This window comes from Peromyscus californicus, unplaced genomic scaffold (genome assembly GCF_007827085.1).
Source record: "Peromyscus californicus insignis strain IS unplaced genomic scaffold, ASM782708v3 Scaffold_7__1_contigs__length_154581171, whole genome shotgun sequence".
NCBI lineage: Eukaryota > Metazoa > Chordata > Mammalia > Rodentia > Cricetidae > Peromyscus > Peromyscus californicus.
In genome coordinates this window covers 39,722,746-40,876,178 of record NW_026294595.1, presented here as the reverse complement: position 1 = coordinate 40,876,178, position 1,153,433 = coordinate 39,722,746, and the positions used below count along the sequence as shown (strand labels likewise).

Sequence of the window (1,153,433 nt, the reverse complement as noted above, 5' to 3'; positions counted from 1 at the left end):
CACCCTTATAGATTCCAGGAAGTTTCCACGATGCCTTTGGTCATGACAAGTCAGCAGGGGACAAAAACATTGAGGCACCTTTCTTAGTGGCTCTATTATGCTTCCTTGCATCTAAACAAAGATCTTATCTTCCCAGTTTTTGAATATTGTTTATTCACACAACATATTTTCTTCTTATGTGGCCTCTATTAGGAAAGCTTCCCTGGCTCATTTTGACCTCAATGTTGTATGATATTAAAAATGTACTTTTTGTCCACATAATTTAGGTCATTTGTCTACATAGAAATTTATACTTCTAATTATAAGCATAAAAGCATGGCTCTCTTATCATGTATTTTGGCTCAAAGTCATGTAGGTGAAATTGGGATAGCTCCTTAACAAGGGAAGTGTGCCTCACTTCCCTTCTGGAGTTAATAATTATACCTGTGTTAATAGAAAAAAAAACAGAGAATGCTAATTTAAAAACAGGATAGTCTCAAGAAATTCTAATGGAGTTATTGTTCTTTATCACAAATGGGCAAGAAGCTGAATGTTGTTTTCATCATTGGTTAGCTTAAATAAGCCAGATTCATTAAACTAAGAAAAGCAAAATTTGAAATGTTTGGCCTCATAGCTTGAATTAAAGATGAAAGTATATTATTAGTTAAAGAAATTATACCTTTTTTTGTTCAAGTTGGAAATTGTACACTTTGCATCTTGATTTAATTCCCATAAGTGTCACATATATTTTCTGCAGTTAGCTCAAGATGTAACAAGTCCCAATCTCTTAATAAGGACCTCCTGGATCTTTGTCTAAAACACTTCTCAGATTCGCCCCCAGGAGAGTTTGGTTCAATAGGCCTGTGTTGGGTTTGCAGACTTATTTGCATAAGTGGTCCATGGGAATCTGGAGAGTAAGCTCTATAATGTCAAGTAAACCAAAGGTATATAATGGATCCTACTTCTTTGTTCCTCTGAAACAGAAAGTGTTCAAAAGAAGTCATTTCTACTTCACTGTCTTTCATCTTCAATTAAATGAGATAATCACAATTGCAGACATCATCAGCCTGCTGTGAGAAGAAGGTGCAAAATGCCTCCATACATTTTGGAAAAGTTAAAGCAGTTTCAGCTGCTGTCAAGATATCACCCAAACCATAGGTATGACTCTTCTTGTTTTTACCTTAATTTTATCCCACAAATCATTCCCACCTGACCCATATCATTTTCTTGAAGCCTTTTATGAAACAGCTTAATTACCTTCTCTATGTTACTCTTCATGTTGCCCCAAATTTTCTTCTTTTGCTCCAGAAATACTTTCTAAATAAATATTGTTAGTAACTTGAGATGTATGTGCTATTAATAAAAAGAAGGCAAACAGCTCAGCACTTATCTCCGTGTTGTAGGTGGATGACCCAATATGAGTAACAAGGCTTACCATATTTTACATTGTGAAGATGGTTTTGTAAAGAGGTGGGTTGACTGCGTTACATTTCAGCAACTCACAAATCAGAAATATATCATGTATGAGAATGCTTTAGCAACTAACATAAGCATTCAGTGTTCTGAATCTGCTTATCATATAGTCCTGATTGTACTTCCCCATGATTTTACGCATTTAGATTTTCACTATGATTTTCTCACTTTAAAAATTTATGACTCTGTGCCACCAGATACAGACATTTTAAAATATTCATTCAAAAGCATGGCCTTAAACCAATATGAAAAGTTGAATTTAGATACTTTCAGCCCGTTTACTGAATGTTACGGATGTTTAATTGGAAAATGGTTAAGAGCATGTCAAGCGTGCCTTCTTACTAATGCAATGCTGCCCACTCGTTCCTCCTCCCCTACACCCACCTCACAGAGAGAGAAAAAGTAGAAATGACTTTTAATAAAAAGTTCCTCTTGTCTCCATATTTTGCATTAATTCTTATTAGTGAATACAGACTTATAGTTCATTTGTATCCAGCACTGTGTTCTGAGGAAGGAGCAATTAGATTCTAACAATGGGATTCCGGTACATAATGGACACTATGCCAGGTATTTAGTTTCAGTATCTTCATTTCTATTCACATCTCTACGCACTGTGTGATTTTTTTCCCTTAATTTAATTTTAGTACCATTATTGTATCTTCTGTTTAATTTTTTATAGCTAGCTATAATTAAGCTTTTATTTGGAAGTCATTTTAAACCCACTGCATGGTTGTCATGAAATTGTTGGTAATATGTGATTACATTATGCTGTCTTTTGCCAGGACATTCTTGTAAATGAAGCATTATCCTCAGAGATTTTCTTGGCTGAAAATGTAAGTAATTAAAAATGTAAACAAATATTATCTGTTACATATGTTGCAATAATAAATACTTCAGTATAATACAAGTTAATGTCTCCTTGGGGATACAGTTTAATCCTGCTACCACATGTTTTATAAATGGTCAGATAAATGAGTAAACACTTAATATGTTACCCACTGTGGCAGGTGGATGCCCAGGGCTTTGATACATTCTCTCATTTGGTATTTACACACTTCTTAACCAGCATTATCAATAATCCTTTAGCATTATTTGGTGTTTTGTAACAATTCCAGCTATGGAGAAATAAAAATAGAATCACTCATTACAAATTCCCCAATGATATCCAATGTAACTTAGTGTACATGAGCACAAGAAAAGACTATTCTTTGCTCATAGCTGTAAGGATCAAAGTTAATATACCCTATTGGGTAGACTATTTGACAATATGTAACCAAACCTTAAAATGAGTATAGTCTTTTACCCATTAATTTGTTTATTGGAATTATCCTAAGAATCATTGAGGTGTACTTAACAAAATGAGAATATGATCCTCTAACATTTCAAATATCAAAAACATTCTAAAGAATTAGTCTGCTTAATGTGTAAGATACCTAACACAGAATTTTAAACAGTCTTTAGAGAGAAAGCTATAGAGGAAGAACTGGTGACATACTGTAACACATCCACATGTTATAGACAGGCCATAGCAGAGTCATTGTAAAACAAGGACAATTTTCCAGTAATGACTTAGTTTTTTTTTTTAAGAATTTATGGTGCTCATATCAAAAACATAGCAGAGTAGGTGATGAGAGCAACTTTCATTCCAACGCCACAATAAAACTGCAATTATCAGATAGCTAATTGTGAATAAAGACAGTTACAAGAGAGCTCAAGGATATAATTAAAATCTCCCAGAAAAAAAAAAGTGGAGCCAAACATATGGAAGAGTCATGCAGACATATTCACTATTCACAGAAGGATTGCTATGGCTGGTTTGCAGAGAATGCTTGATGAAAGTGTGGGAGAGACTGCTAGTTTTTTTTTTACCCTTAATGAATGCAAACACCCTAACCTAACCCTTTGCAGGTCCCATCCCAAGGTGCTGTGACTATTTCACACATACACACACACACACACACACACACACACACACACACACACACACACACTCCAGACCTTAATTCTATCATCATTCTGTCTGTCTCTGTGCTTGCTAACATCAGAGCCACAACTTCTTTGGGTTAACTTATGTCTCAGGCCCCAGAAATGTGCTCACTGTTCATACTCACCCTCCAAAACAGGCCTTAAAGCTGCTTTGCAGAGCCTGCATGACAGACAGCTGAACCACTGTGTTATTGATCATGTCTAGATTAGGACTGTGATTGACTACACATATGCATTCTCTGGACCTCAGCTCTCTGCATAGTCCATGAGAGAACATGCCTAGGTCACCACTAAAGTGAAAGCTCCCATACTCTGGATTCTAGATGTATTGCAGCCCCCCATATTTGTTTCTTTAACTTTCAAGATTAAATGAAATTGCATAATTTCTCCATTCTTTTCCCTCCCTTAAAAACCTTAAACGCCTCTCCTTATTCTCTTTTAAATTTACTTAGTCTGCATAATGTTCCTTATATGGTATGTTTTCAGAGCTGATTATTTGGTATTGAATAACTAATTGGTGAACTCTTGCTAGAGAAGATTATTTCTCACAATTTCAGAATTTCTTAGTTGCCTGTAGCTCTTTGTATAAGCCTTGTGAGACATTCTGGCCTTTTATTTGTCCTAATTCTTACTGTCAAACATATGGTACCATATAAGTTTCTATGTTTTATATTCAGTACTGACATTACAGAGGGAATGTTATCATTATAGACATTACTAATACTCCTGACTTTGAGAAGAACCTGTGCTCCAATCCCTGAGGACCAGCTCTCAGCTTCAGGAAGTGCCATACAAGCTGCCAAGGGAGAGAAGCAATCACTAGACTTAACTATCTGTAAAGCCTATGGACCAGAACAATTACCAGCATAGAAAGATATCCCATTAACGTGAGCTGGAGATGTACCACTAGAAGATAGATATTCCTAAAATATAAGGAGTTCCACCAAAAACTTAAAAGATTCAGGGGGAAAAAATCAGACACTAACAGGAAACCCAAACAGAAATTTAAGAGTATGATACCAGAAAAAAAAATAACTCAATAGATAAGCTAACAGAAACAGTGAACAAACAAAAATGGCCATTTGTGTGTGTTGTGGGATGGTCTGTATGTCAAATGTGTTGCTGATTGGTCAATAAATAAATCACTGATTGGTCAGTGGCCAGGCAGGAAGTATAGGCGGGACAAGGAGGAGAAAAAACTGGGAAGTGGAAGGCTGACAGAGAGAGACACTGCCAGCCGCTATGATGACAAACAGCAGATGAAGATGCCGGTAATCCACGAGCCATGTGGCAAGGTATAGATTAATAGAAATGGATTAATTTAAGCTATAAGAACAGTTAGCAAGAAGCCTGCCACGGCCATACAGTTTGTAACCAATATAAGTCTCTGTGTTTACTTGGTTGGGTCTGAGTGGCTGTGGGACTGGCGGGTGAGAGAGATTTGTCCTGACTGTGGGCCAGGCAGGAAAACTCTAGCAACAAATGGCGCCCAACGTGGGGCAAGAGTTTCCACCTAAAAACTGAAAAAAAAGATTCTAAAACGGAGCTAAAAACAGTTCCTAATTGTCTCTCTCAAATGAGCGGCAGCTGCTGGTTTGAGCTGCCGGTTTGAGCTACTTGTGGGTTTCTGGTGTGCGCGCCTGAGCACTCAACCTGCAGTTTGGCGGGAATGAGGCCTCTACAAGTGGTACATTAAGCTGCATGATGGATTTAGCCTTTGCTAGTACAAAACAAAAAAAAAAAGTTTCTGGACTAAACGCTGCTTGGATAAAAGCATAGACCCATGATAGCTCCCAGAGCTGGTGGTAAACTACCACCGCCATGTTGGAAAGCTGAGGTGGGTGGAGCCAGCAGTCACAGCTGCTACAGTTTAAAGCAATAGATTTCACAATAAGACAGATTCAGATGTAATAGTTTACAATGTGTGTAAAAGATATGTAGACTTAAAAGAGACAAAAAAGATGATATATAGAGTTATAGAAACAAATACATAGTTTTAAAAAATAAAGTCTTTAAAGAATCAGTAAAGGTAGTATAAAAAATAAGCCATGTAAAAATAAATATTACACAGAAAATCTAGATTGTGTTGTCTTTGGGATTTTTAACTACAGAAAAACATTTGATTGTAAAAGCTGTTGAGTTATGCCAAAATGTATATTTTAAAGGTACCTTGACTTCAAAATTTGGATATAAGGATATGTTGCTTTGGAAAGGAGATTCTACTTTTGTTTCCACAGAAAGCCAGAGGCTATGGATTTGTTCCAGATTAAGACACATCAGGTTTGACCTGCCAAGACCACCAGGAAGGAAAACTCTAGCAACAGGTGTGCAATATTAACAGCTCAACACAAGTCAAGGAGGGAGAAATTTAATCAGGGAAACAAAAAGAATGAAACATTATGACAAGTTTGGACAATCATTAAAGACCTAACTCTTTCCTTACTATGTGGGCAAAGAGGGGTGACAATGAATCCAAAAGTGCTCCAAGAAGTAAGAGGGAAAAAGGATCACATTTTCTCTAACAATCAAGAAAATGATAACTGAATGAACCTTGGAAGTAAAGAAGCAAAAACAGCACCCCTAAATGCTTAAATTCCATAGACTTTCCCACTCCTTGACATTTCCATAATTTTTAGATTATTTATGTCAGCTATTAATTTCTTCATGTATAAATGGTTAAAATATACTACTTAAACCATAGAGGTTGGTAAAATAGATATAAGAACTAGTAAAACTACACCCGATTCAAAATTAGCCATTTTTAATTATGGTGATGTACTTAGGTTAAAAGTAAAAGAAAGACACACCACATGAATAACTGGAACAGAAATAGTTCTATTACTATCAGATTTTTAGTTTTAGTTTTAGTTTTTGTTTTCCGAGACAGAGTTTCTCTTTGTAGTTTTGGTGCCTGTCCTTGGTCTCACTCTGTAGACCAGGCTGGCCTCGAACTCACAGAGATCTGCCTGGCTCTGCCTCCCAAGTACTGGGATTAAAGGCGTGTGCCACCACCGCCCAGCCAGGTTTTTATTTTTAAAGATGTATTTTTGCCTATAAGTATGTGTGCTTACAATGTGATTGCAGGTACCAGAGGGGCCAGGAGATGATGTATTGAGTCCCCTCGGACTGGAGTCTCACATGTGGAGCCTCTGTGTGGATTTTGGGAACTGAACCCAGATTGTAAGAGCAGTAAGTGCCCTGGACCAATGAGACGTCTTTCCTGTCTTGGGACTGACCTTTAATTGGAACAAAAGATTCAATCCTTCAATGAAACAGGATTCCTAAATGTGGACATGTGAACAACACAGCTACAGAACATGTGCAGCAAACAGTGATACCGTTAAAAGGAGGATTAATAAAAGGCACAATGACTTGAAACTGAGCTCAGTGTAAATAAGATCACAGCATTCCTTACAGAACAAATAATAGAAAAATGAAAACTAAAATTTAGAAAATACAAAGATATCAATAAAAATATAAACCAATAGCTCAAATTTTTCCATGATAACAACAAAATGTCTCCTTTAAATCACTCAGAAAATACACACTAGATGTAGACATAAACAATTGAAACTTATCATCTTTGACCACAAGTCTGTTAGGAGCCCCAGGGTGAGAGAAAAGTTCCTAGCACTTGGAAAAGGCACCACACCATTCTAAGTTCTCCACATACCAAAGGAGAATGCTCAAGGAAAATCAAATAGAGTGCTGAATTTAGTGAAAAGGAAACACAATATTTCAATATTAATTGAATTAAGCAGTGTGGAGATAAAAATTCATATAGCCTGTTGTAGAGAAGGAACACTCTTTATCTACTTTATCCTCTCACATTAGGAAATAAGAAGAGGGTTGTGGAAATGGTCCAGTAAGAGCACTTGCCATAAACACAAGAGGACCTGAGTTGAAATCCTCACATAAAAGATAGACATGATCACATGTACTTGGTTCCTGAAACTCCAGCATTGCAAAGTAGAGATAGGGGAATCCTGATTGCTTACTGTCCAGCCAGCCTGGGAGAAATGGCAAGTTCTGGTTTAGAAAGAGATCTTGTCTCAAAAAAATAAGGTACATTGGTTGAGGATGATACCTGAAGTCCTCCTCTAGCATAAACATGCCTATAAATGCACACCTGCACACGTACCACACATGTATACACCATATATCCACACATATAGACATATCCCTTCCCCAGCTGCAACACTTGGGAGAACAGGCCCTGCACCTCACCTGGGTGGTGCAAGAGAGCCAACCCTGTTGGTAGAGGTATGGGTGAGCCAGTCCCAAAGTTGTGAAAATAGGAGAGCTGTCCCCACTATTCAGCTGTCATGTGGTGGTGTGGGTGAGGAGAGATGCCCCCCTTACCCCTTGCCGCTCATAGCATGTGACAACTGTTGGAGTTGACCCTCCCCCTTACCATCTGCAGCACTCAAGACATCAGGCCTTTTTCCTCACCTGAGCAGCACATTAGTGATGACCCTGTTGGCAGAGGCACCAATAAGATACCCCTGAGTTTATGAGAGTGGGATAGCTAGCCACACCCCCTTGTCTGCCATGTGGTTGTGAGGGCAAAGGAAAGATGTCTTCCCCCCACCATTGCCCCTGCCACCTGTGGTGGACAAGGAAATTGACTCCCACCCCATACTAGCTACAGCACTCAGGAAAATGGACCCTGCTCCTTGCCTGGGCAGCACAGTAGAGCCAACCCTGATGGCAGAGGTGTGGGTGAGCCAGCCCCGAAGTTATGAGCATGGGAAAGCTGTTCCCATTGCTCATTTGTCTTGTGGAGGCCTGGGTGGGGGAGAGATGTTCCCCCTCTTGTGTAGTGGGTAGCCATTCCAGCTTTGATCTGGAAGTTCCAACCCCCATTGAGACTTCGGCAACTGTCACGCCTACAAGGCGGGGCCAAGGGAGGCACTGGGGGACCCGAGATCTGGATCGGCGGGCTCGCTCTCTGTTGCGGGACCCTGGACTGGAGAGGTGGACCGAGCAGAGCTCCAGAGAACACCGCTGGACTGTGATACACCTTCCCCAGACTCCGCGACCTACCTATTCCTTAATTTGTAAGTTACGCCATTAAATAAATCTCCTTTTAACTACGTGGAGTGGCCTTAATAATTTCACCAATACTCTTGCCCACCAATATCTGAGGCAGGTGGGAATACTGACCCTGAGGTCATAAGAGCTAGAGAGCTGTCCCTGTCCCCCACCAGCTGCAACCTTTGGGAGAGAAGGCCCTGCACCTCATCTGGGCAGCACAGTAGAGCTGGCCCTGAAGCTGTAGGTGTGGGAGAACTGCCCCTGAGGATGTGAAAGCGACAGAACTGACCTCACCCCTTGATCATTGCTACAAGGGGTGAACTAGGCAGAAAAATGTTGGAGAGCTCACCCTGTTGGTGAAGACAGGGGAAAGCTGGTGAGCCAATCAACCCTGAAAATACCCAGGACCAGAACCAGGGTTATATGTTGGCCCACTCCAACATCCACACCATCTTAGTTATGCTGGAGCATAGAGGTGGGGGGTTGTGGGGGGTTAGATCCAGTGGACCCAGGGCTGCAGGATCTTTACAACACAGAGCAGCAACAGGATGACCAGGAAGAGTCCCAGTGAGGGCCCAGTGTAGCAGAAACCAGAAGACCAGGGGCCTGAACAAGTCCGATGATTCATTGTGATGAACACCTGCAGGTAAAAGTGTATGGATAAAGGGGTTTACTGCATAATTAACTGTGTCACACTGCAGCTTCCATGATAAGATTTTCCCTTTCTCCTTGCCCCTCTTTTTTTCTCTTAATTTCTTTTTGTTTTATCCTTAGGGGGATGGGTGGGATCAGGAGGCATGATGTGAAAAACACAAAAAATAAATAAAAAGAAAGTTTTAAAAATGACTCTTTTGGAGAAATTCTGAGGAGTGGGATAGCCAGGGCATATGATAGATGTATTTTACATTGCACTGATTGGCATTTGTCTAGAATAGCTTATATCCCCACAAGAAGTGTCCCAGGGACCCTTTTCCTATCCTTGTTGTGTTTGTTCTCTTGATGGTTGGGGTAAGACAAAATCTTGATTTCTCTGATGGCTAATAGTTTGCCAAGCACCCTCCCCCCAAAAAAAATGTTCCTGGATTTTTATTGCGATTTCATTGAATCTGGAAATTGCTTTAGATAGGACAGAGTTTTTTTGAATTTTGTCATTTTTTTATTCTTATGATACACGAACATGGGAGATTTCCCCACCTTCTAATGTCTTCCTTTATGTCTTCACTATTTTAATGTCTTCATCATAGAAGTCTTTCACATCCTTGATTAACTTTATCACAAGACTTTTTTTTAAGTAATTATGAATGGAATTGTTTCCTTGGTTTCTTTCTCACTTATGTTTGACATTGGTATTTAGGAAAGTTAGTGATTTTTGTATGTTGATTTTGTATCCTGTCACTTCACTAAAACTTTTTATTAACTATAGAGATTTTCTGGTGGACTTTTGTATGAAAATAATATCGTATCATGTTCTTTTCCTATTGTATTACTTCTCTTGTCTTATTGCTGTAGCTAAGAATCCCAATACTATATTGAATAAAAATGGAGAAAGTTAAAAAACATTGAGTGGATCAGTTACATGTAGAGTGAAATAGTTATACCATGCCACAAAGCACAAATTAATTTCATAGCAGAATTTCAAGGTTTGTTCAAACAGTCAATAATCAACCAGTGTAATCCCCATATCAACAAGCTACAGAGGAAAAGAATTGGATAGCTTCTATCAGCTAGTTTTAAAAAAAGATTCTCAGTACAATAGAAACAGAGGGGTTTTTCGAAACATAGAATATTTACAAAGTAGTGCAACTCACAAGCTAATTACCAGTGAAAGACTGAATATTTATAATATGAAAAACAGAGCAAGAATGTCTACTCTCACTTTTACTAATTCATAAAGTTCTAGACATTCTGGCCACTAAAGAAAGCAATGTGAGCCGGGCAGTGGTGGCGCACGCCTCTAATCCCAGCACTCAGGAGGCAGAGCCAGGTGGATCTCTGTGAGTTCGAGGCCAGCCTGGGCTACCAAGTGAGTTCCAGGACAGGCGCAAAGCTACACAGAGAAACCCTGTCTCGAAAAACCAAAAAAAAAAAAAAAAGGAAAAAGAAAAAAAAAGAAAGCAATGTGATAAAATGAAAGGCACACTTACTGCAAAATAAGAATTTTTTTTAAATAAATGACGAGATAGTTACATGAAAAAAAAATCCTAAGGAATCTACAAAATCCAAGAAAGGTCAGTGTCTAAGTTTGGTCAATAAGATTTGCAGGTTATGATACCAGTACTCAAAAATAGAAAATATTGTATGTGTTATTCCCAATGATCATGAGGAAACTATGTAATTCACAGCTACCACATGTATGTGATTTGCATGTTGACTAACTATTCCAGACAAAAGAAATCACAGAAAATCTGAGTGAGTAGAGACATATGTTCATGGACCAGATGAATCAATATGGCTAAGAGATCTATATTCCTCCAATCACTTCATGTGTTCAGTGTAATTTCATGTAGTATTCTTAGACACTAACACAGAAAAACAGAAAAACTTATATGTAATAAAGTTAACTTGGGATGGTATTGCTTATGTGGCATGTAAGGACCAGCACATGAATTTCATAGCAGTTTTATGCATGTAAGTCCCAAACTATAAACAAGCTGAGAAACACCATGGAATACTGCACAGGAACAGAAAAAAATGAATGTATGAATCTCTGGGACAGTGTCCTAAGTAAGAAGGCCACTTCATAGGCTCACACAATCAGCTAACCTGGTCTCATAGGGCCTCACAGAGAATGAACTGACAACCAGGGAGCCTGCATGAGACTGGCCTAAGCACTATACATATACGTTAGAGTTGTGTAATTTGGTCCTCCTATGGGACTCCTAACAGTGGAAGCAGGTTGTCTCCAGCTTTTTTACTGGCTTTTGGGACCCTACTTCTCATACGGTGTCATGTTGCCCAGCCTTACCACTTGGGGAGATGCTTAGTCTTACTGCAACTTGATACTCCATGTGCCAGTGGCCATTTCAGAAGAGCAGCAGGTGGCAATTGAAGTTCAAGGTGTCAGTCTACCAGGAGGAAACTCTCTGATGGGTCAATCTCAGTTAGGCAAGGCCCTGAGACCCCAGACCCCAGAATGTCTTTTCTTTCTGCTGTGCCTTCACATGTTTACTGCTGCTATCTTTCTCTGGTATCTGGCATGGTGTGAATGGGTGTGGGGAGACGCCCACTGCCTGTAATGTAGTGTGTTTATCTCATGGAGATATCCTGCTGTACTGGGCAGTTTTGCCTGTGGATTATTATGAAAATGATTTCTTCCTAAGCTGTACTGTCTAATTGATAATAATGATGTTAGTTTATACAGAGTTTTGATGAACAAAAATAAATACAAGGAAGTGTCAACCAGCTAGAACATGAGTTTCTATTGATGAGCCATATAGACTATGGCTTAGGTTAATGATAAAGAAAAACTGAGTCCTAGTAGCCCAACTGGCTTAAATTCTTTTAACCTTAATGTTGGGAGATGTGTACACAGGTTTCAGAGTGTATTATAGCTGAAACAAAGCTTTGAAAAAACTTAAAGTTAGACTAAGATATTTTCATCAAATAGCTTTGAGGTGAAAAATCCAAGAAGATAATCTAAAGTTTTTAAAAGGCACATAGTTGAATGTGGACCTCTTTAAGATTAGGGAACAAGAACAAAGCAGTCCAATTATTACTAACTGATGCACTTTTCTTACTAGGATTGGTTGATGACCAAAGGTGATGGTAAATTCCTTATACCCATTTCTGCTCTCTCTCTCTCTCTCTCTCTCTCTCTCTCTCTCTCTCTCTCTCTCTCTCTCTCTCTCTGTCTGTCTCTCTCTGTTTCTCTCTCTCTCTCTCTCTCTCTCTCTCTCTCTCTCTCTATATATATATATATATATATATATATATATATATATATTTGAAGTAGAGCTGCCTGATTCTTTTTTTTCCCCTTTTCTATTTTAATAAAAAGAAAAAAAAGAAAAAGGTTATAACTAACAAAAGAAAAACTATATACAAAAGTACAATGACTATATACAATATATACAAGTAATAAATGTCTAAACAATGTCTAGTCCATTTGTATTTGACAAATTCAGAGAAAATAATTTCATTATCTATCCTATTTTGTTAAGTCCAAAATGTATCTAATTCACTTTCTATCCTAATTAATCTTCAACTATAACTAACTAACCTTCAACTATAACTAACTAATCTTCAACTCCCTCAGAGACCCAAGAAGGAAATAATATTAGCTAACAAAAATAAAAACAGAAAGTGCATGCAAGCAACTTCCAAAAAATTTGTGAGTTGACAGAAACAGCCAGCTGCCTGGACAGTCACCTGAGGTTTCTCCACAGTGTTGGGGCATCATCTTCAGCCTATAGGCTTAGCATATCTGACAGACTCATTTGTGAAGTAGGATGTACACAAGGTCGACAGTTCAACCTCACATTGGGTGAGAGCAGTCCATGTACCAGAAACACCTGAATTCCACTAGTGTCATGTCATGATTCAGGATTTTAAATTCTGGAAATTGTTGTTGATTTTTTAATTCAGCTGTCCATTCTTGGCTGTGTACATATGGCTTCATCTTAGCATCCCGTTCTTCTCCACATCCCTCTGTCAAATGCCAGTTTACTATTGCGAGGCGTGAGCTTAGTTACTCTTCAAGAATAACTGTTTCAGCTGCTGTTCCATTGCACATCAGAAGCCATCGGCCCACTGCCTATTCAGCTGCCTTCGAAGAAAAGGGCACTGTACCTTTTCCAAATTGCGAAGGCCACTTCAGGGATGGTGCCATATTGTCCTGGCCTCAGAAGATGCCTTTTGATAAAGCCATAACCACACTCGTTTTGGCAAGAATCAGTAGTCCTTTGTTTCATGTCCTGTTTGTCCATTTTGTCAGCAGTTGATTCAAGGATACTTTGTTGTCCAGTGGCTAACTTTTGCCACAATGAAAGTTAACTCCATATGCAGTTTCTTCAATGCCCATATTTTCTCTGAAGTAGATTGGTACTGCCAGGAGCCGACATGTCTCATAATCATAACAAAAAAGAAAAATTTTCTAAGTTATTAAAACATTTTAAATGCCATATTATGTAGATCTCCGAAGGGTTTGAAGATGACCTATCTAAAATATATCTGCTCAATTTTTAAAACATATCTAATATGACTACAACTTCTATTGTAATGTCTAACTACTAACTTTCATTTCTTTATATCCTAATAGTTGGTAATAATAACATTCAAGGATCAGAAAATTGCATTGTTAAATGAACGGTATAAGTACAATTAGAAATATACATATAGCATTTTCTAACAATATCAATTTCAATATATATAATTTGTATACAATATAAAACAATCCAATCCAATGTAAAGTATTTAAAACTAGTAATTGTCTTTTCTTCTTTCTTTCTATTTTTTTTTTTTTTAATTTATTTTGCAATACAATTCAGTTCTACATATCGGTCACGGATTCCCTTGTTCTCCCCCCTCCCGTCCCCCTCACCTTCCCCCCAACGCCCCCCCCCCATTCCCATCTCCTCCAGGGCAAAGCCTTCCCCACAGACTGAGGTCAACCTGGTAGACTCAGTCCAGGTAGGTCTAGTCCCCTCCTCCCAGGCCGAGCCAAACAATCCTGCATAGGCCCCAGGTTTCAAACAGCCAACTCATGCAATGAGCACAAGATCTGGTCCCACTGCCTGGATGCCTCCCAAACAGATCAAGCCAATCAACTGTCTCACCCATTCGGGGGGCCTGATCCAGTGTGGACCCCTCAGCCATTGGTTCATAGTTCATGTGTTTCCATTCATTTGGCTATTTGTCCCTGTGCTTTATCCAACCTTGGTCTCAACAATTCTCGGTCATATAAACCCTCCTCATTCTCGTTAATTGGACTCCCAGAGATCCACCCAGGGCCTAGTCATGGATCTCTGCATCCAGATCCCTCAGTAGTTGGATGAGGTTTCTAGCACAACAATTAGGGTGTTTGGCCATCCCATCACCAGAGTAGGTCAGTTCGGGCTGTCTCTCGACCATTGCCGGCAGTCTGTTGTGTGGGTATCTTTGTGGATTTCTGTGGGCCTCTCTAGCACTTTGCTTCTTCCTGTTCTCATGTGGTCTTTATTTACCATGGTCTCCTATTCCTTGTTCTCCCTCTCTGTTGTTGATCCAGCTGGGATCTCCCGCTCCCCCAAGCTCTCTTTCCCTCGACCCTCGCCTTTCATTACCCCCACTCATGTCCAGGCTGTTCATGTAGATCTCATTCCATTTCTCTGTCATTGGGCGATCCCTGTGTCTTTCTTGGGGTCCTGTTTTCCGGGTAGCCTCCCTGGTGATGTGAGTAGCAGACAATTCATCCTTGTTTCATGTCTAGTATCCTGCTATGAGTGAGTACATACCATGTTTGTCTTTCTGAGTCTGGGTTACCTCGCTCAGGATGATTTTTTCTAGATCCATCCATTTGTCTGCAAACCTCATGATGCCATTGTTTTTTTCTGCTGAGTAGTATTCCATTGTGTATATGTACCACATTTTGTTTATCCATTCTTCAGTTGAAGGGCATCTGGGTTGTTTCCATGTTCTGGCTATTACAAACAATGCTGATATGAACATAGCTGAACAAGTGCTCTTATGGTGTGGTTGAGCATTTCTTGGGTATATGCCTAAGAGTGGTATAGCTGGATCTTGGGGGAGATTGATTCCCAATTTTCTAAGAAAGCGCCATATTGATTTCCAAAGTGGTTGTACAAGCTTGCATTCCCACCAGCAGTGGAGGAGAGTTCCCCTAGCTCCACATCCTCTCCAGCATAAGGTGTCTTCAGTGTTTTTGATCTTAGCCATTCTGACAGGCGTAAGGTGGTATCTCAGAGTTGTTTTGATTTGCATTTCCCTGATGATTAGGGATGATGAGCAATTCCTTAAATGTCTTTCGGCCATTTGAGTTTCCTCTGTTGAGAATTCTCTGTTTAGTTCTATAGCCCATTTCTTAATTGGACTGTTGGGCATTTTGATGTCTAATTTCTTGAGTTCCTTATATATTCTGGATATCAGTCCTCTGTCAGTTGTGGGGTTGGTGAAGATCTTTTCCCATTCTGTAGGCTGTCGCTTTGCCTTGTTGACCGTATCCTTTGCTCTACAAAAGCTTCTCAGTTTCAAAAGGTCCCATTGATTGATTGTTTCTCTCAGAGTCTGTGCTACTGGTGTTCTATTTAGGAAGTAGTCTCCAATGCCAATGCGTTCAAGACTACTTCCTACTTTCTCTTCTAGCAGGTTCAGAGTAGCTGGATTTATGTTGAGGTCCTTGATCCACTTGGACTTAAGTTTTGTGCACGGTGATAGATATGGATCTATTTGCAGCCTTCTACATGTTGATATCCAGTTTTGCCAGCACCATTTGTTGAAGATGCTTTCTTTTTTCCATTGTGCACTTTTGGCTTCTTTGTCAAAAATTATATGTTCATAGGTGTGCGGATTAATGTCAGGGTCTTCAATTCGATTCCATTGGTCCACATGTCGGTTTCTATGCCAGTACCAAGCTGTTTTTATTACTGTAGCTCTATAGTAGAGCTTGAAGTCAGGGATCGTGATGCCTCCAGAAGTTGTGTTATTGTACAGGATTCCTTTGGCTATCCTGGGTTTTTTGTTTTTCCATATGAATTTGAGTATTATTCTTTCCAGGTCTGTGAAGAATTGTGTTGGTATTTTGATGGGGATTGCATTGAATCTGTAGATTGCTTTTGGTAAGATTGCCATTTTTACTATGTTAGTCCTGCCTATCCATGAGCATGGGAGATCTTTCCATTTTCTGACATCTTCTTCAATTTCTTTTTTCAGGGACTTAAAGTTCTTGTCATATAGGTCCTTCACTTGCTTGGTTAGTGTTACCCCAAGGTATTTTATGTCATTTATGGCTAGAGTAAAGGGTGATGTATCTCTGATTTCCTTCTCCACTTCTTTGTCCATTGTATATAGGAGGGCTACTGATTTTTTTGAGTTGATCTTGTATCCTGCTATGTTGCTGAAGGTGTTTATAAGCTGTATCAGTTCCTTGGTGGAATCTTTGGGGTCGCTCAAGTATACTATCATGTCATCTGCAAATAGGGAAAGCTTGACTTCTTCCTTTCCAATTTGTATCCCCTTAATCTCCTTATGTTGTCTTATTGCTCTGGCTAGAACTTCAAGTACTATATTGAATAAGTATGGGGAGAGTGGACAGCCTTGCCTCGTTCCTGATTTTAGTGGAATTGCTTTGAGTTTCTCTCCATTTAATTTGATGTTGGCTGTTGGCTTGCTGTAAATTGCCTTTATTATGTTTAGGTATGTTCCCTGTATTCCTGATCGCTCCAATACCTTTATCATGAAGGGGTGTTGGATTTTGTCAAATGCCTTTTCTGCATCCAGTGAGATGATCATATGGTTTTTTTCTTTGAGTTTGTTTATATGGTGTATTATATTGACGGACTTTCGTATGTTGAACCACCCTTGCATCCCTGGAATGAATCCTACTTGATCATGGTGGATAATTGTTTTGATGTGTTCTTGGAGTCTGTTTGCCAGTATTTTATTGAGTATTTTTGCATCAATGTTCATGAGGGAGATCGGTCTGTAGTTCTCTTTCTTTGTTGTATCCTTGTTTGGTTTAGGAATTAGGGTAATTGTAGCCTCGTAGAAGGAGTTTGGTAATGTTCCTTCTGTTTCTATTGTGTGGAACAATTTAGAGAGTATTGGTATTAACTCTTCTTTGAAGATCTGGTAGAATTCTGCGCTGAAACCATCTGGTCCTGGGCTTTTTTTGGTTGGGAGACTTTTAATGACTGTTTCTATTTCGTTAGGGGTTATTGGACTATTTAAATAGTTTATCTGGTCTTGATTTAACTTAGGTATGTGGTACCTATCCAGAAAGTTATCCATTTCTTTTAGGTTTTCCAGTTTTGTCGAATAGAGGTTTTTGAAGTATGACCTGATGATTCTCTGGATTTCCTCAATGTCTGTTGTTATGTCCCCCTTTTCATTTCTGATTTTGTTGATTTGGATGCTCTCTCTCTGTCTTTTGGTTAGTTTGGATAAGGGCTTGTCTATCTTGTTGATTTTCTCAAAGAACCAACTCTTTGTTTCATTAATTTTTTGTATTGTTCTCTTTGTTTCTATTTTATTGATTTCAGCTCTCACTTTGATAATTTCCTGGCGTCTATTTTTCCTGGGAGACTGTACTTCTTCTTGTTCTAGAGCTTTCAGGTATGCTGTTAAGTCTCTAGTGTGAGATTTCTCCAACTTATTTATGTGGGCATTTAGTGCTATGAATTTCCCTCTTAGTACTGCTTTCATAGTGTCCCATAAATTTGGATATGTGGTGTCTTCATTTTCATTGATCTCTAGGAAGTCTTTAATTTCTTTCTTTATTTCTTCCTTAACCCATTGGTGATTCAGTTGGGTATTATTCAGTTTCCATGAGATTGCAGGTTTTCTGTAGTTTTTGTTGTTGTTGAAATCCAATTTTAGACCATGGTGGTCTGATAGAACACAGGAGGTTATTCCAATTCTTTTGTATCTGTTTAGATTTGTTTTGTGGCCAAGTATGTGGTCAATTTTAGAGAAGGTTCCATGGGGTGCTGAGAAGAAGGTATATTCTTTTTTGTTAGGATGGAATGTTCTGTAGATATCGATTAAGTCCATTTGAGTCATGACATCAGTTAAGTCCTTTATTTCTCTGTTAAGTTTCAATTTGGGAGATCTGTCCAGTGGTGAAAGTGGGGTGTTGAGGTCTCCCACTATTAATGTGTGGGGTTTTATATGTGATTTAAGCTTTAGTAATGTTTCTTTTACATATGTGGGTGCCCTTGTGTTTGGGGCATAAATATTCAGAATTGAGACTTCATCTTGGTGGATCTTTCCTGTGATGAGTATGTAATGCCCTTCTTGATCTCTTTTGATTGATTTTAGTTTGAAGTCTATTTTGCTGGATATCAGGATGGCTACACCCGCTTGTTTCTTAAGACCGTTTGATTGGAAAGTCTTTTCCCAGCCTTTTATTTTTAGGTAGTGTCTATCTTCGAATTTGAGATGTGTTTCTTGTATGCAGCAGAAAGATGGGTCCTGCTTTCGTATCCATTCTGTAAGCCTATGTCTTTTTATAGGTGAATTAAGTCCATTGATATTGAGGGAAATTAATGACCAGTGATTGTTCATTCCTGTTATTTTTTGGTGGTGATGTGTGGGTACTTCTATACGTTGGGGTTTACTGCTGTGGCTTTATCTGTTGCCTGTGTTTTCGAGGGTGTATCTGACTTCCTTAGGTTGGAATTTTCCTTCTAGTGCTTTCTGTAGGGCTGGGTTTGTGGATAAGTATTGTTTAAATCTGGCTTTGTCATGGAATGTCTTGTTCACTCCATCTATGGTGATTGAAAGTTTTGCTGGGTATATTAGTCTAGGCTGACATCCATGGTCTCTTAGTGTCTGCATTACATCTGTCCAGGTTCTTCTGGCTTTCAAAGTCTCCATTGAGAAATCGGGTGTTATTCTGATGGGTTTGCCTTTATATGTCACTTGGCCTTTTTCCTTTGCTGCTCTTAATATTCTTTCTTTATTCTGTACGTTTAGTTGTTTAACTATTATGTGGCGAGGGGACTTTTTTGGGGGGTCTAGTCTGTTTGGTGTTCTATAAGCTTCTTGTATCTTCATAGGCATTTCCTTCTTTAAGTTGGGAAAGTTTTCTTCTATGATCTTGTTGAATATATTTTCTGTGCCCTTGAGTTGGTATTCTTCTCCTTCTTCGACCCCTATTATTCTTAGGTTTGGTCTTTTCATGGTGTCCCAAATTTCTTGGACATTTTGGTTCATGACTTTGTTGGCTTTAGTGTTTTCTTTGACTGATGAATGTATTTCTTCTACTGTATCTTCAACGCTAGAGATCCTCTCTTCCATCTCTTGCATTCTGTTGATTATACTTGCATCTGAAGTTCCCAATCGTTTTCTCAGATTTTCTATTTCCAGCATTCCCTCTGTTTGTGTCTTCTTCATTTTTTCTATTTCCCTTTTCAGGTCTTGGACTGTTTCCTTCATTTGTTTCATTGATTTTTCTTGATTTTCTCTCAGTATTTTATTGTTTTCTTCCAGGACTTTATTGATTTCTTCTAATTTGTTTGCCCTTTCCTCTAGTTGTTTACAGCGTTCTTCACATTTTTTTGTCTTTTCCTCTACACAAGCCTCTAGCTTCTTCATGATGTCATTCATAAGGCTGTTTTCTTCTGCTTCTTCCAATTTCTGATGTTCAGGTCTAGGTGTTGGAGGAGGGCTAGGGCCTGGTGATGCTGTATTGCTATTCATTTTGTTGTATATGTTTCTGCCTTGACGTCTGCCCATCTCCTTGTGCTTCTCTACTGGCCTTATCCGCACACTCGGTTCAGCCAGACCAGTGTTCCAAAAGGGAAATCCGGAGCAAGATGGGAGCTGGGGGCCGGCCTCTAAGTCTCAGGAAGAGGCTTGGGGCTCAGGCGGATGGGCGTGGGGGCAGGGCGTGGAGACTGCAGGGCCTGCCAGGGGTCTTGGAGAAGGGGATCCTTCCCGGTGGGGCTAGCAGGGAACCTGCCGGGTGGCCAGAACCTGGGGCCAAGTTGGGCAGGTCTTCCCTGGAGTGGCTGGTGCCCAGGGATGGGGTCTGGGGCAAGGAAGGGTACTCACCAGTTTTCCAAAAGGGAAGTCCGGAGCAAGATGGGAGCTGGGGGCCGGCCCCTAAGTCTCAGGAAGAGGCTTGGGGCTCAGGCGGATGGGCGTGGGGGCAGGGCGTGGAGACTGCAGGGCCTGCCAGGGGTCTTGGAGAAGGGGATCCTTCCCGGTGGGGCTAGCAGGGAACCTGCCCGGTGGCCAGAACCTGGGGCCGAGTTGGGCAGGTCTTCCCTGGAGTGGCTGGTGCCCAGGGATGGGGTCTGGGGCAAGGAAGGGTACTCACCAGTTTTCCAAAAGGGAAGTCCGGAGCAAGATGGGAGCTGGGGGCCGGCCCCTAAGTCTCAGGAAGAGGCTTGGGGCTCAGGCGGATGGGCGTGGGGGCAGGGTGTGGAGACTGCAGGGTCTGCCAGGGGTCTTGGAGAAGGGGATCCTTCCCGGTGGGGCTAGCAGGGAACCTGCCCGGTGGCCAGAACCTGGGGCCAAGTTGGGCAGGTCTTCCCTGGAGTGGCTGGTGCCCAGGGATGGGTTCCGGGGCAAGGAAGGGCACTCACCAGTTTTCCAAAAGGGAAGTCCAGAGCAAGATGGGAGCTGGGGGCCGGCCTCTAAGTCTCAGGAAGAGACTTGGGGCTCAGGCGGATGGGCGTGGGGGCAGGGCGTGGAGACTGCAGGGTCTGCCAGGGGTCTTGGAGAAGGGGATCCTTCCCGGTGGGGCTAGCAGGGAACCTGCCCGGTGGCCAGAACCTGGGGCCAAGTTGGGCAGGTCTTCCCTGGAATGGCTGGTGCCCAGGGATGGGGTCTGGGGCAAGGAAGGGTAGTCAGGAGTGTTCCAAAAGGGAAGTCCGGAGCAAGATGGGAGCTGGGGGCCGGCCTCTCTGATTCTTTTTTATATATAAAGCTTTAGGTTTGTGACCCTTTTAAGATTCCTTATAAGATTACCTTTCAAGATAAGTAATAAAGTAATTGGCCTTTTCTTTGTAACTGTAAAATGCATCCTGCAAGTATAAGACCTGACTGAGAAGAACACCTTGCTTGCCCACACAATTAATCTATAATAATTTGCTTGAGTATGAATGTATGTGGGTTCTTGGGATAATCTGTTTTTCACTTATAATTGTAAAACATTTAATCATGTAAGGGATATGGAAAACATAATTTTTTTGTTGTTTGTTTGGTATTCATTATAATCCTTCACTTGAAAAACAGAATGTAACCACATTGTAATTCATATATCGCCTAAAAGATTTTCCTTGGGTATAAGTTGTAATAAAAAGAATAAAGATAGATTAAAAAAGACTAGAAGGAAAACATCAAGAATTAGAGAGTTAAAATGGGTTAGAAGGAAAAATCCCGGAAATGAGAGAGTTAGAAGGAAAACATCAAGAATGGGAGAAGGAAATCACCAGGAAAGTAAAGAACAGAGAAAGCAAAAGAAGAATAAAGAAAAGATCTGAAGGAAATTATCAAAAGAATGTGTGAGTGTCCTTCTCCCTGATCCCCTCAGATAGAAAAGTCTTAGTACATGCCGACACTGTGGATTCCTTTCAAGCTCTGGACTGTCTGGAAGCTAGTCCCAGATGTAGCAATAGCCATTTTTTATTGATACTCATAGGACACATGCCCTTTCTTGGATGGAGATGGAAGATGAGGGGATTGGGGGAATATGAAGGGAGGAATGGGGTACAGGGACTGGGAGGAGAGGATGGATGAGGCTGAGGCTAGAATATAAAATTAATAATAATAATAATAATAATAATAATAATAATAAATTAAGTATACTCAGTGTAAACTTCTATTTACCTAATATTTTGAAAGCATAAGACTAAAGAAATGGACAAAAATTTCTAACAATCACATATTAGGGTCTTATGGAAAGAAGGAAGGAATTATATGTAGTTACAAAACTGGGTGAGATGAAACTAACCTTTGTTGACTGCAGTGTTTGGCATAAGTCTACACATGTAATGAAATCTTATGGAACTAAATACATGCACATACAAACATTTTATGAGTATATTGTGATGACTCTTCACAGGGTATAGCTATAGGGATCTTTTCTTCATTAAATTATTAGAAGTGGGAAGACTCATTTTCAATCCGGATCTTTTGAGCTTGAAAGATACACCTTTAATCCACATCTTTTGTGGTAGGAAAATCCATCTTTAATCTGTGCCACGCCTTCTTCTGGCAGTCTATAGAAAGGACATGGAAAAAGGGGCTTACTCTCTTTTCCTGCTTTTCTTTTGTTATTGCTGGCAAGTCTTTTATTCTCTAGCATTGGAGCCTACCTCTTCTGGATTCCAGTGTATACTGAAGACCCTGAAGACCAGCTAAAGTATCAAGTCTCGTGGATTGAAGAACTACTGGATTCTTGGAACTTCTGTTGGTAGACGGCCACTGTTAGGTTAGCTGGGCCATAATATATGTAAGCCATTCTAATAAATTCCATATAGGGTGGCGGTGGCACATGCCTTTAATCCCAGCACTTGGGAGGCAGAGGCAGGCAGATTTCTGTGAGTTAAAGGCCAGCCTGGGCTACAAAGAGAGTTCCAGGACAGGTTCCAAAGCTACACAGAGAAACCCTGTCTTGAGAAACCAAAATAAATAAATAAATAAATAAATTCCATATAGTATATGCACATATGTATATGTTTATATGCATATGTATATATACATTTTTTTCATTATATCATAAATCCTGTTCCTCTAGAGAATTCCAAATACAGATTTGGTATCAAAAGTGAGTCTAGAGCAACAGAAATATAAGGATGAATGTTTTATGTATTTGAAATAAGCTTTCTAATTTGCCAAACCTACAGTTACTGAAGTCTTTCTAGCTACCAAAACTTCTAGATGCTCAGAGAATACTGAAATCACACTATGTGAACTATTTTAAAAACTTAAGGACACAAATGCATTGGATTATCCTGATTCATTAATCAGAAGAGGCAACAGATTAGGTGACTCCTTATATAAAACTTTTGACAATTTGTGAAAAAATAAGGGAAATGATGATGTTGTTTGGTTGCTCCTATCATCTCTGGACAAAATGATGAGTGACAAGAATGTTCTCAGTGACAAAACTGACCAGGTTTAGATGCACATGAACAATCGACAGGTTTCTAAGGGTGTGGTAGAAGAGAATCTTCTCTCCAGTAGCCACAGAGCTCAAGTTGCAGGAAATCAAACCAAAGCCCTCATTATAAGTTTGACCAAATGACAGCAAACATTCAAGTGTCATCCTCAGAAGGTGTATCAGTTAGAGTCAGAGCATAATTGGTAAAGAACGAGGTACTGTAACTTGAGATGGGAATGTGTGGTAGGACCCTATTGAAGCTATGAATTTGAGCCAGTACACAACTCAATCCTTTTAAAGACAAAAATGCGCCGGGCAGTGGTGGCGCACACCTTTAATCCCAGCACTCGGGAGGCAGAGCCAGGCAGACCTCTGTGAGTTTGAAAGCTACACAGAGAAACCCTGTCTTGAAAAAAAAACAAAAAACAAAAAACAAAAATGCAATTTGTGGCTGTGAAAGGTTTTTTTTTAAACTGCACAGTGTTTTTTTGTTTGTTTGTTTGTTTGTTTTTTTTGTATAGTTAACATACTGCTGGATGTGTTTTTAGATAGCCTTGTCCTGGTGGTATTTTCTGTAGCCACTAACCTTGCCTGGTACAGGGGTTGTAAGTTTGCATGGAAATTTGAAGCAGGTTCTTGGTGCACAGCACAAATTAGTTATATATGGGATTGGTAGTGTTTTGTTTCAGCTTCAGTTGTCTCTGATGCAGCTTATATGAAGATAATTACTATTCTGTTGACTGAATACCACTCTGTAATTGCAGGGGGAAAATGCAGCTGTTTTGTTAACATTCTAAATCATTCTAAGTTAAAAAAAATTGTTAGAAAAAGAATTTGACCCCTCAGATTCTCAAGGGTTTACCTCACCTGGGAAAGTAGTTGCTCCACCCTCATCAGAAGATGTAGTCAGGCCCTCAACCCCTGAAATATTGCCTTTTCACCTTTGACTGAGGACATTAATCTTTCCTTGTCTACTAAACCAGCAGTGTCTTTCCTGAAGATGCCAAGCATGACAATACTGATGCCCATCAGAACTTACCAATGGTTGCCTCTAGACCTATAGCCAGACTTAAGTCTACTGTGGAATAATGCTGTACACTGTGAAAATGTGTTGCTCTCATTGTAAATAAAAAGCTACCTGTCTCAGCCAGTAGCCAGACAGAAAGTATGGACTGGACAACCAAACTAAAGACTGGGAATAAGGAGGGTGGGGTCAGGGAGTTGCAAGGAGATACAGAGAGAAGCAAGATGGGCATGTCATACTGAGAAAGGTACCAAGCCCTGTGGCAAAGCACAGATAAGAAATTTGGGCTAATTTAAGTATCAGAGTTAGCTAGTAACAAGCTGGAGCTATCAGCTGAGCATTTATAATAGGACTCTCTTGTGGCTATTTGGAAAATGGCTGACAGGAAGGGAAAACTCCAAATACATAAGTCTAAGCAGGCTTCTAGAGGGGAGATAGAAATTATAGCCCATGAGAAGGTATGCTACATTACTGAAGAGTTTAATGCATTTTCTAATTAATTCAAGCAGAAGTCTGGGGAATAAGTTTGAAAATGGATTTTTAAGGGTTTTAGATAATGGTGGGAAGAACATGAAACTTTTCAGTTTGAGCTTATTGATATGGGCTTGCGGTGGAGATTCTAGATTTCATATGGATGATTTCAGAGTTAAAAAGAGTGTCAAAAATTTATTTGAAGCAGAGCAGTGATAGTACATATCTTTAATCCCAGCACTCAGGAGGCAAAGGCAGGCAGATCTCTATGAGTTCAAGGCCAATTTATTCTATAGAGCTAGTTCCAGGACAGGCAGGACTACACAAAGAAACCCTGTCTCAAAAATCAAAACAAAGGAAAACAAAATGATTAAAAAAAATTTTGGATTGAACAGTTGGCTGAAGAGTTTGTCAGATGTTGGCCTACTGAAAAGGAGTTGGAGATGCCTGGTATCCCTTGGCTTAGTTTTGATGAGGAAACTTTAAGGCTCAGGGAAATCACAATGCTAGATTACATTGGGGAAAACCTAATTCTTCACATTGCAAAGGTCATGATATCATGCCCTTCACTAATCTTATAAGACACAAAATGGAGAGAGGGGCACCAGCACTTTTGAAGAGCTTTGTTATCGGATTTTTCCTTTTGCCAGACCTTAGGGTTGGAGATGCTGCTGTTCAGTTGGATGAATTAAATGCACTGGGTTTAATTGGGCCCTGAAATAACAGGGCCAGGTTACAGCACTAGATCACTAACAGCAAGGTGATAATAGTTATCATAATGGACAGAACAGACAAAGCAATGTTCATAATGTGCTAACCTGTAATGGGCTCCACACGGAAAGTGACTTTATGATGGCATGACTCATAGAGACCTTTGGCAGTGGCTAAGCAACAATGGTGTTTCCATTCATGCAATAGGTAAGAAGTCTAGTGTACTTTTGTTTGATCTGTACAAGCAGAAATAGTCTCTAACAAATGAAAAAAAAAAAGGCTACATTGGATTGTGGCAAAGGGAATCTCAGCTTGTAAACTAATTTCTAGATTTTAGCCACTTTGAAGACACAGAATCCTCTGAATAAAGGGATTGACAGGTTCCCCTGAGGAAAGATCTTGGTAAAGTACTTAAGAATTTTGCTGTTAGCCTTTCTTTAGTCCTTCCCTCAGAGAAACCTACAGCCTATTATAAGGGTACCTGTATACTGAGGGAAAGGAAACTGACTTTCCAGGGTATATTGGATACTGGTTCTGAATTGACACTGATTCCAGGAGACCCCAAGAAAGAGTATGGCCCTCCAGTGAAAGTTGGGGCTTATGGAAATCAGGCGAAAATGGAGTTGGGGCTGAAGTCCAACTCACAGTAGACCCAGTATGTCCCAAAACTCATCCTGTGGTTGTTTTCCCCATTCTAGAACATATTATTAGAATAGATACAATTGGCATAATTCTCACACTGGTTCCTTAACCTGTGGAGTGAGGTCTGTTATGATGGAAAAGGTTAAATGGAAGCCTTTAGAGTTGCCTCTGCAAGGGAAAATAGAGAATCAAAAATATCCCATCCATGATGGAATTGCAGTAATTAGTGCCTCCCTCAAGGACTTGAAAGATTCAGGCAGGGGTGGTGGTTTCCACCACATCATCCTTTAACCCTACGATCTGGCCACTCCAAAACACAGGTGAATTGTGAAGAATGAGCATTGACTATCAAAAACTCAATGAAGTGGTGACTCCATTTGTAGCTGCTGTACCAGATGTGGTATCCTTGTAGATTAATACATCTCTTGGAATGTGGTATGCAGCTATTGACCTAGCAATGCCCTTTTCTCAGTAAGGTAAAGGACCACTAGAAGAAACTTGCTTTCAGGTGACAGAGCTAGCAGGATACCGTTACAGTATTACCTCAAACATATATTAACTCTGTATCCCTGTGTTATAACCTAGTTCAAAGGGATCTTAGTCATCCATGTCTTTCACAAAATATCACAATTTTTTTCATTATATTGGTGAAATTATGCTAACTGGGTCAAGTGAGCAGGAGGTAGCAAATGCTTTGGACCTGTTGGTAACACATATGCACATCAGAGGATGGGAAATAAATCCAACCAAAATTCAGGGGTGCTGTGGATGATTAATTGATACACAAAACACTGATTGGCCAGTAGCCAGGCAGGAAGTATAGGCAGGACTAAAACAGAGGAGAATTGAGAAAACAGGACGGCAGGGGGTGGGGGTGGGGTGGGGGGAGGGACTGCAAGTTGCTGCCAGGACAAGGAAGATGTAAGGTACTGGTAAGCCACGAGCCACGTGGCAAAGTATAGATTAATAGAAATGGGCTGAGTAAAAGAATAAGAGCTAGACAATGGTAGGCCTAAGCTAATGGCCAAGCAGTTTAAATAATATAAGCGTCTGTATGTTTATTTTATAAGTGGGCTACTGGACTGCCAGGACTTGGCAGGACCCGGAGAGAAAAACTCTAGCTACACAAGGGCCTTCTACTTCAGTGAAATTCTTAAGAGTCCAGTGATATGGGACATGCAGAGATATTCCTTCTAAGGTGAAGTATAAGTTATTGCACCTGAACTCTCCCACAATCAAGAAAGAAGAAAAATATTCAGTGGACCTATTTGAATTGTGGAGACAACAAATTCTTGGGGTGTTATTCTGTTTCATATACCAGTGATGGGAAAGCTGCTATCTTGGAGTGCTATCTGCAAAGGTCGAAGACTCTTCAATAGGCCCAGGCTGCTGTGTAGGCTTCTGTACTATATGGATATATACTATGTACTGGACTGGACCATATGATCCAGCAGACTTGATGGTACTTGAGGTGTCAATGGCAGATAGGGATTTCCTTTAGAACCTTTGACAGGCCCCTATATGTAAATCACAGAACAGATGTTTGAGAATTTTGAGCAAGTGTCTACTGTCATTTACAGACCAGTCTGCTTTTGAGAGACAGCTCTTGATCTGCTATTGGGCCTTAGTGGAAACTGAACATTTGACAATGGATCACCAAGTTACCACACAACCTGAGCTGCTCCTCATGAACTAGGAGTTAGCTGACCCACCAAGTTATAAAGTAGGATGTGCACAGCAGCAATCCATTACCAAATGGAAATGGTTTATATGTGATCAGTCCCAAGCAGGTCCTGAAGGCACAAGAAAGTCACATGAAGAAGTTGCCCAAATGCCTGTGATTTCTACTCCCATTACAATGCCATCTATTTCCAATCATGTACCTGGAGTCTCATGGGGCATGCCCTATGATCAATTGACTAAGGAAGATAAGGCTAGGTGATTCTGTACATATGCAGGTACAACCTAGAAGTGGACATCTGCAGCATTAAAGCCTCTTTCTGGGCCAACCCTGAAAGGCATGGACAAAGGAAAATCTTGACAATGGGCAGAACTTTAGACAGGACACATGGTCATACATTTTAATTAGAAGTGAAAGTAGTCAAATGTGATATTTCTCACAGATTCATGGGCTGTAGCCAATGGACTGGCTAGATGAGCAGGGGCTTTGAAAGGGCATTATTGGAAAATTGGTGAGGAAGACATCTGGGAAAGAAGTATCTGGGTAGATCTATCCAAATGGGAGAAGGATGTGAAAACATTTGTGTCCCAGGTAAATGTTCATCAAAGGGTAACTTCAGAGAAGAGTTCAGTAATCCAGTAGATATGATAGCACATTCTGTGGATAGTTAGCCTCTTTCCCCAGGCCATCCCTGTCACTGACCAACGGGTCCATGAACAAAGTGGCCATGGGGATAGTGATGGAGCTCATGCATGATTTCAACGACATGTACTTCTGCTCACCAAGGTTGACCTGCCTACAGATGTTTCTGGGTACCATACTTGCCAATAGCAGAGATCATCATTGAGCACCTGATGTGGCACCATTCTTCAGAGTGACCAGCTGCTGTTGGCAGATTGACTACATTGGACCACTTCCTCTGTGGAAAGTACAATACTTTGACCTGACTAGAGTAGATACTTTTTCTGGCTATGTATTTTTCTTTCCTACATGTAATGCTTCTGCCATAAACCATTCTTGGATTTACAGAATGTCTTATCAATAGTGATGGTATCCCACACAATATTGCTTCTGACCACTGTACTCTTTAGATACAGGAAAGTGTGACAGTAAGCCATCATGAAATCCAGTGTTCTTAGTATGTCCCCCAACATCCTGAAGCAGCTGGTTTGACAGAAAGATGTAATGGCCATTTGAAGACACAGATATATAGTACCAATTAGGTAACAGAAGCCTGAAGGGCTGGGGTAGGGTTCTCCAAAAAATGGTATATGCTTTGAATCATCATCTTATATGGTATGGTTTCTCTCACAGCTGGGACATGGGTCTGGTAATCAAGAGATGGAAAAGGAAATGGTTCTACTCACTATTACCCCTAGTGACTTACTAGGAAAGTGTTTGTTTACTGTTCCTGAAACCTTTAGTTTTTTGGCCTACTAGTTCTGATTCTGGGGAGGGGAGATACTTCTGTCAGGAGCCACAACACATTTCATGAACCGGAAGTGCAGAGATGTTCCTGGCCACATTGGGTCTCTGATGCCCTTAAACCAACAGGCTAAGAAAGGAATAACAGTGTTAGGACTGGGGATTGTTCTAGATTACCAAGATGAAATTGGATTGCTTTTTCACAATGAGGGTAAGAGAGATTATGTCTGCAGTGCAGGAGATTGTATAAGGTGTCTCTTGGTGCTACCATGTCCTACGAATAAAATCAATGGGAACTACAGCAACATAATCCAGACAGGATGACAAAAGGCACAGACCCTTCAGGGATGAAGTATTTGTCACTCCTCTAGGAAAAAATATCAAGACCTGTGGAGGTACTTGCTGAGGGTGAAAGAAACACAGAATGGGTAGTAGAGGAAGGTAGTTATAATACCAGGTAGGCTGAGTGACCAGTTGAAGAAATAGGGACTATAATCGACAAGAAAGTTTCTGTTATACTTTGCTAAAAATGTGTATGTATAAATATTAGTATTTTCTTTCCTCAATTTCTTTATCATCTAATGTAACATCAATTAAGGTAATAGCAGTGGTCATCTATTTAAGTTTGAGATACTAAAATAATATCCCTCAGGGGAAATTGCCACCTATTCTAAAATCTATAAGTGTTTTTGTTTGTATGAGTGATAGTTTTTTTTTTATAGTAGATGTAATTATGCCTTGGTTACGATTTTCTTTGAAAATTAAGCATGTCATAAGGAGATATGAATGTGTGCCATGTTGACAAGGGATGGACTTGGAATGGTTATTTTTGGTTGTCAACTTGACTACATCTGGAATTAATAATTCCCAAGTGACTGAGTATACTTGTGAGGCACTTTTTTCTTTCAATTATCTGAAGTGGGGAGACCCACTTTTAAAGGAACTCTTGGAATTTTTGAGTTGGGAAGATGTACCTTTAGTCCAAGTTTTAAAGTGGGAAGACCCACCTTTTATCTGGCCACCCCTTCTATACAAAGGGCATGTCTATTCTATTGTTTACAACTCTGAGTGAATATATTATTATTTCAAAATAAAAGCTAACTGTAATAATTGCATAATTTTATAAGAATAATAGGATTAGGGTTAAGGTTGGGTTTCATGATGTAAAATACATTTTAAGATTTAAAATTTATTCTATATAATTCCTTTATATTAACAGGTTAGAGAAATACAATCACATAATCACAAGCAATGAAGGAAGAATGCCACACATGAAATCTATTCCTTTTCCTGAAAATAAAAGTTCTCAAAAAACTCTTATTTTATGACAATTTCAGTTAATTAATATGGAGCATCTAATAACACCTATAGCCAACACAATACTGGCTAAACATAAAATACTCTGCCTATGACTGTAAGGAATCCAAGAATGATAACATTTTCTACAGTATCTATTCAATCTCCAATAGATTTCCATTCAATGGTGGTTTAAAAGGTACAATAAGACAAGAAAAAGATGAAAGAAATTAAAAGTCTCTAAAGATTAGAGGAAACAGAAAAGCTATATTTATGGGTGAGGTTGCCTGCTATGTAGAGATTTCTAAAACTCACAAATCTACATATATATGCTACGAAAATAAAGGGAAATATTTCTGTTTATGGTAACTCCCTAGGTACAAACTATTTAGTAATATATTAAATAAAATGATCCTAACACTTAGATAATTATATGTATTTTAATGTGTATATTAATTTCTTAATATTCTGAGAGAAACTAGGGAAAACAAGTCTAAATGAAAGTCTAGTCTATATGATTGGATATTCTATTTTTATTGACCTCTGAACTCATTGCAGCTCCTGATAAACAGCCATGAAGTCTTTTCGTGGAAACACTCAAGCCATTTCTAAAATCTTTACTTTAAATGATATTACCCAGAATAGTCAAAACAAATCTTTAAAAGAACAAAGCTAAAAGATATGAATTGTAAGGTTTCAAATATTATTGTCACAATAATCAATACCATGTTTTACTTCTACAATAAGAGAAAAACAGACAATGGAGCAGAGTCAGAAGATCAATTCAAGTGGCAAGTTCAGTGAAGGCACAAAAAGCTATCATTGAAGAATGATGCTGGACAACCGGGTATCTAAGGACATCTAATTAAATGACTTTTATACGTTTAACTTACATCATTTAGAAAAATAACTGAAATGGATCTTATAACTAAATACAAGGGCTAAAAGTCTGTCAAATTTGGAATGGAAAACATGGAAACAATATTTTTATAATCTTGAGATTGTCAGAGTTCCTAAATAACAATGCAAAAACAGAATGATCAACATGATTGTTAATTTAATTGACAACTTAACATACCCTCTAATCACCAAAAAGAGGGTTTCAGTGAAGGATTGTCTACATTGAGATGGTCTATGGGCATGCCTATGGGAATTCTCTTAATTGCATTAATTAATGTGGAGAAGACTCAACCCACTGTGGGTAGTACCATTCCCTAGGGAAAAGGTGCTGAATTGTTTAAGAGTGGAGAAATAGAGCTGACCTGAGCACAAAAAGCAAATAAGTGAGTGGACTTGTGTACACTGGTTTCTTTCTGCTTTTGATAACGGATGAGGTCTGACTAGCTGTGACTGGACTTCCCCAGAGTGGTGAACTGTAACCTACAATTTTAGGCTAAAGTAAACTCTTTCTGCCATTTCTTTTTGTTATAATATTGTATCGTTGCAATAAAAACAGGACAACCCATAAAGGAAAACCAAAAAGCAAATATTCATCACTGACAAAAACTATACTTCAAAAATATGATTTTAAACATGAAAACACAAACTAGAGTCAATGAGAAAATTTATCAAGACATATATCTGAGTAGGTAAAAATTTTTACAGTTTGGAATGAACACTTGAAAGTAAAGATATCTGGACAAAAAGGTTTACTGCGTGACTCACTATGTCACTCTACAACTTCCATGATGAGATTTTTTTCTCTTTTGTCTTTTCTTTATTCTTTTTTTTCTCTTAAATTTTACTTGGGGTGAGGGTAAGCTGCAAGGGTGGAGGGTGGGTATGCAGGGATGGGAAATGAATGGGATTGAGATGCATGATGTGAAAGACATAAAGAATAAAAAAACACAATTAAATTAAAAGAAGGTATATAACCTAATTTTGAACAAGGGAAAAGTACAACAAAGAAAACTAATTAATGGCATCAGCTTTATCAAAAGATGCTCAATTAATTAGTCATTAAGTAAGCACAAAGTAAAGCTACAAGGATAGAATACTACACACCAGCTGTGTGGCTGTAGTCAATGACACACAAAATAAAGAGGTGGCAAAGACATGCAGAAATAAATCTTTAGTCATTGCTGTTGTGAGTGTAAAATGTTCCAGGTCCTTTAGAGAAAACTTCAGCAGTCATTAAGAAAGTTAATCATAAACACAGCATATCAACCAGAAATTCCTTTCCTGGGAGTCTATGCAAGAGAATACATTAGAATGCTTTCCTAAACAAAGATATGTATACAGTTCTTCATGACAACGTTGTTTAGAATGACCAAAGTAAAGTAGCAATCCAAAGGTTATTGACTGGTACAGGGGTAAACACGATGTGATAATATGACACCATGCTGTATTTTTTAGCAATTAAAGTGGATGAGCTATTGATACAAGAAAGTCAAAACTGTTAATTATGCTCCATAAAAGCAGAAAGATGCAAATTATAACACAGTAATAGGGACACAAGTCATATTACTGATTGTCGAGAGCATGGACATTAGTACAGGGGGTCACAGGAACAAGGCACAATTTTGGATTATCAGCAGCGCTCTAAGACTGGATTGTGATTATGTTTGTATACATTTATAAAAATGTATAAACAGCAATTAATAGCACATTTATCATGGGTGATTGCTATGATATATAAACCAGTCAGTAAAACTGTTACAAGTAAACACTTATATTATCACCCAAAACATTTAAACAAAGGAAAAACACACCAAGAGAAAAGTCCTGAGCCTTTCATTTTCCTCTCTATGATCCATATTTGGACAATCACTCATTCATTTTTACAGGCAAGTGTATAATATGCACAGAAATACTTTATTATTTTAAAGAAATTTCAGGTTCTTTTCTCCAAGACATTTTGGCACATAGTTTTGAATATATCAGTTTTAGAAACTCAGTTCAGGGTAGTTCTTCCTGCAGCTCCATAGTTCCCCAAGCAGGTGAACACACAGATGCAAAGCTATCTTTATCGGCAAGCATTTGTTTAGTGCCCACCTGTGCACATGTAGATGAAATAGTCAATTTATTCACTTTGCATTTTACATTTACGCAGGGTAAAAATTCGACAATAGAACTTCCTCTCACACGGTATTCTTAAATTAGAAGTAAATTAGAAGAGGTCTCAACAGAACTGTGGTCCTGGCAGATGAATAGAGAGGGAAGCAGAATAAAGAAGAGGAAGTCTCAAGTAAAACATTCTTGCCTGTTTTGTATGTTACTGGAATCAAATCTTGAGTTTTTGTCTTTAGCATCTTGTTATTTTTTATTCCCTTTCTCTTGGTTAATGAAAACTACTTTAATTTAAATGTTAGAGCATCACATACCCCTCCTCATTAAAGGCCTAACATGAGTCTAGTGGCATGTAGAACTAGATAAGCATGAATCACCTCTGACTTCTACACACCTACAGTCTAACAGCAATTCAACAGATATGAGAGACGTTTGTAACAAATAAATGCACTTGATTGGAATACTCTATTTAGTCCTTAAACAACAATTTTTAACTTTTCATTAACATTTATGACAGTAGAATAGACATACACACAAACACTGAGTCATTTAAGTTTAACAACTCTTTGTAAGAATTTCCCATGGAAATACAAAGAAAATCAGGGCATATCACAAAGGTTTTCTGCAGCTAGGTTAAAATTAGCTTCCTTTGTTCTTTCAAGTTCACTTAATTTTTTTTCTTTCATTTTAAAGGAGGGCAATCAGATTTAAGGGCATTACCAAACCCCTGCATGTTCCAAGTAGTGTGGGAAGACTCTTACTTCGCTCAGTGCCCAGAAGTTCACTAACTAAGCAATGAGTCACATAAAGGAAGAGAACGAAAAGAAAGCCTAAAGAACCTGAGGAGTAAGTGTTCTCTCTGTGATCTTCCTTTCCAATTCAGATGAAAATGGCAAGTGCTGATGTGAACTAAATTCCAATGTGATGGGGACAAAGTTCCTTTAAATAGTGTCCAACAGAAGAATTGTCATAAAAGAAACTTATGTGAAGCATCATTAAACATACATTGTTCTGTTTCTGGTTTTAAATAGTGAAGTCGATTTATTTAAAGGAGTTATAGCTATCTCAGGCAGTATCTAGCTTGCTGCTCTCATCCAGGATGGAAAGCAAGGCTAGCGCTATTAGCTAGAAAAGCAGAATCATTTTTTAGTCTTAAACAAAGGGCTATGGAGAAATACACCAAAATAGAATGCAATGTGGTACCTATATCACATTTCTTAAGTACGACAAATTTTTTAAACTTAAGAAGGAGACCAAAGCATACTAACAAAAAATGACTTGTTTTTCTACACCGCATCTTGAGGCAGACTGGAAGTGTTCTACAAAACAGCGACTTATTTCCTCAGTCAACAGGAAGGTTTTCTGAAGGAGGAAACCTTCTGTCCTTATTAATTCATAATTGCTATGTTTCTTTCAGACTCAGACCACATATCAGACAGTGGCCTTTCTATATTCTATTTCCTTTTGTCTCTTTCTTTTTGTTGTGTGGATGATAAGGGATACCAAATCAATAGCCGTGTAGAAGCAGCAGATATAACATTCCCAGAGACACTGGAGACAGGGAATAGAAGCAACAATTCATTTTTCTGTCTCAGTTTAAATTGTATTTATACCACCTGCTATGCCTGTGGGAATGGAATCTCTGGGAGAGTCTTTAGACACAAAGTTTCTCTTCGTGACTTTCCTTTTTCTATTCAGTGTGATAGGATTTTTTTTTTTCCTTAGAGTAGTAGCCGATGGCACTTGGCTGAGGAGATGAGGCTTCAATGAGATATAGGAGACAAAGAGTGACAAATTAAAATGACAAGGCTGTCTTATAAGATTGTGATCTAGTGAAATGAAGTATTTCTGGCCCAGTCAATGTAGAGAGCATTATGCTATGTGGTAATAGATTGCAAGACCTGGGCAGCCTGTATATGTCTTGGAGATAACTGAATTTGTCACTATCAACACTCCTCCAAATTGTATCTTTTCCTAGCTGCTCAAGAATATGGGTGTGGGCAAGATGTTTTCATATAAGTCAAGTATTTTCAGAGAGTAAGTCTTTCCTAAAAACATCTATCTTTCAAATTAATATTTTGATATTTTAATCACTGCTATGAAATTAATCTAGAAGATCCCTTAAAACAGAACCAAAGAGCAAGAAGATTGATGGTGGACTTTGTCCCTGTGTCTTATTGAATGTCTTTCTGCATCTATCTCCTTGTAGCCCAGGTGCAGGTTGACCACACCCTTGAATTCCAGTTCTGCCTAATGGACATCTCTAACTGGGGTTAATCATATGAGCCTGAATTCAATCAACACTAAGTAAAAATGATTTACTTTCTTTTTAAAAATACGAACTGTGTTCATACCTATTATGTCAAAGCTTAATTTGCTTAATCCATGCTTAGGTTATTATGGTTAAGAGTTGAAAAAAGCAAAGAGAACTTTAAATATACAAATGCAATTTAGTAGTTTCTAGTATTTTCTTTATTTTCTCTCCCTTGGTACATCACCATGTTCCATAGCTGTTTACATTGTAATACTTTTTCTCTGATAATTGATAGATTTCTAATTGCCTTTGCCAAGAGAATGTATACAGAGTGTGTTAATTTGGAAAGTTGGCCTAGTGTTACAAGTATTACTAAGTAAATAAGGAGTTCCTGTTTGTGGGTTTTGAGTCTCATTATTAAAAAAATAAATAAAAATGGACTATGAATGAAGCTTGAGGGCAATTTTATTAGAACTCAGAAAAACTAAGCAAAACAGAACAAGAACTGTAAACAACAACAAAAAAGGGGCAGAGCAGGCAACTAAATCTCATCAGCAGCCAAGAGGAAAGTGAAAAGAGAGAAGACCACGCCTGCTGGAGTAACAGTCACGAAAGCCAGCAAGTTCATTACTGGAGCTCCGTAAGCAGGTGTAAGGCTCTAGAGGCTGGTGGTCTTCAGAGAAATACTGTAAGAGTCCAGATTTCCAGGGAAAACTGTCTTATGATTTGACCAGTATCCAAAGCTCAGCTAGAAAGGGAGGAAAGGAAAAGCACAGCTTTTGAGTTAGATCTCATAAAAAGTGGACAGGCTTAGCAGTGAGTGCTGCATGGTGGGAGTTCTGTGAGCGGATGTCTGCAATTCTTTTAGTTTTCACTGAGCTCTACAAACATTTTGCCCTGTTCTACTGCCTCCTGCCTTAACTCACACTCTCATTTCCTTCTAAAGTAATCCTGGTATTCTAATATTATTTTCTTTTAGAATACTGAGGAGATATAAAAGTAATTCTTATCCTATCAAATTCCATACTGATAACTGTGGCCAGTCATAATAATATGCTGGTGTATTGGACTCAACTACAGTATATTTATTTTGCATCTTGGTAATATTATGATATTCTAGAGGATTAAAGACAAAGCAAAGGACAACTCTCTCAAGAAGTCAAAGATGTGCCCTGCTGTGGATGACAATGTTTATTTCTTCTTTCAGGATTAGACATGCATCTTTGACTGGTTATAGCATTTACATTATTTCTCTGGTGTTGACTAATACAGTAGAGACTGAAGTGCCACATTCAGAACTCACAATTATAGTGCCAGCATTATTATATTTGTTTATCTCACTAGTTAGACTGTACTATGATATATCTTATGAACATTTCAGACAATTTCCATTTTTATGAAACCAAATGTTAATGTTTAGATAACTTGTTCAAACTTTTCATACAGGAATAGCAGGAAGCCTGCATGTTGGGGACATCTGTAGTTCCCCAACGTTTTTTAATATGTTTCATACTCACCCATCAAAGTGTGCCTATACATCCCTTTGGATGTAAACAGTTTGATAGGTCACTATTTTGATAGGTCACTATTTAGTAATTCAAAAACACAAACAACAAGGCAGTGTACACTTTCCCCTAGGAACCAAGGAGTTCCTTATGATGAATCAATGTGGCTTTTGTTTATAGTTTCATAATATGAGGGAATAGAAATTATCTCTGGAAACCCTCATTCTAACTCCATTAAAAATTTAAAATATGTCACTCCATTTCTTATTTAGATTCCTCTGATGTGTTAAGTACAAGAAAATTATAAATCATAAATATTAGAAAGAAAACTTAAACTCATATAGAGTTTCTATATGTGCAGATAAATATCAATTAAACACATCTGTCTTTGGTGAATTTACTATTTTTAAATTGCATAATGTTCAACAGATAATTTCTCTTCTCTAACCAATGGAAAGAAAGATGAATTACCTCAACAACAAAGACAATGCTGAATGAATGAGCTCGATGGTGGTGGTCACGGTAGGCTCAATTGAATTTGAGATGAATAAACAATTTCAATAAATTGAATTAATTAGATTGGGCTTAAGTGTGCAAGCATTTCATTTTCAGAAATTGCACACAATAACTTGCCCAAGAAGTGCTGGTGTATAATTGCCTAAAGCCAGAGAATAAAGAAGAGGAAAAGCTGAGAACCCATTATGTTCCTGTTAACAGTCTAACTAAACTAATTAACTGCTATTTGAATTTTCACACCTCAATTTCATGATCTTTCTTGCCGAAAACTTCTGAGCCTTAAAAGCCACAAACAAACAAGAAAAAGTATTTGGGAAAAAAAAAAAAAGTTCTAAAAAAAAAAACCTGCAGAATTCTCTACTTTTGTCTGCTCTTATTTTCTCAACTTTAATGTGTTTACCCTGATTGACAACATTTCATGCCTACACTGTACACAAACTCATCAGCTGATCAGTTTTGTGAACACAAATAAGATAATGAAACTTCTTCGCTACAGCTATGAGTTTAGCCTAGTTGTGATAGTCTTATGAACATCTTTACTTTGCTAATGGATCTCACAATGCTCAGATATTGGAGAGAAGCTCATTGAGAAGTTTTCTTTAGTTTTCATCTGTATTTGAAGACATGAAGCTGTTGTAATTAGTATCCATATCTGGACACACTTTTTATATGAAATGGTATTTACTCGATTATGCTTGATTTTAAAGAGAAAACATACATGAGCAGAAACATTTTAAGTAGTGTTTCTATAAACAAGAAGATGACTGAAAGACAACAAAAAGCAAAACCAAAGTGGTTTCACAAATTATGTGAACTCTGTAATAGTTGCCTATTTTTACTACAAAAATTGCTATTGAATATGGTTTGAACAGATTTTTTTCTGGAATGATCAAAGTATTCCATTTCTTACATATTTCAGTTAGTTATAATATTATATAATAATATAATAAGTATTATAATATTTTGGATAAACTTCCAAATCTCACAGGTTTGTTATGATAGTAATCCAGATGTCTACTGTAACTTTGGAAATTTACAAATGTTTCCAATATCTTTAGCATTAACTAACAGTGTCTTTAAGTTACTATAATGAAATAGGTTGTATTGAAGGCATAATTATTCTCAGGTCTTATTGCATCATTATCTAGCATATTCTGATATTGTTCAACACTAGTTTTAGAAAGATGAGCTTCTATTGTGATTTGTATAATGTGATTTGGATCAATTTCATTTATAAAAAGAAAATATTATTAGCAGTAATATTTTAACAAATATATTTAAATTATTTTGTATTATATTTCTATCATGTGAAAATATAATTAAAATGTTCTAATAGTTAGCCATTGCTTCTTCATAGTTTTTGAAGTAGTTTATAGCATTACAAATGAAAGAAGTCCCTGAATCTGTTGGAAAACTTCCTTCTTGATGCGTTTTTATCTGCCCTCCACATATAAAATTAAATCTGGAATTATCCATCAAAAGCACAAATCATATTATAAACTCAGATGGAAGAGTTGCTAGTTAGTGTCAAATCCATAGACTGAAGTCTTTGAGAACGATCAGACTCCAAACTCTTGCATCGGTCTCCTTGGTGTGCTCTCTGGAGAGACTGTCAGGACTGTCTGGCTAGTTTCTGCAGTTGAGTTCTGACCGAGACATGGCATTGAAGTTCAGCAGGAAACATTTCCTTGCCCATCTATAACTGGTGGTAACACTGGTGAGAACACATAGCTAATGAACTCAAGACAACAAGCTCACGAGTGTGTGCACCTAGTCTCTTTGTTGTATTCCAGGGTAAAGGAACAAACTCCACATCACAAGTACCTTTCTAGTTCACATATGTTGTTGCTCAGGAGAGGTCTGCTTGATGGTGTTTGTGAGGATCAAAGCAAATCCAAATGTTCCCAGACTTGCTCCAGCTTCCTCCATCGTTCCCTCTTCAGCCTAGAGAGAGAATCACTTGTCACATTCTGCTTCCCAGTTACTCTTGTGCAAGTGAAAGAGGAATCTGACATGCAGACTCATTGTACAAACTCTGCTCTCCTCATCCTTATGAATAGATTTTTGAGATTTTTTAATATCTTAAAGACTACAGGATTTCTCAAGAGTTATGATTTGATAAACTCAGAAAATTCTCATATGTTTAGAAGATGTTATAAGGGTTCATTTCATGTATTCAGTCTCTCTTCATCATTTTATGAAACTATGCTTGTTTACAGCATCTAATTTCTTCTCGTGTACAAGACATAACATAAAGTCCAGTATTTTTATTTATATTTATTTTACGTTTATATGTATGATTGTTTTGTCTGCATGTGTGTATGTTTACCACATGCATACCTAGTGTCTGAGTAAGTCAGAGAAGTGGTTGGATCCCATGGAACTGGTGATACAGATGCTGTGAAGCACCATGTGAGTTCTGGGGAAAAAAACAGAGGTCTACTGCAAGAACAAATGGTCCTAAATGCTGAGCCATCTCTCCAGCAGGAAAATTATATTTTTTAGAACCTAGTTTAATTTACCTTTAAAAATGTAACAGAAATACAACCAACAACATTGTGGAACACATTTTATATAATTGTATAGATACCCTACCAAGATTTTAGTTGCTAAAAATTAATTACCCATACCTACTAGTATTTGTTATTCCTTGTTAATAGTCACTGGTTAGTGTTAGAATAAAAACCTCCATATGAAGAGCAGGAATAACAGAAGAAGATTTAACAATAGTGTTTGTATAAGACAAAACAAAACTTGAAAATTACATTTCAAATGTCTAAGACTACTCAAGCAAGGTTAATCAGACACATTATTCTGGAAACTTCTACATATATGTTAAAAATAATATTATACCTAGGCATGGTAGTATATGCCTTTAATCCCAGCAGTGAGATCTCTGTGACTTGCAGTCAGAGCAACACAAAGAGACCTTGCCTCAAACAAATAAATACAAAAACAACACACAAAAAGAGTCCTATTATGACCCGAAAAGACATGGAGAAGAATTTTTCACATATTCCTTCAAAAACACAAAATAGTCCTGTATTTTACATGAAATAAAAATTTCAACATATTAGAAATAAACTCTAGAAAGTGAACTCAAAACTTAACATTTGGGTATTGGTATGAGTAAAAAGAAAAAAATAAATTAACATAATAGTATTCCAAGTGATATCACTCAATACTAGTTTTTATAAAGATGTATTTTTATTACAATTTATTTTATATAATGTGATCTGATTCAATTTCATTTTAATGAAGAAAAGATACTAATAATAACTTTTTAAAATATTTTGTATGAAATGTGTGGTGTAAATGCCTTTAACCTTGAGTGTACAATTCTACTCCTGTACCCCTATTCCAAACAAACTCTTAGTTAAGATCATAAGAAAATATGGACAATGATACTTATGTCAGAAATGGAGGTAGGTAGTTAGATGGATGATCATTCTGAACCAGTAAAAAGGAATAGACGCCGGGCGGTGGTGACGCACGCCTTTAATCCCAGCACTCGGGAGGCAGAGCCAGGCGGATCTCTGTGAGTTCGAGGCCAGTCTGGGCTACCAAGTGAGTTCCAGGAAAGGCGCAAAGCTACACAGAGAAACCCTGTCTCGAAAAACCAAAAAAAAAAAAAAAAAAAAAAAAAGGAATAGACTAGTAGTCCACAGAGAAAGAACAAACCACTAACTTTAGATTAAGGCAAACTCAACACACACACACACACACACACACACACACACACACACACACACACACACACTCACACACACACACCAGCAAAGCTAGCATCTATGACTATCTCGTAATGGATTCTACCTAATGAAAAAAAAATCATGATATACCTTAGACAATCTATCAAAGAATCTTTCCAGATACTCCAATTTTACTTTAATCTTCATCTTCAGACATACCATGTAGGAAAAAAGATGAGAAAACAATAATAATAAACAAGATGGAGAAATAAACAAAAAAAGACAGAGTCAGCCTTGCAGGGATGGAAGATGATGATGTATCATGACCTGAGGAATTTAACTCACTCCTTTTATTTAACTCATTCCTTTTCACCTGAGGTTATAAAAGAAAGCAAGCCAAGCTAGAGGAAAGAAAAGGCAAAGGAAAGAAGAGGGGAAAAATGCAAGCCAAGTGTGGAACTGATTCTGTGAAAACAATTAGGAAATACCATTTCAGGTTGAGTTTAATACAAAAAATGAAGGGAGTTTGCTTAGCATACCTGCCAGTATCTTTGGGTTCAGATGGAAAATATGGTACAGAATGGGTTCGGTGCTTTGAGCACAGACACTGCAGGTTCTCAGTCCTCACAAGTTTCTTACATGAATTCTGGGGACAGGAAACTCAGATTATTTTAATTTAGAAACTTTTTCTGATAAAGCTATTTGTATGATGACATGCCCACATGACTTCGAATACATTCAGTGAACTATTAGAATCTTAAAAGGGTACTTTGCGTATATTGAGCTTGATTAGAAAAAGTACAGCTGATTGCCCTACAGCTAAACTCTTTATTAATCTGTACCAGGCAATTTCTAGTTTTAAATTCATAGGCATTTAGAAAATTAATCCTTCACAGAGAGAGGATAATTCAGGTGGTGAACTTAGTAGACGGAAGGCCTTCTGGGTATTTACTTTGGACACATTATCCCCAGCAGACCTGAATGAAGAGCACTCTGATCCATTCGCTGCAAAATCCTTTCAGCAAGTCAAGTTCAGATGTTGGCCTTCCTAGACATATGGTAAATGAATAAGTCTTACATTTACACAGTTCTTTGCATTTCAAAATCCTGAAGTGTTTTACACTGTACATCCATTTTACATGGGCAAAAATATAAAATCAGAGACTGTAGGTACAAAACAACCTTGATGCTACTACCATACCACCAAATACACTCATTCTTCCACAATTGTAAGAAACCCTTGTTGACAGGATAATCTTTCACAGAGAAGCCAACAAGCATAAGATTATAGGGAAATCTTCTGTTAGCCAGTGATACAGAAACTTCAGATGACGAGCTCAGTTTAATTGTCAAGAGAGTTTCATTGTATATATGTCAGAGTTCAGAACTGACATTGGAGCATAAGTATGTGAATGAAAACATTGTTTCTACAGGAAAGACAATGGAATGATTAAACTTCTATAAAGCAACACTACTTAATATTCCTGTGTTTACATTGCTTTCGTTTGGTAGGGATGGGGTGTCTAGGTAGTCTCCAAAAGTGACCTCAAATTCTATACACAACCAAGGGTAATTTGAACTCCTGATCTTCCCCCATCTACCTTCCAGGTGATTGGAATGCTTGTAATCACCTCCATGATCTCCTTGGGTATATCTTTCCCTGTAAGTAACAAAAATCAATTAGAATGCATTACAATATCTGTGTGTATCCATAAGCATTCATCAGAGGTGCTACCACCACTTAATTTTTCTTTTAAGTGGGTAGTAAAAGATCTACTTGGTAAACCATGGCTAAGCAAAAAACTCCAATTATATACTCCATGTGTTTATTTATAATCTACATACTTAAACTCTCAGAATACACTGCAGTAACACAATTGCATACAAAGCCATAAATAAATGTATATATATATAGCCATATATAGAGAGAGATTTATATATATATATGTAATATATATATATATATATAGAGAGAGAGAGAGAGACAGAGACAGAGACAGAGAGAGCATATAAATATAAATGTAAGGAAACTTGAATTTAATAAATTCACATCACATGCAACTTTTTTTGCAGCTTATCTTTATTTGTCTAAAGAAAAGAAAAACTTATGTTAGACAATTTGTTTAAAAGTGAAGTTTTGCTTATTATATATCATTTGTCTGTAGTTGGAGTTTTCCTGTGTCCACCCGGCTCCTGCAACTGCTCAGACCCAAGTAATCACACAGAGACTTATATTACTTATAAACTGTATGGCCATAGCAGGCTTCTTGCTATCTAGTTCTTATATCTTAAATTAACTCATTTCTATAAATCTATACCTTGCCACGTGGCTTGTGGCTTACCTGTACTTTACATCTTACTTCTCATGGCAGGGGCAGCTGGCAGTGTCTCCTGACTCAGACTTCCACTTCCCAGAATTCTCGTCTCTGCTTATCCCACCTATACTATACTTCCTCTCTGGCTACTCGCCAATCAGCATTTTATTTATCAATCAATCAGAGCAACACACTCACAGCATACATAAAGTCATCCCCAGCATTTGTCCATGCTGAGAAAACATTATCAGAAAAGCTATTTTTAATACAGGGGCTAATGTGAATCATGAAGGCACTGATTTTGGGGGCAGATGATTACATTGCTCAGTAGTCTGCTGGCAAATTAAAACCATCACCTGAACTAGGGAGAGTGTCAAAGTCCATCTGTACTTTCTTTCTATTGTAATTTATGAAAAATCTTTGAAGCTAATAAAGATTTCCAATATAAGCCTATATTGATGTATCTCAGAGAAGATATCAACTAGTATTTTGGTACATTTATGTGGTTAATTGACATTAGCTGAATATATGTATCAAGATGTAGATGCGCCGGGCGGTGGTGGCGCACGCCTTTAATCCCAGCACTCGGGAGGCAGAGCCAGGCGGATCTCTGTGAGTTCGAGGCCAGCCTGGGCTACCAAGTGAGTCCCAGGAAAGGCGCAAAGCTACACAGAGAAACCCTGTCTCGAAAAACCAAAAAAAAAAAAAAAAAAAAAAGATGTAGATGCATATTTGTTTATTAATGGTTTACTGATTCAGGAAAATCTCTAACTTGAGGTAAGTTTACCATAGTATGTATTTGTTGCATATCTGCTAATCAAGTATAACTAGCTTAACTCTTCATCAGTCTTTATTCCTGGTGTGTGCATGACTTGATGATATCTTAGTCTTCATATTTTCTCTTGTAAGAATCCTAGAGGAAGGTCAGTTTTAGAAATAGGTAGCTTCCAAGGCTGTTCCCCATCGAAAGCCAGTTCTGACCTGCCTGTGACACCCTTTCAGCCATAGATACTTCCCTGTGCTTTCATGTTTGTAAACATTTTCAGATAACAAAGTAGATGAGAGAGATGGAGATACTGTGATGTTCAAATTGAGAAGTGTTATGAGTGCAGCATTATTATCTTTTGCTCCTTTTTTAAATGCACAAATTACTAATTTCCTTAGCACATATAGATGAGCAAAATGGATGATTTAAATGTCAGTTTCCACCTATTATCTGTGACTGCACAAGAAAGGCACTGGTCAGCTTGGCTTCATTTGTCCTCCAGACACTGCTGAGATGTGAGGCCAGGCCAATTGGGGTTAAAGCAGGCGGGGAACCAATACAGCTGGGGATCGTTAAGAGTGATCAAGGGCCAGCCAGGAGAAAACGTCAGCTGAAAACAAGGCAGAGCTCTATTCCAGGAGAGCAGCCGAGCAATGTGTGTTGAGGGACCAGCCTAACCTCATCCAACGAACTTGGTTGATTTAATTAGATTTTTGTTTAAAATTCCAGAGTAGGAGCAGCCTGGTCAGCTTTGATGCAAAAATTGGCAGACAAAAAGCATTGTTAATTTTCAAAAGGAATATTATTGGAGTGGTTAAGATATGTTAAAAATCTGTCATGGTTAAAAAATTGGTATTCTTATGATACAACATACAATGTTTTTCTTACTGATAAAAAATACATACACAATGCCTCCTTGAAGAATTAATGCATAGATTGTGGACTGCAGCATCAGACCCTGCTCATTTATGCACTTTTAAAATTTATTGGCTTCCCTCCAGTCTCTCTATCTTACATTTTGATACCTCACAGTGCTTCCTTGTTGAGTTTCCAAATAAATTATTTGCATTCAAATACTTGTCACTGAGTCTATTTGGTGGCCTAAATCAAGTCATACAAATACTTAGTAATTATTTAAAACAGCCCTTACCTCCCAGGAATGTTTTGATTACACACACACACACACACACACACACACACACATACAAACACACACTATGATTCAATAGTAGAGTGACAATGTGAAATTTATTTGATTTTCTCCAGTAAAGATGCATTAATGACTAAAAAGTCAAATTTTCACCAATTTTACATATCTAAATACGCAAAAATGCTTAGTAAAAATCTGTGGAAATTTAGATAATAATCTCCAGCCCTGGCAATCACTTGGCCAATGCAGTATTTTGAGAACCAAGAGAGTCTGAGTTTTCTTTGGGTGTACCAATGTGGAAGATGCTGCTTCATAGTTGGACCTTATGGCACAGCTTCCCAAAGAACAACACATGACTGAAGTGGGGTAAAGGGGGGAAGTCAAAACCACATTTTCATTACCTTGCTCTTGCCTCCAAACGTGTATTTCCAAAGAAGAAAAAGAAACAAACCTGTCTTCCTAGAGATCAAGTTACTTTCACAGGGTGTCATGAGAATGCCATGTCAGAAATACAGATGTTTCTATGTCTTTCCACAATGGCAGAATTTAGTGAATAGCAATAAAGTCACAAGGTGTAATAGTTTCATTAGAATTAATTTTCTGGACAGTCCAGACTTCCTAGATAGGCTCAGTACAGGCACGCATAGGTCCTCTGCCTTTGAAGGTTAAGAAATTATCATACTCACTTGTAATTCTTCTCAGAATGATTTTTTTAATCATTTGAGAATTTCATACATGAATACTGTGTTTACACCATTTTTCCCTCAGTCCCCACTTACTCTTTCCATGTCCCTCTCATTCCCTTTCATATCATTGTCTCTTCTGTAATTATTATTGTAACATACACACAGCTTACTGAGCTCATTAGTATTGCTTTTATGAACAAGGATTTAGGGATGACCACTTTGGATTGGATAACCTATCAGGGACCAAGTGCACAGAGAAGTGTGAACCTCTCTCTCTCAGCATCAATTGAATCCCCGAGTTTCTTCGTCTAGGGATGGGTCTGTGTGAAAATTTCCCTCTCTAAATTGGCCTGTTGATTGGTGTGTTCATTATGCAGGTTTTGTTTAGGTCACCATATTGTTAAAATTTCATGGGTGTAGTGTCCTTATCACATTTAGATGATACTCTCTGGAAACAGGTCCTGATCTTCTGGGTCTGACAATCTTTCTAGCTCCCCTTCTCACTGTTACCTGAGCCTTAGTTGTAGATTACTGTGGCAGGGCAACCACACAATTTGTTATTCTATGAAATTTGACTAGTTGAAGATTTCTGTAGTAGCTGCTGGCTACTCAAAGAGAAATGTCTTGGATGAAAGGATAACTACATTTTTTTAATTAGACTAAGTCCTCTTATATATACATGGGTGTAGGGTCCTCTACTGGATCATGGGTAGCCTTTCAGATGGCACATATTTCAAGAAAACCTGATGTCTCTCACACAACCACCATTAGTAGCTTGAAAGACCAAGATGGATCCCAAATAACATGGGTGCAAGATGGATGAACACTGCTTCTAGATTGGTGAATAACACATCAGCATAAGGCAATTTGGGTATGCATATCTACCAGCAGAAGCCCAGCTGGGCTTCAGGGCTACATTCTCTTTGATAGTCATGAGATCTCTGAAGAACTCAGCCCTCTCGCTGTCTTCCTCCTGCACATACACACTGGATAGTTAAATGGTAGGTAGGTAGGGCCATCAACATGACACTGTTACATGTCTTCCTCTTTATGTGATTCAGGTGAAAGAGTTACACACTTTACTCAGTGTGGTCTATAGAGTAAGTCCTATTTTTCCTGATAATATTTTAATATGTCCATATGTTTCTATAGTCAAATTCACCCCCAATAAATGTATAGGATTACAACCTTTCTACTCCCAGGAATGTTCTTTATCAGACTTCATCCCATTGGTGGTATTGAACAGGTGCTGGTACTCATGGTATTCAATCAGGCATGTAGTCATCCTCTAGCTTAGAGATGAAGTGAAATGCTACCTGGAACAGAGACTCTCAAGGCAAAGCACACTCAGATAAAAAAACTGTTTTGCACAACGTGAAGCATCTTAGGGCAGGGCTTGGGGTGGATCTCAGCACACAATGGTAAATTAAGACAAAACAATTTAATGAAGATAGCTTTCATGGAGCCCTGACAGTTTTACCTACTCTTGAATTTGACTGCTGAGCCATAGCATAAACTAGTGCTTCTTTAAGATTCTCATCTGACTGCCAGGATCAGCATCACTTAAGAATTTCATATAGTGTCTTTGGTCCCACCCTAGGACTGGTGTATACAGAATCCTGGACTTAAGGGCTCAAAAGTATGTTTTGAAAGTTCCATATGTGATTTTGACTTACATTAAAGTTTTAGAAATACTTCTGTCTCTGAGGGAATTGAGGATGCTCCAGTTTAATGAAAGAATTTTAAAATCTATGCAGCATCTACTAGACCAGTGCTTTCATCTCTGTGTTCTCAAGGTGTCTGAGTCACATCATTCAAACTTTAGGCATCAGATCACCTGGAAGAAATGGTGAGGATTTCTCCAAACAGGATGTTGGGAAACTAGGCCATGTTTAACTTCCTGAAAGTAAGAGCAAGCACAGGGATAAGCATTCCTCCAAAAAAAGAGTTCTGCATGCAGTGGGGAAGGACCTTGACATGTTTGCCAAAAGACCTTGACACAGTATTGAGAAAACTGCTGAAATGATATCTTCCTAAGAAGTCTCAACAAGAAGAGCGACACCTTCTGGTTTTCACGTGTATACCCTTCCCTCATCACATTTCAGTGACAGCCAATGCTAAGAGTCCTGGGGGTGAATCACATTTTCATTATTCTTTGTCTTGCTTACTTTGTTTGAGAGGGAAAGAATAAGAAGCTGCGTAAGACTTTCTATAAACTTTGTGACACTAGTATGTCATCCTGTTTAAGGACAAGGAAGTGAAAAATGAGATTGAACTGAAATAAGTAAGCTACAGATTAACTATGTTGACCTTAGAGTTAAGTTAACATAGGTGTAGTTAGGCATCTGTGCATCTATATCCATAGTTTAAATTTCTAAATAATTCCTGACAATGATATCCTTCCAGAAGAGAAATTCCAATGCATGATTGAAAAAGATGATTTTTTAGAGCTGATAAATGGTGAAAAAAACTGGAGGATTCCTGGTATGAGATTATTTTATTAAATCCTTGAATTTTTTAAGAGTAGAACATGCAATCAATCAGATAAATATAGAACCTAAAACTCTAGTTCTTCATCTTTAAAATAAAATAGGATTTCAAATGGTTATATTTATGAACTTACCTTCTTTTTTATAAGCGTTAAGATGACGGAAGACTACATGTCAGTTCAGAAAGGGATTTCCCTGTGTTCACAATTATCATCACATTGTTTTATTAATACTTGCACATCTGTTAAATAACGTTTACAACACAACTTTATAAATCCATTACATAGATAAATGTTTTGATTATCTTTTATTGTTTATTTTTCTTCTTTGGGGATTCATTACATTGAATATACCTTTCAAGCCATAATCTACAGCTTAATTAAGCCTTGCAGTTATAAATTTTGAGGCAACATATTAAGAGAGAAGTTATTGCTTTTTGGGGTACAATATTACTAATGAATGCTTTGCTCTCCAGCATCTCCGCTGGTATAAAATTCTAAATCTAGCCAAAGGAAGCTGTCTTTGATTTCACTATTCAGAGATCATAAGTCAACTTTTTATGTACTACAAGCTTCTTAGGAATAAAATCCAAACCCATTGATGGCTGAGTAAATTTCACAGCTTGTAGAAAAGACACATATCATTGTAATGTGTGAAATTTTAATCAAAAAAATGTTATGAAGGAGGAAGGTAAACTGACTGCTATAATTAATGTGTTCTGACACAGGGATTTAGCCAGTGCATTTAGAGACTGTGCTGATCTCTGTTAACTGTTCCGTTGCTTAAGGTCTGTCAGTGCTGGAGGAGCTAGTGGAGTAGGTTTTCAACACAAGACACGTTTTCCTGAAGACTCAGTTTTGTCATAGTTTGAAATGTACAGTCATCTCTTCCTTGGCTTTCCCATTAACATTTAATTAGGTTCCATGGGTGTTTGATGATAGGGCATACATCGTCCTTTTATAAAGAAATGTCATATAAAATTAAATTGTATATACAGTGTATTAAAATGATCCAACTTAAATTCTATTTCTCTGCTACATAACTACTATCTTATGTGTTAAAATTCAGTATGACTTTATTGAGAGAATGAAGAAATTAGAAACTTTCTTCTGGCAGCACATGATAACAAAATATTCTCACATGATGACACAGATATTTTAGAATGTACTGCTCCATTTAGAGAACACACTCCAGTTTGTCCCAGGGCATTTTCAATATATTCATAATTGGGGAGTAACATCTAATTCATGGACAAACTTTAAAACGCTGCTGAATGTTTCCTAAAAGCACTCCCATACCAGACACCAGTTTTGATAGTGTCTGTATATTTCAAAGACACTCTTCTGGAAATTATAGCAGATTTGGTTCCTGCCTCTGCTGTGTCAATCTCCTGCTGAGATCTACTGCAGAGTCTCTCAGAGCACTGCCAGTGTGGTTGTGCAGTAGACAAAAGACATACCTGAAAGGGGAAGACAGATATGCCACTTAAATTAAATAGGAAATGAATTGGCCGGCAAGTTGGCATGTCTGCTGAGACAAATCATGGACAACATGTCTCTCAACAACAAAACTTATTTGTTTTCTCTTGCCAACAGATTCATCACTGCCCAGGCAAAACAGGCAAAATACATTAGTGTCATGGTAAACTGATAAAGAGAAGTGCCTCAATCTAGCATCCTCAATGGCGAAAGTCTTAGGGCAGTATTGATCTGTGTTATATAAATCTTGTTTTCTGTCTGCAGAAGTGAATCAGGAATGACCTGTAAGGTTAACAAACATTGTAATGTCTTTCAGCTGGGGCAGATGCCTGTGAGCTCTACACATTGTATTTGGTCAAGTTCCATCTCATCATTTTACCGCCAAGAAGCTTAACTAATTGCTGGCAATCATAAGAGTGTTTGACGAAGGAGATAATTCCTACAGGTTTTGCCCCCTCTTTCCATCCCTTCTTTCTTTCTATTCCCCCTCCCTTAGGTCTTAACAAGCAAGCACTCAAAACCAAGTGGTGGAAAACAATCAACACTGAATTAGTCAGCAGGAGTCTTCACTTCCTTGAAAGTTTGTGTAATTGGCATGCCATGCTCCTGCACTGCCCAGAACAGGCCTGATTAAGCTGATGCACTTTGTTTCAGTAAGTTTGACAAAGACGTCTTTCCATCCTTTTGAGCTACTTGTCAGCATATGGACATAGCATGGTTTTCTTGTTTCCATGAGGAGCCAGGGCTAAATATGTGCATCCAGTGGGCTGATGAAATAACAATCCTCATTAAACTAAGGCTAGACAAGGCCAACATTTGGGGGGAAGGGGAAGGAAGAATGCTAGCCATCAAAAATAATAAATATTAATAGTTCATGTGGAAAAAAAAACACTTATCAGGGTAAGTACAATTAATTATAAAAACCATCTTTAGTTTCAAGCACAGCATGTAAGGTTGAGTTCAGTCTTATCTCATTATGGGTATTTCTTTTGGCCAGTATGTTTTTGGCAGGTGCAATGTCTTATGTCATATATATATATATATATATATATATACATATACATATATACACATATACATATATATATATGACACAATATCTCCAATATTTCTGCAGTCTTAAACAATTTTTATCATTAAAACTGCTTTTGATATTTTTCAGCTTTCAAATTTGGTCAGCTAATTCTTTAAGAACCCTTATATGGCTTTGGAGAATGAGTCTTTTCCTTATTTGGAAAATCTGCCATTATGGAGAAAAATAAAGGCCCAGCACTAAAGAGCATGAAGCTTTGGCATTTTATTTACATTTGTTCTCACTAGTGTCCCCTTGTCATAACCCTAGATCAAATTATAGGTTTGAACTTGACTTAGATTATTAAAGCTAAAAGAGAACAGTTGCGAGGGCTTAGTCCACACATCTATTACGTCATAATTGATAATATAAAGGCAAGATTCAGGGAACTGATGGTGTTTCTCTTTCTTCTCCCCTTTTGTCATAGAAAGGTCAAGCTCGTTTTCGACATTTTTATGTATGTCATTCTCAATATAGCAACAGAATCTCTTATGGAAAACAATGTAAGTAAATGTCTTCACGATGCTCCTAGTCACCTGATCAAAAGCCAATGTTGAAAAACACTTCTAATGACTGTCTCTTATGCATCAGTGCACCTACTAATGAGCTGCCAGAAAAGGCTTTGTAAAGCTTTGCTAAGATAGAGCAGGAATGTGAGAATCAGGAAAGAACTTCCCTGCTGTGATCCCTGCCTTTCTAACAGGGAGCCTGGACTTGGAGCAGCTAATGAGCATGCTGGAGAGAGTGCCCAAGCCAATGCAGGCTGGAGACAATTCACCAGTCTGCTTTCAGATCCAGGGTATGATGTATGACAGAAAGACACTCAACAGTAGCTTTTCTTTAAATAATTTAGGTATTTATTGATTTCCCCTCTCTATCCCCGTATTCTTCCATAGCCCCTGCATTTTATTTTCTTTGGTGATTTCTCGCACCATCGGGGAATAGAAAGGGATAAAAATTATTCTATCATCCGATTCTGCACCCATATAAGCAAGATTAATGCCATTATGACATATCATAGCAATATGCAATACCTAATTAATTTTCATGTTGGTAAGGGAAATATGTGACTTTTGGAGGGGATATTTACAAAATGAGACTGTTGAACTGAACAGCTTTGCAAAATCCAACATGTGGCTTTTTTAAATTAAATAAATTCAATATGTGGCATGCATCCTGTTATTTAAAACAATGTAACTGGCATAAGTTAAAGACCTTCACCCCCTAGCAATGCCTTGTTCAACATCTTTACCGATAGGCAAAACCCAGCAGGATCTCTGTAGAGAACGCTTACTTAACTTGGTCTGTAGAAATTCCTTGCCTATGAATGAAATAGTTAACTGCAGGATACCTTTCAAGTTCAATGCTAAGCTGTTCACATTACACATTTTGATGTTATGCTTCTTTTGAGTTTTCCTAGAGGCAATTTTACTAGTTAATGTTTTTTAGTCAAACAAAATTACAGAATACAAACTGTGTAATTTTACCAATTTGCAATGCCACAGTCATCCTGGAAAGAGAATCAACATCTCCATCCATTAATTACAATCCTCACTATCTGCTGGCCTCCCAGGAGGCAGCCAGTGTGGTTCACGTGGGCTATTGCTATCTGCTACTTCCAGTTGCCAGTGTTCCTATTTTCCACAGCTCACCCTTGCTTTTTCTCCGGTTGATACAGCATACCATGGGAAATCGCTGCCTCCGTGGCAACTGGGGAGATAAGAATGCTGTGGGCCTCGGCAGCCCCTTTTATCCAAGGATCTCCAAAGAGCTTTATAAAAATCTAGTTTTTAATCCTCTGGATACCCCTGTGAGACAGGTATTAGCCTGACTTCACTGACAAAGCTAAAAAAATAAAAAATAAAGGGAGCATCTACTTGCTTCTCAGTCCCAGGACCCATCTTGGGTTGAATGTGGTACCAGAAGAGCTTGAATTCTGAATCTAATTCTGATCCTTTGGATAGAGGGTTGGAAATAGTGTTTCCTGGCTGAAAAATCAAAGGGGCACAAAAAAGAGATGCATAGAAATGTGTGGTTTTGTTTGTTTTTTGGATTTGATTTTCTTGTTTGTTTTGCTCAAGGAATGATTAGACATAAGTAATACAATCTCTCATTCCAAGTGGCAAATATTTTATAGTGATCTGGATGGGAGATCTTTGTCTCCAAGGTAACTTTACATTCTTAAAGTTGTATTATGCATTTCCATGTTTTAATTTTGTTTGGTAAACCATTTGATAAAAATCAGTGGGAAATGGTGATTAATCAGTGAGCCTTTCAAAACAACTTCATCTCTATTGAGAGCCAATAAAGACCTGACATGTTTCTGCTTTCCAGAAACCAATGTTCTGATAAGCAGAAAGAAAAATCAACTATCACAATGAACAAATCAACAAATCATTTGCATAGCATGCATATAGCCTGCTGTCAAAAGTTCTGAACCCAACTATCAATCGGGATAATTCTTGCTTGAACTTTTCTAGAAAAAATGCCAATAAACACCAGGCAGTGTTGCAGGAGTCCAGTCAAAGAGAAGAAGAAGGATTCTATGACCTAGGGGCATCAAGATCATGATAGGGAAACCTGCAGAAAAGGCCAAACCAAACTACTGGGAGCTCATGAAAGTTGGACCAATGACTGTGGAGCCTGCATGGGACTGGACTAGGCCCTGTGCATGGCAAGACAGTTTTGTGGCTTGATCTGCTTGGGGAGCCCCCTGGGGGTAGGATCAGAATCCATCCCTGGTGTATGAACAGACTTTTGGGAGTTCACTTCCTGTGATGGGATACCTCATGCAGCCATGAGGCAGGAGGAAGGGCTTAGACTTGCCTCTACTGGATGTGCCTCCCCGCCTTGCCTTATGTAGGGGGGAGTGGGGGGTGGGTTAGAAGGGGAAGGCTGGGGGAGGCAGGAGGAGGGAAGAGGGGGATCTTGGATTGGTATGTAAAATGAATGAAAAAATTTTCTTAATAATAAAAAAGAAAAAAATGCCAGTAAATAGGTATTCAACATAGATATGGTACCAATGACTGACTAAAGGGATGAGTTCACACAAGTCCACCTTGGTGAGCCAATGAGTTCCTTAGTATTACCTGTAGGAACATGGGTAAGGGATTAATTACAGAAATGTGGCATGCTACATAACCAAAGAGTCTCACAAAAATCTCTGGAAGGCCACATAGAGGACTATTCCTTTCTTTGGTTAACCTTCCTCTGTAGAGTATAGCACCATTTGTAGGTGGGACACCATTACATGCAGCTAGTATAGGCGAGTGAGAATGAGTGTAATCTCAAGAGTCTCATGATCTTTCCCATCATTTGTTTCTATGAGGAAATGCCAAAAGACCCAGCCTTTTGGAGTCCCCCATGGGGAATCACAGCTGCTCTGCTAAAAATGGTAAAGACTGTGTAAGGCTGAGGGCATTATTCAAAAAGAACAAAACACTGAAGAAAAAATCTCTTTGTTTATTTCTATCCAACAGCAAATTAAGTCTTCAATTTAAGAGTGCTTCCTTAGGCTGGAGAGATAGCTTAGGAGCCCTACTGGTTTTCAAAGAACCCAAGTTCAGTTCCCAACACCACTGTCTGTAGCTAACAATTGCCTGTAACACTAGCTCCAGGGGACCTAATGCTCCCTTCTGGACTCCATGGGTAACCGCACATACATGGCATACATATGTAGATAACAGACATACAAACATTTAAAAAGTATTTTTAGGAAACGGTGCATTTACACCAAAAAATAATCTGGAAACCCCATGTACCTCTCCTTTTATTTGTTGTCTGGAGTTCAGGCTTAAACCCACTGTAGGGGAGTCAAATACTTCCCACTGAGCTATAGTCCCAGCACTAATATTTTATCACTTAAACTTAGCTTCTTAGCCAAGTGCATACATAGAATGAATATTCTGTTTAATTTTTTCCTCTTTTTAGATCAGTGCTGTTCCTTAACACCCTGTGGCTAAATATCTCAAAACATAAACAATCACCTACTAAATAAATTAGGAAGTCTGTAAGAAAACCTGTCTTTCTTTTCTTTGTTTTCCTTGGTCTCTGGACTTGTAGCATCTAAGTGTAGCAAGTGTTCCTGGGACCTCAGTGAGATAAGAAGCATTGTTTAAGCAAAGAAACTTTCTGACAGAAAAGTCTGCTGTTGGAAAGAGATGATCACTCTAGGCAGCTAAGATCCCATTACCTAAGTGTTCTATTGACTAGCTCCTCACTTTCCATCTAGATGTTTAGATTTCTTACTCATGTCAGTAAAATATTTAAGCATATATATTCAAAATATTTGCATTTACATATGAATTTTGTATAAGGTATGTGATTTCATTAATATTTATTTGAAAATGCACAAACATAATATTGAGACTATTACAGGAATTATATTAATATTTTCTTTACTTTTAGGGAGGCAGATATGTTGTAATTGTTAGTGATGGCTACTGTAATATTTAAAAGTTTTATTCAAGTGGGTGTAATACCTTGTTTTTTACTAATCTTGATTAAGATGGGGCATGGTAGCATACATCTGTAATCCCCAAATTCAGGAAGAGAAGACAGCAAGATCAGAAATTCCAGGTCATCCTTGACTATTTAGTAAATTCTAAGCTAGCCTGAATCACATGTCACTCTTTCTCAATTAACAAAAAAAAATGATAATAATAGCAAAAACAAATCAAACTAGCAAATAAAAGGCTGGGCAAAAGTCTTAGACAATAATTCCCAGAGCTGATTCTAGAATCTGACTGTTTCCGTGCTTGGTATTAATTGCTATCACTGTTAGATTCACATAATACCTCACAATTTTTTTCTGAAAGAAATGCATGCATCAAATATTCATACTTTTATAATTCCAAAAATGTGCAAATAATTTTATGTGAATATTGGTAGTTTCTTTCTTTTTGATAATGGCTTTGTATTTAGTGCCCTAAGAAGCATTTTCATGTTTTTTTTTAATTTATTTCTATTACATTTAGTTTATTGTTTGGGAATTTTATACATGACTATAATGTGGTTATAAATATCTTCAACATTAATTAATTTAGTAAATTTTCATTTTCTTAAAATAGACAAAGATGAATCTTTATGGGAGATCCCTTTGAACACAGAAACTAAGAATGATAGAGTTGCATGGCTAGGAAGATGGGAGAGGATCTGGGAGGAGTTGGGGGAGTGGAATGAATACCGACAAAATATGTTGAGTACAATCTCAACAAACAAAACATTATTAAAAACAAGTTCATTAGTATTGCCTATCTTTGTATGAAACAAAAATATATTTTTCCTAAGTATTTTTGTTTGTAAAACGGGATTTTATTAGTCTTTTTCCTCCGAATCACTAGAAAGATTCTATTTTCTAAGCATGTTAGTTTTATAAAAGCTATCCCTCTGGTTTAAATCTTACAGTCAGAGCACTGACTGGTTGGTTGCATATGTTAAAGACAAACAACTGTGCTAAGCCATTTCTGTCAACAGCATTGTCACACACAATTCTTCTCTGAGGATAGCTCTCCTGGGATCCATAGGTAGCTATGACAGCATCTCCCATGAATCTTCCTAAAGCATAATTTCTTTCTGGTTAGTACATTAAAATGAATGCCACTACAAGCTCTGATATTTTTCTATATCTTAGTATGAAAGTTTGTCCATTTTAGAGACAATTATCTAGCCACCAATAAGATGGTGTGACAAATAGTTGGGAAACACTTAAAATGTTCAACATCCTTAACCGTCAGGGAAATGCAAATTAAAAACTACTTTGCAATTTCATCTTATTCCAGTCAGAATGGCCAAGATTAATAAAACATGATGGAAGATGATGGTAAGGATACTGGGAAAGAGAAACTCTTATTCATTGCTGCTGGGAGTGTAAACTGGTAAAGCCACTGTGGAAATCAGTGTGGAGATTCCACAAAAAAAGCTTAAAATATGTCTACCACAAGACTCTTCTATGCCACTCTTGAGTATATACCCTAAGGACTATGCATCTTATCACAGAGACACTTGCCGATTCATGTTCACTGCTGCTCTATTCATAATAGCCAGAAACTGGAAACAGCCGAGATGTCTATCAACTCATGAATGGATAAAAAAATACAGTACATTTATATGATAGAGCATCATTCAGCTGTTAAAAGAAATGAAATTTGCAGGTAAATGGATGGAGCCACTCTGGGATAATTCCCCAGAGTGAGGTAGCCCAGAATCAGAAGAGTAAACATTGCATGACTTCCTTATATACGGATGTTAGCTTTTAAGCTTTTGATATGTGTGTTTCATTTACAATATCCACAGAAATTAAGTAACTTATAAAAGAATTGAGAGAAGAAAGGAATCTTCCAAGGAATGGGAAATAGAATTCAGTGATGTGAAGGGGTAAAGATGAACTCAGAAGAGGAATTAAAGGAGGTTGGGGCTAGGTGGTCAGGGTAAAGGAAGGATATGGGAAGGGACAACTAATATGTAGGTCTTTGAAAATCCAAATGGAAATTTACTTTTGTAGATGTTACTATATATATATATATATATATATGTATAATACATAATACCATATATATAATTTAAATGAGGTTACTATAAAAATGGGAGAGACAAGCCGGGCGGCGGTGGCGCCCGCCTTTAGTCCCAGCACTCGGGAGGCAGAGCCAGGTGGATCTCTGCGAGTTCGAGGCCAGCCTGGTCTACAGAGTGAGTTCCAGGAAAGGCGCAAAGCTACACAGAGAAACCCTGTCTCGAAAAACCAAAAAAAAAAAAAATGGGAGAGACAATAACCCATTTAGATATCTTCTCTTCCCAAATTAACCCACCAATACCAGGAATGGGTTGCATTGTTTTGAGACATTGTTTAAAGACTTCCAATAGACCCACACACATTACAGTAAGTTCCACTGACTACCCTCTACAACTTGACAGTAGGGCACTTATTCCTGAATACACTAAATATTTATGACATAGAATATGGAAATACCTAGCTGGTACACACCTGGAGCTTTACAACTACTGGCTAACATTCATAGTGTTAGAAGATTATATATACATTGACAGCAGAGAGAAAAAGTAATCTCACCAAGCCATGAACTCCACAAACTACAATAGAGACCCGACTGCGAGGATATGCTCATTGTTGCAATAGTGGCCCAAATGTTATGGGAGTAACCAACTATATTATGTTTTTAATGTATTTAATGTTCACTCTGTGAGACAGATCCTATAACTATTATGAGGCCATGAACCTGAGGCTAGATAGGTTATGGGCCCTAAGGGAAAACCTACTACAATGTTTCTGTTAAGTGATCATAGCACTAAAATGATTCTGAGTGACATATTGTTATACCTCCAAATTAGTGCATCCCTCAACTCTTATTAAAACACCCTTTTCTTTCAGTAGATGGTAATTAACACACAGACCCACAACTGAACAGTATTAAGAAAGTGCTCAGCACTAAATAAGATATCTTTATTATATCCTTCCACTCAAAGCTTAGTGATTTATGCAGAAGAAGTGACAGTTAGATTTTAAAAGCCAGATGTGGTGGATGACTTCAAGGAAGCAACATCGTATAGACACAAAAGGGGAGATACACATATAAACTCAAAGAGGTTGTGAGAGCATGCAAAACATCAGCACAATTCAAACCAGAAAAAATCCCAGCAGAGTGGAGGAGAACTGGCCACAAAGTCCTACTCTCAACCAAGAAGCTATCTGTAATTGATAGGTGCTCTGAGAGGAAAAACATCGGTTTTTTTCAATAGAATGCCATTGGATATATAAACTGTATTTGAGGCTCAGAAGTAGTTGTCCAACACAAATAGTACTCCATGATTTTTGTTTTGTTTTGTTTTCTAGTTTTTTTGTTTTGGTTTGGTTTTGTGTATGTATATTTAATTGTTTGTTATTATTGTTTTGTTTTTAATAGAGAGAAAGGATGTGAAGTTGGGTGGGAGGAACTGGGAGAAGTTAGGGGAGGAGAAAGAATGTGATCTAACATTCTGGATGAAATTCTCAAAGAATACATACAATCATTAAAAGAATAAGATGATAGGATATATCACTTAGTTCTCTGTTGCTGTGATGAAATAGCATGATCAGAAACAACTTGAAGAGACTTCATTTTGGCTTATGGTTCCACAGGCTGGAATCCATAATGGAAGGGACACCAAAGCAAGAGACTCAGGATGATGGTTGATTAAATTTCTACACCCACAGCAAACAGAGAGAGAACAGGAAATGGGGTAGAACTACAAACCTTAAAGCTGACACCTGGTGACACACTTATTTCTGTAAGGCTACACCTCTTAAAGGTTCTATAATTTTCCCCAAACCAAACCATTAACTGGGAACCATATAGCCAAATACATGAAACTTTTAGGGATTTTTTTCATTCAAACCACACAGAAGATAAGTAGATATTGAGGTTAAGAGAAGGGAAGTGTGGGAGCAGGAATAAATAAGAAAAAGAATGTATAAAAATAGTCATAATGAAACATCATTTTGTATTTATCTAAATGTACATATATAATATATATACTAGTTTTATGTATAAATACAGACTATATTGTATCTATTTATCTATATTCATATCTACTTATCTATATCTGTATCTATATTTTTTAAATGAAGTTTGCCTCTTATGTTAATAATACTTCTCTACAGTGCCATACACCATCTACTAAAACTCCAGTGCCAAACATAGAAAACCTTTCAGCAAATTGTTGGTCAGGAGTGTCCAAGAGACTCATAAAAGAATATAGGCTATTTTTATTGTTCTTAACTCCAAGAACTTGAAGGTAAGACCATATTCACTCAAACACCACATATTTCAGCACAGGACTTGGAGAAATATAGCTGCAATTGACCCAGAAACCCCATCTCTAAGGAATAGCTCCCATAATATTTGAAGGTTTTTGCAATTTACTAAGTCCTATTTAACTTTAAAGCCTAAAGCAAAAATGGGAAGTTGTCCAAAGTGTGCAATAGTGGTATTTAGACTTTGGGGTAACCAACAGCTCTCTAATTGTACATGAGATCTGTTCAAAACGATAGAATTCATGTCTGAAAATATACAGCTAACCAATTTCCTGTGGCTGATGAGGTCATGGATCTTATAGTAGAACCTATTATAGCCATTTTCATAAATCTGTATAATTTCTAACTTTATTCTAATTGATGTTTCTACTCACAGTAAGTGTAGTTCTTACCAGTCCTAGTTACCTTCTGTTGCCATAACAATGACAAACAAACCAACTCAGGAAGAAAGAGTATTTCACTTACAGGTGCTGATTACATTTCATCACTGAGGGGAGCCAAGGCAGGAACTCAAGCAAGTAAGGAACTTTAGAGGCAGGGTTTGAAGCAAAGACCATGGAGAAATTCATCTTACTAGCTGGCTCTACCTGGCTTGTTCAGCTTGCTCTGTTATGCAGCTCAAACTACCTCGCTGGGTGGCACCATCCCCTGTGAGATGGGTCCTTCCATATCAATCATTAATGAAGAAAATAAGCAACAAAACTGACTACAGGTATATCTGATGGAGGCATTTTCTCAATTGACATTCTCTTTTTCCAGATATCTCTAGCCTGTGTCCATTTGACAAAACTAACCAGCACATCAATCCTCGTCAAAGAAGCTTCATTCTGAAGTAGAGAGAGAGTATCTCAAGAATCAGTCCACAACTGTTAAAAATACAGAGAACAGCCACGTGGTGGTGTTACATGCCTTTAATCCCATCATTCAGGAGGCAGAGCCAGGCCAATCTCTGTGAGTTCGAGGCCAGTTGTTCTACAGATCGAGATCCAGGACAGGCAACAAAACTACACACAGAAACCATGTCTTGAAACACACACACACACACACACACACACACACACACACACACACACACACGCAAAAAAAATACAGAGAAAAATCTACCATCCCCAACTGATGCATCTTCAACAAAACTCTACATTTGAGCCTCAGGGAATATTGTGGAAAAGGGGATAGAAAAATTAGAGGAGGTACACCCATGAAATTTCAACAATATGGTCACCTAAATAAGACCATCACAATGACAACAGGTGACATGCTACCATGTATTCAGGAAATCTCACAAGATCCTATCCCTAGATGAAGGGAAATTCATAGCGGCTGAGAGAGGGAGAATCAGTCATCTCAAGGGAAGAGCTCCCAAACAGATTATCTGGTCCCAATTGGCCCACTTTAAATACATAATCATAAAAACAATACTAAATAGACTCTATAACTTGTATTTAAGTACACATATTTACACACATATGCATGTAACTAATAATTAAAGCAGAAAAGAAGAACTCAGGAATATTAGAGGGAATGAGAGCAACAGAGGAATTGACAGGGGCATAGGGAGAGGTGAGAATGATGTTAATACAGTACTTATGTATGAAAATATCAATAAATTTTTTTTCCAATTCCATCCTTAATAAAAGAAAACAAAGAAAATGAATAGGACACTTTTTGTTACTATCTGAAAATATTTAATGGACTTAGCTGTAGTATAAAATTAATATTACAGTAAACTATTATTGAGTTACTAAGCATCTTGTATAGCCAGGACACAGCCATTTTCTTGATATTAAGAAAAAAAAAACTTCTTGATATTAGCAGTTGTGTGCATCTAGCTAATACCTTATAAGCACATTCACCCAAAACAACAGGCCAAAAATACATGAATCTTTCCACATATGTTTGGTTTTAACCATTTGTGAGATTAAATATTCAAAGTGCATTTTCTGACATTTTTCCTTTTCTATTATAGTAAAGTCTTGTGTTCCTTACTGTCTTAGTTATTCATGCTGCTATACAAATATAAACAGGAATCTTGGGAAGGGGCAGTCACATAGTTCATCAAGTTCTAGCCATTTTCCTTGGGGCAAGCAGTATAAATTCTCAGTGTTTAAGTAACCGAGATCTATAATGAAAGGTAGCACAGTTACCTTACAAACTTCCTTGTCTTCTGGGTTACAGGTTCAAGGTTCCAGTTGTGGATAGAGATAATTTTTAAGAGAACTTTGTATGTGTGTGTGTGTGTGTGTGTGTGTGTGTGTGTGTGTGTGTACTTGCATGTGCATGCTTGCAAATTTGTGTATGCATCACTAAATAGGAAGTATATATTTTAAAAATAATCCATATAGAAACAACAGTAATATCATGTTTTTGATTCTTGAATACCTGAAAATACTGGACTCTATTATACCACGTGTATACAGTCTTCTATACATCCCATGTATGCTGTACATGTCTACAGGCTGTCTCTAAGCATGTGCATACTTTATGAGGCTTCACAATTCTATGATATATATATATATATATATATATATATATATATATATATATATATATAAAAAAGAAACTTTATATGCTGAAGTTGAACCTGAAAGTTACCAATTATTTGTAACAGGCTTTTTCTTTTGAGCCACCAACCAGCTCCAAATCATGACACGAAGACGTCTTATTAGTGCTTATGAATGCTCAGCCTTAGCTTAGCTCTTTTCTTGCTAGCTCTTACAACTTAACCAGTTTCTCTTCATCTACATTTTCCCTCAGGGCTTTTAACCTTTTTTTTTTTTTTTTCTCTCTGTCTTACTTTCACTGCTTCTCCTGTCTGGCAGCGGCTGCCAGGCTTCAGGCCCTGGACTTCTCCCTCCCTTTCTCGCTTGTTCTCTCCTCTAGTTCCTCTCTCTCTCCAGAGTCTAGATTTCTCCTCTTCATTCTCTCTGCCTGCCAGCCCTGCCTATCCCTCTCCTGCCTAGCTGTTGGCCATTCAGCTCTTTATTAGACCAATCAGGTGCCTTAGGCAGGCAAGGTGAACAAATGCAACATATCTTTATGTAACTAAAAAAACACAGCGTAAACAAATGGAACACATTTTTTACACAGTTGTAGTAATATTACATAGCATAAACAAATGTAACATATCTTTGAGTAGTTAAATATTCCACAATTATTAGTATCATGTGGCAGGGTTGTTGCAGACACTGGAATATCTTGAAAGTAGCCACTGTGTCCTTGCAGCTCTCCTTGGCTTGTCTCTGTGCACATGCTGCATTTGTATACTTCATTTTACAAATTTTATTTTAAAATGTAAAATGTCACTAGCTTGTCACTTCTAAACTCGTTAGATACTGTTCACTTACTATCCTGATGTGTTCCTCCCCAACACCAAATAACAGGCTTCACATTCTATTTCTAAATATGAGTAGCCATAAAACTCTTCCTTTGGCTTTCTAGTAAAGAAAATAAAAAGGTTACACCCATTTATGTGTTGTTTATCAATTCCTCCAATGTTTATGAATTACATTTTTTTTGTTTTTTTTTTTTTGGTTTTTTTCGAGACAGGGTTTCTCTGTGTAGCTTTGCGCCTTTCCTGGAACTCACTTGGTAGCCCAGGCTGACCTCGAACTCACAGAGATCCGCCTGGCTCTGCCTCCCGAGTGCTGGGATTAAAGGCGTGCACCACCACCGCCCGGCTATGAATTACATTTTTACCTTTAGTCTTGTTAAACATCACCCTTAATTTGTCGATTAATGTTTTGATATTATATCTAACTCTATGCATAAGAGAATGTAAATTTTATTTCTTTTTCTGTCAATTCTATTATTATTTATTTATATAGTAATATTCATACTGTATTGTATATTATGTAACATAAACAATACATTAACAAGTTACTTTTGTTCAAATTGTATATAATTATATATAGTTTATTATATATTACATATTGTATATCTATCATATGTTTTGTAACATAGAAATACTTTGTATGTAGATTAACTCTGAAAATTGTTAGAAAACAATACTTGAAATATTAATTTGAGAACTTTCTGAACACAGAGAAAGCCTGTGGCAATGGATTCTCTAAAACAGTCAGTGCATATTTTTAACCAATTGTACTTTCCTAATAACCAAAGTTGAGTACTTGTCTTACACTCAGTAATCCCCCATGCTTCAAGGCTATGACCCTCTTGGGCAGCTAGAGTTTGTAATTGAAATGAAAACAGGGGTGTATGTGCTAGATTCCACAGAATATGTGGTGGAATTTGATCTCACTCATTCCTAAGAGAGAAAGTATTTCTGAAGAAGATGAACTCTACATTGCATCTTTTTTTTATTTTTCCATAAGAGAAATATTTTCTTTTTTAAGAAAAACTTTATTAACTGTTTTAAAAAAAATACTGATATGTTTAAAAGAAAGAATCGATGTGGTTTACATTTCTGGGCCTTTATATTAGTAGAAAGAAATGTTCTTCATTTCACTCCTTCCATCCTTAACCACTGCATTTAATCTGACTCATACCAGCTCACAGTGCTTAGTCTTCGGCATTTCTTTCTCTCAACTCTGGTGCCTTAAAATTTCCCCTGGGACAAGAACCACTCTAAGGAAATCAATACTACAACATAGTCAGCACTTTTGCTTTTGTGTTCTTCAAGGAAATACTTTTGTCAGCATGCCATGTGTCTCTGTCTTCAGAAGCATTTTAGCCTATTATAAATGTTGACATAGCCATCACCAGTTCTTAGTAAGTTATAACGAAATCTCAATTAAAACATCTGGACCATCCATTGAAATTAGACAGAAGAAGCTCTGGGTGCTCTTACTTTCACAGTCCTTGCTTTTAGAGTTCCTGGAACTTTTAATCTATTAACAAATATACTTACCTTGAATGCAACTTGGACAAATCATCATTGGCATATCTGTCGATTTCCAGTAATAGAACAGACAGTCTATATTTCCACAAACTCTAGATTTGTTGTGCTATAGTAGTCTAATTGTATTAATGCTGTTCATTTATATTGTCATCTTCTTGTTGTGATATCTTTTTGGCGTCTTGGAAAAATGTGAGTCAATTATTTAATTCATGAAGTCTATACTCGTGAATGGCTGCTTCATTGAACACATTCATAAAGTAAATGATTTTAAAGCTCTAAAAGATATAGATCTGTGAAATTTTGATCCAAACACAGTAGATATATGGATAATACAACTTAGTCAACATAGGCAGCTACCACTTCATAACATCATTTTATAATCAATAAAGTGAGGAATTCATCTTAAATACTACTTTGTATGAATTATAGCTTAAAATTTTCTTGCTTTGGATTCAAATATAGTAACAATTATAATAAAAATATATGTATTAAAGTAATATGAAGCATTAGTATATAAAATTTTAATATATTTCTCTATGACTTAAAATTATGAGAAAATTATTGGGTTTATGGTAAAATTTACATTTGTAAAAGCTTGAACTGGTATATATTTGAAATTCTTCTGAAATCATTCTTTAATTTTTAGCAAATTTTTAATAATTTTAAATAATTTACCATCTAACAGATGCCAAAATGATTAATAAAAGTTGAAATAAGCTAGTAATTTCATTAAGTTAAGTGAAATGGGAAGTAGGTGGCACAAAAGGTGAAATGTGAAAGCCTCTTTCATGTTCTCATTTAACTCATAAATAATGCAATTAGAGCTTTGTCCTCAGTGTTTATTGAGACCATGCTCTCTCGTTGAGAACTTCCCGACTCTGCTCTCCCCTTGCTCAAATGTTCAATTTCACTAATACCACTTTGGCATGAGCAATAAAATACAATATTTTAGAGAATCTGAGCTCTAAGGAGGGACTGTGAAACAGTTGGTGTGTTTCTTAAAGTAGTTCCCTCCAAATTAATTTAAATTGGCTCTGGAATGAGCCCTGAAAATTTGCTTAAGGACCATAAGAGAAAGGTAATTATAAACAGCAGAGCAGCCGACTTCGGGGAGCTGTCTGGTGGGGTGCTTGGTGTGCATCCAAGTTTTCTCTAACAACTTTATTAATTATCTGGAAGAAAAAATAAACAGCATGTTAATTAAATTTGAGGCTGATAATAATTGGGACATGTTGCCAACTTTAATGCAAAACTAAAATCTGAAAGGATATAAAAAAGAGAAAACGATAACAAAAAGGAGAAAGGTGTTATATGCAGACAGAAACACACACACACACACACACACAAAAATATGAATGAAACAAGTGAGACGGGGGAAAGAGAAGTATGACACCAAACAATAAATCAAGGAAAAGAAGACGTTGAAAACAGGGTGTAAAGATTTACAAGGTAGTTAGTATTTTAACAAATAAATAATGTAACCCTGAACATGACAGCAAATGCACCCAGCCATCTGGAATGATTTCACATCTTAAATATATGCATCATCGATAAATTTTATATCTGAAACAAGCCTAGCACAAAAGACATGGTCTTTGTTGGTTGAGATTTGAATTCAATGTAGCAAGAGGAGTAATGGTGTTCTCTATGGGACTGAATCCTGGTTATGCTTCCATTGCTTGGGTTCCAATTCTACAGATATTATATGTGCCCACTGACTATGTTTTAAGGTAAAATAAAGTTAGAAATTTTTAAGATTGAAAGTTATTTTCTTTTTAAAATTTGTTTTTATCCTTTGGTAATTTGATACGTTTTTACAATGTATTTAAATCATATCCACCACACACATCCCACTTCAAGTCCTCAAACATTTCCCCCAACATCCTCCTCCCAACTACATCATGACGCCACCTCTCTCCTGCCTCCAGTGTCACAATATGATAATATCCTTAAGACTAAAGATAGTATCTTAAGCATCTTTGTAATCCCCTGTATCTAGAGTCATGGCTAATGTCTAGTAAATGTTCATGCAAAGTTAGTTGTTTGAGGATATGCTACATGGTGATGCAGAAACATGTAGTTGAAGTTTTTCTGTGTCTCACCTGGCCCATGGTCGGGACAAATCTTTCCCACTCACATTTCCCAAGTAAACACACAAGTTATATTAATTAAAACTGCTTGGCCATTAGCTCAGGCCTACCACTAACTAGCTGTTACATTTAAACTAACTCATAATTCTTATTTATGTTTTGCCATGTGGCTTCGTACCTTTACTCAGTTCTACCTTCACATCTTGCTTCCTCTGTGTCTAGCTGGCTACTGCTGAATCAGCCTTCCTCTTCCCAGAATTTGCCTCTCTGCTTATCCCGCCTACACTATATTTCCTGCCTGGCTACTGGCCAATCAGTGTTTTATTTATTAACCAAATCAGAGCAACACACATTCACAGCATACAGAACGATATCCACAGCAGAAACATGCCTTATTACATAGTAGTTCTGATATTAAGCAGAACGACACCTCTCTGAGCCTTAGTGTGTTCATTCCTAAACAGAAAGAAGACAGTACTGCTTTCTCTATAGATTTGGATGGCTTGTTTATAAAACTAGGGTCATGTACAAAAATACCTAGCTCCTTCCCTTCTTTTTGCCATTTACTGTTAAGGGAATCTCAATAAAAAGAACCTAATAGGTCCAGGCAGTGGTGGTACGTACCTTTAATCTCTGCACTCCTGAGGCAGAGGCAGGTGGATCTCTGAGCTCTCATGTACAGATCAAGTTCCAGAAAAGCAATCAAGGGCATCTCAGAGAAACCTTGTCCAAAAAAGCCAACACACACACACACACACACACACACACACACACACACACATATGTGTGTGTGTGTGCATGAACTCACTAATTAAAATAAATAAAAGAAGCTATGTAGATTTTTCCTCTATTAAATAAATTCACTCAATAAAGTGATTTAAAGTATATATGAACATAAATACTTAAAGAATAGATGGCTCTAAGAAAAATAGATTTAATTATATTAGATGACTAAAGTGAATATTTGGGAATTTTATGTATACATACATACATACATACACACACACACACACACACACACACATATATATATATATATATATATGTATATGTAGATGTAATTCTAAACAGTCTCATTAAATAAGAAACACAAAGCCAAATGCAGAGTTGAAAGCCCAAGAGGTCAGAGCACTAGCAAAGCCTTTAGTTTACCAGTAGCTGCTGTCCTTCCCCTGAGAAAGAGACCTTCTCCTGTGTGACCCATCATTTTATTGCCTTTCTGTTCCACCCTCTCATTGGTTCTAAACCCAACCCAACCACATGATTTCCTCATCACTGCCTGTCTATACAGACATCCAGGTCTCTATGGTTCGTACTGAGATTAAAGGTTCGGGTTACTGCTTGGCTGTGTCCTTGAACACACAGAGACTCTGCGTGCCCTGTGATCAGATTAAGGGTGTGGGCCATCACTGCCGGATTTCTGCTAAATGGCTTGCTTTTAGCTCTGATCCCCAGGCAACTTTATTTATTAACATACAAATAAAAATCACATTTCAGCACAAATAAAATATCACTATATATATTATACATATATAATTGCTCAGCTTTCTTCTCAAACTTTATACAAATACTATTTTTCACATGCATCATAAGTGCATGATAAATGACTTATCTTGACTTCTCATAGTGATGATACATGAAAAGATCTTGTGATTTATGTGTTTGGGAATTTTAAGACAATTATTACTTAGAACACTCTCTGACCACTCCATAAAAATACACAGTGCCATAAAATAGCTGCCTACAAAGGATGTGATCCTGAACTTCTCAAGATGAAAAGTGAAAGTAGTTACAATAATCATAATTTTCAATTTTATGTAGTTAAGTGGTTTTACACAAAAAAATTAGCCTTCCAAATGACATAGCTATAATGTGTTAATGGTAGCATAACGTGTTATTACATTATGCAACATAATTTCATGGATATTATATATGGCGTTTTAGAAACTCATGTACTTACAGTTATTAGAAGATACTCATTTTTTTTTAAACCTTTATTCTTCTTAACCCTATTACTTAATGTAATCCTAGAGGAGCTACTCTACCTTTGATAAAAGGACTGTGTATGGATTATATAACGTATTTTTTTGACAATTTAACTTACTGCTTCCCAATTTCTTCGTTATCATGTTTTTAACTGTTTTTCCTGAATATTTAGATTATTATCTTAAAGGGATGCAAAAGTCAAAAAGTAATTATCATCTCTAAAACCTAGTTTATAATGAAAAGAATTTGCTCTTAATGTTGGTTATCCATTCAATAAATGTTAATAAATATGGATACATTTGGATATTTCTTTAATCCTCCATAGCTTGAAATATATAAAATGCTTTCCCCATTTGTTGAAATCTTATTGTTTCTCAAATATTTAATGTATGAAAGTTGCACTTGCCAAGTACATGGGTTTTGAGTAACTGCTCACACAATGTTTAGGAGTATAGACATTAGCTTAAAGCGGACATGCATTCAAGTTACAAAATTCAAATTTCTGTAAAGGAAAAAACATTTGTCTTTATAAATTAAGTATTGCAAGTATTTTATTACAGAAATGTGAAATGAAGACATATATAACAATGACCTGAATCCAAGTCAATGCACAAATTACTGCAAATAATAGAGAAGCAAATTGAACACATTGAAATGGGGACATAAATGAATTGTTGAAGAGAATGGAGAAATACTTTAAGGTCTGAATTTAGACTAGTAAAGACTGAATAACTAGGCATTGTTAGGAAAGATTTCAAAGCTAGAGGAAACAATGGTCAAGTTCCTCAAAAGCCCTAAAGTTATCAAATGTTTCAAAGTCAAAATTTCTGTTACTCTGCAACTGAGAGATGCCAGATTCAGGCAACAGTGAAAACGGTGAAACATGGGGACAATCTGATGTTTGGCACCTTGTGTGCACAGTTGTTTTCCAGAAAATTAGGGAATGGCCAATGATCTTCTATATGGCACAAACCATTCCAAAAATATGTTGTTGCCTTTTTATGTATGCTGAAAATGTGTTTGTGAAATGGTGGTAGAATTTCAGGTTCTATTTTTAGGCCCCAGATCCTACACTCTAGAATTTACTGTTAATTTGGATATTAATTGAGCCAGATGAAGGAAAAGCACAGAAAAGTTAAAGGACACATAGAAAGAAGACTGACGGGGACCAGAATGTTTGGCCCGGTAAATTAGAGGAACAAGGCAAAGACTTGACATGCACTCAGTTACTTGAAGAATGCCAAAGATTATTTCCATCTGAACAGTTTTGTAAATGCCCCACACACAGAGGTGTGGAGAGGTGGCATTAGTAGAGTTAGTAGAAAATAACATTTTTTATTAAGTCAACCAACTGGTATTGTAGGCTCAATTGCTTTCACATTATAAACTAGATGGCCCTGTCATATATTCTAATTCTAGAATACAGTGGTAAGTAAAATGGATCGTTACCATGGGTTTTGTGGTGTTTGCACAAGGAAACACCATAGAAGGTGTACAGGGAAGTTCACCTACTTCCTTATTCATTGAAAGATTTTCTGTTAAAAGATAGAATTAAGAACAAATAACTTAGCTCAGTGAGTGAAGACATTTGATGCCACGCCTAGGGATCTAAATTTGATCCCTGGGACCCATATGGTGGAAGGAGAGAAACAGATCCCAAAAGCTATTTTCTTACCACCTCACGTGAACCCCCCCCACACACACACACTCCTCATACAAACTAAATAAAAATAATAACAATTTTTAAAGAGCTAGTAACTTACTTGTCTCATCCATATGAGTCTAAATTTTTTGTAAACCAAATAACTTTTAAAATTTTATTTTATTCATCCTTGAAAGCAAGCATTTATTACAGTAATGATCTTTTTAATGATTGGAAAGTTAAAAGTACCAACATTTTATATACGTGTGTGTGCGTGTGTGTGTGTGTGTGTAGTCCCTATTTTATGTCAGTTTTATATGTCAATCCCTCAGGATGTTGTCACTTAGAAACAGAAGATTCATTAATGTGAAAGTCTGAAAAAATATCCGAATACATCTATGTTGCTTCTATTTCTTGGAGTGCACCTGCTTCCTCTGACCCCTCCTATTCACATATCTTCTTAGCTGCTAAAAAGTTTTTACATTCTTTCAAAGAAAATTAGTCCAATGAAAAATGTTAAAGGAACTGTTTATGGAAAAGTGTTACTTTACTATTTTATTTTTTATGATTTTATCCATTTTTTTGACCATTTTCTCTTTGTATTCTTCCTGGAAGATGTTGACCATGTATATAATAAATTTTCTTAAAGTTTATTCTTTCTGATAAAAGTTTACCAAATATAACATTAAGTAGAATATTTAAAACATGTAAGTCACTACACATTTTTCTTCAAAAATACCTTAAGATGCCAGATCACCTGAGTAGCAATTAATTTGTTCTCACCATCTGTCCTATTCTTTCAACAAATGTGCATCTTAGATTTCAAGTTTTATGACATGTTTGGTGAACAAAGATACTACTATGTAGCTTCTACTTGTAATAGAGGCCTGAATCAGATGGGTGAAATAACAAAACACATAGACTAAGAGAATAAGATTACCTCAAGTCCAAGAAAATTCAATTTGTTTTGACTAGACCTCCTTTCAATCTATTAAACTTGGAAATTGAGATAGGTGATGCTCAGTCAACCATCGACCTAATTTTAGATATGAGGATAGGTTATTTTTTCACATATGAAGAACAGACTAGTAAATCTAATTTTGAATAAGTGTCTTGTTACATATGCTTGCTAGTTGGTCTTAAGCACATGGATTCTATTGCTCCTAATGCTTCAGCCCCCAGGTAGCTGGGGCTATGCCAGTGCACCCAACAAAACTTTAACAGAATCTGCTAGATTATGCTTCCTTCTACATTTCTTTTCTTTTTTCTACTTGTAGGATTAGATCCTCTACTCCATCCAGGTACAAGCATATCAAAAATTCAAAAGTAGATGATTTGTTTACCAGCTATCTTTGGGTTACTCCTAGCCTCCTTCTCTGTGTTGTTCACTGCTGATTGCATGATAGAAAGGTTCAGCCACTTTGCTTTCTATATCTTCTGTGTCAAGAATATGTCTATATGGCTCAATCTGACCAGTTAAAAAAATCTGGCTTAAGGAATATCTGTCAGGAGCCTTGTGAAATAATGTGTGCTTCTGTTAAAGGAATGGACATTATTTCAACTGTTTCACACATGGCATTCTCTTCCCACCTTTGGGTGGAACTGCATGTGGACTGCAGTTGTATAAATCATGGTAAAATATTAAAGCAAAAATATTCATGATTCTGGGTTCCTGTTAATGCCATTTACCTTATGAATACAGGTTGGAAAAGCCTAACTATGGACCTGTTGCTCAACTAGTAACAAATGCTAAGGACTAGTTAAGAAAAGTAGTGTCTATCAAAAGCCTTGCAATTCAAAGTATGGTCAAGCTTAGCATCATGTAGAGTTCTATGAAGATGACATCCCATGACCCAGACTAGCACGACCCCAGAAAACTATTTAAGAGATTTATATCCTGTCAATATTTAAAACCCCTAAGTTAAGTTCTTGGGTGTTGAGCATGCTATTGCTTGCAATAGACAGGTATCATAACTCAGAGTACTGCAAGACTGCTCAAGTTCTTTGACAATGTTTAATGTGTGGTACCCTGGCTCAAGCATAACTCCCAAACCTCTCCTTCTTTCCTGCTTCACAGTATTTCATAGTGGAAAACTTATTATTTATTTATCATTATTTATTTATTTTTATTACTTCTCATTCATGCTCCTTACCAGAGGGAAAACTTGGCCTTTTAGATTTTTATTACTTATTTATTTAAATAAAAAATTTTGAGACAGGGTTTCTGTGTGTAGCCCTGGTTTCCTGGAATTCGTTCTGTAGACCAGGCTGGCCTCAAGCCTGCAGAGACCCCCTGCTTCTATCTCCCAAGTGCTGGGATTAAAGGCCCACACTGTCACTGCCTGGCTACTTATTTATTTTTCATTCACTCAGTTACCTTCTCTTTTCTACCTCCCACTCTGGCTAAGCCCTTCCTCTGTCTCACTGTCTTCTGTTTTCATGTCACTTTGTGTCTGTCCCAATGTCACTCTATTCCTTTTGAGCCTCATTCTCCAATCTGGTCCAATTCATAAGGGTTTTATTTATTTTATAATGGACTGCAAATCATTTGACAAAGGAAGCTTATGGAAAGAAGAGTTTATTTAGCCCTTGGTGGCACTGTCTATTGTGGTGGAGAGTTATGTTGGCAATAGTTATGTTGACTGCTCGCATTGTTTCTGATGTCAGGAAGCAAAGAGATAAACACTTGTGCTCAGTAGAGCTTGTGGCTTTCTATACCAAAAAGATCACACTATTTTAAGCTATTAAAAGGTAAGAGCATGTGTTATACTAGATATTTTATAACATTTTGTGACATTTACTCTAGCCAACTCATAAGCAAATTTTGAATGTTTATCCCGTAGTTATTTTTTTGTTTTAATTTTATTGTTGTGTGTGCATGGGTGTTTTGGCTACATGTACAAGTGTATATCACAGGCTTTTAGTGCCCCTGGAGGTCAAAAGAAGGGATTGGATTCCCTAGAGCTGGAGTTACAGGTGGTTATGTGCTATCCTATGGGTGCTGGAATCGAACCAAGGCTCTCTAGAAGAACAGCCAGTTCTTTTAACTACTGAACCATTTTGACTAGTTCAGTCCTACAGTTTTTAATTATATAAATATAAATATATATTATATTATATATTTAATAATGCCATTATTAAAGTTAAGAATGATTTATTCCTTGTCCTTCAGAATAATAAGGTTTTTGCTAATCAAAAGGATATTTTATTCCAGATCCAATTCAGTCTACATATTTCTTCACTAGTTTAGCCCTCACTATGTACCTATGTTAGAAACTAGTGTGGGGGGATGAAGATATGACATGGTGAGAGAAGACAAAAATTAGTAAATGGATATATGTTAGAAGATTTTTGTTGGCTTGTTTGTTTTTCACCTTTACTGTGAATATATATATATATGCTTTTCAAGTAAATATTTTCATAAGTAAAAACATTTTTTTCTTCAAGTTTATGCTGTGGAATGTCGTTCTGCATGCTGTGAATATGTGTTACTCTGATTGGATGATAAATAAAATGCTGATTGGCCAGTAGCCAGGCAGGAAGTATAGGTGGGGTAAGCAGACAAGGAGAACTCTGGGAAGAGGAAGGCTGAGTCAGGAGACTCTAGCCAGATACAGAGGAAGCAAGATGACAAGGCAGAACTGAGAAAAGGTACCAAGCCACATGGCTAAACATAAATAAGGATTATGGGTTAATTTAAGTGTAAGAGCTAGTCAGTAATAAGCATGCACTAATGGCCAACCAGTTATAAATAATACTAAGCCTCTGAATGATTATTTTATAAGTGGCTGCAGGACCACAGGTGAGAGAGATTTTTTTTAACCTCTGGCCAGCCAGGACACAGGGAAAACTTCCAGCTACAAGTTTACACTTACATATTTTCTTTCTTACTTTTCTATTGCTGTGAAGAATGGCCAAAGAAACATAAAATAAGGCATTTTATATGGAACTCATGGTTTCAGAGAGTATTAGAATCTATGACCATCATGTGGAAGAGCATGGCAGCAGGCAGGCAGACAGGCATGATGCCAGAGTAGTAGCTGAGAGCTTACATCTGATCAACAGCATGAAAGAAAGAGGGAGTTGGAGAAGGCTGACCCAGGCTTTTGAAACCCCAAAGTCCATCCCCAGTGACACACCTCCTCCAATAAAGCCACACCTCCTAAGGACTAAGCATTAAAACATTTGAGTCTATGGAGCCATTCTCATTCATATCACCACACATATCTATAATTTTTCCCAACTTTTAGGGAACTAATTCTGATATTATGACTTGGGATTTCTCAGAGATACTTCTACCAAATCAACTTCCTCATTTTCCACCTCTGAAGTCCTATTGGCTTATATTAGCACTGGAGTGTGAAGGCAACTATTCCAATGCATGTACAGGTTCACATTGCTGGTGTCCCTTCTGCTGCCTGTCTTGAAAGCCAGATGCTTCTTCCCATTGTGACATTTGGGTAGGTAGTGTGTCTTGTTTCTTTTCATCACCAATTATCCTGAACTTTGGACAGTACCTGTTACATCTCAACAGTAATGCTGGTGTTGGAGTAGCTATTCCGTGAACATTCTATAAGTCTAAGATTAAGCCTTGTGGTTTAAAGAAAGTGGATGCAGAAGAAAAGTTGGCCCAATATTTAATACAAAGACACTTGGAAGGGCTGCAAACACAGCTGAGTATAAACAAGTTCCTCAGAATCTAAAGAGTCCCTTCTTAAAACCTGGGTGAGTCAGTTCCAGTATTCAAACACAGCAGTATGTTCGTTTTCTACTAGATCTTAGAAGTTATTTTTGTAGTGTGCTTTCTCCTATGGATGCTAGTAACCTACCTCTCTGCATGCCTCAGCACTTTAGGATCTGTGTAGGGCAAAGCAAAGCCTGTCTTCTATTCTGTAAAAGTTAGTCATTAAAAAGGCTTTAACTTTTCCATTTTTAAAAGATTTAAAAAGGCCATCAAAAGAGTTGCATGAATATGGAAAAATTAAAGATAAGAGAAATGACCATTTATTTTTTAAGCTACAAAACCAATTATAGAATTTGTTCACTGAAGAGGCTTTGATGGACCTTGTCTTTTTGTCCTTTTTTTCCCCCATTTTTTTTCAATCTTACTTTTTCTTTAATCTGACTTGGACTTTTGAGACAGATACCTTTAAAATAAATGGAAGTAAATTCTGACTTTTAAAATGAAACTGGTGTCCAACTAAGCCTCTGTGGGTTAGGCTCCTAATTACTCAACACCTTGAAGGTCCAATAAATAGTGGATAGGGACAATAGTCAGAAACGCACACCTCCGTGTCTAGCAGACCATAAGCCAACTTCTTAAGGTATTAGACAAGGACTGTTTTAGTCAATGGTAATTTTCTGGAAAAAGAGAGTAAATTACCTTTAAAGAGTTATTTATATCTGCAAATTATTTTTGTTTTATGTTGTTTGCATACAGGAGTGTCCAAACCATGTCAAAGAGAATAAGTCAAAGGGATAGGGAGTAAGTGAGATGAGAAAAAAAAAAAAAACTCCTAACCTTATTCCACAGCCATTTGCTGGACAAGCAAGACCATTCCCATGAAATTCAAATTAGAGTTTAAGTTTGCCCATTGTATAAATTACTCTCCATGCATACTCTCTAATTTAACATCGATGCTGATTTTAGATCAGTCTAGCTGTGACATGGAGGATAGATTATGCAAAATCAGTAAAGATTGAGGAAAAAGAACATTAGAGTGGCCCCATGGGCAAGTTCAACTTATTCTCTTCTCCCAGAACCTACATTATTTATAAAACCAGATGACAAAAAAAAACCTTTAAATTAATGAAAAATTAAGTTTGAAGTCTTCATTATAAAGATGTAACACAGTTATAATTTGAAGTGGAATGATTAATAGGAATGATTCTGCATTCCAGGAGCTCACACTTGCTTCACTTGAAAAGAAAGGGAATACCTGTCCCCATCCAAGGTCAGAGCCAGGCCCAAGACATAGATTATTCTCTGTGTTGCTGCCAGTTATGCTCTTATAATAGTCTCTATCTCTTATGATAGAAACTTCTTTGATGAGGAATGAGAGCCACACTTATCTGTGGCTACAAGCATAAGAATTTATAATAGAGTTATAAATTTCATTGGTTTAGGAAAAATGACAATAGGAAGTTCTCCTCCACGCTCCGTAACTTGTACTGCCACAGGCAGCTGGCCCACTTTACAGTACCAGTCTGAATTCCCTCCAATTGAGTCGACCTTATGTCCAGTTGGTGACCCACAAAACAAACTTTGGGGATATTTATTGACTGGTAGCAGGGGTTCACAATTGGATAGGAATATCGACTGCTTTACTCTCTGGTCAGCTTTCATAGAACTTTCGGATAATATGAGACCTGGTCCAAAGGGAGGGTGTTTCCAGGTCACTTACAGCTTGAGTCTTCCAAGTTCTGTGTCTAAAATATGTGGGGTATTTAGCAATAGGATCTTATCTTCAAGTTCTGGGAGTCAACCAAGGACAATGGCAATAGCTATATTATCTTGGGAGTTTCTTGAACTTTCATGACCAACATTAAAGGAGATTTCCCATGCCTGGCATTGTGATTTTGGTTTAGTATGTGTCTCTTTGGTTCACTATCATGCTGTGGGTTATAACTCTGTTTAAAATATAATATAAATTATATTCATTATGTACTTTAAATAAGCTTATAAAATGAGTTTTCCATGTATCCTTTTCAGTCATCTTTAGTGTTATTTTTCCTTTCTTCTTTTACTTCTGTTTTTCTCTCTGTCCCCTCTCCCCAGTAGAAGAAGTCTCTGTCTCCTTCCCCCACTTCCCCTTTCATAGAATCCATGTTCTGACATCTCTCTCTGTCTCTCAATATTCCCTGCTCCCCCATTTGTCCCTTGATACTTTCTTGGATTCTATGGTTACTTTGGGTCATACATGCAAATCAAATGCAACTGTACTCAGATTCACAAATAAAGGAGAATATGTCTTGTTTTTCATTTTGTTTTGTTTGTTGTTGTCTGTTTTTGGCTTTAATTTTTTGTTTTTGTTTTTGTTTTGTCTTTCTGGATCTGTGTTACCTTACACATAATATATCATGAGTACATTTTCAGGTTTGATCCCATTTACCTTCAAATTTCATATGTTTTGTTGTTGCTGTTGATTTTTAAAGCTGAGCAAGAAGTATCCCTTTGTGTATATGCAGCACATTTTTGTATTCCATTAATTGTTTAAAGAACATTTAGGTTGTTTCCACTTTCTATCTGATAGTGGGTGCCTAATTAGTACACCTACAGTGTAAGATCTACACCTGAACCTCAGGCAACCTTGAAGAAGAGGATGCAAAAACAGTGTAAATTCCTGAAGACTAGGAAACCTCCTGCTAGATAGGGTTTTTTATACATTACAAGGAGGATACACGCATAAATCTCAACAATGTGGCTGCCTAAGTAAGAACAGTAAAGGCAGCATCAGTATACATGCTGATACGGGTGGTTAAATTTGATATATCCTACCCATAGATGAAGAGCTAGGAGCAACCAGTGGCTGCTGAGAGAAGGAGAATCCGTCTTCTCCTGAGACAGACACGATGACAGATTATCCACTCCAAGGGTGACATTAAGTGGATTCAGTTGGTAATTCTTTGTTGTTTTGCTGTTGTTGTTGTTGGTGGTGGTGTTGGTGGTGGTGATAGTGGTGTTGTGTGTGCGTGTGTGTGTGTGTGTGTGTGTGTGTGTGTGTGTTGTGTGCAAAACAAAAATAATTAAAGAAGAAGAGATTGTGAATTTGAAATGTAGTAGAAGAGAATACAAGGAAATGGATGGGATAAGGGATGGGTGGAAATAATCTAAATATAGTATTCATATAAAATTCTCAACAGTTTTATATTAAGAGAAAATAAATTATAGGTTGTACTTAATTTTTTTTTTTTTTTTACCTTCTTGAGCCTCATAAGTTGCTAAGGGTACTATTGCCCATGGCACAATGTGCGACAAATTTAATACTAAGGAGGTTTAAGTGTTAAGTGGGTGAAAAGGTATCACATCCCCAGATGCCTGGAGGCTGAATTATTTGTTCTTGACCTAACTTTATGCTAACATCAATATTAACACCTCTACATCTAAAACTTCAAATTACCTAGAAGCATTTGCCCTGGAGTAAAGTTTAAGACAAGTACATGAAATTTTAATAAAAAATTAATTCATTTGTCACATTTTTCATTTACATGAGAATATTGGTTAAAGATTCAATCACTGTGTTTATCATTTAAAAAATATATTATTTCTAACACACCACAATGAACCACTCCTCTTAGCCAAATCATGCTTAACCTTCTCCAGAGTTTCGTTGCGTGAGTCTTCCTGATCCTCCTCCCCTTCATACACCTTTCCCAACACCCCATATCCAGCCTATTCTCAAATCCAGAGCCCTACCCTAGACTGCCCATATTTGCCTGTGTCATAATCAACCTCTAGGCATCATCCATGCTTGTGACCCATAGAAGCCTTAATTAAAAGTCTACCAAAAGAAGGTCAGGGCCAGATGGTTTTAGTAAACAGTTCTACCAGACTTTCAAAGAAGAGTTAGTACCAATACTCCAAAAACTATTCCACAAAACAGAAATAGAAGGGATGTTGCCAATTCATTTTATAAGGCCACAGTTGTCCTGATACCCAAACCACATAAAGACTCAACAAAGAAAGAACATATATCCAAATATTTTCAATAAAATGCTTGCAAACAGAATCTAAGAAAACATCCAAAAGGTCATCTACCATGATCAAGTAGGCTTCATCCCCGATATGTTGGAATGGTTCAATTTACAAAAATCAGTCAATATAATCTGCCATATAAACAAACTGAAAGACAAAATCCATACAATCATCTCAACAGATGCAGAAAAGGTCTTTTACAAAACCCAACACCCCTTCAAGATAAAATAATAGAGGGATTTGGGATATAAGGGACATACCCCAACATAATAAAGACAGTATACAGCAAGCCCATAGCCAACATCAACTTAAATGCAAAGAATCTCAAAACAATTCCACTAAACAAGATAAGGTTGTCCATTCTCTCCATATCTATTCAATATAGTACTTGGAGTCTTAACTGGAGCAATAAGACGACTGATGGAGATCAAGGGGATACAAATAGGGAAGAAAGAAGTGGAAATATTTGTTTACAGATGACATAATAGTAAACATAAGTGACCCAAAAATTCCACTGGGAAACTCTGACAGCTGATTAACAATTTTATCAAAGTAGCTGAATACAAAATTAACTTAGAGAAATCAGTAGCCTTCCTACATACAAATGAAAAATGAGCTGAGAAAGAAATAAGGGAAACCACACCTTTCATAACAGCCTCAAATAACATAATGTATTTTGGAGTAATTCTAAACAAGCAAGTGAAAGACTTCAAGTCTTGAAAGAAAGAATTCAAAGATGATATTAGAAGATGGAAAGATCTTCCATGCTCATAGGTTAGGAGGATTACCATAGAAAAAAATGGCCATCCTACCAAAAGCAATCTAGGGTTCAATGAATTCAACAATTCAATCAAAATTCCAAGACAATTCTTCACAGACCTTGAAGAACAATTCTCAACTTTATATGGAAAACCAAAAAATCCCAGGATAGCTAAAATAATGCTGAACAATAAAAGAACTGCTGCAGTTCTTATGATTTCTAATTTCAAATTGTACTATAGGGCTATAGTAATAAAAAATCTATATGGTATTAGCTTAAAAACAGATACATTGATCAACTGACCCATTGACAACTAAGGCATAAACTCACACACATATGGATACCTGATTTTTTTATGAAGAAGCCAGAAATACACACAGGAAAAAAAGACAACATCTTCAACAAGTAGTGCTTTGTCAAACTAGATATCTGCATGTAGAGTAATGAAAATATATCCATATCTATCAGCCTACACAAAATTCTAGTCCAAGTAAATCAAAGACCTCAACATAAAACCAGATACACTGAACCTAATAGAAGAGAAAGTAGGGAATAGCCTTGAAAGCATTGGTACTGAAGATGACTTCCTGAACAGAATAGGCACTAAGATTAACAGTTAAGAAATGAGAGCTCATGAAACTGAAAATCTTCTGTTAGTCAAAGGACACCATCAATTAGACAAAGTGGCTGCCTACTGAAGGGGAAAAGATTTTTACCAACTACACATACAATAGAGGGTTAACATCCAAACTATTTACAGAACTCAAAACATGAGATACCAAGAAAACAAAATAATCCACTTAAAAATGGGGTACATATTTTTTCTTTTTTTTCTTTTATAATTTGATTTAATTTTACTTATCAGCCACGGATTCCCCTGTCCTCCCTCCTCCCGCACCCCCCCCCCCCGCCCTCCTCCCAGCCCACCCCCCATTCCCATCTCCTCCAGGGCAAGGACTCCCCAGGGGATTCAGCTCAACCTGGTAGATTCAGTTCAGGAGTACATATTTAAACTGAGAATTCTCAAAGGAGAAAACTCAAATGACGGAGAAACATGTAAAGAATTTTTCAACATCCTTAGCCATCAGGGAAATGCAAATCAAAACTACTTTGAGATTTCATCTTACACAAAATCAGAATGGCAAAGATGAATAAAACAAGTGACAGCTCATGCTAGAGAAGATATGGAGTAAGGTGGGAATGCAACCTTGAACAGGTGCTATGGATATCAGTGTGGTGGTTCCTCAGGAAGATGAGAATTGATCTACCTCAATATCCAGCTCTACCACTCTTGGGAATATAAACAAAGGATGTTTCATCCTACCACAAAGATACTTGCTCAAGGATCCTCATTATTGCTCTATTCATAATAACCAGAATTGAAAATAATCTAAGTGTCCCTCAAAAGGTGAATGAATAGAGAAATATGGTACATTTACACAATGGAATATTTCCCAACTATTAAGCAAATGAAATCATAAAGTCCCCAAGTAAATGGATAAAACTTGAAAAAAAAAAGTCCTGAGTGAGGTAACTCAGACCCAGAAAGACAAATATGGCATGTAGTAGCTTATATGTGGATATTAGCTGTTACATCATTGATAACCAACATTGTTCTACAATCCATAGAATCACAAAGGGCTGATATAGTGTTAGAGAGTTGAGAGTGGAGTCAAACCGATCTCTCTAGGAGAGGGAAATAAAATAGATAGTTATGCATGGATGAGAGGGGTACTGAAATGGGAGGATCAAGTAGGAATATGGAGGGAAGAGGGGAAAAGGGGAGAGAGAACAAGTAGAGACAGCTAAATTTAAGAGGCATTTGAGAGGTAGAATGAAACAATAGAGTAGAAGCTTTATTAAATATATATATAAAGGAAATCAAAACAAAATTACCATATAATGGGAGAGACAAAGCCCAAACTGGCCATCTCTTGTCACCAAACAAAGCTTCCAGTGCTAGGCTTGGGTTACACACAGTTGATATTTTGGCCAAGGGAGTCCCATGGGAATCACCAATGAACACAGGCTGTGGCCAAGACTGTAGTTTGCTCTCCACACATTTCTAGCAAGGCCCAATTGCTAAAGACAACACCCAAACAACTCACTGAATATGCAGAAGTTTAGCTGGTGCATACCTAGAGTCTTCACCCCTACATGCTAGCATCTTTGGTGCAGGAAGGTACTCTGAATACTACAGAAGGAGAAACATAAGCACTGACCCAGCCACAAACCTGCAGATTTCAGTAGTGCAATGGTGGCACTAAGCTTGTGGGATTAACCACCCAATATCTGATTTGACTTATGGTCCACTTCACAAGATAAAATCCATACTTGACCCAGCTTAGGTGACTAAGAATCTAGGATTAGATAGCCCAGGGACTTAGGGCAAAACCAAACAATACTGTTCTTAAAAACAAAACAAAACAAAAACAACAAGAAAACCTAGCAATATAATGAGTCGTAATGACATCCTGCTTCACTCATAGATCAGTGCCTTGCTCAGCCATCATTGGAAAAGATCCCTCCTGCAGCAGATGAAAACATATCCAAAGACATACATCCAAAGATTATACAGAGTGTGAGAAACTTTGGAACACTCAGCCCTAAAAGGAATGTTTCCATTAAGTCCTTCCCATCATGGCTCAAGGAACCCCATGGAAGAGGAGGCAGACAGAGTGTAAGAGCCAGAGGGCATGGAGGTCACCAAGAAACCAAGGCCCTCTAATCCAATAGGATTGATGCACATATGAACTCATACAGAATGAGGTAGCATAAACAGGGCCTACAAAGGTCTGCACTAGACCTGAAAGGAGAAATGGACACACTCCCCATCCATAACTCAGATGCTATCTCCAATTGATGATTACTTGCAAATGAAAATTTAGTTTTCTATAAGCAAGTCTCACTGGGAAAACAAACTACTCTTAACTGTAGACTACATGCCCAGCAGTAGATGACCAGCAGAAAGAAAACTCAGTGGCATCTTAGGAGGTTCCTTGCCCCATAATGTCATGTCAGGGCTTTTCATCTGTGTGTGTGTGTGTGTGTGTGTGTGTGTGTGTGTGTGTGTGTGTGTGTGTGTGGGTGCTCTCATTTTAATTGAAAGATCTTTTCCAATGTATTGTGGCTTCCAGTTTAGTGTTTCCTGAATATGTAATGGAGTGGCTCTCTATGTTTATATCTGTTTCTTTTGCCTTTTCTTGGGCTCTTTTCCTTCTGCTTATTTGTTTTGTCCTATTCTGATGTGTTAGGTTTTATTTTATTTTATTTTTTATCCCTTAGAAGCCTGTTTGTATAGTAATGAGAGACAGAAAAGGGATGGATCCAGATAGGAGAGGAAATGCAAGTAATTGGCAGGAGTAGAGGGAGGGGAAACCATAATCAGGACATATTATCTGAAGAAAAATCTATTTTCAATAAAAGGAAAACAAAAACAAAATATAAGGAATCATGGAATCTAAGAGCTGCTGGTTCTTTGACAAAATAAACACAATTGAAAAATGGGCTCAACTGACCAAAAGAAAGAAATAAAGAGAGAGAGGACCCAAATCAATGGAATCAGGAATTAACAGGAAAATATTACATCAAACACCAAATAAATTCAGAATATTTTAAGGAAAAACTTTAAAAACATATACTATTTATTTGGGAACTAAACTACCCTATTCATTTGTGAAACCTAGCAGAAATGGGTTGAATTTATATAGTAGGTGAAACCACCAAAATTAACCAAAAAGAAGTCAACAACATAAACAGACCCATTCTAAATGAGGAGATTAAAATTAATAAAAACCTTTCAACTAAAAACATTGTTGATGACCAGAAGGATTCACAACAGAATTCTATCAGACTTTCACAGAAGATATCTAGCCAATTCTTCATAAGCTATTTGAAAACAATCAAAAATAGGAGAAATCACAAACTATATGAACCCAGCATCACTCTAATACCCAAACCAGGTAAAGTTACAACAGAAAAGAAAGATATAGACCAATATTACTGATGAAAAAGATTTTAAAATGCTAAATAAAATAGATGGAAATAGTATAGACAAACATCAAAATTATTATTGTTCAAGGCCAACTTGGCCTTTATCTCTGAAATGCAGGAATGGTTCAATATATATACAAGTTAACAAATGACATAAACTACATGAATGGTACTAGATGGAGCAATAAGACAAATGGAACCTAAAGGGACATGAATAGAAAAAAGAAGTCAAACTATCCATACTTGCAGATGACAGGAGAATATACATCAGAGATTCCATAATTTCAACCTGAAAATTTCTGGAAGTGATGAACAAATTTAGCAATATGGTGGGATACAAAATCAACTTGTATAAATCAACATTATTTCTGTATACTAGCAATAAACAAAACCAGAAAGAGATTGTGGACACTCTCCAATTCATAATAACCACAAAGAAAACAAAATTTCTAGAAATAAATCTAATCAAGAAAGTGAAAAACCTTTATAATAAACATTTCAAACCTTTGAAGAAAGACATAGAAAGTGGAAATGTATCCTATGCTCATGAATTAGAGATAATACTGTGAAAATGACTGTTTTACCAAAAGCTGCTTACAGATTCAATGCAATCACAATCAACTCCCATCTCATTCTTCACAGATATAGAAAAATAAAACTATCCTAAAATTCATGTGTACCTATTATTTGTCACTCACTCACCATCTGTTCATACTCCCATAGACTTCATCTCAACTCTAGAAAATAATGAAATACCACAGCCTTGCAAGCAATCATTGTCTTTCCTAAATTATATATGTTTCACCTACATAATAAATTCTAAAACAACATGAATCAATTCCTTGTCTTATTCACATGTTTATCCAGTATGTAAAAACTATTTCAATTGTATTTTTTCTATTTACTAGTGAATTTATAGATTGAGAAACTACAAAAAGTACTTAAAGAAATTCATTGTAGTGTGTGAGAGAGAAGTGCAAAAACAATTTCGGTTATTGTAAGAGAGGTAATGATTTATCCAGTCAGTCATTTTTTTTCACATCTTATGCTAAGTGTTTCTTTGTGCCTCCACCACACTAGAGGAACAATGAATTCTTATAATGAGTAATTCAATGAAACACTACCTGATACTGTATTTTTTCTCACATGCAATAGAAAGTAGAAGTAGAAAGACTTATCTTTTCTATCATCAAGTCTTGGATACTCCTCAAAGATCTCTAAACATTCAAACTCTCTTGAAACCTTGTTTTTGGTGTAGGCTTTCAATATCTATTGCTCATATTAATAAAGCAAGATTACTGTTATCACTAATATAAGTTACAAGTATAGTCTAATTTTATTATTACCTATAGTAGGTAATTTTTACCTCCTGTATTCTTTAGAGTCACATTTATAAAAAGATATTTAGGTGTGTAATTCTCTCACAATAATATTCTATTACTCTTAAAATGATGCACCTTGGGACTGGAGAGATGGCTCAGCGGTTAAGAGCACTGGCTACTCTCCTAGAGGATCCAGGTTCAATTCCCAGCACCGTCATAGTAGCTCACAACTGTCTGTAACTACATTTCCAGGAGACCCAACACCTTTCCACAGGCAAAACAAAACACCAATGCACATTAAAAATGAGTAAATAATTTTTTAAAAATGATGCACCCTAAACTTCCATTACTCAGGATACCCATTCTATTTCTTTAACTACACTTCCCATTTATACCTCAGAAGAAATTTCATGATCTTGTCAAAAGAAAATTAATATTTTGAAATTTAAATATGCAATATGCATCTTGAGCAAATATAAAAATGTAAAAAGAATTCCTCAGCCTATTGTCAAACTAGGCAGAGTGACCATTCCATATGTTATATTTGTATAACCTTTCAATATTTATGATTTAATATTTACCAAGAAAATATACTTATGTAGATCTTAAATTATTATTATTGTCCTCATTTCCCTGACAATCTGCATATAAATCCTTACTGCATACATTCAGGGGGACTACAACATTGAAAGAAAAATGAATGATTATGAGTAACTGAAGTGAGAAATTGTCTTTATCTTCTTATGATATAAATCAGAAAACAAAGAAAGAATGCAAACAGATAGCAGAGTAAATCTCTCCTTCCAATTGATATCCTTGGAGAAACTTGACTGTAGAGTTATGTAATGGACTCATTTAAGAAAGTTTCATGAAATAACAAATATCTATGTGTTTTCTGGTAAGGGAAAATAGTTATTGGTAAAGAATACTTTAAAAGAAAATTCAATAAAAAAAATCAATAAACAAATACAATGCACTGTTTTCTCTTAGTATGTGAATATTATATTATTATATGACTTCTACATTTTACATGCTATATGTGGCCTGGCCTGAGAACTAGAAAAGTAGTTCTTTCAATATTGTGATAATTTAGTTTTTGTTGCATTAATAATTTGCAAAAATACTATTTTGTGAACAATTTCTTCAAAATCATAAATATTATGAAAAATACCAACATTAAAAAAAAATCACTCAAAGAAGAAATTTCAGTTATTGGATAATAAACGGATGAATATCTCAGTCATAGAACACTTTCCCAGTACATGTGAAGTCTTTTGCTTGAACTATAAACAAAACAAGACAACAAGAACTATCCCCAAAACAAAATAAAAACAAAGCAACAATCTGAGAATCTCCAAATATTATATTCCTGCTTTGTTTCAAATAAATATATATTGAAAGGTGATATGTACACCATTCACTTTGTCATATATCATGTTGTCAAGAAAATCAGTAAGTGTTAAGAAATTCTTTGTATGAGGTTGTCCATTTCAGTATATTAGAAAACGAAAATGGCTTCTGGAGTATTCCATTGGATTCACAAAAGTCCTGGTAAAGAAAAACACAGCGGCTTCAAGAGTATCCAGGTTCAAGGCCCTGACCCTACCCTAAGAGTCTCTGATCACAGAGGAAGAGAACTCAGCTGGACTTCAGTGGGAATTTTTTTTTAAGTGCAAGAGAAACAAGGATTGTGGGAAGGCCCCGAGGCTGGAAAAGCAGAGTGAAAAAGGAAGAGCTGTACAGTCCACACAGGAAATGAACAGGAGCCAGGCAATACTTAGATGCTCCATTGAATAAGGAAATAGGAGCTCCTTACTGGGGAGGCAAGCTTCTTTTTGAATATCTCCCAATCACAGACTGAATTGGATTTGCCAAACCCTCCTGACTCGATCATCAGAGATTGATGACTACTATCTTTTCATTATCCCCTCCAATACTTCTAAAGAAAGCTTTCTTGTTCTATGGGCTTTATGGATAAAGGGAAGTTTTCAGCCTCCAGGGCTGTTAATTTACCAGCTTCCATGAGTATTAGAGTTCAAGGGAAGTAATCCTTTCAAAAAGTGTACATTAAGTTATTTCTAACTAAATCATGAGAAAGAGCTTTCTTTTTTAAACCAATTACTAAGCATTAAAAGTTACCAATTATGAGGGGCTTTACTGACAAGGTCATTTATAAAAGAATCATTCAGTCTAGCTAGAGAAAACCACTACTGAGCACACAGCTAAAAACAATTCTTCAGCTGAATTCTCAGGAAATTAATGTTTCTGTTATCTATGTTTGTGTTGCAGGAAGAAGTGGTGAGAATGTTGTATCCTTGAACTGAGAAGCTGCCTCTCTGCTCTTTGGAGAGAAGCAGAAAGTTTGATCACAGTGGCAGACCTGAGCAATTTGGATGCACCGAGTATTGATTTCTCTCCTGTATTTATTCTATTTTTGTGTTAGAAAACGTTAAGTATCTGGAGAGCGATGGCAAAGTGGGCATTTTAAAAACAGTTTGACATGATGGAAAGCCTTCATATTTGTCAAGGTGTTTCCCTGCTATACGGAATTGTTTTCTTTTCACATTTTTTGTTCTCAACGGATGTCATATCCTTGAAATGTGGCAGATTCATCTCTCTGAAGTAGCAGTTTTTCAGCTCAACAGCAGAGAAGGGTCAGTTGCGGATTGGAGAGCCATGGTAGGCTGGCTGACATAGCCGTATAAATCTGCTCCACATTTTACTAATCTAGCAGTTGGTGGGTGAAAGAAATTGTCTGCATTCACTATGTGGCACACAGATCAAACATTGTTTAGCATCATATGCTAACCAGGAACAGAAACTCTTGTTGTGTCTCAAAAGGTACCAGAGCTCCAAAGATGGTTTCTCTGGCAACTGTAGAGTCAGCTGAATTACAATTCATAATTGACCAGACGCTGGGGCCCAGGATTTTCTATACTCTACCAAGCTTCGATGGGGCATGTGGAGTGTGCAAAGTGGTTACCCCTCCCAGCTTCCTGGGTTCTTTGAGACAGAACCAGTGAAGCACAACTCTGTTCAGCTCACTGGAAAGATTTTTTCTCCTTCTTTACAATTCATTCAGAACTGCTTTGAATTTCTTAATAGATCGTTGTCCTGGGCAACAATACTGCTTACTTTGGACTGTTTTGTGTTCTTCATACATGTTGAGCTCCAATTGTTCTAAAGCTTTAGACTCACTTTATAAACTGTCATCTGGAAAGCATTGGAAAATGTTGCCTTTTGCATCTTTTACTAATATCATTTTTCTCTAACACAACCAAATATAATAAGAATAATAAATGGTCAGGATGCTAAAAAATAAAGTCTCTTTACTCTTTTCACAGAGGATGTTTCCAATTGGTTGTTTTGAGCCAACCATAATTATCAAAGTCTCTGAATATCTTAAATAAGTTTGGGGAACACTTGCCAGCTCTTGTTGGCAATAATTTACATTTGTACTTATGTGCAAATAGTCTTGAAATCTAGAAAAGCACTAGCTAATTGAAACATTAACATTACTGAAATCAGTCACAAATGTAGAATAATTCTAAATGAACCTAATAAAAAGGAGCTTTGCATATCCTGCGAAGTATCCAAGCACATTCTTCCACTGGTTAATGAAGAAACAGGCTGGCTCATTTGTGATTGAACTTGGAATGCATCATCATTGCGTTCACAGTTGTTTTATATTGCCCCTGGAGGCTGATTTAATCTGTTCTGGTGAAGAGGGTGGGCTGTGAGGAATATCTACTTTTCAAGTTGTCAGGCCCCATAATAATGCACAGTCTTTGAAGGCAAAGATTGTGTAATTGCTGCTCTTAAATGAAGCTGGTCCAGAAAGCGCCATCTTCATAGAGACATCTCACTAGCCACAGGAAAAGACACTTTTCATCTGCTTACTATTGTCAATCTCATGATTGGTCTCCACCATCTTCAGTGGAAATGCCACCACCAACAAATTGAAAAGTAATTCAATTAATGCTATTCTTATGCCAGGACTACTTTTTTCAAGTCTCCTTGCTCACTCAATGACTTTCCTGTTTCATTGATTCTAGGTACTTGAGTTCCCTGTGAATATATGTGACCAAGGGTTCTTTCTTTTGCTTTTATGGCTTACTATAGCATAAGTTGCTGCAGATGTGAATGTTCTTATTGGCATACATGGAAGAATGACCTTATTTTATAGTGCTATTATAAAAGCATGGTTTAAACTAGCCTTTCAATTTTTGTGTGACAGAAGAAGGGGCTAATCTTACAGGTCTTGACCTCTCTCAAGCATTCAAACTATTGATGACAGAACACATGGCTCTTTACATTCCCTGCTTGTCATTTTCTTGGCCTTAGATGGTTCCCAACCCATTTCAGTGTGTATGCCTTATTGACGTCCTGCATTGGAGGCTAATGCATCTTCTCAGGCTCAGTGTCTCTGGCCTATACTTCTGTACAGATTAAGAGGAAAAAAAGAGCTTTCCAAATAAATCCTATGTCCGGTTTTCTGCATTTCCAACCCATGGCAACAGAAGTACACCTGGAGGCCTGGACTCTCCACCTTATTAATAAGAATACCTAATCAATGCATTATTTCAAGAAATTGGTTGATCATCCAATTTCAAGGCTCAGATTTGATCACTAAACTAGATCTTTATTAGAGACATCTGGGGTTTTTATTACAGAAGCAGATGTCTCAAATAACTCTAATTCTACATTCAACACAAGTTTTAAAGAGGATCCTATTTAGTGTAGTTATTCTTCCTTTAATGGTTTATCAAAAGGCAGCCCAAATTTAGAGGATCAATTTTTTTTCACAAGAATATATAAATGTGCATTTTAAAATCATGGACGATGTGCTAATGCAGTAAAGAGGAAGAAGCAGACAAAACTTAAAGAAGCTGTCCTCTGCTATATGAATGCTTAAGGTTTTCCTTGAGGATACCCGGGCCCAAGGTACCTGTCACTCCTCCATTCCCTCTCATAGTTTCCCTATACAGTTACTGCTACTACCCTTATCACATTTACTTGATATATCAGGGTATTCTGGAGCCTGACCAAAAAAAAAAAAAAAACATGTGCATTGTCCTAGTGAGAACATTTTTCTACCCACTGTGCTGCAGAAAAATGGATGAGACTTGCAGACCCAATCAGATTTTCATCTCCTTTGTGAGGTTTGAATGGGACGTTCAAAGAAAGACTAAGATAATAGGATGTGTTCAAGTTGCTCAGAGATACACAGAAAGGAAGCAGCAAGCAGAAGCTATTGGGTTACAGAATTCAGGGTTAAGAAAATGACTGAATAGAGAGGAGAATGATGAGGGTCAGTTTTTAAGTAACAACAGATGCTATGGACACAGAGAGTGACACTCTGAGTTGGCATCAGGTACAACACAAAAGCAGAAAGGAAAAATGGGATGCTTGCTGAGGGCAGAGCTTGTTTCCCAGAAAGTAGTTTCATATTAAGTGCTCATCAACAATATAGCATAGCATTGTTGTTCTGAGTGAATGATGAAGTTTAATGTCCATTTATCCTTCCTGATTTATCCTTTCAAGAGAGCACAACTGTAGTGGACAGCTGATCATAGGAGACAGAAATTGGTGGAGTACTGATAATCATTTTATGGGGGGAGAATGACTACACTTGCTTGCTTATGTCACTTGCATGGTAGAGAAAAAAATTAGAAACTTATCCAAAGAAGTTCTTAATTCACTATCAGGATAGCATTATAGTATTTTAATGGGAGATAGTATGCTCAGACAATTTATAAACATGGGAGTTTAGGATGGAGATCAGACGTTAAGTTTAAGTAAGATTTATAATTAACATTAGTTTATTAAACCTCTATGAAATATTTTGAAATTGAGACTAAATATTTCAGTTTTTCCAGGATGAGAAATATGTTTTTTCATTTCATCAGAATATATCATCTCACCAAGTGTCTTTTCATGATAGATAGTTTTACACTGCCATTTGTCATTAAGGGGCATTTGAGGGGTAGTATAGAAACAAAATACAGAAGAAACTTCCTAAAAATATATACATACATGAGGGCAATCTAAATTAAACTGCCAACTAATGGAAGAGACAGAGTCCCTACTAGCTAGCTCTTGTCACCAAATGAAGCTTCCAATACCAGGATTAGGTTACATCTAATTGAGTTGTTGACTAAAGGGGCCTCAAGGGAATTCACAAATAACACATGCTCTTGCCAAATCTATATGTTGCTCTCCACAAATTGACATCAAAGTCCCATTGCTGAAGACACCACCTATATAACTCATTGAACGTGGAAATGCTGAGCTGATGCCTATGTGGGGTCTCCATGCCCGTGTTCTATCTTTTTTGCTAGTCTTTGTTAAAGGAAGGTACTCTGAATGCTACCAAAGGAGAATGTAAACACCAACCCAGCCACTAATCCTTTGATCTACAATAGTGTAATGCCTGCAAGATAAGGCAATGGTGGCACAAAGCTTTTGAGAGTAATTAACCAATAACTGATTTAACTTAAGGCCCAGTCCACAAAATGCATACTGCTTGGGTGACCAAGAACTTGATACTAAACATCCCAGGATTATAGGGCAAAACCAAATAATTCTGGCCTAAGGAAAAAAGAAAGAAAGAAAAGGAAAAAGAAAAGCAACAACAACAAAAATCTATAGTAATAAAATGCCTTGCAATGACATTCTCTTATACGTTAGTGCTTTGTTCAGCCATCATCAGAGAAGCTTCCTCCTGCAGCAGATTGGAATGAATTTAGAGATTCACAGCCAAATATTATGCAGGGAGTGGGAAACTTTGGAACACGCAACCCTAAATGTGATGTCTCAATCAAATCCACCTCTTTAGAACTTGGGAAACCTTGGAAAAGAGAAGGCAGAAAGAGTGTGAGTCATAGGGAATGGGGGAACACCCCCCCAAAAAAACAAGACCCTCTAAATCAACATGTGCAAAGCTTATAAGAATTCACAGAGGATGAAAGAGCATGCACAGGGCTTGCACACATCTGCACCAGGTGATCAGCATATATTATGGATTCCAGTTTAATCATTTTATGTGATGTCTGAGTGTGTGAACAAGTGAGTCTCTGATTCTTGTGTCTTCTCTTTGCCTTTTTTCCTTCTGTTGGTTTGTCCTGTCCAACTTGGATGTGCTAGTTTTTGTTTTCTCTTATTATATTTTATTTTGTTATATTTAAAGAATAGAATGAATGAATGAATGAATGAATGAATGAATGTGTGAATGAAATGAATGAAAACCTAGTTCTCAGGATAAAGATTAACATCTGAACAGTCTTTCATATCCACTGGGATAAGCAAATTACTTTTCTTCAATGAACACTGGGTATATCAACCACTCCAGGTCAGCCTTCATGCTCAGGAGTAGTTGACCTACATATAATAGACTCCACAGTTTTTCTGTTTGTTTGTGGTTTTCTGTTTTATTTTGTTATTTTTTGTGTGTGTGTGTCTGCGAGCATGCTCGTGTATCTGTGTGCATGTGTGTGCAAGTGTATGCACACATGATTTTATATGGTTGTTAGAGTTTGGTGGGTTTTTTTTTTCCTGTTTTGGTGTTGCTTCATTGTTTTGGGGAGCATTGTATTGGACTTTTGTTTATTCTTTTGAGAAAGAACTCAAAGTTGGATGGGTAGGGAGGGGAAGAGGATCTGGAAGGATTTGGGAGAGGGGAAGAATATGATCAAAATATGCTTAAATACAAAAAAAACTGTTTTTAAATAATAAAAAGAAAAATCTCACAGTGTATATTTAAAATGTTACTTAAAAATCTTCTGCAATGTAACAATATCTGATTACTGAGATTTAGTCTCAGATTATTTTTCCTTGGTAAACATTTAGAGGTTTGGGAGATGTTCTGACACTCTGATATAAACTCTTAGTGCAGTAGAAATGATGGGACTGTGAAGAATGCTTAGCAAAATATTCACCCTTTCAGCACATTGCTTCTCTAACACCAACCGAATTAAAGGACATAATTCGCAGTAATTCTAACATAATCGCAGTAAGTTCAGCAGATGAGATTAGGTCAAGGTTTCTTGCTTCCTCTTCAATGCAACCCCAGAAATGGGTTACCTAAACTTTTAACTGACATGCTCTTGGAACATCGATGATCCCCAATTCTGGTGATACAGAATTGTAAGCCAACCAGAGAGCTGAGAAACATTTCAGGAAGACTGCAAGTTCAAAGCCCCTCTAGTCTACAGAATGAGTTCCTTGATTCCCTGGAGAGTTCAGGAAACCTTGTCTCAAAAGCAGTAACAAGGACATGGGTATGGTTGTAGAGTGCCTGCCTAGCAAGTACATGTCTTCAAGTCCAATACCTACTACAGAAGTAATCAATCTTTAAAAAGGAGGAATCCGGATGATGGTCACAGGCTGGTTCCCTTCATATGGCTTGCATTGTCACCCCTTGCTATCTGTAAACTGTCTTTGTGTCTCTGTGTTTCATTCTCTCAGTGGCTTGATGTTTGTTCCAATAGTGTCATACTCCTTTAACTGAGTAATGTTATATTAAGATCTAAACCTTTATTGCAAATATACTTTCATAAGTGTCCTTTTGCCCAGTTTCTCAACTAATAATGTCTAGTTAAATTTTCTAATACGATTTTTCAGATTCTAAAATAATATCTCTGGAAATGTTATGGAATTGTCCTTAAATAAAATGTCTAAGAAGAAAATCACAGTTTCATCTTTTAGGAAACACCATGATTCACAAAACCTAAAATTTCTGGTTTTTGAAATACAGTTCCATTTAGTTCATTGAAATTTATGGTAGTAGAAAAGCAGTGTATTATGGGAGATGTGACTGGTAGGATTGGCTTTCAATTTCCTACTTTCATACAGTTGGGGAAATTAATTCACTGCTCTAAGGCTCAGTTTCCTTATTTGAATAATGAAGAGGATGTAGTAGATAAGGCGTTAGAATGGTTACCAAGTTCCATTCCAAATTGTGAATTCAATGAACATCTGTTATTAAAAATAATTTTTCTATGCCCACAGGCTAGTTGGCAATAACATCTTAGTTTAACAACGACTCTACCTCCCATTTTAGCTTCCCCTTTATAGGTGAAGATATATCCCATAGACATGAATGGAAATTATTATGAATTTAAATATACGATGCCACCTAAATAGATTATCTAATTACCAGGGGAATCTTATGGTGCACTACACATCTAAAAATAGAGTCCCAGATTCAATTAATTAAGAGTTTCAAAATATGCCGGGCGGTGGTGGCGCACGCCTTTAATCCCAGCACTCGGGAGGCAGAGCCAGGCGGATCTCTGTGAGTTCGAGGCCAGCCTGGACTACCAAGTGAGTTCCAGGAAAGGCGCAAAGCTACACAGAGAGACCCTGTCTCGAAAAACCAAAAAAAAAAAAAAAAAAAGAGTTTCAAAATATAACTCCAGTGTTCCTATGATATCTTATATGTATTGTAACTCCAATGCATAGAAACTACCCTGATATGAAGAAGTCAGGAAGAACCAAATATGGAAAACAAGTCATAAAAATATGTAAGTAGTAATATGATACAAAAATGACTTCTGAAAAATGAATTTAATATAAACCATTGGTTAGAATTAGTCTCAACACTTGGCGTATAATTTTATAAAGATTAGCTTAAATATAAAAAGTAATTAAAAATACTTGTTCTAAAACACTGATCATCACGTGGGCAATATGTACAGTGTACTATAACAGTTCCCACCACTGTTTCTTACATTGTAAAATAAAATCAGGTTCTTCCTCCATGTGGACACTTGAGGTGGAGTGGCAAGGAGCGAAGTTTGAGAGGATCTCCTTTGTTCTGCTGCTGACAGACTCAGAGTCCAAGTCCCGGGTGCATGTAATGTCTCACCTCACTTTTCAGTAATGGTTTGGATGAGAAACTAAATAAGGAAGAAGGCACAAAGCCTCTGCTGACACATGACTTTTTACCTTCCTCTCACCTAGCTTGTGGTACTTATTAATAATGGAGGAGGAATCTGGAAAAGAGTGTTTAGTGACATGCCTAGATGGAAGAGGCTCCCAAGCTTTCCAGCCTCCATCATGCATTGGTACTTCATTAAACATGTCTGCTCATTAAACCTATTTATAAACATTTCAAATAGTTTACATTAGCATATATGCTTGATTTCACTCTTAGTAACTATGCTGAAAATGTGATAAAATTAAAAATTATTAATATTCTAGGCTGAAGAATTTTTTTTTCAAAGATCCAAATGTGATATGGCTGTCAGTAGAGAAGTACAGAAGTACTCACTTTCCTTCTTATGATTCAAGAAACTCATAAGGCTTAGTTCTTTTCTGCATTGAGTTGCTGGTTGTTAAAGGAGCGATTATTGTAGGCAAATTTTATTTTATGGGTTATGGGTATGGGTATTTTGTCTGCAGATATGTCTCTGCACCACTTATATGCCTAGTACCCATTGAAGCCAGAAGAGGACATCAGATCCCCTGAAACTGTAGTTACAAATGGTGAGGCACTGCATGGGTGCTGGGAATTAAATAGGGTCCTCTGGGAGATCAGGACTTGTTCTTAACCACTGAGCCATGCATCTAGCACCAAGCACATCCCTTTTAATAGTTTTGATGTGAAAAGAATACTTATCAGCTCTATTCACAACTGTCCAGAAATTTATCTTACTGGTGCTACAATGGCAAGAGAGGCCATGGAGCTTTTATGAGGATTCTCCTAGGAAGCAGACGAACCTCAAATTCTGTGGCAAGCATTGACTTTGATGAAGAAGGATTTATAAAAATGGTGTTTGCTGATAATATTACTGTGAGATTTTTCATAACAATTCATTTCCACTACAATATTTGATCTGAAAGGAGTATGACAATAACAATACAGCCCCCAACTTTCCTGCAGTTTTTGCTATAATCTAATTCTTCAAGTACCATGGTCTGGGATCTGGGGATACTTGGTTCTATGACTTCCTTTTTATTCTCATATTGAGCTGTTGGCAGAGAGGTGACACTGTTCCTGGGATCCTCAGTTATATCAGTTTATGGAGAAAGGTGGCTATACATGGCCATGGATGCTACCGGGACAGTATTGGTTGTTCTACAGTTTCAAACAATGCATAAGTACTTACATATAAAAGCTGAGTCATGAAAATTAATATTTAAAATGCCTTTAAGATGAGTGTTATGGGACAGGTATTTGAAATGTTAAATAATACATATTATTCTTACCAAAATGAGGCACATAAACAGGCAAAGAAAATTTAAGAATCAAATATAAAGAAAATAAATACATAAATTCTCTGGCTTGTCCTTGGATAGGAAGCTAGCTTATTTAAAATATGCACAGCCACATGGATATCATAAAAAACAAACAATGACAACAAAAAACAAACAACAAAACTACGCCTCATTCTAGCCTTGTGTTGTATGTCTAGACATTTATTCCCATTCCTGAACCTCAAATCCACACGATTCCATCTGACTTTGCAATTCTAACTAGACACAATGCATATATTTCTTCCCCTTGCCTTTACCTCAGCCATTTGACTTAGTGTGCCCCAAGACTATTAGTGGATGAGGTATCTTAAGCATGCTTCTATGGTGTTCTTTTCCTTGAATTTCTGCCTTCTGCATAAGTAGAGTTCACCTCCAGTAACACATTCCTTCAAACAGAATGGAAATTGAGGCAGACTCTGACTTATATTTTGGATCTAAACATAATTAGGCCTCATTGATTGGATGATCTATGGACAAGATTAAATGATTATTTAAGGGTACTCAATTCTATGATGTCCTAAGGAAGGATAGTGGATGAAACATCTGCTAACAAGATAAAAATTCAACCACAAAGAAAGTCAGTTCCCAAAGTCAAGATCAAGGAAATCTAGCCAGATGCCTTTATTCCCCAAAGATTGAATCTTATAATATTATGTTCTGTTCAAACTTAGTTTATGTAGGAAACTACTTTATGCCACAGCTTAAGTTTATATTACCAAAGCTTATATATCTTCTATGTAAGTATAATTAAGATACTATTTAAAAATTAAGCTTTGTTTATGTGTTTGCTTATAGTTTTCTAGAGTATGCTTTAAGCATTGGCCACAAGCCACATTGGGACATTAAGTAATCACAATGCTAGCACATTTCAGTATTCAGCTGGCAACAAGGCCTACAATTATAGTTAAGCTTTCATTCTCTGTGTCTGCAATTACCTAACCAGTGATAAGGAGATTTTCATGATTGCCATTAAGGGTTTAATTATGACTGAGTTAGATATAAGAACAGCTGTTAGCAAATATCTACCCATTCCTAAGGGTAAATTGGTCCATCATAGGAGAGGGCCTAGGAAGGTAGACCAAAAATACAACAGCCAGTGATTTTTATTACAGAGCATCCAGGACATAGTTTTACCACTCTTTTCTAGAAGCTTCATCAATGTGTGAGCCTTGAATCCCTCAGTACATCGGAAGAGTCTATGGACGCAAGGTGAAGATCAGTCTTTTGTCCCAGAGCACTTCTCTTGTTTTTAAATATCTCTCTACCTACCCTGTAACAAAGAGAATAAAGCCATTGACTCCTAAGAACTGACAGACCAAATAAACACTTTAAAATCCTTGAAAAATGAAATGCAAGATGGACTGATGTCAGTAATATATGGGTTTTACTTATTAAGTATTCTTGTCATTTTCGTAACTCGTTTTCAAATGAAACCCATCAACTGAGTGTTTAATGACTATATATAAGTCATATCAAATACAACTTGAATCGCAGTACAGTCAAGAGGAGAATGTCACAGGTTTACTTAGTTGCTTGACTGTCATGTTTGTTGAAAGATAATAAACTGAAAGTGCCATTGTTTCCATCTTTTTTTAAATATGCAGAATCCAGACTATTCTATGAACAAAGGATCAATTAGGAAATAGCAAAGAGAGGACTTCATTGTGAAGTGCTTTGGAGGAGCTGGCTATGGAAGATGACAGCCCAAAATGCAAACAAGCAAAGGTAAGCCTATTTATCTGAGACACTGAAGTACATATTATCCTGACTAGCTATGTGTTCAAACAGGACATCCATGATCATAGTACAGACAATAAACATGGTTCATTGTTTTAGGAAAAGAAACAATATTCGGTATCTATGTGTTAACAATCACTGAAAATAATCCACTGGACAATTTTTATATAATAGCTCCAATTATTTTTGTGTATCTAATGCATATTGATAATTTTAAATGTCTCAAAAATATTAAGTTGAGGATATTTTACAGCATCCAAAATTCCTGCATAGAATTTCATGATGTAGTGAATTTTATTTTTAGAAAATGTTGAAAATGTGTATTTAAGAGGAACATGAAATTGATATTTTTTTAATTTCAATGGCCCTAAGATAAATTTAATTTCAAGCCAATTTAAAAATATTTCATAGAATGTTAATTGAACAGCATCAGAATCATGCTTTAGCTTAATTTTAAAACATTAAAATGAACACTTGCTGTGTTTAACAATAATAGATAACATTTTATATAATTTGCTCTCACAATAAAATTGTCATTTAAAATAATGTGTAATAGGGAAAAGACAAACATCTCAAACAGCAAATTCTGATGAGCATAAAAGTATGCTAGAAAAATATGATCATGTGCTTAAGCAAGATAAAAGTTCTTGAAAACTTAAATTTTCAAAGAGCAACATTTAAAACATACACAGTGATTAAAATCAGTGTGCATGGGAGTAAATAGGTAGGTCCTGTCTCCAAGCCTCTTCAGTCTTAGATGTCTTTCCTGCTAGAAGTGAAAAATAGGCAAAACAAATTTTAAAACAGAAGCAATGACTACATTACTGATTATCATGGTGCTTGTTTATTTTAAAGTGTATTTTGGCAGCATTCCCTGTGCACCAGACATTAGCCATTAGCTAGTATGCTACAAAATTAACTTATGAGACATCAGTGTAAGTCATTAGGTAGACATGATGTCTCTAGTACAAAACAGAGCACAATACCATAATAACAGAGCACAATAATATAGCAGAAGATGAGGTAGGGCTTGGGTATGGGGTTCAAACACAGGGAGGCAAGGTCTAGAGCACGTGCACTGAGCCTCCATTCTATTGCCTTGTGAGGAGTGTAAGCAGCAACTGTTTTTCCTGCATTCACTGTCCTATTTTGGTATTTTTTTTTAAGTTTGTTGAAAGTGAATTGACTACTTATTATAATAAACTAAACTCCAACTTCAGACAACATAGATTATGTTCTTTCATGATAGGATACATTCTATCCAATGATCTGATATCCTATTTGTCCAAACATATAATTGGAATTCTGCCCAAATATTCTGCAGAGAAATATACTGTGTAAGTAAACTATCCTATAGTTTATTTAGAGAAAGGCAATGATATAGAGATCATCACCATCAATATTTGCTTTGTATAAACACAGAGGTTACCTGTGATTTCTGCAATTGGTTCTGCCTTGTTTCATAGGGCTCAGAAAGAGATATAATCTCTCATCTCTAGATGAAGCCTTATTCTTGTTGTGGACAGCACTGTACACAATTGTATCACAGATCAGTTTAAAAGGCAAGTGCTGATTAAATTGTATATAATGCATATTATAATATTTCTTCACTAATAAGCAGAACAGCAAAGCAACAAAAAAATCAGAAATCTTCTTAATATGATGCAAACAGTTACTATCCCTAGATATAACATGTCCAATGGCAGGATCACAGATTGTTTCTCTTAATTTTAAGTATAAATGAAACTATCTGAGCATGAAGGGGAAGTGTAGCTGATGTTTTCAGCTACAGTGAAGTTGCCTGGAAGTTTGGTTTAGATGATAAAGATGATTCAGGCTAACAATGAAGAAACTGGTGATGTAAATGCATCAAAACATTTTAATAAAATTGTTTCATAGTATGTGAGCATAGAAAATGCTCGAAACTTAAACCACCGTTTCCTGAAATAAGTACTATTAATTTGTATTTGTAATTAAATATTTTCAAGAAGTACTATACATCTGACATTTTCATTAAAAGTACATATCTCATGTATTTTGTGAGCTATATACTGGCAATACAGCTTATTATTGTTGGGTAGAAATTTCCTTTGAAATAAACCCTTCCACTACGGAGGAAGCTTGTTAGATTCATGATGTCCTAAAGGAAGGCAAAACATTCCATCCTTCAGGGAAACTCATTAGCCTCAGGAAGTAACCAACACAAAAGCTTCAGGAAGACCCCAACACTGAGTACACTTGATTCCTGTAAGAGACACCTCACCTGTCCTGTAAGCAATCCCAGGCAAATTCATTGGTTTACCAAGTGGGACTTGGGTGGTATCCTTAATTTGGGCTGTCCAAGTTCCCTATCTGGGATGAGTAGATTAGATGTTTGACCAAGTCTTCTTGGAAACAATATCCCACAACAATTATGTGTAAAATTTGAGCGTGTATTTTCTTAAATATTTCATATTTGGTTCAGCTATTATCTTAGCTACTGCTCTGTTTGAAGAGCAGAAATGAACTGTAAGCTCAACCCTGTCGGTTTTGATGGACTTCTGTATTCTTTTGAATATTCTTGATGTTTAAACAACTCAGTAAAGTTTGAACTGCAATACTGACACTTACACTTCACTTTTTAAACATGTTTAACTTTAAAATTCACATAAAGTACATGTCCTTTTATTTGTGTCACTATATAAGTATAACACAACTTTTAAAATATAATGTGTGCATTCATTGCTATTAGTATTTTTAAGCTACTAGACCATTTGGGCTAATATATCCAGCTTCTGAATTTGTGTCAGGAAATAAGTGTATTTGTCATAGCATGTATTTGAAGTGATGGAGAACAAAACACTATGGTACAGTAAAGATAAGAAAAAAAACAAGCCTATCTACTATAGATACCTTATAAACAGTAGTCCATCATTAAATATTTTGAGTATTTTACATACATATAGAATTTATAAATGTGACACAAAGTTTAGACTATAAGTGTGTGTTTTCATGTGTGTGTGTGTGTGTGTGTGTGTGTGTGTGTGTGTGTGTGTGCGCGTTATGGTATATGTGCAACATTGTCTGGAAGTCATTTACATACAATTAGATTACAGAACTAAACTAGTGAAATTAGATGTCTACCAAAGATGTTATGTTGAATGAAAATAACTTGTTGAGTAGATATTTGATTTCCAACTCTAAGACCATAGAATTGCTTATGTTTTTAAGTATTAATTTCTGTTTTGCATGGTATTCACCTGACCGTCAGAGGACAACTTTTAAGGGTCAGGTTCTCTCCTTGTATCTTATGAGTTCCTGGTATTGAACGCAGTCAGTTTTGATAGAAGTGCCTTTATAAGCTGAGCTATCTCGCTCACCAGAAAATGATCTCATATTAAAATGGTATATATAATTATGTGTTTGATGAGCTTAATGAGCAAGAATTGAATTCTATGCAAATAAGAATAGGGAGAACACTCATGAGATGATGATAAGAAAGGACACTGTATATGGGGCCCTCTTGGAGAAGGGTAGGGTAACATATGTATACAATGTCAGTATAGAATAGGTATGCAGAGATTTAACTTTTGATCACTAATTACACAAAAAGTCCATTTCGAGCTCCAAATTTGCATTTTCTTCTTAATTAAAAATTCCATTTCCCTATTCATTACCATATTTGCAGTGAAAAATCAGATATAAAATTAAGAGGGCTGAATTAAAAATTAGTCTCTGAGAACTCAAATAGAAAATGCTTCAACCCAAGTTCTATTCCTAAGAGATTAGTCAATAGTGCCACCTTGTGTTGACGATCTGGTTTTGTGGTTTGTTGTCAATTATTGTTATTTTTTGTTTTTGTTTTTGTGATGCCAAACTGCCTAAGATGTACATATAGACCATTTTAACCTAATTTTGAAAAATAAACTGAAACACTGAGAAAAGAACCAAATCAATATTTTAAAATGGTCCTCCACTAGTCAATTTTTCTTCTCACTCTGTTGGACTGTAATATATTTTGCCCCCTACTAGCCTGTGTTTTACCCAGTTGCCATGGAGAGAGGTAACAGGAAGACATGGAAGTGATGCTCTTGTTTCAGTCTCTCAGGTAGCTGAGGCTACAGGAGTACATTGCCATGCTTGGAAGGTATAACTGTTTAATTCAAAACTCAGACATACCAAGATGCCTCTACAGTCTTTAATGCAAATTTCAAAAGGCTTATTTTGTTTTGTGTTACATATCCACATATAATTAATATATACATGATTGTATATAATCTTTATGGTTATATGTAAGCTTTAACATAAGTTTTGAATATTTACATATAACGTACATTTATAATTTTATTGAAAATTGTATTTTATATATTTACAAGATGTGCTGATGTTGTTATGAATCCTGTATTCTCAGCATTATGGCTAATGAGGCTCAAATGGTCCATAGTAATTGTATGTGCAGAAATTATATACCAAATAAAGGCAATTTTAGTTTTGAAATGTTATAAGAAGCCTTCTTACCTTCTAACTCTCAAGGAAAGTAATTTTCAATTCCTGAGGTTTTAGGATATTAATTAAAAATTCATACTTCTATGCCCAAATCAGCAATATTCTTAGCTATATCAAAGAATATTAGCTTCTCACAAAAATAATTTTATTAAATTAGAAACCAGGAATGTGTCAGTAACAATTACTTAGAATGCCATGCCTTACTCTTCCTTCATAAACATTCTGCCAGTGTTTTGCAGAAGGCATATTTTTGTCGATTTGAAGTGCATTAGTTTTAGAGGGGAGCTGCTTGATATATTACAGTGCTGGAGCTGGTCAGTAGACCATCTAACTACATAAGCCCACTATGCGTAATTATAAAAGATGAAGGTTTTGAAATTTGCATAATTGCAACTATTGGTAGGGGTCGGTAACATATTTGCATTATCTACTTATGTTCCACACCAACTCTTTTAAGCACCACTTTATAAAAAGTCTGCTAAGTCAGATGTTTGTAGGTGTCAAAACATTGTAACCTGTGATGCTGGTGATGCCTTTTTCTGCCCACGTCTCAGTGATCTGATGGCTTTCTAAAATCAATTTCTAGGTTTGGGTACTATTCTACATTCCAAGCTTTTGAAAATAAACAGCTTTCCTATCTGCAACTCCGTGTAAAAATAGAAATGACTAGTACTTCTAAATCAAGTTCCACACACTCATTTATGTCTTTTATAAATAATTATTTCATTTTCTATAATTAAGTGTAATTTATATGCACAATGATGGCATTCACACAATGAAAGTACAGAGAGATGGTCAAGAACAGCAGTTGGTATTTACTTTGAAAGCTAACAGAATTCCTATATCTTAGAGAAATGAACCACTTTTGTAACTCTTACAATTTTAATGTCAAAATAGCATGTGAAATAATTAAATTAGTAAATGAAAAGGCAGGTAAATTAATCAGTGTTGAGCGTTTGCTAATAAAAATAATGGTGTTAATAGTTCCCATTAATTTGGTAGCTTCCATGTTCAAGGTCCAAGCACTTTACATATATTACTGGTAATTCTCATTAAAACATGGTAAGTTGGGTAATTTACCATTATTTCATTAAAAGAACCTGGAGCCCAGAGAAATTTGATCAGTTGCCCAAGAGTTTATAGAAATTAAACCTGGAGTTAAACCTACTTTTTTATGATTATAGTCTGAGGTTTTCTTATACTTACCTCTACCCCCAAAATTACAACTATATTTTAAGAAAAACGCCTTCCTGGCAGAACCTTAAAAATCTAGTTAATATGATAGATCATTGCTTCAGCATTTCTTTACTTGAAGAGATTAGTTGTCCTCAAAATAGTACCAAGTGCATTTCATTTATTTCCTCACTCAACTAATACTGCCTCTCTGCTCTGTGCAATATGCTGTTATAGCCATAGTGGGGATATCAATTAGGGAGTGAGCAGAATCCAGGAGTCTAATAATAAAACATTAAACATTATTACACTAGTTGTAGAGAACATCATAAAAATGAGTAAACAAAGCAAAGTCAAATGGGAATTTAAGGTGAGAGGCTGGAGTACAGATGGCTGAATGCAGCATTCTGAAGACGAGTAAATCACGACAATGTATTTACTATAATAAACCAAACTTTCCTTACCTTCTGCATTCCTGGCCTAGTGCTTTCCGACTTCTCTAGTCCATGCTGCATTAGCACTGTAACACCCAGGAACATTCTGAGTGTACTTCTTTTATGTTAGGAGGTCCAAAAGAGAGAACTTCTCTCCTGCAGTTTTTACAAAAATATGTGCCATTCCTAGACTGCCTCATGTTTGGTAGGTAAAATATTTAGACAATTAATTTGCAAAAGAGAGATGGAGGAGAATTATAAGAGACAAGAATGAAAGGGGAATTCTATTCTTACGATGACCCACACTTTGTAAGAGAATTCTGGGAAGTCAAATGGTCCATTTTGGTTTTCTATACACAAGTAACTGAAAAATAATTTATTGAACCAGAGTACCATACTCAGAAAGAAAAGCGGTAGCATTTTTCTCAAATTAAACAAGATAAGAAGATATATTTCTTGTAATTAATATCACTAGAGATTTGTTGGTCAGCCTCTATAGCCAAAGTTGTCACAGGAAGTCAGGTTGCCTTGGCTGGCTTCTGGGAAGCTAAGCCAGTCATGGACTTTATATTCACAGGAAACTGCAGGCTTTCTGCTTGCTTTTCCTTGGTTCCTTTCCATTTCTGTTCTCCAGAGAAAACATCCAAGCTGTGTTTCTGCAACTTGGTTTCTCATCATTTTCCAGGAAACTAGGGTTCCAGTGAACCTCTGGTTAATTATGAACAACTTTTTTTTTGTTTGTTTGTTTGTTTTTTTTTTGGTTTTTCGAGACAGGGTTTCTCTGTGTAGCTTTGCGCCTTTCCTGGAACTCACTTGGTAGCCCAGGCTGGCCTCGAACTCACAGAGATCCGCCGGCCTCTGCCTCCCGAGTGCTGGGATTAAAGGCGTGCGCCACCACCGCCCGGCGTTGATTATGAACAACTTTTAATTGTATAAAACATTTCAGCCTTGTCAGTAACTGAAGAGGAAACATGCAAGGTCTCCTTTACATACAGATAGCCTGTATCATGAAGATTAATTGAACTCTAGGTTTTGATTTCTCAGAGTGGGCCTGAAAACAAACAACAATGAAATACACGTGTGCGTGAATGCATAGGTGTGGGTGCCTCTATGCCGTGCTACCTGTCATATTCTCAACTTGAGGGCAATGATAGTGTGCGGCCCAAATGAGCGATCCTTTCTCACTGCAAATTTGCTGATGTTTGTCTCGATTTTCATGACATTGTGACTGAACTACTTTATCTTGGCTTTGTTTGGGAATGGTCTTAGTCTCTAAGGCATCAAGCCCCAATGCCATTGGTTTCAGAAAAAAAGTCCATTTAGCCTGATATCTGTCAATCTCCTTTCTTCTTGCCTTTCTTTTCTCTTCTGCATATTGGTCTCTGTGTCTTTTTATTCCTCGGGTCTCATGTAGGTTAAACCTAAGCACTTATGCTCCCCTGTCCTTAACTCAGCCAGCATTGGCATCTGTATTCCACCACACTCTTTACGAAAAAATAAATGCAGGAGCCAGCCTTCCAAATATCAGGTCTGACTGGACAAACAGCTTGAGATGCAGATCCTGTCACAGTTTCCATTCACCTTGGTACAAAAACAAATGCCGGGCGGTGGTGGCGCACGCCTTTAATCCCAGCACTCGGGAGGCAGAGCCAGGCGGATCTCTGTGAGTTCGAGGCCAGCCTGGGCTACCAAGTGAGTTCCAGGAGAGGCGCAAAGCTACACAGAGAAACCCTGTCTCGAAAAATCAAAAAAAAAAAAAAAAACAACCCAATGGTACCAAGATGCACTGGACTGTATCTTTAGTTCCCCAGTGTGTAAGTTTGCCTGAGTCCTTGAGGTCCACCATGTAACCTACAAATAATTAACATCCAATGAAAGGCAAGTTATGCATCCAAAGGACAAATCAAGGCAGAAAGGATGCATAGGGTAGTTAAGGGCTTCAGAAGAGGTGTCTATGCCTTTTAGAGGGCTTGATCTATCCAGAGAATGTGGTAATATTTTGTTTGTGATAAAATGTGATATTTTATTTGTATATTAATAAATAAAGGTCAAATAGGCATCAAGCAGAAGTCTGACGGTGGTAGCACACACCCTTAATCTGATCACATGGCAAGCAGAGTCTCTGTGTGGTCAAGGACACAGCCAAGCGTGGTGACACGAGCCTTTAATCCCAGTACCAACCATAGAGACCTGGAGGTCTGTATAGACAGGCAGTGATGAGAAATCATGTGGCTGAGCTTAGAGCCAATGAGAAAGCAGAACAGAAAGGCAATAAAAACACAAGTAAGACAGGAAGTAGCTCTCTCTGGGGAAGCAATGGTGGTGAGGTGGTAAGATAAGGTAGTCGTGGCTCTCTGATCTCTTTGGCTATTACCTCTGTATTTGGCTCTGTGTTTCTTATTTACTAAAACTGTTTAGAATTTCGTCTACAGGAGATAGCTACAGTCTAGCTAGTTTGAGCTTTCAGCTAAGCAATTTTCATTGCTAAGATCTTTCAGGGCTTCGTCTAAATATCCATGCTTCTAACTTCAAATAAAACATTTTCATTTTGCACATAATAGGCTCCTTTGAAATTCTTCCAACATCAGTATACTATGAAAGCAACAGAAAGCTGAGGTTTTGGGCACATTTCCTTTCATTTTCCTACAGGAGGTTTAAACAGAGTTAAACTGTTCATAGACTAAGTTCATGGAGCATGACCACTCCTGGAAATGTAAGTCATCTCCATGGGTAAGGTGCTTAGATTTGCACTCATTTATATGTTTTTAAGTATAATATTTTATTAACTCTTAGAGAATACCATACAATGTATTTTTATTGTATTCACCCACCAATTCCTCTTCCCATCTTCTCCCAGATCTACCGTTTATATCTGTACCTCCTAACAACTTCACATCCTCTTGGCTTTATATATTCTAATTAAATTTTATCAATGAGTGTTATGCATAAAGGTGTTTTGCCTACATGTGTATCTGTGTACTTCATGCATATAGAGATCCCAGAGGCCAGAAGAGGTCATCAGATCCTATGGAACTGGACTTACAGACAGTTCTGAGCTGCCATGTGGGTTCTGGAATTGAACACTGGGTCCTCTGGAAAAAGAGCCAGTATTGTTAACCACTGAGACATCTTTCCAGCCCCTTCATGCTTTTATTTTTAATAACCATCCCAATCCAACTTGTATTGCCCATACAATCATGGCTGTGGGGCCATCCACCAACACTTGGTTGACTTAACAGACACCACACCATCAAAGAGTAATGTATCTCCCTCATCCAGAACACATGCACTGTCAAACTTCTACTTGTGGTGGAGACTCATAAACCTCTATCTGTCCATGTTAGAACATTGACTGGCTTGATATTATGAAGATCTTGTGTAGACAACAACAGCTGCTCTGAATTCATGAGTGCATTGGTCCTAAATATCCATAAGATATCATTTCAGTATTGTCTTCATTGATTCCTGGCTATTATAGTCATTCTGTCCTTATTCCGTGATGGTCCCCAAGCCTTGAGGGCAAGATTGGAGGTGATACAGGTGTTCCAGTTCTGTTGAGCAGGCCACTGACACTTAATCTCTCATTTTGACCAATTGTGAATTTCTAGGTTTAGCATCAATGATGCTAAGAAAACTTCTTTCCTGAGGTCTGATAGCTACATTTGTCTACCAGTATAGGGATGAAAATTTATATGGCAGTTTGATACTGTGTCTATTTTACCAAGTAACAATAGTAGGTTCATCCCTGGAGGCTGTGAGCTCCCGAACCTGGGTTCTTGGCCAGATTTACCATACCAGACATATGTTTCTCCTATGGATTGATTATACCTTATATCCAATTAAAAAGTAGTTGATTTTTCCCATCACATTATTGCATCCATACACACATCTTGCACTCTTGATATTATTGTAGCTCACAGGGCTCATAGCTGAGTAAGACTCTTGATACTCCCCTCCATGGAGACTACATAGCACTTTCCTATAATGTGAAATCTAGCCACCATGGAGGAAGCTTCCTTGTCAGTACCAATGAGATTCCTCCATGACCTGTGACTAAAATGTGTAGTGTCTTCAGCAATAGTGTCTTAGCATCAAATTCTAGTGGGCAACTAAGAGCAGTAGAAATAGCTTGGAATTGTGTGTGGGAGTGGTGTGGAGCATGGCTCTGGGACAACCTGACGAAAACTTGAAGGGAAATATTCTGCATTTTGTATTGGGTTTTCTATTTGTCGACCTATGGATTCTGGGGCGAGAATTATTCACTGTGGGAGTTGCAAAACGAATTGCTAAATCATCTTATTAATAAAAAAAAGCCAGATACTGGGGTGAAAGCTGAAAAATCAGAGAAACAGAACAAGCCAGTCATGTTCTCACCTCTATGAAATCCTCAGCCTCAAGAACATGAGCTCCTGTTTCCTCACACCTTACAAACCTTTCTGTGTCCTGCCATATTACTTCCTGGGATTAAAGGCGTGTGTCCTTCCCAAGCAAAGACATGAGTTCTCAAGTGCTGGGATTAAAGGCATGTGCCCCCACACCTGGCTCTGTTCCTAGTGTGGACTTGAACTCACATAGATCCAGGTGGATCTCTGCCACCCAAGTGAGGATTAAGGGTGTGTGCCACCACTGCCTGACCTCTATGTCTAATTTGGTAGCTGCCTCTGTCCTCTGGTCCCCAGATAAGTTTATTAGGGTACTCAAAATATCACCACAGAGAGTAACTCTAATTTAGCTCTTTTAGATGATATACCAATGCATGTACACACAGATGTGTGTGTGTGTGTGTGTGTGTGTGTGTTAATCGTATGTTATTAGGCTCCATGTGGCTTCAAGCATCTCTGTTAGTTATACCACCCCTTCCCCTACTCTTTCTCTACCCTACACTCCCATTCCTCTCCCCTAAACCTCTCTCCCCATTATTTTCCTTTTCACATCCTTATCACTTGTACTCTACTATCAAATCTTCCTAAATACCTTGTTTATTTAAACAATTCACTTTATCCTTGTATTCTTCTCTACTTACCACTTTTTAAATAGACCACCACTTGAATGGCTAAATTTTTATAATAGTGTGTCTTTTTAAAATAAATAATATTATGTATGTATATATTTAAGCATAAATGGTATTTTCTGGTGTCTTTCCCATCTTTGACTACTCTAATGTTTATATCATAGAAATTGCTTTTGTGTATACCACTAGTTCCTTGTTTTGAATTGCTGCAAAGTGTTTGTAAGGATAAACCACCTCAATTTCTCTAGTCATTAGAGGTCTTCATTTCATCATTTAATTAAGAAGAATAGATAAAATTTGCTTTTGGATTTGTGGGGAGTGTGGGGTAGGTTGAGGTGATATAATGACCTTGTCTAAGGTTGAAACCAACATAGACTTTTAAATATACAAGATTATGGCACAGGTATTTTGATTCACAACATTCAATACTGTCCACTGTGAGGGTGCTAACCTTGACATATCTATTTACTAACTCATGCTTTAAGTAAAGTAACTGCAGCTAAGTTACTTAATTTGAGTGCCTTTTGCCTTATCTTCAACATGGATGTTAAGCTTATGTCTCATGCTGATCCATTCTAGATTATGGTAGTTTCAGGTCCTCTTTCTTCCTAATATTGAGGATTTTGTACTTCAGATATGTCTGTGACTTGTGCTCCATCAAGAGCTCGTTATGATTCTGACTCATGCTGCTTTCATCCTCATTACAGAATCTACAATTATGACCACCCTGTAGAAGACTTCCGGCACTGAGGCAGAAGACAAAGGATTTCTGGTGTGTCACAGCAAAGCACAAATTACCAACCCATTAGTAAAAACTGTATTTCTCACAAGTTCTGAGTCATAATTATTCAAATGCCTCAACACTTGGAAGCCAAAGGGGAAATAATCTCATTCAGTGCTCAGTATTGCAAAAAATTCAATAGTCAGTGAATACTCCCAATGACAACCATATGATTTCCAAAGATTAAAGGGCTCATTTCTTCTTACCTGGTTAGTAAAGTTCCAAAAACATTGTAAATACTGAATAAATATTATCCATTATTTTCTCAGCCTTAGAAAGACTTAGAGCCTTTTGTATGTCCTCAATACTTTTGAAACTTACGTTGTATTACTTCCAAATCTCAATTTTCCTCCATATGGCACATGACAATCACGTAAGTGTTTCTTGGTAAGCAAAGCCCCACAATGCTTTACTCATCACACGCTCTTGATTTCCCTCACACTGAAGAAAAGCTATATCAACCGTTTCCTTGCCTATGCCTCCATTGTAACTGCACCTTATGTTGGCTATTGTGTGCTTTCCTGGTACCAGTAATGGGTGGTTTTCAGATACAGAAAGTATCTTTACTGTATTCATTGATAGGGTTTACTGTATAAATAAAGTAAATACCCAAACCAGCACACATTTTTTAATAATGAAATAATGAATTTAATGAAAATGGGATTGTTGTAGAGAAACTGAGATAGCCATATGTTTATTCCTCCATACAGTATTTATTAGGAACTACTTTAATAGTTTGCCATGGCTCTCTCATTTCACAGAGGGCCGGCCCAGCCCTAACCTTGAATGGTCTCTCTCTCTCTCTCTCTCTCTCTCTCTCCCTCTGATATCTTTCAGGCATCATTTTTCCTGTGCTCCCTTACTGAACTTCCCCCAGACTACCTTAGTAAAAATGTCCTTTCTGTTCTCAAAGCATTACAAATGTCCAGTTGTATCTAAATTATTGATTTATTGATTTGTATTTCTATCTGCATTGCCAACTCTGAGGTCCTTGAACAGACAGATCTCATTTCATTCATCTTTTTATCTCCAAGAACCTCTAAGATCCTGACACTTGATAACCAGTCAACATTGTTGCATGGAAGAATGTCATTTCAGAAATGTAATACCTTGCCGGGCTGAGGTGGTGCACACCTCTGATCCCAGCACTCAGGAGGCAGAGCCAGGCAGATCCCAATGAATTTGAGGCCAGCCTGGTCTACAGAGCAAGATCCAGGACAGGCACCAAAACTACACAGAGAAACCCTGTCTCAAAAAACAAAAAATAAAAAGAAAGAAAGAAAGAAGTGTAATACCTTAATTATGGGTTCCCAATCTTCAGGGAGCTTGGAAGTGGATGTTTCAAGCACTATAACTGAACATCAGCTATAGACAGATTTTTAGAAAGAAAATATTTCAGTAGTATCTTATGATTTTATGTCAGTCAACATTCTAGATTACATTTAAGTCCTAATTCTAACTGATGTATATCACATGGATTCATTAATTTTAAGAATTTTTATGCTCTCAAGATATTTAAAGGAGAAATTAGGAAAATATAAAACTAGATATTTTAATAAGATTATTAATCATATACACATGTATAGGTCTCAAGACATGACCTTTTAAATAACTTTTTTTTAACTCAAACTTTTCCATGCTGGCCATGATTTCATGATTCTTCTGCTTCATCCTCCAGTGTGCTGAGGTTACAGATAAGTACAACTGCAATTATATCCGGGATAGTTTTTTAAATAAAATGGTGACCTCAGTTTCATCAACAGAATTAAATGGCCTTCCAGAAAGATCATTCACATCCTGCATATCATGCGACCCTTGTTTCCCCCACACTCCAAGTTCCTCATTACTGTGTTAACCTCCCAAATGATGCCGATTGATTTAGTATCTGGTGCCTCTAGCTCATGCATCTACAGTCATGCGGGCAGTGACTGAGCATAGTAATTAGGCCACACATGCCTCTTACTCAAAATTTTGAAATCCTTATTATAATTTAAAAATAAAAGGACTGTTAGTCCATTCATGACTTCCTTCACTCCTCACTAACTTCCCTGCTGGGGCCAAGCCTTACTGGCATTCCTGTCATCCATGCTCTCTGGTTACCTGAGGGCATGAATGCACTGTGAGTTGGCATAGATGGTCTAGTTCTTTCTCTGTCTAAAAAATATAACCCCACATTGTAAAATATCTGTTGGAGCCCACAACGGTTTTCTAGTGAGATCTGAGCTTGCTTTACACAGCAGGGGTGTGTTAGGGGATGGCTTGACCACGTGCATGGTCATCAGATGTTTGGGGTGGTCTACACTTGACTGTGCTGCGGGAAGGTCTTTTGCCTCACCTCTTGGCATTCCTTTCAAAAGTCCTTTAGTAGAGACAGAAGGGGCTGGTGGGTTTTGACCCAGGCCTTCCCAAGCTATTCTGTGTTTCTATCTCTCTCCTTTATACTTCTATCTACATATTTCTCACTTCTCCTTCCTCAAGAGTACCGTGGGGGAAAAAGGGAGCTGGTCTCCCTCAAATATCCAACTTGAGTGCAATAGTTTTCTTTCATATTCATCTTATTTTGATAGTGTTTCAATTTTACCTTAAAATATGCATAGAATTTTAACTTTCTAAACAAGAACTTTCATGGATGGTTGATCTGTTTTCCTCCAGTTTCCATTTAAATAACTGAAAATCACAGTTACTGATTTCAAATTTTAATTGAATTATATGTAACTAGGTTATTAGGTGCTTCAAGCATAGTCACAGGTTCTAGTATTTATGATGTCGGGGTGGCTTGGAACTTCTCAAGTCATCTCTAACAAGTGATTTCACCCAGCTCATTACAGTCCATAAGGAAGTTCACATTTTTTCATTTTTCTTCACTTTATTGTCTTCTATATCTCAACAATAATGGAAAACAATAAGAGAATATTCTTTCTATAAATATCTAATAATTTGGAAAATGTTCAGAATCGTCATGAACATAAAACTCTTAATATTGGTTGAAACTTAAGTCTCCAGTCATCCTAGTTATGTAAGGTATGGAATAGTGGCATCTGGTGGCTGGCAGGGACTAGTGCAACGTTGGCTTATGCTTCAACCTAGAAATGTGTTTCTACCTTAGTAGAGAGGTTGCGTTTGTAAATTCATCATTCTGTTTTTATCATATTTGCTTTATCTCTTGCTATGAAAATTAGCATATTATAGTAGTATAAATTTGCTTCTCTCACATTTACAGTCTTAAATCCAGGCTTTTCTCTTTGTAAAAACTGAAAAACTGTACATATAAATTGTTCTTAGGCCTAAAAGAAATAGGAAGTGAGCAAAATGTATGTTTTTGATGTGCAATCTATATTACTTTAACCCCAAATTCAATCTATCCCAGATGTCTCTGTGAATATATATGCCCTAATCTACTCTTTGTCCTCTGTGTGTTATTAAGGTAAGAGAAAAGAAAAGTCCTGAAAATTAGAGATCCAGACCATACCTACCAGGACTAAATTGTGTGACCCTAATCAGGACATTTAATTCCCTCGACCTCAGTTTCCTCATATTATAAATTTAAGCTAGATAGACACGTGTTTAAAATTTTAACGACAGAAACTTTGTAGATGGCGATGATTAATTACAATGATACAGCTCTCCTCTGATATTTGGCATTTGATACATAGAAGATTGATATTTTAAAAGATGATAATAAGACTTCTCTAAATTCATATTCAATACTCATATAATATCCATTGCTAGAGCACCCAATGGGATACTGATGTTCTCCAGGCCCACTGGCAAAGAGCCAAAGCTATTACAGACACAAGTTTGAATAAATTAGTGACAGTTTAGGCACAGTTTCTCACACTCAAGAATCCATTAAATATCTGCTGTTCTGCACATATTCAGTTTTTCCACAACCTGTTAAGGACCAGCTTCATTAAAATCCTCTGGACATTTGTAACATATCTATCTCTGATGCTCTTCCCCAAACCTATTGAAGGGAGATAACAGGAACCCACACTTTTAACAAAGTTTCACGCTGCTAATGTTGACTTTTCTGACTTGAGAACTACTCACTGTCCCACCCCAGAAATCATGCAAACTCAGACGGAAAGAGGTACCCATACCTTCGAGTTAATGAAAAAGAAAGTCATTTAAACCAGGACTTGAAAACTCAACTGTCAACAAGACCCACAAAAGTAAGTTAAATAAAAAGAAATATTGGCCAACTAGGATTTCAGGGGAACTGTAGTGAGCATCCCTCACCTAAGGGTGGCTGCTTTAATTAGCTCTAGTGGTTGTTGTCTGGAGGGAGAAACTTCCCAGGGTCTTACCATCTTTTCAAAAAGGAGAGAGGGATGAAAATAGGATTCTTCCATGAAATCTTCAGTCTGCAGGAGTAGGAGCTAATTCAGTGCAAACTAAATAAAGCACACGTGAAGGCTTCAAATCCCTGCTTTTCACGCTAGATCTTTTTCTCATCTGTGCCCTTTAACTCACACTTTTCACTGCCTCAGCCGCTCCGCAGTTTCAGTCTGATGCTATGTTAGTTACTTTTCTTATTACAGCAACTATCTGATATGGACAACATAAAAGAAGAAAGATTTCGGCTCACTCAAAGGTCTCAGTCCATCCCAACAGGGAGGATGTTGCAAAGCAGTGCAGCTCAACCCATGGTGTTCAAGAAACTGAGAGAATCCATGTGTGCATAACTTTCCCCTTAATCATTTTTTTCCCCAAATGGTTTGATGCGTGCTTGAAGGTGAGTCTTCCTCCTTAGAGGATTTTCTCCTGAAATGCCCTCAACCAGAGATGTGTTTCACTACTCTCAAACGGGCTTCTCCATCCAAGCAAGCTTATAGTCAAGATAAACCATCATAAATGAATCTACCAAGGTGTCTCAATCTGCAGACAAATCCACACAGACCTATATTCCCACCCTTTATACCATCACATTCTTTGAAATTATTCTTTTGTTCGTTTGTTTGTTTATTGAAGGATGCTCTTGAACTCACTTCTTTGTGGCTTGGAACTTATCATGACTCCAGCTTACCATGTCAGCCTGGTTGTCCTTGAACTTGTCATCCTCCTGCTTAAGCCTCCAAATGCTAGTACTACAGACATGCACCATTGCACTTGTCTCTTTCGAATCATTTTAAAAATGTGTAGAAACTTTGTTTTGGTTTAAAGCTGTGTCCTTCAGCTATATGCAGCATTTGCAAGCATACCCTTTCTAAGTAAAATCTCAAATATGTTTTGTATTCATTGGCAATAAGTAAAGGTGTTTAAAGTGTCATCTTTTACAATATCAAATTGAAAAGGACTCCATTAGAAAGTAGAAATAGACATCACCATGAGGCATTCTTCAGCACTGAAGGCAGCATGACCAACAGCTACAAAATAAGCAGAAATCTAGATTAAAAACTGAGTAAGTTTCATAAGAAAAACACTCTACCTTATGCTGCAGGGAGTATTGATAACAAAGATAGGAAGTCAGATAATTAGGTACTTGTTTTTAAATATTTTGCTAGTTATTGTTGGTGATAGTGATTGGTAAAGAAATATTTCCAGGTAACATGAAACTGTATCAAGGTACCATTGAGAAAATAAAATAATAAAAATATACCACAGCGACAGAGATGGTAAAATAGCAGCAAGAAGTGTCAGACACATCCATGTGCTGTTAATTATGTCTATATATTTGAATTGGTCATTCAAAGGAATTTTGAGATTTATCACAACCTGGAGCACATCCAAAAGCCACTAAATTTCTGGATAGATGACACATCACCAGGAGTCATATCATTGTAAAATGATATGACTCGATTAATTTGAATGAAGATAAAAGACGCCTAAATTTTATGTCCTATAATAGGCTTCACTTATGTGACACATTAGTACAATTTATTAAGGTTGATGATTTGTTGAACATTAGCTGTGATCATGGCCTTGTATGAGATATTGGAGAAAGAGTAAAAATAAACATGAGATTAACCCCATTCTAGGGTAGCTTGTGTTCAATTAAAGGAATACAAATTTAAAAAATTAAAACATAGAATGATTTTAAACAAATTCATTCTTTAATAAGAACTTGGCTCATTGAGTTTCAATAAAGTAAAATATAAGAGTTCAGCTGCAATAGCTGTAGAAACTGAACATGCTGTCTTTGTAGGTCAGCAGTACTGACTAGGCTTGAGTCTTCTGACTCAGGCAAGCATTTACTTTTTCCAACCAACAGTCATTGGTTGAAAGTTTTCTGCATTTTTATTAAGTGTTTGTTAACATTGTTCAAAGTAAAATATATAACATATTACATATATGTATTATATTATATTGTATGCATATCTACAAAAATTTCACTACTGTCACATCCCTATTGAACTCATAGCATTCATAACTCTACTACACAAAATGCAGAATATTGTACATGCTGGTTTTCATCTTTATGCATGAAAGCGCTCTTTATGAAATGAAATATTATTGTGCCATGTAGCTTTATGATTATTTCACTCACCACAAAGAACAATTTCATGCCAATGTCAGCAGCAGCAACCTTACAACAACAACCTTACAGGCAATGACTCATATTACCTAACATTTCTAACCAAATTGCTACATATTATGGTAATTTTACATAAATTCTTATTAGCTCAAGGGCAAAGAGGATGGGGAATGGGATTATAAAATACAAAGCCAGAGAGATCAGACAGATTTTAGGAAAAAAGTTTTCAAGCACTGGTAGGCCTGCTTGGAATGCTGCCTAACACACAGAACAAATGTTATTCTCCTTCCCACAAGAGCTCTGGACTTGAAAGTAAAATAGTTAATTATAATTAATACATGTAACACAAATTTCTAAACAGTCTTATTAATAAAAAAAAAAAAACACCTGGAGCTAGATATTGGGGGTGAAACCTGAAAGATCAAACTAGCCACGTTCTTACTACTGTGAAATCCTTGGCCTCAAGAAGTTCCTGTTTCCTCATGCCTTATACACCTTTCTGTGTCTTGCCATATTACTTCCTGGAATTAAAAGCATGTGTGCTTCCCAGTACTGGGATTAAAGGTGTGTGTCACCATTACCTGGCTGTTTCTACTGTAGCCTTGAACTCACAGAGATCCAGATGGATCTCTACCTCCTGAGTGATACGATTAAAGGTGTGTGCCACCACTGTCTGGCCTCTATGTCTAATTTAGTGTCTGGCTCTGTCCTCTGATACCCAAGCCAATTTATTAGTGTACAAAATATATCACCGCATTTCTCCTTTTTGTCTAAAATAATAAAAGAAGGTTATAACTAATATAAGAAAAACTATATACAATAAGTATATATAATATATATAGTCAAGAATTACATTAATAATCTCCAGTCCATCAACATTTGACAGATTCTGAGAAAATACTCCATTATTTATTCTATTTTGGTGAGTCCAAAATTTTGTTCCTAATTCACTTTTTATCCTAACTTACATTATCAACTGAAAATTGTCTTTTAATATCTTTCAAACTTAGACACTTTCCACCTCTGTAGTGAATTTCTTTTCTGAATTTTTTAACAAGGAAAACTATAACCATCTAGTCTTCAACTCCCTCAGAGACCTGAGTAGAAAATAATGTTACCTAAGTAAACTGGAAGTACAAACAAGTGACTTCCAAAACAATGTGAGAAATGACAAAAACAAAAACAAAAAAACAAAAAACCAACCAGCTGGCTGCCTGTGTGGTATTGTATTCCCCCAAATACTGTGCATGTTAATAAACTTATCTGGGGGTCAGAGACAGAACAGCCACAATATTAAACATAAAGGATAGGTAGTGGTAGCACACGCCTTTAATCCTAGCATTCCAGAGGCAGAAATCCATGTGTTCAAGGATACAGACAGGCATGGTGACTCATCCCGCCTTTAATCCCAGAAAGCAAGCCTTTAATCCCAGGGAGTGGTGGTAGAAAGCAGAAAGGTATATAAGGCATGAGGACCAGAAACTAGAAGCATTTGGCTGGTTAAGCATTTGGCTGGTTAAGCATTCAGGCTTTTGAGCAGCAATTCAGCTGAGACCCATTCTGGATGAGGACTCAGAGGCCTCCAGTCTGAGGAGACAAGACCAGCTGAGGATCTGGTGAGGTGAGGTAGCTGTGGCTTGTTCTGTCACTCTGATCTTCCAGTGTTCACCCCAATAACTGGCCTCAGGTTTGATTTTATTAATAAGAACTTTTAAGATTCATGCTATATGCCTGGACAATCACCCAAGATTTCTCTGCAACATTGGGGCATCTATCTTCAGCCTACAGGTCTAGCATATCTGACAGACTCATCTGTGAACCAGGATTTTCTAAAAGACCTTCCTACCTTGTCTTGGCAAGGTTTATCAGTCCTTTCTTTTGTGTCCTGCTTGTTCATTTTGGACAGTACACTGTCAGCAGTCAAGGCAAGGACATTTTCTTGCTCAGTGACTAACTTTTGCCACAAAGAAAGTAAACTCCATATGTAGTTTCTTCAATGCCCATCATCTTCTCTGAAGTAGCTATGTGCTGCCAGGAGCAGATATGACTCATAATCATAAAAAAGAATAAAAGTTCTGTGTTATTAAACATCTTAAATGCCATGTTCTGTAGATCTCTGAAGTGTTGGAAGATGACCTGTCTATCTAAAATATATTTCTGTTTGACCTTGAAAACATACCTAATATGACTACAAATTTGATTGTAATGACTATTAACTTGCATTGCTTATATCCTAATTAGTTGGTAATAACTTTCAAGGACTAGCAATTTGCGTTACATTGTTAAATGAATGAGGTAGGTACAATACCTTGAACAAGATTAGAAATACATGTACAGTATTTTCTAACAAAATCAATCTCAAATTTGTATCAATATACATAATTTGTATACAATATACAAAAATCCAATCCAATATAAAATATTTAAACTAGTAATTGCTTTTTAAAAGTAGATTCAGTAATCTACATTTTTATCTTATATCTATATCTTCCCCTGATTGTAACACCAATCTTAAAAAGGTCTTATTAATTAAAAAAAAAAAACCCAGAGTCAGATATTGGCATGAAAGCCGAAAGATCAGAGAAAGAGAACAAGCCAGCCACATTCTTACCTCCATTAAATCCTCAGCCTCCAGAGAGGAAGTTTCTGTTTCCTCACACCTTATACACTTTGCTGTGCCCTGCCATATTACTTCCTGAGATTAAAAATGTGCGTGCTTCTCAGTACTGGGATTAAAGGTGTGTGCCACTGCTGCTTGGCTTCTATGTCTAATCTAGTGGCTGGCTCTGTTCTCTGATCCACAAGCAAGTTTCTTAGGGTACACAATATATCACCACAAATACACAAATTTAAATTCTTAATTTAGTTGTTCATAATATATAAGTAGAATAATGAAGCTGGTCATGGGGATGCATGCACTTGAGTGGGCAGAGGTAAAGCATCTCTGTGAGTTTGAAGCTAGCATGGTTTATATAGTTCCAGGACAGCCAGAGCTATATAACAGGAAGATCCTGTCTCAAAAAAAGAAACAAAGGAAAGAAAGAAGTATGATGAAAATGAATGAACAATATAAAACTCATCAGAGATAATAATTGCTATACATTCTTAAACAAGCATATGTATATTGATATATCTTTCACATATAAATAAAATATTATACCATGTATAATTATATGTGTATACATGTATAGACACAACTCTAACATTTTGGTTTGTATTATTTATCTTAGTAATCCCCTCAAAAATAAACCATAGCATGAATTATCCTCCATTTTTGGAAATAATTTTTAAAGAAACATAATGGAATTAATCTTTAAGAGATGGCTCCTTTGACTGTCCATTGATTCACAGAGTATTTTTTCTAATAACAACCATATTTTCTGTCTTAATATCATGTTTGTATTAAGTTATGGATCATTGCACAATCAAATCGTTAACTGAATCATGTCATGTCCCATGGAGGTTTAACATGTTTAAATTTTCAAAACTTGGCTTCATGTAGGAAACTGAAATGTATTTAAAAAAAAAAAGAACACCAAAAGCCCCAGTTCTTCCCAACCTCTGACAACTTGAAAGGAACTCCAACAGAGAATCAGAAGTAAAATGAAAACTCCCAGAGCCTCAGCCCGCCCATGCAAGTCTCTAATTGGCAAACTTCATAGGAGATTTGTCTCTATTCAAGTACTATATACTCTTATTTCCTTGGCAACTTGAAAATATAGACATTGATACTTTATTTTTCACCAAAATTAAGACACTATTAGATCGATATTTACCAAAGTTTGAATGTAATATATGTTAACTTAAAACATACTTGCTATGTAATTTTTATAAATCTTCATGAATATGGTTGTTATCTACTTTAAATGCTGATACTTTTGCAAATGAGATCGTGTTCTCAGATTTTAATCCACGACTCATGTCTTAGTTAGGGTTTCTATTGCTGTGATAAAACATCATAACCAGGAACTTAGGAGGGAAAGGGTTTACTTCATCTAACGTTTACATGTAACAGGCCATCACAAAGAGAAATCAGGGCAGGAACTTGAGTCAGGAACCTCTATGCAAGAACTGAATCAGAGGCAATGGAGGGGCATTGCTAACTGGCTTTTTTCTCATGGCGTGTTCATTCACTCTCTTATCAGCCCAGGACCTCTTGCCAGGGGTAGCACCACAGTGAGCTGGGTCCTCCAATTAAGAAAATGCCTGTCTGGCATTTCTGTTAGCAATATGATGGAGTCATTTCCTCAACTGAGGTTCCTTTGTCAGATAATTCTACCTTGTATCAAATTGATTTTAAAAAGCTAGAAAAAAACTCACTTAGTCAATTTATTTTTAAAAATTCTTCCATCTACATGTCAAATATTTCAAAACCTTCCTTTGAAATTTGGGAATATAACTGATCAGGCCTGACATCTACTTTTGAAAATCCATACGATTTTTTTGTTGTTGTTATTGGAAAGAAATTATTACAGCTTCTTTCAAATATATCAAACAAATGTCAAATTATCTAGTTTTTAAAATCCTATATTCCTGGTAGAGACAGATATTATTTTGAAGAATATGTGCTTTCTAAAAGCTCAGTGCCACTGACAGAGCTCAAAATAGAAAGGATGGATCTTTCCTGTCACTTTGCTCATCTAGCTCGCCATATTAATAGGACAACTCCTCTCCTCCATATATTAATAATCACATAATCCCTTGTGATGCAACAGGCTAGTCACCTCTTTGGAGAACTGTCTTAGAGCTCCATGGTGCTTGCTTTAAAAGAATACGCTATGTGCTGACATAATATATAACTTACAGAATGTCCTGTAGTGGAACAGTGACTGGCTGTTTGGATGTGGGCTTTCACTTCTAGTGGTTTTCATTTTATAAATAGATACAGGACACTTAGAACAATGATAAATCTCAAATTCACAAAGTGGCTGCTTTGCAGAGAATTCGGTTATCTCATGCACAGATCATGAAAGAGGAGATTCACATCCCATCTTGATTTTAGATTTACATTAACTCGGGTACTGAATAGGACCACTCAAGATACAAAGGAAATTGGTTTTAAATAGGACTGTGAATGCAGGCTACTTAAATTCCAATAAAGAGCAATGGATATGTCAGTTAATTTGACATTTGAGAAATAGTCTTACTGCTAAATATTCTAGTACCATGGTATTTCACTACACTGTAAGTCTTCCCTACCTCATTTTGTGTTGTTATGGTTCTTGTCTTACTTAACTACTTTTAACTTCTCTTATATCTTAAATGAAGGCTTCCCTTAATGATCTCTTTCTTTCTTTCTCTCACAGATTTGTTCAGCTTCAGTTATTTGTAAAGTCCCTTCTAACATTAAGTAGGTCTACCCCTTGGCTTGCAGCCATTTTCTCCTGAGCTTTCATTATCAGCCTGATTTCAACATGTCCTGCGTTCCCCTTAGTTGTTCACTCCTGAGAGAAGTAGCATATTCATCTCCAGTACCCACTAGACATATATGGAAATGACCTTTACCACATTCTTTTATACTTGTATTTTATGTGTACTTTACCCCATCCTAACTATAAGCTCACTGTGATGTGTGGCAGGACCACAAAGGTGAATAAGACAACTTCACAGTAATTTTTTGGTGGATGAATAAGTGAGTGAGTGATTGTTGACTAAGGGACCTTCTTACTTTTCAGAACACAGGAGATGAAAGATCTACTCTTTACCAGAATAATCAGTCTTGCCTCTTAAGATATTGCCTGGGGATAAAATGTTAAAGACCACTTCATTAAAATATGAAAGCAACATCATCCTATGTATCTTTAGCATATGATTCTGGGATAATCATTTTAGTAAGACCATATTCTCTTAATCATTCACCTTCTCCAATAGGTGTTTGTTTCCTGAAGTCATTCTAAAGGGGTACCATTTGGTTTATGTTACTAATGCATCAGGCATTTAGAATTATAAAGGAAATATAATTGAGACAAAAGCATTTCTAATCCAATAGGATTTGATTAACCATTAATGCTAAATGGAAAGTTCATGACCTGAGCCTAATGGGCCCTTTACAAGTTGTAGTGGACAATTAGGCAGCTCAGCAGTGAAACTGACTTCAAGGAGCAGATTTTGCCTGCCAGCCGTTCTCAGGTTTGGATTTCACTGGATTGAGTTCTGAAAGGTCAGCACTGGCCGGATGAGCAGTCCAGAACTGCAGATGGCAATGTAGTCACCTGACAACGCAGGGGCTCCCCAACCTGCTGCACTGGCTCAAGTTCACTGAGAGGTCACAGCAGGCCCTGGATGATGACTCTCCAACACACAATTCCCAGGGACTCTCTTTTCTACACTGTGCAGAGTTAAATATATGCTTTGTCTCCCAGTCTGGAGAAAGGGGCATGCCAATATTAGCACAGTGGAGAGACTGGAGCTCAGCTGCGAAGAGCAGCCCAACGTGGGATCTCCTTCTTCAGACAGCTATTCTTACCACAATCAAACAATGCCAGAAGCTCCAGCCATGTACTTTATTTGAGTCCAAAATTCCCAGTTACAGGCTGTATATTCTTGGGCAGCTCCTGTCGTAGCCTTAAACTTCAGTTTTATTTCCAGCTATAAAGTGTTTAAAATAGTATTATTCATCTCTTGTCTTGGTGTATTTGGGAAGTTGAGAAGCATATCATGTACATCACTGGCAAAACTAGTCATATATAAATACACTGTCCATTCATTTCTGATTGATAAGTTTTATGAGAACATTTAGAAAAATTAGTCAATATAGTATCTGTGAGTGAAGATTAGTAAGTTGAATGGCTTTTACTTGTCACTCCTCAAACCTTAAAAACATTCTCAAAAGAAAACAAGATGACCTTAAAGGATTTCTGATCAATGATTCTCTAGCAAGAATCTTTTGTATATATCATACAAATAAATATATATGATATATACAATATAAACATAAATTTATATGATATTTATAAATAGATTTATAAATTTATAAATATATATTTATTATTTTAATGATATCACACTGTTTTTAATTGGCTTAAAACTATTATATTCTTTATACTTCATTACACTTTTAAAAGTATCACAGTTGCATAATTTGAGAACATTCAAAACTGAACTAGAAACAGAATTAGAAAGATTGGGTATATTATTAGAACATCGTTTTACCCAGAATAAAATCAAATAAAGTCTTTTCACTTTTGTTATTTTTACCAAAGTCAACTTTCAGTTTAATACCAACTTTAGTAGAGTGTTACATTTGGCCATGGACCTGAAATCCTGAGTATTTGTCATTCAAAGCTTGTAGAGAAAGATTATACCCATATATGTCCATCTACACAAAAGGAGAAGAAAGTTCTAGAGTCTTAAACAAGGAGGTCATTTTCCTCCCAGGAAGCCTAAGTACAATTGAAAATAGATTACAGATCTGGAAATAGCTCCCCACACCCCTCTTATATAAACCTTGGGCAAGGACTCCACAGATTTTGTGCCTGAAAGTTTTTGGAAAAGAAATAGTTACTCTTGGAGATCATATTATAAATATTTAAGTGGGAACAAGTGGAAAAAATAATTCAAAATACACAATTTTGAGACACTTTTCATAGAACAGAAATCAAAGATGGATTGGTATTCTCAATGTGTCCAGTTGTGTGCCCCAATGAAATTAGAAAACACACAGCTGTCTACAGCTCATGTAGTCCCAGAAAGTCCCCAGGAAAACCAGCCAAGAACATAGTGGAGAAGGGGCCAGATATATAGTCTGTCAAATCTCAAGTTGGCTCATTGTAGCTTCACGTGCTAGGAAATTGAGAAGGGCTTATTTGTGTGGTTGGTGCAGACCAAAGGAGAAGACCCACTGTCCTGTAGCTTGTGCCTGAGTCAACACTGCTGCCTTGTTGGAACAGGAAGGAAAAAGCAGTAAATAGACCAGTTTCCTCCTAGAAACCGTTGAGTTATAATTGTTACCTTGTTGTTTTAGAAGAGGGCATGTTTGTACGCATACAGGGAAAGAATAATGTCTTAGCATGGAAACAGGCATTTGCCATTTATTTAAAGGGTCCATCCAGTATGTGGGCAGTCAATATGCTGAACAGTTTTGTTTTTGAGTAGCAATTGAGCTGAAGAAATTTTCTAAAGTGAATGTCTATATGTGTGGCCAAGATTTACTATTGTGGTTGTCCTCCATGTTTTCTTTTGTAAGTGAGGTTCCAGGACTCTTCTTTGCTGCCAGGGTCAATAATCAATACAGTCTCCAGTACCTTAATCTGCTACACAATTTATTTCCCTTGAGGCAGTCGTTGGGGGCACTTGGAACATTCCAGCCCTCCCCTCTTCCTTTGCCATCCTCGCACAGATCAGAGGTCCTTCAACTATCCAAGGTACCATAAGTGCATCACCTTAAATGGTTCCTATGGAGGCCACTCCAGAAACATCACCCCACTCCATCTTTGAAGCCATCCTCATTTGTTTTTCCAGCCCAGGGTTCTTCACAGCCCCAACACAAGCCTAGTCTGCCTTGTAGGTCAAGCTGTCCTTTCATAGTGGGGGAAAAAACTGATGAAAATCTTTCACACTGAAGTTTCAAGAACTTAATAATGAACACTCCCAGGAGTATCTTTATTGTGAAAGAGATTGCCTGGTGGGGTTATTGATATACACTGAGAAATGGATTTCTAATCCTGGAATTTCATTCAATGAAGGGAAGGACGTTTATATGGTGGGGAAATTCTGTCACACTTCTCTCTGTGCAGACACTAGACAGAAGCAGCCACTGCCTACGTCCTCTATAAAAATGTCCTCTGGTTGAAGGCAGAGCCTTTGACTAGAAGGTCATGGTAACTCTGATGGAGAATATGCAGAGAAGAGAAGGAAACCCAAGGTTGCACCATCATGCTGCAGCAGCTTGAAGGGGAGATAGCACTCCAGAAGGCCTACACCTGTAAGAAAATGCTCCTAAAGACTATATTCAGATTAATTTGGGTATTTTTTTTATAATAGTGGAGATTCACACTTGAATGAGAGAAAAATAAATACGTATTAGCAATAAATACAGTAAGATCATGCCAAATGACAGTCTATTTAATCCATGAAATCTTCCCTTTTTGAATATACTTCATGGGTTCTAAGACCTAAAAGGTTCATCCACCAGAGGTCAAGAATAAAACAAAACAAAAAACAAAGCCAGGACAGATTAGAACAAAATGTGAGTGTGATAACTGAACATCCAAGATGACTTTAAAGACAATGATGTCTTAAGAAGCCCAACAATTTAAAAATTAATAAAATTACCAATAGGATTGGTTATTTTTATTTAAAACAATGATAAATGCAATTCCACACAACAATTCTAAATCCATCCTTAACTAGATCAGAAAAAAATGAGAAATTAACTCTACCAGTATAGAGAAAAGCACAAAGAGTAGATAGACTGACCCAGGAACAATTGGCAAAGCCAGACACAAGCTGTTTTCTTTAGTGCACTCTGAGGTCACACATTTGTATTGCAATGAACTGGTCCTACACAACGGCTATGGTTCTGAATCGTTGGCCTCTCTCTCTGTTACAGTGCAATGGTGTTTCCTGATATACTACAATGACTGACTTCCTAACACTCCAAATGTTACTTCAGAAAGAACAGAAACTAGTGACTTGAGAGATTTTAACGAACCAAAGGTGATTGCTTAAACAAATTAATACATAACAAATAACCGGGTGAACAACGTTATTTTCTTAGTTTAAACAATGATAATAAGGGCTTGGAAACTGTTGTTTAACACTAGGAAGAAACAACAGAGAGCTATCTTGTCATATGTAATCACTACGCACATGAGCAAACTCAAAGCCCAAAGTCATTTTTGACTAGTTTGCTCAAAGTAAAACATAGTGATATGAAAACAGAAACATTTCTAAGAAGTGGTTAAACATGGCATTAATTATTATCTTGTTGATGATTATTGGTGTAGTTCACTTAATCTAGGTTACTATAGGTAGCAGGATCAAGATAGGCATGGTGCCACACTTTGATAAATTTTTATTCTTTAGATCTACTCTGGTTTTAAACCCAGGCCCCAGATTCACCACTTTCCCCATATGAGACTAAACATTGGCCTCTTAGGTAGCCCATCCTCCTTTACTTTACACCTCCTAGCTTTACAGTTACTACTACATCACCTCAGCCCTAAGGCACTCTTTGATTTGCTTCATTTGTAAGAGAACATCTTTTATAGGCCCAACAAAGAAGTTCTGAGTTAAAATATTTGGCTATGTTCAAGTTGTTGTTGGGTTAGTCCAAGTGACCCCCCAAACAATAGGCCATGAGGTGCCCTTCGTTGCCTCTCAGAGGTTGAAAGTAAAATCTCTATCACTAAAGATAATGTTCACTTAGGTCAAAGGACTTGGTATTGGAAGATTAGACCTAGATTTAACCTAAAGCATCTTTCTTGCAGTGTGGCTTTCACAGTACCCGTCCATAAGCCAATGGACACATTCAGGTAATAGTCTTGCCCAGTTCTTATCACTATGAATGACAACAATGGCCAGGCTGGCAAGATAACCCTAAATGTGTAATGATGGGACTTATACCTTGGCAGTAACCAACAGATATCTAATTGGACTTTAGGCCTTCTCAGCAGGAGGGCAAAGCAGACCTACTGAGGTCATCGATATATGAAGAGAATCTACCAGCATTTTCCTAGACCAGTATAATTTCTAGCTGCATTCTAAAACTTATCCATGTACACACAGGTTAGTGTTATGTCACTCTCACTCCTTATCAAAGAAGCTTGCCCTTACAGCAAATGGATACCATTACAGAAAACCACAAGTGGTTATAATGAAGAGACAATATAACTTGTGTGTGTCAGACTCATAGCACATTGTGGAAGAAAGATTGTAAGGGGTAGAGGAGCAGGAAGTCTCTAGGGATATTGTGTCTATTAGAAATGACAGTGAAGGAGCATCCATGATCCCTTAACAATCTGGCTGTTTAAACAAGACCTAACAATGATAATACCAGAAGATATACTAACATGGAAAGTAGAAATCTCAGCCCTACCCCTTGACACAAAACCATGGGCAACTAATGACCGCTGAGAGAAGAATTATTCTCTTCTAGGAATGAAACTATCCAATTGGTGATACAATAAAAAGTGGTCAGTTCTGAAATAGTAAGCATAGAGGCAAGACAAAATGTATTCAACAGGTTGTAGTTATGTGTTTATGCATATATATGTACATGTAACAATAGAAAAGAAAAAGAGACCATCAAATCGAAAGGGGTGAGAGAGTACATGGAAGGGATTTCAGAGAAGAAAGGGAATGGGGAAGTGATGTAATTACATTTTAATTGAAATAAAGTTTCAAATTAAAAATATTACTTCTCTGATAATTAGCACTACTTCTGGAATTACTTAAGAAGTATGTAATTCTGTCTTGTATATTTTGTATGCTATATGTGCATATACAGTTTTGTAAAGCACAGACTTCTGCTGATATAGTTGTTGCATGCATATGTGCATTATGTATACCTGCCCCTGCTTCCTGGCATTTTTTACACCACTGAGTGCTCTCTATGAGTCACTGAAATGCCTGGAGTTTTAAGTCAAGTGTAGTTCTAACTCTTAGTTGGTAGGTGACCACCTACCTTTTCCTACTCTTATCCTCTTTACTTTATTGCTGATTCTTAGATAAATTACCAACACGGTACCTATTTGCTGAGTTGTTTCAAGACTAACAGATCTATGGAGTTATGTAGTCTAGCACAATGCTTGGCATGCCGTAAGTGATTAAAAAGGACTACTGTTTTTCCTAATTACATTAAGTATTAAATAATATTATTATTAATAGCAATATATTATTGCCCATATTCCTAAAGCCTTCATTTATTTTCACTACCATGCCAAATATAGAGTTTAATTTTCTTTAATATAAAATACATAATTGTATTTTAATGTAGAAAACTAGACACATTCTACTTGTGAAAATGGACCATACACAATTCATGCATAAGATGTTCAGTAAATTTCCCATCGTCTGGTTTTGTTTGTCTGCATAATTGTGCAGGACTTGTTTTGACAACTTACCCCAGCTGCTCTAGTTTTTAATTAGGTTAATCAGCTTTTTATTATATTTTTGAGAGAAATAAAAAAACATTAATGGCCTCTGCTATGGAAACCTTAGATTTTCCTGTAATGTCCTTCGTGGCTTTCAATAGGTCATTTATTGAACATAAGACTCAGTTTCTCAGTCCTAAAATAAAGCACCTAAATGAGATCTTGAATGCACCTTTCATCACTTGCATATAGAAGTCATTTTCTTGAAGCCATTATGTGAGTGAAAGCCAGAGGGCAATCACCATTTGCCACAAAACTGTGTGACCACTACTTTAATTTCAGAGTCTAATGTGAAATAATCCAATCAGGTTTCCTGTAAAAGAAGTGCATGCCACTTGGAAGTCAAATACTGAACAACTCTAATTTAAAGACAGTTTTTAATTTATTGCATCCTTCTCCCTCCTTTCTAATTTAGTCTTCTGGTACAATGTCCAGATAAAAGGACCTGCATACATTACTTAGGCACTGAGGCTCTCAATGTAAGTTATTTCATTTTTTTCTTTTTAATGTCATTACAAATTTTCTACAGTGTCAGCCAAGACCTTATTGTATGTGGAACCATAGCGTGGAGAATCATAATCTGATGAGTCTTAATGTAATATATTAATAGTTTTGCCAAAAGAAAGCCATGCATTAAGACATTTACAATTGTAAAATGTGTGGAGTACAGTGACATCTAGAGGTTATTATGAGCAATATAACAAATGATATTTGGCCCAATCCATAGTTCTATGGGTGTGGTAAGATTTCAGTGTCTGGAAAACTGCATCAAACCAAAACAGAAAGATATATATCAACATTAACACTTAACTGGTGTGGTCTCCTTGAAGAAATAAGGATGCCAGAATATATTTCAAAACATAAATAGCTTCCAATGACTGAAGAAATTGGTAGGGAAGAGAGTAATTTCCATGGTAACAGTGTAATGGGGCAAAAAGAAGAGTAAGATCAAATGAAGAAATTAAAGGGGTCTGACCAAAACCGAGAATGTACTTGGCAATCAAATAAAAGTGAAGAAATATTAGTTAAAATATATCTATGTAAAATGCTCTTTAATCTTCTGCATTAATAGTTATTAAAATTAGGATTTTATGTATTTATGCCTTGTGCTATGACATTGACATTACATCTACTAACACATTTTCATTTTTGCAGCGTACCTCCTAGTGGCCATCCCAAATGGAGAGAACTTTAGACTGCGTGCCAGATGTGTGATTCCATTCTTCAAGTCATACAACCTTCTGGACCTTAGTTATCTTATCCATCCAGTGAGGAGGGATGACAAGGCAATTTCAAAAACCAAAAAGAGCTCTCAATTTTTCCATCCATACCTTTAAAGCAGTGGTGACCATAATGCTCTAATGATTCTGGGATTCATGGTTAACATGATGTGCAGCCTTGCACAGAGCACTAACCTCTATGTGTCATGATCTCTTCCTTTGTAACTGCAAGTGTGTGCCCTGGGTAACCTCGAAATTGCTATCCCATGATATGGTTAGTCTTAAGCACTGTACTAGATTCACAAGTTAGATCTCTAAGTAAAATAAATACAGATCTACCTTTGGGAAAAATTGAGAAAACTGAGTGAAATCTCAAGTCAACTAAAAAAACAAAAACAAAAACAAAAACAGGTATTTTAATGATGAGTCACAATATCCAAATTCATTTACACGAATTTCAAATGGACAGTGGGTGCTTTTAGATGCTAAGCAATAGCCCCCAGGGCTATTGTTTAGTTGTTAATTGAGGATTTGATGGCCTAGTTGTTTTTGGTCATTGTGTTTATCACAGCAACAAAGAAGTCAAACTATAACAGAAGTTAATACCAGTAACAAAGGATATTTCTGTGACAGACCTGACCATATGACTTTGTATGCCTTGTATTATTTTGTTTGAGGAAGATGGAGGATTTTGGAGCTTCAGTCTAGAAAGGCCATGGAGTGCTCAGAGCTCTCCATGAGCAATTGTGGTTGGAAGATAATGCTGGGAGAAATGCTGACAGCAGAGCCTGGCCTGTGATGTTTCAGAGGGGAACAAAGATGGCATCATTGATGTTTGGGGGATATATTTGAATTAAGAATCTGTGAAAATGGAGCTGATGATGGCTCCGTGGTTAAGGGCTCTGTCTCCACTTCCAGAGGACCCAGGTTTAATTTCCAACACCCACATAGACAGCTCACAACCATCTTTAAATCCAGTCAAAGGGGAGCTGATGCCTTCTTCTGACTTCGTCTGGTTTTACACACACATGATACATAGATGCAGGCAAAACCTCCACACACAAAATAATGTGGAAAAAAATTAAAAATAAAGAATTCATAGGTGTGAAACCTTTTCTTTATTGAGATAATGCATTCTGGACAGCTTGTGATGAAAACAAAACTGTGGTTAATAAGAGGCTAGCATTATTGAGGCAAAATATTCTGAAAAGCATCTCTCAGGTTCAGCACAGAGTCTCTAGTGCAGGGGAGGCTATGTTTTCATGTCAACCAGGCAACTGACTCTGGTAGTGTTTAAGAATCTCCAACATAGTACTGACTTTGAAGGCATGAAGGTATCATATAGATCAGTGAGGCCTGGCACTGTGAGAAGGCCATCGGTGAAGGGGCTGCCATGGGTGCTGTGGAGACCCCAGGATGCTGGAGATGCTAGGACTGTAAGATGACCACTGGGGACAGTAGCAGGTTTCAAGTGGAGATGCTCTGAGTGTGTTCCAAGTGGCAGAGGCAGAAAAGTGGGACTGCTTAAGCCCTTTGGATCTTAGAAGGTGATGAGGGAATATCAGAATTTGGACATTGAGCTTTTTACATTTAGGCTTTTATTTTTATTTGATCTGACTTTTAACAGTGTCCTGGTTCTTCTCATTTGCAATAAGAAGTATTTAACTTGTTTTTTAGTTTACAGAAATTCATAGTCAGCAGACTTTTGCAATTTTAAAGATACCTTAGACATTTAAAGTGTTGACAAATTTAAGGACACTGGGTCTTTTAAAAGTTGAACTGTGTTTTAAAATGCCATATTAATATTAGCAGGAGACTGGGGAGACAAAGAAAGAAAGGCTATGATTTAACATTGGTGCATTTTGTGTTGTAAATGGGCAAGGTACAAACGTGATGTATAACCTTGCTTGTTCACTTAATATCCCTGGGAAAGACAGAACCTCAACGGAGGAATCTTTCCCATGGGATTGGACTGAGAACACATCTGTTGCATATTTTCTCAATTGCTAATTAATGTAGGAAGGCTCAACCTACTGTGAGCAGTGCCCGCCCTAGGCTGGTGAACCTGAGATGTAAACAGAGAGTTGGCTGAGTACCCAAGGGGAACAAGCAGTTCTGATCTCTGTTTTCCACCTCCAGCTCTGTCCTTGAGCTTTGGTGTCCCTCAACAATGAGGCAAAACTTGGAAGATAAGATAAACCCTTCCCTCCTCTCAGGTGGTTTTGGTTGTGGCAGTTCCCACAGCAACAGAGAAATCCAACTAAGACGGGAGACAACAGAACAGTTATTGTACCTCGGATTGTTTCCCCAGCCTGACTCCCGGTTAAGTTGTGTTTAGAACAACAACAAGCAGAAAGAGCAGGCTAAACATTTTCCTTTACTCTGCTTCTCTAAAATGTTTATATTTAGGCTGGATCTCACTAAACAGTTTGCCCTACGATTATAAATGCCATGTGATCTGACAAGAGGCTCTTTAGGAAAATCTACATTATTTGTATTTCAAATCTAGGACATCTATTCTAGATAAAGCTATACTTCCTCTGCTTCCTCCTCTTCTTATTCTTGTTTGGGATTTTTCTTTATAATATAATGGGTATATGTGCAAGCTGGGTATATATATGTGTGCAGTGTACATATTTGAATAACCCATGTGTGCAGAGGCCTGAAGAGGACAATGGACCCCATGGAACCAGACTTGCAAGCAGTTATGAGCAGTTCCATGTGGGTGCTTGCTGGGAACCCAAGCTGGACCCTCTGCAGCAGCAAAGCTCTAGTCATCTCTCCAGTTCCCAAAGAGAACTTCTTAATATTGACCAAAGATACACACACACACACACACACACACACACACACACACGTTTTGAAATGAGGCCAAGCCTAAAAGTCTTTCAGTAAAGAACAATTTTATTGAGTGCATAGTAGATGCCAAAATGAGGGGAAATTTTATACCCAGTGTCTTGCTTAAACTTTTAAATTAAATGAAGGCTTCACAACCCTTTTACAGATGACAAATATAAAGTCATAAAATTTTAAATTATTAAGTGTTAAGTTGAATTAAGATGTCATGAACCCATGCTTATTGATTCGCCTATTTTCTAGTTTTTTTGTATATGTCCATATATTGTGCATTAATATGCATACTGAGCAGTCCACTTAAATTGAGTCTTACTGTCGTTAAAACTTCATTCAATTTTAGATTACTTGCATTATGGTCTAATAGTAAATAGCATGTTTTGAACTTCTATATAAGAACTTCCTTAGGTTTTGGGTAACAGTTTTCTTCTTATGTGGTATTATTGTTTACCTCAGTTGGATGATGTTTTCACAACTTATCTCTTGATATGTGTCTTAATAACCTTATTGAACCATAAACAGTGAGAAATCTGGTTTACCCATTCACTACTCTTTCATTTAGTGGTTCAATTATATTGTCTATGTATAGTAGGATCAGAATTATGAACTTGTGTCCCTATTGGAAACAATATTATCAGAATGCAGTAGTGACACATAATTTCTTTTGTGTTTTGTCCTATAGATTCCACTCATATATTCGTAAATTTTTATAATTAAAGCTATGTTTATGTACAAGTTAGCATATGAATACAAACACTTTGCTCCATCAACTCAGAAGACCTAAATTATGATATTCCCTTAACAAGTATACTGAGATCCTTACTTTCTAAAACCAAACTATAATGAAAGGAACCCGTGTCTCTTGGGAAAATGGGTTCAATAAATAAACCAACATTGCATTTGGGTTAGACCCAACAGAAAAATAGAAGAGGAAATTAAATCATGTGTAGACTCAGATAAACAGTGAAAACTGACATATAAGATGCAAACTGAAGACTACATTTTATTGTAGCCATTGTTAGAAATTTCGCTTAGTAAAGAGAAACTTAATTTAGATGTGCAATTTACATAATTAAAGTCACATGTGAACTGAAGATTTACATTTGAAAGGTTGACCATGAATCTATTAAAACTGTATTTGTAATAATCTTCTAATGCTTTGGTATATTAAGAACAGTCCAAACAATATGGAAACAGAAAAATATAATGGAAAAAATGTACAGATTTTAATTACATTTAAAATGACCCTGTACAAAAATGTAAATATGGGGAAATATGGAGAGCAAGTTCTCAATTCCAAAAGCAACAGGTTATTAATACTTAATACATTCAAGTTCTTAAGGCAACTGGAACATACAGGAAACTCCATAGAAAATACAAGTGAGAGTTTGAATACTATGCCGAAGAGGAGTAAGAAGTGTCTGAAGAGGTTTTCAGGTTCAATAGTAATCAGAAAACAAGAACACTATTTCCATGTGGACAAGACCCTAGAATTAGTTTTTTGAAACAAGATTGGTAATTAGAACTAGACACTTTGCTGTCAACCTGATATGGACATTCACATGTCTGCTGACTTCCTCACAAACTAATCAGGCCCTGGTAAAGACTGTGTAGTAGTAGTTAAGTGCTGCTCTAGCGGGGCTTATACTATTAGCAAGAACATGAACGTCTCTGAGAACACATAAGCATTGCATTTCGGACTTGGCTTTCAATAAAAGCAAAAGTGAACTGAGGAGAGCTCTAGGATAAAACACTTTTATAAGCCCAAATGACACTATACCGTAAACTACCTCTAACAACCATGACACATCTCTAATGTTTTAGTTTCAAATTTACAACATAATATGTAACCTAAGCAAGGCTCAAAGATGATAGGGGACTAAGGGTAGAAACATACTTTCTAGTTTGTATACTCATAAAAGAGACCCAATAAATGCAGAAAAAAAAAAATAAAACCCAGTCTGCTTGCTGTTAAGCAACAAGAATTGAGAAGATGACTGGCAGGCCTAACTGTCCTGAGTGATAGAGCAATTCCAGGAGACGATGCCCAGGAAAATATCTCTGATACTGGCAGAGTCAAGTGCTTCTAATATTTAGACAGAAAAATTCCAATTTTCAACATCACATATCAAAATTTCCTGAATTCAGGAATCACCTTTGCTTTGTTGTACAGGGAATATTTAAAAAAAAATGCCTACATCTTGTGTCCTAATTTTTACAGTACGCAAATTATTCTGGAGATAGCATAACTCCCACAGGGTGGAAGGTGGACCAGACAGGACGAAAAACTGCTAGTGCAAAAATCTGGGGTTCCTAGCTTATACCTTTCTTTTCGACTGAAGTATCTCCCCTGTAACACCACTCATGCAGAGTTATTTTTTTCTTATTGGTCCTATTTTTGATACCATTAATAAACACTTTTATTACAACTCTCCCTTATGAATAGGCACATATTTAAATGAGGAATTAGACAGTAGGGCATTTTAGTACAGGCCATCAAGGAAACAAAACAAGTGAGGAATGGTTGGAACTTGAAGTTAAGGACTGTGAAAATTGTCACCTCCTCATGCTTCAAACCATTCCTTTGATACTCAAAATGACACCACTGCTCTTTGCCCAATTGGAGCTGTACTGTAGTGTTGGTAGACATGGACTCCAAGTCATACAGATGTGTGCATGTGAGCCAGACAAAGACAGATGAAGAAATGAAAGGGTAAAATACCCAGAATCACAAACATACCCTTCACCAAACTCTTATGATATGAGACGTAGTTGCTGGCACTTGAGAAAACCTCTTCTTAACAGAAGGTAAAGAATGGTCTGTGTGAAGATGATATGTCGTCAGGAGAAATGTGATTGGCAGGTAACTTGATTGGCCTAGATTAGCTCCAATGCCAAATTCAAGCCAATAAACTGGATATATAATCTTCCCTTTTGTAACAAGTGCAGCATCCAATTTAATCAGTTAACTAACTGTAAAGCCTGAACTGCTCACTTCCTGAACTCATTACTTTGACTGACTTCATCGGCTTTTATTTATTGTAAATGAATAAATAGTAGCTTCACAAAAATAGGACTGGAGAGTTCATCTTGAAGTACAATTGTGAGAACCACCTTGCTTGCTGCCTGAGAAGTTTAAGGTGCTCTGAAGGACATTTGTTGCTCTTGCTCAAATTAACTAGTCCTTTACTTCTGTTTGAAATCAGTGCTACTGTGTTCTATGCTATTTTTACTTATTTACAAACACAGAAATCAAAATCACAATGACCGCACTCTCTGTCAAATTAAAGTGAGAAGTTCAAGGCAAGTCATTTTATTATTGTAAAAAAGACAGTTATGGAAATGAATAATCAGCAGCCAACTGGCATTTAAAATAGTCCCTTGAGAAAATGTTCACACACATTAACTGACACATTATTAAGGTCCTTCACATAAATCAAACCATATGAGCTATTTTTGAATAAAGAGAATGTGATGACAACTCTATCTTTGAGACATTTTAGTAAAATCTTTGTAAATATTTACAAAATTTTATCAGATAAAAATATTATACATTATAACAATACAAAGTTTAAATTTTGAGTTCATGAGTAAGGAATGAGAGAACTGTTTCTTTCAAGATTTTTCTGCCTTGCTTTCTCCTTGATTCTGGTATTCATCCTTAGAACGCATTCAATATTTCCTTAGTATTCTATTTTGCTGTTTTACCTTTTATTTTTAGGTTTGGAAGTTTCTGTTGGCATACCCCAAGTCTAGAGATTTTGGTGTGTCGTGTTTAGTCTCCTAAAGAGCCCTTCTAAGAAAATCTTTATTCCTGTTGCACTGATTTACATCGGGCATTGCTTTCAGGTGCTTTCTTATAGTTGCTATGTCTCTCCTCCAATTCCTCATCCATTCTTATATGCTGTTATGGGACTTCCCTGGGGAAACATGAGCAGATAGCTGTTGTCCCCCAACCCCTGCCATAGGGCAGTAATGATAGACCAGAGAGATAACATCACTCAAGTCCAGCTTAGTGAGCCAGTGAGTTTGTAAGGGTTCATTTCTGGAGCATGGAGGCCTCTAAGGCACCAGAAGCTACCCTAGTGAGTAACAACTTACAAAGGCTGCATCCCTGGGCAAGTCCTATGACTTTGGGGCAATTCTTCCGGTCATAGTCTTCTCAAGTCAGCATTATTAGCAGGTTAATTACTTGGGGAGAGACCTTATGATTCTTGTAAGTTTCAGAATGCTCCTGAGACTTTTGACTTTTGTTCACTTCTTGAGTCATCAAAGTCTCACATCCTTCCTGAATCTTGATGAGCTTCTCTCCATTACAAAGCTTTCAATCCAGAGGACACAGCTACACCACACCACACACACTGCCCATTTATCCTATTAGATCCTTGGCATATTAGTCATAATTCACTGTCTGGTAATGCCAACAAGCCTCTCGTATTTGGATCTAATGATTAATCCCCCTCCTCAGAGTGTGTTTTGGTTTTCAGTGCACTAATAAGACTTCAGTAAAAGGGAGATATGGTGTACCAGGTAAAATGCAATGTACTAAGGAGTCCTTCAGGGATAGAGTGGTAAAGTAATAAAGGAGGGGAATGTTCTGGAGTCCTATGACTAGGATGCCTCCTTTCACTGAGCATGTGTTGAACAGCTCTGAACTTCACACATACTCTATGAAGTACAGGGTAACTACAGGAAGTGAGTGGTAATTTCCCTTGTCTTGATTTTGCCAGACTTTCATAAAACTTCAGTCATTTCTGTTCTGGTAAAATCAGTGCCACAAAACAATATTTCAGTGACAGACTGAACATATGGTCATGGTTTGATGATGAATTTCATTTTTCAGCTCCTCATCTAGAGATATCACAAACATCATGAACCGGCACTAGAATACCAGAAGTTGCATTCTATCCCAGAACTGAGAAGTTGCGTTCTATCCCAGAACTGAGAAGTTCTAAACGTAAGAATTCTTGCTGTTTTGTTGTATGCAACTAGTTTTTTTTTTTATTAGAAAGTTTCCTAAAATTAGTTGAGTAGCTCTGCATCTTTTGTTTACTCATCTGTTAAGCATTGTTAAAGGCCAGCTGCAAAACTGTCTGGGTCTGAGCAAGTGTGGTGCTTAAGACGCTTCTAAACAGTCCTCTGATTCCATTTGATTATCATACAACTAAATTACTTCAGTGTTTTATTTCTCTGTATTATTCTATCCTAAGCCCTTTCCTGTGCCCAATACACACAAAATCAGACACAACTAAAATAACTGTGACTTCACAGTCCATGTTTCACTTTTTAAAGTGTTCTTTCCAATTACGTGGTTGATATATTAATTGGCAAGCGATAGCTCTGCCCCATTGGGGTGGTTGTAAAGAACCGAGGCTTTCAGGAAGCCTTCTGGGCCAAAGATCTGATTTGTGCGGTCCGCGAGAACTTAGAATCCTCTGTATTTGTTCTACTAATTCTCTAGTTCTTATCATTCAGTGTTATCATTCATAGGACACTCAACAATATGTTCCACTAATCCACAATAAATTTAAAGATAAGCATTTCATTTCTTGATTCCTCGTGGATTAAAGCATTAAAAACATTTCTTTAAAACAATATATTAATAATTGAGAAGTGTTCGACTGCTAGTGTTTGGCTTTTTTCCCCCCAAGTCTTTCCTTGATACTGACATTTGTGGAATTGGTCAGTGTGCACTTTACTATGGCGAGTTACTGCCATCTGGTGGTCTTCATATGATTTGCAGCCACTAGCCCAAGAACGTAAGTGAAAGTTAAGTCAGTAGTTCTACTTCAAGGAGTGAAGTGACATACTGCATGGAAATTAAGCAGCAACTCCCCAATCGCATATTTTACTTGCAATCTCATGATTCAGAATTTTGAAGATAACTTCCTACGTGAGCAGATATTTATTATTGCTACATTTTCATCAGAGGACTTTTTATTATCATTATGAAATGTGCTTTATCCTAATTCTTGAGTTCTATGTTTTACTTTGGATTATTTATATTGTGTATCTTTTTCTAGCACTGCACTTTCAGGCAAGCTACATTATAGTGTTGAAGGTGTGCTGCTGTCAGTATCTCTGGACCAATGGCTCCACATTATGTTCCATACATGCCTCTAAAGCTGCTCACATAGCTTATCTTCAAACGAATATCCTGGAAGGCTGGTTGGCATCTAAAAGGCATGACTGTCAAGGATGACTGCTCCTAGTACAGTGCTCTGTTCTGCAACAGCTCCCACTTAGCATCTCTGCTTATGACCTAGCAGGGGAAGGTTTCTATCATGGGGAACATTGATAGAAACTACGAATGTAATACTAGAAAAAAAATAGCTACAGAGGTACCTGAAGAGTAGAGAATTCATGCCAAGTTCTCTACTGAAAGATTCTAGTCAAATACATCTACAGATTTCATGTAAAACTAACAAAGTCCCCATACTTCTTGCCCCCTCCCATCTTCATATTTGTGAATAGAACAGCTTATCGTGAAAAAGAAAGGTAGAAGAGCAAATCAAATTTGAAAGTATGAGAATGCCACGGGGGCAAACTTCTGGAGAGACTGTGCAAAGGTAAGGAGCTCAGGAACGAGACCCGCACCTGGATGGAGACATGACTTACAGCAAATACGGCAACACATGTGAGTGACAACACATCAATTATTCAGAATATAATGTGTCCTATAAAATAAACATAGCAAAAGGGGATTGATTTTTGGCATATCTCTTATGATACTCAAAATTTAGGGGTCTATCTCAACCCAAAATTTAGAATACTATACAATGCCAAAATCCTTTTCAGTATTACATGGAAGCATCTAAACTAAGCAAACTAGAAATAAAATACAATAACTAAAACTTTTAAATATGTAAATCATATATAATAAATACTAATAGTAAGCTAAATTTTGCGACTAACTAAAAATATTAAGAAGAAAAATAAAGATCTTCGTATATTTCTTATTACAATTTTAATAATAAAGTATCTATAAACTATAGTGATGGTTAAAAGATACAATTGCCTAAGTTTACAGTAATATATACATGGCACCTACAAGCAATGTTATTAGACAAAGCTGCTTGACAGTGACAAGAAGAACACAATCTCAGAATAAAGCGAAGATAAACAGAAACACAATAAAAAGCAGAGATGTTAAACCAAAATTAGCTAAATTAGAAGGAAAATGTGTATTTGGCACTGTTTGTGGTCAACATATGAATATCAGACCAGAAGAAGACAGAGTTAGAACATAAATCTCCTACAGTACAGGAACACTGATATCTGTTGTTTCCTTCAGGATAGGTACCCATAGGGCTGGTTTCAAGGAAGATGGCAATGTAGAACAGTTAAAGATTGGTGGAAAGAAGGTCGATACACTGTTCTGTGAACATGAATGTACACGATTGTCACACTTTTCACTTTTGAGTTCCCTAGGCAAGTCTCTGAAAAACTGAAAGTGAAAGTATAGTTATGTCACATATTATCTGTAGAATAATTCATCTGCTGGTGCATAATTTTATGTTTCACATTTAAAATCATATATACACAGGCTGTCAGCTTGTTGATTCCTACTTGACTACTCTAATTATAAGGCTTTTATTCAAAAACTACAATGCAACACAAACTGTCACTATAGAAATGTTAAGATAAAAGGTAGATTTTTGAATCTACTCAGAAAAGAAAAAGAAGAAAATATGGATATGATTAAAAAGGTAGATTATTGAATCTACTTTTAAAAAGGAACTACTTGTTTTAAATATTTTACATTGGATTGGATTTTTGTATATTGCATACAATTTTGGAATGAACTCACCAAAATATGATAAATAATGGAGTTTTTTTTGTCTGAATCTGTCAAATGTTAATGGACTAGACGTTGTTAATAAATTCTAGACTGTATATATTGTGTGTATTTATTGGATATAGTTATAAGCTTCTTTTATTATCTTAGACAAAAAGGGGAAATGTGATGATATTGCATCCCCCAATAATATATTGTGTACCCTAATAAACTTATCTGGGAGTCAGAGAACAGAACAGTACTATATTAAACATAGGTTTAGGCAGTGGTCACACATGCCTTTAATTCTAGCATTCAGGGGGCAGAGATCCTTCTGGAGTTCTCTGAGTTCAAAGTCACACTGGAAACAGCCAGGCATGGTGACACATGCCTTTAATCCCAGGAAGTGATGGCAGGAAGCAGAAAGATATATAAGGTGTGAGAAGCAGAAAAAAAGCCTTTTTAAGCTTTTAGCTTTTAGCAGCAGTTCAGCTAAGATCCAATCAGATGAGAATTCAGAGGCTTTCAGTCTGAGAAAACAGGGTGTGGATTGTTTTGTCTCGCTGATCTTTCAGAATTTACCCCAATACCTGGCTCCCGGGTTTGTTTTTTATTAATAAGATCATTTAAGATTCGTGCTTCAGTCTCTTTGGAAAATAGGTCTGAATAAAATACAAATATATGATTCTGAAGTGCTGGAATCTTCCATGATGAGTCAGCATGGAGAAATGACCTCAGTGTTATCAAGTGTGATGGTTTTGCCAGTCTGGTCACTTTGGCCAGCTTTAAGGGTTAACAAGGCACAGCCTATGGCACAGAGGAAATTTTTGTGAACTAATATTTAACAAGATGTAAATATTCTAGATATATAAAGAGATTGAAGCCCTTGACACCAAAGAGCAAATAATCTAATCAATTGATGGACAAGTGAACTGAACAGACTTCAAATTAAGAAGCATAAATAGTCATGAAGTAAAAGAAAAAGATGTTCAACATCTTTAGCCATCAAGAAAATTGAAATAAAAACTACACCAAGGTTCAACATTAGTCCTATCAAAATGACAATCATAAAAAAAAAAAACAGAAAAATATATTGGCTGATCAGCAACAGGAACCATCATTCACTGCTAGTAGAAATGAAAATTATTCCAACCACTGTGGAAATTAGTATGTAAGTCATTCAAATATTTCAACACTAGTGTAGCATGAGAAAACAACATACCAACCATTCTATAATGTAATCTCTCTTAAATGCTGCAAACACTTTTACTAAGAGAGTAAGGGTGATTCAAAAAATAAAGTTTAACACATAAGTACATATCCCAACATAAAAACCCAATATATATGAAAAACAAGAGTGTAATTTCCCAAAATCATTAATTCCATGGTAATGGTTTCCAATGAGCCTGAATTAGACAGAAACCCAGACAAAGAATTCAAAATAATGATCATAATTATTTTCAAAGAAATTAAAGACAAAAATAAACTGCCAAATGAATTCCCAAAGAAATAAATGAACATCTGAATTAATAAAGAGATGAAAATCAAATTCAATAAGCTTAGAATTATTGAAGGAAAATCAAATTAAAATACTAGAACTAAATTCTCAACAAGTCATACAAAAAACTCCTTAGAAATCTTAACCAATAGAATGGAATATGAGAACAGAATAGAATAATAAGGAATTTTAAAAAGGTAGAATTTTAAGATTTAGAGATTGACAATGATAAACATTGTAATTAGACACATGCAGACTATTGGACACTATGAAAATTCAAATAATATGCATAAAAGGATAATTTTATTCCAAAGTTATAGAAAAAGTTCAGTAAACCACAACAAAAAATTCTGAAATATAGAGATAAAAAGTTCATCTAGGTTCAAGAAGTATTTAGAATATCCAAAAGACATGGGCAGAAAAGAACTCCATAGGGCCATAATATAGTTAAAACACTAAGTATACAAAACAGTAAAAGTATATTGAAGTAGAGAGAAATTCCAAGTTATATAATAAAGGCAGGTCCATAGGAATAAAATTTAAAATACAGGGAAGGCCTGAAATACTTCAAAAATATTTGGAATAATTCACGAAAAAAGATAACTTCATTCCTGACTATTATATCCTTCAAGATTATCTGTCATAATTGGAGGATAAATAAAAATGTTCCATGATGAAATAAAAGGATAATGGAATTCATGAACACTGAGCCAGCTCTGGAGAAGAGACGTGAAGAAATCTTTCAGAATAAAGGGAGCAATTAACAGATCATTAAGGTACAGGAAAGAATGAACTACACTAGAATGTAATGTTAAGTAAATAAAGAGTATGGAGACAACAAAAACTACAAAACAGCAAAATTACAATTAAAACACATTTCTATAATTCTGAACACTGATGACTTCAATTGCTTAATAAAGACAGCTGACAGTGCTTTGGATTTAAAAGTAGCAACAACACAGCCAAACATGTACACAAAACAAATAATCTAGCGGCTGCTATCTCACATCAAAAGACGTGGTATCTTATGCTGATGGATAAGAGGATTCTAAACAAATGTAGCCCCATATTTAATACAACCCATATACCTAAAGTTCAGGAAGATGGAACGAGGGGAGTGGGGAATTAGAGGGTTAAGAAGAAGGGGTATAAATTATACAAATAGAGTGAACTCATATATGAAATTATCAAAGCATTTCAAATATTCACACAGAGCAGATGCAGGAATTTTTATAAACAAACACTACCTGATGTAGTAACAGAATAACTCAGTTAAAATGACAGTGGAAGACTTCAATATCTCACTCTCTCTAAAACGCAAGCCACCAAGTTTACAAAAACATAGAAATACCCAAGTTAAACAGTATCAAAAACCAACTGAACCTGACAAGCAGAACTTCACATTCAAACATTGGAAAATAATGCTTCTTCTTTGAAGTCTGTAGAAATTTCTCTACATCATGTAATTGGATACAACTCATATTTATTAAATATAAGATAATTGAAAAAATAACTTCTTCTATTCTACCTGACTGTAATGGAGTAAAATAAGAATTTAAGAGCAAGAGGAACCATAGAGCATACATAAATTCACACCTATTAGAAGTGTTCTATAAAATGATGAATTAGTTATCAAAAAGAGGCCAAAAGCAAGTAAAAATATTCCCAGAAAAAAAAATGAAATGAATAGAAAGCATAGCAAGCCTGTGTCATATAATGAAAGCAGTCCTAAAAAAGAATATGACAGCTACAAGTGGTAACTTGAAATTTTCAAATAGAAAACTTGGTGCTGAACCCGAGAAAAATGAGAAACAACCAAACACCAAAGCATTACATGAACTAAGAACAGGGCAGAAATTAGTGAAATGGAATTTTTAAATAAAGAAAAAAGCATTCCTCAAAAAGATAAACAAGATAGACAAACTGACAAACTAATCAACTGAATAAAAATTATCTAATTAATCTAGTTAATTAAAACAGGGAAGAAAAGAGGGTCATCACAACAGATACCAAGGAAATTCAGAAAATTATTTTGAGCATTGAAACTTACATTTCAGAAAGTTAGAAAAGTGTGAAATTAAGTTTTCGATGAATATGACCTACAAAATTAATCCACAATGATATAAATAATTTGAAAAATTCTCTGATAAGCCATAAAATTGAAGCAATAATAGAAAAACCACACAAATAAAAAAAGTCATTCCCAAGTAGATTCACTGCTGAATTCTATCAATCTTTAAGAAATAACACCATTGTCTCTCAGAATATCCTATACATTGGCAAACATAGGAATTATACCAAAGTCTTTTTCTGAAACTGGTTTTACCATAACACCCAATCAAGAAAAAGGCTTACGACCTAAAGAAAATTATACACCAATTTCCTTGACAAATCCAGAGGCAAAAAATTCTCTATAAAATACACACACACACAAAATTCATGAATACAACATAAAGATAATTCACCTAATTAAGTTGGTTTCAATCCAGATATTCAGGGCTGGTTCAACCTACAAAAAAACCCGATAAATTTAATATATAATTTATATGACTTAAAGACATGTAGCAACGCCCACATTACCACCTGTTCACCAAGTCTGAGCGAGGGGCTGAAGATTAAAAAGAGAGACAAGACAGTGGGTCATTTATCTCAGTAGAATGCCGTTTATTGAAGGAGGGAGGAGGCCTTAAATACAGATTTACAGCACAGTGGAAGAACCTGGGAGGGCAGAAGTTCGCTACAGATGTTTTACATTCTAGCATTACACCAATATGCAGGATACGCAAACAAGGAAGCTTCGGTAAGCTGTTTAGGAGGAATGGAACTGGCAGGGAGTTAGCATAGGGAGGACATCTGATCAAGGTCAGCAAGCAAGGCAACAGCTCCCCAAGAATGGGGCCAGGGTCCCACAAAGACAGAAATCAGGATATCATTTCATTAGATTTGAAAAAGGGTTTGACAAAATCAAATATCCTTTCAAGCTAAAATCCTTGAAGAGACTAGAGTAGAAGAAACATATCTCAGCACAATAAAGGATACATAAGACACTCATAGCCAGCATTATACTAAATAGTAACAAACTCAAAGAATTTCTGCTAAATTAGGAACAAAACAGGAGTGCTCATTTTCAATATAATACTTGAAATTTTTGTTAGAAAAAGACTAAAGAAGTATGGTAGTTTGAATGTAATACTCCCATAAGCTCATAGGGAGTGGCACTATTGGCTTTGTTGACATAGGTGTGGCTTGTTGGAGGAATTTTATCACTGTGGGGGTGGGGTTTAAGGTCTCCTATGATCTCCTATGATCAAGCTACACCCAGTGAGACAGACCACTTCCTGTTGCCTGTGGGTCAAGATATGGGACTCTCAGTTCATTCTCCACCACCATGTCTGCCTGCAAGTTACTATGTCACACCATGATGATAATGGACTAAACCTCTGAAAATGGAAGTCACCCCTGTTAAAAGTTTTTCCTTTATAAGAGTTGCCATGTTTATGGTGTCTCTTCACAGCAATAGAAACCCTGAAACAAGTAAAGAGATTAAAGCAGGAAAAATAAAAGATTCAAAGTATCCCTATTTGTATATTAAATGATTGTATACATGAAAGCACCTAAATACTCCACCATAAAGTTCCTAGAGCTTACACAAAGTTTCAGAAAATTTGCAAATAGCATTAGCATACTCAAATCATTACATTCATGTACACCAGTAACAAACAGGCTGAGATAGAAATAAGGGAAATAATTCAATTCATAATTATCTCAAAAATACATTTGAATAAACCTAACCAAGGATTTGACAATATCTATACAGTGAAAACTCTAACACAATTAAGAAAAAAAAAATGAAGACTTTAAAGACATTACATTTAAAAACAATGTAATTGTTTTGAAACAGCTGAGTATAAATGTACCACATTTTTTTTTATCTATTCTTTTGTTGAGGGACATCTATGTTGTTTCTAGTTTCTGGCTATTACAAATAAAACTGCTATGAACATTGTTGGGTAAGTGTCCTTGTGGTATGGTGGAGCTTCCTTTGGGTATATGCCCAAGAGTGGTATAGCCAGGTCCTGAGGTAGATCGATTCCAAATTTTCTGAGGAGATGCCATATTGATTTCCAAAGTGACTATACAAGTTTGCACTCCCACCAGCAGTGGAGGAGTGTTCCCCTTGCTATGTATCCTCTCCAGCATGAGCTGTCACTTGTGTTTTTTAATCTTAGCCATTCTGAAAGGTAGTAATATAGAGTCTCAGTGTCTTTTTGATTTGCATTTCCCTGATGGCTAAAGATGTTGAATATTTCTTCAAGTGATTCTCAGTCATTTGAGATTACTCTAATGAGAATTTTTTGTTTAGATATGTACCTCATTTTTAATTTTATTATTTGTATTTTTGATGGCTAATTTCTTGATATATTTTGGATATTAGCCCTCCTGTATACAAGATGTGCAGGGGTAAAAATGGCACAGAAATGATATAAGCCAGAGTCAGAAAGAGAGATAATACATGTTTTTTCTTTTATATGGAATTTAGAGACTATAAAAGAGAAATTATTAGTGATATCCCAGACAGATGTGAGATAAGACAGACTGTGGTGATGTATTATGTCCTCCAATATACTATGTCCCCCAATAAAATTTATCTGAGGACTAGAGGAAAATGCTAGCCACTATAAGTAAACATAGAAGTCAGGAAATGGTAGCACATGCCTTTAATCCTATAACTTGGGAGGCAGGGATCTGTCTGGATCTCTGTGAGTTCAAGGCCACACTGGGGAACACAGCCAAGTGTGCTGACACGTGCCTTTAATCCCAGCACTAACCATAAAGGTTTGGAGGTCTGTACAGACAGATCGGAAGTGACAGAGCTGGACAGGAAGAGGAGATAGTGTAGCTGAGCTGAGAGAGCCAATGAGAGAACAGAACAGAAAGACATATAGGCATGATTATACAGGAAGTAGGTCTCTTTGGAGACTGAGGTGTCATTGAGGTGAGGTTAACTTGTGTCTTTTCCTCTTCTACTGATCTCTCAGGTTTCATCCCTGATATTTGGCTCCGTGTTTTTTTTAATTTTTTTTTTTTTATTTTATAAGACTTTGGCAATTCATTTACAACAGACTGATTGAAGGGATGGTTATAATCTAAGTACATTAAACATGTACATATATACAAAAATTCCATGATGAATCACATCACTTTGTACAAGCAGTATACAGTAATACAGTAATGGAATCTGAAATTGCCCACAATCCTACCAAAAATAAAAAAAAGTAAGTATGTTTGTGAAATACATATGACTACTAGTGTAAAGGGCACAAGTGAGATGACTGCACAAGACTTTATTAAATAGGAAAGTTGAAGAAGACCTATTATGATATTTTCAGCTAATAAGTGGAACAATTATGGGTTAAAAACTCTACTAGGAAAGCAGTATTCTGGAAAACTGTCAAACTTAAATCATGTAGTTATTGAGAATGTCCTGTTTCCAGCCATCTTAGAGCCCCTTTCACAGTCTTCTACATTTCTAAACATGGGAAAATTGATACAATTATAAATTGCTTGTTTTACTTCGGAAATGAAGACTAAGGTGAATCGAGGGAGGGAGGAAGGGAGAAATAGGGATAAGAACACGTACAGAGAGGAAGTGGGAGGAGAGATTCATTGGGGAATATGGAGAATCCACATCTTAGGACACAGTGATATTGACGAAAGGAATAGTGTTGTGCTTTAGACAAAACATTGCTTAAATCATGTAATATTTAAACAACTTATTCTGATTTCTCAGTCTATAGGGTGACAACAGTGTAGCTGAGAATTAAAGACAGACATGTTCCTAGAGGCAGTCTGAGTAAAACAATAAAAATAAAGAAAAGGATAACTATAGAAAACTAAATCAATACTTTAAAACAAAAGCAAAGCTATGGTTTTAGAGGTAGAGATAAAATAATCCATTCCAATTGCTAAACTAATATCTACAAAAGGGAGGCATAGGTACTGACAGAGAGCGTGTGGCTGAAAGCATTCCATGGTGACCATTAAGAAATTAGCAATAATTATTCTAGAGGAAGACTCAATTTTCATAAAAGTGTCAGAGGCACCAGAAGAAATGGAGGATAAGAGATGGGTGGGTATAATGAAAATATACAATACTCATATATGAAATTCTCAACCAATAAAATAAATCAACACAACTCAAGATTTTTTTCCCTGTGTTTTAGTGAATCAACCCCTAAAGAGAATATGGTCCCTTCTTCACCAAAAGACTTTCCAATATTTATTTAGAATGGAGTGGAAGTATAGAAGGACATGGATTACAAAGGCACAGAGTATACAATAATTGGATATAATGTCTTGTTTAATCAAAGCTTTCACACATTCTTTCAAAGAGAAAAGGATCAACTGACTAGCAGCCAAGACTGGACCTTGGGGGATATGTTTCCTTTCTGATTCTATTTTTGTATGATCTCAATATCTCAGCAGGGGTAGCACCAAAGCATTTTGACCAAAGTAAGAATATGGTAGGGCACTGGCATTATGTGCATTAGACACAGACATTCATGGCTGTGATCACTATCATATATATTGTGATTCATAATTGTTCAGACTTTAACTGCGATAGTTACTTGTTGAAAACACTGCATTTCTCAGCGATAGTGTTTATATAACATCTCAGAATTTCAAATAACATAGCTGTTGAAATATGACCCTCTTCTTTGTATTTTAAAATGGTGTCATCTTTTTATATATGCCCAAACTGAACTATTAAGCATAGTTTCTCTGCCTACAGCACTATGATAGGTTATGTTGTATGCTATGGATCATATATATATATATATATATATATATATATATATATGTATATATAAATACATACACAGAGTGGTATGTTATCATAAAGTGTGACATATTTTCCACTTTATTTATGACTTTGAACCCTTCTTCTTTACTCTTTTTTAAAAAGCTCACATGATTCATAAACATGTATCTTACTCATCATTTCAGAAATTGATCATTAATTTATTTAACATTTACCCAAACTACATTTTTTATCTTGTGTGTCATTCCATCTGCTTCCTGTATCACATCTCCTTCATTAAAAATGAAGATTTGGAATCAATGTATGCAAAATGAATCATGATTATGGAAAGATTGTGAAGTCATAAATGGATTCTCTAAGAAATACATGTATGACCTAGATTGAAAGTTCTCCATATTAAAAAAAAAGTTTGTTGTCACATTCCTTGCTCTGTTAACATCCGTTGCTATAAAAAGTCAGACTATCAAAACCGCAAATGAATATGTACATTGCAGCAGTTGCTAAGGTAACCTCTTTAAATTTCTCTAAATAGAAAAGAAATTAAATTCATTATTTGAGGGCACATTGGCTAAGAATGTCCTGAAGCTTTCAAAATGTATTTTTGTAACAGTAACCAATGCCTGTAAGTAAAATACTTTGCATTGGAATTGAGATTTAGTCACTGGTAAATTGTTAACTGAGCAGGGAAAAAAATGAAATGAAAGTGGAAGATAACACCCGTCTGAAGTCCCCTTTGGGAGTCCTCAAGTAAGAGTAGCCTGAAGGAGAACTAAAAATGAGGAAATTAAACCACATTGTCATATCCATCCCTTAGGGTGAGTTCACTACCGAGACAGAAAAAAACAGGGATAATTTTCTCACTTCATATCTCCTTTTACTCAAACACTATCTCTCCTCTGGGGTGACCTTTGAAACTGTAGATTCGTTACATAAGATCCTGGAAATGCATGGAGAACAAAATTTAGATTATTAATTTACACACTATTTAAGAAGTAAAAGTACCTAAATACATACTATTTAATGCAGTGACCACTGGATGTCATTGTAATGCTACTCAAGGTAAAGTTTCTGAAATGAAAACCTTCATTGTATACATTCCAGTGCATTATTCATAGTTCAGCATAGGTTATCTATGCATTCTCAAAGCTATTCTTACAAAGTTTGTTTCATTCAGTGGTGACAGAGACAGGATTTAGTTTTAGATAACTGATACAGTTTTCACCTTTTCCGATTTATTAGTCAGAAGATAAATGCCCTAAAAAGTTTTGGTTACAGTTCTACTTGAACACATCAGTTATTTCAGAAAAGCTTTTTTTTTTTTTTTTTTTTTTTTTTTTTTTTATGAAAGAACATGGTTTAATAAAACCCGATAGGCTTTAGTGTCCAGCCTGTGGGATATGTTAGCTTTTCTGTGACTACTAGAAATAGGCAATGTGAAAGGTTTGTAGGCTCCCTGCATCTCAACAAGATCTTGGGCACTCTATCTGCCTATGAAATTGGTGTCCTGTATCACTTGGATACTTCTTTCGCAGTATGGGAGGTCTTGATTGGCTTCCTCAGTTAACAAGATACAAGCCAAAGGAACCAATTTCTTTCTATTCAATTTGGAATTCTGTTTGTCACTATCACCAGTAAAAGATAGGGATGGCTGGATTATTTGTGTTTCAGTTAAGCTAAGACAGATATGTAGTTATTTAGGAAGGAGCTTAATCTGCTTTTTTTAAACTGCATTAACTCTCCTTTTAAATTCATAATGAATATTCTAGTGTATTCATATAAAGCTCCAAAAACAAATAAAATAAAACTCTATAATGCATTTGAAACCATACAATAAGCTTTACAACCTGAAAGTCTACTAAAAAATTTCTGTAGTACTATAGTACCACAATACTTCATTTGCATATGCTTAATATAAACTTATTGCATTTTAATTGCCATCTTAATTCATCAGTTTTTAACCTCTTACATACTACAACATACTTTTAATTGGTTTACAAATGTTCGTGTAAAAGACACAATGTCAAATGTAAATGCACAATTATCTACCCAAATAATAGATTATTTCTAGATTTAAACCCAATTTTATTCTTTCTTAGAAATGTGTACATTGTAATTGAGGTTTTGTAAAGACTCTGAAATAAAATTCCATTGAGTTTCTTTGGGATGGGAGTTGTAAGTTATTACCCCTATAATGTTATGTCCTTTAATCAGGTTCTTTTCTATTGCGGCTTTTCAAAGAATGCTTTTGAAGGCTACTATTTATTTTTCCTAAGGTCTTATACTTAGAGCTTCAGTGGACACTTGTCCTTTTAACCTTACCACAAAATTTGAACATTGCAAAATTTTCATCTGTTTATTTAGATTGCTGCCTCAAAATTCAGCACGCATCAGTCACACCTTAAGGGCACATTACCCAATTTCAGAGATACAGATTCTAAAGGTAGGACCACAAGACTGTTTGCATTAAGCACACAGGTGAGGCTAATGTTGTGATATTGTGACCACATTTTTGAGAACCTTGGCTGTAGGCTATCTATTAATGAAGACAACTAGTGCTACTGTAACTATGGTTCTAACTATGGCTAATAACCAGGGTTATAACTATGGTTAATAACCATACCAGAGTACTTTACGCTAATCCTCTTCTCAAATAACCACAAAGTAGGTGCCCATAGACTCAGCTAAGTTTATCAAATAGCAATGCTAATAGAGATATACAAATACAGAGATTTTAAGAATAATAAAAGTTTTATCAGTCCTTTTTTGCTTCTGTGTATATATTGTATGCATGTGTGTGTGCATATTGAGTGTGGGTGCACTGGTGTGTGGAGACCAGAGGTCAACCTCATGTATCTTCCTCACTAGTTTTTTATCTTGTTTTGTTTGTTTGTTTTTGAGACAGGATCTCTCAACTGAACCCAATACTCATTGAATTGGCACGGTTGGCTAGTCAGTGAGTTTCAGGCATCTGCCTCTCTGTGGACCCCCAGTGCTGAGATAACCGATGTGCCCTTCCTCTGTGACCAGTTTGTTGAACTGGGTGCTTGGGATTAGAACTGAGGTCCTCAGGCCTGCACCAAACTCTTTACCAACTGAATCACTTCTCTACATCTTGATCAGTCATTTTTTTTTTCGTGGTGATAAAGCCTTAAATCCACTTTTTATCACAGTATAATTCTACTTTTAAAGAGAAATTGGATTCTCATGTCTATTGTTTAAAAATAATACAAGTTAAGCCGGGCGGTGGTGGCGCACGCCTTTAATCCCAGCACTCGGGAGGCAGAGGCAGGCGGATCTCTGTGAGTTCGAGGCCAGCCTGGTCTACAGCGCGAGATCCAGGAAAGGCGCAAAGCTACACAGAGAAACCCTGTCTCGAAAAACCAAAAAAAAAAAAAAAAATAATACAAGTTATCAAGGACATTATTAATTGATGTCAAAGTGAAACACTTCATTGCAAGCTGGTGTTTTGATACTATCTCTAGTAGCATTTCAGTGAGAAGTGCCATTTGTGGCTATATTTGAGGCAATATTCTGTGCTCTTCTTATGTTATTGAAGTTGAAGTACAGTTTTTTTTTCATCCAGTGACATCAGTTACTACAGTCACACAGCATCTCCCTCATCATACAAAGAATGGACCATATATCCTTTCATTTTTGAGGACTCTATAAGTTCGTAGCAGAGTTTGGGCACTGCCTGTTGTCTTTCATCACATGTCCTAATAACTACGTGTCAGGATTTTATCTTGAACAGGCCCCAATAGAAATAAACTGATTCGTGAATTTTTTGCTTCTTTCAATTCTAAAAATCTTTTGGTTGTTTCCTCATAAGAAAACCAAAATATGTTATTTTTTTTCTCCAGCTAGGAGTGTTTAAATGTTTCATAACTTACAAATAGTGAATAATTTAAAGGCCAGTTTTAGTGACTTTTGAGTGCATAAATATAAACATAAACTGTATGTGAGTTCATCAAAGAACAGAACTGAACTGACGGAGCCATCTGTCTAGCTCTTTCTGGACACATCTGAGAAAATGAGAGTATAAGTAAAGCCAACAGAAGCCTTTTCTCTTCTGCTAGGAGGCTTGTGGCAAAAGATGTGAAAATAAGTATTACACAGAAGTGTCAAATCACAAAAGTAAAATATTTAAAATCCAGAGACATTGTGAGGCAGTTGACATAAATCACTCATAAAATTTCAGGGACTGTTTTCTATGCTGCTGTGCATCCAATTGCTTAGCTGTATTTACAGAAAGGAGCAAGACTGTTTACCAGAGACTTTCCCCATGACTATAAGCAACCTTCATCTCCATTAAAACAGAGTTTGTAATATTTAAAAAGTTTGTCTTAGACAATTTAAATGCTAACAAAATAATTCAGCACCAAAACAACTTATACTTAGCACCATGTAATGCATAGCGCTTTACTCATTTAACTCTACAATGTAAAGTTAAACCTACAATAACAGGCCAAGAAAATACTGAAAGAAAACAAAAGTGATATAAGAGCTAGAATCTCAGTAGTAGCAGAATGAACTATGGAAGGTAAACCTGAATTTTATGTGAGAATGGATTCAGAAAATGTCAGTTATTTTTTCAAATAGAAGATTTACAATTAGTCATCATACAGATTATAATGTGTCAAAAGAGACCAGGATGAAAGAAGCTTCAACTAAATATTCTAAAGGAATATTTACTTATGATACTATAATAGTTATGGGGAGGTAGCCCAGAAGATAATTGTGCAAACATGAGAACCAGAGTTTAACTCCCCAGAACCCTAGAGGATATGTGTGTCATGAATCCTTGCAAACCTATGGCAAAGTAAGAGGAACATATAGGATAATCTCTGGAAGTGGTAGGCCAGCTGGCCTGGTGGACACAATGTGCAAACATCACAGCTGTCCTTTCCTTCTGTTTCCACATGTATGCCATTGACACACACACACACACACACACACACACACACACACACACACACACTAAAAATGAATTCTTCTTTCAGGCTTTTTCTCAATAGTCTCTGTTCATTCCACTCATTTCTATGTAATACTTACTCTACAAGCTATTTCCATTATTATTTTATCATTTTCATTCCTCATGTAAGAAGACGGGGGGCGGGGGGCAGGCGGTGATGGTGCATGCCTTTAATCCCAACACTTGGGAGGCAGAGCCAGGTGGATCTCTGTGAGTTGGAGGCCAGCCTGTCTACAGAGCGAGATCCAGGACAAGCACCAAAACTACACAGAGAAACTTTGACTTGAAAAAAACAAAAAACAAAACAAAAAAAGGAGGAGGAGGAGGAGGAGGAGGAGTAGGAGGAGGAGGAGGAGGAGGAGAAGGGATAAAAGAGTAACAGCATGACATGAGTGGGGAAGCTGAGTGGTTTTTGGAATTTTCTAAGGGCAAACAGTGAATTCTCTTTTTCTTTTATTTGACAACTGTTATACATCTGTTATGCACCAGGCAAAGACTGATTAGATGCTAAATGTAAATATTTTACTGCTTCTAATATCCTACATACTATCACTACAATACACTTATAGTGGCTGCTATCATTTGCTGAGTACCTCCCTTCTCCCAGGCATTATTCTATCTGTTAAACTCACATATGCCCTAAGACTCATGAAGTAGAGACTCTGATTATTTGTATTTTCTGTGGAGAAAACTGGAGCCTTTCACATAATACCATATTGCTAAGAACTAATACATCTAAGGCTAAATGACTATCTGGGGCTGTGTGAATTATTTGAACTCTTAGCCCCAAACAGTGAAGCAACAGAACCATTTTGGGTAAAACCATATTCTACAGGGAATATCTCTGCTCTCCATTTCATAGTCTGTAAGAGGACCAGAATACATGACTAGACATGCTGAAGCACCACTTTTATTTGGTAAATTAGAACACAGATACTGTCTCGAAAAACAAAACAAAACAAACAAACAAACAAAAGAATCCAAACATTTTTTTTTAGCTATCCATGAATACTTTAAACTGTAATGAAAATGCCTGTTCTGTTGCTGACAAAAGTTGACAATATGGGGATTCTCAGTACACAATGAATATTGAAAGATGAGATAAATTTCAGTTAGGAAGTAGCAGAAGTAAGAATGAAAATTTTCCCATTAGAATGCACAAATTCATGGAACTCCATACATGGACTCTTTCGGATTATGAGATGCCGAGTTCAGAACATTTGGAAGAGTGGAGAGGAATTTCTGACTTGGGCAATCATAATTTATGCTATGCTCTGAGTTAGAAGATGCCACATAAACATTCAGCTTGAACTTTATCACACTAGATCATGGTCCCCAAACACAAGCAACAGATTATTATCTTCACACCATAACCTGTAAGAATAATTCACTAATTAACACCATTAATTAAGGCAAAACAGTATCAAGTTATTCTCTACAAACTTTGGACTTTCTCATTAGAGCCAACTTAGAATTTACATGCTCTTGCAGCACTCTTGTAAATTTTAATATTTTAGTAATTTTATTTCTAGGTAAAAACTTTATTCCAATTAAAATGGAGTTTCTCCTGAATTGATATGCTCAGTAAATGAATACAAAAATTCTCAACATATGAAAAAATGTAGTGTGCACTCACACCAGGACCAGCACTTGGTAAACAAATAAGAAGGATTTAGAGACTTGAAACCAAACAGACCATTTGGAAAGGTTGATAGAAATAAGAAAGATGGGAATGGTCACTCTGAGGGCCTTGATTAAACTAAATGAATAACACAACAAAATCAAAGGTCATAAATCTGGGTAAAAAAACAAGTAGGGAGACAGAAAAGTTGATAAGGTGTTGAGGGGAGATAAGGGATGGGGGATAGTAGCCAGAATGTATTTTATATGTGTATGAACATTTCAATAAACTCATTTAATTAAAAAAGACGGAGGAATGTATTTTTGTCACTATTTGAAGGCAAGTTATCCTATGGACATCACTGAAATTGAAGGTCCACATCTTTGTTTGCCACCCAGCCAGCCCCCTGCTGCCAGGTCTTGGTCTGTGCTGTGAAGTTTCCCCAGAGCATGTAAGGGTTCCAAGCAGTTCATTAAAGCTTCTCACCTCTTCCCTGCTCAGCCTTATCTCTGGAGGTGTAAATTAGAGAGGCAGATGCACAATCTGGGATGGTTTCCAGCTACATTTTTAGAATGTGGAATGATCAGCACCGTAGGCGTTGAACAGAATTTTTCAGTCTGTCACATGTCCAGATTCAGTGCCAAGGAAACCCCCTAAATGGCCCCCGAACACTTACTTCTGGAACAGAGTAAACCTCCACTAGGACATGCCACGGTCTGTTTATTGATCTTTGATGTTTCATGGGTGACTAAACCAGAGTGAGAGAAAGGAATGTTTCTTACATTGTGGACTAAATACCTTGAGTTCTGTGGTTAAAGGAGTTCTATGAGGAGAAAGATTGGAAGGATTTCCCCCAATGAATGTGTAGAAAAGTCTTATGTACCAAGAAGAGAGATAGCAGAAGGCTGAAATGGCATATGAGGATAGTTACTCATATTGGAAAAAAGCCTTTGAATTTGAAAAATGCTATCATACATTTTATCTCTTATTATTCTTATAAAATATCAAATCTATGAAGTAAAATTTATTTTTCCAAATTTTGATAGGAAATTTTGCTCTGGTTAGGTTTGCAAAGCCAATTTCATGGAGCTAGATTTTAGGGTGATTAAGTCTCAATTACTGAAACCAATTACTAACTATCATTGGTTAAAACACACAGGAAAATAAAATAATGAGGAACTCTAACCTCACTTCATTTCTTGCACTATTTCCAAAATACCTAATATGAAGGGAAGTTATCTCAGAAGTGGAAATATCACTTGTGGATGGAGATTATATGAAGCCTCTTTGTGAACTTGGAGGGTTGAAAAGATTGCATCTTTGGATGCTTTAGCCAATGGAGATTCACCCATCTTATACCCTTTAAAGGCATAAAGGAAGCTCAAATCTTCTTTATTTTAGTTATTTCTTTGATCTTCCATTCCTCTAGATTATCTAGAGTAAGACTCCATTGCTAGGGGAAAGGCTTCCTTCTCTTCCTCTCTCCTCTCCATCCTTCCCTCCCCCGTCTTTGTCAGGAACAATTTAGGGGTAGATTCATTCTGCATTATTTTTTGTGGGTTACCAACATGACTCAGAGCCAGTTGTTCACCTTATGATTATCTCAAGAATGTATCTTATAAAAAAATTTGCTGCCTTGCATTTTTATTTCTTTTTGTCTCTCACTTCTTTTCTCTGAGGTTATTTTAAAAAGCCCAGGCTTTGGTTTCTTGATTCTGGAAGATGTTCACTATAAAATATAGCAAACTATAGGTCTTTGGTTATATGTTACCCAATTTTCCTGGCACACTCTGTATGAAAATAGAAAAGAATTCCATTACTACATACTAGAAATTCTACACATGAATGGGACTTGCATCAAAATCCCTAACAAAGGATATTGATGCCACAAGTTTCTTCCTTTGAAGGAAGCTATAGTTAATGAAATCTAGATTTCAATTGCCCACAATTCACACCACAGAACTTCAGGGCCATAGTATTGCATTATTTCCTTTTCTACCATATAAAGAGATCTGAGTGGGGAAAAAATATAAAACCACCTTCTGCTCTGCAAGCTTTACCTTGCCAATTCAGCCTTACCATGGATTCTCTTTCAATTATGGAGGCCCCCAACTGAGGGCTCCACTAATGTACGCCATTCTATTTTTGTCCCAAAATTCAGCTTGCTTTTCATAGCTTTACACATTCCAAGTGGATATGCTAGGAATTCCCCCATCTCCTCTGAGTGTTCTCTGGCAGCAGAGGACAGATAGCATTGTTCCTGCCAACTGCAGTGCCACAGATGCCTCCCTCTTGCCACACTCTGTGTTTATCAGGAAGTTGTGCCTTCTGGGGACTTTGTGGTACCTTCTGTGCTGGCTTTGGGAATGATGGCTGTAATGCTCTCAAAGAACAGAGCCCTTCTGACCCCAATCCATCTAAGAAAACATAAATTCCTAAGATCCCTTCACTTAAATATTAACGGTTAATTTAATAAACCACACAATTAACCTAAAAATTAACCTAATATTACTTACGAAAATCAGTGGGCATAGTCACTTAGCTGTTAGCTTCATTTATTTGTGCTAGAACGGGTTGTGGCAAACTGAGAATCCTGTTCTATTCTGTTGTCTACTGCTAGGATATTTAGAAGCTCCATTTCAAATTAAAAATAATTAAGTAAAGGGACATTCAATCTTAATACTATGTTCAAGTCAGGAATAAATGCAAGTAATTGATAAAGATTGTGAGCATCTCTAAAGTCATAATGGTTTTGCCTCTGATTAAGTCAAAGAGTGAAAAAGTGTTTACAGGTTATGATGGTGTGTGCATATCAAAAGCGAATGCTATTGCTTCTTGCCTTTTCTTCTTCCATATGTGAAATGACAAGATTGTTAATACACTAGATTCTCATAAGCAAATTCATTTGAACACTTTGCCGTTTTTGAAAGCTACCACTAGATGGTATGCAAATCCTCCTTCTTCAATTCCTGTTCTATCCTCTCTGATTTTTAGTCTATAGGGATATATGGTATGTGATGTTCGGATTTGTCTTGTCTTTGTTTGGGGGAACATGGAACGATGTTGCTTGGATTAGTTATTTTTAATTAATTGTAATTAATTCCATAGAGTCAATCCTGTATTTTTACATCTTGAAGGTGATAGCTTCACTTTTTAAACTGGTATATTTTTTTCTTTACCATTTTCCCACTAACTAATAAGTCAGTCATTAATAATATTTTGAATTTCTGCAATTAGCAAATATACTGAATATCTTGAAGTTCTTTGGATGTGAATAATTAATAGCATTTTACATTAACAATTTAAACTTACACATGGCAATTACAAGCTACATAATTACCAGTTATAAACAATAACTCATCATCTTCACAAAGAAAAATAATTATCTTTCATATAAGCTAACTATGCATTTTGAGATGATAATTGAACCAAGAACAACATGCATTCTAGATGAGCATACCATAACACTGCATCCCTTCCTTCACAGTGCTTAATATCTAAAATCATTTATAATTGCACTAAAAGGTTTTTCAATATATGTGAAAATGTGTAATACCTATTTGATATTCTCATTGTATTTCAACAATCCATAAATTATATTAACAATCTGCTATTTCAAATACAACATCATCCATCATTTATATGAGAAAGCTACACAGACCCTGTCTTTCTAAATTCAATTACTATAAAACAAAAAAATCATCTTTGGCTGACTTGTGTAGAATGTACATTCTATACTTGAATTAATGCAGATATGTATGTTACCTTTAAAAGTGTATGTATTTTCAGAGCAAGGGGACCAGACACACACACACACACACACAAACAGATGGCCCAGGTGATTCAGCATCAACAACAGTGTGTTCAAGGCTGTTGGCTGAGGTGATCCAGCCTCACAGAATACTCCATCCAAGAATTAACAATTATCCTGATTTTCTCAAGGTTCCACCAAAGATGCCAGTGCTCCTAAACAACAGGAAGTAGTCTAGAAAAAAACAACACCCATATTCCCAAAAAATGTGTTATGGAAGTTTGTTACTATTTAAGGGGGGTTATTTACAATTTTCTATTGGTCATAGTCAGGAAAAAAAGCTAAACAAAAGAGTTAAATTCAAAGCTCTTCTTCTAAAGGAAAAAAGGAGGATATGATACAGAAATAATGAGATAAAAGGGTAGATTATTGAATCTACTTTAATCCAAAAATAAACTATTAATCTCAAAATATTTTACATTAGTATGGATTTTGGTTTATTGATACAAATTTAAAGTTAATTTTGTTTTACTGTATGTGTTTTTCCATTCTTTTGGGGGGTATTATGCTTATGCAGCTCATTTAAAAATGTAATGTATTATTAAAAATACAGGTTAGTAGTCATCTATAATAATCAAACTTGTTGTCATAGTAGGTATGTTTTCAAGGTTAAACAGACATATTTAGATAGATAGATGGTCTACAAACACTTCAAAGACCTACAGAATATGACATTTAAAATGTTTTAATAATATAAGACTTTTCTTGACAGTGAGACCTATCTGCTCCTGGTAGCATCAATTTACTTCAGAGAAGATGATGGCCATCAAAGAAGGTCCATGTGAAGTTTGCCTTCCTTATGGCAGAACCTAGCCATTTGGGCAGAGAAACTGCCCTCACCTGTATTGCTGACAGTATATTGTTCAAACTGGACCAGCAGGATGCAAAAAAAAGGCAATTTCTAAACTTTGCCAAGACAAGGCAGTACAGTCCTTCAAAATTACCTGCTTCTAAGAAATATCTGCTAGATGTACCAGGCCTATAGGCCAAAGTTGGATATCCCAATGTCTAGGCAGATAGATAGATATCCCTGTCATTAGGTAACATTTCATCCTTCTGGGGTCTTTCATGGAGTTGAAGACTAGATGGTTATAGTTAAAGTTTTCCTTAGTTAATATAAAAGGTCAATTAGGTATAAAACTTTATACTTACAAAGATTAGATAAATAATAGAGTATTTTCTCTAAATTTGCCATATAAAAATGGACCAGATAATGTAACTGTAATTCCTACTTAATAACAGTTTTTGTTATATACACTTTTACTTTGTTAAAGTTAAAACCTTCCTTTTTAATTAGACAAAAAGGGAAATGTACACTGTAAGAATATATGTCACTGTGACTATGTTAATAAAGAATCTATCTGGCCATTAGCTGGACAGGATAAGATCAGGTGGGAGAATCAGACTAAGGACACTGGAAAGAAGAAGGGCAGAGTCAGAGGAGTTATCAGCCAGATGGAAAGGAAGCAGGACATGCAGGAGATGTAACAGCCACAAGCTGCAGTGCAGCACATAAATTGATAGAAATGGATTAATTTAACTTGTAAGAACTAGTTAGTAATAAGCCTGAGCTGTTGGCTGAGCATTTATAATTCATATTAAGTCTGTGCTGGTTATTTGGGTACTGGTGGGTGGCAATGAAAAGTCTGCTTACAAGAAAGCAGCCAGATTCTTTGTCAAATATCTCAAGAATGGTCTCAAGCACAATTTCCCCTCTGAAACCTCCTGAGCTGTGCCTCCATAGCCCACCTAACTCTCAGGACTACTGTATCCTAGGATGGCCCAGGAATTGCTATTTATCACTTACAACCACTTTCTAGTTCAATGACCAAAAGTCATCTTTTGTTCAAAACAATATATGGTCAGGTCTGTCACAGCAACAGCTAGCTCCTTTTCCAAATTCTGAAAGCTGTTTTTCTATTTCTGTGATAAAATACCATGATCAAAGCAACTTCTAAAAGAAAGTTTTTAATAGGGCTTAAAATTTCAGAGTATTTTGATCAATGATGGTGTAGAGTAGGCATGGTAGCAGCATCAGCTGAGATCTCACATCTCAAGCCAAAAGAAGGAAGCATGGAGCACACCAGAAATGGCAGGTGTCTTTTGAAATCCCCAGCCTGCCCCTAGTGACCAACCTCCTCCAACAGTACCACAAATCCTAGTCCTTCCCAAACAGTTCTACCAACTGGGAACCAAGTATTGAATCAATGGTGCCTGTGGGTGGAGGCATTCTCATTCAAACCACTGGAGTAACAAAACTGTCATAACCTCTGGGATATAAGGAAGGGCATCTTGAGAGGAAATTTCATAGCTATAAAACTTCACAGAAATCAGAGTGATTTCAAATATGTCATCTAGTGATGTACATCAAGATCTAGAAAAACAAGGAGCCAAGTCCCAAACACATAGATTGGAAATTTATGATTTGGAGAGTAATTATAAAATATTAACTAAAAGAAATATGCCTAGAACTAGTTAAGCTGTGAGTTGGTTCTTTGAAAAGGCTAATAAGACCAACAAACTCTTAGCCAAACTAGTAAAGACAACGAGAAGACACAAATTATTAAAATGAGAAATTAAAAGATTTGATTGAGCAAAAATGAAATTATCCAATAAAATCTAAAATATTTTATCGGATGCCTTTGATAATTTATGCTACATATGCCTGGAAAAGATAGAAAACATGGATCAATTTACAAACTCATATGACCTAACAGTATTAAATATGAAAAATATAAGCATCTGAAAGGGGCCCATAGCAAGCAGAAAAGACTGAAACCAACTTCCTTGAAAAAATCATAGAGAAGGACAAATTCACTGCTGAATCCCTACCAAACTTTAAAGAAAATTTTAATATTATTACTTTTCAAACTTTTAAACAAAATAGAAATGGGAAACACGCTGCCACACACATTCCACAAAGTCAAAATTATCTTCATAGCAAACATGATGAAGTCATAGCAAGAAATGAATAGCGTAAATCCACTTCTCTGCTGAACACAAATACAAAAATTCTAAACAAAGTACTCACAAATTGAATTCAAGAAGACTATACATAAGCTGGGCAATGGTGGCACACGCCTTTAATCCCAGCACTTGGGAGGCAGAGGCAGGTGGATCTCTGTGAGTTCAAGGCCAGCCTGGACTACAGAGTGAGTTCCAGGAAAGGCGCAAAGCTCCACAGAGAAACCCTGTCTCAGAAAACAAACAAACAAACAACAACAAAAAAAACAAACAAAAAAAGAAGACCATACATGACAATAATGCTGGTTTATCCCAGCAATATGGGTTGCTGATGCAAATCCCTAAACAAGACTGTGTAGATTCAAATTCAGAAAGCACATGAGCATCCTACAGCTGCAAAAAAAGGGAATTTTACAAAATCCAAAACACCATAATAATGAAAGCCCTAGCAGCATTTGGTATAGATGGAAAATGTATCAATATAATAAATCTATATATGGCAAATATATAGCCAACATTATACTAAACTGAAATATTGACAGCATTTTCCCTAAACCTTGAAAAAGGAAAAGGGTACCTAGTCATTCCATCCTAATTCAGTATAGTATATAAAGTCTTAGACAAATCATTAAGACAAGGAGACTATATAAAAGAGTGGTAAACAGTAAAGGAAGAAGTCAAATCACCCCTGTTTCTAGACATCATGATTTTATACATGATACATAAACGTCATCATAAAGCTTACAAATTTGATGATTTCAGTAAAGATGCAGTATACAAAATTAACATACAAAAATAGTAACTTTCATGTGTACCAATAATATCCTTGCTATGAAAGAAATTTGGAGAAATTTCTATTAACAATTACTTCAAAATAATAAGTATATAGGAAATTACCCAAGTATTGAAAGATACCAACAGTGAAAACTTTAAAGATGACATACAGAAAACAAAGACAATAGACAACAGGAAGTCCTAACATGCTCATGAATTGGCAGAATTAAATTTGTGAACATGACTGTAATATAAAAAGTAATCTGTAGATTCAATAAAATCTCCAATACAATTCCAATGACATTCTTCATGTAGACAGCAACAATCCTGAAAACGAAAACAAATCAGCTGTTACTATAGTTAGTATACTCCTGGGCATATACTCAGAATACTCTATATTCTACCACAGAGACCTTTGCATGCCTGTGTCATTGCTTCCCTATTCACAATAACAAGGTAATGAAGACTGTTTACTGTTTATTAACAGATTAACAGATAAGGAAAACAATATCCACACATACAATTCCATGCAGTAATAAAGAAATCTAGGAAATTCGCTTTAAATGGATGGATTTGCAAATTACTACTGAGATACCTGACCGAGACAAATACTGAATGTTCTCTCTCATATCAGGGCAAATACATTTAATTTGGGGGGTTTTATATAAAACATATGTATATAGGTGTGAGTATGTGTGTGGGTATAGGTCATAAAAAATAGAAAGGTGACCATGAGAAGGAAAATGTGATGCTGAGGAAGAGGAAAGATAAGAGACACCCATGTCATGTAAGTGGGATAAGGACTACAGGGAGTCAGAGGGGTGCAGAAGGGATCCTGTCATAATGAAACAAGTTTTGTGTGGAAGATCAATTAAGCAATTTGTGCATGGAAATACTATAATGAAAACAATCCCTTTATGCTAATTAAAATCTAAAATAACTCATACATGGACATAAAAGTAAACTTTGGTGAGGTATAAAACATAGGTTCTGTCTTACAATTCTTCCTTATTCTTTATTCTCAATGTTGTTCACATCATCTCCTGCAATGGTCTCCTTTTACTTTCCTGGTTTTTGCAGTTACTGCAGATATCTTAAAATTAGTGTGTGTGTGTGTGTGTGTGTGTGTGTGTGTGTGTGTGTGTGTAGCTTCAAATTTGCCAAAACAGACATGTAAAAGTCAAATGCCAGCTCCCTAGGGTTGGTTCTTTCCTGTCACCTGTAGTATCAGGGGCTTCTCCTTAGTCATCTCTCAGGCCTATTAGTATTATCTTAAAGTTTCTGTCACATAAGGTTTAATAGTTACAAGAATGATAGGACCCATGCAGTGGAGAAGTCAGCATCACATTGGACAATAAAGATTATATTACTATGTGAGTAAACGACTGGCATTGTTTGCTACTAGATCTGTACAGGAACAATGTCAGTGAAGATGTTTGGACCACAGTCTTCCTATCAGTGAGCTCAAGTTGAGTCTCCTAAATTCATGGGCTCGTCACTGTGCCAAAATTATAATAAAAATCTAATAAATGTCCCCTTTAAAACCTTCTACAATGTTTTGTAATTAATTTCCTCACTTTTATTCCATTGCTTTTCAGTTTTCTTTCTTCATTCAGACCACACAGTTGTTTTTTTCTAACTAGCTTCACACTCCGATTTACTATTGCGTTTTCCACAGAGCAGATGTGGGTACATACGTGATTTCTCCACTGTTGTTTAATTAGTACATATGTTACATTTTTTTTTCTGGTCAATTATAGTAGAAAAGCTTCTAGTTTATATATTCTGTTGCTATAGACACCACGTTTCCCTCTGTGTTTTCATGTTTATATATCCCTCAGCAATCCTTGAAAAAATTTGATCACGTCTCTCTTTTAACTTGATTTAGTCAAGTACAAAAATAGCCAGCAAGAGATATGATAATTTAATTTAAAAGCAATCTAAAATTATCCCTCTTGTAATAAAGTTTATTTTCCAAAACTAATATTAAAAATCATACTAATAAATTATACTATACAGTGCAAGAAAACAATAATTTTTAAAGTACAGTTCTTATCTAATTATGAGTAAAAGAATAAGTTAAAAATGAGTATTTGATGCAATTTAATTAAATAGATTAAAATCCCACCTGTAACATCAAAATTATGTTGGAGTTATAGATTTATTGATTATATTAAAAATAAAAGTTAAATATTATTTTTAAGCTAAATTTATTTTCCAGTTGAGAGTGAAAAATAATTGAACTACTAAGGTTGAATGCACAATTCATTTAAAGTTTACCTCTTTAGTACTTTATTACAAGGAAATTTTTTGTATAAAGTAGATTTTTGAGTCAGACATCAATAAGAAATATGGTATTTATTCTAAAAATTATTTTATTTAACAATGAATTAGTGAAACTGTAATTTGTCTAAATCACATCAGAACATGAAGAAAATTAATATCTATTAAATATAAACTAAAAAAGAGTCAGGATTTTTAGTAATTTCTTTATTTTTCACAATGTTTTTCTAATGTCTTAATTTTATAGTTCTTATTAAATAATTTTAAATGTCCTTATTTTACAATATTAGTGAATGTAATTAGGTAAATAAATATTTCAGTTTTTAACTGTGTTGTTTGATTTTATGTCAACTTAACACAAGCTAGAGTCATTTGAGAAGAGGGAATCTCAACTGAGCAAGTGCCTCCATAAGACTGGCAAGCTTGTAGAGCATTTTCTAGATTAAAGATTACTTTGGGGAGGACAACATCACTGTGAAAGGTGTCATTCCTGAGCAGGTGGTCCTAGATGATATAGGAAAACAGGCAGAGCAAACCATGGGGAGCAAGCCAGTAAGTAGCATTCCCTAAATGGCTTCTGCTGCAGTTCCTGCCTCCAGGTTCAATCATGCCTTGAGTTCTTGCCATGAACTTCCTCAGTTATAGAGTGTGAACTGAGAGTTTTGAGCTAAAATAAATCTTTTTTTTTTGCAATTTGCTTTTTCTTGTGCTGTTTTATCATAGCAACAGAAACTCTAGGACAGAAACTGGTACCAGGTTCATGGAATACTGTGTTGTGATAGCAACGACCTTCTGTTTTAGAGAGAATTGTTCTGGCATCTGAACTATGGGATTTTGGAAAATAATAATGCCGAGAGCAATGTGGATTATGGAGGAGGCCTGGATTTTTTGTTTGCTTGTTTGTTTGTTTGGTTGGTTAGTTGGTTGGGTTTTTGTTGTTGTTGTTGTTGTTTGATTTTTAAGTTCCAGAGACTCTATTGTGACCATGGTTAATATTTTGAAATAAGAATCTGTGGTGTTGATTAGCTCAGTCTGAAAACACAGCTGTTACTAACAGACTAGCACCACTGAAATTAAACCTTTGCTTTATTGGAACAACTGATACTAGCTAGCTGGCATATGAAAATTATTGGTGATTAAGAAGAGACCAGCATCATTGAGATGAAACTTTCTGGGAGTATTCCTTAGCGTAGTACATGGAGCTCTGGTTCAAGGGCATAAAAATCTAAATCTCATGCTGGCAGCTAAACTTTGTAATGTGTAAGAGTTTCAAGGTGGTGCTGGTGTTGGAGGCATGAAGGGGTCTTAGGGAATAGCAGCTGAAGCTTGGAACTGTGAGAAGCCATGATAGGCCATTAGTGAAGGTGTTGCCTCAGGTGAATCACAAGCTACAGGACTGAAAGGGACATGGAGAAAAACTGAAACTTGGCACCTTGTGGCAGAGACTCTAAAGAGAGCCCAGGAAAGGCTACAGGTGAGGGTGCAGCCCAGTTATCATGGAGACCTTAATGCTATCAGGTAACAATCCAAGACAGCAATAGCTATGGAGTGAACCCGAAATGAGATGCTTTTGCTGTGGATGGCAGAGCTGGAGAGGGGGGCTCTCTAGGTCTTATGGAGCCCAGAAGTTTATGAGTCCAAGACATCTGACACCGAACAATACTGGATTGCTTCCCCCCCCCCCCCCAGAGGTCGCCAACTGGATTTAATGAACAATTTTGGCAAGGGGGTCTTTTTTAGATATTTAGTTTGACTTGATCATAACTGTACCCTGACTCTTCCCTTTGGGAGTAAGAAAGTCTTTGGTTTTTTTTTTTTTTCTTTTTTTTCCCCCTAAGCCCACAATGAAGAGACTTTGGAGTGTCAAAGACACTCAAAGATAATAGAGTATTAGAGAGACTTCAAACTTTTAAAGAGATTTCTGATAATTTAAAGGGACTGAAATTTTCAAGTGATTTTTTTTTAAAGACTGGAATTTGCAAGAGTTGGAATGATTTATATTGTGATAGTGATATTAAAATGAGATCATGGACATAAGAAAGGAAACTTTATGGTTTAATAGTGATGCTTATGTGTAAAGCTGACAAGGGGTCAAATGTATTGGTTAGTTTTGTCTCAGCCTGACACAAGCAAGTTGCTTTTTCTTGAGTCATTTGGAAAGAAGGACATTGCATTGGGAAATTTCCCTCGTAAGCTTGGTGCACAGACAAATCTGTAGAGCATTTTCTTCTTCCCTGCTATGGGAGGACCCAACTCAGTGTGGGTGGTACCACCCCTTAGCACGCAGTACTGAGTGGTATAAGAAAGCCGGTGGTGGCTCACGCCTTTAATCCCAGCACTCAGGAGGCAGAGCCAGGCGGATCTCTGTGAGTTCAAGGCCAGCCTGGGCTACCAAGTGAGTTCCAGGAGAGGCGCAAAGCTACACAGAGAAACCTTGTCTCGAAAAACCAAAAAAAAAAAAAAAAAAAAAAAAAAAAAAAAAAAAAAAAAAAAGAAAAGAAAGCAAAATGAGCAAGTCATGGGGAACAAGTTAATAAGCCACGTTCATCGGTAGCCTCTGCTTTATTTCCTGCCTCTGGGTTTCTGCTTTGCTTTTCTGCCATGAATTCCCTCAGAGAATTGTAGGAACTGTGAGTTGAAACCTAAAATAAGCCCTATGAGCTCCAACCTGCTTTTGGTCCTGCTGTCTTATTATAGCAATAGAAAGTCTAAGATATTAACTATATGTTCTTCTATTTTAAAACTATTGGCTTGCTGATTAAATTTACATTTTGGATTTATAGTATCAAAACAAGAATCTCATTCCTTTAAAAACATCATAAAAACAATAAGGTTTTAAGAACCTTTGTATCTGTGTCTTAAATATAGGTAATGTGGAATTCTTGACAACCAAAGGTCAAATACAACATTAAATGTCAATGAGTAAATCTTACATTTTTTTGGTTTTTTTTTCATTGAAATTAAAAGTACATGTTGTAAAACAACTCTTAGCAAAATACATCACTGTTTATGTGTTGAATTTCAATAGCTTTCAAATAAGGAAAGAGGAAGTGAAATGTATATATTTGTGTGCATATGTCTGTGTCTGTGTTTGTGTAATATTATATTCACATACTAACATGGAAAATGAAAGAATATTCTTTACAAACTTTGTATATTCATATTACTAGTAACAATATTTAATTATTTAAATATATGAGTAGGACTTTAAATATATTTCAATCTAGCTTTTTTCAATCATACTTGACAAGAAAAATATATTAGTAGTACTTTATTAAAATTGCAACTGCTTACAGATTAAATTCTGCCTAATGTATTTGAACCAAACATAATCAGAGTCCTGTCATTATCCAGAACCAGAAGAGTCTGAATGCTGCTCTGTCTGGATGCTAACCTAGGTTCCAGGTCCCTGTGGAAGAATCCAGAGGACACAGACAGCTCTAGCTCAGGCTTAATTTAAATTATAATCTGTAGCTGATTAATAAAGAATAAAGATATTCAGAGATTAATTAATGGTCACAACGAGGAGAAAAATACAGACAGAATTAGACTTCAAAACTAGGCCGATATAGCTTTACAATGTCTGCTTTTAGACATTAAGTATACTGTCTTTGTGAGCATGCTTACATTTCAAGTGTGATAATCTAGAAATTATTAATTTCTACTGGGCTCTTATGGTTGTAGAGGTATTTTATTTCATCTCAGCAGATAATTCCTGTAGCAAACTACTCAGCCATTTATTTTATGTGGCATCTTTCGATTGTCTGCTACAGTTCTTAACCTTACTAATGATAAAACCCTTAAATACAGTTCCTCATATTGTGGTGACCCCAACCATAAAATTATTTTCACTGCTACTTCATTACCACTAATTTTACTACTGGTATGAATCATAATGTGCATATCTGATATGAAGGATGTCTGATGTGTGACCCCTATGAAAGGACTCACAGATTGAGAACTGCTGGTCTACTACATGGAAACTGTATAAAGGCTACCTCTAATATCAGTCTTTTCTTTTTTGAGAGATCAATTGCAAACTTTAATGATTTCCAAAAATTACTGGGAGATATTAACTGGCTAAGGCCCACAATTGGATTAACAACATAAGAATTAAGTAACTTATTTCAATCCTTACAAGGTTTGAAATTATTAAAAGGTTATAAGGACTTAAATAGTCCAAAAAATTATCAGGTGAGGCTGAGAGAGAAATGGCTTTGGTAGGAAAGAAATCACCCGATGCTCATGTGGATCATTTGGATCCAAAACTTGATTGTATTCTCATTATTTTACCTTCTATGCATTCTAACACAGAAATCCTTATGCAGAGAGAAGGTAATACTTTTAGAATGGATATTTTGGCCACACAGAGTAAAAAAATTAAAGACCTATGTAGAAAAGTTTTCTGAATTGATTCTGAAAGGAAAATTGAGACTTCATCAATTAACAGTAATAGAACCGGCAGAAATTGTGGTACCTTTTACTAATACTGAAATTTCCCCAATATGGGCAAAAAAAAAGAACATTGGCAAAAAAATGAACATTGCATTAATTTTTTCGGGAGATACTATGCAAAAAAAAAAAAAACAAAAACAAAACCAAAAACAAAAACAAAAAAACCCGTTTCATTTTACTAGATACATGTGGTGGAGCATCGCCAATCTTAATTTGTACAGGTATCCCCAGGATGGCCATAACTTCTACTACGTGTGCAATTACAGAGTCAGCCTTTTCAGAACTTAAAGCAGTTACTCATTGAAATCCTGGAAATCCTGAATAGGTAGTTATCTATGATGTGGTGTACATATTTTAATTTTCCAAACTCTGCCAAAACACATCCATTTGTCAAATTTTATTTCCTTGAGTGCCCTTTGGGTTACTTCCTGCAGGTAGTAGAATTTGGTTATACAAAGAACAAGTAGGACATTTCCTTATAATTTCCATGGTTTATTGCCAAGTGATAAAAAAAACTTCCTTCAAACTTTTGTTATTAACATAGTATTTCTTGTAAAATTCTAAGATTTCTAGCACAATTTCTATCAATAGCTGATCATTTTTATCATTACTTTATGGTAGAGGGCCTGATAGGCTTATATGGGATCTGACATGTGTTATATATAATGGATGATTTCTACTTCTGATTATTTCTTGTAATTGAATAAATAGCAAAGTTAATTCTGAATCATCTAGAATAAATTCAGAGGTTTCAATATGTAAAACCACTCTTTTTGCATATTTAGAGTAAGTAACTACAGTGAGAGCTTCTGGAAAATCTAATAGTACCATGAGAATAACATATAATTCTGACTTTTGAAGGGAATCATACGGACTTTGAGTCACTTTACTTACTTTCCCTGATTTATAACCTGCCTTTCCTGATTTGTTTGCATCAGTACAGAATGTAGGGGCTCCAAATTTGCTGTTCCTCATACAATGTGAGGAAGAATCCAATTAGTTCCTTTTATAAACTGAAGTCTCTTATTTTGGGGATATTTGTTGCTAGTATACCAGTCTTTTGAAACTGGTCCTGATTCTACAGTTTTAAACTTGAGACAAAAGTGTAGTTGGAGTTATTTCCAGTCCCACTGGGGCCTGAACACTCAGACCCAAGTAAATACACAGAGACTTATATTACTTATAAACTGTATGGCTGTGGCAGGCTTCTTGCTATCTAGTTCTTACATCTTAAATTAACCATTTTTATTAATCTATAAGTTGCCACATGGCTTGTGGCTCACCTGTACTTCACATTTTACTTCTCATGGTGGTGGTGGCTGGCAGCTTCTCCTGACTCAGCCTTCCACTTTCTAGAGAATTCTCTTCTCTGTTTATCCCACCTATACTATGCTTCCTGCCTGGGTACTGGCCAATCGGCATTTTATTTATTAATCAATAAGAGCAACACATTCACAGCATATAGAAAGACATTCCCAGCACAAAAGTTTGTATCATCAAAGCTGACTGTAAAATTAATGGATATAAAAATTCAGAAAAGCCAGGTGGTGATGGTGCATGCCTTTAATCCCAGCACATGGAGGCAGAGTCAGGCAGATCTCTGTGAGGTTGAGGCCAACCTGGGCTACAGAGTGAGTTCCAGGACAGGCACCAAAACTACACAGAGAAACCCTGTCTCAAAAAACAAGCAAATAAACAAACAAAAACAAAAAAATAAGAATTCAGAAAAGTATTGTGGAAGAAATTACAAAATAAGTTATCCAATTATGAAATCATTTCTCTTCTTTCACTATATGTATATTCAATTAATGACACAGAAACAATTTGAAAATCTTTAGCTAAGAAGTGCATCAGATAAATACATTAGTTTAATACACTGAAATACTCTGTTTTAAGCCTAGAGTATGGAACAGACATATACTTTAAGGAGTTCACACTGGTATTCATACATTAACTGGTTGAACACCTTGGGAAACACTATTTTACAATGTATTTTAATAGCGTTCCAATTTGTATATGTGTACCTGGCCCTTCTTTTACAATATAGAAATGTGCATATAAGACATATTTACATGTGAATATATAAGTTAAATGAATTAGCTATACACCACCTGCCATAATAAATAAGGACTTGAAAGATAACTTGATCATACACAAATTATTTTGCAACTTTCTCCACAAAGAATCCAACTTCTCTTTGAAAACAGAAGACCCTCTAACCATTTCTAAGCAGAGTATAAATCATGCCATGTGTGGCTCTGATTGATAGAGCATATTTAGCTATCATAATTGAATGAAATATTGACAATTCAGACATGACAAGAGAATTAAATAATGAGCTCTGATTTAATACATGCTAATTGTTCACTTTATACAACCAATGTTTAAACAGTGGTCTAGAAATTCATTAAGTACACATTCTTCTGCACTCTCTGCCTTCCTTAGTTCTGTATCCAGAGTGAGTCCATCATGAAGTAATATTGGGTAATGAAATAGCTAATCTTGTTTGACAACTTGGTTGGGTTCTCTAAGACAGAAGTGAAGTACACTTCTGGGTGTATTTTTAAAATCATATGATAGTGAGACAGTAACTTAAGGAGAATAGTCTACCTGAATGTGGGGTAAAGGATAAAAATGGAAGAGGCCATGCAGTGTGCAGGTGTCTCATTTCTCCTGAGCAAGTATGTTCATTGCTGATGCTACAACCTATAGACATCAAATTTGTCTGTCTTCAGACTTTCAGCACAGAGTTCCATGAGTGAGTCTTCTAGCTCTTCTTCCTTGGATTAGGTGTATGTCGTTGGTTCCCCTTTATTCTGAGTGTTCAGCTACTTAGAATAAGCTACTGGATTCTCTGACAGTCCAGAATTCAAATGACCATTTCTGGTGCACATAAATTAATATTTTATTATTATGCATCTATATGTATTTTATAAACAAATATTTCTATATTTTGCTTCATTTTTAGAACACCTACCTAATACAAATTAGCTTGTTATAAAAGACTTTCTAAACCAGGAAATATGGCTATAGTATTTAGATAGTCACTTAAGGAATGTAGGTGAAGTTTTCCTGTCCTGGGAGACACTTCCAAATTACTGCACAGAAACTTAGGTTAATTGTAAATGGTCGGCCAATAGCTCAGGCTTATTACTAGCTAGTTCTCACATTTAAAGCTAACCCATATTCCTTATTTACATTCTGTCACGTGGCAGTACCTTTATTAGCATGGCATGTTCATCTCTTGCCCCTTCTGCATCTGGCTGATGACCCTTGACACAGCCCTTCCTCATTCCATCATTCTCAGTTTAGCTTCCCCACCTAAATTTATCCTGTTCAACTACTGGCCAGTCAGCTTGTATATTAAACCATCCATAGCAGCATATATTCACATAGTGTAAAGGAATATTCCACAGCATAGGATAGTCAATTTTTCTTCATTAAAAACAAATTCCCATGCAGACAGAATTTGACAGTCAAAAAAGAGCCAACCCACAATTCATGTTCACTTTTCAAATGTTCAATAATTGAAAATGGATAATTCTTGAATACTCCAGAGAACTGAAGTCACCAGACAAGTCATACCTCTGAAACCAGAGAGACAATGTACAACAAGAGTAACAGGAAATCAAGGAGAAATTGCTGGAGTCTGTGACTGGTAGGGATGCAAATGTACTAATTGGCAAAATGTTTGGTTGTAAGCTAGCTTCAAGACTAACATTCTTGATATCTCCATTGTAAGTGTCCTTTACTCTTTCAATATTCTTATCTCAAGGACTTCAACCAGTCTCAGGATGAACCCTAATGTAAAATCCCCTGTGCTTCAGACACAAAGGAAGGTAGTCAATTCCAAGAACATCTTCTTACCAAGTTTTGCCATCCTAGGAATTTATTTTAGTAAAGCCTCATCTGATTTGGGAAAAGAGCAGGACCACTGACCTAATTTCACATAAATGGAGAAACAAGGAAGATATGAGATTCTTCTGAACCCCCCAATGCCCTGAAACTGAAGATTCCTTGTACAGTAATAATGCATCCCTTCCCAACAGCTCAAACCACATCAGCAACTTTTAGTACACACACACACACACACACACACACACACACACACACACACACACACATATATATACATATACATATACATATACATATACATATATATATATATATATATATATATATATATACACATATATATATCTCCAATACCAAAGTAACTTAGTGGTACACTAGGCAAGGAAAAACAGAATCTGAATGAACAAAACTAAGACATGGCATTGATTTTCATTAGGAGAATATGAAGTAGTGACTAAAGCTGTAGACTAAGAGCTTTGATGAAGAACCTGGATGGAATGGAAGGACACATGATTAATGGGAGAAGAGAGGTGGATATACAAAAATGAATCTTAAAAAAATTTATACATAAATAAAAACAGAAATGAGGACCACCTTTCATGGTCTTATCAATATTCTGTTCATAGACAAGGAATAATCAGTATTGTTCAGGATATGTCACTGAAACTACTAAAAATGCAAACAAATAAAAATAGAATTCAAATGAAAAGAACAAAATGTTCAAAGAAACCATTGCAGTTACAAAAGGCTTCCAGTGGTGAGGCTGGGACCCCAACCCAGCCACAAAACCTTTGGCCTATAATTTGTTCTGTCTGTATGATGTGCTGGGGTAAAGATGGCACAGAATTTGTGAGATTGGCCAACCAATGACTGGTCTAACTTAAGGTCCATGGGAGCCCAGACTGGACTCTCTCCTGGATTTTCCTCCTACTGGGTTGCCTCTTCCCAGCCTTGATATGAGGGTTTATGCCTAGTCTTACTGTAACTTGTTATGCCATTTTGGGTTTATATCCATTGGGGGCCAGCTGTTTTCTGAAGGAAAAGGAACAATGGATTTGAAGGAGAGGAGAAGTTGGTGGGTGTGCCAGGAAGAGTGGAGAGAAGGGAAAATGAGAGAAGAATAAATAAATTTTAAAAAGCACAATGAGACTGAGAAGGTCAAAGATGAAAGGAGCAGAAGAAACATTTGAATCAAAAGAACAGAATTCCCCACACTTCAGGACAGACACTGAACCAAGGATCCAGTGAATTCAGAGAATCCTGATGAGGGATTTAAAAACAGCACACGTAGATATTCAAATATGAAAAATCAAATGCAAAGAGAAAAAAATCAGAGAAGAAAAACAATACAAAGAATTACACTCTGCTCATCTTCTTAAGTCAAATAAGAAAGAAGAAAATTTACTAAAATATTCAAGTTTTTGGTAGAAAAAAAATCAACTTTTGAATTCTGAATGCCCTAAGCTATCATTCAGAAGTATGGGAGAAATGACAATTTTTCTGAGAGAATTTACCAGAATTATTTTTTCAGAATTGTTCTTTAAAGAGAAAAGTGAACAATATAGCTCACAGACTAGGATTTATACAAACAAGTTTATAAGTGTTGATGGCTGGACATAGGATTCCACAGTTAAGTGTGCGTACTACTCTTGTAGATTATGCAGATTAGTTTCTAACATCCAAGTTAAGTGGCTTACAATGTAACCTTGATCCAATGCAAGGTCAAACATCATCTGCTGACCTTCACTCATGGCCACACACACACACACACACACACACACACACACATACACACACAAATAAAACACATACACTCATACACATATACAAATAATTAAAAATAATGTACTTTAAAAGAAATATTAGAAAAGCATTTAATGGAGATAGAGTGAAGTATTTTTAAATACTTACTTTAATGAAAATTGCTCATATCCACAGAAGTAGCATAATCAGTGATCTTCTCATACAAACACCCCCGAATGAATGACAACAATCTTATGAGGGAAGAGTTTGGGGTAGGGAAGAGACTACGGAGGGATCTATTCTCCTCAGTACTATTTTTAGAAAGTGGCAGAGTAGTCGTACTGCAAACTCTGGGACAGTTCCCAGAACACTCAAGGTGATCATCAAGTTAAACAACAAAGATTGCTTCACATAGCAAAAGTTATGCCTAGAAAGAAATTTCTATGATTAAACGGTTGTATTATAAAGAACATTGGCTCTAAACCAATAATCTAAACAATTGCTTCTAGAAGCCAAATAGGAAAAGGAAAGAATGATGAGTCTAAAAAATCAGGAGACATTTCCTTAGGGCACAAACGAAACAATGAAGGAAGGAATATAATGGATAAAAATGAATAAAATGAAATGTTTATTTTTCAATCTAAATAATAAAACCAACAACTCTACTCATTTTGTCCTCAAAAAATAAATATAGGTGATATAGACTGTTAATATCAAAAATGATAAGGAATCATTGTAATGATTCCATGGGCATGGAAATAAAAACAATGCTGGGAGGTCTCTGATTTGCTAGCCCACTTGATAAAAATGCTAAAAAATAAAATATTTATTTTTGTTCACTGGTGGGGATTAAATTAAATCATTTTTATGTTCTCAGAAGACTGTCAGTTTCATAATATGTGGTTATTAAGTCACACACGTTAAAGTTATTATTATTATTGTTACTGTTTCTGAATCATATCTTTACAAATGTACCTTCCTATTTTATTATGTTTTCCTCCTGTTACCAACTAGAAAACATGTTTATCCCCCTCTTTTCTTTATGCTAGCTGTGGTGATATTTTTTTCTGTGTACCCCAAAAAAGCTTATCTGAGGATCAGAGGAAAAAGCCAGCCACTATATTAAGCACAGAAGTCAGGCAATGGTAGCATATACCTTTAATCCTAGCATTTGAGAGGCAGAGATCCATCTGGACTCCATGAGTTCAAAGTCACACTGCGAACAGAGGCAGGCATGGTGACACACGTCTTTAATCCCTGCACTAACTATAGAGGTCTGGAGGTCTGTACAGACAGACAGGAAGTGATGTAGCTGGGCAGTGAGATGGCAGAACAGAAAGGCATATAGGTGTGGGTATACAGGAAGTAGGTCTCTTTGGAGACTGAGGGCTGACAAGGTGAGGTTGGTGTGGCTTTTCCTATTCCTCTGATCTCTCAGGTTTTAACCCCAATATCTGGCTCCAGGCTTTTATTAATAAGACTGTTTAGCAATTCATCTTACAGCTAGGCTCATCTTTTTCTTTTTTTCTTTTTTGGTTTTTTCGAGACAGGGTTTCTCTGTGTAGCTTTGCGCCTTTCCTGGAACTCACTTGGTAGCCCAGGCTGGCCTCGAACTCACAGAGATCCGCCTGGCTCTGCCTCCCGAGTGCTGGGATTAAAGGCGTGCGCCACCACCGCCCAGCTCTGAAGCTTAGGCTCATCTTTTAACAAGACACTGGACTCTACCTACTCTTGCATTTTCAGTTCGCTTTTTTCATTCTCAGTGGTTATCCCATATGCATCTTGATAATTTTTAATAAAAACTGGCAAATAAAAATATCACACACTAAAATTACCAAGACCCAAAGCCTTTGCATTTTAATCAACATCTACACAGTTAGAAGAGCCAGGTAACATCTCTATTGGTAATATATTTCTTTCTCATCAGTTTTTAATCATGATTAATTTTTAGAGCATATAAATAACATGTAACTTTTCATCTATGTTAATATCCATGTAATTTTCCTCAAACTAAGGCCCCTACAGACAGCAGTTATACACTGTAGGGACATGAAACATAACCATGTGGCATCCAGAGGAGTGACAACAACTGCAGACAGACAGGATTCAAGTCTTGAAAGAACCGAAACATAAATAGAAACACCAGTCTTCCCTGGCTTTCCCAGTGAAAGCATTTGAAAGTCTGTGGTATACAACGATAACAGCCCAAGCAAATGGTCAATGTCAGGATGCTGTGAGTGGAAACATTCAGAAGGAAGGAGGCAGAAAATGGAAACACCCTGAAATACAGGGAACTCTACAAATATGAAAAAATCATGATTAAACTACAATAACCCGAGAAAGCTAAAAATGCCAGAGACTGCCCAAATCAAAGTATAAGGAATAGTGTCTGATGTATAGTGATAATTAAATAAGGGTAGGTAGGTAAGAGAATGTAGTCTTTATTAGATAAAGATGTTTGGTAGCTTAGCATGAGCTACCTGTTGGAGTAAGGACTATAATTCTGAGGAAGGCATTGTTTCCCAGACAGAAGACAAAAATTGAAACATTCCTGATTCTGAAAAGCTGAAGATGAGCTATTATGTACTGATCAGAGTACATTATGACTTAAAATTTGCCTGTGATTCTAAAATTAACAAGAAGATAAATTCAAGTCCATTTCTGGGTTTTACACGGATCCTTTGTAGCCTGGACCCTGTGACACTTCTTTCTTTGCACGTATTACTTGTTAGAATATTTGGTTGTAGACATTAGAAATGCTTTCAATTTCGTTCCATTCCTCTCTCTGTTTTTAGCTATCCCTACATACTTATTCTTTGACCTGAAGCAATTCTACTTTTCTGTAGCTTGACTAATTTATACTCAATCATCTAGCTTCAACTTAATTAACCTTTTGTTCTAGGAAGCTCTTCCTTGTTACATATTATGTTAAGGGCATAACTGTTCCCATAATACCCACTCTCCTCCCACTATATCTAATTATTTGTTTATTCATCCATATTTCTTATTTGCCACTAAACCGGCGATTTGGAGGGTCATTGAATACAGTTGCCTTCACAGTATCCATATTCCTGATCCACAGTACAACTTCAATCAATGCGTAATTATTAATGGGTGACTTAGTCATCATATAAGCATCTGAGATAAGAAACAATGGTATTATCTCTGTTTTATAAAAAAGGAAACATCAAACAACCATTTAGGGAATAGTTGAATGTTTATTACAAAGCTATAGAAAAACTGTCATCTACAAGAGCCTCACTGCTGCCTGAGTTTGCCACCATTCATGTCAGATGTGATTTTTATTTTGTGTTGACTATAGTGCTGAAGATGAAACCTTGGGACTTGTCTACATTAGGCAAGAACTCAAGTCAAGAATTGTGTTCCTAGCTGTGTAGTGGTTGTTTTGAGTAGCCTTCATTAATACAAGGACAAATAATCATTTCTCTCAATAACTTCTGACAAGTGGAAGAAATAAGACTCTGAGAAGGTTAAGTCTCTTTTTTAAATATATTGCTGATTTCAGGTTCCTGTGACAATACTGCCAGGGAGTTAAAAGTAAGTTTACAAGTCAGCTTCCCAATGGAAACTGAGAGAAAGCAACATAGTTAATGTCTTTTCATAAACTATAAAAATTTCTAAGCAGAACAAAGTCCCAGTAGGAAATTGTAGATTTAATTTATGGTGTGCCTCAGACAACACAAACAAGCGAATTGTCTAATGATGACCGAGTAAATTACTTCTCCTGACTGCATCGCCCTGCCAGGCCCTTTCTTAAGTTAAATTCTAAATCTTTCTTTAGATGGTGCTTAGTAAACTCATCAGATATAACACATGACTATAATTTTTAAATAATAACATTATGATTTGTTTTGCAAATAGAGTGTTTTAATTTATGACCTTTAGTAATTGATGAAATGGTATTAACCAGTTTTTACTCTGCACTTTTACCAGAAACTGTTCACTTATATATCCCACAAGAGTCTAATTACAACTCATTGTAATATCAGTTGTAAAATGTTTATAGCATGGGATTGAGAAATGTAGTATTAAAATATTTCTGATTATTTAAAATTATAGATGTATTATCGATGTGTAAAAAGGTTAGATGAACCTGCATGTGAAATGTTGACAAAGAGGATGTCAACACAGCAGGATTTGTATTGATTCCTATGTGTGTTGCTGATGCTTTGAGAAAGTAGCTCACTATATAGGCTAGACTGGCTTACACTTTGGATAATCTAGCTTTTAAAAACATATGTTAACCATGAACCCTTGATGATGTGCATAAACTATCTAAATTATCCATAACCATTTTTCCTCTTTATATACACAGCTTGATATTTAAGAAATTAATAGAAGTGTAGTAGATCATTGTCACATTAGGTAATATCTGATTTTCATCTTCATAAACAAATGTCTTATTGATCCAGGGATTGTCTTCATCTGAATATCTTATGTCTGAACCATAATACTGTGTCTGAATCAGAGTGCATGGTAGTGGCTCACTGAAACATAAATGACTGTTTAAAGTTTAAAGGGGAATCCACTATAAACAACTAAGTTTCAGAGCCCATGCATTCTTCTCCGTATACAGCTAGACATGACTTACTTTTCAGATATATTAATAATATAAATTCCAAATGTATTTATTTACTCTAAACGTTCAAATGTACATAAACTCTTAAGAAAATAACTTCATACCAACCATACTGATAACACAGTATTTTAGGGATTAAAACTGGCCTACTATTTAAACAGACTGCCTGAAAATTCTCCCATCCAAAGTCCACTTAGTAATTTATAAGACTCCAAGTAGAGAATATGATGTGAAGCTGACTTTCGTAGTCTCAGCAAAATCTGTGAAGTTTAATACCAGTCTATTAGAGCACTCTAGTGATTTTCTTGTTATTAATACATACGTGCAGTTAAAATTTATGCTCCAAGTTCCTACTTCTTCAGGATTTGGCTCACCTTTACAGATAATTTTTGGACAACATTTGGAACACATTCCTATTGTCCATCTTCTCATAGAAGTCCATTAGCACTATGTAACTAATATCATACAGGGCGCACACCTGCTTATTAACATATTATCTCAGGCAAGGCAGTTTCTAATTAACCATACTTTTAGTTTATACCTCAACCACAGACCTTTATTCTACATTGCCTCTTCCTTTTTGAATCAAACAAATGCTGTGGGATATAGTTCTGTATGCTATGAATATGTGTTGCTCTGATTGGTTGATAAATAAAACACTGATTGGCCAGTAGCCAGCCAGGAAATATGGACAGGGCAAGCAGATGAGGGGAATTCTGGGAAGAGGAACAGTTGAATCAGGAGTCACCAGCCAGACACAGAGGAAGCAAGATGTCAAGGCAGTACTGAGAAAAGGTACCAAGTTGGCAAAACATAGATAAGAATTATGGGTTAATTTAAGTGTAAGAGCTAGTTAGTAATAAGTCTGAGCTAATGGCCAAGCAGTTATAATTAATATAAGCTTCTGAGTGATTAGTTTATAAGCAGGCCACAGGACTGTGGGGGGCAAGTGGGACCAGAGAAACCTTCTGAATACAAAGAGACACATGAAACATTAGTTCTTTTAAGAAAGAACATCTCGAAACATTATGTCTGCTCTTAGTAAATAATAGGACTCAGTTTTTATTAAAAATATTATTTATTAATATGTTACTTAGAAATATGTCTTTACATTGTTTTCTTTTTATTTAAGGACAGCGTTTCATTATGTAGGGCTGACCTCAAACTTGACTATCTTCCCTTAGCTTTCTAAGTATAGGGACTACAGGTGTGTGCCACCAAGCGTAGTTGTTAGTTTTCTGAAAGAACTGGGGAACCTTAATAGCTACTGGGTAGTGAAGAACATGTCCCAACTTCTGATGCAAGCAAAACTCTGAAATCTACCATGGTTATTTCCTGATGGTTTTTAGAGACATCTGACACAAAATAACATCTAGAATATACAAATAACTCAAAAAATTAAGCATCAAGGAAAGAAACAACCAAGTATAAAGATAGGGTATGGATCTAAACAGGAAATTTTCAAAATATTAAACACAAATGGCCAAGAAACATTTTTAAAATGTTCAGCATCTTTAACCATCAGGGAAATGCAAATTAATATTATTTTACTCTTTTGTCTTATCCCAGTCAGAATGGCCAAAATTAAAGAAAAAAGACAACAGATACTGACTTGGATATGGGGAAGGGGACACTTTTTTCAGTGCCAGTAGGAGTACAAACACTATGAAGGGTCCTTAAAAAAAAACCCTAAAAATAGATTTACTATATGATGCAGCTGTGCCATTCTTAGGTAGACATAGAAACAAATCTTATTACTGAGATGATACTTGCTTACTTGTATTTACTGGTGTTTCATTGACTATAGTCAGGAAGTTGATATACTTTAGTTTCTGTCCACGAATGGATAGAGATATTGTTCTTTCCTTAATCACTGAGTTTTGAATCAACAACTGGTGCTGAGGACTTAACAGTTGTCTCACTACCTTCTGAGGGTTTGATGTTTTGCACAAGCATGTGGCTAAATTATGGGCAGTTTACTTGGCCTTAGGCATTCTTTTTTTTTTTTTTTTTTTTTTTAAGTGGCACATGCCTTTAATTGTATGCCATCGCTGCCCAGAAGGATTGCATTTTTTTAAAATTTATTTTGCAATATAATTCAGTTCTATATATCAGTCACGGATTCCCTTGTTTTCCCCCCTCCCGTCCCCCTCACCTTCCCCCCAAACCCCCCCCATTCCCATTTCCTCCAGGGCAAAGCCTTCCCCACAGACTGAGGTCAACCTGGTAGACTCAGTCCAGGTAGGTCTAGTCCCCTCCTCCCAGGCCGAGCCAAACAATCCTGCATAGGCCCCAGGTTTCAAACAGCCAACTCATGCAATGAGCACAGGACCCGGTCCCACTGCCTGGATGCCTCCCAAACAGATCAAGCCAATCAACTGTCTCACCCATTCGGAGGGTCTGATCCAGTAGGGAACCCTCAGCCATTGGTTCATAGTTCATGTGTTTCCATTCATTTGGCTATTTGTCCCTGTGCTTTATCCAACCTTGGTCTCAACAATTCTCGCTCATATAAACCCTCCTCATTCTCGCTAATTGGACTCCCAGAGATCCACCCGGGGCCTAGTCATGGATCTCTGCATCCAGATCCCTCAGTAGTTGGATGAGGTTTCTAGCACAACAATTAGGGTGTTTGGCCATCCCATCACCAGAGTAGGTCAGTTCGGGCTGTCTCTCGACCATTGCCAGCAGTCTGTTGTGTGGGTATCTTTGTGGATTTCTGTGGGCCTCTCTAGCACTTTGCTTCTTCCTATTCTCATGTGGTCTTCATTTACCATGGTCTCCTATTCCTTGTTCTCCCTCTCTGTTGTTGATCCAGCTGGGATCTCCCGCTCCCCCAAGCTCTCTTTCCCTCGACCCTCGCCTTTCATTACCCCCACTCATGTCCAGGCTGTTCATGTAGATCTCATTCCATTTCTCTGTCATTGGGCGATCCCTGTGTCTTTCTTGGGGTCCTGTTTTCCAGGTAGCCTCCCTGGTGATGTGAGTAGCAGACAAGTCATCCTTGTTTCATGTCTAGTATCCTGCTATGAGTGAGTACATACCATGTTTGTCTTTCTGAGTCTGGGTTACCTCACTCAGGATGATTTTTTCTAGATCCATCCATTTCATCAGGGAAATGCAAATCAAAACAACTCTGAGATACCACCTTACGCCTGTCAGAATGGCTAAGATCAAAAACACTGAAGACACCTTATGATGGAGAGGATGTGGAGCTAGGGGAACTCTCCTCCACTGCTGGTGGGAATGCAAGCTTGTACAACCACTTTGGAAATCAATATGGCGCTTTCTTAGAAAATTGGGAATCCATCTCCCCCAAGATCCAGCTATACCACTCTTGGGCATATACCTAAGGAATGCTCAACCACACCATAAGAGCACTTGTTCAGCTATGTTCATATCAGCATTGTTTGTAATAGCCAGAACATGGAAACAACCTAGATGTCCTTCAACTGAAGAATGGATAAACAAAATGTGGTACATATACACAATGGAATACTACTCAGCAGAGAAAAACAATGACATCATGAGGTTTGCAGGCCTTAGGCATTCTTAATCTAAACCCCTTGTTTGTGGGGATTTCATGTGTATTATAATCAATCCACTTGAGTCTATTTAATGGGTAATAAGGATTTATAAATATATAAATTGAGGAAATACACTCATGAATACAGAATGGAATAGACAGTTGAAGTCATTCTTTGATCTGACCCAGAGCAAATCAACCTCACTGGGAGGAACAAAGAGAAGGGACATGTTACCCTCTCCCTTTCCTTTTAAGAGGTTACGTACTAAGACAGGAAGCACTACCTCCTTCCAGCCCTATAGCCCAAGGTCATGGGCAGAGCAAATACCACCACATGCATGTTTGTTTTACTGAGAAATATATAAAACTTCTTATCCTTTATATGTAGTCTTCACTTGTAAATTGCAATTCATCTGATTTAAATGGAGACCAGGAGATCTTTATTATTTTCTTCAAATTTATGAGACTCACACCCTAATATTGTCTCCCAGAAATGAGCATCTGGTAATTATCCTGATACAACTCTTTCTACCTTCTCAGTATTCTTTTCCCCAACATGAGTTCATTGATGTTTTCTTCTGCACTTTTACTGTTTAGGGCTCAGCTAATGATTTGAGAGGAATCTATATAACTCCATCCATTATAGGATTATACCCTCAAACTCTACCCACTTTCTATTTCCATGACTTCAAAGGGTACATGACTCACAATAACACATAAAATAATGGGCATATTCTTGAGCCATACCCAGAAACACTGTGTGAACTTGAGTTTAAACTTTAGGGAAACCCATATAAACAAACCTCTGAAAATTGTCTTTGTTCTTTCATGTTTAAACTTCTATGGTTTATGTGTACCCTGTTCAACTTCAGCCTCTTTCAATATCCTATCTTCAATTGATCAACAGTTGTTAACAAGTATGTATTTCTTCACAATTTTCTTCTTCAATTAAGTGATATAAAAAGTCACATCAATTTTATTATCTTAAATTATAAATAATTAGTGAACCAGGAGTCATTAGAATATTTGATTAAAATTAAATTTATTTAAATACAGAGTGTTTCTTAATTATGTGAATGTTGAGACAACAAATGAATAAGAGGCACAGAAATTAGATGTGATTATATCAAAGCCCATCAGTCACTCTGCAATGAGCATGCAAAGCTTCACATGAGCAGAAATGAGGATGGCAATCAGGAATATCAGTCATCTTTGTATCATGTACTTCCAAGCATATGCTTTAATGTTTATTAATTTCATTTTTGCATGAGAGTTCAAGAATTTAAATTGTTTGGCTGAGGCAACACTAACTGTATTGGGAAAGGATCTATATTTTGTTCAGAATAAATCATCATCAAGTGCTAAGTACCCCTCACATTCACAAAACACTTGATATGTACAAACAAGATTTAAACTCTTGCATGAGTAAATCACACTAATTGTCCTCTGAGATGACATCTTGTGATCTCCTATTTTACAGATTACAAATTAGACTTTTGAAGTAGCTATAGTGGCTGTCCAAATAAACACAGAGTATTGGGAATGATGCTTGGTTCTAGACTTGGGATATTACATGTCTTGATAATACTTCAGTTTTATTAATTCATGGTAGTTTCTCTGGTTGGATCCTATCTCATTAGGTTTTGATTTTGATAATGTTCCTAATAAGATTGCATCATCCTGTGTTCTTGATAAAGCACAAGCAGTATGGGATAGTCTTAGCTTATAGTTTGAGTTTGATTCCACTTAAAGTGATACATGGGGAAAAAAAGCCCAGAATTGATTTATAAGCACATAAAAGTCACATAAACTGGCACATGTTAAACTGGAGTCTAAGCATCCTAAATCAACAGTTATATCCTGTTACATCTGAGAGAGAGAGAGAGAGTTTTCTATGTTCTCCCTATACAAAGATTAATAAAAACCTATTCATTTCTATGTGGATAGGGTAAATTTTGCAAGGGAAAATCAAATCAGTTTATTTTGTAAAATAAATGCATTTTAGAGTATAAAACAGATTCAAATACATTTCATCATGCCTACAGTGGTTCATATAAAATGTGAGAATAAGTGAGTGAACTCCACATTCCTGTAGCTTTTGTTCTCCATGGCTTAGAAGTGAACTGCTGTTTATCTTCTGGGAAATAGGATACATGAAATACCATTCAGTCTTTTATCTACCAGTCCAGGCTATTGGCATCACTTTAACATTAACCTATACTTTAAGAATACCTAGTTCTACAAATAAGATAGCAAAACTGTGAGGAAGGTCAGTAGATTTAGGAATGGTTGAGAACAAAACACAGCAACATAGATGTATCAAGATAGCGTGGTGATCTTCTATGCTAATATACACAAGTAATTTAAAAACAAAAGTAGAAGGCTAGAAAATTTATACAGTAGGCATAATTTTAATGGCTATTTGGATAAAAAGTATTAGTCTTGACTATCACAGAATTTATCTTTTGTGTCTAGTTTGAGTTGAATCAGACCTGGAGAAATCTGCTCTTGTGTGTCTATTTGGCTTCTATCTCTTTGATAGCAAAATTACACCATTACTTTGATTATTAGGTGTTCTGTATAGAACTTGATTGCACTTCTAAAAATCCTTGGCATTGCTGAGAGATGAAGGCAACTGATTGTAAAAAAGCATCCTGAGTAATTTATACGAGATTATTAATGGGAAACTGTATTCTAAATTCACAATCTATTCTGTACAGCCCAAACTTAATATGGCACATATATGTATATGAATATCCAAATCTCTACATACACATAAAACTATGTTAAAATAAGATATAACTTCACTTTAATTTGTTTTCTACAAATATAGTTTTACTGAAAATCAGGTCATTTTTTACAAGTCAGACACGTATAGTATTCATTGTAGAGATTTTATTTTTGAACTAGACACAATCAACACTTAAAATGTAAAACAAGCTAAAATTGAAATCTTCATAGTCCTGGGATCTTCTGTATTGAGAATGGGTGTACGGTAGTAAAGGGAGACATTTAGTTAAAGAGAACTAAATGTAGATATAGTATAGGGTTATTTATAAGTTTCCTTTCTTTTACCAGTAAAAAACACATGCATATCAGGCTGGTCAGTTTCCATAGATACAAAAGTGTTAGAGCACAGTTAAATCGTCTAGTAATCTGTCAATATTATGAAAGCTGTTTTTCACAAATCAGTGTATTTGCATACTGTGGAGAGATCATTACTTTTGTATATCCTTTTATTTAAATTTAAATTAAGTACATTAAGTGTGGGTAGACTGTGGTGGGAAACAGCCAACTGCCCACCTCTAAATTCATGCAGTCAAGAACCTCTGTGATCTTTCAGAAGCAAGCGTGACCTTACTTGACACAAGAGAGCACATACAAGTAAGAACCCTGACATACGTAGTTTGTGCAAGAAAGAATTCCATGGGAAGTCATACTTAACACTACACCCAAGAACTTACTCAACAGAGAAGCTGTATGCAATAATACACATGAAAATGTGTATCCCAAAAAGTTATCCTTTCAGATGTAACAAAAAAATGCCCAGAAAAGAAATGCTTAGGTATGGTAAATGTTGAAAGCCTTCATTTAGAAACCCTCAGTAAATATCAGAGAATTCATATCAGAGAGAACCAATATGGAAATCATGAAACATGGGAACTCCTTCTGGTGTAGTTCAAGACATTGTATACATCAGAGAAGGTGGAATGAGAAAATCAAAGAAATGAAGCAAATGCTAGACTCTCTCCCAAGAGCTTCTTTTGAAGACTTTTGGGAATATGTAAGTAGAAATCTAAGAAGCAGGTCTTAAAACCACACTCATGACAAGTATGTCCTTTGGGGGAGATTAGAAAGACTTGAAATGAGTATGTCAAATTTCCATAAATAAGTCAAACATAACTTTATGGAAAATTGACAAATAGAAGGAAAGAAGAGTAGTGAACTGATAGATTTGCTGTGTCCCAAGACGATTTGAAGCATTCCCAATGAGATCAACCCGCAAGTTTAATAAATTTTAAAATCATATAAATATATCAAAACACAAAAATCTAGCAATATAATATAATCACAGAGCAGGACTGATGTAATTATTTAGTAGGCTTTGATAGACTATGCTAGATGATGACACTGTGCAGAATAACATAAAATAATGCAGATAAATTTGAACATTGTATATTGAACTTAGTAGCAATAGGATATGTGGCAGTTTCAAATTTTTCTGCATATTACAGAACTGAGCAAGAATCAGCATTAAAAAAACAAATGAAGAAAAACAATGATGTTTACTTCACTTGTAAAGTGAAGTCAAATTTAAGCATAAAATTTACTTTCATTTTTAAGGATAAAATAATTCATGCATTTTTACATATAGTTACTGACAAAATACAGAATTTGATGCCAGAGAGCATGAATACATCATTTTTGTATAATAATTTCTTTACTAGAAATAGGTAGTTTTTCTTAAAAAAAAAACCAAGTATAGTATAGAGAAAATATTATATGCGAACATACAAGGGGACAGGTAAAAATAAATTTAATGCAAATGGATGTAGGGAAAGGACTCACTAGCCAAGTTAAAAGGGTACTGGAGAAAAATTGGTTTGTTTTTTTCCATCAAAATTAATAAAAACAAAAGTGATTTTACAATACAATTTAAAAATGTATCTAAGAGTTTATTTAGATGCATCATAAAATGTACAGATATACAATAATTGATGTTTTACCATTATATTAATTCTATGTTATGTTATTTGACAAAATAGTTACCATTTTACTCAGGAAGTATGATTTGTAACAATAAAAATTTACTAATAGTAAAAAGAGTGGTTATGATGATAGAAGAGCAGTTTTTCATTACATAATGCCAATCCATAAATACAGGGTTAATAGAATTACGTCATCATAATAGTGATGATTGATTCAGGCAAGAACAATCAAATGAATGGCAAAAAAATTACATCACATCTTAATATGAAAAGTAATTTTCAACATCTCAAAGCATTGCTCCACATGGGTGTTACTGAATTTCAAAGACGAAAGCATTTCCTCAGGAAAAAAACACTGGGGTAGCTGACATCCTGACTGGGGAATATATCAGCCTTACAGAAATAGTCACTCTGATCAATCACTTTCCCAAGGTGATGTATCAAAAGGGGCCAGTATCAGCTTTACAACATCCCTGCCAAGAATTCCAGCCTGAAATTAACCATAAGTAAATGATCAGATGGCCTAAATTATTTGACATTAAAAATAAAAGTCACAGGATATTAAAAATTAGTGATTAATAAACTATTGATAAACAGTCTAGGTACAAAATTATAGAGCCATAACAAGTACAAAACCTTGTTCATGGCAATGTCAAAATTGTAAGAGAAAAGTCAAAAAAACATTGTGAAATTTAGATATTGATGTCAACTTCAGCCCTATTAATTTCTCTTAATTAAAATTAATTTAATTGGACTATACAACTTTAAGGGAAGGTCATTTGTCAAGATGTTATTCACAGTAGAAAGGCTTTCATATGAAATTCATAACAATGCAAGACTTTTGATGAAATAAATATAGATCTTAAACATTGAATATTAGACACTTTTTTTTTGAAGAGTTATAAGGAATTTATTAGGATATAAATCAGAAAAGAAAATTCACTAAACGGAATAGGCGGATCATCGCAGGGTTCCAGAAGGCTGAGGTTCTGTCCCACACTTCTCTTTTTTTTTGGGGGGGGGGGGTGTTTGGCCATCCCATCACCAGAGTAGGTCAGTTCGGGCTGTCTCTCGACCATTGCCAGCAGTCTGTTGTGTGGGTATCTTTGTGGATTTCTGTGGGCCTCTCTAGCACTTTGCTTCTTCCTATTCTCATGTGGTCTTCATTTACCATGGTCTCCTAATCCTTGTTCTCCCTCTCTGTTGTTGATCCAGCTGGGATCTCCCGCTCCCTCAAGCTCTCTTTCCCTTGATCCTCGCCTTACATTACCCCCACTCATGTCCAGGCTGTTCATGTAGATCTCATTCCATTTCTCTGTCATTGGGCAATCCCTGTGTCTTTCTTGGGGTCCTGTTTTCCAGGTAGCCTCCTTGGTGATGTGAGTAGCAGACAAGTCATCCTTGTTTCATGTCTAGTATCCTGCTATGAAAATATTGGACACTTTTAAAAATAATCAAAAGCATTGGAAAATACAAAATAAGTGAATCCAACAAAAATATCTGTCCTATGAAAAATCTTCATATTTCAGTGTGTATTACTCAATATTTTAGCATTTCATTTATTTAGTTTTATTTTTTATAGTCTGAATTTTCCTGTGCATCATTTGTAATTTTGCACAATGTCATTTTCCACTATCCAATATCATATCCTCTTTCTCTAGGTATGGCAATCTTCAACTATGGCTCTAAATTTTTATTGTTTTATTGTCTGGTTAACTTAGAAAGTTTGTTTTAAACTTAGGTTCACCTTTAAGAAGATAGGATTATAGGTTCTGTTTCCTCTGTGTGTGTGTGTCTGTGTGTGTGTGTACATCATATGTGCTTGTGTGTATGTGTTTAAATTAAAGGGAGCTCAAGTTTAACTTATGTTCAGAAAATCTATATGGAGAAAGAATGGTATCTATAACACATTGACATTTTACCTTTGGTTTATTTGCTTTTCTTTGTAAAATACTGAATCTTGTGCTTTTTAGCTAGATGTCAGGTACCATATACAAATGCTGCTCCAAAAATAAGAATGCCATGATGAGTGATGTCACTCTGTATGCTGTGAATATGTGTTGCTTTGATTGGTTGATAAATAAAATGCTAATTGGCCAGTAGCTAGGCAGGAAGTATAGGTGGGATAAGCAAACAAGGAAAATTCTGGGAACAGAAAGGCTGAGTCAGGAGTCACCATCCGGACACAGAGGAAGCAAGATGACAAGGCAGAACTGAGAAAAGGTACTAAGCCACATGGCTAAACATAGATAAGAATTATGGGTTAATTCAGGTGTAAGAGCTAGTCAGTAATAAGCCTGAGCTAATGGCCAAGCAATTTGTAATTAATATAATCCTTTGTGTGTTTACTTGGTGAACACATGTGGGAGAGATTTGTCCCAACTGCCAGCTGGTCAGGACACAGGAAAACTTCCAACTACATTTGTTGCCCCACGTTGTGTGCCAGATATTGGGGGATTTATTAAGGCAACTCCACATAGTTCAAAGAGAGGTTTATTTTGGGGTATCTTACAGCAAGTAAAGAGATTGGTTACAGGATCCAAGAGAGGTGAAGTGCAGTTCAGCGGTGTTCTCTGAAGAATTCTGCTTGGCCTACCATTCAACATCCAGGATCACCAGAAACCGAGACAGCCGGCACATCCAAATCTTGGGTCTTAAGGGCTCCTGGCTCAGCCCTACCTCAGGGGCAGGTCATAGGCAGGGTTGACAGTTACTAGAAGTATTTCCAGGTTAAAGCTGGAACAGCTAGCTATCCACTACAATGTCAATGTTAAGATTTTCCTTGGTACTATCTTTTGTTTAAATATTTATATGAGGACTGAAGAAAAGGCTCAGTGGTTAAAGTGCTTGCTACATACACATTCATGAGGACAGGAGTCCACCTGCCAAACACCAATGTAAAATCAGGAATATTGGCATGTGCCTATAACACCAGTGGTGTGTGGGGGAAGGAGACAAGTGGATTGCAGGAGCTTGCAACCCAGCTAGTCTTGCTGAAACTGAGAGTCTGTCTCAAAAATAAAGGTAGAGAGTGACAGAGCAACCCCTCTCCCCAATACATGAATATAGTCCACACAAGGAAAACATGGAGAAAGTTTTCAACTACATAACTAGAAGCAAGGTCTAAGAAAGCACACTAGCAGAGGCAAACATCTCTTGGATTGGGCTCATGCACATAAGATCCTCCTGCACCAGGTGGTAGCTCGAATAGTTTCCTCTCTTGTACCTGTGATGCCTTTTCATCACAGCTTGCTGTCAAGCTTTGTAAAGGAATGCCATCTCCTCTGCATCATTACTTCAATATCATGTATGCAAGCTTCTAATCAATCCCACTCCAGATTAACAATGTCCAGCAAAAAATACAAAGTTCCCACTTCTTTAGATAGTCAATCAGTATTTTAAAGTGAGGACTCAACTTTACTACATGTTCAGTAAATTTGCTTTGAAACATCTGGGTGTTAAAAGCCATATCCTTCTGTATGTCTGTGACAATACAGAAGTTGGAAAATTATAGCTTTGAAGAGGAAGGCTGTCTTTTTGTGTTAAGGCAGCTAGCAAAACACTTTAATACACAACACACACATACACACACTCATGGAGCATAATGACAAGCAGTTCTGCCTGATAGGCCTGACCTCATTAATTATTACTGCATTACATTTGGCAGCTACAGAGGCTCACTGCAGTGACAGCTGGCTGCTTGCCAAAGAAGTCTTCCCTCTCCTTAGTGGTTCTCATCCTCTCATTAGCTGTATGTGATATTGTCACATATTTCTGAAGAAGTCTTTCTTCATAAAAACCTAATACATTCGACACTCTATCTGTCCTAAATTTTGGGAATCACATGCTTCTAGGTATTTCAAGAAACAGTATTTTTAGCTTGCTTCTTATTGTGCCCAGTCAGCACTCATATTCTTCTCCCTCTGTAGTGAGGTGGTGAGGAACACCTAATGGCTAAAAAGAAATCCATTTAGAAAGAGCCTCATGATTCCTGAATGACTCTTCCTCGTGCTAAGCCAAATATTTATATAATGTCCCATGGAAAGGAATCATTTAGTTGGTGTGGCTTCCATGGCACTAAAGGTCAACTCTTCTTTCAGTAAACTCTATTTATCTATGTCTATAACATCAGTGTCCTGATTTTGATTTCTGTCTGTTTCATTCAGAATGATTAAACAACAATACAGCTTGGGAAATCTTGGCATAGCGCAGTGATACAACTGTTAGGGTGTACTGAGTTGGTGGAAACAATTTGAGAAAATTACCCCAAATCCCCAAAATATGAATTCCTTTAAAGGTTTCTTGGTGTAGAATTACAAAGAGAAGAATTTATCAATGTCAGTAGAAAAAAATTGCTGCAACACCTTTTGAAACTTATTTTTTTGTTTTGAATGTGTTTCCTGAGTGCTAAGAATAAGCCTAGCTCTCATTCTGCACTTTTCCCAAAGTTTGCTTAGTTTGCAGAACAGACCCTGAGGTCAGAGACTTGTAGCTAAGATCAGAACGTTTGAAATAGTCCTGACTGCTGCTTGTTTACAATTATTAAGAAGACATGGAAGGTTATTATCCATGGTTTACAAATCTAGCCTGCCACAAATCCCATGAGAGGATCAAATTAAATCTAAAGATAATTGTTCCCATAAAGAAGCATAACTTAGACAATTCCATTATATTTCTTTGTGTTTTGTGCAATAAAACAGTGTATCTATAAACTATACCCGTTTCCTCTCCTGAGTAGTAAAAACAATTATGCTATGGATTGACCAAGAAAGAATGTACACTAAACCCCAAGCCAAGTACAGCACTGATATTTCTGTGTGGCCTAGAGTTAACTTGGAGGATCCACTCTGGATTTCATATACCCTTGTTTTCTTTATTGGTTGATTGATATGGTATTCTGTCTCTCCCTCCCCCCCTCTTTGTGTGTGTGTGTGTGTGTGTGTGTGTGTGTGTGTGTGTGTGTGTGTGTGTGTGGTTTGTGCATGCATGCATGAGCACACACATGCACACTTTCATGTGTGTATGTGTGGTATACACATGTGAGTGTGTCATTCATGTTTATGACTATGTAGATACATGAGACCCTGTGTATATGAAGAAGCCAAAGCAAGATATCAATTGTCCTTGCTGTCTTTCTCTACATTGTTGTTTTCTGAGGTGGTGACTTTGATACCTTTATACTGCTATAGTGATATGCCATGTCAAAAGCAACTTATAGAAGAAAGGTTTATTGGGGGGATTTCAGTTTCTGAGGGTTAGTCCATAACGATCATGACAGGGAACATGGCAGCAGGCAGGCATGATGCTGAATGTTGGCTGAGAGCTTACATCTCTATCCACACGTAGGAGACAGAAAGAGTAAAAGAGACAGATAGGACCAAAGGAATGCCATGGGATTTTGAGATCTCAAAGCTTGCCCCCAGTGACACATATTCTCCAACAAGTCCACATCTCATAATCCTTCCCACACAGTCCCACCAACTGGGGAATCAGTTATTCAAAAATACAAACATATGAGTGTCATTCTCATCTAAATCATCTAAAATGTGAGCTCAAGCTAACCAGTGAGCCCTGTGGATTCATCTGTCTTTTCCCCACATCACTGAACTTATATGCAGGTGTAAGCACACCTGTCTTTTTGCATGGGTGCTGAGGATTCAATCTCAGGTAGTCATTTTTGCAGAGCAATAGTCTTACCCATTAGCTATCAATCCAGTCCAGCCTTAAGTTTTTATAGTGAGTTAAGATATGATTTAAGTAACTTGGATAATAAAGTGAAAGAAAACATAGGACTTAGAAAAAATGCATATCTAGCTTTCCACATCATCTTCTGAGGATATTTTACTTGATTAAAAATGAGTTTTTAATATAGAGATTTAAAAAAAATAGCACAAATCTATTAATAGCTTATATATCTGACTTTTAAATTTTGCAAGCTGTCTTTAAGGTATGTAATGTCTTTTCCCAAAATGGAATTAAAGCCTGAAAACCATGTATCCTCCATTTAAGCACAGATACACAAAGGTATACACCAAGATTAAGACATGTTTATTGTGTTCCTATGCATATATATTAATGTAAACTAAGTTTTTGATGTTGGTAAGATAAATAGAAAGTCTAAAAATATCATAGCTAAAATATTTTCATGTTACTAAGCTACTGATGTTAATATAATAATTCACTTATAGGCATTCTGTATGAGTGGATATTTGGTTTCCTCATCTTGTAAAGAAAATTAGGATTTCCCAACTAGAGATTCCAGTTGAGTATTTGCTAAGAGGTAAACATATTTTTAAATTAATACTCCACATCAAAATGTGTTACATTTCAATGCATGTTAAGCTTCTCCTTGAAAGTTGGTGCACTCATCACTTTCCATCTGTGGACTGTCAATCATTCTACACTAAAGACGACCCTTGTCAGCCCTTATGAAGGCATCTTGACCTTCCAAAGGAAACAATTAAGCATGGATGATGCTGATATGCCCACCTATTTTGTTTTCAACTTCAATAACAACAGTGACATCTTTATAATTAGTATAGCATCAGGCTTCCATCAACGGGCTCCAATAGAGCATGATGGTCACTTGTATGAAGACCTCCGAAAGCAGAAATTAGAAAATTAATGGAGGTGATCAGAGTTCAAAACTATATTTCTGTTTTCTGTTTTGTACCTTTCTCAGCTCCTACTGGGAAATCCCACACAGAGATGTTAATCAAAATTCTACTAGAACTTGTCTCAATCTCTTCATGACTCATAAGTGAAAGGGAAGCTTGTGGTGTAATTTAGCTTGGAAGCTAAGTAAAACTTAGAGCTTCCTTACAATGTAGCATGTTTCTCTAACATTGATTTAGAATGTTTCTGTAGCATTAATTTTGCATTTGATATTAGCACTTTGAATTTACACCAGATCTGTGTTTGTGGGACAAAGTGTGTTTCAAATGTTTTGGTTTTGAGCCTCCCTTTTCAAAGTTATTTCAATAAAAGCAAACGGAATTAGTTCTTACAGTACAAAGGTCACCTTGCACCCGGGAGTTAGAGGGAAGTTGGTCCTGTGCCATTCCAGATTTAGCAAAAAGATCCCACTGCACACAGATACTTAGTCTCCATAATTGCCAGAGATTTCCTGAGATTTGTTATAGAAGCTTATGAACACAAGGGTCACCCTCCACCCTAGCCATGCCCAATTACACTTGAGCATCATTAGGCCCTGAGCTTAATTGAAGCTCTTCTCAGAAAAGCACCTGATCCTTGACATGTGAAATTCCAGTCATATCCACTCCAGTAATGAGGCTGCAGTAGAGATAGTGTCTCCAAAACAGCTTGGGTTGAGTTCTGGACTTCAAAATTGTAACTTCTACCTGGAATAGAAATACAGGATCTTGTTCGCAACATTACCTGGGAATAATTCACTGACTGTGCTTTCTGGAACATGTGATTCAATTTTGCCTTGAACAGGAAGAAATATATAATGGTTATAAATATTAAATATCATTTGACACTTATGTGACAATGTTTTCTGGAGAAGAATATAAGGACTATACCATGTTGCCTGAACTTGAGATAATAAGTAGGGGATTGCAGAATGAATTCCACACATGAAACTATTTCATTAAGCTGGCATGCTTTGTGTTGAGTTAACATCTAAAATCTGAGATGTTTTCACTCCAAGGTTCAATTTCTGCCATGATAAAAATATCAAAACACCTGTCAATAGCAGGCCTACTCTATAATGTCTAATAGGAGCTTTAAATGATATCACTTTAGATAAAAGCCCCAGCTGCAGGCCAGCAGGCAAGATTCCTGTTGGCATGCCTACCCACCCCCCCATTAGACTCTGTAATCTACAAGTCCCATTCTGTCTCCCAAATCCACCCATCCCCCCAAACCCCAGCAGCTCCCTTAGACACAGATTCTGCCAGCTCCGATTGGACCAGGAGGTGAGTGGGTGTTCTCCCAGCAGCTCACCCCAGTATCTAGGCCCTAGGCCCCAGGGCACAACCTGTCCCCCTCCCACCCTTACCCATTGCAACCCCAGTAGCAGGCCAGCAGGCTTGCCCACCACCACCTGTGGAGACCCACAAAGGTTTCCTAGTGAAATGGGAGCTTGCTTCACTCAGCAGGGCTGCATTAAAGGATTGCTTGACCATTTGGTTACAAGGTGATTGTAAGGGTCTACAATTGGCTGAGCTAGGGGGAGATATTTTGCTCCACCCTTTGGCATTCCTATAAATAGCTCATGAAAAGAGATAAAAGGGGCTGGTGGATAAGGATCCAGGCCCTCCTAAGGATATTTCTGTTTCTTTCTGTTTCTCTCACCTCTATCCTTCTATCTACTATCTCTTTTCCTTCACTCCTCAAAAGTTTCCTATCATAAAATATGGGAGCCTATTGCCCAGCTGGGCTCCCATAACCAACCACATTGAACCCTGTAATCTACAAGCCCCGCTCTGATCCCCAAACCCACCCAAACTCTGAGAGCACAGTGGCGCCCTGTGACACAGACTCTGCCAGCTGTGATTGGACTAAGAGGTTCCCTAGACATAGTCACTCCTTGAACATAGACACAGTTTTCACTGATTGAAGGAAGAGATGGGTAGATGCGAGTGCAAGAATATATTCCACACAATAAAGAGCAATATGGCATCACCAGAACCTAGCAGTTCTACAGCTCCAAGACCTGAACATCCCAATGTAGAAGAAGCAGAACAAAACAACCTTAGAAATAGCTTTATGAAGATGATAGAGGTCTTTAAAGAGGAAATGAAAAGTCCCCTTAAAGAAATCGAGGAAAAGACCAACAAAAAAATGAAAGAAATCAATAAATCCCTTAAAGAAAGCCAAGAAAACCAATAAAAAGCAAATAAACAGGTATAGGAAACAGTTCAAGACTTGAAAATTGAAAGAGAGGCAATAAAGAAGACACAAACCAAGGGAATGCTGGAAATGGAAAATCTGAGTAAACAAACAGGAACTACAGACGCAAGCATAATCAACAGAATGCAACAGATGGAAGAGAGAATCTCTGGCATTGAAGATACGATAGAGGAAATGGATTTGTCAGTCAAAGAAAACAGTAAAACCAACAAAGTCGCCGGGCGGTGGTGGTGCACGCCTTTAATCCCAGCACTCGGGAGGCAGAGCCAGGCGGATCTCTGTGAGTTCGAGGCCAGCCTGGGCTACCAAGTGAGTTTCAGGAAAAGGCGCAAAGCTACACAGAGAAACCCTGTCTCGAAAAACCAAAAAAAAAAAAAAAAAAAAAAAAAAAAAACCAACAAAGTCATTATACAAAACATCCAGGAAATCTGGGACACCATGAAAAGACCAAACCTAAGAATAACAGGGATAGAAGAAGGAGAAGAATACCAGCCCAAAGGCACAGAAAATATATTCAACAAAATCATAGAATAAAACTTTCCCAACCTAAAGAAGGAAATGTTTCTGAAGATACCAGAAGTTTGCAGAACACCAAATAGACTGGACCCCCAAAAAAGTTCCCTTACCACATAATAATCAAACCATTAAACATACAGAACAAAGAAAAAAAATATTAAGAGCTGCAAAAAAAGGTAAAGTAACTTGTAAAGGCAAACCCATCAGAATAACATCCAACTTCTCAATGGAGACTCTGAAAACCAGAAGGTCCTGGACAGACATTCTACAGACACTGAGAGACCACGGATGCCAGCCTAGACTACTATACCCAGCAAAATTTTAAGTTACCATAGACAGAGTAAAAAGATATTCCATGATAAAACCAAATTTAAATAATAACTATCCACAAAATGAGCCCTACAGAAAATACTAAAAGGAAAATTCCAACCTAAGGAAGTTAGATGCACCCACGAAAACGCAGGCAATAGATAATTCCAAACCAGCAAATCCCTGAAGAAGGGAAACACACACACACTACCACCAAAAAATAACAGAAATTAACAATCACTGGTCATTAATATCCCTTAATATCAGCGGGCTCAATTCGCCCATAGAAAGACACAGGCTAAAAAGTGGATACAAAAGCAGGATCCATCCTTCTGCTGCATATAAGAAACACACCTCAACTTTAAAGACAGACATAGCCTCAGAGTAAAGCATTGGGGAAAAAAAAAACTTTCCAATCAAATGGACTTAAGAAGCAAACTGGTGTAGCTATCCTAATATCTAACAAAAAATATTTCAAACTAAAATCAATCAAAAGAGATTGGCAAAGACATTACATATTCATCACAGGAAAAATCCACCAAGGTCAACTCTCTATTCTGAACATTTATGCCCCAAATACAAGGGCACCAACGTATGGAAAAAGAACATTACTAAAGCTTAAACTATACATCAAATCCCACACACTAATAGTAGGAGACTTCACCACCCCACTCCCACCAATGGACAGGTCTGCCAGACAGAAGCTTAACAGACAAATAAGGGAAATAACAGATGTTATGACTCAAATATACTTAATAGACATCTACAGAACATTCCACTCAAACACAAAAGAATATATCTTCTTCTCAACACCGCATAGAAACTTCTCTATAATCAATCACATACTCAGTCACAAAGCAAATCTCAACAGATACAAAAAAAAATGGAATAACCTCCTCTGTTTTATCGGATCACCATGGCTTAAAGTTAGAATTCAAAAATAACACAAATTGCAGAAAGCCTACAAACTTATAGAAACTTAATAATGCTCAACTGAATCACCACTGGGTTGAGCAAGAAATAAAGAAAGAAATTAAAGACTCCCTAGAATTCAATGGAAAGTAATGTACAACATACCCAAACTTATAGGACACTATAAAAGCAGCGCTAAGAGGAAAATTCATAGCACTAAATGCACACATAAAGAAGTTAGAGAAATCTCACACTAGCCACTAGTGACTTAACAGCACACCTGAAAGCTCTAGAACAAGAAGCAGCAAACTCACCCAGGAGGGATAGACGCCAGGAAATAATCAAATTGAGAGCTGAAATCAATAAAATAGCAACCAAGAGAACAATACAAAGAATCAATGAAACAAAGAGTTGGTTCTTTGAGAAAATCAATGAGATAGACAAGCCCTTATCCAAACTAACCAAAAGGCAGAGTGAGAGAACATTCGAACTAACAAAATCAGAAATGAAAAGGGAGACATAACAACAGACAATGAGGAAGTCCAGAGAATCATCAGGTCATACTTCAAATACCTGTACTCCACAAAACTGGAAAATCTAAAAGAAATGGACAATTTTCTGGATAAGTACCACAAACCAAAATTAAATCAAGATCAGATAAACAATTTAAATAGGCTAAAACCACTAAGGAAATAGAAACAGTCATTAAGTCTCCCAACCAAAAAAAAAAAAGGCCAGGACCAGATGGTTTCAGTGAGAATTCTAGCAGAATTTCTAAGAAGAGCTAATACCAATACTCTTCAAATTGTTCCACACAACAGAAACAGAAGGAACATTGCCAAACTCTTTTATGAGGCAACAGCAACCCTGATACACAAACCATACAAAGATGCAACAAAGAAAGAAAATGACAGACCAATCTCCCTCATAACATTGATGCAAAAATACTCAATAAAATACTGGCAAACAAAATCTATGAACATATAAAAAAATCGTCCACCATCATCAAGTAGGTTTCATCCCAGAGATGTATGGATGGCTCAACATATGAAAATCTGTCAATGTTATACACCATATAAATATACTGAAAGAAAAAAAAAACATGATCTTCTCATTAGATGCTGAAAAAGCCTGTGACAAAATGCAATACTCCTTCATGATAAAGGGCTTGGAGAGAATAGAAATACAAGGAACATACCTAAACATAATAAAGGCAATTTACAGCAAACTGACAGCCAGCATCAAATTAAATGGAGAGAAACTCAAAATGATTCCACTAAAATCAGCAACAAGACAAGACTGTCCACTCTCCCCTTATCTATTCAATATAGTACTCAAATGCTAGCTAAAGCAATAAAAAAAGATCAAAGGGATAGACATTTGGAAGGAAGAAATCAAACCCTCACTATTTGCAGATAATATGATAGTATAAATAAGTGACTCCAAAAATTCTACCAGTAATCTGCTACATCTGATAAACACCTCCAATAATGTGGTGGGATACAAGATTAACTCAAAAAAATCAGTAGCTCTCCTATATACAAATGATAAATGGACCTAGAAAGAAATTAGAGAAACATAACCCTTTACAATAGTCACAAATAATATAAAATACCTTGGGATAACTCTAAGCAAGTGAAAGAACTGTATGACAAGAAGTTTAAGTCTGTGAAGAAAGAAATTGAGGATGACATCAGAAAATGGAAAGATCTCTCCCATGCTCATGGATAGGTAGGATTAACATAGGAAAAATGACAATATTACCAAAAGCAACCTACAGTTTCAATGAAGTTCCCATTATGGCATAAGGAGAAACATGGTGCTAGGGAAATTCCCAGGAATCTACAAGGATGACCCTAGCTTATACTACTAGTATTAGTGGAGATGGTGCCTGCACCGGCCTACTTCAGTAATCAGATTATGTGCCTTAACTGTCATCATAGAGCCTTCATCCAGTAACTGATAGAAACAGATGCAGAGTTCCACAGCCAAGCGCCAGTCTGAGCTCTGGGAGTCCAGTCGAAGAGAGGGAAGGCGGGCAAGATCATGATGGGGAAATCTACAGAGATAACTGAACCAAGCTCATAGGAACTCACGAGCTTTAGACCAACAGCTGCGGACCCTGCTTGGGACCAAACTGCATATGGGAGACAGTTGTGTAGCTTGGTCTGGTATTGGAATCAGGACCTATCTGTGGCGCTTGAGCTGGTTTTTTGGAGCCTATTCCCTGTGATGGGATGCCTTGCTCAGCCTTGATGCAGTGAGGAGGGGCTTGGCCGTTCCTCAACTGAATGTACCAGGCTTTGCTGAGTCCCCATGGGAGGCCTTACCTTTTTGGGGGAGAGGATGGGGTGTGGTTCAGAGGAAAGTCTGGAGGGAGGAGGATCAGAAGGACAGATGAGAGGGGGATCTGTGGTTAGTATGTAAAATGAATAAAAAAAAGTTTCTTCAAAAAGTATCACTTTAATCTCTGTATCTATTTTGCACAGCACTTGGGCATTTGAGTGTGCAAATGCTACTTTAAGGGATGCTTAACATATGAAAACTCCCCTGGTTGTTAACGGAAAGTGCCAAAACAAGTACCATAATTTCTATGAGATGTTATCTAACAAAGGTAAACTTTTAGGTCAATATACTTTATTTGACATCTGTATATAATGATCCCCGGAATGAGTGCCATAAGAAAACTGATCTGAGATCAGTATATCAGGCTTTTTCTCCCACATTCAGGAAGACCTCATGCTTTTGGGAACCTGCACCCCTTTTCATGTACACTGAAAGTTTCCAAACACATTTATATGGTCTGGTTTTCTTATAACCATATGGTTTTCAAGGAAGTCTTCTGCATTTAGGACACACTATGACCACTCTGTTATTGGTCTATCTTCTCAAACAGCTGGGGAATTTTGTTTGCAAGAATCTACATCACAAAGAATTTAAACAGTAGTGATTAATGTGTAGAAACCATATATAATATACTTTCCTAATACTTTACAGCATTCAATATGGTGTTAGAAGCAATAACACTATCCAATCTTGTAATGCTTCAAATAGTAAGGAAGACAGATGTGTTTTCCTTTTTAAAATCATTTAAAGTAAAGATTATTTTTCTTTAAAATAATTTTTAAAAAGTCATCAGAAAAACTATGGTATATTTTCCACAAAAGTACAATTTGGTAGTGTGCTCTTCAAATATCTAAATAAATATTACATAGAGAGATGGCTGTTAAGAGTGTAATTTCTGTACTCCCCATTTCGTCTTGCCTGATAGTTCTGAGGCCTGAGTGAATTTTATATTTTTTCTTTAGTTTCCTTAATTATGAAATGTAAGAAAAATAAACAAACAAAAACAAAGCTACAACAACTTTGTAACAGTACAGTGAAAATAAATTAGCTAACACTGGTTAAGCATTTGCAAGAATGACTGTTGTAAGGTAGGAATTAAATAAATAAGACCTAATAGAATTCTGGCTCAGGGTTCTTTGAGCACTGTTTGAGGTACTAGCTTCCATGGCAAACATCCCAAAGAGGTAGGTAACCAAAGCCCCACCCAGTTACGGTGCCTACGAACCACAGTAATGACCAACTGTGCAAAATAACCCAACATGTGCATTGGTAGTAACCTACAACTCTCTAAGTGTTCTTAAGATATGCTCTACAAGAAGGAGGCCATTCCTGGTACTGGAAACTCAGTGCTAGTGAAGTTATAGCTGGAAGAGAATCTACAACCACTAATTCACTAAAACAGCAGAATTCCTAAAAGTAACCTGTAAACATTTGCCCTTATACACACAGATAAGTGTGCTCCTCACCTCTCATCATGGGAATTCTTCTTTGCAACAGATGGAGATCACTACAGAAAGCCACAACTAATAAAACTGCAGAGCTGTGAAGCCCAGTGCCAATGGATGTATCTACAAAACAATCCCACAGGTAAGACTCACAGAACAGTGCATAAGAGGGGAAGAAAAGTTATAAGAGCCAGAGGATCAGAGGGTTCCCTAGTAAAATCAGAAAGTACATGCATTAAATTTCCCATTTAACCGCCTAAATGTGAGCGGAACAAAGATGGCACCAATGAATACAGCAAACTGGACAAAGAAAAACCCCTGGAGTCTCAATGCTACACAAAGAGCTACAGGCCACTGAGGAAAGCTAGGAGAAGTGATTCTCCCCAGGAAAGAACACACTAGTTGGTTTTCCAGTGCCAAACAATCAGCCTTTAAAAGATACATACAAGCAACACTAGATGGACTCAACAGGTTATATTGAATGTATGCATATATCCAAATACATGTATGTGCACAAAACAACCAATGAAAAAAAAGCCTGTGAATTTGAAGATTCATGGGGAGGGGCTTATGGGAAAGTTTGGAGGGAGGAAAATGAAGAGAGAACCTTTGTGATTTAATTATAATCTCAAAAATAAAACCGAAAAACTTAGTAGAATTACATTAAGTTTGATAGGGAAAGAGACTGCTTGAATGTACTAACACATTTAAAGAATTACTCAAGAAGGTTGGAGAGATGGCTCTGGAGTTACGTTCTCACAGCTGTCTGTAACTCCAGTTGTAGGGTATCATACACCCTCTTCTGGCTTCCACAGCAACCAGGTACAAACAAGGTACAATACACGGAGACAGGCAAAACACTTATACACATAAAATAAAAGTAGTTTTAAGATAGCCTTATTTGCTCTACTCTATTTTAATGCATTTTTATTTTTGTCATCAACTTACTACTAAGGAAAAAAAGTGACTAGTGTGTATCTTACAGTACTGACTAACATAACTAAACACAATCATTCAAAGCATTTTAAAATACCATAAAATTAGTACTTGAATTATATTTTCATAATCCTTTGAGTTTTTCTTCCTTAATTTTCTTAAAATTTCTTTTTCTTCCTTAATTCTTTCTTAATTGCTAAGAACTAAAAAGAAATTGTTCATATTTATTTTTTGACAAACTGTTTTTAGTTCTTGAACTACTCTCTAAAACATAGATTTTAACAATTCATGCCACATTTATATTGATGATTAGAACCGTCCCTGACTTATGTGTTATATTCCCTTAGGCTCAAGAGGTACTCTAAAGTGTCTGGGCAGCTGCAAGCTTCCCTGTGGTTTGTGGAAAAGCTGGCTCTCCTCCCTCTCCCTGTCTTTGACAATGCTAGACTTCTCCTGCTAGATAATAAGAAGCAGGTGCACAGGAGGCAAAACTAATTAAGATGGAAATCAGTGGAGGCTAGTATTTCCTCTCTGTGTACCATGTAAGAGATACAGCACTCTTACATTCAAGGAAGTTTCCATGCCCAACCTGTTGCTCAGACACTGCTAATGAGAAATGCATGGTACTGAGAATTAAATCACAATGGCATTGCTTCTAATGCATAGACTTTCAAAAGCATAACTAAATTGCAAATTCTTCATAGCCAATCACTCATGCATTTCATTTGTTTTATGTAACTCTTTTAGAAAGTGAAAAAATATGATACACAAAAAATCCTCTAACCTATGAACAATTTGATACAATTGGTGACAAAGATTAATCAATTTAAGAGTTTAAGGTATATAATGGAAAATATATCCACAAAGAACTTAATTTGGTATAAAGTGCACAGTGTTAAAACAGATTCATTTATAGCAAATCTCAGCATGGACTAATAATCTTGTTACTTCCTTTCGCAGTGAATTATATACACTATAGGAAACTATACATAGATATCTTGCTTTAGTTCCATAATTATGTTTCTTGATTTAATTATGGGGTAAGTTAGAATCTCAATTTCAAACGAGTTGCATATTGCAGTTTACATACGTAAATTCACTTATACCCTTTAGTATGTGGACCCATTTATGTTTCCATAGGAGCAATTTATCAAGTTAAGAAAGTACCTTCCTATTTCTATTTCTATTCATGTTCTAAGTAATATTGGTCTAGCCTTTTCTCTTATTGTTTTAGTACTATTTTAGTTCTGTGCTATTACCAATATCCTCCACATTCAAAAAAAATTAAAAAGAACATGTCACTACAGAAGAATTAACAAAAAATCTCCTTGTTTGCCATCTTGTAAAAATAAATTAATATTGGCTGGACACAGAGCTCAGGTGTTTTTGATCCTACAGAACTTTTTTCAGAATTGATGGATTTTATCAACCTTGAGAAAAGATGGCTGTGATAACACACATATAGATATGCAATATATAGCTGTATAAATCAATAAATATATAAATTTATGTAAATATGCGTATAAATAACATGAAAATATGTGTATCAATGAAGGTCAAAGAACTTACCATGCTCATACAAGCAGGCCACTCCCATTTCCAAATACATATTAGACAATGTATTCTGAAGTATGAAACAACAGTTATTTCTTGCATCAGAGAAATGTATACAAACTTCCTTGGTTGATTGATCTATTTTGGTTTGTAAGTTTCACTTTTATTACTCAAAAATAGCTAAGCTTAGTAATTCACACCTTCCTATTACAAGCTGTAAGCTAACAGTCTTGGAATAAAAACAAGCCTTTCTTTATAAGCTGTTTAATATTCATTTCAAACTTAGTTTTATCATATTATTCAGAAGTTAATTGGTTTATGATTACAAGCAATTCAATGTTTAATCACACTTCTCCTTTGTGATGTTTTATAAGATTTACAAAGTGGATAGTTTATCTAAATGTAAAAGTGCAAAATAAAATTCAAAGAAAACAATATAGGAGGAATTCCTAATGTTGGGACACAAAAGCATGATGCATGAAGTAAGAATTTGTAAAGTGTAGCATGAATCTTAAAGAGTCTTATTAATAAAATCAAGCCTGAGGCCAGTTATTGGGGTGAATACTGGAAGATCAGAGAGACAGAACAGGCCACAGCTACCTCACCTTGCCAGTTCCTCAGCTGATCCTATTTCCTCAGACTGGAAACCTCTGTGTCCTCATCCAGAATGAATCTCAGCTGAATTGCTGCTCGAAAGCCTGAAAGCTTAACCAGCCAAATGCTTCTAGTTCCTGGTCTTCACGCCTTATATACCTTTCTGCTATCTGTCATCACTCCCTGGGATTAAAGGCTCACTTCTTGGGAATAAAGGTGAGATTCACCATGCCAGGCTGTTTCCAATGTGGCCTTGAACTTACAGAGATCCATGCCTCCAGAAGGCTAGGATTAAAGGTGTGAGTGCCACCATTTTCTAGCCTCTGTATCTAGTGACTGTTCCATTCTTTGAACCCAGATAAGTTTATTAGGTTGCACAATATTTTGGGGAACACAATACCACCACAGTAAAGTGAACTACATTTAAAAGTTTTAACATCTCTTTTATGAAGACATTGTGAAGAAATGAAGTACAGTCTACAAATTGAAAAAACACAAAAACATATTTGAGAGACAATTGGCATCTAAAATATAGCAAGTTTTTTCTAAAAATTCAATTATAGAAGGACAAATAGCCTAATTTATAATGGACCAAAGAAAAATCTCTGCAGGAAGCTCAACAAAGAAGACATAAAGAACAAAATATTGCCTATAAAAAGTTGTTATAAAGTATATTATCAGGGAAGTACAAAATAAACTATAATGAGGTAAAACTATATACAGTTAGAATGGCAAAAAAGATAACCGACTAACTATACCAAGGCAGCAGGGTTAGCAAGAACTATCATTTATTGATGGTGTGAGTGCAGAATCCTAATGCCATTTTGGAGAGCAATTGGGTAGTTCAAGCAAAGCTAACACACTATTGCCATACATTTTTCCATTCATACTCTTTAGTGTGTGTAAAGGAACTAAAACTATGTCTTGCCCTAAAACTGCATGTGAATATTTATAGCAATTTTAGATTGGAAGTAGTAGGATGTCTTTTTTTTTTTTTTTTTTTTTGGTTTTTCAAGACAGGGTTTCTCTGTGTAGTTTTGTGCCTTTCCTGGAACTCACTTGGTAGTCCAGGCTGGCCTCAAACTCACAGAGATCCGACTGGCTCTGCCTCCCAAGTGCTGGGATTAAAGGCATGCGCCAAGGATGTCTTTTATTGGGGCAAAACACTGCAGAGCATCTGAAAAATAAGAATGGTGAGACAGAAATGGGTTCTCTATTCAAGAGGATGTGAAGAAACCTCATGTACACAAAACTAGGTGAAAGAAATCTAGGCTTCAAACCCTTATGTTTTCACACGTGTGACATTCTGGAAAGCACCAATGTAGAAAGACAGATGAAAGGTTGGTGTTTGTAAGAGCACAAATTAAGCATAAAGCTTGGTAGCATAGGGAACCTGTCCTGAGAAATGCCATCAGGGTGGAGGATAGAACATGATAAATGTGTCAGAACCTACAAATGTTAGAGGGGAACTCTCATATGAACTGTGGACTCTGGCTGATAAATGTTTTGATCTAAATTCATAAATCTAATCTAGTTTCCTGTGAACACTTTCTAAATATTTAACACTACAGAACATACTCTTTGCATTCTAAAATGTATGTCAGGATCTCTTCTTGTATATTTGAGCTTCACTGAAACTTGATTATTACCATGACCTAAAATTAAACCTAATATAAGCAAATGTCCTTAGTTAAGTCACTGTGCAACCTAATCTGTCAGCTTATTGATTTTTTTATAGGACTCAACTTTTGATTCTTTCATTTCACATTCTATAGCTATATTTTAATAATGTTTTAATTAAGGCTCAAATAGTAGACACATGTTTAGTTTTTAACTACAATATGTATGTAAATACAACAGAAACCACCTTCATCTTAAGTAAAGGAAATAGAAGCTTATCAAAAATAGGCAATTTAACAATGTTATCTTCAATAATAATTATAATAACAACAACAATAATAATAATAATGTGGTTTACTATCAATGTTTGTTGGTGAATATTCTGTTTATCAACCATAATACACCATATGAGTAGGAAATTAATCATAAATTCAGATTGTAGAGGATTTAAATCTTTAAATAACCGAAGTGGAATTCTACTTAAGCAGCATCTGTTCCCACCCACCACCTCCGTTCTGTTTTTTTTTTTTTCCTCTCATCATGTAAAGAAGTGGTGATGGAGGACAGTTGACAGTGTTCTTATATGCTCTATCTTTAATTTGAGAATTAAACTGATGTGTGCTACATTGTCTATAAAGGACTGACTGCATATTCTAAGTCAAACTGTTCATTAGTAAAAACAGAGCTCATGCTGTGTCTTAAAATAGAATGTGAAATGTAGTTAACAATTTCTCATAACAACCCTTATAAGAAGGTTTTGTTGACAATACCTTGGTATGTATGTTTCAATCTTAATCACAAATATGGTGTGTTTGCAAAATACATGGTCTGCTTGTAGCTAGAGTTTTCCTGGTCCTGCCTGTCCTCCCACAGTCAGGACAAATCTCTCTCACCTGCCAGTCCCGCAGCTGCTCAGACCCAACCAAGTAAACACACAAAGACTTATATTACTTAAACTGTTTGGCCTAATGGCTCAGGCTTCTTGCTAGCTGTTCTTATATCTTAAATTAACTCATTTCTATTAATCTATAAGTTGCCACGTGGCTCGTGGCTTACCAGTATCTTAACACCTTCTCATGGTGGCGGCTGGCATTATCTCTGTGACTCAGCCTTCCACTTCCCATTATTCTCCTCTCTCCTTGTCCTGCCTATACTTCCTGCCTGGCAACTGGCCAATTAGTTTTTTATTTATTAACCAATCAGAGCAACACATTTAACATACAGAACATCCCAGAGCATCTGCTCATTTTTATTTCCTACCGTAATTCATTGGTGTTTCTCATAGCACAATATGAATTCATCCATATTTAGCTCCATCACATACTATACAATGAATGACAAATAAACACTTCAGATAAGACTTCAGCTGCCATGCATGATCTCAATTTTCAGTGTCTTTTCTAAAAGAATATATTTAATTTATGTTATGTGTATGAGTGTTTGCTTACATATATGTATGCACACTCTATGTGTGCCTGGGGTGTGCAGATCTCTGGGACTTAGATCTCCTGGAATTCGTTATGAGTGAATGTGAGTTGTCATTTGGGAGCTAGGAACTGAACCAAGGTTCTATGAAAGAGCAGTAAGCTGTCTGAATACCTGAGCCATCTCTCCAGCCACCAATATTTTAAAGATGTTATTGAAATTTCACCAACCATTAAGTTCTTTCCCACTTTCTTTAACATCAGAATGGAGCGATCAAAAAGTGAACAATTGCTGATGCCAATCTTACAGAAGCTACTCTTAAAATATTGGCCAGTGGATTTAACTCTTCCACAAGACCCTCACTTTTCACAAGATAGAAGGGAAGCTGCTTGTGTGGGTAAAATCGTTGGGAGCCACGAGAGTCAGTAATAGAAGATAATAATTTACTTTTTCATTGTGAGCACAGTTTATTCAATGCTATCAGCTCCGTGTTTTAGATTCTTTAGAACCAATCACAGCATTACTAGATCTTGGGCTTCCTTCAGAGTTTGCAAATCTACTCCTCTAAGTTACTGGGGCCTACCAATGGCAGCATCCTGCTTTACACAGAGTGTAGATGGGAGTTCTACAGACTCTGTCCTGTAGAATCATTGTCCTTACTCATCTTTCACCTATCTGTTCCTTGTTTCTAAGTAGGATAAGATGTATTTATTATAGCTTTTTTTTTCATTTCATCATTGCTTTTTAAAATTACTTTTTTTAAAAATTTTTAGGTTATAATTACATAATTACATAACTATCCCATTCCCTTTTTTCCTCCAAGCACTCTCATTAACCTCTCATTCTATCTTTCAAATTCATGCCCTCTTTTCCATTAATTGTTGTTACCTGCACACACACACACACACACACACACACACACACACACACACACACATATATATATACACATTTTGAAATATGACCTTTAGTCTATAGAATGTTACTTGTATCTTTTCATTATTTTCTCAAAAGACTACTCAGAGCTTACCAAGTATGAGATAATGTCATGAGTGTTTCTGTTTTGGGAAATTAAACTTGGAATTTCATCTTAAACAGTTTCTGGGATATTTTTAAGATGAAATTACCAGTTGTGTCCATTTGGCATCTCTCTTAATTACATCAATTTCTACTACATTTACTACCTTAACAAACATTTAAAATCACTTATTCTTTTTGCATTCCTGAACCAGAAAGTAGGATTGAGAATGAAGGGAAACTAAGGTATCACCTAGATCACTCTACTTTAATAATTCATCAGGGTTTTCTTTCTTTCTTTGTTTTTTTTTATTACATATATATTAATCTCAAATTTTCCCATACAATACATTTTATTATTTTCTTTCTATCTTTCCACAAGTCCTCCCAGATTACCTCCACCTGTCTACCTTCCTACCCAACTAACATCATGTTTTTTCTCTCTCAAAACAAAACAAAACATAAAAGATAAAAACATCAAGCCATAGCCAAGAAAAGAACACTAAAATGCTTGTAGTCAGTTTTGCTTTGGCTAACTACTCATGATCATTAGGCCTTGATAGACCCATTGTCACTCCCTTGGAGAAAACGGACTTTTTCCTCTCACTGCAGGCATCAATTGCAAATAGCCTCTTTTTTATTAGAGAGGCTCAGTGCCTATTTTTCCTTCTCCATCCTCAGAGTTTGTTTGCCTTGAGTTTATGCAGGGCTTGTGTATGCTGTCACAGAATTCATATGTACATTAGCCTTGTTGTACCCAGAAGATACTGTTTCTTTGTAGTAATCCACCACCTCTGTTTCTTACAATCTTTTTCACCTTCTCAATACATCTATCCATAAACAACCTAAGGAGTGGGGTTTGATATAGACCTCCAATTAGGGCTGAGAACTTTTTGTTTGTTTGTTTGTTTGTTTTTTTGTTGTTGTTTTTTCGAGACAGGGTTTCTCTGTGTAGCTTTGTGCCTTTCCTGGAACTCACTTGGTAGCCCAGGCTGGCCTCGAACTCACAGAGATCTGCCTGGCTCTGCCTCCCAAGTGCTGGGATTAAAGGCGTGTGTCACCACCGCCCGGCAGGGCTGAGAACTTTTAAGGTCTTTTGCTGTTTTACTTTTGCACAATATCTGGTTGTGGGTCTCTGTGCTAATTACCACTAACTGAAAGACGCTTCTCTGATGAAGGTTGAGTGCCGCACAGATCTATGCATGCAGCAGTATATCATTAGGAGTCATTTGCTGCTTGTTCATTAAGCAGAATAATAGTAGTAGATTTCTCCTCTGTGACCCATGACCTCACTAGTTTCAGGTTCTTGACCACATTTAAATTGTCAGGTATGGGTTCTATCTCACAGAATGGGCCTTAAAATCAATCAAAATGTGGTTTGCTTTCCCTCTAACGTTTGTGCCATGCTTCACTAGCATGTCTTGCAGGTAGATTACTGTTGTAGGTTGCTTGGTTGATAGCTTGGTGACACTGATGATCCTTTTCTCTGATAGTATGTATAGCAAGCCCCTTCCAGCACTATGAATGCTAGTCAACTGGGCAAAACTTCTAGTTTATTTCTCCATGTTTGATGACATAAGTAAGTGGTGTCTTCAGGGATAGGACCTTACTTTATGCAATGGAGAGTAACCAATAGCATTTGCAATGGCTGATAATGTTTGTGAAGGATCTCTGGACTCCCTTTCTCCAATGACTCAACAATATATAATATATTCCTGATATTTTTCAGTGGAGCCTCTGAAACTAGAAGGTCCTGAATGAATATTCTCTAAGCTCTGAGAGACCACAGATGACAGTTCAAATTATGGTGCTCAGAGAAACTATCATACCAAGACAGAAAGAGGACAATATATGATAAAAATAAATTCAAGCAATTTGCATCCACCAATCCAGCTCTACAGAAATCATTAAAGGGAAAACTTCAGTCTTAAGAGTTTAAGTATACTTATGAAGACACAAGAATTAATATTCTCACAACAGTTACTATAAATAGGAGTAAAATACCACCACACCAAAATAACTGGAATTAATAAACATGATTTAATAGTAAACCTCATATTAATGGTCGGAATTCCTCAACCAAAAGATAAAGACTAATAGATTGGATTAGAAAATGTAATTCATCTTTCTGCTGCATCCAAGAAACAGAGCTCGGTATCAAGGACAAATATCATCTTAGGGCAAAAATATGGAGAAACATAGTCTAAGTAAATGGAACAAAGAAACAGGCTGTCACAGCTATTGTAATAGCCCACAAAGTAAATACCAAGCTTTCAGAAGAGATACTCATTAAACAAAACATTCCTAAGAGGATAGTACAATTCTAAACATATATGCACTGAACACAAGGACACAAAACTTCATAGAACACTACTACATCTAAAAGCACATACTGATCCTCACACAGTGATAGTAGATGACTTCAATACCCCACTCTCATCAACAGAGAGGACATCTAGACAAAAAATTAAAGGTTGAAACTCTGGAGTTAAATAACCTCACAAATGTACTGGATATAACAGACAACATATTCCTCTGAAGATATTTTCAGCATCTGTTATCAATCCCAACAAACACCTCATTGCCCAATATTAAGATTTTTTATATTTATGATAGTCAAAGTGTTTTAGGGGATGTGCTCCCCACAGAGAATTTTAACAAAGGACCAAATCCTACAGTTGTAGTAACAAGGATCCAGGTTGTAAACACTTAGCTTAGTCTTAAGATTGTAGCTATTGAACTTAGTGTCCACTTGAGAAAACTACTTTTGTCTTCATGATTATGTTACAATAGCAGAAAAATATTAATTATTAATTAGCTGAAATAAGAAACAAACCATCAGAAAATTGGAGTAAAGAACGAAATATATGCCTGTTCTTATTTCAAACAATATATATTTCTTTAGCTATAGTTCATGCTTATAACAATAGTCTTTGGCTTAAAAAAATATGAGTATTCCAGGAAACTTCTCTAAGGTTATCACTTTATACTCTATGCCTGGCCTCAGCAGCTTTCCTTAGTTATGGAAGGAGATTCCATAACCCCTTTCTTGTATCCTTGACTCTAAAGTCAATACCACATGGCTAAAGCTGCCAAGTTCTGCTGTTGGCTAGGGCTGGAACATGGCTTGCTTGTTCAATTACATCTTTACAAAAATTCTGGTTTTGGTGCATTTCTTCACTGCCTATGCTTGGCTATCCTGGAATTTGCTCTATAGATCAGGCTGGCCTTGAACTCAGAGATACTCCTGCCGCTGCCTCTAGAGTACTGGGATTGAAGGTGTATACTACCACACCATCTCTGAGCTTTTCTTTAATCCCTTTTCACAAGCTGGAAGCTTAGCTGGGTAGACTCTTGCCCTGAGATCACCATTCCCTTTATTCTACTTAACATCAGGCATTTCTTTAATCTGTTTATTTCCATGAACATAGGATTTAGTTCCATTCTACTTCCTGGTACCCCTTTTCTCCTCAAATTGTACATTTTGTATTTTTCCTTTCTCAGGTTGGTCCTTTTCATTATAGATGTTCATAAGAATCACCACTAACAAACACACAACAGAGTTAATACTAGGCAGTCATGAAATTTCTTCTGGCCACAGAATTAATCCAAAACTTTTCAGTTTAGCCTTAGGTAAGCTTTTTGGACAAGGACAAGAGGCAGCCACATTCTTTACCACACTATCACAAGACTGGTTTCTAGGCCACATACTAATATTCTTCTCCTCTGAAACCTTGAGCCAGGACCCCACAGTTCAAATCACCCTTAGCACCACTGTCTTCCAAGTTTCTACTATTATGCACCACTAAGCCCTACTTAAAACATTCACCTACTTTTCTAATCCAAAGTCCCAATACCCACATACCTCCAAATAAAACCATGGTCAGGCCTATTAGAGATATACCCTACTTCCAGTACCAACATCTGTCTTAGATAGGGTTTCTATTGCTGTAAAGAGGTGCTATGCCCATGGCAACTTTTATAAAGGAAAACATTAGTGGAGGCTAGCTTATACTTTCAGAAGTTTAGTCCATTAATGTGGTTGATATTTTGTGCACCATAATAAACTTATCTGGGAGTCAGAGAACAGAAAAGCCACTATATTAAACATAGGTTTAGGCAGTGGTAGCACATGCCTTTAATCCTAGCATTCCAGAGGCAGAGATCCACCTGGATCTCTGTGAGTTCAAAGCCACAGAAAGATATATAAGGCGTGAGGACCAGGAACTAGAACCTTTTGAAGCTTTTAGCTTTTAGCAGCACTTCAGCTGAGATCCATTCAAATGAGGATTCAGAGGCTTTCAGCCTGAGGAAACAAGATCAGCTGAGGAATTGGCAAGGTGAGGTTGGATGTGGCTTGTTCTGCTTCTCTGATCTTTCAGAATTTACACCAATAGCTGGCATTGAGGTTTTATTAATAAGACCTTTTAAGATTCATGCTACACATTAATATCATGGCAAGAAGCATGGTGGTGTGCAGGCACACAGAGTACTGGAGAGGTAACTGAGAGTTCTGTGTCTTAATTTGAATGCATCAGAAGAGACTTTGTGCCACAATGGGTATATCTTGAGCCTGTGAGACCCCAAAGCCCACCACCACAGTGAAACACTTAGTCCAACAAGGTCATACCCACTCCAACAAGGCCATACTTCCTAGTAGCACCACTACCTATGGAAACCATTTTTATTCAAACCACCACAAACAGACACTTATAACTCTTTACTGCACACTAGTAAGAGGCTGCTTCAGTACATTAACTAATAGAAAATTTAGTCTATAATGCATGTTTCTTTGAAATAGAGTTTCAGTGTGAGAAATTGAAATTAGTTCTTATATAGAGAAATATGGTGTGAATCTATCTTCAACTTTAGTCTTATAAACACTGTAATATGTAGCTAGAGTTTTTTTGCCTGGCCCACAGTCAGGACAAATCTCTGACACCCGCAAGTCCCACAGCCATTCAGACCCGACCAAGTAAACACAGAGACTTATATGGGTTACAAACTGTATGGCCGTGGCAGGCTTTTTGTTAACTGTTTTTACAGCTTAAATTAATCCATTTTTATTAATCTATACCTTGCCATGTGGCTTGTGGCTTACTGATACTTTACATCTTCCTTGTCCTGATGGCGGCTGGCAGTGTCTCCCACACCCAGCTTCCTGTTCTCTCAATTCTCCTCTCTGTTAGTCCCGCCTATACTTCCTGCCTGGCCATTGACCAATCAGTGATTTATTCATTGACCAATCAGCAACACATTTGACATACAGACCATCCCACAGCGGTAATAGAAGATATGAACCTTTATAAAATGTGAGTACAATTGGTGACAGATCAGGGAATGCTGGTCAATAAGCAATACCATAGGCTTTCAATACTTGTAATCAGAAGAATACAACCATATTCCCAAGAAACTCTTACAGTTGGGAACAATCCATTACTCGGGAGAGTAAGGGAGAGAGTGCAGAATTTAGAGTTTATGTGAGAAAAAGACTGGGAAAAGAGATAGAATGGAAAGACACATGTGTTGGTTAATAATGTCAACTTGACAAGATCTGAAATTCTAATAGGCAAACCTTTGTGCCTTTCTGAGCTAAAGTTCCTAGGTTGAGTCAGTTGAAAGTAGGAAGACTCCCTCAGGTGCAGGAGGTATCATCCCATTGTTGCAATCCCAGAATGAATAAAAAGGAGAAAGTGGGCTGGCCATCAGCATTAATCATTTTCTGCTTCTCAACTGCAAGTGTTATGTGACCAGTTACATTTTTCTCCTTCTTCATCTCTTTCCCTGCCATAATGGACTATATTCTTAAACTGAATCAAAATAAACTCTTCTTTCCATAAAGTGATTTTTGACAGAGCAACAAGAATGTAACTAAGACAACATTCACAATCAGAAAGACAAGTAATGAATTTAAGCAACAAAACACCAAATTCAGGTAGTTCCAAGCACTGTCTGGTAGCCGGGGTATTGTAGAATATTTTTTCAAGATGTGTTACATTTCTTTATGCTATGGAACATTTGTTTTAATGATGCAAAGATGTGTTTCATTCTTTTATATTGCATTTTTTAAAACTCTGTGAAGCCGTGTTACTTTGACTGTCTAAAACACTTTATTGATCTAATAAAGAGCTGAACAGCTGGTAGCTAGGCAGAAGAGGGATAGGTAGGCCTGGCAGGTAGAGAGAATAAATTGGAGGATGTTAGAAAATGCTATACATATAAAAAAATCTGGGAGAAGGATCTAGGAGCAAGAGAAGGAGGAGAAGAGGCTCCAAGAGCTAGCCACCCAGCCACAGAGACAAACACAGAATAAGAAGAAAAGAAAGATAGACAGAAATAAAGAAAGGTAAAAACCCAGAGGCAAGATGTAGATGGGATACTTTAAGTTAAGAAAAGCTGGCAAGAAACAAGCCAAGCTAAGGCTGGGCATTCATAAGCAGGAATAAGACTCTGTCTATGATTTATTTGGGAGCTGGGTGGCATGCTCCCAAAGAACAAATAATAAAAGAGTCAAAAGAAAGCCACAGTGGAGTTTCAAAAAAGATGCTAGCTGTGACAGGCACATTCCTTCCCAAGGGAAACTGAAAAAGGCAAGCAGTGGCAGGGAAAGATAACGTAAAAATAAAAACTAAAACTTAATGATCAGGGGCAGAGGTGAAACTCAATGCAATTGTAGTGCAGGTAGTTAGTATATGAAAAGCCCTAACTAACATCCTAGACTGAAGAAAGTTAAGCATCCCACACAAACCAAAATCAAACATGTTAGACCATTAGACCATCTTCTTAAGGACATATGTACATTAATTATGTAAGTATAAGTATATATGTATGTGTGTATATGTATATGTGTATATGCTGATATGTGTCCGTAAATCAATCAGACAGTGGTAAATGGAGCTCATATTCCCAAGGAGATTAGTTGGTTTTGATTTTATAATGCATTGAATAAAAAAATATATAAATATCTAAAAAGAATGCTGCAGAAAAATAAATGTAATAAAAGTTGAGGGAGGCAAGTGAATAGAAGTGCAAAATCAAGCAAGAAAAGAAAAATAAGTAATAAAATGTGCATGGAAATATAGATTAGGAAAAAATACTAACAGAAGCCACTTCTAAAGGGAAGGGGGAAAGCTGAAAGATTAAATTGAGATTTTTTCTTTTTTTAAAGTTACTTGTTTAGAAAGTTTATGAAATGGAACTTAGGCGAGAAAAATAATACCCTTTGAATAATTAGAGATCATAAAGCAGAATAAAAGTAGTATTTAAAATGGTAAGCTGAGAAAATAATAAAACATTCTCAGAAGGCCTAAATTGTACATGTGAAAATGACCCAAAATGCATGGCTGAGAAATATTCTAATAAAACTTTTGTCCCTTAAGGGGAAAAAAAGTATCAGTATCTGTAAACACATTAATAAATTTATGTTTAGTGGGAAGAATATTAGTTTTACAGGACGTTCCTCAAGAATATTGTAAAAAGCAGACAAACAGGATCAGTGTTTCCAAAAGATTTAACAGTGCAAACATTAATCAAGGTTTTTATAGTCACAGAAGTGTCTTTAAAGCATGCACACTACAGTAAAATTATTTCATTTTTGCCAAGCTTGAACCATATTGAGTAATTCAATGAATCCAGTCGGATGAGTGGAAGCAGCAAAGACATGCCTCAGGAGTCTTGGTAACTGGGTAGCTAGTCTTTACCCAATATATGAAATATTAGTAAGGACTAAAATATGTGTAAGGGAAGGAAGTGAGAGAATACTACATAAACATTGTGTGTCTTGCTATTGTGTCAAGAATTGAATTATAAATGAAGAGTATATGAAAGCCTGATTGGTTCATACTTAGGTTTCAATGTATTATACCTTTTATAGTTTAATACTTTGAGAATTTCATACATGTATATTTTTCTTACATCATGTCCATCCCTCCCTAAACCCACACCAAGTCCTCCCATGTCCCTCATTCCCTCTCAAATTAAAAAAAATTCTTCTTCAATTGTTATTATGGCAGGTATACATATATGTATAAATGTACCTATAAATGTATATGTGTATACACAGATACATGAGCGTGTGTGTGTGTGTGTGTGTGTGTGTGTGTGTGTGTGTGTGTGTATGACCTTGTGAGATTTTCCCCATCTACTTGGGCATGAGACCTGGTGTTGTCACTGGTGAAATTTCATAGCTACAGCTTCTCTCTCATATACAGAAGACACTACTTTGCAGCAGATGTCCTGGTCCTCTGGCTCTTATAATCTTTCCATTCCTCTTCCAAGATGTTCCCTGAGGCTTAGGTGTAGAGATTCTATTGTAGAGGTGTCAATGGGTGTTCAGTCAGTTGTTCGCTCTGTTTTGATCCCAGTTGTAGATTTATGTAATAGTTTCCATCTGTTGAAAATTTCAAAAATCATCTTAGAGGAAGGGTGAGCTACACTTTTTTTATTATGAGTTTAAGAATAAGTATTTAGAATGCAGTTAGAAATAATACTGATTTAGGAAAGTGGCAGTAGTAGGTTCTCTGCTAAAATCTATGACCTCCCTAATCTTATGCAATTGGCTAGACTTATAGTTTTGTGCATTAATTCCCTCCTGTTATTTAGGCCTCAAGCCCGGTTAGACAGCTATTAGTTATCCACAATGCGTAAGTGCTAGTATTTTATCCTTTGGGATATCTTGCCCTGCTGGTCATTGTTGTGATTCATAGGCTTTACATTTACATAGGACTGTTTGCTGAAGGCCTTGATTTAGATGGGTTCATTGACCTAGGATGGATATGAAGAGTAGGTGCCAGGAAGGGGTCGTGATCACCTGTTGTTCAAACACATGGCTCTGGATAGCTTGAGCCTTCTTTATTTATACTGTTTCAATGGTTTTGCATGAACAGTTTTATAACCAGTCTTTACTTAAGTTTCTAAAAATGGTTATAATAATTACCGGTTTGTTGCTCTTCAGTATCCCAACTCGCCCATAGGTAGCCATCTCTATTATCAAAGCATAAGTGGTTTTTCAAGTTACAAAGGAACTTTTATAACTAGGCACACCCACAAGCTGAGCAATGTACCCAGTTGGCAGAACATGTGGTTATAGCATCATGCAGGATGAGAGACATTTTTGTCTCTTGTGGTTAATATTTACATCTGGTAGAGTCTGAGTTCTCACAATCAACTCACCAGCCAGAGCTGGATCAATCCATTCTACATTTTGTACTGCTCTATCCCCTCTGGGGGCATGCCTGTTTTTTTTGTTTGTTTGTTTTGTTTGTTTGTTTGTTTTTCATTTATCCTATAGGCAACATAACTTGGAAACTTACTCTTATGGTTGGCATTGTTCATCCCCTGTCCTTTTGTATATCTCCCTTAACTTCTTGGGGGTTTGGCATGGCTATTAAGTTAGGGGAACAGTGAGTTTCTATGATTCTGCTTCATTCCCTGTTCTTTGAATGTTCCCAATAAATCCTGATATCATCTATTTAATAGCATTCATTTAAAACTCTTACAGTTAAAATAATTCATTCCAGAACAGTTATGCAAATATGTATCATGAAACTTTATGATACTGTGAGTCATTCAGACCAGCAGCATGGTTGACATAGTGAAAGCAAGGAAAGCATGTGTAATCAGAGGCTTTTTTGTCCTGCCTGGTCCTGCAGCTACTTTTAAAATAACCACTCAGAGACTTAATATTGACTACAAACCATTTGGCCTATTGTTCAAGCTTTTTATTCGCTGAAGAAGTCACATGGCTCCTGCCAAGTGTTGATTGATATTTCTCTCTTAGCAGCTTTAATAGAAACTGTGGATACTATAATAGCTGGCCTTTCAGCAGAAGCCCTTCTGGCCAGTTCCAATTTCATTCCTTCAAATCTGTTGCTGAATTGTGTGGTGTCTTTAGCAATAGCTTTTTACCTTCTTGTTCTAGTAGTCAAGCAAGAGCAATGGCAATAGACTATATTGCTTGGGGAGTCTCTTCAATTCCCCTGACCAACAACATGAAGGGAAGTTTTCCCAAGTTTAGCACTGGAGTTTTGCTAGATGGCCTGGCACTAATCCTTTATGCATACCATCATTCCTTTCTCCTGGATGACTATGTGTAGACCAATGCGATTAGCACCATATCTATCATATGATACAAACATCAACTCTGAGTTGACCAGGGAACTAAGTGCAAAACTCGAAACTATGCATACCTGAACAAAATATAAATAGTACTATAGGAGATACAGGTGCAGAAGAGGATGACTCCAATCTCTCAGTAACTAAGGTTGACTAATGGGACCTAATGAAACCAAATAGCAAATAGTAGCTTCTATGTAGTAATGGAAACTACTTATCATGGAAAACTTACTCAAAAAGAGGAAGACAACAGAGTGGGAGAAAATCTTTGCCAACTATACATCTGATAGAAGAATAATATTCCCAGTATGCAAAGAACTCAAGAAGAAATTGAGAAACCAAATGACACGATTAAAAATCGACAGCTGATTAGAACAGAGAGTTCTAAAAAAGAGAAACAAAAATGTTTGAGAAATAAATTTATGTGTTCAAGACCCTTAGCAATTAGGGAAATGAAAACTAAAATGCTTTGATATATTATCTACCTCAATCACCATGATCCAAACAAAGAAAACAATTCACAACAAATCTTGGATAGGATGTGTGGCAAGGAGAACCCTTACTCACACACTTGATGTGATTGCAAACTAGTGTGGCTGCTATAGAAATCAGTGTGCAGAATTCTCAAAAACTAAAAGTAGATCTACCATATAACCCAGTTATTCCATTCCTTGGCATATGTGCAAAGCACTTGATATCCTATTCACAGATCCTTAGTCAATTATATCCATTGACTATTCATAATACCTAGAAAACAAAAATAGCCTATATGTTCTTTAACTGATGAATGGATAATAAAAATGTGGTACATAGAAATTATTGAATTTTATTCAGTTGTAAAGAAAACAGAAATTTTCAGGTAAATGTTTAGAACTTGAACATGCCAACTGGGATAACCCAAACACAGACGTATGAATGCTGACTGTTCTCTTACTCATGTACCTCACCTCCAAGTCTTTATATATAAGTATAAAACCTGGATAATTACAACCTTTACAATTAGGAGTATATGTTTAAAGGTTATTGAAGAAAAAAACAAAATTAAAAGTGCTGGGACAGGTGTAAATATGAACTCAATTATTAGGACAAAGTAGAACAATTCCTAAAGTCTTCATGAAACAATCATGATTGTGTGATGTTCCTTATAAATACATAATATAGCGTATTGATATGTGACACATTGACTCATTTTAGCATAAAATTTGTTGGACTTGAAACTAAGTGTCAAAAATAATAATAAAGGTAAAGAAATAAAATATCTCCTTTTATTACTACTATTCCACGTTATTTTAAAAGTTCTAGCAAGAGAAAAAAACAAGAAAAAGAAAAACTGGATTGCTGCTGGACAGATTTAAAGAAGTAAAATTTCTTTAATTTGTAGGTATGATGATTATGTACAAAATACTATAGAGTATTTTTCAATTTTTATTAATTTAATTTTACATTATATTATAATTATTTCATTTCCCCTTCCCCTTTGCTCTTTCTAACCTCTCCCATGTATCTTAACCCCTTATTCTCTCTTCAAACCATGACTTCTTTTTCTTCTTGTTATATATTGTGAAAGAGGGAGTGGAGTGATTTTAAGCGCCACAGGCAAAAGAACCTTGCTATGAGATTCATTTTCTAGGAATCTTTAAAAATCGCAGTGGAGCTTGTGAGTACACCAAGGACCAGGTTTCAAAACTACACATAAAAGTCAATTGTTTTTCTATGAACCATTAAAAATAAATACAATTTAAAATGCCACTTAATGATTTTTTTAAACATCAACATAAATCTATCAAAAAGCATATTGCATATGCATGACAAATATGTAAAATATTGCTGAATTAACCAGAAAGTGGCATAAGTGACTAGAGTGACGGTATTTATTACTGAATGGAAAACCTAAAATCTTAAAGGTATCAGTTCTTTCCCACTTATAGACTCAGTGAAATTCAGATAGGAATTCCAGCACACTATTAATATATTTATTTGGTATTTTATGTGAAAAGGTAATATTAGTCAATAGAATTTTGTCTTTCCCAGCTGGGGATCTAGCCTAAGGAACTGTACATGTCAGGCCCAATATTCTGTTTATCATCTTTTATAACTCCATATAAAGAAAGATTATTTTGATCCATAATTCCAGATGTTCATATTGTTAAAAACATGTCAATAATATCTCTGAAAAAACCTATCCAGCTTTGAAAATTACCTTGGAAACAGCTAAAATCCCTCACCAGGGGATGCATGCTTTACACCCTTAAGAAGACTGGCATTTGTCTGTTTTGGAAGTTTGCTCTAGGATTCCATCTTTAGCTTTTTAATCATAGAGGGTTTCTCAGTGCCTGGTGACAAGCCAGCTGAGTGTGCAGGACTCGATTCACCTCATTGCTCTAATAGTCTGTACATATCAAGGTGATGTGCAATTGGAAAATCACTGTCCCCTTCCTGCTGACTATAAGGAACTAGGTGGTGCTGCTGGCTCCCTTCATTCAGGATGCTGTCACTGCTGAAATCTTTGAGACAGCTGTTCCATGGCTGAGTGTTGTTAGATAGCTCAATGGGATCACCAAGGAATAAATGACACCATGTTTTCTTAAAGCTCAGAAACTATATGAAAATTCAGAGAATGATCTCTTAGAATTTCATGAAGGACAGAAGGCCTATTTAGGATAAATGGATGATAAACATAGAAAGAGGGGAAAATATCTTCCTATCATAAAAAAAATTGTAAGCCATAATCACTAAAGAAAAAAGTTATAAAGTTAAAAATTATGACAAACAAAACAAAAATCCATTAATTTAGTCTGCCAGTAGTCAGAAAATTCCAAGGAATGAAGTCATCTTGTTTAATCCTACACATGAGTTCCTTAGCCAAAAATGTGTAGACACTCAACACTCTGCTATTCATCACACTTAACATAGTAGTTTTTATACATATGTTTACACTGTATTATATATAATCAGTATGTGGTAACTGTATGAAATAATGAACTTCATTATGACATTTCCATTGTTCATAAGCTTTGTTTAGACTTACATTATAATCATTAGCAGAAGCTGTTTAAGTCGATCAAAGATTTGCAGCCACAAATGCTATACAGAAACGCCTATTTTCATTTGTGCTTTTGGCTAGCACCCCAGGTTGTATTAAGCATTCCAATATCAGGAACCAGCATTTTAGCATACAGCAGAGTCCCCAAAGAGTAGTGAAGAAGAGATTTACTGTTCACTGTTCAGTGTCCAATATGAAGAATGCCTATTTGCTTTGCTCCTACTACATGACTCTACTGTCATTTTCTTGATTTTTTCACTTGATATTAATATATTTATCCTGTAGTAATAACTGAAAAAATAAAGATTAAATAAAATTTGTCAATTTTATTAACTGTGGTTTCAGTAAAGATTAAATGAACTTCTTAAAAACTCATATAATACATCCTAACTCATCCGTTTGTGGCAGGTATAGTCAGATTACAGAGCGTTTCTAATAAGCAAATAGAATCCCTGCACTCCTGACCATTTAACAGATACATTTTGTCTTGTGTTCACAGTTACAAGAGCTATAAATGTGACACCACTAGAGTCACATAAAATCAGTGTGTGTGTGTGTGTGTATCAGTATATATATATATATATATATATATATATGCATACATATCAACATATTTAATATATAATTGCATATTTAAACAAGCTTATATGAAGAACTTGTTACATACTTACCTTGTTTACCATGACCACAGATTAATAGTTGATTTTATTTTCTTTGTTCCTATACAGATTATAACATAGATTTAAGAAATCTAAAACTGGAGCACATTTCACTTCATCAATTACCTCAAACATCTCAATTTATTTGTTGAGTTCATGAATGTTTTTATGTTTTTCACTTTGAAAACGACTTTCATATGCCTGCATATGTTTCAAATAAATGTAAGTCAGTAGTGTAATGCAACATTGAATATTGATTTAACACAAATATGTAAAACATAACCATAAAGTCTTCAATACATTCTGTCAACTTTATAAAACTAGTGGCAAATGAACCATATCTTAAGCCAATCCACTTAGAAGAAAGAAAATTCTGAAAATTAATTTGTAAAAAGGGGGGAGAAGAGGAATTAAAACGACATTTTAAAACTACTATTCTATTAATACTTTGAGGATTTCATAAAATGTATTTTGACAATATTCACCCCAACTCCTCTCAGATTCAGCCCCAACTCACAATCCACCCATCTTTGTATTATTCTTTCTAAAATATCCATTGAGTCCAATTTGTGCTACCTATTTTGCAGTCAACGTACGCCTGATAGCACCCTTAAAGAAAATTGACTTTTCTTGGCTCAAGACATATCAAGTTCCTCAGCTAGGGGTTGGAATTTGTCCCATCTATCACGCTTCATTCTAGGATTTTGTCTAGCTTGAGGTTTCACAGATCTTGTGCATGCTATTACTGCCACTGTGGATTCATAGGTGCATTTGCTGAATTGTGCACAGGAAACACGGTTTCCTTAAAGTCATCCACCACCCATGCCTATTAAAATATTTTTGCTTTCTCTCCAGAAATGACACAAGTCTTGTGGTAAAGGATATAATATAGAAATTCCATTATGGCTGAACACTATGGAGTTTCATCCTATATACTTTGACTAATTCTAGGTCTCTGTGTTAGCTGACATCTACTGCATTACAAAGCTTCTTTGATGAGGGCTGAGAGATGCTCTATTCTGTGGATACTATGGATAATAAGTATTTAAGAGTAATTTTAATACTGTGTCCATTTACCGGAATGATTATATTGGGTTCTCCCTTAAACCCCATGACATATCTATTCATAGGTTCTTGGTGCCAATAATGATGTAAAATGTTGGTTCCATCTTGTGGAGTAGGTAATTATTCTTGTATCATTACTGCCAACTATAACATCAGTGGGTACATCCCCACAGCATGGTTAGTGTAGTTCACAGGGTCCATAGATCAGTGAGATTGATCACTACTTGTACCCTTTGGAATCATGTAATTTGTATTTTCCTGATTGATAAGCATATTGCACATTTAAGAAACATTTTCAGCCATTTATATTTTATTTTTTGAGATATGATGCATTCCATATCTTCTGTTGTAGCAATAGTTTCAGAAATCTTCAGCTGGGCCAACTTCACTGGGGACTGTAAAATGACATTCTTATAGGAACTGATTCTAGAGGTGTAGGGCAAAGAACAGAGTCATTGACACTTTGATGAGTGTCCTCTTAGTTTACCATGCCTGGCCCTTAGAAATCACTAACCCATCCTAGCAACAAGGACATTTTCTGTTAAAATATTAAAATACTCAAATATAGTAAAATGATTCAAAATGTTTAACTTCGGTAGCAATTCACTAAATAACATAATGAGATAATGTACATTTTGCCAACCCCAGGTAAAGCTAACTAAAATTTAATAGTTGTAAAAGTGATGTACCACATGAAGGAGAAGAATATATAATATATAGGAAAATTAAAGTATACTGAATAGAGGTAGAAAAAGAAAAACACTGAGGCATTTATATTATTATAAGAGCAAGGGTTTAGTAAAGTGTCAAACCTAAATTTCCCAATACAAGTAGAAGCTATGTCCTTCAGTATGTTAGAAATAGAAACAGTGTATACTGCTGTAGAAGGGAGCTCTCAGGAATGGCAGCATGGGTAGAGTGAAATTTCCTTTAGAATTTGAAGCATCAGTAATCCATAAACACATGGATACTCTGTATGGAGGAGATCTTCAGAAAGGGTGCAGAAGCATTGAAGCACACAGTGTGTATGGTTGAGAGGGTTTTTCTATTTTGCTTTATCAGGGAAGTAGTAAGAAATGGAATTGAAATGTTACATGAGTCTGAAAAACTAGCAAGTGAAGCCTTTGCTTGTTTTGATGACTTTTTCCACACAGGTGCATCTAACAGAAAGAGAGTAGAAGACTTTTATTTCCAGTTTGAGAAGCAGTCCCAGGGGTGGTAATGGGGATGTCAATACTGTGCCATTTCAAAATGAAATGAGTCAATTGGAGTCTAGAAAAGAGGTCTCTATTAGACACAGATAAATATCCAAAGTACCCTTTCACAGGAACCTAACATGAAGTGGGTGCTGGCAGTATTGAACAGATGTAGTCTTTTCCCCACCTTTTTTTCTAAAGGGAATATTAAGAAAACGACAGCATTCATAACTGCAGAGGAAAAACACACAGCCTTTGGTTATCAAACTCACAACTCGAGTAAATGAGGCACAGGAGTCCTGCCTTCACTCTGGCAAAGTTACTCTCTTTTCCAAGGGCTGAGACACCTAAGAGTTATACTGATTGGAAAAGAAATATTCAATTAATACTGTTTTTATACTTTAAGTAAAAAATGCTGCAGTTCCCCTTATATACAGGAGTATTTCTCAAAGTCTTCAGTGAATGTTCAGAATATAAGATATCATTGGATCCTATATATGTTTTTCTGATACATAAATACATGTTGTGAAATTTATGTATAAATTAGGCACTGTGGAGATTAATAATAAGAATTCCTGGCTCTTAGCAATCATTGAAAAGTATGTTTACTTTTTCCTTTATCAAATCAAGAACTTTCATACTTTACTTAAAACAAGCACTTTGCAGATGTTATGCGGCAAATTGAAACTTGTCATCAATAGTCTTATAATTATGGACCTCATTAAGTGAATTAGATGATACTAGTATGTAAGCATTGTAACAGCACAATCTAATAATTATGGTGGCCATGCAGTGGCTAATATGCAAATATTTAGCATCTATATTGTGGATACCTGTGCCAGGGAGAACAAAGTGGGACTCATCCTACTATTTAGAAGTGGACACACTTTAAAACCTACATAGAATTTATTCCTGGAATGTCCCATTTAATACTTTTAGAACACAGTTGCGTGCATGTATAACCTAAACTGTGGAATGTAAAATATCCACCAAGGGAAATTCCAGCTTGTATCATACTTCAGATCAACAAGTGCTGAAGAGCTTAAGTTTTATAACTTTGCAGAAAACTAAAGCCATTTAATAGCCTTTTGAGTATCAAGTTACTAAGTACTTTAAAAACACATTTTTAAGCTATGTATTCTGCTTGTTATTTTCTCTCAGAAAATTGTATATTGAAAATAATTCTGAAAAAAAAACATAGATGCTCTAAATTATTCCAGGAACTTTTGACTATATTTTCACACTTTAAAACTTATGTACTTAAAATACGTAGATAACAACACATATTACTAACTATATCTCTATGCACAGGTGTTTGAAATATACACATATATTTCAGATGTAGCACAAATCATATATAAATGTGCATTTATATAAATAACAATTCACAAATTTCTCCTGAAAAGATTTTCCTTAATGTTTTGATATATGAGAGAAAGATCTGACCTTATTAAGATTTGAGAACTTTGTATCCTACACATATTCCTATACAAGTTTATGCAAGATTGCATGAATTTTGCAATTCTAGATAATCTCTAAGCTCTGGTAAGAATAGGCTGGCTCATGGAAAGAACAGGCTCCTTTACTACTTCTGAAGACAATAACATGCTGAATTTAAAGTGGGTGGTTTATTGAATGACCTCTAGAATTCAATAAGGCAGTGCCAAGTACCAACAAATTTGCTGAATAATGTCATGCATAGCATTATTGACTTTACTAATGACACATTGTTTGTACTTTCAAAATGTGTACATCAATTATTGACAGAATTATTAGAATGACAAAAATGTCAATACAATTTCATTACAGAAGTGCCACATAAAAAGATGTACAACCTGTTTATCAAAAAATTACTGCAAGGTGAAACAGGAATTACTTTGACTCTGACAAAAAACAATAACACGAAACAAGGGACAAATGAAGGGTATGTCTGTAAATATTTAATTCATTTTAATGTAAAATAGTTGAGGGAAAGCTTAGAAACCTTTAAAAAGAGCAGCCTCAAATGATCTCATATGTCATGATATGTGTGCTATATGTGTTTATGTTGTTGTTATTGCTAATATTTATTGAGAGAACAGGTTTTGATATTAACTAGCTTGTCAGCCTCAATATAATTTAAAATCACCATTTATATACTAGGATATTGAGTGCTTTCCATTTCAGAACATTTCATGCATAGAAGACATTCAAAACTTTATTATTCAATTATTAACATTGTGGAAATATGTGCCTTTATAACATAATTTCAAAGAATGTCACCTGCTTCTTTTTTTTCTTTATTTAGAATTTTTTTATTCATTTTACATACCAACCACAGATCCGCCTCTCATCCCTTCTCCAGGTCCCTCCAGCTTTCCCCTCCAAACTACCCCTAATCCCCTCCTAAAAGGTAAGGTCTCCCATTAAGAGTCAGCAAAGCCTTGTACCTTCAGTTGAGGCAGGTCCAAGCCCCTTCCTCTGCATCTTTTTGTAAAGCAATGCCTGCTGCTGAACTGATTGTACAATACCATTAATTGAGATTTACTGAATGAAAATATTAGTTCTTGAGGCATAACTGCAAAGTTTTTGATGTTGTGCAAAGTGATATCATAGTTTATTTTTATTGTTCCCAGAAAGTCACCTTCAGCTTTTGTTGGTAGAAGTTGTAGACATTTAATCTCATACACCACTTTAGAGTCTATTACTGCTTACTTCTATAATTGCCCATGAAGTGTTAAAACAATCAGATTACAGAAGCAAATAATCTATCATCACATAGAACAGTTAAACACAATGGAGACTTTCCATATATTTACTGCATGGAAGAAGTGTGTACTTAGATTTTTGCAGTTAAATGATACTCGAGGGTGTTAAGCAGAAGCTTACAGAGAGAGCTACACAGGGGCTGAATATGCACTGATACCATTTTTAGAGAAGTGATTCTATAGTCAAGGATCAGAATGTCCAGTGTTTGATTAGGCTATGAAATAATTGATGAAGGGGAGAATCAAAAATACGTTAAAGTTATAAATTTGTTATTTTTATTTTACTTGCCTCATGAGGATGGGAGAAGGAAGAAAAAAGTTAAGGGTGATATCAAAATTTTATTTGTTTACTTTTATTCATCATACCTTGGAATGACAAATGGCAGATACAATATAAAAGATACAAAAGGATATTGGTTGGAGAAATGCGAGTTAGGGCTGGCTGTATGAGTTTGGCAATTCATCAAGAAATAGTCAGAGTTAGCTAATTGACCAAAGATATAAATATCTGAAGCTCAAGTAGCCATAAAATCTTAGTTGAAATATGTACATAGTAGTAGAGTTGGGGTAATATCAAGAGTGAATGAAGAAATAAGAACAGTATGAGGACATATCCTTTAAAAAAATTGTATATGGGTAGAGCAAACCAATGCTAATAAGAAAACTAATTCACAAAGCCAAGGAGGTAGACAATCAACAACAGGGTCTCACTGAAGCTGTGCTTGTGAATAACATATCAACCTTCCTGATATGTTATGTTCACCTTTGTCCCTAGCACCAATTCTCAACCGTATGACTTACCACTGAGTCTGAATGAAATACACACACACACACACACACACACACACACACACACACACACACACACTCATTAAACAAATGCATACACAACAAACGTAATTCATTGAAATGGAAAAACCAGATGATATACTATCAGTAAAGCACAAGCACTGCAAAAGAGAACAAAGTCTTTCCTTAAAGTAGTATTTGCAGCACGCCTTTAATCTCAGCACTCGGGAGGCAGAGGCAGGCGGATCTCTGTGAGTTCAAGGCCAGTCTGGGCTACAGAGTGAGTTCCAGGAAAGGCATAAAGCTACACAGAATTCCTGTCTTGAAAAACTATATATTTGTAAAGGAGCCAGAGAGACAGCTCCACAGTTAAGAAAATGCAATGCTCTTCTACAGAATGTAAATTTGGTTCCCAACACTCACATTCAAAGCTCCAACTGCCTCTTTCTACAGCTTCAAGATATCCAATATCATCTTGCTCTCTTCTGACTTCCACAGGCACCTGTGCTCCTTTGAAGATGCCCATATCCTCATACCACGTAGACATAATTATATTATTTTTTAAATAGTGAACAAAAATGGTAGAGAAAGTTCTTAAGTTGAGAAAAACAAGATAACACAGTTTTGGACAATAGAAAGTAAAAAGGAAAGGTCTATAAATCTCAATGTAGGAGAATTGGGATCAATTCGTGCAGAGTATAGCAGAGCAGGAATTTCCTCACTAGTGGTCTCTCCATGCAGAGTGTCTCACTCTGCCCTTCTTACTATGTGTTCTGACATGAAGAGTTTATGCCTGTAGAATTGAAAACACTCTGTAGGTAAATTGACTTTCATCCCAAGGCCACCATGCTTGGCCACACCAGGAAGAGAAATGATTGGAAGCTGTCAGAAAATTTGTTAATATGGTCTGTATATGGAAGATTAATTATTCCATAGTCCTGAGAGCTCTGAGGACATAGTGTGAAATTATTACTCTTTTTGATGAGATTAATTCTCACCTAGAGATCACATTTATTTTATAACCCTTGAAATTTTTATGAGACTGGAAGTTTTTGAATCAGATACTAACACTTTTTGATCTTGGCATAATCAAATTCCGAAAATATAAATTTTCTAAAATTCAACTCTATTTTATAACTGTTTGCAACCCCAAATGCAAAATTATTGAATGTTTTTATATGCTTTCCGAGATACTGGAGAAATGCATATTCTTCAGCTATTTATGTATTTTTTACAGAGGTGGATCCAGGAATCTGTACTGGTTAAATGAGCCCACCACCATGGAGCTATGCCAAAGTAAAAAAATATTATTATAAGCCTGATTTTTGTTGTTTTATTTCCCCATTTCTCCCCCACCCTCCACATCTTCTATCTTTTTCTGGCCATATAAGTATATGGAAAAATGATTTTTTTTAAAATATAGTAGGTGATCCTATTGAAGTTGCCCTTTTCTCTCATATATTTTCTCTTACCTCTGTGAAGCTAGTTTACAGTGTTTGGATACATTCTCAGATGTTTCCAATGCTTTGGCAGAAACCTAACTGTAGGTAGACTGTTACATAAGCTCTGCTGCTGCACAGACTGAACATTTGGAGTGCCGTCATTGACAGTTGCAGATACCAGGAGCTGTTTTATCTAGACTTACAGGATGTCTCAGTGGATCTTTAATCTGATATAATTGTGCCAAAATAACCTGGTGCCATGAATGCACAATATGCTGGTGTTAAAAATTCTCTCTCTCACACACACACAAGAAAAAAACCTGGAGTGAGTAACCTCCCAGGCAAAGCAACTGTGTTCTGTTATTTTCAAAACTAGTGTGATTGTGTTCATTGTTTTCAAAGAGCAAAGGGCATATTATCATTGAATATGTTCAGCTGTTCAGCATCCTGTGTATGTGATGTGCTATATGCTTGGGCCCCTCTACAAAATGTCAGTTTATTGCACAGCTTTGAATGCTTGTTTCTATTCATTAGCATGACTGTGGAGTCCCCACTGGGACTTGGAAAGTTTATTCTGAATGAGAAACTACCCTTAAGACAATTTTTGACAGGAGGAAAAAATTCTTCACCATATAATCAGCTTTAAAATCATCTATAGAGAACAAACAATTATTTAGAAAAGGGTGGGAAAGCACAAGAACTGATTGGGTCATGGGTTCTGAAACTTTATGGGCCTACAAATCACATAAAATGATAATAAAATTGCAGTTTCATGGTCCGATCTCAGACAGTCTGGAATGGAATCTGGGGGTGAGAATTAACCAGGAAATTAGAAAAATCTCTTTTGATGCTTGTTATGCCAGCACTCCTAGGCCACATCTATATTTATTTTGCGTCCAAGACAAACTTTAGAACTCCTAAATATTTTAGCTGAGTTCTCCCCTGTTGCAGTTGGTTTTCATGCTTTCTTTCACCTTATATTCACATAAGAATGTGACATGAGGTTATAAATAGTCCATCATGAGTGGAAATTTAGAAAAGAGAGAGGGATATGTTAGACATAGTTATATACATGATTCCTACTCACAAAGCAGAGTCCCAGTGATTGTGACTGACCAGGGAATTGGGAGGAAGTAGGTCATTCTCTGAGCAGGTACATTTGCTGTCTTTATTACCTGGGGATCTGCCCTAATTTTCTTGCCTTGGTGATAGAGTCTTGTCCTAAATTAATCATCATTGCATCCAAACCCACTATGCTAGTGGTCAGACAAATTGCAGTGGTCAAGGGTGCTCCTCAAACCCTCTCATTATTCTTTCACTAACTTTAATACCATATTAAATTGAATTATGATAATCCTTTAGAAACATATCTAGACTTTTTAATAGAGATCATTTCATTTAAGTCGCCAAAGAAAGTACAAGATGGTATGTCATGCCTTAAAAGATTTAAAGTCCAGAAATGACTAATTTTATGTGTAAGGACAGCCCAGGTTCCATAATTTATTGCTGCTTTTTTAAACCCCTGGATATGCTTGGATTACTATTTGTTTAAGATTAATTTAAAATGAAAGCTTTATAACCCCAAATCTATTGAAATATTTTACTTGCAACTTGCAAAAAATATTCATACCGACAATTTTGACTCCTATAACTAGTATGCTTATTAAGCTAGTATTATTAGCAAATGCACTTATAACCAGCATTGATTCAAATGAGGACTAATTTTGGTCCTTAAATGAGGACCGGATATTTTCCTCTATATTTATGTTCTCATCTGATAACTATTGCTCATTCCTCTATTTTCTTCTTTACCAACCAAGACAAATAAATCTTTGATATTTTTATGGCAAGATGAGTTCAGTCTCAAGAATCCACATAGAGATAGGAGGAGAGAACTGATTCCATAAACTGTCCTCTGACTTCCACGTGTATACCAGGGAATGCACACACGGACACACACACACACACAACACACACACACATACACAATCTTAAATTCTTTTTTAACATACTGGCTTGATTTAGGTCATGGGACAGAGTACAAGGCATTACAATTGCTTTAAGTCTATCACTTACAGTTGAAAGTGGGGTATTCAAAATCCAGCGTTGAAGAAACAGCAGCTTCATATGGAGGCTGGATTATTGCATATCAGATTCTTCTCTGTCCTCACTGAATTAAGAAATACTTATTTAGTCTGCTGGATCTTTGCAATAAAGAACCTAAATAACTGAGTGTCTAAGTAGTTAGACTTCTCTCATAGAGGAGTCGTCTGGGTGCCATGGAACTCCTAATTCTGGCCATCACTCTGGCTCAGCATTACTTATAATAATGAAAGGAATCATGGAAGATTGTGTGTGCCTCCATATAATCTAGTTTTCACTTACTGTAAATATAACCTAGAGAACATCCTCTCCCTGTAACTACTCAGCCACTCCTAATTTGAATCCACAGGTCCAGTTATGTGCTTCCATTCCAGTTCTGCTCTCAAATCTCTGCTGAGATGAAGAAAGTTAAACCTCTTAGCTGAAGCATTGGTACTAATTACTAGACACAAAACAAAAATGTATGAGCAGAAGAAATACGTGGAAGCAGAAGATAATAAAGTAGGGAAGTAATTTTTACACTTCTCACTTAGACAGGTTTATACATAAACTTAAAGAACTCATTTGGGAAGGTTATACAGTTTGACAGAAAGACATTCCAGTTCATTGAACAGCATACTTTCAGACAAAAGTAAGCATTAAAATGGTACTGTTCATCAATGAACAAATGGTTTCTAAACAATCTTGGGCAATGTATTTTTTGTTTGTTAGTTTTCAAGAATCCTGTTCAATTTTGAGAGATGCTAGATCTCTTTTGGCAGTTTTCCATTTAAAAAGTATTTCTAGATACACTAGCATCTCATTCCAAATTTCCTATAGTTATACTGATTTACCTTTGAAAAGTCATCACGCTTACACATGCTCTCCATCCTGTTGATGTACCTTTCCACCATTTTGGGAATAGATGTATGTCTGTCTTCTTAGATGGTATCTTAGTCACTTTCTATTCCTGTGATAATGTGTAATAACCATGACCAAGGGTCCCATTTGTCAACTGTTGACTTTAATTCCTCAGACAATGGATCCTGATTTAAGAAGTCCTTTCCTGCATCTGTGTCTCATTAGGCATTCCTTATGTTTTCTTCTGGTAGTTTCACTCTTTCAGGTTCAACATTGAGTTCTTTGATATGTTTGGAGTTTTTTTTTTTTTTTGAGAGGATTACAGATATTTGTCTAATTTAATTTGTCTACATGTAGGCTCACATTTCTCCACCTTTATTTATTGAAAATGCCTTTACATAAAATGACTTAATTACTTGTGCTTAAGTTGGATCTTCTATTATGCTCCATTAATTGGCACATATGATTTTGTGCCAGTACAATGATCTCATTACTATACTCTGGGATGCAACCTGAAGTCTCCTTGCTAATCCTTTCAGCATCAGTCACTTTGCTTAGGATTGCTTTAGCATCTCGGGTCTTTTGTGCTTCCATATGAATCTTAGAAGAGCTTTTCTGTTTTTCTGTTCGGTTATGAATGTCATGGAATTTTGATTGGGATAGCATTGAAGCTTCAAATTGTTTTTGGTGGGATGACAATTTTCACATTGTAAATTCTATCAATACATGAGCATAAAGGGCTATTTCCATCTTCTAGTGTCTTCTTCATTTTCTTTCTTCAGAGGTGTAAGTTTTCATTGTTGAAGTCATTCACCTTGATTGTATTTATGTGCTGTGGATATTGCTCTGTGTGCTGTGAATGTGTTGCTCTGACTGATTGATAAATGAAATGCTGATTGCCCAGTAGCCAGGCAGGAAGTATAGGTGGGACAAGCAGAGATGAGAATTCTGGGAACAGGAAAGCTGAGTCAGGAGATGCTGCCAGCCGCTGCTGCCATGAGAAGCAAGATGTAAAAATACTGATAAGCCACAAGCCACGTGGCAAGGTATAGATTTATAGAAATGGGTTAATTTTAGATGTAAGATCTAGATAGCAAGAAGCCTGAGCCATTTGGCCATACAGTTTTAATTAATCTAAGCCTCTGTTTGTTTACTAGGGTCCAAGTGGCTACAAAACTGGCAGGTGAGAGAGATTTGTCCTGACCATGGACCAAGTGGGACACAGGAAAACTTCAGCTATATTTTTTTTTATTTCAATATTTTTATTTAATTTTTTTTATTTTGCAATACAATTCAGTTCTACATATCAGCCACGGATTCCCTTGTTCTCCCCCTCCCACCCCCATCACCTTCCCCCCAGCCCACCCCCCATTCCCACCTCCTCCAGGGCAAAGCCTCCCCCGAGGACTGAGATCAACCTGGTAGACTCAGTCCAGGCAGGTCCAGTCCCCTCCTCCCAGGCCGAGTTAAGCGACCCTGCATAGGCCCCAGGTTTCAAACAGCCAACTCATGCAATGAGCACAGGACCGGGTCCCACTGCCTGGATGCCTCCCAAACAGATCAAGCCAATCAACTGTCTCACCCATTCAGAGGGCCTGATCCATTTGGGGATCCCTCAGCCATTGGTTCCATTCGTTTGGCTATGTGTCCCTGTGCTTTATCCAACCTTGGTCTCAACAATTCTCGCTCATATAAACCCTCCTCTTTCTTGCTAATTGGACTCCCAGAGTTCCACCCGGGGCCTAGCCATGGATCTCTGCATCCAGATCCCTCAGTCATTGGATGGGGTTTCTAGCACGACAATTAGGGTATTTGTCCATGCCATCACCAGAGTAGGTCAGTTCAGGCTGTCTCTTGACCATTGCCAGAAGTCTGTTGTGTGGGTATCTTTGTGGATTTCTGTGGGCCTCTCTAGCACTTTGCTTCTTCCTATTCTCATGTGGTCTTCATTTGCCATGGACTCCTATTCCTTGTTCTCCCTCTCTGTTGTTGATCCAGCTGGCATCTCCCGCTTCCCCAAGTTCTCTTTCCCTCGACCCTCGCCCTTCATTACCCCCACTCATGTCCAGGCTGTTCATGTAGATCTCTTCCATTTCTCCGTCATTGGGCGATCCTCGTGTCTTTCTTGGGGTCCTGTTTTCCAGGTAGCCTCCCTGGTGATATGAGTAGCAGTCCAGTCATCCTTGTTCCACATCTAGTATCCTCCTATGAGTGAGTACATAGAAGCCAAAAGTGCACAATGGAAAAAAGAAAGCATCTTCAACAAATGGTGCTGGCATAACTGGATGTCAACATGTAGAAGGCTGCAAAGAGATCCATATCTATCACCGTGCACAAAACTTAAGTCCAAGTGGATCAAGGACCTCAACAAAAATCTAGCTACTCTGAACCTGCTAGAAGAGAAAGTAGGAAGTAGTCTTGAACGCATTGGCATAGGAGATCACTTCCTAAATATAACACCAGTAGCACAGACACTGAGAGAAACAATCAATCAATGGGACCTCTTGAAACTGAGAAGCTTTTGTAGAGCAAAGGATACGGTCAACAAGGCAAAGCGACAGCCTACAGAATGGGAAAAGGTCTTCACCAACCCCACATCTGACAGAGGACTGATATCCAGCATATATAAGGAACTCAAGAAATTAGACATCAAAATGCCCAACAGTCCAATTAAGAAATGGGCTATAGAACTAAACAGAGAATTCTCAACAGAAGAAACTCAAATGGCTGAAAGACATTTAAGGAATTGCTCAACATCCCTAATCATCAGGGAAATGCAAATCAAAACAACTCTGAGATACCACCTTACGCCTGTCAGAATGGCTAAGATCAAAAACACTGAAGACACCTTATGATGGAGAGGATGTGGAGCTAGGGGAACTCTCCTCCACTGCTGGTGGGAATGCAAGCTTGTACAACCACTTTGGAAATCAATATGGTGCTTTCTTAGAAAATTGGGAATCAATTTTCCCCAAGATCCATCTATACCACTCTTGGGCATATACCCAAGGAATGCTCAATCACACCATAAGAGCACTTGTTCAGCTATGTTCATATCAGCATTGTTTGTAATAGCCAGAACATGGAAACAACCTAGATGCCCTTCAACTGAAGAATGGATAAACAAAATGTGGTACATATACACAATGGAATACTACTCAGCAGAGAAAAACAATGACATCATGAGGTTTGTAGGCAAATAGATGGATCTAGAAAAAATCATCCTGAGTGAGGTAACCCAGACTCAGAAAGACAAACATGGTATGCACTCACTCATAGGAGGATACTAGATGTGGAACAAGGATGACTGGACTGCTACTAACTTCAGCTACATTTATGCCTAGGTATTTTTAGGCTATTGCAAGCAGCAATATTTCTATGATTTTCACAGCATTTTCTGTTATTGGTCTAAAAATGTTATCAATTTTTATAAGTTGCTTTTATACTTTGGCACTTTGCTGAAAGATTTCATGATTTCAACGTTTCTGGTGGAATTTTTGAGTTCACTTATATAAAATCATATTTTCAGCTGTGATCCTGGCTCAATGGTAGAGGAGTTGCCTAGCAAGTACAAGGTACTGGGTTCCATCCTCAGTGCCTCTAACAACAACAAACTTCCTGTGAACAACAACAACAAAAAGATCATATTTTCTGAAAACAAGGATAATATCTTCTTTACCTATCTATTTCTTTATCTACAAATAGGTAGGTAAAGAAGTCATAATACCCTTCTCTTGTCTTATTGGACTAGTTAGGGATTCAAACACTATATTAAAGCAGAACTGGGAAAGTAAAAAGCCAAGTCTCACTAAAATTAAATGAAGAAGAGATAAAATAACTTAAATGGTCCTACAATGATATTGAAATAACAACAAAAACAGCCTAATAACTGAGAACTGCCCGTGTCCTAATTGATTCACTACAGAATGCTTTTGGTCTTTCAAATAACTATTAATTAATGCTTCTCAGATTATTCCATAAAGTCGAAACAGAAGGAAAACTTCCAAATTCCTTCTACAAAATGTTACCTTAATATTAAGTCCAGGTAAAGGCAAAACCAAAAAGAACTAAGGCCACAAAGAACTAAAGGCTAACATCCCTAATGAATATATATGGGACAATTCTCAGGAAAATACTTGCAGACTGCATACAGGCATATAACAAAGAGATTATTCATGGTAGTCAGGTTAGATTGATCCTAAAGATGCAGGAGGGTTCAACAAATATCAGCAAATAAATGTCAGAAATCATATTAATAGTAAATTAAAGAGAATTAAAGTCCTAAATGGTTGAGATAGAGAGATGGTTTAATGGGTAAAAGTGTCAAGGGTATATACTGACTGCTCTTGAGGTAAACCCAAGTGTGGTACAATCTCCATATCTAGTGATTCACTACCATCTATACCTTCAGTTCTTCTTCACTAAGTGGGTACCTATATTCATGTGCATAGATACAAACACACAGAGACATGTATAGACACTCACAGAGAGACAGATAGTCAGACACACACTCACACAGTTTGTAAACTTATTATAAAAGTCATAAATTATTATGTATTATTTATCCATCTTCAAAATATATATGAAGCCAAGTGGTATCAACAGTTCCAAACATCTTATTACTGAGTGAATACTCCAATAAACATGTATATTTCTTTGTTTTTCTTTTTCTTTTTTTTTTTTTTTTGGTTTTTCGAGACAGGGTTTCTCTGTGTAGCTTTGTGCCTTTCCTGGAACTCACTTGGTAGCCCAGGCTGGCCTCGAACTCACCGAGATCCGCCTGGCTCTGCCTCCCGAGTGCTGGGATTAAAAGCGTGCGCCACCACCGCCCGGCTAAACATGTATATTTCTAATCTTAAATTAGATGTGAGGGTGAGTGCAGCAAAATAATTCATTCAAAGAGCTGCAGTTTCCTATAGGAAGAATCAACATATCTAGTGTACCTGAGGCACATATGGGACAGGGAAAGCTTGGGTCAAAATAAATATAAATAATATGAAATAATGGCCTAGGGTAAAGAAGTTAGCAAAGGAATTATTCATAAGGAAAAACAGCCCAAAGCAATTTTCTTTTTTAGATTTCACTCAGACTTCTAGAAGTATTTTACACTTTATTAGCTAATGCCTCATCTTTACTAGAATAAAATGCCATGGTCTGGGAGGTGTTATTAATCAAAATCAATATTGGAATAGATTACACATTATTCAATGATGAAATGGCAGGAATCCATGTGCTATCAAACTGCAACAACAGTAATATAATGTGGCATTTTTTGGCTCTCCTTGTATAGGCTAAATTACTATTAGGAACCCAGATAACACTGCAAGTGTGGTTAATTCTCTTTCCTGTCCTACCTCATTCAATATGTGCTATATTATAACTGGATATAATTGTGTCACTATAAATCTTGATAAATTGTTAAGACATGGTTATAATAACAAGATATCTTCTTCATGTCTAATGATTTATAACAGATCACAATTATTTTAAAGAAAAACTGGAAGATGTTTAAAATTGTTATAAAGTTTATGAGGGTTTGAGTTTGAGAACTTGATGAATAATATGACGGGATCATACAAAAGTATAAAATACTTGGGATATGAAGAAGTTGTCTGTGGAAAATCCTCCAGTACCTACAATGACATGTTTATAAGCCCTTATTTTCTACATAACTTCATCTTAGAGAATAAGTTACTCTTGGTACAAGGAACATTTCCCAATTATACATGGATAATCTGCACAATGGCAACAGTATATGTGATGGCTAAAATATTTACTAATAGATCAAAGAGAATTTTAAAGCAACTAGAAATAGGATTGTGAATAGTTAGATTAATGGAATCTACTTAAAATATGAAAGTTCTAAAAATTATGTGTCTTCCAAGAAAAGGAACTTGGTTAAGTATTTATTATAATTGATAATAGATTCTTCTCTCATACATTACACCCAACCACAGTTTCCCCCGTTTCCCTCCTCCCAGGTTCCCATATCTCACCTCTCTCCCAGATCCACTCCCCCTCTGTTTCCCTTTTGAAAGAAGCAGGCATCCAGCAAACAACAACCAAATACAACAAATCAAGGTACAACTAGACAAGGCAAAAGCCTCCACATAAAGGCTAGGTAAGGCAACCCAACAGGATAAAAGGAGTCACAAGAGCAGGCAAAAAGATTCTAATCCAGGAAAAGGGAAAAATCTCACAAATTGTTGAGTTTGATAATGCAAATTTTAAGATGCAGTAAATTTAAGACAATGTATGGCAAGCTTAACAGTGGGAAAAGCTTTGTGATGTGGCATAAACAGAAACTTTATCCAGTTCACCTCACATGTAAGGGAAGAATGTCTCTTGGGTCAGGCACACTACATAGACACAAGTAGTTACAAGTAGTTACTTAACAAGAAAGATCTAGATCACATTAATGCAAGTTTTCAAATGAGAAGGATAATTTACATAAGTTCTTAATAACTTAATAATTATTGAAAAAAACCAATGGTCAAGGATAAGATGGACATATTACATAACTTGTGAATAAATGCAAATACTAAATTTTGTGTGACATTCCCAAGAGAGAGCAAATGGTCCTTCTCAAAAGACTCTGATTTGAAGCCCATTTTAATTTGAGCTACGCCGTAAATGCAGACATCTACTTGAATATTTACAACTCCACATTTCATCCCATTTCCCATGTTTTATAAACTTTGGTTAATAATATTGTGCTTAATAATATTTGGTACGTAAAATTGTTACTTCTGTACTAAGTAACATCAAATAATGCCCTCAAGATATTCAATATATCTTGTATTGTAAAAACCTATATTCTAAGTATAGTTTTAATAGTCATAATAATTATTAAATTTTATTTAATACTGACATTACTTGCAAAGTCATTAGATAGATGACAGTAAGACTCATACCATTGCAGACAGATGTCTTCAGATGTACTGAGAAACTGACTTAAAATTTTCTTAGGAAGTAATTTCAATAGAAGATTGTGAACCTTAAGGGGAAATAGATTTGATTAATAATGTATTAATTATTTGTAAACTTTTAGCTCATGACACATTTCAAATGACAGTTTGCTAACATAAGAGAATTATTAAGTCAGTGGACAATTCTAAAAAAAAATTAAAATCCACAAGAAGTATGTGCCAGTTTGACTCTATCTTTAAATCAGTGCCTAGATGTTACCAGACATGTTTTTTAAAATTTGTAGTGGTTAATATTTATTGTCAGCCTAATGAGATCTAAGATCACCTAGGAAACAGTTCACATATCTACAGTACAGCAAGATCAACAGCTGCCTCCCTCACCAAAAAAAGTTCCTTCTCTGTGAATAAATGTTGGACTTTCAGTCCTGAAATGGTTTGCCTGTGAACATTCTATTGATTGTTTAAGGTCACGGACCTCAGAAGAGAATCTACTGCTACCACTTTACCAAACCAGCATAGTTCCAAACTACATTCTAAATCTTATCCTTACGGCAATAGTTAAGTATAGCTCTCACTCATTTTCAAAGAAGTTTCTCTTTAGGGCAAATGGAGACCACATCAGAAAACCACAACTGTATACAATTTCAATGGATCGTGGAGATCCCAGCCCTAACAAATGCATCTGCACAACTCCTGCAGCTATGGCTCAGGGAACATGGTGATAAGTGACAGAGAAAAATGTAAATGCCAGAATATCAGGAAGCCTGCTGAAACTCTCTCCTAAAAATGGGTACATACAAGACATGAACAAAGATGCTATCAATAAGCATGATAGCTCATAAGTACAAACACATCACTATATTGCCTGCTGGGAGAGAGGTAATTAGCATCTTCCATGAATAAGTCAACTAATTGGTTATCCAATACAAAGTGTTCATTCCTGAAACTATACATACAAACAACAGAAGTGGACTAAGTAGGTTCTATTTATTTATTTGTTCATATATTTATGGGTGTGTGTGTGTTATTGATACATATATATGTATATATAACAACAATAGACTAAGAATTGGTGAGTAGAGGGGACATGGGAGAGACTTAGTAAGGAAAGAAAAAAGAGAAAATAATCTATATTTTAATTGAACAAGTATTAAAATAATGAATTTTAGAAAAAATGAGATAACAGCTACATGAATACCTCACAAGACCACAAGAAGTGTTTTAAAAATAATCTGAAATCTAGGAAATGAGTTTAAAATGTAAGTATTGTTATAATTGTTGTTTATTTATTTGGACATAAATACTAAAATTATTTTAAGTAATTGTGATTGATCAATAGAAATACCTTCATCTGGGGAAATGGTAGAGGGCTTTATTTGGAGAAAGAAGTAAATACAAGAAGGAGAGGGAGGGAGGAGGGAAAAAACACTAAGGCTTTTTGTAAAGGCCACAGGAAGTCATACTTTTTATTTACCTCAAATTACATACAATGTTTATGTGTATACATATATATGTGAACATATTAGTCTAAAAACAGTTAAGCCAGTCATGTGTACAATGCTCTTCTGAAAAGCTATAAAGACCTCTCCCCACCTCTCACTGTTTGCCCTTTTCTCATAAACATATTCAAGTTTCTTCTTTCAGGTCATATACACATACACTTAGGTATCTGTAGCAGAAATGTGACATTTGTCATTGTGAGTCTGGCATAGTGATTATGCTTAATGTTATGATCTCCAGTTTTATCTATTTTTTTCTTGTGACATAAGTTTGTTCTTGGTAACAGAATAAATCTTCATCATGTGTATGTGTCACCTTTTTTAAATTCAATTATTAGTTGATGGGACCCTGGGTAGTGTCCATAATACAGCTATCGTGAAAAATAACAATTCTCATGATATGTATGCAAGTGTAACTATGATATGCTGCTTTAAGATTCTTGCAGTTAGTATAAAGCATGTCTATCTGGATGATATGTTAGTTCTTGTTCCACTTGTCTGAGTTATGTCAGTACTGGTCTCCAGTGTCTGCATCAGTTCACACTTCTTTCAGCAGAGTATGATTCCTCTTCCCCACATTGCAATCCAAATATTGACTATTGTTTCAAATATTTTCTGGCCATTTGTATTTCTTTTGTGAGTCATCTGTTTAACTTAGGTGCTCATATTTGATCGGTTTGGATTATTAGGATGGTTAAATCTTCGAGTTCTTTATACATACTAAATATCAGCTTCCTGTTAGCTGCACAGCTGTTAAAGCTTTTCTTCCATTGATAGACTGTCTCTACTCTGTTTATTCTTTCACTTGCATTGCAAATGTTTTAAACATCATGGAATCCTACTTTAAGTTATTGGAATTTACTCGGAGTTATTGAAATCTTGTTCAAAATGACTTTGATTATCATCATATATTAAAGGATCTTCCCCTTGTGTTCTTCTGGCAGTTTAGAAGTTTCAGTGTCACAGGACAGATAGCTGGCATGTGACCTACCACTGACATCAGAAAGCATGAAGCTTGTCCATCTCCAATGTCATTCTTAGGGGATAAATGTACAATCGTCCTCAGGGGTCTGGCTGTCTCTCACTATACTTATTACTGCTTGAGCTGAGTCTCCTGCCACTCTACTTTTGCCTTGCCATTCTACAATCCTCTTCCTCTCTGGAACTCCTTCTTTCACTGTTCATCACCCTATGGCTATGGCAGGTTGAATTCAGACCCTTGACTTGTAACAGTCAAATTACCAGAATGGTTTAGTTTTAAATAATGGTTTTTCAGATGGCACCAACCACAATTTTCCAAGTCATGGGAAAAGACGAAACAGAACTCCTCAGCACTTCTGCCTCCCAACACCAGAGATTTCACCTGTTGATCAAGTCACTGTCTCTCTAACCTACAACAAGATTTGAGACAAGAGAATAGTTGACTCGTTTTGTGAGTAGAACTGTCAGTCTCCTTTCACTAGGGCCCCCTGGCTCATCATGTAGATGTGGCTTTTGCTTTCTCTGCAGTGGCTGCAGCTGTGGGTGACTTCTTTTTACCATCTGTTCTATTTCTTTGCACTGTCCAGTATCGTATCAATCACTTTATGAGTTCTAATGTTCATCCTCCCTTTATCTCATTGAAGAGATTAGATTTTTTGTTATCTTGACTCTATTTCTTTACCAGGTCATAGGTAGGCATCTCAAATCTGCCATCTTTCATTTTTCATGTTTTGATGGCTAAGAAACACAATAATTGTGTCATGTCATCTTTACACTTCATAATTTTCATTTTTCTGAATTTTGGTTTATGTCTCATAAAGACAGTGACTACATTTCTCCATTATACTTGTTTGCACAATGTAACTTTGTCCACCTTTATTCTTAAACTGTACATATCACTCTATATATTTTTTCCAGATGGCATTTCCTTCCTTTTTTTCTTCCTGAAAACCTCTCCCTTATAGTTTATGGATTTTGTTTTTCTGCTTATATTAATGGTAGTTATGTGGTGGAAATTAGGCAAGTCATTTTCTTACCCATTTCTGAAACAGTAGGATTTGATTAAGGGCCTCCATAACGTGTTTATTTTAAATCAGTCATCTATTCAAATTCTATACTGTAGTGGGAATTCTGTGCTCACTTAGGTGGTAAAGACCGGGTCAGGTGGCATGAATCAGCATGTGATCGGTTCCCAGATTTCCAAGGACTCTGCAACTGGATTTAGTTTATCCTGTATCAGTGAGTATGTTTTTCCTCATAGAACCCCTTAATTGATATTTATAGACCATTGAAGCTCTTATTAAAAATGGTGCCCAATGTGGGGTATTGATTCGCATAGACCTGATAAAGCTTTAAAAAGATTTTTAACACACAGAAACTAAGCTGCACTGGGATTCCTGCTCTTGCAGTCTCATGCCAGCAACAGTGCAGAGATGTGTCTCCCTATAGCTGCCTGCGAGATGGAGCTGGCTGCCAGATGCCATGAGCCAAGCAGCATGATGAGCTCCTGCAGTCTCTCCCATAGGTAGCAGTACAGAGAGGCTTTTCCTAGCCCCTGCTGCTCCTGCTGCCTGTGGGCTTGACAGCACAGCTTCACACTACTTAATACTGCTTCCTAGAATTAGGGAGGTAAGCATGATTCATTAGTACCTGTGCCATGTTGGAAAGTTAAGCTGGGCAGAGCCAGCAGCCAGGGCTGCCGCTTCAGTCATAGTCATTCAGTTTATCAATTTAAAACTCTCTTAGTCAGAAAAGGATAAAAAAATACACAATAAAACAGATTCAGATGGAAGAAATAAACCTCTAAACAGTTATAATATGTTTAAAAATATATGTAGGCTTGGGAGAGAAAAGAAAAAGGATAGAGAAAGTCCTTAAAAAGGAAATAGAGTTTAAAAATGTCACATAAAGATGGAAAATATACAGAGTCTGGATATTGTATATTATTGTGTTGTCTATGGGATTTTTAACTGCAGAGAGACATTTGATTGTAGAGGCTGCTAAGTTGAACCAACATTATATATACATACATATATATATTTGTATATATATGTATATATATTTGTGTATATATATATATTTGTATATGTATGTATGTGTGTGTGTGTGTGTGTGTGTGTGTGTGTGTGTATTGTATCTTGACTTCAAAATTTGGGTCTAAGTATATGTTTCTTTGGAAAAGAAGTTCTGCTTTTGTTTCCACAGTAAGCAAGAGGCTGTGGGTGTGTTCCAGGTTAAAATGGATCAGATTTGATCAAGCAAGACCTCTTAAATCTTGACAGATGGTATCTATCAACAACTGTTATAGTTAGCTGGTCTTCCCAGGACTTAACTATTATCTCAAATTTTCTCAGCATCCCCATAAGATTACCAGTGCCCCTAATCAGCAGGAAGTAGTATAGAAAGCTACACACAAATTCCCAAATATTGTTTATGAATATTTGCTTTTATTTAAAGGAAGTTGATTATAAATGTAATCTCTTTCTAAAGACAAAAGGGGTATGATATAGAAATGATGAAAAAAAAGGTAGATTATTGAATCTACATTGATCCCAAAAACGACTGAATTTCAAAATACTTCACAGTGATATGGATTTGGTTTATTTATACAAATTTAAGGTCAATTTTGTTGGTGTATATGTTTATTTCTACTCTTGTTTAAAGTATTGTTTATGCAACTCATTTAAAATTTTAATGTATAATTAAGAAATACAAATTAATAGTCATCTATGATAATCAAACTTATAGTCATGCTAGTTAAGTTTTCTAGGTATACAAATATTTATTTTAATTAAGTAGGCAATCTTCACACACTTCAAAGACCTACAGAATATGGCATTTAAAATGTTTTAAAAACTTAGACTTTTCTGAACAGTGGGACACATCTGCTCCTGGCAGCACCAATTACTTTAAAGAAGATGATAGCCATTGAGGAAACTCTTTTTTTTTTTTTTTTTGTTTTGTTTTTTTTTTTGTTTTTTTTTTTTATTATAATAAGCAATTGAAATTTTATTTATAAATGTTAAACATTCCTCTTCAACTTTTCATATATATGTTTTTAGGTAGGGTCTCATACAGCCTAGGTTGTCTGCTACAAATCTTTGTAGCTGAGGGTGCCTTTGAACATCTGATTCCCCTACCTCCAATACCCAAGAGCTGGGATTATCATCAGGACTCCCACCCCAGGCTTCATGTTGTGCTGGACTGAAATACAGGGCTTCATTCATGCTAGGCTTTACATTTTAATTCTAAGTCTGAAATATGTCAAACAAGTAACTAAGGTGGAAGTGACCTAGCAGATATTATATACCTTTTGCAAAAATTTCACAGTAATATTTCCACATTTTCTTGGCATTATTTTTTAAAGGAAGAAAATATTACACTTACACACAAATTTCTCATTTCATTCTTTTTTCTCAGTGCAATGATGTTGACTCATCATTTGCGGGGAGTATCTCCTCCCCACGATTTTCTTTTTTTTTTTTTTTTCTTTTTTTTTCTTTTTTTATTAATTTATTTTGCAATACAATTCAGTTCTACATATCAGCCACGGATTCCCTTGTTCTCCCCCCTCCCGTCCCCCTCACCTTCCCCCCAACCCCCCCCCATTCCCATCTCCTCCAGGGCAAAGCCTTCCCCACAGACTGAGGTCAACCTGGTAGACTCAGTCCAGGTAGGTCTAGCCCCCTCCTCCCAGGCCGAGCCAAACAATCCTGCATAGGCCCCAGGTTTCAAACAGCCAACTCATGCAATGAGCACAAGATCTGGTCCCACTGCCTGGGTGCCTCCCAAACAGATCAAGTCAATCAACTGTCTCATCCATTCAGAGGGCCTGATCCAGTGGGGACCCCTCAGCCATTGGTTCATAGTTCATGTGTTTCCATTCATTTGGCTATTTGTCCCTGTGCTTTATCCAACCTTGGTCTCAACAATTCTCGCTCATATAAACCCTCCTCATTCTCGCTAATTGGACTCCCAGAGATCCACCCGGGGCCTAGTCATGGATTTCTGCATCCAGCTCCCTCAGTAGTTGGATGAGGTTTCTAGCACAACAATTAGGGTGTTTGGCCATCCCATCACCAGAGTAGGACAGTTCGGGCTGTCTCTCGACCACTGCCAGCAGTCTGTTGTGTGGGTATCTTTGTGGATTTCTGTGGGCCTCTCTAGCACTTTGCTTCTTCCTATTCTCATGTGGTCTCTGAAGAATGGATAAACAAAATGTGGTACATACACAATGGAATACTACTCAGCAGAGAAAAACAATGGCATCATGAGGTTTGCAGACAAATGGATGGATCTAGAAAAAATCATCCTGAGTGAGGTAACCCAGACTCAGAAAGACAAACATGGTATGTACTCACTCATAGCAGGATACTAGACATGAAACAAGGATGACTTGTCTGCTACTCACATCACCAGGGAGGCTACCTGGAAAACAGGACCCCAAGAAAGACACAGGGATCACCCAATGACAGAGAAATGGAATGAGATCTACATGAACAGCCTGGACATGAGTGGGGGTAATGAAAGGCGAGGGTTGAGGGAAAGAGAGCTTGGGGGAGCGGGAGATCCCAGCTGGGTCAACAACAGAGAGGGAGAACAAGGAATAGGAGACCATGGTAAATAAAGACCACATGAGGAAACTCTTTATGGAGTTTGCTTACAATATACAAAAGGCTAGCCCTAACCATTTGCGTAAGAAACTGCTCTTGCTGGACTGCTTGACAATATGATGTATAAACTGGATGTGCAGGACCCATAAGACCACTGAACTTTGCCTGAACAAGGTGGGATGGTCCTTCAGGTTCCTGCTTTGCAGAAGAAGCTGATAGACATTCTGCAGGACACAGAGGTATACGACTGATGAACTTTTCCATTACACAGAACAGTCCTTCAAATTTCCTGCTTAATTGAAATGTATGCCACAGTCTTTAGGCCTGTAGGCTGAAGGTAGATGCTCCAACATTACAGAGAAACTTTGGGTGAATGCCCAGGCAACCAGATGTCTCTGTCATTTCTATAATTTTGGAAGTTGCTTGCAATGAACTTCCTGTTTACTTAGATAATATTATATCCTTCTGGTGTTTTTGATGGAATTGACTAGTTATAATTATAGTTTTCCTTGGTTATGATAAAGGGTAAATTAGATGTAAAACTATAGACTCACAAAGATAGGATAAATGATGGGATATTTTCTTTAATTTTGCCAAATACAAACAGACTAGATATTGAAACTGTAATACTTGCTTGATAACTGTTACATGTAGTTTTACTATGTTGAAATGTAAACCTTCTTATTTGATTAGACAGAAGAGGGGAATTGTTGTGGGATGGCCTTTCTGTACACTATGAATATGTGTTGCTACCATTGGTTAATAAAGAAACTACTCTGGCCTATGGCACAACAGTTTATGGCCAGGCCAGAAACCCAAGAGAGATAGAGGGAGAAGAAAGGCAAAGCAAGGCAGAAGCCAGCCTGCCACCCAAGGAGCAACATGCCAGTAGACCTGTAACCCCATGGCCATGTGGCAATACATAGATTAATATAAATGGGTTAATTTAAGATGAAAGTGTTAGCTAGCAAGAATCCTGAGCTATAGACCAAATAGTTTGTAATTAATATTAAGCCTCTGAGTGATTTTATAAAAATGGCTACGGCCCAGGTGGGACTAGGAGGGACTGAGAAAAATGTTCCTCTATATTAAACCTCCAAATACTGTCACATTTTGAGATACTATGGATTGGAACTTTCACATATGAATTTTAGAAAAATAGAAATTCTCTAATGACTCCATTTCTTGCCAGATGCATAGCTAGCTATATAGGCCTCTAAGTACAGGTATAAAATTTTCTGATGCTTAGTTGTGTATTGAGAATGTAAAATAGATAAAAAGTGCACATTATCTTCTCAGAAGCAGAAAACTGGTTATTATTACTTAACATCATGATTTGAAAGTTTTCTTTGCATTTTGACCTATACTGTAGATGTAGAAATGTCAGTGATCTTTGTAAAGTTGTATCTCTGTTTCTAATACATATTTGTTTAGACCAAATTTTTTTAATTATTTTTAATTCCTCGTGTAGGGACTTTATATGTCTTGTCTTTAGTTTTATTTTCTAATATATTTAATAGTGTTATTTAAATATGGTTTGATTTCTACATCCACCTTCTTTGCAAAATCTTACACATTTAAGCCCTTATGTCATCAAGCATTTTCTGTCAATACTTTATCTCCGTTATTCTTGTAGAATTCAGATCAAACAGGAGAGGACAGGACACTTGATTTTCTTGTTCTTCAACACTGTTCACTTTTGTTTTCTTGTTTTAAAACTGTTTCTCATACAAATAATTTCTGTGGAAAATTCTCCATACATTATGTGTTTAGTTATTACTTACTTACAAATGCCTATTGACTGATTTCAGTGATTTTGCTCTGAAACAGCATGCACAATCTCAAATTTCCATTTAGTTCATATTCTCATTTCGGTTTTAAAACTGTCCCTACATACATTCATTTCACTATATTCTTTTTGACTTTTGAATATCTTTTAAATAGTTACTCTGAAATTGTTTTCCTAGAAATTTTATCATTTGGTTAGTTTAAATCCTGAATTTTATTGATTAATTTTTTGCTTCTTATAATTTTTATTGTATGCTATACAAAGATAATAATTTGCAGGCATTCTGGTTTCTATTAACTTCCTCAGATGAGTGTTGTGTTTTGTTTTTCAGTAGTGAAAATTGTAGTTGTTACTTTTGAATCATGGGAACTTCGTGTTATGTTTTATTGGGAGTGCACTATTGGGATTTGCTCTTTGAGGGAAGGCCTACGTCTTGACCCTTAAATTGTCACCTGTCTTCTTGTGACTCACTGAGAAGAACCCACTATCAAAAATTCTGTTTGATTTTCTGTGGCTAAACTGAGATATACACCTGGGGAAGTTGGTCTCTTATTTGGTATTTTCTGCTATTGCTATTACAGTCTATTGCTGGCACAGTAAAAGAATCAGCCAAGAAAATGTGGATAAGTGCACACCTTTGTGTCCTTCTACTTTCCAGAATTTGAATTTGTAAGTTCCAGACACTCAGAGTTCTACATTTCGCCCTTGGTGATCCCCAGGTAGGGAAGCAGCACAGTTGTGCTTGAATGCATCACTACTGCCTGGGAAAGCATTAAATAGCAATGTGTGTTAGGACAGGCTGATAAACGTTACTCTGACATATGCAGACCAAACCCCTCTCGATTTATATTTGTAAGCAAGAGTCAATTATCCTGCAAAGAATGATAGCATGACAGGAGACAACTCCTTGTGACCTGCATATTCTTCAGTGATGTATATGGAGTGTGGCTGAGGACGTTTTGAATGATAGTAAACAGCTTTTGTTTCATTTGATTAAATGTTTAAGATAAAATAAGTGAATAGATGTGTTTAAAGCTGCAAATAAATATATAATATTTCTCTAGAACACCATGCTAAAAACGTAATTTAAAACTAAATTTGAATTCAACATGTGTCACTTTAGTTACTGGGTCTAAGACTTGTAACGAAGAATAAATAATAAAGCTTTTAAATGCTTTATCAGATTCAGTGGGGGAAAGGGTGTTTTCCTTACAGCTGATAAAACTAATACATCCACAATAAAATGTCAGTGAGCAATCACTCTCTGCATGCACACTTCCAAAGTATGTTTGGCATGTTCATGAGGAAAGACTGATGCCCGCAGATGTCATTTTTTTCTCCTTCAAAATATTTTATAACCCCTTCAAAATCTTTCTGACAGCTTTTACTGACACAGAGGAATCAGTCAGTTCAGTTTGATTGAAGAACTTTGATTTTTTGAAGTGGAAGGTCTGCTCTTAGAATTTTAGAACATTTTTCTTTCATTTTCTCTCTTACATAATTTCAGAAATTGTCCACAAATCATTCTTACAGATATGCTTGTGAAACTGAATTTAACAAAGCGAGTTAATTAAAAATACAACTATGTTCAAAGAATGAAATTGGAGCTTCTTAGCCTAAGCATTCAGCTATTCCCACACTGTCTTTTTACTTCTCTAACTGAAATGCTTTGTTCATAATCTTGCCTTTCCTTGTGCTTGTAAATGGATGGAAAGCCTAACTCTGGAAGGATTAAAATGTAATATTCTGGATAAATAATTTTACATAAGTAAACACTTGCTTCTAAGATAAACATTAAATACTATAACACAGAATGCTTTTAAGATATTATACCCTATTGGATAAATCTGTATTCCTCTTCCATTTTTTAAACAAAATTTTGTTTACTAAATTATAAGAAATGATGCAATTAATGTTTGAAATAAAATGAACAAAATTATTATTTGAAGCACCAGTCACTAGATAACATGAGTTTTTTTTTTAACTTTTCCTTTTACGTATAATTTTATTTCTGATAATTTCAATGTCTTGGATTTCTATCTAAAAAATTTAGACACTGTTTAAAGGTCAACCTTGAAGATGCCAGTCACTGGAATCACTGTAGTGGGGGAGATAGTCACAGTGTTTCCTGTGGGTATCAGCTTGTCAGGTGTGAGTGATTGGCATCACCATATTACATAGCTGCATTCTGGCTTTTGTCCCTACAAAAAGGGATAGTGATTAATATTTACTTTACTGACAATACAGAGACATACATATTTCTCTTTCTCAACTCAATCTCTTTGCCAATTATTTTTAATAAGAAACATTTACTTTGCTGGGGCCTTCTTTCTATTGAGCCATACTCCATAAAAAGAGCATATACCTTCGCTTTCTGTGGCAAGGTACATGTCATATTTTCAATTCCTCTTTGCTGTCAAATATTTGTCCCCTGATTGCCAATCAGATAGTAAGTATTGGCCTTTTACATATTCTCTTGTACAACTACTATTAATATTAGAAACTAAAAGAGAAGGCATGCATTGGGTGAAGAAAATTATAAAGAATCTGATGATGGGTTCTCTGGGAGAGTAACTAAATAAATTTTTTACTTTCTTAATATTTACTTCATTTATTGTTGCTGCTAGTGAAATACATTTATAATTGCCACTGAGTTATATTTCACTGGATTCTTACTTTGTTACATGTAACATTGACGTTATATTTGGACTATTTGTGTAATTTTGCAAACTAATTATATAACTGTATTTTCATTTCTGAACCATATTTCATGCAAAAACCTAAAGCATATTATGGTGTTTCAACAACTGCAATAACATTAGTAAAATTAAACAATGACAAAGTTTTATCAAATGTCTAATTTTTTATTACTACCGAAGTAGTCACAAATGAATATTTCTTATAACATGAAGTCTTAATCTGTTGCTTCCATGGAATGAAAGAGATAAATTATAGTTCATTAAATTCATATTTGTTGAGCACAAAAAGGTGTGTGAAATATGTAGTGGCTAAAGCATTGGATGTAAGAGGTTGAGACACATCCATTATCTTAGTCAAATTCTCTAAATTCTTCCAACATTCAAAAGGCTATATGTTAGAGAGAATGTCAATAATGATCCAATTAAAAGAATTATACTACTAGATGTTTGGCATGATGAAGCATACTCTAGATTGTAATTGAGTTTCAGAGTCTCTTGGTGACTGGCCAAGTCCAGTCTGCTGGCATTTCTTCCTGATTCTGCTATGCTGAGTAGAATGTCAAGGGCCTGCTCCGTTTCAAGACGAAAGTGTAATGAGCTGGCGTTGAAGAAACTAGAATTGGCAGCATTTTGCTGGACATTTTCCGATGCTGATGTAGTTCTACTTATTCAAGAATTTTGTTCAGTTTTTTTACAGTATGAGACTATGAGCCCATGCCTGACCTATAATACTCTAACATAAATATTCCTAATGGCAGAACCATTTTATAAAGGTGAGAATGGCAACCAGGTAAATACATCACGGTCTTAAGCAAGTTACCAAGGAGAAAGAGGATTCATTTGCTTGACAGAAAAATGAGGAAATGATGCTCCTATGGGTCACCTTAGCAACTGATTAGGTGTTGATTAAGGAAGAAATGATAAAATCTTTAAGAATTCAAAGTTTAAAAATAGGAACAGTAAATAGAACTCGAGGTGTCTGTTGAACATTGGCTTGCAAATGTTGGGAGCTGTCTTCCCTCTGGACCAACCCGTCATTCAGCTTCCAGAGATCCTGCAATGAGGAGAAATTCATCCTCCTGCAATCAGTCCTAAACCCTTGTTAAATACTGCCAAATGCCATTTAAAAATATTTAAATAATATTGCTTTCTAAAACATCCACCCCGCCCCCCCACACACACACAAATGTAGGTTCATGGGGAATAAAAGCAAAGGACAGGTTAAAAATTTGGCTTTTTAATAGATATTTTCTTAACTATTTTTGCTGGAAGCTAAAAGTCTCTTCTACAATCAGCACTATGATGACACGGATATGAAGCTCAATGAGAAAATAAATGGGTTATTAACATCTATGACTTCTGTTTTGTTCAGATGGGGCTTAGTTTAAATTCCAGGTGAAGAAACTCATTCTTCTTTTAACTGGACATTATGGGGCCCCACATGCTTGCAAGCACTATACTACCAAGATTCATGCCCAGGTGACATTGCTTATTGATGAAATCTTCATGATTTCTATTCCTTAACTAAGTGAGAATTCTTAATGCTAGTATTCTTATTAACTGTATTTGAAGATATAGTTCTTAAATGTATTAGCATTCTCAGAGTAGATAAAACTTCATTTGTGAGGATGTTTGTAAAGCCGATTTAATTTAGCTTAGTTATTTGATTTTTTTTTGCTCTTTTAAATCTCTCTCTGTCTGTCTGTCTCTCTGTCTCTCTCTCATGTGTGCATGTGTGTGTTCATGTGGGTGCATGTGGATGGGTGAATGTTCATGTACCCACCAGAGATCAATTTTTGGGCATCTTTTTCTATTGCTTTCCAACTTGGTTTTCGAGACAGGGTTTCTTACTTAGCCTGGAGCCGATTATTATCTAGCTCTGGCCAATGAGCTCTAGGAGTCATCATGTCTCTCCTGCCCCATCCCAGAAATAGGTTGTAATCCGTTGACAAGTCAGGCTTTTATGTGGACCTGAACTTAAGCTCTCATGGTAGCACACTTTGCCAACTTAGGCATCTCCCCTGCCTCAGCTTTTTAAACCTTCCTTACTAACATTGTGGTGACGCTTATTGGTGGGTACAGATATAGCACAGACATGAATTTTGTTTCATAAAGACACCTTCATTTCCTATGCAGTAAGCAATCTGCAAAACAAAACCAGAGAACGGCAGTGTGAGTCATTAGCCACTTTTTTCATCTCTGCAACAAAATACCTGAAAGCAAAGCAATTTAAGGAAATATGGGTTTTCTTTAGCTTTCATTTTTGGGATACAGTCCATCACGACTGGGAAGGCTTGGGGACAGGAGAATAAAGGAGCTGGTCTTGGCGCTTACCATTATGAAGCAGAGAAAGAGTAAGGGTGCTCAACTCACTTTCTTCTGTTCAGCCGAAGACCCCAGCCCATGGAATGGTACAGCCCACCTTTAGAGTGGGTTATCCACAACTCATTTCATTCAACCTAGAAAATTCTTTAGGGGCAAGTGAAAATGTATGTCCTGGGTGATTCTAGATCCTGTCAAATTAACAGTATTAACATTCACAGTGGGGATACAGTCAGTCCTATTTTCTCTGTAGTGAACACATTATAGCATGTTGACAGGTTCGCTCATTGGACATATTTATGGGTCCACCTCATCTGTCCAGAAGGTTGGTTCATAGCTCCACAATAGAGTCAGCACACCTGGTGAAATAAAGGAATGCGTAGCTCTAGAGCAGAATGCTTGCTTCTCAGAGACAAGGGGAGAGAGGTGAATTAAGCATGGTCAGTTAACTTTCTCTCATTTGCCCATGAGACCAATCCTCTCAACATTCCATGACAGAACGCTGAGCAGAGTAACGGAAACAAAATCCTTCCTTATGGAATGTAATAGTAGAAAAATGAAATTAACTTCAGTCATGTGGTGAATGGTAAGATATACTGAGCAGTGTCAATACTCTTTTGCTCTTTAAGCTTCAGAGCGTCACAAATCCCCCAAAGGTTTCTCTCCCAAAGGAGCAACAGAGAAGCTGAATGCAGGTTATTTTGATAGGTGATGTCTTTCTGTATGCTGTGAATATGTGTTGCCTTCATTGGTTGATAAATAAAGCCATTTGGCCTATGGCAAGGCAGCTTAGAGTCAGGTGGGAAATCCAAACAGAGAGACAGAAAGAAGGAAGGGAGAGACACCAGCCACCACGAAGGAGAAGCAACATGCCAACAGACTTGTAAATTCACGGAACATGTGGCAAAACATAGATTAATAGAAATGGGTTAATTTAGGATATAAGAGCTAGCTAGTAATAAGCCTGACTAATGACCAAGCAGTTTTAATTAATATAAACTTCTGAGCGATTATTTTATAAGTGGCCGCAGGACTATAGGGCTTGATGGGACCCAGAGAAAACTTCCAACTACATTATTTGATGCCATTGCTGCCCTGGTTTAGCTATTTTTATCTCCAGTTTGTTAAATTCTTGCAGGAGCAGACTCAAACATTCAAGACGCTTCATCATGAGCCTGGCATTGCCATTGTGGTCCTGTGCCCCTGCAATCATTCATCGCTGGTTAACTAATCTTTTACCGCAGAAAATATTGAGCTATTTATGATGCAATATAAAGTTCTAGAACAGAAGATGCTGTTAATAGACACATATTGCTAATTTAATAAACATGAAATGCTAAGTTAATACATATGTGGTGCTGTTAATAAATGTGATATTGGGTTAATAAACACGTGATACTAAGTTCATGTTTTTACCACAAAGAAACTAAAACTGAGGGACACAGATTGAAGTGAAACCTCCAAACTAAGGTACCAACCACTTGCTGACCTCCAAAGCTCTCATTAGAGTGACTGTATTTCACATGTATAGATCTCTGTACACACACACACACACACACACACACACACACACACACACACACATACACACACTTCAATTGGCGTTTTACTTAGAGTTTATAATTCTACAAAGCATAAAGAACTATTGTCCTAATTTTATTTAAAAAAGAGCTGAATTAAAATTAACCTGTTTTGTTTTCATTGTATATATTTAAAGTATGCAGCATATTAGTATGGTATATGATTGAGAGTATAGTGAAGTAAATTTATGTGATCATTATTTCAAATAATTACCCATTATTCTATTTTCAAACCAAGAGATGTTAAGCCCTATTCATTTGTCATGAATCCCATAGTGACATAATTTCATTACTGAATTCTTCATAATCATTCTATACATCTGGACCCATGGACCTTCTGTCAGGTGCCTTCCCAACTCCCTTTCAACTCAATCATTCTTAGTAACTCCATTTTAACCATATGTCACTGTGCATTTTTATTTTTAAAGGTTTCATAAGATCCTTCTATATCTTTTTGTTTTAAAGTTTTTTAATTAAAATATAATTACCTTTCCCCTTTTCTTTTTCTCCCTCCAACCACTCCTGTGTACCTACTTTCTCTCTCTGTCTCTCAAACTCATGTTTTCTTCTTTCATTCTTATAAACACACATATGCACATGTAGGTAGTAGGTAGATAGATAGATAGATAGATAGATAGATAGATAGATAGACCTTCCACTGTCAGTGTGTTTTCTTTTTCTACATTTTTAGCATTTATGTAGTGTTGTGGCCCTGTGAGAGTCCCTCTTCCTTGGTATCATGTATTTTGGTTTTATGCTTGTTTAGGGAATATCACATTAGAGGGGACATAAAGATTATGAGAGCCTGAATAGAATCTCCTGTGAGATTGTTCTCATAGAAATGTCAGGGAAGATACACCCAGGAAATCTAAACAACATGGCTGCCTAAAGAAGACCAAAATATTGGCAGACACATAGATTATGTTCATACCTTAGCTACAATAAATGGTATTGTAATACTGGTGTGAAGAAATCTTTGTGAAGTTCCTTGGGGCACATGCTTAAATGAAGGATTCTTGGATCATGTGGTAGTTGAGTTTTTTAGTTTTTAAGAAATCTCCATACTGTTTTCCATAATGGTTTTATCAACTTCTAACATTATACATTTCTAGCAATAATATACTGGGGATATTTAGAACTGAATTTATCTCTCAGATTCCAGTGACATATAATATTTATAGAAAATATTGGTAAATAATAAACTGTATTTAAAAGTAACCATGAAATAACACAAATGAAATAACACAAATGCCAGCACCCAAAATATATACCACGAGGTGGTAGAGAGATGGCTCAGCAGTTTAGAGCACTTGATTCTCTTCTAGAAAACCTGAGTTTGGTTTCTGTCATCCATGGTGGGTACCTCATAACTGCCTGTCACTCCAACTCCATTGGATCTATCACTGGCTCCTGGCTTCCAGAGGCATCAGCAAAAACATATACATACACACCCACATCCATATATATATATATATATATATATATATATATATATATATATATATATATATATATATATATATATATATAAAATAAACCTGTCATTAATACATGAACATGTTGCTATAATGAAGTGTCAGTGTAGGAGTGTTGATCCAAGGGTTCAGGCCACACAAGTTGGAGGAGCAGGTAAGTGTCCCACCTGGACTGCCCCATTCCCTGGATTCTGTCCCCCAAGACTCATTCTGCCACCCAAGCCCTCCTACCTCATCATTCTCCCAGCAACCAACACTTCCTCTCAACCCCTTTAGATGTCATCAGCTCAATACAGTCCATACTAGTCAGAATGGCACCACTGCTTGGCCCTGCACCCAACTCTGGCAGAATTCCACTGCTAAGTGCAGAACACAACAGTCTGAGAAACAGAGACTGTCCCACTGTTGCACCAAAGGGCAAGTTAATCACCAGAAGGTCAACTCCCAACTTGGACAGAGACTCACTACTAGATCAGAGGTCACACTCACCACTAGAAATCCAGGTCACAAAAACTAGAAAATCAAAAAGGAAACAGAAATCAAGAAACAAAACACATGCCCACCAAAGACAAACTCAGAAATCAGGACCTACACGTATAATCATGTCAAAACAAGATGTCTAAATGTCAGTGTAAGCACAATCAACAACAACAAGGGCAATATGGCTTCACCAGACCCCAGATATCCTAAAACAGAAAGACCTAAGTATTTCAACACAGCTGAAGTGCAAGAAAATGACCTTAAACACAACTTAATGAAGATGATTGAGGTCCTTAAAGAGGAAATGAGCAATTCCCTTAAAGAAATTGAGGAAAAGACAACCAAAAAAGGGGGATCAATAAATCAATTAAAGAATGCCAAGAAAAAACAAACAGGTGAAGGAAACTATTCAAGAACTGAAAGTTGAAATAGAAACATTAAGAAAACACAAACTGAGGGAATTCTGGAAATGGAAAATCTGTGTAAGTGAAGAGTAACTACAGACACAAGTATTACTGTAGCTGAAAGTTTTCCTGTGTCCCACCCAGTCCTCAGCAGCTCAGACCCAAGTAAACACACAGAGGTTTATATTAATTAAAACTGCTCAGTCATTAGCTTAGTCTTATGACTGACTAGCTCTTATACTTAAACTCAGACCATTCCTGTTAATCTATCTGTTGACACGCATTCTGTGGCTTTACCTGTGTGCCATTACATGCTGCTCCCTGGATGGCAGGCTGGTGTCTCCTGTCTCAGCCTTCCTCCTCCCCAAATTCTCCTTGTATGCTTATCACACCAATACTTCCTGCCTGGCTCCTGGACAATCAGCGTTTTATTTATCAACCAATCAGAGCAACACATTCACAGCATACCAAGTGATATCCATAGCACACTGACAACAAGAAAAAAAAGTGATTGAAGAGAGAACCTCAGGCTTTGAAGATATCACAGAATAAATAGATTCATTAGTCAAAGAAAATGTTAAATCTCCAAAAGTCATAACAAAAACATCCGGAAAATCTGGAACACTGTGAAAAGTTCAAACATAAGAATAATAGGAACAGATAAAGGAGAATTGTAGCTCAAAAGCCCAGAGAATATATTTAACAAAATCATAGAAGAAAATTTTCCTAATGTAAAGAGGGACATGCCTATGAAGGTACATGAAGCTTACAGAACACCAAATAGATTGGATCAGAAAAGGAAATCCCCTTGCCAAATAATAAAACACTAAACATACAGAAGTATTAAAAGCTGAAAGTGGAAGAGGCCAAGTAACATATAGGGACTGACCTATTAGAATTATACCAAATTCTTCAACAGAGACTCTAAAAGCAAGAGGAGCCTCAATGGACATCATGCACACTCTAAGAGACCATGAGCAGACTACTATACCCAGCAAAAATTTCAATCACTGTAGATGGAGAAAACAAGATCGTTTATAACAAAGATGAATTTAATCATTATCTATCCATAAATCCAGACCTACAGAAGGTAGTAGAGGAAAACCCCAACCCAAGGAAGTTAACTAAATCCATAAAAATACTGTCAATAGATAATCTCACACCAACAAAACCCAAAGAAGGAAAACACATGAACATATACACAAGCGCACACACACACATACACACACACACACACCAACAACAGCAACAAAAACATAACAGGAATTAGCAGTCACAGGACACTAATATTCCTCAATATCAGTGGACTCAATTTGCCAATAAATAGACATGGGCTAAGAGAATGGATACACAAATAGAAGCCATCTTTCTGCTGCATAAAAGAAACACACCTCAACATCAAACATTACCTCAGAGTAAAGGGTTGGAAAGATTTTCCAATCAAACGGACCTAAGAAGCAACCTGGTGTATCTATCCTAATATTTAACAGATGAATCAATGGAATCAAATTGACAACCCAAACATAAATCTACACACCTATGGACATCTAATTTTTGACAAAGAAGCCGAAATTAAACAATGAAAAAAGAAACCATATTAAACAAATGGTGCTGGTCTAACTGAATGTCGGCATATAGAAGAATGCAAATAAATCCATATCTATCACCCTGCACAAAACTCAAGTCTAAGCAAATCAAAAATCCTCAACATAAATCCAGATACAATGAATCTGATGAAGGAGAATGTGGGAAATAGTCTTGAAGCACTGGCACAGGAGACCACTTCCTAAATATAACAATGATGCTAATTATAATTTATTTAGTCCTCAACATTAGTTTATTGTAAAGCTAATAATGTTCCAATAATTTTGTATTGGTTAATAAATTCTGATTCTACCTTTTTTTTTTCAGCTTTCACAATTTTACTGAATTTGCAATTTTAGCCTTAAGGGGAAATTAGCCTTAGAAAAACATCTATGATAAGGAATCAGAATTATATATCCATAGGGACAGAAAGGAGATTAGTGGATCACAAGAGATGAAGGAGGGGGTGAGGCAGTGTTCGCATTAATTTGAGGTAATGAAAAATATTTGGAATTAAATTGTAGAGATTATTACACAGCACCGTGAATATAATAATTGTCATAGGGTAGCAAATTTAAATGTTATTATTAATCCAAAGGGAGGTGCTCAGACCTGCCTCAACTTGATGTGTCATGCTTTCTTCAAGCTCATGGAAAGTCTGCCACTTTCTGAATGGAAATGGAGGAGGAGCTGGGGGAGGGGGGCAGGAAGAGAGGAGGGAGTGGAAACTGATCCGTATGTAAAATAAATGAAAAAATTTATCTAAATAAAGTAAAATAATTGTTAGTTTTTTTTTTTCATTTGGCACATTTTACCACAATAAAAAGTAAACTGCCTGAATATACACATGGTAATTACTTACATCTCAATACTAGCTTGATGATAAACAAACAAAAAAGAAAAGGAAGAATTCAAATTGTTGGCCCCAGGTTATGCCTACTGTATGCTGTGGGCTGAGCTTGTTTGTGGTGGGGAGTTAATACCTTCAACATACATGGTCCCAAGTCAAGTCTCTCTTAGAAAGATGTCTGTTAGATATTGTGTAGACTGGGAAACTCAGTGAGCTCCAGCTTATCATAGGTATCTTCTGGGTATCTGAGTCATTGTCTCTTGGTGATATAGGCCTCAATGACCAGTCTACAAGACAATGGCTCTGCTCTACACAGAACCAGTTTGTTTCTCCACTGAAAAACATGGCTACGGCACAGATGGACTTTTGTGTGCTGTCTCAATGCTAGGCAGCTAAGGCAGTTCACTTCATGGTGGTGCCCAATCAGCTTCAAGGTTGAAGACAACGGACACTTCTCAGATCATTAAGCTTTTGACACTAAGAAAGATCTATTTAAAAACAAAAACAAAAGCAAAAAAAAAAAAAGAAAGAAAACTTGGATGTCTTCTATAATGTTTCCTTGTTGGATAAGTACAAAGAGGATCTTGATCCACCTTGGATCTGACACACTTCCTACACCTAGCAGTGTGGTCTATTTAATGGATTCTCTTTAGAGTCTGGCAACCAACAGGCTTTAAGCAGATCTTTTTTTCTTAATCACATTAGATAATTATGTTCAGTGGAGAATGCCTAATGAGAGAACTCAATAATGGCCTAGGTCTCACTCTCAATGATTATATTTTCTACAAAATAATTTATTTTCTAATTCTCTGGTGGCATTAGGTAAAGCTGGAAGGATTGGAAATAATTGCTTTACCCAGAAAAGTGCCATATGAAGGGGCTATGCCACATAGCAGGCCTGTTCCAAATAGAAATTAGTCTTCTCAAGTCTTCATTTTCTTCTGTCTCCTTGTAAGTGAACCATCTCCAGGCTAAGCCTCTTTTTGTTGTACAGTCCTTTCAAAGAGCTACAATGAGGAAATCAAAACACAAATATTTTCAACTTTTCAATTCTGTCTTACTTCAATATGAGTCAGGCAGAAGGTCTCCTATCCTAGGAATAAAGCAGAAGTGGAAGAGGATGAGAGAAGACAGCTATTTAAACATTTAAAAATTCTGCTAGATTCCAGTTAGTAATTGTTTCATGAACTATTTTGCTTATGGTCATGGTTGCTTCTAACATTTCATTTTGCAAAATGATACTTTAGTTTAGAAAACTTCTGTTACCTGTGTTTAGTTTTCTGCTTGCTAATAAATACCCTTTCTATCAGTTGGCATTCGTTCTGTATGGTTTAAACGAACACATTTTCAGTGCTACTAAAGCTAGAGTCCAAAATCAAAATGCAAGTATAATTGGTAAAACAAACTTTCTACATTCTGACTTCTGAAACCATCCTTGTGGCCCCGCCCCCTGTGTGTGTGTGTGTGTGTGTGTGTGTGTGTGTGTGTGTGTGTGTGTGATATGTGTGCACATGTGTTTGGTGTGCCATATGCTGTGGGATGTCCTGTATGCTGTGAATATATGTTGCTATGATTGATTGATAAATAAACTGCTGATTGGCCAGTAGCCAGGCAGGAAGGATAGTGTAGGTGGGACAAGGAGAGAAGGGAATGCTGAGTGGAAGAAGGGTGAGTGAGGAGACACCAGCCTGCCATCCAGGGAGCAGCATGTAAAGGCAACAGGTAAAGCCACGGAACACGTGGTGACATAGATTAACAGAAATGGGCTGAGTTTAAGTATAAGAGCTAGTCAGTGGTAGGCCTGAGATAAGGGCTGAGCAGTTTAATTAATATAAGCTTCTGGGTGATTATTTTATAAGCAGTTGCAGGGTCTGTGGGGCTGGGCAGGACTAGAGAAAACTCCAACTACAGCCATGTGTGTCTGGAGGAGGGGAGAACTTATATCTTTTTTTTGTTTGTTTGTTTTTCAAGACAGGGTTTCTCTGTGTAGCTTTGCGCCTTATCTGGAACTCATTTGGTAGCCCAGGCTGGCCTCAAACTCACAGAGATCCGCCTGCCTCTGCCTCCCGAGTGCTGGGATTAAAGGCGTGTGCCACCACCGCCTGGCAAGAACTTATATCTTTAATTTAGCTTCCTCTTATGATAAAGATTCCATTCATATTTGATTAAGGCCCTGATTTCATTATATTATTTACCCTTATCCACATATTAAAGGTTCAAAAATACTCACACTGGGAGATTACGAGTTCAATATGTAAAATTTATAGAAACACAAAAATCAAAAACGGATGATGAGAAATTACCTTTGCTCTTGAGGCTAGAGCACAAACCTCTGTGCTTTGGTGTTCTGTCCTTATCAACTGTGCAAGCAGCATCTCCTCATGGCCCTCAGAATGTGCTCTGCCTCCTTGTACCTACATACTTATCTACTCTTCAGATCACTGAGTTGCTTTTACTTCTAGCTTATTAAAACATGAAAAAGCCTCATTCCATGCCTCTGTGAAGGGAAGAGCAGGTCCAAGGATTTGTCTATCACTTTTAGGGTCATTGTACCATTTTCGTAAAAGACAGTACTGGCCATTTCTATTGTACTGTCTGCCCTAGTCCCAGGAGTTCATCAGCTCTCTTCATCATGTCCCATGTCCCATTCTGTTTGTCCCTCTTGCCCAGCATCGACTTCTTATATAATTCCATCACTATTTCTACCTTAAGTTGGGATGACTAATTAAAACCTAAAAAAATCTGTTCATGGAGTGATTGTTCATATACACCTTTTATCTTCTTTTTAGAACACGTTGCCTCATTTTGTATAGTATAGATGGTCTGAGTACATTCCAACTTTTCATGTATTGGTGATTATTTTACATAACAACACCTTCAGGTTTTTTCTGTTTTCCTTTTCTTTAGTTTAAATGATTAGGAAATGAGGCCATTACATTATTTCATGTATAAATTTCTAATAATTATCCATGATCATCACTTATAATCTCTACTTTCCACAAAACACTAGGATACTATTTAGCCAAGATGTTTTAGAGATTATAGGAATGATAATCTCTCCTCTGTGATGTTCTTTATTTTCATCTAGGGCCTCACCACAAGCACCTAAATGCATCAGAAAAAAAAGAAATACAACTGAACCTCCTATTTTGGATTGTCTCACCAGTGGAACACAGGACACTTCTAGGAAGAGTGATGGTTTTCACTCAAGAACTTCTATTGTTGAACTTTGACCTTTATCAAAGATTCTGAAAATTGTACATTTCCCAAAATGAGCAACTCAGGGGAGTTGGGAATTCATCATTATCATGATAACTTACCTGAATGGGAAAGGTTTGATATATAGTCAGCTCTCCTAGCATGTTTATTTTGAAATGTGAATTAGTTACCACATAGTAGATATATAAAGGAAATAAGTGAGCATAAATCAAATTCTGAGTCTCATTATTATTATTTATTCTATAAGAAATCCTAACTTACCAGTTCGAAAACTCTCTCACTGCTTTGTAAACATGGATTGTTTGAGCATATACGTATCTATATTTATATTAATTTAGGGTGATTTCAAGTATGAATGCTGCATTTTATTAAACTACTCTCTGCTGTGGGATGGTCTGTATGTCAAATGTGTTGCTGATTGGTCAATAAATAAATCACTGATTGGCCAGTGGCTAGGCAGGAAGTGTAGGCAGGACAAGGAGGAGAAAAAACTGGGAAGTGGAAGGCTGAGTCAGAGAGACACTGCCAGCCGCCATGATGAGAAACAGCATATGAAGATGCTGGTAAGCCACAAGCCACGTGGCAAGGTATAGATTAATAGAAATGGATTAATTTAAGCTGTAAGAACAGTTAGCAAGAAGCCTGTCACGGCCATACAGTTTGTAACCAATATAAGTCTCTGTGTTTACTTGGTCGGGTCTGAGTGACTGTGGGACTGGCGGGTGAGAGAGTTTGTCCTGACTGTGGGCCAGGCAGTAAAACTCAAGCTACAACTCTCCCTCTAACTCTTCCTATTCCCCCTTCTCTCTCAAATTCATGACCTCTTCTCCTTTAATTATATATACATATAATTATCTATGTATATATACAACCTGTATATAAATATAATTTTCTGAGCCCATTTGCTGTTGTTCATACGTTTGCTTAGGGCTGAACACTTGAGATTGAATGACTATCAAAGGCCCCTGAAGAAGACTGGTTTTTCCCTCTCTCAGCAGCCATTAGCACCTGTAGCTCTTCATCTAGGGGTAGAGCCCTGTGAGACTTACTCTAGTCCACATTGGTATGTCAACTGTTTTTGTCAGTGTGCTGGTTGTTTTAAGGCCACAGTAGTGTTGAGATTTCATGGGTACAGCTTCCTTGTCATGTATATAAGGCACTATCTTAGAGCAAATGTCATGGTCTTCAGGATCTTACAATTTTCCTGCCCACTCTTCCATGGTGTTTCCTTTGTCATAGATGTAGGAATTGTTTTGTAGATGTGTCAGTTGGGAAGGGAACCATACAGTCAGTCATTCTCTTCACTTTTAACTTCTTTTCTAGTACTGTCACATAATCATATGTACCATAGTGATGAATATACTTACTATCTGACTCTCAAAACAGTGTGTGATAAAATCTCTGATGTGTAAATCAGCAATTAAAATCACATAGTATATGAAAATAGTACATTTGCTCATACCTTAAACTTCTCCTAGTGACTTCAGGGCACTGTGATCATTATGAGCCACAGAGAAGGAGTGTCACCATTGCCTACTGGCTTTCACCTAACTCTTCCACTGAATTCCAATCAGCCCCATACTAAAATGCTTCCAGTATTGTTACCACAAACAAGCCCTTTCTCAGAGCAAAGGATCATCATTGGAGATGTTGCGGGTTTTAAATGATTATCATAAGTGAATCTGTGCTACCATTTGTAAAGATTAAATCATTTTTATGTGTGAATAATATAAGAGCACTGTGGACTTGGTGCTTTTTTTTGTAAGAAGCCTCATGATTTTTCTTGTATGATTTTATAGAATGTTCTTGCCCTGTCATAGCAGAACAAAGTGTACTTTCTCCATTGTTTGTCAGAAGCATCTCAGAGGAGCTGAGCCTCAGTAGATCAATTGGCACCATATCAATTAGAAGAATTAACATCATTAACAGGAACATAAATTGGCTTTTCTTTCTTTCTTGGGTCCCTGATTGAACTTTCTTAAATATTCTTCTGGGAATCATCTCTCACAAAACCACACATTTCTGAGTTTTTGTTTCAGGCTGTAACTTCAAGCAGAAATCTGTATAAATTCTTCCTGTCCTCATGAAGCACTGGTCCTAATCTAGGACAAAATCATAATTGATTAAATAAATACACAAATAATCAACAAGCAAGCAAACTCAATACTGATCATGATAACTTTCATGTAGGAAACAACCAGAAAGAGGAAAGAAGAGAAAAGTACCGAACGAAGCAACTTTAGAAGTTTTAAAGACAGACACGGAAATGATGACAATTTAATAAATACAGAAAGAATGTAGATGTGCTAACTATTGGCAAATACTAATGGTAATACAAGAGAAATCCAGAGGAAAATCACTGGATGGGAAAGGAACCAATGGTAAATAATGATATAATGTCAGTACTTGAAGATGTGTACTGCAAGGATTGTGATTTCTTCCACTGGTAACACAAGATGATAATCAATCTTCATAAAGCCATGATACTGTCAAATATAAGAGGAAAAGAAATACCTGCTTGATTTATGAAAGAAAGCTGTCACACATTACCAAACAGCAATTTTGTTTGGAAAAGGTGCTTAGAAGCCATGTACAGTGTTAAAATACAAGGCGGAGGGGGGCTTAGACAAAAAATGGTACCCATATGGGAGAGCTAAACACAATAGGGGACTCAAATGCTAGGACCTTAAATGGAAAGGAACTTCATTAAGAGTGAGAATAAGCTCTTTTATTGTGTGCTATTTTCTATGCCCTTGGCTGTGTCAGGATGAAGGTGATTATCTCCTACCCAGCCACCAGTTGTCAGAAACTCATTAAAGCAGATGATGAATGTAAACTTCAAAATTTCTTTCTATGAGAAGCTCACAGCCCGCAGGAGTAGCTGCTAACTCTCTGGGTGAAGAATGGGAGGGGGCATATGGTCCAAATAGTGGTGCAAATGACAAACAAGAAGCAAGGCTCCTTGACCTACAGAAGAGTGTATCTGCTGAGTAAGGGGTATTCTTGTTAGAGACCAAGGAGAAGTGGAAAGATGACATGCAAGTGTGTTTGGGGAGCATTGTGGATGCCAAGCTGAGTCATTTTCAACTTGGTTGTCATAAAAAAATAATTATTATAATAAAAAGTACAAAAGGAGAGAAGGATATTCCTGGACTGACAGATACTATGTCTTTGTTGTTGGGGCCCAAAGGAGTTAGCAGAATCTGAAAACATTTCATCTCATTAAAGAAGGCAATACCTGCCAATGTGTTGTCAGAAATACCTTCAACAAAGTTTCTAAGGAGCCCAGGACCAAAGCACCCAAGATTTAGCATCCTGTTGCCCAATGTGTCCTGCAGCACCAATGCCAACATATTTCTCAGAACAAACAACACACTGAGAAAAATGAGGAGGTGGTTGCAGAATATGCAAAATTTTTGACCAAAAGAATGAATGAGGACAAAGAAATGACAGGCATAGAATGCCAAGAGACATAGGAAGTCCTTGATGAGGACTTATATTTCTAAGACTGAGACCAGTCAAAATTAATCTTTTTTATGTTTGGGGATTTTGGAGGTTTTTGGGGGGTGGTTGTTTTTGAGAAAGAACTCAAGTGGGGTATATAGGGAGGAGAGGATTGGAAGGACTTGGGGAAGATAAGAAGATGATCAAATATATTGAAATTTAAACATTATCTTAAATAATAAAAATATAATAGTAAAAAGGAGTCATAAAGAAATGGTCAGACCTTTACAAACAAGAGTTGGAATAACAGAGAATGGAAATAGAAGCACAGCTACCATGAGAGAGATGATGGGTCAGAAAAGTACATTAATAGAGAATCCCCAGAACAATGGATATGTAAGATATTTATAAGCTTTTACAGAATGATGGAAAATTTTATACAAACTGATTTAGTTAACATAGAATACATGAAAAAGATTCTGGAGGTTCAGTTATCACAAATTTAGAGCTCAAAGCACACAGGACAGATTGTTTCTTAACTATCTTTCCCAGAAAGAGCTACAGGTAGATGTGGGGTCTGATCCCTTCAGGCTGTGAGACACGGCTCCCTAGAGTGGTTGGCTGATGTGTGTGTAAGTTAAGGTAGTGGTCACAATTTACCACTGCAGTTGTTTTTCCAGCATCATTTCCAGTGATGAAACTGGAGTGTTTAGCAAAAGAAAGAGAGAACATGCAGTTTGAGATGAGCAAAAATATCAAAATACAATATATATAATTCATAGGGTACCTGGGATGATTATTTGATCTTTATGGCTTCCAGTCTCAACTAATAGTGGTAATGATGACTTTGACATTGACATTGACAATGGCAGGGGGTAGCAATCATGGCAGTAATTATCATTTTTAGTGCAAAGGCAGTTAAATACAATCTAAATCATTAGAATTATTGTGAATGTAAAAAGGGTCACACAATTTGAATTTTCTTTATAGAACTCTCCAAACCTAACATACCTTTTCAAATAAACAGAAGAATTATAAGAAAAGTCATGTCAAGAGAAATGACATCACTGAGGGTCTGCACACCATCCCTCTCAAGTATACTTTATGTGTTCTCACGGTGGCCTAATGCAATATGTACTGTTTCCCTAACTCCTAAAGCCAGGAAACTGAATTTTGAAAAGGCTCTCTAGCTTAACAAAGTTTGCTCAGCTTATTCAGAAACATTGTATCCTTTTCCATAGAATACAATAAGAACAATAAGCTATTTATATGCAGAAGAGATATGGTCAATTTCAAAGAGAAGGGAGAAAGTGGCTTAAAAATGTCAGTATTTGACTTTGGAGAGTTCTGAAAAGGAGAGAAGACAAAAAAAGGCAGTGATGGGACTCACAGTCTCCTTCCTCATACTGTTCTATTCTCTTCAGCAGCAGATCCTTTCTCATGAATCATCACCTTTGCTAGCATGCCTAGCACTAGGCTTACTGACAGCGAATTAATGCTGACTTAGAAAAATTTCTAAAAATGGTTGGGAGGCCAAATTAATTTAACTCTTTTGCTAATTTACCTAATTAGCCTCAATGTAATGGCAGGTGTTGGTACAATTAGGAAGAGAGCCAGAATGTCTTTTGTAAGAAATTGTGGACTTAGGCTTGAAAGGTGGTTACTATTATGTCAGCTAACATAGTCATCTTACCCCTCCTTATAAGCATTCCAGGGTTCCAGCCATTCTAAGATGAAAAAAGATAAAAGTATTTCAATGAGTTAAAAATCAATCTAAAATATTTTAACATATGTCTCAAAAACAAATATTAAAGATAACACCCATTCATCCTCTTCCTTATAATGTTCCTATATAGTTTAAATGAAAATCAAGGATTCTAAGACATTCAAAGAAGGTGGGGATCAAAGACTTTGGTTGTTCTCAGGAAAATACTACACTGTAGTGAGTCTGGGATGCCCTCTATACTTGTAATTATTGAGGCAGGATGATCCCTTACCTCCATTAAAAACTCATAGGTGTATTTGTCCTTGATCACTGCACCTCACACTAGACTGCTGCCATGTCCGGATCTACACCTCTGTAGCTGCCTTCTCAGTTTCTCTGTGGTTTTTTTCAGCTAAGATACCCAGGAGAACTTGGATCCTTCATGTTCCATAGGAGGCTTGGGAACCCGACACATTTGAAAAGACTTTTCTATTTCCTTCTGCTATTGATATGCAAAAATATCTAATAGCAGACATAGTGCTTTTGGCCACACTCATTTAAGACAAATTCCTATCCTGTTTTTCACATCTTCTTTTTCCCACTTAGGCAAGTTTCTGTCAGATGAATGCCTCATCTTGTTACCATATCCATGTGTCTGTCTAGTTTTGCTACCATGTTCTGGGATATGGCATTTTTTACTACTTACCTTCCCATTGAAAGCGAAGACCAACTAACATTTACCTTCATGTTCCATTTTATATACAGATAATAAATCCTGAAAACTTCAAGAAATTTTGTTCCTTAGAACAAATGGCCATTCAGTGGTAACCAGCATTCTCAGACTTCTTCCAAAATGTACTGTATGAAACTGTAGTCTTTTAAATGACGCTGAATGACAACACATCACAAATAATAATGATATTGGTGCTATGTTGGTGAGCACCATCGCTTTTCAAACAGGACAACTAAATGAGCCTTATACTTTTAATAACATGGAGTTTAATATGATTACATGAACATTAAAGACTACGTATCTCTTGAAAACTTGGTTTATAGACAATCCAGCCTCCTGCTATCTAACATTGCTTTTCTCTATCAGATCCAAATAAGCACTTATTTGCTTAGCATTGACATGGGCTAATGACAGAAACGTAGGAATTAATGGTTTCCACCTAAAATTGATCGGTTTCTTCTTAAAATACACTTTCAACAGCTCTAAAGCTTGAATAATTTACTTAGACTGCAACAACTATTTCTATGAAGGAAACTGAACTTTCACTATTTATTACACTCAAAATATCCTTGAGTTTCTCTATCACCCTCTCGTAAGCTAGTATTTTTTTTGCAGGATTTATATTTTTAACTATTGTGGCTTTTAAGAATGTGAGTATTTTAGAGTGAAGACATACTCAATCACACATTAGTGCTTTATGTTGTGCAAAATATCTAAATCAATAAACATTTTGGAAAGGAAAAAAATCAATACTGTTCAAATTCCAGAGAAACGAAAGTGTCCTTGTGCTTCAAGCAAATGCTGAAGATCAGAGAGGAGACCATAATTGCACTACCTTTGTTTTTGGCTTTGAGATATGGTTGGGTTGACCATGATATATGCTAGACTCACCCTTTGTCATTTCCTATACATTCTGGACTACAGCTCGTTTTCAAGCTGTCTAATACATTACAAGTGATATATGTATGGAATCATACATTTAAAGCCACAATGAAATGACTATAAAAACACAAATTAAGGGTGATTTGTAGTGTCGTGATACTTTCTAAATCAATAGGGCAATTTTCAATAGAGAACTGACATTAGAAGGGGGCCCCTATAGGCTCCATGACATACCTAGCCTTGCAATTTTGACCAGATTTCCTGTGCCAATCATGAATTGCTTTCTGTGGTATAAGCTTCATATTAAAAAAAAATAGCTCATTACCCCCACGATAGTCATATTACTACTACATTAATAGATATATCCATGATAGAGAGATCAGTATTATAGCTTGCAAGGTCCACAGCTAGGTAAAACCATTGGTAAGTTTTTCCCCCAAACAGCTGACTTAGTACCTTTTTGCACTATGCAAGCCAGCAGTGAGTAAGCTTCCAACTCAATCCCACCTTAATTCTTCTATGTACCATAAACAAAGAGTGTGATGTCTTTAGCAACAACCTAAATGACCAGAAAGTAATAGGCATGTTCATTTAATAACATACAGCTTCTGGGAGCAATTTTCTTGAAGGAAGCTCCACACAGAATAAATAAACAAGCAAGCACATTTAGCAAAACGTAGTGTCTTCTGTTTCTAGTTGGCCTATGAAGATTGATAAGTTTAAGTTGGTTTCACTGTCACTCTATTCAATAATTTCCACAAGTAGAAAGGAAACATACAAACCAGCAAACCATTCTCCCAGATGTTCATTCCAAATTCTGATCTTGTTCTTTTAAGGAATATAAAGTCAGTATTCTATGCAGGGTATTTACAATCTAACCCTAATATATTTTCATCTCCTTTCATCCCCTTCCGAGTAGTCTCTGCTATTTCTTTCCTGTTTTTGTTTTCATGAACTCTGGATGTTGAATAGGTTATATTTTAGGTAAACATTCAAATTTATCATTTTACAGGTTTATGTCTGATTTTCAATCTTTTTTTAATCAACCTTTTTAAGATGCATGCTAGCTAACTGAAGATGTGCCATTCTAAACAGATTTGTTGCTTGGCAGAGAGATAAAATTGTTATGCTTCAAATTAAAAAAAAAAGATATCACCAACGCCCTGAATGTTCTTCCACACCTTAATTCATACATTTTTACAATCAAATGTATATGTAAAGAATATTCAAACTTATTCTTGGACTATTGTGAGTAAATACTATTCAGTAAAAACAGAGCATATTTTGTTATTATTTTGCAAGTTAAATTCATGAAATACTAATGACCATTTAGGTACAGATTGAAAATTATTCTCATAGTTGCTGTCATTCAGTTCTATGGGATAGATTCTATAATACTGTTACTGTTTTAATTAAGCATTCATTATCATTGTATGTTTAAATGACTTCTCATATCTCAGGGCCCTAACCCAAGTTCAAAATCTTTCTACAAAATGCTTCATTATTCATTCTTTCTCCCATATATTATGTCATTCCTTGTGAAAACTGTAGTTTTTCTGTGTTGTTTTTGTATTAGAAATTTTTTTAAATTTTAAAGTGATTGAAGTAGACACTTCATCTATGATATAGAGGTAGTGAGATATATATATATATATATATATATCAATCTTTCATTGTTATACATAATTTAATTACAAACACACTAATGTATACACATTGTAAGATTTGTATAAAATATTTTATATATAGTATAGCATATAAAATAACATTCTCTGAATATGTATTCAATAACTTGAACTATTTGTTCAGCATTTAGAGGCTGTTTTTACTTTGCCCTTTGTGGGTGTGGAATATTTTATTATGTTTCTACTCAGGTTGACCTCAAACTTCTAGGCTCAAGAACCTCAGGTTGCTATTGGCCCTGAATTGCTGGGACTATGTCACCTATTCACCTGGCTGAAGGATAATCTCTTAAGAAAACACCCATGCCCTTAATAAATACATAAGTACTACTGAATTTCAATTCAAGTAATTTGGCTAGAAGATTAATTCTGTATTATGTGCTAGAAGGAAAAAGTTAATCTTACCTAGCACTGAAGAAGAGTTGTCTATTGATAAACTCGCTATTGGGTCATCTCTTATTTATTACTTATTCCAACACTCCACCAGCTCTTCCTAGGTTTCTGCTACTGTTCAGTAATGCTGTTGTCATGGCCACAGATATTTTCACATCTAATAGACATTTATTGCTAGACTTAGGTTGCCATGACTTAATTGAACATTCCTCTTTTACCAATCTATTTTCTATCCTGTTTTCCATGATGCCACAGGCAACTATTTCTTTTTTTTTTTTTTTTTTTTTTTTTTTTTTTTTTTTTTTTTTTTTTTTTTTTTTGGTGTCCCTAGATACTATAAGTTGATTTCTATTTCTGGTTCATCAAAACATACTGCAGGGTTTGTTTGTTTTTAATGAAACTTAACCTGGTTTTGTCTACACTGTCAACTATATTGTGAGCTATTGCTTGCCCAAAAAAAAGCTATAAAACCTTAGAGAAATACTATAATCAGTTCCTTGCATGTTTGTGAGTTGAAAGAAGTGGTTCATTGACCAATCTTCAAACATCCACACAATGGGTGTTGGTTGGACCAGGTAGACTCATTTGGGCAGCTTAGCTCTGTTTAATGTATCACACATTCATTTTAGACTATTGGGCTAAGCACAATACGCCATTCTCATGGAGATGAGAGATGACAAAGGGAACAAGCCAAGCAATAAAATATTTGTAGAGTATATCTAGAGTTGTATCCTGTTGTTTCTTTACATATTGCATTGGCCAAGGAAAGCTACATACTTGAACCAGAATTTAAAATGTATAGAACTGTACACTGCCTTTGTAGCAAACAAATGTATTATGATATAGTAAATGATAGAATGCAAGGATTCAGAATTCCTATCAACTCAGTCTTTCACACTGATCTTACCAACTCACCTGAACTTTGTTAGTTCTACAAACATATTTATGCCATACTAAGATCTTCATTATACTTTTCCTGTATTGTGGGTTAATCTTTAATCTCATGCATGCTGTTTACAGAACAGCCATATCCTTGGAAGCATATAGTATATTGTTATCATTCTAAAATAATTGAAAATCTTCTATCACTGCACACATCACAGAACCTTATTGTTTTCTTACCAAAATCTGCAGTTTTGAATATTTTATTTTACTTGTGTTTTGGGTGTTTCCCTCTTTAGGGTTCAACCTCCACAAATGCAGTGTCAAGGCTTGCCATATTGTTATATAACCTCAGCAGGACACAAGGTTAAACACATGACATTAAATCATCATTTTGTTACTATTTTTTAAATGTGATTGGAATTTTTTATTTAAAATTGTAGCAAATGTATAGCATTTGAAGTTTTCTCTCTATGGCTGAGATTTTTATTTGCTGTGATTTAAAGAGAAAGGTGAAGTAAATAATTTTGAATAATTAAATTACTGTTCTGTTATTTTGTATAATTTTGTGTTATTTTAATACAAGGACGCAGCTATTCTTAGTTTTTTTTTTTTCTTATTTTCAATGATATAGGATCAAAACAGAAAACAGACCAGATAGTATATCACCACAATGGTGAAAGTAAGATGGTTGTTTGGAGAGCCCAAGAGAACAGACACCAGCCAAGCTTCTCTTAGCATGATTATATAGAGCATGTACTCTGTTTTGCATATGTACTCTGCTTAACTACTTTCAAACATGACACCATTCTTCCTCATAATATTCTCATGAAAAATGTATGAGTGTATATTCTAATATGAATAGGTATACAAAATTAGAGAAATTGAAACTTGCCAAAAATACTAGGTAATAATCTGTATGTGGTAGACTTATAATTTTAAAACACAAAGAGTCTGGAACTTAAATGTTTTAATCCATTTACTGACAAAAACAAATAAAGGAACTCAACCTTCATTATTTTTAGCCCAGGAACCCAACGTGCTAAAAGTTCTAAAGTAAAATTTCTGCATAGATAGAGCATTCTAAACACATTTGCTGGCAGTATGAAATATTATCTAAATAAGAAGAAAAATATATTATTTGAACACACATGTGTATCCATGCACACATTCCCTTGACTTCATTCCAGGTTCAGTTTATTGGAACAAATTCAGCATGCGGAATGATGTCAAGCCTCATGCAGCCTCTCTACTGGGCAGGGAGGACCCTAACAGAGGAGGCAGGAGAATATGAAAGGATCTAAAGCCATGCCTTGTAAAACAGAAAGCATGAATATGAGTATGCTCCTTTTGGAATATCCTAGGCTTGCTGATGTTGGAGGATCACAGATAGAGAAGATACACAAAAGTTGCAGCATCATTAATGAAGAAAACCCAGTACTATACTATACTGATGTATAGAGAAAGTAGGGTATGCGAAAGACTTTGCATACCTTTATTCCAGAGTAGTAGGAAAATCACCAGTCAAGTATATGCCACATGCTTTGAACCTTCTGCAGTTGTGGCTCATACTACGTCCTGATTTAAAGTTCACTCTGGGCATTATCACTTAAACACATGAAGTATCTCTTCATTTTGGAGTTTTTTCATTCTCTCATACTTTTTTCCCTCTTGTAAATACAGTAAGGTCCCCCTTCTTGAAATCCAGCTTGAGTCAATTAAATGTTTTATGCAAGGCCATTTTCTGGGATTCCAGTGGCAGCCTGTGTTAGAATAAACACTCTATACTCTTTAAGAACATTGGCTGTGATGCAAGATGCTTGGGTTTATAACAAACATAGAGCATAATGTGTAAATTTATATGTAAAAGTTAAGCTTTTAAACTTAAAAGTTTCCATTGTAAGTTAGAAATGATCAAAGTGTCTATCTTGTCATTACTTGGAGAACATTGTTAGCATGCATTATTTATTACATACTCCTTACTTGTACTCAGCAATGCTACTTCTCCAGTTATGTTTTATCAATCTATATCAATCTGTCTGTACACATGTATACATACTACTATGTACACATACATTCTCTCTTAAGTAAAAAAACAAAGACTGAATTTTATTTCAGATCATTTATCCCCACACTACTAAGCAGAAATGTATAATTTTCCATATTTATACTTTCTGGTGTGGATCACTGTGGTTGGTATATTGTACACCCCAATAAACTTATCTGAGGGTCAGAGAACAGAACAGCCACTAGATTAGACATAGAGGCCAGAGAGTGGCAGGACACATGCCTTTAATCCTATCACTCAGGAGGCAGAGATCCATCCAGATCTCTGTGAATTCAAGGCCACACTGGAAACAGAACCAGGCAGTGTGTCACCCACCTTTAATGTTTGATTTTATTAATAAGACCTTTTAAGATTCTTGCTACACTTTAATCCCATGACTTGAGATCTCATGCCTTTGCTTGGGAAAGACACACACCTTTAATCCCAGGAAGTAATATGGCAGGACATAGAAAGGTATATAAGGCGTGAGGAAACAGGAACTTGCTATGTTGAGGCTGAGGACCAGGAACTAGAAGCCCTGAGTGGCAGTTCAAATGAGACCCTCAGGGGTGAGGACTCAGAAGCTTTCAGTCAGTGGAAACAGGAACGAACATTTGCTCTCTTAAAAGAGAGGCTTTCACTCTGAGGATTCATGGAAACAGGATCAGCTGAGGAATTGTCAAGGTGAGGTTGGCTGTGGCTTGTTCTGCTTCTCTGATCTTTCAGCTTTCACCCCAATATCTGGCTCCTGTTTTTGTTTTTAATAATTAGACCATTTAGCAATTCATGTTACAAATCATGGAGTCAATACCTTCCCCTTAATATACCCTACAGAGTATGTCTCAAAGTATGTCATGCTATTACTTTAAAAGGCTTTCCTCCATCTTGGCTGGTGACCTCATGGGCAGCCACATGGCTGGCAGCCATCTTTTCCTAAGGTTATAAAGATCTATTCAGGTTAACAAAAGCTAACTTAGAAATTTAACACCTAAGTACTTGTGTCTTTACCAAATTTTCAACAGCAAACTTCTAGAGAATTTAAATAGATGGCTATATATGTTTAATAAATAAGATATTTGATTTTAAAAAGTTCATTATTAGCCCCAGAGGGAAAAACAGTGGAATAATAGAGAAATCTGAGCCTAGAGTTCAGCTATGTTAACTTCTTGGTTTGGAACATTCATACTAGAAAATTATTAGAAGACTGTCAGTGTGTCCTAGGAATTTAGTAAAATAACTATCTCTATGTAACAGATATCAGTAATATCCAGTTCCTATTAGAGAAAACCCACTATGTTCCCTTCAGATATTGTTAAATATCTCCCAAAGAGTGTAGGTGTCCCCAGGTAAGGCCCACTGATCTTAATAGTCCACTGACATTTGAGCTGTGTGATTGTTTTTATCAGCATATGACCTCAGGCAAGTCACCTCAATACTCTAAAGCCTCAAATGCCTCATTTGTGAACTATGCATAATCCTAGCCACCACATATAAATCCTGTAGGAACTAAATTAGATATTGTTTTATGGTGTCTAGCATGGAGTATAGCAATCATACAACTTACTGATTCAAGTTCAGTATTTTTCTATTGCTTATAGTCAGAACTACAGAAGAGGGTGTTAAAATACATCCAAAAGATGGAGAAAGATCTTGCCAATTTCAGACTTTCTGACTTTTCTCCAACCCTGGCATTCACTTCCACTTGATTTGACCCATGTTTGCTACAGTGCTAAAACTGGCAGTGTTTTAAGTAACCTTCACGCACCACCTGTCTCTCCTGGCAACCACAACTTAAAAGGAGAAGTTAGTCGTGGGAGGGAAAAACAAAACACAAGTGGAACATACTGGCAACCTGGGTAAGGGTAGAGTTTGTAGCTAAAAAGAAGTGAATCCTTTGTTTCTACATAGCACAGTGCATTTCCCAGATGTCTTCATAGAAGTAAATGTTAAGGGAGATGTTATACTTGATACTTGAGAAATGTTCCTTAATGTGGTAAAAGAATTATTATTATATGAAAAGTCCATTAAACCATCATATTACATCTCAGTAGACTAATAAAACAGCTACCTATGTAGAATCACACTAACCTTGAAATTTACTAAATATGTCACTGAAACTATGAATAAAATATTGTGATGTTGGAATAACACTGGATGTTTTAGAATATGTAAATAACATTTCATATAGTGAATGGTGTGGGGGAACCTTCCCGATACTATGATGTGACTCTTAAAAGAAAGTCCAAAATGGACTAACCTGCAGGCTTCAGAACTGGAAAATACTGCTCAACTTGCTTTGTTTAGAATATAGCTCGAAAATTAAAAAACAAAACAAAACAGAAAACTTGATGTAAATATATATTTGTTTTTTTTTTTCTTTCTTAAGCAAAACATCTGGAATATTTCTTCCCAATGGAGGATCCTGAAAGATTTGTAGAGTCATTTTCTCATGAATTTTCTTCTTTCTTTCTATCTTCCTGCACTCCTTTCTTCCACACAACCTGCCTGATGGCCTTTTCCTCTTTTCACCTACCTTCCATCCTTTCCAGGTCCAACAAATATGTATTGAGTATGGGAAGCTCTTGCCAATGGTACATTTTGTAACCATCAATAAGCAGTGGGATTCGTCTAACTACTTCAATGAAACAATTTACTTCATTGGTAACATTATTGATTTTGACATCATTAGCAAAAAAATAAAACATGTATCTTAAAGTTAGGCTAAGATATCTGAATATCCAGCCATTATTATCATTCAAAGTAACACAAATGATTTGAATCCAACTTACTTTGCTTTGCTCTCACCACAGTTATGATTCTTTCTTTCAAAAGTACACAGCAGGCAGACAGGCACATCCCCCAGCTCCTGATACATCCTTGCATATATAAACATATATGCACAAGCTTACAAATAAGTACACATAAGCCATATACCTCATCCAGTCTCTTGTTTTTATATAGACTGATTAAAATATATTTTAACTTTTTACTATTTATTAAAAACTGGTTTTAATTGCTTTAATAGAGAATGTGAAAGCAAGCACAAGATTTTAGTGTGTGAATCAAAGTAAGCTTGTATCCTAAATGATTTGAAGACCATGTTCTCTCTATCTTTTACCAAGTCAATATTTTCAGTTAACAGTAACTTATATTCACTTCCTTGACTCTGTTATGGTACTTTAAATTCTTTGACTATATATGAAAAATTAAAGATAATTATTTTGCCTCATTTTCCTATATGTTAATCATATCTTCCTCTATGGCCCTGGCTGATATAATTTACTATATAGTCCAGGTTGGATTTGAGCTCATGTGAATTTTCTATTCTGATCTTCCTAAATTCTGCTTGTACAAGTAGTTGCTACTAGGCCATGATTCATATTCTCATTTTATAATTTAAGCAAAATTTGCCAGAATATTTATCATAAATTTAATAATAATATGGATGGGTATAGTCTTGGATTTTTCTATGAGTGTTCAACCAAGAGAATATATTCAATGTAAACTCTCATTTAACTATTAATGCTGCAATATTTTAATACTTAACTTAAATGCATTTCACTTTACATGCACTTCAATATATGCGTACCACAAAAATACATCTAAAAATGAGGAAAATTCTAACTTCAGGGTATATGCCTTTTACCCATCAATCTATGCATATCTGAAAGTGTAATTTTTATTTTTAAGGTATTTCACATATTATCATCTTAATTACTTTTCAATTGCTATGAAGAGATATCATGGTCAAAGCAATTTACAGAAGAAAGGTTTATTGAGGCTTATAGTTCCAGAGGGTCTGAGTCCAGGATCATCACAACTGGAGCATACATCAGGCAGACAGGCCTGGCAACTAGAGTAGTAGCTGAGAGCTTACAGTTTGAGGTACACTTAGCAGGCAAAAACAGCTAACTGGGAAATAGCTTGGGATTTTGAAATCTCAAAGCCCACCCCCAGAGACACATGTCCTCCAACAAAACCACACCTGCTAATCCTTCACAGTTCTACCAACTGGGTCCAGCATGTAAATAAATAAGCCTATTGCTCCCATTTCCTTTCTCTAGAATCATAAAGAACTTTTTACATGAGTCTCATAGCATTTTCCTTGTGTAATGACAAAGACAGTTAAGCTGGGTTTAGTTGTGCATACCTTTCATTCCAGCACTCAGGAGGCTGAGGCCAACCTGGTCTACATAGCAAGTCCAGGAAGTGAAAGCAATGTAGAAAGACCCTGTTTCAAAAACAAAGAAGATAACTAACCACATTTTGATGAAGTACCTTATATAAGGTCACATATTTAGGTTTAAGATGGCCCAACCTAAAACTGGAAACTGAGGCTTCTGATTCTCTGTCTAGCAGCCTATTCACTTCATGCACTTCTGTGTGGTGGATTTGAACCCTTCTGAGGAAAAGATTTGTGTTTTCAACCCCAGAGGTTCAGTACACAATAGTGTAATTTCATGCAACACAGAGAACTAGTAACTTGAATTGTTTTTCTCTGCCTAAGTTTTCAAGAAACACAAGTAAATATTTTTAGCTTTTATTATCACAACAAAATATTATGGAGGGTTTTAAGGCACTCTGCCTCCTTTCTTGACTTGCCATTCCACTTTCTAGACTCACATATTCTTCCCTCAATCAATACTTGATACTAGGTTTCTCAGTGTAGGATGTGTGTGTGTGTGTGTGTGTGTGTGTGTGTGTGTGTGTGTGTGTGTTTGTACACTCATGGCTCTGTTTATACACATCTTCTCTTTTGTTTATTATTATGTACTCTGTCCCAGATTCTGTATTTGAGTGGAGTACTTCAAAAATTGTTGTTGCTAATGTTCCCACTAAAGCTCTTTACAAACAGAAAAGTGATTCAAGAATGACTGTGACAAAGCAGGTAGACAGGAGAGCTAATTATTCATCCTTGCATTTCTAATCTTCCTCAAGGAAAATAAAAATAAAAGACGTGTGAGTTTAGAAAACACAGACAAGGTGAATACAGATGCTTGCTATTCTGGGACAGATGTCAGAGACTTGTCTCAACTCGGGAATAACTATGTAATATTCAAAAAGCATTGTGCGAGGAAAGTAGTCACAAGCACATGCATAACAAAATGCAAAATGGCACTTTCTATACAAATTGGTAAATGTTGCATTATACTAGGACCAAAAATGGTGCAATTTGAAATGTGAATCTCAGTTCAGATTTGATCTTGTCAAATAAAAAGGTAAAAACTTCTGTTAAAAATGAAGATTCAAATATAGATTTTTAGTTGCACCAGATGAGAGCAAATATATTGTTTTCATTATTTATTGAACATATTTGAAACTCAATTAAAAATATCTCTTATCCTCTTACACTCATTGCATAACATGCAAAAAGAAAGCTGTGGCTAGATACAAAGGAATCTATCTGTAATTCCATACTGGCAGGCTCAGGCAAAAGGATCATGAGTTTGAGGGAATTATGGGCTACATGGTAAGGCTCCATCACAAACAAAGGGAGAAGGAGTGAAATCCTGTAGATAATGAAGCTGCACTCATGTGTTCTCCAACTGCTTTCTAGTGAGACATTGTTAATACAGACCAAGAACAGAGGTTCTTATAAGTCCTGCTGCTATCAAAGTTTCCTTGAGTCTCACATTGTATCAGAGAAGTATGTGATAACAATCTGATTAATATACCAGAGACTGTTGTTTAAACAACTCATTATGGGTTTGAAAACCCAAGCATCTGTGTTCAACCTCCAGAACTCACATAGAAGAGCCTTATGTGATCGCATGCATTTGTAATCCAAGCCCTGGAGATACAGAAATGGGAAGACCCCTGGGACCTGGGGATCCCTGGACAGCCTAATCATCCTGACCTACTGGGCAATTTCCAATCTAGGTAAGACATTCTGTCTCAAAGCAATAAAAGGTAAATGGTGCCTGAGGGATGACACTTGAGGTTGTTCTCTGGCCTCCATGTGTGATTGCACACACATACACAGAATAGAATCAACTAAATACAAATTAGGATTAGTTTTAGTCCTGTGGATAATACTTTAATAAAAACAATAACTTCCCAGGGGATGGAGAGATGTCTCAGTCACTGAGAGTACTTGCTACTTTTGCAGAGAATCTGAGTTCTGTTTTCAGTACCCATATCAAGTGGCTCACACCTGCTTATGCCTCCAGAAAATCCGGTGCCCTCGTATGGCCTCTATAGGCACTAGCAATTATCATCCTGGTATCTATACACACACTGGGGCAAATATACACACATGAAATTCTAAATGTAAAAATAAATATTAAAAATCATATTTGACAAAGTTTCTAGATTATTTTGTCTGTATAAAAGTATAATAGTCTTTCCTTGATTCTTTATGTGGTCACAATGATGGATTAGTACTCATGATCTGCAAACTCTTGCTTATTCTTTTCTTAAAACATAAACATTTACTCTATAAGTAATTATACTCAATACTCCAACCTGGAATATCTAATGTTCACAAAAGTATTTTAAAGACAGTGTTTCCATGATTTTTTTGCTCTTATCTGATTTACTTTATAATGATTTTAAATTTACTTAGGATAATAAAAATCTGGCCACTAGGGTGTAACAACTTCCTTTCTGGAAATAAACTATATGCCATCCAATTTCAAGGCATATTAAGTATTACATCCTTCTAAAGGTTGGTAAATATGAACAAAGTAATGTACTTTAGCAGCAGCTTTACAATGAAATGTGTGAAGCAAAAGAAGAAGAAGAAGAAGAAGAAGAAGAAGAAGAAGAAGAAGAAGAAGAAGAAGAAGAGCATGTGTTGCAATAGTAGCTCATTCAGTATTTTAAAATTAGTTTCCAATGTGAGAAAGTATGTCTGGGTCCATGGTTCTGCTGTAGCTGGGGTCTATGTTGATGTCCATAGCCTGTGTTATCACAGGGATCCATAGAAACAATGTGTATTATGGCCCTGGGATAGCTGGCCTTGCTCATTGATGGACACTGCAAGAGAAGACTTGGTCCTGCCCCTCATGGGAGAGCTCCCCTTCAACACCTTCACCCCTGTACTTGAGTGAGATGGCTCACCAGTAGCCTGGGAGAGCTAGTCCCAATGGAATGGGTATAGGAGAGCTGGCTTCGCCTCTCCTGATGGGGGTGAGTCCCAGTGTCTTGGACGGACCAGCTCAGTTACCACCCAGGCACACATCCAGGGCTTTGAGTTTGTCCATCCTAACATCTACCCCATCTATGATCTGCTGGAGTGCATGAAGGGACTGGGCCTGCAGAATGATAGCCACAGGATCTCCATGACTCCAGGCAACTGCAGGATGTTGGAGAGGAGTTTTGATGAGGGTTCAGGGATGATGGTGTGCCAGAGGTCAGAGGCCTTGAACTAGACCAATGATTCATTGCAATGAACATTTATTTGCAGGCGGGGATGATTGGACAAAAACATATACTGCATGACACACCAAAGCTCCAAATGCCACTAGGATTAACGAAGAGGTGGTAGAGATGTGGGAAAGATGGAGGAACAAGATGTTTTTTTGTTTGTTTTGTTTTTAATTAATTTGAGGGAGATTTCTTTTGGGGGACACTGCAAGGCTTCAGGGGTGAGAGGCAGATATAGAGGAACTGGGAAGTGAGTGGAATTGGGATTCATGATGTGAATTTCCCAAAGAATCAATAAAGAATTATGTTATATATAATATGTTATATATATATGTGTGTGTGTATATACATATATACACACATATATATATATGTATGTATGTATATATATATAGTGTGTGTGTATAGTATAGCCAGTTATTTATCCTGGCACATGCCTTTAATCTGACTTAAAAGCCAGCCTGGTCTACATAGTTAGTTCCAAGAAGGCCAGGGCTACAAAGAAGACTTTGTTTGAAAACAAAATTGCTCCAGTTCTGGGAACCTGGGAGTCTGAAATGTTCTTTGTGAACAGCCTAATTTCTGAAAGCCCTAGTCAATGAAAGTTTTATATACACTATTTTATGTCAAGCTCTCGGTATTATTAGCACAATGTCTCTTTACTTAGTGGAATCATGAAAAACAAAACACAAAGGGAAAAGTATCCATCACACACTAGTTAGAATTTGAGAATTGTTACAACTTATCCAACCCAAATTGAGGAAGGTAGAAAGGTGTGCATTCTGATCTTCCAGGATAGTTTTTCTGTACAATATACTGACTACCAACCTGGGAGGCAGCCTGTAAAGAATAGATAGAATAAATAGATAGAATAGATAGAATTCCTGGTTCTCACTGGGGAGCTACATCTGCTTTGTTATTTGATCTTTGGCTCATATATCACATATACAATTTGTTTGTATTCTGGCAGAAAACTAAAGTGGAATCCATTTATACTAGGGGTGATTCTTCATTTTAACAGGCATTATGAATGAAAGAGAACTTTGTGGCTCAATTTGGATTTTATACACAAGGAATGTTAAAAAAAAATGAAGAATGTAAATTTTAGGACCCAGGATGTAGCTCAGGTAGAGTGTGTGATACTCTAGCTTCCGTATCCAGAACTGTGGGGTAAAAGCCTGTGATTCCAGCTTATTTTTTAGGAGTCTGAGGCAAGAGAGTTTTCATAATGTAGAGACCATCTAAGCCAGCTTGGGCTACAGAATAAGACGCTGACTCTACAATTATTAATAATGACTTAACATTTAAAGACTGTCTGTAAGTTCAGTTCCAGGGAGATCTATTGCTTCTTGCCTTCATGGATACTCACATACATTCACACACCCTAATACACACACACACACACACACACACACACACACACACACACACACACACACGCATACACACATGCACACACACACATAAGCACCTGTACAACATATATGAGAACATTTATACATATATGCAAATATGTCAAACATACAAAAATAAAAAGGAAGGAAAGAAAAATTGTGAGCTGAAATAAACCCTTCTTTCCATAAGCTGTTTATGTCAGGTGTTTTGTTGAAGCAATGAGAAAATAATTAATACAGAAAGCTGGTAGTCAAGAGTGGGGCCACTGCTGTGACAGACTGGATCATGCATGGTTCTGGAGCCATTAGAAATGGCTCACAAGAGGAATGTGGAAAGTTTGCAGTTGTGGGTTAGGGAAACCTCGAATAGTGAAAGTAGAATTAACCAGACCACTCTAGTGGAGTCTAGAAGATCAGAATGCCAAGAGAAATGTGGAGGAGAGGCCCAGCTCAGGAGATTTCAAAGAGGAACAATATTTTTGTTGATAATTGGGATACAGGTTTCAGGTTAGTCTGGCAAACAATCACACTGCATTCTGCCCAGGTGCAGATGACTTAATGGAGGCTGATTAGAAATGAATGGACTGATTAGTTTGGTGGAAGAACTTTAGGGATAGTTGAGCATTCAGATTGGTGCTGCTCACTCTTCCTACTTGGGTCTGCAGTGAGAGAGAGGAGATGTGACAAAAGGGAAGTGTGGAAAGGGAGGGGGCAAGAACGAGTTCACAGCTGCCAGACAAGGAGGGGGCAGAGAAAGCAGCTGTAACTGTGAAAGAGATTAGAACTATCAACGAGATGCCTTGAACTCTTCACTGGGACTATAGGAAAGACACCCTGAGGGCTAAACCTCAAATATTTATGCCTCCATCTGGTGAACATGCAAATCCGTTTGAGAGAAGAGTGACTAAAATGAGAATGGTATTCCTGAGGAACATTTTCCTAGGTCAGCATTCATAAGCTGATACAACTATGTCCCAGTGTGTTCAGACCTGACAGAAACATCTGGTTTGACAGCAGAACTTGACAGTACCATTCACATGCTACTGGCTTTCCAGGCATGATAGATGTATGGGTAAAAGAGTCATGGATGCTTGCACCTGGTTCCTGACTAATGCCAGTCAATATGTGGCACTGTGTAACTCCTTACAGGGATTGGAGAGGCTATTGAATAAAACTTTAAATGTAAAACCTAAGTTGAAAAACAGACACACACACACACACACACACACACACACACACACACACACACACCCCACTACCTGCATGCCCATCTCCCCTCCCTGCTGTATGTTGGAAATGCCAAGATCATAGAACATTGTTGAAGAAAGCTACAGACATAAAATGGAACTAGCCCAAAAGAGTAACTATGTGTGCTGCAGGTGGATAAACTGGAGGACTGCTACCCAAGCTCATTGGGTCCCAGATGATTCTATCATGAGCTGAAAATGCTGGACACGGATCTGTAGGAGTTGAAATCCTATGGGGGTTCAGTCTTGTTTTGCTAAGATCATTATTTTCTATTCTCTCATTCTTCCCTTTGGGGATAGGCATGTTTACTCTGTGCCATTTCATGTTGCAAGTATGTAATTTGTGTGATGTTACACAGTTTCAGTTCACAAGTTCCCCAAGTCACCTGAAGATTCAGCACTTAAACCTCTGAAAGGGTTGAAACTGTTGAAGACTTGAGGGACTTTGGCACTCAGACTGAACTCATTTTACATTATGAGATGGCTATGAGACTATGCTCACAAAAGATTGCCTTCAAATTGATGTTTCAGTGCTAAGTTGGCAACAGTAGGATTCTGATGATTAATATTGATCGTCTACTTGGTAAGACCTCAAATTTTCTAAGAGAGAATCTATGGACATGTCAGTGAGAATCTTTCTGGATCAGATTAATCTAGGTGTGATGACCCTTACTAAATGTGGATAGCATCATTTTATAGGTTATTTTTCCAGACTGCATAAATAAGAAAAAGTGAGCTACCCACCAGTATGTGTTTCTCACATCTCCTTGATAATGGGTGCAATGTAAGCAGCCACCCTAATCACCAATAGGCATGACTTTTCTGCTTTAATTAACTGAACCCTGTAACTGTGAGACAAAATAAACCCTTTCCTCTTTAATTTTAATTCCTCTGGATTCTGTCTGGTGTTCTGTCACAGCAATGACAAAACTAATACAAGCCCTGTCAGTAATAATACCTCTTGGAGAAAGACAAATTATTAAAACATAGAAGAGTTTTTTATTTGTTTCTCTTTCTCTTCAGTAATTGGGAAGTGCAGTCATGATGAGAGAGCAGGGATGGTCCCGCTCTGTCCTGCAAACCATTCGTTCGGTTTTTGTTGTTGTTGGGGGCAGGCAGGGTCTCGCTGTGTAGCTCTGGTTATCTTGGCACTCATTACACTGGCTTTGAACTCATAGAGATCCGCCTGCCTCTGCCTCCCAAGTGCTGGGATTAAAGGTGTGCGCCACCATGCCCTGTGCATACTTGTCATAGTGGTGCATATGTTAGTTTTCAGTTAAAAGAAATACAGAAATTTAGAATTTTCACATATTTTCCAATGCTGACATAGTGCTTAAAGTTGGCATTCTGGCAAATTTGGAAAGCTCCCCTATTCAAAGATACCTGGGCTAACTCTTTCATTCAAATTGGTATTTCATGTGCTAAACATCTGCCTTTGACTCACTTGTTGCCATATCTGTCTCATATCTATGTTTAGTTATCTAAACCAAGTGATTAAGAACATGCTAACTCTTTTGCACATTATACTCCCAGAATGTACTGCTAAGTTAGCAGAGCCCTGGTCAAACCTGAGTCCTCATTCAGAACCCAGCTGTGCTCAACATGTACATTCTCAATTAGATAAACAAAACAAACAAAACAAAATGTACTTCTTAATTTTAGGAATCTGTTCTTTCATAAGAGACACTTGATTGTCAAAGGCCTCCTTTACTTTTAGATTTAAAACTTTATGGCTAACTTTTCAATTCTTTAATCATTGTAGGCTATATGAAGAAAATAGGAACATGCAAAAGAAAACTAAGATTTGTAAAAGATGACTATGCAAAATTTAGAATTGAAAGAGAACAAAAAGGGAGAAATCACCAGAGAATACAAACTACTAAGTCTTTGAAATGCTGTAGTTTAAATTCAATCTCACAAGGGGACCCATGAAATATTTATACTTTAATGTCTCCAAAGTAGTTTAATGTGATCTGCCAAGTCACAGTTGAAGCTGAATACCCTGTCCAGGGTCAGGCAATATGCTGTACTCAGCAGGTCAGGTCCAGTTTCCACAGCCAATATGTGTCCTATCAACCATGGGAGAAAACAAGTAATTTTAGGGACTCCATGAACTCATAGCCAGAGAACTCCCTTAGAAATACTGAAGAATGTTCTATTCAGAGCTCTGTATACATCATTAATTTATCCCAGAGTGGAGGAGACCATATTTGCATATGCTGCATACGCACGTAAAGCTAAGGTATTCATCAACAGTCTCCAAGGAACCTTTTTAATTGAAGCTACAAAGCAGTTTCAGAAGATTGCATGTCATTAATATATAGAGATGAGAAAAGTTTGTTAAAATGGGGGCATGATGGATCTAATGAATCTTAATTGATTTATCTGTATTTCAGAATAACATCATGATAATTTTCACATGAGCACAAACAGTTGTAGCATTTCCTTTCAAGTGATATTGTAACAATGTATTATCAGCATACACAACTTAAGCGCTTGCGTAAGTTTTTCTCCTCCACTTAATATAATCAAAGGAACAAATCCTGAACCTGTTCCAGAGCCAACTTCCTAGTTTGAAAGTCATAGCATGTGCTGTGGAGCTGTTGGTCTGCTTGATGTCATATGACAGATAGTCCTGGAACAGAGATGAAAGGATGTTCAGGCCACGAGTCTAGAGAATGACAGTTTTCTTTGTGATGAACCCCAGAATCACATCTTGTTAAATAAGCCTGTGACAATGATAAAAGACAAAGCCATCAGTCTGCTGCAGAATATGGCCTATCTGCCTGCAACAAACCAAGCTATCTCTTCTCACACATGCTGACATCTCATAAAGCATTCCCACAAGTAGTAGCCGGAAATAGTCTCTGAAGACAGCTCTACAAGAGTGTAATAGCTTGCTGCTTATCTTTGAGCAAATGAATGGAATGAAACCTGGAGTGCACAATATAGTACTCTTAACCTCATAGATAAAAGTTACCTTTTCTCTTAGGACATTTTGTACAATGGACTATTTCACATAACATTAAAATCCAAGTAGTAGCATGAAAATGGCCACCAAGGTCCCTATTTTCAAAAGCTGTTGATTTTTAAACTGCCCTCCTATTTTTTCATTAATCAATAGATTTACTTTCCAGGGCCACTTATGTTTATTTGGAGACACTATAAGCCAAATAATTATCAAACAATTCTAACAGCTATTTCTTGGTCAGTGTCTACAATGTACTGAGATATGAATATTCATGGAATATATGTTATCTCAGCTAATGCTCTTAACACATATATTACCTTACCATAACTAGATATACTATCTCACTACTGCAGGTCCATTATTATACATTTTAAAGATCCCCAGAAATACTTTCCTCAGGTGACTCAATGGATACATTAAGTTTGGGGTCTGAGAATGCTGATTTATCAGTGTTACACTGTCAGGATAGTAACAAATACCGTGGGAAACCTAACAAAATGGAGAGTATTATCTTGAGAGGTCTAGAGCTTTTGGAAAACCCATTTTGAGGCCACACCTGCTTTGAATTCATTGGTGATTTAAGCCTGAGGTTGAAATTGTTATTTCTATTTATCTTCATGTTAGAATCTAACACTCTTTCAGGTGTTCACCTTCTTGTGGTTGTTCTCCTGGAGAAGCAGATGGTTTTCCACCACCTGGGGCGCCTCTTTCCTTAGGGTACAATTCTTTTTCTTACTTTATTTTACTATTGTTTGTTTTCAAGACAAAGTCACCTTAGGCTCAAACCCAGGGCAGTCATTGTGCTTCAGGCCTGATTCCTTTTTTATGTCTCCCATTCCCCTGTTTTCTCTCTAACACTCTTACTTTTAAAAATACCTTTTCTCTGCCTCAGACTCTTACATCTCTGACTGTGTTTCAGCTTTGCTCTCTCCCCATGAATGATTTTATATACACCATGCCAATTCTGAGCCGAGGGTCCATTTAACTTTATATTCTGTTCACACAGTTTCATAACTGTTTTTGCAGCTAGATGCCTTGGCTCCCCTACCTTCACCTCAAATTCCTTAAAGATGTAAATCGGTTACTGTTTCTCCCAAGCGATGGACAACTGGCAAGAGCTCAGTGAAGGTTCAGGCAATTGCAGTGCTTTTCTCTGTGAATGCTTTCTGAATGCAAAGACGAGATGGTTGATACATAGACATTACAGCTGGATAGAACTATTTGCTGCTTCCCTCCCTTGGAGACTTGCATAGCACCTCCTGATGCTATTAAAGCTGGTCCTTAGGGGACAGGCCATAAGGCCAGATCTAGTTCAGATTTTCTCAGTCTTGTGTCAGAATGGCACTTTGACTTCAGCAACAGGGGCTTTACCTTCAGCATCTGGGAGCCAACTGAGGGCAACAACAATAGCCTACATTGTTTGGGGGAGTTTCTTGGATTCCCCCACCAAAAACTTGAAAATGCATTTGCCTATAACCAGCATGGCTTGGTGTAGAATATTATTTTAAGATGTGTTACATTTGTTTATGCTGTGGAACATTTGTTTAATGATGCAAAGATGTGTTGCATTCTTTTATGTTGCATTTCTTTTAACTCTGTGAAGTTGTGTTACTTTGCCTGTCTAAAACATCTGATGGTCTAATAAAGAACTGGGTGGCCAATAACGAGACAGGATAAAGGACAGGCAGGGCTGGCAGGCAGAGAGAATATATACAAGGATAAATCTGAGAGGAAAAGAAGAAGAAAGAGCAAGAAAACAAGGAGAGGAGTATGTTAGGAACTAGCCATCCAGGCACACAGCCAGCCACAAAGTAAGAGTGAAAGTAAGATACACAGCAATAAGAAAAGGAAAAAAAAAACCCAGAGACAAAAGGTACATGAGATATTTAAAGTTAGGAAAAGCTGACAAGAAACAATCCAAGGTAAGGCTGGGCATTTATAAGTAAGAATAGGCCTCCATGTCATGGTTTTGGCAGCTGGGTGATTTGTAGAATGAATCTTAAAAGGTCTTATTAATAAAAAACTAAGGGAGCCAGATATTGGGGTGGACGCTGAAAGATCAGAGAGACAGTACATGCCACAGCTAACCTCACCTAGCCAACTTCTCAGCCTATCTGTTTCCTCAGATTGAAAGCCTCTGAGTCCTCATCAAATTGATCTCAGCTGAACTGCTGCTGAAAGCCTCAGAGCTGGTGAGGTGAGGTCGGTTGGTGGCTCTCAATATTTCCCTGATCTCTAAGGCTTTCACCCCTATATTTGGCTCCATGTTTTTTATTTAATAAGACTGCTTAGAAATTTGTCTACACCGCCAGCACCTAACTGGACTAAGAGCTGAAGCAAGAATATGCATGGCCTGCAACATGTTTATGAATGGCAGATGTGTAGAAGGTGAGGGTGAACGTACCATGGAGGAAGGCGGCGCATGCACAACCAGGGATATCTATCTTTCCAATGTCAGAGGTGGGTTTCTCTACAACCACAGTGTCCTGGAGTGCTCTAAACCTTAAAAGCCTTCAATGGAGAGTTATTTTCATCTGAAAATTTCAAGCTTTTGTTGCCAAAGTCAAGATTTCTGTAATAGATATAAAGGAAATCTAGTGAACAAGTATTCTAACTGATGGCCAGTGCTTTCCCTGCTTCAATTTCCCTTGTTCACCTGCTGGATCCCTGCACGTGCTCTGCTGAGGATAGAGCCACTCCTGGAACTCCTGAGCATCCTTCTTTCACTCTGTCCCAGATACTGACTCCTTCTCCCGTACATCAGACACCAAACATTCTCCATTCACCCTTGTTTCCTCTATCTTCTTCATTCCCATGTGAAAATCACCACCAGTCCTGTGAGTCTTGCCTTTATCTGTCACTGAGTTAGTCTGACTCTCAAGCTGCCTGGCTTCTAGTCCCACTAACTTAGAAATGATTGTTGAGAGAGTCTGCCCATGTGGTGGACTCCCTTTTACTCTAAGAGTTCCAGGCTCTATAGATAAACTTAGAGAAAATGCCCAATGGATAAAGTGGTCCTAAAGTTCAGAAAGAAAGGAAGGCCTGAGTCAGCAAGCTGAGATAAACAGCTTTGTAAACATAGCCAGGACCTCCTGACAGCTAAGTTATGAGATCTAGGATTGTCAATGAGTAGAGTAAGGACAGGGATGCTTTGGTCACAGCAGACAAGGACAGACACACAACAGAGTGGGTGTAGGTCCTACCAAAGAATGATAGGTAATAGTTGGAGAGATTGGAGGAGGACCAGTAGACAGCTGCTTCTGTGTTTTCTGGAACATCTTGGGGGTTATTAACAGAGCAGGTTCAGTGCAGAATTGGGATGAAACTATAGTACTGAGGAATGAGAGTTCTGTGGCCAGGAAGATAATAACGTATTCAAGTCTGAAAAAAGTAGAGAGAATTTAGAAAACGTCTGTCTGACTCTCTCTCTCTCTCTCTCTCTCTCTCTCTCTCTCTCTCTCTCTCTCTCTCTCTCTCTCTCTCTCTCGCTCTCTCCCTCTCGCTCTCTCTCCTTAAAGAAGACTGAGATTAATGCTTTCAAGTCCAAAGCATCTTCAGTTCTCATGTAAGTAATTCTCTCAAGCTCCCTCTAGAGTCCCCTACCACCATCTTCCTGCTCTTTAAATGTGCATTTTAAACATTTTAGAAAGCTCTTGTATTCCTAATACCTGGTGTCCCCTGCTTTTTTGTCTCTTTTCTTTGTGTTAAATTCTCATTGTTCTGGATCATTTCTTCATTCTCCTTTCTTCCCAAGTGGCAGCTCAAATGTGAAGAACACTGTTAGTATTACAGCATTCAACTATGTATTTCTCATGAATAATTTTAAAAGAAAGGAGTATTTTGTGTTTCTATAAAGAATGCTAGAAATAACTTCATTTTTGCTTGACTTCTCTTGAGTGAATTTCTTGTTGAATAAATCAGAAAATCTATTAAAAAAAAAGAAAGAAATTCATTTACAATGATGGCCCCCAAAGAGCAAAAGAGAAAAACAACCAACAACAGCTTGGTCCTAAAAACTGGACTAGGGAGGCATGGGAATGGAGAAACAACAAACACCCACGAAGTGACAGAGACACATACAGAAAAGCTGGGATGTGCTTACTCTGATGGGGAGCACTAGATACCCAGATACTCAGCAAGTTTATTATGTGTAACACAAGAAAGAGGAGTTAGTCAGTGTTGGCGGGACGTCTCTGTTGGGTAGCAGCGTTAGGCTATAAACATCTAGGCAGAAGAAGCTGTGATAGATGTTTTCTGCACACATTGTCAACATTTATACGCAGACTAGGAGGAAGGATTTGATATTTCCCTGTGCCTGACACATGGAAGGCTTCACCAGTCCCATGAGTCTGCCCATGTCATACAACACACCTCCATTCAGGACTTCATCTGTTCTCCACAGGATTCTCATACCTGAAAGTGGGATAATTTCATTTGAACTATATTGATGTATGCATATTAAGAACCTATATTAAAGTTCCCAATGTAATTATATTTAAAATTTTAAAACATTAGAAAAAAAGCATAGAAATATAGATGAGCATGAGCATGAAGAAGTAAGGCAGTAAGCAGCATCTCCCCATGGTCTCTGATGTGGTTCTTCCTTCCAAGTTCCTTCCTTAACTTCCCTCTATGATGGACTATAATCTGTAAATTGAGATGTACCTATTACTCACTAATTTTTTTCAATCATTGTTGTTAATAATAATGCTCATTTCAGAGTCTCAAGGATGCATAGTAACCTCAGTTTAAAGGGAAACCTGTAACCAGATATATGAACTTGATAATATGACAGAGGAGAAGCATTCTATAACACTAGAGGCAGAGTCTTGGGGCATTTTCAAGTGTGTATACATATATATATATGCATATGTATTTGTGGATATATGTATATAGAAAATTAGATATAGACATAGTTACAGACATAGATCGATGATATAGATATAGAAGATAGGTATAGAAAGATTTGTGTGCATACACACACACACACACACACACACACACACACACACACACATATATATATATATATATATATATATATATATATATATATATAAAACTGCTGTATACTAGCTCCACAAATTATTGCTTTTAAAGATTGTAGTTATTTTATTTTATGTGTAAGATTTTTGATTGCATGTATGTAAGTGCCCCATGTACATACAGTGTCCATGGATGACAGCATAGAGTGCTGGATTTCCTCCTAGAATTGCAGTTACAAATAAGCCATCATTTGGGGCTGGAAACTTAATCCAGGTCCTCTGCAAGAGCAGGAAGCACTTTTTACTACTGAGCTGTTTCTCTAGTCCCAGAATTTCTTATTTAAACTAGAACAGGTGATTTTAAAAATATCTCCAGGTGATTGTGTTACACATCAACAGGACAAGCCATTGGTTTAGTCTCTGATTAGCCCTACAATCACTTCTATACTATTCCTTGCCAGAGTCATTTGGTCTACTCATTTTTAATGCTTTCAGCAACTAAACAATGTCAGAGTTCCAGTGACTTTCGAGACAGAAAGACATGAGGTCACTTACGAAATTCATTGTTTGCAGTCAGAAGAGCCCGGTTTACTCCTGATTATAATACACAATGCTAGTAGATTTTTTTTTAAAAAAAACAATCTTTTTAAGGTGTTTTGTTAGGTTGGCTGGTTGTTTAAGTTGATTGTTGCTTTTTTGTTGGGGTACATAGTTACAACAACAGAAAATCTTGACTAGTACAGAATTTTATTTCAAATTATGAAAAGCAAGAAAAGATTTTCATAAATGGAAGTTGTTTGTGTTCAAAAACATTTGAGAAAATTTCCCATATAGTTCACAGTGAATGGATTGCAAAGAAGAGGCATGGAGGATGGTGAAGACCTGAAATGAAATCATCAGGAAGAGCATTCATAAAAGAAAAAGGCTGGATGTAGGTCACAGCCACAGAAACAGAAAGGAAAGGTCAGCGAGCCTTCCTAAAGCAAGAACACAGGACAAGTGACAATTGCTTCTTGTTTACTTTAGTATTTTGATCATTCAACTCTGATCAGAGTCAGGAGTGAGTTGATTTGTGAAACATTAGCTCAGTAGAATGGTGACAATTTACTACTTAAAAGGTCACAGATGGCAAACTTGAAAGCTTCTTATTTGGATAAAATTACCCAAGCTGTGTTTGAAACAGCATTTCACTCAAACACTGGCTTCCAAAATCTAGCCAGTCCCCTCAATTAGGCCTTTTCTTCTGTGGAACTTATCCAATCTAGCAATGTTCCATGGCCTCGGATGTCCTTTCCTATCATATTTGACACAGAGAGAACCCTTCGTCTGTGCTGCAGACAGAAAACAACATTAAACTCTACAGCAATGCAGGTTCATTACCATTTAAAAGGATTTTGAAAACACAGAGGTTATGAATTTGACCACATAAAAGCTCTTCTTTGCTTGCTGGCACTTAAGGTGATGGCACACAGACAAATCAGTTTTGAGGTGACACAAACAATCACAACAGCAACAACAAAAGAATCCAGAAGTTCTGAAATCTGATAAAAATCGAAAAGGAAAGCAATCACGTTTCAGATCTTGACTTTTCATACAGTTAGATAGATGACAGTTGAATGATCAAACAATTGTGACTTAAAGTGTGTCAAGTTTGAATAAAGCAGTTACAAGCATTTCTTGAGGATCTAGTGTCACATGAGATAACCAGGCGTTTTATCTTTGTCCTTTCCATTTTTCCTACATTGAGAAACCTTGGCAGGTACACAAGTTGATGCAAATAACTTGCTTGTACTTTATGATATACTCTATAATTTGCTCAAAGTAGAGCATTCTCGGATTATACAGAAACCTCTAGCATGTCGTGAGATGATAATGCTTCACAGAAGATAACACTTTAAATTTGGAAAAGACTTTGGAAATTACATAGCCAACCTCCTACTTAGCATAGAAATACCTTCTTGACAAGGATATCCCTGACAGAAATTATCACCCAGACTGTCTAAATGTTCTGCAAGTATTTCATTTTATAACTCTACTATAATTTTTGTCTTCTATATCCTTATCAAAGGCGTTTTTTTTAAAAAAATAAAACCTTGAATGAAGCTAAACCAAATGTTCAGTAGCACCAGAACCAATCAAAAATATTTCTATTTCTTGTTTTAATATTTGACCTCACCTTACCATCTTGTTCATAATAATATAAGACCTCAACTATTAGATCTTCTGAAGCAAAACTTTCTAAATAGAAAAGTCCAGGCACTCCATGAAAGGCATTCATATCTACCAGGGGAAATCCTATTAACAGGGGCATGACTTGTTCTCTATGACTCCATAATAGATTCTAGTCATTGCCACTTTATTTCCAAAGTGCTTACAAATGATCTGCTCAATAATTTATTCTGAAGGAGTTCCATGGCTCACTGTTAAATTCTCCATAATGTACATTCAGCATATAATTTATTGATTCATTCAGTTTGAAAAATACTAATGAAGTCCTTTTGGTGTACTATGCATTGCTCTTTGTTTTTGAGTTCAATTGGTATATATATTCCCTACCTTCCAGGAGAAAATAGAAAATAGAAAGGAAAATAGAGAAAGAATACACCACACTGTTCTAACAACAGGGAATGGGAAATAGAGGGACTATGGAAGCATACTTGGCCTAGTTAGGCCTTCTATTGTTGTACTAAAACACCATGACCAAAAGCAACTTGGGAAAGAAAGTGTTTCTTTCCTCTTAGAACACTTAGGTCACACTCAATCACTGAGAAAGTCAAGGCAAGAATTCAAAGTAGGAACTGATGCAAAGGCCATTGAAGAATGCTTCTACCAGCTTGCTACCTATGGCTTGCTCAACATGCTTTCCAATGGCACCGAGGAACACCTACCCAGAGACAATACCTGCCACAGTGGGTGGGGATCTTCTACATCAATCAGTAATCAAGAAAATGCCCTATAAACTTGTCTACAGGCTGATCTCATGGAAACATTTTCTCAATTAAGATTCCCTCACCTATATCTAGGTTTATGTCAAGTTGACAAAAATCAACCAGCACAACGCTCTAAGAACATTAACTGAAATTATGTTTTCCAGGAAATTTCAGATCTCTGTTGTGATATGACCCATAAATAGATGTTAGATTAAAAAAAAGCATGAATTATCACTGTGATGTAGACACCTTGCTTTGGAATTCTAGAGATACACTTTCAGTCCCATAAATAAAATCAAATTAGAGGAGAACATTAGACTAACATCAGGAGATGTTTAAGGAGGCTGTGATGATTTAAATAAGAATTCTCCCATAGGATCCTATGTTTGAATGCTTGGTCCACAGTTAATGGAACTGTTTGGGAAGGATTAGGATGTATGACTTATTGGAATATGTATGGCCTTTCTGGAGGAGATATGTCACATCAGGGTGTGAACTAAAGATTCAAAAGTCAACATTAGGCCAAGTGTCTCTCCCTCTCTGCCTGCTGCCTGCAGATCAGGAAGTAAAGTTCTCTGTTTTGCTTCAACACCATGCCTGTCTGCTTTCTACCATGATGATCATGGTCCAACCCTAAAACTGTAAGCAATTTTCCAGACAAATAATGCTTTAAGAGTTACCTTGACCATAGTATTTCATCACAGAAAAAGAATAATAACTAAAATGCAGGCTATTGCAAGAAATGAGACAAAAGAAAACAGTGTTCACTGGCATTCTATCAACCAAGTAATATGAAGTGTGTGTATAAAATGTGTGTATTTTTCTGGTCTGTATCTCTGTTTTTCACTTACTACAAGTAGGTGTGAGAGGTGGTTATATGTATCCATAGGAAAATCAGAACAAATGTTAGAAAAGTGTACCAGTATGATTGTGAAAGAAAATTCATTTTCTGAGCACAGGAAAGTGTTTTGTGCCATATGTCTTTATGAACTCAAACAAGTGATACTGTGAAGCCTTTACTTATGGAGCTAAAATAGGTTTTTGCATATCTTGATAGGAAAAAATATCAATGGATCGATAATAAAGCTAACATGTTCTACATGGATGAGTGTGCACATTGATGGAAAGCCAAGGACTAGCCACAAATAAACCATGGATTACTGTACTGTGAAGAGGTTGAAAGAGGATGGCCTTGTAGATGGGGTAAATCTCAAAGGTAAACATTTCAGATAGGATAGAAAATAGGAAAAAAATTATGACTGAATATTAAGAAAGAAGAAAATGAATCAAATGCAAGAATTTGTCATATATTCAATAAAAGGTACACATTCATTTTATTTATTTTGATTTTTTATTATTTTGTATGTGTATAAGTATTTTGTATGAATACATGTTTGTGCACCACTTGTGGATCTAGTTCCTAGAGCGGCCAAATGATGAAATCAATTCCCTTGGAACTGGAATTACTGATGGTTGTGAGTCAATATGTGGGTGCTAGGAATGGAACCTAAGTTGGAAGAGAAGTCAGTGCTCTTAACTGCTAAACCATCTGTCCGGTCCCTACATTCATTTTAAGTGAAACAAAAGAGGAAAAGCCATACATTTCGCTACCAGAAACCCATCTCTTCTACTCCTGTTAGATCAATGTACCTTAAATATTTAAAAGGTTGAAGTTCTTGCAGTAAGGAAGTCTGGAGGTTTGAACATGACTTTCCAAATTGTTGGAAATATTAAGACCAAATTTTAAGATTTTGTAAAAATTAACTAGTTACACTGACAACTCATTTACAGGTGATAATGATGAATTTATAATTTGTAAAATTTGTTCAGTTCACCATTAGGTTGTTGATACAAGAAAAGAGGAAAAGCACCAGAAAATGGGTGAAGCAATGTGAATATGAGAGTTATTGCAATTAAAATGAAAATATTGAGAGGCTGGACTTAAAAAGTTACCTTTGTAGAGGTAAATATCTCCAAGGAAGAAAATAAATACACAGAGAGTGAAAATGGAAAAGATAGAGAGGTATGAATACCTCCAGTGAGAAAGGAATGCATACAAAATAGGGTTATGTGAGACAGTCATAAGAAGGGCCTGGAGCTGGAATAGCCTGATTATTTGCCCTCCAAAGCTAAGCTGTTATTACATAGAAAGAGAGATGCATATTTCCTCATCATAACTTCAGATCCTACCAAAGAAAGACCTTGGGGTATGCAAATGCAGGAAAAGGTAGCATCACCCAGAGGGGCTTACAGAAGGGTAGAGGTGGATGAATTACATTTTCCTATATTTTATAAACTAGAATATTTATGGCTTTAAACTCCTTTTTGACTGAAAAAGACACATAATATGAAATGTGGGTGAAGTATATATATTACATATAATTATAATGCATAAGAAACTATGAATGCTTAGATGTCCTAGGAACCCCTGAACCATTACAGAGTAAGGAATATTCATGTTTGCAAGAAATGAAAGTCAGACTAGAATGGTGTGTCCTGTGAAATTATGTTTTAATTACCATCAGCTCTAACAGAACAGCAGGCTCCCTAAGCAGTTCTGAACCTATGCCATGTGTCTTCAAGCTTCTTAAAACTTCTTTCTTCATGTTTTTTATGTGTTTCCACTTGGTAGACTACATTCATATTGAGAGATAAGACCCACTTTAATCAACATTTTACAATGAATGCAAAACATAGGGGAAGAAGGCAAATGGTTAGGTCCACAAACTAGCATGCATTAAAGCTCTCTCGTATCTTTGGCCATGAACCAATCTGTGTGTGATTTCTCCTTTGTATTACCTACCCAGTAACCCTGTCTTAATAAGCCCTTTTAACTAAATACTTTACATGGTCATCACTTCTTTTTTCTTAAGAAGATTGTTTTTCAAATAATTTCCAATCAACCTGTGACATAAATATCTACTGACAATATGACTCCTTTATGTCTCTACATATAGGTTATAGCATTCCTGTTTTCCTACATGGCCATAATTGTAAGATCTTTATATTCCCATAGTAAGTTACTAATCATTATAGTAACACCAAGTGCTGGAAATAGGTAACTTCATCGCTATGCAAAGAAACTAGAAGCCTAGCAGAATAGCAAACAGATACTCTCAAAAGATCTATGCTTTGAGATCCTACTGTAACAAAGCCAGACTTTTTGTGAAACAGATAGAATGAGAAAATGAGTCAAAGGTGAAAGCAATGTCATTAAACCTCACCCATGATCCTTTAAACATAGGACAGCACATCTTGTTCTTCAAGTTTCTCTAAAGTATTGGACTTCTTGAGCTGCAATCACTGTCCCACAATGGAAATTCAATCATCATAGGTCCTAATCACTTGAGCTAACATCATTTTACAGGCCTCTGTTGCTCCAAAAGCAAGTCCTTGAATATGTAGGAGAAATGAAAATGTTCTTTGAATAAAAACAAAAACATTTGTAACTCACAGGAAAAAAAATTATAACCCAAGTTGGCAATCCATTCAAATATAACCAAATTTTTATTCTTTCAATTTATAACTTACATTTTTAAACTTAACTCTGTTGACAAAAAAATGTTGGGAAAGTCCAAAAAGGAATTACACAAGGTGAAATTGTAAAGATCTGTCTCCCATAGGAAAGGATGGATATAAAAATAGATAATTATGGGGTTGTAAAATATATTATGAAAGCATCAACAATTTCAGCATAAATTTAAATTCAGTATTTGAAGATGACTATGGGGATATAATTCTCAAGTCATTAGAAGATGACTATGGGAATAAGATTCTCAAGTCTTCATATGTAAACAAAACACTGCAATTCTCCTGTGATTAGAGGCTGATTGTCAGAGCTTGAAGGAAATCAGAAGGCATACTAGACTCCCAGGGATTGCAAGGAGTGAACAAGTTTGAAACCCTCAAGAGTCTAGGATGCATTGCTCTCTAGTGAGGCACTCCTGGACATCTTTTGATAAATTGTCAGCTAAACAAAAGATATGCAGAGACACTGCATTTTTTATGGCTTAGAAAGAGTATCTTATGACTGAAGGAAAATTGCCAGATTTAGTGGTCTAGTATGATTTAGTTTATTGGTATTTATTTCTTTAATCAGTTTCCTGATCAGAAGACATTCTAAATTAAAATCAATTAAATTATTATTTTATCATGAACTAATAAATCTAATTTGTAATTGTTGGGAATATTTCCAAAATACAGATTAGATACTAGAAAGACAGCAAAATTATTTTAACTCTACATTAAAAAATTTCAGTGAGCTTCTATAAACAGCTTTTACAGATTAAATAAAAACAGAAAATCACTAAGCTGACTGGGATAACTATTTTGAATTTTATATATAATGAACAAAAACTTTTAGTCTGGGGTAGTTTGTGTCATGGATTTAATGAGCAGAACCAGAACTCTACCACATACAGGGCCATGTAGATATGAACACCCTTCATCCAAAGTGAAGAATAAATGCTTCAGAAATGCTTGGCAAGGATCAGGGCAGAGCTATGAAATACAGACCTGTGGTAGCAGAAGTTAGAAGGAAGTGGAGTATGAGGGCTTTAGCTTGAAGTTTTACCTAGGACACTTTTGTTCTAGAAAGGCTTCATGTCACAAATGCAAGCATGGAGGATTAAATCATTAAACACTGCTAAGATTACTGTGGTTATATGTAAAGACAATCTCTTGGTGTCTATGCAATTCAAGGTGAAGGGACAATTCTGCAGTATCCAATTCAGCTACTACGAAGCAGTAAAGACCTGACCCCCCACATCTTCATTGTCCCATGCCATTTCCCTTTGTTTTCTATCATCCCTTTCTTAAACATATGATGACAGAAGCATTAATATCATATTTGTAATGTCTACTCATTTTTTCACATGTAGTTTAAGGCAAAAGAAAGAGAAAAAGAAAATTTAGGATGATTAAAATATATGCATGCATACATATTTTGAAAACAAATTGTATAACAGAAATAATGTTCAGATAATGAATTTTAAACTTAAAAATAAAAGGATTTGGAAATTTTAATGAAACGCATTTAGAAAACCAAGAAAATAGAACTTATATTGGAATAAATAAGAATTGCTATTAAATTATAAAAAGATTAAACAAAAGAAGTTAAAATAAAAACTTTACTTGGGAACATAAAATATGAATTTATCAAAATTGATTAATAATTATTGGATAAATGTTACTGAATGGTAAGTCTCATTATTCTAATGGTAATAGTTCATAAATTCATTTCAATTGAAATAGTATTCCTGATACTTTCAATATATACAATAACAAATTTGAAGAACTATGATAGTATTGTAGCATGCTCCCTTAATCCCAGGACTTGTGTTCTGAGACAATAGAGTCTCAAGCTTGAATCCAGAGAACCATACAACCAATTAAACAACAGCAAAAGATTTTGGATATTTTTGTTTGAATATATTAAAGGATTCTTAGAATGACTTCATCAAACCACTAAGCAAATGATCAAATCATTTGGTGGACATTATCCAAAGGCACAAATGTAAAGTTTACAGAAAATAGCTATGGAATTCGTTATGAAAATATGTATCTTCAACAAAGAACAGTATGAGCATTTTCCTTTTATGTTAGTATGTGCAGAGTTTGAATACTGTCTCTTCCTGAGATTATTCGGTGACTGACGTTTTGCTTTTTACCACCAGGACTTACATCTTCAATGTTTAGAGACTTCTAGCCTCACTTTTTGCTCCAGCAGTTCTATTTTTAGGAATATGTTTGCAATAAAACACTGAATTAAGCCAAGCAGTAGTGGCACAAGCCTTTAATCTCAGCACTTGGGAAGCAGAGGCAGGGAGATCTCTTTGAGTTCAAGGCCAGCATAGTCTACAGAGCAAGTTCCAGGATGGCCAAGGCTACACAGAGAAACCCTCTCTTAAAAATACAAACAAATAAAAAATACCCATTTATAAATACATTCCTTGGAGTACTTATTTATATAGAGCATATCATCAACTAACATCTTAATTGAATAAGAGGGTAATTTTAAATAGTTATGACATACCTTTAAAGTGGATTATATTATGACTTCATCCACAGACATAGAGAATGTCCTATAATATGTAGATAAATTCAGTAAGAGAGAGGCAAGAGCAAGCAGATATTTGATATTTATTGTTTATGACTAGAATGATGGAGAGAACCCTGGTGAGGCAATATATCATAGTGGAGTCACAGGCCCCTGGGTCCAATGCTGTTTCTGCCACTGACAGACATTGTGATCTAGGACAAATTACTTAACTTCCTATTTCCTCACTCTGGAAAAAAACAGGTGTATTGTTGGCTCTTCTGTTCTATTTCTTTGTGTTCTTGGCAGAGTTGCTTGCCTAATATAGCATCCTGGGACTATCTGGTTGTTTAGAGACAAACCTCGTTTTAGTGTCTTATTAACTACACTGATACTAAAGTCACACAAAGCAGAGACACAAGCTAGTTATACTGTCTCAAGAGCTGCAGTGTACTGTGGGAGGAAGACTACTTAAATAAGAACCCTATTTAAACTCTTAAAGTTAGCCCAAAGTAGTTTGAATACTCCTGAGAGCATTGCCAAAAGCAGGTAGGAGCATCCCTGCAAACTCGGGAATTTGACGTCTAGAAGTGAAGGAATGCCAAGGTAAGCAATACATCTCCTTTACATTTGCTTCAAATAAAGAATCCATGTACTAAAATCTCTTCAGATTAAAAAAAAAATCAGATGTGATCTGAAATGGTTTAAAAAAAATGTTCCCAAGTTTATTAAACATCTGATCTGTTTCTCAGGGGGGCGGGGAAGTCGTAGATTTAAAAATTCCTAACAGGGCACCCTCAAAATACATTGTCCAATATATATAAATCCTTTCTGATTACTCAAATCATCTTCAGACTGGAATGTAAGTGACATGTTGCAGTGTATTCACTGTTCAAGGGGAATGAGTGTAGGCCAGGGGATCATGCTCTGGATTTTCAGTTGCCTCTTCTAACTGAAAACTCTAGAATGTAAGATTAATGAATTGAGGAAGTAGAGTTCATGATAACAATCACAAGTGGACCTGCCACAATGTGTATTACATTTTTTAACCCTTGAGTCATGTGGACCAGTAAGAAATTTAAAAAAATGCATTTTAATGGAACTATTATTTGAAGGCAGTATGTGCTATCCTCACTTTAAAAGCACAAACCTTGAGTGATCCCTAGGAGATCAGATTTCCCACTTAGAGAGATAAAATAGAACACTGGGAAAACATTATGCTAGCATTTTAAATTTGGAAAATGATCTGCCATGCTCTCTCTATAGGAGAAACTCCTTACTGTGATATGGGGTTGACTCATTCACTACAGTTTGGGGAGAAATCTTAAGCTGCACAAAAATCTATATAACAAGGCTAAGATCTCCTACATTCTACAGAAATCATGCAATAGTATTTAATAGTAGTGAGTTATTTGTATATTGTGCAAACAACGTTCACTTTTAAAAATGAAGATAGTCCATCCCTGAATTGCAGTATACATTTATACATTTCTTACACTCAAAATAGAGAAAATGCTACAAATATCTCAAATATATATTTATATTTATGTATGCAGATTATAAGCCTACTGATCAATAAATCTCAAATGGAGCACATATGTATAAGAAACAACTTTATCTAGCTCACAGGGTGGCAACCAACCTGGCTACCTGCGGGGAGGCTACCCACCACCCCCACAATTCCCCAGAGTTTTCATGAGTAAGAGCAGCAGGAAATATTAGACAGAAGGATTTAGAGTGTGGAGATAAACAGACAGAAAATACAGGATAGCTTCAAGATGGCCTGGAACCTATTCCAGCGGGCCCTGACTGTCTCTGCCCTAGGGTATTTATAGAAACGCCTAGGAATGGAGCAAAAGACCTCCCCGCAGCACAGCCAAGTGCAGACCATCTCAGACACCTGCACTCAGGCCCATGGTCCAATCATCCTCTATGCAGACCTGCTGGGTAAAGCCATGAGGAACCGGAAAATGGACTCCCACAGCCACCACCTTCATTCTCCATGTCTCTGTTCTCCAAGTTCAGCAGCACTCCAACTTCTGACTTAACATTTTTGTTGATTTAATTTAAACTTGAAATTTGCTGAATTGTGTGGCATGTGCTCATTTTTATCTATCATCTTTTAATCACCATTAGGTTTCCTAGATGGTATGCATTGTGTTTGTCAAGGTGGTCTGATCATTCTCATTCTTCATGTAATTCCTTCATGAATACACTATAATGTATGCATTTCTTTAATATTTAGGCATTTCAGTGATTCCCAGTAGGGCTAGCAAACATAGTGCTATTTTAATTTGTCAGGCATATTTGCATCAAATACATACCTATGTTTCAGCCCTTTCCAAACATAGAAATGGAGCAGCTGAGTCATAGGTTATGTGTGTGTTCAAAGTTAGGATATAATGTCAGTTTCTCAAAGTGGAGTTTCCTAGTTTTTATTCAACATTTATAAGGCAGAGAAAGGTAGACAGTATGAGTTTGAGGACAGCTAAAACTGTATAGCAAATGAGTTCCTGAGAAATAGGAGTTACCTAGGAAAACTGTGCCTATTGTAACATTTCACTTTCACCAACAATGTAGAGAATTCTCTATGCAGTACATCCTCTCAACACATTTCTTTAATTTTAAGTCTTCTTAGGTTTAATTATTCTCATTGATTGTGGTATTGCAATGTTATTTTTAATTTAAAATTTTAAATAAAATCGATGATATTTAAGATGAATCTTTATTAATTTCACCAAACTCCTTTTCTGTGTCTCATGAGACAGAACATACAATTTTTCTGTCTCATTCAAATTATCGCCTTTGAATTCCCATTGTTCTGTGAAGTACTCAAATTGGTCAACTTATAAAGAGAAAGATCATGCAGAGAGAGAGCTGGTATCATGGAACATATAAGCCGGCAGAGCTCTACGGAGTCACCCAGGGCTGCAAACTTAAATTATTTCAAACCCACTAACACCCTTTATTTATTTTCATAATTTTTTTTTACACTTAAGTGTATGTGTATAACCCAGAGGATCACTTATGGGATTTGTTCTCTCTTTCCATCATGGAGGTTCTAGGGATCAAATTCAGGTCATCAGTCTTGGCTGCAAGCATCTTTACTCAAGGAGCCACCCCACCAATCCAGCTATCATGTTTCACAGAGAAAAAAATCAGTGAGCTTGAAGCTTCTACTTTTACACCGGCTTATGCTACTTTAGTCTAAGTTGGACAAAGTACACTGCAGACGGATGATGGGAAGCAACAACACAGCACCTTTATTTTGCCATGTTGCCGACCCCCCACCGCTGCTCTATGCTCCAACATCTTGTCATTTTCAACATTTCGGTATGTTCAAAGCATGTTTTAGAGAGTAAAGTTATCATTTTATTTCACTATACCAAATGTACTAATTTAATTACAGTATCTAATCCATTTACTCTTAATATAATTGCTTATACAGTTTAAACTAAGCCATATCACTTCCTTTTGTCTTTTTCAGGGTCTTATATTTCTTAGTCTTTCCTTTCTATCATCTTAGCTGCTACTCCTTCATTTTCTTTCCATATTACCTTTTAAATTATACATTCTTTTATTACTCTTTTAGTGCTTACTGTTTAAAAATGCATTTGTGATGTATTACCATGTATGTTATTAATAATTTCACTTCCTCTAGCATAGTCATCTCAGAATACTTTCAAGAACCCCTCTCACATTTTCACTATCATCTTAAGGAATCATGAGTCTATTTTACATTGTAAGTTTCCACAATCAAAATAATATTTTGAATAAAATTTTACACAAATATTTACCAAATACAATGTTCTTTATTATAGTATGCATCACATGTATTTGTCTAAAGTAACTTTCTTTTCTTTTTGTTATTGTCAAGACAGCGTTTCTCTGTGTAACATTCATAGCTGTCCTGGATCTTGCTCTGCTGTGGGATGTTCTGTTTGGCAAATGTGTTGCTCTGATTGGTCAATAAATAAAACACTGATTGGCCATTGGCTAGGCAGGAAGTATAGGCGGGACTAACAGAGAGGAGAAAAGAAAGAACAGGAAGGCAGAAAGAGACACTGCCAGCCGCCACGATGACAAAGAGCATGTGAAGATGCCGGTAAGCCACGAGCCATCTGGCAAGGTATAGATTTATAGAAATGGATTAATTTAAGCTGTAAGAACAGTTAGCAAGAAGCCTGCCACGGCCATAAAGTTTGTAACCAATATAAGTCTCTGTGTTTACTTGGTCGGGTCTGAGTGGCTGTGGGACTGGCAGGTGAGAGAGATTTGTCCTGACTGTGGGCCAGGCAGGAAAACTCTAGCTACATTGCTTTGTAGACCAGGCTGGCCTCAGACTCACAGAGATCCATCTGCCTCTGCCTCCTGGCTAAAGTAACTTTTTTTTTAACCTCAGAAGTCTCTTGTATGTATTTGCAAATACCAATGGATGATGGTCCCATAGTTTTATTTGCTAGAAACATATTCAATTTATATTTTCTTTTGAAAAATATTTTCGTAAGCATAGAGTTGTAGATTAACAATTATTTAAACTTTTTTTTTCTGGAGCTGAGGACCGAATCCAGGGCCTTGCGCTTGCTAGGCAAGCACTCTACCACTGAGCTAAATCCCCAACCCCTATTTAAACATTTTAAAGGTATGAAGTCAATGGCTCCCCACTTTCTTAGTTTCTGGTATATCATTTATTATTATTATTGCTATTATTATTGTTGTTCTTCCAAAAATTGTGTCTTTTTTATTATTTATCTACTTATAAATTGCATAAATAGATTCATTTACTTCATCATTCAGGAATTTAACTGAAGACTCCAGAATTATATTTTAAATTGTTTTGTTTTCTTCCTGCCTTATTTTACCTTTTGTTGGAGGCACACAGACTTCATGGCAGATTCATATCTATTTTGTTCTTTTTCACTATAATAATATTATTTATTATTAATGACATATTTTGGATATTTTTAGTGACCTGTGAAAACTATCCATAGATTTCTTAATTGCAGTTATTATAGTTTTGATTCTATCATATTTACTTAATTCTTGTTGTATAGTGAATACCTCCACCTACCTTTCCACTGTTGTTGTAATTTTTAAATCTTAGAGCACTGAACAGAGTCTCTTTGTGATTATTGATTCTGATCCCAACATCAGGTCATCCAAAACTCTGACCGTGTGTTCTGTGTCACCTCCTAGTCCATGATCATAGAGTTCTATGCCAACTCATGCCCCCTGGTTTGCATGATAATAAACATTACAAATAAAGGCTATAAAGTCTGCAGCTGGAAAGAAGTTAAGGGTAGGCAGCACCAAGACTGACAACTCGAGGTTGATTCCAAGAACCCACAAGGTGGAGAGAGAATCAACTTCCAAATTGTCCTCTGAATTCCCATAAGTGTATTGTAATGTCTACCCACCCTCCCCACATAAACAAATCAAAGTAAAAAATAATATTGTAAATGGTTAGATTTTGGAGCCTGTTTTATACCATAGAGTTTCCAGACAAATAAGGAGTACCCATTTACTTTAATCCAAGCTGAAAGGGGGCCAATTCAAAAGTGCACTGGATTTGGTGAGATGCTTTCCTCTACTGGTAAATGTACCATAGCAAAGTCTTTTCATTAAAGGATTGGAAAACGTTTCCTTCTCCTACAGGGAGATGGCAGGTGGTAGAATTGTCTTGTGTGCCTTCTGCAGATTTTCAGCTTAATCTTGTCCTCTGCAGTGCATGTTTTGCAAATACCTCAAGAGGGAGGCTATTTGTGTGCCTGTGGTATCTCTGTTGTTTCTTGGTTTCCTTAAACTCTCTACCAAGTGCCAAGTCTAGATTTTGACTTTTGTCATAGCTTGAATTGGTAAATATTTCCAGAAAGATCGGATCTTGCTGAACGGATATGATCAAATTAATGCTCTCTTCAGATACATCAGAGATTAAGTGTCCTTAGGGCCCTTTGTTCTAACATCAGTATTTCTGCTCTGATTTTCCCATATTTGCCTCTTGAGTCTTTGTGGGGAGTAGATGAAGTCCTGAGTGAATCTGTATTATTGACATGAGTACAGCCATTTCAAGGACCCCAATGCTTTAGACACACAGAAAGGGCAAGGTCTTCTCTGTATGGAGCCTAGAAGAATGGCAAAGCTGTCCCCCTAGTCCAAGTAGAAATGATGATGAGTGGCTGACCTTTACCTAAAGCCTTCGAAGATATGTTTTTACCCCTATCTGTACCATTTAGCAGTGTGAATCTACTATGGGTTCCTTATTCATCTGAGAAGTAGCAATGTCTAAACACAGATCGACATGTTGATTCTGAAGGTCATTATGATGGCAATTACTGTTTGGATATCCACAGATTTCATGGATCCCTACTGTATAAAATATACATTCTGATATGTTATGGAAGACTGTTTGTGAACACTATGCCAAAGGAAATGGTAACTTTTCATCTCTTATGCCTACACATGCTTCATCTGAACTTTAAACTTCAGTTTGAGAATGGCTCCTCTAAACCATACCTGACTTGAAAGATATGCCTACTTTCAATAAATATCTTGGTATGTCCTTCTATGTCACCTTCATCAACAACAAGGAGCACATAGATTTTGAAATAAAACTCTTCTATTATCTGTGGTAGCTTATATATAGGGGTCCAAAAAAGGAATCGATTTTTATTCTTGCTACTTTTATCTACCATTTATAATTGAAAGCTGATGTTAAAAGGCCTTGATAGCTATGTAATACACACCACACACACACACACACACACACACACACACACACACACACACACACACAAGCTAATGATGTTGAAGAATAAAGCTCTCTGACAATTTTGGAATATGTATTTTCATGTTTCCCCAGTTGTTTCCTACATTTATTTTGAGGATGATACTATGAAAATGGGGGGAAAAGATAGTGTACTCTGGAGTTTGTTGTCCCAGATAGCAACAGCAAATTTATCTCACTGACTTTAACTTAAGAGACTGCTTCCCTCAAGCTACAGGGTTGCATGACAAATTCGACTAGTCTACTAATCAATTTCATCTTCCTAATGTTGGTAACAATACCTCTCTGAGCCCCAAAGGTGTACAAATAGTCACTAGAGATACAACTTAATTATAAATCACTTAATAAAATGATAGCTCTCCTTTTATAAAATAACATATACCAGTATTGATGACAGTCCAGCAGTAGTATTTGAAAATTTAGACACAATACCTTGATATTAAATTCTTATATTCTGTAGCTTGAAGATTATCAATAACACCACATGATTTATTCATACCACTCGCTCAGTGCCCCCCGACATTGATCTCAAGGCTGATCGTGAACTGTGCAATGAAACTGCAGAGCTTAAAATCCTCATCAAATGTCATTGCTCCAACACATTTGATGTACAGCTCATGAAGATTAAGGTAAGAGAAACTTGTGCAGCTTGAATTATAGAAACTCACCAAAAAATATTAGCATGGGTGAAACAATTCAGAAGTCAGGAGTCTCGTATTATTCCCTCTGTCATCAGCACAATTTGGAATTATCCTTCTGAGGCACATGCTCCCGATATGAAGAGAAATAAAACAACCTTTATCTAACAAATAGGATGATTTTCAACATAATATAACTTTTGAAGGTGTACTTAGGGTTTAAAGCATAAAAAAACTTATTTAAAAAGAGGTTAATTTAACGTACTAGCAGTGAGAAATTTAAGAGAATGTTCTATTGTCCATTTTTAAGTTCTTAGGAGTTAAGAATGGATAAAATGAATTTGCATTGTTACTTCTGACACCACGGGAGACACTGAGGCACCAATGTCATGTTTACATATGTAAAATGAAAGCAAAATTCTCCCAATAAACTCCTGAAATAGTTCTGGTTAAAATGTTAGCCAAATTGATAAACGGTCTTATTAATTAAAAAAAAACAGAGCCAGTTATTCATAAAAAAAGCAAGGGTAAATTCTGAAAGATCAAGAGACAGAACAAGCCATATACAACCTCACCTTGCCAATCCTCAGCTGATCTTGTTTCCTGAGACTGAAAGCCTCTGAGTCCTCACCTGAATGGATCTCAGATGAACTGCTGCTAAAAAGGCTAAAAGCTTAAAAGCCTCTAGTTCCTGGTCCTCACATCTTATATACCTTTCTGCTTCCTGCCATCACTTCCTGGGATTAAAGGCATGTGTCTTTCTCAAGCAAAGACATGATATCTCAAGGGCTGGGATTAAAGGTGTGTGCTACCAAGCCTGGCTCTATTTCCAGTGTGCCCTTGAACTCACAGAGATATGGATGGATCTCTGGAATGATAGGATTAAATGTGTGTACCAGTACTGTCTGGCCCCTATGTCTAATCTAGTGGCTGTTCTGTTCTTGGAACCCAGATAAGTTTTATTAGGGTACACAATATATTGGGGGACACAATATATCATCACAGTTAAAACCCTGGAGTACATTTCATGAACATTGCTTAGTATATTCTCTACTTTTTTTTGGTTATATGATCAGTTGACAGAGAAATTTAAGTATTAGTTGATTTCCCTTCATTCCAAACAGTACTAGCAATTATGCGGCTGAAATTAAAACACTGCTTTTCTGAAGAAACAAAGTATTAAACTAAGAGAGTAAGAGAAATTTTAGAGCTTTCTTGGGACAATTTTTATCACAATTTTTGGAAATTCTTATAATGATGAAAATAGTATATGTTTATACAAAAGTATCCTTCAGTGCAACTTTTGAACATCCCTTTCACTGTACTTACTCTGAAAAAAGTATTAAAATTAGAACATATAATTTTATAGAAAGAAGTTTACCAGTCACTGACTGATAGCATTAATATGAATACAATGACACACTGATAGAGAATTAGAAAATCTTATTATATATGCTTTGATTAATATTTTAGAAATCCTGAACTATATACAGACAATATTCCAGTCATAATAGATATAGCATGGAATATCTGCAACATTTAAGAATGAAAGACACGCCGGGCGGTGGTGGCGCACGCCTTTAATCCCAGCACTCGGGAGGCAGAGCCAGGCGGATCTCTGTGAGTTCGAGGCCAGCCTGGGCTACAGAGCGAGATCCAGGAAAGGCGCAAAGCTACACAGAGAAACCCTGTCTCGAAAAACCAAAAAAAAAAAAAAGAATGAAAGGCATAAATCTAGTGATAACTTTCCCCTTGAATTAACAGCCATTAAAAATATGTCTTTTATTCTAGTTGTCAGTATAAAATAAAAGTAAATGTTATTACAAAAAAATTTATAAACCATAAATTTGTGTAGATAAAACTTCTTTGCACTTTTTAAATATTTTCTGGGATTTAAAATTGTGTATGCATTCATGAAATCACTGCTATACTAAATATATAAATAGATGTTGCCCAAAAATACTGTTTGGGGCATCAATTTATAATCAAACTATTTCTATACATGAATTATAGGCACCTGAGACTTGACTGCACACAAGGAAAAAAAATGCATTTTCAACAAATGGTACTAAGGAAACTAGTTTGTCCGAATGTAGATGAATGAAATTAGACTTAGCATTCCCCATATTCAAAAACACCAATTCAAAATGAATCAAAGATTTCAACGTGAAAATTGAAATCTTGAAGCTGCTAGAAACAAACATAGTCAGTTCCCTACTACTCTATAGGAAAGCTGTACAAAATGTATTGGGTAGCCGTTCCAGCTTTGACCTGGAAGTACCACCCCCATTGAGGCTTCGGGTAACTGTCACGCCTACAAGGCGGAGTCGAGAGAGGACCCCTGAAGACCTGAGATCTGGATGGGGCGGCTCTCTTGGTTCCTGGATCCTGGACGCTGGAGGTAGAGCAAGCAGAGTTCTCCAGAGAACATTGCTGGACTATGCTTCACCATTCCGAGACCCTGTAACCTATCCCTTCACTTGTAAGTTACACCACAAAATAAACCTCCCTTTTAACTTGTGGAGTTGCCTTAATATTTTAACCAATAAGGAAAGGACTTTCTGAGTAAGATTCAATTTGCTAAGGAATTAGGGCCACAAATTGACAAATGGGAACTCATAAAACTAAAGAGCTTCTGTACAGAAAATGAAACAAGCAATTCAGTAAAAAGGAAGCCCACAGACTAAAAGCAAAACTTTATCAGCTGTGCATCCAATAGAGGGATAATATTTAGAACATATGAACAAAAACCAGGGTCAAGAAATTCAGCTACCCAATTAAGAAATTGGCTTTGGATCTGAACAGAGAGTTCTAAAAGGAGGAAACAAAAATGGCTATGACTAAGAAATATTTTTAAAACTGTTCAATTATATTCATAACAATTATGGAAATGCAAAGTAAAATTACTTTGAGATTTCATCTTAACTGCAGTCAGAATGGCTAAAAACAAGAAAGCAACTAAAACAAACGTTAATGATAAGGTGGGGGGAGGGGACCCCCCTTTACTGTTGCTTGGGTTACATCCTGGTGCAGCCACTCTGTAAATCAGGGGTGGAAAAATCTCAAAAAAGATTCAAAGCTAGAAGTCATCCTTGGCATATGCCCAAAGGACTCAACACCCTACTCTGCAAACTCTTGCTCAGCTAGGTTCATTGTCATTCTCTTCACAATAGTTAAGAGATTGATACAGCCTTGATGTAGTTAGTTAAACTGATGAATGAATAATGAAAATATGGAACATACATGAAAATATGGAACATTCAGCTCCAAAGAAAAAAAAGGAAATCATGAATTTTGCAGGAAAATGAAAAGAACTCAAAAATATTACACTGCATAAAGTAACCCAGACTCTGAAAGGCAATGCTGCTGATTCTCTCTCCTCTGGAGTTCTTAATCCAAATCTTCAGATGTAAGTATATAACCTGGTGTAACCACAGAAACCAGGAAATGAAAACAGGACCATTTAGGGGAGAAGTAGCTCTAGAAAGTAAGATAGTAGAATACAGGTGGTATGAGGGTTATTGGGAAGGATGAGAGAAACACATTACCTGGGTAGTTTGGGAGAGAGTAGTAGTATAAAGTCTAAGTTATGCCAATTGGGGTGATAATGCTTCCCCCAAGAGCCATAGATTGTATCAAAAATGTCAGTGCCAGGTATGAAAAAACCTCCCTTCTAATTTTTGGTCAGGCTAGTTCAAGAGGTTGCTAATACAATAAGTCTACACTATGGTGATATTTTATTTGTATTAAAATGTTATTTGTATGTTAATAAATAAAGTTGCCCGGGGGTCAGAGCTATTAGCAAGCCATAGGAAAGCAGGGCAGTGGTAGCGTACGCTTGTAATTCCAGCACTTGGTAGGCAGAGCTGGGTAAGTCTCTGTGTGTTCAGGGATACAGCCATTATTGGATACACATGCCTTTAATCTTAATACCAATCATGGAAAACCTGGAGGCCTATACAGACAGGCTGTGAGGAGGCGGTCATGTGGTTGGGTTTACAACCAATGAGAAGGCAGGACAGGAACTCTATATAAAGACTTTAACACAGGGGTAGCTCTGGTTCGGAGAGGTAGGACCACCGCAGGAGGAAGGGTAAGGTTTTAGCTCTTAGCTCTGACCTCTTGGCTTTCTTCTTTGCATTGGTTCTGTGTTTATTATTTAATAAGAAGGTTGGATACATCTACACTACACCATCGCAATTGGTGGCCTTTCAGAACTTGAAGGTAAGAACTCATTGCTGAGTACACCATGCCCTTGAAACACAGGATTTGTAAGAATGGCACTGGCATTGACCTGCCAGCCCCCTTCATGAGAACCAACTCTCATAATACCAGAAAGTACTATGAGGTCAGTCAAGAGAGAAAAGCAATCAATAATCTCACATAGCTGAGTGCCTGCAAACCCCAAGGACCATCATGGCAGAAAATGTCTAAGAATGCCATAGTGTCTGTTAATATCTTAGGAATAACAAACAGCCAACAGCCACCTGGGTTTAAGTTTTATTCAATAGGAGATAATTCATATCTGATATGGTAAACCTAGCTAACTATCCCTGGCTAATGAAATCATGGACACTAGAAGAGAACATACTATTTTCACTTTTCTAAACTGATGTACTAACTTTTTTAAATAAATATTTTATTTTATAATTAATTTAATTTTACATATCAGCCAGGGATTCCCCCTGTCCTCCCTCCTCCCACCCCCCAGCCTTCCCCCCAAGTCCACCCTCCATTCCCGCCTCCTCCAAGGCAAGGTCTCCCCTGGGGACTCTCAGCCTTGTAGATTCAGTTGAGGCAGATCCAGTCCCCTCCTCCCTGCACCAAGGCTGAGCAAAGTGTCTCAGCATAGGCCCTAGGTTCCAGAAAGCCAGCTCATGCACCAAGGACAGGTCCCAGTCCCACTGCCTGGGGGTCTCCTAAACAGTTCAAGCTCATCAACTGTCTCACGTACCCAGAGGGCCTGGTTCAGTTCTATGGAGGCTCCTCAGCTATTGGTTCACAGTTCATGTGTTTCTGCTAGTTTGGCTATTTGTCCCTGTGCTTTTTCTAATCATGGTCTTGATATCTCTTGCTTATATAATCCCTCCTCTCTCTCGCTGGTTGGACTCCTGGAGCTCCACCTGGGGTTTGGCCATGGATCTCTGCATCTGCTTCCACCAGTCACTGGATGAGAGTTCAATCATGACAGTTAGGGTGTTCAGCCATAAAACTGATGTACTTTCTAACTTCACTCTAAATACTCCTCTTTATACCCATAGGTAATTGTAGCTCTCCTTCCTCATCAAAGAAACTTCCTTTTCCAGCAGATAGAATCCACTACAGTTATACCTGATAAAAATGCAGAACACGCCGGGCGGTAGTGGCGCACGCCTTTAATCCCAGCACTCGGGAGGCAGAGCCAGGCGGATCTCTGTGAGTTCGAGGCCAGCCTGGTCTCCATAAGCGAGTTCCAGGAAAGGCGCAAAGCTACACAGAGAAACCCTGTCTTGAAAAACCAAAAAAAAAAAAAAAGAAAAGAAAAAAAAATGCAGAACACACTGACCATGTGCTGCCAAACTCTATATATCTATAACTCAACACCTACATCTAAGACTCAGAAAACATCACTGAAGAGGGAGCATAAAGATCATAAGAGCCAGAAGACCAGGAATATCTGGTCTGCTACAAGATAATATCTTCTGTACATGGCAGAAAAACTACACAGATGAAATCTAGATTGCCTAAATAATATCTCTGTAATGGCGGTATCAGTTATGACTTCAGCATGGATGAGAGAAGCCGCATAAGGACATAGATAAAGAACTACAGTCAATTTAATGACGGTAGAGCCAGGGAGAACAAGTCTTCTCCAGAGATGACTAAATACATATAGGAGCAACAGTGAATTCACACACACACACACACACACACACACACACACACACACACACACACCACCACCACCACCACCAACAACAACAACAACAACAGCAGCAGCAGCAGCAATAGATATGCTAATGCAAAAGGGATAAATCTTACAGGGTCCCACTCCTAGGCAGAGATTTACAAGTAGCTAATAACTGATGAAAAGGGGAGAATTTGTCTGTTCCGGGATGAGCCCGCAATTGGTTATCCAAAACAAAGTGATTAGCCATAAAATCATATCCACACAAGCCAAGACACACTGAAAAGACCCAGTAGGTTGAATTTATGTTTATGTACTACGTGTGTGTGTGTGTGTGTGTGTGTGTGTGTGTGTGTGTGTGTGTGTGTAAAATAATTTTAAATAGAGGATGTCAGATTCAGAGAGAAATGGTGAGCATTAGCAGGATTAGAGGGAGGGGACATGGGAAGTGCTGAAGAAAGGAAATTATATAATTATATTTTAAAAGTTAAATTTCAATTTTAAAAAACAGGTGATTCTAAATTACCCACCACCACCTTCCCAAACAGCTCACACAATAAATGATTGTTTTGGGGAGAAAATAAGAGAGGATGGAGAAGTATTTTGCTCTTTCAACTTCCTCTGGACAAAGGAAAAGCTTGTCTTCTTTGAGGTTTGTGTTCCTTTCAGACACCTAGCTTGGCTCCTGCTATGCTGACTTGATAATGCAGCAGGAAAGGAAAAATATGAAAACAAAATGTGGTGAGAGATAGTTGTACATAGGTATGATCATACATCATATGTAGTGGGTAGCCATTCTAGCTTTGATCTGGAAGTTCCAAACCCCACTGAGGCTTCAGTAACTGTCATGCCTACAAGGCAGGGCCAAGAGAGGGCTCTGAAGACCCAAGATCCGGATGCAGGGGCTCTCTTGGTTCCTGGACCCTGGATGCTGGAGGTAGACCGAGCAGAGTTCTCCAGAGAACACTGCCGGACTGCGCCACGCCTTTCCCAGACTCTGTAAACTATCCATTTACTTGTAAGTTACCTCACATAATAAACCTCCCTTTTAACTACGTGGAGTGGCCTTAATAATTTCACCGATAATCATATATGTATGAAACTTCAAGGAATAAGAAAATATGTTAAAAGCCATAAGATATTATCTTAGGGCTCATTGACCTTCCTAGGATTCCTGTTGTAGGCTTCTGATGAGAATCAAGGAGCTTTAGTTAGTCCTCTTTCTTATGCACTCAGTGAGCAGTTATGAATCCCAAGATTCATTTGACTCTTTTCTGTGACCTAGCAGAACAATGAGGTGAGAAACTTGTTCCAATTGAATGTTCCCTCAAGTGTATGCTTTCTTCTGTAATCGACCTGTCTCCGCTTACTTTTCATGGTCCTCAGAAATATTACTGTGCATTCTACTCAAAGACTTTTAGACATATTCCATAGGGATGCACTTAGCCTATCTTAGTTATAAATAGACTAATACGGATTTGAGTTTAGTATGGTGCAATATGAAAAATTCTTCATGCTCTATAGAGCATATACTTATCGTTATTGTTTCACTTTAAAATTTATTTTTATCTTCCACTGATGAGTATTTCTTTGCATATTTGAGCTATATTGATTTTTTAGTTTGTTTTAAAATTTAAAATTGATATTAGTGCACACATGTTACCTTTCTTGTTGCTTTGAAATACTTGGCAAGAATCAACTCTCTCTCTCTCTAATCTATGTGTCTGTCTATCTATCTATCTATCTATCTGTCTGTCTGTCTGTCTGTCTGTCTGTCTGTCTGTCTATCTATCTATCTATCTATCTATCTATCTGTCTGTCTGTCTGTCTATCTGTCTGTCTATCTATCTATCTATCTATCTATCTATCTATCTATCTATCTATCTATCTATCCTCTCACACATTACATCCCAACCACAGTTTTCCCTCCCTCCGTCCCTCCCTGTTTTGCCCCCTCACCCTCTTACCTCCTCCTCTCTCCCAGATCCACTCCTCCTCTGTTTCCCTTCAGAGAAGAGCAGGCTTCCCGGGAATATCAACTGAACATGGCATAACAAGAATCAACTCAGGAGGAGAAAGAAGAAGCATTGAATTTCCTCATCTTTGAGAGGACAATCATGACATGCCAGTCAGGATAGCAAGCCAGGAGGAGGAAGGTCACATAGCATCCACAGTCAGTGGAAAAAGAAGAAGAATGCTCATACTCAGCTGTTTTCCCAATTTCCCCCATTCTTGTGCAGGCCTGGGCCTCAGTCTATGGAATATTCCTATCACATCAAGGTATCTCTGCCCTTCTCGGTTCAACATTTCTAGAAATTGCCTCCAAGAAATACTCAGAAATGTGTCTTCTAGGTGATTCTAAATTCCATTAAATGGACAAAGAAGATTAACAATCACAAAATGAGAGAACTGTCTTAGTTTACCATCCTGCCTCCACCTCCCAAATTGCCATAACATACTTTTTTAACAAATAAAAAAAGAAGATATAGACATGTACTAGACTACATGTATAATAAAAAGCTGACTGCTTCATATTTTATGCTTGTACATAATAGGAATTTCCTGAAGCACTGGTAATATGATTCTTTTGGCCTCGGGAAGTGCTTTGGGGGCTGCTCATCAGATGCTGCCCCTGTTGTGGCCCCAATACTGCTACTTGCTTAGCACAACTTATTCTTAGCAGAATTGGAGCTCCGGTGCTGTCGTCATCAAGAACTTCATGTAGTGAGGCAGAGTGATGTGTTTGGTGTGTGAGTAAACACACCGACTTGAGTTTTCCCCTTTGGAAGGAGCTAGGTGTCATCTGGCATCATCAAGCTAAAAATATTAGAGGATTGTTTTGACTATTACCTCTGCTGTTGAACCCTGTGTACCGAAAAAGAATTCTAGGGTTGTGGAAATTAGAGACTTCCTTCAGCACTTATTTGCCATGCTTTGTCCTTAGTTGTCCATATTGTACAAAATACCTCTCTGTGAGATTTCTTGGTGACTATACAGCACCGACACAGACAAGTCAAAGCTCCTAGTTTCTAGACCTAGTTTTTACCTAATTTTCCAGCACTGTCGAATACACTGATGATTGGAGTTTTCTAACACTAAAAGCCCTAATGGCTTAATTTGATTTCCACATTTTAAAAATTAGGAAAAAAAGGACAAAAAACCCCACTAAGATCTCATTTTATCAGTCTCCAAATCTTCCTATATGAATGTTGTTAGGATGGTGTGTTATATTGAGACTCAATTTTGATTTCTAAAATTAAAGATTTTTATTTAAATTCCAGTTTTTTATCAAGTCACATCAATATATTTTTTACACCTATCAGCTGCAGTCAGTTACTTTTTGACTCCTTAAAAGAGTATATCATTTTTTCACAGTTCCTTAATTCATTAATGTCTTTGATCTCTCACAGAAATCTATGTTTTTTTTTTTTTTGTACAGTCACACTCCAGTGTAGAAGTAAAGGCTGTGGGAAGCATCAACATATGTCTTAGCATAGTTGAATAAGCATACAATTTGACATTGTGTGCAAAATTATTTAATTTGGAAATTGTGATATGTTTTAAAGCCTATTAAGTTTTGTGGATTCCAACCACTCACCCAAATCCTCCCAATCTAATTTGTCTAATTAACAGAAACACCCACTAAAGAATATGAACAGACAGTTCACTGAATTGGAAACATAATCAGGCAAAGTACATGATAGACGGATATATTCAGCCCTGCTAATAGATGAGAAGGAAATGCAAATTAAATGGCCAGAAATCATTTTGGCATGCTCTATGGAGAAATTATAAAAGATTGATAGCATATAATAATGCTTAAGAGTGTACAGAGATAAGAAACCTCGTCTACAGCATTATATAAAATAGTATTTGCTGTGTCCTTATAGAACATCTGACATATAGTAAACTTTAAAATTGAATAAAAGAAATTCAATTTAAAAATTAAGTATATAATTAAATAGCTATTGCAAGTGTGAATTACTTTAAACCTTTTAGAGAGCTACACAGAAAAATCATAAATATTAAAAACACATTTAAATTTGAATGAGCATTGATACTTTAGGCTAACACCACGCATAAACAAAAGCACCACTATTTAAGAATAGATGCAGAATCATGTTTCTTTCATCAAAAACTAAAAACTTAAAAGTGAACTAAATATGTGTATCATCAGGGGAACATAGGATAATTTTATCAGTCAAAGTCCCAAAGAAAGAGAATCCATGACAATTTGGAGAGGGTTTATAAACTAAGGGAGCATTTTAAAAAGAATAATCAGCATGTTGGGGAAACAGAAGAGCCATTTGAACAATTAAATTGTAGTAGCAGTGAAGTTTCTATTCTTGCAAACAGACTCCTCAGGGACCAGAGCTCTCCAGGAGAAAGTGGAGTAGAGGGGCTTCCTTTGAAAGGAGTGCCTGTGAGTTGAAGGCAAAGGTAAAGTGAGGTGAATACATGTAAAGGGAACCAGTAGCCAGGATCAATTCCTCCGACCCCTGTAGTGCCATATATATATACACACACACATACATACTTATTTGTGTGTAAGTGCAAAAATGTATTTCATATTCTTTCATAAGATATGCTTCCAATTATGCCACAAAAGGAGACAGAGGAGAGAATCACGAAGAAAAGCAATCTAACTTATTAAGTATCCATTTATTCACATGCAGTGCTGGGATCAGGCATATATTTTCATGCATGGTAGGAAAATACAGCTGCTACATTTGTAAAAGACATTTAAAAATACTTTCGTGTGTGTGTGTGTGTGTGTGTGTGTGTGTGTGTGTGTGTGTGTGTGCAATGCAAAAGTAAGGACATCAGATCCCCTGAAGCTGGAACTTCAGGTAGCTGTGAGTGGCCTTATGTGGGTGCTAATAAATAGACTCAGTTCCTCTGCAAGAGCAGCAAGCAATGTTAATCACTGAGCCATCTCTCCAGCCCTTGCCTACTTCATTTTTAAAACACATTTAAATGAATATAACAGTGGAGAGGACGTCTGATGTATTTGTAAATAAAAAGCAGCAAAGCATTTAGTTAGCTAGATCAACTAATATCAACAGACACATGTCTGTGTTAGATAAATCCAGATTTATCCTCAATATGTTAACAGTTGGACTATTTCAATACTCAATAAAGATCACGTGTTAAGATATACATGCTTATATAGGTATGCATGCATGTACACACACACATATAAGAGAGAATGTTTTGATAATTGAAGACTAGGGTCTACATTTTACAAGTGACCCCCAAAAACATAAAACTGAAAACAAACTATTACATGCTCCTACTTCATGGTAATTGAAACGATCAGTATGATTTCTTTTTCACAACCACTGGTTTTATGCAATGAACCTTTCAGGGGAAGTTCATTTCTTAGAAAATATCCCAGAAAAGGGAGTCTATCCTACCCATCTTCTAAATGTAAGAAGCATGGGGCTCTGGGACTCATGGTGCCATGTGGTAGTACAGGTTCATGAAAAGACAGAGTGACAGGAAGCCTCAGATGACTTCCTTTTTCTTCCATTCCCCTTAGAAGGAGAAGAAGGGGTGAGCAGCTTCAGAGGGCTAGATTGAATAAATGGCCTGGGTTTTGTTCTATAGGGCAGTCTCTAGTTGCCCAGTGCTTGGCCCTGAGAAAATTAACAGAGAAGAATATTGTATAGTGACACGTACGAATAAGAAGGAGAAATGTCCTGGATTGGTTGGTGTGCATATTAAAAATAGGTTCCTGGCCGGGCGGTGGTGGTGCACGCCTTTAGCACTCGGGAGGCAGAGGCAGCCGGATCTCTGTGAGTTCGAGGCCAGCCTGGGCTACCAAGTGAGTCCCAGGAAAGGCGCAAAGCTACACAGAAAAACCAAAAAAAAAAAAATAAATAAATAAAATAAAAATAGGTTTCTGATTGGGCCCTTGTATTCATGTGTATACAGTGCTAGTGTTGAAAACATTATCAAAAAGAATATTCTTCTACTAACCTGAAGACATTGTAGATTACTGCTAGATATGGAGATTGGGGGCAGGGCTCAGGTGGAGTAGAGCAGATGGCTACATTCCTTCTTATATAAGTACATGATTAGAGTTCACACAGAGCATTCATTTAGTGCTATGCAGGAATCCCATAAAGTTTAGAAGTCATAAGTAAAACAGAAAAAAAAGTAGAAATTTAAGATGTTGATTAAATTCTTATGATAAAATACAATAAAAACATAATTCAGATTTCCCTAGCATCTGCATAAAAGTACTAAAATAAAAAAAAATCCTAATGACTTCATGAAAATTAGAAATGTTTTGGTGAAAATAAAGTCACTTTCTGGAAGTTTTTTATTTGTTTACTTATTTATTTATTTTATGTTCCCCACATACTTTTTTACGTTCATAAAAAGAGGAAACCCATATCTTCTCAATGCTTCACAAAATACATCTGACAATGTACATCAACATGATCTAAGAAAAATACAGGCATTCCAAATCAAAGGGAATGTGTGTACCAGGGATAGTGCTGTGATTTGAATATCGGGCAGACTTCTACTGCTCAAATGCAGGCCACACCAGTCAGAAAAACAGGTGAGTGACCCACCTGCCAGCTCAACTGCCCCAATCCCTAGATTTGGTTCCCAAAGACACATTCAGCTGCCACCTCCAGTCCTGCCACATTGCGGTCCACTCCCCTTGCTGTGCCCCTGGCTCCGACTGTGGATGACATCTGTTGCCCAGTCGCAGGTCACATCAGTCAGAAGAACAGGTGCCCAGGAACAGGCCACACCAGTCAGAACAGGTACAGGCCAGGACAGTTTGAAGAACAGGTGAAGGCCAAATGAGCCAGAAAAACAGGTAGGTAAACTGAGGCAGAGACTCCCTGCTGTGTCAGAGACCACACCTGACACCAGAACCACAGAAAGGAAGCCCACCAACAGACCTTCTCCACTCGCTCAGTTTCCTCAATCCCCACTTTGGTGATAGTGTGTTCCCTAATATATTGTGCACCTTAATAAACTTATCTGGGGTCAGAGAACAGAACAGCCGCTAGATAGACATAGAAGCCAGAAAATGGAGGCACATACACACCTTTAATCCTAGCATTCTGGAGACAGAGATCCATCTGTATCTCTGAGTTCAAAACCAAAATGGAAACTGCCAGGCATGGTGACACATGCCTTTAATCCCAGGAAGTGATGGCAGGAAGCAGAAAGGTATATAAGGCATGAGGAACAGGAACTAGAGCCTGGTTAAGCTTTTAGTCTTTTGAGCAGCTGTTCAGCTGAGAACCATTCGGATGAGGACACAAAGGCTTCCAGTTTGAGGAAACGAAATCAGCTGAGTAATTGGTGAGGTGAGGTTAGCTGTGGCTGGTTCTGTTTCTCTGATTTTTCAGCGTTCACCCCAATACCTGTTTCAGGATTTGTTTTTATTGATAAGATCTTTTAAGATTCGTGCTACACCCCACTCTCCTCCTCATCACCATATCTCAGCCCACAGCTAGGGCAAGCAACCCTTGTGTACTAAAGGCCAAGCTAGCTGTTTGAAGTCCAAGCCACAACTTAGCAACTCCCAACTGGATCAGTGGTCATGTCAGCTGCCATAAATCCAGGCCACAAGGACCAGAAGACCCAAGAGGAAACAGAAAACAAGGAACAAAACACTCATCTAACAAAGACAAAATCAGAAATCACCACCCAGACCTGTAATCATCCCCAAACTAGATGCCTAAAGACTGTAAAAACACAATCAACAACAGCCAGGGTAATATGGCACCACCAGAGCCCTGCTATCCTCTGACAGCAAGACCTGAATATTCCAATGCAGCGGAAGCACAAGATAATGACCTTAAAACCAACCTTATGGTGATAATAGAGGTCTTCAAAGGATATGAAAAAAAAATCCCTTAAAGAAATCAAGGATAAGACAAACAAAAAAATGGAGGAAATTAATAAATCCCTTAAAGAATGCCCAGAAAGCCAAGAAAAAAAAAAAAAACAGGTGAAGGCCTGAAAATGGAAATAGAAGCAATAAAGAAAACACAAACTGAGGGAATTCTGGAAATAAAATTTGAATATCAAGTAGAAGCCATTTTATTTTCAGTAGAATTCACATCTACCAAATGCCTGCAAATACATTAGGCTTCTCTATTAGTATTTCAACATAGTCATTTGCACATATTTTGATGTGATAATGCTTTCAAAGATTGGAGTGCTAAGTGTAGGCAATATGCGATATCATGAAATCATTGACTGAGATGCCTAGAATGAAGAAACAATTTATTTATGATTTATATAAACTATATTTTTGTTTGTAATATAGATGGAAAAATAGAATGTGCAGGTGAATAATCCATCAAGAAAAGAACATACCAATTCTGTTTTTCTCATATCACCCGCAGGACTGGAATTTTAATGGATCAAGGGATGCTGGGAGCTGATCTACTTTTGATATGGGAAACCTAAAATCATTTGTAGGCAACTTTCCCGATGTGGGGAAGTTCAATGAGTCCCTTGGTTCAGCCACAACTTATCTCAAAGTCAAACTTGATAGAATTAATCTGATATAAATTCTTATTTCTTCTTTTCTATTAGAAGTCTCTAATTCATGTTTTATATTATTTAGTGAACAACTGCATGCAGTCCCTTACCACATCTTTAATAAATGTCTGTTTATACCATGTTTCCCCTTTTTCAAATGTCATTGACTTTCAAACATTAGCTTTCACAAATTAATTTGCAGACATTGTTGTTGTAAAAACACATGCTAGACTTGGAATCGCTACAGATAACACTCTGTGCTCACGCAGCTGTTTCATCAGCCTTACCTGGGATCATCTTCAACACTTCAGGGCAAGACAGGAGTCCCACAACCAAGGGCCTGGAACTCAGCCAGTCTCACAGCAGTGAGTCAATCTGACACCAACAGGGAGTCAAAGTTTCATTTGGTTCCTTAGACTTTAAGACATCAAACAACTAGAATTCAGTCTGTTCTGTCCTATTTGTGTTTATTTCCATGTCTCTACGTCTTTCTTTCAATAGAACACAATTGTTATATGGACAGGGATTCGATTGGGAAGAATACAGGTATACCTAGAGTTCATGTGCCAGCTGTGTGGGTAAAAAAAGAAATGCATTGTACTGGGTGCATTTTAGCCATGGCTGTAGATGTGGAGAGCATAACCTGCCATTAGTGTCACCTTTGGTAACAATTTCAAAGCCATATTTTAAGGTATAACTCATCATGACAAAGAATTCACTAAAGATATTAAAATACAACTCCTGTTTTTAATGTCAAGAACCAAGTCTTGTCTTCAAGATGTTTTGTTAGTTCTTAAACAGTGGACTTGTATATGTTGCCCCAAGGAGCAATTTCTGTAGGTTTAAATTATGATAATTTAAAATAAATGTTCTACAAAATGGAAACTATCCCCATGAAATTGCAGAATTAAAATTTGAATTACTGCTCATTAAATGTATCCAGCTAGATATGAATGATACTAAAATTGCTAATGAAATAATGGCTTTGTCCATATTAGGTATCCATTCATCTTTGTAATGCTGTGTACCTGGATGAGATTGTTTAGAAGATTCTAAAGGTATATGAAAGGCTTCAGAACAACAAAAGAGTGCACAATTTTTACTGGAAATGTCTATAAATTTTGAGCATCTAAGTACCTTCTCAGACTTAAGAGCACATAAGATGTATCTATTTTGCTTGAATATAGAGCAGAAAAGAAAGAACAAAAAAATATAAACACCTACTACATCGAAATAAACAAAGACTTAGTGATGCCTATTGGTGCTGGGAACACAGAACAAATTATTACCAGTTATTAGCATGAATATGTAAGGTGTAAAAATTCATGCATGTTGACATCATTGATAGGATGCCTACAGTTGGGTTGTTACCCGATGTGGTGGTTTGAATAAGAATGCCCCCCATAGGACCATATATTTGAATACTTAGTTATCAGCGACTGGAACTATTTGAAAATGATTAGAGATATGTCCCTGTTGAAGGAGGTGTTTCACTGGGGGTAGACTTTGAGGTTTCAAAAGGTCATGCAGGGCCCGGAATCTGGCTCTTCCTGCTTCCAGTGGATCCTGATGTAGAACTTTCAGCTGATTCTCCAACATCATGTCTGACTGCATGCTGCAATGCTCCCCACCATGATCCATAGTGGACTAAAGAGATAATAGAATAAAACTCTGAAACCACAAGCGAGCCCCAAATAAAGGCTTTCTTTTACAAGAGTTGCCATGGTCATGATGTCTCTTCACAGCAACAGAACACTGACTGAAACACCTGCATAAGAATTCTCCAGCTGGTTTCTTGGCTTCTTGTTGTTCTCACTCTATTGTCTCCTTTTTTGGTGTGTGCTATTTTTGTAGTAGAAACTGCACCAGGCTACACTTTTAACAGTGACAGATTATAGTGCCCTTTAGATTGGAGACTCCTGATAATAAGAATTAAATAACACTAAACTTTTACTGGAAGTCCATAATTTAATAATGACTTGTATGTCCCCCCCGCCAAAAAAAACAAAAACAAAAACAAAGAACACCTTTTATTTCCTTACTAACTCTCTATAAGCAATTTTTTCCCCCTTTACCTGAATGCTGAGATTTCTTCCATGCTGTGGTAGCATTTGAGGAGAAAATGCTGAAGGGTGATTCTTGCTGCAAAAAGCAAAGGAGTGTACAGAAACTTAAAAGAGGAAAGTCTCTGTGCATGGACATTTTCTGCGGCAGGGGGTGGAGTGGGCGCATGTCTTCAACACCTTCTTGAGCTTCATGAGCCAGCCGAATGAGTTTTTCACTTAGCCTCCATATAAGAAAGCATGTTTGAAGGTCCATTGTTGGATTTTGAGAAGTGAGGTGTCCACTAAAAGTTAAATTATTGCTAAGCAATAAACACACAGACGGACATTTATTTATTCCCTCAAACACAACACATGCTGTGATATCACTGATAAAATTTAGGGCACATAAGAGCAAATGCTCAGAAAAATGCTTAAGTATTCTAACAAGACCAAGGTAATGGAGCCAAAATTTACAGACAGGGGTGGATTGCAGTCGACAGCCATGCCACTGTTCCACCACTCACACCAGAATGTCACAGTTTAGTGTGGCTTATCTCAACTTAGCCATTTAGCCATTCAGGACTCAGGAGTACTGTGCTCACAACCACTGCTTTTCTTAGAATTAACAGTGCATGGCAGTTAAGTCTGATATTGGGGAGCATCAAGTGGAACTAGATTTAAAAATTTTTGAGCAAATGTACAGATGTAAAAAGTAGCATTGGAGATTTCATGGGCTAAACCACGAAGGGCAACAAGACATTAACTGCTTTTACATTTGCTAGAAGATATGAGTTGATTTGGTAACACTTAAAAATAGAGATCTGGGCTGGAGAGACGGTTCAGTAGATGGAGTCAAGTACTGCAGAATCTGATGACCTAAGTTCAATCCTCAGGATCTATGTTGGGGGAGGAGATTGACCATCAATTGCCACCCCCATACACACACAAGCATGCATAGATATTCACAAACACACATGCACATATCACAGTTTAAAATATATTTAAAACACCAGTCTGGCTAAATGGAGTGAGAATTTTGCAAAATTCTATGCATATCATTGGAGAAGTAGGTCACAAGAAATATTACAAGATGTTGAAGGGCCTGAAAGAAACAGCAACTTTTTGTTTTTGTTTTTGTTTTTCTACGAATGGTCAGACATGTTTGCAGCTAAAGCTCGTGTCTCATCTGCAGTTCACACTATTAAGATTCTGGTAGTGAGCAGCCCTGAGATCTCTGCTTGTTTCCTGATTACCTTCTCTGACTCAGAGGCAAGGATGCTTTTACCTTGGTGACAAGGGGCACCAGCTGCCCCTAAAATGCAACCGTGCCATGCGCCTGCAAAGCAGCTCTGCTCTGCACTCGCAATTAAAACCCATGCCTACTTCTAGGTTCCAGTTGGTCCTGTGATTACCCAGGAACTCTACCTCTCCCCACCCTCTGCCCTGTGTATTTCAAGTTTCAAGATGAGACATCAAAGAAATAGTATTTCAGATTCTATTTGACCAACTTTGGCCATGGTATTAAAGCAAACTTTTGTAATTAACCCCGCATCTCTGAACCTAAGTGACAACGGAAATACAGAAGTCTCAATGCTTTCCCTTCTGATGTCTACATCACACAGCCTTTTTGTTACCTCATGACTTTGTTCGTCAAGTATTTCAGTGCCCCAGAGATGGCGTGAGTCTTTCCTTTTAGAATCCCTTGAGGTTGAGCAATCTATTCTCCATGTTGTAACTACCCATTGAAACCACCAGAAGGTAAACCCCCATCCTTTTAATATCAGTGAACTGAATTTCACGTAAAGCTTGAATACTGTGTACCCAGCTATATGCAGTAAATACAATTGAAATTTTTTACCTTTTAAGTATTTTGTTGTTTGAGAGCTTTTTATACATTTGTGTAATGTATGTAATGAATTTGAGTCCTTTTCACACTTATTCTCCTTGCTCATCCCCTTCTGTCATTCTGATATCATGAGACAAAAGTCCTACTTTCAAGTCTTTATTGTGTGTTGGCCATTGAGTTTGTTATTTACTCAAGGATGGGTGAGAGGTGACTCATTGGAACAACTCATCTGTGGCTACACCTCTGAAGAAGATGTCATCAATCCTCCAAGGAGCAAGATGCCTTCTGGACATGTCATAGCTGTTACACATGTGAAACTGTTGCAGTTGTGATTAACTGAATAAGATCTACATAAGCTTAAGCCTGTCAGACTGGTATTTAATTTGTTCAGAGCTAAACAGTATTGTCAAATCCACTTTCTTGAAAAAAAAGTCAATAGAACCAACAGGCAAGCAAATGATCCCCCCTGCTCTCCCAGTGTTTTTCCTTCTCCTGTAGAGCTACTATCCCATGCTCAAGCAAGAAAGCTGGTTTTCTAACGTACCTTCCCATTCTGTCATTCTCCACACACAACACTCAGCTAAAAAAAATTTCTAAAATGTTATCAAGTACATTTATTTTCCTTCCTATCCACAACCATCGTACTAACCCAACTTCTGTCACTTATATCTTGCTTTTTGTAGTATTAATATTAATATATAATAATATTTGCATTTAAATTACTAAAGTCTACTATTTTCCCTTTATTTCTAAATTTCCTCTTAAGGCTTCAAACACAAAACAAAATTTGCTATGTGTACATTTGCTTGGGGCTTTCTTGTTTCTTTATTTATTGATATTTATTATGTATGAATACAAAGCACTTTCATCATATCCATATCTCCCTTCCCTTCTCCAATGACTCCCATATTCTCTCCCACATCCCCTTCTCACTGTTATGAAACATTGTACATTTCGAGAGGAGACTTTGGAATTTTTAAGACTGTGGGACTTTTAAAAGTTGGAGTGATTTCTATGTTAGACTGACATCAATATGAGATACTTGGAACGAACAAGAGAGAAAAGGTTGTGGCTTAATAAGTGATATGTTTGTCAAACTGAAAATATATCAGTTGTACTGGTTAGATATTTGTCAATTAGACACAAGCTAGAGTTATCTGTGAAGAGAAATCTCAAATGAAGGCAAGCTTACAAAATCTGCTTGTCATGCTCTTGGTGATGGATTGACTTCTAAGGGCTCAGCCCACCATGGATGGTGACACTCTGAGTGGTATAAGAAAGCAGGCTGCAAAAACAATTAATCAAAACTTCTCTATGGCTTCTGCTTCAGTTTCTGCCTTGACTTCTTGCCCTGACTTTCCTTAATGATAGAGGTGCAAGTTCCTTTTTGTCATAGTATTTTAATCACAGCAATAGGAACTCTGAGAAAATGTCCCAGGCCTACCAGCCATTGCATCTCACTACCCATGGTAGGAAACACAAGAGACTTCATCCTTTACTGTGGAAAGAATGATCCAACATGATGGATCTGTAAAGTATGTTACCATGTTGAGCTCACAGTGGCTCACAGAATCTATTTCCCATACTCCAGAATATGTGTGGCTTTACATCATTTCAGCCACTCCTTACTCATTTTAGTCTAATTAGAATAATGCCATTTGTATAATAGTGGTGCATATTGATGTTCTGCATGATGTCCAGATGGCCTGGATTTCTTCAAACTATTATATGAAAAAGGACAGAACACTATCATAGCCCATGAGTAAGACTATAAATACATTCTGTTGTCTGTTCCTTTTGTTCTAATAAAGATACCAAAGAAAACATCTACCAAATCAAATGAATGGCCACTTACTAAGCTCATGAGGTCAGCAAATACACCACATCCAGTTATAAAGAAATAATGAGGACTACTCTTATCTTGAGTTTACAGTAATTCATATTATAGTCCATTTTTTGTCTATTCTGTTTACTGTGTTTTGCAGGGAAAAGTTTTATTCATTTAGTGGAAACATAATTATAACTGCCACCACTGCATCTTTTAGGTAATTTCTGGTGAGAGTAAATATACACTCCCATTCAATGATATATTTACTATATTTACAAAGATATATGGAGATAGTTTCCAAGATTCCAGAGATTTGCAGTTGGTTTCTCTGGCTCCTATACCAAGAGCACAATGTTTGTGATGAGGCCAATTATAAGATATAAACATTACCTATTTGGGTACATTCTTTTATGGTTTCTATGTTCTACTATCTCTTTTGATTACATATGATCATAATTTAAAGATTATTTTTGACCTTTATTTTTTATTATGTGAATGTGCATGTGTTGTTGGATATTTGATCATACTGTGAAGCCCTGAGACTATGTTAATAAAGTCAACCTTGGATCAGGGGGCAGAGCCAGTGACTAGTTGACAAGAATTAGCCATAGAAAGTATGGAGGACCCAGGAAGACAGAGAGATGCACACAAAGGAGTAGGGAGTGCCTTAGAGATTTGTAGTCTGGAGCAACAGAGCCAATGCTGGCAGGACCAGAAATCCTGCCAGACCATAAGATCTGAGCAACTGAACACTGAATGTGGGGGCCATGCACTGTAGTTAAAATATCAGTTGATTCGAGGATAGCTGCTAAGCCAATGGAAAAACATTATGTCTGTATACATGAGTGCAAGTCCCTGCAGGCACAAGAAGAGAGCATCAGATTCCAACAGTGAGAGTTAAGGTGTTTGTGAGCTGCTTGCTGTGGATAGTGGCTACTGAAATTGTGTCCCCAGACTCTGAAAAACTACCAGACAAACATGCTTTCTTAACCACTGAGCCATCTCTTAAGCCCTTGGTTATATTTTTTACTTGGGTTCCTTAGCATAACTAAGACACTTCTTGGATAGACTGGAGGTTTTTCTATGGTTTGCCATTGTCTTATTGTTATGCCAGTCTATTCTACAACCTCCTGATTACTCAGTATTGTTTTTGTAGGTAATCATACTTTAGGTTATTCATTTACTATCCTCCCTAGGGGGGAAATGTGTTCTGTTTGTCATCTCTGTAATTCAATTTATGGAACTTTTTGGCCCTAGACTTGATTCCTGTTTTAATTCACACTGTGGCAAGTTACAACTATTTTAATCATATTTTCTGGAGAAATTGCCAATTACTATAATTATATGTGCATATAAATATATATATACATACATATATATAATGTTTTTGTGTTTAAATATATATTTGATCAAATTTATCATACAATTCATTAATAAAATGACAAATGTTAAAAATTCTTACCACAGGGTGCCTATAAGTTTTGAAAACCCATGAAGCCTGTAGAACAGGAATTTTTTTTTGTAGAATAACTCAGTTCAAGAATCAAGAAGGCCAACAATGAAATCTTCATTCCAAGCCCTGTTGTTAGAGAGCCTCTATCTACCTATAGTGTATACCATAGAGTTAAAAACTGAAGAACTTAAGAGTTATATATCTAAGCATGAAAATTATACCTTGCTCTGGAATAAAGAAACAACTAGCTGGTTTCTACTTTTGTTTGCCTTTTATTTACAACCAGACCCAGGACCAATTGGCTGGCCACTCACTTTCCTGACATGTCTGAAACACTAAGTCCACTGAACAACCTTCTTTGGAAATGTCCTTCACAAGCACACTTAGAAATACACTTCACCAGAACCGGAATTCCAGACTATTGGAAGCTGCCGGTGGGAGCTAGAAGTTGAACCCAATCCTTTGGAAAAGCAGCCAGTGCCCTTCACCACTGACCCATCTCTTTAGCTCCTCGAGAGTATAATTTTTAATATACAAATAGACATGATCTCAGCACAACTGTGTACATTAATATGCTTTCTCTCCAGTGTAGATGTAACCAACGGTCTTATTAAATAAGAAACACAGAGCCGATTCAGAGAAGAAAGCCAAGAGGTCAGAGCTAAGAGCCTTATCCTTCCTGCTTCAGCTATCCTCTTCAGCCAAGAGAGCTCTCCGAAAAGGACCTACTTCCTGTGTGTTTGTCTTTATATAGTCTTTCTGTTCTGCCTTCTCATTGGTTGTAAACCCAAACACATGACTGCCTCGTCACTGCCTGTTTGTAGAGACTTCCAGGTCTTCTATGGTTGGTATTGAGATTAAAGGCGTGTGTCTCCAGTGCTGGCTATATCCTTGAACACACAGAGATCTACCTAGCTCTGTCTACCAAGTGCTGGGATTAAAGGCGTGCACCACCACCACCACCACCACCACCACCACCACCACGCTCTTGCTATGGCTCTAATATCTCTGACCCTCGGGCAACTTTATTTACTAACATACAATTAAAATCACATTTCAGTACAAATAAAATACCACCATACTCCAGTATGAATATTCTGAAATTAAACAAGACTGGATTGGATTAACAACTTCAAGACTTAGTCACGTTCTTCAGGTTTCTCCCATTTTGTCTTCATAAGTTTTATTTTTGCCTTTTTTTCTTTTAACTTTTATTGATTCTTTGTAGATTTCACCATGTATCCTGATCTCACTTATGTTCCCATCCCCTCACATGCCCCCTCTGCCCTTGCAACCTCCCTCCAAAACAAAATGAAACTTAAAAGAAAAAACAAAAGCCATACAAAGCAACACAATCCACTACCTTTTCTGGCCACCAAGTGTGTATACTGCATGTATGTGTTACAAAGACATACACGGAGACAAAACATCCATAAAAATAATACAATTAATAAAACTTTAAAAATGAAAAATAAAAAGTAATGTCCACTTTATAGAAAAACAGAGAAATGTACTTTACTAATTTTCTAGGCATTCATCAGTCCAGTCAATCAGGAACCATGAACTGGTCATTGCAGTTATTATCTGCCCTCTGATATTTGAATGCTATAAGATAACCTCTATTTGGGAAGGGGTCCCGAATACTTATGATTTTGTTATTGATCTCAGTTTAATATTAATTTTTCTCACTCATTTGTTTTGAGAGAGTTCAATAAGATAACTTCTTTTTGATGTGGGACCAGTATTAGCACCATATTCATTATACTTTTGATAATCATGCATCCTCTTGCCCTCACCCCACAAACCAGAAAAGTATAATTAATGGCTTTGTGACCATATATAGTATACACCATATAACAGTCTTATTGTTGACATCCGTACTTTCATGGTATCTTTAATGTTTATCCATATCTTTAATGTATACCATACCAATTTCAACACTGACATTCACTTAAATTTGGCATCTAAGCAAGAAATGTGGCATTAAAGGTCATCCTAACTCTGCACCCAAGTCATTTCCCAGAGTTTTTAGCAGAATGATCAATAATATTCTGGAAAACACCAACAAAATATATTTACTACCCTCTCCCATAGAGTGTATGTTCAAAATCCATTCTAGGAATACACTGTCCATTCTGGCTCATGCATGTTATAATGGTACTCATGTTCATAAAAGGGAGTTGATAAATCTTAAACAAATTAGGCAACTCCTGCAAGCTGACAGAGTTTGGGGGCATTTAGAGATTCAAGATTTTTAGATGTGTTAGTCACCCATTCTTTAGAAAGATTTATTTATTTGTTTATTTATTTATTTATTTATTTATTTATTTATTTATTTATTTATGCACAATGCATGCTTTTGCTAGGAATTTAAGCTTGCCTGAAGTTTAGCTATCCTTGTGGTTCAGCTCTAGGCCTTCAGCTTTTTCTGTGTTCTTTCTGAACAAGGTGAGAGCCTCTAATATATTACCAAGGATGGTCTCTGCCCTTCATACTTAACTTTTATGACTGATGTGTAACTCTCAGCTTGCTACCTTTATTCACAATGATTGATCCAATTGAACAAAAGCATCCATGTTCTAATGCCCTTAGAGTCACTATTTACTCTATGTCTCTCAGATACCTAATGCATTGTACTACCTAATATAATCAGTTCACAGCATACAATCTAGTTGGCCACTGATAAATATTTTAAACAATGGGTTACTACTTTATGCTCAAGGGTTATCTGTGCTCGTCTACTACCAATTATGAGAACTTCAATTGCAATACTAGTCAAGGGCAATGAGATCCAGATTAGAAAGTCCATTTAATGCCTAGTTTCTCCATCTTTGCTAAAATAGCATGTAATTTTGCCTCGGAAGCATATTGATTAGAATGCAAGAAGAGATTTGTAAAGAAAATGTTGTCAGTAGAAGAAATGGCAGAAAAGAAAATGTGAATATGTAGTGGGCAAAAAAATGACTAGGGATGAAGTCCTATCAAATGCCTAAATTGAATTCACATGCACTTCTGAGAAAGCAATCTGTATATGAGTTGTATAAATGCAGGAAAGAGTCATTTCTCCATGGTATTAGCTACTTTTCTCATCATTGTGAGGACATACTAACAAAAACAGCATAAGAAAGAATGGGTTTATTTTTGCTTATGGCTTTAGTGTACAAACCATTTGTTATGGAAGGCATGGCATCAACTTGTTATGTTATATTTGTAGTTAGGAAGCAAAGATAAAAGTTGTTGCTCAGCTTCCTTTCTCTTTTTCACTCAGTCTGAGACCTTAAACTGTTTAATACCAACCACATTTATGGTGAGTTTTCTCACTCCAATTAAATAAATCTAGAAGCTTTCTCATAGACATGCCCAGAGACACTTCTCTGCAAGGTAATTCTAAACTACATCAAGTTGAGAAGATTGACTATAGCAGTTTCGCTCCTTTTCATCTTGACATTCAAACATATCACTTTTATGTCAGAACCTACTACCCCAGAGCCCTACAGATTTATAACCATTTCTTAATGCAAAAATGCATCCAGTCCAACTACAAAAGTCCCCATAGTCTTTGCCAGTTTCAATACTGTTTAAAGGTACAGTTTCAGAGTTTCTTCTGAGACTCAAATGATCAATTAACTGCAAGATACTGTACAATAAAAAGATAAGTTGCATATTTACAATATACAATGGTAGAGAATAAATACTCACTCTTCAAAATGGAGGAATTCAGAGAGTAGGGCATAGCAACAAAAGTTTGCATGAAAGTAAAAATAAATTCCAGCAGGGGAAAAAAGACTGCAGCTCCATTCTGGGCATTGGGGACCATGATGGACTGCCTCAAAGGACTTGAGTAGTCCCATTCCTCATCTTTGTTGCCTATAGTAAACATAACTCATAGACTAGGTCTAGTTCATGCCACTTTCTTGTTCTGTGAGTATTCCATGGTTATGACAGCCATGACATCCTGGAGATTCCATCGCAGTTTTAGGCTTCACCTTCATAGCTCCACTCAGTGTCTTTCAAGAAACTTCTTGGAAAGATATCAACCCTACCACACATGGACTGACCTCAGCACCTCCAAAAACTGTAGTATAATATGCCATAAACCCTCGGTATTATTTATTCCTGAAAAACAGATGAGAGAATGTATGACCATCAGCACAAGCAATAGTGCAGCATGCTTTTTCATACCGCCAGCCCCCAAATCACAACATGCAGATTTATCAGTTATGAATGCTTGGCCTTAGCTTATGCTTGTCCCACTAGTTCATATAACTTCAATTAACCATTTATCTTCATCTGTCTTTCACTTTAGGGATTTTTATCTTTCTTTCATTCTGTATCTCCTATTCTGTGTCTGACTGGTTGGTGGCTGCTTGGTTGTCTGGTCCTGGGCGTATCTCTCTCTTTCTTCCTCATTCTCCTCTTCACTCTTCTAGCCTGTATTCCTCCTACTACTTATTCTTTCTGTCTGCTAGCCCCACATATCCCTCTACTGCCTAGCTATTGGCTATTGAGCTCTTTATTAGAGCAATCAGGTGCTTTAGGTAGGCAAGGTGAAACAGCAACACATCTTTACATTGTTAAACAAATGCAATATAAACAAATGTAACACATCTTTACATCATTAAACAAATACACCATAAACAAATGCAGCATATCTTTACACAGTTAAAGTAACATTCCACAACATTTCCCCTTTTTGTCTAAATATAAAGAAAGGTTTTAACTTTAAGATAGTAAGACTATGTACAATAAGAACAATTATCAAGTAAGAATTGCATTTGCAATATCCAGTCCATTTGTACTTTGCAAGTTCAGAGAAAATACTCTATTATACTATCCTGCTGAGTCAAAAGTTATATTCCTAATTTGCCTTCTATCATAAATAAGGAAAACTGTAACTATAACTATCTAGTCTTCAATTCCATCAAAGGCCCTAGAAGAATATATTACTTGAGTAAACAGTGGTGCAGTGGAAGCCACTTCCAATAGTGTAGAAATGAGAGAGCTATCTAGCTGCCTGGACAATCACCCAAGTTTCCTCTGCAACATTGGGGCATCCATCTTATGCCTACAGGCCTAGAATATCTGGAAGACTTTTCTATGAAGCAGAATTTTGAAGGACTGTCCCAACTTGTTTTGGCAAAGTTCAGCAGTCACTTTGCTTTGTGTTCTCAATGTCCAGTTTGTACAGCAGTCAAGGCAAGGGCAGTTTCTTAAATGGCAAGCTTTCCCCACAATGAAAGCAAAGTTCATATGGTGGTTCTTCAATGACCATCACCCTTTTCTGAAGCAGATTGGTACTGCCAGGAGCAAATGTGTCTCACTGTCATGCAAAGCCCTATATTAACAAAACATTTTAAATGTCATATTATGTAGATCTTTGAAATGTTTGAAGATCATCTATCTATATATGTTTGTATGATCTTGAAAACATACCTAACACAACTACAAATTTGATTGCTATAGAATACTAACTACTAAACTGCATTTCCTAATTGTTAAGTATATTTTTAAATGAGCTGCATAAGCACAATACCCCAAACAAGAGTAGAAACACACATACAGTATGACAAAAATAACTTTAAATTTATATCAATATACCAAGATCCATACCAATGTAAAACATTTCAGGTTAATAGTTGTCTTTTTATACTATATTCCTGTACCCCCACTAAATGATGACAAACATCCATAACCCACCAAATGACCAAAACCATCTACCTCACCTCTTGGGAATGTGGGCATTGAGTTATTCTAGACTGCTTCCCATTACCTGGGGGCAACAGCATCTTCAGGGCATCCTGAGAAAATTGAGACAATGGTCTAGTCCTAGAAAAACTAGCTGTAACATTTGTTGCTAAGTTTCAGAACTGTGCCCATGCAGAGGGATCAGTATATATGTCACTTGTCTTGTAGTTTTTCTCAGTTTATTTCTTTGTGTCTATAGCTGAGCTTTTCAGGAGGTCTCCCCCAATCAAACTAGATCCCTATTAACCTTGAAAGAATCCACAGCCTTTCATTTCTACAAGCATAAACTCTCTTTTAATGCATTACATTTTCTGAATTCCATTTTAAAGTTAAGACATCCCTAAAGTATCTAGGATGGTTTAATTCAGCAGTTCCTTTTACAATCCAGTGTCTCTCAACAGCTATCATTACCTCATCAGCATTTAAAAAATAAAAAAACAAAGTCAACACAACACCATACAGGATGCAGACTCCCTGTGTATTTCCCATCTTTATGTGATTTTTTTCCTTTTCTACTACTTTACTGTATTTTTAAAGATCTTGTTTATTATTTTTAAACTGTTTATTTTTTCCTATGACTGTCTATATCCATTTTCTTTTCCCTCCTAAGCCTACACACATTTTAAATACACTGTATAACCTGCTTAAAGGCTTTTTTTTTCCACCTGGATCTGTCTTTACTATGTGTCTCTAACCTCTTCTGGTCAAGTGGCCTTGTGATAGCAGCTGGCTCAACCCACCTGAGTCCATCAGAGCCAAGCTTTATACCCCATGAGCCAGTTTGAAAACTGATTTCAACTGGGAGCTGCATCTTAATGAGAGCTACATGCAGTCAAGCTGCACTTGATAGCCCCAGCTCTAGGAAGTTGGTGCCCACACTATGGCAGGCATTTTTACCTAACTTGCTGTTTCTACTTAATGTATCAGCTGCTCAGGTGCTCATTATATTGCAAAGCCTCTTAAAGGAGCCATATCCATTTTTTCTTTCTCTTTTCTTTCTTTCTTTCTTTCTTTCTTTCTTTCTTTCTTTCTTTCTTTCTTTCTTTCTTTCTTTCTTAGCTTTCTTGGGCCCTATGTAAAAATTCAGGTCCCGAATTTGATTGCCAAATGTAGCAGGCTTTCTATTGGGCCATTGACCAGCTCTGAAATCACAGGATTTTCTGGTCAATCACAGTTTCTTTAACAATATTTTTAGACAAAATATACTGGAGGCAAAACTATACTGGAGAAAACGAAGACTGAAACCCAGTAGACTAGCACAGAATCCAGAAGATGCTGGGCATCTGAGGCTTGTGATAGACTAATTTGAGATTCAAAGTGCTTGGGTAGCCATGAGTTCCCATCTCTGCTGCATAAAGGGAGCACACCTGTTCATTAGGCTGGCTCTACTACTTGCTTTTATTAGCAGCTGTTCTTAGTTAGGTTCTGGCAATTCTGAGATTCTGGAGTCTCCACTGCAACCTTTGTGTGATGGCTTCTCTGACCCCCTTGCAGGGAATCTGACCTCTCCACACAATTCTGTATTTTAGAAGCTCTCTGAAAACAAGGTGTGAGACTACCTGATCCCGAAAATCTTGTATTTTTCATGACTGCAAAACAATCACAACCTGGATGACAGAACCAAGTTCTACTTGGTTTAGAAGGATTCCAGGCCACCTGGGGCCATAGTCCCACTCTCCTTTCTTTGGTGACCCCACAGAACCATGTTCACAGGTGACTGATTTTCAGCAGAGAACCCCTCAGTTTGGGCTTTCTTCTTTCAAGTGAACTTACGTTTTCACAAATTGAGCCTTTGATGGTACATGTGGAGTCTTTCCTGATGAACCAATGCATTAATCTATTTAACAAATTTGCCTTCTTTTAAACTGAAATTCGAAACTTTTCTGCAGCTCTAAACTTGTGCACACTTTTTTCCTTGCCAAATTTCACCTATTCCAATATTGTTCTGTGTGTTTTTCTCACTGTAGACTTGGATGACATCAATGTGCATTAATCATGATATAGTCTAAATGGTACCTTATTTATAAATTTCCTCGGCTAAATAAATTCATTAATTACTTTTTAACTCTGTTCTCAGGATATGGGCATGATGCAATTCAGCCATATTCCCATGAAATAATAATGATTCTGTCTTGTTTCCTGATGGGTGCCCTGTTCCTCTCTGAAATATTGTGAACTGGGCCTGTATTGTTAAAATTCACAGCATTCTGTCCTTCCTCTCTTCCACCAGACTGTCATATTAAACTCCACTTAAGATCTTTAAGGCATTTCCAGCCTGAAGATTTAAATCTTTTCCACATTATGCCCACAAAATAGTTCCAAATGTTTAGAATCACATAATCACATAATCAGGTTTATTCCGGCAATAGATCAACTTCTGGGTACTAATCTTTTGTATTGTGTTTCTCATTGCTGTGATGAAAATACCCTACAGATGCATCCAAAGGAAGGAAAGGTTCATTTTGTCTTATAGTTTGAGGGTTCACAGTCCATCATGGGAGGGGAGGGAGAAATGGCAGCAGGAATATAAGGTGGCTGCCTCACTAAATACATAATCATGATGTGGTGCTGAAATTGAAGAATGCTGGTGTCCAGTTCATTTTCTCTTTCTTACCTAATGTACTTACCCAACCCCACATAATGCCATATTTATGATGTGGTTTTCTACCTCAATTTACCCAGTATAAGCTCACCTCCAAGAAGTGTGCCTAGGTATTTCTGTACAGAGTATTCTGTATTTTGTTATGTTGACAATTGATATAAAGCATCACCCTGTAGCATTTGGATATTTCACAGCTTTTGATTTACTAGTTTCCCATTTTTTGCATCTCTTAATGTAAGATAACTGAGTTCCTTTACACATATATTCTTTTGGAATGAAAAGGGGGGAATAGTTTGTCTCATAGTCACTTCAACTGGTCAAGTAGGCTTTTGGATATTGAAGGCAGGTGCTAGAACTAAACATTATGGCTGGCTAGGTATCCATTAAAAGCAATTCCCGAGAGAATGGTGCAAGATATAAGAGGTCTTGGGGGGTGACTTCAGATTTCAGATTATGCTTGCTTCCTTTCCTTATAATATTCATTTCCAGATGAATATTTCTAAGGACTGGGGAAAGCAGGCAGAGAATTGTCTTCAACCTGTATTTATCCTTATCAGTTAAAGCTCTAGAACTATGAAGAAGTAACCAAAAATAGTACTTAAGCTGGGTCAGACAGAAGTACAAGGTGATAAGTACCTGAACATGTTTGAATTGCAGGCATCTGAAAAGGTATGAAGGAAATCTGACATATTTTCTACATGCTTTGCAGAAGTTTCCATTAGTCTTAATTTGGAAGAATTATTTTATAAGTATTGTGGTGCAAACAGAAATTGTTAATTACTGCATTGAACTAATTTTTAAAAAGATACTAAACCCATGATAGGCAGGACAAACATTGACAGAAATCTATCCATGGGCACTCATTAACAATATTGTGGTTATTTGTATTGGCTGCTTTTAGTTTCCAGGTCAGCATTGTTCACTGGAAACTGAATGGCACATTTGTTATCTTAATTTTGTTGAATTTTTTTTCTATGTTTAATTCAAAAGTCCTTCCCTCTTAGTGAACAAGCATTCTGTAAGTATGCACATCCTCTACTTAACATAAACCTCTGAAGCATGACCTAAAGATTACTTCAACCCCATGAAGCAGAACTGGATCGTGGGTTCTAATTGCTCAGGCAGGTAGAACTAAGTGTGTAGTGTCTGTAGAATATATATTTGAAACGAAAATAAATTTGTTTCAACCCCTTGTTTCTGATTAAAGCAGATTTCCCTGCATGTAAGATTCACCATCAACAAATTACCTCTGTTCAACTAGGTTGAGAGTTAACTCAGATGACTGTTCCCCTTTAGACCCTGACTCTTCTTCTAACCTTAATCTACCTCCAGATATCTGAAATATTGGGAAGGAGGAAAACATGCAAAGCATCACCACCAGGCGGGTATAACAAGTGTGATAGAGAAACAGATACTACATAACTTGCCTAGGCAATGCCACATATTCAGCTATTACTTTTCTCACTTCTGTGACTTTTGCTGCCTGCATTTGGATATTCAACTGAATCTGAGCACATAAGAAGAAAAAAAGCTATAGGGCTAGTTTATCACTTTTAACTCTTCAAACCACACGTTAAGGTTTTAAAAAGTCTTTACCAGATATCAGTTGTATGTGTTACTTCTTATTTTTATTTTTAAATAAAAATCTGTATAGGAACCATATCTTCCATCCAACACACATTTACATTTGTTTTGCAATAACCCGTACATAAGAGTAAATGTCTAAATCTGACCCCATTTTAACTTTTAAAGAGAGAGTCACCTCTCCAGGACATGTCTTCCTTATGCCAACCCTTCTGGATCATCTATAAGACTCTCTGGGTTCTGGCTGCTGAGTCCATAAAGATTCACTTGAGCCATCCAACACACACTTCTCTCCATTGCTTTGGAACAGCACACCTCTTTTTGAGAAGGATTCTACTGGATTCCCATCATCATGTCGTTTCTAGGAGAGCTGGAACATTATTTTGACTAATTGACAATTTTATTTTATATCTAGCAACATACGTTTATTTTGGAATAAATAAATGACCTGTTGACTGCAACTGGTTTGAATTAGTCATTAGAATAAGCATCCCTGATTTAGATCGTATTCAACAACGTCTAAAGTTGGATTATGAAAACAATTGCAGTCTCTCTGGGGTAGGTATAAGTTTAGGCACTACCTGAAATCTCCATGTTTATTTTCAGGTTCTCTTGAGATTTGTCAAAACTTTTTATGTTTTGATAGCTTTTATCACCAGGAGACTGGAACTGGGTTTCTGTTTTCCTGACTCTCTATACACATTTTAATGTTAAAGATGTTATGTTTATATCAAGAAGCCTGTCATTTGGGACTTGAAAGTACTTTCAGGAATTTGGCAATTGCTGTCTACTCCATGTGAACAATTAAACAACTGCTCTATCCAGTATGGATGATCTGAAGTGTGATTTCAAAATATTACCATGATGCAATTGCTCCACTGCCTGTAATTGAACACTGGTAAATACAAGATAAAAATGTTTATAAACAATACAGAACTTCACTATTGTGAAACCTCTACAATTTCTTCCCTTCCCATTTAATTATAAAGCACTTAAATTTATTAATGAACAGAAAATAGCTAATTAAATCCCAGAAAACTTAATTTAGAATGGGAACTGGAGACAACTTTTTCTGATGGTTTTGCCATCAGAAAAAAAAAAAAAATGCATGTTTTATGAGCTTTGGTGAGAGACTTGAATGTAGGAGGGAGAAGATTATGTAAAGGAGACTTTATTAGTGTCCTTAACTGCTGAACCAAAGGATCATAAGCTGGGTGGCTTGGAAATAATGAAAATTTCTTCTCTTTCAGTTCCAGATTCTTTAAATCTAAAACGAAGGCATCAAAAGGAATATGATCCCTTAGAAATCCAGAATACTTTTATTTTTTCCTATGCTTTCTTTTTACATTATCTATTCATGTATTTAGTGGTGTGTGTGTGTGTGTGTGTGTGTGTGTGTGTGTGTGTGTGTGTGTGTGTGTGTTGGGTAGATGCATGCTGTGGTGGACATGTGGCATGGTGTGGTGGACATGTGCGATTCAGAGGATACCTTGTGGGAGTCATTTCTGTCCCTCTGCCATGTGGGTTCTGGAGATCAAAGGCCACCAGCTGGACAGAAAGTGACTTTGGATGCTAAGCCATCTCAAAAGACTTCAGAATTATTCCCGAATCTCCCTTGCTTCTGTTTGCTGGCCATCACTCTTTATCAGTTCTCCTGGAAGCTGCATCACTCAATGACTGCATCTGTGATTGGATGGCATTATCCTAGATACCTTCATCTACATTTCTTTCTTCCTACTTGTAAATACCCTATATCCAGTAAAGTAAAATTCTGAGGTACAAAGAGAAGTAAGGAAGTCAATTTATCCCTATGTGAAAAAGATATGGCATTATCCAAAGAGAAATAAGAAATTTAACATTTATTTTTTGAAATTTGCGATATAGTTTACTCTACAATAAATGTGTATGGATAGTTTAAAGATAAACATCTTGTATACATGCCTGATACCTAGGTTTTAAAATCTATAAGCAGAGAGTAGGTATAAGATGAAAGAATTAGTGATAGACAGTGTATGGGTGTAAATCACAGCTATATGAATTCTATTTGACCAAGGAAATTTTCCAGAACAGGATGTTGTCAATACGTTGCGCAGCAACAATGTTGAAATTAGCAAGGAGTTGCAAAGGAAATCAAACACTAGCAGGGGTACATCAAAGGAGAAAATAATTTTAAAAAGAACAACGGTTAATATTTTTAATTTTTTATATGAAGGGAAATCTCCAAACTGTGAACAGTTTTTTCTCCTTGTACACAGTGAGTTTTGTTATGATACACATTTCAATTAAAAGAAAAATAACAACAAAGAGAAACTCTGTATTAGGCAAAACTGTAGATATCATTTCAACTTTGAAATAATTCCCAGTTTTGCCACCCCCTGCTTGAATGTTCAATGTAAGGTAGTCAAATGGACTGAACCAGACAAGCTGTATTTGTATGCTTGTGAATGTATTGGCTGTTATAGCAGAATTTAAAAACAACATGGCCAAACCTGGACACAGATAAACTGGCTTCCTGCCTCAGCCACTCTGTGACACTCACCTGCTGTGAAGGATTCTTGTTCATCAGATCAGAACATCAAAGATCAGATAATTACATTCATGAGAGAGCTGCTCATGTAATTACTGCTGAAGATGCTAACAAGTCCTGAGATTGTAATTACAACTTAAATAAAAACTTGTGGGCTTTGATCCTTTAACAGGTCACGTTTAAAAGGCCAAAGTCATCGTATGACAAGCAACATGGCCATTCAGTAAACCTCCCCTACCTGTGTCTCCTTACAGATCAAGTATGGGCATTTTCTTTTCATTTTTAATTATTAATAATCAAGGTTTTGTAGCTCAGCATGCAGCTTCAAATTTGCTTTGAGTCCATGCAAAATTAACAGAGGAATGTTTGTTGGCTCTCCTGCTTTTAGTTCAGACTCTTCTACTAACTCCTTACAACAACAACAAAAAAATCAGACCCTGACATTTGGAAGTCCTGGTTCTCCTCATTTGCAAAAAGAGGAACATGGATGCTCCTTTCCAATAACATTTCAAGGTTTGTGCTGTTCAATGCAAACTGTCATAACAAATATCATATAGTGGTATTAAATGAAAGACATTTAGTTTCATACTTTTCTTGAAGATGAAGGTGGATCAGGCTGCCAACAACACCACTGTTTCCTGAAGGGCTCTCTCAGATTTGAGGATGGCCACCTTCCCTGTGTCTCTACCTGCCAGAGAAGGTGTGAACAGGTCCTGTAAAAATCAGGAGATGCTCAACGACCTTCTGACCTCATGTGAACCCAATTACCTCCCAAAGACCTTATTATCAAATGTATTCCCACTAAGAGTTAGAACTTCAAATGTGAATTGGGGGACACAGTTTATGAAGCAGCAATGACACAAACTTGTAAAGAGCAGAATTATTCTTATGCAAAGACAGAATATATTTTCAAGTTATTAAGGGAAATGATGTCAAGCTTTATGCCTAACAGGTACTGATTATTCCCACAGGGATTTGATCTACTTTTTCGTTCCCATGAACTGTGAGAACAATTTTGAGGCTACTTCTAGGCAGGGGTGAAAGATAACATTGTGCATTGACTTACTGATGTTTAAACCTAAGAACCCAAAATCATTTTAAAACTCAATGGAAAGTTATGACCAGAGGAGCAGGTGTCAAGTGGTCTGCTGAGGGAGATATTATGCCTCACTGACACAGAAAGCAGAGCCCAAATCCTCCAGTTCTGTCTTGATAACAGGAGCAAAAAATACACAGGAATGCAAAATCTCTTGTAAATGAATACAAAGGCAAAATTGGACCAGCTAGAAGGAACAAATGTTTACGCTTAGAAGGGAAATGAGGTAGGAAGTACATTTGATACTCATTGAAGTCTCATCATGATATCAAGAGGTTGTTTCCATCAAAGCAGTCTTGGAGTCTGAAAAAAATAAGTAAGCAGAATGATTCTTTCACTCATGTATTCTATTAGGATGGCTTACTGATCTGTTATCTATACCAGGTACTGTTTCGGGTAATAGATATAAGAATGGGAGTAGGTAAAAATGAAAAAAAAAAAACTTTGCTGTCTTCTTGAAGGTCATATTGTAATGGAATAAGAGAATAATAGTAAGGGGTCAAATTACACATACGTTTCAGGCAGTAGGAAACCCTTTGAAAGAAATACAATGTGGCAATGTAATGAAGGATTGTTGACATGAGTAAGGCAGTTTTGTTACGGACATAGTATCCTCTGCTAGTATTCAGGTAGTAAGCTTCAGATAATGAGCTTTATGACTTTTGCTGTTGCTGTTCTTTCATTTTGTCTTGTTGTGTTGTGAGCCTTTTGTTTTGGCATTTTAGACTTATTTGTCTGTTGTTTGCTTGTTTTGATTTTTATTTCGGGGGTGTGTTTGTTTTTGGAGAGAGAACAAGTAGTAGGTTAGATTGGGCAAGATCTAGGAGGAGGTGAAGGAAGGGAGCTACATGATCAAAATATATCGAATAAAAATATTTAAGATGATGAACAAACAAATGAAATAAGTGGATGAGTCAATGTGATAGTTAGTGTAAGGTTCCCCAGGCCTGATCTTGGATGTTATGGAATAAATTACAAGCTATAAGAAAAGGAACATGGGCCGGGCGGTGGTGGCGCACGCCTTTAAACCCAGCACTTGGGAGGCAGAGGCAGGCGGATCTTTGTGAGTTCGAAGCCAGCCTGGTCTACAGAGTGAGATCCAGGAAAGGCGCAAAGCTACACAGAGAAACCCTGTCTCGGAAAAAAAAAGAAAGAAAAAGAAAAGGAACATGGAAGTTGTCATTAATTCTGAAATGTCTTACATCAATTATTTACTTGGTTTTTATTTCATCATTTCAATGGGGTGCAATCTTTATGCAAACAGATTAACCTGAATTTACATGGGACCCAGTCTCCTAGGAGAAATCCTTAAACATGGAAGAGGGGACAATAATAGGCCATAAATATGATACATGGCATCAACAGCAATTTCCTGCCATTTCTGATGATGATGATGAAGGAAGAGAGCCATTGCCTAAGTTAGAGTGACACTTAGAAGCTGAGACTATCACCCTTTACATGGCTAGCAGGAATATGGATTCTTCAATTCAATATCTAAAGTTGTCCAATACCTCAAAGAACCAGAAAACTGACCTACCCTTAGTACTTCATAAAGGAAAACAGCCTGCCTGCAGATACTTTGATTTCCCTCATGACAAGCCTATGGTGTGGTAAACATCTAACCCATGGATCTTTAAGATAATGCAATTGAATTTGTTTTAAGCCCCCAAGTCATGGCAGGAAGAGAAAAATCAATTCAACCAGCTTAGTAAAAATAAAGTTAATTTCTAGGAAAGAGTATTCCAGATAGAAGAAACAGCAATAGAGAGGTCCCAGAATAGCAAGAGATTTACTGTATTTGATAAGCAAATAAACAGGAAAATGAATACTCAGTAGAACTGAAGCCTGATGGGAAAGGGGAGAGTGAAGTGAAGTAGGATGAAGGAAAAAGTTTGGTGGGATTTAGAATTTTACTGGCTCAGGGGTGGGCTCTGGATTTATTCTTAATGTAATTCAAAGGTAGCCTGCCTCTATCTTAGGCTTGAAAGTCATCTTATAGTAGAGACAAACTAGGTTCATTCATATTTTTTATTTAATCTCTGTTTCTCAAGGATTAGGTTATGTCCCACCTATAACCTTAGCTACAAATGGTTCTATAATGCCTGTTCCAGGGAATGGTAACCATGCCTTTGTTTCAAAAAGTTATTATGACCACCTTACAGCTACATCTTTGTTTCAGGAGGTTATTATGCCCAACTTGTTCTTATATGTTCTGCTTCTGTAACCATGCCTACTTGCTTGCCAAATCCCCATTTTGAAATCCTCTACTCCTGAATTATAAAAACCCTTATTTCCCCCATGTTCAGTGATGATCTCTTAATCAACCTTCCTTTAAGGAGAAACAGTCCATGGACATGAATTAAAACGCTTGCTTTAATTAATTTGTCCATGATGACTTGGCTCACTGGTCTTTCTCCTCTCATCTGTGGGATTAATAATATTGAAAAGGTTTAAGATATGACATCATTTAAACATTATTCTGGCTGTTCTACGATAAATGTCAAAATAAAAAGTGACGAGAATGACTGGGAAGTAACGTACTGATCCATGTAAGAAATGGCAGTGCATAGGATGGTGGCAACGTGCATGGAGAACAAAGGTGAAATTAGGATGAACCTGGATGGATTTGGAAAGTAGAAGTTCATGAAAGAGTCTCAAGTGACTCAGCATTTTGCTGTAGGGAATTGGCTGTCTGTTAAAGCTGTTTCTTTATGTGGAAGAAATTGGAGAGGAAAACCTAATCCCTATTGATTACAGATGATAATCAGTCAGGAAGCCGAATCTCAAAATATACACTTACAAAGTGCTACGTGGGTTTCTTGTTTGTAGGAGACTTATCGTTTTCTCTAATGCGTATTTAGGGCATGTATTCAAGGATGAACTCCGTGTAACTGAATATAATTCCTTTGGCATCTCCAAAGATGTGACTCCTGTGCTGTGAATGCTCTATTCCCAGGAATTATAGAATTTTAACCCACACAGGCATGTGGTATATTAGTCAGGTCTCTTTTTATACATTTTACTTTAGACATCCTGAAAAAAAAAAAAAACAGGATTGGAAAGAAATACACATAAAGCAATGTCACTGTACTATTCACAGTGAAGAATACATAATCTACAACCTCCAGCATTAAAGTAACAGATTTCATCATATAAAAAAGAAGAAAAAATTAAGAAATAATCAAATAAAAATGATCAATAAAAATGGAGATTAACTATCTGCGTTAGCATTTGAACAGAACCTTTGTAACAACCACAGTAAATATGTTCAAGATAAAGCTAGATCAAGTCAAACTGTACACTGCACTTTGCAGAGAAGTAAAAATTATGGAGACAATAAGGAAATTCCAGAAATGAAAACTTTAATATTGAAAATGAAAATGCCAATGGATAGATTAACAAGTAGGTACTATTATGAAAATGGAACTGATGAATTTAAAAGAAAGCAGTAAAAATTATTAAAGTGAAGACTTCATGGAATTCAACTCCTCCTTTAAAATGTCATCAGTGACATAGACTCACTCCCTCACAACAATACACAAAGGCAAATTATTTAAAACAAAATCAACTATTCTTAATCTCTAAAATTCTCCTTTCCTAGTCTTGCCTCAATGTGACAAATGGTCCATGTATAACTGTGGCCAAGAGGATGGTGATGTTCTTTCTCCAGCCAGCCTCCACTTACAGGGTGTTGAGGCACTCTGAGAATACTGGTTTCTTAGTGACTCCTACCACAACTTTTTCACTGAGTAGAAGTTTCATGGTGAGAGATGCATGCCAATAAATCCAGATGTTCTCACTAGAGCTTCTCACTCATGATCTCAAGGTATCATTCTTCCAAAAACAGACCACAATCTGCACGCTTACAGATTTTGTCACTGGGTAAATCCAGTCTAGCTCCATAATCTCTTCCCCAAAACTTAATTATTTGAAATAGTTGTAGGAAAGGTCAATCACCAGGTCACTCTTAAAAACAACAGAGATTTTGAGAGTACGCACTTTCAAAAAATGAGGCTACTAACTCATTAATTACGAACTATAGGATGTCTTCCAACAGACAGTCAAGGAAAAGGAAGAGCTAAAAGTCCTTTTAGGTTAAATGTCAATACCTGGCCTCAAAACTTCCCCTCCAGAGTGGTCTAGATTTAATTGAATCTGACTAAAAAGTAGTTGATATGTAAGGGCATTGTTGAAAACTGTGTAACAATCACCTGGCAATTAGTGTAGCCACACACTTGGCATATTGCCAATAGAATCCAGCAGTTTAATAGAAAAGGAATCCAGAAAAGAGATAGTGCAAGAGGCTTCTACATCATGTCATCCCAGATGACTACAAAGTAAAACCCTGGACGGTGCCTCCTCCAATCTCTTTACTGATATCAAAAACAAGTACATGGAATAATGTTTATGTAATTAAATTTGGATCTATACAATTTGACATGTGCTACATTCACAATTAATGCAAAGAGGGGAAGATTTACAGTGCAAAAAGAAGTGACAACAAATGAGGACATGGATCTACTGTAACAAATGACCAGAGTCAGAAATGTCAAATGTGCATAAAGTGTGAACTGGATAGCCTTTTCTTTCTAATGGTTTTATGAAGATACAAACTTATAGCAGCTCATTACCACAACCATAGCACATGCCATTGTAATATGTATAACAACATGACAAAGATGAAATCGAGCACCCAGGAATGGTGTTTCTGTACCATACCTCATACTTTTCTTTACTAAAGAATGGAACGGTGCTGTTATGAGTTAAATGACTATAAGCAAAAAGAAAATAGTGTTGGAAATACAGCGAAAGTATAACACAGTGAATTAAGATGTCATATAAGAAAATATTAATGTAAACAAGAATTGCCAAGGAAGAAGAGAAGAACAAACGAACAAATGGTCCTAAACTGAGAAGACAGAAGTGATGTGGCAGGTGTAAATCCAAATATCTAGGCAGTCATTTAGATATAAAAAATAAGCTATATAATATTAATGAGATGATTGAATGATTGAGAGACTATATGGAAAAATTCCCTAAAATAGAATGCAGACAAGAAACACAATTTAGCTTCAGAGTGAGTCACAATGTATGGAGATTGGGAGGACAGATGAAGCTATATCATGTAGACAGCAACCATGAAACAGCCAGAATGATTACACTAAAATCAGAGATACCAACTTTAAAACAGAGAATATTAGTAAAAACGATGAAGATGAAAGAATCCACTAGGAACACATAGCAATTATAAACATTTATTCAAATATGCACATCACAATTGAGCCCCCAAATACATAAAAGTTGGTAATTTGATAGTAGTACTTGGATGTGTAATTATTAAAGTTTCAAAGACAGTACAATTAAGCACAGGTAAATAAGAAATAAGAATCTGTTACTAAAAGCTAGGCTTATTTACACACATAAACACAGTATATTCACATAACTTCAGTGTGAGATGGAAAACAAAGATGTCCAGCCTTCTACTCCAGGTTAAAAAGATCTAAAAGTTAAAATTATGTGGAAATAAGACAGCAAGTGCTCATACCATAAGTTCCTGTACATACAAAGTCAGCTTCAGGGTCTGGGGCTACAGTTCAATTGGTAGAGTGTCTGCATAGACCATGAGTTCTATTATGCAGAGATTACTTTTTCTTTCCAAATGATATTTAATTGTTCAAAGTTTGGTTAACTGGATATGGAGGGAATACTGCAGATTTCATCTTGATCTATTAATGTTATATAAACTACATATGTTTGTTCCCCCCAAAAGTATGTTACAATTTGTACTTTGTATCGTGACTAAACATTTATTCAGTGTGTGTGTGTGTGTGTGTGTGTGTGTGTGTGTGTGTGTAAAACATCTTGGCTGATACAATTCTCTAGGGTGTGAATGTCAACCAAAACAAGAAATACTTTCTATCATATTGAGTTTAAGGTATAGTGACAGAAACAAGTAACTAACGAAGAGCTTATTCAGATAATAATTGGATTGATTAAGCATGACAGCATTAGAAGAGCCTATAACTTAGTGATTTAACTTAATCGGAGAAGAAAGGCAAATGTTTGAAAACAGAAGTATTGATTGAGCTGAGATGTGATGAAAAGGAATTTGGGTGAATGATGAGGAAGTATAATCTCTAAGAAGTGGATTCTTACATGAATGTCAGATGGCTGGAAGATTAGAGAGCTGGGAACTTTTCTATAGTATGCTTATTCCTTTTTCTCTCAGTATATTTATACACTTTGCTAATCATTTAATACATTGCTTTAGCATGGCCTCTGGGCTTCCAACTCTTTCCATTTGCTTTGGTATTCTTTGTAAGATTATTGATTAGCATGTCCACAATTCTCAAATGTTTAGGCTGAATTACTACCTTGAAATACTTTAAGCAGTTTTTAGAGCTCAAGAACAAATTTTGGTAAAATATTTAATTTTATGTGGCTCACTCTTATTAATGGAAATAAATTAGGCTGTAGGCATGAGCCATACCATGTTCCTTCTGAGGATCTGTGCATTGACACATATTTGAATCTTTGATATTCAATATTCTCAGGTGTAAGTACTTTTGCAGTAGTTTTTATGGTCACAAATCTCTGGCTACCTTAATTCCCTTTCACTTTCCAATTTGCTTATTCTTTTAAGCACTGTACATGTGATGATTACTAAATTCTCAATGAGTCTTGGTGTGGTGGTGTGTACAAGCCCCAACACAAGGGAAGCAGAGGCAGGCAGACCTCTGTGAGTTTGAGTCAACCTGGTCAATGCGGGTCATCCAGAAATATGTAATGACAGCCTGTCTTAAAACACAAGCAAATAAAAAGTTTAATGACAGTATTACTAGACTATTCTAAGTTTATATTAGCCTTCAATGCTTCTTTGTATGTTCATGTCACACATACATGTTGTGTTGTGCAGAGCGCCTATTCATTGACATTTTCTACATGAGCATCCTCATATTAACAATCTGGCCTGTGATGATTAACTAAGTGGTATTTTCACCTCTCCCACCTCCCCATGTCATACTAGAATGTGAGACATTACCTGGTGACCTTATGTGTTGCCCCACTGCCACCTGGTGGTTCATGTACACAAAAGGCAGCAAAGCAAGGAATAAGTTCCATCTACACAAAACTTACATGTTCTGAGTTTTTCACAGAGGCACAGCTTAAACATTTTTTATTTCTAAGTCTTGACTCTTTCAATGAAGTATATACAAATTCCTAAAAATCATTCATGATAAAATGGTTAATGGTAGAGCAAAATGTCCTTAATGAAGAAAATGTGAATGGAACAAAAGATCAACTTTTAAGTTTTGAAATACCACCTTGAATACTCGAAGTACTTTTTAAGGATAAGAATAGATTTTGCTAAAAGACTTAACTTAGTATCAATTTAACATTTTTTAAGGAAAGAACATCAAATAGACCAACACAAATATATATTATGATAAATTATTTGAATTGTGTAGCTCTCGCTCATGCCCTTGGTTGAATTCCAATCATTTCCAAGCTAAGACTTCCAAAACTAAAGTTTTTATTATTTTTTTAAATTTCTTGCCTTTATGTTTAGTTCCTCTGTCTGTATTATAATGTAGATTACAATGAAGTCATGTGTTAACTGGTATATTTTTCAAAGTCTGGTAATTCCATTATATTACCTGAAATATCATTTTTAAGGAAATAATATTGTAAAATATCATTTGGTCTCTCCCTGTTCAAATGTGTCCAATTCATTATGCTTTGGTGAATGAATTGTGAAAGTCTAGTGTTGACTTCTGTTATCCACTATTTCTATTTTCAGAGTTTCTCATTTGAGACTTTCCACATGTCACAGTTGTGTGTATGTGTCAATATAATATGGATATCTCATTTGAGTTATTCTTATATACTGTGGTGTATTTTTGTATTAGAGCTAACTGAGTCAGTGTGTGTACATAGTCTGTATAAATCAGTGCTTTGCATTTTTAGCAAGCTTTTCCACATAGTGCATCTGGCTCTCAGAAATTCTCTTACTGTAGAAAGGGGGAAGAAAATAGACTAATTATCTTTATTTTGTGAGCCAAAATATAGAAATCTAAACTGACAGAAGAGAAAAAAATTTAATGTAGTTCTAACACCAAAGGTTTTTGTCTTTGTTTTTTTCCCTATGTCACAATGAACATTGGACAAGATTTTATTGCTTTTTGAATGCTCCCTAAAACCTAACACCCTTAAGAGGATTCAGCATACTTCTCAGGAAAGGATTTCAGGACAATGTGGAATAGTAAAGGGCATGATCTTTGGTTTTACCAGGACTATGACATAGCATAGCTAAAACAACAATACTATATAACACATCCCTTTCCTCTCTGTTTAATAAGAGGATTAGAGTTATTTTATGCAAAACTCTTAGCATGGTGCCTGGTTTATAGTAAGCATTAAAATGGCCATTATAATTAAGAAGAAAACACAAAGCAACAACATTCACGTGGATCAGACTGGTACTATAAATCGGTCCTCCTTGATGACTGAACTGACAATATATTACCTGAAACACGCTACTAGATATTACTCCAGAATTTGAGAGCTACTCCATGGACCCATGTAGTGCCCAGTGTCGCATTTTTACTGAAGGGAGGAAATGTATGAATGTCATTAATTTTGATATTCAGCTTACAAATCTGCAGTTAGTTAGTCCCAGTCCGCTGGTCCATAAGGATCCATTTTATTCCTTAAGCATTTTACAAGCTATATGTAATGAAATGAATAAAAAAGAAAGAGAGAGAGAGAGAAGAAGGAAGGAAAGAAGGAAGAAAGGGAAAGAGAGAGAGAGAGAAGAAGGAAGGAAAGAAGGAAGAAAGGGAAAGAAAGAGAGAGAGAAAGAGAGAAAGAAAGAAAGAAAGAAAGAAAGAAAGAAAGAAAGAAAGAAAGATAATTAGATCTATCACCAACAGAGGAGAGAATTTTCACAAGACCACAAAGTAACAGCTCAAATGAATGCCATCATTTCTGTCTGTAGGTTGTGCCTATGTAGTCAAACATCTGTATGCGTGTTTCCCTGACACAAAGCATACATTCCCTGACAAGAAGGAAAAGCAACCAGTGTAACGTTTCTCTATGGATGGGTAAGTAAAATGAGGGAATGTACCAAGGATTATGTAATAGAGGATGTGGATGCATGTGTCCAGAGTCTACCCAGTTTGGCCTCTAACTAAAGAATTAAGAGAGCACAGCAGGTGGCCTGGAGACAAAACCAGAGACTGTAGCATAGAGATCATGTTACAGTAGGATGAAGAGACCAAAATGTCCTCAACATAGCAAGTCCTGCTTCAAAAATATGGGAAAGAGACCTGTGATAGAGAAGACAACTCCACTGTTTGCTCATGTTTTAGAAGAGAGGTTTCAGAGTAAAACAGTCAAGTATAAAACATAAGGGGTAAAGGAATTTGGTAGAATAAAAATGATCTTCAGGAGAAAATAAATGCCTAGAAGATTAACTAGCAGTTTCTTTAGCCTAGATATAGTGAATGACACACAGGAAGAAAGGAAACAATCCAGCAACAGAAAGGTAGTTCTAAGACTGGTTGTCAATGTGTTTATGAAAGTTCATATTTCCATTCAAATACTAAAATGTTGCACATTTGATTTAGCATATTTGTAACTCTCGCAAAAGTATGCTTCTACTTCTAAGCAAGTATGTGACAGAGTGTACAAAATAAATTATTTTCTTCATACAAATAATCACCTGAATATCCTTCAGAAAGTGAATTCCACTAATGTGTTTAATTTGCATGCTAATTTTGACAAGATGATTATTAACAACTGAATTCATGGCACACAGCAAACATTCTACCATAGAGTCTCAGATACAAGCAGCAAAATAAAACACAGCAGCTCAGTCAGAATGAAATCTTAGGAAGCATATAGAAATCCAAGCCCCATAATGTATGGTCTGCAAGTCAGACAAGGAAATTCTTACTAAAAGACTATAGCAGCACATCTCCAGGCTGAAAGAAGAAATGGGAAATGTGAGAAGTCCCAGTCTTTAGGTACCTGAGTCATCAAACGGGAATTGTTAGATTCTGGTACCATAATAAAGACACAGGAATACTCAGCTCTTGCTCAGAATTAGCCTTCAGGGGAAAATAAACAATGAGATGATTAATAACTGTCTCTATGGTTCAGTTATAATGAACAAAGCACAAGGAAGGAAGGGAAGGAACCTGCAACAAGAAAGGGCATGAAACTGAAACACCCCAACATACTCAGAGGAAGATGCATGTGCAGCCAAAACCTAGCTTATGAAAGTCTTGTCTGGCTTTAATGAAGAGGTGACACTTTTAAGGAAGACCTGTTTTGAGTGTGTAAACATCTTCCCCTGGTTTCCCATTCTGGCTACATGATAAAAGTCTTGGATCACCTGACCACTTCCTTAAGCTAGAACTATTTCTACTTTACTTTAAAAGAAGTAATTTGGAGTTTTGGAGGTGGTGTCTGTTGTTTAAAAAAAAAATCAAAGAAAGAAAAACAAACCACCAAAACCCCTGCATTATTCATTCATAATCAACTACCAACAAGGTCCACAGAAAGTAATTTCAGTTGGCTTCCTTGCCAGGTATGTTTATAGGATTTAAACACACTCTCTCCTTTGCTACAGTTTATTTCCATATACAATTGAGCAAACTGATGCTTTAGAGAGATTAAGAAATTTGCTAAATTTATGGTAATGGAAACAGGGGTATGGTCTGATTTAGGAACTTAATACTCTGTCTCTACAACCACATCTAAAACTTTATTCAGCTTTCTCTCAATCACTGGCCCATTCAACAATCATTAATTATCTATTACATACTAGAATTTAGAAACAGGAAAAGGGACATGATCCATGTCCTCTTTGGTGTCTTTCCCATTATATCCCAGAATCTTATGGCTAGACTGTAACTGACTAGCAATGCCCCATGCTCCTCATGTGTATTTTCTGAAGAGCTATTTCTAGCAGCTCTTGAGCTAAAAAACAATGTATTAGCCGTAGTACAAAAGATTTTTAAGCTGCTATACATGTCATTATGTATGTGGATCTTTAGATTCCAAGACTCTGGTAGCTTATTTGGCTATCTAATAATGCCAAGTCAGGTTTTAGTAATCGAAGTGGTGTTTCCTAAGAAGTGTATTTGACATGTTTCTTAATATTTCCTTCCATAACACATAGCTGTCTGTGTATAGCAGAAAATAATGGCTAACTTTATTTAATTGAAGTAAACCAAACTGAACAGGTATTACATCACAAGAAGCAAATCCAAATTAATAACAGATTAAAGTTTTAGATTTATTTTCGTTTCGCAGTCATCAATAATGTCTTGTCAGACTTCTGCTAATGGTGTTGGACTCCTAACAGAGAACGTTCTAATGGGAGAAGGCTGTATTTAGAAAAATGGTGTATTTCTTTTGTCTTTTCTGTTGGGATCCATTTATTCTCCTGATTTGATCCAAATTTGTATATCCAGTGGGATAGAGGATGATGAATGGCATGTACCCTATTGAGTCCCTCATTAAATATTAAACAGATATTAATGGAATTAAACATCAAATGGACTCCAGAAAATTACAGTAAGCAGAGTCATCCTTCGGTGGTCGAGAGTTTTGTACTTCCAACTTTATATATAAAATTACAGGAAAGCTGTTAGGCAAAGAAAGCTTTTAACATTGGGAGGCAAAAAGTTGGAGTCTCTGATGTAAGAATACAAACATTTTCCCCACAGAAATCTACACTAACTCTTGGGATTCAAATGTCATGTGCTAAGTTCTGTCAAAACATGTTAGCAAGGCCTTCTTTCCCACCAGACACCTCCAAAAAATCTCCAGTTTCATAAAGCTGCGCTTTCCTCATCCCCATCTTTAGAATCCAGGTGGGAAGGAAGCCTAAAATCTAACGTAGCTTTTTATATCTGCAATTTAAAAAAAAATGACTGTTTGGGCTTTTACATAGCCAGGTATGAGTGAAGGGTAAAGAATTAATCTAATCCATTCCTATTTGTTCAGACCTTGTGAGAGGAGCCAGCATCATCGGTGAAAAGCTGTCACAACTCTGAGATCTGATAGCAAGGGCTGGCCACAAGCCTTAACAGGCAATGAACCGGCCAGCATATTCAATTTTAATTAAATCCCCATGCCAGGAATGAAAGCTTTGGAGGAAAGCAGGCTTTAGACATGCCATGTGTTCATGTAGTTGCTCTATATTCACGGACCCATCTGAAAAAATTGCAGGAGTGTAGACATTTAATTGACCAATTAACAGAATTTTAGCATTTGACTCTTGTCAAACACTTGACATAACTACAAAATGGTCTTGGAATTATGCACACCTCCATGGCTGCTTGTTCTCCTGGGATGCTAGACCTTCTTTCAGAACTGCTGTCTCCCACGAATTTAAGTCGGTTCTTCCTCCTTCAGTTCCCTGTCACAAGTAATAAATGAAAAGCAAACCATTCCATTTGTCTTGCAACAACACTAAGGACTCGTACAGTTTTTACTCCAGCTCCAAAGAGGCTGGAAGAAGCCAATTACAGCTGTCCCAGGCAAGCTGGACTCTGTTGCTGCAGGTAATATGGTCTGCTGAAACTCACCATCTGCACCTCCTAGCATAGCTGTTATCAAATTGCATTTCTCATAAAGACATTAAAGAAAAATTAAATCACGCACTGTGTGTAAATCTGTCTTCCTTGGTGCTAGTTATATTTGCCTTTGCTACTGTGACCCTAAGGACATAGGATGCCAGTGACCTGCTTTTCTCTTTCCTGACCAGATGAGGAACCGTATGGCAATAATGCCATTGCACACAGTGTGAGCAAAGTCTTGTCAGTTACTGCAGTAATGCCATATCTTAGATTCATGGAGCTGTTTCTCCTCGTTCTGAACTGAAGAAGATTGCTTTAGTCAAGGAATACAAAGGCAGGAAGGAGGGTGGGAAGAAGAAAGAGAGCAAACAGAGATTTGCAAAGAGAGTGGGAAGAGACAGGAAAATAGAGGGACAAGGGGAGAGGCAAATTTGGAGTCTTTTCACAAATATTTCCTTTTCTTATATAATTTAATGGTATGGGTAGAAGATAGGACTAAGAATTCATAATTTTGATTAATATCATATACCTAAAAGAATTCAGAAAATGTCTTTCCTAACTGTAAAGCTGTGATTTACACTAGAATAAGGAAAGACAGGACAGAAATAGAGTTGTGAGGGGTGTGTGTGTGTGTGTGTGTGTGTGTGTGTGTGTGTGTGTATGTGTGTGTACTGAAAGAGTGCCTGAGCTCAAGGCAAATCTCTACATACAGTGGGCCTTCATATCTGTCTCACTGATCTTCAGCTGTCTTAATACTTTGGCTCTTTTCCGGGCCAACCCAAGTCACTGCTTAGCTACTGGACTGTATGTGTTCTCACAATCCAGGACCATCAGTTTTCAATGCCCAGCTATCAGGTCCTTGGCCCACTATAGAAATCCTTTTCTGTACTCTGAGCCTTAGGAACTGAAGTCCTGGCTCAATGGTGCACATGTGCAGTCATCATGCTTAAAGCCTCTGCTCCCTCTAACTGTTCAAATCCTTTCTCATCTCAGGAGCTTCACGCTCAGGCTCTTAAGTCTCTCCCCTGGCTTTCCTTCAACTTTTATGTATTTCTTTTCTCCTCTCCACTGTTCTGACGTTGATGAAGTACCTTATCGGGTTACTTCATGAATCCCCTGAATAAGGTCTTTTGACTGTTTTTGCTAAAGTAGTGTTTTCAGTGATGAATATGGAGCATAGGACCTCAGGCACACTAAGCAAATGCTTTACCACTGAGAAGCCCCAAAACATGGTTTGCTAAACATTCAGTGCTTGCTCCTTGTTTCTGCTCCTGTAGTTTTATAGCAAGACCCATTTATTTTTTCTTGCTTATAGATTACAATTGTCATTAATACTAAATCTAAACTCATCAGAGGTGCTGTTTAAGTCCCAAAATCAAGTTCCTAGTTTGCCTTAGCAGTAACTCACAAGTGAGAAGCCATAGCAAATCATTTACTTCTTCCTGGACTATCTCAGTCTCCTAATGATTCCTGAACATTTTAGTCTGCCTTTTTATTAAGCCCTTCATACATATTTTATCTGGCTATTTCCTATGCATCTTTCATGATACATTTAATATCCTTTTCTGGAAAGCCACCCAGGTACCATATGTACAGAGTTTCACCTTGCTCTTCATTGCTGTCCTTATAGACTGTATATGCTTTTATATTCTCTTAAACCAGTTTGCTTTGGACTGTATCTTACACTAGACATACCCCTTTAAGAAATGGGCTGATTTTGTTCATTTGATTTTAATTGAGCCATTCTCCAGTTTTTAGAACAGGGCCGGTTACTAGTAACAATATGAATAGATAAATGCAGGAAAGAATTGAAGGAAAGGCAGCGAGGGAAGGAGGAAAAGGAGAGGATGAGGGGAGGGAGATATAGAGGGACAAGGGGAGGGAGGCATAAAAAAGAAAGAAGGGATGGAGGGATGAAGAGAGTGATGGGAGGAAAGCATACACGGTGTTGAGCCATTCAAGCATGTATCGGTCCTCTGGTAGTGTATTCTTAGGAATCACCTCACCTACTCAATCCATTTGACAGAAGTGGAGTTAGCTGTGCACTTGGCTTCAATAGGGCACGTGGATTTTGAAAATGTAATTATTAACATTGCCTGCCAAATCTGAATGCAGAAGCTTGGAAAGCTTAAGATCTTCAGAGATAGAAAATATTTTGTATTCATTTTCCAAAAATATGTCAGAATAGATGTTAAGTACACCTTTGGCATACATAGCAACAATGTTAAAATGTCTACTAAATATCCAGCAGGTGTTATACCCCAGAAGTCTAATCTATGAAGGAGTACATTAATTTCAGTGATGCATAAACTCATTTACCCATACAAATGAGTCCTTGGATGCAAGTTTACATACTGCTTGTGAAAACTGACTTGAACTTTTGCCTAGAACATCATTATGCACATCCTGTATGCTGATAATCTTCTGTTGCTTGTAGCACAACAACCACTTTTAACTCATCACTTTTTCTTTCAAATAATTATAATCTCATGCTCCTCATCTGTCCCATTTTTCCATTCTCCTTTCTACCACTTCAGTCCCTATTATATAACCAACCACATTTCCTTCTGATCCATGATGTTACCTGGTACTTAGTGTTAGGGCACACCCTACTTTACATTCTTTTGTTGGTATATGTGTGGAGTGCTTGGAATTGAACCTTTTTCCTTGTGTGTGGTAGCTAGGCACTCAACCATGGAGCGATAATGCCAGTCCCTCTTTGCCTATGAAAAGAAAAATATTAAACATGCAGAATTATGATATATATTCATCTTACAGATTTTGGTATTTAACCTAAAATATGGATAGGCACATAGCTCTGCATTAGAGTATTTGCTTAGCATATATAAGATCCTATGTTTGATCCCATTGGATAAATAGAAGCTGAATTTCTACTTCCCTTGAAAAATAGTTTCAAAAACCCATAGAGACTAAGCTCTTGCATGGTAATTGCTGGGAGGTGGATTGTCTTTCCCTCAATGCTACACTGGAGGCTCAACATTTAATTCTTATGAATGTGACTACATTTGGAAACGATAACTTTAAAAACTTAATCAAACTAACACACGATTATCTTGGATCAGGGTGGACCTTAGTCCAATGGTCCAATGACTGAAATTATTGCAAAAGGAGGGAAGCATATCATATATATATATATATATATATATATATATATATATATATATATATATATATATATATATATATTTCAGAATTGCATATTCTTTGTTTAAAAAAAACTGAATAATTGCTTCATATTTTGTTTCTGCCACTATTTCCCTGATGCAGTTTTGACATTTTGTTCTTTGGCTCTATCTTATTAAAAAATGAAGGCTATATATACCATTTGATATTGTGTGCTGTATAATTATTTATCCTGAGAATCGTTCTATGTATTAGATTATATATGTCAATATCTTAAGACTCATCTCATGAGCTATCAGAAGATCCTTCAGAGTTTGAACACTAAGAATGATGATGTCAAATATTCCCGCAGGGGAGAATGGGAACAACAAAAGCTCTTCCAGTGTTCCAGGGTATTGTTTCTAACCAGACTCATTAAAGCAAATAAATACAGCAGTGTTATATACAAATGGCTTGTAATTTCAAGAAGTAAATAAAAATTTTCATTGTGCTAACACATTTTCATCTCTTAATTGATGACAGAGAGTGTGAAGGGTATCTCACTGTCACTATTGCCTTTAATAAGAACAACACAGATATCAATTTGGGCACATTGCCATACAAATAAATAGTTTAATTTTCTCCTTGCTACAACAAGAACCTGACTACAGCTTAAGGGAGGAAGAATTTACATGTGGCTCAGAATTTGAGAATATAGTCCATCAATGCAGGAAAGTCTGGATAGCCAAAGCCTGAGGAGACTGGTCACATTCATCCTCAGTAAGGAAACACAGTCAAATGAGTACTGATGCTCATCTCCCTTCCTCTATTTCATTCAACCCAGGACCCTAGGCTATAGAATGCTATTACCCACATATCAGGTGGGTCCTTCCACCTCTGTCAATCCAATCCAGTAACTCTCTAACAAGGATGCTCAGACATTTGTCAACAAGGTGATTCTAGATCCTACCAAGTAAACAATCAATATTGACCATCCGTTCAAGCTTAGTATGGTTAATAAAAATACCTGCATACTGTTGGCCGCTGAATAAGAAATGTTGTGTTAAGATTTTATAAAGCTCCATAAACAAAGGTCTCAAGTCTTAACCAGCTTTGTTTAATGTTTCATTTTTTCCCTACTGCCTAGAGTTTAAAGGCAATAGCTAAAATTCTAAAAGCCATCCTGAAACAACTTATTAATAATAGAGGATAAACACACTGGAAGTTGGGATCCTTAGGGGGAAAAAGAGCTGACATATAATTTCAAAATTGCTTCCCTTGGGACATTAATACATGAGAAAAAAAGTAAATTTTCATCCAGTTAATACTACTCTTATTTTAGTTCTCCTAACACATGAAGTATAGTCTACTTCTAGTTTATTTACAGCTAATTTTAGTTCTATAAAGCTTTTCATAGTTTGCTTAATGATAATTTGGTCTGCTTAAATATTTCCCTACTCATGGTTTTTTTTGAAGTTCAAAAACTGTCAAATGTACATTGTGAGAGCATGGTTGGATCTGGATAATTATATAAGAAGCTTAACCTTCTTTCTATAATGTTCAGAGCCAGAATCACAAGGGTAATTATAATAATTATATAAATAAAGATATACGATGTCTTCATTTAGCATTATTTTCATCCAAGAAAATTATCCACAAGGCTTTAAGCAGTCCTTTGGGGAAGGTGGGACACTTGTCTGAGTGAAACAAGCATTTGATCTCTTTTATTTTTTGTTATATGATATTAATTACAAAATTAACATGTAAAAAGTATCCCCTCTTATACTAAAATATAATGTTCTTTGGCCTTCAAGTGTGAGTTGTTCAGTTAAACTACTCATTATGATTTATTGCTCTTGATATATTATATGATTTTTGAAAGCCTGTGGTACCCCAATACCATTCCTAGAAGCTGCAATGCTATTGGGATGACATATAGACCAACATCGACAACTATTTGTTGAGCTCCACAGTTGATTGAAATCCACAATAAAGTTGGAAGTCACTGCTTTAAACTATAATGAAGATATGCACGTTCTCTACTGGGGATGAGCAAATAGCAACTGCTAAGCTGCCTGATGCTGACAAGGCAATCAGGAAAACCCTTGGTTTTGTCACCACACATTTCTCTTCTGATAGTCTTGTCTCCCAGTCACTCATTAGCCATGCTAAAATAGGAGTGAAATTTTCTGCTCAATTGAGCAAAACTACATGTGAACTCCAAGCTCAAAACTGAGAAGTGCCTATATACAACTATTGTGCCATGCGTAGTTTCTTTGCTAGAGTAGATTGACAAAGTTTAGGTTGTTTGCACAGCCAATGATTCTCTATCTCCGTACAGAATGAAAGTTATAAATAGTTTCTAGTCACATGTGATGGTTAAAGTTTAAATTGATTACCTTGCACAAGGATTAGATTGATTCCCTTAATCTCTTTCATATAGGAGTGCACTGGGACCTGAAGCACTTGAACATTTCACATGACATTTGTTACACCATATTAATGATATCAATTAATCAGAGCAAATGAATAAGACATGAAATGTGTACTAGAGGCAGAGATATAGCAATTAGGCCTCTACAATGCTGTCAAGATGCCATGAAATGTATAGTAATATTTGGCATATTTCTAGGAAGAAATATAATAAGTAGGGTTTAAGACAAGCTCCAGAAGGAAAATTACAACAGAAGTCTCTTAAGGTTATGTAGAAAAAGTCATGGCATTTGTTGAAAAAAAAGTATAAATTTTTTAAAGGAAATAAAAAAATGTACTGTATGTGATATCAGATTTTCATTGGGTTTGACTGTCTGACTAGGGAGCCAACTAGAAACTAATTCTGGGCAGAGTTCACAGTCTGTCAGATGAACACAGTAGCAACTCATCACAGGCATAATATGTCAGCCACCCAAGAATGTTCATATCCCAATCCTCAGAAAATGTGAATGTGTTAAGTTTTATGGTATACACTGTTGCCACATACAAACTCAATGAGTTAACAGCAAAGTAAATAATAAACAGAAGGTTGAGACAAATTATTGAATAGGAGAGAATGTTTATAAGTCATTCATTCCCACCAAAGGAGTAATATTCACAATATATAACTAAAAATGCTCAAGAGCAATAAAAATTAATAATCCAGTTAATAAATGGAAAATTATCTGAAAAGACATTTCTCAAAAGAGGAAGCACATATAGCAAATCATAGGAAAAAAGTGTATATCTAATCAGGAGGGAAATGAAAGTTGAGACCACATTTGACCCAATCTCAAACCAATTAGACTACATATAACAAAAACATTGACAATTGCTAGAGAGGGCTAGAGACCAGGCATCTGATACACAGGTTAAGTTAACATTCAACTGTGGAAAGCAATATGGAAGTTTCTCAAAAAATGAAACTATTATATGACTCAAAAAGTCCCACCAGTGTATCAGTGTATATATACATATACATATATCCTCAATGGAAGGACACAGGGGAGGCTGCAGCTGGGATGTAAAATAGATGAATAAAACAAAATAGAAAGAAAGACATTATTTGAAACAGTTAAAGAGATCCCAGAACCCTTATGTTTATTGCATCTTATTTACCAATGTACAGTAATAAGCAAAATATCAATCAGTAAATCAGCAGATAAAGAAAGTGCAGCACTTATACCAAATGAAGTAAGTACTACTCAGCTAGAAAAAGATGAAATTATGTCACTTTGCATCAATATGGATGAATGTGGGTATCATAGCAAATGAAATGAAGTCAAACATTCAAAGAGAAGTTCTGAAATATGATGTCATGCATGTATTGCCTATAAAAAGACTGCTTATAGAGTTAGTAGAATGGCCATTAGTAGAGGCTGGGAAGGTGGGTGAGAGGAAGTGTTCATATATTTGTTAATGGGGACAAATTAAGTATTCTGATTTAAAAACAGCACAGCCAGCACTGTTCTTCCACTAATCAAAATGCTTGGATTTTTTTGATATTTCAATATCAATAAAAGATAAATTATTGGGGTGATAAATAATTTAAGTGTATTTATTTAGTTGGACCCCATTGGATAAGTATAACTAACATCACACCATGAAGATAGACAATTATTGTCTGTAAAAAAAAAGTACTTTACAACATGACACATGTCATTCACTCAATATGTAGTTCAGGTCAATAAAATACTTAACAAAACTTTGAAATATTATTACCGAGTTTTTCATAACTCTCTGTTGTCATAACTCAACACTGGTTGGCATGTAACAGTTTCCTATGAGAATGAAACATTCCATCCTGCAAGGAAACTCTATAAGCAGTGAGATAAATAACTCAAAATAGCTTCAGGGAGACTCTGAAACTGACCCAACTCACTGGGCTTCTCCCTGCCCAAATAAACAATAAAAGCTAAGATTGTCGTTCAGAGAAGCTGAGCTGCAAAGAAAACTCTTCCTCCAACAAGACAAGATGCAAAGAAGATTCTGAGACCAGACCAACAGCTGCCTGGAAGAAGCAGAAAGCAGCAGATCTACCTGGAAGAGGGTGGGTTAAACCAACTGAGCCTCTGGGAAGGGTGACTGTCCATCCTGTTGAGCTGCCTGCTTGCTGTGAGGAGTACTTGTGGTTTCCAGCTTTTAGCTCCTGCATGTTGGAGAGAGCACTGTTGATACATCTATCTCTGAGTTGTTTCTGTTCTTGTAAGTCACTCCACATCCATACTCCTTTAAATTACCCCAATAAACCCATGGTTCACCAAGTTGGACTTCAGTGGTATCCATACTTTGGTCTATCCTCGGTTCCCTATCTGGGGTGAGGAGATGTGTGTGTTGTATCTCCCCAGGAAAAGTTTTGTCACACAATACTTGGTAAACAAGTACAGACTGGGTGAATTTGAATTTACTTGTGTTAAGACTGAATGCTGAATATGTGGAATATTGCCACTATCTTGGATTATCACCATACCTTGGTTCTTTGAGGAAGATCTTTGATCTGAAAAATTATTTATTACATTGCTCAGTTTCAAGGCTCAGAATAGTTAAGTTAGTTCTTTCCATGAAATATCAAGGGCTTAACCACGGGAGTAGTTTTTCAAATGTGAACTTGAAGAAGTGCATTAATATAGTTCCCATTCCAAATCACTTACTTTTAGTACTCATTAAGGTATCTCTTAGCTCCATTATCAAGGCTGATCAACTTCTTTACTGGACATTTCCCCAAAACCTCGTGATCAAGAGAGTCAAAGTCTATCAATTATTATTATTCAAAATGCCCAATATTTAGAAGGAGTAGGCGCTTGAAGATGTGGAATGACTCTTAATAGACAGTATCTTGGAAACGGACACTCACTGTCAATTACCTGCAGACAGGCAACCTAGCTCTTCTTATTGTACATTATGTACAAATTGGTATGTTTGCTACTCTAATGGTGGAAATCATATAAAATGTCCTATAAAAGTTTCTAATCTGATTGTGGATCAGTGGGGGGGTAGGGTGGTGAGTGCTGTAATTCAAAGAAAAAATACTTTCTGAGGTACCTGGACAAGAAGACACCAACTGTCCCTAAAGAAGAAATGATCCCACTGAAAACCACTGTGCTATGAGGATTTGCTTATTTTGTTTTTGTTTCTATGGCTAAGAAGAGAGACAGCACCAGAAGAAGAGGGAAAAAAGAAAGATGAAGGCCTTCTGCCAGCCAGTGCTTTGTGTGGGCAAATAAATGTTGAATTCAATTAATTCCTGAGGGACTTCGAGGAAATTTTCCCAGGTTACTTTTCCTATTGCATGACAATATTTATATCATTTGCAGCCACAATAATGAAATTTTATTGTTTCTTTCTAAAAGCAAACCATAAGTTACCATTTTAATGATTATAAACAACTGAAGGATTTGATGAAATGTGAAAAAAGTATGTCTGACCAGTTATAAAAACTTTGCTCCATTTGAATGAAAAAAAAAAACTATATAAATCTTTCATGGACTTTCTTTTCTGTATCAGACCAGTATTTTCTGCTTTGGATTTTATATATTCAAAGTGTCTGTATGTGTTCCTGAGACAAATAAATATGTCATATATTAATTGTAGAATTTAGTATCTGATTAATATTGATTTCAGTTGAATTATTAAATTAGGCACAATAAAATGTATATAATGTATATCTTAATTACTTGTCTTGATGCTGTAATTAAAAAAACTGTAATAAAAAAACTTAAAGACATGTTTATTTTGGTTCACAGTTGAGGGTACAGTTTAGCATAGCGTAGACAGTACCGTGACAGAAACAGAAAATGGCAGGTCAAATTGTGTACCTAGAGAGGAAGGAAAAGCTGATGAACGCTTGTGCCCATCTCACTTTTCCTTTATGTACAACCAAGGATTGCTCTAGTTTCTTTTCCTGTTTCTGCAATAAAATACTCCGAAAAGGCAACAGAAAGGAAAAAAATGGTTATTCTCTCTCACCACCTGAAGGCTTTGTCCACCATCATAGAGCACACAAGGTTGCAGAAGCTGGAAACCGCCGACATCTCTGTATCCACAACCAGGGAGCAGAGAAAGATGAAGTCACGCTGCGGCTCAGTTCCTTTCACCATTTCTACTGTCTGCAATCCAGTTGCATAGATATTCACACTTAATTAATGTAACCGAAACAATTCCCCAAGGGAAGCCCAGAGGTCCACCTCCTGGGTGATTCTGGAATTTGTCAGTTAACAATCAACACTAATCATCACACATGGAAATGGTGCTGCCCATATTTAGGGTGGGTCTTCACATTTCAGGTAATCCACAGACTTGCCCAGAGGCTTGTCTCCTCAATGAGTCTGGATCCTGTCAAGCTGACATCCTTAACCATCAAAACATGCCACATTCATCTTTTCCCTTTGGACACCCAGAAGTGCAGAGGGAATTTTAATGATCAGTCTTGGTAACTGCAGTAACTCTGTTTGTCTTTTCACTTAGATGTGTGTTCATAAACTATAAAGATTTAAGACATTAGCTGACACATAGCATGTATTTCAATTATTGTTCAATTTTAATGGATGCTTTCTTCAAACACTTGAGAAAATATAATGAATCAGTGACTTAGACATTTCCTCATATTTTGAAAAGAAATGACTGCTGAATGTCTTAATGCAGAAATGTTACCCTTGAATAATTTCTGCACATTTATGAATGGTTCTCTCTCAGGTACTGTAGTTAAGAGGCATGATCCCTTTAAACAAATTGGAAAAGCAAAGATATAAAAGGAAGAAGTCTATTTGTTAAAATAATGTAGGCTTGTAAAATTTCTAACTTGAATGAACTAAAGATACAGTGATATATCACTATTTGTACACTTCTGAAGATCTGCTGTAGGAAGAGGCCAATGTCTTATAGTTTAAGTGTATCCGTATTCACTGCAAGCATCATTGCTCAAAGCCACATAGTTTAACAATGAAAGTATATGCACACTTCTGAATGGTTGAAAAATTTAAACTGGTAGATGTGCTGCATATGTATTATCATTACGTTTCTGATTAGACAATCATAGAAGATGCACATTCATATTCAGGCCATGGAATGGTTCAGAGAGCAGTAAAGCTATCAGTCATTTCAACTGGGCAGCTTTATGCCAAATCACCAGACACCAATGTTTACAATGAGTTTTGTAGGGATCATTATAACTTCCTGGTATATGTAGAAAGAATGAAACGGAAAATCCTGTCGGTGCACAGCAGAGGGAGATTAGCGTGTAACATGATTTGAAGGAGATCAGGAAAATGAAATGTCCTCCAAGAAATGGCTCACTGTGTCTCACATTTTGCTGCTTGCTCGTATTAGCGAGTCCCTGAGAACTGTATACAAATGTTTCTGTCAGGAAATTTTCTTTTGGGAATTACTTGAGAAAGTGTAGAAAATGAAGATGCATCATAAGTTATGCATGCAAATATGTTCTTGAAACCTTTGACAGAGAATAAGAAAACTCTGGCATTGAATTTCCAGTATGAAATAGAATGTGCAAAAATACTCCTGGAGTCACTTCAGAGTAGAGGTTGACTACAATGCAGAGTTCCGATCTAACATCAAGAGGGAATGTTGTTGGGTGGTTTTATAAAAAAAAATGAAGACAGATTCAACAAGTATATCATATTTCTTTTTATTTATTTTTGGATGGGTTGTATTTTCTTTTTGTTGTAATTCACTTTCCCAGACATACTATTAGTAGCCTGCATAGACTAGAGCAATTTTGTCTCCAGGAAGAAACAAGCATGAGGAAAGTGTAAAGCTGGAGATAGAACAACTCTGCATCTCACAATGGCAAAGCCATGATTTGAGTTACGATTGCTGATAGAGACTTTTATAGCAGAAAACTAGCAGGTTTCTGAGTCAGGACTGATAGGTTCTGAGTCAAGAACAGTAATGTGGAGGTCTCTGTTGTACACTTACCATCACACACAGGAAAAGAACTTTCTCTCTCCACTCTTTGCTAATTTTTCAGTGCTATAGCCAATGAGATAACTTGAGTTTTCAAGAGAAAGCCAATGTTGCATTGCTTAATTCTGATATCAGTGTACGTCTGCAAAAAAAAAATATTACTAACTTCTAGAACTATTTTGAATGATTATTATCAAACCTAACTACAGAAAATGCCACACGAATAGCATAACGCCCAAAGTCTTATTTTTTAAATATTATTTTTGGTATCTATTCTTCCTTTTTAAAAAAAAAATTCACTTATTTACTGTGGGCTAGGGTGAGGAGTGCCTGAATGTCACAGTGTGCATGTGGAACTCAGAATATGGCTTGCTGGAAATGATTCTTTCCTTCCACTATGTGTATCTTCTGAATTGAATTGAATTTCTCCGTCTTGGAGGTAAGTGCCTTTACCTTCTGAGCAATCCCATGGGCCCTTAAAAGAATTCTTTCATGAATGACTTAAACAGTATCTTAAAGCAAAAACTTGTATCTGTGAGAATGCAGATACTTAAAATACCATAAAACAAAAGTGAAAAGATTTGGAATAAGAGTTTCTGACTTGAATTCATTCTTTAGATTATAGCTGATAAAATGAGAAATGATAGTGAGAAACCAATGGCCAGAGAAAATGACACCATGCTATTTGCTGCTGTGTGACATAAAGCTGTGAAATAACAATATAAATTAAAGATGATAAAAATTCAATCTTCTATAATATGAAGAATGTATGTATGAAATGAGATTAAATTTCCAGTGCCGGTCTATCCCAGGCTAACAATGTTAATGACTAATTCAATAGAAGGCAGTCATCAACTGTTTTGTTACTTCATTTAACTCCTTGTATAAAATATATTAATAGCATTGAACAAAATAATTTACCACAGAACGCTGGAAAGGAAATATTAGTCTGATACAGTTGCATAATTACATTTTGTTCAAGATGATGTAGAATATTTAGGTAGGACAAATCAGAGACAGAAAAATGGGAATTTATCTCAGAAAAGATTAAGTAGCCACACTGGGTTAAAGTATCGGAAAGCCTTTCAAGATCCAAAGTGCTGCAAAGCTTTGCAGCAATGTGCCTAGATATGAAGTATGGCTGAGATATGCAGTGTTTGTTAAAAAGAAACATTCAAATTAGTTATCAAATTTAGAAATTTAACAGATTTTGGAGAAGGAGTATGTTTTAGTAGTCAGAAGAGAATGGGATTCACATACTAGTTACAAGGCTGCAAAGCAAACTGAACTGAACTGAACAGATTTTATGACCTAAAGCAAATCTCTCCATCTCAATTTTCTTAGCTGTAAAACTGAGCCCAGATGAAAGACAGTTCTCATGCACTCACCTGTCTCTCTCTGTGAACAGGAAGCTCCCTTCGAAGTCAGCATAGAAAACTGTGAGGAGGAAATGGCAATGAGAACAAACATTAACTCATACACAGTACATACATATATGAACCCTGACTTTTAATGGTACCATCCATATGACCACTTGAAGCATGATCATCATTGATTGATAGTCAAGGGAAGCTATTTAATTGCAAATATATAGTCCTATTTAACAATTTCAATATAGAATTGATTTTGCATTGCCAATGAGCATGCTACTCTGCACACATGTTTTTACTTCTTTATGATGTCATTAAAATGGATGCTATTTGTAGTAAATCATTTATAAACACTGTTAGAATATAAAGCGCATATCAATTTTGTATAACAATCTGAATAGGAAAATGGTCAGTGTTTACTTTGAGATTCTTATTGGCAACTGGAAAATCTGTTTTCTTTCCACCATTCCTTCCAGTTTTTTTTATTCTCCCCATCCCTGTTCCCTTTTGTTCTTTTCGTTGCCCCTTCCTCTCTTGCTACTCACTTTTCTTGCTCTCCTCTTACAGTCTTCTCTTTTTACCACTATTTCCTCCTATATTTTCTTCCTCTGCCTCACCTGTTGCAATTGCATTTCTCCCATTGACCCTTCCCTTCTCTTTTCTCTCTGTCCATTCATATGTTCATCCTGTGTGTTTTCTCTTCTTCTTTCTCATAACAACACTTATTGGCCACCACTATATGACAGATGGCATGCACAATATTAGGAATCCTGAAATAAATAACACATGGTCGCCAAGATACTGAACGTGTGTCTAAAAGGAGAAAAGAATAATTTGAAACTTGTTAGTAAAATCATACAGAGGGCAATAGAGAATGAGGTTCAGGCTGAAAGAATATTTCTTATTCACAGTCTTTCATTTGTAGCCTCTATCAACACTTTCAAAGACCACTTAAAAGTGTAGAGTGCAGACAATAAGCCCCTACCCAACTGTGCCACGCTAGACTAGATGATATCACAAGGATTCAAAATTGCTCTCCCTGAAGATCTCAAGTCTTTTAATAATAGCTTGTCTTGTTATTTTAAAAATTATTCTTGGTTTGGGGTAAAATCTCAGTGAGTAAGACTACTTGAAATGAACGCAAGGGGACCCAGGTCCAAACAGTACACATCTACATAAAAGCAAAGCCTGGACATATGTGCCTAAAATCCCAGGATGGCATTGGCAGAACAAACTAGTCAAAACAGTGGTATTTGGGTTTGGTGAGAGACCCTGAACTAAAAAAGTTAGTTGCAGAGTCATAATGGCACCCTGTGTACTTTTCTGGCCTTAATATGTCTAGGTATCTTAAAGACAACTATCTCTAGCAATAAAACCACTTCATATTTTTTTACAATCCATTATACACACACACACACACACACACACACACACACACACACACACACACACACTAAATTTACTCTGAATAGACTTAGGAATAGTGAAACAATTGACCACATGCCTGATTTTCTCAAATCCTAAACTTTCCTCAATAGTCTTTTTCTTAATTTGTGGATTATCCTGTAGATGTAACCAACCGTCTTATTAAATAAGAAATACAGAGCCGATTCAGAGAAGAAAGCCAAGAGGTCAGAACTAAGAGCCTTACCCTTTTTGTTTTAGCCAAGAGAGCTCTCCGAAAGGGGCCTACTTCCTGTCTGTTCCTCTTTATATAGGCTGTCTGTTTTGCCTTCTTATTGGTTGTAAACCCAAACACATGATTGTTTTGTCACTGTCTGTATGTACAGCCCTCCAGGTCCTCTATGGTATTGAAATTAAAGGCGTGTGTCTCTAATTCAATCTTCCAAAGGTGCAGATCTTGCCTTTAACGGCCTGATTATTCTTTTGCATGCTGCATTCGCATTCTCAAAGGCCAAAGATTCAATTATTATCTTACTAGCTTCTGAATCTGGGACCATTCTCTTTACTGCTGAAGCCAGTCTTTGTAAAAAATCTGTGAAAGATTCTTTTGGGCCTTGTATAACCTTTGTAAACGACTCAGTTTTTTTTTCCTGGTTCCTCAACTCTGTCCCATGCATTCAAGGCTGCCGTTCGACATAAAATTAGGGTTTGGACATCATATAAACATTGTGTTTGTGCTGAAGCATATTGACCTTCTCCAATAAGCTGATCCTGGCAGACTTGCATTCCTTTATTATCCTGCCTGATAACAGTGTTTATATATGCCTAAGGCCTGGCCCCATTCTTTGTCAGTTTAACACCAAAACAGAGGAGTCTCAGTAGCTAAAATCAGTTTCACAGGTACTATATACCTATATCACTGATCTCTAAAGCCTTGAACATCAAATCTCAGGTAAGTGGCCTGTTTTACAGGTCTTCATCTTGTTTGGTAAGATAATTTTTAAGAAAATTAAGTGTTGTAGAATATTATTTTAAGATGTGTTACATTTGTGTACTCTGTGTAATGTGTGTTTAATGATGCAGAGATGTGTTGCATTTGTTTAACTCTGTGAAGCTGTGTTACTTTGCCTGTCTAAAACACCTGATTGTCTAATAAAGAGCTGAACAGCCAATAATGAGGCAGGAGAAAGGATAGGAGGGAGTGGTAGGCAGAGAGAATAAAAAGGAGAAATATGGAAAGAAAAGAAGAAAAGCAAGAGAGATCAAGGCAGAGGACATCAGGGGCCAGCCACCCAGCTGACACAGGTTAAGAGTGAAAGTAAGATATACAGAAGTGTGAAAAGGAAAAAAAAAACCCAGTGGCAAAAGGTAGATGGGATGATTTAAAATTAGGAAAAGCTGGCAAGAAACAAGGTGAGTTAAGGCTGGACATTTATAATTGAGAATAAGCCTCCCTGTGATTTATTTGGCAGCTGGGTGGTGGGACACCCAAAAGAGTAAAGAGCAAAAACAAACAACAACTAAGCCAATTTTTGAGTGAACTATTTGAGTAGACATATCTGGAAGCCTATCTATGTTGTTTATAAAACTCATCCACACCTTTTCCCTTTAGATATTTTAATCTGAATTCTTTCATTATAATATTATAAAACTATAGTGGTAAATATGACACATCTATGGTTCCTAAGAGTCCTTAAAGTGATCCATAAAGCTGAGCATTCTGGAGACCAACAACACACTCAACAGATTCCTGATCCCTGTATTTCACACTCTGCAAACCACACATACTCCCATAGTTACACAAGATGATAAAGTTACCCAAGAAAACGTTGGTAAATGTAAATTAGACCCCTTTGTATTGTTTCTTACTATAACATGCAAACCTATCATGTTTTCAGATAGACATTTGTAATTCAATTTTTTAGTTTATTGAAAATAGATTTTTTCATATAATATATTCTGATTATGGTTTCCCCTCCCCAAACTCCCCACCTTCCATCCCATCCAGATACATACATACCTTCTTTGTATCTCCTTAGAAAACAAAGAAGCATCTAAAGAATAATAATAAAATGATAAGACAAAACAAAAACAAATTGGAATAGGACAAAATAAACAGAAGAAAAAGAGCCAAAGAAAAAGCACAAGAAATACATATGGATGCAGAGATGATCACATACACAGGAATACCTTAAAAACATAAAATGAGAGGCCATAATATATATGCATCAACCTATAAGGTTAAAATAATGCCATGATACAACATTATGAAACAAACAGCCTGCAAAGATACCATTGGGTTTGTTTCATGTTGATTATCTACAGCTGGGGATGGGCCCTATCTTTAAGAATGGTTTGTTTCCGTTTGTTGTTGTTGTTGTTTGTTTGTTTGTTTTTAGAGACAGGGTTTCATTGTGCATCTCTGGCTGTCCTGTAACTCACTCTGTAGACTAGGCTGGCATCGAACTCAGAAATCCACCTGCCTCTGTCTCCCTGAGTGCAGGGATTAAAGGCATGTGCCACCACAGCTGTGGAGCCTTCATGGGACTGGACTAAGACCTCTGCATAGTGAGACAGTTGTGTAGCTTGATCTGCTTTAGGGGGCCCCTGGCAGTAGGATCAGAACCCATCCCTGGTGCATAAGCAGGCTTTTTGGAGTCCACTACCAATGAAGGGACACCTTGCACAGCCTTGAGGCAGGGAAGGGGCTTGGACCTTCCGCTACTAAATGTACCTCCCCAGAAAATAAGGCCTTACCTTCTTGTAGGAGGGAATGGGGGAGGGTTCTAAGGGGGAGACTGAGGGGATGGGAGGAGGGAAGAAGGGTATCTTTGATTATTATGTAAAATAAATAAAATGTTTTTCTTAATTAAAAAATACACCACCACCACCAACAACAACAACAACAAAATGGTTTGTTTCTCCAGTGACACTCCCTTGGAGAAAATTAATTTTTATTTGCAAGCAGTTATCAATCAGAAATAGCTTTCTGAGTTAGGGATGTGGCATGTGTCCACTTTTCCTTTCAGTTCTAAGACCCAATATGGTGCAGATTCATGTAGGGCCTGTGCATGATGCCACAGTCTCTGAGTCTTCATGTACATCAGTCCTATTATGTCTAGAAGGCCTTGTTTTCTTGGTGTCCTCCATCAACTCTGGCTTTTACAATCTTTTCATCTCCTATTCTGCAGAGTTCACTGAACCCTGGGGGTAGGGATTTGATGGAGATACCCCATTTAGGGCTCAGTGTCCCAAGGTCTCTCACTCTCTGCACATTGACTGGCTGTAGGTATCTGTATTTGTTCCCAACTGCTTTGGAGGAAGCTTCTCTGGTGATGGCTGAGGAATGCACTGATCTATGAGTATAGCAGAATGTTCTTGGGAGTCATTTTATTGCTGCTTACTTTAGCAGATCAGTAGTATTTGGTTTTCCCCTAGCCCCATGGTGTATCAAATCTTGGGTTCTTGGCTACCCAAGCAGTGTTGGGTATGGGTTCCATTTCATGAAATAGGCTTTAAATCAAATCAGATCTTTGGTGGTTACTTCCACAGGCTTTGTGCCGTGGTTGCACCAGAATAATCTTCAGGTCGGTCACCACTGTAGATGGAAAAGTTTCTAGCTGGGTTGGTGTTTACCTTTTTCCTATAGTAGTGTGCAAAGTACATACATTCCAATATCATGAAAATTAGTCCATAGGGGTAAAAGCTGTAGATAGGCAACATCTCAACTTTTCCATGTTCAATGGGTTGTGTAGATGTTGTCTTCAGCAGTACAGCTTTACCATTATATTGTGGAGAGTTACCACTGCCTTGAAAATATCCTGGGTTGTTTGGGAATTACCCTGGGACCCCTTTGTCAACAACTCAATTAGATGTAACCCATTCCTGGTACCAGAAACTTCATTTGGTGATTAGAGACATCTATTTGGGGCTCTTATTCTATAGTTATTTTGCAATTTCGACTAGATCCACTTCATATCTCATAGAGGGCTATTATCCAAACTACATAAAGAACTCAAAAAATTGGACATCAAGAAGACAAACAAACCAATTAAAAATGAAGTACTGATCAAATCAAATAGAGAAAAATTAAATGGCTGAGAAACACTTAAAAGAAATGTTCAACATTGTTAATTGTGAGGAAAATGCAAATCAAAACTACTTTGAGATTTTGCCTTACAACTGTCTGAATGCCTAAGATCAATAAATAAAACAAATGGCAGCTCATGCTGGCAAGGATGTTGAGTAAGGGCAACACTTTTCCATTGCTGGTGGCAGTGCAACCTTGTACGGCCACTATAGAAATTAGTGTGGTGGTTCCTCAGGAAGACGGGAATTTGTCTACTTCAATTCCATGTACTAGCTATTCGACTCTTGAGCATATACACAAAGGATGCTTCATCCTGCTACAGTGACATTTTCTCAACCATGTTTATTGCCGCTCCATTGATAATAACCAGAAATGGGAAATAACCTAGATGTCTGTCAACAGATGAATAGATACAGAAGTGTGGTATATTTACATAATGGAATATTTCTCAGCGATTGAAAAAAATGAAATTTGCAAGTAAGTGGATGGAGCTAAAACAAACAAACAAAAACAAACACCCTGAGTGAGGTAATTCAGACCCAGAAAGATAAATATGGTATGTATTCATTTCATGTGGATGTTAGCTGTTAAGTCATTGATAAGCAAGCCACAACCCAGAGAACCACAGAGGTTAGGTATAGAGTAAAGCAATGGGGAGGGGGAAGAATGGATCTACCTAGAAAGAGCAAATGGAATAGACAGTTAAGAATGGACAGGAACTGGACTGGAATATCAAGATCAAATGGGGAAGGGGAAGGATAGTGAGGTAAGGGTAGAATATGGGGAGGGACAGGTAAAACTAAGGGCCATTTGAAGTTTTGTATATAACTCTAGTACAACAGAAACTTCCTAAATTATATGCAAGAAAAATATTCTTAAAAAACATTTATCTGCACCTTTAAAATGTGTTTATCACATTTTATATCAATTATTCTTCAATATTATTTTTAAATGTAAAATTTTTGGATTTTGGTAAAGGTGTTCTAAAACTATGTGGAAAAGATATAATGTCAGTATAAAGATAGGAAAAGTTCTAAATAACTTTACTACTTTATGTACCCTTCATGTAACAGCCAAAAACATTTATGATTGACTTCCCCTGATGATAGAGAAATTCATGGTTAAATCAACTTTTCAAGTTCTTATAGTTTGGTTCAGTGTTTTCCCCAAAGGCTCCTCAATCTCTTCCACAAAGGGAACTTTAAATCACCCCCATCATTTTGCCAGAAGTACTTGAACATGCTATAAAATCGGTTAGACATAATTGGAATTCTTCCTTCAAAATAAAAGGCAAATTTAATAAGTCCTGCTCAACCACCTCAAAATATATTTATAGAAGAGCACTTATTTGTGAATGATAATGTTGCCTAAGGAAACATAGAAAATAGCAAGTTATTGTAAAGCAATATTCATTTCCCAGTTAAATTTTTCAAAATGACTGATGTCAAGTTAAATGTAGGGACTATATCAAACAGTTTAAATAAAGGGAAACATGAATAGGCAAACTAAAACAATTCTAATATCTACAGATACTGTGTGAAGGAGTTCATTTACTCAGACTTCAAGAAAGTGATATGTAAAATGTTTCTCAATTTTAGTCAACTAATGAGTTATTTCTTAAATAAAAAAAATCATATTGTGAACCATATTACTACCGTATGCTGCCAAATATTCAGCTGGAATATTACTATAATATTCTAATTTTATCATATTTGGGGTGATTTCTATAAGTTATAGAGTTCAGTTATGTCTTTTTTTTTTTTTTTTGGTTTTTTCGAGACAGGGTTTCTCTGTGTAGCTTTGCGCCTTTTCCTGGAACTCGCTTTGGAGACCAGGCTGGCCTTGAACTCACAGAGATCCGCCTGCCTCTGCCTCCCGAGTGCTGGGATTAAAGGCGTGCGCCACCACCGCCCGGCCGGTTATTTCTTGTTATCTGTTATTCTTTGTTATCATCACTTCTTGTTTCTGTTATTGATGGATCTTTGACTCTTTTGAACAGGTTATTTTCTGTAATAACTGGTGGTATACTTTAGGAAAGAGCCACCTCAATCTTCACAGAATCAAGTTTATTACTATAATCAGTTTAATATATCAGTAATGAGACAAATCATTTACTATGTACCAGATTTTATGCTAAAAATCTGTATATATCTTTTACTTACTGTTCACACAAACCTGAAAATCAGGAATTTTGCACTGATTTGAGAAATGAAGCCACAAATATATATCTTAAATATTTTTAATATTTTCTGTTATATTTTAATTTTTTGTATATGGGATGTCTATGTATGTGTATGGTGGTGTCAGAGATCAATGTTGGGTGTCTCCCAATATCACTCTCCCCCTTAGATTTTAAAGGCCCAAGATTGTTATTAGGTATCTTCCTTGATTGCTTTCCACCTTATTTTTGGGGACAGGATCTCTCACTGAACCTTGAGCTCAGTTTCATATAGATTGCCTGGCTAAAATATCTGGGATTCACCTGTCCCCATTTGCCAAGCATTGGTGTTACAGAGAAGCCATCATACCTGTTTCTCTGTGGGAGATGGGAATCCCAAGCCTGGTCTTGAGAACTCAGATTGTCATGATGTACAGAAAGCTCTTCAACAGTTGAGCCATCTCCCAGCCCCGAATTCCACTATAATAAAATAGTGTAATGTTAGAACCTAGTCTTTCCTCTACTTCTTTCTGTACGCCAAACTGTACAAACATATTATTGTGTTAATAGATGACTTCAACATTTCCACCTCTTAGGCGATTCCAAGCTATAAAGGATAAGGCAAGACAAAATCTGCCTAACTCATAACTGTAGAGTCGGGTGTTTCTTAAGTTAGGTGTGACCCAGTTAGTAAGAGATGATACAGCATCTCCACAGAAGACCACATTAAGATACCCATTAAAATGATGCACTGTGGTCATCAGATCAATAAAAGAGTTTTGCTAAATTATATAAAAACTTTACATAAATCTCATCAAATTACTTTCTATATCACCTCAAAAACAGTAAAATGCTAAAGTCATACCATTTATTTGCTGATAGAGTTTTTATTTTTCATTTTTAGCATAAAAATAGCACTTAAATGTTCTATGATGATTACTATTCTTTCCATAAAGACTGGAGAAAACATATAAAATGCTTAAAATTTTTCTAATGTAGGATCTTAAGAAAAGTTCCATTTTTTAAAGTGTGCTAGGAATTGAACCCAGATTGCCATACATGATAAGCAAGCATGCTTTATCACTGAGCAGTACACCCAGCACCACACATATGCATAAATGTGTGTGTAAAAAAAAATCACCATTTGTTATGTAGTAGGCATTGTTAAAATATCTACATATTTAAATTCTTAATAGCTTAGATTCAAGGAAATGTGAATAACTAAAAGTTTTAAAAGTTGTATGAATCTATTTTGTATCTTTTCTCATGATTAGGTGACTGAGTGTCAAGCTGCACATTTCTTGGGATTCTGAGAGCTTAGTTTATGCAATTTTTCAGCATTTGGATTCACAACTCCAAAAATTCTTAATGCTTGTTAGAAATAAAACCCATAATGTCTGAAGTCAGGTTTTACAGAAGGTGGGGATGAGAGGAGATAACTTTCCAGCCAGCAAGATGCCCTGGTTGTCACCCTCTGGTTTTATTCTATTATTGGGTGAGTATAGATTAATGTACTTGCCTCCACTGTGACAATATATAATGCATGAACATAATTACTGGGGGTAATTTAGAAACAGAATATATTTAATCTTCTGTTCAAATGAACCAATTATAATACATAGGTTATGGAATGTTCTAGGCTTGTGCATAGACTTGTAAGTACAACTGATGTTGGTTAAATATGACTGGGAAAGTGTAAAACCTATAATCTTACTCATATATTACACAGGCTATGAAAATGTTATCATTCGTTTTATTAGCTAATCCAAACATACCATTTTGAGTGTTGTAGCTAAGGAGAAGATACTCTAGAAATTAGGAATCCATTTTTCCTCTTGAAGAAAGTGGAGTTACAGAGTTTCCAAATGCAATAGCCCATGAAAGTCAATAGCACAGTCCAAAAAGAAACATCGCACAACAAACTCCTGCATGTCAGTTCATCTTTTCCTATAGTAGAGAAACATTTGAGTTTCAAAACATGCTAGGGATAGTTATTACCTTAAAGCGGTATTCATTGACTGAGTTTAAAAGTCATTTAAAATTTATTAGCCAGTCAAGCTGCTTTGTTACAACTTACTGTTGTATTATTGTGTCAGGAAACCTTATAGGCAATGAAATGTTATACGGAAAACTTACAATCCACACAATGTGTAGGTTATTCTTCTTTCCCTGGAGTCCTTGTTTTGGGGAAAAAAATGTGAACTTGAAGTTACCTAAAAAGCTAAGTAAAAAGGGAGGGTGTTTAAGAAATGTGTCAAAAATAGCAACGTGTGTTTTTTCTAGGCATTTGGTGACTAAGATCGGGCTATGTGACTTAACAGCCACTTGACTGAGTTTGAAGGCCCACTGTCATTGGTTAGCTTCCTCAATAACCACTGGCTAACAGCAGTACCCGAGTCAGCACCACGGATAGCTCCCCGCATTTTGCATCTGGAAGAGGAGCTCTTTTTGCAAGCCCAGCTGCAGTTAGGGAACAGAATGAGAGAATAATCTACTTATAAAATAAAAGAAGATAAAATAAACCATGCTTCGGGAAAGTGTGTGTCCTCAATATTACAAGGGACGCAACTGTACAGATTCAGGAAAAATCAAGCTAATTAACTAGAAAATTCAACTTTTCCAGGCACTCACCATTTCACTTCATTGTTTTCAATGCTTTCATGTAAAATAATTAGAATTTCTTGGGTTCTTGTTTTTATTTGGATTTTGGGGGGTGTATGTTTTGTGGAACGTATAAAGTGTTATGTTAGTCTCCTATTTCCTACAAAATTGGTGATTCACCTTCCTAAACTAACCTTGCCTCTTGGCACTTAGTTCCAATCTAACTATTTCACTTCAGATTTGAGCTATAGCTAACAAAACGAGAACCCAACTGACTCAGACAAAGCAGGACAGTGGGCTGCTGCACTCTGACCTATCAGAGACCTTCTAGCATGCAGCTGCACGCCCTCAGGGAAGTCTATGGACCTTTATTGCCAGAGAGAAACAAGAGGTTTGTCCATGCTCTCTTTTGTAGAATGAAATGGTGGCAGATACAGAAAGGAGTGTGGCTAGGCTATTACAGGTGACAGCATCAATGAAGGGAAAGAAGCAAGAGGGGAGAAAAGGAAACCCGGAAAAAAAACAACTTTGAAAAGATGTTTTCCTGGCACAGCTTGCCTTAAGTCTTGGGGAGTATTTGTCCTAAGTATGTGTAAGCCAGGAGGAGATTCCCACATTGGAAGACTCTGAGAAGCACGAACGACGACGAGAGATCTCGATGTTGTCCTTTGAGTCTCTTCCTGTCGTATGCAAGCGCTCCCTTAGAAAAGATGAGAAAGCTGAAAGAATTGGCTAGTGTGTTTAGAAGGTAAGTAGCAAGGGAGGTCACTTCAAGGCTGCGAACTCTTAGCCCCACCCACCTTTTGTTCCTTCTCCCTGGCGCCCAGCCTCACCCGCTCCCAACTCTCTTGCCTTGTTTTGTACCATTTGTTTACACTATCTTTGGCCTTATCATCCTCCTGGCAACCCCTAGCGCCTGGAGACCCAGTCACCCCTCAAACGTTGCAACTCCTCGGGGACTCCCTCGGGGAAACCCGGCATGCTCAGCGGTGCTGACATCCTTCAGTCTTTCAGAGGCTTAGCTCAGCGCTGGATAGACCGGGTTTCATTCAGGGACCACCCCTGGCGTGCTCAGGGGTCCGAGCTGGACCTTGAAATTGCACCTGCACTCTTAGGCGGCGCATCTTAGATCTTCAACATTCTGAGCGCCAGCAGAGCTTTGAAACGCTCATTGAAGGGCTGGCTTCCCACCTGTCTTTTCTTTGCAGCTGAGGGTGTGTTAGCTACCTCGGTGCGAGGCGCTTCAGGATGAAGCCCTGTGGCTAGTGGCGGTGGAGATCACCTTCCCAGAGTAGCTGTTTTATCACTGAGTTTTGGAGATTTCTTGGCTGCCTTCCGCTAAGGCACGCTTGAGTAACCCGAGCTGTGGCGGCGCCCAAGCTCCCAGGATAAAGGCTGTGTGTGTGTGTGTGTGTGTGTGTGTGTGTGTGTGTGTGTGTGTGTGTGTGTAGGGGGAGAGGGCGGGGACAGAAACGTCAACCCCCACCCTGCCTCCTTTTCTTTTTCCCCTTCCTGCAAAAGGCGCACAAGTCTTCCACCCCACCCCACCCCCGCCCACCAGCAATCCTTGGGGCTCTGGGCAACAGCCAGGTTAAGCCCATTTGCACTGGGAAATTGGCGCTGTTTGGGAGAAGAGAAACAGATCGATTGCCCTTGTGACTCCCCGCCCCCCAACCCCGGCCCAGCCCGCCCCCCGCGTTCCTCGGCCCTCCCCCGCCGCCTCCCGCACCCCGCCTCCTCCCCTCCCCGCCCCCAAGCCTCTCACCCGCGGCAGGCCGGTGCGAGGCCCCCTCCGGAAGGTGAGCGGGATGGATTGGATTCCGGCGGGGAACGCGGGTGTCTCGAAGTGGTGCTAATGGGAAGAGATTTCTGCTCTCCAAAGAAGATGCGCTGCCACAAAGAGCGGCTTGCGCGCCGGCCTGGGCTCTAGCCCGGGAGACATCCCGGGAGAACTCCGAGCTCGGAGCGCTCGGCTAAGACCCGGGCAACATGCCTGTTCGCAGGGGGCATGTGGCACCGCAAAACACCTTCCTGGGGACCATCATACGGAAATTTGAAGGACAGAGTAAGTTCGTTTGTTCTCCCCTGTCGCTCGCTTTCAGCTTTGGTAGAGCACTTGGCGTCCGTCGCTTCCAAGCTAGAGAGATGGACAACTCCGGTCTGTCAAGTTAGAGGCTGGGAAAGCCAGCCAGGCAGTTCGGATGGCAGCGGGAGTGTTCTCTCTCACTAATATTAATTTGGATTTACATTTTAGATTGTGGACTCCATTGTACAAGGCAATTTGATCCTCCTCTCCCACTGCTCCATTATCTGCCTTGCTACTTCATGCCCTACTAGTCTACTACCTTAAAGGGAACGTGCTGGTGTAATACGGGCTTGCATTATAAGGCTCCTTTTCTGTGGCAGACTTTTTAAAGTCAGGAGCAGAGCCGACCACAGGCTGGGAACAAGGACATGTAAATGGTAGTAGCGATGTAAATGGCTATGCAAACTGTGTTTTATCTTGGTAAACTGCTGGGCTGTGGAATGTCAAGGATGCTGCTTGATGTTAGTTGGCTCTTAAAACTGAACTTTATAGGGAAGCTGAAAATAGACGTCAAAGAATAATTTGGAGAGCAGTGGTCTGGTTTGGAGTGTAAGAAGCTCACTACTCAAAAAACATATTTGTGTGTCTCTGTTGCTCCCCTAAATATGCCGTCTGAGAATTTAAAAATCATAGTGCAGTCTGTATATCCCACAGAGACTGAATATAGATAAATTTAATGTACTCATGTAAGCAAACCACCAGGAATTAATTATTTTATATAAATCTAGTAGTTGAAAATCTTATAGTTGTCCATTTATATTCTGCACTGAATCTACTTCAGCGTACATTTATGTTGCACACTTTACAAATTTTCCAGTACAGCAATTAACGATGTGCAGATATGGTGCCTGTGTATGACATTAACTTCTCTATCCTGCTTCATATTCTTTGTGGAAATAGCAAATACAGTTTGCTATCACATTTAGAGGAATTTGCATTAAAATATCTACTATTACACAAAAAAATCTACCTTGTTACAAAGAAAAAGTTTCTAAAAATGTGTTATCACCATGCTTAATGCATATGTGTGTATTTTTTTATCTTTTGGGATTGGACATTATGAAAGTGTGAAGCTTTACATTATTTGTTGTTAATAAATGTGAAGTCATTTCATTGCTAAAAATAATTTTCTTAAAAAAACAAGCATGTATAAAAGCTACAAACATATATGCTTTCCTTACAAATATCAAGAAAAAAAAATCCATGAGAAAGTTGCATTCTAAGATCCAGTCAAAGTTGAAGTGAGAAATCTGACAGTTTCAGGATGTTTCAATTTTCTGGCTTGGAAAAATTTTATCATACCACTAAATGGCATTCTGGAATTCTCCACTGGCAAGCTGCTTTCTGGCTGTCACTAGGACCCCTGGGAGTCACAGGGCTTGAGATCTAGACAACTTGAAAACTTCTGATCTTGCAATTGAAAAATAATCTTCTTAATTCATTCTATTAAATTACTTAGTGCCACTGATCTCACATTTAAAGTTTGGAGAGGAGTGTGTGTGTGTGTGTGTGTGTGTGTGTGTGTGTGTGTGTGTGTGTGTGTGTGGTGGTTTTTAATTCTCTGGGAAAGACTTAAGTAATTAGTATCTTGGGAATGCAACTGCATCCCAGACCCTTATTATGCAACAAATTGTTTTAGTGTTTGTGAGAACCTTGTGGAAGATTCTTAAAAGATGCCTTACCCTCTTCTTATCGCAGATAAAAAATTTATCATTGCAAATGCCAGAGTGCAGAACTGTGCCATCATCTACTGCAATGACGGGTTCTGTGAGATGACTGGTTTCTCCAGGCCAGATGTCATGCAGAAGCCGTGCACCTGCGACTTTCTCCACGGGCCTGAGACCAAGAGGCATGATATTGCCCAAATTGCCCAGGCGTTGCTGGGGTCAGAGGAGAGGAAAGTGGAGGTCACCTACTATCATAAAAATGGTAAAGTGGACCTGCTTAAGGTTCCTTGTATTTGATTCCCTTGAAATGAAATTTTGATTGCTCAAAGTTCATATGCAGAGAAACCCCATATAATTAACTGTAGATGAATTTTTAATATAAAGTCTTAGTATCCAAGTAATATGAATGATCTTATTATTGGATCAGTAGGAAAAAATTCTTCTTTGTGTAAAGGTACCTTGTTTGAACTCTGTAGAGGTGCAGTAACTTAATGTCACCAAGGACAAGAATGTCGTAAGTCAGCCCTGACACTTTTTAAAGGAATGATGTGCAGATTAGTAATTTACCATTTTTATCGTTCTATGCATAATGTGAGAGAAACACATTTTATTTGCCTGCATTTGAACGTATTTCACAAGGTCTTCTTGGAAACTGTGTAATCTGAATTGAAGATTGGTACAGTTATGAATGTTTCTTGGCTTTTTAAATGTTGATGGATGGAACTTCTTGTCTCTTTCCTTTGTTTTTAGAGAAGATTAAGCAGAGTTTATCGTAACTTCCACAACTGAGCCACTGAACTTGGGTACATTCATATGTCATAAAATAAGAATTATAGAAGACATTACTTGGGAGAAATACAGAAAAAGATCTGTGAGTGTGCAGGGTTATTAGTATTTACTTGTCTACCATAAACTATCACTTCAAAGTTAAGGCCATCATTTCAACTTTAAGGACACACTACCTTCTTATAGTCTTGCCCTAGGAACAGTGTGCATGCATGTATAATGTAAGACACACACACACACACACACACACACACATGCACACACACACATTCACATGTGTGTTCATTAGATAGATAGATAGATAGATATTCAGATATAGATAACTGAATATAAATAGGTTACTATATATGAATATTCATATAATGCTTTTTAAGGTAAATGTAGATGCATAGGGTGTACACTTAATGGCTTTGGCCAATTTAGTAAAACACTTGTAAAATACATGTACATTGTAGTTTTGCCAATATTGCTTCATCTATTTCTTCCTGTTGTGTGTACAAAAATTGATGAGGCTGAGGAGAATCTGCTCAGATTTTTAGAAAACTCTTAAGTTTGGCAAATGTTTGTCATACTGTAGTCTATACTATATCATGACTCCTTTGAAAACTATAGAGAAAAATAGCAAAAGAAAGGTATAATTCTTTCTCTTATTTTCTTATAATTAAATGTCTCATGATATGAAATGTACAATTCTTAATTACGGGATTTTTCCAGTGTATGAAGTTGAACTTGAGTGGGTATTTGCAATCAAGTATTACTGGAAAAACAGGTTTGTATAACTTTGTATTGCTCTGGAATGAGAGCAATTATATGATTATCAAACAGCACAGAGCTTGTTTCTTAAATTCTTCCCAGTTTACTCTTACTTTTTGATCAGTAGCATTGTGTATTATAAAAATATCCCTAAGGTTCCACTGTCTAGAAATATTTCTGTATTGAGACTGTCACCAAACACTGCAACTTACCTCTTTTGTCTACAAGATGCCAAAAAACTAGACTTTTGAAATTTTAAGTAGTTCAGTGTTGTTTCTTCTCTGACTGTTAAAGGATAAGGTTGATATGGTCTGTGTTGTGACTGTTCAAGGCATGCTGGTCCATCATTGGTTGATATATTTTCAAGGCCATTTCAGAATTTTTTTCAGCTTAAAAAAATTAAAGTACTGCTCTGAGTAAATCAGTTAGGTACTAAGCACCTTTTCCATAATGGTTTTAAATAGGAATTGTATCTATTATGGGGTGACTGAAATGTGGAAGTTTATTTGCTGTAATCACAAAATTAGCTCAGAACAATTTTGAAAAAGAATTTTATATTTAAACACAAACTTGTTGGTTGCAAAGTCTGTAGTAAAGATGTCAGTGTGTTGACCATTGCAAATTGATGCCTGAATGGTTTCCTTAGCTATACGAATTTTTTTAAAGCCACTTTTTTCATACAAGGAGTCTTTGGAAGCCCGGTAAAGTATAGAAATGTCAGTTTTTGGTGAAAACTTTCTCTATTGATGTTTCTTTCAGGTGTGACACACTTTGAAGGAGTAGGGTATCTTAAGTGGTACCAAGAAACTGTCTGTTTAGTTTTAGATGGTAGAGAAAATGAATAGATGAACTCAGTCTTTCTACTTTTCAAGGAAAACATATTAAATTAAATTCCCTTGGTGGCTGTTAAGATATAGATACGTTTACCTACTTGGGATGCAATAAACTAGTGGTTAGCTTTGATGCTAGTTCAGGTACATTGAATAGAATCTTGAGTGTTTACTAATTTATTTACATGACAGCTATAAAATCAGTGAAGGCTTATGACATTCAAATGCTTTGATAGTCTCACCTCTTATTGACCTGCTGCAAGTCACTTTGCATTTATAAAAGCAGACAGACAGAAAAAAAAACATAGAAACATTTTCTTTGGTTTGTTTCTTAAAGTTTCCTTAATTCCTTTAACTGAGGTCATTTACTGTGATGGTTTGGTTCCTTAATTCTTGGTTCTCTCTAGTAACTGCTTTCTTTGCTTATTAATTTAGAAATTCAATGAAATATATGTTATGTAATGAACACAATGAGAAAGTTAGGAACAGTTGTTATATTCCACGTTTACCATTCATGGTGAAGCAGTAAAACTGTTTTGAGGAGTAAAACATTATAGCTGAAAGCTTGTTTTCTGAAGTGGCCCAGTGGTTTCCCAAGCAATGAGAGCCAGAGATGTATGCAGTGAGTCCCAATGGAAGCATCATCAGGTGTGTAGCCCACTGAGAAGCAATACTTCCTACCCTGCTCAGTACTTGACAGTTCTAGGTAGAGTAGAACTTGCTGTTTATCAGAATATCAATTCTTAAAAACCCACTTATCTGAAGTAGAAGCACTTGACAGCCCTTCCTTTGAGAATTCTATTTTACAGTTTAAGTCATTATTGCATAAATCATTTTTGGCAGCTCTGAATGTTGCTTGAGGTGATAAAGCTGTAAATCTTTTGACACGAAACTCTAATTATATAAAACTATAATTACACGGAGATTTATATAAGGGTGGGCATGTATTTTAATACTGTGATGGCTTCATGCTTAAAAATTATACTTTGAGAGGAGTAGTAACTGAAAACTAGAAAACAATGTTCTTATTTGTAGTTTGTAGGTGATGGGAATAAGAAAAAATAAAGGAATAGCTTAATTAGCTCTGCCTTAATTTACTTGTTTACTTGTTTTTTGTTTTTGTTTTTGTTTGGTTTTTTTTTTTTTGGTGTATCACATCATAGAAATAGCCCGTTGAAACCCTAACACCCTTCAGTTACATTAAAGTGTGTAATACAAATCTCCAAGCAACTTCAAAAACCTGAAAAACCAGAGTAAACTCCTGGACAAATAACACCTTTATTCAAAGGGAAAGCAGGTCCTGAAATGTGTGCGAATTAGGAATGAGGCAGCCTCATGATTTTGGCGTTGAGTTTCCAGACACAGTGCAGTTGCAATTTTATTATTCAATCAGTATAGTCTGTAATTGCCTTTCTTGTCTTTGTGCTGCTTCTCAATAGCTCGAGGATGGACAGTGGCTGAGGAGAATCCTCACCTGGTCTGCTCAGTTCCAGAGGCAATGTTTATTTAATTCCTTGGAAGGTGGAAGTGGCTTTGGTTTGTTAACATTGACTCTCTCTTTCCTGAAAACTATGCAGAAAGACCTAAAAGGTGCTGTTCTGTGAATAAGAGGGCAGGTTCACCCTGGGTTTCATCTCTATCTTGGGTGACACGTCAATCAGAGGTACAAAGAGTGCACAAGTGGTCTCTGCTTTGAGGGCATTTGTATGACAGTGTGACTAACGTTCATTTGTAATTGCTAAACCATAGATGTTTCTACAAAGTTGCTTATAAGCAAATAAAAAAATTAAGATCAATTATTACTCTTCCTCTATTCTTCAACTTTAAAATAACTATTAATATATACTTTTTATCATACTTTGTTGCTTGCACACTATAATGACGTCTTAAGGAAGCAACGTAGTTTAGTTAAAATTTTAGTCATATGAAATAACTATTATAATAGCCTTACATAAGCTTTATGCACATAATATATTCAGCTCTCCTAATTCTTGGATTGTGTAGTAGAGCTGCAGATGGTGGTTTTAAATACAGAAATAGAAATATAGTTTGTGTGTATGTAACTCAAGCAACAGGAAAGATTTCCAAGGAGTGTGTTGCCTGGGATTTGTTTCATTGTCACTTTCTTTTTCTTATCCCAACTTCTCCATACTTTATTCAGCAGGATATTATAACATCAGAGTTTCTAAAATTCATTTTCTTTCACAGATCTAACTTTTTGAAAACCTCATGCCTTCTGGAGATTATACTGGATCCATTGTTTCTGTTAGCAAAATAGCCACTCTGAAAAAAAAATTAGTCCTTCCCACAGTCTGAAAACTTCATTTCATTATTTTCTCATATGAAACCAAAATGTCCTGAAGATAAGAGTGGTCTGATGCTATCTTGGTACACAACCCTCCAGCTCTACACCTGTGATCACTGGTGCAAAAAGACTCCGTCTTTACTGGAGGCTTGGGAGAAGACTGTTTGGTTATTTTTATTCTTAAATGGCTTGAGAGCAGGTCAATTTCAAGGTCCAGAGCGGGATAGTCAGAGCAGTTTGCTACTGCTAAATTCTAAGGGGTCTCTTCTGGTTGTTTGTTATAAATAGGCACAGGGTCTGCTACAGCCAGCTGCTGAGAGAATCCTTGGACAGTTGAGCTACGTGGAAGTAGTCGGTATAGTACGGAGCACTGTGACGAACCATCCCTACTGCCATTTGAATCAGAAGCTAGGAAATATCTATAATTTTTTCTCTTCTTCCTAAACTGTTGGTCAACAAACATATTACAATATTACTCCTAACTTTCCATTTGCTGTCAAGTACTCTGATTGAGGTCTGCATGACCCACTTTGGGAAGCATGGAAGTATTGTTTTTCCCACTCTAATTTCTCATATTGTCATCAGAGGACTGCTGCTGAAACATGAATCACGCTGATGATTTGGTGAAGCTAGGGATCACTGCCTGTGAATTTTATGCATTTAATAAAGGATCCAATAATCCCATAAACTACATATTCAACTTTTTAAACTACATAAACTACTATTCACCTTTTACAGAAAGAACACGGAGACCAGAGAAACTGAGTCACTTGTCAGATCACACACAGTTCAAAACTGATGGGTCCTAAGCTCTCTGCAGCTTTTCCTTACTGCTCAGTTGTCTAGTCGAGACACTTGGTAACACACTTAGACTCATTAGAACTCTTGGGATAAAGTTCTAGGCTCTTTTTCAGTGTTCTTGGTGAGTGGTCATCAAGAATAAGATTTACTGGGGTTTTCAAGTGGGGCATATTTAGATAAAACAAGGTAAGTTTTCATCTCTAATACCATGGTTAACTTGACCAAAATTTGCCTTCTTGTCTTAATTTCCTTTTCGCATACGTATTAGAAAATAACATCTCTTTTGTAAAGCTAAGTGTCCTGGCCACTACATTATTTGTGATATATAGTTTCTTGTCTGTAATGAGTTTAGTTACATTAGTTACTCAGTTAGTTGGGTAAATTAGCAAGTCTGTTTCTCCCACAAATGTTAGGTTGCAAACATAATTGATTATTCCAAGGAATGCATACACACACACACACACACACACACACACACACACACACACACACACACACACACACTGCACCTAGGGCTATATGCAGTCCTCAGAACTTTTCCTTTGTCTACAAAAAGTAATAAGTAATTCAAAGTCGCTCTTTGGTCTTGCGCTCCAATTCTTCTTACAGAAACCATCACTGAGTTTCTGAAGACAGTAGGAAAGACATTTTGTGGTGTCATTTCTGATTACCTTCAGAGTCTGCTCCACCGAATCCCTCACCATTTGGTTCTTGATTCCAGTGTAAATTCTAGATGAGGCTGCACCATATCATAAGTTATGATAGCTAAATTTATCTATTTTATTAGCATAGTTATAAAACATTGTCTCATTAACTTATGGATCCAGAAACGTGGACCAATGCTTGCCACAAGTATGCACTTAATAAATGGCCTTGGAAGAATAAATATAGGCTGAAAAATAATACCATAAAGTCATAATAGTAAGATCAGATCTTGGAAAATTGAATGGTAGGCAAAGTATGATATTTTGGTTTATCACATATAAATGCCCTTCAGGTTATTTATTTATGATCATATTCCTTAATTTATTAATGATCATACATCTTTGCTCAGTATTGTAAGGATTAAATCTTCTTTGTAATCTATAACTATATAAATATAAAAATATATAAAGAATAGTAAAGAAAATATTTACCAGAAATTATTCCTGTTTACTGTAGATATCCATCACTTGCCATTTATCAATGGCTCAATACTGTCTCCAGCAATCTCTAATAGCCAAACCCACAGATCTCTTATGTAATTTTCTTACTTGATTTCTTTTTTGGGGGGGCACAGTATCTCTCCTGACTCCTTGTCTTACTCAATATTGACTTTTTATAAGTGGTTTAACATTATTATTCTTCAATATTTTGTTTTTCATTTTCTTTCAAGAGACTGTTTTACTTTGTAGCACAGGCTGCCCTCAAAATTGTAATCCTTCTGCCTCAATTTTATGAATGTTGGGACTCTAGAGGTGCACCATTACACCCAGTTTCACTCAGTGTTTTCTTGAGATTATCTAATCAGAAATTACACTTTGATGCCAAGGTTATGCAATAGTGAAAGGGTAAAGTCCAAAAAAGTTAATTATTAATAATTATAAATGTCATATTAGCGTTTCCTCTTTCTTAACTATGCTGTCTGCATTTAGTAACAATGGTAGGCTGCTAAGAAGCAGTAGTGAGGCATCTGGAAGGTCTTAATCACCATAACATACATTCCACCCTACTACTAAAAATTAAACTGAAGTTTCTACTTGTCCCAACTGAGTTTCAAGAAAACCTAGATTAGATTCCCATTGTCATAACTGAACATTCCATAAAATTTTCTTAATTTTACTTGAGAAAAATGTTGTACCTTTTCTATGACAACTCATGCATTTCTTGGGGAGCCCCCTGTGATCCCTTCCACTGTTGAAATACTTCCGCTTTTGTAAACAAAAGCAAAATCTGCTTTGTCTTGGTAGAACACGTCATACTCCTTTTTCTTTAGAAAGGGATAAAATGAGCAGTGGCAGGTGCTAATGGCCAGAGAATTGTGAGAAGGGTTGAAAAAAAAAAGAGTAGTGGTGGTGGCTTGTGTAATCCTGACTGAAAGATGCTTTCAAACTAGAATGCAGTGGGTATGTCAAGTTCCTCGGAACACAGTGCTATTTTTCGCGTGAGTTTTCTTCAGAAATGATTGAACAGAAGACACTGCTGTAACAGTATATAAATTTAAAGCATATCTATTGTGAAGAGAAATCGATGTTACATTCATACAATACATAGAATGAGTGAATAGTTTTAAACAAGCTTTTACCTTTCTTAGTTACATTAACATTTTTCTTCATCTTTCTCTGAGAAATCTTTATCCCATGTATTTTCAGGGTTGCAGGCTTTATTATTATTCCTGCTTTGTTTTTATCATTCCTTTTTTTCTTCCCTCACAGTCAATAGGAGAATGTTCATGTCCAAGGATTGTTAGTTTTGATTGGATATTAATTCTTAAATATTGTTTAAAATATTGACTTTGAAAAATGTAATAATAACTTGGGTTCTGGAACTTGCAATGTCTGTTTCTTCTCATAGAGATCACATACCTTTGTGTTCAAAGCATTCTTTTACATTCTGTTCAGCCAAGTCTGCATTAATAATGCAAAACGACAGGCATGATGAGAAAAATTAAAGTACAATAGTAGTGTGAGTTTGCAGTAGATTTCTCAAAGAATATCAAGATAAACCAGATATTTGCAAACAAAAGTTTTCTTAGTATTAGAAAAGATTTCATCTTGAAATTGTATCACAGTATAAAAATTTAAATCATATCTATTGAAAAGTCTCAATGTTAAATTTATACAAAGGTTTATAAGGAGTGAATAATTTTTTTTTTTTTTTTTTGGTTTTTCGAGACAGGGTTTCTCTGTGTAGCTTTGCACCTTTCCTGGGACTCACTTGGTAGCCCAGGCTGGCCTCGAACTCACAGAGATCCGCCTGGCTCTGCCTCCCGAGTGCTGGGATTAAAGGCGTGCGCCACCACCGCCCGGCTAGGAGTGAATAATTTTTAAACAAAACATTATCTCTAAGTAATTTCCATTTACCTTACTTAGCTACATTAACATTTCTTCTTTCTCTGAGAAATGTTTATTAACCATATATTTGATTTAACATGCTAAAAGTTGATCTTTAGTGATTTATGTATTCAAATGAATGTATAGTGGATGTGCCTTATAGATGTTAATTCCTGATGCCTATCACATATGGACTGAAGCCTTCTACCCAAATAAGTCTTTGCTCAAACAGCTAATATGCATTGACTTCCAGTTCTGTGTCATATTTGATACAAGTTGCTTTATTGCTTAACTTTGGAAACATTGTGAGTCAACAGAATCTTATTATCCCATTCCTCAAATTAGTTAACTTATGATTGAAAGAATTTAAGAAAACTATTAATAACACAGAGCAAGGGGCAGGAGGTTTTCAGTCTCTGTTTGTCTGAGCTTGTAGACTCTTATACTGCCTCCAAAAAGATGCTTTTATGATGCATTTATTTTAGTTCTTAATTAATATTTTTGATTGATTATGTAAAACATAGATATAATCAATTTAACTCACACCAAAAGGAATGATTTTTCTCTAAGTAATTTGCATTTTAAACTTGACTTACTGAACAAAATTAATGTCTATCTGGTAGTTTTAAATCAGTGGAATGAGGGTAGTTAGTTTAGGACCGTAATCTTTGAATAATTATAGGATATACTCTCTTCTATTCTAAAAATTTTATGAATTGTTGATTAGAATTATATACCAATTTAAACCTTGGTATATCTTTTGTCTGGTCATTACACTACCAAAGAGAAAACCCATACACTAGGATCTTTCTCTTCTCCCTTTCTCATGAAACAAGTCTCGCCCAATCCCCACCAAAAGATAATGCAAATTGCCAAAATCTAACACTGTTATTTAAAGGGAAAAGTTGAGTTTACTAACGTAGACAGTCTCTAGTTTATTTGAAACTCTTCCACTTTTCTCCCTCTTTGGTTATATGTCATACTCACTCACTGTTTGCATCTGAAGTCTTCTCCTCAATGCCCCTCAGCATTTCTCCCCCTGCCCACTGAATTCCTTCGCCATAGGATAACCCACAGCACCTCTTCCTGCACCCTTCAACACTTTTCTGTGTCTAAGAAAACTTCTGTACAGTGTCAATCTCAGCTCATTTTAAAGGTGTTCTCTAAATCCCTCAGGCACCTTTTCCACATTCTCTGACATTCCTTTTCATATCTCTATTAGGATACTTATGAAATGAGGTTTTAGTAATTTGTTTCCAAATTGGCCTTCTCTCCTCAACATTTAACATTTTGAAAGCACTCATTGAGGCACTTATTAAAGACTTTAGGAAATAGCAGGAGAATAGAAAATGGTTTTAAAATAGTCTAGGCACAAACATTTTTGCAGATGAAAATATTTATAATATTTTCAGTGGTAGGATCTTCAAAAGTCTCATTCATTCATTCATTCATTCTGTCTTTCAATACCTTATGCTACTCATTTGGGAAATGTGAAAAGTGTAAAAATCAACAACCTCGATTATTTAATTGCATAAACAATGAATTGCTAATATTTATTTACCCGGAATTCTCCAAAATTACATAACAACTAATTGCCCTTCATAGTGAGCCTGGAAGGAGAAATGAATGGTCAGAGCAATGCAGCTGCATCCCAAACGCCTACATCCTTAGCCAGTTCTGGAGGATGCTTACAGGTAAATGAAAAAGTAGAAATTTGTCCATGTGTTCTTCACATCTCAGCCCCCTGCATCTCCCCAAATCATCACGATAAAATAACTATAAAACCCCCTTGTAATTATTCTGAGCTCTTTTTCTTTTGCCACACCACACACTAGAAATGAACTCACCCTCCTACTAGTCTCTCCAAACATTTAATTCTCCATTTTCTCCTTCTTCCCTTTCTTGTCTTTTTTCTTTATAAGTCTTGACTCATGGAATGAGAATGTAAAATCTGCAGGGTGTCAAAAACACTTCATCAGTCATACCCTGAGACCTGAGGATTTCAACACCTCAGCAAGCAAGGACTTTACATATTCCACTCCTCTCTCTGTACCTCCTTCCCTCTCTCTCTCTCTCTCTGTGATTTTATTGTCCTGGCAAAAATTAGAAAATACAGATGTATGTGCAGATGTGTAGAAAACAGATGTCTAAGCATTCGAACTAAGATACATTCACTGATAAATGATGGCATATATTGCTTATAATTTTCTTTGCAAATATGCTTCTGTGTGTGCATGTATCCATATGGACTCTGTTAAAACATGATGAGGATGGCATTATATTTTGTATACCAATGTATAACCTACTGTAACAATTACATCATTTTTTTCATATGGACAACCCAGAAATTATTGTGATACTCAAAAACTATTGCATTTGATAGGATAGAATATTACCAAAAATACTTAAGAAATATTTTACAATTTCTAATTTTGTACAATTGTAAAGGCATACAAAGAAAATATACATCTTGTTTACCTAGAGTGTTCCTTTGAACACACGTTTCTAGAAGTGTAACTGTTGGATAAACAATATATGTGTCTCAAAATGAGGTATACATACTTGATACTTCTATTATATTGTATACTCCCAAAAGGGAAGGTGTTTTCTTGTTTAATTCTTGTGAATAACAATACTTGGTCTTCATTTTAATTTTTGTTGAACCAGTAAAAATAATCTTATTATCTGATCATTAAGTTTAATCTCGAATGTTTACTGAAAAACATGTATGGAAAATATCTGAAGCAGTCTGTTTTATTATTTACAGAAAACTGGTGCTGGATATTGTTACAATTAGGTAGTAATAAGAACCAACTGAATAGCTAATTGAACTGCCTAGTAAATCCTTTCTCACACCGCGATAATTCTTTCAAAAACATTTACATTTTTTTAGTAATTTACTAACAAATCTTAGATTTAAAAAAACTAGTACCATTTATTACTATTGAAATAATTTATCATTTAGAAGTTAAAGCATTCACTGGCCTTTGTCATTTTTCTGTATGATATGAATTTGATTTTAACTTGCTTTTAGTATTTATTGTGTCCATATAATGTGTGATGAAAATTTTGAGTATTGAAAGGGTTTTTTCATAAAATATAGATTTTTTAAATAAAAATATAGTCTTGTTCAGATAAAAAATAATAACTACATGGTAGTTAACTAACAGGAAATGAATAGAATGTTAGGATACACGACAGAAGGAAATTGTACCATGAGTGATCTGTGATGTCAAATAGTAATGTGTGGGGAAAAACCCAAGCAGTGGAAACAACGGCACGTTACACAAACTACCAGCTTAATCCACACAGTCCTATATAACTCACAGAAAATATAACAGGAAAAGACCCTTGTTTCCTCAGCTCCCTTCCTTAACCAAGACAAACAGAGCTCAGGTAATCAGATCTCTATAGCAGTGACTCAATGCTTAGGTCTTCCCTCCAGGTGTTCTTTATAATGAATGTCACTTATCCCAGGCTCAGTAGGATTTATGGCTTCCCAGATTGCTCTTAGAATTTGCTCCCTGAATGAAGAACTCCACAGAAATGCCACTAATGATGTTCGAATTCAACGATCCTATTTGCCAGTCTCTAGTCAGTTCACAATCTAAAACTGCATTACTCCTTTCTTCACAGTTCATGTTTCTAGAGTGAACAGAAGGTGTCCTACTGAAATTTCATACCTACCAACTCTCATTATTTCAAATGTATTCATTGCAACACATGTATGGTGTGGGTTATACAACATTTTATTTTAATTACTGGCTCATTGAAGATGCCAATAATTTCAATGATGAATTTCCCTTTGGCAAATACTTCATATTAAAGAGTTGTTATTAGTCTTGGCATTTTGAAAATGTGAGCAATGCTGCTTCTGTTTTAAATATCTTTACTGAGGAAGAGTTTTATAATGCCATCTTGATTTTTCTTCTGTGCTAGAAAATAAATTTAAATGTCTGGGGGAGCTTCACCTCTATTACAGAAATGACAACTTCAAGTATAAGATGATAGACAAAGTAGTCATGTAAATACTTATTATGCGAGACTTGAAAATTGCTGATAAAATACAATTTAAATATAAAGAATGAAGGTGAAACCCAATCTTTTAAATGGTGTTAGTTACATCATGGAATACCTGAAAAAGACAACAAAAGGTATTGCATTCTCTTTCCATGTATCCTACATGTGCTCACTTCTACAAAAATCATTGAAGAAACATGATATTTTTCATAGTAATGGCGTGATAATATAACCAAACACGACTTCCTTGACTCTAACTTCATTGTTCCAAAGCTAAAATAATCCCCCCTTATTAACCCTCACTTAAGCCAAACAAAGCAAACAATAAAAACAAAATCCCCCAAAGTTCACAGTTTTGGTTTTTTGGATGAAATTCATTTTTAAATATATTTGTACATAATAGTATCTTATAAAAAGTTTTTAAAAAATGTAGCCTCAATTATTTCTGGTAATTTATATGCAATCTTATAAGTTAGGGTATCTATGTAGAAGAATATGGCTTTAGGATTTTAAACAATATTCATAATAATTTTCATTTATTGAATCCTTAAAATATGCTGTTACTTATACAAGCTGACAACATGACCACTCCATGGTATAGCTACATGGAAGGATTTATTTTAGACATTAGGGAGGGAACAGCCAGAGGCATCGGGAAGAATCCGGAGCAGAGAGAGAAAGAAGCAGACTAAACATGGACAGCAGACTAGGCACAGCCAGAGTTATCTGCAAGAGTGGAGAAAATTGCAGAGGATAGAGAGAACAATAGTGAGAGAAGCAGGAGCAGAGCATGAAGAAAACACAGTGAGAATAGCAGAGTTATAAGGAAAACGAGCAGCTTGCGCGGGGAAGCCCGTGAGCTGGAGGGAGCTTAGGGTAAATGAGGTGGTGAGAAGGGCTAGGATCCTAGCATGGACTTTGAAATATGTAATGGATACTAGGACACTGAGGGGTACTGATGGTCAGCATGAACTTGGATATGACGATAGGTAACACAGGTAGACATACATCTCTTCTTCCAGAGATAAGGAAAATGACTCCCTTTGGCTGACGGGAACCAGTTCACAAGTTCCTGAGAAATGCTGGCTTTTATCTAACTGTCAGAAATCTTCCTAAAGTCCAAACTGAGCTCATTTCTGGATATCTGTACAGCCTATTAGAGTTTTGGGATTGAGGTTTCTTTTGGCCCTAACACTACTGTTCTAAAATCTTCCCTTTAGAATATCCTACCTCACCTTAAGAAAGGCATACTTTATGGCTCCCATTTTCAAGATTGAAATCATGAAGCTCAGTTACTTTCTCAAGGCTACTGAAGTTATCTGGGACAGCTACCATCTGAGTATCCTTTGTCTTATTTTGGAGCCCATTGTTGAAGGTCCCTACTGTTCCTCAGCCCACCCTGACCCCTTTCATGCGGGTTCAGTGACATACAAATTCCATACCTGTAGGGACAAGTCTTGTCTTAATAGAAAAGTGTGAATCGTTTATGGATTTCAGATGGAGAGGGCTATTCGTGGTTATCAACTTGACATCTACTACTATTACTACTACCTTGACTGCCAACTACATCTGGAATTAACTAAATCCCAAACAGATGGTCAAGCCTCTAAGCTACTGTTCTTAACTAAATCATTTAAAGTGAATGGGAAAACTCCATTTTAATACAGATCTTCAAGGTGGGAAGATCCACCTTTTACATGGGCCATACCTTCTGCTGGCAGCCTCTGTAAAGGACATGGAAGAAGGAAGCTTGCTCTCTTTTTGCCTGGCTGCTGTCACTCAGTAGAAAGTCCATTCCTTCATTGGCATTAGAGCCTACTGCTTTGGGATTCTGGTGCATACTGATGCCCAGCTGAAACATCCAACCTCAAAGATTGAACAACTCCTGGATTCTTGGACTTTTTCTTGGATTTTATATATATAATCTATGAGTTATATATAAATATTCCTCTAGGGAACTCAGACTAATATACAGATATTTTTATATTTTAATTTGTAGGCTTCTAATCTTTCCTTCATGTAATTATGTAAACATACACTTCTTGCAATGCAGGTTATAAGGTCCATCTGTGCTTTCCTGGAAATAACAGGAAGAAACCAAGAAGTCCTTTCATTTGTTATGTACAGTAAGATTTAATAACCAGTATAGTATAAAATGACTATCTGACTATCTGAGTATATATATATATATATATATATATCCTCTGTAGGGTCTTGGAAATCACATAAATATATCTTTGTTCCCACACTATCTTACCTAGTGCAGCTACTCAACAAATTCTTTCTTTAAATCACCGACTGAATTAAAATGTACAATAAATTCTCTTAGCCTAACCAGAACGTTGTCCTTTACTTCTCCCACACAGTGGTAGTGTCTTGCCTGTTTGAAAAGGATGATGTAAAGAAAAGGAACCGTGAAAATTAATTGGTGTGTGCTTCCCCCAGGGAAGAAGGGTGAAAGCCTCCTGTTAGCATGTTTACTGTAGTGGTTCTTGTTTAGTTCAAGTTTTGTAAGACTTGGTGGCTGTAACTTCTGACACTTCTATGAGACACAAACAATCTCATAGCAAACTCCTTGATCCTTTGGCTCTTACAATCTCTCTACTATCTCTTCCACAAAGCATATATACAAGTAACATTTTAAAGACTGAATAGGTTGTACTTACGTATTTAGAAACACACACACACACACGTTACAACACTTAATGAAAAAAGAGGCCATCAATTTGAAAGAGCAGCAGAAGTGTTTATGAGAGAGTCTGGACAGAGGAAACAGAAGAGGGGATTATGCAAATGTAGTATAATCTCAGTAAATAAAAAATAAATATAAAGAAAAAAGACAGAACATGAAGCTTCGTTTTGTAGATTGTAGGGTCAGGTGGCCAGCTTATCTCTTGAATATGTATGCCCCAAAGTAACCTTCTGCAACTTATAAGAAGTTGCTTTTCCATAATTCTATCATCAATGAAATGAGAACTATTGTTATAATAGATACTAATGTACCAAAATATTCATGATTGCATTTATAAAGTCCCTTCAACTCTTGGCACCTAGTTAGTACAATGTAAGAGTTAACAAATACAATATGTCAAGGAATTGAGTTAAAAAACACATGTTAAACTGTCAAATTCCAAAGGGAATATGCAATCTCATGTGTGGCTGAATAAAAAACATAAAAGAAATTCTGACTTCAGGAAGTAAAAGTAAAACAATCCTAAATTTTGACAAACTGTCATCCTTGGGACTTCAACCTGGAAATCAAGGCCTTACTCATACTCTGGATAATTTACTTTTAGTTTTCTTTTGAAATTCAGAGACTTATATTGGACATGCTTATCCTGAAAGTATCAGCAGTTCAGGAAACCTGAATTTTTACCATTTATCTGTATACAACCAAACCTGGTAGCTATATGTCAGAAACTGGTGCATTTGGAAGGAAACTTCCTCCTCCACAATGATGTGTTAGCTCAGCTTGCTCCTCTTTAGTCCATGATTCAGTGACAATCAGGATGAATCAATCATATTTACAGCAAAGACGCAGACATAATTGGAATTTATCTGCTTGTAGAAAGTATATATGAGAATGTCCAAATACCATAGCTAATGTGTCCATATAACATAGTTTTTAAATAGGATACTTTTCAAAGTAAAAGAGCACAGTTCTTGATAATTATAACAGGAGACCAAAGAAGCCCAGGATTGATGTATGTATATTGCATGTATACATTCTAAACAAACATATTTCTAGCATCATTTAGCAGATTTTAGAAAAAATTTGTACCATTTTTTAGTTTGTATTTTATGAACATTTTATTTAGGTTTCCCAAGCCTATGGTTGAAAAAATGTAGCCTCTCATTCTTGCAATGCCTAAAATGCTTACTGTGTAGACAAAGACAGTATCTAGCAATCTGGAGAAATGAGTCAGAATTCCTCTAAAGAATGCATTGCACCTGCTGACCTCTTTGAAATAAGACTGCAAATGAATCCTTCTATAAATACCATGTTGATGGTTCTTAGTAAAGGGAATTAACCCTAACCATTTTGTGAACCATTGTGAGTCAGGAGAGCAGCAACAGACTTAAGGTAAAAAGATTGAGTTCATTGTTGAATGCCAACCCTCTGTTAAAGGATATCTTTGATTTTCAACAGGATCTTTATCTCAAACTCCATTGAAGTGTTAGTGTGCATGGAGCATGTGTAGTCTTCTTTTCCTTCGGTTCTTGACCAGGTTCTGACTGTATTCACTATTGATATTTTAACACGGTGAAAACATTGTTCTTGCAATATGAAACTTGTTTATGAAATATGTGTTTTAAGTAGGAGAGGTTTCCTAGGAAAGTCAAGGCTACTGGCATGCAAGAAAAGAATTGCCTGCTTTCTAAGAAAAACAATTAAGCATGAATTAACAAATTAATATTCTGCAAGAGAGAGGGAATTTCCTCATTCTGGTGAGTTCACATAGAAATTAATCTCTACCATATTCAGGAGGAAAGTGGAGACATCGAATGATCCAAATGAGACCAAATGAAATTGTTTTCCAGAGAAATGTTAAGCTAAAGTAGTAGGCTAGCATTATTATGGTTTTTGTGTTTTGGTCATGCCAGGGAATGACAATCAAACAAACAAATAAACAAAAAGAGTGTTGTGACAACTGAGGTTATAGACAAATTCACCTTCTCAGCTACAATCTAAAAAAAGAAAAAAAAAAAAAGAAAAGAAATCCCCATGAATTACAGTAGTTATAAATATTCTCCTTCTCTTCTAGATTCCACTGACTTTTCCTTTTAAATGGGCCTTGGTTGTTGGAGTCATTTTATATACTGGAAATGTTACCTAAAGAATGTGAAGAAAAAAAATGGATGTCTCGAAAGTTGTACCTTCCTCACATCTAATTTCATGTTGATTTATGGTACCCCTTTGACTCAGTATTTGCTAAGTAAAAGTTCATGGAACAAAAAAGCTGACTAATAAATACATTACACTTTTTTCATAATTTGGAACATACATTGTCATTACACTTTTTTTCATAATTTGGAACATACATTATTGTCAGTTGTCAAATTTTTAGCTCAAAACTGTTTATCCTTTTAATTAGCTAGATTGGAGGAGAAAAAAACAATAGCCATGCTTTCAATCAGGATTATTTTTTAATTTTGAATTCTATTTTGAAAATGCACCATAGAAAGAACAGCACATAAAATTCACAGGCTTGGTGTTTCTTCTACATTACATTATCCTTAACCTTTTAGTACAGGGACATTATCCTACCTTTAAGGAAAGAAAAACAAATCCAGATGTTAGAGAAACATTTGGCAATTAAAACGTAACATTAACCACTATTTTCAAATAACAACGAACAGGCCATTGGGCAATTACATGAAAAAATAACCCACATATTTAATTTTGATACCATCAGTTTAATTAGAAGTTCTTAAAACTATGTATACCTGCAAACGAGTTGCCAAAATATGGCAATGATGTGAATGCACATAAGGTCTTCAAGAAATTAAACTAATGTAAAAACTACTGCATGTGTTGTTCTTTTTCCACAGTGGTTGTATATGTGCATAATTTTTTAAATTTATACATTATTTTGATTAACCAATTATATTTACTTGCAGATATGATGATCTCTTATCCTTAAATATTTTAATTTTTTATTTGCTAATATTAATGAAATTAGCACATCTAACTACTTCTCCAAATGAGACATTTGAAAACTGAGGCAATAATACTAGTACCTTTAAATTTTGCAAACCATCCATATAACATCTTTTAAACATTTGATTTTTCATAATGGAGGATTAAATTTTTATCACATTACCATTTATTATAGTGTACTCTTAGTTTCCTTGAACCTCGGATTTTCTTGAATTTCACAACACTAATCTTTGAGGGAATAGGCTCATTGACTTACAGAATGTTCACCATGGATCCATTTAATGAATCTTCATGACTTCCTTCAACCTGTAAAGTTTATACTATCTTTATAAATAATGTTATGCTTTTCACTGAGTATTTCCTGAAACACCTGAAACCAATAATCCCTATTATTGGAAATTTGTATGAGTCATCACTTGTCATGCCATTTTTTAAATATTTTGACCCAAAAAATTTAAAACAAGAAAATTAAAATACCTCCTTAAGTGGCATCAGTAGACTATATTAAACCAAAACATGAATGATTCAAAGAGTAAAATAATCATTAATTAGTTCAGGTTAGTTAATGACAAGACAAATAAAATGGAAGTTGGTCCAAGCTCATAAACAGAAAGTCCCAATATTGTAATGATATCCAGTTTTACAAAATTGATCTCTAAACCTAGTCAAAATGATGGGAGACTCAAATTTCTGTAAACATTAAAAATTGCATGGAAATGCAAACATCTGCAATATCTAATTTAGAATGAGAAAGAAGAGCAAAGTTTGGAGGAATGCTATAGTAAGAATTGACATAATGCTATACAAATTGTGGCAGTGTGGTATCAACAATGATGTGGGTAATCTGATCGATGGACAGATTACCTTAGCAGATCCTCGGGTATACAGTGAATTGATATTTGATAATAGCACCAAATTACTTGAGGAAACACAGGTCTTTCCTACAACAGTTTTTTAGAGAAATGTATGGAAAAATATTAGATCTTGGTGTTGCATTATGCACAACTGATAATTTGAATTAAAATTAGAACTTAAAGCACTAAAATTATCAATTCCTTGGATATGAGTATAAAATATCTTTATACTTTGGAGAAATAATATAATATCACATATTTTATGTCTATAATAAGAAATGATAAACAAAATGATAATAAGAGACTTAGAAGCTTTTTAAGAAAAACAATTTATTTTACAACGAAGCAAAATAAGGGGATGAAGAGGTAGCTCAGCAGTTAAGAGCACTGGTTGCTCTTCCAGGTGACTCAGATTTGAGTTTCAGTACCCACAAGGTGGCTAACAAACATCTACAACTCCACTTCCAGGGGACCCAGTGCCCTTTTCTTTGGCCTCCATAGGCACTAGGCACACAAATGGTACACAGACTCACATGCAGACAAAACCTTAATACACATAAAATAAATAAATATTTTAAAAGGTCAGATATTTAAAATCCAATAGGACAAAGACTGACACTACCAAATATCATCGAGACTCTGTGCTCCCAGTGACACTTCTGTGTTACCAGTGACATTGAAAAATGGGATGATTATTTCAGAAACTTTTAGTGTTTCTGTGAAGTTAAGCATCTTACGATCCTCTTTTAGATCCATCTAAGGAAAGTGAAGATATATAATCTTTATGAGATGTTCATCACAGATTTCCTTATAGCCCAAATATGTAAATGAGCATAAAACTCATTATAGGTAAATACTTTATGATAAAGCTTTATAATAGTACAATGATATTGAACAATAGTAACCTCTTGACATTTAATATGAAATTGTCAAAAATAAATGAATTCATTGCTATTCGGGGGGAAAAAAGCAAAACTGCTGACTCCCTATGGGAGACCTTGCCTTGGAGGAGGTTGGAATGGCGGGTGAGTTGTGGGGGAAGGCTGGGGGGAGGGAGGAGGGAGGACAAAGCAATCAGTGGTTGGTATGTAAAAATGAATCGAAAATTTCTTAATAAATAAAAGAAAAGAAAAACAGAACTGTAATGACAGAAAAAGAAAAGAGTGATTAATATGTATGGTAGACGGTACAAGAGCCATAGAAGGAGTGTCCAGGGATATTAAGGACTGACTGATACAGTCTATCTGACTGGCATGCTGACTTATCTGAACTCACACACACACACACACACACACACACACACACACACACACACACACACGCAAACTCACACACAGAGTCACCAATTTCTTCAGGTTGCATTGTAGAAAAACTCTCCTTCAATTTAATAAAGCCATCATTCATTTTCAGAATCAGGCTATTTTTCTTTAATTATGCAATAATCATGCAAAATCCAGTAAGAAAAATGAATGAATTCTGCACTTTCACTTTCTAGGCCTTCAATTCCATGCCTAAGCAGTTAGCTTTAATTCAATATTCTACTGCTTTGAGTCTTCATGACAGCAACAAAAAAAAAAAAAAAAATCACAGTCTGTGTTTTATTTTCTGCTCTTTCACTTATTTTTACGGTCAAAAGATACTAGAATAACTGCTACACGAACGAGGATGTATTTTCATGGTTTATAAACACAGAACACACATATTAATCAACAAGTTGCTTTGTTTATTGTCTCCAGGCCCAATCTGTGTTTTAGTGAAGGCTCATAGAAGTCATTATCTATTGTGTTTCATACATATAACCTGTTTATTGCCCATCCTTGCCTCTTGCACCTGTGATGACTCATAGTCTAAATCAAATATTCATTCTTATAAAACTATCTAAACCAATTAGATTTAATTATTTTCTGTGTTAGTAAATAGTATGCTTTCCTGGGGGCTTTATTCTTATTCTTAAGGGGCAAATGAGTCGTTAGTAATCCATGAGCCCTTCAGGATAGGGTACTTTCTATTGATTTCTCCTTTTAGTTTTCAAGATTCTATTATGGGAAAGGGCAGAAATGACCAGTTTAATGAAAGTCAATTTTTCTTTGATGTAGATCAAAAGAATTCTACCGAAGCAAAACATAATCAGTGAAGAAAGGAAACTAGACCATTAGAAATGTAGAATCAATTTCTAAGTAAGATTGTTACTTCTGGTGAGTGAGGTGTTGGATACATTTGGCCAGATACTTCAGAAGATACACATGCATTCATTACTCATGTAGTCATTATAATCTTCAAACCCAAAATGTCCTTGGAGAGAGAAAACAAGCATGTACAGTTGAACAGGACATTATCAAAAATGGCATTATCAGAGGGGGAAAATATGCCTTAAAAGAAAAATTTATTAATGGCTATTAGCACAAACTTAGGCATGTGCAACATGCAAAGTTAACACTATTTTTTGGTCTTTTAAGGATGATATAAATGTTAATTTTCTTCTGTGACACCCTGAATACGTTCTTGGTTTTCCATCATTACACACTAATCCAAGTGTTTGTTTCTCAATTTTACTTATTATCAATAACTTCAAGATTAATTACAAACCACTTGTAAAATCAAGTGCACACATAGCTGCATCACCTGCTAAGGCCTTTCTTGGGATGGGATGCTTGCTCACATGTACAGCAGTGAAAGCTTCTGTAACATGCTGACGGTGTTATTGCTATCAACCCCCAGAGCTGAGTGAACACAGAAGTGCACCTTCCTTGCAAGAATCCTTTGTTCAACTTTAAGACATTATCATTCTAATTATATCTACCTGTTTGGATCTTTAAATTTTCACCGGTTTAAACAGTTGAATTTACTGGGAAAATTGTGTTTGTCTAACTATCAACTAAATTGGTATATTCAAAATAAGTTGGAAGGTAAGATATAGTTCCCCCTTTCATTGTAAGCATTTCACCTGAACTTAGTGTCTTGAAATTTAAAGTATTTAGAAAAGTTACGTGACTTTCTAAAAGAAACCCTGACTTTCAAAGTATGAAGATATAGTTAATATCATCTTCTCTGTTATTGGAAAAGTCAAAATAAAAAAAAAAAAGATCTGAAGAATCAAGTGAAGGAACCAAGAGTCAAATGTAGGCAAAGAGAATCCCAATAACTCGAACAAGTCAACAGATAGCCTGCAGAGGAAAGAGAAGGGGGGAAATTTGCTTCAAGGTTATCAAGAACTAAAGGAAGGAGATATAGATAAAAACGAGACTATTGTTTCCTCCATTCCAAAGAAAGCATATCAGGGAAATCTATGTCGCGCATAAGATCAAGAAGGTTATTGAAATTAGACACTATGGTCCCAGAAAGATGAATTGTTTAGAGTGAAAAATATTTATTCCTTAGATGTCTTTACTGTCCCATTTGGATCTGAGAGGAGAGTGATGAACAATAGATAGCAGGACACCCTAATTGTCTCTGGACAATGGCAGGAGCCCTGGAATTCATTACACCTCATTGTGTGAGAGCCCTCTCCTGCCAGCTACACAGATGAAAGTCCTGTCTAGAGATAACAGCTATTTGTTCCAAACAGCAGTTTTACTTTTCCAGGAGGAGAAGCCAATACTCCAGGCCTATTTTTCCTTCCCCACCTTGTCTCATTGGTGAAGTAAGTAGATGAATCCCCCTGGAAAACAAGATAATAGCAATCAATGCATTCCCACCCTTCAGTCAAGCTGAAACCTTACCTAGAAAGGAAATGCTGCAGGTCTGCAGTTGCCTTCATAGACTATCATGCTTATTTTTATAGATGGTATAAAGGAGCTTGAATCGAATGTATGACTGATAGATATTTGACAGATACTTTGGCAGAAGAATCTCTATATTACCATCAGATGTAATTTCAGAGTTTGTTTATCGATCAAGTTGACAAAAAAGGAATCCACTTTCTTTCATCATTATTTTAAGATGCTAAAGTATTGGAGTCGCATGCTCTAACTTCTAGGAAGAGTGCCAGTAGTGTTTGGACCATAAAGGCTGCCCTTACAGGCTACCGAATAGTTAATTTACAGTCTGCCTCCATTCTAACCCTCCCTTCCTCTCACCGTGCCCCCATTCTGCAGTGACCCTTGCTTTACAAAGGTTAAAAAAAAAAAAAAAAAAAAGGTAACCTGGCAAAGGCCACTTGGTCCCTGAACCAGGCTCCGTGTTTTCCATTTTCTAAGGCAGTGCTATCTGTTCATTTAGACACGGAGAGTACTGTCATCTGGCTCATTTTCTCAAACAAGCAATATCCTTACAAGAATCGATAAAGATTTAGTTTCCTCTCTGTAAAGATGAGGACTACCTGGCCTGAATTTCAAATCAGTACTTCTCACTGAGTCTGAGGCAATCATACAGCTTTTGATTTCCTCATTGAACATTTCGTTTGCACCGGTGGGTGCTTGAAAACAACCTTTCTGACACCTTTTTTTTAATCCTAGTATAACACATGAGGCATATGAATCTATAAATTGATTTAAATCTCTTGAGAGGAGCTGGTGCTATTTGTACTGTATATTAAAATAGTAAGGTATCGCTATTCACTGTAATATCCTATTGCAATGCTCTAAGGAAGGTGTATCTAATGTAGCATCTATAGAAGCATCAAGCGTGAATTGGAATACAGATTTGTTTGTTGCATGGACTTGATTTATTGGGCTTTGTGAGCTCGTGCAGGTGGTTTTGGGTAATGAGCTCTTAGTTTTAGGAAGCACTGTGTCTGTGTCCATAAGGGAAGCTAATATTATCAGTAATGATACTGTGAGGACAATTCATGTTCACTGTAGAGGAAAAGCTTAAATGAGGACCATACATTCTCGTTACAGCCACACTTAGATCGTGTGTGTCTGTTTGTGTTTTCCTGGGCACCATTCAGAAACTGACTTGTTAATATACTCCTTGGAGATTACTCCCTACCCCAGGCACCACAGTTCTGCAAAATGTATCATTTGATGCCCTTCCAGTTGTACTTATGAGACAGTCAAAGGAGTGGCAATCACAGTGACCCTGTTAATGGCATTTTGTTTTGCCTTCACTACCCTACTGATTATAATTGTAACTTGCCCAGCTATGGAAAAAAATGAAGCATTCCATTTAAAAGACAAATAAACAAACAACTTCTCTACAGAAGATACCTTTTTGGTTGGAGCTTTGAAAGTGCAGTTCCGCTTACCACCACTTTCACTTGAGAAGTGTCCTTATTTTTTAATTTAAGAAATGTTTTTATTCATTTTACATACCAACCACAGACCCCTCATCCCTCCTCCCGCTCCCCCTCAGCCTTCCACCCTTACCCACTCCTCATCCCCTCCACCAAAAGGACAAGGCCTCCTATGGGGTAGTCAGCAAAGCCTGATACATTCAGTTGAGGCAGAACCAAGCCTGAGGCCTTGATGGAGGGAGGTGTCTTTTTTTTTTTTTTTTGGTTTTTCGAGACAGGGTTTCTCTGTGTAGCTTTGCGCCTTTCCTGGAACTCACCTGGTAGCCCAGGCTGGCCTCGAACTCACAGAGATCCGCCTGGCTCTGCCTCCCGAGTGCTGGGATTAAAGGCGTGCGCCACCACCGCCCGGCTGGGAGGTGTCTTTTTTTAACTTACTTCTTTCACTCTATGTGTGTGCTGTTAGGGCACTTCCGGAGAGAGAATCTCATTTGTATTTTATTAAACGACTTAGGTATTTATGGCTTGCTTTTTCTAACTTTAATACCCAGTTCACTGTGAATCATGAAAGAAAAGGAAATTTCAGATGTTTAAGTATAAAGCATCCTGGTTCTGTGCCTCTGCAATACTGTAGTACAAAATCCTCGAGAAATCTATCCCTGTGAGTAGAATATTACCAAAATTGTTTCCAAGGCAAGTCATGTTATGTTGTCATTAGAAACTATGTAGTGTGCTTTGTAACTTGGCAATGAAAATGCATGTTGTGTATCCAAAAACATAAAGGAGTTTACATTTGGAAATCATTGCAATGATCTGGTTGTCTCTTGATGTACATGAGAGGGGGACTGTAGCCTCCATCAGCATGTGAGGTACGGGCTCACACCAAACTCAAGTAAGAGCAAATTACTATCTGTAGTCTGTGGTGCTAGATGCAATAGATTAATAGAGTTTATTGGCTGTTACTTCTGTGCTTGTGCGCAGAATAATCTGGAAGTAATTGAATTGAGTACTGGTCAGTTGGGTCTGGTGAAAGTAGGTTAGGCTGGACAGCATTTAAAGGTCTCGAATGAATGGTTATGTAGAATATATGCTACCTATTATCAAGAATTGGAATTCTGGGTGTAATTACTATGCTAGTGTTCGTGTGTGTGTGTGTGTGTGTGTGTGTGTGTGTGTGTGTGTGTGGTATGTGTGTGTGTTTCATGTGCAAAAACCACATCATGCCTTATTATGCACTACTTTATGACACAGAGGGAATATTTTGTGACAACAGTATAACTAGGTTGATTACTTTGTATGAAAGGAAATTACATATTAATTAACTAAGCCCAATATTATCTCCCAATTATTAGACACCAGGGTGACATCATGATTTTAGAAATTCCTTGAAATGGGTACTATTAGTGGCTGTAGTGTGAGGTGACTTTTCTGTTCTTGAATATAAACACACCTCTGTTAGCAAAGGTTTGTTAAGTAGCTTATTTATCTACTCTCACAGAAAGTACCTTGCTTATGTGGGCAAAGGAAATTCGTATTGAAGGTAAACACTGAAGAGCATACCACAAACACATGAAATAGTGAGTTTTATATATCAATTTTTGTTGGGCTGATTTACAATATTTTGTTGGTAACATGTTAAAATGTGCTTGTGTTAATCGCAATTATTTTGTAAATCATTTTATCCTGTTTGCTTACACTATTTTTTCTAAATGAGGCTTAGGTGGTTTCAGCAGTCTTGACAGAGAGAGCTATGATACTGCTGATAAAACAATTCATTGACGCTGTGGCCCATTAACTGTCGCTGTCGCAAGTGATGTGCAAACAAAGAGAATACACATGTTAAATTTCTCTTATTATCAGACTGAAAAGAAATACAGATGAGTTATTGCCGCTGTAAGCTGTGCACAGTGGTCAATGGCAGAGAGGAAATAATTAAGTCCCCCAGTGCTTTTTATAGCTTTTCTATCAACAATTGTTAGAGAGTGAATGACGGATACAAAGTACTGACCTGAATGTTTCAGAAGTTTCCCCAAGTTTTAATGAGTCTCACTAATCAGCTCTTTTGTGTGCCTGATACTTAAAGTTCTTCTAACCAAACCTTCCTCCCTAGTGGTCAGGCATGCCACAATAGTATAAACAATAGAGAAATGCGCTTGAGTGATGAAAACTCTTGGAGAAGGACAGAAAACTGTCCTTAATATTTATCCATAATTGATTTCACTTTCTTTTAAATGGGAATTAGCATGTGACAATGATTCCTGAGTGTCCTTGAGTCCTGGACACAAAAGCAATCTAATGCTAACTGTGCACTGCACCAGAATTTATGGCTCATCGTCTAAGTGACCCACAACAGTTTTAGCCTTATAAACCAGGTGCTTTGTCCTCTCTGACCTTCAACACATGAAGGTAGTTTGTAAATCTCAGAAGAGGGGTAGAGGGGAACTCTGTTCTCTTCTCATTGGCAGTTCTCCAATTATATTCTTGTAAACCTTAGGTTTCTTCGTCCTTCCTGCATTTCCTCACCACCCCATCCATTCTGAGGCTGCAGAAACTGTTGATTCTCTTGACGAAACTAAACTCACGACTCTGTTAGGCTGCCCTTATTGCAGGGCATCAGGATCTTCTTCAGGGTATGCTCTCACTAACACCTTTCTTCTTGACTTTCTTAATTCTACAGTGGCCTCTCCCTCTACTTCCTTACTGCGTTCTTGTCTTCCATTGTCAAAAGATCTGGAGTCTACTTGTAATATTACAGTTATTGATTTCTCATCTGCAGTTGAATTTCTTGAGAGGTACCTGGAGAATTCTTTCTTTGTCTATAATCAAGTACTATATTTTAAAATGCCTATTATCTATTGCAATGTGATTGAAATATCAACTAGTTCCAAACCACATTTACCTTTGCAGACTAAAGTGTTCTGAACTTGTCTGAAAAGCACCAATGTTCTTAACATAAAAAAGATCAAAATTTCCACATCCTTTCTGATTTATTCCTTGCCTTCCCTCTCTATTTCAGGAAGGGTTTGTGCTCTAACATGTCAATACATCTATTTTTTTTTCTTTATACACATAGCCAATATTTTGCCTTAGGTCCTGGACTGCTGACTAGGTACCTGTAACAGACTCATCATTGTTCTCACTCACACTTGTCTTTCCCTTTCTTCCAATTAGCTGGCATTTCACTGATAATATGATTTCACTTTGGCCTGGTTTTTGCTGCATTGCATTTGCTCAAAATATTTACAAGCCTCCCATTTTCTCCTGCTTATTTTATGTTCTTTTGTTAACTTTTAGAAGTCGTTTAACTACCTCTTTTCTATTTCCTTTTTTTCCAACTCTTTTAATCATATCCAGAATAGAATTCTATATTACAACTCATCATAGTGTATTTGAATGAACATATTTGGAAGCACACATGTACACACACACACACACACACACACACACACACACACACACACAACACACACATACTGTTCTGTACACACATAATTGAAAAATTGAAACAATGTTTACATTCAGAACTTAGAAATTGTTCTTATGTTTTACACTATTCACACTATGTCCTTTATGATATTATGTCTGTATGACCTAAAATTGTTTGCCTATCATGATCAATGGTTTGAAGCTACCCAACTGCATCCACTCTCTCTTTAACATTATACACTATCATGGCATCATGAGCACAGACATATAGCTTCCAAGTTATAAAAAATATTTTTTTCTTCTATTCCAAGTCACTCACCATTAGGAAGATGTCCTTGTCATCTTTAATCCTTGACATTCTCTGAGGAACATTTCTAAGTTGCCTCCCACAGATGCCCACTACTTTCTGCTGATGAAGTTGTTAAAATAACTACCTTTTCTAAACCCATTAGAACAATATTTCCTTTGTAGCACTTCAAATGGTCAAGGCAAAGGTAGTAAACTCTTGATAATTGTTAGAATAATATTAATGCCAGTTTCCTGGATCTACACGGGAATCTTAGTTCTGCTAATTTCATCATGTATTTTTTTAAAATAATTAACATTTCATATTTAATTGTAAAAGAGAAATATCTGGAAGCAGCATCAGAAGGTCCTGAAAGGTTGAAGTAAAGGCTGTGATTGTTGCTAGTGTGCACTTGGTGCCCACGGCTGCTTAACTGTGTGCCCTAACCATTATCTTGTCAATACTTGCCTTGGTCCTTTTCTATTTATTTGAAACATTAGCAAATACTTTTCTCTAATCTTCCTTATTACAGTTTCTGATTTTTCTACTGATCTGGTAGATGCAATAAAATATACATCTGAGGCAATGTCTAATAAGAATGAATTAGAAAAGTATACACACCCCACCTCCCTACCTCCGTTATAATACTGTTCACACCAATAATGACCTAAAAAGCAAAAGGACATGAAGCCAACAGCCCCATTTTTACTAATTTTGGAGAAGTCAGTCATCATGAGATTTTCTGCCATAAATTCTGAAAGCTCAGTTTACCAAATAAAAATATTTTCAAATGTTTTTGTTTAAAAGTGAAATGCTTCTGAAATAAAAATAGAAATATTTTTAACTAACTTTTCTTTTTTAGGGGTGGGGAGTTGGCCTTTAGCATAAAGTTTGTTGAATAATTAAAATGTGCTATTCTCTTTTTAATTTGTCTAGGGAAGGTTTTGTATTTTAAGATAAACTAGGACACTAAGTTTTAGAGGCACATATTGCATCAGATTTTAGAACTAAATTTAAATTCATTTTCAACATTCTGCACTGTGATATATGCAGATTAAAAGGAAAGTGACACACATAAAATCATATCTGCTAAGCACTTTAAACTTAAAAAAATAGCTTTTCACTCACCAACTCTCCTAAGATGATACTTACTGGCAGAAATTTTCTAGCATTTTTGAGATGGCAGAAAGTTACGGAGACTGATGGCATAGAGAAAGATCATTGATTGGGGTTGACTGTTAACACATCAGTTCTCAGTTAATGCCACTTAACTCCACTCCAACAAATGCATACCAAACCGTTTTCCTGTTTCATTGGATTCTTATTATGTTTTAAGTGCAGATCTTGTGGTATAATTGCAGATTCTAGACTATCTTTTGACCCTGCATGGTGTCCTGGTTGGCTTAATGTTCTCTCCATTTCAGAGGTTCACTTTCTGTATAGCAAACTCAGTTTGCTTGTTAAACATATCACCTCTCTTATAGTGAATTTAGCATTGATATGAACACAATATTATAGATACACTGTCGATGTTGTTAGATTCTAAGTGTACATCCATTATTCACAGATAACTAATATAGATGACATAGAATGCATGTCTATAAGATAATTTTGAAGTATACAATCTTTGTCAATCAAAAATTATAACTTTTTAGAGTATATAAGTGAGTTAATATTATTCCATGTGAGATTGTTTTCTGTTCCAGTGATTAACATGGGCAATCAGACAAGCATTGCTCCATATGCCTTACTTACTACCTTCACAGTGATTGCTAATATTTTTGTGAGATAGAAATGTCAAACCTGTACCATCCTTAATTTTGAGAAGAATATTGTCTTAGAAATAATTTTCACATGATTTGATAATCTTACTATGTTTCTAGAAACAATTATTTCTGATACACAAGTCTGGTATATGGTTTATATAATAAAAAAGAAGTTAGGAAAGTCATTATAGGAGTCTTGAGTGCTAAATAAATGCTAACAGCCAGTGAAGTGAAGCCACATATTAGTAAAGCTTTGACCTTCTTATTCTATGATGACAGGAGGGATATCTAAAATATCATTGCAATAGTTCACAGTATTATAAGTTAAACCAGTAACATCTTCCATGAAAGCTATCTGTATTTTTTAAAATTTATGTGAATGTGTGCATGTGTGCCTGCATGAGTTCATGTGTATCACATATGTTTACAGCATGGAGGACAGAAGAAGGTGTCAGATGCCCTGGAATTAAAGTTACTGGTAGTTGTGAGCCACCGTGGAGGTGCTGGGACCTAAAATTAGGTCCTTTGCAGGAGCAATAAGTACTCTTAACTTCTTTGCTGTTTCTCCATCCCCAACACTGGTTCTTAATACATTCAAAACCAAGATAATATTAAAAACCTGTAAGACAATACCTAATGTTTTTATTCACATTGCTCCAACAAAGATGGAGACAGATACTACATACAGTTTTCAAAACTTCTCTTTTCCTTAATACATGGTTAATTAATATTTAATTCCATGTTACCATACAGGAAATCACAGTTATCATCTTAGGTTAATATGGCTCTCTGTTGATAAGTCTCAGATAGTACTCCATATAAATATTGGCTCAGATTTTACCTGCAAAATTCAGTTGTTAATGGACTAGAAGAAAATCTACCAGGAGATGTTGGATGATTGCTAATGTCTATAAAGCAGGCCTCACCCTTAATGTGCTAAGCCTTGCAGCACAAACACTGCATTATCTATGTCAGCAATACTGAGGGGACTTGTCTAAAGAAAAACTCAAGCACAGGTTTTCCTTCTTTTACAAGTTAAAATAACATGTATTTTCAAATCTCTCTATATAGATAGCTAGATCATAGATAGACAGATATAGATAGATCTATATGTATATAGAGGTATAGGCATATAGATGATAAATGAGAATCTCTAAAGAGATTCAATCTATCATCTATCTCTCTATACAAATGTCTCTCTCTGCATATATATGTGTATGTATTACACACACACACACACACACACACACACACACACACACACACACAGAAAGAGAGAGAGAGAGAATATTTTTCCTAATACATACATATATCGAAAGGAGTGAGTGAGTGGGAAGGGTAGTAAGAGAAGAGAAAAAGAGAGCATGGGGGAGAGGAGACAGAGACTGAGACAGACAGACAGAGATGGAGATGGAGATTCTAGTGTTTGAGATTGAGCCCAGGGCTTCACACACTCCTCCACAGACCTACATGGCCAGCCAAACATTTACTCTATTGCTTTTTTTTAATTGGTTTTTTGAGACAGGGTTTCTCAGTGTAGTTTTGGTGCCTGTCCTGGATCTCGCTCTGTAGACCAGGCTGGCCTCAAACTCACAGAGATCCGCCTGCCTCTGCCTCCCGAGTGCTGGGATTAAAGGCATACACCACCACCGTCTGACTCATTTACTCTATTGTAAAGATAATTTTCCTCACTACTTCAAACTCACTCTAAAATTGTGTCTGAAAATTACAATTAAAATTCTGTTGTTATATGCATATGAGGTGTTTGCATATAAAAGTATACATATACTAAAGTGTGATTTTTCACTCATTTTCTTAAGTGAGAAATCTAGAAAAATGGAGTTTAACTGGTAGGCTGCATTTTCATAATCTATCAGCATTTGTGCTCCACTATAAGGTTTAATTTCTTCACCTGTTATTCTTACATGGATTGTTACTAAATTTAAACCTTTACAAATTATTTAAAAGTTAATTAAAATTTAATAAAACAAATTCCCCGAAGACTGGATAGTATAAAGTAAAAGGATGAGACTTTTTTAAAAATTTCCCTTGGAGACCCAATCTACTCCTCAGAGACTAACATTAAGCCCCTCTTGGTTTTCCATGCTAGAAATCTTGAAGACCTTGCAGGATATTCACAGTGTCTTACATATACTTTGCTGAATGTTCCTTGGAGAAAGCAAAGAACAGAAGGATGAACAATTGAATGTAACATAAGTGGCCTATGATTTCATAACCCATGGTACAAAAACTACTTGAGAAAATATTTCAAAACCAAATCTGTTTTCATTTTAAAAGACACATTAATGTTTTACACATACAAATTAACCTCGTGTTTTCAAAAATAGTATTAATCCCAGAATAGTTTCAAGTTTTGATATAGTTTGGCATTTCTTCTTTATCCTTATTCCTGTGGTGTGTGTGTGTGTGTGTGTGTGTGTGTGTGTGTGTGTGTGTGTGTGTGTACAGACTTTTTGATGTATGTATGAAGGCCAGATATTGACCAAGAATGTCCTTCAGCAATCATTTCTCCATATTGTATTTTGAGGTATGGTCTTTCACCCAACCTGGAGCTCACTGGTTCACTAGACTGGCTGCCCAACACAATGCATAGATCCTCTTGTGTCTGCCTTCCCCGCAATGGAATCTCAGGTGTGTGTCACTGCACCAGTCTTTCTCTGTGGGTGCTGGAGACTGAGCTCAAGTCTTATACTTATATGGTAGTCATTATCCTGACAGACTTAGCTCCTCAGCCCTTTATTTCTCTACTACCCTCTCTTTTTATTCCCACAGGATATCACTTGGTATTCATCCACTGAATAGAGTGATAGATTCTATCACTCTAGTTTTATTTTCCATTTCTGTATCTGCGCTATGGGATTTTTGTTTGTATGCTATTAGCACAGTGTAATGTCTGTGTCTCCTGTTTATAGTTTCTTATTGTTTTTCTTGAACCCTTTTAAACATACAGGTTATACTGTAATTTGTATAGTGGTCAAGAGCTAGTGTATGAGTATTTACTGACTAAAAGTTAATCTAGTTACTAATGAATATTTCAATCTGTTTTGACCTCATTTCCTCCTATTCTCACAACTCTAATTTTATCAAAACTACAAAAAAATGTGTAAAATGCAGCACCGCCAGTGCCATGAATACCTAATAGAACACCATATAGTGACAAGGTCTCTTTATTAGTGCTGCTTCTATTGCTTCTAATATTTTTTCCATTTTTGGGTTTAAGAAGCCACTCTAAAACACGTTGCAAATTATAACATGGAATGGTCAAGTGTCATAGCTTGAAGTCTCCTTTTTTTTTCTTCTTTTGTTAACACTAATGACAGCTGTTGGTAATTGCTTGCTCTCTTCCCACAAAATATCGATATAAGGAAATCTATGGGACTGTGGAAACCACTATGACAGTTACAAATCAGAAATGCTTAATATTTTCTGATACCATAGAATAAAGCACACAGTGAGAACTCAGTGTAGTGGTGAATAGAGCACAAAGTTCCTATTCAGGATGTGGCATTGAGAATTAAATTTTATTCCAAAACTTTTGCCAGATTTCAGAGCAAGTTGAGTATGGTTTCAACCAACCTATATGGTTCTTGGAGGCAGCAATATTCTAAAAAAATATGAGTTTAGGTTCCCTTGACACTTTTGTTAGTCCAATCTACATTTGTACATTCCCAGATAGTAATGTTTTTACTTTTATCATTGATTTACTTTCACTTTTAATTATGTTTCATCACTTTGATTTTAAAATACTTTCCGAGGAAAATTCCTCACTGATGTTTAAGATAATTGGAGCAAAGCCAGGGTAGTCTGCAAGGGCTTACTGAGTGTGTCATTGCCCAGGGGCCCAGGGAGTAGAGAAAGCAAACACAACGAAAGAGATGACCTGTCCTCAGAAGTTCATCTTCCACTGGGCAGCATGCTTCAGTAAATTTCCTCTTCCTTTATGATTGCAAGCAGTGGGCTGTGGATTTTATGAGCAAGTAAAAGGTCTTTCCTTCACATGCTGGGATTCGACAGGTGATTCTCAGGTTAAAGTAAAGTATGTCATTTGTTGTGTTTGTCAGGGGGACAAAACCCAGAGAGATCAGCAAACCAGAAGAGCGTAGACACTGCCTCACTCAAAATGATATCTACAAGGCTTTACAGGATAGAATAACAGCAGGTCAGAAAGAAATCAATAACAAATGAGAAAAAAAATTTAGGAGGAACTAAAATGTGGAACAGATAAGTTAATTTTATTTATAATGTGTTTGTTATGGGGGTGGTGCTCATATCCGTGGTCAGAAGTCAACCTCTAGAGCTGGTTATTCATTTCCACCATATGGATTCAGGGGATTGAACTCTGTGTCAACCTTGGTGGCAAATGCCCTTATCTAACTCTCCACCTCCCTGGCCCAAGTTTTCTCTTCTAATGGAAGTAATTTTGTTTTGCTTTCAACATTTGGACAAATATTGAAGGTACTGGAATCAACATCAGATAATTTAGCTACAAATGCTGATCTTCAGAAAGTAAATTACTATGTGATTTTCCAGAACAAGAGTAACACAGAAGAGAGGTTATTGCCCACTCCACTGGCAAAATTAGAGCATTCATTAGGGAAGCAACCTTGAAAAAAATCATGTGTTCCCACCTTCTCCATCTGGGGATTGAGAATGACAAGCATGTGTGAGTGGAGAGTGAAATTCAATGCTCCAGTCTACTTAACATGCCTCACAGCAGCACATCAATAAAAGAGTCTATAAGGTCTTACGAACTCTATTATTGTATCAGTGGCAGCTACTCCCGAATTCTGTTTACATTTCTACTCTTTCCTTCATATTATAGTTAAGATGTCACTCAGTCCTGAGAACAGAAACTTGCAAGCAACTGAAAAATAATAAGTTGTCTGTTCTCAGCTGGGCTTTGTTACTTGAGCAAAAGTCATTTTGAGTGAAACAGTGTCTATCCTCTTCTGGTTTGCTGATCTCTCTGGGTTTTTCCCCCTTTACACTGCTCAGTTCCTCCCCACTCTGCTTTGTTCAGTGGAATTTCCCCTGAAATAATCACCTGCATTTGGCTTTCCACCTCTCCTGCCTGAGGAAATAGATTCAGTTCTGGTTAAAGACAGAGAAATATATTGCCTCTATGGTAATCACTTACTCATAGGTAACTATATGACACTTGGAATAGATGCCAACCTAGTATTATAAAGAAACTACTTTTTGTAGTTTAAATTAAACTTAGATTAAAACAAAGCAATCTAAGTATGGTCTGTTGAAGACTATGTATTGTTTTCACAGATATTTAAACTACTGAAAATTCTGAATGCAGATAAATGCAGATGATGAACTATGATGCACATTTAAGTATAACATAGATGCTGAATTTCAAAGATTTCTTGAGATTATGCAAAATACTACCTTAGCAATTTTGTTACAGGCTGCAAATAATATTATTTGCGGTATATAGGTTAAATAAGGCTTGTTAAAATTTATTCCATCCTTTCCTTTTACTTTCTTTTTTCATAATAACTACTGAGAAATTAAAATGGTACTGTGGCATAAACTTTGCTTTTTTTTATTGGATAACATTGAATTATAGTGATGGCTAGAGTAAAATTACTCAGCGTTAAGTTAGATATCCCACTGGGGATTGGTTGCAGGACTCCAATAAGTGAAGTGGAGCTTAAAGGAAAGAATAGCTTATAGCAAGTGCTAGTCTTCTGCTCTTGATGATTGTAATAAGGTGTTTGCTGTGGAGTTTAAACTTAGGAGCTAGAATATAGAGTACTGAAGGGCCCTGTCCAATCAGCAACACTGGGATTTCCCACATCTTCGTACACTGAGAAATGTGGATGATGAATTCTCATCATTCTTTGGAAAAGAAAGCAGACATTTGTTAAAGCAAGAAGGTTGTTCTGAGAGTTCTCCATTAAAAGATGGTGTCAACATCACCTGCATACTTCCTATCACTGATGTCCTCCATCCCATTTCAGAATTACAAAAACAGAGATAGTTATTTATCTAGCAACTTGATTAAGCACCCAGCTAATTCTCATGCACACTGAACTTCGCAAACCACTACACTCAAATAGTAAATATTCCTGCTAATGGAAACAGAGTTCCCTCTAATAAATAAGCTGAAACTTCATTAAGCCAAACAGGTATTTAGTGAGTAGCTGAATAATGGGTCATAATGAAGAAGCAAAGCTGAGTGCCTCCTTCCAATGACTTACATTAAGTTGTTAAGTATTCAGGGGAAACTCTTAAGTAGTTTTCTCAGTTTAGAGTCTAATTATTATTAATTGACTTCTTAATGGAGTTTATTGCTTATCATCCTTAAACAACTTCTTGTGATACAAGAATGTCTAATTTGCTTCAGAGCCCTCGGCTTTCATATCGATACAGGATTGCTGAAGGGAATACTGTGTGTGTGTGTGTTAGTTTAAAGGCATTCCTTTAAACATTCTCCATTGGAATGAAAAATGATGGTGGGGCCTTTTAAGAAGGCCAAGATTGTTATGTAAGATTATACAGCACTACATTATTCTAGTTACGTCATTCTTGCCTAAAAAAATTAAAGGAAAAAGAAACCAAAAAAACTGTAGTTCAAGAGATCACCAAGAATCCTACTAATTTTATAGTCCAGATTTTAATTGTATAAAAATACAAAAATGATTGTATGTTCAAAATTGACGTTTCTGGTGTTTCAGTAAAACGAAAGGCAGAAGTTTGCTGTGTTTTACCTGCAACTTTTCTAATAAGCTTGGATGGACTCTTAAAATTCTTAATGTTAAAACATACCAGAAGCAAAGGGATTTGATTATCTATATATTCTTAAATATGATTTCAGATGAATTCTAATTTTATGAATATAAACTTTTGAACAGAACAGTTTGGTACATAGAAAGGAATTTTATTCATGATAATACTCAAAGGTCGTAATAGCATAAGGAAGGACTGATACTTTTTGATAATGCCAATATCATATTTAAATATTCATTAATTATTGTCATGTCTCATGCCATTTCACAAGGTATATTTAGCAAAATTAGAAATTATATGCAATTTGTCATAAATGTATCCCTCAAAACTAAAATAAGGAATAAAATTTAAATAAATGTAAGGTGCAAAGTTTAACACAAACTATAGGACATTCTGACCCCAAATTGCTATATTTGGGCTTTGAATCTAGCATTGACTTTCTTGACAGCAGCAGGAAAATGTAGAATGTACTGGGTTCAAAAAAGGAGAAAATAGCCGGGCGGTGGTGGCGCACGCCTTTAATCCCAGCACTCGGGAGGCAGAGCCAGGCGGATCTCTGTGAGTTCGAGGCCAGCCTGGGCTACCAAGTGAGTCCCAGGAAAGGCGCAAAGCTACACAGAGAAACCCTGTCTCGAAAAAAAAAAAAAAAAAGGAGAAAATATCTGTTTCTCAGGGGAAGTTTCTTTGGTGCTTAAAAATAAAGTTTATTTCTCAAGTAGGGCTTCATACTGAGGTCTTCAGTGAGAGACTCACCCAGGACCACCTGACGGCGGAGCTAAGAATAAGCTGGTTTTCATTATGGGGCCAGTCAATAGAAATAGGCAACACAATGTTTTAAAAATCAATTCATCAAATCACTGTTACATGCCAAGGACAAACTGAGAATTTCTAACCGGAACATCTTTGCAAAAATCTGCTTTTCTCACTTTTTACAGTTGTATTTGCGCTGAATTAGATGCAGCTCAATAGTCTATTTTCCAGCCAAAGGTTGGAAGTAAGGAAATCTTCTGTTGTTAATCCACAGACTGTAGTGAAAACAAACAAATAAAACAAAACAAAACAGAAAACACAGAAATAGACCAAAACCACCTTGGTGATCATCACTACTTAGGGTGCAGGATCTGTCCTGGATCCCAGAGGAGAGTGTGGTAGGTGAAGTCACTGCTTATTATTTTGTTTCTGTCTCCTTTACTGAACTAGGGGCTCCTGGGTAGGGGTCACTTTCACTCATAGTACAGTGCCTACTTCCTTAGATGACCAACTTTCAGACATTATACATCATGTTGTCATTTACAAACATGTTTGGCCTCCTGACCTCAGCTTTGAACACACCACTATGTAATTAGTAAGGGCAAAAGTAGTATAAAAAACAGTATCTGTGACAGCTCTTTCCTCAGCACATCCTATGGACTATTTTTCTATTTCTGAATTTTAGAAATATTTAATTTTTGAGACAATATTTTAGAAAAGATTTGAAAGATGTAGGTTTTGCATATTGCTATTTTGGGAAGAAAGACAAAATATTGACTTGAGAGGTCAATATTTATTACTGACTATTTTGGTTTGAAACACAACTTTGTTCATAATGCATTTTGTGGTGGTTTGAATAACAATGACTCCTATAAGCTTTTATCTTTTAATACTTGATCCTCAGCAGTAAAATTGATAGGGAAGGATTAGGAGGTACGGTATTGATGGAGGTTGTGTGTCATGGGGGTGTGGGTTTTAAGGAATTAAAAGCACCCTGTTTGCCCAGTCCACTTTCTCTGTACTGTATTTGCCACTCAAGATGTGAAATTCCAGCTGTTTCTGCCACCATGCATGGATTCTGAACTTCTGGAATATAAACCCAATCAAGTGTTTTCTTTTCTGAGTTGCCTTGGTGATGGTGCTTTAATCACAATAACAGAAAGAAATTAAGATACATTTGGATAAAGTCTATTACATGTATTACTTTACTAGAAACATGGGAAATGAATCCTTGAAATTAGTTCATGCAAAAATTTTCGGACATAGTATGTACCATGCTCAGTGAGAATTATAAAATATGTGGATGAACTTTTCTAAAAAGCATGTATCTCATTACAAATACTACCATGGTTATATAATTGTAATATAGGATGAGTTTGGTACACACACACAAAAGTTGCTTGTTTGAATTTTTTTCTCAAAAGAGTGAGCTCTACAGTATTTTACTTAGCAAATTGAGACAGCAAATTGTCAAGGAAAAAAATTTAAAATGCCTTAGGATTGATTTACTTTCCTTCTCAAAATCCCTGCTTCTAGAAAGGAGAGTTTTATCGAAGTCTATGAGAATGTGCATTAAGTGCTTCATAAGCATATAGTGACTGTGTGGACCCAGGGATGTGCAGCTTTTTACTTGTCTCTTCAATTACCTCAAGTAGATAAATTTCTCCTTCAAAGAGGACTTCTATTGATATTAAAATACTATTATTCTAGTCACAATCTAGTTTTTGTTGTTTTATTAAATGTGAAGAGATATCAAATAGTTTCTGAACTTTCCTGAACTCTCAGGCATGAGCCTTAGCCTCAGCAATGTCAGGGTTGTCCTGAGTTGATATGGTGATCTTTTCTGATGCCTCTGGCTCTCCAGGAGCATTCAGCAGCACTTCAGCCCACCAGCATGCCACCTGAAAACCTGAGTAGACAACTTCACTCTTTACCCTTCACATCCATGTGACATGTCAGGGTTCCCAAACTAGTCTAAATTCGTTTACAACCATTACATTTTGTTCTTCTTTTCTTTACTTTTGTTTTTGGGGTTGGTTTGTTTGTTTGTTTTTTACAATTGTCTTTCTATTGTAGTCCCAGGCCAATTAATTCCTGCTTTTATAATCAGTCTACTGCGTGAATATAAATTATTTACTTGGCTTCTGAAGACACATGCTTCCATCATCCCTATGACAACTCTTATTTTCTGCTAAGTATCATTAGATTTCTCTGTTCAGTTGGGTAAGAATAATAAGTAGTTGAGTTCTCTTAGTTAACTTTTCTGTTTTTCAGGGTGGAGAATACCTATTACATAATTGTAAGAAAAGAAAGGCATCACTAGCTCTAATGATACATCGCTAACTTGCCTAAGCAGCTGAGTTTAATCCCAGATTCATAGAAGAAGGCTGAAGCTACTGACAGTGACCTGTATTGAGAGAATTAGTTTGCTTAAATTGCTATAACCTGAATAGATGAATAACTCACCCCTTACACCTATAACAGAGAGAGTTGTGTTCTTGTTACTTTGTCCCACCATTCTTTTAGTATTGCAGTTCCTATACATTGATGTTGTGGTATTTCACTTAGACCTTTACACATAGAAGACTCTCTATATTATTGTAATGAAGGTAAATTAGACCATGGCAGAGTGTACAGGGAAGAGGTAGGGTGGGGCCCTGTGCCCTTCTACTACTATTCACACAACACATTGAAGTGGTGTGCTGGTTGTTTGGGGTCAACTTGACACCAACATCGACATATCTGGTAAGAGAGTCATAATTGAGAAAAATAATGCATAAGACTAGCCTCCAGACATGTAAGGTATTTTATTCATGAATGATTGATATGGGACGGCCCACCTGAGCTTGTGGTTCTGGATAGTATATGAAAGCAAGCACAGAAAGCAACGTAGAACATTCTAGTAAGTAACATTCCTCCATGGCTTCTGCTTTATTTCCTACCTCCAGATTCCTACCCTGAGTTCCTACCCTGAGTTCCCTTAGTAATGGAGTATTATTGGAACCTATTAGCTCATATAATCCCTTTCCTCCTCAACCTGATTTTAGTCATGGTGTTCTATCACAGCAATAGAATCCCTATTTAGGACAGAAGTTGTTACCAGAAGTGGGATGTTGAGGTGACACACCTGACCATGTATTATAGGAAGGATAGTGTAGGTTGCAAAATCCACTCAATGCTCAGAGCTCAGGTCTGTTCTGGGGGAGTGTAGAAAGTAAAAATGTTAAGATCAGTGTGTGTGACTGAGACTTGACTTGTGCATTTTCACAGGGAAGTCTTGGAATCCTTTAAGGACTCGATCAGGGCCACTGGTATTTTGAATTATCAACCTGTGTTTCTAGCCAATTGGGGCTGAAGAATTGGCTGCAATTAAGAAGAGACCAATATCATTGAGAAAAATCTTCTGGGAAGTGTTTTCCCAGGGTCAGAGCACAGAAACTGTGGTTCAGAAGGAGCCAAGCTTGTGACATATGCTGGTATGCATATTTGCTCATTTGTAAGAGTTCCCCAAGTAGTACTGGTTTTGAAGACGTGGCATGGTCAGAGAGAGCAGATGAGACGTTTCACTGTGAGATGTCAGAAAAGGTCACCAGTGAAAGTGCAGCCTCAGATGCAGTAGAAGCCCCAACATTGAAGAAAAAGAAGAATGGAGAGAAGTTGAAGATTGGTACCATGTGTCAGGGTTGGGGTCTCTGAAGAGAGCCCAGGAGAAAGTATTGGTCAAAGTACAACCCAATTACAATGAAGACACCAGAATTTGGAGACACCAATACCATGGGATAGCTACCACAGACATCGTGAGGTGTGGAGTCGAGCCAGATTGAGCTCATAAAAACATTATGTGAGTTGTGGCAAGGCCTTTGGAGCCCAGAAGACCATGAGTCCTGGCAGTCTGCCACTGAACTCTCCACTGTAGGCTTTGGTTATGCTTTGATTTGACTGTGATGGTGCCCTAGTTCTTCCCTTTTGGAATAAGAAATGATGTAACTTCTTTCTAGTCTTATAGGAGCCCACAGTTGAGAGATTCAGACTTTGAAAGAGACTTTAGAGTTTTACAGAGACTTTGGAATTTCAGAGAATTTGGAAATTTAACAAAACTTTTGGATGTTTTAAAGAGACTGGACTTTTGAATTGGATTTTTAAAGACCATGAGGCTTTTAAAAGTTGAAGTGTTTTATATTTTCACATTAGTATTAATACAAGATTTCAGTAGTACACAAGAAACAGGATTATACAATTTAATGCTGATGTGTTTGTATGTCAGGTTGACAAAGGGGTAGGTTGTCCTAGCTGTCATTTGTCAATTTGCTGCAAACCTAGACATACTAGAAAGAAGAAATCTTAAGTGAGAAAATGTCTCCATCAGACTGACCTGTAGGCAAGTCTGTGGAGTATTGTCTTATAATGGTGTGGGAAGGCCTAGCTCACTGTGAGCAGTGCTCTGTCTTGGGCCCATGGTCCTGGACTGTAGATGAAAACTGCCTGAGAAAGCTAAGGAGAGTAACCCTGTAAGCAGCACCCACCATGGCTTCCGTTTCCGTTTTTGCCTCCAGGTTCCTGCCTTGAGTCCCTACATTGACTTTTCTTCATGATACACTGTGATTGGGACATGTAAGTTTCAATAAACCTTGTGCTTCCTAAGTTCCCTTTGTTCATAAAAATAAAAAAGATCATACAACCCCTAAGACAAGTATATTCAAATTTTTAAAGATTAGCCAGTATTAAACAAACTAAGGCCCTTTTGTAAAGGTGCTTGGTTGCAGCTTTCAATCAATCATGAGCAGAGCTTATTTTGTTGAATCTACAGCTCTCCTACAGATTCCCCACAGTTGCTAGTACATGGAAATGTGATTTATTAACTGTTCACATATGGACCATGCTAAACATAACACGGAAGATGCTCTACACAGATGCTGCTGCTAAGGAAACACAGATAGCAGCTGCTTCTCAAACAATTCCTGATGAAGGATGGATCATGAATTCATGCATTTTTGCATTAGTCTACAACAGTCTGACTAGTGCAAGGGCACCAAACTGTTAGATCATGTGGGTTACAGGAAGTAGCGGAGCCTAATAAGCTGCCCTTAGGCAGTTCACCATTTCTCCAGATATACTCTGTAGTCTCACAATCTTTTAGTGTTCTCTACCAGTTTACTTGAGATATCTGGCAAATAATGCTGGCTGTCAGTTGTTTTTATATGATAGGTATTATCCTGGTCTCAACATACATAATCTAGAAATGTTTGAAGTAGTTGTCATGACTATGGCACAGATAAAATGAGGCTTAGAAAAACTCAGTAACTTCTCTAATCTTATCTTAGTTACTTTTCAAAGCACCATGGTCGATGGGAACTTGTAAAAGAAAGCATTTAATTTGAGGCTTATGGTTCTAGAGAGTTAGAGACCATTACTATTGTGACTGCAGGTAAGCAAGCACAACACAGGAGTAGTAGTTGAGAACTTATATCTGGTACACAAGTGTATGTGTGTGTGTGTGTGTGTGTGTGTGTGTGTGTGAGAGAGAGAGAAAGAGAGAGAGAGAGAGAGGGAACTAGGAATGAGGTGGGCTTTTGAAACACCAATGCTCACTCAATCAACATATCTCCCTCAACAAGGCCATACCTCCTAATCCTTCCCAAACAGTGCCAACAACTGGGAACCAAGCATTTAACTATATGACCCAATGGGGACCATTCTCCTGTTTTGGCATCTTTGGCACCCCAGGATAAATTGGACTTGCAGTTTAGGAGGTAGACACAATATCATCTGCAGCAATCCTCCTACTTATGAAGAAGACCAGAAAGTGGTTTCTCATGCTTGGAAATCAAGTATACAATTGATTTAGTTGATTGCACATAAGTGTTATAAATTATATACTTTTATCACCTCACCATCTTTCAACCAGATGGCACTGTATTTGAAATATCTATGTATCTTTATTGCAGTTTCAAGCTTTAGACAGGGAAGGCTATTTGAATCACTGGAATTAAGTCACATCAAGTCATAGGCATTTCTTGATTATGTTTCACACAAAGGAATTTGCCATTTTAACATGGAGACTGGGTTAGGCTGGGTATGAGTCCAGTGCAATGCATCCACATTGACTATGTCTCGGTGATCTCTTCACACCTGGAACACTGAAGTTCCCCTTCTGTTATTTATTGCTACTTTTCTTTAGATTAGCTAATTATGCTTTACTTACTTAGGTACTCCAATGTTGGCTTCATAGACATAATTATTATAATCTTTTGATAATTGACCTTTATAATTACATAATAACATTCATTTTCTCTCATAACAATGTTAGACTTGGGTCAATTTTATTCAAGTTTAATCATATGTTCTCTTCTGGTTGGCAATGACACAGTATCTTTTGTTTTCCTTCCACTTTCAATGTGTGTCTTTAAAGATGAATTATCTTTGGAGAGCACCTATTTGCACAATTTTTTTTAGTGTTGCCTTGGTTTGTTTTAAATGTCTTTTTAATGTAATTATTTTATTTTGGGGTGCTAGAGATGGAGCACTAGGGTCACTAATGCTAAGCAAATAATCTACAATAAATACACTGGTGTTTGTTTTTAAATCCATGAAGACTGCTATTGTCTTTTGATTGGGAAACTTAATCCATTTACATTTACAGGAATTATTGATAGGTAAGGATTTCACTGTCATCATTTCACTAATTGCCTTTTGACTGTTTTGTGTTTTCTTTGTTCATATCTTTTAGTTGACTATCTTCTTTTGTGATCTGCTTTTTGTTTGCTTGTTTTGTTTGTAATAGCATGCTTCGTTTTATCTTATCTTTTGTGAATCTGCTCTAAGTAATTCTTTTTCCATGGTTGTCATAAAGCTTACATAAAGCCTTTTGTAACAGTCAGCAATGGGCTCCCAATGGGATTTGAACTACGTATGCAAATTCTATATTCCTATCTCCCCAGGAAACATTTTGTTATTTGTGTTAGTCCCGTTTTAACCACTGTGAAAATATATCTTCGAGAATCAGCTAAGGAGGAGGACATCTCCTAGGCTCTTCCTCTCTTTCTTCCTTTCCCTCTTGCTCCTCTAGGTCAATTGTAATGGCCATCATTTGAAACTGCTATTCTGACTTCCACTGCATTGAGGCTCATGTTGAAGACCTCCATGGAATTTTCAGCTCAGTTATTGCGCTTTCAAGAGCCAGAATTTATTTGGTTCTTTTCTACAGTGGATGATTTTTGGTGTTGCATGGCCCATTTTGTTCCTGTCTCAGATTCCCATCTTGCTCAGTTGTGAATGTTCTCTTTCAGGTTTATGAGTTTCTTTACGATGGTTATTTTTTGTTGCTTGTCACACAGTTCACACAACTTGTTGATCTTTATTTCTACAACTGATAATTGCTGCTTTATTTTTCTCCCTTTTGGTGATGTTGCTGATTGTCCATGATCTTTGTATCTTTCAAGCTGTCTTCAAGCAGTGAAAGCTCCTCATCAACCAACCCTTCTAGAAATTCTGCACAGTTTAGTATCCTAATTATACTTCTGCTACTGTGATAAAACATCATAACAAAGTAACTCATGGGAGAAAGGATTTATTTTATCTCACAATAATAGGTTAAAGGCTACCATAACAGGGAAGTCAAGCTGGAACATAAAATAGCTGGTCACGTGATATCTATTGTCATATGAAGAAAAATAGAAACATATGCATGTTTACTTCTTCACTTGCTTGGGGTCACCTGGATTTCCCCACTCAAACATATCCAGCACCCCTAGGGAACAGTGCCACCCGCAATGATCTGTGTCTTTCTGCACCTGTTTATTATCTGTAAAATCATGCACTGAAGACCATTCCTCATTGAGACTCTCCCAGGTGGTTCTAGGTTATGTCAAGTTGATATGTTAATCATCACAGGAGGCTGCATGATCTAAAGGTGAGTCTCCTGATAGACTCTTCAAATGAGCGGACCTGATACCTGGGGTTCCAAGGAAAGAACACTAGAACAGGCCTTTGCTCCTTGAGAGTGGGCTTGGTGCTAACTTTTCTGGATGTTTAGGTTTCCTTGTAGCAAGGTCCACTGAGGCATGATAATTGTGTTCACGTCACTTGATATGGCATTGGCTGTGCATTGAATCTGAATTTTGAGAAACTAAGATGGTTTTGAGGTTAATATGATATGCGGATTCAAGGATTGGGTTTAGTTTCAGTCTGTAGGTTCTAAGCCAGTAATATGACTTACTGAATATCTTAGCCATTGAACTTACAGGCATGAACTTAGAGTCTAGCATCATGGGAAAAATATGGGCCCAAGGTCCAGAGATATCAGCTCAGAGTCTGCTTTCATGGCTGTTGTTATAGTTCCCTGTAACATGGTTATCAGCCTGGCTCTAGGGTTCAATAGGACAGACTGATACTGGTGTCCATGAAATTGATTGTCACTGTTACTCACCTTTCTGTCACAGTTACCGCTTTTCATCCTATGCTGCATGAGATGGGTTGATGTAGATAACAAAAAGTAGTCCTTTCTATCTCCCTTATTGTTTTTCTTCACTTGTGTTCCACTCAATTACAACAAAATCTTACTTGGGTATCCTCACTCTTTGGAAGATGTGTTTATGGGTGTAAAGGGGTGTTCTGTAAACCTCTAGCATCTTACTAGCAGTAGTTCCTTTTTTGTTCATTTGTTTTTAAACAATACAGCTCAAAAACTTAAACATCTAAGTAAATCTCCAAATTAACAGAGGTCCTATTTTATCAATTCAAATGCAATCACTTTGGACAGTACCTTATATTTAGAGTACTTAATTAGACTGGAAATGAAATTCAAAGGTGCTTTATTTTAAAAGCTCTCAAATATTTCAAAAAAATTCAAACATTTAAACTAGTATTTACTCAAACATATATAATTGTTTTGATTTTATTAGAATCACAAGTTCTAAAAGGCACAGTTTTAGGGTTAAATTTCTGGCTTGGTGACTTCATCATTGTGCCTTTGGAAAGGTAAGTTATTTCTGTGATTGTATCCTTGTCTATAGAATGGGAGCAACCCTACATCTATAAAGGGGTAATGCAGAGAAAAAGTTCATGTAAGCCAGGATTACACAAGAAAGGACCTGGAATTTAATGTATAATCCATGGATGCTGGCTTATGTTATTAGCTTTAACAGAGGCTTGCTGAACCATTAAAGGGACCAATCACTACATAACTGGAAAAATGAGTAATCAAATAAGGAGGTGCTGTCAGAACTCTGTCCATTCGCAAGGGGTGCTAAACAACAATGTGTATATCTGGTCTCAAGCTCTTTCCAAGGACATTGTCCCCACAAAACAAACACCTTAAATTATAGTGAGGGAAAAAAAAACTAACCTTTCTAAATCTATTCCATCCACTATGAAGAATCCTATATGTTCTCTGAATGGTGAGGTGTAATGGAAGCCAGAGGAAAATAAAATGTAAAATACAGAAAGCTGGTTTTTAATCAATTCATATATTTAAAACAGGAGCTGGAGAGATGGTCCATCGGTAAGAATGCTCAATGTGTAAGCACAGGATCTGAGTTAAAGTGTCCAATCACCACATAAAAATTTGAGTGTGGCCATGTACCCCTTAACCACATTGCTGTTATGGAGGGACAGAGACTGGAGCGCCACTTCAGATAGCTGTATGCTAGCCTAGCTCCAGGTTCAGGCAGAGACCCTCTCTCAAGGGAGTAAGATAATGACAGAACAGGACACCTGACATACTCCTCTGGCCTCTATGTGCACTAGTGCACAAGTGGTGCACCCCCACACATGTGCAAACACACATACACACACACACACACACACACACACACACTTAAAGGAAAGAAAAGTAGGTTGAGTAACTGCAGAAAAACCCAATGTGGCAAGTCCAAAAATCCAAATAATTTTAAGCTGAAATCATAGGTCAGCAATGTCAGTAAACTGTTGAAAGCATTGATGTAAATGTAATAGAGTTGTTCTATACAAATCCATCACATAATAAAAGAGCTATATTAATAAAATATAAAGACATAAGTAGAAACTAAGTGCTTCACTACACCACCATGCTTAAGTCTACCCTAGTTAACAAACACTGCTTAGCTGGTGTCCTTATACCTCTCAAAACAGGATTCATGACAATAGATGAATGAATATAGTTTTGTTTATTGTTTCACAAGATGCTAGGACTTTCAAATAAAATATATGTTCAGATTAAGACATTTTAGATGGATTTTAAAACTAAACGTAGGCCCTAGTACAGACTTGTCTTTGGATAATAGGGTCACTCCTTGGAGCTCAGACCAGCTGTTTCTGGCAACAACATAGCTTTGGTTACAAGAGAAACAGGAGACTATGGTGCTCTCCAAAACTACTTTATCAGGTCTCCTCTACCTCATCTCCTTTCCATCCCAATTGACAGGTCAGCAATGCTGCAGAAATTTCAGCACTAAGAACTTCCACTGGCCCAGATTTAACTGTATCCCAAATTTAAAGATTCTGAAATACATCCTTGGGTAACCAATGCCTTTTCAAGTGTCCCAGCCACCCTTCAGCTCTCGCCAAAATTACCCAGAATAGTAGCATTGCCTTGAGATACTGTGGTAGCATTACCTGAAATACTGTCGGGGGAGATATTTAATACCTTGTTGTGGTTGACTTTCATAAAATTCCTATGTGTAAATCAGATCTTTAACTTCCTGGACAATGGCAGTGAAATTCAGAGTCATCTGTCCAATACTGCCACATTTGTAGGAGGTTAAATCAGTCATTGACTTAAGCTTTTTCTATCAGTTGTTGGAATTAAGATAAAGATTTAAATAAAATCCAAAGTCATAATAATCTAGCAAGAAGTTAATTCTGCAAACTCATGTCACTGATTATATAATTTGTGAAGGAAGAATCGACACATGTCTAATATGATTTAAATGAGAGTAAAACATTGGGCTTAATGTCATTGCTTCCTTTATCTAACAATGTGGAATTTGAAGAAATCTGGTGTACATCACCCTACAATGTTTCTCCACTTACTGGCTCTGGAATAATGGGAAAGCCGCTTAATTACTTGGAGCCTCCATTTTCTCTAATAGTAACTCATGTGTTAATTGAAAGGATTAAAGGAAGGTGACAGAGAACCATAAACATAGGTGAGCTGTGTCAGCCACTGCTGACTTCAGGGACAGTGGGGTCAGCTCTGTCTTCTTTACTTTGCTTGAAATCTCACACTGCTCTTCTACAATCCAAATACCATCTTATAGACAATCATGTACAATGAGATCAAATAGGAGTTGTTTAAATAGAAAACAAGAGAATTCCTCACACTTTATTCCTTTCAAAGGGTCTAATGTTTGATTCAGATGTACCCATTATGAGATTTTTGACAACTAAAATGCAATGGATAGATTTAGAAAGGAAAAAAAAAATGAAGTCAGGATCTCCATGAACAAAGTGGTAGACTTATTTACATTTCAAACTGAAACATGCTGTAATATTCCCTTTAATGTGGATGTGTTATGTTCAAAGCTGAGCTATTAAAGTACGGGGACTTTGCTGAGTTTAATGACAAAATCACTTTGTATTCTCAATCATACATATGTCATCTTTAGGGGATACAGCTAAAAGGATTGAAAACATAAATTTAAAGTGGAGTATTTATTCAGTCTAGACTCGTGTTGTCTTTCCTTCAGAGTGTTTGCTGAGGAATCAGACTGGCAAATATAGCTCTGTCAACATCTGCTCTCTATTTCCAAATTGACAGTATTCACAAGCAGAAGTTGGGATTACCTGTTATTCTTAAACCTTGGATCAAGCTATAAATCCACATTCCATCACTACAAAAAAGGTCCCATTTGAAAATATATCCAACATATCCATTAAGGTACATAAGAGGTTGTTTGTTTAAGTTTTACATGATTATCAATATTTTTCATTTTATCAAGTGGGAAACAGTTGGGTATTTTCCTGAAACCATTTTAAGCAGATTGAGGCAGGGAGTGTCGCTGATAAGTGTAAGGGATAAGAAACATGCTATAGAAATCAGATCAAAGGCACTGTGGATGCAACAGTAGAACTGAAGAGCAGCTGGGATAGTGGGATCTTCAGAGAATGGATCTCAGAAGACAAGCACTCCCTATCAGATGCAACTGCCAGGGAACTGCTTGTGTGGTTTGCAAAGGAAGCTGCTGCTTTTACACAATGTGAAGTGCTCAGTAGGGGTCCTGGCCATTCATGGACAAAGGCATCTGTAGACAGATGTGTCATGAAGACATTAGGCTCAGTTACAGCCTGCTGGAAACCTCTGTACCTGTCCACTACAGAATCTAACCTTGGTGTCTCTCTGTGGACTTAGCCCCTTAGTGAATATATGACTGCTGCACTTGACCTCTGAAACCTCACACAGGTTCCTCTCTTTTTGAAATCTGAAGGTGTAGCTGTGCAGTGCAAGCCACTGTGTGGTTGTTGATGCATACTGCTGATGCCCATCCCAGTTTTCCAGTCTCAACTGGAAGCTATTTAATCTTGTTCTGTCCTCATGATAATGCTATTCAGAACATCTGTTTTTCTTTTCCTTTACTCCTATATTCCCTTTTATTCAATTTCTTTCATGGCTTTCTAGGATTTCCTCATCATTAATACCAAAATCCCTGCAGTGACCTAAAACATTTAGTCTGGTTTCCTACTTTACCGTTAATCTTCCCTCCCAGTCTTCTCCACTCTCTTCCCCCTTTAGTTCTCACTGTCAAACACACACACACACACACACACACACACACACACACACACACACACACATGCACACGCACACACGCACACACATACACATACACACAGATACACACACATACACACAGAGACACATACATACACACATACACACACACACACACACACGCACACACATACACATACACACAGATACACACACACATACACACAGAGACACATACATACACACATACACACACACACACACACACACACACACACACACACACACACAAACACACACACACACACAGTCTTTCCTTGAATATGCTAACATACCTGTCTGGTGCCTGAGACCGATGCACTGTGATTACAAAGTGGTTTTCTGCAGATGGTAACATGCCTCAATCCATTACCTCCTTCTGTTTTTTTCCTTCACATCAACTTCTCGGAAAAGCCTCCCATGATTACTTTGTTAGAGTTTTTCATCTTGCTGGTGATGAGACCTGAAATGTGATGCAGTCTTTAATGAATTTACACAGTTATGTAATTTCTACCTTCACAAATGGAGATATAGTCATATAGAGAGAGACCTCTTCTTCAGGGCTTTAGTGATTTTGTTCATCTCTCAATCCCATTAGCCAGATTTCTATGTGATCTTCCCTTGGAATCTTAAAAGACTGAGCCTAGAGATTTAATGAAAGGAAGTCCTAAATTGAAAGTCTACATTTTCTTTTCCTCACTTTTCTCCTAATGGGCACTGATCTTCAAGTCTCCTGCTCAGAATCGTCCAGAGTACTGGTTCTTCCCCATTACAGAATCGTCCAGAGCACTGGTTCTTCCTCCCTCATCACACCACTGTTCTCTTTCTTTCTACTATTATTTTCATTTTCCCACTGTCAGCCTGATTTTAAGAATCCATTTGTGCCTAACATGATTATGTACATGTACACAATTAATACTGACCATTCTCATCCTCCACCCTCTCTAATCCCCCTACCTATTCTGTCCACCATATCTCATTCACAGAAATCTCTCTCACACTCATGTCTATTTGTTTTGTTTTGTGACCAACTGAGATGAACCAGGGCTGCCTGTGTGGCCATGGGTTTGAAGCCTGGTGTATATAACAATCAATACACAGCTGGAATCAACAGTTGTCCCTTTCCCAGAATCTATCAACAGCCAATAGTTCAGCATGAAAAGTTGCACACAAAGTATTGAGACCTGCTAAATGAAATGATGTACCTTCCAAGCACTAGAAACTACAGATAAAATCACCAGAATCTAGTCCTGGGCTTATCACTTAATGAAAACTGGTACTGTGAATGATGTTTTATACTTCTTAGTATCATCTGTTAAACTAAATACTAGTAATAATCTCAGGTACTAGTAATAGATACTATCAGTTAAGGCTTTTATTAGAAATTTTTGAAGCATTTAGACCAATGTGGGATATATAGTACAGGTAATTCATGTTACTGTAATTTTCATCCTTACAATTTTTTTTTTTTTTTTTTTCATTATTATTTATTTTTTTATTTTTTTATTAATCTATTTTGCAATACAATTCAGTTCTACATATCAGCCACGGATTCCCTTGTTCTCCCCCCCTCCCGTCCCCCTCACCTTCCCCCCAACCCCCCCCCCCCATTCCCATCTCCTCCAGGGCAAAGCCTTCCCCACAGACTGAGGTCAACCTGGTAGACTCAGTCCAGGTAGGTCTAGTCCCCTCCTCCCAGGCCGAGCCAAACAATCCTGCATAGGCCCCAGGTTTCAAACAGCCAACTCATGCAATGAGCACAAGATATGGTCCCACTGCCTGGGTGCCTCCCAAACAGATCAAGCCAATCAACTGTCTCATCCATTCAGAGGGCCTGATCCAGTGGGGACCCCTCAGCCATTGGTTCATAGTTCATGTGTTTCCATTCATTTGGCTATTTGTCCCTGTGCTTTATCCAACCTTGGTCTCAACAATTCTCGCTCATATAAACCCTCCTCATTCTCGCTAATTGGACTCCCAGAGATCCACCCGGGGCCTAGTCATGGATCTCTGCATCCAGATCCCTCAGTAGTTGGATGAGGTTTCTAGCACAACAATTAGGGTATTTGGCCATCCCATCACCAGAGTAGGTCAGTTCAGGCTGTCTCTCGACCTCTGCCAGCAGTCTGTTGTGGGGGTATCTTTGTGGATTTCTGTGGGCCTCTCTAGCACTTTGCTTCTTCCTATTCTCATGTGGTCTTTATTTACCATGGTCTCCTATTCCTTGTTCTCCCTCTCTGTTGTTGATCCAGCTGGGATCTCCCGCTCCCCCAAGCTCTCTTTCCCTCAACCCTCGCCTTTCATTACCCCCACTCATGTCCAGGCTGTTCATGTAGATCTCATTCCATTTCTCTGTCATTGGGTGATCCCTGTGTCTTTCTTGGGGTCCTGTTTTCCAGGTAGCCTCCCTGGTGATGTGAGTAGCAGACAAGTCATCCTTGTTTCATGTCTAGTATCATCCTTACAATTTTAAATACACACTCACTGTATATCACTCATTCTTGGGCTCCTCAGCAATATTATGAAAAATTAAAAACATCTTTAATCTCCAATTAAGTCAAAAAATTAGAGTCTATAAAGTACATAAGAGTACAAATGACCATGATTATATATGAAAGATGATGCTATAACTTCAGGTTTCTCTTAATTAATCAAGATAATAATAGAACACATGACCTCAAGGGATGGGATCTGATGCTGCCACAGTGGGTTTTAATGGTCATTATGCACATCAACAGCTGCTCTGAAGGTAACTCAAATCAAATGCTATTAATATAAGAGGTTACTTTTCAAATCAAGTATTAGATCATTTGTAGTTTAATAAATTAGTTAAAATAAATTGAGGCAGTCCTATATTCCTCACAAGAGAGAGTTGTTTGAAATACCAAAGCCAGTAATATACAAGTGATTTTACATAAAGTTGAAAATGGAGCTGATTTCTACCAGGATCCAGAAAGGTTTTGTTCAACTAGGAAAATGTAAGAGCACGAATTGAAATGCTTTCACATTACTGCAATTCATGAGAGACACTGCCACCAGAGATGGGTCCCTGGCTTAGCACTTTCACCTTAAAAGGACTATATTTTATTCTGAATTACATATTTACAACTTAATGCTTTCACTCATTTCTTGATATTTCTTATACAACTACTCCACTCAACATTTTCATGGTCACACAAAGGACAAAAACTCAAAAGTGCTATAAGAGAAACATTTTTTCCCCCACAAACTCCATCACAGCCACAAAGCCGAATACAATGCAGCTCTTAAAAAAGACACAGCTCTCTAAGATATGCCTGAATGTACGACTAAAATGTATTATCATGGAGATGAAATGTGGAAAGCTTTGAACAAGGAACTCCAATTTTTAAGGATAGTAATACATCCATGTATGTATGCATGTATTATTAGCCATTATTACATGCACATATGTGAGGTACTTTTCTTGGAGCTAGGAGGGGTAAGAGGAGAACTAAGATTTTAGTTTCCTTATCGAAAACTTATGAACTCACAATTGAATTATTCAGCTTCATGTTTTGCAGCTCACATTTGTACCCCTAGAACTCAATATGCAGGTTGATGATGCATTTAGACTTTAGTTTCAAGCTATAGTTGCAGAAGAGTGAAGGAGAAACAGACCAGCCATGACACCGTGAGGAAATGGAGGCAGTTGAAAGGGGAAGAGGATGAGGATTTAAAAATATGTCTGAACATATGTGAAAGAGATTAAAGAAAGGTTAGGTAAGGTGTAAAGAAGTGATGCAGTGTGACGGGGATGGACAAAATTACTCTGAGATAGATGAAATGATGTAGCTTGAGTTTTCCTGCCTGGCCCACAGTCAGGACAAATCTCTGACACCTGCCAGTCCCACAACCGCTCAGACCCGACCAAGTAAACACAGAGACTTATATTGGTTTCAAACTGTATGGCCGTGGCAGGCTTCTTGCTAACTGTTCTTACAGCTTAAATTAATCCATTTCTATTAATCTATACCTTGCCACGTGGCTTGTGACTTACCGGTACTTTACATCTTCCTTGTCCTGATGGCGGCTGGCAGTGTCTCTCACCCAGCTTCCTGTTCTCTCAATTCTTCTCTCTGTTAGTCCCGCCTATACTTCCTGCCTGGCCACTGACCAATCAGTGATTTATTCATTGACCAATCAGCAACACATTTGACATACAGACCATCCCACAGCAGAATGAACTTACAGGAGCGCAGTTGACTCACACAGTTTGTTGCCAGGGAGTGGTAATGTCAACCCAAGACAGTTTGAGCATCACTAAAAGTGGGTTAATAGAGGGGGTGGAGTAAAAATAAGAAGGCGTTTGGATTAAGAAGCAGCCACGTGGGCATCGGAGATGGTTCGATATTAAACGTGCCTGCTATGTAAATGAGAGAACCTCAGTTTGAATTCCCAGAGGTCATGTAAAGCCAGGTTGGGTAGGCCATGTCTATAATTCCAGTGAGCCTATGGGGTGGTAGATGGAAAGCAGACAGGAGAGCCCACTGACGCTTTGGCCCAGCCAGCCTTGTGAAAACTGCACGGGGATAAATGACAAAGAAACTATGCATCCAAAAAGGTGCAAGCTATGGCATTAGCTAACACACACACACACACACACACACACACACACACACACACACACACACACACACAAAACAAACAAACAAACAAACAAACAAACATAATGAAGAAGTGGCAACAAGTGTGTGAGATACACAAAGAAATTTCCATGACGATGAGTACAGAGGTTTGAATGGTAACAACATCTTTAAAAAAAAAGACTTATATAAGTCTCTGTATGTATCTGCAGATCTTAACACCAATTCTTACATTGATAGCATGTCTCAAACACAAAGATAACCAGGTTACTGAGGCTTTCTTGAATGTCATTGGTTTTTATAAGAAATATAAATCTCATCATGGGTTTATTGCTTTTCTCCACAAACGGAAACATAAGCAAAGCAACTCACTACTAAATTGAAGTTGCTGTTAAGTGATTAATGTAACTATGGCAAGGTACTGGAATTCACTTACATTCCAGGGTTGGAATCTGAGCCTGTGGAGCACTGCAGAATTCTCTTCACTAAGATGGAAAGACTCTTGGCCAGACAATAAACATATAGACCTTGTGGATGAATACCTCCATCAGTGGTGTGGCTCAAGCCTCCCTCAAAATGTCCGATAGAATGTAGATAAAAGCAGACCTTAAGTGTCCAAAAAGTATTTCAGCAGTGAGGCAAGAGGGACTCACATCTGCCTACTCCCTATCACCACCTTCGTGCGATGTTATACTACTAAACTACTTCTACTGCATCATAAAATGGATATTTGTAATATACTCTGAGTCATGAAGAACTCCATGATATTATATATTCAAGAATATTTCCTGTTGTCTAGGCTCTTGTGGTCTGTGCACCCAACAATCATAAAACAGTGAAACAGTCACAAAGTCCTAGCCTTCAGTGTGTGGGATGATGAAAGAGGTGAAGGATCTGTCTTTGGGCATGACTGGTGCTACAGAGGCTGTGGCGATTGTGCTGTTCTGTGAGACACCATCCACCTCTCTAACTCTCTGTGTAGAACCACATATGGGGAATTTCACACTGCCTGTTACAAATCATAGTTCTGGACCATGAGTAGTGAACATAGCAGAAATCCTTGCCATGGGAGAATTTGCAAATTAATCTTCTTCAGGTGAATTAATGCAATTGTAAAACCATTATAATAAAATGATAGAGACCCTTGACAGAGCCACTAGGGGAAATATAAGTCCCCTCTAATATGAAATTCCTTTCTGGAATAAATAGCTTTTTAGAATTTTTTTGTTACAAAACCTACTTTGTGAAAGAAAAATATTTTTAAATCCATCTGCATATTTGGAATCCAAACTTAATGGTATTTTTGGAGAATTGTTTTTATCATAATGCTTTGTCTGGACATTATTTTCGTCCTTTCTTTTTACTTTTTTTTTCTTACCATACAGGTCTTTTGCTTATTTGCTATAGTTTCTATTTTTTTTTTTGTTTTTGTGAGGTTTCTGTGTTTGCCGATGTCTCTGTGTCTATGTGTTGTTTGTTTTTTGTGAGTGTGCATTTTCTTTGACTCTTTATTCATTTTGCCCTATTCAGATTTATTCATTTTTCTTTTATCTTATTTTGTTATTACTGTTTTTAGATGCCTCTTTTGTTCTGAGAGAGACCATAAAGGACGCAGATTTGGGTGGGTTGGGAAGTGTTTGAACATTTGTGGAACACATGCTCTGTGCAGGTAACTGCTCCAAGTGCTGTAGAAATAGTAGTGAGGGGAGATAATAAGGACAGCAACAGCAAAGGTCAGATAGTTCTGTGCAGAGTGCTGAAGTGAGTCAACAGAGAAAGAGCAGGTATAGAGCTTGTTAGCTTTGTGATCCTAGAATCCTCTAAGTGAGATGATCACTGAATTGTTATGTGAAGAAAGAGGCAGCTAGAAAAATCAAGAGAAAGTTCACTTGAGGCAGAAGGATCTACAGGAGTAAGCAAAAACAGTGCAGAGGCCTGAGAAGCAATAGATTGAAGGACAGCTGAGGCTGAATGAGAGGAAAGTGTGTACACAGAGTGCTCAGCATCATCAAGCCACAGAAAGGGTTAAAAAAAACTCAGAAGCCTCAAGTGGATTGTAGTTTTTTGGTTTGTATTTGTATGAGAATGTTTTTAGTTTTTAAAATTATAATACAGCATATTTTGAGTATATTCTCTCTTTCCAGATCTTCCCCCACCTCCCTACCAATCAAGCTCCATTCATGTTCTTTCTCTGTCCAAATTAAAAAAAACCACAAACATCAAAACAAACCAACCACACACACACACACACACACACACACACACACACACCACACACACACACATACACACACACAAACACAACACACACACACACACACACACACACACACACGATGTAGTCTGACTTGTGTTGGCCAATCTATTCCTCCAGAACAATGAGACCTGCCCTGGAGTGTAGTTAATACACCATTGTCAGTAAATTGGAGAAAACTGAGTTTTTCCTCTCCCATCTGGCATCATTGCAAATAGATTTAGACCAAGTGTTCCAAGGTATCTCATTCTCGGCACATTTTCTAGTAGTGGGTTACTGTATACTTCAAGAAGAAGCTTTGCTGATGAGTGTTTGTTGCTGTGGGATGGTATGTATGTCAAATCTGTTGCTCTGATTGGTCAATAAATAAAAAAAACACTGTATTGGCCAGTGGCCAGGCAGGAAGTATAGGCGGGACTAACAGAGAGGAGAATTGAGAGAACAGGAAGGCGGAGGGAGACACTGCCAGCTGCCGCCATGACAAGCAACATGTGAAGATGCCAGTAAGCCACGAACCACGTGGCAAGTGGGCTGTCAGACTGCCGGGGCTCTGTGGGACCCTGAGAGAAGCTCTCCAGCTACAGTTTGTAGCTAAAGTTTTCTTGGTTCTGTTCAGCTCCTGCAGCCCTGTGGTCAGCCACTTGGACCCACATAAACACAGAGCAACTTATATTACTTATAAACTGTATGGCCATTGCAGACTTCTTGCTATCTAGTTCTTATATCTTAAATTAACCCATTTCTATTAATCTATAAGTTGCCACATGACTTGTAGCTTACTGGTATCTTACATCTTGCTTCTCATGGTGGCAGCGGCTGGCAGCATCTCCTGATTCAGCTTTCCACCTTCCAGAATTCTCCTCTCTCCTTATCCTGCCTACACTATACTTCCTGCCTGTCTACTAGCCAATCAGCGTTTTATTTATAAATCAATCAGAGCAACACATTCACAGCATCCCCAGCAAGGGTTAAATTAAATATTGATCTGTAAGTATACCAAATTGTCATTAGGAGTAATTTATTCTATGTTTTTATTCTAAAGATGAGATAAATAGTAGTAAGTTTTCACTTAGGCCCGTGACCGATCTAGTCTCAAGTTCTTGGCCACCTTAGCAGTGTCAGGTGTGGATTTCATCTCATGGAGTGGGCCTTAAAATCAATTGTAATGTGGTTGGTTATGCCCACAATAGTTGTGCCACTATTACACAAGTGTATCTTGCAGGCAGGTTGATACTGTTGGTCACGGGTTCATAGCTAGGTGGACACAGATGAACATTTTTCTTCTTTGGTAACATTTATAGTATCCCAGCACTATGATGCCAGTTGGTAGGAATGAATCTTCTAGTTGGGTCCCAGTTCAATTTCTGTGTATTAAATGATTTAGGTAGGTGGTATCTTCAGCAACAGGACCTACTGTCCAATTTTGGAGTGAACCATAGGCCTTGGCAATAAGTAGTATAAAGGAATCGGGGAAGCTAGAATAGATGGACTAAATGAGGAGGGGATGGGAGGGCAGGATAAAGAAGGGGTTACCTGGAGGGACAACTAACACTAAAGATATTTAGAAATGCCATATGGAAACCTAGTACTCTAGAATCTTCCTCAATTATAAACATATATTAAAGAAATCAAAATGAAGTCACCATATAATGAAGGAAGTGATGCCTCAATTAGACATCTTATGCTACTAAATAAAGCCCCCAGTGCCAGGAATGGATCACATCTTGTTGAGTCAATTATGTTTGTTAATTAAATGTTTGAAGGAGATAGCAAGGAAACAAAAGTAACATTGTTACATGTGGTACATTTGTTGCTATGTACTTTCACATTTTATATAATTGTCCATTACAATCTTCACATTGGCAATATTTTTACTATTCTTATTTTAGATAAGAAGAAATGCAGAATCTAAGATGGTCAATATATTGACAAAGGTCAAACATCAAATAAACTGGTATAGATAGGAACTCTGTTCTCTTGAATGGTAAAACTCTCAGTGACTATCATATGAGTGATCAAAAGAGAAGTTGGTTTGAGGAGGGAATGAGAATGGACAGAAAACAATATTTTATGCTCACATTTCTTTTACAAAATTTTACTCTGAAAGAAAAGTTATAAAGTAGAGACAATAAATTATTTACTTCAGAATTTGTTTGGATTGTGCTAACGGGCAGGACACAGTGAATAACACTGAAAAAATTTTTTAGTTGACCATCAGCTTAAGTAGGCAGAATGTAGACTTTGGGAAAAGTCAACTTAGGTCTTTAGTTCTCCTATGTGTTTTATGGGAACATAGTCATGTCCATCCACTAGCCTATCATCAAAGTTGGTTTTATCTGTACTGGGAGTTAAGTAATAACATCAGAAACTGTAGGACTCAGCAAACTCAAAGTATTTCCTATGCAGTTCTTTCCAGGAAAGTTTTCTTACCTTTGTCTGAGAGGAAAAGTAGAGTAGTTGCAACTGTTAGTAAAACTATATTGGATTTTATGAGCCTATTAAATGGTACACGTGTAAACAAGATTGGTATAGTTCAGCAGGAAGGAAGGATTTATGAGAAAACATGCTCCAGTAAACATGCAGTAGATGTTCTGAAAGAGCTGAAAGGACACTGTCTTTTATTACTGGGAATTTATGGACTGTGGTAGCTCTGGGGCAGGTCAGAGGCTGCAGCAGGGAGCCCAACAGCATTAGTATAGAAAGGGAAGGTCAGGATGGAGTGGGTCAAAAGATGGGAATTTCTAGTTTAGAACCATGGTGTGCTTTCAAATGTGGCCCAGTAGAAATAATATAGACTTCAGACCTTAGTGACATGAGTGTGAGTCTCAGTTGGTCCCAGTTGTATACTCATGCCCTGGAAAAATATCAGTTCCCAGTTTAGCTTCTTATATACAGGATGGTAGTGTCTGCCTTTGAATCTTCCCATGGAGTAAAATAAGAAGCCATATACTTAGCAGCATGCTTGGGCCATGTTAAGTGACTCCAGCAACCACACTCTACCTTTTTTTTTTTTTTTTTTTGGCTGTAAAGTTGTTATATTGTAAAATGCTGTGTAACTGAGGCTGCCATTCCTGGTGTTACATAACAAGTATATTTCATTGCCAATGGAGTCTAAAGTGAACCTTTAGCTTGGCTTTGTCCTCTTTTTCACTCAGTCACTTTTTTATGCTTCCTTAATAGACAGCCAATTTATCTTGTTCACGCACAGGTAGGAAACTTTTAGTATAACATCAATTTCCTTGGCAATGAAGAATACATTAAAATGATTGACTAACATTACAAAAATATTTGTTGCAATTGCTATAATTTTAGTAGAATTATATAATACAATCAGGGCATTTTTTGACAAATTTGTGTTTTAATTTTAGTTTTTTTTAATGAATGCTTTATTCATATCATATGTCTTTCTAGAGCTATCAAATGGCACAAATAGACTGACATACATACATCCTTAGTAACTTTCTCCATATAATACTTCCTCTTTGATATTGTAATCCCCATTGATAAGTCTGTATGAAACATTACCCAGACATCAAATATCAAAATAAAATGAAATGAAAACAAGGTATTTTAACATACAACAATGAGGAAATTTTCATACATCACAAATGGTCACAATATTCAGTTTAAACGTTTGTGAGTTTTTTCACATATGCATGAAACGTACACACACTCATATGCATACACACAGATACACAATACACACAAGCAAATGTGCACACACACATGCACACAAAAACACATAGATACACAGCACACACCAACTCGTGTAATAAGTCTTGATTGTTAAACCTTCATTAAGTTAAAAAATGATGTTTTCTTCCTTACTTACCCAGCTTGGCGACCAGTTGAGAATTGGTTACAGTTATAGACACCTCAATTTTGCCACTAGATAAAATCTTGATCAGTTTGGCTATGATGCCAGTAAATGAGCATTATATTATATCTTTTTGAAGCAAACCTCAAGGATTTTACTTTAAAGAGGGTCAAAAATGAAGAGTGTTAGTTTAGCAAAGTCCTTCAGAGGAGTACATTGCAAATACAGAAATTACTCTTAAAATGAAGCGTGTCTAAGTGAAGCAGGCTGAATGCCTCCAGGTTATTCTGAAGCAAATGAGTCAGTGTTTAATCCAGCTTTTCTATTTGCATAGGGTTCCCCTGATGCACTTTCTTTAGCACCTCCTCCTCTACACACATACCCTTATTTTCAGGTACTTCCAATTATCCTCAATTCTGATGTTTGACCATATTGCCAACACAGCTATTTTCTTCACAGCTAATCTTTGCTTGTTCATGCAGTCATAACTCATCTGGAGCATGGCTTTTAGCCACAGATACTCAGGGACATCACTTCACATGCATAATCTCACATGTATATTTCTGTCTTTAGTATATTTTGGGTTTTCATTTCAATCCATTCAAAGTGTGTTTAAGCTTATAGCCAAATTCTTTACAAAATTAAAATGCTTCTCGCTATATATTTATATTTAGTAATTTACTTATCTAACACATCTCAAAATGTACCCTCTTAATAGCCAAAGTTAGTGTTCTAAACATATCATTAACAAGTTTTAGAAATAAGTTAAAATTTGCTTGTATATATCATATTAAATATTGTAGTATAAACATAATTAATCCCAATCTTATTGCTACTCTTTCACACAAAAGAAAAAAAGGAGACTACCCAGTACTCTCTTCCCATTGTGTGCTCTTATGAATTTAATCAGAGTCACAAATTGTAACCCTGGTTAAAATCTCCATCTGATAACGGACCAGAAGATTTTCAGTAAAGTGTTTTACTTTACTTAGTGTGTATTGTCTTTTGGAAAATTAGTATGATCCAAACTTCACAAGGCTGACAGGAGAAGAAGCAATACAATTAATGTGTGGAAGGTACTTAGCATACTGCCTACATACTATCTCCTCAACTTTAATAATTACTCATCACTTGAAGGACACTGGCAGGAAACAGTATACTGGTGGTCTCCTTAGATGGACAATGTAATGGTTTAAGAACCATTTACAGGAGTTTATCTTGTCATTGGCAAGTTGGCATTTGGGATGCTAAAGTTCTACTGTACTATTCTGTCTTTTCAAAGGCTGCACAGTTTCAAAGGCTGTCTTGATGTCCCCTCTTTTCTCTGACACTTAGCACCCTGCCCCTCCTTTTTTTTTACCTTCCTCTTACTTTTCACCTCTCTTCTTTCTTTTTTTTTCTAATTCTCTGCTCTTTCCTCCTTTGTTTTCACCAGCACTTTGTGACTTGGACTTCATCCAAAATGCATTCTTTCAATCAATATACTCTTTTAGCTCAACACTCAAGGATAACTGGCTTGGTCTTGGACTATTTTAATTACACTTCTCAGAGAGAGACTGACTTGGCCTAAATTGCCTGTTTTAGCCAATGGATTGATTCCTAGTGGTGAAAATGAGCACATGGGCTGTGGGCATATGACACTTATTTTAAGCTTTCCCTCCAGAGGTCACAGTATGGCAAGCTCACTGAGAGGAGATGATATACTCCTTATCTCCAGTGTAAATCCTGAATGCAGTGTGTGCCTGTGAAATAGTGGCTAAACAAATAAGAAGACACAGATTCCTGAGCTTATTTTAGTAATTTAAGGCTTATTCACAGCTTTATTAGCTTTGTTAACAACTAATAACTAACATATGTTGAGTATTTATCATGAGTCAAACATCTCCAATGCACCTTCCATGAGCCAAGTGGCATACTGATATGCTTTTACTCTGTCATACACAGTCACCATGCATTATATGGCAGACAAAGGATTGCAAGTATGCACTAACATATTACTACTGATATCTGACACTTTGCCACAATGATAAAAATAAGGGATGGAGATGCATGGCAGCCACTTCAGAGATAATAAGGAGATCAAAGAGTTTCCTGGTACACAGTGCCAATGATGACCTACAGAGTGTACCTCTGTTGTTCCCAACAGTCATATTCTTTCTCACTTTTCCTATTGTCTCTGGTTAAAGATCTCACACTTACTTTGATAACTCATTTGATCCATATCCACTTGATCACTGATTCCCATGGCTAGTGTTATCATATGAAACATTTTTATCCAAATTGTATTACATTATAGAGTCCAAAGCCAGACATTTCCAAAACCGCTTTAAAGGATATGTGAGTAGAAAGAATAGTGGGTAGATAATAAAAGGAAAGTTTTCTGTGCAAGAAAGAATAAAATACACTTTTTTTTCCCATTTACCTACTCATTGAAGAATTCCTGTTGAAGATTGATTTTTGACTCTTTTCCTTTTCCTAATCCTCTCTAATCACTCTACCTGAATTTCCATATTTCCTACAAATCACACATAAAGAAAATCCTTTAAATAAGCATATCACTTTCGTCTGGTAAGTGTAGCTCTCATCACCCATCAAAGAAGCTTCTTTTTATAGCAGACAGAGAGTATTACAGAAAGCAAGAACTGCTCAAAATGCAGAAAACACCTGACCATGCATTGCCCATCTCCAGTTGATATGTCCATGATACAGTCCCTATACCCAAGGCTCAGGGAATATTATGGAAGAGGAGGCAGAAAGCTTATAGCCAGAGGACTAGGATCCTGCTGCTAAATAATGTCTTCCAACATGACTGGAAGGCTGAACCCATGAAATCTCAGCAATATGGGCTGCCTAAACAAGCCCTGGCAAATGACAACAAATGGCAATTTGTATCTAGCAATTTCAAAAGACCCCACCCATCTCTGCAAGGCTGGAGAGAAAGAAAGAGAAAGAGACACACAGAGAGACACAGAGAGAAAGAGAGAAGAGGAGAGGAGAATGAGGGAAGGGGAGGAGAGGGGAGGGGAGGGGAGAGGAGAGGGGAGGGGAGAGGAGAGGAGAGAATATGAGAAGTTAGTCTTCTCCAGGGATGAGTCCCCTGAAAGTTTATTCAATACCAAGTGATCAGTCCTAAACACACATACAGATAAACACTACTAAATGAACTTATCAAGTAGTATAAATAATTATAATATATGGTATATAATAATTAAAAATAAGGGCCATAAATTTGAGGAGTTGTGGGACACATGGGGGGATTTGGAAGGAGGAGAGGGAGAGGGCAAATGATATAAACACATGCAGGCATCAACTCATTTCACGAAGTCCAAAATGTTTTATTCCCTACTTACACAATTTAGCAACTAACTGAGAATAAGATACAGGGATCAGAAAATTCTGTCAATTATAAGATCTGTAAAGGTCAATTAAAACATAACACTTAGTGCCCTGAGCAAGTGCTAGGTCTGCCTCTGTGTGGTCCCCCATGTGTGTGTGGGGGGGTCATTGGTGATGAGGCCATCTCTGTGTGGTCAACTCTATGCTATGGGCCAAATCAGATTTCACCTCCCAGAACATTGCATGGTCATATTCACTTTTTCCGCTCTTTCTATAGGCATTCTGCCTGGCAGCTGTGAAGAGTAGAGTTCTCAGAGTAAGCTGTGTAGGGAATGATGTTTGCCTCTACAATATCCTAGTCTAAGCCAACAAATCAGTAGGGGTCTCTTTATAATGAGTTCTTGCCATTGCTTGTGAGTCATTAGTATTATATTTCATATTGCCTTGGTACAAAATCCTCTGATATCTCCTTAAAGTCATGGTATTTAAAGTTATATTAGATTGTTATTATAATATTCACAGGAGTTTGATGTTAAAACTATATATATATATATATATATATATATATAGTATGCAATCCCTCTTATTAAATATGTGGTACTATAAATGTATAAGAAATAGTACCTAAAGCAGTGGTTCTCAATATTCTCAATGCTGCGACACTTTAATAAAGTTCCTCATGTTGTGGTGACCCCATCCATAAAATTATTGTTGTTGCTACTTCAGAACTGTAATTTTTATACTATTCTGAATTGTAATGTAAATATTTTTGGAGCTGGAGGTTTGCCAAAGTCATCACGACCCACGGCTTGAGAACCACTGACCTAAAGCCTTTGTGAAATGTTTATTTATGACTTTTTTCTTTGTGTATACGGAATTATAAGTCCCTGGAATCTAAAATAGCTTTATAAATTGTGTATTTCAAAGGACTATTAATAACTTTTGACATTACAATTAAATATATGCATGATTTAATTATTTTAATTATGTACGTGCATGTGTCTGTGATGGGGTATGCAAAATTTTCATAATCTCATAAATTCCCAGCATAGGACTTGAGAAGTATTGATTTCGATCCATGTAGCTAGAGTTTTCCTGCCTGGCCCACAGTCAGGACAAATCTCTCTCACCTGCCAGTCCCACAGCCACTCAGACCTGACCAAGTAAACACAGAGACTTATATTGGTTACAAACTGTATGGCCATGGCAGGCTTCTTGCTAACTGTTCTTACAGCTTAAATTAATCCATTTCTATTAATCTATACCTTGCCACGTGGCTTGTGGCTTACCGGTACTTTACATCTTCCTTGTCCTGATGGCGGCTGGCAGTGTCTCTCCCACCCAGCTTCCTGTTCTCTCAATTCTCCTCTCTGTTAGTCCCGCCTATACTTCCTGCCTGGCCACTGCCAATCAGTGATTTATTCATTGACCAATCAGCAGCACATTTGACATACAGACCATCCCACAGCAGATCCATTTTTATTTTTCAATTCCTTTTAGTAAATCTTCTTATGAACTCTCTTTCTTTGACCTTTAAACACAAACTGTACACTTAACTTATAGATAATTGTTAATTAAGGGAAATACAGCCTTAGCTTACTGCAGAATGATTCTGATACAGCATGAATATTTAATTACAAGTATGTATACAATCTACTAAAAGAAATAAAGGAGTTGAACTGAACCAAGTGAGGTAAAACTTCATACCAGCTGGTTACTTGAGAAAATACAGGTGCAAAGCTTCAGGGAGAGGAATTGATCCAACTATAAGCATGCATTGAAGGTTTACTCCTTTTGGAAAAATAACGTTTTTGCATGTCTTCTCTGAGCTCACTGTATTCCTTTTTTCTCTGCATAACACTTTCAAACTGAGACGGTAGCTCACTCGCTTTGGCACCTAAATGAATATTTAATGCAATGAATTCGGTGATATGGGGAGGGGGGAGGGATAATCCAAAAAGCCAGAGATATAAAAATTGAAGTTATATTTAGTTTAATGACTGCCTTAATTGGTCCCAACTATTGATTCTGTGTGATCAAAATGGAGCTTTCAAGGTGTTATGTAAAAATAGATTGATGTTTTCCCACTCGTTCCTGAGCAGCTGTGATGCTCACTTGACTTTACAAATTCTTTCAGTCAAAGGAGAGCATATGGAAGAGGAAAGGAGCTATAATAAATGATCCAAGATGGAGAAATACACGCTGCATGAAGTGGAGAAAGAAGGTTAAAAGTCACGGTATCATTGCATTTTAGGAAGCTAAACAGTGATAGAGTTGATGTTACTAGACAAGTTTAAAATAGAGGATTGTAGTTAGGCAATAAATTATATGCAGTGGAAGGACGAAATGTATCAAAAAGAGAAACCTCTTTTTTTTTTCAAAAATAGAATATGTAGATTCAAGTTCAAAGCTCTGTCTGGCTGTTACATGCCTTTTACAACCTTCAGTTTTTCATACCTACTTCTTCCATTTTAAAAATGAGATAATATTTAACTTAAAGAGCTATTGTCATGGCAATGGATTGTAATATGTTTGGTCTTTTAGAGGATGCTAATTCAATAGTTTGACAGTAACACTATAAACTCCAATCCTTCTTATCAGCACTTCTCTTTCCTTCAAAACAATCTTAACTATTGATTGCCCTTGTGACTCCAATGGATACCAGACAGAGACTTCATTCTCAGCATCAGATACTGTAGTTCAAGTTTTCTCTGGTCTTGACCAGCCCCACAGCCCCCACAGTCGCTTATAAAATAATCACTTAGAAGCGTATATTAATTAAAACTGCTCGGCCATTAGCTCAGACCTACCACTGACTAGCTCATATACTTAAACTCAGCCCATTTCTGTTAATCTACATGTTGCCACATACTCCACGGCTTTACCTGTGTGCCATTACATGCTTCTCCCTGGATGGCAGGCTGGTGTCTCCTGACTCTGCCTTTCTGTTCCCAGAATTCTCCTTGTCTGCTTATCCCGCCTATACTTCCTGCCTGGCTACTGGTCTATCAGCTTTTTATTTATCAGCCAATCAGAGCAACATATTCACATCATACAGAACATCCCACAGCACCTCCCTTTTCTGTCTAATCAAAAAGGAAGGTTTTAACTTTAACATAGTACAATTACATATAACAAAGCAGTTATCAAGCAAGAATTACAGTTATAATATTTAGTCTATTTATATTTGGGAAATTCAAAGAAAATATTCTATTTATCCTATATTTGTGAGTCTAAAGTTTTATATCTAATTTATCTTTTATCATAACCAAGGAAAATTATAACTATCTATTCTTTAACTACATCAAAGACCCCAGAAAAATATAATATTAACCTAAGTAAACAGAAAGAGCATTCTAAGCAACTTCCCAAAATCTAGGACAACGGATAAAGCTGGCTACCTGGATAATTAAACAAAGTTCTTCTGCAACATTGGGGCATCCATTCTTCAGCCTATAGGCCTAGAGTCTCTCAGTTGCTTCTCTCTGTGTCCTGTAGAATGTCTGACAGTTTCTTCTGAGAAGCAGGAACCCGAAGGATCATCTCGCCTTGCAAAGTTCATTGGTCACCTTCCTATGGGTCCTACATGTCCAGTCAATACAACATTTTGTCAAGCAGTCCATAGAAGAACAGTTTCTTGCCCAAATGGCTATTTTTCCCAACAAGAAGATAAACTCCATATGGAGTGTCTTTGATGTCCATCCTCCTCTCTGAAGTAAATCAGTCCTGCCAGGAGAAGATGTGTCTCACTGTACAGAAAGTTTAAGTTTTTAAAACATTTTAAATGCCATATTCTGTAGGTCTTTGAAATATTTGAAGATTACTTACCTAACTGAATTATATCTATGTATACCTAGAAAACTTAACATGACTGTAAGTTTGACTATCATAAAAGACTAATTATTAATCTGTATATCTTAATTATCCATTACAACTTAAATGAGTTACATATTACATAAACACAATACCTTAAACAAAAGAAGCGAATTGAGTAAAACTTCAAGAAAGAAGTGCAATGTGATCTCCTGTAATTGAGACAGTGTAAAGTTATCATGTAGAGTTATCATGATTAGCTTCAGTTGTCAGCTTTGGAAGAGGGAAATTCAGTTGAGGAACTGACTCCAATAGACTGGCCTGTGGGCATATCTGTGATGCATTTTATTGATTGCTAATTGATACAGGAGGGTCTATGCACTGTAGATTGTATCATCCCTAGGAAGGTGGTCCTTGGCGGTATGAGAAAGGAAGCTGAGAAAGAGCCTAGAAGCAAGTCAGTAAGAAGCATTTCTCCAAGGTTTCTGCTTTAAGCCACTGCCTTGGATTCTTTCTATGACGGACTATAACCTGTAAGCTTAAATAAACCCTTGTCTCTTCCAAGTTGTTTTGGTTGGTGTATAACAGAAAAAGAGAAGTAAAGTAGGGCAGAAGTCAAATGGTATGCATAGACTTGTAGAAATCTAAGTCACAAATATAAGGAGAGTGTTTGAAGCCCTACCCCTAGTTGAGAAAGTATTGATAGTTGGTGGTTACTAGGGGAGAAAGAGTCGGGTTTTTTAAGAGGTACATCTCCTGATAGATTTCCAGTACTCTAGTGAATGACCCTACACCCTGCACATATGGGCAACACCAGTTGGGCTCAGTGAGTTATTAAGGAAAATTAAAATAAGGAAATTAATTTAGGAAGTAGCATAGCAGAAGGGGGTTCATGAGGAATTGGAGGGTAAAATAAATGGCAGTTATTTTACCATTATTATCAAAATATACTGTATATTATATGCATAAACTTCAAAGCATATACTATGCATAGATTTAAAAGTAAGGCAAACTTCAATAGCATGTTGGCTGGATTTTGAACATGAAATGCCTTGTGGGTCAGGGGAGAAGCATTGCCAGTACAGTAGGAAGGCAGAAACCATCAGGTATTTAAGGAGAGCTGTATGATGCATTGAGAGAAGAACTGATATCTAGAATGATGGAGAAATAAACCTGGGATTCCTGGGTAGTCTAGAGAGAACTCATGGTAACTTCTGCAAAAACTGAATGTGAATGAGATGAATGAGAATGAAATTTCAAGTGTATGCACAGTTATTAAATTATAAGGGAATGAAAGCAAAGACCCAGATGTCAGGAAAACTTACTGAGGCTGGGAGTTCTAGAACAGAAAGAAATTAATTCTCTTTAGAAGTATAGCAACAAAAAAAAAAAATAGAAGTATAGTAGCAATGAAACCCCTGTTTAAAAGAGGTGTTTTGTTTAGTTTGAATTTAGTATATCTAAATTAACTAATGGGACTTCAGTTATGAGTATTGGGAACATTCAACATCTGATGCTCAGAAAACTGATAATGCTGAAAAAAATGACATTTCAGAATAAAAGAAGTTCATGAAATGAAAAATAAAAACTTTTCTTATTTATTAATATAACAGGATCATGTAAGATTTATAATTTCCATATGCATTTATATATCTTGCCAAAATTTATTTCCCACAGTGTTGGTATAATTGTCTTATCCAAACTGATTTTTAAAGAGGTTAGACATTTGTCCCCAGTCTTGCTGTCAAAAGCTGAAAAAGTGACTACACTTGTTATTGTCTTACTTGTCTTTAGTAATTTATATTTAACTTAAATTGATGTGAAAGTATCTGGTTCTATATATCAGTATTCAAATCAGTCAATATGTATATGCATGACATCCACTATGAATGTTCAGAAATTTTTATTTTTATTTAATAACAAACATTTATGCTGTTACCTAAATTTCTTTATATTCTGAATCAATCATAATTTGTTGACTTGGAATTTATGTGATTAAAAGATATAAAATGAATTGATTGATAGGCGAAGTCTTAGGAAAACATGAAATTAAATTGCCATGCCTGAGTCTTAAGAGGTAGCACATGTGAATATCTGCAGTTACCAAATTAAACGAACCAAATGTTACCTGGATTTTAACTACAAATATGACGCTTAGAAGTCGCCAGTTGGACAAATGATGAATACATTTCCATTTAAAAAGAAAAGCATTACTTTGCTTTCATACTGCACTTTTGTCAAATCCCAGAGGGTCAGAAACCAAATACTACACCTATGTTTAGTATTAATTTGTTTATAAGGACAGCTGTCCCTACCACTGTGCAAATTTGCATTGTAAGTTTGTGTGCTGTGCAACTTGACTCCTCCTGCAGATGCTGATTTTACTGTTTTGCTTCAATTATTTTAACCCCTAGAGTTTCTATTTTATTTCATGTTACTTATGTCTATATGGATTACAGATAAACAAATGGAGATATATATATATGTATATATATATATATAATGTACATATATGTGCCATGTGTGCTTTATATATCTATGCATGCATATACAGAATGCATAAAATAGTAGTTGTTAAAGAGTCTGCCTTGCAAACGGGCTTTTTCTACTTTTTCCTTGGAGATGACCTTCTTCAGTGAGGTCTACTAAAGGCTCTAATAAGCTGATTTCAATACCAGTATGTGGGTAACAGGAATGTTAATTCAATGAAGATTATTAGTTTATGCATATTCATTAAATTTGTTTTTATGCAGCCATTCAACTTAGTAAATGGTTCCAGCCAGAAAGTGCTCTAATTAGAGAAATTAATTAGGGCTTGGAAAGGTATGGAGAGATTTGTGTGCATTTGGAAGGGGTATTTTTCTCCTAGTGAAAAAAAAAAAAGAAAACCACCTGCTGGGGGAGGGCTGGCAAACAAGTTTGCATGTATCTGAGACTGTAATAGCATGGAGTGTTTCAAGCCATACAAGCACAAAGGAGAGGAGGTATATTGTTCAAATTAGCACATCTCTGGCAGATTAAAGCATACCTTGGCCTTTCCTTGTTGGAATTTATCTTTTATAGCTCCTTACCAAGATGCAAAATCCACATTGACCCCACCCACCCTTGAAGCTGCCAGGTGAAATAAAAGTATTCTCACTGTGGAGAGTGTCAGTTTGTGATGTTTCTTTCTCCTCAGTTACCTCCATGGTGTCCCTGCCACCAGAAGCCAAAAAGAAGCAGCTGTTCTGAATATGTACAAACAAAAGAAGCTGTTTCTATAGCAACCATAGAACCCTGTGGAAAATCTCTCTCTCTAACCTTAGCCAATCTCTCCTCTTTAAGCCTCCTTTTCCTTTTGTGAACCAGCAGACTGCCCTTACACAGAAAGGGCACTTGATGATTTCACTGCACATGGGGGTTAGAATGACCACTGCTGTCACACTTTGCAAGAATTGAAAGTCTTGCTCTTGGCCAAAGATTCTGAGAGGACTGTAGAATTGGACATTTGTAGATTGCTGGTTGCTGAGTGCACTAACTTTCCTTTATTCTCCTACTATCCCTGATGAGATAATGATGTCCCTTTCACCTTTTGGAAATCTATCACCTTTGGATTTCCTGTTGGTTTTTCTTCGTAGCCCATAGTAGGCCTACAAGTCAATGTGAGATGGCTCTCAGGGAATTCTGTGAACATTGCTGATTTGTGAGCTGCAGGTTTCAGGTTTCACAAGAAAGATGAGACAGTTTTGATCTCACTGACTGATATATGGTCCTAAAAGTTCTATGGGTTATGGTTGTTGTTGTTGTTGTTGTTGTTGTTGTGTGTGTGTGTGTGTGTGTGTGTGTGTGTGTGTGTGTGTGTACTTCTCTGTAGGATAGAAGAAAAAGTCACTGTTTATCAAATTAAGACCTGGGTCAAAACACTTACCACAATTTTTAAAATTGCAGTCATTTCATTCCTATTTCTTACAAAGTTATGTTAAAAATACTTTTGTCTGTTTCTGTTGATGCATATTGTATGTGTTTGCTTACTTGTGTCCCACAACACACGTGGAGGTCAGAGGAAAATTTAGGGGAGTGGGTACTCTCCTATACTATGTGGGGTTCAAAGGTCAAACTCAGGTTGTGAGGTTGCAAGACTTTGCAGGAAAGATTTTTTTTTTACCTGCTAAGCTATCTTTCCAGCCTTATGTTCCTCCAAAGTTGTGTTTCGATTAATCTAAGTCGTTTTTAAAGTTTTATATGTCTTTTGTGTATTTAGCTTTCAATTTACAAATTATTCCTACTCAAAAAGTTAATCTTTAAATAATCTTTAAATAATTTAGTGAATTAACATTTTAAATCAATAATTTAAAACCTAAAAATATTTTATGTGCATCTTATCCAATATATACCAACAGAAAAAGTGATTAGGCATTCTGCTAAAAAATACATGTATTCCACATGTCATTGAGATTGATTTTTTATATATGGAATGATGCAGGATGGCATTTTATCTTTAGGTTTATAGGTTGGAACTGTATAAATCTTAAGGTTTCTCAATATCTGGAATTAGGCTTTCTAACCCACTGATGAAACTGTATAAAATTTGTCCATGTAAAAATATAATTTTGACTGAAAAAATCAATGCTTAGGGAATGACTTATCAGTTATTAAACATACTTAAAATGTTTCATAAATGATGCTATTTATTAATGAGTAGGTAAGACTATCAATATGATAAGATAAATGCCAGTAAAAGCTCATTTGCTTATGCAGTTTCAATATGTAGTAGATGAAGCTTTTCAAATCTTTTTAATCCCTGGACTTCATGTAAAAAAAAGTCAGGGGTGATGGCACACACTCATAATGTCAGCTCTAGGGAGGCAGAGATGGGAACATTCCTGAATTCACAAGATAATGAATAAGTCATGTCTACTTTGTGAGCTCCAGAACAATGAGAGGTGATATCACTTAAAGAACACATAAGATTGTTTTTTAACCTACACATACAAGTTTGTATGCACCCACCCACACACACACACACACAAACACACATGAATGGTTAATAATTTATAAATGGTATAGGTATCATTTTAGTAGCCATATGTAGCAGAAAATATTTATTTTCCTTGAATTATAATATACTCCAAATGGATAAATTAAATGTAAATTACACAACTAAAACAACCTTAAAACTGTGTAAGAAAAATGTTCAGAACACTGAAAGGTTGAAAATAGTGACATGATTACTAGAGATGCTGATGAGAATGTGAAAGCGACTTATTTATTGTTGATAGAAATATAACTGGCTAAAACGTCTGTGAAGGCCAGTTCAGGTACAGGTTTTGAAACTTCATTTGTACATACCCTTAAAGTGAGCAATTTCACTTCAGAAATTATATTTTCGGGCAAAACTAGACATATTGGGAAATATAAGACTTAAATAGTTGCTCACTGTTAAAAAGAAATGGAATTTATGCCTGTGACTAAAATACAGCTAAAATGCTTTATATCCACATGATGGATTAAGATGCTGTAGTTAATGAGAGGGGCTTCATAAATGTTTATAAACAGGAAACAATCTCAAAGATAAATCATTTTTTTTTAAAAAAAAACTACAGAAATACAAAGTATTGAGTATTCTACTTTTGTTCAGAAATCATGTGTGAGTCTGTGTATTAGAATGTCTGCAAGGACACACACATAAACACACAGAACACACACATACACACAGAAAGAGAGAGTAAAGTATTATAAGTCTCTATAGATAAATTGCTCAATATCTATATCTCTAAATTTTTAGCGAAAGGAAATTTGTTTTATTATTTTAATATCTCTTAAGTTCCCAATATATACCAACAGAAAAAGTGATTAGGCATTCTGCTAACAAATACATGTATTCCACATGTCATTGAAGTTGATTTTTTATATATGGAATGATGCAGGATGGTATATACCACCCATTCAAACATCAAACACATATTAAGCAGTCAAAAAATACAACTTTAAAAAATATTTTATTCAATATTATTGTGTTTGTGTGTGTGTGTGTGTGTGTGTGTGTGTGTGTGTGTTCATGAATGTGTCCAAGCATGTGCACCACAGTGTATACTGTAGAGGTCAGAGGCAAACTTCAGGGAGAGATTCTATCTTCCCTCCTTTACATAGGTTCCAAAGAATGAACTCAGGTCACTGGGCTTGATCAGCAAGTGTCTTTACTCACTGAACCATCTTGCCTGCCCCAGATGACTGATTTCTTAACACTCTTTTTCAGACACTAGGTAGAAATGTAAACTGAGAGTTTGCATAGATGAGAACAGTTCAAGCTACAGTGACTAGGTAGAGATCAGACTTAAAACAGGGCTCCAATGATCCAAATATTTGGGGTCATTATTGGAGAATATATTGACCTCCAGGAAATTCAGGAACTTGGCCTTCTGAGAAGAGAGTGTAATGACAGAGGGATGAGACCAGGACTTGAAGACTAACTAAAAGAATTTCATTTTCACAGATTAAATGAAATTTTACTTAGAATGACTTTCTCACAGCTAGACTTGGTTTTATTTGGCTTTACATAAATTGTCTTCCATGTCAAGATATTACTTGGCTTTGCATTGACGGGACAAAATAGCTTAAATAGTGTTTCTAATCCAGCTATAGTGAGACTGAACATCATATCAAGTAGGTGAATTAGAGGAAGGTTTCTCACCTCACAGCATCCAGGAAGCAGAAAGAGTGATAGAGGCCAGAGATAAGTGCACACACATATACCGTCCAAAAACATGCCACAGTGACCTGTATCCTCCAGCCAGTCACTTCCTCCAGAAGTTTCCAGTACCTACAAATAAAGCCATACGAATGTGAATCCTCCGATGGACCAATCTACCAATTTGGTCAGAAAGGTCACAACCCTTTGAACAGGTACAGGTCCCGTGTGGGAGACAAGCGTTTAATGATTGAGCCTTTGTGAGTGTATTTTGTACCTAAAACTATAACAAAGTGTATGTGCAGCTACAGATGCAGTTCATTGCCTACCATAAGCAGGATCATACATTTGAGTCCCAGCAGTAGGGATGGGGCCAGTACTTGTGCAAAATGTGGATAATAGTTATTGCTGAAAGGATCCTTTCTCTACCAAGAAAGACAGGAAATTTCAACCCTTTTGGCTTACATGTGTTCTCCCCCTCCCCATCATGCCTCTCTATTACAGAACAGAAAACTCATTCTGGTGATCAAATAAAATACTAGTTAATAAAGGAGATGTAAGAAAGAGTATGAAACTGGATACTTGATATAAAAGAAAAATGGAGAATTCCATCAGAAGGATATAGCAAAATCCACTCAATTCTTACATTTTCTGACATGGAATTAGTTTCTGTTAGGTATTTACCCAACTTCATCAAAGAGAGCAACACTTCCCATTGCCTATTTGTTGCCATAACAACATCTTGTTAATAACTTTAGTTATCTTTACAAACACCTGTGGGGGAATTTTCCTGTGTAAAGAATGTAGGCATCTCCAAGCCCTATAAAAAAAATTATTAACCCTGTGATAAAGGAAATTCCATATGTTAGAAACCCTACAATATTTAAGATTTTAGGATTATTTTATTTATTTGTATGAATGTTTTGCCCACATGAATGTGTGTACCACATTCATACAATGCCTGCTGAGGCCCTAAGAGGGTGTTGACTCTCATAAGTCTATGGTTACCGATGATTGTGAGTCACTGCATGGGTGCTGTGGAAAAAAACCCAGTCCTCTGCAAGAGTAAGAAGTGCTCTTAACCTCTAGTAGACCAGACTTCAAACTCACAGAGATCCACCTGCCTCTGCCTCCCAAGTGCTAGGATTCCCATGCCTGGCAAATGGGATTTTAATATTGACAGCAAAAGGTACAGGGTTGTGTTTGGAATTTGATCGCTTAGCCACAGCAGTTCTCAACGTGTTATTCGCAATCCCCACAGGGGTCACCTATCAGATACCGTATGAATCAGATATTTACATTACAGTTCATCACAATAGCAAAATTACAGGTGTGGTGCAACAATGGAAAAATTTTATGGTTGGGAGTCACCACATCCTGAGGAACCGTATTAAAGGGCCTCAGCATTAGGCAGGTTGAGAACCACTGAGGGAACCGAGCAGTCGGCTATTAATGAAGCTTTAGGATTTATCACGGCATCTCCTTGCCTTTCCTGCCCCTGAATTCAGGTATAGCCCAGGTCTCTGTTGTTCTTTTACATTGTGCTCTGAAGAGTAAAATTATCCCTGAATTTTGATATGTCTTTAGGGCCTGCCTGTATTCTTGCCCCTTTCTCTCTCTCTTAGTTACATCAAATAAAATGAAGTCAGCATAAATATTCATGTGAGCACTGTGACATTTTAATACATTTTGGATTTCTTTTTATAGCTCCATTTGGTGTTTATATGGTTATATATGTCAAACAATTTAGAAATACAACAGCTTTAAAAATTATGTTAGCTAACCAAAAATGCTGCCTGAGCTCGCTCCTTATTCAAAGCAAATTTATTCTGTCAGGCATAAACTTAATGCACGGCCCTTCATGACACGCTGAAGCATCATGGCTAAAAGAAACATTTTAAGTTTTTATTGCATCTGTGTTCAGATATTTATGTTTACATTGGGTGCTTTAATAAATGTATACTTTTAAAAATAATTCCTGTATTGATTTTTTTTTGGAATTTATATCTACACCAATGATGTTTTACTTCCTGTCAGTTTTGATCTAGCTGTTTTACTTGAGAGAATCTGTGGAGGGAACATTTGATGCTGCTCATAATTTTACTGGGAAAAGGAAATTTATTCTGACCATTTAAAAAATGTATTCATTGTCTTGTATTTGTGGGCAGATTCTGGTGGCATTGTACTCTGGACAGTGTATACTAGAGTTTACCAGTGTTATCAATATTATAGATGATTGAGGATAAAATGATAAATTATTATATAGGAGGCTGAGTAAAGAAGGAACATTCCCTTGGAAATGCTTTCCTTCTTAAAATTTATATAAAATAGTGCTGCTTTCTGAATATGTATGCTCTCCTAACCATAATATCAAAACATAGCCCGTTCTTGTAGATACTGATATTTTTCCCTTGTAAAATGAGAATTTCAGAGATACCAAGTAGTGTCAAGCTCTCGACTCCTGCCTTGCAGTGCTCTTGTTGAGATTTGCATGGTGCCTTGGGAATCTTCTGTTGTTTGGGAATATTTATCCATCTTCTGTATAGAAAATATTAACAAGAGAAAAAAAAACAAGTATGTGGAAACAAAAAATACTGAAGAAGACTGCAAACAGCATATGAAATCTATGCTTCACTCAAAGGAAAGAGCCCTCACAGACAAGCCTTCCATGACTACGCACAAGCACTACATAAAGCATTTTATTAAATTCTTTTCCATTAATCCATCATGTTACTCGTCACCTGTTTATGTAAAGGCAAAAGGCTAATATTTTTATCCCTAGATACTACTAGGGTAATAGACACAAGCAGACACTGAAGAAATGACTGAGCAGAACAATGAGCTAAAGTCCTGTTAAACTTTCCTATAGCAAATACTTTGTTTCCAGGTTAATTGTGTAACAGGTGTTCCACATAATTTAAGCAGCACTCCCATTGTGCTAAAGCCCCTGGCAGTCGCTCAAGCAGCTTCCTAATACCCTATCCTTCCCTGCGCAGACCAGTGGGATGTGCATCGTCACTGGGAATAACAAGCTCTTGCTACTCTATTTCTACCAGATTTTCAACTTCTCTGTTTATTTTAAGTGTTGTGCAGGGAGGCTCACTGTGTCATGGACAGTCATTTGAAACTTTAGATAATGAAAGTCAGCAGGTACTGGTGGCTGGAAACTAAACAGATCACATCTCCTTGTGATGTGGGGATCATCAAAATGACAAAATGGTTATTGACACGGATTTGAGAAAATACTCATACTAATACTAATTTAAAATACCATTTTAAATATTTAGTGAATAATGATCTTGGCTTGTGGGTTTCCTTTATAAACAATGTACACCAGAACAAAGTAAAATGCAAGAATTAAAAAAAAATGAAACATGGTACAGTACTTCTTAAATGGAAAGAAACATTTGCAGTTCTTGCTTTAGATTCCAAGTGGTTTGTCTTGTTTACAAGTCACAGCATGGGTTGTTGAAGATGAATAAATATCCTGCCCAGCTGTCGTGGGCTATACTTATTTTAGCATTAAGTCATTATCTACTGAATGCTGCACAATTACTCAACATGAAAATAGTCAGGCACTTTTCGCTTAGGGTACTTGGTCATCTCTCCTTTTCAGTAAACACTGTGTGCAGTGTTACCATATATCGATTCCTCGGGACGTTGCCTTCTTGGAATGTTTTAAGAGGCCAGTCTTGGAAAACTAATTTGGAAATATCGATAGCAAAGTTGAGAACAATTAGTGGGGACAAATACTCATTATCATCTAGAGCCCAATTATTGATTCATTTGTAATGGGCTGAAATTGCTTCAAAAATTTCTAGTTTCAAAAAATTCTAAGAACTTGCCTTGCTCTTTTACTTATTTTATGTGTGGTACTGGAGTTTAGTATCTAGGGCCTTGTGCATGTCAGGCATGTATTCTACCATCAGCTGCATCCATGTCCTTCCCCTCCATCTGGTCCTTTCCTGCTTTTTCTTCCTGCCTTGTCTTTTCAACCTAATACTATAAAAATGGACTTGCAATTTCCTACCATACGACATCAATAACAAATCTAAGAGCAGTCATTTTAGTGTGCCCTTACTCTTTGTGTTACAGAGGTCTTAGGACTTCTGTATCTAAAACTGTTGGCTGCATAGACTCCATTGGCTAACTCATTACTGTCACCTACACTGTTTGTTCACTGACTACTGGAAGGCTGCTAGAAGTTGACTTTCCAATTTCACTCTTTTTTTTTCTTTTTTTTAATTTTATTTTATAATTTAATTCTACATATCAGTCAAGGATTCCCTTGTCCTCCACCCTCCACCCCCCTCCCACCCCCCTTCCTGCCTTCCCCTCAGCCCACCCCCCATTCCCATCTCCTCCAGGGCAAAGACTCCCCTGAGGATTGAGTTCAACCTGTTAGATTCAGTCCAGGCAGGTCCAGTTCCCTCCTCCCAGGCTGAGCCAAGTGTCCCTGTATAAGCCCCAGGTTTCAACCAGCCAACTCATGCACTGAGTACAGGACCCGGACCCACTGCCTGAATGCCTCCCAAACAGATCAAGCTAATCAACTGTCTTACTTATCCAGAGGGCCTGATCCAGTTGGGGCTCCTCAGCTATTGGTTCATAGTTCATGTGTTTCCATTCGTTTGGCTCTTTGTCCCTGTGCTTTATCCAACCTTGGTCTCAACAATTCTCACTCATACAAACCCTCTTCTTTCTTGCCAATTAGACTCCTGGAGCTCCACCTGGGGCCTGGCCGTGGATCTCTGCATCCGGTTCCCTCAGTCATTGGATGGGATTTCTATCACGACAATTGGGGTTTTTGGCCATCCTATCACCAGAGTAGGTCAGTTCGGCCTGTCTCTCGACCATTGCCAGTAGTCTATTGTGGGGGTATCTTTGTGAATTTCTGTGGGCCTCTCTAGCACTTTGCTTCTTCCTATTCTCATGTGGTCTATGTACTCACTCATAGGAGGATACTAGATGTAAAACAAAGATGACTAGACTGCTACTCACAACTCCAGGGAGGCTACCTAGAAAACAGGACCCCAAGAAAGACACAGGGATCGCCCAATGACAGAGAAATGGATGAGATCTACATGAACAACATGGACATGATTGGGGGTAATGAAGGGCAAGGTCTGAGGGAAAGAGAGCTTGGGGGAGCAGGAGATCCCAGCTGGATCAAGAACAGAGAGGGAGAACAAGGAATAAAAGACCATGATAAATGAAGACCAATTTCACTCTTTCAGTGCCAGACTGGGCTGGTTTCCTGAGGACAACTGGCACCCATGTAGCTACCCATCCTTTGGGTACATGCCAGTCCTCACTCCTGCATGTGACACAGGTTGGAACTCCCAGTTACTGACAGAAGAGAAAACAGTCAAATTTACTCTGTACCTGGGCCAATTTGCTGTCATCCACAAAACTTAAGGTCTCTTTTCCCCTCCTTATATATGGTCAATGGAATAATCCTATGAGGATTAAAATTACCCAAACCAAGGAGTGGCTCCTATTAAAGGTAAAAGAAACCTAAACAAGATTCTGAACTTCATTAGCAGGTGGTAGAGTATGAATTAATTCTTTCCTGAAGAAACAAAACTTTCTCATTTATTCTTTGGCAATAAACATTATCTTATCAGTCTGTTAAACTGTAATTGAAATAGATTTGCATCATCCCTCATTTTTAAAAATAATTGTCAACCTTCCCTTCCTCTTCCCCTGACCTCAAAATGACTTCCTAATGCCACCCTTAAGCTTTCTTCTGTGCATAGCAAATGATGGGCCATCAGAGCTTAGCTTAAAGACCCCTGAGTTTTTAGTGCTTGCTTGTTTTCAGATTTTAACAAATTTTCTATAAAATCTCTATTGGGGAAACTCACCAACACAAACACAAACACACTATATATACATCATATACAATCTAAGTTATTCACAAAAAATATAAGCATGCATGTGCATATATATGTATGCATATTTAAATCTATTGCTAATTCTCAGTGCTGAAGAAGTTCTTCAATGTCTCTGTCCTATTGCTTTTTATCAGAAACAGTTGTGATTCCATTTGATTAGCAATCTATTCCTCAGTAGTAAAGTAACCTAGCTCTTTACATTGAACCCAGGCCAGCCTTCATGACATTTCCAGGACTTTAGAAAGTTTGCTCCCTCCAATATACTTACTCTGATTGTCTCTTTGCTCAAAGTCAGTGACTCGTGTTTACTTAGAACAAAATTCTTAACTTCCATTGGCTTATTTAGAAAATACATAGTGTCTTAGTTAGGGTTTCTATTGCTGTGAAGAGACACCATGACCATGACAACTTTTATAAAGGAAAGACATTTAATTGGGGTTGCTTACATTTTCAGAGGTTTAGTCCATTATCATCATTGTGGTGGTATTGTGTTCCCCAAAATATTGTGTACCCTAATAAACTAATCCGGGGTCAGAGAACAGAAAAGCCACCAGATGCTTAGGATAGGCAGTGGTAGCACACGCCTTTAATCTTAGCATTCCAGAAGCAGAAATCCATCTGTTCAAGGATACAGCCAAGCGTGGTAACTCACGCCTTTAATCCCAGAAAGTGAGCCTTTAAGCCCAGGGAGTGATGGTAGAAAGTAGAAAGGTATATAAGGCATGAGGACCAGAAACTAGAAGCATTTGACTGGTTAAGCATTTGGCTGGTTAAGCTTTTAGGTTTTGAGCAGCACAGTTCAGCTGAGAGCCATTCGGATATGAGGACACAGAGGCTTCCAGTCTGAGGAAACAAGATCAGCTGAGAAGTTGGCCAGGTGAGGTTAGCTGTGGCTTGTTCTGTCTCTCTGATCTTCCAGTGTTCACCCCAATACCTGGCTCCGGGTTTGTTTTATTAATAAGAACTTTTAGGATTCATGCTACACATCATGGTACAACAGGGTGGCATGCAGACAGACATGGTGCTGGAGAAGTAGCTGAGAGTCCTACATCTTGACTTGCATGCAACAGCAAGTGGTCTGAGACACTGGGTGTGGCTTCAGTACATATGAGACCTCACAACCTGCTTCTACTGTGACACACTTCCTCCAACAAGGCCATACCCCCTAATAGTGCCACTCCTATTTTTTTTCAAATCACCACACCTATCTCTGGTATGTTAAGTACCTATGGAAGAGGTAAAGATAATATATCATCATCATTATCATCATCATCATCACCACTACTTCTAGTGTTTACAGACAGGATATGTGTATAAAACCTTCAGTCCCCATAATTATGCTGGCTATAGCTTTGATTCTGTCCAACTGCCCAAATATACGGAAATTATTGAAATTTAGGACTGTCTTTTAGCATGACATCAGTTTACATGGAATTCATGGTTCATAAAAGCATAGCATTCAAAGGCCATGTGGCTGATAAGTGCTCAGCTATTGGAGAAGTGGTAACCTGTCTATGGGTGCAGCACAGAAGCTTCTTGGTTCCTCTTTGCTGAGATCAAACATGAATGTTCTCATGACTACCTAGTCAGCAAACCTAGGGTCTGATGCCAGATGCCCAAGGACATCAAGGAAAGTACTTTAAAAGCATTCTTTCTAGTGTGTTTGTGAACTCTAGGAAAATAATCATCCTTTTTTATTTTGATAGTATTTATTCTTTTATTTATCCACACCAATATACTGAGGCCTCGCACTGCCTTCCCACAATCTATTTCTAATAGTTCTCTATTCTATTTTCATTTTCTCTTTCTTTATTCATTTTTTTCTCTTCCTTTTTCTCTTCCTTTTCTTTCTTCTCCCTCTCTCTCCCCTCTTTCTTATTGCACATATGAGAGAAACTCAGAATACTCATCTTTCTGAGTCTGGTACACCCATTTTTTTTCTGCACTATTCACAATTATCAGGTCATGGAATCAACTTCCATGCCCATCAACAGATGAATAGATATGTGATGTGTGTGTGTATTATAACATATATAACATATATATATATATATAATATGCATATAATATATATTAGTTCGTTCCATTAGTAGTCTAATTAAGACTAAACTTTTGTAAAGGAAAAATATATTAAATAGAAGAGTTGGGGAACCTGACAGGGTAGTATCTAAAATTGGTTGCCTTCACTGTGTTGAGAGGTTTCTCTGGGAGGCTTTCTTTCAGATACTATTTGAATCATGCCTAACATTTAAATCTCTAAACATTGATATTCCCATTTTAATTTTAGCTAGCACCAGAAGGAAATGGTAAAACAGCAGATGATTACCTCGGTAATTTATTCCACATTTTCTAGCAGCTTTACAGATTCAAATAAAAAAATAATAATCTAAAAATGAAAAATGTACAACTAAAATTAAACATGGAAAAATATTCTTAAACCAAGTGATTTTTTTCTTTGTAAACTCCCTAGTGGTGGAAAGTAAATTTCACAGTGAAATGTAAACAGGACCTAATTTTAACACTGCTTATGTTTTGATGACTAATGGGGTTTTCTTTTTCTTTCTTTTTTTTTTAATTGATTGACTCAAACTGCATTAAGTTTTATGATTATCTGTGTTAAATGATTACCTGATATTTGCTTTTCAATGTACATTTTCTAAGCGCAATCTCCACCTTGGAAACATCCTATGTAAAAGTTAAATTACTCTTTAAACCAAGAACTTTAAATGTTGGAAGTTAGTCTAGGTATCAGTTTTGGCTGAAAGGAACTGAGTTGTACCTTTCCTCAGATATGAGGGGAAGCCAACTGGAGTAGGGAAAGTCCCACAGCAGCAACGGGGCTTCAGTAGAACCTCCTGTAGCCCTGGCTTCACCATAAGGTTCTGGGAAAAGCAGCAAGCTGGCCGTGTGAGTGCACTCATAGCGTTTGTGTTTGCGTCTCTGGCCTACAAGAGAGCTGAACACCTTCCAGGTATTTTTCTGATTAAATCAGCCACCTGCTTAATTCATGATACTAAAATATTGGTTTACTTTGAAAAGAATATGAATAAAATCAGTTTCTGGAAGTTTACTGAATAATAAAACTATTATTATCACTTAGTTTAGTTTATAACTGAGTTTAATGGATGGCTTGTAACTCAGAATTCTTTGCTCTGGCAACAATCATTAGGCCAAATATGAAGCACTGAATTAAGAAGTGTTAACTTGACAAGGTAGCATTAAGATTTCAAGTCAAGGTGGGCATAGTGACGAATGCTCTTAGTCTCAGAGTTTGGGAATTGGCAGCACAGGGATCACAGGCTCAAGGCAATCTTGAACAGCACATAATAATCTTTACATAGTGAATTTGAAGCCAACAAAGCAAATCTAAGCACTCAAACAAAATTACCTGAGAAGATCTGAATTTATCTTATTTAGCAACAAGAAGATAAATGTTAATAAGTATACTGCCCTATCTCTCATACACACCACAGCACATCTAACTGCATTTCAGAGTTTGACAGGTAGTTTTACCAGGTATAAATTTCTGGCTTCATTTTCCAAAATTCAAGCTGACTCTCCGATTAATATCCCATGTCCTAACATACTCACTTTTTGATAGTTCCCTGGACCCTTCAATCTCCTATAAAATCACTTGTTTCATCCATTTATTCGCTTTATGAACTGTCTCGTCCCTTCTCTCATTTTTCTCATTTCTGCTATGTCATATAGCTTAGGATGACCATCTCTTGATCTATTATGACAATATTCTTTCTCCTTTCCCTGTTTTCACTTGTGTTTTTGTCTAATTCATGATTTATTATGAGAATTGACATGTTGTTTTGGCATGAAATGACATTTGAGTGAAGTAATAAATATTGGTGAAGGTACTCATTGTCACTCTTCTGTATCAGAATTGTGCTTTTATATTTTTAAAGTATATTCCCATTCAGCATCCCTATAAAATATACTCAAGATTAAGAATAAATGCCATTAATTTAAGTGATATTGATAATTGAAATTCATATTAAAATATAAATGATCATTTTTACATATGGGGGAGATTTCCACACTTGTGTGTCCTTCACTACTTGGAGGGGCACCCACCACATGATCTTGCTACTTTTTCACAGAGAAAAATAAAGTCAAAAGAGAAACTAAATCAGAAGGAGCAACCATTCCTGAACACCAAGTCATTTATCTAGGGAATATTCTTAGCAAAGCATCAGCAGCTTCTTCAAAGCTAATCTAAAGATTATAAAAATGGAGTAGTCCTGTTAGCAACAGCTCCTGAAAAGATAGCCAGTGGGGATTATATAGAGTCAGAGTTTGGGCTTCAGCGGAAGGCTTGCTGACACACATGAGAAGGAAATTACTTACAGGTTATCAAGCTCACCAGCCTCATCTGTGGCCATATTCACTTCAGCATCCCTTCCAGGTAGAATACAAACTCAGCACTTCCAGACTCTTTGCTCTCTACTGAGATGCTAGCTCATAATTCAGATTCCAGGAAGGAAGCTCCTGAGTGGCCTGACTTCAGCTATAACTCCTAACCTGTGATGGTTTCTGCACAACAAACAAACAAAAGAAAACTCTGCATTTCAAATACAGAGAATGAATGTGACTAAAAACTATATTGAAGGAATTTGAAATTGTGTATGACCACTTTCTATATCAAATCAGACTAAATTAAAGAACAAAAATTTGGTGGACATAGATGCTTCTAGGAAGATGCGGTATTATTAATATTAGATCACATCCCCCAAATGTCGTCCATCATCACAATGAGCAAAGAAGGAAGAGAGTTGGAAAGGTTAGGGCAGAGTATACGCATTTAAAAACTGGAGTTTCCTCTTAGCGGTTAAAAACATTCTTGATGGAGTTCAGTTCTTAGCTTAGAAATAGAACTGGTATTGGCAATTGGGTAACCTTAATCATCTACTATGATATATATTTCTAAAACATTCTGATGAAGGCTTTAAAGCCCATGTTGAAGTAACTTTTCAAGTCCACAAAAATAAGTGTATAAAAACAAATGTTATTGATTTTATTTCATAATATATTTAAGACATATTAATGTCTCTGTTTCCTTCAATAATACTATAACAGGAGACTAGGCATAGTGGTGACATAGGAGTAGCTTGTGGAACTAATGCTTTGGGTCAGCTTTACATATCACACTTGATATGAAACTATATTCTATTGATAATAAAATGTTAGTTTTTTTCTCTTTTGGTTTTTTGTTTGTTTGTTTCAAAGAGAAGTTTAGTATGGACTCACAGGTAAGACAGACACAGAGATAAAAAGAGATAGAGAATGAGACAGACAGACAGGGAGACAGAGACAGAGACTGGGGAAGGAGCTAAGGAGGCAGAAAACCATGGAAGGAGAGAGAGAGAGAGAGAGAGAGAGAGAGAGAGAGAGAGAGAGAGAGAGAGAGAGAGATCATACAATTTGAGTTAGGCATAGAGGTCAGCTACAAGGTGGACAAGGAGCTGCATAGCGTAAAAAGGAGATGGAGCTTCAAAGAAAGATTAAGGAAATTCAGAGTACATTTTAATGCCACTGTGATGGAGCACTTTCTCCTGAAGGGTAATGGACTCCATGAGCCGCAGTTAAAAACCTCTCAAGTAGAATGAGAAACCTGAGACCTTCAGGCATCCAGGGATCCCAAATATGAACCAAAGCACTCCAGTTCTGAGACTACATTGGACTAGGTGGAGAACACTGAGGAAAATTTGCTTGAGAAGTGATCAACTCTTCTTGAAGAGTTGGTATTTTCAAACAACATCTAGAGATTTGAATACAAAGCAACAAAATCTCAGTCAATTCAGAGGGGAAAAAAGAGAAAAGAACACAAGGAAGGAGGAAATTTATTAAAATTTTAAATGAAGAATTGCAATAGGTATTTATGTGTTATAATATGAAAAGACACACAGATTTTCAAAGATTCTTTCACATTTGTGCTCTTTCTATGGAACTATTAGGAATCATAACTTTATTCTCATGTGTGAAAATTGGAACAGAAGTAATTCCAAGGTGACACAGTTTTCCATACATCCAACAAATCTGGATTTAAATTTTAACTGATAAGAAACATTATATAAACCTGTATGTTACAATGACCAGTACATTAACTAATCTACCCATTAACTTTTACAGATAGCTTAATGTGCATCTTTTTCCTTCATCAATTGACACTAGTATATATGTACTGCATTTTTAATTTCATTTGATGTAATCTTAACTAATAAATGTCTTATAAATTTTTAATGTATTTCTCAGATAGTCTGTGGATTATATTAATTCTCTGAAATAAACATTTTACTCATTTTCATATAAAGGTTATCTAGTCCTAGCAGTATGATATTCATTTTTGAACCTACTCACAATGCAAACTTTCTTTTTTTACTACATAAGCTATGCACTATGACTTATACAGACAAATATTATCCACGTTTTGTTCCTTTTCCCCCATTCTATCCAGTTTTCACTTTCTTGGTGATATACAGTCTTGATGTTAATATCCCTGTATACTCCATTATCTCTGAAGCTTTCCAAAGGCAAATTTTCTGTCACTAATAATTTTAAAAGTTTTCATTTTTATGTCCTTGGTGTTAATGAGTTGAATCCAGAATTGCCATGCCTTTTAATTAATCCGATTAACCTTCCTAGGATCACAAATGTCCCCAGTCTGTGTTTCAACAAGCAAAGCTCCGTTTTGAAAGTCTGTCTGGGTCATAGGTAGGATAACATTGTTTACTCACTAAAATGGTCTGCTCACACCCATCCTTGCCATCCTTTCCTTCTTCCTTCACACTATTCTAGGTTCCCAGTAGAGCTGTTCTGGCTTTATTTTGGATTTTGTTTTGTTTGTTTGTTTTTGGAGACAGAGTTTCTCTGTGAAGCTCTGACTGTCCTGAAACCTTTTTTGTAGACCAGGCTGGCCTTGAACTCACAGAGATCTGTTTGCCTCTATCTTCTGACTGCAGGGATTAAAGGTGTGTGCCACCACCACACAGCTTGTTTTTGCCACCCCCCCCACACACAATATTCCTGCCATCATCTTCAGATTCTAATCATCTCTATGCTATTTATTTGTTAGCACCCATGAAGACATATTTTATCCTGTTAACTTATCCTTTGTGATGTTTCTCTTGGTATTTTCTGTCGTATATGCTCTGTCTATCTATGTACTTCATGCCCAAGTATAATTCAAAAGTTCTAGTGGTTGCATAACTTGAGACTCTTTCAAAATTTTGCCCAAATGTCAGCATCATATGAAGGATTATTATTTCCAGTTGTCATTTGTTCCTCCCTCTCCTCATCTTCCATGCCCATCTTTCCAAACAAACAGATTACTTCCAAAACACATGAGATGTATTAATATATTAATTTATGATGTTATTCTTAGTCTGTGTGTCTCTCTACAGTGTGAATTTTGAATGCACACCAATTTTGTTTAGTTCCATCGTGTCTATAAACCTAGAAGAGCACCTTATATGGACTATGTGTTTGAGGAACAGTTATTGGATGGGTGGATATCTGTGTCGGGAGATGCTGTATTTTGGACAAGCATGCTGCAAGCATCTCCTATTGCCCTTCTATCTTCTCTATCTTCACATAGGCATTACATATATAATCTTGCAAATACTCAGGCATTCACCCAGTCTGGAAAGAGTCACAAAATCACAATCCATTTCATCTTAGTGAAAAGATCATTGTCCTATCTGAAGATAGGCAAAACATGAAAAACATCTGTTTACATGACACTGGATTCTCTATGAATTCAAAGACTATGGCAAAAGAGATTAGAGCACATTTTACAGAAGCTATAGTAAGACTGTAAAGGATGTGGAGTCTTTCAACAGGCTACAAGCAGGGCTGTTCTCCCAGATTTCCCTGAGAGCTGTCAAACAATGAGACTGCATGGGTGTTCGCATCGTTTTCTGTTTGTCTAACAGACCATGATTAGTGGCTTTTAAACCTTTTTTGAGTAGCATGATTTTTAAATTGATTTCCAAAGATTGCCATTTCTGGATTCAATATTTACTTCAAGTTTCACGCAGCCACACCAACAATTCCACCTCTCACCTGTGCAACATGCTTTCAATAAAGGTAGGGATAAAAAAGCACAATGAATCACAGTGAGGTTAGACAAAGGGTATAAAATACTACAACTTTTTTTCTCTTCCCTTGTGGAAGTAGTAGGAGTTCTTAAGAATCATCTCAATTATGATATAAGCAATTGATCTTTTTAATGTGAATTATGTGTGAAGATCATATGATAATTGGAAATTGGACAATACAATGGAACACATTAAGCAACTATTTAGTCTGGGTGAATTCCATTATGCATTTCATTTTTTTAAGAAGCCTTTACATGTAGTTTATGTGGTGTAGTGATTTTGGTCAGCAAGATACTGAATGCCCACGAACTGTGGTCTACTAGATGATATATTGAATATATCTGCTACTATAGAATGTACATATTTTGTTACACCAAAGCTTAATGACCTACACCAAACTGTATGCACAGACATCACTTTATACACATCAAGAATTAACAAACTTAATTTGTTTGGACTGGAGATATGGCTCAGCGGTTAAGAGCACTGACTGCTCTTCCAAAGGTCCTGAATTCAATTCCCAGCAACCACATGGTGGCTCACAACCACTCATAATGAGATCTGGCGCCCTCTTCTGTCCTGCAAGGACACATGCAGGCAGAAAAACTATATAGATAATGAATAAATAAATCTTTTTTAAAAAAAGAATTAACAAACATATAACCAATTTGTTTTCAAAATATCAAGTACATCATGAACATTTTTGAAAATTCCTTGGGAAAAATTCCCAGGAACTGAGATATTGGGTTCCAACTCTTTGGCTGCTGGTGGATCAAAATACTCGATTGTCCCCTTTATTATTTTCAATGTACACTATGGTTCTCAATATCTAACCCGCACTAAGACAAAGCTTCTTTTAAAGAGCCATAGTTTTCTTGTGCAGTTTTGTTCACAGCAGAGGGCCTTTGTTGCCGCTGTGTTATTTAAGATGTCTTGTCACATCAACTAGCTCTTCCTTCACTCAATGGCAATCAACTATACTCTGGTATTAAAAGTCATAAACCGCCGGGCGGTGGTGGCGCACGCCTTTAATCCCAGCACTCGGGAGGCAGAGCCAGGCGGATCTCTGTGAGTTCGAGGCCAGCCTGGTCTCCAAAGCGAGTTCCAGGAAAGGCGCAAAGCTACACAGAGAAACCCTGCCTCGAAAAAAAACCAAAAAAAAAAAAAAAAAAAAAGTCATAAACCTCTGAAACAATTCATCTTTTGTGATATTTTAGAGAGAAATTTCATATATTTCTCACAAATAGGGTCTTCTTACTCCTTTTCTCTCTTTCGTCTCTGGGCTGACTATTCTCACTTCCAACAGAGTAAGAAAACCTACATTTTTTTATTATTGGTGACTAAAGACTAGATCTTTTAAGATATCATGGCCAACTAGGAAAGATAAACATGTACACACACACACACACACACACACACACACGTACACACACCCACACACACACACACACACATACACACACACAAACACACCAAAAAAACAAAACAGGATCATTGCTAGACTTGCCACTGTCTCTTCTATCCCATCCTGAGCAACTAACTGGAAAGACTTGATGAACATCTTGCATTGTTGCTGTCTAAAATGTTATTATCAGAATTTCTGATGCTAGTTAGCTTTGCCATTCCTATTATAACTTTTCTTTGTAGAAACCCAGACAAGCCAGGGTGGTTTACCGATATCTTGCTTCGTTGTAACTGTGTGAATGTATTGGTATTTTATCTGGTTTCTGATTTCCATATCTGCTTGACATTTGTCACAAGTCTCATTATAGTTTCAGGACCTTGGTGATTTCATGAAATTAGAGTTTTCAACAAATCTGGGATGAATTTCAAGTTTGATTTATTATTTTAGGCAGAAACCATGTAAAGCTTGGCAATGTAAGATGAGTTTTGAGTTTGTGGTTTTCTGGTTCATTTAAGCCTGGATCTCAAAGAAAACCTCAAGGGAAGAGGACTCAGGAACTAAAGCCGAATTCACTATAAATATTACAGGATAAAAATACATTCTGACCTACTACTCAAATCTTTTTTTTTATATATTAACACTTATAACATTGCTTCCCATACCAATATTTTTTTCAGACTAAGAAGACAAATTAATATTTACAGATTATAAATATTGCCACAGTCTTACAAAGAATGATAATTCTGAAAAGCAAAATCATTGAGCCTGCTGTTATTAAGCTCATTTGCAATCAATGCTACTTTTTTATATTAATTCCATTCTAACTTGAAAATCTGAAAAGGAAAATATTATAAGACAATGGAGCTAAAGGAAAATAATCACCACATGGCTGCCTGTAAAGATATTCTGATGTAAGAACTGTAATAAACTTTTACTTTGGGTTTATAATACAGTAATCTTAGGAAACTAATATTCTGAATTTTTCATTCATAAAAGTAGTAGAGTTGGCATATGCCTTTATTCCCAGCACTCAGGAGGCAGGCAGATCTCTGAGTTCAAGGCCAGCCTGGTATACAGAGTGAGTTCCTGGACGCCCAGGGTGACACAGAGAAACCTTGTCTCAAACAAACAAACAAAAAAAAAACCGAGAGAGAGAGAGAGAGAGAGAGAGAGAGAGAGAGAGAGAGAGAGAGAGAGAGAGAGAGAGAGAGAATAGTGTTTATAAGGACTTATACGAAAAGAAGCAAAACACATCATAAGATGGAAATAGAAAGCTTTCCTTTAAAAGAAAACAATAATTAATAATTAAGCCATTTAGTCTAACACAGGTTTAGAGTTTAAATACATATGACCTTGAAAATTCTGAGTGATTATTAAGTAAAACATCTCAGACATAATAAATTGTGCACTGTCATATATGTTGTGCTGTTATACTCGATTTAGTTTGTTGGAAAACTCATTTGTGGAGAGAGTATTGCTTTCTCAAATAATATCCATTAAGGAAAAGCAGTAGAGGTCACATTACATTTTACATGAAGAAAATTTAGGAGGATTGTTGTGTTCAAACTAAAGGAAAGTGTCTATGCCGCTTCCTACCCATTAATAATATATGGTCATTCTTTACCCTAAACCTTGACCTTTTTAAGTTAGAAAGCTGTTAGAATTGTTTCGTTTGTCAAGCTACATGTCAATCCAATACAGTGGATGAATGGGAGTAACTGGGCCTATGTAAGGTAAGTAACAAAGCAGAATTTCAGCTGAGTTGAAAATGGCTACATTGCTTTATAGTTCATGATTGTTGACAAGTTCCCTGTCTGTTATCTCAGCTTAGAGTGGTCTCGAAATTCCACTGCTCAAGAGCACATTAAGTTATAGAGTTTTGGAAAGATATTCTCAAATTTCAGTGCCCTTACACCTTCCAGGAGCAAAACATCTTTGAGCATTAAGGCTACTTGGAGATTGGGAGACAGGTAAACACTAAGCCAGTGGTCTAATGACTCCTGCAAAATGTTCAGTCCCTTGTGTAGAATGCAGCCAAAGGGTTAAGCAGGGTCTGAATACCACAAGGTCCAGCACATTAGTGTCTAGAATCAGAGGTTAGAGGGGTAATTAAAAGTTTGGTGAATTAGAACAAAACTGTATGTGTAGAACTTAAACTGTCGGTATAGAGCTAGTGAGAATATGATGATTAGAGCTAGGGGGAACTGGGAATACCTGCCTAGTAGGAAAGCTTGTTTGCCTGGGGAGAATTTAATTACAGTGAATAAGAGGGAAAATAAGCTAAGCAGGGGGGAGAAAAGAGCTCTTGTTCAGTCTTAGAAGAGCTTATTGGAAGCAATTCTATATCTTAGGGAAATTCTCAAAACATTTGCTTAATACTCACAATAATAAATTCTATCATGTTTTTTTTCATAGTAATTAGTAAATAGAGACCATTTATGCCATGTTTAGTAAGGTAGAACTTTTTAAACCCTCCTCGGGCAGACCTTCATAAAGCCTCTGTGGTTTGAGACATAAGAATTCAGGCATATGTACCAGGTTTACCCATATTCTAATAAACAAACAGCTGTGTGTGGACGGATCATTCTTCTCCTGATTCTTCACTAATCAATCTATCTCGCTAATGCTTTCTGGGTCACTCAACATTTTTGGAGTTGGTGAACCTATGCATTATGTGGATTTTGAAACAGAAAAGTTTTCCCCCATTACATCTGAAAAATATCTTGAAATAGATATATTTACCAGTATTAAAGTGACTTTAAACATTAATGAATCATTTTGAAAATGAATTTTCTTTTATCCACTAGTGAAGTATGTATAGAAATAATGTCAAAAACATTGATCTTTAAATACATTTATTGATAATGTCTTTTAATTATTATTCTGTGTCTAAGGATTTGACAATGGGTCAGTAATTGACATCCCAGAATGGCATCATTGAAGGTCTGATAACCTTGTCAAAATCTCTCTGATTTTTGTTGTCAATTTGCTGGAATCCCCACAAGCAATGCTCCCACTCATCTTACATACTCTAAATTTTAATATCAGAAATACTCGACACTCACCTGTAGCAAAATTGCGTCCTGATTCCTATTCTTAATTAAGTCATTCCGACATTTATTTTTAACTTTCCTTAACTAACGTCCTGTGTTATCTTATATTTTTCCTTTTGAAAATACACCCTGGTTTGTCTCTTTAGTTGATTGGAAATGCATCCAGGCTGTTTTTCCTCATCCCCCTTTCTTCTCCTTCTCTTTAGTGACGTTTTCATTTAGGAATTGAGTTCTGCTTGAAGTAATAACTTACTGAATTTTAAATAACTGTACAAGGCACAATATTTAAAATACTAAAACTGATATGCAAAGGGGCTTTCCCTCGCAGTTCCTAGCCATATAATTCTATTTGTCCATTAAGAAAGATACACATGGAATAATAACACACAGTAGGGCACTAGGTAAGTTGATGCAAACAATCTATAAAACAGAAAGAAGTCCCAGTCCTTACAGAAAGAAAAGTATCCCAGTACAGTGGGTGTGGCATGACTTGTACCAGTTTGCTGAAAACACTGAGTAGCATCCCAGTTCAACTAATCCCTGAGAATATCACTCTTGAGATATTTTAGCTTCACTTACTTTATCACCTCATACTGTACTTCTTCCACTAGCTGAAGTCACTGGAGCACAGCTCTCAAATAATTTTGCTGTAAGCACCATGAAAAGGAGAAACTAAAGAATCTGTGTCTTTATTCAACTTTGAATGCACCCTCCTTCTTAGGAAGTTCTTTTAACTTCTATGTTCTCGTCCACAGTAGCAAGTTAATCAGGCATGTAGTATGCACACTATATATAATGCTAGCATAACAGTAAGGCATGAAATAAATTAAGTACCCTACTGTATAGTATCAGTTGAATTTCTCAGGAGTCAAGAATAATTAGTCAATATTCATATATTTTTAAAGTCTCTATCCTGTACAGAGTTCGGAATAACAGGTAATAGAGAATTTCCAAGAAATGATAAGAAACGAATCCTTGTCCTAAGGATGATGGCAAAGCTGCCAGTGACAGAAAGTCCACAGATGTGCTTCTGGGGTATTCAAGGACTGACAATCCAAAGCACAGATGACCATATTGCAGGACCTTCAAATGTGTCAGGGGATGGAAAGGAAAGATGGGAGATGGGAGACAAAAGAAAAGTAACTAAGAATGGAAGTCCAGCTAGTTTGAGGGCTTCCTAGATACAATGTCTCCATGTACTGCCTGGCGGCTGTTTAAAAGGTACAGGACCTGAGGAGAGTGGAGCTTGCCTTGTGACAGGCTTGAGATGTGCCACAGAGCTCAATTTCAATTTCAAATCCCCCTGAGTCATCACCAAAGTCCTTGAAAGGACTATTTCTGAAGCCTGAGTCCTTCTGTTTAACTAGTTGTGCTCATGAATTGAAACTGCAAACTCTAAATCACTTCTCTCCAACCCGGGGAACAGATTGGCATCTCCCTCTCTCCAACAGGCATTAGCAAGGGTCCAGGTGTCATGTCTTCTTACCAGTATCTGCTGTTTTGGAGGAGCCATCTGCTCACCATGACATTTTACTTGCAACATGTTTAATTCCTGTGCAATGTCTACACCAACAACTGCTGGGCAATCAACAAACCTCATATAGTGATCTTGTCCCCTTTGATATTTGGGTCTCACTTCCTGTTTACCCTTCCTAACTATTGATACTTGCACACCTACTGACCCACTCTTTGTTGAACTCCTGACACAAGGGAATAGATTTTCCTAAGGAGTGATGACTTACCTCCTTGACTGAGTCATCACTGACCTGGAACAAGCCCAGACACTGACATGCTACAACATGTTTAGCATTCTTTTTATTGTATCCCCTTGGGACAGGGGTCTATAAACTACTTGCTTCCTCTTGTCAGGGTTAATTTCTGCAGTCCACTTAATTTTCTCTGTGTATAACATTTTAATATGTAATCTCCTATCAGAATCAGTAATATCCAGCCCTCCTTACTCATAAACTGTTACTCTAATATCCGAATCCCACAGTTTTATCATTTATAGGAAGTGTACATTTCCATACCATTCAAAATGCCTGTTGACCACCTAATATTTTTAGTAGAAGCAGTAGGAGACATAGCCTGGGGCTTGGGATTCTGATCATTTGTGGAAGCCAGAACAAGTTAGGTGGAAACATATTTGGGAAAGTGCTTTGAATTACCAGGTTCCACACAGGACCATGGCTGTAGCCAGGGCACCACAGTGCTAGTGTCAGTTTCTGAGAAATACTTACAGGTATTGTAGAGAGGAAGCTCATCTGATATGTCAACACCATGTAGGATCTGATACAACATATCTCAACATTTTATGATCCTGTTTCTTATGGAGTCAGTGGGATTTAAACTTACAGGTAAAACAAACAAACCAATAAATATTGTTCCAAAGGGACAAGGGAACACAGAGCCAGGGTGGTTTGGCTGTATGTTTAAATCAATGTCAGGATATGTCAGAAGATGTTAATAATGCATTTATCAATCCATGGTGGAAATACCCAGAAAGGGTACTAGACAGTGCACATTAGGAATAACATCAGTTGAGAGGGGTTTCTTGAACACCCATTTGGGATTTGTAGCATGACTCATAGCCTAAAGAGAGAAACTGGAGTGTTGCTGACCAGAAAGAAATTCTGGGTAAACAGTGGCCAGGGTGAGCATACAAGAGGTTTTGAGGAGAAGATTTGAAAATTCCTGCCCCCAAGATGGTTTTGATGGACAGAGTAAGAGTAGGCATGGGAACTTGGAGGAAGCTGAGCTCCAGGATGAAATATAAATGGGAATCCATACCGAGGAACAATATAGAACTAGTTGTGCTGAAAGAGAAACCTTGTGAGGAAGGCTTCTGGGCTAAGAGTAAGTCTAGGCCAGATTTAAATACTGAAAGGGCTTTAGGTTACTCAAAGGCTTTGTTGCTGTAGTGCTAGGCTAGCATTGGTGTTAAGTGCAGAGTGGAGCACTGTAGGGGTCACAAAGTTAGAAAAGAATGTGTATGAATTGCTGACATATTTATTATTCCTTTTACTTTTCTGTAGGACATGACCAATGACTTGAATGTTAGCCCTTACAGTGACAATTTTTATAGAAATACTCTTTCTTCTGGAACCAAGATTGAATAAGAGCTCCTCTTTTTTGCAATCATTTTCTAATGCTTACTAATGCTACCCCAGTTTTAAACATTAGTCTCAATAAGAATAAGAAATTGACTAACAGTCAGACTGGTATTAGAGACAAAGGACAAAGAGGGGTCTGAATTTTATTTTGAGCATTTGTTCATGTGACCTGCTGGCATCCACTCTGTTCCAGTGTTTCCTTTAGGTCTCTTGTTCCCTTAGAGGAACTAGGTCAGATTAGGCAGCATTCAGCACAAAGCTTCCAGGTCCAGACGCCTCCTGACCAGGGCAGAAAGCCTCTGTCAGCAAGTTCTGGAGAATCCTAAATAAATGGGAACTGCCAAGGAAACTTGTCCTTTGTAAAATGTCAAATTACAGCACTAATCATGTTAATGTTAAAGGCTGTGCTGAAGAGCTTTGACAGACAGGCCTTTTATCAGTCAGTAAGGGAGGATCATTAAGACCTCATTCAGCCTGAGGTTTATATACAGAGGGAGTGGGGACCTTTCTAAGTGAGGGCTGATAGTAACTCTCTATATCTCCCTACCTATTTCTTTCTTTTTCATATTTGTACATATATGTGTACATGAGTCAACATTTTGTATTTGAGCTTTCATTGTCTGCTGGTGAACCCAAACATGGACTGGAACTATTTGAAACAAATTACATCTGTACTAATATGTACAGATGTTTTTATGGTCATCATTCAGTTTATATGTGTGTGTGTGTGTGTGTGTGTGTGTGTGTGTGTGTGTGTGTGTTTATATAACAACTACTTACATAGCATTTGTATTAGGTATAAGTAAAGTGGAAATTACTTAAACTACAGAATATGCAATGGTTGTACATAAACAGTAAGCCATTTTATAGATGGAACTTGACTTATCCACAATTAGTATTACGGAGGATCTTAGAACAAATTCCATGTAGATATCAGGGAATGACACCCTATGAACCTGTATACATTGTCATGGTTGTTGTTACTGTTATCATTGGCATCACAATCATCACCATCCTCATCATCTGACTGTGCTGTAACTCTGAAAGAATTGTTTTTTTTTAAATAATGTCGCCGGTGGTGTTACATCATCATAGCAAGAGTGAAATAAAGGTCATTGTCTTATTTCAACGATTTTCTGAAGTCAAGCCATTGTCACCTTATGCTCATTCCTCCTCACCAGTGGCAAGAGGATTCAGTAAATGGTAAAAGGAACAAAAAGAGTTTACACTTAGCAAGAAAAGTTTCAGAGTGTGTTTAAGCATTATATTTTTGTCTTTGGTGTTAGAGTATTTAATCTGTCAACAATCTTTGTCTTAAATATGATAAAATGATTCTAATAGTCTCATCAAATGCTGCCTTAAGACCTGCATGTTTTCTGCATGAGGGATCCTAATTAATCTGTTTTACTTGTCACATAATGACAGCAGAACCTTGATACCTTCCTTCAATCCTCCTGAGAATACTTGGAATCTTCTGGCTTTCACCGTGCCCTTGCAGCTGAGTTTACCTCCTCCTTCCTGCTCCAGTGATCTCTCTGTACCTTCTGCTAGTCCTAAGGCTGCTCTCTGTGCTCTGATCTGTGAGCCAAATCGGGGGCCTCTCCAAATCCATTAGCACCAAAGTGCCTCTTAAACCTTCTAAGTCTTTACCGCTCTGGGTCCCAATGTCACATTAAGCAGAAAGGTCGGCTTTTGCCGATGAAAAGACAATCTCTGACTACAAGCATATCTGAAACGCACTGTTCCATACTGTATGGCTTGGGTTGGGTTAAAGAAAATATAAGACACTTGTCTTTGGCCTGTTTCACCAAAAATCAGTCACACCCACGTATAATGCTGAGAAGTTATGCTGAGTTGGACATGGTGCATTCCTTTAATCCTAGTGCTTAGGAGGAAGAGGCAGACAGATCTCTGTGAGTTCAAGGCCAGCCTGAAAAATACTTGCTTTTTGTAGCAAGTTCTAAGTTAACCAGGTTTACATATATATTCAGACCTTATCTAAAACAAACAAAAGAAAACCATGGTAGCCTCCAAAAGTTGTATTTTCCAAAAGACTAAAGGCTATTTTACCTAGTAAAAATTGTCTAGACATTTTTATTTGACATGAAATAATTTTTACTAACTATAGTAAATTTTGTAAAACCTTTAGTTAACATATAATTATACAACTTAACCCCTTGCCTTTCCTCCTTCCAACCCCTGCCATGTCACTTCCCTCCAACTCCTGTATTGCATCCCCATTTTCTCCCAAATTGATGGCTTCTTTTTTTTTTTTCTTGTTACAAGCATATCTCCCAGAAGAAGTGGCAGAAATATTTTAAGAGCCAGAAGATCAGGGAGTCTGCTGTGAGATTGTGTTTTCTAGAAATAACAGGGAAGCTACATCCATAATACCTCAATAATATGGGTGGCCTCACAAGACCTGAACAATGATTGTAGCAATGCTGACATGAAAGGAGGAGATCTCATGCATGCCACCCCTAAACAAAGAACTACAGGCAACGAATGACTATTAAGGGAGCCAAAATTAGCCTCTCCCAAAGAAGAGTCCCCTAGTGGGTTGATACAAAGTGGTCATCCCTGAAATCATATATACACAAGCCACACTAAACAGGTCCACAAAATAATTTCAAAGTTCCAGCTCCCTGATCTCTTGATTTCAAGGCATAAATCTTTATGGAGTTAGCTATGGGCTTCCTGTTTTGTTGAGAAGTTACGCATGTTTCCAATACAGTTTAAACTGGTCAAATTCTAGATCTTTTGTAAAACCTCTTTTTCTCACATACTGGGGAATGGGGTGTATTCTTTTATGGATTTATAGCAGTGAAACTAATTTTTTTTGTCCTAGATGTCTAGTTTTAGGAATATAGTCGAGTCATGAAAAAGCTATACTCACGCTACAAGCTTCCCTAGTTGTCAAAAACTCAGAAGAAGAACAAGAATCCATTGGGAAATGTATTAATTGCCATTTTCTGTGAGGACATGCAATGGTGATAATTAAACGTGGTGGGAAGGAGACTTCCTACAGAGTCTCCTGGGCTTGGTCCTTACCTCGTCCTCTTTGCCTTTGGAAAGCTCCCTGCATCCGTACTAACTGTTTACATTCTGAGGGTGCATCTCCACACTCCCTGTCTGTATCTAAGTAACTATGGCTCTCCAACACCCACTTCTCCTTCTGGGACCTCTGTTACCTCAGAAATTACTGTAATTTCTATTGTTGGAAAATATCACTCCACCCATGATGAATGAGCTGTTTAAATGTCCCTTAGCCACAAATGGATCATTTACCTTCTGGGTAACTTCCAAGTGTCCGTCTTCTCAATCCAGGGTATGACTTCTTTGCTGAATAAAGGCAAGTCACCTTGAGCCAATCATTGCAAATGTGCTCTACCTTAAAATTCGGTTTTGTTGCAAATCATCCACTATTGGTACAATAAAGTACCATGAATCAGAATCTATAGGTTACCAAAAGTTTGGAGTTCATGCAATGGATTATGTTAGAAGTAATATTAATTTTTATAAGTGGTTTCTATTTTGTTTATGGATCCATTCACTGCATTCAAGGTTCTCTTGTTCCTATCTGGGTTTTATTCAATAGGAGGTCTCTTCTCAATTGAGCTTTGATAACGGCTCCATAGAAGAAAAGAAGGACCTCACTTTTCACCATTTGTTAGCATCAGCCAACAGAGTTTGCACTCATTTATATTAGTATTATTAATTTTTATTATTATTAACAAATATCAGTTCCAACACCAAAAATATTTCTTCCAGCAGTAAGTCACTGGTCCCCAGACTCACTCAGAATTCCCTGTGTCTTTATCCTGAGACCATTCACCTCGACTGACCTTTTCTTAGCTATTGTAGTGGTCCTCTCAAGAACGATGGGCACACAATAAGTTGTAGGCTCTCTATAAAGCTTTATATGTGCATATATGTCACAGCTATTTCTTTCCATTCCATGCCTTGTTTGTTACAAGGCTTTACCCTCTCTCAGGTGTAAAGACCGAAATTTTTTTTTTCTTTTTTTTTTTTTTTGATTTTTTCGAGGCAGGGTTTCGCTGTGTAGCTTTGCGCCTTTCCTGGAACTCACTTGGTAGTCCAGGCTGGCCTCGAACTCACAGAGATCCGCCTGCCTCTGCCTCCCGAGTGCTGGGATTAAAGGCGTGCGCCACCACCGCCCGGCTAGGACCGAAATTTTTATTGACTTCTGTATCTCCAAATACCAGGCTTAGGAGCAAAGCAGTGTGAAGACCAAAGTTCAAAAGTCTTGTTCAAAAGTCTGTCAACATCTAAATTTACCACTGCTTCACTTAATAATTCCTACACTGCTCCACTCCCCGCTCCCACCACACACATTTATTTGTTGAATTAAAAACTGCTGTTAAGATAAAGTACTGCCCAATCATCATATGTTTTCCTGTGATTCTGTCTTATGCTATGCATTTTGTGTATTGAGTTGCACCTGGCTTTGAATACTTAATAATCATGGTATTATAATAAAAAAACAAACAAATTATGATTCAGTTCTTTATGCTGTGAGTTTGAAAAGTCCAATTTGCAATTGAAAGCACTCAGTTTCTCTCTAAGCAAACTGCGCCTGGGGTAGAGTGCCATATTCCCAGCTTAAACAGGAGGTGGAGCATTTGCCATAAGAGGGATGGCAAGGGAAAGGAATATTTATTTCAGATTGTGTGCTGTGCACCTGAGAGGGAAAACCACAATGACATCAGACACAGGGGCATCATGTCTTAATGTTTCCATATGAAACTCTATCCCTAACCCACATCTGAGATTGCCATATCTCCCAGGAAAACACATTTAATTATCAAACCAAAGAAAGGTCATAATCTAATAATAAAGGATGTCACTTTAATTTTAAAACTTTATTTGGGAATAATAAGAAGCATAATGAAAAAAGATCCATTCTATTTCCTATTCATCACAGTTCTTTATGTCCAGGGAAGAAAAATAAATGAAATTTAATCATGAGATGTCTTAGATCCGACTTAGAAATTCAGTATTATTATATGGAACTTTGAATAAGAATTTCCAGAATCCACATTTCAATAATGCAACTGAGCATAACCAAAAAGAACATCTACTAAAATAAGTGCATATGCATGTATATTTCTATTAACTTTATAAATAAATACGGATTTGAAAAATAATAGATATGCCTGCTTCTTAGGTAAAAGTTTGTGCTGCAGTTTGCTTTTTTGAAAAGAAAAAGCTACAGTAGTGAGAGTACATCTTGATACTATTAGATCTTTTAATAGAGGTAAAGTAAAATGTAATGGTAAGAGTTCGGTTTTCATGATGGTAAAGGAAAGAGGAAACAGTTACAAAAGTCTGGGCAACAAATGGACCCTTGTATCGTGGCACTTCCCTTTCAAACAAGGGAAATACATTTTGGTCAGTGTTTCAAAAGCTGGGTTGTTGTAGAGTGCCAGCAGAACTAAAAGACTGCATGGATCAGGTTACAATGAATTGTTCTGTGACAGAAAATGACACATTGACGACCCCCAGGAGCAACTGCTCAGGCCACACACAAGCCTGTGTCTGTTTCAGCTCTCCTTGTATTGTCTTTGTTCTGGGTATAGTGCAAAGACAAGAGCTCTTGCCTGTAGAAATCCTGATCTATTACTGACTAAGGGACAAACATAAAAGGCAGAGCCAAGTTTTGCTTGGTCATGGTGAGTGTCACAGTCCAGTGGCCAAAGCAAGTTATGGGGTCAAGCCTGATGATAGTGAGCTGGGGCGAAATACGGCCAGAAGGGAGAAGTAATAGGTGTTTTGGACAATGGCATAACCTAGCACCGTGGGGAAGAAAGTACACATTTAAAGGCGAAATGTGGACAAGAGAGAAACCTGGGGAAAGTTGGCTGCCGATTCATCAGAGGGAGTTTATACGCTTCCATGCAGAGTTGGAAATTTACTGGCTAAGTTATTTTTGTCAAAAGAATCTGAGGGCTGGTGTCTACCTTTGTTCAATTCCCTTAGGCAAGCCTGGCTCTTAGTCAGGTCCTCAGCTCTGTAAAGTCATATGTAGTATAATACATCAGGTTTAAAGAAATGAAGTCCATGTCCTTATTTGGCCAAATTTCTCAATGGCAACAAATGATTCATATGTAGAAAACAGTGTGATGCTCTAGTTGGGGCAAAACTGGCTCAATGACCACAAGTTTTGTGAGCAATGTTGGTGGTTTATAGATAGCTCCCTACATTTTGCTGAATTGCCATGACTAATCCCTGTCTATAAAATATCATGATGAAAGTCCAGATGTTTTTGTGTATTTCTTTTATCATCCCAAGTTTTTGAACCATCACCAGAATCCTTTGAGGTAAATGCCAGCAGTTATAATCTTCTAGCTACATTTAAAGATAGCAATGTGCAAGCAAACAGAGACATTTCCATATATACATTTGTGTGTGTGTGTTGCGGGGAGGTTCCTGAAAATTAATGTAGGTTAGAGTCACATTAGCTTCACTTATTCTGTCCACATTGCTTATAATAGGAGTTTTTTTTTTTTCTTTTATGAGGGAGACTTTCCTCATTCTAATAGCCATCAGATTTTTCAAACTGTTTTACTCTGGTATTTTGAATCTTGAGGAATGCGTTTGTGTCAAGAGTGGTAATAAATGCCAATAAGCTTAGTACTCAGGAACTCAGGGGAGGAGGATTACCACATTTACAAAACTAGACAGGTCTACATAGCAAGCTCCAAGCCAGGCTGCACACCATCCATAGCAAGGCATTATTTCAAAAGAAAACACTTTTTCTATGAGGCATTGTTTAGATTTTGTAATAAAATTTCACATCCATCAATAATCTCCTTCAAATTTCCCCTTAATTTTGTGGCAAGTGACAGAGTCAGATGTAGGTAAGTCATCTACATGTTAGATGCTTGTTGGTCTGTACTCGACACTTGTGGTACTTTTTAGAATGTGTGTGGTTGTGCTCACAAATGGCACTGGGGAGTGTTTTTACTATTCCATGTCTTTGTCATGTCAGTGAATTAATGAGATTCTTTCCTTATTCCTAGCTTTAGGGAAGATGGGAGAAAATTGTCAAGAAAACCACCTGGTCATAATTGGCAAATTTGGGGGCACAGGTTACTTGAAGAAAGATAAATATCTTTCACCGTACAAGTTTAGTGTTTCAATTATTAGTTATTTATGTTTTTACTTATTCTTTCATTGAAAAATGCAATTAATGGATTTCACTATGCCCCAATCCAAATGTTTCAAAATATGAGGACATTTACACTTTCATTCAATAGCAATACTAAGAAATATTGCTTACTTTTTTAAAGACAAGAAAATAGAACTGTGGTTATATGTTGGTTTTGAAAAAATACATTATTATAGACATATATGCTGAGATATGCAGATGAAAGATCATATAGAATTTGCTATAAAATACTGTCATGCTTAGAGAATGTGTACAAAAATGTAAATGTAGTATTACTTATGACTCGAAAATCACATGAACTGAAAGCTGGGTACCTGGGTTGGTTGGACTCTGTTTTCTCTGAATGAATATCCTAGATTATTTTCATAATAAACAAATTTCATAGTGAAATAATGTAATTAAACTTTACATAATATAAAATCACTTTAGTAGAAAGGTTACATCAAAATTGTTGGAATGTATTTTTATTTTATTTTCCAGACTATTTGCAGTAACTTTGTGACCAAGTAATTTTCTAGAAACAAATTCTGACCCAAACAATATTAATTGTAAAAGTATAAACAAAGTGGCAATAAATTATTCCTCTCTAAATCTGAAAGCAATTGGAAAAATTTAAGCTCTGAATACCAATATGATTTCTTTTAAACCCCACATCAAATTCTTACAATAAGAAGCATCAGTTAACATAGAGCTAAAGCATAGAAATGGGTATTACCAGCCACGAATTTGGATTTGTGTTAATCAAGTTCAAATTTGTAAGTTAATCTTATTATATTATGAATAATCTTCTAATCTAAATACAATTGAATTGAGAGAGCCATTGTTATGGCTAAAATTGGGCATATGAACTTTCCTTTTCAAATTACAAAAATGATCACCAGCAAACATTTGGCTAATGTGATCTTAGTTTTTCAGAAAATAAAACATGCTTTTAGTGAGTCACGAAATAATAAGTAATCTTCAGAGATTTTTTTTCATGACATTTTCTAAAGTAAACTTTTTCTTTGATAAAGTCCATTCTTACAGTATCTATTTTATATTTGCCTTTATTGCTATATAATATCTGCATAGTAGGTTTAATTATGCTAACAAATCAACCTGATTAATGTTCTCTATGAAAAGATATTAGACAGGCTGAATTTCTCAAGCCCAAACTCTTCTGCAGCTTAATACTTCAACTTTGATAAGTTTATCTGAATTGTTTTCCACGTGCACAACTCAAACTAGGGTTGTTAGAAATTTTTTGTTCTAATTTACCAAATACAAAATCCAGCAGGTACTCAGAATTAAAACTGCATGAGTCGGGCCTTGGTTATGATCACAACAGTCATGGTTTTGGCCTCAGGACTTACCTGTTCTCCTCTTTATCCCTTCACACATGTAGAAAATACATATCAATGGGATTCAGGGTGATAGTTTGTTAAGTATGTGTAGGAGTTGCTGATCATATCTCAAAAATAATCAAGTTTAAATTTGTAAATTAAACTTATCATGATATGAAAAACTTTTGAATAAATCTTCCAATCTAAATACAACTGAATTGAGAGAGCCATTGTTATAGCTAAAGTTGAATACGTGAATTTTCCTTTTCAAATTACGGAAATGTAATTTCCTTTCCTTTTTTATCCTATATTTGTATAGAGCCACAAAGGTCATCTTTTACAGATCTTCTTAAGAATTACTATTTCTGTGAGAAAGACTAATAGAAAAACTATGAAGAACTCAAAACGATAACAAAAATAACAACACAAATCTTAAATTGAAAACTCAGTTGAAAATTGGGCAAATGGTTGATGGTATATAGGGCATATGGAAGTCAGGAAGGCGGCTTGCAACACACGACATTCAGGGGATGCTCATCTTTAAGGCTTAGTTTTCTTCCAAACAGTGTAAAATACCCACAATTCCAAGTATGAAGGGACACAGACAATCTCTTTTGAGAATTCCACAGGACAATACAGGCGCCCCAGCTGTTCTTCATAGAGCGACAGGGCTTCAGTCAAATTGACACAATTCCCCTGTGTGAAGTATTTCCCATCCTGCTTCAGAACTTTCATGGACAGGTCGAGAATCAGTCTGAGAAACTCCCATGTAGAATCTTCTTCTGGAGATGTAGAGATTGGGACTGCTGTCAAATCATTAATCACATAATCAAACTTCCATATGCCCTATATACCATCAACTGAGTCAGGCAACTGGTCACGAATTCCTTCAAGTGTTTTTTTTTTAATTATTTTTAATTTAAAAAAGCCAATGGGAAAATGTATATTTTAATGAGCTAGGGTGTTAATTTTTGAAAGTCAGCTGAAGGACAATTAGACAGCCCAGCAAAGACTGCGGAATGCACTGACCCCCTAAAATGTGATTTTAGTATCTTTTTTTTTCTCTGTGTGGGGTTTGGGTTTTAGTAGATTTTAATTTGGACATGTGGAGGAGTGAACACCATTGTTTTATTCTGGAGAGAAGTTCCTGATAGTGTTTCCCACCTCCTCCCATTCCCAAATTGACTTAGATATTAAAATTTAGTGCTTTAAAAAGACTTAAGTGATTAGCAGTGTTTCAATTAAAATTACAAAAGAGAAAAAAAAATTGGGCAAACGGTCAAAATGGCTGTATTTTTCTTTTTATTGTGCTTCACCATGCTGGATCAAGACATTCTTCAGCATTAATTTAATAACCCTCCCTACCTCCCTTCCTTGCTCCCTCCCTCTCCCTCCATTCCTTCCTTCTAACCTCCCTCCTTACTTTCTGTCTTTAGTTCATTGTTATATTCCTTTCTTTACTTCATGTATCTCCTCATGCAAGGCCTAGGCCTATTCAATAAACTTTTTCAATCATATTTTATAACTTAAATTTAAGCTTTTAGATGTATCGCTAGTCCCCTCCTGCCATTGTAGGGAAATCAATGTATAAACTGACGAAAATTCATACCTGTACATTGTGAGTTTACATATAAACAATACAAGTAATTGCATTTTATAAGATATGGTAGCGATGCTACTAGATTAAAGTTAATATTAACAAAATAATATTATTAGATTGTGGGATTTAAAAAGATGATATGTTATTTAATAATTATTAATAAAGCCTATAACAAGTAAATTACTTTAGCAGAGAATTCTCAAGATATATTTGGAGAAATATTGAAAAATAAACTACAAAGATAGTAAAAATTCTACAAAAATATGGAGGAAGTTTCTATAATTGTGAATAGGGCATTTCTAATAAAAAAATGATATAAACTCTGACCAAATCCATCAATACACAGTGCTATTCTGGGTCCTGAGCTGAAATTCTGTGGGGATTTTTATTTTTTCATGTGATGAACACTTAAAGTTTATAAAGAAGAAGAAAAGTTTGTGCTTTGCTATATTGACTTTGGAAACCAAGAGCAATGAGGAGTAGTTGATTTATTATATTCCCCAAACCACTTCAAAACCACAATAATAAAAATAGTGGCCTAGTGGCACACACGGAGACAGACATACAATGGACAGAACAGGGGACACAGAGATAAACTCAGGTGTAAGCAAGCATTTTACAGGAAACAGTGTCTACATGAGCCAACAGGGAAGATGGATTATTTTGTACACAGACTTACTAAAATCAGTCATTCTACAGAAAAAAAAAACGACAAAATTATGAAAAACAGTTGTATTTACTCCAAGATGCTCATGAGTAAAATACACATTTGGCATAACTAAGTTGTTGTCATTGTTATTTTCATGGTTGTTTTGGTGCTGGAGTCAGATAAAGACTTACCACATTCAATTCCATATTCATCTAGCTGTATGTTGAGATTATAAGGACTTTGCAGAACGGTGACAGCATTTACACTTCAGTTTTAGAATCGGTCAAAATAAGGATTAGCCGTTTTAATATTTTATTAATTCTTGACAATTTTATATAATGTATTATGGTCATATTCTCCCAACTGTTCCCCCTAGGTCCTTGGACATCTCCCTACCTGTGTCCTCATTTCTTTCTTATTTTAGTTAATAACCTATCAAGTCCAATTTGTTCTCCCCATATAATCCTGGAGGTGGGGTGATCTACTGGAGATGGCTGACCTACCAGGAGCCACACTCTAAGAAAATGGATTCACCCTCCCCCAGAGACCATCAACTGTCCAGAGAGCCACTGTCAGGGGTGAATTTTTGAGGTTTTGTCTCTTGAAGAAAAACATAGTGATTGTTTCAGTTTAAAATAATGATTCAATGGTTTTATGCCATATTACTTCATACAGTTTCAACATTTTGAGATAGAGAACTATGCTTTAAAGTTTGCGTCCATATGTTCATTATACTTTTTAAAGTCCTTCGTGAGATTCAGTCCTTGCCTATAGTTTTTATGAATGTAATTTATTTGTAGTCATCTTTTTGTAAATCTATATAAAGAATGATATTTCCACAAACATTAGTTGTGGAAATACAAACCCCTTTGGACCCAGTGTGAGTAGAGAACACATGACTCCTTCCCCAACTTGCTTTGATGAAGGTGATGGCTCTTTGTTTAGGGCCAGTCTCTAGCTGCTTGCAAGACAAGAAAAATCTTCAATTGACAGCATCAAGGACGAAATGATTTCTTTTTCTATTTTCTGTCACGGCTCACATATCATAGTATTATTTAGAATGTAATTGAATATACACAAAAATAAAGGCTATGCTATAGATTGTGCTAAAAATAACAGGCAAAAAGCCATCCAAAGACTGTTAACATATGGAGAGAAGTGTGGCAAATCAGGTTGTTGAATTATAGTGACCTCGTATATCTTGGCATTCTTATTTGTTTGCTTCTTTATTTTATTTTATTTTTTTTTACTGAACTTAAGGGTGTTGATTGAGAATAGAGAGCAATTTGAGATTGTGAGTAGGTTGGAGTCATGTTTTAGTATTTGGTATGTAGCCCACATATTCCTATTTAAAAACAAAGTTGCAGAAATTAGGGGTTTTACTCCATCTGTTTTAAACCGCTATTTGCATAGACAGGGATTTCTTCTATAATATACAAAAAAATGTTTCTTGCTAAAATGTGACAAAGCCTTTATTCCTCTGTAAGAAATTAGAGATGTTCTGTGAATACCTGAAAATAAAGGAACAAAAGTCCATTTTAACACAAGTCTTCTCATAATTCTCTTCCGGTTTTGCACTTAATTATCTGTTTGTTTTCAGCAATTTGACATTGGAACTGTTTTATAATTCAAGTTAGAGCTTATAGAATCTGATTCATTAAGAACAAGCAAAAGTACTCTGCAGCTTCTATAGTGAACATGTAGGCAACTGGAAATAGCCGACATCAGCCTGCCATGAATCTGCGCAGGCTTCCCGTGTTTTCTTGAAAGAGTAACTATAAATATTCACTCTGTAAGACATTTTGTACATCCTGTGAAATACATCGTTTTCACCAATGCCCCGAATAAAAACAGTTAGCACAAAAAAAATATGTTCGAGATCAGTCTTCCATTCATGTTGGCATCAATATAACCTGAGGCATAATGGAGCTAGAGAGATGGTTCGGTGGCTTAGAAAAATCCTCTGTTCCTAACACCATCATCAGGTGACTCAGAACTGCTTATCATTCCGGCTCCTGGGAATCGAACACTCCCGTTAGACCACCATCGACATTCACACACACACAGCATACACCCAGTCAGAGACATCCACACATACACAAATGAAATTAAAATAAATCTTTCAAAATATAAATAACATCTGGTCCTTTGACTGGGATTTTCAGCTGTCACACACCTAACTGAGGAAGGACCTATGTCTCTCCTGTACTCTTCCATAGGGAGGAAAAGATCACTGGATTGGAACACAGCTGGGAGAGCTCGGTTCCAAATTCTTTTCTGATTGTTTTAAAAAGCAACCCAAAGCCGGGCGGTGGTGGCGCACGCCTTTAATCCCAGCACTCGGGAGGCAGAGCCAGGCGGATCTCTGTGAGTTCGAGGCCAGCCTGGTCTACAAAGCGAGTTCCAGGAAAGGCGCAAAGCTACACAGAGAAACCCTGTCTCGAAAAACCAAATAAACAAACAAACAAACAAACAAATAAATAAATAAATAAATAAATAAATAAAAATAAAAAGCAACCCAAGCTGGGCGGTGGTGGCGCACGCCTTTAATCCCAGCACTCGGGAGGCAGAGCCAGGAGGATCTCTGTGAGTTCGAGGCCAGCCTGTGCTACCAAGTGAGTTCCAGGAAAGGCGCAAAGCTACACAGAGAAACCCTGTCTCGAAAAACCAAAAAAAAAAAAAAAAAGCAACCCAATGGCAGGAAGATGCAGAATCAAAAAATACCTGAAATTACAGGATTCAGAGAACCTGGAGGGATAAACACTTCATTTTACATTTTGTCTATATTCCTGTAAAAAAAAATGAACTGATGTATTTTAAACATAAATCAAGTATGTCATAATAGAAAAAAAGTGTGCATTTTTCCATTCAAATCACTTCTCTTTTACTGTCAATCAAAATAAATCTCGTTCTCATTATGAAAGTTATTTCAGAGACACTTGAAAGACAACCTAGGAAAAGGAGAGTTTCATAAGGGTCCACGTGCATCAACTTTTGATCATACATTTATTAGGACTTCTTTGTCTGTGCCCAGTCTCTGAGATTGGCTTTAAATGACTTCCCTCTATCTCCAAATCCAAGTCCTCTCTAAACTGGATACAATGCATCCAATATATAGTATACAACATATCCATTGCAGAATACATTGAAATTAAATTTTCACAAGATTTGAAAAGAAGAGTTTTGAGTTGTTGCTGAAGTCCCCCTTGGGCAATGACATATTTAAAATGAGTGTCTCATTTCCCTATAGGTGGAGTTTGAGTTGGAAACACTACCTGAGAGCTCCAGATTAGGATAATAAAAAGTTGCATTGTTCCTTTATGTACAATAAATCTAGTTAAACAAGGTATACAATTTTAAAATTCAATAATAGTAATGAGAGACACAGCACTGTTTCATTTCTATGATTAGATCCTCTATGTCAAAAAAATAAATAAATAAAATTAAATAATGGTGTTTGGGATTTCTAGAGCTTCAAGCACTCACTAAGGGATTTTATTCCTCAGAGATAATTGCTATAATCTTATCCTTCTCAAGTACTACTGATTTCAGTCCTTATGCACATGACATCCTATTCACCTATTACTTCCAGAATTAAGAATACAATGGGAAACAAGTAAATACTTGGTTTTCAGTGTAGAAAGACACAAAAGAGCTGTGTGAATAATAGAAAGTGACTTGGTTTGAAGAGCTATGGGAAAAGCCAAGCAAAATTACACTGTTAGGACATACCAATGTAACCAGTGCAATCTGAGAAGTCAACCATAATTTTTATATGAATATAATATATATAACCAAATATATTCAATTAAACTGTTTTGATGACTCATTGTTATAATAAATGTTAGGACACTCTTCGTGGCATAATTTTTGCAGTGAGATTTAAGGCACTGAATTTTATTTTGCTTTATAATAAAATGAGAACTTAAGATTTTTCTCTCAAAGGCAAATATTATCTCCCCATGAAATTAAAGAGTAGCCACTGTTAAAAACTAAATCGCAGTGGTGATGCATGCCTTTAATCCCAGTACTTTGGAGGCAGAGACAGGTGGATCTCAGTGTGTTCAAAGCCAGCCTGGTCTGCAAAGTGAGTTCTAAGACAGCCAAGGCTGTTAAACAGAAAAACCCTGTCTTGAAAAAAGAAAAAGAAAAGAAGAGAAAAAGAAAAACTAAATGTGCTTGTGTCTGATTTTAGATTCCTGCATTTTGTAATTTGTTTGTTTTGCTGCTCTCTTTTTTTAATTAAGAAATTTTTTAAATTCATTTTACTTATCAAAGATCCCCCTCTTCCCTCCTCCTGCCCCTCCAGCCTCCTGCTCTCAACCCACCCCCCATTCTCTCCTACAAGAAAGCCTCCAATGGGAGGTAAATTTAGTAGAGGCAGGTCCAAGGCCCTCCCCCTGCCTCAAGGCTGTGTGAGGTGTCCCATCATAGAAGTGGGCTCCAAAAGTCTTTGTCATGCACCAGGGATAGATTCTGATCCTACTGCCGTGGGGCCCCTTAAGCAGACCATGTTACACAACTGTCTCGCTGTACAGAGGGCTGGAGAGATGGCTCAGCCATTAAAGGCTAGGCTCATAACCTAAAACGTAAGATTCCTGTATTTTGAACTGTCCTTTTTAGGCATGATGGTAATATTTCATATTTCAGATTAAATTAAGTATATTGCTTATAAGTATACTAGAGCCATTAACTGCCTTGTAGGAAATCTCTTGTACATTAGTGCTCCTCAACACCACTTTCTTGTCTACTATCAGTCTGTTGACTCTGATATATGTGCAACTCAAAGAAATATTTGCATCATTTTAATAAATAGTATATTAAATTTATACATGAATTAATGGATTCTGGTATATTTAGATTAAAAATCTTCTCATAGGGGATTGACTGTATCAAACCTGTCTCTATGTCTATGTGTCTTTCTGCCCCTATCTCTGTCTCTCTCAGTGTCTGTCTCACTCTGTCTCTCTGATCTCTCTCTGTGTCGTGTGTGTGTGTGTGTGTGTGTGTGTGTGTGTGTGTGTGTGTGTGCATGTGTGTGTGTGTGTTCTGCCTTCTTTTACTAACGCTTGGTCATTCACAAAGCAGTGTCAAAGGATTTCATTGTTCTCATTTTTTCCTCCTTTTCAACATCACCAACCACTAGAGAAACACAAATCAAACCCAGAGCAAGGTGTAACTACACAGAGATCAAAATGACTAAGGAAAAGCAAATGAAAACCAGAAAATATTGAGATGGATGTAGGAAATTTAGATTATTCATATATTGCTGGTATGAAAGAAACATGGTACCACCCATTGAGAAAACAGTTCACAATTTACCTAGCCGTGCAAATACCTTAGGACCCAACAGTTCTACTTAGGCTATTTATCCTAGAGAAGTCAAGAAATTTATGACAGCTTTATCTGTAATAGTCAATGACTGAAAGCATCCTATATGCCCTTCAGTGGATAAGTGGTTAAGCACATTGTGACTACCACTCATCAGTAAGATGAAATGAACCATGAATTTTCAATAAGCTAGATGAAGGTCCAAGGGATCACACTGAGTAAAAGATAATCAATCCCTAAGAGATAATATACCATATAATTTCATTGACACAGCATTTTTGAATGACAAAATGGAGAAATGGAGAACAGATTATTGTTCTCAGGAGATTTAGAAGGATGTGTGAGTAGGATTGAAGGGCTGTCTGTGAAGAACATGAGGAATTCTATAGACATGACAATGTACTGAGTCTGGATTTTATCAATTCAATATACAAATTGTCATATTCTACCATAGATTTTCAAGTTGTCAGTTTTGTAGGGAAATTAGGAAAATGGTAAACAAGATAAAGTTTAATATTTTTATAACTGCATGAAAAACTATCACTTCGTACTAAAATGTTTAATTAAACAGGTCATGATGGCCTTCAAGTTACATCCCCAGCCATTCAAGAGATTAATGGAGGATTTCTTGAGCCCATAAACTTAAGACCACTCTGGGAAGTCTAGCAAGACCTTATATCAACAGCACTGAGAGTTCAAATAAAAAAAATAAAAAACAGAAGTTATATATAGAATTTTATTGAATTAAATTTTACTAAATTCCTTTTTGTAATTAAGAAATTTTTTATTCATTTTACATACCAACCACAAATCCTCCTCTCTTCCCTCCTCCTGCCCCCCAGCCTTCCTTCCCAAGACCACCCCCTCATTTTCTCCTCAGATAAGGTAAGGCCTCCCAAGGGGAGTCAGCAGAGCCTGGCACATACAGTTGAGGATGATCCCAGCAACAGTGGAGCAAGTGTCTGAACTGGCCTACCCCAGTAATCAGATTGGTGACTACCCTAACTGTAATCATAGAGCCTTCATCCAGTAACTGATGGAAGCAGACGCAGAGATCCACAACCAAGTACTAATTTTTTTAAAGATTTGGATCAAGTTTGGAGGCAGGTGTATCCGTGTGTGTGTGTGTGTGTGTGTGTGTGTGTGTGTGTGTGTGTGTGTTGTTGAAAAGAGTTTCTGTAACAAATCATAGTAATTTCTAAAACAAAATTAAGATGGTTTCATTTTTCTTAACCCTTTTGTCCACTTCTCTGTTACTCATTTTAAAAGATTCAAACTAGAGTAACCACCAAGGAAACAGAGTTTCTAAATAACACCTTTCTTCTTTGGTTTTCTTCAGCCTTTTCTGAAAAGATTTCATGTGCTGCAAACTTCTCAAAACTCTAGTTGTTCACATTCTTTACTGGCATAGGATTGCTCTTCACCATGTCCAGTGCAGGAAGGAACTTTCAGCCTAATCTTAGTAGTCTAGACTGTGTAGACAAGGGGTTGTCATTCATTCTTTATGAGAGTGGGTGCAAATTGAGATCATCAAAACATTCATTGTGTAGGCCTGGATTTTCTTTGTTGAAAGATTTTAAAAAATCATTGTTTCAAACTCACTGTCATATATGTTCATTTCTGTGTGTATTCATGTGTGTCTATGTGTGTAGTATGAATGTAAGTATGTATATGTGTGTATGTGTGTGTATGTGTCTTGTATGAGTGTGAGGAGTGTGTGCATGTGGGTATGCATATGGGTATATATGTATGTGTACACATTTTGTTTTACCCTCTTAATTTTATTGTTCACGTATGACTGGCAATTTTTGCATTTCTTCTAGATTTTTCAAGTTTATTTAAATATAATTTACCAAAATATTATATGTAGATTCTCTGTATTTCATCAGTATCTATTGTAATGCTTCAATTGTTTTTTTTTTTTGTAAATCTCTGATTTTGTTAATTTAGTTCTTGTCTCTCAGTTCAAAGCCAATAAAGTCTATCTATGCAGAGGAATGTAATTTCCATCTGTTTCACCTTTGTGGTTCTATGATTCCTGAGTGTTTCGCATGTCTAATGTTTTGTAATAAAACTCTTACCCGTGAATATGCAATTGAAACAGTGTATAAGATAATCAGCAAGAAAAATATTTTACATTTTTAGGGCTTTCTAGTCAGAGGGAATCCTTGGTAGTGGCAGGCACTCTTTAAAAGTTCTTGGATACTCTAATATTCAGTTATTTTGTGAACCTTAGAGTAAAGGGGAATTAAGATTTGCAGCTGATCAATACAGTTTGAAGCCCTCCATTTACTCATAGGCTTCGTACTCTTAAAAGTTGTCTGGCCTTTAAAAGTCTCAATTTCCCAGTTCAATAATTGAATGTTGACTTTTTTCAGACACATCTGTGCATTGATACTTGGTAATTATTATTTACTATTTGATGATGATGATGGTGTTTACTCCTCAGAGTAAAAGAGTTACCATAAAAATGTTTTTCAAATGACTTCACACACATACACTTTTTTTTGTTTTTTCAAGACAGGGTTTCTCTGTGTAGCTTTATGCCTTTTCCTGGAACTCACTCAGTAGCCCAGGCTGGCCTCGAACTCACAGAGATCCACCTGGCTCTGCCTCCCGAGTGCTGGGATTAAAGGCGTGTGCCACCACCACCCGGCCACATACACTCTTGTATCCTTCTAAAGCATCCTTGTGACCTCACATGGATCTATAAAGCTGTTTCTAACTTCACAGCCCACATGAGGCTATATTAACTCATTTTTCCTATATAATTTTTATATAGTGGTTCATCTGGGTTATCTTTTTACACCCTGTAGCTCCACACAGTAAATATAAACCCTTTGTTGTGAGGCAGTTCACATTCTAAAACAGTGTATTATAAACTTCTAAATGCTTTGCCCAATGATATTAAGAGACTGATTCCTTCTACGTGAAATTTTCAAATAAATAAATAAAACATTATTAGCGATAACATTTTCTCATGTTTCATTTTGTGATGTAGAAGATACAACATAATTGATTTTTAAAGTGAAATCTTTCCCCCTCTAATAGAAGCAATCTAGAAGGCCACACAGTTTTTTTTTTTTATAAGATCTGGCTTCACAATATTTATCACTAGGCTTCATTTATGAATCTTCAAAAACATTTCTATTGACTCCTCAGGACAGTAGTTGAAATCATCATAATCCCTTATATAAGATATAATTTGTAGGAGTAGATATAGTCTGCCTTGAATAAAACAAGTATTAATATAAACAGATTTCTATCTCTATAAAGTGAGTAATCTCAAGTCTCCTCCTTCCATGGCATCTTTGTGCATTTTTTTCATAATACTCAGCATGCGTACCTAGTATGTTTTATATTCTGTGTGCCGTTTGCTTTAAATGTTCAATTAAAGACCCTCTTCCTTGATGTTCCTATGATCAGTTGTGCGGATTAGTGCTATCCGCAAATTGAGTTTCAATAGTTTTCTTTTAAGAAATTCTTCTGAATTAAAGAATAGAGATATTTTTCTCCAATTCATTTCAAAAAATGGCTATGTTTATTGCTTTATAAAACGTTGAGAAAAATACCTACCCTAACACATCAGTTGTAGATAGCCATAATAACGCCGTACAATAAGCATATAAAAATTTAACTTTAATGCAATTATAAACATTCATTTAAGTCAAGGAAAGCATGGATCAGCTGAGCTTGGCCAATTTCACTCACATAGCTTACTTTTGGATTGGCAGAGTTGCTCTGCTTGTCTGAACTGAGTTTTTCACATGCATAAGGCTGCTTGGTGGATAAATGATCTATGATGTTCTTTAGAGTCACCCTCCTATCCTTAGCATGATCTCACAGCAATGACAGGATGTAAACACTGAGTAAAAACATTCAAGCATGCTTCAAGTCTCGGCTTCCATGTCAGCTGCCAACATTCCATTAACCGAGTGGAAAAATATAGCCAAATCAGAGTAAGATACCGAGGAACATTGGTTTTCAGCCACTGAGACTTTAATCTTTGCTAATGCAAGTCTACAGAGTTAAGAACTAGGGCCCTCCCATGTAATCTACACCCCAACATGGAATTGTTGTGACTATAAAGAAATATACTTGAAGCCGGGCAGTGGTGGTGCAAGCCTTTAACCCCAGCACTCGGGAGGCAGAGTCAGGCGGATCTTTGTGAGTTCAAGGCCAGCCTGGTCTACTGAGATCCAGAAAAGGCTCAAAGCTACACAGAGAAACCCTGTCTCAAAAAACAAAAAAAAAAAAAAAAAGAAAAAGAAAAAGAAAAGAAATATACTTGAAAGTCCATTCTATATATTACAATGCATTTTACAAATTTGTGATTATGTTCATAATTACCATGACATGTACATCAAATGTATCTTGATTAACTTACAGCTCTAGAGTAAAGGTCAGCAAATTCTCACCCACTGGTCAAATCTCCCTCAGGGCTAGGTGTAAAAATTTTGAAACAATTTTAATCGTGTTTTGCATCATGTAACTATCATGTAGAACTCAGACCGCATATCCATACAAAAACATTATAGGAATATACAATCTTTATTCATTTATGTCTTCTCCACAGTGGCTGGGCATTCTCACAGCGCCAACCGTGGTAGACTGTACAGCCTGAAATACTTGCTACTTGTCCTGTTACAGACAGTGCTTACTAGCTCCTATTTTAAAATCATTACTTTACAGGTTCATTATAGACATTCCTAAAAAGGTCTAGTCTGGTGTTTGAGTCAATGCTCTAAGTCTCTTCAGAAAACCTTCCAGAAGTCAGGAGTAACAATTTGTCAGTTCTGACTGACAGCGTCGCTTTTTTCTCCCTTTCCCCACCGGTCTTTTTGGACTCACACTCCATGGTTATCTCTCTATGCTGTGTTCTTTTCACTGGCTTAGGATACTTTTTAAATATGAGTCTCCGTTTGGTAGAGAAAAAGCCCTCTTCTGGAATGATCTGATTATCTTACCATGCAGCAGAAGGGGCCAGAGCTGTAGCTCCCGAGCCAAAGTGTGCGGGCTCCGACCTGACACCTGAAGTTCAAATAAACTTGGCCCTGCAGCACTGAGTAGAGAGCCGCCAAATGAACTCCTACCCTCTAATTACAAACGGTGTCCATCGCATCCTGCTCTGACGCACTCCTTAGGTGTTCAGCTGGACTTTCCTACTTCTCTGTCATTTGAGAATTTAAATGGGTACTTTTTCATCAAATCACCAAACATGTCAGAATTATCCAGTCACAAAACATGTCAGAATTATCCAATCACCAAACATGTCAGAATTATCCAATCACCAAACATGTCAGAATTAAGCACTGCAGTAAACCAGGTCACGTTTGCAAATACTGTAGCTTTGTCACTTTGATCTGCTTTCAGTAGTCAACATGCTTGACTTGGTCAGTAGTCAGTAAGCCAAGGGAAGTGATTCCCTGCAGCTCTCCAAATATGATTATTAAGTTACTTCTTCACTCACCTTCATTTTCCTTTCCCCCTTGAAATGCTTCTGTGAAGTGTAAGGCATCAGTGACATCGGGGATCAAATGGCCGTGAATTTTGCTCCCAGCTCCCAGCTACATGACATGCCCTCTGCCTGTCACACACTTTCAGGCTCAGAAAGCAATTTTCTTAGCACTTCCTTGTCTCAAAATTCACCTTTTAGTCACTCTCCATCTCAATAGCTAAAGCAAGGAGCTTCCATCCTTTTCCTCTCTCACGGTACATACTTTACCTATGACTTCTGGCTCCACGCAGGAGCCATTGCCATTCCGACATTCTCAAGCAGTTCTTTCAAGTCGGTACACATATCTTGTCTTCTGTATGACCAAAAACGAGAATGGTTATAGCCAGATACCTACATCTTGCACATATGATATTCAGCTGACATTTCTCAATCACATGTGCTTACTGTTCCTCTTTATTTACATCAAGTAAAAATACTTTCCGCCTAGTAAATTCAGTGAGCATCTGTGACAAATGACACTCCCGGTGTTAAAGCTAAACTCAACCTTTGTTCTTTGAAATTGTCCATATAAATTATATGTTTGAAAACCAATAGTAAAAACATTGCCAGCAAGGCAAGATTTGAACATTTGTTTACAAAATACAATATATGTCATCTCTAAAAGGGCTTTTTAAACTTTTAACACTCACTATCTCTTAGACCTAAGAAATATTAGGAGAACCTGGAAATATAGGTGTATAAAAAATAGTGTGAAAATAAAATTATAAATTATAAGTGAATTTATTTTAAAACAATTTTTGGGATGCATGTACTTCTACTATTCATTAAATACTAGTTCAAATATGCATACTAATAAGATGGATGTACTTGTTTGTTTAAATAAAGAATTTAATCAAGTCTGAATAGGTGTATCTCAGGATGTAATGTATAACCAGTTATTTTTTTTTTTTATAATTCATCAGTATTCTGCTTTTATGTGGGGATGCCACAAATGCAGTATAAAATGGCAGCAGTATGTTTACAGTCATTTAGATATTCTTCCCTAGTGCAAAGCTAGAGTTATTTTAATGCTCTTTATTATGAAGCATAAGTCAGCAACACAAAAAGAAAATTTCCAATTAAATATTATAATACAATGCAGTCCAGTTTGATACCTACATGACCTTGGAAAACTATTAAGGATTTGTTTTCCATAATTAAACAATCACCTTTCTATAAAAGCAGAAAATTTTGTATGACCTGTAAAAACTCAGTAATCTATAAATGTAATAGTCTTAAATTGGGTCTGACCTGTTAAGAGCAGCCATCATTGACACTGTATGGTTTGACAGTGTTCTCAGTGTTGAGTGTCTATGTGATGTGTTCAGAACTCAAGCTACATTAAAGTTACAGTGTGTTGCATGAGTAAACACTCATGTTTATTAATGTGTTGACTTCAAATGAAATTTCATCATGGGGATTCAGAAAGTTCTTACTATTGCCAGATCTTTTACATATATTACATTTAGTCATACATCTAGACCCACAGTTGAAAACACTAGACTCAGGGCTGATGAGATGGTTTTCCAATTAAGCACATTTGTTGTTCTTGTAGAAGACCCAGGTTCAGTTCCCAAAGCCCACACGCTGGCTAACAGCCATGTGTAAGTCCAGTTTCAGGGGATCCTATGCTCGCCCCTGGCTTTTGTGAGAATTGCACGCTTGTTAAAGTGATGTATATGCAGTGAACATACCTATCCATATAAAATAAAAATAAATGCATCTTTCAAGATGCTAGGATTGAGGAAATTAACTTACTTAAAGAACATTTTGAAACTAGTTCATTTATCATTTCATCATGTTTTGTTCTAAGAATCACTCTAGGGGATGTTTGTCTTAAATTCCTAAGGTTTTAAACCATTGTCGGTTTAGATTAATAATTTACTTCAATCATTCTTCCCTTGCACAGCAGACAGACAGCTCCTTGTTTATGATAACCTGGAGGAAAGATTAAGTGAAGGGCTTGCAGGGGAGGCTCCAAAAGCCATTGGCAGTGCCAGAGAATGGCTTATTTCCTAGGGGAGACATGGGCTGTGGAGACCGAGGATAAAATAAGCCACGAGTAGTCCTCGCAGAGAATACTAACAGGTGTGCTTAGGTCTTCTGAGGAAACAATGCAGAAGCATGCTTTTTGTTTCTCTGTCTTAAAAATCTGCTTTGGTACAGCTGACATTAAAATTGCTTGATCTGCTTTTTAATTCTAAAGGAGTCACTGAAATTAAATATAAAATATGAAGGGAAGAGCCGTACTCTAGACAAAGCTGAATCCTTTAAACTGTCTTCTGCAGAGTCTTGCACAGCGGAGGCCAGCACACATTGATCCAAGCATGGGGTCCCTGGTGCTGAGACAATGTAACAACATCCTAAAGACACAACAAGGAGAGCAGGCACAAAGGTTGACTGGAAGGGGGACTAGGAAGTCACCCTCCTTTTGCCACCTGGAGCTCTTCACCCTTTCAGAGTCATTCATATTTATTGCGTTTTTACCATTTTTGTTTGTTTTAGTTTCTTCCATCCCCCGGCCCCCTCTTTTTCTTTTGGAGGAAATAGCTATTGTAAACCTGCTTCACTGTGGGAACTGAGGCCTCTGTGGTGTGGTCCTCCTTTGATAGGAATGAGGAAATGTTTACTGTGTGAAGCACTCACAACTTATTCCAGCTGTCTAACTTCTAAGTTGAATATTTCACCCTTTCTCACGTTGGAGCTATGTTAACTGTCAAAAGAGAAACATGGCTTTGGGGCATCAGGAAAAGGTCCTGTGCTATGGCATAGACACAAAATAGCTAAAATTATATTCTTATAGTGAAAAAAATTGTATGAGCTGAGTTCCCTTTGTAAGTACTTAGGGGAAATGCTGGATGTAGGTGGAAGTGGCCCACTATTTTATTGCTTTAGTTTATCAAAACACTGGAAAGTCTTTTAAGCGTATGTTTGATTCCTTTTTATTTTATTTTATTTTGAATTGCTAGGAATCAAACTTAAAAAAAAAAGTGCTGCTAGGCAGATTTTCTATCACTGTGCTGCTCACTGGGTCTCCTGCTCAGCAGTGGAGAACTCACCCATATGTGCAAGTTCCTAGGAGCTCATGGAGTAAGTCATGAAAATAAATAGCATCACCCTTTCTCAAAGGGCCAGGAAGTTCTCCCATTCATTAAGGTGTTACTTCTTAGAATATATTTTCAAGAGCTCTCCTGGAAAAGCTGGAAACTAATAGATTAATTGTGGCAATAGCATTCTCAGTGAACGAGTTCTAAAAATACAGTACCTTTCAAAGTCCCCACTGCCACGAAGGCCCAGCGATGGCATCAGGATTATTGTGCTAGGAATATATTCAACCCAGAGGGCATGCACTAAATATAACAGAGCCAAAAATATCTACATTCTCCTTAGAATATCTGCCCCTTGCCTCATGGTTACCACATATCACCTCAGAAATTCTTTTAAAAAAATTATTTTTTCAGTCATATTTGTCTGTAATGTGAATATAATGGTTATTTTCCACATCTTACAGGTGAATTGATTTAACTTCTGTGGTTACACTGTGTAGTCACACTGAAGAGGGTCATCATGTGAATCCAAAGGTGGTTTTTATGCCATATTAAATGGTTCACTGATATTACATGAATTTTGGTCAAGTTTTAAAATTTATATTTGACATTAAAAAGCCACAATTTGCGGTTCCTCGGAATGTTGGTAAGACCTTGCTGTGCTGTGCCTTTATTTGTGAATGACAAAAAGTCACCCAAAACTCAGTAATAGCCACTCCTCTGGGAAGCTGCCCAAGTGTGCCTGCATCCATGCTGCCTGCCTGCATCACACAGTGTTTGCCTGCACAAGCTTTCCTTTGCTCTACACTTTGATGCTACCTTATTCACAGGCTTTTGAACTTATGATCCGTATTCTAACAGAACATGACAGTAGAGGGGTGTTTGCTGCCAAAAGTTAATGTACAGTAGTGCTAACTCAGTTACACGTCGTGAAACAAGTATGTGTGAGTGTGTGTGTGTGTGTGTGTGTGTGTGTGTGTGTGTGTGTGTGTGTGTGGTGGGGGAATGTTAAGTCTTGGTTTAATGTGACTCATTATACAATGCCACTGCACAGTTAAATGTTATTTATTGGAAAACTTGGTAAAAATGTTAAAACTAAGCCATTCTAATGTTATCATACACTCATGTTTATGTCTCAACTACTATGGCAGTCTCCACACTCACTCATTCTACTTATCTAGGATAGATAAAGGGTTCAAAAGCCTAATTCAGAGTAACTGGCTTTCTAAGGCCTTTGCAATTCTTTGGGAATAATTTTATATCTTATATTTATTTCATAAAACTACAGATCAAGGCTCTTTTAACCTTTGAGCTTTTCTGCTCACATGATTGACAAGTCCTTTGCTCTTACCTTTGGAAGGTAATGTATATATATTTTTTGTTTTTCTTCCTTCTCATTATTATCTTTTTTGTTGATGGGCATGCAGGTGCAGGAGAAAAACTCCTTTCAGTGTCCATTCCTATTAACCCAGCTGTATCCTTTATTACATTAATGCTATGTGTGTTTGGGGATACAATATATATTGAGCACACTGCAAGTTGCAAATTGCTATGGAATATTCCTTTACATTTTGTGAAGATGAGTCACTGTGCTTGGTTTAATAAAGAGCTGAATGGTCAATAGCTATGCAGAAAGAGGTTAGGCGTGACCTCTGGGAACAAAGAGGTCTCAGGGAAGAGGAAAGGCAGGAAACAAGACATGAAGGAGGAAAGGTAAAGGCCATGAGTCACATGGCAGCATGTAGATGCATATAAATGGGTTAGTTTCAGTTATAAGAGCTAGTGGGACAAGGCTAAACTCTAGCCTAGCTTTCATAATAAGTCTCTATGTCATTTTTGTGTGTGTGTGAGCTGGCAGCCCAAAGAAAATGCCTGCTACAAGAAATTTTAATTTCAAGAAACATTCAAAGTGGAAAGATGCTTGTTAGCACTTGGAAGACAGATAAGCACTTAGGAATTGTTTGTGTGGGGTGGTAACAGAAGGGAGAGATGACTAGTAAGATGGGGGAAAGGTATTGTGATACAGACAGCATGTAAAACAAAAGCCTCCTGTTTTCTCGGCTGTTGTAAGAAGTTTGAATAAATCTGGCTGCAGGAGTTTTTTGGAACAAAAATTGAGAACAAAATGTAGCAAAACTTAAATTCTGAGCTTAAGAGTTCAGAAGAGTTCAAAGCTGGTTCTCTGAGAAATAGGTACAGAGCGTCCCGACTCCTACAGGAACAGGGAAGAGCCCCTGCCTTAGTAGACTATTGTTACAGAGGGTTACCTGTATTATTTCTCAGTTCTTGAGTGGGTGAAGAAAATATCACTATCCATTGGATCTAGAGTTTGATGATCAGAGTCTTGCTGAAGCAGACAAGATGAATATATGGGAAAAAAAACCATAGAACTACTAGATATTTATTTGTTCTCTTGTGGTCAAATTCTCAATATCCATATATTCATTTGATCCTCTCCAAGTTTTTGACCCTCTGCTGAGCATCTTCAGTTTTCTGCCCAGATAACTTGGAGATAAGTTTATATAGACAAAATTCTAAACAGTCTTAGTAAATAAGAAACACAGAGCCAAATACAGAGGTAAATAGCCAAAGAGATCAGAGAGTCACGACTACCTTATCTTACCACCTCGCTGCCATTGCTTCCCCAGAGAGAGAGTTTCTTCCTGTCTGACTTGTCTTTTTATTGCTTTTTTGTTCTGCCTTCTCATTGGCTCTAAACGCAACCACATGACTTCCTCGCCACTGCCTGTCTATGCAGACCTCCAGGTCTCTATGGTTGGTACTGGTATTAAAAGTTCGTGTCACCACACTTGGCTGTGTCCTTGACCATGCAGAGACTCTGCTTGCCATGTGATCGGATTAAGGGCATGTGCCACCACTGCCTGACTCTGCTTATGGCTCCCTATGACCTCTGATCTCCAGGCAAACTTTATTTATTAACATACAAATAAAATAACATTTCAGCACAAATAAAATATGACCATAAGTTTACTTGTCTTTGTTCTTTCTACATTTAAGCTTCTGTCTTTCCTTTCGCCTGTCATTTTCCTTCATTTGATTCCATCTTTAAGGAGAGAACAAGGTGTTCTCCTAAAGGAGGAACTAATTACCCTACCTCTGACTCCAGGACTGCATGCTTCAGTTCAGCACATTGGCCTTCAGCATTTTCACGTTCCACAGTCTTCTTTTCTGCTCTCTGGTTTCTTCCTCATATTACTTAGCTGGCAAATCAATCTAACTTCCCTGTTTTGGAATGTCATCTGAATTCTATTGATGTTTTAACTACAGTCTTTATTTTTAAATTCTTTGTCCTAGGGGCCTATACACTATTTTTTAAAAAATGTTTTCCACTCTTTGCTGTAGGATATGCAGAACTAACAGTAAACAGAAACAAAAGCTCTGCCCCTGAGTCTCAAATGGTAGGAAGCAAGTGGCATTGTAGAAAATAAATAAAAATGTACTATAATGTATTTGATATTAATATGAGTTAAGAAAAAAGAGGTAGTAAGGATATAGAGAAGTGGATGGGAAAATTCAGTATTCAATAGAGAATAGGGAGATTCTGCCATTTTCGCGTAAGATTTGCAAAGACTTTTGATGAAGAAAAGAAAAAACAGAGCAAGCCTCGGTCTGCATAAGTACATGGAGAAAACAAGTGGAGAGGCTCTGAACATGAGGAGTATGAATGGGGTTGTTGAAGAACTCTCAACATCAACCTGTCCAGGGCATAATATATGGAGAGCTGTAGTTGACATCAGGTAAACACAGTGATGTCACGTGTCTGCTTCTTCTCTACCCACCTAATTTACCTCCTTTGAGGACTCATCACATAATTATGTCTGAGCTGTTTGTATTTTTAACACACGCACACAGATACACACACACACAGACACACACACACACGTTCCCTGCCTCCTTTATTTGAAAATCATCTTCCTTTCAACAGGAAGTGGTGCTCTCTATTGAACATATTATTTTATTATTATCAGATATGCTTTTGTTCTGTAGGTATTATAGAAGTGTTTGATCAATGTTTATTTAATATAATAAAATAAGTATGTCACTTCAATGGGTGATTTCTTTTAAAACATTTAAAATGTTTCATTTATTTATGTGTTATTAGAAATAAGTGCTATCTACTTAGTATGCAGTAAAAGGTAATTCCCACTTTAAGTAGAGTGATATTTTAACTTAGCCATTGTTTCCTAGAGGTACCAGATTCTTCCTTAAAGTTTATAGATTCCAATTGTCTTTATCTTTTTTAAATGTATGAATTCTGTTCTGATTCTTTCATGTTTAAAAGGAACACCAGCTTCATTCCTGTATAACCTCAAAGTTATAGCCATGGTAAAACAAGCATAACAAAGATAAAATAGGTGTTTCATAGCCACATAGATTTAGATTATCTTCTAGTGAATTCCAAATACAAAGACAATGATTGCTTTATTTGAACGTGAACCTCTTAAGAGAAAATGGCCTGTCAAAAGATATGCTGCTAAGTTCTGTCCTTGGGCTTCTGTGAATGCATATTCTAGTGTGCTGCTAGGGAACACCACGAAACTGGAGACGATCTTGGCTTTCAGAAATAGAAAGTTCCCCACTCCAACTGTGCTCATTAAAGGTCTCAGTAACACACATTGCAAAAAAAATAAAGTGTGGGTTTAAATGGCCAGACAAACCTCTGACTGTGGTTATTGCCTTTTTAAACATAAGAGACAATTAATGTGGACCAGCATTACTCTAATCCTCTTCCCTCCTACAGGCCACTGCAGACGGGTGACATGACTTCCCTGTGAGTAGAGGCAATTCAGGGCAAATTGTGCAGTTGAGGGCAAATAGTGTATCAAGATCTCTGTTCTATTCTAAAATCAAAATATGTTACATAGATGAGAGCTGCTGTAATACATTTCTGGAGGAGTTCAACCACCTTCAATTGTGCCAAGTGGAAAGATGATTGACTGTGAAACATGTTAGTGAGGCATATCTAAGCTCCTAACTGTAATCTCCCTTAGGTTAGATAAGACCTTGGCAGACAATCTAATGCACGGGAACCTTGGTATTTTTATCTGTAAGATAGGAACAATTAGCCGGGCGGTGGTGGCGCACGCCTTTAATCCCAGCACTCGGGAGGCAGAGCCAGGCGGATCTCTGTGAGTTCGAGGCCAGCCTGGACTACCAAGTGAGTTCCAGGAAAGGCGCAAAGCTACACAGAGAAACCCTGTCTCGAAAAACCAAAAAAAAAAAAAAAAAAAAAAAAAAAAAAAAAAAAAAAAAAAAGATAGGAACAATTAGAGTGCCTATAGTAGAGGGTCTGATCCTCCACACAAAGTAAATGCACCCATTGGCTATACACGAATTGCTTTCAACTTCACCAGTTTCTTCTTCTCCTTCTTCTTCCTCTCCTCCGCCTCCTCCTCCTCCTCCTTCTTCTTCTTCTTCTTCATCATCATCAACATTTTATTACCTTGTTATCACCACCATCATCATCATTCCTATGGTCATTACTATCGAAACCATCATCCCTATCTTCATCACTTTTCACAGTTACCAGCATCATCATCCCTATGATCATCACCACAATTATTATTCATCTAATCACTGAGGTCATTTTAAAGAAATTATAGTTTCTTATTTTTATAAAAAAGTCTAGTTTCCTAGGGTTCTCTAGGTTACATGGGGATCTGGAAAGGGTTTCCTGGGTTGGTTGAGTTATCCTAATTGCAGCAGACAGCAGTCTCCAGCAAACCCCCTAGGTTCTCCTGTCTGTAAATGGAGCACAAAGGCTTTTACATTTAGCAGAGCACTCTTCTGTGACTTGAAAGTGTACCTCTGTGGGCATGCACAGCAGAAGCTCATCTGAAATACCAGGAACTTTGAAATGTGAAGTCTGACTTTTAAATCAAGTACATTTCTGTGGAGTGTTTTCTTTCCAACTTTCTAATTTTATGGCATCATGAATGCTCCAGCTGGAAGCACCAGTTAACAGTTGGTTTAAAGTGTTTAAACTTAATTTTTAATGCATTTTAAGAATTTTTTGGTGATCTGGTTCCCAAGATTCACTGATAAGAAAAATGTTGCTAACAACATCACTAATTACCAACTTTTTGCTGAGTCCCCCCCCGCTTCCCAGTGAGCTGTTTGTTGTTCAGAGGCTATTTTAAAATCTGAAACTTCTTTAGTTAGAATTTGCCAGTCATTCATACTATAGAGTAGTCCATTTTTATAGGCCTATGGATAATAATTAGTACCATTAGTTAAACCAATACCTGCAAACCAGTTTATCACATTTTCACAACTTAGAATACAGAAAACACAACATTATAGAACTGCGAGTACCTAATTTCCCTATTGAAGAACGAGACAAATGACTTGAATTCACCTTGCTATCTCAATTCTCTGACCAGGCAAACGTAATGCAATGTTCTAGTCCTTTCATAAGCACACATTCTGTAGTTCGTAAAGCTCTAATGACATAATTGCCATTACACCCTCCACTTTCACAAAGTCGTGCTTTCAAAATGCCTTTGAATACGCTAACCCACACCTACTCTTGCTCAAGTGGATTATCCAGCTTTCTAGAGGAAGACATGTACTTACAGGAATTGTCATTGATGCTGAACAGATGTATGACTTGAACACAATGACATCTGCATATACATATTGCCTAACATACATTTTGTTTTTAGTTATTTGTTATGGATAAGTTTTATGAATGTTATAAAAATATTTTCATCATTTTTTTCTCAAGCCTACTATGATTTAAATATTTGCATGCAGTTGGAATTCATAAATATTACTTAATACCTAATATAACTGAATTTTGGTATAAGGCCTGGGGTCGTAGCTCAGAAGCATAGAGTGTGCTTTCAATGCATTTGACTCTCGTTTCAAATGATTACAAAATAAATGATGACTTAGAAAGCGTATCCTAATTTGTATTTAAAATCCTTTGTAAGTGCTGAATATTAATTCATTCATTTCACATTATCTATCTAAATTCTGTCGCAATAAAAACTGTGTTAAAAATATAAAGCTCCTTATTGAGATTCCATGAGTTTCTACTTGTTTGTTGCCAACTCTATTTTAAAGCAGAATTTGAGTAAAAAACTAGAGAACAATGTATCCCCAAAAGTTTCTCATCTCTTTCCATACTCCATGTGGCCATAAAGCCACGTTGCCTTCAATCACTAGAAAAGCCAAGTGGTGTTGTGGTAGAGACAGTTGGCAAATGCTTGGACTCAAAGCATGGGGGTTCAGGGTGAGAAAAGAAAAAGGAAATGCTCCCCTGATGCCCAGTGAGTTTCTTTCCAGTTTTCTGAATGTGGTGAGAGAAATTCTGACTAGATCGGGCTTTGGACAATTAAATTATATATTTTAAAATAATAATTCTTCAGAAAGACCAGTGCTCTATAAATAGTGACCTTTATTTTCATCTTGAACTAACACAGACAACTTGTAAAATAAAGGCTACATTTTCTATACAACAAAATGTTACATGAGAAATCAGTTTAAACTCATTGAAGAAAAATAGAGCCATCTCTAATATCTTCCTATAAGATTTCAATAATTGGATTTCTTTTCTAATTGACTTTTTTGTTATTGTTATTCTTTATATTAAGGTAAGATTAATGATTTGTCATTATTTTGTCTCTTTTAATTTTCAAATGTATCAACATGTGCCCATTCTAGAAACAGATAGTTCTCTAAGGAAACCAAAATCTAAAAAGTAGCATGTAATTTAGTCAATATCAAACATAATTTCACTGACTGGGGAGACATATTGGTAAAACTGAAATGATATTTGTGCTCTGGGAACATATCACCAGAGTATATAATTATTCTACTTTCATGTATAGTTATTTGCTGACATCATAGGGTTTACTGTAACCCTTTAAAAATTCAAATAACAAAAATCAAAGTTACTTCAAACCAACATTTTTGATACTGTATTTTTTTTGTACATTAATGAGAAGTTTTATTCCTCCTTTCTGTAGCTGGAGTTATCTCCAATCCTGCCTGGGTCCACAGCCACTCAGACTCAAATAAACACACAGAGACTTATATTACTTATAAACTGTATGGCCATGGCAGGTTCCTTGCTATCTAGTTCTTCTATCTTAAATTAACCCATTTCTATTAATCTATACCTTGCCATGTGGCTCGTTACTTACCAGTATCTTTACATATCCTCGCGGCAGCTGGCAGCATCTCTTGACTCAGCCTTCCACTTCCCAAAATTTTCTCTTTGTCCTGCCTGGCTACTGGACAATCATCAATTTATTTATTAACCAATCAGAGCAACACATTCACAGAATACAGAGCAATGGATATCCACAGCACCTTTCTCTGCTCTTCGCTAAGAAACATAGATACAGTGTTTGAATACCTGGTAGGCTGATTGCTTGATTATGCTATGCCTAACATTTTGTTAAGAAAATACCTGGTATCTCAGAGATATTAGAAATTCTAATTGCAGATAATTGAGTCAGTACTCCAACTGGTTTGTTGTTGTTGTTGTTGTTGTTGTAATAATGTGTTGACTATGATGACAGGTAAGGGCTATGTTGAAAAGTCATTTTGTAGGCCAAATTTTGGTCAACTATGTTCATATGTGTGTGAACACAGTTGTAGGCCAAATTTTGGTCTAGTTAAAATGTGAGATTTTAAGTGTTTGATCCATAAATCATGATTGACTGTCCCATAGATATTATGTGTAATGTTTAAAGTTGCCTTTATTAAATATAAATGTGTATTTTGAAATTTCTTTTTTATTGAAATCTAACATTTTGCTATATACTGATAAATATATATGTATGTTCATTTACATATTGCAAATATATTTAAATGTGTATCAAGACATTTCTTTTTCTTACATTTCAAAGTCCTATTCCCCAGCACACATGCTTAAATTCTTAATATCATATGACTCCATCACTTTGGGGAAGTAAAGTGAGAAGACATATCTCAGCCATGGCATTTTGCTGGTTGAACTATAACTTTAGGTCTCATGGTTAGGGTTCATTAAACTCACAATAAGTCAGATGTTTCATACATAACATAGATAGTAATGATTCATTGAGATAATGTGATCAAATAAATGTTGTATAATGAGTGCCTTCTCTACTATTACTATTTTCAATATTTATCTCCAGCTACACTGTATACACAGTCAAATACCAAAATCATTTTAATGTATATAATATTCACTGAAACAGTAATCACTCAACCTCTAATAACTCACTTCCTTATTTGTTTTCTGAGCAGCCTCTACAGGATTGTTTTTTTAAATATATTTTTATTATGAAATTAAAATGTATTTTCTTCCTTCCCTTTCTTCCTTCCAATCCTTACCATGTATCCACCCAGCTTTATTTCTAAATATATAACTACAACCTGCATGGTCCATGCAATGTTACACACACACACACACACATACACAAACACGAGTTTTCAGGGATGCCCACTTAATAGTCATGGATTCCATACTGAAATCCAGAAAAATGAGGGAACCCTGTATATCCAAACACAAACCAACCTTGATCCCGCTTGGAACATAAATTGTCATATACCCAAGAAATGCTCAATCATACCACAAGGGCACTTGCTCAACTATGTTCATATCAGCATTGTTTGTAATAGCCAGAACCTGGAAACAACCTAGATGCCCTTCAGCTGAAGAATGGATAAATAAAATGTGGTACACATACACGATGGACTACTACTCAGAAGAGAAAACCAATGACATCATGAGGTTTGCAGGTGAATGGATGGATCTAGAAAAAAATCATCCTGAGGGAGGTAACCCAGACTCAGAAAGACAAACATGGTATGTACTCACTCATAGGAGGATACTAGATGTAAAACAAAGATGACTAGACTGCTTCTCACAACTCCAGGGAGGCTACCTAGAAAAAAGGACCCTAAGAAAGACACAGGGATTGCCCAATGACTGAGAAATGGATGAGATCTACATGAACAACCTGGACGTGAGTGGGGGTAATGAAGGGCAAGGTTCGAGGGAATGAGAGCTTAGGGGAGTGGGAGATCCCAGCTGGATCAAGAACAGAGAGGGAGAACAAGCAATAAGAGACCATGATAAATGAAGACCACATGAGAATAGGAAGAAGCAAAGTGCTAGAGAGGTCCCCAGAAATCCACAAAGATACCTCCACAATAGACTACTGGCAATGGGTGAGAGAAAGCCCGAACTGACCTACCCTGGTGATAGAATGGCCAAACACTCTAATTGTCGTGCTAGAAATCTCATCCAATGACTGAGGGAACCGGATGCAGAGATCCATGGCCAGGTCCCAGGTGGAGCTTCAGGAGTCCAATTGGCGAGAAGGAGGAGGGTTTGTATGAGCGAGAATTGTTGAGACCAAGATTGGAAAAAGCACAGGAACAAATAGCCAAACGAATGGAAACACATGAACTATGAACCAATAGCTGAGGAGCCCCCAACTGGATCAGGCCCTCTGGATAAGTGAGACAGTTGATTAGCTTGAACTGTTTGGGAGGCATCCAGGCAGTGGGACCAGGACGTGTCCTCAGTGCATGAGCTGGCTGTTTGGAACCTGGGGCTTATACAGAGATACTTGGCTCAGTCTGGGAGGAGGGGACTGGACCTGCCTGGACTGAATCTACCAGGTTGAACTCAATCCCCAGGGGAGTCTTTGCCCTGGAGGAGATGGCGATGGGGGGTGGGCTGGGGGCAAGGTGGGTGGAGCGGGAGGGGGGAAGACAAGGGAATCTGTGGCTGATATGTAAAATTAAATTAAAATATAAAATAATAAAAAAAAAACTGAGACATTTAAATAATCCTTGACTGGCCAAAGAGATGGCTCAGTGAGTAAAGGTGCTTGTTGCTGAGTCTGAAGACCTAAGTTTAATCCTAAGAGCCACTTGTTAGAAGGAGAACACAAAGTCTGCAAGTTATCCTTTGACTTCTATACACACACACACACACACACACACACACACACACACACACACACACACAGGTGCATGCACATTCCTTCATACAAAATAAATAACATGTTTTAAAACTTAAAAAAAAAGAATGTGGAAATGGTTATTATCCTCAGCAGAGGTGATTGAAAAGGGGTCCCTGGAAGAGGAATGCACTAAGAGTTTAGAAGACAAATGAAACTACTCTGAGAGGTTAAAAGGGGCTGTTCCAGGCACAGAGATCAGTGTTTGTGAGAACCAAGTTGTAAGAGAGAGGGGAGAATTACAGGCTATTTGAAAAGCATGAATAATAATGTAGCCGGGAATGTGACTTCTTTTCCTTAAAATATTGGAACACATGTCGAGTTCTTTCTTATCACATCCGCAGAGTACTCTCTGACAGACTATCATTGCATAATTGTTGCAATTATTTTTAGACTATTTTAAGCAATTTAAACAAATGATGAGTAATATCCTTTGAGGTACAACATTTTCATTGATTGCATTTCAGAGATAAAGTATGATATTCAAGGTAGGAACCAGATGTCTCTACTTGATAGTGTGTCATTAATTTGACAGAACTAAATTATATCATACAAATTATTTTAGCACTGTGGCTAATCTATGCATACTATGATTATTAATAATAGTTTGAATTTTTCAGTACTCTGGCACAAAGGAGGGAGAGAGTGAATAGAAATGTGGTTGTATCTGATTTTCAGAGAGGATATTGTACTTTTAACAACCATTAATTACAATGATAATACACCAAATGATGTTTATAATTCATGCTGCTTTATATTTTTCACTGTTCTTTATTTAAAAAAAAAAAAGAACTGATCTTCTGGAAATACTTTTTTCTTTATGCAATGCTGTCCTGGAGATAAAAGTTGGACTGCTTGGGAGATGGCTCAGGAGGCAAAATGCTTGCTAAACAAGCATTAACACTGAGTTGCATCCCAAACACCCAGGTTAAAAATCAAAGCACAGTGGTAAACACTTGTAATCCCAGCACTGAGTAGACAAGCAGGAGAAACCCTTCTGCTTGCTTACCAGCAACCTATGTTAAGGGGCCAGCTCTGGGCCAATAAGAGACATTGTATCAAAATTGAAGAGGTTGATATTACTATGAAATTATTTCTGGGGTTGTCTTCTGGCCTCCACACACATGTGCACACACACACACACACACACACACACACACACACACGCCAATGCATACATGTATATACATGTGCAAAGCAAACGAAGTCCAAACTGATTAAATGATTTAATACTATCAATTATTAATCTTAATTTGATTATACATATCTGTAAAGTTCAGCTCTGACCTCCAAATCTCATTTCAAATTGTTTAGTTTCTGGCTTTTCAAAGTATATTGAGGAACTGTGAGATTAAGATATTTGAAGAAAATGATTTCCCTTCTTTTCAAAATAGCCCCTAGAAACTCTGGTTCCTCCTGTCAGTTTTCTGATTATTTATGATTGAAAATATTAAGCCCAAAATGTTTAATAAATAGGATAAAGAAACATAAATTGATCTATTCCTTTTTAAACTGTTGTTGCTACTCTGTAAGTATTAAAATAATTCTGTAGGCTATAAATAGACAGTTATGGAAATATGCATGTATTTTGAAAGCAGTCTTTAATCATTTAACAAAGTATTTATAAGATATTTGAGATTGTGAATTAGTTTAACTAGCAATAATTCACTAACTGTACTTTAATAATTCTCAGAGGCAAGAAGTCCAACACAGGTTCTTGTAAGCTGAGCATCTAGTTATGTGTAAACTGTAATCCAGTTAACTATGACACAATTAAGTTACACATCGGGCAGACACAGGGATCACAACTTTTTGAAAGCACAACCCAGACCCTTGAAGTGAGCAACCACTATTAGACTATTTTATTAAGCCAGAACTTTGATTCTTAAGACACTAAAACAGATTTGTTGTGTCGTTTTCATCCAGGAAAGAAAGAAAATCTAACTCCAACTGAATGAGCAATGTCTTCCTAATTTGTTAAAAAGCTTTGACAGACTTAAAAAAAGAAAGAAAGAAGCAGATTCTCAAATGTTAGGGGGGAAACTGAGAGCAACAGTTTTTAAACCTCTGGCACAATCACTAGCAAACAGACTCTGTTAGCCTATAAGAAACTGGGAACCATCTTTATTTTCAAATATATTGACAGTCAAAAGGCGATGAATTTTTAAAAGAAGAGAATCCATGCAAGTATTTACATTTTACATGTGGAATTCTGGAGTCACCGTGTGGCAGGGAAGAAATGGAAGTTCCATCATTTTTATTTCAGCCTTTTTCCTTTCCTGGGCCCACACAGAAAGAGGTATTTTAAATCAGGAACTTTACAGAAGAGAAACTCCCCATCTGAAAGGAAAGCAGAGAATAGGGACCAACAGTGACTGCCTCCAGCTGTCAACTCATGAGAACCATCACTTCCTGGAGCTGCTCAACAATAACCTGTTATGTGACTAAAAAGTATCCGTGGGTTCAATCTCCTCCTCCTTCTCTCTTTAAGGCAATGATCACATGACTCGTTCTCTTGCCTGTAGTTTGAGGAGACACTTTCCATAGTATGCCTCTTCCCCTCAAAACTTGCGCTTCCTCCATGATAGATAGCTTTTGTGCACTTGTGAGTCTCAGCTTCCAATACCTGTGTTCTGAATGTATTTGTGTATTAACTGGGAGTACATTGACAAGGAAAAGAATTATGTGATTATTCACTGAGTTTAAGTTTCTTTTCACTGGCCCAAATATTATACTGTAATATTAGAGAGATGGAGGCCAACTTCAAAGGCTGTGTGTAACCACAAATGATCATAATCCTTTTAATGGTCAATATGGTGTCAATATAATATCTATTATCTACTATACTTGCAAGTTGCTAAGAGGTGTTTGTGTTCTCAACAAAAAAGTGATAAGTATACAAGGCATTACATATGTCGATTTCCTTGACTTACCTACTTTTCAGTATGTGTGTGTGTGTGCATTTGTATGTAAAACATGAGTGATAGAATAGTAAAACAAGTTTACCAATTTAAAAATATGCACATATTACTGAGCATTTAAAATATTTGTCTTCATCACCACTATTTCAGCTTTAAGTCTACCTTAGTATAAATAATAAATTTGAGGAAAGTAATGCTTACTATTATGAATGGGACTGGTAATTATGATTGACAGGGCATCCAACATGTAGCAGATATTTTAGGTGCATTTTCTGATTTAACTTTCATGGTAGCCACATGTTGTTTACTATATGGTCTTTGGATTATGAATGAGAAAGTTGGTGCTCAAAGAGATAGAGCAAGTTTCTCAGAATGAATGCAGAAACTAATGCTGAATTATCAGTCTGTTTTATCCAAAGCTAATTAACTTTTTCCTAATAAACAATTTTTGGAGTTTTTCTTCATACTGTTTAATATTGATTATCAACTTTGTTGAAATGTCAAGTATCTGGGAGATGTATAGTATCCATCTGTGTGTGTCATTGAGAGTGCTTCCAGAGAGGATGAACATAGGAGATGTAATCTGTCCTGAATATGAGTAGCACCATTTCCTAGGCTGAGCACCCAAATGGAATGTAAAAGGTAGACCCCCACACCACAGGTGTTCATCTGCAGAATCCTTGGTTGTTCCAACGTATCCTATTCTGCTATGTCAAACCTCCTTTGAATGATGTATGATAACCTCTGGAACTGTGAGTTAAAAATAATTCTTCCCATGACAGTGTTCAGTCAGTCTCTTGTTATAACAAAGAAAAGTCAGCTGACACAGGAATCTAATGGAAGTAAGGTACTTGATAAGGATACTGGAAAACTAAAAGGAACTCCAGAATTGGTTATGAAAGGAATTTCTAAGTTTAGAGAAGCCATCTAAAGAAAACCTAGGAGATTCTAGCTGGAAATCAGAAAATCAGGAATCTTAAAGGAATTCAGATAGGTTTCTTATTCTTCAGAAATTAATGTAAAGTAATATGTTATTATTTTTCTTATAAACCCACAGATAAGACTTAAACAAGAAAGAATTTTGAAACAGCAACTGAAAAACAATTCATATAATATTTAGATCATTTTAATTATAAATATCCAACTAGTTACTACCACTTTTATTTTAACATAAAATAAAGTACATACACAGAAAACCAATGGATAGCACAATGAGGTATTCTAACAAATATTCTTTATTGTGTCAAGGTCTAGAAATATAACTAAATCAAGTACAATAAATACTTCCATATCCTTGACCAGGCTAAAGTCCCTCCCCTCTTGCCCATTAAAATACTGATTCTGGCTTTAATGGTATTAAACTCCTAGAATTTATTTTAGGAGTTTTAAGGGATACAGGACCTTTGTGCACTAAGATGAACCTGGTTAGATATGCTGAACTACTGGTAAATGTGTCTGGTATAGTCACTCCAAACTTCAGCCGTTCTCAAGCTAACTCATGTTTTCTGGATTATTTTGTGATTCTCAGGACCATAAAAAAAAATGTGACTTTCATTTCTTTGTCTCATAAAGGCACTAATTATCCACAAGCCTGCTAGCTGGTGATGGTATGTCCTCAGAGCTTTGTAGTTGGGGGTTCGTGGGATAGCTTGACACCATATTTGCTGTAAGTGTTATTCATAGGTTTCTAGTTTTACCATCTTGTTAATCTGGCCTATTTTTGTGCTGAGACTCAGAGAAGTGTGAGAACTATCCAGCTGCTCTTGCCATTCCCATCCTTTCCAAATCTAGTAGCTGATTATTATTGACTGTAGAGAGAAAAACCTGCATGCACAGCAAAAAAATAAAATTAACAGACATTTATGCTAACACAGCCAATAGTCTCACAGATATCTCAGAGGAAAAAAAAGAAACTTTAGTCCCTCAAGTATCCTCACTGCAACCCAAGGATAGCTATATTTATTGGAAATTTTCTTCAGCAATTGAGAAACTAATTACTTTAACAATTAGATGCTGCTTGCTTAATCTTTCCTTTCTTGGCTAGCTGTGCATTGTCTTCCAAGAAATTTCCTTGCAGTAAGGAATGCATCTCTTTTTCTGTATCCTCTCAGTAAATTTGCCAAAGTCCATTCTGTGTGCCCACAAAGGACATTCCTGGAAAGAGCATGAACCAGGGATACAGTTTCTGATTAGACATGCTTATTCTCAGATAGTATAATTTCAGAATCCCTAGTAAGGGGCTTATAGGATTAGAAGAATGTAGATTCCCCACGGTCAGAACATACATGCACACATACACACAAGAGGTTTCTAGAATAGTTTGATATTCAAAAGACCAGTGAATGTTCACTGCTTCTCTATCAGGGTGTAGAGGCCCTCCTTTAGCCGATCTGTCATGGCGTGGAAGGCAAGCTGAGTGAATGTGGTAATGACCTCTTGTAGGTACTTTCTCAATGACATCATATGCTTTATAAAACCCAAATCGCCAACACAGAAAACTCATTTCCAGATTCTGAAGTTTTGATGAGAGTTCAAAATATAATATTGTATAAAGAACTAAATAATCATAGGTTAAACCTGCAGTGATTATATATAGTTCTTCATGTACAATTTCAAAATGAGAATATATATTGTTAAAATATATACATACTTGATAATAGCCAGAATTTATTCTTGTGTAACACCTTTGTTTAAAAGACTTTTAAGACACCACCAGCTCATTAATCTTCACAGGCTCTTTTTCATTAAATTATAAAGCAACTGTACCACTCAAAATTAACAGCAATGGAATATTGTTCCTGCTATGTATAGTATCTTAATTGACTCTTTATTATCCATAATGTCCTCTGAGATCAGAGGCAGATTTCTTAGTTACTTTATTTGTTCACAGGGGTAACATTAAATATCCGTGCTGAGTTTATATTGCTATACATTTTTCATGGACTTTGAAGTTGTCCTCATTGTATTTAACCATTTAATAAGAAATGCCTTGTTCCTTTAGAGCCATTGTGTCACATTTTCCCACCCATATGGTCAACAGTCCTCTACTCCATTCTTATTTGTACCTACTTGAAAAGTTTAGCACTCTGGTAATTTTCGTGTTTTCTTTGGAACTCAGCACTCTATTATCAGAATGTCTCTTTGTCTTTCACACATTCTCTTGACAGATTACTTGCAGTATGCAGGCTATTTTATGGTGTCTACCTTACTGTATATAAGATCTCTCATATGGTGCCCGAATTAATGAATACCAATTTTTCTTTCTCTGATCAAGAGAAATAAAGCACAAATGACTCTTCTCACTTTTCGCTGGCTCACACAAAGCACTGCTTTCGGCATTTACTGTGTTGAACCTGCATGTACTCAAAAAAGTTGATAGAAAAAGATCATGTTTCCGAGAGGCTTCCCCTTATCTATCGGGTTTGTCAGTGGAAAAATCTCAGCATAAACAACATGATCCTTGTTGACACACAGACTCCTCAAAACTTAGTATATTATTATGCACTAAACTACTAAAATAGTTAGAGTGTCATTTTTAGATGTGGAGGTAGGTGTGAGTGTGCAGGTGTGTATCCTGAGAGACTCTTGTTTATAGAAGCCTGACATGGATTCTAAGATAGATGGGTCATAGTGTAACTACTGCTGCTCACATCAACACAAAATTTCCTTAGACAATGCCAATGTAAATACCTAATGCTAAGTAGATGCAGGTTCTCATATTTGCAATGGATCAGAAACAGAGCACATCATGGGGCCAAGGTAAGGTGTTTGTTTTCTTTCTAATCATATTAGTCATTAGCTAATCACCTATAGGTTGTCAACTTCCTATAATAGATTAGCTGGATGTATGAAAAGTTAGTCACATACAATGACAATTACTTCCCTATTGCTCATCGTTTTGCTTCTAGTTTTTTTTTTTTAATTTAGTTGCCACTTTAAAATTTGTATTGTTGTCTTCATTTGGTGCATGTTTAGTCAGCCATGCTGGTGACACAACCCCACACAAAGAACTATAGACAACTAAGAAATAATCTTCCCCAGGGAAGAGCACAACAACTGGTTATCCAATACCAAATTATCAGACCTGAAAACATGCATAAAGTAACATTCTACAGACTGAGCTGGTTGTAATGTTGTATTTAGGAATATATATGCATATTCATATGCATATATGGCTTTAACAGCAATTTTGATGAAAAGTATACCATGAGTTTGAAGTAGAGGTATTTGGGGTGAGTTGGTGGGAAGAAGGGGAAGGGGGAAATGATGCAATCATAATATCAAAAAAATAAAAGAAATAATTACAAAAGTTTGTCACTATCATCATTATCCTGACAGAACTGCATTTTTGAGAATCACAGTTATGCTGCTTGCCGAGAAATGCCTCTTTTGTGAGCATTCAAGCTGAGTTCATGAGTAAATGTTCACTTTAAGAAAAGTCTCTACAGGTTCAAACTATCCCATGACCATTGGCCTGGTGCAATAACAAACAGTTTCCAAGTCTGAAAATAATACATGGGAATTGATTCTAGGAAGCTTAAATTTACAATGTTCCTTCAAGTATAAAATAGTTAAAAAATATAATAATAATGCAGAAGTCTCCACTCCATCTTGGCTATGAACATAACAAATTGATATGGTTTTTTTTTTGGTAGTTAAGATGCATCTTGATTTAATTTCAAATTTAATATGTACAGATATAACTCTATCTGCTGTTTAATAGCACATCTTGATCATTTATAGTGAATGAACTATGTGCCCAGACAGAGGCAAATCCCTCTGTACCTCTACTAATAAAGGAAGGTTTGAGCCAAGAAAACTAGTTGGCCTGGCAGTTACCTATCAAACATGCAGGCAGGCAACCAAGACTGAAAACAGGGCAGCGCTGGAAATGCTGTAAGGAAACTTCCAGTATATCTGCCTCTCCCAAATAGCAATGTGGCTAATATGCGTGTTATTAGAGAAGATAAAAGGTACTGAATTTCTCCCTGTGAGGGCAGACCTGCCCTCCTTCTTCTTTTGTTGCTCTTTGCATAGTAAATAAAAGTTCTCGGCCACAGGGCACTCATGAACGGCAAAACTCCTTTACAGAGCCGTTGCCCATGAATGGGTAGCAATACTTCTCCTCTGTACATGCCTTACCTTCCAGTCCCCTGCCAGCTATTTGTGTCTGAAGTGAAGTGTTCATCCATTCCCCCAGTAAAATATGAATTCCAGAAACCCATACTTTTTAATTAAACTGTGAATGCTACAATCCTAGGGGAGGAAATGCATGAAGAATGATAAGTGGGATTTTGTTGGCTTTTTTTTTTAAATCAGAAGTCCCTAAAATATATAAATGGCACTTTAATAAAAAATAGCAAGAGCAGATTGTACTGAGTTGTATTCGTTTTTTTTTTTGATGGTTAACATGTTTCTCTGATTCCTGTGTAGAATACAAGTGAAAACCAAATAGTCACAGTGCTCAAATTTAATGTGAAATTATTATCTTTAGCATTTAGGACTATAATGTATTATTTATTAAAAATAAACTATATGCCAGAAACACATTTCAGCAATTGAAGGCTCATTACTGCATTTCTATTGAAATGTATGGCCACAGTAAGACAGGGTGTAATGTGTCCATTTCGTACATAAGAAAACTGAAAATCAAAATTACACATGTAGTACGTAACATAATTGACAAAAATGATTCATTCCACATCATTCTGACTCCATCCCTTGCCTCATTCAGCTAAAGGGGCTTAGAATGTTCTAGAAAATAAGACATATATAAGTCTACTTTTGAATAATAGTAAAATATAATGTTTCATTAAATATCAATGTGGAGAACAGAGCCCAAAAGAACAAAGAGCAGTAAGATGAGAGAAAGATAAATCGGAATTAAAGAGATAAAGCCCTTGAAGCAATGAATTATATAATTTCCATGCCCTAATAATTCTAAGGAGTTTCTTAGTAGTTTGACTCTGCTGGAGTCTGCTCTGGATTCCAGGTGAATTGACTTGTTATATATAATTTGATGTAAAAATCATGATTTCTGATAAACCAAATAGAGGCTTGGTTCTCATGTGTCCTGTGATTATAAATGTTAGTATTACCCAACACAGAGGTTGTGGAGCTTCTTCTACACATATTCCCTGCAAGCCAGTTGAGAGTGACAGAGGGGAGACTATCATCATACAGACACCTTCTAATTACAGAGAGGACCAGTAAACCTTTATTGATGAGAAACTGAAATCCAAGCATCATGATATGGAATTCAAGCTTGATGATTACAACCAAATATACAGTCAAAAATAAATATGGCATAAGTCAATTTGTATCCATAATCAAGATGATTTCATCCATACTTTTAAATTCTTAAGAGCAAAGAAATTGTTTGAACTGTATTGATTCATTAATCAGAAATTCATTGAACAACAGTAAATTAACTTTAGATGAAGTGTCATAAATTCCAGGTAGCCTTATATTCTAACCTAATGTGATAAAAATATCTCAATAGGAACTATAAAACTCTTAATTGTTCAATGAATTTTTATTTTATTCTCAAAACTTTAAGATTAATCCAGAATAATATACACTGTTACTAGTAAATTTTCTTTTTAATTGTTTCTTCATGCAATGAAAAATGCTTCAAATAAAACGAATTGACTAAACACTTGTTAAAAGCAACCTATATCATGCTCACTGTTTTTTGTTTTTTGTGTTTTTTGTTTGTTTGTTTGTTTTTGATTAGTAGAAAGTCTCCTTACTTAGAAGCCCATCTTTCATGTGTACTTGTTAATGAGAGTGAAAAAGCTGTCTGGTAGTGATAACACAAGAAAAGGCTGAAATAGAAATGAACGTATTGTCCACCTTGGTCCATAGCAGTGGACTTTCACTAGTGGGGTCCTTATGCTTAAAGACTATTTTCTAGGGTGCAGTGGGGTAGGGAGTAGCTGTCAGGTTTGCTGTATGTGCCAAATCTTGTGGTGTAAATATTTCTAACATGGACAATGTCAACCAGCCTGTGAGACAATGCTGAGTAAACATGGAGAAGTTTACCTTCATACACTTCAGTTCCCATGAACATTTCTCTATGGAACAAACTCAGCTAGCATAAATAACTTTAAGAGCAAAATTACTAAGGAAATAATTGAAGTTTTCACATATGTGCTGTTTGCTTTTAGTTTAATCTACATACTGAAAATTTGTACAATTTAACTTTTTATAAACATAATTCTTTTTTTTTTTAATTTCTTTTTTTTTTTATTAATTTATTTTGCAATACAATTCAGTTCTACATATCAACCACGGATTCCCTTGTTCTCCCCCCTCCCGTCCCCCTCAACTTCCCCCCAACCCCCCCCCCCCCCATTCCCATCTCCTCCAGGGCAAAGCCTTCCCCACAGACTGAGGTCAACCTGGTAGACTCAGTCCAGGTAGGTCTAGTCCCCTCCTCCCAGGCCGAGCCAAACAATCCTGCATAGGCCCCAGGTTTCAAACAGCCAACTCATGCAATGAGCACAAGATCTGGTCCCACTGCCTGGATGCCTCCCAAACAGATCAAGCCAATCAACTGTCTCATCCATTCAGAGGGCCTGATCCAGTGGGGACCCCTCAGCCATTGGTTCATAGTTCATGTGTTTCCATTCATTTGGCTATTTGTCCCTGTGCTTTATCCAACCTTGGTCTCAACAATTCTCGCTCATATAAACCCTCCTCATTCTCGCTAATTGGACTCCCAGAGATCCACCCGGGGCCTAGTCATGGATCTCTGCATCCAGATCCCTCAGTAGTTGGATGAGGTTTCTAGCACAACAATTAGGGTGTTTGGCCATCCCATCACCAGAGTAGGTCAGTTCGGGCTGTCTCTCGACCACTGCCAGCAGTCTGTTGTGTGGGTATCTTTGTGGATTTCTGTGGGCCTCTCTAGCACTTTGCTTCTTCCTATTCTCATGTGGTCTTTATTTACCATGGTCTCCTATTCCTTGTTCTCCCTCTCTGTTGTTGATCCAGCTGGGATCTCCCGCTCCCCCAAGCTCTCTTTCCCTCAACCCTCGCCTTTCATTACCGCCACTCATGTCCAGGCTGTTCATGTAGATCTCATTCCATTTCTCTGTCATTGGGTGATCCCTGTGTCTTTCTTGGGGTCCTGTTTTCCAGGTAGCCTCCCTGGTGATGTGAGTAGCAGACAAGTCATCCTTGTTTCATGTCTAGTATCTTGCTATGAGTGAGTACATACCATGTTTGTCTTTCTGAGTCTGGGTTACCTCACTCAGGATGATTTTTTCTAGATCCATCCATTTGTCTGTAAACCTCATGATGCCATTGTTTTTCTCTGCTGAGTAGTATTCCATTGTGTATATGTACCACATTTTGTTTATCCATTCTTCAGTTGAAGGGCATCTGGGTTGTTTCCATGTTCTGGCTATTACAAACAATGCTGATATGAACATAACTGAACAAGTGCTCTTATGGTGTGGTTGAGCATTTCTTGGGTATATGCCCAAGAGTGGTATAGCTGGATCTTGGGGGAGATTGATTCCCAATTTTCTAAGAAAGCGCCATATTGATTTCCAAAGTGGTTGTACAAGCTTGCATTCCCACCAGCAGTGGAGGAGAGTTCCCCTAGCTCCACATCCTCTCCAGCATAAGGTGTCTTCAGTGTTTTTGATCTTAGCCATTCTGACAGGCGTAAGGTGGTATCTCAGAGTTGTTTTGATTTGCATTTCCCTGATGATTAGGGATGTTGAGCAGTTCCTTAAATGTCTTTCGGCCATTTGAGTTTCCTCTGTTGAGAATTCTCTGTTTAGCTCTATAGCCCATTTCTTAATTGGACTGTTGGGCATTTTGATGTCTAATTTCTTGAATTCCTTATATATTCTGGATATCAGTCCTCTGTCAGATGTGGGGTTGGTGAAGATCTTTTCCAATTCTGTAGGCTGTCGCTTTGCCTTGTTGACCGTATCCTTTGCTCTACAAAAGCTTCTCAGTTTCAAGAGGTCCCATTGATTGATTGTTTGTCTCAGAGTCTGTGCTACTGGTGTTCTATTTAGGAAGTAGTCTCCTATGCCAATGCATTCAAGACTACTTCCTACTTTCTCTTCTAGCAGGTTCAGAGTAGCTGGATTTATGTTGAGGTCCTTGATCCACTTGGACTTAAGTTTTGTGCACGGTGATAGATATGGATCTATTTGCAGCCTTCTACATGTTGATATCCAGTTTTGCCAGCACCATTTGTTGAAGATGCTTTCTTTTTTCCATTGTGCACTTTTGGCTTCTTTGTCAAAAATTATATGTTCATAGGTGTGTGGATTAATGTCAGGGTCTTCAATTCGATTCCATTGGTCCACATGTCGGTTTTTATGCCAGTACCAAGCTGTTTTTATTACTGTAGCTCTATAGTAGAGCTTGAAGTCAGGGATCGTGATGCCTCCAGAAGTTGTGTTATTGTACAGGATTCCTTTGGCTATCCTGGGTTTTTTGTTTTTCCATATGAAGTTGAGTATTATTTTTTCCAGGTCTGTGAAGAATTGTGTTGGTATTTTGATGGGGATTGCATTGAATCTGTAGATTGCTTTTGGTAGGATTGCCATTTTTACTATGTTAGTCCTGCCTATCCATGAGCATGGGAGATCTTTCCATTTTCTGACATCTTCTTCAATTTCTTTTTTCAGGGACTTAAAGTTCTTGTCATATAGGTCCTTCACTTGCTTGGTTAGTGTTACCCCAAGGTATTTTATGTCATTTGTGGCTATAGTAAAGGGTGATGTATCTCTGATTTCCTTCTCCGCTTCTTTGTCCATTGTATATAGGAGGGCTACTGATTTTTTTGAGTTGATCTTGTATCCTGCTATGTTGCTGAAGGTGTTTATAAGCTGTATCAGTTCCTTGGTGGAATCTTTGGGGTCGCTCAAGTATACTATCATGTCATCTGCAAATAGGGAAAGCTTGACTTCTTCCTTTCCAATTTGTATCCCCTTAATCTCCTTATGTTGTCTTATTGCTCTGGCTAGAACTTCAAGTACTATATTGAATAAGTATGGGGAGAGTGGACAGCCTTGCCTCGTTCCTGATTTTAGTGGAATTGCTTTGAGTTTCTCTCCATTTAATTTGATGTTGGCTGTTGGCTTGCTGTAAATTGCCTTTATTATGTTTAGGTATGTTCCCTGTATTCCTGATCGCTCCAATACCTTTATCATGAAGGGGTGTTGGATTTTGTCAAATGCCTTTTCTGCATCCAGTGAGATGATCATATGGTTTTTTTCTTTGAGTTTGTTTATATGGTGTATTACATTGACGGACTTTCGTATGTTGAACCACCCTTGCATCCCTGGAATGAATCCTACTTGATCATGGTGGATAATTGTTTTGATGTGTTCTTGGAGTCTGTTTGCCAGTATTTTATTGAGTATTTTTGCATCAATGTTCATGAGGGAGATCGGTCTGTAGTTCTCTTTCTTTGTTGTATCCTTGTTTGGTTTAGGAATTAGGGTAATTGTAGCCTCGTAGAAGGAGTTTGGTAATGTTCCTTCTGTTTCTATTGTGTGGAACAATTTAGAGAGTATTGGTATTAACTCTTCTTTGAAGATCTGGTAGAATTCTGCGCTGAAACCATCTGGTCCTGGGCTTTTTTTGGTTGGGAGACTTTTAATGACTGTTTCTATTTCGTTAGGGGTTATTGGACTATTTAAATAGTTTATCTGGTCTTGATTTAACTTAGGTATGTGGTACCTATCCAGAAAGTTATCCATTTCTTTTAGGTTTTCCAGTTTTGTCGAATAGAGGTTTTTGAAGTATGACCTGATAATTCTCTGGATTTCCTCAATGTCTGTTGTTATGTCCCCCTTTTCATTTCTGATTTTGTTGATTTGGATGCTCTCTCTCTGTCTTTTGGTTAGTTTGGATAAGGGCTTGTCTATCTTGTTGATTTTCTCAAAGAACCAACTCTTTGTTTCATTAATTTTTTGTATTGTTCTCTTTGTTTCTATTTTATTGATTTCAGCTCTCACTTTGATAATTTCCTGGCATCTATTTTTCCTGGGAGACTGTGCTTCTTCTTGTTCTAGAGCTTTCAGGTATGCTGTTAAGTCTCTAGTGTGAGATTTCTCCAACTTATTTATGTGGGCATTTAGTGCTATGAATTTCCCTCTTAGTACTGCTTTCATAGTGTCCCATAAATTTGGATATGTGGTGTCTTCATTTTCATTGATCTCTAGGAAGTCTTTAATTTCTTTCTTTATTTCTTCCTTAACCCATTGGTGATTCAGTTGGGTATTATTCAGTTATAAACATAATTCTTAATTGATTCTCTGGGAATTTCACTTCATGCACTCCAATCCTGCTCACCTCCCAATCCCTTCACATCTGCCCCTCTTGCCTGCAGCATGACTCCCCAAAGAACCCCCTAAATCATTAAATTAAAAATAAAACAACAACAACAAAAACCCACCTTGCTCCTCGGTCTTTTCAACAGCTCTTCACTCATCCTAGTGGCATCAGGAGCGCTGTGTGTCACGCAGTACATCTTTTTATCCAAGCAGCCCTACCCACAAAATGTTCATTGAAATGAGTCATTGGTCTGGTTGAAGGCCTCTGGCACGCCATTAACAAAACTCCTCTTGGTACCTGCGGCTATCATTCTGCAGGACCAATCCCTTCACTCACTCCAGCACGTCATAGATGGAGTAGATGTTAGGGTGGGCCAATCCAAGGCCCAGGATGTAGGTCTTGGTGGTGATTGAGCTGGTCATCCAGGCCACTGGGACGCCCACCTCAGGGGAAGGGTGATTTAACTTTTAGAGTAACTTCAATCACTGCCTCTTAAAATTCCACACTAAACTAGAAAAGGCCAGTAGAGGATGACTCTAGGAGATGATTATTACTGCCTATAGCATTATCTCTTAGCATTCTTTTGAATTCAGAACATCAAGGTTTTGAAGGTTTGTCAAGGGGCTCCAGTGCCTCAATTAGTAAGTGCATTGGTACTCATATGAAAAGCTCTGTGAAAAATAAAGTCTAAGGTTGGTTGATCAAAGTCACCTATTATTTCCTATCACTAACTCTTATCTTCCTATTATTTTAACAACTTGCTGAAGAAGAATTCAAACGTATTCTAAGTTGCACTTTTGAAGTTGGAGCTGTGTTATTTGATAATTATGTATGTTATCTGTTAGCTATTAAAAAAGAAGTATATAAAATGAGAGAAAATTCTAAATGTAATTTTTGCATTCATCAAATATTAGACATTGCCTTACTGCACACAAAAACATCATTTCTTGATAGCCCGCTGAATGCATTTCCCTGCTGTATGTCATGGTGTCTTTGGGTAGGCTGACATATTATATCTACCTAAGAATCTAAGTTTGCTGAAGATATTGCTTCAAAAATCTGCCTAATCTCATTTATTGAAAAAGAGAAACAACACTTTTTCTTAGCAACTCCTTATATGTAACGTGTGAAACACCAACATTTTATATATGACTACTGCTAAGATATGTAAGTGTGGCTTTCACACCCACATTCTTGACTAGAATTTCTTTCCCTGAGTGCCTCCTTTTGTATTAACCCAAATACTAAATATATATTAGACTTCTGTCTTAGTAACTCCAACACTGCTTCCCAAGCACCTGACTAATGAATAGCAGGAAGTTTCTTCTTGATACTGGAAAACACAAATATTAATTTGTGAATATACTATTTCAAAATAAAATTAGGCATACCAGAAAAGTCTTTTTAAAGTTTCATTTTTAATTACCAAAAATAATAATGTGTACTTATAGAGCACTATGTGACACTTTGATGGGTATATACATTACGGAATGAAAAAAAATTGAACTATTTAGAATACCCAATTACATCAAATATTCATTATGTATGGAAAAGTTACCCTATTCGACAGATTTCAACAGTCTTCCAAAACGGCCCAATGCCTTTTATAAATATCTTAACTATGCCTTGTGTTTGTGATTTTGAACATCCTGGCATGATTTTCTTAAAAACTTGAATTGTTCTCAGAGGCACTGGGGAATAGATTAGGTATAACTTTATATATGAAACATAAAAAGACAAAACAATGTGAAGAGTAATTTGGTGAATGTTTATTAGAAGAGCTTGGCAAATGGTGAAGAATCATTTGAGACAAGATTAGCTAATTCACAGACTGGAAATGAAGCCAAGAAGGATTCAACAGTGGATTCTGCCATTTTCCATTTAGATGGCTTGGACTAAACCACCAACTGCCCTATTGTAATGCCTGCATCTCAAAAACTAATGAGGAACCTAGAGAATAATTCAATGGCTATTTTTGGCTCTAGACACCATAACTTACAAATGATAGAATAATTAATTTTAGAGCTAAAGATACTAAATTAATTTTTCAAAACATCTGTGCTATCTAAGCAGGATATAACTTGCTTTTTTGATGTCAAGTAATATATTTAGATGAAGATAGATTGAAATTCTAATTTTCTGAAAAGAGAAAATAAATCTAGATACACTGAAGCTTAAATTATGTCTGTACAGATAGATGGATACATCATGATCTGACCACACCTTGCAGTACAAATTCCTGGATCATTTAGCAGAAAAATTAGTTCTTCTTTGGTTACAAATAATGCTAAAAAATTTAACTATGAGCTTTAGTAATACTTATTTGGAACCATTCTCTGTGTCTGCTTGCTTGTTCTTAAGAAGAAGGAATGGGAAAACATTATGCTGTCATATAATTAAGCAAGACATATCAATGCGAAACACTAGGTAAGGAGGTCTTAAACTGTATTTGTTGATAACCCATTTCTTGCCTTACCTTTTAATGATGAATTTAATGAAGAAATGATATTAGCAGAAATGTTTATAAATTTTCAAGATTAATTCATAATCTACTCTTTTTCAAGTTCTATCATGACATTTTACTACTTTGTCTTTAATTACAAAAGCAATCCATGTCTATTTAACATTGTAAATTTTGACAGTCAATGAAAAACATAAAATCATATATAACCACCACTGTACATAACTATGAATGACATTTTGTTGGACATTATTTCAGTGATTTATGTTCTAACATTAACACCTTTTGTATATGCAATAGCAATAGTTATTGATACAAGTCTGAAATAAAGATAGATCAAATAAAACCATGGTGTACTAAATATAAGTTTTGTGTCAAAGTTTCTGGAATTATAGTAACCTTCCTGACTCTCCCCAAAACAATTTTGATTATTAATAAACTATTTCCTACAATTAGCAGAAAGTTTGCAATTGCAACAGCGATGCTTTATGATCCAATTTTTAGTCACAGACTTGCATTGGCAAAAATACTACATATCTTTATTGCTACTTCTGTTTTCCTTGCTTAGAATAGTGCTTAGCAGAGTTGAATACTCTGAAAAATATTTGTCAATAAGAGGATACATATTGAATTAGAAAGAATTGAGGTTTTCCCAGTATATTTGGGTTTTCATAAAATACTTGTACACTGAAGTTCACACTGTATCCTAAATAACTATCATTTAATAGGGCCAATATGGGAATAAATTTATTAGGACTAACTTCTATAAACAGAAATTACTTATTGAAAAAATGCTGAGGAAAAATTATTTTTATTAATACGATAATGTCAAGTAGTGGCAAGTTTCATAAATTTATTTCCTGTATTTTTTGTTTGAATCTACTGTATTCCTAAAACATCAAGGTAATTTTCCTTTTTAATTATAAATTATCTTTATTATTTTATTTATTCTTTGAAGTTTTTGTGTATTCATTTAATTTATATTGAATAAATTTACTGTTCATAAACATTCCACCACTCCCTTCCCTGTTTTTTTCACCTCTATCCTCTCTCAAGTTCATGTGTTCTTTCTTTAAACCCACTACATCCATTCGGTGCTCTCATTAGGGGCATGGGTATAAGAACATCTAATGAAATACGGGTTTCTCAAGGGTCACATTCCTAAAGAAAACCAGCTTTCCTTCCCCTAGATCCATCATGAGCCAGAAGTTCCTCAGCTAGAATGAGATTTCATGCCCACTTATCCCTTTCCATGCCAAGGTTTTATGTGCCTTGGTCTTATGAAGGTCCAGAAAACACTGTTTGCTGCCTCTGGCTCTTGTAATCTTTCTACCTTCTCTTCTGAGATGATCCCTGAGCTTTGGGAGAAGAAATGCGATATTTAAGACTGAGCATTCCATTCTCTTATTCTCTACATGTCAACCAGTTGTGAGTCTCTGTGTTAATTGCAATTTACTGCAAAAAAAGTTTCTTTTGGAGGGAGCTGAGAGATGCACTGATATACTGGTGTGATGAATTCAGAGTCAGTTTAATATTCTATTCATTTAGGGAATAATATTGGTTGGTTCTCCCTGTAGCCTATGACATATAAGAGATTATTTGTTCTGTTGACGGTGCTAGGCATGAATTCCATCTGGTGGAACTGGCCTTAAATCCATTCAGAAAGTTGTTGATTGCTACCATAACATTTGCACCCCTATTGCAGCAGTGGTCATTGTCTTGCCAGTCCATTTGCTTTCCAAGCATGCCAGACTCACAGTTGAATAAGAGCGTGATCATCCCCTCCAGTAGCAAACATAGCTCTTGCCAGAACTATGAAAGCTAACTTGTAGAAGTGGCACTTTCTAGACAGTACCAGTTTGATTTCTCCAAGTTCAGCAATTCAAGTTCTTCATGAAGAACATGGTGTCTTCAGCAAAAGATTCTTACCATCAAGTTCTGGAGGGTAAATACAAATAATGTCAATAGCCTATAATGGTTGTGGGTCTATGAGAATCCACGAATCAACAACTTGAAAAGGGGTTGTCTAAATATGCCCCTGGGCTTTTTATTCAAAGCCTATAGTGCTTGTGAGAAGCATTGATTTCATGCCCGACCCTTTATGAGATCACTCCATTTAAACTCCTTTTATTCATAAGAAGTTTGTATTTATACTTATGTATAAGCATACAAAAGTATGATTACATACAGCTTTTCTTGAGGCCTTTAGTACTGTATATTTTACCCATGTCTAGTCTTCTAACCTACCCTCAAACTTCAACTCACTTAAGTCTTCTTCCTATATTATTTCCCTTTTTCCATTCACACCAACTGGATTCCAAGTCTCTCCCCTTGAGCATAACCCTCTCCATGGCCCTCTGCTAGTCCTGATAGAAAATTGCCTTTTAAAGAAAAACAAAAACAAAATCAAATGATCACAAAGTCTTTTCATGATCTTTGTATGCTCTTAAACCTGGTTGCAAGTTATTATTATGTTTTTAGTCCTTACATAATTATACATCTTGAAATTGAATGGACTTTGAGAAAAAAGCAGAAAGCAAAATTTAAATAATAAACAATACGAATGTGAGGTTTTATTTGTGTTTTACTTTTTCGACAAGGTCTGCTTATGCAGTTTAGACTGGCCTAAGATTTAATACCCTCCTTTTTTGCCTCTCAAATGCTGGGACTCCAGGCATGTATGTCACGCCAGTATTTTTAACATAAGACACAATGCATAGGAAGAGTATAAACATGTAGCTGACTACTAAAGCATAACTTTGGGGTTGGACTGTAGTAAATGTCTGCTCTTTTTACGTTGCTTTTTTTTTTCTTAAATTAACTCTTGTTGAAATATCTATGGAGCAGACTTAACAAAATAATCAAATTGAGAAATAAAATATCAACATAAACCCATACACCTTTTTTTTTTTTCCATTCCAGTTACTATTCCTGGGGTCCTCCCTAAAAAAAAATCAGAGGAATAAGTTTGTGTGGAACATTTATACAATTGTGTTGCTCATGACTTCTCAACTACCACAATTTCCATTTCCATACCTCCTTTTGAGATATCATGAGCACTTCTCTTTAAAGAGTTCTCTGTAATAATGGATTTTTAAATTATTTTTGTAAGTATAAGAATTTTTATTATTTTTTTACATCAAAATATAACTACATTATTTCATCTCTTCCCTTTCATCCTAGTCCAGGTGTTATTTAGGCAGCCCACCTCTGGTTTTTTTCTCAGAAAAATTTAGAAAATTATGAATTTGTATACATTTGTGTAAATCTGAGTTTCTTTTTATCTCCTGATTAATTACTCTAAATTTAGCATTTTGATTCAACAGTCTGTTCTGTATCTTCCTTGTCTGATCTTGACTTTGACAGCAAAGTCCACTCTGTACCTTACAAGAGTGCCTGAGGCTTCAAGTTGCTAGAGTGTCCCTAAACTTCAAGTACACGTTGATCCTTGGTTCCTCCTAGGCGCTGAGCATTCCCTTGCCCTCTGTCCTACCCTGAAAAACTCTGACATTTTACATTTGCTTTCTCTCATTTTTTTAATTGTTTTAAAAAAATAAAACTCTATTATAGGTTCAATTTCAGAAATTGAAACCATTCAAATGTTTATTATCATCATCATAACACATAATCTTACAGGTTATAGAAACCCAATATGTAAATGTTGCTTTATACCATGTTATATCCTTTCTTAAAACTGTTTTTGAAAGGGTTAGTAGGGGCAATTTGAAAAATAAGAAGCATATACGTGATATAAATCAGCATGATAGTCCCTTTACCATAAAATCAGGAAATTATTTTCTGAATAACTGATATTACCAGTTCCAAAGCCTGTGGCCTCTTTATCAACCCAGCTCCCAGTGACAGTCTTCAAAATATTATCACTTTAGGTTTTATAGAATTTATTAAAAAGATACTACTATCCTATTAATTGAATAGTGAGTAAATGAAAGACAATGGAATAGCCAGGAGCCACACTGCGATTAGTGAAGCAAATGCAAGGTTCTTTCAGGAGTTTGGGCTCTTAACCACATGAATACTGCTTTTCCTGGACCACCACATGAGACATGAGAGCCTGATGTATCAGACTTCACCTTTTTGGGAGCGGCATCATTTCATTACATAGTTATATCAATAATAAGTGGTATGCTGAGAGTTTTGCTCTTGGCTGTAACCCTAAAAGACAAGAATACAGACATGTCTTACTCATTATTGTAATCCCCAAGTCCTTGAGTTCAACCTGTATCTAAAGAATGGATGAATGGATGAAGAGGAGCTCATTTTTTATGTGTTTGCTAGTGTACACAAGTCCACTTAGCACTAATGAAAAATTAAAACTTTGCATTCCTTCTGTATTATGCAAACATGCCATGTAAGCCTAACTAATTTCATTTCTCCTCTTTTTACTTACCCATAACTAGCATTGTCTTTGATTCTACCTCTTAAATCCTTTTGTATTGTATGTTAACTCTTCATCTTGCCCTCGTATTTTATTTTCTCACTCAAGTCTTCCAACTTTCCTTTACTTGAATGAAAAGTATTATTAGTGTATGTTTGGGGGGGGTGTTTCTCACCATGAATTAATATGCAGCCTTTCAGTCTTCTCTGGGAATATAATGGTACACATCCAGTGAAATTTGTCTTATTTTCAACATTGATCTTGCAAAGTAAATTAAGGCAAATCCCTTAGACTTACGCTGAATATTTGCAAGGCACTCATAGCATGTCAGTTAGTTATATGTATAGGCTCTTCATCTATAAAGACACTGTATTCCTTGTTTCTGCAGTGGGTTTAAATATGGTACGTTCTCTACTTCTGTAAAATGACTCTTCATGCTCCATATTCTCAACTTATGTAAATTTTAAAGATAGTACAAAGTAATGTTCTCATGTAAGTTTTAAAATGGTTTTCAAAAGCAAATTAAACCCAATTCAGAAGGATATTTCAGAAGGCCAAATGAACTTGAGAAACATGAGGTACAAAAATAAATTAAGCATAATACATTAATTAACACAAAGCTGAACTCTGTCTTGGTTTTCACCCAGAAAGAAAGATAATTAAAAACAACACTATGAAGTATTTTTCATATGACCAGATTACTGAATGGATGGGAAATTAATAATATAAAGGATATTTGAATGTGAGGTTCTTAGGATCAACATAAAAGTAATAAAATGCTTATTTTCATGTTGCTATTCTGTATTTAACTCTCTAAATTGATCTTTTTTCTCAAACAACTGCTCAGAGTGCGTAATTACCACATCAGGGATGCATTAATATATGATGGTCTCAACTCAAGGAGTAGTTTATGCTTTAGTAATCTTGCTTCTCTGAATCATGACTGGCAAATGCTTTAAATTAAAACAATATATCTCTATCCTTTACCGATGCATGATAATATATTTAACATGCACAAGAATTCCACATACGCATGTAAGTCTTAAATAATGCAATATTAATTGTTGAGCATTTCTTCAGGATGGCTAAAGATACAGATACATAATGGTATTTCTTACTACTTTGAAAACACGAGCAATACAGCTATTCTGGAAAATGCCTGTTTGCCAATTCTATCAGATGAATCTCCTCTACTCCCTGTACTATTTTTTTATTCTCTCATACATTATTTCCTGTCCACAGTTTCTCTCCCCCCCCCCTTTCTCCCAGACCCTCCCTCTACTTCCCCTGTGCCCCAAATCCACTCCTCCCTCATTTCCTGCTAATTAAAGAGCAGGTGTCCCAGAGATATCTGTAGTAGGTAGCTGTTCCACCTGTGACCTTGAAGTACCTGCTCCTGGGGCATGGTTGCTAGGGACCCTTAAGATCTGGGATCCTCTCTTTGCCTCCTCATGGAATCAAAAGCTGAGCTCTAGGATGAAGACAGATGCCCCAAAGCTGCAGGGGAATTTTTGGTGACTGTTCAGGCAGCCAGATGTCTCTGTCATTCTAGATTTTTTGGAAGTTGCTTACAATGAACTTCCTGTTTACCTAGGTAATATATCTTTCTAGGGTCTTTGATGGAGTTGAAGACTAGATAGTTATAATTACAGCTTTCCTTAGTCATGATAAAATATAAATTAGATATAAAACTTTAGACTCACAAAACAGGCTATATGGTAGAATATTTTCTAATTTTGCCCAATATAAATAGACTAGATATTATAACTGTAATTCTTGCTTGATAACTGCTTTGTTATATATAATTTTACTATGTTAAAATATTCCTTTTTGATTAGACAGAAAAGGGGAAGTGCTGTGAATATATGTTGTTCTCATTGGTTAGTAAATAAAGCTGTTTTGGCCTATGGCAAGAAAGCTCACGGCCAGGCAGGAAATTTAAGGAGAGATACAGAGAGAAGAAGGGCAGGGTGAGGGAGATGCCAGTGGCCGTCCAAGGAGCAGCAAAATACCAGCAGGCCAGTAATGCCACAGTTACATGGCAACTTATAGATTAATAGAAATGGGTTAAGTTATAAGAGCTAGCTAGCAAGAAGCCTGCCATAGGCTATACAGTTGGTAATCAATATAAGCCTCTGAGTGATTACTTTATAAGTGGCTACGGGCCGGGTGGGACCAAAGAAACTTCTGTTACAGATATCAACCGAACACAGCATAACAAGTTATAATAAGACTAGGCACAAACCCTTATATCAAAGCTGGACAAGGCAACCCAGTAGGAGGAAAATGGTCCCAAGCACAGGCAAAAGAGTCAGACACATCTCCACTCCCACTGTCATGAGTCCCACAAGGACACCAAGCTACACAACTATAATATATGAAGAACACCTAGCTCAGACCCATACAAGATCCATATTTGTCATTTTATTCTCTGTGAGTCCTCTAAGCCCTCCTTTAGTTGATTCTGTGGGACATGTTCTTTTGGTGTCCTTGACCCCTCTGGCTCCTACAATCATTTTTTCCTCTTTTCTTAAGGGTTCCTTCCTCCTTGTTTTGCCTAATATTTGGCTGTGTGTCTCTGCATCTACTCCCTTCAATTGCTATGTGATGCCTCTCTGATGATGATTAGGCTAGTTGCCAATCTATGAGTATATAAGAATAGCAGGTTATCATTTGGATTCCTCTGTTTTCCCCATGTCATGTTTGGTTCTAACCCTAGGTCTCTAGATTGTCCTGCCTCTGATTCCTGCCCATCTAGGCAGTGTCAGGAGTATGTGGGCTCCTTCTCATGGCAGGGGCCTCAAGTTGGAACAAGTATTGGTTTACCACTCCCACCAGTTCTACACCACCATTGTCACAGCACATCTTGCAGACAGGACAGATTGTAGGTTGAAAGTTTGGTGGCTGGGTTGATGTCCCAGTACCACTGCTGGGAGTCTTGTCTGGTTGTAGAAGATGGGCAGTTCAAGCTCTATATACCCCATTACTAGGAAGCTTCACTAGGGTCACTCTCATAGATTCCAGGGAGTTTCCACTGCACCCCTAAATGCCCCCCAATTCCAGTATTAATCCACTTGGCTAAATTAAGATATTCTGCTTCCATCCTGTATTTTAGGATATATGTGCTGAGTTGTTTCGATTTCCACATTTGAAAACCATTATTTCAAATTTTGTCTCAGCATATGTTAACAGTTGTTAAAGTCCATGTTGAAATATAAAACTCCTAGATCAAATATTTTTCCAAAATCCAGACATCCAATTGAAATTTTTACCAATTTCAGTGTTAAAGTATAATCATTGTGTTCCTTCAGTCTCCAGTCTACAGACATTTATCAGTCTATCATTTGGGTAAATGTGTAACATAAAAAAAAATCATCCTAATTTCCAAACCTATATATTATCTACTAGGATAATGTACTCCACACCAAATTATCAGTGTTTTGTCTGGGACCATACAGGAATTAGTTCACTCAACCCAATCATATGTCTGCACAATCTATTGATCACAAGTGGTAAGGAATTTTCTTACTTTTGGTGTCGAAAGCTAAATATATACAAGGTTCCTGTAATAATTTTATATGTTGTATAATATTACCAATGATGCCATAATGCACAGGCTACCTGCCATTCCAGGTCATTCTAAGTTTGAGGATAATCACTATAGATTGTAAAATCTCCCCAACATATGCAAAGATAACATAAGGAAAATGTTATTATATATGGGAGATTGTTTTTGTTGATGAAAATCTTTCACCAATAATCTGTTCTCATGTGTGGTTGTGTTTACAGATCAGGTATTTTGTTACTTAGCAATATCCATAATGGTTCAAACTCAAAATAGCTGAGCATATTATAATGATGTAGCTATTGCTTATCAAGCTTGCCCTACAAGACATAACCTATCCAGGTGAATTTGAACATGTGTTCATTTACTGCCACAAAAGAAGAATTGTAAATAAGATAGAGAAAGAAATTAAATTTCATTTGATTTAGAATACTCTAGTCTAATATTTTAGATACATACACACATATATGTTTGAGTATGCTAACTAGTAACAAATATGTTTCCCCATGTTTTCACCTGTGTATGTACACACATATATGTTGGAGTATACTAACCAGTAACAAACAGGTTTCACCCATGTTCTCACCTGTGTATCAAATTTCCAAAGTCCATCTTTATATATTTTCTTATTTTATGCTTAAGATAACTTAAAAATCTTTGAGAAAAATATGTAGGATAACTTAAATAGACACATCCAAAAGATAATATTCCCCAATTAATAAAAACATAGATAAGTATCAGGACAAATCAAGGTAAAACTATAAAGTAATAATGCTACATGACCTCCAAGGTGGACAAGTACTGACTGTTTCTGAGTATGTGAAACTTTGAAAACTTCCACAAAATACTCTTGCGGGCATGAATTTACAACAAATTGGACCATTGCTAGGGTCCAAACAGTTAAGCACCTATGTGTCTTCTCTTCCAACAAATCATCTGAAATATGTAATATTTTTGCCAAAAAATATTCAAGAACATTCACATGTGGATCATTCATTATGACCCTTGCATGAAGCCACACTTACGCTTGCAACATGGACGTATGATAAAATACTGTAGAACATTGTGCAAGACTATGAATTTGTAAGTTCTAACTGTGCAATAATATGAATTAATCTCACTGATATAAGGAGGAAATAGACACAAAAGAATGCCCAGTGAAAGAGATCTGAAGTAGATTGTGAAAAATGCTTCTACAATTTGCTAACATTCTTTTAAACTGAGGTGCTGGTAAAATGGATAAAACCTCCTGAAAATTCTTTAGTTTATGCAATGGACTATATTGACTCTTCTGTGAGACACATTTCAATATAATTTTAATGTGATGGCATTGTCAAACAATATTAATGATGAAAATTTATAATATTCAACTAAACATGTATTTTAAGATATATTCTTGTACTCCTATAAATTATTCTATATGACTTGTCAAAATCCTTTAGAAATGTGGATTTGTAACTGTTTTAAAAATCTCATTTAAACTTGGAAGACAACATTTTCTTGGAAAATGAAACAAATTGAGGAAATATTGATGTTAATGAGCATGAGACATTCTGATTGGTAAATGCTCTTAACTCTTTACTAATCAGCTGTTTAAATCCTATAAATATTTGTTATGAAATTTATTGTGCTACATGGATTATGGTTGTTTGTGTGTTAGTGTGTGTGTGTGTGTGTGTGTGTGTGTGTGTGTGTGTGTGTGTGTGTGTGTGTTGGTACCTTGGCTGAGGTTTACCTAATAGATTAACTATCGAGATATGTGCTGCTTCCAAGGATAACATTGACTGGAATGGGGGTTGTTTATAGGAAGACATCATCTTAAGACACATGTTATGCTGTTGCTGTTTTAAGCATTACCTGACTATTATATGCATAATAAAATTTATTAAGGAGGTAGATCCACAGGCTGAAAGTGTGGAAAAGGCTGCAATAAAGACAAAATTTGAATCATTTAAGTTTTACGCTGTTTTAAGCTGTTGAGATAGAGAAGACGCTGTCTAAATGAGAAATGCTATAGAAAGGGAAAATAAGAACAAGGAGCAGAAGGGGGTCAGCAATTATTGATATGGCTATGAGGAAAAAATACAACTAAAGGGAATACCTTAAAAGTAAGTTTTTCCTAAAGATGAAACGATCACATGATCATAGTCAGTCCATTTTCTCTGCCACTTTCAGTAACTGTGGTATAACAGAGAATGGGGTGGTAACTGTGCTGATGGCTTCACATTAGCAGAAAAGGAGTAATTAGTTCCAATGTTTGCTCAGGAATTATTATTCTAGTAAATGAAGGAACCGAGGACAGATTAAAAAGATCACTCCCGAAAGCAGGCCTATGGATCGGGAGATTTACTCTGCTCAGAGAATGATCAGACTAGTTGTACCAGAAAATAGTTGCAAGGAGCTCTTTGAGGGTCATCAAAGCTCAAATGTACAGTAAAGGCAGCCCTGGGAGTAATGACAAAATTCAAGGTGTGGTTCTCTCACATGAACGATGTTGTCAAGGTATAATTTCATGGAGTAATTGAGAAACCATAAAATTCAATTAGAAAGTCAAGACGCAAAGCAAGCACCGAGGGACAAGGTGGGTGAAATGATTGATGTTTAAAGAGTAGAACTGAGAGACTGAGATCTGCACCTAAGAGCAAAAAAAAGAGAGAGAGAAAAGAAAAGAAAAGAAAAAACAAAACAAAACTCTCCAAGTTTTGAGAGCAAGTCAGAAGTTACATGTTGATGTCACCAGTGAATCTTTACTTACATCAGTTTACTTTACTTACAATAAAGTAAACAAGTGATCTTGATCTGGAGGTAAGCAGTAGACAGGATGGGGGATAGGTAAAGAATGATAAAATTTGATGATGTGCTGTAACGATATTAAGTGTTTGAAGGAGGAGGGTGGATAGACAAGAAGGAACAGAAGTGACCAAAGAGGACACCTATTGGCACCTCCAAGAGCTGAGTCAAATGCAGTGTTGGGTACAGGGAGAAAAACAATAAGAGGAAGGAGTAGAGGGGGAGAAAGGGTGAGGAGCAGGAGGAAGAACAGTGAGAAGAGCAGGAGGAAGGGAGGTGAAAGAACAGGAGGGAGAAGAAGAACAGAAGGAAGGGGAGGAACAGAAGGAGGGAGAAGATAAAAATGACATGGAGTGATGTAATGTCACAAATGCTCATTACAAGTAAGGGGATAAGAAGACAGAGTGCTTGAGGACATACAGATGTGTCTTTTGAGGCTAATGAGTACTCTCTAAAGTATTGTAGAATGATCTGGAAAGGCAATGAGGGAGTGGTAGGGGACAAAACACTGCATGTTTTATCTTAATTGATTTAAAATAAAGGGAACAGATCAAAGATGAGATCCAAGTATCCAACATGTTACTACTGGTATTCAGTTTGCCTGTAATAAAAATGAGAATATTTTGATCTTCATCTTCAATAAGAATGATGGTAAAGGAATAAAAGAAAATTTAGCAAGATTTATAGGACCTACAATTTATCTCAAGACTATTAAAAATGAATTATGCTCTACCAGAATTTATGATAGTCAATGAGTAATGTAAGATATTGGAACACATATGAAATTGTGCTTCAAACCCAAAGGACTCTTTCAGTGTTTTCATAATTCTTTCTAAGAAATAGATAATATTGAAATATACTTTCAAAGGAAATCATGGGAAATAACATTGTTAGTTGAGTGTGGTTCCAAAAGAAAGTGGGGAAGAGGAGGAGGATTTGGTGGGCAATGTTTTTCTTTTGATTCATAGTGAAATGTTCAAAATATTTAACATATACGTCTGACCTGGCCATAATCTTACAAATAGGTTGGTAAGTCAATAAGTTAGAGGACCATTTAGTGAAATTAAAAATTAAGATTCTGCCTGGGTGGTGGTGGCACACGCCTTTAATCCCAGTTCTCGGGAGGCAGAGGCAGGTGGATCTCTGTGAGTTGGAGGTCAGCCTGGTCTACAAAGCGAGTTCCAGAAAAGGCACAGAGCTGCACAGAGAAACCTTGTCTTGAAAAACAAAGCAAACAAACAAAAAAAAGAATACTCTAATATATATTAGTTTCATTATTTAGCAACTGGTATAAATACTTTACTGTATAGCAGATGAAAATATTGGCCATTATATCTCGCACTTTTACAGCTACAGATGCTATATGCTATATTTTTAACAACTATTAAGGTTTCTTTTGTATGCTTCTTTACCTGAAGGCTGTGCTAGTCAGTTGTTTTCTCTGCTTCTTACTAATGATGAGGCAGTAGAGTGCGATGGGAACAGGCATTACTTTAAATTTAGGTGTGGTTTTCATTGGAATTCCATGGCAAAGACATTGGGTAGCACAGACAAAAGCATTCAACTTTTTGATGATTCAATTTTGTCCACTATGAGTGGGGTTTATGGTCTTATGAAAATGCTATTGAAGGACATCAGCACATCTGGTCCATCACTGTGATCTGATCAGTGATAACTGCTGCTCCCATTTAGAACAGGAAGGCCATTGCTAAAACAATTATCCGTTGCTTAGGTGTAGGAAGCAAGTGAAGTCCTGAGTGAATGTTTGTTGTTGACAAGGGCAAGACTATTTCAAGGACCCAAATGCCTCAGCCTCATGGGAAATGGCAAAGCCTTTCCAGGCTGCAATCAGGGATATGCCAAAGCCTTTCCTCCTGCCCTACATGTAGATGTTGATAGTGTGCACAGAAAATGTCCACCGTAGCTTTCTCTCACCAGATATTTATGGCCTGAAAATTTTCCCTTACTGCTCCTGCCAAAATTAGCTAAACCTTATTCCTTGATTCAGCTGTATATTTTAAACGTTGCCTCTTTGCTCACTTTTATGCAATAACACTGCATTAACTCCCTGTTTAATTGTCTATAATATCATATATAATATATAACATATATACATATATATTACTGCATATAAAGATACTGAGCTTCTGGAGTGATATAGTTTCTCAATCAGAGGTCACAGTCTACCTTACCTAGCTTTTCTGTGCCGGTGTATCTGTCCTTCCTTCATTCCCTCAGGTTCTAAAACCTAAGTCATGCACTGGCAGGGTTAGGTCTCTGATGTACAAATGTTTATAAAAAGTGTAAATGTAATAGCTTATGCACGTGCTTAGGCACTCTTCTTGAAGGAAGGATTTATTAGCTACATGTTGTTTAGACAAAATACCTCACAAAAGCAACTTGAGAGGCCAGATGGTGGTGGTACACGCCTTTAATTCCAGCACTTGGGAGGCAGAGCCAGGCAGATCTCTGAGTTCAAGGCAAGACTAGTATAAAGAGTGAGTTCCAGGACAGTCAAGACTATGTAGAGAAACCCTGTCTCTAAAAAACAAAAACAAAAATTTAATTTGAGGAATGATAGGATTATTTTGACTTACAATTATAAATTGAACAATCAATTATAATCAGGGAGATTGCATTGTAGCAGAAGGCAGATGGTCACTGTATCCAATAGGAAGCAGCAAGCAGTGATTACTTGTATTATGCTTGCTTTTTCCATTTATGCTGTAAGACTTTAGTCCTTGGGATAGTACCATCAACATTTAGAGTGGGTCTTCCAACCTCAATTAAGCCAATATAGAGTTTCTCAGATCTAAGCCCAGAGATTCTCTGCTATGGAAAGTCTAAATATCATCAAGTTGACAATCAGTAGTAATTCTCCCAGGGATCCAAATAATTTCAAATATCCTTAAAGTGTTTTGTCTCTAAAACAGGAAGACAAATTTAATGAAGGAAAGTTCGTAGAAAGAAGATTAATAATGAAAAGGCAAAAGGAACCAACAGTTTGGAGCAAGAAAAGCAACTACAGGATACTTATAACATTAAGCTATTGGTGAAATTATTAAGGCCACTCCATGTAGTTAAAAGGAAGATTTATTTAGTGGGTAACTTACAAATGAAGGGATAGGTAGGTCATGGGCTCTGGGGAAGGTGTATCGCAGTCCAGCAGTGTTCTCTGAAGCTCTGCTAGGTCAACCTCCACTGTCAAGGGTCCAGGAACAGAGAGTGCTTGCCCATCCAGATCTCGGGTCTCCAGGCACCTCCCTTGGCCCCACCTTGTAGGCATGACAGTTGCTGAAGCCTCAATGGGGGTTGGAACTTCCAGATCAAAGCTGGAATGGCTACCCACTACATTAAGCAGGTAAATCAATATGGAGAATTAATGGATAAAGAGTTGTGGCATTGAATTGAATGTGAACATTAGATAATGTTAATGAAAATAAGCAGGTGATTTTAAACAAATTTGCTACTAGGTAAAAGATATTATGAATGTTTGTAAAATTCTAAAATAGGGTAATGATTCCTACTAAGTCCCAGAAAGGCTCATATAATTTGCTTTGGTTTTCTATTTCTTTGATAGTCAAAACCATGTACATACTAAGTTTAGTTTATTGTGTATTTTCTGGCATCTGTATCTTTGTCATGTGTTGAGGTAACTACCATCCCATCATTTTTGCAGCTTCTCACAAACTGATCCTTCTTACTCTCCATAACTCCCAACAGCATCATTGGAGTGCCTTCCTGTAGAGTGCAGATGTTCAGAGATGCATTTTAGTTTCTGTTCCCTCTCATGGATGGTCATTTGATTCTCTTGAGCATTTTTAGAGTGGACAAAGAGTTAATAATAATTCTCAGGAAGATCAAACTAATTAGCTCTCTATTAAAGAAAAATGTAGTGATAATCAAAATTATACATTACCTAGAGTGAAAGTGAATAAAAGACATCCAACTTGAGTATATTAATAGCTAAGAATTCATCAAGACATTTTATTTAAACTTATTGTAGGATAATACTAAATTTGAAAAGAAAAGAAATTGTGATGAAATCATAACCTGGTTATTCTCCGTAGGTTTTTTTTTCTCAAACAGGTAAATGGAATTAGGTTAATCATGAACTAAATATCGGAGGACATGATTTCTGAAAATGCATATTCTACACACATCTGTTGTATCTTTGTTAAGCACAAAGCTTGTAGGACTAATAATTTTCTTTCATAATTATCCATATACTAAATTTGCAGATGTGAAACTGTTAACTCCAGGGCTACAATATAGACAACCACAGGAGCTAACTACCAAGTAGCTGCTTTGTGTGAGCACCATCCATCCACAGTCTTCACTCCCCAGAGACACCGTGCAAGAACGTTGTGTTGTTTTATTCCCACTTACAAATGCAATCATGGCCAAAACAACTCAAAGGCCTTCTCACTAGAAATAGACATCATCAGAGTAAGATGAAGTCATGCTTTTTACTTCAAATTTAGTGTTTTCATACTTTGTCATATATATTAATTTACTAAGTCCCAGGACAAACATTTTTTATCACATGCTGAATATTTATATTACAAAATTTGCATATACAGTCATGGTTGGAAAACAAAAAGCCATCAATCTCATTTCGATGGTTTTAGAGACTCTTAGAAACTAACTCAAGCATGCAGACAAAGCACACAAAACAAAGAGAAGAGATTAGGACTTAATGAGAGAAAAACTAAAGGTGTTCAGAAAATACCTCCGAAGGCAGTAGCTATGCAGGCTGCTGTGGTGATGTCAAAGAGCATCAGGTGAAAGCTCCGAGTGAAGAAGAGATCAGTTGGTTGACTCCAGATGAGTACAATAATCATACTTTCACACAAGATGAAAATGTGCTTTTATTGCTGAGCACTGTGACACATACCTTTAATCTCAACACTTGAAAGGCAGAAGGAGGTAGATTCTTAGGAGATCCAATGCAGTCTGTTCTCCATAGAGAGCAGGCTACCTAGAGAGTCCATGTTAAAAACAACAACAAGAAAATAAGTTTCTCTTCATAGAATGATAATATATTTAACTGACTAGGAGTCTGAGTGTATAATGTCGCCTTTCTTTTCCTGAAAAGAAACTTAATTGAAACTGAAAAAGCAAAAAATACCTGTCATTAATAAAAGTACATAAAGAGGATAAAAGAGATGACATTTAATGATGCAATTTTACTTATTAAATATTTTACATAGAAAATCAAACTTTAGGTAATCTTTTTATTTAAATTATATAAAATAACATACAATAATAGTATGAAAGTTCCTTTCTTCCAGAACCAAAACCACTTAGCCCCAGGACTCATCATAACATCTGCAGACCTTGAAAGAGAGAACACTGTAGCGAGCTGGGAACATCTGTCAGTGTCATTCCGTAGTTCCTGCTTCTCATTTCCTTTCTAAATCTGGAGTATCTCTTCTCAGGCTTACGTGATCTTTATCTCATGAAATTTATGAGATTTTCATTACCGGAAATAACTTTTTACCGAATCTTTTCAGACCTATTATAATTCACAGAAACCTGTGCCTAACACAGAAATTTAACCTTCAAGAAAATAACGATTAGCACTCATAGCTTATCAACAAATTTGTGATTTAGATGAGTGTAGACCTTTTATTATAAACAATGACAATTTGTGATGGTAAATTATATAATACCAGAAAAACACTCCCATTCATATTTATTCCTTTACTGTATGCTGTTGAAGATGTTGTACCCCAATAGCCAGTTCACATTTGTGATGTCTTGTATAAGCTGTGGGCTTGCTATTGTATTCATTTTACACTGACTTTCCCACATTAGCTAGTTCTTGCTTTTAAGAGCAAATATCAACATTTGGTGAATTTTGTAAATATGGAAAATTATGTGTTTTTTTCTTCTTTGTAAATAGGTAAATACATAGACTTTCCATTGATAGAGCACTTGTGTGTTCACTGTTGCAGGCAGGAGACAATGGCTGAACACTAGAGTTCTATATTTCATCTGCTGAGAAAATAGCATTGCCTTATGCAGATTTGCCACAGAAAACAACATTTTCCAAAGCATATTGATAGGTACTTTAGTTTGTGATAGTTTCTTTTCTAACATACTAGTAGATTAATCTTAATAAATCAGCCATTTCCCCAGTACTGGGGATCAAACCCGGGGCCTCTTGCATACCACTCAGTTGTTCTACCTCTGTCCTATATCTTTAGGCATCTTCTATGTTTCAATTTGAGACAGAATTGTATGAAGTTTGCCAGACTTCCACTGATCTCACTCTGTTGCCCAGGTTGGCCTTGACTTGGTAATCATCTTGCCTCTGCTTCCTAAGCAGCCTTATTATACTACTGTACTACCCTGTGCAGAAAAAAATATATATATTACGCAGTTATGATCTGATGAGTTTCTTGTCAGTGTGTTTGATCATTACACAGGACTTTCTGTTGATAGTCATTAGGATGCATGCAGTAATAGGAAGGAGAGTGTGATCTCCTGGTGTTTAATAAAGTCTTTTTGTTAATCTCACCCCAAAATAAACATGTGCATTATGCATTTGCGACCATGCTGTCTGTTCTGCCTTCCTGAAATCCATACTGCAATGTTTCACAGTGTTTGTATTTTCTTTTTTTTGCCAGTTGTAGAAAAAAACTGAAAAAAAAAAGTTGTTCTTTCTTTTCTGGTGGGTAGATTTCTAGTGGGTAGAAAATCAGTTAAAAAGGTTGAAATTACAGGTGATGAGGTAGATCAAATGAAAGTTCATCCAACAGCAGCCAAATAGAACTTTTTCTGAAGTTGATATGGGATATCCCATAAAACAAATGACACCAGAGGCTTCAAAATAAAGCTTAGGAAATTTAAATAATTAGAATTAGACTATTAAGTTATTGTCTAGCAATGGAATTAGTCTATAAAACAGAAAATGAGATAAAAATCCCAAATGTTTGAAATATTCTACAAGAATGAATATTGAGCAATGTGTCTCTAATATGTGCATAAGTTAAACAAAATCGAGAAAAATTAAACAATACTTGAACCTAAATGAAAATAGAGGCAGAGCTTTTCAAAGCTTGTGGAATGCAAATAAAGCAAGCTTAGAAGAGCTGTGCTGCTTGAATCCATATGTTAGAAACAATGCACTATCGGAAGTTAATTACTAGCTAACTTCTAACAAAACTAGAAAGATCATAAGAGAGCCAAATGATCAGTGAACTGAAAGTATAGGAAAGCTGTGGGGAAACCCTATAAAAGTCAAAGCCGATTTTATTAATAGTATGAACGAAATTGATAAGACCCTGGTCAGACAAACTACATGCAAAGGAAAAACACAAATTGTGAGTATCAAAAATGAGAGGAAAGTTATCACTACAGATCCTTGACTCATCAATTAGGAAAATAAAGTTTATTAAGAGTATTTCTACGTCCATGAGTTTGGTAAACTATGAGAAATTTCTTAGTGAATCCAAGGTACAAAATCTCATAGGAACAAGTGAGCAATATCTGTACATTTATATATTTTTAATTAAAAATTATTTTAGAATTATATTTAGTTTTCATGCATGCAAATATCGATGGGTACATGAGTGACACAGCTCACATTCAGAAGTTGATTCCCTCTTACTATAGGTTCTACAAATCAAAACTTGGGTTTTCAGGTTTGTGCAGCAAATGCTACATCCACTGAGATGTATTTCTGGCCAGATACTTATTTTTTAAATAACCAGAAGTTAATGATCTTCCCAATAGAAAAGTACTCAACTGGTTCTATTTAAACTCTAAATAAAGTAAAAGTCCTAAATTCTCTTTTAGAAAACTGAAGCATAAATACTTTTTATTGGATGAAAATAACAGTCCTAAATGCAATCAAAGACAATATATTATGAAAAATTATGAATATGTCTCATAAACATAAATTCAAAATTTCTCCAAAATATTTTAAAACAGAACATATTGGAGGGACTTTGGAAATGGCTTTAGTATGTCAAGTGTTTCTCACGCAAGCATGAGGACCTGAGTTGGGATTCACTGCAACCACATACAGCCACATGTTGTAGGTTAATATCTGTAACCCATGACTGTGGAGACAGACAGGGTGATCCTGTGGCCTTGAGCAATTTAGCTGAACAGCTAGCTATATACAGATTCAGTGAGAGAGCCTGCCTCAAAAAACAATATGAAAAGGAGAGATAATTTTGTGGGCACATCAGTTGACAATATAAGGGCTTGAATTTCAATCCTGAGAACCCATGTAAAGCCAGACACTGCCATGCTCCTGTGATCCCAGGAGGCCTACAGTTAAATGGAAGATCTATTCAGGAGCATCCCAAGAAGCTGGAACCCAGAAAGGTCATCATATGCAACGCCCAAGTACAAAAGACTGTGTCACAAACAGGATGGAAGTTGAAGACCTATACCAGAGGTTGTCCTCTGATCTCCTCATGGATGTGTCTATACTCTCACACATGAATACACAAGTACATACCACATGTGGGGCAATCATATACCACTACCCAGTGAAGCCAATGAGGTCTATTATAAATATGCAAGGCAAGTTTGATGCTTAAAATTCAGTTCATGTAATCAATCACATTTTAGAATAAAGAAAAAGAGTGTTGATAGTTATAAAGACAGCTTTGTAAAAATCTAAATTCATTAAAAATTCTCATCAAAAAGGAATAGAGAATAAGAACTTCAACTGAATAATGATCATCTACAAAACATGTTCAGCTAACATCATCCTTAATTGTGCAGAATTAGTAACTATCCCCTGAGATCAGGATTTCTGTTTTTACCATTTCCTTTCCAAAATTATACTGGAAATCTTCATCAAAAACAAGATAATAAAAGGAAATTAAAGCTACACAAAATAAGAAGGAAGGAATAAAGCTTTTTTTGTTGTAAAATGACATGGCTATATTGAAGATACTAAAGACAAAGAAAAAAATCCAGAAATAAGTGAATGGAGCAAAGTTCCATTTTTAGTGTTTTAAATATAGTTATTAATTATTCATTGTATGTATAAGTGCCTGTGTGTGTTTATATTTACCACATATATACAGATACTCACTGGTGGCAGAAGAGGATGTCAGTTTCTTGGAACTAGAATTACAACCAGTTGTGAGATGCCTGACATTGAGTGCTGATCTCAGGTCCTCTACAAGAGCAACAAGTGCTCTTAAACACTGAACAATCTCTCTAGCCCCATAGCAACGGTTTAAAATACAAGATTACTTTACTTTTCTATAGACCACTGTTGAACAAATATAATTTGAAATTTGAAATAGAATGTTTATTTTCTACATTAACACCACAAAATGACATAATTCAATATGAATCTACCAAAATGTGTAGAAAATATATGTGAAAGAAATCTTCACAACTGATGATAGGAGACAATGAGTTGGAATATAGCTAAGCAGCAGAGTGGTTGCCTTGCATGTGTAAGGATGTATATCCAGTTCTGAGCACTACAAAGCGGAGATGGGAATAAATAAAGAACTAAATAGAGATTGCTACATGATCATAGGTAGGGTTTTTTTTTTTTAACTGGATCTGTGGAAAAATACAATTCCAATCAAAATTCTGTCCAATTAATCTGAAGAGATCAATGAAATGATTTTAAGATTTATTTGGTGGACAAAGGCCAAAGAAGAGCTAGCACAATATTTAAGAAAATTAATATGAAATTTTAGTGACTGAGACAGCATGAACAGTAATGTAATAAATGTGTCAGTGGGACAGAATAGAGCCTGGAACTGAACATACACTAATATTGCCAACTGCTCAGTCATTAGCTCAGGCTTATTACTGACTAGCTCTTACACTTAAATTAACACATAGTTCTTATTTATGTTTAGCCACATGGCTTGGTACCTTTTCTCAGTTCTACCTTGTCATCTTGCTTCCATGTATCTGGCTGGCTCATCCTCAGCCTTCCTCTTCCCAGAATTCTCTTCATCTGCTTGCCCCACCTATACTTCCTGCCTGGCTACTGGCCAATCAGTGTTTTATTAAACCAGTGTACAAAAGCATTGTTCCACAGCATTTCCCCTTTTCTGTCTAATCAAAAAGGAAAGTTTTAACCTGGATGTGGAGGGGGGTAATGAAGGGCAAGGGTCGAGGGAAAGAGAGCTTAGGGGAGTGGGAGATCCCAGCTGGATCAAAAACAGAGAGGGAGAACAAGCAATAAGAGACCATGATAAATGAAGACCACATGAGAATAGGAAGAAGCAAAGTGCTAGAGAGGTCCACAGAAATCCACAAAGATACCTTCACAATAGACTACTGGCAATGGGTGAGAGAAAGCCCAAACTGACCTACTCTGGTGATAGGATGGCCAAACACCCTAATTGTCATGCTAGAAACCTCATCCAATGACTGAGGGAACCAGATGCAGAGATCCACAGCCAGGCCCCAGGTGGACCTCCAGGAGCCCAGTTGGCGAGAAAGAGGAGGGTTTGTATGAGAGAGATTGTTGAGACCAAGACTGGAAAAAGCACAGGGACAAATAGCCAAACTAATGGAAACACATGAACTATGAACCAATAGCTGGGGAGCCCCCAACTGGATCAGGCCCTCTGGATAAGTGAGACAGTTGTTTAGCTTGAACTGTTTGGGAGGCATCCAGGCAGTAGGACCAGGACCTGTCCTCAGTGCATGAGCTGGCTGTTTGGAACCTGGGGCTTATACAGGGACACTTGGCTCAGTCTGGGAGGAGGGGACTGGACCTGCCTGGACTGAATCTACCAGGTTGAATTCAATCCCCAGGGGAGTCTTTGCCCTGGAGGAGATGGGAATGGGGGGTGGGCTGGAGGGGAGGCGGGGGAGGGGGAGAACAAGGGAATCTGTGGCTGATATGTAAAATTAAATTAAATTATAAAATAAAATTAAAAAAAACAAAAAGGAAGGTTTTAACTTTAACATAGTTCTGCCTTGACATCTTGCTTCCCCTGTGTCCGGCTGGTGACTCCTGACTCAGCCCTTCCTCTTCCCAGTATTCTCCTTGTCTGCTTACCCCACCTCTTCTTCCTGCCTGGCTACTGGCCAATCACCATTTTATTAAACCAGTGTAATAAAGCATTATCCCACAGCAAAAGATAGCATATCTAAACCAAGTCTTCTCGGTGATTCAGTAATAATAGATGAAAGCCATTGTTAAAGTCCCTGAATGTAAAACACCAAGATCCAAATCTGATGTAAACCAGGCACTGTGGAGGTCAATGCTATGTTAGTACAGCTTCATTAATTCACTTAGACACAGAATTTTGATGTATATGAGAAAGATTATATGCTGCTTAACTTCTATTTACCTGAAACAACTCCAATTAATAAAACATACTAAAATTGAATTTTGTATAAGGATTCCATGTTCTAGAAACTGTAAGAACTGCATGGAACCTTTGAAAATGCAAGGTTCTCCAAACTGCCATGGACCTCCCACCTCATTCTTCTTCTCTGTTGTCACTTTACACTGTAGCCCTTGAGTTCAATTAGCTGATCCCCAATTTCAGTATTTCCTATTCAATATAGCTAAACAAAACACTGCAGCTTCCTTTGGCTTTCTCTGCCTTTCTGTTGATGCTCCACCATACGCATATCACACCCTTCATTGCTTATGCAAAACAATTGTTTATGAGTTTCCGACCATATCATCAAACAAGCTGTTGAAAATGTTGCATCTGACTAACAGGTTCTGAACCCATCCTTAATAAAATCATAGAGAAAGATGATTTATGACTTTCCTATTTCCTTCAAATAAAGTACAGCAAAGTCATGCCTTTCTTACTTTTAACATATGCCCTCTGCACTTCCTTTGATGCTCTTTATTCTCACAAAAAAAAAAAATAGTAGCCAGGAACACAAGAAGAAATCAAACAGGAAGACTCCTAGAGAATTAAATTCAAGGGACATATCTCTGTAACATCATTCCTCATATATATGACAACTTTATGTTCTGTATAGATTATTTTATTCTTTTTTCTTTTTTAGTTTTTTTAATTAAATTTATTCATTTATTTTATATCCAGACCACACTTTGCCCTTCCTCCACTCCTCCCATTCCCTTCCTCCACCTTCCCTGTGCCCCCACGTGAACCTACGCCTCCTGTTTCTGTTCAGAAAGGGGTAGGCCTCCCATGGGTGTCAACAAAGCATGATATATCAAGCTGAGGTAGGACTAAACTCCTCCCCTTATATTAAGGCTTGATAAGTAAACCTAGTATGAGGAATAGGTTCCCAAAAGCCTGCCAAAGCCTCAGGGACAGGTCCCACTCACACTGCTAGGAGTCCCACAAGAAGACCAAGCTATAAAACTGTCACATATATGTTGAGGGCCTAGGCTGGTCCCATTTGGGCTCCTTAGCTCTCAGTCCCATGTCTGTGAGCTCCTATGGACCCAGATTAGTTGTCTCTGTAGGTTCATTTTTGATGACCGTGATCCCCCTGGCTTGTACAATCCTTCTTCCTTCTCTTCAACAGGATTCCCGGAGCTTGGCTGTGGATATTTGCACCTGTTTACATCAATTATTTGAGGAAGGATCGCTGATGACAATTAGGGTAGTCACCAATCTGATTACTGGAGACGGCCAGTTCAGGCACCCTCTCATTATTGCTAGTAGACTTAGCTGGGGTCATCTTTGTAGATTTCTGGGAGTTTCCATTGTACCTGGTTTCTACTTGACCCCAAATGCACTGCCCCATCAAGACATCTTTTTCATTACTCTTCTCCTCTATCCTGCCATGTTCCCATCCCCACTTACCCCTAGTTTACCCAGGAGATCTCTGCTACTTATTATTCCCAGGGAAATCTATACATTCTTCCCTTGAGCCCTCCTTGTTACCTAGCCTCTTATCTTTTACGTTACAGCTAATATCCTTTTACGAATGAGTACATACCATTTTTGTACTCCTGGTTACCTCACTAAGGATGATTGTTTTTTCTAGTTCCATTCATTTGCCTTCAAATTTCCTGATGTCAATGTTTTTAACAGCTGAGTAATGCTTCATTGTGTAAATGTACCACATTTTCTTTATTCATTCTTTGGTTGAGGGACATCTAGGTTATGTCCAGATTCTGGCTATTACAAATAACACTGCTATGAGCATAGTTGAGCAAGTATCCTTGTGGTATGATTGAGCAGGCTTTGGGTATATGCCCAAGATTGGTATAGCTGGATCTTGAGGTAGAATTGATTCCCAATTTTCTGAGAAACTGCCATATTGATTTCCAAAGTTACTGTACAAATTTACACTCCCTCCAGCAGTGGAGGAGTATTCCCCTTGCTCCACATCCTCTCTACCATAAGTTGTCATTAGATTTTTGATCTTAGCCATTCTGACAGGGGTAAGATGAAATCTCAGAGTCATTTTGATTTGCATTTCCCTGATGGCTAAGGATGTTGAACATGTCTTTAAATGTCTTCTGTCAACTTGAGATTCTTCTGTTGAGAATTATCTATTTAGATCAATATCCCACATTTAATTGGATTATTTGGTTTGTTGATATCTACTTTATTGAGTTCTTTATATATTTTGGAAATCAACCCTCTGTCAGATGTGGAGTTGGTAAAGATATTCTGCCATTCTGTAGGCTGCCAGTTTGTCTTATTGACAGTATCCTTTGCCTCACAGAAGATTTTCAGTTTCATGAGGTCCCATTTATTAATTGTCAATCTCAGAGTCTGTGTTACTGGTGTTCTATTCAGGAAGTTGTCTCCTGTGCCAGTGTGGTCAAAGCTATTTCCCACTTTCTTTTCTATCAAGTTCAGTGTAATTGCATTTATGTTGAGGTCTTTGATCCACTTGGACTTGAGTTTTGTACAGGGCAATAGATAGATTATTTTATAGTATATGCAGTTGTTTTATAGAATATCTTTAAAACTTGACACTGTAATTAGTTAGAAATAAATAAGAATATCTGTTGCTTATACTTTTGGTTTTCTTGAGTAATATTTTAGGAGTCAACTCTTCTTGAGAGGTGAAATATCAAGCTAGACTTCCTATACTGTATTTACAAAGAAATAAGCTGTTCACTATGAAGGACTATGTCAAGCCTACTTGACACTTACACTTTACAAACTCAACATATATCACAGTTGTTTGATCTGTAAATGACTTGCTGTACTTTAGTAAATAGTATTGGGTATGCACAGTTATATCTTTTCTAGGTATATTATTTTTGAGAGATAGTTGAACATGGAGTTGTTACTAAAAGAGAAATGTACTACAGAAGCTACTGTTATTATTGTTATTAGAGACAAATTCTTCTAAAAGATATCTACACATCAGAATCTATGTTAAAGATTTATTTACAATTTACAAAAAATATTTATTAAAGAAATATTTACAAACAATATTTCAATAAGCAATTATACTAAACTATGAAATAATACAGTTGCCCTAATTTTGCATATTAAATTCTAGACTACTCAAGGCTGAAGTCAACATCTTGGTCACATGACTTGAAGACGTCATGTTTTAAAATATCAAAATTTCACTAGTAGTTGATTTTGAAATGTTGATGAATTCCATAAAATAAATAGCAATGAACTTTCAATATTTATTAATTCATTTTAGCTGGCAAATAAAATGTTGATATTTATCATGTAGAATATGATGTCTTGAAATATATGTACAATATATAATGCCTGACATGAATGAATAAGCATTTGTATATACATATATGATTTTACATATCTGCTACCTAATATACTTTTTATGAGAATATATTAAGTCTACATCTTAGCAATTTTCAAGAACACAATATTGTACAATTGACTGTATCCAATTGTTTAACCATTACCATGAACTTTAACCTCTTATCTAAAATTTCTTTTTTTATTGAAAATAGATTCTTTTCTCATACAGTATATCCCTACCCCATTTTTACTTCCTTCCACTCCTCCCATCTTCTAATAAACACCCTCTCAACACCACCCCAGCCTTTGGTGACTACCATTCCACTCTGCACTTTTATGTAATGTTTGACTACTTTATTTTTTTTAAGTTTCTTTTGTTTTGTTTTGTTGTTTTTGTTGTTGTTTTTTTCGAGACAGGGTTTCTCTGTGTAGCTTTGCCCCTTTCCTGGAACTCACTTGGTAGCCCAGGCTGGCCTCGAACTCACAGAGATTCGCCTGACTCTGCCTCCCGAGTGCTGGGATTAAAGGTGTGCGCCACCACCACCCTGACTACTTTAGTTTTTCACATATATTCATGTTGTTTTGTCTTTCTGTATCTTCCTCAAAGCTAATACCTTTGACACAGAGTGCTTCTTTCTTGCTGTATAGGTTGAATAGCAATGCACAATTCTTTTTAATCCATCCATTGATTTCAAATTCTGACTAATATGAATAATGTTGCAGTGATTATGAGTATGTGAATATGTTTTTTCATTGAGTCTTTTCCCTATAGACTCAGTGGTGTGATTAGGGAATTACATGGTAATTTTGAATTTTTTAAAGACTCTCCATACTGCATTCCCTAACTGTATTGACTAACATTTATACCAATAGTATGATAAAGTTCCTCTATCCTCATCATTCCCAACACTTGTTATCTCTCTCTGTTTTACTAATTGACTTCTTATAGCTGTGAGGTTGGTGTTCCTTGTGTCACTCAAGCACACTTTGCTGGTGACTAGGCATATTTTAAATACCTTCTGTACATCTAAGTGTCTTCTTTTGAACAATGTCTATTCATGCCTTCTGTTCAATTTTTATCAGACTATTTGTGCATTTGGTATTGGTTTCAGTTCTCCTGTGTTGTCTTCAGTCTGAAATGTTCAACAGAGGTACATGTGCTAAATGTTTCCTAACTGGTGACACTATTTTTGGAAGGTTGTGAGACTTTTATTTAGTAGCACCTGGCTGATGGCAGCAGGCCACTAGGTGTAGCGCTCTGTGGGTTACAGATGCCCTGATTCTGGCTTTGTTCTCTGCTACCTGGTCTACTAGGATATGATGAGTCTCTGCTCTATGCTCCTAGACTCTTCCCTCCCCACTAGGGTTGACTGAAGTTCTATGACACTGTGAACCACAATAAATATTTGTGACCTTAAACTGCTTCTTCGGGGACTTGAACTTATGGTCACGGCCATATTACCACGATTAATATAAATTCATTATGACTTAGGTACTAATATTATTACATCTTTACATGTCTCTTATTTTTTGCCTCATCTCTTCCTTGTACTGTTTAATTTGCTATGCAGTAGCTTTTTATTCTTACATAATCTGCCTTGTCTGTTTTGCTTCTGTTGTTTTTGGTATCATACAAACAATTACTGTTCAGACTAAAGGCAGGGGACTTTAGTGTAGTATTTTTCTCATACCTGTCCTCCATTTAAGTACTTAATCAGCTTTGTGTTTACTTTATGAATGTTATTGAATGCAGAAATTTATTTATATGTGGACATCCAATTTGCCAACATTGCTTATTGAATAAAGTGCCATTGTATACTGGCATTTTGATTTAAAAGTCATTTACTGTAAAACTGTGAATGGATGTCTGTGTTTCCTCTTACATCCCATTGCTCTCGCTATTCTTAAGCCAGCAGCATTTTTCTTGCACTACAACAGCATTGTAATATACTCTGAAATTATATAGTGAGTTGCCATCTGCTTTATTCTTTTTCAAAGACTGTATCGGCTGTTAAAATTCTTTAGCAGTTTCATCTGCAAAGTTTAAGATTGTTTAATCTCATTTGGATTTTGAAAGGAATTACATTGAATCTCTAGGTTGCCTTGGATAATGTGGACATTTTAACAATCTTAAATTTTTCTATCTGTAAGCCCAGGCATATTTCCGATTATTTATATCTTCTTCTGTATTTTCAAATCAATATTTGTGGTGTCATTTAAAGGTTTTTGTGTCTTTGTTTGATTTTATTCATGAGCATTTTCAATGCTTTGATAAGTTGGATAGTTTTCTTGATTACTTTGGGAGTAATTTATTGTTATAGTATAGAACTAGACAATAAAACTAACTTGGCTGTGATTTGTGTCCTGCAGTTTCACCAAATTCTCTTTTATAGAGGTCATTGTGAGTGTATAGAAATACACTCATTGTTTGAGTTTTAATTTTGTGTCATACAACTTTGCTATTTGTCAATTAGTTCTAAATGGGTAGAATTTTCTTCACATGCTAGTCTTGCTTTCTGTTTGGATGACTTTTATATTTTAACATCGCTTAATTTTTGTGGATAAGATTTTCAGAGTGATGTTGATTAGAAATATCCATCAACACCTTATTAAGTTAACAGATCACTTGTATGAACACGATAAATAGTAGGTCTATATAGTAGGTCTTCAGGTTGCATATTTTTTCTAGATTCCATGTGCTATTCTCTACCAGGTATATATATATATATATATATATATATATATATATATATATATATATATATATATATATATATATATATATAAAATCTGGGTTCCAGGAAGCTAGAAATGCAGCTCAACAAAAAAATAATTGTTAGAAAATAGTTTAAAACATTATGAGGGGTTTTAGTTTTTGTTTGGTTAGTTGGTAGGTTGGTTTGGTTTTTTTCCTAATTTTTATTGCAGTTCATTTGTGTGGTTCTTAGGTATGAATATTACAGGAGATAATGTGACTTCACAAGGTTCAAAGTTGGACACAGCTGTAAAAACTACAACTAAGCAAAGAGCTCTATGAATTTATTTTAACTTAATTGTCCTAAAACAAAGGCCCATGAGAATCAAGTTTGTCTCTTTAGCCTCAGCTTCTGCAAGTGTAATTGAAATGCAACTCTCAGTTCTTGTGAGGATAAAATTAGGAAAAGTAAATCCCTTGTCAGCAGGAAAGTCACTTTCTTCATGGGATGGACAGCTATGTTCATTGAAAAACACAGCTAAGATGCTGCTGGAGGAGCTAGAGAGACAGCTCAGTGGTTAAACATACTCGTTGTTCATGTGAAGTGCTTAGTTACTAAAACTAAATACACAGTGTTTGCCAAATTCCATGGGAGGTCTGTGCTTTCCTCAATAAAAACCGAGGATCCACAAATAGACTGGGGCAGAGGGTTCGTGGGGGGGGGGGGAACTAGGAGGAGAGAAGGGAGGGGCAACTGGGTTCTGGATGTTAGTTAATTAATTAATTAAAATACTTGTTTTTATGGAAGACCTGAGTTCAGTTCTCAGCACCCACATGGCTCCTCAAAACCATATGTAACTCCAGTTCCAGGGAATCCAGGGCCCTCTTCTGAACTCTGCAGGCACCAGGCACACACATGGTGCACGAACTTATGTGGCGGCAAAAGATACCTACACATAAAACTTAAAAAATGAAAATAAGAACAAAAAAGTGATATTAGACTTATATTCCTTAGTATCTGCCCTAATTCAACATATATATCTCAAACTTTGTAAAATCCATGTAGTATATACAGAAAAATACATACTGTTGTTATGAACATATTGACATTGGAACTTATATTTTAAAAAGATACCATACAATGATTTTTTTTCAAATCAAATCTTTTAACCATCATAAAAATTATAAATGTGATTTTCATTTTAAGTAAATAAAACTGAATACTTGAATAGTTCAGATTTTCACAGGAATAACTGGCTAGTAGATGCTTCTGAATCCACATGGATCATAAAGTCTTAACTCTCTCCTTCCCGTTTGAAGATTAAAATTAACTACATTGTCCTCCTGAAAACTAAGGATGACTTGGAAGCTGTTATGAATTAGAAGTAGTTAAAAACCACTCATTCTTTTTATTAATATCATGATGTATGTATGTCTTTTAAATTATCTACTAAGATATGTGCCATATTTATGAATGCTTATGTTTGGGGACTTATTTGAATCATACGGAAGTATGATAATGTTTCATTTTAGTTGTTTGAAATGGTCAATATGCATATAAGTATTTGGGCAATGGGATTCCAGAGATAGAGAGAACATGGAAAACTTACAAGAATGCCCTCAGTTGAATTTGCCTAGAAGCTAATTGATATGGTGTTGATGAGACTTCACAGGATCCTCTAGCAAATTCACTCATTGATTGAACATTGTTGGAACTTTCTCTACATAGTTGGTATTTTGCTTGCATATTGAATACCAAAACTTGTATGGTTCTTGTTCTCAAGGAGCTGAAAGCCTAGTAGAGAGACACACAGATTAATAGTCACATACATAGGATGAAAATTTGCAAAGTTTCTGTATGGGAGAAACCCTGACAGGAGAGTTAAACCTTGCCAAGAAGGTCAAGAATGGCTTTGCTGAAAAGAACACATTGAAGCCTTGGTTCAAGGAATGAAGAGGAAGGAGTTGGTCAAGTGAAGAGGGAAGGAAAGTTCCCCCTATTATAGCAACATACGCTGGTGTTTCTTGGTAGTTGCTTTCATGGTGTATAGATAGCAGTTATTAAAACACAGCCCGTGTAATATTACTGAATTTCTGGGTTCTGAATGGTGGAAAAGAATCACAGTGGGGATGCAGATACATTAAACCCACTTTAAATAGTCTTCTTTATATAGACACTTTTATGCACACAAAAGGATTTTTTTTTTACCATCCTAGCATAGAAACAGTTAAGCATTTCTTTGACCTGCAAGATAACTACCACATGCCTTGTGATTGTGAAGAAATGTGCATAAGCTTTAGCCATATAGAATTCTCTAAATTCCTCTTATGCTACAAGCTTCTGCTAGTACTTTTGGTAGGTTTTCAGAATTCAAGGTAATATAAAATAACTGCCCATTTCTCTGACAGCTTATGATTAAATATAAGACCTATAGCAGCAATGAGATGCATGTCTCTTAATAAGCCAGTCAGTGGTCATTCTTTCTTCATGAGCTCAATAAGACGGTAAAACAGGGAGCAAATCTCTCTACTATTTTATTGCACTGTTGCCTTTTTTCTGAAGTGTAATGTATTAGGAAGATACTATCAGACAAACATACTATAAAAAAAAAACCTGAGGTTTTACACCAAGATATAGTATTAATGTTGTGCACTCATATCTGAATGCACACATGTATGTGTTCTGATACAAAGCACTGGAGAAAGACAGTGGATTTCCTTTTGACTTAGGATTTGTAGTCTCTGCCTATGCTATTGTCTCATTTTGTTCTCATTGAGAACCTTTCAGAAGCAGTGGGAGAACAGTAAAAGGCATGTTGTATTTATGCCCTAGAATGTATCTTTAAGGAAGCCCGTTAATATTTAAATGACTTCAAAGTAATGAGCAAATATAAAACTTCCATGGAATGGAACAAAAAATAGTACTGGGTATTATTAAAAAACTAAAAGTAAAATTCATTTTCAAATTTTGTGGCCTACTTTTATGCTCTGTTTATCATTTATATAGATGGGAAACTTCCTTAAACAAAAAAAGCCTTGTGACAAAATTAGTCCAATAGTCTCTTTAGGAAGTCTTAGAGTACAGAAAGGACTTTGTGACTTTTGTTCCCTAGGCCACTCACACATCAAAGGGCCAGTTCTTCCTTCGAGAAGGTTTTCTATTGAATAGTTTGCGAGAAGAAAATCCTCTGGTGAAATTATTTAATAATTGATAGTGGAAATAGACTCTTAATGAAATTTCCATCTTCCTGAAACATGAACTCTGCATTTATTACTTTTATTATTACCTAACTCTGATATGTAAGGTAATATAACCTTGACATAACCTCACTTTGAAAATTAAAATAAAATACCAAGTGGCAAATTTTGTAAATTACTTAATTATCATGAGAGAACCATGTGTTCTTTTTAATACATTTTAATTGGGTTTAATATTTATTATTCAACTTCTATACAGAGAACTGTTGATACTAGTGATACCTCAATGAAAAGGTATTTGCCCCTATGAGTTTTCTGTAGAGTCATCTTAATTTTGGTTAAATTGAGAAATTTTCTTTTACCCAATAAAATTCCCAAATTATTTGTCATAAAATCATACCCTTCAGAAAAGATCTTCTAACAGTAGAGCAATTCCATTTTGTAAGTCTAGTATTTAACACACCTGAAGAAACTAAAGGTCCAAAGAAAATTAATTTCTGTTGTTTAATATTCTCACACCACAAAATAGAAACTATAAAAATTTATGACTGTGTTTAGCAGGAGCCCATCATCAAAAATCCAGCTTAGCATGACACCCAAGTGAGAATTCTACCATTGACCAGAACACAGCCTACCACAATCTACCAGAGACCAGAATGCTAGCCTATCACAATTTATGAGTGACCAGAACTCTAGCCTACCACAATCTACCAGTGACCAGAATCCAAGACTACCACATTCTACCAGTGACCAGACCCAAGCCTACCACATTCTACTAGTGACCAGACCCTAGCCTACTACAATCTACCAGTGACCAGAACCCTAGCCTATCACTGTAGCTGAAAGTTTTCCTGTGCCCACCTGGCTCCCAGTCAGGACAAACCTCTCTCACTTGCTGGAGCCGCAGCTGCTTGGACCCAAAAAAACACACACAGGTTAATATTAATTAAAACTGCTTGGCCATTAGCTCAGGGTAACTACTGACTAACTCTTACACTTAAATTCAGCCCATTTCTGTTCATCTATATGTTGCCACGTGTTCAATGGCTTTACCTGTGTGCCATTACATGCTGCTCCCTGGACAGCAGGCTGGCATCTCCTCATTCAGCCTTCCTCTTCCCAGAATTCTCCTTGTCTGTTTATCCCACCTATACTTCCTGCCTGGCTACTGGCCAAACGGCATTTTATTAAACCAGTATACAAAAGCATTATCCCACAGCACTATCACAATCTACCAGTGACCAGAACCTAAGCCTACCACAGTCTGCCAATGATCAGAACCTTAGTCTACCACAATCTACCAGTGACGAGAAGCCTAACCTACCACAATCATCCTTTCCACTTGCTGCTGCAATGATTCATAACTGTCATTTATTATCCTCTACTTCTTCCCAGTAGAATTACACAGTTTGGATTTTTTGTTTTATTTTGAGTTTCTTCCTTCCTTTTTTTATTTGTTTCTTTCTTCCACAAACATCTGTCAATTTGATTGAGCTCTCAGAAAATCTTTGAAAGACTTCTCATCTAAATGTTCTTGATTCTTTCACCCCTTTCTCTTGGAAGATTTTTCTTTTTCTTTAACTTTTACTCTTTAGTTGCTGCTCACTTTGGAAATTCTACCACCATAGTTTTCCTGAAAAAATTGTGATACCAAGAATGGAGGACTACAATAATCAGATTATGATATAATTGGAAAACCTGGAACCCAGAGGTGCTATGGCAGCCTACTGTGACCATGGGCATCTTAGAAACACATAATAAAATTGTATTGTTTTATCTTTTAATGTCCCATCAGAAAAAAAAAGCCTTGAGCAGATATTTTAACGTATGAGCATAAATATGAGTTGCACATATTTTGAAAAATTTGCATTATTGTGTGAGTTTCAGACATCGGCAGTGAGCTAGAAAGAAGACATTTAGAAAAAGTAGTCAATTAACAACTTTAAGGATTGTAGTATTTTAATGTAATTGAAAACATTCTAGAGCAATGTCTGAAGTAGCAATTATTCAATTCCATCAGTCCAGAAAAACAGCCTCTGTAAAGGCCAGATTATTGGAGTTCCCTTCCTAATAAGTAGGTCAGACATTAGCTCGAGGCATCTCAGAGCTGCTAAGCATTCATTAACATTGTGTGAAACAGGGTTGCTGTAAGAAAACCATACATTTCTAAAGAAGATGTCAATATATACATTTGCTGCCTCTTTAGAACAACTATCTCCTATCAGAAACAATTTTGTTTAGCATTTACATGTAAAATGATCTGAGGGCTTTCTCCAGACACCATATTGCCCTGTACAAGCATTACCTCTTCAGTGCCTTACAGTATTTTTGGGTATGTACTCTTATTTTACCCATCTTACAGATTAAAGAAAATAAGTACTTGGGAAAAGATCTGTTGGAAGATCACGCTTCTAGTTAGTAACAGAGACTTGAAATTGATGTGCTCCTGCCCAAGTTCTACATTCATCCTTCAATCCATTCTGTGTTCACTTATTTAATTGAAGTTAACTTACCCATAGTGTTCACAAGGAAAAAGATATGCTAATTTAACTTGGAAGTGTTAACATCTTAAATAATACATAAAGACTTTGAACTTCTGTTCTAAGACCTACAGGTCTTTTGACATCACTATGGTAAAATTGAGACCCTGAGCTCTCCGGGTCAAATGACATCATCTTTAGCTTGTGTGTTTTTAGATTTCAAGCAAGAAAAGATATGGTTTGAGTCTGATCTCTTTTCATATCTCTTTCCTCCCTATTATATTGTCTCGAATAGCTCACACTTGACCTTTGACATGTTCCTGATGACAGAGGAGAGGAAAAGTGTATCCCTGTAATATAACCGATTAAAAAGCCCTGGTTCTGGCTACATATTTCTTTCCTTGGAAGTTTTATTTTTCACTTTAACATTAATTAAAAATTTATGCTTTGCTGCATAATATATAACTGTTTTCATTCTGCATGGCTTTATTTCAAATTAATTTTTAAACAAAATCGAAGCTTTGGAAAGGGGCATTAACTCTTTTTGTTTAGTGCTGTGCTTGCCTTCATCTAGCTGTAGGAAATGCATCGTTCACTTTGAGGAGAAGAGTGGTGAATGCTCAACTGAAAATTCATTAATTTGAATTCTATCCATTCATTTTAAATATGCCTAATTTGTTGAAATATGACAAGGCAGGACAGACATAATACATATCTGCATACCTACTGTGAAAACCTCAGAATTACAAGACACTCAATCTGACCAGTAAGAATTTACTGAGCTCCTACCCTACTCACAGCTGAGGAGCTCTTGCTATTTCAAAGCCACTGGGAGAGGATGAGTCAGTTTTCTTTAAAGGTATGACAGATGGAGCTTGGGGAGGGAGTGAATCTGATCAAAATACAGGGTACAAAATTCTCAAAGAATTAATGAAAACATTATTTAAAAATTTAAAAATAAAATAAACACCATGTAGCAAGTTGTAATAGTTCTTAATATAATATCTACACATTCTCTTTAGAAAGCTTTGTATTTGATAACCATATGATCCATCTATAGGCAGTAAATGATATAATTTAAATACCTATTTCTTGATTGTTCTCATGCTTATATTTTCTTCAAAGTTCTTGTTGTGGGCATATATGTTATAAGCAGGGAGAGTAAATATTGCAGGCATCAGGCCACTAAATCTTCTCAGTCATAATCTTACATGCATTTGTATGGTGTATTCAACTTCAGCTGCAACATCTTAGTTTTAACATAGTGGGAGATATTTAACTTTCCATGTTGGTTAAAATGTATTGATTATTGGCATTCAATATTTTCATTTGATATACTTACCATTTCTTCATTCTCATGCACAGAGAGCCCAAAACATTTTTAGTGTTTGCAACTTTCTCATTATGGTCCTAGGATGATAATATCAATGTCTATTTGATTTCTTCATAATATATTATTAGTATTTCTTCTGTAGTTTGGCAGAATTTTTCCCATTGTTCAAGTTTTTATGTATTTATGGTTTTAAATGAATTGTTATGATATTCACGTGGTTCCTGAATATTTAATTATTCATTCTCAAAAATAACATGTGTGATGTCTGAGAATATTATACTAAAATTTACCAGGCAGTGGTAGTGCATGCCTTTAATCTCATAACTCAGGAGACAGATACAGGTGGACCTCTCTGAGTTTGAAGCCAGCCTGGTGTACAGAGTGAGTTTCAGGACAACCAGGGCTGTGCAGAGAAATTCTGTCATGAAAGACAACAACAAAATTAGCTAGACACTGTGAAATGAGTGCTTAGTGAGGTTAAAAGCAATATAATAAATATTTATAAGAAGAATTTCTCCATTTTGGAAGAATTTAATAATTGTAGAGAAGATGGCAACTGAATTACACCTAAGGTAAGAACAAGCATGCTATTCCTGTTAAGCACCAAGTAGTAAATATCTAAGTGTCCCAAACCAAGAGCCCAAACCAAGCATATTATAAAGGCACTGGTATCATGTGACCATTTATACTATATCAATTGAAAATCATTAAGGAAACAACAAAAGCAAGCAGACAAAAAGCAAAGACTGGTCAAGCCAACTTTGAATGTGTCTTAGTGATAGGACAGGTTCACTCCCCATAGAGGTTCAAAATTAAAAAAAAAAAGAAAATTTAAAAAGAATTTTTCTTCAGCATTCAAAGGATCAGAAGCATAGGAGGAAGGTTAGACTGGCTGTGGTATTTGGTTCTTTGACCTCTGTTGTAAAATAAAGGATGAACTGTAGAACAGACCATGGTAGGATTAACCATATGTAGCAAATGTAGTTTCATTACGAATTTCAGGGTTATATACGATCATTAGCTAGAATTTATGACAAACCAATGTTATCTTGCGTGAAATATCACCTTAGGTTCTATATTGTAACCTCTCTGATTTAGTGATACTTACAAATATGCATTCAACAATTGTTTATTTATTACTACAGATTAGTAAGGACCTAGCAGTGTACAGAATGCAGTTCTTATTCTCTGGGCATTAGGGTTCTAATGAACTGTAAACCTCGAAGCAATGTAATTGTAAAGCATTTCAAAATGTAATCACACAGATTCACAAATGACTCCATAATATTTTAAAATGTTCTCAAGAAGACTATAAACGCTTCAAATGTGGTAGAAGATAGCTACATTTTTTTACTGTATGCATAAAGTATGACTACAACCAGCACTATCCAACATTTGAACATTTGCATGTGAACACACACACACACACACACACACACACACACACACACACACACACACGCATGCCAGGAGCTTGCTCAAATAGGCAATTTAGAAAGAAACTGTCACCCTATTGGGAAACCAAATCTGTCCTTAGCTGAAGCCAACAATTGCATCTCAAACACTGTGGCCACATGTGACACCAAGTAGACATGAGCTAAGCTTCCCGTCTTCATTTCCTGGAACAGAAGCTTCTAGACCCTACAAATTAACCATCAGCCTCTTGATGTTTATTGGTTCTGATAACACACTATACAATTCATTAATCTATACACTTTTTTTTTAGTTCTGGGCTACAAACTACTGCAAACTCAGTCAGTTGAACAACTCCTATTCATTACCTTATTCTGCAGCAAAAGTCTGAAAGAACTAACCTTATTTTTCTATTCAGGCTTCATAGGCTGAAATCAAAGTGTTTCTCTCTCTCTCTCTCTCTCTCTCTCTCTCTCTCTCTCTCTCTCTCTCTCAAATACTGATTTATTTTGCTAAAACAAAAGAAAAATGCTTTACTAATTGTAGAAGGCCATAAATTAAATGTGTGATAGCAAAAAAGCAATAATATTTAGAATGAAAAATACACAAATATATGTATATTCATGCATGCTTTATATATTCATACATACAGAGTATTAATTATTGATATTTTAAATTCAAATAGACTTTCCCTGTATTTATCAGCATTTGAGATAAAATGAAGCCCTTTAAGTACAGTTTTCATTCGTTCTATGGATATTTAAAGGGATTTTAGAGAAGTTTAACTCAAATAATTAATGAAGTAATGGGACCTGTGAGGAATACAACTCATACACTTTGGGAAAATAGCACAGAGGCTTTTCTTTCTGTGTATATAGTACATGGGCACATAAAAGAGCTTATTCTTGATTGTGACTTCTTAATTATACTACATAATATTGGACATGAATAGTACCTTTTATGATATAAATGTTAAAGATGAAATCTCATACTGTATTGTGGATAAACATTAATATTAGTAGAGTTTCTAACCACTGATAGTTTTGCTGTTGCTGTTGTTGTTATATACACTAAACAGAGGTTCAACTCATTTTGGTCAGAAATAACTGTATAAACATTAAGATACGTTGTCACATTAAGCTAGATGAATTTTCTAGTGGACAAAAACTCTAATGGGGATGGGTCAGTAGCTGTGTTGGTATTGTGCTCCCAAGCATGACCCAAACCCTAGGCTCAGTCACTGACACAGCATAATCTAGCCATAGTGGGGCATTCCTTAAATCTCAGGACTCAGAAGGCCATCCTTTGCCACATAACTAGTTCAAGACCAGGCTGGAACACAGAAGATGCTGACCTATTTAGTTAGTTAATTATTTACAATTTTTTGGATATTTTCTGGGAATCATTAGACACTGTTAACTATTTTATTATGTGTTCTTTCTTAAAGGCTCTAGTCCATAACAGTGTTCGCCTGTCCCAGTCCAAAGAAAAAACTTCCATATGCTTTTCCTGCTTTAAATTACTCTGTTATTAAGGTGACATAATATATTCTTAAAGCTATTACACAAACAAGTTCCATTGCATTGATCAGTAGAATTAAAAAATATATCAGTAGTGTGAATTATCATCAGATAGAGGTTCTCTGAACCAGCAATGCTGCCTTGATTGATACAGGCTTGAAAAGTGATCTATCTGGGGGTTAGCATTATTTTATAAAAATAACCACAGCAATACTGGGAGGGCAGTCTTTATAGTCATTTAAACATTTCAAAGGAAGAATTTCCATTAAGCCAGGTTTCATTCATAAATAAGTCGAAGAGTAGCTTTTAATTGCATAAATAGAGTAGATTTTATTTGCAAAAATATTTCTATCTCTTCTCCATTGCATTCCAATTCATTGTGTTTTTAACATTCCCAAACCATATGCATTGTTCCCTGTCACATACCCCCAAATGCCTATAATCTGACCAGTATATTTTACCTTGTTCAACTGCTTCAGCATAGCAGTAGACACATATTTGAATCTCTATGATGTTATTTAGAGTTTTGATGGTTACTTGGGGCTACCTTGTGCCTCCCACTTACCTTCTCTCTTTTCTGTATCAATAGCAGGAACACAGCAGCATGCCAATGTGGATTTAAGTTAGCCAAGTATTTCTGCAGCCTTAAAGCACATCTGTGCCTTCCAGCAGATGCACTCTGGTGGTTCTATTGCCAGGTGCAGTAATGTCTCTAGGAGTCACCACAGGGTGGTAAAAAGGAAAGAAGCAGCATGGTAGCAGACTTGACCTTGTTTGGGACATTTAAACAGCAATGACAATTCATCTCTTCAGGAGCCCTCAATGGATGATACTCCTTTTCCAGAGATAGTGCCAGAAATAGCTAAATTGAGATTCTGTTAGTTAATCAAGTTATCAGAAATGTGTATCTGTGCCTATTGCAATAAGATGGCTCAATGTTACTGTGTTGAAAACCCAGACAGGATTTAAAGAAAGCCACCATTCTTAAGGACTACACAAACTACTTGCCAAATATTACAACGTATGTGAAATGAAAATTAAATGCAGAAAAAAAAGGAAAACAGTAATGGAAAGGCTAGTGTGTTCCAGCTCAGTGCCCTTAAAATACAGTCATTACACATTTGTTTTTATGGTTAATATTCTTGCTGAATTGTGCATGCAAATACAACTCTTATGAGTCCAAGGCACTACTGTGAAGGGCTGACAGCACTCACACAGAGTTGCTGCACAGAGGATAAACAAGACTTGAGAGAGTGTATTTTTGTATGCTGAGTTGGTGGTGTGCCTTTGCGGAAAATTATGTGGACAAGTTTGTATGGGTTTGGTGAGGGATTCCTCTCTACTGTTCCATTCAGCTGTGAGTCTTTGCTTTCACTAATAGTAAACAATCTTTATTACTATAGCTAAGAGACATCATGAAATAATTTACACCAAGCCTCTTTAGTCTTCATTTACAATATTGCTTTTATTATTCTACTTCCTTTGCATTTCCAATCTTTTTAGATAATTTTGTCTATATCAACCTAAAATCATCCTGCTGAGATTTTCAAAAGAATTCACTGGAGGTGCAGAGATGTCTCAGTGGTTAACACACTTGCTGCTCTTCCTGAGGACCAGAGTCCCATTTCCAGCAAATATGTTCAACCATGTTGAACAGCTCCCAACTGCCTGTGAGAGGGACACAGCAGGTACAGGGACCTTAAGGACATCATCTGGAGTCTGTGAATACCCACATGCAAATGTACACACACACACACACACACACACACACACACACACACACACACACACACACAAATAATAATAATAATTTTAAAAATAATTATGAATTTGAGAAAAATTGAAATCTGTTTCTTCCTGTGGTAGTTTGAGTGTAATTGGCTCCCATAATCTCTTAGGGAATGATACTATTAGGAGATGTGGCCTTGTTGAAGGAAGTGTGTCACTGTGGGGGCAGGTTTTCTTTTGCTCAAGCTATCCTCAGTGTGAGCCTCAGTCGACTTCCTGTTGCCTGCAGATGTAGTACTCTTGGCTACTTCTACAGCACCAAGTCTACCTACATACCACCAATATATTTATATGTGTGTGTGTGTATGTATGTATTCAGTCAAAGAGCCTTTATTCCTTCTTTTCCAATATGGAGGTTCTTATTTCTTTCTTTTCTTACTACCCTGGCCAGAGTTCTAGAACTATGATGAATGAGAATTGTGAGACTGGACCTTTGCTGTGTACCTCATGTTGGAAGAAAGTGTTCACACCCCCAGACTCTGATGTGAATCATAGCATTATGATTAGCTATTTTGTCCATTTTAGTGCATTTCCCAAGCACAGATGAAATAAAGACTATACCAAAGAACTGATAATATAATGCTTTTATACGTGGATATGAAGTTAATCTGTACTAAATGATTCCTGCCTTATTTTTTCCTAACAGTGTTACATTGAACAAGTATCTTAAACCTCCTAAAGTCTATTTCCTCGGCTGCTAAACAGCACAATACATTCATTCAGGAAATTCACACTAATGTTTCCAAAGACTTAATAATGACAGTGCCTGCATACCTCACAGTACTGTAGCAATTAAAGAAGATGTCTGTCAAAATGTTCACCACATGGTATTAATCTAACTTTAGCTGTGATCACAATTACTACTACACATAATAGTGTCAGATGAGATATTCCTATACACCTGTGCTTAGATAAGTAGTACTTAATGAAGGGAAGGAAAATAATATTGCTCTAATTCTAAGTGGTGTTTTACAGTTTCAAGAGAAAGTTTTAGTTGTCAAAATTGGCAGAGGAGGAGGATGTGGTATTGGTGTCCAATAGAGAGGCCAGGGATACTGCTAAATATTCTACAGTGAACAAGGCCATCACCAACACAAAATGATGATATTGAATAGAGCTCACATGTTAATAGTGCCAATGTTGACCAATCATAACTTAACATAGATAGATTCTATAAATATAGCAAAAGTTGTTTACAGTTTGCTAGTGAATTGTCATTGCCCTTTTACTCTTTGATCTATACTTAATGTCTCTATTGGCCTTATTAAATATAGAATATACCACAATTTAGGACATACCTCAATTTGTCCTCTTTCCAGTAATATATTAATTAATATTACTTAGTCTAAGTTGAGCTACCATCCACAGAGTAAATAGTTTCCCACAGAGATTTTGGGAATGATTAAATTGCTACCATACATCACTAATGGTTGTTGGATATGTTCAGCAACTCTTTGTTTTGCTTTCCATTTTAGGTCCCATGAGCTAGTTTGTTTTGGGTTTTTTCCTGCAAATTCATAATTTCCTTATATCTGTTTCAGCAACCACTCAAGTTGATGATGTACCACTATGTCTATGGATAAGCTTGAGATGAAGGCTAAAAAATTGTTCTGCTTAAAAATGCAGGAGTTCCTTTTATCATCAACTCAAGACACTAAATTTCCATTAGAAGTGTCCTGTACACCAGGCATTTACAGGATGGCCTCATCTTGTAAGATTGATATTTGAAAAGTAGACTCAAAATCAGTGGGGAATTCAATTCTGCTGAAGAGATGATTGAATAGAAATCATGAACTGAATATATAATCTGCATTGTCCCACCACAGTCCATTATAATGTCTTCTGACCTGTGTTACTGACTGTAAACACTTTTCTGTTAAAATCTTCTGGGTTTTTTTAAGGAAAAACATAAAATAAGTGTTCTGATCATAATGCAGCTGCCACCTCCTAATCAGTGGTAGTGTCTAATAGCCTCATAGTCAATGTCCTGCCTGTATCTAGAGTGCTATATTCTCTTTCAGTGATAAAATTTGAAGCAGAAAGGCAAGCATCATGTGTTTTTCCTTGCATATGAAATATAGGAAACTAAAGCTATTGAAGTAGAAGGGGAAGGGACAGCTGGAGCTGTAGAGATGCCTCAACAATTGAGGGCACTGGCTGCTCTTCCAGAAGAACTGAATTTGATTTGTAGCCCTCACATGATAGCTGACAGCCATCTAGTAACTCCAGTCTTAGGGGATCTGTTGCTTTCTTCTGGCCTCTTCAAGCATTGCATGCACTAACGTGCAAGCAAAACACCCATACACATAAAATTTAACAATAAATAAATCTTTTTAAAAATTTAGGGACTCATCCTACCCCTCAAAATGCTCTTTAAAAAAATTGCTACTGAGCCTGAATCCTGTCCATAACTGTAAGTCATATGATTACCCTCATAAGACTATCAAAAGAAAATGAAAATATGAGCACTAGGAGAGGAAATGTACTGGGAGTGTCTCATCAATCCAATATGTAAATATCATATTTATGCTAGGATTTGAAGGGACCAATAAGTTACAACAATCTCATTTCTGGTAAGTCCCCAAGATCTGATGGATATTAGCACATTGGCTTTCTTCTTTGCATATATTTTAATAAGAACTGTTTATACTTTAGTGTACAATAAGAGGTTTTGCTGTTTGAATAATTGTGTATTAGCTAAATCAAACTAATTAACATACATTATTTCAAATACTTAACTTTTTGTGTTGAGAACATTTATGTTCTAGCTGTTAGCATTTTCAAGTCTATAAAATATTTTTATTAGCTGTCATAGCCATGGTGTATAATAGATATGCTGGACTTACTTATGTTTTCTAATTTGAAGAACATACCAGGTAATAGCACATCAACTCTCTAACTATTCAAATGAGTTGAACAATAAGACCTAGATGTTTGTCCAATTAGAACTATGGGGTCTGACTCTTTTACTAGTACAGGATGATCCATGGATGGCCTGCCAAACAGAGACCTCTCTGAAGAAGTATAAGGTGAATCATTGCCTTATTCCACAGCCCCTGTTGGAGGATACAAGCAAATCAGGCCACATAAAGAAGCATTAAGTGATATAGAGTCCTTGAACATGGGAAGTCTCCAAATGAAAACAAAACACCTAATGTGGGAAGTGGTACTATTGACACTCAGATATGAGAACCAGAGGTACAGGAAAGATGCATTTCTATATGGTAAGCAGCATTATGGAGGATGTGAAGAATAGAGAAGAAAGAAAAAACCCACATAAATTTTCCTGGATTGAGTCTCTAATGGATTCTCTATAAAAGAGACCTTCTTGTTCATTTATAAAGGAGGATCATGGGAAAGTGGGCAGACAGGAGGAACCTTAGTAAGACATGTAGAAGAAAGGTAGGGTTGACAGCAAGCTTGAGAAGACAAATACAAGCTCTGCAACTCAGGAGTATGCAGCAGGCTTGCCTTGCACTGTGCAAGAAGTGAACGACTACAGTAAAATAGGAAAATAATATCGCTCTCTTGGTCAAGGAATCGACGGAAAAGCTCAGTGAGCTTGCCTGCTTGTGCCCTTATCAGTGGGCTATACTGGATATATTTGTGTTAAAAAAAGAATCTAAAAAACAATGATGACCAGTTTATTAACAATGGCCTTGTGGCATATAATGTGATGATCATATTATGTCAGAAAACATCCATGTCCAGACATTTTTTCAAGATCACAAATATGGCGGTTTGACTGACAGAAACTCAGAAATAGAATAAAAACTTTATCTAAATGGAGAAGAAAAACTTAGAATTAACCAAGGGCTATTTTGTGCATGGATTAATGAGGGTTCAGTAACTATCAGGAGATCGAGACTGGCTTGCCACTGGCACTCTAAGAGCATCTAAAATGAGCAAAGCTGGCATGAAAGCTGAATAGTTCAGTGAAAAGCCAAGCAAGAGCAACGGATCTTCTCTCCGAAAACAAACATCTCAGAAAGCCTCATGTCTGTTTTGGTCTTTTGCTGAGATACTTATTTCATGGTGCTGCTTTTTTTGGCCATTTTCACAAAATAATGCTACCCTATATGATATTTTTGTTGCCAAAAGGAAATTTTGTAGATCAGTTCTACCAAACATTAATTTGAAAATAGGACATTTTATGTACAGATTCTAACACATGTGAAGCCAAATAGGAAGAAAGGCGATACTGTAAGGAAGTGGGCTTGGCTCTCCAAGGAGCGAGGAAGTGAGTTTTTGATCATAATCTATGAGATTAAAAACAGAATTCTTCTTATTGAATAAAAGTAGAGAGATGACCCCCATTAAGGAAAACATTTGGCAGAATTTTCTGTGGGAGTTATTTTCAGAATCTCCTCTGGTCCATGTTTGAAAACTCAGGAAATGTGACTTTTCCTTGTGTGAAGGAAAAACAGTGTTTTCCAACAGTTTCATGTAAGTGACAAATTTCAAATACATAACAGTGAAAAACTGAATTGTTTTTCTGATGATTTTTTCCATAGTCATTTTTGAAAAATAAATTGGAAGGATTCTAGACCAAGACTTCCTTTTTCTCTAGATAACAAAGAAAAACAAGACATGAATAGATCATCCTGGAAGCATTCATTATCAAAAAAGAATTAACAGAAATTATGATTCAGATATGTGCTATGCAGCTAGCCGTTCAGAGCATATGTGGGTGGGTATAAAAGCAGTACAACCAAAGCGAAAAAAAGAAAAATACTGGAGCAAGCTTGTAGATTCTTTGGTCAACAGCTGCCTCATAGCACCTTAAATAAAGCTAGAATAAGCATCAACCATGTTATCTGAAATAGGCAAAGGTTATAAAGGGAAAATAATATAATAAAGACTTGGGAATTATTATTTATTATTGTTATTATTATTATTCCCAAGAATGTCAATCAAAACAAGTGCATTTGCCTGCCACAAGATTTTGAGAAACTTAATGAAAGAAGCTGTGTCTTAAGTATTTGTATATTTCAAATCCTTGTTCATAGCCTGGCACAATGTTAGAGTACATTACATATTCACCGGGGAAATGAAATTACAGAGCAACTGCAGAATGTGACCTCTGAGTCAGATGTGATAAGTCAGCACCATTCAACGGAAACTTCTGTGATGGTGGACCTGTTCTGTATGATCCAAAGTGTATCGACTAACCACGTGTAGCTTTGAAGCATTTGAAATACAGTTAGTAAAACAGGAACTGCCTTATCAATTTATGTTTATTTAAATGTATAATTAAGCAATCATATAAAATTATGTTCTTTTTTTAAATGACTAAAGGAAATAGAAAGGGCTGGCTTCTCTGGTTGAAAAACAGTCATGAATGAATGCAGAGATGCATGGCTCAAGAAAAGACTGAGAATAAGTGACTTATCCTCAACCCTAACCTTGAGATACATACCACTCCTTCTAACAAACCAGGATAATAATGAAAGAAGGGAAAGAAACAGTGTAAGAACCAGAAGATAAGGAAAGGAGTTGTGACATGCTATCTTCTGGGCATGGCACAGCCAGTGCTATCATGACCTCACAGCTGCTATGACTGCCTACAACAGGCATACACAGGACTGGGCCTATCACCTGATAATCATGACCATGACACTGTGGTATGACTCATGGGGACTTTGTCTTGCTTGCTGAACTATTGGCTTCTAATGGGTTCTAGAGGATAAGCAGCCATTGTCTTTAGTTGTGGACCCACAAAGGCGCCCCCTGGGTTCCAATGGATAGCTCCAAACCCACAGTCACACGGATGATCTTTATAGAAATTTAGTTGATCTCAAAATATAAAAATAAGAAGACAAGAATGTCATAAGGAACTTGTGGGAGAAGTGATGGATTGAGGAGGAGATTACAGAGGGTGGGTCATCACCATAACCAGAATATACTTGACACATATGTGAAATAGTCAAAGAATAAATTCCATAAGTAATATTTTAGTGGTCTAAATGGAATATTTTAATGATGCTTGTCTTGTCTTCTCAGCTCTCCTTCAAACTTATTTTATTGGGTAATAAAACTAAGGAAAAACATGCTGTTACATTTCAGATTAGTAGAAAATGACCAATCTTCCCTTATTGATTTTCATTAAATAAGCACCACTGATCATCTCATAATTATTCCTGTATATCTATACATAGTTCATCATGAAAGTATTAGATACACGGACTTAGACTTCTGCTTTGGCATGCACCAACAGCAAGAGTAGATATGAAGACCCCTGAGCTTCAACTCTTCCTAAGAGAAATAGGATTACAATACATAATCTGTAGGGTGGCTGGATGCTTAATCACATTATTCTTAGTCTTTATTGTACTGCTCATAACTAAAATATAATAAGCAGAAATTATAAAGAATGTAGCTGCTAAGGATCAGATAATGTGTCTGGTGCTATGAAGATACGGAGCCATACAGTAGTACCAATAATAAGAATGTCCTTAGTCAATATATTCCCTGCTTCCAAAGGCAAGATTATGGACACTTTCAATCAGGACAAGCATGTTTGGAGGTTCATATCTAATGTATAAAGAGTGGGATAACCCTGTCTTAACCTTATTTGCTTACTCTTAGCACAGACCTTGGAACTTAATACTTCAAAATGATTATTGAACTTGAATAACAGAAAAATTCAGTCCCCATTGAATAGTTTCCACATAATATCAACATCCAGTCACAACTATAAACAGAAGATATATAGAAAACATAATAAAACAGAAAGTATTCTGTTAACTATATTAGTATTCACAGCCCCACACAACATACCCAGGTAAATATATAACCTAAGAGAATATTTAATTATAATTAGGAAGAATTTGTGCAAAGCAAAGTATCACATTTATATGAATATATGTTATTAAATTGTATGTGAGGAAGTCTGGAACTAATGCAAAGGCATATGTGATTTCTGAATGAAAAGATTAAATGTTGCATGGAAACATAATCCTTTTTCTAAATCCGTGGTCTGTGAATAATTTCTGAGAATTTTTGAACATTTGGAATAATGAGCTTATCCAGTGAAGCAATAAAATAAGTTCTAAAGGCTCATCGAGTAAACCAACACAATGCACAACATAATAGATACATAAGTGGACTAGAGAAGACACATTCAGAGGAGCCCTTGGTGAAAATGAGATAAAATAGGAAAAAGGTAACCTACATAGACAAAAACAGCCAAATCATACAGTATTCCAAAAAATAAATTATAGCTGGGTAAAGAGATTGTATGAAATGACACCAAAAAAGCAAGATTAAAACAGAGTGTTATCTCATACAGAAAAAGCATAAAAAAATCTTATCAGAGGAAAGACACATCAGCTTACATATCTCTACATTTTTTTTTTACTTTTCACCATCATAAACATTTGAACAAAACCAAACTGTAAACAGCAAACTGTAAGGAATTTATAGCACAATCAAAGGGTGTTTCATAGAGGCTGTATAAAAAGGCTGGCTTAGGGCACAAAGAACTGCATAACTTTAAGCTTATTACTTCAGTCAGATATATATATGCTTTATAATAAGTGAAATATGGAAGCTGAGTCTCTAACCAGGCAATGGAATGTTTGTCTAGAGCATCTAAAGCTCTGAGTCTGAACTTCAGCACTTCAAAATGGAAGAAGTAATACACACCAGACAGAGTTAATGTGGCAAATTAAATTAAAGATGAAATCATCATGTGTTTCCTAAAACATAGCAAAGTCCTTAATACATGGCTTGGAACAAAAAGAGGGTGAAATCCATATGAGATCACGTCATAGACAGATCAAAGCAAGTCTTCTGTTTTGAAACTGGAAAAACATTCTTCCCAAATACTTTGTTACCTTGGCTTTTCTGTCTCCTATCAAAAGAAGAGAAATTTCATTTTATTTAACCATTCAACTAAACCTACCAGATTTTCCACCAGATCTTCCGGCTTTGCCATTCTATCAAGAAAGTCTCCTCTTCTTTTCAGTTTCTTTGTGATTATATAGTTTCCTATATCTTTATTTAGTATTTGGATTATTCCTCTACATAGTATTTAGTTATTAACATAGGACTCAATGAATTATCTGAGATTTCATTTCACTGTAAATGCTTGATAGAATATCAGAACATTATTTTGCAAAAGACAGTCTATCTTCCAAAATCTTAAATGACATTTAGTTGAGTTATATAAATATTTATTCATAGGTCGTCTCTAGAATTCATTTTGCCATTGATCTGTGTCTCAGGCTCTCTGTCTGCTTTCCTGTGTTTATTGCTATGGACATATGCTTTGATCTCTTTGGAGAAAGTATATTTTCTTCTATGTCAATTTTAGATTAACATACTATGTTCTGTTAATGTAATGTTGAAAGAATTATAAGATTTTATTTAAACAAATATAGTAATTTAAGAAAAATGTCATTCTAAAAGCTGAGAATGTTAAATATTGTGTTCTGTTCTACTTCTATAATTATCATTTATTAACACAACACATGTAATGCAGTTTTAAATATATATATATTTAAATATATAGAGATGTAATTATTTTCTAAATGCATTCTCAGCATTTTATCTCATGTCCTTATTGTTATTAAAAATAATTAACTATTTCTTTTAAGTTTTCTAACCGGTGATTTGGTGAACCTATCCATTTTTTTAATAATTTTATCATTTTTTATAATTTTTAATTGATACTACAGCCTTCCCTGTTAGGTAATCTCACTTGGTGCTTTTTCTCCAATATTTAAACTTTCATGTACATAGCTTCTTTTTCCCTTCAAACAAGTTTTTTAAAGTCACCGCATAATAAAATCCCTAACCATTAGTAAAGAAATCAATGAGGGGCTATTGTTTCAAAAGAACCTTTGTTAATTAAAAGAAAATGTGGCATACACACACACACACACACACACACACACACACACACACACACACACACACACAAACCATGGAGTGTTACTCAGTCAAAAAATAAGTTGAATCCTGTGATTTGCCAAAAGACAAATGTGGAAAGCATTCTTTCTCCCTAATGCCTCAGCAGCTATCATCTCCTCTCATGTCCAGGTTCCCAGAAAACATTTACCAACTTTATGTATATTTCTATAGAAAAAATTTTAAAGTCTTCCTTCCATATGACTGTGTAAATTATATATCATGTAATCAACATGTCTCCTTCTATCGCTACTACATACTCAGTTCTTTCTACTCTCTACATCTGTGCTGTGGGATCACCTATGTAGATTCCCTAAAAGAGCGACCATGGTGGTTCACTTCTTACAATATTTTCATTATTACATCTCTCTTGTAAAATGACATTTCTATTTTTTAATCAACCTTCAGATTTTTGCTCTCTGTCTACATATTCCTTCACTCAAGAATTACTGATTTTATTCTTCTGGTAATTTAATGTGTTCTAGTGTTTCCTCTAATCTTTCTTTCTTTTCTCTTTGTTGGTGGTTCAGACATTCTGGATCTGTTATAGCTACATGTATTAACTTTCATGAAATAGAAAAAACCCACGTTATTCTATAATTTTACAAAATAAAGCTGTTCTTTTTCTTCCATAGGTATTCTTTGGATAGTAAAATGTTTTAAAGAAAGCCTTGTTTATTAACATTAAAGAACAACATATTGAGAGTTTATTTCAAACTTATTCACTTACAATTGAAATACAGAGTCCCCTGTTGCTTAAAAACACAATTCAAACTTCTCTTTAGCTTTCATGAAAGATTATTTCTTTCTTTCAAGGTTTTAGTATCTGCCTTCTAACATGGGTATACCATGCTATGATGGTTTATCTCAATTGTCAGCTAGATGATTTCTAGCATAAAGTAGGAGACAAAGCTTTGGGCATGCCTGTGAGGGATTATCTACTATAAATTCATTGACATTCAGAAAATCAATCACTTGGTCCATGAGCTGGAGTAATAGAATGAATAAAAAAAAGAGAATAGGTGCTGAATATGAGCATTCATGGGGCTTTGAAACCTTACTGTGGATGCTATGTGATCAGCTGCCTCTTGAACCTGCTCCATAAACTTCTTCCCTGCCATGATGCATTGTATCCTCTGAAACTCTATTCCAAATTAAACGTTTCCTTCCTTAGGTCACCTTTATTAGCATTTTGTCACAGCAACATTAAGGTAATGGAGACACATATATTAATTCCTTCTGACACAATTATAAAGAAATGTGTGTTAACAAAAAAAAGAAGCCAGGCAACATAAAGCAATAATTGCAAATATTCTAAGTATAGAGAAGAAACCATCAACATGTAAACATACAGAGTAAAGACAATAAGGTTTGAGTGAGGTGGGAAGACAGGCTACTCATCCTACAGTTTCCTACAAGGTGACAGTGCAGGAGAACCCTCTCAAAACACTGTGCACTACAACATTCAACCACCAGGAATGTTGTTGGCAGATATGAATGAAATTCTGTGACAAATCTGCTCAGATTTCCAGCTAGCTCCACTAGAAAGCCTCAATCTGTCTAGGTCTAACTGCAGTTCACACTGCTTACTGTTCCATCTGGGCAGTAATTAATGTTAATTAAATTAATGGTATTATTAATCCTGGATAGGGATTAGTGTAGATCCCACTGAAGATACATCTCTGGAGCCACAGCAACCATGCCTGCACTCTCCCAGGTGGCTAGACTGGCAAAAAATAACACTGAGTTGCTTATACGTTCTCAGCCTAACTTGCAACCTCTCTCTTTCAGACAGTTAAAAAACTGAGAAACTCACCTTCTCCTAATAGAAGACCTCCACCTTTAGAGGTCATTTTTTAAAGGTGTTATTTTTCCTGACTGATATTCCTAAAACTACTTAGACACTGTTCCTGTATTAATATTACCAATCCATACTTAATTTCTTTTACTTTGAGATCTATTAACCTTTTAAAGAGATAGTCTATATCAGGTACATTCCTTATCTAATTCTCTTATTTGCTGCATGATTATCTTTGAGAAAACTTCCAAGTTGCAAAGCCAATGTCTTCAACTTGAGCCTTAGTGATGATGTGTTTTTCCATTCTCCTTTATTTTTATTATTTCATGTCTCTATTTACTATTAATTTTTATTTTTCTTTTCCCCATTTCTCAGTTAGTAGATATGCCTGAAAGCAATACGCCCAGCAGGGCTCTTGCTTCTAATTCAGTGTCTTTCCCATGACAATCTCACATAGGGCTGCATCTTTGTTTTGCCATAAAAAAATGCAAGTTCTAGAATTACAATGTAAAATTTTACACTCCCATAAGCAGTAAGCCAATATATCCTATGAAAATAGCTTACCAATTTGCATTTTGATCTCCACTGGGACTTCAAATTCAAATGTCAGTAAAATTTAACCAGGTTTATGAATATCTGAAATATTGTCACCATGCTGAGTTATTTTTGTATCCTCAAGACACTTTTGCTTGGCAAAGTGGACACACCTGTAATCCCAGCACACAGAAGACTAATGCGGGAGTGTTTCTGTGAATCCTGGGCTACCCTGGTCTACAAAGCAAATTCTAAGCCAGGGAGTCTTAAGAAAATAATTAATTTATTGATTGATTAAAAATAAGTAATCACTTTCCCATGCCCTAAATCTTTTAATTTGGGGGCTTCCTTGTTTTGTTTGCCTTAATATCAGCTTGTCTTTTGAGACTTCATTCTATGTCACTATTCATGATTCAACGTCTTATCACTAGAGATTTACTCTAAATGATAATGTCCTGCTAATTTTTGACACAGAAGGTGGAAAAGAAATTTCTGCTTGATTTCTCTGCTGCAAATAACTCTGGTGTGACCAGTTTCAAGTTAGCTACAGACAGCACTGCATTGGTTTAGGGGAAAACTGTGCACCTTCCAATAGGAGAACATGTTTGAACAAGGTGACTCCAGGGAAGTCCTCACTTACTGCTGTGAGATACCCTGAGCTCTTCCTAGCTCAGGATATAGTCTAGCCCTCATCAAGACTTAAAGTTGACACTTGATCTAACATCAAGGGCAGTGAGGTGGAGTGGAGTGATGAATGACAGACCAGAAAACATGAGTTGTTTCCGTCTCTGCTGTGTCCTTACCAAGGGCAGTCTCAGCCAGTGGCCTTTTCCAAGCATTGCCTCTAACAGTGATTCTGAGTGTTCACTTAAATACCTTTATTGTAGTAGCTTCTATCCATGATCCACTGGAAAGCACTCACTAGAGCCGACGTGTAGGATACTTTCCTGTTTAACAGCCCAGTGGAAAAGCTTGTATTTCCACAACATCACCACATTTTTACATAGCTCTTAGCTTTAGCAGAAACCCAAGAGTGAGAGTGTAGTGGTGGCTGTGGGGGATGTTTATTGATTTTTGCCTTTTCCCAGTTTTTCGTGTACATATCTATATTTTAACTTTCTTCCTTCTTTACCCCAAAATGATGATAGATCTATGTGTCCCACCATTTGTAAAACTGACCCCATGTTGGAAAGTCCCTACAGATTGCTCCTGAGAATTTCATAAAAATCTATAATCTTCATATAGATGAATAAACATCCCTCACTCCACAAAGGGGAAGGAGAAGGGAACTGCCTCTTTCTAGTTTTATAGTTTTTAAAAATCTTTAGTTTTTTTCAGTGAAATATATGCCAGCTGAAATAAACAATGTATTTAAAAGCAATACACCCATGAAAAGATTATCCTACCTACCAACCTATCTACCTATATATTTCAATGTGTATATATATATATATATATATATATATATATATATATGAATTCCTTGTTTGATTTTATGACAAATATAATTCATTACTATTTATTTGTAGGCACTTTGATGCATTCAATGGCAACAGTGAAGGCAGTTTATGTATATGAGACTTTCTTAAATTATTTATATATATATGTATATATATATATATACATAGTGTGTGTGTGTGTGTGTGTGTGTGTGTGTGTGTGTGTGTGTGTATACATGGTTTTGCATGTTTGAAGGGTTTGTTTGTTGATACACAATCTTACTGTATGGCCTGTAATGGTATTAAAATTACTAATGTCAACCAGAATGTTCTCTATCTCACAATTCTCCTACCTCAGTCTCTCCCAGCACTGAGATTGTTGGTGTTTGCCACCATGCTTGGCTTTTTGGTCATTCTTTTGGCCAACAAATTTAAGTGTCCATTCAATCGAGACGAAATTCTAAAGATAGAGGGAAAAGGTGATAGTTTCTCCTGTAAAAGAGATCTTATCCACCAGAAAAAATTTACATGTTGTCCATGTCAATCATTAATAATTAGCCAAATTTGTCCTGGCAATGAATACAGTGACAGATGTCAAGGCTAGATTACTCTAGGGTTCAAGCCAAGCACTGAGCCATGACAATTCACTTAGTGATTCCAAATCAAATATATTAAAATGTCATTGCATAAATAATGGGATATGAAAATCATAGTATCCTCTATTTCATAGAAGATATTTAGTTATGAATGTTAAATGATTCCTCTAAACTATGGAGTACGTGTAGTATGTTGGCATTTCTTATTCATGAGCAAATTAAAGTTTTTAGTTATCTGAAATGTGTTGCTTCACATCTTTAAATTTTTCAGTAACTTCAAAATTGTTTCCAAATGCATTTAGGAACATAGCTTGTCAAAGTAAAAACAGATTAATTTAGTTTCACTCTCCATGCAATCATTTTCACATGTCTAGCTACTACACTGATTCTGACCTGGTGAGACATGTTTATTTGATTCTTGGTCTTGCTCTCTTTGTTACACCAACTTCTGTGTACAAAGATGGGGTAATTAGTGATCAAACACAGTCCACTACAATTGCTAAGCTACCTGAACCTGGAAGCCATAAGTAAATCCAGTGTGTGATATCCTTCAATTTTCCTGGGCAAATTAAATCTGTGTAAACATTTTTTGAAAAAAAAAATGTGAGAGGGCTAAACTCATTTTCCCCATGACATAATGCATGTGCTTAATAAAATTTGTCTCAAGAATCACTAATTAACAAATATCTTTATTTGACAGTACCATGCAAACATGCTTTTGATGTTGTCTTATGTAGTAACTAAATTATAATAAGTTTTTACACTCTTCTCTTTAATTAGTAAGCAATGAAGATTAGCCCAAGGTAGCCATAAAAGATCTGTTAGCTTATTATTTTATATCCCATTTTTATCTGCCTTTCAAAATAATCAGCTTTAATATACCCACTTGATGTTTTAATACAGTCTGAGTTAGTCTAATTTTTAAGGATATGCATCAGATAAATTATTAACGTCATTCCAATGATGAATACATTTGATAGGTCTGTGTGGTGACATGTCCTATTTCTAACAATACTCACAATACCCTACAACTCTGATGAATCAACTCAGCTACTGTGACTGAATTTGTTATATCAAATCAGCCACTTTTATCAGGCTTTATTTACATTACCATATATCAGACATGCCTATCATTTACTTTTGTGGCTTAAAAAAAAAACTATTCTCAATCAAATAAAACAGTCTATTCCCTGACAGTTAGAATAATGGTTTTCTGTTTGCATAGTCTTCTTTTCTATAAAATAGACACATCTCCTACTTTTTGAAACTTAGTTTTATAGTGTTACCAGCATTATAATTACTTTATTTGGATACATTTTACAGTGTACTAATTTTATAGTCTACTAATTTGACGCTGCCATCTTCATATTATTCAAATGAAAAATCATTCCATTTTATAAATAATATTTATTAAATATTTGAATATTATAATGACTACAAAGTGTATATAAAGACTATTTAAAGTCTACATGAGGATTATGGAATATATAAATTGTCCAAATATGCCAATGCTTTCTACGGACATCCTGCATTTCTAAGTATGTATTATATTATTTAACAAAAAACATATATTTGTTAACATTTTCACAGAACTGTTTTCTGCAAATACAATTTGGTATTTGATAATGTGGCTGAAACAGTGTATCATAAATTTATTTATTTATTTATTTATTTAAAACTGAGCTAAATCATCATGTATTCATACAAATACAATTTTCCCTTCACAGCAGTCCACAGTTACAGCAGCTACCTCAAAAGTCCAATTGTGACATGATGAGATACCTCCTAAGTCCGACAGCTGTAGCACAATTACACTCCGGTGTGCAGTCCACATGGACATATATCAGGTATCAGAAACAGATCTTAGTAGGTTCTCCCCTAGGTTACCAAAACCTCTCACTTCAAAAGCAAAGTGATGTCTTTTTATTTCAACTCCTCCACCACTTTGCTTACTAAAGATTTCCTTTTGTTACAATTTTTCCTCTCACTAGGATAAATTCTCCAATATAATATTTAAGACTGCTGTTTTGTTCTACCTGCTATTCTAAATGTATAGTAGATTTCTAGAAAATTAGAAAGCAAGGTTCTGTGGGCTGTGGCTGCATTGTGAATATGCTTGCATCAATGTTTTCCTTATTGTTTCCCAATTCTACTTGTTAATGTTGTTAAAAAAAAAAAACTACAAAGTATCTTTGTCTCTAAGAAATGTTACTGGGTACCAATTCTGCCAAAGGCAAAGGAATTACTAAATTCCTGTTATCACCCACCAACGATTTTACTACTAACAGCTCAACTTAGCACATGCCAAGAATGTTCTAGATACTTTAACTGCATTAACTAATTTAAGCTTACAGATTCATAGAGCAAGAATTCTTTCTTTTTAATTTTTAGAAATATTTATTAATTTAGTGTGTGTGTGTGTGTGTGTGTGTGTGTGTGTGTGTGTGTGTGTGTGTGTGTGTTTTAACTGTGTATAGAATGTATATCTGAGAACTTGTGTGTGTGGTCCATATCTCATATGAGGAGGTTAAAGGAGAATTTTTGGAGGAAGTCAATTCTCTGCCCCCGCTGTGGATTTCTGGGATCAAATTCAGGTTGCCAGTTTTGCACAGCTGAGCCATTTCATCAATATTCCACTTTTTTTATATGCAGGACAGTGGAGAATCAAAGGGTTAAATTTCTAGTATATTGCTTGTAAAAGAACCAAGACTGGGACTCAAAGAGTTAAACTAAAATTTAACTACCATGTTACTTGAAGCTTCCTTTGAGAGGATTCAATTAATTATTACACTACTGATTCTAGAATCAGAGAAAATTAGGAGAAATTAATTCAAGCCTGGCACTTACAGCAATATCAAGGACAATCACATAAGGACTTACTACACATGATTATGGTTCTTTTTCTAGGAATATTCTGTGACAGTAGTCCAAGAAAGTAAGTTAGAAAGCCAAATAAAGATGCAATCTAATTATGGAAGGTAGAATTTTATAGAAATTTGTAAACCTTAAACCAGAGTGTATAAATAAAAAGAGGTCATTGGCTAGAGTGAACAGCAGTACTGACTTGATGTTGTGCACTTCCAAGCCTTGTTATTGGCTATTTTTCAAGAAGGAAACAAGATTACATGGACAGAGGACAAAAATCTCAGTTTGTCTGGTCCAATAGCCCTTACTCGTGGTGTGTGTGCTACATTGCCTCTAAAAAATTTCTTAACGTATTGATACTAACTCTGTTGGTATTTATTAGCACTCTGTAAAGTAGTGTTGTCTCTATTTTGAAAGAAACCTGTCTAATAGTTTATCTAACTTGCACACTGTTAGTTACTCTATTCAAAAATAGGGTCTTTAAACCCAAGTACAGGTAACTCTGAAATCTATATTCTTAATCTTTGTGTTAAGCCACAGTAAAGGGAACCTTAAATATGCAAGTATTTTTCAGTGTGTGCTCACAGTACTAACAGTTCACATTCAATAAACAAGTTCTGTAGTCAAAACAGTTTTAGTAAAGAAACATGAAATATAAATCTTATTCATGTGTAAATTCTTATCAGTAGATTAGACCATGTGTAAAGGCAAGCATTCAACCACCTTAGATCTGCAAAACTGACATGTTGGCAGGTTATAATCTGCAATATTTCCAGACAAATAGATAAGCAAATTGCAAGCTGTAAGTAACCATTAGTATGTAAGAAAAACTGAAGATATGAGAAGACATCTTTAAGTTTTGTGGCTATTGTTATGGAAAATGGTCAGACCCTAGTGTAGATCACTGTTTCTTATAAACAATTACAAGTTCATGAGACCACTTTGCACCTTACAGTGTGAACAATGGTTTGAAGCACAAACTCTTGTTTGTTGAGTCAGGATCTTTCTATACATTTCAGGTTGGCCTGGATCTTAGTATGAAAACATTCTGGAATTGAACACACAATTCTCCACTGTATTACACTATGCCTGGAGGATGAGGAATTTTTATAAATATGTAGAATAAGCATGATATTTACCAATCTTTAAGTTTTTAGAATTTTACTATAATTTACGCAAAGTTAGTTGAAATATAATGGAGAATTAAGTTCTAAAGTGTGGGGCCTATGAAGTATCTGATTGCATCTCAGATCTACTGTTCTATAAATCATCTCTCTGTTGATTTCCAGCATTGATTTCTGGAGTTTCTTGCTTATCCATATTTTTATTTATTTATTTATTTATTTATTTATTTTTTTTTTTTGGTTTTTCGAGACAGGGTTTCTCTGTATAGCTTTGCGCCTTTCCTGGAACTCACTTGGTAGCCCAGGCTGGCCTCGAACTCACAGAGATCTGCCTGGCTCTGCCTCCCGAGTGCTGGGATTAAAGGCGTGCGCCACCACAGCCCGGCTGCTTATCCATATTTTTATTGTTGACCATTATATATGCTTGTATACCATATGATAACTTCATTAGCTTGTCTTTGTAGTTTCGATAATGCAACCCTTTCCTTCCCCTTTAAATTCTATTCTTTCCATATTTCACCCTTGCTATTGACACTACTATATCCCAAATTCCCCACATTTACAGCTTATGTCTATCTTTAAGATCTTTTATCTATTCCATTTTATTTTTCAATTATTTTTAAATTGTGCCAGTTATTTCTTTATGAGGTTTCGTGGGCCTCTTTGCGGTTTGTCTTTCAATCACTAACAGACAGAGCAGATGCATACAAAAGACAACAACCCCGTCACATTTTTCTTGCCCCCCTTTTCCCCAAGCTCTAAGAAATTTTAAAATTTTGTTCCTTCCATATACTCCTTTCACCCTACTTTTTGCTTGCAATGGATCAAAATTCCTAGCATAAACCTGTCCAATTAGTTGGTCTAGGATGTGTTTGAGAAATACCATTTTATTATTGCTATTTTTAGACAAAAGACATGCATTGGGATTGCTCTAGCATTTTTTTTCTACAAATCTCTTTCCCCTACTCCAACAAATACACCAAATGTTACTTATTTTCAGTCACACATGCACACTCTTCAGGTCAGCAGTTTTCTTCGTTGTCTCCATAGGACACTGTTCCTTTTGAGATTCATAGTTCCTTTTTTATATTAAGAAATTTTTATTCACTTTACATATCTACCATAGTTTCTATACAGGCACTTCTGTAACTTTACTTTGTGATTTCTTGCTTTTCTACTGCCCCGTATATACTCTGGGTAAATTTATTCTCAAAATTAAAGAATATGCAAGCATGAATCTTGAAGTTAGTTATACCCTGTTGAGCCAGAACACGTTTTTCATATATGATATTTCTTTTTCTCAGCCACAGTCATCCGTGTGAATCTCTTTGTGTTCCAATCTGGGAGAAAGAAAGGGCTGGAAATTTTGCCATATTATGCTATACCTGCTTCTCTGGGGTTCTGAGTATAGTATTTGCTTAAAACTTTTTATGTGAGAGTTCATTATAAAATATTAGTTATAGGACTTGTTAAAAGCACATAAGGTCATTATCTACATATGTATCAATTCATAGATTACAAAAAAATACGTTAGTTATTATTCTGTACTAATGTGCACATATATTGAAAAGATGAAAGGGCTAAGTATTATTATAAAGTCTAATTTTTCCAATAGCTGAAATTTTATGTAAAACTTGTTTATTAGGGGAACCTTACAGTCTAATATACACTATATAGCAAACTTAAATTATATAGTTATATATGTTAAAAATCAGTTTGCTCTCTCCTGTTATCATCATTAATTATACTCACAGTGAAAATATTTCTTTTATGAGAAAATGAACCAAAATATCAAAAGATAAAATAGCTATTAGAGGGCATTTTTCTTTTGCCACTTCTCATGTGTCTTTTTAAAGACTGTTCAGTCTAATTTCTCTCTTGATATATAGTTTGCTATTCTATTTCTGCAAAATGAGAACATTCTGTTCTATTCATTCTCCCACTTACTTTTAGAAACTGCAGAAAGGCTTAAATTAAACTCCTAAAGAATTAACTGCCAGTCTTATGCATAGTTATGAAATATACAACAGTCTTGTGTGAATTGTTCCTAGCGTTGTGCTTCGCTAGTGAGTGATCAGCAATACATTCACATAAAACATCAGTGGAGAGAGAACCAAAATTGGGTCAGGAAAATCCCTCCACAGGAGGCTTGTCGGAGCCAGTGAGGGAAGAGGGAATAGCTACTACCCACCCCGTCATGACGGGAAAAACAAGAGAGAATGGCTTCTCTGTATCTACCACAATGCAACTCTTTTGCTCATTCACTTATCAGAAATCAATATAAAGTATTTACAAATATGTCTTTCAAGGTTGGTGGGTGTCAAAAGAATTCATTTTAACTTATGCTTAACAACGTTTAAACAATCTATGTCAACGTCTTCCTAGGTTTCACTGAGAGCAAGGACTGGATCTCTGAGTTTTCCTCTAGTTTGGAAATAGACTCTCGAGGTTCTGGAATGTAGTGGTAAAACCTATTTATGTATATGTAGGTACTATGAGTACCTCTAACTGTCATAAAATCAGATAGTCAGTCTACTAGAAATAAAAGTATACCAATTCCTGATAGTCAGAGACTCAAAACTCAGAAGGACTGTTCAGGTGGGATCTTCTTTTGGCATCTTAGTGTGGTACATCAGATTTTATTTTACTGATTTTGATAGTTTTCAAATCCAAGGAGGCACTACTAGAGCAGGTTATCCTTGGTCCTGGGGTATATAAGTGTATGTCTGTACCTGAGAGAAATTCCTACATTGTCTTTGGTCAAGATGCTTAGTTGAAGTATTTTCTGTCTTTCATTCTAAATGAATTTCTAGAAGGAGATTAGGGAAACAGAGCTGGATTCAAGAAAATCTTGGTATCCTAACCAAAGAGCTACTTGTGCTTATTATACACTCTGATGTAGGCATGCAGCAGGGTATGTATGTGTTTGCTGCCTGTACAGGAATGTATGGGCTTGTGTATCTACACAGAACAGAGTAAGATGTCAGGTGTTCTTTGCTTTCCACATTATTGCTTTGAGGCAGAATCTCTCAGGGAACCAGAAGGAGGCCATTTGGCTAAGTTCTCTGGTAAGTGAGCTCTTGGGATCCATCTGTCTCTGCCCGCTGGGTGGTGGAGTTACAGTTAAATACAGCCATTGTCCTAGACTGCATCCTCTTGCTATGATAAACATCATGGCCAAAAGCCACTTGGAGAAGAAAGGTTTTGTTTGTCTTAAACATCTCAGGTCACAGTCCATTCCCAAGGGAAGAAAGGGTTGGAAATCAAGGCAGGAACCTGGAGACTGAAACTGAAGCAGAGACTCCAGAGGAGTGCTGCTTCCTGGTTTGCTCCTTGTGGATTCTGACTACCTGCCAACTGGAAGCACTACCTACAATGGGCTGGGCTCTCTCACATCAATCATTATTCAAGACACTGCCCCCAGAGACTTGCGTACAGACCAAACTGACGATGACATAGTCTCAAATAAGGTTCCTTCTTTCTATGTAGCTCTAGCTTGTGTCAAATGTGTGAATGACCGGAAGTCACACTTGAGTTCTCAAGCTTGCAGAACATGCTTATACCACAGAGCCATCTCCTCAACTAGTTGTTCATCCTGAGGAAGAATCGTAAAAGACTTACCTATTTCTCCTCAAAGAAATCTCTGATACTACCTTTGGCCTTTGTCTTGACTCCTGGTAAGCTATAGCTATTGAATGAAATATTTTATATTTTCTGATCATGTGTTCATGATCCTGCAAATATCTATTCAGGCATTTTCATTCATTTGGGACACGTTTGAAAGTGAAGAATAGCATATTCTTAAGGCGAATAATTCTCTTGATTAATAACTTCACACTTTCCATGGCTAGTGTCTGAGCTGAGTACCCCAGTATGGCACCTGTCAATAAATAATTAATACAAGATAATGGAATGGATGAATACATGAATGGCTAGCCAAATGAGTGGAAGAGTCAGCAAGGGCTGCCCAAGATTAAAATACCCATTAAGATATAACTTTCCTCTAAACTTATGTTCAACTAGTTCTATAGGAGTGACTTAGTCTTGCTAGAATTGTGATTAGTATTTGTTGAAAGATTAACTGAATGTATACTAATAATGATGTTAATGAGTCTTTGCAATATTACTTGACCTAAAGACTTCTAATCCAGTTAACCTGCCCATTTGCTGCCCTGTCTCATTAGTCTGTGCCTCAAAAATTGTTGTCAGGTTGGAAAGTTTTTTCACTCTCAGAGATTATGAGATAGAATCAGAGACATTAAGCTAATTCAGTCATGTCGAGGGACTAACTAGAACTGTCAGCCCATTATGGGCAAATTTATACAGACCACAGGGAATGAAAAACATATAAAGATATATAAAGAAATTTTAAATTAAATATGGCAATCTATGAAAAAATGAAGTTTAAATCTTTAGTAAATTTTATGTTTTAGTGGTAAGCTAGGTATTTTATTTGGTCAAATATAAAAGTGGATATAATCTTATTTCCTAAAAAAGTACATAGATTTCTTGCTTTTAGTAAGGATTCCTTTGCATGCACTGAAACTAAAATTTAGAAACCAGTATGCTGTTTTCTGTAATAAACTACTTTAGTAAATTAAGATGTGATATTCACAAAATATTGTTATTTGCTTTTCCACCTCACTGGTATATTTTCAGATATTAACTTTTACTGATTTTTGAGAATTCCATACCTGAGTGTTTCATTTACATCATTTCTACCTCACACTCTCTCCCCTCCTCCCGTATTACCCGTTACTCCCTCTCAACCTTTTTAATTATTCTCTCTCTCTCTCTCTCTCTCTCTCACTCTCTCACACACACACACACACACACACACACACACACACACGCAATCACACACATGTATATATGTACGTATACATAAATGTAATTTGCTGAATCCAGTTACTATTACTCAGAAGGGTATATGTTTAGGAATTAGATAGACAGACCATCAGTGTCTCATCCTCGGAGAAAACCGATTCTCCTTCTCTTATCAGCCATCAAATACATGTAGCTCTTCATCTAGGGGATGGATCTTGTGAGACATTACCCATGCAACTGACAACTGGCATTATTATTAACAAACATATTGTTAAGATTACATGGGTGCAACTCCCTATTGTCTTACCTACGATTTCTGTTGCTGTGATGAAATACCATGACCAAAGCGACTTGGAGAGGAAAGGATTTATTCAGCTTACACTTCCACATCACAATTTGTCATCAAAAGAAGTCAAGACAGGAACTCAAGAAAGGCTGTAACCTGGAGCCAGGAGCTAATGCAGAGGCCATGGAGGAGTGCTGCCTACTCTACTGACTTGCTCCTTATGACTTGCTCAGCCTGCTTTCTTATAGAAACGAGGACCACCAGCCCAAGGATAGCATCACCCATAACAGGCTCCTCCCCCATAAAGCACTAATTAAGAAATGTCCTACAGGAGTGCACACAGATGTGTCTTATGGATACATTCCCTCAGCTGAGGCTCCCTCCTTCCAGATGGCTCTAGCTTGTGTCAAGTTGACACAATGCTTTAGGCATTGGTTTTGTGTTGTGGATGTATCAACTAGGATTGTTCTATTTTGGCCAGCTGTGAATTCCTGTGATGGTCTCTGTATGTTTCAGAAAAAAAAAAGCTGTTTTGATGAGAGGTGAGAATACACTTCTCTGTTGGTGTAAGGATAAGCATTTAGAAAATTTAGAAAGTATGGGGGAATTATATTGGTTTAGAAACATAGCAGTGGTAGGTTCTCTCTAGGGTCTCTGGCCAATCACACATAGTTTGCTGGGTTTATAGTACCCAACATGAAGTCTGTCCTATTGAGTGGACCTTAAGTCTAATTAGGTGACTGTTGGTTATCACTGAGATATAAGTGCCACTATTGCCAGGGTGAGCTTTGTCATGGTTCACAGACTGTTCAGCTTAGTAGGACTTTTTACTACTTTTCTCCCTTGGCATCTTACATAGCACCTTTGGATGCTACAAAAACTAGTTCCAAGTATTCCAAGTCAGTTCTAGATCAATGCCTTCCAGTTCTGAGCTCAAAAGGTATGGCGTCCTTTGCAATAGAGTCAGACCTACAAATTCTTGGAGACAAACAAGGGCAACAGCAATATCCTATATTGTTTTGGGAGTCCCTTGGACTCTGCCAAAAACAGCTCCAAGTGAGAATACCCATGCTTGGCACTAAAATGTTTGTTAGACAGTCTATGGCTCTTAGAAGAGCATTGTCACCCCACATGACACAACTTCATTTAAATTATTTATGTATGTATATGCATACACATATATTATATAAGTAATTTAAGTAAATGTAAAACAATGTGCTTCCATATAGCTTTTCAGTGATCCTTGGAGTTCTTTAGCCTTCAATATTGCCCTTTCTAGCTCTTTTCCAGGCAAAATACTCCTGTCCCGTTTCTCTCATTTCCCCCTTCCCAGCAACTGCCTCCTACTCTACCCATCTCTAGAGATGCTTCTCTCTCCATGGTCCATTTCCATTTTTCTGATTTTTGAAGTTTTTTCTGTGTTATGGACTTATGTTTGATTATATGAAACCAGGATCCACATACAAAAGAGAGCATGCTGGCTGTGTCTTTCTGAGGATGGGTTACCTCACTAAATATAGTATGTTCTAGTTCTATCCATTTGCCTGCAAAGTTCATAATTTCTTATTTCTTTGTAGCTGAATAGAATTCTAGTGTATATAAATATTGCATCTACATTATTCATTCATCAGTTGAAGGACATTTAGATTATTTCCACTTCCTGGAGTAAATAGCTTTTTGAGATCAGGCTGCCTTCAGAAGATTGGGGTAAGAGCAAGAGGCTGGAGGATAAGAGCATACTCATCAGGCTGGGTCAGAGCATCGGTTGGGCTGGCCTGGGTAGACCTGGAGAGTAGATGTAGCATGAGACTTGGTGAAATAAGGTCTGGCAGATAGTGGGGCTAAGAAGGACTTGTGTCCCATGCCAAGTTTGGACGCTAGCAAGATGTGAATAGGATGTTTTAGACTAAGCTGGAGTACTGGACATGAGGTCCTAGGCTCTGGTTGAGGGTTGGATGAGTACAGGAAGCTTAGAGCAGACTCAGCAGACTTGAGACAGCCTAGGGCATGACGGCCTGGTAGGACCTGGAGAGTAGGCATACTGTGGGACTTGATGGGCCCATTTTCTAGATATTGTGAATAGGGTGGCAATAAACATTGCTAGACAAGTATTTGTATAGCAGAATGTTGAATCCTTTGGGCATATATCAAGTGGCATCGCTGGGGTGTGTGTAGATGTTCCTTTAGCTTTTTGAGAATTTCCCATATGGATTTCCAGAATAGATGTATCAGTATGCAACCCTCCCCACAGTGAATGAGGGTTCCTCTTTCACCACATCCCCCTCAGTATTTGTTGCTGATTGTTCTCTTGATCTCAGGCAATCTGACTGGAATAAGATAAAAATCTCAAATTAGTTTTAATTTTATTTCCCTAACTGCTAAGAAGTTGAACATATTTTAATATGTTTATTAGCTACTTTTCCACCTTCATTTGAGAACTCTTCAGATTCATAGCCCATTTTTTTAATTGGGTCATTTGTTTTCTTGACTGGTTTTTTTTTTTTTTTTTAGTTCTCTATATATTCTGGATATTAATACTCTGTCAGGTATACAGCTAGAAAAAAATTCTTTTCTACAGTATGGCCTTCCATTTCACTCAGCTGATTGTTTCCTGCATATGACAGAGTCACAGCCAACATCATCTTAAATGAGAAATACTTGAAGCAATCCCATTCAAATCAGGAGTGAGAACAAGCTGAAAATTATCCCCACTTCTCCTCAATATAATGCTTGAAACACTAATGACCAGACAAGAGAAGGAAATTAAATAAAACAAACAAGAAAATGGAGATGTCACATTATCCTTACATGTAGATAATATGACATTAAGGTCCCAAAATTCCACCAGAAATTTTCAGCGAATAGTCAACAGCTTCAGCAAAATGGCAGGATACAAAATTGCCTTACAAAATCAGCAGATTTTCTATGAATAACAAATACACCAATAACAAAAACACCAAGAAGAGATGATGGACACACTCCCATTTACAATAGTAAATTACAATAGTAACCCAAACCAAGGAGCTGGAAGATCTCTACAATGAAAACTTCAAATTCCTGAATAAAGAAATTGAGTAAGACACTAGAAAATTAAAATACCTACCATATTTATGTGTTGTCAGAATTAATACTGTGAAAATGACCATCCTAACAGATGCAATTTATAAATTCAAAACAATCCCATTCAAAATCTTCATGACATTATTTACAAAATAGATAGGAAAAAAATCCTAAAATTCATCTAGAACTACAAAAGACCTCAGCTAGCCAAAGCAATCCTGAGGAAAAAAAGGAACATTCTGAAGGGATTATCATTAAAGATTTCAAGCTGTATTACAGAGTTAAGTAGAAAAAAAATGGTACAGGTGCGCGCGCGCGCACACACACACACACACACACACAGTGTAAGTCAATGGAAGAAAATTGAAGACCCAAACATGAATACACATGGTTATAGCCATCTTGTATTTGACAGAGATGTCAAACTATACACTGAAGAAAAAGCATCTTTGATAAATGGAGCTAGGAAAGTCAGGTATCCTCAGGTAGAAGAATGAAAGTTAGGTCCATATCTATCACCTTGCACAAAATCATCTCCAAATGGGCCACAGAAATGACTGGAAGAACATATGGGTAGTATCTAACAAAATATAGGTGTGGAAAAGAACTGTCTGAACAGGATTCCATTCACTCACAAATTAATGCCAATGACAAATGACAAATTCACAAATGGAAATTCATAAAACTAAAAGATAAAATTATTTAATGACAATAATATATTTCATGACCTTATAGTTATTTTACCATTATTGTGAAGCATTTACTTAGAAAGTCTAAATAATCTCTGTTCATTCATTTCACTGTTTATAAAGATAAATTCATAATGTATATCTATTTTATAAAGCTTGGATTAGTTTGTATTATTATCATTTTTCTTTTATTTTAATAAACTAAAAAAATAGAGAAAATGGGTTTTAAAAGTACTCTGCATTTTAGACTTATGGTTATGAGAGTAAAATTAAGTTTGAAATCTTAAGTACATATTTACATCATTTATATAAGACCTTCAAAGAAAAAAAAATTAGAAAAAACTTTAAATAACATGACAATTTAATTGGATACAGATAGATTTCATCCCTAATATTTTTGGATTTACTATTTCAGATTTTATTTGGAACTCTTAAATTCACTTCAAATTTTTTTATTTTTTTTATTTTATAATTAATTTAATTTCACATATCAGCCACAGATTCCCCTGTCCTCCCTCCTCCCAACCCCCACCCTTCCCCCACAATCCACCCCCAATTCCCACCTCCTCAAGGCAAGGTCTCCCCTGGGGATTCAGCTTAGCCTGGTAGATTCAGTTGAGGCAGGTCCAGTCTCCTCCTCCCTACACCAAGGCTGAGCAAAATGTCTCAGCATAGACCCTAGGTTCCAAAAAGCCAGCTCATGCACTAGGGTCAGGTTCTGGCCCAATGCCTGGGGGTCTCCTACATAGTTCAAGCTAATCAACGGCCTCACTTATTCAGAGGACCTGATCCAGTTCCATGGGGGCTCCTCAGCTATTGGTTCACAGTTCAAGTGTTTCTACTAGTTTGCTTCTTAAATCCATTGCCGGGTGGCAGTGGTGCATGCCTTTAATCCCAGCACTCGGGAGGCAGAGCCAGGAGAATTTCTGTGAGTTTGAGGTCAGCCTCGTCTACAGCGGGAGATCCAGGACAGGTACCAAAACTACACAGAGAAACCCTGTCTTGAAAAAAAAATTCATTATTAATTTATGTTATTATTGGTTTCCAGCCAACCTCCCCAGTTTCTGTGCATCTCTTTTGAAACTTCTGAGTACTGTCAGCTCATCTTCCTGTGTGGAAGGTGTTTTGTCTTTTTCCTATCTGACATTCTCTCGCTGAAGTCTGACTTTGTCTAGTCTCTAGTCTCTGTTGGCAACTTATTTTGGTCTTCACACTAATTTTATTAATTATTTGTTCATTTATTTATTTTTGAGACAGAATCTCATTGTGTCATTATGTGTATCCTGGAATGCGCTTTGTAGACCAGGCTGGCTTCAACCTTACAGAGATCCACCTGCCGCTGCCGCCCAAGGGCTGGAATTAAAAGCATATGCCACCATGCCCTGTGCTTTTCTCATTTTTTTTTCCGGTAACAATTCACTCCATTCTTTATTCTACTCATGAATACCTTCTTCCCGGAGTAACAATGGCCATATGGGTGGCGCATGGCTCTCCTGCTTTGTCACACGGGTATGATTCTTAGCATTTAAAATTGTAAGACACCATGCCTCTTAAGAGGTTTTCTTCCTTCTCAAAGTCATTACATACTCTGCCCGCGATGCTAGGCCTGGCTGCTCTTCTTGTTCTTGGCTTCTCTACGATCATCTGATTCACTGTTCCCAAATTTGCACCTCTCCTCTTTCCAACCTTAAACTCCTCCATAAGCCCTTAGCATAAAAGTGGCCGTAGACCTCAGCTCAAAAACAACACATTACTGCAGAGGAGGATGCAGAGGAAATACAGAGGGCAGGAAAGAATGAACAGGCAAGTTCCAGACAACCACAGGGTTACTGAAATTCCATTTTTGAGAATTAGTCTTAATAATTTTAAACAGACAAATAATTAATGCTATTTTTAAGATTTTTTGTTTATTTTTGAGATGGCAATTTAATTGCAATTAAATTACACCCATCCCTTTCCTCCTTCCAAATTCTACGTATTCCTCTCTGCTCTCTTCCAAATTCATGGACTCTTTTTTTATTAATTGTTACTGCATGCATATGTATTTGTAGATGAATATATAAGCTGTTGAGTCCATATAATGCTACTTTATGTATGTTTCCAGGGATGACCATTTGGCACTGAACAGCCAATCGGTGTGTTCCCCAGGAGGACCACCTCTCCCTGCTCGCAACTTTGCTCAGTGGCCTGTAGTTCTTTGTGTAGGGCTGAGGCCTGGACTTTTCCCCATCCAGTTTGGCATGGTCAGTTGTGTCTTCCTTATTTAGCTGGTCTAAGTGTAAATGCGCCGCCTCTGTAAAACAGACTGTACTGCACTTCTGACATAATCCATCTCTCTATAGTTAAGAGAGAACCACACAAGGTGACTTGTGATCTCCACAGACTTGACATATCTATGCTCTTTGCCTTTTCAAGCTCACCTCACTCGGGCTTCCATTTGGTATACAGAAAATGCAGAACAAATCAAAACACAAATCCTGCATAAAAACTAAAGACCAGGAATGTTGACATGAGAGAACCGGAGGTGAAGTCAATCATCATATAATCTGGCTGGCTCATTTTAAAGATGAGGAAAGAAAGGTGCATAGAGACTAGTGTGATGTCCTACCAAGCCCACACCAGTTATTGGTGTGCTGGGAAAACAACTCACAATTCCCATGGTCCTAGTTACTTCTCTGCTCCCTCTGCTATGACACATTAATCGTAATTGTTTTTAACATAAAATATGTAATTTTCCCAAGCCTTATCTTCACCACAGCCATGTACACGATGGAGGACTAAAGGCATCCTCTTCAGTTTCCGTACTTCACAGAGGCTATCACATAAGGAATGTAGGGTTCTTAGCATCCATGTGAAGCAGGTGAAACTGAGCTTCAGGTATTCATCCTAGTAGTCATAAAGTAGGCTTGGGAAGCGGAGGTCAGACGATGTGGAAAAGTGAAGACTGTGATCTCACACCTGTTGAAAGCTTTGCACTCTTGGAATCATTGGCATGTGCAGAGATCTGCCTCAGTCCACTACACTTTGGATTTGAAGGCACATTAGAAAAGCGGGGGAGTAGAAACTCATCTCAGCAGTTTTCCTATGTGTAATTTAGTAAATTCTAATTCAAGTATGAAATAGGAAATCATTTTGTTAATTACTTGAAAAGTAACTCATAAGCAATCCTGGGGAAAAGTTGTGCTTTCTTGCTAGTGCATTTAAGTATGGGCCATTTGCACATTTTTGCATGTGCATTCATAATTATAATTATATTCATAAACTATGCCACAGCTAGAACTTTTTGCTGATAAAATATTTTAAAAGAAAACAAAAGCAGTAAAGCAATGGGCAAATTTAATAACCTCATAGTTTTTCTACTTAATTATAAATTACTTGAAGCTAAAACCAAGCTACAGAGCCATAACGTATATGAAGGGGACCTAGCTCAGACTCATACAGGGTCATTGTTGCTTCAGTCTCTGTGAGCATTGCTAGGTTGATTCAGTGGACCATGTTCCCCTCATTTCCTCCATCCTCTCTGAGTCCTACAATCTTTACTCCCCTTCTTCAGCTGTGTTCCCAGAACTCCGAGAGGAGGGACCCAATGGAGACCTCCAATTTAGACTTTCTCTGCATAATGTGAGTCTCTGCACCCACTTCCATCTGCTGCCAGATGAAGCCTGTCCAATGATGACCGGACAAGACACTGATCTAGGAGTATAGCAGAATATCATTAGGAATCATTCCACTGATTTTATTTATTTATTTGTTTGTTTGTTTGTTTATTTTGTTGGCTTGTCTTGTTTGGTTCTACCACAGGTTTCTGGTCTATCTAATCTCTGGTTCTTGGCCATCATGGTAGTTTAGGGTATGGGTTCCCTCTTGGAGAGGGGGCCTCAAGTTAAACCAGACATTGGTTGCCCACTCCCACAAATTCTGTGCCACTATTCCCCCAGTACATCTTGCAGGCATGACAGACTATAGATCGAAGGTTTTGTGGCTGGGCTTATGTCAAGGTTTTAATTTCTGTACCCTGCAGAGTAACTACCCCCACCAAAGGAACTAGAACATAGGGGTGAAGGCTCCGTGAAGGCATCAGCTCTACTAAATATAACATTTTATTATTTTTTTATTAAGGAATTTTTTATTCATTTTACATACCAATCACAGGTCCCCCTCTCTTCCCTCCTCCACCTCTTCCCACCTTTACCCCCAACCCACCCCCATTCCCTCCTCCAAAAAGGCAAGGTCTCCCATGAGGTGTCTGCAGAGCCTGGTACATTCAGTAGAGACAGGCCCAAGACCCTCCCCCTGCATCAAGGCTATGCAAGGTGTCCCACCATAGGTAGTGGGCTCCAAAAAGCCAGCTCATGCACCAGGGATGGATTCTGATCCTACTGCCAGAGGGGACCCCTTAAGCAGATCAAGCTATATAACTCTCTCACTTATGCAGAGGGCCTAGTCCAGTCCCATGGAGACTCCACAACTGTTGGGCTAAAGTTCATGAGTTTGCACTAGTTTGCTTTAGTTGTCTCTGTAGGCTTCCCCATCATGATCTTGACGCCTCTTGATCATAGAATCCCTCTTCTCTCTCTTTGACTGGACTCCTGGATGTTGGCCTGGTGCTTGGCTGTAGATCTCTGCATCTGCTTCCATCAATCACTGGATGAAGGTTCTATGATGACAGGGTACTCACTGATCTGATTACTGGGGTAAGCCAGTTCAGGCACCCTCTCCACTATTGCTAACAGTCTAAGCTGGGGTCATCCGTATGGATTCCTGGGAACCTCCCCAGCACCCAGCCTCTCCCCGTCCCCATGATGGAGAATTGAGGGAGATACCATAGTAATATTTTATTGATTCTGTGAGAATTTCATACAATGTTTTTTGAACACTTTCACCCTTCCTCCACACTTCTCCTCCTAACTCCTCAAAGATCCAACCCTCCCTCCCCAATCACTCACAAGCTTGTGTCCTTTAAAAGCTATAAAATAATCCACTGAGTCCAGTTTGTATTATTCAAATACTCACAGGAGTAAGGCCATCCACCAGGCATAGTCTACCTACTAGTACCCCACACCCTTAAGATCCTTCCCAGAAACCATCAACTGTCCATAGCTCCTTAGCTAGGGTAGGTGTTCATGAGCCCCTACCTACTTCTTGCTGGCTTTCCTGTACAGATTATCACAGCTACTGTGAGTTCATGAGTACAAAGGTCCTTTCATGTCCACAAGACATTGTTCTGCTCTGGCCCTCCCTTTTTCTGGCCTTACAAATCTCTGCTCCCTCATCTTGACGGCTGCTGAGCCTGGGAGTGAGTAACATAGATTCATTTGTAGTTGAACAGTCCACTGACACATTCTCTACTCATTATTCAGTTGTGGGTTTCTAACATTAGCTGCCATCCATAAAGAAACTTCTCTGATGAGTTTTGAGAGCAGAACTAATCTATGGGTATAGAGGTACAAATCTAAAGGGTCGTTTAATTTCAAAGATTTTTCTCCCCGTGGTAGCTCAAGATAATAGTTAAATTTTTTGTTTGTTTATTTTTTGATTTCACCTTTCACCAAGAATCTGTTTTTTTCCTGGATCCTGGCTTTATGTAGTGGTCCTGCTGTAAGCTTGCATAGCCATTAATATTCGGTCCTCTAAGCAAAAACCTGGAAAAAAACTAAAGAAGGAGCATATATATATATATATATATATATATATATATATATATATATATATATGTGTGTGTGTGTGTGTGTGTGTGTGTGTGTGTGTGTGTGTGTGTGTGTGTTGCTACTCGGGTTTTGGGCATGTTTTAAAATTTTGTGTTTCTTTTTTATTTGATACCCTGTCTTGTAAGCTCACGTCTGCTTCTTAAATGAAGGTTTGTTATATTTTAGCCCACATTTCTAAATCTTCTCTACTAATGTTATTTGTTAATCTTCTGATACATCATAATACTAAAAATAGAAGTCAAACATTAATCTTTCTACTCACCATAATCTATAGTTGCCTTACTCCAGAACTCTATCCCAAACACCCTGTGCTTTCAATGGCTTTCCATATTCTTAAGCCCTATCCGTAACAGAAGCCATCACTCAGCTGACACTGCTTTTGTGAAAGATTTCTTGACAACTTCACCCCGAAAAGGAACTGAACATATGGACTTATGTAGTCAGCTAAACATTAATCAGCTGTTAAAGCACTTAGATTTCTCCTGAGCTTCAGATGTCTTAGGGAACAACATGTATATATGAATTACTCTTTGCCTTTCTGTCTCATCTCTCTCTCTCTTTCTCTCTCTCTCTCTCTCTCTCTCTCTCTCTCTCTCTCTCTCTCTCTCTCTCTCTCTCTCACATCTCTGTCTCCTCCTCCTCCTAAATTTATGTGTACGGGTTTTCCCTTGCATGTGTGTCTGTGTATCACATGTGTGCAATGACCACAGAGACCAGAAGACGCATCAGGTCCCCTGTTACTGAAGTTATATAAAGTTATGAGCTACCACTTGGGTGCTGGGAATCCAGCCACGTCCTACAGAATAGCAGCCAGTGCATTAAACCACTGTGCCATCTCCCTAGCCCTGATGCTACCCTTTGTAAATGCATGCTTGGTACTTTGTTGTGAAGTAAAGTTGCAAGTTTAAATCACCAGTATGCTGTGGTGATATTTATTTGTGTTGATATGCTAAAATGCAAAAATTAAAAATAGTTCTGTTTTTCTTCATTACTGATGCTTCATTTTTCCCTTACCTTTGGACTTCTTAGGCTTAGAACATTAACTATTCAGTATTTTATTAATAATCAGTTGGTCTAATTAGTCCTTTAATTAATACTCATACTTTCAAGGAAGAAAGCACCTCCTGACGGTATCTCACATGTTTTAGCTCACAATCCCCTTCCTCAGCTCCTCTGTAGGTTGACATCTGAGTACTGGAGGATACAATGATCAGAATGCATTACTGCACAAACCTGTATCAGAGGAAAAAGCCAAAATCTAGTAGTGTGGTGTGCATGTAACTCCAGATCTTACCACTTTGAATCCCCAGGACATTGTATTGACAGGATCTTCATCTACTTCATTGCCTGCTGTTCAACTCCCAAGGCCTCATGGTCTGCCTTTGATGCTGCTTTTCATTCATATCACATGTAACTGAGATGTCTGGAAGTTTAAGCCTTATGACCTTTCCCTGCCTGATGTTTTTCCGCACAAGTTCACTTTCCTGCACTGAAGCTTTGACTGATGAGTCATTCTGTGGTTTCTCCTTCATGTCTACTGAGAGTAATATCCAGAGTGTTGTTTATCGCATTTTTCTAAAATGGTTTCTAATTTGAATATCATTACCTTTTTAATGACTTTTTCAGCCTTTTGTCTCACAAAATATTCTTCACTGAGTATATCATTCAATATTATCTTAAAAAAATGAGTTCTCAACACAGTCTTCTCTCTACCTTGTGGTAAGTATAAATCCAATACTCATAGAAGTGAAAATACATACCTAATTTTCGAAATAATAACCCAGTCAAAATTGTATTGACTTATCACAAGTAAAATGAATATAAAATAGATAAATCATCAGTTTTATGCCTATTCTTACATTAAGTGGAATGTGAATTCACACATATAATACTGGCAAAAATTGAGGCAAGGAAATAGGAATATTTTTACTTAGCTATAAGTCACAAGTTAGAAAATCTTCATTTCTGGAAATACAAATATCATAGAGAATTCTCTAGCTACTCTTACTTTCTGGATCCATGGCCTAAGAGTTCTGGCAATCAGTGGATCAGAAGAGCCTCCCTGAGTCTAAGGAGTAATGTTTCCTGAAGATGGTACAGGATATAAACTCAATTTTTGCAAGTATTATGTGAGCAAATTGACATCCCACATAATGTAAGAATAGGTATAAAACTGATGATTTATCTATTTTATCTTCATTTTACTTGTGATAAGCTAATACAATTTTGACTGGGTTGCTATCCTGATGGTACAAGATATAAACTGGATGGGTAATGCTCACTATTAAAAGAAAAGAAAGAAAAATGAATCCACCAGAGGATCTCAGCTGCTGGTTGCATGCCTGGGCTCTGTGATTTCAGAGCTTATTGCTGCAATGTACTTTTTAAAACTTGAGGGAAGGCCCCATAATATGACACTGAAATAATATGCCACACTCTCTTGACCTTGTTTTCAGCTTTACCGGTCTCTGTGGTATATGACTGTTCCCTTTCCCGACTCCTTGTGAGTGCCACCCTACCCTACCTGTGCTGCAGAAGAGTGGCAGTGACAGGAAATGGAACCACATGTGTCATCTCCCACACTTCCTGTTCTGAAAATACTTAGAACCTACACCTTCCTAAGAACGGTCCATGCTGCATCTGTGTTATCATGAATGAGATTCACATTGAAACCCACCAAAACTCTAACCCAAAGTGGAACTGCACCAGCTCTAGAGCCTCAGAGCTTTCTGAGATCTCCCCCGGCTCTGTTCTCTCAAATGGATGACTATTCCAGAGACAGTGATCTTATTAGAAAGCCTTTGTTACACTCCCCAGCTCTCCCTCCCTTTATTCCACTTCCTGCCAAATGTCTCTTCAAAACCAAGGGAAAGTTTGCCTTAACTTCATTTATGCACACTTAGCACTTTCTACCTTAACTAACTCTTCTTGCCTCTGGGCCAAAATACCTAAAATATCTTCACAGTGAAACCCAAAAGGAATATCAATGAAAATATTGGACTAAGTGATCTCTAAGTATACTTCCAGAAATGAGTTCTATGGTTTCATACGAGAACAGAAATGCAATATATATGTCAGTCCAAAAAAATAAAAAATAAACAAAAGGAAAAGAAAACCTAAGTATTGAAATTCTATATATTCTAAGATTAAAAATAGTAAAATATGGTTCTTTAGCCACAATAGCACTGTAACCTCATTATTAAGCGTAGAAAACCTAACACTGAAGAAAATTTTACTATGTGTAAGGAGACCATTTATTGATGTATTCATTTATTTACTAGTAATAATCAAGTCCCTAATTTTGTGGCACTCTATGTAGAAATAATGGACTAAGAGATTGCAAGGCTTCAAATGGGGAAAGGTATCCAATACTTGCGGTTTTGTTGGAAAATTATCTTGCAAATCCCTTCCCTATTTTCATAGGCAAAAACCTTTTTTTAAGGCTATTATATTTATACATCTCATTTAAAAAGATTAAGTCAGATTTTAGAAACTAATCAAACATTTAAGGAAGCAGCATTTATGTTTTTTAAAAATTATATTCATATTTCCAAATTACTGAAACTAATAAGATTTGTAGGAACAGTAAGTATTGGCTTTAAAAAAAAATAAAGTATAGCCAAGAGTGGTGGTGCATACTTTTAATTCCAGTACTGGAGAGGCAGAGGCAGGCAGATCTCTTTGAGTTCCAGGCCAGCCTGGTCTACATAGTGAATTATAGGACATCCAAGGCTATGCAAAGAGATGCTGTCTCAAAGAACCAGAAAGAAAGAAAGAAAGAAAGAAAGAAAGAAAGAAAGGAAGGAAGGAAGGAAGGAAGGAAGGAAGGAAGGAAGGAAGGAAGGAAAGAAAGAACTTAAAAGTGTATTTTTAATTCAGAGATATATGAAATACAGTGTTATCCATAATTCAAAATGTAATTTGCCTAAATTATAATGTATTTAGAATTTTTATCCATCTTAAATACATAATTAACAGTTTTGAAACATTAATTGCTAATTAAGAATTATTATTAATATTTTAAAACCCTTTTAATGTAAAAATGAATGTGGTAGTATACTATTGAATGAAGACATAAAGAAAACATAATTTGTAATCTCATAACCAATCAGTAATCAAAATATGCAGTTTGGTGTATTTCATTTCTAAGTTCATTTTAAATCCACTGCTTATTTTGTATACTGGCTTTAACTGTGAGCCTGTAGACCTATGTGCCTACTTAGTAGAAAGTTGAGGCAAGGAGTTCAGTTGAGACTAGCAGTTCAAGACCAGCCTGGCAAACAACTTAGTCTCAAAAGATAGAAAAAAAAGCGAAAAGAAAAGCAACCAATAGCTCCTAAGTTTCACATATATGTGGAATCCCTTTTGTATATCACATTTTCTTCATTCATTATTAAAAGTAAATATGCACTTTTAGGTAATGACAACTTCATTGTATTATAATATTCTAAATTGTGGGTATCATTATTTATTCAGTGACTTATTTTTATAAATGTTAGTACATTCCATTTTAAAATAATCTTTGAAAGCATTTTTTTCAAGTATACTTTGCGACTAATTTTTTAAAAAACAAAGTGAAAGATAATTATTGTATCAAAATGTATGACCTTTGAAATCATCTTGCCATGTTTCTACTCTGTGAAATGTTTTACCTACTTGTCTTTTTTTTTTTTTTTTTTTTTGGTTTTTCGAGACAGGGTTTCTCTGTGTAGCTTTGCGCCTTTCCTGAATCTCGCGCTGTAGACCAGGCTGGCCTCGAACTCACAGAGATCCGCCTGGCTCTGCCTCCCGAGTGCTGGGATTAAAGGCGTGCGCCACCACCGCCCGGCTACCTACTTGTCTTTTATCAAACTGAGTTGTAGATGTATGAGTCTGAAGTCTTCAGCAACACAGTATGCCAGTCTCCCTTGTCAAAGTCATCAGGGATTAGAAACTGGCTGAAATTCTAATTCATATAGTTGACACTGATGTGGGAGTCTTTTCACATTTGTTCATAATTTCCATTGCTTTTATTGATTATTTTCATATTTAGCCTTTTTTACACATAACTGAGTAAAATATAGGATTTCAATAATTAATTGAAAAGGTAATTTGTAAGGTAGCAGCACAAAGCCTGGGAAGATTGTTAGGTTATTAAAGTGTTAAGTAAGTGTTAGGACCTGGGTTCAATGCTCAAAATCCATGAAACAATAACAACAACAAAAATAAAATAAAATAAAAATAAAAAACCACAGTGCCTGGTGATGTACACTTTAAATCCCAGAAGTAAAGATGTGGAAATAGATGGATCTCTGGAATTCACTAGCCAGCCAGCCTAGCCTAATTGACAGGCCAGTAAGAGACTCTGTCTGAAAAAAAAAAATAAGGAAGGAAGGAAGGAAGGAAGAAAGGAAGGAAGGAAGGAAGGAAGGAAGGAAGGAAGGAAGGAAGGAAGGAAAAAAGGCAGACAGGCAGGAAGGACAATGTGTAAGGAATGTTATCTAGCATTGTCTTCTGGCATCCACAAGCACCCACACATACATGAAAACACCTATATATGTATACACTCACATACATACAGATAGCAGTAATTACATTTTTCATTTCCCATGCTATCAGATATGTGGATATATGTGTGTATAGAGAGAGATATTTAAATATATAGGTATGTAGATATATCACCTAGTAGCAGCCCAGAAATTGAAAACACCACAGAAACTAATAAGCCAGGAAACGCATCTTTAAAACCTCTCCTGCGTTATTACATGAAGGGTCGGACACTGTAATAAGGTAGTCTTCCTACCACAGCTAAGGTGAGGGAAAAGACAACATTAAGAAGTAACTAACCCATGCACCAAGGACAGGTCCCAGCTCCAGTGCCTGGGGGCCTCCCAAACAGTTCAAGCTAATCAACTGTCTCACTTATCCAGAGGGCCTGATCCAGTACCATGGGGGCTCCTCAGCCACTGGTTCACAGTTCATGCTTTTCCACTAGTTTGACTATTTGTCCCTGTGCTTTTTCCAATCATAGTCTCAATATCTCTTGTTCATATAATCCCTCCTCTCTCTTGCCAATTGGACTCCCGGAGCTCCATCTGGGGCTTGGCCGTGGATCTCTGATTCCACTTCCATCAGGCACTGAGTGAGATTTCTATCATGACAGGGTGTTCGGCCATGTGATCACCAGAGCAGGTCAGCTCAGGCACTCTCTCTACCACTGCCAGCAGTCTACAGTGGAGGTATCTCTGTGGATTTCTGGGGACCTCTCTAGCACTCTACTTCTTCCTATTCCCCTGGGGTCTTCATTCATCATGGTATCTCCCTCTCCATTCTCCCACTCTGTGCTTTTTGGAGCCTGGGGCCTATGCTGGGACACTTTGCTAAGACTTGGTGTAGAGAGGAGGGGACTGGACCTGCTTCGGCTGAGTCTACCAGGCTGAGCTGACTCCCCAGGGGAAACTTTGCCTTGGAGGAGAGGTGAGAATGGGGGATGGATTGGAGGGGAGAGCTAAGGGGTGGGAGGAGGGAGGACGAGAGAATCCGTTGATGATATGTGAAATTAAGTTAATTAAAAACTACAATTATTTAAAAAAAGAAGTAACTAACAAGACTTAAGCCTGGCCATGGGGGTTGCCCACCTTAAATTCCAGCACTCAGGCGGAGGCAGGTGTATCTCTGTGAGTTTGAGGCCAACCTGGTCTACAGAGCAAGTTCCAGGACAGTCAGGGCTCCAAAGAGAAGCCCTGTATAAAGAAGAAGAAGAAGAAGAAGAAGAAGAAGAAGAAGAAGAAGAAGAAGAAGAAGAAGAAGAAGAAGAAGAAGAAGAAGAAGAAGAAGAAGAAGAAGTAATTAACAAGATGTGTTCTATACTTTCAATTTGATAGATTTGACTAGACTTTTATTATAAAATTAAGTAAACTTTGCTGTAAATCCTAGCTACATGTATGCTGGAAAGGAGACCAGGATTCATGGCCTCATTCTATAGAAATATTCAGGCTGGCTTTTTTAAGAGTTTATTTGCATCTAAGAGAAAAAGGTTTGACAAAAGAGAAAATAGAAGATTTGTACAAGGAAGGAGCCAACACTGAAAAACAAAACCTTAAGCAACAAATCGTGGTCTTGTATTTGAAGTGCCTTCCATCAGAGCAATTTGAGGGAATTCTTATTAAGAAGAATTTCTCTTACAATCCCTCCTTTCCCTCTTCAACTGGAATCCCCGGGGGCGGGGGGGGGGGGGGGAATGGGAAGAGAGAAGGGAGGGGAAACTGTGGTTGGTATGTAAACTAAATGAAAGAATTTAATAAAGAAAAAAATAAGAATTTCTCTATTCATGCCAGAAGTCACAACACAGAAAATCTTTCCAGAGAGTTGATTTGTTTTTTCTGGAAATTTGAAAAATAAAAACACATTTTTCATTCCTTTTCCCAAGATGTCTACTTGTAACTCTGCAGGTATCTGTTTGCTGCTGGCCACTGGGTCATTACCAGTCTGACAGCTGCTAAAACAAAAGCCCTAATCAGGTTTAGCAGATCTTCTCTGAAATGATTTACCTTGTCATAGCTACAGAGCAGGCTAAATTGGAAAGCAAAATTAATCTGCTCCTCTAAAGGTGAACTCTAGCTTACCGTGCAGACTGCGGCAGTAATTCATACAGCATTGGCATCCGTGCTCAGTCCAAGAACCCTAATAGGAATACAGGTGCACGGTGATGCATGTTCAAGTTTATTCTTTACCACATAGGCAAAGAAGATTGCACCTTTCCCTGGTCTTCCCCCATAAAGCTACTGAAAGGCCTGTTTTTGTGATTCCCATTTCACTTTCATGCAAGATTTGTCTCTTTCTATTTCCTGATAGTGTAAAAACAAATTGATCATGAACAGTCTCCACAATGATTCATAAGATTGATAAGTTGATATTTGTGAGTTTATGGAATTATCAATAAGGAGTTAAAGTCTTTCTACTATGTTTTACTATTTTTCAATGAGGATAAGTCCAAGTATATTTTTACCACTTAGCTGTACTTATTTCTGCGTGCTATTCCTGAAACCAGGTTTTCAATATAAAATGTGAGGAGGGTGATTCTGTCTTCCTTTGAGCTTGGGTTCTTGCTTTCTTGGCTTTGCGGGTCTACTTGATTGTTCTTTTCTATTTTCTTGAGATAAGAAAACTTCAGCTAAGATCTTAACATGAAAAAGTGGAGCAGAGACTGGATATGAGGGATTTAAAGAGAGAAAAATCAAAAGGTCAAAAAGATTTGAGGGGAGCAAAAATGAGGAAGAAAGGTGCTTGAAGACCAGGTTTCCTGCTTTTCACTGTTGTCACCGTGTACCTAATTGCTGTGGGATGGTCTGTATGTCAAATGTGTTGCTGATTGGTGAATAAATAAATCACTGATTGGCCCGTGGCCAGGCAGGAAGTATAGGTGGGACAAGGAGGAGAATAGAGCTGGGAAGTGGAAGGCTGAGTGAGAGAGACACTGCCAGCTGCCATGATGAGAAACAGCATGTAAAGATGCCGGTAAGCCATGCGCCATGTGGCAAGGTATAGATTAATGGAAATGGATTAATTTAAGCTGTAAGAACAGTTAGCAAGAAGCCTGCCACGGCCATACAGTTTGTAACCAATATAAGTCTCTGTGTTTACTTGGTCGGGTCTGAATGGCTGTGGGACTGGCGGGTGTCAGAGATTTGTCCTGACTGTGGGCCAGGCAGGAAAACTCTAGCTACACCTAATGGCATTTTATCTTTTCATTTTCTTTGATTGAGACAGGCTGTCTGTGACCCAAACTGCATACACCTCATTGTGCAACCCAGACTGGCCTTGAAATCCTGTGGTCCTGTGATTGCTGCTAAGGGCATCGTCATCAAGGTAGAAAGTGCCTTGGGCTAGAAAGAACCCAGCCCAAGTACTGGTTCTCTTTCAGAGGACAGGAGTTTTGTTCCCACATTGCGCAGCTCAAAACTACCTGTAACTCCTGCTCCAGGGATCCAATGCTTTTTTTTTTCATCCTCTGTGAGCACACACTTGGCATACATTCACACACACATACACACAAACACACACACACACATACACACACACACACATCCATACCCATGCATAGTTGGATATTTCTTTGGGCCACCACTCATAAATAATGACACGGAGACTTCCTATTAATTATGAAAGATAGGTTGATTGCTTAAGCTTGTTTCTAACTTACTCTCCATGTTTGCTGGTGTCTCCTGTGGGCCTCCATTCCTCCTCTTCTTCCTTTCTTTCCTATGAAATCCCACCTATACCTCTTGCCCAGGTATTGTCTGTTCAGCTTTTTACCACACCGATCACAGCAAAAACATCTTCATACAGTGTACAAGTATTCCACAACACACGCAAACACACACACACACACACACACACACACACACTCATAAAAATAAAACATATCTTTAAAAACTAAGTAACATTTGGTGCCTTGCCTGAGGTTTTCAGCTGCCATATACCCAATTGAAGAAGGAGCTATGTCTCCCAATTGCTCTGTCCTGCAGAGAAGCAGGAGCACCGGACTGGAACACAGCTGGGAGAGCTTGTTTCCAAATGATTTTCTGTGTTTAAAACTGAATAACTCACCGGCACTTAAAACTGGGTTGCTACATAGCAACTCAGAATCATATTCACTGGGAAAATTGTTTATACATGTGCCTATTTATACATGTGCCTAGGTATTGCAATTTATTTTTAGAAAGCAGCTAAAAAGGAATTCAGATGACGAATCAAAAAATATGTAAAATTAAAGAATTCCAAGTACTTGAAAAGTACTTCACCTTATGTTTTATGAATATTTACTATAAAAATAGACCAATGGATTTTAAATATAAAGCAAATGACATGTGTCATTGCATAAAAAAGAACAACACGAGTTATTCCATCTGACATCACCTATAATTCATTGATCATTCACTACATGGAAAATTATTAAAATTTTCTAAATTTATAACAACTAAGAATCATTATTGAACTTAAACTTAGTTTTTTAGGTTACACATTCACATGATATAACACAATAATCTATATAATATATTATATATAATATGTAATGGGTAGCTAATGGTGTTTTAGTTTTTAATTTTCTATTATTGGGATTAAGATAAAAGCTGTTAGTATCTTCTTTTATTTAATCACATAAGTAACAGAAACTTGTATAAGTAACATGCTTTCATCCAAACCTTAACTAACTGAACAAAATAACTACAACTGAAGAGTGTGTCTTCTTCCTGAAAGAATTTGATAGATAATCTCTAGTATAAAAGAAAAATTTTGGCACTAACCTTAAAGTATGTTTTCTGTTCTCATGATTTCATGTCAATGAAAGAAGTCATAAATCACCTACCTGGTTTCCTTAATGATCTGAATTATGTAAATTACTTTATGGGTTGAGATTTTATTTCAAGTTGTCTACTAGTTGGTGTTTGATTATCCTTAATGACAAAAAAAACCAGTACTCCAAATATGTATGTGTGAGTGTGTGTGTGTGTGTGTGTGTGTGAGAGAGAGAGAGAGAGAGAGAGAGAGAGTATCTGCGTGTCTGTATTCAAATAGAATACTGGAATAGGTTATTGAGAGATAGTTAACAAGCCTACTGAGTTTGAACTTGATTTTCAGACTGTAGAAAGAAGACAGACCAAGGGCAGGGTTCAATTATATATTACATAGACTGTAGGGAAAAAATGTAATTTGGAGTAGGTAGAACATTTTCTGAAAGCTGATAGTTCAATTGTTTCTTAAGTGGAATATGTGCAAACATGTCTCTCTTTTTGAAAATGTATTTCTGCTTTCTGTATTAAAGACAATGAGAATAACATTTTTACAAACCATTTTTGCAACTTTTATTCTACATTTAAAATATACAATAGGACTAATTTCCATACAGTGAAACTGTAATGTTCATGCAAAAACCAAAACAATCTCCCCAAACTAAAATGAGTCCAAGAACAAACCAAAAGTGTAAAATACTACCCAGGCCCTCACATTTTCTTTGAAGTAAAAATAAACCGATCCGGAGCTATGTTTTTAGATTATAATTTATCTTTTCACAATATATGTGTCTGGAATTATAGTTTAGGATGCATATCATATTAGCAATGCCTTTAGCCCATTTCATTCCGAAACTTTGAGTGTAATGACTGAGCAAAAATAAATATAATAATAATCCAGACTCAAAAAATCACAGGCATGACACTACAAACTTCTGAGCTCTGTCTGTCCAGTTCTCCCAAGTCTCCTGCATGTGATACTCAAACTTCTAGTTCTAGTCCATCTTTGTCTGGAACCTCCTGTGGTATGAATGAAGCCCATGCCATTCTGCAGGTCCATTTCGAAAAGAGACCCCATCCCATACCCCTCCTCAGTTCAGCATCTTCTTCCTAAAGTTGGCTTGACCCCTTCATTGTATGGCATTTCCCTGGGTTTTCTTCTCCCTCATCACTTAGATATTCTTACATTTTTTCCTTCACTGTTGCAAAATTGTTACATCTGGTATCAAATGGTGATGAACAAACAGTTCTAAAGAAAATCGGTTCTGAATAATGGATACGCCATGTAAGAATCATTTGGGGAAAGTGGCCAGGGAAGTACTTTCAGAAAAGTTTGGATGTGGTCAGAACCCTAAATAAAATGCAGGGGTGATTCCAAAGATCCAGAGAGGAAATAGAAACCCTGGATTTAGAAGCTCCATCTGAGCAGAGTGCCAAAATATCTCAGCTGCGAGAGTGTTAGACTGAAGAAGTTCCATCGGTGTGCTTGGCAAGCTTGGGGAGGAAGAGCAAGCTGGTATTCAGTGTGCAGAGAAATACAAAAACAGAAAAAGTAGCCAAAGGCCAGGCGACGGCGTGCTGGGTAGGCTCCGGGAGGTTTGATACTTACCACCCTTTCAGATCTCTAACTCTGGTACAGTTTCAACTACCATTTGGACTTTCTTGCCTACGGCTTCATTGGATAAATAAATCGAACAGCTTTCCCATCAAGCAGTCCCAAAGCTTTATACCACTTGTGATTGCTTCTGTCAGGGTCTGGCTCTCATTCCGGAGACTGCTGGTGCAAATGACTTCTTGAGCCTCCTACGTATTTGGTTGTTATCACAGACCAAACTCACTGGACCTTTCTCTTCATCTGCATGGAGGAAGGTGGTAAAACTAACTGCAAGGCAAACAGAATGAATGCAACGGATGCAAAATAGCATTCATTATATTTTATTAGAGAAGGTTGTCATTTATTTCCCATGAGCCCTGCTCCTTTCTCTGCAATAGTGTTTACAGCCAAAGACTGTTCCATTCCATTTCATTTCCTGGTCAACACCATATATTAATATTTGATGTCTGTTTCATCATGTTTTATAATAAGTATTGGAACTCAAAAATATATTATTCGTACTTCTCTTCTGAAATTTGACTTCAACTTATTTGTCACAGAACATGAATCCAACTTCAGTGAAGACTCTGCATCCCACAAAAATAAGATGAAGTGCAACATGCTTCAGACCTGAAATGAAGCAGCTAGACCCATGAGCACCTAGTATCTGATGCCTCTTCAGGCAGCTCAACATTTCAGAATCCTTAAGTTTAACCAGCTTTGGCTGAGTGCAATATTTAACACAGGGATTAAAAAGTGTCCAATAAAGCAAGTTACACTAAACTTCAATGAGAGTCCAAACTAAATGTTAAAAACTGGTTAAATTGTTCATTAAAGAATGTGACATTTAGGTACAAACTGAATAATGGTCAGATCACTAAAGGTCATTTGTGTCCTGACTTAGAAGATCAATCTGAGTAGACAGCCAAAAGACCTCTGTTGCTAGAGTGTTGAACTAAAGAAGATCATCTGAAAAGTGGGGGCGGGGTGAAAAACACAAAAGTGTGGAAAGAGAGAGAGAGAGAGATTTTTAACTGGGAAGGCAAAGCAGATTCCATTTGTTGAATTAAGTTTTAGAGAAAGGACTCAGAGCTAAGTGTCCAAAACCTCTAATAATGGACATAGGCCTCACCTTCAATGGAGAGATGTTCCAGGCAGCTGACAGCATTAGTTCTGACCAACAGCAGGCCATAGGTGTTTGCTGGCCACAAGTTCTTACCTCTAGCTAGCAGAGTAAAGCTCCATGCATCTTTCTCCAGAGTACTGGGGTGAGCGATATGCATTCTTCATTTTTTTCCCTTTCCTTTTGGCTAAGTCCTTACAAAAATCTTAGAGCACTAGGATACTGAAAATCCTTTGCTCTCTTCCTTCCTCTCCCTGGGAAACACCACTACTATGTATTGGAATGTTCTTTTCCATGAAGCATAGATTCCAATTTTCAAGGACATTTAAGGCACCAATTTCTACTCAATTTGTACTTCAGGTTTAAAAAACAATTGGTTACCAGAGCAGGGAATGTGGTTCAGTCTCCTTTGCCTAACAATGCATGAAAATCCAAATTTAATCCCACCATTATAAAACAAAATCAAAACATCCCTGATGTACCTAATACAATCTGATTTTCCATTTTTCATTTCAGGAAGCATGTGCCCAAGACTGTTTGCCATTGGATTCTAGACTCTTTTGAGTCCTTAAGTGAAATTATCTCCACTGGAAATATTAATACTTATTTGAAGAACTTTTTTATGCTCTTGTTCCATATACCAAGCTCCTGAAGCAGAGCACATAGACAGTGCTCAGTATAGCTCCAACTTTGAAAGGCTTACATATTTACCGTTTCTACCTGTGCAAAATTATTGGGCCATTCATGAGCTTGTCACTGTTGTGAGTTCTTCTCATATGGACAAAATACAATTTTACTGAGTTCTAGGAACTTCACTATTGTCCTGTCAATCACAAGTCCTATTAAAACATGGTACTGCATATTGTTCAATCCCCAAATATGAGGATTGCTCAAAAATCAGATCCTGTAAGTAGAGCCTAAGGGAAATTCTCATGGGAATTGAGAAGACTAGCATGCAGACAGAAATACGAACAGTGAACGTGGGTTTATAACGTCTTAGAGGGGAGTGAAGAGTCCGTGAGTAGCTGGGACAGAGACCATTTGTATTCTATTCTGACAAGGACTCTGGCTGTCTTCTGCTTGTGTTCTGAAAACCTGAGTGGTGCTGACAGACAAACGGACGGCAGGCTTTATGCCACACTTGGTGCAGGACTCTTTAGGGAAACCCCAGAACTAGCTGTGTTCATTCCTCTGTATTTACTTAATTTTCTTTAACTCAGATAGCATCCTATTCATCTTTCTCTAAGGCACAGTGTGAAGAATAAGGTAATCACCAGAATTTAAAAATAACACTATGTAGAACTATTGCCCCTAAGCTCATAGCAGGGGATACTCTGCGGAGATCAGTCCTGGGTGCATTTAACATCTCTGTATGTGATTGATTACAAGCTGGAGAAGGTAGTCATTAAACTTGCCAAGTACATCACATCATCAAGATGGGCGAGCACCTTGGAAGACAGGCTTAGAATTAAAAGTGACCTTGCCAGTTTGAAAAATGATTAAAAGTAAATGAAATCGAGTTCCCTAGAATCAGTTCCACAGCAACACACCGAAGAGACCTCCAACTGTACACATTCAAGTTTGAAATGGTTGAGTGGGTGCAGAGCTGGTTACTGGCTACCTAGAAAGCCCTCAGCTCGACTTTCCTGAACAGTGTTTTGCTAATTAGAAAGCTAGCATAATTCTGTGTTACACAATTAAGCCAAAGAGAGTAATGTATGTTTTATAAAGTATACTTAATATTTTGTTAAATATAATATAAGATTTTGTTACTGTACAAGTGGAAATTTAAATTAACCATTTTAAGTTAATATTTAAGTACACAAATTTAAAAGGCTCACAAGCTTGAGACAGAACTAGAAAATTTGGATGGATAAAACTAATTATGAGGGTAGAATGTAGAAAAAAATCTAAGGAAAGTAAAGTTATTGAAAATGTTAGAGATAAAAAGCTGGTGACTTTCTTAAGGAGAATGAAGATATCATATTTTAAAGGCAAAAATTTTAGTTCCTATACAGAGTTGAAAGTTCCTGAATATCATGAACTGTAATTTAATTATACTCTTTTATACAATAGTGTTCATCTAGATTGTTCACTTATAGCTTTGCCTGGACACAACAGAGAACACTTACAATCCCAGGTTTCAGCAGAGATATAGTATTCCAGAGGGATGTTCCTTTCTCTATGCAAAGATATGCTGAAAATAGTGTAAATTGAATAAGCTTTCAAAATGAGTGATTACATTGATATTGTTTAGCAACTACAAAGCCATAAAATTCTTTCAAGTCTCTTCTAAAACTGTCTTATATAGCTTTGCTATGTTTAATATTTCATTCATATCATAAAGAATTTGTAACATCCTTTTAGTACTGATGATTACCACATAAAGTCTCTTTTGTGTAAAACAAGGATATTCAGTACGGGATCCCTTATGTTATTTGCCTCAATCCCAGCAAAGAGTTTGATGGGCCATGTTCACAGTAAACAGTAGCTTCTACAGGAATTCTGAAGATGGTCCAACAGTGGGCAGAAACTCATTAAAATTGATCTGATCTAATCTTTCAATATCGGAACCATTAAATAAGTTTAAGTGCACCGCAATTACACGTACAAGTGTACCTATTTGGAGGTGTTCCTAGGACATTAACCTGCTGCTTTCCTTCAATCACTAGTGTTGACTATTGTTACATGTAATTCTAAAAGCATTTAATGGCTTGTCCGTGAATGCGAGCACCTAGAGCTGTAGCACATCCTTGCAACTTACGTCTGAGTTTGAATAATTAATGGGATTTTTCTTGCTTGTGCTCTTAGATTGTTTCAAAATGACTCCCCCACAAATTCAATCCTGGAGTGGATTCTGCCTGTTCATATACCTGAGCTGATGAACAAGGGAAGCTACAAAATGACTTCCACAATAACCTTAAGTGTTACAGAGAAAATAATTTTTCTAAAACCTCTTTAGCACTCATTTAGATTCTGAACAGGTCAGCTATGTTCATCACTCGGCTTTTAGCTGTCTCTCTGTGTTACAGGGGATTCTATATCTTTTACTAGTTCACATCTGGGGATTGAGAAAAGAAAGGAAGCCTAGAAGAAAACATATGCGCATACTTGGAATTCCAAACTTAAAGGTAGAAGGTTTCTCCTGGAAATAGTGCAACCACAAAACCCAAACTAAATAATGTTTCCTTGATTTGGTATATAGTTAAAAATACTCCTGTTTCTGAGAGTATACTAGATTTCAATTTTTACAAAACATTTTAAGTCAATAAGTACATTTATTTTCGGGGCAAAATACGATGGTTTAATGCATACACAGATCATGGAATTTCCAAATTTAGCTTCTTTATTTAAAACCTAACATAGCTGTCATTTGCTTTCAATAAGTATCTTTGGAATACATTCTTTTATCAGTTTTGAACCATACAATATATTGCGGTCAACTATACTCACTTTGCAGTTCAGGTTGTTCCCAGAAGTTCTTTCTCTTGCCTTTAACTTTGCAGACTTTAATTGCGCTTCTTTTTTCCCTATCCATCCTTCACATACTACCCACCTTTTGTTAACCTCCATTTCTACTACACATGAGTGATACCATGTAAAATTTGTCTTTTGTGCCTAGTTATTTCGTAATGGGCTCTAAATCTGTAAACACGGTCACCAATGATAAAATCGTGCTTTTATTGTGAGATTTAGTATTTGTGTGTGTGTGTGTGTGTGTGTGTGTGTGTGTGTGTGTGTGTGTGTGTGATAGGTTTTTTTTAATCCATTCATTTACTGATAGATGTTGGGGATGTTGGGGTCCCTCAAGGCATCATGGCCAACAGTGAAACTGTTTGTGAAGAGACAAGAATGAAAACTCCCTTTAACCTGATTTAAATGAGGTAGATCAAACTTTGAGAATCTGATGCCAAATGGTTTATTGCCAGCATATTTAAAGACAGTATAATTTGGGAGATAAAAAGTTTTCTGGTGTAATACAATCCCTGGTAAATACAGAGGTATGATTACATCAAAACTCAACTCAAAGTACCTGTCATTTCTTCCAAGAAGATGAGTTCTAGAGACAGGCTACCTGTACTAGCTGAAGGGCCTAGGGAAGACTATGGTTTGGTTTCAGTTGTACATATAGCACAGGGGTCATTTGGGCTATTAGCAACCACCAGTCCCGGTTGTGGGAACTAGTGGGAGCCCCTATATAAATAATGTAAGAACCATTTGGATTACTAGCCACATCTAGTCCTGATTGTGGGAACTTGATATGGCCTGACCCTACAGATAATGCAGATCAACGGGCTGTTTATCACTTCCAATTCCTGTCTTTTTGGGTGGAAATACAGGTCATGTGTCTTTTCCTACATGCCTAACAATTCCTAGTTTACTTGGTGATCTGTAGGCATAAGGACCTTCATGCTCCCAACAGATGGATGCTTGGATTGCTTCCAAATGTTGGCTTTTGTGAATGATGTACAGTGTCAGTAGAAGTGCAGATATCTCTGCAGCATACTGATTTCACTTACATTGGGTAAACACACGAGAACTTACAAAGAATTAATTGTTTGCTATTTTAAGGACACTCCATTGCCATTGTCCACAATGGCTGCACTAATTTCATTGTGATCAACCTTATAAAAGGGTTCCCTTTTCTTCATATTCTCACCAACTTCTGTCATTTTGATAAGGGCCATTCTCAGTGTGAGGTGGCCTCTCCATGAAGTATTAACTTGTATTTCCCAGTAAGAATTGTTCATGTCGACTGTCATCTATCTGTGTTAGTTGGTGCAATGTGTGGTCATCTCCATCTCTCAATTTGAAATTATGCTGTTTTCTTGTGGTTGAGTTCTTTGTATTCCTTATGTATATTTAGATATTAGCTCATTACATTACATAGTTGGCATATATTTTCTCTCATTACAAAGATGATCTACTCAGTAGTCTACTGACCCTTTCCTCTGTGGAGAAAAAGCACTTGTTTGCTACATTCCTATCTATTTTTGCATTCATTATCTATGTTTTATGGAACATAAGCAAATAAAAGTGTTGCTCAAACAATGTTACATAGCTTTTGCTTTCTTCTGGCTATTTTATAGTCTGTAATTAAATCTGTATCTTTAGAAACTCTTGACTTAGGTATTGAGTTATATATAGGAGACGAGTACAATCTAATTCTTCTACAGTGCATATACAGTGTTCTCAAAACTATTCATGGAAAGAATTGTTTCTCTGTTATGCATTCTTGGCACCTTTGTCAAAGATTAATTGCCTGCAGGTGTGAGGGTGTATTTCTGGGCTTCTCACCTTATATTATTCATCTATGAGCCTTCTTTTATGCCAATATCATGCTGTTTTGATTGCAATAGTTTTGTAATATATTTGGATGCCAGGCAGAATAATGGTGCCATCGATTTTTTTACTCAGAATTTACTCTGGCTGTTTGAAATGTAAAGGTTTTTTCTTTCTATCTTGCTGAAAAAAAATGACACCAAAATTCTAATAGAAAAACCATTAAATTATTACATCACACTGGTGCTGTGGATATGATTATCATATTAATTTTTTTTTACAATTTATCAGCACTGAATATCTTTTTATTTGTTATCTTCAATTCTTAACAATGCTGTAAAGATTTCAGTATGCATATTTTTTTACCACCTTAGTTAAATTTACCCCTCAGTGCTTTGATGCTATTACAAATGATGGCTATTAATATATTTTTCAAATAGAATTTATGTATCAGTTCTAACTTTTTGATGATTAGACTTTTCTATATATAAGTTCAAGTTGTCGACAAATTAAGACAGTTTTGTACCTTTGTTTCCTATTTGGATTCATGTTTTCCTAACTGTGTTGTCCAGGACTTCCAGTGCACATTGTGAAGAGATATGACAGAGGCAGGTAACATCCTTGTGTTCCTAAACATTTTAATATGTTTTTAGATTATAATTTAATTACATTTTCCCCTTCCCTTTGATATATCCAAGCCCTCCCATAAACCTTCTACATCCCTCTCCAAATTCATGACCTCCTATACCTTGTTGGACATCTTTTAGATTTTCACTACTATATATGATTTCACATACTGGAACTTATGGGCTTTAATGTCCTGAAGAAGATTACTTCAGTACTCTTTTTTTCTTAAACATTTTATCATGGATAACATCGGTTTTGAACAACTTTTGTGATGATCTTATGGTTTCTGACCTTCATACTTTGTGACAAATCAGATTTCTTTACTTGCAAATTTTGGACCATCCTTACACCCCTGGAATAATTCCTACTTGGTGATAGTAAAAAAAAAATCCATTTGATGTTCTGTTAAATGGATTTTGATGTCTATATTACATCTTTGTTATGTTGAGAACTGGTATGTCTATAGTCACAGACAGCTTCTCCTGTAGCTTTCTTTTAGGCCCTTGCTGATACTGCAGTCAGGGTTTCCTATGTGTTTGGGGTTTATAAAATCAAATTGGAGATATTTCCTTATCTTGAAATTTCCAAAATATTAATTTGGATTGATTATATTTTCTTGGCTATACAACATTTCAAAGGCCCTCTACTCCATAAAAAAAAAAAAAAATGGTTACATTGTAAAGAGGAAAAATGAGGAAAGACTATGAGAAAGATACAGGGAAGAAAGGAGGGAGAAAGAAAGAAGAAAAAGAAGGAATGAGGAAGGGGAAGAGAGAAGATAGAGATTAAACTCTGGTGAACTAATTACTATGGCCAATGATTGGTAAGAGTGTATCCCTGTTAAATCCTCAAAGCCTTCACCAATTTACAAATTAAATTTAAAATGTCAAACTTGAAACTATTGTTTTTCAGTCAGAGAAAATTGCTACTTGATAAGACAAGACCTAGTGACTTGGTCACAAAGGTGAAGCAAGCCTGGACCCTGCACACAAAGTGAGATTCCCAGTATCATCATGCTCCTGCATCCTTTATAACCACATCTAGACTAGCAGGATAGTACTTAGAGAACGTATGCAATATCTGAATGGAAGTGGGTGACAGCCAGTGCCTTTCTTGAGATCTGTTGAGTCAATGAGCAGATAGTTCCATTTTAAAAATTATTTGATTCAACAATGCCCCTTGTTCATGAAATTGAATCTTTGGCAAGTATTATCAGAAATAATAAAAGGTAAAGGGAGCAATTTTATCTACACTTGTTTGCATGTGTGGGCACATATGCATACACACACACACATATTCACACACACACACACCAATAAATAAATCAAATAACTAAAAATAAAATAAAATGCAAAATGTCAACTAGACACATGAACCTAATATAGCCATTATCAGTTATCCAAACAAAATTTTTTGTCTGAATATTGAGGGGAGGTGGAGATGGGAAAGTTTACTGTCATATATGAAATGCAGTACTTCCTATCTTATCTGGTTTATTCTTTCTTAAATTGCCAAAGATCAATACTGAAGATGCACTTTAATTTTTTTTTTTTAGGATGGGACTGAAGAGATGGCTTAGCAGTTAGGAATACTTGCTGCTCTTGCAGAGGACCCAGACTTAGTTCCTAACACCCACATGGCAACTCACAACCATCTGTAACTACAGTTGCAGGAACCCAACACTCTCTTCTAGCTTTCTTGGATACCAGACACACATATGGTGCACATACATACAAACAAGCCAAACACTCCTATACATAAAATAAAAATAAATAAATCTTTTTTTAAAAAAAAATTAAGCATGTGGGGGCTGGAAAGATGGCTCAGCGGTTAAAAGCACTTGACTACTCTTCCAGAGGTCCTGAGTTCAATTCCCAGCACCCACATGGTGGCTCACAACCATCTGTAATGGAATCAGATTCCTTCTTCTGGTATGCATGACAGAGCACTCATATCCATAAAGTCTATACATAAATAAATAAATATATAAATCTTTTTTTTTAAGTTAAGCATGTGGTGGTGTCCTAGAAAGGTAATTTACGGGGAAAAGATACTTGCTGAACTAATTTGTCAATCTAATTAAATCCCCAGAACCTATAAGAAGGTAGAAAGAAAAACCTAACTCTACAATGTGTGGTGTGGAAAGGAAGGAAAACAATGAAAACAAATTATTACATTATTATCTTTTTAAGATTAAAATCGGAATGGAATAAATTTGGCAATGCTTACTGTGGGCATTTGAAAATGTTTATTTTCTCTACTTTCAAAATGAACCATATCTTTTCCACAATACAAAAACTTCCCAATTTTGTCTGCCAGTATTATTATTTCTTTATGCAGATGAGACAAAAATAACCATTTAATAGAGAAAAATCAAATGAATAACTACAAATATATTTACTCCATCAATCAGAACATTAACATTTATTTGTCATATCTGGTCTGTAAGCCTTTACTGTGTTGGAGTTTTTGTTTTGTTTTATTTTGTTTTGTTTTTGTGACCTTTGGATTAAGAATGTTACTTAAAATTTAAATTTTTTTTGAAAAGTTCTGTAGTCTTGCTGACCCTGTGTGGATCCTAAAATATTTGTCATCAACTCTTTTTCTGTATACTCATGATGTGCTTCCTTTTTTGTATAGCTTGTGTGGCGGAGTAAAAGAAGCGATGTGAATGAAATATAATGCATCCACGTCAACCTGCTAAGATGAAGCAGGAGGCAGACACTCCGATTTCGATCATGAAGTGCTAGAATATGCTTCTGATGTAGAATTAGTTGATGAAGTGTCAAAAATGCATCAATATTTTGATATCAAAGAGAAAGAAGCATTTCTGTTTATAAACTAGGCCAGCTCACCAGAAGCTGAATAAATTGACAAGGCAAAGCCTTGGCAGTTAGTCAGTAAGCAAGAGTAACAAAACAAAAACCATATATTCATTTTAATATCATTACATTAGCACATGTACACAAATAAAGTAGTGTTCTATTTTCCAATGAATAAGCAATGGTTCTGGGGTCGCTACAGGAAGAGACTGGAAGCAGCAGCACTAGCCAGATTTGCAGTGTCATCTGGGTTCTTTGGGCCAGATCACCTAAGTTGTGACGCCTGTTCCAACTGCTAAATATCTAAGCCTGCCCAATGCATGTAGCTGAGAGTCTATATTTCTCAAAGCACTCAAGACTTCGTGGTTCAGAGTCATGTAGAAGCCCTGATTAGACAAATGTGTTCTCTGCTTTCATGTCCTCCCCTAAAGTCCTCTGGGGACTATATTTATTGGGCTGGACCCTGAAGTGTATTCAACTATGTCCTCCCTGCTCTGATGGCTTCCACCCCTTTTCTTGATGATGTACTTACAAATGCATCAGCTCCAGTCCCTGCAGATAACTCTAGAGCTGATTGCAGATTGTGGGTGAAACCTTTGTCTATCAGGAGGCTAGGAATAGATCGGGACACTCAGCACAGCTCTGCATTAAGTAACCTTTCAGCTGTGGGAGACTTGAATCACCCCACCAACCTAGCACACAATTCTAAGCTGTTTCTTTGCCAGTATTTTGTTTAAAAAACAAAACAAAACTGTAAAACCGCATCCCCAACTTTTTCCTCTTGGTGAATCAAGAGAAAAGAAATTTTGAAATGCACACTAGCTCTGTGAGTGCTGCCCAAGACTTTACCATTGCTCTCATATTCATGAGCCAGTCCCTGAACAAGAGTATCGCCAAGTTATTAAGTGTGTGCTTGTAACACTGAAACTAGGAGTGTAGTCTCTGAGAAAGAGAATCGGTTGCAAACAGGAAAAACACATTTGTTGACTTTTAATTTAGTAGAAAAAAAAAAAAAAACCTGTTAGCCATGTGGGCCAAATTTCAAAATTGGAAATTACAAAAAGTCCTCACTACTAAAATATGTAATATGTTAAATGAATCTTTTTTTCTGTGTACATATATGGCCGTGTTTATGTATGTGTGCAGGTGTGTCTGGATGTATGTGTATCATGCTTGTACAAAAGAGAGGTTAATGTTGGATGTCTGTGCACCACTGTGTTCCTGGCTCACTGAAGAAAGAGGATGAAGGCATCATATTACCTACAACTGGAGTTACAGGTGGCTGTGAGCTGTCATGTAAGTGCTAGAGGTAGAACTGGTGTCCTCTGGAAGAGCAGCCAGTGTTCTGTACTGCTGAGCCATCTCTGCAGGCCCTCCATGTTCCATTTTGAAAAGTAGCATTGTTGTCGTTATCGTACGTGTGTGTGTGTGTGTGTGTGTGTGTGTGTGTGTGTGTGTGTGTGTGTGTGTGTGCGTGTGTGTGGCTGTGTATGCACCACAGTGCCTATGTGAAGGTCAGAGAACGACTGTGGAGTAGCTTCTCTTCTTCCATATTTACTTAAGATTCCGGGGATTCAGCTAATATTGGCGGAATTGTAAGACTTTTGTTTGGAGCCATCAAACCCCACCCCTTTTAACTACCGTGGGGGGGGGGGGGGTTTGCTTGTTTTTTATTTTGTTTTTGTTTTTTTGAGACAGAGACTCTCTGAGCCTAGAGCTCACTGATTGTCTATACCTGCTGGTCAATGGACTTCTAGGATCCTCTCCTCCTGTGTCTACCTCTCAGGGCTGGGCGAGTCATAGAACAAAACCTTAAGTTCACCTGATGACTCACTGGAAGCTGTTCGGGACTGGCTAGCTATGTAAGTGCCTTAGTCACACAGCTACAGAGATGATGGCCACTTCCTGTTATTTCTTTCATTGTTTCTAGTTTTTCCTTTTGTGTCTTCCACAGTGTAGGTGAAAGATTCATTAGGAGAAATAAATAATTTTTATAAAAATGTAATTCTGAGGCCTGGGGAGATAACTCAGTGGTTAAAAGCAGGAGCTGTTCTTCCATAAGGCCCTGTTAATTCCTAGTACCCATATGGCACACTCATATGGAGTACTCACAACTGTAACTCCAGTTCCAGGGAGTCTGTCCCTCCCTTCTGGCCACCAGGGGCACAAACACACATGAGGGAAAACACCTATACAAAAATAAATATAAACAAGCAAGTAAACAAATAATAAATCATTCTTTTAAAAAGAGAAACCAAAATAAGTGCAGTTTTCATTATTTTAGAATAGTTAACAAGCTAGCTTGGGGTTTGTAATATGCTTAGCAGAGTTCAGAAGAGACAAATGTAAAGAAAGATCCTTATTCTATTGAATCTACTCATTCTAGTTTGAGTAAATAGAAAAAGAGAGGGAGAGATGGGTGAGAAGTGGGAAGGAAAGAGAGAAAAAGAAGAGAAGGTAAAACTTGGATGATGTGATATAGATATGAAAACCAACTGTGTAAAAATAATGGTGTGTTGAATTAGTTGATCAAGAAAGCTTTCTCTATGAAAATGATACTCTAGGTGCACTGTAAGTGTGGAGAAAGCCAGTCATTGAAAAGCTGAGGAAATAGAGTCAAAGAGAGGGACCAGCAAACACCCTAGGGAACAGGAGAAAGTGGACATATTCTGGGAATGTAAAACTTCTTTCAGCTGAAATCCTGAGAGCTATGAGATGAGGCCAAATGGTATATGTTCTTACAGACAACAGTAATGAGCTTGAACTTCGTGACACTATCAGACAATGAGAGAGGCATTCCTTGCTTTACATGTTGAAAATGCACAGTAGATGTGTGTGGAGGGAAAGACAGAAAATGTAGATGATTACTGTTGACTTGTCCAGGCTCCAGATGGCAGTAGGCCAGTGGAGAATATGTGAAGGATGGGCAGTTTTAATTATTCTTCAGAGCTCCCACTCTGCAGACCTTCGATTGATATATTGGACAGGAGACCTCGTGCTGATAATTTTGGAAAATGATTTAAAAAAATGACTAACGGGTTAGTGCTGAACATTAGAAAGACCACAAAATGTAGCCTTGCACTACCACTCTGGATCTAGGGCCTCAGTGTCATACTCACGGTAGCTTCTAAGTCAAACTAGGCTCCGTCTATCAATGTCCTCACAATGCCAGTCTCCATTGGCTGTTAGAGATGAAACAGCTTTTCCTGTTTTTGTCTCTCATTGCAGTTTTTACAATATTTGCTCTGGCTCCTTCGTGTTTACAGCTATTGCACTTGCCAGAATTTGAGGAGGTGTGACTTCCCTCCCACTCAAATGCACTAGCAGAATTGCCTAGTTCATGATGTCGTCTTCTCCACCATGCTGTGCTGGGGAACTTTCTCAACCTCTTTCATCTATGTGAGACAAAACTATCTTCAAATATATTTCTACATCAAAAAAAGACCTCTGTAAATGCCAAAAGCTTTTCAAGTTACTTCCATGTTCTATAATTTAACATTTCATTTCCCTTCTCTGCTCTTAACTTTCATACAGAGCTAAATCACTGTGCATCTGGGTTTGTTTTTTTTTAATCTGAAGCATTAACTAATGCCTCATGCATAGAATGGACCTAATGTAGAGTTTTTCCTATGCAAAATCTCTATTATATCAGTTCTTATTCTACATATAAATAAATAAATATGAAAACATATTCTTTGTTGAGTGGAGTTGCACACACACACACACACACACACACACACACACACACACACACACACACCACATACCTCTAGATTTTAGGTTCGTGGAAATGAATTTAAACTGCCAGGAAAGATATTTCATCCTTGGCTTCTTATTAAACATTGTAGAGACTAACTTCCTCAGAAATAGAGGGTGTTCTGTTTTCCTTTCTTTTCTCTTTTTTCCCCTTCAATAAATACTAAGACCAGTGTTCCAAACCTTCCTTGACACTGCATCTGCTCCACACTGCTGACAGCCTTCACTAGACAATGTTTGACCAGAAGGAGCCAGGATGCCATTGTCAGCTTTCCATTCTCCCAGAATTCTTGCTCCATGGTTTCTACAGCCACCCGTCAGGAAAGTAGGAATTGAAATCTCCAGTGCGTTTTCAAAAGTGAAAAATTCAGACCATATTTTGGGATCCAAATTAACTACAAAGTGCATCTACTGGTAAAAATATAGTTGAGGTTATGAACGGTGTCAAAAAAAATCACATGGCTTGTTTTATATCTGCTAGTTTGCCAAAATTAACTGGTTGGCTGTGGTTATCTAGGAATGAAGCTGTACCTACTATTAGTCATATGTAGGGGAAGACAGGAGGGTAGGAGTTTAAATGATAATTGGAGCTGTTCTTGAAGAAGAGAAAGTAATGCCTCAAAAGAAGTGGATTAAGACAACAAACATTGGTTTCTACAAACTTCACACACTTTTTATAGATGTCTCACTCTGACAAATTTCCAAACTTTCATTTGGAGGGATTATAGAGAAAATATCATAGTAAATAGAAAAATGCTAATTTTGTAACTAATAGTAAGAGATAAATAAAGACTTGGATCTACTTTATATTCTGAACACAAGGTTGAAAGACAAATGTCAGAGATTACCAATTAAATGAATTCATAAAAATCGATCCTTTTTTCTGAAAAGACCTTCCATTTGGACTCTTTTTTGATCTCCTCTTACTCTTATTTTAAGTAACAAAAAGTGGGTACTACTGAGAGGTGGAAAGATAAATACCTAGCCATAGTGGTTCTTGCTGCTTTGTGTAGGGTGTCATGGAGTACTGTTTTGGTGGTCTCTAGTTCATGGTCTTTTAATGGCCCACTCAGTGCAGAGGCAGTGGAGGAAAAAGACTGAGCAAGTCAGTGTCCAATTGTTTGTACTCAGTAGTGTGACTGACTTCCTTTCTTGGCAACAATTACAAATTGAGACTATTTACAGGGAAATGCTTTTTCAGGTTTATGCAGCAAGAGTTGTATGTATCTCTGCTGCATTAACATATGTGTATGTGCGTGAGTGTGTGCGTGTGTGAGTGCATGTGTGAGTGCGTGTGTGTGTGTGTGTGTGTGTGTGTGTGTGTGTGTGTGTGCTAACACATCATGAGTCCTTTGGATGTAAAAAACAGACTGAGCTAAATGAATTTGGAGTCTTACAAACACAAAGGCAAAAACGTGAAAGATGTTCCCCTGTAAATAGAATCATTCACCACAGTGGAGTTAAAAATGAGGAAACTATGCTGTTTGTCTTGAGAGAAACTGGCAAGGCTGCCATCAAACTAGTGATTTGTCTCGCCTCAGTCTCTCCAGCAGCTAGAATGGCATCCATGCCCCAACATTCCTGTCTTTATTTATTTTTTTTGTATCAATCATCATACATGTGACTATCCTTTTCAAAAAAAATAGGAAATGATATGAACCAAAATAGACTCACAAGAACACATAAGATTTAGATGATAATGCGTATACACATACATGCCTCTGAGTGTGTGTTTGTGTGTATGAGAGAGAGAGAGAGCCCTTGCGTGTGCATGGGTGTTTGTTTTTATAACAAAACATAAATATGTTTTCTGTTGCTTCTTCTGTTTTATTTTTTAATCTAAATGCTATAAGGACAATGTTTTCACAATAAAATGGATATTAAAAACAATCTCAAGAAATATTGGTACACGGCCTTTGTACTAGTTCTTCCACAGTAAACTCATGATAGCCCCAGGATGACTGTGAATGTTTGTCATAGAGAGACTAGAGGAAGGAGGTATGTTTTATAAAGGAAACCTTTTGCATTGTATTCTAAAACCTTCCTTTGAGCCCAACATCCCACTTGCTGTTTCCCATGAAGCGTAATATCAGAGCCTTAAAATACCCACCCCCAAATGGTAGCTAGAGTGTTTGATGAAACTTATTCAAGTTTCCCTAATAGGAATAACAGGTCACTCATAAATATAAAATAAATAGCATAATAGACAAGCAGAAAATTAAATGCATAAATTGCAGAATAAGCTACAGATACACACTGACAGAATCCATGTATATGAATTCATTTAATAGCGACTGAGAGCTTTGCTTACAAGTAAGAGTTAAGCCATAAAATTAGAGATGAAAGAAATCATCCATTCTGAGGAGGAAATATGTATGCAGAGCATGAATTAGAGCCTAGAGTGAGCATGAAGTTTTGACAAATTAGTCATGCTGAGGATGGAAACCTCAGTTATAGTGTAAATAGTGTTATTACATATAAAAATTGATACAAATATGTATGATTTTCATTTAAAATTTTTAATGTTTATGATATGATAAAAATTTTTTGCACTGTGATATCATACATAACAAGCTGTTTTCAATTTTACATTAAATTTACAACTTTTTGTTTTTCATTGATTCCCAAACCCAAGTTTCTATTACTAATAGAAAAATGAAAACAGTAAAAATTAATAATAATTATTATATTACAACTATTTGCTGCGTCATTTAGTTACACATTTCATACTATCTCAAACAATGCCTTCAAACAATAATAAAGCATCACTTGTTCGTTGTTCTTCAGGTTGGGCTAAGATCAGTTAGTCCTGAGAGTTCTCCTGCTTTGGCTGACTCACAGGGAATCATTCACTGTGACTTCCAATCATCAGTAGGTTGATTAAGAATGTTGACTCCTTTAACAGCTGTTAAGGTCTCATCTGGGATGTCTGGAATAGCAGGCATTCTGCATATGGGCCATTTCCTGACCTTCAGAACTCAGTAGTCTCAGAGTTTCAAAAGGACAAAACAGAATCTCTAATGCTTTCTGAAGCCACATCTTGAAAGCATGTTAGTATGCAGCGTATTAGTGACTTCTCCTTATCACTGTGATGAAAAACAAAACAAAACAAACAAAAAAAACCCAACTGGGGATAAGCAACTTAAGCAAAAAAGAACTTACTTTACTTCACAGTTTCAATGGTAGGGAAGGTGTGGCCATGGGACCAGTCCCTGCCTTCGGCATTAGAAGCTTGTATCAAGGCTTGATCACATCTCCAGACCTGGAAGCAAAGACCTCAAACCAACCTGGGGCAGCTGTAACTCTTGAGCCTCCCTCTGTATCTATCAACATGTTGCCAAGACCAAAAATGTTGTGTAACCTCTCAGACTACCATCACCAGTTGAAAACAAGTATTCCAACACAGGAGTCAGTGGGGGACAGTTCGCACTCAAACTCTAGCACAGGGTTGTCACTGGTTCAACATTCTCTAAAGTAAAGTCTGTGCAACTTCTCCATACATTAAAATGGTGGTAGAGTTTGAAAGAGACATTTCCCTTTAAATTTTTATTCTATTTTATTTTATTTATCGTGTGAGTGTGTGTGTGTGTGTGTGTGTGTGTGTGTGTGTGTAGGTCTGAGAACAACATTGTAGAGCTGGTTCTCTCTTTCCACCTGTCTGTGGATTCTGGGAATCAAAATTACGTTATCAAGTTTGCATCACTGGATGCCAGGTGCTGAACTGTTTTTCCAGCTGAACATTTCCCTTTAAAGGGAAAAACACTAATTTCATCATTTAAATGATAATTTACATATCAGCAAGAGACATCTGTTATCATATTTTGTAGTATGTCACAGTCAGCATAATCTTATCATGAATACAAGCAAAGATAATCCTGATTATTTTAAATATTTGGAAAAGTTTTTATCATGTGAAAACACACTGTATGTTTTAATACATTTTTTAAAACATTGTGTGATTTTGGATAAATTGTTTTATAGCTCTTGCAATGACACTTGTACTTTCATATAATACATATGATTTCTTCCATTTAAATAAAAATAGGCAAGACTAAACATGATTAATGCTAAGGCAATTATAACTTGTCTTCATACTAATATAACAGTATTTCTGAAAGTCATGCCTTAAATTTGAGGTAACAAAGTGACACAGAATATTGCATTAATTAATCACCCAAGTTATCCTTATTTAATAATTTATCCAATTGTATTCCCTTATATTAGATAAGAAGTATCATTTGGTTATATAGCAAAGATATGTTACAAATGCTTTAACAGTCATATTAAAAGATCTGTTTCAACTCTATTTCCTTTTTTAAAAATCTGAATTATTAGAATATGTATCTATACATGGTTAGATGTATCCCAGCTTTTAAAATGAGACTTTAGACATACTACAATTTTTAAAGTTGTGAATGTATCATATTATTATATCTTGGTCAATAGAACTATGAATCAACTTTTGTTTTATGAGAGAACAATTGGTAACTCTCTGGTAGAAGCAGAGAGATTGTGAGGATTGTAGAAAACCTTAGCATGGCTATAACTATCAATGGAAAAACATAAGAGACCCCCGATTACAAAACTGTTAAGAAAACAGGAAACAAGAAACATTTGTGCTTTAAAGTAGTCACAGGAGCGGCTCCAATAGGTCACTTTCAAATTTTCTGTTTGAGGGAACCAGATTAGAGGAAGCCACAGAAAAATGCCATACCCAGCAGTTAAATCAACATCATCTGTTAGTCCAGAGCACACAGCATCCCAGGGATGCTTCCCTGCTCTCACTGAGAGAGCTGTGAAAGTTGAAGCATATACCCTCAGCTCCTGACAGCACATATCATTCCACAAAGCACTCATAAACATACATTTGCCATGAGTCCTACAACACTGGGTCACAGAATGAGCTCTTGCTTTGCAAATAAAACAGTTTGGAATAAATATGAGAAGGCGACTTGCACAGACAACTAGACAAAAAGGTTTAAATGAGTCAAAATAAGAGCAAAACAAAGGTGTCATGTCATGCTTATCCTGTAACTTTTTTTCTTTGTGTAGCCAGTAATAGTTTAATGTTGCAGAATAACCTGTTTACAGCATAGCAAAATGCAATACCTCTATACCCTAACACTGTCTGACCTTGAAGTTCTGAGTTTCAGTGAGCTAATTAAGGTACATGAAAATCAAAGGATGAGTTTGATCATGAAATGGTTTTCTACTCTCTCTATCTACCTATTATATCACTAGGACTTAGGTCTTAAGGTGACTGCCCACTTATGCTATGAAATCCTACCCTACTTCATGAGCTAAACCACTGTAAGATACATGTTAGGTCCAAATTCTAGGCTTTCCAACTTATTTGGTGTTGATTTACTTCTCAAACTAGATGGATTCTGAGGCTATCTGAAGTTCAAGTGCCATTTTAGAGACTGCTCTACAAGAATTAACTTAAACTTGTTGAAACAGGTAGAAATGCCATGTATATGGATCCAAGGCTTATACAATTCAAAATGTAACTGATGAGTTCAAAGAGTAATGTAAATGATTCTGACAAGTTTGGTATCAAAACTTGATCTCATGAACATTGGACTATTTATAATCAATATGAATATTTATATATTCATGTATTTTGTTGAAACTTCAATGGTGTATTTGATTATGGGTACTCTCCTTTATAAAGTATTTAGGCTTTGAATTCTTAAGTAGATATTGCCCTAATGGCTTTAAGGCATGCTGTAGATTTATCAAGTGGCTGAAGCAGGAAGTATTGTTTTGTTGTGGGGATTTTTGATGGTTCTATTGAGATATTAGTCATCTACTCTTATCACTGGTGTTCCAACAAGACAACTCCAGCTGTCGTATTAAATTGCTACTACTGATTCCAGTTATGGTGGCTGTTTTTCTGGCATTGAACATACAAGTGTACTTCAATAACAGATATGTTCAGAACTATACACATTGAAATTGGTTCTAGTTCTCCTTGCTTGAGTTGAAATAGATGCATCACTTGCACTTGGGAATATTTGGCATTGTACATGGGAACTAGAATAAGGGAAATAAGGTGACAGGTTGGAAGAACTTCTGATCTTTTCAAATTATGTTGTATTGACCAAAAAAAAAAAACTGGTAAAGGCATAGTTAAAGTTGAAATTATGTCTGCTGTGTATAATGAAAAACAATGTTTTGCTACATCTGAATAATCGTGAAAGTGTGTTTAAAGTTTTCCCTGCAGTAAGAATCCCTTTATTACAACAAATCTGTATCCTTAGCATAATGAATTAATTGTCCACTTTAGCTACTTACAGTGTAGTCACATGCACAAAGCCCCTGAAGCCCCTTAAAGTGAGTTTTCAAAACACATCATAGCCAATTACTAATCAAAAGTATGCTTAAGAATACAACCAAGAAGGACAATCGGAAGAGAGATCTTCAGTTAAGAGCACTCGCTGATCTCACAAAGAACTAGGGTTCGCTTTCTCGTGCCCACATAGCAGCTCAGAGCCCTCTTAACTCTAGTTCCAGGGGATCTAATGTATTTCCTGGTTTCCATGAGCACCATGCATGCACACCACATATATATATATATATATATATATATATATATATATATATATATATATATGTGTGTGTGTGTGTGTGTGTGTGTGTGTGTGTATGAATATATACACGTGTATATATATATAAAACATTCATGTCCGTAAAATAACAATAAATAAATCTCAAAGGAAAAACCAAAAATACTACCAAAAATGCAATTTTGAAGTTTAGCATTTACCACAGAAGTGTCCCCATTGTCTATACTAAAAATAGATTTGAAGTGTCTCTCCCTTATGAAGAAGCTATGCTATAACATTTTAAAATGATACTCTGTGTGGGAAGACCATGAGCTAGCAATTTTACAAAATTTAGGTAGGATTGTTGTTGGATTTACTTCTGAGACACAGGTGATGTATAATAGCCAATCAACAACTATAGAGCAATCAAGATCAATCTCTTTTATTTGAGACAAAATAAGATCCTGAATGCTTCCTATGGTGCAAGGAGTGTCACAATCAGGCCCCTGCCCTTCAGGTCCAAGTATTTAAATTGCTTGATACCACTTAAGAAGCTGTGCTCTATACTTTAGCAGGAAGTGACCTTCTGGAGCCCCAAAGCTAGAGATTCACTTGTCTTCTTCTGCCAAGACACTAAGGCAAGCCTCGGAACAAAGAGCATGACTCAGCCAGGCCCCCTTCTGTAGGGATGGCTTCAAAGCTGAGTCACTGAGCATGAGATTGCAGAGTGAAGCGCTGTGAGCTCCTGACCTATTCCCACAAGGAAAAGGAAGGAGGACAAGCCTCAATCAAACAATGGTATCAGGGGTTTCTGTAAAGGAAAATTGACCTAGTCCTAAAGTAACATCATGTTTTCTCCTTATTATGTCTTACCACCAGAGTGATAAATGTTAATACACCACACCGTACTTGAGAATATAGGGTAATCCCTCCTGCTTTTCTTTATAACCTTATAGAGGACACCAGAAGTCCCTCTTCAGACCTAAGAAAGACTGGCAGCAGATCATAGTTTGCTGTTTGAGAGCAGCAAATCACAGCTTAACAAATACCTTCACCTAACTGTAAGACCAGATAGAGTCATATTCTATCCCAACAAAGATGATCTTGACCTTTACATGTCACCTTTCTCATAAATCTCCGACTGCAAAGGGAAGCATTGTTATACAGCCTTGCGTACCCAGCTATGTCTGTATAACTCTCAGGCCATCCAACTCATGTTGATACGCAAACTGACTTGGACCTAAAGATTTGCTAGTCCTTCCAGGAGACACAAAGCTTATCATTTTGAAATGGGAAGCCTGAGAGGGAATAAGAGATTCACACTCAGCAAATTACTCTTTCAATGTAAGTATCTCCACACTGTTTCACATTTCCCTGGCAAGGTTAAATCCCTTTGTAGTGATAGCATAATAGACATCTCTCGGGGATATTGATTTTCTTAATTGTAAATCAGACCAAGTCTCAATGAATTAATGTTCATGACAATCCATTACCAGGTGCCCACTCCCATTTAATCTTGGAGTGCTCCAATTAAAATAAAATAAATTCAACACAATGTTCAGTCTAGTGATATAACAAGGTAATGTTATGCAAAATAAAACGTGTCATGGAAAAACATCTTGATTTAAATACGTTTTGTAGATATTCAAAAGACTTGGAGAAAAACAATTCCGTGGATGGAAAGGACAAACAAGCAGTATGACCTGTAATGCCTCTCCTCCTAATGAGGTAGATGCTAAGCTCTAGCCTTCAAAGACTATGTCCTAAATCCCTTGGCATCAGCTGTAAGAAAATGATGGTTCTATTTTTACTAAGCTGGTATATTAGTGACCGTTGTATTGTTCTGCTACTCATATATCTCATGAAATTCTGAAAATAGCTATCCATTGTTATTTGATTTATTGAAATTTCTTCCATCATTTATGGCCTTGAAAGTTTAGATATTAGCAAAGTGAGTTGTACAATTTGTCCTACTGGAATTAGAATTCTTTTTAAAACCACAGTTTCAAATTTGGGGCTGATGTATCGATTTGCTTGAATCTGTCAAAAACAATGGCAACCACTAATATTTCAAGTCCAATGGAAATTTTTCTGCTTAGAAAGTGTGACCATATCCGGGGCTTCTTTGAAGCCTGCTACCAAAGCTCATCATAGTCACATCTCATTCTCTGAATGTTGGGGAAATCATGTTGCTATGTTATCCAATCTTCTTGCTATCCTAAAATGATTTCTTAGTAGACATCATGGTGGTTTATATCTCTATCTTCCTTGGTTCACAATGGGAAAGTTCATGTGACATTTCCTTCTGCTTTCTACTTCAACCAAGCACCGTTCTCATCCTGTCCAGCTTTACTCTTAAAAGACATCCTCCTGCAGCATCTCTTCTAGTAGAGTGGTTCAATTTCCTCTACCTACCTTCTTCATCTTAACTAAGTCACTTATTCATTCCAAGGTGCACAGCATTCAAAGATATCTTGTAATTAATAAAAACTAAGTTAAGTTGCAGCAAGTAAAATAAAAGTGAATTAAACTGGTTTGAACTTAATGGAGTTGGCTGCCCCACAATGAAATAAAATGGAATTCAGTGTCTTATCATTGACTCCTCCTTGTTGAAGTCTGCTATACATACTTAGTGTGAGCCCTAAGTTCATTTCCATGCTTTAAATTTTATTAAACTTCCATTTTTTAAAAACCCCTATTACAAAATACATCACTTTGTAGGAATTGAGTAAATTTTTTTCCCAACAACTAGTTTCTCGAAACTCTTCTAAGTGATGGACATGTACTATGAATCATAAATAATATAAACAGGTTGACAGGCCTGGAAAAGAAGACTTCAGTAAGAACAGAAAAACCATATTGACTTTAGCTGTGATGCCTCTAGCATATCGAGGAAAGGTCATAGAGTTTCATTTTCTGGATATTTTCCAGAGAACAGCCTGGAGGATGTGTGACCTGATCTTCCTTGAATGAAGTTAGAGAAGGATGGCATGTAAACCCTGACAATTCTTCGTGAGAATGTTGCTAGCTCTCCTTCAATCCAAAGAAAAGTTCTACTTTTCCCATCAAGGAGGATCATCATAAACCATTATCAGAACATGTCACAAAGGAGAAATCACTGTATCCACTCCATTACTTTTTCTCTCAGTTCCACTTTCTAATCTTCCTGAAAGGAGATTGTTTCCTGTCTGTGATTATTTCACACCCTCTGTGTCTGCCTTGACCCAGGTTCCTCAATAACTCTGTAGTCATTTAAAGACACACAGACCTTCAGGAAGGCCTGAGTCTTTGCCAGATATGCCCATTCTATTAATACATGTGTCTTCTCTCTCTCCTTTCTGCCCTTACTTTCAGGGGTAATCAACTATCACTCTTGAAACTGTACCCCTATTATTTCATTGTTCCAAGAAGTCTTCAGGGTTCTGTGCTGTAAACGATATGTCAGATTCTAGGGAGACTGAAGAGTCTCCAAGCTCCTAGCGGAATCTGAGAAAATAAAACTTTGATATTGACATAGCAGAGGACCAGGAAGGACATTACCTCCTTGGAAATGTGATTGATGTGCTTTTCCCTTGAAGCTACCCTCAGCCAAGAAATACTTCATCTCCTTTTACAGGAACTGGAGGGAGTTAAGTAAATCTGTATTTAGCCTGGTGCTCCCTTTCGATTTCTCAAGAGTGGGTAAAGAAACCTTCTGCCTAAGAGGAAATCAAGGGACCAGTTCAAAGTAATTGTGATTTTTTTCTTTCCTTTTTTTAAAATTAAATTTATTCATTTATTTTACATCCCAACCACAGTTTTCCCTTCCTCCTCTCCTCCCATTCCTTCCCCAACCTTCCCTGTGTGCCCATGCACCACCCCCCCAATCCACTCCTCCTCTGTTTCTGTTCAGAAAAGGACAGGCCTTCCATTGGAATCAACAAAGCATGGCATATCAAGTTGAGGTAGGACTAAGCTCTTCCCTTCATATCAAGGCTAGGCAAGGCAGCCCAGAATGAAGAATAAGTTCCCAAAAGACTGCCAAAGCACCAGGGACAGGCCCCGCTCTCACTGCTAGGAGTTCCACAAGTAGACAAAGTTATACAACTGTCACACACATGTAGAGGGCCTAAGTCGGTCCCATGAAGGCTCCTTATGCTGTTGGTCCAATGTCTGTTGAGTTCCTATGAGCTCAGGTTAGTTGTCTCTGTGGGTTCCCCTGTGAAGACCTTGAATTATGATTCTTACAGAGATAAGCTCGCATTTGGGTGCTGGGAAGTCTCCCTTCCTGCTTCATTCCCTTCTCAGTCAGCACAAATAACATCTGCCTTGTCTTCTTTCTGCTAAGAGGAAGCATGTTATTCTTAAGGATTCTCACAGTCCTAAGCTTCATCTATAAGCCTGGCCAAAAAAAAAAAAAAAAAAAAAGCAAAGGGGAGAAATCAAAGCCTCATATGCTTCTTTTCATGCTAAGCCAGGTTTCCTAATGGATGGAATTATTTAGTTACTGAGTCATTCCAAATATAAAAGCTTCAGCAGACAGAAAGCACAACTTAAATTTTATTATGTTACCATATCAAAGGGTCTTATAAATCTGGATGAAATTTAATTTTTGTCTTTAGCAGAACTGTAAATAGGATAATAATAACAATAATAATTCGGTAATCCTTTTTGCATAAGTGCGTTTGTTTAGCTAATGATAGCAAAAGATGCTTACAAAGAGAGAAAGTCCCATTCCTACAAAGGAATTTTTTTTCTTTTTCATATATATATATATATATATATATATATATATATATATATATATATATATGTATGTATGTATGTATGTATGTATCCCAGCATCCAATCTTTATTCCGTTTGCATATGCATGGTTGGTTCTACCTTCAGTCAAATCTCGGCAAAAATCTACAGGGGGTGACAATCTGTAGTTTCTTCTGTCATTGTCATTTACCTGAGTTCAGTTCTGGATTTCCAAACTCATAGGTGCATTACATTGCCTAATCTGCTCTACCCTATCTAGGCATAGAACTGATCTTGCCTTGCCAGCGGCAATTGTATCCCCATCTAGTTGGTTACATATTACGTGTGTTGTTGACACCTCTCAGACATTTGAAATCTTGAAACACAAAACAAAAACTAATATTTAAGAATATCTTGAAAGAGTTTATACTAAATGTGTGTTATATTAGTCTACTTCTCTAAAGAAATGGAACAGATAGAACAGGTGTTCGTATGAAAATCAGAAGTGCTGCAGTGGTTGCCTCATGCTTGAAAGGCTGCGGATCTGGTGGTTGTTTAGTCCACGAGGCTGGATGTCTCAGCAGCCCTAATCAGAGTCCTAGCGGGTTCCTGAGAGCTGCTGATTAGAAACCCTAACAATCTGGCCCGAATAGTGGCAAAGTAGTGCCTTAACGCTAGGAGAGACAAGCACGCTAGTGGAAGTGAAGGCAAGCCGACAAAACGCCAAGTTTTCTTCACCATTTCCTTTTCTCTGAGTTGCTACCAGAAGGTGCTACCCAAATTTAGAGTGGGTCTTCATACTTCAGATATTCTGATCAAGAAAATTCCTCACGGGGTGCCCAACAGCTTGTGTGGGGTGTTTTGTTTGTTTTGTTTTCCAGAAGCAGTCAAGCTGACAACCAAGATTAGCCATCACATATAACCTATTATATTATAATCTAATAACTTTTTAAAGAAAGAGATAAGTTAATTTGTCCTTCTATAAAATGTTACTTTTATATTTTCCCATGTTCTTAGTGTCCTAACAGAAGTTGAAGAAAACAGTTTTCCAGAAATCACATACATACACACACATACACACACACACACACACACACACACACACACACACACACACACACACACACACAAACACCACATCCCTTCAAAAGCTTCTCTCTCTTCAATTCATGGAAATTTTTCTATGTGGAGACAAATTATTTTACTCCAAGTTGCAAGTAAGGAATATTCCAAATTAATACTGGTTATATTGGAATATTCCCAGTTAATTGGTTAACAACTGAATTAATGATAAGATTTTTAAAAAATCATTAAAAATAGATGTCTCCAGAGGATCATTTCTGACAGGAAAACTTCAGAGTAGGAAGAGCCCTAACATGAGAATAGATACAAATTGAACCCTGGAAGACATCCCAAACCAGGGTACAGTGACAAGTGTCTCAAGTCTAGCCCTATCCTTTGTGAAGTGTCTGCTTTTTATATGTCTTGATTCTGATCTTTTCTGGGAAGGATCAGAGTCAGCACCAGGGACAGCCATGGGAAGGGCTGGAGAAGTGAGTAGCCAGTGGCTATTTGATCTAGGCCAGCTCCAGAGTGACAGTGTGCAAGGAAGCAATCTTTGACACGTCCTCAGCATCCTTTGCATGTGACTCCCCTGCTTTCTTTCTGTGACTAAGTTATTGTTCATTTCTCTCCTGCACTTTTCTTTACAAATCTCTCTTACAATAAACTTTGGGTCACCATCATTGCTCGTTAGCTCAAAATCCTACTTGCTACTTATTTTTTTCATTCTCTCATAAAAAAAAAAACAAACAAAATCGAAAACAGAATCTTAGAACTAGTTTTACAGTCATACAGAATGTTTTAGAAAGGGAAGGGGTATTGATGGGTGAAACAAGAGTGAAGTGAATAAAACATTTAAAGACAAATAAAAGGACACAGTGAGTAACTTCTCTAACTGACCCATGTCCTTTGCCCCTATGCAGAAAGATTTTCATCAAGATTTCATAGTCTATAGATAGTCTTAGGGGAAAAAAATTCAGCCAACTGAATGTTAGTAAAGTTACAAGAAAAACTCTGAGAGGCAACTTAAATTCTTCACATCAGTTTAAAATTGCCAGTTACCTGGGAAACAGCTGTGATCTTGTTGGCAAAGAAGAATGATATACTATTAGAAAAACGCACTTTGGCCAAGCTCAGACCTCTTTCAAAACTGATGGGTTCAATTTTAAATGAAATCCAAATTATGTGGCTATAAAAGGTGTTTCTGCATGGCATAACTCATTCCCCTCCAGTGATTTATCTATCAGAAAGATCATTCATAATTTTGGAAGCACCACAAAAATAATTGTTTGGTTCAAATTGATTTTACAGTTCTTTGGTTGAGAATTCAATTATAAAATGTCTCTGTGGTCTAGCTTTAAAAAATATTTAACTATGATAGTGATTTTGTTTTAAGAGTGGCTTTAATTCATTTCAATGGTATAGTTTTCATGTTCAACTTACAAAAACAAAATTTTCTAATTTCCAAGGTGAAATTAGTTTTTCTAATCAACTAACAAATAAGTGTTGCTGTCTTAAAAATATAAAGAAGGGCAGGAGAGATGGCTCAGCAGTCAGGAGCACATACTGCTCTTCCAGAGAACCCTAGTTCTCTTCCCAACACCCATGTTGGGCTGTTCATAACTCCTGCAACTCCAGCACCAGAGATAAGATCCATTGTCCTCTCCTCTGCAGGCACTCCATTCGTATGTAAATCTCACATAGACATACACTGAACTAAAAAATATAAATTAAACCATCTTTTAAAACAACAAATAATGGCCGGGCGGTGGTGGCGCACGCCTTTAATCCCAGCACTCGGGAGGCAGAGCCAGGCGGATCTCTGTGAGTTCGAGGCCAGCCTGGGCTACCAAGTGAGTTCCAGGAAAGGCGCAAAGCTACACAGAGAAACCCTGTCTCGAAAAACCAAAAAAAAAAAAAAAAAAAAAAAAAAAAAAAAAAAAAAAAAAAAAAACACAAATAATGGTGGTAAGAAAGATTTTGCCAATGCAATCCGGATGCAGTCTGACAGCATAGATCCATGCAGTAGAGTTGGACAGACTGTGGTAGCCAAATATGAAAATTGTGGTTATTCACTAATAAAGAGGCCCAGCTTTCAAATGAACCAGCCTGGCTTAACATAACATAATAGATATAACACGTAAGAAATATGGCCACAGGCAAAAGCTGACTGTCCAGGATAGCATCTGGAACAAGACATCCTACTGAGGTCAACAGGGTGACTCAACAGGTAGATGAGCACTGTTTCAGGAGTTCCAGCAGGCAGCAGATGGGTTGCCTAAGGCAAATCTGTGGACAAGCGGCAGATAGCCTAGACATTAGATGTGTAGATTCATGTCCCCTGTGGGAAACTGACACAGCCAAGCAGAGATGAAAGCAATTTTTTTTTTATTAATTTATTTTGCAATACAATTCAGTTCTACATATCAGCCACGGATTCCCTTGTTCTCCCCCCTCCCGTCCCCCTCACCTTCCCCCCAACCCCCCCCCATTCCCATCTCCTCCAGGGCAAAGCCTTCCCCACAGACTGAGGTCAACCTGGTAGACTCAGTCCAGGTAGGTCTAGTCCCCTCCTCCCAGGCCGAGCCAAACAATCCTGCATAGGCCCCAGGTTTCAGACAGCCAACTCATGCAATGAGCACAAGATCTGGTCCCACTGCCTGGATGCCTCCCAAACAGATCAAGCCAATCAACTGTCTCACCCATTCAGAGGGCCTGATCCAGTGGGGACCCCTCAGCCATTGGTTCATAGTTCATGTGTTTCCATTCATTTGGCTATTTGTCCCTGTGCTTTATCCAACCTTGGTCTCAACAATTCTCACTCATATAAACCCTCCTCATTCTTGCTAATTGGACTCCCAGAGCTCCACCCGGGGCCTAGTCATGGATCTCTGCATCCAGATCCCTCAGTAGTTGGATGAGGTTTCTAGCACAACAATTAGGGTGTTTGGTCATCCCATCACCAGAGTAGGTCAGTTCGGGCTGTCTCTCGACCACTGCCAGCAGTCTGTTGTGTGGGTATCTTTGTGGATTTCTGTGGGCCTCTCTAGCACTTTGCTTCTTCCTATTCTCATGTGGTCTTTATTTACCATGGTCTCCTATTCCTTGAGCGGGAGATCCCAGCTGGAAAGCAATTTTTTAAACACTGGATGTAGGCAAGAAAGCAATCAAATAAACGTGGGAAGAGAACTAGGGCTCAGCAGTAAGACAGGAGCCTGGTTAGAATGCCTGATCTGGAGAACCAGAGCAAACCAGAGCAGATGGGATTTGATTCTTAATTCCTGCGGACTTTACATGGTCTTCCTTCTTCCATGCCGGCTTACATTCCCAGTTCTGATCACCAGTTAAAGTTACCTGCTAAGTGACTTGGTGGCTGCACAGAGGTAATCATGGGTAATAATGCCCCAGTTTTCCTACAATTCTGACAAATCAGTAAAGTAAATGCCTTAATATGAAGCAACAGTTCAACCAGCGATTGATGAAAAATAATCAAAGAAACTGCAATTTTTATTATAGTCTGCCTGAGCATGGTCATTCTATGTGAAATATGCCTGATCATGAGAATAACAACTAATGGAAAACTTTGTAAACCAAGCTTGATGATACTATACACAGTAAAGAACATGGACCTGAATCTACAAAGATAGATTTTTGGTCGTGGATGTTATGATGTGCTGACTGTGAGAGGTCTCAGCCACCGCACAGTGTTGGTCTTATTATGTGCTCACCATTAGAATGAGCTCACACTTTTGTTTCAGTTCTATCCATTCACATTTTCATCCCCAAACTCTGAGAAGAACATTGCTAAAGTGCCCAAAGATTTTTTTTAGATAGCTCAGAAGACATTCATAACATTGAATACTTACCTTTAAAAAACCATAAAGTATTTTGCTCTCAGTCTCTGCAGAAAGTTATTATAACTTATTAAGTAAATAGCTTACATTTCAAATGCATTCATACAATTAAGAGATCATCACAATGGAATAATTACAGTTCTATTGAACCAACTGTCTAATAGTTATATGATGGCGCCTTTGTTCCTTTATTTATTCTACAAAGAAGAAATTAAGGCATCAAAAATTAACTATGACAAAGTTAAAGAGAGAGTATTAAACCCTGAAGTAATGAGTGAAGACAAGCCCTATAAATGTCAGCCTGGCTAATGAAACTTCAAAGTATGCAGCCCAAGCGCTGTCAATCACATTTGCGTTATATTAAACATTCATGCCTGTAAATCTTCCACATACTCTGTAGTGGCCATTGCAAAACATATCCACCCTTCCGAGATCCAAAGTTACACTGATGTGATGCTGTACAGAGTGTTCAGATATCCGGTTAAATGGGTGTTTTAAGATAATTAACACCCATATGTAGCACAAATTTAGAAGTTAATTTTTAGACGTTATCAACTTAGAAATAAGATTTTTGTTCATAATTTGGATGAATAAAACACTACAATAGTCAGCTCCATTATTCTGCTCTTTTTATAACAAACTCATGATTTTTAAATAGTATTCACTATAGAAACATAAAAATATTTTATATTTTATAACAATGTGAAACTTTAATACATCCTAAGCCAATTTAGTTATATAGCTTAATATTTTCTAAAGTGTTTCTATTTAAATCTCCTTTCTGTGCCTGTTTTTACTTACTTTTTTTAATTGTATGTTTTTGTGTGTATGCATGTGTGTGCACATGAGATACAATGTGCATGTGGGAGTCAGAGGACAGCTAATGTGAATCAGGTCTCTCCTTCCACCATGTACTTCTCAGGGATTGAACTCAGGACCTTGGGCTTGGCAGCAGGTGTCCTTTTACCAGGAAGCTTCATCCCTACCAGCTTGTTCCCATAATACTAAAAGGTGCTATGAAGACTTCTGGGATTAGGGGAGAATGTCATCAACATTCTTACAAAGCTGTGAGTCCTATGGACTGCAGTAACAACTGCCCTGGCAGAGTATGCTTTAACACGAATTACTAAGCCGTCTTATTAATAAGAACCTGGAGCCAGATATTGGGGTAAAAACCTGAGAGATCAGAGGAATAGGAAGAGCCACAGACAACCATACCTCACTGACACCTCAGTCTCCAGAGACCTACTTCCTATATACCCACATCTACACACCTTTCTGTTCTGCCATCTCTTTTCCTCTCTCTGCCCAGCGATATCACTTCCTGTCTGTCTGTACAGACCTCCAGACCTCTATGGTTAGTGCTGGGATTAAAGGCACGTGTCACCATTCCTGACTCTGTTCCCCAGTGTGGCCTTGAACTCACAGAGATCCGAATGGATCTCTGCCTCCTAAGTGATAGGATTAAGGGTGTATGCTACCACTATCTGGCCTCTATATCTAATCTAGTGGCTGTTCTGTCCTCTGATCCCAGATAAGTTTTATTAGGGTACACAATATATTGGGGGACACAATATATCACCACAAAATGCCATTGGTAAAATAATGGCACAAATGTTATGGGATAACCAACAGCTTTCTGATTGGATTTAAAGTCCTTCCTACAGAAAGAAATCTGTGCTTTCTGTTATAAATTTGGCCAAGAATTCATTTCTGTGAAACTCAGTTTCCAGGAGTGAACATATCACTATTATTCTGGTGATAGGATCAAACTACCCTTTAAATTTGTATGTCTGTAACTATATATTACTATAGCACTCAGACCAGGACTTATCTGGGTGCATTTTGGAACCCATTCCCTATGGAGGTATACCTTGTGCAACCTTGACGCAGTGGGAAGGGGCTTGGTCCTGCCTCAATTTAGTATGCCAGACTTTGTTGACTCCTCAGGGGAGGCCTTATATTCTCCGAGGAGTGGAAGGGGGATGGGTCTGGGGGAGGTGGGAGGCATGGGAGAAGGGGAGGGAGGGGGAACTGGGATTGGTATGTAAAATTCTAAAAAAAGCTTTTTTTTAAGTAAATACATTTTTAAAAATTTCTTTGTTTAGTGGACTGTTAGTACAGATCCTCATAACTAGTCAAAGTACAGAGGACAAATGTCTGCAGAGTGCTCAACCACAAACTGGATATCAACATAAAACCTCCTGCCTCCAAAGCTCTGGAACCATGGGGAAAGGAGGAAGAAAGAGTATAAGAAGCAGAGTTTGGATGGTGGAGGTGGGACAGGATTGAAGGTGGGGTGCATAGGACAGACCAGGGTGAAACAGTGTCTTCTTTGGTACATGACAGAACCAATGTACTCATGAGTTCACAACAGTTGTGGCAACCCCCACAAGTCCCATACAACTTGATTTCTTCATATCTTATGATCAAAAGTGTGTAGCGTCTTCAGCAATAGGGTGCCACCATCAAGTTTTGGTAGACAAACAAGAGTAATGGCCATAGCCTGTAATGTTTGGTTGACCTCTAAGACATCCCTGACCAACAACTTGAGAGCAAGTATCACACATCTGGCACTGGGCCTTTTATTTGGCAGCCTGTAAGTAAGCTGTTTGTCATATGCTTGGTGGGGAGCATACACATATACAATAGTAATATTGCTTATTCTCACTTACACATCTGCACACATGACTACAACTTGGCTTCTCCTCACCTAGTGGCTTTTCTAAAAGAAAGGCAGGGAAAAAAATAAGCATAAAAACTGTGAAGGAACTATTTCCTTTGTATACAACCTTTTGTAAATTTAATACTTTTCTTAAAAGATCATATTTGATGCATCATAAAGTCTTATTTTTGGATAATCTTTCCTATATCAAGTTATAATGTTATATCCATCTTTTTCTGTCTCCTAAAGAATAGCTATGTGTTTCAACATTGACTTTGCTGGGAACTTGTAACACATTTCATACATCATGAAATTTTCAGTCATTTTGTTTCCTGGTAAGTGTTTAGTTCATGGCATATACAGATACAATAGTCTTACATTTTTTAGTGAAAACAATATACCTTTTGTTATCAACTGAACACTCTGAATTCTCCCGCTGTCAGCCCATGGCTATGACCTGCTCTCTTCACACTAGTCCCTGCCAAGGAGCTAACACTCATCCACATGGGTTTCTGTCCTGCCTTTACTTTAGATTTGTCTGTGTTCCATGTACTTCTGCTGAAACAAAAATGTTAGATTTTAAATGGAAGCCCTTCAATGTAAACTTCTCTTGGTTGTGAAGATTTAAGTAGCACATACCTGATTTTTACCACGTATTTAAAATGTCCCTTGTTAGTAACTTGATTAGTGTATCTTAGTTATATGAAGTTTACCTGAAGTGCCAAGTTGATCATCTCTCATATTTGTCTTTAGTATCCCTAATGATCATATTTTTAAGACAAACTATTCAAACAAATCAGGCCATTTGGACTGTTAGATAAAGCTTCATGGAGCTCAGTCTGTGAGCTGAGTCTTATTTTTACCTTGTTATAAATTAATGAGCCAAAGTTGCTGACAAAACATTTGTGGACATCTGAAAAATCAAAAATTATGTTATCCTATAATAAGATTGAACTGGGAAGAGTGGCATGCTTTATCCCAAAACAGATTTTAGAGGCGTCATTACCCAGTAATTGCTCTGTCTAAAATACCTGCAAAGTCTGTAAAATATGACAGAAATGGAAAGAACAGACCAGCAAATGACAAAAGGCCATAGCATCATAGGCTGATATTTTTTCTGAGGCTTTCAGTCCCCAACAATGAGTATTAATGTGGAAGAGCACAGTTCCCAGACAGATGAAAGTGACTTATAAATATCTTAAATCAATAAATTATAAACCAATGTTTATTAAGTGTATAATATACTGAGCATTTGATGGCCTCTTTTTTGATTTTCACAAAACCATTCTTCCCCCTGTGTTTTATAGATGCAGAACCAGAGGAACAAAAAGACTCAGTAATTTTCCCAAGGTCACACATCTCCAAATAAAGAAACTAATGTCTAATTGCAGTTAGAGTGACACCAAGGTCCTAGTGTATTCTTAGCCACCATACTCCCAAACTTAAATAATTCAGACAACTCTTGAGGTTGACACTCATGAATAGTTTTCCCACCCATTATAATGATCCTATGCATCTAAAAACTGACTCCAGACATGACAATATCCTCATATGTGTGCACAATCATTGTGCCACAAACACTAGTCACTGAGTGATTATTTAATGGGACATTAAATGGTATTTTAGACTTAACAATTTTGCACATCAATATTTTACACAGAAAGAATGCTCTTTCTCACAATTTTATTTTACTATTTAATTAACATTTTAATACTTTAGTGCTTCATACTTTGCATGCTACACTTTCCCCAATACTTTCATGTAAAATACATATTGTATTTGGGCTATATACTTAATATTTCAAATATGTTTTAATACTCTATATTGTCTAACACATATCACATATTTTCTGATTGCTTTTTCAGAAAAACTCACTTATTTTGTACATAGAACATGACAAGAGATGAAGAGGAAAGAAACACATTCTATGTTACTATAATTCTAACATTTGTAGAAAGTGCTAACAGGAGGAAACAGACAGAACAAGGAAGAAAACTGAAATCCTTACTCATCCTAAGGACAAGAGTCACTTATTGGTGACAGTCACTGTGCCAATCCCACAGATGTGCACTTTGAAGGCCATGTTTTTTGGTGTTAGGTATTAATAGTGAAGGCATGGTTCTAATATAAAAACACAAAAACAAAGGACTCGGAGGGACTCCACTAATACTAATTCACCTCTAAGCTGATATAGCCCTCAAAAGTAAAGATGACTCCCAATAGCACCTCTCAACCAGCAGACTACTTTTTTTTAAGCTAAGTAAGAATTTCAAAACTCTGTAGAAAACTATCATGATTTTTCCAACTTCCTGAAATTTGGGATAAGCAATAGATGATGCAGTTGTGAATACAGGTGTACTGACCTGGAGACGCTGAAGGTGAACATGGTATAGAGGAAGCCTTGAATGAACTTCAGAACACAATCATGTAGTAATTTCACAAATACAAAAATATTATGCTGTATTTCCTTAATCCTAAACCAATAATCCTTCTTATCCTTTAAATGCTACAAAGAATTAGCAGTCAAGGTCACACACTGAATATTTCCTGCTGCAAGAAAAAGTACCCTGTATAAATGTCTCTTTAAATTTATCACAAAGGATTTTCTCAGGGTTTTCCAAGAAAGAAAAGCAGAGCAGATTAATTGTATAGGCAATTTTAGGGGTTAGTGACTTTCTTTTTCACCTCTCTGGGCCTCTATTACTTCAGGGATACATGGCTTGTGTCATGTAAGCAGAGCAAAGAAAATTCATTGAGAAGAATTCTGAGAGTGTAGCATTCCTTCTCCAAGACAGAATTAACGTTTTTAACTGGGACTCAGCACTTGCAAAACCTCTGTCTGCCTCCCCAGCCTCGATGAAATCATGTAAGCTCTAGGCCATGTCTGTAAATCAGGCAGAAGAAAAACAAGTCCTAACTCTGCATCCAGGGATTCTAAAAAGAGAGGTTTAAATTAAAAATAATATAGGGATGCAAATGGGAAGGGAAAGACAAAAGCAGAGTAATGCATTCGGTGACTTGAAAATGAATTATTCATGAAAATAATTGTTTTAAATAAGATTGTATGTAGGAAGACACACAGAGAAGAAAAAAAACGTAATTTCAGGTTTTTTATATTTTTTATTTCTTTGAAATTTTATACGTGCATCTGGTGTATTTTGATATGTTAAGCTTTAGAAGAAAGTAATTTTGACTTTCATGTTTGTTGCATTATAGAACAAATGTAAAGCCAAATTTTTATTCTCAATAATGACTTTGAAAAGCTTTGGATAAGAACAGCTGTGAATGTAAATGGGAGAACATATTTCTCAAATAATCCTACAAGAATAATAGATCATTGCTATCCATACTTGTAGAAAAGAATGTTGAGGAAAGTAGCTAGAAATTCATGGTTTATGTAAGTTGATAGATTATTCGATTCAGATACTGTCCATAATCATAGCAACACGCACCATGAAGTCATTTCCTGCTATCTAATGCAGTTTCATTTATAGGACTTCGTAGGCCTCCATCTAACAGCCAACACACTGAAGACATTTTACCTGGCTGGTTGTTTTGCTTTTGTGTATAGTTTGCCTGCTTTGTATCCCTTTTTAACAAGCACAGAAGGTAAGGGCTTCTATCTGATCATTCACGTCACAGCACAAGTAGGTGTTGAGTCTTAGCAGCAGTAGTCTTGATTTGATAGGCTTGCACCATCTCACCCTGTTATCTGGAAGAAGCACTACTGCCCTTACTCTATACCACGTAAATCAAACGGCCACTGAGAAGGTTATGTGTATGTATAACTGTCCATATTGTGTTAACAAATAGAGTAAAAGTTGAAGTGATTAAAATGCAAATGTGCATTTTTCTGAGAACTATTATCAGTTGCCTTTTACATGTCTAGCACTTTCCCGTAAGTCTTCATAAACTCTCAACTGAAAACCAAACTACCTCTAGAGAGTTAGTCTTAACTTGGTGTTCACATAAAGAGAACAGGTGTGTAGTCAGTAAGCCATGCTGTTTGAATCCAAGGTCTCTGTAGGGAGATGCTGATCCTTGCACATTTAAACACGGTGAATAAGCCATCTTTCTTTTGGTGGCAGTCCCTTAAATTGTAAGTGGAAAAAATAGTTACCTTCTGAAAGTGACCTTGTGCTTCTGAAACAGCTCCATGATACCGTGAAGAAAAACAAGAGCCATCCCCTCATCTTTAAACCTTGAAAGAGCTGTTCTACCAGAGCAAGCATTCTTCTGTGCTGCTATAGACACCCTGGACCATGTGGCACAACTGTGGAGACCCAACTCAAAAGATGGACTCTGGGAGAACTGAGTGTTTGCCAAGGCATTAATACCTAAGACTTCAAGGGAACTAGAAGAGCAAGTTAAGCAAGACAAATCTATCAGGAGGGTGCGGGACCACATGCTCCTGGGGACTTCTTACAAGCAACTTCTTTTGAGGAGAGCCTACTTTCTCCTGCCCCCATTAGAATCATGAGCTTCCCCAAAGCTCAGGACAGAAACAGGCAGTTCTACTCCCCAGATGTCATATCTGAGCTAAGGATTAGCAGCATTTCCCTGGGTAACCACACCCAGAACATATAATCCCTCATCTTGGGTCTTTGCTGAAGCAGTTCAAACTCACTCCAAAATCACTGTGGACTGTCCACATACCATGCACTACCCAATTTCCAGTGACATAAATACGTGCCTAAGGAGCTGCCCACCACACTGGCAACCCCACTTCATGCTTAAAAACCCCAGCCAGGTGGCTGTGGCACACGCCTTTAATCCCAGCACTCCGGAGGCAGAGTCATGCAGATCTCTGTGAGTTCGAGGCTAGCCTGGTCTACAGAGCAAGATCCAGGACAGGCACTGAAACTATACATAGAAATCATGTGCTACTGGTAGTATTTTAACAAATGTATGGATATCATGTATCAATTGTATATTCTAATTTAAAAAACCATATCAGGCAAAGTTGTTTTCACACAAAAACCTGAGAAGAAAAATCTGGTTCATAGCAAATGACTAGTTGATTTTCCTTGCCAACTGTAACAGTAAATACCATCACCTTATAGTAAAACCACAGCCCACAGTGAACTAAATGAAGAAATAAAAATGAAGGAAAATATTTACAGGAAAAGAGAAGTGCGCACACTATGCACCATGGATACTCAATATCAGTAAAATGCAAATTGATGGTTCTGTTTATGTATTATAGAACTGAGAGAATTTCTTGTAGCAGGAATCTTAAAAGTTCTTATTAATAAAATCAAACCTGAGGCCAGTTATTGGGGTGAATACTGGAAGATCAGAGAAGCAGAACAAGCCACAGCTAACCTCACCTGGCCAACTTCTCAGTTGGTCTTGTTTCCTCAGACTGGAAGCTTCTGTGTCCTCATCCCAATGGCTCTCAGCTGAACTGCTGCATGAAAGCCTGAAAGCTTAACCAGCCAAATGCTTCTAGTTTCTCGTCCACATGCCTTATTTATCTTTCTGCTTTCTACCATCACTCCCTGGGATTAAAGACTCGCTTTCTGGGATTAAAGGCGTGAGTCACCATGCTTGGCTGTATCCTTGAACAGATGGTTTTTTCCTCTGGAATGCTAGGATTAAAACCATGTGCTACCACTGCCTATCCTCTATGTTTAATATTGTGGTTGTTCTGTCTCTGACCCCAGATAAGTTTATTAGAGTGCACAATATTTTGGGGAACACAATACCACCACAATTTCTTGCTTAAAACGCTGTGGTGTCATGAAATCCAGCAACTAGTGTAAACATTTCAAAATTGCAAAAGAAAAATAATATTAAATTATTCCCTTTTGGTGTCTTTTATCCACATCTGTCTGACCCCTACAGTTCTGGACAGGAATCATCCCATTTTGACATGAGACACGATGTTACAGACACAAACATCCAGGGACAAGGGTACTCATAGTTAGTATTTCGAGAGTGACTGATGGAATAAGGCTCGTCACAGAATGCAGCCCTGGGAAACTTCAAGAACTCGTCAGTATTTTTGAGTCACAAGAACTTGATGGAAATAAACTCCTCCTATTTGGAACATGCAAGTCATAAAATGACATCAGTTTTACCTGATAAAACCATATATATATATATATATATATTTTTTAATCCAACTCTCTGTCATACTTGATTAACTTCACTGGTTTAAAGACACCAACACCTTTGACTTTGAATACTTCAGGCATCATCTTATGTGTGGAAGATTAAAGTCAAGTCCAACATAAGCCACTATTACTCTTCCCTTTTTGAGCTCTGGCTCTTGGTTACTGAACTTGCCCAGCAGCTCCAGCCTAGCGAAGCGAGCTCTTTGCCATCAAATCAGAGCCTGCTTCCCTTTAACTTTCCCTAAGGACAATGCTTTGGCTCCTGTCCATGTTTAGAAATTACCTACTTATGGAAGTAAAGGGTGTTGACCTGCCTAAGACCAAAGCATCACTTCACAAAAAAAAAGGAAACAGCAGAGAAATAATTCAGAAAAATGAACTTCCAAGTATAGAACAAACTTGCTTCCTTGACTCATAAATTTTGTAGCTGTGCACTTTGAGACATACCTTATTGACTTCTGGGGACATGTTGCACTGGCTAGTTGCCATGCAAGAATTATTCTTACAGTTGGCACCTTCCCTGCTTTCTACAGCTTACCCCCAAAGAAAGACAGCTTTATCATAGACAAATGTATTGGTCAAGTCTGTCTGTCAGGAAAGAAATGCTTTAGAAGTTGCTAACTTATGTCCACCCTGGTTGTTACATTCTAACAAAGAAATGAGAAGTTCTAACCTGTTTTGTTAATTAATACCTGTGATACAGCTATACATAGTAAAATGGTCACAGAATTCAGAAGTCCGTATATTAAATGTCATTTCCCACAAACATAATGCAAGATCACCTGCTCACCTGACTACTGAATGTTCACAAACACACACCACAGCTCAGAGCATCGTCTGCACATACACAATTGTGTGGGCAGCCGTCTCTAGTGCCATTTGTCCCATTCTACAGCCATATTGTAGCCTTAATTTTTTTTTTTACATTTTATTTATTTTATGTGCAACTATGTTCATGGGAGAGTTGCATGCCACAACTCATGTACAGAGATCAGGTGACAAATCTGTTATGTTTTGTCTTGACAAAAATCTCTCCTTCCAAATGTGGGTCCTGAGGATCAAACTCCAGTCTATAGGCATGACAGCAAGCACCTTTACCCGGAAGCCATCTTGCCATCCCTGTAGCTTCCATTTTAAGGAGATTAAAAGGAACACTTTCAATGCTAAGGATTCCCAAGAACCAGCTGAGCACCTTTGAGATAGTCCTGTACAACAGTTATACACACCTTGATTTCATAGTTAAAATGAAATAGTTTTGCATGTGATATCACAGATGTCAGGAGTGGGTATCTAAAGCAATTTAAGGGCTTCCTGTCATAGTTTTTATATCTTCATCACTAGTCTGCTGCTGCTGGTCACAGCTAACTCCCACAGTGTTCCTCCATACCATCCTGTGGATACTGTAAGAGCCCTTTGGTCAAGGCCTGGTCACTGAAACTGCCTTTTTAAAAGTTGGTTATTTTTATCTCTGCATTCAGGTTCTGTTAACCAAGAGTTATCAATCATATCAGTTCTAAAATGAACACTAAATCCTTTGATGCCCAAAGATTTTCAGGCTTTTGCTTCCTGTACTGTACCTATTTATTCATTCAGACTTGTGTAACTCTTTCGAGAAAAGGCAATTTTGCATTCCAATTTATGGTCTTCTTCTTGGTTCTCCTGACTCTTCCTGTGGATGAGTCAAAGCAGCAGAGACTCATGAATGTTGGAGAAGGGAAAAGGCCCAGCTCTGCTATGGCACAGAGGCACTTCCCTGGTGCTGTGCACTTCACTCAGAGCAGGTCTCAGTCGCCATGACATGAAGAAGGACACCTTAATTTTCAATTTTCTTTTACTTTTGTTTGAAAAATTGTTCCATTGGAAATGAGGGCAAACATATACTCAAAGTCTGTTTATCAGCTTCCAGAAGTTCTATGTATAGCAATCTGTGTAAAAAATAACCTCATAGGTAATATTTATTAAAAGAGTGGCATTTTTATCACTAAAAATCAAATATCTCATTGATTGTAGAAACTGACTCTGCAATTGAATCAATAAGACAGTTTTAAGAGTGATCATTATAAACTAGAACTAATTAGAGAAGCATTTATCTGTCTTTTGTGATTCTGTTTTTTCTTCTTAAACATATTTTAATTTTTATTATATTTTTATCATTTAAAACAATTTTTTTAATTTAAATATATTTTTACTACATTCTTCCCCTCCCCAAAGTCCTTCCAGATCTTCTCCCCCTCCCCATGCACCCAACTTCAAATTATTTCTCAAAAAACCCCATAAAAAACCAATAAACAACAAAACCAAAAACAAAAAAAATAAATAAAACAACACTCAACCAGAAAATAAAAGAAAACAAACAAACAAAAACCCACCAAACTGTAACCTAATAAAAGCACACACAAAACACTCTGGAGTTGGTCAACCACTCCTGAACATACTTGAGGCCTGTCCTGGAATGGTTGATACACCCAGTGTTACCACATTTGAGAAAACTGATTTCCCCTCTCCTAGCAGCTATGAATGACAGTTCGCTTGTTAACCTTTACCCTAGTAGATAGTTTTTCTTTCATTCACATTCATTCATTTATTCAATCATTCTGTTAAATATAACAAAATAAAATATAATCAGATTTAAAAAAAAACAGAAGTAAAGGAGCACAAGAATCAAAGACCCACTCATTAACGCACTCAGGAATCCCATAAAAACACTAAGTGAGAAGCTGTAATATATACACTAAGGTCCTGGTGCCGACCTATGCAGTCCCTGTGAATGCTGCTCCATTTTTGTGAGTTCATATGTGTGTCACTCATGCTGATATTAAGGGCCTTGTTTTCTTGGTGTCCTCCATACCCTCTGACTCTTACACTCTTTCTACCTCCTCTTCCACAGGGTTCCCTGAGCTCTGAGGAGAAGGATTTGATGGAGAAATCTCATCTAGGGCTGAGTGTTCCAAGATTTCTTATTCTGTGCATAATGTCTAGTTATAGATCTTTATATTTATTCCCATCTGCTGTAGGAGGAAGCTTCTTGGATGATGACTGAGCAAGGCACTGATCTATGAGTATAGCAGAGTATCATTAGGATACTTTATTACTACTTTTTTTTAAAGACCAGTAGTATTTACCCAAGGTCCCTGTGATATCTAGTATCTGGTCTTGGTCACCTAAGCAGTGTTGAGTATGGGTTTCAATTCATGGAGTGGGACTTAAGTCAAACCTAATATTGACTGGTTTGTCTCCAGGCTTTGTTTTATCATTGCCCTAGTATATCTCTCAAATATGACATCACTGTAGATCAAAGGGTCTGTGGCTGGGTTGGTGTTATGTTTCTCTTTTGAAAGTCTGCAGAATATCTTCCCATACCAAAGATGCTTGCACAGAGGGTGGAGGCTCTTAGACACCAGCTCAACCTCTCCATGTTCAATGAGGTGTGCCCTAGGTGTTAGCTTCAGCAATGGAGCCTTGTTGTCAGTTGGTGGAGAGCAACCTATAGTCTTGGCAATGTGCTGGGTTGTTTGGGGATTCACACTGGGCACCATTAGACAAGAACTCAATTAGATGTAACCCAAATTTAGTACTGGAAGCTTTGTTTGACGACAAAAGTTGGCCAGTTGGGACTCTGTCTCTCTCATTATTTGGCAACTACTTTTAAATCACCTTTACAAACACATATATTTTAGGAAACGTCTACTGTATTAGGTTTCCATGCAACCCCTTAAATGTCCCTTCATTTTAACTGTCTTTCCCTGTATTCCCTCCCACAAAGCTCCCCACCACTACTTGATTCTTTCATTCTAGCACCCCCGTCCATCCATGCATAATCATCTACTCTATTTCTTTTTCCTAACTAGATCTGTTCTCTCTAGTCCTTTATGCTATACCTGCCCTCTGTGACTACAGATTGTAGTGTAGTTACCATTGACTTAGTAGTTAATATCCACATATAAGCAAACACATACCATAATTGTCTTTCTGGATCTGGAATATCTCACTTGGGATGATTTTTTTTTCTAGTTCCATCCATTTGACTACAAATGGCATGATATCATTTTGTTAACCACTGAGTAATAGTCCATTTCATAAATATGCCACATCTCCTTTTTCCATTCTTCTGTTGGGGGACATCTGACTTGTTTTACTTTTCTGGCTGCTTCCCTGGCAAGAGTGGCCAGTGTCTTTTGTGATTCTTAATAACTGATTACACAACCTGAATTCCCAACTTTGGATGTCATTAATTGAGAAAAGCTTTTGAAATATTTTATTCAGTGCCATGCTTCATTTTGGGCTCATAGAAAAACCTGAGTTTAGGAATTTTGCTTCTGTCTCCACTAATACCATAGCACCCCTCAGTAGAGTTAGTATACGATTAGGCACAAAGCTTATATTAGGGAAAGGAAATGGAGAGTTCCTGAATGAGCTCCCACTGTAGAGGGAGGGCCAATTAAAGCACTGCATGGTATTCACTTGGACTGAACAAGTGTTGTATCAAAATAATTTAACATTTAAAGTCCTCTGCACAGGACGACATGGTCTGGAGGCTGAATGCTATCTTCTCTGTGTGCATTGAGCACATTTTTAAATAGCTGCTTTCCACAGGATGTAAATATAATTTGGCTCCTGATTTAAGAGATTCTTTTAATAAGTCTGTGTGAGGTGCTACTTCCTGCTTTTAAGGACATTTTGGAAACACTGGCTGTATTCTTTAGATTAAATAGACTTTCAAAGAATGTAGTTTACTGAAATTGCATATGCCTATCTAGACACTGCCCAAACTGCAGTTTAAGATTTTTAAAATAAAAACAACAAAAATTAATTCACTAAACTTTTCATCATGAAATTTATTATTGTTCTGATAGTCGTTGCTACATTTATTTCATTAAAAGCAAGGCCTAAATCTCTGTCTTACTCATTTTCGATATTTTCCTCAGTACCCTGTACATACAAAGCTCTAATAGGACATTCTAATACCTGTTTGTTAAATGAATAACTATTTTAACTTGACCTAATTGCCTGTAACACCTTGCTCTCTGTTATGACTGCAATTCTTTAAAGGGCACTTTATTGATGGTCTGAATATGTTTGAATACATCTCGATTAACAGCAGAAATTTAAATTTTAATCAATGCTGCTTCGATTTGAAGCATGGGGAGATAAAGGTCACAGAACAAGGGTTCACTACATGTTAATCTTTACCTATATAATGAATTGAGCCATTAATATTTAACGAGTGCTTCCTACAGTGCATGAAATATGCACTGAATATAGAAAAATGAATATTTTACAATATTTCAGATAAGATTTTTGCCTCCAGGAAATTTTAGTCTAGTAGCCTTGTGACTCTTACCTAAAATTACTTTACTGTTACTAAGTCTTTAATAATCTTGTAGAAGAGTTACATACTTGACCATGCTCACATTGAGTTTAGTGCACAACATGTCTTGAGCTCAAGAATGGTGAATGTATGTGACATTGTCATATTGCAACAAAAAATTTTCAGAAACCACTATTTGACTTTCATTGTATTTCCCCGCTGCCAGCAGATCAGTGTGTCACAAAGAATGACAACACTCCTATCCTAATCTTAGAAAAAAGAAAATCTGTGATAAGAACTGCAGATAGTCTATTGCTAATAAAAAAAAAAAAGCACAAAGAGAAACAGACGCTTTGGGAATAGAACATAGAGATGGGGATGTTTGTTTTCTCCATGGCATAGCCTGCCAAAAGTAACAGGAATTAAGGCAAACTTCAACAGCAGTTTACCAGGCAATTTTATTGTCTGGAAAATATGAACACCAAGTAATTTTCTGCATTAAGAAATGCAGCCATTGTTATCAGTTACACTGAAAAATATCAACCAGACTATATGATTCCATACTAAGAAAATACGCTAGATTAGAATGAAAATGCCCCCCAGAGGTTCCGGTATTTGAGCACTTGGTCCCCAGTTGGGTAAGCTGTTAAGATGCAATCTTGTTTGAGAAGGTATGCCAGGGGAGGCAGAATTTCCGAGGGTAAAGACTCACCATTTCCACTTCACTTTCTCTGCTTCCTGCTTGTGTTTGAAGATGTGAGCTCTCAGCTTCCAGTTCCTGGAGCCATGTCTGCTGCTTGCTACGATGCCTTTGCCTCTCCGTGATGGATTTTCCCCCTCTGGAACCATAAGCCAAAACAAACTCTCTTCTCTTAGCTGTTTCTGATCATACTATTTTAAAATATCATCAGAAAAGAAACTGATACTAAGGGTTAGTTATAATTTATTGGCAAACTCTCCATGTATTTTCATTGTAAATTTTTCCTTGGTCACTCTTTCTTCTATTCTTTACCCCAGTCTGCACACCTGTACCCCAAGATCACCAACAATTGAAGGAGCTTTGACAGAAACAAAGACTGTCAGAAATAAAGAGTCATATTCTTCATTATGTATAAAAATCAGTATTATGTGAGATTGTCTGAGGTAACCATGCTCACATATCTGTCAATTCCATGGGACTTTTATATAAAATACATATTTGTGTATAGACTTGGTGAAAGTCCCTTTTAACAGACTATAACAAGTTTGCATTTTCCAAAGATAACTTAGTACTCTCTCTTCCCATCTCCCATCTCATGCCACTTATCCATCAAGAGGAGTAGTCTTTTTTTTTTTCACATTCTTCAATATGACAGACCCTCTAGTCCCTTTGATTGGAAAACATATGAGAGAGCAGATGCTGTCCCAAGTATTGCCTTACTAGTTATTTGTCCAGCTGATCCTCCATTCTGGCTCCTGAAGAAGTGTCAATTCAACATTCATTTTTGGATGTCTCTTCTGGATATGTAGGCATCTTTCTCTGAAAATCCCAAATCCTATGAAAGGATACAGAAGCAGTGCAGTGAAGAGCATAAGTTGGATTCCCAACCATCAGCTAGCCCAGTCCTGCCTTCAGATGCTCTCAGCTGCAGGATACAAGCTGGAGCCCACTCATCCCTACTCAGATTTACACAAACATAACTGTAATAATATATTGTTTTGGATCACTAAGTTTTAGAATGGTCTGCTGCCCTGCAGTAGATATTGAGAGTACTATGGAATCTTCAGCCTGGCTTTCCCAAATGTAACTGTCCTGTGTCTTCTCCCTGTGAATGTGAGGACTGTGGCTGAAACCACCTTGACTTTCAAGCAAAATCCTTCTGTGCTTTCATCATATCGATACTGTAATTTTTTTTAAGTTCTATACTGATTTTAAACTTTTTTTCAATATGTTTTACAACTTCAACTGAAAAATAATTTGGGGGAAAGTGTTGACTATACACATAAAGACTAAATTTTTGTTTTATTTAATTATTTGTGTGCAGACTTAAGACCCAATCTTAATTATTTTCAAATGGACTGTTTGGTTTGTTTGTTTGCTTGTTTGTTTGTTTGTTTTTTAGTCAAGGTATCCCTATAAAACCCAGGTTGCTTTCAAACTCAGATGTTCATCCTGAGCCTCCAGAGTGCTGAGATTATAAATATGTGCCACAATTCCTGACTAAAAGTAATGGATTTTTTAACGCTCTGTAAGATGGATTTTCAAACATCAGTTCTCTTACATTTTAAATTATTATCTCCAGTAAATTACAGCCAGGTGTTTGCAATTGATTTTTTTTTTTTGCAGAGATCCATTTTTTTCCTAGATTTTTCTGTAATTATGAAAAAAATACACACAAGCTATTGAGGTTTCTCTATTCCTATAGTTTGTGAACAGAGCAAAGAATCCTCTGAATATTCATTTCCCAAAACAAGTATTGAATAAGTATAATGTCATCTCCCTATGGATTCACCTGTATGATGAAGACAATAAAATACAATCTTGACTGATAATCATATAGAATGATTACTACTAAGCATTTTGAAGAGAGCTTGTGAGCCAACAAATATTTTATAAGTAATAGTTTCAATTGTAATCTGATACCAAGTGTCTATTTTTCAAGATTCTATTCTATATATAAATAATTACATACATCTGTAAATTACACACACACACACACATATATATATATATATATATCTTTAATAAAAATAATTGTAAATGCTTTAGTTTCAAGTCAAGCTTTGAACATTTTGCTATTCCATATGGACATGAGTTATTAAAAAAAATATAGAAATATATCTCATTGGTTTACAATAGTTGCACCACAGTCTAATATGTTATAGTATAATACGTGTGAAAATAAGGTTCTATTTGATATTTTGTGTATGTATGTGAATATGTGTGTGACAGTGGTGGGAGACTGTGAGTGTTTGTATGTTGCTAGAGACACAACCCAAGACATTATTTTTATAAATAGTTTATTTTATTACTATATAAAGATGTAATAATCATCCTTATTTTGAAAATTATGATCAGAATCCCATAGTCAGGGAAAATGACCTGCTTAAAACATGAAGAAAGTTTCACTCAAATATATCAGAATATTTGTATCTATTATCATTTGGCAAATACTCTCTTGACGCTTGATTATTTTTAAAAACATGAAACTGCCAATGAGATTGCTAATCTTCATGCCAGTGTGTAAACACTGATGAAAATAACTTCAGAAAACACAGTGAACTACAAAAAAAATAAAATAAAAAAGTAAAAATTGCATAGTATTATCAGGATCAGGCCTCCTCAATAATGCATTATTTCATGATGTCATACATAGTTTTAATAAAACACCAAGTACTAAAGTCCAAATATTCTTGTTTGTCTATAGACAGATGTTAGATACACCACATTGTATTTGTTACATCACATTTTATTTGTTAAGTAGCTGATTGAAAACTGAGGTGCTATGATACACAAACACTAAGTTATAACTAAGAACCAAGATCTGTAAAAGCTGGAAAGTCATGGAGATGAATTTACCCCTAGAGTCTTCTGTGGGAGTGTAACCTGCAAATTATTTGAGATTTCTGACCCCCAGGACTGCAAGCTAATAAATTTATAGTGCTTGAAAACACTAAATTGCGGTAATTTGTTTCATCAGCAACAGTAAGCATTTTGTCCCCCGTGTGCTGTGCTCTGATCAAGAATTCCATAGCTCACTTCTCTGTGCTAGAGCTTGGTAGAAAATAAAATGATTGTCTGAAAATATTTTCTTGAATCTACTTAATGGTGTAATTATGTTCCATCTCTTTTGTAATCTTCATTTTCCCTCACATCCTACATGATTCCACATCAGCTTTCATTTCAATTGTTCCCTACCAAAATGGCACAAGACTAGCAAAACAACATATACATATTCCTCTGTGTATTAGTTACTTTTCTATTGCTGTGATTCAACACCATGACCAGGACAACTTATAGACAAAAGAGTGCATTTTGGACTTACAAAATTAGGACCCATGATGGCAGGGATAGCAGAGGGCAGACATGATAGCTGGAGCTGGAAACTGACAGTTCACATCTCAAGCCACAGCCAGAACAGAGAGAGAGTTAACTGGGAATGTCATGAGGCTTTTGAAACTTCAAAGTCTCACCTCTGTGACATTCCTCCCACAATGCCACATGTAAGCCTTCTCAAACAGTGCCAACAACTAGGACCAAGAATTCAATGCCTGAGACTTACAGAGGACATCTCATTCAAACTACCACACTTTGGTTATGTTCTGAGGTAATGAATTTTATATACATATATATGTGTAGATAAATCAAATATTAACCAGCTTGTTATTTGAAGCTATGATCCCCAAGGCATGAGTAAACAATATTCCTTAAACACCATAAATACAGCGTAAGTAGGCCAGCAACGTGACTGGGTAAGTAAACGCAATTGCTACCAAGCCTGCTGACCTGAGTTCCAGCTCCCAGCCCCACAGAGTAGAAAGAGAGAATTATAAGTTGTCCTGGGACCTCCACATACATGCCAAGACACACACACACACACACACACACACACACACACACACACACACACACACACAAACATAAATAAATAAATAAATAAATAAATAAATAAATAAATAAATAAATAAATAAATAAAAATGAACTTAAAAGTAAGTCAAAATTGTTGAGTAAATTTTCACCTTTATTACTCAAGAAAAAGAAGGGGCTAGGCCAGAATTTATAGCTCATATTCTTGCAAGGGTTTTGAGGCTTCAAACTGAAACTCAGAAGAAAATCCTAGTTAGAGATGCACATGGAAAAAAGACCAGGCTCTCTGCTTAGTCGAATTCTTCCAAAGTGATAAGGAAAAATAGAGTCAGACACATCCAACACATTGTCCTGGTTTCAGAAAGCAGATAATGCTCACATTCTCCCTGGGGCATAGAGAAGGAAGGGGTGAAGAGAGATCAGAAGTATGGTGACCCTGTTCTAACTTTTAGATGTGTAAAGAGATCCCAGAAAAGGGAAGAGAAAACAACTCTCACTAACAAGATTCTGAAATTGTTGCCAATGTGCCTACTCTGCGGTCATTTCAGTTTTAATTTTTGTACACTCATTATTTAATTTCTCATATGGAGGACAAGTTTGAAAATGCGCTTTTTAAAGTAATGTCCTGCTACTCATGTTAGTTTCTCACTTGGTGACTTTGTCTCTTATTCATGTTTCTTGGTCGTAGTCATCGCTTTTCATGTTATTGGGTGAAATAACTTTTTTCCCCAGGATCTGCTTGTAGTCAATTTCTAACATCCTCCCAGAGGTGCTCTGAATATCTTTTTCCTTTTGGTCTTCTGAACAGTACTATGCTAAGTCAGTGTCTAAAGGGAACAGTGAAAATGTCCCATGTACCTTTTTAATGAATCATAACTGCTGAATAAGTCTCATCCATCATTTTGCAAATGTCATTTGGATTAATGTTTCCTGAAGTGTCTTCTGCCCACACTGAAGCTTCTCCTATCAATCACTGTAACCCAATCTCAATGTAGTGTATTCCCCAAAGATCAAATTTTATGTGCAAGCAAAATGTAATCTTACTTTTCAAGAGTACGAACTTTAAAGCATTTTTTTGTTTTTTTATGTGTATGTATGCATGTTTACATGACTGTGAGTGTGTGTGTGTGTGTGTGTGTGTGTGTGTGTGTGTGTGTGTGTGTGTGTGTATGTGTGTGTGTGTGTAGTTTGTGTGTCTATGACTTACACATGGAGGTCCAAGGTTGATATCAGGAATCTTCCTGGATTGCTCCTCCACCTTATTTAAGTCAAGGTCTCTCAGTCAAAACTAGAGTTGAACAGCATGGCTAGTCTCCCCAGCCAACTTGATCTGGATCTTCCTGTCTTTGTTCAAGGCTGGAACTGAAGGTGGGCAAACACACCCACCTAGCCTTCACATGGATTCTGGGGATATGAACTCTAGTTGTCCTGTTTTCTGGCAAGTGCTTTAGACTCAGAGTCATCTCCCCAGCACCTTCCTTGCACTTTGTAAAAATGTCAGAAAAGATAAATTCCTGGAAGAGTCTTACTAAGTACTAGTTACCTTTGTTAAGTGGTGGCATTTGGTGAAGCAACAGCTTTGAAAATGTCTACTTCCTAGCCCAGAGATTTGGTGGTCTCAAGTTTGGAAATAGTGCTCTAGGTTGCCTGTTTGGGGATCTACAAGGTAAAAACCCACATGTCACTGTAGAGCTGCAGTTCTCATCTGGGCTTGGGTACTCTTCCAAGTATGCTGGTTGACTGCAGTTATCACCTATGGTTGTAGATTGGAGTCTCCACTGTCTCTCCTACTGCTCACAAGTACCAATTCTAGTTTTTGGATCTTCCTTTTCCATTCAGAAGTTCTCACATACATGTCTGATTTCTCCCAGACTAGTAAGCATACGTTTTATTTCTTACCCTGTAACCAGCCATTGAGAAATCTCTGCTTTTAGATTAAATACTTTTAAATAATGTCCCTGTAGTGCTTTTTCATTAGCATTGCTATTGTTTGTTTGCTTATAGCTTGTTTTCAGAAAGGATTACTCTAAATAGCCCACAATAGCCTTGAACCCCTTATCTTTCTCCTCGGCCTCCAAAATACTTAGATTGCAGGTGTGAACCACCACACCCAATTGATAATCTCTTTTGCGAGAAGTTAACTCCACCAGTAACTGGAATAATCACAGAAATCTTAATTCTGTCAGTTTTGACCTTATGCTATGTGTGAATATCAAGAACATAAGATATAAAGGGCACTGTAGAACTCTACCTGGAAAATATTGTGAATTTCTAATGAGAGGAAAACCTGATTATGCCAACTATTTTCCATTATTTTAAGTCAATCCTTTATCTTTCAAAACACTATGTTCTTTGAAATGTGATGGAATTTTTAAAGCCTTCTAAACACCTAAGAAGTATTTGCTAATTTTTTATAAAAATCTAAATAAATTAGGGAAATAATTTGGGTACCAGGCAATGTGGGCAAGTGTCTGGCTTCTATTTCCAAACTGATAGCAGACTCCAGAAGATTGGCAGGGTAGATAGGAAGTCTCTTCAGTTAGCTTCTTCCGTAAAATGGCTGCAGAAATTCCTTCCTTTGGAAGACCAAGAGGCCCAGAGTGGTCTAATAGCAATTACTGTCAAAGTCCCAGGTTCTGGTTTTCTGTTTTGATTCTATCTGGATTTTATTTAAAGTGCAAACACCTCCAGTACACAAAAGAGACCAGATCACATCACCTTTTCACCAACACATTGTCCTCAGCAGTCTTTAGCAGCCTCACAATTTATTTCTGTTGCCAGCCACTTGCTTGGCGAAGAACTGCTGGTCTGAGCTGTTGTTCTCTTAAGGGCTTATTATAGAAATCACATGGCCAGCACATTGATCAGCAGAATAATAAATTACATACTTAGGGCACTAGTACCAAACTTGGTGCACTTTAAAAATTGATTATGGGAAGAGATTTATTTTTACTGTTTTGAGCAAGCAATTAATGTGATCTACTTTCCCGTTTCATGGTTTTAAGACCCTTCCATGTCTAGTACAATGATTTTAGTTGACTTTTTCTTTAATACCGAGTACACTGCTAGTGACCCAAAATTGTTCACTACCTCTGTTTTTTTTTAATGATTCCAAACACTTATCATTTTAATTTATGACTTAGAATCTATTCTAGGTGCTCCTCAAATTATGTTTGGCTTTTTGCTTCACACTGACTTCGTACTCTCACTAGTTTCTTTACTAGAATTTCCTATTTCTTTGTTTTTGGAAACGGTCTCATTTTTGTTGGATTTATTTTGTTGGTTTTTTTTTTTTCATTCACTTATATTATCATCCCCACCCAATCATGCAAGATTTATGGTCGACTTATTTTCTTAGAAATACATTGTGGTGATGATTTTAAAATAGTCAGGCTTCCCCAGCTGGGATGGGGACGGGCAGTTTCTGGATAATTGAAATCATGTCAGTTCTGAAGTTTCCCTCCTTCTGTTTTTGTCACTGAGTGTTCCCATTCTGGTGGAGATCTTCTGAGTGCCCCTCACCTTCGTTAGAATGCTGAATACGGTCCTGGGAAATGGCTGCCCGGTAATCTGCTGTTCAGTCAAAATTTGAATATAAATATGATCAAGTACATTATATGAAATTATAAAAGACTTAATCAAAAAATTACTCAAAAGAATTTCTTGTCAAGCTGGGTATAGTGGCACATGCTTTTAATTCCAGCACTTGGGAGGCAGGAGCAGGTGGATCTCTCTGAGTTCGAAGTCAGCCTGGTCTATAGAGTGAGTTCCAGGGCAGCCAGAGCTATACAGAGAAACCCTATCTTGAAATAAAACAAACAAACAAACAAAAACAAGTTATTGTCATCTGACATTCTGGGACAAGACATTCCCATATCTTTCTAGTGATGTTATTAAATGACCAAATTCTGTCACCTTCCTTGTTTTTATAAGCACTGGTACTATAATATTATATGTGTTCTTTGTTCCTAACTGTTTATGACAGTAAGAGAAAGAAATGTGGGAAATTAATCCCTTTCGTTTTAAACCTTTAATCTCTCTCTTCTCAAACATATTATAGGTCAGCCTTGCTATACTTTCATATATATTACAATCTCACCTGTTCATTCTTATTTTTTTCATTTCTTTATTATTTGAGATGTAATAAAAGCTTACCTAAGTGCCTAAATCTCTACCATTAGAGACTCTTATAGAGTTTTATTTCCAGAAAGTTCTTACTAAATGAATTAGATTATGTTAAGAAAAGCACACACTGACACACTCACTAATCAGTGTTAGAGTATCAGACAAAAGAAGCCATCTATGTCCAGATAAACAGTTTTGTTTAGAATAATCAAAGGCCTGAAGTTTAAATGATGTAGTTCACTCTAAGGCTTATATTCACATATTCCTTGCTATGAGTGAACAGTAGAGAGACACAGTAATTACTTATCAAAGAAAGAAATTAAGGAAGGAAAGAAGTAAGGAGGCAGGCATGGAGGAATGGAGGGAGGAAGAAAGGAAGGAAGGATCTCCCAAGTGCTAAGATGTACTCTTTATCTGAACAAGAGACCTTCTGTTACTTCTGATGTCAGCAAACATTTAAGCAGTCTTCAATGAATACACAGACTGATAAATTGGTAGAGGCAAAGACTGGAGAAGTTGAGAACTCTGGGCAAGGTCTAGAAAGACAACCATGAAGTTATAAGATGGCAGGATAGGAAACACGCAGTATTTTCTCTCATCTCTAATTCAGTCGGTCCTGTCTTTGTTAATGACTTGCTAGCAACAGAACACACATTCTTCTTTGATCTTTCTCCTTTGGTATTAGCATACATTTTCATTGTACAAGGTTTCTACAGATGCTGGATAATTCATTTATCACACTATCACTCCATGATGTCAGTTGTATTACTGTTTCCATTTGTAAATGAGGATAAACTTGTAGAGCACCTAAGTAATTTACCCTAAGACTAAACGCTGATAAGTGACAAACCCAGAACTTAACTCCTGAAGACCTGATACAGAGTCTTTACCTTGTCATCTACAGCACAGCCTCTAGAGATGCAGTGGATACACATTGTCACGCAGAAAAAACATATCACATCATGCTCATCCTTCTCCACAGTCTCGGTGAACAGCTGGACCACAGCAGTCACTTTTCTGTTTGTTTGAAGAGATGGTAGACTACTTAACAAATGCAGAAATAGACTAGACATGAAACAGCACTAAATGTGCTCCTCTTCCTTTGCTGACTTTAGAAAAACACATCGCAGGCAAGAGGAATCATTACGACATCATTCTTGCCATCAGTCATCTGCTGCAGGCACATGGCTTCATACATCCTTAGGGAGCAGAGAACATCTGTAGCAGCCACATGCCCCAAAGCCTGGTGTCAAAGCCGGAGGGGCATGGGGTGCTCCCCAACAAGGTTAGTCATGCAGAACACCCACAATAGGAAAGGACTCTATAACCACAATTTCCTCCAATGTATTTATGTTCCTGCTACTATTCTGTAAAGCCAGTGTGAGCATGATAACGGAAAGCTTAGACTCTAACTTACTGGGCTTAGGCAGGGTAGGATATTTTATTGGTTTATTTGAAAACATGAGAAAGCCAAGGTACAAAATAAAATAATCATTAAAATTTCATTTTATTACATTTGTTCCTAACATACCTAAGGAACTTGATAATCCAAGTATGGTCTTCACCCATTTCTGGGAACACTCAGACGAGGCCTGAGCTTGTCGGTGATGTGTTTGCTATTTGCAAATATGCCCTTTTGCTGGAAGGGTTAAAGAAGAAAATCACAAAGATGTCTGCTGGAACAGAGCTGCAGGGAAATACTGAGTCCTGAGAGACATAGGTAACACCCATCACCGATGAGGAGGTGAAAAGGGAACCCTCTGTGCTGTGAAATACCTCAGTGTGACTCATATCTTCTGATAAAATCTGGACTCTCCCACAGAAGAACTGTGTTTCAGGGAGTTTCTTATTATTCTTGCGTCTGAAGTTCTTTGCAATGATGAGACTTGTTTTATAGAGTTGATTAAGGTTCTTATGAAGATTCCATGTGCTGTGTTTTAAAAAAAAGTTTGTGTAACTAGCAGGGAGCAATTGCTTAACAAAAGTAGCCATCATCAAAATGAGAAATACCTGGCATGGGTTAATTAAATTAGCTTCCTGGAATTGTTGCCACTATAGAACCAAATGGATAAAAATAAAATGGGATACTCTCCAGATAGAAAGTGCCTTTCTCCTCCCAGGTAGCAGGAGAATGGAATTCTGCCTAAGCTGGACCACTACAGAGCTGGGAAAGATAAAGGAGATGAAACAGAAGGATTGTGAAATCTCTAACCTCATGCACACAAACCATGCACCCAGGTCATAGTATTTCTTCATTGCTTATGCTTTTTCCTCAGCCAGAAATACCTCCCCTCCAAATTTCTTCCTATTATCATTACTTAAGATGCAGCCTGAATGATGCTTCCTGTGTGGACCTCCCATATCTCTAAGAAGAATTACATGCCTCTTCTCAGATACTCCTAAGAATAGAGGCCTTTAAGAAAAAGGCACTTCTATGTTTAGGCAAATGCATATCACTAGCCATATCCTCAGTCCTAAACCCATGTTTTTGATCATGTTTGCAGCACTTCCAACTTGTGAAGCAGCACTTAATATACTGTAGGTACCTCGCACATGTGTCCTTGCTAAATTTGGCAACATTAAATGTATATTTACACATTCTAAAGGATATTAATATTATTTTGTTGCTTTGGTCCCTATTCTAATGTTGCAAGCACAAAGGAACAAAATACAAATGCAAAAAAAAATAGCCTTCTAATAATCACAAAGACTCAGAGGACAGAGCTTGCCACATATACAACCATATGTAAGATCAATTGGCAATCATATATACACAGTGGGTGCATGGCCCCTGGATCTTCATTGTGTTCCGACCATATTCTGTGCACATATTGTGATGTGCACATTTGCTTATAGTCTCAGTCAGCTCAGTGTTAATGACTTGATTGAGCAAATGACAGTTTGACAGGATGAGCCTGGTTTAGGTATTTGAGTGATGGCAAGAGGAATGTTCTTTGTAGAAAGCAGTTTTAATTAAATACAGAAATATTTACTTAAGTAGAAAAATAAAAGCATATAATTTTTAAAAATTCATTATAAACATGCCCCAAATTTTCTAGTCATAAATATAGGCTTGGCTTTGCAGAAAAATGAAAATAGCATTGCACATCAGTCCCAGCTTGTTCTCACACTTGTATCCTTTACCATACCATCAATGTATAAAACCTCCAAATAAAATGAAGTAAAAGTAAGTGGCAATATTAATAGCTCATCTTAAAGTATTATCTTAACTATCAATAAGATAAATTGTAAGATTATGATCTTGTAATTTCAATGATCAAGTCACTTATCTGTGACTGATCACTAATAGATATAAACTGAACTTTTTCAATAATCAAATTTGCAAGTTGATTATTAAAGAGAGCCTAACACCTGAACATAAATCTAGGTAGAAAATGTATCAGTGGCTAGGAGAGACATTCAACAAACAATTATAAATTCCCATATACCCAGTTCCAAAAAAAGAGGGAGAAATGATGCCTGATTAAATACAATGAAATATATTTCTTTACATATTTTATGGTTAGCTCATGGAACATTTAATGTATTGGATTCTTGAATTAGTGCTTTTCTGTGATAAAACTTGATCTCTGCAATGAGGTACAAATTGGGTCTAGGAAGTGAAAAACTGTACAATATTGTATTTAGCAATTACCTTTCAACTTAAAACAAGCTTAAGAGAAATTCACTGATGCTATATACATGATCTAATGTGACAATATGGTTTAACTGGATTTCTGAGAGCTTAAACAAGAATCATTACCAAGCAAAATACTTCAAACAGGTGCACAGTATTTGGCATCTCCCACTCTTTCCTGGCCCAGTATTTTGTTCCCTATAGATCGTTCCTCTTCTATAAGCACCTAAGTGACCTATGATATTTACTTCCTTCCCTGCCAAAGGCTGTATGTAAAAAAGAGAGCATGACACAATTTAATGTTTCCAAGGACATTGAGGACAGCTAGATTTTAACTACAAATTTATCTAAAATAGAATTTGAGACCTAAGGATGTAGTTCAAGCATAGAGTCCTGGCCCAGTATTTGTAATGCACAGAAATAAAGCCACAACATTTCACAAAACTGTAGAGAAAAGGAGAGAGAGGGAGAGAGAGAGAGAGAGAGAGAGAGAGAGAGAGAGAGAGAGAGAGAGACAGAGAGACAGAGAGAGGGAGGGAGGGAGAGAGAGTGTATGTTGGGAGATGTTGCATTGTACAAAGAAGGTTTTCTTGCTTAGAATGTATCTAAATCTGTAAACTTCTAAATTTCTAATACTAATAATGAACGTTAAGCATCTACTATAGAAGGATATTTGCTATAGATTTGTTACAGAAATCTCTTCTTAGAATTGTCTCCACCTTTCAATCTTTGGAAGACACAGATGCAGGAAAAAGAATGAACCAATTGATGTCTGACTCTTTCTGAAGAGATGTGAGCAAACATCCATTCACCCCAGACAGGACATGAGTGACAGAACAGAAAGAAGATTCCACGTAGTCTAGCTTAGCGAGCCAGTGAGTTTACTGGGGTTGCATAAAAGTGTAGGAGTGAGGAGTTGCTTAGAAAAATGTGATGACTCAAGCTGCATCACTGAAAATCCCACCAGAGCATGGGTGAAAACTCATGAAATCTGCATCCCTGAAGCTCCCACAGGAGCAGGACTCACAGGCAACCATTCTCCTAGTATTTACAACTAGCATATCCTTGGGGAAGAGGAATCTTGTGAACCTTGTAATTTTTAGGAACTTCCTTAAATTGTGAGTTTTATTTCCTGGGTCTTACAAGCCTTCCTTCTCCTTCCAGGTTTCATAGATTCTATTCCAAAAAAGAATGTTCCAGTTCTAGAGATATCACTACTCAATACCAAGCCATGTCAGAGATCAAACCTTTGATTCTGTTACTTATGTGAAACACTTCTCTGTCAGAAACTTTTTCATGGAAAAAAAAAAGACTGTTACATGGAACACATTCAGAAAACAGCGATCATATTTGTGGTGGTAATATATGGAAGGATACGGTATCAGAGTAGAGCATGTTTATTCCTAAAAGGCCCCAGGGCAGAACCTGTCTTCCAAGTAACAAAGACTGGGAATCTCTCTAAGACAAGGACTGTATAGAAACATTCAAGCCTGAGAAAAGAAGGGTAAGGGTTTAATTTTCAGCAAACTATTATAAAAGATGAAGATCTTTTTGTATACACCTGATTTGAAAACCACAAAATTCAGAGTCTTGCCATCACAAAGAACTCAGAAGAACAGAATTTTGTCCAAATTGTCATAAGGGACAAAGTGTCCCAAGATCACATGAGAAGAAAACTATATGCATAGCTGCCTTCATGTCTGTGGGATGGTGGTAAATGACAGCATTATGTATTATTAAGTTTTCATGCACCTGTAATGATATGAAAGCTTGCAAATCCATCAGTACAGTGTCTGATATGCAATATATATTAGAGGTTAACTTGACCATCCTACCTAAAATGTGCTTTCAAGTGTTAACCAAAGTGTTCCTCAAAATGCAAAATAATTCACACATTGCTATAGCATATCAAAAATTTTAAAGTATATTCTTGTAACCACTGTGTGCATTAGGGGACAGTTTACAAAGGCAGGAAAAATCTAAAGAACTAAACCAGGGTCTCATCTCTACAAAGTGAAAGAGACTTGCCTTGGACATTAGCTGATGGAAAGTCCATCTTCTACGAAGCCATCACCCTCGTTCTAAGAGTTCTCTGATTCACCTCTCAGCCAAAGCTAAGGAGCTGGAATTGATGAGTTTGTATCTGTCTCCAAGGTACCAGCGAACCTTTGGAAGATGCTTATCTACTATTTTCAACTGATAAAATTACTTTTCCATGTCAGTTAATGGACATAGCATTCTTTTATATCTCACTTCTTGTATGCCAACTCCTTGCTAAGTGCTTTGAATGTGTTTTCTCATTTTGTCTTACCAGTAACACTGTGCATAGCCCTCTGATTCTTCCTTTGCTCACTTTACAGATGAGGAATGTAATACTTGCAGACATTTATTAAGAAGCCTATGTAAGATTCCTTGTTAAATGACAAGGGTCAGATAAATGGTAGTTCTATGTGTATGCAGAGCTACAATGTCAAGAATAGTATAACCTTGTCATTTTGAGTATTTAAAATTACTTAAATAAGACATAATTAAACTCAAATTACTTATTTTGATATGTGAGACACTGCTATTATCACATAGCAGAACACGAATGTCATAACCAAGTTTGTATAAAATAGACTAATTTTCCATTTTTAAAACTGGCAGACAATGAATAGGTAATATTTATCTAGTAAAGTCTGAAAGAACAATTGTAGTTCCTTGTTACTCCACTAGGGAAACAGACTATCTAAATTTGTTCATGATTTCAATCATTTAATTATGTTGGGGAATGAATGTATTTATTATATTAAAGATCTTTTTTTTTTTTTTTGGTTTTTCGAGACAGGGTTTCTCTGTGTAGCTTTGCGCCTTTCCTGGAACTCGCTTTGGAAACCAGGCTGGCCTCGAACTCACAGAGATCCACCTGGCTCTGCCTCCTGAGTGCTGGGATTAAAGGCGTGCACCACCTTTTTTTAAAGCTATCACTAGATACACTGACTTCTTGGGTGCATTTTTATTTATAATGCATCTGGATAAAGCATTTTTTATTACTGCATGTGAGTTCCTCCTGTTTGTTTTCAGAATGGTCCTTTATAGTTAGCAAGGTGACTGGGAAAATAAGAAAAATGGCCACCGGTTACTGATAGCTTCATACCTCCCACAGCAGTCAAGTTAGACCCAATCCATCAGACCAAACAGACTGTATGTGCTCACTTGAACTGACTGCTTCATTTATTTTTGCTGATATGATGTTGGGTAAGAGTTATTTAATGGTCTTTCTAAATGTACCTCTGTCTCTTTAATCAAATATATAGCTCCTACATCTTTGAACTTATGTTTTCTCTGTGGCATCACTAATAGCTATAGCAGCCCATGTTTAAGTTCTCTGTACAGTGAAATATTTCTTCATAAGGTACTCCTGTTCTCAGAACAACTTGTTACGTCCTTAACACCAACAGACTAAATTCCCAAAACACCAAGACAGGATCTCCCACGACCCTCATTCATCTTTTCCACATAATAAAAGGTATTCTGACATGCAGCTAGTCCAGTGGTAGGGTTAATAAGCACGATAGCCCTTTATCCCTTCCTGCTTCTGTAAGCAACCTTAGTTATGCTTACAGGGTCACCAGAAGAAAAATATAAAGAAGATGTGAAAATAGAAAGAGGGGGTAACTGTGATTAAAATGCATTATGTACTTATAGTAAAATGTCAAAAAACTTCACACGGCCATGTCTTTGTTGCACTAATATTCCAGAGCCTCTATTTTCCCTCTCAATTCACACAGTGGGTTCACACTATCAGCCCAAGTCATTACAGTGCACCCCAGCTTACTCTGTTTCAGCCCCACTGTCCACCTCCCGGGATTCCCGGGTTGAGGCTCTTCTATAAATGCTGCTGAAACAAAACAGCACAGATCTGTACTTACATAACAGGATCTTCCACCTGACTGTTGGAAAAGCTGGCAGTTCGGGGTTGGAAATGGTTACTCTCCATCATGTACTCTGATAGTTTCCTATGCAAGAGGCACCCCTGGCTCTCCCCATATTTGTAAGGGAGAAGTTCACTGAATTAGAATTCCACTTATAACCTTATTTTACTCCTTGAAAGGACTATCTCCAAATAAGGTCACATGATGTGGATTCTAAAGGGGCACAGTTCAGTCCACAGTAGAGCCTCTATATGTATTGTTGACCTTTCTGTGAGTTTTCTTAAGGCGCTTTGTAGCTCACTTATTTCCTTATTTCTTTACTGAGATGTACTTTCTTCAGTCAGGCCTTTCCCACTGACTAAAAAGCTGCAACTTTCTCCTACCCGTGGTTCCCACACTTCATTTTCTTTGCTTTGATATGGCATGCTTCCAGCTCCACAGAGAAAGAAGCCAGAAAGTAGAGATTCTCAATAATGTAGCAGATTCAGAAACAGATACCTCATATCTCTTGGACCTCTGATCCTAACTTCTTAAAGCTACAGGTTACTGCCCACTCTGGTCACAAACGCTCCTCTGTCCCACTCATGAGTCCTCTCCTGTGGACAGTTTTATGTGGACTATCTCACCATCAGGAAGAACGAAAGGGAGCAAGTATCAACTCTGCAAGTATGTATGGCACTCCCATGACGTGCTGAGGCATGTGGGGTGTCTGGGGGTGTTTACCCTATAAGGCAGGATACTGCACTACTCTATTATTCTTCAGATGTTATGAAATTCTGGAATAGACCATAAATAGGAATGAACAATCTATTGATAAGTACAGGGCCAAATGATGCTACATAAACTCTCCAATCAGTAATTTATTCTAATTCTGTTTCAATACTTCAACACATGACCCTTTCCTTTGGATCTCAACTTGGCCAGTGGTGATGTTGATATGAGGAGAGAGTCCAAAATGGATTTGGAGATGTCTAAAATGTTTTGACTGCAAAACCAAAATATTTCTTCTTATGGAGGCTACATGAGAGCTGTCTATTAGGTTGCTGTCATTATTATCCTTTTTTAAAAATTCCTCTGAAAGTGGTAATCAATTCTGTCATTCTCACTTCAATGAAAAATTAGTGATTTTCACAAGTCTCCTTTTTGATACAGAAAAGCTTATACTCTTTCACCTTTGGGGCTAGGAGAGAGCAGTGAGACACTAAAGAGTTACTGAAAGAAAGAAAGAAAATGACTATTACATACAGAAAGCCAAGTACCAATTTCATTTGTTTTTCACATTTCTTCTGCCTAAATCCCTAAATCTACCATCAGTCATTAGTGACCAGTAACTTTCTTCTTCGATGGTATCAGCATTCCCCTTTGATTTTCTAACATGTCTTTCTATTCAAAATTAACAGCACTGCCTCTTAGATGAAGCTTTTTCCTTCCCTAGAGATTGCTGTGTTTTATTTTTATTCTAGAGCCAGCCTTTAATGACATTTTTTTTTTATCTTCAAAGGCCTTCCAGTCTACTAGAGAAAAAGGAATGAGAGCTCCCAAGTATTTGCTAAATTGATTAGTTCAGAAAAGAATGTTCTCTTTTTGGTGTCTCAAAGATAAACATTGTGGTTCTACCTCTAAGGATGGTGATTAGAGGAAAATGCATACAAAATCTGAGGGGTTACCTTGCTGTATTAGGGTTCTCTAGAGGAGCAAAAAGGTGGTGTGTGTGTGTGTGTGTGTGTGTGTGTGTGTGTGTGTGTGTGTACACATATTATTAAGTATATATTATTAATTAGTTATATAACATAATTAGATATATTAAAGTGGCTAACAGGCTATGGTCCAGATAGTCTACCAATGACTGTCTACCAATTGAAAGTCCAAGAATCTAGTAATCCAGTAGTTGTTCAGTCCTTTCAGACTGGATGTCTCAGCTGGTCTTCAGTACGTGCCAGAATCCCAAAGAAGGGGGCTAGTGAAGGAAGGGTAAGCAGGCAAAGAACACGAGCATCATTCAATGTCCTTTACATCATCTGCCATGAGAAGGGGAGACTTAGGTTAAAGATGAATATTCCCACTTCAAATGACTTAAGAAAATTCCCTCACAGTTGGACCCAGACACTTGGGTTTTAGTTAGTTTTGGATGTAGTCAAGTTGACAACTAAGAATAGCCATCACACTCGCCCTTTGAAGATGCAGCAACAATAGGCAAATAAAATAGCTCACGTTATTGAATTTTGCTTTATGCCAAATATTTCTCTAAGCGTTCTATGTGTGCACAGAAACTATCATATACTGTAAAGCTCGCACTGTGATGAAAATGCTGCTTCTTTTGTTTGTCACCATCCTGTGAACTTTACTCACGGAGGATAAATGACTGCTGTTTGGATGGTGATTTGGCAAGTGCATCCTTTTATGAATCATTCGCAGCCATTGGACTTCTGCCGCTTTTTCTTGTAAAAACAGATCTAAAGCTACAAACTCTGACCTGCATTAAGCAATCAGCATGCCTTGACTATCTACACTTCCCTGGCTCCCAATCAGCTGGTTTCTATTTGCTCCTCTTGGGGTGTAAAGTGAGAGGGAAGAAAGGTTGTGGAGCACAGCAGTCTTCACTTGGCTGGTTTGTTGGCCTTCTGGGGGATTAGCAGATGTTCAGAGTTGACACTGCCTCTCCCGGACAGATGGGTGGGCTCATCAGAGGATATGTTGACTTTACCTCCGTTTAGCTTCCTTTTCCTGCGTGTTTTCTTCACAATTCAGATGGTCCTTATCATCAGGGTATTTCCCTCCTGCCTCTTCCTCTGGAGTCCCCTCATTCCCAGCTCCATGAAGTTCTTAGTCCAATGCATAGGTCCAGGTGAGTGGCTATCACCCAGACCCCTGTCCTGTCCCAGTTACTCAGCCATGGCCTGCTTGGCTCTGTGGAAGAAGAGACTGTAAATCTTTGCCCTCTATAATTGCAGATTTGGGGTCCCATGCCCATAACCTACCTACTGTACATGTCATTACCTTTCAAACACCTGTCCTCTACCTCAATTTTAAAAAGTACATTTCATTAGGGAGTACATTTCAAGGATCTTGGACTCACAAAAGTTTGTTTTATAGAGGACCTTAGATGCAAAGAGTCTGAGATGGGATGAAGGGAAGTTCACAGCCATCTTTCCCCAAAGAAATCTCTTCCTCAATCCTTTTCTATCACTCGCTTCCCCATCTCCAGGTTGCTTTATGTCATGGAATAGCAGTTTGGTTGCTGTGTAAATCTGTGGCATTGGAGATTAGTCTCATCATAACTCTTGAGTACTGGTTAGATTTTTCCAACTTGCTACAAACTAGAGACCCCTAGGAATAAGGAACTCAGTTAAAGAATTGCCTCCTTCACTGTACCCTATGGGTATGACTGTAGGACATTAATCTTGCTGCTAATTAAGGAAGAAGGGCCCAGGCCCCTCTAGGCAGGGTGTGATCACTGGACAGCATGTGCTGTGTTGTGTAAGGAGGTAGTTGAAAATGAGTCTGGAGGCAAGCCAGTAAACAGCATTCCTTCAGGGTCACTGCCTTATTCAGTTCCTGCTCCTTGTTCCTGCTTAAATTATTCCCTGGCTTCCCTCAATGATGGACTGTGACATGCAAGTTTAAGCTAAAATAAAATCTTTCATTCCCAAGTCGTTTTGGGTCCTGCTGTTTACCATAGCAATAGAAATGAAATGAGAATAGACTTAATCTATTATATCATCATATTCACATGGTATAAAGAATTCTACCCTAATACTTTGCTGCATGGGTACTAATTTATTTGATTCCAAGGACAAGTTTACAAAATAAAATTTATTTACAAGATACAGACCGGTGAAGTGTGAGCTGAGGCGAGCCATTTAGCATAGCTAGAGGGTTACTCTGAAAATAAAGAGTGGAAGAGAGACTCGGAGTCAGACATTCCAGATGCAGAGCTAGCACTCTTCAACAATAGGGGCTCTCTTTTGTATGGATGCTGTGTGCAGAGGAAATCAGTAAACTCCGAACAAAGCAAAGCTAAGAAGCATGTCTTGAAATAGAATTGGACCTTTCTTGAGCTCAGGTGATAAAATGACTTAATGCAAACAAAATTGGATAGAGTTATTTGTAAATAGTTCAATGTACCTTGTAGAAGTGTAAAAATACACCACAATGTCTCTAGCAAAAAAAAAAAAATACCTTTAATGTCTTTTCTAGTGACTGAGCTGTGAGAGAACTGTTAGTAGTTCATACATTTAGTAGTACAGTTCGAGAGAATCTTCTATTATCAGGTGTACTTCCTGTACTTCCATTCACTCTTGATGTATCCAAGCAGTTTTATGGCCACAGTCCTATGAAATATTTCTTACAGGGAGGGCTATATGTTTGCTAGGGTCTCATGATGCCTATTAGCAAGAGCTCATAGATCCTTCCTTTGGGAGTCTTTCTGGCTCTGACGCCCTGATGACCCACAATCTTGATTCCCCTCTCATTTCATTGTGTGTCCCTCCATGATCTTTACAAGGTCTTGTTCATCCCCCCTTCGACTCTGAAGCACCTCTGGAATAAGGGTACAAACTTTCTCTATACATAACTACTCCAATTACTTCCAAATTCATAATTTTGTCTTGGACCAATACCTAAACTAAACTTAACTGCAACTCCTTGTGTTTATCTTCTCAACATCTCCACTTAGATATCCAACAATTTCAGAGTTACCATGTTCAAAAACCTATGAATATGCACAATCTTCAAGACCGCTTCCTCCCTTACTCGGTCTCAGTTTAAGAAATAGTACGCTGTGGTGATATATTGTGTCCCCCAATATATTGTGCATCCTAATAAACTTATCTGGGGTTAGAGGACAGAACAGCCACTAGATAGACACAAAGGCCAGAAAATGGTAGCACACACACCTTTAATCCCAGCATCCCTAAGGCAGAGATCCATCCGGATCTCTGTGAGTTCAAAGCCACACTGGAAACAGCCAGGCATGGTGACTCATGCCTTTAATCCCAGGAAGTGATGTCAGAAAGCAAAAAGGTATATAAGGCATGAAAACCAGGAACTAGAGCTGGTTAAGCTTTCAGGCTTTTGAGCAGCAGTTCAGCTGAGATTCATTCTGGATGAGGACTCAGAGGCTTCCAGTCTGAGGAAACAGGATCAGCTGAGAAACTGGCAAGGTGAGGTGGCTGTGGCTTGTTCTGCTTCTCTGATCTTCCAGCATTCACCCCAATACCCAGCTCCAGGTTTGTTTTTAGTAATAAGAATTTTTAAGATTCGTGCTACAGTACACCATTCTTGTTCAATACATTTCATACTCTACCTGAGCATATTCACCCACACCACCCTAGGATAAACTATTAGACTCACTTGCCAGCTTTATTACAGTATTTTCCTAAGTGCCTTCTTTACTTCCATCCTGGCCTTCTCAACAAGCTATTGTTTGCATACACATGAGAGTGATAGTTTTAAATCAAATGACAGAAATCTTTGCACGAAATTGCCCAGCACTTTTCTAGCTAAGAGAGAAGTTCTCAGTCGGTGTGCCATTTTGCATTTCCCCTCCCTACCCTCCACTCTCCACACTCTGTAGCCACCACACTGGTAAGTTACGCTGACTTCCCTGTTGTTCTTGTGTGTACAAGATGCTCTGTGAGCACACACTACAGGCATAAACTACATTCAAAGATGTTCATGCAGAAAAATCATGGCCTTTCACTTCATTTCATTTCACAATACAGCTGACTGTAAGTCACTGATTTATGAATAAAGAGGTAATTGTTATATTATTCAAATTACCATGTTTTTCTTGACTAATAGCAAGAGTTTAAAGTTTTAAACTCTGAAAAATTTATTAAAATGAGTGCTGTTTCTCCTAAATAGCCTTATCCACTTTGGAAAGATTTTCACTCAGGAAACAAAATATGGAAATGAACCCAAGTCTAACTAGTATTAGTGCAGCATAATTGCATGCATAACCATATAAATAAAGGATAATGTTATTGTAAATATTCTGCCTCTTAACAAGCACTATTAATTTCATTTGAATACATGATGCACTTTAACAAGATTTAAATTTTTCTTGATTTAATGCTATTTAAATATCATTGAATAAGTCATTTTTTTCTTCTTTGTTAAAGTAGTGCTTCATGGTTTATGTTCTGTTCCTTTTGCTTCTACCATTTCATTCAGGAAAAAATATTAACAATCACGGAATGATGACTCTGACAGAAATGTTGCTTTACAGAAGCAGTAACTCAACAGTGCATGGAGGTTGTAGAATTATGCAAGCTAAAATGCATTCCATATATGCTCCTCCTCTATAGTCTGTCTCTCCTTTCACTGTGTGCCTTCCAGAGGCTACACAAGATTGATAGATATGTCGAACCCCCAAACCAAAACTGGAAAGCGTGTAAGTGTAAGTCTTCAGTTGACTGTAAAAAAGATATATTACTTAATGGAAGCATGCAGGAAGGGATAGTAGTAAGCAATGAATCTCATATTAATTATACATATGCAATGGGGTGTGGAGCTGATAGACATGCACTGAACTGTTTTCCTGGAGCACAATGATTAGATGCTTTTCAGTACTCAACAGTAAATTTCAAGCAATTGTATGGAAGGGCATGATTTTCCTTTTATTAGCCAATACAAAACAACTCTGTTCTATTGCAAGCCTATTAGATCTTTTATTTATTGATTTCTTGCATCTTTTATTTATTGATTTCTCAAAGATCTATTTTACATTTCTGCTTCACAATCAGTAGTATACCTCAAATGCTGAAAGATTTGAAACTGCTGAATAACAAATCTATGAATTCACAATTATATTCTAGATGATGTAGGAAATGTCATTTTAAGTGGTAAAATCAATTTGTATTTTGATTCATTAGGAAAGTACATAATGGCTATTTCTCACATCTCTTCAGACTCTGTTTAACCAGTGTGCATTGTGATGCCTGGCCCATGACACTTCTATATTTAGTTCTAATGGAACACTCTTAAATTGCTTATTTTGTGTTTACTAAAGTTGGCCTGTTTGTTACCATGGAAACTTCGACAAGTGCTCTAGCTAACTATTTTATTAGATGAATTGAAGATTCAGCTGAAGACTGGAGGTGCAGCAAATCATTTTTAAAGCATACATTTTAGCATCTGTGAAGTGTGGGTTATTATTTTATATATATATATATATATATATATATATATATATATATATATATATATATTTGATATTATGTTAGGATCTATTCCATTTCAAATTTGGAATGCTATCAGTATTTAGAAGTCTAAATTACAACTAATACTTCGGTATCTCTAGGATACAAAGAATATGTGCTCTAAAGGGGTATTTGTAACTCAGTTCTGTAGAAATTAGAAAAATTGGAACAATTTAACATATGGCAAATAGCTGTCCAGTCTTATTCCCCCAAAGCCCTACATCCTCCATCTATAGCAGAAACAGAAGCAACTTCTGTTCTCAGCTCTGGAAGCATGAGCCATGATATAGGACACTGCAGGAAGAAAAGGACTTAATTCACTCCTTGTTTTGCTTGTAATAGAATTAGAAATGCCACTTTGGAATGGCAGCATCCTATGTTCTTGAAGATGCTGGGGCTCTTGGTTCAAACCTTCTGCTATCTGCCCACACATTTGTTCCTCATGTCCAGATGTCCTTCATTTTCTCACAGTTCACCTAAATCTCTTGTCAACCTTACCTTCATACACCCCTTCCTGTTCTGTCACTGAAACATAATTCTCCTCAAGATGATATCAACTAATCTTTAAAAATGAGAATAATCTTAATATACATTATCATCTAAGAGATCAAGATAGCTTTTTGAAGTTTTTGCATTTACAATTGACCGAAACAAACCCATAGCTTATGAGATTACTCTCACTTTGACTGAATAGAACAAATATTCAGAAGATAAGGATGGAATGGAACTGTTTGAGGATTACTAGTTGTCAGCTTCAAGGAATCAGACAGGCAAGTAGTTTAAAGAAATTCAGCTTCTCAACTGTATTTCATAGATCATGAATGGCAAATATTGTGTTTTGGATCAATAGATGTGGATAATGGCAATACAGAAAAAAAATACAATAATATAGATATTTTCCCATTTCCTAACAAATTAAAACAAAATAAAAGCATTGTCATTTGGATGCTGTGTATTTTTCTCATGTATTGCAGCACATGTAAGAAAGGCAGTAATTTACTATGTCCAAGAAATTAAGAAAAAGAATATAACTTTTAATTCCCAGATCATGATGATATAAAATGAATATCTCTTCACTCTTTACAAAAGTATATTTCTCATAGACATAGATTTAATACAAATGTATAGGACATGGATGATAGTGTTTTCTAGAATCTTAAAAATATTTTCCTATACTAACTATTAAAGTTATTGGTAAAAGCTAATAGGATATGATATTGTGTTTTTTCATAATATAGTAACTGAATTACCCCCTAAACTCTTTATGTGTGTATATAAAGTAAATATAAAAGCAATAAATTATGTAAAAATTAAATTATTTTATTGAATGTCAGTGGTCATTTAAGATGAATTTTTATAGGAACATATTTCAATTTTATTATTACTCATAGTTCACATAGAAGGTATATTTTTGATCTAACATTCATTTTTTCCCTCTCCACAGGTTCTACTTTCATTTGTAACACTCACATAATCCCAGTGAAGAACCAAGAGGGCGTGGCTATGATGTTCATCATTAATTTTGAGTATGTGACAGATGAAGACAATGCTGCCTCCCCAGAGAGGGTAAACCCAATATTACCAGTCAAATCTGTAAACCGTAAGTACGAGGCCACATGTCCATTAAGTCCTGATATTCTGCTGCTGCTGCTGCTGCTGCTGTAATCATTTGCATGAGTCAGTTCTCACATAGGAAATATTGCTATTTTGTATCAGATAGCCATATTACAAAGATGTTACCCTTTGACCCTCTACAGAATTTATCATCTACTTTGATGGTCATATGTAGTAGAATATTATTTAAAGGTGTGTTACTTTTGTTTATGTTGCATTTGTTTAACTCTGTGAACCTCTATTACTGTGCCTATCTAAAATACCTGGTGGTCTAATAAAGAATTGGCTGATTGCAAGGCAGAAGAAAGGATAGACGTGGCTGGAAGGCAGAGAGTATAAAGAGAAGGAGAAATTTGGGAAGAGGGATTGGAAATCTAAGATCTAGGAGCCAGAGAAGGAGGTCTTCCAGGGGCTAGTCACCCAGCTACACAGCAAGCTATGAAATAAGAGTAAGATACACAGAAATAAGAGAACAGGGAAAAGCCCAGAGGCAAAAGATAGATGGGATAATTTAAGTTAAGGAGGACTGGCTAGAAACTAAACCAAGCTAAGGCCAGGCATTCATAAGTAATAATAAGCCTCCGTGTGTGATTTATTTGGGAGCTAGATGGCAGCCCCCCCACCCCCCGTGCCAAAAAGAGTTAAAATAACAACAACAGTCATATATCTCAGGTATGCCATGATATATTTCACCAATGCCTTTTTTTGGGGGAAATGGTCATGCTATGTAGCTCTGGATGGCCCCTGAATTCAGTATGTTGTCTAGGATGGCCCCAAACTGACTGCATCTGCTTCCATAGTACTGAGACTAAAGGTGTGCTCCACCTATCAGTTCTTTAAACTGAAAAACACTTAGGTTGTTTTCAAACATTAGGTATTAGAAATAACACTTCATAGAGCTAAACAAAGAATTTGTATTGCTTGATAAACTATTAGCTTATAAATTAAAAAAAAATAGTTTTATCTCAGTTAACTCAAAATAATGAACCAATAAACAGATAAAAGAGGTTTTAAAAAGAACTAATACATCATACAAATATATTGATATTGGTAAAATAAGGTAGTTCACACTGTTAGGGGATATTTTGTTTGCTCCATTTAATGATTTTTCCAACTCAATCTCCTGTACCTTAATTTAGAACACATTAATCTTTTTCTCTTTTGTTGCTGCACTTTAAACTAAATTTTAAGATTTATTTTAGTTGTATTATTCCATCCATTTGGTGCTTGTTTTTTGATACTTATTAAGATGTTATACTTCCCATTTACTTGATTATAGTTTTGTGGGAATGCATGTTTATTGATAAATTGATCGTTTTTCATAGTGATAGCATTCTGTGTTGCTCTATTCCATTTTATCGTGTTAGTGTTTAGTTGTTTCAGTCTACATATATTTCTGTTTATATTTGTTAACATTTTTACTTTTCTAATAGTTGTCTTTATAAAATAGTTTATTAGATGCCATATATCTGCACTTACATAGTTTGCTGAATTTACAGAATTGGTTCTTTCTTCATCCTCATCACACAATGAATTTTGACCCCTTGCTTTAAGCTAGAAGATCGTTTTCTGTCCTTCCCACCATAAACTTCTAGTTAATAATATATTTCTTTGAGTTTGTCATCGTGTTGCTAAACATCTTTAGTAGTCAGCTATTTGACTTACTGGTTTGAATTATATTATTAGACTCCTATACCTTATTGGCTTGGATTATAACATTGGGCTCCTATACCTTATTGGCTTGGATTATAGCATTGGACTCCTATACCTTATTAGTTTGGATTATAGCATTAGACTCCTATATCTTGCCAACAAGTCATTCAAATGTAGTCTGCTTTTTTCTCCCCACCTCTGCCCCTTTTTTGACATTATTTTCTAGTCTGTCAGTTATGGAACATTTTTATGTTTTTCACTTTTGTTTTCGTCTTAAATTCCTAATAAAATATAATCAGTATTCACATGGATCTCCTCAGTTTCCCCAGCATAACTTACTAAATTAAACTTACTCTTGCAAAGTGTTTTCAGAACACTTTCTTATTCCATGCATGTGAATATTTAGTCTCCAGTTGGCGGTACTGTTTAGATAAAATTTAGGGGTATGGACATGCTGGATTAAGTATGTAATTTAAGGGTGAGCTTCGAAAGACTCAGGTCATTTCTATTTCAGTCTCTCTGCTTTGTGCATGTGGGTTTAAGACGAAAGCTTGCCACTCCAGCTGCCTTGTCTGTTTCTTCCCCCACCATGATGAATTCTTATCCCTCTAGAACCATGAGCCTGAATAAACTATCCCTTCTATAAGTTGCCTTGGTCATGGTGTTTTATCATAGCAATAGAGAGGTGACAAGTAAAAAACACCGTTCTTTGATAACCTCAATGCTTGAAGGACAGCATTGGTAGATAATAGCAATTAGGGTGTTAACTTTCATTTGTATTGGCCTGGGACTCCAACAGCTTATTCATTCTTTTCTTCCTTTATGTGTTGCTGACAAGGAGTCTAACGCCAGTCTCCTTAACCATGCTAGCGATTTGGGATCTGGGTCTTATGCAACTAGTAATCTGGCCTTTTTCATCTCACACTTCCTATTTCGTCTCCAGTGTGGACACGCCTCTGCAAGAGGACTCTTCAGAGTGTAGTTCATCTTTCTAATATTTGTGCCTCCACTTTTCTTACATAGGTTCTGTGTGGCTCTGTTCTCTGATTCGTCCTGTGTCCTCCTCAGCAAATTCTGCTGCTCTAGTTTTAGGTGATCATTTCTAGGTGCAGATGAAAACTGATGTTTGAAGATATTCCTGTAACCATGCCATATGCATGCATTACGGGTACTTTGATTTGACCTCTCCCTATTGATTTCTGTGGTTGGAGATGACTCATATGAAAATTGAACTTTATATACCTGGTATTTCTAAGGCAGACTGGAAAACATCGCGAAGTGTTAATGATGGAAATTTTAAAATTCTATGCTTTATCTACATCAAATAACAATGTGCATAAAATAAAATCATGTTTCCAAAAGCTCATGCTGTCCATTGTGTCCAAACTTTGAAATGAGATATATTTATAAGTAGGGGCCAAAGGCTGACATTGGTAACTTTTTCTGTGGCTCTCTACCTTATTTTTGAGATCAGTTCTCCCACTGAACCTTGGCCTTACTGCTTCAGATAGACTGGTGATTCTCCTGTTTGCCTCCATGGTGCTGAGATTCTAGGCCTGTGCTACTGCAGCCAGCTTTGAGTTTATACCTTATCACGCATGTGTGTTTGTTCATATGTGTATGAGTGGATGTGTTTGGGTGCACATGCGTGGCCCTGAAGTTGATATGATGTGTCTTCCCTAAGCACTTTTCTGTTTATTGAATCAGGATCTCTCAATGAACTCAGTTCTGGCTAGAGTAGCTAGCCAGCTTGCCCTAGGTGTCTCCCATCTCTGTCTCTTAAGTGCTGACACTACAGTACCTACCACGCCCACCTGTTTCTCACATGGGTTCTGGGATCAGAATCTGCTCTTCAAGCTTACACATCAAAACCTTTATTCACAAAGCCATATCCCTAGCTGTCACATTTAGCTTTTTCACATGGGTTCTTGGGGTGGAACTCAAGTCAAAACTCATATGTGTGCAGTTTACTGGATGAACTGTCATCCCATGTGCAACTTTTTGGCACTGAAACACAAAACTGTTATCTATAAATTTCAAGCTTAACAGCCATATTGAAATGTTTTGGGTTTTTTCCTTTAGATTACAAACACACACACACACACACACACACACACACACACACACACACACACACACACACCCCAAACACATAAAAACAAAAAACTGGTCATGCTTTATGGCCCGTTATGCTTTTTGGATGGGGTTTTATTATCCTTGGCTCCATGATGTTTATGGTCCATGAGTCACAGGTTCTTCCCTGAAAGTATAAACCTAAGTTTAATACTAAATCAAACAATTAAACATTTTTCATAGTATCAGTTACTTCATTTGCCAAGTCTAAATAGCAGTACAAATTTAATTTTCCTTAAAGCAAAGGTAGAACAAATATATTAATGTAGTATAATGCCAATATCCTGAATTATCACCCTGAAAATTACTACATTTGAGATTTATTGAAAAATCTGTAATTCTTAAATCTTCCAAAAGATGTGTTTTGAAACAAAGTTAAATTACCATTAAAAAATTCTGATCCCAAACATTATGTCTTTAAAGTGATACCCACTTCAATTTTGATATGTTTTCTCCTTATCAAATTCAGTCACTACTGGATGGTGTATGAGAGTGAACTTCACTGGTATCTGTCTCTCTCTGCCATGAATATTTGTAAATATTCATGAATATTTGCCTGTCTACAGAGGGAATGGCTAGTTTACTTTCTTAACCATCTTCTCAAAATGCTTCATTTTACCCATGGAATAGTGTCTGATATGACTCTTCATCTTATGGATATACAAAATCTTATAGAAGTAAATCTTTAAGACATAAGAAATCTTATGGAAGTAAGATATAAACTGCCCACACCATAGCAGAGGATGGAACTTAGAAAAAAAAAAGATAATGTATTCATTTAAAACTGAAATACAAATGTTGAATTGACACCTTGGTTTCCTAAATAGAAAGAAATCTACACACTTGCTTCTGGAATATAGACAGTCTATGGCATTTTATGTTCATTTAGACTGGCATCTCATGGGAAAGTCCTGACAAAGCCAGGAGAGATTCTGCTCCTTATTTTGTGACTATGTGTGGTTCCCCTATGGTGTAGCTGTCACTCACACAGGAAATCACTGGAGAGAATAAAAAAATATGCAGATACAATTGTTTCCATGGCTTTTCAAAGTCTTATTATTTACAGTCAGCTTATTGGTTTTGCACATACCCTACTGTCATTCTGTTCTCTGTTTCCCTTAACTTCGTGTCAGAATTTGAAGAATTGATTGTTAAATCAAGCAGAAAAGTTTAAAAGACCCAAATTTTGCTTGATAACATTTCACATTATATCTCATCTCTGACAAACCATGCTGATTTATTTCTTTGAGAGTAAAATTTTACTGTCAGTACAAAATAATGGCCTTGGCTTTTTTTGACATCGTTTAGAGATAGATAAAGATAGATAGAGAGCCAGAAAAAATAAAACAAAAGAGAGGGGTAAGGAATCCGGGGAAGAAGTGAGGGAGGGCTGAAGGAAAGAAAGAAGGAGGGAGCCAGGAAAGAAGAGAGGGAGGCAGGGAGGAGGGAGGGGGGAGAGAGGGAGGGTAGAAAGGGAAGGAGGGAGGGAGGGAGGAATGGAAGATGAAATTTGAATACATCTCTTTGGAACAACATATATATTGTTAAGGAGAGTCCACCAGAGAGGTCAACTGAAACAGTTTATAGCCAATTGAAAGTCTTTGCTCAGCCTGGGTGAAGGGAGGAGGGGACTGACCCTGCCTCCACTGAATCTACCAGGCTGAGCCAAATCCCCAGGGGAGTCCTTGCCCTGGAGGAGATGGGAATGGGGGGGTGGGTTGGGGGGAGGGTGGGAGGGCAGGAGGAGAGAGGACAGGGGAATTCGTGGCTGATATGTAAAATTAAATTAAATTATAAAATAAAAAAAGAAAAAGACTGCTTAAATGTGAAAAAAAAACAAGTCTTTATTCCAGTCAGCTGGGACTGTACTCAAGTATTCAAGACTTAAGTATAGCCCTGAGCATTTAGAGCAAGGAACTTTTAAAGACAAAAGCTACATCCTGATATCTTGCTCTGCAGCTACAGCTACAGCTACAGGGAGAGGTTTTGCTCAAGCAAGCAGTTTAACAGAAGCTAAGATAAGCAGTTAGCTGGAGGTGGAGGTTTGCACAAGCAGACTGTTTAACAGAAGCCACAGTCAGTTAGACAGTGCATCTCTACCTCAGGTTCCTAGAATAGAGTTGAATAATTTTCCTTGAGATTCTCCATCAAAGAGATCATATTCTAATTAAACCTGAAATGACCTCAGCAAGAATACAAAATGGCAAAACCTCTGCACTGTCTTGTCCTATTACAATGTTAACCCTCAATTAGACCTTAATATAGTGATATTACTCCAAAGCCTACAATCCAATTGCAGGCTTGTGGGTCAATTAAACTGGTCATAAATAAAGTCTGGTTATACTGATATATATGATAAATACTTTAAACTGATGTTTTCCTCTAGTCAATGCTTAATCTCTTATGAAAATATTGTATGTATACTTCTGAAAGAAAGAATTAGAGAAAGAAGTAAAGGGGAAGATTGCCTACTTACTATTTATTAAAGATACATGTTTTTTTTGTAAATTACTTGTCTTCCTAAAATGTCACCAACTTGAGCAAAAAAAAAAATGACATGTGTACATATTTTTAACTATTAAATTGAGACAACTAAGGAAAATAAGCAATGTTAAATTCACATGGAAAATAGAAGTTATAAAAGGGGAGACTTGTGTATTGAATGGTGTAATAAACATTCTCAGTAAAAATACTAGCTTTAGAATATGGAGTCCAACACAAGAAAAGTAAGCACATTCTTCAGAAAAAGTAAATTTTTCACAATATTATCTGTGAGAGTTACAAGACCAGATACAAATAGATGACTTATGTCCCCCTAAATGGAAAATGTTCATAAGAAAGTGATAGTATTAGTGGGTATACCTATCAAATTAATAAATACTGTACAATGGATCCATTTAACTAATCAATGTTAATAAAATAAAAGACTCAATTTTTTTTCTTATTGGTACTTTGTATAAAATATTCTTAAAAATGGAAATGATAGAGTTTGCTAAAACTTTCTTGAGAACATTGGGGAAAACTAATTTGATCAAAATTCTTGATTGGGATAGTTAATCTCAATTGTCAACTTAATAGGAACTAGAATCCTCTAAGAGATAGGTCTTAGGCATATCTGGGACATGCAGTCCCTCTGTTACCTAGATTAGGTTAACTGAGGTGACAGAACCTGCTCACTGTGGGCAGCACCATTACCTGGAATGGGATCTGTACTACCTAAAAGGTGAAAATGAGCTAAGCACATTCACTCAGTGGTGTCTACTCTCTGACTATGGATGATCCATGCAAGACTGTACCCTTGAACAGTGGTCCAGAATAAACCTTTTCATCCTTAACTGACTTTTGTCAGGGCATTTTCTCATAGCAACAGAAAAATAAACTAAGATAATATCCAAACAGAAAATTAATGCATATAATTTTATCTTGTTTGACCTACTATAAAAGTTTCTCTAATGTTTATCTCACCAAACAAATCTCATTAATAACATTTTCACTCCTTAATCAATGTAAAATACTTCTGAGTCTCAATTTAAACCTACATCATTTACTGTCAAAAGTCCATGATATATTGAGTTTGTGCTCTAATTTAGGTATTTTCTAATAAGTGACAAGCTCTAAGTTTTCTTCATTCTTAGAAAATTTATTTCATCAACCTATTAATTGAATATATATAGAGAGACTATATAAAATATACACATATATATATATATATAAACTATATTTCAAATGCTTTTTCCTTTTCATATTTTCTCCCATTTCCTCTAGCAAGTACTTCCAACTTTCTCTAGAGTGCTTGTGACTCTGGCTTCAAGTCCATTCCTGTGTGCTACACCACAGAAAACTTTTCTTCTTGTGCCCACAGCAGGGGTGAAGGAAGTCATTGGGTTGGAAATTCCTCAGCAACTATATGCCACCTTCGGCTGGCAAATCCTAAGTAAAACTTACATGTGCCCTAAGGATCTGGACTACCCTGCTCCTTCAAATCTTCCCCAGTGTCTTCCTCCCATGCCAATGTTTGCTTCTGGCTCCTTCCTCTGTTGCTCATACTCAAGCTGCTGAGAATAAATAGCCTGCATTTCAACAGACACATTTTGTTTGTATCACATCATGTTTTTTTTAAAGTTTTAATTAGTCAGATTTGTTGCCAGCATTTAAAATTTGGATATTGCACATTAAAATTAGGATATCTGGCTCTCTTTCTTTCTCTCTCTTGAGTATCTAGCTACACACCCCAAATGTTCGTTTATAAGTTAGCACAGAATGCTAGCCACCCCTTTTTGACAGGGCCTGTGCTATCCTACTAACTGTATTCAGAACATGTTCCCTTAAGTTGTGTATATACTTGGGTCTCTTAGTTCCTATTATTCGTCTCTGTCTGTAGGCGTTTGAGCCACACAAGTATCCTTGTTTCCACTCTTCCCTTCTTTCCACAGAGCAGCATAGTCGAGCTCTCTGCATTCATTCCCTAGACTGTCCCTTGCATAGGTGAGTAAGATTCACTTCTTGCCTATATTTCTACTTCTAGGCACCTACACTCACTCCATCTTTCAAATGAACAGTTATTTCGGAAGCGTTTGCTCCCTCCCTCCTCTCTTTCCTTTCCCTCCTCCCCAGTTCCTCACTTTCCCGCTCTTACTCTCATTCTCTCTCTGTCTCTCATCAGTGCTAGAGGACCGCCCTGGTGCTAACACCTACTAGACACGCTTCTACCACTGAGCCACACTCCAAAGCCCCTTCTTATTCTACCCTTAAACGCTGTTTATCTTCCAGGAGCTACTTTCAGCATTCCCCCTCTATAGGAATCATCATTGTACATCCTACTTGGCCATTTTCATCTGTTACCTACAGCTTCAGGCCTTTTGAGAAATCAGTATTTCAAATCACAATTTCTTTAGTCTTTTCTCATCACTTAGAGCCTGATATATCCAATAGCCCATTAGGTGTGTTCTTTGGAATATTTTAGTCCTTCTGGAAGGTTTACCCTTTCAAGTTAAGTGTGTCTTAAGATCTCTGGCCTCGCTCACTCAGAATTCTTTGATCATTGTGGATGTTGTCATTAACCAGGTCATCACAGCCAAAATATAGCATCATGCTATGCTTCTACTCCCATTGAATCTTCTCATTTCCCATCAAAAGGGTGGACCCACTACATTCATTACTTCATTCAATAGCTCTCTCTTATATTGCACTACAATTATCCTACTCAGAAGTTCAACACATCTTACTTGAGCTAATACAATAGTCTCATAATTTTAATTCCTTCCTTCAGCTTCTTTTCTCTAATATTACATGAAACATTGCTTGTTTCAGATTACAGTAGTCCATTATTTCTATCCTTTATAATACCTTCTTGTTGCCTAAAACATGAAACTCCAAATTACTGTGTGTATGCAATACAAAGATCTAAATCAGAGTGGCTTCCATCATCCCCTCAGCTTCCTCTTCTATAGCTTCTCATACTTCCCATTACTGAGTCTTTTGTCATGTGTTGTCTGGTAGAATGTCGCCATTTTTGTAGCATATCTATTCCAAAAGACTCTTTCCTGTGGAAATCCCACCTCATCCAAGCAGTTCTATGTGGTCCTGTTCCTGTGGGAACATAACATTTCACACTTTGGCCTACTGTCCCATTGGGAACATCGGTTTGCCCAGTAGACAATAATAAAAATCATATATAATCGTAATTTTTAAATATACATAAAAATGAATTTTAAAAGTCAAGAATAAGAGAGAGGTGAGGACTGTGGGATATTAGAGAATAATAATCTAATTTAATGTGGCCAGGGACCCTTTAGCTCAATTTCAAAGAGGCTACACGTTCTTTCTTGTACCTCTATAAATCCTTCGCAAATAGTAAGTATCCATGTGTGTAACAAAATTAAACACATGCATACATTGTTTCACATGGAATTATTATTGGTTTATTATCTACTGAGTGGGCATCAACTGAATTGCCCAAGTCAGTGACTCTCCACATGGCAAAACTATGGCTATGAACAGGAAACATGCTTGAAATTCAAGGTTTTGGTCTCTGTGTCGAAACTACTGACTCAGAAACACACAAATTCAGTACTCTATGTATATCAAACTTTGCGTCATTCTGGTGCCATGGTCTAAGTTAACTAATATTCAAATAAAATGATTTTTAAGTGAAATCAAGTATAAGTCACATAATAAAACAACCTCAAATCTCTATAGGGGTTTATTCTGACAATAACTTTCAGAAATGAACTTTTAATTTAATCTTGTTTAAAAGATCCCATTATCTTGAAAAAGATTGAAATTATATCTTTGGGGGCATATTTTACTATTATCTTTACTAAAATAAAAGTTTGAATTATCCTAAAAGCCTCAACTGAAACTAAATTTATACATGCAAAATAGCACTTGATAATTCGGGCAATTATCTGTCTAATTTAAGCCACTAAAACCTATTCATAAGTTTTGGACTCACTCAAGATAATTAACACATAAAACGTACATTTGCCTCAACAGCTACATTACTTCCTCAAATTTGTGTCTGTTTTCTGACCCCAAGCAAGGGAGAAACAAAGAAATGTTCCATGTAGTTCATTTGCAGAAGGGCCGTCACCATGCTTTTACTATTCTCCATTGGAGCTGAAAGTCATTCCTTAATTCAAAGATGAAAGGCTGCCGTGGTAATACAGAATTCCCTAATCAGCACACATTACTATAGAAACGGTCTGCTATTCAGCGGAATTTAATTAAAGGTTTCACGATGTAACTAATGTTTACTTTCATCCTTCCTTTGAAAGTCTCTTCTATAAGGATTAAATTTGATGTAGAAAAAGGAACCATGCCATTGTTGCAAAAACAAATAGGGAAAAAGTTCAGTCACATTTATGTCATGGTGTTCCTATTATATGGGCAAAGAGCATATATCTAAGACCAATTGAAGTGCTTGTTATTGGGGAAAAAAATATGTGCTTCGTTAACAATGGACGTTGATCAGCACCCAGGTCAGCCTAAGCATTTCCAAGGCCCCTTGTGAGCATTTTATGGAATATTTTGTTGCCTAGCAACATGAACATCAGGGACACTCTCTAGTTATACAGCATTTGGGAAAGTGGACTACTTCTCATTCATGTTTTGAACATTCTATTTAGAGCTCCCCTCAGCATGATGGCTGCATGATCATCCAGAATCAATACAAGTTAAGATGTTATCACGTCCAGGAGACCTGAATTGATTCTTTAACTTGGCATTTGGAGAGAGAAAAATGTAAATATACCTGAGAGAAACTTAATAACAGTATGGTAGAATCATGCATTTATTAATTTAGTGGTTATTTTATGGAGATCTAGTTAGGCATATGTAATGTTGGTGTGTTGCATTCATTCTCTGTGTCGCCTCACTGAATGATTTTAACCTTGAGTGGTTAATACCTGTCTTCTTGCTTATCTCCCTTGTCCAAATCTCTGTTTGCTGCCTCCTTTGCTGTCCTGATGATGTGGCCAGACTGGAAGCAGGGCTTCTCACACACCAGCAGCAATTTTTAACAAGTTCAGAGGAGTGTGTTGCTGTCTTTGCTGCTGCTACAATTGTCCTCATGTCTCAGTGCAGCCCTAGCTGACCCCTGATCTTCATACAGCATCCTGCGACTCACATCACTTCAAGATCCCAATTGGTCCATTGCTCACTTCCTCCTTCCCTTTGTTTGATCTTGCTTTTTCTCTGGTATCACCTGCTCTTAGGTTGTATCATTGGAGACTTAGTCTTATGTGTTTTTACTAATCACATCTGCTCATTCAAAGAGCCCATATTTAACTTTACTGTCTGCCAGGTGACTCCCAGGAGATATTCTGTTATGTTTTGTTTTGCTTTATTGTTTTGTTCTGTATCTCTAAAACTACACTGGCTACATTGGTCTATTTATCATTCATTACTCAGGATAGCCAACTGATCAGTACTGAGTCCACATTGAATGCTATTTTTTTCCCATCTAGCTGCTAATGGCACCTTCTTAGGCAACATTCTAGGTTAGCTTTGCAGCCGCTCAATATATACCACCTCACTCACTTAGGAGTAGGAAAAACTCACCAGCTTTCAAGGTGTTTCTTTCACACTTCTCTCCTTTAAAAGAAAATGCTGATTGATAGGTCAGTCATTTTCTGTTTCTCCTATCAAATTTGGTCTTTTACCAAATTTGACTGTGGATTAAAGCATGTCTCTCTACATGTCCATGTTTATTGAACTAGAGAACTGTTCACACTGACTTTAAGGCTTTCGATTCAAGTGTCAAGTGTATGACTACCATGAATTTAGAAAATCCCTTTCACTTCTTACTTTCTTGTTTGTTTTTATTGTTGCTTGTTTCTTTTTCTTTTTTTTTTTTTTTTTTTGAGACAGAGTTTCTTTGTGTAGCTGTGACTGTCCTGTTCTGTAGACCAGGCTGACCTTGAACTCACAGAGATCCTCCTGCCTCTGCCTCCTAAGTGCTGGGATTAAAGGTGTGTGCCACCGCCACCTGGCTCAATTCTTACTGTGAATAACTGGCAATAAAATTCACTTATGACGACTTTTTTCAGAACTAAAGGTGGCTCTTTTTCTCCCTCTTTGTACTGGACCCTTTGCTCCTGACTGTGATAGCAAAAATCCTGAACATTTTGATTGTCACACACACCAAACTGCCTCTCAGTGGGTCGGAGGATTGTGCTCATGAGTGGATGTAGGTTTACACAGGGTTATGACCTTTCCCAAGGGCTGCAGCAAGTGACTGGGTGATTCAGAGACACAAGAGGCTTCAAATAAGCAGCAGAGAGTTTAAGATGACATTGGACTCCTGAAGTCTTGAGTCTTAAGGTAGTAGATGGAGGTCAGGGCAGAGTTAGAAATACAGTAAGGCCCGAGAGCAATCCACCAGCAGCTGCCATTCTAAGGTGCACCCCAGCCGCAGTTCCTCCCTGAAGCTTCAGGTGCATTTAGACAAGAGTTGACATTACTCCCTCTTCCCAGTCCGTCCTTACAGTGAATGTGCCTGAATGTAGTCCCATGAAAACATTTACATAGTCTACATAGTCTGTTCTCTCTCTCTCTCTCTCTCTCTCTCTCTCTCTCTCTCTCTCTCTCTCTCTCTCTCTCTCTCTCTTTCAATGGGACAGGGCTTTTCTGTGTGGCCCAGGCTGTCCTGGAACTCCATCTCTAGACCAGGCTGGCCTCAAACTCACAGAGATCTTCTTGCCTCTGGTTTTAAATGTGTGCTCCACCACTACCCAGCAAGTCTGTTTTCAGTGATCCACTCTAACCCACCTCAACCCTTCACTAAGGGAAAAGCTGGCAGCCTTCACTACTTCTCAGCTCACTTCCCTCCACACTCTCCTTGTCCTTACCACACCTCAGGGTAGCTCTATTTGCATAACAATCAACACCTAAGGAGCTCTCCTTTTGGTACAAAACTCAACCAGGAACAACCAACCAGGCAAGGCATAAATGTTTTGAAGTCACATATTGGATTTTAGTAGTAAAATTATTAGATCATCAATGTTACAAAATTTTGTGAAATGATAATAAATGGAATGAAGGAAACAAGAACTTGCAGTTGAAAGAAAAATCATGATTAAAAGCTATGTGGAAATTTTTTATATGAATATTCATTTTTCCCCAAGAAAGACTGTTTCTGATATACATAACTACCAGCACTTGTTATTTAAATTGTGTATTTAAGCGAAATTACATTCATAGAAGTAGTTTATCAGTATTTACTCTTATCTGAGAATGCATAAGAGTTGTGAAAAAATATTGAGTTTTTTCCTATTTCAGGTTTACTATTTTAGTAGACATGACACTAAATAAAATCCAATTATCCAAGTAAGAAAGTAAAGTTAACAAAATCTGAAGACATAGCAAGACATTTTTCAGAGTTAAAAGCCACAACAGTTCCACTTATCTACGTTTTCTATTCCATCCCTTAAGGAAGTACAGCAGTGCACCAGTTTCTCAGTGTGTATTCTTTCCGCGTGAACTACATGGAGACAACTAAATCTGTAATGCAATACAACATGGTCATATTAACCTAGTGGTGTGGAAAAGACCATCTGTACCACCTTGATGTGACTGAACTACAGGAGCAAAATAAATGCCTGTGTGCTCATTAATTTAAGAGAGCTACTGGGTGTTCTTTTGGGGGGGGTGTCACATAACTGATTAAAAATGAGTAAAAGTAGGCATTGACCTTCCATGCATTGTAATAAAACTTGCAAAATTGATTTGTAAACTGTAATTCAATTTCATGTGCATTAAAAACTAATCAAATGACTTTGATGCAGCTCACTGATTTTTAACTTGGCAATTTACTTGAGCATATAAAAATTGTTAGTAGAAATATGTAAAAATGCTTTCAAAACACTTATAGTCTTGCACTGATATCCAATCTTATTTGTGCAGATTGGTTGCTCTCATCTTTGTATATTAATCCACAATATAATGTTTAATATACTTGTATTGTGTCATAGCATTTTACCAGAGAAATAAATCCTATTTCAATTACTTTTAACATTATTAACTACTAGACTACAAGTGAAATCTTGGCATTATAAATTAGCCTGCTTAATTCTAAATTGTTCTCCAACAAGCATTTTATCTCTATTTTCCTAGATGATGAAGGCCTTGAAGACACTTCTGTGTAAACTCAACAATCAGAATGGAAGCAATTGAAGCCCTGTCTCAAAGGGTGAAATTGATAATAGGAGCTGTGTCAATATACAGGGCATGATGTAGAGTCCCCATGATTTGTTTAGTTCTACTCAGTTCTAAAGTACATAGGAGTCAATGCAGTTCCAGGAGGCTAAGATTACAGAAGTATAATGATCAGAGTAATTATATGTTTTAATCTAAACTAAGCACATTATCAACTCAGTTTATTATGTGTTTGTCTAACTCTATGGCCATACTTGGTTATTTTGTGAAAACTGAGGCAAAATAAACAAGGCCTTCCATGCAAGGGTATAGACAGTGTTAACTGGGAAATCACTATGTCTATTATTACCTTATGCAGTGGAAACTGGAGAAATATCAACCTGGTTCAAAGGGAAGGAAAAGCCTCTCTGAGGAAACTCTTCTGGGCTATCACCTGAATGATGAACTAAGTAGACAGAAGGAAAAGATCTAACAGAAGGGAGCCCTGAATCTGAAAGAAGCATGGGCCTCCAGAGGAATAAAGAAGCCATCATGGAGGATTCTAGAGGCCAAAGAGGAGAAGTAAAGATCAGGGTAGAGATTATGTATCTTCATTCTCCAAGAAAGAACTTACAGAGAGAAGTGAGAATAGTCACTTTATCCAATGTGAATGTTTAACAACATAAAGCTCATTGTCTTTGGGAGATGAACAACACTGCTGGGAATATGAAAAAGGACCGACATTCTATGGCAAGGAAATCAGTTCTATCATTAATTAGACAGAAGGGAAACAGTAAGGTGACAAAGGTGTAAACATCAAAAAGATGATGGGACGTTAAATGAATATAATCAAGAGGTTGATATTGAGTTATAGAAGATGCAGGGAGAGAGAATAGTACTGAGGATGACCCTCAAGTCTCAAACTTATGCAGCTAGATGGATTGCAGTGCCATTTGCTCTGAAAAATAGCTGAGTTTGAAGGACTAGATCTAGATAGTGGAATTTGCACTAAATCTAAGATAACTTGCAACTTTCTAAGAGAGAAATGTCGCCAGGTTAAGATATATAGGTTTGGAACTCAGAGTAAAAATCTGGGCTGGAGACATAAATTTACAGTAATTGGGTTAAGAAGAGAATTGAAAATATATGGATAGATAACACCATTCACTAAGTATGTTTTTCAAATGGAGAAAAGATCCTGAGTTTGGAGTGGTGTTCTCTTGTGTTCTAGAACCATCTTCAACGAATTAAGACGCTCATGCATGAAAACCACAATGTCCATGACAATTAGTTTCCATGAGCTTTCAAGAAGAACACAAGGCGGAAAATGTCTTACTCCGCAGACATGAGCTACCTGTCCAAAGTAGCAGTAAACACATCTGCAGACGTGGGAAAACACAGGCCTACACCACTCTGTTAGCATCAGAAATTTCAAATCTGGGGTTTTCTTGGAAACATTAGAGAATCTATAGATAACAAATTATTGTCTGGGTGCTTTCAGCTTTTTATTTCCTTTGAGGATGGAAGTTTACTTGAATTATTACTTTTTAAATTCTATTTTTAAAACGCAAACTCAATAGACAACAGATGTCTATAAAATGATGCAATCAATGCACACTGACTCCAACCCCCCTCACTGAGCAAATCGACTTTACAAATTCAGATTGTGTTTTTCCATATTTTTCCCTGCTGTCCTCCAACTTAAATGCACAAATAAATTATTAGGGTTTTTATTGAAAATAATATTATAAGTATATGAAGTCAGAATGTATATTACTCTTAAGAATACGTTTGAACAACTTTGCCAGGTGGTGGTGGCACATTCCTTTAATCCCAGCACTCAGGAGGCAGAGGCAGGTGGATCTCTGAGTTAGAAACAAGCCTGATCTACAGAGCAAGTCAGGATAGCCAGGTCTACCCTGAGAACCCCTGTCTCATTTAAAAACAAACAAACAAAACATTTTAACAACTTTTAATTAGAGCATGCAAATTTTCTAGTATCTTAAGCCTCCCATAAAACACTATAAAAATGCTTTAATTTTTCAACCAGTGTCCTTTTAATGAAAAGTCAGATGGTTTCTACTTCAGTGTCTTTGAATCTTAAAATGAAATCTTGCTGTGTCAAATTAAATGTGTACTTTCTTTTTTATTTCAGCAGATAGATATAGGCAGATAACCTCCAAAGGGTCTGCAGGAATTTGCAATATCAGCAACAAACCCTCAGGATAGTTGTTATGAATTATTATGTGGCCACACTCCCACCCCCCACCCTCACTACACTTCCCACCCCCTACTCCCCCCTCTCTACCCTCCCTACCCCCCTCCCTCCCTACCCCTCCACCCTCCCTACCCCTCCACCCTCCATAACCCCCCACCCTCCCTATCCTCCTCCCTACCCCCTACCCATTCTACCCCCTACCCCCCCCTCCACCCTCCCTACCCCCCCATCCTGTGCACTCAGAGAACCATCCTGGTATGATGTGGCGGGCTGGGCAGATGCACACCATGCAGCAGAGGCCATTAATTCACAATCCAGATGCTGCATCCATGTGGAGAGTTTATTATAATGGAGAAATGAAGAGAAAGATAGGAAAGAGAGAGACAGAAAGAAAGTGAGAAAAGAAGAAAGAGAGGTCTAGGGTGTGTAGCTCATGGAAGGAAAAGTGGAAGAGAGAGACAGAGGAAGGGGAGGAGTTTTTCCTTAGAATGGGGCTTGTCAGGAAGCAGGTCGGTGCCAAAGGGGTGGGATTTCAAGGAGTAGGTCAGAATATTAACAATAGTCAAGATAAATGTTGAGCTCTTCACCCCTATTTCTTGCTAAATTGAAGGGAGAAAGATAATTTCCTTTTTTTTATTTACAACTCTACTACGAGTGTGTGTGTTTATTTATTTAATATTTTTTATACCATTTTTTTCTTTTATTTATTTAATATTTTAATATTGGATTCTTTAATGTCTGTTTATTCAGCTATTATTTAAAAGCTTAATATTCACTCTTTGATGTTTATATTTAGATGACTTCTCAGTATCCACTCTTACATAAGTGCAGTATCTCACATCACAGTCTTAGATTTTAGAACAACAAATGTGACAAATATAAATAAAAATAAACAAACAAACAAATAAATGCATCTTATCTTTACATCTCTTTTGTCAGTCCATAACTTTTCAAAACTACCAGATGGATTGAGAAGCCTTTGGTATACAGTTGATCTCCTTTTTACCACACAAACTGATCTTACAACACTGTTGAAAACAAAGCTCCAGCATATCAAGCCCATTTCAAGCTCATGTCCTTCTCTACTACTATTAATACCTTTCCTACCACACTCATCCCTGACTCTTTCTTTTCCTATATAAATTTTGGATATTTACTGGAACTAAAGGTTTTTTGTCATGTAAATAAGGTTTTTATTTCATTGAGGTGTTTTGTAATTATCAAAAGCAATACATATATATATATATATATATTTCATACTATCTCATAAAACCTTTTATACTATTTCTCATTAAAGCAGAATAAATTAAATATAGATAGTTATTTGATAGTATTAATAGTATTAAATACAGCAGTTCCTTAATATGGTATTCAAATATGAGTTATGTTTATTTTTTGATTATATATTCATAGAGTGAAAATACTCTTTGCTGTCTTCCTTTGTAGGGAAACTCTTTGGGTTCAAATTTCCTGGTCTAAGAGTTCTAACATACAGAAAGCAGTCATTGCCACAGGAAGACCCAGATGTGGTAGTCATTGATTCATCTAAACACAGCGATGACTCTGTGGCCATGAAACACTTTAAGTCTCCCACGAAAGAAAGTTGCAGTCCCTCTGAAGCAGACGATACAAAAGCCTTGATACAGCCTAGCCAGTGTTCTCCCTTAGTGAACATATCCGGACCTCTGGACCATTCCTCTCCCAAGAGGCAATGGGACCGCCTCTACCCTGACATGCTGCAGTCAAGTTCCCAACTAACACACTCCAGATCACGGGAAAGCCTCTGTAGCATAAGAAGAGCATCTTCAGTTCATGATATAGAAGGCTTCAGTGTCCACCCCAAGAACATATTTAGAGATCGACATGCCAGTGAAGGTATGTTTAATTTTTTTTTTAAAGATGGAAATATTTTTTAATTGGGTAATGAAAGTTTATTTTCACAATGTTTCAAAATTGAACAGTAATCTGCTTCTTCAAAGAATAAATGTGATTAAAAGCTATTAAAAACACGAATTTTGCACTAAGGATCTTTTCTCATTTCCTCTTTGAGCCCCAGTGAGTAATTTGGTTTCTTCTGGCTTCTTTATCAGTGTTTCTGAAATAGTATAACCATTATCAGCCTGCTTCCTGGTGTGTTAATTAATTAATGCTTAATTTAAGATGTGATTAGGTGATGAATTCTGTCATCTTAAGCATAATTAATTTTGTTGGGTTTAGCAGATGATCATACCCTGAAAGAAAGAACAGTGTGCCCTCACAGCACTATGCTATTGACCATCAGTGGTTGGAGACAGGTAGGAAGGAAAGCAGAGGTTAGAGGGGAAACTCACTAGCAACTAGGAAAGCAGAGTCAGAATTTATTTTCTCTCTAGCCTCTTGGCTCACATTCCTAAATTAGCCAGAGTGAAAAGTGTGCTTTGAAAGACAGCACAGAAACAGTCCATCTGTGATAATGATAATAGATATGGATAACATTGTTTAAGTAGTTAGGACGCCTGAGGCAATGTGCTTGACACACATTAAGTCTCATTTAAATCTCCTAGGTTAGGAACCAGTTTTAAGCTCCCTTGATAGGACAGTAAACGACTGCCACAGCGCAAGGTACTACCTCCCTGCCACAACTACCCTCCTTTACTCCTACTCCAGGAGACCTCACTGTACATCCTGTCCAGGGAGTCTGGAAGTCAGAGTAGCGTGCCTGGATACTCAGACACTCTTCTCCAACCCCTTGGAGAATTGGATTATTGAAAGGTCCCTTTCCCAGGTCCTCATTCCTTCAAGTGGCTGTGCCACCTAAGCTGTTGTCAAAAACATGTTTTCAAAAACATGTTCACCCATGAGGTTCCTTACTAAGGCATAACCATTATACCCCATGAGCAAAGTTACTTTTTAATATTCAATTTAGCTCCTTTGGAGATTGCTCACACCAAGACGATTGCTAAGTCACAAAGCTATACCGTACATTTTCCTCCTCAATTACTTTGCTCTGTCTAAAATCCTCTTAGCTGTTTGTTCCCTGTTCATACTATTACTAAAACCCCAAGCACTGGTTTCCCCCTTCCCAAACCAGAGGAATCAAATGATTTCCTGAATGAAACAAAGCCTGAGTTTTCAAAAGTAGTATATATTTTAGCATTTATTACATCCTGTAGTTGCCAACATATGCAAATATAGGCATATATGCATGTATATACATACACACGTAGAGATATGCATTTATAGATCAAGTATAATTGTAAGGGAAAACAATAAGATGTCATGAGCCATCCTTGACTGGCACTTTAGTGTCTGTAGTTCTATAGACTTAGCACCCAGCCCAGTATTCTACTTATGACAGATACTCAATACCATTGCCTTGGTGTTGAGAGGACCATACACATGAATCATTTTCCAATATCATTCTCATGAGGATATAATGAGTTCCTTCCTCCACATATACTGATTTAAACCAAAGCCTTAGTATTGAATCATGTGGGGGATCTTTCTAAAGGGCACAGTGGAAGAGAAAAGACAGGAGAACTGAAAGAAAAGAATTTGGCAGGGGCGCAAGGAAGGAATTCAAAGAGAGATAGAGGCTGGGTGGTGGGAGGAGAGAGGACAGGGGAATCCTTGGTAATATGTAAAATTAAATTAATAATAAAATAAAACTATTTAAAAAATAAAAAAGAGAGATAGAAAACACTGTCTCAGAATAGACAGAATAGTTTGGAATAACACAAATTGGAGAAACTACATTACAAGAGCAATTAGCACATCCACTTTAATCTATGGTCTGAAGAAAGTCCAAAGAAAAATAAAATCAAAGACAGTTCCCAAGCTAGATAATTATGTTCCAGACCACCTAGGAACAATGGGTTAGGTATTTTCTGACTGAATGAACTGTATAACTGGATGTTTGAACAATGAATCCTGTGGATGTATTACAATAAATTCAGTGGTGTTTCAAATAAGCAGCATATGCTTTAGTTTGTCCCTACCAGCTAATATACTCATCTTTAACAAACATACTGAATCGCCAGAGCTTTCTCATAGGAAATTGAGTTTATGATAATAAATTTGAAAATCAAACATCTCAGACTCAACACATCCTACATGCTTCACCCGTGTTTTGATGGAACTTCTCAGTATTGTTTATCAAGTTTTATAATTTGTGTTTGTTATTTTCTGCTCAGGTGACCTCCACACAGTACACAGTTACTAATACAATTATAGGAAAGGGTGACGATATTTTTTTTCGATTTCTCAGTACAGGATCTGTGTATAGATGCTTGGTGATAAGATCATTCTCAGCTTTCCTCCTCTCTTGGGACTAGACACTTCCCAGCAGTTTCATTCTCTTACCAATACCACAGTCACTATGCTGCAAACTGATAATCTCACAGGGCATTCAACCGTGAAATGATCTTACCTAAAAATCACTGATGGGCTTTAAAGGAACTACCATTCCTGGGGCCATATAATTCTATGTATTTGAGAAAGTGAGCATAAATAAAAATAGATGGAAACCCTCACAGTTGATTTTAGTTTTATGAGCCCTTGAAAATGATTAAGATATAAAATCCTAAATCCACCAGAGTTAGAGTTAAGATCTTCTCATTCCAAAACAGTACTGTGCTCTTGAAGTACTCAATCTTTAGAGTACTGTAAATATTTTATAAACATATTACTAGATGATATTTTACATGGTCTTCTCATTTATGTCTATTATTCAGTCGATATGTGACTCCAGACTAATAAATGTGTAGGGTATTTTGTCCTTTAACTTCAGAACAATTTCAGCCAAAAATAAATCAATTAATTAAATAAAACTGCTGATGGGCATAGAAGAAATAACGAAAACCTGTCAGCTCCTTTCCACCTTCCATCTTCTCATTCTTCTTCAGTGTCAAAGCCTCACTAACTCTATGCTTTGTTACCAATTATCTTCATAGGATTTGGGTTTAGTGTGTGTGTGTGTGTGTGTGTGTGTGTGTGTGTGTGTGTGTGTGTGTGTTATAGCGAGCATTATGTTAGTGGTTTTCAGCAGTGTGGAGGATCAAACCCAGGGCCACATAAATACTAATCAAGTGCTCTGCTCCCAAGCTAAGCTCCAGCCCCATTTATAGTTTTTTCTCACTACCTGCAAAGCAGTTACTACTTTGCTAATGACTGTAGACTACTCTGAGGGTGAAATTATTTCTATGTAAACACAAACTTGTCCAGTGGTCCTTTTTAAAAAATGATTTGTTAATAGAGAGGAGAAAGTTGCCACTGCAAGTCACATTTTATGCACATATTGTTGTCCAAAGCAATGTCTCCTCTAACAATTACATAAACCACAGTATCGAAAATTAGCCGGGCGGTGGTGGCGCACGCCTTTAATCCCAGCACTCGGGAGGCAGAGCCAGGCGGATCTCTGTGAGTTCGAGGCCAGCCTGGACTACCAAGTGAGTTCCAGGAAAGGCGCAAAGCTACACAGAGAAACCCTGTCTCAAAAAACAAAAAACAAAAAACAAAAAAAAAAAAAAAGAAAAGAAAATTACTTTCAATATAAGCTTAGAAACAATTATGCTCTATCCCAAGATTTTGAATATGCATAGTGATAACATAGATGGTAACAAATGTATACATTTCTCAAAACTTGCATATATTTGAAGGGTTTGTTATGACTTCATTTATTTTAAGCTTGTGTATTTCAAAGCTGGTAATACATATTAATACATATTTTTAGTACCACATAGGAAACATTTAGATTTCTACTCAAAATAAATTTGGAAGCACTCTATGCCAAGATTTGAAAACAGGCTGCTTTAATACAAACAAATTTATAAATATTCTAGGTTTTATGCTGTATAGCAAAATTGCAAAATCTTTTTATAAAATAAAGTGTTCACTGATATATTGCAATTATTTTTGCCTAAGAATGGCTCATTAAACACTGCTTGGTATTTTTAAGGCAAATGGTAAAGAACAGTTGAGGGTAAAGGGAGAGCTAATGAAGTTCTAAACAATCCAAATGTTTAGTAATCCATTGTCTTACAAACTTTTCACATATTAATATACTAAGGTTTAGGAACATGGAAAAAGTAATTTGACATGCAAAATGTTGTGTGGTTTTCTTTGATTTGTTACAAGCTGCAGTTGAGGAGACATCAAAATTGGCTTTTGACAAGGTTGTAAATTACCACAATTGCCAGCAACCGTGCAGATCTTTCCCCAAAATGCTGTAATTATAAAATCTGTTACTTACAATTTGTTTAAGTTAAGTGATGTGAGTATTTCACTTATTTACATTTATTATGGCTGATACTTCAGTTTGTGCATTTTGCCTTGTTAATGATTTATAATATTAACCGCAATCAAAATTACATTTTCTGTATTTACATCCTGGTTTCTCTGATTACTTCTACTAAGCTAGTTTGGTGTGCTTAACTTAATTTTAGTCTTCTTTTTTTATATTTCTCTCTCTTTTATCCTTATACGCTCAAAACAGACAATGGTCGCAATGTCAAAGGTAAAGTATAAACTCAAATTCGCCATCTGATGCTTAAAGTGCCCTTTACTTGGCATGTTAACTGCCTGCTGTATTGCCCTGTTGATGCCACATCTCCATGCTGCCCTCAGCTAGTCCAGGTGCCTGGTGGAGACATCATGGCTTGGTTTTGCTGGAGACATGATTACTTTGTCTGCTGTGCCATCAAAGCGATGATGAACACCTTTTTATCCTGAACAAAAGGATGTAAGATTGACGGTGAACACCATAAATATCTGGAAAGAAACACGTATCAAGACGAATATAATCCAGTTGTAAAAAGAAGCGCATAAGCTGTTTCAGGGACTTTGTTTTTTTTTCTTGAGTACAAGGTTAAATAAAATGATCAAAGAGCTCTATGACAGCATCACTTCACTTGTTCCTCTTTTGTTTCCTTAAAACTAGTTTCACGTTCCTGGATGGCAGGGGGTATGGTTTTAAGCTTACTGTAGTAGTATATTGTGCTTGCATGAGAGTCATTTTCTATTTTTTCCTCTATTATATTTCAACCATTTTAAATTGCATTCTATATTATTCTAATCACTGGCATGGTTTACAGTTACCACAGGGCACTATTTAACTGGGCGATATTCTGGATAAATTTGGATTTGGCTAAAATTTGAAATCCCATTCTGTTTTGGCTTTCACAGTAGATGCAAAGATCAAACTTTCGGCTGGACCTTTGGCCATGCATGCTGCTGTGGGTGGGTAAATGGTGGCAGTGATCCATTTCGTGCATGTTTGTTGCATGGACATGTCTCCACCAGTAACCATCATGACTCAGAACTTGCTGTCTCGGCCTCTTCTTTATGTCACTGGTACTCTGACCACTGTGCAGTTTTGTGTATTGACTTCTTAATTGCCTCCCTAATTAATTATGAACTGCTGTTGCTGATGAATGAGCAGTGCTAGAGACTGTAGATGTTATGTGATCAGAATCCCAGGACAATGTGGAAATAAACGAGATCATGAAATTTTTCCTTTGCCTTTCCTATCATTTTGTAAGCACTTCAAGAAAGGTCTGTGCAGGAGACCTCCATTACTGGGATGGGGTTTAATCTACATGGTTATTCTGTCCTTGGTCTGTCCATTACGACTTTTAAAAAGGAGCAAACTAATTCTAGTTGTGCGTGGTAGTTTTAGTTGACAATTCAGAAACAATCCTCAAAGGGAACATAAAGATCTGCTGCCTGCTTGGTCCTTGGAAATACTAAAGCTTAAAATGAATACATGAATACACATTTATTTTTCCAGTAATTTTTTTTTGTAAACTAACGTGAGAAATGAATCTAGTTTGTTTGAAGTATGTAGAAATTAGGCCAGTTTGTCTCCTAAACTAGTAGTCTGGTAATGAAGATATAACTCAGGGGTAGACCACTTGTGTGTGTGAACTCTGACCAGATCTCTAGCACCCAAAGAAAGAAAGGGGGAGAGAAAAGAAGAAAGGGAGGGAGGAAGAGAGAAAGAAACCTACCACCAGTTCATCTATTTGTAAAAAACAAAGCCATTTTATTTTAATGTCATTAACTATTCCATTAAGCCAACCTTTATCCTTATTTCCTCTGTTTTATAACAGAAATCCCAATTGCCTGATTGAAGCTTTTGTTTTGCTTCTGTTTTTGTGTGTGTGCATATAGTTCAGATGCACATCACTTTTACACTTGCCATTTTCATAAAACTACAAATAGATACAGGATAATGCGTCATGTCCTTGAAACATAAATAAATACTGACTCTAAGCCATAATAAATAAAATATTAAATAAAAGAAAAATACATTTCTACACTGCTTTGAACACAAAATGTATCGTTACAATTGAGGATCACCCACTTTGACCAAAAATCATATTTTCCTACAAAACAGCATAAATAAACTCATAATGAGACAAAGAATTGCAGGATTGTCTGCGTGATCCCCTTAAAGCTCAGGTGCTGCCCAATTCCTTTGCACAGGGAGTACAGACATCTTTATTTTCAGAAAAGGCCATACGTTACCTATCTTGGGAAGTCTGTTTTAGAACCCCGTTCACAGAGAACCAGCACTAGCTTAAATCCTCCCTCCTCCCATCTGTCCCCAGTGGACAGAGATACATTCTCTGGCTTCAAGAACTCTTAAGCATAAAATCTCACCTCAGAAAACAGCAAACTAGCACTCTGCCTTTTCTTCCAAAATATTTTCCACCCAAGCTTTTTCTTCAGGTCGATTCTGTTTCCCTTCAATAAGTTTCTTTAGCACTCTGACACTTTAAACAACAGCTAAGGGTTATTTTTAGAAACTGTAACCCCCGTCTGAGGAGGAGGAAAGCTACTTCTAACAAATGGCAGAATGGGTGTAGATAATACAATGTGAGGCAATATCTCTAGAGCATGAGGAGGATTTCCAGTGTTACTTTCGTCACGCGTAAACCACCTCACACCTAGGGGTTTGTTCACGTGTTCCGCATTCTAAGAAAAAGATACGACATTTACTCCTCTCATCCTGTTAAATAAGTCCTTGAAAGAAATCGGGCCCCTATATTGTTTCCTAAGACCCCAGATTTCTATTCCATGTTTACCAGTTTCCAACTAGTACATGACATACATGATACTATCCTGAGTCAGAAACTAAAATGCTCTCAAGATTGCTAAGAGCAATCACCTCCACTGTAGCCAGGAAACCTAACAGGTACAGAGAGAGAGAGAGAGAGAGAGAGAGACAGAGAGACAGAGAGACAGAGAGACAGAGACAGAGAGAGACAGAGACAGAGAGAGAGAGATCTGACAGAGCTTCTTTCTCGTAAGTTGTATTGACCTTTTCCCAGATGCCTATGATCTTACAGGATTTGCAGATTGATTCTTAGTGGTGACAATTTGTCTGGCAAACTATATGTCACGCAGTGGAACAGAATTTGTAGATATTGAATCCAAATAACTTGATGAGTGTTTCTTTATGTCTTTTTCTGAGTGCTACACTTTTTGGCTGGTGCTTATTCACAGGGTTCTTTGGCAAAGCTTCATTGCTAATGCTACATTGGCATTTTTACTAATGTTAATATGCATTAGTAATGTGCTTCATTACATTTAACAAAATAAACTCAACGTCCTAAGAAATACTGTACATGTCCAACAAGATAGCAAAGTAAAGGCCCTTGCTGCAAGAAAATGCAAGCCTGACAACCTGAGTTTGATTCCAAAAAAACATGATAAACCACATAAAGAGAGAAACAATTCCATGAAATTGTCCTATGATGTCCATATGCATTTGTGCCCGTATATTCAAACCATATACATGTACACCAACAACAACAACAACAATAATAATCAATAAGCATTTTCTTACTCCTGATAAATTTAAATAGTCTCATCATGTATATTTTAAGTATTTTAAAATCTAAAATTCTTCTTAGTTATTGCTGAATCTCTATGCATCGTTGGAAAAAGTAGCTTATTTTATAATTTCATCCGGCACTAGTATTAAAATTCACCCAACTGTTGCTGTAGTCTACCTGGTCACTCGCTTTCCATTTTCTAATCACACATGCTGGCATATTCACATTGCTATCCCTCTTGCAACTGTCCCTCAGAGAACATCAGTCTCCTGGTACACTTTTGAGTCTCATATTCCCTTCAACTGAATCTATCCTGTCCCTTTATTTCTGCCTGCTCTTTCTCTTTAAATTCATTTACTTTGTTTTTCAGGCTACTCTCCTTTCTTTCATTAGAATCCCCAATCCCATCTGTTCATGATCATTGTCAGGGAGGCTGCCTACCAACTCTAAGTCCTCAGCCAAGGCCTCTCTGAATGTAGACCTAGGAGGTAGGAAACCTTGTACTTTGATTTCTGGTCTTTGACTCATACCTTTTGGGCCTCGTGTTCTGTTGGCTTAGTTTAGAAATGGTGAAAAAGAATATTATTAATCCCTGCCTTAAAGCATTGGGAATTTATTCCATTGGAATTTATATAGACTTCAGAGAAATCTGTGAAAACTATAGTTTGCAGAATCTAAAAGACTTCTGGTGTAAATATTTGATTCAGAGCAAGAGAAAGAAGAATATTGTTCTTTGTTATACGTGAGAAAATAAGCTTGGGATGCCTTATCTGAGTGAGGGTACATAAATCATTTTAAATATACTGTTATGCTGAATTCACTAAATATATTCATTCAAAAGAAAGTTTTCATTAACTCTTTTAGGCTAAAAGTCCAAAACAAATAGAATGAAATGACAATTTTGAAGATGTTTTTCTATATTAAATAAGAGAAGCTAAACTAAGGACTCTAAGGAGTATGTAAATTCAGAGGTGCATCTGAGTAAGATATTTTATCCAAGAGTTTCTCAGCCCTAGCTCTAATAATCCTCTTCTCAGCAAGTGTTTTGTTTTACTCACTTGACTTTCCTAAAATGGAATTCAGAGATAGTTAACCATTTCTAAAATAATAGCATGATTCTCTAACTCTAATATAAAGATTCACAAAGGCAAAGCAGTTTATGATCATATAATATGTATATTACTATGTTAGTGTTTGAATATAAATATACTGAGGACGTAATTCAATAATCATAGTAGGAAAAAGTTGACTTTCAAGAAATTAAGGACATGATTGAACACCCCATATAAAAATAGTAAAATGGGAAAACAGTCATATTCAGTGATTAAAAAAATTGGATTTTAACAAATTTCTAAATGTGTTAAGTACTCAAAATAATAATAAACTAAGAAAACATGAAAGGGAAATTAGGGAGTGTGATATTGTCACAAGTGAGCTGTCCTTCCTTTTAAGCATTTTTTCAAAATATTTCTCTATATGATAAAATGTAATAACAATGACTTATACAGAAGATAGACACATTACTAAATGTTAAGGTGTATTTTCATCTTCATGTTGAAAACTGTCTTACTTTGTTAAGGATGAGTGGTGCTGGCAAAATAAATTCTCAGGTAAAAGCCCTTACTTCTTAAGAGTGCTGATCAGAGTTTGATCCCCTCACATTAAAAGAAGAAAACTAGAAGAAGAAAACTAAAAAGTTGTCCTATGGCCTTTACGTGTGATCCCCAGTAATCATAGCATGCACACACACACACACACACACACACACACACACACACACACACACGAATAATTAAAATTTAAAATAAATAAATAAATAAAATGATGAGTAATAATAGGCAGAAATATCCATGGAAGCACTAAAAAGAAGTTGTGGAAGGTCTCTAGAGTGTTACATACTGACACTGAAAACCACACCAGATGTTTAGCATTTAAAGTGTGGGTTTTCGTTTGTGAGGGCACATGCAATTTGACATTTAGAAAGGGATAATGATGTAAAATATTTTAAAAGGCACTTTGTTCAGAACTTTAGTGTAATTCTGGTAGTTACCAGGAAATTTAATTTTGCTTCTAGTTCTCAAAGAAGACTCAAATCTCTTATTTTATGTATATGCATGTGTCAGGTTTAGAAGCAAACTGTCATCAGAACTCTAAGATTCTGTGTTGACCATGCAAATGCTACAAAGATTGCAATTCTAGATAACATGATTTTGCAAACCAGTGCCATACTTCTAACATAATTATGTGAGGACATTAAAGCAGTGTATGATCTTCCATGTTCATGATAGGTGTAGTTCTAGAAATTTAATATCACTGCAACCCTATGAATTATATTGTGCTGCTTTATTGGGAATACATTAGAGATTCAGACCATTCCAAGCACTGTAACTATGTGAATGTCCCTTGAAACACATGCAACAGGTTGTCAAGGTGGGAATAAGAACTGTGGTACTCAAAGTCCTCTATCATTATGACAATCAAAAGGCACCCTGACAAATGTCCCTTGGGGGCAATATTTCAGGCTCTCCGTCCATAACTATAGCTAATTCTATGGACTGACCAGAAATAGCCACAAGGGCAATAAAACTACACTAACGTATGTTGCCTGCCTATCAACATCCTAGAGTAGCTGTGTAGACAATTTCCTACAAAAATACAACATAAAGAAGGGTGATCTGGACATAAATTCAAAGGGTGGACAAAACGGTTTTGTTACCCTAGGTCTCTTAGTCATATCCGTAGGTGCAGATAAATTATCCAGGGAAAGAAAATACAGCATTTCCGTGAGGAGGACATCAGCAGTGTCTAAGAAGCCCGAAGTCCTAAATGTGCTACAGATTTTAATAAATATACCGAAAATTGAGGCAAAGAATAGACAAAACAGGAAAACACCATCTGAAATATTTTTTTCTTATACTTTTTAAATTTTTTTAAAGCCTTCAGGCACCAGGGCTGGAGCGCTAATGGGAGGCACCAGAGAAGGGTGGTAGTAGAGCAAGTTCGGCTAACAACATGGGAGAAGGACCTGAAAGGCAGTCTTCCCCACCCACCCTCACTCTCTCAGTGAAAGACATACTGAGTAACATTCATGCGCTCGGGAATTTTAAACCGTTCTTCATGATGCTGAGTTTTAAGAGCTACCATGCCACATGGAGTAAGCAATTAATCCAGCACGTAAAAACTCCAGACCATTTCTTGACACCATAAATAGCAGATAATAGATTATCCCTAACGAAGATGGCATTGCTTGGGCTCTTCAACAAGGGAACCAGGGGTGCTTGGCCTCTTCCCAGTTGTGTTTCTAAGAACAGAATGTGGAAGGTGCTTGGGAGCTTCCAACCCAGACATGCTCTGTTTCCTGACTAGGGTTATGTCTACCTTAAGTTGTGTTTTCCATGGCAGCATCCTTGTGTAGTTGCTTACAGGATTTTTCTTTTTTCTTTTTTAATGTAACTGAAAAATAAAATGAAAAGAAATATTTCAAGATCCCAAAAAGAATCCTGAAGATTTCAATAGAGTGAGAAAATATGATATGAGTGTGTATGCACACAAACACACACACACACACACACACACACACACACACACACACACACACACGAGACATTTGGTTGTTTTCGACTTCCTGTAGGCAGGAATCTTGTAGAAACTCCATGGATCATCTAATATAGATGTAGTAGAAATCCTGAAGAAAACAAATGCCTTGTCACTTCTTAGTGACATGTGAAAGATAGTAACTTAAGCCAGGGCTGTGTAAGTGAAACATTCATAAATTTCAAGACCGGTATGATTTTTAACTTGGTCAGGCTTCCTTCTCTATGTCACCCCCAGAATAGGAAACAAAAACGGTAGAATCCAGCCAGGAGCAGAACATGAAAAGTCTTTCGTTTGTTTGTTTTACTTTGCTTCTCTTTTTTTCCAGCCTTTAATAAAAGCAGCCAGTCCACAGCAGCAGCTGACATTTACACTTCTAGTACCACAATTTCCCTTTTGAGTCTCACGTCTCCTTCTTTGTGGAAAAAGGCGTTCACATATAACCTAACTACACTTAGTCATGGGAGTCACACCAGTCATGGATCATTAGCCAGGCATTCTAGACCATCTTTCTTTTAATTTTTTTTTTCTATTTCTTCTGATACTATTCTTACAAATGCTCTCCAATTTTTCTAGGGCCTTTTAATCATATCAAGTCCAGTCTGCTGGGGTCCACATCGGATTCAAACCTCAACAAGTACAGCACCATCAACAAGATTCCTCAGCTCACTCTGAACTTTTCAGATGTCAAAACTGAGAAAAAGAATACATCCCCTCCTTCTTCAGATAAAACTATTATTGCACCCAAGGTCAAAGAACGAACACACAACGTGACGGAGAAAGTGACCCAGGTAGGGCACTACTTTACACTACATTGCAACTGCTATGGGACTATTTGCTGGACCATAACGAATATTTTCTCTCTGATGAATAGTGGGAAGACATTTATCTCAATACGTTGAGATACTTAAAAACTCCTAAGGAAACATTAACAAAGCTGGCTACAGTGATTTTTGTCAGTGACTAGACTGGGCAAAACTGAACTAACTTGATATTGTTTATTGCTCAGAGGTAATTATGCAGCTCTTTGTCACTCTTGGACATTTATTGACGTCCTGCCAACCCTGACATTATAAAGCATTTTTAAAGAAATGGAACGGATGTGTATACTGGAACTTTAGAGGTCTAATTGAGATTTACTCCTAAATGTGACCTCTCCTTTTGCACTTATTCTACTAAATTGAGCCATATGCAAGCTGATAGAAAGGAGAGCTGCTTGAGATGATAAAATATTAGAATGAAACAATGAATCTCACAGTAATAATATTTCATCATTTTTTAAATAAATATTGCAACCTGAATTCCGATAAAGAGGCATTGCCCCAAAGTCTTGCCTCAAAGAATAGATAAAGATGATTTAGCCGGCAGTGGTGGCGCACGCCTTTAATCCCAGCACTCGGGAGGCAGAGCCAGGCGGATCTCTGTGAGTTCGAGGCCAGCCTGGACTACCAAGTGAGTTCCAGGAAAGGCGCAAAGCTACACAGAGAAACCCTGTCTCGAAAAACCAAAAAAAAAAAAAAAAAAAAAAGATGATTTGTATTTATTATGTCAAAATAACCACCTAAGCAGTCCCTAGCTTTTGCTTACAGTGCATTTACTATGCTAGGGATCCATGGCTCTAAAATTTGTCCAGGAAGCAATTCTTCTACAAACAATTTAGCTAGCATATGGACTTTGTAATAACAGCCCACAATAAAAAAGGTAAATTTGACCCCAACCCCTATTCTAAGCACTGGAAAATTTGAATTAACAAAGACTATTTTTCTGAACTGTAATTACCACAGGTAGTGCTGTATTGCTATTTGCACAAAACCCCTCATAAAAGATGAGATGTGTATGACAGCACTAGGCATCTCTTATGGTTAGAAGTGACCAACCTATATTTGTTGGAGTTGATAAAATATGTGTGTCATTTGTGGTAGCATCCCTAGAATGTACTTTCACATTTGCATGGTAATAAGGCACACTACTATTGGTCTTTTCCTCTTCTTAACTAGTATAAGTAAAATCAATATAATAGAGTTAAATAAATATTCTATTATTATTCATATTGTATTGACATCATCTTGGAAGTTTTGAATTTTAATTACAACTTTCTATATCTTAAAAATTTCTTCTTAAGTAGTAACTAACACATAGATATATAGAAAGTAAGGGATTTAGGAGATGGAAGCAACGTTGGCAATATTCAGGGTGTGGCTATGGAAGTGGCATGAGTGAGTGAAGTTTGGAGCATAGCGAGCACGATGAGGACTGGCCAAGAATTGTGGTGTGGGACTTCCCAAACATAGTTCCAGCCAACTGTGGTCAGGCAGGAATGTCTGACCAGGTCTTCTCATTTCAAAAGAAGAATGAAACTTTAGAATTTAAAATATCTTTACTTCTGATAGTTGAAAAATTAATTTGGAGGCCGCCATAGCATTCCTTCTTAGGCAAACAAAACAAAGTAATACCTTGAATATCCAGGGTATCGTGAGTTAGTTCGCCACAAGAACCCTTGTCCTACCACACCTAACCAGTCTACTGTTTCAAGGAAAGAGTGAGACCAGTGTGGCTTAAAGATGGCACCTTCTTTAGGAATTTTTTTCATCCTAGTGTAATGGAGATGTATGCAGATATATGCATAGCATACGGATCTGTTAATAAAATGCCTATTATTAAAGAATCCAGGAACACAGTTTATGGAGGACCTAACTGTGCTTTAAGGCAAGACTGATTAGAGAAGAAGTAACACTCAGACACTGCATCTGGATCTCAGGAGTAACTGATCAAACTAGGCAGTGTGTGATATTTAAAGTCAGGGGTTAGAATCAAACAAGCTTGAGCTTAATGCTTGCCTTTAACTGTATGGCATGGAATTAAGTTTCATTGCTTGTATGAGAATAAGACAAGGTTGAGGGCTGGCAAAACTTCTCAGAGTTGGTCAGGTGAGGTGGTGCAGCAAGAGTAAACAGAGGCAGGTGGATGTCTGTGAGTTCCAGACCAGCCAGGGCAACAAAGTGAGAGCCTGTGTAAAGCAAAGCAAAACAAACAAACAAACAAACAAAACCCTCAGACTTGAGAGAAGACAGTTATATGTGGCAAGTGTTCCTCCTGGTGCTAAGTGCATAACAAGGAATGTGTTCACTCCATGTTTTTATGACTCTCCTCTTTATATGTTAAGGGTCCCTTCAGTCACATCCTCAGAACCTTCTAGAACAGAGGTAGACTGGGCATCAACAAAGGTCTGCTACAGGAAAGAAGGGAAGGCAGGAAGATGAGGGGGAAGAAACAAAGGAAAGCGTTATCAAGGGAAAGGGGGAAATGCCCATATAGGAAGTCAGCGAGGACATAGTTACCAAAGCACAAGAGTCCATTGTGTCTTCTCAGAAACCTGACAAAGACAAGGCTGGGAAATTTCCCTTCTAGATGAGTCTTTGCTAGACTTTTGAATAGGTGAATTGGTAAAGTGCCATCAAAAACAGATTCCATCAAATACTTCACATTATTTTAAGATCTCATGCCTCATCTTTTAAATCCCCGTGGCTCATGTACTTAGTTCCATAATGTTATAATATTGGTTTCAACATTACAGTATCTTTTATACCACTGTGGTCGGGGTTTTGTTTTGAATGTGTGTGGATCTCACATATTTTTTTAATTAAAAAATAATTGTGCCTTGGTTATCTGGTTCATCCTCCCACGCAAGCAAGACAACTCGAATTTGATCTCCAAAAACCACATAAAGTGAAGGAGAGGACAAACTCCATAAAGTTGTCCTCTGAGCTCCATATGTTGCTGTGGCATGTCTGTCTGTCCACCCCATACATATCGTTTACTCACTCAATAATAAATAAGAATATTTTATTTATTTATTAAATTCCATGCATGTATACACCTTGACTATACCCATCACTGCTCCCCCTCTCCAATTCCTCTGGGACCCTCCCTTATAGTAATATAAGAGAGCATGAACCTTATAGTAATATAAGAGGTTCATGTCCTCTTATATTACTATTATTATCATTATTATTTTTATGTAACCCACTGAGTCCATTTAATGCTGCCCACATACTCATGAGTGTAAAGTAACCCACTGGGTCATAGGCAACCTTCCAGTGGCCACATCGACAAAGTGACTCTTCTTCATCCAATGGCTATCAGCTGCCAATAGCTCTTTAGTCCATGCTGATCTTGATCTTGTGCCAGTTACCACAGCATCGGTAAATTCAACTGTGCAAGACCCATATCATATCCACAGGCCATCATTTCACAGCATTCCTCCCCTTCCTCCAGGTCTTTCAACCTTTCTGTCCAATCTTCCACAATGTCTCCTGAACCTTTGGAGTGGGGTTTGATATAGCACTCTCAAATACTTGTTCTTAGCACTTTGAACAAGCATAATCTCTTGATTATCCTCTACCCACTGCAGTTAAGAAGCCTTTCCAGGGCTAGAGAGATGGCTCAACAGTTAAAAGCATGTAGTGCTCTTCCAGAGGACCTAAGTTTGATTCCCAGCACTCTTATCAGGCAACATACAACCATCTGTATCTCCAGTTACAGGGAATTCCAGATTTTCTTCTGGCCTCCATGAACACTGCACTATATGTATGTACCACCTCACTTCTCATACTTATATATGTAATTTAAAATAAAAATAAGGTCCTTTTTTTTAGGAAAGAAAGAGAAAGTTCTCTTACTAAGGTTGAAAGCAGCACAAATATATAAATAAACACACACACACACACAGCTTGTGTCATTAAGAAATGTGACTTTTGAGCATTGATTAGGCCATTATTGTGTAGCCCTCATGAAATATTTTGAAGACTACGAACCAGCTTCTGTGCCCCATTCTGTCAATCATAACACAGAGAAAGGGTTGCTGCCTTCATCAGGCACCAAATCTGCCAGGGATGTGATCTTAGATTTCTCAGCCTTCAGAACGGAAAAATAAAATTTGAATATTTACATTGTTTATATACTATCCAGTTGTCAGTAGTTTATATAATAGCAGTCCAAACAGACCAAATGCTTACTGCTCAATGCATCTGAGGCCCATAAAAGGGCTCATCTTTGCAAAAATTTTGGAGTACTCCTCTCTCACTCTCCAAATTTCCCCAATAAAGAGCAGGTACAGGCTTTTCAAAGGGGTTAAGAGGTTAGAATGGCAACCTGCTTATAAAGGAACATGTTTTGTAATGTTTCAGTGAATGGAAATTCCTCTGGATTGAGGACACAAAGTGTGAATGACCCTGATTGGGAATAGTTCCACACTGGCACTTAGTAACAAATCTTTATTGTCTACATGCCAAAGCAAGCAAGGCAAAGATCAAATACAAAACAAATAATCTGCCAATATAAATTTTAATATTTCATTAAAGTACTCTGAAACTATCCTATGACTCTAAGACTATCCTGGTGTTTGGGAAGTTTCTAACCATAGCTGTCTTTGAAATTTACATATTCATTTGATGCAACTCCTTTGTCCCCCAGTCACTAAAACTAACTTGGTAATGACATAAAACTTTATTTCCTCAGTTAATCTTTGGAGAGTCTGTCTCGGAAGATTATCCATATTATAAATTTTGGATAATCAGCCATATTTTCTTGTCAAATCTTGAGTGCTAATAGATTTGCATAAAGTTCTTTCTTCAGAGAAGCCAAGATTTGTCCACAAATAACTCAACAGTGAATTTAAATATTCTTTAGCATACCAACAATAGAGCAGACATCACCAGAATGAGGCATAACTGAAAAAACCAATAAATGCTCTTATTTTTGTCTCCTAGTCTCTTATACACATTGAATTAGAATTAGTCAAGTAGCTTTTCTCTCTCCAGTTAGATGTGTTTCTTTGCAGCAGAGAGTCTATTGTTAGTCACTCAATTATCCATGCTTTCATGCAGTTGTTTATACATTCAACAAGAACTTACTGAGAGAATACAAATGTAACATCCTGGAAATTTAGATTTAGAGGAAGTATCTTTACCTTGGGGAAATGAAGGAAATAGACAAGCAGATTACACAAGTATTACAAGGCACTTTGAAAAATTATACTGCAGGTGCAGACAAGATACAGGAGGGTTCTAGGAAAGGAAATCTTACCTGTGTTGGGACTGAGGGATGGTAATTAGGTAATAGCCTCTTAGGCTAGTTATGAAGCTTGAGAATTTCCCTGTGTTTTAGAATAAGCATCTGGAATGCGCACCATGTAAGGAGGAAAGCACAGGCTGAAGAGTATTGTGGTATCACCAATGTCTCGCATAATGTGTGACACAGCTGAGAAGGTGAAGAGCAGAATCCACTTACTCTATCCCTTGACCAAGCTTTCTTCTTCTTGACTGTACTCATCGCCTAAGGAAAGCAAGTTCCCCAGAATCCCCTGCTCCTCTAGTGCCCACAGGTAGTGATCGAGTGGTGAACACTTTCTATCTTAGAGCATTCATATGATTCCCAGAGAAAAGGACACTGGTCAGCCCATGTAGGCATTGTGATCATTCTTACAGTAAAAGTGTAGTTTTTTGATGAAAACAACCCAAGAACATGTAGTGTAGTATAAGAAACTCTGCTGAGGAACCAAATAGCAGTGGCTCATTACAAGGATGAAGATAAGCATTCAAATTAACAGCATCACTGATACTGAAGTGGACATAAAATACAAATATGTTAAATGCCTGGTAAATTCTAGAACACAGAAGCATAAAACCCGGAATCAATGGTTTAATACTAAAACATAAAATAGAAATCCATAAGGGACTAATGCCTAGTATGACAACAGAGTGTACTAGGAACTAGATGGAGAAACACTATATAACAGTATAGAATGATAGCATTGACAAGAGCAAATGTGATAAATGCTGTAACATCATTTTTGGGAACTAAAAGGAGTCTCTATTTCCCTTCAACTCAAAATTGATCAGATTATGTTCATTGTTTATGAAGAATTTCTGACAAGTTTAATGGAAATCCACATAGCATTATCAGAGAATAAGATGCAAGATGTTGCCTAAATGAATGAGAGCATGCTCATCTAGAGAACAGGTGAAATTTAACCTTAGTCCGCAAGATTTTTCCTATAGATTTACTGAGGAAAGTCTTCAAGAAATTAGCTTTAACTAATCACAAACTGACTTAGGCCACAATAAAGAAACTCATCAATGTTTAAAAGTCCGTATATTCACCAGGCGCATGCCTTTAATCCCAGCACTGGGGAGGCAGAGGCAGGCAGATCTCTGTGAGTTCCAGGGCAGCCTGGGCTACATAGTAAGTTACAGGATCAGTGGATCTATGTGAATTCATGGCTAGCATGATCTACATAGTGATTCCAGGATAGCCAGGGCTCTGTAAAGAGAAACTGTCTCAAAGCAAAAAACTGAATTCCATATAATATTTAAATCATCTATGTAGATTTTAAGCCAAAGTAGATTTATGATGTTTAAAACCCATTGTAAGTATGTATATTATTGGCATAAAAATGGAAATATGATAAATTTAATAAGAGCTGACAGTGATCAACTGTTTACTGTTTAAGAGATTCTGTGATAAGTTGTTTATGGCTGACCAAGTTTAATCTACATGATAACTACTTGGCAATATTATTATACCCATTCCTTCCCACCCAAAGTCGCCTGACTCTACATGTGAATGCTTTGGTTTCTAAACTACACTCCATGAGTCTACTATTTCCCCATTTGCATGCCGAATCTGCTCAGAAGACATCACAGCAAAAGGCTATGCCTGCAACATGTCTTTATGGTTGAGTGTCAGACTCAGAAAAAACATTAAGTATTCAGAGAAGTGAGGCTACAGAAACAGGAACAGAACAGAGGGTTCTCTTAGTCTTTAACACATCTTGGCAAAGAAGCTTCATTCCCATCATCACTTGTTGAAGTTCATGTCCACTTATTTATGCTAGGTTTATATAAAAACCACAGGATGTAGGTTTTGTTTGTGTGCTATGAGTTACCAAAAAAGTGAAATAACAGTGATATTATTGACATAAATAAGAGCTCAAAGATGATAGCATTTCACTTTTTATTGAAATTTGTACAATGCAGTAATACATAATCTCTTCACTGTCAACCACTAACTTCAAAGCAACTATTTATAACTTAGTATAATTTGTAGTAGAGTAATTTTAATTCAAAAGTAGCATTAATTTTATACTGCTACCCATTATTAAAATTATCATCTTGTGATTAGCCATACAAAATTTCTTAGCATATTTGACATTGTAGCTGGAGTTTTCTCCCCGGGTTTCGCCAAGCCCCGGCAGTTCCTTAGCCCACTTATAAAATAAACATACAGACGCTTATATTATTTAAAATGCTCGGCCATTAGCTCAGGCCTATCATTGTCTAGCTCTTACTCTTATATTTAGCCCATTTTATTAATCTATACTTTGCCATGTGACTCATGGCTTGCTGGTACCTTATATCTCCCTTGTCCTGGCGGCGACTCCAGCAGTCTCCCCCTCTGCCTTCCTGTTCCCTCAATTCTCCTCTCTGTTAGTCCCGCCTATACTTCCTGTCTGGCTACTGGCCAATCAGTGTTTATTTATACAGAGCGATATCCACAGCATGACATATTCCCTCAAATAACATAAATACTAAACTTTCATCAATGAGAGAATTTTTTTTAAATCTTCCATACAAAACTACATATTAAAAGTGACTTCATATAGAGCACTATTTTTCAATAATGCTGTTAAGTTAAAATTGTACTTAATTAGAATTTCTAATTTCCAATACTAGTTTAACAAATGATTCTTCATTTTTGAAGTTACAAAATAAAAGATTCACAATACTTCTGCCACATGATTAATACATTTTTTTTCTAAACTGCATTTTGTATCTAAACTGATTTAAACATCATGCAAGCTTCAATAGAACTGAACAGATCATCTTCAACTGCCAGAAATAGCAATAATCAAAATATTACAAATTAAATTTGAAATGCGACACAGGAGAAAAATTGCTTCCGAATACTACCAATTGATATGACATTTGTTTTGCATCCATAATCTTTCCATTATTTATAGAATATCATCAACTTTGGCTAAGTAAGACAGAAATTCCCATCCAATATTTTCTCCATATCTTGGACAAGGTTTATAAACTACTTGTATAGATGCAAATCGAAATGAAAACAGAATATCTGAACTTTGCAAGAAAGCATAAAGCACACTGAACATAGGTTCAGCACCTGTGAGTACTGAACTCTGAGCCAGTGTTAGGTGCTGTGGCTGCCTCAAAACTATATAAAGCAAAGCTTTGCTTTTGCCTTTGAGTTACTACAAAGCTTTGAGACTGAAGATACTAGATTGTTTTCAAGCTTGTTCTCATATAGTCAATATATTCTACAATATAAATAATGGTAAGAATTAGAAAAAAAGTAAGCACTTTATTAACAATTATCTTCTCTAAGTATGTACTATATTACACATACATTGAGCATATATAAAAAGGTTATTAAAAAAGTATGAAAAAATGTAAAAACAACAAATTAGTCTTGTCTACTTTCACTAAATCATATATATGTATAGATGTATATATACATATATATGCCTAAGTATAGATGAGTGTATATGTACATATATTATATATGAATCATATCACATATAGTCTAACAAAATAGGTTTTGATTCTTGTAAAAGCACCTTATTTATCTCAATAATCATACCTCAGTACCGTTTTGATGAGGGAGAAACCCTGGAAGCCACTGAATGACTGCCACAGCATTTGGTAAAGGATTTGTACATAACTGCTTAAAAGCATCCACCTGTTTGATTTTATATATTCACACATTTAAAAAGGAGAAAAAAATGTCATTTCCTTTAGAAGTTGGGTCAGCCAAAGGAATCTGAAGATATATATATATATATATGAGTGGTCAGGAAAGACAGGTAAAAATAATTTAGCTTAGAGTTCACAGCAATAGCCTGGTTGCCATAGCAACTGAGGCACAGAAGAATGAGGATCTATTGCCAAGATGGTTCAGTTTTTCCATCCCCATCCACCCTCCAGTTAGACTGAGCTTTGAGATAAAAGTCAGGACCTGGAACTAACCGGGAATGCAGAGGTGAAGTTCTTTGCTCATGTACCCTTGTAACCTAGGGGTTATGACCAGCAGAGTTCAAAGGGAATTACCTAATGCCAGCAGGAGAGCAGGCAGAAGCCGTAGGTTTTTCATGTTTCATGGGATGAGAATTAAGCTAAAAATTATTATCAAGTATGAATATCACAGAGCATACATGGCATTTTCATACAAATCATCTAAGGCCTTGAAATGCTGTGGCTATGGACTATTCCTTGAGTTAAGATGTGGAAGTATGTTTTAAAAGAAATCTAAATGAGGAGGATAAAACAAAAAAAGTTGGGAAGCATTATTGGTGATCTTGATATTAATACATTTTCCCCTTGGTCCTGTTTCTCTCTATTGTGAAGACCTTGTTTCCAAGGGAAAGTATGTGGTTAGACCACAGGAACCTCCAACATTTAATTGTTTCTGAAAAGTTCATTAAAAGTTGGGTAATTTAAAGTTCACAGAATTTTTTTTCTTACCCAGAATTCTTGACATTTCTATGTCAATGGAGTCATACAGAATGCCTCTGCCTACCTTCCCCTCTCTCTCTTTTCTCTTCTCTCTCCTCTGTCTCTCTGTCTCTGTCTCTCTCTTCCTCCCTCCCTCCCTCTCCCTCTCTCAATATGAATAGATAGATGATAGATAGATAGATAGATAGATAGATAGATAGATAGACAGACAGATAGATAGAAATATGTATTTCTTCATTACCCCTCTTTCCATTATAGAAATGTAATGGTGATGTAAGCCTAAAGATTCTTAATTCTTTTTTGTTTGTTTGTTTTTGTTTGTTTGTTTGTTTGTTTGTTTTGAGACAGGGTTTCTCTGTATAGTTTTGGTGCCTGTCCTGGATCTCACTCTGTAGACAGGCTGGCCTCGAACTCTACCTGGCTTTGCCTCCAGAGTGCTAGGATTAAAGGCATGTGCCACCGATGCCCAGCAAGATTCTTAATTCTTAACAGTTTTTATCTTCTTTGTAACACCCACTTCCATATCATTGAAATCAGACAGACTTGGGAAACACAGGCACAGGCCAACCTTTCATCCTGCCATTGAAGCTGAAAAGAGAATCTGGCCTAGTCCTGCATTTTGTAAGTCCTCGCTTGTTTGGAGAAGTTGCATCTCTTCATGTGGTTTCTAAGGAAGAGGATGAGCTACACAATCTTGTGAAATTCCTCTTAGAACACCTTTGAATAAAAAGGAAAAGCATGTCCATTCTCATTTCAGTAACCCTGTACTGAGGCTCACTTGATTTCTCCAGGCAGCTTCAGAGGAGCAGGTGCTGGCAGTCCCTCAAAGAAGCAGCTTCCTGCTGGGCAGTGGTAGCACATGCCTTTAATCCCAGTACTCAGGAGGCAGAGGCAGGTGGATCTTTGTGAGTTCGAGGCCAGCCTGGTCTACAGAACGAGATCCACCAAAGGTGCAAAGCTACACAGAGAAACCCTGTCTCAAAAACTAAACTAAAAAAAAAAAAAAGAAGCAGCTTCCTATCAGGATACCATGCCTATGCCTGTACTCTGAAGCGTGTTTTCCAAGATACTAGTATCATGTTCTTTTCATAAACAAAAAAAAAATCCTTTTCTGCCTTAAATATTCCTGTTACAGGTCCATATATGTTTGAGGCCCTATTTCTTTAGAACCTGTTTAGTAGAAAGGGAGAAAGAAATATGTGATACAAGTAATGGATAAAGAAAATAATCTAAACCCCCTTAAGAGCGAGCAGGCCACGGTGAAAGCTGGCCTGCTAATTTCAGAGGCCAGAGAGATGACCCTTTTCTTCTCTACCCACTTCTCTGTTCGGTTGGTCTCACTAAATGGTCCCGGCAGAGGTGAACAGATTGTGATATGAGGTATTTTCTACTCAGCTTATTTCCTCTCCTGTTTTGTTGGTCTTCCATTTGTTTTCTAATGTGGCAAAAAGACAGAAGGCAAAATAGCCGTTAGGCAGGTCTAGTCCTTTGTGCCTGTGGATCTTTGTCACATTTGAAGTGCAGTCCACATGACAAGTCCCCACACCACATCAGAAGCAAGTCCTTAATTTTTAAGACAGAATACTAAAACTGAGTCACATTGAGAGAACAGAATCTGAAAAGGAATAACAATAAATGCATTAAAAACACTAGTGTCCCTTCCTTGACTGCCAGCTGTTACTTCCACTGAAATACATTGTTTTGGAGAGGTAATCTGTTATTTGTACATTATGCCTATACCTATCTCCATTACTCGTGAAATTGAAAAACAGTGGTTTCCAACCCTTAACTCTTCCCGCTTGCAAACACTTAAAGTACTTAAGAATCTATTTTCTTCCCCCTTCCTCATTACCTCTCCCCCTTTCATCAGCTACCACTGACTCACTTTGTCTTTTAAATAAAGACCTCTCTTCACCCTGTTTCTGCCTGTATACTTGAATGGATGCTTCCTGGTGGATACTGTGATGCCTTTAGTTTTAGTAAATGAGTAACATGGACATGAGAATTCAGTACAGTGTTAACTGAAAAGGCATCTTCCAAAGCATGAGTATAATTTCTTCCTGGTCAATACAACCTACTACTTGAAAATGATTGAAAAGTAATGATATTGCTCACTTGTCAATTGCACATTTTTGCTTTATATATGTTCAGTAATGTGAGTTTTTTTAATTATTGGTTTTATTTGTCACATATTCTCATTCTAATCAACAGTTATGAGGTCAGGGGAAGAAAGCTTCAACCAAGTAGTATGAAAAAGAAAAAAAGTCAATATCACATTTTATATTTGGTTATCTAGAACAAATATAAATAGGCTACTGACATTGTTCATAATATTTAGGGTATCTTCTGAACACTGTTCTTCAAAATGAATGTGCATTCGAAACAAAACTACTCCTGAGCATCGCTAGGGAAGAGAGACGGAGAGTCACAGAAGGAGCAGATGCAATCCTCATCAGAGGTCCTTTGGAATCCTCATAGTTTTCTGTTTAAGTTCAGAGAAAGAAACTAGATTCCTCTGTTCCTTTTTCTTTCCCAGCACATCTTATTGCCAAGAAGAGAATCACCCCACATTATATAAATTAGAGTCCTTCTAGCAGTTCCTCGGGCACCTTTACCATGTGATCACTACAGCAATTTTGGAAGAATTCTGTCTCTGTGCCTGTAATCTTAGTTGCCAGCTTGATGGAATTTAGAATCCCCAGGAAAACAATGCTCTGGATATGTCAGTACAGGAGTTTTAGATTAGGGTGATGAAGGTGGGAAGACCCACTCTGAATGTGGCCAGCACCATCAATGGACTGGGGTCTTAGAATGAATGAGAAAAAGAAATCTTGCTGAGTGCCAGCACTCATTTCTCATTGCTTCTTGACTGGGCATGCAACAAGACAAACCACTGGCATTCTATGGCCATGCTTTCCCTGCCGTGAAGGACTGTTTCTTCAAGCTGTGAGCCAAAATAAACCTTCCTTCCTTAAGTTGCTTTTCTCAGATATTTTGTCCCAAGCTTTTACAAAGTTACAAATACATTCTCATTTTAAAAAATGAAACTTTTAATAAAATCATGCAGTCCTCAGTGCCAATGAAGAGCATGGGGTGAAAAGTACACAGAATGAGGACCCCCTGATACAGCTGAATTCTATGTGCTCTACATATCAGTGCGCTCTCTCTCTTTCTCTCTCTCTCATATATGTGCATGCATGCGTGTTTGTTTGTGTGTGTGTGTGTGAGTGTGTGTGTGTGTGTGTGTGTGTGTGTGTGTGTGTGTGTGTGTGTGTGTCTTAAAGGAGCTGATTTATATAGGTTTCTCAGTGAATTTTGTGTATATCTGTAATTTTGTGCTTTCGTGTGTCAAGACATTTTAGACTGTAACTAATTCTGATCAACAAGTATTTATTTTTACAATGAGTTTTGAGTCAAGGAAACACTCGGAATCTCACAAACTATTAATTCCACATCTGAGAATAAAACTACTTCCTGGAAGTCTGGTGCTTACTATATTTGGTATGTCATTCAGTAACAAGGACGTTTTAAGTCCTGTAGTTTTTCGTTTACCTAACCTGGCCATCTCAGGAGTATGCTAGCCTTCTAACCTTATTCTCCTTAGCACCAATCTGCCTCTAGGAGTTATCTTGGCTAGTTACAATGGAGCAGACAAACAGGCATTTTTTTCAATATTCATTTTTACTTTACATTTTACTCTTTGCCTCAAAAATAGGTCAGAAAATTAACTTTATGGGAAAGCGTAGCTATTTTTTTTTAAAAAAAAACACATCCTTAAAAATTAGGTAGTTATTACTTTTTTTCAGAGAAAATTTACAGATAGAAAATCTGATGCCACATTTATGTCAACAGGCTCCACTGTAGGCCTACTATAATTTTCAAAAAGAAATACAACATTCAGATATTGGAAAGGAAACAAGGGAATCATGAATGTGAGTTCATTGAAAGAAATTTTGGTTTAACTTATTTTTATCATAAATACAAGATTCCTAAATGTTGCCAACAACAGTTATGCCATATTACATAGCTCATTTTTTATATTACCTGAAATTAAAATTCACATTTTAAAACTATATGCCAAAACAAAAGTAATTGCACATACTGGAAGAGATAGCCTAAAACTTGATTTAGCTTCTGTATTTGCTTGCCAGCAGCATCTTCAAGAGATCATTTGCAAACTGTTGAAATAATTAATTTGAAGTAAGTTCTTAAAATATTTCAAATTTATTTAATATCACATCTGTTTCCCACCCACTAGAGCTATTAAATTAGCTGATTAAAAGAAATATAAAATTCAAGAATGAAATTTGAGATGACAGATAAGAAATATGCCATTTATTCTATAGCATTATACTTTCATTTCCTTAGTTTATGAAAACTCAGTTCCTTATTAATAATATCCCACCTCTCTCCTCAGCCCCAGAGAATAAATCCAGAACACAATTACTGCTACATAACAGTTCCAGGAATTCTCAGTTACAACAGGTGAAAATTAACTTGTTAATAGCAAGGATATAATTATATTCAGTTGGCACTTAACATTCAGAATGTGGCCCTGAAAACATCAAGCATAGATGTTAAAATGTGTAGTGAAACTGTTTTAGAAATACAGCTATCCAGTATAGGAAGGAAAGGCTGCAAATGAATCTGTAAAGGTTAGGAGAACATACTTCTGAAACGCTTTCAATTTCTCAGGGTTCAGTAGCTGTAGGAAATGGCACACATCGATAATACCCTTCTCTTCTCTTGCACTGGCTTAATGTGTAGCCTGAGTGACCTGATGCACCTTGAATCTGGCTCATCCAGTAAGCTTCATGTGACCGCTTGAAAGTACTAGCATTGTCGAGAGTCCTTATTCCCAACACAATTTTTTTTTAAATTTTATTTTAATAGGCTAACTCCTCTGTTTAACTTCATTTGTTTAACTGTTGCCCACTTGAACCAACCCCCTTTAATATCTCACTTAGAATCAACACCCCCACCTCTTCTTGCTGGAAAACAAACAAACAGACATGTGCTGAAGACGACTTGGAGGTGAGAGAGACCTCAGAGTCCCGCTACATGACCCAGGCTGCCTCTCTTGGCTGTCACTGCTTTCTGGTTCCTCATCAGCAGATATTTGGGGTGGTCCAACAATCTCTCTTGAGTCCCTTTTGTCCTGTGGATGATATGATTATGACCTAGAGTTTTATCTATTCTTAGGTTGACAACAGCAACATCCTCCTTTCTATCAAATCCCTCCTATTCCTGAGGTTTAGATCCAAGTAAATTTGGCAAGCTTCACAGTTTGTACCAAAATCCAATTTCTTAGTTCCAAGGAAAATTTGTTTTTGTGTGACAGGAAAACTTAATCTATCCCTGATATTATAATATATAATTATATATATTATATATATAATATGTGTATATATATATATATATATACATATATATATATATCCCTGTGTCTATTTGTAGATGGCTAGATGATGGTGATGGAAAATGAACAGGTAAATGTACAGATGGATTCATATTAGGCAACTTACCTGTGTTTATATGTATGCTGAGTTATTTTCATTTCTTATCTATATCTTGAGAGACAGGGTTATAATTTGGGTAACTTTACTCATTTGGTGCCATCTTTTGTTTAATTTTTAAATTTTGGGGGATTATAATTTAATTACATTTATCCCTTCCCTTTCCTCCCTCTAACACTAGGGTCATGACCCCTTTTGGGTGGGGGTTGAACGATCCTTTCACAAGAGTCACATATTGGATATCCTGCATATCAGATATTTGTATTATTATTCATAACAGTAGCAAAATTACAGTTATAAAGTAGCAATGAAATAATTTTATGGTTGTAGGTCACCACATGAGGAAATGTATTAAAGGGCTGCAGCATTAGGAAGGTTGAGAACCTCTGACCTAAGACAGTCCATATATTCCTCTACCCTGACTCTCCTTCAAGTTCATGGTCTCTTTTTTCAATAATTGCTATTACATGCATACACACACACACACACACACACACACACACACACACACACACACACACACAAATATGTTCTGAGCTGTAACCTGTTAAGTCTGTATGATGTTACATGTATATGTTTACAGGGCTGACCATTTGACACTGGACAACCAATTGGTATGCTTTTTTTCTGGAGAAGGCCAACTCTCCTGTACCCAGGCTTCCTCAATTGTCTTTGTGTAGGGTTGAGGACTTGTGAAAAACTCTGTTCAGTTTCATATAATAATTTTTTAACATACAGCCCAAACAACTCAACATAGTACTCATTTATCAATAAATAATTAAAGTAACTACAGTGTCATTGTGCGTAGTATATTCTTGGCAATCACAGAAAATACAGAGATGGGGTAACAGGATCACGTTTGCACTCACATAATCTTTACTGAGTTCCTACTAAATTGTAAGTAGATCCAATAAGAGGCATGTTCTACTGATCTAATTATTGATTCTGTCCTTACCTTCTTATTTTTACTGGTGAGAGGTACTACAAAATTAGGGCAGATAATTGTTCTTTATAAGCCTCTGAGATAAATCTATCCTGAGGTGAATAATAGGAAGATAAGTCTCTGGTTCCCTTTGTTTTCAAATGTATGATACAAGATTGACAACATTCTTCATTCATTGTTCATTCTTTCTTTTCTATTCCTAACTTGTAAGCCAAGTATATTGTCTTCCCTGTTATAGATATTCAATAAATCATTAGTTTGAGTTCCTGAGAAAAATGGATTCCAGCTGTCTGTAGCTTGCTTCCTCCCAACAGGGTGTTTCGTTATCAATGCTGGTTACAGTGGTGTGGCAAACCGCTGCCATCTAGTTGACTAGACTGAAATCGAAAGAGTAACAGAACATGTGTCCAAGAAAGGCAAAGGTAATGCTTTGACAGTCAGAGTTGACTCATGACCAGACAGAAAAATTTCATCTAGTCGAGCAATGCCAGAGGAGGTGGTATTCACAGTGAACCATGAAAAGAGAAGGAGAGTGGAAGGTACTAGCACAGGGTAGTCAATTGCAGGGAGAATTCAAAGCAGATGACAGCACAGAGATTTTCAGACTGAGTGGCTCGAGGTAACTGTAGAAAGGGTAGCAGAAGACAAACACTTGTTGAACCAAGTTTCTATTTCTGGCCTCTTGTTTTCTTCTACGGTGCCCTTAGCAACTCCTTGCTCTACAAGACAACACATTCTTCCATGTTGGTTCTTCTCTCAAAAGCATTCCATCTTATGAATGGCCTCTTGAGAGATTATCTAAATGTTTTAAACATAAGAAACTAAGCATACTTTCCTTTTCTCTTTATTTCATTAACTCTTTGAGAATTTTCATACCGTTTGTATCATATTCAGCTTTCAACTCCTCTAAGATTCGTTCCCTATCCACCCAATTTTGTGTGTTTATTTTTGTTTTGCTTTGTGTTGTGTTGTATTTTGTTGTGTTTTAAAACCCATCCAGGTCGGTTTGTTCTTACCCTCCTTTAGCAGCCATCCTTAGCTAGGGATGGGACCTCATACCAACCTTCTCTCTCCATGCTGGGATTTTGTCTAGCTTCCCATTGTAATAAAAATCCACGTTCTACTAAGGCTGCTAATTTGATTGAAGTATTTCATATAAAAACCTGCATGAAAAATAGAACTTAATTCTCGGTGGAATGTATTAACATCAAGAAAGAGAAACTCATTAACTCAAATGAAGATTTTTATTCATGGAACATGTAGAAAGGAGGGGAGCAGATTGCAAGTGAAAGATAAACCTTGGATAAAAGCTTTCTGGTTCTACTGACAGGCTCTCAGGTTCTCTGTCTCTCTGCCTTCTTCAAGTACATTTAATACCACAGACAAATTATCTTGTCTTTACCTTTAGCAGTTAAGGGTTCAGTAAATCAGTCTTCTCTGAAAATGATTATTACACTAAATTCAAAACCCATTTATGAATGTGTTGAGCTTCCTTTGTTTACTAAAAAATGAAACATTTACAATGCATTAATGGTGAAGAAAACAAAGAAAATGCATATATAGCATAGGTATCTATTTAAAATAGTATTTCAATATGCCTTCAGTTTGAAAAGCAGAATTCCTATTTTAAGTAAAGTGAACTCACTTTTTACCACTTAATTTAGTGCCTGCCTTCAACTACAGATTTTTTTCTTTCCTAATGTCTTAAAATAGCTTCATTAAAACCTTGGGAGATGCTGGGATCCATTGCAAGATGATTCTCCACAGAATATCAGCTTACATTTTTTAAACCTTCAAATACAATCCTGGGATGACATTGTCATGAAGTTGAAATTAAACAAAATTCCTATACTTATCTTGAAGATCTGTCTGCACTTAGTTTTGTTCTTTAAAACTCGCCACAAGTAAGAGATGAGTGAAAGAAAAAAAAAAGGCAGGAGGGGAGGTCCCTGATGAGTCCTGACAAGTCTTCATTAAAAGCATACCTGGCTGAACAGAAAAGTCATTTCTTTTTAACTCTTGACATCCAGTCACACTCTCCAGTAATTCAGTCATTGTCACAACGCATACACACACACACACACACACACACACACACACACACACACACACACACACACACACACTAGGTTGGGGGAGACCCCTGCATTACATTGCCAGTATTTTAGGGCAAATAATTTTTTGAGTTTCTTCAAGTGAATTTTCCTTGCATAGTTATCCTATGAATAAACATAAATTTCATTTCTTTGCTTGCTAAAACTTTTGGTTTTTGGTTTTTGACAAATTGACACAAGCTAGGGTCATCTGGAAAGAGAGAACCTCAATTGACAAAATGCCTCCATCAGAATGATCTGTAAGAAAGTCTGTGAGGCATTCTCTTGATTGACAGTGATGTGGGAGGGCCCAGCCTACTGGGGTAGTGCCATCCTTAGTAACTGGTCCTAGGTGACATAAAAATGCAGTATGAACAAGCTGTAGAGGAGCAAGCCAAGAATGAGCAATCCTCCACAGGCTCTGCTCTAGTTCCTGCCTCCAGATTCCTGTCTTGATTTACTGTCCTGATTTCCATCAGCGACAGACTGTAACCAAGGTGAAATAAACCCTTTCCTCCTGAAGTTGCTTTTGGCCATGGTTTTTAATCACAGTAATAAGAGGCAAAATAGGACAACTTCTCATTTATAAAAGTGGAAAAAGGTGAAACACTATTCTGTCATGTTTAAGTTTTGAAAGTTAATTATTCTCCAGCTTAGACTTTCAGTTGTTCTTTATGTACTGATCCATTACTCTCATCAAAAAAATGAAATGCTTACTTGAAACCCAGAAGAATTTATAAAGTTCATAACCCTTCCACCCCAAAAGAAATTCAAACTCTGATATTCAACATGCATGTCTCTATAATGTAAAAGAGGTCTGTCTTGTGGGGCTTCATTCTCCTAATCCCATCAGAAGGGGCTCCGCTCTGTCAGGAAGAGAATTTTCCAATAACGGAGTCATTGGCACATGAGTAAATTTAGAGTGCACTTCTTCTTCCCCTGGCCTCGTGATTTCTGCGACCACGTCTGAAACTTTTAAAAGAAAAGTTCCTCATGGGTTCTGTTTGTATCAGGTTCTGCTTCCATTTCAAAAGCACCAGAAAAACCCTGGGAGCCACAATGATTAACGACCTGTTCTAGGGTTTAAACTGCTTTCTAAATTGTGACACCTTCCAGAGCACAAAGAAACGCTGAAGTAGGTCAGGAGCTTAAACTGCCCAAGGGCCTACCTCATGCCAGTGGCAGGCAGAGGGTCGGAAATTAAATTAGTTCCAGAAACTTCAATGGATTGTGATTCAGTGGCTTAATATCAGATAGGAAGGTTAGAAAATACAGCTGTGGTAAAGTCTTAACACTTCACTCATTCAGACTTTTGTAATGTGGAATTTGTATCAATTCAGGTGGTGACTTGGCCTGAAAACATTCTGCGCATTCTGTGATGTGGTCGATACTGAAATGGGGAGAGAGGTCCTTGAGTACAGTGGAGGCTAGCCTCAGCTAAGCTTTAGCTTGGGAGCTAGGGTGCAGAATAGTTAGTTATTCATGGTCATACAAGACTTACACTGAGTTTGTGGCTCTATGTTCTTGTCTTGTGGTTTGAAAGAATGTAGTTCAAGGGCCACAAAAGAGAGCTGAGAAAGATTTTTTTTTTATAGAGTTATGGCTAGGAGCTTAACATAGAGAGATGGCAGACATCATTTTTCAGAACAGAAGTGAATCCTGGAAAGCAAGTGAGAGCTGAGCTGCTGCAGAGAGATTTTTTCCTAAGACTTAGGCCAGGAATGGGGGGAGGCAGGAGGAACTGAGTTAGTTAGTCAGTCTATTCAGCCATTCATGTGGTGTCCAGGTGCCTCTCGGTTTCTGTCTACACACACACACACACACACACACACACACACACACACACACACACACACACTAGGGCTATTATGTTCCTCTAGGTAGTGTGAAAGGAGAGGAAATATTATATCAAGCCAGAGCAGGAACCAGAGCCCCCTTCTGGCATTCTTGGCCTCTAGTCAGAGCTGAACTAAGGACATTTTTGACAAGAATCAAGGTCCTTGTCCCTAAATGGGATTGACTATTTTCTGTCTCCTATCCTCATCAATGTGTGCTTAAAAAGGGAGAACTTATAAACTACATTAGAGGAAAGCTGATTATGAGACGAGAGACTAACAAGATATCTTGCAGGATTGCTTTACCAGGGTCATAGTGTGCTAATTACAAATTTACATCAAATTACCACATCAGTAGATCGAATCTGAATCTACAAGAAGCTTACCAGTGAGGTAACACATGATCCTCTATGCTCTTCAGCAAGTCATAGCTGCTTGTTGGAAGGTCCATTCCAGATGTCTACATAGTACTGTCAAGAATGGTGAAAAAGAGATCATTTGTACCTGGCAAAAGGAGATGGGCATAGCTTCTTACAGAAACCTAATTTTCTGTGTCAAAGGAATGATTCACAAGTCCCTGCCCAGTGCACACTACCTGTCATCCAGTGTCACATCTATGTACCATCACCATCACCATATCCAGCCTAGTGCGTCTTAAACACTGTTTCCGAAAGAATGTTTCCTTAACCTGAGGTAATGTCACACAGTGGTACTCTGTACACTGTTCTACTGTTCCTTTGACTTCAGTCGTATCAGAACAGTTATGAGGTCTGTGTAGTCAGGCCGTGACAGTCTTCCTCTGCTACCTTTAAAGCGCTGTGAAAAGAGAAATGTTATAAGTTACTTCCTAAATCAATTATGGAGTTTCACTTTCAAAACCAGAATGGTATATTCTTTTCAAACAACAGAGAGAGAGAGAGAGAGAGAGAGAGAGAGAGAGAGAGAGAGAGAGAGAGAGAGAGAGAGAGAGAAAAATAAGAATTAGAAAAAAAAATGTTTTTGCACCATTTACTTTTATTCTTCTTCTGTGTGTTTTTCTCTGCAAAGATGGAAATGACAGAGCTGGTTTTCAGGAGACCATCTGCAGCAAAATAGGAAATAAAAAAGCAAAACACCCTCTCCTTTTTCCATTCTCTCCCTGAAGCCTACTGAACACAAACTCACTCGGTTGACTTTGTTTACTCGACCCCTCCCTGTGGTGGTGTGGTGGGGGAAGGCAGGTGAAAATGAATGGAAGGTGTTGGTAATGCTAACAGCCAATCAGCCTGCACACTAGCAGCTCGGCCTCCCCTGGGGTTTGTCTGTTGTGCTCTCTTTGAAGACACATTGTGCTCTGAGCATTTCTGACATGCAAGGCTTGATATCCTTCAGACTGAGTAAGAGGTAACAAAAACCTGCAGAATATCCAGAATGACCATAGTTTTCAAGTTAACAGTTGTTTGGGGCCAGGTAAGAGTCCCCTACTTCTCTTTTGCTGTTTTGAATACAGTTTTTCTTAAAAATCAGGTACAATGTTACCACTGAGGGACAATGTTTATGTGCTCATTGAAGTTCTAGACATCTTGTTTCCATCTGAGGTATCAAAAACATAAATAAATCTGATGTTCTGCTTCGAACCCACGAGCATTTTTATTGCTATAATAAAGGGATGTTGCAAATGCGATGCTTTTGTGCATAAAACCATTCTCACATCTTAGAAGCTGTATTTCTACCAGAGGTGATAATGGGAACTTACCTTGTGTATCTTTAAACTTGCAACTATTTCCTGGAAAGATACTCTCTTCTCAACTCACAAGGAAATGAAACCTTGTGTTCCACCGTCATTACTTAGTAAAAATTATAATGGGGTTAACAATTGTCTCATCTATTATTTCAAGATTAGCTATGCTTAAAGATTTCTGATAGTGTATTTAATAGAGTGTACTAATGAACCTATCCTATTAACGATAAAGAGCAAGTGATATATTGCTTAGTAAAGTGGGAATAATTTTAAATGAACTAGGAAGAAAAACTTTCATTAGTTTAAGATTTATAACTTTTATTTTAAATATGCATAGCATTAAAAATATAGAATCTGCTTCAAAAATTAACTCATTTTAGCATCTGTATTCATAATAAGGAAAATGATAGTTCTAAGATAATGAAATTTTTTGAATTACTGAATGGATTAAAGTGATCTGAAGGATTATTTGACAGTAATGCCAAGAAAATTTTAATATTTTGATATAGCCTTTGATATAATAAATATGCTTCACAAGATTAATACTGAAAGTCTGTTCTATGTATAGAGTTCCAGTATAATTTGGATCAGAAAGTTTAAGGGTATTATTTCAACAAGTTACATTTGAAAAGACTAAGGACTGATGAATTGAGTTTCATTAACGGACAGCAGGCTCCCTAATGAGAAGCGGTACTCTGAAGGCTTCATCCAGATTTTGGATGTTCAGAACAGGCTTCCAGTCAGCCTCACTGAAGGCAAACTGCTTCCCACAAAAGGGTCTTCTCCAGTTGAAGCTCTTTTGGGTTAACGTATTCTTGGTGGAATTATCTCATCCATTGATTGCTGCCCCGGGAATTTTAGTGTTCCTACAAACCAGCGTCCACCAGACAAGCACCAGCAATGCCCAGCTGGCTCTTTGTCCCCCATGGGAAATTTTCTCAGTTAGAGCCTGATAATTGTTCAGTGCAGCTGCTGCCATTTCAAGGGTGCCAGCTCATCTGAGCCAACTGTATGCACACAACCGTGACTCATGAGGCTGAGAAAGCACACATCAGGGTGGGTGGGGGACTTCAAGGACTCCATTTTTAAAATTGCCTTCTTCTTTGTCTACTATTTGAGAGGAAAAATCACAGTGAAAGGTACTTATTTAAGCAGTATAAATATCCTATATAGTCGTGAATTTCGGCTATAGGAGTGCATTATAATCTCGCTGGTTTTGAAAGCACTCGCTGTATACATCTCAGCAGTTACTTAACTTAGCTCTACTGTATGTGTAACAATAACAACTATATTGTAAGAACTGTAGTTTCTTACACACACACACACACACACACACACACACACACACACACACACACACAGATACAGGGTAAAGAATCAGCCTGATACTCAGATTGAAGAACAATCTGGTAGAAAATGGATATAGAAACCCGAGTAACTGGCTTCATGCCATGATAGCTGGCATGAGGGTTTGCTATGGAGTTTCCAAAAATATTCTAGAAATACCAGAAAGACATTTTTGTCTGGGGGGCTGGGAAAAAAGGATCATTACTCTGAGGCGATTTGAATTCATTAGGGCTTTATTGTCAATTAGAGATAGCAATCTCTTCTGGGATATTACTTGCTTCAGTAGTATGTAAATGGCATAATTATACAGTGTCATCCTACTACACATACACTAAGTTGTCCCCAGGGACCTATAGTATATATGACAGGATGATAGTTTTGACATATCAAGTACCTTTTGTTGAGTAAGAAATCAACCTCAGTCTTAATGTCTGGAACAACAGCATTTGCAACCTCACATCTCTGTGGGTCGTGGACTGAGGACAGACTTCCTTGAGTGACTGTGGCTTACTCTGGGTCTTTTGCAAGGCTGAAAAAGGGTGCCTGTAAGTCATGGGATCATTAAAGTGCCTATTGGTCATGACTGCAGGCATCTCTAGGATAAAATAGGAAATGATCTGTTTCCATGAACATGGGTAGGGATATAGGACTCAGAAATACTCTTTCTAAGTTGTTCTTGGTATTTCCACCAGGACTTCTTCTCATCACTTTCCTTTTACTCTGGAGGCGAAGATGGAGTGAGAATGTACAATGCAAAGACAACATCTATTTGTATTAGTATTAGAAGTAACACCCGTACATTTGGCTACATTCTGTCACTAGGGTCACATCTATGAATCCAACCTACATTCTTGAAGACAAGATTACAAAAGGCTTGAGTATTAAGAAACAGAAATCACTGGGGAGCACCTGAGAGACTGCTTGCCATGTGGAGGGACCACCTTAGTTTAAGGTTCCAGCATTTCTCCCCAGAAATATGAAACTCTCATATCAAGTTATTTTCAGAATCACTAATTTTAATACATTGCAATAAAACTACCTTTATTCTGATAAAATGGTCCTTAACAACTGAAAATCTGAATATGTCATTAAATGATTAACTGTTCATCAGGAAAATGCTTAATATTATTATGGCATATGATACCATTTACATGCACTATACAAATATAGTACTAAATGGTCTTCAACTTTTAGTGTGTGTGTGTGTGTGTGTGTGTGTGTGATTGCACATTCAGGCAAATGGATGGACAGAGCAGGCTTATGGAAGTTATGAGGATAACCTGTGAAAGTTGGGTCTCTCCTTCGTTCATGTGGGTTAAAAGACTCAAACTCAGATGGATTGACAGGCTTGTGGCCAGTCCCCTTATTTGTTGAGTCTTCTTGCTGGTCCTAAATGGTCTTTAAGATCTTGGGCTTTAAAAACAAGCAATGCAAGATCTAACAGTAGTTCTGTAATTCAATTTTATGACCCTGGAATGTTTGTTCAACTTGTGGGCATTCAGTTTCTTCACTGAAAACTAGAAATTGATAAAAATTGATGTGGAAATTGAGAAAAAATATTGCTGGGTATATCTCTTTACAAAACAGTGTCTAGCTCTTGCAAAGAATTCTGTAGTGCTTCTACTTAGGTTCCTCATTATTGTCAGGAACTACTTCATAGAAAACTGTATAACAACACAAACTGATATTCTCAGCTCAATTTTAACTAACTCTGATGTTCCTTTTTCTAAAAAGCTTTGCCCTTCGACTCTTTTATTACTGAGGATTTCATAATGCCTATAAGGTGTTTTCATTAAATCCAACCTCATTTGCTTCTTTCCAATATCTCCCCATCCCATCTATGCTTTTCATCAAGCGCTCTTTAAAAGAAGGGGAAAAAAATCCCTCAAGTCCACTTAATGCAGCTCTATGTACGTAGGTATAAAACCATCTGCCAGGGCACGTATTGCCTCTCAGAGGTTACATAGGACTTTTTTCCTGTTACCAACAGCTCCTCAGATAAGGGTGGGACTTCACCAACCCCTAGCCCACCCATTGTAGAATGTTTTCTTATCTCGTGTCGGTATTGTACATGCAGTCAAAGCCTCAGTGAGCTCGTGTGTGCAATGGCTCTGTGATGTCCCGGAATTACTATTTCACTGCCGATATCTATTCCCTGTGGCTCTTACAATTATCTTCCCATCCCCTCTTCTGCAGTGATCTCTGGACTTTGGAGGGAGGAGTGTCAAATAGATGCTCCATTTAGAGTTGAGCATTCCACGGTCTCTTATTCTGTCTCGTTGGACAGTTGTGTGTCTCTATGTTAATTTCCATCTACTACAAGAGAAGCTTCTCTGATGAGGGTTGAGATGCACCAATCTATGGGCATATTGATAAGAAAATAGAAGTCAGTTTATTACTATGTATGTAACAGGATGAAGGCACTACTCGATTCTCCCACAGGTCCTATGACCTGGCCAACTGTGGAATTTTAACCCAGTTAATTGCATAAGTTACATCTTGTGGAATAGGCTTCAGATGGAATCAGAAAGTGAGTGGGTACTCTTATAACATTCACGCCACAATTGCAACATTATCTTTTCCTCAAACTTTTATTTGAAGAACTCCAATGTATCCTTAATTCAAGGAATTATTTTCCCTTAAGAAGGCTCTACACACATAATTCTGTACTAGGGAACTCTTCTCAGTCTTCTCCAGCCACTGTGACTAATACTATCATGGTAATAAGCACATTTATTTTCTATTTCTTAACTTACTTCAAGTGCTGTTCAGTTACACTGTGAGCCTTACTAAATAAAATGTGAGCGCTTCAAAAGTAAAAGTGAATGTTTTATTTCTGTATTCATAGAACCTAGCTCAGTGTCAGCATGGAGTATGTTTTCGGTAAATGTGAGTTGAATGGTTTAATGAATGAATGATTTAAGAGATTTCTATAGAGACTCTTTCTTCTCTATTTGATTCTAATTCCCATACCCACTGGAAACCTAGAGTCTTAGTTCCATAAGCACTTTTCTATTTATTTGAAGAGCCAGCTGCTTGAACAAGAGTTGTTTAGATCAAAGAGCATGCATTTTTATACTAGTAGTCCTTAAGATACAATTTAGGTGGAAGTCAGTACTTCATTGACTTCCTGTTATTTTGTGTTTTGAAGTCTATAACTTCATAACAACTACATCATTTCACAAGCGTATCTATTGCTTGCAGCCTTCCTTACAAATCTGTTTCCAAAATTTCTTTTCTTCTGCCTGCTCTCTAACATTTCCAAACACAAATGTATATATCTAAACATGCATGTATACATATAAATTCACCTATATGTTAACATTAAAATATAATAGCACATCAGAGTAACTATATTGAATTTGCTACTGTTACTTGTTAAAATTCATATTTCCAAGCATTTCTTGTACTCTAAACGCAAAGGGTAGGAAGCCAGCCTTTGTAAAGCTTGTGAAACCATGTTTGCACATTAAAAATACTTGAAGATGATGACCCTTGATACTGACTTTCTAGGTTACAAGGCTCTAAGAAATAAATTTCTGTTGTTTATAAGTCTCTAGGTAGCCCTCAAAGGACCAACACTTGTGCATAAATGTCCATTTTTCCCTGTTGAACTAGCATGGTAAATTACATGTAGAATTCAGTCAACATTGCTTTCATAATCTTTAGTTTAAAAAAAAATCACTTTCAACTTCTCAGTGGCTTGATAATTTCTGCTTACATACCCAACAACTGACAGTATGCTCTCTTTTCCAGGCCTTAGTATGGAATACTTCAGGCTGATTTTTTTTCTTCTAATATCTTGTAAATTCCCAGAACAAAAATTTCCACTGCCATAGGAAAGAAAAAGCAAAATTTATTCTTGAAGACAAACAGAATTATTTGGAAATAACATGATAATAATAAGCCTCATTCCACCAGAGGGAATGTAAGAAGAGGTCCATAGACTGATGTGTTTTTTCCATTTTGTAGCAATGCATTCTCCTTTAACATCCTTTATTGCTTGTATTTAATTGTCATTTAGTATATGTGAATCAATGCTCCTCATTTCAGAACACATTGTTTAAAATATTAATATTGGGCTAACTTGATGTTCCTTTTCTCTAAAATATTGAACAAACAACCAAAAAAAGCCATGGAGTCCAATTTGTGTTAGCCAGCTACCCCTGGGTATGGAATCTGCCCTAGAATGTGTTTATTAGACCTAGAGTTACTCCATTGAAAAAACTTGATTGTTTTCCTCTCCTGGAAGCTATCATTTCTGGCTATCTTCCTGTCTACAGGGACTTCCTTCCCCATGCTGGAATTTTGTCAGGCATGAGTTTATATAGGTCTAGTGCATACTGTCACACCCTCTATAAGTTCATATGTGCTTGTGGACTGTAATATCTGGAAAATGCTGTTTCCTTGAAGTCATCCACCACCTCTGGTTCTCAGAGTCTTCCCACCCCCACAGCCACCCAGATCCCTGAGCACTGAGAGGAGAGATATGCTACAGACATCCCACTTAGGGCTTAATATTCAAAGTCTCTTATTTTCTGCACATTGACCAGTTGTGGGTTTGAGTGTTAATTACTACCTACTGCAAGAAGAAGCTAATATGATGAGGGTTTAGTGATGCACTGGTCTCTGGGTGTAGCAATATGTCATTAGGAATCATTTATTGATGTGTTCATTTAGCAGAACGAGAGGAGTAGGTATTTCCGTAGGGCCAATGCTTACCTAGCTTCAGATCCTTGGCTTCATTGTTAAGTGTCAAATACAGATTCTATCTCATGAAGCAAGTCTTAATCCAATCAAACGGTGCTTAATTACTCTTACAATGTTTATGCCACAATTGTAGCAGTGGGCATATCTTAGAGGCAGGTTGTTTTGCAGGTGGGTGATATCAATGATTATTTTTCTCCTATGGTAGCATATATAGTACCTTCAAGCACTATGAACAGTATACAACCATGGAAAAGCTTCCAGTTGAATACCATGTAGTTTTTTTCCATGTCCCATGACAAGTGTGTGGTACCTTCAGCAATAAGGTCTTACCATCAGGTTGTGGAGGGTAACCAATACCATTAGCCACTGCCTATAATGTTTGAGGGAATCTACAGGATCCCACTGACCAGTAACTCAAAATTTTACTAGAGTATGAAATCCAGAAGCTTGGATAAACACTATTTTAGATGCCAGTGTAGAATGGAGGCTCTTAAATACTTTGCATGTGAAAACTCTAAATAACTTATCAATGAGACTGAATTAGGAAGAATTATTTAAGATACAAGATACACTAAAGGATGATATCCCTTATTTGTCATTTGAAATTTGAAAGATCTCAAAAGAAATAATTCATATGTTTTGCTACTCATCCATGTTCAACAGAAAATTAAAATGATAATTTCAAAAACAAAGGTATGTTTGAAAGAAAATCTAGAAAATTTATACTGGTAAGACATAAAAGCTGCAATTAAGAAATCAAGAAAAGCAATGTGCGTACACAATTGTATTTTACACATTTAATGAGCTGGCTATTACTGAGAAAATTGTGCTTCCCATGAGGAGGCACACAGTGGCTTGATTTCCATTTGTTCTTTGAATGTACGATGCTTTATGTTTTAGTTAGGTATTATCACATTCATGCTTCCACCTAGGAGGAATAAGAAATCTTAAAAGGTTTCTTTTTTGTAAAAATATCAAAGCTAAAATATTTCTGATTAGACATAAGCTATAATATCAGCCAAAATGAAATTTGTGACCATTTAGAATCAAGAAAAAATGACCTCCTATGAAGTTATCCCTGAGAAATGATGTGAAAAACAGGATGCTAATGATTACTCATATAAAGTTCCTGCTTCTTTATCAAGTCTTCTAAATAAGCTAAAAGATCATCTTTATTTCTCTTCATTTATTTTAGATCATGCATGTGCTTATTGGTAGAAAGTTACTACAGAAGTCAAAGGTGATATTTTTTGTAATAAATTACATCTAAACTCTTCTGTATGACTTGAAAAATGTTGTTAAAAGACTGTGTTTGATAGCACTATCTCACTGGTACTCCCAGGTAACCTTTGGGTATAACTATCTCTAGATTATGATAGAATCGGTCTCATATTTAATTCACAGAACCAACATGGATTTTAATAGAATACTTGGTATTTTTCCCTCTCTTAGCAGATCAGTGTCTTAGTGAGGGTTTCTATTCCTGTGAAGAGACAACATGACACTGCAACTCTTATAAAGGAAAAACATTTAACTGGGATGGCTTACAGTTGCAGAGTTTTAGTTCATTATCATCATGGAGGGAAGAATGACAGCATGCAGGCAGACATGGTGCTGGAGAAGGGCTGAGAGTTCTACATCTTAATCTGCAGGCAGCAGGAAGTAACAGTGACACACTGGCCAGGCTTCAACTTCTGAGACCTCAAAGCCACACCTACTCCAAAAAGGTCACACAGCTGAAGAGTGCCACTCCCTATGAGCCTATGGGGGCCATTTTTATTCAAACCACCATGCTCAGATAATATATAATTAAGATCAAAGTATTTTTATATTTTTCTCTTATCATACAGTTTTATTCCATGTTTAAGGTTAAGATATCTATTTAATCATTTATTTTTAATATTGCCATAGTTTGTGCTTGCAATACTATTTTTTGTAATCAAGTCTCCCTATTCTATTTAGGGAGTATCTTAAATCTTAGAAAGACATTTTTCAAAGAATCTTTTAAATTTAAAATGTTAAAAAATAATTTCACACATAAGCAACCTCTTTAACCTTACATGTACTTGAACATTTGGATCACAGGTTAGTCATCCTGTAGAAAATATTAGTGAGTATTAATTGCATGGGTTACAATGGATGTAGAGTGACTTCAAATATAGAAAACTGAGTAACATTGTTAAAGCTTTAAGGTAATTTAAAGTCTAGAACATAACTCTATAACCTAATTCATAAATTTTTTCGGAACCACTTGGATTTCTGCTAAACCTTTTGTTATGGAAGAAAGCAGGAGAAAGTGACAGACAGAGGAAAAGGGGGAAGGGAGAGAAAGAAGGAATACAAAACAAAAGTAGGCAGAAGGGTTAACAGCAAGTTCTTTGGAAGTCATTTATTTTTGCTTTTTGTGGTTATACTAGTTGGGCTACTGATGCACTGGCATTTGTAATCCCTGTTCTTCTGGATCCCCAATGAAGTTTGTCACGTCTCCAAAAAGAACAAGTCCAGAAGGCAAGTGAGAGACTTCCAGGAATGAAAATGGCTTGAGTAAATCCTTGCAGTTGAAATAAATTATCATAGACTCTTCGCCAACTTCTAGCCATCAGACATGGTCCAACCAAGTGAGACTCATTAACTACCCATTAGACAGAAACAAAGCAATGGAATTTTCTCATTTCTCATTTGAAGATTTAGCTGGAAGGAAAGGCTACCCTATATTTATAGAATACAATATGATGCTTTGATAATGCATCACCATTGAAGAATGTAGCTTGAGTTTTCCTGCCTGGCCCACAGTCAGGACAAATCTCTCTCACCTGCCAGTCCCACAGCCGCTCAAACCCGACCAAGTAAACACAGAGACTTATATTGGTTACAAACTGTATGGCCGTGGCAGGCTTCTTGCTAACTGTTCTTACAGCTTAAATTAATCCATTTCTATAAGTCTGTACCTTGCCACATGGCTCGTGGCTTACCGGCATCTTCACATGCTGTTTGTCATCATGGCGGCTGGCAGTGTCTCTCTGACTCAGCCTTCCACTTCCCAGCTTTATTCTCCTCCTTGTCCCGCCTACACTTCCTGCCTAGCCAATGGCCAATCAGTGTTTTAATTATTGACTAATCAGCAACACATTTGACATACAGAACATCCCACAGCAGAAGAATAATAAAGATGACTAATTAACACATCCATCTCCCACAAAATCTCAGCTCACATCTGACAGTTAACAGAGCTTTTGCCTTGGGAGTTTTCAGGAATCTTTTGTGAATTTGGGAGTCATCTATTCCTCAGGCAGGATGCCACCCTTGATTTCATTGTGACCTTGAGCACAATTTCTACTAGCAATACTGTTGTTGTGTTTGTTATTACTCTTTGCTAATTAAATACAGTATACTTTATCATATTTTTCCTCACCTCCAACTCTATCAAGATCCTCAACCCTTTACTCCCCACCCCAATCTATGTTCTTTCTTACTATTGAAATAGAAAGAAAGGAAAAGAAGAAAAGCCATTAAAAACATGGAACTTGTTTAGTATTGGTCAACTATACTCCTGAGCATGGCGCCTCCCTGGTGGTATGTGTTTGATTTGCTCAGTGTTACTCCATGGAAGAAAACTGATTTTTCACTCTCATAGTATCTATCAATAGCAAATAACTTCTTAGCTAGGAGTGGGACTTTGTGCCTAGCTCTCCACCTCTATTCTGGGAGTTTGTCTGGCTTGAGCTTGTCCAGGTCCTACACATCCTGTTACAGTAAATGTAAGTTCACATGTATATCAGCCTTATTGTGTCTGTAAAATGCTGTTTCCTTACAGTTGTATGCCACCCCTGGCTCTTACGATCTTTCTGTTCCTTCCTCCTTGTAGAGCTTGGAGGCTGCAGGAGATGAGTGTGATGCAAACACTTCACTCAGGAGTAGCACTCCAAAGTCTCTCACTCTCTGTACTTTGTCCTGTTGTCATGTGGTAGGTCTCTATGTTAATTAGCACCTATAGCAAGAAGAAATTTCCCTGCTGAGGGTTGAGGGCTACACTGACCTGGGGTCCTGCCTAGTGTCTCTAATTATGTTTTATCTTCTTTCCACAGATTCCCTCCTCTTCGGGCCTTATCTTTTCTAACAGAGAGACAGAGTTTCTGTATCTTTCCTTTCTTTCTCTCTGCTTGTCTCAGTCCCTATCTCTGACTCTTACATCATGATTAAAAAATGTGACTGTAGTCCCAAGACATTCCCAGAAAACTATGTTCTAAGTCATGTGTGTGTAGAGGGAGGGCCTATGTGGGTGTGGGTGTGGACACATGTGTGTGGAGGTGTGCATACAACATGTGTACATGTGTGTGTTGAAGTTGAGTGTCTTCTTTGGTGGCTTCACACTATTCTTTGAGACAGGGTCTCTCATTGAACTTTAGGCTCATCAATTTGGCTAGACTGGCTAGCCAATGAACTGTAGGGATCCACCTGTCTCTGTCTGCCCACAATGCTAAAGTGATAGGTGCATGCTATCATGCCCTTTTTCTTAATTGGGGTTTTTAATGTCTTATAGGTAATAGATGACTCTGAAAAATCTGATAAAGGGAGTGAATACATATTTCCTGAGAAACATATATCTCCATATAATATAAACCAGCAAGTTTCATACCTTTAGGAACAGAGGTTTTATCAGTTAGCATAAAAAACACAATGATAAACCTAATTTATAGCAGAACCTAGACCTATGTGCATCTGATTTTTACAAAAATCAAAAAATAATATGTACTCAAATACACACACACACACACACACACACACACACACACTCCTCTATAGGCCAGTTTCAAACCTTAGAAAATCATTTGAATTGAGAATGTCAAATGATTGAGCTACTTTGTTTTAACTTCGTATTTACTTTTAAAAAATCAATTCCTTTGTGACAGATTTAAGATGTGATTCTTCTGCATATTTCTTATTTGAATATCTAGGTAGTCATCATTAGAGAATGCCTGCTTTGATGGTAGTTACTCAGTTTAGCTCAAATCATAAGCTAAAAATCTGGGGAGTATAAATCTTTCCTGGTTCTATATAGCCGATCTGATTCACTTTGCTACTCAGTACTCTTCCCAGTGAATAGAAACAAAGCCAGCCTGTTAGTTAAATAGAAATCCCAAGTCAAAGGTAAATAACAGGTGAAGCGGTTCCCCTAACAGTGCAGCATGGTAGTTAATGACTGCCAAAGTACTGCCTAATCTTTTGGAAGGCTTAATCATTCCCTACTGCACTTTTCAAAGGCAAAAAGTAGTTATTAATCCTGGTGTTCACACACACACCAAAAAAAAAATGTTCAAAGTGGATCTCCATTGAATAAATAGTGCTGTTTCATATAAAGACTTCAGTTATATATAACACTAAATCCGTTGGAAATTAAACAAATAGCAATGTGTTAGCAAGAAGAAAAAATGCAGTTGGTAAAAATTTTTTTTTAGTCTGTATTAAACTGTACATTTAATTGGTAGTTTGTGGGGAAAGAAAATAGAAATGTCGCTCTGGATACCATGGAATCTTAGTTTTATACAGTGAGTTGTTACCCCTCTCATCTTTCCTTTTTCTCTTAGAATAAAATTCTTATAATAGCTCAATTAATCACGTTTTATCTTTCTAAAGTATGGCATTTCTTAAGTGTGTAGGAAATGTTGGCTCTCTTAAGGAAATGGAATTGACTGGGTACCAGATTTTTCTAGTTAATAGACTTGGAGGACTCTCATTACATTGATAAACAAATATTTACCTACCTAACATTTCATTTCCCAAAACAATAGTTCCAGAGTACTTTCATGATTAGTTTTGACTTATTTTGACTTAAATTTTTTGTTTATTGTTTGAAAAATGCATAATATTTCACATTATTAAAATGTATTTGCATTTAGACCACTTAAATAATGTAAAGGACAATAGAAATAATCATAGTATTTTTGAACTCATTGTTTGTTTTTTTGAAAGAAGATAAGTGCAATGTATAATTTATTGTCAGTTTGAAACAAAAAAGATGAAACTAGGGATAAGATTGCAAATATATATTATATCATATATACATGATACTTCTTGATATTCTAGAATTATTTTACAGTGTTTATAATTAAATATCTTAAACACGCTGTGAAATAGGGAGATTGGTATTTAATCACCCAGTTCCAATGTAAACTAACTATAGTGAGCATTATGCATAATCAGACTTCCTTCTTCTCTTCATACTCCAGGCCATATTGAAGAAAATCTCTAATATTACAACCTTATATCCATAAATATTTTACCCTATAGTCCTAAATGGTAGGAAATATTTTTTTTTTTGAGACAGAGTTTCTCTGTATAGCCTTGGCTGTCCTGGATCTCACTCCGTAGACCAGACTGTCCTCAGACTCACAGAAATCCACCTGGCTTTGCCTCCCAAGTCCTGGGAATAAAGGTGTGAGCCACCACCGCTGGCAGGTAAGAGATAATTTTTAAGCATAACTACAGGGGCTGGAGAGATGGCTCAGTGGTGAAGAACACTGGCTGCTCTTCCAGAGGACCTGCGTTCAACTCCCACATTCACCAGGCAGCTCATAACCATCTGTAACTTCTCTTCCAGGGCATTAGATATTCTCTTCTGGCTTTTGTGAGCACCAGACATGCACACTGTACACAAATGTATGCACATGCAGAACATTCATATATATAGAATAAAATAACATAAAAATAATTTAAAATAAACTACAGATGTCATTCACCTAAAAGCAAGAATTGTCACTAATTTGTCTCTAAAAGCACCACAAGTGATTTCTTCTCTTCTGTAATCTATGTCCCCTGACAAGAGGTAGAGAACATCCTTCCACATTCTTGAATTTGGACTGACCTGCTTCTGCTCTGACTATGGAACACACACACACACACACACACACACACACACACACACACACACACACACACATGCATCTGGACACTGAGAAGGCTAGCAGTTTCTGTTATTGAAATTGGAGAAGCAAAGAATTGAAGGAAGGAGGGAGGAAAGGAAGGACTAGAGTGAAAGAAAGGGAGATGAGGAAACAAAGAGGAGAGAGAGAACATGAGAACAAAGCTCCCTCAGTATAGTGGGTGAGTTCTGCACTGCAGTCAGCCTTATCGAGGGGTTAACCATGTGAGAAAGCCAAGGCCAAGGCTTTCTCACAAAGTAACTATTACTAAATAAACCCCAGCTCTCACCATACAGCACAGAAATCCTTCATTCTAAGCCCTACTTTCATTCACATCTGATACACAAAACTACAAATAATTAACATCTACTCTTTTAAGTCACAAAACTTTGGCTTAGTTTGTTGTAAGGAATAGGCAACTAAAGCAATTTCAGTCCAACTTAAAATTTCTCCAGGTGTTAAACAAATACTTATGTCTAAGCCATGATGTAGATTATCCTACAATTCTAAACCATGATGAAAATGCTTTATATACATGATAATAAAAATTTCCCTATTTTATTATATAATTCATTAAAGTTATATGATGATATGATAAGGTATAATATGATGGTATGATATTATAGAGTACTTCTACACAGAGTGGTGATTTGAGCATATATTAATATCACTGTACCTACCACATAGGTGAAAAAAATGAGATCCAAAGAGAGTAATGACTTAGCAGAATCATACCTAATACTTAACTTCAGATCTTCAGATTTCTGGAAATGCTCTTTCCCTTGTTCCAATCTTGGTTGTGCATTCAGAAACGTATACCACAGGTCACATTAATTTAGATGTGTTAGGATTGGAGCTATAGGTAAAGAAATTTTTGTCCACTCCTCATCCTTCATTTTTTAGAGGCATTTATATCTCAAATGTATTATGTATCTCTGATACCTAGCCCCTCAAAAATCCTCTTGATATATCTCTCTCAAGGTACCAAAGACCACAGTGAGCTCTGATCTCTGTTCATGGCCTTCTTTTCACCACAATTTATTACCAGATACATTTTTCTCAAGTGAAACGTGACCATGTTCCCTGACTAGCAATACTTAACAGTCTTCAAACTGATCATCACGGGGTGATGAATTCTTTTTAAAAATCTTATTCTTTCTGTGTTTGTGAGATTTGAGTCAATATAATAATCTTCTGAATCATGAAAATAATGACCTTCCAATACAGAATTATCCCCTACCTGACTACAAGCACAACTCATGAAAACTCATGATGTTAAAATATGGCATGTAAACAAAAGTTGTTGAATTTTTTTTGCAATAATAAAGTTACATGATGATTGGTGATCATATGATTTGTGCATAGTCATACACAAGTTAAAAATCTGTAATATAACATTTGATCTCATATCATCAAAATTCACCCCACTATATAACAAAAGGCAACAGTTCTATGTTGAAATATATTCTATTGCAATATAATAAATAAGCTACTATTCTAAACTCAGTTTCAGAGATAATTTAGTTAGATAATCACTGGATGGAGAATTCAATAATATCCTAAAGTTAACTTTAAGTAAACAAAACCTCGTAGAGTTACAAAGTAATGCCTTTTAAATTGGCTTTCAAAGGCCAAAAAGAGCAGTGTTTGCCTTAAGGATTATGTCAGATTATTCTGAAACAGCAATTAAATCTTTGAGGGTTGTAACACCATTTTTCTTTTTCAAAAAGGCGTGAAGTTTTTAAAAGAAAAACCATGATTTTATGTATTAGATTGGCCCATGTCAAGTAGCCAAGGTTCAATTTTTTTTGATACACAGAATTGTCAAATATTAACAATTTAAGTTCACAGATGTTAAGTATTTTATAACTAATCTGTTTCTATTTTTGTCATTTTATTAGTTTCCTGTGGCTGCAGATAATGAAGTATTAAAAAGTGTTTTAAAACAATGAGGTTATATTCCTTCATAACTTTGGATCCTGCATGATACAAATTAGAGTATTAACACACTGTTTCCTTCTTGAAAGTCTAAGGGGAAAGACACACCTCTTTCCGTCTTGGGCCCTGCTGTGCTTGGCTACCATTGACTTGCAGGTCCCTCTGCCTCCACTAGCTTGTGGGATTCTTTGCACATGTCTTTGTGTTTCTGCATCTGAATCTCTTCTTCTATGAAAACATCAGTTATTGTACCACTCTAGCTTCATTTTTAACTTGATTCTACCTGTAAAGGCCTTATTTCAAAATAAGGTCACATTTACAGATGCTGTGGATTAGGACATAAACATGTATTTGAGATGTACAAATTAAGTCATAATAGTCATATTGAGTGGTATACGCCAAGCAATTTTGATGTAGTTTCTTAATATTATAATTATGAATAACATAAATCACAGGGCTTCTGAAATAAATATATTTCCCTTTAAAAGGAATTTGCATGTTAAATGTAAGAAACCTTGCCCTAAAGCTCGATCCTGAGGTGTAGCTAGAGTTTTCCTGCCTGGCCCACAGTCAGGACAAATCTCTCTCACCTGCCGGTCCCACAGCTACTCAGACCCGACCAAGTAAACACAGAGACTTATATTGGTTACAAACTGTATGGCCATGGCAGGCTTCTTGCTAACTGTTCTTACAGCTTAAATTAATCCATTTCCATTAATCTATACCTTGCCACATGGCTCATGGCTTACCGGCATCTTCACATGCTGTTTCTCATCATGGCGGCTGGCAGTGTCTCTCTGACTCAGCCTTCCACTTCCCAGTTTTATTCTCCTCCTTGTCCCGCCTACACTTCCTGCCTAGCCACTGGCCAATCAGTGATTTATTTATTGACCAATCAGAGCAACACATTTGACATACAGACCATCCCACAGCACTTCCCCCCCCCCTTTTTTTTTTCAAAAAAGAAGGTTTTAAACTTAACAAAGTAAAATTACATATAATTTGGGAATTTGGGCGTAGCTTCTCTTACTACTTCCTGCTGGAGGGGGGCGCTGTATCTTATGGGGACACAAAGAAAATTTTAGAATTATGGAATAGTCCATGAGGCTGTATTGTCTGAGCCAGTTGCCTTCAAACCATTCTGGATGTTGGATCATCTGGGCCATGGTATCATCGGAGACCTTTCAGGGGGTCTTGGCTGGTCAAACCTGATATATCTTAATCTGGAACAAATCCATAGCCTTTGGCTTTCTATGGAAACAAAAGCAGAGTCTCCTTTCCAAAGCAACATATCCTTATATCCAAATTTTGAAGTCAAGATACCTTTAAAATATACATTTTGGCATAACTCAACTGCTTTTACAATCAAATGTTTTTCTTCAGTTAAAAATCCCAAAGACAACACAATCCAGATTCTCTGTGTAAAATTCATCTTTACGTGGCTTATTTTTTATATTAATTTTACTGTCTCTTTAAAGACTTTATTTTTAAAAACTATGTATTTCTTTATATAACTGTATATATTCCTTTTTCTCTCTCTTCCAAGCCTATGTATATTTTACACACATTGTAAACTATTACATCTGAATCTGTCTTTTTTTTTTTTTTTTTTTTTGGTTTTTCGAGACAGGGTTTCTCTGTGTAGCTTTGCGCCTTTCCTGGAACTCGCTTCGGAGACCAGGCTGGCCTCGAACTCACAGAGATCCGCCTGGCTCTGCCTCCCGAGTGCTGGGATTAAAGGCGTGCGCCACCACCGCCCGGCTTGAATCTGTCTTATTGTGAATCTATTGCTTTAAACTGCAGCAGCTGTAGCTGCTGGCTCCGTCCACCTCAGCTTCCCAACATGGTGGTGGTAGTTTACCACCAGCTCTGGGAGCTATCGTGGGTCTCTATGCTTTTATCCAAGCAGCATGTAGCCCAGAAACCTCTTTTTTTGTTTTGTACTAGCAAAGGCTAAATCTACCATGCAGCTTAATGTGCCACTTGCAGAGGCCTCATTCCCGCCATACAGTAGAGGTCAAGCACGCATGCTAGGAACCCACCAGTAGCTCAAACCGGCAGCTGCCACTCATTTGAGAGAGACAATTAGGAAGCTGTTTTCAGCTCTGTTTTAGAATCTTTTTTCTCAGTTTTTAGGTGGAAACTCTTGCCACCACGTTGGATGCCATTTGTAGCTAGAGTTTTCCTGCCTGGCCCACAGTCAGGACAAATCTCTATCACCTGCCAGTCCCACAGCCCCTCAGACCCAACCAAGTAAACACAGAGACTTATATTGGTTACAAACTGTATGGCCGTGGCAGGCTTTTTGCTAACTGTTCTTACAGCTTAAATTAATCCATCTCCATTAATCTATAACTTGCCACATGGCTCGTGGCTTACCGGCATCTTCACATGCTGTTTGTCATCATGGCGGCTGGCAGTGTCTCTCTGACTCAGCCTTCCACTTCCCAGCTTTATTCTCCTCCCTGTCCCGCCTACACTTCCTGCCTAGCCAATGGCCAATCAGTGTTTTATTTATTGACTAATCAGCAACACATTTGCCATACAGAACATCCCACAGCAATAATTTGTTCTTTCCAAGTGACAAATAAAGAGATATTAAGCTAAACATTTTACTCACTCAGATCTGGAAAGTGGTGTACTTACATATTAGCACATCGTAGATTCTAAGGATTTTTAATAATTTATAAAATATTAGATCACTTTTCTCTGTATTGAACTCTCTATACTGTTCTTATGCTTAGCTTGTCTTTTTCACAATAGCTTGAGGTAACTTTACATTTCCTCCATATATTTGTTAATTCAGATTTACTGTGCTCTGGATAAATAATCAGATTAGGCTCTTGTTTTCCAAAGCTATTTAAATTAGTTTAGCTATTATATAACCACTTTTGACTATTTTAACTGAATTCCTGTGTTATGTTTAATAGTTATGTCATATAGCATTTGGGGTTAACTTTTCAAGTCTATTTTAAGTGAGGGATAATAACTTGTTGCATGAAGAAACAATGAATGAGATACAATAATAAAAATAAAATTGAATATTAAAATAAGCCCTAGAAGGATCATTAGCATACTTAAGATAAATACAATATATATAGAATTTCCAAAAATATAAAAAATAAATAAAATACCAACAGAGATCTGGGGTCCACATAATAAAGCCAATGATATATTTGCTATCTAGAAGAGTCTAGTTCATATACTTCATACATTGAGTCATTGCGCACATGTGTGGTAGGAGGAGTACAATATTGCTCCTCTCAGGTCCCTTAAAAAGTCTCACTGCGTGGCACATTATATAGATGAAATCCCTTATCTTTTGATTTTTGGTTTTTTCAATTTGAATGTAGAAATCAAAGAATCAAGAATTTACTTTAGACAACACTCAAGTTTAGCTCTGATATTCTCAGATAAACAAAAGCTATAAGCTAAATTATTTTAGTTTACCTGATGCTTTATTAAGAGAGTATATCTTAGTGTTTACATGCCCCTTAGTAGATAAAAATCTTATGACAACTCCAGTTAATAATCTGAAAAATTCTAAAGCATTTTGTGCTCCTGTGTAATTCTCTAAATCTCAGAATAAAAGGACAAAGCTATTATTTGTCCCAGAATATGAACAACCTTTCCATCATCTAAGCAAAAGACTCTTTTGTGTGTATTTTAGTCTCATTTGCTTTTGCTCATATTAAAAACAAATTACAAGGAAGAAAATCATGCCTAACTAAAGATTTGAGTAGATTTAGCAAGATTTCATTTTTCAATTAATTTATCAAGATTTAATTATTAATTAGTATGGATAAATCAAATCTGACTTTAAGTCCATATATATTTCTTTTATTCTTTACAGCCACTTCTTTCAGACATTTGAAAACTAAACTATTACTTAAATTAACTGATTTTATGTATTTTTAAAAACACTCATGTACTTAAAAAATCATTAATGATTCCTCAATGTCTCAGGAATAATATGCATTAAGTTTTGGTGAAAAATATTATTTATCAAAATGTCATTGGGATTTTTCTTAAACTGACAACATCACCAAATAAGCATTATACAGATTCATTTAGATGTATGTATGTTTTTCATTAATACATCAAAATAACATGACTTCGTGATACATCATGTTGTATAATTGCCTTACTATTTCTATAAGTCTGTCCATTTATAATGGCATTTTTATGCTTGTCTGCTTTTCTTTCTCATACACAGGTTCTTTCTTTGGGAGCAGATGTCTTGCCAGAATACAAGCTGCAGACGCCACGCATCAACAAATTTACAATATTGCACTACAGCCCTTTCAAAGCAGTCTGGGATTGGCTTATTTTGCTATTAGTCATTTATACTGCTATATTCACCCCCTATTCTGCAGCCTTTCTCCTCAATGACAGAGAAGAACAGAAAAGGCGAGAATGTGGCTATTCCTGCAGCCCTTTGAATGTGGTAGACTTGATTGTGGATATTATGTTTATTATAGACATTCTAATAAACTTCAGAACAACCTATGTAAATCAGAATGAAGAAGTGGTAAGTGATCCTGCCAAAATAGCAATACACTACTTCAAAGGCTGGTTCCTGATTGACATGGTTGCAGCCATCCCTTTTGACTTGCTGATTTTTGGATCAGGTTCTGATGAGGTAAGAGCTGCTTAAGAATTTTATTTTCTGAAAGACTGCAATTGTAAAAGTAAATGTACGTTAACTAGGAGAAAAAGTAGTTGCTTCAAAAGTTCCTACATCTCACAAATGAAATTCATTTTCACTTGGAAATGTTGTAAAATAAAATGAAGACATTTTTCTTTTGCAAATAATTGAAATTCCTGCTATATTTGTTAAGAGATGCAAAAATACTATGTTTGCTGTAGCCAACAACTGAATTTTTTAAACACATGCACAGAGCATGCAGCATACCACTAGTGAGCAAAATCCCTACAAATTAAGTTCTTGAGTGCAAAGATATCAAACATTAAAGATGTCTTTCATTCTTAAATCATTTATTGGGGTGTTGACCAGAGAGAGACTTGTTCTTTATTCAAACTATGGAAAAGAGGGCACCTTATGAAATGCCTTTATCAAAACTCCTTCACTTCTATCTCTCATTTAAGAAAATACTTAATACATATTGCTAATACCTTATATAGTTGGAAACCTTAAGGAAATTTGACAAGTTTGTGTGCATTGAGTACATTTTCTGAATAGGGGGTCCATAAAAATAATCAGATCTTCAACAGAATCTTTGGGACAGATTCAATTAGTGTCCTTTTTATTCAGTTATCACTAATTGTTATAGTATGTAAGTATTGATATAATGAAAAGACTTACAGAAGGTTTGTGTCTTAGTTTCCTTTCTGGAGCATTGATAAAATAGCTGGACAAAAACCAAATAAGAGGATCGTGGGTTTATTTTAGCTCACAACACAGGTTCTATTCTATCAGTGTTAGAAGGTCCAGACATTGGGAAGCTGAAGTACCGGTCAAAACCACAGCCAAGAGCAGAGGGAGAATGTGTCTTCACTGCTTAATTGCTCTTGCTACACTTGTATAGTTCCAGACCCAAACCCAGAGAATGGTGGGTCTTCCTGCCTCAATAAATATATTCAAGACAATTCCTCTACAGACACATCACAAGCCATTCAGGAAATCCCTCCTTAAAACTTTGTAGATTTTGTCAAGTTGACAATTTAACAATTAAAACTAATGGTCATGTCATGCACAAAAGTAACTCCGAGGAAGTTGACTGAAAAAAGAGAAACTCAATGTATATATCAGTGTCCTTTTCTGCTAGGAATTCCTCATCATCATCTTTGTTTGGTTTGTTAATTTGTATATTTCAAGAGAAAAAGAGATCTCAACAGATAATTGCTTCCTAGCCACTGAAGGCTTCAGGACAACAGAATACTTGTCTGCCAGGGGAATCAGTAATTTTAAAGTCAAGTCTCTATTTCTACTGAAAGGCTCATCAAACTGTAGGTTAGTTGGGCTCAGGATGATTGAATATGACAAAGTCCTAGCTCCCTTTCATCATCTGTAAAAGAATGCTAACAAAGTTGTCTTTTTGTCAATTTGATATTTTATTTGGTATTAGAATGAAATAACACATATGAAATGAAGAAAAGTAGTTGTTAAAGATCTTTTAATGATGATTCTTAATTTGGGTGGTAACTAAAAGACAAGAATATAAAACATTTTATCATTGATATTTATCTTTGAATTTCTTATAGTGGGGGATACATGCAATTATAATACACAAACTATTCCCGATGAACTGTAGAATAAAATTTCACTGTTTCAAAAGTGTGAATGTATATGTATGTGTATGTGTGTCTGTGTGTGTGTGTATATGTGTGAGTGTCTGTATTGTGTGTGTGTGTGTGTGAGAGAGTGTGTGTGCATTAAGTATATATATATAGTTTTATATATATATATAAAACTAACTTTGGAAAATAAATGAATAGTCAACTAGATTATTAGGAGAAGTTAATGTATTTATGACATTCAATCAACAATGATCAAAATAGTAAATATTTAGAAATTCTAATTATAGCCATTAAGGTAGAATAAATGCTAGATTAATTTAATTTCAGTTACTACACATTTTGAAAAATGTAAAGTTCCTTTAAAATATGTAATTTGGATAATCAATACTACAAGACTCTGTTGAATAAGCTAAAGCAAGGGAAAGTTTAAGAGAGTCACATCAGCGTATGATGAAATAGTCTAAGGAAAAAGAGGGCGGAAAAGCAAGTGAAGAACTTGAAGCTTAGAGTGGGGAAATTAAGATTAAGAGATATTCAAATTTTTGGTTTAATGTATGTAAATTACCAGCAGGACACTGAAAAATTATTTAGGAAATGCAAAAGTTTGTTGTTGGAGACTCTTCTAGGTATCATAATGTCTACTGACCTCATTCTACTAAGAAGTAACATTAAAATCTAATACTGTGTTTGCTGTAAATTTTAAGAAGTAGGATTAACTACAAAAAAATATTTTGTCTGATACCAGACCTGGTAAATTAAGTTATTATTCCAGTTTTGCAGATTAGGCCATTAACTGGTTTCCTTGGTCCTATATTGTACATTATTCCTATTCAGTAGCAATATAATATACCTCATTCATCAGCAAATGTTTGCTGAGTAGCCTTCAAAGCAGCAGGCACTATTCTAGATTCAGAAGTCAACCAAATAGATAAGTTTCTGCTCGACGTGCTCATAGAGGAGCAAATGCTAAAGTGATACAAATTGGGTGGAAACAATACTATGTAGTTGACTAACACAGACTGGGAGACTAGGAAAGACCACTAAGGAAAGGTCGTTTGAGTTAAGACTTGCAAGAAATTTCCAGCCATATGAGACTACAATACAAAACACTTCAGAGAAAAAAAAAAGGGAAAGAGTTGCAGCATTTCCTCAGTTGACTATCAGGTTTGGAATGTTAGAAGAACAGAAAAAATGCCAGTGGCAGCAAGGCTGAATCAAAGTCAGAGATGAGGTGCTAAGACAGAAGAACTAAATCACAAAGAATCGTGAGATCTGTTTGTTGTGGCTTTAACAAGACTATTTTGAATGGAACTGACTTTGATTGACATTTTAAAAGATTGTATAGACTGTTCTCTGTGTACTGGACAGTCAAGAGCAAGGCACCCAGATTAAAGCACAGACAGTGATGTATGATGAGTAAGAAAGCAGCATGGACACATGACATAATAGAGATGTAGATAATAGATGAATTTATGGTATATTTTCAATGTCATCTATCATAAATTGTTGGCTAATTAAATATCCATGAAAAATAAAAGAAAAATTGGAGCTAGCAGTGATTCTAAATATCTTTTGGTCGTTCACTAGTTGAATAATTCAGATGGGAGTAAGGATGAGAGAGAAGGTACTTGTATAAGCAACTTTCATAGATGGTAAGGTCTTTATTCAGATGGTAAAATCATTGGGAGAAAAAGGTGTATTGTGCAGGAGAAAAAAACAGTGTGTTGTGAGATGTTTTGGACATCATGAGTATGAGAAGCTTACTAGTCATAACAGTACAAATGGCTGAAGGCAATTCAGGCACCATATGAGCAACAAGAAAGACGTACATGACCATATAATCACAGTAATGGGTGGTTTGAATCAGCCCTTTCCTATAAGAATTGTACATAAGCCGGGCGGTGGTGGCGCACGCCTTTAATCCCAGCACTCGGGAGGCAGAGGCAGGTGAATCTCTGTGAGTTTGAGGCCAGCCTGGGCTACAGAGTGAGTTCCAGGAAAGGCACAAAGCTACACAGAGAAACCCTGTCTTGAAAAACAAACAAAAAAAAAAAAGAATTGTACGTAAATTTCTGTGTGGACCGTTTAGAGGAGTCTAGAGACCAGGCATGGCTGTACATGCCTATACACTGAGCATATGGAAGGAGAAGGCCATCTTGGGCTACATAACAAAACCCTATCCAAATATATATATATATATATACATCCCTGAAGATTCACGTTTGGTAGGGTTTCAGGGGTAATTGTGCTGTTTAAACATATAGAATGTGATATCCACATCTGGAGTACAAACATTCAAGCTTTCATGCACACATGAGTGAGCATTTGTAGAAACTACATGCAAATATATATAAGCAAATTAATAAAGACATTATTTTCCAATGATTAAAAGATAGGAGCAATTTTTGCTGAACTATTTGAATGATTTTTTTCTTATGTATTAGCATCATCAGCTGGGTTGGAAAAAATACTTTTTCTCACTGTTGATTAAACATCAATACCTTCCTTTACCTGAAAGTTAAACTATTTTATTTATAGTCAACTCCTAAATCCAATTTTGTAACAATATCATTTTATCTATAAAACACACTTGTTAACAATAGAGGATAATGTGACAATATGGTTTTACTAAAGAAGACACACTTGTCCATATTTTTCCAACTAACATTAATTTTTACTATTATTACATGTGATTAGAAATAACTAGGGGATCATGTTGAAGAAAATGAATACTGGGGTTTTACTAGGCTTGCTTATATTGTTACTATCTTACTGGCATCAATATCACCTAGAAAGAGAAATAATTCTGTGGTTCCTACCTTTGGCTTCATCAAGCATGGCACTGCCACATCAATTTGCTTCAATATCATTGGTGCTAAGGAACAGTATCATTCCCTTTGTCTCCAGAAAGTCAGCTTTGATTATCTGCCTCAGATTTCCCCATATCTGCATTATCCATGGGAAATTTTCAAGACATTAACATTTAGGATCTAGACAATTCTACTTAGTAACACAGATCATTATCTCCTTCCTCCCTTGAAAATTAAAATTCTATTTTTTTTTTTTTTTTTTTTTTTTTTGGTTTTTCGAGACAGAGTTTCTCTGTGTAGCTTTGCGCCTTTCCTGGGACTCGCTTGGTAGCCCAGGCTGGCCTCGAACTCAAAGAGATCCGCCTGGCTCTGCCTCCCGAGTGCTGGGATTAAAGGCGTGCGCCACCACTGCCCGGCTAAAATTCTATTTTATTTGCTTTGTTTGTTATTTGTTTTGTGGACCTCTGATTCATGCGTTAGTGATTTTTTTGTTTTTGTAAATTGTAAATGCAGGCAAGAAAGGCTTTGGAACCAAAATAACTAGGGGCTCTTTGCAGCAAAATTCCAATAGGAAAGTGGAATTTCTGCTCACAAAAATATTTCACTCATTGCCCTGACAGATGAACTGGGGAGCGAACACACAGAAAACATTAGTAGCCTTCTGTAGAAATTTTTATTATATTGTGAGCTTTTCACCTTGATTTGATCTTTATGATAGATGTCATGAATTTACTAGACACTATTATGCAAATGAGATATTCATATTCCACTTGAAATAACAGAGCACAGCTCAAAAACATGCATATATGCAGGTCAACAATAATGCAACTATTTCTTCCTCTTTAGTTAGTCTTTGGTTTGTATTTTATAGAAATTTCCCTTGGCCTCAACTTGGAGCTTTGATCATGCCTGTCAACTCTGGGGCATGACAAGTGACATAAATACAAAATGTCCAATTGAATTTTTTTTCTTTAAGTTAATCATTTATGTATAATTTGTATGTGATTGACTAAAAAATGATAAAGATTAAATAAAATGCAATTTTTCTTGGTAAAAACTCAAATTTCAATGAAAATGATATAACATCCACACTTCTATATGTGATGTTTTATTTGTCTGTTAACAATTACAATCACTTGATGTCCAATTTCTATGTTACTGCAATGAAATAGAAAAGGATTTAATATTACAGTATGATAGAATGTTAATTATGAAACAGTAAATCTATCAATCATTAAGTTTGTTAAATATTGAAAGGAATTTTCCAGGAAAGCTGTAGAATCATTTCTTTGGAATATATAGTGGGTAGAATCAATTGTGCAGTTTGATATGAATAAAGAAATAAGCTCGCTAATTCCCCAGGGTTCTGCACATATCCAGATACAGATCTTTGATAGTGTCAATAAATGTGTTCTCAGAAATGTTGAAAAAGTGTTAGACAACTGAAAGTAAAGACTAGAAACTAGACAATGATATCATTGAAATGCATTCTTTAAATCATTCATTGAATGGTGTGTAAAGTATACAGTTGAATGGGAGTAACCTGGAATAAAATTTAAAGCAGAAAAAATTAAATGTGGAATCTCAAAATTTATATTTGCAAATGTTGCCGTCTGCCCCATACATTTATTTCTTGGAAAGTAGGATAGAATGATGCATTAAGCTGAAAATTTCAATGAGGTCCTGAGTCTACAGTCCATTCTATAAAACCAAAAAGAACATGTGTATATTTCATCATTTATAAAAGAATGATTGCTATAATTTATCTATAGGCTAACTTTTACTAAGTAACCTAAACTAAGTTTACTAGGTATACTAAACATTTTTAGTATAAGATTCTTATAAATACTAACAACATAAAGTAAATTTTAAAAATTTTTGACGTATAATTTTTTTATTGGTAAGGCTTTCTTGATTTAACTCTAGACAGATTTATTCTTGATAGTTGTTAATCCTGATGGGAATTACCTAATTTCAGTCCTTCACAAAGGTTCCCAACATTGGAAGAAGATATTGACTAATTTATTACATAATTTTTATCAAATAAAATTAATGTACTCTTTTTTCAGTCTGGTCTCTGATACAATAAATTTCCAAAGGTATAGTTTTATCTTTAATCCAAAAAGTCATTTACTTAATAAGGGAACTTAAATTCCATCAATATCAGAACGAATTTAGGACATTTAATAGACAAGAGATATTTTAGGACAACAGCATAATTGAGTCATACTCATTATTCAAGAGATATAAATAATTGTATTTGTGGGGGAAAAGTCTTCAAATAAAAAATACTAAAAAGGGCATTTAAAATGAAAATCATGTGTACGTAAAGTTTCTTACTAAGACAGTGTGGGAAAAAATTGAAATGCTTTTCAATCATAATAAATGAGCTGAGTTCCAGATTGCAGATACTATAAGGTGAAGTTAGCTATTCTAGAATCCCTTGTGTTTTCCTCACTATAGCTCATAGCTAAAATTGGCAAAGTACCTTCCTTCAACTACTGTAGAAGCACTCACTTCTTATCTATTTTTATTACCCTATTTATAAAAAATCATCACAGTTTAGGACCTGCTGAGTTTGTATTCTTTTCAATTCTTTTGCCAAGAGTTACTCAGCAAGAGGAAATTGGAAATGTCCTGGCCTGTCCTCTCAGAAATGTGGTGCCATTACTTATCTTCTCTCTATAATCTCAGGCAAGACAGTGTGGCAGTATATACAAATGTCACTAGCAAAGAAGACCCAAGTGAGTTGGCAGCATTTGTCAACAAAAATAGGCACAACAATGGTCCACGTAACCCTAGCTCCTGTGGTTGTGCTTGGGTAAATATTAGAGTCGTGAATGACTGCTGGAGTCATTGCTTACTCAACCTCTCCTCACCATGAAAGTGAGAGTCACGGCTGCTCCGTCATCTCTCCTCCTCCCACTCTGCTTCTTTTTCTCTCATTCCCCCTCTACCTCCTCACCTGCTCCTCTCCTGAACCTCCTTCTGCCCCTCCTTATTACTTCTGTAATTATCATGCATAAAAATTGTGAATGAGGCTAAGACTTAAACTTCTTTTTCCCCAGAATATATGTCATTCATGTGTGATCAAGTAAGTTATACTGATTTATATTCTTAGAAAAACTTGGTTTCATGTAACTTTATTTTCATTATTGACTAAATATAGGAGAAATTTTAGAATGTTTGAGGTGGAAATGTACAAGGGTATGAAGTATGCACAGCAGATTTTTTTTATTATTTTCATTTTTATAGCATCAGTTTTAGTCTAGTATTCTACAACCAGTTATGAAAACTGTCCATATATTGTAAAGAATTTACTTAATTTTAACTGGTGAATCCACAGTATATTTAAATTATTTTTGAAGCTTTTTATTCTAAAACCAATTTAGTATTTGCACAATCATCCTTAAACAGCTCTGGTTTTGAAACATAAGTAAATAGACAGTTGTATTACAAAAAGAAATAAACTCAAGAGTCTAAACTGTGGCAAAAGTGGTGAGGCTTTGAACAAAGGCAACTCCTCCTGTAAGAGTCTGGTACATGTACCTGGATGAAGTGCTTGTCTTTACAAGACCCATCCATTTTCTGAGGGCACTGCATAATCCATGTTGCAAGGCTCCCATTTGAGATTCCAAATGTCTATGTAGTGTATTTGGAACATATTTAAGCTCCATCAACACATTTTATAGCATAAAGTTCCTACTAGTAGAAACAGAAATATAAGGAGATATTTAAATAGAAATATGAAGAGCTACCATTTATTAGATATTACCTACACCCCTATAGGCATTTTATTCCCATTCATAAACAAAGCAACTGAAGTCTGAGTGTAAAAGAATAACCTGTCCAAGGTGGCATACTAGAGTGCAAGTAGAACTTAGTTATAAGTCTGTCTGTTCAAAAGTCCTTTCACGTAACTGCCAAAGTAAAGTGTTGATGATACAAATAGGGATATTTACTTTACTTCCAGTGAACCATGTAATGCTATCTTAAATTCCAGAATTCATTGGAGGGGCATATGCCTTTAAAGCTTTGAAGAAGAAAAATAATGTACTATTGGCACAACTAAGATGAACAAAATTATAATCCTGTTATGATAAGTCCATCCAAGCTAGGCAAATGCCTCCAACATTTGGAGGATTCCAGTCTTACAGAAATGAATTCAAGCGAGACTAAAGGATTCTCCTTTGCTTGACTGCTGGGTACAGCAAAGGAACACACAGAAGGTCTATATGATGTTTACATAAAAAGTTTTCCTGTATACTCAGTAATATTTTTTCACTAAATAAACATTCATAGCTATGGGGTGATAGTTACTCCATGAGCTATTTCTTCAATTAAAACCTTAACATTCTTAACACATGTGGATGTACTTTGTAAAATAAACACCACAATGAAAAGATAAAATGACTCAATAATTGATTGGTAAACACCATGTAACTATGGAATAATTATATGTTCTGTGAATTATATAGTACTTAGAGTTGACATTATTTAGGAAACATAAGAAATGAACTTGTAATTTGTACTTATCAGATTTCGATTCCCTAACAACCAGTTAAATATCCTATTATTATATAAAAGTATCCTATCATTAAATACCTGGTCAGTAACAATCATGCAATTAGTTAACATGCATCATACTACAAAATGCAATTATGATGTCATCAGGACACCAAGAAACGCTTTATGAATTTGATGCATTCAGGAAGAAAGAAAAAGACATTTAAATTGTAATTCATGTATGCAGGTATCTACTAAGGGCTCCCATGGTTATAAGAAGGAGCTTGGCTGGCTCTTTTACCTTGCTCAGGTGTTTTTCAACTTTAGCGTAGGCTTGTCACAAAGGTCTTTTTAGGTCTTCCTGTCTTGGGATCTCTACCACAAGCTATGTCACCAAATACCCATTACCATGCAGTTGATAATACCAAGATCTCACTTCTCACTCTCTCTGCCAAGGAAATAGCAGACCTCGTTTCTCTTCTTTAGAGGAGATTCCTTGTTGATAAATAATTGTCTATCTTTGTTAGAGAATACTTCCTTTCAGTACTGTAACTATGGTGTGCAATGCTTGGTAGACACACAACTCCCTGGACATTGGTTGAGGAAGGAATATGTTAGTAGTACATTTCATGTGAAAGTCACTTTTGTAGCTCTTGGGAAGGCTGATTCTCTTTCCATGGATCTTGTATACCAAGACACTGGGTTAATGAGCCACATATTTTTCATAGTGGAATTAAAACTCTTGGGATGAAGAAGTAATCTCCATACTTGATTCAAGCCTGCGTCTGTTCTACCATTTTCTGTTAACAATTCTACCTTACAAGAACATACCTTGAATTGCTTACAACTGTTTCTGACCATCCACATTTATTTCCACAGACAACAACATTAATTGGTCTTTTGAAGACTGCGCGTCTCCTTCGACTTGTGCGTGTAGCCAGGAAACTGGATCGATACTCAGAATACGGCGCAGCTGTTCTAATGCTCTTAATGTGCATATTTGCCCTGATTGCCCATTGGCTGGCTTGCATCTGGTATGCGATTGGGAATGTAGAGAGGCCCTATCTGACTGACAAAATTGGATGGTTGGATTCCTTAGGACAACAAATTGGGAAACGTTACAATGACAGTGACTCAAGTTCTGGACCGTCCATTAAAGACAAATACGTCACGGCACTTTATTTTACCTTCAGCAGTTTAACCAGTGTAGGATTTGGAAATGTGTCTCCTAACACCAATTCGGAGAAAATCTTTTCCATTTGTGTCATGTTGATTGGCTGTAAGTAGATTTCTTTTTTGCTATCTGTTAGGATAAAGTAATAACACAAAATTGGATAGTCTAGAACATAGAGAATAAAGCAAAATATGGAAACTGTGGCGATCGTGGGATTGCACATGTGGGCACTATATTCTATAAAGTACGGTTTTTCTTAGTGAAGAAACAAAAATTCTTTTCCTATTCTTCTCTTAGAACTAGCTTTAATGTCAATATAAGATGAACTCATCCCTTGGTGATCCCAGGGTTAGTTCAGGGCCTCCCAAACTTGTTTGAACCTGAGTTTGCTCTTCAAGTCCATAATATAAAATAGTATCACACTGAGGGCTTCATAGATATCTCAGTGGTTAAGAACGCTTGCTACTCTTGCAAAGGGACCATGTTCTGTTCTTAGCACCCCGAACTTCCTCTAACTCTAGTTCTGATCTGATGCCCTCTCCTGGCCTCTGAAAATGCAAGGCATGCACATAGAACAAATGGATACATACAGGCACTCACATGTAAACATAGCAGTAAATAACATTGGAAAAAGTTAATTTTAAAAATAGTAATCCAAAATTGCCCTTAACCCAAAAATATCTTCATGTGTATATTAAATCACTTCTAGACTACTTATGTTTCCTAACACAGCATATATGCTGCATAAAGCCCATAAAGAAGAATGAGAAAAATGTCTGGCCATGTGCAGTACAGGCATAATTTTTGAAAATATCTTGTGTTCATGGTTGGTTGAATGTAAATGCAGAAGTCACCATTCTCTATATTCAATAAGACTTCTTTTTTTTAAACTCTAGAATATCATGGATATAAAACTGAAGTGATATGGTTGCTCAGATTGCAGATCTGAAAATTACAATTGATTCATTGTTATATAAAAATGATTGTAATTTACTACTAATAGCTATTTTCTGTTACAAGCCGAGATCAAGTTAAGATGTAAAATAGAATTCTAGACATAAATCTTTCTCTCATGCATATAAAACTATTACAATTATACCTAAAATCAATTTCTTCTCTTATTGATTTTAAATTGCTTTTCTTTTGCTATCTTTCTAAGGCCTGTTTTTCCCTTCTACTCTGTAATGGCTTTAAACAAGGGGCATAATTTATCGCATCAATTATTTAGAATAAAAAGTTTTGGCCGGGCGGTGGTGGCGCACGCCTTTAATCCCAGCACTCGGGAGGCAGAGCCAGGTGGATCTCTGTGAGTTCGAGGCCAGCCTGGGCTACCAAGCGAATCCCAGGAAAGGCGCAAAGCTACACAGAGAAACCCTGTCTCGAAAAACGGAAAAAAAAAAAAAAAAAAAAAAAAAAAGTTTTATGGTAAGATGGAGCTGACTTAATAATATTTTTGAAATTACCTTGTAAAGAACCTAGTGATAACCCGGATGATAGCTGACAGCAACAACAACTCTAAAAGGAGCATTCCCCTTGGATGGTGTAAAAGTTGAAAACAGATCTTGACAATTTATTTTCATATGCCATCATATTAGCTACTGAAATGTGGTTAGACAAGACCTATTTATGAAACTTAAATGAGTTTTCTAAGTAACCTAGTCTGCCTAAAATATAGTTTTTATTTCAATAACATTATCATAAGGGAATACATTTTTTAAAACCCTCAAAATCTTCCAGTTCCATCGCACTCTTGGCTACAAACACAGAAGTCACATTGCATGCAGAAGGCAATGGAACCAGAGCCTATTAAAGAATAGAAATACACATTCAAGGCAATTTTAATCTGATTTATAACCGTAAAGGGCTGAGGAGATGATTCAGTCAATAAAGGTTTTGCTTTGTAAGCTAAACAGGGCCTTAGCATCCACATAGAAGCCCAGTGCAGCCACGCACACCTGTAACCCCAGGACTAGCAGAGCAGAGACAGGAGGGTTCTTAAGACTTGCTGGCAAGCCCATGGGTTTGTTGAGCTCCAGGTCCAGTGAGAGACGTGACAGATATGGTGGAATAGCTAGTGAGATAGCTCAACAAGGAAAGGCACTGACTGCCAAGCCTGACAACCCAGTTCAATTTCTAGACATGATGGAAGGGAAACACTGGCACCTACAAGTTGCCCTCTTACCACACACAAGCCATGGCCTACAGATGCACACACACACATGAACACAAAAACATACACATGCACACTTGCATACGTGCTCAAAACCAATAATAAAAGTGTAATAAGAAATATATATTATATATATATGTATATATATATGTATATATATACATATATATATAATATGGTGGAAAGTGATTGAGGAAAACATCAAACATCAATTTCTGGCCTCCATATACACATACACATGCACATCACACACATACACACTCACACACACTCAAAACAACAGCAAAAGAATCTATATATTTCACAGCTATTAAAAACTTTAGTTGCATTAATATCAAACAAGGCCAAGAAAAGTATCTGTTCTTGATTAAATATTTATATCTATGAAATAAATTTGAATATATCTATTTAAGAAAAGAGTACCTACTTATATTTAGAAACAATAATTCAAGGAACATACAAAAATTACAAGTTATCCTGTTCACTGCTTAGAAATCCTCAGAACTATCATGTTTATTATGTGAGTCATTTTGTTGAAAACAAATGCTAGCTCTTATTTAGATTACTCACAGTATCTGATGTCAGAGGTACAGAGAACAGGAACAGGGACAGTTTCTCTTGCCTGTTTCCCCTCTCTCCCTTCTTTTTCATTTCCTTAGTCTCCTTTCCTCTTTTACTTTATTTCCCTCCTTCCTTCTTTTGGTCTTTCCTTGCTTGTTCCTTATCTTTTCATTCTTTTTATAAATATAACACTCGGTTACCATTACTGATGCTTTAAAAAGAATCTGTGATTTCGACAGACAAATTTGATCTATCCAAATTGGATAGAAGAAAAAGTCAATTCTCATTTTACATACATCATTTATTCAAATAGAAGACTCATTTTCACAAGCCTTGACCAAAATGAGATATGCAAACCTTGATGTCACAAAACACTTCTAAGCGCCGGGCGGTGGTAGCGCACGCCTTTAATCCCAGCACTCGGGAGGCAGAGGCAGGCGGATCTCTGTGAGTTCGAGGCCAGCCTGGTCTCCAAAGCAAGTTCCAGGAAAGGCGCAAAGCTACACAGAGAAACCCTGTCTCAAAAAAACAAAACAAAACAAAAAAAAAAAAAAAAAAACACTTCTAAGCATTCCTTGAGAGTTCTCCACGATCTATGATGTCATTAATAAGAGGAAAGGTAAAATTAAGACTTGAAACACTACAATTATAGCAACACTTATGAAATATTCTTAGCCTTTAGGCATAATGATGTATTTGCTCCTAATATCTATTAGATGGAATTATATGCAGAAATTAGTTGATTCTTATTATTTGAAATGTTCACACACTAAGCAAGATTTATCATACCTAGAAAGCGTCCTGGTTTCAACACAAAATTAAAATGCAAAGCCAACATTTTAATGTAGAATATCACCTGTGTGTTTATTATAACCATAAATAGTATCAGGTTGAAATTTAAGCTTCCTTAAATTATTTATTATAAAAGAAAAAAATGAAGCCACATTGTGGACAAAGGGGAACTTATATGCATATTACAGCATCATCATGCAAGAGAAGTAAAGAAGTCTAACCTCTGGAAGGGGAGACAAAGGTTAGCGCACTTCCAATCCCTGTGCTCAGAGTTGATAGCAGGAAGACCAAAAACTGGAGAGCAGCATGGGCTATGTAAGAAGAGCCTGTTCAACATGGTCTTAGTAAACACAAATAACTGCAGACCTGTAGACAGTTTTAAAGTTGCCATTTTCACTGAATTCCTGATTATATACAAAGAACAATGATTGGATAAATTCATTTTAATAGTGTGCATAATTAAAAATGAAAGAACACTGAATAAATATGAATATGGGTGTGCTCATGCACTTGTATCCACATTTCTAATTTATAGATAACTTTAAGGTGTTAACATTTCAGAAATAGGATGTTTGCATTTAATCTTTTAAAAACACATAACCTAGTAAAGTAGGAGTGAATGAACTCCAGTTTGGATCTGCTTGACAGAGAACTTGGGAGACTTTCTTGGTTTAATTTAATGTATCAGCCACTGGAGTTCTACTTCTAGCCATAATGGAGTAATTGAAACTGGCGACCCTCAGTCAAACAAACAGAAAACAAAGCAAGATGTATGAAGTCAATGTTTTCAGACACTGAAAACAAGCAGGGAATTGTGATATCTGAGAGAAAAACAAAAAACAGGATGGCCCCATGCTATCTATCTGAAGACACGAGGACAGGACAAGCTGTGAAGGGAGAACACCCTAAGCGTGTACAACAGTCACACCCAGCTAAGAAAGGAAGATCAGAAGACATGGAGACTAAGCCACACAAGCACAAGCTGAACTATTCTCAGAGCTCACACAGGTATGAGACACGTTAACATTCAAACAATCAGATTAGAAAGCCTTGCTAAATATCCAGGTTGTTCAGTAGAAATCTTAGTAAAATAAAGCTGTAGAACCAGAACTAACATAGCCCTAACAAAGCTTTTATAAGCAAGCCTGCAACCGGACCTTTGGGCTACTAGGGCCATAGCTCGGCAGAAGAGCACTTACATAGCACAAAAATCAGCCTGGTCTTCAAGCACTCCATCTGCAAGAACAGCATCTAACTTGAACAAGTATTTTCAACAAGACAATGAAGCACAGGAAACAAAAACAAATTAGACACCTGAGATTACATCAAATAAAAAGTCAAAGAAAACAATCTAGTAAAGATTAATCTACAAAATGGGAGGAAAGATGTATAAACTATACATATGAAAAGGGTTTACTTACTATCTAGAACATAGGAGGAACTCTAAGATCTCAGAGACAAAAGTCAATACAATTTAAAAGGAACAATAGGCTTTAGTGGACATTTATCAAAAGATGACATACAAATGATCAAGTTCAGCAAAGTGTTCAGTATCTCTAATCCCCATGGAAACATTAAAACTAGAGTATCTCATTCCACTCTAGCAAGAACAGCCATTGTCACAAATACCAAAAATAAAGGCTACAAGAAAAAAACCCTTAACACTGTTGATGGAAACATAAACTAGTACAGCTAATATGGAAAAAATAAAAATAAAAATAAAACTACAGTATGGTGCTACAGAAATTTCATTACTGGGTTTATATACAACAGAAATGAAATAAGTCAGAAAGATCTCTCTATATCCCATCTTTACTCTAACACAATTCATAGTAGTTAAGAAATGGAAATAACCTCAGTGCCCACTAATGGATAGATGACAAAAATGTGGTACACACATATATAAATGGTAACAAGAAGAAAAAGGAGAGTATAGGAGAAACTTAGTAACAGAATGGTAAATAATGGGTAATAACTTATAGTAGAATAATAATAAGAAATTCTGGTGTGCTACTTCACCCTAATATGACTGTAAACAGTAACTATTTAAAGGATTTTTACTGTTTTACCATAAAAATGACAAATGTTTGAGGAGATACATAATAAAGGAAATATATACATTATCAAAATGTTATATGATACCCCATAAATATATAGATTGTATGTTTCTATATTTCACTTACAAACACAAATTTGATAGAAGAAGAAGGAGGACGAGGAGGAGGACAAGAAGAAAGAGAAGGGTGTAGGACTATGGAACTATGGAGATTAATCCATTGATTATTTGCTATGCAAGCCTGAAGACCTGATTTTTTTTTAATCTCCAACAACCACATAAAAAAATCTTGGCATGGTGACAAAGTATGTCTAACCCATCACAGGGTACAGAGACAGGAGGATTCCTAGAGCTTGCTGGCCAGGCAGTCCACTGACAAGATCCAAGTTCAGCGACAGACTTTGCCTCAAAAAAATAAGATGGATAAGTGAGTGAGGAAGGTAACCCACATCAGACGCCACCCTCTGGGCTCCAGACATGCCTGCATGGCAAGTGTACATGCACATACATGTGCATGCGCATTAATATAACAATGTAACACATAGAGAGAGTCATACATCAAAAAAAAAAGAACAGGCTAACATTTTAAAAGACAAAAGAGTACAGTACTCTGCAATATTACCTTAAAAATAATTACAGCTATGATGACACAAAGAAAATGTGAGCCAGACACAAGAGAGGAAACAGACAGGAGGCAAGTGGAGCCAACAGAGATGACTTGACTAACAACAGATGAGGCCAAGTGATCGACCAATGGAAAGGAGGAACCCCCAGGAAGAAGAGCAACAAGCAAAGACAGGAAGGTGGAACACCCAGAATGAGGCGAGCAAGTAGAGGAGTGTTCAGAAATCAATTGGCTTGATTTTTTTTCCAAGATACAGGAAACTATAAACTACAGGTCCAAAAATATTTAAAAAGTTAGTACAGTTGATATGCCTTCTATTATGCTGAACCAAGCCACAAACAGTCAGCATTACAAAAGGGATGTTCCAATTCTTAGGACATTGAAAAGTCCAACTATTAATACAGTTACCCAGTTGGGGTAAAGCCCCACTTTATCCCTGCTGCTCTGGTTTGGCTACACCACTCATCTGCACAGGGCTCCAGGCTAACTTTCATCTACACTATGTGCCCTCATCCTGCATCATCCTCAGGCAGAATAAATCAGTGCTCATAATCAGTGGTTCTCAGTCTTCCTAATGCTGTGACCCGTTAATACAGTTCCTCGTGTTGTGGTGACCCTCAACCATAAAATTATCCTCATTGCTACTTCATAACTGAAATTTTGCTACTGTTATGAATCATCTGTGAAAGGGTCATTGGACCGCAAAGGGGTCGTGACCCACATGTTGAGAACCACTTCTCTTAGTGGTACAGATGGTGTGAATGTTGGTCCTATCGGTTTGTTTGCAAAGTCCCAGACCAATGTGAGCTGGTCTCACCACTTATGCCACAGCAGAAGACACATTGAAAGCAAACAAATTAGATGAAGGAGTCCCTTTGCACACTTTAGCTGGACTTTGGGGCTTGAGCTGTACATCAATTGTAGAGTGTTTTACTGGTGTGATGTGAAAAGCCCTGAACTTAATCCCCACCACCACCACCACCACCACCACCAACAACAACAACAACAAAACCATTAAGAGTGGATTTATAATTCATGATTGAAAACTTACAACAAATTGCACTTTGAATAACAGTATGATAACAGACACAAGAGACCTTTAAAATAAAAATTGTTTAATTATATTTTGTCAAAACTACCTGCTTTGCAAATGACATTGTTCAGCTGGATGTGATGGCACACGCCTTTAATCCCATCTTTTAGATGGGCAGAGACAGGTGCGAGTTCGAGGCCAGCCTGCTCCACACAGCAGTTTTCATGTCAACCAGGGCAGTATGGTGAGACTGTCTCAAAAAAATCAAATGACATTGCTTAAAACAAAGAAAGTAAAAGTGATAAACTAGAAGAAGATATTTTGAAGATATATGTGTGAAAAAGACTGGCATCCAGAGTATATTAAGAATTCTTCACAAAAAAACTTCACAAAAAAAATGAGTTTTTGGTTTTGGGGGTTTTTGTTTTGTTTGTTTGTTTTTTTAAGGAGCAAATTATTTTAAGAGAACTGCACAAAAAGACACCTGAATGTTGAAAAAATACATTTAAAATTGGTATTAATCATCAGTGAAATGCAATTTAAACACTAATGAGACACACTACACATGCTACCATGGTAAATCTAAATTGGCACTATCAAATGTCGGCAGGATACAGAACACATGGTCTTGCCATAGTATGCTCGTGGGAACATAAAATAAAACAACTTTGGCAAACAATTTGTTTCTTGTAGAGTTAAACAAGCCATGCCACACAGTGATTCCACACCTAGGTGTTTAAAGCAGAAATGAAAATACATGCCCACACAAAGATCTGTACACAAATCATCATGACAGTTTTTACTGTGCAGAAATGCTGTGTTTTCTATCAGCAGATGATACCAACAAACTTTGGTACGTCTTTATGATTTAAAAGCTTTTTTTAAAAAAAGTACTGATAGACACAATGATTCTCAGCATTATGCTGAACAAAAGGCAAACTCATCTATAGTAGGTGTGCTGTGGTCCCTAGCAAATGAAGCTCTTCTCTGCAGTTAATTCCATGTCTAAAATGAGCACAGGGAACTGAGTAATGCAAGAAAGTATTCTAGGAAACAGGTTAATATCTCAACTGTGTCAACAGGAATGTTCACATTTGTCACAACTAAATGAACTATACACTTAAAATAGATGCATCTAGTTATATGCTTATTATGCATAAAAAATTTATCCTTCAGTTACATATTTTTAAAATACATGGAATACATTTAAAAAACTATAGTGGTTCTAATAGAATACTTAAGCTAATATTTTATTAGCATTTAATATGTGTGAGTATGGGATAAAGGAGGATATGCTTATTTTGTTTCAATAATACTTCAGCCTAAAGTAAACAGTTTTGATGGAGTCAAAACTTTCCACTGAAGAAGGCTAAGAAAGCTACTGTTGAGTTAGAGAAATTCCTATATACAAATAGTGTTATTTGTTTATTCATTTATTTATTTTGCCAATATACATTTGACCAATATTCTATACCAATGAATAGGCACCAACTAAATAAGATATGCAGAATATAATAATTTGTTCTCTCAGCTGGCAATGGTTTGCTTTAAAAAGGGGGAGTGGGAAAAGCCTCATGTTTTCCTTAAGATTTTAAAATTTGTCAGCCTAGAATTTAGCAAAAACCTCTTTCAACTTTTCATTCAAGTTTCCAATTCTGTACTTGGAATCTAGACTATCCATCTTGACAGTGTAGGCAGTTCCCAGTTCCGTGTTAACATTTTGACTCATTTCATGAAGAAACAGAGATAAGACTACTCTTATCTATTAAGGCTCTAATAAGAACTGATTCATGACCCCTTTCCTTCATGTTTGAGCTTCAGGAAAAATAGCTGTCAAAGGCCTTTGCTCTCAGTATCTGTTTCATGAATATGTGACAGGCACTTTGGAAAATTAGCGATATGTAAAATATGCTTTTATCATAAAACGTCACATCATAAAATTTTCCAATGAGTAGAATATGCTTCTCACATGAGTCACATGAATCAATTTCTTATGAATATTGCTATCTCCGTAACAAAGCATTAATTTACTCAAATTAGAAATAATTTCTATCTGCTGCTTTTTCCTGAAGAAGCAACCTAAACAGCTGATTGACATTGCAAATGACTGATGTTTTACCCACAGGACATTGCAGAACATTGACATTTCACACACAGACCAACTTAGTCTCACTCTAGGTCTCTTCTATTAGTCAATATTTCACAGAAGAACCGAACAGATACCTAGGATAAGGAAGTGATCTACAGAGTTTTGCAGGAGAACCAAGGCATAATTTCATTCTTGGTTAGTACAGTCCAGAGTCAAGAGAAGATTAATGTTCTACTCTAGACAGTAAGAGAGAAAAAAGAGAGTAAACTCTCCCTGCTCCAATGTCCACTCTACTCAGACTCTGAACTCGATGGATGATGGCTATCTACAGAGGAGAACTCAATCTGCATTACTTATCTCAAGTGTTAATTTGAGATATTTATCTCAAACAGACACACCCTTACAGACTCACATAGAGTGTCATATAGTCAAATTATCTGAATACTCTGCCCTAGTCAAGTTGTCATGAAATTAATCCTCACATGTCCTCACTTTTTATGTGTTTTAATAAATGATCACATCTTTCCCAGAAACATTCCTTTCTTTAGACATCTATGGCAAACAAAGACTATTGCAATCAAGCATGATAAGATATGCCCAGGAAATGAGCTGGGAAAGAAAACAAAATGGTCAAGAAAACACATTAGTGTTTTTTCAGAGCCTAAGTCTAAGTTTTTCAGTGAACAAGTAGATGTTAGATGAGTGTCCAGAAAATACACTTCAAGGACAAAGATGTGTTGGATGTACAGAGTTGAATCTGTTCCGTTGCTTTTGATTCTTCTCTCACCTGTGTGTGTACTCTGGCCCCAGAGCCTGAAACCTTTGGGGCTCTTGACAGATTTCCAGAGATCCATAAGCAAAAAATAGATCATGTGATTTTTCTACATGAAATACACTGTTTCCATGTTGGGATTATTAGAAATGCAAAACACAAAAAGAAAAACAACAATAATGTGGAAATTTTTAATAAAAATTTATTCCAAGGGCTAGAGAAATGACTCAGTGATTAAAAGTACTTCTGGCTCTCACAGAGGATCTGGGTTCCATTCCCATTACCCAAAGAGGAGCTCACAACCATCTTTAATTCCAGTTCCAGGGATCTGACCCCCTTTTCTGTGAACACAAAAGCACACACATGGTACACATACATACATGCAAGCAAAAAAAACTCATACACATTTTAAAAAATGTTATCCAAAGCAGCATTAATGAGTATATTCTAAATGCTGAGTGTACATGGGTGTCATAGAACTTTCTCCCAATAGATGAGCAAAAATGTGGTGCAGCTTTCCTGGCAAAAGCTAAGCAATATACATCTTTTTCTAAGTCATATGAAATCAAATTGGAATTAATTAAAAATTGCATACAAATTAACACTCTAAGAAAACTCCACGTTCCATAAGAAAATTAGTCAATTATTTGAGAACTCCAAAGTGTTGAAAATTTGCAATACATTTCTATTACTACAAGATTAAATTCCAGGCTGTGATAGAAATAAGCCCCTTTTTGAAATTAATATTTTAAGTCGGATTCAAGATTTTTTTTTTTTTTGGTTTTTCGAGGCAGAGTTTCTCTGTGTAATAGCCTCAGCCGTCCTGGAACTAGCTCCATAGACCAGGCTGGCCTCGAACTCACAGAGATCTACCTCCTGAGTGCTGGGATTAAAGGAATGCACCACTACTGCCCAGCTCAAGATTAAATTTGAATTTTTCTTGTAATATCTTATTAATTCTTTGAGAATTTCATACATGCATATGATGTGATGGTGGGCACCTTCCACTCCTCCCAGCTCCACCCCTCCTTCTACCTCTCCTCCCAATCTCTTGTTACTACCCATCCTTTTTATAATCCACTAAGTTTGATTTGTTCTACCCATATACTCAGGGGTACAGGGTCATTCTCCGGAACATGATTGATCTACCAGGATCCACAACCTTAAAGAACTGACTATCCCTCCCCAGGAAGCCATCAACTGTCAGGATTTCTTTCCTCCCCTGTGCTGGAATATTGCCTGGTTGGTTCTTGTGTAGGCAACCCCAGCCCCTGTGAGTTCACGAGTACAGTTAGTCCTGTCACATCTAAAAGACCCTGTTTTGCTCTGGTCCCCCCTGACTCTGGCTCTTAATGTCTTTCTGCCTCCTCTTCCTTGATGTTCCCTGAGCCTTGGAGGGAGGGGAAAGTGTACTATAGATGTTCCATTTGTGGCTGAGCATCCATAGCATACTGGCTCTCTGCACTTTGACCCACTGTGAGTTTCTGTGTTATTTATCTGCTGCACTAAAAACCACCTGTCATGAGGTCTAAGGGTTTCACTAAAATATGGGTGAGAGATACAGATTTAGAGAGCAGGTTGATACTATGTCCATTTAGTAAAGTAATGGTGGGAGGTTCATCCTCGAGAATATGGCGTTCCCAACCATGTGTTCTTAGTCAGATTTATAGTACTAGGCATGAGATTCCTCCTGTGGAGCTGACTGTAAATTGGTTACTGTTCCATTACTATTGCACCCATAGGCATATCATCCATGCTGATTATTATTTTAACTCTAAGGGTTCACAGCTGAATAAGATTGTTGACAACTTTTCTCTCTGGTTGTCTGCATATCATCTTCAAATACTGTGAAAGCCATCCAGCAGAGGAAAAGCTCCCTGGACCATACCAATTTGATTTCTCCATGTTCTAGGACAATATTGTGTGGAAAGAGAGACAGCTATATGGAAACGTACTATTTTATGTTACATATATATATATATATATATATATATCTTATATGTATATGCAGATATATATATCTTATATGTATATGTGGATATATATTTTATATGTATATGTGAATATATATCTTATATGTATATGTGGATATGTATACATGTTTTCATATAATAAAGTTTAATTGGAGTTAGCCTACACAGGAAATGATGCTCCTCCCAAAAGCCATAGGTCACCAAATAAAAAGGCCATGGCCATGTATGTGATACTTCTCCTAGAGTTGTTGGTTAGGGGTGTCCTGGAAACTCCAAAAACAATATAGGTTATTGTCATTGCTCTTAGTTGTCCACCAGAATTTAATGATGAGCCTATATAAATTACTGAAAGAACGGTATTAAAATCCCTAAAGGATGTTTTTGCCTCATGAATTTTTCTCAGAAAAAAAGTATGGTAATAACGACTATGATTTAGCTTACTACAAATAAGATGGCTTATCACAAATGTATCAAACATCTAGTTAATGTTCTTGGTTGAGGGTGCATCTCATAAAGCAATATGAGTTTTACTTTAAATCATGGTGGGTTTGAGTTCTTTGCATGGTTTTACTGTTAAAAATGTAAAGAAGGATTAGTTTACCCAAAGGCCAGGGGTAAATTGATATACTTGTGTTAAGTAATTAAAATCAGTGGATTTGATATTCTGAGAAAACATACTATGCCCAAGTGCAATGTTTCCCCGTAACTTTGTTTTTTATCCAATCCAGCGCTAATGTATGCCAGCATTTTTGGGAATGTCTCTGCAATTATTCAAAGACTGTACTCGGGAACCGCCAGGTACCACATGCAAATGCTGAGAGTGAAAGAGTTCATTCGCTTCCACCAAATCCCCAACCCTCTGAGGCAACGGCTTGAAGAATATTTCCAGCACGCATGGACTTACACCAACGGCATTGACATGAACATGGTATGTATTTCTGTTTCCCAAAACGGAAGCTCTGCAGGCGTTACAGCTGTAGCTAAGTGAAAGGCCAGTCTCACCAGCTTTGAGCCCCGTGCTTTCGTTTCCTTCTCTTGGATGTTTATTTTCTCCCCTGGAGATAGTGTCTCATTCTCAATTCATGGCATTGCATGGTGCTATATCTAGTTATACTGTGTGGCAAAGGCATTATAACGTGATGCAAACTGATATAACTATGTGTCATAGAGTTCCCATCTCCAATTAAAGGAAACATTGTCTTCGCTAAAACTCAGGCCTTCATGGTATGGCCTGGTTACAAACAGGCAACAACAAGAAAAGTAGCTGAACCCATGTGCAATTCAGATTTGGAAAACGAACTGACAATTCTGATGACCCTAAGCAGAGATCCACAATTCACATATTTTTTTGAAGTAGGACATCTTGAATTTTTGTAGGAAAGTTTAGGGACCTTAAGTATGTCAGAAAGCATTTTCTGATAGGAAGTTTCATACTTCCTTTAACAATTAGTTATATTCATTTTAATATACTTGGTTTAATGACTCTTTCTGCTCAAGGGAGGAACAGACATTCCTTAACACGTTTTAAAATATTTGATATTTACAAAAAAAGAAACACTTTTTGAAAGCACCTCCTGAATCACTGGATAGAAGTCAACATAATTAAGATGAGTGGGTTCTGAAGAGCTCTTTGTGGGATTTAGAGCATTGCTCACATTATTTACTTCGGTCTTTGGCTTTAGGAGTTTAATGCTACAAATAAATTATGCAGCAAAGCCAAACCCCACTACTGACTGCAGAGCTATAGGAAAAGACAAAAACACAGCACATACTCACATCACTCCCCTGTTCTGAAAATTCTTCTGAAAATAAATCATCCCTATTTGAGTCCATCAATTACATGATGCCATTTTTGTGTGAGTGTATATGTACAATTTAGATGGCTATTTTCCATTTGACCAGAGATGCTCTAGCAAAACAACAATGGATCAAAATCAGAAATCATGGTGAAGGCCATAGAGTAAATTGCTGCCAACTCAAAGGCACGTTTATATATAGATAAATTTATCATAGCTGCATGTGACTTATTTGCTGAGAAAGAAAATCATATTATTGTAAAAATTTTCATTTGAAGAAATAAGTGAGCACATTTGACGCAAAAATGTAGTTCAAGCCCATGAGCTGTTATTTTCAGGTGTCCCAAAGTTCATGGTGAAAAATCCACTTAATACATTACTCTCCTCTGAGATGATTTTAATCTTGTAAAGAAGAGCACCTATATATTGGTTGCTTTGATAAACTGTTACTATGCTTGATTAACTAAGATACCAGCATTCAAAACCACTGGGGAGTCTCTAGTGCTGGGCTGGCTTAGGCAGTGTCAAGAATTTTTAATTAAAATATGCGTCACTCAATTTTATTGTTTCATACTGCCAGAGTATTGCAATAACGGTAGTAAACCAGTCATTTCTTTTACCTCCCTTCTCCATAAAAACCTAGATTTATGACCATTTTTATGATAAAATATTTTGTGAGAACTATTTACCTATCATTGTTTGACTCTATTACCTATAAATATGGTTTCTATACCACTTGCCTATTTGCAATGTACTTATGAAAGATTTATCTCTTTCCTGTCTGCTTCACACCTTAACACATGGAATCACAACACCCACCGGTAAGAACAGGAGGTATTTATATCCAATTTAATTCTCGTGTAAACTGTGGAGAATACCCTTGTTATCTGTCAGGTTTAGAGCTTGTTAAATGATTTCCAGTGTTAGTTCTGATCTCTATTGCATGATATAGCAGAGGAAAAACATAGCAAGAAACTGGGGAAGATAACGTGGAAGAGGCCAAGTAGAGTAGAAATTCTCCATTTCAGTGACAGCTTGACCTCCAATCCTGTCTATGTACAGTTTCCTACTCCCCACAAAAAATGGACTTCTCTGCCCCCCTTCCCATGCTGGTAGAGGTTACGGGTATACGGTTTGCATTAGATAACTGTCATAAAGAAAATGTCATTCTCTTTCATCATCCTCTCTTCATGATGTAGGTGCCTTTCTCTCCTCTCATCTGCATGCCAGTATTACATGATCCTGGAGCGTGTGAGCTCTAAGCCATGTGCCGCTGAAACTTGCATGTGGTTTTGAAAACTTGACTTTGCACGAACTTCTTGTTTGTACATGGTGTCTACATTTTCATTTTGTGACTGCAAAGTGAGTAAAAGAAAAGAAAAACAAAAACAAACTCAGTATGAGCTAACTCTGAAAACAGCAAATGGAAGATGTTTGCTTATTAAGTGCAATGTGTAAAACTAAGTTGATTAGAGAAAAGTAACTGTACTATTAGGCTGTTGAGAGGTTAAAAAAAAGAGAGAGAAAAGAAAATTTTAAAAAGACCTTTTTTTGTTTGTTTTTTTTTTTTACTGCCAAAACCACATTGTTAATGATTATTGTGTCCTGTCAAATTATTGTTGGTAAAATTATGATTTCAAAACAGTTGAAAATTAGCTAGTTTATGTACTGTGATACATAAAACTACATCAGACTGTTGTATTTTGCATCAACATTCCATATTATTTCATTTAAGTATAAAAAATATAATTTCTCATGAAACATTTCAGGCCATTTTTTACTGTTCAATCATCTTCAAATGAAGTAGAGGTTTCCAAACACAGAGATAATCCACTTAAAATTATTTCATGAGCCAAGACATTTGGTTGCTTAGCAGACCACCAAAACATAAGGATAATTGACCCCCCCCCCCCAAAAAAGTGAGGCTATATCTCTTACTCCTTCTATGTTTAACTTTCTTATACACTGTTGCCAGATGTTCCCAAACAGAAAACAAACATGGATTCTGTTTCACTTGAACCAAAATGGCTCAGTGTAGAGGAGAGGGTCAAGCCAAGAAAGTAGTGAAAAGAATGTGTTTTTCAGGGTCCGGCTTCAGTTTTAGGACTGGATAATTGTCTCAAGCATGTGCACAGATTAATCCTGAAAATATTTTTCTTCTACATGCAGAAAAATGGACTAGTTGATAATAAAGAGACATTTTCTCGTTAGCGCTAATAGCATTTCAAGAAATTTCCACAAATCAAAGCCATCTTATGACCCAATCTGAAACTTTGTGAAGTTAGCCGACATTATTTTTGTGAGAACGATAACAAGAAAATGAAAACTATTTTCTGTCTAAGTGCAGAATCAAGTAGACTAATACCACACGTAAGAGCTAGGGGCTTAAATGAAGAAGATGTTCTTCATCATGACAGGAAGTAAACTCTATAATTTAATACTAGCATGGAAGGAAATCACTTATGTACATTTAATGGAAGAGTTTTGCCTTTCCTGAAATTTCTGCTATGACAACAACCAAGTAAATGCTGAGAGACAGAAAAAGAGACCTTGGCACTCATACTCAGCCTGCCACCAATCTTGAGCAAGTCATTTAATCTTTCTGCAGCTTCAATAAACTCATCACATATAAGCATGTGAAAGCACCTGTGTTCAAATATGATGTGTACATCATAATCGCTCTGCTGCCCACTTCCTCTGCTCCTGTAGTGAACATGTGAGCCTTCCTTATAGAATGTTTTGCAGTGAATGTAGTTCAAAAACCAGCCTACTAAGTAGGTCTTAGAATCGTTGCTTATAGAGAACAAAGGTAAACATTCCAGGAAACACAAGCAAAAGAACAATTGTACCTATGTACACACACATACACACACACACACACACACACACACACACACACACACACACACACACTGAATGAGTTAGTCCAGATACATTGTTATTTAGTTGATTTTAGGAAGAGCAGGATAGGGGAAATTGAATTTTTGTTAGGACTGTTTAATGAAGGCAATTTTGAGAGATGTATATAGAAAGTATCTGGGCTAATGGCCTAGATAAGAAGTACATTCTCCAGAAAGGTGAACAGATAAAATCACTGAGAGCACAGGTAGGAAAGATGAATAAAGTAGCATGATGGCTTTCAGGAATAAGGGAGAAAGCTCACCAGCATGGTACTACATGATCTAAGCTCCCACATTAACTCTCTATGAATGGTGAGGAGGATGGAGATATGGCTTAGGAGTAGAGCTGTAGGGCCAGAGTCCTTGAAGATTTCAATGAAGAGTCATCCTAGCAGGCTAAAAATCTTTCCAAGCCCAGTGATATTCTGCATGACACAGCATGCTTCTTAAAGGGTTCAGTACATATAGCCAAAGTAGAAGCAAGACTGATAAATGGCAGACTGTTTAATAGAGACCCTTATTTCTTAGGGCTGGTGTGATTTCTAAAGAATAGTTTAATCATATTTTATTTTCCTTATTTCCCCATTTCTCCTAATTTATCAACTACCTGGCAGAGTAGCCAGGTACTAGCATTGAAGTTACCTCTGCATTCATGATCTAATTGTACTTAATAAAAATCCCATCTTGGGGATCAGGGAGACAGCTCACTCTGCCTCAAAAGCATGAAGACTTGAGTTCAATCCCCATAACTCATTAAGAAAAAATGCAGTGGCTCTTACTATGACTCCACCACAGGGAAAACAGCCACAGGCAGATCTTGAAGACTCTCAGGCCAACCAGATCAGCCTCCTAGGTATATTCCAGGCTAAGTGGAGACCCTATATCAGAATAAATAAATAAATAAATAAATAGATAGATAAATAGATAAATAAATAATAAATAAGAAGTGGACAGCAGCTGGACTGACTTCTTGCCTCCAAAAGCATGAGTACACATGAGCGTTTGTTCACACACACACACAAATGCACTGAGCGAAAGCCATTATTCTGTACATTTGTTTAAATAATTTCACATTTGTGTGACTTTCATGTTCAGATCACAGTTTTTGACACATCACAGTTAAGTGCAATGGTGGGGACCTGCACTTGTCATCAATGGATGAAATCAGGCAAAAACAATCCTTGCGATAAACCCAGTCACCAGCACAAAAGGAAAGCTTAAAAATAATGTAGCATGCCTTCAGATCCATATTTTTAATCATTTTACCTATTCTAAAAACCTCTTATTTATAAACATATTCAATGAACAACATTTAGTTGATCAGTGTAACATGAAACCATAGCAAAGGTGTTTAAAACAGTGTCCACATATCTGACTAATCCAACAGACATTTAAAGGAGGCAGAGAGTTAGGCAAATGCTTTCGAATATATGATCATGGACCATAGGACCAGTGAAATCTTATGGTTTTCTATAAATAAATACCTGGTTGTAGCTGAATTTCTAAATGGCCTTATTAAATAAAAAACTCGGAGCCAGAAATTGGGGTTAAAGCCTGAGAGAGATCAGAGGAATAGAAACAGCCACAAGCTAATCTCACCTCACCAACACCTCAGCTCCCAAAGACGAGACTTCCTGTCTACTCATGCCTATATACCTTGCTGTTCTACCATCTGATTTGCTCTCTCTGTCCAGCTATATCACTTCCTCTTCCTGCCCAGCTCTGTCACTTCCTGTCTGTCTATACAGACCTTCAGACCTCCATTATTAACTCCTGTTGGAATTTAAGGCGTGTGCCACCATGCCTGTCTCTGTTCCCAGTGTAGCCTTGAACTCACAGAGATTCAGACAGATCCCTGCCTCCCAAGCGATTGAATTAAAGGAGTATGCTACCATTGCCTGACTTCTTTGTTTACTTATAATGGCTGGTTTTTTCCTCTGATCTCCAGGCAAGCTTTATTTATTAAAGCACAAATAAAATATCACCACACCTGGTCATCATTTAGGAATTGAGACTTAAAAATAACTTTGCAAAACGTACTTAAGATGATGTTTTTATGAGATAGCTTAGTGGGTAAAGACATTTGCTGCCAAGCCTGATGAATAGGCTTTCTACCTGTGACCCACATGGCGGAAAGAGCAAGCCAATTCACAAGACTTGTCCTCTGACTTCCACAAGTGCCCTAATCTCTCTCTCCCTCTCTCTCTCCCTCTCTCTCTCTCTCTCTCTCTCTCTCTCTCTCACACACACACACACACACACACACACACACACACACACACACACACTCTCACAAATAAATAAATAAATGTAACTTACATTTTTTAAGGATGATAATTTCATCTGCATGGTAATAAATCAATCAGCAGAGATTCCCTACCTCTGTGCAAAGGGTGGATTATAAACTTGCACTTGTATATTAGTACCCAAGTTCATCACTCCTGATCTCCTTCTATAGCAGGCTGCTAGACAACATATGCTTTAAGAAATGGAAAAGTTCATCTGTCCATCCTATGCTACTTAGTCAAAACCTCTTTAAAATACCACTGTGGAAAACAACAGCAAAATATTTGAAACTCTCTGGCACAATTGATAGAAAACATAAGAAAGGCATCTGATGATTTTAGGTGACAAGTCACTCAGTCTTCTTCCAAAATGATGGCATTTTCCTATCATGTAAAGAAGGACTTATCTACAGTTTATCTCCTTATCTACAGGGACCACCACATGCTCTCCCATGCCAAGTGAGTCCCCCCCCCCCCACCCCCCGCTTTTTTTTTTTCTGGAGACAGGGTTTCTTTATTAAGCCCTGGCTGTCCTGGAAGTCTTTCAGTAAACACAGACTGGCCTCAAATTCAGGGATCTGCCTGTCTCTGCCTCCTGAGTTCTGGGATTAAAGGCCTGAGCCACCACACCCAGTTTTTTGTTTGTTTGTTTGTTTTGTTTGTTTGTTCTTTGTTTTTTGGGTTTTTTTTTTTTTTTTTTTTTTTTTTAGCAATTTTTGACACAAAGGAAGGAATTGCAGCTTGCCCCAGGGCTTTAAAGAGTACAGCTACTGTGGAAACACCACAGAGGCAGTGAGGACACTCTAGGCTTCAGTTTCTCCAGTGTATCACTAGTGTTCTTCTTACAGCAGTAGAGAGTGGAAATAGGATCTTCATTGGTTTTGCAACTCCTTAAAATAATGACCCTGTTTGAACAGGACCCTTGATTAGCAAGAAGCAGTCATTCAAACCCAATTCAGTTTCCTGTTCTTTTGTTAACACAAGAGCAAGTGAGCGAGAGAGGAAGGAAGGAAGGGAGGAAGGAAGGAAGGAAGGAAGGAAGGAAGGAAGGAAGAAATCAGATCTTGCAGACTCCAGAGAACTGAACATGACCGGTATGGCTAGGGAACACAGAACGGACAAACATACAAACACGGAAAGCTGGGTTCTGATGGTCTGGGCTCTCTGCTGGAGAAGCGGCAGCACCCAGAAGCTCAACATGTTATAGAGAGATGAACAGAAAGAAGGGGTTATTGTTCACAGCTGAACAAGGAGACAGGGTTATATAAATATACAAATAAACAAGGCACGGCATATGGTAAGCTGCTGAATCAAAAGGATAGGTTCAGCTAATATTACTAGGAGCAACCTCTCTAGGGGAGCATTCTTCAGGTTGTAACATCAGGGGATAGAAAAAGCTATGATGAACATTTTCTGCATACACAATCAACAGCCACATGGACCAGCAAGGAAGGCTTTGCCATTTCTCTGTGAGCCTCATTCTGGGGAGGGAGTAAGCTTTTCCATTTCCACCATTGGTTGGAGACTCCAGACACATGTCAACAGTGCACATTCACTTAGGGACATCACTGTGTTTTCCTCGATTTTGCTACTCCCTACACAGACTTCATTGAAGTTCAGTAATAAAGTATTCTTCAGAAATATTATGTTAAGTCTGTTTAAAATAGATACTAGAATAACTAAGCACTTTCCCAACTTAATGAACTCAGATCACCACAATGTTCCTCAGGAGAAAAAAAAGTCTGATAATCTCTTCCATGAAAAACAAACCAGTACATGGAAATTATTATTAACAATACATATATATATATATGTGTGTGTGTGTGTGTGTGTGTGTGTGTGTGTGTGTGTGTGTGTATATATATATATATATATATATATATATATATATATATGTTCTACTTAATATGTTAGTTGGGTTTTTTTTTAATTTAAGGATGAAAGTTAGCATAAACAACTCACCCAAACCATGTTATTACATAATCTTAAGGATGTAATAGCACCAAAATTTCAGATATATACTTTCCTAGATGTAGACATTTATGTGAATGTAATGATAGGAAAAGTACAGAATAATTACATCTTTCATGATAGATGTACCTCAAAGTGTGTTTTAGTTGGTATCTTGACTTCTGTTAGCAAGGCAGATCACCTCCTACCACCACCACGAGACTTTATGCTTTGGGACAGTCTGCTTGGGATTTCCCTGAGAGAGAATTGCATAGTTTCTGCTGGTGGAGTCTGGGCACTATACTAAGACAGTTTTATTTCTTCTGTAGTTCATCTTGTCCTTTCTATTGGTAATCTTCACAGATAGTGATGATCTACAACCCTCAGAGTGAGAAAAAAAAATCTGTGTTTAGGAACAGCTACCATAGGAGAAGATAAGCCAAAGACTCACTCCACATCTATGTTGTTATTTAATTTCAACTGGGAAATCCATCCCTGACTTCTGGTTCTTTGCTGTAAATCATGATACACAAATGTAAGGAAAATGAGATCTTGGTGGTGTTTTCCAAGATGGAAGCTTTAGTCTATGAGAGAATTCTATTCTCCATGTCTAGGAGCCATCATAATATTGAGTTGCAGATAACTTGAGAACTGATGACCAAGCCACTTTCACAATAAATCAAATCCCTGTGACTACATATCTGAAGAATCAGTGAGAATATCATTTAGAAAAAAATGCAATATGCTTGATTACTTCACAAACAGGACTGATAGATGGAACAAACGTTTATGTGCTAGTCTTGGGTAAAATGAACAGATGGGGACATTCTGGGATGAGCTGGGGAAGTGGGACATGTAGATTAGATAATGGTGAGAAATGAGAAAAGAAAAGTAAGTGACATGGCAGGGTAGTAGGGAGGAAAGGGAAGGAGGAGTGATGTCATTATATTTTAATTTTTAAAAATTTTGATAATCATAAAAAAGAAAAGAAAATTGGGGGCAATATTTCACCATGTGTCTGACTGCATTTCATTTCTACGTCCTCATCCTTATGCATGAGGAGGGCACTTAATTGCAATGTATTACTTGATTACTTTCCCTTTTGGTCCTATCTGCCTTAGCACACTGAATTGGAATCTATAAATATTTTACAGATATTTTCATTAAGTATCATAGCTCCCATAGGTTATGGATTTTATACTAGCCATATACTATTTTGGAGAAATGACTTTTCAAGCCACTGAAACAAAATGAAAAGAAACTCAACTTTTTTCAAATATAAGTTGTAGAACTACTGTACACTATCAGAGTATAAGACTCTGTTTTAAAATAGTGGCTAGGGAGCTGCCTCAGTGGGCAAGAGTGCTTGCTATTCATCAGGAGGACCTGAATTCAAATCCCAGGCACCAGTGTGAAAAACTGGGCATCACCTGCACGTGCCTGCAACACCAATGTTGAGGAGTAGAGGGAGGTGGGTCCAAGGAGTTCGCGAGCCAGACAGCCTGGGTGGGAGAGCCAGTCTTGAAGAAATTAAGAGTGATGGGGAAAGCCACTTGATGATCTCCTTTGGCCTTTGTATGCGCATTCGCCCATGTGCCCATGTATGAACCACACACAACAAACACATACACACAATTTTTGAAAAAATAAAATATAATTACACCACTTCCTTTCTTCCCTTTCCTCTGTCTAACCCTTCTCACTTCCCTATCCTTGATTAAAAATTGATAACCTTTTATTTATTATTATTGCTACAAATATTCATATGTATGTATATACACACACACACATATATATATATAGATAGATAGATGAATATATAAATAAAACTTTGAGTCCATTTAGTGTTGCTTCTGTGTATATGATTTCAGAGCTGCCCGATTGGTATTGGATACTAATTAAGCCCCCCCTTTTATTTCTCTAAGAAAAACTAATTCTTCCTTTCTCAGTAGTCATTAGTTAACCACAGTTCTTTTACTAAGTGTAGGGCTCTGTGAGATTTCCCCATTCCACAATAGCGTGTCTATTGGTCAGGTCTTATTTAGGTCGCCACACAGTCTTTCTGGCCTCTCTTCCATGACGTACCTTGAGCCTTCAATGCAGGAGTAGATGTATCTGTTGAGACTGGACTCCCCTAAATCAGTTGATTCTTGCAGTATAGCTAGTTGTGGTTTTCTGTGATGGTCTCTGGTTGATGCAAATCAAAGTTTCTTTGATGTTGGGAGGTGTGGAGAGCTATATTTATTTGTAGGTATAAGGATGGATTTCAGAGTGTGTTAGGAATCATGCTGGCCAATACAGTTGTGGTAGTATGCTCTCTTCTAAGACCTAACTAGCCACAGATGATTGACTAGGTATTTACAACTAGACACGATTTTCCTCCTGTTGAGAACAATATATGATCAATTAAACAGCTGTTGCCTGTTGACAATGTATGAGTCACTATTGCACCTTTAGGGATATCTTACCATGATGATCGTTGTTGGGGTTCAGAGCGTTCAGTTTGGTAGAACTAGTGATTCCTTCTCTCCCTTGGCACCTAACATAGCACCTTCAGGTACTACGAAATCTAGACCACAGTAGAAGGCCTTCAGATTAAAATATCCTGAGTTCTATTAATGGTTTAACAAAATTCTGTTTAAAAGTAGTTAGAATTTACCTTAGATCTTTTCAAATCATAGATAATGTCCAACTGCAGCATCTTGGTCACCAAGCCTGTTGCCTATAATATTTAATATTGGTATCCTTCTAGAGTTATACAACCTGATCAGAGATTTTCAAGTTAAGACTATCTTTTATAATAGTGCCCATATTACCCACACAGAGACACAACTACATACAAATTTTACACAGATAAAATCATGTGTGTATTTTATTTGGGGGGTTTTAGCGCTATAGTGCAGATTTTATTTCATCCTTGTTCATTGCTATCCCCTCTCTGCATCAAGAATTTATTCATACAATATCCATCACTCATGTGTTAATCTTCTAAATCTTTCTCATTTCTGCTGTGAATGTGCTAATATTCTCATACATACATATATATAATTACATATACACGCCATCACACACTTAGCTATGTAATTTAACATTATACTTGATGTTTCTCACTTCACACCTTATAAAATTACATCCAAGTCCCCTTTACAAAATGAAATCGTGACTTCCTGCAGTAACTCATTTTACATACTCTAGTTCTATAGCATATAATAATCTACAGTTTTATAATATAACACTGAACTATTCTGTCACTAATACACTTATACTTTTATTCTAATTTTATACCACTTTAGATGACAGCAAAGCAAATATACTTACTTATATCTTTTACTGATGGTTTTATCCTTATGAGCAGATTTTCAGGTGAGAGATTTCTGTGAGCAATTTTCATTTTAATAGCTATTGTTTGGCAATTCCCATTTCCGAGAAGAATGGTAACGCTCACCTGCTCTTCCTCCAGTGGCAATGGGTGCTACGCTTTGTTCTCCTTTCTTCCAGTTTAGCAGATGTATTTATGATTGCTTCAGTGACATTTCTCTGGCTAAACAGACTTTCTCTATATACAGCATATCTGGATAGCTTCTTTTATGAATTGCCTATTTTTACCATTTTGTCGCTGTTTCTTATTTTATAAGAACTCTACATACACTACAGATGTCAGGATTTAATCTGTCACATAGACTATAAATTGTTCCTAATATATTTTCAAGACAATCATTTCACTTAATGGACCTTTTTGACACATTTTTTTGGCTGCCATTTTAAACAGGGTCTGATTTACCAACATTTCTGATGTAGTTAAGAGACCATTCCTTGTTTTTAAAAGGTCCCATTATATTTTTGACTTTGTTTCATCGGTTTTCTTGTGTTTTCCTATGTGACTGGAAAGAAAATGCCATCAATTGTATAAAACCTGTTTTTTAATCTGATAGCTTGTGGTTTTTTTGCATTTTTAAAAAAATAAGATTAGCTACATACCATAAGATTACAGATTTAAGTAGTTTGAGAATAACTAAGTTTTATATTACAATTGCATCCAACATGCCAAGCAGATTCAATATTTCTAGTTCTCTTACACTCAGTTATCTGTCAGAGTGGACCCACTTTCCAACTTTTGTCGTCTTGCATCACCCGTGCCGGTCTGTGAAACTGAAGTAAGTGAGGTGGCATGCGCTCTTTGTGCTCTTCTTCACAAACCCCGCCCTGTGCCTGTGTTCTGCCCTCCCTCACCACCATCCCTTAATACTGCCCTTCGTTCCTTCCTTTCTCAATGTTACACTGCACCCACGCTTACTGCTGGAAGGGCACAGAGAGCTGACTATATTTTCCTAGTTTCATCTCTGTCCTGGATTTTATTTTTCTTTTCTTGTGATAGATATAAGGATGGTCATTTTCCTGTGAGTTTTGACATGAAATGTTTCTGTTTTATCATCCTGTGCTTTAGCCCAAAGTTCTTAGATATGGCTCTTTATTTCCAATAACTTCCGTTTTATTGTCACTTTTCAATTGCTTTTTTATTTCTCCTTTTCTTGTGGATTAGGATGGAGTTCGTGGATGACAACACTTCTGTTATTCAAATATTTGAACCCACATCTACTTCAGCAATCTGATTTCAGTTTTTTGTTTGTTTTCTTATTCCTCTCTCATATATTACATCTGGACAGCAGTTTCCTCTCCTCCTCTCCTCCTGGTCCTTCCCCTCCACCTTCCCTCTCCCCCAGAGCACTCCTCCTCTGTTTCTCTTCAGAAAATAGCAAGACTCCCAGGGATATCAACCAAACATGGTGTCTTAGTTAGGGTCTCTAACAAAACACCATGACCAAAAAGCAAGTTGAGGAGGAAAGGGTTTATTGGGCTTACACTTCAGCATTGCTGTTCATCTCTGAAGGAAATCAGGACAGGAACTCAAACAGGATCCCGGAGGTAGGAGCTGATGCTGATGCCATGGAGAGGAGCTGCTTACTGGCTTGCTTCCCCTGGTTTGCTCAGCCTGCTCTCTTAGACCCAGGACCAACAGCCCAGTGATGGTACCACCCACCATGGGCTGGGCCCTCCCCCATTGATCACTAAATGAGAAAAGGCCTTACAGCTGGAACTCATGGAGACATTTCCTCAATTGTGGCACCTTCTTCTGATGACTCTAGCTTGTGTCAAATTGATACACAAAACCAGCCAGGACATGTGGCAAATCAAGTTGCAATAAAACTGGGTACCTCCCCATGTATTAAGGCTGGGCAAGGCAACCCAGTAGGAGGAAAGGGTCCCCAAGGAAGGCAAAAGAGTCACAGACAGCCACCACTCCTACTGTTATTAGTACTAAAGAAGACCTAGCTACAAAATCGTAACTTACATGTAGAGGGCTTAAGTCAGACCCATTCAGGCTCCCTGATTGTGTTAGTTCAGTCTCTGAGAGCCCCTTTGAGCCCAGGTTAGTTGATTCTGTGAGTTTTCTTGTGGTGTCCTTGACCCCTCTGACTCTTAAAATCCTTCTTCCCCGTCTGTTGGATTCCCCAAGCTCTGCCCATTAATGTTTGACTGTGGATCTCTGCATCTATTCCCATCAGTTGCTGAATGAAGCTTCTCTGACAACAATTATGCTAGGCTCCTGTCTATGAGTATAGCAGAGTATCATTAGGAATCATTAGAATCATTAGGAATTTTCTTTTTTCTTTCTTTCTTGTTTTTTAATGCCGGTTGTGTTTGGTTCTATCTTTGGTCCCTGGGCTACCCAGCCTCTAGTTTCTAGTCCTCCAGGCAGTGTCAGGCCTGGGCTCCCTCTCATGGCATGGGTCTCAGGTTGAACCAGTTGTTGGTTGGCCACACTCATAAGTTCTGTGCCACCTTCTCCCTAGTTTATCTTGCAGGCTGAACAAGTTGTAGGCTGAAGGTTTTGTAGCTGGGTTGGTGTCCCAGTCCCTCCACTGGAAGCCGTGCCTGGTTACAGAAGATATCTTGTTTAGGCTCTGATTGCCCCATTACTAGGAGTCTTAGCTAGGGTCACCCCTGTAGATTCTTAGGAGTTTCCATTGCATTGAATTTCTACCATTAACGTGGACTATTGGGGTCCAGTCTCTAGAGAGCCCTCTCCCAGGGTCTGTGGAAGAATCTACAACCAGCTGATAAGCTAATCTTTGACGATATTAAATGAATCTACATGCACGAGACTCTTTAGTCCATTCACTTTATTCTTCTGAGTCAGTTCTCTCTCTACACAGCTTCTATTCTGCTCTCATGCCTAGCTCCTTTCTTGCTGGATTTCTCTCTATATTTATCTGCTGTCCCCTCTAAGTTCTGTCTTAATTCCTTCGTCTAGTTCTGCCCCATCTAAGTTCTCATTTATCTAGTTCTTTTCCATCTTAGCTATCTCTGCTCTTGTCATTTTCTAGCAGGACCGGGATATCGTGCTTGGTCGCTAGGCAACTTCCATCACAGCTAGATGCACCTGGTAATTGTTAAAAGGAGATCTAAAACTAGAGATAAGATTTGGAAAAGGAGAAAGTTAAACTTAATTAGCACATCTACCAGGCCTTCTCAAACAGATAACCTAGATGCTTAAGTCTGTTCTTAGAGAGTCTGTGAGGTATCTCGGATAAGATACTTTGGTCCGTCAGGGCATGGTCCTGGCCGGATGCTGCTAATGATGATAATTGCAGAAAGGCCTGAACTTAGGGATTTTGACTGTGTCTATTGTAGCACCATTGGAGAAAGTCATACAAATACTTTAATTGCATAGGAGAAATTGTGCCCAATGAATGATGGAAAAGCCATAGCCATACTAGCACATGAGAAGTTCATAGCAGGAAACAGCTAATAATCAAAAGCCAATATCACCAAGACTCCTTGAACCTTGGCCTCATCCTCTGGAAGAGTTCTTAACTCTTCCACGTCTAGCTTTGTCAGAATCAGCTGAATTCCTACTTTACATATTTTTTTCAGCCTGCAGCATACCATGTCCCCAAAATGCCCCCAATTCTAGTTTTGTCTCCCAGTACTCTCTCCCTCTATTCTCCCCCAACCTGATCCCTCCTGTTCCCATCCTGATTGCAGTTTTTAAATGGCACATTGCTACCAAACTTTTCCAAATTTACCTTTACTTTGTAGTTTAAGAAATGGAGAGCCGGGCGGTGGTGGCGCACGCCTTTAATCCCAGCACTCGGGAGGCAGAGCCAGGCGGATCTCTGTGAGTTCGAGGCCAGCCTGGGCTACCAAGTGAGTCCCAGGAAAGGTGCAAAGCTACACAGAGAAACCCTGTCTCGAAAAACCAAAAAAAAAAAAAAAAAAAAAAAAGAAATGGAGAATAGCCGTCCTTTTTCTCAGTGTCATGGATTTTTGTATTATATTACTGAATTATGTAATTTCACCAACTTGTGAAGTTGAAAAAAAAACCTGCTGGAACATACACAGTGGCTTGGTTAGTAGAAGCAGAAATGTGCAGAGATCTGACAGAATGTACAACAGTCAGAGTTCCAGGTAACAGTCAGTACATTTTATGGGAAGGGAAACTGATCTATGAAGACAGTAAATTTCTGTTGTGAAGCTACTACTATTTTATAATAAGTTAAACAATTGTCAATATGGGTTTTTACTTTCCCTACAAAACAATTAATTACATTTTCATCTATCTTAATATTTCTGAAGAACACATCACCCCTCTTGTACAAAATGAAGAGAGCATCTACTCGGAATCTTGATCTACAAAACCAATTACTAAAACTTAATGAGAAACACTTTATGTCTCATACTGTTAGCAGCTTTAGAGGTCCAACTTGAAAGACAGCTAAATAAAAATAGTTAAACAAATTCTGAACTAAGTTTGGAGTCCTAGTACTTCCACAGAGTCCTCTAGTTTGCTGTGTCTTATCTTTTATATTTGTAAAATGAGATGACTGCAACTCTGTTGCTTCATATAATGTTGAAGAAATTTGGTTCTAAAACATAGCAAAGAGAAATCTTTCTGGGATCATAAAACTTGATTCAAATGAAAGATAGCATTTTAGCTGCAAGGTGATACTTTCAATCATTGTATCTGTCACCTGGAAGACTGCATTTCCCTTTCTTTTACTCTGTGAGCAAGATCAGATCATCTACAATCAATCAATTCAGAAGAACTATTTGTAGTGCACCTAGAAGAAAGGGCTACAGTGACATTCTTTTCATCCCTTTCTCTACTATGAACTGGAGGAATTTTAAGGGAGAGGCTAAGAACCTAACCCTGAGGCTGCTGTTCCTTCTTGTAGCCCCTAGAAATCTTAATAGTTTCTACAGTTATCTTTGAGATTACACTGCCGAAATCCTGAAACACCCCGTGTGAGCCAAGCTTTTAATGGTTTAGCAAAAAAGACTCCAGAGGTTGGATGATGATTAAAAACAGTGATTCCCTTCTGCCCACACATCACTGTTAACCCTACGTTCATTGCGTCATGTTGAAGTGTCTCTCTAAAAAGGAAACATCACAGCAATGCTGCTGGTTGGGAAATAGGAGGACGTAGGAAGAAGATGCTCTTTATTTTTTAAGGCATCATTGCTGGAGCCAAATCTACTTCAGGACTTTTTGTTGTTTTATCCATGTCCAAGTATGATAGGGCTTTCTATCTTGATTAATACAAACTGTGTGCTAAGTGTGGATAGGTTACATGAAATGTATTAATGTATTATCCCAGTGTTTATAAATATTTCCACATTTCTGAATTCACCATCCTTTCATTTCACCCAACAGTCTGGCAAGGCATGATGGCCTTATATATTAAAATAATACCTTATTTTTATCAGCCACATGGAGATAAAATAAAAAAAAAGAGATGTCAAAGCAATTTGAGCTTCACACTAGGGTAATTAATGTGTATATGTAGTGCTAAATCTACTTAAGGATTCAGTATTATAATCAGTGGTTAAAATGTAGTAATCAAATTGTAACCACCAAGGAAGCATAGAATGTATGTGTTTCCTATTTATTAGTGCCTAACTACAGAAATGATATAATACAGAATGATCTAGAGATTACAAAATGCATTATGTTAATACATCAGTGTCTACAAAGAGCAAAATGTAAGGTTCATGAGTTCACAGGTGCTAAAGATTTATCAAAAAGCTGAATGCCCACATAAAAAACAGCAATTCTACCAGAGTGGGGAAATGCTATCAAAGAGTAAAGCTGTACTCTAGGGCAGAGACTTAAGATTTAACATATTACTTGCATAATGTGCTTGATAATCATGCTGGAGGTTCACAGGGAGTGCTAATTTGTGTTTTGATTAATCCTAATTTGTCAAGATTTAAGTATATTTAATGACCCAGAGAATTTCCCTAGGACATTTCCTAATGACAGTTAACTCAGCCACCGAAGTTGTCCACATGATTAATCTGCTATTTATGGAACCATTTGCCACAGTCAAGCTGCCTAAATGTGCTCTCTATTCGGCCTGCCTTTGCGAACGTTCCCTTCTGCAGCAATACTAGCTGAAATGAATGAAAAGCCACTGGTTAGAAAACAGATCAGCCCCCCTACTACATCCAGTACACAGGATAGACAATATCTGTCAGGTAATATCCTTGGTTTCTTTCAAAAAGTGAGTTCAGTGGTTCAAAACACGTGAAAGAAGGCTGGGAAGTGTTTGGGTTAAAACTTACATTATTGAACACTTTTAAACAGAATCTGGAAAATATGCTCATCATGAGACAGTCTCAGACAGAGACAGAAAGCAGCAAATGTTCAATCTTGTGCCTCAAATCTTCGAAAAGAGTAACAGTTTGCTGCCAATACACTGTCTTAATTTAGAAATATTTTTCTATCAGTTAAAGTTTTATTAATGGAATAAATATCTCTCCTATTGTCGTGAAAGATGGCATAATAATGGCATGTCCAAACTTTTTTGTTGACAATTTCCCTGAATAGGAATGTTTTTCACTCAATGCCACTAACCAAAACTTATTGCCCTAGTTAGGATTACCATTGCTGTGATGAAACACCAGAATCAAAAGCAAATTGAGGAGAAAAGGGTTTATTTGGCTTATGTTTCCGAATCACTGTTCGTCATTGAAGGAAGTCTGGACAGGAACTCAAACAGGGCAGGAACCCAGAGGCAGGGGCTGATGCAGAGGTCATGGAGAAGTGCTGCTTTACTACCTTGCTCCTTACAGCTGGCTCAGTCGGCTTTATAGAAACCAGGACCACCACCCCAGAAGTGGTGCCACCCACAATGGGCTGGGCCCTCCCACATCAGTCACTAATTAAGAAATAACTTCTAGGCCTGCATATAGCCCGATCTTATTGAGGCATTTTTCTCAACTGAGGTTCCCTCCTCTCTGATGATTCTAGCTAGTGTCAAGGTGACATAAAACTAGCCAGGACACCTATGATACAGTTCTTTAATTATATTGTCATCAGGATTGATCAAACTTTTTTTTCATTGGTGTCCCAATACATAGCATAAGTCTTTTGTTATTATTGATTTAAAAACTTATATAGAAGGATTTTAAATTTTTTAATTTTGTATCATTTTGACTAGTATGTATATCAAGTGAGAAGCATTAGGCCTACATTAGTGTCAGCATGGACTCAGCTGGTAATGCTGTAATGCTTGTTCAGTATAATTACAAATAACAAGAATGTATTGTCAGGACATTACAAGTGTATTGGCATATACAACTGCTATGGAAATCTACCATGAAGTCAGATGCTTCTGAATCAATTACTGATCACATTTCATACACGTTTGTTAGGTAATAATTTTGCCCTCCCTTTGTTTTGTATAACTTTTGAAAATGACCTTAATAATGCTAAAGTATTATTAGTGGGTTCTTCGTGTTCAATAGTCTTTGTGTTTGGAGCCCTCAAGCAGTAAACTAAAAAACTTTATATAACTATCACAGCAAGTAGTTCAGACTTCAATGAGAAAAGTCTCATATAAGTTATAATTTCATTATGAGAATCATAGATTTTTATTCACATCAGTTTAAGTAAAGGGAAGGCAAGACACAAATGGCTTTACATCACACATAATAAAGGGATGCGATTCCTTTCTACACAGAGAGAAGAGTTTTTCTGGAACTTTCCCGAGGCTTAAAAATCTGTCCTACAGTAGCAGTGTTAGAAAACTGAGATTAGGACTTCAACTCACCTCAAATTAACTGCTGCTTGAGGGTTCCATGAATGTCCATTACACAAATACAAATGCACATTACAAATATCTTACCTGAACGTGAGGACAGTGTGGCCAGCTCTGATTAGACCTGTAAGAATTGTGTTTATCTGTCGTGAAGACGACACACATTTTCAGAACAGTTTTATTCATTATGATGTGAGCCTAGAGTTTGGTGCTATTTAAGTATTTAAATAAGCAAGGATGTGAATGAATATGTGCTAAAAAGACAAGAACTGATTTTCTAAGGTGCAGGCCACTAGACTGATTGTGGGTGATGCTTCTCGGCTTTACAATTGGATTTGCTCAACGAAATAGTAGTTCCAGATGCAGAGCGGACAGTGGCAGGTTTGCAGCATCACAGTTTGACAGCCAAGAACGCAGAGCACTGTGGTTACGGACGTAACCGTCATCAAGCAAGCTTGTGTCTTGATTTGTATTCAGCTATTTTACATTCCAGCTGTTTCCCATCTATATCTATGAGGCCGGCTAAGAGGTCAGTAGTTCAGTGGTAAATGAAAAGATTCTAATTCAGGAAGTTTAACAGAGGAAACAAACACAAGAAAAACATAGTACAATAAATAGGAAAGGAAGAAGGTAACTCAGATGGAAATAGTGAACAGGATGTCTTGATTAAACACCTACTTGAAACTACCTTTTATTTCTCACTTAAAAAAAAAGGTACTTTTTTATGTTCCAAACTGTTAACTCTACATTAAAAAAGTTTTCTTCCCTGAAGTTAAATACAAATTCTAAAGTCAGTGACCTACTTGGGAAATCCAAACAATGAATCTGAGATCCAACAAGAAAATTTCAAGTCTTAATCAGTTTTAACTTTAGCAACAGATGTGATGAAATGAAGATAGTTAGGATAGTTAGTTTTGAGTTAAGATCACATGAGACTTCTGCATATGGGCAACTTTTCTGTAATGTCTGTATAATCACCTCCTGTGAAAAGAAGACTCTGTGGCATCTTGAGTTGAATGCAATCCTTTTCAATGGATCCCAGTCTAGCAGAATGAAGACTGAAAATAGACCGTTTAGCCTGGAAACTTTCCCAAGTGACCTTCAGGTTCTGTGAGCAGTTCCACAATGACTGGGATTCTAAAATATAGTTGTAATATATTTCATTAACTGCCTATTTTCAGAATGAATATAAGGCAAATACCTGTGAAAACTCACATCCACATGAACCAGAGCACTTAAAGAGAAATAGGAAATAAGATTACAGAGAAGTGCTAGGGGAAGAGATCTACAAACTAATAATGCCTAGATTACAAAACATTTCAACTCTGCTCAGTTAGCAGAGTATAAAACTAATTAAAGATAACTTATTATCTTGTTATTTGGTAGGAAAAATGTACTCAGGTTTGTGTTGTTTTTTTTTTAAGAATCCAAAAATACATGGTGAATTGCCTATCAACTTTGTGTTTCACATATATTATTGTATTTAATTGTGGTCCCAACTCTGTGAAGCAAATGTTATTAATTTAATTTTTAAAAGTAAGATACTGCATCACAGAGAAGTTAAATAACCAGCAAACTCAGAACTGGCAAGTGGACAATCAAGAACTTCAGCTTGTGTTCATCGAACTATATAGCTCATGTGACAAATTCAAAAGACGGAAATACCATCTCTGCCTCATCTCAACTCAAAACATGCCAACATACACATCAGCATCCCCAGACACACAGAAACACAATAGGTTGACTATATTCAGGGGTTATTTCAGGGAATCTTCCAGAAGCACATTTCAGCTGTACAGGACAAATACCCTCCCTCATTTATGTGAAGGATAAGAGACTTTATCAACTATATCTAAAAGAAAAGGACTAGCTTATCATTTAGTGTAGTTGCTCTATCCGTCTATGTCCTAGTGGGGTCATTTAAGAGTTATGCTGAGATTTCAAAAGTGGCTTCCAAGGGAGGAAAAAGACACATGCAGAAGCCAATGAACACTGGTGTTCTTTTCCCTATAGAATCCCCAAATAAAATGGCTCTTAATTCAGAAAACAGTGTCCAAACTAAGGTCATCTCCAGATTGATACAACTTGCTGAAGAATTCAAAGCAATAATTTCAAATGTAGATGATGGAAAAGAGCAGTCATCTATTGGTTCCATGAGGAAACCTCAACTTACGTAGGCATCCATAAAAGTAAGATAAAACCACTAGACTTCAGAGACAGGACTAGGCAATTTGAGGCAGTTTGTATTGGAGAGGTCTTCGGTACAAGCAGGGGAACTGGGAGGAGTCTACTCAGGTGGCTAGAACCTGAAGTTATAGGTAAGAGGAAGTCTGAGGATGCATGCCCAGAAGCTCATACAAGAAAAAGGCTTGAATTCTACTGGACCCAAGTCAGGTAACAGAAAACTTTGAGAGTGAAGTGTTGGCAGCATGGAGCTGAGTAAGCAGAATTTGATAACTGGCACACTATTTAGTGATAACATTACTAAGATGGTATTGTGGAGATTCTAATCTTGTAGAAAAAAAAACGTGGATAGATGAAGTGACTTGCACAAGAGTCAAACTGTGGCAAATTCCAGAAAATTTTTAATCCCACATATTTTCTTCCAAAATACACTTTATTCTCCGTAGATGAATAAAGCAAGAACAAAAATGTGGCTGCTGTGCTTCACATCTGTTAAAGATTCTTTCATATTATACCATAGTCAATTCAGCGGCTATGTCAGCTTGGTAGCTTTGTAGAAGTTGGATCACTGTAGTTGTTTTAGTATTTCAAACACTGACAATCATAGTTTGTCTCAAATATAAGTCAACTTGAGGTTTCTTTACAGACTAGATACACTAGAATTGTCTATGGCCAATGTAGGATTATTTTTTGTTATATTGAATTATATACTAAGGTTAAACCAAGAAAAACCAGAGGAAGAAAAATCTCTAAATGCATTTTTACCCTGTAAATTGTTCTGTTCAATGCTTCCTCCACCAGCCCCAAAGCATACTGTTTATACTTGCAGGGAAAAGTCAGCGTAAGAACTAAAGCCTGCGTATGCCACCCCAGAGAACAAGACATAAAGAGTTAAAGAATAGTGCCCCCATCCCATTGCATCTAATAATTTTGTAAAAATAGCACTTTGGCGGGCGGTGGTGGCGCACGCCTTTAATCCCAGCACTTGGGAGGCAGAGCCAGGCAGATCTCTGTGAGTTCAAGGCCAGCCTGGGCTACCAAGTGAGTTCCAGGAGAGGCGCAAAGCTACACAGAGAAACCCTGTCTCGAAAAACCAAAATAAATAAATAAATAAAATAATAAAAATAGCACTTTATTCCATTCAAACTGAGGGACGTTTGTCACAAGTTATTGTTTAATCTGTTCCTAGGGTTTTAAATTAATAAGTTTTCAAAAGTAGCACCATTTCTATTACTAAAAATTAAACTTTACCTTCAAAGTACATCAACTGTTCTCCTTTCCTTTATTTTCAATGTTTGCCAGAATATTTAGTATAAAAAAGGTGTAAAAAATATGACTATTCAAAGTAGAGTTGACTAAGAGCATTGCATCATATGATATTTGCAAATACCAAAGCTGCATCAACTAAAATGTACACCCATGATGACAATTTAAATTGATTTAAAATTCTTTCAAAAGGTTTCTCATCTTTTGAGTTGTATTCCCTTTTACCAGTGTCCTTTTGATTGTCACATTACATTACGTCTCTGCACAATATGATACTACATAACCTAATGCAGGCGAAGAGACGTAATGAAAAATGTGTAGGCATAGCATTTTAATGAGACAGCATTTGGGTTGCATTGAATGTCTGCAGCTAATTCACAGAACAATACAGAGCTAAAACTTCTGACATGTTTAGCAAACCAAATATTCATTAAGGGAGGTAAACTAGATGCATTATAAAATCTCCCTCGTGACAATTTACTGCATCTTCAGATCTGTGGGCAAGAAATAGACTTTATTTCAAGTTGAAGTGCCTGGTGTTCTGGTAGTATCAAACTCTTTATTTTTTCCTTTCAGGTCTTAAAGGGATTTCCAGAATGTTTACAAGCTGACATTTGCCTGCATCTAAACCAGACTTTACTGCAAAACTGCAAAGCCTTTCGAGGAGCAAGTAAAGGCTGCCTTAGAGCTTTGGCAATGAAGTTCAAAACTACCCACGCCCCTCCGGGAGACACCCTGGTTCACTGTGGGGATGTCCTAACTGCACTGTACTTCTTATCGAGAGGCTCCATTGAAATCCTCAAGGATGACATAGTGGTAGCTATTCTTGGTGAGTATTTTAGCATGGAATAATGACATCTTCAGCTACGAGAGGTTGCAACCAATCATTAGTTTAGAATGACAGGCTAACAGACTGATTGGTTGATAAGGACTCTAACACCGATCATTTGAAGACTTTATTTCAATTTATGTCATATCAAATTAACCTTGCAAGAATACATTTTAATGTCTCAATTTTTGTTTAGTATGTAAACATTCTCATGATTCTCTTAAGCTGTTGACAGCTACTTAAACATTTGAGGCCAAATATACAAAAATAGTCGACATTTTCTTTTCACGTGAGATCTTGGCTTCATGGTTGATCCTGCAGCATCTTAATATGAAATACTCAATGTTGTTGACATACTAATTAGCATGTGCATGTGCCTACAGTAGCATGAGCTAAGTTTATATTTTAATGAATTTCATTTATTTGCTATATACCCTTAGAAAAGGAATTGGAGTCCTTACTAACAGAATGTGGCAGTAAGGATAACATCAGGACTAGAGATGATAGGACACAAAATGAGTAATACGTGGGTTTGAGTATAAAGGAACATTCATGTTTAGTCCAACCTATCTATTTAAAACTGAACCTACTTATATGAAGTTATAGCATTTCTTTCAACTGTTAGGGTAATGGAGAGTGGAACAGAAAAAAAAATAAGTCTATTTCCTTTCTCTCTGACCACATAGTTGCAGGATCAAAACTCCCCCCTCCCCACAGTAACACCTCCTCCAGTGTCTATGAAAATTCAGCTTCTCGTAGATTTAATACACAGTTCCATTGATTATTAGGCATACAGAGCTGGAGAAGTAGATGAGAGGCAGACTTGCCTAGCACAGTCAAGGCCCCAGGTTCATTTCCCAGTGTCTATCTATCAATCATTCCATCAATATGTGCAGCTGAATAGTTTCTTTTCACTCAGTTCTTAGTTCTCACATCGGAACATTAACTCATAAGTATTATTTATTTGTTGATGTACAGAACCAAAGCAAGGCTCATTAGATGCCCTACACAAATGAAGAGGTTTAAGTGAGTTCCTTAGTATTTTGATAATTTTGTTATTATTACAGTAAAAAAATCCACAGATTGAGAAGGTACACAGTTTTATTTCTAAACCAATAAAGAGTCAAGGAATAAAAGCATCCTAAGTCACCTCAAGGCCACTTATCAAAATAAAGTTTTCACTGGATTTGGCATTGGAAGCTCATCTTGGTGTGTTACCAAGAAAAGCAGAGGCTGATCTTTAAGCCTGTCTGTCGTGGCATCTGTGTGAAAAACAGCTAGCTTCTGTGTTTAGAGAGCAGTAAGTACAAAGTGCTGCTCAGCATCGCAGGGTTTCTTCCTTGCTCGTCTAGAATCACAGAAGATAATTAAAATATAAACCATATGCAAACACAGTTCAGAGTCATAAAAAGAATGTCTAGACTAAGTCATTCAAACTAAGGAATTTCAAAAGCTTCTCCTTTGGTGTCCCAATTTTCATGCATGTTAGCATAAAAAGTATTGCTATTTATTATGGTTTTCAAAGTCTAATAAGTATTTATTTAAACCATGCATAATATCTTCTCTCTAGTTATTAGTATATGGTATTTTACTTTTCCTTATTAAACTCTCATTTAAAATAAGAACATTCCGCCGGGCGGTGGCGGCGCACGCCTTTAATCCCAGCACTCGGGAGGCAGAGCCAGGCGGATCTCTGTGAGTTCGAGGCCAGCCTGGTCTCCAAAGCGAGTTCCAGGAAAGGCGCAAAGCTACACAGAGAAACCCTGTCTCGAAAAACCAAAAAAAAAAAAAAAAAAAAAGAACATTCCAGCATTTTTGACTTGTTGGAACGTTATTGTTTAAACATTATTGATAGCTCCCCAAATTGGAGGATATATGTGGTAATCCACCAAAAGCTAACATAAGGCATACAGAGAATTTTTTTAGCCTGAAAAGAACCTTCAGGATATGTGAAGAAATCACTATTTTGCAATGTTGCTAATGACTTTTACAAGTGACTTCATAAAGTCGTCTATCAGCATTTACTAAGGGTATATACCATTTGAGTACCTTGATATTCAGAAACAGAACAACGGCCATGAAATTTTGAGAACTATTGGGAGGTTTGATATCTTTGGCAGGTAAAGATAATGAATGATTCTGGTGTCAAAATGCATGAGTTTTAATCCTGGCTACTTTTTCTTCCTCTATTTCACCCAACTAAGAAATGACCTTATTTCTTATAGTCAGTTTACCTCTTAATTTTGTTTCAATATTTACAAATTTTTGGTGCTAATCACATCTTCACAAAATTATTTTGGGGTATAATATACATATATATGCACAAACATGCATATGCATAATACACATAAACATTTGACACAGTACCTGGCACCTACATGGTCCTCAGAAAAATATCGGTTATTCTTACTCTTGTCATTGAATGAAACTGAAAGTCAGACAACACATGGGTAGGCGGAGGTGATGGGGAGGACCATCAGAATCCAGATACTGAAATAATCCCAATATTTGTAGAAGCACAAAGGGGACAAAATTTCTAAGCAAAGAACAGATGACCAAAACCCTGACGAGGTATGCGGGGGACATAGAACTAAATACTTTAAACAAATACTTTAAAGGCAGATTCAAAACTGGTAACTGGAGGAAACTAGGTGAATTGATATCACTTGTCCATATCTGTGAGTGCAGAGGAATGGTGGAGCTGTTAAATGGCAAAAGCTCCAGACCTGATCCTGCTGAACAGAAAGAACATGAATTCAACTCATTTCAGCCTCTCATATTTCTGGACTGACAGCATCAGAACACTTCCACCTGAAGGTATATTTAGAAAACCACATGGCAAGATCCATAGCTAGCACTCAAGAGTATGACAAAATGAAGGCATCCTCTAGATCCTACATGCTTAGCAAAAGAGCCTAAATAAAGAAATGAAAGACATTATAACAGAACCTGTGACTTTTAAAAAGAGCAAAGTTTCACTCCGCAAACATTGTACAATCAGTCAAGACACAGAATTTTGCTCCCCATGTACCTGCAGGTATAGGATCTTACATTTGAAATCTTTGGTTCAGTGATTTGTCAGTTGGACGATGTCCCTTTCTACTTTATAAAGAAAAACATTAATTCTCTTTCTCTTCCTCCTTTTCTTTCTTTTTCCTTCTTCTTCTTTTTTGGTTTATTTTAGGAAAAAATGATATCTTCGGGGAAATGGTTCACCTTTATGCCAAGCCCGGCAAGTCGAATGCAGATGTGAGAGCACTCACGTACTGTGACCTGCATAAGATCCAGCGCGAAGACTTACTGGAGGTCTTGGATATGTATCCAGAGTTTTCTGACCACTTTCTCACTAATCTAGAACTGACTTTCAACCTAAGACACGAGAGTGCAAAGGTAGAGACCCACGGCTGGCCTTCACCTCCCTGAAATGCCATTCGTAGATTTGCCAAGTGCTGCTGAAAACAACCAACAAAACATTGCAACAAAAATTTATCAGTATTAAATACTTAGAGAAAAGACCAGCTGAATATTGAAATCAATAAATTATAGGGCGGGAATTCAGTATTAAAAGATGTTGAATAATTTTTTTAAAGGTCAGTTAAGTTTGACCCTTTAGGAATTCTTGGAGTCTTGGTTTCCATCATACTATCTGTAGGAAAGGAGTGGTTTCAAGGAACTTAAAAAAATCCCCTAAAGGAGTTGATCTTATATAGAGGACGAAATATTCTCTCACCTATTATTTCTACCATATCAGCTGCTACTGATTTCTCTGCAATACTGAAAATATTAGCCTTATTAAAGTTTAGATTAACACTAAACTCAATTTTCAAATTAATGAAATATGAATTAATTAACTCTTACAATAGAGTGCAAATCTAGGCTATGGAGTGAATAAAATGTGATCTAATAGAAATGATATTTTATTTTTAATTCTGCACATTATCTCACCTATAATGATTGGGGAAGTCTGGCTCTTACTGTGCTCCACTGTGGACTGTGATCTATAAACTGGTCCTGTCATGTGGAAAGATAACTTACATTGTAGCTCACAATTTATTACTAAGTTAGTTCCTCAAGTTTCAGGAACTCCATTCCAATTCTAAATGCCCTCTTATTATAAATCAAACATGGAGCACTTGGAACTTGCCCAGTGTATTTCCATATGAGCTAATATTTTCTATGGAAAAATTCCCTAGGTCAATATTTAGGCAAAAGATGTTAGATTTAAGTCTCCATGGAATTGTATTCATCTCCAAGCATTCTGAGAGACTTAAGCAGCAGCAGTTTCTAGGGTCGTCAGATGGCCATTCAGTGTTCTAATTGAGCTAACTTAGCTAAACTTGTCTTCAAACCAATGAAAAAAATTAAAACACACAGTAAAAAGTCTCCAGTTCTTAAAACTATATTCTCATAATAGTTTTAATTGAATGCTTTATTGTGATCTCTGTCAGACGGCACCAAACCTCTTTCTAGTTTTGTCCAAAAACCAGCTATGAACTTAAGGTAATTCCTTTGTACTGATATTCAGATAGCACCCAAATGAACAGTGCAGGGGCTTCTGTTTTGATTTACAAGATTGATGTTGTAGAGACAATCAAAAGAGGAGGAGGAGCTGAAACAAGTGTTATAAAGGTCCCTCAACATAGTATCTATTGTCTCCAATCATGTACTTATTGTTAAATTTGGCCTTATGTTCATTACTAAATAATTTATACATCCTAGCTACTGTTAATTGTTTCACACATTTTGCTAGCAATAATGAAGGTTCTATTTGTCTAAATTATTAATATTTTAAAAGTTTATCATGTTATACAAAGTATTCCCTTATGTGGAATATTTTGTCCCCTTACACGGCATATTTTGTCTCTAAATTCTAATACCAGATCCTAACATTCTTAACCTATAACTCCTACAAACCATGGCTTCCCCAATCAAATTTTGAAGCTATTGGAATTATTCTATCAATCTTCTTTACAATTTAGAGACAATCTTCAAGCAAATTATTGTTACTACTGGCCAAAAATGTAATTCTTAAGATTTAAAGTAATTGATGTGATATGACATAGCGAAGAGTTTGCTGATAATACATCATGTTCAAGTTGAGTAACCTTCTAGTTCCACCTTTGAGTTCCATTAACAAAGGCTGATCTTTTGCTGCAGTCCCAATCCATAAATGATTCGGAAGCAGACACCTGTAAACTACGAAGAAGGAGATTGTCCTTTGAAAGTGAAGGCGAAAAAGGTAACTAATTCTTCCTACTTGTAAAGTTTAATCTGGAACACGTGGTGACTAGCTCTTCTTGCTTACACACTCATTTCAGTTCTGATTTTCAAAAGCAAATTCAATTCATGCTTTGATAGTGTTAGGAGAATCACTTTTGTTCCCAAACTAAAAACATGGTTTCTGTTTGGGGCTTGCTATCTTTAAATTGCATCCTTCAACAAAGCCACTCCAAGTCTTCAAAGACAGCACCAATAGAGAAATTGGGTAAATTGATTAAAAATGAAATCAAGTTAATAATAGGTGCTAAGTATACTCAGAATTTGGGGCAGAGTGTTTTGGAAAGAGGAATTTTCATTTCAGGTCAGGAATTCAGTCCCTTCCCCAGCACCACACAGAGCTATTATGTGGATGAAGGCACAAAATAGAACTCATCTACATCATGGAGTGAGAGGAATCCACCCTCAGTCAGGAACAGAAACAAGTACACTCCAGTACAATCCCAGATACAAACACACATACATGTGCCTGGCATCGAGACAAAGATTTCATGAAGAAACTTGCACTTTGCCTCCTTCTGATCTCACAAACATTCTAGCCTTTTCCTATTTGGTCTGCCAGTGTCACCGGACAGAGTAGTCACTTCTTCCTGTTGAACACTCTCTGCCTGGTGTCTGTAGCTCTCCACTCCTCCTGTTTTCCTTCTACCTCACAGATTCCCATGTTCTCATCTGGTTTGTCATTTCTTAGAGTTTCGTTTCGTGTGTGTGTGTGTGTGTGTGTGTGTGTGTGTGTGTGTGTGTGTGTGTATTTGTGTGTGTGTGTTTATGTGTTTGGTATGCATACATGTTCACATGGTATTGGGGTGCACGTGCACATTTGTATACATGTGTGTAGAGGGCATGAAACTGTCAAGTGTCATCCTTAGGAGTCTTTCCCCCTTCCTTTGAGATGGACTCTCACCAGTCTGGTTCTCAAAATTAAGCTATACTGGCTGCCCAGTGAACTTCCAGGATCCTCTGCCTCCCCATGTTTTGGAATACATGTACATGTCACAATCTCAATGTTTTTATATGGGTCCTAGAGATTAAACTCATGTCTTCTTGTTTATGAGACTTTATCTACTCAGCACTCTCCCCAAATCCCTGAGTTTCTTAAGATATCTTCTGCCTTCTTTTCTTTATTTGTACTATACTATTTCTCTGATTAATATCATTTATGCTTCTCATTTCATTCTGTCCTCATTTGGGAGGTGTACATATTAATATCTTAAACTACAGGCCAGATGAGCATCCATATTGTGAATCCAACTTTTTATTAAACTATCTACTTAAGCTCTCAAAGGTATCTCCTAATGCTTCCTTGGAATTCACTTCCCTTTCCATATCTATTACTCTACAAATGCTCACACCATACAGATCAGTTCCACAAACATGTAGGATCATAACTTCTCTCAAGCTATGCAGAAACTCCAGTGTTGATAAGGCTTGTTACTGCTATCTCCAGCATCTCTACTTTCAAAACTATGTATTTATTGGATCGTTTAGCTCCATCTCCACAGCCATATTGAGCCTGGATACCATCATATATCCCCTTAGAAGACTAAACTAGCTTTTTAACTAACTCTGTTTCCATGTAAAATCTACTTTATTTTCATCTATTTTGCAGCTTGGGCCACTGATGAGTTTTTTTTCCAATTACATTTATGTCACCTATATATTTAAATTCCTCCAAGGAATTTAATAGGAATATTCTGTATATGAGTTGTTATTGTTATTAGTTTTTAATATTTATTTTGAGAATTTCATACATGGGTGCTATGTTAACATTTCTATTTCTCCCTCTTCCCACTCCAACTCTTCCCATACCCCCACTCCTCAAATTTATAACTTCTTCATTAATTGTTACATGTAGACATAGATAAGATATAGATATAGGTACATATATAGATGAGAGATGATAGATAGATAGATAGATAGATAGATAGATAGATAGATAGATAGATAGATCATATGTACATACATAGTAGACAATCTATTGAGTCTATTTAGTGTTGATGGTATATAAATGTGTTTAACACTGACTACTTGGAATCTGATAACCTATCAAGGGCTCATCCCTGGAGAAAACAGTGTCCTGTTCTGTGTATTGTTAATAGAATTGGCTTCTTCTTACTTCTTTGAGTCTTTTATCTCATACTATTTCATACAGTCATCCCTTAAGTATTCTCATCAGCTCCTCGCCTTTGCCCTGAAGTTCATCTCCTCTGAAGCCTTTATTTCAGTTGTAGGTATTCAAAATACTACTTCTCAGTGCTGTCTACCTGTGAATTGTAAACTTCATAAAAATGAGATATACTGGTTCCCAGTGATTCCAGGGCTTGCAATATGTACAGCATTGTCTATTGGAATTATAACTGAGCCAGGCAGAATGATATGTTTGCATAACCCTGGTACTCAAGAGGCTGAAGCAAGAGGATTGCTGTTTTCAAACCAGATTAAGCCACTGGAAGAAAGAGGAGGAAGAGGAGAGGAAGCACAAATTCAATGGCGTTTGAGTAACCTTTTTCTTCCTCCTTTTTGTGTTTTTATTTCAAGTTCTCTTCTTAACTCTATTTCCTTGGAATATTTTCCCTTGGAGATATCATCTACTAGCTTGCTATTTATTTTTAGTGACTTAAACTCTTCTCTCTTTTGTGTAAATTGTGTCCGTGTTCTTGCATATGTTATTCCTTGCAAAAAAATTCATGCCTTTTTGAAAACATACAAACACAAACACAAGTAAACATTAACATACAATCAGACCAGACTGTTTTTCACTCACTACAATTGTGGTTTGTGATGTGTTTAGCTTGAGCTTTTTCTTGATCACTTTAAATGCACAAGGATTTTTTATGAATTCCCAAGGTACATTTCTCTTGTGATATTGCCAAAGCCGCCCTGTGCTTGGGTTATTGGCATGATTGTTTTGTTTTGTTTTTCTCTACCAAACTCTAGATTCAAAAAAAAAAAAAAAAAACGATAAGATATTGGTTGTCTTGTATCAATAGTTAAATCATTTAATCAACTCCATAAACTACTCATAAATAGGCAATTTTTTTCCTGCAATGACCACCTTTATTTTCTTGGTGGAGTTTTCTAAAACAGCACCCCTGATGTCGAGCTATTTTTCCATAAAGTTAATCTGACTCCCTCATCCTGATGTTAATCTCTTGGTTTTATCTCACTGGAAATGAAGAACAGTCCAGCAATGTAGCCTATGTACAATAGTTTCCCATAGGGTTGAAGATTTATTAAATCCCCTTTCAATCTTGTTCAGTTTCCCCATTCTCAAGGCAAATAATCTCACGTTTATCTTCTGATAAGACCCTGAAATCATGTCACAATTCACACAGTGTTCATGTACCCAGACATTTCTATCGATGTTGAAAACATTCCCTTTAATCGCAGCCATAGTTTATGAAATCTAGTTTATATAAAGTTTAGATAGCAAGAGATTTGCCTTCCTGTATCATTCTGATATTTCCTAGCATGCCCGTGTGTTACTGTGAGTTCAACAATGTGAAAATACAATTAATTACCATTATCCAGAGCTTTACAGCCTTTTTTTTTCTTTGGGATTCCAGGCTGCTGCTGGCAAGTGCAAATTTTGCTGAGAGCAATTTAGTCCCAGTCACCTTAATCTAAGACTCTTTAGGTGATCAGTCTTCCAATATTTTGTCATATAAAATTATCTTCTGGGAAAAAAACACATAGAAGAGGTCAATGTACAATAATAGAGAATTTCCAGAGGATTCTCTGATACTGAACAACCTAGGGCTGAATAAACTAAAAACTCCTAGGGAATGTACCAATTATTTTAGTGTTAGCTTACTGTTCCTATGAGACAGATTCTTGAATTCCAGGAGTGTTGATGTCTTATGAAATCAACTGTCAGAAACACTGGGGAGAAGAATAGTCTGCGGATAGGAAACAGGCAGACAGAGGTAAAACCTTGCCTGGTTTCCCACTGCCTATACAAGAATCTGGAAGTTCTTAGGTTTTAGACCTTAGCATGTCCTCCTTAGCATGCACAAACAGCATATTTAAAGAAATGGTCAGGACCTCTGTCAAGCTGACTTAATCATAAGGAATTTGTTGATGTGGATAGTTCGTCTTCATGAGCTTCAAATTTATTCTAAGGAAATAAACCCACTTTCCAATAAGAAAGAATTATCATAGAAAATTTGAAAGTTGGGGGTAATTCTGTCTTTAACTTCTGGTACATAGGCACCTAGGATTTATGACTAGGGTCAGCATAGGTAGAGATGCTGGAGTTCTCAAGATGGAAGTAGAATCTTCTTGCTACATAAAGCAAAGAACAAAAATGATGCTTCAGCAATGTATTCTGTTGCCAAGGAAACTGTGATGGCTGGGCAAAATAAACTAATGAAAGAAACAATGAAAAATCACTTCTACTTAAGTGGTCTACAAAGTTGGATTATGCTTACTCTCAAGTGTGCTAACATGATTAATTGAGTCTTGGGAATACTTCTTTTAAAATATTATGATGTATGCACTGAATAAAATACATACAATATTAGCACATTGGCATGTAGATTAACATGGAAAAAAGTATTATGGATAGTATATTATAAAATATGTAGTTGTGTCTTGGTATATATATATATATATATACATATATATATACATGTATATATATATATGTATTTATACATAAAGTATCATTCCATACTCAAGCATTCACCCATACATATATGTATATATACCAACAGGACTTACATGTCAAATAGTTGGAGTGTTCTGCTCAACGCCTTCTGTAGACCCAATGTATAAAAGTAGTCACTAATAGATGGTTGGAGTACCTATGACATTAGGTAGTTAATAATCTAGTAACAGAAACAATGTTGTGGATGGAAGTCAATAACCCATTCATTTATAAAACAATCATTGAGTGTTTGTTGTGTACTAAATGCTCTTAGGTACTTTACTTAAATCATTTTTTTTTTAGTTTTAAAAAGTTTGTTTCTACTTACAAGAGAAAAATTTTTACTAGTTAACAGGCAAACAAAAACTTCTGTATAACAACTAATATCTATTTATCTATGCTTTTTCATTTTTATTACACCTGTTTTTATTGTTTAGCAGCAAAAACAAAGATTTCCACTGAATTCTGTAGAACTTGCTTTTCCATGTTTGTAGCAAATAGTGAGCAAGGAAAAAAAGATAATTTAGAAAGGGGGAACTCTTTAATTGGTTTTACCATTTAGAAACTGCTGATGTTGTGAAACCAACAACCATGACATACTGCACCTGCTGATACTGTGCATTTCTAGGAAAATGAACTGCTGGGGCATTTCTCACCTAAAGCCTGGGTTACCTTGAATCATTATCATAGAAGGAGGGAACGGAAAGTGTGAGCCTCCCAAAGACAGATCTAGCTTGACTGTACCTGCTGAAGTTCCTGCTCAGAATCAGCAGAAATACCTACCTTTGCTTCTACTCATCCTTTATGGTCATGCTCCCTACTTCCTTTTCCAAAGCGTTAAAAATAAAAGATACAGTAAATAATTAGCCTCATTTAAGTTTCACTTGAAAAATATGTGGAATCAGAAGGAAAATAAACATTGTTAGCCAAATAGAAGTTCTCCCAGAATCCTAAATGTGTTTCTAAAAAAGAAATATATGTACTATCTTGATTTTGTAGACCTAATAATCAGCTCCCGAAGATCAGAGGACTCCGGCAGCTGCTAGCAATCACAACAAAGCTTGTTATCAATAACAAACTTCCAAAAATGAAAAACAGTAAAAAATAAACAATACAAGAGAAAAATGAGGTGTTAAAAGATGTGCCTGTTACAACCAGATGGAGGGAAATCATTGGAAGTATACTTATCATCCCCTTCCAGTGGGTGTACTTGGTCCCACATTAAAAGCAGGGAACAAAGACTGACATTTTAAATTAAAAGTTCAGTGTTCCATGGACACAATCTAAGTACCTTAAAACTATTGCAACTTTTCTTTCTACTGACAACTGTAGGAATTATTACTTTGTTTAGTGATTTGTATTATATGTTTTTATATTTATTAGTGATTGTATGTTAGAATCAGTAAATTTTGAAAATATTTCTCAAAAGAAAATAACATCAATGACAGTAACTAAAGAATTAAATGCAAACATTGTTAAACTTATTTTATGAGTGAGGCAAGGTATAAATCTAATTTTTTTTAAATCAATCCTTTCATAAAATTGGCAAAATAATTTGATGTCTGAGTTTCAGATTATTTTTCTAAAAAATAAATGATTTCCAGCCGATACGATGTATATCAATAATCCCAGCACTTGAGAAGGATAAGTAGGGTGATACATTGTTCAAGACAGTCCTTGGCTGACTAGTGATTTTGAGGCCAAGCTGGCTACATCTGTCTCAATAAATAAATAAATACCCCTATTAACAAATAATTATATAATTTGTATTACCTATTTTAGTGACATGTATGTGAAACCTTTCTTTCTTTACAAGATCTTTAGAAGCATGGTTAAAAAGCAAAAGCTGCATACAACTGTGGTATATAATGTGATATTTGGCTATCCATGCACACACACATATGGAGAGAGAGAGAGCAAGAAGCAATTGCCACAGCCATACTTTCCAGCATAACCATTACTTCTTTCCTCAGTGTGGAAAAAATGTTTAAGATCTTCTCCCAGGAATTACTAAGCCCCACTACAGGTTAACTGTCATTATCTTGTTTTATTACAGAGCTTTAGAACCTATTTGTTCTAAATAAAACTGTGACATCTCCTCAAATGCATCATTTCTTTCTTTTAGTTTGTAAGGCTGTTTAATCCACCATTTGTATGGAAACCTACTTAAAGTTCCCCTTTCAAGCCTCTGAAGTGACAGAGGGCCTAAAGTACTTAATGACAAGTGAAGAAATGTACCCCTGGCTTTAAGTTCCCAATGAAATGTTTTCCTAAACTAACTGGCTAGAGAGTACTCAGATTACCTCCAAACTGTCACCAGTGGGAAACATAAAACCCAGATACCTAGAAAACTCATTAAATGTCTCTCTTTGACCAAGAGTTATGTCTCCCTGTTGAGTCTGACTAATAAAAGTTGTAATTAATCTGAAAAGAAGAACTTGTAAAAGACAAAGGGAGTTTAAGTATTTATTCCCTGACTTTTTTGTCATGGAAGCTATTTCTATTATCAATTGTAAGACAGCTGGGTCAGCTACTTCATCAAAAAGTTTAATTTCATTAACTTGAGTTCATCCTGAAGCTACAGACCCACCTACAAGGAAAGCCACACATGCCGTAGAATTATGTCCTGTGAGGAAAAGAGGAGGAAAACCATTGTCAGCCCATAGAAATGGGAGGAAAAAAAAAAACAAGATTTATAGTCATCTGATTCAGAAAGCAAGTTTGATACTGAAACAAGCAGAAAAGAATTCTTCTCTGTAAAATGATCGGAATGGGTGATTGTTACCTCATTTGTAGAAAAGAGGAAAGCATAAAATTTCCTCAGATCTCTTTCAGAATGTGATCTTCCTATCTTCAATATTTGCCTGGAATACCGATGCAGAATGGGAAGAGAATGAAGAAAAACATGCCATGATACTGTTTAATGGCTATCAAATAATTCAGTTTCTCTAGGGAAAGGCAGAAATGGGACAGGCCATCAAAATCTAGTACTTGAAGGCTAATAACAGTGCATTTCAACAGCTCAATCGTGCGAATTACACCTGCCAGCTTCCAGACTAAACATGACAGTTTCTATTTTCAGTCTACAAGTAGATTGTCATTTCCATTTCCATTTTATGTGATAGAAAATGAAGTTTTAATTTAGCTAGTATTAAACAGAAAACCCTGCTTTAGGAAGGCTTCATCCAAGCAGCTGTTCACACAGACTGCAGTAATCTAGTGGAGTACAGAAACATTCAAGAACACCAAACTTTTTCTGTTATTTCATTATTCATGTACCTCCACTTCTTGCTAAGAGGATTTCTGTGATAAAATAGCGGGCCAGTTTGGAGAGGAAAGAGTTCAGTTGGCTTACAGCTTACAGTCCATCACCGAGGCACTGACAGATGATAAGGCAGGAATTTAGAACAGGAACCTGAAGCAAAGACTAGGCAAGAACACTGCTTATTGGCTTGCTCTCCACGGCTTGCTTAGTTTGCTTTCCTCTATAACCCAGAACCACCTGCCCGGGGGCAAACCACTCACAGTGGGCAGGGTCCTCCCACATCAATCATTAAACTAGGAAATTCCCCCCAGGCCAGTTCCCTCTTCCCAGATGTCTCTAGTTTGTGTCAAGCTGACAGAAAAAAAAGTAACTGGCACAAGAGGTAAGTCCTATGTATATGGAATAATTGGCATTTTTAGACTATTGAGCTAAATATTAGTCATTCTTTACTCATCACAGTCTGGGTACCTCTCCTATGTTGAAATCAGCCTGTTTTAGTTTATTCATGTTAACCAATATATCTTATGTCTAAAGAACTGAAATCAGACCATGAGTTAGTAAGTTAAAACTGGGCATTTTAGAAGGTGAGACGGAACGTTTTTTCCACATGTAGAGATTTAACATTTTAGAAATTTATTCATTTTATTTAATATGTACAAGTGTTTGTCTGTATGTATGTGTATCATGTGCATGCCTTGTGCCAACACTCGTCAGAAGAAGATGTGAGATCCATAGACCTGGAGTTATAGGTGGTTGTGAACTGTGAGTGCTGGGAACCAAACCTGGGTCCTTTGAAAGATCAACAAAAACTCTTAATTGCTGAGACAACCCATGTGGATGGGATTAAAAATCCACAGACAATGACAAATCAAATGTGACAAAGTAGTTTATTAATCTGTGGTATGTATTGACTATAATTGCCCACACTTGGATGAGAGGCACATGATTCAATGACTAGTTTAATTTAAATTTGGTTCCTCTAGGAAAAATTCCATGATCTAGTTACAAAGAATGTCAACATTAAGATGGGAAGCTTGAGTTGATACAAATACCAGACTATTAAATTCAAAAGGGTTAGTTAGGACTGGAAATGCAGGCTGTGAAAATTTGGAACAGTGAAAACTGAGAAAAATTAAGCTTTTATTCTTTTCTCAAACTTATTAAAATAAAGTTGGTACCTGTTGTTTCCTGAGGATTGAAATGATATACTCACAAAGAGGAGAATGCTGGTGGTATTGCCAGAAGGCTCTGCATGAGACAAGATAAAGAAAACAGAGAGAAAGATGGGAAGGATGAAGTCTGGAAGTTTAAGGAGAGTTGGGTCAATGATGCTAGAGAAAAGGACTTTTGCATGTGTTAATCTGAATAATCACAGTTGGATGGGTGGTTGAGTGGCAACGTGTAAATCTCAGAGCAGTAGTCATCACTACACTCCTGGAGGGTCTGCAATGTTCACAGCGATGATGGAGTCGCTGAACAAGTGTGATATCTTAAGGAACTACATTAGGTTCTCTGCATTTGCTAGACTTAAATTGACAGACCACATACTTTCAGAGAAAGCTTATTTTTAAACACTGCCCATTTTTACCTTGAGCTGCTTTCTGGCTTTTAATACTTTTTAAATTATAAGTTGTTGTTTTAAAAAAAGGGGGGGTATCTTTGTTTCATTTCATTGCCATATGGGAATTTTGAAAAGCAATTGGAAGTTTCTCTGGAGTGACCTTAAATCTGTTCATCTGGCCTTCTATAAATAACAAAATGAGCACATCAGGCACAGGGTGGATGGGGACACTGTCTTCAAAATTTCTCTAGAAAATGATATACCTCTTGGAGTTCCGTTGGTTGGTTATTAGCAGGAACCAGATGGAGAATTGCACTCTCTCCCCAGGACACTAATAGAAACAAGTTCTGAGATTTGTTTCTGAGTTTTTCTTGCTGAAATATGTTCTAACACAACCTTCGGGGCTCAAATTATCCTGACATTTCTCTATGAAGCAGTCAATATGCATCAGTGGCCTTGGTGTAATTAGGTAAAGAAACTTACCTCAATTACTGTATTTAAGCTTTATATTCTTTGCAACGTGCTACATAGCCAAACTCCCTGGAATGTCAAGGCCATTTCCTGAGCTAAGGTTGAAACTCGGTCTGCCTGACTTTACTGAAGAGTGGCTTCCAGCTTTGACCTTTACAATGTGTGAATGATTGTCACAGACGATACGGCATAAAGGTTAAAAAAAAATAACAAGCTGTATAGTGGTGATATTTTAGAATTAGGACACATTTTCCCTAGTCTCTCCATTTTCCTCAAGAGATAATATGCCTGATTCTAAGACTAAATAAGACTTGACTGTGTGTAATTTTTAATTTTCACATCATTTCTCTTCCATATAAATTCGCTCTTGTTCATTTTCTTTAAATTTTGATATGACTATTTTACTTCATGAAGATAAGCTAATAACCCTTGAATTTAGAAGTCTACACATTACATATTTCCATAAGTAAAAGGTAGTTTACTTATAGCCATTTAGTATAATGTGCACAAAGACCCACATTTGGTTATTGACTATGAAAATAACCTCTCTTTGATAGATTTTAGCAAAGAAAACAGCACAAATGATCCTGACGATTCAACAGACACAATAAGACGTTATCAGAGTTCCAAGAAGCATTTTGAAGAGAGGAAAAGCAGATCGTCATCCTTCATCTCCTCCATCGATGATGAACAAAAGCCACTCTTCTTGGGAACAGTAGATTCTACACCAAGAAAGGTGAAAGCAACCAGACTCCACGGTGAAGAAACAATGCCCGCCTCAGGAAGAATTCACACAGATAAAAGAAGTCACTCTTGCAAAGGTAACTGAGCATCCGCGGTCGCTCCTCATTGCTAGATGGGAAATGATTGCTTTTCAGAAACTAAGAACTGCACAAGCCCAGGTTCGTCTGATGTTAGACCCAAAGTTAATCTGTATGCCCCATCTGCCCAAAGACCAGGTAACTTCCTGGCATTCTGGGAACTGTAGTTCTTGGAAAATAACAACAAAGCATCCTGTAAAAGGACGGTGGTCTATGGGTTTTGCCCATGTAAGCTCCTCCAACACGTGTCTCGAGGCCACTTACCTGGAAAGTTGATGGTCAGGTGATGGTCCTGGCCAAGTTCTGTCTTTGTCAGTATTTAATATTTTTTAATAAAAGCTTTCGTAAATTCAGCCAAAATGGTGGCACTGGTTTTTCTGGAGAATTTCGAGATTAACATTAACCCATTCAATTCATGAAATGTTTAAAACGTCTTAAGATTGAAGGACATCCGTAAAGAGTTTGCATAATCCTACAATAGTGTTCCCCAAAAAATTTTAGTTTGGGAGTTTTTTATGGCCAATCAAACTTAATATAAGACTAAGCACAGTGCTGTTGGCAGCTTGTTGATTACAGGAAGAAAGGATCAGAAGATATTTGCTGAAAGCTAACAGCTCAGTTTTTAGTATTCACCCTCTGTATCAATTCTTAACTTCAGCATTAATAACTTTATAATATGTAAGCTCCATCCAATTACAACACAATGTAAACCAAACAGAATTGTGTTTCACTGTGGATTAGAAGGAAGAGGAATATCTTGACATAAAACATAGTCTTGATAACATTCTTGTTTCACATCTCCCCTGAAAGGAATAACAAAATACATAAGATTTGTTGTAGAAAATACACAAGAGCTGAGCAGCATGCTTTATTTTTCAGATTTTATGATAAAGGATAGAAAACAACACTTCTAAAATGCTACAGGAAGAACAATCAATGTACCACATCTATATATCTATATATCTTGCTATTTAAGTCAACTTGGAGATGTGGGTCAGACTACTTGGATTATAAAAATAGCTCTGCCATCCTATATGACTTTGGGTAAATGATTTGACCAACCCCAGGACCCAATTTATTCATTTTAAGATAGAAATAATTTTCTAACCAACTGATTATTATTATTAAACAATATAATCTGTAAATAAAATTTTCTAGGATCAAATCCTAGGCTCTATTTAATATTTTCTACTAGGTTTTATTTTCCAGCTATTTCTTATTTAATTTAAATGTGAAGATTAAAAAGGCATCATACAGAACTGGAGAGATGGCTCAGTGGTTAAGAGCATTTGCTGCACTTGTAGGAGACCTGGGCTTGGTTCCTAGTTCCCACATCCATCTAGTGTTACATAAATGCATATAACTCCAGTTCCTGAGGATACAGTGTCCTTTTCTGGCTTTTACATGCATGTGCTACACATGCAGACAAGCAGCACATACATATATACACATAATAAAAACAAACACATATTTTAAAAGACAATATCATGAAACATTAAAAGATTATAACAAAAATGAAGAAAACCAGCATGCTCTGCTGGGAGGAAAGAAAAGTATTTCACCGAGAAGGTAGACACTACTTATCATCATCATCATTCCACAGGCATGCCCAACAACAAAGTGTTGTTGTGTGCAAGATGGTTAGGCTTTCTAACTTCCCAGAGTTCCTTTCCCTAACATGTCACATCAGCTTTTATCATGATGTCACATGGCAATAAGCTAAGAATTTATGCAAATGTCCTCTAGACAACCTAAAATCTTGATGAAGTGCATGGAAATAGTATCTCATTCATCACATGGGAAGAATAGAATATTAGATGTGATTATCAAATGTCCCATTTTAGTTATTTATGAAAATGGATTCTGGGTTGTACTAAAAATAGAAAACAGGTTGTATCCTGGAAGTCAGAGTTCTGAAGAACTAACTGAACAATAACTACTACGTGCAAAATAATTGTAAGATGATTTTTGTAGAAACATGTTTTCTTCTGGAATATTAGTCTCTCAAGTGACAAGCCATTAAAGATATTTTTGAGATTTTGACTTTGTAATGATTCTCCTTGACAGTGAATTCAAATGCCTTTCATTTCATAATTTTTCTTCTTCCAACTTTTAATTAACTCTTTTCTGTGCCCAACAAATTATATTTTCAGATGACTTTAACATCTCTAAATATCCATGTTTTCAAAAATTCATAATGTAATCCACATTCAAGTCACGAATAATTATCTTGATAATGCATAGCTAAATAGGCATGTCTATTGACAAATGAAATTGATGACACAAAGCTTCAGTCAAGGTGACATGCATTTAACATGACTAATTAATATAATCAACCAGTGAAGAACTTAAAAACTTGATTCCCTGCAAAGATCATTCCACAGAAACTTTCAAAGTGCAATGCTATACATTGTAACAAACTTCAATATGTAAGTGTAGGTATAACGACTGCAGATCCAAGTGCTGCATTCTGACATTTTAGTTGCATCAGCAATAAGCAATTTCACTCCCTTGTGTTCTGAGACTTGTCATCCCAAAGAAGAGTTTATTTAAGCAAAACTTTAAAAAGAAAAAAATGAAATTGATTCTGGCCTTCCTAACGCTGAGGTCAAGTATAGACTCTAGTGGAACTGTGAACCCTGAAAATGAAGGTTTACCCTCTCTTCATCCATTTGCAGAAATGTGTCTTGCAACTATGGCAACATTTTCCAAGGCAACCAGTGCAGATACTGTCTGAGCTATTTTTAGAAAGTGTCTACAAGGATGCTCATTTGATTAAGACAACTAACCAAGGTTTCTCCCTTTGAACTCTTTATTTTTTCATTCTGCCATTAAAACAAATTAATCACATATCTCTAAATTTTAATTAAAAATTAAATCATAATCAAGGAGGCCTCAGTCTCACAGTACACATTTTATTCATTTCTACTCAGATAATCCTTTTTTCAAGCATCAAAGAAAAATACTATCCTCCATAATTTACTGCAAGTGATTCACCAGCATCGTTTAAAAATCAATGTGTTACATGATTGTGAAATGAGGGGGCTGTTAAGCAGAGGCAGAAATTCAATGAGGTTACTTGGCACAAAGCTCTTGAGGACCTTACATAGCCTTCCATGCTATCCGTTCTCAGTCTCTCTGAAGAAATGTTCCTACAAGAACTGGCTGTGGAGAAACAAGAGGGCACAGTCCCTGGCATCTCCAAGCTCCTTGTACATGTTCTACATGCTGATTTAGCATCACCAGCCCAGAGTAGAAGATCTAGTTTACGTAGACACTGTGCTGTGGTTTTGCGGTTTAAGTTGGTTCAAATGTCCTGTGGGCAAAAACCAAATCCCACTTCTCAGAGAAATCTGGGGTTTTACCTTTGTATTCACATGTCTTCCTGTCCGGCAAAACTTGAAAGGAAGCGATACACTGACACTGTAGAAAAACGTTGAACACCAAGATCCTGCAGGCTAAAGATGCCATAATCAGGAGCCTTCTCTGGATATCACAGGGAAGTCTCTGAGGTCTGTTAGCCATTTCCACAAAACAAGGAACCTGGCCTTGTTTTTCACATGCTGTCTTTGGTTATGTTAATTTCTTCCTTATAGCCTCCCCTACTGAGATAGAAATAAAAAGCACATCATTAGAGACTTTTTTTGTGCATTCAGTGATAAACGAGAGGGAGAGAAAACCCAAGGAAAAAGAATAGTTTTCTTTCTTTCTTTCTTTCTTTTTGTCATCTGCTTAGAAAGGGGAGTACAATGCACCCCCCAGTGTGCTTTCAGAGAAGCCATAGGAAATGAAGTCTCACAGTTCTGTTCCCTATTTCTAGAATCAGAGCTAATCCTGCCCAATTTAGATACTTTCGGTCCTTTTTTTTTTTAAATAGCTGAGGATGTAAATTCCTTATCTTTATGTAATAACTTTCCTTGCCATTTAATCATAGCTACTTGTTAAGACTTTCATTTAAAATGTCTCTCGAACCCAATCCGCATTTGATAACCCAGAGCTTCTTCCGTGGGAAAACAAAGACCCACTTCAGGTACATCTTCCCTCCCACCAGCTCTCCCATGAAAGAAAAAATTCCCTTTTCTTTGTTGCTGAGATAATCTTCCACATCTAGTTCCATTTCTTTACGGGTTTTATTTTCTTACCCTTCAGACATTTTATAGAAGAAAGTGGGTTCAGAGCATTACAAGTCTTTATAAAAATGAGGAAGAAGATAGTATACATTCGGAGATTTTAGGAGAACAATACTACAAGAGGTTCATAAAATGACTCATTCTATGAAACACGATCTCATCATTCTCAGTTGAATTCTTCAGGGTCACAGTCTTTGTCTTCAGTTCCTGAGGCTTAGCAGAATCTGGAATTTAACACCAGGCACACCAGAAAAGTAGAATTGAGCACATAAGAAGTTTGTTCTAAAGTATATTAACATGAAAAATATTAATAATAAAAGATTCACAAGAAGAAAATTCTAGAAAGCAATGTGATTATATTAAATATAGCACAAAAGTACCTTTAAGGAAGTTGAAGGCATGGAACAGTAGCCGAGGACCTTTAAGACTTCTCATCTAGAGACTGTGGCTCCTTGGCTCAGCACTGGCCTCTGCTGGTCTAAGGGAAACACCCTGAAGAGCCACACTTCTCTCTTGACCTTCTTGGGCTCAAGCAGAACCATATATGTGCAAATTACCTTATGGGTAGGAGTGCTAACAATCTTATGTTTTGGGTAAAGCATTGCAAACCAAACTTGCTATTTTCTCCCAAATTTAATAGTATAAAACCATGGCTGTTGGATCACTTTGAATTTGTCCATCATGTCTTCTCAGCACCAACAAAAAGATGGAAGATATAATAACCTGAAAAAAAAATCTGTTAGAGAATTTGAATCCTATGAAAAGAGATGGGGGAGGTAAGATAGGCAGCTTAAGGCTAAGATTCTGCTACAATTTGGAGATGATGGTTGTCATGTCCTTGAAATCCTGTGGTTCTCTCTGTTTTGGATTATGCCTGGAGATACTAATAGGTATCTTTGAATCTCCAGTAGTAGGTTTCTCTGCCAACGCAATAAGCCAGATGAAGCCATATTAAAAGTCCATGTTTAATAAGCAAAATGCCCTCAGGTGACTCTCCAGCCCCTGCCCCCAAGAAGTGAGGCGGGGGAGGGAATAAGAGAAATCACATGGCAGGTGTAGGGACGAGAGCTTAAATACCCTGTAGATTCAGTCTTGAGCAGCTCCTGGGGAGGAGCCGCAGCTTGGCGGGACTTTCTGAGAAGGGTGGGATTTGGAATGGGGTGGAGGGTTATGAGGCAAAGGGGAGCTTCCAACTGAACAGATCCTCCTAGTCTGCCTTGCAGGTGTCTTTGTATTGCCAAGGCAAAGGGGCTTCCAAAGCAGCTGACATCTGTCTTCCCTCTCCCACAGATATCACTGATACACACAGCTGGGAAAGAGAGCCTGCCAGGGCTCAGCCTGAAGAATGCAGTCCCTCAGGACTTCAGAGAGCTGCCTGGGGCATCTCTGAGACTGAAAGCGACCTCACCTATGGGGAAGTGGAGCAAAGGTTAGATTTACTTCAAGAGCAACTTAACAGGTAAATGAGTAGATGAAGCAAAAGCGGAATTTATTTATGTACGTTACATGAAATAAAGAATACTGAGGAACACTAAATTTAGAAAACTTTTGCCATCAAGCACCCTATATTTGCTTACCATTTGTATATCATTTGCACTGGTTGCCTTTAAAACTCCTTTTGCCCTCAAAATAATTTACATTTCACTTCTTAACTGACAACTTCCTTCTTTTAATCCTTGTATATTATTTAGTTTTTCCGAATTAGTTCTGAGCTGTGACATTTAAAAAAAAAATGATTAAGTCAACTTTTAAAAAATGTTAATGTTTTTAAAACCTCATAAGCTAAAGACGAGGGACTTGCTCCCTCCTCCTTTCCTTTGATCTAGACAAATATAATATGAGGAATAATTTTTTATTTTTATTTTATTTTATTTATTTATTTTTTTTTTTTTTTGGTTTTTTCGAGACAGGGTTTCTCTGTGTAGCTTTGCACCTTTCCTGGATCTCGCTCTGTAGACCAGGCTGGCCTTGAACTCACAGAGATCCGCCTGCCTCTGCCTCCCGAGTGCTGGGATTAAAGGCGTGCGCCACCACCGCCCGGCTTATTTTTATTTTTATTTTGCAATACAATTCAGTTCTACATATCAGCCACAGATTCCCTTGTTCTCCCCCCTCCTGCCCCCCTTACCTTTTGGGGGAAAAAAAGTAACACTTTATTCAAGCCTTATTAGTTCTTTAAGGTTATATTGGTCAAAAACATCTAGAAGAGACAAGCAAGTCTCTGAGTGCTAAGCCTGGTTGATCTACATAGCAAGTTCCATACCAGCCACGGCTACAACATAGTGAGATTCTGCCTCAAAAGAAAATTTTAGATAAATACTCTGATAGCTGCCCTATGTGTGTTTGGAAATTTGTTTTATACGGTGTTGACTTCAAGTATACTAGAAGGTAAGTATCTCAAAGGCACAACAGGATTTATTAAAGAGGCAAAAATGGGTAATTAATGCATTTCCTGTAAGCCTTATGAAAAGCATACTACCTGAAACCTGATTATACAACTTTTTTCCTCTCTGACACACCGGTCTTCCCTGTATGTAGTGTGGACACAAGAACCAGAGATTAGGTTTCCCTAGACAGACCCACAGACAAAAGCTAAACTCCTATATAAATGGCACCCTCTGCCTCTGTCTAAGATAAAAGGGCTGGGGCACCATGCCATGACTGTCCCCTTTTCTACAGTCACAGAATTTACTGGGCTTTTATGGATAAAGCACACAAAGAGCCACAATAGGAATACGTCAAATGCAATTAAAAAGTCAACTTAATTTGGATCAACCCAGAGCTGCCAGGATAGTAAGTTCTTTCCATCTTTTTCATAACTGTCCATCTTCTTATTATATCACATTGCCATTCAATCTTTCATACACCTTGGAATTACCTAATTAGTGTGTTTGTGTATATTGTGTCCAAAATACTTGCATACTCTTCTATACTCAGTATATCTATGAATTTTGTCCATATGACATAAATTATTTGCTTATAGAATGGTCTGGATGTGGCATGACTCCCCCGCCACCCCCCCGCCCCCGCCACCATAGGCTTATATGCTGAACACCTGGTCCCCAGCAGGTGATGATGTTTCAGAGATTGTATAACCTTTGCAAGGTGAAGCTTAGCCGGAAGAAGTGAGTCACTGTGAGCAGGCTATGCAATGTAGAGCCAAGCATACTTCCCGACCTACTTCTGCTTCCTGGTCTACCCAGATGTGAGCAAGCAGCTTCATGTGCCTGCTGTCACAGTTGAGAGCCATCCTCACTGCCAGGCCTTCCTTTCCATGGTAGACTGTACTCTGAGCCACAATAAACCTCCAGTTCTTCACGCTGCTTCTTCTCAGGTATTGGATCACAGCCACGAGAAAGGAGCTAATGGAATTTATTATCTGTGCTTAATTCTATTGATTTTGTCTATGCTGGTAGTAGTGGTCATTGTTGCTCTTCTTGGAAGAGAGAGTAAGTAAATGATGGAGACAACAGTGCTTTCATTAGCTCAATAATGTGTAGAATTGGTTAGCCTAGGTGGATCTTAACTATGTTTATTATCTGGATGAAGTCATTTAACATTCCTAGAATCAAGGTTTTCATATCTACCAGCAACATTGCTCTTTTACAGTCATATCTTGGTATCCACAAAGGATTGGTTCCAGGATATCACTTAGATACCAAAACCCATGTTTGCTCAACTTTTTACACAAAATAACACCATTTTGCATGTAACTTACCCATAATCCTCCTGCATACTTTAAATCATCTCTACATTACCATAAAGCATAATACAACATAAATGCTATATCCATAATTGTTACAGTGTGTCTTTAAGGAATAAAAACAGGAAAACGTTTATCCATGTCTAGTGCAAATACAAATTCTTCTCGATGCAGAATTTGTAGTCTGTTTGTACATGCTGTACAAAATGGAGAATGTGTGTGCAGCAAAGTAAGGCTGCACTATCGTTTGACTTCATCTGCTTTACTGCTATTCTCTTGCTCCACACACACTCCTGGGCTTGCACCAGTCTTGGGGACTGAAATCAAGATTACAGTGTTCCTTTGTTGTCTAGTCATAAATATAAAGAGTGCTTATAAGACATATAAAAATTACTACAAAAACATTTTCATTGTGTCCGATAACTGAAAATAAAAACTTTTAAGTATTTACATCTAGAACACATTTGAGTTTAACCGCACGTTAGTAATGATATTTGTTGTTTTTCTTACATTATTTTTCCACTGATAAAAGTAGTACTAAGTTTCTAAGTCATATTTTTCCATTGATAAAAGTAGTACTGTCTCTTTTGACCTGCTTCCAGTGTCTGCGGACACTTCTGACCATGTTTTGAATCGTTACCACAATTAGTAGTTCTTCTTGACTAATGTTTCAGTTATTTCTGATATCTTCACCAATGTTTTATGGCATGTCTTCTTAGCCGATTTTAAAGCTCGATGTGTGATGCTTTCATTGCACTTCATCCCCAACAGCTTCTTTTCCAATTTGTTCTACAAAGTAAAATATATAGAAAACAGAATTGAAAAGGTCAATCTAAATCGGACTCTACTCTGCAGAGGGAGTCCTAGAACTCTTCTGAGAGTTGAATCTGCCCTGGTTGACATGTCTGCATTGACAAATGCAGACCTGTGAATTCTTATATTGTTGTCCAATACAAATACAAACACAAATATTAAATCTAAAATATAATCAAAACAAATACAATAATATACCTTGAGTGGCCTTTGCTTTGACCTCATTTTTTTCCATCATTAATGACCAATTAAGCTACATGTAGGCTTAAAGGGTTACACAACTGTTCTTAAATATTTACATTGTATGCCTAGATATATACATAGTTGGGGAAATTACAAATGCTTGATCCTACAGCAGAACTTCTCAAGCTTTAATGTGCACTCAGATCACTGGGTAAGTTGTAGAAATGCAATTATAAGAGAGTAGGTCTGGAATTTGCCGTGTCCACATTTTAACAGACTGCCAGGGATACTCAAGGAACACAAATAAGATGACCTAAAAAATGTAAAACTTGTTGGCAATGGTCTTTCTTTTTTTTTTTTGGTTTTTTGAGACAGGGTTTCTCTGTGTAGCTTTGCGCCTTTTCCTGGAACTCACTTGGTAGCCCAGGCTGGCCTCCCGAGTGCTGGGATTAAAGGCGTGCGCCACCACCGCCCGGCTGGCAATGGTCTTTCTATTGCAGAACACACAAAGCAATGTGTCTGCCTTCCACTACGATGACATTTAGTACTGCTTCATTTTCTGTTACAATTTATTATCCGTGTCCTTCACTTACTTTTTTTAGTGTTTATATGATATGTGTGTGCACATATGTAATGTGTCAAGATGCATATGTGAGGGTTACGTTTATGTACATATGTGTACATGTACAGAGGTCCAAAATTGACACTAGATGTCAATATTGTTTATTTTCTAACTTACTTATTCGTTCAGAGTTTCTCAACTGAACTCAGAACTTGTCAGTTAGCTAACATAGCTATCCAGGTTTGTCTGGGTACCTCCCTTCTCTGCCTCCTGAGTGCTGGAATTACAGATGGCAGCCACATCTGCCCAGCTTTTCATGTGAGTTCTGGGAATCCAAATTCTGGTGCTCACACAAGTCCTGTCAATAATTAGATCACATTCAATTGTCATTCATCATGGTTTTCTGATCTCTCCCTCCTACCTAATGTCATCCTGATTGAAAGCAGATCTTTGAGTAAAACTGTTCTTTTTCTACAACCACACACACACACACACACAAAAAAAAAAAAAAAAAAAAAAAAAAAAAAAAAAAAACCCTAAAACCAGGCTGCTTTGTGCTTTAAAAACAAAGAAAAAAATGAGTCTTTGTAATTCTTTCAAAGTACTTTATTTATTCTAAAAAGACTCCATTCTAATTCAGCAAATAGACCTTTGCCATAACATGAAAATAAATACTATGCATTGTGCAGACACGAATTACTATACCCTCCTTTGCTGAAAAATATCAATCACCTAATTCATTTTTTAAAGTCTTGAAAATATATATACAAGATTGTACTTATGTATTCAGGAATATATATATATATATATATATATATATATCAACAATTAGTGCAAAACGATTTGAAAGAAAGTAAGAAGGAATATATATGGGAAGGTTTTGAGGGAGGAATGGCAAGGCAAAATGATGTAATTATATTACAATCACAAAGTAAAATAATAATTTTGTAAAGTGCTAAAAATAATATAGGAAAAAGACTGAGGGATGTCTCAGAAAGGGCACTAAGAAGTACAATGTTTACAGGACTCTGGAGTCTGGGCCTTCACAAAAGGGAACTGTGCTGATTTTTCCAGACTGTTGTAAATATGCTAGAGGGGCAATTCCAAAGGAGGCAAGTTTTACATTGGCTCACAGTTTCAGACATTGTCTTCTGTGGCTTGTTGGGCGGTATGGTGAGGAAGAACATGATGGCTAGAAAACCTGGTGGGCACAGCTTGTCTCATGGCACCCAGGAAACACAGATTAACAGGAAGGTGTCTAGAGTAAGATCCATCCCCCACGGATACACTCTCAGTGATGCACTTCCTCCAACATGGCCAAACTATGAAGGTTTCCATTGCTTCCCAGTAGTGCCTTCAAATTCCAAATCTACCCACGGGTTAATGCAGTGATTGGGTAGGAATCCTTGTGATCCAGAGACTAATCCTTCAACATATAAGCCTTTTAAAAATATGATTTGTATCCAAACCGTAAAATTAAAAAAAAACACAGTTGTGCAAAATTCATGACATAATACTTTGGAATTTATGGGAAAAGAGAAGCAAGACTTAACAAGACTTGGTGAAGTTTGATTAAGAAGCTGTTCCAATGAGCTGATTTGTAGCTGTTCCTGTGCTGAACAGGAACCTACAAAAAACCTAGCTCTTAACCTAGTCTCATTTTTCTTATGCAAAATTTCCTTGCAACAAACAACTAGGTCAAGTTGATAGAGAAAGTCTATAGTCTTATGTAAGTAGTATTAGCACAGATTGTGTCCAGTCTCACTCTACACCGGCCACTTGACTTTTCATGACGTTCTCATGTGAGAAGTCCCACTTACAGCAGCAGACTGCATTATCGGGCGTATAGCTGATGAAGCTCTACCTTCCTGTGAATGTGTCTGACGTATACATTATTTAAATAGAATCTATTTTAAAGAGATTTTTTTCCTCAAAGACTGTTGCTGTTTAACAAAGGCTTTACAGGACTCAGAAATATCATCATCTTGAATCTGACTTGTCAATGAAGCTTTTATTCCAGTATCCACAGATAAGTCATTTTACATTCAGTAGTGTATCTTGGCAACAATAGTAAAGAGCATCATGTAATCCATTCACTACTTAGATGTTGTCATTGATAAGATAAATTTGTACAGATATTCATAATATGTTTGAATTAGAATTTTATTTCAGGGCTAGGGAGAGGAGAGAGATTGTTATGGAAGCTCATCAAAGATGACACACTCAAACTCAGTGTATAGCCAATTGAAAGTCTTTATTCAAGCCAGCTGGGACCACACCCAAGGGTTTGGGAGACCAAGGTGTGGCCCCTACTGTCCAGAATATAGAGATTTTTTTAAGGCAGAAACCACATTCTGGCACATCCTCACTGGCAGCCGCAGGAAGGGCTTTGCAGAAACAGGCAGTTTAACAGAGGCTAAGTTAGCTAAGACATCTTGACCTTGGGTTCCTAGAATAGAGTTGGGTGGTTTCCCATGGGGTCTCCATCAAGGAGATCAAATTCTAGTTAAATCTGAAATGGCCTCAGCAAGAATATAAGACCTCTCTCTGCCTTGTCTTGCGCCATAACAAAATAGTTCTGAAAGAGTTAAATGCGGGAAGAATTATTGGTGCAGAAAAAAATTTGTGTTGAACCTTAAAGTATGAGATGAAAAATTGATTCATAACAACAAAATAATAATTCTGTTCTATTTAATTTGTAACACAATTACATAAGGCATTTAGGCATCAACCAGTTGATAGCTGTATTTTTTCATTTTCAGGGTGCAGCTGTGACACAATATGACAAATCAGACATGTTTTATAAGCTATTGGTATAAAGAATACTAAGGCACTTTCTGGCTATATTTACCAATTGAAGAAAATTTATAAGGCTACATTATAATTCAAAAAGACAGATTTTGAATGTTAATATTAAGAAGTAAAAAGAACCTATTGTCTGGCACACCTGTAATTCTACTAACTCCAGAGACTTGAGAAGAAAGTGCTTGGCTAGCCTGGTCTCCCTACACAGGAAGATACTATCTCAAAATTAAAATTAGAAAAAATATATAGCTTTTCTATTGTTTCCCAGATTTTCGTTTCCTTTAAAATCAATGCTAATTTCCATAAATAAGTGTATTTAACTGGGCAAATAGTTCTAAGCTTTATTGTTCTCTTTTTTTTTAATTCAATTGGTAAATCATAAGCACAAATACGATAATTCAAAAAAACCTTCTAAAAAAAGCATATGGTCCAAATTTTGTTCTTACACCCATAAAATCCCTTATCTTAAGCTGTCCACACTGAGGACCCAAATTGTTGGTGAGGGTTTCAGCACCAGATGTGTGTGAGGGAGCACAGTAAAGTGACTGCTGACATGAATGCTCCATGGTACGGTTAAAGGGAGGGGGTTTTGTTTAGTTTTGTTTCTTTGAGATAGAAAACAGCCAGAGTCCAGAGCATCAGACTGGACATGCCCGGACCATCTGCAAGAGAGGGGAGAAGAGCAGGAGACAGAGGGTAGAGAAAGTGTGATGAGAACAGCAAGGGCAGGAACAGTGATCATTGAGTTATAAGGAGAATGAGTAGCTGGGGGGAGGGAGGCCCATCAGCGAAGGGGTTTAGGGTACAGGAGGAGGTGAGAAGGGCTAGGATGTTAGCATGGACTTTGAGATATATAACAAGTACTTGTGAGTAGGGACTGAGGGAGCCTGAGGCTACCTTGACTTTCCTTCTGCAGAGGTAAGGGAAATGACTCCTTTTGGCAGATGGGGACCGGTTTCACAAGTGGCTGAGTAACACTGGCCTTTGTCTAACTGCCAGAAATCCTCCATAGTCCAGGTTGAGCTCCTTTCTGGATATTTGGACAGCCTTTTGGAGTTTGGAGAATTGGAGTTTCCTTTGGACCTGGCACAAACCAATTGTATTTTGTGATTATTCTCTTGAAATTTATTTTAAAATGAGTGGTTGATGACTTGAGAGCTTTGGAGAAAGCAATGGTTGCTTTTACATTGTGCAAGCCAGATGGGTCATTGAAGCAAGTAAACTTGAAGTTTGCTCGGTCTCTTAAATACCGAAGCTCTGGACCACAGACAGGAAAGGTATTTAATGTTTAACAGCACTGAACATTAAATAAAATAAAATAAAATGAAAAATAAAGAAAGCATGATGAGTCATGTATAGAACTTGCTTTGAAGAGGAGAGAGGCAAGATAAAATAGTATGTCTTAGCCAGGGTTACTGTCTATCCCTGTGACATGTCCCTGCTCCCATGACCAAAGCAAGTTGGAGAGGGAAGGGTTTATTCAGCTTATGCTTCCATATGGAAGGAAGTCAGGACATGAACTCAAGCAGGGCTGAAACCTAGAGGCAAGAGCTGACACAGAGGCCATAGAGGAGTGTTGCTTACTGGCTTGCTCCCCATAGCTTACTCAGCCTGCTTTCTTATAGAATCCAGGACCACCAGCCCAGGGATGGCACCATCTACAATTCTCTTGGCCTTCCCCCATCAATTACTAATTTGGAAAATGCCCTACAGCCAATCTTATGTAGGCATTTTCTCAGTTGAGGTTCCCTTCTTTCAGGTAACTCTTGTTTGTGCGTCAGCACATAGTGAAAATACAAATTTTGTAAGAAGTTTTCCTGAGATGTTGTAATCTTAAAGAAATATATTACTGGGGCTCAGCAGTTAAGAGCACTGGCTGCTCAAAGTACACAGGTTCAATTCCCAGCACCTACATGGTGGCTCACAGCTGTAACTCCACTTCTAGATGATCTGACACCCTCATACAGACATGCATATTGGTAAAACACCAATGCACTAAAAATTTTTTTTAAAAGAAAAGAAATGTGTTACCAAGTTCTTCTTTAAAGGGGGGAAAAACAGTTCACAAATAGTTGAATAAAAACCTAAGCAAAATCAGATAATTATTGACCACTATATTCTAAATGTGATTTATAGTTTAAAATCAATAAAGTTTTGTAGAAATAAAGCTTACAGTATGTACCCTCTGTTTTTCTGTTAGTACGTGCATAACAAATCAATGGTCTGAGTCAGAGTAATTGATTCTAATAGAAAGGATCCAAGTAGGAGAGTCCTTCTTCCACTCTCTTGTCTCTCCCGTTCAGGGCAGCTCATCATTCTGTTTGTTGGCAATGCTGATGCTTTCTCAGATGTTCTTACAAGTCATGACTCTTTAAGACTATCTTTCCCATTCCTGCATGTCTTGCAGACTTGAATCCCAAATGACCACAGACATCCAGACCATCTTACAGCTCCTGCAGAAACAAACCGCAGTGGTCCCTCCAGCCTACAGCATGGTGACTGCAGGAGCCGAGTATCAGAGACCTGTCCTCCGTCTGCTGAGGACCAGTCACCCCAGAGCATCCATTAAGACTGACCGGAGTTTCAGCCCCTCCTCCCAAGTGAGTGTGGACATTGTAAAGCCGGGGTGTCTCTTTGAGTGTATCTCCAGGATAACCTGAGTAAGAATCACATGTGGAAAATACGGACTTCCATTCTCCTCTGTCTCTGCTCAGGGTTTCTGTAAGCTGGACTTGTGATTTTGCATTACGTGTTCTTAAAAGTTGCAAACAACAGATTTAAAGAAAATTTTTAAACAGTATCATTTATGTGTACAAAGCTTGTGCGTGCGTGTGTGTGTGTGTGTGTGTGTGTGTGTGTGTGTGTGTGTGTGTCAGTGTGTCTCTGTGTGTCTCTGTGTGTGTGTGGAGGGGAGTAGGTAGAGGCGAGAAGATAAGCACCAGGTTTCTTTCTAGATAGTTCTTCATCTTATTTTTTGAGACAGGCATATTATTACATGACACTGTATATTATTCTTAAGATAGCTCCCTCAATGAACAAACATCACTAATTTGGCCAGACTTGCTGGCAGTGATCCCCAGGTACCCTTTTGTCCCTGTCTCCCCAGTGCTGGCATTACAAGTGCACAAAACCCAACTTTTCATATGGCTGCTAGTGATCCAAACTGTCTTCATGCTTGTAGGAAAGCTCCTTTCCCTAAACATTAATAGTTATTTCAAAGGACATGCTATTACTCAAGAATCAACCTATGTAAACTAGCATACTGTAGAGATTTTTATGGTAAAGAATAGCTCTTGGCTAATAGAAGAAAAAGAAGTATGTCAGAGAAAAGCCTGTAACTTGCTACAGTGCCACAAGGCAGGATAGGTCTTCGCGAAGAAAAGAGATAGCAGTTAACTGGACTAGATCTGAGGTTCAAAGGCAGTCAGACTGGCAAACACGTCTGTGCCCTGCTTGCCAGCAGACATCTCAAAGTTTTTATCACTTGAATGATAATATACATGGTGAGACAAGACAAGTGAAGTGTCCTTATCCTCACTAATCCTTTGGGTAGTGCCCCTCTCAGTTAATTAAGCATCATGGGCAGCTGAACCTAAGAAAGATTATCTCAGTGAGAATGTATAGACAGTCTTGTGTACATTTCTGTATGGAATGTAAAATTTTCTAGAAAATGAAACTTGATAACAGAAGTTATTATGTCAAAAGGAAAATAATGACAATCCAAAATATAAACATTAATTCCTCTCTTACTGGTTTTTAGTGGATGGGAAATACATACAACTACGTGTTTTCTTCTTTGCAGTTGATTTGGGCAGTAATTTCTGATAGGAATGATGATTTTATTTCCTTCATCACTTTTCTTCTTAGATAAGACTAGTCACCAAAAGTCATTTCTTAATCCAGCCTTAAGTTTTTAATTAAAACTCAACCATACACAGCTCAAAGTGAATACTTTAAAAAAAAAAATGAACTTTTAAATCTGGCTTTAGGGTGAAATTAAAATTCTTTACTTGAGATAACAGACCCCTTAGTTTAGGGGTCTATTTTAGGAGAGAGATACTATGTATGTGTTAACCACATATAATGGTTGGGGAGAGCAAACACATATAAATTACATGAATATAACTTATTTAACTATTGGAATGAATTATAAAAGCACATTTTCTTTTCTTTCTACCAGTGTCCTGAATTTCTAGACCTTGAAAAATCCAAACTCAAATCCAAAGAATCCCTCTCAAGCGGAAGACATCTGAACACAGCCTCAGAAGACAACTTGACTTCACTTTTAAAACAAGACAGTGATGCGTCTTTAGAGCTTCACCCACGGCAACGAAAAACGTACCTTCATCCCATCCGGCACCCGTCTCTGCCAGATTCTTCCCTAAGCACTGTAGGGGTCTTGGGTCTCCATAGGCATGTTTCTGATCCTGGTCTACCAGGAAAGTAATCATTTTGTACTATTTCCTCCACATCCAATGTAAGTGCTTTTAATGGCTGTTTTCCTTTTTGTATTTAAATCCTCTCTACTTGACTCAGGGGCTCACAAGGTACCATTATATGCAAAAGTACTGTATATTTTTCCTAAATTGAAGCTTGTAAGGTAAAGTTGAGCGGTTAGGATGTAAATATACATAAGAGCTTTTGGTTCCAAATGTTCAAACTGCCAGCATCTCAAGGCACCTTATTTTTTAATTTTATTTTTTAAATCATGTGCATGTTAGGAAACTCCAATTTCTCTTGCATGGAGACTCCTATTTACCGCTTTTACTGAATCAGTGCTTGATTATGAAAAAGCCTTCCGAGCAAATAAGAAACCGAGGAATGAAAGTGTTCATGAGCGCAACTCAGATGATCCTCAACTTAGGGGAGTTCAAGGTGGGTGGGGATAAGGGAAGTTAGTCACTTTGGAGAACAGATTTCCGTCTGTATTGACATGTTTGTAGTTACTTACCTTCATTTCCTATAATAATTTAACAGAAAGATATGAAGTTTGAGTTATACATATCAGTCAGAAAGGGAGATAAATCCAAAAGTACCAAAGGATATAGTTCTTTCTTAATAAATACGTAGAACTTCAGATCACGTGGAAGAAAAGACATGTGAGCTTTCAACAGGAACTCAGGTCCTAGTTTCATGTCCCAGGTTATAAAAGACCTTCAACAAAAGCTACTCATTTTGGAGAGGTGACAGGACAAAGTTGTCCCAGGCTTCCACTGTTGAGGAAACTGTGGGAAGCAGTCACCTGCTCCCAGCTGTCTGGGAGCTGCCGTCTCTGGGTGGGTGAGCAATCTGTCCAGAAGGAGTCTCTATCCCCTGCTTTTAGGCAGGCAAGTGGGAGGAGAACAGAGAGACCTTTGTGAATTTCTGCCCCGTTTTCTAACAGATTGAGGAGTCACAATGCTTCCCCGAGCTTATCTTCAGCTAAACAATTATGAATATAGGACAACATCAGTGAGAGAACAAAATGATCTCTCTAGTAAATTCTTTCGTAGCTTCATTCACAAGCTACCTAAAATTTTTACAGTAGTGCATTTTTCTGAAGTCTTAAAATGAAGATTATTTTGTGTGTTGGGGGTGGCTCTTAACATGCCACTTACAAAAAGGACAGCCACAATTTTTTTCAGATTTATATGTGAGAGCAATCTTGCATTTGATTAAATAGTACATACCCACATTTTTTAAAATATGCAATTTCAGAGTATTTATCAGCAAAACTGTCTTTCATTAAGAATGGGTTATTTCCTTGCTTATCCCAGCTGTGACAAACAATGTTCATTGGTCTACCTAGAAAATTCTTAAGTTAATTGAAAATTAAGTAAAAAATCCATTACATATAATTTGGGCTGATTATATATTGATTCCATCCCAGGATATATATAGTAGAAGAATATAGTCTAACATCTTTTAGTGTTAGGTACTGTTTGGGCAAAGGAGGTGGCATTTGGATCATAAAATAACACAGGAAAAAATACAATTTATAATTCTGATTGGTCAAACTCTAGTTAAATTCTATTTTCAACTCAATTATAATTTAAAAAATTATCAGAGACTAACCCTTTGTGTTCTTTTCTCCTGAACAAACATCTAGAAAATTTGTTGAAGGCCTCTTAATTTTTCTACTAATTCTTATGCTCCTACAGAGCTTTAAATAATAGTTTATCTGTACATTATTAAATGGTTGAATTTTCCTTCACCTTCGACACTAATCATTAATCCACTTCAAATGCAAGCAATTTATTAAATGTGCATGACACTATTATTCTATTTAAAACGTGATTAGAGTGACCTTAAATTGTTCCCTATATACTTTTAAGCAGTCACAGAATTTGCCAGTCTGACCTGAGTGAAAGGAAATCTACACATAGGCATGTTCTTATTCTCAATTTAAGAAAAGTAATCGTAAGTGATTGCATACCTACGGCAAAAGACCAGTCAAGTCAACCAAAAGTCTAATAATTAGAATGGGCTTCCCAAATCATTTGATATGGTACGGATACAAATGCGGACTACTGGCCACTTTCATTCACTCACTCAGCAAACATTCGAATGAGGTGCCACACACTGGAGAGTCACGCGAGTAGCGAACGAGTTAGATGTGGATTTAGGGATCTTCTTTTCATATTGGGGCACACTCTGCAGCTGCAACACATTTCCTGAGGACTATTCTCCCTCAGCTCCACAAGCATTCAGCATAAATTCCCTAGCTATTGCTCATTCATTTGTAAGGAGAGAGGGTTTGGTAGGTGAGGAACTGAGGTTGATTGTTTGATCTGATTAGCGGATGCTCCAGCTGCAACATTTGGTATGACATGCATGCAATTTGGCCTATTGGAAGCCTCCATTTATATTTCTTTATAAAAACTGGGCATGCAGGAAAGGGAAGATAAGGGGTGGTATACAAGCATCCAGGTAGTTTAAATTCTAGCACAATCCAAACTCCTTCCCTTCTTAATTCCTCTACATAAAATAATTTTGTGCTGTTTAAAGCGTAAGTCTGAGAGGGTTGTGTACAAACATAAAGGGACCTTTTTATCCTATAGTATATTCGTTTTGAAAGTGCCCAAGCAACATAAACATACACATAGTCATAAATGTCAGGTGAACAGACAGTTTAACTGACTTATGAATAAGAAAATCAATCATCTTGATGTACAATGTGCATCCCCTTGTCCCAGCCTAAACATAACCTTAAAATAGCATTACCCTACCTATCACTTATTGCAAAGCAACCTGACACCTCCAACTTGGGGTCCTGCCTAAGGCCACGTCCAACTAATGCACCAGCCAAAAAGCAGTCCAGCAACTGCTTTCCTTAGAGGGACTTAGAAGCATGGACATAGCACCTTTCGGCTTTAATGTAAAATTATCATCTAGTCCCACGTCCTTAAAAAACAAACTGCTGTCTTAAAGCTGGTTTGACTGAACTGCCCTCCCACAGCTATTAACTGCTGGTCAGAGAATTGCCTCTCAGACTCATCACTCTATCCCAGCGGGGAGTCCCATACTTTAATTAGCTGATGAGAAAAACCAGGAATAAAAAAATACAGAAGTGATCTTTTTAATATAATAATCACTAATTCAACAAACAGGGCAAAGCAGGGAGCCAATTTGAGACAAGGTAAATTTCAAGTCCATTATAATGGACTGGCCATCAGAATTAATTTTCTACTCTAGTCAGGTATAGCGACATTGGGAATCAGGGTTAACATGTGCGTATTAGAACTCAAGGTTGTATGGACTTGAACTTGTACACTGGCTCCAAAATACCTAAGAAAAAAACATTTATATCCAAATGTCATTTTCAAATCACAACTTACACATTATAGGTAAGGATAAAAACGTATCACCTCCTCAGTATATATAAAAGAGTAACTAATAATAAGTAACATGTTTTATAGTCAGGAAAAAAGTAATTCAGGAAATTAATCAATTAGAAATGAACTGTAACTCTGGCTATAATTTAATATAAGGGACTCTATATTGTTTATTCATGGATAAAACAAAACCAAACAAACATGTTCTCAATGTGTTAATTGGCTTCTTATTCAATGTTAAAAACCTTTAGATCAAAAAATTGAGTTGATTTCTCATTTTTAATCACACTTTTGTAGTAACATAAACGTTTCAATCCTGTACATTCAAAGAAGCACTTGGAGGACAGGTTGCTGTGGAGTGATCTTAAGCTGTTGTCCTGAGGTTAGCAGTGCTCAGATCACCTCAGAACTCAGAAACAAATGGTCCTAAGTCTCATCCCAGATCTACTAAATCAGAAACAGGAAGGCTGGGACCCAGCACTAATCCTTCAAGGAGCTCTCCTTAACATGGTCTGTATGCACAATAAAACACAGAGGTCCAAAAAGTATGTTCTGTAGTCAGGCCAACTCGATCCTAACAGTAGCTCTTCCATTCACATGCTGTCACCCTGAGTGAATTACCTTCTGAGAATTTTCTCCTGAGTCTTTAAAAATGAGATTATAGTCTTTGCCTCACTAAAGTCTGAGGAGAAACAAAATCAAATTTAAAAAAGTGCCTGGCACAAAGTAGGTGCTTAAAAAAAATAATCCTAAAATGCACCCCCGACCCCCTGCCAGGAACATGAAAGAAAAATAAGTTTCTTTTGAACAAGTGCAAAGTAACTAAATAGCTGCTTCCAAGACTGAAGTTTTTGATTCTGAAAAACTTAACTGTAGCTGTAATCTTTCCCTCAATTTTGTGCTATTAGCTCGACAGCTTTCAAGTAATAATATTGAGAATATTGGTGGTGAGGATGTGACTCCCTCTGTTGCTCTGAATTAGTGTTAAATTCTGCAAGGTGAATTTCTATAAAGGTGGATTCTATAAAAGCTAGTGCACTGTGCAGTGTCTCCTTGGACATGATAGAGTTCCCAGATGGGTATTTGAAACTATTTACAAAATACAATTAAATTTTGAAAGTAAACACAATTGCTGTTTTTACAAACCCCAGAACTTCACAGGGGTAGCGGCACTTTTCAGGCACCCAACTCCTTTCCCTCACTGCACACGTGCATCCAATAGATGGCAGACACCCGAGTTCTCGGTGAGGAATGCTGAAAATGGCGGAAAGGCTTGGTGTGGTAAAGCTGAAATCAAATCCTACCTATTCCATGTATGGGTGCAGGAAAAAACCCAAAGTGATCCTCAGTATCCAAAACCATGTAAACACAAGTGATTTTTTGAAATAGCTCTCTGAAATGACCACGTGGAAGTGTGCAGAAGCCATGCTCCAGGTAAAGAAGCAAATCCGTACTGTGGTTTGCACATGACCACAAAGCGGTGTTCAGGCAGTGGCATAATGACACTGATGATCATGTGAAAACGTGTTCCATCATTTTTTCCTCCACCCAACTCTCCACACTGACACTCAGTATGTAAACAGAATTCTACAAAGTGGTTTCGTGCCCCTGCCAATGATGAGGTTGTTAATAGGAGACAGTGTTTGTGTTGGAGCCACCTCTTCTGCATGAGCACCCAGGTGTTCAGCCAACACCTGTAGAGTGACGCATCCACCATACAGATGTTTTCTCGGTTTGAGATCTTTGCCCCTTCTCTCCCTGGTTCCCCAAATGTTCTCTTTCAGATCTGTTTACTTGTGTCCCTTCTTGAAGTGGTGTTAGCCTTTTAAAAACTAATGGGATCTATTTCCAATGCTTTATAAAATACTAGGCACCATGACTAAGCAAGGTCCACCCATGCTTAGGATGTCATTATAGTCTCTTTCGTTAAAATACACTTTGTTTTAATAACCAGTACAGAAAAACAAAATTCATAGAAGACACAGACTGACATTTGACAGCAAGAAAAGAAACTACCACAAGGATTATTTTGTTGACTAGTACATGAAAGTTGAGAGATGACTAATTGGAAGTTATTTTAAACTACCATGTTGTAACTATAAATGAATATAAAAATATTCATAGAAATGGAATGTATTCAAAAACTATATACTCAATTGACATGGTCCATCCTTTTACCAGCTATGATCAAACTTTTAAACATGCACAGCAAGAACTATTGCACTAGTGCTCCCAATTAAATCCTTTTATTATGAGACGTAGAAATGTGAACATGGCTATTCTTTTTAAATTAATGTCAAAATTTAGATTAATTCCTAAACTGTATTCATGTCATCTGTGGCTCCCATTAGTTAACATATTTTCAAAGATGTGAAATAATTTGGGGCACCTGTGATTTCAAAGCTTTATATGTTTAACTCACATTCTTTAGACTTCTGGTATGCTATGATGCAATTTAAAAACTCACAATTGTGAATAACCAAAACTGTGAGCATTTTAACCGTATCAGTTTTCATTTTTATTTATATTGTATGTGAATGAATAAGAAAAGTCCACACCACATTCCTTATCCCTAATTAGAAGGAAAATTGAAGGATCAGTAAAGTTGTGATGAGCTCTTCCCACAATCTCCTCAAATGCTTACAGAGTTACAGTAGCAATGACATGGCCTGGCACCCTTCTCCCAATGGCACAAAACACAACAAAAATATCAAGAAATCTCTACTTTACTCCTAGGCTCCCAGTGACTTTAATGAAAGGCACATGGCCTCTTTATAGCTGAAATATTCATTTCATAATTCTGATGAGAAAATATATTATCCCAGAAGGCTTGCCAGTCAATGAATAATGTATTTCAGAAAAGAATGTGTGTGATCACTTGAAATGTCAGTCATCTGATATCCGGAAGCTCACTCACACCGTTACACAGAACTCTGGAATGCTTTAAACTAAATGAAACAATCGACCAAACACATACTACTTCATAGTCTTTATGCACATAATGTAGCATGGAATCACAACGCTTTTGAAATATTCTGTGCAGAAATATTTATTTTTTAGCCAATATTTTCCTCGAAGATTGGTATGTGGTATTGACAGTGTAATCTATTTGCACAGCTAGTTTTGCAATAACCTTCTACAAATAACTGTACATAAGAAAAATGTAAATTTCATGTAAAAATGGTTGCAAAATTTTGGTAGCTGAAAGAACTATACAAGTTGTATTGAAAATATAGTATATATACCTAATTTAAGAATGAAACATAATTTCTCATCTATTTATACATGAAAAACTCAAGAATTTGTAAAAGAATTTATTTTGGGGGAAAAGAAAGTAAATCTTATTAGCTAGCTAGTGTACTTTTAATAGTAAAGCCAACAAATTCCAATGTTTTATTAAGTACAGTACTAGATGTAGGCATGGTGGTGCTGACCAATTCGAAATTCACGTCATTGTAACAGTGCTATGGTGTCACCGAGTTCCAGTAGACCACCAGCAAGCTGGGCTGCGTGGTGAAAGCATTAACTCTGAACTTAGAGGACTCAAAAAAACATTTTACTTTGCCCCATCAGAACCATGGTAGTAAACAGCTGAAATGTTTATTGTTCACTACAGTTTTCTGAAGGATAAATGGCCTTTAACGTACATTCAAAATGGCTCATTCATAATGAGAGCTTGGCTCATCTTTTCGTTCAAGAATGGAAGTATGCAGCTATTATTTCCTCTCACTGAAGTTTCAGACAGGCTTAATTTCTCCCCTGGTTGCTTGGGTGTCACGTAAGAAAATTTGCACTATCTTCAAAGACACTTTTCAACAAGATTTGTCGGCGCTGACACAGCATGCACTAAAGGTGGCATTGTCTGTGTAGTGACATAGATTCCTCATGCTTCCTTTTTAAGATTTAAGGAGCCAAGAGCATATGGCCCCATGCGATAAATGTAAAACCAAAGTTATTACAGACAGAAGGAAATATTACATTGCCCTCTGTAAGTGAAACTGATTGTGAGATCAGAGTCAAAGTATAGACGGCAAAATACCTGGCAACGTTCCATAACATATTATCTCTTATCCTAAGACATACTTGAGGGTCCTGCATTTACACAACTGTAAGAAATTAAATATGCATTTAAAAGTCCAGTAAATCCTAAAGTCATTTTTAAATGGCCTATAATTTACAAAATAACACGAGTCTCTAATTAGTATATTTCTAGAACACTGTTCAGGTTATCTTTTGCAATTTCAGTAATCACAGAAAAATAAGACAACTAAATAAGCAATACAGACAATTAAATCGAAATGGTTATATGCATGTGTCTATATATTTAGATGTTTATGCTTAGAGAAAAGGTTAAACTCCAACCCCAAATATATCAGAATTGGAAATCTACCATTCCTGGTTCACACATCTCTCCATATAGCTATTGAATGATGTTCTATAACTTCTTGATGTTAATGAAGGGGCACACCCGACAACAAGACCAGCACATGGGCAAAACCCCTGTCTGTATATTTTCTAATTGTGGTGCATGGTAGTGAGACAGAAGCACTCTGTATGTCTACTCACTGTAGGTTCGGACTGGCAGAAGCAAGCCTGGGTTTTAACATACTGCACTATGTATTATGAAGCTACTTGGATAAAGGGACTGATAAAACATATGCTTTTTTCGTTGTAAGATGGGAAAAAAATTCTTTAAAAATAAGTAGAAGGAAACACAACAAGAAGGATTCAAAGCATGGATTTCCTAGCATTCAAATGACAGACAGGTCTTGAGTCTGAAGGGTTCCCCAAGTTCTCCAAGCGTTTTGCTAGAAAGTTTCCTTCTCAGTGTTCTAAATTACAAGGAAATTTTAATTTAGTATATGGAGAGATGTCTTGATCTTGGTCTAATTGAGAAATGATAAGACCGGTATTCCTTTAAAATACTGTCTGCATTCACCACCTCACAGACGGTCTAAACATTTGCATTTGTATCCTCCAACAGTATACAATACTCTCCAGACATATTTTAGATGATACCTTAGTCTTAGGCATTTATATGAGGAAGCTTAACCCACTACATAAATGATTCCATTCAAAAAAAACCAAATGGAATCTTTTCAAGCAAGTACCAAAGTAATAAAAGAGCCACAGTTGTGTTTTACACTTTTAAGCAAAGGACGTGCTAACTGAAAGCAGTCTGGGATTCTGAGCAATGGGTTCAATTTATAGATTTTCAAAAACATACCCCTATCAAATTTATAGAAAGCTGTTAACAAAACAGGACAAAACATATCCACTTTAGTTTGTCAAAGATAAAGGACATTAAAAAAAAAGCACATTTCTCATAAATAGTATTTATTTTGTTTGTCCAATTAGTAATATCATAAGAGTACAAGTGAACTTGATTTGTATATTTTAATTAAAGAAATATCACAAATTGATTTGTTATTTTTTTAATTGCACAGAGTTTAAACTACCTTGATAAATTCTACTTTCTTCCAGGGTAAATGTCTTTTCTGGAAATAAATATATAACTTGAATATATATTTGTTACTTTCTTTTTCTGATGCATGCCTCAAGTAGGTTAATGAGCACAGTCCTTAAAATACATTTAAAGTGGACCAAATCAAGATTCCCACAGTATTGATTTTCCCTTGATGTAATTTAAAATGTGTAAACTGCCACTCAAACTAGAAGTACACCTGACATTTAATCATTTGGCAATCTTTTAGATAACAGCTGAATTAATTAATGCACTGTTGTTTGAACCGACGCATCTCATAACAGTATATATGTAACAAATTTTGTATGATACAAAACTTTACAGCAAGCTATTTGAATGTTTATTAAAAAATTCTCAAAATGACATGGAAACATGTTTACTGTATAAATAAAAGCACTTATACATCAAGAGTGTTCATTACTCAATAATTTATAATATCATAATGTGGCTTCTTTTTCCTACAACAGCTTCAGATTCTGTACATTCAATGGTTCAGTAAATACTCTTTCAGGTTATCAAATATGTGGTCATGAAACAAATATTCAGAGGACAGTGTGTATGGAGTATTCATCAGCCAAGTCTTATAAAACTGACAAGATGGATTTGATAGCAAACTATAGAGTAATCAATATCAAAATGACTAGACATCACTTCTTTTCCAGGATCTTTTCAAGTAAAAGCTGTTTATAAGATTTCTGTATTTATAAAAGAGGTTTGCCCATTCTAAAAAAAAAAAAAAAAAAAACATGGTGTTTTCTTTTAAAAATATTCAGTTTGGTCAACAGCTAAACTAAAATTATATCTATTTGCATTTTTCTTCAACTAAATATATGTTCAGTTAAAATACATGAAAATTCAGTGGTCTATCAGATCTTCATTAATAAAGACAGGGTGTTTTCCACGTTAGAAACTCCTCAATTCACTCTAACATCTTATATCAGAGAACTTAGTGCAAGGAACCTGGTGAGTACTTCAAATCACTATAGAAAATTTCACCAGAAATGCTGCTAAGAGAGTCCACAAAGGAAAAAAAATCAAAACACTTCTCGGTACACACACACACACACACACACACACACACACACACACACACACAGGTGTTATCGATCCAACAGAGAACTTCTGAACAGTAGCAGATCACACGATTTTTGTTTTAATTTTATAAACTGTGGCCAACAGCTAGGAGTGGCACCTGGGTTTAAAGAATGAGAAAGAACAAGCGTGAGTGAAAGCTGACACTTCACTGAAATGTGTCCTTCTCCAAAACTGCTTGATTTAGAGAAAGATGACATTTCAGCTTATCTACACCATCACTAATGAAAGAGAAAGGTATCTTCATGTTAAAACTTTTAGGTGGGCACAGGTGTGCAAGCCTTGAATCTCTGCACACAATGGGGGGTGGGGGAGAGGCAGAAGGACCATGAGTTTGTGTGCTGCTGGGCTATGTAGTTAAAATCTCATCTCAAAAAACAAAGCTAAACAAAAACAGAGATTTTGTAAAAGGGAAAATAATAAAATATATTGTAAAAAAATAAACAATGAAATAAAAAAGGTAAAACAATACCTACTACCATAGGCTGACAGACCCAAATTTGGATAAAGTTTTAGGAACTAAAGTTTTCATAAGCCAAGAACAGGAGGTTATGTTCTCTGATGGTGTAATCAAAAGCCAAAGACAGAAAAAGGGCAGATGTCCCCTATGACTGACTCATTCCCAGAAACACCCACAGGCATGAACAAAATCAGAAGTATAACTTGTAGACTTTAGATAATATAAAAGTTTTATCTAGACTTTTGTTATTTGGCTTTGTAGACAATCTGTCATGTGACTACATTCTTATACACTATTATTGTTAAAATCCAAGGCTCAGATGTGCGGATATCAATTAGCTACATATCATTAGCAACACTTCAAGACAGTGTCCATATATCTGCAATATCATAACTTTTCCAAAAATAATGTATCCCAACTAAAAAAGTTATTGCATTGAACTGTGCTTTAAGGTTAAATAACAGAAATGGCGATAGGGACTTGAACAGGAAGGGAGAGGAAAAAGTTCTTCGAACTTTTAACATTTAGGTAGTCCAGTCTGTTTCAGCGAAGCAGAAGGATTCTTCAGTATTTCTTCACCTTTTGAATGCTAGGCTTTCAAACTGTCATAGTGCCCTGCAGAAACTAAGACACGAGGAGCATTATCACATGGCAACAACAAATGGTTTTTATTTGTTTTAATTAACTATATTCCATGAGAACTTTTACTGTAAGAAAAAGGAACTGTTTAAGACTTACAATTCAAACACGGATGTATCAACAAAGTATTGTCTACCCCATACCTTCTAGGAAGAAATATAACAAATCCAAGACAAAACTTCTAAAGCACCAAAGCACATATGAAAACCATTAGCTTCAATCTAGAAACCACTGAAATTAGGTACACGGAGAATGGATTCGAACTGAAAAAGTAGCAGCTTCATATTTTGTCACTGAAAATATTAGGAATCTCTCTCTTAGGAAAAGATAATCATAAGTTAGTGTTTACTATTAAAATATTGGAGAAATCAACTACCAAACACAAGTCATGCAATTTTATAGTATACCAGTATTAACCTTATATTAGTATTACTGAAAAAACGTAGAAAATAATGTAGCCACCCAATAAATTATTTTCAGTGTTTGTGCTTTGGGTCAGTTAATGTCTTTCAACTTTTATTGCATTTATATATTTGCCAATTAATTTAGTGGGGCAGGGGCGCACGCACACGCGCATACATGTTCAAGACCTCATGTCATAAAGCATACGTGGAACTCAAAGGACAAATTTCAGGAGAATGTTTTCTCTTTCTACCACATGGGTCCTGGCACTAGAACTCAGGTTATCTGATTGGTGACAAATGCTAAGCTACCTTGCTGGTCCCATCACTTAATTTTTTCAATAACCAACAACAAAGTACAAATGTTACAGTGAATTCAGAATACTTACATCCTCATACATGAAGTTCACAATCCCTTGCTGCAAGTGATCTCTTCGCCTAAAGAAATCTTTACACACAAAAACTATGTTTTAGAATTATAATTGGAAACCCATTAATTCCCAATACTGAATGTCTCCTGGTACTAGGTCTGACTGTATCTTAAGTGTCTTAACATTCTAAGAAATTTAAATATGAAGATTTTCTAAAACTCTGAGCTTTCAACGCTTCTCTATCAACATTCATATTTCAAATCCTTAAGACTATTTAGATATCATAGTGAATAAAGAAAACACTTACAATTTGCTGAAAGAAACCAAGACACTATTGAAGAAAAATGGCCACATAAATTGAATCCACTTTTAAATGCTGAATACCTGTCAGGGCACGAAGCTTCACGCAGCAGGCAACATAGTCATCGAAGAAAATTCTGCCATTCTTGCTGTAGCGTTTAACAATAGCAGCTAATGTCTGAGGACTCAACCTATACCCTAAGGAAGAAAACTGACACATTAAAATCTTCAGTGTTAAGCACCATAAAATACCAAAACACTGCTATTAATAAAGTCATGAAATAGATTAACTTTCAAAATTCTTTCTGCACAAAATATATCCTATTTATTTTTGGCAGGACTGATGATTGACTATAAGTGCTTATACATGGGAAAGAGGCAAGGACTCTACCACTGAACAAAAGCCTTCAAAAGTATAATTTAGAAATACATTAAATTAATATGAAAATGGTAAGACAACAGACCCATTAATAATTCCACCAAGTGTAAATAGCTGACATAATTCTAACTTTGTAACAAAAGCAATTCTAAAGGAAGAAAACAACTATCTTCTCTGGCATTTAAAACATATTTTTATGCCAGGCAATGGTAGCACATTCCTTTAATCCTAGCACTAGGGAGGCAGAGGCAGACAGATATCTGAGTTCTGAGTTAGAGGCCAGCCTGGTCTACAGAGAGAGTTCCAGGACAGCCAGGGAGGGCTACACAGAGAAACCCCGTCTTGAAAAGCCAAATATATATAATATTTATATATGTATATAAAATTTTGAAATTACTCCTGGGGGTGTTTGGTAGGGGTTTTAACATTTTGATATTGCAGTTTTTAAAGAGTACCAAAGGAAGGATCATTATTAATCTTGGTTATCTTTCAAATGCTGTATTTCTGTCTGGTTTTATTTTCTAAAGAATATCTGAAAATCAACCTGCTTAAAAGTGGTAGAAACAAGAAGATGTTATTTCTTCTGTAAGTTTTTCTATTCCTCATGCATATTTATTACTGCATTAGTTCCTTCTTCAAGCCCCATTGTTACTAACACTGCCGAGTGTGTACCCCATCTATGTACAGTTTCTGATCATGCACTTCCCATCTTAAGTGCTTTGAGTCAGTTTTAAGTTCTACCTATGACTGCTTGATTGCTTTCATTTGAAAATATTTTATCTGAAAAACGAGATGTTTAAAAAGAATGAATATAAAATAATAGAAGCAGAACTTTGATTCTATTTGCTATACTCCAAGCATGATCCTAATTATTTAATGAGACGTGTACCTATAACTCAGGAGAATAATGCACTATGGTCTACATATTAATGAATCAGTAGATTTAGAAAAAAAATGACACCAATCCAGCCAAAGATAAAAATCAGTACCAGAAGGAAAAACTCCACCTATAGTTATAATAAAATATGACCCATAGGGCTAGGGGCCAAGGCCAAGGCACTTGCCTAGTCTGATCCCCAACACTACAAAACAAAATGAATCATCTATATAAGATTCACATATGATATATATATATATATATGATACATATATATATATGATACATATATATGTGAGATCATGTGTGTGTGTATCCCAGAAAACATGCTTAGAGTAAGAGCCATACCAAAACACACAAACTAACACAACTATGTAAAAGTGCATTTAAGCATCCTTCTAGTGAGTTGTGATCTACTTGTGGTATGAATATGATTCCTAAAACTTTCCCATGGCTTGAATGACTTTAAAGATATCTGAAGGTGTTAAGTTTGAATGCTACTGAGTAACTTAAACCTTTTATTACAGTTTCAGGGGCACACACGACACAGCAATTGTCTGCAGGTCAGAAGACAACTTGGCAGGAGTCAGTGCTCTCCTTCTACCGTGTGGGAATCAAATTCAGGCCACCCAGCTTGACACACTTGACCCACCTTCTCGCAGGCCCCACCCAGAACAATCTTTTCTTCCTCACTGAGGCTTGCCTGAACCCTTTCAACTTTTTCACTTTTTGAAAAAAATAAACCACTGTTTTCTAATTACACTGTTAAAAGTCAAGTTAAATCAATTATTATGTATCTACAGTTAAACATGTTTATATGGCCAGGATTTTCCCTAGATATGAAAATAAAATGTCTTTTTATACAACTAATTGGAAAAAAAAATCACTAGTTTGAGCTCTTTGACATATAATTTAAGCCTATGTGCCTTGAGCTCACATTTTAATTTTCAAACAGGTAATTTTCATGTATATACATTTGTTTATAAATAACTATGCATAAAAGAGAAGAGACTCAAGAAAACTACTTAAAACTAGGCAAAACTACGTAAAGTATGGCTCACGCTTATAACTCAGGAGACCGAGGCAGAAGGGTCTCAGTGAAGCTGAGGCAGGCCTGGGTTGCACAGTAAGTTCCAGATCGTCCTGGGTTATAGAGTGAGCAGAGTGAAAAATCTGTCTAAAAAATAGAGAGAGAGAGAGAGAGAGAGAGAGAGAGAGAGAGAGAGAGAGAGAAGAAAGGGGGAATAAAAGATGGAAAAGTGCCACTGTGTTGCCGGCTAGCAAATTAAGCATCATTGCATATTACCACTCTGCAACAGAACCAAGAACCTTAGCCTATAAGAAGTACAACGAAAATAGTTACATCTTTTAAACTCATCTGAAATGCCATCTTCCCACTTTGAGGTTTTTCAGTACCTGCCTTGTGTGTTCTATACTGTGTAAGAACAAAGACGGAAAACAAAACAAATTAATTTTTCTGTTTGAAAAGCTAGACTCCAGTATAGACACATGTGATTGACTGAGATAAGCCTTTCATGAATAATTAAAGCGTCCACCAAGTAACAAAACAGTGGAATGCACGTGGTGGGTGCTGACATTAGGGATGATAATTATACTCAGGGAATTCAGAATGAATGAATGATTGTCTTTGTAAGAAACCTCAGACAAATTTATGGACTGGAGATAGGGCTCAGTGGTACAATGATGGTCTCAAATATGCAAGACTGAAGATTCAGTCTTCAACACTACAACACACAAAGTGAAGAAATAACAATAATAATGATTGTGCTAGTGTCTTTGATCAGGATTTACTTACAACTGTGAGCCTAAGTTAAGGGACACACTAACAGAAAACAGTTCTTTATTACTTAGCAAATTAAAACAACCAAGATTCATAATTCGTAAGCTAAAAAGATCACTCAGTGGTTAAGAACACTTTCTGCTCTTGCAAAAGGAACTAGGTTCGGTTACTAGCATGCACATGGTAGCTCACAACCTTGTGTAACTCCAGTTCCAGGGAATCTAACACCCTCTTCTGGGCTCCTAGAGCAACAGGCACACACATGGCACATACACATACTTGCAGGCAAACATTCAAGCTCATAAAAAATAATAAACAAATCTTTATAAATATCAAAAAATCCATAACTTGGTCAATGAGTACAGATGACTCTCCTGGATTCTAAAGGATGTTAACAGTCTTACCCATTAGAGTGATGGCTTGACTCAGCTCATGATGTTCTACAGTACCACTTTGGTCTTGATCAATCGTCATGAAGTTCTGCTTCCAGGCACTAAGAGCTGCCCACAGCTCCTTGAATTCGTTGAATCCCATTTTTCCTGTATAGTCTCTCTAACAGTTTTATTAACAAAAAATAAGTTTTGGTAGCTAAGAGAATTTATCCTGAATATGATCCTATACCCCAAAATACTAACCAAAAAGAACATACTCTTGTGTAGTTAGCTAGCAAGACCCAGTCTAAGAATAGATTTCTATGTGAGAATGAAACTATGTAGACTTTAAACAGGATCTTACAAAATACAGTTAGCTCTAAAATTAACAACTGGTTTAACGTTAAGAAAGCAATAACTCTATATTTTGGTATTTTCTATTTTTATTCAAGGATACATCCAACATGGCAATCATAATTCTGCAGGTTTCCAGACTGAAGGCTGAAAAACATATTCAGTATTTAAATATTAGACTCTTCTCTGTTTTATCTATGTAACATTAGGATATTCTTCACTTTCAAAAAATATTTTAAAATTACAAACAATGTAAAGTCACTATAATCAATACTTATTTATTGGCTGTTAAGCATTTAGAATAACAAAAATAAAATATATTTAAAAATGACTAATGACTGTCTCCAAACTACTCACACTTACTGAAGTCAGTAACCAGGTAAGCAGTTATGGAGTAGCCTAAAGTTACTGTGATGAACATTACAGACATTGGCTTTGCCAGGAGTCTGGCAGAAAGCCGATTTCAGTCTTCAAATCACCAGAGACAAAGAGGGGGAGGTTTACCTGGATATCTGCTATGTACTCAGAAGTCAGAAAATGTTCAGGACTTAGAGACGATGTGAGGGGGTAATATAAGATGACATAAGAAAGACAAACAAGGGTCAAATCAGAAATTCCTACATGTTACACATTAGACCAGTGAACATCCCTGGAGTGATAGAGCAGAAAAGAAAGTGCAGCACTTCCTCGACTTGAACTATAGTTTACAAGGAAAGACTCAAGGTGAAAAGAGATTGGGGGTATAGGTGAACCACGTGACAGCTTAAAGAGATCTGCTGAGAAGCATGAGCCTCAGAACTGATGCAATGTTTCCTTTTAAGAAAGGGGAGAAAGGAAGATGAACACAAGCAGTCTTAGGAGAGGAGTTCTGGAGGGAGTGTCTGGCATTCCTTGGAGACGCAGTCTCACAGCAAACTCCCTGGTCCCCTGGCTCCTACTAACTTTCCCCCATTTTTCTACAATGATTCCTGAGCTGAACTACAGGCAACTGATAATGCAGAGAGCAGAAGGAGCAGTCTTCCCATAGGAAGAACACATCAGTTGGTTATCCAGTACAAATGGTCAGCCCTGAAAACATACACACAAGCAACATTATACAGACTGAGAAGGGTATATTTATGTATTTAAGAATATATATGTATATATGTGTGTGTGTGTGTGTGTGTGTGTGTGTGTGTGTGTGTGTGTGTGTTACTGATATATGAGTAACACAATTAATGAAAAACAAAGGCCATGGATTTGAAAGACAGAACAAGGATGGGGTACATAGGAAGGCTTGGAGGGAGAAAAGAGAAGCTGAAACATATGTAATTATATTATAAATAAAAGGAATAATTAAAAATAATTGGGTTGCTAGAAATATTAACATTTCCATATTTATTTACAATGAAGTCACTAGAAAAAAGTTCAGTTTTCCCAAACTTTATTACAGTTACAGTTGGGCTGATTTACCTAAAATAGGAGTACGCTAGCAAAATTCAGGTAAGCTTACAAGATTCTTTTAGCTCCTTGATATTAAAGAGTGAATAAATAATTTAGATTCATTTTATTTTATACTGCTTGCTTGATAACATTTTGAAATCCTTTAAACCAGTTCAATGAGATAAATTTCAAAATACCTAAAGAAAAATTGTGGAATCTTCTGCTAAGAACAAAAGCTGATGTTCTTTAGCTGCTCTGGACGGTGTCAGTGCTGGGGTGGTTGGTTATGGTGTTCTAGAAACGGCACTCAACAGACCCTCTGTGAGTGCTCACTGGTACAGAAGTGTGGGTGTACTTCTTTGTCACTGTTGTACAAAATACCCAAAGAATGGAGCATGTGGTGGTTGCTTACATTTTGTCTACAGTCAGAAGCAAAGAAAAATGAATGCTTTCTCCTTTTCTCCTTTTTGTTCCCACTCTGGCCCTGAGGTGGTATCATACACACTCAGGGTGAGTCTTCCTATAAATGCCTGGATAAACTCACGGGGTGGTGTGTGTCCTAGGTGACCCCAAATCCAGTCACGTTTGTGAAGAAGACTAACTATTACAGTGAGTTACATGATTTAACACAAATCTATCAAATGTACAACAGTTCTAATTTACAAATAAAGAAATCTAAGCCAAGACAAATGGTTTTCTAAGTTCATAAAGGTAGTAGGTAGGACCACCAATACTGGGGCCTAATGTTCTTCCATAAATAAACTACTGGAAATTGGGGAAAGTTACATGAAAAAAAAAATCTGTAGTATGCCATCTTTTTTTTCAATTTAACTTGGTTCACATTTAGAAAGTGGGATAGTCTAACCAGATTAAAGCAAAAATTAAAAATTAAATCAACAAATAAGCATATCTTTGATCTGAGGATAGGACCAGGTATTTAAAGATTAAATGTTTTTATAGAGTGGAGAGACAGACTATTGCAGATTTTATTTCTTCCTCACAACCCACTGCAGTGGACGTATTTTGTTTGTTTGTTTGTTTGGGGAAGGCTTAAACCCCTAGAGGAAAAGAGAAAAACAATAAATATATATTGCAAGTTAGAAAGTCAAGAGATGTGGCTATTTAATGTATATGCATAAAGAGAAACGCTGAGAAACAACCTAGTTACCTTGGGAAAGATGCCAAATGTCTAAGAATTGGCAACTTCTGAACATGTGTGAAGGTGGACCTAAAAACAGAACTGAGTGAAGGGCTATTTTCAGAGCATGTGAAGACCCAATCCCTCTCTACCTCTATTTAGTTGGGTGGCTGTCACACCTACTCTCACCCAGCAGGAGTTTCGCTTTCTGGGGATGTTTCTGGACTGTAGGGCACTAGGCACAATGGAATGAATTATACTAAAAACAAGCCAATTAACTACAAGTCTGCACAGACCTGAGAACTCAGAAACAACCACAGAAAAGGCAGCCCAAAGTAAACAAAGGGTATCTCCCTCAACAGTGACCCCTGAGTCCCACAGTGAAACTGCCCAGCTTCACCTTCCAATGAAACCCCACAGTCAACCAGACTCATCATTAGCATGAGATATGAGCAACAAAGCGTCATCAGACACCCAAGAAATGACAAGGAAGATAACCAAATAAGCTAGAAGAATCAAAATAATGTTGAGGAAGGAACGGCTACACATTGGCATATCAATAGTTTCCGAGAGATAATGGAAAGCATAACATTTGTGAAGAACAGAGGCTCTTAGCTCTTACAAAACATACCACCAGAAACGAAAGACACAGAAAGTTTATAAAAGAAAGCCGAGGACATTCCAGAATAAGGAGAACAGACGACTCAGCCGCAGGAAACACAACTGAAGAAAATTTCCCAGAACAAAAAAGTACAAGAGATTCCAGACTGAACACACCCACACAGTTCCCCATGTAAGACCACAAGGCACTACACTGTGAAATGTCAGAGCAGCAGGGGCCTGTGAGGGACAGAATGATCCCTGAGCTTCCAGAGAGGAAAAACAAATCTCATGTAGGTGAGAAAGAGACAGATGATGGCAGAGGAGACAGGAAGTCCTTCTGAAAATGTGTGTGAAAACAGCAACAAGAAGAACAATGGCAGCCATGTCAGGCAGGAGCATTTAAAGCCCCCAGACCTTTCCCGCCTCTGTCTAGGTGGATGCTACCTATTGGACGACAAAGAAATTCTTGAGTTATATGTGGAAACGGGTTGTAACGGAGAATGCCGCACCTTGACAAGCAGCCATTCAAATGATTGAGACAAAATGAAAGCCTTTTCAGACACTTAAATTCTCAAAAATTGATGGTAAACCATGCACTTTCATTAGAAGCTACTTAATGAGATATCTCCATGGAATAACAGATTGAGCTTGAAAATATTAGACAACAGAGATAGAATAAAAACAAGAGATGCGACTCCAGAGTGAGAAAGAGTTGCAGAATGGTGGCGAGAGACTGAGACCACCCATAAAACACAGAACTTACAAGGAGGCCCCGGGACAACCAGAGGGGTGCAATACCTAGCTGTCCGGTTTAAACCGAACACCAGTTTCCCAAATTCCAAAAGGCAGTGCACATGTCCAGAAATGGCAGTCTTGGCTTAGCTCAAGCTGGACTATAGAAGGATTTCTGGTCGTTAGATAAAAAGCAGTATGTCTCAGGAAATTTTAAAACAGGTTCCCATCTGCCAAAAGGAGTTATTTCCTTTGTCTCTGGCAGCAGGGACATATGGCTCTCCATGGACACATTTCTGTGGTTGCCTATCAAAGCACATGCTAGCCTCCAGGCACCTAGAGGGCCTATTCACAAGTACCTGTTACACCTTTCTAGGGACCCACACTAGCATTCTGGCCCTTCTCATCTCTCCAGGCTTCCCTCCTCGGAGATACCCATCTGTTCTCTACATAAGGACAAAATTTTTCCTCCTCCCCACCCCATTCTGATATCTCCACTACCATCCCCCAGCCCCTCAACCTCCTACCCCCACCCCTCTACTCTGTACTATTCCCCCTCTTTCTAGTCCTTGCTATTCTTCCTTTTCTTGCAGATGGCCCAGGGCCATATCCAGTGTCTTACTTTTTCTCTCTGCCCTGGACTCTTCCAGATGCCTCTGGATATTTTCTCTCTCTTATCCACAATAAAAAATCTTCCCCTCACAGGGTGGTGATGGCGCACGCCTTTAATCCCAGCACTCAGGGGGCAGAGCCAGGAGGATCTCTGTGAGTTCAAGGCCAGCCTGGTCTACAGCGCAAGATCCAGGACAGGCATCAAAACTACACAGAGAAACCCTGTCTCGAAAAAAAAGAAACCTTCCCCTAATGGAGCAGCCATTTCAGCAGTTTCTTTACTGGACCCCCACCATACGCTAGACACCGTGAATTTTGGGAAAAACAAAAAGCTACACACACAAAGTAATCATACACTGTCGTAAGACACAACTATAAGCAATAGGTAGACAGTAGAGATAGGGAAGTGCTGACGACGGTTCCCAAATTATAATCCATCAGCAGGACAAAGGATGGAAATTGTTCACATGGAGGGGTGGAGTGGTTTTACGGTTGGAAGACAGTTAAATACTCATTTTTTTCATATCAGGACATCAACTGATAACCACAAAGCTGCAACTACATAGTAGGAAAATTATGTCACTTTGAGGTCTGGTAGCAAATTTTGAGAATAGCCACTTACAACCAATTAACTCCTGAGTAGTTAACACTGAAAGTCAGGAGCGCAAATGAACAGTTGTTTTCACGATGCCTCGTACAGAACTATCTGATTCCTCAAACTCGGCATATCTATATATAGTTTACAATATCTTCAATACTTTCGGTGTGTGACTGAAATGCTGGAAAGGAATTCCCTATTCTAATCCCCTGTGGCACAAGAAAGGAAAACAAAACAACACATGGCCTCACGAGCGTAAGTCCCGCTAATTCCAGACTGTGTCAAGCATCTCTGAAGTTCTTCTGCATCCACCTCACCATCCTGCAAAATAAGTCAAATAAAATGGACATGGGTTTTAATGCACAATGGTACTAAACGACATTAAAAGCTTAACTGTGTGCTGCTCCAGGGCAACCCAGAAACACCAATTTTCAAAACGGTATAAACCACAAAATTCACAAGGTAAATATTGCCAGCTAAGGCACACCACAGACCATGTAACCCGGTGAACCTATTCCCTGGGTCTGAGATGCAGGACAATGCCCTTGTCTTCTCACGGTCAAAACAATGCAAAATGCTCTGTCACTTCATTCATGGTCATCTTTGTCGTGCTTCCTGGGAGCATCTAAGGGCTCCTTTCACATCTGCATCACGGTACTTGGAGGGAGTTTGCAAAATTGCAAACTCCATAATTATCCTTAAAACTACAGTTTAAGAAAAATTAGTAAATTTTTAAGAGTGAGCCTAGTTTAGAAAAAATATTTCTTCAATAACATGGACATCAGACGGGCCTTTCTGTCACATTCTACTCAGGTAAACATTACCAATAACTGTCTATCCTGAAGAAACTATTTCAAGCCAATATTGTGTTTCAAGAAACATAAATTATGAATAGTTGCTTGATGTAAGCAGTAAAAGTTGAGGGGGTCCCTGCAGGTGTCATGCAGAGAAGCAAAACACATGAAAAGATAAGAATAAAAACCTGGTGCAGATTGACTTCGTCAGCCTGGATCAGACTTTGGGGAGTCTAATAAAAGGCCGTTTCAGCCGGGCGGTGGTGGCGCACGCCTTTAATCCCAGCACTCGGGAGGCAGAGCCAGGTGGATCTCTGTGAGTTCGAGGCCAGCCTGGGCTACCAAGTGAGTTCCAGGAAAGGCGCAAAGCTACACAGAGAAACCCTGTCTCGAAAAACAAAAAAAAAAAAAAAAAGGCCGTTTAGTCCCGGTGTATTGAAGCCCGGTACAATTTGGAAAAATTCCTAGTGTAATACAATCGCCATCGGACAAGGAAGAGTAATTACATGAAAATTCAACTCAGGGTACCTGTCATTTCTTCCAAGAAGATGGGTTCTAGAGACAGCTACCTGCACCAGTTTAAGGGCCTAAGGGTCTGGCCTGGCCTTGGCCATTTGAGCTATGAGCCACCTCTGGCTCTGGCTGTGGGAGCTTGGGGGAGCCTCTGGCTATAAGAGTCATTGAGGTTACTAGCCCCCTCCAGTCTTGGTTGTAAGAGCTTGATATGGCCTGGCCCAACAGGCTGTTAGTCACTTCCAATTCTCCACTTTCTAGATGGAAGAACAGGTTTTTCATCTTTCCCACTGGAAAGACAATTCTGTGTGCGTAACATTCCTGGTTTCTCTGGAGATCTGTGGACTCAAGGACCTTCCTGCTTTGCTCCCAACAAAAACCCACTACAGCCAGGCCACTGCCATGAAAGTTCAAACCAAACACCAGGTGTGGTCAACTACTGCACAGTAAAGGATTAGAAAACAGCTTCCCCCCCCCCTTATTTTGATTTTGAAAACCTGTCCTCTCACACACTGACGACAACAATTATACTTGTTTTTCTCTTTAACTCTTCAGTGGGAAAGTACTGTTCCAGTTGAGAATGAAATTAGTAAGAATTTCTAAGCCTTGTCAGTTTCTGCCCACTTACAAATCAATGCAATATTCAGGCAGCACAATGATACCCAGAATTCAATGAACAGACAACATAAAATCAAAACTCTCAAGAAAAAAACATGTGAATATATAGAAAATTTCCTCCAATGTAATTAAAATTACAAGAAATAAATCCTGTGCAGTCTGATGTTTTCTGTCCCAGTACCACCCTCTTTTGCCAACATTCACAAACAAGTCCACCTACCCCCACATATTAGGGTTATTATTCCTATATTTTTATGCTTCTAAACATAGTATACAAACTTTGTAGCATATGGAGTTACTTTAGCAGCAAAACTAGCTGAAAAAGAAACCTAGAAGAAAGTATTGTGAATTTCAGCTAAAGAACATAAAAAGTATTTTCGGATCTTATCTGTTCTGAGGGAATGATCAGTAAGAAACCTGTCTGATGAAATAAACCTGAACTTGGTGCACCACCCATGACACTTGCACTTTCTCCACACACCGCTTTGCATAGATACAGTGTTTATCAAAGGGACTTTGTGTTTTATAATTAGAAACATGCACCACCCTGCCTACGGAAAGCACCTACCGCTTCACCCATTGAAAAACGAAAGGCTATAGAACACAGAAACCTGTCTGGAACTTCCTCAACACTTTCGACATTTTATTTGTTTTCATTTTTATTTTTGCTTTGAGACCAGGATCTTCTTATGCTGCCCAGGCTAGACTCCAATTCCTGGGCACAGTGGTCCTCCTATGCCAGCCTCCTGGCAGCTGGAACTGTAAGCAATCTACTGTACCCTGATGACTGCATGCAGTTCGTCATCTTACGAAGCTTTTGGAGAGATATAAGAAAAGCCATTTGCATACATAATCCTCTCTTTCAAGTTACATTATTCCACCCAATTATCTCCTAAAAACAGGCAAATTTAACCATGACAAATTGATTGGTCTACATTTTACTGTTTTACAAAAGTGAAGTCTCCGGACAGGTTGAACAGTCTTTGTACATTTAAGTAGAGTCAATATGAAAGTGCGGTAATTGAGATCTGTTTGCAAGCACAGGGTCAGAGCCTATCTTAAAAGCTGAGAAAAATAAGCTTTTGCTCATCACACCATTCTTAAGTTACTTTAAAAAAATTAAGGATTTATTTTGATTACTAGTTTTTAAAAATACATTAAGTTGTGCATCCAAGATAAAAATCTCTCATATCTTAACCCAGCCTCACTCTGGTGACTTAACAATACAGTAACAACTAAAGGTTACACCAGGAGTTACATTAGCGCACCTTCTATGGCAACTAAGAAGAGTGATAAAGAGAGAAAGGGTGTATTTAATTCTCTTACTAAATACAGTTGAAGTCTATGATGCTTCACTGTATACTTGTTATGGTTTCAAAGTATATGAAGTGGATATACATACACACACTATATATATGTACATATATATGTATATATATATATATATATGTATTTCCAACTCTAAATCAGACTTTAGTACATTATGTAGAAGTAATAGTTTCATGTCATTGTGATACAACTGCCATATGGCTTGAATATAGGAAGAGGGATAGGGTACCAGACTCATGAAAGGAACCAAAATAACCCCCACAAAAATACACTGCTAAGGATATCCACTCTGAGACATGATTCCTGCAGAGAAGGACTAGGCTGTGACCTATGCACACCTCATTTGAGATGGGATTTTCAGCATCACCACGGGCACATCCCTAAACTAGCTGAGAGCTGACCCAAGACATAATCCAGGTGATGACATCACAAAACTATGAGGAAAAGAAGGGTGATATGGGAGGGGGAATAAGGGATGTGAAAGGAAGTGAAAAGCGAGAGGAAAAAAGACAAACTTCAGTTGAAACAAATTTGAAAGTCAAAATTTCAAACTAGATGCAAAAATTATGGGTTCAAAAAGATAGCCACCAAAAATAAATAGTTTTCAAAAAATACATATTAGATAAAAATGACTTTTATGGAACAATCAAGAAATAATTGTTATGCAAATGTACAGAGACACGAACAAATAACTCTTAAGTACACTCATTCATTTAACACGCACTCACTGAGCGGCCCACTGCATGTGACTCCCTTTCAACACATCAGGTACCAGCAGTATGCAAAACAAATTCCTTCTGTTTACAGTGTTTTCACTTCAGTGGTAGAAGACAAAACTGCAGCAAAGACTACATCAAGTGACAATAAAGGGAAACACAGCATAGGTGATGTAGAAACGAGAGGAATGGGTACTTTGTGAGGGTGAAGAGCAATGCTATTTCAGATGAATAGCGAAGGAAAGCCTCATTGATGAGAGAGAATTGGATAGGGAGGGCCAGCTATGCAGGCCCCTGGGTGAAGAGCACTCTCTCTAGGCCTCAGCTGCCATGACAGAATGTAACACGAATCTTAAAAGGTCTTATTAATAAAAAAAAAAAAAAAAAAAATTAAGAAAAGAAAAAAAAACCCAGAGCAAGATAGTGGGGTGAAAGCTGAAAAATCAGAGAAACAGGACAAGCCAGCCACCTTTCCTCTATGAAATCCTCAGCCTCAAAAGAGAGACTTCCTGTTTACTCACATCTTATATACCTTTCTGTGCTGGGATTAAAGGTGTGTGCCACCACGCCTGGCTCTGTTCCCAGTGTGCCCTTGAACTCACAGAGATCCGGATGGATCTCTTCCTCTTGAATGCTAGGATTAAAGGTGTGTGCCACCACTGCCTGACCTCTATGTCCAATTTAGTGGCTGGCTTTGTCCTCTGATTCCCAAGCAAGCTTTCTCGGGGTATACAATATATCACCACAACAGAAGCTCTGGCCAGAGCTTCCAAAGAGCACTTGAAATGTAGCTAGCATGATTTCAAATGTTCAGTATATGTAAGGCCTCTGCTAGATTCAAAGACTCAAAGCAAAATAAAAGTAAAACATTTTACCAGGTCTTATGTTGATGACATGTTGCTGTGCAGAACAGCATTGTAAAAATGACTTAAGCTGGAGGCAAGTGTAGCTCTCTGAGTTCAAGGCCATTAGGGATATATGGTGAGACCCTGTCTAAAAATAAAGTAAATTTAAAAAATAAAAAAGGTCAATAAGGGTTCATTGTTTCATAAAGGAAATCTGGGGCTGGGTACAAGATTATGTGGCAACTTAACTGTGCCATCAACCTGCATTTCTCATATTCTCCACCCACAGGCCTTTATCTCAAGTACATTGTTCCCAAGACAAAGATGGCTGCTGTACCATCAGCCTTCAAGTCCCTTTTCCAGGCACGAAGAATAATGAACAAAAAAAAAAAAAAAAAAAAAAAAAAAGTCTTCTAACAAGGCCTTTAAAATTAAAATTATTATTATGGTTTAATTTTGTATTTTGTAATGGTGTGTGGAGAATTTATGGATGTCAGAGGACAACTTCTAGAAGGGAGTCTGCTCTCTCATGTGGGTCCCAGGGTTTGAACTCAGGCCACCAGGTACTATTTCATCTTAACAGTCCCCAAGCAATGCCTTATTTGGAAAAAGCATTCCAAAGGAATGCTATCCACATGACTATGTTTTATCTTATAGCAAATGGATACTTTCTGTTGCTATGATTTCCAGCTTCTACCACAGACTGAAAAAAGTTGTCTATGGGGTCACATATGGTAATTCTGTACAAAGCCTCTGTTCTTAGAAAAGCAATGGAAACTGAAAGGCATTCGAAGTATAGAACGTAAGATGTTGTCAGTGTTTATGAAATGCTACCTACTTTATTTAGTACATCATCTATTGCTGTAAAAGAGAGGAGGATGGTTATAGACTACAGCTAAAACCAAGGGAGAGCTTCTGCTTGTCATCAGTCCAACATTTGAATTTCCAGTGCACGATTTTCTTTCATATTGTTGATCCTTTCCTTCTTCAATCTGCTCCCAGAAACAACCATAATTTACAGGTCACCATTAGACATCCGGCTCCAGATTTAGACGTAGTTTTATACTTGAAATTCTGCCCTATACTCTTGATGCACCATCCTGTTATAGACATAGACACAAATCATATATCTCTCACCCCAATAATTGTTAAACACATAAACATACACCAAAAAAAAAAAATGTTGTGCTTGTCTAATATACATATAAGGCCATGGATTCACATACTCACCTCTCTCTCTCTCTCTCTCTCTCTCTCTCTCTCTCTCTCTCTCTCTCTCTCTCTCCTGAGTTGGAATATAAAACACCACTTTCACCATTGTCTTAGTTAGGGTTATTATTACTATTTCTGTGATTAAACAACATGACCAGAGCAACCTGGGAGGGAAAACGGTTTATTTGGCTTACTGTTGTATATTTTGTTTATGTTCTAACTAATAAAACTTGCCTAGAGATCAGAGGGCAGAACTAGCCACTAGTTAACCATAGAGGCCAGGCAGTGGTGGCACACACCTTTAATCCCAGCACTTGGGAGGCTCAAGCCTTTGAATCCAGCACTTGGGAGGCTCAAGCCTTTGAATCCAGCACTTGGGAGGCTCAAGCCTTTGATCCCAGCACAAGGGAGGCTCACACCTTTAATCCCAGCACTAGGGAGGTGGAAACATAAATATAAAGTGGGTGGAAACAGGATCTCAATTCATTCAGTTTGAGGATTCAGAGAGACAGGATGCCCTACCCGGTCTGAGATTTTGTAAAGGTAAGAAGTTTCTGGTGGCTGGTTGCTCTGCTTCTCTGATCTTTCAGCTTTTACCCTGGATATCTGACTCTGGATTTTTATTGTTAAGACCAATTAGGCTTGTGCTTCAGCGTCCATTTCCATTTCACTGTCCATTATCAAAGGAAGTTAGGACAGGAACTCTAACAGGGCAGGAACCTGGAAGCAGGAGCTGATGCAGAGATCATGGGAGAGTGCTACTTACTGACTTGCTTTTTAATGGCTTATTCAACCTGTTTTCTTATTAAACCCAGGAACACCAGCCCAAGGATGGCACCACCTACCACAGTCTGGGCCTTCCCATATCAATGACTAATTAAGAAAATGCCCTCCAGGTGGATCTTACGGAGGCATTTGAAGTTCCCTCCTACCAGATAACTCTAGGTTGTGTCAAGTTGACATACAACTAGCCAACACAACCATCTTTACCATACTCTGAATCCGAGAATCAGCCTTTAGATTCCTTGCTCTTTTATTTCAAATGTCTATTTTTTAAATAGAAGAACCATACTGCTGTAGCTATATAGTCCTTTGCCACAACACAGTTTCAGTCAAGAATGGACCACATGCAAGGCAGAGGCCCCAAAGATCATAATGAACTCCCTGGGTACCCTCATTCATGGGCATACACACCTAGTATGTATTGGGGGTGAATGTCTACCCAGAGGTGAGTTGCTAATGCTTTGGTCCCCAGGCAGATGGAAATAGAGAAGGTGGGACCTATGGTAAGGTCTTCGGTCACTGTGGCATTCACTCAAAGGTGACTGTGGGCGTCTGGTCTCATCCTCTGCTCTTTCTGCTACCTAATATTCCAGAGCACAATACTATTGTCAAGTAAGGTGCTGTGGGATGGTCTGTATGTCAAATGTGTTGCTGATTGGTCAATGAATAAATCACTGATTGGCAGTGGCCAGGCAGGAAGTATAGGCGGGACTAACAGAGAGGAAAATTGAGAGAACAGGAAGCTGGGAGGAGAGACTGCCAGCCGCCATCAGGATAAGGAAGATGTAAAGTACCGGTAAGCCACAAGCCACGTGGCAAGGTATAGATTAATAGAAATGGATTAATTTAAGCTGTAAGAACAGTTAGCAAGAAGCCTGCCACGGCCATATAGTTTGAAACCAATATAAGTGTCTGTGTTTACTTGATCGGGTTTGAGCGGCTTGGGACTGGCGGGTGAGAGAGATTTGTCCTGACTGTGGGCCAGGCAGGAAAACTCTAGCAACAAATGGCGTCCAACGTGGTGGCAAGAGTTTCCACCTAAAACCTGAGAAAAAAGATTCTAAAACGGAGCTAAAAACAGCTTCCTAATTGTCTCTCTCAAATGAGCGGCAGCTGCCGGTTTGAGCTACTGGCGGGTTGCTGGCGTGCGCGCTCAACCTGCAGTATGGCGGGAATGAGGCCTCTGCAAGTGGCACATTAAGCTGTGTGGTGAATTTAGCCTTTGCTAGTACAAAACAAAACAAAACAAAAAAAAAAAGAGGTTTCTGGGCTACACACTGCTTTGATAAAAGCGTAGACCCACTATTTCTGAGACTTGATGGTTCCCAGAGCTGGCGGGAACCGCCATGTTGGGAAGCTAAAGTAGGCGGAGCCAGCAGCCACAGTGCCGTTTCAGGCTTAGAAGGCTGCAATTTAAAGCAACAGGTTTACAATAAGACAGATTCAGATGTAATAGTTTAAAATGTGTGTAAAATATACGTAGGCTTGAAAGAGACAAAAAAAGGTGATATATAGAGTTATAGAAACAAATACATGGTTTTAAAAAATAAAGTCTTTAAAGAGACAGTAAAATTAATATAAAAAATAAGCCACGTAGAGATGACTATTACACAGAGAGTCTGGATTGTGTTGTCTTTGGGATTCTTAACTACAGAGAGATGTTTGATTGTAAAGGAAGCTGAGTTAAACCAGTGCGTATATTTTAAAGATACTTTGACTTCAAAATTTGGATGTAAGGATATGTTGCTTTGGAAAAGAGTCTCTTTTGTTTCCACAGAAAGCAAGAGGCTATGGATTTGTTCCAGAGTAAGATACATCAGGTTTGACCAGCCAAGACCCCCTGAAAGGTCTCTGATGACACCATGGCCCAGATGATCCAACATCCAGAACCGTTTCAAGACAACTGGCTCAGATGATACAGCCTCACGGACTACTCCATGATTCTAAAATTTTCTTTGTTTCCCCAGAAGATACAGCGCCCCCCTCCAGCAGGAAGTAGTAAGAGAAGCTACGCCCAAATTCCCAAATATACCAAGCTGACTTTGGAGATGTGTAAAGGTTAAAACCTTCCTTTTTAAGAAAAGAAAAGGGGAGGTGCTGTGGGATGGTCTGTATGTCAAATGTGTTGCTGATTGGTCAATGAATAAATCACTGATTGGCAGTGGCCAGGCAGGAAGTATAGGCGGGACTAACAGAGAGGAAAATTGAGAGAACAGGAAGCTGGGAGGAGAGACTGCCAGCCGCCATCAGGATAAGGAAGATGTAAAGTACCGGTAAGCCACAAGCCACGTGGCAAGGTATAGATTAATAGAAATGGATTAATTTAAGCTGTAAGAACAGTTAGCAAGAAGCCTGCCACGGCCATATAGTTTGAAACCAATATAAGTGTCTGTGTTTACTTGATCGGGTTTGAGCGGCTTGGGACTGGCGGGTGAGAGAGATTTGTCCTGACTGTGGGCCAGGCAGGAAAACTCTAGCAACAGTAAGGCATGACTGTGACTTTATAATTTTTAAGATCCACTTATATATACAAAATATATTATTATAGAATGTTTCGTATTATAGTATGCATTCCTAATGGAACAGTCTACCAGAAAACTTTTGATGCATTTTTGACAAGGGCCAAAAGAAGATAATAGGAAAAATAAAAGTTTGGGAATTTGATTCAAGTGATACTTGGAAAAAACAGATTATCTTTTAATATTTTGCATCTCAGTTTAGAGAGAGACATATTCCTTTGTTCTCACATATTCACTGCATCCATATCTCACATGGCATCCACAGCACATGGCAGAACTGTTCTGACAACTTACCATACAAACTGTTGTGACAAATCATCATACAAAATAAGGTAGGGAATTTCTTTATGGCAATCTAAAGGCAGGGCAAGACAGGGTTTCTATGATCTGCCTGACATCTATTTGTTTCTACTTGAAATTCTAACTTCTATGTCTGACTAGGGCATGGATTTATGAGCCAGAAAACATGGATGGAAACACAGGCATGTGAGTTAATAATCATAGGAACAATAGTTCAGTGTTGGCATCAATTCCATTAAATGTAAGTACATGTATCTCACTTAAAGCATAAGTATGTCAAATGATGTGATAGGAAATCAGTCCCACTGTCATGCATTTATTCAAACTGAGAAATTCCATGTGTCCTCACAGATGAAGTTATATCGTTTTTAGTAATATATGGTTTAAGATGATGGCACGTTTTCTACAGAGATTATCGAAATGATCATGTTGAGACTTTTTCTATTTTTCTTAATACAAAAAAAAATGAAAGCAAATGTTTCCTTAAATGGTGCGCTATGCTGTTAGCATGTCAGCCTCTAATGCATTTGAGTAAATATTGCAAGTCGGCTTTATTATGACAACAGAGCAGTTTCTGGTCTGCCAATTCAGGTCTACGACTTCATATGAGCTGTTATTGACAATATGTGATCACAGTTGTTGGGAAGCTTTGCTTTTACTCTCACTACTAATACATTAATTTTTATCACAGTTTATTCTTATTAAGTACTTTTATACGCACTCTCCTGTAAAATTCAAAGTGAAATAAAAAACGTATGCATCTGCTATGGTTTGAATGCAAACGTCCTCACAGGCTCATGCATTTGGGCCCCTGCTTACGGAGCTGCTTTGACGGTTATGGACATGGGATGTAGACACAAGGCCAGAGGAGTGGGGCTTGACAGGTACAGACCAGGTCTACTGCCCAAAGCCTTCCACTTGCTCATTTGCTTAGATGTAATGAGCCACACTACAACCTCCTGTGTCACGGATGCAGCCCAAGTCACCATGCCTTCCTGACCATGAGGGACCCTGTCCACTTAACTGTGAATCAAAGTGAAACCTCTCAATTTTTTTAAGTAGTATTGAGGCATAGAAATGAAGTAATCCATACAGTATTATACTTACTTGTGTTAGTTTGGACTGCATGTGGTGTGAAAAAAATGTTTAATAAATATTTAGAATTAGAAAATTAACAGTTGTGATTTTATGCATATTTATAACATGGACCTATATACACATATAGAAAATCACCATTTTATATATATATATATATCATCACCTTTATTTGGCTCCCGGTTTTGGAAGCCAGGAAGGTACTGGCAGGTTCTGGAGAGGGCCACATGCTTTTCTGTGTGTAGCAGATGAGCATAAGAGGAAGGCATTGTCTAAAGAACAAAAGCATTTGCCCAAGAAGAAAGAGGGAGGTGAGCTGCTTGCTTTCAAGCCATGTAGTGGAATCCCATTCATCCTGCCATGAGGGTGGGACCCTTAGGATGGAATTGAAGGACTCCACTGTTGCTCAATAGGATTATATTTGCAATTATACTTTAGCATGAACTTGAATGGGACAAGCCATACCCAGTTGCTGTGGGATGTTCTGTATGTCAAATGTGTTGCTCTGACTGGTTAATAAATAAAACACTGATTGGCCAGTAGCCAGGCAGGAAGTATAGGTGAGACAAGGAGAGAGAATAATTCTGGGAAGTGGAAGGCTGAGTTAGAGAGACACTACCAGCTGCCGCCATGATAAGGAAGATGTAAGGTACCGGTAAGCCACGAGCCACGTGGCAAAGTATAGATTAATAGAAATGGGTTAATTTAAGATATAAGAACAGTTAACAAGAAGCCTGAGCCATTAGGCCAAACAGTTTAAATAATATAAGCATCTGTGTGTTTATTTTATAAGTGGGCTGTAGAACTGCCGGGGTTTGGCGGGACCCGGAGAGAAAACTCTCTAGCTACACCCACTCATCACAGTAAGTACACAGTGAGGAAGATTCAGATCCACCCCCTCCTTGAGGCCGTTGCCCCTTTCAGTCAAATGAGCAGTACACTAGCCAGCATGCTTACAGACATCTAACAGTGAAACTGATGGTCCTAACTAAACTCAGTGCATCTCACAACAAAAACAAATAATGACAACAACAGAGGACATGCAGGTGGGAAGGGGACTTTAGGGAAGATGGGAAGGTAATGGGAGAGATGATGGGGGTTATATGATCTGAATGCACGTTGTTCACGGGTGAAATCATCAAGAGCAAACTCAATACAAGTTAAAAAAAATGAGGCAATTATGACTACCTTCATCTTTGACCTCAAGAACACTATGATTCTATATAAGTTTCAGACATAAGCATTAGAAACATTTCAAATGATACACTAAGTGGAAGCAGTTGGCACATCTTTGAAATAGTGATTGTTTATTGACTAGTATTTGGTAAAAGATTTGTCACCTCACCTGTCCAGCAACAGCTGTGAAGTAAGTCCACATAGAGTCGTCAGCAGGGGAGTAGCTGCCAGAGTACGCCAGGTACCCAGGGTAACCGCCAGAGAACATACTGGGACCTGCCCCTGGCATTGGCTGCCCCATGTGCATCTGCATCCCTGGAATCTGACCACTGAAGTTTCCAAACTGTTGAGAAAAAAGATGAGGGTCTAATAAAAAGTTGAGCTATAAAACTTGCTAAAATAAATGATTTATTAGAAATCACCTAAAAACTAAAAAGTATCCAGTGGCCAAATCGTTCAAACGTATCCTCCACTAAAGCTTTAACTACAAGATGCTAGAAGGTCTGGATTAAAACACAGTTCATCAACACGTTACTCCACAGTAAAAGAAGTATAAAAAGGTTTCAAGTCTTTAATGGGAATGTTTGTAAGGGAGAGGGTTGTGCATGGGGGCAGGTACCCACAAACGCCAGAAGAAGATGTTTGATACCTTGGAGCTGAAGCTGTAAGTTGATTGATGTAAATACTAGGAACAGAGCTTGGTCCTCTACATGAGCACTATGCGCTCTTAAACACTTAGCCTTCTCTCCAGCCTCTAGTCTCTAAGAACTTTTTTTTAAAAGAGTAGTCCTCAACCTCCTTGTTTTTTTTCCAAGACAGGGTTTCTCTATGTAGCTTTGCACCTTTCCTGGAACTCACTCTGTAGCGCAGGCTGGCCTCGAACTCACAGAGATCCACCTGCTTCTGTCTCCCAAGTGCTGGGATTAAAGGCGTGCGCCACCACCGCCTGGCTTGGTCCTCAACCTTACTAATGCTGCAACCCTCTAATACAGTTCCTCATGTTGTGGTGACCCCCAACCATTAAATTATTTTCGCTGCTACCTCATAACCATAATCTTGCTACTGTTATGAATCATAATGTAAATGTCTGTGTTTTATTTCGATTTTCTGATGGTATTCAGTGACCCCTGTGAGAGGGTGGTTTGAGTCCCTAAGGAGTCACGACCCACAGGTTGAGAATCAAAGCTTTAAAAGAGGAATGTGTATGACTTTAAGCAAAACTAAAAGCAAACATAAAACAGAAAGTAAAACCTAGGGTTCCACCTATAGTAAACTAAGAAGTACATTTCTAGACATGCGTTTAGTTGAAAATCGGTCAAACTATGACCTAAGCATGGGAAATCATAGAGCTGAAGTATCCTCCACTGGAACAGATGCATTTTTTTTCCTAAAAAGTATAGTGACCAGAGGAAAATAACACAATGATCTCAATCAAAGTCCTCTTCCAAGGCCGCATAAAAATCTACAATCCTACTGATGGACAGCTAACGATCACTGGGGGCCTTTGTACAGCCTGAGTACCACTCTAAGTACTTTCCATCTTCTATGCTGATTTTCACCAGTCTGTGAGATATGAAAGTAGTTGGTCCTTTTTACCTTTGAGGATCTGAAACTTCAAGGATTCCCGAATGGTCCAGTCCTGAAACACTGTCTGAGCACTGAAGCTATCCACGCATGTGTCTCCTATTAAGGCTATGGCTTCTTCCTTTTTACTTGGTAGAGATTTGAAAGCCTTAGAAAAGCACTTTACTTTGCATTTTTATGAATCCAGAGGAGGAAAAAGCATTGAGGCTGTTCATTATTCAATTTTGAACAAAAACTGTCTTGCCCTGTCTCTTTTCAGCAGGAGCAAAGACTGCCGGGGGGGGGGGGGGGGGGGTGGTGCAGAAAGGGAAAGGAATTACAAGAATGAGGGAGAAACAGAGGCATGACTTAGGAACCTGCTGCAGACTGTTCATGTGCCTCTGGGCTATAGCAAAGTCGAAGGCATGAAGGATGCACCCGGGACTGTAGGAAATGCACTCAGGAAGGGGTCATGAATCGCTGACCCCAGCTCCTGGTACCACGCTGGAATGAGTCATCAGAATTGGCCATAGAACTTTTAGATCCAACATGCAATAGATGAGTGTGACTCCAAGCTGATTAGTTCCTTATGCCAGTACTTTTTTTTAACTCATTTATTTTTATTTTATGTGTATGGATGTTTTTGCCTATATGAATGTAGGTAATACACGTGCAGTGCTTAAAGAGGTCAGAAGAGGGCATTGGATCCTCTGGAACTGGAGATACAGACAGTTAGTTGTAAGCTGCCATGTGGGTGCTGGGAATCAAACCCTAAATCAATCAGTCACTGCTCTTAACCTCTGAGCCATCTTTCCAGCCCTGCCAACTCTGGCAAATACAATAGGTTCATGTAGTATTTTGTCTAAGCTTGAGCCACCATGTGTGATAGTTTAGGCAAAGAAAAAAGACTCTACAGAGGAAGACCCCAAGCACAATCTACCAAGGAAGGAGAAAAGGAGTCAAAAGCTGCTAGAGGTTTTGAGAAAGAAAACAAAGAAAAAGAACTTCAAACCAAAGGAAGAGGCCAGAGGTGGAAAGGAGGTTCCAGTGCTGCCCAACCAGGAGTGGCTTTTCCAATCGACAATACCATCAAATGGCTGATCTAGCACCTGGGACTGTAAAAAAAATCCAGCCATTAAGGAGCTTAATAATGGCAGGGGGAAACTCGGTGTGCTTGGATTTATCCAAGAAGTATATATATATATATATATAATGCCACCATCAATCGAAGAGTTGACTCAATTAATAGAACTTTATTTATGCAGTAACAAATTGCAAACTCTCCCAGCAGAGAGGGGATGTTCAGTAAACCTCCTACTCTGACTCTCAGTGGAAGTTCACTGAACAGTTTGCCCGGTTCTTGATAACTTGAAGAATGTTTGTGGATGCTTGATTTACAACATAATAAACTGAGGGGTTCCTTCAATGGTTTCTAGGCCAGATTCTCTCACCACTCTATACCTTTGTGGAAAAGGACATTTAAAAAAAAAAAAAAACTGCCTAAACTCAGCAACTCAGCACTCAAGAGGACAAAATCCTAAACTAACTGTTGAAACTGGCAAGTGATATAACCTCTTTATGCTGGATGTACTCATAATCAACTTGGACACTTTCCAAAGGAGACTGGAAACTGCACCCAGATAACCAACCTTGACTTGCAGCACAATGAACAAGTAGATCTCCCATGTACAATTAAAAAATCTGTCCCATTCAAACCATCTTGGCCTGAGATACAATAGATTGTTCAGGAATACCCAGATCCTTAGCAAAATGCCATAAATTTGAGGATTTAAAATTAAGAAACAGTAACATTCTACACTACACTTGAGAGTCTTCTATCCAGTCCCATAAAATTGACTGACTGGACCTTAGCTAGAAATCACTTCCAATTATATCCAGTGGGTGGTCCATCTCAGTTTTCCACAATTTATTCCCTCAACATGCAACACCGTCAAATCAACAAGATCTCATTTTAGAATTCTCTCCAGAGCTGAAGTGTAAATTAATTGAGCTGAATATGAAGGACAATCACTTTCTTGCGATTTTGGAACTTGGACCAGTATGTTAGAACTGACTTTAGGCACTTCACTAGCTCACCAAGGCCACTATTCAAAAACAGACTCTTATTAGTGTTTCATATCTACATTCTCTATTTGTGTAGATATTTATACATGACAGATTTATAAAGATTGTATTAGCTGTTTCTGCAAAGAGAATAATCATAGTCATTTATATATTTTTTAACTGTTAAAAGAAGGCTTATACAATTTTTCTTGACTAAATTTTGATGGATGTTTTCCTGTTGTATAATTTGATATTCCAGTCTGCTTAAAATGTTGCCAGCAAATTATGAAGTTATTAAATTTTTAAGGGACAAAGTAGTATAGTTAGATATGTTTCTCTTAGAAAAAACGGGCTAACATTTTTCTTGCAACTATTCATATATATTTTCCCCTTATCAATTGTCAGATGTTTATAATAGAATAGATGGAATCTTTCCTTAACTTATTTTGAAATCTGAAATTTAAAATTTATATGTTATTTACAGTTGGAGTAAATCCCTGGATTTTTTTCATGTTTTGATTTGCTGTTTAATCAGTCAGATCTAGAGTTTATATCCTCTTTTAAATATTCTGCAGCTGCCAGTTTAAATATTTAAAAAAAAAAGTTGTTTGTTGAAACAACTGGCAAACTGAAAAAATACACTCAGAAATGGAAAATTCCATTAATTTTATTTATCTGATGAATTGTAGAACAAAATATCTGAAGCAATTCTTTGGGTTGAAGTTACTGAGATCTTTCCTAGTATAAGTATCTTTTCCTAACTTCGGAGGAGTGGAAACTTGCAATGAAGAGGACATTTTTTTCTTTCTTTCCTGGAAGTTGGAAAGCCACAAAAATTTAACTGGGAAAGTTGGCAAATAGATTGCACTAAACATATTCTATACATGTATCTAAGATTGTGTGTGTGTGTGTGTGTGTGTGTGTGTGTGAGAGAGAGAGAGACAGACAGACAGACAGACAGACAGACAGAGACAGAGAGAGAAACAATGATAGGAACTTTACAGACTTCTTTCTCTCTATCCTAGTACAGTGAGATGAATGCCTTTCATTAAAGACTGCGATATATTTATGTCTCAAAGTCATTTAACTGTGTACTACGGTTTTATATATTGACTTGCTTTGTGTATCTTTCTGTTCTAGAGTTTCTGTGTCTAAGCACAATATCTCCACATTGTGCTGTACTGCTGCCTAACTACATGCATTTTCCCTATATGTGGGGCAACCAGACTCAAACAATTCAGTTCAACACCATTAATTTTTTTTTTTTTTGTTAATCGAGACAGCCTGGACTCGAACTCACAGAGCTCCATCTGCCTATGCCTCCTGAGTGCTGGGATTCAAGGCATGTGCCATCACCACCCAGCTAGTACCATTACTTTTAATATCATCTTTCCTTTGTTGGCATGTAGTGATTCAGTTAAGAAAAGAGACACATTGTACAGATACCGTTGGTAGTTCCATGGAAATTATGTAAGATGTGCACGCACTATTTGATAAGACTTTATTTTTCTTTCGGCTTTTAAGACTAGCAAAACTGTAAATATGTGCCCCTTATGTAGTACTCTTATTTTTGGTAGTGTTGGTTTAAGTCAGTTTAATTATTGAGGAGACCCACAAAACAGCTACATCTCAAATGCCTAAAATACACTTCTCATATAATGAATGATTATTACATGTAATTACATAATTCTGCTTGTTTCTTTTGGTTTGTTTTGTACCCCTGCCCCATTTTATTGGGCATTGTGTTTTTTTTTTTTTATTAATTTATTTTGCAATACAATTCAGTTCTACATATCAGCCACGGATTCCCTTGTTCTCCCCCCTCCCGTCCCCCTCACCTACCCCCCAACCCCCCCCCCCCATTCCCATCTCCTCCAGGGCAAAGCCTTCCCCACAGACTGAGGTCAACCTAGGTCCCCACTGGATCAGGCCCTCTGAACGGATGAGACAGTTGATTGGCTTGATCTGTTTGGGAGGCACCCAGGCAGTGGGACCAGATCTTGTGCTCATTGCATGAGTTGGCTGTTTGAAACCTGGGGCCTATGCAGGATTGTTTGGCTCGGCCTGGGAGGAGGGGACTAGACCTACCTGGACTGAGTCTACCAGGGCATTGTGTTTTAAACAGCTTCTAAAAGTTAAAACCATGATGTCAAGATAAAAATTTGGATTTTTTGCTCTTCCTGGCACTCAACCTTAGGACTGGGTTTGAGGTCAAATCTGTGTTTATAATTGGCAAATTGATAAGAATCAATTAAGAGATGAAAGGCAAGCAAAGACAGAAAGCACTACTGTGCTTGGATGTGCTATAAAACAACTGCATGTTTTCACTGGATTTTTCTTCTGTAGTTTATCAGTTAAAATATTATTTATAAAATGAATTTGTTTATTATAGTTCTACATAGAGCTAATGTATATGTGTGTTTTTAAAACAAATTTCCTATCCAAGAGTACTTATATATTAAGATTATACAACTTAAACTTTAGAGGTAGTGCTCTAGTATCTTCTCTTGAAGAAACCTAGTTTCTCAAAATGAAAATATAAAAATTGTAACAATTTGGATTCCCTACATTTTTGTGTGTTTAATGCTTAAAATTTATTTTTAAAAATACAGATGTTCTTCTCATACTTATAATATAATAGGCATATAACTGAAGTTCATTTATTTTGTTTTCTTTCCTATGACTAAAATGAGAAACAAAATTCCTTTAGGTCATGTTATAATTTTATTAGAATAGCAGTAATAAAATGTAAAATGATACAACTTGAAGATTCTTACTTTATTTTGGTCTTTGGACTTTCTGGGGACAAGATTCTGTACTGTGTGTACTTCAGGATAGCCCGGAACCCTTTATAGTCACAGGCTGGCCTTGAATTCTCATCAATTACACCTTGGCCTCCAAAGTGCTGGGATGGCATAGTGAACTACCAGAGTCAGCTGGTTCTAGCTGGGTTTGCTTCTAATTTATACATGGTCTCATGTGTTCAGACTAGCCTCAAGCTGAGGATGACCTTGAAGTCCTGCCCCCATCTCTCAAGTGCCAGGATTTCAGGTCAGGCTACCATGCTCAGTTTATATGGTTCTGGTAAGCCAACCCAGGGCCTTGAGTATGCTAGGCAAGCACTCTACCAACTCTGCTACATCCTCAGCTATATTTGATAAATAATTATTAAACAAATGAAAATTTATTGCAAATGCATCTCCTAAAGTCATGAATTATGTACTTTATTAGATAAAGATGTACTATCTAGCCGAGAACATTTTCTATTTTGTTAAATATAACAAGTTAGTTAAGGTGTTGGCTGATAACATTACCTTAAAGGCATTCTCAGGACATTTAAAGGACTAATGGGGAGTGTGTGTTGGAAAGTGCATGGTGTTAGATGGAATTCAAGCAACTAACTTCAAGCAAACCAGTTTTGGTAATGTGTGTGTTGAAGCCGAGGGCCTGGAACTGAAAATTACTTTTAAAAATAATCGTCACTTATTCTCAGGGGTAGAAATTATTCATCTGAGGACCATAATCACAGGCCAATGTCAACTCCTATTTAACTGTAAGAAAACTTCTCTTTTTTAGGGAAAAATCAACAGGAATGGGCATAAAAAGTGTGCTCTCTTCTGTCCGAACTGCAGCGACCACTTGATTGCCCGCCTCACTGTGCAGGTCACTGATGGGAGGAGTCAAATTTGGCTTCTTTCGAAAGAGGAAAGGTCTACCCACAAGCCGTAATGACTACTCCTACTCGTAACTCTCAGAGGTACTGACGGTAAAGTTACATGAGAGGGAATAACCGGCCTCCCTCCAAAAGCAAAATCTGGAAAATCGGATTATGCTTGTTACTACAGAAAAGTTTAAGAGGCCCTGAAAGTTCGTCTCCCTATTCACCAGCAACTTAAAATACAAGAAGTGGTCATAAGAAAAAATAAATAAACTGAACTCGGGATGAGGATTGCTAGAAAAACTGCTTGAGTTGGGGGCAAATCGCAAAAGGGGACTGGAACAAGACATGGTATTGTGCTCCTCCATTCTGAAAACAAAATTTACAAATCACAAACACTTCCCACCACGGGCTGTGCAAGGACGCTTCTCGGTCGGTGCTCTGCATCAGACCCCAGCTCGCCCTTCTCCCCTAGGCGCAGGGCCCCGCCCAGCCCCAGCTTCCAGCAGCACGCAGAGTCCCGGCGTCGCCTGGCACCAGACAGAGGACAGTGTCCGGGCCGGGCGAGGGTGAGAGTCCGCACCGTGGCGCGGCTCGCAGGGGCGCCACAGCTCGCGACGACTTACCGCGCCTCCGTATCCCGGGTAGGCCATGACCAGCCGATCACGAGTCACGAGTCACCAGTCAGTCAGCGTCAGCGCCGCGGCGAGCAAGGCTCAGGTGTGCGACAGGTGCCGAAGGTCGGCTCGCAGTGCCGCGCACCTCGGCTCCCCGGAGCCGGCTCCGCCTCCGGAGCCCCGCCCCTGCCCGAGTCAAGCCCCGCCCATCTCGGCTAGGATTGGCTGCAGCCTGTCTCATGGATTCCAGTTCCTCTCTCTAACTGGCTCTTTCAAGTTCTAACCAGGAGCCTCCTCCGCAGTCATTTCCCCACCTCTCTGGAAAGATTCTCTAGACCATCCACTCCTAGAGTTTCTTTCCTCCGGAAAAAACCCCCGAGCCGGCCAGTCTATGACTTCTTTTAACCTACCTGTATGCTCTTTTGACCAGATAGTTGCAACTTGGCAATTACTCGCAGTTCCATACAGTGTGGAAGCGGCATCCGAACTTTAAAACCATGACCATTTAGCTATGCTGCATTTGATGCCTAATGTGAAAAAAGGTTATTTGTAGTTTTGTAGTGGTGGCCGCGGTTGCCAGAAGTAGCCAATAAAAATAGAGGGTATCTCGTTGAATCTGATTTCCGAATAGATTTTTAAAATCTTACATGTTCCAAATACTGCGTAGGAATACATTTGTTTTGTTTTTGTTTTTAGAATGCTGTTTACAGGCCTACGATGCATGGGGGTCTGCCGCTATTTGTTAACTTTATCGGTGATTCGAGTTTTGAGCAATCTCTTAGGACGTGCTGCCTGATTATAAACATCAAGAGAACATCCTGGGTTTTATCATTTGATAAAAAGCAACAACCAGCTTGTTTTTCTGTGAAACTCATGAATTTTGTGTCTCCGAGTCTAGAATTCAGGAGAATTCTGAAGCGCAGCTGTTAGAATCAGCTTACAAAAGGACAGAGCTGATACCATTTCCATTTCTTTCTGAAAAAGGAAAGCCCTAACATTAAAAAATAAATAAGACCATCAAGAAAATGTTAAGTATTAACAGAGGAAATCAGCCTTGCAGGACTGAATAATTTAACAATTGCTCTGCTGTACTAAAGCGGAAGAACATTCTGGACCTTGTGAAACTATTTTATCAGAAGAGGCAGAAAGAAGCCAAGTTGCTAACATCCACCCTACTGTTGAGAAAGCGCCAGTTTCTGCAGCTAATACTGGGATATATTAAAAGAGAAGTCGAATAAAAACCTGCTTGATAAGATGAATGAGAGTGTGACTCACTGGGTACCAAATGATTAAACTGTCAGCGGAAGAAATCCATGCCAAGTTTTATTCTAATTGACAAGCTGCATATTCAAAGTGCTTGGGAGGGTAATTTGTAGTTAAAACAATGATCCAATTTTAAGATCAGAATTCCTTTGTACTTTTTATTATCAAAGTAGTTTCACTGATGCATTGTCTTTCTTTATGCTGGGAGTCAGATCTCCACAGGTCTGTTGATTTCTACATGTCTACTTTCAAAGACAGTACCTGTGCCCCAGGATAAAATTTGGATGAGTTTGCTTACAGCCCTTTTAAAGAGACTACCCCTACCTAACCACAGACTTCCTCCAGTGTGATAGCAAGCCCACTGCTTACGTAACTGAGCACTCTCTGGGAGGCTCCCACGGGTCCAAGGGAGCTTTGCCCAGGCTTCTATTGTACTTTGGGTAATGAAGTCCTTTGTCTCCGACCCAGGCATCCCAGGCCTCTGCCAACTTGTATGAAAACTGGCAAGTTTGTTGTTAGCTTGCAAGTGGGACAAAATACCAAATCCTGATAATGTATCTTCCTTAGAAAAAAGGGGTGGAGATAGGTACAGAAAGGATTTTCAAACACCACAGCCTACAGCAGGCTTTCTTTTTTTTTTTTTTTTTTTTTTTTTTTTGGTTTTTCGAGACAGGGTTTCTCTGTGTAGCTTTGCGCCTTTTCCTGGATCTCGCTCTGTAGACCAGGCTGGCCTCGAACTCACAAAGATCCACCTGCCTCTGCCTCCCGTGTGCTGGGATTAAAGGCGTGCGCCACCACCGCCCGGCTACAGCAGGCTTTCTAAATGCAACATTTAAACTACAAAGTTTCCACTGTTATAAACTATGTCTTGGAGAAACTCACATTAGCCCACAGATTTTTAAAAAACAATAATGTCTCCATGATTTAGTTAGCACTGTAGAGGCAACAGTGTTTTATCAAGATTATATACATATATATTTAAATATCAAACAATATATATATACATATATAAAGCATTTGGTAACTTTACCAAATATAGATGTGTGTGTGCTTTAAAGCACATGCTTTTCTTTTCATAAGATGTTAGCTACTCTTCATATGTTTTCTGTGTAGATTAAACAACAAGTAACAGGCACTGTAAGCTGTAAAGTCTTGTTCTTCAACACAGGACAACATCAGGCATGTACTGTCTTTTTTCTCATTTACTAGAGCGAAAAGGAAGGTGACTTGTAATTTCACTTACCCACAGCTGCAGAGCTGGTATCGGCGATGACGGTAAAATTCAGACAGTTTGCCTATGTGGTCTCCTAATTTTTCCCTTCCCTCTGCCCCTCCAAACTATAACATTTCAAACCATAACAGAAAGTCTTTACAGTAATAGAGAAAAGAAAAGATTTGAAGAATATTGACAATGAGAGTAGTTGGTGGCCCACGCCTTTAATCCAGAGTCAGAGGCAGGAGGATCTCTGAGATTGAGGCCAGCCTAATATAGACAGTGAGTTCCAGGACAGCCAGGGCTACACAGAGAAACCCTGTCTCAAAATACAAAACAAAAACCAGAAAAAAACAAAAAACAAACAAACAAAAAAAGAATGGCAGTAGTAAAAATAACTAGGCAAACAAACAAAAAAGAAAACAATACTTTGACCAAGGAAAATCAGCCCCCAAATAATCAATCTAACCACTTCTCTAATAGAAGATACATGTTTTCTGGTGGCCATGAAGTTCACATGATTACAGTAACCTAGATGATCATGTATGATAGATTACACTTCTAATGCCAGGGAGACAGAGACAGGCAGCTCCTGGGGCTGGCTAGTGGGCTAATCAAGCATAACAGGCAAGCTCCAGGCCAGTGTAAAACTCTGTCTCAAAACGGGGGGAGGCACTGACTGAGAAAGAGTACCTAGGTTGTCCCCTAGCCTCCACATGCACAACTCACTCTCAGGTCTGCCATACACCCACAGCATACATGCACCAAGAAGGACGTACACGCACACACACATACACGTTACACACACAGCAAGACTTACTGATAATTTTGAACTTCCCATGTAATTGTGCATTGAAGACTGAAGAAGGAGCTGTTTATTTTAGATAGGGCCAAATCAATAGTCAACACTGGAATTGTGAGGTCTGAGCATCAGTGAGAACAAGAATATACTGTGTTGGGTATATTGTTGAATTTAGACCACTTGGAGTGACAGTTTAGTGGGTAAGGGTGACTTCCAACCACCCAGCCTCCTAATGGACTATGTTATTCTCCTCTTCAGATACACTACCTGTGAGAAAAGGCAGGAAAAAAAACCTGTATTTTTAAGGAGAAGGGACTACTCTAAAATGGCCCTAATAATGAAAATGAGTTGTTAACTCTTATAATGGAAAGAAATGTGATCTGCAAAATTATTGACTTTTTGGCATCATTGCCCATAAAAATAATGAACAAGAAAAACAGCACTGTGACCTGGTAGGCTGAAAGTATAGCCTGTTAGATATGCAAAGTAATTCTGACAACTTTTAAATCTATGTAGAAATTGAGAGATCACACACACAGCAACTCTGTTAGCTCAGGCTTCTGTAGAAATAGATCCAAGCCTTGTGGATCAAATAATAGGAATTCATATCTCATTGTTCTGGCAATTGGCACTTTCAAATCAAGATGCTCTGGGGACAATGGTGAGTGATAGATTGGCCCTTGAGTTGCAGAAAGCAGTTTCCTCCCTGTGTCCTAACATCACTCAAGTTTAGTGAGTGAGAGTGGAAAGAGAGGAAGAAATTTCCATAAATTCTCTTCTTATAAGAGTACTAACCCAACAGGGGGGCCCAATCTTCATTATCCATCCACATAATTACCTCTAAAGACTCAGTCTCCAAATGCCATCACCTTAGGGCATATGATTTAAGTTATATGCATTTGAAAAGGGATACAATTGAATCTGAAACACACAAAACCTAAAAATTGAATAAGAGACCCTTAGTTATAATTTCTACTGTTATATGGTCGCCCTGGCTCCACCATGCTGTTTATTTACATTATGCTAAAGTGCACTCTCATGGATTGCTTAAATGTGTATGTATGTGTACACACAATTGTGCATACTTTCTCCAGAAATTAATCCACATAATTTTATGTACTATTGGACAATACAAACAACACTATAAAATGAGGCCACTCAGTTGCAATTTTATTAGATGTTCACAATGGCTTTTTTCAGCAGCTAAATAAAGGTTACTGTCCACCAGTGAAGACAGAGAGAGAGAGAAAAAAAAAGCCTTATTTTCCATTTATTATGTCAACCAGCCACTTGAAAACTGACCTTTCTAGAGCAAAGCTTTCAACAACAGTTTTCTGCTTCTAATTCTAGTAATATTAAGTACTGTGTTGGCAGAAGCACAAACTTTAAAGCAATTTAGCAAATCGTGCACATATGAGAAGTGTCAACAGGGCTCTTCACAAGGCTTCGGAATACACACATCTTGCCTCGGTTATTTAGCCCTGTTAAGCAATTTGGATTCAATGCAAACTCTTGAGAAATATTGATCACAATATGTGTATACAACTAAGCCGCAACACTATAATTAGTAATCCTCGGAAAGCGATCCGCTGCCTGAGCAAGACAGGAAACATATCTGGGGTAACTTTTAAGTCCAAGCTGCACGCTTGTGAATATAGATTGTTTGCAGATGCCGTACCTTCCTATACTAGCAAAACTGAGTCCATAGAACCATGTAAGTTAAACGTGTTGTTTTCAAGTACTTGTGCTCATTTGTTAGTGATTTGCTTATGATTAAACAAGTCAGTACACCTATACAGAAACATTAAAACCTGTTCTGATTCTTAACTAGATTATGAGCAGACTTACAAAATCCTCAAGCGCTGTGTGAGGTATGTGAAAAAAGATCACCCCAACTTTATAGGACCCCTTAGCGGGAATAGCCAGGCAATAAGAACAAATAAATCGCAACCCACTTATTAATATAGCATTCAATGACCATTTATTTCAGCTGTGTGTGCTTTGTCATGTTTGACTTTTATATAACCGTCTTGTGAAATGAATAGACCTAGTGACACTGTAGAGAGAAAATGGATGTTAATAAGTAGCCTTACTGAGGAAGACACAGATCAGAACAGTTAACCAACATTTTTTTTTAATCAAGCATGGCCTGATTATTCCTTGTGTGAAGAAAATGACAGCCCGTGGTGCTTATGTAGTTTCAAATAGGTAAGTGGAATCCCATCCTTAGATCTTTTAAAGTAAATTGAAATGTGTTAATGTTGTGATAAGATATTTAATTGCTCAAACTATCCAAAGCTAAAATTTGAAACTAAACACAAAAGCTTCTTTTCTTCATGAATGTAGGTATAGGTACTGATGTGGCCCAGGAGCCAGGAGCAGAGCAGAGCCAAAACCCTGAGTGGTGCAAGAAACCCACTAAAACACCAACCGGCATCCACTGAATTTAGTTTGCCCTGGACATTTGCTTTGCTTTTTGGCCTCCAACCATAGGCTCAACAGCTATTTCTTCCATCAAAACCAAGTCCAAGAAAACGATGCCCCCCCCAAAAGTTTTCATTTTCTCAGGGTTATGGTCAAGTTGTTATAGGGTTGAGGGTGGAACAATAAAATTTAGACTCAGGATTCTTTTTTGGAAAAGAAAAACGGGGAATGGATAGGTACAGTATATTAAGGTAGATTATTGTATCTACTAGTAAACTAATTTAGCAAACTATCAGCCTTAGATAATTTGCACTGATATGAATTCTTGTATATTGATACAAATGTAAACCATTTTTATATTTCTATTTAAGATAATTTGTATATTGAAACAAATTAAAAACTATAATCGTCATATTGTACACATGTTCCTACTCCTATTTGAAATATTTTGTATATTGATACAAATGTAAAATTATATTTGCCATACTGTATATATGTTTTACCTCTATTTAGGATATTTTGTATATTGATATATATTAAGGATATTGTTATCATATTACACTATACATTTCTACCTCCATTTGAGATATTTTGTGTATTGTCACAATTTTGAGGTCATTGTCCTTATACTGTACATCTGTTTACAGACTGTTTACCTTGTTAATCTGATTCCTTAGTCCTTAGGTTATTTAGATAGATAAGACTTAAAGATTAATAGTCACCCATGAGTATCATATCTATAGTTATGTTAGTTAGGTTTTCCTGATTTACAGAAACATATCAGATGGATAGGTAGTCTTCAAACACTTCATAGACAGAGATAATATGGCATTTAAATATTTTGATAACTTAGAATTCTGTTGATGTGAGACATGATTGCTCCTGGCAACACCAATCTACTCCTGTGAGAATGTTGGGCTTCTAAGACACTTTGGAAGTTTGTCTTCCTCTTGGCACAAAAAAGCCTTCTGGGCAAAGAACTACCCTTGCATCAACGGCTGAAAGTATGAACACTGTCCTTTCCAGATGAGCAAGACACAAGGAAAAGTGACTACTGAACCTTGCCAAGACAGGGTAATATGGTCTTTCAAAATTCCTGCTTCTGAAAATGGTCTGTCAGATATTCCAGGCCTGTAGCCAAAATGGATGCCCCAACGGCGCTGAGACTTTTTAGGTGACTGTCCAGGCTGCCAGCTGTCTCTGTCTATTCTCATAACTTTTTGGATATTGTTTGTTTGTACTTCCTGTTTTCTCAGGTAATATTATTTTCCTTCTCAGATCTTTGTTGGAGTTGAAGACTAGATAGTTACAATTATAATCCTCTCATATCTTAGCTAAGAACATTTTAGATACTAAAGTTAAAATCTTCAGGATAGGACAGCTATTAGAGTAATCTCTGTAACATGCCATTTACCTATGTTCTGGACATTTCTGGATTTTAGTATATGTCTCTTGTTTGATGTTCTTGCTGGTTGTATTTCTATTTTTATTTATGTTATCACCTTTCCCCTCTCCTGGACAATACTTGATAGTTATCCCTATTTGTATAGTTTGTATTAGGTTAGAACTTTCTTATTTAGACAAAAGGGGGAGATGTAGTGGATAGCTGTTATGTTCTATGACCTTGAAGCACAGTCCTAGAGATGTAGCAGGTAACTGCTCTACTTGCCTATGACCTTGAAGTATATGCTCCTGGGGCGTGGCCTCTCTGGCACCCTTAAGACCTCAGATGCACATACTCTGCTCTATGTACTCCCTCATGGGACTTGGATGCTGGGACAGTCTGAGGTGGAAGAACAGCATGGGACTATGCCTCACCTTTTCCAGGATACTGCAACAATTCCTCTGCTCTGTCTTTCGAGTTTTCCTTTCTTAATAAATCCTTTAGCCCTTTAAGCAGACTAGATGGATTTCTCAAATTAGTAGTAAAGTTTTAACTAAAAGGTATTTATATAAATAAGAGACCCAAGTAAGGGATAGTCCAGAATCCTACAGCAAGTATCATCAAACCATTTCCTTCCTTGGGCTGAAGATGCAAGACAAGGATGGCAAGGGTTCAGTTGCTGAAATCTAGGTACAGATCCTGTATGGAAGGGGGCAACCTGACCTGTGACCTTCAATGTCTCAATGCATGATGAAACAGATGAACTATAGTAAAGGGAATAACTCATATCTTATTCTGTTTCCAAACTCTGATCTCCAGCCAATGATTTGTAATCAGAAACCAGATGAAGAAATTCAGGGGAGCAGTCCATCAAGACCAGCTTCCTAGACACAGACCAATGTAGAGAAGGATGGCTAGTAGACCTTCAGGGTAACCGGGAGTTATCAAATGCTGAAGAAAAACAACTTCTAAAACTTAACCTGATACCCCAGTTTAACAACTCTTTAACTGGAGTTAAGCCCCAACTATGGGATTACTGTGCAAGGATGTAAGAAAAGGGGAAGAATCTCCAGATCAATTATGAAGGGCAAATATTTATTGAATAATTACATTGAACTCTGTATCTGGTATTTTGGTTTTGGTTTTGTGATGTGTGCATCTGGTTCTAATTAAATATAAATATATGATATGAACAAATAGACTGTAAATTGGTGTGGAGAGATGAGAAAGAGAGACAGACAGAGAATATGAACACAACTCTTTTTTTTTTTTTTTTTTGGTTTTTCGAGACAGGGTTTTTCTGTGTAGCTTTGCGCCTTTTCCTGGAACTTACTTGGTAGTCCAGGCTGGCCTCGAACTCACAGAGATCCGCCTGGCTCTGCCTCCCGAGTGCTGGGATGAAAGGCGTGCGCCACCACCGCCCGGCGAACACAACTCTTAATCCAACAAACAAGATTATAGTAAAAACTTGGGCCACTCATTACATGGGGAACTATGGTAACCAGCTCAGGAAAAAGAGAGGGAAGGAAAGGGAGGAGGAAGGAAGATGTTACCTAGCAACAGAATATCTATGAGAAGAGTATTACCATAAAGTGTCTAATAAAACCAAACTGGGTGATATTTATACAAAAGTAGATTATATGGGAACATATGAAAAAGAGGTATAAAGACATGAAATATCAAATGTTATATGTCAATTTCCTGTATAAACTATCCTTCTGGGCATTATTTTAAATGAATCTTCACTCAGTTAAGAAGTAGTGAGAAAGAAACAAGACATGTGTCCTGGAAAGTCACTTTCTCAAATGATGTTAGCCATGCCACACAGAAAATCACTTAATCCTAATGCCTTGGTTGCAGTATCTTTTCTTTACTGATTATCTTAGATTTTTCTCAATCCTGATTTCATAAATTCACTCCCGCTTGGATGACAAGAGAATAAGTCCACTGGTTTTCTCAGTAGTTTCCAATATTAACTATGGAAGGAACATTGCAAAACTGTTTCAGAGATTTGGCAGTGGAGTGCAGGCTCAGCTGCTGGGTCTGAAACATTGGCATGCATCATGCAACTTCCTTGAATCTAGGTTTCTCCTTTTGCAAAATGAGGATAATTGCTATTAGAAGATGGAGCAATCCCTTTCATGTTGTGACAAAACAATTCAGCTCAGTATATATAAACAAGCAAATTTATTAACTCATGTAACCCCCAAGTCCAAAATTGGCTTCCAGTCAGGCTTTATTTGGCATATCAGCAGTTTTTCCAAAATGAGTATCACTCCAGCTGTCCCTGCTGCCTCCACTCAGAGGACATGAGAGAGGGTCTTTTCCAAAACCCCTTCTCAACCCTTGATAGAGCATCATCCACCATCAAAAATAGCTCTGGGGAATTTCCATTCTTATTTCCCTAGTTCCAACTGGATTCTGGTCCCATCCTCATCTTATCGCTAAAGCTAAAATGCATATGTGGAATAGCCTGAGCTAATCAAACTCTAGAGCAGTGGTTCTCAGCCTTCCTGACGCTGTGACCCTTTAATACAGTTCTCCATGTTGTGGTGACCCCAAACATAAAATTACTTTCATTGCTACTTCATAACTATAATTTTGCTACTGTTATGAGTTATGATTCATAAAATGGAAATAACTGTGTTTTCTGATGGTTGGGCAACCCCTGTGAAAGTGTCACTCGACCCCCAAAGGGTTGTTGGGAACCACTGCTCTAGACCTACAAATCCCTATTTTATGAGAAAAGGATCAATTATACAAAATAAGGTTTGAGGGTGGGAAATGTTGTTTTGCCTAAGGAATTCTGGTGCAATTTTACTAAAAACAGAACAGTGAATATTGAACAGGAAAAAGTGACAGGCTCATTCATGATTAGACTTGGGAGTTGTAAAAACTGAGGGGGTAATGTATAGAAAGTTCTGAAAAAGAATATGGGTGTATTCTTTTTCTTCAATGACAAGAATGTGGAAGATACCTAAAAGTCAGACATTCGATATTGGGTATCTCTTATGTGCCAGACTGCAGACTGTTACAAATGACATAAGAAGATTTAGATGGATAAAACCATGTTGCACAGCTTCACGAAACTGAATTTTACCAAGAATGACATGTAAACAAAAATACAACCCCCCCCCCAAGGAGTCACGTGATCAGCACAGAGGCAAGTCCCCCATTGTAATCTTAGCTAGTGTGGGAAGGGATAAGGTGGCTTAGGCCATCCTCAAACAGGCCTAAAATCAGCCTCAGCACCCACCATCCTGCCCCTTACATACAGATGCCTTTCCTCTTACAACTCTGTACCAGAAGGACCTGAGCCCTGAGCAGCTTCATTTAAATGTTCTTTTCTAAAACTGGGCAGAGCATTAGTGGTATTGGGTAAAAAGGTTACACCAGCTTTTATAAAATACAACACTTTAAATCACAACCATGGCTTTAAATTCCTCTTGAGAAACATAAATCACCTGCTTTTCCTGTTAACTGCCTCGGTATAATCTATGCTGAATGTAGTTAGCTTTGCTTTAAGATCTGCTAAATCTCATCCAGTGCCTCTAAGACTTGATAATGAAACCCCACAAGGTGGCAGCAGAGGAGTCTTCATCTATGAGGAGCAGTCCAGGAGAGGCTGGTGAAGGAATCAAGCCTATGTGTTCTCACACACCAGCTTCTGAGAAGGGATGAATGGGACTATGGTTGTTTTGTGTCTGCCAGCTTCTGGGAGGAGATACCTGGTTATAGAGGGTCCAGGAACTTCAGAATTCATTTTGTGAGATAAGTTTCAGGCTTTTTTCTCTGGTTCATTGTTGTCATTCCACAAAATAAATGCAGGTTTATATTCTCGATTACTAATGAACCGCATACAGTACATGTGTATGCACATAAGCAGGTTGATCATGAAGTAGACAGAGCCTTCCTGAAGCCTGTCCAGACAGTCCACATACTCCACACAGACAACCTGTTTACTGTTCTCTATTGAAGCCATAGATCCTTTAGCTTGAACTATTCTTAAATAAATAATTGAATCATGATGTTATTGAAAAGAGAAGAATTGGTCACATACTATAAACATGGCCCTTATGAGACTTTTTTGCTCATTTTGTGGGAAAAAAAATAAATATGATGAAATCTGTTTAAAGTAGATTTTGAAAATTTGAACATGTGAAGATCAGGGAAAAGTTCTGAGATAAATATACTCACAACACTGATATCCAATGTATGCACTGCTAATTAGGAATTTAGAAGGAAATTAAGGATGTGATGGGTAGTGTTAAATGTCAGCTTGATCTGGGATCACCTGGGAGACAAGCTTCCAAGCATACCTGTGAGGGATTATGTTAATTGGGTTAATTGAGGTGGGAAGACCCATCCTAAAAGTGCAGGAACCCTCCTTGAGCTAGAGGCCTGGCCTAAATACAAAGGAGAAAACAAGCCTAGAATCCATTCCTCCCCCAATTCTGATTGTGGGTGTCATGTGACCAGTTGCTTCAGTCTCCTGCCTCTTTGACTGTGCTCTTGAACTGTGGGCCCAAATAGCCTTTTCTCCCCTTAAGTGGCTTTTGTTATGAGTTCTTTTATCAGAGCAACAGGAAAAGAAACTATTTCAGGATGCACAATAATTTCATAATATAAAATGTATGATATAAAATTATGACCTCACCAAATATTTGTACCATCTTTTCCTTCCTTCACCAACTTTACACACTCCTTTCCCCCAATTATCGCAATAGCAGCCTGTTACTGAAGTCCCTTTCCCTCACGTAGCCAAGTGCCATACAGGTTTGGAACCTGGCAATGAAGAGGTCTAACTTAACATTAGTGCAGCCATGACAGGCTACAGACTAACAGTACAGGTACTAGGCCTCACCCTTACAAAAACCAGGAAAAACCACAAACTATACCCCTCGGAGGACCAATCAAAATTGAGACAAGCCGGGCGGTGGTGGCGCACGCCTTTAATCCCAGCACTCGGGAGGCAGAGCCAGGCGGATCTCTGTGAGTTCGAGGCCAGCCTGGACTACCAAGTGAGTTCCAGGAAAGGCGCAAAGCTACACAGAGAAACCCTGTCTCGAAAAACCAAAAAAAAAAAAAAAAAAAAAAAAAAAAAATGAGACAAACAAGTACTAGATGCTCTAGAACATGAAGGATAGCTTACATAGCTTGTATATAGGTTGCCAATTTCCTTGCAGCAGCACCAGTACCAATCCCTGTTTGCCAAGATTTCTGTTGCCCCACTCCTGCCCAGTCAGGAGTTCAACCCCCATCTGAATCTGGAATTCCCCCAACCCCCCACTTTTTACTCCTTAAAAAACCTGCCATAACTGAGCTCAGCGCTCTCCCTGAACCATCCCTGTGTCGGAACAGACAGAGAGCCCAAGCTTGAAATAAAGGCTCTTTGCTTTTGTATATGAACTGGGACTTCTGGTGGTCTCTGGGGGGCTCATGATGTGGGCATAACAGGCAACTTCTTAGTACTTGATTCTACCAGAAACCCATGGAATAAAGACAGCTGCCTAGCCGAGCTCACTTGTTACTTTGATGGGTGTAAACATATTAAGTGTGAGGTCATCTAAATGTTCATTTTTCCAAGAATCCTCTATTTAGTCTTTCATACAGAATTTGAAAACATTTTCCCAAACCACAGAATGTGTAAAATTGAAAAAGAAAACAGAAAAAAGGTGAGTGATCCATTCTCTTTGGAGGAGGTGGTGAGTGTCCGGGCTTCGTCCACTGATTCTCTTGCATATCTGAATCTCTTGATTCTTAGACTCGTAGTCTCCTTGGGCACAACAAACATGCAGCAAAATGGCTGTTCCTTATATTCTTGTGGAAGTTCTATTTCCTGATACTATCACTAACAGTATAACAAAATTAATTATAAAAGCATAAGAAACACCTGTAAACAAGACATGTTTTTAAACAACACATGAGTTGGTCATTGCTCATTCTCTTTGCTGAGCCAGTAGATTGAGGAAATAAAGATTACGCAACAGGCGTGACACCCGCAAACCTTCTTCTGTAGTAAGTCGAATCGGGTTGCTAACTCTTTCCACTTCCTCTCCTATTTATAAACGCTAGATAACTTTTTCAGTTGAATTCATATGTGATTTAATTTTCCCAGATGCCAGGTAGGAATTTATGCTCTAAAGTATCCCAGATGTTACCACTATTAAGTTATGTATTTTATGTACTATAAAAAGGATTTATTTATTCTAAGCAAATGCGTGGCAATGCCTAATTCAATTGGTTTGGCAGATGAATGCCCCAAGCTACTACCTGTTCATTAACAAATTAGTGAAAATATAAGCCCATTTAAATAATAATGTTAGTCGAAATGAATTATATGTAATTCAGAAACATGTCTGAAAAGCACAATCCAGTTTTCCAAATAATACCAGCTAGGCAAAGAAAATAAAATGAAAACGTATACACATGCAGTTCATCTCAGTCTTTTTCCTTGTTTTGTTTTCAATACAGTTTCTCAGTGTAGTCCTGGAACTTGCTTTGTAGACCAGTGTGACCTTGAACACAGAGATCCACCTACCCCTGCCTCCCAAGTGCTGGGATTAAAGACGTGCACCACAATGCCTGGCTAGTTTGTCTCAGTCTACTGATGCTACCGGAAAAAAAGAGAAGAAAAATACAGTAAGAATAGGAAGTCCAGTTGAAGATGGATGAAGATGAAGAAGGCAGGTTCTGTCCAATGAAAGCCTCAGTCATTGCTTCCTAGACGGTACCTTGATTACTTCTTATTCATATGACAGATGGAAAGGAAGGATAGAGGAAGTGACTAACCCCATTTTTATACCCTAATCACCTCTTACCATTGTTTCATTGGGATTTTTTTCAAGGTGAATGTTGGTGAGGGTTCAAGTATTCAAGGCATAGCTGAGGGTCATCACTTACAAACTTCACATTTGTGGATTCAACACTTGCTGTCATGTCATTTATTTGTAACCCCTTAACCAACGTGGGGACATGATGGCCGGCCCTACTCTAATGGCACTGTGGTTTTTGCCTGCCCAGAAAAGAACTGCTCTATCCCAGGTATCAGAGTGCTCAGACCTGAGCAATAATTTACACAGGTCCCCTGTGGTAACTAAAGAAACTTAATGTGAAGCCAGGCATCCCCTTAAGGGCCAGTGACCTTTTGCTCTGGAATGCCTGGAAGATCCTAGTGGCCTTCAAGTGAGATAAGAATAGTATAATTGGCTGGGCAGTTGTGAGGCACACCTTTAATCCCAGCACTCATGGGAGGCAGAGGTAGGCAGATCTCTGTGAGTTTGAGGCTAGCCTGGTCTACAGAGAGAGTTCCAGGATAATCAGAGCTACATAGAAAAACCCTATCTAGAAAAACAAAACAAAACAAAAAAAACAAAAAAGAATAAGTTGGTAGGCTGTGAGGTATTAACAGCTGCCTTTGCTTCCGTAAAACTTGCTATCACCATGGGAAAGGGATGAAATGGTCTTTTTATGACTATATAGCAGGAAAGTAAGAAACACCTGAGGGAAGTAAAACAGTTTTCCTGCCTAGTGGAGGTTCCATGGATAGTTGTAATACACACCTTCCTGATGTCTGCTTTCAAACCCCACTTAACTCCCCTTCGGTTTAGCTCAAGGGCTGCTGTCTTGCTAGCAGTAAGAACCAATTCATTTAATACAAATTTGAATTGAGCCTAAGACTTTGGTTTGTCCCGGTGGATTCCAGCACCACACCACCAATGCTTATGACCCTTGATTAAGCATTTGTCAACATGTGTCAGCAATGAAACATTTTGAGTCACCCCAACCAAATATCCCAGCGGAGCTTAAATATCTGTGTGCATATGCATGACAAGAAGCAACTTAAAGGAGTGGGATTCATTATTGGCTCACAGTAGAGAGGAACACAAGTCTATTACTTCAGGAAAGGCAGGGGGGTGGGAGTAGGTTGGCACCAGCTAGGAAGCCGAGAATGGGAGATAACAGGCATCGGCTTGATTTCTCCTTCTTTTCCTCTTTTGGTCAATGGCGGGGGGGGGGGGGGGGAGGGGGGGCTCCAGCTCATGTGTTGCCTACATTCAGGGTGTGTCTTTGCTCTTCAGTTAAACCCTTCTAGAAATCCAATTGTGCACCTTAATAATGTTCTCTGTATTTGTCACTTCAATCACATTGGTAATTGAAATTGCCCTGTATGTGTCTCAATATCTATATGTGTTTATTGTGCTCTTTCTTTGGCTCTTTTTTCCCAATTTGGTTTTATTTTATTATTTTTAGATGCCTGTTTGTTTTCTAATGAGAGAAAGAAAGACAGGGTGTGGGGTTGGATGGGTGAGGAAGTGGGGAGGGTCTGGAGGAGTCGGCGAGGGGAAACTATAATCAGAATATAGTGTATGAAAAAATGTAAATGGGCATTTCTCTCCTACCCACCAGTTCCCCAAAACCTGGCAGCTGCTTCCCAAATTACCACACAGAGGCTGAATGTGAATTATAAATGCTTGCTGATAGCTCAGACTTCATACTAGCTAATTCTTACACTTAAATTAACCCATATTCCTTATTTATGTTCTGCCATGTGGTGGTACCTTTATTTGCATGGCATATTTATCTCCTGCTCCTTCTGTGTCTCCTGGTGACCCCTGACTCCATCCTTCTCCTTCCCAGCATTTTCAGTTTGGTAGCCCCACCTATGTCTCCTGCCTGGCTACTGGCCAATCAGTGTTTTATTAAACCAATTCGAGTGACAAATCTTTACGGTGTACAGAGGATTTTTCCACAGGGAGGTGGGGGGAATCTATATTCAACTAAAAAAAAAAGAAACTAGCCATCATAGAGTACAAAATTCTGCTTCTGTGTTTTGGCTTTCATGCTATATAAACAAGGGTTTTTTTTTTTTTTTTTTTTTTTTTGAGCGTATTTAGAGCCATGGTGATCACACTGTTTGGAATGACTCTATGCATACAGATGAGCCATGTCTCCTGTACCTAAGCACAGGGAAACGTCAATGATCCTCACAGAGAAAGCATATGAGATAAGCTCTGATAAGACATGAATTGCATTAGTGCTGGTTATGAATGATTCAATGTTCAGGAATCAACATTCTATACTAAACACAATATCTGTAAACAGAAATACACACAAACCAAAGTTCTGACATTAATAACTTGATAAAAATGTGACCAGAGGGTCAAAGGAATGAAATCTTGCATTTCTCCCAGGAAAGACAGTATCTCAGAATCCACAAAGCTCTGCTTGCAACAACTGTGTAGAACTACAATTAAAAAAAAAATGAGTATCAGTAGCTAGGGAGATGGTGCAGTTGGTAAAGTGCTTGCCATGCAAGCATGAGGACCTGAGATGGTTCCTCAGCACCCAGGCCTGGTGGCGTGCATATATAATCTCAGTACTGAGGAAGCTAAAACAGGCAGGTCTCTGGGTTTTACTAGCCAGACAGCCTAACAAAATCAGTGAGTTCCAGGCAAAAGTAAGAAATCCTGTCTCCAAACAAATAACGGAAATAAGACGGAGACAGTTCTGAAAAATGACAACCCTGAAATTGACCTCTGGCCTCCATGCATATGCATGTACTCCCCCTCACTCCACATACGTAAATAAATATCAACTATGTTATTAATTGACCCCAAGAGGCTCCAATCTTAAGAGTTTTGCCTCTAGCTGGAGAATGGAATTGATAACAAAATTCCAACCCTGCAGATTGTAAGGGTTAAGTGTAAAGTCCTTTTCCTGAAAGCTTAATCAGAAGATAAGCTTAGGAATAGCTTCCGTCCCTGGATGGTGCTCTGGCTTACTGTGTCACCAGGGAAGGAACTGAGTGGACCACTTCTGAGCTCTCTGTTGGATGCTCTTCTTAAAAATGGTGGAACAAATGGAAAAAAAACTTTCTAACATTTTTTGGATTCTTCCTTTTATTTTACTGTTCAAGTAAGGTGCCTCAATTCTCCACAATTGACTTCTTATTAAAAATCAGAATACTTTGGTCCCTCTAGTTAAAAATGCATGTACTCTAATATGAACTCCAATAATTGTAACTGTACATGTATTTATGTAGAAAGTATAGGTACATACAAGAATAACCATAAAATCTAAACAAAAATGAAAAATTAGGAATCAGATAAACAAAATAAGAAATTTTTTACGTGTGTGGGATAATGTATACACATGTAAATGTGAGTCATTAGTATAGGGGTACACATCTATGTTTGTGTGAATGAACATGTGTGTAGAGGTTAGAGATGGACATCAGACATCTTCCTAGATTACTAACATCTTATGCTCTGAGATATGGTGTCTTACCAAACTTAGAGCTCACCAATTCAGCTAGGCTGGCTAGCACCAGGGCTCTCTACCTGTGATTCACCTGTCTCCACTGTCCCAGCACTGGGATTACAGGTACACACTGAGAAATCTGTCTTGTTAGGTGATTTCTAAGGATCTGAAAACTCAGGTCTTCAGTCTTAAGTGGCAATATTTTACCAACCAAGCCCTTTTTGAATGTTATTCATATCATATTGTACACTGACGTTTAAATGCTTTTTTAAAAATATCAGTTTAACACTATGATTTAGGAATTCAGGATTTTGGTTAAGTGTATCTAAACATTATATTTTAGCAACTCATTCTATAGCCCTCCTGCTTTAAGACATTGCCAACTGTAGTGAATAAGAATGCAATATTCAGCAGTTGGTATAAGGTAAACATGAAGAGAAAAGAACTGTTACTTCTCAATCAGAATGAATATAGACGGGAACATCTAACCCTGATGTGTTCATTGGGTAAATGTCAACCAAGCTTACCGTATTAGTTAAAGTTTCTATTGTTGTGGAGAGATACCATAACCACAGCAATTTTTATAATGGAAAACATTTAATTGGGGTGGCTTACTGGTTCAAAGGTTTAGTCTGTTATCATCATGGTGGGAAACACAGTGGCATGCGGGTAGGCCTGGTGTTGGAGAAAGAGCTGAGAGTTCTACATCTTCATCCATAGACAGCAGGTAGTGCACTGTCACTGGGCATAACTTGAACATAGGAGATCTCAATGCCCCCCCACACACACACACATACATAGTAACACATTTCTCCCAACAGGGCCATATCTACTCCAACAAAGTCACACCTCCTAATACTGCCACTCCCTATAGGGGCCATTTTCTTTTAAGCCATCACACAAAGTAAATCAATGGCAGTCTAATTACATTTGACAGAAGTTTGCTCTTGAGCATTTACTTAAATTTTTTAGATTATTTTATTTTATTTTATATGTATAAGTGTCTTGCCTATATGTTTGTGTATGTGCCTGGTGCTCATGGAGGTTAGAAGTAGGCATCAGATTCCCTGGAACCACTGTGTGAGTGCTACGAACCAAACCCAGGTCCTGTCCGAGTACAAGTGTTCTTTATCACTGAGCCATCACTCTAGTCTATTAAGCATTTATTTTAAAATAAATTAGAAGAACAATCCAGGCATTTGAGGTACAGCTACTATTTTAATAGAGACATACACTAGGAACGTCTTTCTAGAGGTATTGAAAGCTGTAGTGAACACATTTGAAGAGTGAGTCTTTGGAACATGACCATTGACATACGATTTGCTGGCCAAAAATGTTTTCTAGAAAATGTTTCATATGTGCACAGTACAAACCAGAAGTTTAACTGAGTTGGTAAAATGATTAGGTAATGAGTGTCAAGTTCTAATAAACTTAGATTTCTTTTACTGTTCTTGGGCTGGATGGTTTTATGTCAACTTGACATAAACTAGAGTCATCTGAGAGCCATGGGAACCTCAATTAAGAAAATTCCTCTAGAAGATCAGGCTGTAATCAGGTAAGCCTGTAGGAGGGCTCAATTCATTGTGGTCAGTACCACCCCTGGACAGGTGGTCCTGGCTTCTACAAGAAAGCAGACTGAGTAAGTCATGGAGAGCAAGCCAGTAAGCAGCATCCTTCCATGGTCTCTACATCAGCTCCTGTCTCCAGGTTCCTGCCCTGACCACTCTTCAGGAAAGACTGATCCAGACCTGTAAGCTGAAACAAACACTTCCCTCACCAAGCCGCTTTGGCCATGGTGTTTCATCACAGCAGTAGAAACCCTAACTAAGACAGGGCTATTAATCTTTTTAGAAACAGGAATTAAGCAGACAATGCTAAGATGTGAGCTCAGGCACCCTGAAGTCAGAGTCCATATATAATGACTCCACACTGCTAGGCTAAGATTGAGTAACATTAGCTTACATACAGTGGGCTCTTTCTTTAGTAAACAAATACAAAGATGGGTGCACTTAGAGGATTTGCTCCTAAAACTGGATTTAATTCCATTTTCTTTAAAACAAAGTACTACTATTTCATTGTGTGGAAGCTATGATCATCTCTGCTTCTTTATTACATTTATTTTATGTGTGTGTGTGTGTGTGTGTGTGTGTGTGTGTGTGTGTGTGTGTGTGTGTGTAAATGCCAGAAGACAAGTTGTAGGAAGTGGCTCTCTCCCTCCACCATGTCAGCTTCAGGTTGTCAGGCTTGGTGTCCTGTGCCGTTCCTGGTTGAGCCACCTTGACTCTCCCATCTTTTGTTGCAGAATATTATTTCAACTATGTAAAGGTGTGTTGTATTTGTTTATGCTGCATATACTTAACTATGTAAAGGTATGCTGCTTTTGTTTATGATGCATTTGTTTAACTGTGTAAAGGTGTATTGCTGTTTCACCTTGCCTGCCTAAGGCACCTGATTGGTCTAATAAAAAGCAGAATGGCCAATAACTAGGCACAGAGGGATAGGTGGGGCTGGTGAGCAGAGAAAATAAGTAGGAGGAGGAATCTAAGCTCGGGAGAGAATGAGGCAGGCAGATGCCTGAGGCCAGCCAGGCAGGCAACAGCCAGCCAGCCAAACACAGAGGAAGTAGGAATACAGAATAAAAGAAAGGTAAAAAGCCCCGAGGCAAAACATAGATGAAGAGAAACAGGTCAAATTAAATTATAAGAGCTAGTGGGACTAGCATAAGAAAAGGCCAAGCATTCATAACTAATATCAAGTCTCTGTGTCATGATTTGGGGGCTGGTGATCCGAGAAAGCCTGCTACAATCTTTGCTTCTTTAATGTTAAAAATTCTAATGAAAACTTGGAAATAATAGGAATCTCTAGCCTAGCATCTTCCTGAGTTACCATTTAGACAAGATGCTAAAGAGTGACTTGAAACTAAGGGGGCCTTAAATGGATCTTTGGGGATTTTCAAAAGAATAAGCAATTCTGTATAAAAGGAAAAAAAGAAAAACCATAGCTCATTAGTCTTCCTCAGAGGAGAACAGAAACAGAAACTTAATATTGAGAAAACTAGGATGATGATGAAAGTAAAAGCAAAGAAAACCTAGAAAAGGGAAACAGGGGAAAGGGGCAGAAGGTAAGTCATCATGCAAAACTACAAATGGAGAAAAGAATAGCTTTTACATTGATTTGTTCATGGTGTGTGTGTGTGTGTGTGTGTGTGTGTGTGTGTGTGTGTGTGTGTGTGTCCATGCCACAGTGACTCCGTGAACAGCAGAGGACAACTTGCAGGAGGCGGTTCTCTCCTTCCACCATGTGGGTTCTGGTCTTCACACGTCTTTACTCACTGAGCTATCTCACTGGCCCAACAAAGATAACTGTTGAAGAATTGTGAATGGAGTTTTATTTTCTTACCACCCTTTTTACAGAAGGGATCCTATCAAAATTCTGATAAACTCTTAGAAAAAAGATGTTCCTGTGTATTCTCCCTCTGGTGTCACATTCGATCTTCAATCAGTTAGTGACTTCATTTGAAAATAAATATAAAATTGCCAATGATGAAAATCATGAAGTGTTGATTGTGGGAGACTGGTAAGGACACCTAGATGGGAAATCAAGTGGTGACACAGCCCCGCATCAGCAGCCTAGTCTTAGCTTATCCTGATCCTAGTCATAGCAGTTATCCTGATCTGGCACACTGGATATTTTAAAATTATTATTATTATCTGTCTTCACTCCCATTTTGTATGTGGGTCCAGCAAAAATAGGAACTTTATGTTACTAACATCATTTGGAAAAAAGATGGCCATATACTTGGTGACTGTGTTGAAGTGACAAATGAATGATATAATTTCAATACCAGCATTTAATCATCTATGTGGACCCTCTATCCACCAAGGTCTCTGGTGTTATGATAATGACACCATTTCCCCATATCCAACCAGCAATTCCTTCTGAATTGTCAATGTTTGAAACTAAGAGAAGATGAGGGCAGGGAATGCCAGGGACTAGAATGATTTTTGGTTTATTGGTCAATATCTGCTGTACCATATTGAAAAAAAATCCATAGGCAGCTGGAGAACTGGATAATGCATCTTGGTAATAGCTCAAAAATATACCTTCTGCAGATTCAGCAACTAAAATGAATTCTAACTGGATGCAAAGTCAATCCCCAAAATTAAAGAATGAAATATTAGCATTTTATGAAGAAACAGAAGGGCAAGAGTCTGCAAGGCCATGCCTCCAATCACCTGGGCAACTTCTCTTGTGTATGTGACACGAGGTCTACCCGAGGGGTCAACCCACAACTCCCATTCAGGGCAGACATCATCAAGGACTTGGTACTCATAAAACGTTTTACAGGCTGCATTTTATAATACTTTGGGAGGGAATCTTAGCTATGTTATATTAACTAGAGAATAACACAGGGCATGGTATAAAGTGCTGCTCTGGTTATCTTGAATGCTGTCATGAGTCTCATGGAAATTCTGCCATTCTATTGTTTTTAAAGAATCTGCAAGCCTCCCCAGATTGATGAGATTTCAGTGAATTTGCTTCCCTAACAGATGAATTATTTTCCTAAACATGGATTTCTGATAACTTCCATTCTCCATATAATTCTAGACCAGGAAGTTCTGTTCAAAGTGTTACTGTAGCTCCATATTTGGACATATAGTTTGCCTGCTTGGTGGACAGCAACCCCCAGGCTCACATTTGTGCAGCTTCTGTATTGAGACAAAGCTGCCAGGGTGTTTTTGTTGTTTTTTTTTCTCCCCCACTGTGAATGGCTTTTTTCTCTCTCTCATGACATAGACAAATGTTGATGTTTACTACAAGGCAGTACATTAGTTGCTAATTAAGTTCCTGGATGCTTCAGCCAAAACTTGTTGTATTGAATCCAAGAAAAGAATAGCAGCTCTATCAAGAATAAGTTGTTGAGGGTTTTTTGTTGCTGTCTTGTATTATTATAAGAAAGTTGTCTCCTAAAGAATACAGGGAACTTACATACTGAGAGATAGGAAGTCATCAGTCTTGGCTTCCTCCTAGCCTGAGCTGGTGACTAAAGTCAACCCACTAGGCAGGCCCAGGTCAAAGCTGTATAAATATTATACTGCCAATCGAAGCACGAGAAAACAAAGCTGTTTAGTAGAGTTCACTTTTTTTTTCAGAGCTGAGGACCGAACCAAGGGCCTTGTGCTTGCTAGGCAAGCACTCCACCACTGAGCTAAATCCCCAGCCCCTCTCACTTTTCATACATAAGCCCCAGTTCTTGGATGAACAAATTAGTTCTTGGGACCCCACTGGCTGTGAGTTTTACTGTACCTAGGATGCAGTAGCGCCTCCTGGGGTTCCATTATTCTGGATCCTCCTCCCACCTGCCCCACCCCCCACCCGTCGACGCCCACAAATGAGAGTAACTCATTTTTTTTTCCCATCAAGGTTTTAGGGCAATTCTTCATTTTCCCCGAGACCTTCCTCGTCCTTTACATGTTAACTGACGAGTGGATCGGGTCTTCTAAGCAGCACGCCGCGGGGAAGACAAAATATCCACAAATAAACCATTGCAGAGCATCGCCGGATTACTCAGCACAAGGGAGGATTCGCTTTCCCTTCCGGTTTCCCACTTTCCCAGGGTGTTCTTGACCAAAGTTCTCGCCTAACCAGCTGAGTCCGAGGACCTCCTCCTCCCTCACGAAACTTAATTCTCTGGTCCGGAAGTTGACGTTCCTGAAGTCCGGAGAAGAGAATCGAAACAGAAACCAATCTTGCAACTTGTATGATCTGTGGGTGGAAGACAGTGCTTAAAACTCCCGGTGAGGGCGAGCCGCGCTGCAGTAGCAGAGTGCGAGCTGTCCCGAGCCTGTGCCCACCTGCTGCAGCACATTCCTGGCCCACCTGCCACCTGCCCGGTGCCACCGACCGATCGATCTAGGGTTCTGAAGCCACCTAGTTCCTGCCCCTGTCAGGCAGCATAGTCGGGGACCCACTCCCACCTGTGGATCGTCCGCCCGCCCGCCCAGGAGACTCCTCTCCCATTCCCCGAGAGAACCAAGGATGTCGAATGTGTGTTCTGCCGAGGACAGCTTCCGCTATCTCATCTCAATCTTCAGGACCAGGTTGAAAATGTGCTTTCAGGTGGAGCCGGTGCTGGACTACCTGATCTTTCTGCCCGCGGAAACCAAAGAGCAGATTCTTAAGAAGGCCACCACCTGTGGGAACACCAGCGCGGCGGAACTGCTGCTGAGCACCTTGGAGAAGGGGGAGTGGCAGCCGGGCTGGACGCAGACCTTCGTGGAGGCTCTGGAGCACAGTGGCAGCCCCCTCGCTGCGCGCTATGTCAGAGTCACCGATCTGCCCTCTCCCTCGTTTGAGACCGCCCATGATGAATGTCTCCACCTGCTGAACCTCCTTCAGCCCACTCTGGTGGACAAGCTTCTGATTAATGATGTCTTGGATACTTGCGTGGAGAAGGGACTGTTGACAGCTGAGGACAGAAATCGGGTAAGTGTCACGTAAGATGGAGATGAGTTAATGGGAGGTTTTGCAAAGCAGGGTTACTTGTGCATTTCCCCATAGTTATCTTCGATGTCTTTGGGTAGACACGCCCCTCCTTTTATGGTTCATGTTCAAAATAACCACAGAGGGTCCATTTTACAGAAGAGAAAACCCAGGTAAGTTATACAATTCACTCTTGGTCTCCCAGAAAGAACAGAAGTAGATCTCCCATCTTTATGATTCGTCAAGTCCAGGTGATGTTGAGTTTTATGATTTAGTTAACATGCTTCTTAGAATAGCCCTCAGCAAACTGTGGACCATCTGCTGCATCCAGCCTTCTACTCATATTTTAAGAACCAGAAGCTAAGGTAATTAGCTGTCTGGTTTTTCAATTTTAAGTGTTCATAAAGTTTTATTGAAACTCTCCTCCTTATTGCTTATGTACTCTTTTATGGCTGATTTTTCACAGTTGGGTGGAGGTAATATGGCCTATAAAGCTAAAATATTTATTATCAGGTCCCTGATGTCCTTAATCCATGCCTTAAGTAGTAGTATGCACATCTCATTAATTCTTGACCCAAAAGAAAAAAAAATCACATCTCATTTCTCTCTTTTCTTTAATCAAAGTTTCCATATTTTCTAGAATTCAATCAAGTTCAGAGATAGTTGATTGGCAAACAAATGCTACTAGTCTTAGTTTTTCACACTAGTGAAGGAATGGATGACTTTTTTGGAGTATCATTTGTGTGGGTAAGTTTAACAGGTGGCTTAATATAATGTTAGTTGTTTGTCCAAGGACAGAAATGCACCCTGTACTACATAAATACTGAGCTCTCTGCATCTGGCTTACCCAGTGTTGCAAGTTGAAAGTCTTGTTTGGAGGCTGGAGAGATGGCTCAGTGATTAATAGCAAGTGCTGTTTTTGCAGAGGATGGGAGTTCAGTTTCCCAGTGGCCATGTCACCTGTCCCACAACTGTCCATCAGGAGACCCGGGAATCTCTGATGCCCGTGGCTTCCACCTGAATTACACCCACATGCACATACTCCACCGCGACTCCCACAGACACATACTTCAAAACAAAATAAAATAAATTTTAAAGTCATTATTTGAAAAGCATACGGTCCGGGGATGGGGATTTAGCTCAGTGGTAGAGCGCTTGCCTAGCAAGCACAAGGCCCTGGGTTCGGTCCCTCCTCAACTCCAGGGGGGACGAAAAACATATGGACCAATAACCCACTACCATAAGTCAAAGGCTTCCTGTATACAGTGCTATGATTTTGACATTTTCTTCCTTTCCTTTTGATTCATTGGTTGTATCTTCATTGTAGACTCTCTGGGCATCAGATTGTTTGGCCCTAGCCCATGATGTTACTAATATCGACAGTACTTAGTAGAGTCAGCAGTACCTACGCCTACCCAGAGCCAAACACGCACGCATCTCGCTGTGATGTCCAGTTTCCCCAACAAGTGAATTACTTCGCACTGTTGTCGCTAGCATTTATATCATCTTGTGTATTGAGAACTGACTAGAACGCATTATAGTAGTCCAGCTGGATATGACAAATGTGTACATCACGGTGGCAGAATCTTAATTTGGAAGAAAGTATGCAGCCTCCAAGCCAGCTGGAGATGGAAGATGGCATTTCCAGCCACAGTAGCTGTTAGGAAGTCCAGAAGCAACAGAGTCCGGTCACACCACAAAGCTGTTTGTGTTTGGTGCTGTGATGTCCCGAGTGCCAGAGAACCAGCACTTCTCCTTATTTACTCTAAATACGTCTGCCTATCAGCATCACTTTTGTCTTGCCTGGGTTGAATTTCTGCCAGCTCCATTTTATCCAAGTTCTTGATTCTGGCAAGCTCGGAGGCAGCTAGCAGTAATGCAAGGGATTTGACACGGAGATGACGGGAAGTAAAGGGACTTTTGTGTACTGGCAGCAGTTAAGCTAAAACAACCCAAACCTTCTTCCAGTTTCACGTTTCTTTCTAAGGAATCCCCGAGAGAAGGAAGAGCTAGAGACTTGAGGCTAAGGAGCAGTGGTGAGTCTGTAGGAGTCTGTAATCATTCCTCATGCATTATTCTACATTATCTGCTCTAAAAGTAAACGTGAAGCACAATGGGAGGGCAGTGCTGCATTTGGAGGAATCTCTTTTGATACAATGGTCATCAAATGTGTACCTTACAGCCGCAAGGTGGGATGGGGAAGGACGGTCTTTGCTGTACTGTATGTGAGATTTGGTTCTCTGATCCTAAGTTTACCCGGGAAAAATGAATAGCACAGTAATTTCTAAACTCACATCAATACTAACTGAGAAATATTAAATAAAAAGCTTCATGAACGATCAGATCTTTTAATAGGAATATTATATTGACTTTGATTGTCACACATTTCACTCCTTAACTTAGGGGTAAAGTTTCAGGGATTTAGGTAAATTTCCCACATATAGGCCTACTTCTTAATGTCTGTGAATTAAATTGATCTGAAAAAGAAGCTGTCTTTCACCTTGTAAATACCCAGATTCTAGCCAGGGATAGAATTTTCATCATTTGATTGGTGTTTAAGTTTATTTGCAAAAAAAAACCCAAAAAAACAAAAAGAAAGAAAAAAGAAATAAAATGAAAATTGAATTGAAGACATATAATAAGCTAAATATGATAAGATGTTGGGAAATAGATGGTTGGTGGGTATTAAATTTCCAAATTTTGGTAATTTGAAAAAGACATTAAAAGTTAAGCTTTGCTTAACTAATTAATCAAGACTTCTAAAAATGGTTATTATTATTATTATTATTATTATTATTATTATTATTATTATTATTTTGTAGACCTTCTGAGTTAACCTTTGCCAAGAGCTGAGAAGCTGTCTTGTCGACATTTTCTATTTGATCAGTTATTTTAATTTTGGCTTCTTACACATATCTGCCAGCACTAGCTGGCCCCCAGATGATTTGAGAATAAGTACCCCAAGAACATATTTGACTTACTGATTTCATCATTCTTTCAGAATGAATGATTTGAGTGACATCTTTGCCAGATACCATGCTAATGTGAGAAGACAAGGGAAAAAACACAGACACTGCTTGTATGATGTTTATGTTACAGTGCTGATCATAGTTCCTAGTTTAAGTCTGTGTGTGCAGCATTAGTGAGTCTAAAAACTAGACTCACTAATAAATACACATCATTTTACAAATAATCAAAATAGAATTGTCCCTCACAGTAATGCAATGCTCCTGTCTTTCCCGTTTTCCCCAGGATATTTAGTGACAACTTGGGGGAATCCAACAATACAGATCACAAAAGAGCTCTAAGACACAAGTGATCACGTTTCCTAGTATAGTAACATCCGTAAGGAGAGACTCACATGTGTGTTTTAGCCCTGGCTGACATCACTGAGCACCCGTAGTCTTGGAGGTCATATACCCTTCATTAACATGGAAAACGAAGATACCATGATATCCCAGATAGACACTGAATCACGCTCTTCAGATATGAAGTTGAACACCCAAGTGAGCTTTCACCTCAAGTGTTATATTATTAGGCAAATTAGGAAGGACGGGCTCTTTGGGGCAAAAAAGTAAGAAAGTATGAGCAAGATGTTAGCAATGTGCATTTGAAAACTTACTTGGTAAAATACGAACAAACTCTTTGTTTAGGACATGAATTTTGCTTACTAATTTGCTCTCATCTGAAAATTGAACTCTGCTGGATTTAAAAGATCACTATTCTGTTTAAATAGCTACCTAAAATATAAGAGGAAGAGAAAACTTCCAAACAGTACAACTGCCTTGGAAATCCAGTGCTTTATGAAGATTGCGTTGTTTTCTCCACTTCCTTCTGCTGAAAAGTTTAGAATAGTCAAGAAGTGAACTGTCCTAGCCACAAATTCACCCATGTTTTTTATTCCATCAATTAGTTTATATGGCATCTACATAGGAACATTTTTTTAACTTCATAAGGAGAAATTCCAGTTGGGGGTGGAAATCATTTTGTGTCTTGCTACAATTGAAAATACATATTAACTTCCTGGGAATTAAAGTTGTTGTGCTTATCTGTTGGGATCTAAATATCTCTGCCATATTTTAAGAGAACAATATAAGCCAAACAGATACATGGGCACATATGATTACTTTAAATGATGTACTTTCCAATACCAAAAAAGGGATGATATTAAAAATTGAGAACATGGATGAAGCTACAAAAAACAAAAACAAAACAGAACAACAACAACAAAAACAGATTAGATGTAGTTTCACATTCCAAAAATAAAAATCCTTAGGAAAAAGTACAGCATCATGATCCTCAAATGCCTGGACAAAGGAAGTACGAAATCTCAGATTCTGTAGGAAACATAAACTTGATAGAGTAATCATGGAAGGAAAATTGGTTAGTAGAATACTCATAGGATTTTAGTAAGAATGTTGATTACAAAGCCTCAGTCGCTGTCCTTAGAAAATTCTGATTATTTATGCCAGATAGAGTTAAAGCTATTTAAGGATGGAAGGATAAAAAATAGGGATGTTGAATTAAAATAAGAATATGAGATCAGTCTTGTTTACATGGGTAGTAATTATGCTTCGGATTACCAGAAAACAAAAATCTCACAAATTACAGAACAGACAAAGATTTTCCATCATGAGACTACCACCAAAGTTAGTAAACACTAGGACTGAGCAAGAAACTGCTTAGAAAATGCTATGGGGGAGATGGGCTGAAATAGATGAAAATGTATAACAATCAGATAATCATTTTAACCACTTATTGCCAGAAAGTGAACTTAGAATTGGAGGAAATTTTTAACTGGACTTACAGCTCAGGAAGCCAGCATTCACCCCGAAAACTCGGTTGCCTAGGATCTGTGTCTGTTAGTTACTAGCTTTGGGACCTTAGCGAGAGCTAAACATCTCTGTATCTTGGATTCTGATATGCACAGGATTTCTGTTGTTGCCTGTTCCCGTGCTATCTGGGTTATTAGATTCAGATCACTCAATACAGCAGTAGCTAATAAAGTGGAGCCTGAGAGATGACTTCAAGTCAAGGTGTCTGCTGCAAAGCTAAGGACCTGAGTTTGATCCTTCTGGGAACCCCCATGGTGGAAAGAGAGAACCCACTCCAGCAACTTGTCTTGTAACTTCCACAAGCACATTGTATGCTCCACACCACACTCCATAAATAAATAAAAAGATAATTAAAAAATTTAAAGATAAAACTATCTTTTGAGTGAGATTCAGGTGAGCACTGTAGGTACTAAGTATTGTCTACTAATAAACTCTTTGCAAAAACAAACACTTCCCCGTCATCCCTAGGGAAAGCTAGTACTAGATTTCCACCAGGCACTGCTGCAGAAATTCCAACAGGTCCTCATATAATAATGCTATGGAATACAATGTCAGGACTAGAAAACCAGATATGTTTTGTAGGAAAAAGCAACTTTAATTGAGATGTTAGCAGCATTTGGGAAGTTCGAGAATATCTAAGCGTATTTCTCATCTGGTATGCTGATTGAATTACATAAGATGGCAAAAAAATAAGTTTGAAGAAGTGTTTGGGTTCCCATCAAGTAGGATCTCTTTGGATAGTGTCTGTGCATCATTTTGTTTTAAAATCTCCACAGGTGGATTTAAATCACGACCAGCATGGCGGATCCCCACAGCTTCTATTGCATGTGTTTTGGGGGTAGGAAGTGAGGCTCACGGAGAGGAAGTGGTACCTTTGATGTCAGAGATGGCAAAGGTGGACTAAATGGCTTTCTAGCATGGCCTATGTTCAGCATTTTCTCCAAGTGTTTATTACTCTGTTCAGACCTGGAAAGATGGGCTTTGATAATTATGTATAGATGATCTGTATTTTAAAATGATATCTTAGACTATTATAAAAGAGAAAGCATGTTACAAGTCACAGGAAAATGTAATGGAATTCAGCTACTATTATAAAAGCTACTGCTTGGAAAAGTCAAGGACTTTTCCAAAGGTCAAGCCATGGCTTAAGAAGTCTTGGTGATATTTTAGCTTTATGTATATATATTAGCTGATTCCTACAATGATTTTCTTGTATGCTATGTACTTCCAAGAACTCCTAACAACGTGTTTATCTAAAATACCTATCAAGCATCCAAGGCCAAATGATCTCCTAAACTAAGGTAACACCCTTGTGCAAACAGTGCCTGTCTCCTAGGTCAGGCGGATAGCTTTATTTCTTGTGTAATTTAAGCTGAGACCCTCCTTTCTTATACAGCCTTACTAACATTATAGACTCCTATCTTTTTTTTTTTTTTTTTTTTTTTTGGTTTTTCGAGACAGGGTTTCTCTGTGTAGCTTTGCGCCTTTTCCTGGAACTCACTTGGTAGCCCAGGCTGGCCTCGAATTCACAGAGATCCACCTGGCTCTGCCTCCCGAGTACTGGGATTAAAGGCGTGCGCCACCACCGCCCGGCGACTCCTAACTTCTTATCTAACCACTTCTAGGAATGTAGATTGAGCACATAAATTCCCTTTTTGATATCCTAACCGATCATTAGTTCTCAGTTGACCCCCTCCTTTACCGCTCTCTTTTTGGGTTGTAAAAGAAGGCCTGATGGCACTGCCTGAGGAAAATTCTTACTTGCCTTTATGACCCTGTAGGAATTCAAGCCTGGTGACCTGGCTGGATGTGGAGGATAGCTATTGTTTGGGTATGTAACTGAATACCCAAGAGACCTTGAGGATGAGATGGAAGATGAGGAAGAGCCAGATGGGGAAGTACTAGCTGGGTAAGAGCGAGATGAGAAGGACCTATTTGAAGCAGAATTAAGATGAGAATTAAGATAGAACTTAGAGGGGACAGCAGATAAAGGTAGAGAGAAATCAGGCAAGAAAGGAGCTAGGCACAAGAACAGAACTGAAACTGTGCAGATAGGATTTTATCCCAGAGGAATAAAGTAGATGGACAAAGCTTAGGGTACTTAGATTCGTTTCCTGAAAATAATTCGTACCGTTCGTAGTTTCTCTTCTGGGCCCCTGGGAAGAATATTATTAAGGCTGGTCCTTTAATAATATTTGAGAAAAGTAAATTGTGATTATAGCTGGCCAGTGGTGGCACACGCCTTTAATCCCAGCACCCAGGAGGCAGAGGCAGGCGGATCTTTATGAGTTTGAGGCCAGCCTGGTCTACAGAGTGAGTTCCAGGAAAGGCACAAAGCTACACAGAGAAACCCTGTCTCGGAAAAAAAAATTGTGCTTATATATTGTAAAGGATCTATATCTATATATCTATATATCTAGATATAGATATATATATAGATATAGATATATAGATATATAGATATAGAGAGAAGTAATTTTTCCTCATATCCCAAAAAGAATAGGGAAACTAATTTCTCACAATATTGAATGTGCAAAAATCTGGAGAAATGTTATCACTGCAATAATAAAAACTGCAAATATTAAACAGGCAAGAAGATAAATCTGTGTCAGTAACTACTTAGTTCCAAAGTGGTAACAGTCAAGGAAGAGGCCATGAAATGTTTGATTTATAAACTTTATGAGTTGAAAGAAAATGGCAAGCCCAAAATACATCAAAAAGAAATGTCTTATATTCTGATGTGCAGAGACAGGCAGATCTGGTGGTTCACTGACCAGCCAGTCTAGCCAAAATAGCAAGTTCCTAGTTCCATTAGTCCCTCAAAGAGAAAAAGTAGATTAAGAGAGACAGCAAAGATCAGTTTCTGGTCTTCACACATGCATGCACAGAGAAGCTCACAAGTGTACACTCGTATCCATACCACACACACACATACACACACACACAGACACACACACAGATGTACACACAGACACACACACAGACAAACACATAGAACACACACAGAGACATACACATACACACACAGACATACACACAAAAACACATACAGACATACACATACACACACACAGACATACACATGCACAGAGACATACACATAGACACACATGAGCCATAACATGAATACAAATGGAAGATACTTTCTCTTGGCTTTGGTCACAGAAACTCAAGCAAAGCATTTATTAATCTCAATTATTTGGTATTTCCTTTTTTATTAAAATTTTTGTTTCAAAGTTTAGTTTGTGGTGGGAACTGCCGAGGAAATGTGCCGTCTGTGTGCGCAGAGGTCAGAGGACAGTTTGTGAGAACTGGTTTCCCCCTTCCACCATGTGGTGTCTGGGAGTGAAACTCAGCACATGAAACTCAGCAGCAAGTGCCTCTAACCACTGAGCAACCTCATCAGCCTAACTAAACAATTCTCTGGTTTACAAAATATTACATATTTAGAAGAGGATTTGGCTCAATGACTGTTTTTTTTCACCTGATAGACTCTGGTATAGCTACATGGAACACTGATGTTTTCTTAGTGTTTGAATATAATAAGCCTTTGTTCATATGTTTACCTAGCCCCTTGACTTTCCTTTGGAATGTTTTCACTTTTCATATGGTCAACAGGTATTTGCTCTTCCTTCTTTTCTGCTGAAATAATAGATTTCGGCTGTAGGAAATGCTGGGAATGAGTCAGGTGTAAGAGAACTGCTGAGAAGGATCGTCCAGAAGGAAAACTGGTTTTCTACTTTCCTGGATGTTCTTCGTCAAACTGGAAATGACGCGCTTTGCCAAGAGCTGACAGGTGCTGACGGCCCGGAAAACATTGCAGGTATTTCTGATTCTATCAGGAAGATTTTGCATACTGTGTCACTGAAAATTCATTGAAACCTCAAACTGTAATATCAAGCATCGGGACTTCTAGAATCAACATTTTTAAATGGGAAGAACTGATTTCGTCTTCTTTACGAATGAGAAAGCCCATGTGTAGGAAAGACTCAGTTCTGAGACACCACCACTGAGACACCACACTGTGATGACCACCAGTTCAGCAACAGGCCATCATTCCAATCTTACTTTTGAAATGAGATAATCACCTCAAATATTTATCACAATATTTTAAACACTAGAGAGACACAGATAAACTGGAAGAAAATATATTTTTGGTTTATGAATATTGTAAAAGGCTTATCCTTACCAATTAACTTAATTTTCACTTAATATAATTTTTAAAATATTCAATAATAATATCTAAAATAATATATTTTCACATACTTAGTTTGTAAATCTAATTTAAACTGCCCCATTGGCTTTTTTCCTTTCATAATATGTATCCTGTTTTCAAAATATCATATGCAGGAAAAAGTGCAAGTCCATTATTAATAAATTGATTATCACTATTATAATTATTACACACTTGCTTCATTTTTTCTCTTCTGTCTGTTATTCAGCAGTCATTCAGTGAACTTGTACCAGGTACTGTTCTAGGTGATGAGGACATGGAGTTGCAGGAGACCTGGGAAGTCCCTCTCCTCTGTCCATTCTAGTAAAAGGATTCACCCAGTGAACGATTTTCTGAATGGGCTCTGGAAAGTAGAACCAGTAATAGGTGGTATTGAAGTACTGTGATTAGGTCAATAATGTTGCTAGGTTGAAAGAAAAACATTTTCTGTGTTTTACTATATGGTTTATGAAAATCTGCTTTTGCCCAGTAGTTTGGAGTTCTGAAACACTCAAATATATTTCACTCTCTTCACCAGAAGACTGCTTAGAGAGGAATGATTTGTTTCTCCCAGCGTTGCGCCCCCTAATTTATTATCTAAGACAAAGTAGTCAGCTCTGAACTCATACACACTCAAGCAAAACCAAAGGGACTCAGCAAGCTGTAATTCATATTTCGTGCATGTATGCACATGTGTGTGTATGTGTGTTGTGTGTGTGTATGTTGTGTTGTGTAAGTGTAACAATAAAAAAGAAAAGAAAAGGAGGCCATCAGTCTAAGAAATGGGGGGAAGACGTGGGAGGGATTGGAAGCAAGAGACATAGGAAGGGATAGAAAAAGGAAAGGGGAGATGTGATCTAATTATATTTTAATTGAAAAAAAATTAAAGATTTATTTATTTATTTATTTATTTATTTATTTATTTATTTATTATACAGTATTCTGTCTGCATGTATGCCTGCACACCAGAAGAGGACACCAGATCTCATTACAGATGGTTGTGAGCCACCATGTGATTGCTGGGAATTAAACTCAGGACCTCTGGAAGAGCAGTCAGTGCTCTTAACCTCTGAGCCATCTCTCCAGCCCCCAATTGAAATTTTTAAAAATTGAAAAAAGTCAGGAGTTTCATGAGTTCGAGCTCTCTTTCTTTTCCTTTCTTTCTTACTTTCTTTTTCTTTCTTTCTTTCTTTCTTTCTTTCTTTCTTTCTTTCTTTCTTTCTTTCTTTCTTCCTTCCTTCCTTCCTCTTCCTTCCTTCCTTCCTTCCTTCCTTCCTTCCTTCCTTCCTTCCTTCCTTCCTTCCTTCCTTTCTTTTGTGTGTGCGTATCTGTCCATGTATCCCTCTGCTTGTACAGGCATCTGTGTACCACAGCAGACATGTGGCCATCAGAGGCAGCTCTGGATGTTCGTCCTCTTCCACTGTGTCTGGGACATGGTCTCCTTGTTCACCACTGTGCACACTGGCTCGTTGTCCTGAGAGCTCCTGGGCATTCTCCTGTCTCCACCTCCCATCTCAGTGGGAGCACTGACATTGGAACAGAGGGCCCCACCACTCTGTGCTTCATGCAGCCTCCGGAGATTCTAATTCAGGTCCTCAGGACTCTGTGGCGAGCTCATTGCCTCCCGAACTATCTCCATAACACCTTTACTGGGTAGATTTCTAAAAAAATAAAGGGTGGGGTGGGGTGGGGAGTGGTTTTGTTTCTCCTGCTCTGTTTTTGCAAAATGTAAAAGAAAATAAGAAAATAAAGAAGCATTAATCTAAAAGAGGTCAAAACACGAAAGATTTGGAGAAATTTTAGCTTATCAATATTGAGAGAGAGAGAGAGAGAAAGAGAGAGAGAGAGAGAGAGAGAGAGAGAGAGAGAGAGAGAGAGAGAGAGAGAGAGAGAGAAGAGACTCAGACACACAGAGAGATACATTCTGAGAGCATGAAGGCGTAGCTGAATCAATGTCTGCAGAATAAATCATGGGTGAGGTTTCTGTCAGCTAGAGACTAGGTCATACTTTTCAACTAAAGGACATAGAAAAGGCAAGGTGGGGAACGGAAGCTTCCTGGACCCACTGAGACAGGTGGGAAAGCTATTCTTCAAGCAAGAGAAAGAACGACTCCAAAGAATGCACAGACCCAGCATCAGGGCTATCCCTCCTCAGCGCCTCCGGGGAGATGGCCCTGTCGTTTTCATGAGGAGCCTGAGAGGCGGGTGGGGCACCTCACAACAACCCACAGCGCCAGCATGGTCCGAGAGGACAACAGAGGCTGCCCTTCCGGGCTCTGGAGTGATTCCCCCAAGGGGCTACAGAGGCAGAATGTCAGGTCAAGGAGAGGTAGTCGTGCCCTTTAAGAGTTTGTGGATGTTTTGTTGCTAGGTTTAGGGCTTGTTGAAGCAATGTCACCTCTACATTCAATCCTGTTTCTCCCTCTTGGGAAAGAATGTCGTTCTGTGCCAGTTTCAGGACTGTGTTTTGAAGTCAAAATTGTCTTCCTTCACGGTCAGACAATTTACCTCAGGATCAGTCACACAGAATCTCACATACGATGTAGATTGGGTCAGTCACACAGAGTCTCACATATAATGTAGATTGGGTTAGTCACACAGAGTCTCACATATGATGTAGAAAAGGTCAGTCACACAAAGTCTCACATATAATGTAGATTGGGTTAGTCACACAGAGTCTCACATATAATGTAGATTGGGTCAGTCACACAGAGTCTCACATATGATGTCGAAAAGGTCAGTCACACAGAGTCTCACACATGATGTAGATAAGGTCAGTCACACAGAGTCTCACATATGATGTAGATTGGGTCAGTCACACAGAGTCTCACACATGATGTAGATTGGGTCAGTCACACAGAGTCTCACACATGATGTAGATTGGGTCAGTCACACAGAGTCTCACATATAATGTAGATTGGGTTAGTCACACAGAGTCTCACATATAATGTAGATTGGGTCAGTCACACAGAGTCTCACACATGATGTAGATAGGGTCAGTCACACAGAGTCTCACATATGATGTAGATTGGGTCAGTCACACAGAGTCTCACATATAATGTAGATTGGGTTAGTCACACAGAGTCTCACATATAATGTAGATTGGGTTAGTCACACAGAGTCTCACATATAATGTAGATTGGGTTAGTCACACAGAGTCTCACATATGATGTAGATTGGGTCAGTCACACAGAGTCTCACATATGATGTAGAAAAGGTCAGTCACACAGAGTCTCATACATGATGTAGATAAGGTCAGTCACACAGAGTGTTACATATGATGTGAATAGGGTCAGTCCATGGTAGAGGACTGCATGCCTGAAATCCGTATGCTTATATGCTCCTGGCTCTTTCCCTGAACCTGTTACCTTTGGTCAGGTACCAGACATCTTTGGATTTCACTTTGTCTATGAAAGGGAGATAATAATATCGGTTACCAGCCAGGTTATTTTGAGAAGTAAATTATCCAATATATATAAATGGCTTTGGGGTAAGTATTAAGTAGAAAGACTATTTTAACCTTTTATTATGTATTTAATTTTATATGTATGAGTGTAAGTCTGTGCACCACTTGCATGCCTGGTGCCCCAGGAGGTCAAAAGAAAGGATCCCTGGAGTTACAGACAGTTGTGAGCCACCATGTGGGTGCTAGGAATCAAATCTGTGTCCACTGAAAGAGCAGCAAGTGCTCTAAATCACTGAGCCACCTCTCCAGCTCCTGACCATCATAATTTTAAACCTTAGTAACTGTCACAGAAAGAACAAGAAGAGGTCCCCAACTGTTATCGGCTACTCATTCAGGAATGAGGTTTATTAGTAGAAAAGGCCTCAAGACCGTGACTGAGCCTTGAGGTCGGAGACCACAGAAGACAACAGTACAATGTGCAGGAAATAGTGTAACAGACTTTAAACGAAAGACGGGGCTTCCCTTTCAACCACAGAGGGACTTCATTAAGAAGAGGAGCTTGATGTAGGAATAAAGGGAGGGCCTTCCTGAATAGGGTAATGAGCCAGGGAGAGTCTTGGGGGTGTCTTCAGGGAATCCCCTGGCTTCTGTAACCTTTCAGGGCTGACAGGAAGTTCTGCACCATGTGATAGCCTGTGTAGCCAGAAGAACCAGCAGCCAGGTATTGTGCAGGGAAGGACCACGAATTAGGTGCTGGTGGAGTGGCCGGATGTCGTCAGGCCATGGGATCTGATGTCCTAGAGTAACCAGTGTGCAGAGGGGCAGGACAGTCATGTAATGGCTAGTAGCTAGTTAGAAACATTGTCAATTTAACTTCGTCTGAAGCCACAGTCATTTTCCTCAGGGAATTCTCCATGCCAGGCTGGATGGGTTTCCCCATGCTGTCTAGAGTGGGCCAATCTGAAAAGACACTTTAAGAATGTATTTAAGACCTCAGACTCCCCTGACAGACTGAAGTTTCACAGGGAATAGAAACTCTTGATTTTCCTAAGTTTCCCTCTTCCGTGTGTCCAGCCTTTTAACATTGCAACACACATAGCACTGCCGTCTATGAAACACATGCTGAGGACACTGAACTGGAGCCATAAAAAAGGCCCCCTTCCCCCTGCAAAAAAAAAAAATAAATAAATCTCATAATGTATTAAGTAGGTTTATGAGTTTATGTTGCATTGCCTTCCTAAGCTCCCTCTTGCATCTGGCTGTACACGTGGCCAGCAGGCTGCAGCTTGGATACCCCCGTGTGCTGGAGGCTAAAGAGCAGGAAGGCAAAATGGGAAAGTGGAGAAAATAGACTATTTCATTCAATTAAAAAAAAAATCCCCAGGAATCCAGAACACACGGATTCAGTCTGACATTAAAGCAGATGTACATCTCATGAACATGGAGGCAGGAACAAAATGGCAAGTAGCAGCTAAAGAAAGCCACCCCATTTGCATTTCTATTAATTCAGCCTTAAACATAGCTTGAAGTCATCAAGTCAGTGAGTGACTTCCCAAAGACCATGGTCAGACCGGAAGCCATCTCACTTACCTTGTGCTTTGGTTAGTTCTTAGTTAGCTTGCCTTTTTTTTATATGAAATTCTATTGTTATACAAAGACTCAACTGTAGTCATGTTAAAAGTAAAAATATGTTTCATTGTGTTACACCGCAGTACCATGTGCTAGGTCTTTTGAAATGTCAATGTTTGAAAGAATATACAGTGGATGGGAAACAGACCGCTGTTTTATTTTCAGAATACCAATGTCGTCCGTACACACTGTGTAGAAACCTGTGTTGCCTTGTCATTTACATCTAGCCCTCACTGTTCACAGACTTGGAGAATTTGTCCCACGAAGATGGGCCTGAAGCTAATGAGTCCATTCTGTCCACTCAAGACGAGTCGAGCCCAGAGACAGAGGCCTGGGACACAGAGAATTCTTCTTTGCACACAGAGGCCTCCTTTGCAGACGCTTCTGTGACCACAGGTACTTGACACAGGAAAGTGCCCTGTGTATAATAACTATTCCCTCCAGAAGAATCAGTAGGGACACTATGACACCAGGACCTTATGAAACACAAGGGGACACTGCTACTAGTGAGAGTTTTTGTTAAAATACTATTTTAGAGAAGATTAAATTAAAGCGGTTACTCTTAGGTTTAAATATTTTTAAATGGATATAATGTTACTATTAGGAATATGAACATATTTTCTTCTAATTTCACTTTCTAAGAAATGTGTGGTCATTCTACTATGTCAGCTGACTTTGGTGTGTGCTTATCTTTCATGGTTTCCAAATTATTTTCAAATACACCGATGATGAAGAGCTACAGACAATTAATGACTAAAGAGAGGGAGAATTAATACTCGTTTCTCATGGATGAACCCCCACTGGGTTATCCAATACCAAATGGTCAGCCCTAAAAACATAGATCCAAGCAACATTAAACAGACTCTCAGGCTGTATTTCTATATTTATTCAGTGTGTGTGTGTGTGTGTGTGTAACAAAAATAGTTCTAGAATAAGATGTCATGAATTTCAGAAGGAGGGGGCCAGTTGGAGGGAAGAGGAAGAAATGATGTAATCATAATTTTAGCTTTATGAAAAAAACGAGTACAGTGGAATCCAGGCAGATGAACAATCAGTGATGTTTTTAAGTATTTCCTACCTTTGAAATTTGTGAAATTGTGTATTTGCACAATCTAACTTGTAAAAATAGCTGTGTCTCACAAACTTCCTAAAAATGTTCCAGTTTGCCATTACACCCTAGTCTAAACTAGCTTGCGCTGGCTCTCCTAGTGCACTATTTCTGTTTAAAGACGCAATGAAGCCACACCGCAGCAAATTTGGAATGCATAGGAAGGCACTCTGAAGCCACCCATGTTCCCACACTATGCATTATGGGTAACATTTGGGACGCCTCCGGCCAGTCTTTCTGCATACCTGTGTGCGGGACTGTAATGTCTCCTGTATTCATTTTCGGGTTTCTCGGGGTTTTTACTGACTGAATAATAACAGTAACACCATTTGGACGCAATTAACCAAGTGTTGCCACAGAGCGTCCTCCCAAATTACTACATCACGAACAATGCCTTTAGTCCTCTGCACTGATGTCACGCTTGACTCATTAAAAACATACATAATTGGAATTTCTGGGTCAAATGATTTATCCAGTTTTAGCACATTTGATACTTAGTGTCAGCTCTCACTGTAGGAATATACACTGATTTACATGTTCTCCCCTCAAGGAGTGCCTATTTCCCTCAAGCCCTTTCTGTAGGTGTGCTGACATCATTTCCAGCCTCGGCCAATTAGGCTACAATAAAATTCGATATTTTGATATTTGAATACGGATTTGAATTTTTTTCTGATTTGCACTTTTTTTTTCAAATCCCTCCTCTTTGAGTACATGTCATCTTCTATGTTGAGGCATTTGTATTTTTCTCCTTGTTCATATGAACTACATATACATATATATATATATATATATATATATTATCGGTCTCATCAATAATATCATTTTTATGGCTTGTATGCTTTTTTTTTTTTTTTTTTTTTGGTTTTTTCGAGACAGGGTTTCTCTGTGTAGCTTTGCGCCTTTCCTGGAACTCGCTTTGGAGACCAGGCTGGCCTCGAACTCACAGAGATCCGCCTGGCTCTGCCTCCTGAGTGCTGGGATTAAAGGCGTGCGCCACCACCGCCCGGCCTATCATTTTTATGGCTTGTATGCTTTTTTAACCCTGTTTGTAGTATTTAGTTTTTAAACTTATAATTATTAATGCATATTAATTGTACAAGTTAATGGGATTCATTGTGAAATTTCTATGTGTGTGCACACTGTGTGTTCTTTTCCCTTTCTAGTCCCTAGAAATTCCTTTTTTCGGGGTGACTTGTTTTCCTGTTCAGTTTTCCTGTATAGAAAAGAACCCGCATACTTGTCTTTCCATGTCATTATAACAATGTGTCTTCGGTTTTTGCAATGCGATAGTTCATAGCTGGGAGGCTCTCATGGTCAAATGAACCACTGGTGGAGGGGGTCTGGTCGAAATACAGGGTACGGCTTGAGAGCTCCCTTTTGTCACAAGCTCACAGGCCCCTGCTGCGCGCGGTCCCAGCCACACATGCAGCAGCGAGGTTTTAAGGCCTAGACTAGTGAAGCATTTAGATCTGCAGGCTTTGTCTTCTCCACTGAGTGAGTGCCTAGGCCTTCCGTCAGAAGCCCTGGTTCTACAGGAAAGTCAAATCCAGATGTGGGGACCCCAGGAGTTACCAAACAGTCTCTGTGTGCCACCTGACATAGCTGGGCGTCACAGGCAGCCTTAGAAATCCACATTGGGAAGAGCTGACGACGTCTGAGCTGAGGCTGGGAGATGAGCCTGCGTCTCAAACAGCACTCATCAGCTTGCGGTTGTCCAGCCTGAGTTCCCAAGTGGGCAACATCAAGGCCAGAACTTAACATTTCTCCGTTATTCTTTAATATAAGGATTAATTTTCTTAAGTTTGACATGAACCCTGTTAGAAAATATGGGTCTTACGGATGGAAGGTGTTACGGCCTTAGTGAATGGAAAGGCTGGGTTGTATTTTCCTGTTGGTTTGGTTTTGCTTTTACCTTTTGATAGCCTTACCTCCCTGCCCTTCCTTCACATTGACCCCTCTGCCTCTCTTCCCTTCCTTCACTTCTTCTACTTCAGAAGAACTCACAGACTTCCTCTATGTACCAGACCTCCTATTCAATCTCGTGCACACAGTGAGGAACACAGCGGAATAGATCCCAGCCCTGGAAAAGCTTCTCACTCTGTGATGATGTCAGTCACACAATTCACCCCAGGGCTAAGCCTACAGCAGGTGCAATGGAAGGGCAAGGGCAGAATATTTGCATTTGTGTTAGTAAGACAGCCTGTGGTGGTACAGTAAGCTGGATGGGCATCTCAAACTCCAGCCAGGGTCTTCTCCCCTGAAGGGCCTGCTGGTGCCTACATCTGTGAACAGATCAGTCTTAACCTTCTGGGCCTATCTAATGCAATGGCAAGGGGTGATTTGCTTACGAAGACATGACACCTTGGCTCCAGAGCTTTGCTTTAGACACAGCAGCTGATAAGTGGCTCGGAGTTATTCCTGGTTTCTGCTCATGTTCTTGCTCTTATGAACCGAGAATGACCAACAGACAAACAAAACAAAACAACTTGTGAAGGGCCATTAGCCCAGAGAAGTGACTTGTTGTTTGGTTTTTCATTTTGTGTTGCTGATGATTAGATTTTTTGGCCTCTCTCGTGCTGGGCAAATGCTCTGCCACTGAGCTCTGTGTCCCACTCAGGGAGTTACTTTGATCACAATATTTATTGCGAAATTTAATAGAGGATTTTGCCTATCTAGTCATTCTAAGAAGTAAAAGTTAAAATATATGCAAAAGCATGCCACAGTTTCTGATGTATACTTGCATAAAGGTATGTGCAGCTTATGGATAAAGACATTGACCTTGTGTATTTATTTTGAGTTCTAACATGATGGGTTAAAATGTCCAGTAGTAGCTAAAGTAACATAAAAATTGTTTCTTAAGCTGCACAATTTCTGTAAATGTGGATTTTTTTTTTATGTGCAGACAAAAGATAAGAGAAGTTCGGAATTTTGGATCAGGATGTTTCTTATCTTTCTGAACCAGCTTGCTGGCTTTCTTTCTTTCTTTCTTTCTTTCTTTCTTTCTTTCTTTCTTTCTTTCTTTCTTTCTTTCCTTCTTTCCTTCCTTCCTTCCTTCCTTCCTTCTTTTCAGTTCTGGCTTTCTTTCTTTCTTTCCTTCTTTCTTTCTTTCTTTCCTTCTTTCTTTCTTTCTTTCTTTCTTTCTTTCTTTCTTTCTTTCCTTCCTTCCTTCCTTCCTTCCTTCCTTCCTTCCTTCCTTCCTTCCTTCCTTCTTTTCAGTTCATGGTAGTTTGTTGCATGTAAGTCTATCAACTAAGTAGCTTTTACATGAAGAATCTTTTGGAGTGGCTTTTACACCTCACCAGTCAGGAACAGTGTCTCATACCAGACCAATTTTAATGACATTTATCCTCCCTTATAAGGGTGAAAGACTGGAATTCTCTAGTGGAAAGTTCTAGAAGGTAGTTTCTTTCAGCTTCTCGGCACTTTTGGGGGGTTGGTGAAAACTTCTACTGCAGTTGGCATTTCTAGTTTTCTATTCATTTCCTGTTCAGAGTAGTCTGCTTCCAGCTTAAAATGGATAGCACTGAATGGAATCACGCACACACACGCACACACACACACACACACACACACACACACACACACACACACACACACCTCACATGAAGTAGGGGAGAAGACACATTGAGGAAGACATGAGGATTCAGCAGAAGCATGAGGAAGAGATGGGGAGTAATCGTATTGTGCACCTGTGTGACATTCTCACAACTAAAGAAGCATGTTTAAGAGAGAGGGTCTCCCCCTCCTTGAAATGCAGTTATTAATTAAAATAAACCAGTTTTTTTTTAAGTTGCATTTTTCCTAAATTAACACAGCAGCTGCACTGCATTTTGGAACGGTCAGTGTGGTTGTAATGATGGGTATGGCACTTCTGCTCTCTGAAGCTACCGGCCATTTTAGAGCAAGAAAATATCACAGAATTTTGACGTTTCCTTAGACCATACTTACATGGAAGATTCCAAAGGGACTTAACCCATTCCCTGGATTGTTTTAATTTTGTACACTTACAGAGAAAATAAGGAGTCGTTTCTAAATATGTTACTGCTTTGTCAAAACGAGTGCGTACTTACTTTTTACATAGAGTTTTTTATTATTGTATTTTAGGAAGTAAAGTACTATGGTAAAATAAAAGTATAGTAAATGAGATTTCAAACTAAGAAAACGCTATTGAGTTTGGAAGAAACACTTGTGTAGCACTGAACACTATCCACAAATCCTGAAGCTTCTCTTATGGATCTATTAGAGAGCCTTGTTTGGACCCTAGAAATGCAAGTACCTCAGGATGGTCAGCAGAGGGCGCTTTGACATTTATAAAGAGAAAGGATTTCTCTGTTCCAGTGTGGAAAATTATAATGCAACTAGCGTGCCATGTGTGAATACACAGTGCGCATGACCCAGAACGCATGTGTATATTTTGATTTATATATTCGTTCACGTGAAGATTTTAAAATTCCACCCCAGCTAATGAGCTCACCAACCTGCTTGTTTTCAGACTGTAATACCTTCTTTTTCATTCCCCCATATGTTCAACTCCTTAGGTTTATCCGGTGACATTATGCTTTGGAATATATTGTGGATATATTTTGCATAGATCATGTTCTGTAGGAGGGGTTTAAAAATTGACCTTTATAAAACAGCCTCTTTCTCCCTGGTCCAATCTGTCACAACACTTTTTTGTTGTTGTTGTTATTGTTTTGTTTTTCCTTTTTATAGACAAAAGTCCAATCTTAGGTTTGGTCTATACTTATTTCTGTGAAAGTATCACAAAATTTATCCTTGCACTTAAGGATCAAAATAATGCTCCATATCACTACCCTGTAGAAAATCTAGTGATTTTTAGGTTCTTTAGAAATAAATGCCACAGCATTTGAAGCTAAAGGAAGATCATTACTGTAACACTATATTATTTTTTCAGAATTGGCTCAAATTAAGTGAGCCATCCTTTATATTTCCCAAAATTTAGTTATCATTGACTGCTAAGAACTTGCAGTACTACTGAGGTCATTTAAGGGTAGATAGGAATTTGAAGGGAGACGGAGGGGAAAGGAAGAAATCTGAATATGTTGAAATTGATGCTTATATAGGATCTTATGTTCTTTTCAAATTCAGCATGTTATGTGACTCACAATTGCACAGCATTCCTGGAAGGGCTGTCAGTCAATCACTCACACTGCAAGGACAAGGCCATGGCTATTTCGTCAGAAAGAAAAGTGTGCAGTGCATTTCTAGTGTGTAGTTAGCACAGACTGGGTTTATTTCCATGACAGTTTAAAACTACAAATACAAAATTTTAGCAGTGTTGTAACGAAGTGACGATTTTGTATTTTAGTTTGATTATTAGACCTTGCCTTCTCTATTCTGAGACGTGTGCAAGAACTAAAAGCTAGGAGAGCAGGAAGAAAGTAGTGAGTTGATGAGGTCACGTTGTTGAGGAGCCAAGCACCAAGCTGTTTCATTTCATTTTAGAATTATATGATTTAGATTAAAAAGTGTAAGTTACATGCTCCCAAAGAGACAGTAATCCACAGAAAATCAATACAAAAGAAAGAAAAGCCACAAGATCTAGTTTTAGAGGGTTAGCAGAAGACACGTGGACAGGGGTTACTGATAACATTGCCGACTGAGTGAACATCACCAGTAAAAGGAGTTACCAGAAATTTCAAAGTGTGTCAGAACATGTGATGAGAAGGGATTGCAGAGGACAGCAACAAAAGTTAAGACCTCGAAGACGAAGAGAACTAATGTGTTTGTCTTAAGTAAGTTCTCCAGTTGCTTCTCCCACGGCAAAAACTCCCTTAACATTAACAATTCCTTGTCTGGATATTTATAAAATACCACCACAATATTTGCGTGACCTTTCTGAGAGTGCTCATAAGGAATTGCTCAGGGGTGTCATACTGTCCGCTTGACATTGCCCATGAGGAGAAGATGTCCTTGCAGTCCCTAGTCCTTGCTCCTGTCGAGACTTGTAGTATGATTATCAAGACCATCAGTCATGATTGACTCCACTCTAGAACATTCTGCCATGGGCATCGTTTAGTGACAGTGAAGGAATACGCCCTTCTGGTGGGTGTAAGTCACCCTCCCAACTCTGTATTTTAATAACTTTCTCTCTGTGTGCAGACCCCAGAGCAAAGGGTAACAGGCTGAGACAATACAATTTAAGCCAACATCATTACGCATGATTCAAATTTAATTCGAGCTGAAATACTTCAGCACAAAAAAAATTCTATAAACAGGAGCAGAGGAGCTCCACGGACGGCCATGTGGGCCTGTGGTTCTAAGAGAGATTTTTTTTTTCTCTTTGGGGAACTCATTTCCTAGAAGCTTGGATCCAGGAGAGAATATGCAAGGTGGGTGGAGGTGGCTTCTCTCCATTCTGCGGGAACACATGTTCCCTGGCACACAGAGCGAACTATGACAGACCAAAATGTGAGCGTGTGTGTAGATCCATATACATAGAGCCGAAAATAAAAGTAATCTATTTCCTCTCAAAGAAAAGATTGTTATTTCTAAAGAAAAGAAAATATATATTATTAGTAGTATGAAAGTAAGCACATTTTAGGGGTCCGTGCAGCCTTGAGCGAGTGCCAACATGAGGGCATGCTTCAAGCTTTCGGGATAATGTTTGACATGAGGATTCTGAAACTGTAGGGAAGTAGGCTGATGTTCAAGTACACAGCGAGGTCATAATTAAGACTACCATGGAAGGCGAAATTCAGGAAGGTGCAGACCCTGTCCCCACCAGTTCCCGGAAGAAGAGAATAGGGAGTATTGCTCTTCACCAAGGTACATGGAAGTCCTTTTCGCTGCTGTTTCCTGCTAGAATGTAAATCCACTTTTCATCAAGGAGAAGCTGTGAAGGACTGCGGCGAGGATGTAAAGATAGAATCTGTAGAGTGTAAGTTTCTAAGCTAGGAGAAAGTCTACCTGGAGGGAAAGAAGGAAGCAAAGTTGTGTTTTTCCTAAGGAAGCCCAGCTCCTTGAAGAAAACCCAGTATTGTTCACTGCTTGCTATACCACTACATTCCAGCAGAGGGCAGACGTTACATTAAAATGAATCTAAACTCGCCAACCCCCTTCCCTGTTTTCGCTTTCAATATTTTATTATAAATTTTCTGGTTTCTAAACGATTTTAAAATATTTTTAAAGTATTTAAGATATAGAATACATTAAATACAAAATTTCTTAGATCTTAGTTAATATTTTTGATTATTACCAAAATATTCAAAATGTGTTTCCAAAATTAAGAGATTTTTGCCCCCCACGATTTACAGCCTTCTCTTAGAGATTTACGGTCAATGAAAGTAAAGCTATTGTTTTTCAAAATCTTATTTGTGAAATTTTTACTCTTTAACTTTTTATTTTGAAAATCCATCCTATCTCTTAATTGAACAAGTGTAATTTTCTTTGGTTCAAATAAGTTTGATATAGACAATTATGTTAATAGAAGTGACTGCCATTTTCAAATTTATTTCATAGCTGGCTTTAATAATTCCCTTAGGAAAAAGATGACATGTGTAAAAATTAATTAAGCGCATTATACACTATGAGTCCAATGTCCAATGCAGCTCCACAAGAGTTTGGATTTATTTATCTTCAAAACTCTTTCCCCCGATTTAAAAGGATAGTTCTTACAATAAACTTTAAAACTGTAGAAGATACTATCTATATTTCTAAATAAGAGCAAGCCACCTGAGAGTAGTGTCTGAATTCAGATATGGGAGCCTCGCTGGGCTCCAAGGCACATGTTCTCTTCATGGCAAAGCCCTGCCTCCTCCAGCCCCTCTATTTCCTATGTCTTCTTTAAAAGGATACACACACGACTCCGGATATTAGGACCTTCCAGATTGCCACTTCTTGAAAAGTACAAAGAAAAAAGAGGAGACTCCTGAGAAAGCCAGTGTAGGAAGTCAATGTTTGGTACATAAACTCAAAACAGTGTTTGGTTTGGTTTGTCTTTTCTTTTGCAACACAACACATTGCTTGATATTGCTTTTCCGGAGTGTGTGTGTGTGTGTGTGTGTGTGTGTGTGTGTGTGTGTGTGTGTGTGTGTGTAGATGCACTCATGTTTGAGATTTTTTTTTTTAGTTCAGACAGAAAACCTTCAGGGAAGGCAGTTTCGGTGTTATTGGAGATATACTATTTTCTTTATCATTAAACTTAATTCTTTTAATACCTCTATTGCTACTGAATCAGAACAAATATAAGTGCACAAAGAATTGCTGCTTAGGGAACTATATTTTCATTGTGAGGAGGTGAAGATTTGTCATTTAGAGATCCATTTTAAATGACAAAGCAGTCAGCTCTCTACCCTCCTTGTTACTGTTACAGTGATCTCTAACAGAGTTACTGTAACTCACTTTGTGCCTGTGAAGACAGAAGCGTCCCTTCTCAAGATGTGTGCAAAAGGAGTGTGGACCAGTGACTAGAAAGTTTGTGTCCATCCGTGAGTCAGAAATATTAGCAAAGTGAAAACATCTCTCTAACTTGTTTCTTGGAAGATAAAATGTTTAATTTTTATGGAAAGTTTGATATTACAAGGAAAATAATTTTTTAAAGTGAGTTTCATTTCCTTTAGCACCAAGGATACAGAGCTTTCAAAGCTTCGCACAAATCATTATCCATGTTTGATATTGGTAAAAAAAAAAAGCACTGAGATGCTGAGTGACGTGGAGAAGTCATTTAACCTCTCTGAATATTGGTTTCTCACCTATAAAATTGAGTTGATAATGGGTGTATCTACTGTAGAACATGATGCTATATCATAATTTGAATTATATCTGGGAAAGCTCTGATCTTAGTGTTCTTCTGACACAATGCAGATTTGATTGTGAAATCTACATAACCCAAATATTGAAATCAATCAATCACACTGTATTTTGTAGCAATACTATTATTAGTACATTATTTGTACATGCTGTATAAATCCTCCACCTCAAACTTAGTATACTAGAACAAAACTGGGGGAACTCCTGACTTTACATACACTAAGAGTCAGTTTAAGATTATAGTTTAATTGCTAATGATTAGAAAATGAAGTGGAAAATCAAATATTATTTCCATTTCAACTAAACTCACTGGAAAATTTGTTGGTAACAATATTCAATTTCTAGATTGTATTTACTGGCATTTTTCCAGCCACTTCAGTGCACTCTTCAGCTCTCAATTCTACATTTAAAATAACAAATGGAGAGTATGTCGAAATTCACTTTTTGCCACAGAAATCTTGGCCTATATGTCTAGAACTGGAATTATCTTCGCAATGACATTTTCCCATCTCATTTTACACCTTGCCTTTTCCTTACAAATCATATTCTCTTTTCATCAGTACATCTGCCCAAAACGCTCTCCGACTTGACAGTTCTATCCCACACTCGCCTCTGAGCTTCTAACAAGACGTACCTCTGGGAATTGCAAAGTGCCATATTTAAAATCTCTCTGTGAGAGATACAGGTTTTCCCGTGTGATCATGAGGGATTCCTCGATTCCGAGTTCCAGAGTTAATCTATGACAACTGATAAGCACAGTATTTTCACATTAGTGTATTTATGTTGTGCTAATATACTAAAACAGTATGTATGTCCGTTGAGAGTTTTTGTACAACTTCTTTCTCAGCTTCTGATTTTTTAAGGGCGGTGTCTTACATGTTTGATAGATGGCATGGGCTGAAATTCCATGACATTGTCCAACCTAAATGACTTAATCAAATTGTGGGGAGATGCCTTTACCTGTCAAGAAAATATTCCATAGGGACAAGAGTCCATAACAAAAAGCAAGGGATTACGGGTGCACACAAAGCACGGATGCCTCTCAGATCCCGGACTCTAAGGTGAAGGAGGGTTGCATACTGCATGAATCCACTTACATGACGCTCTGGAAAGGGTAAATCCGTGAGGCCGGAAACCAGATCGGTGATTGCCAGGGGACAGCGGGAAGGCACTGACAAAAAAGACTGAGGGGACCTATAAGGTGACAGAGACATCTTCACTGGAGCAGTGGTTACATGCAGAACTGAAAACACTGGTCAAACTCAGTAACCACAAAAGGGTGATCTTCATAATGAAGCCTATGTTCATCTGGCTCAGGATGGTGAACCACTTAACATAAAGAACATACTGATAACTTGGAGCTGTACATCTTCTCCTCCTCAAGTTGTACTGATAACACAGAATGTGCTTGTTTTATTTCAATGCTATAAAATGTGGCACTGATAGTAGTTTTAAATAACTGATAGGTATCTTAATATGATTTATTAGTGTTCTGAGAGGTTTAAGAAGAAATGAAAATTGCCTAACAAGTTATAAATATGATGAAATAGAAATAATTATAAGAACATTATGAAATGGGATGCCTGCCCTAGTAATGCAAGAATCGTTTGATTCTCATTTCAGTTAAGCTCTTCTGCCAGCAGGTTATTGTATCTGGTATTGCACAGTGGTTATCAAATCAAAAAAGGTAAATGACACTACATCCAATTGACGTAAAAGGTACCTAGGGTCGGACCAACCTGAACAGCAAGTTTCACAAAATCTTTCTGGTTCCAAGTCAGCTTCAAGAGCTCCTGAGCCCTGACATTTCCCAGTTTAATGCTAGTTCTGATCCTTGATGATGAGACTGCATACATCTTTGGAGATAAACAGTAAAAAAGAAGGTTGTCAAAAAAGAGTGACCCTGACCACTGAAAGCAGCACTGGGATCCAGTGAAGGGCAGACACTTGCCGTGCATGCTCTCGGCTGATGGCGGCTTCATATAATTATAGTAAAGAGAAACACTTCCAGACTCTCAGGCTCTAGCAAATGTAATGCCAAACGTCAGTCACATTCTCTTTGGGAAGATTCTTTTAGAGATTTTAAATTCATGTTTATTTAATCTCTGAAATGTTAATTTCATAACTGGTCAGTAGGTCTGTATGCTTCATTAATTTTTTTTCCTTTGCGCATTCCACTGTCTTTATACGCAAAACAAAAACCAAAAAACAGAAAAACCAATGGTTTCCAAAATAATTTTGTTTAAAAGCTGCTATTAAGCTTAGAAATTCTTTCCAAGAGACAAAATTTATGTGTACAGGTAAGATACATAATTCAAACCACAAATGTGCAGGAATTCGCATTCACTTTCCTGTTGGGTGTTACTGTAGGCAGGTAATGCGAATTTGAGTCATTCCCAGCAGCTGCTCATCCAGAGCGGAATGTGTTTAGAGTAGCCTGCGTGAAACTCTTACCTTTTATTCATCCTTGCTTGGGTGTACCTTCCCCACTTGCACTGAACTGTATGTACTGTGTGCTGTAGAGGTGTGCAGCTAAAATACGTTTATTCTCAGAAATATTTTTTCAATATTTTAAAATGTTTTCCTTTGCAGAATCAGACACAAGTTTGGCAGAAGGAAGTGTCAGCTGCTTAGATGAAAGTCTTGGACATAACAGCAACATGGGCAGTGATTCAGGCATCATGGGAAGTGATTCAGGTACTGCCTAACTGTTGTGTAAACCTGAAAAAGTGTGAAATAAGACACCATATAGTGGAATGCACGGGGGCTGTTCATAGCCTCCCTAATGGATTTATGCAATTAAAGCAAATTTTTCCAACAGCGAGTCATGTTGGAACTTTGCCATTTACTTTCTTTAACAGTATAACTTGCTCAAGTCTTACAAGAAAACTCTAATTTTGATCTAGTATGTGCCTTTTTGGTCAGGCATAAGTCACATTTCATAGACTCATGTCTTCTATTCTTTCATGAGATCTATTTCAGTTAATTTAACTGTGCTTAAATTCTTAGTAGAGTTTGGTATATTTACCCCTTCCCAGATTAGGCTTCATTTTAAAATGTACTAAGACAGAAAATTAATACTTCCAACAGATGTAATGTGACTACAGATAATAAATAGGGTGCCTCTTAAAACGAGAGTCTAGAAATCGCACATAGAGCTAAGTTAGTTCTGACTTGGATGTAATCACAGCAGAGCATACATGGTGTTTTGATCACTAAATGAAAGCTTGACTAGGTATGTCCCACACTGCTCTCTGTATTGGCTGCCTCTCCCACCTGCAGGAAGTGAGAATGCCTGCCTCCAGCATCCCCCACTTCTATTGGTACTTCCTCTAATCAGACTTCCTAACTTGTCTGTTTGATTGATCCAAATGATCCCATTCTATCTCTTGAATGTGTGATTACAAAGAGCTAGAGGGTTCACATCTTTCGACTGCAGCCGATGAGTTACTGATGTCTATGATTCACCTTTCTGTGTTTGCCTAAAAGTTTTGGAAAAAATGTATGCATTGCAAAAATTAATAAATAAAACCACTTGGCAATGAGCCAGCTGGGGACCAAAGGAAAACTGACAAATTAAGAAATAAGTTATCTTATTCTTTGTGATTGGATTTCTACTTAGAAAGTACTGTGTGATTCCTATGGTTTTGCACTGTCAGATTTATGGAAATATAAATCAACAACAAGGGAAAAGATTTTTGCGTAAGGATGGTTATCTGCCTTAAAAGCTTTTGAAGTCGAATTACACCGTGCTTCTATTTATGCATGTTTTCCCCCTTCCCAGTGGCACTGCTGCATCCTTTACAAGTTAGTGTGAGGAAAGCTAGCTCACCAAATGTCAGTCATGACTTGGTTGTTAAAGGGGGTCAGTTCGTTTTCTGTTCGGTGCGGTCAGTGTTAAGTTCCCCACACGGATCAAATTTGATTTTCTGTCTTTGTTATGAAAGAGTTAAATTTAATACTTACCACTTCTACTGTAAGTCACCGAAGCTAGAACTCTAAATATACTCTAGCTGATAGTTACGGTCCATATGGGTTGTTTTAAGCTGCTTTGCCCTATCCTAATTTGTATTTGCCTAAGGAAGGGCTTTTCAACAATATTCATTCATTCAATAAATATCTAAAACACATCCTCTATTTGCAGGGCATTTTGCCTACTTAGAGCTGTTAGCAAATGTATTTGCTGATTTTTAGTCTTCAATGTGGCATGAAAGACATGATAAATCTGAGCACAGCCTACTTTTAAAAAGCAAATACATTTTCAAAAGCAAATAACATTTTTTAAAGGCAAGCACATTTTCCAGGGATGCCCTTCAAGGTCTAGATGGATCAGTGTTTAAAAGCAAAGAAGGATTTTGTATAGTGGGCAGTAAAATTCTGAAATGATAACATTTATGAAATATTTGACCCCTGGGTACATCCTAAAGCTGTACAGAAGTCATTTAACAAAAGCTTTTGGTAAATTGGTGAAAGGTTAAATGCATATTGGATAGTTTAATACTGTAAGAGCTGAAATTGTTTTCACTGTCTAGGCTGACATCATAAAGCACCTTAAATCACATATCCTTAATCCCCCTTCAAAAGTAACATAAGGAGAACCAAGGCAATTGTATTATGATCTTCATAGAAGTATCCTACTATAGGAGAAGATGACTGCTAGCACTTTTCAAGTTTAAATAGTCTAAGTAGGTTGCAAGATTTCTCTTTCCCCATTTTTAGGAAGATATATTGCTTCTCAAAGCAGTGACACTCTTTGTCAGTCCATATTGACCTGATATGGAGAATGTACCTCCTGCTATTTTGAGAAGATGTCTATTAATATTTGTCCAATAGGAGTGTTTTTTCCCTGTGGTTACACACTATAGGTAAAAGGATGCTTTGTCGATTTCAAACACATGCAGTGGCAGACCTTTTCTCTCCAAGAATAACTCAGCTGTCAAAATCCATGTGAGAATGAAATTTGCCACATGGTGTAGTTTCAATAGAATATTATTATTTAAACCCTATTTCATTTCATTTTTGACCATTTACATTTTGTAATGTAATTTAAAGACCTTCAACTGGCTTTTATTTTAAAGGGAATATGCAATGTACCTCAAAGCCTGTCACTGTTTTTAATATCATTTTTATTATTGGGTTTAATTGATTGTAACTTGGATTATATGGATTATATAATTAGTTTTAATGGATTATAATTTGGATTCTATTGATTATATAGTTGGGTTATATTGATTACATCAGAGAGAATAAATAAATATAAATAAATAGAATAAATAAACAAACCAAAACCAAACATTTGATTTTTATTTGATACTAGCTTGTGGCTCATTGATTCCAGCCCAGTTTTCTCCTTCTGGTGACAGAGAAGATGAAACTGTTTTCATTGCTTATATGGATACATTTTTCCATCCCTGTGTCAGAAGATGTGATAAGGCAAGAATCAGGGAGAATATTTAGCACTAACCCAACATTTTTCTTTGGATGCTGTTCTAACATTGAATCCAACTCTATTTTTTCCCCCCGAATCCACTCTGTTTTTCTGTTTTAAATCTCTGGGCTGCCCATTGGATCTTCTAGTCCTGAGTCAAAAATAAATAGGATTATCTATTTATCTAGCCTGATATATAAGGTTCGGGCAGTAGAGTTTCCTATATTGAGGTCCTTTGAGAAACAAATTTACCTTGGCAGGATGTAGTATATAATAGGTGCCTACAGAATGAATTAGTGACACGTGACCAGTTCAGTAGCCGTGAAGCCTCATAACTTTGGTTTTGGAGTTAAATCTTTAAAATGATAGTTCGACTCTTCTCATCCTTCTGAGTTATAGTAATACCATAAAATCCCACGATGTTGTATTGGTTACTTTTCTCATTCCTCAACCAAATTGTTAACAAGAAACAACTTAGGGGAAGAAAGAGTTACTCTAGCCTGTGGTTCAGAGGATACAATCCATCATGGTGGAGCAGGGCATGGTGAGCAGTGGAGCTCCTGGCTGTAGAAGATGGAGAGTCAATTGTCTTGCTTATTTCTCTGGCAGCCTAGCAGGAAGTAAGTTGTCCAGGCTACAACTCTCATGGACTCCCCTTGCCTCAGTCCAGTTACTCACTTCCTCCAGCTAGACCCAACTTTTCAAAGCTTCCTCCCAAAGCAGGGCTACCTGCAGCGGAGGAAACAAGGAGACTGTGGGACCACTTCACTCTCAACCTCTAACATATGCACAAGCGACAGAGAGTTCATTCATTTTACTTGGGTTTTGGGTCTCTAGAAAAGAGACCTAGAAAATCCTTGTGCTTTGCTTTTTAAGTTTTGTTACCAAAGGATATAGTAGAAAACATAACAACAAAAAGGACTCTAGAAAAGAGACCTAGAAAATCCTTGTGCTTTGCTTTTTAAGTTTTGTTACCAAAGGATATAGTAGAAAACATAACAACAAAAAGGAGGAAATTACTATTAAAAAGTATATACAATTACTATGAGGAACACGATATTTTATTGTTTTTAAATCTATACCAAAATTTTGATAGAGTAAAATTAACAGAGAATTTATTGATATAAATTTCCGTGTCTTGATTTTGATACTACTTCAATTATCTTTCATTATAAATATTCTAGTGCTTTGGGGGAAAAGTTGGGTAATAAATACTCTTAGTAGAAAAGAAATATGATGATTTTCACTACCTACAAAAGCCACTTGCTGGAAATGAAATATTATTGTTAAATAACCCGAACCTTATAGAAATATAATGGGAAGTGAACTTAAAATGCTGATGATCTGTGTGATTTTTTTGTCATAAAAAACCTGTTAAATGACTCAGCAGATGATCCAACCATAGCTTAAATGTATTACATCTGTCCTCATTCACGCGTAGAAGGCAAATGTCCCGCTTGCTCTGTGGATGATTCTCACTAAGTGGCATTCCGGTGTGAATTTTCCTACCTGTTCAGTTAGTCCTCTCTCAGCAATTTAAAACCCACGTACAGAGGATCAACGGTTTGTGGAAATGGAGTTGTCAGCAAGTTTTTTAAAGTTAATGGGATGGTGTTAGTTTAGTTTTATCGTGATCATTGATAAGGGAGTGAGCGTTCATCTCCTGTGTGGTCAAAGACTGATAAGCACTGTCATTTCATCTTTTCCGACGCTTTAAAGCACAGGTGGACATTTAAGTGGGAAAAATATTTATTTTACTACATTCCATGCTGCAAGCAATGCCTTTTTAGAGCCTTTCCTCTCGGCTAATAAGATGGAAAAACACGGTCACCTCTGAACAAAATATGTTTAAACCAAGACATGTTATAATAAGATTACTCTAGCATTTATAAAATCACTATTAGTTAGCATTTACTTTGTTGGTATTTTTTATTTAAAAATGTGTGTTATGGAAATATACTTCTAATATATTTTGCTTTGGGTTTCAGAACAAATGCATGGGGATTTGTATAATAGGGAGTAACAAAATGAATGGCAATTTTAAAACTACATGGCAAAATTCATGACAATTTAATTTAAAGCTAGATAATTATGTTTTATCTTTTGGTGGCAACATCAATTAAAGGCCAGTATAGAAAATACTGTCCTACTGTTTCCTAAATATGCTGTACAACCTAGTTGCCTCAAATGCAAAAGATCTCCCTGTTCTCTCTGTGTATGAATCTCTCTCTGTCTCTCTGTCTCTCTCTGTCTCTCTCTCTCTCTCTCTCTCTCTCTCTCTCTCTCTCTCTCTCTCTCTCTCTCCCTCTCTCCCTCTCTCCTTCTCTCTCTCCATGCTGCCTCTCTGTCTTTGTCTGTTTCTCTCTGTGTGTGTGTGCTTGCTCTCTGTGTCTCTCTCACTCTGTCTCTGTCTCTTTGTGTCTCTTCCTCATCTCTCTCTCTCTCTCTCTCTCTCTCTCTCTCTCTCTCTCTCTCTCACACACACACACACACACACACACACACACACACACACACACACACACATACACACACACACACACACAGAGGCAGCCCTCCATGTCCACAAGTGCCACATATACAGATTCTGTCAACAGTGTATCCAAACTATATTTTAAAATTTGTACTGAACACACAGAAATATTTTGTCATTACTTCTTAAACAATAAAAAGGCTGTTTATAAAGTATTTACATTATATCAGGTTTGTTAAGTAGAGATCATTTGTAAGAAGATATATATGCACATTATATTCAAGCAATGGTCCAGTTTATATGCAGGTCTTGAGTGCCAAAAGCCCCACAGAAACCAATAGATGACATCAGGTGTGGGCTCTGTGGCATTTAGTTGTCAGATGACATTTTAGCAAATTAAGGAAGTAGTTCCAGCTGTTACTTTTCTTTCTTTTTAATAAAATTTAAAAATACAAGTGACAGCAGTGACAGCTAATCACTCCTGCCTTTCTAGCTTCTCTTGGTTTACAGGTGGAAGGGCTAAGAGAAACCAGAAGGACAAAGGGCTAAACAAAGACCTGAGGAACCTGGTTCTCAACCTGGTTAGCAATGGGAACCGACAAGCCTATGTTACAGTCTTTCTAAGAGCCAAGGGAAGTGTGTCCTCTCCTCCCAAGGCCCACATGCTGTTAATTCACTCCGTGGTAGGGAACTTGGGTGATGTCCTGAGGACAAACCTGATACTCTCTGGTCCAGAAAACAGGAATTGGGCTGGCTTGGTTCGCAGAGGAAAGGGACTTAAGCCACCAGAAGCGTGTGTCCAGTCTGCGGCTGTCTGGCTTAGGGTCTTCCTTGCCCTTGATCTTACGTTGCTTTTTCATGTTTGCTTCCTCCAGATGAGAGAACGGAGACACAAAGAGCATCCCCTGAGCCAGAACTGCAGCTCAGGCCTTACCAAATGGAAGTGGCCCAACCAGCTTTGGAGGGGAAGAATATTATTATCTGCCTTCCCACGGGGAGTGGGAAAACCAGGGTGGCTGTTTACATCACCAAAGATCACTTAGACAAGAAGCAGCAGTCGTCTGAGCCTGGGAAGGTTATAGTCCTTGTCAATAAGGTACGCCTCCTGTGCTCGCCTTTGCTTCAATATTCTCATTTTTGCTTCATTATTCTGAAGCTTTTAGACGATAACATTTGTAGCAACAAATCCCACAGATTTTGTTTAATTAGGTGTGATGGCAAATAAACCATTTAATTTAATTTTCATCTTTAAGTTATATACCTAAAATTTAAAAGATTAACTTTAAGATTGATTTTTTTCATAAAACTACAACATTAAATCAAATCGTTCTAACTTATATATAAAAACTAAATTTTCCAACACACAGTGTAAGGCCGATGAACGTGAGCGTGTGTGTCCCTGGAATCTAGGATCAAATACCTTCCTTTAAAGTCCCTTTAGCCACTAACCCTTAACCTTGCAAGTGCTCTCCCGGAACTGGGAATGTGGCTCAGTAGTTGAGCTCTTGCCTAGAACATGCAAGGCTCTGGGTTCTTTATCCAGAACATGCAGAAAGTGACTCAAAGCCAAAGAGAAAATCAAGTAAATATTTTGTCTATTTCAAGTTAAATAGTCAAATGATGGTTAAATAATTTATGCAAATATATATTACATTAAATGTTATTGAACTTTACTTTGAAAATGTGTGTCTTCTGAGGACCCCAAAACCATCTTCATATTAACATTACAAATAAAATTTATTTACTTGAATTTTATTTAAACATGAGAATTTATACATTTCTAGATTGAGAATATTAATTTTTCCTATTCTATAAAATAAAATTTAGTGTGCTTTTCATAACCAATAATAACTTTTTTCTTATTATTATATATTTATTTACAGAAAATATATCAATAGACTTTTAAGACTATATTTTTTAAGATTTAGATTATTCTAAAATTTTTTATTGAAATCTTATTTGCCATATTAATAAATACATGCAGAATCTAGGCTTTAGTGATTTCCATCACAATGTGTGAGATTGACTTGTGTGCAATTTCTGAGTCCAAAGTGCTCTCCTGGAACTGGGAATGTGGCTCAGTGGTTGAGCTCTTGCCTAGAACATGCAAGGCTCTGGGTTTGAAATCCAGTACTCACAAACGAACAAACACACATGTGCTCACATATTAAAAAGAGTTTAATAATGAGTCATTAAATTCTCCTATCTTTCTTTCTTACATGGAACCTAATGAAATCAAATACTTTGCATATAGGAAAGGATTGAGTCTTAGGTCCATAGAAAAAAATAATGCTGTTAAATGAATCCAGGCACTTAAAGGCATGTAAACTGATGCCTTTGTTTCTTTGGAGGAAGTTCTGCCTTTTTCTGAATCTCAACTTCATCCCCTCTCCTCTCAAAGTTTCTCTCCCCTATTTTCCTGTCTCTGTTATTTTTACCACCCCATCCAAACGATGAACCTTCAAAGCCCAGTTATTATTTTTCATTTATTTCCTTCCCTGATTTCCATTATCTGGTCATAGGATCATAGGCAGTAAGAGCTGAGAGGGCCTCTGTAATGTAGTTTTCTTCCTTTGCAGAGAGGCATATCACTTCTGCTGGTTAATATCTGGTACCAGAGGTATCTCCCATCTTTCAAAATAACCACAGGCATCTTCTCTACACTCGCCACTCAAGGAAATCCAGGCACGCATTCACCCAAACTTATGTGTCCTATGGAACACACAGTCATTCTTTCCTGTCATTCTGGAACATAAACCTAATTCTACTGCTTTGCAACAGATCTTTACAAAGAAAAGGCACCATCCTTTCATTATTCATGTAACATGATTCACAGGCCCCTTAAGATTTGGAGTTCTCTCAGACACAGTGTTAGACAAAGTGTTGTAGATCCAGTCTTAGGAATGTGGAGTGGAGGAGAGATGAGGTAGACATTCAACCCAGGGCTGAGTATATTTGTACATCATAGACTTTGACATTAGCTACATCTTGCTATCAGCTTGAAATCCTTGGTTCCTTTTCATTTGAATACCTTTGAATACATACCAAGCTAAAACCTCTTTAATTTCTTTTTCTGCAACTAATTTACAAGCTTCAGCGTAAGCACTCAATATTTTTCTTATTCATGTTAAGTGATCATTTTTCATCTGTTTTTATGTGTATGAGTGTTTTGCCTATGTGTCTGCACAACACATGCATGCCTGATGCCCATGGAGGCCATCAAAGGGTGTTGGATCCTCTGAAACTGGAGTTACAGATAGTTGTAAGCTGCCCTGTGAGTGCTGGGAATTGAACCTGCATCCTCTGAAAGAGTAGTAAGCGTCCTTGACTACTGAGCTACCTCTCCGGCCCTCGATCTAATTTTGTAATGGTCTACCGTACCTTCACTTGCACAAACATTCTTCTGTTTGATGATTTATTCTAATTGGGAATCTTTCAACCCACAAAATGTAGGTAATTCATACACATGCATATTTTCATAAATGTTGGTGCATTTAATGTTTACAATTTTCATTATTCATATCCATTTGGATTCTTTTAAGAATCAAAGCAGATTTTATTCGTTCTATGTGGTTTGTGTGAATGAATCCTGCATCAGCTTTAGCATAGGCTGTGAGCTAGGTACTTAAGACCCACATACTTAGCATAAGCTGTGAGCTAGGTGCTTAAGATCCAAGTACTTATTAGCATAGGCTGTGGGGTAAGTACTCAAGGTCCAAGTACTTGGCATAGACTGTGAGCTAGGTATTTAAGGTTCAAATACTTCCTGAATGTTTTCAAAAGCTATGAGACTAAACAAAAATATTCCAATATTTATAGATATTTGTGAATATTTTGTAGAGTAACTAAAAATTTCCCATTAAACATACAAACTTTTGAATTGTACACATGAAATCTGAATTTTCAAATGGCATTTCCCCACTGAATGAGCATTGAGAGCATCACTCAGTCCTTTTCTGCCTCATTCTTGTTTTCCCTGAGCTTACTAAAAGTCTTCCCACTAGCTCTCCATTTGCATCATAATTGCTTACTGTAAGTTCTTTTTTGTTGTTGTTGTTTTGTTTTAATTAAAGTAGCTTCAGCTTTAAGTACTGGTGTGTCTGTCAGGAAATATCTGACTTAGTAAGACAGCATATTCTTGTTTAGCCCAATAGCAATGTATTATAATTTTTAATCTAGAATACAGAAATCCTGGTCTCTAATACCATTTCCTTTCGTTTCCATCCTTTCCAAAGTTATAGCCTTCGAGTGCAGAGAGAAACGCAAACACCACCTGTGCTCCCAGACTTTCCATTTCCTATCTAGGGCTTCACCATCACGAGGGATAAATCCCAGGTTCCTTCAGATGCTGTGATGTAGCCCCATATGATTCAGCAGAAGTGGGTAGCAGTTGGGCTTGATTAGTCTTGGCAAGCACCATGTCACATCTCAGGAAAAGGCTCCAAGAGGACCACACACCTCCCAATTAGCCATGTCAGACTTGCATCTGGCTTTCCCTGTGTCCTTCAGTAGGAAGTCAATGCCACCCAGAGTGAGTTTCAGGATTATCCAACAGTGACTGAATTATCAGGTAATACGATAATTATGAGAAATGCAATGTGCGTGTGTTGAAGCCTGGCCATGACATTCTTCCTGCCAATTTTCTGTTTGCTATACTGTATACTCCTGGACTTCCATTTTTACATCCTCCTAGAATGGAACCTGTAGCAGGCTTTTTCTTTTGGACTACCAACCAGCTCCCAAATCATGACACGGAGACTTCTTATTAGTTATGAATGCTAGGCCTTATCTTATCCTCTTATAACTTAACCTTGTTTCTCTTCATCTGCATTTTGCCTTGGAGCTTTTTACCTTTTCTTTCTGTATGTCCTACTTTTCCTGCTTCTTCCCTGTCTGGCTAGCTGGCGCTGGCTGGCTGGTGCTGGGTCTCTCTCTCTCTCTCTTTCTCCTTTCTCTTCTTCTTCCTCTCCTCTTTTGAGCATAGACTTCTCTTCCTACTTGTTCTCTCTGCCTGTCAGTCCCATCTATCCCTCTCCTGCCTAGCTATTGGTCATTCAGATTTTTATTAGACCAATCAGGTGCCTTAGGCAGGCAAGGTGAAACAGCAACACATCTCTTCACAACTAAACAAATACGGCATAAACAAATGTAACACATCCTTACATTGTTAAAAAAAAATGCAGCAGAAACAAATGTAACATACCTTTACACAGTTAAAGTAATGTTCCACAGCATAAATAAATGCAACACATCTTCACATAGTTAAATATTCCACAATAGAAACCCTCAAAGTAGCCTGACTGGGGCTGGCCATATAGCTCAGGTGTTATGAGTTCTTGCCTAACATACAGGAAGCCTGGGGGTCAATCCTCAGCACGGCACCCAAGCACAAAGCATGCTTGGTGGTACATACTTGTAATCCCAGCACTGAAGAGGTAGAGACAGAGGGATCAGGAGTTCAAGGTCATCCTAAACTACAAAGGGAGTTCAAGACCAGTCTGCACTAAGTGATAACACCCGTTCTCAAACAAAAGAAAACAGAATTTAAAAATAAGATAGACTAGGTCATCTTTCCCTCCGTTCTGGAGATATTGAGTGACTTGAAATGTGGAGGTGTCACTGGGATTTCAACTGCTGCTGTTACCAGATATTGCAACATACAGAGTTGGCTGGAAAGGAAGCAAAATGTGTACCTCTCTCACCCTTGCTTGCTACTTTGTTTTTATGCAGACACCAAAACCATTCTTTTTTTTTTTTTTTTTTTTTTTGGTTTTTCCAGACAGGGTTTCTCTGTGTAGCTTTGTGCCTTTCCTGGAACTCACTCTGTAACCCAGGCTGGCCTCAAACTCACAAAGATCCACCTGCCTCTGCCTCCCGAGTGCTGGGATTAAAGGCGTGCGCCACCACCGCCCGGCTGATCAAAGCCATTCTTAGAGTTCATTCTTTCCTATCCCACACATTGTCCTCACAAAGTGTTACTGCTGCTGTCCGGGTTCCCTGCTCTTTCCACTGTTGTAGTCAAATGGTCTCTAGCAGGATCCCAGGCACTGAGAATAAATGATCTCTAGAATATGTGCTCAGCTAGACTGAGTTCCTCTCAGTTATCAGCCTTATCTCACATATCTTTGTGTTCTAGATGCAGTGTCTACATCTAATACAAACACCGTGGGTATTTAATGTCAGATGGATAGACTGAATGAAATATAGACGGTAATAGCAAATTAACTGATTCAGTGTAAACATTCCTCTTACTCGTCCCCACACAGTCCTTTGACTGATATTCCTCTGTGTCTTTCGCTTTGCTTTCCTCTCTCTTTCTTCTGAATTTTTAAAAGTTCTGTGTGCTCTCATTTTTAAAGGTAATGTTAGCTGAACAACTTTTCCGCAAAGAGTTCAACCCATTTTTGAAGAAGTGGTATCGCATTATTGGATTAAGTGGTGATACCCAGCTGAAAATATCATTCCCAGAAGTTGTCAAATCTTATGACGTTATCATCAGCACAGCTCAAATCCTGGAAAATTCCCTCTTAAATCTGGAGAGTGGAGAAGATGATGGTGTACAGCTGTCAGGTTGGTTGGAGTGACTAATTTTAGAAAAAAAAGACTGATAGAAATATTAAAGATAGAAACAGAGATTGCTCCTTAAATCATCTTTTTTACATGCTGAAAATTAACCTTAGTTCATCCAAGTTATTTTTTTACTTTATAAAACATCACCTAATTGCTCTTCTTCCTGGAAAAAATGAACAAAAACAGAAAAATGTTTAACTTGATGGCTTGCTTTTGCATGAGTATATCGTTAGTAAATCAAGCATTAAGCACTATGTTCTTCTGTTACTTCACACACACACACACACACACACACACACACACACACACACACACACTTTCAACTTAAATTTTGACTGACCCACAGCTTACCAGAGTTCCTCTAAACCCTTCCTTTGAGAGGTCAATTTTTTTTTTCCTTTTGTGCTATCATTCTGCTTGTGTCTCTTGGAGAGAATAATTACATTGTAATATATATATATATATATATATATATATATATATATATCATATATGTATAATATTACATATATAATTTTTAAATTTGGTGATAGATCCTACTAGAATTACATTCTTCACTGTAAAATAAAAACTACAGTTCTGCCTACATTATTTGGAATGGTTAGATGATTAGGAGAAAGACAGAGAAAAGTCAAAGTAATCACAATAATTAAATGTGAAGTTTAGACAACACAAGATCATGCTTCTCTAAATAGTACACTCTTCACTCGGTATAACAAAAATAGGATTTATCAGCCTAAAATTATAATTTTATTCAAGAACAAGAGTGGAGCCCTGGGAAGGTTTTGTTTTTGTTGTTGTTTATTTGGAAGAAAGATATGAATTTCACTAACACTTTCTGAATCTTATCTTGAGACAGAGATAACAGCTAATAGGAGTGGAGCCATGATTACCATTCCTGGTTATTTTATTCATATATGGTAATCATGGGTAACGTCATACAAGCAGATCCAGTAGGGCTGTCCCTATATTCTGCCCAACGGAAGACAGGCAGCGGCAGCTCATTGCTTTAGCTTCCTGGTGCTTGTCTCACTGTACCGTGCATTTTAGGTAAACAGACCTTCTGCCTTTTCTGTTCAGATTTTTCCCTCATTATCATTGACGAATGCCATCACACCAACAAGGAGGCCGTCTACAACAACATCATGCGGCGGTATTTAAAGCAGAAGCTGAAGAACAATACCCTCAAGAAACAAAACCAACCGGTAATTCCCCTGCCTCAGATTCTAGGACTGACCGCATCACCTGGTGTGGGAGGAGCCAAAAAGCAAGTGGAGGCTGAAAAACATATTTTAAATGTAAGTCACTGTGTTTGTGGACTACTGGACAGGCTGTGTCAAATGCCTGGGTTTCTTGGGATTTTAAGTTGTGTGGAAAGCTCAAGTGTCAGTGTCATCAGTGAAATGAAGGCTGTTTGCTTTGCCTCTAGAAAATAGCCTCAGTCTTCTAAAACATGGTGACAGCCTTCATAAATACAAGTGATACAGAGCAATCACATAATTGTTATGAAGCTGGATACAATTCATGAGGAGGGCTGTAGAGATGGCTCAGCCATGAAAGACTAGGCTCACAACCAAAATTAATGAGAAGTACGGGTTGGGTAGAATGCCTTTGCAACTATTGTACTTCTACACTTGAACTCCATGATCTCCTTGATACAGAAACATAGTTGATAGTGCTCGTTCCTGATGGCTTGTTACCCCATGACTTTCAAAACAGCATGCTCTCTGTGTCTTTTCCCACTCTGCATCAGTCTAGGATACGGGTTACTCCAGTTAAGAGAGAAAAGAGGCAAAACTAGTGGTTCCTGCCTTTAATGCTGGCACTTGGGAAGCAGAGCCACGCAGCTTGCTGGAGTTTACAGAGTGAGTTCCAGGCCAGCTAGGGCTGCTGAGTGAGACCCTGTCTTTAAATAAGGGTTTGGGGATGGGAGTGGGGGAATGGGAAATTGAAATACGAGGCTCTTTTTGTTAAAGATGCACTCATCAACTTCCCCATGGGGGGTGCCATTTACAGTGTTACTGTTGATCTCAAGTGTATTTATGCTAAAAACTTTATATTACACTTTGCTGACATTCACTTGTAAGAAAAGTATACATTCGGTTGTAAGAAAAGAATACTTTAAGTGTCTCTTTTCCAGATATGTGCCAATCTTGATGCATCTACCATTAAAACAGTGAAAGAGAATCTTGGTCAACTTAAACACCAAATAAAGGAACCATGCAAGAAGTTTGTGATTGCTGATGACACCAAAGAAGTATGTTCTAAACATTTCATATGTATTTGTCTGGCAATGCCATATTCAATTGAAAGGTGGCAGGAGCTATTTTACATTCACCAACTGAATATTCCCATTTAACATTTTTTTAATCAAAAAGCCATCATTCTATACTTTTAAAAATTGATACAAGGCAGCAGAGACTGCTACGAATTGTCTCCACCATCTTCCTTCTTCTTGCTTACAGGGAACACAGCTCAGTGCTTAGTTACGTCTGATTCTTGGAAGAGTGGAAGTATTGGGCTGGGGAACATGGATGGCTAATCTGGAGGGATTGTAGGAGTTAACATCCTCTTGCTGTTTTGATGTTTTGCACGATTGCTTTTCTGATTTTCCAGGGAGTCATTGTGTTGCAGTTGGCAGTGACAACAGACATTCTCATCGGTCTATTTTCTTTCTCTGGAAAACACCGATTGTAAAAAGTGAAGCATTGAATGTATTGATGCTTTTCTGGTGAATATTTTCACTAACTAAAAAAATCAGCTTATAGTCAGTTTGGATGTTATGTTTAGTAGACTATTCCAATTCTTTCTTTTGTAGGATTGAAAACTTGATAAATTTTAGCTATGTATAATAAGTTTAATCCCATTGAGAATCCACCTCATAAGGTTATTGGGACTAAATGATGGGATATGTGTGCAGTAAGTTATAATGTTGTAGGCACCAAACCAGTGTTAGTGGCCAACCTCCACAGTGTACCTACTTTCATTCTGAAATAGAGCTATGCTGGCTTGTTGGGTAGACTATACTCACTGATACATTTTTATCACTGCTTCTCTTCTCTGAACAGTCTTTTGAGAAGATTTCCCATTCTTTTTTACTTGCCTTTTTCAATTACTCTTTAGTAATGTTTGATGCATGGGGAAAAGCACAAAATGTGTGTGTGTGTGTGTGTGTGTGTGTGTGTGTGTGTGTGTGTGTGTGTGTGAACTTTCATAAATTGACCAAACTTATGCAAAATATTCAGGTCAAGAGACAGCGCATGACAAGGCCCTCAAAACTCCTTCTCTTGCCTATCCTCATGACAAGGGAAACTATTAGTTTTGACTGATTTTGAACTTTATCCAAGTTGAATCATGTAACACACATTCTTCCATACCTGGATTTTTTTCCCAAATGACGTCAATTGCTTTTATTTTGGAAATAATAGTAGTGAAACCTGGTATTCACATGGGAATGTTACCTAAATACAATTAAATATTTTCTAAGTAATTGTGACATTAAGTCAATAAATATTTATCATTACCTTTAACTTTCAAGGACTGTAATACTCACTGGCTTTACTTTTTAAGAAATTTAGATTGGCAATTTGATGATAGAGGTTTATGGTGTCAGAATTGGTGTGTCCTGATGGTAGAGGTAAAATGGTAAAAACCAAATGTAGTGAACAAAGAAATGATCAGAGATTATTCTGTTGCATGGTCTAGTTAATGATTCTGATCCAATTATAATATGTAAATTGCTTTAACAAAGATAATGCTTTTTCAAACAACTTTAGTAATATATGTATAATTGTTTTTTTAGAATCCATTTAAAGAGAAACTTCTGGAAATTATGACAAGCATCCAAGCTTACTGCCAAATGAGTCCAATGTCAGATTTTGGAACTCAGCCTTATGAGCAATGGGCCATTCAAATGGAAAAAAAAGGTAATTTGGGTTTTGATCTAACAGTTTTTTTCCTTGTTTACACCAAGATTTTAGATGATCCTCTCAGATTCAGAAGCAATCTGAAAGCAAATGGAACATCAAGTAGAATTTCTGTTTTGTGTGTAGGGCAAGCCCACACATGTTCTAACTCCTCATCTAAGGAAAGAGGTGTCAATTCATCCAGTTTTCACTTTCATTTATTATATATAAAGTATTAAGGCAGCTATCAACAGCTCTGTCTCCAAAGGCAATTTTACTGACGTGTTTTTCAAGCTGTTCGAATATGGTTCAGGGCCACGTTTCTGCTCACACTGAGCTCAAGTAGCAGGCTTTGGCATTGAAAACCACCCCCTTTAGAACCCATGACACATATGGAGCCTTGCTCTTTCCGACACCACAGTGAAGTTGGCTGCTGAGCCATAACCTATTCAAGCGTACAACAGTTGTAGGATGGTTCTCTGCCCTTTGCCTCACCCACAGAGTTTATTCTTCCACAGCTGCCAAAGACGGAAATCGCAAAGACCGTGTCTGTGCAGAACATTTGAGGAAGTACAACGAAGCCCTACAAATCAACGACACGATCCGAATGATTGACGCATACAGCCACCTGGAGACGTTCTACAGCGATGAGAAAGCAAAGAAGTTCGCGGTCCTAGAGGAAAGTGAAGACAGTGAAGACGATGCCAGCAGCTGCGATGATGAACTGAAGGGCAGTGGAAAGAAATCTCTGAAATTGGACGAAACCGATGAATTTCTCATGAATTTATTCTTTGGTAAGACTCAGGATAGCAACACAGAGTCCGTGTTCCTGCGCTGACCTCTCAGACAGGGACTCGCTGCTTTCTTTGAGACTTCTAGAACGCCTTCAAACTTCATCTTTAAAGAATCCCACAAAGACTGTGATTTATAATTGATGGCAGAGGTTAACTTTTAATTGTGTAATCATAATCATTTGATCATGCAGTTTAATTGCGATGACCATTGCAATTAATTAATTAAATAGTCTGAGCACAAAATATATCACAGGATTACCTACAGATGAGTCATGTCTTAGTGCCCCATTACGTAAAAACTGCCAGTGTAAATATTTTGTTTAGCTTTCTGATGCAAACTAATTTTATTTTTAATAGTTTTTAAGTTAACTTCTTCAACTAACCAATAGAAATTGGACATATTTGTGGTGTATAGTAGGATGTGCATGTATGAGTGTGTTTGGTGGGGATAGCTAAATCAAGCTAATAACATTAATAATTATTTTTAAAGATAACAAGAAAATGTTGAAAAAGCTAGCTGAAAACCCAAAATACGAAAACGAAAAGCTCGCTAAATTAAGAAACACCATATTGGAACAATTCACAAGGTCTGAAGAATCATCTCGAGGAATTATTTTCACAAAGACACGGCAGAGCACCTATGCACTTTCCCAGTGGATTATGGAAAATGAAAAGTTTGCTGAAGTTGGAGTCAAAGCGCATCATCTGATCGGGGCAGGACACAGCAGCGAAGTCAAGCCCATGACACAGGTACATTGTCCTTTGGGAGTTCATTTCTTACACTTCAATGAGGCTTCTCTAATTGCTTGTAATGTTTCTCAATTCTTTCACTCTCTCACAACCAGATTCACAGGAGGCTCTTGTTTTTGACATTTTGAGTTAATGACAGGCCAATAGGTGGTACTTTGTCATTGAACCTGTGTCCTACCTGGTCGGCAGCCACTCAGATCCAAGTAAACACACAGAGGCTTATATTAATTAAAACTGCTCGGCCATTAGCTCAGGCTAACTATTGACTAGCTCTTACACTTAACTCAGCCCATTTCTGTTCATCTATATGTTGCCACCTGTTCCATGGCTTTACCTGTGTGCCACTACATGCTGCTCCCTGGATGGCGGGCTGGCATCTCCTGACTCAGCCTTCCTCTTCCCAGAATTCTCCTTATCTGCTTACCCCACCTATACTTCCTGTCGGGCTACTGACCAGTCAGAGTTTTATTAAACCAGTGTACAAAAGCATTATTCCACAGCAGTACTTAATGAGGTCAGTGTCATCTCAGAATTCCCTTTTCTTTTTCCATACTTATGGGAACTTCTCAAGTTCGGTACCTCTTGTGAAAATGAATAACTTTTATGTTAGCAACATCACAAAGACATATTTACAATATAAAATCAAGTGGGAATTCAAAACTGCACAGGAAATGTAGATGACAATCAAAACTGTACAACAAATACTTATAAAATGAAGTCTATGAGAACCTGGAAGAGTTGATGTTCTGGCTGTGTTAGGGACAGGGTTTTGAAAAGGTTTCTGCTCCTTTACTAGTTTTTTAAAATTGTATTATTTATTATGTGCACAGTAAAAAACACTTTTGAGAGAAAACAGACACTTGTAAACTGTTTTAAATATTTAAACATGTAAAATGTTTAGGTATTCTCCTGAAAGCTAAATTTCTCTTGAGTCTTGTTCAGGGAGGAGTTGCTTCAGTCCTGTGATAACCATCACTGTTCCACACGATGGAACAAACCAAATCCATTTAGTGTTTAAGAGAAGAAAACTTGAAATTTCCCACTTGGACACTCAATAGCTGTGCATTGAGTCTCAGCTTGTGAGCTGGAGTGGACTCATCCATCCTGATAACAGTTAAGCACATACTTGACCTGAGGGCCCAGCACTGATCCTGGAACCTTGTATTCAAGTACTCTTTGAAATGAAGGTACAGGTATATCTTAAAATCAAAGATATGATTTTTTTTTCAATCAATGGATGTCAATGAATAAGGTAGAAGTTGCCAAAGATTTGTCAGGGACGTTTCTATCATGTTCTTCTGCAGTGATAAGACAAATAAAAACTCATGTTACCTTTACAAAGAAAGGAAAGGGCAGGAAAGAACACACCTCTGGGCAAGAAGGTTAATTTTGCTTAATTTAAAAGAATGTAAGTGTGTCCTGAATGCCACAGTGGCTAGCAGCTTTGGTGAGAGTTTGGAGGAGATAAAATACCACAGACTATCCATATCAGATGGGATTTATGTTCAGCTGTTTTTTCAATGCAAAAACCAGAGGTAAGATTTCAATACACTTATATTAACTTTTAAAGTTCACATTTGAAAAAAAAATCCTTGCTGTGATTAGGCTTTAATCACATAGTCATCCACTTTTGATTTATATTGTCTTTTGACTAGACCTTATGTTTACCCTGGTTAAAGTTAAATCTTGCTCAAAGTAAAATTGAAGAGTAGCACCACTTTCTACTGTCCCAGTTCCCCTCCCTGGAAGCACTCAGTACTTTGATTTTCTCCTGTATCCTTTCAAGAATGTTCTGTATGTTTTGTTTTGTTTTGTTTTTTTCCTGGATGATTCTTAAAGTGACCAATTATAATATGTATGGGAAATTTTCTGTCTCAAAACTGATGTAAATGGTTCAGTGAATTTTATTTCCTAAATATCAGACCCTAGTGTTAATGTATGAAAGGTAAATCCTATTTTAGCCTGTCCTTGCCAAAGCCTTTTCTCAGCCAGCAACACCTCTCCCTTTTCTTCCTCCCAAATCGCCCATCAATTTATTTCCTTGGCATAAAGAATGTTCTTCCCACCTCCAGACTGCAGGATGGAAATATTTTTGTTATTGTGTGGTAATCCCAGATTGGAAATCAAATGTTGTCTCACCATCATGTCTTTGTTCGTTGCCAAAAACAGATGGCAGCAAATCCATCTATGAGCTAATCCTCTGATTTACACTGACCAGTTGCAATTTATTATTTTCTTCTCCTAATTAGAAGATCTGAATGTGTTTAGCATCACAAAATTTAATTTATTAAAATGTTTCCACAGAATGAACAAAAAGAAGTCATTAGTAAATTTCGCACTGGAAAAATAAATCTGCTTATCGCTACCACAGTGGCAGAGGAAGGCCTGGATATCAAAGAATGCAATATCGTTATCCGTTATGGCCTCGTCACTAATGAGATAGCCATGGTCCAGGTATGCCCAGAGTTCTTTGTCTAATGTGGATTCTCATTCCTGTGCTCCTATGTGGATTCCTCCTTTTTACTAAAACAACACAAAAACTCTTTAGCTTTAAGCATCCGTCTGTGTTACTGCTAAAAGACCCATCTTAAAGAACTACAAGGGAAAGGCTTTTATATGACTGCTGTTTGTTGAACTACTAGGGCAACCTCTTATAATCTACCCAACAACCCTATTTTGGTTGCTATTTCTATGTCTTGAGATTTTCCAAGACTATGCTTGATACTGGCCCCATGACAACGCTCAAAAGAGGCCTCCTCCATCTTCAGATGTCAGTGAGCCCCTAGTGGGATCGAGAATATGAACCTACTGTCCAGAAATGTCTGACAAAGTAACCCATTCAGACCTCAGGGAGCCCAGCGGTTGTCTTTTTCCCTCCAGCCACTCAACTTTTCTACATATTTAGTTTTCTATAAAAGAGTGAGTGGGGTCAATAAATAAATGAATAGTTGTCAGTTTGCATCCAAACTTCACAGCTCTTTTACTCACCTATATTAACAATGTCATGGTATTTAGAAGAGTTATGATGAAGAAAATACAGGACATTATTCTTTAAACAAGAAAGGGGTGTTATTTCATCCTTTGGTGCATGACAAGGTATTGAAGGTGAAGATCATTAGGCAGCTATCTTTCTGGAAAGCAAGATTAGTTCAGGGAGTGATCTGTAAGTCAGAATGTTCTGACTACAATATGAATGCAGTTTGCCCTAAGAATAGTATTATAGTTGATAGTTAAGCTCTTGAGCTAGGCAATCAAGCTTCCACTATTAAAAATGTGTCCATATCACCCCCAGTGACGGGTCAGATCTAGTGAATTCCACCCCATCAGGGCTAGGCTGTTTATGGTCCATTGGATGGCCTGATACCCATGCACATATGGACAGCACTAAATGAATGGCCTTAGTGGTCATTAACAATCAAGAAGAGGACATGGAAGTGGATGTTGGGGCGGGGTTGAGACCTGTGAGAAGTTGGAGGGGGCAAATGGGAAGTAGATATTATCATATTTTGTTGTTTACACAAATGAAAAATTTAAAGAACAAAAATGAATTGATGTGCCTTTCACCTTCTTACACAGCCTATAGAAATTTGACTCTTTAATGTGCATATTTTCCTGGAGCCTTTAAACCGTGTTTAAAATGCAAAGTAGGCTGCCGAGAACAGTTCTGTGTGCTCAGAAGCCCTGGTGCCAAGACCAGAGATATGACTTGTCCTCATTCATCCTCTTTCCTAACAGATGGCTTCGCTGGTCCAAGCCACTGCTTAGGGTTTCCGTGGTTTATGATTATTGGTGAAATTATTAAGGCCACTCCACGTAGTTAAAAGGAGATTTATTTAATGGCATAACTTACAAATTAAGGGATAGGTAGGTCGCGGGGTCTGGGGAAGGTGTATCACAGTCCAGCGGTGTTCTCTGGAGCTCTGCTTGGTCATCCTCCACTATCCAGGGTCCCGGAACGGAGAGAGCGCCCGCTGATCCAGATCTCGGGTCCCCAGGCGCCTCCCTTGGCCCCGCCTTATAGGCGTGACGGTTGCCGAAGTCTCAATGGGGGTTGGAACTTCCAGATCAAAGCTGGAATGGCTACCCACTACATATGATAGTTGCTCAGGGTGCAACAGGGCTATATGGGTGGTGTATTATTTTGGCTTCATAGAGTTGCCAAAATCATCCTAGAACATTGCATTAAAGAACATTTAAGTTTGAAAAAGTTTATCTACAAGCCATGGGTAATAACTACCTTTACTAAGAATAGAGAGATTATTTGTAGGCTGTGGTACCCACTGAAGACTATCTTCCCAGGCCCAAACTGGGACAGCTCAGAGCAAGACACAGCACTTCCTTTCTTTGTTCATGTTCTTAGGCCCGTGGTCGAGCCAGAGCTGATGAAAGCACCTATGTCCTGGTTACCAGCAGTGGCTCAGGAGTTACCGAACGTGAGATCGTTAATGACTTCCGAGAGAAGATGATGTATAAAGCTATAAACCGTGTTCAAAATATGAAACCAGAGGAATATGCACATGAGGTATTGTTCTTGACCACTGTTGAGTTTAGTTTTCATCTGAGAATGGCTATGTTTGTTTGCCACTGATGTCTGGGTGGCTACTTCCCCAGACAGAAATTGTGCTGAGTTACCAGCTGCTGTCTGAAGATTTGTTCTGAGTCCAGATTCACACAAAGCCCCAAGATCTGTGGAGGGCAGAAAATGGTGAGGGAATTTTGATCACTGCAGGGAAACCAAACATCAACTTTGGTAGTATGAATTTAGGCTGCCCTTTTCCAGAAAGACTTGTGCAACTTACTCATCCAAACCTACCTGGTTGTTTCAATTTGATCCAACCCATATGTACAAAGACAGTATCTTTATTACAAAAATAGTTATAAAATGGCTCTATGTTCTCTAAAATTAGAGAACATGGTGACAAATAAAACATAAACCCTTGCTATGTGAAGTAGAGATTCTGGTGTGTACTTAGTGAGGATGGGGGAAGGCAAAGAGTAAGCACAGACTTCACAGCGTTGTGCGTATCATACAACAATGGGCACTATGGAGTTAGAATAGGATTGTGTAGCCAGGCTTGGTGGCTTGTGTCTGAAATTCCAGCATTTAGAAGGCTAAGGCAAGAGGTTTACCCCATGAGTTTGAGGCCATCTTGGACTACATACTACATTCAAAGCCAGCCTAGGCTACAGAGTGAATCCTATCTCAAAAACATACAAAACAAAACAAAAACTCAGCGTAGTAGAGTATGATGTAAAACACTTGACTACACAGCTACTTTTGAGAAGTTCCACTTAGAGACTGACACTGGGGCTAGTTCTGAATGATTAAAATGTATATAATAAGTCATATAGCTGAATCTCATTTAATAACGTTATTTGAATTGGGTAAAGGAATACAGTGGGGAAAAAGAATATATTTATACAACATTTCAGGAAACTCTCATACCACTGAAGTAAAGACTGCAACTCCTATAATAGCAAACAATCCATTTAGAAGAAAATTCACACCCTTGCATATGGGTGTGAATGTTAGTTTCTTAACATTAGAATTGGCTCTACCCTAAATAGAGTTTTAGGGAAGGGATGCTTACAAATTGGTGTGGAAAGTATATAACCAACTCCAAGGTTTCCTGGCCAGGTTTTCATACAAACTTACATTTTAAACCCCCTTAAATATAAAGCAAACCAAACATTTTCACTAAATAATCCTACTATAAAGTTATTGCCTCATATTTATGACTAAAGAATGACTCAGTGAGATCCTTATAAAAGCTGATGCTCTAAGACTAAGTTGTGTAGGACAATTACAGGAACCTGTGAAGTCCACAGGTCAGATTCTCCCAATCTGTAGACTAAAACATTGTATTAGTTAGCCTTTCATTGTTTTCATGAAATGCCCAAGGTAGGCTGATTTTTAATGTAAAGAGGCTTATGAGTTGGACTCATAGTTAAAGCCATAAGGTCTAAGAACAGGAAAGGCTCTGTGAGGCCTCACCTCCTGACTGCTATTACATTATAGCAGAAATGCATATGTATCTAAACTTCTTTGTGCTCTCTCTGTCCTTACAAAGCCACCATAATTCAATCTTGTGGGTTCCACCCCTAAATCCTAACCCGAGATAATCTTTTCTCAAGGGCCCCATTTCGAAGCACACAACTAGGTTAAGTTTCACTTCTCCTAATGCTATTAACACAAGACTTTGTGGATTCAGTTCATGCATGAATATCGAGGTGCAAGCGGTATTCAAATCATAACAAATGATCCGTTTAGGGACTCCAGAATGGACTACCCTTCTCAGTCTCCCTAGAACAAGAGATCTGCCCTCTCAAGACTTCTCAGATGGATGAAAGAGAAAGAACAGCAACGAAGTGGACCCTGTACACTGCCCTTATACTGAAAGCTCCCACAAAGAACTGCTGCCTATCAGTTACTGAGAGAGCTACTTCACTCTCCCAGTTTTAAATGCCTTCCCACAGTGTTTAGGCAATCACTGATAAAAAGTGAGAGTTGACACAAAAGACAAAGTCTCTTTTGCATGCCATACAATGTCAGCCTTCCTGAAAAGTTAAAATTATATCAAACATCTAGAATAAACCCAAACATCACCCACCACTTGACCCAACACCTTCTACTCCATTCTTCCACTGTATTTGGACTTGACAATGACTACAGTAGAAAATTGTATGCTAAATTCATCTGGTGCTGTTGTCTCTTCATTCTTATTTTCTAGAATACAATCTAAGACATGTAAATTTCAGCTCATTTACTTCCATAAAACTATGAAAAATATTTAATTCACTATTCTTTTCTCCATATAGATTTTAAAGTTACAGGTACAAAGTATCTTGGAAAAGAAAATGAAAGTCAAAAGAAGTATTGCAAAGCATTACAATAACAATCCATCATTAATAACTCTACTCTGCAAAAATTGTAGCATGCTAGTCTGCTCAGGAGAAAACATCCACGTAATTGAGAAGATGCACCATGTCAATATGACACCGGAATTTAAGTGAGTACAGCAAGATTGATCCATGTTTGAGTTTCTTTACTAGAGGTGAGGTTAGTGGCATTGTAAATATTCTGCCTACAATGAAAGTGAGATTTTCTTTCTCTTCACAGCTTTCCCTTTTGTAGTCCCTCAAATATAATCTCATCTCTTGTCTCCGTTTTGAAAGTAATCTCCCTTGAGACACGGAGTAAAGCTAAGACACAAAGCCATGTTGATACAAGACACTTGATTTACAGGTGTCCATATCTGTTCTCAATTATTTTGAATGACTAAAAAGTTAAAATAACAGTAGACTTCAAGGGAGACCCAGAGACAGTATGACACTTGTGTGGTATGTGTAGGATGGGGGACATTCATCTGATTTGTCACAAAAATCCTGGGGAGCAGAAGATGAGAAAGGACAAGGTACAAGATAACCCAGGCACGTGGGTGACCATCAAGTCCAACATGATGAACCCATAGGTGCATGTTGTCATTTTGTCAAGTGCAACTGATGATCCTTCCTCTCTGATCACTTTAGGCGACTCTACATTGTAAGAGAAAACAAAGCACTGCAAAAGAAATTTGCTGATTATCAAACAAATGGGGAGATTATCTGCAAATGTGGCCAGGTGAGGAAACTCTAGCGGGTTCAGTTTTAACTTTGGCCAAAAGGAATGATAAATTGCATGGGCATTTATTTTCTCCTCCCTCTTTTGTTTTCTAGGCTTGGGGAACAATGATGGTACACAAAGGTTTAGACTTGCCTTGTCTCAAAATAAGGAATTTTGTAGTGAATTTCAAAAACAACTCATCAAAGAAACAATATAAGAAGTGGGTAGAATTGCCTATCAGATTTCCTGATCTTGACTGCTCAGAACATTGCTTGTATAGTGATGAAGACTAGCTCTTGATTATTTAAAGTTGAGTTGCCAACTCAAAATTTAGTATGATTTTGATTGATGTTTTCATTATACCACTGAACTAATGCCAGAATATATAAATGATGGTTTTGTTTTGTTCTAAATCATGTAAAGAAACAACGCAATACATACTTCTTACTGGTTCTAAATGTAATTGTTAATCTGAATAGTCGATTTGATGAGACCTAGGATCACCTGGGAGTTGGCAGCTGGGAATGCCCTTAAGGGATTGTCTTAAGTTAACTAAGGTAGGAAGACCTGCCTACTGTGGGCGGTCCCATTACCCAGGCTTGGTTCCTGGACTGTATAAAATTGAGAAAACTAGCTAAGCACACATTTGCACTCACAATTCTGCTTCTTGACTGTGGAATGCAATGTGTCAAGCTACCCCAAGCTCCTGCCACTGTGATGACCCCACAGTAATGGATTACAACCTCAAACTGGGAGAGCTACAAGAAATCCTTCCATCCCACATTGCTTTGGTCAGGGCATTTTATCACAGCAACAGAAAAGTAACTAAAACAGTAAGGATAAAGAAAATCTACCAGTAATACTCCTTAGTGTATAGTGTTACAGTATTGTGGAAAGTACTGGAATATAAATGAGAATCCAAGATACCAATCTCAGCCAGTTCTGTCACTGATTGTTGTGGAATATTATTTAAACTAGGCAAAGATGTGTTACATTTGTTTATGCTGTGGAATAAACTTTAACTGTGTCAAGGTGTGTTACTTCTGTCTATGCTGCATTTGTTTAATTATGTAAAGATGTATTGCATTTGTTTCACCTTGCTTGCCTAAAGCACCTGATTGGTCTAATGAAGAGCTGAATGGTCACTAGCTGGGCAAGAGAAAGAATAGCTAGCCAACAGAGAGGATAAATAGGAGGAGAAATCTAGGCTCTGGAGAAGGAAGAACAAGAGAAGAAAGAGGAGACAAAGAGGGACATTCCCCGGGGCAAGAAGCCAGGCAGCCACTCTAGCCAGCCAGACATAGAGAAGCAGTGAGAGTAAGATGCACAGAAATAAGAAAGGTAATAAGCCCCAAGGCAAAAAGTAGATAAAGTGAAGCAGGTTAATTTAAAAGAGCTAGCCAGAAAAGAACTAAGCTAAGGCGAGCAATCAAAGCTGATAAGAAGTCTCTGTGTCATGATTGGGGAGATGATTGGTGACCCAAAAGAAAAAGCCTGGTACAACTGATTTTCAATTTTTTTCAGATTTATTTATGTGTTTGTGTGTTTGGCATGCATGTATGTATGTGTACCATATGCATGCCTGGTGCCTCTGGAGGTAAGAAGGTACCAGGTCCCCTGAAACTTGTGAGCCACCATGTGGGTGGTAGGAATCAAACACTGTCTTTCGCATGAGCAACGACTCTTAACTACCAAGCATCTCTTCAGCCTCTGTCACTGATTTTCACAATCAATTTAGCCTCCTCAGCTCATCCTTCTTCAGCAGCCTCCCTGTGAGTGAAATGTTGATTAAATTATCTTCTTCACTTTTATTTGCTTGCTGTTCTTGTGCAACACGTGGACGTGGTTCGTGGTTTTAAATACACCCGTTTATTATAGCAGCAGCTTTGTCAGTCAAACATCTAGATAGAGTTCTCATACAAGGCCAAAATCAAGGCTTCAGCCACATTGTTCTCATCCGTAGGCCTTGGAAGAAGAATCTACTTCCTTGCTCACTCAGGATTTGTTTCCTTGCAACTGTCTGGCTAGGATGTCTGCTTTCTTGCTACATTTCCACCAGGAATTGCTCTCATATCCTAGGAATGCTTTATTCTGTGGCCTCTTCGGGAACCCACCCCAGCACATATCATGTTATGTTTCTTCAGGACCAGCAGGAGAAACTCTCACAGCTGCTAAGGAATCTCATGTAACTGAGCTAGAGTAACAGGAACACATTACATTATGTTTTGAATTAGGCATCATATTGATAGGCAGGTGGGATAGGTGATCTCACTTGTCAACTTTGATAACATCTACAGTCATCTGGGATAAGGTCCTCTGGGCACTCCTATCTATACCGTTTGGCCAATAGGCAATGCTGACACTCAAAGCAAGGAGATGATTTAGGGTATCATACATGAACTGACATGATTTGGGAAGGAATCTTGGAGGTCATTTTAGAATTTTACCATCAAACCCTTTGTTCATTTTTTTTTTTTGCGCTAATATAATGTGTATCCATAGGCGAGTACTTGGACAGACAGGAAGCATCATAAAGTAGACAGTGTTATTAAATGCAGCATCAAGCAGTGTCCGGCTTGCTTCCCCAGCATTCAGTTCTACAAACACAGTACCATCCTGGAATACGACCTAATCACACAGTGGTGGCTAAATTGAGAGCAGTTCTAATGCATGTAAGATTGCCAGTGTCCATGGACAGAGCAGCTTGCCAGTCTGTCCAACCTTTACATGGGACTTAGCAGGGAACAGATGTTGAAGGTTTAGTAGGAAATGAAAAGCAAAAGCTCTCCACATTCTGGCTGAAGAGTGACAACCCTGGATGGTGATACAATAAATATGTCATTTGGAGATGGAAACAGGGTCAGTTGTATTCACTGCAGCACCAGGGAGCCTCTCCATGTGTCACAGAAGAGCCATGATTGGAGACCATAACTTCAACCAGCCATTTGAACTGACACCAAGTCTCATGGGTGGCTTGCTCCACAGAAACAATTACCTCTTATGAAGAAGGGAATGAAGACAGAATTCTTTTGTGATTTTGCTCTATTAGTTTAATGCCCTATTAAGATACTTTGAATCTTTTATTAATGAGACCTGAGCCAAGATGAATATACTAATCAGATCTCTTGGGAATATAAATGCACAAAAGAAGAGTTGGGCTTTTTTAAATACTTTAAAAATTCCATCTGGCTCTATTTGAAGTATTCCTCTAAAATGTTTTGGAAACTATGCAAGAAACCAGATATCTAAGATATCTAAATGGATCACTGTAACACATGTATTCTGTTTTTTAGATATCAACAAATTGATTTTTGTGGTCAATGTTTTATCCTTTTTTTTCAATAAAAGAGTTGTTTCTTCTTTAAAGTTAGAGGTGTATATTTCAGATACTATATAATTTAATGTGTGATGACACTTGGTGACTTGAACTATAAGAAGACATATTTTACTTTAAGAGCAACTATAACTATTGTTGTGTCTTGATTATTACTGAATAGTGTAGAATCCTTAACATCTTTACATTGATTAGCCGGATGAACCTGTGAGACAAAGTCCTTAGTCTTGGCTTTAGAATGCCTTAGTTTTAGTCCTTTAGTACTTTTGTTCTAAAGCATAGTCCATGAATATGAAACGGTTTCTCAAAAGCTATTAGTACATGTCACAAGTAAGTGTTCAAAGTGAAATATGCTATAAAAGAAGTAGATATCTTCTCTGCAGTTCAGTAGCCACTACAGCAGAAAGTACTGCCTTGGAGAAAACAGGTCCCAGATGTTGTTGTTTACAACTCAACAGAAGGAACTGAGGAAGAGTCGGAGTTCCTCTTGCTATTATAGCTTTTAAGATGTAGGAGTCTTAAACATATTTAGGAGAAGTTAGAGAAGAGCAATAAAGAGAAAGGTAAATATTTACATAGCTCAAGTTAAATCACCTACTGGGGACCTTTGACATTTTGTCCCTTACCTAATGCTCCTGCTACAATAGTCTTCTGGTCACTCTGATCTTTCCTCAAATATGAAGTCATTCTTTGTCACTTCTTCAGCAGATACCTTTTATTATTCTTCAAAAACAAAATCCAGATGTCACTTCCCAGAATTCAGCTGCATTTATATTTCCAGAACAGAAATGGAAAGAGCTTGTATTAAGGAAAACATTGCTCACTCACTCTTCCATAAAATACTCATGAAATCTGTAAACAAGTATGTGAGTCAGAGCAATAAGCACAAAAACAAGAAACAGACTTAATGCCGTTCCTTGGAATCCATATTTCTAAGAATTATGGTGTTAATTAGAAACTTATTTTTTGCCTATATTTAGTCTTGCTAGATATGTCTTTGTTTTTGTACATGGACTGTGGAATAAGATAAACCCAGATGTGGATCATTACTAGTTTGGGGACTTTGAGACTAAGCCACTAATCTCTTTGAGGCTGAAGGAAATAGTAACTACCTTGAGGAGCCATCCTGGAAACATAGGCACTGAACTGAACAATGCCAGCAGTTAACATGTACAAGAAATAACCCCAGAGCACAATAGGAGCTGCTGGAAGAGCTGAAGCATCCATAGCAGACAAAGATGGAGAAAGAGCATAGGAATAGTCCATCTCATATCTGCATTTCATCTTTAAGTAAAACACATGCAATCCTGAAGTCTGTCATATCAACACTTATCATAGAACGGTCATCCCAAGAAGTAGTGGTAACAAACATGACTGTCATTAATATGCCATTCAGGGTGGCTAAGGGGAGGATTTAGCCTTTATGAGCAAAACACAAAAATCAATGTAAATATAAGTATCATTGTATTCATTCAATGGCTTTCAGACTTAATTAGGTCTATCTAAGAATGATTTTAATTATGTTCTGTCTTCACCTAAAGAATTGATAGTAATGCTGTATCAATGATTGAGTTAGGAACTACATGAGAAAGAGAAACTGAGTTATCATTAGTAATCTTTGTATAGCAAATTTATAGTTGCTTTCTGTTTGTTTCTAAGTCCTTAAATGTTTTCTCAGATCCTAAAATACAAAATATGAAATATGGATTCTTCTCCAGGGTTTAGCCTGGTGAGTTGACTGGTTCTCCCCCCTTCTCACATCTGTTTCAAATTGGACCAGGATTCCAATACCAAATGGTCAGTCCTGAAGAAATACACCTACAAGAAAAATTACGCAGATTGAACAGGTTGAATTTATATATTTAGGAATACACATAGACATAACAGCAATTTAAGAAAAAAAGAAACCATGAATTTGAAAGAGAATGATGATGATGTGGGAGCGGTTGGAGGAGAGAGGAGTGGAGATATAATGATATCATAATCTCATAATAAAAAATTATTAAAAATATGAAATATGGAAGTGTTGTATTCTTTGTAATATTTAGAAAAATTCCAACACATAATACCAAGTCTTTCTTTACATGAAATTAATTCCATTGGCACTTCATTTGAAGATGAAATATGGGTAGATGTTAGCTCTACTTATTACTTCATAAGTCTTAAATACAGTTAAAGTCCAGGTCCTAAGTAGGAGCATTAGAAGAAGACTGATCATAGGAAGTAATATTTAACCATGTATCTAATAATACACTTGGGCTATAATGTTACTTGAATATGTTTTATTATCTTAGTTATCTTATGTAAATGTTAAAAATAGAATTTCTTTGATAAGCATGAAGACAGGTTCAACTGATTCATTTGATTAAACAAATTTAAAAATACTTAACCAAAGTTGACCATTCTGTCAGCATCAATGACTCCTTTGCCATCATCTCCTGCTGTCCTTTGTGAGCTTGGATGTCCTCTCTCTTGAGTGATTAGGTTTCTGGATGGCTAGTTCTTTCATTTTGAACAAGTAAACAAGCTAGGAAGACTACATTATATTTATCAAACTCCAAAGATTTTTATAATACTAAAATGACTCCAATATTTGATTTAGAGTTACCTTAAGTATTTTCTCACACTAACGTCAACCTGGTGTCACACCAAGTTAAGGTTTATAGGACTGAATTACTTTCTTCCTTAGAATTTGACTCTGTTTTGAATTTGTATGACTTTTCTTTCATAATTTGTGGTAAATTTGTGTTGAGTTTAAATTTATAACTTAACTTGTTTTATAGAATATACCTTACTTGGTAAGTGAATTCTAAATCTCTCTAAAATGTTAATATTCTATGTTAAATTATGCCAAGCAGATTTACACACACACACACATACACACACAGACTATAAATTGTTACTACCTCATGGGGAAAAATTCATGTAATATCTTGTAAGTTTTTTAACAAATATCTTCTGTGTTTCATTCTTATGATTTATTTAAGATAAAATGTAAAATTGGAATAATCAAAATTAAATATTTTAAAATGTTTTACTCCAAGGAAAGGGTTGGTTATGCTTTCATACCTAAGAGAAAAAAAATAAGCTAAGAAGAGAATAAACATAAACAAAATAAAATATTAGCAAAAAGATAAAAATATATTCACTTTAAGACCAGTGCAAAGAAGTGAGAAAGAATGGAACACAAATTTAGCTGAGGAAGACATACCTAATGACTAGTTCTTACTGCATCTAGTCAGCAAATATACTTAATGAATGAAATACTGTTAAGGGACATTTATAGACACAAAGAATAAAGAATAAAATAAGAACATTTCCTCTGTGGCTTTTAGAATTTGCTTAGAGATTTGCCAAGTATTTAAGAATCAATAAAGACCGGATTTAACAATGCAATAACAAAGTTTATACTAAAGAAAGATGGAGAAAAGAGAACTACCTTAGAGTTTGGGGTGTTGGGGAGATTCCTCAATGTCCTCAAAGTTGTAACCATATTTGAGGGTAGAAGTGGCAGGGAGTGATGCCTTGCAAATAAGGAGAGAACTGTAGCAACCCACCAAAAGGTAATTTGCTATTAGTTATCATTATGCCTTGGAAAAGCAAAATTTCATTCTGAACACATGAAGGCAAAAGCATTTCAGCTTTCAAGAGTGTGATTGCTGATAGGCTTGTTAGTAATGCGTAGCTAAAAATGTTTGTTGAAAGAATATTACTAGACTTTACTTATATTAATAACTACATATACATTAAGCTAATATTAATGTGATTCAACTCTCTAGAAGTGGTTGAGAAAAAAAAACCCTAATGATTGAGGATATAGACTTCTGATATAACAGAGGTCAGGATTCTCTGAATGGAGCCAAAAGTGGGAGAAAACCACATGTCTCTGTTTTGACCACACCCCTCCTGTTTCAAAAATGCCTTGAGAACAATTCTATTTCCCTCAAGTTCTTCTAGACAAAAGCCTTAGCAACAAGCCCATTAGAGTCAGCTGCCCAGGTTAAAGTCATTACTGTAGACCCATTCTAGAGAAATGAACGCTCAGAGTGTCAGAATTCACTCTGAAGCCAGAGAGGCAGATGGGAGGATTCAGGGTCGGTGGCATGTACATCTTCATGAGCTCTTTGTCCACAAAATGCAGCGATTAGTATCAAAAAAATGCTTTAAAATTTAGGTATGTTTTATAATGCATTCTCAGCTTGGTTAAATCATGCAGTTGAGCCTAGTAGATACTCTTCAGCGAAAGTGAACAGGAGGGTGAGGTAATTGATGTAATACGCACAGACGACTGTCAGAAAGGTTTTCATGAAAGAGAAGAAGAGAGATGAAGGGAGAGTTTTAACAACTGGTTCAAAACTTAAGCGGTTTTCAGACTGAGAAATGAGTTAGGAAGCAATGAAATATTTAGAGCACAGAAGGAAAGAGATGTCTTGGGAGATGTAAAAGGAAGAATGTCTAAATGAAGAGGCAGTCTAAGGCTGGACAAAGAGGGTAGCTCTCTCTGCGTTTAGGAAGCAAAAATAGAAATGTAAAAATGAATGAAAGATACACCTTAAAATTGAGGTACTAATCCAGCAGTAGCAGGGATTAATTCTGTTGTCATCAGCCATGAGACTGTCTGTTAAGATTAGAAGATGAATGTGGAGACATAAGGGAATCGGTAATGTTTTTTAAATCTGCTTTGATGAATTCATAAACAGCTCCTCAGAAACGACTACTACGGAGAATCGTGGTTAGCTGAATCAGAAATAGCAAATGTAGAAATGATTATTTAGTAAACACATACAGTATATTAGGCTGAATTCTGTTGTATTTGTGTACTCAAGAAATTTTTAAAAGATGGGCATGGTAACTTCTGCCTGTAATCACAGACAGGAAGGCCATCTTGAATAAAATTAAACTCAGCCAGGGATCTCTCTCTCTCTTTAAAAAACAAAGACAAAAACAAACAAAGATAAAACAATAACAATAAAACAGAACAAAAACCATTTTTAATGCTACAGTCAATTGGGCCAAGTTTGACCCAATGAGGCTGAGTCTATCTTGGTATGCAATTGTGTTTGGGAGAACTCAATATCAACAACCAAGCTAATTTAAAAACTAACTTAAACGTTTACTTCTGGTATGCAGAAAAAGATAGTTACATATTACACAAATCTCTTAATTCCTTTGAATTGTTTTTCCAAAAGAACCATTCACTATTTCATGAGCTGTTATACCACTTCTATTTTTCTCAAAATTCTTTGAGATTACCTCTCTCAAATCACCTGGTGTCATTTCTCTCTTCCTGACCCTTTCTTCCAGGCTTTTTAAAAACAGGGATTCTATGTGCAGTTCTTTGCCTCTGCCTGTTTGCCATCTGAAGCTTGATAGATGATCAAGCCATAGATGGCTTTTCTTACTTAGAAGTAGGGCTTGGGAAGGAGGTAATGTTTGTGACCATCCATGTTATAATAATAGAATTTCCAAAAATATGCCAGCAACCAATGTATTGCCTCTTTACCTCAAAGGCAACCTTTGGAACCTCCCTGAACATGCATCCTGGCCCTTTAAATATTTTTGCTTTGAAGTAGCAAGTGTGGGAAAGAGACTGTAGACAGATAAAGTTTTGCCTCTTGGTTCCTGTGTGCTTTCCCTATAGGTAACTTCAGCACCCAGTGCTCAGATGGCGCCTGCTACGGGCAGTACTCTGCAATGGGCAGCTCTCCTGGCACCTGCTCAGGCAGTTGTGTTTAGTGTCTCTGGTGAGATACCTTCTGTGGATTTTTTTTTCTGGTGCCTTATAGGGCACCTTCTAAGAAACTCCAGAGACTTCACAGAATCTTTGTTATTCAGTGGCCCCCACTACCTTCTCTAGAACATCTGGATCTTGGTCTCATGTGTTCTGTCATAGTTTAAAGAGTGGTAGTCATTCCTCTCTTGGCGGTTTGTGTATCCTTCAGCTTGCTTTAGCTATTAGTATTTGCTGTTACTCCAATCTCATCAGAGGTCAGATTTATTTTAAACTTTACCTGTTTAAATTACTGTGTGGTTTCCTCTTCTAGATTGATTTGGACTGTGACAATCACCACTAAGAAAATAAGAGATTTAGTTTGGAAGAAGTTCTAAGTTCCACATAACCAATTACTCTTATGCATTACTCTTACAGCATTACGTTTCACATAGGAAATGACTCAATGCATCTGACCAATTAACTACCCAAATAATTTAGAAAGTGAACAGAATGTACTTTATAACTAGACAATTTTATTTACTTCATAAAAAGGTTGTATCATCATCTCAGTGACTGAAGAGACAAAGCTTATCTTTTATGAAAGACCTTATTCCTGAACCCCTCTATATATACCTACCACCTCTCCACTGCTTCTGTGAGTTTAAAATGTATTGATGAACATAAAATAAAAATATCGAGAATATTGACCTCTCAGAATATGATGAATATAAAGGTAATCAGCATTTACTGAATATAACTTAACTGCAAAGCTCTGTTCTCAGTGCTAGACACAAACTATTTAAACATTCTTTACTTTTCCAATAGGCAAGTGGCCCAAAGGGCATGAAGGTAGGAGAGCTGGCCCCACTAGTCATCTGTCATGCTGTGGTGTAGGTAAGGCAGAGATGCTTCCCTCACCCCCTGCTGCCTGTGGCCTACTGCCGCATGCAGCAGACAGAGAGCAGGACCCTGGGCCCTGAGAGTAGAAGAGCTGGCCCTGCCCTTCGCTGGCTGCAGCACTCAGGAGAGCAGGCACAGCACCTTGCCTGGGCAGCACAGTAGTGCTGACCATGTTTGTGAGCCTGCCCTGAGGTCGAGAGAGTGGAGAGCTGGCCCTGCACCCCTTGTCCACCATGCGGTAGTGAGGGTGAGGAAAAAATGCCCTTTCCCCTCCCCCACATCCCCCTGCAGCAGTCAAAAGAGCTGATCCTGCCCTTTACCAACTGCAGTACTTGGGAGAATGAACTCTGCACCTCACCTAGGCAACACAGTAGACCTAACCCTGGTGGTATAAATGTGAGTGAGCCAGGCATGAGGGCAGGAGAACAGGTCCTTGCTGCTTGCTGCATAGGGTGAGCTAGCCTGGGCAGTCCTAGAGAACTCACCCTAGTGTTGAGGATGAGGAAGAACCAGCAGGCTGACCAACCCAGCAACCACCCAGGCCCAGAACCAGGGTTATGAATTGGTCCATCTCAACATCCACCCCATCTATGATCTGCTGGAGCATGTGTAGGGATGGGCCCTGCAGATCCAAAGCTACAGGACCTCCATGACACAGAACAACAAGACATCCAAGAGTCCCAGTGAGGGCCAGTGTCAATAGCATAACAGAAGTCAGAGGCTTCAAGGCCTCAAACCACCCCAATGACTCATTGCAATGAACGCTTACAAGTAAAGATGTGTGGGCTAAAGGGTTTACTGCATGCCTCACTGTGTCACACCCTAGCTGCGTAACTCCTTCCTTCCTCCCTCCTTTCTTCCTTTCTCTCTTCTCTTTCTTTTTTTGTCCTCTTTTCTTTCCTTTTAAATTTTATTTTGTTTTATCTTGGGGGCTGGTTGTAAGGGCAGAGGGCAGAGAGATGAGTGGGCTGGAGATCCATGATGTGATATCTACAAAGAGTCAATAAAAAGTAAAAAAAAAAGAAAGAAAGAAAGAAATGTTAATGTCCTGCTAAGACCCTAAAGCAAATAAGAGCATATTTTTTTCTTTTTATATAGAATTCTAGTTTAAGCATAGAATTCCTCCATGGAGTACTTACCTAGCCAAAATGGCCAAGTTTTAAAAATGAAAGTTTTTTTTTCATTTATGAAATTTATAAAATTTGCCTATTTAATTGGAACAGACGTATTTAGAATGTTATGATCAAAGTTAAACTAACAGCCCAAACAGTTTATTTTTCAAGATAGCCTTAGAATTCATGGCTGTGAATGAGATTGTTGAGCAAATAGTGAGATTGAGAAGTCCATATTCTAGCTCTTGCTATACAGGACAGCCCATGAGGTTTGTGATACTTCCAATGATATGACCTTTAGAGCATGCAGTGATGTGTATATATATCTATATCTCTCTACATATATGGTAGATATGTAGACAAATATAGATATGTGTATGAAAAGATGTATAGCAGATGTAGACAGATAAGAGTGTTGATCATTAGAGATGTTATATTTGATGCTAGATATTAACAGCAGTTTATTACAGTTAGTCTTCTAGGCCTAGCTGAAAGAAATGGGTTTTTTTTCTTCCTTCAAAAATGACAATACAACTTCAAACATTTAATAGACTACTGATAGACACAAAAATGTATGTTTCACTCTGTGTCATTTCACAGGAAATATTTTTAAATGTTTGGAAAGGTAGTAGTGGTGTTAAAGAGTGTAATTTCTACTAAATTTATTTTCTTTCTTTTAAGCGATACTGATGATTGAACTCATCCTCTTTTGCATGCTAGGAAACAGGATTTAGGCAACCCCTGATCTACATCCCCAAACTTCCTGTACTTTTATTTTGAGAAAGGATTTCACTAAGTTGCCCAGGCTGACCTAAAACTTTCTCTGTAGCTTTGAGAGTCTTGAATTCTCCATGCTCAGCCTCAGCCTCAGAAGTGTCTAAAATTTTAAGCCAGAGCTGTCACGTCTAGCTCCTGTTACATTTAAAAATCAATTACTACTATGAATTTCAAATTGGTATGTGAACACGCCACTTCTGTGTCCTTCACAACCTGATCCCTCACTATTATTACTACTGTCCAGTATGACCTCTCTGTTCCCACCAAGTTAAATTTCATATAGCAATTTCTCCTAAATAGGCAACATTACACAGCAAATATTTACTGCTCTATGTGGTTATCTCTGGTGAACCCTCTATGTTAATTTTCCTCATTCATACTAGCTTTCCTCACACTCCATGGTTTTAACCTGTACATGCTGGTGAACATTTCTTACTTAGTATCTTAAACCAGCTTTCTAGTTCTTTTATGTATTTTGCTTTCTGTCTCCAGTGAAGCTAGTCGCTTCACCTATTCATCAGCTCAGGATTGGTCTACTGCATTATCCAGTCTCCACTGGATTTACTAGCCATTTAACCATTTAGATATTATGCAGAAAACAAGTGTGAGCTGAGAGAAGGGAACGTTCAGAAAAGGACTAAGTGGAAGTGATATTAACAAGGTGCCCTGCAAAGCCAGATAATTACATAAAAGAGAGAAAGGGGTATCCCACATAAAACCAACAACAGGAGTCCCAAATGGAGAAAATGCATTCTATTCAAAGAACCGGGTGAAAAGGCCAGTGTGGCTGAGTAGGACAATTAAGAATGGTCTGTAGCTATTGGAGCTGAAGTAGAAGAGAGGCTGGACCCTGATGACTACTGTCTAGGGTTGCAGAGACCCTGATGACTACTGTCTAGGGTTGCAGAGACCCTGATGACTACTGTCTAGGGTTGCAGAGACCCTGATGACTACTGACTAGGGTTGCATTTAAATCCAAAGTGGTCAGAAGCCACTGGAGATTTTCATCAGGGCAGTGGCAGGAATTGATTTTCTCTGCAGCTGCTCTGATAAATTAGTAGGGATGGGCAACATCGATACAGAGAGAACAGTTGAGTGGTGTAGAGCTAGTCTACCGGTGTGGATCAGCATGAAGAAAATGGAATGGAGGTTGGTTTTTTGTTTTGTTTTGTTTGTTTGTTTGTTTGTTTTTGTTTTTTGAGACAGGATTTCTCTGTGTAGTTTTGGTGCCTGTCCTGGATCTCGCTCTGTAGACTAGGCTGGCTTCAAACTTACAGAGATCCTCCTGGCTTTGCCTCCCGAGTGCTGGGATCAAAGGTGTGCACCATGGCTGCCAGGCCTGGAATGGAGGTATTTTGATGGGGGATTTGTTGATACCAGAATATGGAGAATCAAAGAAAAGAAAAATCAAGAATTCTAAGAGGAGAGACCTTCCAGTGCATTGCTGTGGCGTTAATCTCATGTGACTAAGTATAGGCTTTCAGGGATGAGATCAATGTCTGGTTCTTGCAGAGAGGGCAAGGATCCCCAGCACAGCAGTTGCCATTTCTGTGACCACAGTAGGTCTTGTGACCTCACAGGTCTTAGTTCCCCTCTCTGAGTAAGGATAGCAACTTCTAGTGTTTGTGCTCTGGGATCAAACCACCTTGGTTTTTAATTAGGACACTTTTGATTATTCTTCAGGTTTTCTGATACAGTTGCTGACGTTCACTCTCAAATCTGTAAAATGTGAGGAAGAGTAATTGTGTTTATAGTTCAGCCTTAATCAGATAATAGATAGCACAGCCAGGGCAATCCTGGTGCAAAGTAAACACCCAGGGAATGTTGATTGCTAGCTGCTGTGAAGTGGATTAGTGAGAGGATCAAATGAGAAAATGTGTGCAGCATGGAAACTGAAGTACTCACTACATGAAGAAAATATCTCAACCAGAAAGCAGAGTCTCTTTGTTTTAAGAACTCTTTCATGGGTGTATTCTTCTATTAAAATGAAGCCTTGTGGTGGCTTTATTGGGAATGGGTACAAAAAGATAGCTAAACTGCCTTGCATACAATGGGATCACTCAGGAGTAACCTAGAAAGATGGGAAATGTTGATGAAGAATGGTGGGGAGGGCGTTCCAGAAGCAAGGCGAGGAGGCTGCAGCCTAAGGGGAAGAGCTGACTGGTGGAGATGCCATCGTTGTCTCAAAACACCAGTAACTCTGCTGCTGACGACTTGAGTTGGTTGCTGTTTGGCATTAGCCGTCAGGGCTGTCTGGCAGGGCAATATGGAAATGATGCAGAGACATCACACACACACATACAGGAAAGCATCGGAGAGAATTCTGAATAACAAATGCTAAATACACTGTACAGTGACTGGCATGGAGGAAGTAGTTAAGAAATGTGAATTTCTTTTTCTTGCTTGAGGTATGAGCCAGCATCTCTGACCTCAAGAAGTTGGTAAGTTGTTTAAGAGTTCGCTAATTAGAAGCACGAATGTATCAGATAAAAGATGAGCATACAGGAGAGTGTTAACATCCAGTGTGGGTATCATGGAGCTCAGAAAAGCCAGCAATCCACTGAAAAATGCTCTGGATTATTTGAGAAATGCTTCTGGATTAGGAGTAAGCAATTTGAGTAATACCATATATATTTAATGTTCCATCTATATTAATTTAATACAATTTCAAGAGTAGATTTAGGGTAGGAAGTATGTTCTAAATGAGAAAGACAGAAGAAGAAAGACTAACATATTTTACACGTCTATTGGAATGCCATGCTGTGTCTGGATTTGATGGAGTGCCATACTGTGTCTGGGCTTGCCATACTGTCTGGACAATATGATGTCATTCTAGTTTCTTAAGCAAGGAAATGACATGTTTTAGGAAAAGAAAATGACATGTTTCTTGTTATTCTAGTTTCTTGAGCAGGAAAATGACATGTTTTGGAAATGATGACCTACAAGGAGTTAACAGGCTAAATCATAGATTGAAGAGAGGGAAAAAAAAATGGAAAGAAAAAGATTAAGAGAGGAGCTGGAAGGAATCATTCTGGCTGAGGTAACAGAAATCTGGACTTGGTCATTGGCAGTGGGACTGGAAGGAATGAGTGGTTCTGGATGCTTCCGTAATAAAATCACTAGCTAAGGGAAATACTGCTGGCATGAAATTGATGGCAATACACAAAATAAATACAAAAGTGCAGCACAGTTGGTGATAGAAACAAATACAAGTAATTTATTTGCATTACCTTATTTTTGCCCTAAACGTGACTCATAGTTCTGTTTGGCTGTCATCTGCTGCCATGTGTCCTCATGTTGCTGGCATATGGAATCACTATTTCATTGCACCCGAGAACTTATTCGATGAGCTACAGCTGTTTCCTCGTCTAGGCACACTGATGCCTGGCTTATGGTACATACAATTCTCTTGCCTTTAGGAAAAGCTTTAAAGTGAGTCAGAATCTCTTTTAGTTGTCAATGAGGCCAACCCATTGGTTTCCTAAGGACTCGGGCTTCCCTGGAGGAGTGGCCAGTGAACGTTGGCTACTCCCTGTGTCCATTTCCAGTCTAGTAAGGAAATGAGCTAGAGCTTCCTACCATTAGGTAGAGAGCACAAAACTAGCCATCTGTAGGCAGGACGAGAACCCTCCTCAGAACCCAGCCATACCTGTACCTTGGTGTTTGACTTACAGCCTCCAGAACTGTATATATATTGGGGGATACATTTCTATCACTTAGGCTACCCAATGTGCAGTGTTTTGTTATGGCAGCAGACGTTGACTAATGCAGTCTCTCAACAGTCATGCAAAGAGTTTGGGGATAACATTCCAAAACTCCAGAAGTAAGTTTCCATATATTTTTTAAAGTTTTTTTTTTGTATATCTTAAGCTGTGGCCTGAGATAATGGCACCATTATGACTTTCAGAATCTTTTAGGGCTAAGGAGGCAGCTCAGTGGTAGGATACTAGCTCAGCATTTTTGAAACCCTGGTTTTGATCCCTTACACTGAAAAAATAATAATAATAAAGGGAGATAGGAAAGAAGAAAGGAAGAAAGGAAAGAAGGAAAATCGTCTAGAACAAATTTATAGTTTTCTTTTCTTTCTTTTTTGATTTTTTTCTTTGACTTTTTGAGATAGGATTTCTCTGTGTATCCCTGACTGTCCTGGAATTTGCTCTGTAGACCAGGCTGGCCTCAAACTCAGAGATTCACCTGCCTCTGCCTCCCAAGTGCTGGGATTAAATACCTGTGCTACTACCACCTGGCTATAGTGGCAATTTTTTAAATAACTACGTTTTAAAATTAAATAGATAAAATTTAAAAACTTGTTTATTGAACTCACTAGCACACTATCAAGGTAAAAATTATTAAAATAATGTATTCTTCTTTTAAAAAATTATTTTTATTATTAAGAAACTTTCTATTCTCTTTACATGCCAACCACAGATCCCCCTCCTCCCTCCTCCCATCCCTAAGCCTTCCCCCCCAAACCCATGCCCTATTCCCACCTCCTCCAAGGCAAGGTCTCCCATGGGGAGTCAGCAGAACCTGGTACATTCAGTTGAGGCAGATCCAAGCCCCTCTCCACCCCGCACCAAGGCTGTGCAAGGTGTCATAGTTTAGGCACTGGGCTCCAAAAAGCTGGCTCATGCACTGCCTGGGGGCCCCCTAAACAGTTCAAGCTAAACAACTGTCTTTCCTATCCAGAGGGCCTAGTCCAGTCCCATGAAGACTCCACAGCTTGATGGCCCACAGTTCATGAGTTTCCACTAGTTTGGTTGGCCATCTCTGTGTGTTTTCCCATCGTGATCTCTGTGTCCCTTGCTCATGGAATCCCTCCTCTCTCTCATTGATTGGACTCCTGGAGTTTTCAAAAGACAGTTTGCATTTTATACTTACACAACTCATTTGATACAGTCTATACTGCAAGTGCTCAGTAGGCAGTGTGGCTGGTGGCCATGACAGTGGATATTGCAGTTCTAGACACTTTACTTTTTTTTTTTTTTTTCGAGACAGGGTTTCTCTGTGTAGCTTTGTGCCTTTTTCTGGAACTCACTTGGTAGCCCAGGCTGGCCTCGAACTCACAGAGATCCGCCTGGCTCTGCCTCCCGAGTGCTGGGATTAAAGGTGTGTGCCACCACCACCTGGCGACACTTTACTTTTCAAAAGAAAGAGATAGATAGAGTTTGGTTTAAATGTGAACTTTTCAATCACTCCTTATAGAGGTATTTAACTCTAAAGCCTTTTTATTTTTCTCTTCTTGTTAGCTTTCTTATTCCAGTTATGCATAATTTTTTCCAGCAAACACTGAATAATAGTTTGGAATGGGTAGTGTGAGTCTCCTGTGGTTTAAATGTGTCTTCCCTAAAATTCATGTTGGGATCTAAAACCTAGTATATACATACTGAGACAGGGCAGAGGCCCTAAGAGCTTTTCCTTCACAGATGGGATTTGTGACCCTGAGAATGGCTTGGGGGACTGTAAGTAGGACTTTCTGCCCTTCTATTTTCTGCCATGGGATGCTACAGAAACAAGGCATCCACCCCGCAGCAAATGACTTTATCTTAAACGTAAGGCCTCTAGAATTCTGAGAAATAAACTCCTATTGCTCATAAATGTCCCAGTCTTATGTATTTGTTAGAACAGTGCCAACAGACATAGACAAGCTCTCTGCCCAGATTCTCTCTGCAGGACCAAGACACCAGTACTTGAACCTGGCAGTTCACAGCTGCCACGCTGTAGGTACTGTCCTAGACTTTTTTGAATGCTTCAACCAGCATCATGCCCCTTTGGGAGTGGTTTGAAGAGCCAAGTAAGTGATGACTGATGAGACTCACAAGTCTATTCATTCACTCCATTTCTGGAAACTGTGAAAGGACATCCCAGCTTCTGAAATCCTAGTGGGGCTGAATGTGGTTTTCCCTGAGATTGTTCTACAGTCTACATTTCCTTCTGCTCCATTATGTCCTGATGTCCTTATGCTCCTTCACTTCTCTCCAGGGAACTGAGAGAAAACTTTCAATAAACAATTAAACCCTGCTTACATTGCTCTGTCTTAGGGTCTGCGTACAAAGACCTCTGCTTAAGAGAGAATACTGTCTCTCTCTGTATCTGAGGCAAGAGAATAAGCAGTGTGGGAGTTGGGGGAAGAAAGGCCTAGACTTTTTCTCATTTCTGTGTCTTGTAACTAAACTTCTCCACATATAGGTAAGACCACAGCTCCTTCTGACCCTTCCTCTTCATGCCCCTTGACTTTCATTGCTTTTCTTCTTCTGTATATTCACTTACCCAAATGCTACAATAACAATGGAAGAAATAGTGCATGTGGGTGGCCATGTCAGGGAATCAGCCAGTGGCAATTGACTTTAGGAGTTTGGCCCACCAGAATGCAAAGCACTGATGGGTGAATCTCAGATAGGCAAGGCCCCGAGGGATTTGGCTCCAGAATGTCTCTTGCTACTACTGTGCCTTAACATGTTTACCACTGCCATTTTTCTCTGGTATCTAGCACAGGGGCAGGGGGTGTGCAGGGGGATACCCACTGCCTTTAATGTAGTGTGATTATCTCATGGAAATATCTTATTCTAGTGGTCGTTTTTACTTGTGTACTATTATGAAGATGATTTCTTCCTAAGCTGTACTGCTTAAGTGAAGTAATGATTTTATACAATAATAGTGTTAGTTTAAATAGGATTTTGTTGATTGAGGGTTTTTAATAGATATAGTAAGGGATTATGATAGAGATTAGTTTAGTGGGAAAATTAATATAGGTAAAAACAGGATGTAGTGTTGCTCCTGCCCAGGATAAAGCAGGGGCTGCAGACGACAGCAAATAAGAACAAGGAAGTGTCATGCTAGCTAGGAGTTTCTCTTGAGGAGCTGTACGGACTGTGGCTTAGGTTAATGGTTTAGGAAAACAATCAACTCCCAGAAAACAGGCTAGCTCAAGTTCTTTTAATCTTACTGCTGGGAGTTGTGTTCACAGGTTTCAGTATACATCATAGCTAAAAACAAAGCTTTAAATAATGACTTAAGGTTAGGTTAAGATATTTTTGTTAATGTTGTTGAGGTAGCAAATCTTGGGGAACAATTTAAAATTTAGAAAAGCAGACTTTCAATAGTTGAGTGAGGGACTCATTGAGATCAAGAAACAAAACAAGAAAACATCTATTGCTGGCTGACGAACCTTCTTGCTAGGATGGGTTGGTAATCAAAGGTGATGATTAATTCCTTGTACCCATTTCTGCCCTCAGCTTCCTGATATGAAAAACTGTTGATGAATGAGTGTGCACCCTAAGGATTTAAAGTAGAGCTGGCTGATTGTTTTTCGTATATGAAAGTTTAGATTTGTGATTCTTTAAAGATTTTTTTATGAGATTACCTTTTGAGATAAATAATAAAGTGATTGATCCTTTCTTTGTGACTTCAAATTGCAGCCTGCCAGTAAAAGAACTGGCTGAGAAAAACACCTTGCTTACTTACACTCTGTTAATCTGTAACAAGTTGCTTGGTCATGAATGTATTGGGTTCTTGGGACTAATTTGTTTTTCACCTGTAATGTGTAAAGTGTTTAATCATGCAAGGCATAAGGAAGACATGTTGTTGCATTCATTGTAATCATTCATTTAAAAAATGGAATACATCCACACTGTAATTTTTATATTGCTTGAAAGATTCTACTGGGGTATATAAAATCTAAGTGGAAAAAATGAAGATGCAGAAGGGATACATCTGGATATAGGTAAGAAAGAAATAAAGGAGATAAGAGAGATGATAGACAGACCCTAAAGGGGTGTATGTGCATGCATGCATGCATGTGTGTGTCCATGTGTCTGTATGTGTATCCGTGTGTGTATGTGTCTGTGTGTGTGTCTCTGTGTGTGTGTGTCTGTATGTGTGTGTGCTACCCTTTTTCAACGGTCCCAGAGAGTTAAGTTTTGCCCTACTGGCTGGCCTCAGAGAACTGTTTTACTCTCTCAGATAGCAAAGTCTAATTGAGTGATTAGTTTGCTGACTCCGTGGTTCCCCCTCAATTTCTGAGCTGCTGAAGGCTGGTTCAAAACATTCAGTTACAGCATTGGGCTGAAGTGTGAGACAATTATCACCAGACTAATTGGTCATTAACAGAATTGAGCGATTGTTAAACTCCATTTAGCTTGACAGAACTTAGAGTCACCTAACAAGGTGCACCTTGGGTTCTGTTTCTGAGAGCATATCCTGAGAGTTTTAACTAAAGAGGAAAAAGTCCACCACAAATGTACATAGCATTGTCCCATGGGCTAGAGTCCAGACTGACTAAAAGAATAAAGAGAAAGCAACCTGAATGCTAGCATTTCTCCCCACCTGCTTCCTACAGAGGGACACAATGTGCTCACCTACTTCACACTCTGGCCATTGTGCCTTCTGTCCCTGGTGGACTGTATTTTTCTCTTCAACTATTAGACAAAATAAATCCTTCCCCTTCTGAGTTTCCTTTTTTGTCAGATGTTTGGTCACAGTAATGAGAAAAGCAGCCACTACATGCCGTAGGGAGAGTAGGACATTTACTAACAACAATACACCTGCCTCCCTTTTTCTGGCTCTTTGCGGCTTGTCTACTGGGGTGGAGATGCGTGGTGGCTCCATGGTTTGCACCAGATTTACTCGTTAGCATTAGTGCCACATCCTCTAACACAATCCTCACCTATTTTTCCCCCAGCAGAGCTCTACCTTTCCAGACACTATTTTTATCACAATACTGTTGGTTGTGGCTCTCTGACTTCCCTTTCTGGAACACTCTGTTCACTATAGGACTCCTGACAGCCTTAGGTTGACAGACAGGCCTTTCAGGGAGCTGAGCAGAGATATAAAGATACCCTTTATCTTAAAGCTTGATTTGATTCTGCTATCCATAGATTTTTCCCCACAGGAGTTCCTGTCCCAGCATAATACACCAAAACCAATGCCAGAGTTGTGTCGGCCATGGAGAACAGGATCTCTCACTTTTCCTTTCTCCACCCTACTGCTTCCCTGTCCTTTCTCACAACTGGGCCCCCATCAGGCATGCTTTTACCAGGATGAGTCTGGAAGAGGAGATATAGAGAAAGGAATCCCTTAGCTATATCAGAGTTTGAGTGGAAAGGAAGAAAGCCCGACCCCTCCACAGCCACTAGGTCCCAATGGCCCCAGAAACTCTACAGAGTTCTGAGGTGCCCTTCACAACACCATAACGTCAGCTCAGCAGCCAAGTCATCCACTACAGTCAAGGTAAATCACTCCTTGTAAGCATGTTGAGCTACAGAATGATTTTCCAGGTTTCTTCCCTTTCTAAAAATTCAATCAAAAGCTTGTTTTTATGATGAAATGATATTCTAGTAGTTAGCCATCTTTAAGTGTCCTAGTTGCTAGAATCACAGCGTTGTTTGTTAGATGGTGCATTTACTGAAATTTCACTAATTAAAATGTCATAAGAAGGAGACACCGAGTTTGGATAGTTCTCACTTTACTAATCCATAAAAGAGATACTTCCAATAAATAGCTGGTAATCTTTCCTCTGTTCTTAGGGGGGAAATACCCGAATAGCTGCAGTAAAGTCTCCTCTTACTAATGCTCCACTTAGAATCTAAACCCTGCAATCCACATTGAAAGACACCCTGATGCAATAGCACAGGATTACACAACCATTGTGGGATAACAATGGCTGATATCTGATTGCATCTCAGAAACAAACTTGACCATTTACGAACCACTCCTGGAAGTGCTCCCTTTAGTGTTGTCAAAGCAGGACCCACTGGAAACCAGGGCAGAGCTTTGCCTCTCTGCCTCCCTTCCCTCATTTATTTGGCCATCAGTGTTTATTAAGTACATATTTTAAGCTAAGTGTTGTCCCTAAACCCCGGGCATGTGAGTAAAAATAAAAATTTGTCTGATGGAGCTGTTTAAGGGAAAGAGTCAAGAAGCAATAAAGATAGTAAGTCAGAATATTACAGAATGTTGGCAAGTGAGGAGTTCTATGGAGGCTAGAAAGAATAAGAAAATGTAGGAGCTAAAAGGGGTCAGTTTTATTTGTATTTACTCATTTATTTATATATTCATTTGTTTTTGCAGTAATGAAGATTGAACCCAGGCCTTGGGCATATGAGGTAAGCACACTACTACTAAGCTGCACTCGAGCCCCTAAGAGTAGTCAATGACATTATATTTTACTTAGCTTAAATTATTTATGCAAGTATTTTATCATCAACATCATCCTTGTCATCATTTGGGATTGGGGGGATAGTTGTTTGTTTACTGTTTTTAATATAGTTGTGCTATGCAGCTCCCTCTGGCCTGGGACTTCCTAGGAGCCCAAACTGGCCTAAATCTGGTAATTTTTCTGCCTCTGCCTTCTTTCCCAATGCTAAAACAGATTATCTCATCCAGAATTAGGTCTGATTTTAAATGTGTAATAAGGCATCATTAAAACCAGGACATTTGAACAAGGACATCAGCACATTTACTGTTTCCTTATTCACAAATTATACATTCCTGTTTCTGTTTCTCTCTCTTTCCTGAAGCCTACTGGACAGTGCATGTAATTTAAGATCAGGACTAGTTGATTTTACATATATATATATATCACATCTTAGAATTACTTCTTGAAATCCTTCCTTTTGACTTTTAGTCCTTGAACTCTGCGTTTTTATTCTATGTCACTTATCTTTTCTATTATGATATTTGGTGTAGAGTATCTACCAGAGAAGACTGCTCTGATATGGGCTTAAGCAAACAGAAATTCTTTATTAGCCAGAAGGTGACTGCACTTGGTGTTCAACCACACTGGGTTTTCAGGATCCCAGTGTAATCCTAAGTCTTTCACAATGTGAAGTTCTAAGCACACACACACACACACACACACACACACACACACACAAAAAAAACCATATTCTGGGTTGAAATATTTCCGTTAACAAGAAAAGTTAGCCAGAAGCAGAAATACAGAAGCCAAAAGGCAAAGTTACCAAATTTAGATACGTTTCCAGAATTATGGACTTTGAAGGATTAGGTCTTTGCTTTCATTTTATCTTGTGGTGCTGTCTACATACTGAGTTTTACAGCCTGAATGGCACTTTCATCATAGAGGGCTTTGTTACACTGTCCTTCTTTGCTATATATGGATAGCAACAGATATAGATAGATAACAGATTGACAGCTAGGTAGATCTGTATGATAGATATATAGATAATAAATAGGTAAATAGACAAGGGATGGTTTTATAAATACATGCAAAGGTAGATAATAGGTAGAGAAAAGAAAGATAGATGATAGATGATTAATAGATAGATGGATAAATGATAGATGATTGATAGGTAGATGAATATAAGATAGACAGACAGATGATAGGTTGGTGGATGGACAGATAGATAAATGATAGACAGATAAAGGATAGAGTTGTTCTTTTGATTTTTTTTCAGACTCTTAAAAGATGAGATTTTTTTTTCCCACTTTGGTAAGGACTGATTTTTATTGTTGCTCACACTGTGGATTCAGCTACTAACTTTTCTGGCGGAACACAGAAGCAATGTTTTACCAGCTATTCCAACATCCCTTAGAACAATTTCATTGATACACAAAATTATCTATCATGAAGATTTTTATAATCCCTTATTTTCTCATAACCTTGCATATAAATGAGGGTAATGATTGAGCTTGCTATAACTGAGGAGATTAATTCATCAAGGTTTCATAAAAAAAAAAAAAATAAGGTTAAAAAATGCCTGCTTCAGTTCCTAGGATCATCTGACAGTTTGTTGTTGTTTTTACCCACTTTGGATGTATTTTCCCCACATATTCAACTTTGTTTTATTTACTTTTTTCTTTCATGCTTTAGAGATTTAATTTGTCTTGTTTTGATAAAATTATCTTTCTTACCTAGATATCTTAGAGTAGATATGAAAATTAGGAAGAAAACACACATGTATGGGGATGGCAATTTTTTGTTTGTTTGTTTTTTGTTTTTCGAGACAGGGTTTCTCTGTGAGCTTTGATGCCTTTCCCTGGATCTCACTCTGTAGCCCAGGCCGGCCTCGAACTCACAGAGATCAGCCTGGCTCTGCCTCCCGAGTGCTGGGATTAAAAGCGTGCACTGCCACTGCTCGGCTGGGGATGGCAAATTTAAGGATACTGATGAAGTCATAAAGCTGGAGGATGGGTTGGCTTTGGTGTGCTGGCGCCTTGACACCCCTCCCCAAGTAACACCTTGATGTCATTGAGAAGTAAATCTACTTTGAGCTAGCATTAACACCCAACTGCATATTCCTCTGAAGATAAAAGCGAAGATGTCCACATATTAGTATCCAATTAGTCTCTTTTCAGCTCCATCTCACCCTCTGTTGTAAATGCCAGGTCAGTTCTGGCATCCCCCATTTCTTCCAGGCAAAGCGGTCCTTTTCTAAATGTGTCTCTGATAGACGTTTATCCTCCGCACAGCTTTCCACTGATACCTTCTCCGCTTTCTTCATGGCTGCTTAACTGATACCCTATCCTCTGTATTATACTCTAATGGACAAAATACCGGTGCATATGTAGAGCTTGCCAATTTGAACTTCCATTTCTCCGACTCTTTTGTAAAGAATTTTCAATGTGACTCAAGACAGTGTTCCTCTGCCTCCAAGTATTGGCAGTATTTTGACTCTTACCCACTCATTTCTTTGAGTCTACCCTTGTCCTTGTCAGTGAGGACTTATTTCTTAGCTGAAACCTGTGGCTGTTCAGTGAATGCTCTTTCTTTTCCTTTTGATCACATGGGGGCATGTACGTTTCAGTTAATGAAAATTTCCAGTTTATTAGCTCATCCAAAGCCTTCCTTTCATTTGTATTCATCTTCCAGTTCTAGGCTTAATTATACAACCCAGTCATGTACCCCAAAGATTTGCCAGTTAGAATCTGAGTGCGGATCAGTCAAATTGCCTTATAGACTATTTAGTTTTGTGTCCCATCTACACCAATCAAAAGCTGTGTAACTTTTGAAAGCTGCTTAAATTTCCTGCACATCTGTGCTCTCCCCTAAATTCTGAGGATGAGCTGAGATGGCAATAGTCAAGTGCTTATAAAAATGCCAGGCTCAGGAAAGGTTCTCAGTGAACACTGACTATTCATCATGGTATTCCCGAACTTTACAAACTAGTGAAATTGTTTATTTTATGTGCTAAAGTACCTAAGGTATAAATTTATACCATTTGATTAATCTTCTCATTAATGAACCACTTAAAAGGAGTTGTGTTTGAAATACCATTGAAGACAGTCATGGTAAATTCCTGTGGTCCCAGTCCCTTCAGGAAGCAGAGTATGAAAGATCAGGTATTGGAGGTTAGCCTGAGCTACAGGGTGAGTCCAAACCAAAAAATAGAAAATAAAAACAAAATACAGCAAAAATTTCATTGAAGCATTGGGTTAATCCTCTGGGTCTCCTTGTCCATAGCATAGAAGGAAATGAATTATTTATTTTCTTTCTAGTTTTCATTTGATAGATAACCCCCTCTACTTCCAGAACTCTTTCTAATTTTGAGAGGATAATGAACCCCTAGCATTTAATTACGACATTTGTAAAGGTGGTGGATAGCGATTATAAACTGAAAGACATGTTTCTTCATATTCTTCCTTACATCAAAATCACAATTTTAGAAATTAGATTAGATTTTAAAAGTAGTTTAAGCGATATCCTCTCCCATCGACACTATGTCACACCACTGCTTCCAGATCTATAACTGTGTGACAGCTATTATATGCTCTCAAGATGTCAGGACACATTCTTGCTTGGATCTGAGAAATCTCTTTGATGATAATCTGACAAATTCCTTAAATTACTCACATATTTGAAGAGAGATCTCATAGCCCCCAGAAAACATACATTTCTCTGATTACTAGGCTCCAGTTCTAACAAAACTATGGCCATGGTCTTTGTAGAGTGAGACTGTGTTCTTTTAAGAAATGCACAATGCTGATACAGACCAAGCATGTGGTTTAAAACTAAAATATAATTTTAATATTTGAAATATTGGATATGTTTTAGTTTTTAAAATGCCATGGCGCTACCAGTTGTGTCCCCTAGAAAAGCAGTGGGATATTCATTGATGTAAATAATCATTACTTTAGAAGCAACTAAGGAATTACCAGAAAGAATCAATGTAATATTTTCAAACTATGCACGGCTAGAATCATGGGCAACTTATCTAACTTTTTATCTGGAGTCTGTTTTGTAATCAGTAAATGAGTTTGGACAGAGATAAAAATGAAATTATATGTTAAAGTACTGTGCTTAGAATAAGGAACAAGTGTTCGTTACATCTGAAGATCCAAAGTGGTGGACAAGCTTTATGGCAGAAGGGTGGTACTGCAAACCTGCTCACCTCATAATAGCTGGGAAGCAAAAAGAGACGGGAATGGGCCAAGGTCCCCATATATCTTCAAGAACACATTCCTGGTGACCTAGCTTCTTCAATTTAGCTTAAGCTTCTAGAGTTTTCAACACCTCCCATCAGTTCCAACAGCTAGGGACCACCCCTTCAATATAAGAGTATCTAGAGGCCACTTGAGCTCCAAACTACTGTAGAGTCATTTAGGAAAACAACCAATATCTGTTTAGTAAATAGCTCTAGCAAGGTGTGTTTGTAGACTTGAGATGAATTATTGCCCATTTACCCAATGTGCTTACCATAACATCATCATATTTCAAACTAAGCCTTACATGGCCTCTTCTTTGAAAGAGGTGGTTCATAGCCTCTATTATCCCAATTCCTACCCTTGAGTTTTAATGGACCAATGTCATTCTGCCTGTTTCTATATAATTTCAATAGACCTGGAGTCATTTGATGAGAAAAGGTCTCAGGCTGACAAATGGCACAATTTCATTTAAGGATGTCGTGTGTCCCTTCTGTCCCCTCTCACAAGTCCATGCAGAAATTACCAATCTATCAGGGTACTCCTACCAAGCACAGCTCCAGTCTTCAATACTTAGCAAGAACCCCTGAAAGGAAAAAGAAATAGAAATGTACCTTCTGTACTTGTGTGTGAGCATGTTCTCTGAGGAAACAGACCTGCTCTCAATTATCTTTGCCTGTTTTCCCAACAACAAGATTTGACTAGATGATAACTACACAATTTTTTTTTATAAAGTCAGTTTCCTTAGTTGGGAAAAAATGAAGAACAAAACACCTTATCAAAAGTATTTTTATCTTGACCCCCAAAGAGAAACAAGGTAAAGCTGTTGAAATGGTTAAATGTCCAAGTATTTGGAAACCTTTGCTTGGATACAAGCTAGATCACATACCTATCTGTAACTCTGCTATAAGAAATATATTCCTAACTTATGAAATTATATGCAAGAGCCTGTCTCTGTTTTGTACCCAGTCACATTCTACTTTAAACAGTTCAAATAGTTAATAGCTTCCAGATGTTATAGTCTGATAAGAAAACACAAACAAAAAAAGTTTATTCATCTTTTTACTTTCCCCACACACTAACACTTTCAACGTAAATGTTCCTTCCTAAGGCTCTCTCATTTCTTCATAAAGCCTGCTCACTGAGTCTCTGGGGTCCGAATGGGGACTCCTCCACTCACCTCCAGAGCTCTAAGTGCTACTCATACCAGTCACATGACAGTGTTCATAATTGCTAAAGCTAGCAGTATGCATTTTAATTATACCTTAATCATTTATTGCAGACAGTTTCTATCCAGAAAAGGAGGTCTTGGGAATCATTCACTATCAAGCACTTGTTGACTTTTGGGGATTTGGCAGGCTGGAACAGAATTTCTGAGAAAGTATTATGTGGACGTTCCAAAGAAAACAGCCTGTCTGAGAAGATCCTCTTGAAGGCACTTCATTTGGGACCAGGCTGGCGGTTTTATCTTGGATTGAGGGCTCACCATCAAGACTCATGGAGATATCGGTAAGTGCACAGCACACCTATGATCACTCTCAGCAACTGCTTCCATTTGTTAAGTGAGGACTCACTAACTGCAGAGGGATTGGGACTCATCCCAAAGCTACTGTGGACTGAGTACATTTCTCTGCCAGTACTTGCTAATGACTCACTTTCCTTAATAGAACTTTCATGAGGCTGGAATTTGGGGATGGCTGTCTGGAGAATGTCTGAGAGGAAGTTCCCAAGCCACTGTCCTGGTTTATGGTGAAGAAAGCTTCCTGTGCTAACCAGAGCAGTCAGCTAGGGCAAACAGCAACATATTCCAGTAATGCTTCCTCAGTGCTTTCCATAAACAGTTCATGAAAGATCATCATGAAGGCATGAAGTTTAGCATAGTCAGGCAAAGGACATTACAAACTTCTGAAGAAAGTCATCGATGGAAAGCTGAAGGCAGCATATTTTAGCAACTGTATCCATGTGGAAACAGAGAGTCTATCCTAGTGAATTGCTCTGGTCCAGAGAGAATTCCAAAAAAGAAAAAAGTGAGTGTGTGTGTGTATATGTTGTGTGTGTGTGTGTTTGTGTGTGTGTGTGTATCTGTCTGTCTGTCTGTGTTTGTGTGTGTGTCTGTGTGTCTGTGTGAATTCCATCAGTCATTTTACTGATCTGCCAAGATGACCGATCACTTTGAAATACATGGACTTAGCCAAAATGAAGTACACATGACTACTCTCTACTTGCCTTTTTAAAATTTATTTTAAGGTCTTTATAATTACTAAATGTTCTCCTTTCTCAGAAGATATTCTGAGAGCAAAGCAAAAATATCACTCTTGTAAAGCCATTTCCATTCTTCCAAAGGTCTGCTGGTAAATTATTCCCACTGATCTTTCCGTCTTTCTAGCCTGTGCAAACACACCTAACCCATACTACATTTCAACAGATGGCACTTCATTTCTTTAAAGGAAAGCAGCCGTGGGTTTAGACAGTTGAATTTTTAAACTTCTGTATTTACTGAAAGTGCATATGGTGCTATATGGACAAAGAAATTGTGCTGAAAGAAAAACATTTCTGTCTGCTGCACCTCCTAGGCTCCTAGGAGAAAAGTGTGCAGTTACACCATGTACTTCTCACAAAGCCGTATTTGGCTCCAATGTTCTTCCCTTCCTAAAAATTAGATATGTGTGATGCACGGATCAGAAAGTTTCTTTATTTGAAATTCCTCCTTTCAGCTGCAAATGGGAGGCGTATAGAAAAGATTGTTACCAAAGTGACTCGAGTGATTTCTAGGAGAAAATGAAACACAAACCTGAACACCAAAAAAAAAAAAAAAAAAAAAAAAGTGAAACGAAACAACCTCTGTATGACAACATAAGCAGATGTTGGTGTAGAATTTATAAGGATGGGAGGGCTATAAAGCCTCCCTTGAGCCACTCATAGTTCATTTAAAGGCCAAGAACGCCCCCAAAATCTGTTTCTAATTTTACAGAAATCTTTCGAAATTTGGCACAGTAGTCAAAAGTCCATGGAAAGGAAAAAAAAAAAAAAAAAACCCTCACGTCCCGACTTCAGCTTCCAACTGGAAGACAGACTTGCTTCTTTTCAACAGTTTTCACAGATGCAGTGACCCACGCTGTGCAGTGAGAATCAGCTAACTTTGAAAAACATCTGGAAAAATGAAGGTTAGTGCGTGTGGTCTCGGGGATTACCACAAAGTCGAGGCAGCACGGGCTGAGGATTGTCCGAGTTTTCTATTGTTTAGAGAAGGTGAGGATTTGTGTGTGAGTACCGCTTCCTGGGGTGTGTTAGGATTGGAAAGTGGCTCTAAATATACTGTAGAAACATTTGTTTTAGCAGAACTGGAAGGGTTCCAGCAATTACCGCCAGATCAGTGGAACACAATCACAAGCTTTGTAGGGAAGGAGGAGTAGAAGCTAGGGCTCGACAGAAATCTTACCATTTCTTAGTAGGAACTAAGCCCGTGTCTAATTTTCTGTATTCTGTGTAGACATGGCTGAAAACTGTCTTTGGAGTCACCACCTTGGCTGCGCTTGCTTTACTGGTGATATGCATTGTCTTACGTCCCTCAAGAGGTAAGAAATTTCCCGATTCCCTCAGTCTGCCTAGCGTTGCCTGGAAAATGCACCAATGTGTGAACTCAAATGGGTGAACATTTCCGAAGTGCTTATTTTCCAAAGGAAGCCTGTTATTTCTAAGAAGACGTATAAGTTCACAGTTGTGTTATGTGCAAGACCAGAAATACTGAAGAGTTAAGGGTAGGAAGAGATTTACAGTGTTATTTCAGCAACAGAAAAACCTAGGAGCTATTCTGCATCACTCCCACCACCCCCAAAAATACATGCAGAAGACAAGCTTTGATAGGCCTTTCAAGACAACATTTTTAACTTGCATTGTTTTCTATTACTAGATTTGCCTAGTGGCAAGTAAAAATAATGAGTAAGAATAGAAAAGTTAAAAAAAGAACCTACGGAGGCTTTGAAATCACTAAATAGTGCTTCCAAAAATTTAAGGAAGACGTTCAGAATAGAAATCTCAGGAATAGCCATATAGGAAAAAGTAAAATTCTTGTTCTATATGTGGTAGCAATTAACAATTAAGTTAGGAGGCTTGGTGTAGTTAAGCAAGCATTATCAAGATAAACTGGCTTGGTGTGTGTGTGTGCCAAAAGACTCGGGCTGGCAGAGGTGGCACTTGACTGAGACCTGAAAGACATTATGCACTGATTTTGAAACTAGTGTCAATTTTAATATTATCAATGGATAATGAACCCTTTCTTATTACGGAAATTCTTATGAATAGCAACTTGAGCTTCTAAAGCAGAAACATGATGCAACAATAACAGATCCTGTACTGTAGGCTCTGGACACATGATGCAACAATAACAGGTCCTGTACTGTAGGCTCTGGACACATGATGCAACAATAACAGATCCTGTACTGTAGGCTCTGGACACATGATGCAACAATAACAGATCCTGTACTGTAGGCTCTGGACACATGATGCAACAATAACAGATCCTGTACTGTAGGCTCTGGACACATGATGCAACAATAACAGATCCTGTACTGTAGGCTCTGGACACATGATGTAACAATAACAGATCCTGTACTGTAGGCTCTGGACACATGATGTAACAATAACAGATCCTGTACTGTAGGCTCTGGACACATGATGTAACAATAACAGATCCTGTACTGTAGGCTCTGGACACATGATGCAACAATAACAGGTCCTGTACTGTAGGCTCTGGGACACATGATGCAACAATAACAGATCCTGTACTGTAGGCTCTGGACACACGATGTAACAATAACAGATCCTGTACTGTAGGCTCTGGACACATGATGTAACAATAACAACAGATCCTGTACTGTAGGCTCTGGATAAGAGTTGGGAAGTACCTGTGGTTAAAAGTGACTGACCCTAAGGGGGCTAATGACACACCTTCAGCCGAAGAGCATGTGAGTTCTGAATTATCTGTTGCCTTTAAAATGGAAAAACACAAAAAAATGAAGAGTTCAAAATGTTCGTGGGACTTTCACAGAATTAGAAAGCAAATACAGATGAACCTGATGAAGGCAGTGTTCTTGTGTCGACACTTTAATGTTTAGCTTGTATTTCCACTCCCCACAGCACAAGATTTTTCCTGGGCTATTAAAATGTTTGCCCTTATGATCACTTTTTTCAAAATAAGTTCAAGTTCAAATTTATTTTAAGCCAGACTATCACCTTAGTGTTTTAGAGGACACATTTCCTTCAACACAGATCTATTGAGTCCTGGGCTAGGTCTCTGACCCATTTAATCCAATCTATTAAAAATTATCCTCTGAATTTTTCACTCACTGGAGCTTGAAATGGATAATCTGCTCCCTCAAAAATTAACAGCCTTTAGAATAAAAGTATATGGACTTTGTTGAGACAACCTTTAATGTCCACAAGTGTTGAACTTTGGACTTTGAAATATATTTCCAAAGAGAAGCATATTTATCCAATGCACATAGCATATAAGGATAGATATTTGGGTCTATACTTACATTTATAGATATAGACATTTGTGTAATTACATATAATCCCAATCTTTATCTTCTTTCCAAGTTTTTTATGAATAGCATACTCAAAAATATGTTATAAACTATATATAACATAAAAGTCCTGTGTTTTTTTATAACACAGATTTCTATTTTCAATGGAAAAGATAATTCTCTAAGTAATTTCCTGTTATTGTGGAATAATCAAATTAACCTCAAGATAAAATTTTAACACTCTTTTAGTCTAATGGAGAAGTAAAAAACGCTTAGAACTACTTTTTGGTGTATAACATCATTGTCTTTTTTTTTTTTTTTTTTTTTTTTTTTTTTTTTTTTTTTTTTTTTTTTTTGGTTTTTCGAGACAGGGTTTCTCTGTGTAGCTTTGCGCCTTTCCTGGAACTCGCTTTGGAGACCAGGCTGGCCTCGAACTCACAGAGATCCGCCTGGCTCTGCCTCCCGAGTGCTGGGATTAAAGGCGTGCGCCACCACCGCCCGGCTTCATTGTCTTTTTATACTAAAGAACTTCTCGGAATGTCACCTGAATAGTTTCTGAGCGAGACTAATCATTCCTCACCTCTACAGCAGGTCTGGGGTCTGGTGGAATGACCTCATCCTTTTGACCTCCCTTCTTTTTTCCCACACCCCACACCTTCACCATGTCCAGGCTGAGTATCAGGTCCCATGCTAGCTCACATTTCTCCAGTGCCTGAGAGAACAGAATTTGAGGTGGGAAATCAGGGGAAAGCAGGAAGGGAAGAGGAAAGAGAACTAAAGGCTACGTAAGCCTGTACATTCACTTCATCAGAACCACCACCACCACACATTTGTCCTCTGGGCCTTTGGTTCCTCGTCCAGGCGCTGTGGGACACTGTAGCAGAAGTCAAGAACCAGCCATCCATTCCTTTATTTACGCACTAATGCACTGGGTCCCCCAAAGTACCTCCTATCATTGTGCTGTTGTGGAGGTTACAAAGGTCAGTAGTCTCAGTTTTCCCTTAGGCAAACATGGAATAATTTTTCACTCTGCACACCTCAAAACACATGGCCATCACCACCACTACAGAAGAAGGTTTCTGTTACTCTCCACAAGTATAAGAGGAAGAAATAGAGTCAGGACAAAAGGGGCTTTTCCTTCCAGGGCAGACATCCACAAAGGACCAGCTTCCAGCTTCAAAGGGTTTTGGAGGAAAGAGAGCAGATCGTAGGAATAAGTAGAAATGTGGTAGTGAATAAGTGTGCTCTGTTTAGCTCACTTACATATTAAAAACAACTGTGTTGCAGCTCTTTCTAAAACTCCTCAAAGATTTCATTTTAATTTTAATCCAAACTGAAGACAAACACACATTTCTACCCTGCAGTCCCATGTGATCCTTGGCTGGATCCTTCTGGATCTTCATTTCACTCTCCTTTTTCTTCTATCTCCATTTATTCTCTCCCTTGAGGATTTCTTCCCTGGCATCACCCTTATACCACTGTGGCAATGCAGCCATGGGAAAAATCAGCACAACACTCTTTGGTTTCCCTTTATCTAGGCTGATGACCACCAATACACAGACTTTCTTGTTTCAAGACATTTATAAATACGATAAAAACTAAAACCAGAATTAGAAAGTTGCAAAGGTCTTAGAATTCTTTAAAATCTCTATGGTCTTCCTTGGGTCATGATTTATGTCTTCTGAATTTCACCCTTTCCTCCTCCGGTTCTTTGGATAGTACATTACTCCATGTGGTGATACCCAAGCACTCAATACATGTGAGCTGCGATTTTTGACATTTATTTATTTTACATGTGCATCTCTGTGTGTATGTGTGTGGGCATGTTTGTATGGTTGTCAGAGGACAACTTGTGTGAGTTGGATCTCTCCTTTTACCCTATGAGTTCCTGAGACCAAACTCAGGGTTTCAGGCTTGGCGATAATCACCTTTAACTGCTGGGCCATCTCACCATCCCAACTATGATTTTTTTTTTGTTCCAAGATTTATAGCATGTGCTATAAATCAGATTACCCATAAGAAATGAAGTCTTGGGCTTCTTTACGAATGCTTAAGTATTTGTTAAAGCAGCTCCCCAGCCCTCAGTACCAGAAGTAGTCTGCTTTGGCCACCAGGAGCATTTAAACAGAACTTTCTTTTCACACAGTTCTGGGGTCTGGAAGTCAGAGACCAAGGTGCCAGCTTGCTCCTTTCTCCAGACTTCCTTTGACTTGCAGACTATTTTATCCTTACTCTCCCTTATGTATGGATGTCCCTGGTGTTGCTTCCTCTTCTTATAATGACACCAATCTGCCTGGATTAGAGCTCTGCCACTACGATGTCATTTAACTTTAATTACATCTTTAATTTCTAAATACAATCACATTGGGGTTGCCCTTCAACTTGTAACCTTTATTTTTTTTTTACACATTTATATGTTTTTATTCATTTGTGTGTGTGTGTGCATGTGTGCATGCGTGTGCGCACACTTGCACACCAAGGTGCCTGTGTGAAGTTCAGAGTGCAGCTTTTAGGCCTTGATTCTCTTCTTTCATGATGTTGATCCCATAACAGAACTCAGGCCATCAGACTTGGAGGCAAAGCACCCTTATGTGATGAGTCATCTCACTAGCCCTCAACTTGTCACTTTTTAGGGGACACAAGTCCACCCATAACAAGATAACAAGAGTGATCAGTAACACTTTCTTTGAGATGATATCTGAACTAGGACTTTAAGAACAAAAAGGGTAAAAGCTCATGACAAGCCCTCCCTATAGGGCGAGATCAAGGACAAGGCCTCTGACTCAGGAATGTTTTTAGAAAGTTCATGAAACCAGAAAGAGCCATGACTCCAGAACTATTTCAGTAATTAGCAAAGAAAACATAACTACACATAGAGAATGATATCATATAAGCACACATCACTGTTAACACTTATTAACACTCATTAATAATAGCTACTCATACCTTAAATATAGTATATTTTAGGTTTTTGAATTTATAACTAATTTAAGCAGAACAGTGATTAATGCCATCTAAGAAGAAAAATCATTTCAATGCTTAGGTTAGGCAGAAATAGTTATTATTCTGGTAACTATAACTTATAACTCAGCAGTTACTTTTTGTAAAAATAAATTTTGTGAAATGCAGTCATTTTGAAATGAGATTAGAATATGTTTTTAAGATTTGCCCAGTATCAACATTTACACCTATGAAACAAACTCTCTAATATTTATGAAGAATTTTAAGCTTATTTATTCACTGTTATTTTGAAGGGAATATGTGGGAATTCTGAAAGGTTGAGGGAAGGAATCAAAAAGGTCATGGGCATAAAAGAGCTTCTGGGTGGAAAATAAGCAGATCTAACATGTAGATTATATTTCTGTGATTGTTACTCCAAAATAGAAAATTAATTTTAACAAACTAACTCCCTTTGAATATTGCCAAGTTCTCAATAATTACAAAAATAGTCAAAAGCTTTCTGATAATCCTGTAATCCAAAGAAGCTTATTTGTCTCAGATTTCCAAAGAAAATTGTGCTACGCCCTCTACAGGGACATCTCACCAGAGGCATACCCTGAGAAAAACACAAAACAGGTTCCAAAGTTCAAGTTGAGGGGTTGGAAAAGCAAGCCTGGTTTCTTTTTCAAAACCACACAAGATCCGACCGGGAGTAATGGCAGTAATCAACACAGTAGGTACAAAGTGAAAGAGTTTCTTTACAGAGCAGCCAATCTAATACAAAAATCTCCCTTTTCCTTGGCACCCATTATACTCAAAGGAAAGAGCACATTGCTTATTTTTATATCCTTGAAAACTGATTGAAATGGTATAGCAAAATAGAGTAGCTCATAATCTTTATTCACCTTTATTCCTGTTAACAATTACAAGAATAGCATTAAGATCTGAACTGACTATATGCAAGCTGTGATTTTATATTTGGCAGAAAAATCAATGTGCTGAGTACTTTCGAAAGGAACAGATCCAAATAACCTGCATGGCCAAAGGCAACCGCAAACAAACCAGCATCTGGGCAAGTTAGATGAGACAAGTTCCTCCAACAATTTCAGACACCAAAACTCACAAGTCAAAAATAGATAGAAAACTGGAGTAATACTACAATTCTAAAGAGACTGTATGAGAGTTCATGTGTTGTCTGTCACATGTGTGTAATCCCAGCACTCAGACCGCAGGATCCCGGTCGTGAATTTGAGTTTAATACCTGCCTGTGCTGTAAGATGTGACCCTGTCTCAGAAATCCAAAGTGTGAAAACTGAAAGAACAAGAGATTGAGTTAGCACTTTTAAAACTCTCCCCCAAAACAAAATACTAAGCCCAGATGGCTTCAACAGAGAGAGAGAGAGAGAGAGAGAGAGAGAGAGAGAGAGAGAGAGAGAGAGAGAGAGAACTTCCCAACTCACGCTAGAGGCCACTGTTGTCTGATATTAAAACAAGCAAACAAAAGAAGACAAGAAGAAAGAGAAAAATATAGACCAATATACTTTATGACTATAAATTTTAAAATCCTCAACAAAATATTATAGTAAATCAAATTCAGTGATATTTTTAAAGATTGTGCATCAGAACTGTGGGATTTCTCCCAAGACTTTAAGGTTGTTTTTAACATTTTTAAATGAATATAATAAACCTTAAATGAAAAAAAAGAACAAAACCCACATTATCATTAAAACAAGTACAGAGAAAGGATCTGAGAAAAATCAGACTATTTTCACGATGCAATCGTAACACTGGAAATACAGAGGCAGAAGAATAGCTGCAAGCTTGAAGCTAGCCTCATCTTCTTAGCCAGTTCTAGGCTAGCCATGTAGGGGACCCACTCTCAAAAGTCAGAACAAGAAAGCAACAACGGACTCAACAGATGAAAGATATGTTTATGAAGGGGATTTATGATCACATGACATGGTCTTGACAGTCCAGCAATAGCTCTCTGTTTGGCAGAGGCTGAGGATTTGAGAGCTGTTGAGTTCACAAGGCTGGATGTGACAGCACTCCCAATCTGATTTCTGTAGAACTGCTAGTTTTCAGCCCATGTTGGAAGGTTGGAGAAGCTGGGTTCAATGACAGCAAAGGATGATGGTGATGATAGTAGTAGCAGTATAGTAGATGCATTCACTAGCAAGGAGTAGAGGTGGGCAGGCAAAATGGAGAACTGCTTTTCCCTCAGACTTCTTTATATTTGGAGCTCCCTAGGGGGCACTGCTGGCTATTCTAGGGGAAGGTTTTCCCACCTCAGTTAATCCTTCCCATAAACACCCTCACAGATAGGCCCAAAGGGATTTTCTTAGTTCATTCTAGATCAATCAAATTTGACAACCATAGCTAACCATCATATATATATTAGCAGTGAACAATCCGGAAAGAAGATATAATTAAATGGAAAGCTATCCCAGTTCAATAATCAGAAGACAGTATTTTTACATGGCAAAAATCTCTAAATATGTATATGCATTGAATACAATTTCCATTTATATTCTACATAGTTTTAACAGAAATTGATAAGTCGATCCTCAAGCCTATAAAATAGCTGAACATTATTGAAAAGTAAACCAGAGGGCCTTGTACTTCATACATTCAGAAATTACTACGAAAGCTATGCAGCCAGGATGCTGTGCTACTAGCAGAAGAGAAGGTATATGGAACTATAGCATGAGGTGGTGCAGAATAAGGCTTTAGGATGGAGTGGTGGCTCAGTGGGTAGAACCCCCTATCATGCAGTGCATCCTGACAACCTGCGTTTGGTACCCGGGTGCAGGATCCCACATAAGAAATAGGGTGCAGTGATATTTATCTGTAATCCCAGCACTCCCAAAAGGATACAGGGGTATCAACTGAGCACATACTGGCCAAATATCTCACTGCAGAACAGACAACAAGAGAAATTCTGCCTCAAGAAGGTGGAAGTCAAGAGCTCACACTCAGAAGTTGTTTTCTACAAAGTTGTACTTCTACAAACACATCATGACCTCTCTCTCTCTCTCTCTCTCTCTCTCTCTCTCTCTCTCTCTCTCTCTCTCTCTCTCTCTCTCTCTCTCTCTCTCACACACACACACACACACACACACACACATAGTTAAAGGATTTTTTTCTAAAAGAAAGTAAGTTCTGCAATAATGGTTTATTAACTTTTATTGTTACCTTGATAAATCAGTGGAGAAAAATATTAACAGCAACTTCATCTGGAGCAATCAGATGTTGCTATGTTAAAGAATGGACTCTGTCCTCACATCCTGAAAAAATTAATTCAGAGTGGGCCAAAGACCCAAATAAAGGACCAGTGTATTCAAACTTTCACACCCAGGGAAAATCTCTAGGTCCTTGGGTGGATAATTTCTAAACTATGACCAAAAGTACAAACCACAAAAGACAAAATAGGTAAATTGAAACTTTTCAAAAGTTAATGCTTTTGAGTTGCATAGAATAACATCACAAAAGTGAAAAGAGTGTTCACAAAATGGGAAGACATATTTGTAAAGAGTGTATCCAACAAGCAAGTGATACAAGTATGTAAAGATGTAAAGACCTGTAACAGCTCACAGTAAAGAGTGAAATACACAAATCAACAGTCTTCTAAAGGATATACAGAGAAAGTTAACAAGTACTAATAAGCTTGTGGATGGTGCTCAATATCATTCATCATTAGAAACCTGCAAATCAAAACCACAATGAAATGACAGGAAGGGAAATGACTCATCTGCTGTAACGTGGCATGCAGAGAAAATGGAGAAAAACAGCCAGAGTAGAAAGAGATGGAGTAGACAAGTTTTCAGGTCTGGCTGCTGAACAAAGACTCAGGGAAAGAGGGAGGTTGATGATCTTTCCCAATCAGTTCAGTGGAGGAATGTATGGAGGGTGGGTAGTGCCGTTTATGGAGAGGAATCTGGATAAAGAGCATGGGAATTATTTCATTTATTCTTTCTTATTATTCTTTTCTTTTTGTTATTTTCTCTTCTCCTCCTTCTACCCTCGTCTATTTCTCTATGTATATGTGTGTATATGTGTTAACTATCCCACCATTGAGCCACACCTCTAGCTGTACTGATTCTGAAGTACAAATGAAGATGCTAAGTTACACACAGAGGTCTGGAGTGTATAGAAGTGGGGTTCGAGTGTTGCACTGGTCCTGGAGGTGGGTCCCCAAAAATGATCCTGAAAGGATGAAATGACTTCAGAAAGTGGCTCTTTGGCAGTACGAATAAAGGATTTACCTCACAATTTCAAACACGAGTTAGAAGACATGCTGCCATAGGAGATTGAGTGTTAAATAGACAAGGGTAGGTTTCACGTTTATAAATCCCCAAAACGTGCTTGCATGCCTTGTGCCTGATACTGACTGTGTCCTGTGATCTTTGAAAATTTACTATGGAAAACCTTGACACTTCTTTTGAATGACTTGTTATTCAGCATGTTGCTACCTTCTGAGATGAGCTACTGCCCTCTTTAGCCACACAGTAAGTGTTCTAAGCTAGGAATCTCTTTGCTGGAAGTCAGCTCAGATCTCTTTATTTTCTTTGCATCTATGTTTTTTGGAGTATAATTACTCTCTCTCTTGTATGCTGTTTGGTTCTTGTTCTAATTTTTATATTTGTTGTTGCTTTAAGGCAAGTGTGCTTCTATGTTAAACCATAATGGCAAAGGACTCTGCCTCTATAATAAGATAGATGTTAAATCCAAGCTTGTGATGCATTAAGCATGTTAGTTGGCCTCTAGTTTCCATGTCCTCACTTGCAAATGGTGTTCACAACAGTACACACCTCAGAGGAGCACTGTGAGGACTTAGCAGGTGCATTCGTGAGAGTGCTCCCAACTTGTAAGACCTCAGTAAGCTGTAACGCATCCTGTTGCTGACAGAAATTTATTACTTCAGACCCTTCCCCCCGCTAAAGTTGTAGGGCTTGACTCATATTTGATTTTAAGCAGCTTTAAGTATACTTTTCACCTGGACATTTCCTGCATTTGTTCCTTTGGACTTCCTCTGGAAACAAGCAGGACCCAATCTGCTGGTTAGAATGGGGATCCTCTTAGGTAGGCTCTTTGCAAAGCCAGCAGGAGGATGGAAACAGTGTTCTGGGGTCACTTGTCTTCCGTGGAGTGGCCTTGTGGCATCAATCTCAACGCCTTCACAGAAATAAGAACAAAAAGCCCTGCCTGTCATTGTGTGCCCACTTAAGATGGCACCCCTCTTCATGTGCTTCCTGACAAATGTGAGCATGATTACTGGATGTTTCTACTCTGATACACACTCTCAATCTTTTAGGACTAGTCAATTAAATGGCAGACACAGCCTCATAAAGACACAAAGTTTTAAGAAAGAATTAGGAATACAGTGGCTCATTACTTCTTGTGAATCATTTCAAGAGCTGTAATTTCTTGAGTAAATAATTGAGCTAACTTTCAGCTTTGCTTAATATGTTGAAAACTCAAATAATTAAAGCATGGCTAATTAGGGCATTTAAGTGCTGTATGAGTAACTATGCTAAAGATGGGCCAAATTGAATTTAAGGGCACAGCCAAGGATGAAGTGTTAAATGGGCAAGTGTCAGTCGTGTGGAACAGACAAATATGCTTTGACAGTTATAATTTCTTTTAAGCCTTCAGAGTTTGGAACCACAAATATAAAGCCACCATTCTAAAATCACCCAGTGATTATATTCTAGCATCAATCATTGTTCGGAAAATGATTAGGAAACCCATTTATTCATCCAAGAATTTGAATAGTGAAATATTTTAATGGAATAATTATTCAAATTTGTTTAGTATGTTTTATTATTCTCATACCTACTTTATACTTTTTATACACATACATACATACACACACGCACACTCCACAATCAAACAATGACCAGAATGCTTTCCCTGTAAAATCTAACCAGGAGCAGAATCAGTCAACTTGCCTTTCCCCCCCTTTCTTTGGGGTCCCTAAGTGAGTGTACCTGAAGGAAGGCCCACTGCAGGTGATGCACAGAATAATTGCCCAGGAGCATAAACATTGAATGAGACCACCCACATGTCCTGAGAGCCATGCTCACTGCTTAGTGTGGTGGTGGCTAATCTCCACAACATGAAAATTGCTATACAGCCTTACAGTCTTCCAGAAATTCATAGTCAGAAAGCAGATCTAATGATGGGTGAAGGGATACATTGAACAGAACAGATTCAGTGAAGGAGGAGGAATCATCCAGAAGCATGGGGAAAATTACCAGCTACCAGACCTCAGCCAGAGACTCTGCTTCAAGTGAGTTTGAATGTGAGAAAAACTAAAAATCTTTTTTAAAATTGTGTTGGCTTGCTTGCGTTTTTTTTGGGTTTACTTGCTTATTTATTTATTTATTTATTTAATTTTTTGAGACAGGGTTCCACATTAAGTCAAGCTGGCCTGGAACTCACTTTGTAGCCAGACTAGCCACAGTTTTTTTCTTTTCTTTATTACTAAGAAATTTTCTATTCATTTTACTTACCAACCACAGATACCTCTCCTCTCCCTCCTCCCACCCCCCAACCCCCCCCAGGCCATCCCCCTATTCCCACCTCCTCCAAGGCAAGGCCTCCCATGGGGAGTCAGCAGAGCCTGGTACATTCAGTTGAGGCAGGTCCAAGTCCCTTCCCCTGCACCCAGGCTGTACAAGGTGTCCCACCATAAGCACTGGGCTCCACAAAGCCAGCTCATGCACCAGGGATGGATCCTGATCCCACTGCCAGGAGGCCCCTTGAGCAGGTCATTCTAAACAACTGTCTCACCTATGCAGAGGGCCTAGTCCAGTCCCATGGAGGCTCCACAGCTATTGGTCCATAGTTCATGAGTTCCCACTAGTTTGGTTTGGTTGTCTCTGTATAGTTCCCCATCATGATCTTGATGCCCCTTGCTCATAGAATCCCTCTTCCTTCTCTTTGACTACACTCCTGGAGCTCGGCCTGGTGCTTGGTTGTGGATCTTTGCATCGGCTTCCATCAGTTACTGGATGGAGGCTCTATGATGACAGTTAGGGTATTCACCAATCTGATTACTGGTATAGGCCAGTTCTGGTACCCTCTCCACTATTTCTAGTAGTCTAAGTTGGGTCATCCTTGTGGATTCCAGGGAACTGTCCTAGCCCCCCTGTTCTCCCTGTTACCATAATGTCTCCCTCTATCATGGTATCTCTTTCCTTGCTCTCCCACTCTGTCCCTGTTCCAGCTCAATCATCTCATTCCCTTATATTCTCATCCCCTATCCCCTACCCTCCATTGCCCCCCTCATCCCCAGTTTGCTCATGGAGATCTCATCTATTTCCCCTTCCCAGGGCGATCCATATGTCCCTCTTAGGGTCCTCCTTGTTAACTAGCTTCGCTGGAGCTGTGGCTTGTAGTCTGGTTATCCTTTGCTTTATATCTAGTATCCACTTATGAGTGAGTACATACCATGTTTGTCTTTCTGAGTCTGGGTTACCTCACTCAGGATGATATTTTCTAGTTCCATCCATTTGCCTGCAAATTTCATGATGTCATTTTTTTTTGTTTTGTTTTGTTTTTCTGCTGAGTAGTTCTCCATTGTATATGTGTACCACATTTTCTTTATCCATTCTTCATTTGAGGGGCATCTAGGTTGTTTCCAGATTCTGGCTATTATGAATAATGCTGCTATGAACATAGTTGAGCATGTATCCTTGTGGTATGATTGAGCATGACTTGGGTATATGCCAAAGAGTGGTATTGCTGGGTCTTGAGGTAGATTGATCCCAATTTTCTGAGAAACCACCATACTGATTTCCAAAGTGGCTGTACAAGTTTGCATTCCCACCAAAAGTGGAAGAGTGTTCCCCTTGCTCCACATTCTCTCCAACATAAGCTGTCATCAGTGTTTTTTATCTTAATCATTAAGTATAAGAAGGTACCTCAGAGTCATTTTGATTTGCATTTCCCTGATGACTAAGGATGCTGAGCAATTCCTTAAATGTCTTTCGGCCATTTGAGTTTTTTTTTTTTTTGTTCAGAAATCTCTGTTTAACTCTGTAGTCCATTTTTTAATTGGATTGTTAGGTATTTTGATGTCTAGTTTCTTAAGTTCTTTATATATTTTGGAGATTAGCCCTCTGTCAGATGTGGGGTTGATGAAGATATTTTCCCATTCTGTAGGCTGTTGTTTTGTCTTATTTATGGTGTCCTTTGCCTTAAAGAAGCTTCTCAGTTTCAAAGGTCCCATTTATTAATTGTTGTTCTCAGTGTTTGTGCTACTGATATTATATTTAGGAAGTAGTCTCCTGTGTTCAAAGTTACTTCCTACTTTCTCTTCTATCAGGTTCAGTGTAACTGGATTTATGTTGAGGTCTATGACCCACTTGGACTTGAGTTTTGTGCAGGATGATAGATATGGATCTATTTGCAGTCTTCTACATGTTGACATCTAGTTATGCCCACAACATTTGTTGAAGATGCTTTCTTTTTTCCATTGTGCAGTTTTGACTTCTTTGTCAAAAGTCAGATGTTCATAGGTGTGTGAATTAATGTCAGGGTCTTCAATTCGATCCATTGGTCCATATGTCGCTTTTTATGCCAATACCAAGCTGTTTTTATTACTATAGCTCCACAGTAGAGCTTGAGGTCAAGGTTCCATACTAACTCAAGCTGGCCTGGAACTCACTTTGTAGCCCAGGCTAGCCACAGTTTCATAAAAATTCCCCTCCCTGAGCCTTCCTGATGCTGGGATGATAGGTGGAAGTGGCCATGCTGGGCTTTAGAAACCAATTTCTTTGTGTGTTGCAATACCAATGCATGAACTCAGTACATTGTTATGTTAGGCAAGAGCTGAACCTCTGAGTTACATCCATGGCCCTTTCCTCTTTGTGTTTTTATTTAGACACAGTGTCTCACTAAGTCACCTAGGCTGACCATGAACAAATTCAGTAGCCTAGACATGCCTTGAGCTTTCGATTCTCTTACCTCAGCCTCCAGAATAGCTAGGATTATAGACCTGTGCCACCTGGCATAGAAATCTATCTTGTAAGTAGCATTTCACATGGCTTCAAGGACCAAATTTGGGTAAATATTTAAATGAAGGCACACATAAGTGAAAGATTTATATATATATATATATATAAATTACATACTATATATTACATATTAATATATATAATTACAATACAGACTAGAGCATAAAAAATAAGGCTGAGTATATCTTTGAGGGAGAATTATCAAAACAAGGTAACACAGTATCTGTAAACTTAGTTTTTGTTTTTTTCCAACCCAAGCTATTCCTTGTGTTTCTGCTTTTTTGTAGGGTACATGTTAGTAATAAAAATCAAACATGACTTCTGTCTTCATGGTTGGAGCTCTATGCCTTATGGAACTCTTAGCCAGACATGAAAAATACATGTGTTCAATACTGAAGTGGTGTGGTAGCACAACTCTATCAAGGATGTGTTACATGACAAATGCCAGTGGATGGTGTAGTGACCCAGTGTTACACTCACAATCTTGGTGGTTTTATTTCCACTTTAATGTAATTTGATGCAACATCCTAGCATAGAGATGCAGCATCCACCGACTGACAGACATTGGTAAATTCCAGCAGAAAAAGAAAACCCAGTTTAAATTCTTCCTGTTCTAACAGGGATGGATGTTCCTGTGTCCAGCTTAATAACAACATAGCTACACTTCCCATGTCCCTAGTCTACAAAGGTACTATACCATGAAGTTAGGAATGACCTTCCTACCTCAAGTCTGTGTTATGAGACTTATCCTTTATCTGCATACATATGTTGTGCATCATGATTGGTTGGAGGTTAAGTACTATTCTCATTATGGCAATGAGTAGTATGATTAATACTATTTAAATACTTCACTGGTATTTTGATCCATAATATGACATATGCTAGCTTCTGTAAATAGATTGTTGGCATTTGTAACTACTATGTGCCCATATAAATAAGTGACTAACTAGGAAATCATATGAAATATTCTATCAGGTACAATCATTCTGCATCATGTAATTTGGAGATTGCAAAAGAAAATAGCAAACCCTGGGCATCTTCCTGAGAAATCCAATAAATACCAGGTGACCAATAATCATATAAATGAGAAAATGACTAGGTTTTTAAAATAATTTGAAAAATTGGCCATATGTGCAATATTGGTACTAATGCTATTTACAACAGTAACTGCAACATGCTAGTTAAGGAGCTACACAATAGCCAAAGCATTCCAAGAGTAATTGATGGATTTTGATAAGTTAGAATAAAAGAGTGCTTTCACTGTTTGCGTAATAGCCTCAGCTATCTCTGTGTTGATAAAACTGTGATTTAGTTCATATTCAACAATAACACAAACAAAAATGTTCAAGGATCAAACTACTTGGGAAACATTGATATAAACCATTTATAAATGACTTTACAAAGATGAGGACCAAGTCTGGTTCCCAAGCACTCACGTGAAGGCTGGGCACTGGTGGCAAGCATTTGCAACCCCAATGTTATAGTGCAGAGGCAGAAGGATACTGGGGACTCGACCAGCCTAGCCAGAGCAGCAATCTCCAAGTTCCCTGAGAACCGTTTTCTCAGTAAATAAGACAGAGAATAAAGGGAAACACCACCATTAACTTCTGACTTCCACTTGTGCACACACACACACACACACACACACACACACACACACACGGAGGGTATTTAAAGAATACTTCTGGGTTGAAAAGACAGTTCAGCGGGTAAGGGTACTTGCTGTGTAATCATGGAGACCTGAGCTCAAATCCTCAAGTTTCACATTAAAAAAAAAATGCTGAGTATAATCCTGTGTGTGTGACCCAGTGTTGCAGAGTGGAGACAGGAGTAGAGTTGTAGAGAGTAGAGACAAGAGGGTTGCTGGACCTTTTTGGTGGACAGCTTAGCTTCAGTTTTAGAGAGACATCCTGTTTCAAAGTAGTACAGGAGAGAGGGAATCAGCAGGAAGGTCACCATCTGACTAGTCACATGCATCCATATACAGGAAGTGGAGGAGGGGCTGGAATTGGAAGCAGGGTGAGGCTGCAAACTTTTTTGTTTGTTTGTTTGTTTTTGATTTTTGTTTTGTTTTGTTTTTCATTTTTCTTTATTAAGAAATTTTCTTCTCACTTCACATTCCACCCACAGATTCCCCCCTCCTCCCTCCTCCCACCCCCCAGCCCTCTCTCCCAAGCCACCCAGCATCCCCACATCCCCCAAGTCAAGGTCTCCCATGGGGAGTCAGCGGAGCCCAGCACATTGAACCTAGGCAGATCCAAGTTCCTTCCCACTGCACCAAGGTTGTGCAAGGCGTCACACCACAGGCACTGGATTCCCAGAAGCCTGCCCATGCACCAGGGACAGATCTGTGGCCGAGCGGGCTGTAAACTCTTAATGCCTCCCCAATAGAGCACCTTCTCCAACAAAGGTCCACATCCTGGTTGATCTGTAGTTTCTTAAACAGGAGCAGCAGCTGAGGACCAAGTATTCAAATACTTGAGCCTTTTAGGGAACATTTTTCTTTTAAACCACCACAGTAAGCAAACCCATGGTCATAATCAAATGTGTGGACCATATGCACATCAGTAGGAATAGGTTAAAATAGCCTAGAATGTTACTGTCCAATTAACAACTTAGCTGTGATTATAGGGCAGGCGTACATGTTACTTCAAGGTAAATAAAGCAGACTTAGCCCCACAGTTCCAAGTGTAGTCTAGTATGGCTGAATGGGATTGTCAGTATCTTCTACCAGATCCTGTGTATTTTAGATGAGCAAACTAGGGTTCAGAGATCCACCAAAGCAATATAAGGAATTAATGGAAGAATACATACCCACCCACTCATACTTACATGCCTCTAATCATTCTTCATTTCATGTGTACATTCATTCAATGTAATTTAATAAGCACTCACTTATTAAATGTCTGTATATATTTAGACACCAAAAAAATGTGATGGCAATCAAAATAAGGCAGGGTCTCTGGACTTAGGGCAACCACTTGCGTTACATCATATTAGTAGGACTTAGAGAGCCATTAATACAATTGTCACACAAACGCACATATAATTTCAAAGATAACTTCTCTAAAATAAAATGGCATATGCTTTGGAATTGTGACAAGGAAATGTGACTTGAAGGAGAGGGTCAGGAAGGGTTTCTCAGAAGTAGAAAACTTAAATTAAACATTGAAGCCTAACCAGAAACCATGAGACATAAAAGGAGAGTGGAGAGAGGTTCAGAAGCCCTGGAAAGAGACAGGTTTAAGTGAGACCAGTTCTCCATAGCCTCCTGCCTTTGAACCTACGGTCCCCAGATCGGTGGCACTGTCTGAGGAGGTTTAGATGGTGCAACCTTGCTAGAGTCACTAGGGGTAGGCTTTGAGATGAAAGCCTCAGGCCACTTCTTGTTTGGTCTCTCTTCTTCATGCTTTCATTTTAAAAGGTAGGGTATCTGCCCCCTGCTCTTGTGTTCATGCCTGTAACTTGTTACCAAATCCCTTCTTGCCACGATGGACTCCTCTCCCTCTGGAACAATGAAACTAAATACTCCTCCTTAAATGGCCTTGGTCAGGGCAGTTTATCACAGCAACAGAAAAGTGACCTATCCAGGTGTTTATGGGCTAGCAGTAAAGCCCAGCATGTTTAGGGTCAAGAACGTAAGAAGGGAGGAGCAGGAAAGACTGGTGGGAGAGGTTGTCCTAGACCTGCCCGGACCTGTAGTCCAAGTTTAGAATTTTTATCTTTATAATGAGCGTCATGGCAAGCTATGCAAGACTGTTAGCAGAAGGATAATATTATGGTTCTCATCTTTAACAGCTTTATTTTCACCTGGGTGAATGCCAGACTCATAAATGCTATTTTGAGGTATTGGGCTTTCCTGTAACTTTGAGGTTCTAAGTGGCGGCCTGGAGAAGGAGCAGGTGGGAGGGAGCGAGAGCGGAAGCGGGGCCATGAAGGGATATTGGGAGGGTGTTGCCTTATCGCCCATCTGGCTTAACCTGTCAGTCCTGGGGCTGTCTAATGAGCTTCCGAGGAAATAAAGACATGTTTTAAAAAAATAGAGCTGCTTAGAAGGATTCGCATATAGAAGAAATTTACTTGTTGTTTGTGAGCTGTGTGAGGTTGGCTTTTCCATGAATTTACATGATTTTTTTAAGATACTCAATGTGGTACTCCTGGTCCAGTTTCTTTTTGTAAAAGAATATATCAGGGCTAAGAAGATTGTCTGTATTCACTGCAGGCCTTCTTAGGATTTCAGAGGGTAAGAATTCTGGCTGATCTCACTCATCCAAGTGGAATTCTAAAACACATCATTGAAAAATGAGTAGGAAACCAAGCCAGGCTTTGCAAGTGAGGAAGTGTACGGAGAAGGTTGTAGGAAGTTCAGCCCTGCTTCAGAGGGGGGCTTTTAGACTTGGTTCTCTGAGGTCTGAAGTTGTTGGAACCTCACCTCCCTTCCTAGAAGTCCTTGACAGGTTTTATTTTTACTGCTGGAAGATAGTGTCCCAGCTGCCCTGAAATCTTCAATTTCCTCTACACAACCCCCAACTATCCCTCCCAGGCTACCAGAGTACTCCCTAAGTCTGGATTGCCTGTCAGCAAACACACTGTGTAGGACTAAACAGGCACTTTGCAATGGCAGAGCCTATCCATACCTGAGAAAGAACAGATGAAGGACAAGTTTAGAATTTAGTCGGGCTGTTAACCTTGTTTCTAATAATATGTTTCTTCCTCCCGCTAAGTCCACAACCCTGAACGAGACACAAGGAGAGCTCTCACTCTGAAGGATATTTTAAATGGAACATTCTCATATAAAACATTTTTTCCAAACTGGATTTCAGGTAAACAGATCATTTCTTATCTTCTGGGAGTTTGTAAAATATATATTCTTTTTTGTTGTCTGTGCCAAGGCTCTTTTATAATAGCCAGAGTTACTGCTCACCAATAGAAACTAACAGAGACAGATTCTTCAGGATATTCAGGGAACGTTTTGCACCACCATTCATTCCTGGCTTGCACAATTTTTATGAAGCTACCCTGAATCTTAGAAGGAAAACAGAAGTTAGGAATGCTGTCTCAGAATATTGCCAGTGAATGACATTGCTTCTGGGAGTAGGAAACGGGTCCCTAATTAGGAGGAGTCATGAGAATTTTACCCAAAGGGAGAGTCTATCATTAATCTAGACAATCTAAGAGGAAGTCAGCTCCCTCCCTGACAGAAATAGACCTTTAAGGGTTACAGAATTGATATTCCTTAGTTTTTATGATGACAACGTGGTCAAAGAGGTCTAACCAAAGAAACAGTAAGGTTAAATCAATGGCATTATACTTGTGTATATAAAGGGTCATTTACCAAGGTAGAGCATCGACATTTCTCTCTTTAGAAAATTCATGTAAAGTATCTGTTACAGTAAATCAAAACAAAGCCCAAATAAGACTTATTTTCATTATTACAAAAGAAACTCACCCATTCTAAACTAGTGTGTCCTGTTCGTAGCTCAGAGAAGATGACATTTCACTCTGAGCACCCTGAATCAGTTAGAAGAAGGCTGCTGGCAAATGTGCCATCTTTAGGAGATGCAGAAAGAGCAGAGTTCTGTTCCTCCCATCTACGGCCTCTCTGTGCTGGGAGGGAGGAAAGCAAGGTGTATTTGTGGAGCAGAGGGGGGTCTTTTGTTATAAATATTTTCTTTAAGAGTGATCATTTCATGTTTTGCTTTCTTTTGTGTTTAAAGCACAGGAATATCTTCATCAATCTGCTGATGATAACATAGTGTTTTATAATATTGAAACAAGAGAATCCTATGTCATTTTGAGTAATACCACCATGGTATGTATCAGCATTGTTTGACTCCCTCAGAAACCTTTGCAAGCACCCCGCTGACTCAGGACCAATTCAGATTCTTAGTGGTGATCTGGATACAACCCACCCATCTTCCTACTTTCATCTCCAGTGCTTTCTAGACACACTGAACCACTGCCCTCCTCCTCTGCTCTATCCCATAGTGTCTTTTCCTGCTGTGTAAGTAATGTAGTGTAAGATATGAATTAGGAACCTAGAATCAAGTGAACTGAGATCCAACTCCTTTCACTAAGGCGAAATGTTGGATAAGTTACTACACTACCCCAGCTTGCTATACCTCAGTTTCTTCTACTGTAAAGTGAGGGCAATGATACTTTTTTAGGTTAATATACAGATTAAACCAAAAAACATTGAAATGTGCTTAGGACATTGCTTAACAGAGAATAGATGTTCAAGGAATGGTAGCTATGATGTTTGGTTCATGCTGTTCTTTCCTCCTGGGATTTCAAGCCTCCTCCATCTCTACCCTCAAAGACCTTCTAATCTTTCAAACTGAGCTCCAAGGACATCCTTGTAATCTGTGTAACCAATTACCCTCTCAATTCAACTCTGGCACTCTCCCCTTAATGCTTTTGCAATGTTGTACTGAATCACTTTTATAACTTTCTAATTTGCACTGTCACTCATCTGTAAGATTTAATATTATATGCTTTTGAAATTGCTGTGTTTTTTGATATTAAAATCTTCCCATAGTGTCTAGTAAATTCCCTCATTTGTACTAGGTATAGCATCCATTTTTTAAAATTGCATTCAAATTGTATCTGAGTATATCGATGATGTGATATTCCTTTAGAATAAAAAAGTTTATGACAGGTAATTTTTTCTATATTCTAACCAACTTCTTCTTAATTTCAGAAAAGTGTGAATGCTTCAGATTACGGTTTGTCACCTGATCGGCAATTTGCATATCTAGAAAGTGATTATTCAAAGGTATTAACTACTTAATTTTGATACATATGCATATATAGAGATAATTATTTCTTCTGTTTAGTGTCTTAAAGTAAGAAAATTTAATTGGAACTGGGAGAGGAGGCACCTACCAGGAGGAGTCTATATCTCTCTGTAAATATGTAAGGAATCAGTGAATTCATGAAGCACAGCTAAAATATACACAATAATTTATAATTTGACATTTTTTAAGTCTAGTCTGATTATCAAGTAGCAGAAAATAATTTTTTCCTGAGGTAAGAAAATGTCATTTGGGCATACTGATATCCATCAGAAAGGGAGTAATTATTCTGGTATCTCTAGAAGTCTTCGTCATTATAACACATTAGGTAATTCTTGTACAGTTTACCTTTTTTGTTTGTTTGTTTGTTTTTGTTTTTTCGAGACAGGGTTTCTCTGTGTAGTTTTTCACCTTTCCTGGAACTCACTTTGTAGACCAGGCTGGCCTCGAACTCACAGAGATCTACCTGCCTCTGCCTCCCAAGTGCTGGGTTAAAGGCATGCGCCACCACCACCCGGCAATTCTTGTACAGTTTAATCTCACAAAACTATACTGTTATTCCAAACAGAAGCATCAAGGTGTAGTATATGAAGTTGTATATCAACACAGGAGTATGCAGTCAATATACTGTAGAGGAAGGCTCAGATTTTGTGTATTTGAGAGTCTAATCCCTTAGTGTTACTGGTACTTAATTTTCTCTTCCTGAATGAATAAGTAGCAGATAGATGATGGTTATTTCACTTCTTCTCTCCGTATGTGACAAAGCATAAAGCAACTTACATTCAAACTAAAGTTCTAGTAGTTCTTTTGAGATCTTTCAATCGGAAAGAAGGAAGGAAGGAAGGAAGGAAGGAAGGAAGGAAGGAAGGAAGGAAGGAAGGAAGGAAGGAAGGAACTTTTACTTTGACTACACTTTTCAGATCTTCCCTGAGTTGAAGTTCCCTTTTAGGCTTTCCTTCCTATTCCAATGGAGAAGTCATTCTGACCACTACCAGCATGCTCAGTCAGGGTCTTATTCTCCAGTAGTCCAGGCCTTGGTGACCCAAATCCTCAGAAATATGCATTTCAGCTTAATGGAGCTTGTCAAGAGATTGAAAGCCTTTTAAGAAACAGAATCCCAAACAATGTTTGCATTATTCACTAAGCCCAGCATATACTCAAGTAGATAAAGGGCAGCTCAGTTCAGAAGGAATATTAAGTTTAACTCTTCTATTTGTTTTTCAAATTCTATGATTTAAATATATACACCCAAAGAAAGGAAGACATTTTGTAACAAGCTGTCCAGGAAATTCCTTCTAACCAATTTTAAAGGGTATTATTCTTACCCAGGTGTGACGCAGATGCTAGAGGCTATGGACATCACAGGGTCCTCCTTCAATCTAGAGGAACATTCTGAGGACAAAGGGTGTCACAGATAAGATTTTTTTTATACTGTGAAATGACTTTGGGCATGCTTTTTATGGAGTAAAAGTTAGATCATCCTGAGATGCCCTCTGGCACCTGAACAAGTAGCATGAAAGTATACATACAGTAAAAGTAAAGGAAATCCTGCTTTGCATTGAAACACATCTCCCCTAGAGCCCAGTGAGAATCCATCATTACATATTATTATCCGAATGAGCTTTCTGAGCTTCATAACTTTGTCCTCTGTCTCTGCCTCTCTTCCCAACAGCTTTGGCGATACTCATACACAGCGACATACTACATCTACGACCTTTGGAATGGGTAAAGCACCTTGGCTAGCTATTAATGCAGCTTAACTCTTAAGACTTCTAGCTCTGATCTGAGTTTAAGACTACATTATCTTGTTACTGATATTGCGTATGTAGTTTGCAATAAACATCAACCCACAAAACAGGATGACTCTCCTATGATATAGTTTCCTGTTTATTTGACTACTATTATGCATTTTATATATAAAATATCTTTGATTTTTCTAATTTCAAAGAGAAAATAAGAGATGTGCGACTTATGGAAATAAACACATGTAATAAAACTTTTTAAAATGCATGGGAATGAGACTTTTAAGGAGGAAGCCCACTACATTAGAAAGAGGCTGGAGAAGGGAGGTATGGCAACAGCCATTGTCTGGATCCACATCCCACTCATTGATTTAAAACTGATTGTTTTTAAATTTTTAAGATGCTTATTTTAATCCTTAAAGTGTTAAATATCTCTCAATTATAGAAGGAATAGAGATTGTCATTTATGTATTATTTTCTTTATTTTTATGTACATTCCAACTACATGAAATAGTTAACACTTAAAAGAAAAACAAAATGAATATACAGGAATATGAAGGGACAGCATCCTAGACAGAAGAGTATATATATGATGGTTTCCAGAGACAATATAAAAGGTTAAGAAAAACAAAATTTTAGTATCTCACGTCCACTGCTTAGAGGAGAGCAGCCTGCTAGGGGAGGCTGTATAAAGTTGGAAAGGATTTGGGGACTGAAACTGGGTGAATAATAACCAGGCGACCATTAAAAAGAGCTTAGATCTATTTCTGATGGCAAGAGGAAACCACTGAAGGATTTTATAGGAAATGACACAATCAGATTTGTACCTTAGACAACTCACTCTGGCTAATTGAGGAAATAGATCACTCTGGTTACTCATCTTCATATGATACCCTCTTTACTGTTATACAAAAAGTAAGAATAATTGTATGTCTTGAAGAAGTATTGAAAATCCTCTTCCGGGCTATTTTCCCTTTTGTCAAATAAGGAACAAATAATTGTTTTAAGTCATCTCCTTATTTCAGGGGAAAAAAACAAGACCTGGTTTTTAAAACGTAGTCTCAGTTGATCTAATGGATTTGGAGTCTCCTTTCTGTTTCAATATCACTGCTAAAGGCAAGAAGTATTTACAGAGCTCTATAGCCTGAAAAGCATATATAGAAAAATGCAAATGAGCTGAAAGAACCAACCCTAGTCCTAGGAACCCTCAGTCTGGCAAGATACAAATCATAGCCTTGCAGAACAGTTTTATTCGGGCCTTAATCATGCCATTATCATTTAAAACTTCTTGATGTTGAAGTTCACCAAATTGAAAAGCACCCAAATGAAAATATTCCCAAATAAAATGATGATTACTAATTTCTTAGCAACAGCTTAGACAAGATTATGTCCTGCATCTGTGTTACCTGCTTAGCTTGTCTGTAGTATGTCTAGTCGAACCATTCACTGGGTTTGCTTCTTTGTTTGTTTTTTATATGTGTATTTTTCTGTGTGTGTGTGTCTTCTATTTTCTTCACAACTATTTAATTTTGCAGATATTTTTGGCCAGGCAAAATAATATCACTTTAGTTGGAGGTGGCAAATTGGTTGAAAGTCAAGTGGCAATGCCACTAATCTCATGCCTCTGCCTCTGAAGATTACTAAAACCTCTAACCAAAAAGCTATTTGTAATTGATACCCACTGGCAAGAGAAAAAAATCACTTTCCTCCAGTGAGGTGTCACTGGGTATATCAACCACATTCTAGGGTGGGCCCCATGCCCAGCAGTAGTTGATGGACACAAAACAAGATCCACAGTTTTTGTTGTTACTGTTGGGGATTTTTTGTTTTGCTTTGGCTTTTTAAATCTTATGTGTTCATTTTTATTTTCATTTTTGTGCTTTTTGAGAGAGAGAGAGAGAGAGAGAGAGAGAGAGAGAGAGATCAAATTTGGTGGGTAATGAGGTAGAAAGGATCTGGGGAAAAACATTCTCGAAATATATTGTAAGAAAAAGAATTAATACATTTTAAAAATAAATTTAAGAAAAAAAGTCTAGTGCACAGTAATGAAGATAGTTGTGGTTTAAGCAAGGTGGGATCCATAGGTGACAGTTTTTATAATACATCCCCTTTCTCTGTCTTTCGTGGCATTAATGACTCATAAAAACACAAATCGACAGCTCAGGTGGCTTTCCAGTCATAGAGACATGCAATTGGATTTGCAGTTTGCCATTGTTCCTGCCATTGCCAGCTTAACTGTACCCCATAGAGAAGACTTGGGCAGTTTTCTGTAGCTTAGGCAGTTACAATGTAACATTGTAACTTAGGTAGTGTTACAATATCAGTCAAATGTAATATGAACATTAACTTGATACAGATTGTACACCAGGGAAAGAATGGCTTCTGATCATTATCTTAGCTATATCCTAACATCTCTGTTGTCATCATGTCATATGTTGACCTCTGGCTGCCAGAAGTCTCACAGCAATGCAGCATTCAAAATCTTCCTCCAAGAGCATCACTTCTTCCTACCAAGCATTTGCCTCATTGTTAGGTATTGTTCTGTGTGACATAATAAATTCAGTCAAGATAAAGTGCATTATAGGTCTTCTCCATCGTCCAGGTATGAGGGAGAGGTGAAGGTCGAACTGACAGACAAATGTGAGGCCCAAGGTACAGAGACTGTTAGCAGAAAGGAATTGGGTCTTTTTGAATGTCTTCAAATTGGTCTTAAAAGTAGATATTGCTTTGCTGTGCCACAGAAACAGTCTTGATGACACTATTAAGATGCTTTTCAAGCAGTCAAACTTTCAGCATGGCAGCTTATGATTCTTTAGTACATAAACATTTGATGTGTTCTCGTTGAAAAGCTACAAGAGCTCCACAATGCAATTCACTTAGCTGAAGCTTGTAGAGGGATGCTAAACATCAAAGTGAGGGTTTTGGGCCAATAGACTATCTGAAATTTCCCCATGGGTGGAGAACTTTGCAAGCTTAAGGCACACTGCCCAGTATACGATCTGTTTTTCAGTTTAGCTTGAGATCAGATGTTCCTTTCCTTTTCTGATTTCAAGTCAGATCCCCAGGGAGATTGTCAAATGGCATCTTATTTTCAAAAATTTGAAATTCATATGCATTCACAGAGATGGGGGTTGTGAATGAGAATGTGGAAGAGCACATATTAAACTTGAGCACAATTATAGAAACTCAGAGCTGGAAGGCACGTCAGTGACCATCTTAGTCTGGTGTGTGCAAATTTTACAGTCTCAGGGGTTAAATGATTTGAGCTTTATTTGGGGTCTGCCCAAGAACTAGCAATGCAATTTTTAAAAGTCCTTATCATTTCTCCATGTTTCACAGTTGTCTTCTGTGAAACAGAGGGACTCTATTAGATGATCTCCAGATCACCCAGTCTGTAGGAATGCTGTCCTTTTACTTCACTGTGAAGGTCTGAAAACAGAGAAGTTAGGTGACTTTTAAACAACCATTGAGAAGATGGCGGCCACCGTGCATGGCTTTAGTGCCTCATTCCCATGTACTCCTCTTTTGCACTGGTAGAAGGGGAGAGATTTCTTACAGATGTCCTTAATTTTAATAGTTTTTTACTTATTCTGTTTACGCAGACCTTTTTTTAAGCATCGAACCCCAAGAGTTGTGTTTTTATATATTTATTTTTCTTTCTTTCTTTCTAGGGAATTTGTAAGAGGATATGAGCTTCCTCGCCCAATTCAGTATCTATGCTGGTCGCCTGTTGGGAGTAAATTAGTAAGTGTTTAGATCATAGAAGTGTTTAATCATTTAAATAAAAGAGGAGCCATTTTATTTTGGCCTTTGTTAAATTTCCCTGCCTAAAAGGAAAAAAAAAAAAGATACATCATGACTATTTCAGTGGCTAAAAATGGGAAGAGTTTGGATAAATTGAAACCCGTTTGAGAATTCCGCAAAACCTCAAGCTCATGGATAGACTTCTTTAAATATCGCAGTCAAAAACTTTATCCTTATACTCAGCCAGAATGCGTTGTGCCAGAAAACTCAGGAAAAATATGGTTTTCACAAGTTTCCCAGACTAGCTTCAGACAACATGAAATTTTGTCCAAGCTCTTCTTTAAGGACTCTAAATAAAGATTAGATCTGGCTAGCTATTAATATTCAGGGATTTATTTGACTGCCTGTCAATATGCACAATTACTTATTGGATAATAAAATAACTATTTTGCAGTAGAAATTATTTCTTATTTGATACAGATTTTTAAAGCATAAAATGTTAATGTGTGTTGATTATATTTTTTAACCTGTTAAATTGTTTTAGTTGTGAATTCTTTTGCATTTGAATTACCACCCCTTTAAAAGACAACAGGTAAATAATTAGATATACATTGTTACTATATTTGTTAGAGAACTTTCCCTTATTGACTAATTTTCTGCCATTTCTAGGCCTATGTCTATCAAAACAATATTTACTTGAAACGAAGACCAGGAGATCCACCTTTTCAAATAACTTACACTGGAAGAGAAAATAAAATATTTAATGGAATTCCAGACTGGGTCTATGAAGGTAAGCTGTGTTTCTTTCCTACTGTTGCTGTATTAGGTTTAAAACTGAAAATGCTCTCACGTGTTCAGTAAGAATTAGCTGAATGGAATCTTATTTTTATAAGTGACCGTCCTTCTGAAAACTGTTAATAGGTTGTGACAGTGACTCATCTTCAAGAATAAAATCTTGTTATCAGGGACCAGTGGAATCGACATTCATGAATGTTACTATAAAGTACACAAGACATATTCTAAGAACTATATGGTCCTTAGTTACTGAGTTAATGTGTTATCCCATGTTTGTTTTGCTTAAAGAAGAAATCTCCCTCTCCTCACCCCAAGCTAAATAGCTACACTATTTTGCAAGAAAATGTTCTTAGTTTTTGATGCTGACACCCTCTTGAATTTTATCCTTATTTTAGGACATGCAGTACACAGGAATTAATTGGACTTTAAGAGGTCCTCTAGTCTCTATTCCTCTAATTTCTTTCTTTAAAAAAATGTATGTGTATGTATATTTACACACACACACACACACACACACACACACACACACACACACACACACACACAAATTAACCCTGGTTTAAAAAACTCTTCTTGGGAATGAAACTCAACCTCCACTGGCAAAGTGAAATCACAGCCTGCTTTGTCTACTGTAGGTAATGCCTACTTACTAGACTACCTGTCTACCTAAGTCTGTAGCATAGTAGTCTATTTGGGCTACTTTGGGTTATTTTTTTTTAATTGCCCTAAAGGGAAAATTAATCATTATCAATGTGTTTATTATTTATTTTAAATGTCAAATTTGTGATTAACAGCAATTATCAGCAAGACTAATTGACGTTTAATACAGAATGGAGTTTAAACTGTTCTTCTTAAAAATCACAGTATTTTTTTAACAACCAAAGTATGGCATATGTTACATCTATATTAAAAACATGATTTAAGTCAAAAAATATATATTTGTTTAGAAGTATTGACGATGATTTTAAGAATAACCAATAGTTGTAAATAATATGTTAATACTTACTTTTCAGAGGAAATGCTTGCTGCAAAATATGCTCTTTGGTGGTCTCCAAATGGAAAATTTTTGGCTTATGCAGAATTTAATGATTCGGACATACCCATTATTGCCTACTCCTATTACGGTGATGGACAGTATCCTAGAACAATAAACATTCCATACCCAAAGGTATGCTGGATACTTTTCATTGAGGCCTTCATTCCCTTGATGTCAGAATGAGCAATCATTACCATGAATAGAGGTGGGATCAACACATTTGGAAAGTCTCTTGTCCTTGTCGTTGTAAAGCAAACACTGTACTGTGCTCTATTGTTTATGTGGACATCTGTTGCTTTGGACATCTGGCTATGCTGGAAGAAGTAGTCTTTGCAAAATCTATTGCAGAATCTTTGAAAAAACATATGGTCTAGATCATGGAGGAAAAACAAGCTTAACTTAGTTTTAATTATATATATATTTTTTTCTATGTTCCAAATTCAGGATAAAGTTCTGTTTCACAATTCCCTCTTGAATTCTCATGTAAACGCAAACCCAAAAGGGAAATTTAAATGTTAAATTTGATGTCTTGGTCAGGTAGCATCAGGCACATGCTAAGACCATTTGTAGAGAGGTAAGTTTATGAGCCTCCACTTCTTCTGTGAGGCAATTAATGGAAGTAAACATCATGCACACTTTTTATTCAGTTCCAAGACTGTAGGACAAGGACCTGAGTGTCCAGCAGAGAGACAGGGAAGAAGCATTGTAACCTACATGAGAGAGAAAAATCAGGGAATGAATTTACCTCTTGCAAAAGAATTGGATATTTTTTAGAATGTGGCTTTTTTATACATAGCGCCTACTGCTTTTACTTGCCAAACCCTAGTCATGAATGACTCCAGTGGGTCCCTATATGTGACAGGATGGATGTGGCATTTGCAAAAGTGGCTTTTGAAACAAGCCAAAGACGCCCCAAAGAGAAAAGTAGAATTATAATGTTTATGTTAAAAGCCATTTAAGAAAAGGGAAGAGATAGGAAATGAGTGTTGAGATAGGAGTCACCTCAAGGACTGTGTAGACAAAGTAAAAGCTAGAGATGCTTGAAAGTGAAAAGTCTGATACTTAGAATCCAAAATTTAAAAAAAAAAAAAAACTGGACTATTCTGGAGAATCAATGTGAGCAAGAAGAGATGAAGACACGCAGAACTGAGGAGTGACAGCCACTTGTCTGGAAGTGTGTACCTAAGTCCTCATGTTTCTTTACAGACTAGGGACACTAGAAGCTTTAGTCCTAGATGGAGAGGTTAGAAAATGCCAAAAACTGAAGAAGTCTCAGGAGAGACAAAAGTGATTCTCAACCTGTAGGTCATGAGCCATGGGGGGGGCGTGGCGGGTCAAGGGACCCTTGCACAGGGGTCACCAAAGACCATTGGAAAACATAGATATTTACATTATGATTCCTAACAGTAGCAAAACTACAGTTATGAAGTAGCAATGAAAGTATTTTTATGGTTGATGGCCGCCACAACAGAAGGAACTGTACGTATTAAAGAGTCACAGGATGAGGAAGGTTGAGAGCCACCGCTTTAGGTGAAGGCAAACAACATTGAGTTATGGAAAACTGTGCTCCCAAACTTTGCAGATTCAAATTTCGTCTTAACTGCTAGATTCTTTCTGAAGCAAAACAACATGAATTTGAAGATACTGTCTGGGCATGAGGCATATAATGTCATGTAAATTTTAGGCACAGAGTAGCACAAAAAGCACAAACCAAGAAAAGGTGTAAAAGCCCATGGACACTATTTGGTAGTGAGATTTCTGCTGTCATTTGGAATGGAAGTAATGGTAGTAACTTGTGAAGCACCTGGTGGGGGATGAGCAATCTGGTCATTCGATCCGAATTGTTTGGCCAAGCAGAAAAGGTAAGTTTTATTATTTAGTTTCGCTTCCTATTCTCTTCCAAACAGATCTACCTACTCTTCAGAGCACGCAGGTATATTTCTTATCATCTTAAAAATAATGACATACAGCTGCCTCAAAAATCAGGACAGAGTACAGTCTGCAGACACATACTTCATATCTCCAATAACTTCTCCCATAAATCTAGTCTCTCATTAAACACATGAAATACATTTGACTCCCGTTGGTACAACTCTGGTAATTGTCTTGCAAGTAAAATAGAGATGATGTTCCTGGCCTCTATGCCGAAGAGCTTCACTTAGCTTTATTCACTTATTAAAATATGCCTAGAGTCCTAAAATGTTTTGAAAATATTGGTGGTAAATAAAACTGTTTGTAAATTTCCATGTTCTTGGTAGGCTGGAGCTAAGAATCCTGTTGTTCGTGTCTTTATTGTTGACGCTACCTACCCTCACTATGTGGGCCCCATAGAAGTACCAGTTCCAGAAATGATAGCCTCGAGGTCAGTGATCTCATATCCCTCTCTCACCTTGTTTTGCTTTGTTTTGTTTGTTTGTTTGTTGTTTGTTTGTTTATTTGAGACAGGGTTTCTCTGTGTAGCCCTGGCTGCCCTAGAACTCGCTCTGTAGACCAGGCCAAACTCACAGATCTGCCTCCTGAGTGCTGGGATTAAAGGTGTGAGCTACTACCTGGTTCTGCCTCTCATTTTTAACCAAATTCTAACATGTTGAACTTCCTATATCATTGTTTAGACTTCTTTTCCAGTAAGTTAAAGATACGTGTGCCAGAGCAGAAAATTAACATGCAAGATACATGCAAATTAAAAGTCACAAATAAGTTTCTTGAACTAGTTTTTAAAATACCCTCTTACTCATTTAAAAGACTCATTTGCCGGGCGGTGGTGGCGCACGCCTTTAATCCCAGCACTCGGGAGGCAGAGCCAGGCGGATCTCTGTGAGTTCGAGGCCAGCCTGGACTACCAAGTGAGTTCCAGGAAAGGCGCAAAGCTACACAGAGAAACCCTGTCTCGAAAAACCAAAAAAAAAAAAAAAAAAGACTCATTTAAAGATGACCATGGTGATGACTCGAAAGCTTTCTGGGGTTTTTCTTGGAGGTAGCAATATAAAGTTGTGACCAACATGCAGATTGGAAAGTTTATCATGTCTTCAGCATGACTCCCTTAAAGTCTGGTCTACTTCCCTCAAGCCAAGGTTTCTGGATCTATGTGCATCACCGAGTTATGAACCATATAAGGCAACTCTTCTCAAGCATCAGCATTGTCTTACTATTTTTTGTCTTACAAATAATTGTCTTAGTATTATTTCCTGGTTTTGATTATCTGGCTATAGAATTGTATGTGAAGGAACTATTTATTGACAGACAGGAAAATGAAGTATTTGGGTTAGAAAGACTCTTTAGGAGTATAGTGCTCTTGCCAAAGACTGGAATTTACCTGGCAGTATCCCTATAGGGCAGCTCCAGAAGGTCTGATACCCTCTTCTTGCCTCTTCTGGTGCTGGGCTCATGTGCACAAACCTACACCCAGATGTGTAATGTATACACACTTAATGAAAAAGTAAATCCTTTAAAAAAAAAAAGAAAGGGAAGAAAGACAGAAAAAGAAACTTCTCTAGCATATCTGATATACACCTGTCTGATTAATCTTGATTATAGCAACCTTCCAGGCCTAAGCCAGTCCTTTGTGTCTTTCTGGTTGAATTGGCAAAATAATAATAATAATAATAATAATAATAACAACAACAACAACAAATAGAGGTCTCCAAGAGCCTCATCTGACTTGCACAGAGGGCTTGGGTTTTCTCCAGCTACACCAAGGAGAATCAAACAGAGTCACAGGGTTGTTCACAACAACCTGGTCAATGGAAACTTGAATAGGTGATTTTTTTTATTATTATTATTCTCCTTTAGTGCTAAAAGTAATGGCAGAAACAGAGCAGGAGTCAAGAGACATCTCAAGCACTCTCGACCCATCTTTACATATTTAAATCAGTACATTATTATTTCAAATTTATACAGAAACAAACAACTACAAGGCTAAATAATTTCAGTGAAGTAGGATATTATGAGGTCAAGATGTGAGCCCCGAGTCTCTTCTAGCTCTATGGAAAATTAAAAAGTTCTGCAATTCTAGCTATAAATTTTCATTCACAGACAAGTATAATTATCACAGCCGCTCACTGACACTCGAGTATGTTATGAACACCATCGAAGCTATTTACATCATCTCATTATTATATTAACCCAAGTTTCAGTACTTGACCCTGGTGACAGCTGAAACTTGCCTTCGGCCGTGAACCCACCTGGATACAAAGATGGTCTTTTCACTAGATTTGCTCCTTCTGAACCAACTAAAAACTGAAAGAAAAAAAAAGAGATTATGGGTACATAATAGAAAATTTAACACTTTTATCCCTCTTAGGGAGATATATAGCTTTGCTCTTACATCTTATTTTTTTTTTTTTTTTGCCAAAAATGGGGAGAAAACTCAAGTATGAAATAATTTGCTTAGATGAATAAGCTCTTATTTATTTTAGCCAGCAGATCTATTTAAATATTCTTCTCAAAGAAAATTTGTCTTGCTTACTTACTAAATATATATCCTATAATAACAACTGTCTTCTAGAAAATATAAATGAAGTTACTATTTAAATGTGGTAATGGGCTGTCTGTTTCTGTTTGTTGGCAGTGACTATTATTTCAGCTGGCTCACATGGGTGACCGATGAACGAATATGTTTGCAGTGGCTAAAGAGAGTGCAGAATGTCTCGGTCTTGTCTGTGTGTGAATTCAGAGAAGACTGGCATTCATGGGATTGTCCAAAGGTAAGGTGTATTAAAACCACTGGCAACTATTTCTAAAGATGAAAATACAACAGGCGCTTCTTATTTGTAGGTCACATTTTGTATTGTAAAGCAGGATTTGGTGCATTCAATTGCCAAGTGTTATTTAAAACAACACATCCCGTGTTCACAGCAATTCCAGCATTTTGATTACATACAGCATAGCAGTTGTTTTCTTAGACTGCTTTTACTTTGAATATAGAAAAATACTAAATGAGACAATGTGACATTAGGATGGTGATCTTCCGGTTTGAGATTGTCAGGTTAGCAGTCAACAGAAGCAAAATAAACAAGATAAGACATAGAATGAATGGGTCTATTAGGGAAACAGCTGTTTCACACAAAAATGGAGAAGAAATGAAAATTAGAGTTGTATCTTGTCAAAATTGGAAAATAAATTATAAAAGGGATTAAAATATTACCTATTTTTTAAATCAAAGGTAGGTCCCTGATAATAGGATATGAACTATTAGATTATTATGTTGTTGTTTGTTTTTGGTCTTTTGGTGGGGGGCACTACCCAGCTCCCAAATCAATCACAGGCAGAGGCTTATTCTTAATTATGAATGCCCAGCCTTAGCTTGGCTTGTTTCTTTCCAGCTTTTCTTAATTTTAACCCATCTGTCTTTTGCCTCTGGGCTTTTACCTTTCTCTACTTTTGTATACCTTTCTTTCTTACTCCTTTGCTGGTTGTGTAGCTGAGTGGCTGGCCCCTTTTGCCCTCCTCCTTCTCTGGCTCCTAGATCTTCCTCTCCTCCCACAGTTCTCCTTCTATATATTCTCTCTGCCTGCTAGCCCTGCCTATCCTTTCTCCTGCCTTGCCATTGGCCATTCAGCTCTTTATTAGATTATCAGGTGTTTTAGAGAGGCACGGTAACACAGCTTCACAGAGTTAAACAAATGCAACAAAAACAAAAGTAACACACTTTAAAATAATATTCCCCCAAATTATTATGCACATTATGCAGCTGTCCAGTTGTCTTTGGAGAATCCCCCCTACTGTACCAATCTCAAGATGGGGAGCTTGAAAATAAGATACAAATTTACCACTGAGCTTCAATTGCTTTACTGTTCAAATTCAAACATAATTGGCTGAAATTAGTAAGTCAAAAACTACTTCACCAGTCTAAATCATTAAAATACACCTCTTTTAAGTACTCATTTTAGAGACTAAAATGTTAACTTTTTCTTTAAATAAGAAATATTGATGAGTACATTTTGAGAAATTTGAAGAAATATTTCATTAAACCAAATGTAGAGCAAACTTATTTTATGAAGTTAAAGTCCAGATCAATCAAAGTAAGTCATTAAATTCCATCTAGAAATTAGAACATTTTATTTTATAAGGAGAACATTTTATTCTGTTGGGAAATATATCAGGGCTATAGTAGTCAACATTACTTAAGCTAAAAATATTTTTCAGTCATTAACTTGTCAGAAAGAGTCTTGACTAACTAAGAAAATTTGCTAGACACTGAGTTTGTCTCGTTTATGTCTTTATAAACAAAGTAAAAAGAAAAGTTTTAAGCCGTATCACTGGCAAAACCTGATCTTAATTAAACTAGTTAATTAGAACACACTGATCTGATTGACTGGCTCTGGTTGGATATATCTTCACCACTCCCTGAATGTAAGCATTATGAACTCCGCTTTAATTTAGCATAGCTTGGCAACTATGAGCACAGACAAACAAAAACAGATTTATTTTTAATCAGAAATTATAGTTTATCAAAATATGACACAATTTTAACCTAAATGGATAGAACATATAAAATGTCCCCACAATGAGGAACAGAGGTTCCTGGAAAATAACCTTTATGGATAGAAAAGTAATTGCATTTAGAATATCTAACTATGAGTTAGAATTAACTCATAGTTTTCCAACGGCCATGCTAATGAAAAACGTATTTGTGTTTTAATAACCAATAATGTTTGAGGATAATCAATCTATGTTTTATTCATGTTGCAAGGCATGAAAGAGGTAAAGGGACTGGTAACAGTTATTTATTATATAACAATATTGGTGAGATTAATTAAGAAATTCACTGTTTGCTGGACAGTGATGGCACACACCTTTAATCCCAACATTTGGGAAGCAGAGGCAGGCAGATCTCTGAGTTCAAGGTCAGCCTGGTCTACAGAGGGAGTTCCAGGATAATCAGGGCTACACAAGGAAACCCTGTATCAAAAAAAGGGAAGTTATACCTTAATGAACAATTATCTTATATATTACTCTTGTCTCTCTAAAAATGGACTAAAATATTTTTTATCTTCATCACTGAAAATACTCAAAATCTTTTTTCCCAATTTTGCATTTCTTTTTCTCTGTGAGGCATTAGCAACCACCATAGGAGATAATCCAAACTCCTCTTAAAATTGTTTTTGTCTTCATGCCTTGTTTGAAGACTACATATTCTCAAGGTCTTCTTTTTATTTTGACTGTGTGCGCTTGAATGTGTGAGTGCATTCGTGTGTGTGTGTGTGTGTGTGTGTGTGTGTGTGTGTGTTGGGCGGGTGGGGTGCACACATGTGTGTTCATACACAAGTGTAGAAGCCAGAGGACAACCTCAGGTGCCATACTTGGGAATGTTGACCATCTCCTTTGTACAGAATCTTTCATGCCCCTGAGTTTGGCATTTAGACTAAATCGGTACGAAAGCAAGCATCCACCAGGCTCCAGGGAATGGTGCTGAGGTTACAGGTGCATACCAACACACCTCCTAGCATTTTTAAAATGAATTCTGGGGCTGGAACTCGGGTCATCATGCTTGCAAGGCAAACACCTTTCCAAAACGCCATTCTCACAGCCCCTGTTCTTTTCTTGCCTAGATAAATCTCGCTTATCTAGAATTTTGTTTCTTTTTGAAATTCTAATATATGTACAACAACTCTCCCTTCTCTTTATTCCCTCCAAACACTGCCATATGCCCCTCCCCACTTTCCTTCAAACTCATGCCCTCCCTCTTCTTTGTTATTGTATGCACATATGTACATACATATATGTTCCTCAAGAGAACCTGGTCAGCCTGTATAATGTCCCTTGTTTGTGTGTTTTCAAGGCTTTTTGTCATTGGACAACCAATCAGTGTGCTCTTTCCTGGGGAAGACCACATTTCCAGCTCCCAGCTTTCCTTAGTTGCCTATAGTTTTTCGTGTGTGTGTGTGTGTGTGTGTGTGTGTGTGTGTGTGTGTGTGTGTGTGTGTGTGTGTAGGGGGAAGGTCTCATGGACTTTTCCCCAACTGCTTTGTCATGTCCATTGGTGTCATCCTTGGTGAGCTCAAGTTTGGGCGGTCACGTTGACCACCTACTTAGAAACCTTATTCTCTAGGTGAGACATTTCCAAGGCAGGCCAACAGCGCTCCTGTAGGAGGAAATTCCAGTGCTTAAGGCTTAATACAGTAGAAATTTATGGTTCGTTTATAAAAGCCAATAGCAAGCCCAAGAAAACGAGATGTGGTGTGGAATGGGTCCTCTGCTCCATAATGTAGCTCAGAAACCCAGCTGATGGCATTTCGGTTATCTTACTGTGTGGTTCTAAGTCATTAACATTCATCTGCAGCAAGGAAAAAGAATGGGAGGTGGGTTCTGCATGGGATGTTTTTATGGGAAGCGCTACAAGTAGCTTGTTTCCCTTTCTGCTCACATACTGTTTCTAGACCTTACCTCATGACTGCGTCCCATTAGAAGGGAAGCTGGGAAATGGGGCTCAGCTACAGAAAAAGTCCTTTGCCAAAGTATGGCTAATTATCCTGCTGGTTCTTTCATAACTGTCCACTTAACTCCCTCCAAGCGGTCTCTATTCATACCACAGGTTTGCAGAACTATTTGTCCATAACTCTCAAAAATTATTTCTGATGATCTGAACTTTCAATAACTCCTGCACTCTATCCCCACTACTGTACCCTTGATCTGGGTCTTTATCACTATTTCCTAGACATTAGCATTCTAGGTGGCACCTTGGCCTCATCCCACCACACCCGCCAAATCCACATTGTCTCTAGTGTTTACAATTATATTTTCCCTATTTGGCAAGTGAAATCCTTCAAAGAATTTATCCACAGACATTCAACATTCCTGGATGGAATAGAAGTTTCTTTGAGATCTTGCTGATGTCTATGTCTTCCTCTCTTCCAAATTCCCTGTGGCCACTTTCCTGTCCATCCACTGCAGTTACTACAGTATCTATACCTATTAATTCAACTCAGAATGCTTTTTATTTGTCCAGAAAAAGGTACTATTTACCTTTTAAGTTTTCTAAATATTTATTAAAGAAGCGATGCTCCTGCACTTTGCTAAAACCTAAAATTAAGGGTTTAAGTTTCTATTTACCCCATCAGAGAAGAAAGAATACAACCTCGACTTCACAACAGAATGCCCTTTTCTCTCTGTTACGCCATGCCCTTGGTTTGGGCTGAGCTTCCACAGAGGTGCAATAATTCTAATACCTGCCGAGTGGAAGGGTTGAGAAAAAATTCTGAAATTGGGTCCTGCACTCATTTGTCCATAGAGACTGGGCAGTGCTGCTCTGAAATGATTTTAGTAAAGTCTCCTGAACTGGAGGCTGAGCAGTAGGACACGCTGATGAGGTGGCTTAACAGTTCAAAATGTCCAGCTTACACTTTTGAAAACTTGTTCTTTATATGCTTTAATATGACCTTTTTTGTTTGTTTGTTTGTTTTGTTTTTCAGACCTGGGAGCATATAGAAGAAAGCAGAACTGGATGGGCTGGTGGAGTATGATTTTTCTATCTTTTCCTTTATTTTTAATGGTACCCAACATATTCACTGAGCTGAGTTTTACACAATGTATGCATTCCACCTTGTATGCTATGGTTAGGTATCAAACAGGAAAATCTGTTTTATTATGATTTATGGTTACTTGTGTCTGGATGCTTTTGATGGAGTTATTCAGTGATATATGAGGTTTGTTTACTATGAGAAATAATCATGTTTTATGGAAATCAATCATATGTTGTATCCTATATTAATTAAGAGTACAAAACAACATGGAGTATAAATGCTGTGTGGATGCTGCCGCATGTCACAATGATTGCATCCAGCAGGCATTTGCATTGGGGTGGCTGCTCTGCTGACATTTAGACATGGTGTACAAAAAGGGAAACATGAGAATTAGTTTTAATCTTTGGAAATTTGCTTAATATTGAAACCTCTAAATTTCAGAAGAAGAACTATCAGAAAACTTTTGTAGTGTTAACTTTGGGGGATAAGTTCCCATCCTCTGAAGGTACCTGCTTTATTGAATAGCTTTCCTTGACCTGTAGTCAAACTAGTAGCAATGAAATTAAGCTGAGAAAACCTAGGTAAGTGTACATGATTCATACACCCATTTAGGTTTTTAGGGTGTGTGTGTGTGTGTGTGTGTGTGTGTGTGTGTGTGTGTGTGTGTGTTTAGTACGTGGGATCAACAAGGGCCACATATACTAGGCAAGTGCCCTACCATAAGCTACATCTCCAGTCCTTGTTCAATGAATACTTATTGGGTCTTTAGACAAATTACAAAGGCTAGTCATACTAGTATACAATAAAGTTATTTTTAAAAAGTGGTTTCTTTAGAATTTATCCGGGAGATTTAAATGGCAAAAGTCACAAGAAATTAACTAGAAATATTTTCCTGTAAACATACAAAATAAAAGAACCTAAATTTTAGTTTTCATGTTTAGAATTAAGCTCTGAAATCATAATGCTTAGACAGCAGTTACAGCAAAACCATCAGTAGCTAATTAAGCAATACTCCACACATCTGTGGCCTGATGCTAAAACCTCTTGATGAAAAACAAAACATGAATTTTGTGTTTGGTATCTGAAAGCCTGTACTTCTGACTAATTGTTACCTGGGTTTAAGCATCATCTTTTGCCATTTAGGGAGGATGGCATAATACAGCACTGTGATAAGTAAACTTACTTTCTAGGGGAGATATTTTAATGGCTTTGCACTTCACACAGAGATAAGCGACTTATCAGAAAATCTAAGCATGGTAAAGAAACCAGAGCAGGGCCTTGTTAAAACTGCGGGCAGTGCAGATGAATGTCTTATCTAGGGTCCAGGTGTGACCTGCAGCACGAAGCACTTAACTCAGAATGCATTATGGCCCTAGCTCTGACAACATGATAGCGGAAATTTTTCACACCCTCTTTACCTCCCCTAAGTTACCTGCTCATCGGAAGCAACTGTCTTCCATGTGTGCAATGAAATGAAGGAGATAACAGGCTTAGCCTAGCACAAAGATTCTTCCTGTTTGCCTGGTCCTAATATCTTAAAACAAAACGTTCTGCCCTGTTAATTTTTAATTTTAAGTACAAATGAAATTTTAAGCTTTACTCAGAATATAATCGTTTTAAAAGCCCCTTAAGTAGCTCACGAGGTATGTGGGGAATAACTTTCACTAGGTTATATTAAAATGTCCTGTGACTCGGGTTCCATTTTAGTGACTAAGACAAGGCAGAACCACTTGTCTCTCACACTGCAGAGTATGAAGGAGTCGTTGTAAAGAAGGTCCTTATAAGTAATTCTGCCATTACGTAGTTGAGGGCAAAACTTTCTGAAATGAAAGAACAACTTTGTCAAAGGCCTAAAGAAGTGCAATGCATCCACCAAATTGCAAGCTAATTTTCTAGCCCCTAACTTCTTGATTCACTTTAATGTAATTTGTCTCAAGATGCAAAATCCTACAAAGTAGAACTTATGATGAATGATGATTATGAATATATAAGCAGAAAGCAGCCTCACATTATTCAATTTTCCATTCTGTTACAAATTTATTTAAAGACATATCAGACATTTACATAAAGCAAAATTTACTTGAGCAAAGACTTATTCATGGATCAGGCAGCCTCCAGGACATAGAATCCTTTCCTGTGTCTCTCTGTGTTGCCTTGGGTCCCCTCTCTCTCCTATTAAGACTGTGGTTCTTGGATCTAAGACTAACACTAATCTGGTAGGACCACATCTTCTATTTTTATCATAATTACATCTGTAAAGCTTCCATCCCAGTGGAAATGAATTTGGAGAAACATTATTTACCCAGGAAATAAATGAGAAATATGTTGCATTTTAATGGCACATGGTCACAATATAAGAGAAATAATTTTATCAAAAATTATTAATTTATCAAAAAATCATCAGATGACATCCAAATGTGATCATTAAATAAACCCTTGGTGACTCTTCCTACAATCCCTTTGCTCAAAATTTGATCTCAGAAAAGATATAAAAAGGAACAAATGTCTGTAGCTAGAAGATATTGGTGTATGCTTTGGTGTTTATTGTTTTCCTGGGGTATAAAGTAGCTGAACACCTTTGCCTACTGTTCCATGATCTTAAACCAAGAAGACCAGGTTTTAAGGCATTTTTGCATGATATGGACGAGCTCTGCTCTCATGAGATTTTTTTTTTCCCAGAAAGGTGTGATCATTTCACCAGAAGACAACCTATAAAAATAGCCATAAATGCAGGGCACATAAAAGTTTTACAATGGTAGACACATGACACGATTGATAGAGCAAATCAAAATTTTACCATGGGAGGCGCACGACACTGCTGATGGACATTTGGTATGAGACATTTGCAGAATTTCAGTTGTCTGTACTTCTTAGGATACTGAGTTGCCACTAGTTCTGTCCCAAGACACTTGAGTGTTTGCTAGTTCCAATGCAATTAGGTGGCTCCCAGCAGGGTATGCTGAATTCCTTAGACTCAGATGAGAAGGCCATTCTGCCTTCTGAGCTGGTAGCTAAGGTCACCCTACCCACTAACCATGCTTCATGGCTTCTCTCAAGTGTGCTAGGCCTGCCGGACTACTAAAATCTGTGGCTGCTACACCACAATATCAGAATCTTTCAAATGTCATTAAATTGTTGACATTAGGAGCTTAGCGATAGACAAATCAAAAATTTAAAGTACTGTAAGCTTTAGTGAGAATTATACTTTGATCAAACACCTCATTTTAAAGTCTGGTTTGATTAAGTATCAACACTTGTTTGATATTCATTTAACTCAATTCCAAACCACATCATCATAAAACAGGATTTTGTTAAATTAGACGCTGTAAACCTGGGGGTTTGGGTGGGGGTGCATTGGTAAATAAGCACTACTTGGCACATGCAAGTGCCTATTAGAATCACTGGAAAACCTATCATCTAAAAACCTGGAATTTCAAACATGAGTGACAGGTGACAGGAAAGGCCAGGCATTAAGATCCTTAGCCATATATGGCTTTAAAAAATATCTGTGGCTTTAGTTTGTCCTTTGAATATAACCTCTGTTCATTTCTTTCAGTTCTTTGTCTCAACACCAGCTTTTAGCCATGATGCCATTTCATACTACAAAATATTTAGCGACAAGGATGGTTACAAACATATTCACTATATCAAAGACACTGTGGTATGTTCCTTCCAAGATTTATCTCCTCAAAGATCATTCATTTGAGGTTGCTCAAGTAACGCTCAGCTTCACACAACATAATGTTTGTCTTTTTATAGGAAAATGCTATTCAAATTACAAGTGGCAAGTGGGAGGCCATATATATATTCAGAGTGACACAGGATTCACTGTAAGTATTTCATGCAGGCATGATGCACCATTCAAGTTTTAATTGGCACCAAACAATGGATGTACAAAAGATGAACTGTACTGTCTACTCAGCTAACTGAAGGAGCGTTCTTTAGCTTCTGGTTATGTTCCAACAGCTATGATTTCATTAAGAGTGCACATTCTTTAATAACTAGTCAGCAAGATTTCCTTTTGGAAAGAATTTTATTAGGTACTTTTATCAAAAGTATAAAAGTTCTCAGATAACAATTGATTCTGAAGGCTAATTGTATTCTCCAACACTTAAAGCGATGAACAAGTTTCAAAACCCTATAGGAAGTGGGCCATAGATATGGAGACCCTTTTGTAGTCATTTGGAGTTATCTGGATTTCATGAAGGATTACTGCCTGCCAGATACTGTAAGGTGAGAATGATTACTCTGAGTTTGTAGATGAGAAAACAGATACTCAGAGCATGTAATTGACTTGGCTAAAGGCCATTTAATTAGTGGGAGGTGAACCTTCAGAACTAAAACTTATGAATCCAAGACTGTTGCTATTAACTTCAGTAGGGAATTCTTTAAGTTCTTTCCTTTCTGTTCATTCTACACACTGTCTCATAAAAGCTATCTTGGAATAGTCATTCATGATGCATTTACTAATCATAAGACCCTGCTTTGTCAATTCTTATGCTGTGTAGATTAGGAATAGTCCCTTAGTTCTCATAACCTGACTGCCATTAAATGGAATTTGGGTAGCAAAGGAAGAGAATCATTAGTCTGCCCTTACCATATATAAAGTATCAGGAACCTATTGACATTCTATGAAATTGTTTGAATAGGAGCCAAAGGAGTTTGGTCCTTATACAGAACAGCCATGAAAGTGACTTAAAGTCAGAAAAGTAATGAGATAAAAATGAATGGGAGATGGATTTCAGGCATGATAGGTTTGGGAAATGGAAAAAAACTGAAGGCTTGAAGATCCTACTATGGCTATAATGATGGCCAGGGGTGACTGAGGCTTAAGCTGGTATGATGAAAATGAACTGTGGACTAGAAAGACAAAGCTACGCCTCCTTTCTTGTGTGTCCTCAGCATGAGGCCTCACCCAGTCAGGGTTCAGTTCATACTTCTTAAGTGAATCAAAGGAAAGGGTAGATTTTTAGGAAAGATGGGGTGGAATAATTATTATTGTCTATAAGGGAGAGGAGAGAGGCAAGTGGGAAAGTGGGCAGGGCTGCTGTGGCAGAGGTGAAGGCAAAACTGGAAACTTTGACAGCCTGGGAAAGCTGCTGCGAGGGGCCTTTGCGAGAGGGGAGTGAGCAGTTAATTCACACACTGAAAGGGTGTGGGAAAGGCAGGTGAAAGTGATGACTGGACTCCTGTGACATTAGTACAGACATAAATAAACCAGACATACGCAGGTTTTGAATATGAATGTCATACAGGAAGTGCATTGAGTCCTGCTGTTTCTTTCTTCTTTAAGGAACTTTTTTTTTTTTATATGACATTGAGGATGCCTGAACGGCTAAGCCCTCCTGAGAATTAAAACAAACCTTGTTTATTCTAAACTTTTCACACTCTATTATGCTCTTCTTGAGGGGAAAAATAAAGAAAGACAGCTACCTTGAGCTATTCCAATAAATTCACCGAGGAATGGAAGTCATGTCACCAAACTGGATTTTCCACTTCATAGCTACATTAAGACAGAATGGAGCCTGCACCTGGGTAGTTAGGAAGCAAGTGTTTTTCCCTGTGGCCTCTTCTGCAGCTTGGTGGATTAACATGGCCTATGGTATGTTCATATCATCCATTACAGACGAGTTTCCTGGCTTGCCAAATTTATCTATTATCGGGAGTGTAGAATACATTCAAAATGTGTTCTCAGTCATAGACAAAATAAATGACAGTTCTGAGAAACCAGTAAACACTCATAATGGAACAGGAAAAGTATAATATTAGTTTAAATAGATCTTTTTGTCATATACTTAATGAATCAGAATAAGATATTTTGATCATAAAAAGAGTACTCAGCTCAGTTTTATCTGTCTCTAATGATCTGTAAGTTACAGTAAGTGCCCAAAATTCAGTTATGCATAGCAGTGACTCCTATACATAAATATTAACTAATAGTTTCATTAAATGAATGGGATTTTTGCCAAAGTTACTTACTAACATTAGTGACAATACTTTTGTCACTTAGTAATCAATATTTAATATTTCCTAAATTCATTTCAGGTTTTATTCTAGCAATGAATTTGAAGGTTACCCTGGAAGAAGAAACATCTACAGGTAATTAGGCCAATTCAAAATAGTATTGATAGCTAGATACAAAGATGTATAGATATGTGAGTCAAATTGAATCATAATCCTAGGTAGATATTGAATGCTTTTGAAGTGTGAAATGTAATAAAATCTACTTGTAAGTTAGGGTAAATAATTCAGAAAACAACATACATGATATCAATATAAAAGTCATATGCTGCCAAAATATGAGCCAACTTAAAATGTTTTCTTTTGAAAAGAACAATATCAGAAATTCTAACGATGATATAAACACTAAATATTTTTCATAGTAGTAGATACTTCAAAACCTTGGAGTTAATCCAGCACACTTATTCCTAATGCACATTTATTGAGCGATGGCTATGTGTCCCACCATTTTTACTCTTGTAGTGTAATCTTCACTCTGGCTTCTTTTGCTATAGCCAGCTCATCCTTATATTAGTTATTAAAGTTCAATCCAATTGTCCTGTTGATGGTTGGAATAGTAACCAAAAGACTCCTTTCTATATATAAAAATAGAAACAGTGGTTAACATTGCTGGTGCACCTGTAATTGTATTTAATTTTGATAGCTTTATGAAGTAGTTAATATTGTTGGAGTTGAGACTTGAACATGGGTATGCTGTCCTCTAAACCCTTACTGTTAACTCCCTTCCTTCCATTTCCAAGATCGCACAAAAATTCAAGCATGGAATCTGTAAGAGGTAAAACAAACAAACAAAAACAAAACCCTCTTATTCATAGTCCTCTGATCACACCTAGATACATACTCACTTTTCAGTTAGGAATCCTCCTTCTCTGGAAACAGCTATGTCTCTAGAACCCCACTGCCATGCTCAAGGCAATCCCAGAGAGAAGGAAGAGAAAGACTTGGGAGGTGGGAAAGCTTATTCTGGCAGCCAGAATGCGCTCTGACACAGCCTGAACCTTGGCATAACACCATCAGAAAGGGATTCTGCTGAAGTATTTAACGAGAAGTCCAGAAGTCTATTATTTATTGAAAGTAATCACTCCATTCCTGAACTACAGTGTGGAGGCACGGAGGAAGGAAAGGTGAACCTTGGCCTGTGTGGGATAGAGGAGGCAACATCCTCAGATGGAGTTCCCAAAAGCCCACATGTCCTGTTGAAAGGATGAAAGGTGCAGGAGGCAAATAAAATGTGGCTTCTTGTTTCCAGTTTGTTCATTACTAAAGTCCTCTTCCAGATATAGAAAAGAATAGAGACACTTTCTTGGAAATGTTATCAGGTTTCTTTGTATGTTTTGATGTGAAGTAGAAGAGAGGAGGTGGGGCGGGGGAATCTCCAACTACTTCCTAAGTAATTAATGGCTATGAAAAATGACTAGCCCACTCCCATTGCAAGTGTTCTATAGCTCTCCCATTTTGGGAAAACCACAGAGGGCTTCTCCCTCAAAGCTTGTGCCTCTTCAGGCAAAAATGGATCAAAAATCAAGCTACATCAAAACACTGTGATTCCCCTCTACTTTAAATGATATTGGCAACAGAAAAATAGAGTGGGTTTGATGTCAATATGTAAATTAGTCACTTTACATGGAGTAGTACATTTTGATAAATACAATCTCAAAATTTCAGCTGAGCTTTATTTTCATTTCCCTCTAGAATTAGCATTGGAAACTCTCCTCCGAGCAAGAAGTGTGTTACTTGCCATCTAAGGAAAGAGAGGTGCCAATATTACACAGCAAGTTTCAGCTACGACGCCAAGTACTATGCACTCATTTGCTATGGTAGGTGACGGACCTAACACAAGCATCGCCGTCCCCCCGCCATTGTCCTCATTCTTGTCGCTCCATCTGATTACCTCGCGGCTTTTCATTTTTTGAGAACCCGTTATATATAAGGATCTTATCAAATGCCTAAGGCTTGAGGAATGAACAGCCTAGGAAGGAATGATTCTCACTTGTTTGTGTTGGAAGAAACTGAGTAACCAGCTAAGGTGGGTACCTCTGTTGGGCCACAGTCAGGGCTGAAGCAAGCGTTGGCTGCCTCTAATCTTCTCGCTTTTAGCCGCCATGTTTCACATCACTATGGCGTTGTGTGCAGACACCATCTACCAGATAGACACAGAAGGAGAAATGTCAAAACAGAAGTGTTTTTTTTTTTCTTTTTCTGATAACGTGGTGGTTCTGCTTTGGCCTCATTTGTGGGAAAAGTATCAAAGCACAAAGGCCCAAAATCCTGAGGTCTGTGCAATGAAGACAAATTAGCCTTCCAATTCTAGTATCAAATGAAGGACAGAAAATAAATCTTTGTCATTCAATCCTTCCTCTTAAAAACTGGAAGATATTTTGAGTAATCCATTCAAATATTATTAACAAATGAACCATTGTAGCACAGTACAGAAAGCATTTCCTGGTTGTTTAGACCATGGTTACATTCTACAAATAATTTGCTATCTAGATAAGTTGATTTCATTCACATGTTATCTTGAATAAACAATAAGAAATATAGGCTAAGACAACATTACAAACCAATGGAAATGGTGACTCCTGGGGCTTTAGTAGAGTCTCTAATTCTATAACTGCTGCATTGTCACCCTAGCTAACCTGAGTTTCAGGGAGTGGGTAGCATACTTGGCAGGAAATTTAACAAAGTGCATGCCATCCTCCTGTTCCTGATATCAATTACTCCTGTGCAGGTAGGCGACTTAGAGAACAATGGAACCTTTCATCAGCTGAGATCTCTACTCAGCTGCAGAGGCCTCCTGTGGGTTTTCGGTAAAATGAACAAGAATTAAGACCCTCAGGATATGCTACTTCCCTTAATCCAACAACCTGGCTCTAGAACCCGAGCCAGGGCTCATTTGACTATGTAGACACAAATAACCATTTTAACCCGAATGCTCCCTTCAAGATGTCACAAGATGTCAGTTTGAAATAACACTTCCATAAAATGTTTGGTCAGTGGCATCTTTGAAATGTCAAGAGATTGTTGTTCATGACCATATGTGCTGATTGTGATTATGGCATTTAAAGGTAAACATTAAATGTCCCTCTCAAGTTATATGCAACATTTTCCAACCCAAACTCTATATTTATGTAACATGTATCAAAAGCTTACATGTCAGGCACACAGCATCCTTGAACTAAGGATACTGGAGCATCTGTTTATCTCTCTCTCCTGGAAGGCTGGGTGGGGCTGATCTCTTTAGTCTTTCTATTCATAACTGTAAGAGAGGAGTGTCTGATACATTACACACAGGCATCGTGGAGCATCAAAAGAATGACTGTCTTTTGCAAACTCTACCAAGATAGCTGCTTCTTGCTGTTCCATTTGCTGATAAAGACAGCACTGTCACATTAACATATATGCATTTATACCGGTATGCACTCTGTATTTGAATAACGCAATACCGCTCTCCAGAAAAGCATGCTAACACGTTTTCTGTCGCTTCTCTCTAGTATCTACTTGAACCTAAATGTTCACTGAAGTATAGATAAGGAACCAAAGACTAAGCCCTCATCAAAAGTTGGTGGCAGAGTCCTTTCTAGAACTTGAATTGCCTGACTTTTCCACCACTCACTCTTCCTCGGCAGTATGGTAATTTCCCATTTAGCAAAAAATATACTGTGTGGGAAGCATCACATCGTCTGGTGTTTTTGAAGCTCCAGTAAAAATGAGTCACTGCACCATCATAGGAAAAACCTTGAAATCTTTCTCTTTAGGGCTAAGAGTAACGCCTCATTATGTAACTTTCAAACTCTCCAAAGGGCCGTTGAGCCCTGGAAGGCAGGATAATGCAGGTAAAAATCATGTCAGTAATGTGGCACGAAAACAGTACAAATAGGAATTTTAGGCCTTGATGCCGTGTCTCTAGGGCCATGTCCTCATCCTGCTGGGTCAGGGGCAGCCTGTCATTGGTCTGTCTCTTAGTTTAAGATAAAAAGAAATGCAGGTTTTCACTGCTAGAAACATATGCCCGTGAAAATTCCATATGATGGATGCTAATACATTAAAGCCTAGAGATTTAAGCTGCCTTGTCTCCCTAGATTCTGGCCCCAAATGTAATATGCATGTGTGTCCCTTTTGAGAACTTTGAAGAAACACTGAGTCTCAGGAAAAGCTTTTCAGTTACATTCTCCAACACTCTCAACTGCCACAGAAGGACTGCTGGTTTTGGAGAAAGCCAAATAAAAATCTCTTTCTTCTAGTCTCAAGTTCTGCTAGGAAGTAAGGCAGGGAATCAAAATATTAGCTTTATTATTTATAAAAAACTAGTAAGAAAATGTGGTGAAAGTAACCTGTGTGCCTTCCAACACTGTACCCCACAATTACAGTTGTACAAACACGGGTACCGTTGTAGAGTTCCAGGATTCGCCCATGACGCTTGGCACCTAAAACTCTAAGGAACAAATCAGAAGCATGTTTTCCACAGGGAGAAGGCTGCCAGGAGCAAGCCAGAAGGCCCCATTCATAAGCAGGTCTTCTAAGAACTCACAGAAGTCCCTCTTTCACTTGATTTGAGGCCAAGGACACGACTCTAATGGGGCTCCCTTAAGGTAGAAGGAAATATCAGGAATGGCAAGAGCATCTACCCCAACCACCACCTGTATTACTTTTTAACCCATCGAGTCCCTCATTAAATGCACTCTTTAAAAGTCTACTCTGGGCATTATTTTATTCTATCCTTCAGATGAGTGCTAGTTTATTTATTTATTTATTTATTTATTTATTTATTTATTTATTTATTTATTTATGTGGACCTTGTTAGAATGGCCAGTTTCTACATAGAGAAGCTAAATTTTGCAGTGTATGGTAGATAATGATGTGCTGGACAGAGCCTCCATCTTAAGAATGGATTTATCAGTCACTACTAACGATGCTGGTATCTGACAGCTTTCATCCCCAGTCCTTAAGTCTGGAGATTGATCTAGCTGCGGCCATATCCAATGACTGCACTCTGTGCTAGGGGATAAAGACCTGTCATGTTGCCCCATTGAGACAGTTCTGCACATTCCATAGCTTGCTGGAGGCTTGGCTTGAGTCTCTGTGACAGACGTTGAAGCCCACCCTCCCTCATGACCCCATCCTTCTTTAACACCTCAAGGAAAATCTCAATACCACCCTTCCTCCTGCCATAAATTATTAGCCCCCAAAACATGACCTAAAACAGCATATTGGAAAAGGAAAGATATTCTATAAAAATTATTTCTGCGTGTAATAATCACAAGGATAAAACATGTTAGCTTTTGCCCACCAAAAAAAAAAAACTGAACATTCAACAAATGAGATACAGTCTAGGTACTGATGAGGGTTACTTGATAATACACAACTAAAACTTGTCTGATGCAGTGTGGCAGCTTCCCAGATGGCCATTCACAGCTCCTAAGGTCTCTCTGTGAAATTAATTAGGTTTGAACTCTCCAGGCTCACTCCTGGAAAAGCTACAGCACAGGTAAGCCTTTTCTCGCATCTGTTCTTTGATTGGGCTTTGATCTGATGTACGTGGTTTAAATGTAACTTAAAATGTTTGCTTCTCCATGGTGAAAAAAAAAAAGTCACTGAAGAGTTAAAAGCTGTACTTGTGCTTGACACTAGTCATAAATACTACAAGCAATCCTGGCTGAAAGTGAAATGTTATTTTTAACAGTAGTCACATTTTTGTTTCCATCCTGCACACAGGCCCTGGTCTCCCCATTTCCACCCTCCACGACGGCCGGACAGACCAAGGTACTCTCTTGCTTCTATCCTGAGCTGTCTGTCATGAGCCACTACAGAGGGCAGGATAGTTGGCCCACCTTGACAGGAGGAAATGTAATGCCACGTTTCCATCATAAAGCTTATTATTCCACAGATTCAGATATTGCTTGGATTAAACCTGATCACATGAAGCTTGGTACTTATTGGCAGTGGGAATGTGACATGATAGAAATCATACCATAGAGATCAATTCTCTCTTCTCCCCTGGCCTTCTAAAACCACAGAAGATAAGAATCAGAAAGAATATTTACACATTTTCTCTCTCCTCAAAAAACAAAGAAGAATTCCTGTTTTTCAAGAAGGATTTTCTCCTCTTCTTCCTCCTCCTCCTCCTCCTCCTCCTCCTCCTCCTCCTCCTCCTCCTCCTCCTATCATCTCATACTGGCAAAAAAAAAAAAAAAATCCTAGACATTACTTCTCTGATTGGGTTCAGAGCAGAGGGTGATTATCATGCCAACACTTTTGCTTGTTTTGCTTTGTGTTAACGGCTCTATCACATTGTTGCCATGTGTGAACGCCCTGGAATTTGGGGATACTTTCCATTTTCAGCTGCTGTCATCAGAGTTCTCTCTACCTGGAATTTGTGATGGTGGTTAAAGCAGGTCACAGTTCAAAGATGGCCCTTTCTTTGCTCTCGGTAGGGTTTTCCAAGTATAAAATTGCCGGGTATTCTTCCTGATGGCTCTCCGTTACCCTCTGATTGGCCATTAAACACGGAAAGATTGGAGTTGCTGGAGAGCAGGGATGCTGTGGGACAAGCAGACGCTTCTTCCTTCGGCACTCAGGCCTGCAGTTCTCCCTGGGCAGGCTTGCTGACAAGTCAGGACACTGCTTGGGGAATAGTTTTGTGTCCGTTTAATGGCTCAAGAACAGGCGACAATGAAGTCATGAGGAAAAGCCTAGGGATTATGAAGAAGGACAGTGGGTTTAGTTTCTTTTTGAAGTTATTTTAACCTTGTATATAATAATGAAATGATTTGATGAACAACAGTTTAAATTTGTTAATTAGACATATTCAGCATTCAGGGAGCAACATTTTAAAGCAATGCTACTTTCAAGTCCTGAAGTTTTTGTTTTAGTGGAAATCTCCATAGATATTTAAAGTTCATTTTATCATCACTCTAAAATATAGCTCCACTTCCTTTGCTCCATAAAATGAATTTCTATATTCTAGCATTTTTTTCTTGATGTTCTTGCTATATTCCAGGCAGATACTAATCTTTTTAATGCTTTTGAAGTTTTATTACACCACTCTCCATATACATCATATATATTTTTATATTTTCTAATTCAAGAAAACACTCAAATTCTTTTGGAGAACAGACCCACCAGCTTATCTAATGAGAACAGCATTCTTTTGCCCTGTATTACTTATTGTTCTCATTGTTCCAACCAAATCCCTCCAAGAAGCAGCTTGAGGGATATAGTCTGCTGTGGCAAGAAAGCATGGCGGCAGGAGCCTGGGGCAGCTGGTCAGTCACGTCACACCTGCAGTCAGGGAGCAGAGAAAGGCCAAGAATGGGGAAGAGCTAGACCAGGTTCCCAGTGACTCACTTCTTCTACAATGCCTCCACTTCCTGAACGTTCTACAACCTTCAAAAACAGTGCAAGGTTGCCACTCAATGGAGAGCAAATATCCAAACACATGAGTCTGTGGGGGAAACATTTCACATCCGTACCACATCATATGCTTATCACAAATATAGGTACTCAGAGATTCCAGTCCACTAGAGTTGGAACTATACTTTCGAATCTATACTTTTGATAAACATCTATAACACCTATTTTATGGCAGATTCTGTTCAATACATTTTTTTAGCTTTTCTTCTTTTTTTAAACCACTAACCTTTTCATTTCACATCGGCAATCTTCATTCAGCAAATATTGAGCACTTACTAGATTAAGTCTTTTATTATACAAGGTACTATTTCTTTAAAATAACGGATGCCAGATTGGGCATTACTCCTGCCCTCAAGGAGATTAGAGATTAGGGGGGTGATGTAAATATGGGAGCAGACAACAGTGAGAAAATGAAATGTAGGGCTAAGAGAAAAGACATGCAGGAAACATGAAAGCACAGAGAGAGAGTCCTGGTCTGGATTACTTCAGGTAGGAAATGTTTCCCAATGGTATCTGTTAAACCTGAGATTCTTGAATACAAAAGGCATTGATACTCTTTGGATGGTTGGTTTGGTGGGTGGATTGAAATGTTTGCTTTTTTACTCACAAAGTACTGACTGTGGAGAACACATCTTTGAGGAGATGATGAAATTTGTTTTGAATATTGAGTTTAAAGTACTGACAGGATATGCAAATCGAGCCGGTTGGCCTATGGTGACTTACTTGATTTGGGGATCTGAATATCAAAGCAGCAGTTGTACTGAAGATGATCATTAAGGTGTTGTTAGTTTATGAGAACTTGGTGTCTAGGGCCTTGGGAATGGATGAGATTGGGAGTTCATAAAAAGTGAGCCTTGAGCAAAACCTTTCAGAATGCCATTACTCAAGAAGTGAAGAAACAAAGCTTGTTGAAGAGATCAAAGAGAAAAACAGGAGGTAAACAGCCTTGAAATGGGACTGGGGAAGGGAGAGTAAGGGTCTCCAGAAGACACTAGTACACAAATGGCAAAGATACAATGACAACTACCTTTTAGGGCCCTTTCTAGAGAACAGTGGAAGAGGTGACAAGATTAAAGAGAGGTTGGACCTGCATAGAAAATTAGTGGCTGTTTGTTTGTTTGTTTGTTTGCTTTGACAAAGCTACCAATACTTCCAGGGCATATGTCTTTGAAGAGAGTAGAAAGGTAGGATACTAGCTGGGAACAGTTAATGTTTTGTAAGACGATAAATATTTGTTGAAGGTTGATTGAAGAAATTATGAGGCTAAAGGGGGTTAACGAATGCTAGGCACAACACGTGGCATTTGTCTGTAACCCCAACACTTGAGAGAGAGAGAGAGAAAGGGGGGAAATCAGAAGTTTCAGACCAGCCTTGGCTGCATACATAGCCTGCACCATACAAGACCCAAGAAATAGAAGAAGAAAGTCCCTGAGAAATTGGGAAGGGGTGGGGTCCAGAACTACAGGAAGAGTTTAATCCCTTGTCATGGGAAAGGAAGAAGAGCTCACTGGTAGGTTTGTGAAGGTTTGAAAGCCTTCAGGAAAACAATGGACTCCATTTCCCTTGCCAAGAGGAAAGTAAAAACAGCAGATTATATTTGAATCAGATACTATGGAAACCCGGAAGAGCTAACACTTAACGCTAAGGGCCTGTTTGGAATCAGTTGCTTTGGGCATCTCAGGTTCTCATTAAACGAAGTAACTAAATGACCTTACTTACAGCTTTCCCACAGATTCTTCACAAAATTTAATTAATATGAAATACAGCATTTTATATGACAAACAAAAATCAAATACAAGATCTATCACTTTTAAAAATCAGTTCAGTTTCGTCATAATACAGTATCTACAAACATATGGAGTACAGACTCCATATCTGATACTAGACCCTCAGTGAGCTCAATGAGTAGTAAGCACACAAGGATAAGGGGAGGGAAGAAAGAATATGTTCCAGACTGCACCACCCCTGACAAATCGATGGCTTATAATGTACAACCCCGTGGAGGAGTCCAGATGTCGTCTCTCACTCTTACCGTAGTCTAGGAAATTCTATTTGTGTTTTAAGAGGTAGAAGAACTTCTTGTTCACTATTCATAAGAATACAATCTAACGACAGAAGTATTGATTAGCTTTTCAATCAACCCTGGTACTTCATTAAGTCATAAAATTTAAAGGTTCAATAATTAACAACAGAATGGCAATAAAGTTAAAAATCATAAGATATGATAACACCTTCTATTTCCTGTACCTGTAAGTCAGATAACAAAAATAGGAATCAATGAGTCCATCACCCCCTCTATACCCTTGTCTCACTCAGAACTCGCTTCTTCTGGAGAACTCTACATACATACTCCACACGAGGGAAAGGGGGTGGGGGCTGGATTCACTTAGATTTGTGCATTTAACTTTTGTGAGTTTTAACTTCTATTATGTCACAAGTATTTCTTTTCTGATGGGTTACCCAAAGCTAATGTGAAAGTTATTATGTCTTTTATATAAATCATACCCAAAACATTTCTATGTGTGCTAAGATTAAATATAACACGATCTGGAGCAAAATGCCATGAGCATACAAAAACAGAGAGCTATAGGGAAGTGGTTTGGCAAACAGGGTGGTTGTAAGTCTCCAGTTCACTGTCTTCAGTGACCACTTTTCAAAAATGAATATAAACAAAAATCTTCAGGATTTACTTTGTGGCAATTACCGTATTTCACAAGTCATCCACTTTTCCATTTCACATTTAAAAGAAATCTAGCTACATATTGTATGAAAGACTAATTTTTCTCATGAAGATGATAGTATCAAATTAAAACTTATTTTAAAAAGCTTTCTGAATATAAACCCATTGACATGTATTGCCAATACATGACATTCAGAGGATCGACTGATTTATTCCATTTGAAACTAATATTAAAATGTGAAATGTTTTGAGCTCAAGTATGAACAGAAGTTTTTGTTCTGTTCTGAGGGAGGGTCTTGGGCTATAGACCAGGCTAATCTCAAACTCACTTCTGTGTGAATCAAGCTCACCTTGAACTCACAGAGATCCTTTTTTTTCAGCCTCCAAATCACTAAAATTATGGGCAGGATCCACCACTTATGACTATAAACAGCATCTTTTAGGTTGTTTTTCAGATATGAGACAGAACAACACTATGTATTGTTTTTTGACTAAGATATGTGACAATTTTGGGGAAAAGATTTTTGAAACACAGCAATTTGTTTTCAAAAAAGGGAAATTTCTCTGTTAATCAAACATAACTGGAAAAGGTTAAGATACAACTATAAAAATCTCAGAAATGATGTTTAACTCCTCAAACTGAATCCATTGGGTTTACAGTCATATCACCATTTCACCTAGGTGGGTCAATGATCCATCCCTTTAGTCAACTTTTAAAGAAATATCACCTATTCAGGTACATGGCTTCAAATTGAAAAGTACAGTTGGATATGGGAAAACATGACCAAATTAACATTGCTGCTTTTATGTTTCTGCTCAAAATGCTGGAAATGGGCCTTTTGTTTGCTGGTTTGGTTTTTTTGAGACGGGGTTTTTCTGTGTAGCCCTGGTTGTCCTGAAACTTACTCTGTAGACCAAGCCGGCCTCAAACTCACAGAAATCAGCCTGCCTCTGGCTCTCGAGTGCTTTGAGTAAAGTCATGTGCCATCACCAAGCAGGAAAATGTTGGAAATGTTAGGGGCTATAAGGATCACTAAAGGACACTGATAGAAATGTGATGTCATCACACACTGATATATGCACTAATGGCTGCGTTATGATTGCCAACATGAGGTTCCTTAAAGACCTTTAGTCACTTCAGGGTCACCCATACACTGAAGGAATTTAAGAAATTATTTATGCAGATAATATTAACTAATGATGAACATGATATTTTTTAAAGAAATACAAATACTGGAAGAAAACAAGGAATTGGAGAATGCTTTGAAAAATATCCAGCTGCCTACAGAGGAAATTAAGAAGCTTGAAGATGGTGAAATTAGTAAGATCTTTTAAGAACTTCTCACATATAGATGTGAAAGTGAACACTTCTTTCACTTAAAAAAAATTACTGCGTAAATGTTATAGTACAAGCCATGTGATATAAGCTCTCATTTAAAATAACATTTCTGTAACAATATTTAGTTTTGTTAAACATTATAATATGATTGTACATACAGTTGGTCATCTACTTTTTATAGCGCCCTCCCAACAGTAACATTTAAAAACAGACATTATCTAATTTTAATTTTAGAATATATGATTCTAAAATGAAAATTATTTTGAGATTTATAGTCATTTGCAAATTAGACCTGAAATATGTAACCAAATCAATTTAAAATATGCTCCTAATTCTTAATGATTTACTTGCTATGGGTCGCTTTGATGATGAGTATTGTTAAAGAAAATAAATGATAGCATACATGTGATGAAATAATTATTCTCTTTTTCTGTTTCCAAAGCTTTATGGTACAAGATGATTCTTCCTCCTCAATTTGACAGATCAAAGAAGTACCCTTTGCTAATCCAAGTGTATGTAATATTTTCTTTAGAGTAAAAACTATTTACTGAAAATATGTTGGATGAAATACACATTTATGAAATAGAAAGAACCATTCTCCTTGGTAACAGTTCCTATTGATGCTGTTTTTATATATTCCCCCAACTAATCAGAGTAAATAAAATATGGTTATTTAAAATAGATCGAGGGAGTTTTGAGATTTGAGATGGACTTGCCTGCATTTGTTGTGTTGAATTTCCTTGGGATGGCAAATTGCCGAATGTGTCAGAATACCTTTGAGATAGGGAGATTGCAGCCAAAAAAAATAGTGTAAATCATCTTAACATCTTATGTAATTGAGTTAGAAATGAAATAAAGGAATGGAATACATTTAGTGGAATCACACCCAAAATCAGTGCTGACCTACACACAATTTGCTTAAAACACCATGCATTTTTTTTAGTATATCTTATGTCTGCTTTTAGCAAGTGGCAGGTGGCAGAAATGACGAAAAACCCACACATATTCCTTGAAATGCCAACCCTAGATGTATCCGTTTTGGGGAATAGGAGAGGCTGTGTCCCAAAACAACTTCCTTGTAGCAAACCTCTGGGGAAGCCTGGTCTTTTCTTGATTTAGAGCCAGCTCTAATGCTATTGATATTGGAATTTTTATCACATAATTGGTCTGGGAATTGTCAGAGTCAGTGCTAGGCTGCTGTGGGAAACTGGGTTTTATAAAAAAAAAAAAAAAATCCAGAAATTATTTTTTTATTTTCCTTTAGGTATGGTGGTCCCTGCAGCCAGAGTGTAAAGCCTGTATTTGCTGTTCATTGGATAACTTATCTTGCAAGTAAGGAGGGGATAGTCGTTGCCTTGGTGGATGGTCGAGGCACTGCTTTCCAAGGTGACAAATTCCTGTATGCGGTGTATCGAAAGCTGGGTGTGTATGAAGTTGAGGACCAGATAGCAGCTGTCAGGTGAGCACCTTCTCATCAAACTGTCCCTACACAACAAGTATAGCACAATCACAACAGAAGTTCATCCCAGGACCCCTGAGCATGGCAGGTGTGTCCTACCATTGAGCTACATGCCTAATCATGCTTTCAATTCCTAATGACTTGGTTCTTTAGGGGTCTAGTTTCCTGACTAGGAACAACATTGTTATTAGTTATAAAGGGATCTTTTGGGCCAAATATGGGGAGATTTGTTCTTGAAAAAGGGCTAATAAAAGTGAAGAAAAATTCTAGGTAGAGGCGAGACCTTCCAATGCACTTTCATTTGTTACCATGGCTCACATTTGGAAAAGCAAAAAGAAAAATAACTTTAGCGATAATCTTCCATAAGTCAAATATCTGAATGTATTCAATCATTGTCAGTCCCACTCTATAATTCAGACCTCCATCATACTATATGTTCTAGGTATTGGGAATTCATTTGTGATTCAACTTGCTGTCATTTTTTACTGTACTAGCATGAAGGTATATGCCAATTGTCATTTGATGAAAAGCTCCTGCTTTTATATAATAGAAGTAATATGAAAATATTCAGAAGGAAGACAGATCTAATTTTTTTCTCGCTCAGCTATATTTCTAACCACAATTTATGGTCCTATTGTCTTTCTTGAATCTTAGAGAATGTTGTCAGTAAAACTGCTACTGTACTAGGGACATGCTACAGGATTTCCCTGGACTCCAATTGCCATAGTGTGAGTAGGTGAAGCTGGTGAATAAGAGTTTATCAGTCTGGAAACTACTGGCTATCTGGCTGGTTGCATTCATAGATACAAATGATTTTTTACATGCAACAACTTATGATTAACCATTGATTCACAAGAAAGGGCAATTTAGAAAATTCACTAGCATATTTCTTTTATCCCCTTAGTGCTAGTTTTATTAGCAATATTGGTCAACATATACAAAAGAGATTATATTTAACAGCTAAGATATAGACCCAGACAGCACTTTTTTTTGTATTTCTGATTCTAATGAAAGCAGAAAAGTTTAAATTCCTATGTAAGCAATTTTAAGAATAGAAAGACAATCATCACTCATTGTATTCCAATGTTTCTTCCATTCAGTGAATAGTCATTTATGTAGAGATGAAGTGTGTTCAATTAAAGCAGTCAATTGTAATATAACATAGTAAATTAATGATTAAATTGTTAAACAGCATAAAAATCTATAATTAACCCCTCACTTCTCGGAGGCTGTGTAATTCTCACTGATCCAGACTTTTGACATTTTTGCTATTAATTTATTTGGAAGAACTTTGTCCAGTGGAGAAATGGTTCAAAATGAACTCCACTGGGGTAGCAGAGAACTTTGTGTTTTGCTTTTGTATGTTTGTTTTTATTTTTATTTTTGCAGTATTGGAAGTCAAGTCCAGGACCTTGTAAGTATTAAGCAATCACTTACCCACTGAGCTAAATCCTCAGCTTAGTTTTTCCAGGCTTTCACGTGCCCTGTCAAGAGTATAAACACATTTGTCAGTCTTCTAGCTTTAATTCTTCAGGTGTTTTGTTAGAGGTACATCTTGAGTCTTCATTATTAGTACTTAAAACTATGCAAAACACCAAAAGAAATATAAATCAAAGACTTCACAAAAGCATGGAGATAAAAATTATAAACCATTGTTTCTTCATTAAGTGTTTCCTAAGGTTGATAGGCCTCGAAGGGTGTTTGTTTTGGCTTTTGCTTAAAACGATCATAATCATACAGTCCACCACCAACAAAATATGTCATGGTACTTAAGGCATTGCATCAGAAATACAGTACTCAGCAAGAAATGAGTTCTTAATGTCCTCTATTGAAGGAAGTAAAAGCACAGATCTGAAGCCCATACACGGATCTTAATGAAAATTTTATTTCTAGCATTCACTATAGAGAACACAGAGCTATAATTTTTACCTTCTATCAATTTTGCATTAATACTAACACATAAAAGAGGCCTTTGAACCTGATCCCTAGAAAACGAAAAAGCTAAAAAAGAGGGAATAATGATGATACTGATGGTGGTTCAGCTCCCTGTCTCTCTAAGAAGTGTTGTAGGAATGAGACACCACACACGTGACCCGAGGAAATGGGTTTCTTGACTGTGACTGTCAAATCACCCCAGAACTGAAATTGTTTTCCTGGAATCTCTTATACAATTTGACATACGTGAATTGTCTACATGTGAACAGAAAACCATACATGTGTGTCTGAAACAGCAGTAAAAATACAAGTCGAGCCAAGCTAACAAATTTAAACAACGTGAAAAATGAAGGAAGAACAGGCCGATACAACCTTGTAGCTTGTCTGTGCATGAGAATGCCTCTAAGGACGGTTGTGAGTTCACCAACACTGGTGAAAAGGGAACATGATTTCTCCAGGCTCCATGGAAAAATGCCACATCTAAGAAAATCATAAAATTTCAGAGATTATAGGGTCATCTCCACACACTTAGAGTCTATTCGACATTGTTTATATTCTCACAGTTCTAGTTTTATGTAATTTAAGGGTTAACGGTGAAGAATTGCATGAGAAAAAAATATATTATCACACTTAGAGATGTTGTCAAAAGAAAATTTCTCAAATAGTATAATTGATCACTAGGATTCAAGACACACTTAGCCGAGAGTCATTTTAATGTGGAAAAAAATAATGTGAAGTTCAGCTCAATCTCAAAGATGAGGAAAACATCTGACTCGTTTGTTGCTACGTCTGTGTTGATTAAACCATATTATCAATTCTTTCTGATAACCTTCCAGGAAGCTTTGGAGATTTTGGAAGTGAAATTTATAGAGCCTTGTTGATCTCAAAAGGCCAATATTATCTAGCTAACCTTTAACCTAGTCCTGCCACATTAAGTGTTAATGTTTCATTTCCATGTCAACCACCACACTATCATTTCCTGTAAATGTCATCCTTTCAGAAGACACCTAGGAAGGGCGTGGATAAGAATTTCCTGCTCCCATGTATCACCTGTTGTTTGCTTTGTGCCCCAGATGCAAGGCAGTATGACTGTTAGCTTCTGGGAGATCATAAAATCATGAGCAATTTTATGGCTCAGGACCGTCTTCCAGCACCAGTAGCCAGACTTCTGGTTTTTTTCCTTTTTTTTTTAAACAAGAAAGTGAACCTTCTTGTCCCTCATTTGGGCTTTGAAATTTGTGGGAGAATGGGTGAAGGGCCACATATTTTTGCGTATCTGTTCGATTTTCTTGATCAGCTTCCACACAGGTAGCAATTTTCCATTCGCTACTCCTCCGTTTCTTCCCTGTACACTCAGTGTCCTTCAGAATTCGTGTCGGGTAAGCTGTGACTAACGGGGCCTCTTCCCATCTGTTTGTCCCGGGCATTTGCCCAACTCCTCAATGCGTCAGAAACGTGCATGCTGAGTCGATGTAATGAGAGAAATGGTTGCTATAAAATCCTCTTAAGTAACTCTATGGAGCTGGCAAAAAGGGCTCAGAGGTAGAGAGCGAGCATAGTCTACCTAAAGACTTGGGTTCAGTCCCCAACACAACAAAAGAAAAGGAGAAATTCATTTATTCAACTAACAGAAGACGCTTGTGTTCTACTTCCAGAGAACTCATGAAAAAGTCATTCATAGGAACCAGAGACCACACCGCTGTATTTTCTGGGGCTCTCACCTTGGGTCCCTCCCTTCCACCTGCTTACTGTGGTGTTCTCTAGAGCCCGCCCACTCCCATCACACCTTCTTTCTCTCTTGCTTCTTCTTCTCTCTGCTTCTAAAATTTTCTTGATGCTTTATCAACCCATTTCTCCAAATAAGTCTAATTTTCTCTGGAATACTGGAGAATTGAGGTACAAGTGACAGGCATACATTGCTTTGTGCTGTCTAGAGGCTTTCTGGGGCTTTTAAAAGTTATTTTTCTTATAGTCCATTATTCCCAAAGAAAAGAGTATTACCAAAAGGTTTTGAAAATGTGATGGAGCCAAGCAAATCATTTCAACATTTTAAAGGATACACATAATTGTCCATACCATGGTAAATTGGGGGGCTCCTGTTTATGAATGACAAGAAGGATGGATTTTTCTCTGAGTAGGACTTAAAATCAAAATGATGGTTATCAACAACTAAGCAAATAAGGTGATACAAATTTAATAAAAAACTGAATCAGCATTGAAACAAAAATCCTTTCCAAGACCCAAGGATCTGGAAATTTGGTACTGCTCAGTGGAGCCATTGTGTTCCAATGGGGCAATCTGAGGACAGGCTTTGAAAACACGATTGAAACACTGGGCCTGAGGGTCCTGAGATCACTACAGATGAGGAACAGGGCCTAAGATGATCCTTTTATTCTCTGCAGAAAACATGATAATATTATTTTAATTATTTGTAAATGCAGCCTTATTATGCACGTGTTTAAACAAAGAAATGGAGCGTTTCTATTAAATCTTTGGATTAAATATGCTTGTGTAATGAAGTAAATGTCATGTGTACACAATTAAAATTCTAAAAATTTTTTTCTTTCACTTTAGAAAATTCATAGAAATGGGTTTCATTGATGAAAAAAGAATAGCCATATGGGGCTGGGTGAGTTGTTTTATAAGTTCCCTGCCTGTTATTCGGTTTGGTAATCCTCGTTTTCTGAAGTGTTCGCTTAGAAGGTTTTTTATGAAATGTCAGTGTTGCAACATAATTTAATCTGTCAATAGAAACAGTCAATTTGGATAATAGCAGCTCTGAAGTGGTGGTTTTAAATGTTTGTTCCTTTCTTTAATTCAATTCATTCTTTGTATAACAAATGAACTCATAATCGACACATTTTTACTTAATTTTTGGTGCTAAATTATAGCATACTGAACTGAACTATGCCTATCAAAGGTTTGGTTGCCTCTCTGATTTGGGGATTAATGTTTATTGTATGTTTTATATTTCATTTTAATGAAAAGCTGAGCTAAGGTTTGAAATGATAGGAACTTTCAGTGTAGAAATTGCTTAGTATCTAACTCAGTGTAGCCCTACCAGGGCTATTAGATATTTCTCTTTGAGGACAATCAGATTCTCCTAGTAGACCCAATGTAAACTTCTGTAATTTGAAGAAAAGTGTTCTTTGGTTACCTAGCTATTGGTCACAGAGATGACACTCTCCCACATTTGAGGATTGATGTATTTATTGAAAATAAACACAAAACTAAGTGGCAGGAGTTACCAACTGTGGGCAATGAAGTCACCGGATGATCTAGGGAGATACTGAGGAGAGTTTAGGTTTGCCCACTATAAATTATGATAATTACCGTTCAACAAAGTTTCCCTGCTTCCCTTTTTTTGGTCTGAATTTGTACATTTGAAAGTCAGTTTGCAGTTGGTTGTGCTTGGGTTGTTTTTCTTGACTGTTTTCTCGGAGAGAGGCCTCCACAAGATGGAGAGAATGAAACACAGCATTGAAAGGAATCTGCAGGACCCAGCTCGACTCCCAGCTCCGTGACCAGATGAAGGGCTGTTAGGAATTTGGAGAAAGTTGTTATTTCAAGCCACTTGGTCCTTCTCAAAACTGTCAAATGTGAAGTATCTAAGCAGAGTGAGATTGCAATGGGTAGAAACAAGTGAAATACTTCTATAGGGGAATAGTTCAGATAAGACCTTTCCTACCATCCAGTTTTGTGATTCCTAAGGCAAATTTTTGACTGAGTCTCATTTTAAGCAAACAATGTATATAATCATTAACCTTTTGCTTAGAGTTATGCTTTGATTTTGCTGTGGGCTCTGAGTAACCATAAGCCAAGCTAGAACTTTCCATTTCATGTATAGAATATGGTTATGTATTAGTTTGGTAGAGACTCTTCTACGTGGGATGATTGAAAACCCACACATCACCCAACATCACATCCATGTCAGCCCAGAATCCTTCAATAAGAGACTCTTACCATATCAGATTGTGTAAACGCCATCAAAAGAAATAGTGTATTAGTCTCCCTGCACTGCTTACTTTCTCATGTGGCAGTGACCATGAAGCAGACTGGGAGAGCATGTTTGAAAGACGAAAGCAATGAGTGGATTGCCAATGCCTGCCATGCCTGAGTAGATCCCAATCAGCTGGAGGAAACAAGGTGCAAAGAGACATAATATTAAGCCTCATTTTGTATAGATTCTTCAAGTTTTGGACAACTCCATTCTTATTAACCCATACGTCTGACCTCTGACTCATCCATCCCTTCATCCTTGTAAATTATCATTATATCTCAACTAGATCCTGTGTTAAGCAATCTAGTTTATTTTTTCAGACAAAGTCTCATGCATCTCAGCTTAACTTTCAACTCCCTATATATTCGAGAATGATCTGGAACTTATGATCTTTCTGACTCCACCACCCAAGTGCTGAGATAACAGACATGCACTACTTTTCCCAGTTTTATGTGGTATTAGAGATCTAACTTGGTCTTCATGCATGCTAAACATGCACTATACCAACAGAGCCACATGCTCAGGCCTCATGCTAGGTTCTTTATGGATGAAAGGGTGAATAAGTTATAGATTAGACCCTCATATGGAGGCAGAGAATAGAAAAGCAATGGCTTATCAAGAGATATAACTCATTGTACAGAATAACAGAAAGAAAAGTCATTCATTGTGGCTGTGAGAGCTAATGGTGACATCAGAAATGAGTCAGTATCTTTGATAGGCAAAAATAGCTTAGTAAATGGGCATTCCAGAATGTGAAGACCACATTTATCCTGATCTTGATTAAGCAAAGAAGCGTGTGTGAGTTGGTTGAGAATACATTAAAACTTTGAAAGTCTAAGGAATCATGAAGAAAAGTTTGGAGATATGTCAGGAGAAGTAGGCCATCAGATAACAAGAGCCTGTTAGACCACATGAAGGGGAATGTGTGTGGCTTTTGCATTCTGCGCCTCTGTGATCATAGCAGTCTATAAGTTTTCGAAATGTTAGTATGTTTCTGAGTGTGGCCTTAACCCAGCCATCAATACTCTGTAGGTCATTGAGCAAGCGCTGTGGATTCGAAGATGGTGACTGTTGGCCACTTGTATCCACTTTTCTTCTGAGTATTATATTTCAGCTGCTTACCAGTCATCTCTCCTTCAGGAGATAACTTTCATAGGCTTCGAGCTTTATTTACTCCAAACTAACCTTAAAAAAAGCCTCCCTCATTATTAAAGACCTTCATCTACTGAGTCATCCAAATCAGAAAGCTCAGAAGAGCTTTACCTCTCCCTGAGTCCAACATTCTGTTGATTAGTGAGTTCTTTTTCCACTTCTAACAGCTAAGTAGCTACTGCCATCCTCAATGACCTTGTTTGATTTCAATTTCTTCATAAGTCATTAAACCAGAACTTCTCAAATGTAAGGTATGTATCACCCAAAAAGCTTGTTAAAACGGTTTCCAGGTCCTTACAACCAAAGAGTCTGCTCAGGCTCAGAGTTTGCATTTCTGACCAGATTCTAGGTAATACTGGTGCTTTTGGTCTATGATCTCAGGTTGGACAGTTTCTAATTAAGTTATTTTAATTGTTTCTTAACTGAAACTTTAGTCAGGCCTCACAAACTCCAAAGTTTAAAATGTTGTCATTCTAAGGCTTTTTGTTTGTTTTTTATTCTTTTACAATTTTATACATGTCTACAACAAACTTTGGTCATTTTCATCCTCTCTCATTTTCCACCATCTTCCTCCAAAACCTTTTCCCAACAAGCCTACCTCATGCTCGCATGCCCTTTAGGGCAATTTTGGTTTTGTTTTTTGACTCACTGATTTTTATTAAGTTTGCTTGCATGAGCATGAGTTGTGGGCAAGTATTTACCAGGATATAACACTGGCAATATTTCAGTGGCTATACCACTAAATAAAATTACTCCCCTCCCTCAGCACTTATTAACTGCTGAAAATCCCACAGAGGGTCAGGTTTCATGAACCCCTCTTCATGTATGATGAAATGTTGACAGACCCAGTCCTGTGCAGATCTTGTTTGGGTTCACCACAGTTACTTTGAGACCATGAACACAATGTCCATGTCAGCAATTTATCCCCATCCTTGGTTTCTTAAATCTTTTCTATCTTCTCATCCAGTCTACAATGTTCTCTGAGCCTTGAAGAAAGTGATATAAATGGCACTTACTTGTCTTTATTCTCAGGACTTGTGAATCTCCACATTAACTATTGCCCACTCCAAAAGAAAGCTTCTATGACAAAACATGGAGAGCCATGCTAATTTGTGGGCAGAAATATCATTTTTAAAGCCAAGTCAGATAACATGTCCATTTAGCAAGACAACAGTTGTAGAATGCACCCTTTGACCTTCTTAGTCACATTCTCTTGAGCAGGCCTAGAGAGTGGAATGAGCCTCAGATCAAATCAGAAGACTGTTAATTCTGTAATAGTCATTCCTCTGTTGGACAAAGGGAACGCATTACCTAGCTGGTCATGGTTATAGTGAAGCACCATTTTTAACATGTTATATTTCTACTTACATATTCTTTAGGGTCCCATTGTGCCCACAATATAAATAAAGAATATGTAGTCTTGTATACAAGGCCCTTGGCAACCTTACTCCTGCTACTTTTTCAACCTTTTTTCTTCCAGATTTTATAGGTAGCCAAACAATGGCTGTACTTTCCTGTCCCTATGGTTTTATAAACTTCCTGGTAACACTTCCACGCACTTCTTCCATTACTCACCCTTTCCTCTCTCTAAAATGGAAAACTACTTGTTCCTGAAGACCCAGCTCAATGTAACAAGCTTTGTGTTGCGGTAACGCTTTGTACTCTTCTTATAGTAACTGGCATGCTTTATCAGGCTATTGGTTTTTCCCACAAGTATTCAAGTTATTTATGAGAATGGATTGTATCTTTTTTCTCAGTCTTTTTTTCTCAAATGTTTAATAAAATATGATGCCATGTCAAGCATCTCTGATATTTGGTTAAACTGAATTTAATCCTATACCTTAACATTCCCCCAAAATTTGTCCCAATCATATGAGGATTTTTTTTTCAGGAAAGTATTCTATGGTCTAACAGTTTGGGAAATAGATGTTTATTTACAATAGTGTGTTTAGGTCCCATGGAAGACTAGTAAAGAAACTGTTAAAAAAAAATCTTTAACACAAATATATTTTATTCCACAATTATTTATTCCTTCTTTTTCCTTCAACACTTATTGACAGCCTGAAAACAGATATTTTCATGGACATCTCTATGAGAAGTGCTATTGTCGTTAATAATATTACTGGATTAGTGTCTTAGAAAGACAATGTCATAGAATAGAAGGTGGTCTGAGGATAGAAAGGGGCTAGAATGTTAACACTAGACACAAATTGCGAAGGCCTGCAGGAAAGCAGAGAGGCGGCCGTTGGAAAGAGGCCGTAGTCTTTTCCCTTACAGACGAATAAGTCAGAGCCTATTGGAAACTGGAGATGAGAAGGAGGAAGTCATTAAAAATGACCATAATGGCTGCTCAGGTGTTACTTTTCCATATCAGGAAGGAAGGTATCTTCTCCTGTGTAATATTAAGTATTTCTGTGGCCCATCAAATAGGTCATGCCCAACCCAACAAATACTATTTACAATTGGTTTGTAAATAAGCTTCAAAATCCTACATTTTCTTCCAAGATATGGTTTTTGGTTTTGTTTTGTTTTTAAAGGAGAAAGAGGCATTTTCAACACTCCTTTTCATTAACTGAATCATATAACCAAAGATTTACAGCTCTCATTTTAGGCAGTTGCTAAATATCTGCTATGTCTCCATCATGGTGTTTAAGAAATTCCTGTTTGTTGTAGTGATTCCTGATGGGGATGATTTTGTGCTTGGGACATTTGGCAATACTTAAAGACATTTTAGGTTTTTACTCTGGAGAAAGGTTATTCATGTGTGGGACAGAGAATGGGGTGAGGTTGAAATGCTCAACACTGTTCCAGAAAACTTATAAATAGTGCTAAAAATCTTGACTGCAATGAAAAACTGAAGCTATATTCGTATTGTTTAGAAGCAGGGAGAGGTTTGCCTAAACTATTAGAAAAAGCAGCTACATTTTCAGGATTTGCTTTGTTAGGATAGACCTAGCCAGGTGGTGTTGAATAGGCATCAGTGCATTATTTAATCTTAGTTCCTTGCTCTTGCAGTGACTAATTATGAGCAATTTGAATTGCTATGTGAGGACGATGTAAATGTAGAATGAATACACTTCTAATGAGAGACCATGTTAGACTATATTATTTCTGCCAGAAGAACTTGCCCTGGTGTGGGAAAACAGGAAATGTCATGGGTTGCTGAGACAGGCCTTCAGGTTTGAGCCCCAGCTCTGGTTTTTCCTGATTCCACAGCCACTGAAAATTTACTCTGAGCTACAGCTACCCCATTATGAAATGCATCCACAGTTTCTTCCCATGGTCACTGAGGGGATCACAGGAGATAACAATGGAATCCTTTTTTCAGGAAATATGTACTTTATCCCTCCTGTATATAAGGCCATTTTTTTTTCAGTGTTGGGAAGAGATCCATAAACAAAATAAACAAAACTCTCTACTCACAAAGTTGGAGAATAATGGTAGAGAAAGTAAGTACAATACAAAATGTTGAGAGATGATAAGGGATATTTAAAAAGTACAAAATAAAACAAGAAAGGAGGGTAGTGAAAGGCTAGTTAACTTGCATGATTAGAGTTCTTTGGAAGTTACATTTGAGTTAAGACCTGAAGCAGAGAGAATAAGGTGTGAGGACAGGTACTTCCTGGGGAAAGAGCTATCCAGGCAGAAAGTAACAGCATTTGCAAATGTCCTGAGGCCAGATCTCATTTCCAGAGCTCAAAGAACAAGAGATCCAAGGAACCAAGTGGGAGAAAGGAGAGGCATGGGGGGAGGGGACTGGATGGGTAAGGATGGGACAGAGGGTGTGGGACCTCAAAGAGCATCGCAGTGAACTCCTGGGCCAGATAAGCGTTAGCGAGCTATTGTTATTGTTGGTTGGAAAAATGTCCCAATGCGTAAGATAGCTTAAATAAGAACATCCATACCCCTGTTTAAAATTCTGTGCCCTTCCAGGAATGATTTTAAAAGCATCCTTCATTTAAACAAAATGGCAAGGCATCTAAGTGCAAAGGACACAATTCTAGAATTCTCTTGGCCAATCTGCTCTGTGGGTTCTTTTCTTACAGCAGCCACCCACTTTGCCTAGGAGCCCCACTCCTGAGAGAGCACAGAAAGTCAATGTGGTTTTTTTTTTCTCTCCCCTCTTCATTTCTACAGTAGGAATAGCTTTTCCAAACCACCCAGGCACTTACAGCCTGAATTTCTCATGTGGTGCTATAGATACAGTATGATTTTGCTATCACTAATTCCTAGACAATATTTGTATTCTATCTTAAAATGGAAAAAAATCTATTTAAACATGGTCCTATAACCTAATCCTGAGTTAGTACATATTAATAATGTCTAAGGTTCTGAACACAAATGTTCAAGAAGATTTTTGTAGTAGAAATTTCAATGTCATGCCACTCTATTCTCTGCTTTTGAACGTGGAGAGGAAAGGTCATATCCAATGTTATTATTTTAGTAAATGCTCTTTTCCAATAAAATCATAAACAATAGTATTTAATGAAACTCTCAGGTTTACTCTGCTCTCATTTGAAATTAAAATTAAAAAGGGAGGAGACCCTTTTCATCTAGGAGCAGTTCCTACAGTCCTACTAATTAAAGCAAATTATTTTCATAAGTGAAATTTCAAATCATATAGAGAATTTCACTTACCAAAGTGATTTTAAAACCCAAATGTTCCTTCTGCTTTTGAAATATATTTTCCCCTATTAAAACCTAGTTTAGTTCTCCTCCAAATATAATAAAAAGAGGCCATGGTATAATTGGAGTAGCCTATTTTATTCTGGGTTTTGCAGCCAAAGGCCCTCAATAAAATTCCCCAGAGATGGAAACTTAAAACTACAAACTACTTAGAGAATTCTTCATTTAACTGTTGAATTCAACACGATTCTTAGCTAGTCTTCCAACTCCTTATATTTCACGGGTTAAGAATGGGCCCACTTGCCCCTCTTTGCTCCAACCACCCCCCATCCCTGTCTAAAGACTAACAGCTTAGGAGGAGGCATGATTTGCTTGACCGCGGGGGTGGGGGGGTGGTGGTAAGTCACAAGGTCCCATATGATGTGGACAAGTGTCCCTGCCCCAAGGCACAAAAAAGCACAAGGAAGCCTTTCTCATCTCCTGTGAACATTGCTTTTAGTCCGTATTCCAGGGGACAACTTAGTCCATGTTCCCAGGGGAGCATCTCTTCCGAGCATATCTGTACAGGCAAGATTTGCTTCCCAAGAGGAAATAAAACCCCCTTGTGATATCCTGTTTGTTTCTTCACGTTTTTGAAAGGAGTCACTTAGCCAAATCACGTGGAAGTTCTGTGTGCAGGGTGAAATGCCCCCTGATTCCTTGAGGAAAGAACTCTGTGAAGACCTAGACTACTCCCGGCTCTGCCCTTCCATCTCCATTAGTGTTTCTTTACATTCTTGTGAAATGTGAAAGAAGAAATGTGAAGTTGTGAAAGACACCGACAGTTATCCTTCTTTTGAGCTGCTGTGTCAGAATGCCTCGAAACAGCATGTGTAACTAACTACACAGCACCAACTCCAGCCATGCCCTCCCTGGTAGTGAAGGCGGGAAAAACAGAGCTACCAATTCTGCCTCACAGGACTTTTGTGAACTTGAGAAAGTATTATACATTTGCATTTGGAAACAGTTTCCTTTTCCTGTACATCTCTTTCCAGTAGAAGCTTGGGGGGGGGTTGTTTGTTTGTTTGTTTTTGTTTTGTTTTTTTTTCTAACAAAGTCCTAGTTAGAAAGATCTAAAAAAGGGGGGGTGTGTTTTTTTATAGAAACCATGTAATTACATTTATCTCTTAAACTTTACCTACCCTGTTTTCAGGGAGTTTGTTATGATCAGGACCTTAACTTTTTCCTGATTTATCAGAGATAAAATTACTATTGGCACTCGCCGCTGGGGTGATACTCTACAAATACCCCCAGCTCTCCTCCGTCTTTATTGTGAGTAGATTCACTTTAAAAACACAGAGAAGCTTCTGAGCATGTCTGGAGCTGACCAATAACAATGTCTCCACAGTCCTACGGAGGTTATGTTTCATCCCTGGCCCTTGCATCCGGAACGGGTCTTTTCAAATGTGGAATAGCAGTGGCTCCTGTCTCCAGCTGGGAATATTACGGTATGGAAACATTTCATAAATGTTGCCATGAAAACATTTAACACATAATTACTCTATATTTGAGGTTGCTAGGAAAACAAATTATGTGGTAAAGTTCACCCCAGCATCACTGGGGAGAACATCATCTATAAACGAGGTTGTTCATGTAACCCATTATTATTTTGCTGTAACCACCTTTAGTGGTTAAGATCTCTTCAAGATCTTAAGAGAAGGATTCTTCAGAAATCCAGTATATCTTATTTTGTCCCAGAAACTTTGAGCCCCTGTTGAAAGAAATCTTTAACACCAGAGCTAACTCTGTTTTTGAAGGCACATAACTCCAGCAATGATGACTTTTAAGCATATCTTTTGCAAAGTCAGGCTGGGGGCCAAAAAATTCACCTTCACACTACAGTTGTGGAGCACAGCTCCTTTATTTCACAAGTCAGAGAAAAAAAATACACGTGTGTAGAGCGTGTGTGTGTGTGTGTGTGTGTGTGTGTGTGTGTGTGTGTGTGTGTGTGTAGTTGGGAAGTATGCATTCCTGTGTGCCTGTTTTCATGATTAACCTCAATACAGAGTGATTATTTGAAAATAACTCTAATAATTGTGCAAAAATTTTTTAAAAATAGCTTTTTCTAGACTCTCTTTCCCATGTTGGGTAAAAATAAGACATTCATGCCTTACAGGGAATCTTTCTTTATTCAGAAAGGTAGGTGTGCGTTTGTGTGTTTGAATATGTGTGTATGATGTTGAGCCGAGTAAATATGGGAGACACATTTCCATCCCAGATGCAACAAGACACCAGTGAAGGGACCAGAGGTGGTGGATTTTGCAGTTTATTTTAAAATATAATGAGGCCGTTCCCATCTCAACATTCCCCCAAGGAAAGTATGTGAAGAAGCTTAAGAGCAGCCTGTGAAAGGAAATGCTTAGATACTCATGTTTCTATAATTTTCTGCATTGTTTCTCCAGCCTCACTGAGGTGAGTTACCTAGAGGACACCTTCACTGAGGCCAACCATGACATCAAGTAAAACAAGAGCGTGCCTCAAAAGCTCCACATGGGAGGACAGGGGCACAATTACTAATGGAGGAGTTATGTAAGGTAGTGAAATGACATGTATAAAGTGGAAATAACATATTCTGATGTATTTTCATAGCATCTATCTACACAGAGCGATTCATGGGCCTCCCAACAAAGGATGATAATCTTGAGCACTATAAAGTAAGCATTTCCCATTGCATCTAGGTCACTAATTTATTTCAAATGTGTTAAGTAATTTTAAAACAGTGATTCAGAGTTTTGCAGATTCAGTTCTGGATCCCCAGGCAAAAATTATGATCTTTTGTTAACTGGAAAGCATCACTAGAATGAAATTGTAGTCTTTGGGGACTCTATACTGTCACCATCCTCCTTTCCCTCATCTCCCCTCCCCACCCCCAATGCCTACACAGCTTGAGCGGGCATCATTTATGCCTAAGGTCTCACTCATATGTAACATATGACACATAAACTTTCAGTTTTTCAAACTAAGAATCAGATGGAAGTAATGCAAATGATGATGAAAATGTGTTGCTCTGACTCTTAAATATTTATCAACCAAAGCAATACATAATTTCAGTATTGGTGCGAAGTCCATTGCACAATGATTTAGCTAGTTTTCTATTAGAACTTACAGCAACTAAAATGTTAATTTTTCTTCTTTTCCAGAATTCAACTGTGATGGCAAGAGCAGAATATTTCAGAAATGTAGACTATCTTCTCATCCACGGAACAGCAGATGGTGAGGTTTAAGCAAGACTCTTACACATAAAAATACTGAGCCAGCATCACTTTGTTTAAGAAACATTAAGCATCTTCCTATGCTTGTGCTCAGGGTCAGTACCTAAGAGTCAGGGACATTTCCATATCTGAGCGTGATCACTCGCTGCTGACAATGTCAGATGCATGACTAGATAATTGTTGGTGTTCATTTCCAGGCAGAACATTGTCACTCTAGGCTTTCTGGTGTTTAGCAGCACTTTAACTCTCTCTCCCTCTCTCTCTCTCTTTGTTGCAGATAATGTGCACTTTCAGAACTCAGCACAGATTGCTAAAGCTTTGGTTAATGCACAAGTGGATTTCCAGGCCATGGTACATGATTCTGTTTTACCCTTGTTCATGGCCTTTGGCCACCAAGCTAAAAGAAAGGGGTCTTACATATATATATATATATATATATATATATATATATATATATATATATATATATATATATGGTTATTTATTTGGTAAAACCTGAAAACACAGCTGGTGAGTAGAGAAAGGAGCATATTAGTAAATGAATCCTGGACTTTTTCTGAATCTTCTCAAGGGCTGGAGGTAAGCCAAATCACCTATGTCATATAAAATGACCGAAATCATATAAAATAAGGTAATTTACAAGATTAAACAGCTCAAATATCTAATGGTTCTGCAGTCCTGTGTGCATAAGTATAGGTACATCAGAGTTCCTATAGAACCTAGGAGTCACAGAGCAGCTAAAAGGTTCTGTTTATTCAGGAAGAAGCATTTGCAAAATGTGACCAGAATCTCAGTGAATTTCCACAGTTCCATTCAGTTAGAGAATCAGTTGATCTGTGTGTGCTCAGTGCCTGGCACATGAATTCCAGGTTGCACGAAGAATGCAGAATGGGATCAGAGGAGCAACAAGGCCCAGAAGGAGAACAGTCCTTGGTAGCCGCGGTTTCCCGGCTTCAGTAAATGTTTTTTCTCCCTCAATTGCTTGTGTTGGACAGGACTTCGGGGGGGGGGGGAGGTCCTTAGCTTTTAGAAGTTTATATTTTTAAAATATAATTTACAAGAAGTGAGATGAGGTCTTTATGGCCTTTGTTTATTGTGACTTTCTAAAAGAACTCAGTAAATTTATAGCATTACATCATAACCTTTGCCACCCTTACGCAATAATCCTACTTGAATCTCTCCAACAATAAAGTATAAAGTTATGTTACATCCCCTCTTTTTTCTTTTACAATGATGTTTTAAAGTCCTATAAAAGGTACTTATGGTTATATGTGATATATTGCATGATGGATTTTTCTGAAACAGAGAATTAGATTTATAAGCCAAAAGCCTCATTGAGCTTTTGAGCTACCATGATCTTAAGGAAAATTAAATATAGTGTTTTTACATTTCACATGAAAAACCAAAGTGCACAAGAACCCAAGTAACAGACCCAATGCACCAGTTCTGGGACCCAAGACTCTCCATTCTAATCCCCAGGATACTGGTCATTAAAACAGCTCATCCTTTAGGATGTTAAACCTACAATTAAAGAATATAAAACAGTACTGGATGTTGATAAGAACTCTACTTTTTCCTGCTCCAAATGTTTGCATGCAAACAATTGTATTTATTCAAGGGTTCTTAAAAGAACCTTCCAAAAGTATTAGGAAACGTACTGTGACTTTAGAGCACAAGAAAGCCAAAGCTAGACGTGTTTTGTAGCTCCAGGAATGAAGTGTGGTTCTTTCCTTTTGTTGCAGTGGTATTCTGACCAGAACCATGGCATATCATCTCACAGATCCACGAACCACTTATATATCCACATGACCCACTTCCTCAAACAATGCTTTTTTTTATCCGACTGAATCAACGTGGGTATTAGCCTATACCCCAGTCTGAAAGCTTCACGTGGATGACTTGGACCGTGAATATTGTAAAGGCCGCTGATAACTGCCGAGGGCTCAGAAGTTCCAGCTCAACACTGTTTACATTTTCTTACACTCTGGGAAAGAAGAGAAAAAGGGAGCTATGCGTCTCACTTTGGACACAATGTTTTATCTCTTGTTCACTTTGGGGGAAATAAAGTCAGAAGCTCAAGTTCTGTCATGTCGTTTGTGTGCACTAATTTCGGGCTATGTGCTCTACTGTGGAAAATGCTTCTACAGGAAAAATACATGACTAGTATGGTGGTCATAGATGAGGATAAACTAGATGCCGTTTGGGGGTTTTGTAATGAGAACCCCAAATACTGGGACAAATAGCACAGAGTACAGAAAGGCACATGAGATATCGGCACTTTCTGCTGTCCCTCCAAGAAATGTTTATTAACTTTAATTCCAAAGATTTTCCCCATCATTGCCAAATGTGTTAGGTAAGGATAAAGACTTTTGGTTCAAACCTCCTTTTAAGAAATAAATTAAATCTGGAAGTGATATTGCTTTGAATCTCTGTAGAATTAGTAATAAACTCTACCTTAGATTACTAAGTAAAACTAACAAAACTAAATGGACAACAATCTCTAAACAAGGAATTTTTTTTAATCTATAAGCGCTCTCTGAAGTTTTACACTCTAAAGTTCATTTCAAAGACCAGAAAGCTACAATGACTATCATCAATTAGAACCTGTGGGTAGCTTACCATCTCTGTGATTGCCTTGGAATTTAAAAAGAGCCATACCAGGATACTAGCAGACACATGGGAATGAATTGGAAGCAGCCCCTAAGCCTCTGTCTGGAGGGCAGTTCATTTATGTTTCCCAGTTTTGGATTGCAAATACCCTGGGTACTCCACCTCTACCCCAAATTTAAGTCTTCCTTTCTGGTTACAGGTTCCATGTCCTCAAAGCCTCTTTTCATTTTTACAGTTGAAAAAACCAATCCAAGCGAGGAATAGGTGCTTGAAGGTTCACAGGTCACAGTATTTTCTAGATTTTTCAGACACTTCTCATCCCCAAACCCTTTCTACTACCCAGTCTTGAAAACTTCTCCCTCTCACCACACAGTCTTAACTCCCACAGAGACAGGACAGCAGAGTAGATATGAGCTGGAAGGCACTTTACACATCCAGAAGACTGTCTCTCAGCACACAGAGTGGCTGATGTGCTGGGCCACAGAGAATGCTAGTCCCTGAGTTTCAGTCCTCCACAGCACAGTCTCTGAAGCAAGCCCAGAAGGGTCTTCATTGTTTCCCAGCTTGGGAGAAGAGAATAACCAGTAGGCATTTCCTAGCAGTACTCTGCCTAAGAGTTACAGACAAGATGACTAACAGAAATCTTACATCAACGAGTTTCACCTTCTTGTGGGATTTGAAAAACCAGTTTCTATATTAATGTACAGAAAGTAACTTTGAGCCTCAGACCTTTGCTTCTGTGCTCACAGAAGTGACTTCCAAAAGACAAATCCAATCAGGTCATTTCCCTACTTAGAAATATCCAGAGATTCTCCCTGTTTACAAAAGAATCTTTAACCTCAACTGCACGGCACATGGACACATGGAGCCTTTGACAGTCTTTCCCATGCAGATTTTTCCTAACCTTACTCCAGTCATCGGTCTCCATAAGACCTGAATTTCTCCTACGAAACCATATTCCTTCATATCTCACCATGCTGTGAAAATCTAGTGTCACCACTAACCACTTGTGGCTATCTTCATTTAAATGATTAAAAATGAGATGACATTAAAATATAGCACTTTAACCATACTCGACACGTGGAGTAGTAAGTACCATGAGAGATACTGTAGACACAAGCTACTTATATCAGCACAGGAAGCAGTAATGAACAACCATACCCTAGAGCCATGTCCATGGCCTGAATCCTACAATGTACTATAACAGAGAAAGCTCACTAGCAGTTTATTAAATTTACACCTCTATACTTATGGGAGACAGAGGTTTTCTGCATCACTTTTAATGGAGCTTAGCCTGACCCCCTAGATAGAAGCATCTAGGTCTTCCCTGGGGCTTTTACTGTATATGTTCATTCATTGACTGGTTCATGCAACAGACATTTGTTGAATCTGGCTGTGTACCAGACATTGCAATACACTGAGGAGCGAAAGGCAGGGATTTGACTAGAAATTCTTTAATATTTACATTTTATTCTGCCTCACTAGATTATCCTTTGGGCTTGGAACAGTAGAAGGACTGAAAAGGACAATGGGAGCTATTTTAAGTAGAAAATGCCCAATTAAGTGGATACTTCTAGAACATTGTACTTCTTTTCTTTCAAAAAAGGAAAACACTAAAACTTCTATTTTTTCCACATTTTGCTCTGGGATGTATTTGGAGAGGGATGTCTCAGTGTTACAAAGTGCACATACAAAGTACCCACCTAACACAACCAAGAGTTTCATCAGTTCATTCATTAACAGATGCAAATCACTATTTGATGTTGTATGGTGACTAAAAGAAAAACAAAACACTCATACACAATAAGAGGAAATCATAGAAGTATTTAAAAAGATAATCTCATTTCCCCCACTGTGGTACTGGCCCTCCAACCACTTATAAAGATTTCAAAGTTTTAAATGATAATGCAATATTTCTTAGAGAGAGTGAGGAAACAGAAGCAGGTGCATGAGAAATTTGGTTAAACTTAACACAAATGCAGGAACTTTCTACTGATGTTTTAATAAAAAAAAATCTACCTCAGAGTACAAAGTGTATTATTTATTTCCTTCAAGGAGCATGTACTGACTCTCTGTGTTGGCATGGTGTGTGTACTTCAGGGGTTACAAAGATGAATGTATGTGACAATTTCTCCATTTGTAGACTGTTTCAGGAAAGGCGACTTAACGAATCTGATTTTCCCAACATTTAAGCATTTTTTCAGAAGCTGACAGATCTTTATGCAAATGTTGTTGCCAAGCTGTTTGTAATGGTGAAATTATACTTTGACAGTAACTCTTTAAAATATATTAAACCCAGCTAAGGTTTTTTTGGAAATGTTGCCAATTAAGTGACTTTAGTGAGCTTCTTGATGGTAATGTAATTAAAATTCAGATGTTCTAATTGTTTAAAAAAAATTAGTTCTGGGAAAGTAAAATAAGCAAATGTAAAATGAATTAGGACTAATTTAAATGGTGATTATGTGGTCTTCTTAGAAGATTGTACCAAAACAATGCTTTCAATTATGCTGTTTGTAAGGGAGAAAGAAGGTACCTAACAGAGATTTCAAATTGAATCAATAAGGCAGATATTCTGAGTTTACCCAATAAGACAGACTGAAAGATTGTGAGTGCAGTAAACCCTTCGCAGCCTGAGAAAGCCCCCATTGCAACACTTCCTTGGCATAATGGACAGGTACCTTGGCAATTTGATGTGGAATAATTTTTAATTCAGGGAGAAATTAGTGCCTGGACCTCACCAAGCTATTCAGGGAGAAAATGATCTGGCTTTCAGGAAAAGCCTCTAATGACCACCTGCTCAGATCATTGGCATGCAATCCCAGCATGCTGCTCACAAACACTTCTTTTGACACACAGGTAATGTCTTTGGCAAGCTAGAGCGGTATGATTCCATTTCATTGGCTTCTAATTAATACTCCATTACTGACTACTTTCTTTAAAGAACTGTTTTGACACCCTACGTTTTAACAAATATTTGTTGGTACAGCATGGCATTCTTTGCTCTGTGGGTTCTGGACAGCCTGTGTTCTGTGAATGAGAGAGAGACACAGTCAAGCAGAGGTCACAGCACAATGGCCTAACAGCCCAGCTTCCTTCTTTGGTAATTACTGTTCATTGATCTGCAGAGACATAGACGTCTGTGCCAGTCATTAATTGCTGGGAAACAAGAATGTTTTTCACTACAATAGAAAGTAAACTTTGGAAATATATGCTTTAATAAAACACATAATAGAGCATAAAACTGATCAGTATATATAAAAAAATCCACTCACACATGATTTAAGTTGCTATTGAACAATGCTTTCAAATAGCCTTTGAATGTGTTATAAATGTTTTATATCACGCTGACAGTAAGTTACTTTTCCAATGTTAAGAAGTGATTATTAAAATACATTGTATAAACTCGCAAAGAACTAATAAAAAATTTTAAAAGAAATGATGGCTAAATACAGATTTCAATATATACATCTTTTTGTACCTATAGGAAACATTATTGCTATCTTGTTTCCTTTAGGAGATTAAAGCAATGTACTTTCCATTATAGAAAAATCCTTTTATTTCAAATTAAAAGCACATATCACATGCCATTCTTTTAATACAACCAGTTCATAAAGACTCACTTTAGAAGAAGTCCACTATAGACAATAAGGTCATAGGAGCCAAAGTTAGAATGCCTGGTTTAAATCCCAGTTACTAGCTATATGAAATGCGCTAACTTTAATACAATCTCGCTGTTTCCTTTTCCTTGAAAGTGAAGCAGACATAATCATACTTCCCATTCTATTGGAAGCTTAAAATAGATACTATTTGTAGAACTAATGCTGTCTAGCTCATAGGAAATTTTGTGGTTGTTTTTTAACACATAAAAAAACCTTTTCATTGTTTTAAAAAATGTAACTCTTGGGAAATTGATAGCTTGAGTCTATAGTCAATAATTTCTTTCTCATATCAACAAGTTTAATATGGGTTAGAATCCTTACTCATTTATATGGAATTCTCCACATACTTCTAGAACAATGGCCATTTAGGAAAGACTAACATTAAGGCTGTAAGTCTCCAGGAAGCTCACCTGCCTTGGCACTTACCCTGAATACGGATTTACTCTTTTATCTCAGCCACTATCTGTCCGCAAAACCTAATGTTTGATACCACCTTTAAGGTCTGACGTGTGATAATCACCTTGGAGGAACACAAACTGCCAGAGCAGTATACAGGTGAAGGCCCATGCCTCCACTTCTTGTGTGGTTCACAACACACTAGAGAGACACACTTTGATGACCTTTGTGAGTTTTGTTCATCAACCTTATTTTGGTCTTAGAACCTAGGACATCTTTGATCTGCTTGGCCCTTGGTTGTGTCCTTATCTAGGTCTCAGCTTAGATGTCACCGCTATTGAAAGAATGTCTCTGGCCACCAAGTTTAATGTTGCCTTTACCACAGTCAGAACCGTTCACCCACATTCCCTACTTTTGCTTCCTTGATAGTACTTAGAGATAACAGAAGTTATCTTACTTATGTGTGTGTGTGTGTTATTTTGTCCTTTCAAATACCAGAAACTTCATCTGTTACTTATCTCTCTACCTCACAGACCAATACGGTACCTGAAATGAAGCAGGGAAAGCTCAGTGAATATTTGCTGAATCAATCCCCACATTCTGTGCCTAAGAAGACCCATGAAATTAGAATGTTTATGTAAAACTTTCCAAGGAGACATAGTTTAGCCTTCCTGGAACTTAGCGTGTCACAGAACTTTGTTGCATTCCCTCCACCACCACAAACACACACACATACACACACACACACACACACACACACACACACACACACACACACACACACACACACACACACAAAGAAGAGTATGGAGGAAAATCCCTGAGAAACATATGGCCCACAGCAGAACAGGGTTAAGGAGGATGGGAATCTTAATCAGAGATAGAAAAGACATCAGCCTTTTAAACAAAAATAATTTGGATTAGGAAATGGAAGCAGCCTACTTCATTGTCCCAACTTAGACACTTGCTGACTCTTGATGAGTCACTGAAGGGGCGCCACACACTGAGGACGCTTGGCAACACATGTTCAGACTGTAAGACGTCAGATGAGTGTCTGATGTGCCATTGAGGAACCCAACAGCTTTGACTTAAAAACACTTCTTCCCTCGAGGTTTTCTTTGGGGTATAGAAATCTTTACCTTTTAAAAATACTAATTTTAAAAACATATTTCCCACTGGGGCAGATGAGGGCAGCTTGTGCTCCTTCAAATGGTCAGGATCCAAACAACTGTTCTAGTTCTTCTGTTGTAGATAGAGCTTCTCTCTTCCTAAGGCTCAGTTAGTCCTTCCCTCTCTATGCCATAGGGGTAGATCTATGGCTTTCAGCTCAGTATGAAACATTAATGGGTCTCTTTCATGTTCTATTTTTAGGGCTGGAGTGGAAAGGCTTCATTGGATAGGAATCATAGATCCCCCAGGAAATAGTTCATCTGACTTAAGCAGCATTGGGAGAAAAATATTTTCAGTGGTCCCATAGTAGACGAGTCTGTTACACAAACTTTACTTTTTAATCACAAACACACATATAGTCTACACTCGAAAGAAGTAAAACACACTATTACTTAAAGTAGAAACAGATACCTGTGGGCCATTTAAAAATCCGCTCTCCTGGTTGTTTCTTTTTGAAGCTAGGAAGGGCTAGAAGAATCAGGCACATATTTTTGTGCAGCAGCTGTGTGAGACCGTCCATCACCATCACTATCACCACCATCACCATCCACCACCTTCCTTAGTGAAACTCATTCAAAAGCCAGTTGAAAATCTGGTAACTAAACTATTGGGCAGCTTGGCATAGAGTCCCCTGTTAAAGTCTCCTTTGAGGCCAAATAGGCAATCAGAAAGAGTAAAGATACCCAGTGACCAAGGATGGTCAGTTACAACAAGGTCTCCTCCACAAACTGATGCTGGGAGGTTGATGAGCTGGTAGGAACATCTAACAGCATGAGAACTACGGTCTCACACAGCTGTTGTACAAAAATATGTGCCTGATTCTTCCAGCCCTTCCTAGCTTCAAAAAGAAACAACCAGAAGAGTGGATTTTTAAATGGCCCACAGGTATCTGTTTCTACCTTAAGTAATAGTGTGTTTTATTTCTTTTGAGTGTAGACTATATGTGTGTTTGTGATTAAAAAGTAAAGTTTGTGTAACAGACTCATCTACTATGGGACCATGAACTCTCTACTGCTCCCATGTTGTCATGTGATAATGTCAATGCCTCTTTTTAGATACTCTAGAAAAATAATAGTGAAGTGCAAAGCCTTTTCAGATTACATATTATTGTCATTAGTCAGATGCTGAATACAGGGAGGAGATTGAGAAGTCGGGCAGGAGCAATATAGATGCAGTGATGATACATGAAATTCTCCACAAAATATAAAATTAAAAGAATCTAGAGTCTCCATGAGTACAGCCTTAGTTGTAAGGTCTTTATTAGCAACTGTTAAAACTTAGGTACCATCAATGGAGTGTCACTAAGTAGTTGCTCCATAAAGATGGATAGGTTGATCTTACAATGAAGCTTTACACTTCTCTGTAATGGAGTGGTTATTGCAAGGTCTGGAATTTGTTTCAGTTTCAAGGTCTGGCTCTCTAATCTTCCTGACATCTCTCCTTTACTCCACAGTGGCCTTCCCGATGTCTTCTAACAAATATCACCCCTGTGCTGTACAGTCCTATGCCTGCTCAACTGCTGACTCCCATACCATCACCATGGAAACAGAGGTGGGGGAAGAGTGGGGGTATGCTTTCATGATATCACTTAGGAATGGTACCCAAATTGGCATGGGGTACATCATGGCAACCTCACTCAGACTGTCAGAGAACAGGCTCCAGTCAGAAAGAAGACTGAGTGTGTGAAGCTGAAGTCTCGTTTCTTCAAATTACGTTTTCAGAAAGACAAAAATAAAACTTCACAAGAGTCCCTGGAAAAATGTCTTTCAGGTCTGAATCCCTTTTCAGTTAATAGCTATCAATTTTTTATTTTAACAAAAGTCATGCATACCTACAAGTTGCCAAGGCACCTTCAACATTTATTATTTGCTTTTAGAAGTTACAGTATCAAGAGCCATAAAATATTATTTACCTAATCTTCTTAAGTGAAAAGGTCAAGTCCTAGGAAAAACACAGTAGGAAATTCTTCTATTAGATCCAGGATGCAGTTTTACTTATTTATTCGTGTTTTATTTTTTAAAATAATTATGAATTTATCAAATTTTACAATGCATATTAAATATTGTAAATAGAAAAATGTTCACATCAGACTTGTGTCATATTTCCCAGAAAATATGTAAAGTCATAGAAACTATGACTATATGGCTAACAAGTGTAACTTTTAAAAATATATAATTTATTCATTAAAATGTCATCCATTTTTGGAAAAGATCTGAACACTTATTATATACATGGTTATGTATTTGTGTAACTTCTATAGATATATTCTTGTATTTATATCTATGTATGTATATATGCACACACATAAAGAACTCTTAGAACTCAAGAACAAAAAGATGAACACAATTTTAAAATTGGCAAATGTCTTCAATGAACCTTTATTTAAAGAAAGTTCACAGAAGTCCTCAATAAACTTAGCTGTTAGAAAAATACAAATCAAAACTCCAATTAAGTACCACTGCAGTATTCTCCATAATAGCCAATAGATACAAGCACCCCAAATGCTTACAAAATCATTGGGTGAAAGGCTGAGCAGACTGATATATATATTACAATAGAATACTATTTAAGCATAAAAGTAGTTTCACATGTCACAATATGAATAAGTAGTGATACATACTAAATGAAAGAAGCTAAACAAAGGGCTATTTGTATATTTCACTTATGCAGAATATCCATAATAGGTAAATTCATAAAGACAGAATTCAGATTGGTGGTTGTCAAAGCATTTGGAGGGAAAAGAAATGAAAAACTGTTTATTGGATGTGAGTTTTTATTTTGGAATGTTGTGAGTTGGCAGACAGCAGATGTGTTGGTTAAAAGCAGTAAACTCCACTGTTCTATTCACTTCAGAGGGTAGAATTGTTATGCAAATTTCACCTGTGTAACTTTAATAAGCTCTGTTTTGTATTGTCTCAATCTTCAGTATAAGCAATCCACAAGAACTTCCAGGTCATCTCTATTAACAGAACAGCAGAGAGTCTGCTGTAGGAGAAAATTCCTTCTGGACAGCTGATAGGTACTTGGCACTTTAATGCTTTGGAGCTGTTTGGATCCATTCTTCTTGCCGGTATACAAACCACAGACAAACAAACAAACAAATAGAAATTACTTTCCTTTACAATAAAAGAAAAAGTTAAGATTTAAATTCTACTTACTTTAACCTTACCTCTACTTAAAGCAGTGGTTCTCAACATTCCTAATGCTACAAGCCCTTTAATGCAGTTCCTCATGTTATGGTGATCCCAACCATAAAACTATTTTGTTGCCACTTCAGAACTGTAATTTTGCTACTGTTATGAATAGTAATGTAAATATCTGATATGCAGGATATCTGATGTGACCCCCAAAGGAGTCATGATCTGCAGATCGAGAGCCACTAATAAAGCTAAGAAGAAACTAAAATTCACCCCAATTTCTTTTCATCCAACATTCATGTTTCATACTTTTCCAGCTCTCTGCACACTCTTCCAAAGATGCTTCTGCACACCCAACCTCAACCTACCCCTTACTGTTGCTGTCTTCAATCTAGACCATAGAAGCTGGGATTCCAATCCTAATTGCTTCTAATACCCTCTGTGAAATTCTTAGCTATTGAAGACAGAAAAAATCCATCAAGTGTTGTACCAAATCTTGTGATTTAGGTAACTAAAAATGAAACCTCCATTGTCACTTTGGGAAAGGAATTGAAAGTTTCTCAGAAAGGTAAAAACTGTGTGATCACACAACCTAGAAATTCTGCTCCTAATTATTTTCATAAAATAATTAAAGATATATTCATACCAAATCTTGTCCACACATATTCAAAATGGCATTATTCATAATAGTTAAAAAGTGGAAACAATCCAAATGCCCATCAAATGAGAAATGAGCAAGTGAAACTCCATATTGTGAATACACTGGTGTATTATTATTCAGTCATTAAAAAAAATTACTGGTTCCTACTGCAATATCAATGAACCTTAAAGAAAAGATGTCAGACATTACAGGTTACATGAGAGTGGTTCCAGTAGTGCGGAATGTGAAGCATAATCTAACACATACATGCAGTGTAGATTGGCAGTTGTTAAGGGCTCAAAAAGAGGACAAGAGAGTGATTGCTGAAGAGCTAAGGCTTGCTCCTTTGAATGATAACAATATTCTGAGGGCAAGAATGGTCAGACAATTCTATAAGTGTTCTCAAAAACACCAAATCACATTTCCCAGTTGCCATTGTTTAACATTTTAGAATCTTCCACTTGGCTATCTGACATCTATGAGTAGATTTAGACCTAGAACAGATTCTAAGCGGCTTAAGGGCTACATGGAATAAATGGCAGCTATTTCTATTCTTAGGGATTTTGCTTCTCATTCATGAACTGAAAGAAAAGCCTGGCCTTAGTCAATGAAAATATTTTACATTCCATTCAAATTATTATGAGTTAAAAGACCTAGTCTACATTTGGTTCAAGTGAAAAACAAAAATAAATTCAAGGAATATGCTGTCATGGTGTTATGTGCTGACCGCTAGAATGAATATTATATTTTGCACCAAAACAGTCAGTCAAATGTACTTTCAAATTTATCATTTTTATTTAATAATTTTCATCAGTGTCAACTGTCCTTGTCGAGGATAATAAAATCTTAGCTGAAAATTGATAAGTCAAACCGTGCATTCAGATATCCAGTGCAGCATTTTGTTTTGGTCTTGCTTTATGCCTAGAAGCTATGACAAAGAAATGGAATAGTCATAGTTGTTGGTTTCATATTGACTGGGCTTATGGGAAAGGCTGTTGGTGACTTCAGACCAGACAGATGAGAAAGCAAAAGAATTCTCTTCAACTTTAGAAAAAGCCAACAATTCATACAATTCCTATCTTATTGTGGTCTATCAAAAGGAAGGGATTTTGACTAAAATGGGAATGGAAAGGGATTCTTACTGACATAGGAGTGAGAGATCAGTCTGTATTTTCCCTGCAGCACAGCAGCAAAGAAGGGTCCTTTCAAGGGACCTTTCAGCAAGGGATGGTAGGACTGAAAAACTTCAGCCCATTGACCACAGAGCAGATGACTTCGGGGGTTCATCAGGCAATGGAAACACATGAAATCATTTTCTAGGTTTGAAAAGATAAAATAACTAAATGATAAATTGAACTTAAATAAACAAAGCTCCATTTCAAACCAGGCAATGGGCTCTGTGGATTTCAGCAACATCCTCCATCGTTTTATCACTTCAGTGGCACCAGAAAGCCGGTCCTATCTTCACGATCCATCTGATTACATGTGACTTGGCGACGCTGAGCAAGTCCCAGGCGGGGGCAAAGCTGATTACAAAGCGCAATGAATAGACAACAGTGTTGATGACTTCATTTTACATTTTCTGCATGTTTTTAGTATTCAGATCTCAAATGTTAAATTTTCTAATGGCTGAAGTTACTTCCTTTCTGAGAAGACTTTGAAAATGACAATGTTTTAATTGGTTCACATTAAAGACTCTGAGAAGCTTGAAGAAGAAGAAAAAAATCTTTCCAGATGAGCAAGAGGTTGGATAAATGTAATGACATATGGTTTGTTTTTTTATAGCTACAATATGCAAAAAATAGTAGCAGCATAGCACATGTATTCAATGATATATATGTATTTATACACATAAACATATATTCTGCTTATACATTATGAAATAAGATTCTTTTGTACAAATGTGACTTTTATTTTCTTTCTTTCTTGTTCTCCTTAGGAATAAAAATAACAACTGAAACTTAGAACAATTTTAAACATCTCATTATACAGGGGATCTTACAAAAGATAAAATCAACAACTGATACCACACAGTCCCTTGCACAGACTCGTAAGTAAGTTGTCTACAGGGTCTCAGAGCCTCAGGGTAAGAAACTGTCCATCCATCTTATTAGGGAGCTTCCCTTCCTCCACAGGCATCCTCCAAATCTTTCCAGATGGTCGGTCATGAACTGATTCTTAAATATCTCTCAGGAAGGGTACTTCTCACATCCTCTGGCTCACTTAGAAACCCTCTGGAAGCTCTTCCTTTGCTGTCCCTTCATCCCTTAGTCCATTAAGTCACTCATGAAGATGTGAAGGGCATCTGATCATCATATTCTACAAACTGATTTTAAATTTTTTCATTGTTTTTGCATGACTTTCAATCTTTTCTTTAATCTTCGAATCTAAAAGAAAATTAATTGGCATAAACATTTCCCTCAAACATCACACAGAAGTCTCTTTTTTTAATCATTAATTCCTATTTTGACAAAGCCTTTCCTACAGAGAAGAGCATTTTAACCCACATAGGGATCTTTGCCACCAGCTTCCTCTGGACTTCATGTATATACCTCATTTCTATTCAGTAACTGGGGGAGGGGGAAGCTCTCAATTTCCAAAAGAATTGGTGAATTGGTGCTTAGATCTCATTCCTAACAAGCATCTATCATAGTTTCATTTTAACTGTTTGGTATGGAAAATGTCATGCATATGCTACGTAAGTAGAACCACATAATACATCCCATATGTTCATCACCCATCTGAACATTCCCAGTTTTGCCTGCAATGTTATCAGTGCTTCCATCTAACCCTTACACACCTTTGTATGTATTTGAGTGTCTATATTGATTCAGGTGAAAACAAAAATAAAATCAAGGAATATGCTGTCGTGGTGTTATGTGCTGGCCACTGGAATGAATATTATATTTTGCACCAAAAGTAGTCACTTTACATATACATATATGTAAAATTTACAACACTTGAAATCATTAACTTTGGCTTGGATCTTTTGAGAATTATTGCAATAAAGAATATTGTTTTCTTATCAGAAAGTTCCATCCTAGGTAATTTCTCCTGACCTATTCCAAGAAAAGGCCACAGTTTGGGCCTTTTATTAAAACTTTGGTTTTGCCTGTTTTTGAACTTGCGTATCTGGATCCACACAGGATGGCACTTACTTCTGTGTGTCCAGTCTCTTTTACAATGCACATTGTCTGTATAATTCATCTGTATTGTTGTGTGTAGTCATTGTTGGAGCCTTGTTTTTGAATAGTATTCAACTGTATGAATTTATGTCACAATTTATCGATTCTTTTTCTTGCTAATGAGTATTTCAATTATTTTAATTCATAACTAAGATTAATAAGACTTCTTTGATCATTTACTACAAGCCTTCATCTTCCTAATGTGGTTGTACTCCCTGTAAGTTGAATTTTATTTTTGAACCAAATAGTGAAAGAATCACAACTGACGTGTATTGAGAAGACTTCTTCCTACCTACCACTGACTACTGTACAGCTCCACACTGTATCCTACAGATAAGTAAACTTTCATCAGTTGTTTGAGTGTTCTTCCAATATTAATGCAATTATGAGTAAATAAACATGTATTTGCTCTCCTTGTAACCCCAAAAAAGTAGTCTGATATATGGTTATTCAATGCTTCTGTCTTTTTTAATTAACAACCTCTCGGGGTCTTTCTGCATTGATAAATAGAGACTGCCTGCATTGTTTGTAAATGGTGCTGTATGGATGGCTCCTTGGATAATTGCTAACATGTTGTGATTATGCAAAATACTACAACAAAGCCTTCCCTACATAATTACAAGTATATGTAGCATTAGTAGTGCAATTAAATTTCAAAATAGTGTTTTAATCTTGCTGGGCTAGAGTCTATAGGCATTGATAACTTTTTAAACATTAACAACTTGTCCCCCAAAAGGAGTCATAACACATTGTATTCTGCAAACAATACAATATACCCTCCCTCCTGCAGACTTGCTGCCAAAATGCATTATGAATCATTCCCAGACATTTCAGTCTCAATATCCTCAAGAGCTGTCAAAAATCAATGCACAGCAACCTCACACCCTCCATGACATTTGGCTGAAATGAAGTCCTCAGCAGGACCAGCTACATAATTTGTGCAAAATAAAAATGTGGCACCTTGTTAATAAAAATCTCAAGACAGTAAAAACAGAGGGATTAAGTCAAGCATTGGGCCTTCTAAACATGTGGTTCGGTGTATCTGCATAGACTGAAAACACATAGAAGTTGTCCTTTATACTAAGCCTCGGGAAAAATTTCACTATTTATGTGCCTTGTTTTACCTTAAACATTGGTGCAAAAATCTTTCACGATATTTCATAGCATAATCATTTATTTTATTACAGATAAATAAAATCAACCTTCCAGGAAGGCAAATCATCTTTCTACTACTGGCAACCAAAGGTACGCCATGCTACTCCCAATAGAACAATTCTAGGCAACACCCTCCCAAACACACAACTACTCTGCTTCACGACCAAGTTTTTCATATTAATCTTACGCATACATGCCTACCACTTTCACTGTCTGGCATCTTAATATTTGAACAATTGTAATGATGGGAATTAGAGGCCAAGTAGAAGCCAGTGTTAAAGCTACCATTGGACCTGCACACTCAAACTGAGTGTAATGATTGTCTTAGCACCCACATTGTCTCATAACACAATGCCTTTTAAGAAGCTGATTTGATCCTCCTAGCATGTGGGGGAAGAGAAGTGTATTATATAGAACACCCCCTGAATTATCATAAGGCTCATCTTCATGGTGTCCTTGCCTCCAAGAGCCAGAATTAGTAGGCTGGAGGTAGAGTTAGAGAAATGTCCTGGAAAAAAAAAAAAAGAAGCTGGGGATGATTACTTCTAACATAACAGAAGGCAAATAAGGTGGAGAGAAGAGAAGCGTTGTGTAGTGAGATACTGAGAGAAGGTTTTACCAAGATTCTGATGCTATATTTATGGCTTTTAGACATCTTAGATATTATTTGCAGAACTCCCTGCTTACGGGTGCTTCACAAACTGATAGTATCTGAAAAGGAAGGAGAGAGAGAGAAAAATTAGGAGAAGAGAAAATGAGGAGGAAAATGGACAACAGAATAATAGGAGCAGAAACATTTAATAAAGGTGTGGCTGTCATATGCCTGAAGGTTGTAGTCATAAAGAGCAATTCAATCTGTGCTAAACTGTTCCACACTTTCAAGTTTATTACATTTGTCTTACTTCTGCTGGACCTTGAGCTGGACACCATTCTCTGCTCTTTCACCCCATCTGCTGGTTCTGCCAAGAGCTGTCCTTGGATCATGACACCAGCAGCACCCATGAGAAAGGGAGACAGATAATTTTTTCAGCTGTGCTTTTTTCAGCTTAACCTGTTCAGAGAATTCCTGGGGGCCTTGATAAAATGCAGATTCTGACTCTGTAAATCAGATCTGGGCCATGGGATTTTCCATTTTTAATAAGGTCTCATGTATGTTGATACTTGGATGTCACTCTAGGTACCAGGATATATATCATCAATAATGACTAGCACAAAACCCCTCAGTAAGGTCTCCCAACTGACATGGAAACTGATACCTGTTTCTTAATGTATAGCTACACCTACCCATTAACTTAATATACTTACTGAAGAGTTAAGTTCATCCTGAGTACTTCTGCAGTTGCTTCAGTGGTCTATTTCCATATAAGTCATCAATCATAGCATGGAGTTGACACATTTGGATACTGAGATCTAGTTGGGAAATGCTATGATGATATTGTCATATAGAATATAAGTTTCACTTTAAAGAAATGCTTAGCCCCTGCTCTCTTCTTACAAGTCAGCAATGGAGTCACAAAGAGAATGTGTGGCTTGGCCAAGGTCACACAGCTTATTGATGACAGCAGAAGGAAAATCTATTTATGATCACAGGAGTATCATGCTGTCTGTTAGTACATCCTGGTTATTTTACATTTTCTATTTCCTTCTGTTGAAATGACCAGAATTGTATCTGCTATGTACTATAATTAGTAAGGACCTATATACATATCGGAAGTTAGAAACTGTGACAGCATGTATCCCATCTCAATAGTTTTCCTCACATATCTTTCTTTTGTATTCTAGTGCCCCACCTCTTCTCAATAAAACTGGATTTAAAACTTTTTCACAGGATGAAAAAAAAAAAATAACCGCTAGACCCTCTGTTATCGACATCATGTACCTTGGGTATTCTCTTTCTGCGTTCTCCTGTGTCTCATTAATATGGCACGCACTACATTTTAATTGACATTTTAAAACTCTACACGAAAAGAATACAAATGTATTCCATATGAAGTGGATGAGTGGTTTTTGAGATGTGTGTGCTAGTGAGTGATTTGTTTGCCTAGATGAATGATCAATCAGTTATTCGGGAACTCACGAGGGCTGGATAGCCAATCAAGGGACCATAAGACCCTCAAATGAGACTCGGCTCATTTGACGTCAAAATTCACTTCAGAGAAGGTAAGTGGGTCTTCACGCCTGACCGAGACTGGAGGGTGGCTTTCTAAAGTGCCCTTTCCATCCCCAAACAGAAGGCACAAGAGTAAATACAAAGTTTCCGGGTCTCTGAGGTCTCATCCCAGTGTCAGCGCAGAACGCAGATGAGCAAAGTGAGTGGGCGGGTGAAATCATTTGAACAAAACCCCATTATTTACAGATGAGAAATTTATATTGTCAGCGTAATATCTGCGAGGCTAAACAGCCTGGAGAATATATAAAACACAGCACCCTGGTGCAGAAGTGCAGAGCTTGGGCACAGAACACATCCAAAGTTCCCAGGTGGGCTCCCTCGGTCTGCACCTGCTCTCAGCTCAGCCACACAAGGTAAGAGGCACACTGTGCACCCGTGAAGTAAAACCTGTTCGGAGGGGGTGGGGCAGTTCAGTATCTTTAAGTATTATAAATTAAAATAATGCTTTTTCAACTTTTACTTTATTGATATGAGTATGAAGGACACAATTTAGATAAAAATATTATTGACTAGATTTATAACTACTTTTAACATAATGATTTCGCAAATTCCTTAGAGAAATAATGTAATGCAGTCATAAAATAGGAAGGAAAACAAGGATTCAGACCAATGCACTTGTTACAATGAGAACAGCATGTTCAAATAAGTAAACACTCTGAAAAAAATAAATATTTTTTCCTTGGATTTGATAGATGCACGTGCTGCTTTGAACAGAAGGGGCTTTTTAATTTCACAAGGAAAGTGTGCAGTATGAGATTACAACAGCAATTTTCTGTATCAATTAAAAGTTCTGTTTTCTGAAAGAAGATATTCAATATCATCTTTCAAATATCCAAATATCTAATAAATGCTTCAAAATATCAAAGCCTTGCATCAACCCTTTGTAAATAAAAGCTAGTATCCTTGATGCAAAGAACACGCATCCTTGGTGCCTGGGGATTTCTTCATATGAGTTATTAACTAACAGCTATTTACACCATATTGAGGACCAATAGTTATAAATAAAATCCACAGTAGCTACATCTGGAATGGAATCCTGTATATCTCGTTAGAAAGACAAATCATATATTCTGAAGTATCTATTTGACTTCATGAAGAAAAAGCTCCAATTCACAAACACCAGAAACGGAGTCAGCCATCAAGAAGAGGGTGTTTTAATACGCTCTAGGGACTCCTTAGGAAAGGAAGTAGAAAATATTTATGTGCCCTACAACACCACTGTATTTTAGGAAAATAATATAATCTCTACTTTACTACATCTAAGATTTTTTTCTAAGACTTTTTACACAGAGGATAGTACTGTGTCTATAGCCTCCTTTTAATTCTGATTGAAAAATTGTGGTAGTTTTTGTTTGTTTGTTTTTTCAAAAATCCCATACTCTTTCTTTACGCTAGCTACAAGAGGAGGGAAGTAACTGAAAATTCCTTACTGAATAAAATTTTGATGTTAAAATAATATATTTAATTCTCAATAGTATTAAAACAATGAATTAATTATATTATGTCTCTTTGCAATTTTGTTAACTTTTAAAAAGTGAGTTATATCAAGGACCTCTTTGGGTTGCATTAGAAGACATATGTTCTTACAATGTTACCTGCTCTAAGTCTGCCCCTGATAAAGATGACTCGGGACATCACATAACCTTCAGGGACCAAATTTGGGTTGAAGGATTTATCTAGGACTGAATTGGCATTTTTCAGTCTTTTACAAAGGCTTTCCAATGGTGTTATAATCCTAAAGGGAAGTCCTTGCCTTAAATCTTCAATATTATAAAAAGATGTTACCTGTGAGAGGTACAATCAAAGTCATTGCCTGAAAATATAACAAGCTTGCAAAAGCTTGCCAAGTAGTTACACTAAAGCATAGAAATGTGTCAAAGTAGCAATTTGATGCTGATGACCAAGAAGAATGAATGTATAATTTCTATTACGTTGCTTTGTCTGATTGGCCAATTCATCTATGAAGGCTTATTATTTCAGAACATTACTACTGCAGGTATGACAATTTCAGTTTTACTGCCAAAGACAGATAGTAAATATGGCTGAGATGCTAAAGAAAAGATTGATGTTTTAAAATGATAATATTTGTAAAAATCCTTATTCCAAACCAAATGTCATTTGCTAAAAATACTCATTTAATTTATTTATGGAGAAACATAATGAAACTTGGGCTGAAATTCCCATTTCTCGAAAATAAAACGGAGTTGGAAAGTGGCAGAGAGCAGCCCTTAACACATAGTGGACTCAAGGTTTCAATTCAGAAAGCAGAAGAGCTCACTCCATCCACAGAGGCATCCTGGCCCACATTCATGTGGATCTCCACCCTCATCATCACACACTTGGTATCTTATGTTTTCACAGGGTATCTGTGTTTGACAAACAGAGAAGAAACCAGGTGTATGCTACAGATAGACCTATAGTGTCATTAATAGGAAATGTCATTTCCTAGACTGAGTCTAATTACCAGACAACCCAGGGACTTCTGGGACTTCAAAAGCAAGCACTAATTTTCCCTAGGATTCCAATCTTTAATTTCTTAGTTGTGATTGTTCAAGTTGCCAGGAGCATTAGTTCTTATTGCAAATTGCTTGTCTTTAAAATGATTTTTCCTTTAATTTAGAACAGGTCAAAGCACCCTAAAATACCTCAAATCTGTTGGCCGCTTTATAATTACAAAGTCTAGACCAAGTTACACTATTTAAAATATAAATGAATAATACATCTGAACCGACAGCTGGTATGCCAAGTTGTAGCCCGAGGCAGCTTTAAGATGGTTGAAATGCAGTATAATGTAAATGCTTGGAAGTGAAGGACGATTAATTGAAAGCCAGACTGATAGTGAAGGGGGTGGCGTTATGGATAAGGTGCCACTCAGGATAACCATATGCAGCATATCATCCTCAGAGGGTATTTTAAATGTTTATTGTGGACACTTTTTTATTTCAAGTCTGGAAATGAGCCTTCTAAACATTAACAGAACTGTCCTACATTAATGAAATGCCTAATAAATAGTAGAACATATCCTTTGTGTTATTTTTTGCTTATCAAAATTCATGGAGAGATATATTCTACTGAAAATTAAGGTGGCATTGGAACTGTAAGCAGAATAAAATTGACAAGTATACCTTTTTCTGTATGTAATATTTACTTAGTCAAAATTGAACTCATTTGGACTCCCTGCTCCCCTGTCATTCCCCTACCCCCTACTCTGTGCTTCAACAGGCAGAAAAAAAAAAAAAATGAAGAACATTTACATTGTGGCTGGATTTTTTATAATGCTGGTGCAAGGCAGCTGGCAGCACTCCCTTCAGGACACAGAGGAGAAACCCAGGTACTAACCTGCAGACTCTTCTAGCCTGTCAGCGTGGTTAGGAAGTTTGGAGAAGGGTGACCGGTGAGTAGGGTCTCAGCGGTTGGAGGTATGCCCTCCCTGCACAGTTCTGAAATGTTGAAAGTACAGTGGTGATAAAGGTGGGCTCTTCCGTAATACGAAGCAGGGTGTATATTCACCAACAAAAGGATGTAAACCATGAAAATGGCAAACTATAGTCCTTTGGATTCTTCAGATGTACTGTATCCACTCACTGCTCAGACACGACAAACTACATTGCTTTAACTATTTCAACTCAAGTTCCTTTTTATGCCTTGCCTTTAAAAACAACATCATTCTTTGCTAATTACAAAAAGCATCCATGTCTAAGATGTCAAGTGTTATAAATATGCAAAAGTTTTTAAGTATTCAAATTTCTACTACCCAAAGAAAACAATTCAAAATATATAAAAAATGTTGTGTTGCTTTCCTGGATTTCAAAAACTTTTAAAATAATTTTTTAATTGAAAAAACATTGTATTAGTTTCTCCCTGCCATTTCTCCAAACCCCTCCCCACTATCTGTACAAACTATACAAATATCTCTCAGCTTATATAGCCATCAGTCCTGTTTTTCTCTTGGAATTGCAACGTCAACTTTCTCTTTTATTATAATATTTGTTACATATATGATATATAAGAGTTGTATACTTTTCACCTCATAAATATACAATATTTATTTAGATGTTCCTCTTCTAGTGGTCATTTAAGAAGTCTTAAAATTTGCCCATGAAGAATATTACAAGTGAGATGTGTCCACATGCACTTTGCCCCACATTTCTTAATATTTTCTGGGGTGAATCTCCAGCAATGAGATTACTGTGTCAAAGGTTGATGATTTTAAACTAGAGTTTGTACAAAACTCTTGCTGATTTGCCTTCTAGAAAAGTTCTGGAAGTTCATACCCTCTCCCATTAGCAATAGAAAAATATTTTGTCCTTTCTAATATTTAGTAATTTTAATTTAATGAGTAAAAATAGTATATCATTTGTGGTTATTACACTGATATTCCTGTATATTTACCATGCCAACCAGCTACATAGGAATATCCACCAGGAATTTTCAAACTAGCAGATGGTGTTTTTTGTCCCTTTCTCCAATCTTTAGCTACCGTATAACTAAGTAATTGAGCTATTTTTTTTTTAACATTAGTATGTGCAAGACAAAATTAGGGGCATAGATCTGCTGCCCAAACAAATGATTCGGGATTCTTAAACTTTTAAAATATTCAAGTCACTGCTCTTCTCTGTCATATTAGCATAATCATGAGTGGATTAATTAGTTGAAAAGATTTATTTCATCCTGTTTCAGAAAACGTTGGAGAAACCTGTTGCTAGAATTCAGGGGTATCTTCCAATACTCTAAAGCTGTTCCCATAACCAGCTGACGTTCTTCTAAGAACCCTTTCAAGCCCCTTGGGGTCTAAGGAGTCTTCAGAAACACTAGGCTCACTACTTCATGAAGCCTTCTATTTTGTAGTAAGGGGTCTTCTCAAGAAGCCTGCATATAGAGTATGCATTCAGGGAGTATTTACCTTGGAGTATTTACCCTTAGGGAATTTGCTCCTGGACTATTATTATTTATAATCAATCACTGTTGCTTGCAGATCATTCTCAGCTTCCCAGACAGACCCGCTGGAGGACCCTGATCAGATCAGTGAAGACAAACGCCATTCACAGGGCACATTCACCAGCGACTACAGCAAATACCTGGACTCCCGCCGTGCCCAAGATTTCGTGCAGTGGTTGATGAACACCAAGAGGAACAGGTAAGAGTCTAAACCTGTTCTCCACATTATAGACAGATGCACAGCAAAACATTCTCCTAACTCTTAGATTATCATGATCATCAAATGGGCTTATTCAATTTGGATGATTTTGAAATTAGGGGTGATACCCTTTATTTCAGCTCTCATGATTCACCTCCTCAAATTCCTTATCCACACACCAGTGTGACATAGACGTTTTTTAGTATTATTTTTAAACCAACACTAATCTTAGTAATATTTCCTCTCATCTACTTCACCTTAAGATTGAATACTAAGTTTTGGAGACCTGCTAGGTTGGAAATTAAGTTCTTATTAAAAGTTAGAGCAAATTCAACATGCCTTTGTGGGGTTCAAGCCAATGACTATGATCACAAGATTATCCCATAGCTGAGTTGATCATTGGTAAAGTACGAAAATAGACGCATTCTTTCTCTTGTAAAATAAAAATCCAAGACATGCATTTAAAATTACAGCCTAGCTAGTCACAGAGCATAAAGAGAGAAGGCTGCAAACAGGAACACAAACCCATCATAAGGCATACATTTTAATGTTGGATTTGTTTGAGGGGTGTTGGGGGCTTTGCTACTTCTAGGCTACTGGAGAAAATTATCCACAAGAGTTTCACAGAGATGGTGGAATTTCACAATTTCTTTGGAGGATGGCCCACTTGGGAAAGGGAGTTATGCATACCAAGTAGCTGAAGAAATCTAAAAATCAGGAAAAGGACATAGATGTGTCTCGCTGGAATGGAAAAGGGAGGAAGAGGGAATGAGAAGAAGTGACAGGGCACAGATAATCTTCAAGTGGAGAGTCCAGCAGTAAGGAAGATGGCCATAGTGGTCAGAGAAGGCCTGGGGGCCAACAGTGTCCCCCCACCAATGGCCATAGGTAAGGCGTGTGAACTGTGAGAAAGCACAGATTTACAGAGTTGAAAACAATTGTTCTCATCCTCTAGAGTGGGAATGCTGCAATACTGGAAACTAACACAAGGCCACCCGTAATCTCAGCTGTTTGTTAAGTTGAAGATGAACCTTCCAAGGATGATAAATGGCCAGGGCTGCAAGCAGCTCCTTCTGCCCTCCGCCCCAGGTCCTCTGTACACACTTGCAGTAGATAAAAGCTCACCTCTGCTTCTCTCCTACAGGCTCATACATTTTCTTTAATTCATTATCATATGGTTCTTCTCATAATAATTCAAAGTCATCCCTTGCTTTCCTTTGAATCTATCAACTAACTCTGACTGGATGATCATTAATAACAAGTCCCTACTCTGATTTTTAAGTAGCATGGCCTCGTGGACAGCCTAGTGGCAAGTACTGAGGATGAAGTGAAACCTAAATGAAGCTTTAACAGCCAATGACCTGAGGAGGGAGAGAAGGTAGAAATAGCACCCTGGAAAAGGGAGGGACTTTCTAGTCCCTTTTAAAATGTCGTTAACCTTTTCCCACCAATTTTCAATCTAGATCATGGATGTAACTTCCAATCCATCATCTAGCCACCGTCGCCTCCGGAACTCCTCAGCTGTCTGACCATTCAGTCCCGAGCCTGAGGTTCCTGCCACTTACCAGGGGAGACCACACTGCCGAGGAGACAAAGCTCCATCTAACCTCCACGTTTCTTTCAGGAACAACATTGCCAAACGTCACGATGAGTTTGAGAGGCATGCTGAAGGGACCTTTACCAGCGATGTGAGTTCTTACTTGGAGGGCCAGGCGGCAAAGGAATTCATTGCTTGGCTGGTGAAAGGCAGAGGAAGGCGAGAGTAAGTCTGGGGTTCCTTACCTGATGTGTTTCCCTGAAGTAGAATTTTTTTTTTTTAAAGAACTATCCTGTGAAAATTAAAAAAAAAAAAACTCTACTGAAAACTCAAGTACATTTCAATATTTAATGAATAGATATCTGAAGTTCCATATTTGTTCAACTAATATTCGTATGTTAGTAAATACTAAAACATGTAGAGACATTAACCACATCTAACCGTGCATTTAGCTTTGATGTGGCCATCACATAGCTGGCCATACAATCTTCAAGGTGAGAAAAGAGAACAAGTTTTTTAGTAACTTGCTTTGATTTTAACCATACGTACTCCTGAAGCATCTCATTTTCCTGTGACCATTTTGATTTGCATTTGAAATGGAAATGGGAGAAAATTTATGTTCAACTCTGCAGAGTTCAGCAGAGTGAATTCATGCTTGCTGAGAAAGATTGAAATGGGTAAGAGGCTGACGTGTAAGCACTAACCATCATGCCTACAAACCCAATGGCACAACTTGTTGGATGTCTATAATGGATACCCAAAATTCCACGGTGGCAAATGAGTGAGGGAAAAAATACAACAACAGATGAAGTTTGAATCCCTTACTTCTATATTTTTCAACACTGCTTTCACAGTCACTGGCTTTACAGGGTACAATGCATTTGTGTTGAATTTCAGAGAAATGAATAGTTTAAATACTAGTGTCTGTGTTGGCAACTAACTAAAATATTTAAGGCAACATAAATTGTTGAAAAAAATTCAACAACGAATGAAGCTGCACAAGTTTGGTTTCAAGGCCAAGATCCAAAACCTTCCTTTTAAGGGTCTCTTGCTTTGTGTGGGATTATATGAGGGGTTTTGTCAAAGTCCTGAACCGTTTTCTCTACGGCTCTCACATGTCACCAATGATCAGCAATCTGTAAGAACTTACTTAAGATAATCAAACCCTGACTTCAACCCTCCTTTTTCTTAGCTTCCCAGAAGAAGTGAAGATTGTTGAAGAAGGCCGCAGACATGCTGACGGCTCCTTCTCTGATGAGATGAACACGATTCTCGATAATCTTGCCACCAGGGACTTCATCAACTGGCTGATTCAAACCAAAATCACTGACAAGTAAGTACTTTTCAGTTAATTCTGAAATGTATCAAGACTTTCATAAATGTAAGTTACACAGCCATTAGTTGTTCCAGTGTGCAGAAGCATCTTGGGTAATAAATAGGATGAGTGTTGAAGTCACTTATGAGTACACCATCATATTTAACTTTTCCTTAAAGTTTCCATCCACTTATTCATTCACAAAGCATTCACTGGCTGTCTGCAATAGACAAAGCACCAGCAACATCAATATGAATGAAATATGGAGAAGAATTAAGTCATTACATATTAATACCACATTAAAATGCTATAATTTTAACACACGGGGAAAATGTCATTATATGTGGCATTATTTTCTTAATTTAAAAGCACAGCTGTGTGCCAGGGTGTAGCTTAGTGGTATAGTGCTTGCCCAGCATATGCAGGGTCCTGGACTCAGTCTCCAGCACTGAAAAAGAAAAAAAAAACAGGAAAGAAAGAGATAAAGGCACAATAAAAATCAAATCAAAATGTCATTTATTGCTAGATCTTAATTTTCATAATTATTTACAAATACATGTTTTTGGTATATTTTAAATAAATCATCCTTAAATGAATATGAATTCAACTAAAAACATTGAGGAATTAGCTGGTAGAAAGATGGATAAACAATTTTTATTAAGTGACATTGAAATGTCTCCTGAATATATTAATTATATCATCTGGTTGTTATAATTATTCTAAATAAGTAATCCTTTTACATTTTTTCCATAGGAAATAAGTACATCACCATTCACAACCGTCTTCACAACATCTCCCGCCAGTCACTTGGGATGTAGATTCTATACATTTAAGAGCTATATTCTGAAGCCGTATTGCTTTGCATGTGGATGAACACATTTCCCTTTAGCATTGTGTAGCCAAAAGATTGTAAATGAAATAAAGTATTTCCAGGATGTTGATAAAATAACAACCTTACAGTATGAAAGTGCTGGATTCTCATATTTTCTTCTCATTTTCAGTGAGATTATCCTTCTGTGATATAAGTTGTAAATTTTTACAGTCACAACACCTGCATTGTAAGAACAGAAGACATGACAACCTGGTAGCCACAGAGGCGAACCTGGAAAGAGAACTTCTTCCTTGAGTCCTTTATCATCAATGCACTCAGCTTTCAATGTATCAAGGATAGATTTAAATAAAAAGTCCAACCTTTACTGTTGTCTCCTTTCTCTTTGTAAGCCCCTCCTTCCAAGCGCCCATTCTTCCTCAGCTGGTGGCCCGTAACTCCAATCTAATGTAAAGAAACAACTCCTTGTTTTGAATGACTGTACAGCACTCTACTGTGCTGTGCTAACACTGGACAATCAATCTGTCATAGAAAACAATTATTTATGTTTTATTTTGATAAAAAAAAATGTCATCAGGCAGCATTAGAGTCAAAAGTCAAATCTTTCCTGGAGCCAAATAATCTTGCATCCACTTTTGAAAGCCAGGTGCCTCCCGGTTTGATAATATGCCTTTACACACACATGCACACCCCCAATACATAACTGCTTCTGCTCGTCTACCCTGCCTGTATATTCACACATCTAGGCACTTGCCTGTGGCCCACTTATGCACCTGTCTACCTGATACCAGCAGACATCTGACTCTTCCCATAATATCCCATATCCTGCTCTCTTAGTGCTATGGTCCATTCTGAATTGAGCCTGATGTTGACTGGCATGCCTGAGCTTTCCTCTGCTCGGGTAGCACCATGGCAACCTCTGTTTCTCCTTCTCTGTAGCACTGCAGTGTGGTAACTTATGCACTAATAAGATCCCAAAGTTTGTAATTTCGTAGTTAACTTGTGTAATGTTGTCTGCAGCTGTGGAGTTGGAGCGAAACCTCTAGCATTCACTCACTCACTCCCTCCCTCATTTATGATACATAATAGAAAATTTCTCCTGACTTAGAAGGTGTAAGGCCACAGTTATCTGAATGAGGTTAGAGCTGGCAGAAAGATCCCAAGAAGTCATTTAACTCCTTTGGGTTCAAGTTTCTCATGTGAAAAAATAAAATAAAATGAAAGCAATCTGAGCATTGTCATATCTCCATTTTTCAACTCTCTGTATTTTCTCTGTATTTCTCTACAATGAAGCCTCAGCAATAATAGGATCCTAAAATGGGTTGTCATGTAAAGTGCTCAGCACGGGTAGGAAACTGCCTTTGTCTGTCGGCTTCTCCAAAACCAAAACCACCACTTTCTCCCCCAAAGCATCTCACAGTGAGAGGCTCACAAGCTATGTAATCACATTCCCAAAGTTGGGTTTCTGTTAGTTTTCATGCTTGTTTGTTTAATAGAAGATGTCTGTGCTGGTGGTGAAGGCATTCAACTGATAAAAATAATGAATGATGTTTTCCCCAGTTCTAGCAAAAGGAGCTCACGGCAATTCAACGACAACACCATGCTTTCTTTCATGCAGATTATTGACTTACACATCTGTGTACTCACAGGTGATCTAATAGGCTCCATGTAAAATGTGTGTGTGTGTGTGTGTGTGTGTGTGTGTTGTATAAAAAGAATAGTGTTTTACACTAAATATAAATGCTCTTCAAACCCCAGAGAGCATCTTTATGTATGTTCTAGTTAGGTAACAGCCTTGAGAACCACAGAATACACCCATACAAGGGGGAGGGACTCATAATGAACATTGACACGTGGCTAGAGTAAAAAAAAAAGAAGAAAACAGTTCGAAGGTCAACAGGAGTCAAGCCCAAAAGATGACAGGCAATCAAAACCAGATAATATAAATCGGCCCTTAAGACCCAGAGGCAAATAATAAAGCACAATGGAAAAGAAATCAACAAGTCATATAGTACAAAAAGAACGTGAATACATCAGTCATTATGTGTCTGTATAAAATAACACAGAAGTTCTCTCAGCATCAGACAAATGAGACAGAAGAAGAAAGAAGGGATAGGAGGGCACATCAAAATGCTGCTATGATTTGTAATGAAAATTCAGACAGTTATTAATATCTATGCATCTAATTGTACCTTGTTCACATTTATAAAGCAGAAACTATGTGTGGATTTGGGGATAAAATCTGAGACACCACAATTATAGACGCCTATACTTTCTGGTCTAAGATGAGCAAAAATTAAGAAACAGAAGAAATAAGCAATATAATCAGTAAGATTTTATAGGTTTAGATTGAACTATGAATTCTGATGGGAAAAGATGCATGCTCTGCAAGAATTCAATGGAACACACACAAAAATTGCCCCCACACAGAGTAAAACCAAAAGGAAGCCTCTGCAGTTACACTGTGCTCTCGAAGGACAATGGAATGCACTGACAGCTAGAAAGAAACATCCCTTTAAAAAGCTGTTGTACCTGCACACTAAAATAAATTATATTAGACAGCTCTTGAAACAAGCTGATGAAGAACACGTTTCAAAGGGCTGGGGAAAAACTAACACTGAAAAGAAATGAAAGGTAAAAATGAATGTGTTAAGACAAAAAACAAATAGAGCCCATGATTAACTCTGCTAGGGAATTAACTTTGAAGGGAATAGTCATCAGACTAGACAAACAACTGAAGCCACCCACCTCACCTCACCTCCATCTTTTTTTTTTTTTTTTTTTTTTTTAAGGAAAGGGGTCAAATACAGAAAGAAAAGTAACAGCTGGGAAATAATTATCCAAGAAAATCATTTTTGTTTTCAAATTTTAGATTTAATTGAACAACTTGATATTAAAGTATTTTAAAACTTGGCTCTTGTTTTAAGACTGGATCTCATGTATCCCAGGCTGGCCTCAAACTCTATGTAGCTGAGAATGTCCTGGGTCTTCTGCTCCTCTCGTTTCTGTCTCCAAAGTGCTGGGGTTACGAGCATGTGCCATCTTACCCAGATAATGAGGTGCTTGGACAAACTTGGGGCTTCATGCAAGCTAGGCAAGCACTTTTCCTACTAAACTATATCCCCGGTCCCAAGCAAACAATACATTTTTTTTTCTAATTTGGAGTCTCCTGAAACTCAGGCTGGCCTTTAATTCCCTGTTTAGCCAAGGATGCCCTTGAACTTTTAATCCTCCTACATCTAATCCCAGAGTGCCTGAATTACAGGTGTGAGCCCCCATACCCCATTTATGACTTGCTCGGAATGGAACCCAGGGTTCTACTCTACAGCTGAGCTATATCTCCAGCTCCATTTAAAAATTTAGAATGAAAACTAATCTTTGTAGGAAAATATAATTTGCCAATATTGCCCCAAATATAGAGGAGCAATCTAAAGTGTTCATTTTCTACTGAAAAATAAAAAAATAAAAACCTCTCCCCTAGGCACTGTGTCTCATGCTTGCAATCCCAGCACATGGTAAGCTGAGGCAGAAATATTGCATAGTTTGAAGCTATCTAAGGGCAAGATACTGTCTCTGTGTAGAAAGGATGAAAATGTCCAAATGATTTAACAGTAATTTATACTTAATCTTGAATATCAGATAGCTCAATCATAATTAAGCTTGTCTAGAATACTAAAAGAATAAAAAGTATTCATTTTCTGAAATGAGTATAATGTCAATACTGAAATGTAAGAATAAATTGAGCTTAAATTTTCTAAATGAACTTGATTTATGAAATTGATGCAATTGAATTAAAATAGTAAATACAACTGTATATTGAAAGTAGTATTTCATGACCAGGAAGACTCATGGTATCAATATAAAATGCTTTTATATTTTAAAATCCTTTAACATAAGTTATCATATTAACAGATTCAAGAAAAACACAATAGCATCTCCACAAGTAACAAAAGTCGGTGGGCAATATTAAACTCACAAACCCCCATAAAACAGTAGTTAACAGATACTGCTAAAAATATTAAAACATGTTTTAGCTTAAAGTTTCCAGTTAGTGGGAAGCGTTGGAAGAATCCCCCACAAAGTCACGAACAAAGGAAAGATGCTTGTTATTTTGACTGCTACTTAATGTTGTTTTAGAGGTGTTAGGAAACATAGCTTAATGAGAAAGTACACAATGTTGAAAAAAGGGTATAGTGAAAATACATTTACTGCAAAATATATCTGTGTTTCTGGAAAAACAACAACAAAAGAATCAGTGAGAAAAGTGCACAAAGAGACAATTTAGTATACTGGAAGAACATAAAATAAATACTCAAATCAATAACCTCAAAGAAGAAAGGAAACAGAAAACACAGTCAATGATCATTATGTGTGGTCGTCGTGCTCTACAAAGAAACCCTAAATACTGAGCTATTACTCCTATCAGGAATGCAGATTTAATTTCTCACAAGTCTCTGATAACATTCTTGTCAACTAAAATACCATTTTCCTTGTATACATTTGTTTGCCAATTTCCTTGGGAAACAAGCCAGCTTCGTCACCACTGAAACCTGCTCTTCCACATAACCCTTTTCCTGCATAGCTCTTAGCAGGTATTAAAAGAAAAAAACAAAAACCTCTTCTGCAGCCTTTTGATAGAAGAGCCTGTGCCTCCTTTACCTTAATGCTCAGCATTTCCCATGTTGCATCACCTTTGGAAATATGCAAGGCAGCCAACACTAGCTTAAGAAAAATTTGACAGTTTCTTGATCCTGAGAAGCAAGACCTCACTGTTCATAGCTTTCTGTCATAGAACAACGCTTTCTAGCACGCTGCTTTTCAAACAATTAGCAGTCATTTCATGAGTCCCCAAATGCAGCCACTTGTTGCGCTTAGGAACAGACAGTAGCATTTCAGTGCTATGCTTGGGCACCATCATAAATAGAGATATAACCAATCAAACAATCAAACAATGAAGCATAAGCTTTACATTTGTTGAGCTCAGCAAGGAAATTGTATTGGATGACTCAAAATTTTCACCTCTTTACCCTGCCTGTAAATAGCCTTGGAAGTGCTGTGGGTACTGCTTTTGAGGCTACAATACATTTCAGAGAGAAGGTGAATTTGTAAATAGGGAATCAGGGACAAATGACTGTCGACAGTATTTCGAATAAAAACTAGAGTAAGAAGGCAGACACCATCCCAAATATAACAGTTTCACACTGACATAAAGGAACCAATTGAAGACTAATGTCATCCAACTGACTAGAAAGTTGAAACAACTACTAAAACAAGACATTTTATACATAATGATATATGGAGCCAAAATAAAGAAATTTTAAAAAAAAATTATAACCTGCAGACTCTATTGCAAAGAAGCGTGTGTGGATCTCATACGAGGGAGAAGACATCAAGGAAGCAGAAGATAAAGAGCATGCTTCAAAGTGACGAGGGCACTGGTGAGATGACTCTGTGGGGGAAGGGGCGTGTTGCCAAGCCTGAGGACTGACGTTCATCCTCAGGACACGTGTGACAGAAGGCGAGAACTGACTCCCAGTAGCTGTCCTCTGACTTCCACATGAGTGCCGTTGCATGTGCACACACCCTTAATCAAATACAAAATAAATGAATTAAAATGTAATTTAAAACAATTTAAGTGAGAAAGGAGTTTTCAGTGTCACCATGCAGGGGAGAAGAATAGGAGGCCTGTGAGGGTCTAGATGAAAAACTGCCGAGAGCTGTGCTCTTGGTGGCATGAATCGGAAGGTGCCAAGTGAGGTCCAACTCAGGTTGTTACCATCCAACCTGGAGCTTGAATAGGAAACAGAGTGGTGTGTTTGTCTGGGTGATAATGGGGGCGCAGAGCCTTAAGAGTCAGGAAAATGGGTATCCTCTTGAGCCAATATGCCAGGAATTGGACACAAAAAGAGTGGTTTTGTTTCCCAGAGAAAACAATCCCTCGGGATTCAGGGATCAACAGTGGGAACCATGAAACAAGGAGCATCTATCTGTTCCATGGAGAAGTTAGATACTTCAGTACTGACAAGTAACCCTGAGCTCGAAGAAATACTGGCCCAACAGCAGGCTGCTGAAGACAGACTTTGGGAGAGTATTGAAACACGGAACAAAGACAGGCACTCATCAGGCTGTTGATGGCCAGATGGTGCTGGACTCAGTCTGATGGAAACATGCCTATTGTCCTCAGATGTTAGGATCCAGTCTAAAGTGTGGAAGGCATACACCCAGAAAGAAAAGCCCCAGTTGTGTCGAACTGAGAGCCCAACTGTGATAGTAAGGAGAACAAAGAACACCACAAGAGTGGGAAGGCCACAGCCAGCCTGCTCATTCCTTGCACCTTTTGGCCGGCAGTTCCATGGAGTCTCACAGGAAGGAGTGTGAGGAGTTCCACCACTGAACTATGTTCCAGCCTGTGGTTGTCTATTAATACACCACAAGGAAAAGTGGATCCTGGATCCCCAAAAGCAGGGATGACTGGATAGTAAGGATCACTGCCGGAGTTGAATGACTCCCCGAACAACAGAACATAGGTTCTACCCCTGAAACAGAAGTGGTGGAAGGCAAGAACCAGATCCTCCACACACATCCTCCACACCCAGCGGCACACTTAGGTTCATACAAATTAATATAAAAAGCTATCCATTAACTTTTATATCAAAATAGAAGAAAAAGATAAAGACAGAAGGGAAGGCAAATCTCCAAAGCAAGAGGAAGGAAATGAGAAAACAATGAAATAAGAAATACTGGAAGCCAGACATGGTGGTGTATATACCTTTAACCCCAGCACTCAGGAGGCAAACTCCGCTAAATCTCTGTGACTTCCAGGCCAGTCAAAAGTGCATAATGAGACCCTGTCAAATAAATAAACAGCAAATAAATAAATAGGAAAAAGAAAAAAATCTGAAAGTTGGTTCCTTGTGTAGATAAATAAGCTAATAAACCCCTAACCAGACAAAAAAGAAGCAAAAATGTCCCCACGAACTATAACAAGAGTGCACATCTCTAAATATCTTACAGATGGCCAGTGTCAATGAACATACTGTACTAAGTTACATGTCCAGTAAACCTGACAGTGAGATAAATAGAAAAATTCCTTTAAAAATGACCATAAAATAATCACACACAAAAAAAATAGAAAAATCTTAATAGTCCTCCATTTTGGAAATTGGATATCTTACTTTAAAACTTTCTCAAAAAGATCTTCAGGTCCAGATGTCTTCGCAGGTGAATTCTTCTAAACATTTTTTTAAGGCAAAAAAATTATATTAAATCCTCAAAACAAGGAAAAAGGAAGGAATACGTCCCATTTCACTTTATAATACCTGGATAACTTTCATATAAACACTCTCAGAAGGATTTACCTGAAAGGAAAACAGCATGGGACTCATGAACATAAAGGAAAACCCCTTATCCAAAACATCGGAGTCTCAAACCCAGCAATGTGTGAGTGGGACAGCAGAGCCCAGACAGCTGTGGCATAAAGGAGTTCTGTGAACCACCCTCAACAACCTTGCAATACATCAGAAAACTTTTGCTGTGTTTCCCATTAACAGACATAAAAAGAATGCTTGCATGACCATCTCAATAAATGAACTCGTTTGTTGACATTAAAAGTGCACTTACAATTGCTGAAAATTTAAATAGAAATAAATCAATTATAAAACAACGTAATAAAAACAATAGACCTAAAAAGGTCACGACTGTCCAGAGAGACACAAAGAAAGAGAAAAATATTAGCCCATCTAAATGGAGAAGGGGAAGTGGTCTGTGAAACTAAATGAGTTGGGAAACAACTACTTCAATAAGAGTTAAGACACATAGAAAATGTTGAAATCGATGAACAAATGTGTTTGAAAATCTACATGAAATTTGTAAAACATTTAAGATAATACAATTTCTTGAAATGACACTAATGGGAGAGTTTGAAAACAAAAACCTGAGAGTAAACCAATCTTCATAGATTCAATGGAAGTATCAAGAACTATACCATGGAGCCGGGGTGTAGGTCAGTGGTGGAGCACCTGGCCAACATGTTTGAGCTCTGGGTTCAATCCCCAGACCACAACAAACAAACAAACAAACAAACAAAAACTATTTCCTAAGAAAGGCACCAGGTCCAAAATTTTTCCTAGTGAAGTTTTCTCAAATTTTCAATGAGTAAGTAATTATGTAGCTTTGTAAATTGTTTTAGAGTCAGTTTTTTAAAGAGTATCTTAAATATTATAACCATAACATGAGTATGTATATAACATTGACACAAAACTCGAAAAGGAGGAGAAAATAAAGAAAATCACATAGATTTATTTCACTGATGAATATTGATTTTAAGTGGAATTCAACAGCATGTGTGAAGCATTAACAATACACCAAGATCAGCTGTGATTTATTTCAAGATTGTAAGGGTAGTTCACTATTAGGAAATCTACTAATGTCATTTACTGATCACAAAGCAAAACAAAAGGGTTTCGTCATTAATTCCGTATCCAGTACATCAACCTTTGATAAAAAAAAAACTAACATCAATTCTCCATAAAATGTAAGTAAAATGGAATTACTGCATTATGTATGGAGATGCAAGCAGCGCGGAGCTGGTGCCAAGCTGCAGTGAGGCAGGGTACTCTAGGTGAGTGTGGGAGCAGAGGTGGGCACCAGACTCCTCAGCCCCGCCTTAGCATGGCCCCCAACACCACAGCATGGCTGGTCCTAGCAGGCCAATCAGAAAAGGGCAGATCCTGCAAGCCACCACCCCACTTTTTGGATACATGTCTGGGCTTGCCCTGATGTGCCCAAAGGTGCCACAGCCAATCAAATTTAAACCAGTGTAACCATTGCTTGCTTAGCCAGTCCTGTTTGCTGGAGATGACCTAACTGTCCTGGAATTCCCCTAGCAGTGTATAAAGGAAGCCTGTGAGCTTCTCTTGGGTCGTCACCATTTTGTTATGTGGCTGACCCCCACCCCCATCCCCCACCCCACCCTCATGCAGGAATTTTCTCTCAAGAAATAAACTCTTGCTTTTGCATATGTGAGTGATTTTTTTTTTTTTTTTTTGGTGGGGTGATTCACGGACCCCAACAGTACTTTATGGAACATACAAAGGAAGCAGACAAATAGTGGCCAAAGTGTGAACAACTGGAGTACTCATGAATTCTTGGTAGTATAAAATGGAGATTTAGGAAAAATAATGGACCTTTTGTTAGATATTTAAGCATATACCTTATGAAAACTAAGACTAAATAAATAACCTAACTAAGAATAAATAACCTAGCTAACCCTCCATAGGATACTGGCTGATTGAGTAAAGTTATACACACAAAATGGAGAACGAAATAACCATTAAATGGGCTAGCAAGATGACAGGGAAAGGCACTTACTAGCAAGCCTGATGACCTAAGAACAATTCCCAGAAACCACAAGATGGAAGGAGAAAAACCAACCCCCACAAGTTGTCCTCTGACCACCACAGGTATACCATGACACATGCTTCCCCTACCCCATACACACAATAAATGAATGTAAAACAACATTCTCCATGGTTTTCTTTATAGCCAAAATCTGGAAGCAACCCAAAGTCCGACAACAGTAGAAAAAAGTCCATATATTCACCCAATGAGACATTACAGGGCAAAAGCCACGTGCAACAACATGAATAAATCTAACAAGTACTGTGTCACAAAAAGAAGATAAACACAAAATGGCAAGCGTTGTGTGGTTCTATTTATATAGAGTTTAAGAATAGTCCAAAGTGCACAGTGGTTTGGGGATAGCTTAGTGGTTGCCTGTGGGGGTGGGGTTTGGGTAGAAAATGGGAACCAGATTGTTTTCTGAAGTGATGAGGTGACTGGAAGAAGACGATAATAGTGATTTGCCTGAGTATGTAGCAATCGAGCTGAAACCAGAGGCAGATCTGAAACAGAATATGGAGGAGAGCTAGCTCAATGAGGAAGTGGGAGATGAGGAGCCACGGGCTAGAGTCCAGCTTAACAGCCCGCTCTTCCCGGACAACAGGGGAGACCCTGATTTGAAGCTTTTGTCAGTTTTCATGGTGTAACTACACCCACCAGGACAGAGCTCAAGCTGAATGTGGATCTGGCAAGAAGGGTGTGTTTGCCTCTCCCTACCTTGGCAGCCCAAGACAGCACACAACAGGATCGGGGAAAGTGGCAAATGAATGGCGGCTCTGAGGGTTGGCTTCAGAACTGAGTAGAGCAGCTGAAATATTGGAATAAGGAGCATGGGGATGAAAGAACAGATTTCCCAATAGTGTGGTTACTTCTGCACGAAGTACCATGCTTCAACAATTATGCACTTTACCATGTTATAAAGGCAAGTGGCTAACAGATGTATGTTCCTTTAATTACACTTTAAAAACTCCTGTAACTTTTGTACTTGCTTAACCTCTAGGCTTTCTTGCCCATAGAAGCAGAGAACTCCCTTATCTGGTAAGTTGTGAATCCAACACAGAGCACCTTCAAATTCAGATTGCCACATAACTGTTAATTTGTGTAACTAAATTCAGAGCCAATGTGTATACAAAGTAACTATAAACATAATTTATGGTGGAAGATAGATGTGTTGTAAGTTTTAAAGTAATAACAAAGTGTAAGTACAGAGAAAAGTTACAAAACAGAATTATAAAAGCTAATTACGATATCATATGACAATATAGAAAACAAAATATAACAGATAATTATGGCACCATGTGATGATACAGTATTTTGCCAATCCAAGTGTTAAGAGTTGAGTGCATAGAACAGGTATTCAATTCCCATCTCTTTTCTTTCTTCCCTCCCAGGGGTAAAATGATTCCCAGATTAGTGCTGATGTTTCCCAGTTACAATTTATGTTTAAGCTGTCTATTTGTATAAATAACATACAAAATGCATGTGTTTTGAAAGTCTACCTGAATTGAACCCATTTTAGCTAATTTATTCTGCCATGCTGGGTATAAACCCAGGGACTCGGGCATGGGAGGCAAGTACTTGACAAGTGACCTAGACCCTGAGTAGATTATCCTGTTTTAACTACCTTTTGGAAACATTTAATGTTTTAAAATTTATGATGTATTTTAAAATATTTATTCATTATGATTCTTACATATCTAAATCTTTTTCATAGGTATATATTATTGCATTATGGGAAAAAATCAATTTATTTTACAGCTAAAGGACATCTCTACTCTGCTAGTAAAAAACACTACAATTACAAATAATGAAAAGTTCCGAATTTAAGATTGGGCTGAGTAGGTATCAGCCAGAAAATGGATAATGTGTCAGAAACTGTTAATCTTCAGCTTCCCAGGCCTAATAACTTCAGGGACTTTATATTCCATTTAAGATACATGCTATGACAGCTCTTTACGGTAATAGTAACAGGAAAGATAGCTAGGAGAAAATTATCAAAGATAGTCAACAGAGAATCCATAAGACATGAAAATGAAACCACCAGTCACTAGAAATCAGACAAACACATCTTGAAAACTAATGCCATCCACTCCAAGGAGATTGGCAAAACATAGTGACATCAAAGGCAGGAGGGGCAATTAGAAAGTAGAACCCGCTATAAATAACTGATGGGAACATGAGGCGTTTCGTGTATATTTGATTGTTTCAAATGTCTCATAGTAAGTTTCTAAACAAAGAAAACAAGGAAAGAGAGAGGAAGGGAGGGAGGGAGCGAGGGAGGCTGGAAGGTTGCTATGTTTCTAGTTTATAGTAAAATGTCCAGGATAGCCAAGTGATGCCAATAATAATCATGGATTTTACAGCCACAGCTGGCAATTCAGGTTTAACTTTTGCTACCTCAGCCCCTCCCATCAGCATAAATGGCCTCCCAGCATTGTGTGTGCTTCCAAATACTGCATTTCATCCCTCTATGCTCAATTGTGCTGGCTGTAGCAGTCTAAGAGTTGGGAGCTCACTAGAGCTGCTGTTACTGACTCAATATTTTAGCTAGTCTCTTCAGTCCATTGCAGCTTCTCTTAGTGTCTTTATGTTTCTTAGATGCCTTTGGCTTAGGCCCCAGCCATTTGCATCTTTTTCACCCAGGAGGTGCCCATCATTTCTTCTCTCTCTCTCTCTCTCTCTCTCTCTCTCTCTCTCTCTCTCTCTCTCTCTCTTTCTTTCTTTCTTTCAACCTGGAAAAAAAGCTTAATTCTAAAACTCAAAGCAAGCACTAGTTGGGAAGGCAGTTCAATAACTCAGTTGAAAAATGATGACTTGAACTGAGAAAGTAAAAGTGTTCAGAAGCAGCAGGGACAGTGCTGAGGAGATGCTGTGGGCACCATGAGGGAGTGGAATCTTGGGTTTCTGGCTCAGCACCTAAATGGTGTCATGCTCTGAATAGTAAATACTTAACAAGGAGTTCATGGCTGAGGAAGCAGTGGGTTTGGTTTGAATGTGGGAAAGAAATGATACCCAGGTGAACTTCCATTCCTACCCCACAAGAACCTAAGGGGTGTGTGTGTGTGTGTGTGTGTGTGTGTGTGTGTGTGTGTGTGTGTGTGTAAGAGTTATTGTGTCATGAAGGGATCGTCAAGCAGAATGTATTATAATGGACAAAGAAGAGACAAAAAAGGGAGAGACAAAGAACAATTGTATACCACTGTGGTCTTTAATGATTGGCCAGGAAGAAAAGAGGTGAGGGCACCGTAAAGTCTATGTGTAAGAGGGATGCAGGAGCGTAGTTTGGTGGGGAGATGGATGGACCTTTAAACTATATTTGAATAGTGATGGGGAAAGTAAACTAATTGATCAGAGTTTAAAATGGGCAAGTGGCAAATTAGCAGAGCCAACAGGTATTTGTTGACTGAATTTGTTATCATTGATTGGTTTAAGATGAGAGAAGAATAAATTGATGTGTCCCCTAGCTTTGGCAGTTCTCATAGAAAGGGTGACTCAAGAAAGGATACATTAAAAATAAAACTGTGCTCTTCCCTTTCCAAGGGGAGAACGGAGAAGGAAGAACAGCAGAGACACGAAGCCTCACACGTCCAATTGCACAGGTAATAAAGACCTACTTAGGGGGACCACAGTGACAGAAACTTCCACAGACAGAAGCAGAGTTCAAGCCACGCTCTGTTGAAAACTAATTTGGAATCCTTTCTCCTCTGAAGTGATTTCCCCAGGGAAATCACAGGTTCCTGCCAAGACAGAGAACACTGGCTTCTCCCTGCCTGCAAGATGTTTTTGAGTGATCTCTCTCACTTTTCTAACAATTACAATTTTATTTTTTTGATGTTTGAAACATTTTCCTCTGACATCTGGAACAAATACAAGGCATTTCTAAGAAACTGGCATTCCCCTCCCCCCCTCCCGGCCCCTGCTAAGAAAGTCACATTCTTAGTAACACATCTCCCTTGACAGTGCTTGATGCTTCCAAGGCTTCACAATTTTGCACTCTGTCTAGAGACACGGAACCCAGTGGCACAGCAGGCCAGCAGGTCCAGGAGAAAGGAGACAGTCTTAAAATCAGGTGAGTGGCTCAAAGGTCAGCTCAGTGAGCACATAACTGTGCTGCCTCGTGTCTTGAAGCCCCAGAAAAGGGACCGTTCTAATCTCTCTCACAGCCCCAGTGAGGCACATCTGGGTCCTTCCAAGCTCTGCCCTGCAGGGAACTCTTTTAATAAGTGAAATATACTAGAAGAACTATCTTAAATAATTCATAAGAAGTAGAGGCTATTGATCATATGGTACACATCTGTTACTCTTGCTATTGCTTTGTGTGGTGGAAAGATAGAACTAATAAACCTTCATAGGCTCCCAAATGCCTATAAGACGAAACCTCCAAGTTCAAAACAAACACAGTAGTTTCTTCATAAATGGACACTGTTTCTTCCTGAGCCTCTAACACATTTCCAACAACTTTGTCCGTTCAGGTAACACTAATTTGTTACCTTACAATTCTCCAGATCACAAGTCAGAATCAAGCCAGACCTAGTGGCACAAATCTGTAATCTCAGCTATAAAGAGGGAGGCTTTGGCAGGCGGGTTACAAATTCAAGAACAGCCTCAGCTGGTAATTAATTCAAAGCCAGGCAGGGCAACTTTGAGACCCTATCTCAAAAGGTAAGAAGAGACCTGAGGATGAAACTCCGTGGGAGAGCATTTGCCTGACATGCCATTGAGCCCTAGTTCCGATGCCCAGTCTTAAAAGGAAAAATAAAAATGAATAAGCCAGCCAAACTGGTTTTTTCCTTGTCTGAAACCAAGGTAGCAGCAAGGCCCTGCTCTCCACAGCAATTCAAAAGATTCGATGGCCACAATTTTTCCAGCTGTGAAGAGGCAGCAGTGCTCGGCTGGTGGCCCCCTGTCCATCTTCAAACCTGTCACTCAGCATCCTGTCCCATCCTTCCTCTGTGACCCAGACCCCCCTGTTTCTGTTTGATCTTCTCCTTTCAGTCTACACTGAGTTCACCTGGATAATCCAGTATTGTCTCCTCCACTCAAGCTCCTCAATCACACTTGCAAAAATCTGTTTGGCAGGGGAGGGAACCTATTCACTTTCTGGAGGTCAGGACATGCGCTTCTGAGAAAGAAGCCAACACAAATAAGACAAATTACCCACGGGACGCAAACCAAGTAGCAGTTCCACAGGAAACAGCTTGAGATTTATTACAGAGCAAAATCCACATGAGAAACAAAAAAGAAACGCAGGAGTCTAAACAGCAAGGTAAGTGAGCTTTGCTGTTCATTGACAGCTGATCAGGACATGAACACAAGCTCAATCGCCAGTTTTATACAGTGAGCTACAGGGTGGTTGTAAGGGGGAAATTTTTTTTAAATTACAAAAATAATAGGTTAGGGGATGTAAGTCTCCTGAAAAATAAAGGAATTGTGACTGTGTCGCTTAGGAGGAGAAACAGCGTAGCTCTTAATAATTAGTTGTGAGGGTGTGAGATGTGGGCCAGGGATAATTAGCAGGGGAGGTTGATCATGTCCTCCCTACATTCACAGAGAGCTGTCAGAAAGAGGAAATGAGCCAAACTGCAGCGAGAAGCTGGGCTTTTAAAAAGGGAAGTTCTTGACCATGAAGATCAGACTACCAAGGGAAGCTGTGTAATCTCCATCCTTAAAGAGCTTTAAAAATAGTATAAACAGCCATCTGCACAAGATGATTTATGCATTGACCTTCAGGAGGCGGGCCCGATCATCTCATGAAGTCCCTTCCAAGTGTGGGATTCTATGATTTAATCAGTATGTGATTTTTCTCAGCTCTACATTTTGTGAGATAACCAGCAGATGGAAGCCACAAATTCCCCAACATCATACCAAAATCATGGTTCCTCACACTGGTAGGGCCCAGTCAAGCTTGCCAAATTGGCATCCATTGAAAATTCATTGAGGGACCCACCTCAAACATTTATTTATCTCCTTGTGGGTGTCTGGACCACCCATGTCCACAAAATATAGATAATCTTTATACTGATTCATGTGCATTTAGCTTTGACTTAAGTAAGAGTCACATTGAAAGTCGGAGTCTCATTTTGAAACCTGAAACAGCACCTCTCATAAAATGAAGGAAGGATTTACAAATTCCAGCTGACAGAGAAATGAGGTCAGTTAGACACAGCCTTTTCCCAGGAAACATTTTACAGCCCCCTCAAGCCCTCCTTGCTCTCGCTTAAATAACAGACACATTCTCTGTGTATATTCATTAGCTCTTTGGATGGATATGTAGCTGCTTACCATAGTCTAGGTTCAGTCCAAAACGACAGGGAGACAAACACCGTCTATCCATCCATCCGAGCTTAGTCTTTTCCAAATGAAGAGGCCATTTTAAATGCAGAATCAGCAAAGCTGTAACCATGTTAGGGACGTGGAATGAATGATGGAAAGACACCAATAAAACTGCCCAAGTCTGAGAGACCTAAGGGACTTGAACTTCTATCTGAAGAATAAAGCAAAGCTGTCGAGGAAAGAAAAATGACAGAAACATTTTCTGGAAAAAGAATAGCCCGATTAAGTGGCTGGTAAATCACACTAAGTGAAATCTGAATCCATCTGCAGCCTGTGGCGTAGAGAGGAGGGTGAAGGTGAGTGGGAAAAGGGAAACTCCAGAAGCCAGGGACACTGAGGAGAGATCTCATAGGTCATGCAAAAGAATTTAGACTTGACATGGAAGTGATACAGCCACTGACTGATATGATCTGTCTCGTCAGATGATTTATTTAGTGCACTTCGGGATCAAAAGATAGAGAAGCATTTCCATATGATTCAGCAAAATGAAGGGCTCGCTGCGCCTATCTTGAGAATTCAAGGAGTAGCTCACTAGGGCTGAGCATAAGGAACAGTGGAGCACATCCGGGTACTCGTCCTTCATCCTCCATTGCTGCTCCTTGGACCCCCGTCTCTCCCACTTGTGTATTCTGGGCCTCAAGTTTACATTCGTGGCCACTTGAAGCTTCCAAATGTGAAGCTTCCACTCAAGGCAGAAGTGCACTGGCCCCATTATCTCACTCGCACCCCCAAAATTCCAGTGAAGGGGACTAAAGCTGGCCCAAGTAGCCCTGGTGATGGAGAAGAGGTACATTACAGCAGGGAGCTACTGCTGCAGGCGTGTAGTGGAGAGGGAGGGCTTGTTCCCTGAAATGGAAGGGCTGTTTTGCAGATCAGCTCCTGTGCCAACATAGCAACTTTGGTTTGTTTCACTGGGACGGATGCAGGCAGAGAACCAGTGTGGAAATGGCCAGTGTGGCGATGGTCACGTGTGTGTAGCTCCTGCTTGGAGGCTAGGAGGAAAGGGGCATTCTCTAGTGAGCCCAGGGACTACTTGCTACACTATCTACAGCCTAGGGCAAGTGCCGAGCCTCCCTCCTCCGTAGGCGCCTCAATCTAGAGAACTGGTTTTTCCAATTGTGTTCTTTATTCAGAACTCATAACTGGCAGGTTCTGCTCCCATATATGAATTTTCAATCAGCGTGCTTTTATTCAAATTGTTCTTTTGTTTCATTGTGTTACTAAAAAAAGTATGACAGGTTGGCATGCTTGTTTATGTAAATGTCTGGAACTGTAATTTCTTGTACGTTAACTTCAGAAATTACACAGGCTACCTTAATCTCTGAGGACCTGGCAATCATCTTATCAGCACTAAAATTAGACTTTTCTTAAGTTAGTGCTGAAGGAACAGGTATAAAATATTTTATTGATAAATGATTTACGTTCCTGAAATCTTCAAAGTAGTTTAATTTTTACCAATGGAAACATGGCACAATATGTATGCAGTTATATGGATAACCACTAGATGGCACCATACATCTTTTCTTGCAATTTATCTCGCTAAACTAGCTTTTTTAGAAAAAGAATTTATGGGTTTTTGTTTTTAAACCATGATATTTTTGCAATGCTTATTGAACATTTATCAGAATCGTTGCTTATTGGTGAAACTATCAATACTTACGGGTATGCTAGGCTATATTTCCCAGGATTTGTTTTTATTTCTCCATCTTAATTATCAAACCATACTGTTTTATTTTTTTTCTTGTCTTATGGTACATTTAAATATTGCTGTCTCCATCATTTCTACTCAATGATATTTTCTTTTCCATAGTCTTTCTTACCTTCAATTTTTCCAAACAAAATCCAACTTCATTTAATTACGTTAAAAAAGAAAGGAAAACAAATTTTGTTTAAATTGTCAATAAATTTAACAATAGCAAGAATAATAAAAGTACAGGCATTTTGGAGAAAGTTATATCTTTAGTACATTTTCAGTAATAAAATGAACACTTTTGAATCAACGATATACATTCACTGAAGTTAAGTTTTTGTTAGTTCGTTTTCTTTCTCTTTTTCAGGAGTGAATGTATGTAAAATAAATTAATATTTTGGAAAGGGTGTACTCAAAAATTCAATATAAAAGATGATACTGTGGGACAGCTGTTCTATATAATTGCAGAAGTTTAAGTTTATTTGTATAACTGAAATAAAATATTTCACTCCATGTGCATAATAATGCCAAAGGATTATCAAACCAGAACACAATCATCAAGAGGGGTTAATAACTACAACAGGTATAAAGTAATCACTTTAATAATAACCATGATAACAACTGTGCTTAAAATAGAAAGTAAATGTATATGCTAACTCATTCTCTCTGGAAAATAAAATTCATGGGGTTTTGGTTTGGTTTTGGTTTTTGGTTTTTGGAGACAGGGTTTCTCTATGTAGCCCTGGCTGTCCTGGAACTCACATTGTGGACCAGGCTGGCCTCAAACTCTTAGAGGTCTGCCTGCTTCTGCCTCCCAAGTGCTGCCACCCAGCAAAATTCATGTTTATTAAAGACTTTTGAGAATTCTCTACACTTTCTACAGTGATCTATATTGTGCTCATAATCAAAGAAAAGAAACAAACTTCAAGTCCTTTCTAACGACTGGACTTCATAGAGACTGCAAAGAGATGCAATATTCTAACACAGACTCATTTCTTGCTCAGTTTTTCAGAATAATTACTTATAAAATGAATAATCTTCATGATGCTCCAGGCTAGGAGAGCTGCTGAGAACGAAAGGACTCATTGATACCCTTTCTACACACGTCCCCAGCCACAGCCCCTGAGAGATGATCTTGCTTGCAGGTCCCAACAATCTGAAGTCCCTGCAGAGTCCTGCCTCAACCTTCTGGAACTGACCTCTCAGCCTCTCCCCATGGAAGCCTTCATCTTCCAGCAAGTGACAAAAGTCAGAGGTTATTAAAGTTTTTGGTGTCAGGGACCCTCTGCTATCTTAAACCCTGGTATGTATTTGTGTAGGTATGTTCGTGTTTAACATAATCTAAATAAAACGAATTGATAACTGTTTTTTTTAAGTTAGAATTGTCCCACTATAAGTTAACACAAACAATAATTTTATGTGAAAAATATCTTTTATAGGACAGATAAAATACAGCAAGAGGATGGCCTGGCTGCCCAGCATCTGGTTCTCTGATCTCTTCCTCCCTGGGCAGTGGATGGATTCCTGTATTGGCCTCTGCACTCAATCCTTGCATTCTTTCGATACAGCTTCCAGAATTATCCACTATACTCACAGGATAAAAAGAGTAAACAACAGCAAATGATATATTAGTACTGTCACAAAAATACTTATGATCAGAAAAAAAAATTTAGGGAAGCACAGAGGTCTCTAGGTCTTACTTTGAGGTTAAATAATAAACTGGATGGTTGTAACTGGATTATAATCACTACAAATCCTTCCTTCTCTGCTTCTTTTCTAATATATTTAACTAAAATCGAAATGTAAGTTTGAAAATAAAGACAATGATCCTTCACACCCCATTTGCTGACATTGAACACCTAGGGGGTCATGTTAGGCTGGATCTGCCCATCATGCTAACGGGAACTGAGTTGGTTCAACTTAGCCACACCTCCACCTGTCACTGCTACCCCCACCTACTTGGTTACTCCTGGTTATCTTTAGAGATCAGTATGTTTCTGATCCTCCTCCTCTCTAGCTTCTCGCTGAGTTCTGTGTCCTTGCTGCTCATGCTTTTCAATGTCTCCTATTTTAAAACTTGGAAAAGGCAACTATACATGTATAGATGAAGGATGCACACACACAGCCACACACCCTTGACCACTCATTTCCATGAATACGTCCTCTGGTTTGAATGCTCCATGGTCTCAGTTTTGTTTACTTTTTGACTAGTAACTATTAATATTATTTTTTGGCTCAGTTCCTATACCCTAATACCGACACCCCCTCAATCCAACAATTATCAACTAACGGAACCTTCAGGGTTTTCATCAGGTTTTCCTTCAGCCTCACCTCTCTCACAGCTCACTTTGTCCTCAGACTCCTTGCTTTCTTTGAACCATACTGAATCACACCTGAATGCTCAAGCCCGGCTTTCTGCTTACTCTGCGCCTGAGCAGATATGGATATCTAGAGCAAATTTGCTGATGGTATCAATTCAGACGCAAGATTGTGAAAAGGAAGAGGGTGACTAACACTGCCCAGCAATTGCATCAGTTTTTCCAGTTGTTAACCAGTCCACTGTCATGTGGAACTAAACCTTGCCTTGGCTTTTTTCAAATTCCAATACCTCATTCCTAACAGATAGTTTTGCTGTAATTAACTGAAGCCATCTCCCACCCACTTGCTTGTGTGCACACATGTTCCGCTTCCCTGCAAATACTCTTGGTGAGCTATCTACATCCCCCCAAGACCAGCCTCCAGGGTGGGTCCCTGCCCAGCTCATCTGCTCTGACCTACTTAAGCCGCAACTGCAGACATGTTCCTTCTCTGCTTCTACTCTTTCTGCAATGATCTCTTCCCTTTTACTTTTCTGTCTCTGACTTAACAGATTTTCTTTCTTCTATTTCTCTCCAGCTATTGTCCTTTGCACAAGCTGCCTGTACCTGCCTGACCTTAACGTGGCTGTTGCTGCTGGCTCCGGTTTGAACCTATGTTCATCACACTTCTGTCTCCATTTCCGCACCAACTTCCACGTTGCCAAATCCAGTGCTCAATACTAAGGTCTTACCTTCCTTGAGGTGTTGGCAGCCAGAGCTGCTCTCTCCCTCCTTAAAAACAGTCTTCACTTGGCTGCCAGAACACTTTGCTGTCCTGATTCTCCTCTGTGACAGCTCCCAAGGAAGCAAGGAGAAGAGTGTTGGCTGAACTGGAATTTTACAGGTTTCTGTCGTCATTAGGAAGTTAGGCCAGAGAGAAAAGTACTCCAACAGAGAAGGTATAGGAAACATACCTGGGATTGAAAGGAAGTACCCAGAAGCCCAGCAGGAAGACACCATCCCTAGAAGATAGTCCAGAGAACAGATGGATGTTGGTGCTTACTCTGTCTGGTCCTGACGATGAGAGATCCAGACGAGGGACAGGGGAGGTAGAAATGATAAGAGTGAAGGCTCAAAGAAGAGGATTGTAAATCTCAGTTTTACCTTGGTAACCTGGTTATACTAATAACACCACACATACATCTATGATATGTGTTGTAATTCTTTAATAAGGTGCGGTCACGTCTATTCATTATTCATATCCTTGTTTTTAATCCCAGTTGTGTGAGTGAATAAATTGAGATTCACTGAGTTAATACAATTGTTTAAGGTTAATGCAGCATTTTAACAGAGCTGAGACTGGAACTCAGACCCGAGAAAACCCTGAAGGATAACAGCAGCAATCGTGTTCCCAAACAGAAATCCTTGGTAACAGAGTGAGAAGCAGCAGATGGCTTGGTCCAAAAAGTCCCGAAATCAGCTGAGAGCTTGGAGCTGAGGTCCAGGCGTGAGTGGGAGTGGGCTGAGGGCTCGCTGGGCGTGTCAGGCTCAAGGGGCTGCATGTGTGCAGAACTCAAGAGGCCCATGAGCTGGGCTGAGCACACCGGAGGGAGCCCAGACATTCTAGAAAAGACTTCTCTGCCCTTTCCTTCTGGAGCTAAAAGCACTCCCCCATGCCTGGATTTGTTGGTTATTGGAGTCATCTCCATCTGCGTGGGAGTGACTTGACTGAGGTATATGGCGACAGTGAGAGAAGCTGGGATTTCTGTCAGTCAACCCATACTCTGTGAGAGATTTGGCATTACCTCCTGGAGTTGCTTTTCCCATGTAGGTAAGAGGCAAATAGTGAACTTAATGTGTTGGACGTAGGTGGCTGAGTGAGGGGTGGGAGAGTGGGCTTCCATCTGAAGGATTTTAAATCGCTCATGGAAGTGCATGGTCTGTTGAAAGTAAAATAAAAGAATTAACGTTTGTTTTTTCTTTTCTTTTCTTTTGTGTTTGTTTGCTTGCTTTTGTCCCGACTTGCTGTCTGTGATTTCTTGTTGGGTCACAAACGCTTTAAGATTCAGGTATGACCGACATTGAGTAAGTATGCCCAGTGACAAAAATCACATGAACTACTTCTGTACATTGCAGTGGGGCTGACATTCCTTGTGACTAAACATTTGAGCACATCCCAGTAAAGACTCAAGTGTCTATGTTGGGACCACAGGATCCTCCAGTGGCTTCAACACTAAGGAGAGTTGATGACTTCCACAGTTAGAAACTGAACAATTTCTGCACTGGATTTCCTCCTGCCCTTTTGATGATCCACTTCACTAAGGTGACTTACTCTTTTCAGACTTCGGAATTTCTGTCCTGACTTCCAGATGCTAGCATGAAGCTTACTGGTCAGTTTCTGAGTTAAAGCCAAATAGAGAAGTACCTAAGAAATGTCCTTTTAGAACTACCTTTCAGTATTCTGGGCCTGGAAAGTGTTTAGAAATGAGTCTGTGCTTTGTAGGAGGGTCCATGAGCATCCTGCAGGGTCTCTGCTGGATCTGACCTCTGGTCCCAGGGAGATGCTTCTGACTTCGCAAGAACCATCTTGGATCGTACACACATATCCCCATTTGATACCTCATGATTCACTAAAATGCTTTCATTACCCCCTAACAGTCTCAGCTTTATGGTTTAATTATCTCCTACAAGCCCCACCTCCACATGCCTGGATTTGATATTTAATGTGCTTGTCTCCATCTGCATTAGGAAAAGCAGCTCCCTCACACCATTCCCTTCCTCTCTTCTGGACAGACTAGAAACTGCCATGGGTCTTTAAGAATGGGCCCCTCCCTCTGAGGTTGCCCTGGGCCTGTTAGAATGGGCCGCTCTCTCTGACAGGCTTCAGTAGTGTCCATTTTGGGCTTGGAGAAAAAAACATTGCTCATGGATGTCTTGAAGTCTGCTGAAACCCTTATGACAGATTTGGTGAACCAGAGGTTGCTTGGTCTGTTGATAACTAATCTTTGAAAGTACTAATACTCGGGAAACCAAACCTAGGGCTGCTGCGAGAACAGCCAGGGCTCTTAACTGCAGAGCCGTCTATCCAGCACCCCCTTTTTTGTTTGTGTGTGTGCATGTGTGCATGGAGCATATCTCATGTGTCACTTGTATCTGTGAAATAAAAATGCTTTTATTTTGTGTCTTCATTTGTTTGCTTGTGTTTGTATGTGCACATGGGTGTGTAGGCATGCCTGTGGAGGCCAGGGGTCCATGTTGGATGATTTCCAGACCTCCTCCATTTCTGGGACTGAAGATGTGCACAGCCATTGCCTGCCTTTTACGTGAAGGCTGGAGACCTGAACCCGGGGTTTCATGCTTGCACACTATTCCCTTTACTGCAGTTAGGTTTTTGTTATTTCTGTATGAGAGTCTGTTTTCCTGTGCTTATTGACAGCATCGTAAACTTACCACAAACTTAAGCATAGCCAGTGAGTACACTGTCATGTTACAGAGACACCCCACACCTGTGAGTACTGTCATGTCACAGAGACACCCCACACCTGTGAGTACAGTCATGTCACAGAGACACCCCACACCTGTGAGTACTGTCATGTTACAGAGACACCCCACACCTGTGAGTACACTGTCATGTCACAGAGACACCCCACACCTGTGAGTACACTGTCATGTCACAGAGACACCCCACACCTGTGAGTACTGTCATGTCACAGAGACACCCCACATCTGTGAGTACTGTCATGTCACAGAGACACCCCACACCTGTGAGTACACTGTCATGTCACAGAGACACCCCACACCTGTGAGTACACTGTCATGTCACAGAGACACCCCACACCTGTGAGTACTGTCATGTCACAGAGACACCACACACCTGTGAATACTGTCATGTTACAGAGACACCCCACACCTGTGAGTACACTGTCATGTCACAGAGACACCCCACACCTGTGAGTACTGTCATGTCACAGAGACACCCCACACCTGTGAGTACTGTCATGTCACAGGGCCACCCCACACCTGTGAGTACTGTCATGTCACAGGGCCACCCCACACCTGTGAGTACTGTCATGTCACAGAGACACCCCACACCTGTGAGTACTGTCATGTCACAGAGACACCCCACACCTGTGAGTACACTGTCATGTCACAGAGACACCCCACACCTGTGAGTACACTGTCATGTCACAGAGACACCCCACACCTGTGAGTACTGTCATGTCACAGAGACACCCCACATCTGTGAGTACTGTCATGTCACAGAGACACCCCACACCTGTGAGTACACTGTCATGTCACAGAGACACCCCACACCTGTGAGTACTGTCATGTCACAGAGACACCCCACATCTGTGAGTACTGTCATGTCACAGAGACACCACACCTGTGAGTACTGTCATGTCACAGAGACACCCCACACCTGTGAGTACTGTCATGTTGCCGAGACACCCCACACCTGTGAGTACTGTCATGTTGCCGAGACACCCCCACAAAAAAACACTATTACTATCAATTAAAGTTATAATAATATAAAATAGTTAATTCAAATAAATTGATAAATGATAAACTTTAGTAAAGCTAGCACTTTATATTTTACAGTTTTAAGGGTTGAACCCTGGGCTCCACAGTTACTAGGCAAGTGCTCTACCCCTGAACCGCATCCCTTCCGCAGTATCACCTTACCCTCTTCTCGTTATCCTCTGGACTTTTTAAAGCACATTAGACTCTCCTCCTCTGAGCATCCCAGCTATGAGAAATGCCATTCAAGACCCTCCAAGTGGATCCCCAGAGGTGTCTTGTTACTAAATTTCGGGTAAACTGGAAAGGGAGAAATAAATGTTCTTTCCAAAGATATCCCCTCGATGCCTATCTTCACATTACCATTTCTCGTTTGGAAAGTAGTTGTAGCAATTCAAGTCACAGAAAGAAAATGATATATTGTGATCCAGCTCTGCAATACCACATCAATTCTCTCTTGGCGTCTCGGTCTCTAGCTTTAATTTTAACACCCGATTACACAAGAAACAAAATAAAAACTAACCCAGGAGGCGGCACCTGCAGAAATACATACAGAGCATGTGTGGCAGATTGTATTTTCCAAAAATGGCCGTAGCAATATTTATGTTCCCACATAATTCTCCCAGAGCCTTGACATCCTTCCATCAAGCAGCAGAATCTATTCTCTTCCCTCTGAATATGGAACACCTCGAGCAAGCACTTCTAACAAATTTCAGCATACTATAAGTAATGTCGCCTGACTTCGTAGATACCGTCAAAAAGAAAAGGTGCATGTAGCTTCTGGGCAGTTATCTCCCCTTGCCCTCTTACTCCCCTCCTTCCTCCTTTTTCCTCCTCCCCCTTCCTCATTCTGTCCCTCTTTTTCTTAGTAATATAATTAATTAGTGGGACCCAGCACAATGTGAAAATGAGCTTACTCATAATTAAGATCTCTAAGCCAATGGCCAGCTCACAGTTCCCCGCTCATAATGCATATGGAACCTATGTATTTGCACAGGTCGGAGGTCACAAAGCTGGTTCCCTCTGACAAGGGAAATTCAGGGCTAGGGATTCCAGTCAATAACAGTGAGGGTTGTTGTAATAGAATGTCCTAAACAGAGTGGCTCAAACAGCATGCACTTATTTCTCAAAATTCTGAGGCTAACGACTTATATCAAGGTGCCCCTTGGGTCAGGTTCCATGCTCTTTCTGTTTCACAGATAGCCATCTTCTTACTGTGTTCTGTCATAGGGAGAAAGGGCTGGTTTTTATGAAAGCGTTAATCCTTCCATGAGTGCACTACCTTACTGTCTAGCATCTCTTGAAAGGCCTACTTGCACATACCTTGACTTTAGGGGTCGGGTTTGACCTGTGGGGCATGAACATTCAGTCCACAGAACAGCCCTTGAATGACCCTCTAACCACCCTGTTAACTGCCATACATGTGAATGGCAAGCATCCAGGTGATTCTAGACCCTGGCCACCCAGACTTCTGAATGAAACCCAGACTTCACAAAACCAAATTGCCTTCACTATGCCCTGTCCAAGAATCCACAAGCAAAAAAAAAAGGTTTTTGTTTTTTCTTTTCCTTTCTGCCACTGTGTTTGGGGGTTGACACCCAGCCACAGAAACAAGAATAACATGACTGTAGCTATGTCAGCCCGGTCATCCCTACCCTCTTTCTTCTGAGGGAACACCTCCTAGCAGAGAGTCTTACAATAACACCCGTCCCTCCCCAGAGTCAGAGTCAACAAAAAAGCCTAAGTCTCTACACTACAACCTTCATAACTCTCTAACAAGAGAGCCCCAGGCCCCTCCTGACCATCTTGGAAGCATCTACCACCATCGAAGTTCAAGTGTTATGCATGTCTCTGAGCTTGACCCACAGGACCTGGGACCTGCTGAGACACACAGCGCTGATGACTTTCACCGATGGGAATGGTCCCCAATTCAGATTCAAGGTTAACCTTCCAGGAACCACATCATTAAAGCCCCCAGATGAGAGGGCTTACATATCATGTATGTTAGGGTTTCTATGACCCAAACCTCCAACTGGTGAAACCCTACATTTTCATTAGTAAAGAGTCATGATCCATTCTGTAACCACACATAATCCCTCCGGTTTAATGGTTGCTGGAAGCCCATGACTCTGTCCTTTCTGCCTGCTTATTTGAGTGTCTCTCAGAGCAGTATCTCTTGGAATTTAAAATGTTCAACCCAATGTAATTTAATATGCCACAGCATTCTAGAAAAGAACTATAAAAATAAAAACTCTAACTAGAAGGTTAGGCTTTTTTTGTTAGGTTTTACAAATTATGAAACCATGACCACTGAAAGAAACTCATCCATTATACAAAATGATGTGATGAGTTATTTTGAAAATGTAGGAATGTTCTCAAACTAAACAGTTTTCTTACCATAGTGAATTTATTCCGTGCAGAACTTGTTGAATTATCTCTTCTGTTCTTGTTAGTCGTCTAGTTTGGCTGTTCTAACTGATACCATCTTCCCCCTGACTTCACTTTCAGTTCTATATTAATGCAGGAAGCACCCCAGAGGCATGCAAACATTAGCTTGCATCATGCATACTATCTGAGAACATAAATAGTCTCAAATATTTAAAATGGTCCTTGTATTAAAATATTCCTTATGTATCCATCTGGCAAATAAACTTTAAATTCTCTCAAACTTGTTTTCTACATTAAGCCACCTACTGATTATTTGAAAAACACAAACCATAATAAAAATGAAAGATGGAAATAAAGCCACATGTATTCCCAAAGGAATCTTGTTGAATAATGTTTTCTTTTTTAAGTACACAAGGGTGTTTTTCCACCCTTTTCTTTTGCCTGAACCATGTCCAAACTAAACCAAGCATGATCATAAAGAAAGGTTATTAAAATACATTTTGGGTTCCCTTGGGGGACTATTCTTTTTTTTTTTTTTTTTTTTTCCGAGACAGAGTTTCTCTGTGTAGTTTTGGTGCCTGTCCTGGATCTCGATCTGTAGACCAGGCTGGCCTCGAACTCAAAGAGATTCACCAGGCTCTGCCTCTCGAGTTCTGGGATTAAAGGTGTGCACAACCAACGTCCGGCTCCTCGGGGACCATTCTTATTGTTAAGATGTTACAGACTAGGAATAGAAATGAGTTACAAGGAAATATGAATTCCTGGCTGGAAATCCCAAACCAGGACTTAAGAAACAACAGAGAGACGACCTGCCTACCAGTGAATAGTCTCAGATATTGGCCTCCTAAAGCTGAAGAAGTAGAAACAGTTTTAAAACACTTTGGAATATTTTGACAATCTTCCACGCCATGTAACCACCCAGTTATGTTTGTGAAATAACATGACATGACTTATCAACATTTTTTTTCCTCTTCGACAACTTGCAAGATGAGCACCACTGTAGCCATTACTCGGGAGAAGTCCTGGCATTAAACTACCGCTCCAGTGTTCTTCTAATGTTCCACATTCATCCATTTGGGAATTCTTCAAAGCTAAGCTTGTGACAAATGTCCTTAAAGTGAGCAACCAGTAGGCAGCAGACAGGTAACTCCAGCACTGTGCTCCACGGTAAGTGGTATAACAGGAGAACACTGGTACGGAACCAAAAAAGGGTGCCCTGGTATATCTGGAACCTAGCTGCATTTTTAAATTGAAAGTCAGCTAATTCAGCTGCAGAAATCTCCTTTGCCCAAGCCAGCATTTCTCAAGCCACACTCCAAGGAGCATTAATTTGTGTGGCAATAGCAGCAAGTATTGTAAGGATGACAGAATACCCCAAACTGTTAACAGTGGCTCCGGGGTTGATCTAGTTCTTACCATCGGTTATTCACTTTAGTCTGTTACCGAGCCAATGCACCTGCCATGTTCGACCCTCCAGAAGCAGCCTGTCCTAAGACTGCCAAGGCGGCTGACGGCCAAATATTGCACCTTGTAGGCCCAAGAACAAGACTAAACAGAGGTAACAGCTATCAGACACCGAAATCACATCACAAAACAACCCCCCCACCCCTCCACCCCTGCGTAATAGGAACCTGGGGTGGCTTTTCTTAATTGTTTTAGGGTGTAAAAGAAGAGACATTCTTTGGATGGACTTAGTGGGTGTGATAGCAAAACATTTCGGTTTTAAAACAAGCTGGAAGTGATAATAAGATGGACCACTCCACATTTAAGAAACCAACACCCACATGAAGGGCCTTTCAAGTTGTACAAGGCAAAACCGACTCTGCACCAAGGTGAGTCAGGTATCACACACTGTGGAAAAATCTCTCAGCACCCACAGTCTCTGGGAGAACAAAGGAGTATCAGTGGGATGCCTGTTTAAAGTGGATAATCTGAGCAGAGAAATGTTGAAAGCTGAAATCAGAAATCAGAATTAACTCAGTTAAAAAATAAATAAATAAAGCAAGAAGGAGGCTCTCCAGGAATCTCCCATGGTGCACAGCAAGCAACCAGGCCTTGATAGCAACCTTGAGAAGAGTGCCTCCTTTGTGGATAAGATATTTGGCAGCAACTGACACAGACCCAGCATATTCAGTGTGTTTCATCTCTTTTCTATAGAAGTCTCCAATCAATGCCTGTAATGTCTACTCAAGCATTGCCCTCAGAAGAACGGTCATGAGAAGGCATTGCAGGAGTTCCCAGAATAGTTTTGCTTGCTATGTTTTTAAAGATCTTATATGTTCAAGGTAAAAGAGTTCCCTCTCTAACATGACAGGGCCAGTTTTGAATCTCCTTCTAACATCTAAAGGAATTCTGATCTCAAATAGCACAGAGTGTGCCATACTCTAGATCAATGGTTCTCAACCTGTGGGTCGTGGCCCCTTTGGTTTGTATATCAGGTATCCTGCCTATTGGATATTTACATTACAATTCACAACAGTAGCAAAATTACAGTTACAAAGTAGTAACAAGATAATTTTATGGTTGGGGTTCACCACAACGTAACTGTATTAAAGGGTCGCAGCATTAAGAAGGTTGAGAACCACTGCTCTGAATGATATTTTTATGTGCACAGGCACTGTGCAACTTGAGTGTGTGAATACTGGGTCTCCTGTACAAAGGAATCTGAAAGACCAAATAATAACACAGAAAAGATACTTGCTGTACCTTTGTCCCAATCTGGCCTTGCACATGGTGACTGCTCTTGTCAGAGCAGAGGGACCCTTGACTATAAAGTACCAAAACAATGGTGCCTACACCTAAAGGTCCCCACAGCTTCTGGTGGGGGGGGGGGCAGGTGCTGCAAGGGCACACTGCTGTGTCTCTGCCAAAGTCCCAATTTCCTTCTACATCCCAAAAGAAGGTGACTGTACTTTCTCTTATTCTCCGGTATCCACAAAAGGTGCCTTTTGTACTTTGTTTACAAAGGAGAAAAAAAAGGAGAGAGAAAGGAGTGTCCTACTTCTTGTGCTACTGTAAAGTTTTCTTCCTTGGAAAGAATACAAGGTGCAGGAAAGCGGCCTGTTTCTCCTCTTCATCATTCCTTCTCTGCCTTGATTTTTGATTTTTCCCAAGAGTGGAGAATGATCTCAGGCAAATAATGTTTGGAGGAAAAAACAAAAACAAACAAACAAGCAAAAAAAAAACCACAAAAAACAAAAAACCAAGTTGTCGTTGCTGAAGATATTAGAGCCACGGAAAAGAATCCAAACACAAGAGTCATGTTGGGGGACAACCTAGATGTCCAAGAACAGACAGATGGGGAAGAAAGTGTGTGTGTGTGTGTGTGTGTGTGTGTGTGTGTGTGTGTGTGTGTGTGTGTGTACATGTGCACAATGAAGTTTTGTTCAATCATGAAGACCAGGGTTGTATCTGCAGGACAATGGATGAAAAAGGAGATGATGCTATGTAAAATGAATTAATCTCACAAAGACAAGTGTGTGCTTTTGTCTTTTGAATGTGAAATGGACATAAGCTCACATGTTGGAACACTTGGTCTCCAGCTGGTGATACTGTTTGTGGAAGCTTTAAGAAGTAGAGCCTCTCTCCCTGGAGGAAATGGGTCACCGGGGGCAGGCCTTTAAGTGGACATGTTCCAAAGGGACCCAACTATTTCTTGAATTGGGAGAAGACAATGATACCAGTCTCCAGTATGGCTGTTGTTCTTTCCATGCCTGTGGCCATGTCTTCCTCATCATGATGGAATGTATTTCTTAGTCACTGTAAGCCCAAATAAGCCCTCTCTCCCTTTAGATGCCTTTGTCAGAGTATTTTAGAAATGGAAAAGACACCAAGACTCATGCTTTCTCTCATATGTGGCACTTTCTCTCATATGAGACACCACAACCATGGCAACTCTTATAAAGGAAAACATTTAATTGGAGTGACTTGGACTACAGTTCAAAGGTTTAGTCCGTTATAGTCATGGCAGGAAGCATGGTGGCATGCAGGCAGACATGGTGCTGGAGAAGGAACTGAGAGTTCTTACATATCAACCTGCAAGCAACAGGAAATGGTTTGTCATACATGGCTTGAGCATATATGAGACCTCAAAGCCCTCCTCCACAGTGACACACTTTCTTCAACAAGGCCACATCTACTCCAATAAACCCATACCTCCTGATAGTGCCACTCCCTATGGGGGTCATTTTCTTTCAGACCACCAAAAGGGGGAAAGGAGATGAAAGTAAAGGGTCCATTAGGCATGTGAAGGAGAAAGGGAAGGAGAAGAAAATAAGAAAGCATAATAGAAGAAGAGTATGATCCAAGTGAAGTGTGGGCGGGTACAGGAATGTTATAATGAAGCACACTACTTCTATGGTCAGTATGTGCTAAGTAAAAATGTGCATTTAAAATCAAGTATAAAAAAGAAGCAAAGAATTTCACTCTGGGACAGTAATAAAGATGCCTTGGGGCCTCTCAGGAGTCAGCAAAACCTTACCCACCATGTTCTAGAGGCAGAAAAGATAAACTTGTTCAAGGTTTTTCATTCAGTCAACAGTACCTTCAATGTGCTCTGCTCCCACAGGGTTACATAAGAATGTGTTTCCTCAGTAACAGTATCACTGTGCTCATGTGCAGCCACCCTAGTACTTTGCAGACTTGTTCCAAGGGGACCTGGCTATCTCTTGAATTGGGGGAAGACAATGATGCTGGTTCTACTGACATTAAGAATGCACTAGTGGGCTGGAGAGATGGCTCATGGGCTGGAGAGATGGCTCAGAGGTTAAGAACACTGATTGTTCTTCCAGAGGTCCTGAGTTCAATTCCCAGCACCCACATGGTGGCTCAAAACCATCTGTAATGAGATCTGGCTCCCTCTTCTGGCCTGTATGGACACATGCAAACAGAACACTGTATACATAATAAGTAAATAAATCTTTAAAAAAAAAAAAGAATGCACTAGCAACAGGGCCATGAAGGTTTCCTCTTGCACACTGTATTAGTTAATTTTCTATTGCTGTGAGACAGCAACATGACCAAGGCAACTTATAAGAGAAAGTGCTTACATGGGCTTCCGTTTTCACAGGGTTAGAGTCTGTGATTGCATAGCAAAGGCATGGGGGACAGGAACAGCTGAAGTCTCACATCTCAAACCACAAGCAAGAGGCAGAGAGTACAATGGGAATGACATGAGTCTTTTGATGCCTCAAGGACCACCCCCAGTGACACACCTCCTCCAACAAGGGCACAGCTCCAACCCTTTCCAAATAGGTCTACCATTGTAGCTAGAAGCTTTCCTGATCTTGCCCCGCACCAAGGTCCCACAACCATTTATAAAATTCCTGTGTCCCTCCTGGTCCTGCAACTGCTCAGACCCAAGTAAACACACAGAGGCTTATATCAATTACAAATTGCGCGGCCATGGCCTATGGCTCAAGCTTCTTGCTAGCTAGCTCTTATATTTTAAATTATCCCATTTCTATTAATCTATAAGTTGCCATGTGGCTGTGGCTTATCGGTCTGCTGGTGCATTGCTCCTTAGGTGGTGGTTGGTGTCTGCTTTGCCTCTCCTTTTTCTTCTTGTCTATCTATTTGGATTTTCCACCTGCATCTAGGCTGCCTTGCCATAGGTCAAACGGCTTTATTTATCAACCAATCAGAGCAACACATATTCACAGCATACAGAAAGATATCCCACAGCACTTCCCCTTTTCTATCTAATCAAAAAGGAAGGTTTTAGCTTTAACATAGTAAAATTACATATAATAGAACAGTTATTAAGCAAGAATTACAGTCTTGTCTAGTCTATTTGTATTTGGCAAAAATTAAAGAAAATATTTATCATCTATTTTATATTTGTGAGTCTAAAGTTTCATATCTAATTTATCTTTTATCATAACCCAGGAAAATTATAACTATCTAGTCTTCAACTACATCAAAGATCCCAGAAGGATATAATATTACCTAAGTAAACAGGAAGTGCTTTGTAAGCAAATTCAAAAATTCTAGACTCAAAGAGACAGCTGGCTGCCTGGACAGTCATCTAGAGTTCCTCTGCAACATTGGGACATCCATCTTCAGCCCATCGTCTAATTTCTCAGTCACTTCTTCCTGTGTCCTGTAAATGTCTGGCAGTCTCCTCTGCGAAGCAGGAACCTGAAGCACCATTTTGCCTTGTTTCAGCAAATTTAACAGTTACCTTCCTATGAGTCCTGCATGTTCAGTTTAAACAACATTTTGTCAAGCAGTCCAGGCAAGAACAGTTTCTTGCCCAAATGATTAACTTTTGCCTTAAGGAAAGCAAACTCCATGTGGAGTATTTTTGATGCCCATTTTCTTCTTTGAAGTAAAACAGTGCTGCCAGGAGCAGAAATGTTTCATTGTCCAGAAAGTCTAAGTTTTTAAAACATTTTAAATGCCATATTCTGTAGGTCTTTGAAGTGTTTGAAATTTACCTATCTATCTGAAATATATCTATGTATATCTAGAAAACTAAACTAACATGACTATAAGTTTGATTATCATAAATGATTAACTATTAATCTGTATTTCTAATGATACATTACAATTTTAAATGAGTTGTGTACACATAATACCTTAAACAAGAGTAAAAATACACATACAGTATAACAAAATTAACTTCTAATTTGTGTAAATAAACTAAAATTCACAACAAGGTAAAACATTTCAAACAAGCTGTTGCTCTTTAAAAGTAGATTCAATAATCTATCCTTTTATTCTATCATATCTATATTATCCCCTTTTCTTTTTTAGAAAGAGATTGCATTTATAATCAACCTGCTTTAAATAAAAATAAACATGCATAAACAATATTTTGGGAATTTGGGCATAGCTTCTCATACTACTTCCTGCTGGATGAGGGTGCTGGCAAACTAAGGGGGATCCTGAGAATATTAAGAATTATGATCAAATCCTGACTGGAGTAGTCTGTGATGCTATATTTTCTGAGCCAACTGCCTTGAAGCTGTTTTGGATGTTGGATCATCTGGGCCATGGCTGTCATTGGAGACCTTTTAGGGGGTCTTAGTTGATCCATCCATATTAGCCTGGAAGCAATCCTTGGGTTCTCATCTTCTGTGGAAATAAAAGCAAAACCTCTTTTCCAAAGCAACATATCCTTAGACATAAATTTTTGAAATCAAGATATCTTTAATATATATATATATATAATGTTTAACTCAGCAGCCCAACTAGCTCAGTCAGTAGAGCATGAGACTCTTAATCTCAAGGTCATGGGTTCGAGCCCCATGCTGGGCACCATTTGTAGCTAGAAGTTTTCCTGATCTCGCCCAGCACCAAAATCCCACAGCCATTTATAAAATTCCTGTGTCCTGCCTGGTCCTGTAACTGCTCAGACCCAAGTAAACACACAGAGGCTTATATCAATTACAAATTGCGCGGCCATGGCCTATGGCTCAAGCTTCTTGCTAGCTAGCTCTTATATTTTAAATACCATCTGGGGATTTTATGACCCAATGGATATCATTCTTACTCAAACCACTACACATATCAAAGGAAATCTTGAGATGCTAGGTAGGGTGTTGAAAAAAAAAAGAAAGAAAGAAAAGGGGAAGTGCTGTGGATATCGCTCTGTATGTTGTGAATGTGTTGCTTTGATTGGTTAATAAATTAAATGCTGATTGGCCAGTAGCCAGGCAGAAAGTATAGGTGGGACAAGCAGAAAAGAAAATTCTGGGAACAGGAAGGCTGAGTCAGGAGTCACCAGCCAGACACAGAGGAAGCAAGATGTAAAAGTACCGGTAAGTCACAAGCCACATGGCAACTTATAGATTAATAGAAATGGGTTAATTTAAGATATAAGAACTAGCTAGCAAGAAGCCTGAGCCATTAGGACAAACAGTTTTAATTAATATAAGCATCTGTGTGTTTATTGTGTCTGAGTGACTGCGGGCCCGGGAGGGACTGGAGAAAACTCCAGCTACAGGGTGTAATAGACAAGCACCTCCCACAAAGGCAATGCAGTTAGAGATGCCTGGAACATGAACAATCTCTGAGGAAATCTGCAAGCAAGAGTTAGTCCAAGAGTTTGTTCTTCTGGGCTGACACCAGTAAAGCCACAAGGAAGGCATGCCCAAGCCCTGTGGAGCTATTACACCAATGTATCTCCCAGACACCAGCCATAGACCTAAGGACATATTGTCTGCACTGATGACTCTGTCTCACATTGGCCCTACTCTTCCTTCCTGTGCCCTCATGCCTGCCTTTTCTATTGGGAATGTTGGTTCTGTACCATTATAATCTCCTAAGCATCTATTTTTTTGTGTTGTCCATGCCTTGAATCCCAGAATAACCTTTACACTTGGACTTTTGAACAACTGTTAAGACTCTGAGAATAAATATGTCTTGTATTATGAGAAAGCCCTGAGACTTTGGAAGGCAGAAGAGGAACACTGGGTTTGAATATGAAATTCTTCTACAGACTTTTCTGTATTGATCATTTGGTCCCTAGGGGTGGCACTGTCTGAGGACATTTGCCTCAATATAAGAGCAATAAATCCAGCCAGCAATGGACTGAAACCTCTGACACTACAAGCCAAAACAAATAACTGCCCCTTTAAGTTGCTTTCCTAAGGCTAAAGTGAGAAGCTGTGAACAACACACCCAGGATCAACTGCATTGTGGCTGGCCCTAGCATGCTGCAAAAGCTTGCCTGGTCTTGATGTTCAAGCTGGCTTGTTTTCTCATACCAGAATGCTTAGGATCAGCTAGAGTTATCTTCACCCCGGAATGCTTAGAGTCAGCTAGAGTCATCCACATAAGCTATCTTTTAAATCTCCCGCTCCCTCTGTTCCTTCTTTCTTTTCCTCTTTTTCCCACTCTTTGTTGTAGATTGTGAACACTATGCACATAACTAACATAGGCTTACGTAAAGGCAGCAGCCCCACGCAGTTAGATATCTTCTAAATTCCTACAAAGCAAAAAATGCAAGGTCTTTTATGACCTTCCCCTGAAATCATAGAGCCATACATCCATTGAATTCTATCAGCTACAGAGGATAAGGCCAGATCCTTGAGTAGAGATGACCAGAGCCATGTGCACAGGATAGAATAAATTTTTGGAAGCCATCTCTAGAGCCTATATAGGACATAAGAAGGGTGATGTCTAAAGTCAAGAATCTCAGATGGTTAGTAAGGTAGAACTAAGTATTGTAATCTGACTACTGGTTTTGGCTTTGCCTGTATTTGTCAAAGTGATTTTATGTTTAAATACAAAACAACAAAACCTAAAATCACTATTGGAGAGAATAATAGTCTTCTCTAAGTAAATACTATGAAGTAGTTTTAAAAAAAGAATTAAAAACGGGTGCCTTAAAGAGTCTTTTAAAGTGGAAAGTATTCAAATAGAATGCAGAAAACAAAATACTATATTTTTATGGGCTATTCTCAGTTTTCCTTAAAACACACACATATGCACATATATGTTTACACGCATATAAACTCATGTACATAAGACTAGAAAGAATCCTACCAACATGACCAAGATTATTTTTTCTTTTTTACACTTTTCCAAATTTACTGTAATTAACATGTATTGTTTTGTTATCTTATCTCTAGCATATTGTCTTGGTTAGGATTTTAATTGCTGGGAAGAGACACCATGACCATGGCAACTCTTATAAAGAAAACATTTAACTGGGGTAGATTGCTTACAGTTTCAGAGGTTCAGTCCATTATCATCATGGCAGGGAGATGTGGTGCTGGAGCTGAGAGTCCTACATCTTGACTCAGAAGCAAGAGGAAGTTGACTGACTATCTCACTTAGTGAAGCTTAAGAAAAAAGACCTCAAAGCCCACTCCCACAGTGACACACTTCCTCCAACAAGGCCATACCTCCTAATCGTACCACTTCCTTTGGGGGCCATTTTCTTTCAAACTACCATACATGTGTAATTAACATCCTGCAAGGAGAGTGGGGAGTTAATCTTTATACTTACATCTGGGAGTGAGTCTTTCTAAAACTACCATGAAATGAGAAGTGAGCATGACATTCTACAATGAGACTTAGTAATAGTGAAAACAAGGCATTCAAGATGGCCAGAGATGACTTTTCTTGATCTCAACAATGACCACTTCATAAGAGACTAGTGAAGCAACAGGGTATTTCCTAAATTCTTCTATGGGTAGAAAGGGTAACTCAGATAAGAATGAGTCCAAGAATTGAATCACTGGCCCAATACAGAGCATTGTTTCTGTAACACACACACACACACACACACCACACACACACACACACACACACACACACACACAGAGAGAGAGAGAGAGAGAGAGAGAGAGAGAGAGAGAGAGAGAGAGAGAGAGAGAGCCAATGTTCTGACATTGCTTAACATTTCTAGCAAAGTTGCGTGATCAGCAGCATTTGGTCCCTGCAATAGCCCTGGAGCACCAATGTTTCATTTTGTGGCTTTATTTTATTTTCTCACTGTGCAGACTGGCTGACCTAGAACTCACTATGTAGACCAGGATGGCTTTGAATTCACAGAGATCTCCCTGCCTCTGCCTGCAAAGTGCTGGGATTAAGGGTCTATGTCACTGATGCTTGACTTAGCACTAGGAAAAGTTGTCATAATCTTCTACAATGTTAAAACGAAGATGAAAGAATGAATATAATAAAAAAATCTATATCACACCACATTTGAAAGTGAGAGTTCAAGACCATCCATTGGAAAATGCAGTATTCTTTAGCAACGACAGAGACAATATGCTTTCCTGTCTTACAAGTAAATATGAAGGGGAAGAGAAAGTATTTCAGTGGGAGAAGTGTAGAATGGCAACCAGAAATAGATGTTTAGTGACCTCTGTTGTAGCAAGGGGAACAATGAACCATGGCTCCTGTGGCTGGACCTCATTTCTATGTCACAGGCAATAAAATGTAGTACAGATCAAGGTTCCAACTGAAGCTATTAACTTCACTTTTTCAAATGGATTTTAAAGTATTTGATCATACAGTTCACAATACTGCCTTTAAATTCCTATTCCTTACTTGGAATGTCTGTTAATCATTCACTCAATGTCCATTTTCCAGAAGAACCTCTTCTTAACCAGGACACCCAGCTGGAATAGAGCAAAACATTGCCTATTTCTTGTTTTCTGCTATCATATAAGTAGATTGTCAGCAATGATTTTTAAGGGAATGAGTTGGAGCCACTCCTGGGAAATATCCGAAAAGGCATCAGCTTTGCCCTTCCCTTCATGCAGCAACAATATAGATGACCTGACTAGGGCTGAAACACCTATTTTGGTGCCTGAGGGACTGCACCAACAGTGATGGAAGATAACAAGGGGCACATACCGCCAAATGCTGTTGATCTTGAAACTTCCTTAGCAATTATGAACACTACCTATGCCAGAATGTTAGGTACACGTGTGTGTTTGTGTGTGTGTGTGCATGCATGTGTGTATGTGTGTTCTAGAAACAATGCTGTATGGGGTCAGTGACTGTTACCCAGGGGTTGTTCTGCAGCTTGCAGCCAAACATAAATCCCTCTGTGGGTATATTTATCATATACCTCAGTAGTTTCTATTCCTAAAACCCCTAGGAAAACTTCCTTCTTACACCTCTAGAGCAGTGGTTCTCAACCTTCCTAACACTGCAACCTTTTAATACAGTTCCTCATGCTGTGGTGACCCCCAACCATAAAATTATTTCATTGCTTCTTCATAGCTGTAATTTTTCTACTGTTATAAATTGCAATGTAAATATCTGATATGTAATCCCCAGGATGTCTCAACCCACAGAATGAGAACCACTGCTCTAGGAGCATCCTTCCAGAGGAATTTTCTTTTCTCCCCAGCAGGCGTCTTGTCATGTTTTTTTCTCTCCTCTTCCTATCCTTGAGTTCTAGCCACTACTTTTCAGTTTCCAAATCCTAAATTACCCTCTCTTTATTGATTCATGGGCCACAGCAGAGCCTCTTTGGAAGCTAAGAGATGTAGCCAACAGCCATGACCAGCTTCTCTATGGGAGGAAAAAAGCAGAAAGCAGGGGCAGAGAGCCCAGTGGGAAAGATCATGTATTATCTTTTTCTATGCAGCACAACTCTTTTCTTTTTAGAAGTGAAACAAAGGGGGGAAATTCGATTTTAACAAGATACCTTTTCATATGTACAAGCGGCTTCACTTGGGGAGGGGCTGGGGGAGTACAGGGGATGCTGCCCTCTGAGGACGTGAAAGAGGGTTTCAGGACTCAAGGAAAAGATGGAAAGACAGCTAAAATATACTGGGAAACAGGCAAGGCAGAGAAAAGAAGGAAGCTGTCCCCAGCTCTAACTGACTCCCTGGGAGGGGAACCTAAAGCCACAGCCACAAGGAAACGCAGAAGAAAGCTCTGGGGACAACAAACTGGCCATCCTAGTCATGTGAGAAGCCCGTGGTTTTCACAAGCTGTTTATCTAGGGCAGGGAAGGATTTAGTGTTAACAGTGATCCTTCTTGCCTGGCAGGCCAGCATGGAAGAAGAAACCTCTTGAATTCGTACCCCTTGCCCATTCCAGAGTGCTAGACAGCCAGGCATCATCTTGACAGAGGGCCCATGGTTTGAGACTGAGTTAGTATAGGGAACTGAAAACAAGAAACGGCCTCAAGCAGCTTGGAGATATCCTACTATGGTTTCTGGGTGGGGAACAGCAGTAAGATGCCCAGTAGAGATGGTTGTTGAGAGGAGGATCAGATGAGAAGCTGCCGTAGGATGCAGCCCCACCCTCTGTGGAAAGGTGCAAGCCATGTCTGTGGATCACAGATCATGAAAGCTCTGAGGCTGCAGGACAGAAGGCTTGGCCTCACAGGCTGCCTTGGGGGCTGTGTGGAGCTTGCTGTGGGGAGTAACTGAGCTCTGATCCACTCCCAGCAGGTCAGCTGCTTCCTGCAAGCTTGTCTCTCCCAAGGTGGTTTCCTGCTCAACAGGATGTGAAAACCTTGAGACCAGCAAGCAAACCATGATTCCCTCGGGTCAGTATCTTCAGCACAGTTATCAGTACTCTGTTTCCTCTATTTTCCACAACACCCAGGGAACACGCTTTGCCTTAGATGTTTCCTGTCCCTGGGTACACAGAACAGAAGGTCTCTGGATTAAATGGCAACTTGCTAAGAGCTCAAAACTGGTGAGGGCCAACAGCAAAGAAGGGAAAATCTGAAAGTGAACTTAGCTCTAATGGTGATAACATACCTTGGCTAAGTCCTTAGCCAGCTTTGTGGAACCACTTGGTAAGGTGGGAAGAGAAAGACACAACAGACCCAAGCCACAGCTCACTACACACCTCCCACCCCAAACTAAACTCCAGGAGCTTCTCCAAGTCTTTGTCAAAGAAACAAAATAAAATACTATTCAAAAACAGTATATTAACCAGACGTTGTTGGCACACGCCTTTAATCCCAGCACTCGGGAGGCAGAGCCAGGCGGATCTCTGTGAGTTCGAGGCCAGCCTGGTCTACAGAGCAAGATCTAGGACAGGCACCAAAACAAACTACACAGAGAAACCCTGTTTCGAAAAACCAACCAATCAAACAAACAAACAAACAAAAATGCTGTGGATATCTGTATGCTGTGAATGTGTTGCTCTGATTGGTTGATAAATAAAATGCTGATTGGCCAGTGGCCAGGCAGGAAGTATAGGCAGGACAAAGAGAGAAGAGAATTCTGGGAACAGGAAAGATGAGTCAGGAGACGCTGCTAGCCACTGCTGCCATGAGGAGCAGGATGTGAAGGCAGAACTGGGAAAAGGTACCAAGCCACGTGGCTAAACATAAATAAGAATTATGGGTTCATTTAAGTGTAAGCTTTAGCTAGCAAGAAGCCTGAGCCATCAGGCCACAGTATTAGTTAATGTAAACATCTGTGTGTTTATTTGGGTCTGAGTGGCTGTGAGCCGAGCGAGCCTGGAGAAAACTCCAGTTTAGCATTGTTTTTGCTTTATTTTCTTATTTCCAACCTTTTATAGTCATATTTTTACTCCTTTTTTCATTTATTCTATTTGCATATTTTTCATTAGTTTGTAATCTTTTTTATTTTACGTTCCTTTTTCTTTCTTCCACCTTTACTTCATTCTTTTATTGCTATGACTTTTTGCCTTTATTAATGATTAACTTCATAGTCTTTTTTTCCATTTTTTTCCACTTTCTTTTCTATGGTTGGTGGTAGCAAACTAGTGTCCTGACTGGTTTTTGTTGTATTTCTCTATCTGCTTTGTTTTGGTGGTGTTGCTGTTACAGTAGTTTGCTTTCTTCTCTGAGTGGCGTTGTAGACTGAGTTTTCAAGGGAAGGGTGCTCACTAAGACTCTCCACAGAACCAGGAAAGATACCCATTTCAACATAAGCACAAATTTATTATTTAGTAACACAAGAACTATGACAAGCAAGTGATACAACTCAACCAAGAGTTTATAAATCTTTAAGAACTGAATCCAAAGATACTGAAATGGTTGAGATAGCAAACAAGGAATTTAAAAATCTGCTATTAAAAATGATCAGTGATCTCAAAGAGATCTCCAATAAACAGGAAAGTGAATTAAATAAGTCAATTCAAGACTTGGAAAAAATCCAACTGTTAGAGACCTGGCGAAAAGACAGGGACACTGGGGGAGGATGGAAAATGCTAAGAGTGAGAAGTTTAACAAATCACATCAAAAATTCGATGTAAGCTATCTCCAGGAGACTAGACCAGACAGAAGAAGGAATATCAGGAATTGAGGATGAGACTGAGAAATTTATTTTCAAGTAACAACAAAGAAGAATTACAATCAAGACTGTTAGAGCAGAACTACAGGATTAAAACCTCTTAATTGGAAGTGTGGGGTAGGGGATTGATGTGGAATAAAAAAAACCTAGAAAATTCAATCAATGAAATTATAGCAGAGAATTTGCCACATCTAGGGAAAGAAATGAATGTCTGAGTACAGGAGGGAGTTATCTGGAGCCCCCAAATAAACATGACTAGAAAAGAATCTCTCCATAGCACTTGAAGTATAAAACTATAGAACAAAGAAAGAATACTGAAAGTATTTCCTCAGATTTGGTCCTGAATTCTTCCAGAATTGAATGAAATATGCCATGTTCCTTGAACTATCCAATAGAATAGAAAGGGAAAGAACATTTCCCAACTCACTGTATAGACCCTGAGACTTTAGCACAACTGACCCCACTCCATGTTGGAAGGACCATTCTAGAACCAAACAGGTAGGAACCAACACCTGCCAAAGCAGGAACACAGACCTGGTCCAACAAAAACCTAGTCCATAGTTCCAGGACTGGGAAAGTGCCTAAATATACTAACCTGATTTTTGGCTTCTGTAGTTTTGCTTCTTGCTAACTGAAACATGTCAACCAGGTTGTGGGTTTTGTCCATAAAAAGCAAAGAATGGTGAGGCTTAGGGTTGCATGATTTGGGCTAACTCCCCATGTAGTCACTGGCCTGCGATGTTTCTATTCAGCTGTAAGAGTGCCAATGTGTTCTCTAGTGGAATTACCTCACAGTACTGAGACAGCACCACCTTTACCAAAACCAGGTATAGATACACCACAAAAACTATAGATCAATTTCCTTGATGAACAGAGGCACAAAAATCTTCAATAAAATCCATGCAAACTGAATTGATCAACATAAAGGGATCACAATTATAATCAAGTTACTTTCACTCCAGGGTTTAATGAATAGAAATAAATAAATATAGCAACCTCAAATAATTAGGATCATGAAGGGGGAAAAAAAATCACACATTTTATCATAGAGGATGCAGAAAATGCCTTTCCCAAGTTCAACATCCTTTCATGCTAAAGGTTCTGGAAAAAGTAGAAGCAGAAGGAACATCTCACCATAAGCAGGCTATGTATGAAAAAAGCATAGTCAGTATTATGCTGTGTGGAGAAAGGCTTTTACATTTCAATTCAAATGAGTCAAGGTGTCAAATCTCCCCATTCTTATTCAATACAATACTTGATTTCTTACCTTGTCAATAAAGCCAGGAAATGAAATAAATGTGATCCATAGAGTAAAAGACCAAGTATGCTATGATCCTGTATCTGAAATATCCTAAAGACTGGACCATCAAACTCTTACATCTAATTAACTTTGTAACAACGAAGCAAGATTACAAAAATCAACAGAAGAAAACAGTAGCTTTTCTATGTAACAGTAACAATCCTATGCACAAGAATCTGCAAATTCGATCTGTAGTTCCCATCAAAATTACAATGACATTCTTCACATTAACAGGGAAGAAATCCTAAAATTCTCATGGAAGTACAAAAGATCCTAAGTAGCCCAAGTAATCTTAAGCAAATAGTAGTGCTGTAGGCATCATAATACTTGGTTTCAGCTCTACTACAGAGTCAAGGTAACAAATCCAGCAAGGCATGGTTACATAAACCACACAGAGACCAGTGAATGGAAGACTCAGAATTAAGCCAGACAGATGTAGCCACCTAATTTTTCACAAGGCAACCAAAAAACAGATATTGGAAAAAGAAAGCAGCTCTGACAAACTGTGCCAAAATAACTGGATATTCTTTATAGAAGACAGAAACTAGATACCTATATCAACACACACACACACATACACACACACACACACACACACACACACACACACACACACACACACACACACATCAATTGGATCAAAGACTTTAATGTAAACCCTGAAGCTGCTAAAGAAAATATAGGGGAAAATTTTCAGAAAACAATATGTAAGCCAGAAATAATAATAAGAATAGATGAAGGGGAATCACATGGCAATTTCTACACCATAGATGAAACAATTATCAAAGTTAAGATATAGCTTGTAGTACAGGAGAAAATGTTTGCCAGCTATACATCAAACAAGCTATTAATACAGATATCAATATCCAGAACATGTAAAAGAAAACTTAAATGCCAAAAGAATTAAAAACCCAACCAATTAATGGACAAGAGCAAATGGTTCTCAAAAGAAGGGCAAGTGACCTAAATTACACGCGGGCAAATGTTCAGCATCTTTGCCCATCAAGGAAATGTGAAGTTACATTGTGGCTCCGTGTCACCCAGTCAGAATGGGTGTTATCAAGAGACAGCAGATATTGGCAAAGAGTGTGGAATAAAGGACTCCTTATACACTGTGGATGGGAATGTAAATCACTCCAATCCTCATGGGAATTAGCATGGAGGTACCTCACAAGCTTAAGGTAGAACTGCCATGCAACTCAGGTAGACTTTTGGATACATAGCCCAAAGAATTAAAGGCATCACACCTGTGTTTATTGTGGTGTTGTATATAATAGCCATGTTATGGAGTCAGCTCTTGTGTTCATCAGTAGATGAATGGATAAAAACCACTGGGATCCTTATTCAAGATAGAGTATCATCCAATCACAAAGAAGAATGAAATAATGTTGTAGTAAAACTTTATGTAAACCTACTGGCAATGCATGCTTCACTCTTATTGTTGTTGTTGTTTCCAGGATGGAATAAAGAATTGAAGAGAGAAGATTGCCCAGGTTTGGGGAATAATATTTAAGAAAGAGCGACAGCAATCCAAGTACAGCCTGATAGTTCTTTATTCTCATACACATATATGGTGTTTCAATCGGAGGCTCCATTCTCTTTTAATTGCCAAACCCCAGCTTCTAACTCTGGAGAAGTAATGTCATCATGATCCTCCTCACACAGAGGGAGAGCTAAGGCAGAGTGGGTGAAGAGACTTGCTCAAGTTTACATAGCATGGCAAGCTCAGATAAGGTTCTTTAATACTGGCCATGGCCCAGCAAGAAAGGATCTGACCTTGCTACATCTTGCCTTTGGGCTTAGAGATATGACTGGCCTGGCCTACTCAAGTGTGAATACAAGGCTGCTCCCTGATGTCAAAAAGGTTTGAAGACAGGTTCTTCTACCTTATCCCTGCCAGGAGATATGCATGCTCCAAGATAAAGTGAGGTCATGCACAAGGTATTCAGAGTTGAGCCATTGCACAATGGCATGTAATCTGAGAAGGAATATATTCTTGTTATGCAATTTAGTCTAAGGTGACTGCTTAAAGGATGTGGCATGCAATGTAAGTGAATGGAAAGCATATGAGATTCAAGGTTCACCCCATCCCAGGGGACTTGTTCAGTACCCTGGGTACCAGCCAGACAATGGCTGCAGGCATTGTATTACTTCTCTACTTCCACCGTCAGCCTCCTTGCCCTGTGGTGGGAAGTCTTCTAGGTCTGACCATCTATTAACCCAAACTAGCATGGAGATTGCTGCTCACACCCAGAATCTGTCGCCAGGCCACAGCATATGTAACTCCGCACACAGCACTGTGCACTGCTTCTCTGCGCTCCAGTCTGCTTTGTGCCCTGGTGGGGCAACTATTCTGCCAACTGAGGGGCTCTCATTCTCATTGTCACTTAACCTCAACTTCTGCCTCCACAGAATACCCAGAAGGCTAGAGGAGCATCCTGGAGGGTCTGTCCCTGTTATCATCCCTGATCCACTGTACAACTTTGAAAAGGGAAGGAGAGTCTATAATTAGGTATATTGTTGAAGTTCCAAGTCAGGAGGCACTATGAAGGCCTCATGGAAAAGAAAACTCAAACCTCAGCTAAATCAAAGATCAGACATCAACACAAGCTCTAGTGATGTCCAACTAGATGATCAGCCATTGCCATAAAAATCCATAAACAGGTCTGGACCATAGCTTTGCCTATCAACAACAGCTCCAGTGACTTCTGGGAAAAACAAAAACAAAAAAACCAACAACAAAACCAGAAATGAATGGCTTTCAATGCTGTGGTAATCAGCAGCTCAGTTGCTGGGAAAGGGTTTGGGGAACTCCAAAATCCCATGTCATCCTCTCTGAGGCAGATGTGGTCTGATGAAGCACAGTTTATATTTCATCTCCACAACACACTCACTGCGTTTGTCACAGAAGTTGCTTCCTTGCCCGAAGTATCTTTCCCCCAGTGACAAACTTACAGGGCCACTCCTGTCTTCAAGATGTAAGACACTCCCTGTCTCCCCATCACTGTTGGCTGTAGGAAAGGGCAAGGGTTTCAACATCAACAAGAAAAATACTAACACACACCTGTTGAAATATTCATAAAAAGATCATCTATCTTTGCTTTTTAGTCAGTGGTGTTACTATTTTAGCAGTCCCATCTAAGGATATGACAATCACATTTACTGTAAGCCTTTAATGAAATTTGTAAGAGTTAATTCATTCAGGAAGAGATCTTTACAACAAGACATGTGAGGAAATGTGGGGAAAGACAACATATTTTTTATTTTAGTTTTTAAATTACAATAAAAAGCAACAGCTTTCCTTATAATATTTTTGTACCTACGTAATTTGGGTTGATTCTATACTACCCCCCACACTAGTTCCTTTCTATCATCTCCTTCAATTTTTCTCTTGGTCTCTACCTGCATTCTCTTCCACATATATGCAAATATTTAAAAATTGGTAGCTAGGATCCTCATATGAGAGAGAACGTGTAGGATTTGCCTTCCTGAGCCTGGGTTGCCTCACTTAATGTTTTCCTGCACACTTTTTTTTTAATTTCATTTTTTCCTTATGGATGAGTAAAATTCCATTATGTGCAGGCACCACATGTTTAGTACTCATTCATCAGTTGATGGGCATCTTGGCTGACTCCATTTTCATGCTATTGTGAATACCCTAGCAATAAACATAGGGGTACAAGTATCTATGTGGTGAGTCTGTGGTCATATTTTATTCATGCTCTACAAATAAAGCTTGCCTGAAAATCAGAAGGAAGAGCTAGCCACGAGTTAACCAAAGAGGTCTGGAGGTCTGTACAGACAGACAGGAAGCAATGGAGCTGGGCAGAGAAAGGAAGTAATAAGGCAGGGTGGAGAGAGGAGCTCGCTCTCTATTGGCAGAGGATTCCATAGGGGTAAGAACTAGTGGCTTGCTGCTCTGCCTCTCTGATCTTTCAGCTCTTACCCCAATATCTGGCTCTGGGATTTTTATTAATAAGACCATTTAGCAATTCATGTTACACTGGAATTGTGCCTGGCAGTCTACATCTTCCCCCTAATTGGTATTCTGAAGATCAGAGGGTTTGGAAATTGCTGGTCTAGAATGGACTTTCTTGAAAAGTCTGTATAATCTGCATCGCAGGAACATTATGAGTCTGCTTGTGGTGGAGTGGGATCTAAGGATAAGGTGCCCTCTCTGAATTTAAGGTGTGTCAAGTTCTTCTGCCTTCAGTCTTCGATTTAATCACATCTGGTAGTCAGAGGGAGTGAGATGGTTTGTTTTAATTGTCAGTGTGGCATGATCTAGAGTCAATTGGGAAGAGGTCTCAAGGAGGACTATGTAGATCAGATTGGCCTTTGGGTGTGTCTATGGGGGTTGTCTTGATTACATTAATTGATAAGGGAAGACCCAACCCACTATAGGTGGTTCTATTCCCTAGGTTTTGGTGCTGGACTCTGTAAGAGTGGGGAAAGTGAGCAGAGTATTAGGCAGGCATGCATTCATTCTTTCTTTCCCTTGACTGTGATATGATTAGTTGCCTCAAGTTCTTGCTGCCTTGAATTACCCACTATGATATATTGTAACCTTGGAATTTTGAGCTAAAATAAACCATTATTCCCCTAAAAAAGAAAGAAAGAAAGAAGACTAAAAAAAAAAAAAAAGAAACTTGTGGTCAACTTGTAATAGAATTATCTCTCAAGACTGGAAAGATTTGGTTATAGTTGTTTTAGAGGCTGGTCCCTAGTTACAATGGATGACCTGGTAGAAAAATGAGGCTAAGACCATTGAACAATGATGTAGGGCTAGAGGTATGGAAATTTCCCAAGATCAGCTTCTTGGAGAAGGCGATTATGTTGCTATACAAAGATGATCTTTATATGATGACCACACCCTAATTTTATGCTGAATGGCAGCTTTGAATGCTTGGGACAGAACTGAAGAAGTAGGAAAGAAAATTGAGTCATTTACAAAAGTTATACAGGGCCCAAAAGAAACCTTTATGGGTTTCTTACCAAGACCATCTTCAGCAGTAAACAATGATACCAAATCAGAAGCTAGACAGATAATAATTGAATCTCTGAATTGAAAATGCTAATGCACAATGTAAAAGGATAATTAGGCCATTAAATGCAAGATCAGCACCCTTGGAGGAGCAGAACCAAGGCACAATTAATATTGAACCTCATGACCATGATGATACTTGGATAAAAGAGTTTTGAAGATACTTGGATTTCCAAAGTTTTGAAGAAAAATAGTAATGTCAGGTATTTCAATTGTGGTAAACAAGGTCACCAGGAAAGGGACTGTAGATGGTACATTCCTAAAAACAATGTTTTTTCAAAGAATAATACCAACAGAATGCCCCTTTCTTCTGGAATATGCAGAAGGTGTAGTAAAGGCAAACATTGGACTAAGGAATGTAGATCAGCAAGGGTAGTCCTATGCTTTTGCCATCAGGAAACTCCCTGGGGGGCCTCTCACAGGCCCCCATGACAAATTCAGTTCACTCCCTTCCTGCCATCATAGAAGAAACCCCTTCCCAGAGCAATTAAATAACCTAATACCTATTGTAAAAAACCATACTCCTCTGGATGATAGAACACCTTTAGAAAGTAAAACAAAAATTTAAGTAGAAACTATGAATCAAAATTGATAAAGACTAGATTGGGAATCTCCCCAAATTTACAGATGGGGAAGGGTTTTGTTTTTGTCTTTCAGGAAAATGAAGGCTAAGGAATCTGAAGAAAACTGGACAAATGAAACATCTGAAGAAAAAGGACAAATCATCCAGAAAAAAAAAAGTCTCAAGAAAAAGAGTAAATTGGCCTATTGGTATGTCACATATCTAATAGGATAAAATTTTGTAAGTCTTTCTAAATGTTTGTTTCTGCTGTTCTCTACAGACACATAACACAAATGATCTACATGCAGTCCCAGTTCATTTAAAAAAATTAAAGCTGGCTTTGGAATTGGAGCATGGCTCTTTCTTTCTCTAAACCCAAGCATGCTTGTTAAAAGAAAAATCTAAAATCTCTGTATCATGTCAGAAGAGCCAAATGAAATGAGACAGAAGAAAAATCAAAATTAAGGGACTATTCTATTGCCACTAATCTCATAATTCTTTGGCTTTATTTGACTCTTTAAAACTTTTCTTAAGGTATGAATTTTATATCAAAATTAGTAAGATTTATATATATATATGTTAAACTTTTGTTATGATATTAATGGTCATATAGAATACTAATTCTAGGAGGAAAAAGGCTTCATCTAGATTTCTGTACATGATTTCAGGTTTGAGCATCTATCAGTTTTCTGCAGGGAACCATGACCACACCTAACAAACACTTTGGCACAATGAGGATTCCATCAGGACAATGATAATACCACTAAGATGACAAACACCACCCAAATATCAGCTTTGGAGTACAAACTGTTCAGGGTAATTTTAAGATGGCTAGCTGAGATGATCCAGCCTTACAGACTTGAGACAAGCCCCATACTTCTCATTATGCAGAGACTGGACAACAAATGATACAGCTACCTCTCCTAGAACTTGACAATTAACCTAAAATTATTCTTTTCAGGATCCCCTTAAGATGTTATCACCCCCAGACAGCAGGAAGTAATTTTAAGAACACGATGCCCACATTCCCAAGAAGTAGGGTGGGTGTAGGGTGGGTGTTTTTTGGTCATTCAATGGGTTATGATAATTGTCATTGTTTAGGATGGTTGGTTACAAGTTGTTAATTGATAATAGTCAGGAAAAAAGCTAAACAAAGAAAATTAGATTCAGCGTTCTTGTTTGAAAAAAAGGTGATATAAATAAGAGGTAGATTATTGAATCTACTTTGAAAAAAAGATATAGAAATGATAAAATAAAGGGTAGATTATTGAATCTACTCTGAAAAGAAAAAAGAGAGAATATTGATATGATAAGATAAAAAGGTAGGTTATTGAATCTACTTTTAAAAGGCAACTACTAATTTTAAATATTTTACATTGGATTGGATTTTTGTATATTGTATACAAATTATGTATATTGATACAAATTTGAGACTGATTTTGTTAGAAAATACTGTACATATATTTATAATTTTGTTCAAGGTATTGTACCTATACAGTTCATTTAACAATGTAATGCAAATTGCTAGTCCTTGAAAGTTATTACCAACTATTTAAGATAATAAAGAAATGCAGGTTAGTAGTTAGTCATTACAATTGAACTTGTAGCCATATTAGGTATGTTTTCAAGGTCAAGCAGAAATATATTTTAGGAAGACAGGTCATCTTCAAACACTTCAGAGATCTACAGAATATGGCATTTAAGATATTTTAATAATATAGATTCTTATTTTATGACAATGAGACATGTCTGCTCCCAGTAGCACCAATCTACTTCAGGGAAGATGATGGGCATTGAAGAAACTCCATATGGAGTTTACTTTCTTTGTGGCAAAAGTTAGCCACTGGGCAAGAAAATGCCCTTGCATCGACTGCTGACAGTATGCTGTCCAAAATAGACAAGCAGGACACAAAAGAAAAGATTGCTGATCCTTGCCAAGACAAGGTAGGAAGACCCTTCATAAAATCCTGCTTCACAAATGAGTCTGTCAGATGTGCTAGGCCCAATGTTGCAGAGAAATCCTGGGTGACTGTCCAGGCAGCCAGCTGTTTCTGTCATTTCTCACATTTTTTGAAAGTCATTTGTTTATTCTTCCTGCTTACTTAGTTAATATTATTTCCTTCTTGGGTCTCTGAGGAAGTTGAAGATTAGATAGTTATAGTTATAGTTTTTCTTTTTAAGAAATTCAGAAAAGAAACTCACTAAAGTGGTGTAAAGTGTATAAGTTTGAAAGATATCAAAAGATAGTTTTCAGTTGGTAATGCAAATTAGGACGAAAGGTAAATAGATTTAATCCTTTGGATTAAAAAAGATAAGGCAGGCGGATCTCTGTGAGTTCGAGGCCAGCTTGGTCTCCAAAGCGAGTTCCAGGAAAGGCGCAAAGCTACACAGAGAAACTCTGTCTCGAAAAACCAAAAATAAATAAATAAATAAATAAATAAATAAGATAAAGGAGTATTTTTGCTGAATTTGTCAAAAGGAAATGAACTAGACATTGTTGATGTATTTATTGCCTGTATATATTGTATATAGTTATTGCACTTATTATATATAGTTTTGTTTATATTAGTTAAAACCTTTTTATTTTACACACAAAAAGGGGAAATGTGGTGATATTTTATTTCTGCTCTAACAAATAAAGCTTGCCTGAAAATTAGAAGGAGGAGCTAGCCACTTGTTAACCATCAAGATCTGGAGGTCTATACAGACAGACAGGTAGCAATAGAGCTGGGCAGAGTGAAGAAGTGATAAGGTGGGGTGGAGAGAGGAGCTTGCTCTCTATTGGTGGAGGATTCCATAGGGGTAAGAACTAGTGGCTTGCTGCTCTGCTTCTCTGATCTTTTAGCTTTTACTTCAATATCTGACTCTGGGTTTTTTATTAATAAGATCGTTTAGCAATTCATGATACATGAGTCTTTTGAATATATTGCTAGTATAACTTGGTCATATAGGTACTATTAGTTTTAGGTTTTTGAGAACCTTCTACACTGATTTCCAGAGTGACTATAGACATTTACATCTCCACTGGCAATGAGTAAAGGTTCTTCTCTCCCCACGTCCTCACCAGTATTTGTTGTCATTTTTTTTTCTTGATGCTAGGCATCGGCTGCAAATCTCAAAGTGGTTTCAATTAGCATTTCTGGAAAAGCCAAGATAGTCAGAAAGACATCTGTGAATGCACTGGATGCATTCTTCCCTAGGCAGAGAATCTCGCACTCAGCTCTACCTCCAAAGGTGATGCCTGAGGAAAAGGGAGGAAGAATAGCTCAGAACACAGAGTTACCTGAAGGTACAATGAGAAGCTGTGGGTTGCAGTGTTCCTCACAGGCTTGACTTGTCTCACGTAGGTGACAGGAACGTCACTTGAGGCTTTGTTTACTTTCCTAGAATAAATCCAATGTGTCTTGCAAAAAGATACATTTCTATGTTTCTTGATCCTGTAAACTCCTGTGAATTCATGTGTGCATGTGTGTGGTATACATGATTATAACACAAACACATCAATCATCAATCAAGATAATTTCTCACAGGCTGATATGAGTGAGGTAGTTCTTCAGTTGAGGTTCCCTGCTGTGTGATGGTCTGTATGTCAAATGTTTTGCTCTGATTGGTCAATAAATAAAACACTGATTGGCCAGTGGCCAGGCAGGAAGTATAGGCGGGACTAACAGAGAGGAGAATTGAGAGAACAGGAAGGCGGAGGGAGACACTGCCAGCCGCCACCATGACAAGCAGCATGTGAAGATGCCGGTAAGCCACGAGCCACGTGGCAAGGTAGAGATTTATAGAAATGGATTAATTTAAGATGTAAGAACAGTTAGCAAGAAGCCTGAGCCATTAGGCCAAACAGTTTAAATAATATAAGCATCTGTGTGTTTATTTTATAAGTGGGCTGTCAGACTACCAGGGCTTGGTGGGACCCGGAGAGAAAACTCTCCAGCTACAGTTCCCTTGGCCCAGGTGATTCTAGATTGGCCCAAGTCATCTAACTGGAACACCTGCTATTCTTTCTATTAAATTCCATGACAACACTCTTCACAATTGACTTCATACATCTCTGCTTGTTCCCTCCTTTCACACATTTTTCATATGTACAATCTTTCTTGAATCCTTTCCCACTTTCTTGGGAGTCCCTACTTCTCCAAAAGGGCCCAGCTCTAGGGCCCATCCTCTGTGAAGCCTTTTGGGAATCCACATAGGATTCTTTGCTCTCCCTGTTTATCAGGAAACATGTGCATCTAAATGGCTACTTTGCATATGTAACTGAAGCAGAATTGTGACTTTGTGTACCAATATAGGTTGTGATCAGAGTTGCCTCATCCAAACCCCCCTCCCCATATTTCTCTCTTCTTTTGATATGGTATCAAGGCCTCACTGGCTGAATCCAACCAAAAGTCAAAGGGAAGAACTATGATTGTTGATTTTATGTGCTAACTTGACAGGGATATCATTTCTAAGTGTGTCTGGAAAGAGATTTCTGGGGAAGACTAGCATTGGAATCAATAAGCTAATGAAAGAGGTTACCCTCAGCAATGAGGTATTGTCTAAAGTGTTGAAGGCTTAGATGTAACATAAAGAAAGAGGGCTTTCTCTCTGCTGAATCTGGCTCCTGAGTCTCTTTCCTGACTTGTACCTCTGTTCTCCTGGCTCTTACATCTTCAGGAGTTGGACTAGGACCTATGATAGCAGATATTCTGATTCTTGGGCCCTAACATTTGGACAAGAACTGTATTCCTGGTTTGTAGGAAGGGGCCTCCATTGTGCAGAAAGCTCATGGTAAGACCACTTAGCTTCTATGATTATGTGAGTCAGTCCCCATAATAAATGTCTGTTTGTATATCTAAGTAGAGATAGGGGATAACTAGAGGAAAGATAGACAGACAGACAGACAGACAGATACATAGATAGATACATAGATGATAGGTAGGTAGATACATGATGGTAGATAGCTAGATGATAGCTAGTAACAGATGATAGATAGATAAATAGATGATAGATAGATAGATAGATAGATAGATAGATAGATAGATAGATAGATAGATAGACAGGTAGATAGATAGATAGATAGATAGATAGATAGATAGATAGATAGATAGATAGATAGATAGGTAGATAGATGATAGATAGTAGAATAGACACATAGAATAGACAGATACATACATGAGTCATATTTGTTCTGCTTCTCTGAAGAACTCTGGCTAACACAGGAACAGGTGATGCAGCCCTTCTCAGGGAAAGAGCAAAGCAGGAAAAGGTGTAAAGTGCATACAGGTGAGTGAAAAAACAGAAGATGCCCAGCCCTTTATACGGTTTTATGAGATTTTAATGCTATTGTTTGTTTTCATGAGTGTTTTCCCCCCTGAACTGTTAAATTCTGCTCATGTTATGTCCACATTCTCTGCGTGTGGCAAAAGGTTATGGCAAAGTTAGTTACCTAGAATTTGTTGAATTAAATAATTAGTAGGACATGGTGTTCTTGAATATTCCTCATATTTTATTTTTAAATTTTTTCTAGGCAGTTTCTTGATTTCTATATTCTGGAGTCTAATATTTTTTCTGTAGTAAATTTCTATGATTTTTTTCATTCTAAGCACAGCAGCTATTTGTATTGTTTTGTTTGTTCATTTGAATTGCCTTAATGAGATTTTTGTTATTTAGGTCAGTTAAGAATATAGCTTTGAGCAAGTTCACTTTTGTCTGTTTTATTTTTATGTATGCAATTTTGGGGCAATTTAATTTACAGAAGAGGGTACATTTCTAGCACATAGTTTAAATTTTTCCATTCAATTTTTCACCAATTATCTAAATTCCTTTACAGAATTTATATGAATCTTGTTGCTCAAATTTATTCTGTATAAGAGATTAATAGAGGAATGCTACATTATAAGGCTTCCAATTTCCTTGAATGATTTTTAGTATTCTGTAACACTTTTTTGTAATTAAGATTTAAATACCCAATCCCTCAAGACTTGCCATACAGAGAGCTGTCAATCAAGGAATTGGCAGTCTGTATGAACCACATGATGAAGTCTTTCTCTCTCCTCTCTGGTGCCTTCAAGACCAGCTTTCCCGAGCTGATCCTTCATTTCACATGTCTTAGAACTCACTCACACTTCTTATGCTTGGAAATGTAACACACAAAGTGACAACGTAATCCACAGCTAATAAGTTAGCGGCTATAAAAATGAACATCCACGCTAACGTGCCAAGCATGGAGGATGGAGGTGTTACACTGTGCTCGTGTATAATGTCTGCCAGGGCAGTAGTACATATGCCTTTGTAGATGCTTCTAAGTTATGCAAAAAAAGCCGACAATAATTCTTGAACTTTCTTGTCAGGATCCAGTTTCATTTAGGAGTCAAATCAGCTGCATCAAAACACTTGGCCATGATTAGCCACAGTTGAGCCTTCAAAGAAAACACACCAGAGTAGCCCTTGAGTTGGAATTTCTGAGGAAATAGACTGTCCTGATGTACACTGCAGTTTCCTTCCTCAGGGTTTATTCTCTTCTGGAAAAATAACCACAAAAGAGCTTGGAAGCCTTCTCTGCCTATCTCCCAACTCACTGCACAGTGATGTAAGATTAATAGTTACTACAAATAATTAGAGGAAAGGTTAAATCTATAATGTATGCCATTAGTTTAAGTATAAGAATACAACTTCTATTTTTCTCCATTTTCATTCAAAATGTAAGTTTTTAAGTTTATTGATTATAAGCACTAAAATAAAGTCATTTGAACATTAAAGGCTAGCTAAAATTTAAACAGCAGAAGCTGAGCTCTGTTTATTGCAATCTGTCTTTTCAAGGGGTGAGGAAGAGAAATGCTAAGATGGGGCCTCTAGGCTGGCCTGGAATTCACTGTGTAGCCAGGCTGGCATCAGACTCTTCCCTGCTGTCTCAATTTACCAAGTACTGGGATTAAAAGCATGAGCCACAATGCCTAGCTCAAAATCCATTTTTTTTTTTTTTTTTTTTTTTGGTTTTTCGAGACAGGGTTTCTCTGTGTAGCTTTGCGCCTTTCCTGGAACTCGCTTTGGAGACCAGGCTGGCCTCGAACTCACAGAGATCCGCCTGGCTCTGCCTCCCGAGTGCTGGGATTAAAGGCGTGCGCCACCACCGCCCGGCTCAAAATCCATTTTTTATAGTGCTACAACATGAACCCAGAGCCTTGTACATACGGGGCAAGTGCTCTGTTGCTAAGCAACATGCCCAACTTGAAATATAATTGTGACGATTACCTATACAACAGGATAAGGTATTTTATAAATATGATCTACAAATAGTTTATATATTCTGGATATGATCTATAAATACTACATGCATATATACATATATATAGATATAGATATAGATATAGATAAATACTCTTTTGACATCATGTTGGTTTTTGTTTTTGAAACAAAGTCTTATTATGCTGGCCACTCACCATCCTTCTGCCTCCACCTCCCCAGAGCTGTTTCAGGCATGATGTCTTCATGCCTGGTTTGTAAATACTACCACAAGTAAATATGAGCATAGTATGTTGCCGTATTCAACATAGTTTTAAAATTGTATGAGCTTCCCATCTCATAAATTGGGAAGGGTATCTCTAGCCTATAGATGAGGTAAACGAAGTGGCAAGCAGACAGAAAGAAGTCAACAGTTTTGCCCATTAGAGTATACATCTAATGCTTCTAATTTCACTGAGACCCAGGAGGTATATATCTTTTGTTTCTATGTTGATTCAAGTCACAAGATTTAGAAAGATTGAATAAATTACCTAAATGGAGAGCTTGTTAATTGTAAAGCTGGGACATGAACTCAGATCTAATTAAAAATTATGGGTTTATTATTATTATTATTATTATTATTCCCCACAGTTTTATAACATATGAAAAGTAAAACAGGCCACATAGTCTTGGAAGATAGAAGCTCTACCTAAAAACATAGCTGTGTGTCTATGTGCTTGTCTGTTCATTCATTTATTCATTCATTTAATAGGCATGAATATATTTAGTATCTGTTCTGAGTAAGGGAGGGTCTGCTGGAAATATACTAGTGATCAAAACAGACTGGGGACCCCTTCCTCCAGAGGCTAGCAGAGTAGAGTAAGTTTTGGATAAGCAGAAAGGCAGTGGGAAAATAGTGTGGTTAGTGATGCAGAGACAGAAGGGTGAAGTCACTAGGGGAACATGTTCTGTGGAACAGTACCTAAGCAAAGGCTTTAATATGAGTAGGGTTAGCCATGTGCTGGAATTTGAAGGTACTGCTGGGGAGTCTTTTAGAAGAGAGTCCTGAGTGAGAAAAGGGTGAGAATGAATGATTGGGACACAGGAGAGAGAAGTGGGGATGGTGAGGAGACAGAAGTGATACTGCAAAGGAACTTACCTGTAAACATATGCAAGAGATTAGAAGCCAAAGGATCACAACTCTCTATTTGAAGACCATCTTTCTGAGCAGAGTACAGAGAAGAGATAGATGTGGAGGATGAGGTGGATGAGGATCTGAAGGCCAGGAGTTCAGCTCAGGGACCTGGTAGAGTCAATCCTAAGTAATGCTGTCAACTGGAAAGTGGAAGAGTCAACTCTGGGGATTGGTCTGAGGGAGGAAAAACACACTGGAGGTTAGATACCTGTAAGGTGAAGTTTCTCCTAAAGGTACCATCTCTGGGTATCCTGGACCTAGAAGAAAGCCTTCCAGCAACTGATGGAGGTCAAGACCATCATATAGAGCTCCATGGGAAAGCTACTGCAAATGTCACTCCCCAGTAAAGACAATTGGGTCTTCTCATAGCCCTAAAGGACAGCTCATCCTTTTAAATACCTTCAATATTTAGAAGGAAAACATTTAGTAATGAGGCCAGCAAACATCTCTGAAAAGAACAAGGGCCATTGCCTGACAATGTGGTGTCAATAGTGAAGTCATATCTTTCTGGGCAAATACAGATATTCTACGGAATTGATTTTATTTTTCCTTTCCAAAAGAAATGAGATTTACTCTGGAATGAGTGATACTGTTAGGTCCCTCCTTATGTTTGTGCTGCCCCATGCCACCAGATACTAATTAGTTCCTTTATTAAGACTGTTTATTAGATGCATGGTAGCTGAAAGAGAGTGTTAACTGTTTTGGTTAATTCCTAGTTGCGAATAATTAATGAACCTGAGACCCAAATATAAAATGAGGAGACGGCTTTTGGACAGTAGCCATAACCTTGAAATGTTTCATTCCTTCACATTCTCATTATAACAGTTAATTACAATGATGATCAATCATTTATTAATCTTACATGCTATTTTATTCATGTACAGGGCAGTATAAAAATTTAAAACATTTTATGTGTAGTGTGATATGCATTTGTTGGGGGGGTGCACATGCCCATCCATACACATGCATTGAAGCAAGCACATGAGGATGTCAGAGGAGCTTGTTGGGTGTCTTCCTTTATTATTCTCTACCTTGTTGTTTTGTTTTTGTGGTGGTTTGAAAGAAAATGGTCCCCAAAGAAAGTGACACGATTAGGAGGTGCGGCCTTGTTGGAAGAAGTGTGTCACTTCTGAGGCGGGCTTTGAGGTTTCATATGCACTTAGGACACACCCAGTAAGACAGACCACTTCCTGTTGCCTGCAAGCCAAGGTGTAGGACCCTTGGCTACTTTTCCAGCACCATGTCTGCCTGCACACCACCATGTCTCACCATGATAATAATGGACTAAACCTCTGAAACTGTAAGCTACCTCAATGAAATGTTTTTCCTTTATAAAAGTTGCAGTGGTCATGGTGTCTCCTCACAGCAATAGAAACCCTAACTAAGACAGTTTTGTTCTCTGAGACAAGAGTCTCTTGTTGAACTGAAGCTCACTGTTTCCCGCTCAGCTGACTGACAGTGAGTTCCCAGGATCCTCTTGCTTCCATCCCCCAATGCTGGCTTTATAGACACACAAGGTCATGCTCAGCTTTTATGTGGGTGCTGGGAATTTGAACTCAGATTCCTCTGCTTTTACAGCAAACTCTCTTACCCACCGAACCCTTTCCTCAGGCCCTAAAACGTTTCTTGACAAAATATTGCAATGAGCTAAATGTTTGTGTCTCCCAAACTTTATGTCAAAATCTGCATCCCAGTGTTATGTGTTTGCAGATGAGATTTTGGGAAGACAGTAGAATGAATGATAGCAGAATGTCCACTAACAGGCCATAGAACACGTCATTCTCTTCCTGCTGTTTGAGGAACACCACTCTGCAGAGGGATCCCACCCTGGGTTTAGACTTTCAGCCTCCAGAATAATAAAAACTAAATCTGGTGGCTTATAGGCTCCCCAGTATGTGGTATTTTGTTATAGTAGCATAAACCAAGACAAACAAGCATTCTTCACTAAGGCAATAGAAAAACCCCCTGAGCCTTGTAAACACAACTTATCCCTGACTCAAAGAACATAATAAAGGGTTGTTTTGTAAAGTGTTATTGGATTTGGCCTTATAGAAAACTACAATATTTTTCATAATCATCAGGCTCATATTTAGTTATTGTGTACAGAATAATCATTTTTTATCTATCACTGGTTTATCATAGCACTTTAGAGATATATTAAAATAATTTTCAAACTTAGCTTTACTATGCCAGGATTGTAATGTTATATTTGTATTTGACATAATGTAAAATGTGTTGCCTAATGAATAAACCTTAGACATGGTAGTTGTACTATATTAACTGTTCATTTTGGTAGGTCAAAGGTGTTGCTGTATAAGCGATTTCTTTTTCTTTTAATTAAGAAATTTTTTATTCATTCCACATACCAACCACAGATTCCCCCCTCAACCCTCCTCTTGCTCCCCCCATCCCACCCCTCATCCCCTCCTCCAAAAAGGTATGGCCTCCCATGGGGAGTCAGCACAGTCCCACACATTCAGCTGAGGCAGGTCAAAGCCCCTCCTCCTGCATCAAGGCTGTGCAAGGTGTCCCACCATAGGTAATGGGCTCCAAAAAGCCAGTTCATGCACCAGGGATAGATCCTATTCCCACTGTCAGGGGCCCCAGATAAGCAATTTCTTATGATTCAAATATACTCTTTATATAGATTTTCCTTCCCCCCCCTTTTATCTTCCATAGAGATTAGCAATGGGAACCCAATCATTAATGGATACCAAAAGCAAGCAGTATCCACAAAGCATATATTCTGTTAAATATTTAATCAAGAGAATTCAACAAGTCACAGGAATGAACTCTCACAGGGATGACTGGGCAAATGAGAGACTCAGAATGATGACTCTATATGTTTATGATTTTCACTAAAACAATAAAGACTGATTTGTTTTACAGTACAAACAGTGAAACCGTTTGGACAGACTTCAAAGTTTCTTTGAATAAACAAACTGTTTGAAAGATTGTGTATAGTTTCAAGTAGACTTTATTTGAAACTTAGTAAAACTTCAAAGAGAAACCACTAAATATAAATGACCTATTTATTAATCAATGCCTTTCAAGATAATAAGGAGGAAAAGCTGTCTGAAAATTGTCTACCAGCAGTAATGAACAGGGGGAAATGCAGAATCTTCATGGGAAAAAAAAAGGGAAAGTTTGCAGACTTGGCTCTGAGAACCTTGCCAATCCTGGTGGCTAGATTTCACTTTCTTTGAAAGTGAGAAAGCCTTGATCACTCCTTTCAACTCAACTGTAGGGCCTAGAGGGCCTGACAGCATGTCAAGAAGAGTTGTGTATGTAGTCGTCTTGAGCTTCTGAGGACAGAACTGGGCTACACAAACTGAGGGTAGAGGCCACCAAGAGGCTAAAGTTTTATAACTATACCTAGAATACCCAGAATTCCATAGATACCTCGTTTATATCTTCTATGAATAATATTGATATGAGACACTGCACATGTTTAGCAACACAAGTGTCTTAAGTCACTCAACTTCTTCTGTCCATATGTGTGTTCTGAGATCCTAAAATCTCCAAGAAGGAAAGTTAACAAGGGGAAACCAGAAGAGACCCACCTTGCCCATAAAGGGAATGCCCATAAATAAATATGGATTTATTTAACGTTTTTATAATGTACCATGTGCTGAGCTACATACTGAGAACAAACAGAATAAAACCCAGCATTCTTCCTAGGCAAGAAAGATGAACATGCATGGCATAATTAGAGAGGATATCTCCCATAAGCCCTTTCCTCCCTAAAGATATCCATTATTACTATACATACATATATATACATACACACACACACACACACTCACACACACACTCTCACACACACACATATATCTTCCTCCCAATAGCCCAAACACCAGCTGCAGATGTTGAATAAGTGCTTCTCATAGTCTCCTTTTGACAAGGCCCCATTAGGGAAACCATCACTGTCCCTTTACTCCAGTCAAAGACTTTTCTGATTTTAGAATCCATCTTCATGTTTTTTTATTCATGAGATGACAAGATTTTAGAAATGAAAATAATAAGAATAATACAAACAAAGACTCCACTGGTATTCACAGAGCCAACCACATGCCCCGCAGAAGAGCTTATATCTCTGCCTCTTCAAATCTCACAGTATTGCTTGCAGGGGGCTGCTTAGAAAAGACAGTGAGTCACAGCCTGAAGCCAGTCACCAAGGTCATAAAGCAACAGAGGCCTTGGGACTGTGCTCTGTCTGTTAACCAACACGATTCTCAAATGCTAGTAACTAGGTAAGCCAGACTGACTACTTAAGTCTGGCATGTGTATATCATCACCTCAAATCTTCCAATGTCTACCATAGAAAGATCATAATATTTTTCAGATGTACCGAGAGTTTTAAGTGTTCATTTGGAAAAGGAAAATACACAATGCCTGTGCCATCTCCATCCCTTCGCCCAGAAACACTGCTACTACAGGTCTTCCCCCTCCTCTCTGGCTGGATCACATGGAAGTAAGGATTCCCTTTTACAAGCTTTTGCTTATGCTTCAGCTGTCATGTATCTAGTAAAATTATCTCCCCTCCCGCCCCCATTCTCAGCTCCTCAAGGGGCATCGAGGCCGGCTGTCCATGCCTCTCTTCTGCGCACATCTGTCTTCCATCCTCCTAAGGGAATCCCATTTACGCAGGGCCCTTCAGTACTCTGCATTGTTAACCCACCTGTCTTTTCATCTTCAAAATCCCCTGCAATTACTTTTAGCCTGTGGGTTGTAGTTCTCTACATTTCATTCATTTTTGAGTCTCTACACCCTCCACCAAGATCTCCATGCTGTGTGATATTCCTCTGTGTTATCTCTTTCCAAGGAATTCAAAGAACTTGATGATACAGCCCTCCGCCCACATACTCACAGGAGGCGAAGGGTTTCCTCCCTGTTTTGCTCAGGCATGGAATTACTTGGCTCCAGAGAAACTTGTTTTTCCAGCTGTGAAGTAGCAGCTGACCAGATGTTCTTTTCTACACAGTGAAAACCCACACAGAGCCCAATGGAGATGGTGTGCTCCAGCCAAGGCAAAGACTCCAAAAAAGAGTGTACAGGCAAAGCTTCTGGATCTTTGACCAGGTCGATCTCTAGTAGCAACGAAACTAGGCAGAGAGATGGGTTTAACATTTTTATAATGCACCATGTGCTAGGCTACATGCTGAGAAGAAACAGAATAAAACCCAGTCCCTCAAGACGCAAATGAGTCAGCATCTGTTCATTCAGCAAGCCTGGAAACTCTTAATAAGCAGCAGCCGGTATCTGTTTCAAGTATACATCAGTAAACGGACAGAAACCTTTGAGGTTACTGGATACGAAAATGCACAGCTAATCATTCTGTGTGCTCTAGATCAAGCCTTCTGGGTCCAAGTGCCATCAGCAGAATGCAGGGGAGGGCAGCTGCCTCTCTGTGACACAATGTCCTCTTGCAGAAAGCAGGGGAGAGGGTCTTACCTACTGCACAGATGGAAGGAGATGACACTGTATTAGTGACCTTTCTCACCGTTGTGACCAAAGGCCTGACAGGAAGCTAGGGAAGTGGGGAGCTGTCCTCCGCCTCCTAGCTCAGGAGAGTCTAGTGTGGCAGAACATCAGGGACAGCTTGCAGCTTTGGTGACAGAAACCTGCTCAGATTCAGGGAGATCAGGAAGTAGAGGGAGGAGAGAAATGCTGGGACTAAGCTGGCAGTCTCCATTCCCCCCGCCTTTTTTTTTCCAGTCTGGTACCCCAGCCCGTGGGATGGTGCCACTCACATTCAAGGTAAATCTTTTCTCTTTGGTTAAACCACTGCAAACACCTAAATGGTAGGTACCCTTAGGTCTTTCTTAATCTAGTTAAGTTGGTGGTCAAAACTAAGCATCACACACACAAAGAGCTTGGGTCTAGAACAGAGCATTGTGTCCATGCATCTCAACCATCATTTTATTAAGATTATACTGTTACTTTAAAAGTAATGGACACTTTACTCTGTGTGTGTGTGTGTGTGTGTGTGTGTGTGTGTGTGTGTGTGTGTGTGTTTATTCTGGCACAAAGCTCTCTGGATGCAATGAGGCAAAACACCCTACTAAGACGTCTCTTCTTATAGGGCACCATGTCTGATTCCTGGATACCAATTAAAGCCAAAGTAAACCGAATTCCTAGCAAGGAGACATTGTACTTTAAAGTTCTGAAGCAAAGGGGAGAGACGCTGCATTTCAGCTCTTAGAAATTCAAGTAGCTTAAGCTAGGCATGGTGGACACAGGACTTAATCCAAGAAGTTGAAGAGTACAGGCAAGAGGATCGGGAGTTCAAGGCCAGCTTCATTTATTAAGTAAGTTTCAGGGGACCTGAGCTACATGTGACCCTGTCTCAAAGGAAGGAAGGAGGGAGGGAAGGAGGGAGACGCACATGTGTGGGAGGATGCACACCACACACACACACACACACACACACACACACACACACACACACACACACACACAGAAGGCAGGGGAGAATGTAGCAGAGGTGGGGAGGAGCTCTGAGGACATTTGGCAGACAGTGGCTCAAGGGATTTGAGCGATCTTTGTCCTGCGGCAGACAGTGACTCTAGGTTTCAGCAGGGAAGCAGCAGAGGCTGCCCTGTAGGGCAACAGCAGGAAGACAGGCCAGGCAGAAGAGGCTGGGCAATGATCCAGCCTGGGAAAGAGGAAGGCCTGAACCAAGGTGAAGGACTGGGGGATGCAGCTGAGAGGTATTAAAGGGGTCCATGTGTGGGGAAGGAGAGCCGCTCGTCAAGGTGATCTGCTGGGTTTCTGGCAGTGTGTAGGTGGCTCTTTTCATCAAGGGGGACTATTTTAGGAAAAGGTTCATATCTGATGAGTGGGGAATTTATGCTAGTCATGATTAAGGTGCATTTGATAGCCCTCTGAGTCACCCAGGTAGGGACCTTCTAGGGGCTTATAATCAACAAGAGAGATACCAATCAGAGAGCTACCTGGAGAAACCATTGGTGCATGGAGGTATGTGAAACCCTGGGAAGAGCTGCAATGACTCAGGGATCATTATACCTTCACAACTCTGGGAATTGGGTTGTAAAATTTAAACGCCTAGGGCAGATAATTGCTATGCAGCAGAGCCAAGCTTGTCTGTCTATAAATTCTTCCCTTTTTTCCACTTCGAAGCCTTCCAGGTGGCATGATGAGCCATTAGAAGAGGCTGCTCTCCCTGTATGTTGACAGCATTGGTAACATTTACTTCAGCCCAGCCCTGGTAGCTTTTTCTAAAAATACAAACACTGATAAAGCATGGTTGTTGTACTGGAAGCAAGATAAGACAGACAGGAAGTCCACAGACTATTTCCATAACATACACTCAGGGTGGAAAAGGAAGTTTGTACAAGGTATGCTTGGCACAGGGTTGAAGAGTCAAGAAGGGCCTCAGACCTCAAGGGTGCTGATACAATGCATGGCCTCAGGCTTGTTTGTCATGGCCGATGCAATTCAATAATAGAAACAAGGAGGAAGATGTCCTGACTTTAAAAAAGATGAAGTATTACAAGAGAGCATCTTCAGCATGGTAGGGAGATGGAAAAAGAGCTGGAAGGGAAATGGAAGGCGAGGCACTTAGATGAAGGATCCAGAAAGACGACCTCATTCAGAATGAACACTATGACCTCGCAGTCCCCCACTCCGAGAAAACCCTCCAGGAAGACCAGCAAAGCCTGACTGTTTCTGGTATTCGGTCCTGAGTTTTGCTTGCTAACCTCGGGTAAATTACAACTGTAAACTGGCTTGTAAACTCTTTGATAATGAGAACGTGCCCAACTCATCTTGAGATCTGTACACTGCCTGGCACAACAGTCCTCTTCAGTGAGTATGGGACATCTTTCCGTTTCCCTTGGGGCCAGTTTTAGTTTATCTGTGAGTACATTAGGGCTGATATGACAGAAAGTCTTAAGTGTAAAGACAGAAACATCTCTAACGAAATCTTCAAAAGTATTCATCAGAACATAGATTCTTTTTTCAACCTTCCTGACCTCAAAAGCAATAAAAAAAAACTTTTAATAAATTCAGTAACATTTTCTTTTTATATGATTGTTTTTGAAGACTTTTACCATATATTTTAGCAATGCTCTGGATATATAATCAGAATTATTAAGAAAATATAGTGGGCTGGAGAGATGGCTTGGTGGTTAAGATCACTTATTGCTTTTGCGAAGGACTGGGTTTAGGTCCTAGCATCAACACTGGATAATGATAAAAGAGTAGGATAAGTAAGGCAAGCACAGCTTTTGGAGTGGTTAGAGGAGACCCAAAAAAATGAGCTGTTGAGCTGTTGTTTCTGCTGAAAGAGAAGTATTATCAACAGTGTTTTAAGATATGTAAGATCCCAGAAGCTTCACCCTCACTCTGCATTGTGGAAATGAATGAAGAACACCAAAATAAAAACACACAAAGCTTGTCTTTTCACAACTTCCTGTCACATGGGGATCATCCGTCATCACACGGGACTTCGATATCACTCAAAGGCAAGTAGGGGAGTGGGAAAGCTTTAGAGTAAAAATGAGAAAGGCTGAGGTCTTCCCTGATGGAGTCAGGCACGGGAAAACGGGACGTAGACTAACTAGAAAAAAACATCTATGGGATTGATGTGAGGGGCATGGGGGATCTTTTCTGATATCACCTGACTTGGAAGCATAGGTCAAAGACAGGGATGCTGACAGCCATTTGGCAACCCCTCACCATTCTGGGCAGAATTCTAGGAAAGGTTGTAAGTCTCGGGTCTTATTGTCAGATATGGTTTTTGTACATGTTGAGTCTCAGCACTAACATTTAAGAGGTTCATTCTCCCGGAATACAGTATTTCCATCATGTATGTGGAGCTAGCACACCAAAACATTATTCTGCTGATCCAGAGCAATTGGAGTGGTCGGTCATACTGGCATCATATGTACATGTTGAGATTGCATGCAGAGTAAGGGCAATATCGTACTGGGAAGGAGGTAGAATCTTAAGGGCAAAAAAATCTAGTTCTTATCACACCAATATATATTGTTATGTGTAGCATGAATCTTAAAGGTACTTATTAATAAGATCAAACCTGAGGCCAGTTATTGGAGTGAATGTTGGAAGATCAGAAAAGCAGAACAAGCCACAGCTACCTCACCTTGCCAATTCCTCAGTTGATCCTGTTTCCTCAGACTGGATGCCTCTGAGTCCTCATCCAGAATGGATCTCAGCTGAACTGCTGCTCGAAAGCCTGAAAGCTTAACCAGCCAAATGCTGCTAGTTCCTGGTCTTCACGCCTTACATACCTTTCTGCTACCTGCCATCACTCCCTGGGATTAAAGGCTCACTTCTTGGGATTAAAGGCGTGTGTCACCAAGCCTGGCTGTTTCCAATGTGGCCTTGAACTCACAGAGATCCAGAGGGATTTCTGCCTCTGGAATGCTGGGATTAAAGGTGTGAGTGCCACCATTTTCTAGCCTCTGTATCTAGTGGCTGTTCTGTTCTTTGACCCCAGATAAGTTTATTAGGGTGCACAAAATTTTGGGGAACACAATACCACCACAGTTATGATATGTGCATTTACTACCATTCTTTTTTTTTTTTTTTGGTTTTTCGACACAGGGTTTCTCTGTGTAACTTTGCACCTCTCCTGGAACTCACTTGGTAGCCCAGGCTGGCCTCGAACTCACAGAGATCCGCCTGGCTCTGCCTTCCGAGTGCTGGGATTAAAGGCGTGCGCCACCACCACCTGGCCCATTCTTTCTAAAAATGAAAGATGTACTTATTTCTCAGTCTGTTCTGATCATTATTATGTGCTTCTCCCTTATTTTAGTCAGTCATAAAGGACAAAGAAAATCAAGAAGCCTTATTACAAATTATTTCATGATTATGTGATTTACCACTTAAAATAGAATGGAAAAAAAAATGGTCCTCCCCACCACCAATTTGAATTTTTTGTTTGTTTGTTTGTTTGATTTTTTTTTTTTTTTTTTTTTTTTTTTGGTTTTTCGAGACAGGGTTTCTCTGTGTAGCTTTGCGCCTTTCCTGGAACTCGCTTTGGAGACCAGGCTGGCCTCGAACTCACAGAGATCCGCCTGGCTCTGCCTCCCGAGTGCTGGGATTAAAGGCGTGCGCCACCACCGCCCGGCTTGGTTGGTTGATTTTTATTCTAGTTTGGTCCCTGGCTCCAGCACTGTTTCACTAATCCTTGCTATTTCTCTCCCTAAATCATAGGAGCCAAAGCCCATCCCTACCACCTTAGCCCTAATGCCAATCCATAATCATCTCCCACATCAGCCCATCCCTCACGTGTTTACACAAAACAGTGCAGACAACACAAAAGAAAAACCATCCTCATAGCTACAGCCACTTTGAAGATTCAGATTCTAAGGATTTAATATATTTTCTCATGAACCATATAATTATTTCTTAAGGCAGAAGTTGAAATTCGCAAGTTCTTCAAATTAAAAAACCCACACACTCTCCAAAGAGCACTATCAAAAGAGCACAAAGGTCTCTGGAAACTGGATTGTGGCTGGTTTAACAGGTATTTACAGAGCACTTGAATATAACCAGGGAGAGGTGAGCTTTGATCTGAGATTTGCAGGAGGTCTGCTATGTGGCCCATTGTGAGCATCGGGATCTCATTCTCACAGATAAACTAGAGTTCCCTGCTTGGAGAGAGACAACTGTCCAGTAAGGAGCAAAAGGTGGGCCACAGCCACTATGCTCTGTCCCTCATCACTTTCCCCTACCCACTGCAGTCAAATGGCCTGCTCCCTCTTCTCTTTCCACAGTAAGACCCTGTTGCCTCTGGGCTTCCAGTTCCCACCCTAAGAGCACACAGAAGAATATGAGGTTGATGTTGATTTATTTTTACATTTATTCAGTGACCATGACTACTGATGTGCCCCAGGCACTTTGCTAGCAATGGGGAAGAATAGAAGAGACAGGTGAGGGAATAGGGGAGACATTTCTATTCTCCTTAAGGACACAGTTTAGTAAACATGTTAGTAAGCCTTAACTTTTTGTGCTCTTTGTTTGGTTCATTTCTATTTGTGCTCCCACCCATCCCCTTGGGAGCTAACCCTTTGCAAATGCCACTGTCTGTTCAAAGGAACCATTACCATAATAGTTGCAAGGATAATGTAGTGATCCTGAGTGTCTGTCTGGCTTATAATAATGTCTGGCCTAAAATAATAATAATCATGCTATATGGGACACCATTATGATCATACATAGTTTTCTATCATAATAGCCAAGTACTTGAGATACTAAAATTTTAAATAGAAAAGCTTTTGTTGGCTCATAGTCTTGGAGGGTTCAACCCATAACCAATTGGTCTTACTTGTTTTAGACCTATAATGAGGCAGAGTATCACACAGGGAGCATTAGGGCCGAGCTAAACTGCTTTTCTCATTCCTAGAAAGCAAAATTTAAAAGGAAGGATTGGAATCTTACATTCCTCTCTGAAGTATGCCTCTATGAAATAAACACCTGCCACAGAGCCACAGTAGTGTCGCTTTGGAGACAAGTTACTAAGAGTGGACCTTGGGGGATATCTAAACCTTAACAATGAGGCACTTAACAATGGAGTCAATAGATGATAGCATTTTAAGTTACAGATTGACTCAATCAGAAAAAGTCAAGAGTCTGGTAGGCAGAAATCTGACATAAGTTTCTCCTACTATAATAGAATATCACAGACTGGGTAAATTACAAACTTCTATTATAATTCTATCCAGTTGGCTTACAGTTCTGGACACTGGGGAGCAACGAAGGCTTCCTTGCTGTGTCAGGGAACTGTGGAAGGCATCACATGGTGAGAGTAGGCTCAGGGAAGAGGGCAGAGGCTCCACCCACCCTCCTCTTTTATCATTAGTCCATTCATAGGAGCTAACCTCTAACCTACTCCCAAATAATGGCCCCATATCCATATTCATGAGGGCAGTGCCCCAACAACTTAATCACTTTCTAAATGCCCTTCCTCTTAACACCATCATGATACCAATTATATTTCAATAAGAGTTTCAGAGAAAGCACTCAGGTCATGGTAGTCTATCAGTAAGTTTCCAGACTCAAGAATTCACAGTCCCTGGATGCCTGGTGGAAATAGGTCTTTTCGAGAAAGGATTCTGACCCAGGATGCTGTCACTGTACATACTGTACACATTGATTCTCCTACACACCTCTTCTCCCCCATCACCCCTCCTCCACCCTGTTGTTCCATAGCACAGATTCACTCTAGTATAATTCTAGAAGCTGCAAATCTGAGATGGTTTCCACTGGGACCATCAAGGTATCAGAAGGGCTCTGCTCCTTCACAGATTGTAAGGGAGAACCTGTTTCTTCATCTGCTCCATCTCCTAGAGACTTCCTGTGATTATTCCCTAAACTATGCAGATATATTAAGGAAAACCCACAGAGAGACTGGTACTGTGGTAGTTTGAATGTAATCAGCCACCATAATCTCATAGGAAGTGGCACTATTAGGAGGCAGGGCTTGGTTGGGGTGGGTATGGCCTTGTTGGAGGAAGTGTGTCACTGTGGGGGTGGACTTTGAGGTTTCCAATGCTCAGGATACCACGCAGTGTGTCAGTCAACTTCCTGTTGCCTACAAGATGTAGGACTCTCAGCTCCAGCACCTCGTCAGCCTGCCTGTCACTGTGTTTGCCATCGTGATGACAATGGACTGAACCTCTGAACTGTAAATCACCACTTCAATTAAATGTTTTCCTTTACAAGAGTTGCCATGGTCATGGTGTCTCTTCACAGCAAATGGTAGTCCTAACTAAGACAGGTTCTATCCCTCCACACCAATATGGAAATTTTAAAGTACATGTCTGAGTAAGGGACATAGATCATTGCCACTATCTAAGAACCTCACTGACTCAAAGCCCTCTCTCACTTGAAAAGTTTCAAGGAATTAGTTATGTGTAACAAGTCAAGTCATCCCCTCTCATGGGGAAGATAAGTCACTGCAGCCTTCACATTCAGTACAAGGAAGAACAATGCTCACCAGAACTCTGGATTTTGGAGACACTGTGCGTTGTAATTGGTGTGCTTCTCCACCCCTTTGCTTAGTGATCTGCAGGGCTCTTTCTTCTGAATAGAACTTGTAGTGAGAGGGAGTTCTGCAAGTCTATGTTATTATACAAGTTTCCCTGCAACTTGAGTTTTGTGATCCAGTAGATGAAGTCCTTAGTGGAAATGGCCAGATCAGCCAGGTACAAAATAGAGTCATGAAAGATGCCTCTGGTTCAAAAGTGTCTTCATCAACTTCTTTTTAAAAAACTATTTTATGTGTATGAGTGGTTTGTCTGCGTTTATGTCTGTGCAACATGTTCATGCCTGGTGCCCAAAGAGGCATGAAGAGGACACTGGGTCCACTAGGAATGAAGTTATAGATAGCTGTGAACTCCCATGTGAGTGATGGGACTAAAATTCAGGTCCTCTGGAATGACAACAAGTGCTCTTAACCCCTGAGCCATCTCACCAGCCCTGCCAATTTTTGTAGCCAGGGTCTCACTAGGTAGCCCTGGCTGGCCTGGAACTCACTATGACATTGATTGAACTCACTACCCCTGCCTCCTTAGTCCTCAGATTAAAGGTATGTGCTACCATGCCTTCCACCAATTTCTTATTTGTCTATTACTGTAATTAATTATGCCAAAACTTAGGGGACCTCCTGGAATGTGGCCACAATGGCAAATGACTGTTTACTATTTGAATTTCAGCAACTGCCTTGGTCCTAGGTTCTAGGAAAGGTTGAAGGCACAACCATGAAATATCAAGTGCATCAGTTTCTAGAGTTGCTGTGACTAGCTGCCACAAGCTGGGTGGTTAAAACGATAGTGATTCGTTCCCTGGTTCTGGAAGCTAGAAGTCTGAACTCAAGAGGTCCTACACAGAGAATTCCTTCTGAGGGCTGTAAGGGAAAATGTCTGCTCTAGGCCCCTTTTGGCTTATAGATGGCCATCTTCCCCCTCTCGCTATGCCATTTTCCCTGTGTGAGTGTCTCTGTTTCTCCATTTTAGAAAGACATGAATTACACTGGATTAAATCCTTGTTATTTAACATACAGAGGACCTGTCTCCAAATGAGGACCTTTAGAAGATTCACTTTAGCAGATATCACCAACTGACTCTACACACGGGTTCTCCACAATGAGTGGAGTTTTACCTGATCTTCCAAATGATAAAGTGGGCGTGTGCGGACTCGTGGGATCACTAGACAGAAATGGCATTGTGTTGCTGAAGAGACAAAGCCCACCGGATGCCCCAGGCAAAGGCAAGCACTGCTGCAGAGAACTGGGATTCCGTCATGCCTCCTCCCATCAGGTTAACGCTTCTCCCTCAACTCTTTCCCTCAGTGGCTTTGTGGAGAGTGCCCTGTAACCAAAGAACATGGAGCAAGAAGCATCCTTCTTTAGCAAAGAAAGCCAGTACTGCCCTCAGGGGATAGCTACTAATATCAAAGCCCTGCTCAGAAAGTCTTCCTAAGACACAGAACCTTGGTGGTCCACCTACCTTTCCACTCTGTGGGGGAAAGGAGTGATGGGATGGGATCTCTATGCCGACTCCAGTGGTGGTTAATATGTTGACTAGCTGATTGATTGAGAATTTATTAAAAACACCATCAAAAGGCTGATACATGAAAGTCTCTCGAACTGTGCACTGAGTATGGAAATAGTCGTGTATGAATGGAAGATTTATCCCAGAAAACAGGATGATCTATCCTGCAGACTCCCTCCAATGACCCTTGGTGAAGGCTTACAGGGTAAGCCCAAGGCTGATGTGGCTATCACTACTGTAATTGCCTCCACTATTGGAAGTGCCCCAAGTGCTTAGACCAATGGACAGCAATGAGAAGGTCTTCCCTGTAGACCTTTTTAGACCACCTCTTCAGCTCCAGCCCAGGACTCCAGTAAGTCTTGATTCAACGTCTTAAGTATTGGGAATGGTGAGGTAGAAACAGATGGATACTTGGGAGACATAATAAAGACGACATTTTATGTATCTTAGTCCATTTGTATGGCATGCCAGGCATGATGATTTATAAAGAAATGCACTCCTTTGAATTGTGGAGGCATGAAAACCTAAGGTCACGTGGCTTTGGCGTTCTAGCAGTGCCCTGCCTGCACTCTTAATTGAAGCTCCGCAACTTCATGGTGGAGTGACTTAATG

At 37.5% G+C, this 1,153,433-nt stretch overlaps 5 protein-coding genes, 1 long non-coding RNA gene and 1 pseudogene across 29 annotated transcripts; 5 read left to right on the top strand and 2 right to left on the bottom strand.

Moving 5' to 3' along the window:
* Positions 1–334,979: 334,979 nt before the first annotated feature.
* Positions 334,980–383,353, bottom strand: LOC128100801 (uncharacterized). 20 transcript variants are annotated; one of them, XR_008214950.1, is made up of 13 exons: positions 383,239–383,352; positions 380,648–382,192; positions 379,243–379,352; positions 374,645–374,678; positions 371,838–372,033; positions 371,239–371,287; positions 369,863–369,992; positions 367,898–368,037; positions 365,972–366,080; positions 348,544–348,776; positions 345,981–346,046; positions 345,237–345,360; positions 334,980–336,305 (listed from the first exon to the last, which is right to left on the bottom strand). It is a non-coding gene; the product is annotated as an uncharacterized LOC128100801 (long non-coding RNA). The 20 variants fall into 20 exon arrangements; XR_008214939.1 differs by lacking the exons at positions 371,838–372,033; positions 374,645–374,678 and having other exon boundaries at positions 380,648–382,173; positions 383,239–383,353; XR_008214944.1 differs by lacking the exon at positions 369,863–369,992 and having other exon boundaries at positions 371,239–372,033.
* Kcnh7 (potassium voltage-gated channel subfamily H member 7) lies at positions 383,251–846,697 on the top strand. 4 transcript variants are annotated; one of them, XM_052723438.1, is made up of 17 exons: positions 383,256–383,538; positions 385,258–385,488; positions 685,840–685,995; positions 704,095–704,523; positions 709,121–709,141; positions 709,565–709,588; positions 716,637–716,851; positions 757,831–758,256; positions 768,071–768,470; positions 781,165–781,364; positions 804,508–804,751; positions 807,936–808,141; positions 809,909–809,990; positions 820,531–820,794; positions 826,215–826,383; positions 835,398–835,590; positions 837,171–846,697. In XM_052723438.1, the coding sequence occupies exons 1-17, from the start codon at positions 383,463–383,465 to the stop codon at positions 837,435–837,437; spliced, it is 3,603 nt and encodes a 1,200-aa protein (XP_052579398.1). In that variant the 5' UTR covers positions 383,256–383,462; the 3' UTR covers positions 837,438–846,697. The 4 variants fall into 4 exon arrangements, with proteins under 4 accessions (XP_052579400.1, XP_052579398.1, XP_052579397.1 ...); XM_052723437.1 differs by having other exon boundaries at positions 804,499–804,751; XM_052723439.1 differs by lacking the exon at positions 709,565–709,588 and having other exon boundaries at positions 804,499–804,751.
* On the bottom strand, positions 846,125–878,429 carry Gca (grancalcin). Its single transcript, XM_052723441.1, has 8 exons — positions 878,251–878,429; positions 870,509–870,682; positions 858,691–858,760; positions 853,438–853,481; positions 853,014–853,161; positions 849,637–849,750; positions 849,271–849,329; positions 846,125–848,465 (listed from the first exon to the last, which is right to left on the bottom strand). Exons 1-8 carry the CDS (start codon positions 878,275–878,277, stop codon positions 848,439–848,441), a joined length of 663 nt encoding a protein of 220 aa, XP_052579401.1. The 5' UTR covers positions 878,278–878,429; the 3' UTR covers positions 846,125–848,438.
* LOC128102507 (leucine-rich repeat protein SHOC-2-like) lies at positions 872,781–875,632 on the top strand (annotated as a pseudogene).
* A 22,597-nt stretch (positions 878,430–901,026) lies between the features above and the next one.
* Ifih1 (interferon induced with helicase C domain 1) lies at positions 901,027–954,590 on the top strand. Its single transcript, XM_052725667.1, has 16 exons — positions 901,027–902,076; positions 910,563–910,731; positions 916,400–916,552; positions 928,629–928,733; positions 934,813–935,033; positions 940,297–940,507; positions 941,588–941,805; positions 942,648–942,764; positions 944,310–944,433; positions 944,931–945,206; positions 945,697–945,956; positions 948,261–948,410; positions 950,317–950,478; positions 952,776–952,966; positions 953,487–953,577; positions 953,673–954,590. Exons 1-16 carry the CDS (start codon positions 901,630–901,632, stop codon positions 953,850–953,852), a joined length of 3,075 nt encoding a protein of 1,024 aa, XP_052581627.1. The 5' UTR covers positions 901,027–901,629; the 3' UTR covers positions 953,853–954,590.
* Positions 954,591–982,737: 28,147 nt separating this feature from the next.
* On the top strand, positions 982,738–1,056,786 carry Fap (fibroblast activation protein alpha). The gene is made up of 26 exons (XM_052725457.1): positions 982,738–982,938; positions 983,265–983,349; positions 1,001,987–1,002,085; positions 1,002,980–1,003,074; positions 1,003,963–1,004,037; positions 1,005,729–1,005,781; positions 1,009,470–1,009,542; positions 1,010,212–1,010,332; positions 1,011,351–1,011,505; positions 1,013,632–1,013,735; positions 1,015,941–1,016,076; positions 1,020,784–1,020,828; positions 1,024,391–1,024,495; positions 1,024,594–1,024,664; positions 1,026,880–1,026,933; positions 1,028,548–1,028,672; positions 1,032,568–1,032,615; positions 1,038,168–1,038,266; positions 1,038,727–1,038,796; positions 1,039,549–1,039,743; positions 1,044,253–1,044,307; positions 1,052,844–1,052,943; positions 1,054,085–1,054,149; positions 1,054,636–1,054,708; positions 1,054,985–1,055,058; positions 1,056,450–1,056,786. The coding sequence occupies exons 1-26, from the start codon at positions 982,933–982,935 to the stop codon at positions 1,056,552–1,056,554; spliced, it is 2,286 nt and encodes a 761-aa protein (XP_052581417.1). The 5' UTR covers positions 982,738–982,932; the 3' UTR covers positions 1,056,555–1,056,786.
* A 19,275-nt stretch (positions 1,056,787–1,076,061) lies between these two features.
* Positions 1,076,062–1,082,233, top strand: Gcg (glucagon). Of its 2 annotated transcripts, XM_052725033.1 has the most exons (5): positions 1,076,062–1,076,160; positions 1,077,805–1,077,966; positions 1,079,591–1,079,728; positions 1,080,696–1,080,836; positions 1,081,572–1,082,233. In XM_052725033.1, the coding sequence occupies exons 1-5, from the start codon at positions 1,076,069–1,076,071 to the stop codon at positions 1,081,576–1,081,578; spliced, it is 540 nt and encodes a 179-aa protein (XP_052580993.1). In that variant the 5' UTR covers positions 1,076,062–1,076,068; the 3' UTR covers positions 1,081,579–1,082,233. The 2 variants fall into 2 exon arrangements, with proteins under 2 accessions (XP_052580993.1, XP_052580995.1); XM_052725035.1 differs by lacking the exon at positions 1,081,572–1,082,233 and having other exon boundaries at positions 1,080,696–1,081,317.
* Positions 1,082,234–1,153,433: the final 71,200 nt, after the last annotated feature.

Bases quoted from the DNA above. Each gene is read 5' to 3' on its own strand.
- Kcnh7 (XM_052723437.1), top strand. From the start codon at position 383,463: ATGCCTGTTCGCAGGGGGCATGTGGCACCGCAAAACACCTTCCTGGGG. The intron at 385,489-685,839 runs GTAAAGTGGACC...CCCTCTCCACAG, and splicing joins CACCTACTATCATAAAAATG to GTTCTACTTTCATTTGTAAC. The intron at 804,752-807,935 runs GTGAGTATTTTA...GGTTTATTTTAG, and splicing joins CATAGTGGTAGCTATTCTTG to GAAAAAATGATATCTTCGGG.
- Gca (XM_052723441.1), bottom strand. From the start codon at position 878,277: ATGGCCTACCCGGGATACGGAGGCGCG. The intron at 858,761-870,508 runs GTGAGGTGACAA...CTTATTTTGCAG, and splicing joins TCACAGCTGTTGCTGGACAG to GATGGTGAGGTGGATGCAGA. The intron at 849,751-853,013 runs GTAAGACTGTTA...TTTCTTCCTTAG, and splicing joins TCAAGCCATCACTCTAATGG to GGTATAGGTTGAGTCCTCAG.
- Ifih1 (XM_052725667.1), top strand. From the start codon at position 901,630: ATGTCGAATGTGTGTTCTGCCGAGGACAGCTTCCGCTATCTCATCTCA. The intron at 910,732-916,399 runs GTATTTCTGATT...CACTGTTCACAG, and splicing joins CGGCCCGGAAAACATTGCAG to ACTTGGAGAATTTGTCCCAC. The intron at 928,734-934,812 runs GTACTGCCTAAC...TGCTTCCTCCAG, and splicing joins CATCATGGGAAGTGATTCAG to ATGAGAGAACGGAGACACAA.
- Fap (XM_052725457.1), top strand. The intron at 1,026,934-1,028,547 runs GTAATTAGGCCA...ATTTCCCTCTAG, and splicing joins GGAAGAAGAAACATCTACAG to AATTAGCATTGGAAACTCTC. The intron at 1,028,673-1,032,567 runs GTAGGTGACGGA...TCCTGCACACAG, and splicing joins CTATGCACTCATTTGCTATG to GCCCTGGTCTCCCCATTTCC.
- Gcg (XM_052725033.1), top strand. From the start codon at position 1,076,069: ATGAAGAACATTTACATTGTGGCTGGATTTTTTATAATGCTGGTGCAA. The intron at 1,076,161-1,077,804 runs GTACTAACCTGC...TGTTGCTTGCAG, and splicing joins GACACAGAGGAGAAACCCAG to ATCATTCTCAGCTTCCCAGA. The intron at 1,079,729-1,080,695 runs GTAAGTCTGGGG...CCTTTTTCTTAG, and splicing joins AAAGGCAGAGGAAGGCGAGA to CTTCCCAGAAGAAGTGAAGA.